At 46.4% G+C, this 1,153,433-nt stretch overlaps 1 protein-coding gene across 3 annotated transcripts; it reads right to left on the reverse strand.

Annotated features, from left to right (window-relative positions):
* Positions 1-188,757: 188,757 nt before the first annotated feature.
* On the reverse strand, positions 188,758-786,804 carry GTF3C3 (general transcription factor IIIC subunit 3). 3 transcript variants are annotated; one of them, XM_069615720.1, is made up of 18 exons: positions 786,631-786,774; positions 678,361-678,484; positions 645,082-645,308; positions 604,295-604,418; positions 573,797-573,988; positions 571,654-571,819; positions 525,715-525,862; positions 477,125-477,194; positions 395,605-395,708; positions 352,643-352,814; positions 348,829-349,031; positions 321,876-321,977; positions 307,833-307,968; positions 252,922-253,159; positions 245,087-245,277; positions 225,080-225,204; positions 212,240-212,392; positions 188,758-189,545 (listed from the first exon to the last, which is right to left on the reverse strand). In XM_069615720.1, the coding sequence occupies exons 1-18, from the start codon at positions 786,739-786,741 to the stop codon at positions 189,423-189,425; spliced, it is 2,709 nt and encodes a 902-aa protein (XP_069471821.1). In that variant the 5' UTR covers positions 786,742-786,774; the 3' UTR covers positions 188,758-189,422. The 3 variants fall into 3 exon arrangements, with proteins under 3 accessions (XP_069471821.1, XP_069471822.1, XP_069471823.1); XM_069615721.1 differs by lacking the exon at positions 212,240-212,392 and having other exon boundaries at positions 189,291-189,545; positions 786,631-786,804; XM_069615722.1 differs by lacking the exon at positions 225,080-225,204 and having other exon boundaries at positions 189,409-189,545; positions 786,631-786,804.
* Between the last annotated feature and the right edge of the window lie 366,629 nt (positions 786,805-1,153,433).

Genomic DNA, 1,153,433 nt, shown 5'->3' on the forward strand with positions numbered 1-1,153,433 from the left:
AATTTCCATGTTATAATAATTAACTTTCATTTAATTTGTAAATACTGGACCGAATGAGCGTTTGGGGCCCTCATGAAGGATAATGCATGTTTGGCTTACCTATCCAATGATCCGTTTTCTGTCTCTGCTTGTATGTGCTTCAAAGAGATCTTTCCATGAGAGTGTTTCAGACAAGTCTAAGCGTGGTAAGACCCGGACTCAGGAGATTGTGGCGGTGGGTCTTGGTGTGTGTGCCTCACAGAACATGGCCGTCTGAATAGAGCGAGTGCACTGCATGTGCATGCCCTTAGCCCCAGTGCATGAGGTGCTTGGATTTCAGGGTCTCTGGAGACAGAGGAGCGGGGTGCGCGGCCGATGCAAATCAAATTTGCAGGGGAGACGACAGGAGCCTGGTGCCCATGAGCCGGCAGGAGGAGCAGGGCTGGTCACCTCTGTGCACAGGTATCCTCCTATATCAAGTCACTAGGTTTATCATGCAAGGAGGATGTATGTTGATTTTTAGAAGGGGGTTGTGCGGAGTCTCGAAGGAGTGTACTGTGGGGGTGCCTCCGGAGGGCTGCAGAGAGGAGACAGAAAGATGTATGAGATGGCTTGAGGGGATGAGCCGCCTCGATGCTCGGGCTGGCCTCTTCTGTCGGGCTTGAGTGGTGCCCAAGGATGAATATCCATTGTGTCGTTGGGAATGTGAGTCCTGTTACATAGGCAGTCCCACTCTAGCCATCATTGGTCCAACCGAGAGATGGTTTTCTACCATTGCATTGACTCCAGGTCACCCACCGGAAGTCCTCCCCTTTGGAAAAAGTAGGAGCGCATTGAACATTGCTTCTGCTCCAGCCTTATCAAAGCCACTAGCTTCGCTGGACACGTCTGATACTGCACTGTTTGATTGTATGCATCTATGTTGCAATGCACATCACCACTATTCTATACATGTCTGCTGTTGTCAAGAACCGAGGCTTCCTCCCCCAACTCCTCACCTGATTCTTCTGGGAAGGATTCTTTAGGGTTGGCCTCTGGCTTCTTCTGATCCCTCCTCCTTGATTGAGTCTTGTCCTTTGGAGTTCGGACCTTCTTATCGTGTAGGTAGGGTCTGGCCCCTCCGGAGGCCACCTTGGCAGAGATGTAACTCTAACCTCGGGGATCCCCAGAGGGCCAGTCCTAATTTCCAGGGAAAAAGCACGAATGCAGAAAAAACCCTGTTTCCGGATGGGCTCAGATGGGGGACAGTCGGTTCCTCTCAATCGACAAGGAAGGCGTTGTTTGCTCCACACCAAAAAGGAATGCTGGTTGAATAGATGTCTGATTCCACAATTGTCCAGACTGTAGGGAGTATAAATGGAATAGAACACCAGAAGTTCTCCAAATTGAATGCTGATAAGAGTAAAGGGATATAAGGTGAAAAGGCAACACCACGTGATAAGAGACCGAAGATGGATATAAATAGGATTAGGACAAAAAGAATATCCTGAACTGGTTATGAACTGGTTATGAAAGGCTGACCAAAAGGAAATAGAAATGTAGACGGATCTAGTCTAAATAAGCAAGAGCAAAAGGTTCCCAGGGTGTAGTCACAGCAACAGGGACCCAACAAGTGAAAGGCAAGGCAGCGCCGATAGAAGTAAGAAATACAGGCGCCCACAATTCAAAATAAAATAATAAAGGAGAGGCTGAGTAGCGAAAGGAACAGGAGCAAAGAAGGACAAACTAAAGGCAAAGGCACAGAACAGGCGGCGCCGAAACACCGGGAGTAGAAAGATGAAGAAGATAAGGCGGGAAGCAAAACAGAGCAAACAAACAAAAGAGGCACGGGCAGGAAGGAGGAGGGTGACAAGAGCAGGATTCAAGGCGGTAAGTAAGTTCGCTGTAGGCACGGAGGGATCCACAGAAGAAACTCCAACACAGGAACCGAGCGTTGACAAACAGATACAACGCACCAGCTTGTGGGAGGAGCCAGCCTCTTAAAGGTACGGCGGCCATCTTGGGTGAGGACTGGAGCGCGCGCTGATCATAGCCTCCAGCGCTTCCACAATCTCCAGTTCCTGGCAGTATACCCCTTCTTCCTCGGGGCACCCCCAGGTTTGCCCGGATGAAGTCGATGGAACATCTGCACCAGATGTGGGGCATGTATATGGCTCACAGGTTCCCATGTCCTCTCTTCTACTGGATAATTCTTCCAATGAACCAAGTAGTATAACCGCCCTTTGCGGTAACGGGAATCCACCAAATAAGACACTTCATATTCTTTGGGTGTCGAGATCACTCGGGCACGTGAGCGGTTCACCGTTCTCTTGAAGGGATCCTCCTTATATTCTTTGAGAAGGGATACGTGAAAGACTGGATGCACCTTCCTAAGATAGTCTGGTAGCTGGAGCTTATATGCAACCGGATTGATTTGTTGCAAAATGGAAAAAGGTCCAAGAAAACGAGAGGAGAACTTCCCCCTATGAACCCATCTAGGTAGATACCTGGTGGATAACCAGACCAATTGTCCGACCTTCCAGCTTGGATGGGCGCGACGACCTTTGTCAGCCCACCTCTTCTGCGCTAGTTGACTTGCTTGGTGTGCTTCCATAGCGAGCCTGTGCACCTTCTGTAGGTCTTGTAGAATCGAATCTAGAGCCGGGATCTTGGTAGAAGGAGGACTGAGCCAGGGTAGGTGTTGAGGATGGTATCCGTATGTACAATAGAAACGGCTCATCTGGATCGAGGTATGCAGGGAATTGTTGTAAGCGAATTCCGCTTGTGGGAGGAAGCAATACCACTCTTCCTGTTGTGGACTGCAAAAACACCTAAGATATTGTTCTAAATTGGCATTAAGTCTTTCCGTCTGGCCATTGCTCTGTGGATGATATCCTGAGGAAAGAGCCTTGTGAATCCCGAGAGCTTGGCAAAGGGAGGACCAAAACTTCGAGGTGAATTGGGGTCCCCTGTCAGAAACAATGGTCTTGGGTAAACCATGAAGACGAACAATGTCCTGGAGAAAAGTTGCAGTCATCTCAGAGGCTGAAGGGATTTGCTTGAAGGCAGAGAAATGCGCTAGCTTGCTAAAGGAGTCGATGGTCACCATGATTGTGGTCATGCCATATGACGGAGGGAGATCCACGATAAAATCTGTGGATATATGTTCCCAAGGACGGTCTGATAGGGAGTGTTGTTGCAACAACCCCAGCGGCCTTCCTGTTTGGTTCTTGTTGGAAGCGCATACCGAACAAGCAGACACATACTGGTCTACATCTCTTCTTAAGGTAGGCCACCAGAATCCTCTTTGGATAAGATCAAAGGTCTTCCTAATTCCGGAATGACCGGATAGGGGGGTGTCATGACACCAAGAAAGTATCAGCCTTTGCAACTCCTTAGTAGGAATGTAGAGAGCTCCTTCATGATAGAACAATCCATCCTTATCCTGGTTAACAGATAACGGAAGTTCGGAACACCTCTGATACTGTGGGATTAGGTCTTGAAGGAACGAAACTGTAGAAGCTAGGACTGTGTGATGCGGAAAAACCAGTTCATGTTCCTTATAGGAACTAGACGACTCTCCTAGGCTTCTGGACAAGGCGTCCGCCTTCCTGTTTTCTGTGCCAGGTATGTAAGTAATCATAAAGTCGTATTGTAAGAAAAAATACGCCCATCTGGCATGTCTGGCTTTAGAACATTCTAACTGTTGCAAAACCCGAAGGTTACGGTGGTCTGTTCTAATGGTGAATTGATGTGTGGCTCCCTGTAGGAGATGTCTCCGTTCTTGGCAAGCCAATTTTATGGCCAACAGCTCCTTTTCGATTACAGAGTAGTTGCACTCACTACTAGTCAGTGTCTTGGAGTAGTAAGCAAACGGATGTTCATAGCCGTTTTCAGTCCTTTGGAGTAAGACTGCCCCTACCGCCCCTGCAGAAGCATCCGTTTCCAGAATGAAATGCTTGGCCTGATCCGGTTGGACCAGGATGGGTGCTGTAGAAAAACATTCCTTTAGGTAACTGAAAGCTCTTTGGGGTTCATCTCCGAATATGAACCTCACACCCTTCTTCAATAAGGAGGTCAGAGGGAGTACTTTCTTGGAGAAGTTGGGAATAAACCTCCTGTAAAAGTTAGCAAGTCCTAGAAACCCTTGTAGTTCCTTGACATTGGTAGGTTCCTTCCAATCCCTAATGGCCTTTACCTTATTAGCATCCATCTCAATACCATCCTTGGACAGTATGAAACCCAAGTAGGACACTGTTGTGGATTCAAATGAACACTTCTCTGGCTTTACCAGTAAATGATGGGACTGTAGACGCTGTAGAACTAATCTGACCAATGATCGGTGCACAGATAAAGACTTGGAAAAGATTAGGATGTCGTCCAGGTACACTACTACCGACAAAAACAACATGTCGGCGAATACCTTTTCCATGTACCTCTGGAAGATGGCTGGTGCATTTACGAGACCGAAGGGCATCACACAGTATTCAAAGAGTCCGAAGGGGGTGCGGAACGCCATCTTCCACTCGTCACCTTGCCTGATTCTCAAGAGGTGATAAGCGCCTCTTAGGTCAAGCTTAGTAAAGTACACCGCACCCTGTACTGCCTCCAAGATATCCCGGATTAGGGGCATGGGATATCTATCCCGGATGGTAATCTTGTTTAGACCCCTGTAATCTATACAAGGGCGGCGCTCTGTTGAGTCCTTCTTGGGAATGAAGAATAAGGAAGCCCCACAGGCGGACTTGGACTCTTGGATTAAGCCGTTCTGTAAATTAGCGTTGAGGTACTCTCTTAAAGCCTTCCTCTCTGGTAGCGACAATGGGTACATTCTACCAAAGGGTACCACCGCCTCCGGAATTAAGTCAATGCAGCAATCCTCAGGTCTATGGGGCGGTAGTTGTCTGGGTATGGTGTCCATAAACACCTCTGAGAAGTCTTGATAATGTACGGGAACTGAGGCCACAGTGACAGGTTCCTGAACCCCACGCTGGCTGTGTTCTAGGGTGTTAGGAGAAGCAGACAGGTTCATACAGTGGGACTCACAGAAGGTCGAATTGAAAGAGACCCTGTTGGCAGTCCAATCAATGTGAGGGTTGTGTCTCCTTAGCCAAGGAATTCCTATAACTAACGGAAAATGAGCAGCACGGATCTGGTCAAACACCAAAAACTCTTCATGTTGGCCTAGCCTCATCCTTAATGGAATGGTCTCCAGCGTTATGGGTCCGGACGACAGGGGCCTACCATCGACCCCTTCTACTGGAATCGGGGTGGCCTTTGGTATAGTGGAGATTAGATGCTCTGCCGCCCACTTAGAGTCAATGAAATTTCCAGCAGCCCCGCAGTCTAGCATAGCGAACACCTCGGTGGGTGAATCCTCGGCCAACCACAGGTTGACCCGAAACACCATAAGGCTGTTATCTTCCGGGGTGCTCACTGCTCTTGTGTAGTAGCAAGGGTGCTTGTTACTTCCCCTGAAACCTCCCTTGCTGTGGATCGGGGGTAGAAGTTTCCCTGTCGTCTAGGTGGGACTTCCGGACAGTCTCTCAATAAATGCTTCGAGGAGCCGCAGTACATACATAATCCTGCCTCTCTCCTTCTTCTTCTTTCTTCTTGCGTCAAGGGACCGCGAGCCGCCCCAATCTGCATAGGTTCATCCGTACTAGGGTTAGTTCGAGGTGGAGGAGCAGGGGATGGTTGACTGGACTGTTGTGGGAAGCCTCTGGTTCTTCTTCTTTCGGATCTTCTTTCTTGGAGACGGAACTCGATCTGAAGTGATAAAGTCACCAATTCCTGAAAGGATGCCGGTCGAGCCACTCTGGCTAGCTCGTCCTTGATTTCTTCACGAAGATCCCGTCTGTAGATTGTTTGCTGAGCGGAATCAGGCCAATCTGCCTTGGCTGCCAGCCTCTGGAAACGGGAGAGATAGGTCTGTATGTCCGTGTTTCCCTGTTGGACATCAAGTATTGCTTCCAGAGAAGAATAGAATACTTCTGGTCTATCAAATCTTTCACCAAAAACTTCTGTAAAACGATCATAGTCGCTCAAAACGGGATCATCTCTGGTAACCAAGGGTGTGGCCCATGCAAGGGCGTTTCCGATTAGATTGGCTATGATCAACCCCACCTTAGATCTGGCAGTCTCATGGGCGTGAGGTCGGAAGGCGAAATACACTCTGCAGGCATCCAGAAATTCCTTCAGACCTCCCGGGTGACCATCATATTTGCCAAAGGAAAGGGGCATCGTAAGCAGGTCTCCACGATCATCCCGATGTAACACTACCTGCTGCCGGAGGGCTACGTTCTCTGTCCGTAAAGCCTGCACCTCTAAAGTAAGGTTCTGTAAAGCAGCTACCAACTCCTGATACTGCACTAGTGAGGCCATGATGGTTATTGGGTGTTGTATGCTGTCAAGAACCGAGGCTTCCTCCCCCAACTCCTCACCTGATTCTTCTGGGAAGGATTCTTTAGGGTTGGCCTCTGGCTTCTTCTGATCCCTTCTCCTTGAGGGAGTCTTGTCCTTTGGAGTTCGGACCTTCTTATCGTGTAGGTAGGGTCTGGCCCCTCCGGAGGCCCCCTTGGCAGAGATGTAACTCTAACCTCGGGGATCCCCAGAGGGCCAGTCCTAATTTCCAGGGAAAAAGCACGAATGCAGAAAAAACCCTGTTTCCGGATGGGCTCAGATGGGGGACAGTCGGTTCCTCTCAATCGACAAGGAAGGCGTTGTTTGCTCCACACCAAAAAGGAATGCTGGTTGAATAGATGTCTGATTCCACAATTGTCCAGACTGTAGGGAGTATAAATGGAATAGAACACCAGAAGTTCTCCAAATTGAATGCTGATAAGAGTAAAGGGATATAAGGTGAAAAGGCAACACCACGTGATAAGAGACCGAAGATGGATATAAATAGGATTAGGACAAAAAGAATATCCTGAACTGGATACGAACTGGTTATGAAAGGCTGACCAAAAGGAAATAGAAATGTAGACGGATCTAGTCTAAATAAGCAAGAGCAAAAGGTTCCCAGGGTGTAGTCACAGCAACAGGGACCCAACAAGTGAAAGGCAAGGCAGCGCCGATAGAAGTAAGAAATACCGGCGCCCACAATTCAAAATAAAATAATAAAGGAGAGGCTGACTAGCGAAAGGAACAGGAGCAAAGAAGGACAAACTAAAGGCAAAGGCACAGAACAGGCGGCGCCGAAACACTGGGAGTAGAAAGATGAAGAAGATAAGGCGGGAAGCAAAACAGAGCAAACAAACAAAAGAGGCACGGGCAGGAAGGAGGAGGGTGACAAGAGCAGGATTCAAGGCGGTAAGTAAGTTCGCTGTAGGCACGGAGGGATCCACAGAAGAAACTCCAACACACGAAACGAGCGTTGACAAACAGATACAACGCACCGGCTTGTGGGAGGAGCCAGCCTCTTAAAGGTACGGCGGCCATCTTGGGTGAGGACTGGAGCGTGTGCTGATCATAGCCTCCAGCGCTTCCACAATCTCCAGTTCCTGACAGCTGTTACAGAGTTCACTTAAAGATGTATTCCTTTGTCATTGGAGCGCTGGGAAGACCTTGACTTTCCCACCTACTCTTCCTACTATACTAGGTTCCATGTAATAATGTCGCCACAAAAATCTCGGCATGCAAAAATATCGCCGAAAAATGGCCGTTTTTTGTGGCAACATTATTGTATGGAACATGCGGGGGACACCCCCGCAACCCCCCAAATTTTTTTTTTTTTTTTATTTATTTTTTTTTTTTTTTGCCCCTGTCCCCATATATATGGTCACCCAAATAATATCGCCACAACCTTTTCCCGGCGATATTATTTACGGGGACCATATATATGGGGATAATATTACCTGATACCCTATAGTACAGTGAGAACTGTTTGAGAAGGCTGAGAAAAAGTAATGTCTTTTCTCAGGAGCATGCATTTTCATCCCACATAGTAAATGGTTGTTGGTAGATTAATGTAAGCGATTGTCCTTTAATTTGCATGTGAACGCATATCATTCACTGTGAATGCACACTGCACGTAGCACTGCGCCCCATAACATACAGCTGAGTCCTATAATAAATTTGGTCCAGCTGTCATATAGTCTCTACCATCTTCAGTGCACTCCTTCCTCTTCTCTATCCACTCTCTGGTTTCCAATCCCTCTAGAATAGAAATGTCTGCTCTCTCGCACTGTGGCTAAACAAAAATTTCTGCTGCATGCATTGCACTGCTTCTCTCGCTCATCTTTTGAGACCACTGTCTGTGGAAGGGCCATGCTTCCTAGAGCATTTTTATGCCATTACATATAGCATGAGGCGTAATACAAATATAACATTACGTAACATTTATAAACGGTATAAGACCGTCTCTAAATCCTGATTGGACCGGTCACATGATCTCATTTGCATGAATCCAATCCTTAAGTTTAGCTTCAATTGCCATACCTAGGATTGTTAAGGCCCTGTCAAGATGGGATAAAGACCTACCACATGAAGGCGATGGCCTTGTCCTTTCTTGAACACGGGGAGCATGACAGCTACATCCCAGATAGCAAGATAGGAGTTGGAGATCATCATTGCCTTGAAAACAATGCACAATAGTGGTGTGTGTCCATACTTCTAAATTGGCTTTAAATATGTCAATCAGTCAAATCAGACACAATCGAAACGGGGAGGATTGTTCACACTGAACGCCTTTATAGGCATATGTACATCGATCAGCCGCATCTAAGTTGGTTCTCATATTTACTAATGCAAAGATCCCACTTTTCTTCATGGATCTGAAATCCTTCCCTATTAATTGGACGCTAAACACAATGCTTTACCCAATCTACCGGGGAGACATTCATTTCAAATCTGCTTGTGTTCCTATGGGTTGGTCCATTTGTGAGGAAGTCACAGAGTTTATGGGATTTATCCCCCACTGCAGCCACAACTAGATTTTCCCAGGCTTCATCTCTGAGTCCAGCTTTCCTTCCCTTTAAGGAATTTGAATAATTTGTCCTTGCTTGTCAAATCTGTATGGCATAGCAAAAAGAAAGAGGTGATGGCTGGAAGGTTTAGAATTAATCTTAACCACTGGCATTGCTCTGGACAACCCTCCAGACCATCGTTCTTCGCCTGCCAAGCCATTACAGAAGTGGAAAGACCATATACAAATCAGACTTGGCCCCACCCCAAAAGGGGCAGTCCAGCCCGAACTGCTAGGTCACATCCCTTCTGCACGAGACCACACACATCCCCAAACATGTTTCGCCTTGTTGGGCCTCATCAGTGAGGAGTAGCTTGGGTCTCTAGGCCCAGCAGGCACGACACCCACGTTTGGGCATACCCGTCCCACTCGGGGTGACATAGCAAAAAGAAAGAGGTGATGGCTGGAAGGTTTAGAATTAATCTTAACCACTGGAATTGCTCTGGGCAACCCTCCAGACCACCATTCTTTGCCTGCCAAGCCATTACAGAAGGGGAAAGACCATATGCAAATCAGAATTGTCCCCACCCCAATAGGGGCATTCCAGCCAGAACTGCTAGGTCACATCCCTTCTGCACGAGACCACAAGCATCACCAAACATGTTTCAGCCTTGTTGGACCTCATCAGTGAGGTGTAGCTTGGGTCTCTAGGCCCAGCAGGCACGGTACCCACGTCTGGGCATACCCGTCCCACTCGGGGTGACATAGCAAAAAGAAAGAGGTGATGGCTCGAAGGTTTAGAATTAATCTTAACCACTGGCATTGCTCTGGGCAACCCTCCAGACCATCGTTCTTCGCCTGGGAAGCCATTACAGAAGGGGAAAGACCATATGCAAATCAGACTTGGCCACAACCCAAAAGCGGCAGTCCAGCCCGAACTGCTAGGTCACATCCCTTCTGCACGAGACCACAAGCATCCCCAAACATGTTTCAGCCTTGTTGGGCCTCATCAGTGAGGAGTAGCTTGGGTCTCTAGGCCCAGCAGGCACGGGACCAACGTCTGGTACCCCAAAAGGAAATACACCGAACACGGGTTACAAAGGAACATACAAAGAACTTTATTTTATACTGAACAGTTTTCCAAGAAAAGTAACAGATAGCTATCGGCCCTCAGTACAACACAACGAACTCCAGCGTGGTTCAGTGTGTTCAGTGAGAGACGCTGTACATTAGAATTTGTCGCTCTTTTATACCATTTGCGAACATGATGTCCAACCCTACTTCGGGTTAATATTCCTCTAATACATTACTGATCTAGGGTTCATGCCGAGTTCGCATATCCACATGCAACTTGTTTGCCTTTAATACATACGTCAACAAGCCTACACAGCAACTGTGTATTCTGGGATTTATCATACAGGTCTTCTCAAACATTAATACAATGTAGTTAAACAAGTGTTCTCAGTTCAGTATTTGAATACATTGTTCTTAACATATGCCCGCGGATTAGTTTCATTGACGCTAGTAATCCTTTACACACAGGTCAACGAAGGACAAGGTCTCAGTTCACGACCTCAACAAGTGGCCTGCAGGCAAGTTACATATTAATTAGACACAGAGGTCAAGACGGCCATGTTGTATTTCGGAATGACATCGTCCACCATTTTTAACTCACAAGGTGATTTTACAGAGCGAACCTAAAATGGCGGATTGACCTAAAATGGCGGCTTACATTGGTTTAAGGTCAGGACGTTGCAACATAGATTTCTTCGCAAGTGGCTTACAAGCAGCTTGGCGTAGGGCAATATACATATATTTGTTGCAATAGGAGGCACGATATAATTTCCCGTTTGACAAACCCTCCTTTTGGCCTATGCCAAGTGCTAAACTACTTCGGATCTCCTTGCAAATAACTCCATGCATCTTCGTCCATGCACCCTGAATCGCTGTCAGAAAATATCTATTGCCATCAGATCATTCACTAAAATTTCCTTTAATACGTATTCGTTGGAGGTTTTATCTGGGGCATACACTTTATGTCCTATCGTACCTATTGCTTGTGCGTAACATCTCCCTAGCATCGAACATATACAAAGTAGACACTGAATACAACAACAAAGGAACAACAGAATTCCCAAAATGGTCAGTAAGACCGAAAGTACCTTCCAACCCCAAGATCGCAAGAAGTCCCAGAACCAAGCGCTAAGATCCCAGTTTCCCTCGGGAATATGCACTTCTGAAATAAGGACGTGCAGATTCTGTATTGCCTTAAAGATAGTTGTGGAGGAATCTGGAAGGAAAACACAGCAAGCGGACCCCACTAATTTACACACTCGGCCAGAATGACATCTAATGCCATCCGGTTCTGAAGCGCTAGTAGTCTTATCGCTTTCTGTTCTAATGTCATATTATTGAGTATGTCCGTGGTCCGGTTGATGGTTCTCTCCAGTACTGTCGCTAGTCTTCTGATATCTTCGGAATTCGCTATCTGCCCCCAAAATGGCACAACTGATTTTGCTATATTTCCCAAGACTTGTGCTGGAGTGTCACCGTTCTTGTCCCGCCGTGGACGAGCCTTTGAAACCTCTATTGTATAGCTATAAACACCCCAGGTAACAGGATCCCTAAATAACAGGTTCCCTGCCAACCCCTGTGCAACCATGGAAATGCTACATTACCACAAACAAAGTAGACAGGTTCGCCTACATACAAAGGTCTGTCTTCCCCCGTCAAATTTGCAATGTTGGCACAACCTCTAAAATCTCCCATTGACTGATTACCATTCCTCTGTATGCAGAAAGAAACTGAATCGGGGCTATGGTTAACAGTATAAGAAGGAGGCATGGCATCCTTATTGCCTATCGAAGCCATCTTAAAGGAAATCAAAGATTGGAAAGGATGAGACAATCTGTCGGAAGGCCTAATAGAAGCAACGTTGGGCTTACTCCTATTTGCGAAAAGCGAGCATCTCATGGGAATCAGAACACGTTTCTCAAAGCTAATCAAATTGGTGCCATCAAAGTTCGCCGAGATGCTATAGTTCCAACGGCCAAAGACCACTGCTCTAAGAGAAGCATAACAAGCAGTTGTCAAAGGTAAAGGATGAATATACCAACCTAGCCCTTTATCACCGTGTTGCGGTAAATGTGAGCCGACCCAACAGTTGGATTTATTAAAAATGGCATGTGTGGCATTCATGATAAGTAGCAAAGTATTATTGTGGTACCTTTGTCTATGCTGCGAGTCCCTACGGGACAGAGTATGCAAATGTACGAAGGGAGTAGGAACAGTAGGTACATTTTCAGTCGGTAACAAGGATTCTAAAGGATGCGTTTCCTCGAGGTACCATAACACTAAGACAGTGACTATTATAAATCCAAATATTATTATAAAAACACAGCAATACGTTTTCGGGGCCCAGGTGCATTGTCCATTATCCCGGTTGGTCACACAATCCTTAACAAGTCCCATACGAGCGGTAGCGGAGGTAGGCATTGTAGTCTTCAAACGACAAACCCCCAATGTTCATTGCTGGCGACCTCCCGGCCAAGCGACTTCTTAGTCCTTCCACAACCCTAGCCAACAGAATCCCCTTTCGCAAATTTGGGCAAAAAACAAGCCCTCAATGATCCTTTCCTTCTCCGAATACACAGCCGAACCGTGCCGTAAGTCTATCAGATGCACAGCAAAACCGTGCCGTAAGTCTATTTTCTTGGACGCAGATTGTACCTTGCTTTTCCCGGTACTGATTGATCCGGAAACAATGTGTCATCACTTCCCGTTGGAAGCAACGTATCAGAAACAAGTGAAGATGCCGAATTTGAAACAGCAGTTTCCGGAAGCAAAACTTTTGGAGAGTGTAGAGACAAAATGGCAGGCTTCCCAAGCCTCACAGGTTCAGAAAGATTCTCCAATACACTCTCGGCGCTATATACTGCTTTGGGATTGTTGGTTGCAGCGTTAGCGAGGGGTTCTGTTTCTTCTGTATCGTGTGGCACTGGGTGAGGAAGTTTCTTGACATGCGACGCGTGGATCTAATTCTTTCTTCCAGAAACCTTCACCCCCGTGACCAACAGGACCTGGAATGGGCCCCGCCAGCGAGGTGCAAGGCAGGAAGAGCGCTCAAATGCCTTGATGAGCACCCAGCTTCCAGGCCGTATGCTGTGGCCCGGGCCCTCGTATCGCACAGGTAAAGCCTCTTGCACCTGGTGATAAATCAAATACAGGTTTTTAGTCAAGTGGCTGCAATAATCTGAAAGTAATACATTTTCAACATTTCTCAAAGATCTACATTTAGGAAGGTTCCAGATATTGGCAGGTCTCCCCATTACCACCTCAAATGGAGAGGGCCCAGTCTTAGTTTGAGGGGTTGTACGCATGGCTAATAACACGATCGGTAAGGCATCCGGCCATTTTAATTCAGTGCCGGCACACGTCTTAGCGAGCTTGTTCTGGATGATACCGTTGTGTCTTTCTACTAGTCCGGCGCTTTGAGCGTGTCTGGCCGAATGGAACCATTTGTCGATCTGTAATGCCGCACATATCTGCAGAATTACAGCAGCGACAAAATGTGGACCATTGTCCGACCAGATGACTCTCGGTAGCCCGAACCGCGGGAAGTATTCTTTTAACATGGTTTTCGCAGTAGTCATGGCTGTAGCATCTTTGACAGGGAAAGCCTCAACCCATTTACTAAAAGCACAGATGACCACTAATACGTACTTCATATTATTACAGTATTCCATTTCAATAAAATCAAAGTGGATGACTTCAAAGGGGACAGAGGGTGGCCCAAAACTTCCCCTTGGAGTTGCTGTCCCCTTTCCCACATTTTATTGTAGGCAAATCATGCAGTCCTGAACATAGCGCTGGGCAATTTTTGAAATTTTGTCATTTGCCCAAACTTTCTGTAACATTTTTGTGACCTTCTGGGCACATATATGCGTAGGACCATGGGCCATGATGACCATCATCATTACATAAGCATCAGGGAGTAGCCATTTCCCTTCAACTATGTCCACCCAACACCCATCATCATCGAGTTACCCCAAGTCCACCTTTTGGATTCTTCTAACGTGGCATCAGCTGGGATATCCCATACAGACCCAACACCCTCGTCCATTGCATAAGCATTTACAGTCTTTCTTGAAACATACATCTCCGTAAAGAGATCGGTAGCAGTTTGTCTAGCTATCTGATCAGCGAAAGCATTCCCTTTTCCTATGTCATCTGTAATCTTTCGATGTGCTGCACATTTCATAACGGCTAAATGAATAGGGAGCGCAAGCGCTGAGAGTAGTTGTACTATAAGGGAACCATGTTGGATCTTGGTACCATGTGAAGTTAAGAACCCTCTCTCTGACCAAAGTCTCCCAAAGTTGTGAACCACCCCAAAGGCATACTGACTATCAGTATATATGTTTACTGTAAGCCCTTTGGAAAGTTCACAAGCTCCGGTCAATACTATAATCTCTGCGGCCTGCGCAGAGTTATGCGTGATTCTCTTGGTTTCCACGACCGTGCTTAATGTGGTGATTGCATAAACAGCTGTGGATTTACCATCCGGAGGTTTAAAGCAGGAGCCATCACAAAACAGCTCTCCTTGCGGATTATTCAAAGGAGTGTCTTTCAAATCAATTCTACCCTTTGTCTCTTGTTCGGTAGTATACAGACAGTCATGTGACTCTTCATCCCCGCAAGTAGTACCTTGCGGGAAAGGTAGGAGTTCAGCCGGATTAAGAACACAACACCTCTTAATTTGGATCTGAGGAGCATACAAGATCAATTCATATCTCGTCAACCGTGCGGAAGTGAGGTGTTGCGTTTGGGTTCGGTTCAGTAGAACATCTATAGAGTGAGGCACCATCAGGGTTAGATCATGGCCTAGGACCATTCCCTCACTCTGTTTTACAGACGCATGAAGCAGCAGCGACAGCTCGCAAACATCTTGGCAAAGCACATGCTACAGGATCAAGGGCGGAAGAAAAGTAACCGCACAGCCTATTCTTCCCTCCATGTTCCTGCGTTAATACAGCCAAAGCACATCCATCACATTCATGCACAAACAACACAAAGGCCTTTTCGTAGTTTGATTTTCTCAAGACTGCATTATGCTTGGCACCAGTTTTGGGCACACCAAACGATTGCTGGTGTTCCGCGTTCCACGGCAATGGCGAAGAAATGCCCTTCTTTGTCAAAGCCAACATCGTTTTGATCACTAGTGAAAAATTTGGGATCCACAACCTGCAGTAAGAAGCCATAGCTATCAAGGCCCTAACTTCCTTCTGTGTATTTGGGACAGACATGCCAGAAATGTGTTTTATTCTTTCAGGTGTCAATCTTCTTCCCTCCTTTGACAGGAGATACCCTAAATAGGCGACCTCCTGGCAACAATATTGAAACTTTTTAAGGAAAGCTTTGTGACCCTGTTTAGCTAGATGTATAAGCAACAACACAGTGCCCTCCTTACAGGCGCTCTCAGAGTAAGCAGCTAAAAGCAAGTCATCAACATACTGAAGCAATGTACAAGTAGAGGGCAATTCAAGGGTATCAAGCTGTTCTTTCAAAGCCCTACTGTAGATGCTAGGACTCTCTGTGTACCCTTGAGGTGCATGAGTAAATGTGAACGAGCGTCCACCTAAGGTGAACGCGAACAAGTACCTACTATCCTTGTGTATAGGAATACTAAAGAAAGCATTCTTTAGATCCACCACACTAAAGTAAGTAGCTGTAGCTGGAATCATGGTCAATATTGTCATCACATCAGGCACAATTGGAAATTGCGGTGCGATGACTTTATTAATGGCACGTAAATCAATTATGAAATGGAATGGAATTGCATTATCACCTTTCTTGTACACGGGTAAAATCGGACTATTGCACAAACTTCCTGTAATTTCCTCAATCACCTCGGGATGAACAAAATCGGAAACAATGCATTTCAAAGCTCGCTCGCCCTCAACTGAAATCCTATACTGGGGAATGCGTGGCAGCTCAATTCCATGTTTCAAAACTATCTTAACAGGCTCAATCTGTAAAACACTGACATCGTTGTCATCAACAGCCCATACGCTCTCTGGTACATCAATGAATTCTGGCGGCAAAGGTCTAGTCAAGAATTGCGAGACAGAAAGTTGCTGTGGTGAAATCATCAAGCGCACTCCATCAGAAGAAGAATACATTACTGCATTTAATTCTTTTAACAGGTTCAACCCCAGCAAATTCTCTCTACAGTTCGAAGTCAACAGAAATGGACAGTGGTCCATAAAGGGACCCAAAGAAATGGGTACCGGCAAAGAAACTGGACAAACAAATGGGTGTGTCAGAAAACCCTACAGAAACATTGGTTTGCCCTGACAGTGGAATGTTTGGAACCTGAGAATGATCAATGGAACACTTCTGTGCTCCAGTATCTATCAAAAACTGATGTTTCCTATTTCCCACCACCATTTCAACATAGCGACCTTTCTGATTGACGGGAATAAGTGTAGGTTCCAAACCCTGCTTAGGGCAATCCTAACGAAACAGAATATCATCAAAAGGAAGCTCTTCAGATAGATATGCAGCAGAAGGATGATCAAATATGTTCCTAGAATCCACACTCGGCATCTGATTATCCTGTGAAAAAGGTTGCTGAGGATCCTGTGCAAACTGACCTCTACCAGGGCCCCCTACACCCGGGCGACCTCTGGATCATCTACCCATATTCCCAAATGCGTTATTCGACCTCTGTCGAAGGACGGGGCATTGTGCATGCCAATGACCCTCTTGTCGACAATAGGCACACTGGTTAATGTTCACAGGACCCAAGGGCACATTCTCTTGTGGAACATACTGACCTCTAATCTGCGAACTACCCCCTCTGGGGCCTCTAACAATTTTCTGTAATGGTACTTTAGTCTTTAAATCACCTTTTCGCTTCTCGACTCTATCTTTTTCATTGTTGACACGATTCTCATAGTACTGAGCCATGTGGGGTACTTCTGATTGGGACTTCGCCTGCCAAGCCCTCTCAGAAGACATAATTTGTGACTGGATGTCAGGCAGCAATCCACACACAAATTTGTCCACAAATAACCTTTTCCCAGACTCTGTGCCTAAGCCTTGTCCGCTGAAATCCGAGAATACCTGTTCGAACCGATTAAAGAACTCGGTAGCGCCCTCAGACTTCCCTTGGACACAGGCCGTAAGTTTGTCCCAAATAATTCTTTTCTCAGGGATTATGGTTTTCAATTTTGCAATGATTCTATCAGGCAAAGTTAGTATCACCTGAGGCGGTCTTTCACCAGCTGGCCTTTCTCCATCGAATCTAGTTATATTCGCCCATGTATATCTCAACCCTGGTATGTCGTCTATAGTCCTAACTTGTTTCCACAAATCTACGGGCAGGAGTACAGGAAATAACAAATCAATATCGCCGAAGGTGAAAACTGAGGACTGCAAGACGGACTCTATTTCTTTATAGAATCCTGTCGGATTTTTCCTAATATCAGGAATAGATTGTCTAATAGTATTCACTTCCTGTCTTGGGAACGGGACATGAACAAACTGTGATATATGATGTGCAGGAATGCTTACAGCGACTACATTTGCTGTAGGATCAGCCGCAATCTCAACCTTCGGGACAAATGTCGGAGGAACCTCTCTCATAGGCAACTGAGAAATAGGTGACTCTGAACGCTAACTAAGCAACAGAGCTAAGTCGAGCGCTAAAGCAGTCGAAGAAGTGTCAAGTGAAAAAGCTCTCTTATAAATACTCAATAACTCTGTGGGACAACTAATCTTTCATTTTACACAATCATCCTGTAGGTACTGTGTCATTACCTGTATCACTTTCCTCTGCATTTCTGGCGTATACTGACTATATGTGTCATATACCTCAACTGGAATTATCGACATATCTGAAATCCATTTAAGCGCATCTTTCGTACAAATTCGTGCTTCCTCAGATATCGATTTTCAACAAGGAAGGAACCGTTTCTGTACATACATACTTTCCCCCTCGTCATCCTCATTCTGTAACCTTTCCAACTCCTTTCTGTACTCAAATAACCTCTCGACATGCTCATTTACTTTCTCCACAGTGTCTCTTGAAAAAGTGTTTAGATCCCTTAACCCTTGCGGGAGATCTGTATTATTTAATTTGACCCACATTACACATAACTCAATCCCTAAACCTTCAAAAAAAACATTTTTCTCGGGAAAATTATCCATATTAAAAAGTGTGGCAAAAACATTAGCTTGATCATCCCTCTCCATACAATGCTTAGCCCATGCAATCAACTCACGTTTCTTCTCTGGTGGTACAGTATTGCGAGTGACAACCTTTGACCCCGCACCCTGATCGACTACAAGCGGCACAGGACCACTTCGAAGAGAGGGAGCAGGCAAATTCAATGGAGGTACTGTTACTGGTGCAATAAGAAGAGGTGGAGGAATAGGTGGAGGAACAGTAACTGGAATAAGAGGAACATTAAGAGGAGTAGGAACAACAGGAACAACAGCAGGAAGAGCAGGAATAACAGGAGGAAGAGGCAAAGCAGCAGGAAGAGGAACATACCGAGGTGGCGCAGAGGCACCAAGCCTTCGTTCACTTAACAATTTGCCTATGAATTCGTCGTAAACATGAAGGTCTTTAGAAGGATAGATTTTCTGAATTCCAAGTGAGAAAGCCCTTTACATATTCTTAGTCTACTCAGAATGCTTATCTTGGTCATACAATAATGCTTTTTCGGCATTCGTTTTATGACGGCGCACATGTTTTTCTCTACTCTTAAGTTGCTGCAACGCTTCTTTTTTCCAATTCTGTAAAACATCAAATGCTGCAGGTCTAGCCTTTTTCTTTAATAGAATTGACTCTAAATACTCAATATGAGGGATTTCAAAACTACCATTGATTGGCCACTGAGGTTCGAAGGCATGTCTGGTTTGTCTGTGCCAAATATCATTAAACACTATACTTCCAATGCCATGCTTACAGTACATAGTGCACGCCGGCGACCCCTCCTGTGGTGCCGGACAGCTAAATTCGAAAGATTGTCTATAACTGCGGAATAACACCCTGAAGCAGGTAAACAATTTCCCAGGCATATCAAATTATTGGTGTTACCTGGTCAATAATTGTGTCTGCAGATACAATACGCCAAAATCAAATTATCAGGATATTTAAGAATCGGGTCACGCCTCACCTGATCAGTCCTAAGGAAGTCCGATCGGATTACAAAGAATCTTACCTAATTAATCTTACCTCGTGTTTAGTGATTTCGGCAAATCTGCCCGCTTCGATAAGTGGACCCTCGTCAAGATCCGTCTCGGACGACAAGCTAATCGTCCAAGGATCGGGTCATGCAGCGCTGCTGAGGTGTCGCGTCTCGTTCAGTAGGGGCCCCTTTTTGTCACACCGTCCGATCTCGGTCCGATAGCGAGGGTCAACCTTTGATAATCCGGCATCAATCTTGAGGGTTCCTATTCGGGCGCCAACTGTGAAAACAAAATCAAAATATCGAGGCTGAGTACCCCAAAAGGAAATACACGAAACACAGGTTACAAAGTAACACACAAAGAACTTTATTTTTATTCTGAACAGTTTTCCAAGAAAAGTAACAGATAGCTATCGGCCCTCAGTGCAACACAACGAACTCCAGCGTGGTTCAGTGTGTTCAGTGAGAGACGCTGTACATTAGAATTTGTCGCTCTTTTATACCATTTGCGAACATGATGTCCAACCCTACTTCGGGTTAATATTCCTCTAATACATTACAGTTCATGACCACAACAAGTGGCCTGCAGGCAAGTTACATATTAATTACACACAGGGGTCAAGACGGCCATATTGTATTTCGGAATGACATCGTCCACCATTTTAACTCACAGGGTGACTTTACAGAGCGAACCTAAAATGGCGGATTGACCTAAAATGGCGGCTTACATTGATTTTAAGGTCAGGACCTTGCAACACGGATTTCTTCACAAGTGGCTTACAAGCAGCTTGGCGTAGGTCAATATACATATATTCGTTGCAATAGGAGGTACGATATAATTTCCCGTTTGACAGGGTGACATAGCAAAAAGAAAGAGGTGATGGCTGGAAGGTTTAGAATTAATCTTTCACGCGAGCAAGGTGCCCGGCTGCTTCTACATCTGTTTACTACAGATTATCAAGAACAGAAGCAAGCTGCACAAAGGGCATATAACAAAATATAAACAAGCATGTTTGAGTGAAGCAGAGTTGGATAATTCTCCAATAAGGAATTGAATACAAACAGGCCTAAGATTAGAAGCATCGTTTAATACAGTCCCTGAAGAAGGTCTAGCACAGACCGAAATGCATTGGACAATATAATGCTTGATAAAGGCCTCAGACAAATGCAGATTTCTAAATAAAAGATTTTTTGGTTACAACTAATTGAACTTATTATTATTTTTGAAGAATTCTTGGAAAATTTTGAACATTTACTTAAAGCAAATTAGTGAGATATTCACAAAGGTCCTTCCAGCAGACTGGTGCAATTTAACCAGTCGACAGCGTAACATTATTTCATACCTCCCTTTGCAACGGGGAGGAATCTGGCGACAGGACCAAATACTTTACTAAGTTTAAATTACTGAATTAACTTACAACGTAGTGCCCACTCTATTCTTTCTTTGGACAATTTTAGAATTAATCTTAACCACTGGCATTGCTCTGGGCAACCCTCCAGACCATCATTCTTCGCCTGCCAAGCCATTACAGGTAACAGTTTGTCTCACTATGTGAGAGAGGGCATGCCCAGACGTGGGTCCCTTGCTCGCTGCGCCATAGGGAACCAAGCTGCACCTCACTTAGGAGGCCTAACAAGGCCGAAACATGTCTGGGGTTGCTTGTGTTTCTGTGCAGAGGGGTCCTAGCCTAGCATTTCGGGCTGGGCTGCTACCATTGGTGGCAGTACCTGACTGATTTGCATATGACTGGACCCCTTTTGCAATGGCGCAGACGGGCTAATAAACGGTGGTGTGGAAGGTTGCCCAGAGCAATGCCAGTGGTACAGATTCATTCAAAACCTTCCACCCATCATTTTTGTGATCACAGTTTGTCTCACTATGTGAGAGAGGGTATGCCCAGACGTGGGTCCCTTGCTCGCTGCGCCATAGGGAACCAAGCTGCACCTCACTGAGGAGGCCCAACAAGGCCAAAACATGTCTGGGTTTGCTTGTGTTTCTGTGCAAAGGGGATTTGGCCTAGCAGTTCGGGCTGGGCTGCTACCATTGGTGGCAGTACCTGACTGATTTGCATATGGCTGGACCCCTTTTGCAATGGCGCAGATGGGCTAAAAAACGGTGGTGTGGAAGGTTGCCCAGAGCAATGCCAGTGGTACAGATTCATTCAAAACCTTCCACCCATCACTTTTGTGGTCACAGTTTGTCTCACTATGTGAGAGAGGGTATGCCCAGACGTGGGTCCCTTGCTCGCTGCGCCATAGGGACCCAAGATGCACCTCACTGAGGGGGCCCAACAAGGCCGAAACATGTCTGGGGTTGCTTGTGTTTCTGTGCAGAGGGGACCTGGCCTAGCAGTTCTGGCTGGGCTGCTATCATTGGTGGCAGTACCTGACTGATTTGTATATGGCTGGACCCCTTTTGCAATGGTGCAGACGGGCTAAAAAACAGTGGTGTGGAAGGTTGCCTAGAGCAATGCCAGTGGTACAGATTAATTCAAAACCTTCCACCCATCACTTTTGTGGTCACAGTTTGTCTCACTATGTGAGAGAGGGTATGCCCAGACGTGGGTCCCTTGCTCGCTGCGCCATAGGGAACCAAGCTGCACCTCACTGAGGAGGCCCAACAAGGCCGAAACATGTCTGGGGTTGCTTGTGTTTCTGTGCAAAGGGGATTTGGCCTAGCAGTTCGGGCTGGGCTGCTACGATAGGTGGCAGTACCTGACTGATTTGCATATGGCTGGACCCCTTTTGCAATGGCGCAGACGGCTAAAAAAAACTGTGGTGTGGAAGGTTGCCCAGAGCAATGCCAGTGGTACAGATTCATTCAAAACCTTCCACCCATCACTTTTGTGGTCACAGTTTGTCTCACTATGTGAGAGATGGTATGCCCAGACGTGGGTCCCTTGCTCACTGCGCCATAGGGAACCAAGCTGCACCTCACTGAGGGGGCCCAACAAGGCAGAAACATGTCTGAGGTTGCTTGTGTTTCTGTGCAGAGGGGACCTGGCCTAGCAGTTCGGGCTGGGCTGCTACCATTGGTGGAAGTACCTGACTGATTTGCATATGGCTGGACCCCTTTTGCAATGGCGCAGACGGGCTAAAAAACGGTGGTGTGGAAGGTTGCCCAGAGCAATGCCAGTGGTACAGATTCATTCAAAACCTTCCACCAATCACTTTTGTGGTCACAGTTTGTCTCACTATGTGAGACAGGGCATGCCCAGACGTGGGTCCCTTGCTCGCTACGCCATAGGCAACCAAGCTGCACCTCACTGAGGAGGCCCAACAAGGCATAAACATGTCTGGGGTTGCTTGTGTTTCTGTGCAAAGGGGATTTGGCCTAGCAGTTCGGGCTGGGCTGCTACCATTGGTGGCAGTACCTGACTGATTTGCATATGGCTGGACCCCTTTTGCAATGGCACAGACGGGCTAAAAAACGGTGGTGTGGAAGGTTGCCCAGAGCAATGCCAGTGGTACAGATTCATTCAAAACCTTCCACCCATCACTTTTGTGGTCACAGTTTGTCTCACTATGTGAGAGATGGTATGCCCAGACGTGGGTCCCTTGCTCGCTGCGCCATAGGGAACCAAGCTGCACCTCACTAAGGGGCCCAACAAGGCCGAAACATGTCTGGGGTTGCTTGTGTTTCTGTGCAGAGGGGACCTGGCCTAGCAGTTCGGGCTGGGCTGTTACCATTGGTGGAAGTACCTGACTGATTTGCATATGACTGGACCCCTTTTGCAATGGCGCAGACGGGCTAAAAAACGGTGGTGTGGAAGGTTGCCCAGAGCAATGCCAGTGGTACAGATTCATTCAAAACCTTCCACCGATCACTTTTGTGGTCACAGTTTGTCTCACTATGTGAGAGAGGGTATGCCCAGACGTGGGTCCCTTGCTCGCTACGCCATAGGGAACCAAGCTGCACCTCACTGAGGGGCCCAACAAGGCCGAAACATGTCTGGGGTTGCTTGTGTTTCTGTGCAAAGGGGATTTGGCCTAGCAGTTCGGGCTGGGCTGCTACCATTGGTGGCAGTACCTGACTGATTTGCATATGGCTGGACCCCTTTGGCAATGGCACAGACGGGCTAAAAAACGGTGGTGTGGAAGGTTGCCCAGAGCAATGCCAGTGGTACAGATTCATTCAAAACCTTCCACCCATCCCTTTTGTGGTCACAAATCTGTATGGCATTCTTGGGCTCTGATTTAATAGCTGCAAGTAGTTTGGCTTTTGGTCATCTACACTAATTATCTAGCCAGCCATTCCTTCATTATCCTATATTCAGGTATCACACACTTCTGGCAAGGTGTAAAATGCAGATAATATACAACCATAAAACAATCCAAATTACAATAAAATGCGCTACGCAACGCACTATACAATCTTTAAGATAATGGCGCAGCACCAACTGTCTTGTTGCACTAGTCAAGAAGCATATGTTAAAATTCAGCAGATGAAAGCAATTGCAAAATGTTTAGTAGACAGATAGGAACAGAGAGTAACTTCACTCAATCTGTTTGGGCCTCCAATTTTGATTGAGTATACTAGACGCAATCGATAAAATGTGCGTTTGCTGATGTTGGTTCTTAAGTGATACCAATTTTCAGAAATAACAGGGCCTCTCTCGTGTTATGGCTCTCCATTGCAATCACTACAGGCGAAGATGCATTTCCTCCTGTCTTAGAGTGCAATTCACAATCAAAAATAAAGTCTGTTTCATGTTCAACTAAATCGATACAGTGTGGATATTTGTCTATGTAAGATACATTCCATTTGGCTATGAACGCTGCCGATGGCAAAATGTGTGATCTAAACTTCATGAAGAGAGCTCTTTTCCTCGGGTCGGTTAGTGAAGTTAACTATTTCTCGCAGCCCATGTTGTTTTAAAAGGTAAATATTGCAAATACCGAGTTCCAAGATATGTATCATTTAAAAATGTACTTAAAAAACATTCATCATGTTTGTTTTTTACAGTTTTACGTTCCTCTTCACGGTTAGTTAGGATCTTGCTCCAGAACCTGGACGACTCTATCTCGTTCAGCGTAGACTTAAAGGAGCTGATTCATGGAACAAATGTGCACCGAAAATCTCAGCGCAAGCTGGTGCAAGCTGGTGCAAGTGTGAAAAAGCAAGCGCACGCGTGCGATTCAAGGAAGGGCCTGCGCGTGTTTTCCCCCGGATGTGCGCCAAATCCGTGCGTGGCGCACACGGGCGCACACGTCATTCCAACATCCTGAACTCAGTGCGCGACGCGCATGGGGAAAGCAAACAACGTTGGCGCACACACCAAAAAGGGGGCGGGACACGGGGCGTAACACGCGGAATGGGGACCAACGTGTGAAAAAGAAGGCGTAACTGGGGAAGTACTGCAGGGAAATAGACGGAAAGCCCACACGCACACGAACAACACGTATTCTTGGAATCGAATACGGGAAACACGCGCACGCTAAAGAACGTGCACAGTCATCAACACTTCCGCCACAGGAAGACAGGCGTAAGTGTCTCCGCACACAGTATAAAAGTGTGCGCAAACAACAAACATGTATATACAGCTACGATGAATGCACCATTTGTCGCAGCACTGATCGTGGGACACCGCAGGAGGAGGAGAATAGTCAGGGCCCGCATTTTTTCCCTCGGACCAGTCTTTTTGGGATGCCTGACGACCAGGTCTATGGCAGGTATAGGTTTCCACCTCGTATCATCCTAGACCTGGTCAGGGAGTGGGAAGATGACCTTACATCCCCCACCCTGTGCTCCCAAGCATTGAGCCCCTTGGAGAAGGTGCTCAATGTCCTGCATTTTTTGCCCACTGGGTTATTTCAGCGGACTACTGCCATAGTGGGGTGGGGTCTCACAGGCCACACAGTCACGCTGCCTACACCAGGTGTTGGCATTCATGACTGCGTGCCCCTCAGTCCGCAGGCACATATGCATGCCCAGAACACCCGCAGAAAGGCAGTCCGTGGTCCAGGACTTTTACAGGGTGGCACACTCCCGCAAAGTGCTCAGTGCCATAGATTGCACCCATGTGGCCCTACGTCCACCTAGGGCCACTGAGCAGATCTATCGAAACCGCAAGCACTGGCATTCCATCAATGTGCAGGTCGTATGCGATGCAAAGGGAATCATCCCCTCTGTCTATGCAAACTACCCTGGTTCCACCCATGACAGTTTCATATACAGAATGTCCGCCCTGAGCCGGGCCCTGGAAGCTGGGCAGCATGGCGACACATGTCTCCTAGGTGAGTATAAATGCCCGTGCACATGCATGCATGTCACACACAGACAAATACACAAACCCCAATAATCATAACCATTATCACCACCCCAGCGGACAGTGCCTACCCTCTGAGCAACTACATGATGACGCCAATCCAGAACCCCACCACACCACCCCAGGTAAGATACAACGCTGCCCATATTGCAAACAGGGGCATAGTGGAGTGCACATTCGAAGTGCTCAAGTCACGCTTCGCTCCCTTGACTGCTCTCGCGGGCAGCTACTATATGCCCCCCCAGTAGTGTGCAGGATCATTGTGGCAGCATGTGTCCTGCACAATGTTGCAACACGGCAGGGTGTACCGGTGGACATGGTGGTGTCCCCACATCCCCAACCACATGCACAGGCGCTGCCCATGGGATAGGATAGGGCATGTGGCGAGGCAGTCCGTACCCAGCTTGTGGCCGCAATTTTCACCTAAACTCCCACCCCTGCAGAGTGCACACAGGCCTGGCCCATACCAGGTGACAATCGATGATGACAAAGAGACAGTCAACTGTTTTCCTTACCACCCTGAGAATGTTGCCATGGAAGTGTTACATTGTGCTATAAATCATAGGGCACCTGGTGGGGTCCTGATTTACCCAGGTGGGTATACGTATCATAATAAACACACACACACAGAGCACTTTTGTGTCTCAGTATGGATCTCCTCATCCTGATTATCTGTTTATCTAATCACACAGGAAGTAGTTAGTGGCTCAACAAATTACTTTACATTTCTTCCGATAAGCACGAAAGATGGTTGAAACAAACAAACGGACAAAGTTACTTATACAGTAGTAACACGAATAGGTGTCGGCCTCTGGAGTGTAGAGGTCAAAACTACATTGGGATACATGTTTCCTTACAGATCGAGGGGGTACAAGAACCCGCTGGTACAGGAAAAACACGAGCCTGAGACTGGGGATGGTCTGAGGCGTGGTAAACAAAAAGTGCACACAACAATCTTTGAATATGACAAATACAAGGTAGTGATACAGTTGTGTCACGTAGTTCGACACAGGGTGTGACACAGGGTGTGTTTCGGCCAAAGAAAGTGGCTTAGTTGTAGCCTGTCTTTGTGCTGGCCTTCGTCAGGAAAAGGCACCGGTGGCGGTGCTGTCCGTGATGTCTGTGGGTGAAACAGAACTGTTAGGATCTCGAGTGGTTGTTCATTAAGTACTAAAGGTATTAAATACAGGCCAAATTGTGCCCAGGTGATACATCACATGGTGTATCCAAAGGACAACTTACTTCTGCTGAGGTAGCAGAGGGATGCTGTCGGGAAATCTGAAATGAATGCAGGATAACCGGTGCAATACTGGCACTGGGTGGGTCGGCTGTAGATTCCTAGAGGCCGACGTGGTTCAGAGTCTCACGGTACCTGAGTGGGCCGATATTGGACCCAGGTCTGGATGGAGAGTAGAAAAACAGGTGTGTGGTAACCCATAATCGTGGGGATTCGAGAGTGATGGATGGTGTTCGTGACCGGCACTAAGTCGGAGGCAATTGGTGGCTATTTTGTCAACCGTGTCGAAATACCCTGTGCGCTCACGGGCGATGAGGAAGATCAAGAGTGACCCTGGGTATGGTGGACAAGCGAGGAGGTGCTGTTATTGCTCTAAAGACACTGAGTACTAATGTGAGCTCAGTGGTGGTGCCTGGAGTACAGCGTTGGTGGTGTAAATAATAACTCGAGTGTGGTGCACAAGTTGTGCATCTCGAAGGCTTAACTTGTAGTGCATCTCAAAAAAGCTTACCCAGCGCGGGGCTAAGTGCAAAGGTTACCGAACTGAGAGGAACGTCACATGGCTCCTGGGACACACAGTGTTCCAAACATAAATATAGTTTGCCCTTTTGAAGGACCAGATAATGGCGGCTACTTGAAACAGGAGCGAAGCCCTGGTGAGCTGGTGGATGGGTGCCTCAAGTGAGACTGATCACTGCGTTACGAGTGGGCAGGACGTGCTAGTGATATGACCCGGTGCGTGCTGCATGGCGTTCGAGTCGAGGACAGCTTACCGCGGTCATAATGATAGTCTGCCGTGATGCGCGGGGACTGCTGAGAGCCGTGTTAGTCGGTGGCCGAGGAAGCCGTGGCTGTCTGTTTAAAACACTGCCTGTTGCTGAAAACAGGCCAATGGGAGCCCGCAGTCAGACAGAGGCTGCCCGCGGGAGCCAATCTGATGGCTATGCGTGGTATCCTCATCGAAGTGCGAGACGACGCAGGGGATGATGGGTGATCTAGTCCGGTGGGGCGTGACATAGCCTCTGCTATTGGTGGACACATACAGAAAGTGTCACGGTGTGTGTGACACATGGACTAAGAGTATGTCTAGGTGGAGTGGACTCCTGTTGAGGCCCGTGAGGCATCGGCTATTGCTCTAGATACAGGAAAAATTATACAACACCTAAATCAACACAGCTTTGGACTGAGGATTTCTGCCGGAGGCACATGCAGATTGTAGACATGGTTGGCATTAGTGTACAATTGTGCATAAAAGACAACACAACATAGCGGGCAACAATAAGGTTGAAAACATTGCTGCCAAAGGTGTACAGTATTAGTGGTTGTTGCACATTTCAATTTATTGAGCGTTGTAGACACTGGTGATAATAGGTTCTAGTGTAACCATTTGAGAGAAAAACTGGTGTGTGGGGATGGCCAGTCCTCTGTGGTAGAGTGTGGGTTGGACACCAGGCAGGCACCAGGCCAAAGTGACATAATTGAAATCAATTACTATTGCTGTAGTCTCGGTGCTGTGGCTGAAAATCCATGAATGATGTATTGATGAACCCAATGATGAAGGTGGTATCTGTAGTGCTCCCTCCGAGAGGAGGCAGGACCCATGATGGGTGAGCTGGAGTGTCTTTGGGTGTTACTTGAGGGTCAGACACCTGGGGAGGGTGTTGACGGCCATGATGGTGCCATGTTGACGGAGCACTGGTTGTTTTCTAGAAGTGTTTCCATTCAACGGTTATATTTAAACCGTTTTTAACCGAGTCTAATTTGTGAACCCATTTTTGCTCAAGTCTGGTGAGGGCAAGGTTGATATCTCCTCTCCCGTCTTTGCGGCAGGAGTTGCTGAACCCCGGTCCATGTGAATTGTTCGTGGGTGTGTTTCTTCTTGGTAAAGTGTTCGACCAAAGGCTTGTCCTCGATTTGGTTCTTAATGCACGATCTGTGCTCATTAATCCTTTGTTTGACAGGTCTAATGGTTTTGCCAATATAGACCAAGTCACAGGGACACTTGATGGCGTAGATCACGAACTTACTCTCGCAGTTAGTGTGGCTGTTCTGTTTCCAGACAAGGTTCTTGTGAGTGAAAGTTTTGCTGTTGGTTGTAAAACGGCAAGCGACGCATTGCCCGCAACTAAAATGGCCTACCACTGGCGGAAGGTTCCACAGAGTTGTTGCTGGTTTAGTAGGTTCCAGGAAGGTATGGACCAGAGAGTCTCTGTCATGATCTCTGCTTCCAAAAGGTCAGGGTTTTCCCAACTCCCTTGGAAGCAGAGCCATAACCCAGGTTCCGAGTGCCAACCAGTCCCAATTGGGACCTTTTGGACCCAGTCCTGGCGCCAGTGGCACCAGGCTCATAAATATGCCCAGTCCCAGCGCTGGAAGCGCCGGGCTCATAATGCTTGGGTGGACTTACCTGCAGCAGACCATGCTGCTTACTTGCCTGCCAGTTGAGCCTCTGATCCTCTTCTGTTTGGAACTACTTTTCCTGTTGGGTGGGGCAGGAGCCACTCCCTAGATTCAGAACACTGGAACTCTTCTGGAAAGCAGGAACTCTTTTCTTACCTAGGCGTGGCTGTGGAAGGAGACACCTAAGCACTACAGGAGGCTATTTAAACCACACCCGATGGATGAATCTTGCTTTGCGTTATTCTGCATCCTCTGCAGCAGAACGCTCATCGTGTCTTCTGCATCTGATCCTGGGCCTAAGGAAAAAGGCTTACCATCCTGAATCCAGTCTTCAGCAACACCTATAAAAACAAGAAAGAACAGGTTAGCATTACGGTCTTCAGTGACAGCTCTTCACTTACCTGGTCCATCGGCTGTCACCAACGCCTCGTGCTGCATTCCGGCATCTGAAAGACAAAGGCTTACCTACTCTTCGTGCGCTCCGGAGGTCTTCACACTGCATTACGGCATCTGAAAGACAAAAGCTTACCAACTCTTCGCACGCTCCGGAGGCCTTCGGCGCTGCATCCCGCATCTGAAAGACAAAACAAGGTGCGTTTAAAGACATTGGGGAACTTTAATACTCACGTGCCATTACTCCTTTCCACATCCAACCCAGTGGGTATTCCGGCACCCTGCAGCCGCTCCGAACTTGTACCTGCAAAATAAAAAGACAGTTAGAGCGCATCGTGAAGCAGGCAACAAGCGCTTACTTACGTGCTTCCAGGCGCTTCTATTCATCACACGGGCTCCATCTTCAACTCACTTCAGCCCGTCATCCGCCATCGCCGGAACCCTGCAAAACAAGAGACATCATTACTAAAGACTTTAAAGACATTAGAATTACTCGAAACTTACCGTTCGTGCAGTAAACGACGGACAGCAGTCCTCTGAAGTCAAGAGGCCTGCTCCCCTTATCCAGTGAAGGAACTGGTTACAGCACCCTGCCCCGAGGCAGATGGAGAGCACAGCGTTCACTTACCTAAGGTGAGAGCGTTAACCTTTGGGGTTCTACAGGAGAAGAGAAAGGGAAGAAGAGAGAGACATTCAATAACCCAGTTCCTTAATCCCATATTTTCTATCTGCAGACATCTTACCCTTCGAGTCAGACATACAGTGCACAGAGGTCCAGCCCAAAGAGCCAGCCGTGTGTTACACATCACCTTTGAAGATACGGTATACGCCCAGTCAAGACCGGCGCCTCTACAGGAATCAGGTGAGCGTTACAGAACGCAAAGCCTACCACAAAACTCCCGTCCAGGCGCTATGGAAACCTCGGATACCGACCAGCTAGCCCAGTTACTTGGGGAACTAAGGGCAGAAGTGCATGCAGCCCGTCAGGAAACGAACGCTCTAAGAAGGGAACTGATTATTTCCAAGGAGCGAACAGATGATCTCGCTAGACAATTGCTACAGTCACAAGCCGGACAGACCCCGTTACCCGCATCTGGGGGAAATCTTCCTTCTACATCCTCTATGAATCCAGTGCAGATCAACCTACCTGGGAATGTACCTCTGGCTCCGCCCGAACGATTTTCTGGTGACCCAAAGAGGTTTGCAGTATTTATCAATCAGTGCCGGTTGCATTTCTTATGCCGGCCAGCAGCCTTTCCAACTGATCAAGCTAAAGTAGCTTTCGTGCTTTCGTACCTTAGTGGCAATGCGGCAGACTGGTCGATCCCTCTTGTAAATCAAGATGATCCGGTCCTCCATGATTTTCAAGCTTTTCAGCTCAGTATGGAAAAACTGTTCGCAAGACATTCACAGGGGCAGGCCTTGTACAATGAGCTTCTTTCGTTGCAACAAGGTAATCAAGACCTTTTGGCTTATATTGCGTCTTTCAACAGACTGATAGTGGAAACTCAATGGCCTGAGGACAAAAGGATTACGCTGTTTTATAGAGGTCTACATGGAGAGCTCAAAGATGTGTTAGCCCAAGTAGTGAATCCCCCACAAGATTGTTCGGACTATATAGACTTAGTCGTTCAAATAGATCACAGACTGCAGAACAGGAAGGCCGATCGTTCCAAGTTTGATGCTCGAGTATTTTCCAAACCGCCAACTCCTTCCAAAGGAGTAGACTCCGGGGAACCCATGCAAATAGGGGGTCTGAAAGGTCCTCTAACACAAAAGGAGCGGGAAAGGAGAAAACAGTTGCAATTATGCCTCTATTGCGGAAACTCAGGGCACTTTCTTCGAGACTGTCCGGTGAAACCTGCCAAGAAGGCAGTAGGAGCTGCAGTTACCAAAGTTACAAACTCTGAGCAGGGAAACGACCTCGCCCGACAAGAATAGAGGTCCTCTTGCCGGCCGTGAAAACCAGTTCCGTGACCTCGCATTTCGTGATACCTATGGTCCTCATTAGCCCTGATAATCCGGATCGATTACATGCAATTGAAGCTTACGTCGACAGCGGTGCCATCGGCAATTATGTGGATCATGAAATGGTTTTGAGGATGAATCTAACTCTTTGTCCCAAGGCTGTAAAGGACGTCATTACTACGGTGGATGGTACGGAGATAGCCTCCGGGCCAGTAACGCATACCACTCAAGAGGTGACGCTAGTAAGTCAAGATGGACACCATGAGAAGATCGTGTTCGATGTGATCAAGGCCCCTCAGTTTCAGATTATTCTAGGAATACCTTGGTTAGAGAAACACAATCCTCTGATCGATTGGCGAGCAAGAACGGTCCAGTTTCCAGAATGTGTCTCTACTTGTCACCCTCCACCTGGTGTTGCACTGGCAGCAATTTCTTCAGAGACTCCCCAGTTACCTCCCGAATACCTAGAATACCAAGATGTTTTCCGGAAGGATCAGGCTAACTCTCTACCTCCTCATAGGTCTTATGACTGCCAGATAGACCTGATACCTGGATCTACTCCTCCTTGTAGTAGAATTTATGCCCTCACCGAGCCTGAGAACCTTCACCTTCGACAATACCTGGATCAATACCTGGCAAATGGGTTTATTCGTCCTTCCAAGTCCCCTGCTTCTTCAGCTTTGTTCTTCGTTCCAAAAAAGGAAGGAGACCTTAGAACTTGTATAGATTATCGCTCCCTGAACCATATCACCGTTAAGAATAGATATCCGTTACCTTTGATCCCTGAACTCCTGGACCAAGTCAGAAAAGCATGCATATATACAAAGCTGGATCTTAGAGGAGCTTACCACTTGGTACGAGTAAAAGAGGGCGATGAATGGAAGACGGCCTTCCGCACCAAGTATGGGCTATTTGAATATCAGGTCATGCCCTTCGGACTTTGCAATGCCCCGGCCGCCTTTCAATATTTTATGAACGATGTCCTCAGAGAGCTCATAGATGTGTGTGTTGTTGTTTACATTGACGACATCCTCGTTTATTCTTCATCGGAATCTGAACATCGGAAACACGTGAAAATGGTCCTCGAAAGATTGCGTCAACACAAACTTTTCGCTAAGTTGGAAAAATGTGTTTTCAACGTGACTGAAGTTGAATTCTTGGGATTCATATTATCACCTGGCGGAGTGCGTATGGATTCAAAGAAGGTCGATGCAGTTCTCAAATGGCCATCACCATCCTCCGTAAAAGGTGTGCAAAGCATGTTAGGCTTCGCTAACTTTTACCGCAGGTTTATCCCCGAATTCTCTCGAATAGTCCAGCCCATCACTGCCTTGTTAAAAAAAAAAAAAATGTTTTGAATGGTCTACCGAGGCGGAACAAGCTTTCCAGGATTTGAAGACTAAATTTATCTCTGCACCAATCTTAAAACACCCTCGCCCCGAACTCCCCTACATCGTGGAAACTGATGCTTCAAGCCTTGCCATGGGGGCAGTTCTATCACAAAAGGACCCGGTAACCAATCAGTTGCATCCCGTGGCATTTTGGTCCCACAAATTCTCGCCTCCTGAAATCAATTACACGATTACTGACAAGGAACTTCTGGCTATCAAGTCTGCCTTTAAGGCTTGGCGGCATTATCTGCTGGGGGCCCGACACACCGTTACTGTGATTACGGATCACCGAAACCTGCAATATTTGAAAACCGCAAAAGCCCAATCCTCTAGACAACTCCGTTGGGCATTATTCTTTGCCGAGTTTGACTTCATAATTACCTATCGACCTGGTACAAAGAACGGTAAAGCTGATGCCCTTTCTCGGATGGGAGTGGAAGAACACTTGATCAACCCTAAACCTGTACCAATCATTCCCGAACAAAGAATTCTGGGTGTAATCGCCACAGAATCCATAGAGGAAGTTAAGGATAAAGCCAGGCAACTTGTAACTCCAGCAGACATACAGAATTGGCATCTGCAGGGAAAGGAATTTGCAGTAAAGGACAACTTATTGTATTTCCAAGAACGATTATACCTACCCAGCACAGATTTACAGAAAAAAGTAATCTCTTGTTATCACGATTCTTTAATGGAAGGACATCCCGGTATGGCCAAGACCTCAGAAAAGATCAAGCGCTACTTCTGGTGGCCGTCTTGGAAAAAAGATATCAGAGACTTTATAATGTCCTGTGGAGTACGCGCCCAAAACAAGAGTCAAAAGGAAAGACCAGCAGGCCTCTTACGCCCTATTGACATCCCACCTCGCCCTTGGCATACGCTTTCTATGGACTTCATCACCGATCTACCTCCATGCTCCGGATACAATACGATTCTAGTAATCGTGGACTTATTCTCCAAGATGGCGCATTTCATTCCGCTCAAAGGCTTGCCAACAGCAGCAACTCTGGCCCGAGAATTTCTCGAAAACATCGTCCGACTGCACGGTTTTCCTTCGGTTCTAATTTCGGATTGAGGTAGTCAATTTATTTCTCATTTTTGGCGAAGTTGCTGTCGGTCGGCTCAAATTGATGTGAGACTATCGACCAGTCACCACCCTCAGACCGACGGACAAACCGAGAGGACCAATCAAACTCTGGAACAGTATTTACGCTGCATGCTGCAACAAACTGAAAAAACTTGGAAAGACATCCTTTGGATAGCCGAATATGCCTACAATAACTCTGTCCATTCGGGAACTGGGAAAACCCCGTTTTTTCTTTTGTACGGCAGTCACCCTCGAACCTCGGAGTTGGATCCCCTCCAAGATCTTGAAACACCAGCAGTAGACTACCTGCATTCTACAATCACCCAAGCCTTTAAGGAAGCTGTTTCTCACCTTCAAAGGGCTAAAGAACAATACAAGAAAGGAGCAGATCAACATCGGAAGGAAGCCCCTCAATATCAAGTAGGGGATCAAGTCTGGTTATCCACCAAATATCTACCTCTAAAAGGGCCACGCCCATTCAACCCAAGATACCTTGGTCCCTATTTCATCACTACCATAGTAAACCCAGTAGCGGTCAAGTTGGACTTGCCCCCGCACATGAAGATACATCCGGTCTTCCACGTCTCTCTATTAAAACCCGTGCAACCTCAAACCCGACTAACTAAATCTCCAAAACCTATCCTAGTTGATGGAGAACTCGAGTTTGAAGTCAAAAGCATTCTGGACTCCAAGATCTCCAAATCTAAACTATTTTACCTAATTGACTGGAAAGGCTACGGCCCCCAAGAGAGATCCTGGGAACCTGCTGAATATGTCCACGCTCCTCGCCTAATCAAAAGATTTCACCGAACATTTCCTGACAAGCCAAAACCCCCGGAGAAGCCCGGTTTGGGAGGGGCCTTGAGGGGGGGTACTGTCATGATCTCTGCTTCCAAAAGGTCAGGGTTTTCCCAACTCCCTTATAAGCAGATCCATAACCCAGGTTCCGAGTGCCAACCAGTCCCAATTGGGACCTTTTGGACCCAGTCCTGGCGCCAGTGGCACCAGGCTCATAAATATGCCCAGTCCCAGCGCTGGAAGCGCCGGGCTCATAATGCTTGGGTGGATTTACCTGCAGCAGACCATGCTGCTTACTTGCCTGCCAGTTGAGCCTCTGATCCTCTTCTGTTTGGAACTACTTTTCCTGTTGGGTGGGGCAGGAGCCACTCCCTAGATTCAGAACACTGGAACTCTTCTGGAAAGCAGGAACTCTTTTCTTACCTAGGCGTGGCTGTGGAAGGAGACACCTAAGCACTACAGGAGGCTATTTAAACCACACCCGATGGATGAATCTTGCTTTGCGTAATTCTGCATCCTCTGCAGCAGAAGGCTCATCGTGTCTTCTGCATCTGATCCTGGGCCTAAGGAAAAAGGCTTACCATCCTGAATCCAGTCTTCAGCTACACCTATAAAGACAAGAAAGAACAGGTTAGCATTACGGTCTTCAGTGACAGCTCTTCACTTACCTGGTCCATCGGCTGTCACCAACGCCTCGTGCTGCATTCCGGCATCTGAAAGACAAAGGCTTACCTACTCTTCGTGCGCTCCGGAGGTCTTCACACTGCATTCCGGCATCTGAAAGACAAAAGCTTACCAACTCTTCGCACGCTCCGGAGGCCTTCGGCGCTGCATCCCGCATCTGAAAGACAAAACAAGGTGCGTTTAAAGACATTGGGGAACTTTAATACTCACGTGCCATTACTCCTTTCCACATCTAACCCAGTGGGTATTCCGGCACCCTGCAGCCGCTCCGAACTTGTACCTGCAAAATAAAAAGACAGTTAGAGCGCATCGTGAAGCAGGCAACAAGCGCTTACTTACGTGCTTCCAGGCGCTTCTATTCATCACACGGGCTCCATCTTCAACTCATTTCAGCCCATCATCCGCCATCGCCGAACCCTGCAAAACAAGAGACATCATTACTAAATACTTTAAAGACATTAGAATTACTCGAAACTTACCGTTCGTGCAGTAAACGACGGACAGCAGTCCTCTGAAGTCAAGAGGCCTGCTCCCCTTATCCAGTGAAGAAACTGGTTACAGCACCCTGCCCCGAGGCAGATGGAGAGCACAGCGTTCACTTACCTAAGGTGAGAGCGTTAACCTTTGGGGTTCTATAGGAGAAGAGAAAGGGAAGAAGAGAGAGACATTCAATAACCCAGTTCCTTAATCCCATATTTTCTATCTGCAGACATCTTACCCTTCGAGTCAGACATACAGTGCACAGAGGTCCAGCCCAAAGAGCCAGCCGTGTGTTACACATCACCTTTGAAGATACGGTATACGCCCAGTCAAGACCGGCGCCTCTACAGGAATCAGGTGAGCGTTACAGAACGCAAAGCCTACCACAAAACTCCCGTCCAGGCGCTATGGAAACCTCGGATACCGACCAGCTAGCCCAGTTACTTGGGGAACTAAGGGCAGAAGTGCATGCAGCCCGTCAGGAAACGAACGCTCTAAGAAGGGAACTGATTATTTCCAAGGAGCGAACAGATGATCTCGCTAGACAATTGCTACAGTCACAAGCCGGACAGACCCCGTTACCCGCATCTGGGGGAAATCTTCCTTCTACATCCTCTATGAATCCAGTGCAGATCAACCTACCTGGGAATGTACCTCTGGCTCCGCCCGAACGATTTTCTGGTGACCCAAAGAGGTTTGCAGTATTTATCAATCAGTGCCAGTTGCATTTCTTATGCCGGCCAGCAGCCTTTCCAACTGATCAAGCTAAAGTAGCTTTCGTGCTTTCGTACCTTAGTGGCAATGCGGCAGACTGGTCGATCCCTCTAGTAAATCAAGATGATCCGGTCCTCCATGATTTTCAAGCTTTTCAGCTCAGTATGGAAAAACTGTTCACAAGACATTCACAGGGGCAGGCCTTGGACAATGAGCTTCTTTCGTTGCGACAAGGTAATCAAGACCTTTTGGCTTATATTGCGTCTTTCAACAGACTGATAGTGGAAACTCAATGGCCTGAGGACAAAAGGATTACGCTGTTTTATAGAGGTCTATGTGGAGAGCTCAAAGATGTGTTAGCCCAAGTAGTGAATCCCCCACAAGATTGTTCGGACTATATAGACTTAGTTGTTCAAATAGATCACAGACTGCAGAACAGGAAGGCCGATCGTTCCAAGTTTGATGCTCGAGTATTTTCCAAACCGCCAACTCCTTCCAAAGGAGTAGACTCCGGGGAACCCATGCAAATAGGGGGTCTGAAAGGTCCTCTAACACAAAAGGAGCGGGAAAGGAGAAAACAGTTGCAATTATGCCTCTATTGCGGAAACTCAGGGCACTTTCTTCGAGACTGTCCGGTGAAACCTGCCAAGAAGGCAGTAGGAGCTGCAGTTACCAAAGTTACAAACTCTGAGCAGGGAAACAACCTCGCCCGACAAGAATAGAGGTCCTCTTGCCGGCCGTGAAAACCAGTTCCGTGACCTCGCATTTCGTGATACCTGTGGTCCTCATTAGCCCTGATAATCCGGATCGATTACATGCAATTGAAGCTTACGTCGACAGCGGTGCCATCGGTAATTATGTGGATCATGAAATGGTTTTGAGGATGAATCTAACTCTTTGTCCCAAGGCTGTAAAGGACGTCATTACTACGGTGGATGGTACGGAGATAGCCTCCGGGCCAGTAACGCATACCACTTAAGAGGTGACGCTAGTAAGTCAAGATGGACACCATGAGAAGATCGTGTTCGATGTGATCAAGGCCCCTCAGTTTCAGATTATTCTAGGAATACCTTGGTTAGAGAAACACAATCCTCTGATCGATTGGCGAGCAAGAACGGTCCAGTTTCCAGAATGTGTCTCTACTTGTCACCCTCCACCTGGTGTTGCACTGGCACCAATTTCTTCAGAGACTCCCCAGTTACCTCCCGAATACCTAGAATACCAAGATGTTTTCCGGAAGGATCAGGCTAACTCTCTACCTCCTCATAGGTCTTATGACTGCCAGATAGACCTGATACCTGGATCTACTCCTCCTTGTAGTAGAATTTATGCCCTCACCGAGCCTGAGAACCTTCACCTTCGACAATACCTGGATCAATACCTGGCAAATGGGTTTATTCGTCCTTCCAAGTCCCCTGCTTCTTCAGCTTTGTTCTTCGTTCCAAAAAAGGAAGGAGACCTTAGAACTTGTATAGATTATCGCTCCCTGAACCATATCACCGTTAAGAATAGATATCCGTTACCTTTGATCCCTGAACTCCTGGACCAAGTCAGAAAAGCATGCATATATACAAAGCTGGATCTTAGAGGAGCTTACCACTTGGTACGAGTAAAAGAGGGCGATGAATGGAAGACGGCCTTCCGCACCAAGTATGGGCTATTTGAATATCAGGTCATGCCCTTCGGACTTTGCAATGCCCCGGCCGCCTTTCAATATTTTATGAACGATGTCCTCAGAGAGCTCATAGATGTGTGTGTTGTTGTTTACATTGACGACATCCTCGTTTATTCTTCATCGGAATCTGAACATCGGAAACACGTGAAAATGGTCCTCGAAAGATTGCGTCAACACAAACTTTTCGCTAAGTTGGAAAAATGTGTTTTCAACGTGACTGAAGTTGAATTCTTGGGATTCATATTATCACCTGGCGGAGTGCGTATGGATTCAAAGAAGGTCGATGCAGTTCTCAAATGGCCATCACCATCCTCCGTAAAAGGTGTGCAAAGCATGTTAGGCTTCGCTAACTTTTACCGCAGGTTTATCCCCGAATTCTCTCGAATAGTCCAGCCCATCACTGCCTTGTTAAAAAAAAAAAAAACGTTTTGAATGGTCTACCGAGGCGGAACAAGCTTTCCAGGATTTGAAGACTAAATTTATCTCTGCACCAATCTTAAAACACCCTCGCCCCGAACTCCCCTACATCGTGGAAACTGATGCTTCAAGCCTTGCCATGGGGGCAGTTCTATCACAAAAGGACCCGGTAACCAATCAGTTGCATCCCGTGGCATTTTGGTCCCGCAAATTCTCGCCTCCTGAAATCAATTACACGATTACTGACAAGGAACTTCTGGCTATCAAGTCTGCCTTTAAGGCTTGGCGGCATTATCTGCTGGGGGCCCGACACACCGTTACTGTGATTACGGATCACCGAAACCTGCAATATTTGAAAACCGCAAAAGCCCAATCCTCTAGACAACTCCGTTCGGCATTATTCTTTGCAGAGTTTGACTTCATAATTACCTATCGACCTGGAACAAAGAACGGTAAAGCTGATGCCCTTTCTCGGATGGGAGTGGAAGAACACTTGATCAACCCTAAACCTGTACCAATCATTCCCGAACAAAGAATTCTGGGTGTAATCGCCACAGAATCCATAGAGGAAGTTAAGGATAAAGCCAGGCAACTTGTAACTCCAGCAGACATACAGAATTGGCATCTGCAGGGAAAGGAATTTGCAGTAAAGGACAACTTATTGTATTTCCAAGAACGATTATACCTACCCAGCACAGATTTACAGAAAAAAGTAATCTCTTGTTATCACGATTCTTTAATGGAAGGACATCCCGGTATGGCCAAGACCTCAGAAAAGATCAAGCGCTACTTCTGGTGGCCGTCTTGGAAAAAAGATATCAGAGACTTTATAATGTCCTGTGGAGTATGCGCCCAAAACAAGAGTCAAAAGGAAAGACCAGCAGGCCTCTTACGCCCTATTGACATCCCACCTCGCCCTTGGCATACACTTTCTATGGACTTCATCACCGATCTACCTCCATGCTCCGGATACAATACGATTCTAGTAATCGTGGACTTATTCTCCAAGATGGCGCATTTCATTCCGCTCAAAGGCTTGCCAACAGCAGCAACTCTGGCCCGAGAATTTCTCGAAAACATCGTCCGACTGCACGGTTTTCCTTCGGTTCTAATTTCGGATCGAGGTAGTCAATTTTTTTCTCATTTTTGGCGAAGTTGCTGTCGGTCGGCTCAAATTGATGTGAGACTATCGACCAGTCACCACCCTCAGACCGACGGACAAACCGAGAGGACCAATCAAACTCTGGAACAGTATTTACGCTGCATGCTGCAACAAACTGAAAAAACTTGGAAAGACATCCTTTGGATAGCCGAATATGCCTACAATAACTCTGTCCATTCGGGAACTGGGAAAACCCCGTTTTTTCTTTTGTACGGCAGTCACCCTCGAACCTCGGAGTTGGATCCCCTCCAAGATCTTGAAACACCAGCAGTAGACTACCTGCATTCTACAATCACCCAAGCCTTTAAGGAAGCTGTTTCTCAACTTCAAAGGGCTAAAGAACAATACAAGAAAGGAGCAGATCAACATCGGAAGGAAGCCCCTCAATATCAAGTAGGGGATCAAGTCTGGTTATCCACCAAATATCTACCTCTAAAAGGGCCACGCACATTCAACCCAAGATACCTTGGTCCCTATTCCATCACTACCATAGTAAACCCAGTAGCGGTCAAGTTGGACTTGCCCCCGCACATGAAGATACATCCGGTCTTCCACGTCTCTCTATTAAAACCCGTGCAACCTCAAACCCGACTAACTAAATCTTCAAAACCTATCCTAGTTGATGGAGAACTCGAGTTTGAAGTCAAAAGCATTCTGGACTCCAAGATCTCCAAATCTAAACTATTTTACCTAATTGACTGGAAAGGCTACGGCCCCCAAGAGAGATCCTGGGAACCTGTTGAATATGTCCACGCTCCTCGCCTAATCAAAAGATTTCACCGAACATTTCCTGACAAGCCAAAACCCCCGGAGAAGCCCGGTTTGGGAGGGGCCTTGAGGGGGGGTACTGTCATGATCTCTGCTTCCAAAAGGTCAGGGTTTTCCCAACTCCCTTGGAAGCAGATCCATAACCCAGGTTCCGAGTGCCAACCAGTCCCAATTGGGACCTTTTGGACCCAGTCCTGGCGCCAGTGGCACCAGGCTCATAAATATGCCCAGTCCCAGCGCTGGAAGCGCCGGGCTCATAATGCTTGGGTGGATTTACCTGCAGCAGACCATGCTGCTTACTTGCCTGCCAGTTGAGCCTCTGATCCTCTTCTGTTTGGAACTACTTTTCCTGTTGGGTGGGGCAGGAGCCACTCCCTAGATTCAGAACACTGGAACTCTTCTGGAAAGCAGGAACTCTTTTCTTACCTAGGCGTGGCTGTGGAAGGAGACACCTAAGCACTACAGGAGGCTATTTAAACCACACCCGATGGATGAATCTTGCTTTGCGTTATTCTGCATCCTCTGCAGCAGAAGGCTCATCTTGTCTTCTGCATCTGATCCTGGGCCTAAGGAAAAAGGCTTACCATCCTGAATCCAGTCTTCAGCAACACCTATAAAAACAAGAAAGAACAGGTTAGCATTACGGTCTTCAGTGACAGCTCTTCACTTACCTGGTCCATCGGCTGTCACCAACGCCTCGTGCTGCATTCCGGCATCTGAAAGACAAAGGCTTACCTACTCTTCGTGCGCTCCGGAGGTCTTCACACTGCATTCCGGCATCTGAAAGACAAAAGCTTACCAACTCTTCGCACGCTCCGGAGGCCTTCGGCGCTGCATCCCGCATCTGAAAGACAAAACAAGGTGCGTTTAAAGACATTGGGGAACTTTAATACTCACGTGCCATTACTCCTTTCCACATCTAACCCAGTGGGTATTCCGGCACCCTGCAGCCGCTCCGAACTTGTACCTGCAAAATAAAAAGACAGTTAGAGCGCATCGTGAAGCAGGCAACAAGCGCTTACTTACGTGCTTCCAGGCGCTTCTATTCATCACACGGGCTCCATCTTCAACTCACTTCAGCCCGTCATCCGCCATCGCCGGAACCCTGCAAAACAAGAGACATCATTACTAAAGACTTTAAAGACATTAGAATTACTCGAAACTTACCGTTCGTGCAGTAAACGACGGACAGCAGTCCTCTGAAGTCAAGAGGCCTGATCCCCTTATCCAGTGAAGAAACTGGTTACAGCACCCTGCCCCGAGGCAGATGGAGAGCACAGCGTTCACTTACCTAAGGTGAGAGCGTTAACCTTTGGGGTTCTACAGGAGAAGAGAAAGGGAAGAAGAGAGAGACATTCAATAACCCAGTTCCTTAATCCCATATTTTCTATCTGCAGACATCTTACCCTTCGAGTCAGACATACAGTGCACAGAGGTCCAGCCCAATGAGCCAGCCGTGTGTTACACATCACCTTTGAAGATACGGTATACGCCCAGTCAAGACCGGCGCCTCTACGGGAATCAGGTGAGCGTTACAGTCTCTTAGATTTCTGTTCTTCTTGAATGCGAAAAGTGGTTTCTTCGCAAGAGTGCCTTCGTTCTTAACCAGATGCCAGTGCTTGTTGATGGTGTTTTTTATGAGGTTACTGACGGGATTGTACGTGGTCACACAAACGGTTCTGTTGATAGGGTCTTTCTCTTTGGTAGTTAAGCAAAGGGAGCGATCGGTGTTTGCTGCTCTTTTTTTGGCTGTCTTGATTGACTTCCTCGGATAGCCTCTTTGTCCAAGGCGTGTTTGCAGTTGTTGTGCATGGAGGTTAAATTTCTCTTTGTCAGAACAGTTTCTCCGGATGCGGAGAAATTGACCATAGGGGAGATTGTACTTCAACCCTTGTGGATGGTAACTCGTGAAGTGAAGTAGGGTATTCCTATCGGTGGGTTTTCTAAAGAGTTCTGTCTTCAACATCTCTCCGGACTGATAGATGTGCAAGTCGAGAAAATTGATAGCTTGATAGTTCCATTCAATGGTGAACTTGATGTAGTTGTTTTGTGCGTTGAGCCATTGGTGGAAGGCTAGTAGTCCTTCAATGCTTCCTTCCCAAATAAGTAATACGTCATCGATGTATCGATGCCAGACCTTGATGTGTGGTCTGTGGGGATTGTCGTTGTGGTAGATATGGTCCTCTTCATACTGTGCCATGTACAGGTTGGCGACGTCTGGGGCAAAAGTGGCGCCCATGCTGACGCCTTTTATTTGCTGATACATCTGTTGGCCAAACAAAAAGAAATTTTCTCCCATAGCGATCCGGATGCACTCAAGCAGGAAGTTAGTAGGTACAGTTGAAGTGTCGGCTCGTTTATCAAGGCATGTTGCCAACGCCTGTAGGCCCTCTACTTGTGGAACGGCGGTGTACAATGCCTCGACGTCCATGGTGACCAATATAGACTGGGTGGTAAGATGTATGGAGTCCAAAATCTTGATAGTTTCTGTGCTGTCCTTCAGGTAGGAGGCCATCTTCCCCACGAAGGGCTTCATGAAAAAATCTGTGTATAAAGAGAGGGGTTCCAACAGTGAATCACACGCGGAGACAATTGGTCTGCCTGGTGGTTTGGTGGGGTGCTTATGTATTTTAGGTAAAATGTAGAAGGCCGGGATCCTCGGGTGTATTTTGTTTAAAAAGACCCGTTCCTCTTGGCAGATCCACCCTTCCTCTTCCGCATGCTTGGTTAAATTGATAATCTCTTCTTGCAGCCGTAGTGTCGGGTCTCTGTTCAGCATCTTGTAGGAGGTTTTGTCATTAAGGGGTCGCTGGCATTCCTGGTTGTAATCTATGGTGTTCATGATCACAATGCCGCCTCTCTTGTCTGCTGGTTTAATGGTGATGGTAGTGTCCAGTTTAGGTCCTTGAGTGACTGTCTCTCTATTGGTAGCAGGTTGTCTTGGTAAAAGTTTTTCTGTTTTATTCCATCGGTGATCGTTTTCATCACAATTTTTTCAAAAGTCTGAAATTCACTCGGGATGGTGTGAGGAGGGGGAAAAAAGGTTGATTTGGGTTTGAAACCAGTGATGTTGTCTTTGCTCCTCTCCGGTCCATGGCTGATGGAATCTTGTTTGCTGGGTAAATGTACCTCAAAGAAGTATTTTAACCTCAGAGTCTGGAAAAAAGTCTGAGTTCTGCTTCAGTGGTGAAAGGGTCCGCTTTAGTGGCTGGAACAAAAGAAAGACCTCTTTTGAGGAGGGTCTGTTCAGCTTGGACTAGTGGTCTAGAGGACAGATTAAAGATGGGAATGGTTGCTAGGGCTGGTTCGAGTACCATTGGCGCATCCTCATGTATTGCCCGGTCTGTTGGGGGCGTCTCTTCGGGCGGCCCCGTTGGCCCCCTCTCTGAAAAAACGGATGTTGTGGCGGTGGGCCCTGATTTCTACTGCTTCTGGGGGAACCAGGAGTACTGCCGCTTGAAGATCCTGAGCTGCCTGAAAAATTCACTACGCGATTGCGTCTGTTGTAGTTCGTTTCCTGTTGTTGCTGAAGTTCGTCGTAGTATGTTTCTTTGAGATAGGGATAAGTTTTCTCCTCTGCATAGTTGGTGAGGTCTTTTCTAAATTTCTGTACCTTCCGTTCTACCGTGAGTTGGTTGAATTTAACTACCTCTTCTTCTAGTTTTTCTAGTTTTTGCTTGGCGTCATTGATAGTTTTATACTCGACAAATGTCTTTTCCATGGTGGCCAGATCCTCTCCTTGTTTTTTGCATTCTTCCTGGGCAGTGTCTATTATGAGAATTATCCAGTCGCGGCTGCATTTGTTTCCCACGCCGCTAAAGTTGACTTTGAATTTCGGATTATCAGTGAAAACCCTAGGGATGTTCTTTACTTGTAAGCCTTCGGAGATGATTCCTGCTTTGAGGTATTCTAGCATGAAGGTTCCATGCATCTCTGTTCGTATGAGTTTTTTCCTCTTTTGTAGGATGGTATCAAGTTCATCTTTGTTTGTGCCCTGGGCAATGGGTCCGCCTTCCGATCCTAGGATAGTGGTTGTGCCCATTAATTTCCGAAAATATTCGTCCGTGTATGACACGATGTTGACTTTGTCCATGTTTTTGGAGATAGGAGAAAGTACAAGAGAATTCTTGTTGTCTCGCACTTCGATGGGGATACCACGCATAGCCATCAGATTGGCTCCCGCGGGCAGCCTCTGTCTGACCGCGGGCTCCCATTGGCCTGTTTTCAGCAACAGGCAGTGTTTTAAACAGACAGCCACGGCTTCCTCGGCCACCGACTAACGGCTCTCAGCAGTCCCTGCGCATCACGGCAGCCTATCATCACGACCGCGGTAAGTTTTCCTCGACTCGAACGCCGTGCAGCACGCACCGGGTCATATCACTAGCACGTCCTGCCCACTCGTAACGCAGTGATCAGTCTCACTTGAGGCACCCATCCACCAGCTCACCAGGGCTTCGCTCCTGTTTCAAGTAGCCGCCATTATCTGGTCCTTCAAAAGGGCAAACTATATTTATGTTTGGAACACTGTGTGTCCCAGGAGCCTGTGGCGTTCCTCTCAGTTTGGTAACCTTTGCACTTACCCCCGCGCTGGGTAAGCTTTTTTGAGATGCACTACAAGTTAAGCCTTCGAGATGCACAACTTGTGCACCACACTCGAGTTATTATTTACACCACCAACGCTGTACTCCAGGCACCACCACTGAGCTCACATTAGTACTCAGTGTCTTTAGAGCAATAACAGCACCTCCTCGCTTGTCCACCATACCCAGGGTCACTCTTGATCTTCCTCATCGCCCGTGAGCGCACAGGGTATTTCGACACGGTTGACAAAATAGCCACCAATTGCCTCCGACTTAGTGCCGGTCACGAACACCATCCATCACTCTCGAATCCCCACGATTATGGGTTACCACACACCTGTTTTTCTACTCTCCATCCAGACCTGGGTCCAATATCGGCCCACTCCGGTACCGTGAGACTCTGAACCACGTCGGCCTCTAGGAAACTACAGCCGACCCACCCAGTGCCAGTATTGCACCGGTTATCCTGCATTCATTTTGGATTTCCCGACAGCATCCCTCTGCTACCTCAGCAGTAGGTAAGCTGTCCTTTGGATACACCATGTGATGTATCACCTGGGCACAAATTGGCCTGTATTTAATACCTTTAGTACTTAATGTACAACCACTCGAGATTCTAACAGTTCTGTTTCACCCACAGACATCACGGACAGCACCGCCACCGGTGCCTTTTCCTGATGAAGGCCAGCACAAAGACAGGCTACAACTAAGCCACTTTCTTTGGCCAAAACACACCCTGTGTCACACCCTGTGTCGAACTACGTGACACAACTGTATCACTGCCTTGTATTTGTCACATTCAAAGATTGTTGTGTGCACTTTTTGTTTACCACGCCTCAGACCATCCCCAGTCTCACGCTCGTGTTTTTCCTGTACCAGCGGGTTCTTGTACCCCCTCGATCTGTAAGGAAACATGTATCCCAATGTAGTTTTGACCTCTACACTCCAGAGGCCGACACCTATTTGTGTTACTACTGTATAACTAACTTTGTCCGTTCGTTTGTTTCAACCATCTTTCGTGCTTATCGGAAGAAATGTAAAGTAAATTGTTGAGCCACTAACTACTTCCTGTGTGATTACATAATAAACACACACACACAGCACTTTTGTGTCTCTGTATTGGATCTCCTCATTCTGATTATTTGTTTATAGTGTTACATTGTGTGCATCCCTAGCCACTTAAACCTAAACAATCCTGTGTGACCAAAAGGAACACATGCAAGGTGTGTATCACACCACCGCCCCCCCCCGCAAAACAGCCATGACAATCCCTAGTATGTCACCCAAACCCTCCCAACCCACATCACCCTTGTCTGCCACACCATGACATGGCAAGCAATACCAAAAGGCCAACACATGACAAATAAGATCCGAAGTGACATGTGATAAATGGAAAGTGGCTCCAGACAATGATGCCTGACATGGAATCACATGAAATGACTGACCAGCAACTTCCCACACATACCACGTCATACACAAATGCATTTCACTAGTCGTAGCATGAACATAACACTGAATGCCTGTTCACATGCACATTGGGCAAGGCAAAATCCCTACTCCCGAACCCGTGTGCTGTGTGTGTCTCCTGCAACACACTGCTCAGCACACAGCACAGTGAGCAGCCATTGTGTCTAAGATACACCTTGAGCATCACATGAAAAGGACAAATTTAAAAAAGAACCAATTGACGCATGTACAGTATCCCCAAATGGCCATAGATCATGTGCTGCATGGACACAGCGGGCCCCAGAAGGCAATCTGTATGCACCAGTGGCCACGGGAGGGTGGTTGTACATGTGGTGGATCATCGTGCAACTGTGTGTGTCAGTAGGGACATGCACTCAATACATGCATGTGAAATCAAGTGATCCTCAGTGTCCTGTACACATCACATGTGAACATTGCCCATGTGTACACCCCAGCATGACAAACCACACCAATCCCCTCACACCTGAAAAGTAAAGACAACACAGGAACAGGCATTGACTTGCAGAACACATCATGTACATAGTACCCCACAATTACAATGTCAGACTGCCCAAAACACTGTAGCCGAAGCCAACTGTCCAACAAAAAAAGGCCCTCCCTCCTTTACACATCACCATGACCTACTGAACAACTGTGTCTGGGGTATGTAGCCTACTTCCTACAAGTATACCTGGCCAGAGCATCACCCTACCCCTTGGTCTCCATGTTCCACTTTGTGTGTAAATAGGGTCCAGCCTCCTCAGAGGCCACCTTGACTGGCAAAGAAAAAAAAATCGCAGAAAACTCCAAGGAGTCAAACCCACAAACCATGGAAAAAGTTTGTAGGCAACCAAAAACCCTGGAAGAGTCTCCAGTAGATGACTTGAAGTAGCAGAAAATGTCCAAGCACATGTCCAAGCACAATGATAAAACAACCAAGGTAGCACAGTTCAACAATGCCACAACAGGATGGGTACCATGTTCGGTACAAAATATACAATGATGATGCACCAACTGATGGGTAGTGTCACAGCTCCGGTGTCCAGGCGCACAAGTGGCACAAACCAACCACCCCCTCCGTGGTCTGGGCGCCTGCAAGGTCAAACTTACACAGGCCCCTGAGACTCCGCGGGGAAGGAGGGTCAGGGATATGTTGTTTGGACAGGCATTGGTATTCAGGATAATCGGAAAGAGGGGCAGGAGAGGGGAGTAGGATTGTCAAGGGAAAGTAGGGAAAATACAAAATACAACTATTCACAATAACACATACTCAATCAGACAAAATGTGTTCATCATGCACATTGTACCAAATGAGTCAAATGCAAGCCAAAGAGAGACTTATCTCTGGGGTGAGTGCTGGCCTCCTGCGCACTCTCAGGTCCGGTAACAGGAGCAGTTCAATGTTGCAAAGAGAGTGTGAGTTACTTATCTGTGTGTGTCTACAACACACACACGCAACACCATAAATGCCCCAAAGTAAGTGACTCCTCCACAAACAAACACTCTTGTCTGCTGCTTTGTACCCATACATTAGCTTGCCCCCGTGAAGGTCCATACACTGTCAATGCAGTAAAGCAGGCGCACGTGGGCACGCGGCAAATGGAAGACCAATGCGTCAAGAATCACACATCATACAATGGTCCCTGGGTGAGCAGCTAGACGCGTATAGCGAGGTGTGACTCCAGTACAAGTTGTGTACTGGCATCCACAGATTAAAATAGGTAGTGCACGTGTGAATTAGCACATGTAAATGATGTGCACTGCACACGAGTCTGTGCCTCGCTGGGCGTCCCTGTGCGCTGCTTCATTTACTGGCTAGGAACGCTACTGCGCCAATGACTCTGCTTCTATGGAGCAGGGTGGACTGGAGGATATGTGCGACAGCCCCTGCGTGTGCCCCTGACAACTTGGTAAGCAACTTGCCATTTGTCCCCCAACGCATTTTAGCTGTACTGTGCGCTTCAACCACAATATCTGTCCTAGCTCCCCATCAGTGGTGCTACTTAGCATGCATGTGCAAGTCGACTGGTGGAAGCCTGGCTGCGGTGTGCCCCCCTTGTGAGGCTCACCTTGCCTGGAGCTCCTGGAAACAGGTCTGCTTCTGTTGGCTGTCTGAGCACAAGCCCTGTGGCACTGCTTGCGCACACACGTGCATGTCTGCCCCACCGAACGTGGCCAGCTGTATGTCGTACAGTGGCCCATGTCTGCTGGCAAAGGTGGTCTGGAGGCTCATTCTCCTGCAGAAAGGGCAGAAAACATATACTTAACGCAGGAAAGTTCCCTGTGTGTGTCTCTTCATGCTGGTTGTGACTGGGCCATGTCAGACACCAACATCAGAATTCCTCCCACCATCAGTGTGACTTTGACAGGCAAAGGGTGCCGGCCACTGTCTACAGCATGAAGTGCATGAAGCACATGTACAGGAAATAAAATAAACATACAGCACAATGTATATCAATTAATGGACACATCAATCATGAACCCACCCAATTCTAATGCAGACATGCCGTGGATAAAAACCCCACAATCCCCACTAGGGGTGTTAACACAAGTAGTACAGCAGCAGACAGGTCACAGATATGACAGTCCAAATCCCTTGTGTAAATGACTGTAACACCAAACCATCCTTGCGAGACCATGGATAAGGGAAGCAGGAGTGGCCAATGTGAGTCAGGACCCCAAGCTGCAAACATATACACTAGACAAGATTGAAGGACCCAGCTGGAACAGACAGTGGATGCTTTCAAAAGCCACAAAGCACCACACCATCACATGAATGCACAATAGACAAGCAATTTTAAACTATATTAACTAATTAAACTAACTATATAAAACCTACATTACCTAATTAAACTAACTATCAAAAACAATGTTAACTAACTAAACTAAAATGAAAAATCAAAAATGGCCACATATGACCCGGGGGAGGCACCCAGGAGGGGGGAGGTACAGGGTGCAGCTCTACACCCACATGCGATGATGTTGAGTCAAAAAAAAAACCTCCATGGGCTGAACGCCTGCACAGCCCCGCCTATGTGGGAGATATCTCGTCGTCCAAGTCAGCCTCTTCCTGAAAAGGTAGATGTGATACAAGAGCCTGACCACGCCTAGGCGCAGCTTGCCCCTCGTCGGCAGAAAGTCTGCCGGATGGGTGAGCTGGTTCTGTGCAGCGACGACACATAGGTCAGCATGCAGAACCTCTCGTGATACGCATGCTTCCTCTTGCAAGTTCTTCCCTCGAGGCCTGGCTGGACAACTGATGCACTTCCCGGCAACCACTTTGCGCAGCTTTAGTGTACCATCTCGGCTGAGCTAACATCTCCTCTGACCGCTCACTCTGGGACATCAAGAGGACACCCAGAGTGGATCTGAGGGATTCATACTCAGCCCGGAATGGGCCACACGTTCCATGCTCACAGCGATGTTTTCTATAGCTGCCCCCTGGAATTCTGAATTGGCAGCCATGTCTTGCTGCCACTCAGTATACCTCGGTGGCGCGCGGCCACCGCTTTGCTGGGCTTGACACCTGCGGGTCCCAAGGACTGGCCATCCTTGTCGGGTTGGCACAGCCCGCGGCTGCAGGACTACATGCCCCCGTCAACGTGATGTCCCAGGCACATCAGCGACTGGTGTGGAGGGTGACCCTGCGTCCTGATCCACCACAGGCGGAGGTCCCACCACCATCTGGCCCCTCAGTGCAGGTGTCGCAGACAGAGGAGCATCCACATCAGAATCACTCACCCCAGACGAATGGACCCGATGCACATCCAACTCGACATTGTGGTCAGAGTGATCGTCCGGGCTTGACTCATTGCCTGCCACAGACAAGATGGTCTGCAACACATGTGGGTTTTCATGGTCTACCACCCCACAACCCCCACTTGTGCCGGGTTGCTGGTGTGATAGCAAACCTGTGACTGACATGACAACACCATCCTCTGGCTCCATTGCGTCATCATCTGGAAAGTGGAGAAAATGTACATTAGTACACATGTCAGAAGCACATAACACACACACAGACATCAAACAGACTGACAACACATGAAGCACACATGTCACACACAAATGTGAACCTGGCATGCATGCAAGGTCACTTTGACATAGCATCAGGGACTAGGCATGTAGAACGGTGTAACACAGCTCAGAAGTGGGTTGATGCAGTGCAGGACATGTGTACGTTATCCACTATCTACATGAACAAGTACATCATGAAGTGTATCAATTGACTTGAAGGCAGTGCAAGGGCAAGTCCAGGCATCACGTGCAATGTGCATGCAATGTGTTGCATGGCTACAAGCAAACCCCCCCCAAGTGAATATTTAGGGATGCATTGCATGGGAGCGAAAGGGCGACCAGAGACCTGTGCATTGGCAGACAGTGCTGTCTAGCATTAATTGCATCATCTGAGTCAACTGACAACACAGCAGATGATGGGACAGAAAGTAGGACATATGATGACCCCTCAGTAGTACAGACATGTGTGCAGAAGCCCCTACACCAGTTGAACTGAGTCATTGGGCCTGAAACGGGGGAGGCCTGTGACCTGCACAGACTGTGACACCCTAAAAATGTGTGTGGTGCAGGACTGAGCCAGAGTGGGCATGGAATGGATGATCAAAAGCAAAGAACTGTAGGTCATCCTGGACACGTACTACAATGATCATCCAGTCAAGGACACATAGGGGCATGCATGCAATACACATGGAGCATGAATGGAAAATCATGTGCCAGCGGAGCATCTGCCATCTGCACAGTCCAAGTGAGACAACCTGCATGAAGTGCAGAGGATGAACACCACTGCATGTGTCTGGCAGGTTGGCTGTTGGAAGTTTGAATGTACACAGGAGTCTTGAACAGGCCATTGCAGTACACCAACATGATGCACACCTGTGCAATGTTGAAATTGGGGCGCAGGGTTGGTGGAGGGGCAATGGAGCATGCCTACATGGAGAACCCGCATGCATGCAGAGGACACATGCACGTCAGTCATGCAATGACATAGTCCCAGTGCTGAGAGAAAACACACCCCAGGCTACATGCAGAAGGGCCATTGAGCTGGAACATGTACTGTAGGGGCAGCTGGGTGACTAGCATGTGATTAGGGTGCAAGTGCGGTGGTGAGGACAGTCCCCGTCTGCTCTACATGTCCACTATCCTGCACAGCAGGCACGTATCATAGAAGCATTGCATTACTTGCACATGAGAACCATGTACACCTGACATGCTGTGGCAGTCAAGCAAAACACACATGTCGTCGACCAACAGGCAACAACACTCACTGGACGGGGCATCAAAGTCCGGCATCTCTCCCACTCCTTCGACCAATTCTGTTGGTATGAACTCCGCAACGAGTGCCTCGTGTGGAGTGAGGTCTTCCTCCTCAGGTGCTGGCCCACCGCCAGTCACCAGAGTCAAGTTGTAATTTGAGAAACACTTTGCCTTAGTGCTGTGTTTGAGGTCATTCCAATGCTTTTTGCACTCTTGTGCTGTGTGCACCTCATGGCTGAATGCACTCACATCATCCGCAACTTGCTTCCAGTGGGTATTACGATGGGCAGCTGTAGTTTGACAATTCGGCCCCACTAGCATTGTCATCCCGCACATAGTCCATGAGGAAGTCCAGTTCCTGCTTGCATAAAGGCTTCTTCCTCGACGTGATGGAGGCGGTAGCTGTGCCTGGGGTCCCAGCCTCTACTGCTGGTGCAACCATCCTCCTCTTGGACGCTGGTCCGGACCCTGGCTGGCAAATGCCGCCCTGATCAGTATGGGCAGTGGCGCTGGTGGAATGAGCCGAGGGAGTGGCAGGTGGAACATGGAGTGAACCCCTGACTTGCGTCAGTGGCTGCTGGGTGCCCTGGAATGGACCCTGCGCAGCAACATCTGCTGTGCCAGGGTCATTGACTGGGACTGTCCTGGTTGGTCGGCTGCATCTGCCCCTGCACTTGCCAACACTCGGCTGGTCGGGGCAGCAGATGACATTGCTGCCCCAGGGACACGTGCCTCGGTCAGGGCAGCCCTGCGTGCACCTACAGTGTGCCTCCTGACCACCTGGAATTCTTCCATGGACTCTTCAAGTGCCAACGCAGCATGCGCTGGCAGACATTGAGCCTGGGTGCTGGTGTCCACAGCTGCACCTGCAGCTTCCACTACCCTTGGGCCCGTGGCAGTCGATAAAACGGACTGCCAGGTCACATGGGTGCCAGTGTCAGATGCAAGAACTGCATATCCTGAAGCCGCAGGGGGTGGTGGCATGACTGCACCAACATGTGGCACAACATCGTGCCAAGCTGCCGCACCCCTGCCTCTTCCCCCTCTTCAGCCACCCTGGACACCCTGGAGTCCCCCTACTCCCTGGTCACCCTGGCCACGTCCCTGACCACGCCCACCACATGGAGTACGCCCAGCTGAGGCGGCCCTCACCTTACGTGGCCTCCCAACCATGGCACAGATGGAGTAGTGCCGGCACAGATGGAGTAGTGCCAATGGGAGGTGTACATGACAATTGTACTGGGCAATTGGGGTGAAGGGGGTGGGATACAAGATGTTAACAGCACCCCTGCACCTGTAAGGCTGTATGTGACCGCGGTGATTAAGTGACGGGTCACACAACGCTCAGGCACCCCAAAATTGCTGTAAAACCGTGCACGCAACCCCCGGTAGCACACGTGTGTGGAATTAACCTCCCGCAGTACACTGTGGTACCCAGGGACACGAAAAACACATAGGCGTGCGACACGCAGGCTACTATGACCTCGAAAATGGGTACGCAATACACAGGGGCACCCGCAGTGGGGAAAATAGCGTGTGCGACTCACCGTCAGACTAGCGTGATACTGAAAAACACGCATAGCCAATACCCCCGTCAAAAGAATAGATACGTCCTTGATCCGCTGTGAAGTTGTGATGGCGCGCGAAACAACATGAAGTAGCAACACACACGTCGGTCTCCACGAAAGGCACGTACAGCGAACTGCCAGGACACGCTCACCTTTAACCCGTGCAGAGGGACACGCGTGCGCGTCACTTCTCTTACGCGCTTAGGCCCTTTCCTCGGATCACAAGCATTCACACGCAGACGTGTCTTTTTTTCACGTGCTGATTCACTATGCACCCGTCACGAGGGGAACGCCCGTGCGTGTAACGTCACAGACGCACTTACGCACTAAGGGCCTTTCCTCGAATTACACACTGACGTGCAGTTTTTTAACGTGCCAAATCCCTCCGTATCAAGCTGGCCACGCGACAACACACGGAAGACCACGCTCCTGCCCACAAGGCCATTTTCCTGCCCCCCAGAGCCCTGAGCAGCCTCAAACGAGCCATCTGCTGCTGCCTCCCTGCCTGCTGCCACCGTGCCCTGCCATTTGGTGCCTGGACATCTGCCATCTGCAGGGGTCCAGTTGCAGTGACCACCCCTGCTGGAACAGAAGACTCCCGATTGGTGTTCCATCACTCCACAGCCCAGCCCTAGGACCCAGTTGCCCACCCACACCTGCCTCGGGGGTTGCCATGTCCGACACAACACCTTCCGGCACCAGTGGCAACCCCCAGCCAGAGAGGCAGAGGGCTGCCAGCTTCACTTCCGAAGAAGTTGGCATCCTGGTGGAGCGAGTCCTGGGGCAGTATGATACCCTCTTCACACCATTGCGCGCCGACAAGGAAGGACGGAGGAGGATCTGGACGGACATAGTGGGTGCCATCAACGCGGAGGGGGTGGTACCCCGCGACCTGAAACACATCCAGAAGCGCTGGGAGGACTACAAGTCCAGGACCTTCAAGAAGTCCCGGTGCCTCTTAGAGGCAGAGGATGCAGTGGGGCGCCGGGGCCAGCTTACCAACCAGCAGATGAGGGTCCTGGAGCGCATTCACCCAGTGCTTTGCCACCAGATCCTCATGATGCAGGCCCGTCTGGAGTCAAGCGGTAAGTGGCCATGCATTGCTGTGTGAAACAGGGCATGTTGCAGTGTGCTGGTAGTCAGCTACTTGCCTGTATGTGCGACATTGGCCATGTATGGATGTGTGTGTGCAGGAACATCATGGTGCTGCATGTGAGACCAGTCATGCGTGAACCACATGGATGGTGCATGTGTTACAATGCTACATGCGGGGCAACATGCGGAATGCACACATGAATGCATGCCTGTCTTTGTTGTTAGACATGTACACCATACATGTCCTTGACAACAGCACCCATCTCTCAAACCCCATCCATGTCCATGTGTCTGAGTTGTGTGTGTGTGACTTGTAAACGCCATGGATGCATGACACATGTCCATGACTATGTTGCGATTCACTGAGGCAGCCTAGTTATCCTTGTCTCCACTGTGTCTGGGGTGTACGAGGCCAGATGGATGAAACTACGGTGATGTGTGTGCATGTGATCAGTATGTCCATGATGCATGTGAGTTTCGAACCACCATCGTATGTTTCAACAGTTCTTTGGACATGAATGCAAATGTTCTTTGCATGCGCCATGCCTGTTACTGCATGTGTGTTGCCTGCACTGACACATGTGCTGTGGAGGTACATGATGGAAGTGACGTTTGACAGTGCCACTCATGTGCTATTGCTTCCTGTCTAGTGGACTATTGTACAGTACCCTGATGCTTGTGTTCTATGTCTCCCTCTACACAGCGGCGAGTGAAGAAGAGGGAGGAGACGCCGCTGTGGAGCAAAGCGGCAGGGATGCCTCTACCGGCCGACGATGCAAGGCCCAGTCACCCTCCCAGGAATTACCATCATCCGGGAGCAAGGGGACTGGTGCTGCGTCTGCCACTATAGCTGCAGCGGAAGGGGTGGGTGAGCCCCCACAGGGGCTTGCAACGGCAGAAGACAGTGTGGAGCCATCCAGGATCGTGGTTTCCACAGGTGAGGAGGAGGCCGCTACTGAGCTGCACATGGGGCCTGCTGGGGATGCTACCACTGGTGCAAGTGGTGCAGTCCAGGGGCAGGAGGCAGCACAGGTCGCCATGGAGGGGCCTGTGCATGTCACTGTCCCTGACACTGTAACTGCACCACCATGTACCAGCAGGGATGCCCCTATCCCAGGCCCATCCGCAGGTAGGGGGGAGGTCCATGTCATCTGACACTCCTCTACCTGCGGATGAGGGGACGCATGACCGTATGGAGACCGTCCTGATTGGTGTCGCATTGCGCACGCGTGACATTTGTGATGACGTGCGTGCTTCCTGGGGGGAGCACACACGTCATCACGAAGAGCTGCGTGCCAATGTGGCCCAGTGGGGAGGGTCCTTGGTCGGGGGTTTCATACATGTGTTGAGCACTCTGGTGGCCCTCTCCTCCTCTGTGGAGACTATGCGCCAGTCGTTTTCCATGCCGTCTTCCGGCCCAGATGCCACCTGGGCCCCCTGTGGACCTGCCCTGACCAACGCAGCCAGCTCGGTGGATATCCCATCCCTGCCACAGTCGGGAGTCGGAGGTCCAGCAGGGGTGGACACCCCAGCAACTGGACGCCAGCAGTTGGAGGATGTGCCGGCAGCATCGGGCAGGGCACGTGCACGACGGCGCCAGTGGATTCCATCAGCATGGATGCCATCGTGCTGGCAGAGGCAGTTGCGTCGGTGGCAGCGGCAGGCTCAACGTGGGAGGCATCATGGCTCGGGCCATCAACATCAGAGTGGCAGGCATCGGCCAGAGGGCAGGAGGACCCTGGAATAGGAGTGTCTTCCATGTGGCAGCGGTTGGGCCAGCGGATAGATGAGGAGCGGCGGCGGGCGGAGGAGGCATGGCTCACTATGGTCAGGGCGTAGAACTCCATGCACAGGGCGCTGAGGCGGGCTGAGGGCCTCGAGGGAATTCTCAGGGAGTTGGAGGAGGACATGGCGTTATCCCTGTGAGACCTCGGGGCCAGGGAACAGGCCCGCCTCCAGGACGTTGAACAGGAGTTCGATGAAGCCCTGGCCCGGGAAATCAACTAGTGAGCCGTAGGACTTGCCCGCCGCCATTGTATATAGTTAGTTAGTGTTAGGTTTCATTTATGTTTTTCTTTCATTTGGGGTGCTTGGACTATGCCCCACCTTCTTGTAGATAGTTCTTCATTATGTAGTCTTTTTGGTAGGTTTCATTTCAATAGTTGGGCTCATGGACCCTGGATTTGCTATTTGTATAGAGTTGAACAGTGGATTTATCATCATTTTTTTAAAATTTCACCATGGAGCAATGGATTTTACTTATTTCTTTGCCTTTGGATTTGCTTTGTTGGACGGAGACTTTGGACACATTTTCATTTGGATTTATTTGGATTCTGATTTCATGTATTTTTTTCATTTTGGGACATGCTGCATTTTATTTCTTATTTCCATTATTGTGTGTTTTCATTTAATTCCCTTCATTTTGTGTTCATTTTTGTTTCATAATTGTGTGGTATTCTCTCATTGGTTTCATGCATGTTACGATGTGGGTTTTCACATTCACTGGCACCCATTGTGTGGTGCAGGGGGACATGAGTCGGGGCCTGCTGGCAGGTGCCCGTCACTGCTGGGTGGGTGGGGGTGCAGGGGGACATGAGTCAGGGCCTGCTGGCAGGTGCCCATCACTGCTGGGTGGGTGGGAGTGCAGGGAGACATGAGTCGGTGCTCACTAGTGCATGGTGACATGTGGGCTGGCTGGGGGGCATGCCCAGGGTGGATGGGCTACCTGTGGGGCATGGCCAGGGTGGAGGGGCTGCCTGCGGGGCATGGCCAGGGGTGCAGGGTAGTCCCCTGTGGTATGGGCTGCCTGCAGGGCCTGGGGAGGGGGGAGAGGGCACACCTGGGAGGACCCACACTGCCAATTCGCATGTGAAACTCCCTGCGCACCCCTCAGAATACATGTCCCCCTCTCGTGCTAGAGTAATTGCGTGTGGAACTCCCCGCGCACCCCTCAGAATACCTGTACCCCTCTCACGCTAGAGAAATCACGTGTGTAACTCCCTGCACACCCCCAGAAATACACGTACCCCGCTCGCCCAGAGAAATCGCACGTGAAACTCCCCACGCACCCCCAGAAATACACGTACCCGGCTCGCCCAGCGAAATTGCGTGTGAAACTCCCAGCGCACCCCCAGAAATACACGTACCATGCTCACCCAGCGAAATCGCGAGTGAAACTCCCCGCGCACCCCCAGAAATACACACCCCACTCGCCCAGCGAAATTGCATGTGAAACTCCCCATGCACCCCCAGAAATACACGTACCCCGCTCGCCCAGCGTAATCGCGTGTGAAACTCCCTGCGCACCCCCAGAAATACACGTACCCCGCTCACCTAGCGAAATCACGTGTGAAACTCCCCGCGCACCCCAGGAATACACGCTTGCAGCCCATCCACCCTCAACATTCCCCAAAGGCAGCCCATCACCCCAGTGCATGCCCCACTGGCTGCCCACACCACAGGGTAGAGTTTTACACGCGATTTCGCTAACGCGAGAGGGGTACGTGTATTCTGAGCAGTGCGCGGGGAGTTTTACACGAGATTTCGCTAGTGCGAGAGGGGTACGTGTATTCTGAGGGGTGCGCGGGGAGTTTGCCACGCGTTTTCATGGTTGGGGGGGCTGTATGCTGGTCCACTGGCCTTTGCCCCATGTACTGGATTTGTGCACTGTTCATGGCGCACAGGGCGGGGTTGGGAGCGTAAGTGGCGCGGCTGCTGGGTCGCTGCACCACTCTGCGCCACAGCTGGTTTTGGATGTTAAAATCCATGAATACGCTGTGCGCTGAAATGGGTTTTGGCACACGCGGCTGGCGCAGACTGCCGCACACGCACACTGTGTGCCAGCCACATGTGCCACTTGTGTGCCGAATTCTATGAATTACCCCCAAAATGTCTGTAGATTTTGGCAACTTCCACAAGGCGTTTTTACTTACCATAGGATCTACTTCACAAGTGGCTTCATTTTTTACCCTAGTCATTATGGCTGCTAACTGTGGCACTATATAATCAGGGTCCTTGTCTGCAGTAGGGTCATTTAATAGGTTAACAAGACCTGATTTGAAGATCATCTTTCACTGCAGTTTGTGTGCCCTCTTTATCCATTATCCTCTCTGCAGCCAAATTTAGGGAAACGAAGAAGACATCATAATCACTATCAATTCTTTCCAATATTGTAAACCGGTTAATTTGGTGCAGAATGGAATTGCAATATACTCCATAGTGGAAGTACGTACAATAAGGTGATAGCTTATATATATATATATATATATATATATAGTACAGATGAAGTGCCAGGCATGTTACTTAAAAACCCTGTGAGTGGTGTGCTGCCTTGCATGTGTCAGTGCGCCACTCACAGGGCTCACGTGATCCTGTTAGTCACATTATCCGGTGCATCTCCTGTGGCTGTGGCTCAGCGAAAAGGTTATTGCCCAGGAAGTGTGAAATTCGACACATGAACTATTGCACAACTAAATAAAGGAAACAGTATTGATTTTTTATTATTTGGTGGACTGAGATTACAAAATGCATAGCACGATACTTATTTTATAGCACACGTATTAATTTGTGTAACAAACAACTTTGTAATGCATTTGCAGGGCATTAGAGAAGAGTTCATAAAAGGTTAAATTGGCACACGTGTATGATTTTTGGGCTGCAACTCGTCTTCCATCCATATTGCAGTGCTGAAGCCGTGCCGCTGGCGTTGCAGGCAACAAATCATACATTTGTGTCAATTTAACCTTTATAACACTTTTGTAACACAATTGTTGATTATGATTACGAATCAGTTTCTTTTTGTCAGAAACTGATTGGGATTTTAAAGACTCCATTTGTTTTTGTTTTTTGACGAATTGCTTCCCTTTTGAAAACACCTGTTCAATTTTATTAAAACACATTTGTGTCTTTTAAAAAGTCACTTCGATTGGGACTTTTTCCCAGAGCAAAAACGGCAGGTGAAATGGAGGCGACTCTCGTTCCGTCAACTAAGCGAATTGTGGGCTAAAACCTGCCGAATTTGCCTTTCTTGAATTAAAGAGCCAAAGGAAGTTTCACTTGTTGCGTGGGGGACGGGCGATGGCATTGCCACCTAAAACGAGCACTTTGCCAGAGTAAAACAATATTCTATAGCACGTGCTGGACACTGGCACTCCAAGGAATCATGTAGGGAAATTCATAGCGTATCCACCAGAGAGGTGAACGACAATGGGATGGCACCCTGATGCATTCTGAGGGACATTTTAATTTAGCAAATTCATGCTGTTCAATATCATGTTAAAATAACGTTTTGTTATTTTGTAAATTATAATATTGACCTCTGGGGCAGGCAGTCTTTATTAGTACCTTGCAACATATTGACTTAGCTAAGTCATAAACTGAAGATAAGATGGAACTTTTGTAAATAGGAACAGTGCCTCCAGATTAACTTCAGTATACTTCCTGGGTATTCTTCTTCATGCAGAGTATGGGGAGAGACTTTGTCCAGACACTTGACTCATTTAAACGTATTAGAAGATGATGAGAAGGTTGTGGAACGTAGAGAAATTGTCAAAAAGTGTGAAAACATTTTAAACCAATAAACTAAAAAAATGTGTACCTGTATATTACACACATGGGTTATTGCTTTCTGTGTAACCTCTGGGATTCATTGATTTGACCAGTGCATTAAACCTCCCTAAATTGTCTCATCACAGTTGCTAAAATGATAACAGATAATCTCAGCTGTCCTTACTAGTAATCATCAAATAAGGTTTAATACGGGGCTTCCTGCCACAGTTTGGTAGCTTTATCGGTAAGTAGGTGACAGGTTCCATGGTACTCAATGTAATACTTTTAGGAATGTGGCATTCTGAGTCTTCAGCGAGGACACTAGTTCACTGAGCAATCCTGCAGGTTAATTCATGCATGTATCCCTTGTGCTATTTATAATGACTGCATAGAAATGTGCAGCGGCACCTACCGTATATGCTTCTGGAATTTGGCCACATGACGGTATCTGAAATCAATAGATGACTAAGCAGCTGAGCTGTGGGATTTCTTCCTGGAGGGACAGGGTTCATTAGACTGCTGTAAGCTTTGTGTCAATTCATGAGGGCGGCCCTGAGCAAGCGGAGGCAGCCAGCATCTGACCTCTTGATGAGCGGGGAATCCCGGCAGGTCAGCGCACGCCGCTTTGCCCGAACCTTGCACATCTTAAAATAGCTTCCAACTGCAAGTGCTTGCCAAGTCACCGGGGTGGCAGGGCTGTTGGCAAATGTATCCTCATAGGAATTGAAGAAAAACGTACTATTTAATGTATTACATTTGGAAATTGGTACATGTGAAGAAGAAAAAACATAATGTGACCAATACGCATGGGTGATATTATCAGGAATGGGCATGGCCTGACTGGTGCCCGTGCCAGTGTGGGGGTGCATCCGAAAGCTCCAAGGGCATCCCCTAACCAGTAGACTGGCCACCCCAAAGATCCAGGATCATCCCCAAGGAGTGGATGGAGGGCGTCCTGCTTCCAATGGCACTCCCATGAGTGAGTGGGCTGCCCTGGAGCTCCAAGGACCTCCTCCAGGAGTGCACGGTTCACAAGGAAACTCCAAGGGCCTTCCCAACGACTGGATTTGGAAACGTGCCAGGAGGTTATTCAATCTTGGTTCCCTCAAGGCTCAAGTGGTCAGATGTTTTTCTGTCGCAACATTTTTAACGAGGGTTTGTTACATTTGGGTGGAATGTAAGTTAAAATGTTTCCTGATAAATCCGTTTGTGTATGTATAATCATGAACTGGTTTATTTTAGTCCCCAAGACTGAAGTTATTGCTCTGTGTTCTTTATATGCTTTTTGGAATCACAATTCTAAAATAAAGCAAATTGAATAAGAAAAAGGTTTGACTGTACGGACCAGCCAGAAGTTCCAAGGAGATGCCTGAGAAGTGTATGGCGGCCCTAGAAGCTTCCGGCTTCTGCCCAATAAGTGTATGGCGACCCTACACGCCCGGGTCAGGCCCAAGAAGTGTATGGCGACCCTAGAAGCCAGGGTCAGGCCCAAGAAGTGGATGCAAACACTGACGGATTGGCCACGACTTATTGATATTGATATTTTATTTGTATTGCGCTCGTTTTCAGAGCGCGACGAGACAAGGGAGGGAAACAAGGGAGAAAAAACAACAATCTTACTAGGCCCAGTGACATTGCGAATGCGCAAGTTCATGGGAGAATGGTAAGGGGAAAGTGCATGGGAGGAGAAGTGGAAATTTCTGAGCAAAGGAATAAAAGTCAATAGTAAATAAAAAATAATAATAAAAAAGCAACTAAAAGTGGTAATTCAGTCAGCAAGTGGCAAGTGCTAGGTTTAAGGCAGCAGATAGGGTGTCTCTGATAAGTGCAGAAAAGGGGGGGGCTGTATGGTTACAGATACAGACCCCAATGCAAAGGATTGCCAGGAGGCAGTGTGGATGGTTGGCAGGGTGAGCAGGTACCAGGGCCCAAATATCAGAGGGTAAGCAGGTGCACGATGCTGAGACAGAACAGATCAGCAGGGGAGAGGAGGAGCGAAGGCAGAAGCAAAGAGGACGGTCTTGAGGTGCTTCCGGAACTGGAGATGGTTCACCTCAAGTATCAGAGTGGCAGGGAGGCTGTTCCAGAGGGAGGTCCCAGCCGAAGACAGAGATCTACCCCAGCTCGTTTCTTTGAAAAAAGACTGACCCTGGGGGAGTGAGAGGTGGAGGAGCGAAGAGCTTCAGAATGGAGGTATTTGCAGAGGGATAGCTGAAGGTATTTTGGAACCAGGCCTCAGAAAGCCTTGTGGACAATGAAAAGGGTCTTGAATTTAATCCTTGCAGCCACTGGGAGACAGTGAAGAGGCCTGCCAGAGAGTGAGGGGAAAAAGACAGGACTTGACGCATTTTGTGCCGGATGTTTTCTCTCAAATCTTTGGGGGCCTGGATATTTGCCTGGTTGTTTAGTTGATCATTAATGAGCCCATGGTTCACCAGAGTGAAAGAGGAGGTGCCTTTGCTTCATTATGGTGAAGATTCTCAGATACACCGGAGTCTAGGAAAGAAACAACGTGCAGGGAGGGCTGCATGTTTCTTTTATCTTCCCCGGGGCTGCCTGCAGATTTTGGAACTGCAAACTTTAGTAAATGATTTCAAGGCCATGGGAGCTTATGCGCACCTGCAATGCACAGTTCATTTGAAAGTCAAATGCGCTTATAGAGACCATTATGGTCAGTCCCAAAAAAATGGTCTGGCACTTTCGAAACAGATAAGATGTGTGTATGCCCAGGACACACTAAATTGAGGAAAGACAGCATATCAGTCAGTTAATAAACAGGAAACACAGCATATCAGTCAGTTAATAAACAGGAAAGACAGCATATCAGTCAGTTAATAAACAGGAAAGACAGCATATATTGTCATGCTATGCATTTTGCATTTAGTTATGGCTGAAGTTGAGAGATGGATGGGCGGGGGCACCCGGTGAGTGGGGTTCCCTCTGCCATCGCAGAATATCCATAAATGGAGATCATGCCAAGGATGGAGGTCCAGCTCAAGGGGGGTGCGGGCGGGTGGGGTGGGGTGGTTTGGAGAGGACAGTGCGAGACATAGGAAGGTGGAGGGGTGCAATGGTGAATGTTTCCTTTGGAGGTGCATAAATAGTTCCTCTCTCGCGAGAAAGGATTTTAAATGATGGATTAAAATGGTGCATTCTACAGCACGCTTTGTTTGAAAATGCATTTTACTGATACTTGTGCACATAATATATTCCAGTATTCGCACAATCTAAAAGGATTTGGTCATGCTGGCTATGCAAAATTATATATGCCAGTATTCTGCCAATGTAAGAAGAAATGTTTGTGCTGCCTCAGCTAATACATTCCATTTCCCCACATAAGCAAACACTCATGTTGGTTATGTCCATAACGCCAGCAACGCCCCTATAAGAAGTCAAGTCCATGCTGGCTGTACCAATTCTCATATATGCTAGTATTCCCATGGAGGAACACTCATATTGGCTTTGCCTATTATGCCAGTAATGGAACTGTAAGAAAACATGTCCATGCTTGGGCAGCATCCCCACAGACAAACATTCATGTGGCTTTGCCCATAATGCCAGTAATATTGTCATGCCACTGTAAGTAAACCTGTGTGTGCTCGCTGTGACACTATGGGCCAGTATACCCCAATTAGAACACTCACATTGGCGCAGCCCATGTTACTAATAATAATGCATTGGCACCTTAGGAAAGCATGTCCATTCTGGCATTGACATTATAGGCCAGTATGCCCACTCAATAGCACTGAAGTTGGCCAGTCTCCCCACAGGAGAATATTTACATTGGTTTTGCCCACAATGCCAGTAATAATGGCATGTCCCTGTATGAAAAACATGCTATGCTGACTGTGCCATTGTAGATCAATATCCCCTATTAGGAAAACTCACATTAGCTTTGTACATAATGCCAGTAATGTTGCCATGCCTCTATTTGAAGATATGCCCATGTTGGCTTTGCCAACATCAGCCAGTATCCCCATATAAGAACACTCACATTGACTTTTCCAAATTCATCTTAGTAACATTTCCATGCCACATTAAGAAAACATATCTTTTCTGGCATTGCCAATGGTTCCGAGTGATAGCCTAGACATCCAAAGCATCGAATGCAAAAGCCTAAAAAAAAATGGGTCCCCTCCCCAACCCCTGTTTTTTTACCCCTTAAAACCCATTTTAATAAAAAAAAGCTTTACCTACAAAAAAATGCATTTTTTCGAGGCTTTTGCATTCGATGGTTTGTATTCGAGGGAATCACTGGATGCCATTGCCAATGTTTGCCAGTATACCCACGTAGGAAAACTCACATTGGCTTTGCCCATTATGTCCAGCATGTACTCCTGGCCATCTGAAGGGGCAATTCACTGCAGGCCTAAACCACCTGGACTCCCCACCCCCACTGTGCTTGCTCCCTGGAGGAGGTTGGGCGCAATCGGCCTCCCTTTTTATGGCAGGTGTCCTCCCAATTAGCTGGTCATGGGCTTGTGTCCTTTACGGATCCATAGCATTGGGCATCCCGTCGCCCAGCGCCCATCTGTAAAAGGCCATTGGCCTTTTTAGAATGTGGTAAGGCTGTGGACCTTACCCTTTGCCCTCCACCTCCCAGAGCGAAGTGCCTGCTTTGTCAACTCCCCAAGTCAGTGTACCATCTGTTGACTCATTTGCTTTGCCAGTTCGCTTCTCTGCCACCTCTGACCAGGTCTGCTCTCAACATGTAATTGCCTCTGTTTGTGGCATGTGGCCTTTTTGTTCTCGTTTACTTTGAAAACTATCTTTAGCATTCATCACTTCACTTACCTGTAAAAATGACTCCTTCATGCTTTCCGGTCTATTTTCCTTGTGCTCTGAGAAGCTTGCAAGTCTGAACTTCCTGTGTTCCTGAAAAGCAATTTTGATGACTTCACCTGTGCATTTAAAATGAATGTTGGGCTTCCTTCCTTCCTGTGCATTTAAAAAGTAATTTTGATCTAATGACCTGTAATCTATTTTTCTGTGCGTCCAAGAAAAGCAATTCGGGAACTACTGTGTCCTGGATGTGTGTATCCGCTGCTGGCTACTGACTGTGTGTCCGTCCCACCAGCTCAACCTGAGTCCCGCCCATTTTCATTAACTACTCCATTATTATCTACCCTTCCCACACCGGCTCTACACCAAAAGAGACCATGATAACATGGAAAAAGGCGACCCTGAAATGTAGCCCGCGGGTGCCATTTGGAGACGCCTACATTAACTCTGTTTCTAGGGAAAAAGTGACTGGCATTCTGTTTTTCTCCTATAACCCTTGTGACGGGCAATCCTTCATGTTGCCAAAACTTTCATCCTGTGGGTCCTCTGAGATAAACGATGGCACCAGATGGCACATTTGGCTGGGTCCTTCCCCTAAAACTAAGATGGTCCTTAATGTCAAGAAGAACGGAACATGGCCATTAACTTGCTCCCCCTTGATCCCTGTCCTCTTCCTTCTTCACATCTCTACCCCATCTACTGGTAGCGGCCTTGTCTGCCCCTCCTCCAGCCGCGTGTTCCGCACTGTCATGCGGCATAGCCAGGTGACTGAGACTACTGAATCCCTCTGATGTGGTCCCCTGTGGACAGAAGCCACGCTGCTGGCTGTTTTGCCCCCACCTTGGAAGGTGTTAAAGGCCTGCAAGTATTTCATGTCTATTCTCAATTCTAAGTCCACCAAGAAGCAAGCCTCCCGCATCCAGAACTTGCTCGAGGAGCATGGCATGGACTTCCTTGGCATCATAGAGGCCTCGTTCAGGTTTGATTTATTTTTATTGCGCAGGACCGGGCAAACTTAATCATATTTGGGTGCAGGTGACTTATCAACAAAATAGTAATGAAATAGCACAAAACGGTCTGAGTTTAGCCCACATATCGTGAAGTAAGGTTTGGCATGGCCTCCATACCTCCCCAGACCAAACGGAGATTCATTGAGTCCATGCATCTTTGATACAACGTCCTTTCACCGCGGGATGTTTTCTCGCTGAGTTTTTTTCTGAAAATATTTTGCAGAAAAATCTCATCGAATTTTTGGGGGGTTAAAAAAATATATAAATTGGGTGTGGGTGTACAGGAATATAAAAAAATGAAAGGATATGTGGTTTGGAGGGGGTAACCCCCCAAAAATGTAAAAAATCAAAAATTCTATACGTTTTTTCATAAAAAAAATCAACAGTGAAAAACCCAGCGAAAAAACATCCCACGATCAAATGACATGGAACCACATCTTTAACCTTTTTCGGAAAAGACTCAGTGGCCCTCATTACGACCCTTGCGGAAATCGGAAAACGATGGCGGAAATGCAATACCGCCATCGAATAGCGCTCGGTGCGACTATGACCCGTCACCGCAAAGTACGAAGCCAATAGCGACACCGTAGTGAACGCCAACGCTAACTGCACCAAGCACGCGCGCGCGCGCCATGCCAAACCGCAAACACCACCATGGCGCAACGGTACGCCAATTCCGACCCTAGCGGACATGTACCTAACGCCATCAGGCATGGCGTAATGTACCATTCCGCCATGGTGAGAAGTACGGCATCGCGAATCAACCGTAAACGGCCCCACTGAGTGCCTGTACACCGCTCCCTGCCCACAAAGTACAACTCCCCGTAGGTGCAATGAAGCCACAATGCAACCATTGAAATGTACAAGTCACCCATGCATGGCAACGAACAAAAGAAACACAAGAGGGGCCAATGGGAGCTGCAGGGCACAGATGGCACGAATACAGAAGCCATCCCAATGGACATGACCACAGTCCCCCACCAAGAAACGCACGCAAACACAGGCACCTGTGACCAGCCATATTCCGAGAATCACATCATTCCACCAGTCCACCTGGCTGACCGGCATCTGTTACACAAAACCCAATCCCCCGCCCCTGAGCATGACAACATTCAAACTGTCATATTGGCAGCCCCCATCCCTGACCTCACGGGCTTAGTAGGCAAATGCGCCCAGTACAGTACCACGCAACTAAACTCCGAAGCTGGAACCCAATGCAGATCTCCTCACAATACATCGCCCCCCAAATAGGCATATGCCACATCACTTGCAAAGAAAAACGCTACACGGGCCAAATCAGAATAGAAATTTAATGCACATCAAAGTCACCAAGCCCATACAGCCATCAGGCCATGAACTCCTAAACACCAATCACCATTGTGGGCTGCATCCGCAAGAAATGACCAGCCACTACTTGTGTGTCGTCCTGTTCCCTCATGGTACACAGAGCCACATTCACGTACGAAAAGGCAACATGGAAGCGCACAGAACCGCAGGGCCGTCCCAATGGGGAGGCACTAGTCCAGCTGAAAGGCCGAAATGTTGCTCCGAGCCACCAGTACTGCGTAAGGGCATGTGGGCCATTGGCGATCGTCCCATAAGATCGTAATGCTGCTCCACTGATTAACACGAAGCAGCAGGTGTCGGGAGTAAAACCCATCTGCAGGAGTGGCATACAGATGGCAGTGGCAAAAGGGGAGGAGATACCTGTCAACCAAAAGAAAAGAAAAAGAACAGAATGGCCATCAGAACTACATTCCAACAACTCACTTCAATGATCACACGAAATCCACAGCCATATGCATGCTAGCCCACTCCAAAGGATCATCACCACCCCAAAACCACTTGCGACTCATAACCATCTATATCGAGGTGCAAACACCATCACAAACGAGTGTACCTGTGCATGCGTCTGTCAAAACAGAATCCATCAGATGGGAATGTTAATGTGCATGGACACAAGTGTCTGAGGGCGTGTCGAGACAGGGAGGGCTCAACAAGGCCAGATAGACGATGGTCCCACCATGGCAGCCCTGCATCACATAGCGTAGGGGAGGCGGATAGATCCCAAGAAGCCCTGTACATGGCAAACTCTGTATCAAATCACCTGCCCATGCATCCATTCATCATTCCCTCATCCCGGAATCAAAACGCCTGAATAATTACTCACATAACATTAGAAACATCCATTGAGTCTGTGCGTTATGCAGCCTGCAAAATCCACAGTGCCCCAGCCCGTAATTCCAGTGTTGTGAAGTAACATGTATGTGGGAACGGCCGGCCTCATCGCCCACGTAGCAATTGCGCATCCCAAACTATTCATATCAATCATTGCTTCCTCGCCATGGGCCCTGTCTCAAGGACATTGAACAACAGAACGTTATATTTGCAGTCAGACCTGTGGGCATCTCCTCGCCGCTAGCTGGAAACCGAAAGCGCCGCCCTTGGAATTCCACATTTGCAACATCACGCCGAAAAGGCATCTGTGGCCGTTTGAAATCACTAATTATTCCATCGAGTGCGGCTGTGTGTGAAAATGGCAACTGCCTTCACCCACAAATGGGACGCCCCGCCCGTCGTTGCAACTCGGTACAGTGATGCATGAGGGCCCACCGTTACTCGAGTACTACGTTCCACTGACCCTTCACAAGTCTGTTCGCGACTGCACAGATAGTATGTGCAACAATGGGACCACAGCAGAATGAACATGTCAACCAATGTTACACGGCCATCGGGTACAAATACATGATTGCAATAGCAAGATGCCATTCCCAGATTTGCAGCGTTGTGCGCGGGACGTGCTCGGCCAAAGGGGAGAGCAGCTTGCACAGGTGGAATTAATCACCACAGGTGGAGGCCATACAGCCTGAAAACACATAAATTGCACAGCCAGTCTCCTCCCACAACCACACCGAAATGCTACCGGCAGGACTCGCGATGTTGGCCCTGGGGGACCTGATAGCACTGCAACTACTCCAACTCCAAGAAGAAGACGAACACCAACTGCTACCGGCCGCACGAAGGAGACGCAGGAGGAGGAGGAGGCCAAGGCAGGGCCAGCAAGGGCCGCCAGCACAGCCACTACCACCACGCAGGCAGCCCGCAATCCCACGCCTCCGAGCACATCCGTTCAACCTCACTGATGAGCAGATCCACACCCTCTACCGTCTGGACCGGGACACCATAGCCGCCATTGTGGACATGACACAGGCTGACCTTGTCAGCATGATAGATAGCCCAACCGCCATCCCACCCCTACTGAAGGTGGTGTCTGTACTCCACTTCCTGGCCACAGGCACCTACCAGCACACAGTCGGACAGTTGCATGGCATTTCTCAGCCACTGTTCTCACGGACACTATTGCAAGTGCTCGATGCCCTCCTGCAGCACGCAGACGACTACATCTCTCTACCACGCTCCGAGCAGGAAATTACCAACACAAAAGTGGGATTCCATGCACTTGCCGGCATACCGGGTTGCATTGGTGCCATCGACTGCACCCATGTGGAATTGGTCGTCCCACATGCCATGGAGGCCCAGTACCGCAACAGAAAACAATTTCATTCCCTGAATGTACAAATGGTGTGTGACTCCAACAGGATCATTACACATTGTTGTGCCCGATTCCCTGGATCAACCCATGATTCTATGGTCTTGAGGAACTCAACAATACCACGCTACATGGAGCGACACGCAGGGAACAGATCCTGGCTACTCGGTGAGTCTCATTACATGCATGATTATGTGGGGAATGTGATTTGGCAATGACCTGGCAGGAAGGGGGGGGGTGTGCGTACGTAGCAATGGCATTCCACATCATACGTTTCTCGTCCACATACAGGTGATGCTGGATATCCACTGAAGAGATGGCTCCTCACACCAGTCCGGAACCCACGGGACCAGCATGAGGAGGACTACAACCATGCCCACTCACGTACCCGTGTAGTCATTGAACAGGCATTCGGCCTACTGAAGACTCGTTTCCGCTGCCTCAGCAGGTCTGGCGGGGCACTCCTGTACCGCCATGAGAAGGTTGCAAAGATGGTCATGGCATGTGTCATGCTCCACAACATGTGCGTACGTAGAAATGTGCCCATGCCCCCTGACGCAGAACTGCAAGCACATGATGATGGTCATGATGAGGGTGGGGATGTGGCAGCACCTCATGGAGTCTGCGAGGCACCGGAGGCCCGTGACATTCGTCAGCATCTCATTGATGTATGCTTCTAGCACTCACGCCTGGTGGCTGATACATGGACACGGGACTCGTGGCACTGTGCGTGTCTGGGACATGCACAATATGGACTGTACGCCTATGATGGCCTAGTACACAGAAATCAATGTCCACACATCTCATTGGTTGATCGTGCACTTTTTATGGCATATGTGATGTCATGTTGAACACCCTATCGACCCGCCACCCAAGTGAGCCCAACACACCCCCTCCACCCTCCTACCTCCCCCACGAACCCCAGTGTCCAAAGATGCTCATTGTCAGTGGGCTGTCGCTATTGCAAGCCCCCTCTGCGGGTATCAGGGGCACCCCTGCCTGTGGAGCGCAGGTTCCTTCCAGATCTACGTTGGGGGCTGCCCTGGACGGAACTTGCAACGGATGATGTGTCTGCCTGCTCACGTCCATGCATGTCCCTAAGGGTTTGCGAGAGCTCAGTGAGCGCACTGCGGCAAGTTCGGCACATACGTCTTTGGACGTCGCATGCAGTTCCCCCCTCAGGCTCTCGGTGCTTCTCTCCATTTGGACTCTCAGGCTCTCGGTGCTACTCTCCATTTGTGCCCTCAGCGTCTCTGTGCCTCTCTCCATTTCTGCCCTAAGTGTCTCAGTTGATGTTTCTATGTCTGCCTTAGTGCCCCCACATTCATCGGCATGGTCCTTGAGGAGCGTGGCCATTTGCTGCTGTTGCACGATTAACTGGTCGAGGGACTGTTGCCTCTGCTGGGCCATGCCCATTTGCGGGGGTGTCACAGAGGGGCTGTTGTCCTCATGTTGCCTTGCCACAGGGCTTGGGGGGGATGGCCAGTCGTTGTCTTGTGGGTGCCCCTGCGTGGTATCCTCATGTTGTACGGGATGGGACAGACAGGGGGATTGGGACAGGTCATGGATGGATCTGACTTCGACATCCCCGTTTTCTGTGTCGGAGCATGCTGCCATCAATGGGGTGTCACCTATGGTGCTGCTGCCACCAGAGGCAGTGCCTTCTGTGGCATCCATTGGGGGGACCTGTGGTGGTGGTGTTGTGGGCATGCTGGCTGCTGGGGTGCCTGTTGATGTTCCCTCCTCTGTGCTGCCACCTGATTTGTGCTGCTGCCGTGTCTTGATGCGTGCAGCTGAGGTGGAGGGTCTCTGGCCGTTGGTCTTGGCCCTCTTTGCAGGTGTGCTGGTAGGGGTGTCCTGTAGCTCGTCGTTTGGATCGGACCCTGTGGTGGAGTAAAGGAGGGCGAGGGTTAATGATGGGTCTGTGGGAATTGGAATGGCATTGTATCACATGCTCTGGGGTGGTACCTGAGGGTGATTTGGGTCGGGGCCTTGGAGGTGCTTTGATTTGTGTGTGGAGTGAGGGTGCAGTTGTTTGGCAGCCTGCAGTTAGGGTGTGCCTGCTGCACGTGTAGTGCGTGTATTAGGGGTTTTTAATTATTTATGTATTTATTGTGGGTTTTAACGTGCGCTATCAGGCCGATGTGTGTGGCCGTTCTCCTGGACATGTGTTTCTGTTGCACTATGTGGACGCATGGTACTTCACATGGATGGACTGTGTGGATTTGGCATTGTTTTATCTGGTACACCTACCTGAATCTTCGGATGTCTGCACTCCTTTCTCCATCCCTCCGACTCCCTCTATGCTCTCCATTCCGATGGTGGAGGCACAGATTTCTTCCCAGGGGGTCAACTTGATGGGTGATTCAGGACCTCCCCCGGTGGCTGTGGCAATGTTGCGGTTGGCAGAGAGTATGCTGCGGACGCGTATCCGCAGGTCGTCCCATCGCTTGCGGCATTGCTGTGGGGTGCGGGGTGCGGTCCCCACCGCACTTACCCGCTGTGCCACCAGAGCCCATATGGTCTTCTTGTTTGCAAGTGCCGTTCTGGTCATTTGCGTGGCGAAGACGACGGCAGCATTCTCCTGGAGGGTCTCTGTTAGCACGGTGAGTTCCTCGCGGGAGAAGTGGACCTGCCGCTTGCGGTCGCACGCTTTCTTCGCTACTTTTCCCATTTGTCTTGGTTTCGCTAGGGTGGGTGACGGGTTGGGGTGTGTTTCAGGGTAGTGATTTTAGTGGTTGTGTGGTTTTAGTGGTTTTATAGGTGTACGCCGGGATGTTTCCCGTTCCGGGCCCATGTTTTTACTTCCGTTTCCGTATATTTCCGGTCACCGTACTTTCCGGTAGGCGCACACTGCGGTGACCGCTAAGAGGGGTGGCGGTATTGCACCTAGGGCGCCGTACGGCGGCGGTGTGGGCCGTTTTGGGGTCATTTCCGCCATCGCGGACTTTGCACTTCCGCCGTGGCGTGGTGCTCGTGCCCGATGGGTCGGAATGGGCCGCACTTTGCTCCTTCGTGCAATGGCGGAAACGCTATTTACGCTGTGGCGCTCCGGTCAGTCGCTTTCCGCAAGGGTCGTAATGAGGGCCAGTGACCTGACAGCTCGAATATCTAGGGGTAGACTGTTTCATATTCTAGGCCCGTAAATCGCCCCTAGATACTCACGTGGATGAAGGAATGCTCAACAGAAATGTATCCTCAGACCGGAGCAAACAAGTTAGACAGTGGCCCTCATTACAACACCGGCGCTAAACCATGGCGCTATTAGCACCATGGTTGGTGCCGGTGTTGTAATGGGTCCGCCATGGTTCAATGGGGTATTACCACCCCATTCCAAGGTTGGCGGGGTGGTAATTCCCCATTGAACCATGGCCCTTCCCCCATAGGCCCCATAGGGCTCTATGGGAATGGGGAAGGCGGTAAGTACGGTACCGCAAATTGCGGTACCGTACTTAGCACCAAGGTCCCTTCGCAGGTCCCTACTTTAACGGCTGGTGTAGACCAGCCGTTAAGGTTGGGTCCCACAAAGGGACCTCGTAATCAGGCGCTAATGGGTTAACGGCGCCGCAGCCTTTTACGACGCCGTTAACTCATTAGCGCCAGGGTCGTAATGAGGCCCAGTGTGTGTGGATTTTGTCTGCCAGATCGGTGGGAGCCAGATCATTTAAGCTTTTAAAGTTAGCACTGATGCCTTGCTCCCGGGTGGCTTCACGTTTGTTGTAAATAAGAAGCTGAACAAGCTAGGTGGCGCTGTTGCCCTTAGTTTCCCTGCTTCAATCACTGCCTCCAAGATTGTGACGGATCAATCCCCCCTTCCTTTGAAAGCTCAGCATCCAACTGCCTTCTGGACGCCATCTTCTCTAAGGAATGGCGTGATTTCATTGCAAGAATCGAATCTGTCTCTAAATTCTCAGTCTTGGGGGCCTCATTAGGTGGTTGTGCAAAGCTACAGCCACATTTCTCAACTCCCGTGATGCTTTTTCCCCACGAAATCTGCCCCCCCCCACTTCCCTCGGTTGTCATGCAAAAGATGCCTCCTTATCTAGGAAGCACTCAGTAGTCACTCGAAAACATCATCAACATCATCAAAAGAGCCCGGCCTTGGTTAGGGGATACCCCATGCATCTGCAGTTGAGGCAGAGTTCCTGTCACCCAGGCCCATGTAGAGGGTCTCCACCGCTGTTTTCGCTTCCACCTGTACGCCTCCTAGCCAGTGATCGAAGTGGGCAACACTGTTCCTATACTTTTATCTTAACAAGAAACCGTTCCGGAATGGTTTCGTTTTAAAAATAAAAGTGTATGAAGATGTTGAAACTTGCACTTTCAGTGCACTGCACTCAACCTTCCCTTAAACAGCAGGTGCAAGTGTTTGGGGGTTTGTATTGTGTGTGGAAGGGGGCATGGTGATGGGGTGTGTACACTTCGACCACTGCTCCTAGCATGGCCTTGACTCCATAGTTCCTGCCCCGGCATCTTGATTGCTGGCCTAGGCAGTGCTCTTTACAACACCCTGCATAGTCTTGCACCAGACAAAAATCAGAAGGAGACGCAGAGCTATTTATTGACGTTTTTAGATCATGCGCCTTGGAACAAATTATGGACAATCAATGAGCAAAAGATCAAAAACGTCCACTTGTTTTTTCCTATTGTTGTTTCCAAGGTCTCAACACATTGGTGTGTTGACCAAAAAAGTACTAAGTCCATCCATATTAACCATAACACAAATAAATGTTCACAATTTTATTTCATATAAATCACAACATCACTCATACTCCAATTTCATACATTTAGATAAAACAATGTGTACAATTTCACATATTCTAAAACCTTTACAAAATATTCCTAAAATTAAGTATAACACCAATATTAGAAAAAATAGAAAAAATAGAAAATGATTACAGTTTTTTTTCAAAATAACTTGAAATGTGCAAAACCCTGTGACACCATACCTATACACAACTATATGATGCAAGACACCTTTATGAACACCACATTAGTTATACATAAAGGAACATAATGGTCGGTAGCTCATGGGTTCCTCTCTGTTTAGGATACCTCAGTAATATCTTACCATGAGCCGAGTAATATTCATCCCCATTGCTTGCTACCCTGGGATTTTTTCAACTTAATATGTTAGTCTATCGTATTGTTCACAACTCACAATACTGTATCTTAACAACCTAACATGTTTCGTTCAACACAATATGGTTTTACACAATTCTTCGGAACGTCATCAGGGGGACCATATGTACCCTTCTTCCATCTCTCTTATTGTAAGGGTGACTAAACACTGTTCGCAACACAACTCACTGTGCTGTTAGTTCAGTAAAATCTAACTTCACTACGCACACCTCTCGACCGTGTATCACAATTCAACACTGTCACTTGACCACAGCACTAGGGGAGAGTCACAACACCTATGTCGGACAACTCAATTTCTATGGCTTTAAGGCGTTTTTCCACACGTGCACATCACTTGATATTTACACTGTGGCAATACACGAGTACTTAGTCCTCTTTGGGTAGTTCTGCTTCCCAGCAGTGGCCGCACCGTTCATGTACCAAAGCAAGTTCCGAGTTGACCTCGCTCTCCTTCGAAGTATCGCCGCTGTTTGCCGTAGTGGTCACTGCGCCATTCGCTCAGCTAGTTTTGCACCAGAATCAGCCAAAATGACTGATATGAAAAATGACCGAATGTGCGATTTGGCCGAATTTCAGCCGTTCGAAAATTCGAAAATGCATGAAGTCTGACGAGTGTTTAGGGACAATGCCCCAGAGTTGCGAAGCTTCCATAGGACGTGCCGTGTCCATTAGCATTGAAGTTTTCCAAACCAAATAGGTTGAAGCATGAAGTCTGAATTGTGGTTAGGGATAATCGTCCCAGTAGTTGCGCAGCTTCCATAGGACGGGCCTTGTCCATTAGCAGTTAAGTTTTCCAAGCCAAATAGGTTGAAGCATGAAGTCTGAAGTGTGGTTAGGGATTATCGTCCCAGTAGTTTTCTTTTGAGTTGCATATCTGTAATGGATGCATGGCATATCTCTCTGGTGTGAGTTCCCCTTGTAAGGGTATTCCTGCCTTGGTGGTGCCATGCAAGGAGGGTTATGTGTTGTTGTGGACATCTCGTGATTGGGTTGCCCTCCTCCTCAGGGTATCTCCATGTTAGGGTTGCTCATGTAAAAGAGGTGTGTGTGTGTGTTGGACATCTCGTGATTGGGTTGTCATTGGAAAGGGAGGAGATGTCTTATAATGTACTTGTTGCCAATGCATGCCTGCAAGGAATGCTGCTGTGAGCTAGCATGGAATGCTGTGTGAGCCTGCAGAATGTTTGGCTGTCAATCAACTCCAGGGTTCCAGCCTTGACAGTTGAGCCTGGGTGATGGGACCCAGTGGTCTTTCCTAGATAACAGCTTATGTAACTTACTAATAAAGAACTTATAAATAAGCCTAAGAAGTCTACCGAAGCTGCTTTGTAACAGCTATCCTTAATGTAAAAAGAAACCTACAAAAATATTAAAATGGATATGGGAACAGATATTAACTACCAACCCTATATTATCTAGTGCGCTGTATTAGTATGCCGTGGATACAGTCAGGATATTCTAGGTGCACACTCATCAGACCAACGCTAGGGCAAGGACATGGCTTTCATATCAGTACAGCTTTTGAAGGCCTGTTTCTGCCAATGAATGCAAGTTATAGCCTCACATAGCAGCGTCTGAACCCCCAGACAATACATTATCGGAGTATTACATTGTTCACCCCTCTTTCTGAGTGCCAGGAATGCAACTGAACCTAAAATGTGTCCACAGATCCATAGCGCAGTCTGTCCAATGCTTTCGTTCTCCAACGACATCCACATCTGGCTTGGCAGCCCCATATTCCTATTCCGGAGTTTGCCTCATGGGAAAATGGACATGGTTTGGATACACCTGTAGGGGGTCACAGTGTGCCACTCTCTGTGTAAGGCTTGATGCTCTTAGACCACTCTGGTGGTGACAAGTGCAGTTTAACAGAAATATCTAAAGAAAAATGTATACTGAAAAAAAGAATTAACATAAAATAGCATGTAGAGCACTGTTGACATGAGCTTTTTCTGTTCTCTTAGCCTCCCTGTCAGTCTCCTTCAGCGCCTTCAGTTGCTGCTTCCTTGCCCCGTTTCTGTGAATGCCTTCCTCTCCTCCACTCAGGATGTGGAGCTGTCTGGTGCCGGGGCGAATAAGCAGCTAGACATCCTCACCTTTACAGTGCAAAGAGGCTTCTCAAACATTCCACTTAATAACTGGCTAGAAGCATATGCTGCAGTTGATGGTGTAGTGGTATGCATGCGTTTGGGGGGTATTTAAGACTATCTTCGTTCTGCCTCCACCAAACACAAAGGTTGCATGCTTGCCCTGGCTACCTCTGGAGACCCTTGAAGGAAAGAGGTATTTGGAAATATATTGACTGAGTGAACTTGAACCTCTTCTGCATTCTACTTGAGAAAATTACTGTTCTGCAGGTTACTGTTGGTGAAAATGAACGCGGGCTTCCACCATTTTTAATATGACCCGGTTTGGCTTTTGAGAGGGTTTGTGAAGGATTTAGCTGCCAAGCCCACTTCCCCATTTACACTGCTGCTGGTGGAGTACCCAGGTCTGGGGGACTGCTTTGGAGGAAAAGCACTTGTAATTTGACAGGTTTCAATGCAATCCTGCCCCGTTGCACGCATACATTTGAAAACAGAGTGGAAACCCTCATTCTTTTTGTGAAAAATTGTGGACCCCTGTGTTGGCACTCCTTAAATTAACTCCAGTAGACCTGAAGTAGGTTTATGCTCTCTTTTAATGTACATTAGTTCCCTGTCACCCAGTGATTATGTTGTTTCACAAACAATAAAGATGACCTTGTTACTGCAGGAGGTACCCTGATCAACCATACAGATGATGAAGTGCAAATGTTGCTGGCTTCAAGTTTGTTCACTTTGCTTACAAACAATGGATGTACAGTTATGGTTCTTCAGCATAGGTTGACTGCATGGCCATCCGTTTTGCCCGCTGGGCTTTATCAAGGCTAATCTTTCCTTTGATCACACACTGGCATAGCACTATTATTAATGCACTGTTGTAAACATAAATGTTAGGATAAAAGAGGGGCGGGGAAAAGGGAAAGAGAAAAGAAAAGTAAGATATATGTTAGTGGACATTCGAATGGTGGGTCTTTGAGGAGTGTGATTGTTAGACAATTTATAATGTTGATCAAAGTTCCCAACCTTATTGTTGAACATTTGTGTGTGTATTCAGGGGCTGTCTGCCTTTTACACTAATATATAATCTCTGGGTGAAAAGAGTTACATATTAAAAATATGAAGACATATCTAGGTAGAGAACCAATACGAATCTCTTAGTTTGTTGGACTGTAAAACTCACATGGCAAGAAAAACCTGTATGCGTTTGTGGTTTCATTTTTGCAGGTCCGTTAATTAGTTCTGTTTAATTCAGTTTGTTCCTAATTTAAAGTAAGAGTGCATTTATCTCCTATGGTGTGACCACTATATTCTTGAGAACGACATAAGAGAACAACATCATATTGCGTGCTTACAACTAAGTATATAAAGGTGCAAATGCACACTGCTGCAATGTGAGTATGTTGGCGCTCCTTATAAGTCGCGCGACGCCATTTTGAAGACATGTTTGAATTAATTTGTGATTTAACAGGTTTTATTAGAATCCTGCCCTGTTTCTGTCATACATTAGAAAACAGAGCGGGAACCCTAATTTGTTTACCCTTATTGTTTCTTTAGGTACACCTTCTGTTCGGCTTGATGGGAGCAGTGGTCCCCTCCTTAAACACACACACGCTTCTGCTGGACTTCCACTACTTTCCATCCTTGTGTTCTACTTTAATTTTGCCTTCCATAATTCGATTCTGTTACCTAATGCACGTCTTTCATTTTTAAGGGATTTTTACTCATTTTTCATTTTATCTACATGTATATATTTACTTGTTCCCCCGTCTACCGCTTCACTTTTATGTCATGCTATATTTTGTCATGGTTTGTTATGCTGTATTTGCAATGCCATGTTGCTCTGTTCAAGACAGCAAGGGCTGGGAAGCAGTGGGAAGGGGAAATATAGCTTTGCACAGCTCCCCAAATAATTAAATAACATGTTAGTGGCACTCAGATCAGGAATAGAACAACATGTCAATTGTAGTACAGCAAAAGCAGACTCAGCAGCCCTTCTGAAACCAAGATTAGGCTGCTGCCCTCTATTAAAAGGGCAGGGTAAATGCATCCCGGAGGTTCAGAAAGATAGGCTTGGCTGGATTATGCAGATTAACTGCCGCACCACAGTTACTATTCCCTTAAAACTCCTAGCAGCCCTCAAGAACCTCCAGGCAGCCCAATACAGGGCTTTGCAGACCAAAAGCTCTCATTAAAGAGTGTCCGTAGTTCCTCCCAGCTTTCTTGTCTATAGAACCTGGCCGTTTGGGGGCTAGAGATTAAGTGGAAGCGTGTGTGCACTCCTGCTACTTTGATCATTTCTTGACTATTCCTAGGCAGTGCAGGAAGGCCTCAAAGCTTGTGATTAAGGTACCAGGTAGCCTCTGTAATTGACCTCATAATGGATAGTTGCCCTACTGGAGTGTTGTCAGTAATGCAGAATGTCTCCATTGGCCTATCTTGCGTGTCATTAATTATTTTACATCCTTACCTCCATTTTAATACTCTAGTACTGCTTTCGACTGGTTTATTTACCAAATCCCACATACACAGGAAACACGTGTTCTCTCTTCCACACACACACTTCCAGTCCCAGCCTGACTGGGCCACACCCATCACCATACCATGATTATTGATAAATTGTGACACACTACCAGTCAGTGAATCTTTCACCTAATGTAATAACAAAGAGGCAGAGCCCTTATGTCCCAACATAGGAGCTGCCACTGTAGGGGAGGAAAACACGTGAGGGGGTTACTTTAGGTTGTTTATTGTTCAGTTAAGGTATTGGGCCTCATTAAGAGTTTGGTAGTATCCCGCCACTAAATCTGGCGGGATACCACCAAACGGAATTACCGTTCCCGCCAATTTATCTGCCGGAATAACCAGCAGATTACAAGTGGCAGGGATAACAGTAAATCCCCATTCCATGAACTTCCATTGGACCCCATGTGGGGATTGACGGTATTACCGGCACCAGTAATACCAGTGCACTGTTTTTTGCCAGTGGGGTGCCTGACATACCTCCAGCTTTTGGTTGGAGGTAACTCAGGAGCCCCACCCGCAACCTTGTACTCTGCCAGTCCAGAAATGTGCCGGTAAACAGAATTACCGGCACATTAATTCAGGGCTGGCCAGGTTGTAATGAGGCCCAATTACAAGTTTAGCGGTCTGGACCGCCAACCTTTAAGTATACCAGTGGGCGCACTGAACTACTGGCAGTCCTGACCTGCCGGGAGTTCAAGGCCCTACCGGCATGTTTTTCACTGACGCACCGGCACAGTTAACAATGGTGCTGGTGCTTCAGGCTTCCCACACCCATGGTGTCCTATGGAAATCCATGGGAATGGGGAATAACCACCCCGCCGCCTCCTGTGATATCCTGGTAGCACTGGGATATCAAGCAGTGGTAACAGCATTGCGGGGTTGCCGGTAACATGACGCCTAATGGCGGGTTTTGCCGGCAACCACATAATGAGGCCTGAGGTCTTTTTTAGAAGGAAGGTTTTGTTAAAGCAATGGGAGGGAAGTGTAGCTGCAGGTTGCAAAGTGCCGGGAGCCAGCATAGGTAATTTCAAAATCATCAACTAGATTGGAGATTGAATGGTCATAATAAACATGAACTTTTGGCAACATATTTGAACGAGCTTAAACTAAATATTCCATCCCTGCAAGAGACACATCTGCCTTTTGGGAGACAGCTGCTTTAAGATAGTTCAGTGCAGTCTGCAGTTTGGTTACAGCGCAGCCTACTCAAACATGTGAAATTGCGATCCTGGCATAGAGTGTAGATAACTAACCAATCCGTAGATGGAAATGGTCGCTGGGTAATCACGCACTTGAATTTGGAATGCCAGTGTTTACTTTGGTTTCCTTAGAGGCTCCCAAGTGAGGCTGGAAGCAGTCATAAGCACCTGGCCTACACGCGTATATTTGGGCAGCCATTTCAATCTGACCGCAGACACCTACTTGGATTGAACATCTTCAAAAAGGAGACGGTGGTGCCCAAAAGACAAGTCGTGGCCCTTTAATGGAGGCCTGGTGGGAGCTACATTTGAGGGTATGAGATTCTTCTCGCCCCTCCCACACATAGCCTGCATTGTCATATGGATTTATTCTGTGCAGAGATGGAATAGATAGGTAAAATGTTTTGCAACTATGAAAATATTATTATTGTATCAGACCATGTACCCATGCTGATAGACCTGGAGTGGAATGCTAGGGGCAGTCCGGGCATACATTATTGAAGGGTGGTGAATTTTGTGATTGTTCTTGGAGATAACAGGACTAATTTGGGTTCAGCATGTAGTCTAATAGTATGAGATACCATGCCGGCTTTCCTTTGGGGATTGGTTAGCTCATATTGTATCACTATCGCATCCACAAGGTAAAGCAGGAAAACAAGAGAGATGTGGTTGAAGAGGTTAGAAAGAGAACACTCAGATGCATTCTGAATGAATCGTACTTTGTAGGAATGCAACCAGAGTTGGTTCCGGTTAGAGTGGCTATTGAGGCAATTTTCTGCGCAAGAGCCTCCAGTCATAGTCAATGATATAATGACTGGATGGTCTTAGTTAATGACTCGCTGGGCAAGGTGCTAGTTTAATGGGTTAAAGACAGGCTCTCAGGATTAAAAGGGACGTGGGTGATATTGCATACAATACATGTGACGTCAGGGAACTTTTCGAGGAAATATACACCTCTCAGTCCACCCTGGATGCAGTTGATATCCAAAGTGGATATCTCATCTCAAATGCCAGGGTGCTCTCGCTCTCCCATGTCTTGGGTTTTGTGTTAGTGTCTTCCTGTCCTTCACCACGCCAGATTCACCTTCTCCAGGTGACAGAGTATCCCCTCTCAATCTGTGCCCTTGTCAGGCAGGCATCATTATCACCCTTTTGTCAGGGTTCTCTCCTCTAGCCTTCCACCTTCCCCCTTCCTCAATGACATTTGTGATGTCATCTTTGATGTCCTGGGTGTTAGTCTTAGCAGTGCACAGTGGGGGCGCGAGTTATGGTTGCTTAGCTTACCATAACTGGCGAATTTCAGGGAGTTTTCGGTTTTACTTGGAACCATAACGTCCCTTTAACAAAGTTTTTTCACTGAATTTCATAGGTTTTTAGTAGCACAACTTAACTATAACATGCCTTTAACAAAGTTTTTTCATTGAATTTCATAGGTTTTTATTAGTGAAACTTAACCATAACGTCCCTTTAACAAAGTTTTTTCATTGAATTTCATAGGTTTTTACAAGTGAATGCTATTTTCCTACAACTTACTAATATCATACTTACCCAATATAGCAATATTTGTGTCCAATTTCCAAAGTTTCACCTTAAAACTCTGCCATTTCCCACCATCTGGAATAATTTTTAACAATTCCATACACTTCTTGCAACTATTTCAACTGGTTTTGCATCCGTAGACGTCTACGAACATCTGACTTCATAGCGGACCTTCTGGACAGTGCCACATGACCATACGCTGGCGCGTGGTATGATGACGCGTTTGAGAACCCGTCCGCACTTCACGATAAGATCTCTGCTTGGCAGACAGTTCAGAACTGCATTTTCTACTGATCTAGGAACTTCCAACTTCAAAATTTCCCTTGCACAGCTCCAACACCTATTCCTACTCATTATCCATGAACAATCTAGTACACAGTACATACCTTTAGCAAAACTGCTATTTAGCTTAAAATGGCATCAGATAATGCCATCCCTCCTCCCCAAGAGCCACCACCACTGCTGTCATCAAGGAGCATGAGAAATACTGTCCCCTAACTTTGAAATAACACACACGCAACATTTTCCCTTGTCCACCTACCCCTCCATATTAGTGTTTGGTTGCTCTTCCCTCATTTCCCTCCTCACCTTTCGTTCTCCGCTCTCCTGCCAAAAATAAATACATCCAAAAACAACAAACGACGTATTCCTTTAGGAACCACCTTTCATAGTTAAAAAATAGAACTAAAAAAAAATGTAGAGACTCCATCTACTTTATATTTCTCAGTAAAGTACATAGACTAAATAAGATTTGCCAACATTTCCATTTGCATTTTGTGTTATGCTAATGGAAATATTGTGGCGTTCATACTCTGTTCCAGGGAATGGAAGATTGGATACCCGCCCAGAAGCCCAAGTTATCAGGCCAAGCGAAGCAAGGGTGGATAACAAGGTCTCTGGACCATTATCCCCCCATTCCAGCCCCTGAAAGGGGGGATGAAGGCCATTAGCACCCTAGGTTCCCAAAGCAGGAACCCGGGGTGCTACAAAATGGGATTTTTCTTCCAACACCGGGACACCTGCGGCGTCCCGGTGTAGGAAGGAAAATCCTTTTCCAGGATGGCCACCATGGAAAGGGAAGGCGAGGGTTCCATACAGGGTCCCTCTTTGCTTTCCATAGCAGCCTGCAGAAGGCAAAAAGAGAACCCTATGACCATATTACCACAAGCACATTTTTCTTCCCTTTCAAATCTATCCTAATTTCAAATAACTTTACCACAAAGCCAGTCCCAGGTGGACATGGCCACTTTAATCCTATGTTTTGTCCCTTGTGGTCATGGCCAGTAGCCAGATTGTCCGGATCATGACCTTATTCCATGACCCGGACAATCTGGCCATTGCCCATGGCCACAGGCTACCCCCTCAGTCACTAAAGGTATGCTGCTATTTTTTGTAGCTACATTATGACACTTGTCAAATAATAAAACACTGGCACATTCGCAAAACCATGCTTGTAGGTCCTCGCCAATGCTCCTTACGCAAGTTTGCTGGAAATCCACCCATGTTTTATTCTTTCAAAAGTGTCAAATGTATGCACATATAAGCGTCATATAACCTAGCCCCCACTTGACAAAATCCATTCAGAATTAACAAAAACATCTAAATCTAGATCTATAATCTTTTTGCAAACCTTTGTGTAGATTTGTCAAATGGCACCACATTTATAAGCCTTTAAATTATTTTGGGACCCCCCCTCTAATTTTGCCCCTCTTCACAAAATCCTACCAAACTTCCGAAAAACATTCATATCTAAATGTATTATCAGTTTCCCAAATTAAGTGAGGATTTGTCAAAGGCACCTTATTTATAAGCCTTTACATTATTTTGGGACCCCCCTCTAATTTTGCCCCCTCATGACAGAATCCCACCAAACTTTGAATACTCACTCGGAATCAGCCCATGAATATACATGCATACAGTTCCATTAAATGGCGCCAAAGTTATAAGCCATCCAAGAACTGCACGTCACCAACACTGTAATGCTAAGGTGCTTGCGAACTTTCACAGAACTGTTCGCGAACATCAGGACTGTTCGTGGACTTTCGCGGCAAAAAACACCTTTTTTTTTTGCTTCTTGCAGCCATATCCCATCCCATACTCATCACCCCTCACCTCCACAGAGATTATTTGATAAGTTTGACAAGTGGAATGCTGTGTTTTTTCATATGTTTTTACCGCGATGTCTGCAGACACAAGCCAATATCCGCGAATACAAGATGGCGGGCGTTTCCAAAAATCTGACGCACTTCACGCTCCTCACCATCCAATCAGCGAACACGTTGCATGTCCGCAGATATGACGCAAGCCGATTAGCCAATCAGGACACTACCCGCGGACCGAACAGGGAAGTGTGTCTGCGGACCGGACATAGATATCACTAATTTTTTGGAACCTACTTATTGGTAATTTTTTTTTAAACTACTGGATGGATTTTCACCAAATTTACAAAAGCACGCTTTCGAGACCAAGCCGCTGCTCCTGCCGCACATTTGGTCAAAATCTGTCCAGCGGTTTGGGCTGTAGGCGTGAGCAGTTTTTTCCCCATTCAATCTATGGGAAAAAAAGACATTTTGGGACCCCACCTATAACTTTGCCCCCCCTGGACCAAACCTCACCAAACTCTGCGCAAAATTTCAGAGTGGGTCATATACGTTTTCTGCAAAGTTTGGTGAGGATTCGTCCAGGGAGAGCAAAGTTATAAGCCGCCCAAAAAGTGCTCTTCCTATGGGATTAGCAACTTAACCATAACTACACGGCCACTAGCGTGTCCGTGTACTATATATACACAGTAAAATGAAGTGCGTGAAATTCGGTATTTTGGGCTTCTCAGTAATGGGCTCAGATATTTTAGTGTGATCCCGATGATTACTTCAAAATAGAGAAATGACATCAGCATTTGTGCTACTGAATTGTACTATTCACAGGCTACTATGCATAGCTTTTTTCATCAAGTTTGTGAAATAAACCTGCATAAATACACCGGGATATGGTCGTCATATAAGGGAAGCAAGGGGTAGCAGCAGCTGCTGGGACCGTGCTTCAGCTTGGTGCCGCTGGAGCATCACCTGCGGCCCCCATGCTGCAGCCAATGGGAATGCAGGCACATGGACCGGGCACAGGGTGCAGATCAGTGCGTGTATTGTGAGAGAGAACACTGTAAGCAAAGCACACTAAACGTTGCTGTCACAGGTCGTTTTTAATATATTTGCTCCAAATTTGTGAAAACTATGTTTCATACCACAAAAATTAATACAAATCCCTTAATATGTGAATTATTATTTACACCTGGGCCAACAACTGTATCATGTTTTCCTTTGCATTTGCAATACTGTGTTCCTTGAATAGTCGCACCCGGGAAGAGCGCTGAGCCAATCCTGTGGCTGGAACAGCGGGGGAGGATATACATTTTCAGCCTGCTGTTTCCAGCCACCGGAGGCCCTTCCCCGTGGTGGCACAATTTATTTTTATTTTTGAATGTGCAGAGGCAACAGGGAGCATCTCACTGTTGCCTCCCTGCCACCCTAAACCCCTCAACCAAATCAACCCCCCTCCCCCTCCGTTTCTCCCCACTTACTTGCAGGAGCAGAACGTTATGCTCCAGTCCAGCGCATCTCCCGCTCTGGCTGCCATAGAAATGGATAAGGGACGTGTTCCCTTTTCCCTATGGTGGTGGCCAACTTGTTTTTTTTCTTTTTTTCTTTATATGGAGCGCCGATAATCTCCAGGGGAAGAAAATAAATGTTCACCCTGGATAAACCCCAGGTTGAGAATGGCTTTCACCCACGCTGTGGGGGTAGAGGACGGCCATGGCTGGCTCGCTTTGCTCGGGCCTACATTGGCTCAGGCAGGTGGGCCGTTAACGGCCATGGCCAACCGCCACTGCAGGGGTGGAAGCCATAGTGTGACCTGGCCAGAGAAAAGTGTGATGGGGCAAATGCAGTCTTCAATTTAACTGACATTCAGAGAATATCCCTGGTTGATATTTTGGATACTGTCATTGCTTATTACAATCTGATTCAAACCTGGTAAAGTTGGCAACTAAAGGAGACATGGATAGGCATTACTAGTGCCAACAGGCAGCACATGCTTGGATACACCCTAAGTGGTTTAGTTTATCATGATAGCTCCTGCAGAACCACTCACAAGCCACCTTCTCCCCAAGAAACTGCATTTCCAAACGATGACTGAGCCATACTCACATAGTGAATAAGAGAGAAGAGAGAGTCTCACAATTGAAACGTGAATACTTGAATGCCCAATTATAAAACCCAGATGGACACAGGGCACACGTCATTAGAAACAAGTGTATTTTCAGGAACTAATCTTGACAGGATGCATCCCCCGGGATGTCTTCACACGTGAACAACCACCAAGTCCACAATTAGAAGGCACCCGTTTTACCTCAGCCTTCTTACTTCCTGTGGTGTGATCAGGGCTCAGGGTCACGTGATTTCCTGTGATGTCACTTCGGCTACCACAGGCGTTTTCGTGAATACACGTCCCTAAATAAGGGCTCTTATAAATACTAAATGTGACGTTACACAGTCAACATTTTGTTTCATCAGTCAGTTAAAATGTATGATCATCATTTTAGAAGACATTGTATTCAGCTAGTGCTTTTACAATTCCTAAAAGCAAAACGCAGGGTCATAAACTGAATAAATTAAATATAGAATCTAAGTTCGACCACGCCAGAAAAGTAAGAACATATAAACTCAAACACCAAAATTTGGGATTAGAAATCTATAGCTTCAAGTTTCAAATGCGCTCAACCTGATGTATTTATAGTGGTGTGGTTCAATATACAACGAACATAAACGTCTTGGTATCAACAAACATGAATAATATTTATTACCATTACTACATACTGAGAGAATATATTCAACCAATAAATGTTGTTTCAAACATGTTTCTGACAACCCTGAGCTGACATGTGTTTAGAGAAACCCATCTCTTCTTCAGGGCTCCATTAAATTTACAAATGGTGAACAGATAAAGCCTTCAAATACAAGTCATTCAGTAGTATGTGTGATCAATATGTAATCTATGAACCACAATGTACTGGCAGTTGCGTCACTACCAATTTGGTTCAGTTGATATTATGCTGTTGCAAAAGTATGGATCTTCTCCAAATACGAGACGATCTCGAAATGTGGATTTGTTCGTGGTTGATCTTATAACTTGCTTTAAATGAAGGTTCACGTCTTGTACAGACGTTGAAAGGATGAAAGTTCATGTGTTTTGCCACGTGGTTGAGATGATGGGCACACATCTGTGCTTTTAAACTGCATGTGTCCCAGCTCGCATGCTGATAACGCTGCAGCTGATAATACAGTGTGCTGGTTTCCCAGTGCAGACGTCTGTCCAAAAATATGGGATTAAATGTGAAAGATCATATGGAGAAAAAAAAGAGACAAAGAAAAAGAAAAGAAACAAAAACAGTTAAGCCTAATAACCTTACAGAGCAAGGGTCTACAACTAGTGGCTTCCTAGATGTTTTGGACTATGTCACCATTGTCTATTCTGTCCGGGGCTGTTGGAAGTTGCAGTCCAAAACATCCGGAGAGCCACAGGTTGAAGACCACGTGCCAGTAGGCTTACCGGCACCGCTGTTACCAGACCGGCACACTTGTACTGATGCCCACTGACCCAACGGCGCAGCCCAAAGCGTTATGACACAGGAGGATGCCGTTTCACATGCAGGGGCTAGTTGCCAAGGAGCTACGAGAGCTTGAAGAAGCAGGCATCCTAGAACCCATATTAGGCCCAACACTGTGCGTATCACCTAAGGTGGTTACAAAAAAAAAAAACACCAGGGAAGGTGCAGATCTGTATCAACATGCACCTGTCGAACACAGCCATAAAAAGAGAACAACACATCACCCCGTCATTGGATGAGATTGCAACGGATCTCACAAGTTCCTGTTTCTTCTCCAAACTTGACCTCAACGCCGGATACGACTAGCTGAAATTGCACCATCACTCGAGATACATCACGACATTCTCGACCCACCTTGGCCTCAGAAGATACAAGAGGTTGAGTTTCGGCATATCGTCTGCAGTGGAAGTGTTTCAGCAGGCGATCCAGGATGTAATTCAGGGCATACCAGGGGTGCTAAACGTAAATTATAGCATCCTTGCGCACACCAGAAACAGAGAAGAACACCTGCGCAGACTGGAAAAAAGTACTCAACAGGTTAGAAACGGCGGGACTCACCATTCACAAAGAGAAATGTGAATTCCTGAAGGAGGAGATTGCTTTCTTTGGCTACATGTTCAACAATAAAGGGGTAGCGGCTCACCCGCTCAAAGTCACAGATGTCAAGGGAGCAACACTGCCAACTACACCCACGGAGGTGCGCAGCTTCCTAGGGATGGTGACTTAATGTGGCAGATTCATACCGAACTTGGCTACCATATCGGAACCCCTGAGGGAGTTGACCAAATCGAGCACCAAGTGGGAATGGAACACACACTGCCAAGAAGCTTTTGAACACATTAAAGAATCACTATCAGCGAACACCACCATGGCATACTATGACGCCACACTACAGGCACAGCTATATGTCGATGCCAGCCCCGTCGGACTGGGAGCAATCCTAGTACAACCATTGCACACAGGAGAAATAAAAACAATTGCTTGCGCGTCACGTGCCCTGACACTAACAGAACAGCTATATTCACGCATAGAGAAGGAGGCCATTGCAGTCTTATGGGGTTTTAAACACTTCCACCTCTACCTCTATGGGCGGAATTTCAAGGCGTACACTGACCACAAGCCACTACTGTCAATATTCACAGGATCATCACCTCACCCATCGTCCAGGATTGGCAAATGGCCCCTACACCGCCAGCAGTATGACTTTGACCTTGTGTATCAAGCAGGAGCTGACAACCGAGTGGATTTCCTATCAAGCCACCCGAGGGCAGCGACACCAGTTGAGACCAAGGAGTCCAGAGAAACAGAGGAACACATTTGCCAAATTGGCAGTACAATGAAACCCAAAGCCATCAGCATCACTGACAGTCTGGAAGCCACTATCGCTGACCCATGCTGCAACATAATAAAAAACGCAATACTTACTTGCAGGCGAATAGAAAACATTCCTCCGAAATGTCCACAGTTGCATACAGGCCACCAGAGACTTGTTGACAGGGACGTTCGTGGTTCACCAGGAACTCTCCATCACAAGTGAGGGGTTAATTTTCAGAGGCATATGCAACCTCACCCCACCCACCTGCAGGACCGGATAATCACCTTGGGCCATGAGGGACATTGAAGGATGGTGAGAACCAAGGCCAGGATACGACACAGGACGTGGTTCCCCCAAATAGACGCAAAGGTGGACAGTGTTATCGAATCATGCCACCCCTGCCAATTGGCCAGTGCACCCCGGAGGCCGGAGCCAATACAGTCCACAAAAAGGGTCTCAGCGCGATTGGAAGTGATCAGCATTGATTTCTGCATGGTGCAGGAAGGAACATACCTGTTGGTCAACATAGACAACTACTCTCAATACCCCGAAGTGGAGATCACACAGTCAACGGCGGCAGAGGCAGTGATCTCAGCTATGGAAAAAATGTTCACCACACATGGACTGTTGAGATACATCAAGAGCAACAACGGGGCGTCATTCCAAGGAAAAGAACTGACAAACTACATGGACGATCTACACATCCGCCAGTGCTGCATTACTCCAAAATGTCCACAGGCAAATAGTGATGCCGAACGGTTCATGAGAACCATAAACAAGGTGTTGCACTTAGCAAAAGCCCAGAACAGCTTGTGGAGTGTGGGCCTATACCGGTTTTTGCTAAACTACAGGGTGACCCTGCATAGCTCCACAGACATGTGCCTGGCAGATCTAATATATGGAAAAATTCTTAACTCGTCCATACCACATCACCCCAGCCAGTCAGTGAAGAAACTAGACAAGGTGCGCACTCACTCAAGGTAGGTGAGAGCCAAATAGCACATGAGCTCCCGACGACGTGCAAGGAATTCAAGACACAAGGTGGGGGACCAAGTATTGGTGTTGAGGAATGCAACAAAAGCCAAACTGTCGACCTGCTATGTCATCGCACCATGCAAGGTGATCAGGAGAGAAGGGACAATGATAACAGCCAGCAGAGGTCATAAGACAATCATGAGGAACGCATCGTGGTTCAAGCGTGTCCCAGACAAAATGTGGATGGAAGATCAGAACCAGCCACAGAGGGAGAGTGAAAGTACACACATCACCCCGACGCAACGCCGGGGTGGGGGAGACAGCACAGAGTCCTCAACCTTTTGACCAAGCAGAGAAAGAAGAAGTGGATCCCAGCCCAGAGGGCGAGCATGACTAGGAAGAAGCCGCAGAAGCAGCGCCACGTCAGCGCTACAGTGGACACAACCTGAGGGTGGCCCCATGGCCCCCGGGAAAGCTGAGATACTATGTGTGCTAATATGAACTTGAGTTTATCACATATGTAAAATAGTTGTAAGATCAGAGAGTGTTTATGCATTTTGGCATTATGGAAAAAGAGGGATGTTGTGTACGCGTCACATCATCGTGCACGCAGGACATGACGCGCAGTCACTAAAGAGCCAGAAGGCACAGTCAGTTCCCTGCTAACCCTCAGACTGTGTGGACGTGTTTCATTTAAGCGTGCCATGTCCAGAAGGACCATCTGTGGGGCACCGGAACTCCCTCTCCCAGTAGGGAGGTCCAGCTGACATATAACACTCTGCTCTCAGCACACTAGGTGCGGAACACTGTTTTGCTAGGTGGGATTCACCTGTTAGCATTGGTGTCCCTTGATGGAGAAGTGATTGATTTGGAAAGCCTGGGGAATTACTTTTTTAAGATGTTTATTTGTTATTAGCAATGCCTATTCTAAAATGTAAATGTTTAGATAATTGGAGTTGTGATTGCACATTTTCGACTGAAAACACACACACAGCTCCAATTACCTCCCGAATTTCTTATTAGGCAATGGAAGTGGGCAATAATAAAACTCCCATTTTAAAGCTTAATTTACAGCTATATCATCTATAGTTTGATACGCAAAAATGAAAGTCGCATTTAATATAGATATTGAAACTTTAACACAATGCTTAACAACAAACTGGAAGTTTGTGTGAAAAGATCTCAGATACACTGCTTTACCAAAGCGCGTGATCCTTGGCACATAATTGAATCTGACTGGGCATTGCCTGAAAACAGGGTGTGCCTAAAAAAGACCTGTGTCCAAGGTGCCGCACAGAAACACCGGGCACCGAAAGCGCTGCATCGGAATGTCCGGCTTTGTAGCTTGGTGACTACCTGCACGTCTTGTTTTCCATTGAAATCACTTGGGATGAGGGTTTCTTGCATGGTGTCCTCACAGATGCAAAAGACACCCGATTTAACATGAACCCCGTTTTATTCGGAACTCAGCTCAGCGAATTCATGAGACACTGCCTCCTGTGGGGCGGGAGGGGGCACACACAAACCGCTGTGCTTCTGCTGCGAGCAAATGTTGGCAGTACATGCCACAAATCTGCGAACTGGGAGCGCTGCCAGAAAATGTGCAGGGAGAGCAACACAAACCCAAAAATAAATGGGAAAGTTCAGTCTAATGCCTTATGCACAGATGTGAAAGTCTGAATATTTTTCATTAGAAATAGAGTAAACTGGAAACAGTATTGACAATATGTGGTTTATTTATTTGGACTTTCTAGTTGTGCAAAAAGGACACGATGGGGATCGGGTGCTTCGACAAGTAGCACTGTGTTGGGCAAACACAGTTGCGTTATAGTTTGATAAATGTTTGCACTAGTGTTGCTAAACTGCTAAGAGAATAATGACAATGGCAGTAGTAAATTGAGCTAAGTGATAGGCTTTTTAAAAAGAAAAAGAAAATATGATTTCAAGTGTAGTCAAGGTAACAAGGGGAATGTATTCCAGAGGCCAATTTGATGGAGCCAGACATACTCCCTTCTGAGATGTTGCAAACCTGGACCAAAACGACAGAATAGGGCACAACAATCTGAATTTGCTGCACTCCGCGCTGTTTATGGAATCCAGAGCCAGCTGGAATACTCTGGTGAGGAACAGGAGATTTGGAAAAAGAAAGCAACCGCTGGGGGAAGAAATTCGGTTGGGAGTCTGGTTTGCTTCCGGTTGCTGTACAATGCATAACCCAATCAACCGGAAGCATCATTTTGAGGTCACGTTTTCGTTGTGAAAAGGGACCACTTATTTAGTTTAGGGAAAACTGAATGACTAGCTTTCACATAATGTGTTTCAGCCCTATTAGGACACCCTGACGAAGAATTACTGACGAAAAGTAAAATTGGAGGGAACAAGGTATCTTCCACAAACATTTTCATAAATTTAACTGCGACACATGTTCAGCCGTGCAAAAAAGTGCTGCATGGGCGGTGTGCTATGCAGGAAAGGGCCAGGGACTGTGTTGAGGGGCGGGGCTGAGAATAGGCCAGCCAAGCACGCAAAGGGTGGCGGGGGAGTGCTGAGGAAGCAGTGAGGTGACAGGAAGGGAACCAGATGGTAAAGAAGGGAGCGGCCTACCAATTGAGCGGCAGAATCAGGTAAGAGGAACTGGGGTAGGGTGAACGCAGCAGGGGGGAAAGGGGTGGCTAGTGGAAGGGGTCAAAATGACACCGAGCCGTTTTAGGTAGGCAATGTGAGATGGGCAAGTGTACATGTCATCATTATCCGTGTTGCAGCTGTGACTGACTTACGATCCCCTCATGGATTTTAGTCCAAATGTAATTGTATGCATTATACTTAATTTCCTTCTTAGAAAAGTCACTAAAATTACATTTCCTATTGACGTGGTTTACAGGAAATCGTTACACATTGGGACCCAAACGGATGTGCTTTATTGGATTGTAGGAACTGCTGCATCAACTGTTCAATGGTCAAAATATTAAAAAAGCGATAGGCTTGAGGCAAAGCCAGCACATTAGAGCAACCCTGAGCTCCCTTTAGCCGGTTGGGTAATCTCAAGGATGTGTGTATTGCTATTGTGTGATGGGAAGCATCTTAGAAGGTCAAAGGAGTGCACAGGGGCACCCTAGCCATTCCCTAGCTGGTACCAAGGAAACAAGGGGCAGCCTGCCCAAGATGCTTCTTGGCATTACTGCGTCTCATTCTGATAGCAAATCAAAATAACCCATCCTTTAGTAGTATATTCTCATTCTGGCCTCATCAGGAGTCTGGCCGTATCCCTGCGCTAATGTTGGTGGGATACCACCAGCGCAAATACCGTTACCTCTGCTCGGTCCGGCACTATTAGCGCCGGATCACAAGTAGTGGTTGAGCGGTTATTGCCCATTTCCCATTGGGTCCAATGGGGTTTGGGAGTGCTATTACCACCAGTGGTAATTGTGCCAGCGGTAGCAGCTGGGGGTAAACATGCTGGACTCGAGATTTGGTGGAGCGGTAAATGCGGCAGTAACAATGTTATTGCCGTAACAATGTTACTGCCGCATTTAAGGGCTACCGCCCAACTCGTGTTGAGGCCCTTTTACCTCAAGCTTTTAGCTGGAGGCAAAACTCCAACTTTCCACCCAACTCGAGATTGGGTGGACCTCTAAATACGGCAGCAATAGCATTACCGCCGCATTTAAGGGCTACCGCCCAACTCGTGAAGAGGCATGATCTTTATTTTCAAATGAAGAGATAACAATCTACAAGATTCGTGACATAAAAAGTAACTTATTTGGATCTCACAATTTAAAAGAGCTGACACTCTGCTTCCTATTTGAGAACATCAGGATTTTTTTCAATTATCTAATTTAAAGTGCTGGTACTGTATTATCTTCTGTGTTCTAAAATATCACCATCAAAACATGTGTAGGAGGTGGAACATTTTGATCAGATGTCTATCTGAAGGGGAAGCAGGAATTACAGAAAGCAATTGGCCCACGCTGCCCCCTTTTAGTTTTGGCTATAAGGTGGTGCTTTAGCGTCACCTATAAGCCAAAAACGTATGCTTTGGAGTACAGCTATGGAGAGGTGGCATGTGAGGAGGGACACAATGCATTTAGGTGTTGTTTGGTTACGCCCATTGACTGCCTGTGGGCATGCCAATTCCTGTGGCTATTCCCACCGACTTCCCCCCCTCTCCACCCAAAACACCCACTCCTAGGATCTCTTTGAGATAATTTGATCTAGCCTTAAAATCAAACTTTACACTCGAAGTACCTGCCAGGGTTTTTTCAAAGCTGAGAGCTAATGGTTTTATTTGCTGCTTTAACCGTGCTACTCATGTAATAAAAAGGTCTTAACCAGGTCTGCCTTTAGCCACTTATAAGCAGTATGAGTGTCCTTCACTGAAGTTCTGTTGAAATTTGCCAGGCACTGCTATCAAATGCCCAGGTACATGTACCATTTTCAAGATGCTACCATTAATGGCCAGTTAGTACCATCACGGTAATGCCTGGCAAAGACCTTCCCCATATCTACACAATAGCAAAAACTGTTGGTATTGCCAATGCTTTTTTGTGTGCTTAATTCGGATGCCCCCATAGAGAGAGGATTTTTTGTTAGCTATTGCAGCATAAAAAAATCTAATTGGACTGTGAAAATGCAGTGGCACAAGATTGTCTCTATTCTGACTCCCATTAGCTGCTACCCAGACTCACAAATGGGAACGCTTTTGTTAATTTCCACAATAAGCGAATGAAGGTACAAATTAAAGACTGACCGAGCTGACCTCTGCCATAAAGAAACAGTGGCCTTGAGTCACAAAGACATTGAAAACAAGAAAACAGCACCTTCTGAAGGTGTTCCTGCACACAAGCTGCACATGCATGGTGATAAACCAATCTATGGCCTCTCTCCCTCGCTCCCTACACCTACTGTGCCAACCGCTACACCATCCCAATGAGTTATGTGTGAGTTCACACACATAACCTCATTACAATGTATCATCACTCAGAATTAGAGTATTGCACTTAGGGTGACCAGACGTCCCCGTTTTCCTGGGACAGTCTGGGGAAATCACCCTGCGTCCCAGGAGTTTTTTGATTTTATAAACCCTGTCCACGGTTTCCAAGGGTGGCTGGCTACGGTCCCGGTTTTTGCCGGGACCCGATTTCGAAATTGGGTCCCGGAGCAACTCTTCCTGTGCGAATGGGGCATGAGATGCTTTTCCTGCCACCATTTCCTCCCCTTCCCCTCCCAGGCACTCTCCTCCAATTAGAGATGTGTGTGCCTTTGAGCACATCCCCTTGCCGCCTCCCACAACAAGCCAGCACATAGAATCAGGACTAACGTTTTATTTGTATTTACCTCAGTCCTACTTCTATTTCTGTGACCTGTCCCATTTTTTTTATCTGGTCATCCTAATTGCACGACAAGTATTCACCAACCTGACAGCATCTCACCCAAGCACACCTTAACCTTAACATATCTTCCAGCCCTGCACCAACCGTAACCACCACATCCAACCACTGGAAAAGTATCTTATTCCTCCTATGATCTCTCTGCCTCAACTCAAGCATGCACCCACATCACCACATCGGCATCAGCCACAACGCACATCAACAGCACTCAACCGCTTTTCACCAGCACATTACATCTTCATACCTCCCCACTAAGGGAATCTTGTCATTCACACACCAGCCTCGCAACACAATCTTCAGCACACATCAACACATCATCAGAACATATACAGCGCATGCACCCACAGCACACAGGAAATCCACACGAACCTCATAAACACATGACCCATAATTCATAATGAACAAAAAACCTTTCTATCCGCTATACTTCCCCTGAAGAGCACACTAAATTCAAGCACACACCAACATCATAACCCCATTCACTACTATGCAACGTAAGAGCCACAAGACAGTGTGCCCACACCTACAATAAACACTCACGCATCATACAGCTATGCCAAAAAAGGTACATGTGTATGCACACAGCACCCATGCCCACACCGCACAATATACACAGCTCCACTACAGGCTCCATTGAATGAGGAGAACACAAAGGAGCTCATGTTGGTATGTCGGGCAACGTAAATTAAAGGCATAAAAGCCTTAAATAAGGCTTTAATGCCTCCCATTCACGCCACACCACGCCACATATTCAATCATTTGTATGGCAGACAGGAGGGGCGGAATTGCGTTTCCACCATCTTCCTTCCTCTCCACCATCCAAATGCATTTGAGCCAGCATGGATTTTAAGGCAGACGCAAATGCTGGAGGTCCTTGTGGGGTCCACCTGCGTTATGAACCAGCATAAAGCAGCGCACTTCAGAGGGACCCATTGTAAATGCTGCCTGACATGCCTGCGTGGCCGGCAGTGTATTGTGAGCACTGCTTTGGAGATTCACTGCCAAACGATCATGAGCTCCTGCAATATCTTCTGAAGTGCTCATGATGAGAGCATTGTCTAAGTAGATGGTCAGGCACACCACTCTTCTCCTGAAAAATTATGAAACTTGCTTGAGGAGCTTGGTAAACACCAATTCACAGACAAGAGCCCAAAGGGAAGGGCCGTAACCCGGTAACACCTCCCCACAGGTACCATTTGTGAGGCCGGAAGATGAGAACCATGAGGCAAGTGTCTTCGAGCCTCACAAACGAATCTCCTGGCCTGAAAACATCTTTCAAAATAGCAATCATCTCCATTTTAAAGTGTTGACACTCCACATCTGTTTAACTAACTCCCTCATGTTTAAAACTGGTCTGAAACTCTTGTCCTTCTTCTTTACTATAAAAAATATTGCTTTGGAAATCCCTGGGATGAATTGGTGTCCTCTCTACAGCCTTCTTAAAGACTCGGATTTCCTGAGCGATCATAAATCACTCCTCATTGACATGAATACCATCCACTGGGGAAACCTTTGCACAGGAGAGTCAATAAACCTCCACCCAGAAGCCCTGTATGGTCAGAAGCAGCCAAGGGTCTTCCAAGCCCCCTGGCACCTGCCCACCTACCCTGATCGGGGATAGCTCTTCTGTGACCTGCCCAGAAGCCTTGCACACCAGCACCAATGGCTTCCTGAGGGAAGAAACTCTGTCTTGGTCTCTGATGAGTGGAGAAGGACTCTGTCAGTCTGGCGACCCCGGGGCCTGTTGAACGAGAACCCCAGCTGCTCTCCCAGTCTCTGCCGCGACCTGTCCTGGGAGAGACCTGGGCGGGGGGCATTTGCTTCAGAGACGATTGAACCCAGTCCAGAGACGTGAAGGTATTCACATAGCAATCCTGCTCCCTGACAAAGTCATCCACAAACAAGAAAGGTCCCGAATTCTTTGCCCCTTGGGTACCAGCTAGTCCTCCCAGTTTAGCAGTGATTTCAAGACGTACATCCTTTCTTCTCTCTGGCAGGATTAAAGCATTTGCATCCCCAATAAAACAGATCACTCCCTGTGCCCGATTACTAATCTCCACAGGATCCAGAGACCCCTGGCAGCCCCGGCTTCCTCCGCTAAGTCCAAGATTTTAACTAGGGGACAAATTGTGCTCAACAACCTGTTCTGGTAAGATTGCCAGGGAGCTTTTCACCTCCTTCGAAACATCTCTTTCCAATTTCAAGAAGAAAGTGACCATCTTAGGGTCTGTAGTAAGGGTGGCCGCCAAACCACAGGGCAGAGAGGATCAGGGGAACTCAGCCTTTATTCTATTTATGGCTGCATGCAAAACATGATCAGCATTTAGACATCCCTTTTTCTTTCCAGTGCACACAGATTTTAAGTAAAACCATTGATCCCGTTTTTCCAGCGTTATTCCTCCACACACACAGCACAAGCATGGTGATATGTCCCGCCCTCCATGCCCTTGCGGGGGTGTGACCCAAGGCGTACGTGATCTCTCACGACGCCCTCGCATCACCATGACAACGCATAGACATAGTTCCCAGCATTTCTTTACGCGCGCCCATGTTGACGCGGCAGATTTACACGGAACCTTCTTTCGTACCGATTGTAAACCATTGCTTTAGTAAACATTCAACTATGTTCTACATCCAGGCACCACATTTCATTCATTTTTTTAAGGTATACACCGAATATGACACACTTTCGATTTCGCATCCCCAGCGTGATCTCTAAACACGCATAGCGTAACCATGGTGACACGTCCCGCCTTCTGTGTTGCCACAGGGGTGGGACCCAAGGCGTACGCGTTCACACGCGACGCCTTGGGATCACCATGGTAACGCATAAAGGTAGCTCGCAGCATTTCCACACGCACGCTCTTGCAGACGCGGCAGACTTGCACGGAGCGGCTATCACTGAGTAAAGGTGAGCGTCTATGAAACTGGGTGTTAGTATGCGAACAGTTAATCAAACACGCCCTGATGGCTATTCTAATATTACCAACAGGTACATTTACTCAGTTTGGATACCGTCCACATGCGTTCTCGATTCGCATGAAGCACAAGGTACTTTCTTGAGATTACCAAAACTTAAAATGGCTGCGATACAGACTGTTACTGTTATTAGAGTTTCAAGCCTAGATAGTGATTTCTTTTTCTTCTCTTTTTCTTTCTCATAATACTACTTTATCGTTGGAACAACTAATACACAACTTGGACCGGGTATGTGTAATTTCTTACAACTGTTTTGGGAATTACTGTTGAATGATCTAATTATGCTTATGAAGCAATATTTGTGCTAAAATGGTGTAAATCTTATTGTGGAAGATACATTATACGGCCCTGATGAAGGTTTTCACGAACCGAAATGCATTGGCAATCGTATATAATATGCAAACCAGTATCTGCCTGTCCTCACTGAATATGATATAGAATATCCAGGAGAGATGAAATACTATGTGAAATAAACAGACTTTCTGAGAAAAAGAAGAATAACATCGCATTTGAATTGTTTATAAAATTACTGCAAAAAAAAAAAAAAAAATTTTTTTCAAAAAAAACGTTTAAGTCCCTTCACTCAGGGCAAACTGAGAGCACCAGTCTTAATAGAGTTAACACACTCTATTTTTTCTTCGGCTGCATTATCCATCTTACCTCTGATGAAAGAACTTGCATAATCCCCTGCTGAATGGGAAGCGGGCCACTCCCAGGAGTTGCAGTGAGATAAGACATGAGCTTGCAAGCTGTGTCTTGGAAACCGGACAGTACCCAGTCATTTTACCGAAAAGAAAACAGAGTGGTACATTTCATCGAGGTGGATAACACTGAGAAACAACGAAAATATTAATTAAATATACAGGGAGCAGTGGGGTAATGTGTTAAAATGAGTCGGGATGGGGTGGTGTTATAAGGTTGGAAAAACATGGGTCTTGGGGGGGGTGGGACCCCCACTGCAAATTCTTAAACAAATTGGTGTTTTTCGGTATTATGGCCGTGATGAAATGTACCAATCTGTAATTGAGGTCGGTAAATTCACATATAACCGATACAAACCTTCCGCAGTTGGCCTAGCCCCCAGCCAATCCCTAACAAACTTAGGGGTAGAACGCAAGCCTGAGACCCCCCTCCCTTCCCCAGTGACGAGTCAAGAGCCCATAGTCTGGAACTCTTGGCCTGTTTCTGGTCTCCCTCCAGTTCGTGATAAGGATGACAATATTTTGTCAAATACTTTATCAGCTGCCTGACAAAGGGAGCTATCTACCAAGGAAATAAAATTATTTAAATGTGTTAAAAGTTAAATTAACTATGGCACAATAAAAATAAATGATTTTGCTGTAATTCCTTTTCTAGAGGAACCTCCCCTTCCTCTTCAGACAGTAAGTCCAGAATTAGCAACTCCTCCTCCATGTCCTCACACAGCACACTACAAAACTAAATGTTGCCCTCCAGCAAATAAAAACACAGGAACTATGGATGTGAACCACTCAGTCGATCTAAGTCGATAAGCCGCATGCCCACGCTGCGTGGTGCTGATCAATTTGCACCAACAGCACCGCTGCCATTCAGAGCGGTACCTGCAACCTCACCAGTAGCAAATGCAGGCCACATTCAAGCCACCCCCAAAGCCAGCGCTGCGGTAATGACAAGCAGCAACTCGCAACGCAAAAAAACACAACAGAGAACAACTAGCAAAGCACACCTAGCATGAGCGCCCCGTTCCCATACAAGATCCACATAAGAAAACCACCCTAAGCCCTGCCACCCTCGATTCGCCATGCCAGGTGCCTATCTGAGAATGGAGCAGTAAGCACGAGATCTGACTTCTCTTCAGGCCTGGCTTGCTTTAGGAAGGTTGGGTGGACTGGTGGCGTGAGGGATTGTGGGTTTGGTAGTTTTGAGTGACTTGTCGTACTGTTGTGGAGCTAAATAAAGAGTGTGCATTGCATAACAGGGAGCCTCTGTGCCATGCCGTAGAATTTCTCAACAGAGCTCGGAGTCAGGACTCTCCTGTATCCAGAGAGCTCGGGGTCCCCTCAGCCCTGGGTTCAGGGGGCTTCAGACTTGCAAACAAGGCCATGGACAGTGTAAAGTATGATGTATGCTGGCACTGCATGCAAGGAAAAAAGCTGAATGTTAAATCGGCATATTTGTGATAAAGGAAAGAAAGCCATCTTGTGTTCAAAGGCAAAATGTACACCCACAAGGCCACAGTCGGCTCTTTTGCATATTGATCTTTGATTTGCCGTTGCCTATTGGCCCTTACCTTAGCACCCCTTCTTGAAATGGATCACCCAAGCAGGGCTGAATCAATTCTGAGAAACGTGGCTTTGAGTTGCCCCTATTTTGTTGCCTGGACTCTTATTTTGAGCTTTTACTGGAAAATGAACTGAGACGCACATGGAGGAAGGCCCAGTTCAGCAATGGACATTGTTGGGCATGTGCAAGACACCACAGACTTGGCCCTCTGGAGTTTCTGCATTACAGCAAAGTTGCCTGGCAACCTCCGGATTGGCAAGGTCATGAAGACTTGCCCTCCTGTGATGCTGTTTTCCCGTCCCTCTCAGCTGGTCCAACCTGGCTTTGATTCCTCTGCTGTATCAAATGCCTTTAAGCACTGTCCCGGAGCTCACACGGGGACTTCCCTTGGCTTGTTTAATGCTGAACCCTTTGAACTCTGGACTCTTGGAACTCATAGATATTTTTTTAAACAATTTTTATTAATTTTACAACATCCAGTCAACAAAAAACAAACCCAACAGTGCATGTCATACAGCTTTAAATCAAGTGCAGCATTAAACAATCCACTGCATACCCATCACCCTCAACTCGAGCCTACTCTACTTAGTCCTCCGCCGTAGTATCCTCGAGGGGTACCTCCCCTCATGTATTCCCGGTGGAATCTTGGTCACTTGAGCAGGCCTGGGTGGACCCAGTCAGTGTGGCTACTAGGTGTTTCCAGGCCACCAGAGTTTCTGCTTTCTCCTCCCCTCCCCTATTGGCTGCTTCGCTCCATACCGCCGTTTCCGACCCCGGCCATTTCTGGAGATCCTTCCACCAAACCTCTGCCTTTGGTCTGTTACATGCTTTCCAACCCATGGCAATTCTGCGCTTGGCAAGTATATATGCCAAGTCCTTAAGTTTGCTCACGTGTTTCAGTTTTCGCGGTCTAGGAAAACCCCCCTACCATGCATGCCCACACAGATTCCACGTCTAGTGTGGTCCCTTTCTCAGTCAATCGGTGGGCTACTTCGCTCCAGAAATTTCCAATTTCCGGGCATGCCCTGAACATATGTACCACTCCCGCGTTCACTTCCCCACATTTGGGACATGTTTGTATTTCCGCGCTCTTGAAACGAGCAATCCTCTGGGGGTCATGTGCAATCTGTGGGTTACATATAGCTCGATTTGTTGCAGCCTCGTGTTCCTGGACACTTTTTTAGGGTACCTCTGAGCCCTCTCCCACAACCCGTCATCCATGAGTACACCCGCTTCCTCTTCCCAGTCTAGTCTCAGCTGGGTCACTTCCTTACCCACCCTGGACATCAGCAATTTGTACATTCAGAAAACCTTGTATCCCCCCCCCCTCTGCAACATCATAAATAGTTTCTATGGCCGTATCGGCTTGGTCTTCCAGCACTATTTCAGACCATGTGTCTCTCACCCGCCGTACCAAATCAGGTATAAGTGATATACTGTCCTAGGTCCCGTATCTTCTACCAGTACATTAAATTCCATTATCTTCCCCACTTGCCATATATCTCCCATTGTTGCAATACCGACCGGTTCCCAATGCTTATGAATCGCCTTCCTCAGTTGCTCATCCCCTCCGGTCAATGCCACTAGCGGCACTTGTGGAGAACACGGAGTCAGGTCCTCCATGGCCTGGCCAAGCCTTACGCCACTTCTTCCATCCCAGTTTCAACATCCCTGGGCTCCCTTTTAGCTCTGGTTTGGGCAGCCATATCCATTCTTTAAAAAAAAAGGGACACATTCAGACCTCAGCAATCTGGACTCCAATGTTGAGTCTTCAGTTAACCACTTCGCCACATATTGTAATTGACTAGCCAAATAATAGATCTCAAAGTTGGGCATTTTTATGCCCCCTTTGTCATACATGTTCTGTAGCTTCCACAAGGCTAGTATATTCCTGGTATTATGCCAAATGAAGCCTCTGCATATGCTCTGAATGTTAACAAAGAATCGCCTGGGAATCATGTATGGTATATTACCAAAAAAGTGTAACAGCCTCGGCAATACAACCATCTTCAACAGCGCCACCCTCCCCACCATGGCTAGAGGGAGCTTAGCCCATAATCTCATGCTATTCTCAATATTTGCCACTGCCTTCTCTGTGTTATGTTTATATTCAGGCTCCACCATGTGAAAGATATCAATCCCCAGGTATCTAAAGGTTCTGGTATCCCAGGGTATTTGTAGTATTGGTAGGTGTTCCCGCGGAATCCCTTTATATCTCCCCAGGGGGAATATGCATGACTTCTTCGAATTCACTGCAATGCCAGAGAGCAACCCAAATCGCTCCATCACTTCTCAGATGTATTGCAGGTCTTCCTCAGGGTACCTCAAGTATAACAGCATATCATCAGAATACAATGATATTAAGTGTGGCCCACCTTTCTTGAAGATTCCCACCTCCTCGTATTGGTGTCTCAAGTATATCGCTAAGGGTTCCAGTGCAAGAATGTACAGCATCGGGGACCAGGGGCAACCCTGTCTGATGCCCCTACTAAGTTGCCACCTCTCTGAAATTATCGCTCCCGTCTTGACTCTGGCTGGTGGCATGCTGTACAATAGTTTCACCCACTTCAGGTATCCGGGCCTTATTCCATATTCTTTCAGGGCTGCCATCAGCCAAGGGCATTTGACAGAATCGAAGGCCTTCACCGCATCTAATCAGACAATTGCAACTTCGTGCGAGTCTCCTTCTGTTTATTCTATGACACGATGTAGTCTTCTGACATTGTCGGATATGCTTCTGTGCGGAACATATCCGGTCTGATCAGGGTGTATAAGTCTGCTTATGACCTGTCTCAGTCTGTTTGCCAGCAAAGCCAAGAGTATCTTGCTGTCCTGGTTCAGCATGGATAGCAGTCTGTACGACCCGCAATCCATGCTCGGCTTATTAGGCTTGAGAAGCAGAATGATGATCGCTTCTCTCAGGGATTCTGGCAATATCCGTGTTTCAAATGCTTCATTTACCATGGCCAGCAGTGGGGGGAGCACTTCCATCTTATACAATGTGTAAAACTCACTGGGGAGTACATCCGCTCATGAGGCCTTACTAGTGTGCAATTGCTCAATCACTGCTTCTAGTTCCTCCAATGTGATTGGAGCATCCAGGGTCTCTCTTTCTCTCTTCGGCACTCAATTTAGGTAGGCCAATATCTTCCAGTGTTTCAACCATCTCACTCCATTCTCCCCCTTCTACGTCTCCATATAATTGTTTATAGAACTCAAGGAACCCTCCATTCACCCCCTCTTGGGTGTCGAATATTTGTCCGCCCTCCCCCTGCATTGCTCTGATCGTTGGTCTGGGTGTCTCATTTTTATACAACCATGCTAGCAACCTCACCGGCTTGTCTCCTCCTGCGTGCTGCCTCCCTATGTATTTCTTGTAATTCAAGTTACATAATCTCTCCCAGTGCCATCACCATTCTTGCTATAATTTACTTATGGTTTCAGCATCTTCCAGGGAGTCATCTCCTCTGCGCATGACTGCCTTTAGTTTCGCCTCTGCCCTCTGCAGCTCCTGCAGTATACCTCCTTGTAGCCCTTTAGATTTAGCTATAGCCGCTGCCCTCACCACCACCTTAAATGCCTCCCATAGGGTGCTAGCCGATTCTACACTACCAGTGTTATTTTCTAAATATTCTACAATTTCCTTCCTCAGGTCCCCTCTAAACACTGTGTCTATCAATGCTTCGGCTCTGAGCCGCCACTTGGGGATCCTAGCTCTAGGAGGCAAATATTGCCATTCTAAGACCAATGGCAAGTGGTCAGAGAGGACCCTCGCTTTATATTCAGACCTCACTATCTCACCCGTCATCTCAGGAGAAGCAAACATATAGTCTAGCCATGTATATAAATTTTGGGGGGCCGAATAATGTGAGTAATGTCTATCCTGTGGGTGGTGTAACCTCCATATATCTTCCAGCTTAAAGTCCTCTAGCAGGGTCCTCAAAGTTATGGCTGCGGAGGGGGGGGGGGGGTTTATCCAATCTCCCGTCTGACCTATCCATCCTGGCATCCAATGTGCAGTTAAAGTCCCCACCCCATATAACCGCTCCCCCCAGGTACAGTCCATTTCTACTATATAAGGTCTTAAAATAGGCCACTGTATCTTGGTTCGGGGCGTATGTATTGATGACACATAATTCTCTATTTTCTATCAATCCCGTATCGCTACCATCCTCTCGTCAGACTCTACTGTGGACTGCAGGAGCTGGAAGGGGACATGTGGTGCTACCCAGGTAATTACCCCTCTAGCGTATGCCGAATACGTTGCCCCTACGGTGGTCCCCTTCCATTTCTTCTTTATTACCTCTTGCTTTTCTTTTTTTTTATTTTTTTTTTTTATTTGTGTATGGTTTTATTAAACCTTTACAAAAATCACTAACACATAAAATAAATACACAATTTGCATTTTTTTAGAATATTACAGAAGTTTTGAAATTATTAACAGCGGAGAAATCAAAGAATCATCATAAAATAAAATTGCAAGAACAAACGCAGAAGCATCAGATTAACCTATATCTTTAACCTATATCTTGAGACAGCATGGTAACAACAGGCATATCTATTCAAGATGGAGGTTACGGATAAAACTGGATAAGGCCAGACCCTCCCTACTTGTTCCAATACACAGACAGCGTTTCCATACTAGGTCAGTCGAAAGACCTAGAAATTGTAATTTCAAGGCCTTCAAACAAGAGTCTCTCAGGACGTTGAGATGAGTACAAAACAGAATGAGGTGTTTAGCCGTTTCAGGGACTAAGTAGCAAAATCTACAAAGACTATTAGCCGCTGTAATCTGTTTCCACCTCAGTTTAGTATCCAGAGTAGGTAGAATATTCCACCGCAGTCTGAGTAGTGTTTGTCTGTGATCCCGGTTTGGGAAGATCTTAAGAATTGAAGAAAGAGTTCCTCTTTTTTTATGTTCATGAGCCAAGTGTGACATAGAAGTATATGCATGGAAAGCATCCACAGTCCGGCACCAATCAAAGTCCCACAGCTTCATTTTAGTTTTAGTGGGATTATTGATTAGTTGCTCTAAATCTGAACTGATATTTGTCAAAATATCTTCGCAAAGCATAGCAAATTTATATAGGAATCCAGATCGATAAATGTTATTGCCAGCCAGTTCATATAACGTGTTGGCAGTGGGGGCCTTAAGTTTAGCATAAAGCAGAAGCTTCCTCCAATCAACTCGTGCTGTTAAAGAGATATAACCTAGCTCAAAGCGAATCGCAGCCAGGGGTACTGCATTAGGGATGAGTAAGACCCGTCTCCATATATCCCCTTCAATAACATCCAATTTGGCGATGGTTAACCGAGTCCCAAACTCTAGGCCATAAATCAATTTCGGTGCGATTTTCCCCTCGAAAAAGAGTAAAGCAGGTCTAATGGAAAATCGGCCATATTTTCGGTCAATTTTAAGGACCTGACTGGCCAGTACCTTGGCTTTATTCAGGAGAAGAAGGTTCTGCCCTTTTGAGCCTCTACTTGCTCCCAAATAATAGCCCAGGTAAATAAGGCAAGTGGAGCAGGTTACAGTGGCACCTCCTAACTTCCAGAGGTTAGTTTTCTTCCTGACAACCCCTTTAAATAAGGCAAGGATTTTGGTTTTCGCAGGATTAATGTTCAAGCCGTTAAGTTGAGCATAATTGGCGAATACATCTAGCAAACGCTGTAACCCCACCTTAGTTAGATCAAATAGAACAAAATCATCAGCGTAAGCCAACCAAATAAGCTTCAAAGTGCCAATACTCGGCGCTAATAGCCCCTCTTTCACAAGGTGCTCTGCTACATCTGAGACATATTGATTAAACACCCAAGGGGCTAACACGCAACCCTGTCTAACCCCACGATGAGTACGGACAGCATCTGACATATCCCCCTTTTTGTTTAACCGGATTCGAACAGTAGAATTGTTGTATACCCCCTCCAATAGGCTAATTAAGCCCCTTGGCAGACCCCAGGCATAAAGTTTTTGCCATAGCCTATTTCGGTCAACACAATCAAAGGCTGCCGAGAGATCCACTGAGGCCATAAAAATAGGTCCCCTAGTTGAGCTCCAGGCAGTCTCCTGAATACACTTAACTACCAGTCCATTGATGTCAGTGGAGTGGTTTTTACGGAAGCCCGTTTGAAAGGGGCTCAGAGGATGGCTAGTTTTTTCCCAATCCCTTAAGTGTGAAAGGAGAAAAGCAGAGAAGATTTTGCAATCCGCATCTATCAAAGCGATAGGCCGATAGTTTTTGGGCTCAGACCTACTACCGCATTTGAAGATCGGGATAACATATGCAGTGGACCAAGAAATAGGGCATGTCCCAGTTAGCAAGATATCCCGAAACTCAATACATAAGAGATTGGCCCAAAGATTCGGGTCTGCTTTAAAGGTATTGTTCGTTAACCCATTCGGGCCAGGGGCTCTAGATCTCTTACACCTGCGAATTAACTCCAGGATCGTATCAATCTCTACCGGTGGAGCCCATTTAGGATGAGGGACTAATGGATCATAGTCAGTAAAACTGGCCATTGCCACTAGGGGGCTAGGAGAAAATCTATTTGAGTAAAACTCTAGCCAACCTTGTTCCGCAATTGGATTAAGTTCAGCAATGGCCTGGTTACCATCCTGTCCGTTAACAATCTGCCAGAAGGCTCCGACATTTGCCTTCATGATAACCTGTAACATTAATTCTGAGTCCTGATGTAATAACTGATGTTTAATTGTTTTACAGTAGTTCTTTTAAGCTTGTTTAACCTTCTTAATAAGGATTAGGCGAATGGACAGGTCGCTTATTGCAGTTTGTAATTTCCTAATATTTTTATTCTTAATAGTTTTTGCTACTGCCACCTCAGAGTTATATTGATGTAAATGCCTAGTAACTGGAATTCGGCTTACAGAACTAGTGCCAATATCATCTATTGCCACTTGGATCAAGGTGGTAACCATTGCAGAATTAAATGTTGCCAATTTCCAGTCAAGAGAAGTCTTGTTAAGCATATCCCACAGTTTACCGTTCAGAGTTTCAATATTTTTAGGGGACCACCGAATAGCAGAACCTGATACATTTGGAGAGACCACGATCGGATGGCACAGCCGCCCCTTTGTCAGGCAGATGTTAAAAGTTGCCGTTAATATTCCGTGGTCACTCCAGGAGTTCAGGAAGATTTCAAACTTCGAGCATCTTGTAAGAAGATAATCATCCACAAAGATGTAGTCGAGCATAGAGGTGGAAGACCCCCGCCGCCAGGTATAACTAATAGAATTTGAAGAGGGTTGTGAGAGATCACGAAGAGGCTGTAAACCTAGGTTGCCCAATTCAGTGTACCAAGTTTGACTAGCCAGTTTTTTCCTTTTATCACATCGGTCAAAGGGATACAGCTCACATAATACCCATGATGAATAGTCAAATAAACAATCACAGTTCAAATCCCCAGCTAATAGTACATGTCCTGAGTCATTAGCCAGCACCCACTCCAAAATAATCTGCGAGATAAGAGACACAAACAGCTTAACTTCACCAACCCCTGTATGCCAATAGATGTTAATAATTAGTAATTTTAGTTGGCCAATACTCGAATTAAGAACTACCCCCATTGCCCCATAAGGAAGACCCAAAAGAGCCTTACTGGATAGCCCAGAGCAGTTATCCACTGCCACCAGTAAGCCACCCGAAGGTCTACCCCTCGGATTATGTTGGGCCGGCTGATCGAAAATTTGAAAACCATCTAAACAAGGGGGTGAGGTCAACCAAGTCTCTTGAATACATATAACATTTGCATCTCTCAACAGATGTAGGCACTCCAAGTTCGAGAATAGGTGCTGATTGCCTCTGGAGTTCCAAGATTTTATACAAAGGTTCGCCTGAGAATCTGAAGTCAGATTTAAGGGAATAGGCCTAAGGCACAAGTTTTTGCCACAGGGTGGAGATGATGGCGGCCCAGTCAACGTCTTTGTTTTGTTGAATCACTGAGGTTATTGGTATGGGCAGGGTAACCTGGCCACCTGCATGGGCCCCTATTGGTTTAACTGCTGATTGTGAAAAAGAGGGCCCATTGGTCGACATTTCCCATGCTGAAGCCGCTTCAACTCTGAATCCCAATTCCTTCAGAGAGTCTTTTTGAGTAAGAATCAGTTCTTTAACAAGTGGTGACGCAAGGAAAATCATACTCATATCCAAAGACTTACAATCCAAGAAGGCCACTCTATCAATATCCTTAGAGGAGATGAGAGCGAGGGCTGGGATTTCAGAAAAAATAGATAATACATTACGCCGATTCAAACAAACAGGCTCTTCCAATTTCAGCAGGCTTTGAATCTTTATCAAGTGTAAGGGATTGGGTTTCTTATTATTCGTACATTCTTGGCGTGTTAAAGTGCCCGCTGGTAAATTTTGAGAACCCTTCATGGTTATATCAAGATGTTTGACAGCAGAAGGGGGCAAAGGTCTGGCCTGTGGTTTATATAGGCGATCCACCAGGTTGCGAATCCCGACAGAGAGTGTGGGGTGGGTAGAGGCAGGCAGATTGTTAATATCCTGAAAGAATCCCCTCTCCAATCCCAGATCCAAAGGAGGTGCAGGGATCAGGGGCTGATTAGGTATTATATTCGTAGGAGGTTGCAGTTGAATGGGGCCCCAATTTGCCGGGATTTGATGCGGCCTTAAGACCGACGGGCTCTGTGAGTAATTTAGATTGGTAGCTTGAGTCACAGCCCGAGACAGAGGGGTTACTTCAAAGGTTGTGAATTTTCCAATACCACACCCCTGATATAATTTAGTATGATTTACACCTTGTGGAATCACAGGAACCATGGGAAGTTCTTCTCGGCACTTGGAATTGCCAGTACCACTAGCTTTAATCACGCCAGGAGTCAAAAGAGCTGCTTCGTAGGTTTTAAATTTACTAGTATCAACTCCAGGTTGTAGTTTGCTGGGGTTTGCAGCTTGTGCAACCAACGGAACCAATAGAGTTTGCTCACTGGATCTAAATTTGCCTGTACCACATCCATGCTGAAGTGGCACCAAAGGGCATAGTTATGAAATAGGGGAGGCGTATAGGGTTTCACTTATAGACTGTTTTGAGGGGGCCAAACAGAATTTTGGAGGGTTTCCGGACCACATGTCAGAAACATGAGTAACTGGAGGATTACAACTATCCGTTTGAGCCATGGAATCAACCAATGTGGTCATTGGAGGCTTAAAGATATTCGTTGATTTACCCTTGGAGATAGAGGCAGTATTCAAGAAAGTGACGACCTTTGCAGTAGATTTGGTGAAAAGTAAGTTGGTTTGCTTAGTAGCCAATTTCCGCTTGATAAGACGCGTTTTACGTGGGGCCGTCATTTTCTTGGGAGCTGGGTGCTTAATAGCACTGTCTTGTGTACATTTAGAAGCCTGAGTTGGGATCAAGCTTATTGTAAAACTAGACTCTATCAACTGAGTAGGTTTAGTAGTATTCAATAGCTCCTCAGCAGTATTGCAGGGATTAGCCAATGAAGTGGGCTTAGTTTCTTCAGAAAGGGTTTCTTTGTTAATGGCATTTACTATAGAAACTGGGGACCAAATAAAGTTAGATTGACCCGGATTGGAAGTCAAATTAGACAAGCTTTGAATGGGGTCGGCCAATATGCCTGTAGAGATGGCAGGAATACCAAGACCAGCAGAAATTGCTGGTAAATCCTGATCATGAGCAACAGCAATATTAGAAGATTCCACTGGCAAGATGTTATCCGATATCTCTATAATTTGGGTATTAACAATGGCTGTTTGACTAGGAGGGGTTAGAGAACCTTCGCCCTGTGGTGCATGCACCGGCCACCTCTGAGATATCTCAGTGCCAATCCAATCCACTTTATTATTAAGATCCACTAAGATATCTGTGCCAATACAGTCAATTTTCAGATTAAGTTCTGTCATTGCAGTTTTGACAGATTTAAGCTCGGACCAAACATTGTCATATAACTCAACAAAGGAGCTCAGAACAACGTTTAGGGCTGAGACTGTCGGATGCGTCAATCGAATCCGTTCATCCACGTCTTTTAATGTATGGTGTAATTGTGGAGAATTTACTTGGTTCCGATCGATGGACACAGGGCCTAAGTCCGGATCATAGTCCGCTATGTTGTTTTCAAAGTCTTCAATAATGTTAGTTAGGGCGGTGGGTGTATTATCAGCCACTGGCTCTTGAGATGAGGATGTAGAGATTTCCGGAATTCCAGTAATATATGGCAGATTCATCGCTTTATCCGCACACTCAATTATGCTAAGATCAGTGATATTATTATTTCCACCGAAAAAAGCTTGTGTAGACATTGCCGAGTGATCTAGCATAGCGTTGCCTCTACAAACTTTGGGGAGTTTTATTTCTGTACTGGTTGAGGTTGCTTTTAAGATGTATTTGTCCATGTATGTCTGCCCAAGTACTTGTTGGTATAGTTTAGGTTTTCTAGGAGTTTTATGAACAACAATGTCGCCTGCTGCAGAAACACTGGTAATAACATCTGTAGTGTCGGAGTTATGGATCATAGCTTTATGAGTGACAAGTGGAAAAGCAGGTTCCAGGGTGTGTAAAGTAATAGGCTTTGTCGAAGTGAGGCTACAAGACATGGCATTATTTAAAAGAGGGGTGGGTTCCACCGAAGATGGAACAATACAGAGAGACTTAGAAGTAATTGAGGACACGGTATTAAATAATCTACACTTGGCCATGATGCAGGTAGAGTCAACATGTGAAGCCGGGTCAACTAAAATAGCATCTGGTAAAAGTGTAGGGCCTTTTTGGCTGCGCAAACCAGATCTCATCATAAGATTCAATAAAATCAGTGTTTAAGCAATAGAATAGCGTTGTAAAAACAAATCTTAGCCGCCAACTTCCCCCAAAAATGAAATGTTGTGTTTATCCTTAATCTAGTTAGCCTGAGTAAGAGTGAGGCCGGATAAAAAAAAAAAAATAATAATAATATAGCAGTCAGTATGAGTGTTATTAGTCTACAGCTCCGCTGTCTCTAAAAGCACAAATTTCTATTATTGAAGAATAAAAATAGTCAATGACAATAGCTTTATAAATGTTAATATGTCGGTACCAGGAGAGCGGCCATACAGATTGGTGAGTCTGGAAGAAAAGGAGGCTTACTAGTTGAAGATCGCCGACCACGCCGAACAGCCAAACAGCACCAGCCCTTCTGCCTCCAGGGCTTACGCCGCAAGGGTGGCTGGAGCGGCAGTATATGTCTTCAAGGGGTCACGTGATTCGTCACGTGGCCAAGCTCCGCCTCCTTCAGGAAGCTAGACCAGCTCAGCAAGAGCCACAAGGAGCTCGCAGTGCTGGTAAGTAAAATGCTGGGTGATGAAGGCAAGATAGCGTTCCTTTTTCCCCAACGTTCCTCTCCTCATACACAAAACACCCCGCTCGGGCGGCTGGAGCGGCAGTATATGTCTTCAAGGGGTCACGTGATTCGTCACGTGGCCAAGCTCCGCCTCCTTCAGGAAGCTAGACCAGCTCAGCAAGAGCCACACGGAGCTCGCAGTGCTGGTAAGTAAAATGCTGGGTGATGAAGGCAAGATAGCGTTCCTTTTTCCCCAACGTTCCTCTCCTCATACACAAAACACCCCGCTCGGGCGGCTGGAGCGGCAGTATATGTCTTCAAGGGGTCACGTGATTCGTCACGTGGCCAAGCTCCGCCTCCTTCAGGAAGCTAGACCAGCTCAGCAAGAGCCACACGGAGCTTGCAGTGCTGGTAAGTAAAATGCTGGGTGATGAAGGCAAGATAGCGTTCCTTTTTCCCCAACGTTCCTCTCCTCATACACAAAACACCCCGCTCGGGCGGCTGGAGCGGCAGTATATGTCTTCAAGGGGTCACGTGATTCGTCACGTGGCCAAGCTCCGCCTCCTTCAGGAAGCTAGACCAGCTCAGCAAGAGCCACACGGAGCTCGCAGTGCTGGTAAGTAAAATGCTGGGTGATGAAGGCAAGATAGCGTTCCTTTTTCCCCAACGTTCCTCTCCTCATACACAAAACACCCCGCTCGGGCGGCTGGAGCGGCAGTATATGTCTTCAAGGGGTCACGTGATTCGTCACGTGGCCAAGCTCCGCCTCCTTCAGGAAGCTAGACCAGCTCAGCAAGAGCCACACGGAGCTCGCAGTGCTGGTAAGTAAAATGCTGGGTGATGAAGGCAAGATAGCGTTCCTTTTTCCCCAACGTTCCTCTCCTCATACACAAAACACCCCGCTCGGGCGGCTGGAGCGGCAGTATATGTCTTCAAGGGGTCACGTGATTCGTCACGTGGCCAAGCTCCGCCTCCTTCAGGAAGCTAGACCAGCTCAGCAAGAGCCACACGGAGCTCGCAGTGCTGGTAAGTAAAATGCTGGGTGATGAAGGCAAGATAGCGTTCCTTTTTCCCCAACGTTCCTCTCCTCATACACAAAACACCCCGCTCGGGCGGCTGGAGCGGCAGTATATGTCTTCAAGGGGTCACGTGATTCGTCACGTGGCCAAGCTCCGCCTCCTTCAGGAAGCTAGACCAGCTCAGCAAGAGCCACACGGAGCTCGCAGTGCTGGTAAGTAAAATGCTGGGTGATGAAGGCAAGATAGCGTTCCTTTTTCCCCAACGTTCCTCTCCTCATACACAAAACACCCCGCTCGGGCGGCTGGAGCGGCAGTATATGTCTTCAAGGGGTCACGTGATTCGTCACGTGGCCAAGCTCCGCCTCCTTCAGGAAGCTAGACCAGCTCAGCAAGAGCCACACGGAGCTCGCAGTGCTGGTAAGTAAAATGCTGGGTGATGAAGGCAAGATAGCGTTCCTTTTTCCCCAACGTTCCTCTCCTCATACACAAAACACCCCGCTCGAGCGGCTGGAGCGGCAGTATATGTCTTCAAGGGGTCACGTGATTCGTCACGTGGCCAAGCTCCGCCTCCTTCAGGAAGCTAGACCAGCTCAGCAAGAGCCACACGGAGCTCGCAGTGCTGGTAAGTAAAATGCTGGGTGATGAAGGCAAGATAGCGTTCCTTTTTCCCCAACGTTCCTCTCCTCATACACAAAACACCCCGCTCGGGCGGCTGGAGCGGCAGTATATGTCTTCAAGGGGTCACGTGATTCGTCACGTGGCCAAGCTCCGCCTCCTTCAGGAAGCTAGACCAGCTCAGCAAGAGCCACACGGAGCTCGCAGTGCTGGTAAGTAAAATGCTGGGTGATGAAGGCAAGATAGCGTTCCTTTTTCCCCAACGTTCCTCTCCTCATACACAAAACACCCCGCTCGGGCGGCTGGAGCGGCAGTATATGTCTTCAAGGGGTCACGTGATTCGTCACGTGGCCAAGCTCCGCCTCCTTCAGGAAGCTAGACCAGCTCAGCAAGAGCCACACGGAGCTCGCAGTGCTGGTAAGTAAAATGCTGGGTGATGAAGGCAAAATAGCGTTCCTTTTTCCCCAACGTTCCTCTCCTCATACACAAAACACCCCGCTCGGGCGGCTGGAGCGGCAGTATATGTCTTCAAGGGGTCACGTGATTCGTCACGTGGCCAAGCTCCGCCTCCTTCAGGAAGCTAGACCAGCTCAGCAAGAGCCACACGGAGCTCGCAGTGCTGGTAAGTAAAATGCTGGGTGATGAAGGCAAGATAGCGTTCCTTTTTCCCCAACGTTCCTCTCCTCATACACAAAACACCCCGCTCGGGCGGCTGGAGCGGCAGTATATGTCTTCAAGGGGTCACGTGATTCGTCACGTGGCCAAGCTCCGCCTCCTTCAGGAAGCTAGACCAGCTCAGCAAGAGCCACACGGAGCTCGCAGTGCTGGTAAGTAAAATGCTGGGTGATGAAGGCAAGATAGCGTTCCTTTTTCCCCAACGTTCCTCTCCTCATACACAAAACACCCCGCTCGGGCGGCTGGAGCGGTAGTATATGTCTTCAAGGGGTCACGTGATTCGTCACGTGGCCAAGCTCCGCCTCCTTCAGGAAGCTAGACCAGCTCAGCAAGAGCCACACGGAGCTCGCAGTGCTGGTAAGTAAAATGCTGGGTGATGAAGGCAAGATAGCGTTCCTTTTTCCCCAACGTTCCTCTCCTCATACACAAAACACCCCGCTCGGGCGGCTGGAGCGGCAGTATATGTCTTCAAGGGGTCACGTGATTCGTCACGTGGCCAAGCTCCGCCTCCTTCAGGAAGCTAGACCAGCTCAGCAAGAGCCACACGGAGCTCGCAGTGCTGGTAAGTAAAATGCTGGGTGATGAAGGCAAGATAGCGTTCCTTTTTCCCCAACGTTCCTCTCCTCATACACAAAACACCCCGCTCGGGCGGCTGGAGCGGCAGTATATGTCTTCAAGGGGTCACGTGATTCGTCACGTGGCCAAGCTCCGCCTCCTTCAGGAAGCTAGACCAGCTCAGCAAGAGCCACACGGAGCTCGCAGTGCTGGTAAGTAAAATGCTGGGTGATGAAGGCAAGATAGCGTTCCTTTTTCCCCAACGTTCCTCTCCTCATACACAAAACACCCCGCTCGGGCGGCTGGAGCGGCAGTATATGTCTTCAAGGGGTCACGTGATTCGTCACGTGGCCAAGCTCCGCCTCCTTCAGGAAGCTAGACCAGCTCAGCAAGAGCCACACGGAGCTCGCAGTGCTGGTAAGTAAAATGCTGGGTGTTGAAGGCAAGATAGCGTTCCTTTTTCCCCAACGTTCCTCTCCTCATACACAAAACACCCCGCTCGGGCGGCTGGAGCGGCAGTATATGTCTTCAAGGGGTCACGTGATTCGTCACGTGGCCAAGCTCCGCCTCCTTCAGGAAGCTAGACCAGCTCAGCAAGAGCCACACGGAGCTCGCAGTGCTGGTAAGTAAAATGCTGGGTGATGAAGGCAAGATAGCGTTCCTTTTTCCCCAACGTTCCTCTCCTCATACACAAAACACCCCGCTCGGGCGGCTGGAGCGGCAGTATATGTCTTCAAGGGGTCACGTGATTCGTCACGTGGCCAAGCTCCGCCTCCTTCAGGAAGCTAGACCAGCTCAGCAAGAGCCACACGGAGCTCGCAGTGCTGGTAAGTAAAATGCTGGGTGATGAAGGCAAGATAGCGTTCCTTTTTCCCCAACGTTCCTCTCCTCATACACAAAACACCCCGCTCGGGCGGCTGGAGCGGCAGTATATGTCTTCAAGGGGTCACGTGATTCATCACGTGGCCAAGCTCCGCCTCCTTCAGGAAGCTAGACCAGCTCAGCAAGAGCCACACGGAGCTCGCAGTGCTGGTAAGTAAAATGCTGGGTGATGAAGGCAAGATAGCGTTCCTTTTTCCCCAACGTTCCTCTCCTCATACACAAAACACCCCGCTCGGGCGGCTGGAGCGGCAGTATATGTCTTCAAGAGGTCACGTGATTCGTCACGTGGCCAAGCTCCGCCTCCTTCAGGAAGCTAGACCAGCTCAGCAAGAGCCACACGGAGCTCGCAGTGCTGGTAAGTAAAATGCTGGGTGATGAAGGCAAGATAGCGTTCCTTTTTCCCCAACGTTCCTCTCCTCATACACAAAACACCCCGCTCGAGCGGCTGGAGCGGCATTATATGTCTTCAAGGGGTCACGTGATTCGTCACGTGGCCAAGCTCCGCCTCCTTCAGGAAGCTAGACCAGCTCAGCAAGAGCCACACGGAGCTCGCAGTGCTGGTAAGTAAAATGCTGGGTGATGAAGGCAAGATAGCGTTCCTTTTTCCCCAACGTTCCTCTCCTCATACACAAAACACCCCGCTCGTGCGGCTGGAGCGGCAGTATATGTCTTCAAGGGGTCACGTGATTCGTCACGTGGCCAAGCTCCGCCTCCTTCAGGAAGCTAGACCAGCTCAGCAAGAGCCACACGGAGCTCGCAGTGCTGGTAAGTAAAATGCTGGGTGATGAAGGCAAGATAGCGTTCCTTTTTCCCCAACGTTCCTCTCCTCATACACAAAACACCCCGCTCGGGCGGCTGGAGCGGCAGTATATGTCTTCAAGGGGTCACGTGATTCGTCACGTGGCCAAGCTCCGCCTCCTTCAGGAAGCTAGACCAGCTCAGCAAGAGCCACAAGGAGCTCGCAGTGCTGGTAAGTAAAATGCTGGGTGATGAAGGCAAGATAGCGTTCCTTTTTCCCCAACGTTCCTCTCCTCATACACAAAACACCCCGCTCGGGCGGCTGGAGCGGCAGTATATGTCTTCAAGGGGTCACGTGATTCGTCACGTGGCCAAGCTCCGCCTCCTTCAGGAAGCTAGACCAGCTCAGCAAGAGCCACACGGAGCTCGCAGTGCTGGTAAGTAAAATGCTGGGTGATGAAGGCAAGATAGCGTTCCTTTTTCCCCAACGTTCCTCTCCTCATACACAAAACACCCCGCTCGGGCGGCTGGAGCGGCAGTATATGTCTTCAAGGGGTCACGTGATTCGTCACGTGGCCAAGCTCCGCCTCCTTCAGGAAGCTAGACCAGCTCAGCAAGAGCCACACGGAGCTCGCAGTGCTGGTAAGTAAAATGCTGGGTGATGAAGGCAAGATAGCGTTCCTTTTTCCCCAACGTTCCTCTCCTCATACACAAAACACCCCGCTCGGGCGGCTGGAGCGGCAGTATATGTCTTCAAGGGGTCACGTGATTCGTCACGTGGCCAAGCTCCGCCTCCTTCAGGAAGCTAGACCAGCTCAGCAAGAGCCACACGGAGCTCGCAGTGCTGGTAAGTAAAATGCTGGGTGATGAAGGCAAGATAGCGTTCCTTTTTCCCCAACGTTCCTCTCCTCATACACAAAACACCCCGCTCGGGCGGCTGGAGCGGCAGTATATGTCTTCAAGGGGTCACGTGATTCGTCACGTGGCCAAGCTCCGCCTCCTTCAGGAAGCTAGACCAGCTCAGCAAGAGCCACACGGAGCTCGCAGTGCTGGTAAGTAAAATGCTGGGTGATGAAGGCAAGATAGCGTTCCTTTTTCCCCAACGTTCCTCTCCTCATACACAAAACACCCCGCTCGGGCGGCTGGAGCGGCAGTATATGTCTTCAAGGGGTCACGTGATTCGTCACGTGGCCAAGCTCCGCCTCCTTCAGGAAGCTAGACCAGCTCAGCAAGAGCCACACGGAGCTCGCAGTGCTGGTAAGTAAAATGCTGGGTGATGAAGGCAAGATAGCGTTCCTTTTTCCCCAACGTTCCTCTCCTCATACACAAAACACCCCGCTCGGGCGGCTGGAGCGGCAGTATATGTCTTCAAGGGGTCACGTGATTCGTCACGTGGCCAAGCTCCGCCTCCTTCAGGACGCTAGACCAGCTCAGCAAGAGCCACACGGAGCTCGCAGTGCTGGTAAGTAAAATGCTGGGTGATGAAGGCAAGATAGCGTTCCTTTTTCCCCAACGTTCCTCTCCTCATACACAAAACACCCTGCTCGAGCGGCTGGAGCGGCAGTATATGTCTTCAAGGGGTCACGTGATTCGTCACGTGGCCAAGCTCCGCCTCCTTCAGGAAGCTAGACCAGCTCAGCAAGAGCCACACGGAGCTCGCAGTGCTGGTAAGTAAAATGCTGGGTGATGAAGGCAAGATAGCGTTCCTTTTTCCCCAACGTTCCTCTCCTCATACACAAAACACCCCGCTCGGGCGGCTGGAGCGGCAGTATATGTCTTCAAGGGGTCACGTGATTCGTCACGTGGCCAAGCTCTGCCTCCTTCAGGAAGCTAGACCAGCTCAGCAAGAGCCACACGGAGCTCGCAGTGCTGGTAAGTAAAATGCTGGGTGATGAAGGCAAGATAGCGTTCCTTTTTCCCCAACGTTCCTCTCCTCATACACAAAACACCCCGCTCGGGCGGCTGGAGCGGCAGTTTATGTCTTCAAGGGGTCACGTGATTCGTCACGTGGCCAAGCTCCGCCTCCTTCAGGAAGCTAGACCAGCTCAGCAAGAGCCACACGGAGCTCGCAGTGCTGGTAAGTAAAATGCTGGGTGATGAAGGCAAGATAGCGTTCCTTTTTCCCCAACGTTCCTCTCCTCATACACAAAACACCCCGCTCGGGCGGCTGGAGCGGCAGTATATGTCTTCAAGGGGTCACGTGATTCGTCACGTGGCCAAGCTCCGCCTCCTTCAGGAAGCTAGACCAGCTCAGCAAGAGCCACACGGAGCTCGCAGTGCTGGTAAGTAAAATGCTGGGTGATGAAGGCAAGATAGCGTTCCTTTTTCCCCAACGTTCCTCTCCTCATACACAAAAAACCTGTGGTTTGTGGTGCTACCCAGGTAATTACCCCTCTAGCGTATGCCGAATACGTTGCCCCTACGGTGGTCCCCTTCCATTTCTTCTTTATTACCTCTTGCTTTTCTTTAGTGAGATGAGTTTCCTGTAATAGGGTGATATCTATTTTCTGCCTCCTTAAGTACATCATGATCTTATTCCACTTCAAGTAACTGTTTAGCCCCCTAACATTCCAGATTACCATCTTAAGGTCTCCCATCTTTCATCCATACCCAGTCCCACCTCCATCCTCCCTTATCTTCTGCATCATGCGCAGCAGCGCGTGGATGTAAGCTCGTCCACCCCCTTCCCAACCCAACCCCAACTTTTGTCCCTTGCCCACCCTCCAACTCCCCAAACTTGTTGCCCTGCTCCATTTGTGGATCTCAGGCATGCCCGCATCTAGCCCTTTTCTTGGTCTAACCGATACTCCATACTCTGAGGGGGGACACCACGCTAGCAGTATCTCACTTAAACTACCTGGGGGGTTGGTAGTGAATCTCCTGGTATAGTGCCTCCTATAATACGCTAACACCATGCATCAAACAACTATAATCCAGTCCCAATGTCAACGTTTGTGCCGTACTTATCTCTCAAAGGCCTCACTAAGCATCAGTTTAGCACGTGCATATGTCTGGTTCATTCCACGGATCCACGCCCCTTCTGAACATCCTCTTCTGTCTGACAGTTCCGTGAATCCAGCCATGCAGACACATCCTCCGGTGATTAAAAAAACAAACCTTTGTTCTTCAGGAACACTTTCATCCTTGCTGGGTACATCAGCATGTACTTGTAGCCTGCTTCCCGAAACCTCCTTTTCACAGCGACATAGTTTAGGCGTTATCTCTGCACCAAGAGTGTGTAGTCCGGGTATGCAGTGATGGTTGCCGATGCTCTGCTTATTGTTCCTCCCTTGCGGAAATGCTCTAGGACCTTCTCCCTGTCTTTATAGTTTAAAATCTTAGCAATGATGGGCTCCCGGTGGTGGTCTTCTCGCCTGGGTTCTGAGCGCCCTCTCCACTGCAAAACCTTGGCTCAGTGCTCCGTCTGTAGTCTCCTGCAGCAACATGTTTTCCACATAATTCATCGGGTCGGTACCCTCCTCCCCCTCTGGGAGCCCTATTATGCGCACATTGTTTCTCTGGGCCATTCGCCTCTTCTGCTCTGTTCTCCAGATTACGCACCTGTTGTAACAGCACGGGAATGTCCTTCGCATTAGTCGTGCACGTGCCCGCGTTGCCTTTCACTTCCTTTTCCAGTGTCCCTGTGCGCTCTGCTAGCGACCTTACATTCTGCCGCAGAAAGTTAACATCTATGCTCACTGCATGAATCTTGGACTCCAGCGCTGTCTTCAGGTCCGATATTGCTGAGTCCATTTTGTGTTCCAGAGAGGTCCTTAGCTCAGCAATGGCGTCCAGTACCTGCTGGTTATGGGTTGGCATCTTCTCCGGTTCACGGGTGCCTTGGTCTATGCCCCAGCTCGCATTAGACACTTGTGGTGATCTGGTAAAATCCTCCATAGAAGATTGTTTCCCCTTGTTTCTGGCCGTTTTAGTTGCCATTCCGCCTCTCGCTAGGGGCCTTGCAGAACCTGGCTCTCCTTGTTATTGTGGGCGCACTCTCCTTGTGCTGGGTATGTCCGCACCTGCCTGATCTAGCTGAACGTGTCGGTGCACACGTGGCCACTTTGACACTGGGCCCACAATCCCCTAGGGGGACCCCTACAGTCTCTTATTTCCACAAGGCACGGGCCGTTGCTGCCAGGTAGTGCAAACTCTGTGTATCCTGCACCTCGGTGCCCCTGCACAACTGTTACGTCAGACTTAGTGTGCTGAGTCGGCAAAGTGTCTATTCCTTAATTCTTTTTGAAAACACTTATATGGAGTGCGCTTCTGGCACGAACAGTATTATCACACCAACAAAATAACTTTTTCAGTAGTATTTATTTTTTGCATTGAGATCATGCGGTTTCCTTCTTTATGCATTGATACACATCCTTATAATTATTTCCTCTCAGTACATATCCTTATAATTCTTTCCTCTCATTTCCTCTCAGTACACATCCTTATAATTCTTTCCTCTCAACACGTGTTTCTCCACGTGAAATACACGTGGTTCATCAGGAGAGATTCTAATTAAGAGAAGAAAATTATACAAAAAGTAAGACAAGATTAACTCTTTTTTTAAAAACAAACTATAGTGGTGGTAAATGTTATAAGCAACTGTAATAGTATTGCCTTTCAGTTATACTCACCAAAATTCTGTGTTTTGTGATATTATTTCTGATATATTATTCCTTTGTTCATAATTATCTCTCTCATTTATGAAAATCTTTCTTTATTAAAGTAAGATATAGGCAGGTTTCTGTAAAATAGTAAGAAAGGATATCATGAGTGAAACCCAAGCTTTCTTGTTCCTCCATGACCTAAAGCTCTATAGTCCCTAAGAAGTTCCATTAAAGCCCAGATTACATTCCTCTCATAAGAAAGTTACCTTTTGTTGCCCTTGGTACGATTGCCTACGGTCTGCCTCGATCCGCACTGCTTACATACACGATTTTCTCTTTCTTTTATACAAACCGTGATCTCACGACGTATGACTTCATCGTGTCACGCTGCATGATGATGTCACACGTCACGCCGCGCCGTGACATCACACGCCACACAGAGACGTCTGGCGGCCATTTTAATTCCATAATTTTACCGTGAGACCTTGATAATTTTTAAGCTTTCCTAGTTTTAATTAATCTTACTTATGAGACCTATATTTTAATGATACCCAGCCTCAAAGGATATATAAAGAGTAAGAATAAACGAAAGACTACAGAAAATTAACGAAATCCTAAAGGATAGAGAATCACCTCTTAATTAACAGCTTGACTTGTCTTTGCTACTCCTTGATACATTCCATATTTTTACCCTGAAACAATACTTAACTTTAGCATACAACTTGTACAGTCTATGCTGCTTCTTCATACCTGCTATTCTGGTTTTAACTCAGAAAGTGAGATGGCTTATTGGTTATAACGCACTATTACACTCAAATTCTGGAAAGAAAAGTATAAGACTTTGAAAAAGCACCAAGTTTTAAGCAGATTCACTCAATTTTTGTTTTTTTCTTTTTTCGTTAGGTCTAGACATGTATTGTTTTATGGTTAAATTATGGAATGTATGAAGAAGCAGCATAGACTGTACAAGTTGTATGCTAAAGTTAAGTATTGTTTCAGGGTAAAAATATGGAATGTATCAAGGAGTAGCAAAGAAAAGTCAAGCTGTTTGTTAAGAGGTGATTCTCTATCCTTTAGGATTTCGTTCGTTTTCTGTAGTCTTTGTTTATTCGTACCCCTTATATATCCTTTGAGGCTGGGTATCATTAAAATATAGGTCTCATAAGTTAGATTAATTAAAACTAGGAAAGCTTAAAAATTATCAAGGTCTCACGGTAAAATTATGGAACTAAAATGGCCGCCAGACGTCTCTGTGTGGCGTGTGATGTCACGGCGCGGCATGACGTGTGACGTCATCGTGCAGCTTGACGCAATGACGTCATACGTCGCGAGATCGCGGTTTGTATGAAAGAAAGAGTGTAGTTAAGCAGTGCGGATCGAGGCAGACCGGAGGCAATCGTACAAAGGGCAACAAAAGGTAACTTTCTTATGAGAGCAATATAATTTGGGCTTTAATGGAACATCTTAGGGACTATACAGCTTTAGGCCATGGAGGAACAGGAAAGCTTGGGTTTAACTCATGATATCCTTTCTTACTATTTTACAGAAACCTGCCTATATCTTACTTTAATAAAGAAAGATTTTCATAAATGAGAGAGATAATTATGAACAAAGGAATAATATATCAGAAATAATATCACAAAACACAGACTTTTGGTGAGTATTACTGAAAGGCAATACTATTACAGTTGCTTATAACATTTACCACCACTATAGTTTGCTTTTTAAAAAAAGAGTTAATCTTGTCTTACTTTTTGTATAATTTTCTTCTCTTAATTAGAATATCTCCTGATGAACCACGTGTATTTCACGTGGGGAAACACGTGTTGAGAGGAAAGAATTATAAGGATGTGTATTGAGAGGAAATGAGAGGAAAGAATTATAAGGATATGTACTGAGAGGAAATAATTATAAGGATGTGTATCAATGCATAAAGAAGGAAACCGCATGATCTCAATGCAAAAAATAAATACTACTGAAAAAGTTATTTTGTTGGTGTGATAATACTGTTCGTGCCAGAAGTGCACTCCAAATAAGTGTTTTCAAAAAGAATTATTGATTTAAATATTGCAGCAGCCGCAATATACACTTAAGGGTGCAGCATCCAGGCAAGCAAAAAGTTAACTTTGTGCATATAGAAATCGCCAAAATAGGAAATAAAAGCCGCCAAGGACTGCAATTTGTTATACAAAAAAAAGTGTCTATTCCTTGTTGTTTCCATCCATGGCTAAGCTCCGACGTTCACAAGCCTATTTCAGGGTCAAAACTCTTCTCTACAGCTTCAGCAGCACAGCCTGCATCCCCATAGGCTCATTGCCTGTCGTGTTGTTTCCTTTGTTCAATCTCTGGTGTTCCCACTTGTCAACTGATATATCTCTTGTTGGCAGCCCAATGTCATTCCATGCATCTCCTGTTCCGTGCTGTTGTGCTCCAAACAGTGTAGCCAGCCCGGCTCTCATGTGTCATCACAATGTAGCCAGCTGCGCTGGCGTCAATTTCGTTCCTCGGCTCTGTGTCTGCTCTTGCTCATTGCATCTATGAGCTCCGTCCTCCTCTACGGTCCGCATCAGCCCAGCAGTCAGCACTTCCCCTCTCTGCTCCGCGGCCGTGCCGTTCGAGCTTATGGCCTATCCTTGCAGCTGTTGGCGGCCCAGCTGTTTCCCGTCCGGTGCGTTACTCTGTTTCTACGCTCTCGGCGAGGGGTCGCTTAACTGCGGCCCTTCCTCGGTCGGGTCCCCTATCTTCGCAGGTGGAACTCATAGATATGTTCTTAATGAATAGTTTATTGAAAAGACCCGAGGTTCCCTGGAGAAATCTACACAATGCTATAACTGAAGTAAGATAATTGGCCTCATTCTAACTATGGGATTAAGTGGTAAAAGTGGCGGTAAATCCGTTACTGCAACTTTTACCAGTCTGTCGAATTAGAGTTCACAGAAATGTGGTGCTAATTCCGCCATCAGAATTACTGCCGAAACCAAATATACTAAATCTGCCATATTACAAGCAAGAATATCGGCGAAATACTGCAAACATTGGTGGTATTTCTTCCAAAAACATAGTGCAGTTACCACCACCTAAAAGGTGGAGGTGAATGCATCCAGGTGATGGGAATTAAAGCACAGGGGCCCATAATTGCCACCAAGAGTGTATTTAAGACCCACACCTTCCCCAAACACACTTCCGAGCAACATGCAGCCACAAGCACACATGGACTAAAGCATCCACAACTGGCTGCTGTTCAATGAGCTCCAGCGGCATGCAAGGCCATAACACGAAAGGGTGCAGGCACCACAGAGGCAGTGGAGATGTGTTTTGAGGAGGCCGGCCATACCACCTGTCCGCCTGTCCACATGGATGCTTATTGCTGAACAATTAGTCTTCCTGTCTCACCTGGCCCAGAACACCAATACAGATGTGCTGACCATGATAGAGGCTGATCTCCAGAGCACCATTACCATCAGAACTGCCATCCCAGCCCTGTTGAAGTTTGTGTCTGTCTTCCACTTCTGTGAAACAGGTGCATTCAAGCGGGCAGTTGCGTTGCTGCAGGGCATGTGTTAGGCACTCTGTCACTCATCCACACACACCCCAGAACACCGCTAGCATTTCCGCTACACCTTCCTCCCACTCGCACAACATTTCCAGGGTGCGAGACTCACGTGCTTTGGTTGCCCCGCAGGACCGATTGCCGCGTGCCAGGTGCAATATGCAGGCTCGCCTACATCCCTTTTTGCACTGGCAGTTGCCATGGAGATCGCACGCTAGGAGGATCGGCAGAACGCTTCTGCATCGCCCAGCTGATTCTATCAGATCACGTGGTTTGCGGCATCTGTCACGTGACAGCAGTACGCGTCACGTGACCAGGAAGCACCCAATACAAAACGCTTGATACGCGAAACAGTCCTCGCTTCTCAGCTGTCTTCTGGACCCTGTTTGGCGTTACATCTTGTTTAGCTTCCCGGAATTACCTTGACCTCGGATTACTCACCTGGACTTCTTTGGATTTCCCTTTTGCTTTGTCACCTTGGAACTGTTACCTCGTTGCCGACTCTTGGACCGTCCTTCACACTGCACTTGGAATTCCCTTGGACACTTGAAAGTACTTTGGCTACGTTCTTGTTCTCTGGCAGTTACGCTACGCAACCACACCCTTCGCTCAGGTGGGTTAGCCTGCGACCACACGCAGCGCTGGTCCCTGCAGGACTTGGGGCTGCCACGCACTTGAGTGTCGAACCACTACTAGGTTTACCGCATTCTGACCCATTGGATAGGTAAGACCCTTTCAACTTGTTATACACTGCATTGCATTACTGTTATTGCCTGGTACTTAATATCATTTTTCCCACAGCAGCTTTGTGGTTCTTGAGGCTCCGTGGATCCAGGCAGCGACATCTCCCACATGTGGCCCCAAAGGTCGCACAGGGAGTACTTTTGGTTTCCCTGTGCGTCACTTGAGGACAGAAGTATCTTCGGTCTACACGTCTCTCAAGTCAGAACAGCATGTCCCAGCCAACATTCTCAAGAGTGCTTTAGCAAGTGGTGGATGCGCTCATGAAATATGCCCATCAGCACATCTTTCTGCTGAACACCCAGGCACAGGTGCACGCGGCAAAGGCACGTTTCTACGCCATCACCCATTTCCCCAATGTCATAGCAGCACTCGACTGCACACGTGTGGCATAGGTGCCGGCCCCAGGCAGTGCAGCCTGCATATTGGAATTGCAAACAATATCATTCCATGAACATCCAGATGTCATGTGATGCAGATCTCACCATCTGCCACTGCTGTGCCCGATTCACAGGTTCCACCCATGAGTCTATGGTCTTGCCGAACAGCACCCTCCCTGCAGATATGAACGCTCACAGAGAACAGCGTACCTGGATTTTAGGTAAGAAGGAAATCTGACAATGATGTAGCACAGAGGCACACATGGGGACAGGCAAGAGAACAATTGTGAGTAAACTAGAAGTCCTATAATCCCTATCCCATGTAGCATAAAATAGCCCATCGACAGTCACCCATCTACCACGGGTCACAGAGTCACCTGAGAATACTCTGTAGGCGATCCTGGCATACATGAAGGAGGCACACGATTCCTGGCAACAATCAATGCCCCTATCAAGTCCAGCAAGCCTTTCACAACCAAGGCACAGGGATCGGTCAGTGAATGCCCTAGCCCCATTGCCATAGTATCACCTTCATGAGTGATGCCCAAACAGACAGAAACACATGAACAATGATGCAGGAAGCACTGCAGTCTCCTGCTTGTGGCCATGTGACGGCACCCCCCGTCCCCACAGTGAAGTAGAGGGTGTCACACAAAAACAGCTTTCAGCACACACTATAGTGATTGAAACACGCAATTAGTAGACACGCATGCAAGTTCATCACTATGCTTTGTACCTGTTGTAGGAGACCCAGGCTGTTATCTTGATTGATGTCTCACATTGAGGAAACCTGGTACACCGCAGGAGACAGAGTATAATGAGACTCACAAGAGGACCTGCATTGAGTGCTCATCCAGGCAGGTGGGGCATTCATGTGCAGGCCAGCAAAAGTAGGTACAATTGTCATCACTTGTGCAATGTTGCAGAACATGCGCATGTGCATACGGCAGAATATAGCCATGCCTCCAGATGAGGACAGTGCAACCCCTGACTCAAGATGATGATGATGCAGGTGACAAGATGGCGTCTAACAATAGACGTGAGGAACTGAAAGAAGGACGCATGCTCCGCCAGGACATAATGGACAACTATTTTATAAACCAAGCATGTTCACTTGTCACTGTAATACAATCACCACTGGATCCATTGCCTGTAGTTCGAATTAATTTGTAAAACATATAGACACCCCATCCCCAACACCAATGCCCTCCCACCACCCTCATCCCCAACATCAATGTCCTCCCAACACCCTCATCCCCAACACCAATGCCCTCCCAATACCACAATCCCCAACACAAATGCCCTCCCAATACCACAATCCCCAACACCAATGCCCTGCCACCACCCTCATCCCCAAGCAGAAAGACATTGACATTTCCATGTCTATTTCTGCCCTACTCTTTTGTAATTCCGCACATTTTTTGGCGGTAATGGTAATTCTGCCAAATATTTGCCGAAATACCCCTCGGTAATGCATTTTGACGGAATTACCATTGCCAGCGATGGTTGGTGTGTGCATCCATCCACTTCTAATGTTTCAGTATTTCCACCAGACGCATTGGCGTTAACGATAATTCAGCCAATTTACCACCACACTTGGAATGAGGGCTAATGTGCTGTAACTCTTTGATAGGCTTTGTGATATACTTTGTAAAAATACCATAGGATACTTATCGCTACTGCTTCGTGTTAAAAGAAACTTGTTTTCATAACTGCTAGATACATCCCGCTTGAAGAATACTCAGTGACCCAAAAACATAGCATAATATTGCAGAAGAGGAGCATTTTCTTATAAGTGGAATTTGGGTGTTTTTGATGTCATGTTTTCAGCATACATTAACATGAGTAGAGGACCTCGGACCTTCCAAAATCCGACTTACGGAAGGTCAAACACTTCCAGGTGGGGTGGACCAACCTTATGAGACTGCAACATGTTTTACCAAGGGTTAAATCTACCTCTGTTCTCAAGGTGAGGTTCGATCACCTCTGTCCAATTGAGAGGTTCTTGATTTTAGTGGGGAGTTCAATAAGCCAATCAGTGGCATTCAGTCATTTGAAACCAGGTCTGAGGTCCTGGAATAGAAAACGTGCATCACAATTCCTTTCTGGGTTTTGTTTAGCTATTGAGATAGGAGTGGACATGACAGGCTCACACATTGATGATTTTAGAGGAGTTTAAATTTGGGGAATTTTGATAGTTTTGGGGGACTGCGTTAGTTGTTTGCAGTATTAGTGGTGGTTGTCTGTGTGTGTCTTTAGTCCTCCTCTCTATTTTCCCTTTCTACCCTTAATCACTCATAAATATGCTTTTAAAAGAAAAAAACCTGAACCTTTTCCCTGTGTCAACCAAAAATTCCAAAGTACAAAAAAAGATTTGTAACACCTTGCAACCTTTATATGGACCCCAGAAATCTTCCTGTGTTGTGTGTATTAGTTACTTTCTCTACTGTTTGGCTATTCTGGAAGGAATCTGTATATTTATTTGAATTAAAAAAAATAAATGGGAGATTTATTCGAAAATAGGCTGCACGTAGAGTCGAAAATTTCAAATAAACCCCTTATTAGGTGTTGTTATAGTGAACAAAGGGTGCAGGGACGTCCCCCGCACCTTGGGGGTTGCAGCAGCATCCCCCGCTCCCTATTAAATAAAGTTGCAAAAAAGGAGGTTCCTGCGTGCCAGCTCCCCTTCACGTAAGTGAAGGGAACCGGCATCCCAGAGGGATGCAGGAGACGGCAGCACACAAGGAGGTGTGCAGCCAAGGGCAGGGGAGTTGCTAGGTCTGGAAAAGACCCGGGGCTAAGCTGATGTCACAACTGTTGGGACTGGGGGCTAGCTAGTCTTTTGGCTGTAGCTCCTGAGATTCTATCCGGGGCTACAACCAAAAGATCAGGGGCTATAGCCCCCTTAGCCCCCCCTAGCAACGCCCCTGGCCAAGGGGTAAGTAAGGAGGTGGGGGGAAGTGGGTTGTCAGAAATGTCTGTGAAAGGGAAAGCCAAAAGTTATTTTCGGTCAAATAACTTTCATTTCTTTCCCTCAAACATTTCACATTCGATTAATTAATGGTAACCCTTCTGAAAACCCTTTTCCGTTGCGTGAGTCTTGCGTGAATCCATTTGTTTGTCTTCATCACTTGTTTTGTGTTTTGTACATTGACACCTTAGGCTTCATGTCCTTTTATTTAGTGTAAGAACCAGAGGCAGAAGATTGGGCTTGGGACTACTCCTCAACCTCAGTACAGAAGTCAAGCTACTCAGTCATGGGGGGAGGGGAGGAGATACGGGCTGAGGAGGAGAAGAGGTTGACAAGTGTGAGGATGAGGCAGAGTTGGAAGAGCCTGACCATTTGGAGCGCGCTACTTGAGGGCAGGGAGACCCGAGGAGACTCAGTGGCTGAATGAGCTGGCGCGGTGCCGGCTGTGTCTATCAATGAGGGTAGGTAGCTGAACGAATGAGTCAGATTCTCAAATGTGAGTGCAATTGAAAGCAGCGCAGAGAATACACTCCTCTCATTTGCGCTCATTGCTGAAATCCTCAGGTCACCCTATTCTGAAAGGTAACCTGAGTATTTCAGGAGGGGCTGGACCATAGCCTAAAGATGCGCTGTCCAGCCCCCTTGCATGTGTTGGAGCGTGTATGGCATTCTCCCAACAACCACGTGGTTGCTGGGCGCCCATTTCACCCAGACAGACCTTCAAAGGGCCTGTCTCCATGAAATGACAGAGTACCTTTCAAAGCATTTCCTTCTATGTTTGGGGGAAGGATATGTTAGTGTGACAGCCGCGGTTTAAGCCGTAGACTCTCATACTTCAAAAACAAAGCATGACAGGGTCAGAAATGACCTTGCCATGTTCTGAACAAGTGCAGGGGGAACCCTCGTTTCTGGGTATTTTAAAGAGTCTCCCATTTGGGATACACCTTAAAATGCCCAGAAACTTGGGCTGACACTTTCTTTTGGTGCACTTGAGGAGATGCGCCAGCTCATCTCCACACTTGCTCCCAAAAATGTTTTGCGAATCTAGCCCAATGAGTTCCTGTGGAAAGTGGGCAACTGCATACCTCCTAGTCTTGGTGGAGAGGAGGGTGTAGCCGAGCAGCATCAGTGAGAGGTAGTCACAGCAGAGCAGGGAGATGACGGGCAGACGAAGGAGCATGAGGTGGTGGTGGAACAGGTGATGGAAGATGGGGAGTAGGGCCTCTGCAGCATTGCCTGCCCAAGCGGGTGGAGGGGAGGCACGGGTGCCTCACGCTTCCCGTAAAATGGTGAAGGTGGGCCAGAAGGCTTCCTGACTCATGCCATCACTAACCATCTTCTCATGGCATAGGTGGGACTACATCTTTGCCGGGGTTGTGATGGTCAGGGGTGACGCAGGCATTGTAATGTGCAGTCCCTGAAAGAATAGAGTCCAGCATTGAAACCCAAACAGGAGCTCTTTGGGCACCCCCTTGATGAAGCACTGCAAGCGGTGCAACAATGATGTGTAAGGGGAGCACACATGATGTGCCACAGACCCTGGCACTGCAGCACGCTCCACCAGTGCCGCCATTGGCGACAAGGGAGTGTCGTATAACGCTTCGACTTGTCGCCATCCACGCTCTAGCAGGCAACCTCCATCCTCGCTGACGTCTTCCTATCCTTCATGCCAGAGGTCAGGGTGTCAGACAGTTTGGGCAGGAGAGGAGATACAGCGTAATGAGGAATGTCGGGCTCTCCCTTGTTCCATTTGGGCCTAGTGCAGTGCATCACATGGATTGCACATTCAGAGGAACAGCACCCTGTGTGTTCCTCGTCCCTCTCACACACAAGCTGTTTATAAGTCACAGCTGCTTAAGATTGCTTCGGCAAGTTCCCCTGTTTACAAAATCCACACTTGACTTAGACTACTTTGGTGTATTCCTCCCCATTTCACGTCTGGCTACCACCGCTTTGGCTTACTCTCCCACCTACCCAATGAACATCAGCTTAATATTGACTTAGCGTACTCCCCCACCTACAACATTTATACCTGGCTACAACTGATATGGCATACCCCATCAATGAAATTCAGGTCTGCCTAACTACATTGGCAATCCCCCTGCTCAAAAAACGCTAAAGACTGCTTTGGCATACTCCCCCCGTTTACAAAATGCACTTTTGCCATAGATTGCTTTGGAGTATTCTTCCAAACTACAAAATTCACATCGGCCCAAAACTCCTTTGGTATATGCACCGTCTACAAAATTCGAGTCTGTGTAAGACTGCTTTGGTGCACTCTCCTGCCTACAAAATTCACTTCTGCTCAAGATTACTTTTGTGCATTTCCCCAATCTACAAAATGCATGTGGTGTTCAAACCACTGTGCTCTTCTCCTGGTTCGGTGTGCTGCCGCTCGCCAACATGTGCCACCCAAAACACAAACTTCATTTCATAACTCGAACTGGGCCCTATTATTGATTTAATGCTGCTCGAACCTAAACTTCAAGCAACTCTAACTCTCCCCCCCTGCCCCCTCCTCCCAACTAGACAGATTTCCTTCCCTAGCTAGTCAGAGCTCTGTAGTATTTCAGCTGTGTTTATATGCATCCATGGATGAACCCAGTAGACCCTCATTGGTCGAACCTCAGGAACAAACTCGACAGTTCCACCTTACTGCACCCAGGGAAATTCGAAGTATATCAGTGTCACACTAATCACCCCACCCATGCTTAGACATGAGTATGCATGGATTACAGCGGTATTTGTACAGAGTAGACCACTCTCTCAGCTTCTCAAACTATAGCTTAGGCCGCAAATGCACAGTGAGCCCTGGTTGAAGCAAGTTTGTGTTCCTCCCCATTTCACTGGTCTAAGTAGAGATACAGCCAGGCCAGGCAGTCAAACTTATAAAAAGGGAGTATGGTTCTTGCCTGGACTCAGTTCACAGGAGCGGTGCAGGAGTGGCCCAAAGCTGCTGCATAACAGCACTTTTTTGTTCATACGCGCCCAGCACACACACTCCTATATATGCAGCACAGAGCTTCCACTTTGGCTTTTAAAGTTGTGATGCCAAAGAAAACTCAATTTCAACACAGGCTGCCAGATAAACACCACAGGTATTCCGAATTGAGGGCGGTAAGTGTATTTTACATTCCTCTGAACTAAATATCTGAACTTGGTGCAGAATTTAGCTTTGAATAACAGCCAAAGGGTTTCTTTTAAAGAGCAGCTTTATTTGTTCTGTAAAACCCGACGAGCCCACAATGCTGCTGCACTGATTCAGAAATGGCGGGAGAAGTACATATTACCTGTTGCTAAAAAGATATTTGCTTCAGCCCTCTTTCAACCAAGGAGAGTGCTCCATAAACATCTCTTTTCACAAACAACCATTACTTTCACAGCAAACCATTGTGGGACAGAGGGTCCCTTCGGCTTTAAATCCCGGGGCTTTGAAAGAGTGGGTCGCTCAGAGTTGAGTACAAATGGTTCACAGGCAGCCATTTTATCCTGGCCAGATCCTTTCCTCGCGGAGTCTTTTTATGCAGCAGCCACCGCAGTCTGCATTTCCTCCCCATCCTTCATTCGCTCTAAGGACAAGGTTGCCTCACACATAATTTTGAGGATTGCCACTTTTCCGTTTCATTTGGGGGTCATGTACGGCCACGCTTTCTTTTTTCCCTGTGACCCAAAAGGCGTCTAGCAACGCATTCAGCACCTTCGTAACTGACAGTCATAAAAAAAATACAAAGGAACACAATCTATTCTTCATTGCCAAAAAAGACCCCGAATGTGGGAACGTGGCCTTGCGAAATCACGGCTCGCCGAGATCTCGCAAGACCCCAGCTCACCGAGATCTCGCAAGACCATGCTCTAGAAGTGCACGGGCTTGTGTGGAGCCCATCATAGACAGAGTGTACCAGGAGATGACAGGATGCTCCCTGGCGCTCCTCCTGTTTTTGAGGCCCTCAGCCTGACTCCTCTATACATATTCAATGAAAACACTTTGTTAAAGGGACGTTATGGTTAAGTTGCACTAATAGAAACCTATGAAATTGAATGGAAAAACGTTGTTAAAGGGACGTTATGGTAACGAGTAAAACCGAAAAAGCTCAGAGATTCGCCAGTTATGGTAAGCTAAGCAACCATAACTCGCGCCACCACCATGCACTGCTAGCACTAACACCCAGGACATCAAAGATGACATCACAAATGTCATTGATAACATCACTGATGACATCACATATCTGGCCCACTGGTTTTTGTTCACTGACCTATCTAGGCCAGGTGGATTTGTTCACTGACAGCCAGAAAATTAAAATTCAAAAGGTGCTATATATCTAGACGTTAACCTTGTCATATGTTCTTAAAGTACTTTCCTTAGGCTTTGGTCTCAGCTCATGGTGCACGTACATGGGCAATAGGCAGGCCTCAAACACACAATTCATTTGTATACATGAAGATAAGCTTTAATGCTATCAACATTTTCTGATGATGCTTTTTCTTTCGTCCTTACTTTAGTTTCCCCGTATGTGCCTTTGATTTGTATGCATTGTGGGTTTTCATATGTATTGTTTGTACTAGCACAAGTGTGTAGAAAGTCTTGAATTGTTAGCTAGTTATTACATGTTTAACATTACACAATCACCCCCAACATCTTGTTACCAACATTGTAAACACAACCCCTTGTAGGGACGTTTCATAAAAATTAATTTCACATGTGATGTCATCAGATTGTCCAAATCATGACCTTATACCTTGACCCGGAAATCTGGCCACTGCCCATGGGCACAGACTATACCTCAGTCACCAAGGTATATCACTATTTTTTGTACCTACATTATGACAAAAAATAAAACAAAGGTACATTTGGAAAACCATACTTTAAGGTCCTTGCCAATGCTCCTTACATTAGTCTGCTTGAAATCCGCCCTCGTTTTATTTTTTCAAAAGTGTCAAAATGTATGTACATACAATAGTCATATAACTTAGCCCCCACTTGACAAAATTCATTCAGTCTTTACACAAACATTAAAGGTTGGGTCTATAATCTTTCTCAAAACTTTTGTCCACATTCGTCAAATGGCAACAAAGTTATAAGCCATCTAAAAATGTTGAGACCCCTCCTCTAATTTTGACCCCTCTTGAGAAAGTCCCAACAAACTTTAGAAAAACATTTATATCTAGATCCAAAACCGTTTTGACAACTGTTGTGCAGATTCGTCAAATGGCACCACATTTATAAACCTTTACAATATTTTGGGAGCCCCGCTCTAATTTTGCCCCCTCTTTACAGAATCCCACCAAACTCTGAAAAACCATTCAGAATTAGGTCTAGAACAGAATTCCAAAATTACATGCAGTTTCATGGAGTGGCGCCAAAGTTATAAGCCATCCAAAAACTGCTTTTCACCAACCCTGTAATGCAAAAATAGGCACAGATGTCCTAGGACATCGGGGGTGTTCACAGACTTTCAGGGGTTGAAAAACACAAGTTTTTTTGCTTCTTATGGCCATATCCCTTCCATCCCCATCACCCCCAACTCCTCAGAGATTGTTTGTTGAGTTTGACAAGTGCAATGTTGCAGGTTTTTTTCTACTGCGGTGTCCGCGGACACTGGCAAAAGTCAGCGAATACAACATGGCAGGCGTTGCAAGAAAAGAGACGCATTTCACGCTTTTCCCCATCCAATCAGCGGGCGCGCCTGATGTCTGCGGACTGCACGTCGCCCGAAGGCCAATCGGACGGCCGAGCAGGGAAATGGGTCCACGGACCGGACCCAGATATCACACATTTTTTTTTACTTACATTTAGCCTGTTTTAAAGAAAACTACTGGACGGATTTACACCTAATTTACAAAAGCACCCTTTCAGGACCAAGCTGCCGCTCCTGCACAAATTTGGTGAAAATCCATCCAGCGGTTTGGGCTGTAGGTGTGAGCAAAGTTTTTTTCCATTTTGTCTATTAAAAAAAAAACATGTTGTGACCCCCTATAACTTTGTCCCCCCTTGATGAAACCTCACCAAACTTGCCAAAAGAATTTGGAGCGGCCCAAAAAGTGCTGCTACGGGTTTAGCTGATCTGTGTGAAATTAGCGAGTTGAAAAGTCCGACCACCAAAAGTCTGTATTTTTTTTTAAATGTACCCCAGTTAACCTGTGCCAAACTGTACATCAGCATTGTGCTAACGCAATAAAGCCTTTCCAATACAATATTTTGCTTAGTTATACTTATGCCATTACATAATTGGCTATGAGGAACAGGGAAACCAGCCCACAGCGCCAGCATGCAAGGGGCTACGCCGCTTCCAGCGTTTCTACAGTCCACAGGTAGGCTAAGGATACCATGGCCACAGTGGGAGCCACTGTTCAGCACTTTTTTAATTTATTTATTTGCCACTTGTTAAGTGCTTATACAATTGGAAAAACAGTTTCAAAGTGCACCTGGAGGCCATCAGTGGCATGGGCTTTACAGTACTGCAAGCCAGAAGAAGGCCTTGCTACTCAACGCAATTGGTGTCGGAGGACAACAGATCTTTGCAGGGCTCAAACCGGAGCCGGCAGAAGGTGAGGGGGATGATGTGTTCAAAGAGGTGGCACAATGCATCATAAAGAGGTTTTCCAATAAAGACAACACGGTTCTGCACCGGCTGAAGTTCTACACCAGAAAACAAGAAAATGTTGAGCCGTTCGATGACTATGTTACCCGCATGAGAGAGTTGGTGGCTCTATGTGGATTTGAAAACCATGTGGAAAATATCATCTGTGACGTGCTAATGATGCATACAAATAGCAGAAAGGTCCAGGACAAGTTCATCCCAGAAAAGGAGTTGGACTTAGACAAAGCTGTCTAGATATCGAGAGCGGAAGAATAGACCTCATGCAGGTGAAAAGAAATGGTGGGAGCCACACTGCCCGCTGACGTGTCAGCAGTACAGTGGAAGGGGCAATGTGGACAGTTCAGGAGAGACACCCTGAAAGACGGAGAAGTGAAAGGGAAAGAGCCCCTGAAGTGCCATAGGTCCACCAGCACAAGATGGAGTGAGAGGAATATCACTACAATTGAAGGTGAAGAATGCACAAGTGGTGAGGATGAAGAAGACAACAGACCGACGGTCATTATGGTGAATTCGTCCCATTTAAAAAGAGATAAACCACATTGTGTTATAAAAGTGGACGGCCATGAGACCAGAGTAATGGCGGACTCAGGCTCAGATTTAACAATCATTCCCATTCAGACATACAAAAGCATGGTAGGATGACAATCGATGGAAGTCAGAAGAACAAGGCACAAGCAGACAGTATTTGGTGGGGCGTCAGTAGATTTACTGGGCTACATCAATGCCAAGATTGAGTTCAAAGGCAGACAAACCATAGCCAGAGTATACTTTGCAGAAGAGGGCCCAAAGGTGTTGGGGTGGAGCGATCAGCACAAATTGAACATACGGCTGGTGCCCAGCACAGATGAGCAAGTACTGTCAGTAATAACAGAAGGAGCGTTGAAGTTGAAGGAGGAATTCACTGCGCTATTTTCTGAGGAATCAGGGAGGATACAAAACTATTTCCACAAAATTAGACTCAAGCCAAATGCGGTGCCCGTTAAGCATAAGGTCAGACCCGTGCCTGCCACAGCAAGAAATGTGCTGGAAGCTCATTTACAAAAGCTGGTCAAAGATGGAACCATCAAGACTGTGGAATCCTCTGAGTGACTGACCCCTGTGGTCCTGATCAAGAAGCATCACACAAATGACAAAGGGGATACATTGACCTATGTAGCTTAAACATGGAAGTGAGAACTCATACCTACCCGTAACCCAGTATCAACAAACTGATCCTCAGGATGAAGGAGACAAAAATATTCTCGAAGCTGGACATGCACGCTGCATATCACCAGATAAGCCTACATAAGGAATCATGTCCATGCACGGCTTTCATTACACCTTTTCTCATGTACCAGTATACACACATGCCATTTGAACTGTCATCAGCCGCTTCAGTGTTTCAGAAAATGATGGACTCTCTGCTGCAGGGACTAAGCAACGTGTCGTACTTCCAAGACGATATCCTCATTTATGCCGAAGACCAGGAGACGCATGACAAAGCCCTGGGAAAAGTGTTGGAGCAGGTGTTTGGTTAAGGTATGAAAAGTGTGTGCTAAAAGCCCAGGAAGTAGAATATCTAGGCTACCAGATTTTGAAAGAAAGAGTGAGCCCCAAGAAAGACCTCCTGTAGCCCATAGTCAAAGTCCCAGCACCGAAGTCTAAAGATGAACTGCATCTTTCTTGGGAGTATTATGCAAAGTTTGTGCCCCGGTTTTTTGGAGACAATTGCTCCCTTAAGAGAGTTATTCAAGAAAGGAGCCAAATACGAATGGCATCAACCAAAAGGATCTGTGTTTGAAGAAGCCAAATCAAGAATCGTCAACGCCCCATGCCTGAAGCCATTTAATCCAGCGTGGGAGACCTGCATCACCACAGATGTGAGTGCCTATGGATTAGGAGCCACACTCTACCAAAAGAAGGGTGATGAGAAATATATAGTTGCATTTGTGTCCAAAGCATCCTCCGAAGCTAAAAAAAACTATTCAACCGCAGAAAAAGAGATGCTTGCATGTGCATGGTCGGTGGAGTATTTCAGGACATATGTACGGGGCACGAAGTTCTGGCTGGTTACCGACCATAAACCTCTTGTTCATATGCTGAGCCCAGGAGGAACCAAGACATCCACACCGAGATTGGCGCGCATAGTGGCCAAGCTACAAGAAGATTATAGATATGAAATTATGCACATTGCAGGGTGGAAGAATGCCCAAGCGGACTGCATGTCGAGGTTGTTGGAGCTCAAGTCTCCAGGCACCACACCACATTCTTCCAAGATGAATGTGTGGTAGCATCCATCAGTGACCTACAAAGCCAAGACCTTTTGTAAATGAGTCAGTCTCACTGGAAAGAAGAGCTAGACACAGATGAGTCTTTGCGCAGGGTGGGAAATTGGGCCCGCAATGGATGGCCAAGAGAACGGGCCATCCCAGAAGAACTTGGACCATATTGGAAGGTCAATGAAGTGATTTATGAAACCAACGGCATGATAATGAGAGGTGATCAAGTAATACCGCCAGCAGGAATGCGAAGAGTAATATTGTGCAGGGTACTCTCAGGTCCTTTGGCCAGCAACATGACCAGGCGCAGAGTGCGGTAAGCATATTGGTGGCCAGGCCTGGATCAGGACATCACGATCATGACAGAAAGATGCCACAAGTGTGTCAACAGTGGCAAACGGCTTAGTGTGAGACAAGCACCCATGATCCACACAGAGATTCCCACGGGAGCGTGGCACAAAGTGGGTTTAGACTTTATCGGCCGGTTGGACACCATGTCACTGGATCACAGGTACAGAGTGGTCATAGTAGACTACCTGTCAAAATGGGTTGAGGTGGATTTTGTACCCAACATCACCACATCCACAGTAATAGAAGTACTGAACTCAGTGTTTCAGAGGGAAGGTCTGTGGAAAGAGATTGTGACGGACAATGGCGTCCAGCTAGTCTCTAGAGCAATTCTTTTTGCAGAAGCACAACATCTGGCAAGTTAAAGCCAGCTTTTATCACCCAGAGGCCAACAGGCTACTGGAGAGGGCAAATATGTTCGTGAAAGGAGCCTTGCAGCTAGCTGGAGAATTGGGGTTAGACCCCTACAAGACAGTGAAAAAAGCCCCACAGAGCCTGCACCGGAGGTTGTACATTTTACTATCCTCACTTGGAAAGCTATCTCTTCAGTCTCTCCTGTCAAATGATAGTCTGTTTCCTACACATGGACTGTCCCAGCATTACAACCAATCCTCTCAGCCCTAACTCCTTCACTCGTGTGCACAGTATGGGCTCTCCTCGGATTTCATAATGTAACATTCAATGCACCCAAATTCTCCACAGACACATCTCTTTCACATGGCATAAAGGTTGATCTACTCACTGCTCTAAGTGACGGGGGAAGTCCCTGAAAAGGGTTTCTGAGATGGGGTGCTGCCGGGCCTGGGTGCCCTAAAGTCCTTTGGGAGCCCCAACCAATCAGGTTGTTCGAAACCAGGGCCTTTTTTTTGTAAAGCCTGAAGCTCTCGCTTGTTTCTGCTTGTACCGCCTCTCCTTTTCTTCCATAATTGTTACACCAACCCCCACCAGGCATCCCTTCACCTAGAAATGCAGTGATAGTCACCCTCTCCCTGCATTTCTTAGTGATGGGATGCCTGGTGGGGGTCGCTGCAACAATTATGCAAGAAAAGGAGAGGCAGCACTTATCTAAGCCTCATGTAGCCTCGATGGCCAGACCTCCTTTAAGCCACTGCCACTTCAAGACCAGGCATCCCTTTACTAAGAAATGCAGGGATAATCAATCGCTCGATGCATTTCTTAGTAAAGGGATGCCTGGCGGGTGTAGGCGCAACAATTATGGAAGAGAGGGAGAGGCAGCACTCACTTAAGCCTTGTGCTGCCTCTAAGGCCGCACCTCCTTTAGGCCACTGCCCCTTCAATACCCCCCTTTCTATTTTGCCTATCACCTAAAGCACTGGATCTACTTGAATAATGCGGAGTATCCTTTCTGGAGCCAATCATGTAACAAAATCAGTAAATTATTACCTGGTTCATTTACCATGTTTAGGGAAACTATTATTCGAGGGGATTGGGTCCTCCCACGTATTCCATATCTATGACAGGTAATCACCACAGCTGTGCTGCTTCGGAAACTTTTTTCTGCGTCTGCGTCGATGACGTCGATGCGCCATCGTCGAGGACCTCCTCCAAGGTCCGACGTCATCTGATGTGATAAGTAGGACGCACGACGCCCGTAGCCTCAGTTTTTTCCGCGAACGTGTTGCTTCGTGAATCTCGGTTACGCCTCGTCTCTTTGGAGTTCTGTTCTACTCGGTTCTTCGAACCTGTTCGTTTTTGTGAGAAAATCCTTCGTAAGAAGATGTCTTCTACTTCATCTTCGACCCCGCGTCCGGGCTTCAAGAAGTGCGGGGAGTGTGGGTCCAAGATGTCTGTGACGGACTCGCACGATGCCTGCCTCTGGTGCCTCGGGAAGGCCCACGACAAGGATGGTTGTATCGACTGCCAGTCGCTCACGTCCAAAGCCTTACGGGAACGTAAGAAGAAGTTGTCGGTAGGTCGGGTGTCCAAGCCCCGGAAGTCGAAGTCTGCGGGGCTTTCGACGGATGATTCGAGAGGTGACTCTCCGCGTCATCGTCAGAAGTCCCGTGGGTCTCCTTCTAGGAGTCAGTCTCGCCACTCCTCGGCCTCTTCGAGGCATTCTCGGAAGCTCCGACAGCGGTCGTCTTCCAGGTCCTCTTCTGAGGACTCTGCCCAGCACGTCGCTTACCCCACCAGCCGTGCGACGCCGGAGGAATGGGCTTCCTTCGGGAAGAAAATGCTGGCGATTCTCGAGTCGCAGGGTACTAAACCGTCCGTGCCCCCGAGTGGGGTCGGCCGTGAGAGGTCGAGAGACACCGCTCGCAAGAGTGGTCGGCACGAGTCACGGGAGAGGTCCCGTTCGGACAAGGGGACTCGTTCTCGACGTACCCGTTCCAGGTCCTCGACGCGTTCGAGACCGTGTGCACCTGTGATGTCTTCGAGGAAGACATCGACGCCTGAGGCATTGAGGGCGTCGACGGGCTTTCTCGAGGCTCCGGCTCCGAGGAAGGCGTCAAAGCCGTCGACGCTCAGGTCGTCGAAGGACACGCTCGGAGCTCCGGCTTCGAGGACTGTGTCGACGCCGTCGATGCTGGCGGCGCTGCATCTGACGTCGATTTACTCAACGTCGACGCTGATCCTCTCGGCGCCGATGCCTGTTCTCTCGACGCCGGCGCCGATTCACTCGACGCCCTCGACGCCTTTCGAGGCTGGGGTGTCGGAGGTACCCCGTGGCATAGAAAGGCTCTGGTTAAGAGCAAGCACTCTCGGGTGCCTTCTTTTCACCACCTGGAATATATTTCGGAGGTGGATGAGGATTCTGATGGCCTGGTTCCTAGTCAGGTTCCAGATGAGATGGTCTCGGGCCATAGCCAATTTGACGATTTGAGGCAGTCACTGCATGATGCCAGTGGACTGGACACCTCTCCGGAGGTGGAGTTTTGCAGGCCTGAGCCTGGCTCTCATGCCGATTCCTCGTACCGGCGCCTTATGGCTAGGGTCTCCGAGTACTTGGGATGGTCTGCTCCCCCAGGGGAGTTTGTGCAGGATGATCTCACGGACATCCTTGATGTTGGTCCCCCAACTGACCCGGTACTGCCGTTTCATATGGCTCTACAGAGAAGGGTGGTGGCGGCTTGGACTGCTCCGGAGAGTCTCCCGATGGTGGGCAGGTCCTTGTCGCGAAAATACCGTCCAGCCAGTAGCGGCCCCTGCTACTTGACCAGGCACCCCACTCCGGAGAGTTTGGTGGTGCAGGCAGCCACGGCCCCCGGCAAAGCAGGCGTCGTACCCTACCATCCCTCCTGATAGGGACGACAAACGTTTTGATGGCTGGGCGAAGAAAGTGTTTTCTTCGGGTGGCATGGCGCTTCAGGCGGCCAACTCCATATGTGCCTTGTCTCGTTTCACACACACTCTGTGGAACTGTGTTGCATTAGCGGCTGAACATATTCCCGAAGGGGACGAACGGGATGGTTTCCTTGCTATGGTCCAGGATGGTAAGGATGCCATGTGTGAGTCCGTTCAGTCGGGTTTGGACATGGCTGAATGCGTCAGCAGGTCCATGGCGGCGAGCACCGTGATACGCAGGTTTGCGTGGTTGCGGAAGTCGGGTTTGCTCCTGATGTGCAGTCCCGGCTCCTCAACATGCCCTTTGACGGTGAACACCTTTTTGGCAGCAAGGCTGACGAGAGCCTTGAGAGGTTGCAGACCTCCAAAGCTGCAGCAAAGTCGTTGGGCGCTGTAGTTCGCCAACCTCTGCCTTTTCGTCCTAGGGGACAGCAATGGAGGGGTGGTTCCTTTCGCTATTACTCGTCCTTCAGTAAAGCGAGAGGAGCTAGCAGTCAAAGAGGCCAATGCAGGGGTACCAAAGGTGGACGACAGGGTACCCCTGGTGCCAAGGCCGCTCGGGCAGTTGCCTCTTTGCCCTCAGGTAACGCCGCAGCCGCTACCACTCAGTCATGAGGCCATGTCCCATGGTTCGCCGGTTAGGGGAAGGCTGGCGCAGCATCTTGTAGAGTGGCGTGCCATTACTTCAGATGTGTGGGTTCTGGAGATCATAACCCACGGCTACTGTCTTCCCTTTCGGCAGAGGCCTCACGACAATCCACCAGGGAACCTCTCTTTGAAGAGCCCGATCTGCTCCTTGCGCAGGAAATTCAAGCCCTGCTGGAGAAAGGTGCCATAGAACTGGTGCCTGTAGCGGAGAGGAACAAGAGATGGTATTCCCCTTATTTTTTGATTTCGAAGAAAGACGGGGGATTGAGACCCATCATGGACTTGCGCGGTTTGAACAAACTCCTCAGGAAGGACAAGTTCAAGATGGTTACTCTCTCTCAAGTCCTCCAGGCCCTTCAGCTTCAGGACTGGTTGGTGTCTCTCGACCTCAAGGATGCTTACTTCCATGTGCCGATCCATCCCAAGCACAAGAAGTACCTGAGGTTCGTGGTTGGCGACTCGCACTTTCAGTTTCGGGTCCTGCCGTTCGGATTGACCTCCGCCCCGAGGGTTTTCACCAAGCTCATGGTGGTGATGGCAGCGCATCTCAGGCAAGGGGGGATTCACGTCTACCCCTACCTGGACGATTGGTTGATCAGGGGGAGCTCTCCTGAGCAAGTCCTGGATCATCTGTCCGTCACCTGCCACTCCCTTCACAGGCTGGGCTTCTCCCTCAATTTAAAGAAGTCCCATTTGACGCCAACACAGCGGCTCCAGTACATCAGAGCAGTGCTCGACACTTCCCTGGGGCAGTGTTTTCCTCCCCAGGTGAGGGCTCTTCACATTCAGCAGATGGTACACAAGTTTCAGCATGCCCAGGCGCTCCCAGCGTTTGAGTTCTTGAGGTTGCTCGGCCTCATGGCATCCTGCATTCTTCTGGTGCCAGAGGCTCGCCTGCGGATGAGATCTTTCCAGTGGGCACTCAAGATGCCATGGTCGCAGTCCTCCGGCAGGATGTCGGACCCGGTTCAGGTGCCGCCCTCGGTCGCCCAGGACCTTCTGTGGTGGGCCGTTGAAGGCAACTTGATGAAGGGGGCTCCGTTTTGGCTTCCCTGGCCGGAGGTGACGATCGTGACGGATGCATCCCTCACGGGATGGGGAGCTCATGCCAACGAGCTGACAGTCAGCGGTCGTTGGCCTCCGTCGGAGTCCAGACTCCATATCAATCTGTTGGAGCTGAGGGCCGTCAGGCTAGCCCTGAAGGCTTTTCTGCCGACTGTGCGAGGAAAGAATGTCCTGATCCTGACGGACAACACAGTGGCCATGCACTACCTCAACAAAAAGGGGGGGCAGGGTCACTTCCTCTGTGCAGGGAGGCGATGCAGCTCGAGTTCTGGGCCATCCAGCAGGAAGTTTCGATTTCGGCAGTTCATCTGGCCGGAGACGAAAACGTGACGGCGGACGCTCTGAGCAGGCAGAGCACGATCTCTCATGAGTGGGAGTTGGCTCAGGAGATTCTCCTGGAGATCTTCGCCCTTTGGGGGACCCCTCAAGTGGATCTCTTCGCCTCCAGTGTCAACCGGAAGTGCGAGAAGTTCTGTTCGCAGGAATTTCCTCCAAAAGGAGCCTTAGGAGACGCGTTCATGGTGGAGTAGTCATTCCCACTGCTGTACGTGTTTCCTCCAGTCCCCGTCAAACCGCAAGTGCTGTGGAGGTTACGGAAGTTCGGTTCCCGGATGATCCTCATTGCTCCGGCGTGGGCTCGGAGGACGTGGTACCCGGACCTTCTCGACTTGTCCATCTGTCCTCCACGTCGTCTTCCCTACCGAGACGATCTGCTCTCACGGGAGGGGGGTCAGGTTCTCCATCCAGAGGTCAGATCCCTCAACCTTCACGCTTGGCTTCTGAAAGGTTGAGGTATAAGGATTGGGACCGCCCTGAAGACGTGATGGAGGTGTTGCTCTCGGCCCGACGGCCAGCAACAAAGTCTCTGTACCGTTGCCGTTGGCGTAAGTTCTGCGACTGGTGTAGAGTTCAGAATGTGGATCCTTTTGCATGTGACATCCCCATGGTTCTGTCCTTTTTACTTTCTTTGGCCCATAGGGGCTTGCAAGTGGGTACCATTAAAGGTTACCTGGCGGCGCTGTCCATCTTTAAACTCTCGTCTGAAGAGTGTTCCTACTTTAAAATCCCTTTAATTTCGCAGTTTCTGAAAGGGCTCACTAATGTGTTCCCTCCGTCACCTTTCCTGGTGCCCGGTTGGGATTTACACCTTGTTCTTAAGTTTCTTATGGGTGCTACGTTTGAGCCTTTACATTCTTGCCCTTTGAGGCTGTTGACTCTGAAAACTGTGTTTTTAGTTGCGGTTACTTCCGCTTGCAGAGTGAGTGAGGTACAGACACTTTCAGTTAAGCCACCCTTCACTGTATTTCACAAGGACAGGGTTGTCCTTAGAGTTCGTCCTTCTTTTCTTCCGAAGGTGGTTTCGGAATTTCATTTGAGCCAGAAGGTTGTTCTTCCGGCGTTCTATCCTCCTCCACATCCTGGTAAGGAAGAGGAGAGGCTCCATAGGCTTGATCCTAGGAGAGCTTTAAGCTTTTATGTTTCACGCATGTCCCGGGTCAGAGTGGACGATCAACTCTTTATTGGTTACGCTGGAAAGCGTTTGGGACAAGCTGTGACGAAACAGACTTTGTCTCGCTGGATTATTTTGGCCATCTCGGAGTGTTACCGCTTGGCGGGTAAAGACCCACCCGCTGGCTTGCGGGCCCATTCTACCAGGGGTATGGCTGCATCTACTGCCCTGCAGAGGGGTGTTCCTATTCGCAACATCTGTGATGTAGCCACCTGGGCTTCAGTACATACATTTGTACGTCACTATTCCCTCGATTCCATCCGAGGACAGGATCTGGCCTTTGGCAAGGCGGTCCTTTGCTCTGCTATTTGATTGGCAATTCTAAATTTTGATTCTAAATTCTTTCCCTCCTCCTTGCTCTGGTACTGCTTTGGGAGTCTGTCATAGATATGGAATACGTCGGAGGACCCAATCCCCTCGAAGAACAAGTTACTTTCTTACCTTGTAACGTTCTTTCAATGGGATGGTCCGACGACGTATTCCATATCGCTCCCTCCCTACCTTCCCTGCTGCAGAATTTCTTTTGCGATTGCAGCTTACATTCCGCAAGGCTTTGTGTCTGACTGGCAGTGGACTAATGTCACACGTTCTGGGGGAAAAAACTACAACTGAGGCTACGGGCGTCGTACGTCCTACTTATCACATCGGATGACGTCGGAGGAGGTCCTCGACAACGGCGCATCGACGTCATCGACGCAGGACGCAAAAAAAAGTTTCAGAAGCAGCACAGCTGTGGTGATTACCTGTCATAGATATGGAATACGTCGTCAGACCATCCCATCGAAAGAACGTTACCAGGTAAGAAAGTAACTTGTTCTTCTGAGTTTTAATACATTCAACATAGCACCAGAACATACCTTCTATCATGTGTGTAACACACGGGCAAACTTCCATGGTAAATAACAAGATATCCTCGTGTTGTCTTTAATTACATTTCTTTAATATTGTTTTGTTCTGCTTTCACTTTCCTTGTGTTGTGAATGAATATGTTGTATGCATATGTGTATGAAAGAATGTCTTCTTTGTTTTACTTGTGCTTTCTATATTTCAATTTATTGAGATTGTCTGATATCAAAGTCTTAAACTCACAATAAAAATACACAATATAATAATTAATGATTTTTCACAAACAACGCCCACAAAGGACAGCCATAAAACAGTTAATTACGTAAATTTATTCATGTCAATATGTTATTCAGCGTCGACAATTGCATGTTTTTGTGTCATCATGTAAAATGGCTCAAATACAAGTATTGGTAGTGCATCAGTGACAGAAACTGCTCCATCCCATCAGCTGCATGGACGCCTCCCTCTCGCCCAAACTCCTTACAACAGATACAATACCTGTGAGTGTGTTCAGAACGTACCACTTTTATTTCACCTGCCACGTTGGCCATAGATCTCAGCGCTGGTTTGGCTTCGATAATGATCGCGCACAACCTTTCAAGACGATGGGCCTCATTCCGAGTTTGGAGGCAGCCATGGTGCTGTTAGCGCCATGGCTGCCTCCAAAATCACTCCGGTCCGGGTTCCTTGAATGGGGACTTACCGGGTCATTCCAACCTTGGAGGACCCGGTAAGTGCCCATTCAAAATACCCATCCCCATTCTCATTGAGCCCCCATAGGGCTCAATGGGAATAGGGAGGGAGCTAATTAGCACTATTAGCGGGCCCATTATTAGCTCCCTGGTCCCTTAGCGGCTCTCGCTAAGCGTGGCTGGTAAAATCAGCCGTCCTTAGCAGGACCCGCTAAGGGACCTCAGAATGCGGCGGTAAGGGGTTAACGGCACCTGCACCCTTACCGGCGCCGTTAACCCCTTACTGCCGAACTCGGAATGAGGCCCGAGTTGGCTCCATGACATTCAATCATAATTATTAATATTATATATATAATATTATAATTATTATTAATAGGGAACAGGTTTCTAATGGCAGACCCGGGATTAGAACCTGTATTGTTCTGCGTCGTCTTGCTTCCAAGAGGAGCGCCTTGACACTGGGCTATACTACCTGTGTCAGGGGGTTTATGTTAAGTCAGAGTTAGGAGACGAACAAGTAGGCATGATTTTGATACGTGTTATTCTCTCTTCGAAGAAAGAAGACCTCGTGTTTCCATAAACTTGTGATTTTAAGCCCTACTTTATACAAACAGATGCAAGCAAGGTGCTCGACAAAGGGTCAATGGCTAAACAGGAATACAGTCCTCTCTCCCGAATCCTATTCTAACCTAATGTCTTTCCGTATAGCTCAAAAGAAAACATTAAAAAAACCAAGACATGCTTTGGGCCCTGCCTCGAAAAAAGGGGATGGCTGCTGGTTTCTGACCCCACCCCTGTGTCTCTTTACCGTAGGCCCTTGCCTGTGTTCAAAGTCTCCAGCATAAAGTTTGCGTACTGCTGGCCTGCCGTCAGGGGACGCCAGTTAGGTTGCTCTGTTTCACTCTCAAATTGTGTTTCTCAGTCTTCTCCCTTCAGGGAGACTTTCCTCTGTTTTGTTTCTCTCCCCAATCCCGCGTCCTTTCAGTCTTTTCCGACATTGGTGCAGGTGATATTTGAAACCTGCCCTCATGAGTGCTTAGTTAGAGTTAGAGCATTAGAATCGATTCCACTTTGCCAAGCCAACGCCATCTGAGTAAGGCTGGCAGGAGCAAAGCTTCTGTGGCATCCTGGCTGATGCTCTTCTAAGTTTCTCCTGCCTTATTTGTCTTCACAGAGTTGGTTGTGAAACGGTGAATCGTTCACCTCCAGAAGACCACCAGTGTCCTGCATTGCCTATGTGCCAGGCTTGTCAGGATAAGCGTTATGACTCGGTGATCGTTCAGAAGTCCAGCCGCTGTGCTAACCCCCTACCCCGGTGAATAAGTCCCACTGATTGGAAAGCGACCTGTGTCACGACACACCCTCTCAGGATTAGAGCTACTGCATTCAGGGGCTACAGAGGAGACATGATGGACAGGATTGTAATACAGGAAGGACAGAAGTTTATCAGAGAAAAGCAAGGCTCTGACAGTAGTGTCCTTGCCAATGGATAAAGTGCCCCCCGGCCTCAAGGAACACCAATGCACAATCCAGGCCCCAAGCTAATTACCTAAAGTTAAAATAGCTGAAATAAGAGAAAACTGTATGCACAGGTTCGGGTCACCAGGATCTGCGACTGTAGCGAGAATGGCGATGCAATGTGCTTCGCAAGGTGTTACAGCCCGGTGTTACAGCCCGGTTCGCGCACGAGGGTGATGGATTAGACTCAGGGGTGCACAACTGGTTTCCATGGGGGACCGAATGTACCTTTGAAGCTGCGCACAGCGGGCCGGAGTGCTGATGTGTGCCGCGGAGCAGGGCAAGGGGATCAAACGCCATGAGCAGGGGGTGAAGCAATGAAAAGGAAATAGAAAACGCGTCCTGGTCATGAAGGCGGGCCCTCAGAGAAGAAGTACTGTGATGGGGAACTACAGGACTGCCAGTCTCTCTCCGTCTCTCTCGCTCTCTTTCTGTCTTTCTTTCTTGCCCCTCTTCCTCGCTTTCCCTCTATGTTACTATTTCTGTTTCTCTCTTTTTCTGTGTTTCTATCTCTTCCCTTCCTCTCTCTCTCTCTCTCTCTCTCGCCCTCTGTTACTATTTATGTTGCTCTCTTGCTTTCCGTCTTTCTTTCTCTCCCACATTCCCCTCTCTCTCCCTATGTTACTATTTCTCTGTCTTTCTTCCTCACCCCTTCTCTTTCTTTCACTCTCTCCCCATGTTACTATTTCTGTCTTTCTATGTCTTCCCTTCCTCCTCTCTTTCATCGTCTCTCTCCCTGTTACTAATTATGTTGCACTCTTTTTTTCTTTCTTCCTCTACCCTCTTTCTCTCTACCAATGTTAGTATTTATGTCACTGTCTCTTCCCCTCTCCCTCTCTCCGTTATTATTTCTCTCTTTCTGTCGTTCCTTCTCTCCCCTCCTCCTCTCTTTATCTCTTCCTAGGTTACTATTTCTGTCTCTCTTTCTATCCCTCCCTTCTCTCTACCACCCACTGACGCTCTCGATGTCTGTCTTTCTTCATCTCTATCTTCCCTCTCTCAGTTCTCCTTAACTCTCCCTATTTCTTTGTCCTTTTCTGTATCTCACTTACTCCCACACTCTCCCCACTCTCACATTATCACCCTTTCTCTCTCCTCTCACACACACCTTGCTATTCCGAGGGGGCCAGGGGGCTCTGTCACCCCCTGTAAGCAACACTCCAGGAGCTTGCTTCCCCCTACCGCTCGGTGCCACCTCCACCCCCTTGCAGTCCTCCATTTTCTCCCACAAGAGTTCTTCCACATGTGGCAGGTCTGCCGCGTTTCATACACGCCCTCCCGGGCTGCACTGTCCTGCATGGCTGGTCTGGTTTTGAAAACCACCGCACGACTGCTCCTCCCTTCAACCAGCTCTCTCTGATATGCAGACAGAGTCTGGTAGCTTTGTGCCCGACGGCACAATTTAAAGTGGCATAATAAATTGGTGAAAACTTTTTTTCAGACACCTGACTCCCAGGCCTTATGAGTCATTCCTTTGGACTGACGCAAAAACAGGAACTATTGCCATGCAAGCACACATAAACCTACACATGTATCAGCACGAGTGCAAGTCTAACAACAAGTGCAGCAAAATAGGTTCATGCACAAATTAAATGAATAAATGAATGTAACGTAAAAAAGCAATTATTTATACCCAAGGAGCAAAGAAATGCCGCCCGGAAGTTCCTGGGATGTAGCGCCTTACTGCAAATGGCAAGAAGTTTTTGTTGCTTTTATTGCCAAAACACTATGTAACGGTTAGTCACTGACTGCCATGTGTCAAAAATGACTTCAGAATTGACCGCGGTACTCTCGCTGAACGTGCTCTTATTGTGCTTTTTCTGTTTCCAGTTGGACTACTTTGGAAATACCTTGGACTCCTGTATCCATAAGGCTTTGCTTTTACCTTCTGGTGGGCGGGTCTATAAAGCCCAGGAAACGCGCGCGCGCACTGAAGCAAGTACCTGGAAGTACCGCTTGACCACGGTACCCTCGCTGAACGTGCTCTTATTGTGCTTTTTCTGTTTCCAGTTGGACTTCTTTGGAAATACCTTGGACTCCTGTATCCATAAGGTGACAATCACTGTTACAAGAATATACTCTGCTCTAAAACTTATATAAATTAGTACCTATAGCCTCTGTTTATTTACAGGCTTTGCTTTTACCTTCTGGTGGGCGGGACTATAAAGCCCAGGAACCGCACGCGCGCACCGAAGCAAGTACCGCTTGGCCGCTTTGCCGCACTTGTTGCGCTGTTGCCTTTGTGGTCCAAGGCGGTGCTTCTGGTGCTTGTTCGGTAATTCCCCCCACCCATTGAGGTGTTGCTTTGATTCCCTTTCACCAAAATGAAACGATCAATTGCTTCGCTAAAAAACAGGAATGCCCTCACGAACTGCAATTGAAAAACAATCTCAATGGGATTTCCTTTGTCTCTCCAGAGCGGCCTCTGAAACGTGTCCGCTCCTCGTCTACCCCGTTGGTTGGCAATGGTCAAACAAAAGGCCCCCGCTGGAAGAATGACCCAAAGTCTGCGGCTATCCGTTCTTTTTGTCAAGAAAACACCACGCTTGAACGAGTACAAGTGAATAATGCCTCCAAATTGTTAACAGTACAAACTGCCGATGCATCGTTAATTGACTCAAACAGAATCCCGTTTTCTGAAGAGGGAAACCATCAAATCGGTACAGACTTAAATGCCATTGGGGATAAGGCAAATGTACAACCTCCTATAAATGCTTCTACCTCTGTCATCTTTGCCAAAGAAAATGTTTCTCTGTCTGACAGTGCTCTTCTTCGCAGTGTATTGACTGGAGCTGGGGTTATTCCTATTAGTAAGCCAGGTGTGTGTATGTCTGAAGACCCAGCTGTTATAGATCTAGATCCTAAAACTACAGATTTTACATCTCACACTTTGCCAGAAAAGCTATCTAGATCACCTGATCTATTCATAAATTCGAGTGTTTCGTTGTCCGTGAAGGAATTATCTTTCGCTGCTCCCACCCCACGCAGAACAAAACCCTCTGCTCCCCCCTCCTCCGTTAGGCAAATCTTCTGTCTCTTCACCTATTGAAGAGTTGAAAGCACAATCCTCGAACGGCCTCACGGAAATAGCCCTAACAGCGATTAATTTCGCAATACAATCCTTAGTGAAGCTCTTTGAAACCCTTGATATAAGACTTGCTTCTCAAGCCAATCAACTTGAAAAAATTCTAAATTGACAACAATCATATTCATCATTACTACAAATACAAGTGCAAAATAAATCTAAGTTATCTGTCCAAACAGCATCAGTAAACAATGTACCATCTCTACTGATACAAGAAGCTCTGGACCCAACTTACTCAGAATCAGCATTTCATGCTGTACCCTTAATACCCGCTCTAATTGTGGAGCAATTGGCAGAAACGCCTAAACTTAAACCACAAACCTTAGAATCTGACTCTGTTAAGATTCAAACAAACATGAAACAAAATACCAACGCAAATTATGCATTGTTCTCAGGACCCTGTGAAAAAACAAAAGACCTGAAAAGTAACCCAACTAAAACAAATTCTGTTTCCAAACAAAAAAAGAAACCTGAAAATGTCAAAAATATTTTAAAAATGTCATCTTCTCAATCCAAACGATTCATAAAGAATCTGTCTCAACCCAAATCAGCAGCAACAGCAGCCTACAGAGCCATTACGAAAAAATATATGTTACAAGCTTCTTTAAAGAAACATCTAGATCCAGCTGGCTCCAGAAACCTGACCCAGCATTATCAGCCACTAAACGATCTGGTTGCAGCTTTACCGGCAGCTTCTGAATTGAATCAATTACCCTCTCGTGACTCCAATTCCTCAATGGTGGAAACTGACCATTGCATGTCGCGTTAGAGGGAAATTAGTCAAGCAGTTGACGCCTATATGGCTAATCGTCCCGTGCAAAAAGATATAACTATGATAAGGACTGTCATTTCAAATAAAGCAGTAAACGATCAAAGAGCCAACAAAATTCCATCCTTTCCTAATTCCAACTCAAATTTGCGAAATACTGCACCGACTGTGCCAGCGTCTGTGCAAACAGCCAATAATGAACTCACTAAATCTAATCCTGAACCCCCAAAAAACAAAGGGATAACAGAAACGAACTGGAAGCTGTTTATTAGAACAACCTTATCACAACTAATGGAGGAAACGAGCTCCCCTAAAGACCAACCAAAGCCACCCTTGGCTAGGACTATAGATCACCAAAAAAAACTGAAACAAACTACCAAAAGACCAGCCATCCATTCTCTTGTTCTAAAATGTTGTCCAGCTCCATGTACCCAATACAGTTTGAATCAAGCCTGTGTCTTGTCAATTTTCAGTGAAATACCAGCTCTGAACGATATCGGTAGTGACGATCTGGAACTGGTAGAATTTATAAATCCATTAAACAGAACAGCTGTGATTTTATGGCTAAACTCCAAAATTGTTCTTAATACCATGTATATGGTTAAATCTCAACTCCTTGATATGGGTTTTGAAATATCATCTCCCTTTCTCCTTCTGCTTTCTACACCAAATGATAAATCCAAATCGCTGTCCACATCAAACACTCACTGTAACTGTGGATTATCCAAGAATCAAAATTAGCTAAATGATGCCAATTTACTGAGATGGTCTCTAGTCAGCTGGAATTCTAGGGGATTCAAACATCTGATTAATAACCAGGACTCCACGCTGTTAAACTACGATATCATCTTACTACAAGAAACCTGGTTACTCTCTTCCCCCATCTGGAATAATTATGACATCCTTCTTGTTCCAGCTAAAAAAGCCAAATTAGGTCGTCCTACTTCAGGGCTGCTGATTGCTATCAAACAGAGTACTCAAATTTCTTCAGCAAACTGGTTTCCCCCAAATTCTTTCATTCAAATGGTTAAACTATCACAAAATCAAATAGTTTATGCTGTTATAAATGTTTATTGGAATCCAGATGGAATAGACAACGACAGGTTTCTAGAATCCATAATCGAAACTCTAGATTTGGTTGCTCAAGAAAAACATTATTGTCACATAATACTAGCTGGTGATCTGAATTTACATTGTTTAGACCCTAATCGTTTTTTAGAACACTCCAGACTATCAAAATGGAAGACTTTAATCAAATCCAGAAACTTGTTCATGCTCAATGGAGCCTGGTCGTCAGACATTCCACCCTCTGCTACCTGGCATAGAGGAACTAGTTCAGCTGTTATTGATTTTGTCTATGTGGATGCAATGCTATTCTCTCAATTGACATCTTTCAATGTGATACACTCTAATTTAAGCGATCATAACAAGTTAAGCTTGTCGTGGGTGCATAAAAACATGGATAAAACATCCCCTTGTGAAATTCACCCAGGGCAAATAGTGGTTAATACTGCTAGGAACAGACTTAGATGGTCTGAACCGTCCCTGAATGCGTTCAAGAGATGTTATGCTCTAAAAGTCTTGCAAGTGAGACAAGAAGAACATACATCTAGTTTGATATATCCAGAACTAATGCAACGATTTCAGTCCAAATCTATCCAGATGAAGGCCAAACAAACACCCTATTTGCATGTTTATAATCCAGAAGTTCAACAAATGAAAACACACGTGAGACATCTCAAACGTAAGGCCCTAAGATTACCTATAGAAGAGCGAGCCAAAGTACTAACAAGGATCAGTACAAACTATAAAAATTGGACGAAGGGTATAAAATCTAAGCTATATCAAGAGGATGGGAGCCAAATGCTTAGGAAATTATCTAGCAAAAACGCATCTCAAATCTGGGCTCTAATAAATCAAGTAACTGCGGGAACACAGGTGGCAGTTCAAGCCAACATTATTAAAGAGCAAGACTGGATTGACTATTATAAAAAAAAATATACAGTCTTCCAGTCTCCGTTACATCTCAGAAACCTCAAATAGAGCATAGGTCCTTCTGGCTCAATTACGGCCGTGATGACATTCTATACTACATAAATAAAAGTAGTCATTCCAGAGCCCCTGGCCCGGATGGATTATCTAATGCAACCTTAAGACAATGGGCCTCATTACAGGTCAGGCGGTCTGGAAATAACAGTGGCGGTAAACCCACCACCACTGTTAATTCCTGACCGCCCGATCCCGACTCCTGCAGGTGGGAGGTGATGTTCCTGCCAGGTCTGACCTGGCAGGTTTAACACCGCCCGCCTGCAGGCAGACGTTGAAACACCAGCACCATCACGAGATGGTGCCAGTGTTTCCACTTCCCCATTCCCATCGAGTCCTATGGGGCTCGATGGGAATGGGGATTTACCGAATTCCGCCTCCGGAATTCCCAGGACACCAGGGTCGTAATGTCCTGGTATTTCCGGGAGTCAGGGAGGCGGAATGGCAATACGAGTCCAGCGGTAACCAGGCGGTTTTACCACCTCAGTTACCGCCAAATTCATAATGAGGTTCAATATCCAGATATCTGGGCCGATATTTTAAAAATCATATTTGATAACATATTACTCACCCAGCTCATCCCGAACTCCTTGACTTGTTCGATCACCATACCCATTTACAAGAAGGGTGATCGTGCAGACCCAGCCAGCTATCGGCCTATATCACTCCTTGATGCTCCCAGTAAAATCTTTGGACGCATCATCCTAAATTAACTAAATAAATGGTCAGCAAATGAAGTGAAGAGAGATCCTCTGCAATCAGGGTTCGTGAGTGGGCTCGGCACTGCGCCCAACATGATTGCTTTAAGCATGATACAAGCCAAAAGTGCCATGAGAAAGCAGCCGCTGTACTTAGCCTTCATCGACTTTCGTATGGCATTTGATTCTGTTTACAGGAATTTATTATATACCAAATTAGAAGCTTATGGATGTCCTTTGTCTCTATTAACTTTAATCAGATTATTGCACACGAACACTACCATGAAAATTAGACTCACACATGAAGGCCTTCTGTCATCAGCCTTTAGTACTCTACGTGGCCTAAAGGAAGGATGTATCTTGGCCTCAATATTGTTTAATCTTTTCATTCTTGATATGGGTTTATTCTTTCTCCAAATCATTTCAGACTCTCACAAATTAGGAAAACAGTGTATACCGTGGATGTTATACGCTGATGATTTAATATTGATGTCCCAAACTCCGACTGGCCTGCAGAATCTGCTAAATACACTAACTGACTTTGTCAAAACAAACAATTTAACTATTAATTTGGAAAAAAACACAGGTCCTCATTTGTAAAAACTCAAAATAACGTGGACAATCTAATCATGTATGGTATTTGCAAGATGTTGCTCTTAAGACCGTTACAGAGTACAAATATTTGGGAACTATTGTGTATAACAATCCTTCAGACACATCGTATCTTGCTTCTCTCAACATCAAAATGAACAGTTTAATATCTCAGGCAAAGATTTTGAATTTCAAATATGGCAAATTCACCTGCAAACATGTGTTATTATTTTATGAGCTGAAAGTCATCCCTATAATGCTATATGGAGCTGAATCGAAACTAAACACTTATATAAAAATATGGAACACTCTTGAAGGCCGTTTTTGGAAAACAATTTTGCAATTGCCTAACTCCACTCCATTGCCGCTAATTTGTCATGAATTAGGTTTAGTTTCATTGGCAGCTCGTCTAAGTTGGCGTATGTGTATGTGGCGTATTTGCTTTTCCGCAAATGTCTACTGGGCTCTGAGGCTAATAACATTCTAGGCGTAATAGCTCATCACTCCATTGCTGCTAATTTGTCATGAATTAGGTTTAGTTTCATTGGCAGCTCGTCTAAGTTGGCGTATGTGTATGTGGCGTATTTGCTTTTCCGCAAATGTCTACTGGGCTCTGAGGCTAATAACATTCTAGGCATAATAGCTCATAAACTTATAACTTCCATGAATAGCTTTCTAAAGAAATGGCGTGAGTATGTCCTAGAGACCATGGCTGAAGCTGACATAACTCTAGCTTTATTACTAGAGAATCCATCTCGCGCCAAGACGAAACTGTATCAGTGGATTTGGATTCAAAATAGGTCTATCTGCATGACTTATAAAGATTTTGATACTAACTGGTTCGGTCACAAAAAGTTGCGGGTTATGGACTCCTATTTAGTAAAATGCCCTTCTAAAACTTTGAGGCAAAAGTTTCTAAGGTTAAGGTTAAATCTTTGGCCGACCAGAGAAATTTTAATACAACGAAAGAAAATCCCATCAGACTTGAACTACTGTCGTTTTTGCAAAATGATCACGGCTAAAGAAACATTGCAACATCTAATGATAAAATGTCTAAAATTGCTTCCTCAGAGAATGTTATACTTTAAGAACTTGGTTTCTATATACCGTGATAAAAGTGATGATGAAATCTGGCGACATCTGTTTTCAACAGTGAGATTAGCACTTATGAAAGCCATAACAGTTTTTAGATTGTATTTTACCATCGGAAATCAAATGTTAAAGAAAGAACAACCAAGTCAAATAATCCTAGTTTTATTGTATGTTCTTATTTTTTTTTATTCTTTATATTTCACCTTTTTCCTTTTTAGAATGTAATAATTGTTTAAATTGTGAATGAACTAAGTGTTTTGTATAATGTTTTTGTATTTGAAAAGTTGTTTAATTTCAACTAAATCAAATAAAAATAAAAATAATTAAAAAAAGACATCAGAATTTAAACAAAGATTATCTGTCGTCAGTGTAAAGGTCCTTTATCTGTACAGACAGGGCCGGCACCCAGGCCTTTCAAATGAAAGGGGCCTGAAGCCTCAGGGGGACCCCCCCAGCAACTGCCCCAATAGTGGGACCTGTGTAGGGATTTATGGCTTCAATAAAGAGAAGCTGAAGGTAACAGCCTGGTCTTTCAGGTCACCCTGATCCTCATGCTAACGATGTTCTCCATGTAGACGATAATGAAAACCCTTGTTTCACTGTTGCCTGTGTTGCATGAGGACGTGAGGCTTTGTGTTTATGTTTCTTTGGTTGATTGGTCGGACTCTTCTATCGTAAGTGCCATACACTCAAACGTAGAGCTAGCAAATGCATTTCCTTTGCTGTGTGCCTTTGTACAGCTTCATCGATTGTCTTGGCCAGGGTGAGCCATGTAGTTTAGCGATAATACATTGGTTCATGAAAGGTGAAGTTTGGTGACAGTGAGACTTTCATAAGCATGCTGCACATTAACGCAATTGGGCTGTAAATACATGAATACAGTATAGATACATAAAGAAAATGTATTTATCATCGGATACGGCAGGCTGGGCAACTAGGAGGCTAAACAGCTGTTCCAAAATGCCCATTCACATGATAGCAGGTGGAGTGTAAGCACCGTCTTTAATAGTTACAACTATTAAATAGCCTTGAAGACAGGTGCAAAACCAAGGACGTCATTTAGGGGTCGCAACTGCGACCTCTGTGGTCTCCCTTGCAACCTCTTTAAAAACAAAAACTGTTTTTTTTTGTAATGCAAGCTCCTGGGCTGTGGCCAGCACCATGTGGGTCTTTACTTCTGGAGTGGCTGGCTTTCTTGTTTAGGCCCCTTAAAAAAAAAGAAGAAAAATAAGAACAGGAGTGCCACAAGTCTAACACTTTCAGCACTGACCCTAAATAAGAAAGAATAGGAATACCAACTAATGTGTCTTTCTGGAATTCTATACAATAATTGCTAGACTCAAAGGCTTATTTCAGGCACACTGATTTAGTCTGTTCTTAAACGCCTCAACTCAGCCTTTCATCCTTCTGAGGTTGATAAATGAGTACCAACAAAGGTTGGGTGATATTGGGTGTATATTTTTTCAATATAAAGCGCTTAAGCGTAAGTGCTGTATAATAACACATCATTACCATTTGGTCATGGATGTCTGCTTGCATTCACAGAAATTTGGTAATATGGGCCTAGAAAGACTGATCTTAATGATACATATGGCGATCCATTCTTATATGAAATGAACATCACATTATAGTGAGATCGTAACCATATTTTTCGTAGCGTACAATGCTACGTGATGCCACTTCCTGTTTTGTCAACTGGTGAAAGGTTGTGTTCCATCGCTTCCCGCGATATCAGTTCGTGGTGAGGTCAAATGACATCACTTCCTGTGATGTCATCAGGGGGTCAAGGGTTGTGTGATGTCACTTCTGCTACCCCTGGCATTTTGGTGAAATGATGTACCTGGGCAGAGCATTACTTAAGCTGCGTTGGCTGAGCCTATCCAGCTGTCACTTCCATTGGGGAAAACAGAAGTGTCACCTCATTGCCTTTCAACACTGGTTCCTATACGTCAGCCACTTGCTTACAAAGAAGGATTTATTGCTATTCAGCAGGCATTCAGTGTTTCAGCTCCTTGCTGAGTAGCAATGAATCCTTCTTTGTAAGCAAGTGGCTGCCAGCTTACTGCTGGTTTGATAATAGGTGGCTATTAACCTTATCTTTATCTTCATTATAATGTATGCCCCAGACTCCTTTCCGTTCTAGGTAAAGAAGGGGGGCATACAATATAATGGAAAAAAGACAAGGTTAATAGGCGACGCCAGCAACGGTCCCTCGCAAACTATTTACTTATGCAATGAAATGCGGGCAACAGCTTGAAGTGGGCTGTGTCTCATTACAAAAGTAAACACTCTTATCCATGTGCAACTCAAGGCCATATCAGATGCTTGGTATATGTGTAACACGATAGATATGGAGGAGCCCCTTCAATGGACCACCCGCCACCCCCCAGACATCGCAAGTTTGCGAATCACCCCAAATTTACACAAAGCCCTCGAGGCGATATAATCTTTATTGGAGACGACCGAGCATGTGGGGGAAATTAGTACACCACGATATATATAGGCGTTTACTTTTTCTATTTTTTCCTATTTTATTTTCCATACAAAATGTCTGGCTGTCTGCTTATTTCCTATCTCCATAATTTAAATGTTTTCCTAAAATGGAGCCTAAAACATTTTCTTTGGAGTATGTGTTCAGAACAGTCAGGGCCCTCTGGAGGCCAATGGCGGTCCTGTCTAGGAGTACTGTATCGGCAGCGTGCATGAGCCAACCTACGGTGTGCGCATGGATGACGGTTACAAGCCTCCAGCTTAGAACCTAAATCTGCCACATATAAGTTGAACAGCGCAGGTGCAAGAACGCACCCTTGTTTCAGGCCATTCTTTGTTGCCACACATCACTTTTTGCTCAACTCCCCTTCATACTTGCACAACAAACTCTTCTCATCATTGCACCCTGATTGAGACCTTCACCCCTGCCCTTGGTTCCATTTTGCCTGCTCTCTGTTTAATAACCAGCCCCCTAGCAGCTTTCCCTGCTTTTTTCTTTCTCAGTTCTCTGCTCTTTTTTGTGCCCCTTTTTTTTCTAAGTGCTGTTGTATTCTTGAAATCCTGCAAACACACTGACTCCCACATTGCAGCCTTGAGGAGTGGTGGTCAGGAGCAGACGCAGACCAAACAGCCGTAGGCTAGTAATCAGATCAACGGGCCCCATCAACAGTACCCCCCTCTTGGGCGCTGCTTAAGGAGAGCTAGTTTTGGCTTTTGCAGTTATTAATTGTATTTTACATTTATATCATAGAGGGGACTTGGAACTGGCAGTTCGGCTTTGGTAATGTCCAATGACCAACAGCGGGTTATTTGGACATCATTGGGGAAATATGCTCCCCTGTTGTATCCTGATCTTCGTCCACTACTGTACAGGCTGTTATGTGCATGAGGGTGTATAACCCTAGGTAACTAACCCTGTTTTCTTCTCATGTCAGTTTCAAATAGTATCCATTCCTGGGTTGATAATGAATATAAACAGGTGATACAGCCTCTGGTGAGGGAGAGGGGACGAAGGGAATGGAGGTAAGAATAAGGGATGGGACAAAGCAGAAGGACTGGGACGAAGGAGAAGACAAAGGAAAAACTCAATTTCAATGAGGTTACCACTATTGGTACAGCTGCTCAAAAACTGATCATTCCCACGTTCTCAGGGCTTCTTTTACCGATGTGATTGGCATGACTTGTGTGTTATTCAAGCGGTGAGCAGGATGGCCTCAGGGATTTCAGGGTTACTTTCTTCACCTCTAGAATGATAGGTCTGTTCAAAATTACTGGTGCGGATCTCTGCCGTGCGTCACTAGCTGCGGTAGTAATAGATCGGGTAATAGATGCCGTGACGACGTGGGAACGAACAGTTTTCAAGCAGATGTACCAATGGTGGTATCCTCATTGATATTATGAGTTTTTTAATGTCCTGAAGAAAGTGGCAATACTCACAATAGCGACTGAAACCCGTCGACCAGAGATATGAAGGGATATCCAACTAACAACTACCCTGTGCCAATATTATGTACGTTGTTTGTTTATAGTTTCACAAGTTTGAATTCAACAGAGCAGGAATATTAAAATACAATTTCCTTCCTGCTAGAACTCACAATCTGGGCATCCACAGTTGTATGTCCTTGATTTATTAACATTATGTAGCTTAAAATAGGGTCAGCCTCTTTCTGTCGCCTCTCCGTAGATAGGCGGCACACCAATGAGATCTGGGGAAAGAACACCACTGAGGGGAGAGTTAGTAATGGTCGGCGGGCATAATAGGCGATGAAATAGCAGCATATCTAATCTACGCAGTAAACCCTACCTGTACTTTACCCTTAACCCTTCCAAGACCCTTCCAGCATCCACCATAATCAGGAGGAAGAGGGATGCCTATTGACTGAGCTCTGAACCAGATGACCTGGAGGAGTGCCACCATCCATCCATGTCCCAACAAATATGAATTCCTATGTTAGGGCTCCCTGTGCACCTTGCGCAGTAGCTTGTCAGCTCACTCTTCCTGATGCTACCTCTCATGCAGTCTGACATCCTACAGAGCCTCTGAAGATCATGGGGATACATCCAACAGTTGGTTCCCATTCCAAGATGGCAGCCATTCCACAGTAGTCAACACAGCAGTCCCAAACAGAAGGAAGAGAATAACAGTAATAGATGTAGACCACAAATGGGCAGGCAGAAGATAAATCATGAAATGTGGTCAAATTGTAATATCCCCACCAAAACTGGAAAATGAGGGGAACAAGTGAGGTTTTAGAAATAACGAGCAGTTGCCAGACGGTTGAAACATGGGTGGAAAAATGAGAATGATAAAAGGAAAAACAGGAAGAAAAGGCAACAGAGAGAGAGGCGGGGAGTGTGATGGGAATTGCACAAATAAATAAGACACAGAGTGTAGGAAGAAACTTGAGCTTGGGGGAGAGAAGAGAGCGGTAAGAGGAAATCCGAGATCGAGGCTAGGGAGGTTAGAGTGAAACTGGGATCGGTTCAAGTGCAATGCTTATTGGGAAATTAAACGAGAATAGGAGGCGAGTAGGAAACTGGCAGGAATAGAGGTGAGAGAATGAGTCATGTGGAGGCAGCGGCCACTCTAGGGTGGGGCAAGGTTTGGCAAAGGCACCCCCCTTCAAAATGTCTGCCCGATCCCAGGCGCTCACCCCCAAACAGGTACGCAACACCTTTGGGCTCATCAGGTTTTAGCCAATCTCCGGGTCCCCAGAAATTGTTGGACGTTGCTGAAAGGACTGACTGTTCTTCAGAGCTGTACTGAGCAAGATAACATTAAGTTGATAAACACTGTCCTTGGATGCATGGCAAACACTTTCAAAACAGCCTATCAATGACTTGTGTTATCTGCCGAGACTTTCCTATGTATTGAATGTTTAGACAGTTGGCACTGTGATGGGACATTTCCAACTGAAAGGTTCCACCCAGCTCCATTTACCTACCAAATGTGCCTCTGCTTCCAAGACATTTAAGGGGAGGGAGCGAGATAAGGAGGGAGGGAGACAGGAAGAAAAAGAGGGAAGGGAGGCAGGGAGGGAGGGAGGGAGGGAGGGACGGACGAAGGGAGGCAGGGATGGAGTGAGGAAGTGAGGAAGGGAGACTTAATGTGTTGCAGTGGTGCAAACAGAAGATATTTCAGACCGGCATTATTGTGCATTCTGGGATGTGTAGTTTTTCATTCAGGGTTTGTAACAAAGCTACAGCGATATTCCTTTGGCTTAACATGTCTAACTTCCAGGTATTTTGCAAATAAACTTTACTAGTCAATATTATTATTATTATTTTATTTGGTTAGCTGATAAATCAACCTTTCAAATATTGCATTTCATACGTGATTACTACATATCAAATCATTCACAATCAAAATGTATCAATAACGAATTAATACAAAAATACAAAATAAAATACAATATTAAACTAAAAACACAAAAATATCACTTCATATTATCAAATTAAAACTAAAAAACACACAATATGACCTCAACAAAACAGTAAAGCTGGGAACCAATCTTTGGCCAAAATGACAACAGCATTTAGGAGACCTTTCATGCTTCAAAAAGAACCTAGGGTCAAAACTATTTGCTTACCACACTCCCAACTTCTGGGAAAATCGAGTCTAAAAAGTGAACTATCGCCACTCTTGTCGCTTGCTTGGTATTCGAAAAAATCATTTGCCAAATTTGATTTGTTTCAACAGGGCGATAGATGGCAAACAACCCTTTGAACTATACGTTGCATTTGGCATCTAATATAGGGTAAACGACTATTAAATGTTGTAAGGTTTCCTTCTCTAAGGTGTTTTTACAAAAGCGACAATCATTTTGAGCTCTGGATATTTGATTGCGTCTGGCTAGCACATCATTGGCGGGCCAAAGGTTGAATCTAAAACGCATATACTGGGTGCGAATGTAGGGAGATTGGCAAGCCAGTAGATAATCAGCTGGCTCACAATATCGTTTTGTGCCAAATAGCAATACATGAAAATCTTTGTATGTATAACATTTTGTTTGATTGGACCACCACGCAAACTGAAAAATCTGGATTTTTGCTCGCCCAGGGTTTTGTAAAAGCAAGTCAAGGGTAACTGACGCATCTGTCATAGCATTCAGTATGTACTGTCGCCAACTAGATGCAAAAATATAATCGGAGACTAATAGATACCGTGCTACTACGCTCAACATATTTGCTGCAGAAATCCCCACCAAACATTTCCTCAATAAGGAACACATGTGCCACACAACTTGTGAATCGATTGACAATAAGCCCAATTCAAACCATATTATCGGCAATGGGGTACAGTTTGGTAGCCGCAATACTTGCCTCCAAAACCGAGGCACCAACCTATCCCAATCTGCATGTTCTTTTGGAGCTCGCGTTTCAGATCCATACAATATGTGTATAACTTTCTGCTGATAAAATGTAAGAATATGTTTATATGAACATTTCCCATTTTTGTAGGCTAACATTTTAGACTGTGATGTTAATGTACGCAATTTGTTGTTTAGAGCCAAAGCATAAGTATCATGTTCTGGATTGCAACACATGAAGAGGCCCAGATATTTATGTTGAAAGACTGTAATTCTGTATGCTGTAATTTCCACTTATATCTAGTTTGTCTGGAACTACGACCCTTGTTACAAACGAGAATCTGTGTCTTTTCAGTATTGATCGAAAGATGATTTGAATGGGCAGAAACTTGAAATTTGGACAGTAGGTTTGAAAGGCCACTGTGGTTGGGACAATAAAACCAAATCATCTGCATATAAAAGCCAATCAATTTTCTGCAGACCAAGTATTGGAGCATCCCCTATGGCCTCAACTAATGTTTCACCCATATCCAAAATGAATAGGGTGAACAGTATTGAGCCCAATATACACCCCTGTTTAAGTCCTCTTAATGTGGAGAAAATCAAGGATAAACGCCCATCATTGGACAATCTAACTTGCATTCTAGTGTCAGTGTGAAGATGCATAATTAATGCAAGTAGCGAGGGTGGACCCTGGCTGAACATTTGTTTGTTTTGTTTGTTTTATTATTTATAATGCGCATCATACCTGGAGGTAACAGGGCGCAGCAGTTACACGTATATGCAAGGCTTAGTTACAACAGAAAAAGTATACAATCTACATTCAAGTCATTAATTACAAGTGGGTATATACAGATGGTACCTATTTAGAGGTGTAGGATACAAGAGGGGTATATACAAATGATACATATATTTTACAGAAGCAATATATACAAGGTTTAAGGTGTATACAGGCAATGAGTAGGGCAGTTGTAGTTACCACAAGAAGAGCAGGTCGAGAGAAGCCAGGAAGGATACACTCCATGCAGGCATAAGGTACCGTAGCAGTGAGTCCTAGCTGCTTGGTGAGCAGGAGTTATCATTTACTGGTCATTAGATTTCACCCACATAATGATGTTGGATCTGAAGTTTTGGTAGGATTGGTCTATTCTCAGTGTGGGAGGCAGGGAGCTCCACAATTTGGCTGCTTTCACGGGGAAGCTGTTGCCTCCGATTGTGGAGCGTTTGAAACTAGGTATCGAGAGGCGGTCTCTTTTAGCTGATCTAGGTGGCCTCAGGGAGGTCTGTTTATGGAATCTCTCAGCCAGGTAGATGGGGGCAGCATTGTTGAGAGATTTGTGGGTGAGCGACAAAGTTTTTAGAAGGATTTTGTCATTGGTTGGGAGCCAGTTGTTCTGTCGGCTGCTCTCGGAGATGTGATCTCTTCTGGAGATGCCGAATGCAGCTCTAAGGGCATTGTTTTGTAGTGTTTGGATTTTTCTGATAGTGGCTTTAGTGAAACCTCAGTAGAGGGCATTGCAATAGTCCAGGCGAGACAGGATGAGGGCTCTGGCCAGGATGGTGCCACTACTGTCAGAGAGAAATGGCTTTCCGGTGCGAATAAGTTTGCACGTGTAAGCCGTGGAGGACGCTAAAGAATTGACCTGTTTAGCAAATGAGAGGTTTGAGTCAAGATAAAAGCTTAGTGTTTTTACCTCGTGTTCTACTTTAATGCTATTGCCATCAATTATGAATGAGGAATAGTCTGATCCTAGTTTTTTAGGTTAGAGGGTGTGCCCAGGATGATGAGTTCAGTTTCATCATCATTCGTGGCCATCCATGCCTGGATGATGATGTACACTCTATTCACTAAGGCCAAATCCTTTTAATAATCCCCTCAAAGCAGGAGGAGGAGGATCTGGGTATCATCTGCATAGTTAGTGTAGTTGATACCAAGATGATCCAGATCATCGAAAAGGGGCTTAGTAAAAATGTTGTAGAGTGTGGGCAAGATGCAAGATCCCTGAGGCACACCACAGGTAATGGGTATGGGGTCGGCAGCTGCTAGAGGTAAGACCCTCATTGTTCTATCCTTTAAGAAGGATCTAACCCAGGTAACAGCATCGTCAGATAAGTGTGCTGCTGTATCAAGGTGGTTGCATAGAATAGTGTGGTCAACCAGGTCAAACGCAGCCGAGAGATCTGGGAGGAGGAGTAGGGCTGATTTACCATTATCTCTAAGCTCATCAACTTGGGTCTTGAGATCAATGAGGGCTGTCTTCGTTCCATGTTGGGGACGGAAGCTTGATTGTCTGGCTCCTAGTAGGTGGTGTAGTTCCAGGTGCTTTTGGATTTGTATATAAGCTACCTTGTCCAGAATTTTTAGAAGGAAGGGCACTGTAGTAATTGGCCTATAATTGGTAGGTGTAGATGGGTCGCGAGTAGGTTTTTTTTTTAGGAGTGAGAGTACCCAGGATTGTTTAAGGTTGGTGGGGATGATACCAGTAGAGAAGGACGCATTGATATGATTTGTTATGAAGGGTGATAGGTCACTGGGCCGCATCCTTGATGAGCTACGCAGGGCAGAGATCGCCCTGACAGTTGGAGGGTTTAAGGGACAGAATCATTCTTTCCACTTCAGGAATAGAAATTTGGTGAAGTTGAATCGGGTGGATTCATCGGCATTGGTATTCCCAATTATTTTGGATGGAAGAGGGTCATTTAGAGAAGCTCTGTTACAGGAAATTTTATTTTGTAAGGTGGATATTTTTTTGGCTAAAGCGTGTTGGATATCTGAACACCATTTTTTATCTTTAGTGCATGTGTCAGGTAATGCTAGAGGGGTCTCTATTTTTTTAAGAATGATGAATAGTTCCTTCATATTGGACTTGGTTTCCGATATGCGCGTGTCGAAGGATATTCGTTTAGCTAGACATATTTCTTTTTTATAGAGGGAGGACAGTTGGTGAGTTTAAGTTTGTTGGCTTCTGATGGAAGTTTTTTCCAGGCAGCCTCACAGTTTCTTTTTTGTTGGAGCAGGTTGAGGGTGGGAAGTAAGGCCGGGATAAGCCTGTCCACAGTAATATTCTTTTTTGTTTCTAGTTAGTATGGGTGGAGCCCTAAGGGCTGGGGGACGTGGAGGGTCCGTTAGTAGAAAGCATGAATGGCACAAGGTGATGGTCAGTCCGAGCTAGAGGTGAGATGGAGAGGATGTTGGCCTGACAGTTGTGGTCTACCACCCAGTCAAGTGTTCTACCTTTGTTGTGGGTGGGAGTATTGCTTCTTTGTGTGAATCCAAGTTCTGAAAGGATGTTAGCTGTAGTTAGGGCAAGCTGGTCTGATGGGTCATTAAAGCCCATGTTAAAGTCTCCAAGTAGAAGTACTTGTGTTGAACTTTTGAGATTACTAGACAGGATAGTGTTAATATCGCCTCAATTGTCCCGGGACGGCCCGGGGGTGGTATATGAGGTGGATATTAAGGGTTTGGGCTTTGATAAGTGGTACTTTAACTGATAATAGTTCACATGAGTGGACGTCGATTGGGGTGGCTAATTCCATAGAGAGGCTACTTTTGTAAATAACAGCGATGCCTCCTCCTCTGGATTTAAGTCTGTCTTGTCTCAGGATAGAGTAGCCGTCAGGGACTGCTAGCATAAGCATACAACCTGCAGCGGGGTGTAACCATGTCTCAGTGATGGCGAGGAAATCTAGGTCATCTCTCTGGATCAAGTCGGCAATTTCCATGGCATGTGCTACTAAGGATCTGGAGTTTATTAGAGCTCGTTTGATCTGAGGGCTCATAGCGATTGTTGTCGGTTGGGGGGCTTGTGAGTGTTTGGGTTTGCCGTCCTTGCTGTGCTGTTTATTGACCTAGGGACACAATTGTGAGCTGGGTTTGTGCTTGTGGTCGTTCAGCTAGGCAAAGTTTTAGGAGACCTTATTCCTATAATGGTAGGGAGAGAGCGGACAGGAGGCTCGTATATTTTGGCTAACCTAGCTCTAAGGCGTATGTTCCTAGCCATAGTTGGGCAAGGACTGCTTGGTATGAGATTTTTAGAATCTTCCATATCTATGAATAGTTTAGTGGTAGTATTAATTGAAATAGTGGAGGACGTTGAGGTAGGTGGAGCCCCAAAGGTTGGTGTGTGGAGTAACATGATGTAGAACGTAATGGCTTGTATAAGGACTGTGATGTAGACAGTCTGGCTGGTAGCTGTAGGGAGCATACTGGTATATGGTAGAGATACACTTTCTGTGGAATATGTTACTGAGGTAGGTGGCGAACTAATAGAAGTATTAATGTTAGGACAGGAGATCACTCTTAAAAGGTGAGGTCAGTGCTTAGGCCTCGTGCCAAGCTTAGTATGATGGTAACAATCAAGTAGGGAGGCCCCTAGGGCTAAATGCAGCAATCAAATGGGCACATATGAGCTAGATGCAACAATCAAATGGGGAGCCACCTAGGGCTAAATGCAGCAATCAAATGGGGAGCCACCTAGAGCTAAATGCAGCAATCAAATGGGGAGGCCCCTAGAGCTAAATGCGGCAATCAAATGGGCACATATGAGCTAGATGCAACAATCAAATGGGGAGCCACCTAGGGCTAAATGCAAATATCAAATGGGCACATATGAGCTAGATGCAACAATCGAATGGGGAGCCACCTAGTGCTAAATGCAGCAATCATATGGTAAGCAGATATGGGCTAGAGTCAACAATGAAATGAGGGGCCACCTGGGGCTAGATGCAACAAGGTGATAGTACATATATTACACCATACACAATACATCAAATGTAGCGCACTAACTCAGGGCAAATGAAGGCACTAGAGAATAGTGTTATATATTATACAATTTGTGGGTTGAAGGACACTCAGCAGTAGGCTGGAGGCATATGAAACACTATGATGGCTAGCACAGGTGTGGCCCTAAGCGAGTAGTGCTAATTAAGGGCATATGGCATATGTGAGTCAAAGTGTAGAAGGCGCGGAACGCATTGCCTCGGAAACAGTGATTAGGTATACAATGACATAAAACGCATGCCAAGGAATAGGCAGAGGAGCGGGGTTGGACAGTTGCAAAAATAAGATAACCGGAAGATAAAAATGCAATAGTTTGTTATCCTCGTCGTCTAGTAGCAGCCAGCGAAACTTTGCATTGGACAGTTGAAAGTGTAGAAAGCAGTCACTGGCATATTCCGTGAATCACCAGCCTGTGAGGTCGGAATGTACACTAAGGAAGTAATGGTTGCTAAAACAGTCATGGCGGGGCCAGAAGTGGGAGGGGCACGGAGAACTAGGAGGAGAAAGTCATAAAGTCATACCTTGCCATCACTTCAGTGCAGCGTGATCGTGGGTTAGGCGGATGCACCCACACAACCAGTGCGCGAACAGGCGCAGAACATGGCATGTGCGGCACACAAATGCTACTTCCGTTGCCTAGCAACGTGTCGGGTGGCCATTTTACGGCCAGGCAGCATATTCTTGATTCGGCAGGGGCATCCACGAGGGAAGTGAGCAGATTTACTGCTAAATATTACACAAGCATTGCTCCTCATCAGGTAGTGGCATCAGGATTGTGAGGGCGCTCACCTTTGCAGTATAGAGGGCAACGATGCTCGGCGAACCCACGTGGCTGTGTTGCTGGGCCTAGAGATGGATCGGCAGATGGAAGGGGGGGAGGGCTCCTGCACTCTCCCCGGTCCCGATGGAGTGCAGAGGCGCGGCGCAGAACACAGCCTTCTCAGGATACGGGCCAGCGTCCGCCTGCCGGCGGATGTGCGGCATACAAATGCTACTTCCCTTGCCTAGCAATGCATCGGGCGGCCATTTTACAGCCAGGCAGCATATTCTTGATTTGGCAGGGGCATCCACAAGGGAAGTGAGCAGATTTACTGCTAAATATTACACAAGCATTGCTCCTCATCAGGTAGTGGCATCAGGAGCATGAGGGAGCTCACCTTTGCAGGATAGCAGTATAGAGGGCAACGCTGCTCAGCGAACCCACGTGGCTGTGTTGCTGGGCCTGGAGATGGATTGGCAGATGGAACGGGGGGAGGGCTCCTGCCCTCTCCACGGTCCAGATGGAGTGCAGAGGCGCGGCGCAGAACACAGCCTTTTCCTCCACGGGCCTTCTCAGGATACGGGCCGGCTTCCACCTGCCGGCGGATATGCGGCACACAAATGCTACTTCCGTTGCCTAGCAATGCGTCGGGCAGCCATTTTATGGCCAGCATATTCAAGCATATTCTTGATTCAGCAGGGGCATCCACAAGGGAAGTGAGCAGATTTACTGCTAAATATTACACAAGCAATGCTCTTTATCAGGTAGTGGCATCAGGAGCATGAGGGAGATCACCTTTGCAGGATAGCTGGTATGGATAACTTAACTTTGTTATCCATACCAGCAATAACAGACAACCATCTCAATAAAAGAATATCGTGATTGCTTTCATTTGTTTCCACAACACAGAAATCAATGACAGACCTTCATTAACATAGATGTAATCCAAAATGGAAGCAGAGCTACCCCTGTGCCACGTTGGATGTGCAGGGGAGTCAGGCAAACATGTTCTATTCAGCATATGTAGGCTTTGGGACAAAACTCCTCCACATATGCAGCCTTACTCCATCAGAAGCCCCATCCTCTACCATACACTGTAAATTAAGATCTCCTGCTAGTATATGTTCAACCGAAGCATCCAAAACAATTAGATCATTAATGAACTTGGTGTTTGAAATTCCAACAGGGTTCCAATAAAGGTTGATCAAGGCAACAGAGGACGACCGAGTGAAAAATTTCACCAGCTGCATATATGCATTGGGGGCTGCCCAGGGCTCAGATCTTAAACCTACACTTGCTTTAACAACAATTGGGAGTCCGGAAGAAGGTCTACCCCGGTCTGCTTTTAGGGCAGGGTTAAGATGGATTCCATAGTTATCCCATACTGGTGGAGATAACATTCACGTCTGTTGCAAAAGAACCACGGCGTGTTTACCAATGTGGTTAGAATCATTATTTAAAATGCGACAAAACCCCCTCGTATTCAACTCAAGAGGGAGATTTCATGTGACTTTAGTGGAGGAGCTAGTTATTTGCAACCATTGTTACATTTTGTACATTGTGCAAAACTAGGGGTTTGGTGGATGGTTTTCGAGGCCCCAATATTTGTTTTGTATGAGGTTTGCTTTTTCAACTGAAATGTTGTTCCCGTTTGCAATGACACTTCTGTAAAAATCTCAAAGCCTAACGTATAGAGTTAATTTTTCGCAGACCAGATGGTATTCTGAAGGACATGTGACTGCAGCCAAAGTTTCACTGAGTTCAAATTCGGTTTGTTTACAAATTCAACCAATTTTATATCCGATGAAGCTATATCCTATAGCAGAAGAACATCAGAAAAAATGGCCATTACAGCCTGCCGATTTAAATCATACTGTATATTCGGCGATGGTCTGCAGGCCAGGACTAATGAGTATTTTGCTGGACGGGATTCTCTTCGATCCAGATGCTGGGACTCAGTTTTAATATGGGTGCTGTTATCAGCCCGTTGTTGAGAGGGCCAGGCATGGCCTGTTCTTTTGATAAAGAATTATCAATAAGGATAAGAAGTTGAGGACCAATTGCGGCTAAAACGGTGCTACTCACCTGATCGAAGCCCTGGGCTACCTTAGGCCCATCAACAGAAGATGGAAGCTCAAAATGTACTTTCTTAAACTATAGCTGAAGCCTCCAGATCAGTATCTTTGTATTTGGTAGCATCTGTAGTTACTTTTGAAACCGTGGAGCTATCAGCAAAACACACAACTGCAGCCCCTCAGCTGCAACCTGAGTTGAGTCAGACTGTGTTGAAACATGCTGTCGAGCTGTAGAATTAGAAAAATGTGTTCAACAGGGGCCAGGATGGCTGCTGGTGGATGCCCAGCCATATACACATCAACTGTTTTGCGTATCTCTTGTCGATGATCAGCCAAGGCCTGAGAATCATCAACAATTCTAACATCCTTAGATGATGTATCTGTGGTATTAGAAGCCAATGTTGGTGTGTTCTTATTTTTATCCATATCATGCACAATTTGGATCAACTCATCCAAGGGGGCATAGGATAATACGTTTACATTTGTATCAGCAACCTGTTAGCACTTTTGGCCTGATTTAAGTTCAAATATTTCTTTGTTACAGCATTTGAGGCTATTAGTAGATTTTTGTAGGTAGCTTAATACACTTGATAAAGTGTTTTGATGTCGAAGAGTTAAAGCTCTTCAAAGATTTTTTATTTTTAGGTAGTTTATTCTGTAGCCCACTCTTCACCTTTGCCTTCTGTGCTGAGACATTCTGTTTGGAGTGTTCTGGAACATAGATAGTATAAGCTTCTTTTGCCTGTCCCTAAGTTAGAGGCTGCTCTGATGGCACATCTAAGACCCCATTAATGCCTTCCACTATGACTTTATCAAAACAAGGCAGGGAGGAGAGAACATATTCCTCTGATCCCAAGCTATCCTGTTCCATGGACTCCACCCTCCCCAAGTTATCCTGTACCAAGGACTCCTCACTTACAGATGTTTGTGTTGCAACAGTAGTCAACTTCACATTCTTATTTATTGTGAGACCAACAGAACCGGTGCCTAGGCTCAATGATTTGGTAATATCCTCTTGCCAAATTAGCATCTTTGCGGTTTGATTAACTTGGGACAACAGTTTAGCATCCAAAGTGCCAAAAAGATTGGCTAAAGACTGCAAAGCCACTTTCATGGCATGGAGTGTGATCTCCAGTAAGTTTTGTGTGTTTTGTGAGCTCATCTCTTTTACCCCTGGGTTAGAATCTTTATCAGAACTCTGGGGTTTCCTTGTTGTGGGAGCTATGTATGACGCTGACAGGTTAGAATAGGGATGACTAATGTCAGCAAATAATACTGGAGATCCAGGTAAAGTTTCTGCCAAAGCATGAGTCGAAAAACAGTAACTGTTGGACTCCAGATCAATAACCGCCATGTCACTCAGAGTTGATGCAATTGGTGTAGATGGAGCCACCATGTTTGGCACTGTGAGTGCAGCGCTCAATATCATACTATCTGAGAGAGATTTGTTAGTCAAGTTGGTTGGCATCTTTACGTTGTCCACAACGGGTAAAGGAGCTTCATGCTCTGATGGCATTATACTAACGCCTCTAGGGGTCTCGTTACCATCCCCCACATCCGCCCGTCTCCTTTTTCAGGCTGCTGCATATTTACAGCATTATCCAAGTCTTGGTTTAATGGACCTGTGATGGAACCAGCCACCAATGGTATAGTAGGAGCAGGTTCCATGTCAACTGGCCATTGCCAGTCTTTGCAGAATGTTCTAATGTCACAGTTCCTTTTGATCTTCTCTGGCTTTCGCATCAGTTTTGGAATTTTAAGGTGCGGTCGGCCACTAGGGGTAGAGCACAAGTGGGTTGCAGCTCGTTTCCGTATATTAGCAATTGGAGAGCATGTTTTGGCATCCTGCGCTTGAGTCTCATAAGGATGAGGCATACCAGATCTTAATGAAAATGCCAGAGTGAAATGCACCCACGAAACCGACCAGATGCTCCACATTAGAAGTGGCTGAATGGTCAAAAGAAAATGAAAGCACCGGCATAAGTGCCACACTTTGCCACATCTCCTCTACAAAAGCAGCAAAGCGGTACTTCACCGGTATTTCGTCTGGTGCACGCACGCTGGTGCGCGCACGCTGGTGCGCGCGTGTGCTTGTTCTTAAAGGCACATAGCAAATAGGGGCAGAGCCTGTACAATCAACAGAGGAAGCCACTCAAAACACCCTCAATAGATGTCTATAAAAATAAAAATACAGTGCTATTAGGGCCACGAGTCCAATGTAGTGTATCAGTTCAATGGTGTTAGAAAGTTAAGACTTTACACCATTGATTGTAGTTGCAGACCGTCAGAAAAGGCAAATCCAAATAGAAGGAGCAGGATACGCAGAGAAACCCGGCACAAGCGGTACTTCGCTTGGTTATTATTGTTATTATTGTAATCCTTCAAAGCAAAACACATTTGTACATAGTAGAGCTTAGAAGGTATGTGGTTAAGCGCCTAAATTGCAGTGTGTTAAAATCCGAGTTCACTGCTTTATCATACTTTGTGATCCTGGGCAAACGATTGAATCTATTACGTAATAGTAAACACTGGAGTTCTCAGAACTGATTAAATTCACGCTATTTGAAAAAAGACTCCCTTATAATTGGAAAGATTTAATGGTTTTATGGACAAAATGGTGCCCCAGGCACACTCTTCTATTAGTGGCCCCAAGACCATCACCTGTTATTGTTGCACTGGCCCTAACTCAGTCCCATATCACTTGACTGGTCAAGCAGATTTCACCTACCAGTGTAGCAGACTGACTGCAGTAGAACCACCATTAATTCCCAACTATGTTACTGCCAGTCACTGGAGTGGCTTTGGCCGGTGTGATGGACACCTGCTACTGGTTTACAATAAATACAGTGATACTCTTCCTTGTTTTGTGTCCCTACTATACCATTGCACTGTTGTATTTTGTTGTGTCTCTTGTATTGTAGTTTCTGCTCCACAGCTCCCTTGGGGCTTTTTCCAACCACTGCAATTTGTAAAAATAAAAGAATGGTAACACATTAATGTTCTTGTTTCAAGTCCTTCATTTATCCTTTTCACGTTTTGAAAAATTGTTTTAGAAGTGGCATCAACAGATTCCAACCCAGCGGTCCTGCCCAGAAAAGCATCCCCCCCACTGTAAGGGGTCCTTATGCCAGCCACTGCCAAGCTCCCTCATAGTGGTACTCAAGCTGCTGTTTACTGACACCTACCCCTTGCCCTCCGCCCCCGAATGGCCTGTGTTCTTGGTCAAGTGACTAGAAGAGCCCTCTCCAGTAATCCTCCCAGGGCAGCTTTGCCCGGGCAACCGGTTGGCTGGGGGCCAGATGCAAGTGGCAGCTCCCTTATGGGCAGCCCCCCTCCTGGTATGCCCCCATTCGTCTATGGATGGCCGGCGATGCATCCTACAGCTGCAGCTGGTGTGTGGCGGCGCTCCCTTTGCTTTGCTCAATTGAGGGTACAGCAGCTTCTGTACTGCCCCTATTATGTTGTGGCGCTGTGTGGACTGCCAGCTTCGCGCCCTAGATGGTCCGAAGGAGTTGGCTATGTGCTGCACTTGGATTTTCTAGTGGTTAGGAAATGCATCACACTTGTCAGTATGTTATGTTATATGTATTTGTACAGCGCACATATGCCCAAGGGAATCTTGGCGCTAGAGCAGTCGAGATGAGGTAAGTTACAGAGAGACAGCCTAGAAAAGAAGGGTCTTCAGAGAACGTCGAAATGCCAAATGGTTGGTAGTAGCATGAAGAGCCCAGGGCAACTGATTCCAAGCCTGAGCGGCTACTACAGAAAAACCACGGCTACCAATTTGTGACCGTCAAAAAGGAGGTACTGATAGCAGAAGAGCAGTCTGAGAGCAGAGAGGATGAGAGGGAACATAGTGGACATATTTTTCGTGAAGGTACTCAGCTCCTGGCTTGTAGAAGGCTCTATGCACGAGGCACATTGATTTAAACAAAATCCGTTTCTCAATTGGAAGCCAGTGCAGCGGTCTCAAAAACGGTGACATATGTGCTCGAGGCGGGCAGCATTAGATTGCATTGGCCACTGCATTCTGTAGCAACTGGATTCGATTTATCAGATGTCGTGGTTGGCCATAGTACAGTGAATTACAGTAATCTGCAGTGCTAAGAACAAGTGCAGCTACCACAGGGGCATGAAGATTACATGGAATAAAAGGAAGAACCTTCCTCAAAGTGTACAGCTTGAAATCACCAGATTTACAGACTGCACCAACCTGCTCTGTCATAGAGAGGGAGGCTGAGAACTTCATGCCCATATTTCTCACCAAAGGGGATGGAAGAGGGAACGGGCCGAGAGAGACTGGCCAGAACTCCAGACTCCAAAAGGAGTGTGCACTGGACGTACCTACCACCAAAACCTCAGTCTTGCTGCCATTAGGTTTCAGTGAGTTATTAGCCATCCAGGCGCACAGGTCCTCAAGACAGCTTCTAAGCCAAAGGGCAGTTTCAGGACGAGAGAGACCAAGGCGGACCAAGATCTGCGTGTCGTCCACATAGGAATAAAAACTAAAACCATGTGACAGAATAAGAAGCAGAAGAGGGCGAATGTAAATGTTAAACAAAATTGGCAACAGAGCGGATCCCTGTGGGACTCCATAAAACAAAGGAATCGACTTTGAGCAGAAAGGAGGCAGAAAAACATATTTAGACTGGTCAGCAAGGAAGGCAGTGAACCAGCTCAGCACTTGGCCACCCAGGCCGGCGTTCGACAAACTGGAGATCAGAGTGGAAGGATCTACAGTGTTGAACGCTGCCGACAGATCCAGCAGGAGAAGCGCTTCCACCCCACCCTGATCAACTAGCCGGGTTAAATCATCTAACGCAGAGTTAAGTACTGATTCGGCTCCTCTCCTCGGCCAAAAACCGGACTGAAATGTATCAAAAAACTTGGAAGTTTCCAAAAAGGATGACAGAAGGGGACAGAAGGGGAGAAACAAGATTTTCCAAAACCTTCATCAAGGCAGGAAGAAGAGAAGTGGGTCGGAAATCAGCGAGCACGCCAGGCTCTAGGGAGGGCTACTGGGCTACTTCAAAAGAGGTAGCACCCGGGCATGCTTCAGTGTGCTGGGGATAAACCCCTCTTGAAATGACAGATTCACTGCCGTAGTGATATGTGAAATGAGGTCTCCAGAGATATCTTTGAACACAGACAACGGTATGGCAGCTGAGGCGAAGCTGATTTAAGGCTATGAATGGCTGTAGAAATGTCCTGCTCAGAAAAGGAAGGATAGCCAAGAGGCGCTAGGGGCTGACAGTTCGGAGATTGCCTGAACAGTGGCACTCCCGATAGAGTTTTCTCGAATATCCTTGAGAATAGATTCAATTTTAGAGGGGAAGAAAGAGGAGAGGGAGTCACAGAGAACTTGTGAAGGTTCAATAGAGGCACCAGCTTCCGTAGGTGTGGAAAGAGATTGAACTAATTAAAATAGTGCTTTCGGCCTAGTAACCGCACATTCAACTTTATCACTAAAAAAAGATTTTTTAGCAGCCAGAATTGCCTTTTGGTATATTGACAAGGCGAGACGAAAGGCGGCTCCGTCAGCAGTTGTACAGAGCTTAACAGGTGCCAGTAGATTGGTCACAGTTATGAAGGAATCATCCAAAGCAGCTAGAGTGCAAGGATTATATTGTACACAATGAGAAAAGGGAGAAGCTAACAACGTAGAAGATTCTACATTGCGCCAATTCTGTTTGTTACTAGCCGGTTTGGAGGATCGCAAAACTGGGCCTGGCAGAGAGATAGAAAAGGGGATCAGAAAATGATCAGACCATATTACAGGGAGCAAAGAAGAAACAGTGATAAGCGACACAGGGGTGCAGATAAAATCCAGTATATTGCCTAGCTGGTGGGTTCATGAACCAATTGAGAGAGCCCAAGGTCCATCATCAAAGATAGAAGATTTGCTACCTAACTACTACTAGTAGAATTAGCAGGAATATTAAAATCACCTACCACCCAGAGATTAGGATAATTAATCTGGAGGGCATATACAAAATCAGGAAAATCAGTGCAGAAAGTGGCATCAGTCCCTGGTGGCCGGTAGACTACAATAACTGTAAGTGTGCAGACAGGGGAGATGGAGGTGCATGGAAGGAAGCATTCCATCTTTAGTGAATGTACTGGAGTTGAGCAGAGCACTTTATAGGAGGACTTATGCATACTACCTAAGCTTCCACCGGGATGGGTGGAGGAGCGGTCAACATGTGCCAAACTATATAATTGGGGGGTGGGGGGAGAGCCTGGACAATTGAGGGTCTCAGGTCTCAGTTAGAAATAAAAGATCCAGTTGGGAGGTAGCCATAAAATCATGGCAGTCCAGAGCATGAGCGACAAGTGACCTGGTGTTGAGCAAACCGCAGTGGAGCATTTCAATGTTTAGTGTAGAGGGTGCATGCAAAACTATCCCAAAGCCTGGAGGCCAGATAGTGGCAGCAGGCGCTAATGAGAGTAAAAATTGGCGATCTAGACAGCCAGCATGACTCCCCCGCTCCCTTAGCACGGACGGGCACAGGTGGGCTTGCCTTAAGCACGCCTTCGGTGCGCTGACGGTGTGCCAGCTGTGCTGGCGATAGCATCAGCACATATGATGCCGTGGAGGGGCTCAGAGTGAGGCAGAGACCGCCCACTCAGAGAGAGAAAGAGGATAGGCTACAACAACGCAGTCCTAATGTAGTACAAAGTAAAGTGTCAGGGTTACTTTTAGAGCAGGTAATTAAAAGCAGTGCAACGGAAAATCACAGGCAATATTTAAAAGCAAATTAAAACGGAGGGGTTTTATAATGGCTATCCTGCAAGGACTGCCTCACCTCTCCTTCTCATGGGGGTAGGAAATGTGTCACCCGTAGATGGTTTATTGTGAGTTGGAAATGTGTTACACTTAAATGGATTTTGGAGACAGGAAATGCGTTGCACCCAGATGGTTTTTCTTCTTTTGGGGTAGAAATGTGTCACACTTGGATGGATCGCCAGGGGTAAGAAATATGTTGCACTGAGCTAAATTTTGGGGGTATAAAATGGGTCACCCTGAGAAAGATTGTTGGGAGTGGGAAGTGTGTTACACTTGGACGGGCTTTGAGGGTAGGAAACGTGTTGCAGTTAGATGGATGGTTGGGGTAGCAAATGTGCCACCCTAGGGTGCAGTTTGGGGTTAGAAAATGTGTTACGCTTCGATGGAGTATTGGGGTAGGAAAAGTGTCGCAACCAGATGATTTTTGGGGGACAGAAGAGGTCACACACCTGGATGGACTTTTTGGGTGTAGTAAATGTGTTGCACTTAACTAACCGTACTAAAAACTCAATCTGCATACTCACCCTCAAACGCTAAGCTAAATGTAACCCTACCATTACACCACCACAAACCGCACACGCTTCACAACACCAAACATGAAACCAAACACAAGCACACACAAAGTACCCATGCACAATCCTACGTCAACATCACAAAGCTACTACCAACCAAAAACGCACCAACGCTCAGAGACCTGTTACTCCAAACTGAAGCTGCCAAGAGCACATCAAAGCTCTCTTGCTCTTCTACCTCTCAATCCCACCAACAATCCCCCAAACATCCAGATCCGCCACAGCGCCAGGAGACCACGCAAGTGACAACAGTGCACGGTACAAGACCAGATAACATAAGGTATCCAGTGCGGAAGACTCAGGGTTGAGCCCTGGAGAGGGTCCTAATCCAAACCAATGTACAGATTCACATCCCTCAATGAACATATGGGAGGATTGACCCCAAGAATAGCCTAGCGGGCAGTCATTATTTAGATGTGGATGTTGTAGAAGAGATTAAAAAGGTAGCTCAATGGTGTTACTCGATAACAGGAGGCTCATCCGTAGCCAGTTCCAAATGAAGCCGCTTTTCTACAACTTATAAGCAAAGTTATCGCAATACCGGTTGTTGAAGAACTGAATCTATTATTGGTGACCAACAGTGAAAAGGCAGGGTTTGGTTGAACCCACTACCCGGGGAACCAAAAACCCCCAACTGCCCATGATCATTTGGAAAAATGCCCTAACTTTGTGCAGCTCAGCAGAATGGCCATGGCTTATAGATTGCCTTTCAACAGTCAGTATCCGACAGCGAAGGGAAAATTAAACAAGGTCCCTTTTTTTATAGAAAAATAAAGATATTTGTACCAGTCTGAGATCAATGCCAGTCGGATGGAGCTAGGTCATACCAAAAATCGAGTGCCCTCAAACGCCCATCAAGCGATGCTCAAGGTGGTCCAGCCAACCTCGCTGCAGGGCATTTCAGGATGGCAAAACCTATAATAATGTATTCTTCTGGTCCCGCAAAACAGGAGGGTTCTGGGAGTCTCTCTGCCGGCCTCAGTCACGGGGGACACTCAACCAGATCTATTCTTCTGGTCCGGGTAGACGTTCTTTGGAGAGGCACCACCTACGTGAAAAGGCCTCATGAGCAGGTATCCCTGGGGCTCCGCTGCCGCCACTAGTCATGATGGATGTAGATTTTTCTAGACTAGGGATGGACACCACGGGCCCCTGGAGCTCTCCTGGTGCGGGATTGGCTGCAGCTCCATTCTCGTAGATCTCACCACTCTCTATGCATTGGTCCAACTCATCCTTAAACTTCTCGTACCCTCCCTCATCAGGGTAGGGTTACCAAAAGAGGTCCTTGTGGATCAGAGGGTGCGCTTCATGTCAAAGCTCCTGGGGGACACCAAAGCCCACCTACATATCCAAACTCTTATTAAGAAAGCTGGTGCCTGTAGAGAGAAAGATTTGAGAAAACGTATTAACCTGAAGGCAGGAGTGTTGCTAGGTCTGATAAAGATCCCGGCCTACGCTAACGTCGGGAATGTCGGGACCTGGGGCTAGCTAGCCTTTTGGTTGTATCCCCTGAGCTTCTATCCGGGGCTACAACCAAAAGACCCGGGGCTATAGCCCCCTTAGTCCCCTCTAGCAACGCCTCTGCCTGAAGGTCAGAGGATCGCCCTCCTTTGAGCTGGTCTATGCGTGGGAGCCAGAGGTGCACTAGACGTTCTACAGGAAGGCTGGCAACAGCAGGGCACTCAAGAAAAACAGAGGAGAATGTATGTATGGCCAGAAGGTTTACTGATGGAAATGCCAAGGGGGCGATAAAGCCTAGATACTCTTAGCGTGTCTGAATACAAACAATTGGCAAAGTGGCGGGGGCCCTATAGTATGATACGTCTTAAGAATGGCTGCAGTCTGTGGTTTGTAAAAATAGAAATAGTCCTTCGTTGACCCGAGCCGCACTGTGGCAGTGGTTAGTTGCTCATATCCGAGGACCAGATTTAAAAGATGCAACGTGTTTAAAGAGGCATACTAATAAAACGTGTTCATGACAATGTAATACCAATGTTCGGTTAACTAATCAATAAAAGCGAAACCAAGATATTTAACTGCCCTGATCCATACCTCAGTTGTGAATTTGGAACATTTCCTTCATAACGGAATTTTCCAATTCACTAGATTTTGCTGCCATCTACTGGACAATATTACTTTTTCAGGTTTAGTTACATTTAAGCGTTGAAGACATGGCAATGCTCGAGTTTTGGGGTGCAGTCATTTTCGCCCCAAGCCCCCGGGTGTCCCAAAGCTGGGCACTATATGCGCATTTTGCCTGAAGGTTACCAGAACTAGATAGGGGAGGGCACAGAGGATACACAAAACATGTTCATCCTAATTGCACATAGAAGATAGAAGTTGCGGGTGGCCTTCATATTCACTAAGAACATTTCTGAGGGTAGCCTGTCTATGGCGCTTAGAAGATGCATTAAGATATCCTGTCTATTACAAAGACAATCTGATCACACAGCTACATCAAAGACAACGCTCCATCATAACCTCAAGGTATGTTTTGGTGGACATGTAACGCAGACACGGCTAACCACCCGTATGCATCAGAATGCAACGGTGACCTACGACAAAAGAAATGAGGTCTAGCTGGACACAATGATTTGCCTACAGACACCAAACTAAGTCACAAAGCACAACACCTCTCCCATCAGAATGTGATGATCTACGACAAATAATTCAGTCTAGCTGGACATATAAAGAGTCTCTTGCACTTGCGCACTCTCCTGACCACCTCAGCACCCATCCACACATGCCTGACCTTCATGGACAGCTTACTGGGGCTCGGCCAGCCCACCCAACTCCCTATCTTGGCCAGATGCACCCATGCATTCTAATCCTCCTGACAATGTTCCCATACCTTGGACTTCGTTCCCCCAAGGGCGTTCCCACCACAAGCGCATGGAGACCATACTAATAGGAAAATTGCGGTATATAAATGATAAACTACTACTACTACTACTACTACTATGGCCAAACAAGCATTGGCAAGATCATGTTTGGACTTTTCTGCAGGCATTACAGAACCATTTACCAAGCACTGTCATGACATGGCCAGGCACTACGCTGCTTGCCTGTATGAGCATCATTTGCCATATAGTGCAATAGTGCAATAAAATACCCAGTTCTTCACATCATATAGCATATATTTTATGGCTGGCATTGCTTATCCAGGTATTGCCAGCATATGCTGAAGCACTACCATAATTGGTAGTACACCATGTTAAGACTGGCCCAGGAAGCGTTCCTGTGCGTGGCAATGTGCTCCTGGTGCAGTAGAATTACCTTATCACTATCTTATAAAGGTTTGGCCACTATCAACTTCTCATACACCGGTTCACTGTATGCAGAATCATCATATAGACTAGATTGGTCCTTTCATCATGCAAACTGTGGGGGCTTTCTGCCAGAATGCCAGTCAGTCAACACTGACGCAGCAGCATCAAATGCAAATTATGTTATGCAACTTTCTTGCAGATAAATGTGGGGTGGCCACATCAGCTGGGTTTAGTACACAAAGTGTTTAAGAGACCACTGTGCTTCATCCACCTCTGTGGCGAAGATATGCAGCCTTAGGGTTCTTGACTGTAGCTAAACCACTCTATTTCAAGAGCGTGCAGCAATGTGGCACAACTTTGCCTTCAATCCTGAATAAATCTCTTGTTGAACCTGGGATTATGTCCTGAATGTTTGTGGAGGCCGCTCGATCTCAGGATGAGGGAACAATATAGTTGTCATGAAAAGTGACAACTAATGAGATTATCTGACATTGAATGTACTACAAGAAAGAGCTATACTAATATTGACTGGATACAATTGCCAGTACTAATAGGTGTGCAGGGTACGAGAGGACTCATGCTCTATGGGTTCTCCACTTTCTTGGTTCTTTCTTAACAATATAGCTGCGCCTGCTGCTGGATCTCAAATCTACACCGGTTAAACAGCAGGTATGACACATTTACAGGTTTCTGTCTTAGTCGGCCTTTACTAGAGTGTAGAATAAAACCGCTCCTTTTCAGAGAAATAGTCATTTTCTTATTGCTACTTTCACTATTATGCCAACATAGGTGGTGGCAAACTGAGGACAGGGTCGGACTGGGCTATTGGTCGTTCGGCCACTGGCAGAACGACCTTCAGGACCTGGCGGCTGGTTTTTCACCAAGCCACCCCCCTGGGCCGTATTTTCTTTTGTTGAATTTGTTTTTTTTTTGTCACTTGGAATAATTGCTGCTGCAGCCTACTGGCCGCGGCCCGAGCAGCTTGCCAGCAGCAGCAGCGGCGGTGGCGGTGAATGGAACTGGCAGGGGGGGCTGGGCTGATCTAGCCCTGGGCATGCAGTATTCATCAAAGCAAGGTAACGCACAACGTTTTTACCTTGCTTTGATGATGTTTATGTATAGATGAGAGGGGCCACCAGGCCGCCATGTAGTGCTCGCTCTGCCTGCCGCAGCCTCAGTGTGGCCTGGGCATCTGGCGACGGCGTGTCTGGCCTGGCTGGCACCAGTCAGCCAGCCCGTGCTCCAGGCTGCGCAAGCAGAGAGACAATTGACAAGAAAAAGGTGCTAATTGTTGTAACACCTCTCCAGTCCTGGCTGCTGGCTGGGCTGGCCTCCACTGGACTTCATGTAATCTCAGGACCAAAGAGTACATTTCATCTTGCAATTTCTTTCTACGAAATTTAGAATAGATGGGAATTCGGAACTGCTACCAAATCAGGGGGTATTGGAATTGAGAAAATCTACAGATTAATTAGAGGCAATAGGACTTCTGGCTACCTAATTAAGTGGAATTGGAATTTAGAATTTCTGAGTACTGGGATTGGGGGAAGTGGCATTTGGAACTCCCAACTGCGACTGGCAAATCAAGGAACATCATAGTTTATAGCTTTTTAGAGGCTCCACCATGGGCAGTAAGTATCGCCTCCATGGATCTCCTCCACGACTCCGGGGCTCAGATGGTGCAGTACCTCCAGGAGCACTACAAGAGCTCCCAGGACTGGTTCACGTTTGTCTCCTTCGCCGCCGACCTGCGCAACACCTTCTTCGTCTTCTTCCCCATCTGGTTCCACCTGTGCGAGGCGGTGGGCATCAAGCTCATCTGGGTGGCGCTGACCGGAGACTGGCTCAACCTGGTATTCAAGTGGTGCATGCATCTTTTGAGTCTCTGGCGGGGCCTCCTACAAAACAATGGGTTCTGGCAGGAGAGGGTGTTGGGTCTATGCGCACAGTGTGTGTGTTTTACAAGATAAGCAGTTGTTAGGGAATTGTAGCATGAAATATGAAAGTTCTTAGATGGTCTCAATGGAATATTTGTATATACTCCTTGTAGCATCTAAATTGTTTACAGTCACCAATTCGCAAAATCCTTTGGGAGGTCACCATTTCGAACCCGACATTGAGAAAAATAAGGTTGGGAAAGGGAATGTATGTGTACATGGAGAAGGGGTAGAAAAAGTGGGGGGTTGGTAGAGGGGCGTATAAATGAGGTATGGGTGTGGAAGGGGCTGCAGTGGCTTAAACCCCTCACTTTTAAACTAGGGCAAACAATGTATTCTCAAAAAATGTAAAGAGCCAATGTAACCCATTACAATAAAGGGCCAGTCAGATGCATGACCCCTGTCCCTCAGAGTAGTCTACTCTAACTTCTTATAAGTTGGCCTAGAAGCTCCGTGGGTTAAGCGGTTACTACCGTGCAACCTCCGGATAGCATGTCTGACACCTGTTTGGACAGACTAAGCCTTTTGTCTGCTGAAGGGCGATAAAAGGAGTACCATTGTGTCAGATGATATGATCGCATATTAGTTGTCCCGCCAAACAACAGCTCAAATCTTGTGTGTGCTGCTAGTGCAGCCCTCCTCCATCACAGCCACTCTGGATGGGGCAAGCATTCACAGTATTCAGGGCCTACTCTGCTGTACTGGGTTCTGTTCTGTTGGTTGGTGTATATGCCGACACCGAGGTGAAACCACCTCAAACCACAGAGGTACTGGCCGGACCATAACAAAAGCCACAAATAGTCTAATCTCAAAAGCAGACATGTTTATTTATAATCCAGCAGCATGACGCCATCGGTGACACTTTTCTGGACTAGACCACTAGGGGCGGACTTTGAACTAGACTTGGAATTATTCATTCAAAGTTTGGACTAGACTTGGAATTATTGAGTGCATTGTGGACGAATGAAAAAAAGGGTGAGAGATTCGCAGCGCCATGGGCCGGTGCAGCATGCCAACATCTGCACTTAATTGTGCGAGTTGTCAATGGAGTGGACTCTATACCCGCATTTTAAAGTTTATTTTCTGAGCGTCATAAGGCAGCACACTTTAGAAAACGCAGTCCCTGTCCTTGATGCAGACAGGATACAGGATACGGCACTGAGGACTCGAGGGGATTTACCCAGGATCCTGGATCACACAATGTGGTCAATCGGAAAGCTGGGTCAGAAACACGGCCCTGTCTCGCTTACATCTAGGCCACTACGTTCTCTGTTTCTTCGTTTGATGCCTCGGCGCAGAACTGGAGGCCTGTGTTTGGGAAAGCCTGCAAACCACAGAATTAGCAAGCTGAGCGAGTCCAACCATTGAGTGGCTTCTCTACAACCAAACTCTGTTCATTGTACGCAATAATGGTACCGAAAACGTATTGTGTTGAATTATTTTTTTTAACTCTATTCTCTCCACCCGTATGTTTCCTTTGGGGCACAGCAAACAGGACTCAAGGGTGCGCTCAAACCAGGATAGGACTGGATGCAGGCAGCCTGCAGGGCTGGGCTGGGCCACCACACACAAGTTCTCAATTTAAGCAGCTTTCAACTTTGCAGAAAGTAACAACAAATTTGTTGCACTTGCATGCAAAGTTGAAAGCTACTTGTGTCTGGAGGTGGGTGGCCACCGGGGAGCGCGGGCTGGCCAATGAAAATGCAGCCTGAACAGACTATGCGCCGCCAGAGAGCTCGAGGTCAATTCCGTGACATCGCGTGTGACGTGATTCACTCACTCTTGAGAGAGGATATTAGGCCTTGGGCTGGGCTGCCGGGCATGATTTTGGTGCACAGCCACAGGCAGCCGTACTCGGAGCAGTCTGTGTGCATGGAGACGGGACCGCAGTAATAGCGCCCGGCCCCGGCCCACCCAGCCCTGCCATGCCAAGTTCTTGCTTCGGGGCCAGCCGGGCACTGCAGTGGCACCGCACCTCACCTGCCACCTTGAGCTGCGGCCGGCTACCTATGAGGAGCTGTGAGTGAACGGGATGTTCATTAATCCGGATTCCGGACCAAGTAAGTTTCCAGGTCCAGGACCATTGCAAAAGTCAATATTCTCGTTGCTGGCAGCAGATCCGATTTCCAAATGTATGTTAAAGTAATGTGCTGTGAAGCTCCACCGTAACATGATGCTGTACCTCAGTCTCAGAGATGAAATATTGTCAAACATTGTATCGGAGTCATTTGACTTTTTTTTATGGGCTTTGTTTTTTATTTAATTCTCTCGTCTATAAGTGGGTTTGAACTGTAACGATAGGTATGTTATTTTTACATTTGTTAATGGGGGTTTTTAGATATTGACACGCTTCGTTGTCCTGTATTCTGTGTACTGTGTTGGGAACCTATTGGTCACTATGGAATAAAGGTGGACTGAGCATTGAATGCTGTACAAAAGAGCAGTCCACTGACCCCTCTGGCCCACTCCGCTCTGGGGCAAGTTGCTCTTCCCTTTCATCTGGGGGTGTTACCTTCTGCCTACAGGGCAACATTTGGGAACAGCTAGTTGACAACAGGGAGGGGGGCATCATGTCTGGGCATGTGAGGGAAACCATGGCTTGAAAAAGAGGAACTTGTTTTATATAGCGCTAACCTTCTGCCTTGCCTCCGTTTCCCTGCCCATTGAGACACTACATCATGCTATAAAGCCTACTCCAAACCCATGCTTTAGAGAGCTGCATCACACAGAAGAGGCATGCATGCACCATGGGGACCCTCTGGCCACCCCGGCCCCCCTCCATGGGGTTTAAGCACGGGAAGGGGGGGTTGGAAGAGGTAAGGATAGTGTGTCTGTTAGCATGGGTGCATGTTGACTTAGACCAGTGGTCTTCAAACTGTGTTGTTATTTAAGCATAAATACAACTGGCAACTGGTACCTTCCGGTGTCATCATTTGGCTGTACTGCTTATTTAATGCAACTCTATTTTCATTACTGGTGTCAACGAGTAGACATGCCCAGAGTCTGGTTCTGCAAAATAAGTATTAAACTATGTGATGATGTTGTTTAAAATTTTTTTTTAAAAGAACATAAAGGAATGTTGTCACTTTCTCAAGCGTTTACACAAAACATAACATGCAACAGACACATGAAACATCCATAAGTAGCATTTTCTGTAAAGTCGTGAATTTACGCGATTCACGGATGATGGTTTGAAGGCCACTTTTTTGAGGCGAGGGGTGGGCCACTTTTTTTTGGGTGTCCGGGCCTATTTCTTGTCCCAGTCCGACCCTGCATTTACGTAATTAACAAGATATTGACAACGACCATAACGGGAAAAAGAGGGTAATTGGAAAATGTTCTGCAACAACCAATGAGGTCAAATGGGGACCAATAGGGAAATGGAGAAGAAAAAGTTGGGAGTATGGTTGGAACAGGGCAGATATTTTAGAAAGGCTTGTTCCCACTTAAAGGAGAAGGAAGGATAGTGGAAATGAAGAGGAGGGTGGTGGGTCGCTTTAAAGTTTTGTAAAGGTATGGTTCCATATCTTACACAAGTAAGATTGAGAGGCATCTTCTTTTCGTTGCATGATACAGTGGCTTGGGAGGATTAGAAATGTTATAAAATGGGCCCAGAGACGAGTGTTTGCAGAGCTGTCAGTTGTACGTTAGGTACATCATCAAATGGTTTAATCACAAGTGCACACTTTAGCAATGACTGAGTTGTCAGAAGAAAGGCACGAGAAAGAACACAAAGCTATAAAAAGGGAAGCCAGAACCACAATAATGAGCACAAAGTGATACAGATGGCACGGGTGCCACAGAGGGGACTACCGTTTAGCATAGGAACCCTTCTCTGATGGCCGATGTTCAGATCTCGGGCAATTTCCGTTAGATAACAGACCCATTTGCATTCTTCCTTGCACAGCAAGTACTTTTTCTTGATCTCCTGTTCAATGCCGAAGAACCGGATTTCCGCTCTACTGTTTTTCCACGTCCTTTATGGCAGGGTTGGGCCAGAGGCGCGTGCATACACTTCTGGTATGTTCCAAGATTGATTCTATAACTCGGGAGATGGTGCTGCCAACATGCAGGATTCTGCATGGGCAAATAACGTTCTAGATCGTGCACAAGCTCCCACAGCTATTTCATTGCTTGGAGGAGCACTGCTGAAGTGTGTTGATTTAGAAATCTTCCGAGTAGTTCAGTTTAGGTAAGTACCAAAAGAACATGCTTTGCCAGCTCCACATTTGTAGAATCTCATAGTTAGGAGTGGTAACCAGGGGGTGTGTTTGTTTACTTTCTTATTTCTAACAGATGGTGGGGACGTTATAAGTTGCATATAATTGGGAATTTGGTGTGCAAGTGCACCCTTTTCTTTTCCCCCGTTCCCTCTATAATGGAATTGCAGCCCGCACTTGCTCTCCTCCTCGGAGTTCACATCCTCTTTAAGGGTATAAAAGCAGGTCACAGAATGGAGAACAACCATAGCAAGCGAAATCTATACACAAATGTTGAAAATAAGATACAAGGGAAGGTTTTCTTTTGTCGAATAAAGGCAGAAGACAAAACATTAACAGTTAGTAACAACACATCTAATTTTTGTAATAGCTGTATGCCCCCTGTGATGGTGGAGTCCCCTGCCTGGTTCAGGGTGCTGCAAGCAAGTGACTCAAGAGGCCGGGTGTGTCCCCAAGCTAGTGGGGGATGGGCTCGGGGTGTTGTGAGAAGGACCCCCGAGTCATTCCTCCCTGGCACCCATCAGATGGCATTAACAATCTAGACTCTAGATGGTCAAGACCATCTCCCCCTAGCCCCCGCAGAGTTATAGCAGGTCCAATGATCAAAATGCACTGACCTATATTGCTTTTTGATACTACCTTATATGCTACTCAGTAGTGCAGTATTTATATATACCAAAGCAGGACAAAATGTTTTAATTTTATTTCTTTGAAAATATAATAGTGCCATGAACGCATTCTACTGTTTTGTTGGTCTCAACAGGAGGCAAGAAAGCTAATGTAAATGTGGTACTTGCACATGCCCAGAATGCAGACATTATCTTGCAATATCTAAAAGGGCAGATCTTACAGGATTGCTGGTCCTTTGGGGAATAACCCAAACCCCTTTCCACAGATGTTCTTGCACCGTTCCCTCATCAGATTCGGAAACCTAGAGTGGGCAGCGCTCACAGATTTCACGGATCTACCTGCTGACGCTGGCTATTCTTGCATGCACTACAACATTCTGCATGCTGTCAAACAGCGGTGGGAGACCTGCAGCCCTCCAGAGGTTTTGGCATACGACTCTCATGATCCCTCACCACTGACTGTGCTGCCTAGAGCTGAGGGGAGTTGGAGTCCAAATTATCCGGGAGGGCCGCAGGTTGTCCACCAATGATCCAGAATTTGGGCGTATAGGTCTTGAGCTTAAGAAATTCATCATGTTCCTTTCACCCATGCTAAAGAAGAGGTGTTGCAGTCTTACAGGAATCCAAAACAAAACAAAAGATGTACTGTAAAAATGCATTCTTCTAAAATGTTGTGGGAACAATGGTGACACTGCATTTATATATTCTAATGACAGTCACATCAACTAAAAAGGCACATCCAATTTATAAGAGTTTCATCACAAAACATCAAGACAAAGGATGGGCTAATTTGTCTACCATTTTACCAGGGGAAGCAGGTAGTGAAAAAGCAAGATATCCACCATCCACTTGTGGCGGAATCCCATCCGTCCAGGAGAAATTCCGCTGCATGCATGCAAACATTTTGTCCATTCAAGGGATTAAATGTTTTGCACTCTTCGATTGGTTGAAGTCCAGCTAAATAGAGTGCAGTGGACAAAAATGTCTGGGAGCACCAAGCATAATTTCTCAAAGGGAGCAGAACCGTTGCACATCCGACGTGCATCTGCCCCGGTGGATTTTTATCAGCGTATGGACAAGATCACCATGGAAAGGCAAGTTGAAGGAAAATAGGCGAAATATGCTTCCACCACGTATATTCCAGACATCCTAATAAAGAAACTAGTCTTTTCTGTCAGGAACAAGCATTGTACTTTCCCAATGTAGATCTTATTTCAGCTTGTGTAACTGTAGGGGGGTGGTTTGTGTGTGCAAATCCTAAGAACATATTTATACTACAGTAGTTCAAAACACTAGGAAATGGCGGGTACAAGTACTAAGTGCTGGTATTTACGTTCTCAAAACAAAATATTTACAGAGGGGACACATACATGTAAAAATGACAGGTATTTACTAAGGGTACCTGCCAACAAATTGATGTATATACACTAAAAGTATTGCATCACAGACTTGGTGCTGGAAGTCTTGATTTTATCTTTAATTTTCCAGTCCAATCCCTTTCACTTATTGGTTGTGTAGGAAAATGCCCCAAATGGGAGTAGTGAAAGAAAGCAAACAACTTTCACCACACGTCACAGCTGCCAGATTTTTCTATTCGATGATCAACACAAGGTAAGGTTCTCGTTCTTCCGATCGAAACCACTTAGCAATGCTAAGAGCCAAAGATCTGGGTTCAGCTTTCTTCGAATGCGCTTCAACAGTTGAGCTTCAACCGTTCTACAACATGGCGCACCAGTGTGACGGTGAGCTCCTGCTGTGGTAGCAATCCTTTCAAGTTCAGAAATAGACACAACGTTGCTACTTCCGTTTCATTTCCCACGCCGGTTTCATGAAGTTCTACCCGCAGGCCTGAAGCATCCAAAGTAGGGGAATTAAGTTAAAAACAAACTGAAAATTAAGTGCTTCAAAGTAGTTCCTTCGACTTCAAATAAATAGGTTTGATTTTACACATGACTGGGGCATGGGGGACAGCCACGAAGCTATGCCACTGATGAAGACATAATTCTGGCTGTACAAGTCCAGATTCTGTTGAAAAGTTGTTACACCGAACAGTGCAAGAACAAAAGCCTTCGAGCCATAGGAATGTTTCCACTGTTCTGATAAATCAGTGACAAGTTGTAAGCAATGTCTCTTCTCAGGTCTACTTGGTCCTCTTCAATTCCCTGAAAGATTAAAGAATACTCGCTTTTACATTTAATAATGTGTGAAATCAAGACAAATATACAAGTAACGTAACAATCTCTTAGCAGGAATACCAATTCTGACATCAAGCAATCATAAACCTGCATAAAACATACAGTAACTGAATATGTAAGTTTCCCATAACCATTATTTCACTTTCTCCCTCCCCATCATATGCAAAAAATAAGCATACTAGTTGTTAGCTCTTCTTTAGTTTGTTCCCTTCAGTGGCAACCCTGGCATAAACAAATGGAGTGTATATTCACAGCCTGTTACACACTGGACATCTGCAATCAATAATTACACCAGGACCAGATGTTTGAGGTTCAACAGTTTTATTAGGAACTGTGTATAAGTGAGGGACAACTTAAATATAAACAGGGTTCCCCCAAATAAATAACAAAATATAGGATTGCCTCCTTCCACAAATGTCTCTTGCGATGGCTTTCCCAGTGTCAGGATGAGTGGTCAAGCTTTCAAGTCTCAGCCATCATTGTTGCAAAGTGTCATAATTACCGCACTCCTCCAACCAGTGTGTAGCAAACCCTCCTTCTGCTCCTCTGAGCCTAGTTGCAGGCTTTCCTGGGTTCTGTACCTCAAAGCATAAACCAGTCCTTGATGTTCCGCTGGACCCTCCCGGGTCTTAGAGATGGCGGTGGGGCAGTCAGGCGAGAGGCAGAAGAACCAAATCTCTATTAGCGCCTTCCTTGCTGACTGTTACACCTGCCTAGGGGCTGAACTGACCCTCTTGAACATCATACTTCTAGATGACTAGCTTGCTTATGGCTCCTTGTCTCTCTTCTCAATATCTTAATAAAAGTCTCTACCCAATCTGGGGTTTTTCTCCTTCTCACCCCCCACTGTAGGGCTCTTCCTTCTAACTCCCTACTCTGGGGCTCTTCTTCTCACTCCCTACTCTGGGGTGCTCTTAGGCTCTCCCCCACTCTAGAGTGTTCTCATCCTGACACTTCACTCCTGGTTTTACTTCCTCCTTTTCCGCTATACCTACTACTGACTTCCACGCTACTCCTGGTTTTACTTCCTACCTCCTTTCCTATGCTACTATTACCGACTTCCACTCCACTCCTGGTTTTAATTCCTACCCCAGTTCCTCAGCTACTATTTTATTTTATTGTATTTATTGTTCCTCTGAAACGCGCTTATACACAAGTGGTTCAAGGTGCAGCAAGGCAGGAGGTGGTGAGTGGGAAAGTAGAAGAACCTTCCACTCCACTCCTGGTTGACATTCTCCCTCGCCTCTTTCCTGCCTTTTGTTCCCCTTTAACTGTCACCACTTATGTATTGTTAAAAAGCACTTCTGTAGACTTCTTGAACTTATTTACAGGTACTTTATTTTAAGTTACTTCAAGCTGTTAACTTAGGAGACCACCGGGTCCCATCACCCAGGCTCAACTGACCAGGCTGGAACCTTGAAGCTGGGTTCATTACCAAACATTCTGCTGCCTCACACAGAATTCCATGCTGGCTCACATCAGCATTCCTTACAAACATGCACTGGTAACAAGTACATTATAACACATCTCCTCCCTTTCTAATGACAACTCACACACAAGATGCATGCACTTATAACAAGTACATTATAACATATCACTCCCTCCTCTATCCTGCCGTCACTTTTCCAGCTCCCGTTTGCAGCACAATCCTGACTCCAGTCTCCAAAGTCTCTGCAGCACCCCTACTCTTCAGCCTTCTCCAAACAAGAGCCGCCTGCTCTTGTCAGCTCCCACAGTGAACTGGGCTGCTTGGCCTATTTATCACCAGTCCCCCATCCTCCCTGATTGGAATTAGAGTTGATAGTCTGCAGCTGTGAGCCTAAAGGGTGTGAGGGTTGGGATTGCCTAGGCACTCTCACTTCCTGAGTCATATTGAGGCGCTAAGTGGGCTGGGCTGACTCTATAAGAACCCATGTGGCCATGTTGCTACTCTGTGTGCATGGAGAAACTGAACAAGCTGTTTGTTTGAAGGATATCCTGCTGTTTGGAAGGCAGGTGTGTTAGGGGATATCTAGGCGTGTTTAGGCTGCTTCCAGTGTCTCCCTGTTCTTGAAGGGTTTTACTATGGCCTTCCTGTCCTTGAAGGGCTAATTTCATTTCCTTGGTCCTTTCTGGGTTTTCAGGTTGGAAGAGAAGGGAATTGTACGAAATGTAGGAAACCTGAGGGTGGCTTGTCTGCATAATTTCGAGGTTTGGGCCCTGTGACAGGTTTTCTGGTGTCGTCCTCATCTTAAGTGACAGGACTGGGTGTTTTGCCAAGTTTACTCTCTCCCCAGCCCCCAATCCCGCTTCACAGATTCAATCTGTTTTTTTCTAGGTTTCTGAGGGGCATTACTGCTTTGTTTAGACACCCAGCACCCTGAGTCTCCTGGCTCATGGTCACTTGATGAAGGTCCAGGCATGGGACTTCATCACACTGCATTGACCTCTCAACAGCCTTTGATCTGGTTAACCGGTCACATTTGTCGGGCAAATTAGCTGCATGGGGGATCCCTGCTGGTCTACCGAGCATCCTGATAAATCTCCATTCCGAGGCTTATGTTCATATGTCTCTGACCTTGGGGAGGCTGTTGAGGATATTCATTTGTTTCCTCTGCACTTGGGTCAATTGAGGATTACATTTTTAGCCTATGTCAAGGACACCGTTTTCTTTGACCACACCTCAGTTGGCCTTCAGCATATATTTCGCAACTGCAGCAATACTCCTCCTTTTCTCTCCCATAGACCTGTTTGTTGTTATACGTGCTGTTTTATGGGTGGAGAATGGTTTTAGCCACTCATTTGTATACAAGGATGAGCCACGCCAGGGGGCGGGTGGTTAGAGCAGTGAGCAGCCCTTCCATGCGCTGGCCCGTTTGCATTGCATTACAAGCCGTTTATCTCTAATTCTGGTCTCCTGTGTATTATTTGTGCATGAGTGCCCGAGGGGTGGTGGGGGAGTAGGACAAGCCTGTAACCTATTGGTGCCAAAACCCAGGAGCTCCCCTTGCTCACATGCGTGACTGGGGTATACGTCAGGTAAGAGAAAAAAGTGGTCTGTTGCACGCTTGGTTAGGGGCCTTCATATCATACAGAGACAGTGCCTCAGAGTGGTACAGGGTAGGAAGGTCAACTACAGGACTTTAATCGGGTCAGAGCATTCTTAGGGCCTCATCAGTCATGCTTATTTCCAAAACATTGCGTGAATTGCATTTGATCATTTGCTGTTTAGTTTGGTAAATAGCAGTATTGAGACAGAATAATGCATCCTCCTTTTTGGTACTTCATATTGAAATCCAGCTGCTTTCTAGACAAATCTCGATACTGGCCTTACATCACGACTCAATCTTCATAGTGGGACGGGAAGGTCTGCATGTGTCTCCTGTAAGTATACTCTCACAAATGGCCTTAAGAATACACTAACTATCAAAGATGGTTGAAGTCCCCAAGTCTTCCTCCACCCTAGCCCAGAATTCCCTAAACCTCAAGGTGCTCACTAGAGATCGGTAACCCCTACTATTTAGAATTAGAGTTTTCTAGGTGGATCCTAATCTGGGGTCCCTCAAGAAGAATAACAGGAACAGACCTACCCCAATTCCCAGGTCTCATTTGACCTTTTCCTCTCATGCCACTGTAGTCCTCGCCCTAATTCCCTTTCCCTTCCTTATACTCTCTTCCTCTCGCTCTCTTCATTCTCTACCATCCTCTCTCTGTCCTTCTGATGTTATTCCACCTCATGTTTAATCCTACTCTCCCTCTCCACTACTCTGTTCCCCTTCCCACCACTCTCCACTATCTCCCTATGACTCTCCACTACTCACCATTCCACCCTCCTTCTATTAGTCACCCTCCTTGCATTCTCTCAATCATCTTTCTCACTCAGCATCACTTACTCCACTACGATCCAACTTAGTCTTACTCTACTTACTCACCCTACACACACTCGCACCCAAGTACCACTTTTTCTCACCAACCAATAGATCATCTTGCAAAGTTCTATGTAAGTATCTTGCATTCTCTGCTCGATCGTCCTTCTCCTGGTCTCTCGACTCACCTTCTCCTCACTTGACCTCACCCCAACAACCCACACCCTCTCCACTGTCCCCATTGTATAGGTTTTCCTCCCTGCTGCAGCCCTTTGCTCCGCAATCCATTGTCTGACACTCTTACCTGTTCCTGTGAACAACCCCCTTACTGCCTTTTCCCCAGGGGGTGTGTTGTGCTGCAGAAGTTGCAAAAAAAGTATTTGAGTCCCTCCCCATTTTTCAGCACGTAGTAGCTGTGACTCCATTGTAGGTCTCAGAATCCCTGCCACGCTGTTGGGAAATACTGTCGCCACTGATACACAGTAAGTTGGACATTTCATTTTCTTTTCTGGTTTCCCAGTCACATAGGTCAGAACATCTCTGGTTCGCCGCCGGGACTTCTGGACGCTGGAGTTCTTGTAGCGGCTCACTCTCTCCTGTGGATCGTATAGCTCCAGGCTTGCCCATAAAGGGAGAAAGCGAAACTGAGTGCCAACACTGATGCTGGGTAGAAAACCAGTGTTAATCAAAGAGGCTTAAAAAACAGCACCTAGTGCCAAGTGTTATCGGTTGCATGACCTGTAATGGGTGGACCGTGCTGTCCAACAACTGCGCCTAGACCGAGAGGCCCCAACCTGGCAAAGAGCCACGAAAAGCCTAAAGATAAAGGCTATGTGATGAAAATGCTGAAGTGAAAGAGAGCATGTGGTTTTGGTACTGTCATGACCCACAGAACGCGCCCCTTCTGGACTTCCTGGTCCTTGTCACGGTGGGGCTTACATTCATTGTTTCTCCCAACACGGCCGTATCATGTGACACGCCTCGCACCAGCCTTCACGGCAGACGTAGTACATTCCATAAATATGCCACGCCCCCGCGGCCCTGCGTGTCTCAATGCTATTGCGAAGTAGTGACCAGACGTGTGCTCCGTAGCTCGCGGTATTGTTTCCCTTGCTTCTTCCACTCTAACCCAATTCTAGTCCCTTTCCTTCCCTTTTTGATTCCTGGACTCATGTGCTAGTTATGCACCCTGTTATTTCCTGGATTCCCGGATCCCTGCATCCCGGTACTTGAACGCACGCTGGATTCGGAAGAGACTCGTGCAGCCTTATTCAAGACTCGAGCAGTACGCAAGAAGGCATCGATCAAGAAATCCAGCAAAGATCGAACTCAAGTGAGAAGGGGGGGGGACTCCTTGACAGGTACAAGGCGAAAAGAATGCCAGTGGAAGTTGATGACATTGGGGCAAACTAAGAGACTTTAATTATTTGGAACTATGTTACCCTTAGGGAAGGGAGCCCCGAGACAGATTGGAACTGTCGCGAACTTGGGGAAGAGACCCCTGAGAGTTTTTGGAGTTGTGTTACACCTGGAAAAGGGAACCCCGAGACCTGTTTCTTTGTCGAACTATTTGAACTTTGGGAAGGCGAAGCTGACCCCAAGCTCGAATTGGAAGAAGCTCAGAACTTTATTTTGAACACCGTTTCTTTTGGTACCACTATCCCTGCACATTGTATGTCTTTAGTTGTGAGGGCAAGCATAGGTTTTGGACACAGACAGACGTTTAAGTTGAACATACTGACACAGACGATCCTTAGTTTCTTTAGGTAGGGAAATCCTGCCTTAGCATAGGGCAGGTTAGGCCTTAATCCATCCTGACACTGATGCCTTCACAGGCCCTCCCAACTCAGTCATTCTACCTGTGGGGCAGGGCTGGCTCTGAAAAACACCCTGGTAGGCTTTCTGCCCCAAGATGAGAGGGGTGACCATGCCCCCTTGACAGGGTTATGTACTTCTGAGTGGTCTGGTATGCCCTGCAAAGCAGTATTATCTGTGGCATCATGTGGCATAGTCTTGCTGGGTCCATCCGTGTACTGTACGGGAGACTGCTCATTAATGGTTTCCAGGAGGTATTTTGAGACTATCTAAAATGAGGGAGCAGATGGCTTCCTATACACGATCGCGATTTTCATTCCTACTGGAGACAGGCTTCAAATCCTCTTTTGTGGTATCGTGCTGGCTGAGATCTATCAATTGACCGCCTGATTAATTATCCTCAAAGAGGCACTCACTGCTGGTGGTTGACCGAGATTCTCCTCCAGAGCTTGGGGACTCCCGACAGAGCGCTGCCTGTGGTGGACAAAGTCAGGCTCTCTATGGGATTTCACCAGCACCTCAAGAGGCAGTAAGTAATTTCAATACAGGGTTTTGCAGTCCTTGGCTTTCCTTCTTCAGAAACCCTGTACACTGGGCAACCCAGTAACTGCCATTACACAATGTGAGTCTTGGGTTCACAGCAGTCTCCCAGTATGTTTTGGCCACTCAGTTTAAAATTTCAGAGCAAGAAACGATTCTGCTTGCTGCGATGCATGGAATCGAACCTTCTTATCATATGGTTGCTTATTCCGCTCTCCATATTTTTCAGCAGCAGCTTGGACTGACTAGTGTGCTTGTTCAAGTTTCTGCTGTAACTGTTTAACATACTTCAGGAACGTCTCTTGTTCATTGCCACCAGGACCCATTCCAAAACACAGGTCCACTGGCAATCTGGTATCCTGTGTAACCCTGTTGCATCATTTTGGGTGTGATTATTGTCATGCACAAGCAGGTATACATGCTGCCGCCAACATGTTGTATGTTCAGTTTCATCAGCAACACTGAGATGTTTAAAAGGGGCTTGTTGGATATATTCTCTTGCCAGCATCAGCATTTCTCACATTTACAGACTAGCAACACTACAGTAACTAAGCGGCAGTTCACAGCTTGCACTGAAGCCATTGTAAGCTGGCCACTTGGTGATATTGCCAGCTTGGCAGATGGCATTCACTTATGGTATTGGCATTTCGACCCAGTGAGCATTAGCTGTAATGTCTCTGTTGTGAGGTCTTAAGGGCAGGGTGACAGCATCCACATTCGTTCTCCCTGGCCAGAACTGCAGTTGGAAATTGTATGTCGACTGGGCAACTAACCAACTATGTCCCGTAGCGTTGAGTTTGGCGGATCTCAGAAAAGTCAGCAGGTTATCTGTTCTCACAGTAAATGAAAGACCAGAAGGGTAATAGTGAAACCTCTCAGGGACCTACCATTTAGTGCTCAAAACCATGTTTGTGAACATGGTCATGTTTCTCAGCTGGTACTAACCCTCTACTATCAAAAGCAAATCTATCACTGCTACTCTCCTCCAATCACCTCAGGTGGCACACAAGATGCTCCATCCTTCTGGAGACTGGACTGCTACTGTCCAGTTGTTGCCATATTACAATGGGCTCTAAGGGATCAGACTACTGCTCCGATGCCAAGAAGAAATCTCTCTGTTGGCTAATGCAATCTTCCTACTTGCCTCACCGATAGCCATACCGCTAATGTAGCTCTGCATAAATAATCTGAAGTCCCCTAAATGCGAACTGAAGAGGGCACCCTGAGGCACTACCCTGGACAGGCAGGCTGGCGAATCCCTGTGTCCTCAGATTAGAGTTATAGGAGAAGACTTCCCAGGCCTATTCTCTGCCTTTGGGTAACTGCCCAACTTTCTCCTCAGATAATGCTTTCTGTCAGTGAGTTTACAATATCTGGCAATTTTAGCGGTGGAATCACTGGGTTGAGCCTTTTGCCATGTCCTTTTGATTTCCTTGAGTCGATCTGATCTGTCTTTTTTAAATGATTGCTGCAGTCTCTGAAACCAAAAGGAAGAGGTGCGAATATCCACGCAAAAGTCTCTGGGGGCATCAGGGTCTCCCGGGTCCCTGTAAGACCAGGACTGACTTTGCCTCGTCATTGGGATAGAGTTTGGGCTTTCCTCAGTCCATGTGACCCTAAACTTCCTGGTTGTTTGTGATTGTGCAGACGTGGAAACAGGCTCTTGGAACCAAAGTTATCTGTGTGCATGTTATTCCCCAATTAGAGGAACATGTGCAAATTCCCTAAGGGGTATGGATGCATATCTCGGACCTCACCTTACCACTAGAGGGCTTCATATCCCAAGAAGTCAAAGTTTGTATTCCAGTGGTTTGGTCATGAAACCAGGGCATTTTGAGTTTAGTTGGTTTCATGTGACAATCCCCTGCTAAGCAAACAGGCCACTTTCGATGGAACAAGGGGATCGCCCATATTCTGCATCTAGGGCCACCACTCTAAAGCATGGTGGGGGGTTCCTTGCCCATATAACCTGAGTATTGCTGCCATCTACAATCAACTAGGGCATCGCCTCACAAGGCTTACTGACCAAGGCCAAGATTAGTGAGTTTTCAAATGGTGGTGGCAAGTAATGTTTTATTACCTTGAGTATTGGAGGGTGGCCAAAAACAATGGAGTGTTTGCAGGATAAGGCCGGTGTGCAGGGGAAGGAAGAGCTCGTAAATCACTCCAGTTCACCAAAGTTGCTAAGGAGCTCACAGTATATTAAACAGAGGACAACGGCATATAAGTAATACAAACATGGGCATACATTACCCAAATATGTCATGGTTATATTCTATGGTCACGTCTGATCACACCTATACATTACAGAAGGTTACAGAGGAATTTGTACGTATATCAAATCTTCTTCTAGAAGGCTTATACCCTCACAGCACTCCAACCTTGTACCAGGGCACACTATGCCTGCAGCTCACATTGCGAACATTTAGTTACATAAACATTGGCTGGCCATCTCATAAAGCGAGGCACTCGCTCTACAAAAATACAGCGTAATCCAAGTCAGTAGCAAGGTCATACAGATAACGGTTAACAGTTGAAATAAATATAGATTCTTCACAGACAGCACACACCTACCACCTTCCCTTCAAGGGCTGGCAGTTGCACTGAAAAAACATCAGTAACAGGCGTTTTGCCTTCATAGCCCAAAATATAGATTTTTCTTCACCTCAGTGAGATTACCCAGTTGAATGCAATTCTACACACAAAATGGCTGAACATTGGTTCTTGTAATTAGTACCCAGAACCAGAGCTCGAAATAGCTGGGAGCTATTTAGCTCCTGCTTCTTCCCTAGGAGTGCCCGATTAGCTCAAAAACCAGTTACTGGGCAGTACATTTGGCTCCCCAGGCCAACTGGTGCTTTATAAACACCCATGTGTGACATTAAATTTCAGTGTTTGAGAATGCAAATGAAGGAGAATTAGAACACATCTAGGACATATTTTTATTTATATATATATACATATATATAATAGATCATACATAATAGGTTAATAGGCAAAAAGTTAATGTGTGCATCTCATGTGTAAGTTACATTTGTAGTACCAGATCCTGCTTACTGGGGGATGGCAGACATCCAGGAAATGGTTTTGCTGCTCATTGAATCTTAATTTTGAACCCTGCAGAACTTACCACTCGACCCTTTGGTTTGTTTTTACAAACAACTAACATCACCGGTCAAGTGGCACAGCGAGTAGAGCGCTCGCTTTGACACCCGTGCAGAGCCTGTTAACGCAGGTTCGAATCCCGGCGGGGCCAAACTCAGCCTTTCATCCTTCCGAGGTCGATAAATGAGCACCACACACCGTGGGTAATAATAAGCAGCGCTCGGATACCTGAGGGTTTGTAGCGCTATATAAAAGCCTAATTATTATTATTATTATTATTTATCAATGCCAGATAAACGTGCACACTCTTCATCCCCCAGGGGCATGGAATGAGCAAGAACTCCATCCCTTTTCCAGACGGAGGAGGCAATTTTCACACAGCACGGTTTTGTAACTACAATAACTGTTATTGCTACTATTATCAACATTATTTTCACTATCCATCTTTCCCTCTGCGTACTAAATATCGAGTTAAACTATTGTGGGATATAATCCAAATCAGCAGTGTTGTCAATTGTGTGTCAGAGATGCAGGATTGCTGTGGCTGATTGCCATCTGCTTCGGAATGGGATGTTTTTTCCTAACTGAGGAGATTGACGCCCCAGAGGTAAGTGCAGACACCATGGTGCTTGTTCTTGCCTGTGGGGTTACGTGATGTATACCAAGCTTGTGGTAGGAGGAGGCACACCTAATGGCAGCAATAGCCAGCATGGTTCAAGTGAAAACAGTACGGATGCCTTATAGATTATATTGATGGTTCTATTTCGCTGCAAAGAATGTGCATCTGTACGCCTGCTTCACCTTTAACACTGTGGGCATGTACGTCTACTGAAAGAAAGGTTACTTCTAATTCAATAGGTTTTAAAAATATGTAAGATTTCCAAAAGACAATGTATACCCTGGACATCAGCCTTTCAGAGCTATATCCTTGTATCCAACAAAGAACGTGGGTGAACCAATAGTGTTGTTCATACTAGTAGCTTTGTTCATTTACAATGCTTTGGAAAATTAGTAAGGAATACGTTCCTTGTTTGTTTGCTTGCTTGTTTGTTTATTTATTTCTATAGCGCTCTGGACCCAGGATTATAGGGGTGCTTAGTACAAGTTTACAAGGCACGGTACAGGGTAATAAACAGTGAAGCTAGAACAATTTAAATAGCAATTATATACAGGCAGTGAGGGTGAAAGCACCCAATAGTATCCTTACCCGTATCTCCGGTTCTCCATCATTGATATCTTTCATAGATTCACATGCTATGAATATTCCCCGTCGTCTGGCTGGGAATCCTCAGTAACAGAGCAGTTTGAACCTAAACTCAAAACTTTCAGTCAGTCACTTTTGTGCTCCATCATACTAATTTTGGATCATACTGCTCACAGCCAATATGAACACCTACCTTAGCTCCTCCCCTGTTGGCCATCTTCAAATTTGGCAGCGCACGTAAGTGGCAGTAAGGGCCAAAAGACAAGCCAAGTGGGGTAGGGTCACAAGTGAATGTATAAAAGATATGAATGCTGGAGAACCGGAGTTGCAGGTAAGTAACTTATTCCTTGTCCAGCATTGGATCTTTCATAGATTCACATGCTGTGAATGGATTACAAAGCAGTATTACAACAATAGTCTTGGGTATTGGGCAAGCTCCTAGCGCAACTTACCACTGGAGACTTACCCACCTCACGCAAAACATTTCCGCAGAACTGACTGGCCGACTCTGGACTCTTCCACAGAATGTCTGTCGACACAGTAGAACCTGGTGAACGCATGCACCGATCTCCAGGTGGCTGCACGGTAGATGTCAGGCAATGGAATTCGGGAGAGGAAAGCAGTGGTTACAGCTACTGCTCTGATCGAGTGAGCTCGGGGACCTGCCGGGAAGCGGTCTGCCGGCTTGCTGATGACAGAATGAGATGCAGGCAGCAACCCATCTTGCAATGGAGGACTTTGAGAGAGCCTTCTGAGGCCTAGAAGGTCCAAATGATACAGTCGATCTGTTGTACGGAAGGACTTAGTACAAGCCACATAGTACTTGAGGGCGTGCGCCACATCCAGCGTGTGCAGTGTTCAATCTGCTGGAGATGTTGGTGTGCCAAAGAATACAGGCAGAACCACCTGCTGATTTAGATGGAAGGCGGATGGCACCTTCGGCATGAATGTTGGGTTGGAACATAGGACAGCCTTTTACCGAAAACACCTGGATCTCCTCCACTCACCTGGCCAAAGTTATGGCCACCAAGAAAGCCGTTTTCCACGAAAGATGCTTGGCGCATGGGCTCAAACGGTGGTCTCATGAGTCTTGCAAGTAGCACATTGAGCTCCCATGCTGGAGCTGGACAACGCACAGATGGGAAAGACCGGAACAGCCAATGCAAAAACTCCTTCACCAGCCGGTGAGACCACAGCGATGGCACCCCTGCAGTCCGGATGTACCTGGAGATCGCAGCTAGCGGCACCTTAAGGGAAGAATGCGTTAAACCAGACTGAGCCAGGGACAACAGATATGGCAACAGGTGCTCCGTTCGGATGGTGTGAGGTTGCAGACGTTTGTTTTTGCACCATATTTGAAAACGTTTCAACTTGCTCTTGTTACATTCAAGCTGGATGGAGCCCTAGCGGTAGCCAGGATTGCCTGGGAATCCTGCGTAAGGGACAGAGCTCCAAATCCTAGGAACACAGGTGCCAGACCATCAGATTGAGAGAGGCCAGGTCATGGTGCAGTACCGCTCCCTGATTCCTGAACAGGAACGACTGCTGTGGGGACAGCTTGATCGGTGTTGCGGACGAGAGAGCAAGGAGGTCTGAGCATCAAAACTATCCCGGCCACGCCGGAGCCACTAATAACAGTTTGCACTGATACAGTCTGAAGGTGTGGAGGACTCAATGCACCAGAGGGGGAAATGCATAAAGGAACTTCCTTTCCCATGGAAACGCAAAGACATCCCCCAAGCTCTCCGGATGGGCAAAGCGTCTGGCAAAGGTCTTGCTGTGACTGTTGTCGTGGGTGGCAAAGAGGTCGATCTCCGGACTGCCCCACGTTTGAAACAAGTGAAGCTGGTTGCTGTGCAGTTCCCACTCGTGTCAAGAGCGTAAATACATGCTGAGGGAGTCCGTCAGAGTGTTCTGAATTCCCGGCAGATGAAGGGGAATGAGAAACATGCAATGCTGTAGAGCCCAATGCCACAGGGCTTGGGCCTCCCTGGAAAGCTGTGGGGACCTTGTTCCTCCTTGCTTGCGGACATAAAACATTGACTGGTTGTCAGTGTAAATTCATACCACCTTTCCCCCTCAGGAGGTGAGGAAAAGACTTCAGGGCCCAGAATATTGCTTGTAGCTCCTGTAGGTTGATGTGCTGGCTCTTTAACTCCTCCGACAAAAGGCCGCTGGTGTGTTGGTCCTGACAGTGGACACCCTAGCCCTCAAGTGAAGCATCTGTTCTGACAGTGGCCTGATGGTCCGGCAACATGAAGGAGGCGCCCTGTACCAGATGTTCCCTCACTGACCACCAGCGAAGGCTCTGTTTGAAAACCGGTGTTAGAGAAATGCGGTCGTCCCAGGACCCTGAGGCTTGGATCCATCGGGCATCCAGGAATTCCTGCACCGGTCTCATGTGCAACCGGCAGTTGGTGATCAAAGGGGTGCATGACGACAACATCCCTAGCAGGGATTTCAAGTTGCGAACTGGCATTACCCGGGTGCTGTTGAGACAGCGCACCCTGTGTAGAAGAGCTGCCATCCTTTCGTCTGAGGGTCTGGCGCTGCAGGTTTGGGTGTCGAGCCTTGCTCCGAGATAGATTGCCTGTTGAGATGGAACCAGGCACGACTTTGGGAAGTTGATGGAGAAACCCAGCTGCTCTAGACATTGTAGGGTGGTGGCAGTGTTGGTTTCTGCCAGCAGATAAGGGGGGGCTCTTACTAACCAGTCGTCCAGATACAGGTAGATGTGAATGCCCCTCCGCCCCAGGTGAGCCACCAATGGCGCAAGGCATTTGGTGAACACCCGCAGAGCAGACCGCAGGCGGAATGGACTGGCCTTGAACTGATAATGTACTCCTGCCACCATGAAGCGAAGGTAGCGCCGGTGTGTGTGGCAAATAGGGATGTGAAAGTAGGCGTCCTCGAGGTCGAGGGATGCCAAGAAATCTCCTTGTTGTAGCTGGGACAACACCTTCTGTAGCGTGACCATGCGGAAGGTTTGGATGTTTAGGAACTTTTTGAGCACCCTCAGACCTAATATGGGCCTTCAACCCCCTGACTTCTTGTGCAGAGACTTTTTCCCTTACCGGGAAGTAGCAGGAGTATACTCCTGGGCCCAGCTCGTCCTTGGGAACCTTTTCTGCTGAAGAACTCGCACTTCCTGAAGCAAGAGGTTTTGCAATTTCTCTGGATTGTGTGCGGGCGGAATGTCTGGTGCATAGTCTATGAACTACAGCAAGTGGCTGTGTTGGAGGAGGGATTGCACCCATTCATCAGTCGTGATGTGTGTCCATTCTGCGATGAACCTTGACAGTCGTCCTCCCACAGGGGTGCTGAAGTAGGGGGACTTGGCCCTGTGCTGGTCATGCTGGTTTGCCAGACTGGCCTCTCGACTGGAAGGAGTCACGGTGTCGCTGCAAACCCCTATAGGACTGGGACTTTTTTCTGTACTGGCCCTCTGATGAGTACAGGGTTTTATAGGAGGAGGAAGACTGGTACGTGGTGCGGCTATCCTGCAAAGTCCTGCGATAGCGCCCTTTTCCTGAAAAAAGGACTGGCGCCACGGCTGTAGTGTGCCAAAGGAGTGAGCGGTTTCCATGTCAATTTTTATGAACTGTTTGGCCTCATCCACCTTCTTTCCAAAAAGGGCAAATCTGTCAAAGGGCATATCCACAATCCTGCACTGGTCATTGAGTCAAAAATGTGTGGCCTTGAGCCAAACCTGCCTATGTAGGAACGCTCCATTCCCTAGCTGGCAAAACCAGTGTCGGCAATGTACACAGAAACTGTAATGGCATGGTCTGACGCCAACTCGCCTGCATGGACGATGTCTAAGGGCTCTTGCTTTTTGTCATCTGGCAAGTACTCCAGTGAGGGACCCAACTTGTAAAACAGCCTGCGACTGTAAAGTGCGAGTATGGCCATTGCATTAGCCACCTTGATAGTCGTGGCTACGGTAGTAATGATCCTCTTACCGAAGGCGTCAAGGTGTTTACCTTCTTTGTCTGGGGGAACAGAGCAGGATGAAGAAGGGTCAGACAACCTTTTTCTGGCAGTTGCCGAGACAACAGGTTCTGGTGTGGGTTGGGTGCGGAGGTAGGCGGCAACTAATTGTGCTGACCCCTTCTGGGGGGACAAGCGATGTTATCAATTTCCTTGGAAGGTCCGGGGGCCTCTGAGCGAGGTTGCCCGATAGGTTCAGTAACTGGGTCTGGAGCAGGCAGCCATTGTTGCAAGGTCACCACCAGAGTTGTTCAAGTAGATAAAATGTCTAGTGACATGTCTCTTTCTGGAGGCAGCAATGTCTGTGGTAGATCGATGGCTTGAGCTTAATGTAGAGGGGGTAAACGGGTGGCCTGATCAGGTTTGCCTTACCCCGCAGTGAACCTCGGGAGGCGATGTCCTTCATGCTGGCGACGACAACACTGACATAACATCCTCCTCCCATGCTTCCTCCACATCTGATTCGGATAGACTTGGCTCTGGCACCACAATAACACTTGGCAGCAAGGCCATCCCAAGGTTTGGGAATGATGCCCGTGGATGGGCCGTCAATGCAGAAACTGTACTGGTGTGGGTGTCTGAGACGCCAGTGACAATGGCAGCGGCAACAATGGTATGGAAGGAACCATTTTTGCCCGTAGACGAGGACGTCAATGGTGTCGTCGATGAGGGTATCAGATCAGTGGACGTATATGCCGTCGACGAGATTCTTGTGGTCTTGGCTGTTTACGTTTTCATCTATGATGCGGTAGTTGTGGCTGTGGCTTTTGACTGTTTAGTTGACGGTGTGCTGTTGGACGGCATCAATGGCATTGGTGTAGACGACCTGGAGTGAGGCTTGGTTGTCGACAATGACGGCCTCGTCGCTGATTTCGATGACATGCCTGTTTTCGACATTGAAGGCGAAGAGTTGTCCACCAGACATCGGCGTGGACTTAGAATGTGTTGCCTCCCTGAGGCGATGGAAAAGGCCATGGCTCTCTTCCTCTGTCGACACCCTTTGGGCACAGACCTTTGGTGAAGACCGGTCTTTGTGCGAGGATCTGGGCTCGTTGCTGGTCGTGTCTTTATGCCACTTCTTGCTGGTGGCTTGGACTTCATGCAAGCTACACCTCCTACTAGAGGTGGCTCGCTGGCCGTCCTGCCCCACCCTAACGAGGCAGTACTCCTTACTGAAATGGAGTTAGCGGCCTCGACGGGGCACCCTCGAGCGACGAGACGAGATCACTGTGATGATCCCTCAGCATCTTGTTGTAGAACATCTGGCAGATTTCGCAATCTTGGATGACAGCGTGGATGAAGGCAGTAGAGTCAGTCATTGTGGGGATCCTCCACTTAGACATCCTTGAGTCCACAGCGGTCGAAGGCCTTGAACAGGCTTTTCCTTGTGGAATCTGCCATGAGGTTGGCCCAACTGCGCAGACACAGCTTCGCCGAAGATTACTGGAGGTGGGAACGGTCCACAGAGGTAGCACTGTCACTGCCAATGCCGGTGGTCGAGTAGACATCGAAAAAGATCTGTCTTTCGTAGAAAAGTTGTTTAATTCCAATTTTATTCATAGAAAGGTTGAATAGTTGATTTTTGAGAATCCCTACACTAACGTGCAGTAATAAATCTGAAGATGGCCAACAGAGGAGGAGCTAAGGGAGGTGTTCCTATTGGTTGTGAGCAGTATGACCCAAAATGACTATGGTAGAGCACAAAAGTGACTGGTAAAGAGACTTTGACATAGAAGGCCCTGATACTGAGATTTGAACTGCATCCTCGTGCTAGAGAAGCCAGAGACTGTATAGTATAGGCCCTTTTTATTTTGACAGACTCGGCTAGGACTGCGTTTTTATTGTTTGATGGTCGTAGGTTGCTCCCATCTTTAGATTTAGGATTAGATAGGCATTTTTTCAAATCAATTGAAGTTCAATAAACACCCCTGAACTGTGATCACTTGTGTCCGTTTTACTGTTGATACCATGTCTTCCATACAATAGTCACCCCTTCCTGTATGGGTGTATGGCTCTGAGTATAGCATGTACACCTCTCAGAAAATGAAGTACCTAGATAGGAAGGTTACCTGTATTTGAATAACAACTTAGAAATTTGATGAAAGTCAGATCCAGACATTTTTCATTGCATTAGCTGTCCCATCGGGTGGTCTTTGGGACAGGGAATTTGAAACCATAACACTCAATAATATAGAACTTGACACCACTAGGGAGTTGCTTGTTTCTTGGCTAAAGGATGCCAGGGATCTCGGTCTGCAGCCCATTATACTTCTTTATTGCTAACAGCTATACTGCCCAGAGCTGCATTAACTTTAAAACCCATTACTATGCATATGTGCAATGGATGATGGCTGGTTGGTTTTGTTTAATAAATGCAAGAACGTGGCTATCAATGCCCTGCATTATATAGAAATGAGAGATGGAACACATTTCAGCTCACAGATTTCAGCAAGATTTAATGCATATTGGACATTCCAGTGATCACAATATTCCAACTGTATCAGCAAGATTGCAGATTCAACTGAGCTGCTGATGTGAAGTGTTTACAATGACAGTCCGCTCCCTAAGCCCCTGCTCTGACAGCCATCTTCAGATTTGGTAAGCACGTAAAGTGGCAGTATGACCAAGAAGAGCCACAGACGGGGCAGAGGGAAGGTTGGCATGTGAATCCATGCCAGACCCATGCTGGAGAACAAGGTTACCAGTAAGTAACTTGTTCCTTCTCCAGCATAGGGTCTGGCATCGATTCACATGCTCATGACTAACAAATACACAGCAGTACAACATTACACAACCACGGGAGGTGGCAAGGCTCAACAGAAGCAATTCACTTTTACCTCTGGAACAGACACACCTCAAAGGAACAGGTTGCATAGCACTGCTGGGCCGACTCTGGACCCCTCCCTGGAATCCCTGTCAACGCAGTAGAACTTTGGGAAGGTGTACGTGGACCTCCACATAGCAGCCCTGCGGATGTCCAGCAGTGGCACACCAGACAGGACCGCCATCGTTGCAGCGATCGCTCTGGTGGAGTGGGCTCTCGGACGGCCAGGCAGCGATCAGTTCGCCAACCGATGACAGTGCATGATGCAGCCGAGAGCCACCTTGAGATGGCAGCCTTGAACAAGGCCGTCCGATGGTTCACAGGACCAAAAGTCACAAACAGCTGTGAAGTCTTTGAAAAGTCTGTGTGTGCCACATAGAATTTAAGGCACGAGCAACGTCTAGCAAGTGCAAGGCCCTTTCAGTTGGTGACAAAGGTTTTGGGAATCAAACGGGTAACATCAAAGGTTCATTGTGGTGGAATTCTGATGGAACCTTCAGCATGAAAGAGGGGTGAGTCCACAGCACCACCCTCGATCCATGGACAGTCACCTATGGCTGTTTGCAGGATAGGGCCTGTATCTCACCCACCCTCCTTGCGTAGATGATAGCCACAAGGAAAGCCCTTTTCCACGAGAGGTACTTGAGTGACTTGATGCATAGACTCAAAGGGGCCCCCCATGAGCCTCGTCAGAACCACGTTGAGTTCCCACGCCGGGGTAGGAGTCTGCACGGGCAGGAAAGATCGAAAAAGTCCTTTGAGGATCTCCTTGACGAGTCAACGAGACCAAAGTGTAGACCTTCCTGGAGACCTGGTGTAGCGTGAGCTAGCTGCCAGATGTACTTTGCGAGAGGCGTGTGTGAAGATCCTCACCATCTTGCCCTTCAGAGAAGGAAGGAACTACTTGAGGGCCCAGAACACTGCCCGTAGCTCCAGGATGTTGATATGGAGATCCTTCTCCTCCGGGAGCCACAGGCCTCTGGCGTGCAGATGCCCGGTGTGGGCTTCTCAGCATTGCCGGTAGGCGTTGTTGGTGACCGTTTCCTTGAATGGGGAGTTCTGAAATCCTCTGCCCCGGGGGATGTTGGAGCAGACGCACCACCACCTTATCGCCCACCGGAACTCGTTGACAAATCGCTTTGAAACACATTGGGCCTCATTACGAGTCCGGCGGTAACCTTGCCGGAAATTCTGGTAGGTTACTGCCAGACCCGTATTACCATTCCGCCTCAGTGATTGCCGGTATCACCAGGGCATGACATCCCTTTGACCCGGTAATTTCGGAGGCAGAAATCAGTAAATCCCCATTCCCATGGAGTCCCAGGGATGGGGACCATGGAAACACCGGCTATGTCTATGACAGAGCCGGTGTTTCCATGTCCGCCTGCAGGCGGGTGGTGTTAAACCCGCAAGGTCATACCTGGCGGGAGTGACACCTCCCGCCTGCAGGACACTTAATCAGCCGGTCTGGAAAGAACGGTGGTGGTGGATTTACCACCACTGTTCTTTCCGGACCGGCAGGGTCGTAATGAGGCCCATTATGTATAGGCGCTATATAAATAAACTTAATCATATCAAAGTGATCTTTTCCGCAAAGTTCCCGGACAGTTGTATCGAGCGAGCGTCCAGGAACTCCTGAAGAGGTCACATTTGTAATCTGCAGAGCCGGATGATGTAGATGCAGGACAAAATCATGCCGAGCAAGGACTTAATGGTTAGCACTGTGGCAGTCTTCATCAACAACAGACGCTGCACCTTCCCTTGATTGGCCCCAATCCTCTCCTCTGAGCGTGATGCCATGCAGGACATTGTATTGAGTCTGGCTCCCAGGAATAGTGCGTTGTGCAAGGGTGTCAAGCAGGACTTTGGATAATTGATGGAGAACCCCAGATCCATCAGTGGCTTGACGGCCACCACTGTGTGTCTGACGGCCAGCTCTCGTAAGCGGGCCCGTATGAACCAGTCTAGGTACGGGTATACGTGTATTTCTCGTAGACGCAGATGGGCCGCCACTTGTGCCAGGCACTTTGTGAACACTCTGGGGACCGACTTCAACCCAAAGGGTAGGGCCATGAACTGGTAGGGCTGTCCCTGAACCACGAAAAGTAGAAACTTTCAATGTTTCCTGTGAATGGGGATGTGGAAGTAGATGTCCTCCAGGTCCAGCGATGACAAGAAATACCCTATTTCCAGTTGGCCGAGCACATGTTGCAACGTGACCATCCTGAATTTCAGAGACTTGAGGTACTTGTTCAGACGGCGTAGGTCTAGAATGGGCCTCCAGCCCCCCATCTTCTTTCTGATCAAAAAGTATCTGGAATAGACTCCCGAGCCCTGGAGTCGCCGGGAAACCAGCACCATCGAGACTTTTCATAGCATGGCCCGTACCTCCTCTAAGAGCTGAGGGATGTGCTGCTCCAGACGGGCCACCTGTACTGAAATTCCAGGGTATGTCCTTGGGCGAGAGCGTCCAGCACCCATCTGTTGGTGGTGATATTTTCCCACTCGCTGCCTAATCTCGTCAGCCGGCCTCCCACCGGGGTGCACGCCCAACATCCTGGTCCGTTCAGCCCTGAGGGTGACGCTGTCCTCTGCCACTCTAGGCCTTGGACTGGCCTCTGTAGGCTTCCTGAGTCGTGGATCTGGAAGGCTGACGGGACGACGAGCAGAACCCTTTCGATCACCTGCCCGACTTTCCTATGGAGGAGCGAAAAGAAGAGCAGTGCTGCTGTAGGGTGCCCAAGGAACGAGCTGTCTCCTTATCTGCCTTGATGGCCTGTAGGGACTCGTCGACGCACTTACCGAAAAGGTCATCTCTGCCGAAAGACATGTCCAGTACCTTCGCCTGGACCTTCTGGTGGAAATTCGTGGCCTTCATCCAGCCTTGACGACAAAGGCAGACACAGTTCCCCATCTGCCGGAAACATCCACCGCCACAGTGATGGCGTGATTAGACACCATCTCTCCCTCCTGAAGAGAGCGATTGCCTCCATCCTCTTGTCGTCCGGGACGAACTCCAAAATGTGACCCAGCTTTTACCACAGCTCTATGTCGTACCTGGCTAGGATTGCCAGTGCGCGGGCAACCTTGATAGTGGACGCTGCGGTATAAATCACCTTAATTCCCATGAAGTCTATCTTCTTTCCCCTTGCTGTCCGGAGGGACTGAAGACAAGGATGGGTTAGATGACCGTTTCCTCGTGGCCGCTAACACCACCGCATCCGGCGATGGTTGCGAACTCAGGCACTTGGGTGCGGACTCCGGCACCTGGTACTTCTTCTCCAGCCTATCTTGCACGGCTCCAGCCAAACAAGGTTCTTCAAGAGGGCCAGGTCCTCCTCCCACACATCGTCCAGGAGGGTACTGCCATGATTGTCTTCCTCTTGGCCTCGTGCCTCTAGTACAGGAAACCCTCCTTCCTCTTGGCCTCGTGCCTCTAGTACAGGAAACCCTCCTTCCTGGTTTCTTCGGGTAAAAGCTGGAACAGCTCGGAGGCCCTTGTGATTATGGAATGAAACATCCCCACCTTGTCTGGTGGGGACGCCGTAGGTTGCGGGGATCCGCTGCCTAATGCGATAATATCGTCGTCGTCCATCCCCATGCCCATGCCTGGGTCTGCTGGGGGACAGGGTGCCTGATGCAGGTGTGAGGACGTCGGATGACACTTCCGCTTCTTTGCTGGCGGTTGATCAGACGGTTGATCAGGGGTCTGGGGGAATCTGTGGCATCCTCTTCTGGATCTAAGACACCAGGGTGTGGAGGGTCGATAGGATGTCCAGAGACAGATCCCTTGGCAGAGCTGCCGTGATTGGAACACTACGCCTTGCACCGTCATCGCCTTCATCGTTCTCCTCTACCAGGTCCTTGGGGACCATGCGTAAGGACTCCAGGGTCCTTGTTGTCTATGGACAAAATTTCCATGGCCTGGGCTACAGCCTAGGACTGATCCGGGGCCTCCTTGCCCCCGCCTTTTTCCACCCTGAGGGGCTGGAACCGGATTCTTTGACGGTGTCCCCTTCTCCAGCGTGCCGGCAGACTTTGTCAAAGTCACTACGGCGGCCTTGCGCCTCGGAGGGAGGGATACCTTCAGCGTTGTGGGGGCTACCTTCTCAGGGTCAGCTCCCTTAGCTTTCGAGAGAGCCGCTGTAACTAGCTCTATCGTTGACGACTATTTATCCTGTACCGCCTGGGGAGTTCGGCCCTCTTCTCCTCCGTCCGTGGCTTCTCTGGCTTCTCCTGCAGTTTAGCCGGGTTGGACGATTTTCTCTTCGAGGAGGAGCTTGAATCGAGGCAGAGGGTGATGCCGATCACGCCCTGTCTGCCGTGGGATCCGCTTCCCACTTGCGGTTCTTGGACTTATCTTGGGGCCCCACTGATGAGGAGCCCTCACAGGACTTAGAAGACCGCTCCTCGGATGAGCCGGCCAGCCCTGAGTGAGGCATGACCCTGCTCGGAGCATGCGGCAGAGGCCTTAATGTTCAGCCACGCTGCCAGTCTACTGTGTCTGTCCTTTGTCGGCTTCTTGGAGAATCTCGCAATCGTCTTCCTTGTGGCCCGGGTGCAGGCAGTAGAGGCATTGCAGATACTTGTCCTCCACAAACACGTTTCGGAGCCCGCACTTGGTGCAGGACTTCCAGAGGGACCTTCCTTTCGTCATCTCCTCCATCATGGTCAGAAGGCGCGAAGTAGGCCTGATGTCCTTCTGGAAACTTTGACGGGCACTGAAATTCACTGACAACGAATCCCCGCTGTCGGCAGATAGAGGGAAGAGCACAAAGGCTCTTTTGGAACAAAAATAGAATCTTTTTCCACGAAAAAACACAGAAAAACTTAGAGGTAACTTACAGAGCAAACTCCGCGACTCACAACACTGAAGCGTGCAGTAAAAATCTGAAGATGGCTGCCAGAGGAGGTGCTTAGGGAGAGGACCGTCACTGGATGGGGTCAGCATGACACAGAGGACAGTGATTGGTTTATGGTAGTAATACAGTTTGTACGTGAAAAAGAAACTTTTTCCTTACGACAGGGAATATTCATGAGCATGTGAATCCATGCCAGACCCCATGTTGGAGAATGTGAAATCTGAGAGGTCATTTCCAAACGCATTTGTGTGTTGCCACTCAATATCTTAAGCTACTCCCCATGTCAAGTTGTATGCATATGCTCAGTGTCATCCACATTTTCACAATAATTTAGATTTCCAGAAAATCTTGAACAAAACGTTCTACAGCATATGTTTAGAAAGCTTAAACAGGCTGTGTTATGAACACTGATGTTCAAATGGCACACGCTTATAAAGGTTTTGCACTTAGTTGATGAGGTGTAGGAGATGCTGTACCTCTAATTTTAGTGGTGGTAGTTGAAGTGCTTTCTGGTAGTAGTGAATTGCAAAGTGTGTTAAACCCATCTGGTGAAGTCCACGGCCTAGGTTGTAATACGACTCCTGGCACGGCCCACGAAGATCCAGATACCGGTTCAGAAAAGAAAAACCCTGCAGGAAAAAATGTCAATAGTTACATAAATGCCATGGACTTTGCATGAGGTTTGCTAACTGGTGCTGCTTTTGTAAAATGCACTTTCTGTATATGTATGCATTATATAGTACAATCTGTGGTATATCAGAATCAGGAGACAGACACGACAGCAGGTTATCTGAATGGTTTCTTCAACGAAAACAAGGCCTAAGCTGCCCCCAAGCGTAGGAGTCTATGCCCTACTCTACAAAGAAAAGAGTACTTGTCAGGATGTCTTACATAAAGTAAGTACTCAGCCCAGAATCCTATTCTATCCCAAATTCTGTCCCAACCACTACAAAGGAACAACATAAATCCAACAAAGACATACTTTGGGCAATTGCACATATAAAAGGGCAGGTGGCGGGTTTCTGACTCCCACCGTGGTGTCTCTTCCCTATAGATTCCTTGCATAGATGCATAGTCCCAACTATGCAATTAGTGTCTTTTCAGTTCAGTTGGTAAAACCTACTTCTCACTAGTTTCTAGTAAACTGCAGTCAGAACAGCTTCTTCTACCAAGTCCACAAAAGCACCTTGTCTAAAGTATGCAGGAAATGTGACGAGAATAACATCAATTTGACAGATTCAAAAAGCACTGTATGCACTGAATTTGGTCAGCCCAATAGCTGCAGTCCTGTTACATCTGTGAACGATTATCATAAAGGACATGCTGATCCAGGGCACATTGGTTACTCAAGTTCCTGAATGAGGGAATGATGTGTCCTGAGGGGATGAGACTGTCCACAGGGCCCCTTCATATTCTGAATCAACAGTTAAGTAACCGCTGAAGCCCCCAGGTGGCCTTAATTGGCAGCTTCAAAAGTGCCACTCAAGACACATGGACAGAGATAAAGAGGGAGAAAAGGGGAGTAATCATACCACTCTAATGCAAAGTCCTAAACTTCTGATCAGCCTTGGTTTCCTACATCTTCCAAGCCCCTCACCACTTGTGGAGAAGCAGTGACTACTAAAAATGACTCTGTAAATGTGACCCTCATTGGCAACTTCAATGTTGAAGCTAAATGCTTTGAGAATTCTTCCTTTTAAGCCCAAATCAATGGCATCATCCCTGTAAAGTTTTGGTTCTTTAATGTCTGCCAGCCAGTGCACAATCATACATAAGTCAATAAAACCACTATAATTGACTGCTTCACCCAGAGACTACGAGACTTCCGTCATCAACTGCAATACAGATGAAGATACAAATATTTCTTGTGTCAAAGAAGAAAAATATTCCCTTGCAAGCAACATAATTGGAAGAACATTTAGTGCTCACGTTTGTCCACAAGAATGTACTGGCTATCATGAATGAGGATCAGAATAATTAACTCCATCATGTAGAAATCCTATCTTCACATGGTCAAATGACATCCATGCATAGGCCCAAATCTGAATATTTGGATTTATGCCTGCCTTAGAGCCAGAGAGTTGGCAGAATTGAACGAGTGCAGCAGTTCATTTGTCTAAACACACAAACAGAATAACCCACTGAAAAGAATGCAGCTTGATTCAATGCATATGACATTCATATTTGTAATATGTAGCTCCTGTGAAACCCACACAGCAGTTTCACAAAGCTACAATGAGGAACTAAAGGCAGGTTTCTGGCATTTTGAAATGGAACATTCTGTAACTATGACCAAGTCCGATGTTGTAGGTTGGTGAAAGGACTAGGCATACCATGGGGGTGCCACTTGATCTGTGATGCAGGCCCCGAGAGGGTAAACAGAGAATCCAGTGGTTCCCTATTCTATCACAAGATTCAAGAGTGCCAGCCAGCCCAAGACAAAACAATTCAAGTCTTGTAGTCTCTGGGTGAATTCAGGTCCCTTTAAGGAGCAGTGGGGTGGATCCAAAACTGCAGACACCAATACAAAAGCAAGGGAACCATAGGCTCAGTGTGGGCATGGCAGCAGATAACCATGGAAGGGAGGCTGATCCTAGTAGAGAGAAAGTAACGTTATTTCTGAACAGACAATTGGCTGTACTAAAGGAAACTGCTCCATCCAATAGTTAATATCACAAGTCCAGTAGAGATAACAAAGTGTTTGAACCCACAATACACACCTTACCCTATCCTAAGTCTGGAGGTACACTCTCACCACCACCCCGTCCCACAACTACACTCCGTCCCACAACTAATCTATTGCAAGTTCCAAAATAGAGGATGGCCCTAATGAGGTCTTGGTCCGAGTTCGCACAGAAACACAGGCATAAACAATAATCAGTTGAAATGCAACAAGGAAAACCAAATCACTATCTCAGTCCAAATTAAGCAGCTGAGAGCATTACTTCCATTAGGAACCACAAAGACCGTCCACTCAAGTAAAATATGTTTACCATCTACAGCAGGGGCCTAGGAGTTAGAAGCTAGAGATTCCATGAGAGAACCAGAAGGGCGGCAAGCAGGTGGTGTAAAAATATAGAGGAGCTTGGTACAAACATGAGGTGACTGAAGGGAAAGAGGAGAAGGAGCAGGAGGAGAGAAAGTTGGGAGAAGCTGGGAGGAGGTCAATTAGGAGAGGCAGAGAAAGTTACAAGAACAGAGTTGGGGACAAATGGAAGAGAACAGGAGAAGGAGAGAAGTGAATCAAGGGCATAAAGAAGTTACCAGTAAGTGAAGTAGATGTAATTAGATGAGATGGAGCCAGGAAGGAGGGCAAAAGTCATTTGGAACGGAGCAAAGAGTCAAAAGACGGAGAAAGAGCGTGTGTCAAGGTAGAGGAGTGGAAACTAAGAGAGGAGGATAAGATGGCCAAAATGTTGAATTAAGTTGAGGAGGGAGGAAGGAGAGGAGAGTTAGACAGCTGAGGAGAGCAGGAAGCAAGGGAAAGGTCAAGAGAAGGAGCAGGTACCCAAAGCCAGGGGCATTAGCCCGATAGGAAGCCTATCACCCCAATGTTAACAGAGACCGTGGCAGAGTCTGCCGATAGCAATTGCAGTCTCAGTTTGAACATTCACAGCCCAGAGTGGTCTGGTACATCATCAACAACATGGGCCATGATCCAAGGGGACCACGAGTCCAACGTGGTGCATATTTATTCTGAGGGTGACATCCTGGCATGCGCAACAAAAGGTTGACCATGTAGGAAAGCGCAGAAAGAAGTGTTGAAGCACAAAGAGTCTGACTTTGTTTGACCCATCGGCTGGCGGAGTCAAAGGGAACAAAGGGAAGGCAGAGGAACTGTGGTTTTAAAGAAAGCTCAATTTGCTCACCATTGTTTTCCTAGTGTGCCCCGGAACCTATTTTCCAGTTTACCATAATCTCTTAGCTCATTTGTTTGTGCAATAAACCCTTTTAAACTTAATATTCAGAACCTCGAGTTGTTTGTTCATCCTTCGACCGTTACATGTTTCAGTGTAAAGCCTGACCATAGGACCCCTAAATGCCCTTGGGTCTGTTAACCTCAGAGCCTCTCAGTCCTTTCAGGATCCAGAGGTTTTAAGCTACCCACAACCTACGAGACAGGACAGGGGTGTTGACTAAGGTCCATTTGTCTAGAAATCATGTTAGGAAGAACCAAATCCCTCAGTTAACTTCAGGGCCCCTGCAGAGTTCCCTTGGCTAGGGAGAGGTAAGGGAAGACGATAGCCCACCAGAACGAGAAGGCACGCTCCAGTCTCTTACCTACCCCTTCAGCTACAAAACTTCCTGTTCATGTGAATGTTTATAGTTTCAGTCAGAAGGTCACTGGAGCCTGTGTTGGGAGATGAGCGCATTATGTTACATAACACATCCTAAAATGCCAACAGGACTTGTTAGTTACATGTTACAGCAAAAGAGGACTGACTTTGGCAAATAGAGGAAAGCATTGGATCAACACAGAGAATGCTTAACTGTATCTGTTTGTGGGGCTGTTGTGATGGTTCTCTGTGTGCAGTACAATGATGATTTAATGTCCTAGTTGGAGCAGGGACAATGTTCATGCACTATGCTCCCCGTGCAGCTGCCTGAAAGCATGCCCCATTGAAATGTGCTGAAAGCAGCTTAACACGAAGAAGCCAATGCTTACCGAATTCTTGAACTAGGCAGTGCAAGCCTCAATGGAGTGGTCCGATCCATGAATGCTGAACAGATGAATCCAGGGTAGTGCCCTGCCCCCACAATGCAATCTTGTATCATGCACCACCGTTGCCATAGGCACAGGAATCAAATAAAACTGGGTATTTTGCACTCTTTTAGTCCAATCACAAGGCTTGCATGAAGCAAAACCCAATCAGAGTGCAATTACCTAATTACAAAGTCCCATATGTTTGGCAGAGGAGTAGAAATTAGATGTCTAGAGAGCAGAAGAGTGTATGGTGGTGCAGCAAAAGGGCTAGAATACGAGAGGAGGTGACAAACAAGCAGAAAGAGGTGGCACAGAATGAGAGGAGCAGAGAGGCGGTAAGAGAGACAGAATAGCTATCAAGAGGAGGAAAAAACAACCAAGGAGAAGAAGGAGGTGGAGAATAAGAGCAGAAGAGTGGGAGATGACAGAAGAGTTATCGGGATGTGGAGGAAATAACAGAAGAGAAAGGAATGGTGGCAGGTAAAAGGAGTTATGCAGCACAGTCAACAGCTAAAAACAGGAGAGTGGAAACAGGAAGGTAGTGGAAAGAAGTTTAAAGGAGGTGAACCAGTGGTTACAACAAGGGGAGTTTATGATAAGTTGAGAGGAGAAAAGCCAAGAGGGGAGGCTGTGAGAAAAAAGAGCAGAGGAGCCAATGAGGAAGTGGACGTGTGTGCAGGGAAGAATATATAGAAGGAAGGGTAAACATATAAGGTGGAAGAGGTGTGCAAGACAAGTGGCATTAAGCTAACAGAGTGTTTGAGACCCAAGGAGAGACTGTGACAGGGCCTGTGACTGGCACCAAAGTGCTTACGTCGGATAACCCTGAGGCAAAAAAACCTCTCTTTGTTAAGCTCCAAAAGACTGGCCCACGTTAAGACAACCTGGGATGATACTGGATCCATATCAAGAGAAGAACGATATCCAGACAACCTCTACCAACCATCCAAACATAGGACATTCGGATAACTGCTTTTTGACCACTTGCTGGCAGAGACTGGGTGAAGGGGGGAGAACTGAGGGACTGCAGTTTGTAAGGAAAGGCTAATTTGCTTGTTTATTTGATTGCCCACAACCATACTTCCATTAAACGTATTCCCTTTGCATGTCTGTTGTATAATAAAGACACTTGGACCTTGAGATGTTGGCTTCAAGTTGTCTGTTGATCCCACTGCTGTGATGCATAACCAAGACAATCTTCTACCAGCCATGTCCATTTCAATTTCGGGTCTCTACCCAACTTTCCCTTAACCATGTAAAAAGGCCTTCTGCTGCTACTGACCTATCACCCGGTAGGTCCATACTAGTGTTCTCTAGAGGATCACAGGGTTTGAAACATGCCAATGGAAATCAGAGCCAGTAAAACCATGAACAACAAAGAGATAGGTGGACTTGCCGGACAGTAGACGTTTTGGAGTTTGTGAGAATAAAGAGATCGGGATGGGATTCTAGCAAGGTTGGATGTTAATGTTATTAGTAACATTAACCTCCTTAGATGTTAAGACTTAGGTCTTGTACCGCGCACTGTTGCCACTTGTGTGGTCTCTTGGCGCTGTGGTGGATCTGCAATGGAAGGGGGTTGAGTTTGTTAGTGGCATTGAAAGGGATAAGAGCAAGAGAGCTTTGATGTGCTGTTGGCCGCTTCAGTTGGGAGAAACCGGTCACAGAGCGTTGGTCCGTTTTCGTTTGGTAGCCGTCATGTGGTGCTGTGGTATGGTTGTACGCAGTTTGGTTTCATGTTGGGTGTTGTGAAGTGTATGCGGTAGAGGTATGTTTGTGTTTAGTTTTGAGTTTGAGGGTGAGAATGTAGAATGGTGAGTTTTCAGTAGTTAGTTGGGAGCCATACAATTCCCACTGCCAACAATCCACCAAAGTGTGATACATTTCCCACTCGCAACAATCCACATGTTTGTGATACATTTCCTACCCACAACAATCCACCTAAGTGCAATAAATTTCCCATCCCCAACAACCCACCTAAGTGCGATACATTCCCGACACCCAACAATCCAACTAAGTGCAATACATTTCCTACCACCAACAATCCACCTAAGTGCGATACATTTCGGGCTCGATGCACAATATGGCTAATTTACACAATGAGGCTGGATGCATGTGGTAATTGTATCAGCCATTGGGGCCGAGTGTGGATGTGCTCAGTGATTTATGTATTTTAAATCTAGAAACTGTCAAGGGCCAAGCAATCAAAAGCTACTGCAAAGTCAGGACCTATACTACAAGTGTTTTCATTGAACAAACAGAAAACTATGGGATTAGGTTTGAGTGAGGTCTTTTTGTGGGGAAACAGCAGAACATAACCAAATCTTGCTTCTCTAGAGGAGTGTGTGCAAATGCTGGGGATCCTATGGAGACTGCCAGCTTGTTTGCACCAGCAAAAAGCAGGCAGACTCCATTGGGATCCATTGTAAATACTGCATGCCATGCGCGTACATGGTAGGTGGAGCTAAATTCATTAGCATGGCGGAGTGCAAAAGTACATGGCAAAAGGTGGCATACACAATTGTATGATGCCTTTTGCCCTGCACTTTTGCAGTTTGTGGTGCAAATGACCAATATTCTGAGGTGGGGACGCACTTACATTGAAGTGTACATGTAACGGGTCCATGCCGCCGAATGATAGGACTCATGAAAATTAGCTCGAAAATGTCTCCACATCACTCCACAGAAGGTGATGTGTGCAGGAAAAATAAACAGAGAACAGAGTTCTCCTGCACCAATAGCCACGGGGACTGATCAGTGCCCCCAAAACAGATGAACCTAGCAAGATAGATTGCACAAAAAGGCTTTACTTACCTGTGAAAGTCCAGAAAGTTTCAACATAATTGCAAAAGTAGGGTGTTCCATTGATCTCTATGTTGGGAAAGCAGCATCAAGAATTTTTTTCCTGAACAACATACTGGGAAGAACGGGAGTGGCGCCATACAAGGGTAAATAGGTCTCTGCATTGGTTGTACCAGAGCCAGTTATGGGTGCAACACCAGTACCACATGCAGCAAGTTCTGGGGGAAGTTAAGCATATGGTCTGTGCAGGACCTGTTGGCACCTGCAGGCTCATGTGCTGCATTATGCTGAGAGAAACCCTTGACAGGATCCAAGGTAATGAAACTTACATTTTTTCCAAAGATTCTCTTCTCATCCATCAGTGATGGCGGCTGAGGGGGGGATTTCTTTTCTGCGGTAATACTAATTTGATTGGTCTTGGCTCCCAAGTTTGTTAGCGGGCAATTATCCTCAAAAATAACAAACAAGTCTCCAGATAGTAGATAGAGTCATTATTGACTCATGGAGAACTGGGGTTTCATGCATATGTTCCAATTGGAAAGCAAAGTTCTTAAATCCGCAGATGTGGCATTATTTCAAGAGACTTGGCTTAGATCAAATTCAACAGTAGCTGGCTTTTTCGACATTGATATCTCCAGTGTATAAGAGTCCAAAGGGACGTCCGGCATCAGGTCTTTTGTCGGTAGTAAGAAACTCAAGTGTTTTTGGTTTATATGAACGGTTCAACCCAAATTCATTTAATCAGGTTTCCAAATTGAAGTGGACAGAATGTAATCTGAAATGTATTGGTCTTACTGCTTTGATAAATGTGTATTGGAACCCATTAGCTATATTAACTGATTTTTTTTTAATGATTTAACCAACGTACTGGATATTTGCCTCCAGTATGATGAGATTTAATCAATTATTATGGGGGATGATTTTAATGTTGCTTGCTGTGATATGGCTGATTGTTTGCTAGCAATATCGAATGGGAGGAAAAAAGCTTAATTTAGAGGGCAACAGTTACTGACCATAATCGAATCTAGAGATCTCAGTATGGTCAATTGGGTGATGAAAGGAGATATTTTGGCACAAGCTACTTTGAAAAAAAGACACGCATTTGGCTCTAAATGGTTATGTCTTTGTCTCGCGTAGCATTTTTCCTTGTTTGGCATCAATGCTGGTAGCTTTTAATCCCCAAAGTGATTATCCAATATTGTCAACTAGATGGCACTGAGATCAAGTCAAACAAGCCGCCCTACAATATCCGTTTGAATTGGCAATTAACCAGCGATTAAATTGTCTGAAATTGAGTAATTTGAATTTGGATACATTTTAAATGGATTTGAGAGAGGTTTTTGATAAGGTTTCAAGAGGGGAACCTTGCCCATTGGGCATCTATACAGAGGTTCTACAATCTTTTAGGACCCAGCCACCGGCATTGGGTAAAACTCAACTAAACATAGACATGACTATAATCAGCTATTTAGGGAAAAGGAGCAGGCATTGAGAAGCATTTGAAAGGACCTGCCCCCTATGATTTGAGGCTAATTAATACACGGAAGTTGCTATTCAAAAAATGGATGAAAGGCTACAGAGAGATGTAGATAATATGTCAGCAGCCCTCTCCACTAGGAGAACAGATTTGGGGCCTGTTAAAACAGGGGGATTCCATTCAAATGGCTTCTCGATCTAATCCGATCTCTAATGATATTTGGATGCAACATTTTACACATTTGTACGGATGAGAGGTATTTTGAATATTTTAAAAAGTATCCGGTTATATCAGACTGGCCTTTAGACTTTGAATGCCAGGAAAAAGCTAAATTTAGAGGGCAACAGTTACTGTCCATAATGGAATCTAGAGATCTCAGTATGGCCAATGGGGCGATAAAAGGAGATATTCCGGCACAGGCTACTTGTAAAAAAAGACACTCATTTCGCTATAAATGATTATGTCTTCGTCTCTTGTAGCATATATCCTTGTTTGCTATCAATGCTGGTAACTTTTAATCCCCAAAGTGATAATGCGATATTGTCAACTAGATGGCACTGGGATCTAGCCAAACAAGCCCCCTAAAATATCAGTTTGAATTGGCATTAACCGGGGGAAAAAACGCCTGAAATGGGAGTAATTTGAAATTGGATACATTTTACATGGATTTGGGAGAGGTGTTTGCTAAGGTTTCAAGAGGGGAACATTGCCCATTGGGAGTCTATACAGAGGTTCTACAATCTTTTAGGACCCAGCCATCGGCATTGGGTAAACCTCGACTAAAACATAGACATGACTATAATCAGCTATTTAGGGAAAAGGAGCAGGCATTGAGAAGCATTTGAAAGGACCTGCCCCCTATGATTTGAGGCTAATTAATACATTGAAGTTGTCATTCATAAACTGGTTGAAAGGCTACAGAGCTGCAACTCTGCAGAGAGAAGTAGAGAATATGTTAGCAGCCCTCTCCACTAGGAGAATGCATGAGATTGGGGGTCTGTTAAAACAGGGGGATTCCATTCAAATGGCTTCTCAATCTAATCTCATCTCTAGTGATATTTGGATGCAGCATTTTACACATTTTTACGGATGAGGGCTATAGTGAATATTGTAAAAAGCATCCATTTATATCAGATTGGTCTTTAGACTGATCAAGATGATTTATTGTATTTAATAAATAACAGTAGTTGGGGAAAGAATGTTGAGATCACACAAAACGCTGCAGACTGTGTGACTATCGTCTTCCCTGGATTCCAAGGCAGGGGGAGACAGACTTTGAGACTGTTGATTGCAGAAACAAACTATTTACTTATTTCAACAACAGACAAGTCATCCAATAAATTGCTCATCACTTAAAGGAGCCAACCTGTTATTTGTTTGCATTGAACTACTTTATTTTTGTAGTCTTTCCAAATAGACCCCCCTTACACTCCCACTTTGGTCTCTGAGTCGCAGTGTGAATCCCACTTGGCTTTGTGACAAGCCACAACTTTCTCCATGTCCTCATCCATGTGCATGTGGGATGAGTAGTCCCCCGCAGTACTGGACTGCGCCAGTATTTTCGCACCCAGCAGTTCTCCCCCCAATACAGGTCCAAATGGGCTTCTCCTTGGTCATATCCACCATATCCTGTATTTATTTTTGATAGAGGCCTCCAATCTCCCGAGCCGCACTCTCAGCAGAGGAGACAGTGGAGGTTGCCTGAGGTCTCTCAAACATGAGGCCCCAAGCCAAACCTATGGCTGACAAGTCACCCTCCCACTCAGTAACTAATTGACTACCCTTGCTGCAGCCAAATCCTCCTTGGTGCGGTTTATCATATAACCCAGAGCAGCCCTGCGAGTTCTGTTACCGTTTGCAACTGTCCCACGCACAGCCTTAAAACAAAGTTTTGCTACCAAAGGGAGTCTCACCCCAGTGTTTCTTGCAGGACTAAAGTCAGATTCGGGTCAGGGGAATATATGAGAGTATCGCGCCACCAAGAAACTAGTTCAGGCTGTAAGCAGAGTCCTCACATGGGGAACCTTGATCTGGGAACTACAACAAGATTGCTTTGGAACCTTGGAATGGAGACCAGAGTGAGCGCCCTGAAGAGCCTGTGTAAGACAATTGGTAGTAGCTTCTGCTGGTATCTCAGCATTATGGCTGGACTTGTACCCTTTGAGTTCTTTGACCTTGGTGCGCAGGCTTATGAATTAAGGCGCAAGGCCTATAAAAAGCTCGGGAGATGGAAGCAGCCCCTGCGATGAATTTGGCACAGGTACAGGAGTGAGGCCATTTGAGCACCTCAGGGAGAACCTGTGAAACCAACAGAGCAGACAACCAGTGTTTCAAGGAAGGAAATCTTTCCTGGCTGAAGGTCATCAGTGAAGACACCATAACACTCAATTTTCGCACCTTGCAATCTACAAAATCCTTGAAGAGGGTTGTTGTCCGAATTTGACATCTGTACAACTGGAGTTCCTGCTCGAGAGTGCTGTAAAAAAGAGAACAGCATGAAGTGCAGGCACGTCAGCTGTGTTGAGATCTCAGGCACTGGAGACACACAGCGTGCTGGCCTACTTTGGTAACTGTACCGCACAGCTATTGCATCTTTTAAAAGGAAAAATATGCCCTATGAACAGAGGAAAAGGTAATGGTGAAGCCTGGAAAACTTCAAAAAACAGTTCAAAAACGAATTTGGAACCCTAGGAGGTCTAGCGTGAGTAATACAAAAGCTGCAGAAAGCAATGTTCAATCCCCGGCATAGAAAGGGAACTGTGGGACTTTGGTCATGTACACTAGGCCATCCTTAGCTTTTTCATTTTTCGGGCTCCTGCCGAAAAATGCTCTGGTTTCTGCACTATGGTGTGGACGTTGCACGAGAGTGGATGAAGGGGAACAAGATGTACCAGTATAGAAGCCTGCGAGTAGATTCTTTAGAAGGGAGATTTTCATCGGCCCATGATATCTTAGTCCTGCTAGAAGCCTCAAGTAAGTAGGGAAATGCAAAGGTTTGTACTGTAGGGGTGTCCTGCAATGATACAAGTGACACAATGAATATATGGTTAATTAAGCATTTAGTGTTAAATGAGGGAAGGGGTTGGACTAAACACCTATGGCAACTAAGGTCATTTCTACAGAAGATGAGTGAGTGCTTAACACCAACAGTGTCAGTGATGAATCAAAACAACGTGTGATATTTCTTAGGTGTTGTGAGGAACCAGGAATGAGACAAGGACACAGAGAATTATGGTTTTGGCCATAAATGTTTATTGACAAAAAGGTTTGGAAAATGTCTCTCTGTGCCTACACACTGAACAAAACTAAGGGTCTGTCGGATGTCAGAATGTCCAAAGTAAAACGTCCTATGTCCAATGTACTATTCTGGCCCACACATTCTAAACAAATTAACTCTAAGGTGAAATGAGTAATGTATTTGGTCTTCGGTAGTGTATAAATGTTCAAAAAGGAAAATGCGTAACTCCAACACAAAAAGAGTTCCTTGTTCCAGAGGGTGGTTCTCTTCCCATGGATTTCTCGTCACTCTATTTTATATTTACAAATATCAGTTCCTTGCGTTTCTCTTAATCAACAACACAACTGGTATACAGAACAACTTGGCTGTACGTCTATATCTGTAGGATAACTGGGATACTTCCTTGCCAGGTTTACACTTCTCTTCATCAATAACACAACTGGTGCACAAAACATTATTTCACGGTCGTAGCTTGCTCCCATCTTAGATTTAGATAGCCGTTTATCATACCCGTGCAAAAATTCAATCAACACACTTCAACTGTGATCACTTATGTCTGTCTTACTATTGCCACCATTTGTTCCTTACAACACACACAAACACACACGCACACGAACAACACTGAAAACTCAATTATCTCGCTCCTGTGACTTCCCACATCTGCCTGTGCCTGTCAGCCCATGCGTGCACTTGTGTCTGGCAGGGGTTATGACAGTTTGATTTAGAAAGTCCGCTCAGAGGGGTCACCGATCGGTCTTTCGAAATTAGGATTTTTTTTTTTAACTAGATTTTCACTCCATGTGCCAAACTTTACCGCTTTCATGTTGTCCTTTTCCCATTTAATTGCCATTATGTTATTATGGCGCGTTATATAAGCAACCTTCATGAATCACACAGTAACAGAGATGAACCTAGTTCAGTTTTCAAAACAAATGCTTAAGCCATGCAGTCACTCCAACTCCTCAAATATATGTGACTAAGCAAAATGTATTAGTTTGGCACACAAAACTATCGAACCATAGTGCTATTAAATGTTTTGTCAGCTTATGCCCACATGTTTCACTGTTGTATGTACAATAGCCACAAGTGCTTACCTGAATCAGAAGAGCATGTCTTTTTAAAACATATTTCTGGGATGCCATGTGGATAAATGTTAGGCCGATACAAAGGCTGCTGAGAGGTTCATTTGGGTTTGTGCGGAAGGCCTGCACATATTGGCCTACAAGAAAAGAATTGAGGCTCTTATGTTTTTTTCCCAAAGACACTCGTAAGAGATAAGAAACAAATAGTTGGAAGACAAAATTATCATGCATGTTCTATTATGAGATTTAAAGTAATCCGCTTTATCAATAAGTTACAGAATTGCATTCAATCTATGTGGTTCTGGTCATGCAGGACACCAGGGTACAAGGAGGACACCAAGACCAAGTGCTGTCATTCTAGCACGTTATTCTGGGACTGTGTACAAGTAGGGTATAACAAATTGAAAACTTTGATATTCCCAAAAGAAATAATAATTGGGGTGGCCTTCTCCCAAAAGTCTTTCTTTTGCCAGATGCGGGTAGTTAGGCCTTTGGGCCTCTGGAACAAATTGTCCAGTCCATACAGTTCACAGGAGGTTACTTCACCTCCACTCCTCTGGCTGCGTGGGCTTATGGGTGTCTCTTTTTTGCAGTTAACTAGCTGCAGCCTTTCTGGAATCCCTTACCACACAACCGTTTCTAGCACAAGGTTCAGTAAGACGACGGGTCAGTGGTTGTAGCCAGCAGGGAGAACTAAAGAGGGGTCCTTTGGATTGCCTGAGCATTTCCTTGTCTTCTATCCACCCACCTCTCTGATCTGATAACCTCAATGTCCGTTTCTCGTCCTTGTTCGGCACATCCTCTTTATGTTCCGGTCTTCCACAGACCCTCCTCCACTCCCTGCGTGTCTTCTCTTTAAACCCTCGTCTCGGGATGTTGTCTTCACTGGGGTGCTTCTTCCTCTCTCTGATTTTGTGCTCCTGAACTCTGTACCTCTTCCACCACCACCGGGGCCATTTTAAGCACTTTTGGGGCCCTGGGCATGGACATCTTTGGGGCCCCCCTCCAGCAAACCAAACAAATGAAGGGATAAAGAATGCAGTCCGTGCCCCCCACCTATTGCGCTCACAACCTATAGGTTGATATGCTGTCTCACAGCATAATAAGCATGTTTACTCCCTTTAAGTCCCCTTACCTCTTCAATCATACTCTAATCAGAATGATAAACAAGTAGCATTTGAAGACCAACATTAACAGTCTACGAAGCGGTTACTGTTCTAGTAGATACAGGATACTTTTTATCAATAACATCCAGGAAGATATGCAGCCTGTAGTATTAATGCAGGACCGTATGTAAAAGGTACATGCAAGCCATAATAGACAGAAAACTCACATTAGCTGCCTCACAGAATGCAAAAGTGCCCATGCATGGATAGAGAACACCAATTGGAAGGAAGGAAAACGCTACTCTCCGCCCCTCTGCAACTAATCCAGAACAGGACTGCAAGACTTGTCCTTGGCTTCAAGCCCTAGGACCGTATCTCTCCAGCTCTGAAATCTTTCCATTGGCTCCCAGTGGATGCAAGGATTACATTCAAAACCCTCTGCATTGTCCACAAGGCCTTCTGGAGTCTGGGTCCAAAATACCTTCAGCTATCCCTCTGCAAATACCTCCCCTCTCAAGCTCTTCTCTCATCTACCTCCAACTCCCTCAGGGTAAGTCGTTTCTCAAAGAAACAAACTGGGGGTAGATCTCTGTCTTCGGCTGGGGCCTCCCTCTGGAACACCCTCCCTGCCACTCTAAAACTTGAGGAGAACCATCTCCAGTTCCGGAAGTACCTCAAGAGCTTCCTCTTTGCTTCTGCCTTTGCCCCCCCTCTCCCCTGCTGATCTGTTTCTCTCTCAGCACTGTGCACCTGGCCACCTTATGTCCTCCGGGCCTAGGTATCTGCTCACCCTGCCACCCTTCCGCAAAGCCTCCAGGCCACCCCTTTCACTGGGGTCTGTATCTGTACCGATACAGTCTCCCCTCCCCCTTTTCTTCCTGCACTTATCAGACCTACGCTGTCGGCTGCCTTAAACCCAGCACTTGCCACTTGCTGGCTGCACTACCACTGTTTGTTGCCTTTATTATTTATTTATTATTATATATCTGTTTCTCCTTTGCTCCGCACTTTCCACTTCTCCCCCTTCCATCCACTTTCCCTCTCCCCCTCTCCCATGCACTTGCGCGTTTTCAATGTCACTGATCCTAGTAAGATCGCTGTTTTGTTCTCCACTGTTCCCCTCCCTTGCCTTGTCGCGCTCTGCAACACAGGTTTATGAGCGCGATAGAAATAAAATATCAATACACATACCGTAGCATGGATAGTGGAAGCAGATTAGAAGCTACCTGGATGGTGTCTTTATCCAGACAGACTAAGATTAGAAGTGGGATATGGTTTTCAAATAGTGTTGCCATAGATATCAAAGGAACAAATGCCTGTAGTGTACAATATAAATATGCTCACTATTAACACAGTGAAACCATGAATAAGGCTTTTATGAAGATCATACCATGAGAAGGAAATCACTCTGAAGGGCTGACAATTTTGAAAGGTTTAGGGACTGGCAATATTGAGAGGTTAAGCAATACAAGATTAAATGAGATGCCCAGGATCACACATTGGTTGAGGGGTGAAAATGGGATTTGTGCCAACTACGCAATTTCTGCATTTGAACACTTTCTTTTCCAATTCTTATCATGAACTAAAACAATCTCATTTTATAAAAACGGACTTGGAAAGTACACAAATCACATTACCAAACATGACCATTTTTAAACACATTATTATAGAAGAGTGTCATGCAAAATAGGAATGATTCTAGCTTCATCCCCTCCATCATCAAGGGAAGTATATAAGAACCAACATACCAATCGATGTGATTGAACAAATTTAATGTGGGGTGGTCTTTTGTATTTTAAAGCTTTAAATACTTCCAAAATCATGCGACATTTTCATTTATAAACGTGAATAAAAACCTTTGACTTTTACCAAAAAGCAAACCGCTTTTTGTGTCAAACAAGCAGACCTTAAAATATGCTTGCCTGAGGCCTGCAACATATGATCCGCTCTCTTCTGTCTGCCAACCCTTCCACCCAAATAGCCTACATACGAAGAAAGATCAAGTAATGGGCAAAACGATACCAGCAGCATGCAAGAAGGCAAACCTAACAGAAGAAAGCATAGTAATGTAAGATATATTAGAATATTTGACCAGGATCACTGTATCTTCTGCTGGAAAATCCAGGATACAAGCATGAACGCTTTTGTTCCATAGTCTTGAATTTGGATATTTAATCACCTCTTGGACTAACCGTTTAACCCATCGTTGGAGGCGATTGCCTTCGTTTTACAATGCCCCATCTGTACAAACCAATTTCTAGACCTTCACCATACTTCAGACATAGGAAAGGCTAAGCCAGCCTTGCTTGAATGTGCTATTCTAATTTTGCATATGAACACACATCTCTGCAATGGGTGCTTCACACACTGAGCTAACTTCTGAACCATTGTGGCACTCTATCAATATGCATTTTACCGTTGCCTATTGCACATGATCAACATAATTCCCACAGGAAGGAAAGAATGCTACAGAGTTGTGCCGTAAGGAACACACAAACTATGTATACCACAGTGAACATAGAAAGCAATACATGATGATTAATTGATAAGGCAGAATATACTTATCAAAGCAGAAAGACAATGGGTTTAGAGCCTAAGCAGCACCCCATAAAATATCCTGACGTGTGCTATTTAAGACTGGTGAACAATGGACTACTTCATATCTGCTAGCCTTGTGGGGCCCCCCTCTAAGGTGGGGGCCCTGGGCAAGTGCCCCTGTTGCCCTCCCATAAAGACGTCTCTGACTACCACCTCCTCTAACTCCACCAACCCGTGGTACTCCTCCTTCTGCCTCTACCATAGTACTCTTCTCCTGATGTCACTCCCACCTCAGATATTCCCATTTCCTATTGGGCCTTGGGTTTTACCTCCTCCATAACCCCATTGCACAGTTGGGCCCCAATGTTATCCCCTCCTCTACCTAGACGTTTCCTCCATCTGTTATCACTTTCTCCACCTTCTTACTTCACCCCCTCATTCTGCCAACTCTCGCCTTCTGAGGTTACCACCTCCTCCTTCACATTGTTAACTCACACCACCTTGTGTCCAATCTTGCCCGTGATGCTACCATCTTCCCATTCACCTTAACTCCAACCACCTCCTGCTTTCCACCCTGGATCTCTGATCTTATCACAGCATCTTTCCTCTTAACTCTCACCACCTCCATCTGTCCACACTCGGTCCCTGATCTTACCAGCTACTCCTTGACCTTCTTGGATATCTTCACCTCTTCCTGCTCCCCACTGCTGTGCCCTCTCTAGTCTCTCCCATCTCTTCTGCCTCAGCTTCTTCCATAGCTATTAAGTATTTTCCCAACACGAGCCACCTGACTCTGCAACCTGCACTGCCTGGGTTTTACAGTTCTCTTCTAGTGTGCGTAATGACATTGAGCTACGATTGGTTATGGTCCCTGAGTACATCTGGATCTGCTTTGAACTGGAGGCTGAGACCAAATCTATAACTAGTGTGTACAGCATCCTGGAAGCCAGTAATCCCTCTGTAATCCTCCCCTCTAGTTCTCATGCTGTACTGCAAGATACTGCTCTCCCAGAGTTTGAATTCAATACTGAAACCACAACATATTTTACACTATTCGATTTAGTTAAAAGTCTGAGTTCTTGTGAAAACGGCAACACTTTATTTCCTACAGAGAAGGGAGTAGTTTCTTACCTGTAACTCCATTTCTCCAGCATTGGTATCTTTCATGGATTCACATGCTTAGAATATTCCATGTCGTCAGGCTGGGAACCCTCGGTATCTTTATTAAAGCGTTTTCCATTGGAAAAACTCGACACTTTTGTGTACTATTGATGTCCTTTAGGGATGTTTACGCATGGCCCAATAGGACATACGGTATAAATAGCCCCGCCCCTGCGGCTCCCTTCAGATTTTAACCCCCAAAGTAGAGGCAATATCACATTTGCATTCAGGGGAGGTGGGCGGGCGCATGTGAATCCATTAAAGATACCAATGCTGGAGAAATGGAGTTACAGGTAAGAAACTACTCCCTTTCTCCAGCATTGGATCTTTCATGGATTCCCATGCTTAGAATAGATTACATAGCAGTATCCTTATATTTAGAGGGGTGTAAATGTCATGCTTGTGCCACTGGCGCACACATTGGCAACCATCATGGACTACTTGGAACTCATTTATCTTCATAATACTCTTTGATCAACCCCTATTCACACTTTGGTCCTTAATTTCCATTTGCACGACTTTGGTACTTTCTTATTTAATTCAGCTAACTACATGTACCATAATGCACCTTGCTACAGTTATCAATTCCTGGCTATTCCCATTCATCAGTATTGGAACCACAATCCCCAGATGCCCTAGCGATCAGTGCTGCTTCCATCTTCTCAGGACCAGGGAGGAGGCAGATTACCTTCAGGTGGGCTGCTCCAGGTGCTGCCAATTAGCCTGCCTCAGTACAGGGCAGGGCTGTATTTAAGCAGCTGCCTGCAGGAGCTCAGTCTCTTGCATTAAGAGTTCTCCCAGCACCTTTTTGCCTTGAGCCACGAATTGTATGCTGTTCCTGTTGCCGTATTATCCTACTTCTGATCCAGTGCCCTTTGCCGGCTCATCTGGGCTCCCTGCCTTGCAGCCTGCTACACTCCTCTGGGCTTCCTGCCTCGCTGCCCTGCTCCTCTGGGCTCCCTGCCTTGCAGCCTGCTACACTCCTCTGCCTGAAGCTCAGGTCCTCTGGGCTCCCTGCCTCGCTGCCCAGCTCCTCTGGGGTCCCTGCCTTGTAGTCTGCTACACTGCTCTGCCTGCAGCCCTGGTCCTCTGGGCTCCCTGCCTCGCTGCCCTGCTCCTCTGGGCTTGCTCCTTGCTGCCCTGCTCCTCTGGGCTCTCTGTCCTGCTCCTCTGGGCTCCCTGCCTCGCTGCCCTGCTCCTCTACCTCGCTCCTTTGCTGCCCTGCTCCTCTGGGCTCTCTGTCCGCAGCCTACTACAGTCCTCTGCAGTCCTCAACAGTTTGCCTGCACGTTGTGCCATTCGTTACTCCAGTCCTGCTTCCTTGTTTGCAGCCCCCCTGTTTCCTGGTTACTGCTCCCTTGCTCTCTTCCTTGTTTGCAACCCCTGTTCTTGATCCCTGTCCTTCTCTTCCTTGAGTCTACTGTCCTCCCCTTAGGTTATCCATTTCAGTTATACCATTTCTGTACAGACACCCACAGCTGATGTTCCCCAGCCATGAGCATACAGAGTGGGCTCCTGTAATAGCAATCTGTGCAGAAGGCTGGAGTTTCCAGAGGTCCGTAGAAAACCTTCCCATTTCTGCATAGCATACACCCCAAGAGGGAATCCAGTTTGTTTGTACCTTTGTATTCCCTGCCCCTTGTTAAGACGGATTTCTGAACTCTGTCCTGGCGGCGCAGAAGTTCAGAACGCCAACCTAATTACTTGGAACAGGGTAACCTCTGGACAAGCCAGACCAATCAGAGTAGCGATTGCGGCGGTCAAGACTAGGTCTCAAGGGGGGTGAGGGTGACTGAAAGCCCGCAATGAGCACAAAAAGCAAGGACACTTACAAACTACTCCAAACAGGTGTTATATTAAAAATATATACACATTTATTCCAAGGCTTTTAAAACAATGACCGTAGCGAGAAATCACAATACAACTCTAGTAAATCAACACATACCAAACCAATACAATATATATACAAATACAAACAAGTCTAAAGCGTTAGATGCACGAAATGTGTAGTCCACCTAGAAGGGAAGGAAAACAGGCAGTGCACAATAATGGTTAGACCCAGTCCGCCTTCAGAGGCACCTAACTAAAAGAAAGTCCAAGCCCTACGAAGAGTGGAGCCTTGTGCTCAAAAGTACCTGCACACGCTGGTGCCAACGGGCAAAAAGGGAAGTCTCTTCGAAGGAATCAGGCAGTTCAGTTTAGAGCACAAATGAAGAAGAACAGAGTTCCGCGACTCAAGCGCAGCCTCCACTGTGGGCAGAAGCAGAGCGCTAGTACAGAAAGCCGTGCTGTTTTGACACAGCGGGGAAAAGCTATGGGCTCCTGCAGGAGGGCGACCAGTTCCTAGCTATGCTACTCACCGGTCCCCGATGCAAGCAGGTCCAGGCTTCTCCGCGTCAGTTTCAGTGCTGGCAGGTTCAGGAGAGCAGGCGACGTCTCGTCGTCGTGTAGATTCTGCAGCAGCAGAGTTGAGTTACAGATGTCTCAAACCAAGTGAACCCGCACAGTTTGTTACCACAGCAGGGCAACGGAGCGGCCGTGTGTATCTCAGCCAAATGTACACTACTCACTTCAGACCTGGGAACGCCAAGTGTACGAATCGTGTGAGAGTGACAAGGACTAGAAATACAACACAACCTGGCAGCGGTTACAGAGCAAGACTCCTGGGTAGGCTGGTCAGTCTGCTGGATGGCCCAGAGACACTTCCGAAGGCTTACGTGCAGGAGATGGTGAAGATGCCGTGAATAGCTGTTCCCGCTATTCCAAGGGTCGAAGTACCAGTACAGGCCTTCTGGTTCGATCGGAGTTAAGAAGGGTTTCACAAGGCGACAGCAGTGCAGAGGAGCAGTCCTTCAGCAGGTCACCAGCGATTCCTCGGTTCAGCCTCGTGGTTGCAGGATACTTGGCTCCTCTATTCCTTGTCCACGGTTCCCTTCACGCCAAAACGGAGGGGACCCAATCGGAGATCCGCTCATCAACACTCACACCATACGTGGACCTATCATGGACCACGGTGGTCCCAGGCATTCACACCACCCTAGACTCTCTGGCACCCAGGATGTGTATTGGGACCAGACATCCCAGCCCACATCCTGGAGGCACACACAAGGCCTGTAGAAGCCCGCAAAAGCATCTGTGTTTCGCGGGAAAGTACATGCCCAAATAAGGAAGGCCCCGGGTCGGCTCAACCTGGGGAAGGTGAAGGGAGCAAGACGGTCAGCGGACAGGACAAAGGAGCCTCGTGGTCTGGCCATTTTGGGAGCCAGGCCACCATTTTGGGCTAAGCGTGAGAAACGCGCTTAAAACGCCAAAAGGAGCTCAAAACACAAGAAACGATCGCTGCCACCATTCCCGTCCGTGATTCACTTGCACCGATCAGTTACAATCCAAAAAGAGTATCTAGGGCCTGTAGAAGGCTAGAGACCCAAGAGAGCAGTAACTTAGCTTACAGTGCCCTCTTGTGTCATGTTGCACAAAAGCCGCAACATGATAAAGAAACTACGGAAAACAGCGTTTCCCGGTACTGACTGTCTTAAGGGCATGTCAGTTTCCCCCTAAGAATGGAGCGAAAGCCCAGAGGAGTGCGGCAGAAGGCTACACTTCTCTGGCAAAGTTCAGATCATGGTGAAAACAACAGCAACAAGTTTAGGGGTTGCCACATGGAAGGAAAATTACCCACAATTACAAAATCTTTCCTAACACCCCTTTTTTGTTCACAGCTACTGTTACCTATTCTTCTTTCTTGTTGAGCTTCCTGCTGTGTGTACTTATCTATCACCTTCCATCAGCACGGCCACCCAAAACCTACCTGGGTGCCCGGTGCCACACTTGACATAGTGCCATCGTTGACAGCAATGCAAACCAATACCATAGGAACGTAAACACAGAAAACCACAATAAATAGCATTACAAGCATGGTACATTAAAACGGGTACCCCACTTTGTATGGGCTTACCTTACTGAAACAGAGGCTTCCCTGCTTTAGAGTGACAGAAGGCAATAGCGGATGAAACCCAGCGGGATAGTCCTTGTTTGGAGATTGGTCTTCCCTTTACTGAGGGTCCGTAAGCCACAAACAGTTGTCTCGTACGCCTGAAATCTTGAGTACGACTCAGATAAAACTTCAATGCTCTTTTGATGTCCAACGTATGAAGAGCATTCTCTGCCAAAGAGGAAGCCCCAGTGAAGAATGCTGATACCACAATAAGAGTGCTTATGGAATGTAGTTGGTACTTTCGGAATAAAATGAGTGTTAGTGGCTAACACCACCTTGTCCTTGAAGAAAAGTAAGTATGGGGGATCAATTACCAGCGCTTGCAGCTCCGACATTCTTCTTGATGAAGTAATGGCCACCAAGAAGGCCATTTTCCATGGCAAAAATTTCAGGGGTGACGACATAGGCTCGAATGAAGCCTTCATTAGCCCTGATAGCACCAGATTGAGACTCCAACCAGGAGGGAACTTCTTGGCCGGAGGAAAAGTTCGAAATAAACCTCTCAGAAAATGTTTTACTAGTCGACCACTGAACAACGGAGTGGAGTGCCTCTTCCGAGTAAACCTAGAAATGGCTGCCAGGTGAACTTTCATGGAGGAGAAAGACAAACCTCGTCTAGCCCAGTGTAGTAAGGTAGAACTTGCTCTGATGAAATGTTTAGAGGGTCCACCCCTGGCAGATCCTTACACCACACACAGAATCTTTTCCACTTGCATGCACATGAGACACTCGTGGACGGAGCTCTCGCCGCCTCTAAAAATGCGGCGACAATATCTAGAAACGTTCAGCGAACCAAACTCCGAGAAGTCAGGAGCCAAGCCGTCAGGCTGAGGGAGCCCGGGTCGTTATGCCAAATTGCTCCCTTGTTTTGGAAGAAAAGGTCCGGCGTCACTTGAAATCTCATCGGTTCTGCCACTGATAGATGGAGCAGGTCCGAAAACCATGGCTTCCTGGCCCAGTGAGGAGCAATCAGAATTACACGGCATTGATATTTCTGAACCCACTGGAGGGTCCGTCGAATGAGCGGAAACAGAGGAAACGCATATGCAAACTTGCCCATCCACGGGAAGGAGAACGCATCCCCCAGCTAATTGGGCTGCGGCCATCTGCTGATGAACTGCTTGCACTTTTTGTTCTCCTGGGTTGCGAAGAGATCCAGCGAAGGATGACCCCATTTTCTGAAGATTCTCAACTCTTGCTGATCGTTCAGCTGCCACTCGTGGAGTTGGCTCATCTCTCTGCTGAGGGAGTCTGCCTGTAAATTCTTCACCCCTGGCAGGTGAAACCCCACGATGCTGATGTCTTGTTTGAGGGCCCAATGCCATAGCTCCTGAGCCTCTCTCGAAAGCACTCTGGAATGAGTGCCGTCTTGTTTCCTGAGGTAGAACATCGTGGTCGTGTTGTTCGTTAACACTCTCACAACCGATCCCCGCATGCGCGGCAAAAACAATCTCAGAGCCCAACGAAAGGCTCTTACTTCCAGTACATTGATGTGAAAGTTTGCTTCTCCTGGGGGCCATCGACCATGAACTTGTAAAGACTCCAGATGAGCTCCCCATTCTGTTTGGGAGGCATCCGTCACAATTATGGATTGAAATTGCGGCTCTAGCCGAGGCATTGCCACCACGGAAGATCTTCCAGTAAGTCGCTGTTGATCATCACTTTGTCAGACCACAATCTGCAACTTTGAGACCACCGGTCCACCAGAAATTCTTGTATTGGTCTCATGAAGAGACGTCAGTTCTCCAATAACGGGATACATGACGCCATGGCTCCTAGAAACAACATGTAGCCTCTGACTGACACTCTGGTTCCAGCTCTCCACTCCTCTGCTTTCTGCTCGAGTTGCTCAACTCTCCCTACAGAAGGTTTTACCAGTCCTGACTGGGTTTGGAATTCCGCGCCCAAAAACACCAAGCTCCTGGAGGGAGAGGGAAAGGATTTCTCGAAGTTGACTGCGAAGCCCAACCGTTGTAGCAGCTGCATGGTAAAGTCGAGGCTTGCCTGCGCTGCTACCAGCGATGAGCCCCTTATTAGCCAGTCATCCAGGTAAGCGTAGATGTGATTACCTTCTCGTCGTAGCCATGCCGCCACCGGGGCCAAACATTTCATAAACGTCCTGGGAGACGATTTTAGACCGAATGGGAGTACTTTGAATTGGTAATGAGACTGAGCCACCACAAACCTCAGGAATTTTATGTGCCGCCGACGCATGGTTATGTGGAAATATGCATCCTGTAAGTCCGACGACGCCAGAAAATCCCCTGGTGGAATCGACCGGATGACCTCCTGAAGCGTAAGCATCTTGAACTTCAGGCGTTGTAGAGTCTTGTAGAGAGCTTGAAGGTCCAGAATGGGCCGCCGTTGTTTTTTTTTTACCACAAAGTAACATGAGTAGACCCCCAGGCCTCTCTCTGCCACCGGAAACCAATTCTATAGCCCCTTTTTGCAACATAAGCACAACCTCCTGCTTTAAGATGTGAAGATGGAGTTGCGCCGAATAAACAGAAGGAATGGGCGACGGCGTGATCTTGAATTGCAAAGAGTGGCCTAGTTTCACCGTGTCCAACACCCAACGGTCTGATGTAATCCTTTCCCATTCGTTGACACAATGGGACACTCTGCCTCCCAGGACGTCTTGAAGATTGTCATTGCTGAGATTTTGATTGCTTACTCTTAGTCGCTGAAGACTGTCCTCTCCTTCTAGAAGTCTGGAAATCCCGGCCTCTCCGTGTCGCCTGGACAGCTCGCCTGTATCCCTGGGAGGAGTATGCCGATCTTTTGAAATTCCGGTCTCTGGATGTGGCAAATCGAGAATTCCCTGAAGCTCTGTGGAAAGGGCGAAAAGACCGAAAAGCTCGTCCACTTTGCAATGCCCCCAGTGATCTTGCCGTATCTGAATCCTCCTTCATGCCCTTGAGGGCTTCGTCTATCTTCTCCCCAAATAACTGCTCACCTTCGCAGGGCATGTCCAGCACTTTATAATGGACTTCCAGCTTAAAGTCTGTACATTTTAACCAGGCCTGCCTTCTTAGTACCACTCCATTATGTATTTGCTTGAATCCTGACTCTGCCAAATCCACAGCGATGTTGATGCTGTGATTAGATGCCTCCTCACCTTCACGTACCAGTAGCATAGCTGTCTTTCGGTGTTCTTCGGATAAGTGCTCCAAGATGGGGGCCAGGCGACGCCGCATTTCAGAGTCGTATCGTGCCATAATAGCTGAGTTAGCTGCCTTGATCGTCGTCGCTGCTACTGTTAAGACTTTCTTACCAAAGGCATCCTGTCTTCTAGCTTCACTATCCGGAGGTGTTGTGCACTTGTGTTGTGATCTAGCCTCTCTGCTAGCCGCCGCTGACACCACCGATTCAGGAGATGGCTGTGCAGTCAAACACTTCGGTGTAGAGTCTGGAGCCTTAAACTTTTTTTCTAACCTGCCCTTGATTGCAGGCTCCGAAAATGGATGGCGCATGGTACGCAAGCCTTCCTGCCAAACGTGGTCCAGAATCGGGACCGAGAAGATCGACTTCCTTCTCTTCCCCATATGGTCAAATAAGAAGCATTCCTTCTTTTCTTCCTCTGGGGTCAGATCAAATTCAACACAGGCTTTCGCCATCATCGCATGAAAGGCTCCAATGTCATCTGGTGGTGACGGTTGTGCCAGGCTTCTAGAAGCTTCCACTTCTCCATCCGACTCCCACGTAGGGTCTCTTGACGGCGATGATGAAATGTCCGAGATGGAGTCCCTGGGGCCTTGATCCGACTCAGATTCCTGTAGCTCACCCTCTTCTGGATGCGAACGGGGAGGTTCTTCACTGACTGGACGGGAGAGCGGCAACTCGGCCGTTGACATTGAATGTGGAGCAGGGCCAGCCACGTCGACGAGGGGTGCCAACGGGGGCACACCCATAGGAGGCAGCCTTCCATCCAACTGGTTCAAGAGGTACGGCAGCGTAGATAAAACTTGCAAAGACAACATCGACTGCAGATTTAGTAGAGAAGACGTAGGAGGAACATCTTGGATCTCCGGCGTCGTTGACGGGCCAACGCCCTGTAAGCCGAGATCTGATGGATGAACCACCGGTTCCCGTTCCTCCTCCATCGACGACAATGATAGCGCCGACTCCTGCTGTAATAGAGTATCCGGCAGAACTGCGTCATACACCGTCGGTTGCCAAGTCTATGGCGGACCCACCGTCAACAATGAAAACCTGTGAGTTTCTACTTCTCCCTTATCGATCGCCACCGCAGGGATTGACTGCGCAGACTGTATTGGAGCCGTCGACGACGGGACTCCCGTTGACGGCACTGGCAGTTGTGGCGCAGACATTTTAGGCGATCCCGAGTTTTTTGAGTCTAGAAGCCGGTGTTTAGAAGATTCCCTACTCGAGGAAGACCTATGATGGTCTCCTGAGGAGTGGCGCCTTAAAGGGTCCTTTGCATCCTTTTTTGCAGTAGTTGAAGATTTTTCTGTTTTACGGCCTTAGTCCAAACAACCATGTTTTGACGATGAAGGAGCATCCTATTTCTTAGTTGGTCTCTTTGACAGAGATCTGCTTGTTTTTGGTGACATGAATGGCAAAGAAGATATAACACTTTCTGAAGGAAAATCTAACTTTGGGTTTTTCCCGCCCATGTTTGTGAAAATAATGCTTGTTGGTTTGTTATTGCCATGGGCAAGTGGGGGCAAAGACAAAACGGTAAATTGAAGTCTGCCTGAGCCTCATTTTCAAAGGCTTCCTCAGTCACTGTAATTCTTCCAAGGTAATACGTTTCCTGGCACTCATTAGACAATCAAGTCAGATCATAAATGTATGACTGGGGGGATTTCTACATGCCCACAACAATGTGTAGTTAGACCTTTTCCATTGTTGCCTCAACAGTATTGAATGCAGAGAAGGACTGGCCGATGGGCACATCTGGCATTTCGAGGTGCAGCCATACCTGTGAAAGACTACTCAGTCTCTCATATGCCCCGCTCGTCCTACACCTATCTGATTTTGTCACAGGCCACACCACCCATTTTTTCCATCAGCCTACTGCTAATCAATTGGCGATTTTGGACACAGCTCAAATGGCTCAAGAGCAGGGGGAATGAACCCCAAAGATAGTAAGCTGGGTGGTGGGGTTTCTGCAAGAGCTACTTTGAAGGGGTCTACTATTTTTGAGCCTCCTTTTCAGCATGCGCCAGATATTCCCAGAGATGCATGGGTGCCACAAGCACCTCTGGTGTCGGCATGACTACATTCCTTTTTGTACCAATGACTCTGAAAGTGACCTATGTGAAAATGACAAGCCAATGGTTGTATGTATTTTGCATTGTATGCACATGCCCGTGGAGAGTACCTTGCCAAACCAAATTAAAGCTGGCTTTAAGCTGCTTTAGAGCTGATCTGGAGAAAAAAATAAACATGTAGGATCCATGGAGATTCCTTGCCCTTTATAGTTGGGACAAATCATTATAAATAAATACACATGGGTGAACTTTGGTACATTAAATCTTCTACCAAATTAGTTATAAGATTTCTAATGGTTCCTTTATAAATTGATAGGAATTTCTTTTATTTGAACATCTGGAAATGTTACAATCGTCTTCTTCAAATAATGTTAATAAAAGCTCATTCGTTTGAGGGAATGACACAGATATTTGCTTCCCTCAACAAGACTACAACGTGATGTCTTTACTAGGCAAAGTCATTTTGTAACGTGTTCAAAACAAGGATAGCTACGCTAGAGTAGTGAGCTCATGTATACTTTGTTCTAAAGCCTCTAACATCAAGCACTTGAACTACATTGGTTCGATCAATTTCGATTGATTTCACCATACGGTTATGTCGCGGATTACACCATTCTGTCATCATCATGTTCATAATGTCATGTTATGATCATCCCTACAGATAAGGGGTGTATTGGCAGCTATTACTCCCTAAAAATAGGCAAATACTCCCCAAAAATAAAAATAGGGAGCAAAAATACTCCCAGGAAAAAATAGGACACACCCACTTTAGACCATGTGCCCCTGCTTTCATCTACATAGCTCAATGGATATGTTTGCAAATGTAGTACCACAGGAATAAACTACTATTATTATCACTGCCTAATCGGAAGAGGTGCATATGTATCTTTTAATGAGCAAATAACTAGGTGCAAAGAAAGAATTTATTTGCAAAACATTTTTTGTTTTCCAGTTAACTTATTTTTTATTTGCTTATAAAATACTCCCATTGGGAATGTGACCTACTTTTCTCACTCCCTAAAAAATCATTTTACTCTCAAATTAAAAAAATAGGGAGTAAAATACTCCCACTTCAAAATCTTATCTGGAGCACCGGTTAGTATGTTAGCGCATAGTATTTAAATTAAATTATAATGGTTTCATCCACAAGACACTGTATGAAATTGGATGTGCAGACGTGGTGACATTTTCTCCTGAAATTCTATTCAGCTTTTTCCAACTATTTAGGCAAGTAAATGTAGTGGCATCTAAGTTTTTAGTAAATTTATGTCCCCTTTGCCCTTCCTATGGACTTGATTTTGCTTTCATCAATCTTCCAATTGTGCTAGGAAGAGGTACTACAAAAAACCTCAGCTTGGAAAATATTTGCTGTATATTAATCATTAGCGTGAGTTTGTGTTTTCTAATAAATGTTTTCATAATGAAAAGAAACACTTGCCTCGATACTGGTAAATTTTTTGGTTCAATTTCGAGCATCACATATTTCACAAGTTCAGGCGACTTGAAGTTTTTCTACACACAAAAGTACCAAAAATGACAAGAATAGGATTTGCTCTCCATTTCCCTTGAGAATTTGATAACCGTGGACCAGATTGTTTTTAATTAAGACAGTCTAGGAAGACAGGCTTTACCTATTGGATGTTGATTACCAAGATTAGATTGTTTGATTAGACCACTGAGGCAGAGATTGTCTTGATCAGCCCTTGTATGGTGACTCAAGGAATTGCAGGTGTGGGGCATCTCTCACTCTTGTGATCCGGGAAGTATACCAGGGTAACAAACATAGAACACAGGGCTAGTCCTGAGACCTGGGGGGTCCTTCCTCCCCACCTCCATTGCCCACCCCTTGCCTGGCTGGTCATAGGCTAAATCTGAAGAAAACACTCCACGACTCTGTTAACGACCAAGAGGTTGAGTGGTGCTTTGCACTCTTGGGACTAAACGTGCCAATGTTGAAGCATTGAAAGTATAGGAGGCACACATTATGTAATCTATAACACCACCAGTTAGAGACCTCTAAAGAACTTTCTCTAGTGCACGGTATGGTGGTGAATCACTTCCATTCACAGCACAGCAGGAAGGGCATTTCCCTAATAGAAAAAGCAGGCTTCGCTACGCTTTAAAAGGTTGTGAGAGCAGAAAGAGTCTCTATGGAGGCCTACATTCTGGATGGCTCTCTTCCGCTAGTACAAGACAAATGGAGATACAAGACATCTGCCTTCCTATTAAATTGCGCTCCTTTTATCGCAGTCTTGGGAAAAAAAATTCTTTCGTTTGAGCTTGGTCTTCATAATTGGCCCCTGAGGAATACTGCTTGCTGTCTGCTCCTGCTTCTTTTGGTGTTTCGACGCTAGTGGTGCTTGGTGTGTACACGCTAACAAGGCTGACAACCCCAGTGATACCATCATCCCAAGTCCAAGGAATTCATACATTTTTAGGTGGCTAGGGTCATGCAATCACAAACAGCAGTGCTACTGTACTCAACGACTACTCTCTTGCAGACAATTATTGTTGTGGCTGCTGTGTCTCCCTCTGTCACAGATGAGAGTTAACACTCTTTGCTCTCACAGCACATACACTGTTGTCAATCTAGAAAAATGGACACCTCTCACGATTGATGGAAAACGTATTTTGGTGGCCGAAGGCCAACCGTCTCATGTACGAAACGATAGAAATACAGATTTCCGAGTTTTACCAATGAACGGCCATTTTGATGTAACAAGGATCGCCATTTTGTTTTCTAACGATTGCTCATTGCTTTCTGTTCAAATTGCTTCGCAGCACATTTTCTGCTTACACTGCTCGACTGTTAACATTGTTGTCTGAACGTGAAAGGACAAGGTCGCAAGGCCGCAAGGCTAATAAGAGTTTATTGAAACACAACGTAGGCAGCTCCGGGGAGGAATGCCCGGCTCCCTCCCGAATGTAGCCTTGAAGCAGAGCCGCAGGGCATTTAATCATTTCACAGCTGACAGCCAGTCTCGTTATATGGTAGAATATGTTAGAATAAAGCAGCTAAAGGCTTGAAATATGCTCTTCTTACGGCCCCCCCTTTTCCGAGCACTGTAGAGCGTGTCAGCTCCCAGGACACGAATAGCACCTCATAGATAGCAAGGTCTGGAATGTGACTCTTCCCCCGTATGTAGCTCGCTTACGAGAACAGAAGCACTGTGTTCTGTTCAACAAAGAAAAGGTGTCTCTGCACTTGCAAGGTTGCATATTGTTACTAGAATAGATATTTGAGGGTGTCATATTCGTCGGAAGTGTCCATCATCAAACCAAGTTCAAAGAAACCCCATAAAGGGTGGTGTTAAACATGTCACAGCTGATTGTATGATATGCATTTTGTATATATGTAACTGATGTACGTATTTCGCTCTCTTGCGTCCCTCGAGGTCTAGAGATACACGTCGCGGGGCGTGAGACCAAGTTGGCCAACTGAGACTATTTGCTTTGCAATAAACCCTAGCTTTGGGAATACAACCTTGTGTCTAGCGTATCTATCGTGTGTGGTGACCTGCCTTGTTTCCATAACACGAGGGACCCCTAGGGGCCCCTTTCACTGTGCCTTTGCTGATTGTATCTGTGGAAGCAATGCTTGAGAAGACTTAGCTAAGGTCATGACCTTTGACTGGATGAAAGATTACTTGAAAACTCTGATCAGGGAGGTTGTTCCTGCCTCATTGGTACTAATAACACTCGTCTCTAATCAACATACTGCTTGCTCGCTCTCATGACATAGGCAATTCATTTCAGCCAAATCTGTGTTCTGTAGGAATCTTTTTATTGGAATTCTCCACGCTGAGAATTCCTTTGGCTGAATTTCCATTGAACAAACACTCCTCCTCTTCGAACCTGTATGATGTTATTGTCCAGCCATTTCAGTGTGTGGTGCCCCCTTTCCCACAACCTGCTTCTTTCACTCTTACTTGCCTCTAATGGGTGTTGGTCTCCCCTAACAATCAGCATCCACTCCCAAACCCTACTCCCACAAGCGCCAGCTTGCTCGCCTTGTGTTCCACTCGGATCCCCCTGTGGCCACTACCCGCACCACCTTTTCTCCGGCCCTCCCATAACACCAGTCTACTCACCTTGCTTGCTGGTCCACTGCTTCATTCCAATTCGGGTAAGGGGTTAAATCTGGTGAGGAGGAGGTTGGGGTGGGGGTTTAAACATGGGAAAATTCAGGGTTTGGGGGGGCCAACCCCCACCCCCAATAATGATTCTATATGTTTTTCGTTTTTTTGTTTCGGTAAAAAATAATTATTTATTTCCTTATTCGTTAAAATCACATAGAACAGTACAAATTAACCCGAGGTGTTGGGAGCACTTATAATGTTTGCAGTCAGAGGTTTTCGGTGCTCTGAATGCTGGTGATCCAAAACGGAATAAAATAGTTTGTCCGTGCGTTCAGTTTTTGAGAAAATAGGCAAACTCAGAGCTCTCCCTAATCCGATGTTGGTGACCCAACCATTGGGGTCTGGGTACCAACCCAAAAGATGGATTACGAAACAGTCGCTGATGCTATTCCAGAGGAATACAATGAGGTGGCCTCCTCGTAGGAAAAATATATTCAATATAAACTCAGAGATCATAGTATGAATAGGGTCGGTGGTCTCTAAGGTTGAGGAATGCATGCTCCAGTTCTACAATTGTAGGCAAATAAAGTAGTCACCACTATTGAGGGATGTGCTAGGGATTACAGTCTATGGCTGGGATCCGGAAGAAGACTGCTTCCCCACCAGTCACCAACAGAAAGGCTGGAGACTAAGTGCAAGGCTACATCGGTTAAGACCTAAGACCCAGAGGCTTGCAGTCCAACCTCGTGTACAGCACTATAGGGATGCGGCGGCATCCACACCTGGTTAAAGAAAATAATCTGGTGGTTAATATTTGTAAAGTGATTAAAAGTACCAGAATTTAGCTCCATTAACAGCAGTTAAATGCAAACGCTGGCCTAACAGGGTATAAAGGCCCCATCTGGAAGGACCTTGCTGACACCTGTAAATATCTATTAAGCCCTGACTTTCACTCAACTAATGAAAGCATGTCTGTGTGAGATGGAAGCACTGACTGCATCACAAACCGACATTTTTACTTCAAATTAAACTAAATACATGAGAACGCCGAAACAATGCACCCTTTGTTATTATAAACCTAATTTAATTAAAACATAATTTGAGGATATTCCACTCACTTATAAAAAGAAGGCAATATAGGATCAGAGGATGATTTCAATTAATATGAACAGAAGATGGGTCCCAGAAACTGAGAAGTGGGTAGGAGTTGGAGACATGATATGGGAATGGGGATAGCAACCAAAAAGCAACAGAGACAAAACAGAGTTTGGCAAAGTTGAAGTACCTTAAAAAGTTTACTCATACGTAGCAGAAAATAAATTGCCAGTGAATGTTAATAAAGATGCTCCTACAAAGTCAAAGAAGGGATTATGTACCTTCTGCCTTGCAGTGACACTGGATATCTGGTAAAGCAACCTCTCAGTAACTTATAACACAATGAAAAGGTGTGGAAACAATCATTCTCTATACATTATTTCCACTTACAAATTGACATGAGTCTATCCAGTGGAGAATGCTAGAATAGCACATTGTGTTGAATTCCATTTATATGGTTGTGTTCATTCACAACCTAACCTTTGCAATGAAATGTCACCTATTATGCAAAATCAATCCAAACGTGGCACTGTTTTCAAATGAGGGCACCTCCGGTTGAGTTCACGCAAGGGTCTCACTATTGTCACAAACACATAATGACACTTACTTTAGTTAAGTAGAAATTTGAGGTACATTCCCAGACCCAAACACTAGATCATAGGACATGCAAAGCATGTAACTCTATAACAGATTCAGGCCATGTAACTATACACCCATTAGAATGAATTCCCTACCTGGGACTCTGCTGGCACAAAACACACATACTACCCCACAATAGACATCTGTTGTGCTGGCCATTAGATCCTTACCGAGCGCATGCTTGAAGCTGCCAGAAACAAATGCATTATGCCCATTGAGGAGACAGAGTGCATGATTCTCTGGGTTTTTGAGCATTAGTCGAAGACAGAAGCGATGATGGCGCACATCCTGCGAGTGCATAGTGACTTGATTGAAGATGTTCCAGAGTTGAGGCTGATTCACATTATCCATTACCATTATCCTAAAAAAGAAATACATTTTTTTAAAGAAATTTCAGCTCAGCGATTGCGCCTATGCTCTAAAATGTTATGTCATTCCAGGTGTGCAATTAGATACATCAAGTTTAGTTTATAAAAGAGAAGCTAAGCGTTTTCCTTGGAACATGTTCCCCTTCCCATCCCTACAAATTGAAATATTATGAAATGAGTGTGCTGTTGAAGATCTGCATTGACCACTATCAGCTCTTATATGTCTAATTTACATTTGTGATTTAAATAACTCATTTGGCAAATCGTTTCTGAATATCACATGGAACAATAGCTGCAAGCCATGCGTGCATAAAGTTTCGAGTCGTTTCATAAAAACAATGCAATCTTGAGGAAATCTCCTCCCTTTTTACTCAGAATAGACTTTTAATGTACCACTAAATCAAGCAAACAATAAGCCCTCTTTTTTGTTGACCATATAAAATTGTCCCTGCCATGAGCATATGTCACAAACCTATTGGGAACGAAATGCTGAGATATAGTAAGATGATGCAGTACTCTGCCCCTGACATGGGGACATGACACTTGAGATGGATAGTAAAAAAGTATGTAGGATTGCACATGGTAATTGGGGTCAGAAGGAGGTATAGCCAGAGCATTGTGGGCACTTCCAGTCTACCATGATTGTAATGATGAACTGGAGGCAGAATCTCCTGTCCGCCAATCCAACCTGGTCAGAATGACTATCTAAACAATGTATGTGTTTGGGCCACCGTCCTTGGCCGCCCAGCCAAGCATTCTATAAACAAAAACCCATGAGCATATGACATTCTGCTTCATGTAAAAGGTAGGGGAAAAGAGGAGGCATCCTTTTTCTTTTTCAGCCATCGGACCTCTCCCTCCGAAATTGATTAATGCCTCAAGTTAAACCTTCTCATTGATCTTATGACGTACATGTACACATTCTAATTTGCTTACGGGGTTGTCAAGCGCTGTTCACTGCTCAGCCCACAGTAAATTCCAAGAAAGTATAAAAATAAGTCTCTGGAGTAGAGATACCTTGGCTGGGTAAAGGTTAAAAGTACCCAGTGTACTGTTTCTATGTTGTTTGCGATGGGGCACTTAACTGAGTTGCCAGCGAGTAAACAACTATTAAAAGAAATGATATTTGTAACAAGTGATAAGGAACAAGTTACTTACCTGTAACTGTTGTTCTCCAGCATGGGTCTGGCATGGATTCACATGCTCATGAATATTCCCCGTCGTCAGGCTGGGAATCCTCGGTAAAGAAAAAATCAGTATCAGTTTCGTTTCTGATCTGTCTTTCGTAGTAGTAACCAATCACTGATCTCTGCGTCATACTGACCACAGCCAATGACTGCCATCTCCCTAAGCCCCGCCTCTGGCAGCCATCTTCAGATTTGGTAGCACGTGAAGTGGCAGTATGACCAAGTGAAGAGCCGCAGAGGGGTAGGCGGGAAGGTTCGCATGTGAATCCATGCCAAACCCATGCTGGAGAACAACAGTTACAGGTAAGTAACTTGTTCCTTCTCCAGCATGGGGTCTGGCATGGATTCACATGCTCATGAATATAAGAATACATAGCAGTACACACATGCACAACCACGGGAGGTGGCAACAGGCTCAGCATTAAGCAATACAACAACTCAACATTAAGCGTCTCTTACCTCCTCACCAGGCTCACCTTAAGCGAACAGGTTGCGCAGCACTGCTTGGCCGACCCTGGAATCCCGATCGACGCAGTAGAATCTCGTGAAGGTGTGCGTCGACCTCCACGTACCAGCCCTGCAGATGTCCAGCAGGGGCACACCAGATAGGAACGCCGTAGTAGCAGCGATCGCTCTGGTCGAACGGGCTCTCGGACGGCCTGGAAGCGGTCGGTTAGCCAACCGGTGGCAGTGCATGATGCAGCCGGAGAGCCATCTGGAAATAGAAGACTTCGAGAGAGCCTTCCTTTGATTCACAGGTCCTAAGTTCACAAACAGCTGTGATGTCCTCCGAAAACTCTTCGTGCGGTCCACGTAGAACTTCAGCGCTCTAGCCACATCCAGCGAGTGCAAAGTCCTCTCGGCCGGCGACGAAGGAGACGGGAAGAAAACGGGTAACACCAGGGGCTCGTTAAGATGGAAGTCCGACGGCACCTTGGGCATAAAGAAGGGGTGCGTCCTAAGCACCACCCTCGAGGCATGGAAAGTCAAGTACGGTGCTTTGCAGGATAGGGCCTGGATCTCTCCCACTCGTCGTGCAGAGGTAATGGCCACCAGGAATGCAGTCTTCCACGACACAAACTTCATCGGTGCGGAGTGCATCGGCTCGAATGGGGGCCCCATGAGCCTAGTCAGCACCACGTTAAGTTCCCACGCCGGGGCTGGGGCCTTCACCGGCGGGAACGACCGGAACAGTCCTTTCATAAACTCTTTCACCAGTCGATGGGACCACAGGGACGTCCGTCCTGTGGTTCTGGTATATCTGGAGATCGCCGCCAGATTAATCTTAATGGAGGCATGGGCTAGCCCAGCCTTTGCCAGCGATAGCAGGTACGGCAGCACCTGAGGGGCCGTAATCCATAGGGGGTTGATCTTCTGTGCTCGGCAGCAGATAGAGAACCTCTTCCACTTGTGACCGTAGCATTTGAGAGTCGAGGACGCCCTGGCCTTTGCAAGAACCTCTCTGCAGTCGGCCGTTATATCGTACCCTCCAAACTCTAGCGCTGCAGGAGCCAAGCCTGCAGGTTCAGCGACGCCGGGTCGTGGTAGAAGATGGCGCCTCCTTCTCTGGAGAGGAGATCCGCATCCGCGACAGCTTGGTGGATGGGGACGTTGACAAGTCCAGAAGGTCCGGGAACCAGATCTGCCTCGGCCACGCAGGTGCGACGAGGATCATCCTGCACCGGGACCTCTTGAGCTAGTTGATGAGTCGAAGCAGCAACGGCAACGGAGAGAACGCATACAGGTATAGGCCGTCCCAGGGGAACGAGAACGCATCGCCCATGCTTCTCGGCTGGGGAAACCTGCTGGCGAACCTCTGGCACTTCGAGTTCGTCGCTGTTGCGAATAGGTCGATTTGGGGTTTGCCCCATTGTCGGAAGAGTTGATCCACCTGATCCTGGCGCAGCTCCCACTCGTGACACGCGCGCAGCTCCCTGCTGAGCGAGTCGGCGATGGTGTTTCTTTCTCCTGCCAGGTGGAGGGGCACCAGGAACATCCCCTGGGCGACCGCCCAGTGCTACAGATCCTGTGCCTCCTTGGATAGGGCTGGGGATCTGGTACCTCCCTTCTTCCGTATGTAAAACATTGTCGTGGTGTTGTCCGTGAAGATCCGCACCACCTTGCCCTTGAGCGACGGGAGGAACGATTTGAGAGCCCAGAACACGGCTCGGAGTTCCAGGATGTTGATGTGCAGGAGCTTCTCCTCCGGGAGCCAGAGGCCTCTTGCGTGGAGATCTCCAGTGTGGGCGCCCCAACCTTCCAGGGAAGCATCTGTCGTCACCGTCTCCTGGTACGCCGGCGTCAAAGTCCTTGCCCGCCGTGAGGTGCGCTCGAACGCCCCACCACTGAATCGCCCGCCGGAACACCTCGTTGAGGGGGACCCTGTCTTCGAAGGTGCCTGTCGCCTGCATCCAACGGGCATCAAGAAATTCTTGAAGAGGGCGAATCCGTAGTCTGCATAGGCGCACCAGGTAGATGCAAGAGGACATCATCCCCAGGAGGGACTTGATGGACCTCACCCTTGCCACGTCCGTGGCTAGCAGGCGCTGCACTTTGCCCAGAATGGTCTTCGTCCGTTCTTCAGACGATGCCGCCAGGCACCTCACTGTATCGAGCTTCGCTCCCAGAAACAGGGCCACCTGCAACGGCACCAGGTGGGACTTTGGGTAATTTATGGCGAATCCCAGGTCAGTGAGTACCTGGACGGTCCTCGCAGTGTGTTCGACGGCGAGTTCCCTCGTCCTTGAGCGGATGAGCCAGTCGTCCAGGTAGGGGTAGACGTGAATCCCTTGCAGGCGCAGCCGCGCCGCCACAGGTGCTAGGCACTTGGTAAAGACCCTGGGGGCCGACTTCAATCCGAACGGCAGTGCTCTGAATTGGTAGTGGCGTCCCTGGACGACGAACCTGAGGAACTTTCGGTGACTTCTGAGGATGGGAACGTGGAAGTATGCATCCTCCAGGTCCAGCGACGATAGGAAGTCGCCTTCCTCCAGCTTTCCCAGCACGTGCTGGAGGGTGACCATCCTGAACTTTTGTGACCTGATGTATTTGTTCAAATGACGAAGGTCCAGTATGGGGCGCCAGCCGCCCGTCTTCTTCCTGACGAGGAAGTACCTTGAGTACACCCCAGAGCCCCGGAGCCTCTTCGGGACGGGCTCGATGGCGCCTTTCCTGAGCATCGCCCGTACTTCCAACAGCAGTTGCGGGACGTGATTTTCCTTCCTGGCCACAGGTGGAATGTGAGGGCACTTCTTCAGGAATTCGATAGAGTGGCCTCTTGCCAGGGTATCCAGCACCCAACGATCGGTGGAGATGGACTTCCACACGCCGACGAACTTCGTCAGCCGGCCTCCCACTGGGGTGCTTCGGTGGGGGCCCAAGGCCACGGCCGGTTCAGTCCTGCTTGGAGGTGGTGGCCTTGCCGCCCTGGCCACCTTACCGACGGCGGTGAGGCGCTCCCTGCTTGCCGCGACCCCTGTAGGCCTCCTGAGACGAGGAGTGTGCCGCCTGGCGGTAGGATGACGAGCCACCGCTGGATCCCTTGGAGGCCCCCTGTCTGCCTCCGGAGCTCCGAAAGGGCCGTCGTTGCTGAAGGGCTCCTAGGGCGCGGGCCGTCTCCGTGTCCGTCTTTATGGCTTGGAGGGATTTGTCCACTGCCTTCCCGAACAAGTTGCTGCCGTCGAACGGCATGTCCAACACCCTTGTCTGGACGTCCCGACGGAAGTCAGTCGCCCGGAGCCAACCCTGTCGTCGTAGGCAAATTCCGCTGCCCAGTTGGCGGAACCCGGTATCAGCAATATCGGTTGCCACCGTTATGCCGTGGTCCGACGCCACCTCGCCTTCTTGAAGTATTTCCAGGGCCTCGGACCTCTTGTCCGGTAGGAAGTCCAATATGGGGCCAGCTTAAACCAGAGCTCCCTGTCGTAACGGGCCACAATCGCCAGGGCGTTGGCCGCTTTGATCGTCGTCGCCGCCGACGAAATGACCCGTCGCCCCATGGCGTCCAACTTCTTTCCCTCGCCGTCCAGAGGGGAATTCGACGTTGAGGCTCCTGACCCCGCCGCTTTCTTCTTCGCCGCCGCCGAGACGACCGAGTCTGGCGTTGGCTGGGCCCTGAGGCACAGGGGAGCGGTCTCGGGGACCCAGTACTTCTTCTCGTACCGGTCCCGTTTGGCTGGTGCCGTGGAGGGGTTCTTGAGTACCGACAGGCCCTCCTCCCAGATGTCATCGATTAGAGGCACCGCAATGACAGTCTTCCTCTTGGCCTCCCGGCGCTGATAGAGGAAACCTTCCTTATTCTGCTCCTCCGGGCAGAGCTGGAACAATTCGGACGCCCTGGTGATCATGGCGTGGAATGAGCCAATCTCATCGGGCGGAGATGCCCGTGCAACGGGAGACCCGTTCTGTCGTCGTCGCCGTCGCCCTCAGAACCCGTCGTCGAGCCCACCGCACCGTCATCTCCCGACTCGTGGGAGGATGAGGAGGGAACTGCAGGCCTTACGGGGGCGAGCGGAGGAGAGGGTTGGGTCCTCCGTTGTTTGTTCTGAGGACTTCCCGACGGGCCAGGTTGCGGGTCCTCCGGCCTGGGCCGTGGTAATCGCGTCCTTATCTCAGAGCATAAGGACTGGATCGCAAACAAAATGGCCGCCGAGCTATGCTGAGGCCTAGGTTCCGGCTGCGCTGGAAGGGAAGGCTGCTCTTCCTCGCCATCGTTGTCTTCCTCGGTTATCTCCCGAGGATCTTCCTTGCGGGACCGAACCTTCTCGAATTGTACTTCGAGATTCCTCGCGACCTCGGTCAGTTCCCCCTCCGAGGCTGACTCCGAGCTCGAGGAGGCTACCGTGCCCCCCCCTTGTTCCATCATGGGGGCCATGACGATGGGCTGAAAAGAGGATTCCCTCCTTGGCGGCAGGGAAACTCTAGTCCCGGAGGCAGTCTCCGCTGGCGGGGTCTCTGCCGGCTTGGCCAGAGTCGCCGCGATCGCCTCAATAGAGGCCTTTGCCTGCTGGGTAGGGGCCTTCACCACCTAAGGTGCGTCCTGGGCCTTCTCCTTAGGGGGAGGGGCGACGCCTCGCTCTCCCTCTCCCGAGATCGGACGGGACTTCTCCCGAAGCTTACCCGGGGTCTCGGACTTCCTCTTCCCCGAACCGGAGCGCTGGCTCGTGGTTGACGGTGCCGGGGAAGGTGTGCCCTGCCTGGCGACCGAACAGCCCGACCTTTCGGCGCTCCCGGAGCCAGCGGACTCGCAGCGCTTGGCCTGGTGTTGGGCCCCCGTCGCCGGGGCGCCCGCACAGGACTTAGAAGCCCGCTCGGACCCTTTCTTCTTCTTCTCACCCGTTGAGCCCTTCTCCAACCAGCTGGCGAGACGAGATCGACGGTCCCTCATGGTCCGCTTCGACAAGTTCTTGCAGAACTGGCAGTCCTTCTCTACATGAGTCTTGTCCCCATGAAGACAGTAGAGGCATTGCGAATGTTCGTCCTCCTTAAACACATTCTGCAGCCCGCATCCAGGGCAGCTGCGAAACAGCTTGGGTCCGGGTGACGAACTCGCGTCCTGGGCCATCTCGAAGTAGGCCGCGAATCTTCTGGAATCCTCCAAGAGGTTGATTCGATGAAATCTTCACCCTTGAGGGGCGTAGGAAAATCCTGCAACGGGTACCCGTTAACGGGAGTAGAAACGGTGGAGCTTGAGGCTCGATTAACTGAAAAAATGTGAAAATTCACCTGAAAAAGCGCAAAACACGCAGTAAAAGCTCGAGAGCTAAGCACGAGGACTCCCAACACTTGAACGTGCGGTAAAAATCTGAAGATGGCTGCCAGAGGCGGGGCTTAGGGAGATGGCAGTCATTGGCTGTGGTCAGTATGACGCAGAGATCAGTGATTGGTTACTACTACGAAAAACAGATCAGAAACAAAACTGATACTGATTTTTTCTTTACCGAGGATTCCCAGCCTGACGACGGGGAATATTCATGAGCATTTGCATCCATGCCAGACCCCATGCTGGAGAATATTCCTCTCAGCAGGAGTCATCAATACAGTACAAAAAGACAAACCCTTCAAGCATTGAGCCATTTGACCACCCTGGCGCTTTAACCCCAACACCCGTATGCAATAGTGAATTCCATTGTTTGTGGAAAAATAATGCATAACAACACTGGACCATATAGAAGCTGCCGGATGCATACATTATCAAATGGTTTGTGCCACAGAAAAGACTGAACTCAAACAAGATGCATAATACTCATTGAAGGGTGATCATATGGCTCTGTCACTGAGACAAAACGTCTGCAGTCTTGAATCTTCAGTCAAGAAACCATTGTAACCTAGAACTGTTGCCCCGTGGCTGCACATATCTGAAACCAAGCTGTGTTTTAGTGGATCCAACTCTAAACCATTGCATGGCCCAAGCGTCGAGACAACTGGAAAGTATGCAGCATTGTCCCTTACCTTATATAGTTGTACGCTTTTCTGAAGTTCTTGTCCAGAATCGCAGCTGAAAGGCCATAGTACTCTAGCTCTTTACGCTTTTGACGGTCATCATAAAAAGAATAATATTCCAGAGACGAGTCCACAAGCAGTTCAGCTTCATTGTATCGGGACAAGTCGCATAAAGCATATACAGCTTTGAGAAGTAGACCCCACCAGTCATCCTTCGACAGGACACTTGTAAGCACTGCAAATATTGCTAAGAAAATAATGAAAATAATAAGTGATAAACCAAGCTAAATGCAAGTGAACATACACATATAAACTAATACCACTTCTTGTGCATATTTCTGCATTTACATAGTATTGTCTGGTATTCAGCTTATAAACTAGCTCACAAGATGAATTTGAAATCTGCGGGTAACCGTGTGGACTTTGCAGGAGTTCTTTTTTGACCCTGTCGTCTTGCTCAGACTTTCATACTTCAGAGGGTAAACCAAATGCCAGAAATAAATTACAACAAAAACACCATCATTTATGCAAACAACTAAAGACCACACTCTTCCACCAAGCATTCGTAACACCCCTCAAGCTGACATCAGCAGATGCTAACTTTAATCTTATGCTCCTTGTCACCACGCCAGTGCATCTCTCACTCGAACGTTCTCTATGAGCAATCTACTGACGTGTCTCCATGGATATGTCAAGAAGCCTCTTTGCTCGATCAACAAACCCTTTCTGATCAGACAACATTGGAATTTCTGCTGCTAATCGTGTCCGTCTATTTCATTCCGATGCTCCACGACTCCTTTTTGCTCTGTTCAGCTACCTAACAACTAAAAAGAATATAACCAAAAAAGGAATTTACACTAGCTTTCACTTTCAATAATTATCACATAATTGACAAAAGTCTTTGCTAAACCAGATTTATATTGTATATTTAGATCAGTTGTTTTTTTAATGTGCCATTGATAAATTTCCAACTTTGAGCCTATTCCTGTTGTCTTTGCACTATGGGTTTTTATAACGTCTGTTTCTTCTCAGAATTTCCTTACAAGTACCATTTTAACATGCATTGCTTTATACAAATTACGCAAAAAACAAGGGGGGTCCTGGGAGGCTGGACATTAGTCCCGGTTACGAGAGATTTACTCAGTCTTTAGCTGACATCTAAAACATATCAGTCTTTGTCCTGTCCTAGGGCAGTCCAGCACCGAAATGCTAAGCAATTCTCGTTTGAACAAGAGTACCAACAGCAACCCCAGACACGTGTTTCGGTCTGGTTGGACCTCACCAGTAGGGTGGAGCTGTGCCTCTCTAAGAATAGTGAGCAAGAGGTCCATGTCTGGATTCCCCTAGTAATTTAGGGTGAGACCAAAAGTTACTTAAGCATGCAAAAATCATTGTAGATGAGTGCTAGTAGAGGCGTTTCTATGAGGAGTCACTGGACATGGCTAACCAATCACAAAACAAACCTATACTAACCTGTACATTCCTTATATATACCCAAACTGACCACTGTAAATGTCTTTTGGCGACCCTGCAACATTGCGATAGGTTTCTGGGAGGGAACCTGGATTTGTGACGTCAAACCGGAATAAAACCTGGTGACGCATGCTTAGAAGCCAAGAGCTCCAGATGAACCTTGTTTTTCTGGTGTGATCCCGGTTATGTTTGTTTGCTAATGAACAACAGTAACTTCGCCCCATGGCTGAGACCTCCGTTATTGTGGCTGGGTGTTTCTGAGGGGCCCAAGTTTACTCTGAATAATTAGGGTGACGACTACAGAAAAACCTGGCCACACTATACAAACTGGTAGCAGAGGAGATCGCTAGGTTCTTTCGGCAAGAAACCGCCTAGTCCTGTCGCATGCCGGCAGGGCTCTGTGGTGACCCGTGGAAATCGACATCCATAATCACGTGTGAACACAAAAGAGGTTGACAAGAGCTGCCTTTGGAAACTTCCTGCCCACTTCCAGTGCGTCACCTATCAGACTGGAGAGCCGGCAGGTTGTAGAAGAGCTGGTGCCCGAGAGATCTCAGCAGATCACAGAATGTAAGTATAGATTCAGATTTATGACAAATTTGGGGAGAACAGATCTGTTCAGTGGTGCAGGTGAAGGTTTCTGGGGTGGTGAACAATACCAGTTTGTTGGGCAATCAGTTTGGGCGGTATGCTTAGACAGTCAGATTAGCCTGCGTAAAAAGAAAAACTATGAGGTGGTTTAGCTGGATGTATTGGTTAGCAGAAAAGGCTACCATAGATTACGGAGGGGGGGGTTTATAAGTTTCTCTGAGATGCAATCCTGTAAGGCAATGCTACAGAAGAGGGATCACAAGATTGGTTGATTTCTCCTGTTAGAAGAAGCAGGAAGGCAGTCGTGTACATGTTATGTTGTGTCTTGTTGTATTGCAACAATTCTTCCTCTATGGTAGTGGTTACGTCACTGATGAGGTTGTTTAATAGGATTTGAAGAGTGCGAAACGTGGTGAAACTCGGTAGGCAATTTGTCGATTGTGTTGAGAATCATTCTTGTGCCATGGGGTGGAGCGTGAGGAGCAGGCAAGTGGAATTGTAAGTTAACCATTCTGGGCGGAGAGCCGCATTGGGGGCGGTGCATGGATCACGCCTGTGTTTATGGTGTTGAGCCAGAGAGGCTGAGAAAATATTTTATACTGTATTGATTCAAATCAGAAGTGTCGGAAACTTTGATTTGAGGTTGAGTAGGTATTTGACAAAGTATTGTTTAAAGTAACACAATGGGGGATATGCCTCTCCAACACTTAGGCATGTCCCTTCTGCGGTATCAAGACAAAATACGCGAGTATAGCGCAGAATGTACTTGCGACACAGAGGGCAAGTTGTCAAAGTCGTAGCCCAAAGACTGAGGTTTTACCCAATGTGTGCTGCAACAATCTGCAGGCAGCATATACGGGGAGTAAATTAAGCAATCGATTGGCCATACTAGAATTGTGGAAAAAATGTCAAGACGAGGAAGGGGATTTGACTCAGCGACATTGGATTCTGAGCCAACGGGATACGGAGAGCTAACAGCACTCGGCTCCCTCTCCACCTCCTTCTCAAACAGTAGACGCAGACACAGCAACGGAGAGCAAGGGATTTTACCCCATGAAAGAATTAAAAGCAGCGGCAGGATACACAAATCCCACTTTTGCACCACCATCGTATAGTAGCAGAGACGCACTCGATAGCACAACACAAGCGATAAGGCGACACAAGACAATAGCAGCAAATGCAAAGAGCGCAGCGAGATGCAAGCAAAATTAAAGGAGAATGACGCAGGGAAGACAGTACTTGCTATGGCCAAGAGTTAGTAGCATCAACTAAATGGATAAGTGGGCAGATATTGCTCAAACTAGATGGAAAATCAGCCAGCCAAACAGGGAACGTGGAAAAGGAAGCAGTGCACAGTAAAGACAAGGAGGAGGAAGCTAAAGAATGGGCAGAGATAATAAAGGAAGTGCATTGGAGAGAAAGGGAGGAAAAAGGAAAATGAAAAATGACGAAAGGAAAGAGAGCAAGCAGGAGTGCGAGAAAGAAGAGAAGGAGTGAAGAAAATAGAGAGCTAGAAGATATAGCAAAGAGAAAGGGAGGAGAAGAGCGGACAAGACCAGCGCTGCTAAAGAATGAAAAAAGGAGGTTAGAAATCAAGCTGATCGTTAAAGAAAGTTGATGCAAGAAAGAAGGCGAACGTAGAAACGAAAGAGACAGGGACAAGAGCAGAGAGAGACACTCTACCAAAGTAGTAGGGTTTAAGATGGATTTTGCAAGTTTAAATGATGAGGATGGGGATGGTATACGGAGAAGGATAGGAGAACTCTAGAGGAGCAGGTGTGAGTGCTGAACCCTCAGAGGGGAGAATGCAATGTTATAGATCGAACCAAGGGAAAGCACCAGGACGGCATAATTTTAAGGAGACTTAGTTTCAGTAACAACAGGCGGGGGGAGGGGGGGGACAGTGACAGTACCATCATAACCATGGGGTCAGACGAAGATTCACATGGGAGTGAAGATGATGAGGGGAAAACCCTTTCTCCGCTCCAGGGAAGTGAGCCTAGACAGAGACACGAGACACAGTATAGTTAATGAGGAAGGCATGGGCAGATAAGAAGGAGACAAAGGGCGACTGTCGTGCCCCACGGGGTGGGGGGTTGGGGGTATTGGGCGCAAGACACCGATGATATCACTCTGGATGCGCAGAGGTTTAGGGCCTAGCCAGGACGGAAAGCACAGGGATGGCAAGGGCGTTCACAACCACTAAAGACATAGGGGGACAAGACAGAGCAGGGAGACTAAGACTTCCCATTACTGGAGAAGGGAGGTGGGCAACCTCAATATATTCTGTGGCAGCAAATGGACAAAGACAATTTAAGATGTAAACTACCTTTGTTGATGGCTGGGGCTGGCAAGTGTATGTACGAGATAGAAAGACTAACAGCAAGGATGACCTTAGCAGTGGGAGACATGAAAAGCCTACTCACAGCTATTCTTGGGGAGGTAGCTGACGATGTATGGAAAAGAGCAGGATATTGTGGAGTGACAGCACAAAACACGGCACACGTAACTGCTGAGCAGCCGTATGGCAAGCTCTAAGGGTGCAATATCCAGACACTTCAGACATAAGCGCGATTATGGCAAGCAAAATGCGTGAGGACGAAGACCCACTTCAACAGATTCAAGAGCGATGGCAACTTGAGGCGAGAGAACTGTGGGACAAAAAACAGGTTATTTGTATTTGTATTTGTATTTATTTGTATTTATTTATAATGCGCACCAAACCCAGGGGTAGCCAGGTGCAAAGGCAGCAAGAGGGTTGCAAAACTTAGTTACATACAGTGGGGTGAGGTCCAGCTGCGGTTACAGTGCCGGACGTATCACACCAAATAGGAAGGGTAGGACATAAACATTGTAGGCTGTACTATATACATATTTACATTCAATGAGGTAAGGAGCCACATGGTAGTGGCGCATCTGGGCATCGGAAGTCATTATGAGTCGAGAGATTTGAGCCAGTGGACAGTCCTGGCTCTGAACTGGTGGTAGGGTAGGTCCTCCCTGCAGGTAGGAGGAAGGGAGTTCCAGAATTGCGCTGCTTTTACTGGGAAGCTATTACCTCCAGACATTGTACGTTTGAACCTGGGCACCAGAAGAAGGTTGGAATTGGCCATTCGAGGGGCGAGAGAGGGTGGGTCTAGTAAATCTGGCGATGAGGTATTGAGGGGCTGCTTGGTGGAGGCATTTATGAATTAGAGATAGCGATTTAAGGAATATCTTGTCCTTGGTGGATAGCCAGTTGGCAGATCTTCTGGAAACTGAGATATGGGCTTTCTTCGGGATACTGAGGGCCGCTCTAAGGGCATTATTTTGGAGGATTTGGATTTTATTTGAGATATATTTGTTACAACCTACATATAGAGCGTTACAGTAGTCCAGCTTTGACAGGATCAGTGCCCTGGCCAGGGTGGTACAGTTGGTGGTGGAGAGAAAGGGTTTGGCTGCCATAATGAGTTTGCAAGTGTAGGAGGTGGCGGAGGCCATTGCATTCACTTGTTTGTTGAAGGTGAGGGTGGAGTCTAGATAGAAGCCGAGGGTTTTAACCTCCTTAGCTACTTTAATCTTGTTGTCGTCAATTATGAACGATGAGCATTTGTGGCCCAGTTTGTTGAGGTAGGGTGTAGATCCTAGAATAAGGAGTTCCGTCTTGTCATCATTCAGGCATAGACCGTGTGAGGCCATCCATGCCTGGATGATGAGGTACACTTTATTAACGAAGGCCAAATCCTTGTCGTAATCCCCCCGACAACGGGATGAGGATCTGGGTATCATCGGCGTAATTAGTGTAGGTGATACCCAGATCGTCTAGATCATCGAAAAGGGGCTTCGTGAAAATGTTATAAAGTGTAGGGGAGACGCAAGATCCTTGAGGCACGCCGCAAGTGATAGGTGTAGGGTCGGCTGCTGCTGACAATGAGAAGACTCTCATCGTGCGGTTATTGAGGAAGGATTGGATCCAGTTGGTTGCTTCTTGGGAGAAGTGGGCAGCTTTTTGTAGGTGGTTGCACAAGATCTCATGGCCGACCAGATCGAAGGCTGCAGAGAGATCGAGGAGTAACAATAGTGCTGTCTTGCCCTGGTCTCTCAGCTCGTCTATCTGTGCCTTGAGATCTATAAGTGCAGTTTCGGTTCCATGCTGTGGCCTGAAGCCCGATTGTCGGACGCCTAGGAGATGGAAGTGCTCAAGGTAATGTTGGATCTGGTGGTATGCTAATTTGTCGATGATTTTAAGAAGGAACGGTACTGTGGTGATGGGGCGGTAGTTAGTTGGAGTGTATGGGTCTAAGTTTGTTTTTTTAAGCAGAGGGAGGACCCAGGACTGTTTTAAATTATTAGGTACAGTGCCTGATGTGAAAGACGCATTTATTAGTTTGGTAATAAATGGTGCGAGATCATGGGCTGCATCCTTAATCAGTTGAGCGGGGCATAGGTCTCTGTGGCAATTTGAAGGTTTGAGGGTGAGAATAGTATTTTCTACCTCTTTGGTGGATACTTTATGGAAGTTAAAGGTGGGGTTGTGCGCTGGGTGGGATGATTGAGTCGGGTGAGCCTTTTTATGGGAGGCGGTACTCGGCTTAGTAGAGGAGAGCAGAGTTTCTTTTTTAATGCTTATTTTAGTCTTAAGGGAGGAGATTTTGTTCGCTAGGGCATTTTGTATGCCCGTGCACCAGTTTTTATCTTTGATACATGAGTCGGGCACTTGGATCGGGGATTCAACCTCTTTAAGTATTGTGAAAAGCTCTCTAGTGTTAGATTTAGCTTGTGAGATTCGCGTACTATAAGACGTTTGTTTGGCCAATATAAATTTCTTTTTTATATTGGGAAGCTAGACTGCTCAAGTTTTTTTTATTATTTTATGAGGGGTAAGCTCGCCAGATTTTTTCACAGCGTCGCTTTTCCTGCCTGAGGGCTTTAAGATGAGGCGAAAACCAGGAGTTGATGTGTTTCCGGGGCTTGCTCTTTTTTAGCTTTAAAGGGGCTATGGCATCAAGGGATGAGAGCATGGTTTTATTATAGATGTCCACCATCGTGAATGGATCTATATGAGCCGGGATGACATTTAAGGTTGGTGTGATTAGCGGGATTAGGTTTTCGGGGGTGATGTTTTTTTTATTTCGGGATTGGACAGCTGGAGCTATGCCGTTAGCTTGTGCTGGGGTTGCCTCTAGGGTGAACGAGATAAAGTAATGGTCTGTCCAAGGCTGCGGGAGTATGGCAGAGACTAGGACTGGCACAGCTAGCCAGTCCAGAGTTCTCCCTTTGATATGGGTGGGCTCAGTGATCTTCTGGGTGAAGCCCAGTTCCTCTAGGGTGTTATTGATTGTACTGGCATTGGCGTCTGCGGGGTCGCTAAATCCTAGGTTAAAGTCTCCTAGTAAGATGTGTTGTGAGGAATTTTTAAGATTGTTTGATAAGATGTCTGTGAGGTCTTCTTCAAATGACCCTAAGGGGCCCGGCGGTCGGTAGATAAGGTGAATGGAGATGGATTGGGTATTAGATAGTGTTAACTTGGCGGTTAGAGATTCACAGGAAGTAACATTAGTGGGTGAATCAATTGTAATAGGGAATTTAGTTTTGGCTATGATGGCAAGACCTCCGCCTCTAGAGGTGGTACGATCAAGTCTTAATAGCGTGTAGTCATCTGGTACCGCTAGCATAATTGCAGGGCCTGCCGTCGGGTGGAGCCAAGATTCGGTGACTGCTAAGAAGTCCAAGTCTTCGTTGTGTAGCAGGTCGGCAATGTCTGAAGCATGGGCTACCATGGAGCGGGCATTTATTAGTGCACCCTTAGTCCCGAGATCTACTGGGTATAGGGGTGGTGGCACAGATTTGTGCGTACTTTTCTGTTCACGGATGGGTTCACGGTGGAGTCTACTGTTCAGTTGAAGAGGGTGTAGGGATGGAGTCCTAGTCACCTTATTGTGGGCTAGTTTAGATAGAGGGTCATGGAGCCTTGAGAGCCTGGCACGTAATCTAAAGTTCCTCAAGAGAATAGGGCAAGGTGTGGAGGTCATTTCAGTTGATGTGTATGGGTTATATGCGGGCACAAGTGCTGGTAAATTGGGTAGCATGGTTAGGTTTTGGCTGTTCAAGATGTGCAGTATTGATCTCAGTAACACTGTGTAAAGCGCATGGAGATACATTGTGATATTGGGCAAGATAAGGCTAGTACAGTGTAGTTGTTATCCAGTAGCGTAAGGTCTAGTCTAATGGGTCACTTAAATTTGATTTTTTCAATCGAGGCACAAAGGCATAGGTCACTAGCAGGGTGCATAGGCAAAGGGTCACCTAAATTCGATTTTAGCAGTCAAGGCACAAAAGCATAGATCACTAGCAGGGTGCATAGGCAAAAGGGTCACCTAGGTTCGATTTTAGCAATCAAGGCACAAAAGCATAGGTCACTAGCAGTCAAGGCACAAAAGCATAGATCACTAGCAGGGTGCATGGGCAAAGGGTCACCTAGATTCGATTTTTGCAATCAAGGCACAAAAGCATAGGTCACTAGCAGGGTGCATAGGCAAAAGGGTCACCTAGATTCGATTTTAGCAATCAAGGCACAAAAGCATAGGTCACTAGCAGTCAAGGCACAAAAGCATAGATCACTAGCAGGGTGCATGGGCAAAGGGTCACCTAGATTCGGTTTTAGCAATCAAGGCACAAAAACATAGGTCACTAGCAGGGTGCATAGGCAAAAGGGTCACCTAGATTCGATTTTAGCAATCAAGGCACAAAAGCATAGGTCACTAGCAGTCAAGGCACAAAAGCATAGATCACTAGCAGGGTGCATGGGCAAAGGGTCACCTAGATTCGATTTTAGCAATCAAGGCACAAAAGCATAGATCACTAGCAGGGTGCATAGGCAAAAGGGTCACCTAGATTCGATTTTAGCAATCAAGGCACAAAAGCATAGGTCATTAGCAGGGTGCATAGGCAAAAGGGTCATCAGAAACAAAATTAGGCAATACCTATGTGCTAAGGCTAGTAGCAATTGAGGGCGATCAGACTCTAGTTCAAGTTGTGAGGCGCAACAGAGTTCGGCTATACAGATATCCTAATGTTAGCGTCAGATGAGGGCCTAATAGGTAATGGACAGTGCAACATATACAGGCATAGTCCAAGTGTCATTGCATGGTGATCATTAGTGGGCAGAGCAGTAGTTAGTTAGCGGGGCTGGAATGCAGTGAACAGTAGGACAAGCATTTCAGGTTATCAATGAGAGCTGGTTTTAGACATAGCGCCAACAGCAACTGACTTTGAATGGCAGATGCAATATTACAAGAGTTGCGGGTCAGGTACAGTATAGTGATATGAGTCCTGCAGTAAATGCCCCTAGGGCCTTACCGTGAGAGTCTCAGTGGAGCCGGAGAGGTAGATAAGGTGCAGCGCCTGTGCGCTACCATTGCGCTAACAGGCGCAAACAGGGCCTTTGTACGGCCTTCGTGCAGGCCGGCGTATCCGCCTACCGGCGGAGGCAAGGGGCTTTGATGTGCCCGGAACGAGGCTCAGCCTCGCTGTGGTGCCGCGTCGCGCCCGGCATGGAGGAGTCAGGCAAGCGGGAGGGACACGGTCAGGCAGGCCGCCGTGTGCTCTGCAGCGGGTCTGCAGTTGCTGCGTGGGTGGTCTGCTGGAAGAGGGGGGGCTCCTGCCCTCTACCCTTGTCGGAGGTCGTCTGGAAGGGGGATCCTGGGGGCCAAACAAGGCCTTTACAGGCCTTCGTGCAGGCCGGCGTATCCGCCTACCGGCGGAGGCAAGGGGCTTTGATGTGCCTGGAACGAGGCTCAGCCTCGCTGTGGTGCCGCGTTGCGCCCGGCATGGAGGAGTCAGGCAAGCGGGAGGGACACGGTCAGGCAGGCCGCCGTGTGCTCTGCAGCGGGTCTGCAGTTGCTGCGTGGGTGGTCTGCTGGAAGAGGGGGGGCTCCTGCCCTCTATCCTCGTCGGAGGTCGTCTGGAAGGGGGATCCTGGGGGCCAAACAACGCCTTTATAGGCCTTCGTGCAGGCCGGTGTATCCGCCTACCGGCGGAGGCAAGGGGCTTTGATGTGCCCGGAACGAGGCTCAGCCTCGCTGTGGTGCCGCGTCGCGCCCGGCATGGAGGAGTCAGGCAAGCGGGAGGGACACGGTCAGGCAGGCCGCCGTGTGCTCTGCAGCGGGTCTGCAGTTGCTGCGTGGGTGGTCTGCTGGAAGAGGGGGGGGGCTCCTGCCCTCTACCCTCGTCGGAGGTCGTCTGGAAGGGAGATCCTGGGGGCCAAACAACGCCTTTATAGGCCTTCGTGCAGGCCGGCGTATCCGCCTACCGGCAGAGGCAAGGGGCTTTGATGTGCCCGGAACGAGGCTCAGCCTCGCTGTGGTGCCGCGTCGCGGTATCATATATGATGCCAGGGCTACCAGACCAAGGGCAAAAACAGTTTAAGAAGCTAGTGGGGATAAAGGATGAACCGCGGTCTGAGATCCAGCTAACTATAGTGCACTATTGCAGATGAATGCATGAGAATTCGAGAAAAAAAGCAGGAGGAAGCAAAACGAGTGCAGAAAAAAATATCAAAATATACTATGGAAGGGGTGGTGCTAACATGTAGAACAAGCCACAGATGGCAGGGGGAGGTTTCGCAGGATGAAGGGCTATGAACCAGGGGTCAAGAGGACAAGGAGTGATCTCTCGGGGAAGAGGGTTCGGACACCCAATGCAGCAGAACCCAGGAGTGTTTCAAGGGGGATAAAGGGGGGGGGTCCCATAGTATGTTGGCTTTGTGGAAAACAAGGACAAATAGCTCAAGTGTGCAGGGATAGAGGATCGATATACCAAAACGGGGGAAAAGCAACAAAAACACATGTACCAGACTGAGCAGAACGGACAACACATTCAAGACTACATGTCCACGCAGACATATGCGCCACAACAGATGCACACGCAAGATATGTAAGCACAGGTATACGCATCTCTACAGATGCATACCCAGGACATGCAAACGCAACGATATCAGCCCATGACACATGCATTGCAGACACAGGGGCACATGAAGCAGTCACAACCAATGCAACAAGCACCAATCCAATAGAACACCATAGCAACGACACATGCAGACTCCACGATGCAGATGTAGACTCCCGTGCGAAAACTGGGAGGGGTGGGGGGAGGGACTGTCATAAGTGTCAATCCATTTACAGGAACGGGGATGTCACTATATCCACAATAGGACAGCCCACAGACAGACCTGATGTGTTCGAACCTATCCGTTACACCTAATCCGACTGAGGAACCACTTATAGGGGTGACTCTAGGTGACAAGACATATTGCTTTCTCTGGGATACAGGGACGTCTAGATCTTGTATCAGGAAGGGGAGATATCCAATGTCAGGCATTTCCATGAATGCGCAGGGATTTTCTGGCCCGTCAGATTTGGTTCCTTTTACTGACGTATTATCACTTTCTGTAGGGCAGCACGACATGACCATGCCACTATTATAGTCCCGACAGACACCAATAAATACAATGGGTAGAGATATGATGAGCAGACTGAACATGACCATTTCGTTCACTGACAAGGGGATAGTGTGCTCGACACCATGAATTCATTACATGAACGTGAGGGAACTCATGCAAGCTTATTGTGGGAAGACAGTGCAGAGGGGGGTGTCAGTAGACATTGAACTATTTTCAAATGGGGTGGAAATTTTAATCGCATGGCTTCCAGGGATACGGGGAAGCTGTTACGAATACCGAACAAGTTCTTATTTAGACCAGAGATTCCCTTAGACAAGAAGGAAGGAACGGTGATCCCAATAGAAATAGTCATAGTGAGAAGCGAGACAATAATATTGCCTGACATGACAGATGAGGAATTATTCCAAGAGGATAGATCAGACAATGAGGTGATATTTGACACGAGTAGAACACATTGGGTGCGAATACATTATAGGGAAGTGCACAGAGAATGGTAGTGTTGCGAAAGCAACCTCCACCATGTCTCGAAGACGACTTAGGGCGGGTTCTCAATGTCTTATCAACTACTAGTCCCTATGACGTGGGATTGTTAAATAGGATTGGAGTGGTAACAATACAGCTAAAACCAGGAGCTATCCTACCAAGGGGAAGACAGCATCCCATATCAAAGGAAGCAGACAAGGGCATTTATGAGACAATGGACACACTGGTGAAGCAGGCAATATTAGTACCTTCAGAATCGCAGTGTAACACAGCTGTGTAACCTGTGAAGAAGGCGATGGGGGGCTCTTATAATTTGTTGCAATCATCTTTCTCAATTCCCCTTTTCTCTTGGCTACTGCAGTATCGAAGCAGTCTATATGTTTCTTTTTACCATCACCCACTCTCACCGTACCAATTGGAAAACCGTCTTTATAAGTTAATCAATGAACACTTCATAAGTATCCACTGACAAAATATTATACTGCCAATCAGGTAAACTAAGATTCATGTGTATTGTGGAGATATCATTCAATCGTTGCACGGAATTAGGATTCCAGGACACTAGGGTACCTGAATTATTCACCCTTCGATCACAAGCAGTGGTCTCAAGACCACTATTTGATGTTACTATTTCAAATATGGTGAGCATAATACTGTGATCACTGACAACTGAGGGACATGTATGCAGAGATTTACATTTATCAAAGAGTTCCTTAGAAGCAAAAATATAGTCCAATGTAGAATGAAGAATTCCTTTAGTCCAGGTAAAATTACTTGGGATGTCACTGGCTATTCAACCGTTAAACAATGTGAGGCCCATTCCACCAAGACTAGTTAGCCACATTGGCCCATAAAATTATTTTCGGGTCAACCTTTCAGATGTGCCTCTAGTGGTCGCTGTCATCATAAAACTCATTTACAGTCCTCGGAAAGGAAAATTTGAACACCCACCTATTTATCGAATCAATCATTTGCACTTGTCATAATTGTTGTCTATAAACAAAGACAAAAGCCAGCATGCCAATAGATATTAAAAATCAAAATATCTATGCCACAATCTACAGAATGCCTGATATGGGTTGCCTTTTTGGAATAAAGACATTTATTTACAAAAATGTCCAAACCATTTGATGAATCATCATTTCTGCATATTTGCAAAGGAACAAGTTACTTACCTGTAACTGTTGTTCTCCAGCATGGGTCTGGCATGGATTCACATGCTCATAAATATTCCCCGTCGTCAGGCTGGGAATCCTCGGTAAAGAAAAAACCAGTATCAGTTTCGTTTCTGATCTGTCTTTCGTAGTAGTAACCAATCACTGATCTCTGCGTCATACTGACCACAGCCAATGACTGCCCTCTACCTAAGCCCCGCCTCTGGCAGCCATGTTCAGATTTGGTAGCACGTGAAGTGGCAGTATGACCAAGTGAAGAGCCGCAGAGGGGTAGGCGGGAGGGTTCGCATGTGAATCCATGCCAGACCCATGCTGGAGAACAACAGTTACAGGTAAGTAACTTGTTCCTTCTCCAGCATCGGGTCTGGCATGGATTCACATGCTCATGAATAAAGAATACATAGCAGTACACACATGCACAACCACGGGAGGTGGCAAAGGCTCAACATTAAGCATTACATCCAAAACTCAACATTAAGCAAATCTTACCTCCTCAAAAGGCTCACCTTAGGCGAACAGGTTGCGCAGCACTGCTTGGCCGACCCTGGACTCCTCCCTGGAATCCCGATCGACGCAGTAGAATTTCGTGAAGGTGTGCGTCGACCTCCACGTAGCAGCCCTGCAGATGTCCAGCAAGGGCACAGCAGATAGGAACGCCGTGGTAGCTGCGATCGCTCTGGTGGAATGGGCTCTCGGACGGCCAGGCAGCGGTCGGTTTGCCAACCGATGACAGTACATGATACAGCCGGAGAGCCATCTGGAAATGGAAGCCTTCGAGAGAGCCTTCCCCTGATTGACAGGTCCAAAGTTCAGAAAGGGTTGTGACGTCTTCCGAAAACACTTTGTGCGGTCCACGTAGAACTTCAGCGCTCTAGCCACATCCAGCGAGTGCAAAGTCCTTTCAGCCGGTGACGAAGGCGACGGGAAGAAAACAGGCAACACCAAGGGTTCGTTGAGGTGGCAGTCTGACGGCACCTTGGGCATGAAGGAGGGGTGCGTCCTGAGCACTACCCTCATGTCGTGAAAAGTCAAGTACGGGGCCTTGCAGGAAAGGGCCTGGATCTCTCACACCCGTCGTGCGGAGGTGATGGCCACAAGAAAAGCTGTTTTCCACGACAAGAACTTCAACGGAGCCGAGTGCAGAGGCTCGAACGGAGGTCCCATGAGCTTGGTCAGCACCACGTTGAGCTCCCACGCCGGGGCCGGAGCCTTCACCGGCGGGAACGATCTGAACAGTCCCTTCATGAACTCTTTCACCAGACGATGAGACCACAAAGACGTCCGCCCCGTGGTTCTGGTGTATCGGGAGATCGCAGCAAGATGAATCTTGATGGACGCGTGCGCCAGTCCAGCTTTGGCCAGCGTCAGTAGGTACGGCAGTACTTGGGGAGCCGTAATCCGTAGAGGGTTAAACTTCTGTGCGTGGCACCAGACAGAGAACCTCTTCCATTTGTGTCCGTAGCATTTAAGAGTTGAGGACGCCCTGGCCTTTGCAAGAACCTCTCTGCAGTCGGCCGGTATGTCGTATCCTCCAAACTCTAACGCTGCAGGAGCCAGACTTGCAAGTTCAGCGACTTCGGGTCGTGATGGAGGATGGCACCTCCTTCCCTGGAGAGAAGATCCGCGTCCACTGGCAGCTTAATTGACGGGGACGCTGACAAGTCCAGAAGGTCCGGGAACCATATCTGCCTCGGCCACGCAGGTGCGACGAGGATCATCCTGCAGCGTGACCTCTTGAGCTGGTTGATGAGCCGGATCAGCAATGGCATTGGAGGGAACGCGTATAGAAACAGGCCCTCCCAGGGGAACGAGAAAGCATCGCCCATGCTCCTCGGCTGGGGAAACCTGCTGGCGAACCTCCGGCACTTGGAGTTCGTCGCCGTCGCGAACAGATCGATCTGGGGTGTGCCCCACCGTCGGAAGAGGCGGTCCACTAGATCCTGTCGTAGTTCCCACTCGTGGCACGAGCGCAGCTCCCTGCTGAGTGAGTCGGCGATGGTGTTTTTTATCCCTGCCAGATGAAACGGCACCAGAAACATCCCTTGGGCGACGGCCCAATGCCACAGATCCTGCGCCTCCCTGGACAGGGCTGGGGACCTGGTTCCGCCCTGTTTCCTGATGTAGAACATGGTGGTGGTGTTGTCGGTGAAGATCCTCACCACCTTGCCCTTGAGGGACGGAAGGAAGGACCTGAGGGCCCAAAACACTGCACGGAGCTCCAGGACGTTGATATGGAGGGACTTCTCCGTCGGGAGCCAAAAGCCTCTCGCGTGCAGATTTTCGGTGTGCGCTCCCCACCCTTCCAGGGAGGCATCCGTGGTCACTGTCTCCTAGTGGTCAGGGGTCTGGAAGTCCATGCCCGCCGTCAGATGCGCGCGGGTGCCCAACCACCGGATCGCTCGTCGGAAACTCTCGTCGAGTGTGATCCTCTCCTCGAAGCTGCCCGTCGTCTGGATCCAGCGCGCGTCCAGGAACTCCTGCAACGGGTGCATCCGGAGCCTGCACAGGGGGATGAGGTAAATGCAAGAAGACATCATTCCGAGGAGGGACTTGATGGACCTCACTCTGGCCGCGTCCGCAACCAGCATCCGCTGCACCTTGCCCAAAATGGCCCTCGTCCTTTCCTCCGACGGAGAGGCCAGAAGCGACACTGTGTCGAGCTTCGCTCCCAGAAACAGTGCGTCTTGCACGGGCACCAGGTGGGGCTTGGCGTAGTTTATGGAGAATCCCAGGTCCGTGAGAAGTTGGACGGTCCTTGCCGTGTGCTCCACAGCGAGCTTCTTCGTCTTCGCTCGGATGAGCCAGTCGTCCAGGTAGGGGTAGACGTGGATCCCCTCTCGGCGCAGCTGCGCCGCCACCGGTGCGAGGCACTTGGTGAACACCCTGGGTGCCGACCTCAGTCCGAAGGGAAGGGCTCTGAACTGATAGTGACGCCCTTGGACCACGAACCTGAGAAACTTTCGGTGTCCCTTTAGGATGGGAATATGGAAGTAGGCATCCTCCAGATCCAACGACGACAGGAAATCGCCCTCCTCCAGCTGACCCAGGACGTGTTGGAGGGTGACCATCCGGAACTTCCGTGCCTTGATGAATTTGTTCAGTCGTCGTAGGTCCAGGATGGGGCGCCATCCTCCCGTCTTCTTCTTCACGAGGAAGTATCTGGAGTAAACTCCGGAGCCCCGAAGCCTCTTTGGGACGAGCTCGATGGCGCCCTTCTTGAGCATCGCCTTTACCTCCAAGAGAAGTTGAGGGACATGATGTTCTTTCCTGGCCACAGGGGGGACGCGCGGGCACCTCTAGAAACTCGAGCGCATGACCCGGGCTAGGGCGTCCAGCACCCAACGGTCGGTGGAGATGGACTCCCACACGCTGACGAAGCTCGCCAGCCGGCCTCCCACCGGGGTGCTTCGGTGGGGGCCCGACCCTACTGCCGGTTCAGTCCTGCTTCGACGAGGCTTTGCTGCCTTGACCTCCTTGGCGACGACGGCGGGGCCCGCCTGACTTGCCTCGTCCCCTGTAAGCTTCCGGCGACGACGAACGGGCCGCTTGACGGTAGGTGGAAAATCCGCCGCCGGAACCTTTGGAGGCACCCTGTTTGCCTCCGCCGCTCCGAAAGAGCAGCCGCCGTTGCTGGAGAACCCCAAGAGCCCGGGCCGTCTCCGTGTCTGCCTTGATGGCTTGAAGGGAATCCTCCACTGTTTTCCCAAACAGGTTGTTTCCGTCGAACGGCATGTCCAAGACTCTGGTCTGCACGTCCTGACGGAAGTCAGTAGCCTTGAGCCATCCACGCCGCCTAAGGCACACGCCGTTGCCCAACTGGCGAAATCCAGTGTCAGCGATGTCCGTCGCAATCGTTATGGCGTGGTCCGACGCCACCTCTCCTTCCTGCAAGATCTCTAGGGCATCCGCCCTCTTGTCGTCCGGTAGGAAGTCCAGCAGGGGGGCCAGTTTGTACCACAACTCCCTGTCGTAGCGGGCTACGATAGCCAAGGCGTTGGCCGCCTTAATCGTCGTTGCTGCAGACGAGATGACCCTGCGTCCCATTGTATCCAATTTCTTTCCCTCGCCGTCCGGCGGGGAGGTCGACGTACAGGCTGCACCCCCCCCCCGCTTTCTTCCTGGCCGCCGCGGAGACGACCGAGTCCGGGGTCGGCTTGCCCGAAGGCACAAGGGGGCCGCGTCCGGGACCCGGTACTTCTTCTCGTACCAATCCCTTCTAGCCGGCGTCGTGGATGGGTTCTTGAGGAGGGCGAGGCCCTCATCCCAAATATCGTCCAGTAGAGGTACGGAGAGGACCGTCTTCCTCTTTTCTTCGCGCCGTTGATAAAGGAAACCTTCCTTCTTCTCTTCCGGGCAGAGCTGGAAAAGCTCGGATGCCCTGGCGATCATGGAGTGAAACAGTCCACGTATCATCCCCATGAGTCGTGGATGGGGAGGAGGGCTGAACAGGACGCGATGGCTGAAAAGGAGGTGGAGGATGAATCCTTCTTCTCTTAGGGGGAGGGCTCCCAGAAGGGCCTGGCTCCGGGTCCCCCGTTGGGAGCGGTTTCTCCGCTGGTGGTAACGGCAGTCTCGTCCTCATCTCCGAGCATAAGGACTGTATAGCCAACAAAATGGCCGCCGAGTTGTCTTGCGGCACTGGTTGAGGGGAGTCTGACGGGCGGTCAGGGGCCCCGTCGGCACCCTCAACGTTATCGTCGTCTCCTACGTCGGGGTCCCTCCCGACGGGCTGGTCTTCTTCCACGCCAACGCCGTGGCTTAAGACTTCGATCAGCTCTTCCTCAGAGGTTGAGGCCGAATCCACGATTACCTCCTACCCCCCCTTTTTCTTCTCCGTCGGAGGTTTCACGGGGTCCTGTCGATGGGCATAAAAGAGGACTCCCTCCGGGGTGGTAGGGAGACTCTGAGCCCCGAGGTCGCCACCACTGGTGTAGCCTCCACAGGCTGAGTCAGGGCCACCGCGACTGTCTCGATAGAGGCCTTGGCCGGATGGATTAAGGCTTTCACCACCTTAGGTGCGCTCACCGCCTTCTCCTTGGGGGGAGGGTCACTGCCTCGCTCTCCCTCCAATGGGGCCTTAGAGCTCGACTGGGGCCTCTCCAGGAGCTTCGCCGGGTGCTCGGCCTTCCTCTTACCCGAACCAGAGCGTTGGCTCGTGGTTGATGGTGCCGGGGAGGATGCGCCCTGCCTGGCGCGCGTAGAGCCCGACCGTTCGGCGCTCCCGGTGCCAGCAGACTCGCGGTGCTTGGCCTTGTGTTGGACCCCCGTCGCCGGGGCGTCCTCAAAGGTCTTAGAAGACCGCTCGGATTTCTTCTTCTTCTTCTCGCCTGACGGGCTCTTCCCTTCCAGCCAGTTGGCGAGACGTTGTTGGCGGTCCTTCATGGTCCGCTCCGACATATTGCCGCAAAACACACAGTCCTTCTCCACGTGCGTCTTGTCCTCATGTAGGCAGTAAAGACAAAAGGAGTGTTCGTCCTCCTTAAAGACATTCTGAAGCTGGCATCCAGGGCAGACCCTGAACAGCTTTCCGGGCGTCGAGCTTCCCTTCTCCTGGGCCATGTCCGAGATGGGCCTGAGAAACTTCTGGAGTCCTCCAAAAGCGTGGCTCGACGAAATCTTCACCCTTGAGGGGCGTAGACGAATCCGACACGGGTCCCCATTGATCAGATGAAGAAACAGTGGAGCTTGAGGCTCTTTTGACCAAAAAAATCGAAGTTTTTGAGGAAAAAACGTGAAAAATAGCACTAACGCTCGAGAGCAATAGCACGAGGATCCCAACACTTGAACGTGCGGTAAAAATCTGAAGATGGCTGCCAGAGGCGGGGCTTAGGTAGAGGGCAGTCATTGGCTGTGGTCAGTATGACGCAGAGATCAATGATTGGTTACTACTACGAAAGACAGATCAGAAACGAAACTGATACTGGTTTTTTCTTTACCGAGGATTCCCAGCCTGACGACGGGGAATATTCATGAGCATGTGAATCCATGCCAGACCCCGTGTTGGAGAAGACTACAATAAGAGAAATTGAACAAACTAAGTGGATTTCCACGCAGGTCCTTCCAGCTGTCAGGGACATCACACCCAGACAAATACTTGGCAAATTTATCGTATCACTCCATTGTGCAAATGGGGTGTCATCTGGCGACAGGACCAAATAATAAAAAAAACAAAACAAGAACTACTCAAAAAACCTTTGATGAATTAAGCAGTGCCCACTCAACCCCAACTGGTAAATCGACATTGCCAGGACCGGTGCACACATTTATACATTCAACAACACAAAAAGTCTCACAAGTGTTTGTAGGCCTCCAAATGGCCGACCATAATCACCCTTTTTGGCTGCCTGAAAATTGGACGCATAGCCATCCAATACCGGTGCTTTCATTAGCCAGGTTTCCTGTAAAAATATTACAGGATGCATTTTCATAATTCGGCCTACAGTGGGATTGGTAAGTAAATGAATGTGATCTCACGTTTTCGAAGACAAATATGATAAAGGTTGACATAGATCATTAGGGTAATTGAATGGCCGGCCCTTGTTTCCTAACACATAGGGCACCCGCCATCTGAGACCAATCACTTTGTTTATCAACTATTGTTATGTCAGTCTTTGATATCTGGATTATACGATCTTGACCCCTGCCTGGGTCCAGAGAAATCACATTTTCCTTTGGGATGAGTAATTCTTGATCATTGCAGCACTCTTGACCCCGATTATAACCCAGATCCGAATAGGATGTCAAATTGAAGCTAAGTGCACGAACGGTATGCAATTCACCAATTACAATATCAAATAGCATATTAGACCTAAAGTAAATGACAACACGATCAGTTCCAAAATGGTCAATAAAAACAATTCTGTCAATATCACAAGACGACAGCCTCAGGATTTGGGATTGCATTCAATAGCCGCAATACATTAGTGCGGTTTAGCACCACATGTTTGTTTTCAGTCAGAAAAGCTTTCCAATATCATCTTAAATGCACATTCACTACCTTGATCGTTTACCGGTCGATTCCATCATTGGGACCCTTAGTTTTAATCAATGAGGGACAGACCAGTAAGTGATTTTCAGGAATTTCATTTTGGGACTCTATGCCCTTCAAACCCTTACATATACTGTACATTTGATTCTGATAATTCCAACTTGGACCAATTAGCCCTGATCTGTTGATATCTGATGTACAGTTACTTTGCAGATAATTACCTTGAAAGACTGGAGGAACAATACTCACATCTACAGAGGGTTTCTTAGTAAATTTGAAGGGTACAGAAAAAGAATTACTACTCATAGTGATGGGACGGGTTCCATTTCCTCTTATAGATGTCAGCTGGGGCGGGATTACTTGGCCCTAACCGGCAGAATTAATGGGGAGGTGCGAGCCTATCAACGATGGAGCCACAGACGAATCTGTTACAGGAGGTCGGGGTTGGAGGCCTCATTTACAGTAATAAAATTGACCCCTTTCAAATTATAATTCCCGGTATTAGTGATTTTGTCTAGTGAACAATGAGACTTCCCCACCTCAGACTCCAATACTGCTTTAACTAATGGTCTCTTCAGAAATGATTTGACATATTTTCTTGTCACCTGTTTATTCAGAGGGTTTATAGACATGTGTTTAGTTTCCTGAATTAGTTCACCTCCCCATTTTCTTAGGTTTCTGTCGGCTTTAGACCCAAACACAGATCTTCATTATTAGTAGTGGTTTAAATTACTACCAGTTTCATTGCTGCCATCCCAAGATCATCCGTTGATGAGTCTTCGGGAGTTGCAAACACCATAGGCATAGACATAGTTAAATCAACAGTCTCTGTTGTAATTAATTATGGGGGGTGAAAAGAGTATTTGAACTAGTTGTAACAAACTCCTTTACAACTGCTACCATCCCATGGATCCCATCACTTATTAATATGTCCTTAGGGATGCGAGTCAGGACATTAGGCATAGCTCCATTAGTTTGACCGTGGCTAGCTGAAGACACACAGATATAGTCCTCCTGATTCAGTTCCACAGTGCTTCCTAACACTATTACCTCTTGCTTTTGATTAAAGAGGAACTATTTAACAATGCTATCGGCTTCAATGTTCTCAAATTTAAAATTAAGGGATTCTAATTGATCTCTGTCAATATGTCCACTTGGCTAACATCGCGTCTATTGTCTAGGTGCCGAAACATTGTGGAAAGTCTCCTTGGGGACATCACAGCAGGTGAAGATTCATACGATGAAATTGTTGAGTCCATATTTGATGGTACAGTTGGAAATAAATCAGGCGGTGTGTCCATAGTACCAGAGTCATAAAAAGAGTCATGAACAGGACTATGGGGAACATTAGCCGTATTTAAAGCAGAAGGCTCACTAATTAGTGCAAGACTAGAATCATTATAGGTCTGTAGGTGATGTACACAGTCATGATTACTAGTAAAAGTCAATGTCATTGTTGCTGAAGATGCATGAAAGAAAGCTGTTATTTTCCCCTGTTCAGAGACAGCAGCTGGTCTTTTGTACAAACCGACTTAACAGGGGGCAAGGACAGGACCTCACATGAGGTCTGTGATGCACCGTGAACCACATTAAGGCCAGAAGGACCTTCTCCCGGGGACAAGGGAAAGGGAGATTAACTGCCAATAACATTTCTTGGTCTGTTATTGGCACCATGTTTTTATGCACAAATGGTGCAATTTTGTTACCGCTTCTCAAGTACATGTGCAAGTATTAGAGAATGGGCAGTTAAGAAGTCCAGCTCGCTACGTTCAAAAAAAGAAAAGAGTGAACACTATATGGAACACTATGGCAAACAGTCAAAGGAAGTAGCAAACAATATAGTTCAAGCACTGCGCCAATAATATCACAATATCACTTACCACGCAGACACCTGATGCGAGTGTTCCAATATAGGGCAAATATTGCTATTAGTAGGTGCCACAAAGGGACCGAGATCCTGATCATCGAATCCGCGTATTGCAGAACTTTGCGCTGGCCAAGTGTATATGAACAGGACAGGAGAGGAGAGGCGTACTGAGTGCCGAGCACTGCAAGCTCCCAAGCGAGAGAGAAGATTCCAGCAAAACAGTCCGGTAGCAGATGCAGACTTTCTCCACACATTTCTTGACATGTGCTTGCCTTAGCTGCAGAACTGCAATAGACTTGGCACATGACTTTGCACGCATTTTGAGCTGGCCTTGAGATTGTGTTCAGCTGAGGTGTATTGAGCGCCAAGCACTGCAAGCGCCTAGGTGAGATAGTAGTTCCTAGCAAAACACTCTGGTAGCAGATGCAGGCTTTCTCCACATGCACTTGCCTTAACTGCAGAACTGCAATAGACTTGGTACACGACTTCGTCTTCACACAAACTTATAGCAAATGTTCGCCCAATGCTACTAATAATGAGTACAAATTGTGTCTATACATGTTATCCGTGACAGCACTGCACTATGGCCTTTTATGTTGTTCTCCTAGACCATTGTGATATCATGGGTTCACTCAAGATATATATTTTGATATATAAAAAAGTATTATTCTTTGTTCATCATAAATGATTTCACCTTACATTTTGAGTCAACAATATCAATCACACTCGATCATCATCTATCCAAACACTTCTCTCTCATCAATGCACTGCTATCATTTTTTCCATGCCTTTTTGTTTGGTTTGGGCCAGCAAATTCAACAGAGTAAGGGAATGCACAACACAATGTGTTCTGGAGTCTATTTACAACTGTCCACCCAAGACCTGGTGTCTCCATACTCCCCTTTGAAGAGCCCGCCCCTGCAATCAGCATATCTATGGGGCTCATTACAACTTTGCCAGTAAATGCTAAAAGTATCTGCAATACTGTTTACCAGCACTTTCACCAGTCCAGCAAAGTATGAGTCACCCGGAACACAGTTGCCAGGATTACTGCCGCTGATACCATCCTGCACGGAATCGGGGGCGTTGCCACGTTGGCAAACATATGGGGCTACGCGAGTGTCAGGGCTTGGGCTAGCTATCCTTCTGGTTGTAGCCCCTGAGCATCTATCCGGGGATACACCCAAAAGACCTGGGGCTCAGGGATGTCATTTAGGGTTTGCTAGAGACCACTCTAGTGACCCCTGGCTCCTGGCTTGCAACCCCTCTTCCAATCCCTGCAACCCCTGTCCTCCAATCACGACACTGCAATGTGGGGGCATGGCTAATTTGAAAGAGGTAGGCACTGGCTGGATGGCAGGGGCTCCCTCCATTTTTTTCCCCGCCTCAAGCAGGCTTTCAGCACGTGGAGCCTTTGAGAGGAGCTTTATCAAACGTTACGAGGTGAGGAGAAGAAGACTGATGTAGCGACCAGGCTTATGATATACGAGCCGCCTCCGACCGAGCCAGAGGGTGAGAGGTCCACCATTAGTGTTTTAGTGAGTCATAACATTGTTGGCCCCGTGGACTGTTCCGATCTGGAATCGGATCCATGCTGGCTGCATGGGCCTGCATAAAGGCCCAAAGGAAGACTGAGTTATTGAAACGGCTGTAAATGTAGTTGTCATCTGTTCCCAGCAGTGCGCTTACGATTTCAGGCCCCACTCCTAGCATTGGGACAGCACTTGAGTTTGGTTCAACTGATGTATTTGGCCCTGTGGACGATTGCCCTCCTGTTTTCTTAAAAGGTCACACAAACTATGATTGATATTCGGGACAGACTAAATGCACAAGACATCCCCTGGGGTAGGTTTAACTAAACACATCAGTGTGGCACTGAGGGGGTTAAATGGAAGTCCGGGGGAAATGTGATGCTAATGAAAGCTAAGGAATGTTACATATTAGTATTCCCACTCAGTCACTACTCACGAAAGCAGAGCTTGGCGCTGCTGGTGAAAGTTTCAAAGTGCATGTTAGGCAAGATTGTATGTAGTAACCCTGTGCGACACTACGCCAGCCTTGTCCTCATGGCAATAGGTAACCCAACCTTTGGTATAGGCCTGTACTACACAAGTTGGTAGTGTGACTGAGCAGCCAGGCTTATCTCAAGAGGGTTCAATGTGAGCTGTAGGGTTGCAACATAGAGGTTCACAGTGACATGTATTCAAGTAACACTTATACACAAGGTTTCTTGATAAAATAATTATTTATTAATTTAACAGTCAGTTTTAGAATAAGCCTTCTTTAGAAGGGAGCAATATGCAACACTTAAATATACTTCAAAATACACTCCTTCAGTTCAATAAAGTAGGTAGATACCCTTTTGGTAAGACATTCCTACACCCTGAGGTGACTTCAATAGTTAGGACACGGTGGACATTAATATATCTCTTTTCACACTTAAATGGTAACACTGAAGTAGTGGCAAAAAGGAAAAGGTTAGGGAAGGAAACAATTGTTAAAAAGTTTCTCACACAGCTAAGCACTTTAGAATACCCCAATGCAATGTAGGTTAACCCTTTCCTAGCTATACAAGTAAAGTATGTATGACTTTTTAGAGGGACAGCTAAACACAAAGTCAGAGGGTAAGAAGAGTCTTCAGAGAGCCTGGACAGCCAATGTCAATTGAGCAAGGTCTAGGGGAGCTGAGGCAGTTCTTGAAGATTAGCACAAAAGTCTCCCACTATGTTAAAGAGGGTTTTGTTGTAAAAGAAATCACTGTTGGGCCACAAGCTGGGAGGTTTGTGAAGGGCAAAGCTATAAGCAACTCTGCAAAGGGCAGCACATGCAAGTCTCCAGTGAGAGCAAGCAAGCTAAACACAATAAGATGTAAGCACCCCTTAGTTCACAGTACCTTAGGTCTGAAGAAATGGTTCCAGCTAGCTTCGGTTCCTGTTGTAGTTCCTGCAGATCCTGTTGTTCACGGGCCTCAGTTGTGGGGACAAGAGGGAGGACGCCTGGGGACTCCTGCACTACGGTTTGAAGGTTGGCGGCAGCAAAGGGAGCAATTCAGGCACTTTTGTGGTTTCAGCTACTCGCAAATAGCACCACTGCGGTTCTTGGACACCGTGTGGACTTTCCTTACTTCTGGGGTCCAGCACTCTGTTGAGGTGGCTCAGGCTTGGTCAGCCTTGCTTCGAGGGAGTCCGGAGGATCTTCCTGGAGCTCGGGTCCGGCTTAAAGGCGATGCACTCGATTCTGGTGTTCCTGTCCCCTGGCACTCGGTTCTTGAAGCAGCAAAGTAGTACAGCCGGCAGAGAGAGGGGTTCCAGTCGAGTTCGCCGTGGGGCTATTTGATCCCACCAACCCAAAGGGAAGAAGTCGTGCTTGCAGGGCTTCTCTAGTCGATTACACATTTGGTGCTTCAGCAATGCAGCAGGGCTTCATCAGGCAAACCAACGGTCCAGGAGGTTACAGTAAGCTTCTTCTTCGGTTCCCTCGTCCAGTGGTCGACTCTGCCTTCCTTGCAAAAGACCTCACCTTTTATGCAAGTCGTTCCCATTCATTTGCAGCCTAGCTGTCACTCTCACAGCAGGGTGGCTGTCCTCCAAGGACAGCCAGCCAGCCAATCACCTTTGGGTGCATTTCTGTAACCAAGGAGACTAATCACAGGGAGTTTCGGGCACCTCCCTTGCTTCATGCCCTGCCAGACACGCTCGAGCCAGTGGCGGGTTTCACCAGTGAATCTCGCCAAAGACAAAATGAACAAAGGGACTAAACATGGTTTGGCGCGCAGAGTAAATCTCAAGAAGGACCTTTCCAACAAGAAATGGCGAAAAGAGACCACCAGGGCCATTTTGACAAAATGGGCACCCATGGGTACTATACTGTGGCTGCAATTGCAGCCCGCGGTAATAACACACAATGGTAGGAAAAAGTAAACCACTACCACCAGCCATTAATTGTAGAAAAGGTAACATAAAAACGTTACATGAGAAGGTAGACAACAGGGATACTAAGTAACCTCTCCAGCACTCTATGTAAGATAGTGTGTTCTGGGTCTACAATGAGAAAAAGTAAGTAAAGTCAATTTCACTTCACTACTCTTGGAAACAGTAGTTTATCCAAGAGAAGGTATTTAAACCTTAGCAGCAATCCAAATCATTTCTCTGTGACACTGCACTGAGCTTGCTGTGTGTCACAATGTAAAAAGATGATGCCTATGGAGTTTGTCATACTCCAAAACCAAAAGAAACACAGTGTTCAAATCAAATGAAAATACATAAGAGAGTGGGAAAAAGGTCTAACTCTCTCCAGGATGAAAATTAAAAGTCCTAAAGTCCAGCAAAAGAGCTGGGGTCTCTAAGGTAGAAGAGAATTAGCACATTTCTGAGAATTCTCCCTAAAAGTGCACAGACAGGGAGCAGAGGGTGTGGGGGGCACTGTGTGAGCCTCTGAGGGAAGTGCTGCTGCCCTATTGGAAAAAGTGAAGGAGCAGTTCCAGAGTAAGAAGTGCACCCGCAGTGTTGGCCTTTGAGAGTGAGTACTATACATACCTCCTCCCAGGGAGAATTCAGGGCAAGGCAGAGGTGTTGGATGATGATGCCATTGAAGGCAATGGAGATTAACACATTTTAAGAAATGTATGAGTTTGCTGAGAAGTGCATGTGGATATCACATGTGGTGTGTGTTTGTAGGGGGGATGTGTGATCACGGTAGAATGTGGGTGTCGGGTCCTAATGCTATCACTGTTAGTGACAATGCCTTCACTACTGAGGTACCAGCTCGAGGAAAAACTTGCCAGCGAGCCTGATAGCCAGGTTGGCACTACCTGTGGGCCCAGAATAAATGCTTAATTTTTAAGAGAACGCTAAAACTGAGAAGGGGCATGAAAGTGGGTTTGTGAGTGAACAGTACATTCATGTTTGAAACTGTCAATTTAAGGGCAAGGGCATTATAAATTCGCTATATTGCTAAATATCAATGATGTTTAACGCATTCAAATTCAACAAAAGAGCTCAGCGTTTGCCCAAGATCACATCCTTAAAGGACACGCTGTTGGAGCCATGTATTCGCCTTAGAACAAACACCATTATAGTGTCCTGACATCAGATATCTTGGCCCCAGCCCTCTGGGTATTAGAAGTTGAAATGTTGGAGGCACACAAGCTCCATGTGTAGGAAGTGGCGCACGTGCCAGTGAGTGCGTTACTGTGACTCTCCTTAGTTTAGAGTGTGGATAAATACCTATCTCACTGCCAGTTGTTTGAGAAGGTGTATATTACTCTACGTGCAGTGACAGAGTTGGGGTGACAGGAGTCACTCGTGCTCTAACTTCACTCGCATGCCAAAGTTTGTCCACAGTGCTTGCATAGGTGAGCACCAGCGTTTCACACTGTGTCCTGACGGCAGGATAGAGAACAATGGCGGCTTCTTGTTAAAATATTTTTTTGAAGTCATGCTGAAAAGGTTTCAGTGCATGTCGCCATACTTACCAGCACTTTCATGATGCGATTGTTCGTGTATTGGCAATTTGTCAATTTAGAACAGGCTAAGGTGGCAAGTCTTTGTCACCGCACACTTTCTAATGATAAGTCCGATGGCTGCAGACTGCAGCGAGTGCCTTTCGTCACACACATCGTAATAATATTGCACCTTACAATCTATGGGCCTCATTACGACCCTGCCGGTCCAGAAAGAACGGTGGCGGTAAAACCTCCGCCACTGTTGTTTCAGGACCGCCTGATTCAGAGTCCTGCAAGCGGCAGGTGTCACTCACTCCAGATCTGACCTGGCAGGATTAACACCACCCGCCTGCAGGCGGACATGGAAATACTGGCTCCATCATAGCCGGAACCGGTGTTTCCATGGTCCTATGGGACTCCATGTGAATGGGGATTTACAGAATTCCGCCTCCGGAATTACCGGGTCACCGGGGCTGTAATGCCCCGATGATTCCGTCAATCACGGAGGCGGAATGGTATTACGGGTCCGGCGGCAGCCTGCCAGTCTTTACGACACAGCTACCGCCGGACTCGTAATGAGGCCCTATGTCTCTTGTCAGGAACACTTTCAAATGTCGCAGCATGCAAATCACTGTTGACTGAAAGCTAGGACTGGATGGAACTGCTTCAAATGATATAGGTCCAGTTGCCAATTTTGCAGTTATAATGCTTCCGTGTATTTAGTTATTTAATTATGCAATGATTCTGTTTATGCAGTACTGGTTGCAAAACGCTCTATAATTGCTAAAACAACACTCCAGGAAGAAATGCTGGTGGCAAATATCATACCCATGATAGCGAGGAAGGGGGCAACCATCAGGAGCAGGCGTGTTACATTTCAAACACATTTGGATGATTTGAGGAGGTGGTGAAGAACAAATATCACCCTGCAAGTGAGAAATTCGTAGCCTAGGGACGTTAAGACTGACACTGGAAATATGGGGAACCTGGACAACTCACCATAGTGGCTATAGGATGTTTGGTGAGAGAGACCTCACCAAACACCCCATAGTCACTAAGTGAACCATAGTTTAATGCTGAGAGTCATTTTCGTTGCTGCTTTGCCACTGGGCTCTTGGCTGGCCCAGGTGTGGCAGTGGTGGTAGTCTCACCGCTGGCACAGCAGGAGGCAGTGGTGCTTGCGTAGCAGGAGGTGGCGAAGTGGCCTTCCCAGGTCCACTACTCTTGCTGTGCCTGACGATGGTCTGGGCGCATCATCTTTGTCAGAGGATGTGCCTGTTGGGGAGAGAGGAACATGCTGTTGTTCTGGGAGTCCTATCTGAGGGTGTGCATCACACTCGTGCTCCAATTGCGTGTGAACTGCTCTTGGCTTCTTTAGTCTGTCTGGTCCAATGTGTGCTTCTACATGTGGGTGGTGGGACTGCACATTGACTGTTGGTTTGCCAAGGTGGCATGTTGTTGTGTGAGCGGTGGGCCTATGATTCCTGTTGTGTTCTCCTTTGGCACACATGGGCACTCCTCATGTGTGGGGCTGTGTATTTTAGCTATGGTGCTTGTGCTTGAATACATCTGCCCGAATCCCCTGATATGTGTGTGTGATTGGGCCATTTGCTGTGACCGACACGTGTTTGACATGTTCCCTTGGCCATTTAGGGTTTATCAGCCTGGGGATGGATGTTTGGACTGAGCATTTGCATTTACATGGGTTTGTTGTACTGACCACCATCGCCTTGGGTCCCAGCTCTGGCCTGTGTTGCCCCGACTCCCTCGATGTCCTCCATGTGCAAGATGGAGCTGCACATCTCCTCCCAGGGTCAGGGGTGCCACCGTCTCTCCTCCTATGGAAGCATATTCTCTCCTATGGGAGGCCAGGATGATTAGGAACCTCAGCCGCAAGTCGTCCCACTGCTTGTGGCAGTCCTGTGGTGTGCGTGGAACAGTCCCCACAGCTGTGCCCTTGTCAGCCAAGGGAACATGTTGAACACGTGTCGGTCACAGCAAATGGCCCAATCACACACACACATGCCAGGGGATTCGGGCAGATGTATCCATGCACAAGCAGTTTTCCTTCTCTGGCTGGTCCTGCAGTTACCAGCCCCGAAGAGGGCCTTTATACTGCTAACCACATTGTTCACAAGGGCAGTCCGCTCCGGCTCTGTGAACCTCGGCATGCGAAGCCAGACCTCCGGGACTTAAAGGATTGAGTTTTTAAAATGGCCACCAGCGAGCTTCCCGTTCCTGCGATGATGCTATTTCCGGCTCAGGTAATTCTGTCAGTTTGGGATGCCGGCATTGGTATTTCCGGCACGTTGCTGCTGGAAAAACTGGCACTCTGATGTCGACGCCGGTAATTCCGGCGCAATGGTATTACTGTTTCCGGCAGGGAGGTGTGGCGCGCCCATGTACCTATAATGTGCCAGTAATTCCTGCAGATGGCCTGCCGGTAACGGTAATACCAGGACGCCGGAATTAGTGGTGTTTCTACAGTAAACTTGCAATGAGGGCCTATGTGTCATTTGACAAGGTGCCGGGCTATTCCACTAGCTACATCCACATCTATCCCCCTCCCTTATCAAAGGCAGTTCTCACCTGGCCCGTTAGCTCGCAATGGGGCTGGGTGGATAAGAACGCACAATGTAACAATACATTGTACAACTCAAAAGGGTCTGTCCTCTATGGACCAATGGCCACCCTAGACCTGGTGTCTCCATACTTCCCTTCGAAGACCCCGTCCATGCATTCAAGATTAACCAATTACTTAAATCCATCAGAAAGAAAATTACGAAATTACAGAGAGGTAATGCTCTTTCTGATGGATGCTCCGGCCACAGATTCCTCATCTATGATATCCCCATCGCAGCACAGCTGCTCTCCGAAAACATTTCCACTGCCAGTGGGCCAGCGCGTCTCCACGCCAGTTCCCTTGGCCACCTCTACGCGCTTGCACCAGATAGGACGTTGGGGCCAGCATGTATAGCGGCACAGCGCCTTCTGACCTCATCCCTCCCTTTTCATAGCACTCTGAAGATGAGGGACCATATAACCGATGGTGTACTAGCTTCTCGCAAAAGGGGCAGGTAGGGAGGGCAAAGAGGAATCTGTGTCAGGAACATCCATCTGAAAGAACATTACCAAGAGGTAAGTCAATTTGTTCTTCTAATGGATTCTTTCCTCCCACGGATTCCTCATCTATGATAGACTCCTACATCGGTATGGGTGTCCGGTCAAAGAGTCGACTACAAAGGGTCGAATGGTCAAAGGATCGACACCAAAGGACCGAAAACAAAAGGATTGAATTTTTTTTTTAAATTACATTTTTTTGGGGGTTTTCGTTTAGGGGAAAAAAGTGGTTTTTACCACAAAAAACAGGGGTTTGGGGGGGGGGGCCAAAATAAATGTAAAAAAAAATAATATTTCGATCCTTTTGTTTTCGGTCCTTTGGTGTCTACCCTTTGACTATTCGATCCTTTAGTTGTTGATCCTTTGACCTATAACCATCGGTATGTACATCTGGAGGAAGGAAGCAAGGACTCCACCGAAACCAGAAAACTATGGAGAACTGCCCTACCAAAACAGGCATCCTGGCACGCAAGGGAATCCAAGCAGTGATGCTTAGCAAACGTGTGCAGTGATACCCACAAATCTGCCTGCCAAATGTCCAGGACAGGAACTCCCCTCTGAAGGGCAGAGGTGGCAGCCACTTCTCTGGTAGAATGAGTTCTGACACCCTGAGGCCCACCCTTCCCAACCAGACTGTAGCATTCTGAGATGCAGAGAATGATTCACCGGGACAGGGTCTGTTTGGTCACAGCCCTTCCAGCACGATCACCAGCGTAACCTACAAAAAGCTGGTCATCCCTCTTAGCCTCTCTAGTACGAGAGCAGTAGAACGTCAAGGCCCGTACCGGGTCCAGAAGATGGAATCGTTCCTCTGCCTTGGAAGGGTGAGGCGGAGGAAAAAACACAGTAAGATGGATATTCTGAGAGAGATGGAAATCCAAGACCATCTTTACCAGAATGGAGGGCCACACTCAATGTCACCTTCTCTTTGGAAAAAAACAAATACAGAGGTAAAACAGACTATGCTTGGAGCTCATAAACCCGTCTCGCGGCAGTGATCGAAAAAAAACAGGAAGATCACCTTAAGGGTGAGCAATCTAATTGAACAGGAATGAAGGGGCTTAAACGGAGCGCCTATAAGAAATGTTAAAACTAAATTCAAATCCTACACTGGAAACCACAAACTGGCGGGCAGGATACTGGTTACACAACCCCCTCAAGAACTGCATAACAGTGGGGATTGTGAAATATTAGCTCTGTTCTAGAGACCTCTTGAACACAGAAATAGCGGCGAGCTAACCCTTCACAGTGCCCATCTGAAAGCCTGCTTGGGCCAAAGAAAGTAGAAAATCCAGCACAGTGAACACCACCTGTAGCCATAAATGGATTTTGTAGTGAGCCTCCAGGCTGACAGAAGCACTTTGAGGATATCGTCGGACAAGTGCCACTCCTTGTATCTCAGCAGCCAAGCACAAAGGTTCAGGCTGCTGAGAGTCGGGTGGAGGACCCACAGCTCCATTTGGGATACCAAGTTCACTCTCCTCAGACGACGCCAGGGAGAGCAGATGGACATGCCCAGCAACTCTGAATACCACATTCTCCGGGACCAGTCTAGGGTGATCAGGATCATTTTGATTCCAAACAGATGCAATCTCCTGAGAACCAGTGGAATTGACAGGAATCGGCAGGAACGAGTAAAGGAGGTTGAAAGTCCACTTGACCGTCAGCGCATCCCTCAAAGCTCCAAGATGGGGAAATACCCTGGGGCAGGACAACTCACACTTCCTGTTGACAATGGAATCAACAAGGCCCACTTGAGAAGGTACACAAATGATGAAGATCTCGTCCAAAACTTCCAGACAGGGCTCTCGCTCGTGTGAGGGTGAAGTCTCTCTGCTCAAGACATTGCTCGAACATTCTATCATCCGGCCAGATGAGCCACCGTCAAAGTAACAGTGTTCTCCAGAACCCAGGACCACAGTCTCATTGCTTCTCTGCACAGAGGCAAGGACCCCCCGCCACCTTGCTTGTTGAGGTAGTGCATGACCACTGTGTTGTCCATCAGAATCAGCACAGACTTGCGTTTCACAGAAGAGAGGAAAGTAACCAGGGCCAGCCTGGTCGCCCTCAACTCCAGCAAGTTGATGTGTTCCCAAGACTCAGTGGGTGTAACGCTCACCTGATTCCCACAGAGACGCTGACCCGAACTGGACTGCTACCGTTTCTTCTATCGTGAGGCGCAGGGCCCGGAAGATGCTCTGGACGGGGCCTCCGAATTTGGATTGCCTGGCTTGTAGAGTAAGTTTTCTGCAGGTGGAAGAAAAGGGATTGATTACCAGCTGGGGTGGATATGTGTTCCCACCAATCTCCCGTTTCTCACTCTTCTTCACCCCCCAACTTGGTTTCTGCATGCTCTCACTTTAGGTATTGTAAAGATGAGCTCTCCATCCTGCTTCAGGTGCAGGGGTGCGTAGAATCCAGTTACGTCACTGGATGGGAAATAGTTGCGGACACTGTGTCCTTTCGTCTCTCCTGCGGTAGCCGTAAGTATGAGTGTCTTTTCTCCACATGAGCCGGGGCCCAGAAACCTAAAGCAGGTAAGTCTCTTGGTGAGTATTTGTTCTCCGTGCTTAGTAGTGCTCACCATGTATTCCTCTTATGTAGGTGCTGGGATGTAGCTGGCGTCGTAGCCGCGGTGGAGGAAGGTAAGTGAAAGAAAAGCGACTGCTTACTTCTAATGATTGTCTTTTTCTGCTTACAGGTGCCGAGATGCTGCCGGCGACACAGCCGCTGTCGCGCGTGATGAGGCACGTAAGTAAGTGGAAGAAATGTGGCCGCTTTAGAGCGGGCACCTCTAATGACTGTCTTTTTCTGTTTTTCAGGTGCCGAGATGCTGCCGGCGTCGTGGCCGCGGTGGAGTTCGGCGAGGCCAGGGGTGGCGCGGCTGCGAGCGTTTGAGAGCACTGCTAATCTTGTACCTTTCCTTTGCAGGATCGTCGGAGGTAGGATTGCTGAGACCGGATTCCGTTAAGTATTATTTCTAATGCTCGCCTTCTCTTTTCTTGTCTGTTTGCAGGTGTTCCGGGTGCTGGCGGGCGTGTCAGGAGCCAGGATGCAGGAGCCGACTCGGTGAGCGTCCTGCTGCTGATGCAGAATAACGCGAAGCACGTGTATTCCATCGGGCGTGGTTTAGATAGCAGAAAAGTGCTTCCGGTGTGTGTTCTTCCACCAGCCCCACCCAGGTAAGAAAAGAGTTCCTGAATAGAGGAAATAGTTCCTCCCAGCCCTGATGGCTGGGGACTTCAGCCAGACTGGATTGTTCTGGGTAAGTATGCAGCATGGTCTGCCTCAGGTAAGTCCACCCAAGCATTATTACACAGTTTATCAATATGAGCCCGGCGCCTATGGCGCCGGGACTGAAGTCCTTTATGAGCATGGCGCCAGGACACTGTCCAAAGGGCCCCTGTAGGGGTCTGCTGGGTCCGGAGATGTGGAAGAAGGGTCTGCTTCCGGGGGCTCCTCGGGAGTAGTGCTCATGACAGTGGGAGACCACAGTCCATTCACTGTCAGGTCTGACAGGTGAGTGCCCCAGCCTGTTAGAGAAGAGTCCATGACCACGGCCAGCTGGGGCCAAGGTCGACAAAACAACACGCCTCTCAGCAAGTTGTCCTGCACGGCCCACCATGCGAGATCCTGGGCCTGTAAAAGGTTTGACAGTTTCATGTGTTATAATCGCAGCACAAATGGCTGTTTATACAAAAAACGTTTGCCAAAAAAAGCTCTGGTTCTGCCGCTGCATTCCATGTAATGGATGCAGGGGACACCCCCGCAATCCCCTGGACCCATTATACCATTTAAAGGGAGCGGGGGACATTCCCGCAACCCCGGGTCCCGTTAAATGGTATAATGGGTAATCCGTTACTGGGTCAAACCGTGATTTATTTTTACAGACAACTTTGTTGCCACAATTTTATTACTGCATACCAGTTCACCTTGGAAGTGCGACCATTGGCAACGGAAAAGCCACTGGAGCAATCTCATGCAGAGCCTCACCTGCTGCACCACTAGGATGCAGGAGGCCATGAAGCCGAAAAGGTGCAGGAAAGCCAAGACGCAGACCTTTTCCTGTGATTGGAGGTCATGGACCATCCAAAAGATGTTCGTCACTAGATCCTCGGGTGGGAAAATACTGTCCAGGCGAGTGTCCAAGCCTGCCCTGATAAGTCGGAGAGACTGAGACGGCAGAACTTGAGACTTTTTAAAGTTCTGGGAAAAGCCCAAACTGTACAAAAGAGTGCATGTGTGCAGCAGATTCTCTGACATTAGCTCCGGTGAGAGCTTGGGCGAGCTAGTTGGCCACTTAGGGAAAGGAAACGGAAGGGTGGCCCTACACCAGCAAAACTATGGGCAATACAGTTATATTATAACAGAGGGTGTCCTGTCTAGGTACATTCAACATGCATTAATCCTGCATGTTTATAAGTCTGGTAATTTGTAATTACTTAAACTCCTGGTTACCTTCATAGATCAACAGTCTGTTTTTTTTTGTAAAGGAGTAAATAATAATTATGGTCCTTATTTTGACCATTTTCAATTGGCCTAATTTTATTTCTTTTTAGATAAGTATGTTTAGCATCTCCTTAGAGGTTGCTTGTCGTGCTTTCTGAGACATGTTACAGTGGGTAAATCAATATTTGTGCATAAACATAGTTTCCGTGGTCTAGCTCCTCCTGTGTCCACCTGTGTTCGTTCTTTCTCTTTGTTGTGTTTGTATCCAGGGGCTAGGTATGGATAAATGTTTTCTTTATCCTTTGCAAGTTTTTTATGTTTCTTTTCCAAAGTGTGTCATAAATTGGTCAATTTCGCAGTTGATTTCTTTAAGCTTTCCCCTCACATTTTGCAGTGCTGTGTTGCTAAGGAATTTTTCTTCTTCATTGCTTAATTCATCTTTGATTTTTGCATGTATTCGTTGAGCAGTGGTGCTAGCTGAAACCCCGCATGTATTATCTATCTTCTAGCAACAGTGCTGGTTAATTTCTTATAGTAAGCCCAAGGGGAACTAGATTAGCCTTTAGATATTCTCTCAGAAAATGGTCATGGACTTCAGTGCGGAAGCATTTCCTCTTGAGTTTGAGAAGTTCATCACCTAGGCTGTGGACAAGTAAGTGCTCACTTTAGCCTCCCTGAGAGCTAGGCTACCTCTCATAGTTAGAACCCAACACTCTTCTGCTGCCATCTCGCACCCACAGTCTAACAGGAGAAACGCCGACCAAGATAGGTGCACAGATTGAAAAACGACAGGAACAGCAAGACTAAGCATTATCAGTCCTCAACCTTCCCCAACCAGGTAACGACTACATTTTACCTCTCTAGATGATAGGCGCTGAGTCCCGTGCAGAACAAACTAACGCCACCCCTCCGTACTCTTGCCTTTCACAGACAGAAGTCCCATGCATTAACACTTACAATATAAGTGCCCAGCAGACGATTTGAACAAGCAGTAGAAGAAAAGCGTGCTCCACCCAACCCCATTGAACACAGTTCAGCCGAAGGAACAATAAGGTCGACAAGGTCAGAGGTACTAAGAAGGCACACAATAGACCCTCACCTTTTAACCCTTCTAGAGCCAGGCCACCTGTATTTTTTAATAAAAAATAATTAGCACAATAAATAAACTAGCCTGTAGGTCATACATATGAATGTATTCTTCCTTTCACCACAGAGCCAACCAATTCAAGGCGCTGACAACATCATCCGGAACTTCTACGTTCTAGGACAAACTACTACACCTTTTACATCCAACCACATTCCATACTATTAAAAGTGACGTCGAGCAAAGATTGGTCATGATATGCTCTTGCTACAATGAATAATGTATTGAAAAAACAAACAATGAATTAATACTTGTTAGGTTCCTCGGAACGGTCTTCAATATGTTTTACAAATGTTTCTCATTAATGTTGTTTTACACTATGCATATGCACAAATATTGATTTACCCACCATACCATGCCTCAGAAAGCACTTCAAGCAACCTCTAATGAGATGTTAAACATACGTATCTAAAAAGAAATAAAATTAGGCCAATTGAAAACAGCCAAAATAAGGAGCGTAATTGTTATGTATAACTTTACAAAAAAACAGACTGTTGATCTATGAAGGTAACCAGGAATTTAAGTACCTAATGATTACCAGACTTATAGCCATGCAGGATTAGTCCATGTAGGAAAAGACATGGATGCCTTCCCTCCTGAGGTGAGCCACTACCACTGCCAGCAGTTTGGTGAAAACCCTGGGTCTCAATGAAAGACTGTATGGCAGGGCCTTGAACTGGTAATGCTGTTGTCCCGCTACGAACCTCAGGAACTTCCTGTGCTTTACATGAATTGGCACGTGGAAGTAAGCGACCTGTAGATCAGGGAAACCAATTAGGTCTTCAGATCGTGGAATTGCAGGATCTGGGCTAGAGTAACCATCTTGAACTTGTCCTTGCATAATAACAAGCTCAGCAGCCACAGATCCAGAATGGGGCACAAGTCTCTGTTCTTCTACGGCACTAGAAAATAGGTGGAGTACCACCTCTTCCTCGGTCTAAGCGTGGAACCAGTTTGATCGTGCTTTTTGCCAGAAGCTGATGGACCACCTCTTGGAGGATGGGATCTGGAGACCAGGGGGTGGCCAGAGGACCATGGTACGGTGGGCGCTGGAGAAACGGGAGGTAAGAATCCTGACGGATGACCTGTAAGGCCCAAGCGTTGGTGCTGGACAAGCAAAGCCTCCCTCCCACCGGTGACAAGTGATGAAGCCTGTCCCTGAGGTTTTGCGCCCAGGGGAGCGGAGGTGGTCGCTGCAACACCTCCCTGCTGATTACCCCTTCCTCCATCTATCAGGAAGCACCTGCCCCGACCCCTTCCCAGGGAAGGTTGTTCACAGCCCCTTCTGGGCAAAGGCAGCAAAGGGGCAAAAAAACCCTGCCCAGAGAAGAGCACTGCATAGAAAGCTACTGGACTGCAAGCCCTAAAGACTTAGCAGTCACCTCAGATGATTGGACCTTTTGGAGGGCTTTGTCAGCCTTAGCTCAAAAAAAGGTTCGGTCTGTCGAAAGGCATGTCAGCCGTGCTCGTGGCCATGGACTTGCCCATGCAGTCAGCTGTGTCCAGTCCAGATTGCAGCATCTGTTGTGCCATCTCCTTGCCGCCCAAAACCAAGGGCAGATACCCATCACTGATCTCTCCCTCTGGGACGTACTCTGCCGCATTGGCTACCGACGACAAGAAGATGAAGGAGAATTTCACCATGGTACAAGAGACGTTCACGGCCCGCAGTGCTAGAATGCTTGATGCAATCACCTTATTGCCCCACGCGTCAAACCTCTTACTCTCCCTGTCCGGTGGAAGGGATGGAAATGTAGAGGTTTTCAGGCTTGCTATCACGGCCAGAACCACCAGGCTTTCAGGTGAAGCGTGGGTGGAAAGGAAAGCTGGGTCTGACGGAGCAGGCCGGTGCTTCCTTGCCAGGTCCATTCTCTGCTGCCAAAACAGATGCAGGTTTTCCCCACACTTCCAATACCGGGCCATCCAACACCACTTTAAAGGACAGGAGCGTTTCCTTCTTTGGGTCATCGTCCAGAATGTCACAAAGTTCGTATTGACCTTTGGATCTGGACGGAGCTGAGAGCCCCAGAGTTTCAGCCACGTTAGCCATCAGGCACTGGAAGGCTGCCTGCGGCTTACCTGGCTTGGGAGCAGGTAAGATGTCCAACTCAGTGGAAGTGTTTAGGCTGCTGGCTCCTTGCAGGTCCTCTGCCAGGTCCAGTACGTCCTCAGCTCCCCCCTAAAATTCTTCAGGGAAGTCTCCTGCCTCCCTGGAACACATAAGTTCAAGCCCAAAAGGGAAATGGTTGCCCTAATCATAGTAGATGTCATACATCTTAAACAAAAAAGTGTTGCTGGGAAGTTGGACGTGTTCCCGCAGAGCCTACAACAGAGACGATGGCAGGGCCTGGCAACGCCAAGAGACCTTGTGATCCTTCTGGACCAGGTCTGGGCCCTTAGGCATGCAGGAGTGGTGGTCTGAAGGTACCCTGACAGTCGCGGAAGTCAAGGTGGGACACACCAGCGCCGAAGCTGAGAGTGCCACTGCCTGTGCCAAAGGCACTGGGCCGGAGCCGCCAGCAAGAACCTTGGCGAAAATGTCAAGCATCTTCAGGCAGAAGCTCTCCCGTTCCTCCGGCGTGGAATGGTAAAGGCACCTGTGCTGGCTGCTCGGGGAACCCTTACAGTGGTGGCTCTTTTCATTTTCTCCTTCACCACGAATAGGGCCACTCTATCTTCAGAGCGTCACGCTGTGTAACCTCCGCCGAGACTGCAGAGCTTCACCGTTCACCTTGGACAAACATGAAGATCTTCACTACCCATTTCCAGAGGGTGTGCATGGACTGACATGACCCACAATTTTATGGGCGTCGTGGTCCTTGCCCAAGCAGTACAAGCATATCCGGTGTAGATCCGAGACCGGCATCTGCGCACCGCAATCCGCATAAGGCTTGAACGCAGAGGCCTTCGAAGGAGTTGTCATGGCGTTTTCAAAAATATGAAGCTTGACAAGCGTGTTATTGATTAGCTAACAGAGTACATGGAAACAAGCGACAGAGGTCATGGGACGCTGCGCCGCTATACATGCTGGCCCCGATGTCATATCCAGCGCCGGGCGCATAGAGGCATTGGAGGGAACCGACGCAGAGCCCTGCTGCGCCCCCTGGCAGTGGAAATGTTTCCGGAGAACAGCTGCCCTCGGATAGGGATATCAGAAGAGGAACCGTGGCAGGAAAGAATCCATTCGAAATGTAGGTGACCATTCACAAGGCCCTGGGCTTTTCCGTTTGCTTCATCCTTATAAACCCCCACCACTATTAAAGGCAGTTCTCACTTGGACCATGCGCTCGCAATGGGGCTTGGTGGATGGAAACGTACAAGGTGTTTAACACCATGTACAACTCAAAGGGGTCTGGCCTCTAGGGGACCAATGGCCACATGGCCCTCCAGACCCAGAGTCTACATACCCCCCTTTGAAGACCCCATCCCCAAAATCAAGATATGAATGTGACCATTCATGAGGCCCTGGGCACTTCCGCTCACTTCATCCTTCTCCACCCTCGCCCTTATCAAAAGCGGTTCTCACTTGGCCTATGCGCTCGCAATAGATGTTTGTGGGCCCACATTCTTTTAAAAAATGTTACGTCATCAATCCTCAACCTCCATCAATCTTTACACATACCCAAATATGGTCATGTACCGATAGCACATCACGTCCCTAAAAAAATGAATGTAGGGGCAGTCCCTCCACACGACAAATTCACAGACACACCCACTTGACAAAGTGTTTATAAATGAATTCAAATCCTTAGCAAGAAAACATCTCTGCAGTCTACTATGGATGTAATCATCACACTGCTTGTTATCTTCGTTGCTGAATCTCCTTGTAGATTTCCCAACTGCAGGTAATTGAACTCTTGGTTATTACAGTGTTCTCGTTTTCAGCTTGGTACATTATAGTGCATTTTTACTCAATTTTCATCCAAATGTTCTTTTCATATATCTCATTGACTTCTCAATTAACAACATTTATATGTATTATATCTTGAATAACTACATTACATTATAGGGTCTTTTCGAATATCTAATGTTTTGCCATCCCTCTTATCTTTTTGTGGCACAATGGATGATCAAAGTACCAGCAATACATTTCTTCGTATGACAGATCATTGACATAAAAGCGAGTTGTTAGCCTTGCCGGTCAGACTAGCTTGCAGGACAGTTAATTGTTATTGGTGAATTAATCACGGTCATACTTTAATAATTATGATCTTTTTATAGTTTTTTTATGGGATCATCCGGAGCAGAAAACAATGTTTTCATGTATTCTTTTGGGGTGACCTAATATCAGCCATGATAAGACTCCTGGTACAGTGATGCACATTTTCCCCAAGGATCTGTCATTAACACGAACATGGATGCTCAATTGTGGCTTTCCAGTATCAGAGATTGACAGCAGAGCCAAGGAGGTCTTGGAGGACGTAAGGGGCCATTGATTTGGCGTCTACAGCATGCACTTCTCAGAAGATATGTACGAATATCAAAGATCAACAAAAAGCGTCACCCCAGACTCAATCGCAAGTTACTTCCGAATGCTGTTCCAACTGTGTTTCATCACACACAGTCAGGTGAGTAGTAAACATGAATCATTAATATATGTGTATATACACACACAGACATATATATGTATATATAGATTTATAAAAATTGATCACACAATCTCTTAAACTTGTGTCCCGAATGCTAATGAGATGATAGGCTGGACGTTTTTGGGAAATATTGGTATATTTTATTGACAATTTTTCAATTTTCTATTCACACATGTTTTTAAATTTTAGACTTTGAGCTTGGATATATAATCTTGGTACACACAAAAAGTTCAAAGTAATGTGAGCCTTTATGAAAAGTTAATAGCAGTATCTGTTCTTTGCTTATTGCTCAAATGTATTGATTAAAATGTCCAGTATTACCTAGACCACACTGATGGAAGTCCAGACCGTTACCTCAGAAGAAACTACAGACACTTCCAACAACCAAACGGTGAGCCCTACTGACATGCACAGTGGCATCATATAGTGTATTAATTTGTCTATGTTTTATAAATAATATATTGTTTCTATTGATCATTGTTATGAATATATCCACTGAATAAAGAATCAAGCTTCATCATCGAAAACTATCTTGGAATCAACTGAAAGCTACTTCCATTTCAAGTAATATTTTTTCAACTCTAAATATGACTGCAAGTAAACTATAGATTTCTAAGGTCCAGTTAAATTTTTAACAAATTGATAATCATTTGTCGTTTTGACAATAGTTTGAATACAGAATCTTATGATAGTAAGTAGTCATTTTTAATTTAATTTATATTACTAAACTTCTCTTCAAACATTAAAAAATCATATTCGCGCCTCGAAAACACTGGTGTATAGGTGCGTTATAAATGCCATATCATATCAAAATTGTAATCTAATTTTATATACAGGAGGATGCCAGTACTTCGGCAACATACTCTTCTTCAATTCCAACCAGTTAGGCGGAGGAGGTATGCCACATGATACTTTATTGAATGATATTAATTTACACTGGAACTTTTTTTTTCAAAATTATGAAATGAATCAAAAATAATCAAAATCATTTTGTTTACAAGTAATTACATTTTCGAAAATTGTGAATGCATACAATCTTCAATGTAGTAATGTCATTCATCTTCCAACATGCAACATTGGCAGTAATCCTTTCCTAGAAGTATGATTGTACATCAATTACATGGATTCTTTAATTCTCCAAATGCGATATGTATGCATTTAAGTACTGTTGCTGTACAAGTGATAGAAATGAAGAAGGGAGCGATGCAGGGCTACACATTAGCCCCAACTTTGAATGTATTGTTTGATGGACATCTTAGCAATTTCCCTTCTAATAACTCTGATGTACCAGTCGTGGGGGCAGAGAAGACTGGCATCATCTCACAAACGACATACAGACTCTTTAGACTAGTTCACCACCTGCTTGGTTTCTGTGCCACGCATGGCTTAGATATCAACAAGGCAGAGCATATTTCCTAAGGTTTAACCTCCAGATCGATAATGAGAGAATTGAAACGATCACACACTTTGACTATCTGGGGACAAAATACACAGAAAACATTAAACTATCACTTGAGAGAAAATGTAATGGAATCCCGAGTGTCTTTAAATATTTTGGGTAAGATTTTCTTGACCAGCCCTAGAAGTATACCGTGCTCAGGCCATCTCAGCGGTATTATATGGGGCATAAGTGTGGGGCCATAGCAAAACCCCAGCGTTGGCGGTAAATGAAACAACATTCCTAAAGAAATTGATAGAGGTCCCGAGTAATGCACCAAATACCCAACATTATATGGAGATGGGACTGATTCCCATTGACGATCAAAGTATTATTAGACCTCTACTCTACTCTACTGGGTACTGCAACGAACCAGGGCAATTCGACTCTTCTCCCCGCAGGCGAGCCACTCCCTTTAAGGCCAAGGAGGTAAGCCGGCTCTGCAAGACCCTCCCTAGGGGTCTGGGCAAGTGGGACCTCACAGGGAGTACACTCCACTCTTGTAGAGAAGGACTCCCATTCCGATAAAGAACTCCCAGTCCAACGTACGCTATCTGCCTATATGGGAACTGGAAAGACTGTTGTTACTTCTGTTTTGAAACCACCAAACAGTGACATTTCTCCGATCTCTTTGGTTTCAGGTAATGCTGGATCTCGTCTGAACTCCACAGACAAAGAAGAAGGGCACACCCTTTTTGTTTGTAATGACGTATATATAACCTCAAGGTACTTTGAATCAATGAGAAATTCCAACGCAGGGAGGAGAGCGACTTCCACGCAGAGGCAAGCTTCTGACAAGAAGATTTCCTGGAGCAGCAGTGGCATGGAGAGCAAATCACTAGCCAGATGCTGCAAGGCTGGTGTCCTGATTCACCAGGAAGCCAAATTCAGGAAAGAGATGGTAACGGAGAATCAACTGACTCATCTGGTGGCACGACCGCAAGGAAGCCGTGGTGGCCCGGGACATGGTAAATGACACACAGACCAGACTGCAGAAGGGAGGCCGGACCCCGAGCTCTGCACGAGAAGTGCATTTGCAGCTGAGATGAGTAACAGCAAAGGAAACAAACTCTCCCGAGAAGAGAATACAATTAAGAGGTAAGAACTTTGATAATTAAAGCTGGGGATGCCAGCGAGGTTACAGGAGCCTAAAAAACCAGAGTGGGCAGACACCCCGTTTGCACCAGATTACAATTGAGTGAATAGAAAGTCAGAGGACTTTGGCGAGTTCTGAGAAACAAACAGCCTGTAACAATCGAGGCTCTGGCTCTGGATTGCAGGAACAGAGTAAGTCGTGTAACTGAGTAAGCCGGAATGGGCATGTTTTAACTTGCTAGGAACTAGATTGATTAGCAGAGAAACAATGAAACATGGGAAATATATCTCACACTTTGTGAAGACTGGATAACCTGATGAATGAGTAGCTTAACTAGAGTACATTTCAATGCTTGCAGGAGACTAAAGAACAAAAGCAGGCAAGCACGTGAGCAAGATGTTGGTATTGATATGAAAATGTTGACTTCTAGTTTGGAACAAGAGGGGAAACGCATGCAGGGTTCAGTTTGATCTCAGCACTGAAGCACTGAATCAGGTTGTATACAAGTGTAGTTTAATCTCACCAGGGATAGCAGTCGAAACTATTAAAATCTTTGAGTGTATATGATATAGCATTTGAGCTTGACACTAACAGGAAAGCTCAATCCTGAAAAATAGTCCACAAATGCCCTTCAAGATGATTAATATGGATAGTCTTCATCAGGAGGCAGACGTGGAATACACAAAAGACTGGACTCAGGAAGGATATTTCACAGGCTTGTATTGATAGAGGAATTAATCAAAAGGAAGAAAAGGCAACAGAATAATGATGTAAGCAAAAAGCCAAGTCTCTCATACTGGGTGTGATAAGGAACAAGTTACTTACCTGTAACTGTTCTCCAGCATGGGTCTGGCATGGATTCACATGCTCATGAATATTCCCTGTCGTCAGGCTGGGAATCCTCGGTAAAGAGAAAATCAGTTTCAGTTTCGTTTCTGAACTGTCTTTCTATTATTAACCAATCACTGGTCTCTGGGTTATACTGCCCCCAGCCAATGACTGCCCTCTACCCAAGTCCTTCCAATGGCAGCCATCTTCAGATTTGGTAGCACGTAAAGTGACAGTAGGACCAAGAGAAGAGCCACAGAGGGATAGGTGGGAGGGTTCACATGTGAATCCATGCCAGACCCATGCTGGAGAACAACAGTTACAGGTAAGTAACTTGTTCCTTCTCCAGCATGGGGTCTGGCATGGATTCACACGCTCATGAATACGAGAATACATAGCAGTACACACATGCACAACCACGGGAGGTGGCAAGGCTCAACATTAAGCATTTCAACAACTCAACATTAAGCATCTCTTACCTCCTCACCAGGCTCACCTTCAAGCAAACAGGTTGCGCAGCACTGCCTGGCCGACTTTGGACTCCTCCCTGGAATCCCGGTCGACGCAGTAGAATCTCATGAAGGTGTGCGTCGACCTCTATGCAGCAGCCCTGCAGATGTCCAGCAGGGGCACACCAGACAGGAATGCCGTAGTAGCAGCAATCGCTCTGGTTGAATGGGCTCTCGGACGGCCGGGCAAAGGTCGGTTTGCCAACAGGTGACAGTGCATGATGCAGCTGGAGAGCCATCTGGAAATGGAAGCCTTCGAGAGGGCCTTCCCTTGGTTCACAGGTCCAAAGTTCACAAACAGCTGTGATGTCTTCCGAAAACTCTTTGTGCGATCCACGTAGAACTTCAGCGCTCTAGCCACATCCAGCGAGTGCAAAGTCCTCTCAGCCGGCGACGAAGGCGACGGGAAGAAAACAGGTAACACCAAGGGCTCGTTGAGATGGAAGTCCGACGGCATCTTGGGCATGAAGGAGGGGTGCGTCCTCAGCACTAGCCTCGTCTTGTGGAATGTCAGATATGGAGGCTTACACGAGAGGGCCTGGATCTCTCCCACTCGTCGTGCGGAGGTGATGGCCACAAGAAAAGCTGTCTTCTATGATAGGAACGTCAGCGGTGCCGAGTGCAGGGGCTTGAATGGCTGACCCAATAGCCTGGTCAGCACCACATTGAGCTCCGACGCTGGGGCCGGAGCCTTCACCGGCGGGAACGAGCAGAACAGTCCTTTCATGAACTCCTTCACCAGGCGATGCGACCACAGCAACGACTGCCCCAGAGTTCTGGTGTAGCGGGAGATAGCCGCCAGATGGATTTTGATGGAGGCATGTGTCAGCACCGCCTTGGCCAGCGACAGCAAGTACGGCAGCACTTGAGGTGCCGTGATCCGTAGGGGGTTGATCTTCTGTGCACGGCACCAGACAGAGAACCTCTTCCACTTATGTCCATAGCACTTAAGAGTTGAGGATGCCCTGGCCTTTGCAAGGACTTCCTTGCAGTCCGCCGGGATGTCGTAGCCTCCGAACTCTAGTGCTGCAGGAGGCAGGCCTGCAGGTTCAGCGATCCCGGGTCGTGATGTAGGATGGCGCCTCCTTCCCTGGCGAGAAGATCAGTGTCCGTCGGCAGTTTGACTGGGGGGGGGGGGGCGCTGACATGTCCAGAAGGTCCGGGAACCATATCTACCTCGGCCACGCCGGTGCGACTAGGATCATCCTGCACTGGGGCTATTTGAGTGGACTGATGCGTTGCAGAAGCAACGGCAACAGTGGGAACGCATACAGGAACAGGCCGTCCCAGGGGAAGGAGAATGCATCGCCCATGCTCCCCAGCTGGGGAAACCTGCTGGCGAACTTCCGGCACTTGGTGTTTGTTGCCGTCGCGAACAGATCAATCTGGGGACTGCCCCACTGTCGGAATAGGAGGTCGTGGCAGGAGCGCAGCTCTCTGCTGAGTGAGTCGGAAACTGTGTTTTTCACTTCTGCCAGATGAAAAGGTACCAGGAATATCCCCTTGGCGACGGCCCAGTGCCACAGATCCTGCACTTCCGTGGATAGGGCTGGGGATCTGGTACCCCCCCTGCTTCCGGATGTAGAACGTTGTGGTGGTGTTGTCAGTGAGGACCTGTACCACTTTGCCCTTGAGGGACGGAAGGAAACACCTGGGAGCCCAGAACACGGCCCGGAGCTCCAGGACGTTGATGTGCAGGGACCTCTCCTCTGGGAGTCAAAGGCCTCTTGCGCGGAGATCTCTGGTGTGCGCTCCCCATCCCTCCAGGGAGGCGTCCATCATCACCGTTTCCTGGTGCGCTGGGGTCTGGAAGTCCATGCCCGCCGCGAGATGCACGCGAGTGCCCCACCAGCGGATCGCATGATGGAAAGTCTCGTTGAGTGGGATCTTGTCTTCGAAGCTTCCCGCCACTTGCATCCAACAAGCGTCGAGGAACTCCTGCAGTGGCCGCATCCGCAACCTGCACAGACGCATGAGGTAGATGCACGATGACATCATGCAGAGCAGGGACTTGATGGCCCTCACCCTGGCCACTTTGATGGTCAACAGCTGTTGTACCTTGCCCAGGATGGCCCTCGTCCTTTCCTCCAACAATGAGGCCAACAACGCCACTGTGTCGAGTCTGGCTCCCAGGAACAGGGCGTCCTGCGACGGTATTAAGTGGGATTTCGCAAAGTTGATTGAGAATCCCAGTTCCGTGAGCAGGTGACGGTCTTCGCTGTGTGCACGACGGCGAGAACGCTTGACTTTGCTCGGAGGAGCCAATCGCCCTGGTATGGGTTTGCGTGGATCCCCTGCAGTCGCAGCCGCACTGCCACTGGTGCCAGGCACTTGGTAAAGAACATTGGAGCCGACTTCAACCCGAAGGGGAGAGCCTTAAACTGGTAGTGCCGCCCCTGGACCACGAAACGTAGGAACTTTCGATGTCCTTTGTGTATGGGGATGTGAAAGTAAGCATCCTCCAAGTCCAGCGACGATAGGAAGTCGCCTTCCTCCAGCTGTCTCAGCACATGCTGAAGGGTAACCATCCGGAACTTCTGGGCTTTGATGCATTTGTTGATGCGCCGAAGGTCCAGGATGGGCCGCCAGCTGCCAGTCTTCTTTTGGATGAGGAAGTACCGCGAGTATACTCCGGAGCCCCGGAGCCTCGGAGCCTCTTTGGGACGAGTTCTATTGCGCCCTTTCTCAGCATGGCTCATACCTCCAGAAGCAGCTGTGGAACGTGGGTTTCTTTCCTGGCCACAGGTGGGAAATGGGGGCACTTTCTTTGGAACTCCAGAGTGTGCCCGTGGGCCCGGGCATCCAGGACCCAACGGTCAGTGGAGATGGACTCTCACACGCTGATGAAGTTCGCCAGCCGGCCTCCCACCGAGGTGCTTAGGTGAGGGCCCGACGTCACGGCCGGTTCAGTCCTGTTTCGCTGAGGCCTTGCCACCCTGGGCTCCTTGGCGACGACGACGGTATCCATCGGCCTTGCTGCGGCCTCTAAGTTTCCTGCGACGAGGAACGGGCAGCTTGGCGGTATGACGATGAACTGCCGCCGAATCCTTTGGAGGCACCTTGAGATTTGCCTCCGGAGGTCTGAAAGGACTGCCGTCGTTGATGAAGAGTGCCTAGGGCACGGGCCATCTCTGTGTCCGCTTTGATGGCCTGTAGCAACTCGTCCACCACTTTACCGAACAGGTTGTTTCCGTAGAAGGACATGTCCAGTACCCTGGTCTGCACATCCTAACGGAAGTCGGTGGCCCTGAGCCAACCACGCCGGCAAACGCTTGCCCATCTGACAAAAACCGGTATCGGCGATGTCGCTAGCTACAGTGATAGCGTGATCCGACGCCACCTCGTCTTCTTGCAGGATTTCCAGGGCCTCCGCCCTCTTGTCGTCCGGGAGGAAGTGCAGGATAGGGGCGATCTTGAACCACAGCTCCCTATTATAGCGAGTCACGATCGCGAGGGCTTTGGCAGCCTTAATGGTAGTCGCTGCCGACGAGATGACTCGACGTCCCATGGCGCCTAGCTTCTTTTCCTCGCTGTCCGGCGGTGAAGTGGAAGACGACACCGTCGCCCCTGCCACTTTCTTCTTGGTTGCCGCGAAGACAGCAGAATCTGGGGTCGGTTGCGCCCTGAGGCACATAGGAGCGGAATCCGGGAACCGGTACTTCTTCTCGTACCGGTCTCTCTTCGCAGGGCTCGTGAAAGGGTTCTTCAGAAGAGACAGACCCTCGTCCCAAATGTCGTCCAACAGCGGGACCAAGAGTATGGCTTTCCTCTTGGCTTCCCGTCGTTGGTAAAGAAATCCCTCTTTCTTTTGTTCCTCGGGCACAGCTGGAAAAGCTCCGAGGCCCTGACGATGATGGCGTGAAAGGAGCCAATTTCGTCAGGGATGGGGGAAGCCCGGGCGGGAGGCAATGGGAGATCCATTCCGTCATCGCCACCGTCGTCAGTCCCCATCGTCGCCGTCTCTGTCCCAGTCTCCGTCTCATCCCTTGGAGGAGGGGATGGGGGTGAAGGCTGGAAGGGAGGGGGAGGATAGACTGCCTCCACTTGCTTGCTGGACTCCCCGACGGTCCAGGCGCCGCTGGATCGTCCGCTGGGGGTAAGGGCAACCTTGTCCTTATCTCCGTCCAAAGGTCTGCAAAGCCATCAAGATTGCTCCTGAATTGTCCTGTGCCCTAGGCATCGGTTGCTAAGAGATCAACAGCTGGGGAGCGGGGTCCTCCGTTTCCTCCATGGCCCGCGGCTCCTCGTCGGCTCCACCGTTGCTCTCTACGTCCGCCTCACCGGGATCCTTCCCGTAGGTCCTGACCACCTTGAACTTCTTGTCCAGGATAGCTTTGATGCCCGCCAGCTCATCCTCGGAGGTGGTATCTGTGTCTGTTAGGGCTACCGTGCCCCCCCTTCTTTCTCATCCCGGGGTTTCACAGTGCTCTTCTCGATGGCTGGAAAGATGTTTCCCTCCGGGGTGGCAGGGAAACTCTAGGCCCGGAAGTCGTCTCCACTGGGGTAGCCTCCGCAGGCTTCGCCAGGGCCACCACGGCTCCTTCAATCGAGTTCTTCGCCGGGGGAATCGGGGGCCTTCTCGACCTTGGGCGCGTCTGAGGCCTTCACCTTAGGGGGAGGGTCACCGCCTTGACCCCCTTGGCTTTCTCCGTCAGGATTGACCGGGGCTTCTCCCGAAGCTTACCGGGTTCTCCGACTTCCTGGCTCGTGGAAATTGGTGTCTGTGACATCGCGCCCTGCCTGGCAGCAGAGGAGCCCGAACCAACGGCGCTCCCGGTGGCCGCAGACTCGCAGTGCTTTGCCTTTTGTTGGGCCCCCGTCGCCGGAGCACCCTCAAAGGTTTTAGAAGATTGCTCAGACTTCTTCTCACCTGCTGCTGGGCTCTTCGCCTCCAGCCAGCGAGTCGTTTACGACGGTCCTTCATGGTCCGGACGGACATGTTCTTGCAGAATGCACAGTCCTCCTCAAAGACGTTCTGCAGTCCACATCCAGGGCAGTTCCTAAACAGTTTGGATCCAGTAGACGTCGAATCTCCTTTGTCCTGGGCTGGCCATGTCCAAATCGGGGTAGGCTCAAAGGTCTTCCGGAATCCTCCAAGAAATGTAATTCGACAAAAAGCCACCCTTTACGGTTGTAGAAATTTCCAAAACGGGCCCCCGTTGATCAGAAGAAGAATCGGTGGAGCTTGAGGCTCGAATTGACCAAAAAAATAAGAGTAAACTCTTTGAAAAAACGCAATACGCAGTAAAAGCTCGAGAGCTACAGCAGGAGGACTCCCAACACTTGAACGTGCAGTAAAAATCTGAAGATGGCTGCCAGAGGAGGGGCTTAGGTAGAGGGCAGTCATTGGCTGGGGGCAGTATGACCCACAGACCAGTGATTGGTCAATAGTAGAAGGACAGTTCAGAAACTAAACTGAAACTGATTTTTTCTTTACCGAGGATTCCCAGCCTGACGACGGGGAATATTCATGAGCATGTGAAACCATGCCAGACCCCATGCTGGAGAATGTCTTACCTCCCAGTAGTATTGCGAATTACCTAGGTATTTCTGAATTCAGTGGTCAGTCCTGGTTCAGTGAAGACTCTCAGGTGAGCCGGTCTATAACGTAAAAAAAACTGGTGGTACAAATGCAATTTCTCCGACAAGTGAGGTAGAGCTAAGAATAGCCCAATCTGCTTCAGTGCACCTTAATTAGTCTCCGAGCTCGTTCTCCTCCTTCCACAAAACTGTGGGGTCTCCTGCCCTCAGTCACTGTGACTGAGGTTGTTCTGGCCTCGTAGCCTAGGTCCCATTTCTCCTTCTGCCATCTGGTCTTGCCTCAGGCCACCCTGGCTCACTGTACTCGTCCAAATATGTCTGTTTGCTGTTTTTTACCCACACCCCTCAAATCAAATTCCCTCCTCCTGCTCCTCCTTCCATACCCTTTGCCTCGTTCAATCTTATTCCTTCCTCTGCTCCCCTTTCACCACCTAATCTTGAGATCTTAAAACCTTCACCTCTTCTGCACTACCTACCCTCCTGATGTCACTACCTCCTCCTGTTTCATCTTTCCCTTCTTGCCTCCAACACCCCTTAATGGTCCTTGTATCTAAAACTCTCCAACAGCCTGCAATAACCTACGCCAACAACTAATACCAACTAACTGGGTCTTTGCTTTTTATAGTGCTCTGCCTGGGCTGGGCTTCTAGTGAGGGTCTGCATCAGTGTCTTGTAATTGGGGCAGGATTGGTTGCTGCTCCTGGGTGCACCTGGTCTCACTTTGGTCTCTGGGGGCCGGATCAAGCCTTCATCTTGCCTGTCTGCCATTTAGGATTGCACTCTAACCTCCCTAGAGATAGCTGTTCAGGACCCAGCCCCAAATGTTTCCTAAGCAGGTGAATTGTGAGTTAAGAAAAGTCTGAGAAAGCTCAGGGTAACAATTCAGTCTAATTGCAATACTGAATCCTCAGAGAGGGAATGCTATAAGGCGGGATCAATCTGTTATTACTTTTGTTTCTCATGTGATTAAGCCTGTTGCAGAGAAACCACTGTCTTGCAACTTTGCATCTAGTGCACAACCCTGGAGATCACACATGAAGAAACCCACTGTAGGAAGCCCAGCAACTTGTAATATTATTTAAATAATCGATACTCAGTTGTACTTGACAGTAAAATGCACACAGGGCATCAGTCGAGTCTACAATTAGGTAGTGTAAGAGTGCAGAAGGAGGAGACTGACAGGTGATATTTTGGTTCCTGCAGCTTTAATTTACAGTAAAGAGAAAACCTTTATTTCCCTACATCTATGAGGGGTTTCCCTGTCTCAATAGAATTACTAATTGGTCGGTCAGGATGTCTTTTTAAGTTAAAAAGTCCACCGTCCTTTGTCAAAATGTCCCTATCTCTGTCCCTTACATTTAAACTAAAGGAAAAAGGGTGCAACAATTTTCTTGGTCCAGTTGAATGACTCCCTTCTCCTGGACTCGTGGCATAGTACTGATTGTAATATCCACATCGGGCGGGAATGACCCCCTTCCCCTGATTTCAGTACTTCACAAACCAAGAAAAGGATTGCTGATCCTCCAACCCTCTCCTTCAGAATGTTTGCTATTTCCTTACCCCAGGGGGAATGACCTCCTTCCCCTGCAGCACTGGTTTGATCCTCCTCGTCAGTTCAACAGCCAGGAGAATTACTCCCTTCTCCTGGCCTTCCTTGGATTTGTTCTCATAGGTCACACAGATCACAACACCAGGGGGGATTGCCTCCCCTCCCCCAGACTTTCTTGGCTTATTTTCTGTGAGCTCAACTGCCAGGAGAATGACTCCCTTCTCCTGGCCTTCCTTGGCTTATTTCACAGTTCACAGCACCAGAGGGAATTAGTCCCTTCCCCTGGCCTTTCTCAGACTTGTTTCACAGTTCACAATATACCAGAGGCAATTACTCCCTTCTCCTGGTTTATTGTATATTTATTTTCACAGTTCAACTCTATTGGCTTGTTCTGGCAGACCTAGTACACTCTCCAGCCAGGTACTGTGCCGAGGAAGATGACTTACACTAATCTTCCCTTCTGGGTTCGGGTCCCAGACCACTAGCTTTCCTCCACTTGGATTTGTCAGACCCGAGTTCCTTTTCTGCCAGGTATTGCGACGAAGAAGATGCTTTGCGTTACTCTTCTGATTTTGGGACCTCAACCCTTCCCTGGTGTTCAGTGGCTTTACTTGACCCCCAGCATGACAAAGACTTCCTTCAATTTTCTCTAGGGGTTCTCTGCGGGTCCCAGACCCTTCACTGGCGGCCAGTGGTCTCTCTATTTCCAGTGCCCTAAGGGACTTGTTCTCTGAGGCTAGCCTTAGCTTTCCACTCCACCCCAACGGGTCTCCTGCGTTTCCCGTTACCCGCTTCCCAAATGGGACGTGTCACTGGCTCTTCTAGGGTTTGTGGTTCTTGTCGCCAGCCTCTCCAGTCCTCTCTTCTTCTGACTGGCTTCCTCCAGCAGCTCTTCAAGTCCTGCAGCTGCTTCGTATCTGCAAAGTCTCACCCAGTTATTCCCTTCCCAGAAACCTTCCTGGTTTGGACCTGATGGTCCACTTATTACCAGGCATGGGACTGCCAGTCCATCTGCAATACCCATAGGAGTCGGCCTCCTGCTGGCTCCTCTGCTGCTTCTTCTCCCGGTTTGAATTTCCTGTGTAGCTGCTGCAGACTCCCCACTTCTGCGGTAGAAGACGCCGAGTCGTTATTCAGTTTCCTTATTATAGGGCTGGTCCCGCACCTGCGTAACGTCGGTCCTTGTTATTAGTGGTTTAGAGGTAATCCTCATGCTTCTTGCTAGCCACCTCATCTCAGTGTTTTTAGTTTTGTTAGCTACCAAGGCACTGCAGTGATAACTGAGTCTACTGCCGGTAGTTGTCAAATCATCAGGATTACAGAGATACATGGTAGTGTTAGGTAGGGTATTGGGCTCTACGTAGTAGGGAGGTGTGTAAGGTGTTGGGTGTTATACCACAATTCCCTTAGATGGTTGTCCTTTTCCCTAGAGTGGGAGTATCTCCCCATGAGATCGTCCCTCCGAGTACCACCCCCAGGGGGACAATCGGGTAGCAGCCTCACCTCCCTGGCCTCATGGGAAGGGGCTCCCCCTCGAGGAGAAGTGACAACCTCCAAGGATTTGCACACTAGCCATCATCCAGTAATGGATGTTCACTTCCTAACTCAAATTTAACCCCTCTAAGACCGAATTCGTCCTCATCGGTCCATTCAGCTAAACAACAACTCATCCAACAATTGCTCAATGATATGCGCATAGGATTTTATCTGCAACTCTTGAGCAAAATCCTTAGGCTTCACCATTGACAGCAGCCTGTCCCTCCAGAAACACATAGCCAAGAAGGTCCAAACAGCAGGCTCCAAATCTCCGCTCTTTGTAAATCAAACCATTGATCCCACCGCAGGTATTCCAGACCATAGTGCAGGCCTATGTGGTCTTACAGAGAGGAGAGGGGGGAAACGCCCTCCTGTTGGGGCTACCAGCCACTCCCTTGGCTCCCCTAAAAACAATTCAGGACACTGCAGCACACCTTACTACAGGTGTGCAGCAATTTGTTTTCAGAATTGTACTATGCAACCTTCTCTCCAGGATACTATTCAAGACCTCATGTATCATCTACAAAGAAGTCATGAGCAGCACACCTGCTTACCTGGAAACTAACGTCCACATATCTGGTGGCAAACGCTCCTCACTCAAATCAACAAACCGATTTGAATCACAACTTGTCTGTAAAAAAAGGACTCACAAACAATCCTTCTCTTGTCTTGCCCCCACTCTCTGGAACTCAATCCCCGTATCGTCTAGGAATATCCCCACAATTCTCCAATTTTGCAAGGACTAATACCAAAGAAGACAGACTGATGCACAGACGGCAACTCACAGTACTGCACTAATGTTAACGGACACCAGACCAAACATACACACTATACAACGCGCTGCTGCTCTCGAGCTAGGTAAACACTTTAAACAATAAAATAAATAGGGTCACACGACTTTAGGGAGAAGCTCACAGAGCTAAGAACTTTTTTCTGTAATGTAGAGTAACTTGTAAAAATATAAAATAATAAACGGGTAGGGTCTGTTGAATGAAACTGACCGTGATTAAAGCACTTGTGTTGGCTTACTAGGGTTTTGAATGCAGCGAGAGAGAGCTTTAGGCTTCAACGTTGGAGAGGGGGACCAAAGCAGCAATTTCTGCTACTGCCCCATGCCAAATAAGGGTGACAAACAGAGGTTGACCAAAGTATCTTCCTCATCATCCATTGGCTTGGGTTGGCCCACTAGCCTCCCTGAGTCACTCAAGTGGCAGACCCCCAACCAGGGAGGGGACTTCATCACAATTTATAGACAAGTGAACTTTGTAAATTCCTTCACACTAAATCAAGTTTATTTTGGCCTGCCAGCTCATTAAACCATACAGACAAATAATTAACTCCATTTAAAAGTGGCAAACCATCTGCTAGGGATGCAATAGTTATACTGAGGGTTTCAAATCCTGCTAAATTTGGGAAACCATGAGGCCACACGTCTTGCTTATACCATGTGCTGCTGTTAATAAAAAAAAAATAAAAACCTGATGACTTGGTTGCCCTATACACCAAATTCTTGATGTACTCCTAATTGTACTGTGATTGTGTCTAAAGACGTTCACCTGAGCACAATATTTACCTATTAAATGATCTCCTAGTTGGTTACAAAAAAAGTCAGTAATGTGAGACATTCACAGTATTACCTAATAATAAATGAAGTCATACCTTTTGCATCACAATTTGCAGTCTCTTGGTCATCACTGTCAGAAATCTTATCCCTGGAAACTTTCAAAAGGTAAAGATGCCTTTCTCCAGATTTGGAACTAGATATTAAGCAAACCTGAGCTCTGTTCATTGCTACCTAAATTGAGAGAATTGAAGGTAAAACAGCATTTTCAAATTAGTTGGGTTATTGATTTATTTCATCATGCAACCTGTTGTTAATGGAAAAAAGGTATTGTAGGTTAGCAGTGACTATGCATTCTGTTACCATTCAGAATCATGTCTTTCGTCAGAGGAGCTAAAAACTAACAATACAATGCACACATCAAGGCTATTAAAAAATGTGTCAAGAACTTTCCAAAACTGCTCGATGTTTGGTGGTAAGGGATTTCTAGCATGGGTAAAGGATAGCTTCAATTATATAAACATACTGGTTGCATCATTTGTACACAGACCACATTTCAGAAAATCAATTGTTTTTTGCACACACACACAAGACTTGAAAAAATAATCAATTAATATTTTCCCCCAAGAACTTTGAGGAAGCCTCCATCCCAATTAATGCAAAAGTAGTTCTCACTTAGTTCAAGGGGAACTATTTTGTAAGCGTCCTTAAGATTTTGGCTAAGGCATCTGATACAACTTTTGTGGATATCCCCTCTGCCACAGCTTACTTCACAAAGGATACAGCACTAGTTAATTTCCGTCAGTGATAACACAACTAGACCCTTCCCAGTGAATTACCCAGGAAGACACTCCAGCCACACAGTGATGAGACCTCAAAATGTAATATTTTTAAAACACTGAATTTCCATCTGAGCTAACTGTATACAATTCCAAATTAGAATGACACTTGCACTATGACTAAAAAGTAGTGTACACCATGTAGTGACTAAAAAGTAGTGTACACCATATAGTACTTTTGTTGTGCTATCATCCATTATTGCCAAGCGCTTGTGGTGGCATCCCGTCAACCTTTTTCATGTTGGCCACTTCTCTGTTATTAATTAACACTGGATACACCTTCAAGATTTGTGCTGTCCTTCAGCAATTAATGATTTGGTGGCCCCTCTACTCCTGTTAAGCCGAGAACAAGTCACTTAGCAATCATCATAGCAAAACCGGTTTACATCCTCACCTCACAGCTACCATAGATCTGATGAGTTGATCACCCCACTCCAGACTAACTGCATAACCGCATGACTTGGCACACTGTTTATGTTCTTTCACTCCTGTGACCATGTTCTCAACACTTATTTCATACTGACTTCCACCTGCACCTCTCTATTGAGGTCCTGATTGTTATGGTGGGATGGAGTAAGGAGGTTGACGAAGTATTATCATTTTGGCTATAGACTTTTATTAAATGAGGTAAGAAACCTATCTCTCTCTACTTCTAGACGGGGTTCTCCTTACCATTATTTAATTAATGTATTTAATTGTTTTTTCATAACGCGCCCAATACCATACCTGAGTTTGGTTTGTAAGCTTCCAAGACCAGCGCGTTGTCCCTGTGCTATATCCCGTACCTCAACCTAGAATAACTTGGGTGCTCGTCAGGACGTAAGTGAAAAGAAGAACAAGTTACTTACCCATGGTAACGTTCTTTCGACTGGATGTTCCTCCCACGTATTCCTTATCTTTGATATTTCCTAATATCCAGCTTGCTGCTTTGGAATTATTTTTCCCAGTAGAGTGCGCTGTGCATCGATGCCTGGTAGAGTCGGTGTCCCTCGGAGGTCTCCCTCCCGACGTCATCACTGGTTAAGTAGCACGCGCAGCCCCCATTGCTCAGTTCCGTTTTGAAGAGCGATGCACTGTTCCAAGTTAGATGGTTACTCCCCTTGAGAGAGCGCAGACTAACCACAAGGGAAATTTTACTGCGGGGTAGGCTGGGAGAGGGCGATAAGGAATACGAGGGAGGAACATCTAGTTGAAAGAACATTATCATGGGTAAGTAACTTGTTCCTCGAATGGACTGTGTCCTCCCATGTATTCCTCATCTTTGATATACCCCCAAAGCAGTTACCTTATTCGGAGGAGGGAGTAAAATTGAAGTGATCAAGACTGCACAGAGTGCAGTACTGCCTTTCCGAAAACAGACTCTTGACTAGTGGAGGAATCCAGGCTGTAGTATTTCGTAAAGGTGTGTGCAGACGACCATGTGGCAGCTGCGCTAATATCCTTTATTGGAACTCCCCTCTGCAAAGCAGACAAAGTTGTGATACCCTTGGGGGAGTGAGCCCTTAGATGTTCTGGGGAGTCTTTACCGGCTGAAATTGTTAAAATAATCCATCTAGAGATGGTTTGTTTAGTGGTGGCTAGACCCAGTGTATGACCTGTATAGGCCACAAACAAATGATCATTCTGTCTCAGTCTTGCCAATCTGGTAATGTAGAAACTCAGTGCATGCTTAGGATCGAGTCTGTGAAGCCATCACCTCTCGACTGGCCACATATTGAGGGATCTGAAACAGTATGTTTTGCACCCTCTGGAGGGGAAGGCGAGGCTGTCTTCTGTCTGAATTAGAGCCCCAAAAAATGGTTTGACTTGGCTGGGGTCTTTATCGAGAATCCCAGACTGAAGCGCAGATCTATCGTCCATTGGGTGTTTGAAAGACATAGTCCGTACGAATCCCCTGTTATTAGCCAGTCATCGAGGTAAGGATAAACTGGGATGGATTGCCTGTGCAAGTGAGCCGCCGCTACTGCCAGCACCTTTGTAAATACCCTTGGGGCTGAGGCAATGCCGAAGGGAAGGACCGTGAACTGATCCTGCTTGTCCTCCATCATGAATCTGAGGTATTTTCTGTGCGCTGGCAACGTTGAAATACGAAAGTAAGCATCTTTCATGTCCAATGTTGCCATGTAACCCCCCCTGCATTAGGTATTACCTCTTGCAGTGTTATCATTTGAAACGTTTGTGCTTTGACAAATTTGTTCGCTGGGCGCAAGTCTAGCACAGGGCGCATGGTGAGATCCGTTTTGGTGCAAGACAGGGAAGTACACTGAATAACTACCCTTGTTTACCTGTAGAACGGGGATTGCGCCCTTTTCCTGCAGGATCTCAATCTCCTGCAGTAGGATCTTCAGATGTTCCGGTGACAAACGCCTGGACTTTGGTGGTCGGTATCGAGATGGTCGGCTGAACTCAATACAATAACCATGGGTGACGGTCTTGAGCACCCACTGGTCTGTGGTAATTCCCTCCCAAGCGTAGAAGAAGGGTGTCATCCATCCCCCGAACGGGGAGGCATGGGGAGCGGACCAGGATCTGCAAGTCATTTCTGATGGGAGGCCAGTGAGCCTCTAGGAGTGGTGCTTCTACCCCTTCCTTTGCCACTGCGCTGTCCTCTAGGCTGATATTGGTTATAGGCAGCTGATCCCTGTCCAGAGGACCATGTGTTTCTTGTTCTGTACTGGTTGTGTGGGGAACGTGGGAAAGATTGTCTGCGAAAGGAGGGGCGAGAGCTTCCACCTCGCTGCTGAAAAGGCCTTTGAGTTATCTGGTTCAATGACTTCAAAGTCTCATGTTCCTGCCTCAGAGTCTCTAGCGCCTCATCCACCGATTTACCAACAGGTCAGATTTCTCCACTGGCTTGTTAATGAGGGACGTCTGTGTTTCTGGTTTGAATCCCGAATTTTTCAACCATGCATGCCTCTTCAAAAGGGTACATTGGGCCAGAGTTCTCCCTGCTCTCTCTGCAGTATCTAGGGTGTTCTTAAGACTATTATGATTCACCTGCCTCCCTTCCGACACAACCGCCAGCAGGCGTGACCGTGTTGGTTCAGGGATCTCTTGCAGGCCTGGAGCAGATTCCACTGAATGTCACTGTATCTGGCCAACAACGTAGTATGTTTGGTAATTCTGGTGGAATAGGCTGCCGCAGTAGTGACACGCTTCCCCAGGGCATACAACATCTTGCAGTCCTTGTCCGGTTGTGCCTCACCCGTGGACAAGGGTACTCCTGCTCTTTTCCTAGTTGTAGTCACGACTAGGGAATCTGGGGTGGCATGTCCCCGAATGTAGATAGGGTCTGTAGGTGAGGGGCGAAAAAGCTTGTCGACCCATGTGTTCACAGCTCTTGTTTGCGATGGCGTCAGCAAAGAAGGGGCGATACGCCGTTTAATGGAGTTCAATAGAAGTAAAGCCTGGCTTGCAGGTGGTTTCTCCTTCAGAATATCTTCCATGAAGTCAGTGTCTTGCACTACTTGTTGCGTGGCAATCTGAAAATGTTGTGCAGCTTTCTTCAGAATGGCATTGAATGCCATTTGGTCATCTATGGGAGATGCCTGTCTAATAGGAGGAGATGTGAAAGCATCCATGCATAATGTGTCTGGATCAGGGGTATTGGTTGGTGACAGTCATGTTGGATCATCCACTGGCTGCACATCCCCCCAATCTGGGGCCTGGTCAATAGGGTCCTCAAAGGGATCATAAGGGACCTGAGGAACCTCTTCTGGGTCCGTCAGGTTAAACACATCCTCATGAAGAGGGCAGGAGGTCCTTTGAAATTTAGATACAGTAAGGTATAGGTCCTCCTCACTAGGCCTTTTAGCCGTGGTAAACCTTTCATAAAAGTCCATGAATTTTGAAAGTCTATTCATACACCGCTCAAACCTATCTCTGGTCCATAAGGATGAGCCAGAGGGGTCTGGAAGTGGGAAGGGCTCCTCTTGGGGATCTGAGTGCTTAGACCGTCGAGATTTATCTGAGAGGGTCTTAGCCAGGGGCTGGGGACCTTAGAAATAGTCTTCCTACCTTTCTCGGCATGTTGACGTGACCCTCGACCTGTCATGGCCTATGCCTGAATGATGATAAAACAGAGCTCATCATCTTGGTGACCACACCCAACCAACAAACTTGGCCAGAAATACACTTCCTTCAATATAGATGGCAACACGATTAAGGTAATGAAGGAGGTAAAAACACTAGGTTTTTACCTAGACTCTGGTCTCATCCTGACAAAACAAGTGAATGCCATGGCATCTGCCATGGTTTACACGTGTAAACTGATTAGATCAGCCAAACCCTTCCTCTCAACAAGCAGTTGTACCACACTGGCAAGAGCACTTGTGCTATCTAAGTTGGACTACTGTAACACTCTCTATATTGGAGCTAATAAATATATCACTCAGAAAATTCAAATGCTCCAAAATAATGCCTTGAGAGCAGCACTAGGAATGACCAAAAATGGATCACATTTCCTCAGTGAGGAGAATTAATAATTGGCTATCTACCCTTGATAAATCGAGCTCAAAACTGCCTCCCTAACTTTCAAATCTCTCAACGATGCAGCACCTCTTTACCTCACTGAGAGGTTCAACAGAAGAGTGACAATCCGACCTACTAGAACGATTTACACAAATTGCTTGACAGTTCCTCCATTCAAACAAGCTACCATTGGCGGAAACAGTTTCCCTGTCAAAGCTGCCCAACTATTGAACTCCCTGCCTCCGTGCCTGAGGGAAAACCAAACATACCGACATTTCGGTGCAACATAATCAACTGGTTTAAAATCGAATGATCTCTAAATCTAGACCAGAGAGTGAAGGTTTTCTAACCTCCCTGGCCTTTTCAGCCCCCTCCTGACATCTCCCTTACTCTAATAGACCCTCATGATTTCCTTCTGTAGATATCACTGTATATTACCTTTCTTTGTGTGAAAATTGACTACATTGCCACATTAATAGCTATGTCTGCCATCTATGCTATGTACTATAACCTTTATGTTCTATATCTCAGTATGTAACATGTAATATGTACATATGTAAATTCTGTGTGCCTCATTATGTAACCTTGCAAGCCTAAAATATCCTTTGTCCCCGCGCCCTGATACCTCTGGGTCTGGCGCGTGCTACAAATAAAGAAAGAAACAAACATCAAACATTTGTTCGCGAGTCTCTTGTCGATGTTCGGTGTGTCTGGGAAGGGTTTCAGCTGTTCTAGCGGATTCGCCGTAGTTTTCGACATTGCCGGAACTTCTGCATCGGTGCGCTCTTAAGAGGCATCTCGACGCTCTTATGAATTTTGGTGCTGATGCCCTTTTTCAGTCGAGTGCGCGGACACATGCCGCCTAGGCAGTTGCAGGGAGGGCTGCCGACCCTGAGTATCGGTGGCTTCCGTCAAAGAAATCAGCGTACCCGTTGGCAGCTTTGACCTTCCCAACGTGTCCGTCGAGGCGGTTTGGGGGTTGTTTGTTTAACTTTGTGAGTAGTGTGTGTCCCCATCGCCAGAGTGTACTCTCCCCATAGCAGAACCGGTGGCCTGCCTGCCAGGGCCGGACGACTTGGAGCGTGGCTGCTCTGAAGATAGGTCGATGGCATCCGTGTCAGAGCCACGGCTGTCGCTCAATTCCTTGTCACTCTCGGCGACTGCAGGGGCGGGGGAGTTACCCTCGGCCTGCATCATGGCATAGGCCGCCCACTGTTTAACTCGCCGCTCTTTTATTGTTTTAGGACGCAAGAGCTGGCAAGACCGACAGGACGCCTCATGGTGATCTCGAGGAAGACACTTATTGCACCTCTGGTGCGAGTCCTTCCAGGGATACTAGCCTTTACAAGAAGGGCAAAATTTAAAAGGTTCCCTGTCCATAGCACAGATTTATAGCGACAGCAGAACCAGATGGGAAAAGAGAGGGGAGAAGGAAATACATTCTTGAAAAGAAATAGAGTCCTGGACCTCACTCTCCCTACTGTGTAGACCTGTCGCAGGGCCAAGGCCACGCAGTCAACAGCGTGGAACGGAGCACCAGCCGTCGAAGTCTGGAGTTGTCTTATATATAAAAACGACCAGAGGTCATGGACAAAGATATTAATTAGCAATATTACGAGCTCCGCATAAGGCGACCGGCTAGCTGGCAGTAAAAAAACAATCTGAGGGATCTCTACGCGTGAGGGATAGTGTTGCAGGCACCCCATGTTGATGTCTCATTTTGATCCTCGAAAGACAAGATGCAATATTCTGCGATTACCACTGGATGTCGCACTATATGCACAGCATGTGATTCTAAGCAGAAACTACATTACGTGGCACGAATTTCCATAGACAATGCGATTATTAACATACCCTATGGGGAATTCATAAAAGCGCGAAGAAACTGTAGTTGTGCCACTGTTTCCACCAATTGATTTACTCTGAGTGCAGAAATGTTCTACTTTCATGGCAACAACTTCCATGTGCGCAACTGACTAACGAGATAAGTCACTTTGTGGGCATGCCTAGTTAGTAAACTATCATCTCTGGAATGAGTGTGGAAAGGAATTTCCCCTGCCCAGCATTACAATTATTTGCAAATCAGAATAAAAGGAGCATTTTTTCAAAATATATTGGGGAAAGACAAATGTCGTTTACATGGTTCTAAGAGAGCTCATATATCAGTCCAAGACTTGAAGGTCTGCCACAGTGCCTTCGAAAGGTACTCCTGTGCAGAGAAAACTGACATGCACCTACCAAAAGAAATCATTGAATGCTGAGTATCAATAAGGGTTATTCACTTGGCAAGTGGAAAACAAACACTGCTCAGCGACAAGCAGAACATCTTTCATGCCACTAAGGAAAAGCATGTACGTCATAAAGAACACATCTTGCTTATCATAACTCATGTTGCTGTCAAAGACACAGTGAGGTGAGTTTGATAGACTATTGTTAAGGAAGTGAAGAAAATAAAGGTAGGTAATAAACAAGACAAAGAACAGGCAAATAATTCAATGAGTAGAAAAAGACAATACACAGCCTTATAAAATAAAAAATCCATCCCTTGCTACAGGAGATGGGACCTATTGCCCTGCACTGGGAGTCTTAAGAAGGCAGAAAAAGTGTTGGCAAATCCAACATGTAGGTATACAGTGACTCAAGTAGTGAAGAACAAAGCAGTCAAAGGCCTTAGTTGGTCCACTCCCAATGCCACCACCTTAGGGGAAGTCCAAGGAGAATCCTTGGCCAGACCTCCACTAATCACGACCAGGCATGGTAGGGGTTAGGACATTTTGACCGGCAAACCCCATGGAGAGAGGAGTGTAGTATCATGGATGTTCATTTGACCCCCTGTACTACGATTCTGTCAGAAACCACTTCTGAGGCTTCCCAATCCGCTGGGGCATGCTTACTTTATGTTATTGTACTGTTGGAGGAGGTATACGGGTCATTCGTGCAGTAGTAACTTTCAGAATCTGGGTTTATGCCAAGCTAATCAACAGTTCTGCACTCTGGCGAGAGGGTTCCTGGCACTGGACAGCTGGACGACCCTTGCACAGCGAAGAAGAGGCTACCGCGATGCAGACTACCGCAGGGGATAACCAGGACTCGATACAGGCGGGAGACAGCGAAGAACACCAAAATCAGGTGGCGGAAGCCTACCTTTGTGTTGGAGACAAAGAAGCTGTTCCTGCAAGGCCCTTCTTTGTGCTGGAGATCTGCAGCTGCAGTGGGAGGCGTTTTTTCCCCACTAGTCAAAGGGTTTGCAGAGCCAGGTGGGAGCTGGTCAGTCCGCAGGGTGGTCCCGGGACCCTTCCAAAGTCAGGATACTCCAGCAGAGGTTGAGAATGGTGGTTCTCACTGTCCAGGGTTTGAAGCACCAATGAAGGCCTTCAGGAGATCAAAGGAGCAGGGCTTCACCAGGACGGTTGTTAAAGATAATGTGGTTGGCTGCAGCAACAATCCACAGTTCTTCAGAGGGATGCTCCTCTTCAAAGGGGTATTGGCCCCAACAACGATGTGAATAATGGCTGCAGGAGTCAGTGGTTTCATAAATTTGAGTTGGAGTAACCCCCATATCCACCTATGGTAAGGATTTGCATCATTCAAACTGGCAGCGGCTGTCCAATCATGGACAGACTCTGGCTGCCACATCTGCCCCGCAGCATACAGACTCTGACCAGGATGTGAACTCGGACGAGACAAACATATTGTCGCTTTGCACAGAAAAGCCAATGTTTTGCCTAGGGAAGTGCTTACCATATGTAGCACGTGCAACACTGAGATGGCAGAAAGATGGTCAAAAGAAAAGATGGCCAAAGGACGAGGCGAAATCTCATGGCGATTAAAGAGTATAGAGTACTCTAAAAGCATTATGCAGTGAAATTCAAAAGTGCATGTGAGAAAGTAAAAAAATAATAATACATCCACTGCGATCAGGCCATCCTGGACACATCATGCAAGTAACCATAAAGTTACGAAAACAAAAGAAAAAAGGGATACAAAGTACCGCTTATCACACCTCGATGCAAGATGATGGGTGCAGAATAAAACAACCAAAGAATGTTTTATTGGGGTTTAGCGTCCCCCTACACTGACAGCCGTAGGGACTGATAAGTGCCCTCAAAATAGAAGAGGTAAGCAAGGTAAATTAAGCAAATCGACTTTATTTACCTTCAAAAGTGAAGACAGGTTCAAAACAAAAGCGTACATTTGGGGAGTTCAACAGATGTCTGTGGAGGGAAAGCTGCAAAAAGAAAATGTTTCTGAATAACTGGCCACCAATACGACGAGATGGCTCAGTTCAGTAAAAAGTGAGGAATGTTCCCCTGGTGATTGGAGCAGTAAAACACTCACTAGGATATTTGCATACCCACAATACGTTTCATGCACACAAATATGTAAAGGCTCACAATGATATTACATGGAGTTTAACAAAGTGTCAGGTTTAGGCATGCACACAATGTTTGCAGTGCAGGCAGGATTCCTCGCAGCATCTTGATTCCCTAGTATTGTTGGGTAGTATTATAGAAGTGATCATTGAAACCATTAATTTATAGGAGTGATGAGAGTTACCATAGCATTGAAGTCTTTACCAGTGGAACTCTGAAAACTTAACAGATGCAGATTGCTGGAAAAGCACTGTAGATTCCTATCAGTTACCCTAATGCTATGTAGGAATAGTTCCAGCAATATGATGATACCCATAATCCTTTTCAGGCCAAACAAATGACATTGCAATCTTTCACTTCCGTTATGGTATAATGCTAACACTGCTAATGTAGGAGAGGCTGTGTAATGTGGACCCAAAATCCTTAGGGAGTTAATAGGTTTCTAGGGTCACCCTCACAAGGTGAAAGTAATGTAAACCAGAGTAATGTAAAACAGGCAAGTAGAAAATGAGGGCGCCTGGCGGGGTCCTGATATACCCAGGTGGGCACATGTATAAATATCGAAAACAATCAGGATGAGAGATCCTATAAGTGGTTGAGTGGTTCTGAACATATAAGTTTATTTCAAAACAACACAGAGAATTCTTGGTGACTTTGCAGTTACTTTACAGTACTTTCGATAAGCACGAGAGTAATAGACAACGGACAGGAGTGATTCTATTCAGTGGTAATACAAGGTAGGTATCCACCTCTGTGATATTGAGGTACAAAAATCCACAAGACTTCTTTTCCATGCAAGAGTCTTGACTCCCGAGTGGTCCACGGGGGAACTGATCCCTACCACTAGACTGGGTCTGTGTTGGCGAGAGGTTTGTACTTTGCACGTTCACCTGCTCCTTTATTCACGCGGGTGGAGTTTGCATAATGCTTGCGAGGGTAACCTGCCACCCATGTGATAGTTGGAAGTCTCGGTCATGCCCAGGGCTATGGGGAGGTTTATTTATCATATACTGATACTTGAATGTTTCTCGGTGGCCCTGGTAAATACATCCAGGGCATGCTTGGGTGTGGAGTCCCTGCTCTGTACATAAACATAATGTTCCTTGCTAGGGATCATGCTGATAGCACATCTCTGAGGAGATAGTGAGCTTTTGGGATCTCTCTCCTTCCACCCTTTGGGAGGCACATCAAGCAGTGGCCGGATCAACCCAGTCCTCTGTGGCTTGCCTCCCACATCAAAAGTGGAGGGGAGTTCTGCCAACTCAGCACAGACACGTGTAAGTGTCACTATGACCATGACATTCAAGATTGGGCAGCAGACTATGACTAGAATGATGATTTAAAAAAAAACATTTCAGGGACGAGCTCTAATTCACAAAAATCTCAGGTGATGCAAACCTGACAACACTAAGATGAAATCCTTTGTCACAAATGACCAGACTCAGAATGGTGGTTCAAGGGTTTTTATTTTGCAAGATGGTAAAAGGCGCAGTTCTGTTTCCTTTTCTCTGGTCGGGATGCAGGCAGGCTAGACCAGTGGGGCTTAGTGAAGTGGGGTGGGCACCATTCTTTTTTGTGTGTTTTGGTATTAAGTATATGGACTTCTGTACACTCTAAAACAATATTCCAAGGTGCATGCCCTTAAAACACCTCCACACACGGTGTTCAAAATCTACTAGCGAAAAGACCAGGGCATGAGCCCACGTTAAGGGCTGCAGACTATTAAACAGTAATATAACTGTGTCAAGTGTTCACAACGTATAGTTACAACTCAAACACGTGTACTAATCATCAACATTTATTTGCAAACATGTTCTGGTGGTAAACATAAGTGTTTATTCATAATCGAAGCCGACGCCAAATGGCCAATGCATTTCATAACTACGAAGGTCCTTCAAGGCGTGGTGGAGTCTGTGCATAAACCAAAAGATTCAAAAACACCAATAAAATCATGTGCAGTCAATGGAAAGTATGACCATAGAACCACACAGTATTCAGCAAATAATCAAAGAAGCTTTGATTTCTTCTGGTTAATGGTACCTCGACCCTCAACAACAATGATGCACCTAACTAGGATGCTCCGAACTTTAGTTTGACAGGTTTCACAGACTATATCCACACTGATGCAATGATGGGGTGGCGGACTTCAAAGCAGCTCTAAATGTTGGCCTTGGTAGATCCCCACTTGCTCTCAGAGCCCTTTCACTCGTTATGGCATGCATGGCGCTACCAGCATGATGGGGTGAAGCAGCATAATAGCCATGCAAGACTGGATTATTGGCTGCTCACCCCAGAACTGCTGCAGTGTATGGAAAAGTGTTAAATATACCCCAGAACCCTACATGAGAAACCTCCAGCAAATATTACCTTCAACATACCCGATGTGGAAACACGGAAGAGCCCAGAGGTTTTGCTTTGAGTGATATTTCTATAGTGAGCATGACAAGAATGTTAATGATGAGCTGAAAGCCAAGTTAACGACATGCCTCACCTAATGCTGCTACACCAATATGAAGAAGCAGAAAGTCCCAGAAGATCCTCCTCCTGGCTTAACAAACATGAGAAACACAGAGCCCTGATGGGCAGCATTGCTGACCACGCAGGCAATGTATTCTCTGACAACAATGCCATTAATTACATGCATCTGAAACATGATAAGCAGTTGTGCTCCTCTCTCATTAACATACCCTGCACTAGCCCAGTGTCTGGATGGCATCAGCTTTCCCAATGTTATTTGCCAGATCCCTTGTGTCTCCGCTTCCGACGCCTCACTCTGTGCTTCCCCTATGATTTGTAAAGCGCTCAGTTGCTTCCAGCAGCTATGTCTACACTCAAATACCCGAATGATAATAAAACTGAAGTAGAGGACGAGCATAGGGACTGGCTGTGAAGACCCATTACAGGTGGTGGAACTAGAGAGGGTGACTGGAGACCTTGCTAGTGGTAAGCCCTTGCCATTCCCTTCCCCAAAGGAGGGGAGGGAACACCCCAACATACAATACAGACTTGTACGGAATTGCTTGGATTGCAGCATCTAAAGAATGCTTAAGAGGGAGACTACCTGGGAAGTAGCTCCGGTATAGTCCTTTCCATTGTTCTGGTGGCAGATAGCTAAGAGTGCAATTGGACAGACCGATTGCCAGAGATGACTGAACACCTGTGTTATTAACAGTGTTAGTAGGTTGGGGGAAATCATCCCCAAGTGCCAAGAACGGTTACATTTGTTCTCTCAGAAGGTGACAGCGCTACAAGCCCCCTAAGCATCCCCTCATTCATGTTCATCAAGGGTACGAGTACTAGATACTCATCCCCTCATTACTCATGTTCATCAAGGGTAAGAGTACCAAATACTCCCCCCAAGCATCCCCTCATTATTCATGTTCATCAAGGGTAAGAGTACCAGATACTCCCCCCAAGCATCCCCTCATTATTCATGTTCATCAAGGGTAAGAGTACCAGATACTCCCCCCCCACACCCAAAGCATCCCCTCATATTTCTGTTACTTAAGGAGAGAGTTTTTCAGCTCCATAAACCATATAATTATTTGTTCAGTAGTACAAATCTGGGATACTGAGAGGTCATCTGCTCTCTTATTAGCAGAATGTTGACTAAAGGTACCCCATTTGTCAATTGTAACGTTCAAACCTCGTCTATTGCCCCACAGGTGTTGCCACTGGAATAAGGTTCGAATACTTTGAGTTGTCTCCTCATTTAGAGCCTCGGGTTCTTATGTGGGAATGTATGGGGAGATGCAGAAGGGAAGCTCACCCTTCAGTTTCTGCATGTCTAGCTCCCGCATGGGTGCTTTAAAGCACGATATGACATGAGGCCCTCTAGAAATCCAGAGGTTGTGCCAGGACCTGCCACATTGAACCCCGACATAGACAGCTGGACTGGGGAGAGGTCATTTCACTTCAGGTCCTTATAAAAAAATGAATGAATGTAACCATTCTTTACCGAAGGCTCCTCAAGAATTTACAATTTTGTACTAGTTCTTTTACTCTTTTTAATGGCCACCTATTGCCACACAGATTTGCACCTTCATTTATCTCTAAGGGGTGCTCTTTTTCATTGCTTGGTTCACAGTTTATTAAACATGCGGTCCCTGCCAGCATGCCATTCTTGTAAGGTGGGGACACATTACAACTTTTTGGAAGGGCTCAGGTGGCATTTGCTGTGCCTTACTCCTGGTTCAGCGGCAGAGTGCCAAGAATATCCCTCATGCTCTGAGGGAGCTAGAACAATTAATTAAAAAAGAAGTTACTTTAGCTAGACAAAAGAAAGTATCAAATAAAGGAATAAGTGTTCAGTTATCATACATTTCATTAGATGACGATCATTTATGAACGACAGACATTACAATCGTGATTTGTGTGTCTTTCTTTAATTAAATTCCAACAAAATAGCACTTTTAGACCATATGCACATTGTTTTTCCTAAACATGAAAGGGGACATACCTTTAAGAGCATCGCCAACATTGTGAGCAATGTGTCTACATAGTCATATTTTTTGCCTTGTGAGAACAGAAGAGTTGACCGATGGAGCAACAGCTTTAATTCCTAAATAAGAAAAAAGCGGATTACAAACTTGTATGCACACGTTCTTTGAGAATGCAGCCTGTGTTCATAAGGAGAATAATGAACACTGTTACACCTTTCCTCTCAACTTCAACCAGTATAATCTTATCTTTAATACGTTGCACAATACATGAAAGCTCAAAAGTCGAATTTGATAGTGTTGTGGTGAAACTCAGAGCAGCAAGTGTAACCCAAAATATTTACAAGGATGAAAATAGATGTAGATTATGCAAATAATTAATACATGTTTTCTGAGTTTGTGAACATTGAAGGTGTTGTAAAACAGAGTAGCATCAAGTGGAGTCAGATGCAGAGGTTCAGGTTTTAAAAGATACAGGCATATTAGAGTTTTAAAATAAGTTGGTCAATTAAGAAAAACGGAAAACAACAAAGGGATGGCTTCGCCTATGGCTGCAAACAGCAAGTATCTGAGTTTAGAAACTTAAAACTGGGGTCCCTCCCCGGGCGTACGCTGGACAATCTCAGTAACTCTCAGTCCCAGAGGGTTCAGTGTCAGCCACTTCTTGCTTGGCGCCCAGTTCTCTAGATTCAGAGAAGCTAGGACAATTGGCAAAAGCTAGGACTGGATAAGAACGGGAAAAGCCCCACAGCTTCCACCACAAGAGTGGCCACTTCAGTCTCAGGTTCCCTCTCAGACTGTCTCTCACAATCTCAATCTCACCTCCCTTCCTTTAACACATCCTTGTTCCTCCACCCTTCCACAAACCACACCCCTTAGTGATTAAGTGTGGCTGCTAATCTATCACCTCTAATCTCCTCCAACTACCTCTATTTTAGACCTCTATTCCTACTGAGCTCCTCTTCCAACCTTCTCCTGACCACATTCCTCCTTTTCGTCCTCCTCTCCCCTGAGGTCCTCCTGGACATGCGCTTCCTTCTCCTGTGATGTCGCCATCAAACTCCTCTTGGCTTCTTCCACTTCTGCTTCCATTTTCCCTCACAGCCTACTTACTGCTCTCCACATGGCCTCTCCTCTTTATCCCTCTTGCCACCACTCTCTGGACTGCTCCTTCTTGCTCCACCTGGTCTCGACTTGTCTTCTCCCCAAACTCTCTCCAAAGTGTCTTCTTTCCTTCATAACACAAGAGGCTATAATTCAAAGGGCAGCAGCTTATACAGTGAGTTACCTGCACCTTCAGTGACAGCACTGGCTTAACCGCGTTATGGTGTTTGCTTTTATTGTTCTTGTGAGTGGATTGGTTAGGCTGGGATTTTTCTGCCACTTTTGCTTCTCTGCCCCTCTTTGTGCAGAGCTGCTTGCGAGTGTTGATTAAAGTTGACTGCCAATTTAAAATGACAAATGCATAGAAGGGGCTGCTGCTGCAGAGCTCCACATTCTATGGTCAAGCCTTGCACCACTCGTGCACATGACAGTCAGTGGACTGAAGGGATGCTGGCTGAGGATACCTCCACCCGTTGTCTGAATGCAGTGATCCCTCCAACATGGGCAACATTCTTCCACAGTTCTGGTAATTCTGTCATAGTTTTATCTCTACGGATAGGACTTGGAAAACAGTGCCTCCCATTCCCCCCAGTTGGCTGCAGTGTTGCATGACATGGCTCATATCTTGACGACCTGTCAATTGTCCAAGGTTGGTTAGTAAGGAGCCAACCTATCAAAATTCTTTGTGTTACACCGCCCATGAAATAGTATGCCAACCAATGACTTGTCATAGAGATGATGTGTTTTAACCTTTATCAATATAGGGGTGGTTCCAGGTGGAGCCAGCAGATACTTGTAACCCATTGAAATGTTTAGCCCCTATAGAATGTATAAGTAGCCAACTCCAATAACCTATCCCAAACCCCGATAGGTTTTGTGAACTGATATCATGTTGTGACGTCTTTAATACTTAAGCAATTTGTTTTTTGATAACATATTGAGAGCAGCGATATTTCAGTGCTTGTATGCTGTCCCGGCTTTATCTTGATGTGAATAAAGCAGGGTTTTGCTGTGCACTTTGTCTACTCCGTCAGTGAGTCTTGTTTGGACTGAGTTTGATACCTCTGGGCATATCTGGGATTTTGGGGACCGCTCAACACCAGTGTGTTGCACTTGGAAGAATTGTGAAGGTTAGCCAATATGCTGTACTTAGAAGAATTGTGTAGGTTAGCCTATGTACTGCAGTTAGCACTTGTAAGATCTAGCCTCTGACTCAACCTAGGTGATTTGGAGTGTAGTCAACTAGGTAACTGCTGCAGTTAGCCAATGTTTTCAACCTTGTCGCACTCAATGCATATGGAATTCTAGCCGAAGGCACGGCCACTGTCACGCGCACAACACCTCTGCCATAAGAATGCAGTTTCTGTTCATGACACAAATTCAATAGGTAGCTGCACACATAATGACTATCCCGCTGTTGCATACTCACTCTAGATTAATTCTCACCACCCATCCACATGCCAGCTCGTCATGGGTGGCTAGCAGGGACTTGGCCACCCCTTCATATCTTTTTATTGGCCAATATGCACACATGCATACTAGCACCTCCTGGAATTTCCCTAACTTGGACTGTGGTCCCTGAAGACGTTCAACCTATAGAGCGCTGTGACCATACTACGTGTGACCATATTAATGATGAAAGGCGCTATATAAATGAAACACAACTACTACTACATGGGGTTGTAGACAGCATTTAAGCATACCTCACGGGAGATGGGGTATTCAGGGCTTCTACATGTGATAGCTTTTGGTAATAGTTGCACTGCAGGGCTGCTTGTGTCTTGGACATTCCTTACACTCTTTCCCTTAAAGGGACAGGAACATATTTTTACCCCATTTGAGGAGCTCCTGTCAACAAACTGGAGCATGGTTGGTCAGGCTAGGAGATTCCCTACACAACTCCTCTGGGCCCTATATCAAATAGAAGATGAGAGCACATGGTCACACCATCACGTACCCCAAGAGTCAGACAGGGGACTTTGTCAAAAGATTTATTAAAAATACAATTCGTAAGTAAGATAAGCAGAAATATAGTAAATCATAACCTTGCTGCAGAGAATACTTTGGACCATTCAAAGCCCCGTGGACCCTCTCAGTGTTTGAAAAAGACATTAAATAATGGTTAAAATGTACCATCGTGGTTGCATTGTGTCATTTTATCTTGAGTCTGTCAACCAAAAACAACTTTTTGTCACAAGAGTCTGAGTCGGTTGAGTATGAAGTGGCAGAACCAAATCTGAAAGCGCCTTTATCATCCAGAGATACTTGCCAGCAAAGTAGCTACGAGAAGCTGATGTTTACCACTACTCTAAAATCGAATAGAGCAACGAGTTATCAGAAGATAGTAGGAGGGGAGCAACCTAGAGGCCATGCTGCAAACTCTGTTATAGGTACGTGGCACTGCATGTACCATATCGAAAGAGATTATACAGTATTTTCCCTGGTGGACTCATCTCACGCACGTATAACTTATTTCTTGCTGTCCTCCAAATTGTTGGAAGAGGTAGTCACATCAGAATAGGGCACATTATATATCAGATCATGCCACAGTAGTGTAGGATGTTGCTCTTATGGGTGGCAAAAATAAACCTAGGCTAAGGGAAGCTGGATACCTTGCTTGTCCAAGATAAAGATTTGTTTGCGCATGCTACCACCTCTTTGGAGCGGTATACTAGCGAAAGCAATGACCTGTATGCTGGTCATTAACCACCTCTCCACTAAAAACAGTCAGGATTTTTGGCATAAGAAGTGGCTCTGCAGACGCTTTGTTAATTTGGCACTGATGAGCTACTTCAGGCTCTCCAGAGCATCATATGGGGACCTGAATTTGTATTCACACAGCAGATAGAAAGGCAGTCTTCTTTACCCGCCAGGCGTACAACTAAGGTTTCTTTTCGCTCTTATGAATTTGCTCTATTGGCCTCACTGGTGGTAGATGGGTGCACTCTTAAAGGCATGGTCTAGTAAAAAATGTTATTGTCCCTACAGGTCGGACATCTTTTTTTAAGCCTAAGTGGCTCGATTTTACAAAACTTTCCTATGGACCTTACCCGAGTTTTCGTCCATTAAACGCACGTGAAAACAGGCACCAGGGAGCCGCCATTTTGTGATAATCCTATCACTTGCCGCATCGCCCTGGCTGACCTGCTTCTGCGACACTAAATCAAATCCCCCGAGCCTGACATTATCAAAACATTCATATTCCCCGCCTCTCTCCGTGACGTTACTGTGCTGCGTAGGCAAACGCGCCCAGTCTTCTTCTACGTGACTCCACACAGAACCCGGAAACCAACACAGACCATCTCAACACAGCGCGCCACAATTCGGAATATGAAACTGTACTTTAAAATCAAACAGCAACACGGTACATTAGGTAAAGTATATTTATTTGACATTAAATGTTTAGAGAATATTCAGCAATTGCCATATGAACTCCGAAAGCCATTTATTTTCTTTTATCTGTAAAAGCAAATCCGTATAACTTTATATTGAGTCACGCGCTGTTCCTTTATGGTACACAGGGTGTTGGTTTTCGTTAAAAGAAGCACTTTGGAAGCACGGTGAACCGCAAGGCTTTTCCATCAACTAGGCACTAGTCCATCGTAAAGGTTGATATGTTTCTTCTAGCCACTAGTACAGCGTAAGGGCATGTGGGCCCTTGGCGATCATCCCATAAAATTGTCAGTGTGCTCCAGTTGTTCACACGAAGCTGCAGGTGTCTGTTGAAAAAACCATCTGCCGGTGTCTCAAACCGATGACAGTAGCAGAACAGGATCAAATGCCTGTTATGAAAACAAAAAAAAATATTTTATTTATTACGGCCGATCAGAAACTATTTGCTTGCAAGGATAGTTCAATGGAGTATGTTCGGCTCTAAAATCAATGCGAAAAGTAACAAAATAAATCGAGGCCAACACACAATGAGAAACGACAGTTTGTCTACATGCGTGTGGAATGATATGATATATGATATGGCATTTGTAACGCGCCTATACACAAGTGTTTCAAGGTGCGACGAGGCAGGGGGGGGAACAAGGGCAGACAGACAACGATCCTACTAGGCCAGGTGTCTTTCAGATTGCGCAAGGGGAAGGGGAGAGGGGGGTAAAAGTGCTGTACATGGTTAGTAGAATACAAGATAAATAATAGGGACAGCTGGTGGCAAGTGCAAGGTAAATGCCAGGAGAAGGGGCTGAAGGATACAGAGACAGTCCCGTAGTGCAGGTAGGCAGTGCAGGGAAAAGTGGCTGGGCCAAGGACCGAGATCAGTGATACCTGTGGACCTGCATGCCCATGTGCCCACTACGAACACGTTTTCCTTGCTTTTCCTAGCTCTTCATTTATTCATTTATTCATGCATCCATTCATTAATTCTTCATTCCGGTATAAAAACGTCTAAAGATTTACTCACATTATATTTGAAATTTCCATTGTGTCTCTGTGTAATGCAGTCTGTAAATCCGACCGTGCTCTTGACAACGATTTTTCGTATACTGAACTAAAATTAAACTCGGTCTAGTTTCTGAATTTTCTGCCTTATCGTCTCTTACGTTATTGCGCAACCCCTTCAAATGAAGTTCTTTCGGCATGGTCCCTGTCTCAAGGTCAAAAAACAATAGACCCTTATACTTCCAGTGCGACTTGTTGGCCTCTTCTGGGCGCGAGCTGAAAATCAAAGCCGCTGTCCTTCGCATTCTTTATTTGCAACATCCCGTAGTAAAGGCATCTGTGAGAACTTGAAGTTTAGAATCCCTCTATGTAGTGCGCCACAATGTGCAAATGCGAACTGGCTTCTCTCCCAAATGCCACGGCCCGCTTGGCGCGTTCTAAGGCCCCCAATTTTGTCCCCGTTGTCTGCGAGCTTTGCAGCCCCAAAGAATCATAACTATGGTGACATTAATTTTTGGCGGAAGGTCAGGGAAAGTATAAAGTACCACAGGAGTTGAGTTAAAAGTGAGATTTATTGTTTGTTTGTTTATTTTATTATTTGCAATACGCAAGCCTTCCCTCCGTTAACAGTGTGCAACAGTGCGCAGCATTTACATTTACATGAGATGAGACATGAGAAATATATATACATACACATATATCAGGTGAATAGAGAGAATTCAAAGATGACACCCAGCTTGTTCGCCACCCATGATGGTCAAGGTAGGGGTTAGGGTTACAGGTACACTGTACAATAACATTTATTTACAAAAAGACAATCGTATTGCAATTATTTAAACCGGGATTTGTACTTCACAACCAGCTGTGCTTCGGGTGGACATGGCACAGTTGCAATGTTCGGTGGCAATGGATCACTGCTCTGCACAGAAACGTCCATAATTCCATATCTGTGCTTCTCTGACACAGCAACAATAAGGCCTTTCACAAAGTCGAACTGCATTTCATCATAGACTGGTTTGATCACCCATTGCTTACTTCGTTTTGAAAACACCTTAGTGTAGCGAGGCATCCTTACTTTACCCCTAGTCCTAGATTGTTCACGTCCGACATTGCTGTTATGGGCCAAAACCGCTAGTAGAGTGCGATGTTTCATGCCCCGAAAGCTAAAATGCAAGCGCTTTGGCCTGTACTTTAGGTACGTATTGTGGAACACCTCCAAATCTCCTGTGTGACAGAATTCTGTCAGTCCTCTCAAATCTCTTGGTAAGAGTTTTGTCGAAAACAATCTTCTCAATGGCTTTGTGTGTCGGTGAAGATGGAATCAACCACTTCTTCCTTGCCTCCTCTGGGGACAAAGGGTCATGTTCACATTGGTGGAAATGTAGGTTTTCTGACCAGCGGTGAACGTTGGTACAGTGGTGCATCAGTGACCGCCATTTTTCAAGTAGTATTTCCACTGACCCTTTGCAAGTTTTGGAGCTCCACCAAAGATAGTTGCTGATAGACTGGGACCACTGCAAAATACTTTCAAAACCTTTTTTTCTTCCTGCAGCCGAGATTTTCTTACTGATTGATTTAGCAAGATGCCATACGTCAAATTGATGATTGATAAGCGGGAACTGCTCTCTCATTGTCTTGGCAATTGAAACGTGTCTGTCCGTGGCTATGAGGTCGATGTGCATTCCCCTTGATTGTAGATATTCCACTGATTTTATAAATCCTAGTTTCTCCATGGCCACTGAGGATGTACATTGTGTTACCTGCACGACCACCGAACTCACAATGTTCTTACTATCCATGTCCTGAAAGTGGTAGGTGCAGTACTTGGCAGAAAATCCAGGGCTGTCGCACTGTCCATCGCCGGCTAGCCTGAAACGTTTCCCTTCGAATGTACTTGCTAGAGACAATTGTTCAATTTTCCAAGCATCACTAATAGCCGGAAACAGATAATCACGTTGGTATATGTAGTACACAGCGATTTAGAAATGAAATGGAGTCCCACAAACTGAAAGAAAGCCTCTAACTTTCTAAAACTGGAGCCACTAAACAGTGATGCAGCTGCACACAGTAGATTGCCTGCTGGCATTTTCCCCAGCATCGTTTGTGCAGACCATGAGGACCTAGGATTTAATCGACAGGCGGCATTTATTTTGACGTTACTGCCTTTTATTTGACGAGTCACATTAATCAATGGCTTCCCACATTCTTTCCCTCTAACTGAATGCCCACATTTCAGCATACTTATAATATCCATCAAACAACTGTCGAATACAATGTATTTGCTCTCTTTCATTAGGCTGTCATCCTGCGTCAACGCTGTTTCGGGCTGTGACGTTGCGGAGATTTCAACACATTGGAAAGTAATATCGCTGCTATCAAGTTCTGATGCGTCTATGGATGCTGCGGCTGGTTCATTTTCTGTCATTTCGACATCTGCTACTTCAACATTGATGGGAGAACACAACAATGTCGACATGTTTTTGGGTGGCAATTTTTTGGCGGGTGTAGATTGTGTGAATTGATCTGCAACTACTTCAGAGCTATCTTCAATACATTCAATATCATCTTCTTGTGGTGGTGCGGTCGCACTGTAGCAATGGTCCAATGCAACTTTGCTGTATTCTCCAAACACAGTTAATTCATGTTCTGGACATTGGACATGAGCATCTCGAGCCTGAACACGCCTCGCCTCAATTAATTGTTCCTCCATAGAATACATGGTCTGGCAAGCAACATCTCTCATTCGCTTCACTGTCTGTGTATGTATAGTTCTGACACCCACGGATAACTAGAAGAGAGATTGGAAAAGGGATGTTCAGTTTAAAACACAAGACAAAGTGTAGTCCAATTGACTGGAAAAAAACATGAAATGGTCCCCAGCACAAACATTTTTTTAAAGTTATGAACTGTTTGTAACTAACCTTTTTTGTTTTTTTTTCTTTGCAACTTTTTTGACTCGACCTTCAACATCTGCACGCTGTAGCTCCGATTCGTTTCCGCATGTCCTCCCTTCCTCTTGCGCTGCAACGACTATATTTTCTGTATCCGCATAGACAGCACGGAATTAGGCTCCACCGTCTCCCTGAAACATAGTACTTTCATTACTATGTATCAAAATATTGTTAGCATAAAACACACGTGAGGACGAACACACAGGTACATCTCAATAGCCAAATACGATTTAAACATTGTGTGCAACAATCAAACGACAAGTATTAGACCTGTGATGATCTATTTCGATGGAGCTGTCAGTATCCATACCTCTGGCTCTGCATGGACTGCCGTGAATGGTGGTATTGGAGAGGAGGCATCAGCATCTCCCTGAAACACAGTACTTGCATTAGTATGGTTTTCAATATTGGAAACATAACACACACTTGGGGTCGAACGCACAGGTACATATAAAGAGATAACCACAAATGATGCATTGTCTAAAAGAATCAAGGAAAATCTAAATATGATCACATTTCATCGAGTTATTTCTCCGATTTATTCACATCTGCATCATCTAAAGGGGATGTTGTGATTGTAGTGGAAGCTCCGTCGTCTCCCTGAAACACAGCACTTGCGTTAATAGGGAAGAAAGTATAGCAAATGGAATCACGTTATATGATCACGCATGATGGAGCCGTCAGTATCCATACCTCGTGCTGCTGAAGAATATCTATGGATGTTGCAAATGTAGTGCGCACTTCCGAAAGCTGTTGCGCTGATTTATATACGCATGGTCCCGCTTCCACTTCCCCTGGAATTACTTGAATGTCAGGCTCCGCATCAAGTGCAGGGGTTGACGCTCCATCAACTGCCTGAAACATAGTACTTGCATTAGTGAGGATTACAATAGTGAAAACATAACACACACCTGGGGTCGACAGCACAGGTACATATCAACGGCTAACCACGAATGAAACATTGTGTAGAACAATCAAACGACAAGAATTCCAGCTCTGATGATGACGCTCGATGGAGCTGTCAGTATCCATACCTCCTGCTGGTGAAGAACATCTAGAAATGTTGTAGATGTGGCGGACGCTTCAGCATCTCCCTGAAAGACAGTACTTGCATTAGTATGGATAACACTAATTATAACTGAAAACAAACACCAGTGGACGATAACTAAGGTGTATATCAATTGGAAAGCACTAACCAAACATTCGGTAAAATAATTACACGATAGAATAAAACTATTACTTGACATGCATAAAACAAGTCTGTAGCGGATTAGCCTAGTAAGATTACCTGATACGCGCTAGAAGTGGTTGATAACTGCGACCACGTCAAGGATGTAGAATGTTCTTGCTTCAGATTCAAGGGATAGTCAAGAAGTTGTAAAGGTAAATTAATGATTGATAATGAAACGACAATATTAAAAATAGCCATGTAAGGCGACAGAATACTTGAAAAATGCTCAATACAGCACAGTTCCCTGTTCCCATATATATACACACATTTCATTTGTGGGTTATGAAATCGAAAAAGAATATATTGATAAATGTCATTATTCAAAAAGCTATACACTCATATCAATATCGAAATTATTACAAGGGATAGAACACCTACAATATCAATTAATCCATTCGGCTACCTACACACTACCGCAAGGCCTAAAGCTAAATCCGGACACTTGACTCACCGGTGGCGGAATGTGGACGAATAGAGTGGGAATAGCGTTTGAGCAATTTCCGTGTTGTTCGCCGTTTATTCTTCTTTGTTACCCAAGATGTTGTGTACATGTCCAAGGAAAAGTGCCGGCTGCAGATGCGGTATCGATCACCCCTCTTGTCCTCTAAGACTTGTTGGACTCTACTTTCCAGCTCATCCAGTGGATATCCGCAATGTCTGACCCATTCTCTTATTCGATCAACAGTTTTCGGGAATACATGCATTGTAGTGCCTTCAGATTTCGCATGGGTCTTCGAAGGGCAACCGCTAATCGAACAGACAGGCATTGTTGATAAATCTGAAAAGTAAATATCAACATTATTATACAATCTTCATGAATAAAGATTTGATACAAAAGTAAATGAATCATACAATGATCAATGCAAGGTTTGTTTTGGTCGCAGCAACTATACCAGTTAATTATGTGCGGCTTAGTATTTGCATAAATTGCAGAAATGTATAAATGATGTGACTAAAATCTGAACATGTGACTCGTCCCTTGGATGTTCTGTCTTGCACGAGAAGGAAACATGCTTACATTATAGACTGGACCCCCGAAAGATGCAATTCGATGACAATAGACAAAGATGAAAATAAATAGATCTATTGATAGCATAGCAATGGAAACTCCTAGCAATGAGACCAATGAACATAGCACTATTGTGTACTCTACTCGCAAATAGATAGAAATTTAAAAATCTGCGAAATATGACTAGGATACATGGCCTTACCTTGACCAACAAACAGTTGGATTCAGCAAGCAGAGCAGTATGTTGCAGGAGAATAGGTGGGTGGCCACAGGTAGCACACTGATGGGTTTGCTCTAAGCGGTCACAGAAGTTCACGGATAGCACGACGATGAGCAGATTAGCGTAGATCTCAGTGGTTGCCAGGTAGCACGTTCAGGAGTTGACTTGCAAAGCACAAAGATGTTCTCATGAGACCTATCAAGTGGTTTATAAAGTATTAGAAACAGGGGTGTGTTTGTGAATGAATGACGTATGTATGTCGTGGTATTAGGGGGTGGCCTGCTTCAAGGGGAGGCCTGGCTGGAGACACGGGGTCTGAGGAGGCCATGTGAGCGATGGCCCCTGGGCGTGGGATACCTTTTGAAGTGTACATGTAGTTTGGCACCTTGGCCTTTCGCGCCCCAGACAGCCCCCCATGCCAGCGCTCATCCCCGGGTGCGAACCGCCTTTGATAGAGGGGGTGGGATGGATGGGCCTGGGACTGCAGATAAGGCACAGGAAGACTGCTGAATGGAGACACACTTATGTGGATTGCAGGGGGGGCGGCCTGCTTCTAGGGGAGGCCTGGCTGGAGACACAGGGTCTGAGGAGGCCATGTGACCGATGGCCCCTTGGTGTGGGATACCTTTTGAAGTGTACATGTAGTTTGGCACCTTGGCCTTTCGCGCCCCAGACAGCCCCCCATGCCAGCGCTCATCCCCGGGTGCGAACCGCCTTTGATAGAGGGGGTGGGATGGATGGGCCTGGGGCGTGCAGATAAGGCACAGGAAGACTGCTGAATGGAGACACACTTATGTGGATTGCAGGGGGGCGGCCTGCTTCAAGGGGAGGCCTGGCTGGAGACACGGGGTCTGAGGAGGCCCTGTGACCGATGGCCCCTTGGCGTGGGATACCTTTTGAAGTGTACATGTAGTTTGGCACCTTGGCCTTTCGCGCCCCAGACAGCCCCCCATGCCAGCGCTCATCCCCGGGTGCGAACCGCCTTTGATAGAGGGGGAGGGATTAGTGGGCCTGGGGCGTGCAGATAAGGAAGACTGCTGAATGGAGACACACTTATGTGGATTGCAGGGGGGCGGCCTGCTTCAAGGGGAGGCCTGGCTGGAGACACAGGGTCTGAGGAGGCCATGTGACCGATGGCCCCTTGGTGTGGGATACCTTTTGAAGTGTACATGTAGTTTGGCACCTTGGCCTTTCGCGCCCCAGACAGCCCCCCATGCCAGCGCTCATCCCCGGGTGCGAACCGCCTTTGATAGAGGGGGTGGGATGGATGGGCCTGGGGCGTGCAGATAAGGCACAGGAAGACTGCTGAATGGAGACACACTTATGTGGATTGCAGGGGGGCGGCCTGCTTCAAGGGGAGGCCTGGCTGGAGACACGGGGTCTGAGGAGGCCCTGTGACCGATGGCCCCTTGGCGTGGGATACCTTTTGAAGTGTACATGTAGTTTGGCACCTTGGCCTTTCGCGCCCCAGACAGCCCCCCATGCCAGCGCTCATCCCCGGGTGCGAACCGCCTTTGATAGAGGGGGAGGGATTAGTGGGCCTGGGGCGTGCAGATAAGGAAGACTGCTGAATGGAGACACACTTATGTGGATTGCAGGGGGGCGGCCTGCTTCAAGGGGAGGCCTGGCTGGAGACACGGGGTCTGAGGAGGCCATGTGACCGATGGCCCCTTGGCATGGGATACCTTTTGAAGTGTACATGTTGTTTGGCACCTTGGCCGTTCGCGCCCCAGACAGCCCCACATGCCAGCGCTCATCCACAGGTGCGAACCGCCTTTGATAGTATATCGTTGCTTATCAATAACAAATGCCACATACCGGAGATTCTTGTGAGCACAGACCCACACTTCAGCCAGTGTATTATAGTGGTCAAGACCCTTAACCTAAGGCCTGTATAATCCAATGGTAATTGCTAGTATAGGTATATGTGTGACTTTTATAGAGACATAACCTACTGAAAGACTTTGAACAAGTGTTATTTAGTGCATGCATTATCGAGAATATGTTATGTTAGCTTAGATAGATAGTGACCACCCTGCTTCACAGCGACCAGACCTTCACCCATTCGGAGCACAGATGTCTGACGTCCATCCTTGAATGGAGACACACTTGATTCATTTAAAAAATCGAACAACCGTTAAAATATATGTGGTGTTTTATTTTGTATCTTATTTTCATGACACAAAAGTACAAGACTTTAAAGATTATACAGGTCAGGTTGCAGCACAGCGAGAGAAAATCCCCTGTACTGACCGCTGTCACTCGGGAACGTTTCTCTTATGGCACGAACGGCACAGGCGGGTATCACTCTTCGAACGCGGTGTCCAAGCCTCCCGTGGAGCCACCATGTAAAGGAACGATAGGCCACCAGCCTGTACCACCTGTGAAAAGGAATGAAACAAACTGTTTTTAAATGACCAAGATAAGTTTAATAAACTTTTGTTGTCAATGACAATTCTTGTAACTAATGGCATTCTGCACGGACAAATACTTTCTAGACAATGCACACTATTAAACGACTTTCATGCGTTACTATGATATGAATATATAATTTTGGATATAGTAGAAGAACATGAAATAGGAGTGGCATGACAAGCAGAGTATACTTACTCGTTACTCGGATTACGAGGACGAACAGTTCCGCGAAGTTCGTGCATAAGCACCATCATTATTCTCAACACGGCCCGTGTGAGGCAGGCTGCCCTGAAGTCTGGCAGCTCGGTGATGCATTGTGGTCGTGGCTCGCCTTCCGAAATATAGGCCAGACATCCTGAGTTTTCTCGGCAGCAGCAGTTCTCGTCCTCGGTTGGCATTAGCTCGCACCGATTACATGTGCACCAGGTGGGGACGCCGTCCATGCGACTAGGCCCAGGCTCTTCATCTGTTGAATCGCCCTCCCAACTGCCGTCCGAATCCCCATCGTTTTCGCGTGCTTCCCTTTCCAGTAGTTCCTCCTCAGTACACTCGGGCTCGTACATGTAGGGCATTATTGTAGCCATTGTGTGGTAAACAAAGTAAAATAATTTACAGAGATGGTACAGGTGTTCACACGGGCTACAAGCGGCGAAGGTAGCTGACCAGAGCACAGAAACGAGTCACAGAATACTCAAAGTAACACAGAGAAAGGAATGGAATCGAAAATCTGCTGCTGTGTGTTGGGAAACGGTCTGTTTATACTTATTGAGGCAAGAGGCATCCTGCCATTTCCATGGCGACACGTCATTAGCTGAGGCGCAGCGATTGTTGACACGAGACGTGCTTTGGCGTTGGGAAATGGGCGGTACGAGTCTGCTGACAGGCTCAGGGGCGGGGGATTTGATTTAGTGCCGCAGAAGCAGGTCAGCCAGGGCGATGCGGCAAGTGATAGGATTATCACAAAATGGCGGCTCCCTGGTGCCTGTTTTCGCGTGCGTTTAATGGACGAAAACTCGGGTAAGGTCCATAGGAACGTTTTCTAAAATCGAGCCACTTAGGCTTAAAAAAACATGGCCGACCAGTAGAGACAATAAAAAAATTTTACTAGACCATGCCTTTAAGTAACCTTTGGGAGTAAGTAAATAGTTGCCATTTTGGGATATGGGACCCACTAAGATGTGTTATCTTCAATTTTCAACATCCCTATGCCTGATCATTCGTCTTTTTTGATTTCAGTATATTCTGAAGTATTACTAGATCCAACACATGTGTTTTCCTATACCGCCCATGGGTACTAAAATGTTCTGTTGCCCATCAATATAATCCTCTGTTTAGTATCATAGCATTTCCACCTTTGTCTGTCTTTATTTGCAATTCTGCTGCCTGCACATAACTATTTCAAGGCGAATGTCTGTTGTATTGTTAGATTGTCTATAAAAGATTTGTTGTCATTATTGCAAGCTCTATGTATGTAGATCTTATCAGTTCCCAGGTAAAAAAGTAATCGACAACCTTATCACTTGATAGTGCTGGTATACAAGGAGATTTGTTTTTCCGTTGTGTGATTGGACTCATTCCTTGTTCTGTAACCGCCTCATCTACTGTCGAAGCACCAGGTTTTGCATTTTTTGTTTCCTTTACCTCTTCTTGCTATTCTTTATTGTTATTTATTTTTTGCATTTGTAGAGTGCATTTTAGCCCAAAGGCATTGAGGCGCTGTTACTTTAAATTGTACGTAAACACGATTCATGGTTACATTGGTGGCGGCAACACGTGGGGTTTCTTGGTTACAGATACAGTTGGTAGCACAGATCTAGTTACAAAAGTGGCGAAAACAGTGAAAGCTTACTTCATTTGCAAATAATACATTTTAGGAGGGTTTCATGTCAAAGGTGCTGAACATCCGGCCACAATACGGCGAGATGTGGGAACTGGGAGAAGGTGCAGAATTATACACGTCACACAAATAGCCTTGTTTTAATAGCTTTGCGGAAGGCTATGTGGGAGTCAATCATCATAAGGTGCGTAGGTAGAGCATTCCAGTGTGGTGCAGCCATAGCTGGGAAGCTGGTGCCGCCTGCACGCACTCTCCGGGTCTTTCTTGTATATGTTTGTGTCTATCTGAAAATTATAATTTTTGCCTGAGATTGCACTCGGTTTCCTTTTCTGTACTTCTTTATTTCTCTTAGTGCAGTAAAACTGCACTCAATAAGGAAACTAGGGGCAAGAATAGGGGTAAAACGCCATCAATTTTGAGTGCAGTTTCATTGGGGCTTTCCATCTCCTCTACACCCTCTCGATCTGAACTCACTGGCAAGTTAATTGGTAGCTCTAGAGTTGGTCTGACATGTGGCAAGATCACATTTTCACTATTAAGTATGCATGCAATCATCTTGATAGTCTCATTATTCTCAAAATAATGGTTTTAGTTGTATTTCCTCCTTAAATTCCTTTTAAATCCTGTCTGATGTTTCATAGTTCTTTTCAAAAGATGCCAGCGAGTGAATCACACTGATATCTTCTGCTGTGTTCGCAATAGTGTCTTCTATTTTGTAATCTACTTTTTCAGCATGTAAAATCAACAAATGGATCATGTTGACGGATGCCTTAGTTCACGTAATTCGCCTACCTCGCCCCCATAAAAATTGGGAAAGTCAAAATTCTTAAACCTCCTGGGTCCGTATGTTCCAAATATTGTTTACGTTGATACCTTTCAGAATTTAGAAATCTCTTTTCTTGCCAGTTTTTCAAGTCTAAAAAAATGTTCATGGACCTGAGCTCTTCCTTTGGGAGGCATTGACACGGATACCCTTTGGTGCAAATGGAGCTTTAATGCCATCCTCTCTATTATCTCGATATATTGTCATTTTATTGATGGTGTGTGTAGCAGCCAGGTTATCAGGATGAGTGAAAAAGAAACAAGTAGGTTTCAGTTATATCCGTGGCCCTGCGACTAGACTACTCTGCATACGGTGGTGGTTTACATTGTGAGTCACTCACGCACATGGAAAATAATGTGTGCACAAAACAAACTATTTCCAAAGGTTCCGAAAATTAATTCTGGGTGACATTGTTGGGAACAGGAAGAGAACACCGGCAGGCTTTTGGCAAACAGTCTTAAAAGGGTGGAGGAGTCAGGGCAGGTCCTCTGTGTTCGGTCTGCTGCAGGTGAACCTTTTGTGTGGACGTGTGACACTCTACAAAGCCTTTAAAACTTTCTTGCAAAAAGATGCACATTTGCAAACCCTGCATATCTGCATTCTTTTATTTCTTAGTGGAACCTGCCATGTCTTTGTAATAGTGATAGAGACGGATTGGATGGGAATTGAGAGCCAAGAAGCTTTTCCCAATCAATGGCAAGTATGAATTGTATTAAGACCCTGGGATCGGATGGACTCCAGCTGGAATTTTATAGAACCTTTTATGTTGTGCTGTTCCCTGCTCGGTTTTCTCTGCTTAATGGAATTGCAGCTACGCCACATTATCTATGGATCTAGCATTAATAACTTTAAATCCAACGCCAGGTAAAAAAAACTCAGCGAGTCGGTGATATATCAGCTAATCCCCTAGCTCAATGCCAATATGAAAAGCCTCACACGTGTGTGAACTGCCTGAAAAGTGTTACGCCTTGCTAATTCATAACAACAGAACCTGATTCATCACGGGTATGTGGTAGGTCAGAATCAGGGCACAGTTAAGGAGGCCTCTTGTCTGAACACTTCTGTATTCTTTCTTTAATGAAAACAAGGCCCAACCTGTCCCCTAAGCCTAAGATTCTAAGCTCTATTCTGCAAATAAATAATTAGAAGGGTGATTGTCAAGAGCTAGTTCTACTTATGGAGTTTGTGCCCCCTACATTGAATGGCTCAGCCCTCGCTTCATGCACAGGCTCCCAATTCTTTTAAACATATATGTATGCTTGCTGAAGAGGCACTAGGGCCTTCATGCTGCTATCATTTTGTTTTTAAAACGTATTTTATTGGGGTGTTAAACACACATCAATACAAACATTGTCCATGCCTTATAAAACCCCACAAATAGTCCAATGCAACCGACCGACAAACAAAACTTTTGTGCACCTTTGTACTGGGAAAATTGAGGTGGATTATTTATTTATTTTTTCATTTTTAAAGCGTTCACACAGCCCACGGGCATCGAGGCGCTGTTACAGGAATTGTTTGATTTTTAGTTGCGTAATTGTTTTTTTTTGTCTTAGTTGCATATTTATAACGTGCTTAAATACCCAGAGGTTTCTAAGCGTGGACCCGGGGATCGAACCTGTGTTGCTTCGTGTCGTCTTGCTTCCAAGGCGAGCACGTTGCCTACTGAGCTATCCTCCCGGGCCAAATTGACCCATGATATAGACTGAGGAGCCTTCAGCTAAGGCCAATGGTTTATTGACCCTTTGACGCAATTTAGCATTAAGGTAGCTAAGACATTTAAAAGACGGATCATAGTTGGTAAAATGGTAGAAATGTTGCCCAGTACGGAAGACAAAAAAAAAACCTATTCAGTTAAACTTATTATAGCTATAGGGCTAGGTTCAACCTGAAATATCAAAAAGAAATGTTATAATTTACTGTGACAAAGTACCATTATAAAAACCCTCTTTTGAGCTTGGAGGGGCTCTGGGGACCAGGGACATCTGCCTAACATTCCATGTGGTGACTCCTGGTGGAGTCCCCTCTTAGTTTGTAGCAAACAGTGGGGGGATCGCCAATAGGGGGAGCATGGACGGCGATCCTCCTCCCCTTAATTTGCATTTGCATTATGGAATATCTGATTTTTACCTGCTCCATAGTCATGCAAATGTAGTATTTGCATTTTGCAGTATTTGCATTTTCAAAAAATCTAAAAGCATTTGAATTCTTTGCAAATGCAAAGGCTAGTGGTGTCCCTTGTGCCCTACACAGCACTTTACATGGGTGAATGCCAGTGAATAAAACGCCCATGTCTTCACTTATGTAAAGCTTTGTGAAAGGCATTAGGGAGACAATGGGTGATGTCATGTCATTAAAGACGCCCTGCAGCCATCCTGAATGGCTCTTCATCCCTCCCTCTGCCTGTCTGTCTCAGGCCGGGCGGGGTCAGAATGCAGAAGAGGAGACGGTGAACCAGAGCGTGGTTGCTCGGACAGATCCGATCAGACCCTTAAGACTCATTAGCAAGTTTTTGCAAGAAGCATTGAGTAGGCCCTTGAAACATGGAAGGAAGAAACTATTTCGGGCACGGGAGGGAAACCCATGGCTGAATGGGGACGAAAACATCTAAGCAAGTGGTAAGAAATACTTGCTGGTAGGAGGCTGTTGAGCGATATTGTTGGCTCATGTGAGGGGGTGGGCGACTGTAGCTGGAGACTGAGTATATCTAAACCAACAAATATCCTAATGGGGGAAGAAGAATTTGCTAGTATTGCTAGTAGTAGATCAGCAGGAAGTGAGCTGGGGGCATTGTATCCCAGAGACCGAGTTTCAAGCAAGAAGAGTGCTGAGTGATATATCCCTGTAACTGTATCTAGATTAGGGAACCCTGGGGGAGTCATATCCCCTTAGGTAGGGCCTCGAACCACCTTGAGTTGTCCCATCCTGACATCTTTAGCATTGTGACCCTCTAGGCCTTGTAGGCGTTATTTCCACCCCTCCTTACAAAGTTAATGAAGGTTGCTTGAACATGTGTCTTGGGCGTGTCCTGTTGATCTGCATCAAATTACAATAAGTGGATCATATATCCATGATGTCTAGTGGCTTCATATGCAATTTGGATATTACCCTGTTCTTAACATCATGCATAACAGCAAGGTGGGCATTTATTATGAATAAACTCTGTACCCAGGTGACCTTAAAACACAATTTCTGCTAGTGTCTGCTAAACGTATAGAAGTGTAAAATAGAACATGTTTCGACTTGCATTATTTAGCATTCTTGGACCTGAAGTTTTCTATTCAGAATGTACAAATAAAACCACAGTTCTATTATTTTGGCATTACATGTTTCTATGCAGATGTATATATTGTCGGGTTGCTTTACTGTGTGATGTGTTTGCAAGTAATCAACATACGACAGTATTACTGTAATACTTGAAAGACAAAACTTAAATGTGTTTTGCTAAGTAAAACTTGAAAAGTATGCATGTTATGGTGATATGATTAGTCATTTATAACGCGCCTGTACAAAAATGTTTCTAGGCGTAACAAGACAAGGCAGGGAAGACAGAGGGAGGACAAGAAAAACTATCTTATATGCCTTATGTCATTCAGATCGTGCAAGTGCGAGAATGAGAAGTGCAAGCGGAAAGGGAGGAGGGAAGTGGAAGGGAGAGGGGAGGCGAAAACAGGGCAGCAATGCTCTGAGTAAGTTCAGCCAGGGCAGCGTGGCTCTGGGTAGTGCAAGGAGAACACAGGACTGTAGGGTTACAGTTACAGCCGCTAAGTGCGTGGTATGCCTGGAGGCAGTGCAAGGGTGGCTTATCAAGAAAGAGCCTGGTACCCAGTGAGACTCTGAGGGTAGCAAAGCAACCATTTGGTACAGCAGACAGGTAGGTCAGGTAGGTCAGCAGGGGAGGAGAGAGAGAAAGCAGACGAGAAGAGGGAAGTTTTCAACTGCTTCCGGAACTTCAGGTGGTCCAGCTCAAGTTTGGGAGGGGCAGGGAGGCCATTCCAGAGGGAGGCACCTGCAGAGGAGAGAGTTCTACCTCCACTGTCCACCTGGAGAAGTGTCTAACCCTTAGAGAGTTGGAGGTAGCTGAGCGAAAGGCTCGAGAAGGAAGGTATTTTGGAAGAGAGAGTTGGGTCTAGTGAAGGCCCCGACCACAGAAAGCCTTGTGGACAATGCAAAGGGTCTTGAACTTGATCCTGGCAGCCACTGGCAGCCAGTGGGGAGATTTCAGGGCTGGAGAGATATGGTCGCTGGGCTTGAGGCCAAGGTTAAGTCTTGCAGTCCTGTTCTGGATTAGTTGCAAAGGGCAGAGAGTAGCGGAAGGCAGATTGAGAAAGAGGCTGTTGCAGTAGTCCAGCCTAGAGAGTACCAGTGCTCTAAAACAGTGAGCTTCTAGGGGAAAGTGAGGAGGTGCAGCTGGTAGTGGGACTTCTTGGCGACGTCCGAGATGTGAGGTGAGAAAGAGAGAGTGGAATCGAAGATGAAACCAAGATTTTTTGCCTCACAGGAAGGCGAAGGAAGGGCCCAAGGCGGGTGGCCAGAGTGAGCGAGGGAAAGCAGGGGCAAGGGACCCAATGAGAAGGATCTCCGTTTTATTGGCATTAAGGCAGAGATCGTTGAATGCAAACCAATCCTGAATCGCGTACAGACAGTCGGGAATGAGTGAGAAAGGAGAGGAGGCTGAGGGGAGCCTGAAGGAAAGCTGAGTGTCACCCGCATAACACTGAAAGTTAGAAGAGAAGGTGGAGATCAGGTGGGCCAAAGGGACCAAGTAGAGGTTGAAAAACCAGGGTGAGAGGATAGAGCCCTGGGAGCGTCACAGTTAGAGAAAGAGGTGACTGAGAGAAAGGGACCAAGATGGACCTGGGAAGGGCAGTTCAAGAGGAAGGAGGTCAGCCACTCCAGGGCCTGATCCGTGAGGTCCAGGTTCTCAGAGTCGACTGATCAGGATGGCTTGGTTGACCGTGTCGAAAGCAGAGGAAAGATCAAGGAGGACGAGGACAGAAGGAATGCTGGAATCAAGGTTAGCGAGAAGATCTTCACGGGTGTTTAGGAGAGCAGTTTCCGTGCCTATGGCAGCTCTGAAGCCAGACTGGTCATAGAGATAACCAACAGAATCAGTGTGGAGAGTACGCTGGGAGATGGCCAGCTTTTCCAAGAGTTTGCCCAGGAAAGGGGTGGAGATTGGGCGATAGTTTGCCGGACAGGTAGGATCAGGGGTGCACAAGGCAGTGCTTAAGGGGAGAGGGGAAAGTTCCAGTGGCGGAAGAGTGATTACAGAAATTGGCCAAGGGTGCCAATATGGTCTCTGATGGTTCTGGAGAAGCAGGGGAGCACCTGTTTGGACAACACTTTTTATAGATCGGGCTTATCTAGAAACCTTGTCAGGTGTAGTCAGAGAGAGAGGGGAGAAAGAAGGAGGAGAGGGAGAGATGGCCAAAGGAGGGCCGAGAGAGGAAGAGGGAGAGGAAGAGGAGAAGGAGGTCAGGATGTCCTGAGTTTTAGCGGGGACGTGAGAGGCCAGAGCAGCACAGAGGGCCTGGAAGGGAGCAGGAGAGGTAGAGACTGCAACAGGATTGGCTAGTTCTTTACAGATTTTAAAGAGTTTGGCCGTGTTGAAAGAGGCCTCAGAGACGCAGGCTTGAATGTGTGCTCTCTTCTTGGACAGGACAGAGTCTGTATTGCCTTTGAAGCAGGCGCAGGCCAGTTTGTCAGAGGATGCGCCCGAAGCCCTCCACTTCTTCTCAGCCACCCTGCATTTGCATTTCAGAACGGCGAGGTCGGAATCATACCAAGAGTTTCACTCGAAGGTAGGCTTCAGCCGGATTCTCATGACATGGGCAAGGATGTGCAGGGTGTTGGAAATAGAAAGATGCAGATTAGAAAGGGCTGTATCAGGGTGTGAGTCAGCCGCAGGAGTAGGAGGAGCAGAGGAAGTAGAGGCAAAGGCATCCACTTCATGGGCCGAATTAACGAGAAGGTAGGTGGCAGTTGCCTGAGGGATAGAGAGTTTCAGATGAGGAGTTTAGAAAGTGGTCAGTACAAGAGAGAGGAGTGGTGAGAGGGTTAGAGAGGGGGATGTCTGAGGTGATTAGAATATCCAAAGTATGTCCGGCAGAGTCTGTCGGCCAGAGGGGAGAATGGAAAGAGTGTTGCAGAGGTTGCGGAAAAGCGCAGAGGAGGGATTAGAAGCATCCAGGTGGATGTTGAGATCTCTGAGGAGAAGCTGAGAAGTAGAGGCAAGGAGAGAAGAGGAAAGGGCAGCCCATTCAGAGAGGAAGAGGGCGATGTGGCCAGGTGGCATGTAGATGGTGGCCACAGTTAGAGAGAGGCTAGAAGAAAGAGAGAGCCTTCAGACCAGGCATTCAAAGGAGGAGTAGGCCTGCGTTGGGATAACAGAGGCCAGACCCACTCTGGAAAGATCAGGGCTACTCCACCTCCAGGATGGTTGGTTCTGGGTTAGGAGAGGATTGTGTAGCCCACAGGGAGGAGAGTGTCAAAACTCATGACAGAACTGTCCGTTAATCATGTTTCAGTGAGAGCAAGGACATCTTGGATGAGTTTGAGGAGGTACCAGATGTCAGAGGAGTGTTTGACAGCAGAACCAGAGTTGAGAGTAGCAACGTTGTTACTAAGTCGCGCTATTCCTGTAACCAGCGCTATCTCTGTAACCAGCGCCACGATGCCTCAGGGCTGTTCCTGTGCGCTTAACAAATATGAATAAATAAATAAATAAATAAATAAATAAATAAATACCATGGAGTAGGTTGCCACATTTGAAAGACTTCTGTGGAGGGGTACAGGATTGAGGTACACCCTGTGGAGGTGGCAGAGGGGCCCGAGAGTGGGCAGAAAAGGAAGATGAGGGTGCCAGAGTGGTGGTGGAAGGAATAGCAGGAGAAGGGAGGAAGTTGATAAGACGTGGGAAACGCCTATCAAAAAGGAGAAGATTGGGTTGAGGGCCCTGAACCAAGACAATGTAGTCAAGTGCCCAAATTGTAGTGTTTTAAAATCCTTGCTTCACTGCTTAACCAAAGTGTCTGGTCCATGGCACATAATGTTTTATCAATGTAAGTGAACTAAAAACAATGGAGCCCTTAGAAGTGATTCTGTTCACACTACTTTGAAAAAACTCCATTACAGTGGGGCAGATTTAATGGCTTTATAGACCAAATGCTCTTGCTCCTCTGCTAGTTGCCTCTGAGACCATCACCCAGAAATGCATTATTGTTTACGGCTCTTTGTCCGTCCGATAACACTTGATTTGACAGCAGATACATAGGCCCTCATTATGAGGTTGCCGGTGGGCCGCCGGTGCTACCGGAGTCCTACTGGCAAACTCATCTTACTATTTCCGGCGCCCGATGTCCCAGTAATACTGGGATATTACGGGCAGCGGAGGAACGGTAAGTTCCCATTCCCGTGGAATACTGGAGAACTTCACAGGAATGGGAACACTGAAGCACTGGCACCGTTACTAACCGTGCCGGTGGTTCTGTGATTTTTCTGCCGGTAGTTCACTGCCCCTACCGGCAGATTCAGAGTATGCCGGTCGGAAAAAGTTGCCGGTAACCGTTGTTACTGTCACCTTATTTCCAGACCGGCATGCTCGTAATGAGGGCCATAGTCTCATCAAGCAGTCAGTACACAAGAGATTATAGTATAGCAGGCTGTCTGTGTCAGAACCAACATTAAGTCCCTCCTCTGTTGCTGCCAATATCACCAAACTTGCTTGCCGCGTCCAGAATACTGCCCCAAAGGCGAAAAAGAAAAACTCTTTGATATACCCTGTTATGTTATTTAGTCTTGCATCACACACCTTTCGCTGTTTTCACAGGTCCATGGAGCTTCATGATCTACATTAGCTTGGGTAGGGGACTGACATAGAAGCTGGGGGAGAAGGCAAGGTTGATTTGTTCCAATGTTGATATATGCTGATCTGAAAAGATAGGGCTTTCTGTGGTGTGTAAGTTCTATTATATTTTGTGAGTTCTCTGTAGCAATGGTTAATGCACGTTCCAGGTTTCTAATGTAAACTGTTGTTTGCGGTCTGTGGGGCCTGTCAGAGGGTTTACTGTAATTTTAATGAATGAAAAAATAGAGAATTAAATTTTAACATTTTAACAAAACAAACTAATTATAATACAACGATTTTTTGGGGGGCTCCTCTCTGAAACCCGTTTCCCCAAGTTTAACGCCCAAGTCCAACTCCCCCCACCAGATTTAACCCCTTAGCCCACCCACACATATATATATATATATATATCTTTTTTAAATTCAGTATTTTTTCATTGTTTTTTATTCGTTAAAATTTCATTTTCTATTTTGTATTCGGTATAATCACTGGATACCCTGTCAGAGTGGAGTTTAAGGAGTGTGGAGAGTTGTGTTGGTGTATATGTGGCGAGTTAGTGTGCTCTATAGGGAAGTTTAATGTTTATAAGAGTCTTCAGGTGGTGAACATTTAATTGTGTAACCTGTGCGGTTTCAGTGCTGAAGTTATGTGACGAAGTGTGTTGCCCGTTAGGGTGGGAGGTAGAATGATTTTGGAGGTGGTTATTGTTACCATGTCTTGCCCAACAAACCACCCAATAACTGGGGACAACCTTTTCCACTTTGGAAACATCACAGTTGTTCATATTTATTGGTTTATATCCATGCAAACAATTCTTTCTCCAGCTGTTTTGCATTACTATGCCATATTAGAGGATGTTAAGCTAAATGATGCTACGCCAGGTGACACTAAACCATGGCACAAATTCAGGGTCCACAGATACATGCTGTTGCCAGGGGAGCTATAGCGACTGACAAAGCCACCATTGAAGTGATAAGTCTTCTTCCTACCCCTATGTTTCGGTGTAGTAGGGTCCCTGGCAGAAATCATGGCAATGTTAGCTCTCGTTAAGTGTAACAGCTCATTGTTTAATGTGCAAATGTTGTGCTCATGATGCATATCTTTATTAAACTATAAGTATTAACAGATGGGTTTATCACAAAGGTTCTTATGGGGGTGTCAAATTCTTGAACTTAAGATGAAGTGAACAGTTTAAAGGAGATCTCAAGTTTTCCAATGTCAGCTGTTAATTAAATTAACCATTCCTGGCTCATAACAAAGAAAAAAGTATGTTTAACAAATGGTTGCTTTCATGCGCGACTGTGTTTATTTGTGTACATGGCATGCAGTGCAGTGTGTGCGCGCCTGGGGCAAAGGCCCAGTTTGTGAGAAATGTGAGTGACATGATGCAAAACTGGGGTCAGCGTGGGCACATACTGAGACAGAATGCAGGATCGGATTTAGGCAGGAGCAGCGTGAAGAATGGGCAGCACACATACATTAAGACATGCCTTTTTTAGGGCACCAGCAGCATGAAAATGTGTTTTACGGGGACGATTGCTGCCATTTAATTTTGAAACCAGCATCATTACTTTCTTTGCACACAAAAAGGATTAAAGGAGGACAGACCCGATTATCTGGTTTGGGCAGAGCCTGCTTGAAAATGGGGCAATGCTGGCATACATTTTTGAGAGAGGGTCCTGTTTTTTTGGGTGGGGGAGGGGCAGCCAGCATCAACACCTGCTGCAGAATGTTGCTGTGTGCTGTTGGTGACCTGGCTCCTGAAAAGTGTGCTGTCAAATGCAAGATTTCAACCCATTCTTTAGGCAATATGCCCCGAGATAGCGGGACATTACTGCATAAGGTAATGCCCCTGGGGACCATAGTTGCCTTAACAATGGACCTGGGAGCATTACCATATGCAGTAATGGCCGCAGTCGAGGGGTATATTGCCATTAGTACCCCTTGCCTGTTCGACCGGGGTACTCATATTTTTTCTTTTCCCGGCTGCTAGACGGGTTGTGTTTTGCAGCTGAAAAAAAAGTTTAAAAAGTTACAAAAATAGTCGCCGCGGACAGAACACTTAGCCCGTTTTCTCTTTCCATGGTGGCCATAGTAAACAAACAAAATGGCCACCATGGAAGGGGCGAAGGGACTACGCATAGTCCCCACTCCCTTTCCATGACGGTCATTGAAGTAAATTGGGAAAAAAGTAAACAAAAAAAATGGTTGGCATGGAAGAGAGAAGGGACTACTCTCCCTTTCCATGGCGGCCATTCCGGAATGAAAATGCTGTTGGGACCGGAGCGAGCTGCACGCCGTTGCGTGCTCGTGATTACCATGCAGTAAGGGTCGGAATGCAGCCAATCAGAGGGAAGTCTTTTTTTTTTCACGCTGGGTACTAATTAAGAATAAATCTGAGGGGATGCAGCAGCCAACACCTTACTTAATTATTTCAGGTGCGTTTGCTGGGTTAATTTCAGGGAAAACATTGACACCCCACTCCCCAGTGTACAAATGTACCGACTGTAGTGGTGTTGTCGGGGTGGGGCATGGAAGTCCATGAAGATGGCTAGTTAGGTCTTGCTACTTTCTTTGAGCACACATTGGGAAATCCAGATTTCCCTCATCATAAAGCAGCCCTTTTTTCGATAGTTTGCACCCCACTCTTGCCATGGTGGATACTCCCCTGATGAGCTCCTCAAGCGCCATCATCCGCTGACAACAGCAGGCCCCCTCGGTGTCTGCTTACATGGAAAGCAAAAAGGGACTCACTTCCGAACGCCAGTCTCGAATTCCCCCTGCAGCCATTTTCATGTGGGCCTCTAATGAGAGCGCACATGACCATGCACGCGCTCTTTCATCACAACCATTTAAAATAAAAACACTGCCAGCACTGCGTGTATGATGCCAGGGTGCTCATAGCATTTATAGGCAATAGGTGGGTTTGGTAATGCTACCTGGCCTGTAATGGCGGTAGGCCCAGGCACACACCTCGGGCTATCCTAACAGGCCATTAAAGCTATAGACATGACTTATCTTAACGAGTGATATTTTCTGCAAAGGGAAAATATAAATGCAATACACATATGCTGCATAGCAAAGAAGTAAGCAGAACACTGAAGACGCTAAGCAGCACGATTTGCACGGGCTCCGTGGAACTCACCTGCTGGGCAGCGTTGGCATCTTGCGCCAGCGTGTCGGGGTCATACATTGGCTCGAGGGCCTCCAAAGCTCTCTCGGGCTGGTCCAGTTGCTGCTGCAAGGTGGACAGGGAAATCCTGGCATCCAAATGCAAGGGGGCCATTTCCACCACTTTGCCGTAGCTCTCCGCAGAGAGCTCCATGTGTCCCAAGGCTTTCAGGCATTCTAGAAACAGAAACACGAAGATCTGTGTAAAGCGCTACAAACTGCGCCAAGCTTCCCCGAATCCTGTCACAAGGGCGTGCTGGACTAGCTCCGGCTCAAAGAAAGCAACGGCACACAATACACGCCACCAGATGCAAAGCAGGCCGTTTTAATAATCAAAAACCCACCACCAGCAGGATTTCACTACACGTTGGTCCTATTAAAAGAGGGCGATTGCAAAAGACTTCATGAAAGCAGCACTTTGATAAATCACTTTATTTGAATAGAACCCACGCGCTTTTAACAGTCCTCATCAGCTCCAATAAGTCACATCACTCAGCTTTTAAACTCTCAGAAACTATAACTGATACACATGTGCACTTAGAGTGAAGATTCATTGGTGACCAGTAGGTGGCAGGATAGTACCGCACATGGACCTCCGCTCGCTGGCTCGGTGAAGTAGACACACAGTCACACAACCGGAAATGAATCGCGTGGAGATGAAGAGCATTACTTCTCTTCGGGAAAGTGGAGGCTGCAATACAAAAACTAAGCTTGCATTTTATTTGTATTCGAGTGGACGAGCAAGGGACATCTTAAGAATGATTTGTATTGGGCGAGTGGCCCTGGTATGAGGACGGCGGAGGATTCGTTAAGGGGTAGGTAGGTCGTGCTGCTTGGTTATTTATTCCTGGCTTTGGCGGCCCGACACAATGGGGCCCGCTGCTGCATTACTTATCTGGGGCTTTGGTGAGGTCCCGGGGGCTCTGGGCTGCTTTTTTGGTACGGTTGGATGAGGGCAATGCAGAGTCATTTGGGCTTCATGGGCGGACCAGGGGGTTTTGGGGGAGCGAGGGGCGCCATAGTTAGTCGCTTTGTTAGGCCAGTAGCCACCAATACTACAGAATGTCATGTCTCATTGGGTGATAGTGTGGTGGGCGGGGGGGGGCTTAAATGTATTACTTTGGGAGAGAAGAGTGGCTTCGCTGGCGGTATTTTGGACCATGTAAACGGGTTGGTGGCTACTGAAGGAGGCACTAGACTAGACCAAGGTCACTTAACATTTTACCAGTGTGTGAGAATAGGAAAAAGGCTCAGGTGGGGGGCGATTCAAGCAGTTTTTCTAGGTCACATTTGAAGGGTTCTTATGGATCCAGCAGGGCGGCATAGAACATGGCGGGTAGAGGTACAGGAGTGCATGTATGCAAAGAGGGACACTAGTACATGCGTCTTTCGCCAGATATTGTGGCGGGAGCTCTACTGGCAGGGCTCGCAATTTGGTTTGCAGGATTTGGAGATCGGGGTGCCTGGTAAAAGTTGGCGGCGCATGGTGCAGCTCAGCCAACTATCAACGGATGGCTTCAGTTTCTTTGTAATCAGGGGGTGCCCGTGAGAACATTCTATGTTCTTTAGCTCGACAAGGCTGATGGGTAACCGTAGAGGGTCCTCTCTGTTTCCTCAAAGGGGTGAAATGGGCAGCAACTACTCAAGATAACGCCACCTTTGAATATGTTCTTTCTACCCGTGTGCGGTGGCATGGCGGTAGGAAGAAGTCAATGGGTAGAGAAAACTGTTCTGCAGGCACACTGAAGGAAGGCCACTGGAGCAGGTCCCATTCTACGGGTGAGCGGAGTCAGGCGGGGTGTACGGGGGATCCACTGAAGCATTTTATCTGTGTCAGGCAGCAATCGAGGTATGTGGGGAGGGAGGGGCACTGACCATTCCCACCCACTATCAGCCTTTGCCCGTCCAAAACACCCCATCACCCAGATCTCTTTGAGCTAGCTTTGTCAATCAACAACATCAAATTTTGACCTGCCAGTGGTATTTATAAGCAGTCTGCTGAGAATGGCTTAACTGCAGCTGTAAATGAGCTCTGGGGTATAGTTAAACGTCTTACGTGTGCCTTCAGTCACTTGATTTACAACTGTCCTTGGCACTGAAGTTGTGTTAAAACAAGTATTGGCAAAGCAAACGTTTTGGATTGTGTGTATATGTATTAGATACCCAGTTGCCAAGTACTGCTATCATATGCTCATGGAATCAAACAATTTACCTACTGTTGCCATCTTTCTGCCATGTAGTATCAACACTGAAGGGCCTGACAAATGCCTATCCCGTGCGTACCCAAACGTCACAACTGTTGGCTTTGTCAATGCTTGTTATTGTTCTATGGAAGAAGCATCTCGTCATGAGGAAACAGCGTGGCCACTCTCTCGAGCGGATGACCTAGACATCTCTGGTGTCTTAGGAAGGCCTGACTGCTTGACAGACAAAAAAGAAATTAAAAGACTGACTCCAGCCACATGAGGGGTTGGCAACTTGCTCCTCTTCAAGGGTTTTGGACTAGGATTCCCATTATCCCTCACCATTGACTATGCAGGCTAGACGTGATGGGCGATGTAGTTGACAACATCGGGAGAGCAAAGGGTTGCAGAGTCCTGATTTAGACATACTATGCATGCATCTTCTGGCCACATTGTATTTCAAAACCCGAAGAATCAGATTTGCATTCTGGAAAACAAAACAGTCAATTACATTTCACAATCGACTGAGCAACATCTGTCAGGTGAGGCTAGCACTTACCACTAGCAACAGAAGATCCCTCCGTGACATTGTTATGGAAGCGCCCAAGCTTTAACATTTTTGGAACGCTATTAGTATTCTTTGAAGGGTACTGAAGTCTGAGGATATTAGCCTGAATTGCCCAGGAAAATAACAGGATTTTTATGATGAGTCCTTGAATAGTCGTGAACTCACGAATAGGCTCACGACGTGGACAGTAGAAGTAAGAGAATCTTTAGCGATTTCTAAACTTCACGATTCTGGCTAGTGATCGCATAAAAGACTACCTGGCCATGACCCACAACAAACAACCAAGGGCACCGTTAACAAGAGCCGCTTCCAATGCCTTCTGTTGGGTGAGACCCTGCACAAAAGATCAGGTAGGGACATTGAAGCGGGCTGCCAGGTAAATCCTGAAGACCTGGCACACTTCCTGCTCTTTTGCCCTGGATACTCCATATTGAGGGAGAGATTGTTGGTCCCCCTTTTAAAATGGGGTAGCTTGGTGCAGTACCGCCCGGCCATATATTTTTTATTAAAAGCATATTCGCCCCTTATAGCCCGGGCAGTTACAACTTGCATCCGGAGAGCTTGGAATGTACATGAAAAAGTGATTATTCCAGGGATTTAAAATGTCGCAATTTTTGTCTATTAACTTTAATTAAGCACTAGCACTTTTTGTGGGTTATCAAAGTTTTATGCACTTTTGAATGTTGTTCTTATGATTATGACTGGATTTTATGATGGCTTTTTAAAAATGTTATGTTGAAGTTTTTATTATGTCTCCTATATTTCCTGGTTGATGCATTGTATAATTGTTGTACTTTGATGGATATTTATATCTGAATAAAGGAAATGGACTGGCTGACTGAATAAGACACATTTGTTCCTCCAATTTGTGAAGGCATGCACCTGCAAACGATACAGACTCCCTATAGGCACAATACAGTACCAATGGGTCCAATGCACACAATTAAACAGTCTTCAGAAACACTATTCCACCGGGCTAAACACTCCAAGAAAATGTGCAGAACCTCAAAAGCGCATTCACTTAGTAAATGTGTTACCTGCATGACGGAGCCAGACAACTGGCAGGTTGTATCTCTCTGAGCAGACGAGTGCGCTTAGAAGAGGGAGTGCAGAGTTGTACTCTCCGACCTCAAGGAATGCCTCTGCAATATCCAGGTACAAGTCTCCCATTTCCTCAGGGTTCTGCTCCATCACCATGGTTAAGAGAGGCTACACCCAAAACAAACAGACAACCAGAAAAGTATCAAATTAACTTCTGATACGTATACGTGTACTTCAGGCAAATGTGCAACTGTTGCCCTCCACGTGTCACCACAATTTAGCACCAGTCTTTCACCACTAGTCGTGCCGGCTTGCATCCTGCCCTCAGACAGTAATTATGAGTACTATGCTTTCAACCTAGTTCCTGGCTGCTAGGGAGTTTTACACAAGTTACTGTCTGTGACAGAACATAGAAAAGCCCACCTTGGATGCATAGGGTTTCAACACATACATTTGGCCTGAACCACAAAAAGGTTTGGTAGAATGGCTGAGCATCTAGGCTTAGTCTAGGAGTGGAAGCGGGCTGTGTAGGGAGGTACAACCCTGAGCATACACTAATTCAGGGATAAATTGATACTGATACAATTAAAGTTATAGAAAAATTGTGATGTGTGTGTGTGTGTGTATATATATATATATATATATATATATATATATATATATATATATATATATATATATATATATATATATATATATATATGGCACACCGTAAAATATCTGCAAGACAAGTACTAAAATACAGTAACATATGTAGAACACAATTGCAAGTTTCACAAGTAATAGACCATAAGTATAATAACTTTTAGAATAATTTATACAGTAACAAATCTCTTAGTAAAACCATCTGAAACATATATGCACATTTTTCAAACTTATGATAACTTTTTATAATGTTGTTCTAGCCTTTCTTGGAGAATCAAACCCTTTCTTATGAGAGTCTCACAATGTTCACAGGGGCCCTAGACCTCCAGAGGTTAGGAGTGGAGCACGATAGGCAGCATACAGTGTTTCAGTTGACCATCCCCAGTTCCTGTCCTGTCAGTCACTCAAAGACCCGTTGCAGACTTTCCAAGGGAAGCCCGGCAAAGACAAAAGGAACTAGAGGAACCATCCCCACCCAGGTAGGTAGAACTAGACCTAACAAAGGACAAGCCATCTTGTTCAGGGTTTAAAAAAATACAGTCACCATTTTAAATTAATGGGACCCCTTGGTGTCCCCTACCACAGACGCGATGATAGCCTGCGATAAAATTGCACACAAAGTTGTGTAAAAGGTACACTGATACCAGCTTGAAAAGAGGGACTAGTCACAGTAACCAACATGTTATTGGAGAAGTGAGAACAGGGAGAGAGTGTTTTACCTCAGCACACCACATAGGCTGGATTGTGCTGATCTCACAAAGGAATGTAGAGGTAGGATAAAAAGTACCCCCCTGCCTTTGTAAAAGGGTCTTAACCAAGGGAAAATAAAGAAACATTACAGTGGAAGCTCCAGGAGCTTCCAGTAGCACTGCACAGAAAGTGCTGTGTTCCACTTTAGTCAAATTTAGATGGCAGAAAAGATGGAGGAAAGCATGACTTCATAAAGACTTACCAAAAAAGGGTAAAAGGGTTCTTGAGAACAGGGTAAAAGAATGAGCGTGTGTGGAAAAAGGTTCCCACTCACTCAGGAGAATCTGACAAAAATCCAAGAGTCCAGCAAAAAGTGCTGGGGGACGCTCAGGTGGAGAGAATCTCACTCAAGAAGGAAAATCTACTCTAACACGGGCCGTGTGCCTTCTTGGGCGTTTGTCTCTCAACTGACAGCGTAAGCAAGAACTAGGGCCTGTAGTGATATTCAAATCGTCTGCAAGGAAAATAGTGAATTAATCAGCCTCAGAAGAGAGGAGAATAAGACAAGTGAAGGGACAGCCACGAAGGACATCGCAAATGTGGACGACAATGTGCCCAAGCCATAAGGGTATTTGAAACGGAGTGCACAGGACTCACATTCAGAGTTGGGGGGGGGATAAAATCAGTGGTATTTGCCATATATTGCCGTTTTTTTCCATCCACCCAATTCATGATTGGGCCAAATACCATCAGTGATTTCCCAGGGGAATACCTCCAGCGGTATTCCAGGTGGCCTTTCATGAAAATGTTTGCCTGACGTGGAGGTAGAAATTCCCAAAACATGTTTTACTGCACTGAAGGGAAGCATGGGCGCTTCCCTTCAATATAGCAACACACATTTTCAGAATGTGCCATGGTAAGGGGGTGAAAAGGTAGGCATCACTGATTCTCGCCTCACACTACCATTTTAATTTGTGCATTCAAAAATGTACAATAGATGTTCATGCCAGTACAGTACACTATCCATTTCCATCTTCACAATGAATGTGGGAATGGCAAAAAAAGAAGAAAAAAAAGATTGGAAAAAAATAACATTTTATCTTTACCACTGGCGGTGGTGGTACTTCTGGAATACCCTTTGAGGTATTCCAGAAATACCCTCTCCACCAGTGATGCAACCAAAATTGGGTGGATTTTGTTAAATACTACCAGCCAAGGTGGTAACAGACTCCGGCGGTATGTCGCAAAAATAGAATCCCCTGAACTCTAAATGAGGCTCACTGTGTGCGCTAAAATGAACACCAAATCCTGCCCATGTCCCACCTGTTTCTCCAGCTCAGCAATTAGAAAGTTTAGTTTTCCAAGAATAATGCATTAACAAGAAGTTACTCCGTCATGCTTTCAAAATTACGAGATTTCCTAGTGTACACAAACCTCGCAAGGTCTCATCCACTTCAGATGGCTCTACATGGACGCTTCTTCATTTGCCCACAACTCGGCTGCACTACACCCTGGCTCTTATCTGTAGGGAGAGGTTGGTTGATACAGGCAGGCTCTGATGCCACTGGGTTATGGGCATAGAAGGATTACCAATAACACTACTGTGCAGGAAGCTCAGGTGGAAGGGTTCTTCATTTGCAGCCCAAAAACGCATCGCCCAATCAAAGCCCTCTTTCATAGTCGCTCTCACTCTCCGGAGGAAGGTCAGTAGGATGCCCAATAGGCTGAACACCTACCAAAAGACCTGCTGATCACGGGTGCTTGTATTCAGAGTTGCAGAAGCATTGAAAACAAATGACTGGTTAATGGGCGGTTGCAAAAGAGACAAAAACAGCATCATCCACATCCCTGCGACGCCTGTAATCCAGATTCTTAAAAACCAAGTATTATCTGTTCACCCATTTAAACCAGTAACAGATCAGAAAACCCACAAGTAGCAGCAGACTAAATGCATTATAGATCTACTACCCAACATTGGTTCCTGCTGAGACCATGTCGTCTTTGGAAACCGAGCACAAGTCATTTAAGCCTAGTTAGTAAATTAGAGCAGACTTCTTGGAAGAGGCCCCATTGCATTTCTTGCTTCATAATCCCCTTCTCCACACAGATCGTAAGAGAAGGCTCTGCCCACTGTGCCTGGATAGGTGACCAAGGGGATTTTTCACAGATTCCGTTTCTTGAGCTACCAAGGCTGCCTAGAAAAAACAACACTCCCGTGGTTGTTCCAAATCACCCAGGCTTGCGTCATCTTCTAGTACCGCCTATCCTGATACACGAAGAGAGGGTAGTGTGTCAGCATAATAAACCGTAACAACAGGCAACATGACCAGAGATCCACCAGACAAATCCAAAGAACAAGCAGTCTATAGGCCATCCTCCAGGTACACCTCCGGATTAGATAATGCTCGACTCAGTGTCTAATAGAATCAAGACTTTCATGCAGTGAGTTGTTTGGGAACTCTCCAGTATGTGTCAAGAGCGGAGGTAAGCATTGTGTACGTTTAAGGCTATCTCACCACAATGCTGGCAGTACAATCGGCGGTAGTTATTCAATACCGATTTGCCCCACCAGTCAGCCACGTTCATAATGTCACTCGAAAGGCATTCAAAGTCACAGACCGACCCTCTGTTCGGGTGGGTGCCTGAAAGCACTTTAACCACTGCCACCGGTCTAAGGATCCAGCAGGTCCATTTTGCTAATGGAGGAGGGTCAGCTCTATATGGTTTGGCACAACCATGAGCAACTGCACATCCCGTTTCCTGTCGACACCTCCAGTGACTTTCTAGAAGGCCTTAAAGCAGCGTGTGACGCACAGCTTGGAGTGATACAGGAAAAATGGGTAGGAAATTATTCTACAGTTGCACTTAGAACAAAGAGAAATGTGAACTACAACTCCATCAGGGGAGAAAACCCTGCCTGTTCTGCCTAGAGCCTAGACATTCGATATTCGCTGGCAAGAGACCAAAAAGAACAGGATTGCTAGCTTATAGGACACGGGCCTGCTAGACAGGTTCTCACTTGAACCCGAGGACTGAAGTAGCTTAAGGACAGAGTTAACGTTCCACAGCGAGGAACAGAATGCCACCACAGGAGTAATGCTGCACAAGCAACATACCACAGGATCTTCTCCAATAGGTGCTCTTTCCAATGGTGAATGTCCCTCTAAAATGGCCCAACAGGGAGTATTCATCATGCAGTAAGCATTCCCTTCCTCCACCAAGCCCACTAAATAAATTAGCACCACACGCTCAAGGTGTTGAAAGGTGATTGGGGGCCAAGGCCTCCTTAGCCTTTTCCGAAAAGACCAATGATGGAGCCTTGAGATCAGGAATCCTCCAGTCCACCAGCATCATTGAACTCACCAATAAGGAGGCTCAGTCTCAGGATCTGTTAGTAGACAAGAGCTCTGGGGTAATTTGACTGGAAAATCCATCGAAAGATCCACAGGAACTGTAAACCAAGCTTGCAATTTCTACAGCAGAGCAATTTTCTAAAGTTCCAATACCTTTTCAACCTGCTTTTTCTGGAGTCCTTGCTATCATGGCAAAAGTTGGGAGGAGGCGTTATTCATCCATGGGGACCAGGGCTGCTTAAGGGCTCGGGGTCTGGTCTTGAGCTGAAGCTCATCAGTCGTTCAATATTGAGATGTGACGCAAACAGATCCATCTGAAGTGACCCCAATGTAATGTGAAGCTTCTAAAACACATGTGGATCCATCCACCAATCATTGAAGTCTGCCAGGTACCCAGAGTTCCATTCTGCCACTGTTTGACAGTCCTGGAATATACTCCATTCTTCTTCTTGCTAATCCAACAAAGTGGGTATTTTGGATCATGCCCTGGGATGGTTCTTTTCTTTCTTAAATGGGAGGCTGTTACTCTTGCACTCTTCTTGATGGTAATGTGCCAAAGAGTTGTGCAGTCTGTCAAGTAACCCCACTGCCTCCTTTACCCTTTCATATTTATATCAGATCGCTATTTGATATCTTTGTGAAATTGGGATCGAGGTTCCAGTCCCACGCTATATTTGGTGCATCTTCATGTTAAATGCCCACAGACTGATTTGAGATCCTTGTATGGAGGAAGTAGAGCAATAGATATCATCAAATTGTCTGCAACCTAATCCCAATAAAAACAGAGGTCCTGCTTCCAGGCCCTAAGAACAAAATTCAGAATTTCTCCCAAATTTGTGATCCACCAGCCTTGATTGGCATACCTTTGAATTTTGCAAATGAAGTGAAAAAACATTGGCTTTTTATCAGCAAGCCAATCTCTACATCAGCTCACAAACGAATGAAATCATAAAAACGTCATTTTATGAATTGTGTTTACTCTGGAGGAGCACTCCTTACATTGACAAGCATTAATAGCTTATTTAGTTGGCTCTCTTATTAGCTCTAAATTGGATTATTGTACTGTACTGTAAATGGGGACTGCAGAAAGTACAAAACAGCTATTTGTCTGATTGTTAACTGTTCAAGATTTTACTCAGTAACATCTTGTCATCAACCTCTTCATTAGTTGACTCTGAAACATAGGGTTACCTTCAAAGTTCTTTGTTTGTTTATTTATATAGCGCACCAAACCCTGGGGTATCTAGGCGCATTACAAATTACATGGTTACTTGAACAGGATACACAGTCAGCAATAATAACAATTATTTACAACGTTGTAGCAATCATGGGTAAGTGACTATTCAAGCAAATTAGCTTGCAAACATATGCAGTTAGATATTAAAGAATTATTTACATAAATATACAGGCAGACAAGGTGTTCAGCAAATGAACACAATGGTAGCAGTGGCATGGATCATACGAGGGAGAAAAGCCACGTTTTAATTTCTTTCCTGAAACTGTAATAAGATGAGTCTGCTCTTAAGGCTGCAGGCAAGGAGTTCCACAGCTGAGCTGCCATGACCAGGAAGCTGCTTCCCCCCTGCTTTCTTAAGTTTGTATCTCGGGACCTTAAGGCAATTTGCTTGTATGGTTCAGGTGGGACGTTCAGATGTATATTTGGAGAATGTATCCACTAAGTATTTAGGGGCCAAGTTGAAAAGACATTTATGGGAGACGGTTAAGGATTTGAATTTGATTCTATCCTTGATTGCGAGCCATTTAGTGGTGCGCCTGGCGTTCGAAATATGCTGCATTCTTGGAAAACCTAACAGTTCTTAAGGCATTATTTCGGAGTGTTTGTAGTTTGTTGATATTGTGTTTAATAGATCCTAGATAGAGTGCGTTACAGTAGTCTAATTTTGACAGAATTAGAGCTTTTGCTAAGATAATGCAACTATCAGTGGAGGGAAACGGTTTGCATGGCTAGTTTGGATTTCAAATGACTACATGGCCTAACAGCTAAATACATGGATAATAAAGTCCAACTCTATAGCCCTGGCCCCTCTTTTGCTCTGACAATCGTTTACTTTTAAAAGTACCTACATCTCAGTTGAACTCCAGCGGAGACGCATGTTTTTCTGTCAGTGTGCCAGGATTATGGACTGCACTACCAGGCTCTATTTGTAAACTGGATAATTATGGGCCCTTTCGCAAAGGTCTCAAGACATTACTCTTTTGCTTAGACATGGTGGTTTTACATTTCAGAGGTGAAGTGCTGCGTGCCTTGATTCAGTTAAGTCTGCCCATGGTGGGTTATAAATCTACCTTAGAAAATCACAAATCGTCTCCAGTGCCAGAAATCGTTCATGATCTCCCCAAGGAGCCTGGGGACTGTACATCTCAGAGGGGCTATGTAACATACATGCACACATTCTATAGCTTCAGTAGGATGTGTGATGAAGATCCCTGCCTGGTTCTGGGGGCCATCAACGTAGCAATTCAGGTGGACGGGTGCAAACAATGAGCCAGTGGATGCAGAGGTTGGTATGGGGAGGAACCCTTCATCCCCACCTTGGTTCACCATCACATGGCAGGGGACAATCACAGTGGAGCACACCAGATCCGTATGAGGAGTCTAGTCACACCCCGCCACACTGGCCTAGCAGGGCAGTCCAGGCTTGACAGTTTGGGAGAACATCTTGGGAGAACCAGCAGGATAAGACTAGTTCACCCCCTTTTCAACTAAGAGAGCCAGAAGATTGCCCTGAGCAGAACCAAACGTATGACATTAAAAACTTAACATGCTAAATAAAAAAAAACCTTCTCTGGAAGTTTACAAGACCCAGGGTGAACCATGAGCAACATTGTTCTACATCAAGAGGTTCTCTGACTGGTTATACAATGTTTTTAATTTCCTGTATGCTCACTGGAATACAGTTGTCGACAACACAACACAGCACCACACAGTGGGATATGGTCATGGGTTTGACCGTACCAAAGGGGGGGGGGGACCAGGACCCCCCTTTCACCCTGCGGTAGGGGGCCTACCAGGGAAAACGAAAGTACCAGGCCTACCTCAGTGGTGATGTGGGGGCTATTCTGGTCGACCCATGTCTCTGGCTCCCCAATATGCCTGGAGCCATGGATGTACATCAGTGTCGCTTTCTCAGACCCAATGCCTATCAACCTATGTCCTGGCCAGGTAGCTTTCTCCTTTCTTTCAGGTGGTTTCAGAGACAGTACAGCTACCAAAATACACTGGACTCTGCAGACCCATGGGAGGCATCAGTGTTCCTAGTGAGCAGCACCGTGCAAAGAAAAACTACAAGTACCACAATGTTCCTAGCCCCACGGACAAGACCCAGTCTGGAACAAGAGGAATAGACTGGTTACCCAAATGGTAATGAAGTAAGCTTCCCTATTCTGGAGCCAATTGGGATAACAAACACCCACTATGGACTGCCCAGGTACGCTACAGGCAGACCTGCCTAACCTCTGGGTGTTTCCCAGAGCCTCTTGAGTTGTCATGCTATGGATCAGATCACGAAATCTCAGGGTTTATTAGGGGCTGCAATAAATGCAGCAGCTGTCTTTCCTCGGCAGAGATCACAGAATTCCTTTGAGAGACGCACAATACTGCTCAGGCAGCAACGCTCACAGGGCCCTGTGATGAATTGAGGGAATTTCTCCCTTCTCCCCAAGGTGGAGCCTACCCCTTTGAGGCAAGGGAGGGGAGCCGTTCTCCAAGACCGTTCCTATTGGACTGGGCAAGTGGGACCTCACTCAGAGAGAGTCCACCTTTGGGGACAAGGATTCCTGTTCGTCTAAGGAACTCTGTAAGCAGTTCCCCATTATGCGATACATGAGACTTTCTGAGATGCCTAAAAGCAATAAATCCAGAAACCTTGATGGAGACAAAGTTAACATATAGCATGATTATCAACGAACAGACTGTCTCATTAAAGACAAAACATTACTTGAATGTGAGAAGGAAGTTTAAGAGAGAGGACATGCCAAGCCAGGAGAAAGAGGCACAATCATCAAAAGGGGAGGCCCCCTGATAGCGTAACACAGGAGAGAGGCAGAGCTGATTAGAGCTGCTGAGCCCGCAAAGTTCAGAAATGCTCAGTACGAGAGCAGCGGATGCTGGAGAGTCAGAGATGAACCGAAAGTACGAGAGCAAAAATCAGTTTATGGCATGACCAGAAAGACAGTGTGGTGGGCAGGCGGCCCAATTAACTACTCTGACACCAATCAGTGGAGGGATCAGCCACTGCACCGGTTGCCCAAAGGGACACCGGTACGTTGAATAAAAAGAGAGCGTGAGATATACACCGGCGTGAACAAACTGGCGGAGAAGCCAATGTCCCGAGAAACTGTAGGCCACTGAGCTGTTCATCTGTGATAAGAGGTAACTTGGAGAATGGGGGGAACGGGACTCATTATGTAATTAGAGAAATTTGTCACAGTGAAATTGAGGAAATCCGAACTGCAAAGTTAATGAACGTGAACTGTAACCATGCTGAAACGAACATTATAATGAAACCTGAGAAAGATACTACTGAGAACTGGATACGACTACCCTGGGAAGAGGGGAGAATAATCCAGTGTTTACAAACTACAACCACAGTTCGGCAGACGCCACTCCATGTCGCAGCACATTGACCTACCACTGCACTCAGGAAAGAAAGCCACCCAAGAGGGCACCCAACCCTGGAATACACCACAAACCCAAATCCAAGACATCCACAGCACGAACATGCCACGATACAAGAAGGACAAATAAACAAGAATGGAAAGCAGAATTAGGGAGCAAATTGCACACTTGTGAAACAGGAACTACCTACCAGAATTCACAACACCTCAAAACCCCTACCCCCACCTCTAAACAGACTAAGGATACGGACAAAAACGAGAACAAAAACAGAATACATCTCCAACTATCTCTCCACCTACGATCATACCTCAACGGAAAACAAACAACCCACAAGAAAGAGCTCAAACAATACTGCACAACAACAGACTTCCAAACCACAAGACACAAAACCCAGCAACTCTAACACATTTTTGGAAAGACCTAAAAAAAGTCAGAGCTAAGCTAGACTCCCTAACCATCCACATCGCTTACAAAACAAAAGACTGGAAAAAAGACCACACATACAAACAACCCACTACTACGAAGAACAAAGAAACACATCCATCAATTAATTTGAACTCCTCAAAGAAGAAACAGAGGCCACAACTACGTAATCAACAAATAACAGCCTCATTCAAGAGAGAACCTCAGGAATAGAAACCCTGACCACCATCACCCGACCGAGACGCAGGAAAGGATATGAAACAATAAACAAGAAAAAGCATACACTCTATGCTGCAGCCTACTCAATGTAAGATCCATGGCCAAACACAAAACAGAAATGTACAACCTCAGAAGCAAGGGTGCCACAGACGTACTCTTTTTCACAGAAGCATGGCTATCTGACAGTTACAAAACAATTGCCCTCAAAGCCATAACAGACAACTCAAACTAATACAACAGAGAAAACTGAAGAGGCGGTGGAATCACAATAGTGCACAAAGAGCGCATCTGCGCAAATGAAACTGACAAAGAAGACTATAAATCACTCCTAATCAACATCAAGCTCAACAACCAAGCCAACCTACTGTCCCTCCTGTTCGACAGACCACCATCCTATAACCCCAACTTTGCAACGAAGCTCACTAACCCCATTGTCAACCTCTCCACTTATCACAATAATATAATTGTTCTGGTTCGAAAGAAAAAACAAAACCACAGCCAACTCCCTCAGCGCCCTAGTGGAAACCCTCCACTTCAAACAAATAGTAAACTGAGCCACCCACTGTACCGGACACACCTTAGATGAAATTTTCTGCAGAGATGGACTCTTGACCATCGCCCCGCTGATACCGATCATATAGAGTAATCATTAGTTGATCCCATTCACCGTCAAAATCCCAAACCGCATAATGCCCGGAAATGCAATACTCCAAGCCACTAACAAAAGAAAACACTGGAAGAGTCTTGACCTGGAAACCCTAACAGAGCTAATGGAATCAACCAAACAGAATTGGTCCAGACACAGCAGAAGAGAAACTTGATACCTACATCACACAGGTCCTAGACCAATTAGCATCCGTAAAAACTATTCAAAGCCACTGTAAAAAATAAATGTCAGGAAGGTGGTTCGCAGAAGAACTGAGGGAACTAAAAAAAAAACACAAACTAGAAAAACAATGGAGAAACTATTACAACCAATCGGACCAAAACAAATTCTAATGACAACTCCTAAAATAAAAAGGCATACTACACCACAAGAATCCGATCTGCAACAAACTCACAAAAAGAACTATTCAAAATCATAAAGGAAAACCCAACATCATGCAACAAATGCGTCGTACTATCGCAATCCCGCACAAGAAACAAATCCAGAACCACCAGAAACCAGTGCACCACCAACCACCACAACAACAATCGACTGTTTCAAACCGTTGAACCGGTGAACAAAGAAACCTCCAACAAACTAATACAATACTCCTACCTCGCCGGATTCTGTAGTGACCCATGCCAACATCATACTTCCGGCTATTAATGAACCTATCCCTAAACACAGGAATAGTACCTAAAACCTTCAAATCAGCATAACTCAAGCCCATTCTAAAAAACGAAATAGGAAATCCAGAAGACCCCACCAACTACAGACCTACATCAAACCTACCCTACCCATCAAAACTACTTGAGAACCACTTCTACAAAATACTACTCAACCATGGCCAAAGCAAAGAAACACTCAACAATTCCCAAGTAGGCTTCAGACCCATTTGAGGAATGGAATCCGCACTTCTATCCGAAAGGGAAACCTAAAAATAAACGCAGACAACAGCACCCGATCGGCCCTCAAACTACTGGACATATCAGCCGCCTTCGACACAATTAGACACAGAACACTAATCCAGAGACTGGAGGAATGCAGCATACAAGGCTTTGATCTACAATTGCTAAAATCTTTCCTCACCAACCAAACTGAAAGAACATACTTACCACCATTTACATCAAAAACATTAGCTGCGGCATAACTCAAGGATCTAGCCTCTCCCTACTCCTCTTCAACATCTACATGTCCCCCCTAATGAAACTCATTGAAACCCATGGACTGACCGTCTACAACTACGCAGGCAATACTCGACTCATCTTCAAGATAACCTCAACCTAAGACCCAAACACCACCCTCAACAAATGCCTCACAGACATATACACCTGGATGATAATCAACAATTTCAAACTAAACTAAACCAAAACAGAAATAATGATCTCCCCCCAGAGGATAACAACACACACAAACCTGAGCTGGCACAATCAATGGGAATCCAACCAGAGGGATCTTCAATGATAAAAAAAAACAGGGACAACAGACTCTCCCTAAAACCGCAAGTCAACGCAGTAGCAAAGAAATTATTTTACCTCCTGTGACTAATTAGAGGGATACCTCACCTGCCCAGACAGAACTCTTGTAATCCTCTCCTTGGTATATCGAGACTAGAGTACTCAATCAGCCTCTATTTTGGAATGTCAGAAAGCCTCACAAAGAACACATCCAAAATACTGCAGCAAAACTTCTCCTGAGACTAAACAGAAGAGACCACATCACACCAACCCCGAGAAGCCTACACTGGATTCCAGTAAAACAAAAGAAAAACACATCAACTTCAAAGCCCTCTGCATTGCCCACAAATCACTACACGTCAAGATGCGGAATTTCTTCAAGCCAAATCAACCACTATCAACCATGAAGAAACCTAATATCGAGCAATGACATCCAAATCGAAACGAAACGAGAAAAGGAAATTCAGAGAAACCGCATCCTCCTGTTTTATAGCCAAACTATGGGACTTGTTACCAAAGGAAATAAGAACAAGAGAAGATCACCTATCCTTCTAAAAACCACTGAAAACCTTGCTATTCAATTCACCAAAACGAGCATAAAAATGGGCCCCTCCCACAACCCAAACCCGAGGCAATCATGGAACAGTACGGTTCCTGGAACCGACAATAACACATCCACACACTACTAACCATCCCCTGCTCCTCTCCCGTATACCTCCCATGTGCCACATACCCTCAATAGGCTAGCCACATTACACACAAAACACACAAGCCACACATCCACCACAAGAACGAGCAGCTGCAAACAACAAATAACCCAGACACTGGACGTTACCCCTCCAGACACAATAAGCCCAGTGCACTCCATCAAAGCATACTCAGGAAGCCGACACGCACAGACGGCTGTTTCTCCTGGTTCTGCAAACATCAACAGAAGAGCACAACCTCTATCCTATCCCTCGTCCCTCGCTAACCTACCCCTCCCACTTTCTTACAGAGCAACGTGAGTGCCTGGAGGCCTTGCAAATGGTAGCAGTGCACGGTACACATTATTATAACATAACAAGAGTGACCAAAAGCAGTATATTACAGAAAGGAGAGTATGAAGTACAGACAAGAGAAATGGCCAAGATATGAGAGCAGCTAACGCTAAAAAGTGGGCACAGTAGTCACCCAAAAAGGGTGCCCCATCTAGGACAAGATATGATAGGTACCCAGAGGTTTATAAGCGTGGACCCGCGGATCGAACCTGTAGTGCTCTGTGTCGTCTTGCTTCCCAGGTGAGCACGTTGCCCCTGAGCTATCTTCCCGAGACAACACAAGAATATACAAGGCTAACCAGCCGGGATCAAGGGATCAAACAAACCTCATGAAAAGACACCTGGAGAGCAATACCTAAAGGTAAGGAAACACCCAAAGACATTGTAAAAGAGTTACAAACCTTGATATGAATTTGAATTTATTAATATACTTTCAGCATAATAGCTTTGTATATACAAAATTTAAAACAACCATTTAAAATGTCCATTACAAATATAAAACATATACAATTACAAGAGGTACTATTTAAAAAGTGTCTACTAAAATCTTTAATACAATTTCATTAATTACATCAAATTCATTCACATGTCAAGTCCATGATTTCTTTCTAAAATATTAATAATTAAAATAGGTTCCTACATTATTCAAAAAGTGCAAGTATCGTAATCCATTTCATATAAAATGTGGTCATGTTATAAATAAAATTTAAATCCTTTCCATTCATAAACATTTACCATAGCATGATAGGATCCAGAGCACTAAAACAATTATTGTTGGCTTTCAACGTCTGGTCTCTAATGTGTGGCAGACTTTCGCATCTTGTCAAGATATGTTCTAATGATTCAATCATTTTTACGCCCCAAAGCCGACATTCCTGTTCGTTTTGTGCCAGGTCTTTCTGAGCTCCTTCAGTTTCTAGGACATTACTTTTATTAAATTGTAAAAGTAAATACTGTCTCATCAGCCATAATTCTGGGAAAGGCACAATATAAAATGGAAGGCTAGTTTGCGATCCTACGTACTGGACAAAAGGTCTGCTATGAGAGTTACACGCTAGTTGTACCGTGTTGTTGTTCTCATGATCAAATAGTTTGATTTTCTTTTTCAGACAACATTTTATCCTTTTTACATTAATAGCGGATATGTCAATATCACATCCTCTCCTCCATAGATTATAGGTAGTGAATCTTGTTCCCCATGTGCCAATCTGTTCATATTTATCTCAGCTCAGAAAGGCCTTGGCATAATCGACCATTATGGTTGTATTATTCAGGGTCATTAAGTCAATTAACACATGAAGGTTCTTAGTATTAAACTAGATAGAATACAGGTCAGGCCATACTCAAGATAGAAAAACTCAACTGATCAGGACTGTGGCATATGGAACAATTTTCCAAGCATTTTGGCTTCAAACCGTTTAAATTCTGCATGTAAACTATGGCCCCAATTTTCGATTCCATATGTTAATCCTGCTACTATTTTCATTGTATACAGAAGGAGTACAGTCTTCACTGACAGACCACCATTTCTTCCTATGAAGGCGCTCACACTGCCAACCATTCTCCAACATTTCAGTTTGCGGGACACCGAAGTCCTAGGGCAGAGTAGGGGAGGTGCGACCACCCAAAGAGACAGTGAAAGAACAGTTGGAGAGGTAGGAGGAGAACCAGTTAAGAACAGGGCCTTTGAGGCCAAAGGAAGAAAGAGTATTGAGGAGTAAGGGGTGATCAACGGTATCAAAGGCAGCAGAGAGATCAAGGAGAACGAGGACAGATGATTACTTAGAGTAGCGAGCGGAAAGGAGGGAATTGAGAACAGATGTGCGGGCAGCTTCAGTGGAGTGTTTTGGGCGAAAACCAGATTGAGAAGGGGGAAGAAGAGAGAGATTGGATACAAAAGCAGAGAGTTGAGAGTAGACTTAGCGTTCGAGGAGCTTAGAAAGGAATGGAAGAAGAGAGATTGGACGAAAGTTGGAGGCAAGGAGGGGGTTAGCAGAGGGCTTTTTCAGAATAGCGATGATACTAGCGTATTTGAAGGAGGAAGGGAAGGTAGCAGAGGAGAGACAGATGTTGAAGAAGGAGCTGAGGTAAGGAATGAGAAGAGAACAGATTTTAGAGATCAGGGGGTGGGAAGGGGATCAGAAGGGGCAGCAGTAGGGTGAGTTTTGGACAGGAGGATGGAGACATCAGATGTAGTACCAGGGGAGAAGTTAGACATGTAAGTGGAAGGGGTAGTGAGAGAAGGTGGAGGAGAGGAGTAAGAAGGGGAGCGAAGAATGTTTTGCCGTAGGGTGTGAATCTTGGAAGAGAAAAAGTCAGCGAAGTCAGATGGAGAGAGGGGGGTAGTAGAAAGGTCAGGGGTAGGTGGGGAAAGAAGACGAGATAAGGTCTGAAAGATACGACGTGGATGGTAGGATTGGGATTGGAGGAGGTTATAGTAGGAGCGTTTAGCTAAGCTAAGGCAGGAGTCATAAAGGGAATGGTATGAGAAGTAGGAGGCTTGATTAGGAGGCGAGCGAAGCTTGAGCCATCGTCACTCAAGAGGACGCAGGAGGCAGTGCATGGACAGTAGGTGAGGGAAAAGCCAGGGTTGAGAGGGTTTACGGGTAGGGCAGAAGGAGGAGAGAGGGTGAAGATGATTGAGGCTGGAAGAGATAGAGGAGGACAGAGGATAAAGCTTCATTAGCCGAGAGAGAGGAGAAATCAGAAAGAGGGGGAGGTAGGAAGAACAGGTGTCGAGGAAAAGAGAGGGGCTAAAGTTGCTGAGATCCCACCGAGAGAAGGCTATGGGGAAGAGGATGGAGTGGACGGGGGGAGAGGTGGAGTGAGAGAGGAAGAGAGTAAGGCATGGTCAGATAGGAAGGGTAGAGACGGGAGGAGGAGAAGGAAAAGATAAAGATAAGGTCAAGAGTGGAACCTGAGGAGTGAGTAGGAGAAGCAGGGAGGGGAGTGAGAAGGTAGGAGTCAAGAATGGTAAGAAGTGGGGATGGTTGATGGGAAGAAGGTAGGTGAAGGTTGAAGTCACCAAGTACTGTAAGGGGGGAGGGGGAGATGAGGGAAAGAAGGTGATCGAGGTCATCAAAGAAAGAGGATAGGGGACCAGGTGGTCTGTAGATAATAAGCAAAGAAATAGTGAGAGGGGAGGTAAAGGATTTGTACAGCTATTCAAAGGAAGGGAAGGAAGGAAGAGGCGTTGGAGAGGAGAGGGAGTGACAGGGTGAAAGAGGAGACCAACGCCACGGCCAGTGGGGTGGAAGACATGAGAGAAGGAGGATGAGGAAGAGGTAGTAAGGGAAGCAGGTACAGTAGAGTTGTGAGGGAGAAATTAAGTTTCTGTAATACAGAGAAATTGAAGGTTGAGTCTCAAAAACATGTCCAGAACAGCTGCAGTCTTGTTGCAGAGGGATCTCGCGTTCCAGAGGGCAATGTTGATGGAGCTGAAGGGTTTAAGGATAGGGGGATAGATGACGTTGGGTCGATGAGGAAGGGTAGAGGGGGGATGTGTGAGCGGGGGGGGGTTTGGAGAGGGAATGGACATAAGGAAAAGGGAAATGAGAAGGGGCAAGAAATAGGGGTGGGAAGAGGGGGGAGAGAGCTGAGAGTAAGGAGGAAGAGGAGAAAGGGAACACTCATGTCAGAGGGGGAGAAGAAGGGGATGGGCAGAGGAATGGTAGGAGTAACTGGCGAAGGAGGCTGGGGAGGGGATATATGAGTGATGAAGCTCAGGAGGGAAGAGGGGGCAAGAGGGAAAGAAAGTGAACAGTGGTAGAGGGAGGAGAGTGCGCAGAGGAACTGTGGGGTAAAAATGAGGAGGAGGAGTAGCGGTCAAGGAGGGACAGGGAGGTGGCAATGATAGGGGAGGAGAATAAGGAGCAGTCAAGTACAGGAATGGGCGTAGAAAGGTAGGAGGTGTGTCACGCCGTTACGGCGCTGGTCTCTTTGGCAGCGCCGCCAATTGTGTGGAGTAATACGCTCCAACCTGTCCAAGATGGCAGTGGATGTCTGCACCGTAACTGCAGACAACGGGATAGACTATGCACGCTCCCCAGAGACGCAGATGGCTGTTCACGTGATCCCATTTAGGGAAGGAAGTACGGCTCTCCGTAAGTTTCACTACTAGGTTGCCCTTCACTGACTTTTGTGAATTTTATTTCTGTAAAACCTCTGCTTATTTACTCTCGTTTCTATCCAGACTCTCCTCTTCTCTCTCATCTCGGTTTCGCTCAGAGTCCCGTATTTCCTCAGCAAGTCTCCCGCTCCCAACATCCACTTTGACTGGCCGCACTCTCGACATTAGTTAGCATTCTTTCTAATACCCGCTCTCTGCACCACTTTCCCTATATTACACTGGCAGAAAATATCTCTCTTTTCCCTAAGGGTGGGCTGGTACTACTTTCTGGACCTAAATACTGGAAACCGGTGTTTCCGATCAAACCTCCTCCAATAAGTGTCAGACTACTGCTCCTTCTGCAATATTTCAGTCTAATCCTCACTGTTGAATTCTTACCTGTCTTGTGTCCAACTCCCAGACTCCATCTTCAATACGAGTGCCAGTTACTCCGAAGACCTCGTCCCGATTACACGTGAGCAACATCGTCCAGGGTTTTCTTCCCCAGAGGGTTTCCCTGGGGGGTTTTGCTCCTTCCCGCTCTGGCATATTATCATTTCCGGAGAGGGGAGAGTAGAGCTATCCGGGGGAACTTTCATTTCAGCATTTGCATCCTTCATGGGAAGTCGCTGTCAGATCAGGTTAGTGACACTTTTTGAGATTAAATGTTGTTACTAAATTAACCAGATTATAACAAGGTGAGAGGCAGGTCGGATCGTTAACTGGATGCTACAAGTAGAGAGGATAGAGCAGATGATAACAGTGCCCAAAGCAACCAACTAGGGGGGGGATCAGGGGAGGTGGCACTAATAGGAGGGGAAAAGGGTCAATCAGGTAATACTGGAATGGGAGTAGGAAGGTAGGAGGTGAGAAGCAGGTAGGGAGGATCAATGTATACTAACGGTAGAGAGGGTAGAGCAGATGATAACAGTGCTCGCGACGAACAACAAGGTGGGGCGAGTAGGGGTATGATTGGGGCATATAGTGCTGAGAGGGTCACAGGGCTAAGGCGTAGGGCAGGGACAGGATTGAGAGGGGCTGAAGGGGTCTGGCAGTTAGGAAGAAGGAGGTGTGCCCAGTAGCAGTAGAGGCCAGTGGTCCAGAGGACACAGATGGTTGGACAGCAGGACCCAGGCAGGTGAAGAGGTAGTCCACAGGAGGCAGGCAGCCCTGGGATGGAGAGGGCCTAATGGGGTCCAAATGTGGCAGGAAACATCAGGAGAGTACTGACAGGAGTACACAGTTAGGAGAAAACAGTCAGGAGCACAAATGGCAGGCCAGCAGGATCCAGGGAGATGAGGGGGCAGGTTGTGGGAGGCAGGCAGATTCAGGGGGGAGAGGGCCAAAGGAGGACCAAATGCAGCTGGAAACGTGGACAATCAGTGATGGAAGGAGCCAAGGGCCAAAAGGACAGTGTCACAGCCCAAGACGGCACAAGCACCAAGCAAAGAGGCAGGCAGTAGGAGGTGGGCGAACCCACTATGGAGAAGGTCAGCAGGGATCAGGCCGCAGCAGACCAGGCCAACGGGATGTAGCAGACAGGCAGGAACATGAAGAGCAGAGCCGCAGTCCAGAATGGAGTACGCACAGCCGACAAGGATTCAAGCAGGAGAGAAGCAGTCAACGGAAGGCAGGCAGATGCATGACGAAACGGGCAAGAGGAAACACGCGGGGGACCAGCAGCGGGGATGAAGAGCAGTCAGTGGGATGAAGCAGACCAGTCAGTTGGAGGCGGCAGATGAGGGCGGAGAGGGCCCGCAAAGATCCGACACCGCAGGGTAAGCAGGCAGGCCAGCAACAAAGGAGATTAGGACTGGAGACCGAGGCACCACCCGGGCCTGAGTAGCACTGCACAACCAAGCAGAGGAGGCACAGCAGCAGGCCACCGAAGGCGAGGAGGAGCGGACCACCTTGCAGGAGAACCAGAGCAGGGCTAAGCAGTGCCACTCCTCAACAGGACCGGAGCAGCGGTAGACCCTGGAGGGAGAGGACAAGCCAAAGCCGCAGCTCAATTACAGAAGAGACAGGAGGGGCCCAGGAGCCTGAATCAGGCCTCGTAGTAACGAGAGGACCGGAGCAGGAGCAGACTGTGGGGCGAGAGGGTGAGCAAACAGCAGCCGTGCATCCAGGGTGGAAGCAGTTGGAACATCGTTGCAGGCGAAAGGAGAGCCCCGATGGAAACTTGCGGCTCTTGGTCGGGACCAGGCAGGCCGGAAGAAAGTCAAGGCACATCAGGAGGTGAAGCAGCGCGGCCTCTTAGGGCTCGAGCTGGTGAGAGGCCCATCTGGCGCCAGCGCAGCGAGTCTCAATGCAGGGTTACCGCCGGACTCGTAATGAGGCCCATTGGCATGGTTAGTTAAAAACGAGAGGGCTCAATTGCCCATAGTAGCTATTAGGGAGGGGGATGCTATTTTAACTAGAATCAATGTGAAATGAACACAACATTCAAAGGATATTGCACTGACCTTTACTCTAAAATGCCCAGACCGGGTCATGAACAGCTGAAGACCACCTCGATGAGGCAGAATTACCTATGCTTTGCGCTGATGAGAGGGAGGTTCGGAATTCACCTGTTCTGCTCTCAGAGTTTGAATGGGCTTTAAAGGAACTTAATTGGGGCAAACACACTTGTAATGGATGGGTTACCAGTAACATTTTATCAAGAATTCGTAGATCTGTTGGCGCCCAAACTATAAGACCTGTACACAGAGGTGTTACGGCCAGACCTACTGCCAAAGATCATGAGGGAGGCCCTTATTATACTTTTACTTAAACCCAACAAAGATCAGACAGATTGTAGTTCTTACCATCCGTTATCTATGATAAATGTAGTTAACAAGATACTTACTAAATTATTGTCCAAGAGGCTAACCCAGGCTATAGCAAGACTATACAAAAGGACCAATCAGGTTTTATCCCACAGAGGACTACTTTCTCGAATATCAAACTATTATTTATACTTATGGAATGCATGGGGGATGGATCCACATAAATGAGCAATCGTTAGCCTAGATGCACAAAAGGCATTTGATAGTGTGGACTGGTACCTCAGGTGGGAAAAAGTGCTATGGAAACCCACTGGAACGCCCTCCCCCCACATATTAGGCTCATTGATTCTCATGCAGCCTTTCGCAAGGCCATCAAAACTAGTCTTTTTGTCCAAAAACTGTTTCTACTACTCTGTATCGCTAATGTGTGCAGCTGCAACGATGTAACCTATACTGAATCCATCTTCAGTACCTGTAACTTGTACCCGCCAATAAGCAAACTCTCTGGGCACCATTCATGTAACCCTGAATCAAGCCTTCTTACGTTCATCCTACGGCGCGTCGATGCCCGCGGGCTGCAGTGCGCTCTGCAAACAGAAATAAATGGTGTGGGGGGGGGGGTGATTTTCTATGCTTGGTGAAACCGATCTATGCGGCTCTGATGGCGAGAGTTCCGATCAATTTACATATACCTGAAAAATGTCAGATGGGACACGGAATTGCTGTTGCTGTTCGCAAGAGTGATGGAACCCGTGGCCCGTTTGGTTAGGAAGAGGTTTGGTGATCTTGGCTACTGTATAGCTGATCAAAGGCATGTTAGTCCGTTAAACGGAGATGATATTTTGTTATATATGCAGGATCCAATGGCTAACTTCCCTGTAATGCTAGACCAAATCAAGGAATTTGGAGAGGAATCTGGTATCCAAATTAACTAGGGGAAATCTACAATATCCTAGTTATTTGAGAACAATATTGAGGTACTAGAAGACCTACCATTAAAGATCATTAGATGCCCATTTAAATACTCAGTTATTACGACAAATGTGGACTGGTTACCTGTGCTCAGGGAGAATATAAACCGGGTTACCTTGAAACTGCACAGGTGTATATATTTTTGGCTTAAGTTTCCACAGTCCTTGATGGGTAGAGTCTCATTGTCCTAGATGATAATCTTACCCATGATTTGATATGTACTACAGGGGATGCCCAGGGGTTGGAGGTTGGATAAACTAGTATTACGGCTTTATTGGGGCAATAAAAATCCCAGGATTGGACTTGAAAACATTAAAATTATTATATGAAGAGGGGGGCATTGGAGCACCAGACTTGAAAGCATATTTTGCAGCTGCACTATTACAGTACGTTGTACCATGGACAACTGATGATACAAAGGATGAGGTGACTGAGTCTACCACTACCAAATAAAAATAGGGGTTTGGAACTACCTATGCATCTGAGGGTGAAACATTGGGTTTGGGTCAAATGAACCAAAACAAATGGATACATATATATTTATTGACCTCAATCCCCTATATGGAGCAATGCGATCTTTCAAAAACAGCCATACTCTGTGGGTAGAGAAAACAGAAGGGAAATAGATATTAAGAGTTGGGGGCAATTGTGGGAAACTGGCAGATTTATTTGCATGGTGGAACTGGGAACAATGCTAGGTATGGGTAATACATGTTTTCTCCTACATGCCGAAATGGAAGGTAAATGTAGGAAAACATGGTCCTCATACCGTAAAGAACTGGTAATTCATTAAGTAAACAGTACAATACTGGCGTTGGGAACTGGTGGCAGGGCAATAACTGAATTGTATAGTGTGTGTACAGTTAAACATCACAAGGCAGTGTTGAATGTACGGAGAAAGTGAGAACTTTATTTAGAAGACGTAAAATGGCGTGTAAGGAACAAGTTACTTACCTGTAACTGTTGTTCTCCAGCATGGGTCTGGCATGGATTCACATGCTCATGAATAAAGAATACATAGCAGTACACACATGCACAACCACGGGAGGTGGCAAAGGCTCAACATTAAGCATTACATCAAACTCAACATTAAGCATCTTACCTCCTCACCAGGCTCACCTTAGGCGAACAGGTTGCGCAGCACTGCTTGGCCGACCCTGGACTCCTCCCTGGAATCCCGATCGACGCAGTAGAATTTCATGAAGGTGTGCGTCGACCTCCACGTAGCAGCCCTGCATATGTCCAGCAGGGGCACACCAGAAAGGAACGCCGTGGTAGCTGCGATCGCTCTGGTGGAATGGGCTCTCGGACGGCCAGGTAGCGGTCGGTTTGCCAACCGATGACAGTACATGATACAGCCGGAGAGCCATCTGGAAATGGAAGCCTTCGAGAGAGCCTTCCCCTGATTGACAGATCCAAAGTTCACAAAGAGTTGTGACGTCTTCCGAAAACACTTCGTGCGGTCCACGTAGAACTTCAGCGCTCTAGCCACATCCAGCGAGTGCAAAGTCCTCTCAGCCGGCGACGAAGGCGACGGGAAGAACACAGGCAACACCAAGGGTTCGTTGAGATGGAAGTCCGACGGTACCTTGGGCATGAAGGAGGGGTGCGTCCTGAGCACTACCCTCGTGTCGTCAAAAGTCAAGTACGGGGCCTTGGAGGAAAGGGCCTGGATCTCTCCCACCCGTCGTGCGGAGGTGATGGCCACAAGAAACGCTGTTTTCCACGACAGAAACTTCAACAGGGCCGAGTGCAGAGGCTCGAACGGAGGTCCCATGAGCTTGGTCAGCACCACGTTGAGCTCCCACGCCGGGGCCGGAGCCTTCACCGGCGGGAACGATCTGAACAGTCCCTTCATGAACTCTTTCACCAGACGATGAGACCACAGGGACGTCCGCCCCGTGGTTCTGGTGTATCGGGAGATCGCAGCAAGATGAATCTTGATGGACGCGTGTGCCAGTCCAGCTTTGGCCAGCGTCAGCAGGTACGGCAGTACCTGGGGAGCCGTAATCCGTAGAGGGTTAATCTTCTGTGCGTGGCACCAGACAGAGAACCTCTTCCATTTGTGTCCGTAGCATTTAAGAGTCGAGGATGCCCTGGCCTTTGCAAGAACCTCTCTGCAGTCGGCCGGTATGTCGTATCCTCCAAACTCTAGCGCTGCAGGAGCCAGGCCTGCAAGTTCAGCGATTTCGGATCGTGGTGGAGGATGGCGCCTCCTTCCCTGGAGAGTAGATCCGCGTCCACCGGCAGTTTGACTGGCGGGGACGTTGACAAGTCCAGAAGGTCCGGGAACCATATCTGCCTCGGCCACGCAGGTGCGACGAGGATCATCCTGCACCGTGACCTCTTGAGCTGGTTGACGAGCCGGATTAGCAGTGGCAAAGGAGGGAACGCGTAGAGGAACAGGCCCTCCCAGGGGAACGAGAAAGCATCGCCCATGCTCCTCGCCTGGGGAAACCTGCTGGCGAATCTCCGGCACTTGGAGTTCATCGCCGTCGCAAACAGGTCGATCTGGGGTGTGCCCCACCGTCGGAAGAGGCGATCCACTAGATCCTGCCGTAGTTCCCACTCGTGGCACGAGCGCAGCTCCCTGCTGAGTGAGTCGGCGATGGTGTTTTTTATCCCTGCCAGATGAAACGGCACCAGAAACATCCTTTGGGCGACGGCCCAATGCCACAGGTCCTGCGCTTCCTTGGACAGTGCTGGGGACCTGGTTCCGCCCTATTTCCTGATGTAAAACATGGTGGTGGTGTTGTCGGTGAAGATCCTCACCACCTTGCCCTTGAGGGACGGAAGGAAGGACCTGAGGGCCCAGAACACTGCACGGAGCTCCAGGACGTTGATATGGAGGGACTTCTCCGTCGGGAGCCAGAGGCCTCTCGCGTGCAGATTTTCGGTGTGCGCTCCCCACCCTTCCAGGGAGGCATCCGTGGTCACTGTCTCCTGGTGGTCTGGGGTCCGGAAGTCCATGCCCGCCGTCAGATGCGCGCGGGTGCCCCACCACCGGACCGCTCGGCGGAAACTCTCGTCGAGTGTGATCCTCTCCTCGAAGCCGCCCGTCGTTTGGATCCAGCGCCCGTCCAGGAACTCCTGCAACGGGTGCATCCGGAGCCTGCACATGGGAATGAGGTAGATGCAAGAAGACATCATTCCGAGGAGGGACTTGATGGACATCACCTTGGCCGCGTCGGAAGCCAACATCCGCTGTACCTTGCCCAGGATGGACCTGGTCTTTTCCTCCGACGGGGAGGCCAGAAGGGACACTGTCGAGCTTCGCTCCCAGAAACAGTGCGTTTTGCGCGGGTACCAGGTGGGACTTGGCGTAGTTCACGGAGAATCCCAGGTCTGTGAGAAGTTGGACGGTCCTTGCCGTGTGCTCCACGGCGAGCTCCCTCGTCTTGGCTCGGATGAGCCAGTCGTCCAGGTAGGGGTAGACGCGGATCCCCTCGCGGCGCAGCTGCGCCGCCACCGGTGCAAGGCACTTGGTAAATACCCTGGGTGCCGACCGTAGTCCGAAGGGGAGGGCTTTGAACTGGTAGTGACGCCCTTGGACCACAAATCTGAGGAATTTTCGGTGCCCCTTTAGGATGGGAATATGGAAGTAGGCATCCTCCAAATCCAACAACGACAGGAAGTCTCCTTCCTCCAGCTGACCCAGGACGTGCTGGAGGGTGACCATCCGGAACTTCTGTGCCTTGATGAACTTGTTCAGACGTCGCAGGTCTAGGATGGGGCGCCATCCTCCCGTCTTCTTCTTCACGAGGAAGTATCTCGAGTAAACTCCGGAGCCCCGAAGCCTCTTTGGGACGAGTTCGATGGCGCCCTTCCTGAGCAACGCCTTTACCTCCAGGAGAAGCTGAGGGACGTGAAGCTCTCTCCTGGCCACGGGGGGGACGCGCGGGCACCTTCTTTGAAACTCGAGCGCGTGGCCCCGGGCCAAGGCGTCCAGCACCCAACTGTCGGTGGAGATGGACTCCCACACGCTGACGAAGCTCGCCAGCCGGCCTCCCACCCGGGTGCTTCGGTGGGGGCCCGACCCCACGGCCGGTTCAATGCTGTTTCGACGAGGCTTTGCCGCCTTGACCTCCTTGGCGACGACGGCGGGGTCCTCCAGTCTTGCCTCGTCCTCTGTAGGCCTCTTGAGACGATGAGCGGGCCGCTTGACAGTAGGTAGAGAAACCGCCGCCGGAACCTTTGGAGGCGCCCTTGCCTCCGCTGCTCCGAAAGGGCGTCCGTCGTTGCTGTAGAACCCCAAGGGCCCGGGCCGTCTCAGTGTCCGCTTTAATGGCCTGAAGGGAATCGTCCACTGTTTTCCCAAACAGGTTGTTCCCATCGAACGGCATGTCCAGGACTCTGGTCTGTACGTCTTGACGGAAGTCCGCAGCCTTGAGCCATCCACGCCGCCTAAGGCACACGCCGTTGCCCAACTGGCGAAACCCAGTGTCGGCGATGTCTGTCGCAATAGTGATGGCGTGGTCCGACGCCACCTCACCTTCCTGTAGGATCTCCAGGGCATCCGCCCTCTTGTCGTCCGGTAGGAAGTCCAGCAGGGGAGCCAGTTTGTACCATAGCTCCCTGTCGTAGCGGGCCACGATAGCCAAGGCGTTGGCCGCTTTAATCGTCGTCGCTGCAGACGAGATGACCCTGCGTCCCATAGCGTCCAATTTCTTTCCCTCGCCGTCCGGTGGGGAAGTCGAAGTGGAGGCCGCACCCCCCCCGCTTTCTTCCTGGCCGCCGCGGAGACGACGGAGTCCGGGGTAGGCTGCGCCCGGAGGCACAGGGGGGCCGCGTCCGGGACCCGGTACTTCTTTTCGTACCGGTCTCTTCTAGCTGGCGTCGTGGAAGGGTTCTTGAGGAGGGCGAGGCCCTCATCCCAAATGTCGTCCAGTAGAGGCACCCCAAGGACCGTCTTCCTCTTGGCCTCGCGCCGTTGATAAAGGAATCCTTCCTTTTTCTTCTCCTCAGGGCAGAGTTGGAAAAGCTCGGATGCCCTGGCGATCATGGAGTGGAACGATCCAATCTCGTCGGGCGGAGAGGTCCTGGTGGGAGGTGACGACGGGAGTTCCTCGTCGTATACCTCGTCGTCCGTACCCGTCGCTGCGGTGTCAGTCCCCGTATCATCCCCTCGGGTGGACGGGGAGGAGGGCTGGACGGGTCGCGACGGCTGAAAAGGAGGTGGAGGGTGAATCCTTCTTTTCTTGGGAGGGGGAACACCCGAAGGTCCCGGTTCAGGATCCCCCGACGGGAGAGGCTCCTCCGTCGGCAACGGTAGCCTCGTCCTTATCTCTGAGCATAAGGACTGTATAGCCAACAAAATGGCCGCCGAGTTGTCTTGCGGCGCTGGCAGAGGGGAATCCGACGGGCGATCAGGGGCCCCGTCGGCACCCTCGACGCTGTCGTCGTCACCTGCGTCGGGCTCCATCCCGACGGGCCGGTCTTCATCCATGCCAAGGCCGTGGCTTAAGACCTCGATCAGCTCTTCCTCTGAAGCCGAATCTACGACGACGCCCTGCCCCCCCTTTTTCTTCCCCGCCGGGGATTTCACGGGGGTCCTATCGATGGGCACAAAAGAGGACTCCCTCCGAGGTGGCAGGGAGACTCTGAGCCCCGAGGTCGCCACCACTGGTGTAGCCTCCACAGGCTGAGCCAGGGCCGCCGCGACAGTATCGATAGAGGGCTTGGCCGGATGGATTAAGGCCTTCACCACCTTAGGTGCGCTCACCGCCTTATCCTTGAGGGGGGGGGGACACTGCCTCGCTCCCCCTCCGATGGGGCCTTCGAGCTCGACCGGGGCCTCTCCAGGAGCTCCGCCGGGTGCTCGCCCTTCCTCTTACCCGACCCAGAGCGTTGGCTCGTGGCTGAAGGTGCCGGGGAGGGGGCGCCCTGCCTGGCGCCCGTAGAGCCCGACCGTTCGGCGCTCCCGGTGCCAGCGGACTCGCGGTGCTTGGCCTTGTGTTGGACCCCCGTCGCCGGGGCGTCCTCAAAGGTCTTAGAAGACCGCTCGGATTTCTTCCTTTTCTTCTCGCCTGACGGGCTCTTCCCTTCCAGCCAGTTGGCGAGGCGTTTGTGGCGGTCCTTCATGGTCCACTCCGACATATTGCCGCAAAACGCACAGTCCTTTTCCACGTGCGTCTTGTCCTCATGTAAGCAGTAGAGACAAAAGGAGTGTTCGTCCTCCTTAAAGACGTTCTGCAGCTGGCATCCAGGGCAGACCCTGAACAGCTTTCCGGGCGTCGAGCTTCCCTTCTCCTGGGCCATGTCCGGGCCTGAGAAGCTTCTGGAGTCCTCCAAAACGTAGCTCGACGAAATCTTCACCCTTGAGGGGCGCAGACGAATCCGACACGGGTCCCCGTTGATCGGATGGAGAGTCGGTGGAGCTTGAGGCTCTTTTGACCAGAAAAAACAAAGTTTTGAGAAAAAAACGTGAAAAATTAGCACTAACGCTCGAGAGCAATAGCACGAGGATCCCAACACATGAACGTGCGGTAAAAATCTGAAGATGGCTGCCAGAGGCGGTGCTTAGGTAGAGGGCAGTCATTGGCTGTGGTCAGTATGACGCAGAGACCAGTGAGTGGTTATTACTACGAAAGACAGATCAGAAACGAAACTGATACTGGTTTTTTCTTTACCGAGGATTCCCAGCCTGACGACGGGGAATATTCATGAGCATGTGAATCCATGCCAGACCCCATGCTGGAGAAACTTACTAAATAAAAGTGTCTAGTAATATGTGATTTAAATTAATACATTATAAATGCACTGCCTACACTGCGAGACTCATCTCTCTCAGATGACAGTTCCTCTCCCCCAGCAACTGCCTCGCTCTCGCTCATGCTCTTATACTTTCCAAACTTCACTATTCCTGCTGATGGGTACCTCTGCTGCAAATCTAATACAACTGCTTCAAAACAAGGCTCTTCCCGCTGCCCTTGGCCTTAAAGGTTCTGATCACATCTCAGCTTCCAGACGTGCGATACATTGGCTCCCCATCAAAGCTCGGGTTGAATTAAAAACCCCTTCCCTCACTCACCACTGTGTACAAAGTGTGGCCTCTTAATACCTGAACAATTGCAACCCCAAAAGGGCCCAGGGTCGTACCCCAAGATCCAGCTCCAGCATATCCCTGCATACTCCTCGCTTCAAAATGAAAAAAGCAGGTGGAGTGAGTTTCTGTGTTTTTGCACCTGCCCTCTGGAACTCAGTCCCACCATCGATCAGAAATGAGCAATCATTCCCTACTACATAAAACTTGTGAAGACATGGCTATTCGACATATACTAGTAATGTGCTGCTTCCGGGCACTGGTCTACAGCATTTATGTTTGCCCTCTGCCACTGTAACTATTTTATGTACACACACTGTAACTAATGCTGTGATACCTCTGGGTCTGGGCGTTTCAAAAATGTAATAAATAAATGTATGTCTTCAAAGAGCATACTTAAATCCAAGCGTGCTGTCTAAGAAAAAGGGCAATTAGCAAGAGATGTGCCCTAAATGTGGGACTATGGGTGCTACATTTCAACACGTGTTGGGAATCACCGATAAATAGTATATGGATTTTGGGAGGCGGTGGTAACAGAACTGGAAAAGTTTGGTGATAAGAGGATAGTTCGCTGAGGCCAAGGCTGCAGTGTTGTGCGACACAGGACCTCAGGAGACGCTGGCTGCTTGATACGTAGCACGTTGCGCTACATCCACACTTCAGATCCTTTAAGAGCTGAGGATCGAACCCTCTGCGGAAAAGCCAGCGCAGGCCAAGGGTGCAGATTTGTACAACACAGGTGTTTGGCGACAAATGGGTGCGGCGCAGAGTGCGAGTATGCTGCGCAGTCGTTGACCATCAGCATCCGAAAGGTAAGAAAGGTGCGGGAAGGGGGAGCAGCCACTACTGCTCCCTACTAAACTACCCGCCCTTTGCATGTACTTTCACCTAACCGTCTGACATAACGTACTCAATCTCTGCACATTCTTAGGCTCTCCCCTTGTACTATTATCTATGTTTCACTAGGCTCTCTCCCCCGCTCTAGCCTTCCCACCCCCACTGTGGCTACTGTTGTGCTGTTATCTGTGTACCACTAGGGGAAATTGTGTTGTGCGCGTCTTTCCTTCTCTCTTTCGCTCTGTACTCCTCCTACTCTCCTCTTCACACCCTCTATGGTGCTTTCCGTTTCTCCCATCTTCTCTAACTACTACTCTACCTCCTACCCTATCCCTCTCACTAAATCTGGATGGAAGAAGTTCAAGAGGGACATCCTGGTCTCCAATTCAGGCCTCCCTATAGCTGATGCCTACATCAGTGCTTCCTCCAGGCAGACTCTCACCGACATCCTCTTTGTCGTTCCCTTGCCAGACCTATGGACCCCTCATATGGTCTCAGGTCTCTCCTATCTCTTCCTCTCCCATTAATGGTTGCACTTGGTGGGAGATCCGCTTGGCCTCCTTCCACTCCTCCAAGACCATCATTAATGTCTATATGAATGGCACTGCCTTGGGTCCAGGGCCCTTAGCTCAATCTCCTCCTTTTCAATAGGCGTCTCCCATGCCTTATCAACTTCCTTCCATCTCCCGCTACTCCTACAAGGACCTTTCTGGATCCTCTGCCACCTCGTTCTTCGGCCACCTCTTTGACTCTTTCCTCCTCCTCCTTCTCCTCCTCCTCCTCCTCCTCCTGCTACCACCTCTGCCCACACTGGGGCCCCTCTACCACTTCCGCTGGGTTTACCTCAAGCCTGTACCCCACCCCGGAAGTCTTTCAAATGTGACAACCTGCTCCACATCTCTACTCTCAATCTGCTGTCAAACAATCCTAGAACATCTGCCACCTCCTGGAAGAACTCAACCTTGATGTCTTTGCTCTCACTGTGACGTGGTTCACAGCAAGCTCTGTCACACGTTTTGACACTCTCCTCTCTGACGGCACCAAGATCCTCTCCAAGCCAAGAACCGATCGACCCGGAGGTGGAGTAGCTCTGATCTTTCCTGAGTGGGTCCCTGTTTCTGCAATTCCTATGCAGGCCTTCATTTCCTTTGAATGCCAGGTCTGTAGGCTCACCATCTCTCCTGGCCTCTCTCTACATGTGACCACCGTCTACAGGCCACCTGGCCAGGTTGCCCTGTTGCTCTCAAGAGTGGGCTGACCTCTCCACTTCTATCCTTGCCTCTACCTCTCAACTTCTCCTCCTTGGAGACCTCAACATCCACCTGGATGTTTCTAATCCTTCCTCTGGGAACTTCCGCAACCTCTGCGGCACTCTCGCTCTCTATTCAACCCTCTGGTCCGACACACTCTGCCAGACACACTTTGGATGTTCTCATCTCCTCAGCTATCCCCCTCACTAACCCTCTCACCATTCATCTCTCCTGGACTGACCACTTTCTAGTTTTCTCTCGCCTAAAACTCTGTCTCCAGGCATAGCCCACCCCTTCACTGCCATTTACCTTCTTGGTCATTCAGCCAATGAAGCGTGTGTCAGTGGACGTCTTTGCCTCTACCTTCTCTGCTCCTCCTACTCCTGCAGCTGACTCACACCCTGACACAGCCCTCTTCAACCTGCATCTTTCTATCTCCAACACTCTGGACATCCTTACCCCCGTCATGAGAATCCGTTTGTAGCCTACCTCCAAGTGCAACTGTTGGTATGACTCCGAACTCGCAGCCTTGAAATGCAAGTGCAGGGTGCCTGGGAGAAAGTAGAGGGCCTCAGGCGCATCCATTGAGAAATTGGCCTGCCGGCTGCTCCGAAGGCAATCCAGACTCTGTCCTGTCCAAGAGAGTCCACATCCAAGCCTGTGTCCCTGCGGCCTCTAGCAACAGGGCAGAGCTCTTTAAAATCAGCAAGGAGCTGGCCAATCCTTCTGCAGTCTCCACCTCTCCTGTTCCCTTGCAGGCCCTCTATAAGGCTCTGGTATCTCACTTCACCACTAAAACTCAGGACATCCTGTCCTCGCTCTCCTCTACCTCTCGCGGGCTCCCCTCGGGCTGCACCTCCCTCTCCTCTTTCTCGTTGACAACACCGGATGAGGTTTCTAGAGAAGCCTGATCTATGAAAAGTGTCATCCAAACAGGTGCTCCCCTGCTCCTCCAGAACTATCATGGACCACATAGACACCCTCGCTACAGCCTTGGGCGATTTCTGTAATCACTCTTTCGCCATTGGATCTTTCCTCTCTCTCCTCAAGCACTACCTTGTGCTCTTCCTCAAAAAGCCTTCTGCCGTTCCTACCTCTCTGGCAAACTACCGCCCGATCTCTATCACTTCTTTCCTGGGCAAACCCCTGGATAAGCTAGCCATCTCCCAGCTTACTCTCCACAATTTTGTGGTTGTCTCCATGACCATCAATCTGGCTTCAGAGCAGCAAGAGGCACGGAAACTGCTCTCCTGAACACCTGTGAAGATCTGCTCGCTAATCTTGACTCCAGCCTTCCTTCTGTCCTCATCCTCCTTGTCCTTGCCTCTGCTTTTGACATGGTCAACCACTCAATCCTGATCAAGCTACTGTGAGAAACTGGGCATCACAGATCAGGCACTGGAGTGGCTGGCCTCCTTCCACCTGGACTGACCCTCCCAGGTCCAACTTAGGTCCTTTCTCTCCACCACCTCTCTCTCCACTTGTGGTGTTCCCCAGGGCTCCAACGTCTCATCCTGGCTCTTCAGTGTCTACTAGGCCCCACCTGATCTCTACCTTCTCCTCTAACTTTTAGTGGAATGCGGATGAGACTCAGCTCTCCTTCAGGCTCCCCTCAGCCTCCTCTCCTCTCTCACTCATTCTGGACTGTCTCTCCGCGATCCAGGATTTGTGTGCCTCCAAGGACCTCTGCCTTAATGCCAGTAAGATGGAGGTCCTTCTCATTGAGACCCTGGCTCCCACTTTCCCTCTCTCACTTTTGCTGCCTTCCTTGGGTCCTCTTCCTTCACCTTCCTGTGAGGCAAAAAACATCAGTTTTATCTTCAACTCCACCCTCCCCTTCTCGCCGCACATCACAGACCTTGCCAAGAAGGCCCATGCCAGCTGCACCCTCCTCAGAGATATTCCTCTTTTTCTCACTTTCCCCCAGAAGCTCACTGTCTCTCGAGCCCTGGTTCTCGCTAGGCTGGACTATTGCAACAGACTCTTTCTCAACCTTCCTTTCTCTACTCTCTGGAGTCAGGACTGTGAAACTCATCCTTGCCCTCGAGCCCAGGGACCGTACCTCTCCAGCCCTGAAATCTCCCCACTGCTCCCAGTGGCTGCAAGGAACATGTTCAAGACCCTCTGCATCGTCCACAAGGCTTTCTGGGACCGGGTCTCACAGTACATCCAACTCTCTCTTCCAAAACACCTTCCTTCTCGAGCCCTTCGCTCGGCTACCTCCATCTCTCCGAGGGTCAGAAGGTTCTCCAGGCAGAGAGTGGGGGGTAGATCTCTCTACTCTGCAGGTGCCTCCCTCTGGAGTGGCCTCCCTGCCCCTCTCAAACGTGAGCCGGACCACCTGAAGTTCCAGAAGAAGCTCAATACTTTCCTTTTCTAGTCTGCTTTCTCTCTTTCCCTGCCCTGCTGACCAACTGTCCTCTGTGCTGACTGGTTTGCTTGGCTACCCTCAGAGTCTCACTGGGTACCAGGCTACTCCATGATCAGTCTCCCCCTGCACTGCCTCTGGGCCTACCGTGCACTTAGGGGCTGTAACTGTAAACTCTACAGTCACCTTCCTCCTTGTACATACCAAGAACCGCGCTGCCCTGGCTGCACTTTCTCAGAGCATTGCTGCCCTGATTGCACTTCCTCTTTCCCTCTCTCTGACGCTTCCCTTCTCCCTCTCCCCTGCACTTCGCGTTGTCGCACTTGCACGATCTGAATGATATAAGGCCTAGTAAGATTGTTTGTCTTCTCCTCCATCTGTCTTCCCGCTCTTGTCTTGCCGCGCTTAGAAACACTTATGTACGGGTGTGTTATAAATGACTTATATATCAGTTGCGACTATTAAGCTCTGTTTATTGGAGTTAGTGCCTGTCAAGAAAAAGAGCAAGCTTAAAACTAAATTTGTTTTATTGGGAATTACTTTAGGAAAACATCAAATTGCCATGCAATGTAAGGCGACATCGGCGCTGTTGCGGACAACATGGACTGGGAACATGTTGAAGTGGGTAACTGCAGAAAGGACAAAGGAGAGCAGAGGCATGACTATGGAGATGATGATGCAATCTATTGAATATGGGATGAATTTATTGACACCATGCTTAGGTCACCTGTTCTTATGCCTCCGTAGGAGGTCAAATCTGATTGATAGTATTAGGATATGTTGAATGGAAACTTTTTGGCATGCTAAGTGTCTAACTGTATATACCATAATTATCATGCTAAAATGGAGGAGAAGGTGGGGAAGACGCTGGATGGAAGTCATGTCAGATATGGACGTCAAGAGGGGGGAATTCCTGTGATATGGAGATGGAGAAGGCGGGAAAGGGTAAGGAAAGTCAATGTCTCATGGTTTTTGTTATGGTACATTATTGCATTTTTGTGACAGTTACTGGTGATATAATGCAAATAATTTTGATTTTTTATTTTTAAAAAACACACCCCTACCAAATATGCCTGGAAGATATGCGGTCAAGTGCTTAGTCTCAGTCTGGTCTGCAATCCTGGCTTCAACACTTACTAAAGTGTGTTATCCTGGGCAAATAATGTTATCTCACTGTGCCTTATCGATAGATTTTGAATGAAAAATATGTAACACTTGCTTGTGTCCTGAATATATGATGATCTAATTAAACAGAACACATCTGTGCAGTTCTTAATTATTTACAAAAAAGGAATATTTAAATGTACCCAGATGTAAATTTAGAGAAGCGGATAGTAAATTACAATTGCTACGTTATTCTTTTTTTCAGATTCCGAATATCAAATGTTAATTTGACATGAGTGTGTGTTTATAGTATGTGTCCCCTTTTTTAACGGAGTGGGGCGAGAGCAGACTTTATAGTACTTATAGGTGCTACGAGATATGTGCTCACTGGAAGCTGCAGAAATCGCAGGGTTTTTGATTTTTAAATGTAGGTAGGTCTGACTACAGGGACGCACAGGAGCAGCAGTGGCGGAACTGGTACCAGCAGAGAACGACCCTAGGGGAGACAACGGAACTCTCCCCAAAGCCTTGGTGGACAGTGACTTAACTTGAGCTAGCTGAGAACAAATGACCACCTAGACCGCATGGTAGGTTGAAAGGAAATGGACACTGAAAATGGGGTGGGCTATGGGCCATTCCGACGACTTCCTGGGTTAATTCCAGTCCACAAAGGGAGGAGATGGGAAGTGTTTGAGTTAGCTTAGACCGAGATTGGCCCAGGGAAGCAGCTGAAAAAGGGAGCAGATAGTATCTTCTAGACAGTAAAGGGTGGGCTATAAAAAACCAGGAGAGTCAGTCTGCAATGAGAGGTGTCTGGGGCTGGTAAGCAGAGAGACCAGATAAGAGGGTGAAGTAGGTGAACGGAGACTTGTATATGGCCTTTGGAGTATTTGGAGAGAGTGAAGGTAAGGTGTTGGAACTGGCAGAGAAGTACACAATTGGCAGTTTGTGTCTCAATGAGTGAGAGAGTGATTGAAGGTTGTTTTGGTGGGAGAGCAGGAGGGGTGGTTCAGAGTAGGAGTGCAAAGGTGTGTGAGAGCGAGTGGCAGGAGGGTAGAGGAAGTAAGAGGATAGAGGAGAGCAGAGGAAGGGGTAGAACCGGATTGGAAGGAATGAGATTTAGAGGGAAGTGGATAAGATCATGAGGCAGCTGGGGAGTAGAGAGAGAGAGATAGAAGACAACGTAATGGAGAGAGCGGAGATATCAGGAGGGAGCTGGAGGGCGGCCATACAAGAGGTAGGAGAGATTGACAAGATCAGGAGACAGTGTAGAGAGAAAGAGAGAGAGGGAAATAGAGACAGACAGAGGGGTTGAGAAGAGAGGAGGCATGCGTAGGAGGAAGAGGTTTAGATACAGTCACCTGGAGGACGTGCGTACCATGGCATTCAGAATGCCCTGTTAGGTCACCTAAGAAGAGCCGTCCTTGATTTCGGGAGTCAAAGTCACATCCTTTAGGCCCTCCCTAGGAGAGGGATAGATCAGACGGTATGAGGCCCCTGACTATAGTAAATTGGTACTGCACTTAGACATGTTGGGGCAGCGAGACTATACTAGGGAGGTGGAAGTCCCTCAAAGATTGAGGGAAAGGTGTGTAGGGTCTCCACCTAGACTGTGAACCACAATTGTCTGTTTTTGTAACACCATTTTTGTAATAAAAACAAATGAATTGTGTGACTCATTGAAAACCTTGTCACAACAGGCAGCAACAAGGAAGGTCCAAGGAAGATTAAACCCCACAATTACAGAACTGCCTATTATAGACTTGATCCAGTGCCTCGAGTCAAATGGAGTCTAAGGTGCACACATGGAGGACACCCAATTACAGCCCTCTCCAAATTACCAGTCTCCATTGCCAACCCTTACTAGAAGACCCACCCAGGGAGAGGAGGGAACACACTAAAAAAGAATAAAAAGCTCCAGTCAGGCAATGTGGGAAGCAGTGAGACAGTGTTGGAGTATGATAGGAGAAGCGATTATGCATTGCTGGAGGCAGGATGGGGAGAAAACCGAGGAGGATGTGGTGGTAAATGAAGAGGAGGTGGTAGTATTTGATGACCCCCTAGTCAGCAAGAACAGGAAGACACAAAGAGGCTGGCTTAGCCCATGGCGAGCTGACAAGGCAGGGGAGAGGAAAGAGGCCCCGCCAGTAAAGACTAAGTAGTTAGGGTATCAAAAAGGGGTCCCCAAGACTTCAATGAGCCAGAGACCTGGATTAAGGGAGAGCCAGATATCAACCAGCAGAGGTGATGTTCACAAGACCAGCCCCATCCTGATGGAGATTCTGATGCAATACAAACAAGTGGTCCAAGCAGCACTGTTCATGCTCACAAGACTTTGCCTATGAGGCAAAAGATAGGGTTTGGGAATTCCTGGGAAACCTTCAAAACTATTGGGAGGCAAAACATTATCACACCCAGCGAAGAAGACTTGAGTTTTGGCTTATTTTAAACCCATCATGGTGGAAATACAAATGGCAATAAAAGTTTGTGAACACTCCCTCCCAAAGACAGTCCTCCGAGCGTCCTATAATGGTCTCCTGGCAGTAAAAACAAAGCATCTTGTTTCCGGGCCAACGCTTGAAAAGCAAAGAAAGTGTGCCAAAAACTTTTAGCAATAGACATGCATCTGTAGTTCTTGCAGAGACTCTCTCCCTCCTGCCACTTCTGCGACACACCAGGCACCCGAACTGGACCTGTTCACATGCACCTCTCACTAAATCTGTGGAATGCGGCTGAGACTCATGAATGTGCAAATTACCTGCAATGCCGACTTCACAATCAACCACTGTTGTGCCCGATACCTTGGGGCCACACATGACCCGGTGATACTGCGCAGCAGCACCCTATCTGTATACATGGAGAGGCACACAGGACAGCTCACTTGGCTTGTGGGTAAGTAGCTCTCAGACCGGACTGCCAAAATCCCTGACACACACCTGGGGTACGTACATCTTATCAAAGTGAAACAACTACAAGTCCCATAATGCAACAATAGTAATGCACAGAACAGGCCCTGAATCCTGCTAACCCACCCCAGGACACAGACTTGAACCATGTGACGACACAAGGCAACCTGCCATGCTATGCAGCACAACGCAATCGGGGCAGCGACAACCCATGCAAGCATTGCCATGGACCCTACATGGCGTACTGCAACACCATAGTTGACCAGTGCATTGCTAATGACACAGCATTGACAAATACCTCATGACTACCGACTCCCACAACGTGAATGACTGCAAGTGAACCATGTAGCCCAAGTCCAATCAACCACGATGCCCACAAAGTGCACCATGCACAAACACTGAGGGGCAGACACGTCGGGACAAAGTTCTTCCCCCACCCACAAACAGTCCATTCATGTTTGCAGGTGATGCTGGATACCCGCAGTTGCCATGGCTGATGACCCCTGTGAGAAACCCCGCTACACCACAGGAGATAGCCTACAATGAGGTGCAGAGGCGTACCAGGTCATGCATCGAGCAGACATATTGACTGCTGAAATCAAGGTTCAGGTGCCTTCACCACACAGCCCGTGCACTCGAAAGTTGGCAAAATTGTATTATTATGCGTTATGCTGCACAACTTGTGCATACGTAGGAACAGTGAACTGTCTGCAGATGAGGACCATAACCTCCCCTAGCTCAGATGAGGAAGACTATAAATGTGTGAACAGGGTACCACAGGACATACTTGGGGATGTGAGGGAAGGCCAGGACCTCATGATCAACTTCTTTAGACTTGCGACACTAGCTGCCCATACATGCAATGAATGCACATGTCTCAATTTCACAGAATAAAGGCCATCAATATAATCATTACTCAACAGTGTTTATTTCTGGTAAAAAGGAAAAGCCAGGCCTAACACGAACTCCTGCCCCCACACACAGGCCCAAGAACTACTCCCACCCTCAACACCCACGCCCCCTCTACCCACAGCCCCAATACCTACACCCACTCCCCACCCACAGTCCCAAGAGGTACTATCACCCCCCACCCACAGCCCCAAGGACTACTCCCACTAGCATTTGTGCTTTTCCCTCTTGTCCGCAGGCTTTGCACCATATGAAGCATGCCCTTGTGAGTGCCTGGGTAGGGTGCTCATCAATGACCCCTCAGTAGGGGTAGCATACTGTGAGCTCCCCTGCACGCTCCTCCATAGGTGGTCCATGCTAAGGTGTATGGCTCTGGCCATGAACTCAAGATACAAGGACAATTGTTCAGCCAGTTCCCACATCCTCTGGCTTGTGAGGCACTGGCTTGCACTGCAAGACACTGTGCTCCTGCAAAGACAGTCAATGGACTTAGACAATCGTCTAGAGGCCCCCTGGATGCAATCATGCATGGCCTGAGAATGCCCCAATTGTTCCTGGGCCATGGCATGCATCTCTGCCTGCCTCTATTCCATCCGGTCCAGACAGTCCCAGATGGCCTGGCGTGAGGGGCCAGGCAATACCTATGGGGATTGTCCACTGTCATGTTGATCATGGACGCCCTGAACGGCAAGCATTCTCAACCTGCATAGTGTAGAGCACGGCGGGGTGCCCGATGGGATGTTGATGTGTGTAGTGGGGAGAGGCCGTGCGGGGGCAGGGAGGAGAAATCAAGTGAAAAATGGTGGACAGGGGTATGTAGCTGGCTAGATGCAGGGGGTGCACACTCAGACTGCTCGCCTGCAGTGGCCTGCTCAGATTGCAGGCTGTCGTCCCCACTCTGCCTCACGTGTGCGTCCACAGCCGACCAGCTGTGGTGGTGACTTGGCCTGTTGCTGGTGGCACGGATTCCATGATTGGGGTTTGTGGTCGCCCTGTGGCCGTGTCCTTCTGGACAGTCGCTGGGCATGTCGATGGCCTCATGGCATGCCTCTTCTTGGGTGGCACACTCCAACTCCACGGACTGCCTTGGCCTGGCTGCTTGATGGCAGTGGTTGGTGCAGGTGTCGGTGTCGTGGAGGAACCAATTGATTTACCACTTTGGTGCTGAGGTGCATGGCAAATCAACATTCACTGACACTTTACTATGTCATCACTCTGTGTTGGGCCTCAAGGGGGGGCTAGAATCATGTATCGGTCACTGTGTTCATGGCATGCATTGCATCTGGCCGGCCAGGTGTGGGGTGGCCAGCTCGCTTCGGTCATGCATCCTTGGGATGGGTTGAGCTACTGGGTGTCCTGTCGAGAAGAACTTCATGACTGTTGGTGACAGGTTTCCGGTGGTTCAGCCAGGTGGGTGCAGTGCATCTAGTTGTGTGCGAGTCAGGTGGCCATGTTGCCGTAAATGTATTCCTCAATGTGTCTCTACATGGAGCGTGGCAGTCGAGGGGCTAGCGGGCCTGACACAACTATCCACTGATGTGCATCCATGGGGCTGGGCATGTCAAATGGTTACATGATGGCTATGTTGCCTGTGCATGGGTGGCATGTAAGGGGGGGTCCTGCCTCACTGGCTCATGTTGTTGTGCCCTGATGCCTCACATGGATGGTGTATGCTTGCTGGTGTTCACGTCACTTGCTTGGACGGCAATGTGGTTGTCTTTGAATGCCTGCTGGGTTGTCCATGTATGGGAGCATATTACACTGTGGTACTCACCAGATTCAGATTGGCTCCTGGCTTCTAACTAGGCCGTTCCCATGCCCTCATCCCAATCATATGCAAGAGGCAACTGACCATGTCCTCCCACGCTGTCAGTTGCAATGGTTCCACTGACCCACCTCCAGTGGCAGCTGTCTCCCGGCAGTGGAGGGAGATGAGGCTCCTGACCCCAGCCTTGAGGAGATTCCACCTCTTTTTCATGCCGTACACCTCACGTTTGACATGGCCCACGGCCGGGACCTTGTCCTGGATTTCTGCCCATATGCGGTTCTTGCGCTGTTGGCTGGTCTTCCTATTTACTGGGACGAGGAAGAGGAGAAAGGCAGTGCAGAGCGGAAGAAGCTCCCAACCCAGCGAGTGCTGTAACTGTTGGACGGAATTACCTATGCCCAGGAAAATTAAAGTCAGGCAGCCCGGTGTCAAAGGCTGCTGCTGTTGGCAAGAGAACGGTCAGCCTCTCTGCGAGGCTCGAAGTCCCGAACTGGTGTGGCAGACACACCGCTCTGATCAGAGGAAGAAGGGAAACGATGCGAGAAGGTGACGTGCTGCAGAGTCGTCAGGAGACAAGATGAGACTCCTAGGTGTGCACCAAACGCAGAAAACAGACCCTTAACTGCGAGAGTCCAAACCGAAACCGGTATGCTGAAGGGAAGCCGCAAGAGATAAAGGGACGCAGAGTAAGCAAGCAGTTACAAAGGGAAATCAGGAAGAGTACCTTCACCGCTTCACTGTAAACGAGCCCGAGAGCACCAACAAGCACCAGCGATTTAACCCAAGGGACCCTGAGCTGTATAGGAGGGTGCACCAAATGCAAATAATAGTAAAGCGGATTGAAAAACAAGAGAAAGCTGAGAGAGTCATTATAAGAAGGGAATTCAAACCAAATCCCTTGCCAGTATGAATGCATGGAATACATGGAAACACAGAAACAAATAATATATCAAGAGGATATATTATCCAACCAAGTAAATGGACAATTGTGGAAGTGGATGAATATAAGAAGTCCTGGCAGGAGAGTATACCAGGCAGTTACTACTGTGTTAAGTACAAGATGCCCTGGCAGGAAGGCATACCAGGCAATCTCGTGTGTGTGAACATAAGCAGTCCTGGCAGGAGCGTATATCATGCAATTTGCAAATGTATGGAAACAAGAGGTCCTAAGTAAGGATATTAGGACTGTGTTGGCAAGACAAGCAGGAGCAAAATCCTGGCCACAGAACTCTGAAGTGAATAGAACATTGTGTGTGATACTGACACAGAGGGCCCAACAAGACACAAGGAACTGTTGTATAAAAAACTGTTTGTGGTAACGAGGATGTAAGGGGTAAGGGAGTCGAACATTTGAGTTTGAGCTACTTATTCTTTCTTTACAAACACTTTTGTCAAAAAGGCATCAAAGGTTAAAGACATGTTCCTTTTCACCTTTTTGTTTAGTTTTTAGTGTAAGGGTCAGAATAAAACTTTTGGACACAAGGACAGTTTTAGTTTGACATCCTGACACAGGGCTTGATCACGAGTTGGGTGGTAGCCCTTAAATGCAGCAGTAACAGCGTTACTGCATTACCGCCGGATTTAAGGATCAGCCCAATCTCGAGTCTGGTGTGTTTACTCTTGGAGCTGGGGGTAATAACACCGGTAAAATGCAAATTGTCAGCACAATTACTGCCAGCGATATTACTGAAAGGTAATTGCACCAAAAATTCCCCAATGGGGAATGGGGACTAACGGTTAACGCCCAACCCGTCATCCGGCGGTATAATAGACAGGTGGGTGCTAACGCAAATAAAGTTGGGCTGTATCACAGCTGGGATACCAAGTCGTGATGAGGCCCACATACAGATCCTTAGTTTCTGGTTTAGGTAAGGAAATTCCTCTTGGAGCAGGGTCAGAGAGGCTTTTTCCCCCAACCCTCTTATTTTAATAAAAGTCTATAACCAAAAACATGGCTAACCTGTGTGAGTTTCATTCCAGACTCCTCTGACTCCACCAATTCTAAGTACCCCAGGGGGCCCACCTTGGGAAATCAGAGTTGAGGGTGCAAGTGTTCATACCACTTTTGCTGTAAAGGGATTGCCTGGGTGGTAAGTCAACTTCTTATCACTACCTTTCCTGGTTGTGGGCAGTGGAGTTTCAGCCTAGGATTCCTCACTGGGTACCCATAATGTGTTGGAAATGGGAGTGCACGCTTAATTTTTCCCTAAACCCTTAAACCCTTTTATCTAAAAGGTATTTCTTTCAACTACATTTTACCTACCTTTTTTGGGAGCAGGGGTTGCGGGGGTCCCCCCCGCTCCTTTAAAAAATAATGCAGGGTTGGCGGGGGTGTCCCCCGCAGGTTCCATGCCTTAATATCGCCACAAAAATATGGCAATATTTTTGTATGCCGATATTTTTGCGGTGATTTAACACATGGAACCAATCCATCAGGCATCTCTATTGTCTTCATACGAATATGTGCTTCTACACTCGATTCTTTAATACCTTACAATCAGTATTGTAATATCTTTAATCTGAATATTCCAGATAAACTGGCCCCTTGATTGCTTCTCCTTAATAATAATGTGGTTGGTGAGTTAGTTCAAATGTTCATCAAGTAATTTGAAGTTCCCAAAACCAAATATTCTGTCTCATTTTTGGATATCCTTAAATGTATTAATGCTGAGTTTTCAGTTACTCCTTAAATGTAATAGGTTCCAATACCTAAACCACAATATCAAGTCAGGCTTAATCCTTGACAGCATCCACACTTTCTCTCTTCTGCTTGGCTGTTGGTTACTGCGGGTATCCAGAGAAGCGCTGTAAGTTCACTTCTGCGTGAAGATAGAGATTCTTGTAGGAGCTTATGTTTCTTTTCTGCATTGCCGGGGCTTTTGTTGGCAATGGTTCAAGCCCTAGAGAGGCGAATCCAAGAGCCTTCAGTATATCATATATAAAGATCTCCCTCTGGTGCCGGCTCCTAACCTCTGCAGTCTGACAGTGAAAGGACAACGCAAAAGGAAAACAAGTCGCACATCCATTGGCATCTGGGTGGTGCTGGCTTGCAATGGTTGACGATGACTGACAAAGATGAAAGGGGGCCCATGAGTGACAATGTTCCATGGTCATGCGATGGCTGTCCAAGGTCCGCTGTCGTCTGGCGATCGTTGTCTATGGTCTGGTAATGGTAGATTATGGCCAGGTAATGGGCTGGCAATGGGTGACCTTGGCTGGATATTTTTCAGGACTCACCATGGCCGGCCATGATCTGTCAACCATGGTTGGGGAAGGTTTGTCAACTGCTGTCTAGCAATGGTCATATATAGTTGACCAGGGTCCACCCTGGCCAGGCCAAGGTCTAGCAACGGTCAACAATGGCCGTCCCCAGTCTATTGATCATCGGCTGTGGTTGGAGATGGAGTCACAGTACATAATAACTGCCTTACCCTACAATACATGCCAGTACTAATATTACCATATGTCTAAGTGTAAAATGTCTGATAACTTAGAGACAAGACGGTGACGGTGAAACCACACAACACCCAGGAGCGATATGCCAGGTCTACACATATAAGGCTTTGATTTTGGTGCACAAATATAAATGAAGTATTAAATCTATGCTGCCAAAAGTGGTCTGATGCAATCAAATGTTTTATCTTCAATTGAAGGTGGCTGTGCATGTGTTTCTATTTTTCAAAACAATTAATCATGAAGGAAAACGTAGAAGACAATCTGCAAGCAAAATAAATGAGATTTCGAAACAGCTGCCAACAGCATACGTGCTGCCATATGCTTAACTCGGCCTGTTATATGTGTAGATGGCACTTACAGTCAAAGGCTCCAAGATATTCAAGTGAATCAAGCAAACCATCAGCTTCACTGTGATGTCTATGGGAACTCCTTCGGGTACAGAACAATGTACAATCTCAACAGCTGTGAAAGAGAGGTAGAATTGTAAATATGAACCCAATACAAAAGTCTCTTTAACCTCAACATGTGACAATTTTAGAAAGAAACCAATAAGGCTGTAATCTTTTCACTTCATGACACTGGACCATATGGAGTCAAACATTTTGTAAATTCCCTCATAATTAATGTTCAATTATCACAGTGAAGATATTTTTTAGAACTGCTCACAAGTCGCTAGCAATGTTCACATTCAATAAGCAAGTTGAATTTGTGTAAACAATTTGTTAAATAACCATTAAGATGCAGTGTTATAACATAACCTGAACCATAAAAGAACAATGACTTTCCTCCGATAATGTTCTTTCTGCTGGAGTAGACTTTGCTCCCACAGATCCCTCCTTCTAGAAATACTTCCTTGAACGTACGTCTGGCTTCAGAAATGTTTTAGCCATGAGAAGACACACTGTCGCTCCTTTTCGGCTCTGCTTGATGTCGTTCACATTCATCACTCTGTGACATCAAGGGCAGTGTATAGGTACAGCCAGCTGCTCCACATTTCCTCTTTTCAACCCAGTTTTACCAGGACACGCCTGCTGAAGTAGAGCAGATATGCAAGCGGTTACGAGCTGTCAACAAGAGGGGTAGATTGGGAGAGTGATAAGGAATCTTTGGAAGGAAGGACCATCAGAAAGTTTATTGTTGGAAGTAGGTAATATGCTCTTCTAATGGATCCTTGCACAGATTACTCCTCTTAGAAAGACTCCCAATGCAGTACAGAACCTGGACAGCAAAGCAGAGCAAAGAACCACCACATACACCAGAAGGTACTGGTGCACTGCTCAACCAGAAGGCATCCTAAACAAACAGTGATTTGTAAGGAGCGCAAACAAGAGAGTTGTGACTTAGTTTATTTTCTCTATTCGGATGGTGAGAGAAATTGTATGTGTACTCCCAAGAAAGTGCAAAATGGATGTACCTTGGGTTCACCAAAAGCACTGTCGCTATATTAGTACAGATTCCTGGGTCAAATTTATCTTGGGTTCCAATACAAAGTTTCCAGATTCCACAAAAAACAGCTTCTAGGTTTCACCAAATGTCTACGGGATGTGTACTATTCAATCCAGGGAGCTCAGCTCAAGATATACCCCTGGTCTCTCCCTATAAATTTAGATCCTCTGCTTTTCCTTCCCATTTGTAGGAAGGCCCCGTCACCTGGGTTTGGGGGCTTTGTGGAGGAGTGCACATTAGGCCTTGGCAGTGGCAGCAATGGGGCTGGATGAGGTAGAAATGAGGCCCAACAGATTCCCATAAAAAGATTTTCCCTACAGCTTCTCTACATGCTTGGTAAGAGAGCTTTCTTCCCAGCGTATAGGAACTGTCCCCTGCACGTGAACGAGAACGCGTACCCCAAGCTCCTCGTTAGAGGGATCCTGTTGGCAAACCTCTGGCACTTGTTGTTCGACACCGTCACGAACAGTGGGGTCGTCTCCATTCGTCGAACAGTCGGTCCACCTGGTCCTGTCGAAGCTCCCACTCGTGGCAAGAATGCAGTTCCCGGCTGAGCGAGTCTGCGATGGTGTTTTTGACTCCGGCCAGGTAAAACGGAACGAGGAACATGTCTTGACGAATGGTCCACTGCCACAAGTCCATGGCCTCATTGGAGAGCACCGGAGACCGAGTTACCCCCCGCCCCCCTGTTTCCGGGTGTAGAACAAGGTTGTGGTGTTGTCTGAAGATCCTCACCACCTTATCCTTTAATGACAGTAGGAAAGACCCGAGGGCCCAGAATATGGCCCGCAGTTCCAGGACGTTGAAGTGTAGGTCCTTTTCCTCTGGTTGCCAGTGTGGGATATTTTGACCCACTCAGCTGTGCTATGCTACATCACCTTGCTGCATTGGGGCAAGAAGCAGCAAAATGGCAGTGCTGACTCCTGTGCGCACCAATATCTCTAAACTGCGTTTTTGCAACAACCCGGAAGTGGCTGCACCACCTTGCTACACACCTTTCAGGTGGAGTGGAACATAGTACTCACTGCAGGAATGTGCCAGTGTGCTCTGCAAAATTTAACATGGAGTGAAGTGAAAGAGGCAGCATTACTTGCTGAAAACCCAAAATGCCTCTTTAAAATGACACTTTTTCAATCTTAAAGTGCTGCATGGCGCTAAATTCATCAATTCCTCATGAACCACTGTGGTTAAAAAGGCCCTGCAATGCCCAGGATCATCCATTGTGTCTCAGAGGAACCGGGCCTCACTTGAATGACAGCTCCTGTAAAAAGTATCTTTGAAAAATCAACCAGGTGCTTTGTTTTCATTTTACAAAAGAAACCTGTATTTTCTTTGCAAAACTATCAAGAATCAGTGGTTCAGAGAAATATTCTAAATAGATGCCTGTTAAATGTATCCATGCTGCAAAACAACTCCAGCACTCAAGAAAAGTATTATAGCTGCAGAAAGTGTGTATTTGCTGGAGATGAAAACCGAATTTAAAGAAATAGTAAAATGTGTTTTTTCTGACTGGAGAAAACCACCTATTTAATAGTAAATTGTTGGGTAAAGGCCTGCTTAATTAGAAATGTAAAATGATTTGTTGCTGGTAAAAGTGCACATATAAATTGTTTGATTTCACAGATTTAAGTCAAGATGTAAAAACTCCCAGGCTAGGTTGGCAAACTATATAAAAAAAACTTGCTCTGCCAGTTGCTAGCCCTGAGAAAGGGTCACACCTCAAACTTCTGGCACAGGAAAGCGCTAATTGCTAGCTGGAAGGCCTTTGAATGCACCAGGACAAAGGGACTTCCCCAGATCGGTTTATAGAGACTATTTCGAATTACATTTGGTCGAAAGTCAAAATGTCGAAAAAATAATGTCGACTTTTTTTTTTAGAATGTCTTTTTTTGTTTGTTTTTTCTTCGAAATGGGGGGGTTCCCACCCCCATCTCGCCTTTTAGAAAAAAAAATCTGTTTTAACCCTTTTTTCTACTTGCGGAACCCAAAAAAAACATGTAAATAAAAAAAGAAAGCATCAACATTTTTTTTTTTTAGACATTATTTTTGGGACATTTTTGTCATTCGACCAAATGTTTTAGATATTTTAACTGGATACCCCCCCAGATCATCAGACATTCGTCTTTGCCCCAGGCTGGGACAATAGCAGGCTGAGACGCTCACCTGTCAAGTGTGAGGGGCAATAAAACCTTCAATCAAGAGAGAGGCCCCTCATACTGCTTCAAAGGAATTGACAGCTGCTTTTGGTTTTAAAGGTTATTTTGTAACTGAACTTTAAAAGACATTTAATTTTGCAGCAAGAATTAGGAAAAATATGAAAAGTTTGTAGTTCTGAATCAAATTTTATGCTCTTTCTTTGAAAGCTTGGTAGAACTCATTACTGCATAAGGAACAGAAGTTGTAAAAAATGACAGATTACGGGGAAAGTATTGATGTTGCGAACATAACATTGTGTACACACATCCCAGGTGTAAATGCGCATCTGTGTACAAAATCGGGGACTTTTAGGCCAAATATTTAATGGTTAAAATTGCCAAAATGTAGCGGAAAGGCAAAACCAGGTCCCACAGACTTGGGATTTGGATTGAAATATGACGCACAAAATATGTAACCTGTGTATCTGATTTTCTCAGAGGTTATAATTGCATAAATATGTGTTTGTGGCAAAATTAGATTTTGGTTCCAGTAGCTAGGGGAGGTTTCTAGACATTGTAAAAGTCACCCCATAAACATGACATACTTTTTCTGTGATCCAATAAGCCGTGGGCAAGGTGGAAACTATGCTCTGGCCCAATCCTAGCATTATGGGTGTGGGTAGTAAGCCTGCCCCTGCCATATACGGTAGTGATGTCATCTGGCAGGATACATAAGGGCACCTGACAGCACACAGGGAAGACACCGATTCCTGACTTTCTTCCTGAATTCCTGCGTGGCGTACTGTTCCTCATTTCTTCATCCTGTTTGATCCTGATTCCAGATTTTCATTGCAGAGCCAAGGCCTATGCATGGCTGAACCCCCTTTTCAGCTAGGCCTCAAATTCTAATAATACCAAAAATGCAAGGGAAGCATCCTGATTGAAAATCCCAAAAACCAAAAGGGAAGCATCCTGATCCAGCCTGGCTTGGTGCTACTAAATGCATGCCTGCTGCAACTGCCAGTCCAGTGCAGTCTTGTGACCAAAGCGGCCCAGCTGATCCTGTTCCGCCAGATTTGCCCAGCTGTCCTTGGTTAGACCCGATCCGTGTGATGACCAGAACCCTTGATGGTCCAAAATCGTAAATTAAAGTGGGCTGTAAGTATAAATAGGAATCATAGAAAACCATAGCATACCTTGCCTTGTCTTGTCTTGTCCTATCCCAATCTCTAAACCATCCCATCTGTTCCTTAATAACTTGTAACATTGTCAGAATCCTTATTGCAATCCTGTACTTGATTTATCTTGCTAAGCGCCATTTCTTTAGTCATTTTTATCTTGTGCAAATCCTAAATTATCAATCCTATTTCGAGGGATCCGACTGCTTCCACCAGGGCGGGCGATGGGGATCTGGGGTTGAAGACATGAATCAACTCCAGAGCTTACTGTGTCCCTCTTTGGTATTCTAGCCGGAATGCTCTAGTCTAGAGTAAAATTATAGTAAATATTTTCTTTTCCAAACTGAGTTTCCTTTCTGTTTTCACTACCTGATTTTTCTAAAAACGCATCTTGCGCTACATTGCATATCTCCCTCAGTTTAACAGCTAGAGACCTCATTTCAATTCCAGAGTGTACCTAAGACCTATAGCTACACCCCAACCCAAAAACCGCACTCAAAAGAATTTCACGCTTTTTTTTCTTAAAAACTGTTTGGTTAATTTTAGGCAGGAATAAATATTTTTGCAAAGTTTTACACGTGTGATTTTTATTCTACATTATTTTCAACCTTCCATTTAAATTCAAATTGTTTACTTTTGCTCAAACTATTGCTCATGACTGCTAGTATCTTTCCAATGTTGCTCTCATAGAAATGTGTACTGATCTAAGGGTGTTTGCAGATGTTCAGTGTTTTACTCAGCCATTTCCGAAGTAGGGTTTCAAATCCATTTTTCTCTCTTGTTTGGGGAGGGAAGGTTGGATTCGAAGTCAGATTATTATTCCTCATTGCTGATTACCTGCTGCTTCCTTATATCTATTTAGAATTGCTTATTTGGGGGTTAAGGAATATTGCAGGAGGAAATACCTAACTTAAGTGTTATCTTTCCAAACAAGCCAAAGTGCTCTTTTCTCTGGTGTTTTATATTTGGTGTTGCTAAAGAGTGAATTTAAGTGCATTGTTCACATTCCTGTTATTGTCACCACATTGGTGATTGCTGTTCCATATTAAAAAGTATGTTTGATTTGAATTGGAAATCAATAAATAAATATTACCTTTACCAACCAGCCTGATTCCTGGTCCATCGTGACCCGGGGTATTTGAAAAGGGGTGTGATATGAGTGGTTTATCAGTCAAAATATTGAACCTATATACATAATAAAATAAGCATTTTGGTTGTGTGCTGCATACTGGGCTGAGACCAGGGTGTATAGCCTGATTGAAATACTTAACACCAGAGGCCTCTGGCGTGCAACTGTCCCATGTGGGCTCCCCATCCCTCTAGAGAGGCGTCCGTGGTGACCGTCTCCTGGTAAGGGGGAACCTGAAACCGAGCTTCCTGGATGAGATGCGGTCGAACACCCCCTCACCGTAATGCCTGACGGAATTCTTTGTTGAGAGAGACCTTGTTCGTAAAGTTCCCCGACACTCGCATCCACCTCGCATCCAGGAACTCCTGGAGAGGTCTCATGCGCAGTCTGCAGAGGCGAACAAGGTTCATGCAGGAGGACAACATGCCCAGAAGCTACATGAAAGAACACACCGTCACTGCCTGGGCCGACGAAAAGCGTTGCACCTTGACTTTTATGGTTTTCACCCTCTCTTCTGAGGGAGATGCCAAGCATGTCACTGTATTGAGTCGTGCACCCAGGAAAAGAGCATCTTGAGATGGCTTCAAGCAAGAATTTGGATAGTTTATGGAAAACTCAAGCTCCGTCAGCAGATGTACAGTCCTCCCTGTGTGCTTGGTTGGCAGGGACCACGAGGGGGCACACACCAACCAATCGTCCAGGTAGGGATATACGTGGATGCCCTGTAGATGAAAATGTCCCACCACCTGGGCCAGACACTTCGTAAACACCCTTGGGCCAACTTCAGTCCGAAAGGCAGAGCTTTGAACTGGTAGTGCTGACCCTGAACCACGAATCACAGGAAATTGCAGTGCTTTTTGAGAATGGGGATGTGGAAGTAGGTATCCTCCAGGTCCACTGATGTCAGAAAATCTCCATGCTACAGCTGGCCGAGCACGTGCTGCAACTGAACCATCTGGAACTTTTGAGACTAAGTACTTGTTGAGACGATGTAGATCCAGAATCGGCCTCCAACCTCCCCATCTTTCTGACTAGAAAGTATCTGGAATATACTCTGGAGCCCGCTGAGGGACAGGCTCCATTGCCCCTTTCCGTAACATGAACCGCACCTCCTGTAGAAGCTGCGACTCATGTAGTTCTTGCCACTGAATCAGCGGGGTAAAAGGACACAGGCATTGGAACTCCAAAGTGTGTCCCTGTCTGAGAGCATCCAGCACCCATCTGTCCGTGGAGATCTTTTCCCAAGTGCTGACAAGCTTCACCAGCTGGTCTCCCACTGGAGTGCGTAAGTGGTGATCCGGAGCCACAGCCAGTTCAGGAATGCTTGGGGGGGGGGGGTGTTCTGCCTTGCGGACGGCACCGCCAATGGCCTCTGCTGCCTTGAGAATGCCCATGTATGCCCCTTGAGTGAAAGAGTGCGGGGGCTGCCTGAAAAGGGTACTATAACACTTTGATGATCTGCCTGGCTTTCCTCTGTATTAGCGAAAGGATGATGAGCGTTGCTGCTTTAAAGTTCCTAGGGAACGTGCCGTCTCCGTGCTGGTCTTTATCGCCTGCAAAGACTCGTCAACTGCCTTTCCGGAGCGGTTTTCCCCGTCGAACAGCATATCCAGCATCTTTATCTGAAGTTTGTAGCCTTCAACCAACCTTGACGGCGCAGAGAAACCCTGTTCCTCATTTGGGGAAATCCTGTGTCTGCGATGTCTACCACCACCATGATGGCGTGATCCGAGGCAACCTCTCCTTCCGGAAAAAGTTCCAGTGCCTCAACCTTCTTATCCTGGTGTAAAATCCAGTATAGGGCCCTGTCAGGTGTCTTGACCCACGTTTGAATCATTATGCTACAACATTTGGTGCCGTGGGCTTAGAAAATCCAAGATGGCCGAAAAGCCCACATTTGCGCCAGAATCCAGGAAAACTGCGCAGTTTTTGCGTACACCAAAATGGTCGCCTGACCTGCCACCCACCAGTGCGAGCGTGATGGGCCAGAAGCGCCATGAGTGAAATGTGGTGCCAAAGGAAAAACAGCAGTGCCTGTTAGCTCAAAAAGCGCTTTGAAATCACATTTGTTTCTCTGAAATGCAAGCTCAAAATGCCTATTTCAAACATTGCAAGATATTCAAAAATCTTACTGAACACCAGCAGACGTCTGGTAGAATGAAGTCTTGTGTGCATACCAAATCTGGAAAGATGAAGAGCCTAAAATAATGTTCATAATAAAACTGGCTGAGCTGTGGATGTCAGCAGCTTAAGTGAAATTGGACTTAAAGCTACTAAAATCGAAATGTTTAAAATAAATTGGTGATTTACTTTGTAGTGTCACATAGGTTGCAACTGTTTAAATGTCATAGTTTTGAACTTAGAATCAGCGTTCTAGCTGCATGTGTTAAAATTGCAATTTAGATTTGAATGAAGAAAAATGGGAACAAAAGTGACATTTGGCTGAAGCCTGGCTTAAAGGGATTGAATTTTGCCCGGCAACTACCCCCGACAGGAGTTGAAACTTGCCCAGCAACTGCATTCACAGGCCTGGCCTGCCTTCTGCTGCACCACCAAAAGGAGATCACACCTCTCTGATTGAATTAGGGGAGGGGTACCTGGGACTGCAGGAAAACAGAACAATGAACTTCCTTGGCTCAGGCAAATGCTAAATCAGGGGGTCGTAAATGGCTTCCTCTTGGAAGGAAATGGGAGGGGCACTGCCTCTGTGAGCCAGCTGAGCTTGGAGGAAGTGGACAAACCAGAAATTCCCCCATCTGCTTTGGGAAACCACACCCTTCTGGGCCAGAGCATAATTTTAGAAAGATGGATAATTCATAGTACATAATTGTCAAAATGATAGCAATATTATCATGATTCCTGCATGATTCCTGTGATTTTTCTGTGCACATTTTAAGAGGTGTTAGGACTCTGTGGTATGTTCTGGGGGGTAGTAGCGGAAAATAGGGTATTACTCCAAATGTATGTATGTTAAAAATCTGACACTTCATTATCTGTTGCCCATATTCCTTGTGCACATTTGTTTAAATTCTGGAAAAGTTTAGAGGTTGTGTTCTGGATGAAAAGGGCAGAATTCTGTCAGAAGTAGACACAACATTTTACAAAGACAGGGATCGGATGGTTTGGTGCTACAGAAAATATGTTAACTGGACATATAATATCAGAAAAATTGTACATAGATAAATATGCATTTAAGTCAAAAATAGATTTGTGTGCAAAGTAACAAGGGGAGTGTTCTTTCTGTATGCTATAAAAAGGATGCCAGATGACTCACAATTCAGTTCCCCAGTCAGGCGACAGAGAATCCTATAGCCTATCAGGATCCTCAGAGGGTTGGGCATAGAAAGTCAGCCTTCCCACCCACTTTCAAAAGACATACAAAGACTCACTGAAACCCAGGTAGGGACTGCTCTTTCCACTTTCTTGCGAAGCACTTTGCCGGATGACTTCAAATCCAGACAATACTCAGAGACCAGAACTTAGAAAACCAGACTCCAGAACCAGAACTTAGAATCCAGACTTCAGAACTTGTAGCAGAGAGGCCTTGTCCACAAGCTGAATCCTTCAGAGGCCTCAAAATCTTTTGCAACCTGATATTCAACAGCCGGGCGAGCTGTTTGATTCTGGCTAGAACCCTGTGCCAGAACCCAGAAAGCAGAGCTGTATCCAGACCGCCGTGCAGTGCCGATAGAAGAGCAGACCCAGACCAGACCACTGTGCAGTGCCAGAACTTTTGCCAGAACCAGAGATCCAGACCAGCAGAGCAGAGAGAACCGCAGCTAAACCTGTTGACCAGATCTGTGACGAGGCCTATTCCTTCCAAAATTAGGAGTGAGTATCCAGCCAGAGCTGTGCAAAACCAATCTCTTAGTTTAAAATAATCTAATTCAAACCATTTCCACCTATTTAGAACTGCATAGAAATCGTGTGTCCATTCTGTGATTTCGAACCTATGAAAGTGCCATTTGAATCTTACTTTATTTCTGGGAATCTACCTCCACTAAATCGTCTGTATCAACTTTCTACTCCTTATAGTTTTTCCGTAATCGCGCTTCACGCACTCGGAAAAAGTGCCGCGAATTGCAATTTGAATCAAATTTCTCCACCTGTCAAAATCGATGTCTTTTGCTTGCAACTGCTGAAATCCGTTTTCAACCTGATAATCCCCCATGAATCACTGATAGTGTTGACCTGAACCAATCTTAAGTAGCTATCACCTACCCTGAATCTCCTATAGGGAATTAAAATCATTTTTAGCATATTTTCACTTCATTGTAAATCACATTGAAAGTATTTCGGCATTTTTTAAAAGCATACCGGTTGCTCCAAGCTTGCTAGGGGGGGAACTAGAATTTGTATTGTGATTGTCTTCCTGAAAACTGTGTGCTCTCCTTCCATCTCTTCATATTGCATATGAGGGGAGTGAATTGCCACAAGGGAAAAAGTGATCATATTATCTCTTGTTGAAACCATATCAGTTTATTTCTGTGCTGCACTCTTTTCCATCATTGCATTTCCATGAAACCATAAAGTATTCTCAGCTACCTTATCCTTTCCATACCAACTCCTAAGTGATTTAAAAAAAAGTGTGCTAGTGTAATATTATCCATTGTTGATCACTGTCATATTCATAAGTGTGCTATCAAATATTAATTTATTTATAAAAGTGTGATATATATATATTGTTTGATTTGTAAAATAAATCTTTTAGTTTGCAAAACAAACCCTAGTTCTTGGCTCAGTGAGGTCAGGGGGATTCAAAGAGAGGGGCGTTATACAAGGGTTTATCATCCAGATCTATGAACTTGTCATAAAAATATATATATAAGGGCTTCCCTTGGGCATCCCAGACTAGGCACTGACTTAGTTGGACTACTGAATTGAAGTCACTTAACAGCCCAGCTTGTACCAGAGTTCTCGGTCATACCGGGACAAAATTACTAGTGCATTCGCTATCTTGATGGTAGAGGCTGCCATGTAAATTATCCTCTTGCCCCTCGCATCCAGCTTCTTCCCCTCCTAGTCCTAGGGTGCAATGGCTGCCGAAGACGGGTTCGCCAATCGTTTCCGAGCTGCGGCTGAGACCAACGAATTAGCGAGGAATGAGATCTTAGGCATCTACGTGCTGAGTCGGGTACCCTGTATTTCTTCTGAAATCTGTCCAGTTTCATCTGGGCTGCCCTTGGGTTCTTCAGAAGGGCTAGACCATCTTCGCTGATGTCATCCAGGAAGGAAACGGACATGATGGTCTTCCCCCTCGACTTGCGTTGTTGGTACAGGAAACCTTCCTTCTTCGTATCCTCAGGGGATAACTGAAACAGCTCGGAGGCCCTCAAGGTGACCAAATTAAAGTCACCGGCTTTGTCTGGAGTGGAGGCCCCATGGGGCCAGTCCGCGTGCAGAGTCTCCCCGTCCACTGCAATGAAATCGTCGTCCTAGTCATTACCAGTAGCCATGGTAGCTGTGTCCTTGCTCATGTGTGGATCCGGAGCTCCAGTAGGAGTCTTGTCCTGACGAGGTGGTGGTGGCAGTGGGGTCAGGTGATGCAGAGGACCCGCGCCCCCCTTCGACTTATTCTTCCAGCGGGGGAGAGTTTACCTTCGGAAGCTCTGGAGCTGCCGACAGCGGCATCCTCAGTTGGATTTTGGTAACCATTGTGTGCAGGGTGGATAAAATGTCCAGAGACACGTCCCTAGGTCTAGGGATAAACAGAGAGAATTGAGTCAATCCGGGCTGCATCTCCTCTTCCGCACCAGGAACTGAGGTCCTTTGTCAAGTTCTCCCACTCTCTGGTCCAAGCAGTATCCCTTGTGATGATCATCGTGCTCGTCGTTACTCGAGTAGATCTGCTCCGTTCTATCCTCCGTAGCCTATCGGTCTGCATATCTGCAAGGCTCCACAGGTGGGACTGCATCCCTCTCAGGAGGTTGTTGGGGTGGAGCTGCCGCCTGGTCTCTACCTGACACTGGTTCCTTCACTGCTGCTTCCATAGCTGTATCTTTCCTTGGGGGCATGGGCACCCGCTGGGCTGCTGCCACCTCTTTCCTGGACCCGCTCTTTCAGAGACAGTAGAAGTTGTTGATTTAGACAACGAATTGCTCATGGCTGCCTTTGTCAATGGTGCTGTCATCTACTCTGTAGACTTGGCCTTGGTTGAAACCTTGTCAGACTATCCGAGGACACATAGTTTGGATGAGGTTAACGACTTTCTCTTCGAAGACGCTCCTGTCCTCCGCAAGCTCACCGTGGAGGATGATGGTGACGGTGAACGCCTCTTGCCCGACTCGGGACCCGCATCAGCGGCGAACCCAGCAGAGCTAGTGTCGCAGAGCTTGGCCTTCTCTTGGACCACCCACACGCGGGGTGTGGTCAAAAGAACACAACCTCCTCCCAGAGGGAGGACGCTCCTCGGACCGGCCGGTCCTGGATATGATATGATATGGCATTTATAACATGCCTATGCACAAGTGTATCAAGGCGTGATGAGGCAAGGGAGGGGGAACAGAGGGAAGACAGAGACAACAATCTAACTAGGGTGACATTGAGATCACGCAAGTGAAGGGGAGGGGGGAAAATGGGAAATGTGCAGGGGGAAAAGGGGAGGGGGCAGTGCAGTACATATGATAAACAGTAAAATAAATAAAGACAATAAATAAAAGACAATAAATAAAAAGTGTGGCCAGCTGGTGGCAAGTGCAAGGGTAAGTGAAGACATCAGATATCAAGTGCTGGTAGGGGGCTGTAGGGATACAGAAACAGTCCCAGGGTGCAAGAGTTGCCAGGGGGGCAGTGCAGGTGTGCAACTGGCGGGCAGGGGACCTGGGCCCGAGATCAGGGGGTAGCCAGGTAACAGTGCAGTTTTAGTTTCAGCCAGGAGATCACCAGGGGCGAGGAGGAGAGAAAGCAGAAGCAAAGAGGAGGATGTTCTTGAGGTGCTTCCGGAACCAGAGATGGTTCTCCTCAAGTTTCAGAGAGGCAGGGAGGCTATTCCAGAGGGAGGGCCCAGCAGAAGAAAGATCTACCACCAACACATTGCTTGGCGAAGCGACTGACCATGAGGGAGTTGGAGGCTGATGAGCGAAGAGCTTTAGAAGGAAGATATTTAGGAAGAGAGAGTTCAAGTTAAGGAGGCCCCAGGCGCCAGAAGGCCTTGTGGACAATGCAGATGGCTTTGAACTTAATTCTTGCCGCCACTGGAAGCCAGTGCAGAGATTTCAGTCCTGGAGAGATACGATACATGGGCTTGAGGCCAAGGACATGTCTCGCAGTCCTGTTTTGGATGAGTTGCAGAGGGCGGAGAGTAGAGGCAGGCAGAGCCTAGAGAGAACCAGAGCTCTGGAGACGGTGAGCTTCTGGGGGAAGGAGAGGAAAGGAAGAATGCCTCTGAGGAGGTGCAGCTGGTAGTGTGACTTCTCAGATACATCAGAGATGTGAGGAGAGAAGGAAAGTGTGGAGTCGAAGATGACTGAGGTTTTTAGCCTCACAGGTGGGAGCAGGAAGAGGGCCAGGAGAGGCCAGCCAGAGAGTGACAGGAAAGGAGGGAACAGGTGTGCGGATGAAGAGAATCTTGGCCTTACTGGCATTAAGGCAGAGATCATTGGCGTCACACCACTCCTGGATAGCAGACAGACAGTCCGAGATGATACAAGGAGGAGAGGTGGCAGAAGGGAGCCTGAAAATGAGTTGTCATCCGCATAGCACTGGAAGTTGGGGCAAAGAGCAGCAATGCGGTGGGCAAGAATTGCCAGGTATTGGTTGAACAGCCAGGATGAGGCTTCACCCTGCCCCACCGCTGCATCAGAGACCTTGCTCAACTTGAGCCACACCAACAGTCTACTGTATCTGTCCTTGTTTTTTTTCCTCGAAAAACCACGACACACCTCACATTCCTCCTCATCGTGGTCTGGATGCAGGCAATACAAGCATTTATATTGTTGATATTCTACAAGGACGTTTCTTAGCCCACACTTGGTGCAGAGTTTGAAGATGCTGCAGCCTTCCTTCTTCTCCTCAGCCATCCTGAAAGGGTGCAAAGCAGGCCCTAAGGCTGCGCCTTCTCGAAACTTCGATGATCCGACAGTGGATTAAGATCTTTGCTGGTAGCAGAGCTCCACAGCCGGTCTCTATCCTTCCTCTCAGAAGATGAATCAAAAATCAGTCAAAATCTATTTTGCAAAAATGTTATGAAAAAACACGAAATTAGCTCAGAGAGCAATATGAGGACTACCAGCACTGAAGCGTGCAGTAAAAATCTGACGATGGCCACCTGTGGTCGAGCTTAGGGAGAGGACTCATCGGATGGGGACAGTATGACCCAGAGAATAGTGATTGGTTTAGAGGAGAAATACAGTTTTAAAGTGACTGTGAAACAGTTTTTTCTTTTACCAAGGATTCCCAGCCCGACGACGGGGAATACTCATGAGCATGTGAATCCATGCCAGACCCCATTCTGGAGAACAAGTGCAGGACGGAGGGGGGAAGATCAGGGCAGGGGAAGTTGCACTTGCTACCAGCGGAAAAGCAGATCCAATTTAAATCGCTGTGTTTTATGCATAAATCCTTCTACAATCTTTTCAGGGCGCGATTTTCACATAATGCACCATTATGCATTTTACGGTCTTCTTCTACTGGTCACTTAACGGTCCCTTGACCTAAATAGGCCAGATGGGGGAGGGTTGCACATTTTCTTATTTGGCTGTCAAACTGGAATACACTGCCTGTTGACTTCCATCTTTTGAATAACCACCTGGAATTTAGGAAGTACAAACTTTTGGATTCCCACTTTAAGTTTTTCTGTTGGGTAACCTGGATACTCTGTTTCTTCTAGTGCGTGGATATTTTTCAAGGGGATCGTGAGCGATCTAAGTACTTGCTACCATACCATGTTACCATGCAAGAAACAACTCCTCCCATTGCTCTGTGGTGCAGGAGTAGTTGGGCAACAGCACCTGAACCAGCAAAGGTAGCAATTCCTCAGAGTAGACAATCGCTCAATGGGGAGAGGTGATAATGCTTCTTGGAGGAGGACAAAGAGTGGTGACTTTGGGAACCAGTTGGAAGAGCAGATTTCATCTTGTGCTGCTTCTGGTCTTTTTATGTCAGTACTTTCACTGAAGCAAGATTTCTTTGTTTCCTTTCATTTTTCAATTATCTAAGACTTCCCTTTAGGAGCCGATGGCACCAATGGAACTGAGGATGTTGATAGAATCATCCCACCCTTATGAGAGTAGTGAAGAGTTTAGCGGCACATTCCTGACAGGGCTTTGGGTACAAAAATTGACAGGATTCACATGCTGTATTCATGAACAAGGCACCAATAACAGATCTTGTGTGGGTCTGACAAAGCCAACGGCTTCCTGTAATACCTGCAGGGCTTAACACCTCAAGTCCTACAGCAATACATGACAACATTAAACAAATTCTGAAGAGCAGTGGTGTGTTATGAAGCAGCAAGCTAAGCGGGCAGTAAAAAGGAACTGAGATCACGGGACACTGCTGGCTCTATTCATACCACATAACATCCAGTCATGGCATGTTCAATACCAAGCAGGTCAGACACACAACATCAATGCACCCCCTGGTGGACGAGAAATATCTTACACCATAATGAAGTTGGAGTTCACATTTCTAAGATGAAGTTTGGGAGGAAGGAATCTATTAGAAATACCTATATCATAGGCTCTTCAAAATGGGTATTGTTTGTGGATTCACATGCTAATATGATTTAACTGTGACCCTAAGATCCCATAATTGGAAAACCTAATTTACAGGAACATGCGCTTTTATTCTGCAGCACTAGATATTCAATAAATACACAAGCAACTGTAAAACACTAACCCACAGAAACCGCTAAAGCAGGAGGGCAACAAAAAGTATGGACCTATCCAAAGAGGAATTTAAAAGTATCTTTCTCAACCTAAGAGTTAATCCTTACATCTCAATCAAGGCAGAAATGTTAGCCGAAAGTACAAACTCCATAAAGTAGCTATAGGAGGTTTAGGAATCCATGCCAGTAGGGACATACCCAAGGCTGTCATTGTTGCACCCTTGTCCTTTATAGAATGAGCAAAATGATGTCTGTACAGAGGTTGATTAGCTGTTAGTAATGGTACTTGATCTAGGCAACAACCTACCTGCCAATGTATTGTTTATAACCTTTCCTTTAGGAGTATACTCATAAAAAGTTGTCTTTTATCCGGTCAACGAACTACTGAAAAGCTCTTGCTCAGGTGCCACGAGAATACTGAGAAACAAAACAGACTTATGGCAACTGTTAACCTCAAGGATGCAGACAATTGCTTCCCTATTAAGGACACAGACAAAATCTTGCTACTTATCTTCTCAGACAGTGCTACTGCAAACAATATATTATGTTTATTTATTTTATTTTAACATTTGTGTAAAGCCCAGACCCACAGGTATCACAGCGTTTGTACAGGGTAATAACCGAGAAAAAATTTGAAAACCACTGCATTAGTAGGAAGTAGTACGGGTGAAGTAGGAGAGAATTCATGCTTAGAGTGTTAGTCAAACTTATTGAATAGCCAAGTTTACAACAGCCGCTTGAATGCTGGGTGTGGAGGTAAGAAGTTCCACAAGGTGGGGGCTGTGGTGCTGAAACAAACCCCTCCTGCTCTGGCTAGTTTAAAACGTGGAACAGCTAAGGTGACTTTGGTCAGAGGAGCGCAGCAAGCGACAATGCTATTTCTTTGTGATGCAATGGTTCAAGTACATGGGAGCTTCATTGTAGATGCATCGGTGCGCTATAGTCAAGGTTTTGAAGTAAATCTGTGATTTTATTGGTAACCAATGGACTTCTCGTCGAGTTACAGAAATGTGTTCCAATTTGCAGAGTCCCAGAGCTGGCCAGATGGTTTGATTTGAAACAGCTGTAGCTTAGCGAGATTGGACGTGGATGTGCACTTGAATAGGGCATTACAATAATCTAGTTTGCTCAGGACAATGGCTCAGGACAATGGCTCTGGAGAGTGTGGGGCACTTGTTGGGCCTCAGGAATTGAATGCATAATGAGATAAGTTTGGCGGTGTGGGAGGTTGAGGATGCCAGAGCATTAACATGCCTCATCATGTTTAATTCCGCATTTAGGTAAACTCCTAGGGTTTTGGCATGTTTGAGGACAGGGAGTGTAGAGCCGTCAATGGTGAAGGAGGCGTAAGAGGGGTTCAGAGCTTTGAAGCGAGCGGGAGAGCCTACAATGAGTTACTTTGTCTTCTCATCATTGAGCCAAAGGATATGGGTAGCCATCCAAGACTGATTGATGCATAAGACTTTGTTAATCGTGTTAGAGTCATTAGTGAAGTTGCCAGAAAGAGGGGTGAGAATTTGCTTGTCGACCGCAAAGTTGGTGTAGGGGATGCCTAGAGTGTCAAGTATGTCAAAGAGGGGTTTAGTGTAAGTATTGTAGAGGGGCGGGGAAAGGCAAGAGCCTTGTGGGACAACAAGAGGGACAGAGATAGAGTTGGCTCAGTGGTTGTCAATGAATACTCTGGAGGTATGGTCACTTAGTAAGTATTTGATCCATCTGACTGCCTCGGGTGAGAAGTGGAAGATCCCGCGACTGGGCTGATGAGAGATGTCGATGGTCGAATGAGTTGTCAGTATCCAGTCAAGGGTGCGTCCTTTCATGTGGCTAGGGGCAGAGACAAGTGGTGAGAAGCTCATGTCATGGAGGGCTTGGACCACAGTGGTAGCTTTATGATCAGTGGGATCATTGAAACCTAGATTGAAGTCCCCTAAAATTATGCATTTGGTGTCTGGTTTGAGGAAGGGTGATATGAGGAGGGGCGGGATTTCAGAGTCAGGTGAGCTGGAGGCATTAGGTTGCCGGTAGAGCAGGAGAATGGGGATTAGTTTTAAGTTTAAGTAATAGTGTTTCATATCCCTCAGAAGGAGGCAGAGGAATGGAGCGGATATGGAGGTTAGATTTGTAGATGACGGTGACTCCGCCATCAAAGGCGTTAGCACAGTCGTTTCTGTGGATCGAGTAGTTGTGGGGGAATAGCAATGCAGAGCATAGGGCCAGAAGCTCTATGTAGCCATGATTCTTTGATGGCTAGTAGGTCAATTTGGCTGTCGATGATGAGGTCACGAGCTTCTATAGCGTGCCCAGGTGTCTGATGTTAGTAAGGGCGCAATTAAGTGGTCTGTTCTGGTCAGTAGGAGGCGATTGTTTGGCATGCGTGTTCGGGTGGTGGAGGTTGCGAGGTGCGGCTGGATAGCCTAAGCAGTCTGAGGTTGGTTGTGATAGGATAGGAGAGCTGTTGGAGGTCAACGGGGTGCCAGGAAGTTCTAGAGCTTAGGTTGTGTAATGTTAGGGCTTCTGAGGGGGGGAGGTGGAGGGGAGTGGTCATGGCTTTAGGTCTCGGGGGTCAAAGTTGTTCGAGGGACAGAGCAAGTGGTAGGGCACTCATGGGCTTAGGCAGCGGAGGAGGCAGGGCACTCGTGGGCTTGGGCAGCGCAGGAGTGTAGGGAAGGCATGGTGTCACAAGTATTAATACTGACACAATGGATACAATTTGTAAAACCTTTATTGAAAATGTTGGGGTTGGAGAAACTCCTATTCTGCCCTATAACTAAGATGGGGGTAGTCTCGACCGTCAAACGATAAACAAAACAGTCCTAGTGGAGTCTGTGAAATCAAAATGGTGTATACTAACAAAAACCTAATGCCTGCCCTCTCTCCTGTACAAAAAAGTGTAAAAAGGAGAAAATGTATGCAAAAAGGAAAGTCAGTGTTCAAATGATAATGTGGCGGCACAGTTAGGCCTCAAAAGCTAAGGCGATCCTTGAAGGCAGGATGACACACTATGGCTCAGCTTTTAAGACAGTTCAAAACCATGGATCGAGGCCCGCCTGGCCGTCCACGCTTCTGACTTTCAAAATAATTTTTCAACCAAATTATTCACAAAGGTCTCCCTCTGCCAGGCTCAGACCTTTCACCACACAGTTCTCGTAGGCCCCCCTCTGCCGGGCTCAGACCTCTCACGATGAATTTAACACAAAGTTGCAAGGGTGCTCCCTTCCCCAAGCTTAATACACTACGGGCCTCCCTCAATCAGGCTCGGAGCACTTTCGGATGTCGAAGTCTTTCGAGTGTGCGTGGCTTCTGGTTACTGACAACTCACTTTTGATGTTTGTTTGCCCCTTTTGCTTCAAACAATGCATCTTTCACAGAGACTTTCGAACAGGCTACTTCCTTTCACTGAACCACTCCGTTACTTAGTATCACTAATCTTGCAGCTGTATTTTACTTTAAAGTTAATTCACGGGTCTGTCTTTCTTCGTGTCCCATCCACACGCGTGCAGTCTTCACTTGCGATATGATGTTGCTACTTCATTCACTTTAACACAGAACAGTCTCTCAGGTCCCTTGCCAACTCACCTGCTGTGTGCGCTTCTTTCCTGTTTTGTGTTTTCCAATTTTCGAGTCAAGGTTAGTACCACATGCTTGAACTCGCCTCTCCAACTCTGCCGTTCACCGGTAGGGTCGCTGGCATCCATGAAACAAAATGCAAACTTCACTTGTGTCTTTCGTGGTCTACCGGAGACAACAACCTCCAGTAAGGAAGCTTTGGGGTTTTTTCAGCCCGCTGCTCTCGTCAAATGGTCCGTTGCTCTGCTCCAGTAGGTGTGCCTGCGTCCTGGAAGTCCTGCTCGTTCTTGTGTTCCGCCTTGCTCAGAATGTGTCTTCAGGTGTTGCCTTTTATTCGTGTGAGGAGAGCTAATTGGTATCAGGTGTATGCACTTAGGGTAAAGTGCCTGACTTTGCCCGACTCGATTAACGGGACATGTCCAGTACGATGTGAGAGAGTTAGTTTGGTTACTCTCAGTTACCCTCTTCCACAGCCCAGTGTTTTTGTACAAAAGGGCAGTAAGGGTGGAGGGTAGGGGCAGGGGGAGGGGGGGGGGGAGTTGGGACGTTGGTAAATCCTAAAAAATGGGATGGGGTAGATGAACAAAAGAGGGAAGAATACTGTGTCTCACAATCGGTTATCTCACTCCCACTCCCCTAAGACTCCTCACCTAGGTAATCCTACCCCACTGGTACATCCCCAGGATCTGGATCCAAAGGCGATGGCCGTGCCCTGACCACCTGAGAGAGAGATCCCCGGGAACTAGCAGGTGAGACACCCTCTGGTTTCTCACAGGAGGCAGGGGACTCATGGCTTTGGGTAGCATGGGAAGTAAGGCACTCATGGGCTTGGGCACGCAGGAGGCAGGGCACTCATGGGCTTGGGCTGCACAGGAGGCAGGGCATGCATGGGCTTGGGCAGCACAGAGGGCAGGGCACTCATGGGCTTGGGCAGTGCAGGAGGAAGGACACTCATGGGATTGGGCAGCGTAGGAGGCAGGTAACTCATGGATTTAGGGCAGGTAGGTGACAGGGCACCCATGCCGCTTAGTGGGCTTGACAGGAAGTAGCTTGGTTAGGGCGAGATTGCAAAAGAGTGGGGGAGGAAGTGCAGGATGTTAGATTGAATAAAGGGTTTAGCAGGGGGCAGGAAGGAAGTGGGCCTGATATGTGGGTCTGTGGGCATACATCCTACACCAGTAAAGGTGTTCAGGGCTGCAGGGGGTACAGAGATAAGAGTTCGCAGAGGAGATGAGCAAAACAGGCAGGTCAGAAGTAGAGGCTAACAGGTTGCCTGGGTGGATATTGTTATTGGGTGAAACACCCATAGCATACTCCTGGGATGAGGCACACAGAACATTGTAATCAGAAGCGGTATACTGGGATTTATACTGTGCATCACTGCCGTATGCACAGTCTCCAGGATCTCTAGCGGTTGTGAAAGAGATGAATTTATGAGGTTTCCTCAAACTTTTTTGGCCGAATTACATGTCAGTGATTTTTTTTACTGTTTGCTTAACCACAAAAACAGGGGAAGATCCCCCACATCGCCTCACCTCCCCATTCCCCATTTCTATGTACCTAACCTAAAACAAGCATCTATCTTTTCTGTGTTAAATAAATTAGTAAAGATGCAGAAAAAGGTCAGTCTGACAAATTGTTGGTTGAAAAATGTCGGGACTACCAAAGAGATGAGTGTGGGTCAAGTAAGGTGGTAGAAATAGAAAATAAGTAAGAGGGAAAGTAGCATTAAGTGATTGCATGAGGAAAACATCATTAGGTAGTAGGAAGAATACATCAAAAAATTGGTGGGTGAAAGTCAGCAGAAGGTGGTATGACAAATACATCAGAAGGATGTTGCAAACTAGGAGAAAGTGCGAAGACCCAGGAAGGTGGCATCTAGCAAGAGCAGGAATGAACTAGAAGGCACACATAGCCCAAGACGGGAGGTAAAGATGATACCCAACCAGACGCGGTTAAACCAGTGGTGGGAGGAGAAATGACCAAATGGTGTAGAATAGAGGAGCATCGGGAACAAAGAAAGAGGAGAGCGGTGGTGCAGAGGATAGGAATCGGGACCTCTATAAAGGGAGGGGATAATGGTGTATTATGCACCTCGGTGGACAGTGGGACAACCAAATCAAGTGGGCTCTGTCATAAAGTGAAAGAAAAAAGCCACATGTATATGCAATTTGTGGCAGAGACCCAGTGACATGTAAACACCTATAAGGAGATTGGATGTGTTTGTATCCCATCAACAACCATTGATAGGCCATAGGACTTTTGAAGAAATAACTCCACAGAAGAATGAGTGATGGGGAGGAGCCCTGAACATCTTGTGCAATGTGTAAAGGAGACCTTCAAGAGTGCACATCTTTTCTTTGATGAACAAGAACTTTGGAACTGCCAACAGGAACTCTTGGGGAGGTGATAGGGAAGAGAAAGAGGGAATGAGAGAGCAAGAAAAAGAGAGGAAGGGAGTGGGAAAGAGAAAGAACAAGCGAGAGATCCTGGTTTAGCTCAGATTCCCAAGCAGTAAGAAGGAGAAACCATCCAGGCTGTTCCAGGGAAGAATATTTTTGGGAGACTACTGGTCAGTTAGATGAATTTGCTTAAATGACATTTGCACAATGCAGAAAGGGACAGTCTAAGATGACAAGAGAGGGGAAAGGAGGATATTCTGTCTAAGTGGCTGCATTATTTGGTTTTCTCTAGAGCAATCATGAATAAGTGTCTTTCGATCAATGCCAATGATCTAACAGGACATATATAATTAAGTTCTCTCAAACACTGTTTTATAATAAGCACTAGAAAGAGCAAATGACGCTGTCTGGGATCCTCTTGTATTGTGAAATGGCTAACATAACCAGCAGCAAAACAAGGTTTGATGTATGGTTTAATGCTGGCAAATCTTAACAGAAACATTAGTAAAGCAGTAAATCACCAGTTGAGCCTTGCAAAGAAAATCTTAACAGTTTAAGAAACACAATATCAAAATTAAGAACAGCACAATACTTTTTCAGATAAATTATTCAAATTTGGTCAATACCATCCTCCAAGAATGCTCTATGATGAGGCCTAAGTGGACTTAGAGGAGAGTGGTCAAAACTACAATGACAAAGAAATGGTGTCACCAAATTCCATAGTATATTACACGCCTCCAATGACTCCCATTTAAATTGGCAAGTGTAATGCAAGGTGCTATGCGTGGTCCATGAGCTCTTTTGAAAAATAAGCCCAGCCAACCTTGGCACATTGCTCTTTAAATAGGAGCTGGTCGTACATATATAATATGGAACAGTGTTCCCTCTGTTGGTAATCTGTGCTAAACATGGTTTGATAGCCATGCCTGCCATACTTCTCAGTGTTTCATATGCGTTCCTGATGCCATTATCCTGTTTCGCAATTTTTTCATTTTGGACTAGTCCTTTTGTCCAGAAGATGATATGCCTTCCTAGGATCTATAGCTTTGGTGTTGACACACTATTACTGGGACAAGACCGTACGATTCCCTACTTGCACTAGGCAACATCTTTGGGCAGGAGTTTTGTCTCCCCCTCACTCTGGCCTTTTCAGGCCGAAGTAAAGGTTCAAGTACCCTCCTCAGATTCAGCCTGTCAATGGCTCTGGTGTGCTTGTCAGCTCTGCAGCTGTGAGCAGGTCTGAACCCCGAATATTGCAGTGCATCTTGGAAAGCCTCTGGTGGTCGCAAGGATTCCCATCAGGTCCTGGGCTAAAACTGACAGCAGGCTTTGTTGCTCTCCTCCTCATAGTGGCTTCTGGCTGCTCAAGCCAGGGTATCATCTAGAGCCCCCTGCAGGGTCTCATGTCAAGCTTTTTCTGACCTCTAGTTTCTTTTGGGCAATGGATATGTAGCTCAGCCACTCGTATTCTCCTCCTCCTTCTATAGTCTCTGTGAAGGTGTCCTTTTATCTGATCAGTGTGACCACTGCAAATGTTTTACAGTGCATTACCAAAATAATAATTTTTTACAGCATTTCCCCACATATATATATGCACGGGGAGATCCCAGCAGATCCTCCCCCATACCACCCCATATTTTTTTTTTTGTTGCAACTTTTTATTAATGTTTCAACATACACCTAACCGACAATTGTTACAAAACGGCAAGAAGAAAGGTTATTCTGCTTACATATCAGAACGCTTCTGTTCAGTTGTTCTAATGATCAGTTCATACAAGTTTTCCTGCTTGCTGTATACTTCCCTGTGACAGTCCTTCTCCCTGAACAGCTCAGTTCCCTACATTTCCGCCCCCCTCCCTAACCCAACAAATGAACAAACTCCCAACTGTGCACACTTCTCCCCGCTCCCCCCACTCCGACTCTCTATGTTCCATCCCAGTCTGTCCCACCGCCACCCAATCGTTTCCACTGGCCTGTGTGCTACGTCTGCTGCAACCAAAGCTTCACGGAGAAGATCATCTGATCTCTCAAATATCCATTTGACCAGTGCATTGCACCCAGCTATGATATCGCTAGTTTCAACTTGTCCCCTACGCGTCGCCCTGTACCACACCACAGTTTCTGCTGCCACCCCTTTTTTCAGATCTTCCCACCATGCTTCCATGCCCTTCTGCAGATTTCCATGCCATAGCGATTCAGCGTTTGGCCAGAACGCAAATAATGTCTTTCATTCTGGCAATAGGGGTCTCAGTATGCTTTCGTTTGAACAGCCCCAATAAGCTTGCTTCCGGTGGCCTCTCACGCAGGTTTATCCCTACTGACTGGACTTTGTCTGCTATGCTCTGCCAGAACTTAACGGCCACTGGGCATGACCAAAACATGTGCAGTATATCTGCCTTATTTGCACATCTCAGGCATTTATTGAAACCTTTGAAGTATACAACAGTATTCTAGTCCATTCCCCTTCCGTGAAGGTGTGCCCAACGTCACTTTCACACTTGGCCCTTCTCCGGAGCTCTGGTCTACTCAGTGCGTCTGTTATCAATTCATAGAGCCTGGAAATGACATGGCCGCCCTCTGCGTCCCCGGTAATTCCTGTCCTCACTGCATGCCACCTACCCGCCACCATCTCAGTCATCTTATGATATGTTAGAAGCTGCCCTCTAGAAATATTGTGCTGCTCTGTCAGGTCCGCCAGGCTTTTCAGCTCGCCTTCATAGGTCAGGTCTCCCAACGTAATTATGCCATGTGGTTCCTAGTGTTGTCTAATGGTATAGACCTCTTCCCGCGTCCTACCATAGACCGCAACCAAGGGTATGTTGTCTGAGTACAGGTCTTGTTTCCCCACCAGTTTCCACATTCTGCGCCACAGTGCTCGCCCCAGTGTCCCCTACCCAGGCGCATCTCTCACCCCACCACCCCGATATCCACCCATAGTGCTTCTTTAAAGTACTACGATTTGACTCCATCCCCTAGTGATCTTGTGTCCTATGACTCCTCGTCCGCGAGCCAGCTTACAGTAAACTGCAGCTGCCCAGCCAGATAGTATGCCTCGAAGTGTGGTGATCTGATTCCCAGTGTTTATAATCTCAGCGCAGCACACGGAGTGAAATTCGGCATCGTTTGGCCGCCCCAAACAAACTGCTGCACTATGTAGGCTAGCTTGCAAAATACCTCTCTAGGTATCTCATATGGGATGTTGATAAAATAATATAATAAGCACGGTAATACCACACTTTTAAGGCGTGCCACCCAGTCCATTGCAGACAGAGGTGGTTTCTGCCAGAATTCCATCGACTTTTTTACTCTGTGAAACGCTTTCTATGCGTTTACCTCGTGCTCTTTCCTTGGTTCATAGTATATGTTAACCCCCAGGTATCTGAAGGTGTCTACCGTCCATTGCAGTCCCAGATTCTGCTGCTGCCTGGGCTCCAACCCGACCAGTCCTGCCAGCGGGAGCAGACTAGGATTTCTCCCTGGTAATGGTGATTCCCGATAGCCATGCAAAGTTGTTTAACATGGCCAGTATATGCTGCAGGTTCCCCTCAGGGTTCTGCACATACAGCAGCATGTCATCCGCATATAACAAGACTACATGCATCTCTCCATCCACCGGGACATCCGCCTCCTTGTAGTTCTTTCTAAGATAGACTGCCAGTGGCTCAAGTGCCAGGATGAACAGCATAGGGGAAAGCAGGCATCCCTGTCTGGTGCCTCTTCCCAGTTCCCATGCATCTGAGATGTGCCTTCCTGTATTGATTCTGGCTAACGGGCGGGTATAACAGTTGTACCCACCGGGCACTTCAAAGCGATCTAGTGCTGTGCGGAGCCAGTCCCATTTCACTGAGTCAAACACTTTTATTGCATCCAGGGAGGCCACCACATATTCAGCGCCTTCACCTTTTCGTTCATTCTATGACTTGATGCAATCTGCACAGATTCCAGGATGTGCTCCCGCCAGGGACATAACTCGCCTGATCTCGGTGTACCGGTGTACTGATCACCCTGCTCAATCTGGCCTCTAGCAATGCTGCTAGTACTTTACAGTCCTGATTTATCATCGAGAGGGGTCTATACAACCCACATTCCAACTACGGTTTCCCGGGCTTCAATATAGGTATTATCACTGACTCCTGTAAACTTGCAGGCAGCAAACCCTCTTCGTATGCCTCCTCCATCATCTTTAGAAGGTGGGGAGTGAGCTCTGCTGCATATTCTCTATAGAATTCGTAGGGAAAACAAGCCACAAGGCGAAACTGACGTGGAATGAACACAAATCTAACATAAGAACCAACAACAGGCACTCCTCAGTAGCCAGACATTTCCAAGAACACAAGCACCAAGTTTCACAGATTCGCTTTCAGATTTTAGAAGTCATCAACAACAAGAACTTGAACATGAGTATCTCGAAGAAACTTGAACAAAGAGAAGCCTTTTGGATTCATAAACTGGAATCTGTAGCCCCATCTGGGTTAAACAAAGAATTAGATTTACACTGTTTTTATAATATACACTGCGTGGAATCTAATGGGGACATTTACATTTCTGGGAAATATGTTTTCTATCACACTGTACACCATATGTTCGCTTATTCAAGTATGGGTTACCTTCAAGCTGTTTCTCATGTATTATTGCACGGATTGGTTGCCTTAACAGGTATCCAATAAAGGTACACAATAAGGGGTTAATACCCTGCATACATCAACTGGGTTGAGAGGGTACCAGCATGGAACTATTTGGAGCATTGAAACTTATTAGCATGGGCCTCATGGGTCCATTGTACACAATGCACATTTTTATTGACCATTTATTATTTACAGCATCACGTAATGCGATCATTTGTGGGACAGTACAGTGCATCTAGCATCTAATCTCACGAGCAGTGGCCTCTAGTGTCCAGTGATTTCACTAGAGATGCTCAGACTGATTGACATCAAGTACTGTATATATTCCTCCATGGATGATCTTTATGATTTTTATGCTGGTTCAATCACTGAAACGCTTACATGTAAGAAGAGAAGTGCGCGTCTAGAAAAGGATAAATAAAATGCCTCAGCGTCTTGTCACCATTGGCAAGGCGGACGCAACAATATATGTAGATTCAGCTTGCAAGCTGTTCGCGCTCTGGGATTCCCAGCTAGCATTCATCTATACTAGTTACGTCTGCCATATGCGGAGTGACTGTGAGATTTCTCTTTGCTCCATACATTAGATGAATCACGATTTGAATGTCCAAATGACGATCAGCGGACTGTCCACTTACCGAACTTCAATACCCATGATTCCCCACTTGGATTCACCTTAAGACACATCACCACGCAGCACGTGATGACGTGAGGTTATAAGCAGGAAATAGGCCCATGCAGCGTTCCATCACCACTGGCAACGCGGCAGCCGCCATCTACGAAGACCCAGCTTACATGTAAAGTGCTCTCCAGCACCACAAGTATAGATTCAGCCAGGCTATGGATGCCCAATTTAGATTTATCGAGAGTCGCCTCTCAGATATTTACATACTGTTTTGTTACTAGAAACATGGATTTGTTCTGCAATTGAAACTTAAGCCAGCACATGAACTCTTAGGCATGCCACACGTATACATTCGACCTGAATGAGGACACCACGACTCTACGGCAATGAGGTACATTCCATCAAGGAATTATGTCATTCTCAGTACTATCAGTCCAGATACTCTCCCTGGTAATTGTTATAATGCACAGACTACATGATAGGCATTCTAGTATTGTTTTTCAGTTAAAGGAATGGTTCACCCAAAAAGATGGGCAATGATAAAATTATACTCGCACTTTTTTTTTGTTAAGTTCCTATGTAAAATTTTGAGCAATTCAAGCTCATAAATTGGAAAAGCAAGCACATGGGCGCATCCATTTTGTGAAAATTGATGCCTGCCTGTGCTGGCTTTTGCGGCACTAATGAAGGAAAAGCCAGCCATCTGTAGTAAACAAAAGCTACCACTGGGTGGCTTTTCCTTCATTGGTGCCGGGACTCGGAGGACGCGGACCGGAGACTACAGGCAGAAAAGCTGCAGCTGAATCTCGGTAAGTGCCATTTTTTTTTTTTTTTTAAATAAGCACTAGCTGCGTTTTTTTTCCTAAGTTTTCCGGGCTGGAGGAGCCCGGAAAACTTAGAAATAAAACCCCAGCTTTAAAAACATTGTATTTATGTTTGCAGTAGCTTTTGAAGCTACCGCAAACATAAATACAACGTTATTGTGTTTGAAAACGCTGCATTTTTTCTTTCTAGCATTTAGCATTGCAGAAACAACCGCGTAGTGTTTCTGCCTAAATCTGCTTTCCCATTTGAGGCTCTCAAATGGGAAAGCAGCTGTAGGCAGAAACACTGTGGCATGTAAACACAACCGCGTTGTGTTTCTGCCTGCCTTGGCTTTCACTTTGGGTCTCCGGTGCTCGGAGAAGCCTGAGCAACTTAGAAAGAAAAACCGCAGCGTTTTCAAACACATTAACGTTGTATTTATGTTTGCGGTCGCTTCAAAAGTTACCGCAAACATAAATACAATGTTTTTAAAGCTGCGGTTTTATTTCTATGTTTTCCGGGCTCCTCCATCCCAGAAAACTTAGAAAAAACAACGCAGCTAGTGCTCATTTTAAAAAAATAAATAAATAGCACTTACCGAGATGCAGCTGCAGCTTTTCTGCCTGTAGTATCTGGTCCGCGTCCTCCGAGTCCCGGCACCAATGAAGGAAAAGCCACCCAGTGGTTGCTTTTGTTTACTACAGCTGGCTGGCTTTTCCTTCATTAGTACCGCAAAAGCAAGCACAGGCGGGCATACATTTCACAAAAAGGATGCGCCCATGTGCTTGCTTTTTCAATTTCTGAACTTGAATTGCTCAAAATTTTACATAGGAACTTAAAAAAAAAAAGTGTGTGTATATTTGTTTTATTATTGCCCATCTATCCAATGTTGGGACCAAGGTGCAGTTGAAGTCCCCTCCACACAGCCACGGGCTCCTCTATATGGTGCTAGTCGGGGGGCCCAGCGATTTAAACAAAGCAGTTGTGTCGTGGTTAGGTGCATATGAGTTTAGTATACAGATTGTTCCCTGTTCTAGAAACCTGTGCATAACCATCAACCGACCCTCATCGTCGCACTTACATTCCAGCAGCTTAAAGGGAACTTTGGGGCCTACCCAGATGAGGGTGCCCCTTGCGTATGCAGAGTATGTGGCACCCTTAACTAATCCCCCCCCACTTATTCGCAAACACGGATTGCCTGGAGGCATTAAGTATATCTCCTGCAGGAGTGCAATGTGCACCCCTTTATATACCGAGAAGGTATGCACCCTGCTCCTTTTGATGTAGCTGTTAAGCCCCCTCACATTGCAGTTGGCAATCTTGATACTGCTAATTTCCCCCTTTTGGCGTCGGCTTGCTGGGGCGTTCCACTCGCCCTTCTCTCTCCGACCCCTTTCTCCATGGTATGTCTGCTCCCCAACAGGCCGCACCTCTTGTCCTCCTCCCATCGGCCAGCTAGTCGAACTTTTACTTCCCTTTCCTCCGTGGTGGGGCAGCCCAGCATGCAATTCAACTTAACGTAAAACTCCCCCCAACCTCCCAGCATGTCAAACTAATGCCCAACGATACCTAGTCTGTTCAGGCTCAGCCGCTTCTCGCACTGACCAGTGTCCACTCCCTTCTCACCAGTTCCACGTGCAGCGGCGGAGTGCTTCTTGGTTGCACTCTAACAGGGACCTGCCAGTGTCGACAGGATTTGCCAAGCTCCCACTGTCCCCTGATTACTTCGCTATCCTACCGGCCACCAGTTATCAGTTCACAGTAGACTCCTCGACGCTCGTCAGTGTCTCTTGTTCTAGCCGGAGTTGTTCTTGGAGCTGAGTCCATCCTCTTCTCGAAGCCTGTTTCAAGGGTCTGCATTTGGTCTTCCCCGTAGTGGTGGCACTCTAATCAAGTACATCCACGCCTGTGCTTTACCAGTATTGTCAACAAAGTGCGAGGTGCCACTGTGGAGTATTTTGAGAGTTTGGCCGGGAATATCAGCATATATTTTATGCCTGCCTCTCGGAGTCGTTCTTTAATGGGGCCAAAGGCTGCTCTTAGCTTCTGTACTGTTATAGTGTAATCAGGAAACACTGCAATCTTGGCCAAGCCCCTCTCTATCAGTCATCCCTGCCTTGGGAACGCTAGGATTGCTTCTCTGTCTCTGTAGTTTAGAAGGCTTGCAATCAAAGGTCTTGGTGGCACGCCCGTAGGGGGTCTCCGGCCAAGGAGCGGTGGGCATGTGCCACTGTGAAACCCTGCGGCAGGTTTCCCACCCCAAATTCCTGTAGCAGCATGTTCTCCACATTTGTCGTGGCGTCTCTCCGTTCTGTCCCTTCAGGTAGGCCCAACATTCGAATGTTGTTATGCCGGGCTCTCCCTTCTGCGTCCTCTGACCTGCTCTCCAATGCAGCCACCTTCATCTTCAATTCTCTGACCTCAGACTGCGTTGTTTCTATGCCCTGCTTGTTTTCTCCTGCTTGTGCCTGCACCGATTGTACTCTCTCAGCCAGCCCTCTTACATCGTGTCTCAGGAGGCCGACATCTATTCTGACTTTGTTGATCCCCCCCCCCTCCAGAGTTGTCTGTAGTGTGGCTCATCCGTTTTCCCTTCCAGCTGCACTGGAGTGTCGTTTTGTAGAGGCTCGCTGCTCTCTTCCCCTTTGCGAGTAAGTGCCTCCATCTTGGTCTGTTTAGACTTGCCTTTTTGCTTCTTATCCGGCATCTCTGCGGCTAGCTCCTCCTGTGTGGCCATCTGGGTGCCTCCGACAGCTCCTGCAGCAGATGCCGGCAGTTTGTGATGGGTAGTATATCGGTCATTCAGTCAACCTGCCTATGGAGGTATCAAGAGGGATCTGCTGCATGCGCTGCTCCATATCGTAATCTCTTCTCTCACGGACCAGCTGTCCCCAACTCAGTGCCAGGTCAGGAGTAGTACGTACCACCCAAACTCAAGTGTCTTGTCGACATCTCGTTGTTATTTCCCACTCAAGCCCTCTCCTCAGTGGGCAATGTCATCGCAGTGTAGCCTCTGGCCTTTGCCAGAGTATGCAGTCTTCTCTTTCACTTGCCAATCCCCTCACCGTCTTGCCCCTCAGGTGATCACCCTTCACCCTTCAAGGGTCCTACAACAGCCGAGGCGCTAAATCTCCTCCCCGCGCAGCACCTTCTCAATGTTTCTGCCCTGTGCTTGTCTTATGCCGGGCACCGCAGCATGGTCAGGATTCACCTTCTCTTAATCTGTGCTTCTCCTGCAGGGTGCTGCAGTGTTCTCTCCTAGTGCTAGGGTTTGGCTGTGAATACAGGGCGGTGTCCGCTCTCCTCACGTCCGCACAGGGCCCTCTGTGCTTTCACTCCAACTTAGCCTGCAGCTCTAAAGTGGGCGCAGCCACCTGATCCCCCGTGCCACGTCCTTTACTCCGGGGCGTGCACTATGTGTGAACAATCAGGGGCCACTCTTCGCTGCTGCCCAGGTACTTTGGTGCCTCAATGCGATTCTACGTGGTCCACCCCTGCATCGGGTCTGGTCTCCCAGGTTGCCTATTTAAGCTGTGCTACTCCTGCAGGGTGCTGCAGTGTTGTCTATTCTTGCGTTCAACAAGGTTTGGCTGCACCAACAGTGCAGTGTCCACTCTTCTCCGAGGCCACGCGCGCTGTGTGAGTTTTTTCTCCTCCTTGGCCTGCGGTTCTAAAGTGGGTGCAGCCACCAGACTTGCTGCGCCAAGCTCTTTGTGCTGTGCTAGCTCTTGCGGAGCGCGCACTATGTATGGAAAGTCAGAGGCCACTCATCAATGCAGCCCGGGTGCCTCTGTGTGGTTCGCCACCTGCTTCAGATCTGGTCCCCGAACTGCCTGCCGCCGAGGGCTCTTCGTTGTGTGGCCGGCAGTTTTCACACCCTGCTGCTGCTTCCAACGATTTCACAGGAGCGCCGGGCCGCAGCTTCTTTCTGGCATCACAGTCCTCTGCCTTCAGCGCTTCGGGGGGTCCCCACTCCACCTACCTGCTTGTCGCACACTCCAGCAGCTGGCAGACAGAGAACCTCAGTCACAAGAGCCTCTCAGGACCTCCGCTTCTGCAGCACTCAGGACTCTGACAGGGCTGTTCCGGCCTCGACCGCCATTTTGACGATTTGCCGCTGGGAAATTCAAAGTGGCTGTTTCAGCTTTTCTGTCCACATGATTGGACCAACTACTGCAGTCAGTCCCAGACACTTTTTGACATAGGTGCATGGTGCTTTCAGGCTGGAGCATGCGTTTTTTCTTCTGTACCCAACCTAATCGTTGTCGGATCTGGCAAGAGCTACAGAGCTCTGCTGTTCACGCCATGGCTCCCTAGCTACGCCCCCCCCATACCACCCCATATTTATCATTAACTTTACCCACCCCCACATATATCTGCAGCAAAATGAGGTGGTTAAAATTCGACATTTTGGTATGTGCAGTAATGGTATGTACAGTGATGGCACAATACCCTTCTCTCTATGCCTATGAGTGCTTGTTGGCATCTGTGACCTAGCTGGCAAGCTCTCCAAGGGCCTAGCAGCATGCGAGGAGCACAGAATAAGACTCTTGTGCTCTATGAGCAGATCCACTGATTACAGAAAGGACGAGCACGTGTTCCACTCAATACACCCTTGCTGTGCCATGTTTAACTGTTTCCTGACATTCTTGGGATTCTAGTGTGGGGGACCCCTCTCTGGTTTTTATGTATTACATCTTATGGTGGATTATGGATGGAGGATCTGTCTGAGTGGATGGTTAATGAGCCCCTCATGATATAGAAGCAGCATGGCTGGGTGCACTATAGCGATCCCTCATACACCAAACTACATGGGTAACAACTTTTGTAAAATGTATTTAATTGTGCTTTGGCGTGTGATCCAAACCTTTCACAGTGCATATACAAAGAAAGAGAAAAAAGAAACAAAAAAAGAAACAAAACAAATATACAACATTTAATGCATAAACAATACACATCACATAACAAAAGGATGTAAAAAAATGTTAACACACATTTTTAAATTCATCACCTAAGCTAGAGGGCTTCGACGATTAGCAATGAAAAAAAAAAAGATAAATCCTTAAAAATTGTACAAGATTAGTTAATAGGAGGTAATATGTCAAGTAAAAACCTAATAAACGCCAAAGGTAAGGCAATCTCGTAACTGGCGAGTATTCTGTGCCAAATATCCAGCGGGGTGAGCTAGTGCTCATCAAGTTCGAATTTACGCAAGTCTATGCATCAGAGTGGAGAGAAAATTTTAATACAATACTACCCAAGTTCTTCAGCATTTCAACTTGTGTTGCAAAATCTACATAATCTCTTATGGCTCTTCATATTCTCTTGGGCACCCAGGATTCCATTGGCAGGGACATTTCCTCATGTATAGGAGTACATTATTAAGAGGGTTCCCCCTAACCCCCAAGAGGTGAAAGAAGAACATAGCTAAGATGTTTACAGTCATCATTTGTTCTTATCTAATCCTGATGCCATAATTTCTGTTTCACCACTGAAGGGTAGATGATCTAAGTGTCTGATGTGACCTCTACAGAACACAGCAACGAAAGACATTAACCTGTCAAATTATTGAGGCCCACATCCACTGACTTCTCAAGAACAGAATTCCCTGATGAAGTAAGTATCTTCCTAAATAAAGAGAGAATTTTGCAATTTACTGAGGCATGTAGTGATAATAAACCAAATTCATAATGTATAATAGAGAAGAGGATGCCTTTCAGTAACTTTAGGACATCTCTCCAAAAGAGGCCTTTGTGTGTCTGCCAGTTAACTTTTTCATAAAACACTAGCACTTTAGCACCATATATCACAACCTTTGTTTTACAGAATTGTATAATCGTTAGTAGGGAAAAGTGCCCATATTGGTAGTTTATCCGCTTAGCTTGCCTTGCCAATGCAAATGTCTTCTGTCTGAAGTTTATTATAAGAGTTGTCTTTGCAGCATTCCCATCTATGTGAAAGCCCAGCTACGCTTACAGAAGGAACAAAGTCCAAGCCAGATTGAGCAAGTCTCCATACAAAATTTGTCTTTCTTTTAGTCAGAGTCCTAATTTTTATTGAATTAATCACCAGGTTATTTGCTCCAGCATATTTTTCAAAGGCAATAGGCTGCCACTGAAGCCCAATGGGAGTGTAGTCCAAGATCACTAAGTAGTCAGCATAGGCCAACTAACCCACAGAGGAAGTCCCCAATTTTTGAGGAAAGAATAGAGTATTTGTCAGGACCTCCCCATATCTAAAATGAATAGATTGAATACAGTTGGTGCGAGGATACAACCTTGTCTTAGACCTCTGGTGGGAGGGATAGGAGAAGATATAAGACCTTCACTATTCAATCTGACTTGGATCATTGTATCGAAGTGCCAATGCCTTAGAATATCAACCAGATACGAAGGACAACCCCATTTCTGTAACTTACATCAAAGCAGTGATCAATTGACACAGCCAAATGCCATAGCAAAATCAACAAATGCCATGTCAACAGGTTGGTGTTTGTTAACTGACCGAGCTTGGAAAAGGTGCAGAATAAATCCATTTAAGGAGGTAACCAGACCCGCCAAAATCTAGACTGATGCCCATCATATCTCCCAGTCTATATCACCCATCCGTTTAGTTGTTTCAAGACAAGTGACAAAGATTTTACTAGGCACATCAAGTAGTGCAACGGGATGATAATTGCATGGTAGGGATCTATCGCCATTTTTTTTATAAATAGAGACAATATGAGAATTTCTCCAGAAGACAGAATTAGTACAGTTAGGATCTATGTGATCACAGCGTCCCCCGTAACTGCGACGGCCGAAAATGCCAACACCAATTACGGCGCGGCACAGTGATCATACGGATCACTGTGCCCGCTTCCCCTGGCCTGCATTACCCCTCCCAACCCCCCCTCCACTCCACTTCCCTTTAGGGCGGCATACGCAGAAGAGTGCCGCCCGCACTCTGCGATCCCTGCGGTGTCAGCTCCTCCCACGCTGACACCGCAATCCCTGACCTCCCACCCCCGCAATCCCTGACCCCCCCGTTACTGCGCCCAGGTAGAGTGGGGGACAACCCTGCAACCCCCCGCTCTGCTTGGGCGCAGTAAATGTCACCTTCATTTTGTGCGCCTCCAAAGTCACAGTGACTGCGTGGGTGCACAAATGAGGGCAAAATTGTGGTCCAATACCGTACAGTTACTCAGGATATGGTTAAATAAAGATGTTAGAATTCTTGACTAAAGAGATGGATTACCTTTTAAATTTAAGTAAGATAGCCATCTGGGCCCGGTGCACGGAACCTTTTACTTTTCCTAGTTAATTCACTTATATTGTCATTTTCAACACCAATGAGGAATCCTCATAAAAAGTAGTCACATGGACGAGACACTGTCTGTACAGTATACAACCTGGAAATATTTAACCCCATCTATTTCAGGAAAGGGGTTTATTTGGTCATTTGTATATTAAAATCTTGATTTATCATTTTCCAAAAATTGGACGAATTCCTGGAGGATAATTTCGGAATCCTTTTGTATCAAATAACTTACATAATTACATACCCAGTTCTTAAATGTTTATATCAGCATAGCACTGCTTTGTTTCAAGCATAGAGAATTGATAAGACCAAGCGCTCTCAAATTACAACGTAGCTCTCTCTTTGTTATTATCTGGATGTTCTGATTGAAGACATGTTTTCAAATAAAGAGTTCTTCGGGTATGACTGGAATTGATTGTAGAACTCTGCCAATACTCCTATATAATTATCAGGTGTAAATAGGCTATCCAAATCTTCGTGGTGACAGTCCCCAATTCCCCAAATGCGTATTGCAAATTAATGTACATCGCACATTCCACTTAAGCCTATTTGCTCCCAGATTAGCCTTTAGTTCCTGAGCACAATGAGCCTCGTTATCTCCTTGCCTCTTTATCGCCCATTCTGCGTAAAGGCAAGAGTGATCACTTTTCGCCATGTTGAGCACCTCCAACAAAGAGCATTCACCATGTTGAGTACCTTCAACACAGAGCATTTATCAAAGATAACCAGAGATGCAAACATGTAGTCTAAAATGGAAACAGAGGAACTGCGAGACCATGTAAATTGAGGCCGGATAGCCCCTTTGATATTCCCGTAACATTTCTGAAGTCCCATGTATTAATCGGGAATCAGGAATCCCCAATCCAAGTTTAAAAGCTTACTCAGAAACACTGGAGGTAAAGTTTAGTAAGTACTCGTCTGAGTCATAGCATTAGCAATGATCCCATTCTATTTCAACTACCTAGACATAGGTGTTAGGGTCAGACCGAGGCAGCAGTAATCCCCAAACCATTCTGGACACCCACAATATGCCCTCCAAAAGGTCGACCTCTTTGACCTTTCATGGCCATATTTAGCGTTAAGGTAAAACCATCTAAAAGGGGCTTATTTCTTGGCCAAACTTCCTGAAATAGAAAAATAGAAAAATCGGTTAAATCTGTATTATCAGCTTGTAATAAGTGAGAAAAGCCCCTAGTGTTCCATAAAAGGAATCTCAAAGGGAAAGCTCTAAAGAGGCCGTGTATGTAATTTGTCTCTTAACTGCAAAGGTTGAAGGGCTTTAACCAACCAAGACCAATTAAGTGCATAGGCATCAGGTTCAACAGCATTGCAACTCTCATAAGACATTTCTGCTCTGAGAGCCTGCATTATCACAACATATCAGTACAGATCTCTAGCTTCAGCATAGCACAAACCATTTCAGGGATTACTTGGTAAGGATAAAGGCCGAGTGTCAATATGTTTCGGTTTTTCAATTAAATAATAACCCATCATACTATATAATAAAAGGCCAGAAGTAGGTTTATCCAAATCCATCCTGCCCGCTTCACCTTCATCACCACTAGAGAGAGATATTGCCTTACTCGTACAACAATAAGACTTCAAGTTCATCTTCCAGGCGAACAAAATGTGTATTTCAACAATGACAACATACAAATAGCTGCAGAAAAGGCCCAAGACAGTGATTCATTTGATGAAGCATTATTTCTCTTACAAAATAAATTACTCTTTTTTCTCAATGTACTTAAGATATTATGTAATTATTCATTGTATTATTTCTTGGTATGTATTATTATATCAATAATATTCTTAATGTACCTTTTAAACTTTGACTTTAATTTACCTTATTTTAAATTTGAGTCCAAAACCCTTAAGAGGAATCTAAAACCACGAGGAGCAGATACAATAATTGGCCGCATGTAGCATGTCAAATTTTCAACGTTTTCTGTGAGATTTAGTTTGAGGTTACTACTTCACGTAAAAAGACCAAGATCATTTGCAAAATGTTTTTCTAGCAACATAAATGACATTAAAATACACCACATAACATATTTACACTCTGAACATTTCTCCCGTTGCGCACATGAGCCTGTGTACACAGGTTTTTCCACTAGTAGATAATAATTTAGAGGCAGCAGAAAGAAGAGTTTCTGCAATGATCCTCAAGTGTACATTTAAAATTACACAGCCCTTTAGAATATCATTGAAGAATTCAACTTTATCAATGTCACTCAAAAGCAAAGATCTCAAGAACGGAATAGAACCAAACAGAGCCAAAACATTGGATCTGTTTAGAATTACTTTGTCAGTTGATATCAGTACTCTCTCTAAAATAAGACATTCTGGAGAGGGCTGGACTAGCTAGTTCTTAGAAGAACCTGTGTAGGACTTTTTTGACTTGTCACAGGGTGAAATGATATGTAGTTCTTCTGTTCCAGCGTTAAGAATTGTCATTTAAAAGCTGTGTCAGGAAAGATGGCATATTTATTTGCCTCCACTTTTAGTGTGTCAACGACAAACTCGGCCATACTTTCTTCATGGGGGTACATCAGTAAGTTGTATAATAGTTCCAGGTCAGCATCGTGAGTAGGATCACACTGAAGATTACTTGCGCCATTTGCCTCCTCTTGCCAAGCTTCAATCGATCTTGATTGGTTAGATGGAATGTCAGTTTTTCGCTTTGCCTTGATCTTTTTATGTTTCATTTTAGTTGTTTTTAAATCAAGGCTTCCCTCATCGCCTGCTGATGGGAGCTGCGTATTACATAAAAATGCCTGTGATCTGCAGTTATTAAAAAAGTCTAAGGTTTTTTTCCTGTTCTGCGGTTTGGACTACCCCTACCCTTTTCTTTCTTTGGAAAAAAAATAGAGTAGAACAACTTCCATACCTCTCGGTAAAGTTCTTTCTAATGGATGTTCCTGCCACGGATTCCTCATCTAAGATAATCCTATCCCACTGCAGCTGTCCGCCGCTGCCAGGAGGCGCAGCGGAGCTCTGCATCGGCTGTCTAATGCATCTATGTGCCGGACATACCGTCAGGGCCAACATATATTGAGGCACCCCACCCATGACCTCAGTTCCACCCTTTTCCCTTAGCAATCTGATTCTAAGGGACCGTAGAATCTAGGGTTTACTAGCTTTCTGCCAAGCGGGGCAGGTAAGGAGGGTGATGAAGAATCCGTGGGAGGAACAGCCATCAGAAAGATTACTGAGAGATAAGTAATTTGTTCTTCTAATGTATTCTTTCCTCCCAACAACTCCTCTTCTATGATAGACTCCCAAAGAAGTACATAAACATGGAGGAGGGAGCCAATAAAGACACCACCTAGACCAAAAGACTCTGGAGGACTGCCCTACCAAAACAGGCACACTTGCCCGCCAGGGAATCCACGCAGTAGTGTTTAGCACACATGTGCATACATGCCCACGTTGAAGCATGGCAGTTGTGCAGGATCGGGAATCCACACTGTAGGGAAGAGATGGCAGCCATTCCAATAGTAGAATGAGCTCTGAGACCTTCAGGCACATTCTTCCCACCCAGATCGTAGCATTCGGAGATGCAGAGAATGATCCAACTTGACAAGGTCTGTTTGGTCACATCCCTGCCAGTATGAACACCAGCATAACCAACTAAGAGCTGGTCATAACTTGGAGCAAGCCTTGATCACATCATCCGTCGCTACAGTGGGAGAGAGAGAGAGAGCGGGAACCAAGAATGCGACCAAGGGACTACAGTCTTAGCTTTTTTATTGGGGAGTTGAATTCAAGAGGCAAGCTCTATGATAGTCGCAGTGTCGAAGGCAGGAGTGAAGGAAATAGAGATTCCATCCCCGAATCCTTGCAGCCAGATGGTGTTGCATTGCTATGCTGCTCATACATTTTGATGAGATAAATCCACTCCACTCCCCTTCAAACACAGTTCATACGACTATACAGTCCCATAGACTCCACTTGTTACACTGCACTCTGCTCAGGGAAGCAGTTTTTGTAAAATAGGCTCCCCTCCAACGACTGCTGTGAGCACACACTATACAGCCTTTCCCGTACACCAGGCAGCAAAACATCAATAAAGCAGGCTGGGCTCTGCAGTAGACTGCACTTGCTACACCCCACTTTCCTCTCCTTGCACGGAAGCAGCTTTTGAAAGGTAAGCTCCTCCTTCAATGATCGCTGTGATCACATGCTGTAAGCTTTTCCAGGATCCCGAGAAGCAAAATACTACAAAACAGGCCTGCTCTACAGTAGATTGCACTTGCTACACCTACCAGCAGTGGCTTCCCCCCAGTGATTATTCTTGACTCTGCTTCATCAAGGCAGAAACTAATGATAGTTTAATTGCAGTTACAGGTAGCTGTTGGGTCAAGGTAAATAGGCTCTTCTAGGCTACAAACAAGCACTAAATAGCTTGCAAGATAGACAGCATAGCATCTGGATAGATTAACCGAAAAGGGTAAGAAATATTCAAAGGAATTAGTGTTTTATGGCAGACCAGAACCTTTAACTTCATTATGAAGCTATATCTGGTCGTGCAGCTGTACCTTGTCATAATAGCCAAAGATCTTGATGCTAGGTTTATGGATGCTAGATTGTCAAGAAAGAACTAGGTGCCGATATTGGGATGGGAAATCTAGCCCCATTTATATAGTCCTGTCACATGCTAGTGGCAGGATGAAGGCATCGTAGATATAATCCTGATATTCCTGGTATATGTAAAGGCAAATTGGAATAATGGCCTTGACATGATTACATGTTTTTAGAACACTCTGGCATTAAGGTTGGAGTAGGACACCGTGCTGGAGCTCAAGGTTGGTGTACATAGAAGGCATACAGCATCTTTGGCCTACAAACCTCTACTCATGTAAGACAATAAGTTAAGCCAGAGCTTTCTTAGTCTGTGGGTTAGCCTTGGGGAGAAAAAACAGAAATATGAATGTTTAAATCTGAGAACTCAGGAGACAGATTTCTAGGTCACAAACGTGAGTTGGTTCTCGGGCAGCGACTGGGGCACACCTGGTAATTTAGTGGCTCAGAGTAATGTCAATTTTTCCAAACAAAATGTACAAAATTAACTCAATTGATCCTAGAACAGAAAATTCTTCCCCGAGAGAGACCAAATGATTGTGGCACAAAGTGCAGGGATGGGGGGCATTTAGTGCAGACATCGTTATCAAAACACAGCGAACCCCCAGTTGACATTCACTCTACTCATCTTTCCTAATGTTTCTTTGTGCCTTTGCTGGTATGAGGAAGATGGAAGATTGGCACTATATAAGAAAGATTTTGGTAAGGCAAATAACAGAAACCCAGAAGCTCCAATGTAGAGCTCCCACCTCCCGTTTCTGTTGTTGGGTTTACACTAAACCCGGGGAGCAGATGTTATTCTGGGAATTTGGAAGTTGCCTGGAAGCACCCCTGGAGCAAGAAACAGCTACAAGTCTATACAATGTCTCCTCTCCGCACACCATGTCAAAGACGCAGGCCGACACCATGCACCATTAAAAAGGAAGCACAGCAGCTAAGCCTGCCTATTTCATGTGGTGTTTTCAGCAGTGAGAGAGATGCGGTAATTAGGTCGAATCAGGTAAAATATACGATAACCTATTCATGCATTACAAGCATGACTAGCTTACTTCATGCATGGGCAATATTTCGATTTCTTGATCATAATGTTGATTTGATAGGCATGAAACGTACAGTTGACTACCCTTTAGCAATATAATGTGGCTCATTCAGAAAACATACAGGCTTTAGCAATGCCGTAAAAAGTCAAAAGGAACTGCAGGCATTAATCCAGTTTCACAGAGAAACAAAAAATGCAACACTAACTTGACCAGACAAACAAAGTTTGTTACAAGCATTCAAATATTTGTGTCTCGAAATGTAATGAACTTTGCTTGCAGCAATTAATCAATGGCTAACATTTTTCATGTAAGATTCCAAGATCAGTCTTTCGTGGAAAAGAGCGTAACAAGAGCTAATTTTCTAAAAGTACTTACTTTTCATCTAAGAATCTGGACTGATATTTTTAGACTAATATCCCGCTATTAAGCACTTGAAATGATACTTCATGACTAATGAGTCAGCATTGCTCAATCCCCCTCAGACACTTGCGAATGAAACCAATTCCCTAACCAGAGTAATGATAGAGAAGACATGCATTTGAACAACCCTCCGATTTAATGATAGTTGAACATAATCAGTAGCATCTCAAAACGCCGGAAGTTCAGTTGCTAATACGAACGAACAGACAGCTGGCCTGTTCAGTAAATTTAGATAGGGAGCAATTATACGACTAAGTTTGCAAACGTAGCTGTAGTTAATTTTTGAAGGAGTGTGTCATTACTAGCTGCCATTTTAATTATCTCCTAATTGCATGAAAAACAGTACTGGCAAAGCCAATACATGTTGGCGGTCATGTGGCAAGTGCAGCGCCGAAAGCCCGAATAAGGTTACCATGTGCATGACACAGTCACTATACAGTGAATTACAACCCCGATTTCAGCTGTTGCCATCATATGGTATCTACAGTCAAAGGTCCCAAAAATATAAAAACCTTCCAAATAGATAGTGATAGCATTGTTTTCTGGCCACACATGCAGGAAAATCGGTAAACTCCGAGTCACTTTAATTTCCTTGTCTCAGGAAGCCTGTTGTTGCATTCTGAACTGTCTCTTAGATACAACCTATAAAGAAACTCACTTTTTAAACCTGCTTTTAAATATTTTCTTCTCGGAGACTGGAATTATCTGGTTTTGAGTGTGTCTTGAGCCTCAGCGCGTCATATGTTCTGACGCAGCTGACACTCTTAGCAACACAGGAGCCGGTACAGCTGGTAAAGTTCTCTGAAGGCATTGGGCCACTGGGAGGATTTATCAACGTGAAGTGCCATAGAAATTTGAGGGACTCCATAACAGGTGAATACTGCTGTTACCAAAGAAGGGCTCAAAAGGTGATGCCATACACACCTCTGGGGTGAGGCAGCAAGTAGCCCAAAGCTACAGAACAGTACTGAGCAGTGCGATGCAGGGGTTTTTGAAGTGGGTACTGGTGTGCTCATTCCTGTTCCACACAAAGTACAGGAAATGAGGATGTACAGAACATTTGTTTAAGGAGTTACGGCAAGGGTACAGTGGTCCTCTTTCTTTCCTCCTCTGTCTGGTCACTCATTGCAGCCCTCATCTCGTTGGCCTATTCAAGTAGCACCTGCCCACGGTTCAGGGGTGGCGTCCTAGCATTAACATTGACAGAGTTGGTTTGATATATTTTGAGCTCTCGCTGCATCTCTGGCACCTCCACGATGGAGACTTGTAGGCACCTTAAGCATCCCAAAGCCCTGTGTCTGTTATGATATATGATACAATATTTTATTTGTATCGCGCTCATACACAAGTGTTTCATAGCGCGACGAGGCAAAGTAGGGGAAAAAGGGAGGATAAAACAACAATCTTACTAAGCCCAGTGAAATTGATAACGTGCAAGTGCAGGTGAGAGGGAGGGAAGAGTGGAAAGTGCTGAGCAAGCGATAAAAAACAAGTGGTAGTGCAGCCAGCAAGGTGCCAATGAAGAGAGGGCTGGAGAGATACGATCCCACGGCTTGAGGCCAAGGACAAGGCTCCCAGTCCTGTTCTGGATAAGTTGCAGAGAGTACAAGCAGGCAGATTTAGAAAGAGGCTGTTGCAGTAATCCAGTCTAGAGAAAACCAGGGCTCTAGAGACAGTAAGCTTCTGGGGGAAGGAGAGAAAAGGAAGAATGCCTCTGAGGAGGTTAAGTTGGAAGTTAGACTTCTTAGAGACATCAGCGATGGGGGGAGGGGGTGAGGAAAGCGTGGTACTTAGCCTCACAGGTGGGAGCAAGAAGAGGGCCAGGGGAGGCCGGCCAGGGAAAGACAGGAAAGGAGGGGGTAGGTGTGCCGATGAGGAGGCTCTCCGTCTTACTTGCATTAAGGCAGAGATCATCGGCGGCACACCACCCCTGGATAGCAGACAGACAGTCCAAGATGAGAGAAGGAAAGGAGGTGGCAGAGGGAAGACTGAAATTGAGTGTTGTCCACATAGCATTGAAAATTGGAGCAGAGAACTGCAATGCAGTGGGCGAGAGGTGCCAAGTATTGGTTGAAAAGCCAGGGAGAGAGGTTAGACCCCTGGGCAACACTACAGGTAGAGAGTGAGATGGAGGAAAAGAAGGACCAAAGTTGGACCTGGGAGGGTCGATCAGAAAGGAAAGAAGTCAGCCAGGCCAGAGCCTGATCAGTGATACCAAGGTTTTCACTGAGACAGTTGAGCAGGATGGCATGGCTGATTGTGTCCAAGACAGAAGAGAGATCGAGTAGGATGAGGACAGAAAGGATGTTAGTATCAAGGTTGGAGAGCAGGTCTTTACAGATGTTCAGGAGAGCAGTTTCCATGCTACTGGCAGCTCTAAAGCCAGACTGATGGTCGTGGAGACAACCAACAGAATCGGTGTGAACTTTGAGCTGTGAGATGGCCAGGAAAGGAGTGATGGAGATTGACAATAGTAAGCCGGGCAAGAAGGGTCGTCTGTGGGTTTCTTGAGAAGAGGGTGCACAAGAGTGCTTCAAGGGGAGGGGAAGGCTCCGAAGACGAAGGAGAGGTTGCAGAGGTCGGTCAGGGCAGGAGCAAGGGTGTCAATATGGTCCTTGATGGTTTTGGATGAACAGGGAAGAACCTGTTTTAACGAGACGTTCATAGATCGGACTTGTCTAGAAACCTTGTCAGGGGAGAACAGAGGAAAGGAAGAGAATGAGAGTTGGGGGGGTGGGCTATTGCAGGATGGCCAGAGTTAGCAGATAGGGAAGTGGGTGGACGAGAAGATAGACAGAATGTCCTGTTTTTTTAGATGAAATGAGAGGCTAGGGCCGGGGGAAGGGCCTGGGAGGTGACAGGAGAGGTAGAGACAGCAGCAGGGTTGGCTAGCTCCTTGCAGATTTTAAAGAGTTGTGACGAATTGTTTGATGCTGCAGAGACACAGGATTGGTTGTGGTCTCTCTTTTTAGTTCAGACAAGGAGCTGGTATTGCCTTTGGAGCAGGCGGCAGGTCAGTTTGTCAGAGTATGTATAGGAAGCCCGCCATTTCCTCTCAGCCACCCTACACTTACGTTTAAGGGTAGCTAGGTTGGAGTCATACCAATAATTGCATTTGGCTTTGGGCTTCAAGCAGAACCTCATGACAGTGGCAAGCACATCCAGAGTATCAGCGATAGAAGAGTAGAGCATGGAAAGGGCTGTGTCAGGAAGTGGGTCAGCCAGAGGAGGAGAGGGGTTGGGGGGCAGACGCACGTTTCATGGGTCGGATGACCAAGAAGGTAGGTGGCAGTGTTAGAGTTGGCTTGGCCTGTGGGGTAGACACAAGGGAGAGATGGGAGGAAATGATCCCTCCAGGAGAGAGGGGTGGCCAGATGGATGGAGTGGGGGAGGTCAGAGGAGATCAAAACATCCAGTGTGTGCCCTCAAGAGTGAATCGGGCCAGATGGGGAGAATAGAAAGGGAGAGAGAATCACTGAGGTCACAAAAGAATCCAGACGAGGACCAGGGAGCATCCAGATGCATATTGAAGTCACCAAGGAGGAGGAGGTGAATGGTTGAGGCCAGGAGGGAGGAGGAGAGATCCACCCACTCAGAGAGAAAGGAGGTGATTTGAACAGGAGGCTGATAGATAGTAGCGATGGTAAGAGGGTGGCCAGGAGAGAGAGAGAGCCTGCAGACAAGGCATTTGAAAGAGGAGTAGGTGTGAGTAGGAATGACAGAGGCAGGAATCCACTCTGGGAAGATCAGGACTACTCCCCCTCTGGACGGGGTGGATCTGGGTGTGGAGAGGATCTTGTAGCCATCAGGGAGGAGAGTGTCAAAACTTGTGACAGAACGGGCCGTGAACCATGTCTCAGTGAGACCAAGGGCATCCAGCTCAAGTTCTTCCAGGAGGCGACAGAGTCAGAGGAGTAATTGACGGCAGAGTGAGAGAGTGGCAATATGGAAAAGTTTGCCATCCTTGAAGGACTTCCGGGGAGGGGTACAGATCAGAGGTACACCCTGTAGAGCTGTAGAAGGTGGTGTAGACCGAGCCTGGGGGGGGAGGGGCAGGAGAGGAAGCAGGTTAGGGCAAGGTAGCCAAGGGAGGGGAGGGGGGAAGGAAGACGAGGAGGGGAGAGAGGGGACAGCAGGAGATGAAACAAAATTGATGAGGCGTGGGAAGCGTCTATCAAAGAGGAGAAGGTTGGCCTGAGGGCCTTGGACCAAGATGGTACCATTCAGGTACACATTAATGATGACCTTAGAGGAGTCGAAAGGGGCCATGAAAGCTTCCCAGCGGGTGCCACCATTCATTGGAGAAGAGGAGAAAGGAGAGAGCACAGAGATGATATGAAGAGTCTATAGATCGGGCGAGGGAACGACAAAGAGGATGTCGGTGAGGGTCTATCTGGAGGAAGCGCTGGTGTAAGTGTCAGCGATGGGGAGACCAGGGTTAGAGACCAAGATATCCTTTTTGAACTTCTTCCTACCAGACTTAGTGAGAAGGGAAGGATAGTCAATGGAGAAACAGTTAGAGAAGATAGAAGAAACAGAAAGCGCCATGGGTGAGGAAGAGAGAGAGGGGGGGAGAAACAGAGGGGGAGGGTCAGGATAGGAGCAGTGGGGGCAGAGTAGCACAATGCAGTCACTGGGCAAACCAAGTTAAAAGAAAAGCATGCAATACAACCAAAAGGCACAGCAAACATTCAAAACACAGCTAGATTCAAAACATAGCTAGATTCAAAAATGCAGCTAGATAAAAAAATGAAGCGAGATAAAAAAAAATAAATGCTGCTAAAATTCAAAAACAGCTAGATTCCGAATTGCTAGCAATAGGTGAAAACACAGTGCAAACAGACTGTAAGCGTGGGTGACAAGGTGAGATGGAGGGAAGGAGGTGGAGGCAAAGGGGTAGGAATGTGTTCAGTAGGAGGGAGCTAACCCATTGTTAAGGAGGTGAGAAAAGGCATGGTAGTCCAGGTTCCTTTGAAGTGTGAGGTAGCAACATCATGAATGCTCAAGTGAGAGGGTGTAGAGCTCCCCTGACAGCGTACCGGCAGAGGACAGAGAGCAGACAGGGGCCTTTCTTGTGGGCCTTAGGTGTTATCGCCGGCTCCCGCCTCCCAGTTGCTGCGATTGGCTTAATAAGCCCAGTGCAACCGATGGGAGGGGGAGCAGGGCTCGGCCAATGCAGCCAAATCAGGTGGAACATGGTGCGGCCATCTCTGAAGGCCCAAGAACAATGAGGCAAGGCTGAAATATGCCGAGAATAATAGAACACAGGTAGTAGGGTTGAGCAGCAGAGCATGAAATGCTGGCCAGATGCAGTCTTCAACGTGCGATTTTAAAATGAATCAATTTAAATAAATATTTTAAAAGTTACCGCACCGACGTGCGTTCGCCCAACAATGACCAGGCTTACCCCAGTGAAATGCAGATGATGTTGCAGGCAAGGTTAGGCAGTAGGAGCGCTGGCTGCATGCCATCATCGATTAGCAGGAAGAAGTGAGAAAGGCTGAATGCTCAGTCATTGAGCCCGAGTCAATGTTACCTCAGTCTTACTAAAGATGACAACAGATCCTTTTTGTCAAGGTAAGGAAGCAGAGCTTCAGAAAGTAAACTGTCTGATAGATTGTTGGGAGTGGCTACAAGTAGATTACTCTGTTAGACACAGACAGAGTCTCAAAGTCATAGATGATCAGTGTGCGAGTTTGAGGATGTTTACAGGCAAACTGATTAGACAACAACTTGTTTACTTGAACTATGAAGCATTTACTAATGACTCCTTTGATCTGATCCGTTCACTAACTGAAGATGGCTTGAATGGTGTGGTTGTAGGGCTTGTAGAAGGTGAGGAAATAGAGCAGATTCCAGCTCCTAACACAAAAACGAAGGTCAAATCCTGCCAGGAGGCAGATCTGGAAATGCGTAACAATATAGCAGAGGAAATAAGCAGAAAAACAATGCATCATATTGAGATTCACTACACTAACTGTATGTTCAAAACTAATAAGTCACCCAGAGATATGGCGACAACTGACCCTGTGGCGGAAATGCGAGCAGTTATCCCTTCTTCTGACAGAACATTTATCCCAAGGCTGGACCCAATGCAGACCTTGCTCTAAATTCATAACATCACCGGATTATCTTTGGCTGATAAAGCTGATGCAGATATCACTAATATTGGGTGAGGTTAATTCATCTAATGATGTACCATCCTGGAAATCAATACAGCAGTATCAAATGTGAAGGATCAGAAATGTGAGGCAGGCAACTTGGAAAAGATTTTTCACAATAAGCCATTTTTATTAACTTAAAAAGGGTTTGATAAACACCTCACTATCCCCAACGTGACATGGATTTCTTTACATATCATATAAACTAAAGGAAAACACCAACAAAAAAAATCTGTCCCTCACACTTAAACATACATTAAACTCAAAGGAAATATATATATGCCACTTCAAATGAAGTTCAAATGAGCACGTTCCTCTTTGTAGCCAAGTTTGTGTCAAAGTTCCTCTCGCTTCAAACGTCTTTCACTTGTATTTTAAACAGTTCAATTTGACAAGTCTTTGGGCCTCATTACAAGCATGGTGGTCCGGGAACTACGGTACTGGTAAGCATGCCAGTACCGTAGTTCCCGGACAGCCATACTATGAGCTGTGCTCGCGGGGTGCCTGTCAGCCAACCAGGTCTGACCTGGCGGGCAGAGCGGCACCGCAAGCACAGCAGTTCAGATGCATCGGCACCACTCTGAATGGTGCCGGTGCATCCGACGTCCCATTCAGCCCTATGGGGCCGAATGGGGATGGGGAGTCCCTCATTACCGCCACCCGCAAATGGGCAATTACCGGATCCGCCAAACTCGGCATGACCTGGTAATTGCCCATTTGCGGGTGCTGGAAAGCAGCAGCCGTGCCTGTACTACAGGCCAGCCTCGTAATGAGGCCCTTTATCTCTCCACATATAACAAAACGTTCAACACAACCTCTTCCTCTTGAGAAACCAAACACTTGTATAATTCTTCTGTAGCAACAGCAAAGTTTTGTCAGGATGATGCCACAACAATTAATGAAACACCTTAGTGGTCTTGACACTAATTCATTAAAAAACCTTCAACCACAATGCAGTACTTCAATGATTTCTGCCTGGGACACTAACCTGCCAGGACTACCAATAAAAGGTTGCTGCCTTGGTATACTCGCCTGCCAGGACTACAAATCTCCCACCAAAACTGCAAGTACTCTATGGTGGATTTTCAAAACCGACTAGAAAACAGTCTTTACCTTTTAAGAACATTGCAATACACAACTTATTCTGGGAAGACATGAGACACATTGGTGCTGTTTATTCCACTGTTGTATTTGCCACATGCAATGCAGGTTATACTTCTCTCCTCTTTGATACTCTCTATCAGGAGGGTGTCCTTCCTGCTACTTTGTTTTCCCACTTTCACATTAGGTAATTGCTGACAATGTTTCTTTAACACCATTACCATTCTTTAGCTTTGGCAACGTTTGTTATGTCTTGTTCAACTATTGCCTCTTCCTCATTGGGCATTCCTTAACTGTTTAGCCAATATGGTCGGCATGCTGTTTGAACAATTGCTCCCTCTTTACTTTGGCAAAGGTGGTTATAATTGGCTGGGTTCAGTAATGCCCCTTCTTTACCTTGGCAATGGCATTTATAATTAGCCTGCTTAAATGTTGCCACCTTTTTACCTTGGCAGTTCTGCTTATGTCACTTTAACTTCTGTACATCAGTTCGGTATTCAAAATCACTTTCTGTGGCGAGTGGTCGATTACGGAATGCACTGGGATTACCTCTTAATGGCAAACTCATCGGTGTCAGCAAACGGTTCATTCTGCCTTTCACACGGTAGACTGCATCTTCCCTCGCTGCCAACACACTCTGGTGCTTGCCAGCTTCTGGCACACAGTGTGCCATTAGGAGAGCCTCGCTCTCCAGGAGGAAAGCTTGCTACCACGCCACTTCCCATGCATTAAAAGCCCTCCGTTATGGCGAGCCTCTCAGGACTGACATACGCATTAACAGTAGCGGCAGCTCTGGAGGCTGCCTTCTTCCTCCACTGCACCCGCTGTAGGCAACCTCTGCAACTCCTCCTTGCTGTTCTAATGGCCTGCACCTGAGGGGGCCTTATATATATTCAAAATTCCTGCTCAGGTGTGGGTCATTAGAACCACTAGACTGCATCTTGCAATTTAGAGCCTCTGAGCCCCTCTTCCTCGTCCCAGTACTTAAGGCATTGTGGGACATTGAGTCCCAAATGTCCTGATTACCTTTTCCTTTCTGAATACCAATTTTAGTTTTATTGGATTTGCTCTGGGAATTAGATAAACCTCTCAAAAACGGTTTTAAACTGGTCAAGAGCTGGTCCCGATTTAAGGGAGAGTTCGGTTCCTCAGAAGTCTGGATATTAAAGTTATGATTTCCACATGTATTATTTTCTTGTTGCATACATGAGATTTTACTACCATCAATATGGGTAGCTGCTTAAGAGGAGTCTTACTCTGGCAACAGACCATTAAATATTCAGGCATTGCCGAAATCTCCCTCTCTGAAGAAGACAAATACTGCGTACCTCCTAACGGAATCCTCCAGTTCCTCTGTGGCCCTTCTCATCCCAGGTGATCCACTTGGTTAATATCACCCCCAGGATTAGGATCAGGAAGCGTCTGCCTTCCCCTGGCCACCTAGGAGGAGACTTTAGGCTTGGATTCTGTGAGGATTCCGCAGGATTCATCACACAGAGGATACCAATGTGGCAGTAAAGAATAGTAATACCTTTTGACTATTTGAATATGCATTCTATTGGGACTTAAAGATGGCACCAGGAGCCACAGGAAAGTGCTGAGAGACAACATTAATTAAACAAATAATAAAGAAAGAAAAGAAGTAAAGCTTGTGCCGCTGCCCGGGATGGAACTGATACTACTCTGAATATTCAGTTAGTGAGAAAAAGTAAAAAGCGTAGGAAGAAGTTACCTCTGGGCAGCAGAATTTTTAGGTAAATATAAGACAATATAACCAATGCAAATATGCTGCCACCAAACAAGGACACGTCCACCTGTCAGAGAAAGTAACAAGGTGGCGGGGCAGAGGTGTTGCCAAATGGTCCAGAGTTTAGCTCTGGGCACTGTAACCTGTGATTCCAGCTATTTTCAATTGTGCCTTTCATGATCTCACACCACTGACTATGTTGGCTAGGACTGATCAGAGTTTTAGACCATTGCATCCAGAGAGCAAAATGTTGAAGACCCCTGGTCAAGCTAATGGAATCCTGGATTTAGAGGTAATCCCTATTGCTCTAGTCAAATGTGCTCTGGGTGTACTTTGCAACTCGTGTTTGTTAGCTGACTCCATTATTTGTGTACAGCCTGCAATCCATTTTGCATTTACTGCTTTGCTAATAGGATTACACTTTTGAACGATTGATAGCTAGAAACAGCTGAATTGTCTTTGGGACTGACTTTGTTCTGTTAATGTAAAACAAGACTGTCAAATCATACATCTAGTGTGTGGTGTGACTGGGTCAGGGGCTTGGCCCCATTAGGGAGTAACAGGGTCCCCTCTGTGCCTGGGCAGGAGACCGACCAGGGTCTTTACCAGAGCCAGTCCGGGCCCAGAGGTGGGGTGAGGGTGTGGGCCCCAGTCTTTGCCCCCCACCCGGCCCCACCCCAAACCACTGTTTGAGTGAATATGTTGCCACTGCCAATCTGCATACATTTCCACTTTGTTGCTGGCCCAAGTTCTTTTTGTCTCATTTCGACCAACATGCATTGCCACTGCCAGAAACTGCCACAACCTGGGGTGAGAGACCAGCAGGCATCCCAACATTTCGGAAGAACCCATATTAACAGAGCCACTCAATGCGCTGAATCAAGCTTGTGAAGAAAGCTGATCAGACCGAGGACAACTCTATTCAAAATGAATTCAGATGTTACACGAAAGGAGGGAGTGCGGCTAAAAGGACTCATCAAAGCATTTAATGTGAAAGCCCAAGGTGAAAGAGAAGCCGTAAATTGGCCCGTTGGGTCAGGAAGGGAGTCAGACCAATGGAGGGGAGGCAGAAGGAAAGTAACAGAAAGGGAGGTGTATAAAAGACTGGCCCATGAACTGCAGCATGAGGGCTGTTCTGGTGAAGTCAGGAGGAGAGGAAGCGAACCAAGACGAGATGAAGGAAGGTCGGTGGAGCAGAGCGGTTAAGTGATTTTGGCTGAAGCTATTAGAGGTGGGGTATTGCTGGAGAGAGAGTGTTACCAGATTGTGAAACAGAGGTTGTGTGTGTACTGGTGGGATGAGTGAAAGGAATTAGGTTTATAGAGAGGGGAGTACAAAGGGAAGAGAGTGGGAGGTGAGAGGAGAGAGGGGATGGGAGTGAGTGGAGTGGAGTGGAGCAAAAACAGGAGAGAGGAGAATGGAGGGGAGTGGCAAAAGAGAGAAAAGAGGGGAGAAGGAAGGAAAGAGGAGAGTGTGAACATTGGAGAGACAGACTAAGACATTTGGAGGGTAAGAGGGGAATAGAGTGGAGAGTAGGAACATCAGGGAAAGAGAGAGGGAGAGAGTAAGTGAAATCAGAGAAAAGAGCAGGGTGCCTGTCGAGGCACAATATGTATAATCCTTTACAATCTGATCAGCAGAGTATTCAGAAAGGGAATTCCTTAGAAGAAGCCCAGAGGGAGACAAATAGAGAAGGTCTTTAGGCCCTCACCCTTAGGCAAAGCGTGTTGATGTCTTACTTAAATATTGCTTCTTCCTCCCTCTGGCAATAAAGGTTATATTCTTTCTACAATAATGTTCACTTATTATTATGCCACTGGGAATTAAATGCTTTGTGAGGTATTGCCCCGCTTTACTTTAGCAATGTTGGTTATAGTTAACTTGCTTCAGCATTGCTTTGCTCCCTCTTTAATTTGGCAATGATGTTGGCCTTGGTGGTAACCTTCCTCTTCTGGTCTTTTTACAAAGTTATTATTACGTCAATTTAACTTCCTTAGATTTGTTTAGAATTCAAAATTCAAAATTCTCATCACTAGCCAGCAGTCAATTACGGAGCATACCGCGATTACCCGACAATGGTAAACTCACGGGTTACTGCACACGCGTCCACTCGATCCACTGCCACTTGCTAGTTCTGCTTCCTCTGCCGCCTCTTGCACAGCATACTGCTTTAAATTTCCCGCGGCCCGCGCCAATCGGGAAAGGAGCTTTTTTTTTTACCTATTGTACACAGAGGCTCGCCAGCCACCGTGACACAGCACGTAATCAGGAGACACACTCTCTCTCCAGGGGGAAAGCCTGCTACAACAACGCTTCCCTCTTGCGCAACCTCTGCAATTAATGTCAGCAATCTTGGAGACCATCTCAGGACCAACATCCACTTAAAAGAAAGTGGCGATTCCGGCAGCTCTGTTTCCTTCCTTCTTCTGCTGCAACAAGTGGTATCTGCAATTCGACCTTCTGGTCTTAATGGCCTGCACCTGAGGGGGCCTTATATATTCAAACGTCCCGTTCAGGCGAGGGTCATTAGAACCACTAAACTGCATACTGCAGTTCAGTGTCTCTGAGTCCCTCTTCCTCATCCCAGTATTCGGAGCATTGTGGGACTTAAAGTCCCCAATGTTCTGATTAGCTTTTTCTTCAAAGGCTTCAATGCTACAATAGGCCATTAAGATTTTAGGGTCTCTAGGGAAATTAGCAAAGGGTTTCTCCCAGTTCACATGACCCAATTCCCCTCTCATGTGACCCTCCTGCAGAACACCACTCCCAGGGTCTGGAAGCATCTGCCTTTCCCTGGCCACATGAGAAGTGTCCCAGGGCAGGGTTTCTGGGATACTCGCATCTGATTCATCACATATACTAGTGGACCTTAAAAGAACTGTATGCTAGGCAACAATACAACAGTTATAACAAGTATGTGACTATTGGGGGCGCTGTTGCGCATGTAGCTGTATGCAGCTCTCAGAGTGAGCTCCAGTGGCATGCTGGGGACCGGGGTGTAAAACTCACTGAAAACTGCCCGTTTTTTTATATAATTGAGCAGGAAGGCGTATGAAGGTGCTGACCGAATCCACACACAAAATCGTAAGGATCGGAACAAATGAAGTTATAGTAAATTATTGGCACGGCTCCGGGTGGCCTCTTGAGAGGGAACCCAAAGCCCATGCGGGCCCCGCCCGTCAGAAGCCAGCGAGGGCGCCTTAAGGAAGCCTGAACATGCCAGTGCTGTTCCCTTCGCCCGACATCGAGAACATGCTGCTTGCTATGGATGCTTCGACCCTGAAACCAACACAATGAGCAGAAGATGATCAGGGTCCCCTTGCCTTCGGAGCGACCATAACTGCTGTCGAGCTCGGAAGCGACGGGGGACGCAGGGAGACGCTCCCAGCCACGGTAAACTCTGCTGATTGTACCTGAGCCACCGACCCCACCCGCGGACTCCACCAAGACGGTTCAGCCAGAATGGAACATCTACGCCGCCATCCGAAGCTGGAAGAATGGTGTGGATTCACCCCGAAACGGCGGCGAGACAGCGGTAAGCCGGACAGTGGGGGAGGACAGGGCTGGGAACACGTGCGTGGCTGCAAGCAGACAGCAACCACGAGGCCCATTGATTAGTGAGCCAACAATACCCCGTTGGCGCCATATAGTTGATGACAATCCAGGCAATGGAGGGAGTGCAGAGGGCCACACGAGCACGAGCCCTGTAAGAGAAGGTCACAGGTGCCGAACTAAGGAGTATTGGTCGTGTTACTCCAGCATAATTCCCCAACGCGTGTCCTGAGTGGAGTTCAGCGACAGGCGAGGCCTCTCCTCCCCGGACCCCGCTCGAAGATCACTACTGGGAACCGGCGCTGCATCAATCATCGGAAGGCGCAACTACGGTCACACAAAAGACAAACCACTCAAGCACTAGAGGCCTACTAGGGGAGCAGCTAAACCTGCATATGGTGCAAAGACTAATACGTCACACCTCGCGGCTGTAGGCTGCGAACTAAGCAGCAACCACAAGGCCCTACAGGCACCAAGACTCATTACCCGCCGGCTAAATAAAATAAGTGAGCAATCCAACTTAATACTGTTGGGCGGAGGCACTGGCAGCCAAGGGGGCACAGGAGACTTACAAACGCAATCCCTACGAGAGGAGGTCACAAAGGCAGAAACAAGGAGCACTTGACGAGTCACTGGCATACGCTACCACTGCATACCCCGCTTGAGGCATAGCGATAGTTGAAGCCTCGCCTCTCCGGATCCCAGCCGAGCTCCACGAGTGGGAACGGGTACTGCATCGTACCTTGCAGAGTACGGCGGCGGCCTCACGAAGAGAGACAAACCGTGCAGGGCACTAGTGACCGACTAGGAGTGTCATTATTCCGGCATATGGTGTGAAGACTAATAAGCTACTCTCTGCAGCTGTAACACACAAGGCCCACGCTAGTCACGCTCCAAGCTCAAGCCACAGAGAAACCCAACAATAGGGATCTCCCACTGATGCGCAATGAATGTGGAGGACTACAATGGACGAGGGGAACAGGCGAGCACTACTGCATGGAGATACAGGAACAACAAGAAGATTCCCCAGCACCCGTATCTCTGGTACTAATCAAGGCGAATAGCCTGCTCTCTAACACAGGAGGTCACCACGCACATACTGCAGGGAGACTACCTAGAGCTACAAATTGAACAAACACACCGCAAAGAGTGCCCCATGACCCATCATGATCGCAGCACACCCAGACACGTATTAGGGACGTTTTAAGGGGCAAGAGACAGGAACCAAAGCTGCAAGAACAACCTGTCCTATAAGGGCGAAAGGTCGGACGTGGCACCAACAAGGACAGACACTAGGAGCCCAAACATAATAAGAACCATGAAGACAGTGAGACAATCAAATCCATGGACACACTGGCATGACTGATCCCACACATACCATAACTGGCCAAACTCCCTGCTGGTGATAAAAAGATCATACTTGCTAAAGTATCCATATGAACCTTGCAGCGCCTAAGGGAAATACGCTACCTTGAAGCACAGTACAATGCCCAAAGGGGCTGCAGCCAGGAAGGGAGGAACGATAGATAAATTCACAAAACCGACCACCAAAGAGAACACGTATGTGCAGTAGCGGCTCAAGCCATACTGTCCCACCCTCATCACTGACAACATCAGCTCCCATGGATCTACAAGGGGTCTTCACTTCTATGCAACAAGGCTTTGCTGCACTCAATGACAAGCTCGACGGCATAATCAATAATGTCACATTAATCCAGAACCAGCTGGCCAAAGCTACAAGCCGTATTACTGATGCAGAGACAAGGATCAGCACGGCCAAAGACACGCTTGAAGCATTACAAAACACAGTGACAAATATGGCCAAAGATTTGGGCACAGTCAAACTGAAGTGCGAAGACCTGGAAGCGAGGTCACGCCGCAATAACATACGCATAGTATGAGTACGCGAAGATGCACTCAAAGGCCTGATGGAACTTGCTGTTGAAGATCGGCTAAAGGAACTGCTGAGGGATCCTGGATGGTCGGCGATGTCTGTCATGGAACCGGCACACAGATCACTAGCTGCGCACCCGAAACCAGGTGCCTATCCGAGGCCGATAATAGCAAAACCTATGAACTACAGGGATAGAGACCTGGTGTTACAGGTCGCCAAGGACGAGCAGGAATTGAAAATGGGATCCAGCGTGCTCCCCATAGTCCCGGATTATACCCTGGAAGCACAGCAAGAAAGGCGAACATTCTTGGGGGTGAAGAAGATGCTTCGAGAACGTATGATACCCTACGCAATGTTGTATTCAGCCAGACTGTGCTTGCGATACAAGAATAAGACCTATTTTGTTTACATTCCCCGAAGAAGCAGCCACCTTCGTTGAAACCAATATTCCCTCAGCTGATAAGCAGACACCCGGAGGCGATTACGAAAACGAGTGATGTACCCTGACGAGAGAACCGAAGATGCGCCGATACCCAGACTGGCATATTGGTTTGTACTAGCAAGCACAAGTTGTACTTCAAACACTGCCCACAAAGTATACAATGCTGTTTTGATTTGCTAACACTCTGCTAATCGACATATGTCATCATGAGTAATAGTAACATAAATAAGACCAGAAACCATAAGAGATAGGATGCTAGTGTTAGCACCCAGGACCTGGCCTCCACTGACGCGGTCCCCCATATGCAAGTGCATTAGTTAGTAAATTGGGAGAACGGGTATGGGGGAGGGAGTGAAGGGAATTGCATTGTCGAAGTTCCGGGAACTATGAGGTGGTGGAGAGGGAGAGAGAAACGGTTGGGGAGTTAAAGTTAAAATAATGCACAGTCAGATAGCAATATGTTACCGAAATGGAAACGTTGGCCATTGGAGTATGAAAGCATGGAGAAAAGGCATCAGACCAAATGGCTAATAAGAACCCAGCTGAGATATAATTGTTGAGCTGGAATGTTAGAGGTCTTGGAATGCCTGTGAAAGCGGGGAAGGTGATAGTGTATGTCAACAGAATAGGAGCACGGATACTATACCTTCAAGAAACGCACTTGCTAGGGCACCAAGCAAGTAAGCTAGTACCAGGGTGGGTAGGCCACTGATTTTACACATCCTACTCAACTAGAGCCCAGGGAGTCATGATTCTGGTGCATAGAACACGACCATTTACTCTTCCCACGACGGACAGTGACCGGAATGTCAGATATGTGGTGGTACAAATTAGGCAACACCGAAGTCCTACTGATTAACATATACGGCCCCAATATTGATGACACAGAGTATTACACTGAGGTATTTCAGAAATGCGTTAAATACCCAACTGCACAAATCATCTGCGGGGGGGACCTCAACACAATATTAGATGTGGACATAGACCGGACAATGAGTACCCCTAGATCCCCAACCAGAGCAGCTTGCGTAATACACACACATATTGTGGACTTGAGTCTGAAAGACGCCTGCCGATCACTACATGGACCACAGTATGCATACACCTATTACTCATCGGTCCACGATATGCATTCTAGGAAACATTTATGGTTAGTATCGCAGAGGGTCTTGGGCTGGTCAACAGAGGCTACAATACTACCTAGAACACTATCTGACCACTCATCGGTATAGCTGTCAATGGTTATCACTGAAGTCGCCCCGCAAAGAACACTGTGGTGCTTTAAGGTGGCCACATTGGCGGACCCGGTATACAAAACCAGCCTAGCGCAGCATGTCAGTGAATTTTTTTAAAATATTGACGATCGGCAGTTCTATGGCAAGCATTAAAGGTTTATATTAGGGGCACCGCCATTTCCACGGAACTGGGAGTACTCAGGGATATATACGGAGGGAACTGGGGAGAAGGGAAGAAGCGATAGCCATGCTTCAAGATCAATATGTGACTGACCCAATGGTGCAGACATTGACTGCTATCAAAACTCAGACGAATTCCGTGTGGCAGCAGACCGAGAATTGCGCTATTTTGATAGAACAGCGGCCGAACAGAGATACAGTGAACAAGAAAGACCAGGTAAACTGCTAGCATAGATGGTGCGTGGGGAAAGGGGAAGCATGAACATCCCATGTATAACCAGGAGGGACAGGGTTGTTGTTACAGGGCAAGAAGAGATTAGCGAAGTCTTCTATGTCTTTTAAGTTACATTGTATTCCCCTCCCCCCAAAGTTCAGCCACTGAAGATGCAATAGACAGCTACCTGGCTAAAATACCCACCACTCTTTTGTCCGGTGAAACCAGAGACGCCCTTAGATAACCCCCTGACATTGGGCGAGATAAAGGAGGCCATTAGGGCCCTACCGGGTGAGAAAGCTCCTGGCTCTGATGGCCTAGGAGCGGAATTCTATAAAGGATTCGTAGAGATTTTAGCACCTCGCCTCCTCGCAGAACGGACTGGGGTGCTGAAAACAGGCAAATTCCAGACAACGTGAAAAGCGGACATAACTTGCTACTGAAACTGGGGAAACAGCCAGAGGACTGTGGTTCTCATCGCCCACTATCCCTTACGAACACTGTCGCGAAAGTATTTGTGGAGATACTAGCCACCCACCTCAACCCCATAATTCCACACATGGTCCATGAAGACCAAGCAGGATTTGTACAGGGCATGTCCACAGCCCCTAACATTCGCCGGTGCTATGATATTCTGGCAAAAATCCCAAGAGATACCGAAGGGATTGCAATGGCTTTGGATATGCAAAAAGCCTTCAATATCGTACACTAGCCCTTTTATTCAGAGTCCTAAACAACTATGGATTTGGCCCGAATTTTATAAAGCAGCTCCGTATACTCTACATGCAACCCTAAGCGAGGGTGTGCGTCAATAGGGCTTTATCGTCAATCTTGGAGCTGGCCGGGGGCAAAAGGCAAGGCTGCCCGCTATCCCCGCTGTTGTTCACCCTGGTAATCGAGCAGCTGGCTGATTTGAGGATGGCAAGATAGAGTAGACCCGGGATACCATTGGCAGGTAGGGTAGAGCTTATAATTCTCTATGCCGACAATATAATGTTATAGATAAGGAATTCAGAGAGACACTTGCTAGAGATACTAAAATCCGTACACGAATTTGGGGAGTACTCCGGTCTAAGGTTGAATGCTGCTAAGTCTAAGATATTTCCGCTAACTGATGCGACCAAACAACCTGCTGAATTACATGGGCTCAAATGGGTGTTAAGCTCACCTTAGCTCTGCGGGAACACCTGGAAACATCGTTCTTCTGGAGCCTGCGTCAGGACCCTCTGGGGAACTGGAGTCTCTGGTGTGATTTCTGAAAGGGATGTACAAGACTGCGTTATGGAATGGAAGGTGTGGTCGGGCCCTTTCATCCACCCTGTATCCTCTCTGGCCCCGCAACCCCCCCATCCTTTGTGGGCTGTGCTCACCTTATTTAAATAGAAGAGAAGCTCTCCATCCTGCTATTAATCCTTAGCAGGGGGCAGTGGATGTGGAACCAGTTACGTCACTGGTTGGAAGTTCTGTATCCCACCCAGACCTGCTGCAGCGTGGATTACGTTCTTTAAGGAAACTTACGAGCTAGTTTGCTGTTTCCCTAGCATTGTTCTTGCACAGTTTGCCAAAGCCGAACTCTGGGCGCTTCACTGTGCGCACTGTTTGTTGATTGTCCTTTTTGTGCGCGCTTCACAGTGTGCACTGTTTGCTGATTGTCCTTTTCGTGCACGCTTCACAGTGTGCACTGTTTACCGATTTTCCTTTTTGTGCGCGCTCTTCAGTGGTTTGCACGGTTTGCTTTTTGTGTGCGACACTCTGTGTGCTGCTTCCTTGGGTTATGGCAATGTCTGTTTGCTCTGCGAGATGCTTTGGAAACACTGCCCTTTTGTGCAGTGCTTCCTTTGGCTGATGCAGACTGTGTGCACGGCTCTTAATATCCAATGTCTGTAAGGTTGTCTCTTCTTAGGTGCGCTCTGAGATTAGTAAACGCTGCTTTCCCTGTGCGCGTTGCTATTTCACTCACTAACTGTTCTACTGTTCTTGTTTCTTCTTCCCAGCAGGATCGGGATAAACTGCGACGTTGAGGAACTCCCGGAGCATTGCTAACCAGGATTCGGGATTACAAGGCGAGTGCCGTGGATCGTAAATCGGGTCCTTTGCAAAATATTCTGTATAACTGCTGTTTCTTCTTTGCAGGTTTCAGGAGCGATGCAGGTGAGCGTCACGCTGCTAGAGCAGTGTAGCGCAAAGCAAAGATCACCTGCCTGGGTGTGGCTTATATAGGCAGCCACACCGAAAAAGCAGGTCTGCAGCTTGTCAATGCTGCTTGGGCTAATCTTCCTCCATGTTGGAGGAACAGGAAGTGGCTGATCCATCTAATGGATAATGAATGTGGCACCAGGCGCGCCAAGCCGGGGCCCAATTACTCCTCTTCTTGCCCATCCCTAGTTTGGCACAGGACTCCCGCTCCCAATAATGTTCAGGGCCCCATGTGCTTGTGAAGGGGTGCGTGAAATGTGCCTGCTGCCGAACTGAGATGGGTGCATACTCCCCAAGCTATTCTATTTGTTCAGTACGGTCCCACTGTGGCCGGGAAGTTCCTTCTTCACCAAGATTCAGCGAGCCTGCTCAGTGTTTATATATGGAAAGGTCAGCCAAGGGTAAGCTGGAAACGGCTTACTGAACTATACGAGCAGGGAGGACTAGCTGCCCCCGACTTTGAACTGTATTTCCTCTAAGTGCAGGCCTACTATGCCATATACTGGATGGAGGGGGGCCCTGCTGCACCGCATGCAACAATTGAAACACAGGGGAGGGCCCGACAAGGCTTCTACACAAGCTGGCTGCAGGAGGTTTAAGGAATGAGAATTACATGAACCCAACGCAGGTAACATGTAGGGCATGGACCAGGCTGGCGGGTAGCCCCAGAAACACGGTTATATAACCCTGGCATGTCCATATGGGACGCACCGTACCTACCCCCAACGCAAGATGTGAAACAAGCCATAAATTGGAGGGACAAGGGCATAAATAGTTTCGGGATCTGATTGTTGATAAGAAATGTATTAGCTGGGACGATATTAAAGCAACTGTAGATGACAACCCGATGAACAAGTTACAATACCGCAGGCTGCGCTCGGCAATAGCTAACACGTGGGAAGGTTTTGTCCACTACACCCAAGCCTGTGATATATACTCTCCCCTAGCGCAGTAAAGAAATCAGCCTCAACACTCTACACAATTACTCTATCAACCAAGGAAGGTCATGCCCCAGACGTTAAAGGAGAGTGGGAGCATGATCTGGGAGTCACCTTTACAGACGCACACTGGTCACAATTATGTGGATTGACAAAAGGCATATCTTGCAACTCCAGGTACCATCTGATCCACTATAAGATACTCAACAGGGTTCATTTCACCTGGCCCGACTCAAAAACATGTATACCACAATGTCAGGAAGGTGCCCAAGATGTGGGAGCCAAGAAGCAGGTATATTCCACATGTTGTGGTCATGCATAAGACTATCTGAATACTGGGCTGACGTATGCAGAGCATTGAGTGAGATGTCGGACCAACCTATACAATGGGACCCGGGATCATGTGTACTGGTCATTGTATGCAGAATGAGCTAAATCCGGCGCACATTTTTGAATCTGGGGTTATTATTAGCAAAGCGTGTGATATTAATCAGACCTTCCAGGATTTTGCGGCATGAAATGGCAAATTTTGCGGCATGAAATGGCAAATTTTGCGGCACAAACCTTTATTTATTGCGGCATTTTTGCGGGACATTTTGTATTAACTGGAGGGTGTAAGATTGCCACATTGCAGGAAATAGGTAGAGTGCAAGGCTAGAAGAGAGCCAGGGTATCATTATTATGTGTCTTTTGTATTAATTTAATAGGAAGAGTCCCAGATGTCTCTGGCTTGGCAGAACAGTGTTTGATTTGGCTACATTTCTGGTTTAATGTTCATGCCTATATGCGTTGGAAAAACAGGGAACCTCCTGTGCTGGGCGACTGGGAGAAAGACATGACCTGGGCGAACGACAATGAAGATGTTTACTGCCCGTATCATGTCGCCCGAAAGACATTTGGGGCGGGTTCAGGCAATACCTTGCGGATAAAAGTCTGAGAGAAGAAGAACAAGAAGATTTGTCAAATGTAAACATGGTATGCTCCAATTATGTACAAAATTGAACAATTGTAACGAGAAGTATTGCGATTGAAAGTAATGTAATGTGGTAATCTGTGCAAGTTAAATAAAAGTTTTTAAAAAAACAAAGTATGTGACTATTGGTTTCATTGCCCTGCAGTGGGTAAACCAGTTGACACGTGCACCACATGACATACTTTTTCCACTCACTGAAGTAGCAGGACATTGTTTTCGGGTTACATGTTTCGATCAATTTCTCCATGCGCCTTTATTTTTTAATTACCAAATTACAGCCTCGGGAGTGAAGCTGCCAGATTGGGATGTTATCTTTTGTTGTTCCTGCGTGAATATATTTAGGTGCAAGCATAGTTTGATTGGTGCTGCTAGTGCTATGCACACAAGGTGAAGATACCAGACTTGTCTTAACCACATTGGCATTTGCAGCCTTTGCATCTTCTGTAACACCTGCTTAAGCAGGGCTGCTGGGGGAAAAGCATATACAAATATACCAGTTAGGGGTACCTGGAGGCAAAGACGGGGCATTTGCATTCTCCCTTTTTGCAAAAGGATCTATCTACTATGCTGCGCCCAATGTGGTGAAGATTATTTTAAGTGTCTTGAAGTTTAGCACCGACACATGGCCGTGCTGCTCATGACAGCTGAAGTTGTCCGCTAGACCAGTGTTTTTCTCCAACATGTGTTGTTAGAACAGAGGTATCTTCCTTTGCAGACACCAGGCCCAAATCTTCAGAGCAATGTGCAAGAAGGGCGTGCCGTCAGTATTGACACACCTGCTTCGCCTTGACCTTTGGGTGAAAGAATTAAAGTTGTAGTGCTACTGCTATGATTTCCAGGATGTTTATGTGCATTGACTGCTGCTCTTTTCACCAGCTACCCTGTACTGCAACATACCCCAGATATGCTACCCACAAAGAGAGACGTGCATCTGCTGTTAGTATCACCCGAGGGCTGAAGACTGTGAAAAGTCTGCATCTTGTGGGGCTGCGTCATTTAAGGTTTTCAGCAACTGTAAGATATTTGGTGTTCCAATTACTAGTTCCAACTTCCACCAGTGACCAGTGTATGTGGAGGTACTCCTCACTGGGACTCTTGCGCAGTTGTGGATTCGGTACGAGATGGATTTAAAGATGACATAATTGCCAATAGTTTCCTGGCAGTTCTCACTGTAACGCACTGTGATGGTAAAGTGGAACTGTCTCCATAAATGTTTGTATCATTTCTGGTGAAGGACAAGACATTGCATTTTGGGTGTTTAATAGTGCTGCAAGAAACCTAGTTTTTACTAGGTAGTTGTCTGGATTATTGTACAGCGATTTTGAAAGAGTTTGATTGTCAATTGTGTGTGCTGGTTGCGCAGAGATTCTGCGTTTCCCAGTTATGAGGTAGCTCTCCAGGTACGGATATACACATACTGCTTATCTGTGTAGATATGCTGCCACAACCAATTGCACCTTTATAAACACTCTTGGGGCTGATATTATTCTGAATGGTAGTACTTTAAATTGATAACACTGAACACCCATCTTAACTCCCAGATATTTACAATTTTCTGCTGCATGGACAGATGAAAATAAGCATCTTTCATGTCCAGTGTGGCAATGTAGTCTCCCATCGATAGTCCAGATACCATTTTTTATTTAATGAGTATAGTTTTAATTACACATTTTTTTTTTCATTTAATGAGACAAAAGAAACTTGAAAAATGAAGAAAATAAGAAAAGAGAAAAAACAAAAAGAGAAAAAAAAGAGGAATAAAAATGAAATATTTAAGACAGAAGGATATAGTGAAATCCAGTCCTTGTGATCAAACAATCCTGTCCAGAATCGTTGGCAATCTAAACACAATCCTGTTTGTCAGGATCTCGTCCACACCATTCATCAATCTTAAATGTTTCTCAATGTAGGGAAATAATCTTTTCCAAACACATGGATCCAGAATTGGACGATTCGGATTGTCAGCTTTTTATTTGCGCCGATCATCAATGCTGACCATCGATAGTCCAGATATCACCTCTTGGAATGTCATCATCCAAAACGTTTGTCTCTTAATGTACCTGTTCAGGGTCTTACATCGAGAATTGGTCTTCGTGTCCTGTCTTTATGGGAATAAGGAAGCATTGGGTATAGAAGTCTTGATTCTATTCTTTTTTCGGCATTCTTCTATTGCTACCCTGGCCAGGAGAGCCTCAACCTCTGCTAAGATTAGGGAGAGTTGTTCTGTTTTGATCAGTCTTGTTTGGGAGGTGAGTGACAGGGATTTCAAAGAAATGCAATGTCCCACTTTTACAGTCTCTAAGACCCATTTGTCTGTGGTTATGCGCCCTGCTGGTTTCACATGTTTTAATCGCATTTATTTTTCCCGCAGCTATTTTAACCGTGGTGTTTTTACCCTGGCCGTTTTAAGCAATTCTTTCTTTTTTTTTTTAAATGAGGGGTGGTGGGGAGGGGGGAGTTCTCACAAGCCATCCTCTAACCCACCCCACCATCTCACCCTGCCAACCAGCACCCCCCACAACCTCTAGTCAAACACAGAACACAGATTTAAAAAAAAAAACAAATTGCCAAAATCAGCTGGGCTGAAAACAGTTAAAATAGCTGCAGTTAAAATAGCCACGATTAAAACACAGTAACCGGTCCTCCCACGTATGGGCGCAAGATGCTAATCTCTCTACAACGGTTCTGCAGGAGAACACCTAAAAACGATTCTAGGGGAAACCACTATGCGAGGCCGCCCTTTCTCGGCCCCAACAACTGCCTAAACTATATGGTACTTTTAAACCCTGCTGCAAATGCTGCCATATCACAGCTTCTCTGAATAGGCAGTTGGAAACGTGTGCCTTGTATATGGAGCCCCATCAGTGTGCTTTACCTGCTCTTCTCCTGTATGGTCTGGTAGCGATGGCTCCTAACAAACTTGCAGTTTCATCTTGCTTCTTAATTTAAAAAAAAAAATGATTTACTTGCTGACCAAAGAGATGTTCATTGTCAAATGCATGTCAATTATTCTGGGGTGCATTACGGGTTTGTATCCTTCCACCATGAGCCACAAGTATCTTTTACTGCCAGCGCCCACTGCCCTCGCCTGGCTACTGTTTCCATATTATCTAGGCTTGGCTTTATGAGCGTGTTTGAAATTATTTTACACTCTTGGAGGATTGGTTTACATGCTTGGACCATTAATGGGTTGCATTACTATCTAGGTCATCAACCTACTTCGCTCTGCCATATCTGGCGAGTAATGCCTTCATATTAGCAATTCAAATAGTTTCTTGCTGTTGTGGTATCTCTGTTCCCACTACAATATCCAACTACTCACCTTGTCTTTTGGGGCTTTTGACATTGTCAGTCCCAGTGCAACTCTCCTTTTGCGTGAAATAGTGATTATCGTGGAATTTAGTTGAGGAAGATCCTGAACAAGAACAGGATCAGTTGTTGCTGGTCTATATTTCTTCCCAGTGTTGGCATTTACATGTCTAGCAGTGTCTGGGTTAAACATGGTATGTTTCCCCGGTTGTTTAATCTGTTCCATGATGGGAATTGTTTTAGGAACCCGTTGTCAAACTGACAGCATAGACACAATGAATGATAAGAGAGTACTCCTCTCCTGTCAAGCAGCACGAAAACGCGTCAGACTTGAAATGAAGGCAGAGCCATCCGGTCTTCCTGTGGCTGCGTGTGCACTTTTAAAGGGTACCTGGAGGCACAGCACATGTTTTTTTTATTTTAAATTAAATGTACATATTATATATATATAGATATATATATATAGATATATATATATAGATATATATATATAGATATATATATATAGATATATATATATGATACATTACTCACCGTAATAGTATTTCTGCTGCTTGTATCTGCTTAGATTCACATGCTGTGCATAGGCCGACATCTAGTGGAAGCTGTGAAGTATTACAGTTTGATTTTCGAAACTCGAAAATGGGCGTCGACACAGGGCGTGCCAGTAATACTATCCGTAGTGTGACGTCCACTGTACCCATGATCCCTCACGCATCTAGGACCCTCAGATTGTATTTTTTCTGACATGAGGTAGCATGAGGAGTAGCGCAAGTACAGATAATCCAAGCAGATAGATAAGACTACAAGCATCCATGCGCCTTCTCTCAGAGGGGAGGAAGGGTGGGTCACATGTGAATCTAAGCAGATACAAGCATCAGAAATACGATTACGGTGAGTAATGTATCCCTTCTGAGGCTTGTGGAATCTGTTTAGATCACATGCTGTGCATAGATTAGCGAGCGGTGTTAGAAGAAGGAGGTGGCACGTGAGAAGGGTCATGAGCAAATAAATGTCTTAGAACCGCCTGTCCCACTTGACTATCTGTCTTGGAATGGGTGTCAATGCAGTAGTGCTGAGTAAAAGTGTGAATAGAGCTCCAAGTAGCTGCTTTGCAAATAGTGTCCAGGGGTACATTTGCAATGAAAGCCAGAGTGGCCCAAATGCCTCTTGTAAAGTGGGCTCTTGGCGTGAAAGGCAGAGTTTTTTCAGAAAGAGAGTAACACAGCTGGATACAGTTAACAATCCACTTAGAGATGGCACCTTTAGAGATGCGATCTCCCTCTCTGCCTGTAGCTACAGAGACAAACAGCTGATCTGTTTTCCTTAGCGGTTGTAACGCTCACCTGATTCCCACAGAGGCGCTGGTCTTGGCAGGAAGGTGTCTGTGACTCGAAAAGTGATGTGCAGGACTCGATTGGCTTCTGGGGTCGAACCTCTTCTCACTGTGTGTCGAACCCGAAGGGTGAGGTTTCTGTAGGTGAAAGAATATGGGGGTTAAGGGTCTGGGCTGTTGAATGTTCCTCTCCCTCTCCCTCTCTTCCTAGCTTCTCCGTAGAGCCCTCCCCAGGTCACGTGCTCACCTTAGATAGGTGAATGCTGGACTCTCCATCTGCGTCTGGTGCAGGGTGCCGTTGCCAGTTCCTTCACTGGTAAAACATAGGCCTCTTGAACTCAGAGGATCGTTACCGTCGTTAACTGCACAAGCGGTGAGTTTCTGGGCACCTTTTTAGTCTTTATAGTCTTTAGGTGCGTGGCACGTTAATATTGAACAGGACTCTGTATAATGCTTTCCCTTTTGTCTTGCAGGACTCTGGAGACGGAAGACGGACTGAAGCGCCTGGAAATGAGTAAGTAAATGCAAGCGCTCTAACTGTCTTTTTCCCTTGCTGCTTAGTCCGTGCTGAAGAGACGCTGGAGTATTTGCATGCGTTCTTATTGTGGCGAGCGCGATGGGCGTAAGTAAATACCTGTCTAATGTCTCTTCTTTTGTTTTCACAGGCGGCGGTGTAGCTTGAAGAAATCCGGAATTCGCGGAGTGCCGGTAAGTAATAACAATGCTTTCGTCTTCACAGGCGGTGGTGCAGCGTGAAGAAATCCGGAATTCGCGGAGTGCCGGTAAGTAATAACAATGCTTTTGTCTTCACAGGCGGAGATGCAGCGTGAAGAACTGGCCGCAGCCGATGGATCAGGTGAGTAAGCACTGCGTGTAAAGGTTGCCTTGCTAACCTGTTTCTTGTCCTTGCAGGTGCTGTTGTCGACTGGATACAGGAATGGTAAGTATAATTCTTGCAGGTTCAGGATCGAAAGAAGAAAGGCCGGAACAGACTCGGTGAGCGTTCTGCTGCAGATGCAGAATAACGCGAAGCACGTTTCATCTATCGGGTGTGGTTTAAATAGCCTTGGAGTGATGAGGTGTCTTCCTCCACGGCCCCGCCTAGGTAAGAAAAGAGTTCCAGTTCCAGAAGTGTTCCAGTGCTGTATCCAGGGAGTGGAGCTTGCCCCACCCAGGTAAGAAAGTAGTTCCTGTTCACAGACGACTTCTAAGTGGCTGGTAAGTAAGCAGCATGGTCTGCTGCAGGTAAGTCCACCCAAGCATCTTTATCCATAATATGAGCCCGGCGCTTCCAGTGCCGGGACCGATGACTGTGATGAGCCTGGTGCCACCGGCGCCAGGACGAGGCCCAAAAGGTCCCAGTGGGGACCGGCTGGTGCCTAAGATAACGGTTATGGGCCTGCTTCCAAGGATGTTGGGTTGTTCCTGACTCCTTGGAAGCAGTGATTATGACAGCGGTCTGGTTTTGTTTACATAGTAGAGGACCGCCCTACGCACATCTAGGGTGTGTAGTTTCACCTCAGCCGAGCTTTGTGGGTCTTGGAAGAAAGCCGGAAGCTCGATGGACTGGTTCACGTGGAATTTAAAAATAAACTTAGGCGAGAACCTAGGGTGTGTACGTAAAACCAGTTTATCTTTATGAACTGTAAAGAATGGATCCTGCACTGACAGAGCCTGCATTTCACTGACCCTTCTTATAGATGTTATTACTACTAAGAAGGCCGTCTTATAGGTCAGGTGTTTGAAACTGCTTTTATGCATGGGTTCGAGTGGGGGGCCCATGAGTTTAGATAGCAGCACCATGTTAAGGTCTCATCCTGGTGGTGGGTTTGAAATAGGAGGGTGAAGTCTCTTTACTCCTTCCATGAAAGCTTTAACCACTGGTATCTTCCACCACAACACCTTGTTATGGGAGGTGGTGTATGCTGACAGCACTGCCAGGTGTACCTTCAGTGAGTTAAATACCAGTCCTGCATCCAGCAGGTGTAGCATGTATGTGACAATTGTGGAAGGAGTGCAATCAACTGGGTTGACTTGCTTATTCTGGCACCAGATAACGAATCGTTTCCATTTCTCAAAGTAGCAGTGCCTCGTGTTTGGCTTCCTAGATTCTTTTAGGATGTCCATACATCTCTGTGGTAATTTGAGATGTCCGAACTCTATGACCTCAGGAGCCATGCTGCCAGGTTCATCGAGTTGGGTTGAGGATGCACTGTTTGACCTTGGTGCTGGGACAGTAGGTTGTACCAACCCAGGAGTTTGATGGTTTCGCACACCGCTACTCTGCGTAGGTGTGGGAACCACGGTTGTCTCGCCCACATTGGAGCAACTAGGACGAGCATCATTGATTCTCTGTTCATCTTGTTGACCACCTTCCTGATGAGGTGTTGGTGGAAAAGCGTACGCAAACATCCCTGACCAGTTCACCCACAGGGCGTTCCCCTGGGAGTCTGGCTGGGGGAACCTGGATGCAAATTCTGGGCACCGTCTGTTTTCGCTTGTGGCAAATAGGTATATAGTGGGGATACCCCACTGAGAGAAGATATCTTCTACGATTTCTCTGTGTAGACACCATTCGTGTTCCTCTGGGAGGGGATCTCTGCTCAAAGCATCCACCAGAGAATTGAGATCCCCTGGAACATGTTGAGATGACAGGAAGATGTTCTGTCCGAGTACCCATATCCACATTTCCTGGGCAAGCTTGGACAGATTTGGCGAACGAGTCCCTCCTTGCTTGTTTAGGTAAAACATGGCTGTAGTGCTGTCCGTCCGGATCTGCACTGACAGATTCAGCAGGTAGGGCTGGAACGCTTGAAGCGCTCTGAATACTGCCAGAAGCTCTAGCACATTGATGTGATTCTTGGCCACTGAGTGAGACCAGAGACCCTGAGCTGTGTGGTGGAGGTGGTGAGCTCCCCACCCTGTCAGGCATGCATCGGTTGTGACTACCGCCTGTATCTCGGGATCGTAAAAGGGTTTCCCTTTGGACAGACTTTCTCTTGTCCACCAGTGAAGGCTTTGTACAAGTGTTGGCGAAACGACCACTAGATCGTCCCACTGACCACTTGCCTGAGACCACTGTTTCACCAACCATTCCTGCATGGGACGCATGCGCAGGCACGCGTGGGGGACCTGGTAAATACATGACGCCATCATGTCCAGCAAACGCATTGCTTTGCGTACCGTTATCTGGCGACCGGCCTGATATTGCGGAATTTGCAGCAGTATATTCCGAATTCTTTCCTCTGATAGAAAGGTCAACCCCTCTTGCGTGTCTAGGATAGCTCCTAGGAACTGTTTGGAGGTGCTTGACACCAGACATTTTTCTCGTTTATTGAGAAACCTAATTCGAAGAGGAGGTCGATCGTCCTTTGAATGTTTGTTCTGCAAATTACTGGGGTCTCCCCGTGATGAGCCAGTCGTCCAGGTAAGGGTACACTGGGATTGCCTGCCTGCGTAGGTGTGCTGCCTCCACCGCCAGTACCTTGGTGAATACCCTTGGAGCCGAAGCTATCCCGAAGGGCAGTACCTTGAACTGGTAGTGCCGACTGTCCACCTTGAAGCGCAAATACTTTCGGTGCGCTGGGAACATGGAAATATGAAAATAGGCATCTTTCATGTCCAATGTTGCCATGTAATCCCCCTTTTTTAGGAAGGGGATTACCTCTTGGAGAGTAGTCATGCAAAATTTTTGGGGCTTAACATACTTGTTTGCAGGCCGTAAATCCAATACTGGGCGCATTGTGAAATCTTTTTTTGGCACAAGGAAGTAAGTTGAATAAATACCCTTGTTTACCTGCTGTCCCGAGACGAGTTCTATCATGGCATTTGCTAGAAGATTGACGATCTCCTCGAGGAGGATCTTCTGGTGGTCCAAAGAATGTATTTTTTGTCGTGGAGGGTGGTTTCGGGGACGCTCTAACAGTTCTATGCAGTATCCTGCGGACACTGTGGACAGCACCCATCTGTCTGATGTGATCCCTTCCCAAGCTTGGGTGAAGTTGGAAATGCGTCCCCCTACTGGGGATGCGTGAGAAGGGACCCTGAACGGAGCGTCAGTTTTGGTGGAGGCATGCCGCCGACTCTACTGGGGCTGCCTCTACCTTTACCACGTCCTCTCTTATTACCCCTGCCATAACCCTGGGTAGACTGCTGGCTGTTGTTATTCCATTGTGTACCCTGCCCCTGGGAATAGTTAGACCCTCTCTGGGAATTTCGTCCGCGTGGGCGACGAAAATTGCCCTTCCCTCTCTGGTTTGGGGGTTTATTGGTTAGTTGGCCTAGGGATTTGAGTGTCTCATACTCGTCCTTGGCATTTTTCAGCGTGTCCTCGACCGCCTTTCCAAACAATAGATCCGGCTCCACCGGTTTATCCATCAATGATGCTTGGGTTTCGGCTTTGAACCCAGACTGCCGCAACCAAGCATGCCTCTTGATAACAGTACCTTCTGCTATCAATCTGCCTGCGTTATCCGCGGCATCAAAGGTTGCTTTTAATATGCAACCGGACACGGCTCTTCCTTCCGCCGAAACTCGTGCCAATTGGCTTTTTAAGGGTTCTGGGGCGGAATCTACGAGTGCTGCGACTTCTTCCCACTGGTGGCAGTTGTAACTCGCCAGCAGGGTGGTGGAGTTGGCAATCCTTGCCTGGTAGGCGGAAGTGGAGGCTACTTTCCCAAGCCATTAATCTTCTTGCTCTCCTTGTCGGGAGGAGCTTCGGACGATGACAAGGGTGTTCCCGCCCTCTTACGGGTGTTTGTAACTACCAGGGAGTCCGGTTTCAGATGCCCTCTTATGTACAGTGGGTCTGTTTGGGCTGCCCTGAAAAGCTTCTCAACTCTGGGGTTTACCGCCCTAGTGAGATTGGGATTAACAAGGGAAGGATCTATCCTTCTTTGTATTGACTTAAGGATAGGGATGGCCTGGGCAACAGGTCTCCTTTCTCCCACAAACTCCTCGGCAAAGTCCCTCTCTTCCTGAACACCCTGGGTGTCAATGTGGAAGTGTTCTGCCGCTCTGGACAGAACTTCATTCAAGAGAGGCTGGTTGTTGACAGGGGAGTCGGTAACCGGGGGTTCTTTATCTACTGGGGAAATCTACCCTGTAGGTTTCTGGGTCGTCGTCCTCCTCCTCCTCCTCCTCCTCCTCCTCCTCCTCCTCCTCCTCTTGGTCCTCGTCATCCCCATAGTAGCCCGTCCCAGTTTGTTCTTCCAACATGCCCAAATCTGGATCCTCACAAAAGGATGGATCTCCCTGATATTGAGAATAGGGCTGTATACAGAAGGGGTCTGAAATAGGAGCTTCAACCCGGGACTTCTTACTTGGGGTTATAGGATCCTTAGAGCCTGAGGGTGTTGACCCGTCTGGGGTATAATAGAGAAAGTGTTCAGGGTTTTTGGTGTAGAAATCTGCCAATGATGACATCCTTGACATGACTCTGTCTATGCCATCACTAGACCATTCTCTTGAACTGGGAATGATTCTTTCTTGGAGGGCTTTCCCTGTTTTATCTTAACTAGACCTACTGGTTTGAACAGGGGTCTTTGGGATAACAGAAGACTGAGACTTGTCCAACTGTTTATGTGGAGTAGAATGTTTTTGAGATGTGGAAGGAGGCTGAGACTGCTTCCTTTGTTATTTTTCCCCTTCCGCGTGGGTGGAAGAGTGTTTACCTTGTTTTTTCGCCCCTTCGGAGCCTTTCGACGCCTGGCGCCGAGGTTCGGGGGTAGTGTCCCTATCTCTCGAATGTGGAGGTTGGGACTCAGGAACAGCCGTTGCGCGGCCTGTCGACGCCAACTCCTGGAGTGCGGTCTGGGGATAGAGGTTGGCTTCGTCCTCCGACGATCGAACTTCCGTTACCTTGGGGGAGCGAGACACTCTTGGCAACAGTGGATGGTAGCCTAGAGTCATGCGGCGATCTAGAACGCCCAGAGGACACCGATTCAGACCGTTCTCTATGTGCCTCTTCCCGAGTACTTGACGTGCGCGTCGAGTCTCAGTTGGACTTCATGTGTTTTGTGGAAGTGCTGTGGGTAGCGCTTGTTTCGGCGGGGGTCTTCCCCATTGCCGCCTTGCCGGACGACCTTCCGAGGTTGGGGACTTGCGCTTGGCTGTCAATTGACGCCACGTTGCCCTCGACGTCCGAAAGCACGGCGTCACTGCCATCGCTGAAGGCGCACTCCTCTGCCATGGCCTCTTGACGCCTGGCGTGGTGGACCCAACGCTTGATTGAACGGTCCTTTAGTGTTTTCGGTGTGATCCTACTACACGCTCTGCAGCTAGCCTCAGGGTGGTCCCTTGGTAAGCAGAGATTGCACGTGGCGTGTCTGTCAATCCAAGGGTACTTGCGGTTGCACTTGGGGCAAAATTGGAAAGGGGTACCTTGTGGCAGCGGGCTAATAAGTGTGGGAATATATAAGAATGTACCTATATACCAAAAGAGTGTAGAGTATGTCCACCCCCCACTCTCCCTACTTGCAGGGCCGAGGCCAGAGGCCTTCCAAGGCCCAAATCCGTCGTGCAGCTGTCGACGGTCGATTCTTTCTCCGGGCCGGCGTCGAGTGTGGATGTTCGGGGACTCGACGTTGGGGTGGAGAAATGGGGAAATATAACAATATTTTTGCTAAGGCCAGGGAACTCCGCGGAATGCTTCCGACCAGTATGGCGGAAAAAAACAATCTGAGGGTCCTAGACGCATGAGGCATCATGGGTACAGTGGACGTCACACTAGGGATAGTATTACTGGCACGCCCTGTGTCGACACCCATTTTTGAGTTTCGAAAAACAAACTAATACTCCGCAGCTTCCACTAGATGTCAGCCTATGCACAGCATGTGATCTAAGCAGATTCCACAAGCCTCAGAAATATATATATGTGTATTTAAAGTAAATGTGTATGGATATGCGTGTCTATGTTGGTGTTTGTGTTTGGTTTTATGTATGTGTGAATGCAGGGAGTTGTGTGACTGGTGGATGAATGCCTTTGTCAAAGTGTTGTATGTAAGTGTGTGTGCCAGCTGTTAGGAAAGATTTCAATTTCATGTGTAAATTTCCCTCCAGTTGTGCACCCCAACAACTTTTTGCTGATGTTTAAACACCATAGTCTGACTTTGCCAGAGGAGCACAGCCTTCTGCTGCACTCCACTTTTCGCTCACTTTTTTATAGGGAAACTGACATTCCCTTAAGACAGTCAGTACTGGGAGACTTTGTTTTCCTTAGTCCTTGTTAATTTTGCAACTTTTCTGCAACATGTTGTAAGTGCACAATGTACCTTCCAGTATAGTGCACTTGGGTCTTCCTGTCATTTCTAAAAGGCACTAGTAACTCTCAAAGGATTTTTTAGGAGAAGTGCAGATGTGCCTTGGACAGGGTTGGTGGCAGCTTATCTTTTCATATATTTTTAACCCTTTCTTGCCAGGTAAACCGTGATTACTGCGTTTGGCACGGTTAGGGGGCCCGGCTCCAAAATGGCCACGCCATAAGGTTCTTTGTCCTGATCTTTGGTCATATTGCCCATTCACCTTCCCCCAGGTCCAGCCGACCTAGGTCAGTTCTTATTTGGTCATGCATTTTCCCGCGAAGCACCAAGCTTTCGTGGGCTTCTGCATGCCTTGTGTGCGCGCCCCAAGGATGTAGGCTGGACCGTCTCGTTCCAATACACATCCCGGTGCCAGAGAGTCTGGAGTGTTGTGAATGCCTGGGACCACCGTGGTCCATGATTGGTCCACCTATGTTATGCCTGTATGTGAGCAGATCTCCCATTGGGTCCTTTTCATTTTGGCACGAAGGAGGTTTTGGAGAAGAGAAGGCTCCAAACACACATACCATGTCGATCTCTGGAGGTCTCATTGAATGAAGGATAGGATCCAAGTATCCTGAAACTAAGAAGCTGAGTTGAGGAACCACTGGTGACCCGCTGGAAGGTTTGGCACCCTGAGCCCACTGTGGTCTCGCTGGACCCCTCTGCATTCGGTCGTCCTAGAAGGTCTGCGAAGACGCTTCGACCCATTGGAATAGTGGGACTAACTATTCTCTGCAACTTCATCTTAACCTGTAAGTAAGCCTTTTCGGAAGTGTCCCTGGGCCAACCAGTGGGCTGACCAGCTTGCGCAGACGTTTTGCCCCGAGACCACCACCGTTTCGAGGAGGCCCCTGAAACTTGGTATATCGTAAGCTCTGTGTTCACGGTACTCTCACACCGAATTTCGTACACTTGGCATTCCCAGGTCTGGAGTAAAGTGAGTGCGATCGAACTGAAGTATACGCGGTTACCGTGTCACCCAGCCGTGGTGATGAACTTTGCAAGTTCATTGTGCTGTGGTCCTCTGTGCCCTGAAGCCTGCTGCAGGGGAACTGGTGTGATCCCTCCACCAGGAGCGAAGAAATCGCACAGTCGCATTTGGGAATCAACGCTGTATCTTCGTCGCTGAAAGCCGCACAACCGTGAGATTGCTGCATTTCAACCTGCAACTGAAGTGGACTCGACAGCCGAAGTTTGGTCCGGAGTGCGTTGGGGGTCGGTGTTACGCTCACCTGGTTCCCACAGGGGCGTCGATCAGACACGGACAGCTGCGGTCTCCACCAACGTGATGCATAGTGCCGAGATGACTGTCTGGACTGGCCCGCCTAATCTCGTCTGCTTGATCCGTAGAAGTATTCTCCTGCAAGTGGAGGAAGGGATTTAGCCACCCGTGGATTTTAGTGATGGCCCCCTCCCACTGTTCTCGTTCTCCCCACTTGTCACCTCCGATATCCCCTTTAGTAACCTCAACTTATGTTTTTAAATGATAAGCTCTGCATCCCGCATGGCATGCAGGGGCGCGTAGATACCAGTTACTTCACTGGTTTGAAGGTACTGGAGGAGTTCTGGAGGAATATCGACTCCAGGGTTTATAAAGTTCAATATGTCCGATGTTCACTCTTGTTCCATTCCCTTGTTGAATTTCAGCTGGTTCAAAAGAATGTTGCCTGGAGGCAGCTGATGGCGTTCGGGTAAGAGTCTGTATTACCCAACACTGTCCGGTAAAGGTTGCATGAGTTTAACTTGTTGTTTTCTCTCCCTTTATATGTGCGGCATATGAAGATGAGGCGTATTAAAGGGTTATGCCTCCGGTGGTAAATCAGGTAAGCCTATGGTGGTAAGAGATTGTATTTGTCGGCTCTCTTGGCTCACCTTGTTGTTTCTTTTGTTTTCCCCCAGGTGCTGGAGTTCAACGAAGAAAATGATGGAGGCAGCGCCGAGTTGAAAGATGCTGTGGACTGGTGAGTATAATGCGGCGCTGCTGCTGGCGATGCGAAGCGTGCTGGAATAATGTCCTTTCCAGGCCCGGAGACGTGCTGGATCCGAAATCAGGTAAGGAATTAAAATAATGTCCGTGATCTAACCTTTTCTTCCTTTTTCCCCTTTTTCTAGGAGCTCCGGATTTGAGGCGGGCGTGGCAGGAGACTGGATGCTGACTTGCAGGCACGGTGAGCGTTACGCTGCAGGATTCAGAATAACGCGAAGCGTGTGCTGCTGTTCGGGCGTGGTTTAAATAGCCTCCAAAGTAGTTCCAGGTAAGAAGTTCCCCAGAACCACACCCGAGTAAAAAATAGTCCCTGTAACAAAATAGTCCCATCCAGGCCTCACGTTGGCTTGCATTCATTTGCAGCATGGTCTGCATGAGGTAAGTAATGTCTATGAGCCTGGTGCCTATGGCGCCAGGACTGGTTTCTAAGATGAGCCTGGCGCCTATGGCGCCAGGACTGAACCCAAACAGCCCCCAGCCGGGGCTGCTGGGGTTTTAACAAGTATCTGGATGCCTGCTCCCGGGGCTGATGGACTCGATCCGGATGCCCGGGGGTAGGCATCATGACAGCCGGTGAGTAATTGCAACTCTTGCCGGTGGCCCGTAGCGCATCCATCCATTTGTATGTATGAGTGGGCCCTGGGGGGCCCTCTCCTTTCCACTGCTAGTGCGAACTAGTGAACTATTCCCAACTCTTGGAATCGACTCTGCCCTCAAGTGGAGGCCCTCCTCGAATAGTGGGAACCTATTCTGCATCACCTCACCTACGTTCCTGAGCTGCTACAGCCCCTACAAAAGACCCCGTTTTGCACATTTGAACTAGCGCGTACGCCAGCTTCGCAAGTACATTTGAGCATTAGGCTACTCTCTTTACGGATTGGACTGCCTTTCTGTTAGGACTGTGTTTGATGCAGAAGGGCCTAAAGACTATTTGCACTTCCTGCTTCCTTCCCCGTTTAGGTTGTGGACCCATTTGGAGCATTCATCCTTTAGACCCCATTGGTCTTGTATATATGTGTATAGATAGGATTGTGTTGGTTTGATAGTATTGCTGTGATTTTCTACTGAGTGTTGAATTGCAAAGGCCTTGGAATAAATGTATTTGTATTTTTGATATATATACACCTGACTGGGAGTGATTTATAAGTGTCCTTTACTCTGTGTGCTCATTGAGGTCTTTCAGTCATCCTCAACCCTCCTGAGACCTAGTCTTGACCGCCGCGAAAGCTACCTAGATTGGTCTGGCTTGTCCAGAAGGTTACCCTGTTCCAAGAAACTAGACTGGCCTTCTGAACCGCTGCCCACTAGGTCAGAGTTCAGAAATCCATCTTAACACTAGCCCCCACCATAAATCAGCCCTACAGGCCACTACATTTGAGGGTGTGGGCATGGCATTCTTTTTAGTTTGGGCTGTTAGGTAGCAGTTTAGTGCCACCAGTAAGTCAAAACTATTGCATTAGAGTACAGACAGGGGTGGAAATGCACTTTGTTTTACTGGGGCATCCCAACTAGCGCAGGGGAAGGAGGTGGGTCCAGCGAGGGGAGGATTGGGTAGGGCAGGTGTTAGGCAGAAACCTGTGCAGTTCCCTCTGGGACCACTGCAAAAGATTTAGGACTACAGTTGTTTGGCAGTAAACCCACTTGGTAGCAGTCTGTACCTCACAGATTCACTGGGTAGCTGTGGCTGAGCAGTTAGACTTCCCTCAAGAAGAGTTAGGCAGTATACAGAGTATTCACAATAGGTCAAGAGAACGCAATAGAACAATTAAACACTGAACAGGGCTTGGTGTAAAAGAGATATAATTATTTATTTAAAACCACATCTAGAAAAACACACATGCACTAATAGTAAGCAATTCAAAAAAACGGTCACTAAAAGATATACACTCCCTTAAAAGAATATTAGACAAGTCTTAAGTAAAGCCCCACTTATTTTCAGACAGCAGTGAGCGCATAACGTAGATGGCACTCTAATAGTTCGTTTTAAAAGGGAGAGAAAAGCAGAGAACAAATTGAAACAGATCCCAACACTTTTTCACGAACACAACAAGAGAGGAAGGCAAAGTAACACCGTGAATTCAGAGTCAGTAGGCTGGATCCGCTTTAAGGGTATCGAAAAGAAATGTGCCCAAGGTCACACGGTTGCAGTGCACAAAAGTCTTGTAATGGTTCAAAAAGGAGTTGGATCAGAGAAAGGGACCAGTTAGAGGGTCAAGGCGGCCAGCCCAGTCCAGAAGGTTAAGGGGTTATTATTACCTTGTAGCAATCTTTAGAAAGGGAGGCCTGGCGGACACGGAACCTTAAAGTGCTGAGAACACCCCAGCAGGGGCAGTTGTTCCTGGCAGCGGATGCAAGTCGGTGCTTCGTCCGGGGGAAGAGAGGATCTCGTCGTGGAGGAAGACAGGAGTCTGTTGCACTGCCAGGGAAGAAACCAGCCGCGGAGTTTCTAAGGTACAAGGAGCGGTCCGGTGATTCGCGGTTCAGTGGTGAGTGGCTATCTGGCTGCCTGGGTGCTTGGCACGAGCAGTTCGACCACAAACCTTGCTGGGGTGCGAAGAAAGAAAGGTAAACTGGTTGTGCCCACCAGTCAGGGGAAGAAGCCTCTCCAGCCGGGAGATCTTCTCTGTCGTCGGGAAGAGGTGAGTCGGTTCTGCAGGGCTCCACCGGTGGTGTCGTTGTGGTAGGTCGGCTCAGCTTCTCCCTCGTCGGATTCTCAGGTCCTGTGGCGACTTCTGAAGTTCCAGTCCCCAAAGCCCTGCTTTTATGCAGCAAACCCCCATTCACTCAGCCTAGCTGTCACTCAAACATGCTAAGTGGTGAGCCGTTGGGCCAATCACACAAGAGTGCGACTTGAGTTACCAAGGTAACTCAGTCCAGGGTGCCTAAACCCCCTCCTGCACCCCCTGTGGTACCCTGACAGAGTGGCACCACTTTTGGAGGCTTCTGTGGAGAAGCCCGCCAAAAAGTGGAACAAAGGGCTCGACTTGGGTTGGAGTCACAGAAGAGAACACAAACGCCATTTTGGAATCGAGTCTTGGTAAAAAATACCAACCGGAGAATTGATATTAATTAAATAAACCGGCGGTATGTTCGAGGCTATGAGAATTAAATAATTAAAGTTGGTAGCCTCGAACAATGGGAAAATCCCATAGGAAAATATTTGCGGTCGAATATAAAAAGTAGTTTCCACTGCCACTAGCCAAAACTCGATCAGGGGGGACGGAGACGTGCCCCCTCGACTAACAGACCCCGGGGCAATCGAATTGCCCCGACCAGTACGTCCACAATATGATGGTTTGTACTGGTTTCTGTTAATAATTTGGGACTAGTAAAGCCAATGGTGACTTTACATGCCCTGGGAGACAGTAGTCAGTCCCAGGGTATGGAGTCTATGGTGGGGTGTCACTATGACACCCCTGTGTTACTGCACGGAGGGTGCTGTTTAACACACATAGTAAAAACACATGAGACCCTATGGAGTAAAGGACCCCATACCCCATAAAACACATTAACAGTCAAAGGAACACCATAAATCATGTCCAAGAGTGGGTGAAAGAGTGTCTCATTCTTGGCATGAGAACAAAACAAACTCCAGAAATCCAGCAAAGCTGCTGGGGGACTCACTAGGTTAGGAAATTCAGCCTAAAGAGAGAATTCTCCCTAACAGCAGGTATTTTAGTCACCCCCATTATCATTTTCCTCTTAGCCTATCATAAACACATAGAAAATAGCCCAATCTCTTATAATGGTGTCAGCAAAGTACAACATCTGCAACCCTTTATAATCCTAAAGAAAAACATTATTTCCAGTACAGTGCAACATTGACAAAGGATTTCACAGGGCTCCTGCTCAGACCCACAAGTGGCCTTGTGAGGAAGTGCCTCACTTCTGAACCTAGCGACCCCGGTTAAAATACCTGCCCAACATTTAAAACACAAACGCACCACATGATTCTAAAATAAATGTATAATGCACATATATTTACCAAGGATTGTGGATCCGGATCTGAGATTTGGGGGGCATTTTTTGCTTGGTCCCGGAACCGGAAAAATCCAGCCAGATCCGGCCCAGTGACTGCACCGAGTACAGCTAGGGAGAATTGACATATGAGGAGGGACACAAAGCTTGTAGGTGTTGTTTGGTTATTTGCCCACTCACTGACTGCCCCTGGCCATCCTAATTCCTATGGCAAATCCTACCCAGTTCCTGAACACCCGACCCAAAATACCTCCTCATGGGAACTCTTTGAGCTAACTTTAAATAAAGTCTTACCATCAAGCTTTGCACTCAACGTGCATGCCAGTGTTTTCTCAAAGGAGTCTTCTGACAGTTAATGATTTAATTGGAGTTGTAAACACGCCACTGGTGTAATAAAATTGTCTTGACCAGGTCTGCCTTCAGCCACTTCATTTAAAAGCACCATGTGTGTCCTGTTAAAAACAAGCATTGCCACGCCAACGGTTTTGGTTGTGCAAAGGAATTAGGCATTTTCCAGGCACTGCTATTAGAAGCTCAGGTACTCTTAACCATTTTGCACCATCAACAGCCAATTAAGACCGATACAGCAGTGCCTTTCCCAAGCCTACACGAAAGCTCAAACTGTTGGCATTGCCAATGCTTGTTTTGCTTTACCCTAGATATACAGGACCATGCATCAATGATAAATCAAACTTAAGTGTTACTATTTGGCTAAACTGGACGACACTGAATGTAGGCCTGTCTAGCCAGTAATAACACTAATGGTGCACACCAAGCCTGGAGATACTCTCTGTGGCATGGCATTTTTACTGGCTGAGAGACTTATATGGTAATACTGGCATATATTGGTGCTGCCTGCATGGACATATATGGGAACAGCCAGCATGAATATATTTTTATAATGGCATATGAGGGTAAAGGCGGCATGAAATGCATTGGAAAATGTTCCTGTGCAATTTTGGTGGCTTGCAACTATTGGGGTTTTCCATGTGCTACCATGCAAAACCAATTGCAAACTGGGTGGCTTTCTACCCAATTTTCCAAAAAAAGTGCTGTTAAATGCACCATTTTAAGCAAATGTTACAAACATTTTCTAGGGGGTGAGAACCCCTCTCAAGCAGCCATTGTTTGGTGTGGGCTCCATCACTGTGCTCCGACGATCTCACATAATTGGAGCAAACATTTAAGCTTCTTCAATTAAAAAATTCACCAGCCTCCACTGTACATCCTCTATCTGTCGCACAGGAGCGGAGCGCTTCTTAATTCTGGTGTCACGCACCACATGCCGTCATGCCATCCTACATATATTTATGCATATGACACAAAAGTAAGTCTGGCATAAACCTTTCTTCAGTAGAGAAATCTAACTTTGCTGTAGTTGATTTGGAGTTGTAGTAATAAACCATATTTGGGTACCTCCACACATACATTCAAGGTGAGATTTCTCCCGTCACCTATCTGCGGCGGTGCTCCTGCTGGCCCAGTGCAAAAAATTGTAAGGGGCCATCACCAATTGTTTTCCCCCGGGCCTCACCACACCTTGTGACTGCCCTGCTTAAGAGTATTGTTGGAAAGTGGAGAAGTCTATCTAGTACTATTTTTTGAAAAACATTTGCACAAGGGATGGAGTTGAAAAATTGTCTTGCTTGCTAGCCAAATAAAATTATCGTCCAGGTGCATAGCGATCGCAGGACTGGTGATATGGAATCCCAATGGGCCTGAGGGCCTCAGGGTTAACAATACGCAACTGGTTGGGAGAGTGTTAGCTACACCATAAAATAAACGAACTAAAATAAAATACAAATAAAATATACATTCTGGCATTCCTCCCCTGCCTGACTTTACTAAAGAATCACTGGTGCGTGGAGCAACAACCATACAATTTCTCTGATAATATTATTCTTAGTGGTGGAGAAATGATGGCAATCCCTGTAAATGTTTTTGGTGCACCCTTGGGACGCAAATACAGTCCAGACAACAATGTACTGCTCCATAGCCAAAACCGACAATATATCTTTCCGGATTACCTTTCCATTTCTATTTGTAATCCCCAAAGAGTTTCTCGATTCTTAGATTGAAAATAAGCATAATTACAAATCATGTAATCGTAACATTATGCATCAGAAGTTGAGTCAGTGAGTAAAGTAAACTTAAACATCCAAGAGGGTTTTAAAGTGTCCAGAAATACTACAGTTTTACGATTCTCCCATCGGTAGCAAAATCTTAAAGTGTAGAAAAGAAGATGCTGTTGAGGTACCTTTAGTATCGCCAGATGGTCTTATTTCAATGATGTTTTCTAGTGCAATCCCAGAGTGCTGCGTAATAACCTAAAGAAAAGAATGTGAAATGGTTCACTAAGTAGAAAGCACAATCTTGTAACGCTTAACAAATAACAATTCACTCTCCAGTCAGGCAGTACCAGCATGACATTATTGGTTTGTAAACTATAGGACACCCATCAGACATTACATGTAATGAATTTGACCTGCCGGCATAGGCATGTCCTGTTGCCCCGTATACGTTTCCATGACTCCAATCAATCAGTACTGGTAAGAATCCATCAGGCAGTATTGACCTCCATCAGGTGGCAGCTGTGATGGAAGAGGCAGTGGTAGCTTGAAGCCAATCAGCCTCATGGCCCACCACAGCCATGCCTGAGCCTCTGCTATTCCAAGTCCTATTACCACTGTGCAACCTAGGCTGTGAAAGTAGGACTGCATGAGACCACGCCAATAACAGAGCCAACAGAAAGTGGGGGATGGCTCGAGTGCGGTCACATCCAGACTTCTCTGCCTATGGTCACCTGCACAGTGTCAATATGCCACTGTACAGTACCAGGCAATCTAGAGTACAAGTCAGAAAGAATATCTGGTGCAATGAGCTGCAGAAAGCGCCAGCTGGGCACTTCACATATTTCCGCTCACTTTGAGATTAGCAAAGTAGTGTGTTGCTCAATAAGAAACTAGATCAGTGCCTGACCTAAACATGGGCAATGTTAGGACACAGGCACTTTTACCATGAAGAACCACTGAAATGAATACCTGTAATATGCTAATGGTACAAGAACCACATTTTACAAGTAATGCACGATACCTGTAGCACTAATCAAAAACAAAAACACGAACATGCATTTCAGCTGAATTTCACATAAGCTACGTATATGATACAAAAGCTTTGCCAGGTAGCTAAAGTTTTCTCTTGGTGGACCTTAAATTCCAGTTTTAAAACAAAATCTACAAAGCATATCCCACTTCATTCTCAGCGTGGTGAAAGTGGGAGACAGACAGAAAAAGGTTTTCCGTGCCTGCCTCCTGCATCCATTAATTGTCACAAGTTTGTGGTCTGCCAATGATGTCATACACCACTGGCAAATGCGGAAGCGGTCATGGTATTCCCCAGGAAAACTCGGTTAGGATGAAAGTCTTTGTTTGTTTATTTATTTATAGTGTGCTCCAAACCCAAGAGTATCTGGGCGCATTTGCAAGACTATGCATATTCTTAGTTACACACAAGGTAGTATACAGTAAAGCAATACAAGATTATACAATATCTTACACAGAAACATAAAAATACAGTTTTCATTAGTTACATACTTGGCAATATACATTTGAGCACGTGAAGCAGGAAAGTACTGTTACTCATTCAAGACCGTCTATGTAGCACGGATTTAATGAAAATGTTCAAAATCCAGGGAGTATGGGGATCTAGTATGGTTCCTGGTCGGAACTTAAAGTGGAGGGAAGGGAGTTCCAGAGTAGGGCTGCCATAACTGGGAAGCTGCTGCCACCTGCTCTTTTAAGTTTGTACCTTGGAACTTTTAGGCACCCAGAGGTGGCTGTCCTAGGAGGTTGGGCCGGGATTTTTTTGGTGAATTTTTCAATGAGGTATTGGGGGGCAGAATTGTTGAGACATTTTTAGGTCAAGGTCGCTGTTTCAAGTTGTATTCTCTCTTTAATGGAGAGCCAGTTGATGTCGTATCTAGTTGCAGAAACATGTCTTCTAGGTATGCCCATGGCAGTTCTGAGTGCATTATTCTGCAATATCTGGAGTTTGTTGGCAATGAGTTTACTGGCTGAGTTTACCTAAATACAATACATTGCAATAGTCGATAATCTGTGAATCACAGTGAGTCCTCCAAAATGCTTGCTTTTCCCTACTGTTTCACCAAAATCCTTCTCTAGTGAGACAACATCCAGAGCCTTGCTAGCAACAAAAGAGTTAGGTGACAGTGGGAGTCTTTAAGTCACCCTGTAGTCTGTTTTCCCAAACAAGTCCCACTACTCAGATACTTGTGTACCTCACTGGCTGGTTATTTGAGAAGACTACATCCATGCTGCCACATCCATTTTGTGTTCAGGGAACAAAGGCTTGTTCCCTTCACATTACCATTAAACTGGAAATGTGGGTTTAGAAATCCAGTGAGGCTCCAAAACAAGGCTGTGTTGACATTCATAGCCCAAGGGACTCCCCAAATTATTTTTACATGGGCATCTTCATTCATTTTTCAGCAGGGTCGGGTATGGTTAAAGCCTAGATTTCCATAGAATTAAGTAAGCAAATGAAAAGGATTCCAAAGCAACCAAAATAAGTGCTAGGGTTGTCTTTGGGCACTGTCTAGTCTACAGTCTACAATCCTGTGAAATGACTCGCAGTCTGCTCACAAAGCAAGATGGTCACAGTTATTAATTTCCTGGTGCAGCTTTTTGGGTTGCTCAGGGTGTCAAGTTTTTTCTAGGCATTGCAAATGCATGTGCTTCCCCAGATCCCTCTAGCTCAAGCATGCATACTCTCCTTCGTGGACCAACACAAGGTCCCGTGGATTGCGAGATGATACTTTTCAGACGTTTTTGGCGCAAATGACTTAAATCTAATGGGTGTTTGAGCACAGAAGCTTTTATATTGCATTGACTGCTATACACCAATGATGGTTATTTCTCAGTCTACTTTATTGTTGTCCAGGCACATTGGCTCCTAGGATTTCATAGGCGTTGGCTTGTCTAGACCACCTTTAGGTCATCCAGGGCTGGCTCCATCTCATGCTCCGATCCAGCAGTCGCATTGTCTGTACTGCTGTCAGGTAGTACCCTAAACCGAAAGTCCAGGGTTTTGGAGATTCTTAGTTATGTAGCCCTGAATCACTGCCTTCTTTAGCACTTGTGCTACTTTCGGTGTCTTGCTGCTGATCTTGATTGAAGTCGCTTGCCGGTGGCATTTTCCTCCTCTATTTTTGTTTTATTATCTGGCTTTAGAAATAACACTTAATATGTTTTCCAAGAAAATCTTTTCTGCTTTGTTTGACTGTCATTCCTGTTGCTCGGTTATGTTATTTCAATTTGTTTTAACTTCCACTGGGCTTGCTTCTGTACAGCTTCCTTTACGTGCCTTCATTCTCTTCTTCTCTTCCCAGTTTTGGGATTTCCTACCCTTTCTCCAAGTAAATTCCCCTAGCCTGTTTGGCTCCCTTCCCCGCCGCCCCCCAGAGGCCTTTCCTGACTGGATTAATGATTCTTCTCTGAATTCTTCTCCTACTTCTTCTTGGGTGTTTATTCCTCTTCTCGCCTTTTGGAGTATCTTACTTTTCTGCCTCTGATCAGGCTGTTCCTCTCCAATAGTATTTTCCAACAGGATTTCTTTCCACTACTTTTGCTGGTTTCTTCTTCAACCCTTTCTTACTCTTTCCTTTTGTGCAAGCTCTCTTAAAACCCTGTGGTGCTTATTTTTGTCTGCCCTACAGACTCTCATTTTTGGCTTCCTTTCTAAGACCCTTTCTAGTAGTTCCCAACTTAAGTTCATCCTTCTCTTGCTCCACCCCTCCCTGTAGTCCGGCAGGGTATTTTTTCTTTCCCTCTCATTCTGCCTCTTAGCTCTCCCCTTTCGCCTTACTTCATCTTCAACTCCCCCCCCCTCTTTCTTTTGACTACTACTTTCCACGGCTATTTCATTATCTTTATCAAACACATTCTGCTGCTTCCAGACCAGCTCCTTGACCGTTCTAAGGGTCCTTCAATACCCTCCTGGGGTTCGTTCTTCTCCTGCCTTGGGTACCACACCTCGTTCTCAAGTTCTTTCTTCCACCTTTGGTCTGTGCTATTCTCACCCTTTCCTCTGCCTAGAGCTCCTTTGCCACTTTCCGGGCTTTCCCAGGTGTAGTCCCTCTCTCCACTATGATGAAGTTCTTTGCTTGACCAATTTGGTGAATGGTTGCATTATCAAGGGGGCTGTGGACCACCCCAAACAGACCCATGTAATGAGATCTTGCACATGGGGACAGGATGGGGAGGGGTCCTCCGACAATCCCACCAATACACAAACGGGAAGCAGGAGCACACCACAGTGCAACCATAGATGTTCATGCCCCTTTTAATTGATTAAAGGTAGTCCTATGGAGCCAGCAGTGCCAGCAGACTTGGCTCCCCTTGCACAGGTGTGGGATATGTATGGAACACAAACTACCCCCGTCTCCTATTATATAATACAAATTCCAGACCTTGTATTATGACATCAAATGATAGTAATATGTACCATCATATTAAAATATCCAGATTCCGTGCTCTATTGCTTATACCAAGTATGACTGTTGGTTAATGTATTTTATTTTCAACAGTAATTTCTTTTTTTTACAGCTTTTTAGATATACAATATATCACACTCTAAAACAAACAATTTTTCAAGGGTTATACATAGATGGGTTCACTTAATATACCATTCTATTACAGAAATTGTCTTTCTTTCAAAACAAATTCTTTTGTCACTTTTCTACATACAAAAAGCTAATATGTTTTTGAGATGATATGTCAACGCGTTTTGGCATTTTTCTTATGAAAAAAACCCCATCTCCAAATAGGTTTTCCCGAAGGCCTTAGTCAGGACAAATGGTGCTCTTTATTGGCTAGTGAGTATTCTAACCCTCAATCTAGTTCTTTTTAGTAGACTTGAAACAGGGACCACTTTCTAGTGCACAGGAGCATAAACCACTGCTAAATGTACCCAGAGAAATAGTGGGACCAACACCTAGGTCAGGTAATCACAGGGGCAGTCAACCATTCTCACACAAGGCCTCAAGTCTCACCAAGTGAAACACAAATAAGCAAAGGGAGCCCACCGCAACCAGAGCCACAGTTTGACAACTAGAGAGATAACCCCTCACCCTCACCAATAGGAAGCACTAGCAAGACCTAGTGCCACCTCTGAAATGGAATCCATCCTCAGGGGTGGGAATCACCAACCACTCTCTATATCAGTGACCTCAAGAGGAAGAGGGAGTTAGGAACTCCAATACAAGGGACGTGGTTCTTGAAGCTGCAGTTCAACAGACACTAGAGATTCACCCAGGGTCTAAAGAACGATGACTTCCAAGTTACCTACAGCAAGCCTACACATCTGAGTTCCCTTACGCCAGAGAGGCTTAAATGCAGGGTCAGAGTTTTGCAGGTAGAACGAGGACAGACATTAGAAGAGACGAGGCAATACCAAGTCCCACACCAGGGTTGATGGTCATCCCCAGAGGCGAAACTTCACAGCCAATTACCATCTAAACTACCACACTTACAGGAGAGAGAGGGCTCAAGCAGCTGATAGTGAATATAGGAGAATTAGCTCTTTCAGACCTGGTTGGAGAGGTGGCCACAAGGAGCAAGAGCTGGAGAAAGGAGACTAGAGGAGAGCCACTGGAGTCCGGAGAGAGCAGGGGAAAACGTTGCAGGCAAAGTTAAGGAGGCTGGCAAAGGACAGACACTGGACGTGGGATATTAAAATACCCAGTGGCCTGGGAGGAGCAAGACCTAAGGTGCTGTGGAGAAGAAGGCCAAAGAGGTTGGGAGAAGCTTTACCTGGGAGGAGGCAATACCAGAAGTCTGGGAGAAGGTACATACAGACGGAGGGTGAGATAGTGATAGAGCAATAGAGTTAGAGCATTCTGAGTGTTAGATTAGCGGTGCCCAAAGGGGTGAATATAGTGCCCAAACAGGTAAAGAAGATGGGAAGGAGAGTAGATGACTGGTGCGAGAAAACACTGATTAGAAGTAAATATGAAAAGAACAGGAGACAGAAGAAGTGCACACAGAGTTGGTGCAAGAGTTGTTGAAAGATGTGGAGGAGGAATGAAACAGGGAAGTGGAAGGCGAAGGAGGAGATGATAGAAAGTGAAGGGGAAACGTTATATAAAAATCAAGATGGTGTAGAAGGAGGTGATAGAAGGAACTGAAGAAGAACAGCAGAGTAAAATCAAAAGACTACGTGAGGAGGTGGTAGACCGAGATGTGGAGAATCTATGGAATATTGCTAAGGGCGAAGTGGAAGAATTCATAAAGATCAAGATTGAAGAGGAAGAGGTGGTGGCGCTGCACAGGAAATGAGGTGTTGGATAGAGGCAGTATAAGGAAAGAGGCAGAATGAAGCAATGGGAAACAAAAAGGTATGGTGTGATACGTGAAGGCCATGGATGTGCAGAAAGAGGCTGCCAAGAGAAAGAGAAACCGAAAGGCGGTGGAGGGAGAAGAGAGAAAAGGCATAGCAAGGAGGCAGAGCAGAATAAGAGGTTTGGGTGTTACGTCACTGTGGTTTCCAGTTGCCAACATTGATTTACAAAAGCTGCCAGACAACCGAATATGTTTACCAAAGATTTTAATAACAAACTAGTAAATGTTTGGGCCACAATATCAAACTAGTAGAATCTGAAAAAGCCAGAAATTAGCTAAAATGTTGGCTGGATTGTTATTCTTTAGGGTGGGTGGTGCTTTGGAAAAAACCTAACAAAAGAGTGTTCAAACCAAAGTTCTCCCAGTTCTTCGTACGTCTCTGCTAGGTCTCTTCTGGCTGTTTAACACTAATATTGGTAAGCCGATGATCTAGGGCTTCAGGGGCTTCCCAAATGTTTGTCTAGTCTTCCACACTATTCATTTCCAACGGGTTCTCAAAACCTTTTTTTCACAGTTCGGGCCCATCCCCCCAACCAGGCTCACCTGTTTTCTGTCAGGAGTTCTATCCAGAGTTAAACCTCAGGATGCAGCTGACCCCTTCAGACACTCCTACACAGGTCTACAGCACACTAATGGAATTCTGAGGACAGCCATTGAGGTCAGGAAGTATCACTTGAGACTGATTGAATTTTGCAAGGCTCCCAAAAAGCTATAGAGGATTGGGGCTCCCTGGCCCACATGTAATTTCCTTAACCCATCTTCTCAAGGACCAATGACTAAGCTGATAAGTAATCAGGACTGGGGATTACTCTGTGCTTTCCTCTTGTCCCATCAAATTGTTATAGGGGTCCACTCACGTCCCCCTTAAAGAGCCTTCTTCATTGGGACCGTCAACGTTCTGTACTACGCGAAAGTCACATGCTCATTACAATGTTCATTAATTCCAACGACCGCAGGTGAGAGACCGCTGGCCCCAGCCTTCCTGACCCTGGTTGCCTCCTATATTTGAATTGCTTTCTTGATTCTCAGCACCTTCCTCGTTACGTATGCCTGCACAACCCTTATTCCACTTCCTTGTTGCTTTTACCTTCCCTCCCGCCTCCCTTGCCCGCCCTCCTCCCCTCATTGGTCTTCCATTGGTCTTAACTGTCCCTCCCAGGGCAGCCCTCTGCCCGGCAGCCCCTGTGGCTAAGGGCCCCAAGGCAAAGGGTGTCTCTCATTGTTGAAAATCCCTTCCGCGTCTGCAGGTGTCAGCAGGGGAAGACAGTGGCCAGTCATCATCCAGCATCGAATAAGTAAGGTAGGAGTGGCCAGGGTCAGGCATTGAGCCTTCACTCTAACGGCCACATAACAGCAACACAGACTTAGGTGTGTTTTCACCGGTACTTAAATTGCACTGTGAAAAGTATTTAAAGTCACACCGTTCGGTAGTGTGCCTCCCAGCATAGCATTCATCAAGTGAACTTTTGTATCATTATCTAAGCTCCTGTCTTGCCCAATTGTCTACTTGCCTCATCTCACTCACTCGCGTCTGCTGGTACCACGTCTTGTGTCCTTCCATAGTGTCTCCCACAACCCTCTCACCTTTCGCTCCTCTCCCTACTCTATGGTGCTCTCTGTCTCTCCGATCTTTTCTAACTGCTTCTCTATCGACTATCCTGTTCTCCACACTAAATCTGGTAAGACAAAGTTTAAAAAGGACATCCTGGTCTCCAACCCAGGCCTCCCTATCACTGATACCTATACCAGTGCCTCCTCCAGGCAAACCCTCACCGACATCCTCTGTTGTTCCCTCACCAGACCTATGGACTCATCATATGGTCTCTGTGCTTTCTCCTTTTTCTTCTTCTCCCATTAACGGTGGCACCCAGTCCAATCTTGAATCTTCCTGCAGGAGTGATGCTGGCCCACCAGATCACCTAAGTATGCCTGCCCAATAGTCTCCTAGCAGATAAAATTACCAAGCTGGCAAACCCAAGGGGAAAGGGGAATGGAGAAAATAAAAAAAATGCAGATCTTCACTGGCACTCAATGACGCCCTCTGGAACTGGATTGATAGATGATGCTGCCTCTGTGAAAATCTAAACACAATAATACATAAATTAATATTTGCTCTGCCCTTATTTGCAATGTTGCTATAATTATGATTTTCCACCCACTTTCTTAATACCTGCTGCCTAGGCTTGAATGCTGATAGGCTTCAATTTAGTTGCAATTAGGTTGTCAAAAGTCTTTAGGAAGTTTGTCTTTTTCTTTCACTGAATACTTCCTTTTGGAACTCTTGGTTCTGCCTTATATCACTGCCGCCTTACTCTTTCTCATTACTTTTAAAAGATTCTATACTTTTCCTTTTGCTGCTTGCATCTAAATTATTTCTGGAGATAATTTTAATGTTGGCTTTTCTTTTCTTCCTGAAATTTCTTTTATTCAAGAACTTCTCTGAAAGTTATTCCTGTTCAATACTAGTTCTCTAAGTTTGTAGGTAAACTACTGAATTGTATGAACTGAAATTAAAAATAACATGTGGATTATTTCTAGCAAAAAATATACATGCTAAACTGAACTGCTTTACTTAGCGTAGTATTAATTATTCTGGCAGCCTCAATTCGAATCTTCTGATGAATTCAGTCTTGAAATCTCCTCAGTAAGACCCGACGCACCGCACAAACTCCACTAGAAGACTCGACGAAGCGAAATCTCTTCAGAAAGACACGACGCACTTGACGCGTATTACACGTTTGCGGGTCCTTTACTCAATCACAGAACGGCGAACGCGCGACAAAGAAATAAACATACAGCAAAAGTTAGTTAATATTTATCTAAGAGTTAGCAAAAACTAAATAAAGTCGATTGAAGAAAAACCGCGTGCCTGTTAATTATATTATTTACAGCGCGCCTGTATTAATTAACATACGCCGCCGCTTCCAAGCTGAATCAGCGCTCGCTCTCTCTCTCTTATACGCGCACACTTGTCGGGAATATGCTGCTCTCACAGAACTTATCACAGTTTCTTAGTTTAAAAAAATAAAAGCTTTTCATGCGCTTGAACTTGACTTTTAAAGACTATTCTTTTCTCTCAAGTCATTGACCTATATTACACTAAATGCTATATATTTTCAGAATTGGCTAAGCTTGCTTCATCTGTATATTTTCCTGCTTCAAATAAGACTCTTGCTTCTCATGAATCTTCTGTAAATAAACTTCTTCTTGGATCTTCACTACAACTTGGATTTTTTTGTATTCTTATTAACTTTATTAACAGAGCTATTAAAACTGCAACCTTCCTCTTGGGGAAACTGGAATGAAAGGCAGTTTAGAACTCTTTTGAATTCCAAACTACCTCACCACTCTTCTCCTCCAATCACTGTTGCTGAATGGAAACTCCATCTTGCTTTGGAAAAACAAATGCTTCCTGCATGTTTTCATTAAGGAAGATTTACATATTCGTAATCTTAATCCCATCCATAACAAAACCCAAACATCCTTCTACTAACACCTACACTAAAAGTATGTAAATGGTGAAACTAAATATGAATGTCTACATGAATCTATTTAGTGAGTGTTTTCTGAAAGTATGCGTTTTTGGAAATCTAGAAATGTACCATGGAATCCTGACACTCCTCAGGCAAACACTCACCGACATCCTCTTTGTCGTTCCCTCGCCAGACCTATGGACTCTACATATGGTCTCTGTGCTTTTTCCTTTTTCTTATTCTCCCAATAACTGTGGCACGGGGTGGGAAGCCATCCTGGCATCCTTTCATTCCTCTAAGTTAATCATTAATGTTTACCTGAATGGCACCGCCTTGTTCCAAGGCCCTCAGGCCAACCTTCTCCTCTTTGATAGACGTTTCCCGCGCCTCATCAATTTCCTGTCTTCTCTTGCTGTCCCTTCTCTCCCCTCCTCGGCTACCTTGCCCTCTTGCTCTTCTGCTCCTCCCCTTGGGCTCCTTCCACACCACATGCAGGGCATACCTCTGATTTGTACCACTCCCCGGAAGTCTTTCAAGGACAGCAACCTTCTCCATATTGCCACTCTTAACTCTCGCTCAGTTGTCAAACACTCCTCTGACATCTGCCGCCTCCTGGAGGAACTTGAGCTTGATGTCCTCGGGCTCACTGAGACAAGGTTCACTACCATCTCTGTCACAAGCTTTGACACTCTCCTCCCTGATAGCTACAAGATACTCTTCGCACCCAGATCCAACCACTCCGGAGGGGGTGTAGCCCTGATCTTCCCTGAGTGGATTCCTGCCTCTGTCATTCCCATGCATGCCGACTCATCCTTCAAATGCCTCGCCTGCAGGCTCTATCTCTCTTCTGCCCATTCCCACACTGTGGCTTACATCTATCGGCTACCTGGTCAGATCTCCTCCTTCCTCTCTGAGTGGACGGACCGCTGATCTTCCCTCCTGGCCTCAACCACTCAACTCCTCCTTTTTGGAGAGTTTAACATCCACCTGGATGCTTCCTGTCCTTCCTGTGGACTCTTTCGTGACCTCTGCGATTCTCTCTCACTCTCTATTCTCCCCCCTTGTCCGACTCGCTCTGCTGGGCACACCCTGGATGTTCTGATCTCTACAGACCTTTCGATCCCTCTCACCAAGCCTCTCTCCTGGAGTGATCACTTTCTCCTTTCATCCCAGCTCACCTTCTCCACTCCTCAGGCTAAGCTTACTCCAGCACTGCCACCTACCTTCTCGGTTATCCGACCCATGAAGCGTGTGTCAGTTGAGGCTTTCGCCGCCACTTTCTCTCCTCCTCCTCCTCGTCCTCCTCGTCCTCCTCCTCCTCCTCCTCCTCCTCCTCCTCCTCCTCCTCCTCCTCCCCCTTTTCCCCGGTCATGAGGATTCGCCTGAAGTCCAAAGCCAAGTGCAACTCTTGGTATGACTCTGACCTCGTCACCCTTAAACCCAAGTGCAGGGTGGCTGAGAGGAAATAGACTTCCGGTACACCCTCCGACAAGCTGGCCTGCCGCCTGCTCCAAAGGCAATACCGGCTCTCTGTCCGCACCAAGAAGAGAGCCCACATCCAAGCCTGCGTCTCTGCGGCATCTAACAACTCGGCCAAACTCTTTCTTTAAAATCTGCAAGGAGCTGGCCAATCCTGCTGCAGTCTACCTCTCCTGTCCCCTCCCAGGCCCTCTGCATGGCCCTGGCTTCTCATTTCATCTATAACTCGGGACATCCTGTCCTTTCCCTCTTCCTCTCCCCTCCTCCCTGTACTCCCTGCTCTTCCTTTGGCCCTTCTTCAGCCACCTCTCCTCCCTCCTTCTCTGCCTTTCCCCTGTTTTCCGCAGACGAGGTTGATCTATGAAAGTCTCATCAAAACAGGTTCACCCCTGTTCCTCCAAAACCATCAAGGACCACATTGACATCCTGGCTCCTGCTCTGGCTGACTTCTGCAACCACTCCTTCGCCACTGGAGTCTTCCCTTCCCGCTAAAACGCTCCCTTATGCACCCTCCTCTTAAGAAACCCCCTGCCGACCCTTCCTGCCCAGTTAACTACCGTCCTATCTCCATCACTCATTTCCTGGGCAAATGCCTGGAAATGCTGCCCATATCCCAGCTTAATCTTCATACTGAATCTGTTGGTTGTCTCCATGACCATCAGTCTGGCATCAGAGCTGCCAGAAGCGCAGAAACTGCTCTCCTGACCATCCGTGAAGACCTGCTCTCCAACCTTGATTCCAACACCCCCTGTGTCCTGATCTTACTCGATCTGTCTTCTGCCTTCGACACAGTGAACCATGCCATCCTGCTAAACTGTCTCTGTGATAAACTGGGTATCACTGATCAGGCCCTGGCTTGGCTAACTTCTTTCCTCTCCGATCGACTCTCCCATGTGCAACTTGGGTCCTTCCTTTTCTATCTCCATCTCTACCTGTGGTGTTCCCCAGGGGTCTAACCTCGCTCCCTGGTTTTTCAACCAATACCTGGCACTTCTTGCACACCGCATTGCTGCTCTCTGCCCCAACTTTCAATGCTATGCAGATGACACTCAACTCATTTTCAGGCTCCCTTCCGCCACCTCTTCCTCTCTCATCTCTGACAGTCTGTCTGCTATCCAGGAGTGGTGTGCCGCAAATGACCTCTGCCTTAATGCCAGTAAGACCGAGTTTCTCCTCGTTGGCACACCTGCTCCCTCCTTTCCTGTTACTCTGTGGCCGGCCTCTCTTGGCCCTCTTCCTGCTCCCACCTGTGAGGCTAAAAACCTCTGGGTCATTTTCGACTCCACACTCTCCTTCTCTCCTCACATCTCTGATGTCTTGAAAAAGTCACACTACCAGCTGCACCTCCTCAGAGGTATTCTTCCTTTCCTCTCCTTCCCCCAGAAGCTCACTGTCTCCAGAGCTCTGGTTCTCTCTAGGCTGGACTACTGCAACAGCCTTTTTCTAAATCTGCCGCCTCTGTTCTCCACCCTCTGCAACTCATCCAAAACAGGACTGCGAGACTTGTCCTTGGTCTCAAGCCCAGGGATCATATGAGTATCTCTCCAGGACTGAAATCTCTGCATTGGCTCCGAGTGGCCAAGAGGATTAAGTTCAAAACCCTCTGCATTGTCCACAAAGCCTTCTGGGGCCAGGGCCCCCGATGAACAAGTTACTCTCTTACCTGGTAACGTTCTTTCAATGGGATGGTCCGACGACGTATTACATATCTATGACAGTAATCACCACAGCTGTGTTGGTTCGGAAAATCTTTCGGCCTCTGCGTCCAGCGTCGATGACGTTGATACGCCGCCCTCAAGGACCTCCTCTGACGGCCGACATCGCTGGATGTTATAAGTAGGACACACGACGCCCGTAGCCTCAGTTGTAGTTTTTTCCCAGAGCGTGTGGCATCAGTCTTCTGCCAGTCTGACCACACAAAGCCTTGCGGAAACGTAAGCTGCAATTGCATAAGAAATTCTGTAGAGGGGAAGGCAGGGAGGGAGCAATATGGAATATGTCGTTGGACCATCCCATCGAAAGAACATTACCAGGTAAGAGAGTAACTTGTTCTTCGAGGGGATTGGGTCCTCCGACGTATTCCATATCTATGACAGACTCCCAAAGCAGTACCAATGCAAGGAGGTGCGGAAAAGAATTTAGAAAAAGAAATGTAGAATGCCCAATCAAATTGTGGAGCAAAGGATCACCTTGCCAAAGGCCAGATCCTGCCCACGGATGGAATAGAGGGAGTAGTGACGTACAAAAGTATGGACCAAAGCCCAGGTGGCTGCATCACAGATGCTACGAATCGGAACACCCCTCTTTAGGGCAGTAGAGGCAGCCATACCCCTGGTAGAATGGGCCCGCAAGCCGACCGGTGGGTCCTAACCCGCCAAGCGGTAACACTCAGAAATAGACAGAATAATCCAGCGAGACAAAGTCTGCTTAGTCACAACTTGTCCCAAACGCTTTCTAGCGTAACCAATGAAGAGTTGATCGTCCACTCTGACCCGGGACATGCGTGAAATATAAAAGCTTAAAGCTCTCTTAGGATCGAGCCTATGGAGCCTCTCCTCTTCCTTACCAGGATGTGGAAGAGGATGAAATGCTGGAAGAACAACCTTCTGGCCTAAATGAAATTCCGACACCACCTTCGGAAGAAAGGAAGGACGAACTCCAAGGACAACCCTGTCCTTCTGAAATACACTGAAGGGTGGCTTAACTGAAAGTGCCTGTAACTCACTCACTCTGCGAGCGGAAGTGACCGCAACCAAAAATACAGTTTTAAGAGGTAAGTCTCAAAGGGCATGAATGCAAAGGCTCAAACGGAGCACCCATCAGAAACTTGAGGACAAGGTTCAAATCCCAACCAGGCACCTGGAAAGGTGACGGAGGCAACACATTAGTGAGCCCTTTTAGAAACTGAGAAATTAAAGGAATTTTAAAATAAGAACACTCTTCAGACGAGCGCTTAAATATGGACAGCGCCGCCAGGTAACCTTAGATGGTACCCACTTGCAGGCCCCTGTGGGCCAAAGAAAGCAAGAAAGACAGAACCATAGGAATGTCACATGAAAAAGTATCTACATTATTAACCCTGCACCAGTCGCAGAACATTCGCCAACGGCAAAAGGTACAGGGACTTTGTTGCAGGCCGTCTGGCCGAAAGCAACACCTCCATCATGTCTTCAGGGAGGTCCCAATCCTTATACCTCAGCCTTTCAGAAACCAAGCGTGAAGGTTGAGGGATCCGACCTCTGGATGGAGAACCTGACCCCCCCCCTCCTGTGAGAGCAGATCGTCTCGGTAGGGAAGACGACGTGGAGGGCAGATGGACAAATCGAGAAGGTCCGGGTACCACGTCCTCCGGGCCCACGCCAGAGCAATGAGGATCATCCGGGAACCGAACCTCCGTAACCTCCGCAGCACTTGCGGAATGACAGGGACTGGAGGAAACGCGTACAGCAGTGGGAATGACCACTCCACCATGAACGCGTCTCCTAAGGCTCCTCTTGGAGGAAATTCCCGCGAGCAGAACCTTTCGCACTTCCGGTTGACACTGGAGGCGAAGAGATCCACTTGAGGGGTCCCCCAAAGGGCGAAGATCTCCAGGAGAATCTCCAGAGCCAGCTCCCACTCATGAGCGATCGTACTCTGCCTGCTCAGAGCGTCCACCGTCTCGTTTTCATCACCGGCCAGATGAACTACCGAGATCGAAATTTCCTGCTGGATGGCCCAGAACCAGAGCTGCATCGCCTCCCTGCACAGAGGAAGTGACCCTTCCCCCCCTTTTTGTTGAGGTAGTGCATGGCCACTGTGTTGTCCGTCAGGGTCAGGACATTCTTTCCTCACACAGTCGGCAGAAAAGCCTTCAGGGCAAGCCTGACGGCCCTCAGCTCCAACAGACTGATATGGAGTCTGGACTCCGACGGAGACCAACGACCGCTGACTGTTGGCATGAGCTCCCCTTCCTGGGAGGGATGCGTCCGTCAAGATTGTCACCTCCGGCCAGGGTAGCCAAAAAGGAGCCCCCTTCATCAGATTGCCTTTGACGGCCCACCACAGAAGGTCCTGGGCGACCGAGGACGGCACCTGAACTGGGTCCGACATCCTGCCGGAGGACTGAGACCACTGGAGCTTGAGTGCAAAGATCTCATCCGCAACCTGGCCTCTGGCACCAGAAGAATGCAGGATGCCATGAGGCCGAGCAATCTCAAGAACTCGAACACTGGGAGACTCTGGGCATGCTGAAACTCGTGCACCATCTGCTGAATGTGATGAGCCCTCACCTGGGGAGGAAAACCCAGCCCCAGGGACATGTCGAGCACTGCTCCGATGTACTGGAGCCTCTGAGTTGGCGTCAAATGGGACTTCTTTAAGTTGAGGTAGAAGCCCAGCTTGTGGAGGGAGTGGCAGGTGACGGACAGATGATCCAGGACTTGCTTGGGAGAGCGCGCCCTGATCAACCAATCGTCCAGGTAGGGGTAGACGTGAATCCCCCCCCTTTCCTGAGATGCGCTGCCACCACTACCATGAGCTTGGTGAAGACCCCCGGAGAACTCCTACGGTGGCCCCTTTGACTGGCAGCTCCTCTCGCTTTACCAAAGGATGAGTAATAACGAAAGGACCCTCCCCTCCATTGCTGTCCCCTAGGACGAAAAGGCGGAGGTTGTCGAACTGCAGCACCCAACAACTTTGCTGCAGCTTTGGAGGTCTGCAACTTCTCAATGCTCTCGTCAGCCTTGCTGCCAAAAAGATGTTCACCGTCAAAGGGCATGTTGAGGAGCCGGGCCTGCACATCAGGAGCAAACCCGGACTTTTGCAATCACGCAAACCTGCGTATTACGGTGCTCGCCGCCATTGACCGGCTGACGCAATCTGCCATGTCCAAACCTGACTGAACGGCCTCACACATGGCATCCTTGCCATCCTGGACCATAGCAAGGAAACCATCCCGTTCGTCCCCTTCGGGAATATGTTCAGCCGCTAAGGAAACACAGTTCCACAGAGTGTGTGTGAAACGAGACAAGGCACATACGGAGTTGGCCGCCTGAAGCGCCATACCCCCTGAAGAAAACACTTTCTTCGCCCAACCATCAAAACGCTTGTCGTCCCTATCAGGAGGGATGGTAGGATACGACTCCTGCTTTTCTGGGGCTGTAACGCCTGCACCACCAAACTCTCCGGAGTGGGGTGCTTGGTCAAGTAGCAGGGGTCGCTACTGGCTGGATGGTATTTTGGCGGCAAAGACTTGCCCACTGCAGGGAGACTCTCCGGAGCAGTCCAAGCCACCGCCACCCTCCTCTGTAGAGCCATATGGAACGGCAGTACCGGGTCAGTGGGTGGACCTTGGTCGAGGATATACGTAAGGTCATCCTGAAGAAAATCCCCTGGGGGAGCAGACCACCCCAAGTACTCGGTAACCCTAGACATAAGGCGCCGGTACGAGGAGTCGGCATGACTGCCAGGCTCAGGTCTACAAAACTCCACCTCCGGAGAGGTGTCCAGACCACTGGCGTCGTGCAGGGACTGACGCAGGTTCTCAATTTGGCTATGGCCCGAGAGAATCTCATCTGGCACCGTATCAGGAACCATGCCATCATCAGAGCCCTCATCCACCTCTGAAATGTACTCAAGATGGCGGTAAGAGGGCACAGAATGGGGAACAAAGCCATGCTTGACCTTGGCCAGAGCCTTTCTAGGGGGTTCCACCGTGCCCCGGGGCACCCCCGTCGAAACAGCCTCGAAAGGCGTTGAGGGCGTGTCGAGTGAATCGGCGAACGCTGCGCGGACAGCATCGACGGCGTCGACACAGGCCTCGAGGCCGGAGCCCCAAGCGTGTCTTTCGACAGCCTGGGCGCCGATGACGTCGACGACTTCTTGCGAGGAGGAGCCTCGAAAGAGTCCTTCGACGACCTCAGCGCCACAGGCATCGACGTCTTCCTCGAAGACATCACAGGTGCACACAGTCTCGAGCGCGTCGAGGACCGGGACCTGGAACGGGCATGACTAGAATGATTCCCCTTGTCTGAGCAGGACCTTTCCCGTGAATCGTGCTGGCCACCCGAGCCCGAAGGCGTACAAGCGGTGTCTGTCGACCGATCACGACCGACCCCACTCGGAGGCGTGGACGGACCAGTGGCCTGCGATTCAAGAATCGCTAGCATTTTCTTACCGAAGGAAGCCCATTCCTCGGATGAGGACGGGGAAGGCGACCGATGACGGCGCTTCCGTGAGTGCCTCGAAGAGGCAGAGGAGTGGCGTGACCTACTCCGGGACCGAGACCCACTGGACTTCCGACGATGATGCAGAGAGTCGCCCCTCGAATCGTCCGTTGAAAGCCCCGCAGACCTCGACTTCCGTGGCTTGGACACCTTACCTGCTGACAGTTTCTTCTTGCGCTCCCGCAAGGCTTTGGACGTAAGCAACTGGCAGTCGACACAATCATCCGTGTCATGGGCCTCCCCGAGGCACCAGAGGCAGGCATTGTGCGAGTCCGTCACCGACATCTTGGACCCACAGTCCCCGCACTTCTTAAAGCCCGGATGCGGGGTGGAAGACATCACGAAGGATAAGTTCACAAACGAACAGGTTCGAAGAACCGATAAAGAACAAACTCCAAAGAGTCGAGGCGTGCCGAGAACTCCGAAGCGAACATGTTCGCGGAAAAAACAGAACTGAGGCTATGTGCATCGTGTGTCATACTTCTAACATCCAGTGACATCGGCCGTCGGAGGAGGTCCTCGAGGGCGGCGTATCGACGTCATTGACGCAGAAAGATTTTACAAAGCAGCACAGCTGTGGTGATTACTGTCAGATATGGAATACGTCAGAGGACCCAATCCCTTCGAAACATTCAATTCTCTCTTCCTAAATATCTTCCTTCTCGAGCTCTTCGCTCATTCACTGTTACGCTCACCTGACTCCCACGGAGGCGCTGGCCTGGTTCGCGCTGCTGTGACCTCTTCTAAGGTGATGCGCAGGGTTCGGAAGACGGACTGGACCGGGCCCCCAAATCTGGCTTGTCTGGCTCGCAGAAGTATCCTTCTGTAGGCGAAAATAGGGGATTAACTGTCTGCGGGGTAATGCAATCGGCCTCCCACTTTCCCCTCTCACCCTCCTTGAAACCCTTCTGTGATTTCTCGTAGCGTCTCACCTTAGGGTCTGGAAGGACGAGCTCTCCATCCTGCTTCTGATGCAGGGGCGCGTTGGTATCCAGTTACTTCACTGGATTTTCGGATTGGTGAGAACCAAACTTACTTGGTTTCCAGGTAAGTTTTTTGATAAGAGGTTCCCCTTGTGTCCATGCATTAATGTACTAATGCTAGTGTCTTTTTCCCCACAGGGGCCGTGGTACGGAATGCCGGGGAACAGGCACCGACCCGAGATGAGAGGTGAAATCCTTGTAGAAATCAGGTAAGTCTTTAATGAGCGTTTTTTGGTAATGTCTTTTCATTCGCTCATTAACGCGGATGTCTCTTTTTCCCCTTAGGGGCCGGGGTCCGGAAATGCCAGGATGCGGCGCGGACCCGAAATGAATCAACAGGTAAGTCTTAACATGGAGATTTAGCTTTCCTTATTCCCTTCTCTCTCTCACCTTTTGTTCTGGTGTTTTTCTCCCTAGGCGCTGGGGGGTGACTGCGAATCCGGATGATCGCTGCTGAGCATGGAGGCGCCCTGTAAAGGTGAGTGGAATGCGGCGCTGCAGCGATCGACGCGATGAGCTTTTAAATTAAAGTCTTCCTTTTCAGGATTGTCGGCGAGATGTCTCCGGGATGCGGATTTAGCAGGTAAGGACTTTTCCTTCTTTTGTTCTTTTCTTCTCTTTCTTTGCAGGTGATCCAGGATGCTGGCAGGCGTGGCAGAAGTCAGGATGCAGGAGCAGACACGGTGAGCGTCCAGCTGCTAGATGCAGAACAACGTGAAACACGTGTGGCTGTTCGGGTGGGGTTTAAATAGCCTTGGAAGAAGTTCCAGGTATGTATCCTTCCTCCAATCAGGTATGTATCCTTCCCCGACCACGCCCGGATGGTAAATTAATCCCACAGGTAAAGTAGTTCCTTTCAGGCCTCAAGGAGGCCGGGATCCTGCAGCATGGTCTGCATCAGGTAAGTGCACCCAAGCATTCCCATAATGAGCCTGGCGCCAGGACTGATGTCTTTTATGAGCCTGGCGTCATAGGCGCCAGGACACTGTCCAAAGGCCCCTTTATGGGGTTGCTGGGTCCTTCCTTGGGGACTGGATGTCCGCTTTCGGGGCCGCCGGGCTTGAACCGGCTCCCCGGGAGCGGGCATCATGACATTCACCTCCAACTCCCTCAGGGTCAGTCGCTTCTCCAAGCAACAAGTTGGTGGTAGATCTCTTTATTCTGCTGTGGCCTCCCTCTGGAACAGCCTCCCTACCTCTCTGAAACTTGAGGAGAACCATCTCCAGTTCCGGAAGCACCTCACGACCTTCCTCTTTGCTTCTGCTTCTCTCCTCTGTCGATCTCCTGGATGAAACGGAAACTGCACTGGCTACCTGGCTACCCTCTGATCTTGGGCCCAGGTCCCCTCCCCACAAGTTGCTCACCTGCTCTGCCCCCCCCTGGCAACCTTTGCACCCGGGGACTGTTTCTGTATCCCTCCAGCCCCCATCCAGTACTTAACACCTGATGTCTGCCCTTACCCTTACCTCCAGCTGGCCGCACCTCTTCATTATTGTCTTTATTGATTTTACTTATTTTTTATTTATTATCTTATTTATTTTTAAGGTTATCTTATGTACTGCACTGCCCCTCCTCCTTCCCCCACACTTCGTCCCCTCCCCTGCACTTGCGCGATCTCAATATCACCTGGCCTAGTAAGTGCGCTGTCTCTGTCTTCCCTCACCCCCTTGCCTCGTTGCGCCTTGAAACACTTGTGTATAGGCAAGTTATAAATGCCATATCATATCATAATGAAAGTATGGAAACACGTGCATGGCCATAGGGGCTGGGTTTCCTAATAATTTATGTTAGGAGCTCCGAGTAGCCATGACTAGATCCGACTTGAAGAGGGAAAAGCGAGCTCAAACCCATGCCCCCCTCACCCCAGGCGCATATACAGAAGTACAGCAGGAAGAACAAGGAGCGCACTTATCATTTGAACCAGGCCCCAGCGCACCCATGGGTGACAAATATGCTGAAAGACACCCACTTCACCAACAGTGCAACTTCCATGCTACATTACAATCAATGCAGCAATATCACAATCTACAAACACAAAACTCCCTGTTTAAAGGCTTGCAAATGCCTATATGAATTAACATGGTCTAATTGCACAGTGTAAAACCATGTTTCAGGAAAAATACAGCCAAGTTCATTTCTCTCACTGAACACTAGCTGCAGATGCCTTCACCAATACTCCTTGCAAACCCACGAGCAGCCAAGGTCGCGCAGTCAGATAACATTGCTTTCTGCAGACAAACTTTTTTTAATTCTCCACTAATGCTACTAAGCCACGGCAAAGCACCAAAGCCCAGTGTGTTTTTTTCTTTTCTTTCTGGGAACAAAAGACATTTTCGCAAAGACTCGCACAACATTTGAAACATAATTGTAACAAGAATGGCTCAGCCCTGGCCAATGAGCGCTCAGAGCTCAGGTGCGAAATGCTTGCTTCAGCTAAAAAGTTATGGGAACAAATTCATAATGCAACAAGCTAGAATTAGGTAATGGTGGGCTGGCACAGCTAAACCAACCCACTGACGCAAAACGTCCAATTATCAGGCTCTCTATAAGGGCTACATAGGTAACCTATTACTCAGCAGCCAATAACAGGAGGAGATAGGTTTCTGGGAGCTGATCCAATTCTGTGAGGTCAGCCTGCAGTGTGATTACAAAGCTGGCTTGCAAGCCAGCCCTGGGGGAGACGGCGCCTGGACTCTCGATGTGCACGACGCTCTGCGTGTTTTTTTTTCTTTTTTGCTGCCCAGGAATAAACGCAGTTTGGAACATGTGGCTGCCTGCTGGCATCTCTGTTGCATTTCTGGGGGCCATATGGGAGGTGTTGGGGTCTCCCATAGCTGGTGAGGGTATGGCCGCTGGCCCCCCCACAGCCCTGGTGGGGGCCAGCTTCTCCCCAACAGACTGGACATCTGAATGGGTGTCTGTGTTCCAAATTATTTTCCACATGACCAAAGGGAACTAAAACAATGCGTCCTCCCCCTGACTCGAGACAAATAGCTTGGTTACTTACCTTTAGAATGCCTGGTTCCATAGAGCAGCACCTGCTGAGCCTGCATGTTGACCAGTGTCTCGAATCCCAAATATCCAGCAAAACACTATTAGTCAGTAGGATTTACAACCTACGAATGCCCAAGATGCTAAATTACCTTAGGTGAACCGCTGGTCACTGCACTGGCCAAAGGGACTGCAATATTGGCTACCAAATTAGCCACACTGTACCTCATTATTACGATAAACCCTCAACATGACACCGACCAAATCCAGGATCCTGGAGCCATCTTCCTCTACTGCCTGCATATTAATTTTAGTTGTTGAGCCACAACTTTGGCTAAATGTTTTCCCTATAACCATATGGGGCCTGGGACCATGCTATCTCCAACTTTCCCTCCCTAAATACTCCCTGGCTAGAGCCCTCTGCTCCTCAAAACTCTTCTCCAAGCAGAGAGTGGGGGGCAGGTCCCCTTTCCTCGGCTGGTGCCCCGCTTTGGAACAGCCTCCATGCCCCTCTCAGAGATTAGCCACACCTCCCTGTTAATCACCCCACTGTTACTGAGACAGGTGGCCTGGTCCTCATGTATCTCACAGGATACCAGGCCTTCTACTCAGTCGATACCAGCACCCCCCGTAATATACTTTTCCATTCCTTGTCCCACCCACCCATACCCATCTCCTGCACTTCTTCACTGCACTTTCACGTCCGAATACCACAAGACCTACTAAGACCACGACCGTATATTTGCTGTTTTGCCAATGTTTTTTCTCTCCCCGGTTCCCTTCCCATTTAGCCTTGGAAACACAGTTCTATTGTATAAGGGCCTAATAAATGCTCAACAAAATAATCGCTTTACGCTCACATTTGGGAATTAATGGTTCATAGCAAAGCATTGCACACAAGCTGATCAAAACCCCAACTTGTACCGAATATGAAAAAACGGCAGCACTGCTTTACAATTACTGAGTAAATTCCTCTTGACTTCATTCCATTAGATACCATTAAGCATGGTTCCTGTTCTTAATACCCTATCTCTAACATTAGATTTTGAACTCAATCTGAAACTTGAACACTGTTGCTGACTTCTGCAGAGGTCCCAACCATGCACATTAGATTCTGAAAATGTTACTTACCTGCAATATACTGCTTATTTCACCTGCACTACGCTTATATAGAACGATAATATTTTAACATGTAAACACTCGGGTGGAAAGTCTCCATTTGTGTGTTGCTGTAAATTACCATGTACCTTTTTACCACCCTGCACCCTTCTTGTGAATATAGCCTTCACTACTCTGCCATGTTCTTAAATGGTAGACTCAAGAATATACAGTGTAAACTGATCTCCCAGAATCAGACTTGTGAACACTTGTCTAACACTTATCTAGTGGCCAAGAATGAGGGCTTAAACCATTATCTGTCATGGACCTTTTCTTTGAACAATCCCAGACAGTTTCAGTTACTTAGAATATGGGCACTGCAAACCCCCAGCCCAGACCGACCCTTGCTGGCCACTTTATGTTAATAATTATTTTACAGCAGTTTGCAAAGGGAAGGGAATTACTTATCCTCATTTGCTCACAGATACTAAGCAGAGCGTCGTTGACAAAAAACGTATTTAAAATGTGCTGCAACCAGCAGCGCTACCTCACAATTCTTCTTCAGTTAGGAGTCTTCTCTGTTTCAGAACTTGGCCAGAGGCTCGACAAGGCAACGATGCAGAAATAGACGTCCTTTTGAGGAAGCTCGGGGTGCCTGCTGCAAACCGTGCCAATAACCATGGTATGATATGATAGGTTATTTATAACGCGCTTCATACCCAGGTTTCTAAGCGCAGACCCGGGGATCGAACCTGTGTGACTCTGCGTCGTCTTGCTTCCAAGACGAACACGTTGCCGCTGAGCTATCCTCCTGAGACACCTGGTACCTCTGGTCCCTTGCCTTCTGTGCCTACTTCCTCCTCTCCACAGGCTCCCTTGCCCACTGTCCCTTCCTCCTCCTCTGCTCAGGTGCCTTGGTCTTGCCGCACTGCTCTGGCTCCCTTTTTGGCCTTGGCTTCTCTGCCATCCTTCACTATCCCTCTGGCCCTCTTTCCACCGCCGGGGGGACCACCGTCCCCTGCACCCCCCCCGCCATTACCAAGACTTGGTTGAAGGATAGCTCTGTCACAAGCTTTGACACACTCTCTGTGCACAGAGAGGCTACAAGATCCTCTCTGTGCACAGGGCAAAGAAGACAGGTGGAGGAGTGGCACTGATCTTCCCAGAATGGATACCTACATTCACCAAAATACAAATACAAATCATCCCTACTAAGACCTACTCCTCCTTCGAGTGCCTAGTCTGCAGGCTCTCACTCTCTCCGAAATCTTCTCTCCTTCTGGCTGCCTTCAATCGGCCACCAGGACAGTCCACTCTCTTTCTCTTGGAATGGGCTGACCTGGTCTGGTCTCTCTTCTTTCCTCTTCCTCTCAACTCCTCCTGATGGGCGATCTCAACATCCACCTGGACTCTCCTGAATCCTTAGGCCCTTTCCACAACCTATGCGACTCTCTCTCCCCCTCTATCCTCCCCTCTGGCTCCATGCACATTGCGGGTCACACTTTGGATGCTCTCATCTCTGACATCCCTCTCTCCATGCCTCTCACGACCCCTCTTCTCTTGGACTGACCAATCTCTTCTCTCATCACACTTGAAGCTCCCCTATCCTCTTGTAGCGACACACCCGGTACGGCCAATCAGCTTCAAAGTCACCAGACCCATGAAAAGGGTGAAAGCGGCTGTCTCTGCCTCCACCTACTCTCCTCCTATTTCTGAGACTGTATCCCACCCTGACACAGACCTCGCTAACTTCAATATCTCCATCTTCAACACTCTTGATACTCTTGCCCCTGCCATGAGGGGCCGACTGAAGCCTTCCAAAAAAGTGCAACTCTTGTTACGACTCCAATCTGGCTGCCCTTAAACGCAAGTGTAGGGGAGCTAAGCAGAAATGGAATTCGTCGGGAGGACCCTCTGACAAACTGGCCTGCCGCCTCTTTCGAAGGCAATATCGATTCTGTATCCACTGAAAAAAAGTGTCTTTATTCAAGACCGAATCCCTGCGGCATCAAGTAACACCGCTGAACGTTTCAAAGTCTGTAAGGAACTGGCCAATCCTGCAGCACCCTCTTCTGTCACACCCACCCAGGACCTTTGCTCGGCCCTGGTTGCACACTTCATCACGAAAACCCAAGACATCCTTTCCTCCCTCTCTTCCACACATCCCTTGGCCCACTTCTCCTCTCTTCTCTCACCCTGGGAATCACAGTTCAGGCTCTGGCATGGTTCACCTCCTTTATTTCCGACCACCCATCCCAGGTGGAACTCAGAGTCTTTCTCTATACTATCTCTCTTTCAACCATTGGTGTTCCCCAGGGATCTAACCTATCCCTCTGGTTCTTCAATGTCTACATGGCTGCCTTGGCACGTGTGATTGCCACTTTCACCTCCAACTTCCAGTATTATGCAGATGACACGCAACTTTCCTTCAGGGTACCCTCAGCCGCCTCCTCTTCCTCACTCATATTCGACTCTCTGTCCGCTATTCAGTCATGGTGCGCTGCAAACAACCTCTGCCTCAACGCCAGTAAGTCTGAGATTGTTTGCATTGGTACCCTTGCACTTACTTTCCCATTTTCGCTCTGACCGGCATCCCTTGGCCCTGCACCCACACCCACCTGTAAGGCTAAATCCTTGGGGTCATCTTCAACTCCACTCGCTCCTTCTCCTCTCACATTTCGGACATTTCTAAAAAGTCCAACTATCAGCTACAACTCCTCAGAGGTACTCTACCTGTTCTCACCTTTCCCCAGCGGCTGTCTCCAGAACCCTGGTTTTATCTAGGCTGGACTACTGAAACAGCCTCTTTCTCAACCTCCCTGCTTCTGCTCCGCGCCCTCTGCAATTGATCTAGAACAGAACCGCAAGACTTAGCCTTGGCCTCAAGCCCAGGGAACGCATCTCTCTGGCGCTGAAATCCCTCCACTGGCTCCCTGTGGCTGCAAGGATCAAGTTCAAAACCCTCTGCATTGTCCACAAGGCCTTCAGGGGCCTGGGACCTACCCATCTGCAACAATGCATACCTAAATACTGTCCCTCTCGAGCCCTCCACTCATCTACCTCAAACCTTCTGCGAGGGCCTGTTGCACGATTGGAATAAAATATACACCTTTGTATCATACACTGAGATATCTGCATTCTTGTATTGGATCTTAATCATATGATTGCATGAGGTTATAGCACAATGTATCGGCATCTTACATTTTAATATAACTCTTTTAGGAAAATTGGGGTTCTTTCTTTTTGCTGATACTTCTATAGATAACACATGAACAAGATAGGCCATAAGGCACCCTAATCTGGTTACACCCCAACCTTTGTGCACTATATCCCTAAACCATGGCTGCTCCCATTACATATTCGGGGCATTGCCATAGTTAATATATGAAAAAATAGCCTTTTGTCCACATTTGTACCATTTGTTATTTTATTAATCATGCACTTATCAGTGTTTTGTTTTACTTTTTCAATGTCACTTCCAGTGATGGCACCAAGTCCAGGGCTATTATGGCATCAATTCCTGCGAAAACAACGACACAAGTTTGGTTTGCCCGTGATGACTGGTAGCAGACTCGGGCAATCATAACCATAAATCAAAGAGAGGAAGTACTGCTACACAAGGGTTCTACCTATATAGTGTTCTAAGACAGTGTTTTAATTTGAGGAAAACTTTTTATTACTAGTGAAACATATCACTTCCTGCGATTTCAGTGTTAAAGGTCATGTGATGTCACTTCCTCTAACCCTGACATTTTCAGTGAACTTACATCCAAGGATGCATTCAAGCAAATCTTTGGCAGCTACTCAATCATTCAGCACTGCCACATTCAGCGTTCATGGTCTTCTTCCTGTGAGCTGTTTCCAAGTGTGGAATCAATCCAGACCCCTTTACAAACATGTCATATCTAGGTTTACCAACTGTCACCCTCATTCTCTAAGATAGGCAGTACCTATGACCATATAAACCAACGTCAATATCCGAATCCCTTTCTACTATGAATAATGACAGGCTGTTGTACACTGTACTAGGGCCACCTTTGGTGTACATCAGCTGGGTGTGCTGTGACTACAACGACTATGGTTTGCCCGTTGTACATCTGGTCAACACCTTTTCTTCGGGTCAACCAAATAAATCCATATATACATATCAATGTATGTATGTTTAAATGTTTGGCTTTATGGGGAGTAGTGTGGGGAAAAGGGAATGAGGGAGGAGGGGGCATGAAGGAGCCCCCATAGTTGAAAAAAACGAAAGTGGGGTTGACCATTTTCTATGACAAATGTAGACCAAATACACAGCAACCAAAATGAGGTAGCTGTAACTACGTAGAACCCAGCAGAATGTACCCCACTAGAATTAAACTAAGGCTGGCACCTGAGGGCTGATTATATTATAAAAACTGCAGGCAACAATGTTTTAGTATGCCCAATAGGGAAAACTAATCAAAGGGATTACCATGCTTTTTCCAGGACGGTGTGAGGAATACCAGATTCAATGACTTAAAAAGTAGAAGGCTTCATGGAAGCACTGCAGAAGTTCACTCTGACTAGCTTTCCAGCACAATCCAACAGCCCAGCTACAAAAGCCTGCTACTATATGTTCCCTTTGTTGTTGTTCATTCTAATATTATACCTGACCATGTCCAGTGTCACTCTGCATGCTGAAGTCTCACCCTCAGTGACCTTCCCTTTGCAGACATCTCCTTCCTCCATTCATCTGCTCCATTACCCAGTGAAGCTGTCTCCAGCGACATTGCTTCATTATCTGTAGTTCTCCCTCCTCCAAGTGGGGTCATCTGCTGAACCAGTCACCTTGTTAAGCCTGGAATTTGGGGGGACAGGTTGGGAGTCTGTGAACCAGGGACATTGGTGGGTGGGTAGCAGCTCCGCTAAAATCAAGTAATTGGCCCATGTGTTCTACTGCACAGCTGCTCTTGCCATGGTCCTCCTGTGCCTCATCTGATATACACCAGAGGGAAATGCCCCCACTTGTCCTGCCCCCAGGGGTTCCTGCCTACTTGCCTTTCCAGTGCGCATGGTAATCTCTCAAGAGCGTGCTTGGAAGGTGAACAGGTCGGTGCCCGGTTTTCATCAGTTCCTGTGTGGTATCAGTGTGTTGAGCCTGGTATAAGCATTGATAAGATTCCAAAAGTGGGTGGACTACAGATGGACTCCTCTTTGCCGTATGACCTAAAAAACAAACTTATGTCTTCCCATGCAAATTGATAACAACAATCAGAAAATGTTCAAACAGCGGGAAGAACATTGCAAAGAGTGGCAAGAGAAATAAGCTATGACAAGAAAAGGAAGGCACTGTTATGGAAGAACATCCATCAGAGAAAATGCAAAACCTTTAATGTGTCAGATATGGAGAAGACAACATATTTAAATAATAGACCAGCTACATAAATTGTCACATTTAAAACATTCACAGAACTCAAGAACAAATACAGAATATAAATAGGAGAGTTTTTGAGTCATTTGAGACCAATCAGTTTTGGAGAGAACTGCAGAGTTGGAGACAGGTGGCCAATCTACTGAACCAAATGCCTCAAATGACACCACTTGCGAAGTTGTCAACAGCACACAAATGATTTCAACTCTGCCTTACGAACCCATTTCAAAAGTACAGACCAGATTGATTACAGAAGTTGGGGGTGGAAAACAATCCCTTGCTTTGGGTGGAAGTCCTGCAAAACTATCTGTAAAGTAGACCTTAATCTTCAGCACAGACTGGCTCAACCTAAAAACTGTATGACTGCACTGGTCATCTGTGAACATGTAAAAACTCAAAATCTTTTGATCACAGCTAAGAGCTGGAGATATCAGTCAACCAACACACTTTTATTCGATATACAATCTTCAAGTCAATACATAAAATACATATACAATTTAACAATATAAAATTCATATCAATATCAAGGAGCATACTTTAGAAACAGAGCACAGAGGAGAGCCCTGCTCGCAGCCTCCATCATTATTTTTAGCAGCCTATTCACATTTAATAGCATATTTTGATGGTTCTTTCTTAGCAACCAAGACCTATGAGTATATCGGGCGACCGCATAGACTGTCGCAAAAACAGCATTGATGTTCTATGTCCCTCATCCCAGCCTCCTTCAGTATTGGCTTCACATACATATGCCGCAAGTGTTTTGTTTTTTCGCACATCAACATAAAATGCATCACTGATTCAGTTGCCTCCCCACACATCATACATTGGTCTGAGTCCGAGTCTTTGCAGATGTGCGTGAAGGCAGCCACTGGGAAAGTCCCTAGTCTCTCTTGCATACATAGGGACTTTGATTACAAGGGTGTGATTAGATCTAGGTAGAGTGTCTGCCAGGATTCATGAATTCAAGATAGGCAGGACCTAGTTTTAGCTCCATGGCACCAGCCGCCAACTGGTCCCTTGCTCTTTGAGCCGCAAAAACCTTTTGGACTTTCCTTATTTCAATCAGCTGGTTTTGCGGGTTTTCCCCTAAATTACCTCCCCCTTTTTCATACAGCGTCTTTTTTACATGGCAGAGCCAGTATATTGTCTTCCCTCCATCCATAGACATCACATGGCATAAGGTGTCTTTATATTGTTCTAGCCCTTCCTGGTTCCACAGGTAGAGGCAATAGAGGGCTGAGCTGATGGACGCCAGGGTGGCCACAGGGGTTACCTCAAGTTCCAGGATTACCAATGCAGAGGGAGTCCTCTTAGGTAACAAGACAAGTTTTATTCAGAACTTTAGTGTGCTAGATGACAATTTTACCTAGTTGGCATGACCCCACAGTTCAGGCCCGTATAAAGCAGCCGGAACTAGTTCAGGCCCGTGCTCATATATCGACCTTGGCAACTCATCTACTTGTCCTGACCAGGGATTTTGTTTTTAATAACTGGTCCGGGTCGCAAAATCTTTTAAATCTAGAACTTTAGTTCAGGCCCGTATAAAGCAGCCGGAACAGCATGCTTTCCATATACGTCTAATCCAGCCGAGATTGCTCCTCGTCCATGACTTGCATGGAAGGCCTGGCTGGAGCCCCACATTTTTCCAAGGTAGAGCCAGAACGTTTCACCTGGGCTACCCATCCCTCAGATTCTTGGAATCATACCCAAAGGTAATAAACATGTTTAACTTGATCTAGTTGGGTTCCATTCACCTTTTGCACTAAAGGCCTATATTTTGCAAATCGAGGCTTAAACACCATTACCTTTGATTTTCAATGCTCAAGTACAGTTCCAGCTCTTTGCACTTGGACATGAATATCGCCAGCGATTTTTCCAAACCTTGCGGGGTTGTTATCCGTAAGACTGCGTTGTCTGCAATTATCTCTTGTATATACAAGTTGAATAGATGAGGTGCCAGGGCACATCCCTGCCTCATCCCTTTGTTACATCGAAAGCTGTGGTGTTCTCACCTCCTAGACCATAACAAAGAGCAGGGCTATTTCTGGAATAGAGGAGTCTGATTATCCTGATTAAATGTGCCAGAGCTTTGCGTAAAGTGTTTTTTTTGTTGTAAACAATTTTTATTGGTTCTAACCTGTACACTTTACAGTTCAACAGCGAATATACACACTGATTCAATATACAGTGTCAAGTTGTATTTTCTCTCCCCCCCCCCCCTCTCCTATCCCTCACTCCCCCCTACCGGGCCCGCCACACCACTGAGTCTATAGCAATCCTCTTCTGCAAGCATACCACTCTCCTCGTCTCCCAAATGGCAATCTTCTTCTGGGTCTACCCGGTCTGATCCACAGCATGTTGCTACTAATTGTTTCCAAGCACTCAGAGTGTACATTTCTTCCTCGCCCCCCTCTAATCACTGCCTCATTCCACACCGTTGTTTCCACATTCGCACATTTTAGAAGGTCCTGCCACCAACTCGGCCTCCTGTTTGCCTTCCAACCCATTGCTATCTTACGTTTGGCCAGTATATATGCCAGGTCTTTGAGTTTACTAACATGTTTAAGTTTACGCGGCCTGGGGATCCCCCCCAGCATGCATGCCCACGGGGAGTTGACAACCAGATTTATATCTTTCTCTTTCAAAAGTTGAGCTACCTCCCTCCAGAATCTCTTTATTTCAGGGCATTCCCAGAACATGTGTACCATCCCTGCATTCTCTGCCCGGCATTTCGGGTATTATCTGTATCCAAGCTCTTTCAAACTTTGCTATCTTCTTAGGGGTCAAATATGCCCTATGGGTGATATACAACTCTATCTGTTGCAACCTCGCATTTCTTGATACTTTTTTGTGGTACCCTTGTGCTCTAATCCATAATCCATCCCCCATTGCTTCTCCCACCTCCTCCTCCAATTCCCGTCTCGTCTGGACCACCTCCTTCCCCACTTTGGACATCAGCAGCTCGTATATCCGGAGACCTCGTGGCCCCCTTCAGATACTTCATATACTGTTTCGACTGCCTCAGGCTAGAGGGTCAGTACCGCTTCAGGCCATGTCCCTCTTATACTTTTCACAAGTATGTGATGTATTGTCCTCGATGTAGTCCGGAGTCCTCCACCAGTGCATTGAATTCTATTGCCTTCCCCTCCCACCAGACATCTCCCAAGGTCGCTAACCCGTGCAGTTCCCATTGTCTCCTTATGAGCTCTCTCATTTGTCGATCTACTCCCCTTTGCATAAAGTTAGTAATTACCACAAAGTTTCCGTGGATACTGAGTCAAACGCTGTCCTCAAATCGAGGAATGCAGCGTATAGTTTCATTCACTTCAAAACAGTGTATTTTGTTCCTTCTAAAGCCAGCCTCCCGTTTGCTTATAACATTACTTTCTGCTCAGTCTTGTAAATATCTTAAAATAAAGTTCCCAAAGAGTTTGCCTGCACGGTCAAGGAGGGATACCAGATGAAAGTTGGCCGGGTGGTTCCACCCACCTTTTTTGTACAAGGAGATTATAGTGGCCTTACACCATGTTTCAGGGATTGCACCCTTTCTTATAATTTTATTAAATTCCCTGCACAAAACAGGGGACCAGATATCCACCTCATCCTTGAACAAATTTGCCAGGATGAGGTCAGGCCCAGCTGCTTTGCCACCTTTTTGGGAGATGATTGCTTGCTCTACATCACCTATAGTAATACACAACCAATCAACAATCGATGAATCAACCTCTAGGTTCATTGGTGGTGGGGGACTTCACCCTCCAAGCCCCCATACAAACTCTCAAAATGGAATCGCCTCTCTTCTGCTTCAATGCAGGAGTTGAGTGTCTGGTCGCCTTTCAGATCCTTATCTGTTACAAGTTGCCAAAGGAGCACATTATTATTGTTTTGCAGGGCTTGTACAAATTCATTTTTTGTATCGGGAACGAGCCCAGAGCAGCTTGTTTTTGACTACACCCTCCTTTGTATCTATGCATACCATGATTTTCTTTTTCGCGTCTCGGCACTCTGCATCATACCACTCATTTTTACAAAGGGTTTTCTTTTTGATCGTTCACTTGGATACAGAAATATGAGGGAGCACATTTTCTTTTAACCTCTCATAGACTTCTAGTACAAGCAAATCATTAGTCTCAGAATCCCAGATGGCTTCTATATTTGAGACGATTGATGTGTACAGTAATGACTTAACATCCTGTTCCAACATCTTTGCCCACCTGGCTGATTTACGTGCGTGGCCTCCTATGCTGAAGATTTGGCCATGTGTTGCACCTGTATATCTATCACTCCTTATCACGCGGCCTTTAATTCATACACTCGGGGGATAATGGTCGCTCTTTGTTCTTGTTTGAATCTCAAAGTCTTCTACACAAGCCCATGCAGCACCCGAGATAAAAATATAATCTATGAGAGATTACCCATTATGACCCTTAAAGGTGGTTGTAGCAGGCTGGTCTTTGGGTAAGCGCCTGTTAAACACCCTTAGATTTAAATTGTACAACATGCAGGCTGTTTCTACTGCCAAGCAATGTGATCTCATTGGGGGAGTTTGGGGGGGTTGCAATCCGGTCAGGGATGTCCCAAGCTGTATCTTGATCTTTCCATATACCCTCCAGTATTCCCAATAGTTGAATCTGGAAATTAAGATCTCCCGCTACCAGTATCATATTGCTCAAACCTTTTCCCCTTTGGGCAGTGTTCAAAGTGTCCTTTAGACAGGACAGTGTCGCCATGCTTATGGGGAGGAAAGCCTATTATATATGTTAAACAATTCTATCGATTCATTATCCTCAGTTGATATGTATAGCCATTGTAGATCTACAGTGCTAGTTTGCTGAGCCACCTCCCTCCAACCGAGGCTAACCTCCACCCAGATCATCAGGCCACCACTTGGTCTACCCTTTGGCCCTTTTGTAGCAAGAACCTGAAATGTGTGGTACCCTTGAAAGAAGACTGGTTCAGACGTCTATGTCTCCTGTAGCACGATTACATTGAAAAGTCTCATAAAGGTACACCAAATTGCATCATCTAAGAGTCTTTTCAAGCTGGCTATATTCCAAGACGATAAGATAAAACCGCCTTGCCCCTAATCTGGACTACTGTCGCCCACTCCCAGTCAATCCACATTTTCTGTATCACCTGGGTGCCCCACTTGTTGCATGAAGTGTTCCTTCTCTTTCCTCTTGCGCCCTTCAGAGGCTACATTGCTCACAGTATTACAGGTGTAGTCTCTTCCCCTGTTACTGGGATTATCACCCACCCCCAAAAGTTGTAGAAACTTTGGGGATCTTAGAGCAGCCACAGTCTTCCCCAATGACAAGGCCCTATGGTCTATACTCAAAAAGACCCTCTACGTGTGCCCACGATCGAAGAAACACCTGTATATAATCAAAATGAGAGTTTGCTATCCGACCCCTCTGACAAAACAATATATCCGCTCTAGTTACGGACAAACAACCTTTTGTATGTCAGATCCAATAGATGCATTTATTCTTAAGGCTCTCCTGGTCCTCATAAGTTCCCTGACCCAAGTGTGAAATATTAGTCATAATAACCGAGGGTGTGGGTCTCTCACAAGTGCATTCAAACCATTCCTTACTTGATCATAACCTAAAGGCTTGCTGAAGGCTATTGTATTTGGACCTCTTAGTGGGGGAGCCGATTCGTCTTGCATTCTTTTTTGTGCAAAGTCCATGTTCCTAGGTCCCCTGAGCCGTTAGAATAACGCCCACTCCATTGGTTAATGTTTCTCCTTCCAATAGTGGGCACATTGCTCACAAGTATAGCCTGGGGTACGATATTTTGTGCTTGTGGTTTCTCTTTGACTATCGGTTTCACCACTACAGCAAGTCTTGACTCTTGTCACAGATCCCAATTCAACCACTTTACTTTTAATCTCTTTAATTTCCCTGTTACCTCTTTCAGCCATTTTACTAATTTAGTGATGACCTTTCTTTCGCCACTAATCACGGGTTATTAGATTCTGGGTTAGCTGTCGCCCCCTCTATTTTGCTTGTATCCTCTGTCTGTGTGCCCACAGCTTGCGACTTAGTACGGCCTGATTGCCGCAGGTTTATTTGCACAACCACTTTCTCATTCCCCTTAGTTGCAGACCTCCTTTTACATTGTAATCCCAGCTTGCGGTCCTCTTGGTCTCTCGCTCCGTTGATGGACTCAGATGAATTACCCTGGGGAGTATGGTGCATTGACTTGGGTACTGGGTCGGAGAGGGGGCCGTAACAGTCAGACATAACTATTGAAGGTGCTATCTCATAAATGCCAGGTCCACCAATCTCTTTCCCGCAGCTCTCTTTCCAGGGTTTACTGGTAATCTCCAACTGTGTTTTAGCTGAATGGGCAGAGTTGCCTTCATTTAGCCCCTGTGTGGTTTTGGATACTCCATTATTTTGGTGATATATTTCTATAATATTAACATCTCGAGCTTCTAAAGCCATGTCGTTAATGACTGGGAACCGATTTCCCTCCTTCATGGCCTGGTAGTTGTAAAACTTCAAAAGGTGCTAACCTATCGACCTTGGCAACTCATCTACTTGTCCTGACCAGGGATTTTGTTTTTAATAACGGGTCCGGGTCGCAAAATCTTTTAAATCTAGAACTTTAGCCATGGTCACGCAGTTCAAATTAATTGCCTTTGGCGGTTCTTTAAACTCCCTGCCTGTTTTCCCGCCTCCTTCCCATTGTCATCTATGCACTCCATATCGTCTAAATCGTGCAATAGAACTTTGATCACTGAGATCAGGAGGTTAACATCTTTTATTGGTTGCAACATGCTTGAGATTTTGTTTTTAGTTGCCCCTGGTGAGTCAGAACCCTCTGCTTTCCTTTTGACCATTTCCACTTGGAACTGGTACCTATTTACTGGATTTTAATTGTATCCTCCAATATACCAAGGTGTGCAAATGAGCTGAAGTACTAAAGTGTTAAATTGCTAAGATGCAGCTACCTTACAGTTCATCACTACTCACAAATATACTTGCTCCTATACTAAAATAAGCATGTTTGTTAAAGTGCAGATGTGCTAAAAATTCCAATCCTCATAAATAGGCTAAAAAGTGTCAATTTACTAAAGTGCTAGAGTACAAGATACGGCAATCCCCAGTTATCCTAGGTTGTGTAAATGTGCTCTAGCAGCTCATTACAACAAATACACTAAAAATACTAAAGTATGCTGACATATATCAATTCCACAAAATCGTCTAAACCAGATAAAACCAACTATTGAATAACTTAAACGAACAATATAATGGCAGAAAAATTGTTCAGACTGACGTTTGCTCTGCCACTGTCCCAACGTTAAAGCAATAGCTGGGTATAATCTATTAAGCAGCAGTACGCCTAACAGTCTGAAACCTGCTGCAGATTGTTAAAGTTTAAGTTGGCGTTTTCTTAAGGTTTTTGCAGACTTCAGATTTAAAATATCCCAGCTTTCGTCTGCTAAAGCACAACGTTTAAAATTTGCAGGAGCGAGGAATGCCCAATCGTCTCGAGGGGCACCCAGAGTCTTACCCCACTCCCCCTGGCTCACTGAGACTCAATTGCAAACAGTCCCTCTAGACCCCTGCGCTGTGCAATCAGCACCTCCAGCAGTTTTTATTCCATTCTCAAGTCCGTGTTCCTAAATTAGACCCCCACAGTGAACTCTTCAATAATGGACCAAAGCCAAATTCAAAAGAGCCCCAGGCACCGGGCACTGGTTCTTACCCCCATACACAGAACTAAGGACTATCTTACTTGCTGCAGGTCCTCAATCTGTGATTGATGTGTCCAATCTCTTAGAGCCTGAGGGTATTCCTTCTTTCTTCTCAGCTTCTTTTGCCACGTTTTTGTAGGGGAGCCACAACTCAGGCTATTGCCTTGAACCTCCACTCGGCACAAACACCAAGCAGCGCCAAAACCGCGCCCTTCCACTGCTGCAGGCTTCACTGCTCCGGGTCTGGGCAGAGGATCTTAAGGGCAAGAGATGTAATAATAATAATAATGTAAAACTCCTGACCCAAATTAGGCCCTACATCTCCCTTGAAAACAGATCCATTCTTGCCTCAGCGTTGGTGAACTTGAGGCTCAATTACTCTAATAGCCTCCTCTCAGGGACACCCAAGTCTAACATACAGTCCCTGCAGCCTGCCAAGAATAGCGGAGTACGTCAAGTCTTTGGCCTACCTAGACAGGATATGATAGTCTATTTATAAAGCGCCTATACACAATGCGTTTCAAAGCGCTTCAAAGCAAGGGATGGAAGAAGGGACAATACAATTACATTCTTACAGGTCATGAAAAGTAAGGATGTGAAATTAACTATCATACTCGGCCTGAAGACATTTCAGATAGTGCAAGAGCCAAGACCTAGATAAGGAAGGGAGGGGGGAGAGTGGGAAGGAAATGGAAACCGACAGGCGACTACCATACTAGGTCTGACGACATTTCTGGTAGAGCCGGAGAAAAACAAAAGGTGAGGGAGAGGTGCGCAGAAAGGGAGGGGAGGAACAAAACACTACATTTCAGATAGTGCTGGAGGGGGCAAGTAAGGGGGGGGGGGAGACAGAAGAGGTTGCTATCATACTAGGTCCAGGGACAATTCTGATAGGGTAAGTGCATAGAAGAAAGCAAGGGGAGGAGGGGAGGAGATAGGAAAAGGGAGAAAGGGAGAGGAGGAGAGAACAGAGTAAGCAGTCAAAAATAGCAGAGAAGCAAGAGGGGAGAGCGAATACAATTGCAGAAGGATCATATATCCGATTCCAGAAAGGCATTGCCCTGGTTACCTGTTATACATAGGATCTCACATAAGATCCTATCGCTTGCAATTAAATGCTGGTTATCTATTGCCCCTCCTTATTTAGTGAAACTGCTCATCGATCATCCTGTTTGACTTCTCCACTCTAGCGGCAATCAAATTTAAACAGCCCCGATTTAAGCTGACCAAATTTGGTGGCAGCAGCATTCTAGCACGGCCACCTAGAGAATGGAATGTAGTTCCGCTTACAATAAGAACCATCAACTCCCTGACAAGCTTTAAGAAAGCAGTAAAATCACACCCGTTTTGTCAAAAAACTGGTTAAGACCCTGACTTGCCTCTGCTTTCTGTATTTCTGATTTTCTTTTTGTATTGCCTTGTCTGTCGGTCTCTGTTAAATGTGCGGCCGGAGGCCTATGGGCTTGTGTCGCATAGGAAATGAAATAAAATAAATATATACATGGGAAAGGGTTTCTTAAATCCGGCTGCTTATATATTTTCAAAAAGTCGCATCTCCTTTGGAAGGCATTCCATCGAACCAATCTGGTCTCAAACGACTCCACAGTACTTCCCCCACAGCAAAGCAAGCGCTCTTGTCCCCACGAATCATGGGCACATCAAGGTGACAAGTATGAGGCCTTCAAAGGCATCCAAAGCCTCACCTATCAAACACTTATTAGCCTGCAAAAGAGAAACACCAAGACGCCTGTCAATTTATTTCGAATTCTTCCTCTTCAGCATCTGACTTGGCACCAGCTACCAAAGGTGACGGAGCTAAAATACTTCGAGAAGAGACGCACAGCATCACTTTAGGCAAGCACTAGGTGCAAGACTTAATACTAATGTCCAATTAATGAAGTAAAAGAGTGGTAGAATTGGAATAAGACTTCTGCGAATGAGCCAACAACCAACCTGAACAAGAACAGATTCTCAAACTGAAAGAACATACAGAAAGAAAACTGGAGGATGGAGAAGATCGTTCTAGAAGAAAGAACATCCGACTTAGTTGAATTCTCCCAGTAATCGCCAATGCAGATCTTGAAAGTTGCGTCCAAGCCTTATTCAAGGCCATTTTAGGGGACACAACCACAGCAGACATAACTCTGGATGGGACACAGTGTATTCTGAAATGTTCAATAGTTTAAAGATCTAAGACAAGATGTTTGGATCAAGGATCTACTTCTTCCATGTGAAAGAACAAATACTTTAAAAGGACAGACTGCAGAAATCCATAAGCTTCTGGTATGCATCAATCAAGCTTTTTCCAGGGCCCGACCCCAAGACAGTCAGAAAATGCTGTCAGATGAACCCAATCACCACGTTATTGCAAGAGAAGAACATTCTTTTTCACTCGGGCTTCCGCTTTAAAATATTCTTTATAAAATGGAGGACACCCACCCAATTGTCAACTCTGATGGTGGTGGCAAAAGTCGAGGACATTCAATCATTCTAGGGCCTCGACCACACAATCTTCTCAGTCAGTCTAGTCTCAACAAATTTCAAGACGAGATGGATGTTGGTGTCTAAGACCTCCCTCCATTGACAGACATGAGCATATCTCCTGGTTGAAAGCCTAATCCGGTTCACCTGGGTCCAACAAGAAGCCTCTTCCGTACTGTCATATACATTTTTTTTCATCTTTTATGCTGTAATGTTTATGTTAATGAATTGAGGTATGGTTAAGTATCTTGATTGCTCTTCTAGCCGTTTGAGTTCATATATTTTATATTTATACGCTACCTAATGTTTTGCAACCTGTATTTTGTACTTTCTACTTGTAAAGAGATCTGGTTTGCATTGCATTGATTGAGAATATCTAAAAAGGAAGTAAACAACAAATTTCCTCACATGAAAAGGGCAAGGAGGCATGCTAAACATATGGTACCTATTAATGACGCTAATATAATTAATGAAATTGAGGTTCTTTTAGGTGACCTGGGAACCAAGGATATGATTAATTCTGGACTGCACATCAAGCAGAAAGATAGTACGAAGCCTTGTGCACCCAGCAGTGAGCCATTCTGAATATATTAACCCTCATCCAGGATCCCCATAATTAAAGGGTGTCTTGTACAATCAACCATTCCGTGTAGATCACTTGCAGGCAAAGGCACAAATGATCCTAAATTAGTTGTCGACTGCTTGTGTGTAGTTGAAGGTCCCATCCAACAAGAGGGTGGTAAGTTATATTTTACAACTGTAGAAATGCACACATTAACTAGTAGAGATTAATGCAGTCGTCTCCAGTCGTCGCATACTAGTGTAGATGGTATTGCTCAGTCTGTACCTTTCTCTATAGAACCTATTGGCCCATGTTCTAACAAGTTTGACGTTTTAGTACTTGGTGTGGGGGGACGAGTGTATCCCTAGAAATATTAAGGCTACTAGAGATTTTGATTGTATCTACAGAAAAGTGCCCACGCCAACCATCAACTACTTACTGGATTTCGATGCCCAAGGTTGGTGTTAGGCAGAAACCTGTGCAGTTCCCACTGGGACCACTGCAAAAGATTTAAGACTACAGGTGTTTGGCAGTAAACCCACTTGGTAGCAGTCTGTACCACACATATTCACTTGGTGGCTGTGGCTGAGCAGTCAGACTTCCCTCAAGAAGAGTTAGGCAGTATACAGAGTATTCACAATAGGTCAAAAGAACATAGTAGAAAAAGTAAACACTGACCAGAGCTTGGTGTAAAAGAGATATAATTATTTAATTTAAAACCACATCAAGAAAAACAAACGGGCACTAATAGTAAGCAATTCAAAAACACGGTCACTAAAAGATATACACTCCCTTAGAAGAATTTTTAGACAAGTCTTAAGTAAAGCCCCACTTATTTTCAGACAGCAGTGAGCGCTTAACGCAGATGGCACTCTAATAACTCGTTTTAAAAGGGAGAGAAAAGCAGAGTATAAATTGAAACAGATCCCAACACTTTTGCAAGAACACAACAAGAGAGGAAGGCAAAGTAAAGCCGTGAGTTTAGAGTTCAGTAGGCCGGATCCACTTTAAGAGGATCAAAACGAAATGTGTCCAAGGTCACACGGTTGCAGTGCACAAAAGTCTTGAAAAGGTTCAAAAAGAGTTGGACCAAAGAAAGGGACCAGTTAGAGGGTCAAGGCGGCCAGCCCAGTCCAGAAGGTTAAGGGATTATTATTACCTTGTAGCAATCTTTAGAAAGGGAGGCCTGGCAGACACGGTACCTTAAAGAGTTGAGAATACTCCAGCGGGGGCAGTTGTTCCTGGCAGCGGATGCAAGTCGGTGCATCGTCCGGGGGAAGAGAGGATCTCATCCGGGAGGAAGACAGGAGTCCGTTGCACTGCCAGGGAAGAAACCAGCCGCAGAGTTCTCAGGTAAAAGGAGCGGTCCTTTTATTCGCAGTCCAGTGGTAAGTGGCTATCCGGTTGCCGGGGTGCTTGGCACATGCAATTCGACCACCAGACGGCCTGGGATGCGAAGAGAAGAAGGTAAACTGGTTATGCCCACCAGTCAGGGGAAGAAGCCTCTCCAGTCGGGAGATCTTCTCTGTCGTCAGGAAGTGGCGAGTCGGTTCCGCAGGGCTCCACCGGTGGTGTTGTCGTGGTAGGTCGGCTCAGCTTCTCCCTCATCAGATTCTCAGGTACTGTGGCAACTTCTGAAGTTCCAGTCCCCAAAGCCCTGCTTTTATGCAGCACACCCCCATTCACTCAGCCTAGCTGTCAATCAAACATGCTAAGTGGTGAGCCGGCCGGCTCACCACTTGGGCCAATCACACAAGAGTGCGACTTGAGTTACCAAGGTAACTCAGTCCAGGGTGCCTAAACCCCCTCCTACACCCTCTGTGGTACCCAGACAGAGTGGCACCACTTTTGGAGGCTTCTGTGGAGAAGCCTGCCAAAAAGTGGAACAAAGGGCTCGACTTGGGTTGGAGTCACAGAAGAGAACACAAACGCCATTTTAGAATCGAGTCCTGACAAAAAATACCAACCAGCGAATTAATATTAAATAAATAAACCGGCGGTATGTTCGAGGCTATGAGAATTAATTAAAGTTGGTAGCCTCGAACAATGGGAAAATCCCATAGGGATATATTCGCGGTCGAATATAAAAAGTAGTATCCACTGCCACCAGCCAAAACTCGATCAGGGGGGACGGAGACGTGCCCCCTCGACTAACAGACCACGGGGCAATTGAATTGCCCCGACCAGTACGTCCACAATATGATGGTTTGTACTGGTTTTTGTTCATAATTTGGGACTAGTAAAGCCTATGGTGACTTTACATGCTCTGGGAGACAGTAGTCAGTCCCAGGGTATGGAGTCTATGGTGGGGTGTCACTATGACACCCCTGTGTTACTGCACGGAGGGTGCTGTGTAACACACATGGTAAAAACACGAGACCCTATGGAGTAAAGGACCCCATAGCCCATAAAACACATTAACAGTCAAAGGAACACCATAAATCATGTCCAGGAGTGGGAGAAAAAGAGTCTCACTCTTGTCAGGACAAAAAAAAAACTCCAGAAATTCAGCAAAGCTGCTGGGGGACTCGCTAGGTTAGGAAATTCAGCCTAAAGAGAGAATTCTCCCTAACACTTGGTCAGGTTAAGTGTACTGCAAGTGCCCACTTGAGATCAGCTGCAACATACATGAGAGCCGAAATCAATTCCATGCAAAAACCTGTGGCTGAACTGAACAAGGAGGTTGAACTTTTAAAGATAGATTAGGAGCACCACAACGAAAACCCCTCTAGAAGAAGAAAATGAAGCAACATTTGTATTGGCAACTAAACCACCTGGAAGTGGGGTCTCCACTGGAGAACCAGGTTTAGAAATTGAGGGGAGCTTTGAGCTATTCAACACCTGCTGGTTACCTAGAAGAGCCTAGTTAGCTTGATGCCAACATCTACCAGGAGCTACTTTTGGCTCCCCCAGGCTAACTGATTCTAAATAAACGCAGCCATGTTAACTTAACTGTGCATTTGAGACAACCTATAAATAAACATTACGACACCTCTATCCAACATTTAACACCTAAGGGATCACAAATAATGGACTAAATGATATATTTGCCTCTTGGCTGAAAGTTAGATTTGCAGAACGCTATGTACTAGCTCCTCGTTCCCCAGTGGTAGCTCTTGGCGATAGGTAAATGCCGATTACCAGGAGTTACCTTTAGCTCCTACATTTCCAATCTTAATTTCAATTCCTGGGGAACATTTGTAATAATGAGGCTAACCCAAAGGACCCTCAAGGGATTGCTTTGGCCACTACTGGTACTTCAATACAACCTACTTGTAATTGTTCTAAATCATCTTTAAATTCCCTTTTAGAAGTAATCACAAGGCAGGCTCAGACAGTCCCCTCTTCTTATTTAGAAGAATGTGCAGTAAAGGGTCAACTTCAAAAAGTGAAACATTCCCTGGATCGGACGGTCACAATTTTCATATGTTGAAGAAGGGTAGCAATACAATTTTAGTTAAATCTAGAGACCATAGTATGAGACAGGGACCTTACAGAATGCATATGTCAGGTGTCCCTAATCTCCCTAAAGGTGCCTTTGAGAACAGAGACCCCTTTATTAATACAAGTATCCACTGGTTCAGAAATGTTAGAGGTTGTTCATCTGTAATACAGAGTGATATAGTTAGGGCTACAAGGGTTGTAGTCCAGGATGACCAATGGTTTGGTTTAGTGGACTGGATAATGTCATCTACAAAATCAAATGACTTTAAGGTGAATAGCCTCGATCAGGCGGCCAACACGCCTACCATGATTGGACATATATTTCCCTCTTTTGGTTTCCAGCCACTACAGGACTTAACTCATATCTCATGATGAACCTATTTACCTGAAAGTTCTGTAGTGGAATGTGGAGGGGGTCTTCTAAAAGATCAATGATCCGGACTAGCATATATTCCTGGATTCGAAAGACATCATTTAATTACTGGAAAGCTTGGTAGCATCAACTTTATCAAAACCTGGTTATGCAAGCTACATTACACCTGCCATAAAAGAGGGGAAAGGGTGACCCAGTGGTGGCTTAATAAAATGTGTTAAGATTGATTTAATTGGTAAAGTCAAATTAACTTACACCAGTTTTACAAATGCACAAATACGGGTGTAATTTTCCTAATGGCCTTTTGCTGATCCTGTTTAATGTTCTTTATCAAACAATGTACACATTGCTTTGCATTTGTTTTTTTTTGTTTTTTTAATCAAATGGAGGCCCTTGGTTATTAAGACCATTGGTAACCCAACTTGTGAGATTTTCCGGAAAAGTTCTCCCTAGGGGTATTGGCACAACAAGGCTAAATTGGAACTCTTTGGTGGGAAACATCTGGACAAGTGCCTGCAGGTTCTCGGTTCCATAATTAAATTATGGAGCAGAGATTTGGGGTGCAGCTCCCTGTGGGGGCCTAAGTACAATGTTGAACTCTGAGTTGCGCAAGATTACAGGCCTGCCAACCAGAACTCCCATGGACGCTTTAAGAAAGGTATAGTCAGCTAATGTAATGCATGCTCAGCGCGACTCCATGGTCAACTCTAGTAAACGTTCTAAGAGTTGGTATAATCATGGAATCCGCTGCATGAATGTGTGGAAGCTGAGGGATGTTGGGGCCCTGGGCGAATTATCACGCAGTCAGCAAAGATTTATACTCAAGGTGATGGGAAAATGAAACCAAGTAAAAAGCTATTTGTCAGGGTAGAGGTGGGGGGTGGTCAGAGGGCACAGAGTGAAAATTGGGTGTTGGATAGGGCGTAGGGACAGAGTTTTCAGCACAAAGCTTTCTCAATGCAAACTGAGTCACAGAAGCAGCATGTGTTCTGGGGTGAAAGGCAGAGGGTAGAGGAAGTCAGGAGGCCGTCTGAGGGTTGGGGGGAGCTGGCACAGACAAAGGGGACAATTCGTGAGGGCTTGGGTGGGCATGGATGAATTTTTTTTTCTGGTGTTTGACGATGTTCGCAGCTATATTAGAGGCTACAAAAAGACTACAGATAGCCACAGGCATATGGAGATCGGTAAGCGCAGCTATATAGTTTGGGGTAGCACTGTGTTATATTTTTGGGAAATTTCTTTCTTTAAGAATAGTCTCATCGGGGGTGAAAAATCCCTGGCCATGGTCAGAGACTTGGTAGGTATTAGAGCGTCTTTTTTATTTTGTATGTGTGTTTTCAGACTTTTGAGCACGCAAGACTTTGGAGAGAAATAGAAGAAAATAGTTTAACAAAATGATTATGAAAAGGAGAAATTGTAGTGTAGTTTTAGATGTACACTAGAATGTATTTTAGGGTGTGTATTTTTAATTATGGTTTTATATTGTGTGGTTTGAAATGTTAGTTACCTAGTTTATTGTTGCATATTTTTATTATTTTTCAGTTATTTCATATACGTACATGAGCATTCTTGTTCTGTACGGATTATTCAAGTTGTATAGTAGCATACAAGTTAAAAAGACAGTCCTTTCTCAACTAACATTTTGTAACCGCGGCTATGATAAAAGTCAACGAAATGTAGCCACGGGTATAATAAAAAATGCTTTTTTTTGTATTTGTGTATTTATATACGATAAGTAGTCATTAAAAGGATTGTTTGGGGGGAACACTGAGTGTAGAACTTTAGCCCATCAGGAGTACTGTTTTGATGTTATCAAGGAACACTGCATTTCCTTCATCGGTTAGGTGTACTCCGTCATGCCTACAGAAATTGGCTATGTCAAAATGTATGTTGTTGTTCGAAATCCATAATTGGTTGTGGTCTCTCATGAATTCTGAAACTGATTTATGAACATTTCTCCGGGATTTCTCAATTCTACCCTTAAATCTGGTGGTCCATCTCCATTTTTGCCTCTGAGTTAGACTGGAAAAGATGAAGATGGTGTGAGGAAATAGTTACATTAGTTTTTCCATGTCTTGTTTCATCATTAAAAAGGGACACCTCTCATACATTCCCCACATCATTGCCTCCACAATGAATTAGTATGACGTCTGGTTACCCTGTACTTCTCAGACTTAACAATTTTGGAAAAACATGGAATCAACAGCCAACTGTCTCCAATCAGACACACAGTTTTGAAAGCAGCCATGAAATCTTCAGTGTTTGTCTGTTTCCAGGAAAATTATTTCTTCTTTGAATTTCTAGTAGTTTGTATGATGTGTGTGTGTGTGTGTGTGTTGAACTTTGTAATTGGTGGATGTGCTATTGTTTTTGTTTGCGGCTAACGAACCGCCGCCAAGCGTGAAGCATTGCTAGTTGTGGGTAGACACCTCCCCCATTGCAGCCGCGGCTATATTAGAGCAAGTGACACTTTGTGTGTTTGTGGACGTGTGGTAGTCGCGGTTATCCAAAATTTTGGGTGGGAAGGAATGTTATAATCATTGAGTGTTTTGGGGGATCATAAGCGACTAGGTGAGTGGAGGAGGATTATGCGGAATGGAGGGGGGCTGGTATGCATGTTAGGGACAGTTAGTGGAGTTTGGTGTAGTGCAAATGCAATTTTGAATTAGAGGTTTTTGTGGATAGCCGCAGCTATCAAAAGACGTCTAAGAGGGGCTCTTGTATAGCCGCATCTATAAAAAAGCATGTGCCTAGGCGCGTCGATACTACTCTGCGTTTCATTTGTTGCGGCTGGAGCCGCGGGTATATTTAAAGCTGCGTCAATAAATATACATTTTCTGTGCAATTATCATACTTTTATGTGGATGATACAGTACAGATTTTTATTTGTGTATGTTATTTCATGTACTTGGTTGTTCACTTATTTGATTTGAAGGTTTCAAGGCCAAATTAGTTTGATTTGGGGCTTGCAGAAAAATGCATGTGTACCCACGGCTACAAGGTGAGCTTTGTAGCCGCGTTCAATATCCACAGCTATGTTTAATGCTGAGCAGGGTTTGTATGTGTTTTGGTGTTTCTAATTGGGTAGTGTTACATTTGTTAATGTGTACTTCATTGTGATAGGTTGCAGTGAACATGTTGCCCATTTTATTAGTTTTGTTATAATATAGTCCTCTTTTTGTGGTTTTGATTTTGGAAAGTATGAAACTACCCTTTTTGTCTACTTTTCTCATTTTCACTGCATAACTCACACTGTACAGTTCATGTTACCTCTGATAAAATATGATCTGCATTAATCAGTTGTTGGTGATTGTGTTGAAAGTTTGATATGTTCATAATGGGGCTCTTTGGTGTTCTTCGTTTCTTGCTGTATTGTACAATGAAGTGCTGCTGTATATGTAGAAAATGGGCGGGAATAATTATTGAAAGTTGTTTATTAGGAAAGAAATTTAATTTTAATCAGGTGCATGATATAAAATCATGAATTATGCTTGTTGTTTTCAGAATAAAAGATTTATCACAGAGCAGTAGAAATGGGATTTTAGCTACAATGAGTTTTCAAAATCACTTATGGTGTGTGCTAAAGTGATTTTTGGGGCGATATAAAATGCGTTAGACCCAACCTTGAATGTTTGTGCAAAGTCTGAATGGATTTTGTGAAGTGGGGGCTAAGTCATATGACTATTGTATGGACATACATTTTGACAGTTTTGAACAAATAAAGCATGGGTGGATTTCCAGCAAAGTCGTGAAAGGAGCATTGGCAAGGACCTGAAAGCATGATTATTTTTTGACAAGTGGCAAAATGTATGCACAAAAATATCTGTTGTGACTGAGGTAAAGCCTGTAGCCATGGGCAGTTGCCAGATTGTCTAGGTCATGGCATAAGGTCATGAGCCGGACAATCTGGATAGTGGCCATGACCACGAGGGACGACTAATGGGGTTAAAGTGGCCATGTGCACAAGGGACCGGCTATGTGGCAAGGATTTTTAAAATTGGGATGGGATTGCAGTAAATATGTACGAGGGGGGTCAGCAAGAACTGGAAAGCATGGTTTTGCAAATATTTCCTGTCTTTGTTTTTTTTTTAAGTATAAATAGTTAGTACACAACACAGTGATATAACTCTGGTGGCTGGGCAATGGGTGTGGCTGTTAGCAAGGAGAAAGGTGTACTGTAATTTGCTTATTGTGGCATGGCTGAAGCTGTAGGTTTGAATGGGGAAACATATTTAGCTTGTGGTTTCAGCCTGAATTGGTGGACTAGTTACAAGAAACTTGTGCGATGAGCATTAGCAAGGAAATGCAGACATGTGTTTGGAAATATGTGTTGTGTTTTATTTTTCCAAGTGTAAGAATGTAAGTAGAAAAACTAGTGATATACATTTGGTGTCTGGGTGGTTGGCCTGCCCCTCGGCAAATGCAAATGTGTACTCTGATTTGCTTACTTGGGAATGCAGCATGGCTGATGCCTATGCTCCATGGATTTGGAGACTTGCCATGGTTGCAAGCCATGAGCAGTGGCCATTGGTTACGTTATTATGGTATAGTGGACACTGACCTAGAATGCAGGGTAGGTGCAGTGAATAATAGGAGTTGTTTGGTTCGACTGGGGTCATGGTGGAGCCTTATAGCATAGGCAATTGAATGATGATTTCCATCCCCGGCATGCCCTGCTGATAACAACAGACATAAGTATGTGTTGCAAAAAATAGGTTTCTTAAAAGGAGTTTTATAGTACTTTTATGCAAGTGAAGAGTGGCCTATCTAATGTTCTGTTTTGAAGCGTTGGAATATTAATTATGATCAATTATGTGGTGCAAGTTTCCTTAAATGATGTAGAGGATGCGTATTGGAAATTGCATGAGCACTACAAAAAATAAAATGCTTGGGCGTCAAAGGGATTTTGTGAAGAGCGTGCAAAATTAGAGAGATGTCTCAACATTTTTAGATGGTTTATAACTTTTTTGCCATTGACGAATGTGGAGAAAAGTTTTCAGAAAGATTATAGACCCAACCTTGAATGTTTGTGCAAAGTCTGAATGGATTTTGTGAAGTGGGAGCTAAGTCATATATGTACGTACAGTTTGACAGTTTTAAAAAAAATAAAACATGGGCGAATTTCCAGCTAAACCGTTTAAGGAGGATTGGCAAGGACCTGAAATGATGTGGATAATGCGTATTGGAAACTAGTGGTAATATTCCTTTTTTGTTTGTTTTATTAAATGGGAAATTGGCTTCAAGTGGGCAAACTGCCTATAAACAAAAGAAACTACAAACTGAAATGACCGACTGATAAACAGAGGAGGGCCATTGACCCTTTTCTGTTTTCATGGTGGCTCGTAAAGGTACGCCGGGAGGTGCCAGAGTGGGAGTTAGTTGAAGAAAATAAGGAGACGGAATGGCTCATAGAAAACAGTGGGAAGTGGAGATAGATGGTAGGGGACTGCGGGTCGAGGGGTCCCAGGCACTGTCAGAATGTGAAAAACCATGGCAGCTGTGGTCGTGGCGCAGGAAGCGAAAAGAAGATTCTGGCTTATATCGTAAGTGCAAGCTTGTGTTACCAGCCTCCTTATGGCTGCTAATAGCCAACATGTGTTTTATTAACTATGATAGGCTTTCCACGCCTGTACTCTATGTCACAATATGCAACTTTTTTGTGGCAACTCGTTATGCACAGGGTCATTTCTGCTCGCGGTCATGAGTTTGCCTGGACTTGTACCCATCATATTTTCTTATAGTTTGGTTCAAGTCACAAATATATATGATTTGTCGGTGGCCTGGCTATTAAAGACTGAGATGGGATGGGGATCTGCTTGGTACATGCTGCCATCCTTCCTGAACTGCGCACCAGAATCAGAAACTCGTAAACAAGACAAAACGATCAAATATGAGCTTGCTGTTAATCTACTAGTTGCTTTGAAAACTCTAGGCACAAGCCCACATTATAAAAATTAGATTCACATGATCCTTCACAAAACCCAAATCTCAGAAGGTTTCTGGAGTACTGGATTGTGGAACCTTTCGGAGAACTGCAAAACATCACTTCACCTGGCAACATTGCTCTTCAGCCACTGAGAGTATTACATGTGAAACAGAATATTAGCTACTGATGTTTGGAACATGCATTTCAGTCTGTGAGCTCATTGTAATTATCTATGTTTAACATACACTTTGTGCACACCTGACCGACAAGTCCCTAAAACAAAACACCTATTACAAATGACATTATCATACCTCCACTGCTTTGTCAAACTGTTTATTTGCGATATATAGCTCAGCTGCTATGTTAACATCTTCCACAGAAACAAGGCTCTGATGTTTGGCCATGGCTTCCTCTATGACCCCGATAGCAGAGTCGACATCACTGGCTTCATAATAACTCCTAAGGAAAAACACAAATTAAGGGGGAAAGACGTGAGTTACATGAAGCACATTACCATTCCTTTATGCCTGAAATAAAAATTGAATAATGAAAACATTGAACATGCCCTAAGGGGCCGCATTAAATGGCGGCTGTGTTGAATAAAAACATGTCCTTAAACATTTGTAGTGAAGATTAAATGAACACCGAAAAATACTGCTTCTTTAATATCATCTAAAATATAACTTTTCAACAAAACCTTAGGCATTATTTGCGGCCTGTAATCGGTCTGCCTGGTAATTTTTGATTAGCCCTACATGGATAGCAATTAGGAGAATCTTACGGTGCTAAAGTCAGACCCACAGTCAGCTGGCAGAAATGTAACTATTTTTTCCAAGTACACATTTTCTGAGTATGCCAGCATGAACACATGGGGCGAAAAGACTTCAAGACCAAGAACAAGTGCTTGACCTTCAAACACTCATTTGGCGGTCATTGAATTCCGGTTTTCAAAGGATAATGGCTTTTTAACAACCCAAGGTAGCCCTGCAACTGAACTATGTTGAGTAACTAGCCCTGTCAGGAACGCCTGTTAAGCAGGTTTGCTTCCAGATCTTCCAGGCAATTTGCCTCCTGAAAAAAACTGCAGCTCTCAAGAGAGTAACGACTAGAAGTCAGGTAACAGCACTAGGGATGCAGACAAGCCCAGATGGTGACACAATAATTAATGAAAAGACTCTCCCTGAATGGCCTAAAAGTATAAAACGAGTGTGCGACCTTACAGCTGCGGGAGCCTTTGAGATGGTTGAAGTGATGACGCGAGTTGGCAGATAGAGAGGGCTGTCCAAGGCCACAGTCAGAACTATATAAAATTAGCAAAGGGGCTAAACATTGAGCAAATTCACTTTGCATCACTTTTGCTGCTAGTGTAACACATAATAGGTCAAACAGGTTTCGTCCCAATCCATATTACACACAGATACTTGCACTGGAACAAGAATGAAGAAGTCTGATGTCTGTTCTGTGCTTCCTGCGTGGCATTAAAGGAAATGTATTTTTTTTTTCTTCAAGCAACGTGCCATCCTATGCTTTGGAAAAATGGAGCAACAATGGTATTTTATCATATTGCATAAACAAAAACAAAAAAAGTTAGTCTGTGTGTACATTTTTCTTGCCTTGGTTCAAAACGATATGTAACAGGATTCAATGGCCCTCATTACGGGTCCAGCGGAAACCGTGCCGGAAAAACCGGCAGGTAGCCGCCGGGCCTGTAATGAACTACCGCCTCCTGACTTGCCGGAATAACCGGGGTACTACAGCCCCAGCGGTCCAGTAGATCAGGCAGCAGCAATTGTTAATACCCTAACGGTGCCGGTGCTTCCATGACAGACCTGGCGGTCGGAACGGCACCAGACTGCAGATTTGTACTTTGCCAGTTCGGAAGCAACGGTGGCAGTAAGCTTACCGCCACCGTTGTTTCCAGACGGGCAAAGTTGTAATGAGGCCCCAATATAAATGTAGAGCAAAAACTTATGGCTCTGGTCCTCGGCAAGCTGGAACAAAAATTGGGCAACTCTATTTCACTCTATTGTAAACATCTATATGCAGCAAGGACTGGAGAAAAACCCGTTCCATATTACACAAATAGCAAAACTGGTGCTAAGTGCATTTGCTACATGTTAAGCACCGCTGCCAACGTTAGATAATCTGGCCCCACCGGTGCGAACACTTTTTATTTTTTTGAACATGCGTAGATGAACCTTCAGTTCTGCCTAAGGAAGCCATCTGAGAACAGGGAAAGTGTATTCCAAAATCAAGAAAATTGTCAAACAGGAGATCGGATTACATATAAACGAGCACCTGCAGACTACCCTTGGGTGGTACCAGTGCACGGTATAAAGCAACATAAGATAATATAAATCTATAAATCATGAAAATGCTGTAAGAGTATGGTAAAAAATAAGAGGAAGCTTTTTCCCCGAGACTGGATCTCTCAGATTCACATGCTTGAGTAGATTATCTTGTATTGTATTGACTTTCAGTACTGATAGCTACATCTTCTAGTAGCTTGGTGAATGCATGAACCATTGAAGCTTTGCACGTCTCTTGCAATGATAATTCACAAGGAAAGCCACAGAAGCTGTTGTCATCATTCCAGAAGTGTTCTATACTTCTTTAAGTTGTTCTCTTATATTCCAGTCAAAAGATACTAATTACTTAGATTTTCTACGATGTCAGAGCTCTCCAAATCTTGCTCCTTAGAGACACCAACCACAGCAAGTTTTCAGGGTAACTACTACTAATAGAACTCATTTCAATTGACGGTATCTAGCCAGTCACTCCACTAAAACCTACTACTATCCATTTGGAGTTCCCCCATTCCTGTTCTTTCCCTATCCATCCCGGCTACTCTGACACCCACTGAATGCATCCCGTTTGTACTACAACACTCTATTGCTTCCTTGCTAAATTTGCACTTCATACATCCCATACATACATATACGTTAAAATATGTTGTGCAATTAAAAAGAGTGGATTTTGCTCTTGAGGTACAAACTTAAAGACCCAGGCTCTAACTATATGTAACATCTCATAGCTCTTTTTGTGAAGAAAGTGTTTCATGCATTCTCTGCAATCAGAGTTATAATGGGGCAGAACATTGGAAAATATATCATTTCATTAATGAACTCTGTAAATAATTCAAGAGTAAACTAGAGGATTTCTGAGAATCACTTCATTTATGTACTTGGAAATGTCACCAAGGAGGCCATTTGTATTCCCCCCGCCCCACACCCCTCCCCGCCCAACTACTAAAAAGCTTTCACCACATATTCTAGGACTGGTGTTATTTACTATTCTACTTCAGCCCTAGAATATTTGGGACAAATGTCTTTACTGAAATCAGGGTGCAAAGTTGAGTAAATAATGCTTTGTGGCAAGATTTTCACTCGATACGTTTTTAAAAGCCTCACATCAGAGGTAAAAAAGCCCAAATCCCACTAAAAGATTTTCATGAAAGAGTTGTTTGGCAGCAAAGAGATTGAATGTATTATTTATGCATTTGCTTAAAATGAGGCACTCATCTCTCCCAGTACGAGAAACAAACCCATTGATGATCATATATTAAAAGCCATCAATTATTTATTACCAGACTTCAGAACAGGTAAGGGAACAAAACTATATTTCTGTATGGGACATTTGCTTTAATTGTCCCCTAATCAAAGCATGTTACTGTTGGGTATAAACTCCCGATGTATGCTTCCGTTTCCTGGTCATTTTGATTGTTCTGAATGGTTCACAGAACTTTTCTGGTAGAGAGCCCCAAGATGGCACTCTTGCATGAGCAATCCTGAAGGAGCCCCACATCTAAAACTGTCTTCCTTTCTTAGAAAGGAAACAGATGTAGCCAGGAATTGCCTACTTTCGGCCAAGAAGCCCGAGGCCATAGCAGTCAAGACAACATGTGGCAAGTATTTGAATGAGATGTCTGGATTGAGAACCAAATCCACATCTTGAGCGTTTGCTCAGGAGCAATCCCAGAAACGTTTCAATGTGGTGATCCCCAATGATTGGGTGGCTGCCAAATGTTTGAAAGAATGTATGATTTATGCATCCAGCTGTCAATATTCATTTTAAGTAGAAGACTATGTACCTAATCCTTTGTCAATCACTGGGGATAAGTGTGCAGCACTGATAAGCAACCTTAATTAAAGGACAACACGTGGAAGCTCTGTGCAGCAAACTGACCAAGATCACAAGAAGTCAAAGCACTGCTGGGATCTGCCGTATCTAGCAATCTTGAAGATCAATGGAAACCATCCGCAGCACTCCCGCCCCTTGTCCTGACATGGCTAGTGGTGTTATAAAACGTAAAGAATGCTGTTCCTGCTTCTTCCACTGCATGACCTGACATAATTAGGCCGGGAACATCAGACAAAATCTTCTTGTAAGATTCCTTTGACTCTGCGGAACACCAGGTTTTCATGACCTGTATCAATGGGCCACTGTCTGCACCACTTGGCTACTGAAATTGCATTGGTGGCTCCCGGGCAACTGCAATGTATCCGAGCATAAGATCCCTTTTGGCTCTCACCTAGGAACACTTGTTACTTTAAAGACTTCCTTTGTTAGGTGTGGAAGCCTGGTTTGGTACCCGGTTGTCTACTGCTGACAGTGCCCTGGACTCCTTGCCGGATTTTTGGCATCCTAACTGATTTTTGCTGACAGAGAGAACTCTACTGATATGTCCCAGAAAATTGCAACTGGATTTTTGTGTGATGCCCTATGTTGCCCGTACATCTGCCAAGTGAGAGAAACTAAACAAATGCCCCATTATGTTCCAGAGCAAGCCCCAAAAAGCATTTGAGAGTCACAGACCAGTGGCAGCTTTATACCTTTTATTGGACTGCACAATGTTGTAAGCCTTCTCACAACATTGGCAGTCATGTGCCCCTTGAAAAAGTAACTATCAAGGACCTTTTAAGTCCTATCACCTAGACAGTTTGCTTGTGGCTTTGCTTTGTGTTTTTCAGTGTATGGAAGTTTGGCCGCTTTTGCCCATGTGGGTGCTCTCCATAGCCCACAAAGTCTCATTCGGGTCTATGGCATCCAGTTCAGAATGAATCAAGGTCTCCAAACATATGGGTGTGTGTGTGTGAGTGTATATTATATCTGGTTTATATGTCTGTGGGGATCCAGAGTTAATCCTCAGAACATACCAGATATTAAGTCCCAGTGGCTGAAGATCCTGTGCTGAAGGTACTTGCTGGATGTCTGTGCTGCTAGCACCAAATCTTACTGAGAGCATTGGTTTGCTTCTTTCTGTGTAGCTGTATCATGTTTCCATGTTTCACGCTCTACCGCCCTCTGATCTGGCAAGAGCAATTGGATCCTCCGGCCCAGCAGTCTTTTGTGCACTTCCGTTGAACTCCTAGACAATTTTTATCAACTAGGTCACAAGTGAGTGATCCTGCACCCTGACCTGGGAGCCAAATAGCAATTCACTGGATTCAACTCTACATGCCGCATCATGGGGCTTCTTCAGCTGGACCTCTGCAGTTGTCCTTTGTTGTGCTAAGCTCCTGTGTGCATTTACACAGTTATGAACTGGAACAGAGAATTACTGGCCTATTCAGAAGAACCAGTATTCTGGTAACGCTTCTGCTCATGGCTTGTTATCCACCACTGAGGGTGGCTTTGAGCGAGCCTGCTGTCCACACCTGCATCACTGGAGCCATGCTTCTTTGCTAAGGGGCTTTGTGTGAAGTTCTTGGATCAGGAACGGGAACTGCATCCAGGATAACACCCGAGGGTTAAACTCAACCATGCACCATTGCACTATAGAACATTTCTTCTATGTTCGGCAGTCTTTTCCACATCCCTAGGGTCTTTGGGCAATTAATCTATCGATGGTTGCCAGCTTAAGGACCTAGGGTCTGCACATGCAGACCTTCCCAGCCATAGCAAATCTGTTTGCTTCTGATCTTGAGGGCCCCCTCTGGAAAACGCTTTACGTGGGGTAAGAAATCAAAGCTGGGAGGAGGGGGCTCTAACGCGTTGCAAACAATATTGGGGGCGAGGCTTAAGAAGTGTATGAGTATGCCGTGAACTAGGAACTACAAGCAACCAAGAAACCATCAAAAAAACGTGTAGCCTATTTAAATAAAATAGTCGCTAAACAGCTAATGGCAAGACAAAAATAAAAACTTTTTAAAAAAGGAAATCAAATAAAAATAGGTAAATTCAGGTTCCATTCCTTGTTCTTTTAAAGGCAATCATCCAAGACAGTTGCATATTAATACATTTTATTACACCAGTCGAATGACAAGACTTCAAAATGATAACTTGAAAAAAGTAGCACCATTGATTCTCTGTTATATTTTAAACATGGCAGGTAGTAAAAGCAGTAGTGTCACTCATCTTGTAATTAAATGCTAGTATGGGGAAAATCCTAGTGTTTAGGAAATGAGGTTGGAAGCCCTGCCAGAGCCGCGGCTTGTGGACAATTTTTGGATGCAGCCCAGGCTCTGCCACTGCTACCCTCAGCCCACTGAAAGCCCTGCCTCTGCAACTTTCAAACCTCTCAGGGACTCTGGTCTCTGAACCAGTGTCTAGATCACATCTTGTGTTGCGCTCCATGCCCGCCAGCCAGCAGGCTGTCTCTTCTGCAGATCCTCTTGAATCCTGGTTACTATGGACTTTGTCCCATTCACGTCTAGGGACAAAACGTTCTAAAACTCTTACATTTTCTAGAAGTATGTGAATATTTTACCTACATGCAAATTCGTGTCGATATGTTTTGTAGGTTGTTGTTGGGATTTTTAGGGACTGTTTTTAAATGCGTGTTTTCTATTCTTAAGGTGCTTGTTAATGTAGATGTGCATTGATGCTTTACTGGGCAATATATTTTCAGTATATGCTAAGTGGTCCTTGCTGTGTTGTGCGCATGCACACTGACAAACTCTCCTTTCGGACCACCCCTCGCCCTGCTACGTCTGACTGCTGAGCCACAGTTACTTCTATAATACGTCATAATGATATTTCTAAGCCATCAGAGATGAAACTTAACAATATCATTAACACCTTTATTAAGAGGAACCTTCCTTTTCATCCCCGGAATACTTTGCTCAAACGGAGAGTATCTATGCCAGTAATGAACTTTCACCTTCCATGCAGCTTCTACATTTGCTGTCCTATATCTGCAAGTGTGTGCCTTTTCCCTTTTCATCTTCATTGGCTCCTCAGTAAGTGGTGTATTCCCTTTAACCCGTGCACAGAGGCAGTAATTGATCCTGAACTCTCCCACTGACCCCAACGTGGCAGGGTCCCACTTTCAGACTTCAACTAACATTTTAAAAAGTTACTCACTTGTAATTCTGTATTTCCTTTCCCTTTCAAAGCACACAGATAAAGATGTATTTTTAGTACAACAGCGTGAGGAAATCCCCTTGTTTTAGGTTACAACGTGTTTAGTGTGCCTTTTAAATACCTTGCTCCCCTCTGAAAGGGCTGTTTAAGCATCTCCACCATGTTTACCACCAAGAGAGTCTGGTGGAATGGAGAATAACCCTGCTGCCTAGTAGTGGACTGGCCTCTTTCACACATTGAACACAGAGACAGAGGAGAATCTTCCTAACAGCTATGGGCTGCTTTCTGCTTAATACAAGGGGTTGGGGTAAAGCCGTTTGTGGTAAGGAGTCTATTTGGTGCCGCTTTCCCTAGCATATATTAAAAAAGAACACTTCTACTTTTTAGCATAATATCTTCATGGAGGCAATGCTCATATCCCTCAGAATTGTCATTCAATACGATAGAAAAACCAAAGCGGCAATTACTTTTTTTTTTTTAATGCATCTAGTGACTTGGTTTATACAAATATAAACTTACACCTATTTCTTATACTGTAGAAGAACAAATTACTTAACCGTGGTAATGATCTTTCGATCGGATGTTCCTCCCACGTATTCTTCCTCTTTTGATATATCCATATTCAGCTTCAGCTACTTTGGACTGACGACTCGATGTCCCTGGAGGGCCTCCGTCTCGATGTCAACATCATCACTGGTGCATATAGCATGCGCAGCGACCGTTGGCTTAAGTTCCTTTTTTATGCATACTTTGAACACTCTTTTTGAGTGTACCTTATGTAAGACAGTGTTTCACCCTCAAAGAACTTAAACTGCAATCACAAGGAAATTCTACTGCAGGGTAGGATGGGAGGGGAGATGAGGAATACGTGGGAGGAACATCCAATTGAAAGAACGTATCCACGGGTAAGCAAACCTGTGTTATCTCTCCTTTTCCTTCCCAGGATGAGGTGGAGGATAAAAAGACAATAGTATAATTTTCTGAGCTAAATGAAAATCAGACAATTTCTGGTAAAAATGTGGTTTTAACCTTAAGGACCATCCTTGAAGAAAATTGTGTAAGGAGGCTTGCAAGACAAGGCTTGAAGTTCACTCACCCTACGGACTGATGTACGAGCAACCAAAATAATGGTTTTGAGGGTTAACAACCTTAAAGGACAGGAATTAATAGGTTTGAAAGAAGTACACATGTGAAATTTCAAAACTAAGTTGAGATCCCAAACTGGAACTTGAAAGGGGATAAGAGGGAACACATTTGTCAATCCTTTCAGAAATTGTATCACTAGTGGCATTTTGAAGAAAGATACCTCTTTAGAGGAGCAGTTAAACATAGACAGCGCTGCCAGAGACCATTCAATTCTGCCAATCTGAAGCCCCAGATCAGCCAGGTGTAACAAGAAAGATAAAACCATAGGTGTACTGCATATAAAAGGGTGCACATTCTTGTCCCTGCACAAGCTGCAGAACTTGTTCCAACGGCAGCGGTACAAGGACTTTGTTGATGGCCTTCTGTCTGAAAGCAAAATCTCCATTAAGTCATCCGGGAGGTCCCACGGCTCATATCTTGACCTCTCAGACACCATGCGTGAAGGTTGAGTGTCTTGACCTCTGGATGGAGAACCCGACCTTTCTCACACGTGAGAAGATCCTCTCTTTGCGGAAGACGTATTGGAGGGCAGATGGATATATCCAGAATTTCCAGTTACCACGTCCTCCTGGCCCAATCCAGAGCAATTAGGATCATGGATTTACCAAACATTCTCAACCTCCTGATCACATGAGGAATGATGGGGACTGGAGGAAACGTGTATAGGAGTGGAAACTCCCAGTCCACTATGAACGCATCCCCTAGAGCTCCTCTTGGGGGAAATTCCCTGGAGAACTTCAGTGCGCACTTCCGGTTGACACTGGTCGCGAACAGATCCACTTGAGGGGTTCCCCAAAGGGTGAATATCTCTTGAAGGACATCCTGAGCTAGTTCCCACTAGTGGGAGACTGTGCTCTGCCTGCTCAAAGCGTCTGCTGCCGCGGTCTCCCCTCTGGCTAGGTGAACTGCCAATAGGGAGACTCCTTCTTGAATTACCCAGAACCAGAGCTGCATTGCTTCTCTGCACATTGGGAGTGACACTCTGCCTCCTCTCTTGTTGAGGTAGTATATGGCCACTATGTTCTCCGTCATTATCAGGACAAGAGCGCAGAAAGGCCTTCAGCACTAGTCTGATTGACCTCAGCACCAGAAGATTGATATGTAGGTGATTCTGAGATGTTCCAGGGCTTGTTCGGCAGAATGTGCCCTGATAAGCCAATCGTCCAAGTAGGGGTAGACAAGAATCCCCCCTCTCCCGAGACTTGCTGCTACCACCGCTATCAGCTTGGTGAAAACCCTTGGATGGAGGTCAGCCTGAATGGCAGAACTCGAAATTGATCATGAGAACCGCCAACGGCGAGCCTCAGGTACTTCCTGTGCTTGTGATGGATAGGCACATGAAAGTAAGCATCCTGAAGGTCGAATTAGACCATCCAATCCTGGAGCCGGAAGGCCTGAAGGATCTGAGAAAAGGGTAACCATCTTGACCTTGTCCTTCCTGACGAATGTGTTCAGGTGTCTTAAATCCAAGATGGGTCTCAATCAATCCGTCCTTCTTGGGGATTAGGAAGTAGCAACCCATGTTCTTCTCCACTACAGTTACCGGTTCTATAGCACCTTTCTCCAGCAGGGTCTGAATTTCCTGCAGAAGGAGCGGATCTGGAGTTTTGAAAGAGTTGCTCCCCGGTGGATGATCCTGAGGCCTTTTTAGAAAGGGAAGGCAGTAACTCCCGGGCACTGTTTCATTGCCCATGCATCTGAAGTAATACCCCACCATTCTTGCAGATGCTTTGAGAGTCTGCCTCCGACCAGGGTCTTGTGGGTTAAGGCCTCAGAGAGGTTTTGAGGTGGCTGATGCAGTGGATGAGGGTTAAGCAGCCGTTGACCGGGCAGTCTTAGCACCTCTCCCCCGTCCACCATGGGGGAATCTTCTCTGACCTCTGACTTGCCAGTCCTCTCGCTCTTCCAGCTGTGTCACAACCATAGCCCCTGGCCTGGGAATTCAGGGTCTCTGGACCTCGCCACAGTGTGCCTGCAAGGCCCCAAGGGCCCAATCATGTCCCCCTCGGCCATCCTGGAGGCAGTCCTGGCGCCTTTGGCGCCGGGCTCATGTGGCAGGTGGAGTTTCCATTGGGGAATGGACCAACATGGCTGCCCCCACAAGGTTCGGCGTGGAACTGCATCATGCAGTCTAGCATCTAAGGCGTGGTCTGCCCTGGAGGCACCTGGGATACCTGCTGGCTATTTAAGCCACGCCCGAGCTGGGGCACGTGCTTCGCGTTGTTCTGCCCTTGCAGCGTGACGTTCACCAAGACCTGCTCGCAGCATCCTTGGCTTGCATCTACAGGGAGAACACCACCACCATTATTCCTCCTTACCTGTTCAGCATCCAGCTCCTCAATCACTCCGGAGTCTTCCCTGGAGCTTGTCTTCTTCCGCAAGCAACATCCGGACAAAAAGGACAAGCCTGCTAAATCTCTTGCACTAGCCCTAAAAGAACTAGGCTTCGACCAAAAAATAACCTCACCCACACACAACAAAGGCCGTATCCTGGACTGGATAGCTGACCACAACTGTCACGTCGACATTAGCTCCATCACCCCGACTCCTTGGTCAGATCACCACCTCATTCACTTCTTTATTCCCGCTGTATCTAACACAAACAAACCTAACCCCATTCCCCCAGCACTGGCAAGATGTGTAAAAAATCTCACTAAAGATAAAATTACTCCCCACCTTCACATCCTCTCCACAGACCTCAAGTCATCTGACCCGTCAGAATTAGCAGATATCTACAAGAGCACCATAAGCACCGCCATTGACGCCATTGCCCCCTTGCAGACCAAAAAAGCCAAAGCTATCAAACACTCAAACACCTGGTTCTCCACTGAACTCAAAGAACTCCGCTCACAGAAAAGAAAAGCTCTAAACTCCTGGCAGAAATCGCCTTCCCCAGCCACCCTATCCTCCTACAAAAAAATCACTGCCCAATACAAAAAAGCCATAATCACAGCTAAATCAGTCTCTTATAATGATAGAATTGCTAATGCAAGCTCCGAATCCAAAGAACTCTTCGCCATTTTCAACGAACTCACCACACCGGCCACCAAATCACAAGACATTGTTAAAGACCAAATCTGGTGCAATTCCATACAATCTGCCTTGTTAAATAAAATTGAACTCCTACAAACAAAAATTAAGGAGCACCACAAAAACCTATCACTGCACCTCAAATCTCACACCACCACGAGCCACATGCCCACCCCTAGCTCGGGAACCACATCCACCAAAGCCCCCACTACCCCGTTCAAATTCAGGGAAGTCACAGAACACGAAGTTATTGAGATAATGAACAAGATCAAACCATCCAATTGTAAAGGAGACCCCTGCCCCGCCAGCCTGATCAAAGACTGCACTGAAACACTCGCCCCTTTCCTTAAATCATTCATCAATGCCTCTTTCAAAGCCAACACTGTCCCTGACAGTCTAAAAGAAGCCTGGGTGCGCCCGCTTCTAAAAAAAACCACCCTCGACCCTGAAGTAGCTACCAACTACAGGCCCATCACCACTGTGCCTTTCCTGCTCAAGATTCTGGATAAAATGGCCTACACACAAATCCAGGATTATCTCGAAACCAACCATATCCTAGGAAAAAGACAGTCAGGCTTCCGACCAGGTCACGGAACAGAGTCAGCCCTACTTGATCTGAAAATACAGCTTGCAGACACTATGGATAAAGGCAAACCGGCACTCCTTCTCCTACTGGATCTATCTGCCGCCTTTGACCTTGTCAACCACGATATCCTAGGCATGCACCTAAAAAATGAAGCACACTTCTCCCCGGAAGCCATTGCATGGGTTGCCTCATTCCTAAATGGCAGACTCATGAAAGTCTTCTCAGACACTGCCTCGGCAACCCCTACCACCATCCACTGCGGCGTCCCACAAGGCTCCTGCACCGCCCCCACTCTCTACAATATATTCACCCTTCCTCTCTTCAAGGACCTCGACTGTCGTAACATAGCGTACACCAACTACGCAGACGATACGCAGGTACTACTCCCTCTAACTGGGACCTACGAAGAAGATGCTACTGCATTAACCAAAATCTACACAGCCATCCAAACCTGGATGGCGGCCAACGGCCTCTGCCTAAACGGGGACAAAACCGAAATCCTCATAGTAGGGACCAATGAAATTCTCAACAAACTCCCCCCCCAATACAAATCCTTCAACATTGACAACTCCACCATCTCAGTCTCCAAGTCTGTTAAAACCTTAGGCGTTCACCTAGATGCCTCACTATCTATGTCTCGCCAAGTCAACGCCATTGCCTCTTCCTCAGCACTTACCACCAAGATGATAAATGCTGTCAAGCCGTTTCTCTCCGCCAAAAACTGCCTGTCCATCGCCAGAGCCACTATAGGTACAAAACTAGACTACTGCAATGCACTGTTCCTAGGCACCTCCGCCCACAACCTAAAAAAACTCCAAATCACGCAAAACAATGCGCTCCGGGCAGCACTGTCCATTCCAAAAAGAGAACACATCTCGCAAGCAAGGAGAGATGCCCACTGGCTACCTGTGAAGGAACGCATACTGTTCAAAGCCATGACCATCACACACAGATGCCTATCCCTGGATGCCCCACCCTATCTCGCAGAAAGAATCACACCGAAAGCCTCCATCAGACCCACCAGAGCTCACCGCACCAACATGATTGATGTCCCCACGTTTCAAAGATCCAGGGCGGGAGGAACCAGCTTCCAACACCTCGCACCAAAAAACTGGAACTCCCTACCTACCTCACTAAGGAACGAAAAATCATACCATACCTTCCGTAAAAACCTCAAAACCCTCCTATTCCGCTAAAGTCTGCCACATTCACTCTCATGCTTGCATTGTATCCACAGCATAGCATAACCTTTAAGCTCAATGTTTATTACCAATGTGAAATGTACTATGTAACTCGGTTACATCTGTAAACACATTCCTATGCTTGTGTTCATGACTAAGTCTGCTGTAACAGCGCCACGATGCCCCAGGGCAGTTCTGTGCGCTTTATAAATGCAAATAAATAAAATAAATAAAATCCTAGAGAGGAGAGACAAGAAGAGGACAATTAGTAAGCGTTCGTTTTCCGATTCCATCGCCTTCAGAATCTGCTTACCTACCGAAGCTCTCCTGGTATTCAACAACGGTCCGGACATCTTCCACATTACTCTGTGCTTCCATCTGGCCACATTTCTTCCAGGAACGTCTCGGTGACCTGCAAGGAAGAATAGTACAGTTTAGCCTTATTCAAAGGATGCTCATAGCGCTGCGCTTCGCGCATTCTCTTACCTTCTCGAGCACCGCGCTCTCCATCAGCTCGACGTCTGCATCACCCCTTCTGCATCTACGAGAGAAGGAGAAGGTTAACAGGGCAACAACTATTGCGGACACAAATTATTTTAGAACTAAAGACTTCAGCCGGCCTGGACTCTCGGGCCCACGCCAGTGAAGTAACTTGGCCGAAAGGTGCCCAGCCACGACACGCCCCTGCACAGAACAGCAGGATGGAGAGCGCTCCTTATTGACATACAATGTGAGGAATGCTCTAAGGGAGACGCAAGGGCAACACTTGGGAGGCGGGCCTCAAAAGGAGGTGATTGTGGCTCAAACTAAACTCCTGTCTTCCAGAATAAACCCACGGCAGCACGAGTTCCCGGGGGAGGTGAATCCAACCCAGAAGCGCTCCAGTCCAGTCGGGTGGCATCCCTGTGGATGGAAGGTGAGCGTTACAGCTGAGGAATAAAAATGAAAGGACCTGCCCCTCCAAGCTGTTCCACTGGGGCGAGTTTGTGGTTGTCTGATTGCAGCAGCAAGGGATTTAGCTGCAGCTTCTCCAGTATCTCGCCAGCCTTGCTGCCAAATAAGTGTGTGCCGTCAAATGGGATGTTAAGAAGTCTTGATTGTACGTCCAGAGCAAACTCAGACTTTCTTAACCACGCAAATCGGGGATATGTTCAGCCACTATTGCTATGCATTTCCATAGGGTAAATGTAAACATTGCCAGTGCACATGTGGCATTTGCCAATTTAAAGGCCATAGTGCCAGCAGAGAAGACTTTTTGCCATGGCCTCATTGCGTTTGTCATCTTTGTCTGTGGGAATCGTCAGGTAGGCAGTCTGTTTTGTGGTGGCCTGTACCACCAGACTTTCTGGAGGGGGATGCTTGCTTAGATAAAAGGAGTCACTGCTTGAAGTCCTATATTTGCTTGTCAGTTTTTTATTTACCGCAGGAATTAATTCTGGCGTCTCCCAGTTGGCATTGACCCGCCTTTGTAAGGCTACATGGAAGGGAAGAATAAGGTCTTCCTGGGGTCCCTTGACTAAAATATCCATTAGATCATCATGCTCAAAATGTTGTGCAGGTCAACTCCATCCTAGATATTCAATTACTCTAGACATTAATTGTCTACATGACCCATCAGCATGGTCTGAGGGATCTGGTCATCCAAATTCAATTGCGGGAGAAGTGTCTAACCCACTTGCAGTTTGCAGAGTCTCATATAGATCCTTCATCCTGGACTCTTCTGATATCAGAGCTTATGGAACACTTTGTGTCTCATATTGCAACCCAAAGGGTCTTGCCTCATCAGATGAAGTCTAATGCTCCTCATATGTAGAATAAAGTGACTTAAACAACATCCTTTCTTATTAGTGGAAGAAAAGAATCCCTAGTTTTTTCAACCACCTTCGATGATTTTGTCACTTGCGTCGATGACTGCGTCGTGGGGTTCGACAATTGTGGTGTCGAAGATTTGCTTGACAAGGCCGTTGACTCCTTCAGCGTCCATGATGTTGACGTTTTTTCTTTCAAAGGATAATCTCGACTCGAACCTTCAGATGTTCGAGGAGTTTTCTCCTAGACACCCGGGCTCGAGGGCGCATGGGTTTGTCCTTTCTTTGTTGGGTTTTCCCTCGACTTGGGCATGGCTCTTACTCTTCTTCTTCGAGGGGGTTGAGGCTGCATTCTCGAAGACTTGAAGCATTTTCTGACAGAATCTCTCCCATTCAGCCGGTGAGGCCAATTTTGGCGGGCAAGTAACCCATTCAGGGGAGGAACTCGATGATACAGATGGAGACATGTGACGCCTTTTCTTCGTACGTCGTGAAGACGGGTGGTACGACCCACTTCTAGATCGAGATCGTCTTAAGCTTTCTTCCGATGAGGAGAGTCGCTCCTCGACTCATGGGAGGATCGCTTTTTTCCCTTTATGTTCTTTCAGGGCTTTCTCTGTCATCGAAAGGCAGCATCCACACTCCGATGTCTTATGATCGGACCCCAAACACCACAGACACACCCAATGGGTTACGTAAGGGACATCTTCGTCCCACAGTCATGGCATTTCTTAAACCCCGATTTGGCAGTCGATGATGCTGACGAAGATGCCATATTTTTTCACAAAATAACAACAGGTTTCACAAGGGAACCGAAGTGCGCCACTCTTCAGAAGCAATAGCTCTCGTGGAAAAATGGAACTGAAGCCAACGGTCACTGTGTGCACTATATGCACCAGTGATGACGTCGACATCGAGACAGTGGCTCTCGAGGGACATTGAGTCGACAGGCATCGACGCACGGTGCCCCCTGCTGGAAAAAATTTCCAAAGCAGCCGAAGCTGGATATGGATATATCAAAAGATGAGGAATACATCAGAGGACACAATCCATTCCAATAATACATCTTTTTTTAACAATCTATGACATTCTTGAAATGAATTTCATGATTCTATTCCAAAAAACTGCAATAGCATTTAGAATTACAATTTGATGTCCATTTCATAGTCTAGACCACAATTAATAAGTATTAAGAACATATCATACAAAATGTCTAAAAACCATTCTACGCATCTCACTCAAAGCAATCCCTTCAAGGTATAAATATCTAATGTTTCAACAACTTTGTTTCCTTCACAAAATCGACAAGTATAATTAGATTTCAGAAGTTTCATTTGAATACCTACAAATTCATTGGTTAGAAGCAAATGAAAACAAAATGTCATAAAATCTAGCTACACCTCTACCAGGGAATTTCATTATGTATGGCTGAATTTCTCGATAATCTGGTAGCAACATTACATAATACATTGAACTTGCTAATTTCATAAAATGATACACATTATTGCACCAATCCCATGTAAGGAAAATACATTTAAACTGCTGTTATAATAAATTAGGATTTCTATGAACGGCATAGTTTAAGCCCATTTTCCTCATACAAATGTCACATTCCATTATAAATGTTCGTACCATTTCTGTGGCTCCATTCTATTTTGAGTATACAGACGGCTGTAGCACTGCATACAAAGAATGTTACTGGGCAAATATGACTTTACAATATGTTCTGAACATCCCTAACCTCACACATGGGTAGAGCAAGGTGAGGTTCAGCTCTGTTTTAATCTTCTATATCTGGGTACAGCCTGGCAGCCCGAAGAGATTTTTCCAAACAAGTGCCACTAATTTAGAGTTGGTGTATTGGTGTCATGATGCATACCCCCGGGCATCCAGACCACGTCCATCAGCCCCGGGAGCAGGCATCATGTTACCTTGAGAAAACCCAGCAACCCCTGCTAGGGGCTGTCTGGGTTCAGTCCTGGCGCCTATGGCGCCAGGCTCATATGGGACATCAGTCCTGGCGCCATTGGCGCCAGGCTCATAGGTGCACACTTACCTGATGCAGACCATGCTGCAAGAAGATCCAAGCCCATGTGAGGCCTGGAAGGGACTACTTTACCTTAGGGACAATTTTGTTACTCGGTGTGGTCGGGGAGGAATACCTACCTGGGACTACTTTGGAGGCTATTTAAACCACGCTCGAAGAGCAGCACACGCTTCGCGTTATTCTGCATCCAGCAGCGTAACGTTCACTGTGCCAGCAGCAGCATCCAGCCTTCTGCCATGCCCGCCTCGAACCTGGAGCATCTAGAAAGAAGGAAAGAAGCAAAGGTTAGAACATGAGTATTACCTGATTTCTTACCTGATCCCGGATTCATCGCATCTTCAAACCAGAGGAAAGACTGTTTTAAACGCGTCGCATCGCCAGCAGCAGCACCGCGCCATACTCACCGTTCCACGCAGCATCTCTTCGATCCGGCGCTGTCTCCATCTTTACATCGCCGAATTCCGGCACCTAAGGGGGACAAGGGAACAACAAGGTGAGCAGAGAGAACAGACAGAGACAATCTCTTTAACCGCCATATGCTTACCTGATTTTACCGCCGGAGGTATTATTCATCAGCACGCCACATCTTCTTATGCCGCACTTGTAAGAAAAGGAGAAAGCAGCAAGTTTAACCCATGGCATTATTTACCGGACAGTGTTGGGTAACACAGACTTTTACCGGAGCACTTTCAGCTGTCAATCTTCTTATTGGGTCAAAGCTGCAAGATAAAAAGAGGAATTGGACAGGAGTGAATTCCAGACATTTTGAACTCTTACGAACTATATACTTACGGCTCTTCGCCAGGACCTTTTGGAGTCAGGATTCGTCTACAACTCTTCCAATATCTTCAGGCCAGTGAAGTAACTGGTCATCAACGCGCCCCTGTGTACTTCGCAGGATGGAGGGCTCATCCTTCAAGAATATAAGGTGAGATTGCTGAGAGGGCACTTCAGAGGTGATTAGTGGAGAGGACAGTGGGGGTGCTATCACTTGAATCCACAAGTGGCTAAATCCATCTCTCCACTTGTAGGAGAATATTTCTACGGGTCAAGCAGACAAGATTAGGTGGGCAGATCCAGTCAGTCATCGCTGCACTACGCATCACGTGGGTGGAGGCCGCAGCAGTCCGGGTCCGACCGACGCCCTTGTGGGAGCCAGGTGAGCTTAACAATTGGTTGACCAAGCAATTCCACCCATTAAAGAATAGTAGGGAGTAATTGCTGTATATAGGCAGTTTTAAGTGGTAACTTACCTTCATGCATCTAATTTCTTCATTATTGCTATATTTGATTGCATCTTTACCTCTATGTTTTGGAGGACCCTTATAACTGATAAACATCTCAAGTTAGTGAATTCCCCAATTTTTGTCAATGCCTTGCTATGTATATAGCAATTATGTATTGTTATCGAAGTCTTATTTAATGTAAAATACATAAATGAAGATTTAGGAGTAATTCAACTAGGATGAAAGGACCAAAATGAAACCGTGAATACCCCAGTAGGAAACTATAATCCCTAAGCTTACCCTCCATTATAAATCAGGGGAGAACGCGCATCGCCCAACCAGGCCACACACCACCACTCCTAAAGGGTACATAGATGGAGACAACCACCAAGATGGAAAATAAGGGACAAGTCCTGTAGGGATGTAACGGTATAACGGTATACCGTTAAAGATACCGTGAACCACTCAATTGAACAATAATAACCGTCACATTGTTTATACCGGTATACCGTTTGTACCGTTAAGTGTGCTTTTCAATCTGATTTGGAAAGGCTGCAGTAAGCAAGTGCTGCATAGTCTTGGTCTTGCACTGTTGGATGTGCCATCTGCCAAGTAGTTTCAGTTGGAGCAGTTTTTAATGCCATTCCATAAACCACACATGCCTGACACAAAATCAACATGTTAGCAATAGGAAGAATAAATACAGTGCCAAGAAGGGAAAGGGTTTACTTTGGGTTGGCGGATTTGGGGTTTATATATTTATAATGGATAATTTTTACTAAACATATGACAACGGGGTATTTCCCTGTTCTATCATTGAATTTACATATAAGTCACACTGCTAAATTCAATAATCTCTGTGGGTATTCCCTGCTGCCATACCAAAGGGTAACATGTCTGTGATTACATGAACACCTTTTGGCCTGCAAGAAAACTAAAGGCGGTACGTAAAGAGAGTGTGCGTGTGTGTGTATGCGCAAAAGCTTATACTACCATCAGCTTCCATTGATCTGTGGAATGCAGGTTATAAAGATGGCAACATGTTCCTCTTTACCAGTAGCCAGTGGGGGAGCTAAAAGCCAAAATGACCACTTAAGAGAAGCTATTCAGTTTGCTTTGCCAGTCGGAGCAGGGCTCCCCCCCCCTCCTCCTCTCCACTCGTGTGTTTGTGTTTGGTGGAAGCAAGGGGTGGCATTTCAGTGGAAAGTATGTTGAAAAGCCCAATTCTGGCCCTGGGTGCCTGGTTTTGTTTGTGATGATAAATCTGACAATTTATGACCTTTTAGAAAATATTTAAGATTGGTTAACTCCATCTGCTATACCGCGATAACCATGATATACCGTCATTTGGCAAGAAGGTTATAGTACCGTCATAAAACTAATACCGTGACACCCCTAAAGTCCTGTGACCAAAACTACACCTGACGAAGGGCAGGGAAAATAGCGGAAATGAGCTAGGTACACAAGCCACTAGAGCCACATAGAGAGACCCGACTACACAGCAAGCGTGCTAAGTAGACGGTCAGGTCGGAGCACCAAACAAACAGGATGGCTGTGGAGGTTGGGCGCAGAAAAACATAGACAAAGTGGTAAGAAATCGACAAACACTTGAAAACCATTATAACCATACCTTAACATTTTCAACTTCACGCATACTCAAAATACAGAAACGCACACAACCACCTCTCTGCACAGTAATCCGCACGTACTTCACCACATTGCAACAACAAACTAACACATAACCCGCCACAACAGCACATGGGAGTTCTGGCACCGATCGAAAAGCGCACTTAAGCTCAGCGAACGGTGCAAACCGAACTGAAGCGGCCAATAGAACATCACAACTCTCACTTTCTTTTCCGCACTTCATCCTACTAACCCCCCTCCCCGCCCTCATGACCCCCTCCTTTTCAGATCCGAAAGAGCGCCTGGGGACCACTGCAGTGGTGACTGTGCGCGGTATAAATACCTTTAACATGTATATCTAGATCATGAACCCCCACATATTTCGCACATGACGTCAATGAATATTGCAGTCCTACTGGCATGTGATCCAAAATAATTGTGTCATCTGCATGCAACAGACATGTTACCTTTGTTTTCACAATTTCTTGGAGAAAATGTCTATTTTTTCCAATTCACTCCCCAGATCGGATATGTATAATTTTAACTATATGGCGGCAAGGACAAATCCTTGCTTAAGCCCACAATATGTCTGTATATGATTTGTAAAAGAGCCATTCTGATTCCATCTAATTGTTACAAATGCCTCATTATATAGCAAAATAATTTATTTAAGAAGACCCTCAATTACTTTGACCCATAGGAACCCTCAACCAAGTTCCATGAGCCTGTGGCATGTTTTAAAATGTGCCATTTCCTATCTATTGAGGAGTCTTCAACACATTCTCACTTTGACAGGCCAAGATGATATGTGACAGAGGCTATTGTACCAAATTAATGTGTGCTTTAGGTGAATGTAGAGTGCACTACATAAAGCCAATATTAAGCACCAAATTGCGAGGTTTTTGTGCTACACTGTGCTTGTGTTTTTGGTACTTACTTGTGCAGGTATTTATTTAAAGAACAAGGAGGTCAGAAATGATGTAGAATAAAACATTTACCAATGGCGGAGGCATTCCCACGAAGGGTGCCTGTACAACAGCACAAAGACGAGTACAAGTGATGAGCCAGTTAATGGGGGTGTAAACAAAGTAGTACATAGACCTCAGACAAAAACAAAAAAGGTGAATTACACAGGCTTTACTACCATAGTACTTTTATGAAAATCGAGTACCATTTTCATGGTATTCGACCCTGTGGTCAAGTGTCCATTCTGAAATGTTTGTCGGCAACTTTGCATAGCGAAATTAGTGCAATCAGTGAACCAGATTAATTCCAATTGCCTGGAAGTCAATCTGTAACACTCTTCATTTAAGCCTGTTTGTTTTGTTGTAAAGCAGTCTGGGGGTAGGCTCTGGAGCAGCTCTGAGGAAAACGTATACTGAGAATCAAGGAGTCTGCCTGCTTGGGGATCAGCCTGATTCTACTTTCTCTAAAAAGGGGTCACAGATGATCGGTCACTTAGACCTGTAAGTAGTTGGCACAAAAACAGAAATCATGTGGCCTAGAACTGGCATGGTACAGTAAAAGGTCTTACACTGCACCAGTTATAATGTCAAAATGATCCACATCTAAAAACACCCCCAATGACCACAAGGCAACTTGCTGGATGACATTTTTTGTTATGCACTCTAGGCCTGCACAGATTTTGAACATTTGATTTTGTACATTAGATTTTGAGCATTTGTTTTATTACACTATTAATAATAAGTCAGACAAATTATTCTCTACTAATTTGCGTATATTTGGAATTCATAAGCTTGAACCCAAGTATGTAACATGCTTGATAGTCTAAGCTCCAGTGTTGAGGAAGTGAATCATTGCCAGTGGTTCAGAAAATTATGTTATGGTGGTAAACATAGGTGCTAAATGGGCTACTAAAAAGGTGGGGCACAGAGCTGGGAGAGGCCAAAGCTTAGGATGGCCTCTGGGTTCTGAGGCCAGATGGGTCCCTGGAGGACAAAGGCTTGCTGGACACAGCCTCAAGCAGCAAGCTAAGTGGCACCCGCTGGACCATGAGTGAGGCATAGAGTGACAATCTCAGCTCCGTAGGCGCCAAGGTTAACTGCTTCAGCAGCCATCAGTGGACTGCCCATTAAAGGTGCAGGATCATTCTGGATAGCGATGACCCAAAAGGGAGGCTAGCTGAGCTTCATTGGAACTACTGCCCCACAGAGAGAATATAACAAATCTAAGGACGTGTTAAGTAAAATGCAAACCCAAACGAGGCTTTAGACATCTGGGCTCTTGCTTTTATACATTCCTGACAGAACAGATCAGAGGTGAGGGGCTAGGGAGGAGGAACAGCTGCACTAGTACCCAATGACATCCCTTGTTACTGCGGCCAAATCACACCCAGACAAACTCCTAGGGAGGGCCAGATGAGTTACACAATTTAGAGCCTTAAAAATCGATATGTAAATTGTTACTTGGAGCAAGCAGATTCCTGGCCTAATTTTTGTTCATAAATGGCCCTGCTCAACCATTCTTTTATGAGTTCATATTCAGCCAACAGTAGGCTACAGCATGTAATCCCTACTGAATGCCTCTGCCACTGCCGTTCTGCAATAAGACACAGATCCATAGTGAGCAGCTGTATTGTTAGGGACAAATTATCCACTCCTTAAACACATGCACTGTTATTCACATTAAAATAATTCTGCATCAGTTTGCAGCCACTTATATTCTTTCTGGTAACATCCTATACTATTTGTTTTATATGTCCAAACATTCTCACACCCTATCCCTATGCTAGGCCCTCGGCTGATGGTACATTATGTAACAGATCATTTATCCTAACTCAAACACAAATCCTAATTTTTAGACTAGCTCCAACACTAACTTAAGCCAACATGCTATTGCAAACCCTAAGGCATCACCCAAGGGTATAATAACCCTCATATTAGCTTTGCCTAATGGTAGTTCACACGGGGGTAGAGAGGGATCTTGTACTCCCTGCCATCTGTAGATATGAATTGATGTTCCAACATGTCAAGAAGGAGGCGAATATTGAAAAGGCACATTAACATTGCTAGTAGTGTTTCTTCATGCTTCAACATGTTTTTTAAATACAAAAAATATTATGACACCAAGTTCATGAGTGAAGTTAATTTCTCGTAGGCCAAGAAAATAAACTAAGTTACTCAAGCTACAGGTCTAGCAGGATTCAAAGATATTTGGAGGTGCAACTGAGATAACATTAACCTGCTGGTGGCAAGTTCCGCAAATTTAAAGGGCTGCTATACAAATACACAAAATTACATTGTTATGCAACACTGGAGCGAGTGGTGGGGTGAGGTAGGGAGAATGGGGCGTGGTGGTGGAGGGATCCCTCTTTGGCCAGAAAGTTTAGTTTAATGCATTCTTTGAAGAGCTCCACAGCTGAGCTGGTTCGGATTGTGATGGCCAGTGTGTTCCAATGGAGCACAGTGAGTAGGGAGAAAGAAAAGAAATGAGGAGGCTCAGGGAAAAGTGGAACTGTGATGCTGAGTGCAGAGGCGTAATGGAGGGAACAAGATGGCCATTAATACCTTTATAGACTAGGAGAATGAACCTGAAACCAGCATAGTGTCGATAGGGAGAAATGGGAGAAAGTATGAGTTGATTACAGAGAGTGCAGGTATCAAAGCTGAGGAATTTGTCTAGAAAGAGGAAGGAATGGATAGCCAAGGAGAACAGACACAGTAATCTAGTTGGCTGAAAACAAGGGTGGAGATAAGAGTTTTAGTAGAGTAGTGATTGAGAAATGGGACATTTTTCCAAGGTTGAGAACATTCATAGGATCAGCATAAGGCAGTGGTATTGATGAACTGTTATAGTCTGAGGTTCACTATCAAGGAGGGCCCCAAATTTGTGTGCCTGGGGCAAAGGAGCAGGACAGGACCAAATTTGGGAAAAAATATATCTAAATGCAATGGCCCAAATATGTTCAAGCATGCCTCAGACACTGCGGCCGGGCAGCTCTCCACCACTGTTGCCACCAACCACAACTACTCCTCAAAATCATAGGTGCGATAGGAGATCCTGGGTGAAAGGCAGTATTGGATATGGGGGATGTGGGTGAGGGGGAGAGAAAGAAGATGGGAAGTGGGAGAGTGAGGTCGAAGTTATACCAGGTTGTGGTTAAAGGCTACGAGAGAAAGAGGTGGGGAGAATGAGTATAAGGAGGAACCGAGCAAATTCAAGGTGCATCATGGAGGGTGATAAAAAGTAGACATGCGATGATAGTGGAGGAAAAGTGGCACTTCGAGGTAATGGCAGTTCTTCAGTGAATGGAGGGACACAGCCTCATTACAAGCGTGGCGGTCCGGAAACAAGGGTGCAGGTAAGCTTACTGGCACCCTTATTTCCGGACTGCCACACTACGAGTCTACCTGCTGGGGCCACCGGCCCCGCCAGGCAGTTTTGCCATGGAAGCACCGGCACCGCAGGCAATGATGCTGGTGCTTCCAAGTCCCCATTCCCATGGCGTCCTGTAGGATGCCATGGGAATGGGGACTTACAGTCGCCAGCGCCTGTCTTCCTGGGCTGCCAGGACTTGTAATGTCCCGGTGGCACAGGGAGACTAGGTGCTGGAAACAGTGTTACGAGGGCAGCGGCAACCCGCTGTCACGCTGGCACGTTACGCCGACCTCGTAATGAGGCCCACTGGGTTGAAAGATACCCATGTATGGAAGCAAGAGTCTGGAGAAGAGTGAGCTCTGCGAAGATACAAAGAGGTGTTTCCCTAAAGAATGTTAGTCCTGGCTTGAGCATGGGCTCTGACTTCTAGGAACTCACAGTTTTTATTCAAATGAATAGGGATGGATACATCTCTCTTGCTAAGCTCATAATTGCAAGTAGATACTCTTCATCGTGTTTAAAAGACACAAAAAGCCGGTCCCGACTCTATGTGTGTCTGACATTATTGGTAGAAATATCTCAAATTTTTAATATGCTTTCTCCGTTAGGTAGGTGCAGAACTTTATATTAAAAAGGCTGGAGGAGTTGTATTAGATTCTCCAGTAAATTCCTCTTCTGCTTCTGAGCAGTGAAGAAATGTATAGGTTCCTTGACAATTATGAGGATCCTGGGGAGGGGAGAAGCCCGCCTGTACTAATTACTGTAGCACTAGGTGAGGTCTCCCTATAGCCGACCGGTTTCTGTGGTAAATCAGTAGTTGCACCACCATTCCTCAGATTCTCAGAAACTCACAGCACTACTTCAGTGCATTTCTTAGACCTAACTCTCAAAATCAGCAATGGTAACATTATCAGTACCGTCTATAACAAACCGACAGACAGAAATTCACTGCTGACCTATAAGAGTTATCACCCGCCCAGCCTAAGAAAAAACCTATCTTTTGGACAATTCCTCCGGTATCGCCGTAACTGCACACAGTCAACTGACTACAACCATCAGTCAAAGGCTCTAGCCTCTAAACTTAACAACAGGGGCTATCCGAAGAAACTGGTAAAACAAGCCAGAAAAAGAGCAAGAAATATACCCAGAGAAACTACTCTTGAAAACCACATCAAAGAAAAAACACATGCTGAGCAAATAACTGCAGTACTGAGCTACTCACCCCTCACCAATAAAATTAAGAAGGAGGTCTTGAAACTCTGGCCGATTTTGATTGTCAGCCCCTTAAGGCTGGACACCCCCAGATTTGCCATCACAAGACGAAAGAACCTGAGAGACTAGCTAGTCCACTCATATAAGGACCCCACCCCCAGAATCAACACACTGTGGAATATGGCCCAAGCCACAGGCCACACACCCTGTGGATCATGTAGTGCATGTTCGAGCACCAAAAGGTCGACCAGCATTGAGATTGGCTGGCACTTCCCATGGATGCAAAAAACTTTCACGAACTGCAACAGCTGTAATGTGATTTATATCATAACATGTCCATGTGCCAAACGATATGAAGGAATGACAACCAGACCAGTCAGAATACGACTCGCTGAGCACCGCTCCTGCATACGTACAAAGAAAACAACTGCACCAATGGTGGAACACTTTATTGAACAGCAACATAATCCAGCAGATTTCACCTGGTCAATCATTGAGAAAATGGCTACACCCATAAGAGGGGGGAATATCCACGATCTACTCTATAAAAGAGAACAACTTTGGATTTTCCGTTTGAAGACAGACAAGAACGGATTAAACAAACCAACCAGCTGGCAAACCCTCGCAACCATGGTCTAGCCTATCAAATAGGGTGTTAAATGAACTGTGGGGTACTGGTACGAGCATATTGAACCGGTGGCTGTACATGGGTAACACTTCACCGCCCACAAGATACAGCACGGAATTAGCGACATGACCCATACTCGTCTCGTTAATAATACAAGACACTGTGCAATAGTTTTAGTTGTATGTGGAACATTATTAGTGCTCTACTACTTACCTGTCAGGTAACCCTAAGAATCATAGGTCTTCTGAGATCGCACAACCGCCAGTACAATCTGGCATTCCAACACGGCCCAGACAGCCTGACTCCAACATGGCCGACCGCAGACAGACGCGGGCGGCCATTGTCCCAGGAATCCGCACGTGCACCGGACGGCGGCGTCACAACAAAAATAAAAAGAGATCTCGCGGTCAGCGGCGTAGAGAACACTCCGCGGGCAGACCACCAGACCGCTACAGAGACGAAAGCGAGCAGGTAAGCCGCTCCCTACCAGCAGCCGTCCACTTTAACAGAAGCGGACGGACACGGCACAGGCCGCGGGGCCAATACGTGAATATTGAGAGGGATGTGGCACGCCGCTGTGCGGCCACATACACCCACCATTGAGGCAATTCTCGGTTACTTAAATGTTAAAAATGATATATACAGTGCTTACCTACACTGTTGGTTCATATCTGTTAGCAGATACTCCAACCTAGTACTAATAACTATTTTGGTTCCTAGGTCCCAGGTCACCTCACCCACCCGTGTACAGAATTTATTTCCACGCGGACAGGGTAAGCACCCTTCCTTTTATATTGTAAATGTGCAGTCATTCCTATAATGTTTTTATGCAATAGATCTACTAGGAGGTTAGGTTTACATCTCTTTAACCTTCCCCCCCCCCCTCTTCTCTCTTCCCACTCCCTCCTATCATCCTTACAGGGAGAGGACCATGAAGTATGCAGACTAAGCTGCCCATCATAATTAGGAGGAACCCAATTGAATACCTCCACAAGCCCTGATGAATGTGGTGCAACTACTGATTTACCACAGAAACCGGTAGGGAGACCTGACCTAGTGCTACAGTAATTAGTACAGGCGGGCTTCTCCCCTCCCCAGGATCCTCATAATTGTCAAGGAACCTATACATTTCTTCACTGCTCAGAAGCAGAAGAGGAATCTACTGGAGAATCTAATACAACTCCTCCAGCCTTTTTAATATAAAGTTCTGCACCTACCTAACGGAGAAAGCATATTAAAAATTTGAGATATTTCTACCAATAATGGCAGACACACAGAGTCAGGACCGGCTTTTTGTGACTTTTAAACACGATGAAAAGTATCTACTTGCAATTATGAGCTTAGCAAGAGAGATGTATCCAACCCTATTCATTTGAATAAAAACTGAGTTTCTAGTGCTACTAGCTTTTTGGGCAACCCACAGTTGGCATACCCAAATCAGTCCTTTGTGTTATATATACTCTGACTTCTAGGCCCTTTGCAGCAATAACAAGCTCAAAGAGGGAGTTGCCCATTGCTGCTTTTGACTCTTCATTATAGGCCCTTGAGATGGTGCCCAGGTGAGACTCAATTACTGGGGGCAGCATGTCACATCACGCTCAGGAAGCCAAAAAGAATTATCAAGATGGCTTTCAGTTTTCCCAGGCAGGACGTAGGTAGAGTATTTGGTGTTGCAACACCAAGGGTGCTACATTTTAGAGGCAAAACCCTCGGAGGGTGATTAGGATACTCTGGAAAGGCAGGATCCTGCAAAAATAAGACTTTAAAATGAAATTCCAGTCACAAGATGCTGTCATATGACCCTCTAAGAGCCAATCAGAATGTTCTGTTCAATGTAGCCTCCAGCCTTCCCTGGTAGAATGGATGCATACTTGTGGTGTTGCATGCCCAAGATAGCTTTGACTTTGAGGCAAGACCCACAGATGTTGATCAGAACCCGCTATGCAGCACTCGTGGGGCTGTCCACTCCAGAGTAAGAGATGGAAGCAAGTATGAAGCACCTGGGGATCTATGTGCCAGGGCTGGGCATATCTTGAGCAAAAACACCTGCTGCAGGGGTGGGGCTGTACCTCACAACTGAGGACCTCGCCAAATCAGAGACATTGGCTAAAAAACAATCGATCAGATTTTCTGTACACAGGTACCACTACTAGAATTGCACTGACCCCCAACCTTTTCCACACCAGCCCAATGCTACAGCTGAACCTCTTTGTTTTTGCTTTGTCACCGCAAGTGGGATGGATAAGATCAGATGTGGGTCCCGTGCCCAAGCTACTCCTCACTGAAGACGCTGAATGAGGTTGAAACATGTCTCGGGATGCTTGTGGTCTCATGCAGAACGATGTGACCTAGCAGTTTAGGTGGGACCAAACCTGATTTGCATATGGTCTTTCCCCTTTCTGTAATGGCCTGACAGGTGAAGAATGATGGTCTGGAGGGTTGCCCAGAGCAATTGCCAGAGGTTAAAGATGAATTCTAAACCTTCCAGCCATCACCTCTTTGTTTCTGTCTCATGGGGAAGGGCAGGTGAACATGGGAAACCACTGGCTGGAAAAAGAATGATCATGTCCCTACAGCTGCAAGTCAAGCAATTGAGAGGCAAGGCTACCAACATGAATAGAGGGGGGAAGAGGGCAGGTGGAGGGAACCAAAGGACCAGATGTCAGACACCCCAGCAATGGGTCTGTGCCTGCTAAAAATAAGTAAGATGCTTGTCTTCATGTGGATCTCAAACGGGAGGGGGAGGCCATGGGGTGGTGTCCATGGGCTTGGAGGTCAGGATTCCAGGCCACAATATTTTGTGGTCATGAAGCCCAATATGGGGCGCTGGTGCTTGTCCTGGCCTTTGGAAAATAGGACTCATAATCGTTTGCAGTCACATGACCATCCCTGCACGCAGTGCTGCGCATCGCTTCTGAAGTGGCAAGAGCAATCTTAGCAGGCGAACACATTCCGAAGGGAGGAACCGTGCTCAGCATCATCTCTAGTGACTCTTGAGCACCAGTCAGTGTTCATTGTATTGTACTGAGTACCACATCACTGTTTAATTAACAGACTGCTTCTACCTAACCCACTGTGCCTTCAGGAACTATGGTGTACCGAATCACTGACTGCTTTATGGACTGCCTGGATCCTCACCCTCTGCACTTCCGCAAAACAGAATGTACTGAACCTCTGTGTGCTTACTGAGCACTTTTGCTTTACACTTCTTGAATAACTCCATCAAGCCGGACCTACCTCCACCCTCTGGACCTGTCTTGGCAACCCTTCACCAGTCCGGTAATTCTCTGTAAGTGCATCTCCCTTGTTGTCACCCTCGTGCCGTTCGGGAGGTCCCTACATTTTTGGTTGTGCTTTTGTCCTCCTTCCATTGGGTCAGGTTGACTAGTCTTCTTGTTCCTATGCAAGAAAACATCAACAGGTAACTGTCATACCCTAGGTAGCAGAAGGGAAGGAGGGATCCCTTAGTGTCCAATCTAACCAGGTTCTTGTCTCCCTTTTTAGGTACTACTGGCGACTGCTTTAGCCCATTGGTCTCTCAGGTGGGTTTCTCCTGCTCAATTAGGAGACCAGTTGGAGCCCAATTGGGGAGTGCCCAAAGACACTATCTTCTTGAACCGTATGTATAGGCATTCTGCCCCCATGCACAATGTTTAGAGGGGTAAACCTGTTGTGCAGTGTGAAGGCATTATCAAGTAGACGCAGACAACTGAATAGAATGTTGACATACAAACATTTATTAACTAAAAAGGACAGTTAGATAAAAAGCCTCACTTGCCCTATGCTAAGGTGGGATTTCCTTACCTAAATAAAACTAATGATAGTCTGTGTCAGGAAGTCCAAAGCAAATGTCTGTCTGTGTCCAAACCCTATATTTGCCCTCACATCTAATTAGATAAAATGTGTAGGGATGTCAGCATCAAATGAGAAGTGTTCAAATTAAAAGGTCAGAGCTTCTTTCAGCTCTTGGTGGAAAAGGGATTTCCCTTCCCCAAGGTTCAAATAGTTCACGTTACAAATGAGGGGTTCTCGTCCCCAAATGTTAAAGTCTTACAATGTTCCAAAATAACATCATTCCTTGGAATATTCAATGCTCCAAAATAACACACTTCCTTGGGATACTTCCCAGCTCTTCGGGTTTGGTTACCTTTCACCAATTAATAAAGTTTAAGTTCATCAATTTCAGTTCACACAGGTTTTCCTTCATTCTATCACAAAGTGGCTTTTCCTTAGGTGGGTTTATTTGGTCTAGGCGCAATTGTCGGACCACACGGTCCACCCATTACAGGTCACGCAAACGACACACCTTACTTGCATCCATTTATAGCTATCTTGCCACAGTTTCTGCTTCACATTAGGGCTTGACTTAGTATCCTTTCAAGTGTCCTTGAAACTTTATTATTGCTTGTTTTGTCACCATTCAATTGTTTAGCAGCTTTCAAATGCAAGACCAACATAGAATTCCCAATACACTTTCCTGCTATTTTCTTTTTCAGGTTTCTTGATAAAAACATCTGGTGCCCTTTTGCCAGGCTTCTCTTCCATACAGACTTTGTTACTGTTATAGTTCTTTTGCACAACAATTCTCTACTCTTGACAATGCTTGCTTTTGCGGCTTCTCGTGCTACTTTTTCATATTTATTTTTTATATTCATTCATTAAATGCCTTTTGAACTAAACCACCCTTCCACCATGTCCGGGGCCCCCCTTATCACCAAGGCGGACTCACCGGCCTTCTCACGGTCGGTTTTCCACTTTCTGCAGCATTCCGGAGAACCGTCTCCACTCGCTGGCTGCTCAGGCTGGTTCCCTCTGGCATGCAGCATCTTCCACTGGTTGCTCACTTCCCTGCTGCTTACTTCGGAGCTCCGGTAAACTGCAGCCAGCTGTTCAGCAGCTGTGAGCGTTCTGGAGTCTTTTCAACGCTCCTGGTTCTTTCGCTCCATGCTGCACTCCTTTCAAACCTCCGCCTCAGACTGCCAACGAGCCCCTCTCACTCGTGCATCAGATCACGCTTTCTATACCTCCCAGCGTCTTGGTATGGGGCCTTCTCGCCGCCACAACTTCTGCCCTGGAACTCTTCTTCACGCTCTTCTCTGTGCTGCATTCTGTGCGGGTCTCCAAGCTTTTCAGCTGAGCCTGTTTTAAAGTTCCTGGATCCATAATAATGAGTCCAACAACTAGACCGCTCAGGTTTCTTCTTCCAGTCTGTCTTCTGTGTAAATGGTGGCCGCATCTCAGTACCCAAGTGGTGTTTGTGTGAGTAAGAATCCAAAAAGTGCGGATGTATACCTCTGGTGTGTCTCTTCCTTGTCCCAGTACATGACTGGTGTTTACTGGGAAATTATGTATGTAAAAGATCGGGAAGGGGCTGCTAATAACCTACAAAGGCCTGGGGGATACGAGACTCATTAGCAAAGGGAAATGGGGGATACTGTGTCTCACCCAAAGGTGCCTCATCCCCAAATCCCCAAGTCTCCTCCACCCAGGTGATTCTCACTCTCGCATATCCACCCCCAGGTTCAGGATCCGATAGCGACAGCCTTTCTCTGCCCCCCCTGGGAGGAGGATATATTGGGGGGAATAAGTGAGGACGCCCTCATGTTCCTCACAGCAGGAAGATAGTCAGTACTCTGTGTTTAGAGCGGGATGAGCAGTAAATAGCCCAAGTAGGGAAGAACCAGAGAGCCCAGGGAGGGGCGATAACTGCGGTTCCGCAGCAAGCTGGGAGAGGCCCGGCCAACTAAGACATTTTGAAATGGCTTGTTAAGACTTTAAGAAATCCAAAAGCCCAACAGCCTAGAGAGATTTATTCCCTGGGCGCCAAGTCATACTGAAACTGTAATAAGGGCAACAGCTCTTAAACCACCACCAGGAGTTAGTAGGCTACAGTTTGGGTCGGAAGTGAGCCGAGCTGGGTAAGAAGCCCTACTCTTTCCTATGCTTCTGTAGTAAGCCATTCTCCCCTGTGAGAATGGATTGGTTGGATCGAAGCAAGTGCCACTCCCCCCGCCCCCTGCAAGGGAAGTCAAGCTCATTTAATATATACACATTAGCCACCAAAGACTTGTACATTTCTGGGTAAATGGCACAATTTTACTATATACTGTTTTATATTAGCGACCCCACCAAGCAGTTCCCAGAGGGAGGTACATTTGATCTGGATCTAATTATTTACCTAAGAAGTACCATAGAAACTTGGGGATCAAACGTACACAAGCAACAGTGTGAGGATTCCTTTCTGGATTGGTACTCGGAAGCCCAGAGCATTGAAAGATGCGCAAGAGAAACTCCAAGAACAGTATAAGAAATAAAAGCAAAGCACACTAATTTAGGTGTTTAAAAAAAAAAAAGAGTTAGAGTTTATATGGCTCTACAAAGGTACGCCCACCAAGAGAGACTCCAGAAGACATTCTAGACACATATAACCCTGCTATACTAAATGCTTCACCTGATCAGGCACTGAACAATTTCAAGCACTGACTCTTGTGATGATTCCAGTGGAGACATCACGGATTCCCCAGTCGGACCCTCTTCCCATGTGGCCAGGGGAAGGCAGCAGCTGCCTGTCCTGGGGCGGTTATATGAGGTAGGATCACATGGGAGGAAACAACCACCGGGGAGATGCCATGACTTCATTGGATGATGCACAGTATTTCCCCCCTTTCTACAAGGAAAACCCTATGACCCCCCCCTCCCAAAAACCTTAATGGCCCTATTGTCAACCGATTCCCCACTGTAGAGGAAATCAAGAAATCTTTTCTTTACACACTTCTGGTCAGACCCCCACTTTTGAGTCAGGCACTCGCATCTAAAACACCTTTTGCTTCTACTGTGTCTTTTATGAAAGAGAAAAACCATCTAAGAACTAAAAGACACATGACATCCATCGACTCCCATAACCACTCAGGTACTGAAACGAGGAAGAGGATGCGGGAGTGTGTGCGAAATAAAAGGAGTTCAATGTACTACATGCAGGCTAGTTGTTTTCCCAATCTCTCAATGTGCGGGACATTTAAAAATGGCCACTGCACTGTCAGAAGAGAGTACAGGAGGGAACGTCAAACCTCATGCTGAGACTCACGAATGAGGAACGATGGAAAGCCGCCTGAGTAAGGAGAGGGAAGCTGCATGTGAACAAGGGAAGCCGTGGAGACCTGGGGAGCCGAGTAGGAGATCCTGGCGGTGAGCCATTCGCAGGAGCATGTTAGGGAGAATTCTCTGTTTAGGCTGAATTTCCTAACCTATTGAGTCCCCCAGCAGCTTTGCTGGATTTTTGGGGTTTATTTTCTTCTCCTGCCAAGAGTGAGACTCTTTTACCCTCACTCTTGGACATGATTTGAGTGTATTCCTGTGACTTGTAATGTGCTTATGGGCTTTGGGGTATTTTTCCCCATAGGCTATCATTGGTTTTTGTATGTGTGTTACACAGCACCCTCAGTGCAGTAACACAGGGGTGTCATAGTGACCCCCAAACATAGACTCCATACCCTGGGACTGACTACTGTCTCCCTGGGCATGTAAAGTCACCATTGACTTTACTAGTCTTAAATTGTGAACAGAACCAGTACAAACCATCATACTGTGGAAGTACTGGTAGGGGCAATTAGATTGCCCCTGGGTCTGTCTGTCGAGGGGGTACTGTCCCGTCCCCCCTCGCCGAGTTTCTGGCTGATGGCAGTGGATACCACGGAAATATTCCAGGGAATATTTCCCAATGGGATTTCCCATTGATTTTAATGCACCACTTTTTAGTGCAATGTTAAAGATACCGCCGGTTTATTTATTTAATATTAATTCACCGGTTGGGATTTTTTTGCCAGAACTCGCCGCCAAAATGGCGTCTGGGTTCACTTCAGTAACCCTGAACCCGAGTCGAGCCTTTGTTCCACTTTTGGCGGGTTTCTGCACAGAAGCCCTCCAAAGTGGTGCCACTGTGTCTGGGTCTACAGGATGTGTGGGAGGGGGATTTAGGCAACCTGGACTGAGTTGCCTTGGCAACTCAAGTCGCACTCTTGTGTGATTGGCCCTGTGGTGAGCCCCCCGGCTCACCACTTAGCATGTTTTAGTGACAGCTAGGACTGGTGAATGGGGGTTTGCTGCATAAAAGCAGGGCTTTGGGGACTGGAACTTCAGAAGTTGCCACAGGACCTAAGAAGCCGAAGAGGAAGAAGCTGAGCCGACCTGCCACGACGACACCACCGGTGGAGCCCTGCGGCACCGTCTCACCACTTCCCAACGACACAGGAGATCTCCAGTCCGGAGAGTCTTCTTCCCTTGACTGGTGGGGACAACCAGTTTTTGCCTTCTTTTCGCCTCCCTGGAGCATTCCGTGGCCGCCTTGCCTGTGCCAAGCACCCCGGCAACCGGAATACCACTTTTTACCTCTACCGCGAAAGAGGGGTAACATCCTTTTAACCGGAGAACTCCACGGCTGGTTTCTTCCCTGGTAGTGCAACGACCTTCAGCCTTCCTCCACGTCGAGATCTTCTCTTCCTCTGGACGACGCCGCGACTTGCACCCACTACCAGGAACAACTGCCACCGCTGGAGGATCCTTTCCATTTTGAAAGTACTGTGTTCCGCCCGGCTTCCCTTGCCACCGAATGTATGAGGTAGATTTAGCCCTCGGCTCTCGAACCTGGGTTAGCCTGGGACACCCTAACTAAACTTTTCTAAGCTTAACAGAACTTTTCTACTCACCTGTAAAGACTTTTGAGACTTTGTGACATTGTGTGATCTTGGGCATATTTGGCCTGGCTCTCCCTAAAGTGGGCCTGGCACTGAACTTCCTTGCTCCTCAATAGACTGCCTTCTCTAAAACTTACTGTGGTTCTCTGAAAAGTGTTTTGCCGTATTGCTTTCTTAATTCTGCCTTTTCCCTCCCTTTTTAAACAACTTGTTGGAGTGCCATCTAACGTTAAGCGCTCACCTCTGTCTGGAAATAAGTGGTGTTAACTAAGACTTGTCCAACACATAACTAGGGATGTACATATAGTAATTAGGACTGTGTTTTGAATTTACTTACCCTTTTCTGTGCTAGTGTAATTTACAAGTGTGTCTTTTAAATAAATAATTATATACTTTTACACCAGCTCTGGTCAGTGTTTGCTTGTGCTACTGTGCCTCTGTACCTATTATGTATGCTCTGTATACTGCCCAACTCTTCTTGAAGGAAGTCTGACTGCTCAGCCACAGTTACCAAGTGAATCTGTGTGGTACAGACTGCTACCGAGTGGGTTTACTGCCAAACACCTGTAGTCTTAAATCTTTTGCAGTGGTCCCAGAGGGAACTGCACAGGTTTCTGCCTAACAGAGCAGGACCGAGCAAGATACGAAAAAACACGCTATCAAATACAGGAACAATATGAGATTGCTGATGTAGAAAATACCTGAAACCTATATAAATGCAATCCAGACAAAGTACAAAAACAAACCCCAAACAAATATAGGTACATGCAATGCCATTGTGGGGGATGAGTTATCCAATAATAAGAATATTTGAATGCAGACAAGGCAACGCATAGAAAGCAAATCCCAATAATAAGAACGTTTGACTGCAAACAAGACAAAGAATAAAAACAAATTCCCCATCAAGTGCAGATAAATGAAATGCCAATGTAGGGAAGAAGTCTGATCTGAGCGAAATGATACCCAGTCCTCATAATATGAGATGTTGTGATATAGACAAAAAACTGTAAAGTTGAATAAAGATACCTGGTAGGGTAGTATACCAAGTGATTCAGAAAACCGGAAAAGAAGTCCTGGCAGGCGAGTATACCAGGCAATTGAAGTTAATAAAGATACCTGGCAGGCGGCTATACAAAGTGATCCAGAAAGCCATAAAAGAAGTCCTGCCAGGCGAGTATGCCAGGCAACTAAATCTGTATAAAGATTCCCAGCAGGTGAGTACACCAGGTGATCTATTAAGTTATGAGAAACACAACAGATATACTACACAACTTATTGTTTATACAAGAACTTTGGGAGTCCAACAAATGAACTGTTATTTACAAGGGACACTTTTTGCCATCCCATCAAGAATCCAGGAGAAGGGGAACCAACCTCTGGAATCAAGGATCTTTACCTTGGAGAACAGTTAAATTGGAAACAATTCGGATGCTTTTGATTTTGAACACTTTTTGCTAATATCAAGTCCGAGACATTTCCTTCACCCTTTGTGTTTTGTCTATAGTGTGATGGTCAGGTTAGGGTGTTTTGACACAAGGACAGTTTTAGTTAGTTATCGACTTCTTGACAAGGACAGATCCTTAGTTTTAGTTCATAGGTAGGGAAACCCCTCCTATGCATAGGGCGAGAGAGGAATTTTTTCAACCCATTTTCTTTTACTACATCTTTTTTTGTTAAAACATGATCTCCTTAGGTCCTGCTCTCATTTCTGACTCCTCACACTCTGCTCCACCATTATCACCAGGCGAGTAGAGCCAAATTCAGAGCTTACATTCATCTCAAAGTGAACTGCTAGCACATAGGCAGTGAACAGCCCAATGATCACTGCGAAGCGCTAGATAGCGATCGCTTTCAGATACTGATGTGCTGTATTTTGCAATAGATGGCTGAAATCTAATCTCTTTGGGTCCCTGCCTGCACCCAATGCATCTGTGACTTTTGAGGGATTTCCAAATTTGACCCCTAAACAGGCGCTGCAGCATTCCATTTAAGACAGCTACCCGAGGCATGCAATGCAAGAGTTACCATACAGAGCTCCTCTGACTAATATTGTTAAGATTCATAAAGTAACTGCTACAATCCTACTTGTTCTGATCTCAACCAGTGAGTCAGGGCCCTCTTCCCCCAAGACACTTCGAATCTACTTGAACAGAAATTAAATTGGACATTACAGGAACTGAACCCCCTATGCAAGTGTTAGATGGATTCCCAAAATCAGCCTTGGTGGGAGGATATTGGGAGGCCACCCTATAATGGTGAACATGAGACACTGAGAGGTTAGCCAAAATTAAATCTATCACAGTGAGGTAGCAGAGCAGTCAGGCTTAGTCACAGGAAGGGTATGAGAGTGTTCTAGAGCTACAATTAGCCCACAGAGATCAACACCAGAATTTCCAGTTAGGCAGTAAGTATTTCAAAATACAATTGTTTAGTAGGCCTTTAGTTTGCACACTAAGCATATACAAACCACAGGTACACACAACACCGTATGAAACATATATACACATCCACCATTAGAAGAAATAGAAATGCATATGAATACATTGCCAGTGCAACACTCGTGAGTAGTCAGATACGTAGATAATAGGCAGAACTCTTTAAGAATTAGGGAAGCTGTTTGTGTTGATTCTAAAAAGTCCAACCCTAAGATGGCGTGGGGCCTTGTGCCGCAAGGTCACCAGTTACAAAGCATATACACTTCTTCAGGTAAGTTCTTATAGGAATAGCAGTGCCAATGGTTAAGATTAATAAGAGTTCCAAAAGTGAGTTTAGGGCCAGAACTTTACAACAAATGTAACCCTATTTAGGAGGGTGAGGCAACAGAAACAGGTATGTTAATTTACTTCCCTGACTCCGATTCTTCCAGAGAGCACTGCAGGTATTACAGAATCCTTTGGGGACAGAATCGTCTGCGCTTAGCCTGGTCGAGGAAGGCACAGAGGGTGCGTGTGCAGAGGTCGCTATCAGCATTGGGATTTAGTTAAGTCGGTTTCACATAGCTTCCAGTGAAGACTCAAACAAGGAAACATGAAGACTTCTATGGTGTGGACTCACACAGGACACCTCACTAGATTGAAAAAGGAGTGCTGCAATGACAGTGACCAGGGTCAGGCGGCGACCAGAGATCTTCTGGCAGCGAACACAGGAGCAGGCCCAGCACTGCTTCCCTTGAAGTGAGACGGCTGCAAATGCAAAAGCATGCGACTTGTGGCACAAGGTGAAGATTTGCAAAGTTCCAAGGCTCTGCTAGGAACAGCAACGGCTACAACAAGGTAGCCCAGGAGAGAGCTGGTCAGTCCACCGGTTGGTCCAGGGATACTTCCAGAGGCTCAGACACAGATCCTCAAGCAGGGGTCGGGACTGGTTGTTTACACCAGTCCAGGGGGTTGAAGCACCAACGAAGGCCTTCTTGAGATGAGTTTAAAGAAAGAAATGAGTCAAGGCTACCTCTCCCTTCAACGAACAGGTAGTGCAAACAACCTACAGGGGGCTAAGACACTCAGCTCTCCTTCGGGCTCCCCTCTGCCTCTTCTCCTCTCTCGCTCATTCATGACTGTATCAGGGATTAAGGAATGGTGCAGCTGCAATGGTTTCTGCCTCAATGCCAGCAAGACCGGTATCCTCCTCCCGCTTTCCCTCTTTCACTCTGGTCGCCCTCCTTGGGCCCTCTCCCTGTGCCTGCCTGCGAGGCAAAAAACCTTGAGGTCTTCTTTGACTCCATTCTCTCCTTCTCTCCTCACATCACAGACCTCTCTAAGAAGTCCAACTACCAGCTGCACCTCCTCATAGGTATTCATCCTTTTCTCACTTTGCACCACAAGCTCACCATCTCCAGAGACCATGTTCTCTCTAGACTGGTCTACTGCAACAGCCCCTTTCTCAACCTGCCTTCCTCAACTCTCTGCCCTCTGCAACTAATCCAGAACAGGACTGCGAGACTTGTCCTTGGCCTCAAGCGCAGGGATCGTATCTCTCCAGACCTGAAATCTCTCCTGCGGCTGCAAGGATCAAGGTTAAGACCCTCTGCATTGTCCACAAGGCTTTCTGGGGCTGGAGTCTGCACTACATCCAACTTTCTCTTCCTAAACATCTTCCTTCTCGAGCCCTTCGCTCAGCTACCTCCATCTCTCTGATGGTCAGACGCTTCTCCAGGGAGAGAATGGGAGGTAGATCTCTCCCCTCTGCAGGTGCCTCCCTCTGGAATGGCCTCCCTGCAGCTCTCAAATTCGAGCAGGCCCACCTCAGGTTCCAGAAGCAGCTCAAGACCTTCCTTTTCGCTTTTCTCTCTTTCTCTCCCTTGCTGACCAACCGGTCTGCTGCGCTGACTGGTCAGCTGGCTATCCTCTGAACCCAAAGGGCACCAGGCTCCTCCATGACCTGTAAGCACCTACCCTGCCTCCTTGCTCTTTCCAGAGCCGGCTACCCCGGCTGCACTTACTCAGAGCAATGTTGCCCTTTCCCTGGCACTTCTCTCCCCCTCGCCCTGCACTTGCGTGATCTGAATGACACAAGGCCTAGTAAGATTGTTTGTTTCATCCTCTCTATGTCTCCCACCCTTGTCTTGTTGCGCTTAGAAACACTTGTGTACAGGCTCGTTATAAATGAGGCATCATATCATATACACAACAAAGCTACGGCTTCCGAGCCTCTTGTGAGGGCATCTACATGAGCTTTCTTGCTTAGCGCTCCAAGTTGCTACTTCTCGGTTTCCCGACCAGCATCAGGAGTAGTAGTTCTCAGTGTTTGACGCTTGAGGTTTGTAAATGTCCCGGGACCTATAGGATTCTTCCAACAACTAAAGCATGTCTGCATTGCTCTAATGCTCTTCTTCATCTCAGTCATTTTACTACAAGGGTATGAAAGAGCCTTGTTGTGATTCCGGACTGGATGTTCTGATTTTATATTACAGGAGTAAAATTAAATGACTGGATCAAAACAGCCAAATCAAATTCAAGGGAATTATTCTCGATTGTGCATGAATTAAAAAGGACACCGGCTGAATCGCATGTTATTATCGATAACAATTGGTGCCAACCAATCCATGAAGGTTTCACACAGAAAATATTGCAAAATCAAATCTGTATTCTTGAACAAGTTAAACTCAAGGAGAGTACAGAAACTGAGATATATCCTTCATCCCAGTTGATATCTCAGATATGCCAGCCCCTTTTACACTTTTCTCATTCGAGAATGTATCAGACAGTAATACTTTAGAGATAGTTCAAGGGATGAAACCTACCCGTTGTAAAGGGGATTCTTTCCCGGCATCGGGATAGTTTGTAACTTGGATTACTAAGTTTATAAATCAGTCCTTTTCAGAGGTCAATGTCACTGAATGCCTTAAAGAAGCCTGGATCTCACCTTTATTGAAAAAAAGAGAATCTCGATCCTGGAGATCCAGTCAACTATAGGCCCATGACGGAGGTGCCTTTTCTTCTGAAAGTTCTCGATAAAGTGGCATGTTGGCAATATCAGACTGAGTGTAACAACATGGAATTCGTGCTCTCGGACAATCTGGTTTTTGGAAAAACCATGCATGGAGACGGCCTTCCTAGATTTGAAATCAAATCTAGTAAAAAATCACTCACAGAGGCAAAATAGCACTTCTGTTATTTGACCCCTCTGCCGCCTTTGATTTAGTGGACCACGATCTCTTGGCAAACAGATTAGTTGGGACAGAAAGATGCTCCAGCTGTACTGTTAGTTGGTTCAAATCTTTTCTTGGCCCAAGAATGGCGAAAGTGGTATGCGCAATCTCAAACAACATCTCTTATTTGTGGCGTACCGCAGTGTTCGGTTATGCAAACTCCTGGATGATCTGGGTGTGCAATTCACTAATTATGTGAATGTCACCCTGATCATCCTGGAATTATCTGAATCTTATGCTTAAGACCTGGAGAGAGTTAATGAAGTTTATGCTGCTATACAATCTTGGATGGCAATGAATTCACTTGCCCTGAATGTAAAAAAAGAAACGCAGTTGCTCATTCTTGGTACTGGCCCAAAGTTAAAAAGACGTGATCATCATTACAGTCATTTCATGATTTCTGGTAACATTATTCATGTTTCTGAATATGTAAAAACATTGCGAGTATATATAGACTCCCAATTAACCTTTAAGAAACATGGACGCTAAACTCATCAGAATTAATGGAGGTATCGCCGAAGCCAAAGCCATTCTATCATCTAGGGGCACCAAAGTTCCGGCGACCCCTGGTAAATGCTAAATAATGAAGAACTGTTCTCATTTAAGCCCATCTCAGAGGCCGACCTTACAGTATTAATTAATAACCTTAAACCATCTAACTGTAAGGATGACGTATGTCCGGCACTTACAATAAAAGCCTGTGCTTCCTCCTTGATCCCTACTCTCTGCAAGTTTGTTAACGCATCTTTCAGAGATAGTGTTGTTCCCTCTTGTATTAAACACTCTTGGGTAACTCCTCTTCTAAAAAAAACCTGATCTCTCTCCGGACGATCCTCTGAACTATCGTCCTATTTCCAATTCACCTTTTTTACTGAAAATTCTCAATAGAGTTGCGTACACCCAACTACTCTCCCATCTAAGAACTAATGATATTCTAAATAAGAGACAATCTGGTTTTCGGGAAAAACACGGTACTGAGACTTCTTTGCTGGATTTAAAATCCAGGCTCCTTCGCCATATGGACCAGGGTAGCCCCTGTATGCTGATGTTGCTTGATTTATCTGCCGCCTTCCACCTGGTAGACCACTCAGTTTTGGCAAGTGAGCAACAACATTGCAGAAGCTAACCCCATGGACTTGACGCAGGGAGTCCCGCAGGGAGCCTGTCTTTCGCCAATTTTCTATAACATCTTTACGATTCCCTTTCTTGATTTTTTGGACAGTAATGACATTGAGTTCACTAATTACGGTGATGATACCCAGTGTACCATTCCTCTTACGGGCATCTTCTCGGATGATGAAACTAAAATCAACCAGATATATTCGCTCATCCAGAGTTGGATGTGCGTTAATGGACTGGCTCTTAATACCAACAAGACTGAACTTTTGCTTGTGGGTACTGATCCGAAAGTTCACAGATTAGAAGACTTATACTCCCAGTTTGTGATTGACAACTGTGTCATCATAAAGACCAAGAAAAAGGTTAAGACATTGGGGATTTACCTGGACTGTAATCTGAGTATGAAAGCCCAGGTCAGTAATTTGGTCTCCTCGTCCTCATACTTCATTAAATTACTTTCTCATGCACGCCCCTTCCTCTCTCAAACTAGTCGAGAGACGTTGGCCCGTGCATTGATTAGCTCTAGGATAGACTATTGCAGCAGTCTTCTCATTGGTCTTCCAAAGTGCGAAGTGAATAGACTACAGGTAGTGCAGAATAATGCGGTCAGGGTTGTCATGGACAAAAAAAGATCAGACCACATCTCTCTATATAGAAGGGAACTTCACTGGCTCCCTATTAAGGAACGCATCCTCTTTCGCCTTTTGTCCATCTCCTTCAACTGCCCGACAGATTCCGGTTCCAACTACCTTAAAGAAGAACTTAAACCTAAGACCAGTAACTATAGTCTCAGATCTAATGGTCTCTCTCAGCTTGTCATTCCTAATTGCAGATTATCTCAGGCAAAGAGTGGAGCCTTCTGTTCTGCGGCTCCCATTGCATGGAATAAACTTCCACTTAAACTTAGAAATGAAAGCTCTAACAGAGTGTTTAGGAAAGGACTTAAGACCTGTCTGTTTAATTAATCTCCTTGTCCTTCGTCTGAGATCCTCCCTTCTGGCATAACTTTTATTATCCGTGACCTCTCTCTTTGAAACATCTTATTTGTTTTGTTTGTTGTTAGCACCCTTAAGCCTTAGGGTCAGTGGTTTTTGCGCTATATAAATTATAAATAAATAAATAAAAAAAGAAATGTATCTTACTTAAACTCTTCTTGTTCCTACAAGATACATTTGCTGTGGCAAATTGGCCCTTATCTCTCTGAAACTAAAAGAGATTGCTGCTGCTATCATAAATACGAAATTAGACTACTGTAATGGTGTTCTTGTGGGAACCAGCCACGCGAACATAAAAAGGCTGCATGTCATTCAAAATGGGACTGTTCGCGCAGTCTGGGGCATGAGACGTCAATCCCATGTGTCTGTGGCTAGTCGGAAACTGCATGGGCTTCCGGTGAAACAAAGACTGCGTTTGAAGGCCTCAACATTGGTGTACAACTCTCCTCTTGAATCAAGAAAGTACCAATTAGATGTGTTTTGCGCTCTAATAACGACCTACTGTTCCAACCTTGTGTTGTCTTAAAGAAAATAGGAGGTTCTAGTTTTGATGCTCGAGCTCCTCTTTCTTGAAATGCCCCTCCGCTTCAAATTAGACCAATTCCCTCAATAGTGCAATTTAAAATATTGCTTAACAACATTTCTTTTTGATGAGGGTATAGACGGACCTCCTAGATTTCCTGGTGCCTTCAAATCCTGTAATATTCCTATTCGTTCCTTGTTGTTTTCTGTCCTGTGAGCTCCCTTAGGCCTTTGGGTGTGTGGCACAATATAAAAAAACCTATAGATGGTTAGTATGCCATATGGGATTAGAAAATTGAGAGGTTGGTGTCATACCCTGAGTGGAAAGGGGGATAACATGTTCCAGCTAGTGAGTCCACCTCAATTCCATGAGGGTTGTCTCCCTCCGCCACCCCCTATATGATCCTTCCTCAGACAGCCACCCCCAGGGTCAGGGTCAGGATCAGGTAGCAGCTGCCTTTCCCTGGCCCTATAGGGACTGTGTGTCCCAGAGAGGCAGTGATGAACGTCATTACATTCATCACACCACCCACAGAGCTGGACATATGTTTTTTGACTATGTCTGGGACCAGTAATCTGCCTCAGCAGCTGGATACCATAGGCACTCTGTGCCTCCTAGCAATGCCTCCAGTGCAGCTCTCAGCATGCAATTCCATTTAAGGATTCTGGTATTAATGTACCTTGGGGAAGAGCCTACGGTCAAACGGGGACCTTTCAGGACAGGTTGGTGACTTCAATTCAGAGCTCCCATAGACAAAACAGCCAAAATGGCTATCCCAGCTGTGAAATGAACGAGGATCATATAGAAAATATCATGGTCACAAGGCTTAAAAAAAAAAAAGAAGATTGACACTATGATCCTTTCCAAGTAGGAAGTGGCTACCAAGACCATAAAAGAGCAAACTGCATTGCAACCAAATTAAACCAGTTCCATGTAATTTCATCGCGGGATATTTTTTTGCGGGGTTTTTTACCGTGATTTTTTTTTTCTTCGAAAAAAGTCATCACATTTTTTTTACAATTATTTTGGGGGGGGTCTCCCTCAAACCCCCCATTTTCTAAAAAATTAGATGGGTTTTTTGCAAGACAAAAAACGCAGTAAAAAAACCCTGCGAAAAAACATCCCACGACAAAAGGACGTCGTACCATAAAACCAACCAAAGAATCCCCCCTACTTCGAGCCCCTGCCCTGGTAGCTTCATCGGCTACCAAATCAGCACATTTAAAATGACCCGGGCTTTGGACTGAGCCTCACCCAAGACGAAAAATAGGACAGGACACCAAACAAGCCAGCAAAAATGCAAGGGGACTAAAAGTGAACTAAAAGGCACCAAAATGTATTTCTGACCTAACAGCATACCTATTCAAATTGAAGGCAGTACTTATATGGAAGCCAGTGCACTTCATGCAATGCTGGCGGGTTAATGTGATCGCTATGTCTAACTTAGATTAAGAGTCCTGCTGAATTGTTCTTTACAGCCTGCAAGGAATGGAACTTACCTGTACAGTGCCCCGTTACTCTCGAGCTAGTTATGTGCTTTAAACAAAAACAAAAAAAATATGCATGTTAGTCTTCTACGTGTTGCGACCAATTCCCCTGCCCGAGCCCATTGGTGGACATATAGTAACAAAGGAGGCCGGGTGCCCCCACAAGCATAGTGAATCTTGGCCCGGTGATAGCATGGGGACAATCACCCTAGCTACCCCACCGTGTGACATGCAGAAAGCATGGACTTGTCACATTGTAACCATAGATGCTTCTGCCCTTGCAAGAGAATCGAGGTGCAGTGGTCCCACGGCAGAGGAGAAAATCTCTCCTAAATCGGTCCAAAAAACTAGCGTAACCTGAGGTAGGCCAGGAAATCTCAGAGGCAGCCAGCCAGTCCCTTTGCCCGCAACCTAATGTGGAAAAGGGAGCTGGGAGCCCCAAGATGGCAGGCGCGGTTCTTAAAGTTACAGTCCAGTAGACAGTGGAGACCCACACATGCCCAGAGAACTAGGCCTTCCAAGTGTCCTCTATCATACTTGCACACCCGAGTCCCTTTAACCCAGAGAGAGGCTAGGTGACAGGAGGTTTTGTCAGGCAGGAGGACCATCTAGGGGGAGGGACAATCACACCCAAAGTCCCACACCAGGACTCTACGCCATCCCCAGAGTTGGAGTCTGGCAGCAAATCCCCATCACATCTAGAACACCTGAGGCTCATGTGATGATGAATCCTGGGGAGTCATCACAGAGTCCCAGCCTAAAGTCTCCTCTCATGTAGCCAGGGGAAAGCAGATGCTGCCTGATCCCGACCCTGGGGGTGTTACCAGAGGGGAGGATCACATGGGACGAGAAGGCGGTCGAGGTAATGTGGTGACTTCATCAGGAGATGCAGTGTTCATCCTCTTCTGAGAATGAAGGTTTAATAATGCCTTAACATTTATGGACATATTGTCACCTTAGGACCTCCCCTCCCATACTTACCCAAAGTACCAAGTGTAAACAGTATACAGTTAATATATCTAAAACATTAGAGTGGTACATTTCAGAGTGGAGCATAATACCGAAAAACACAGCAAACATTAAATAAAGGATAGTGGGGTAAAAATGGGTCGAGTTGAGGTGGCGTTATAAGGGTAAAAAACAGGAGGCCTGGGGGGGCCGACCATCCCTCCAAATATTTTTTTTAACAAAAACAAACAACTGTTTTTCTGTATTTTTGCAGCGATTCAATTTAGAACTCTGTAATTGTGCTCGGCAAAATCAGATGTGTAAACCCCTTGTTTGTAAACAGGAAGATGAAGATGATATATATAACAGAGTCCAGTTATTAAGGTTACCTTTAGTCGTGTTGACCTTCCCAAAGGTTCATGTAGTAAACCTAAAAAATAACCTATAATTCCCTTCAAATCTCCCTTTAGAAATATATCACATACAATCCCTAAACAAAGTGGAGTAAAAAGAGAGTCATAAAAGAAACTAGGAAAATGATGGACTTCAACTGTATTAGCATAAACACAGAGCTCCATGTATCCACTTTGCATCTCTGTTAAGATGTATGAAATCCACATGTAGGAGTCATTTCATACTTCTTTAAAATGTAATGCAAATGGAACTTGAAAATGTGTGCAGTAAAATCAAACTATGCCAATGACTTACTTTGCCATGTCCCTGGCCAGCTGCATGAAGCGTTCGCCATCAGACGGAGACAGCAGGTTTAAGATACGCCTGTACCCATCCATTGCCATTTTATGATCTCCCAACTGTTCATATAGGCTTGACCTCTCCCATAGGTATCGTACATTTGTAGGGTTATACTTCAGTGCTAGGAAACAACAAAACCAGGGAAGTTTGCATTAGGATTGTGTTTTAATCAAGGACCCCACACAAGAGGACAGGTATTTGGTCTAGTTAATCGCTGCCGTGAGTACATCTGACAGCCAACACAGTAAATAACTGTATACAAAACAAAATAGCAAAGCATCTGCTCAATTTCTTAAAGAAATAATTACAAAATAATGTAAAAAGAAATCTCGGTAAAGATTAACCTAGAGTTACATGTTGCCATTTTTCAGCTCCCCTGGCCCTCTTCTTGCAACAGGGTAAAACCACAACTTTGTAGCAGGAGAATGTGTATGTTGTCGGTAAAACGGTTTGGTTCCAAATGAGCGACAGTGGCACAGAAGAGAATATCTTGAGGTCGGAGTACTGATTAATCAATTTCCTTTGGTGCAGTCAACATACTTCATCATCACCATCAATTAAACGTGCTGTTATGCAAAAGCTCAGTGGTGTATTTTGTTTCCCCACGGGAGGAGGGAGGGGTCGAAGCGTTTGGACTCAGTAACAGATCCAGCCGTTGGCGAGCGGACGCTAGGAGGCCATAGCTGCAGAGCAGCATAAGTGATATGGGGAATTGCTGGGCGCAAACTCTGTTGCCAGGAAAAGATGGCAGCTCTGGAAGCATTGGGTTTGCTTTTTGCCACAATTAGCATGCAGAGGCAGTGGATGCTGCTGCAGCCCATAGGAGTGTGGGAGTTAAGAGCCTCCTTCACCTGCATGGTTCTGAGGCAAAGCAGCGCTTTTGTTCGTGTAAAGGTAAATAATGTCTGACGTCCTCTGAAAGGGCTTTTAAGAAAGTGTTGACTAAAGGAGCGGCTCCCCTTAATCTAAAAGTGGTGTAAATGTAGACCTCTTACTAAAAGTAATTCAGGTAGGAAGTAGCTCATTGTGTAAAACAATTACAAATGGCCATAGAATACTGTTCTTCATTGCCAACCCCACCTCATTGCTTCCGTTCCTTTCCTGCTCAGATCTACTACAATGCATTCTCTATTCGGCTCCCTAGCGTCCATTTTGAGGTTGTTACTGCGGTATTGGATATCTGTCCATATTTCTCCTGCTTCAAGCTCTTCCTTTGGACATACACCAATTCCCCCTCCAGCCCCCAAGACTTCCTTGTGCTAGAAGGGTATAGCATTTATATATGCCATAGTATTAGCAACTCTGTCTCATAACGGTGGAAAGCAACACACAGGCATATTATTATAGTCTCGGGAGGATAGCTCAGGGGAAACGTGCTCGCCTTGGAAGCAAGACTACGCGGAGCAACACAGGTTCAATACCCTGGGTCCGCGCTTAGAAACCTGTAGGTATTAAGCATGATATAAATAACCACTTACAATTACAATTAAGAGTTTGAGACCAACTGAAGTCAATTATCTTTACAACCTCAGAGTTCTCTGGTCTATGAAAAGCATGAAGCACATTTCACTACAGGTTGATTGGAGGCCTATTGCCAGATAAGGCCTGCATTATAGGAACACTTCGGCACACCGCTGCAAAGACAACCTCACTGAACAAACATGAATAAAGGTGGTATCCACTATTGTTCTACAGTGCTAAACTGGGGGCCTGTAACAACCTCTTGTTGGGCAAGTCGCAATAACAAGTCTTCTGCACCAATTTACTCAGCAAAACGGAATAAAGGAGAAAGATGGCAATGAATATGAAGATACCAATTCTGGTCTAACAGTTCATCCAAAGTAAAATCAATAGTTCATTGATGGGATTTGAATTTAAATAGCACACATCACATTAACCAAAACCTCAAATCTTGGTTTCCATAGATAACTGGGTCACAGTAAGGAAAAACATTCAGGAGTCTCTGAGGGCGGCACTCACGATCACAATTAGTCAAATATGATACAATCTCAACTGTACATGTTCAGGTTTATTATATACATGCAAACACAGAACCAATCGCAGAATAACAGAAAAGAAGCCAATGTCAGAAAAGTACCTTTTGAATAGCAGAAAATAGACTGCTTGATATTGTCTTGTTCTAAAGACATTTCTGCGAGACGGACCCATTGCTCTGTGTCACTAGGATTCAGGTGCGCGGCAATCAGTTCAAACTGGAGGGATTTCTCCATGTCGCCTTGGTCTTCATAGATCATTGCAAGGGTAGAGAATGGTTCATAAGCAAGCGGAGCTGTAAAAAAGAAAAATCAAAACAATTTGTAATAAGATTCCATAAAAAGCATTTAAAGAAAAAAAACTACAGAGCATTCGCCCATCTCTCAAGCCGAAAGCCTGATTTATAGGCGCAGGTTTCAAACTACTGAAATAAATAAGACTCTTCCCATTTCAAGTTTGATAAAATTCCACATTCTAAATGTGTTGCCATGGAGTGGGATAAACAGAGCATATAATGAACCTGTTGCTTCAGGCAGAACACAACAATGCGGTTTAATTTTCCTTTTCCTCATTTTTCAAGCATAACAATCTACAATTAGTGCAACAAAGCAGCAGCAATTAAATCAACCTGATCGTGTGTTTCAATTAGGATCCCTTGCTGAATTGTTGAGTTTGTAATGCGCTGTGTGACATAATAAACTGCATCTAAGCGCAGATGTCACTCGGAAGAGAAAATTCAATTCCATTGAGCTCAACTGGAAAGCTTACAGAAAATAAAGACTCTTCTACAAAGAACCAATTAAACAAATATGTCTTTAGTGCTTCATGAAAATGGGGAAGCACCGAAATGCTTCGAATGTCTAACGGCAGGGAATTCCATAGTCTAAGACCTTGGACCGGGAAAAGCCTGTCGCCCCTATATATAAATTTTAAAGGCGGAATCAAACAAGAATTTTTCAGAGGAACATAGAGGGTGAATTGGCTCATAGCAAGTCAATCTATCAGAAAGATATTGAGGTGCAAGATTGTGTATACACTTAAAACCAGACAAAGAATCTTAAAATTGATCCTCTGTTTGATGGGCAGCCAGTAGAGAGATCTCCTAGAGGATGAGATCGACACAGGATTTGAGACTTTGAATATAAGTCATACGGGTGTGTTCAGGGCTCTCTAAAACCGACTCAATTGTCGCTCTGCAATACCTGCATGCAGGTTATTGTCATAATCCAATCTGGAGTTGATCACGGCTCCCACTGCAGGATCTTTCTGGGGGACAAAGGGAAGCACCAAACACAGTAACCAGAGAGAATAAAACACTGATTGAACCTTGGTGTTGACTTGATGTTCGCTCCACAGTACCACCTCTGTTTTGATTGGATTCAATTGAAGCCAATTGAGAGACATCCACTGGCCCACCTCTTCTCTAAGCAATGTACTACTTTATACAGTGATTCTGCAGACTTATTGACTTTAACATATATCTGGGTATCATCTGCGTAGGAGTGAAAACCCAACTACTATTTTCTGAATTTACCGATTAGAGGCTGTAAGTAAATATTAAATACAACGGGCGATAAAGGGGACCCCTGTGGGATGTTACAATTCAGTTGTACAGTATCCTAAAGGTGACCAGTTAGATTGACTCGCTGAGACCGATTGGAAAGGAAGGACTTAAACTAACACAAAGCATGCTCTGAGACTCCTCCCACCAACACATGTTTAGACAGTAGGATCCCATGGTTGACTGTATCGAATGCTGCCGAGATGCCCAGCATCACCAATAAGATTAGCTCTCCATCGTCTGCTGCTTTAAGGATGTCATCCCATACCGCCACCAGAGCGGTCTCGGTTCTACATGGGACAAAAACCAGACAGAAGAATGTCAAGTAATACATTTTTTTGCATGTTCCTGGAGCTGAATAATTAGCACTTTTTCCAGAATTCTGGCTGGCAATGGACAGCCAGCCACAGGACAGTAGTTTTGAAGCTCATTCTTGTCCAGCATAGGTGTTTTCAGTAGAGGCAAAACCGTAGATAATTTCAGCTCATTGGGGACTACACCTCGTGCTAAAGAAAGGTTAACTACTTCTCTGAGAAATGGCACCTGGGATGCTGCAAATGTTTGGCTACACAGGTCGTAATCGCATATAGCATATCATTTGTTGGTTTTAACTTGTTCAATAGAGAAATAATGGTCTCATGGGAATAGGGCAAAAACAAAATTACACAACCGCCTGTGGGATATTAACCATTGCTAATAAAATAAACCTCACTTTGTTTCTTGCTAAACCACTGCCCATGTTATGATTATGAGGTAGAGTAATTAACTAAGATCCTCATTTAGGCCAAGGCGAATTCCTCAGACAATAACGGCCTACTGAACCAGAGCGAAGCTAGCCCCTTAACGTGGTTAAAGTCACTGTTATCGCCAGCCAAAGCCTGCAAGATAGGGTAGTATAGCTAGTTGTGCCTTTGAAGAACACCAGCAATTGACTGTAGTGGAGCCCCAGGAGTACCAAAAAGGGTTTGTGATCAAGCATTCACTTACTAACAGTGCAAGTGTGGACTACAAGGTAGTCGGCACTGGAGTAGGAAACAGAGGATGGACTATGAATTGAGAGTTTGTTTCTGTTTCTAGTGCGTGTCTGGATACAGGATTCTCTTTGTATAAAAAAATATGAAGTGGTGGTTTGAACACTAACACTCTTGCTCATCACATCATTGTGTAGCCACTCCATTAAGGATAACTAAAGTAGTAGCTGCCATTTTGTACAGTCTGGTCTGCGCCTCTGGCACAATATACTGATAAGATAGCAGTGCAGCTACAGTAGGATCCCTTTTAAAACTTATGAGGACAAGAGGGCAGAGCGGAGTGAAGCACAGCGTTGTGTAACTGCTAACACAATTCTGTTCTTTGTACTCGCATCAGTGGGGGAGATCACACACATATCAAGCAGCGGGAAGTTGGTGGACTAGCTGCTATGGAGTTTTAGATTATTTTGAGTTTCCAAGCCTTATCAATTCATAAGGCATTAATTCCAAAGGATCTGATTGGCTGATGCTACTAACATTACATAGCTACATGCAGATATCACGTTATCACTTTTCAATATCTTAAGAATAGGTGCACAATGTGGACTAATACGTACACATGTAACATTTCTTTCATCACGTTATACTTAAAGATACATCCAAATAATCTTACATTTTGCTACAGGCTTGATGTGAGAACAATTTGGCAGTGATCGGATGAATTGAAAATGAAGGGATTTGCGGGAATCGATGACACACAAAAGGAAGTCCAGAACACCATACCCATAACTGTGCCCTCTTTCCCACAGTGAGGACACAAATTTCCCAGTGAAAACCCAAGTAAGCTGCAAGAGCCTTGGTCACACTCACACATGTATATGATAAAAATGAATCCTATATACTTCTTGTAGGCATTTAGAGGTGATGAATGGAAATCGTTGAATTATTCATAACCACAGCCAATGCTCCAGTAAGCTTCCATTTTATCCTTTCTAAGCCTCTCTGCTCCATTACAGAAAGGGATCAAGCGTAAGTAAATCAGTGCTAGCATTGCCAATGATTGCTTGGTTTGATCAGGGAAACAAGCTGCAGCTCACTGGTGATATCTCCCGTGTTACTTGCAGTCCCGTGCAGAAAGGATCTGACATTGTGGTTCAGGTTAGACTGATCAAATAAGTGTCAGTATAAAGACATGTTTTGCATATGGCTGAACCTCTTATGTAATAATAGCACGATGGGCTACGAAATGGAAGCTGTCAAGAGCAATGCAAGTGATTACACTTAATTTCAAGCTTTCTGTTAATCTATTTTTAGTATATCCTGAATACTAAACACTGCTCAGAAACCCCAGCTCTGGAATATGCTCTCTCTCGTACTGACGCAAATCCTGTTAGTCACAGAAAATTGGAAATTCAATGCTAACCATTTTACCCCATTATCTTCTTCATCAAAGAAGCACCTAAAGCAGGATCTGTAATTTACAGCGCTCCAGATATTTTGGACTTCAACTCCCATGATCCATACCCATTGACTGTGCTGGCTAGGGCTGATGGCAGCTGTAGTACAAAATAACTGAAGTGCCAAAGGTTGCAGAACCATGAATGACTTACTAGGCCATTGCACAACAGTGCCAAATGATAAAGCGATTACCCTTATAATAAAGATTACCCCTGCTTTCTGTGCAGGGAGTATTAATTCTATTAAAGACTATGAGGCGAGCATTATGCTTCAACTTATTGTATTACTACTCCTCGGCAGTTTCAACAAAAACCAATACAAAACTGTAAAAATGTCCCAAAGTGACTTTTTTCTTCCTGAACTACAATCCCCATAGTCTCTGTAGTCCATCTCCATCCTTGCTCAGCTATGACCACATCCTGTCCCTGAGCTCCTCCTCTCTTTTACATGCTCTGAACTGTCACTTTGTCCTGCCAAAAGAGCAAAGACTTTAACCACTTCAAACTGGAGCGTCGATCCTCCTCGACTTTAACGGACTACCGTTGCTAGTCTGGCCTTTCAATTGTTCTTTGGCTCTTCTCTTTAGGAAATAATACAAAGCAAAATAATCAGGGTGGCGTCCATGTATTGCAACCAACCTGCGATAATAACATCATAAGTTAATGTCAACAGTTCATCCCAACATTATCATACTCAATACATGAATGGGAGGGAATTTGATGCTCGACTCCATGTCTTTAATAGAATTAATACTCCCTGCGCAGAAAGCAGGTGTAATATTTATACTATGGCAAGACTGGAGGCGAGCACTATGCTTGCTCAAAGCTTTCCCACTACAGCGGCTGCAAGAGTTTCTGTTGGCTTAAAGTAAAACTCTTTAAAAGTGTGATCATTAGCCCAGTCTGCCGCTAGCATAATGTCTCTCAAAGATACTCCTGTTGTGAATGCTTTAGATGGCATCGCTCCCTGCACTCAGTGCGCTCCATACTTTCTCAAATCTATTTTAGCTGCTTGCATAATTTCTTTCACCCATCTAGCAATGGTTGCTGTAGTTACCCTCCGAAAAGGCTTTCTACGCGCCATAAGCAATTGCGTGGTACCTGCTGCTCTATGCTCTGTTGTCCTGTTCTCATATTCTTTGATGCAGTTTGCTATGCACAGTTTGGCTCTAGTCGAAAAATAAGGATAGTGCACTGAGGAAGTCCCTGTCTTAGTTCTCTTTACTACCGAGAAGGTGACTCCTTCCGGTCCGAAGGACATTCTACTTATCTCTAACGCCTGCACATCTGATACGCGTTTACAAGAGACTAGACATAGAAGTATTGCAAGTTTCCCTGACAGCTGCTTAATTGACAGATATTTGTTTGCTGGCCAACTTTCTAAGAGCTGAATGACCGCTGATACGTCCCACATCGTCTGGTAGCAAGGCTCTGGGGGAACCTTACATTTTGCCCCTCTAATCAATCTCACTATGGCTGGGTGTTCACTTGCCGGTACCCCTTCGATTGGCAGGTGTCGTGCTGATACTGCTGACCTGTATACTCCTACTGTGCCGAACGCCTTTCCGTCTTGAAGTAATTGCGCAAGGAAATTCAGGATCGTCACTGCAGGTGCAGAAACGGGATGAACACCTCTCCTTTTGCACCAGCTAACCCACTTGCTCCAAGCCGTGTCGTAGCTCCTTCTGGTGGATGGCGTCCACGATTCAGCAATGAGCTCTGCAGCTTGCGCCGAAATGCCTGGCAAAGCCCAATGTCTCCTGATATCCTGCACGCGATGAGCAGGAGTGTCCCTCTCACTCTCAGAGGATGAAACGACCCAACTGGGTCCGTGAGCAGTTGCTCTCCTCCCGGCAGCACTCTCGGCAGGTCTACTGCTAATTCCATTAGCGTCGTAAACCATAGTTGTGATTTCCACAGTGGTGCTACTACTAGCAGCTCCGCTCTCTCCCTCCGGCATTTTGCTAGAGCTCTGCTCAGCATCATGAATGGGGGAAATGCGTAATGCGGGCCTCCGTTCCATTCCTGTAGGAATGCATCTGTTCCTCGGGCCTCTGGGTCTAGTCTCCAGCTGAAGTAATCGGTTGTCTGTGCATTCAGCCAGGATGCGAAGAGGTCTATGCGAAGCGGACCCCACTTCTGATTCATCTTCTGAAATACTATCGGGTCCAGATTCCAATCGCTGGAATCTGTGAGGTATCGCGAGTTCCAATCCGCCACTACGTTCAGTTCTCCAGAGGTATTCCGCCTTTACTGACGTCTGTGACTGAAGGCAGAAGTGCCAAAAATCCTTCGCTAGATCTGCTAACATCCTGGACTTTGTGCCTCCCAGGTGGTTTATATAACGGACTGCTGAGATGTTGTCCATCTTCAGCAGTACGCATGATTTCATCCTCCCTTTCGTGAAGTCTTTGATCGCGAAGGATCCCGCTAGTAGCACCAGGCAGTTTATGTGAAGACCAAGTTCCTCTTTGCTCCATTTCCCTCCTGTCTGCAGGTCCCCGCATCGGGCTCCCCAGTCCAATCGGCTTGCGTCGGATTCTATGATCAGGTCTGGTCGGTCTCCAAAAATGGCTCGCCCATTCCAGGCGTCCATATTCTTCAACCACCATTCCAGTTCAGTTATCGACTCTTGATCCAAAGGTATTAATTGACGATACCTCAAGCACTGCTGCAAGTGTCTTATCTTTAGTCTCTGCAGCACTCGATAGTGTAAGGGCCCGGGAAATATGGTTTGAATGGAGGCTGCCAGTAGCCCCACAATTCTTGCTAACGCCCTTAGAGACATCACTTGCCTCTGCAGACATCCTCTTATCTGTCTTTTGATGCCTCGTATTTTCCGAGCTGGAAGCTCTAGAGGGGCTCTCTTGGTGTCTAGAATGAATCCCAGGAAGTCTAGTTTCTGTGCTGGAGTGGTATCCGACTTCTCCACACGGACTAGAAATCCTAAGGATAGTTGCACGTTCCGTACCCATTTTGTCTGGTATATCAGTACCTCTCGGTCCTCGGCCAGTAGCAGGAGGTCATCTAGGTATATAATCAACCTGATGCCCTTCTCTCGAATCGCTGCGGCCACTGGCTTCATCAGCTTGGTAAAAGCCCATGGAGCTGATGCAAGCCCGAAGGGCATGGTCTTGAATTGCCAGAACTGGCCTCTCCAGCAAAAAGCTAGGAAGGTCCTGAATTCCTCTAGTCTGGGACCGTCAGGTAGGCGTCCTTTAGGTCCAGTCTCGTCAGCCAGTCTCCCTCTCTGAGGGAGTCTCGAAGCTGTTGTATGCCTACCATCTTGAAATGCCGGTAAACTATCCAGCCGTTCAGTTCCATCAGGTTTATTACTGGCCTCACTTTCTCTTTCCTCTGTACTAGGAACATGGTGCTCATGAAACTGGGCGCCCTTGAGCATCTCTCTATGGCGGTTTTCTGTGCGAGCTGTAAGAGCTCTTGATCTAGCAGGCTCTGCTCTATGCGCGCTAATTGCTGGTGTGTGGCTTGCGCTCTTGCATGGGCGGCTGTATAAATTCTAGGTGCAGCCCTAATACGGTCTGCAATACCCAAGCATCGCTGGAAAGCGTGCGCCAATTTTTCCAAAACATACCAGTTCTCCCCCCTACTGGAGGGTAGTGTGTCACTCTCACCTTGTGTGAATCCTTGTCCACGGCCGGTTCCTCTCCCTCTGTGTCCCCTCGGGAAGCGTCCACTAGCTGGGAAGAAGGAATCCTGTTGCCTGTTATCCCAGTATTGGGTTCTTTGATTCGGGGGTCGTCTTCCTCCTTAGTTTTGAGCAGCCGCGCGACCCCTGTAACGGCCGGTCCCGGTAAAAACTTGGTTCGGGAAATTCTTACGAGTCCAAGCTCGAGCCTTCTCTAGGGAGGTATAGGTGCAGATGAAGTGGCCCATCTCTTTCCCAAATGTTTCTCCGAATAGGAACCCTTGAGCTGCTTCTCCCGCTTCGCATGACGCGAGATCACTGAGTTTGGGATCAATCTTTAGTAATAAGCCTCTCCTCCATTCTGAGGCGATAGCGCAGTTGGCATTGCCTAGTAGACAGCTCTCTGTGCCCAGCCCGGCAGGGCGTCGGGGTCTACCTCTTCCCCTGTGTCTCTGGCTCTCTCGGGCAGGTCCATGATCTTTGCCAATGGACCTGCCAGGTCCAGTACCTTTTCCTGGCAACTCTTTCAAGATATGTCGATGCTCTTACGAGGGTCCTTGCTGGTCTTAGATACGAATGTAAGCATTTTGGGATCCAGCTCTGGAGTTTCGGCTACTTTACCCGGGAGGTCTGGCCTCGGGCCTTCTGCGTGCAGGCGCTGGCGGACTTCTTTGTCGAGCGCTTTCCTTAGTTTTATGGTCATATATTGCGCAACTCTCTGCGATGGTTGCCAGTCTGATGACCTTGGGTTTCGGATACTGTCCGGGTCGAACATCCTCTTCTACCTCCTTGAGGTGTTTCTCTATGCGGGCTCTTTTGCCTCCGCTGGGCTTGCTCTCTTCCTCCTCTACTATCTCCTCCTCATCCTGGGAGGGTAATCACCTTCCACTGGCTGCTCTTCCGAGCCTGAGTCATCAGAATTTCTTCCCCGGGAGTGGGGGTCGTGAGGTCTGGCACTGTCTGATGCCGCAAATATGCTTCCCTAAGCTTTGCAAAGGCGTCGACTAACTGCGGGGCCTTTGGTTTCGCCCCATCTGGAGGGCCCTGGGGGTCACAAGAGGCTTTCCTCTTATGGGCCTGGTTACTCCCCATAGTCCCTGCTGGAGAGGGCTGTGTGTGTGTGTGCGATCTGCTATGCCGGTGCCATCTTTTGGCTGGTGTAGAATTGCTTCCAATGTTTCCAGCCTTTCTTGTAGGGGTGTCACCCCTTGTGCCACGGCCTCCACTAGTGAGTTCCCCAGCACCTCCTTGAAGCTGTCAGCTAAGTCCAGAGACTGCTCATGTTCACTCCACTCGAACTCCGACATTCTGGGAGGCAGCTGTGTGTCTAAAATACCTGAGACAGGTGTCTAAGCAAGCCCACCTCACTATCTGGGCTGTATGTTTCTTGCCAGTAACTATCTGTGTTACTGTAGTGCTTATTAATATTATAATTAAAATTATTATTATTATTTATTTATTTTTATTTATTCACTTCTCTTTCCCTTCTTTGTGGCTGCACCGGCTATGTAGTGTTTCTTAAACGCCAGGGGTGGCGATTTCGCTTTCCTGGGACATCAAACATGGATTAGAAGAAAGAGGCAGGCGGTCAATATAAGTTTGCCGGTATTCCTCTGGTAATTTCAGCGGGATACCAGCAAACTGACCTACCGTTATCGGTGCCTGATATCTTGATATTACTGGGATATTCCAGGCACTGGCAACTGTGGTCCTTCCCCACCATTCCATGGAGGCCCATAGGACTCCATGGAGGGGAATACCAGTATTTTATTTTTCCGGTGTGGGCATGATTTACCTCCAGTTCTTGGCTGGAGGTAAATCAGGTAACCTCCACCGGCACACCTGTAGTTTGGCGTTGCAATAAAAGTGCCAGTAACGGAATTATCACTGCATTTACCGCACTACCACACTTGTAAGGACCCCAACAGTATTTTAAGCATGTCTGCCCAATAACTTATCTTGACATCACAGATGGATCATCCTACTTTCTATAGCGCTTATTCCAAAGCAGGCCAGTTCAGAGTTCTTGCACAACATGGAGGAAGGAGATTAAAAAAGAGCAGCAGATAGAAATTGCCCATAATATCATTGTGAAGCTTTAAATATATCTTGCTGGCAAAGTATTGTGGGTATGCAAATATTCCAGCAAGTGTTTACTACTACAATACCTCACTTTTTACAGAGCTCTGTCAACTACTATTGGAGGCCAGCACAGGATCTTGGGATGAGGGGAGATCAGTGCAGGAGAACACTGCTGGGGGTGAAGAACTAATCAGCAACTTTTAAAAAACAAGACAAATATTTGGTCTGTACAGTACCGTGAAGGAAAAGTGTTCATTTGCATTATGTGATAGTAAACTCAGTCTAGGAAAACGCACCTTCTTTTTTTGCTATACTCAGCTGTTGAGGGCTTTTCAATAATCATGTTTTCTGTGTTTAGTGCATCTAACATTCTCATTCATTTTGTTCAACTGACAACAGGGAATTGCAGAAGATGGTCCCCTAGTTACAGAAGAACCCACTCCATCTGTTGTACCTCTGAGCATTGCTGCATTCAACTTAAAAGGCAAATCTATGTGACCTCCTTCAAAGGGGGCCCATAAAAAAAACTCAATAAGGTCCTTAGAGAATTTCCTCCAGGTTGGGGCAAGGAAGGGTGGGGGGAAAAAAAAACCTATAGTCAGTATTTTATGGCCAGTCATTTCACTTCCCCATGTAAGGGTTACAAGCAGGGATCTGATCAGACTTTACTCGCTACGTGGAATTAAATGGTATTTTAGGGAATAAAAAGTAACCAGCTTTGTCAAAGGTTTATTACTTTCCCCTTAAATTTCCTCTTGAAATCAGCCAGTAATATTATAAGAGCTCCTTTCTACGCTACTGCTCTGCTGGTCAATGATTTGAAAATAGAAGTGCAACTTAGAGGGAAGAAGCAGGTCTTAGGCCCGGATTTGTTCACCGTTTTCCATTTTTTTGTTAGGCTTATTTGTGCTCTCAAATTTTTTGTTTGGCACATTTTTCTGTTTTCACAGAGTCAAATTACATGATATGTATGCATCTTATTTGTACGGCTGGTTTTGAATAGGTGTTGTCACTGCTCTGTTCACAGGACAATGTAATGTTGATGGTGAACAGAGGCACAGGAATTCTGAATATCATACTCTTTGATGTAGTTATTCTGATGCAATTATCACCCTGACACACTTAATGAGAGGTATGTTCACCTTGCCCCGTGAGTTACTTAATTAAAGTAGGGCATGCTATTGGCATAATTGTTGCACTCCTTTTAGCTGACATCTGGCAAATAATGGGCCTCATTAAGGGTCTGGCGGTAGTGCTGCCGGTGGGTTGCCGCCAGACCCGTAGAAGCTACTGGCGCCTGACTGCAGAGTGCCACTGGGCTATTCCAAGTCCGGTGGTCAGGAAGTCAGGCGCCAGCAATTTCGTTAATTCCCATAGAGTCTCGGGGACTCCATGGGAATGGGGACACAGAAGCATCAGCACCGTTGTCAACGGTGCCGGTGCTTCTGTCATGGCTTTGCCTGCCGTCCCCGCTGTGCTCAGCTGGGTCAGACCTGTCGGGCACATCGGCTCCGGCAGGCAAACCCGTAGTTTGCCGATCCGGAAACAAGGGTGCTGGTAAGCATACCAGCACCGTTGTTTCCGGACCGGCAAACTTATAATGAGACCCAATGTATCATGTCTGAATTTTTTGCCAGTCACATCATTTGTAATAGGCAACATTTTTTTTGTTTGTGATACACACAACTGTCCTTTTTTCCAATTATATAAAACATTCTGCATTGTCTGAGCAGTGTGAACAAATAAATAGCCACAACTAAAACTACTGTTTATACTGTTTTTTTGTGCATAAACATTTTTCTATATATAGGAGTACTTTTGCTAGGTACTGTGGCAGATGTTGAAGACTTGGACTGGTTGATGAGCTCTGTTTATAATCAAATATACAACTTTTAAAAACATATTTCTTTGGAAAAAGTGCAGTAAAATTTACCTTTTACACACATTTGTGAAGAATTGCAAAAGTTGGGGAGGGGGAAATTCCCTTCTAAACTCTCTTCAGAGATAATAGCTCACCAACTATGTATGCTCACAAAATATCTCGCCTCCTTAGTTCGGCACATGGAAAATAATGTGCACACAAAAGCCTACAACTTCCGCACTTAGAGAAAAATAATTAGAGGGAACATTGTATTGCAGAGTTTGAATGGTGGGTTGCCACAAAAGGGCTTTGAAGCATGCATGCTGTTTCCTTTTTTCTTATGAACCATGGAAATATGCACTTTCACTGGTGAGATACTGTTACTTTGTGGAAGTTATGATATCACTTGTGTTTCAAGGCACCAGCTGAATAGAATTTCCATCAGGAGGCACGCGGTCTATGATAGATCTGACGAGGCTGCTCCGAAGAGCAATAGTCAGAGCAACTGCCAGAGGTTTCAGAGTAATCCTAAGCCTTCCAGCTATCACCTCTGTTTTGCCAAGTGCATAGGTATACATCAAGCCTGAAAGGAGCCAGTGCGTGTCTTCCCCAGTCCAACCTTTGTGTTGACACCCGTGGAGTCATCACTGATCCCCAGCCTAAGGTCTCCTCCCATGTGGCCAGGAGAAGGCAGTCGCTACCTGATCTTGACGCTGGGGGTCATTATGAGGCAGGTATTATGAGGAGGGATCACATGGGAGGAGATAGCTGTTGAGGCGATGTGGTGACCCCATCAGGAGAAATGCGATATTGTTACCTTCCTAATGAAGCAGACCCTCTAATTCCAAAATTCCTAATGGCTTGTTGGCACTTCCAAAATTCCTCTCATTGTAAACCCCAAAAGCCCCTTCTTGCAAAACAATCCAAGCAGAACATGTTATGAAGATGAGGCGGAAGCAGGTAAGTTATATAATTGGGTTTATTTAGGTTAATAAACAGGAAAAGAAGACCCCACATCTCATGGGCTCCCTTCCCTTCAGCTCTCTCCTCCAACTGTCCAATTTAGAACCAAACAAGAAACCTCTGCATCAACATTCCATTACATCATAATGTATTCTCTCCTTACTAGAGAGATCTCATCTCCAAAGGAGATACAACACATCTCCCTTCATTATTTTTTTTTCTATATATATCTGATCGCCTTTTAGTTTTCGGCATGTTACAGCAACTACGTCTCATTTCATACGATAGATTCAACTCACACTTGTTACACTAACTAATACACAATAAAAACTGATCAAAACTAAACGCCATGGGCGGCTCAGTTGCCATTTCTTCTTCTTTCTCCTGGGCACATCCCCGCTTATGGCTTTCACATATCTCCTCTCCTCACAGAGGCAACTCTATCTTTGTTCCATACTTGCCCTCCCGCAACTCGCACAGCCCCTTTCATGACTGCCACCACTCTGACAGGATCCGAATAAAGAGACTCCCCCTTCCTCCTTATCACTGCTCTCTTTATCCTAATCCAGTCACCACATTCCACACGCAACTCCTTCTTTCCTCTCTTCAAGTTTTCGCGCTTGACCCAATTTGATTTTTTTTTCACTAACAATCTTCTCACTTCATCCACAACAAGATCGGTCTCCCTACATCTTCCCAGCCATGGTGGACAAGCCATGGAATATGGCTTCCTTCCCCTCATGAGTTCAAATGGGCATATACCGGTCGTAGAATGCAGCGCCATCCTCAGGGCCCACATTCTATTTTGTATTAGAGCTAGCTTGTCTAAACCACACTCCTCTCCCATACGTACACTTTCCATCACACACCTATTCATTCTCTCAACCACACCATTTGACTCGGGATGGTACAATGAAGTTCTTTTATGACCAACCCCACACTTCCTCAAATAGTTAGCAAATTTTTCTCCAATAAACTGGGGACCATTGTCAGTCAATACGGTCTCAGGCAAACCTTCACTTGCAAAGATTTCCTGCAACACCTTTATCATACTTTCACTCGTGATCTCCCTCACGACCTTAAAATCCACCCATCTGGAAAACAAATCCACCACCAAAACAATGTACTTTCCCTGGGCATAACCCAGTTCCACGGGACCTAGTATGTCCATGGCTATATCACACCATATTCTGGACGGAAGACCGACATCCACTAAAGGTTGTTTTCTGGCCGCTATTCCCTTTCCACTCTTAACACAAAACTGACAGTTTGCCAAACGATCTTCCACCTCCTTGTCAAAGCCCGGCCACCAATAATCTTCTCTTAACACTCCTTTGGTCTTGGTAACCCCAATATGACCACTATGCGCTAAATCTACCACTTTCTTTCTTAAACCTATCGGAACCACTGCTCTACCCCATCTGAACAAAATATTATCATTTACAGACAACTCATCTTTCACCTCCCAAAACGGCTTCACTTCTTCCGCCAACTCTACCTTATTTGGCCATACCGTGGATTCAACATATGTGATTACCCTCCTTATGATGTTATCTCTTTCCATTTCGTTCAACCACTCCTGCTTGGATACAATGCCATCAGTGTTGACAAACACTAATTCCATTTCCTCACTTCCCATACTCTCGGGTGCTGCCACTTTTATCCCTGATAGACTGTCGGCTAAAACATTTTCCTTCCCGGGAATGACCTCCATTCTAAAACAATGTGTCTGCATCCTGGTAACCCACCCTGCCACTCTCCGAGATACTTTGTCAAGACCCTTATTCTCAAAAATGGCTTTTAAGGGTTTATGATCCGTTCGCAACACAAACTCTACTCCCCACACAAAATTTCTGAAACGTTCCACAGCCCAAAAACATGCCAATGCCTCCTTCTCAAGTACCGAATATCTCAACTCTGCTCCCTTGAGACCCCTCGATGCATGGGCGATTACCTCTTCAGAACCATCTTCCTGCTTTTGAGATAGCACAGCTCCCAGTCCACTCTCACTAGCATCAACTGTGATCATGGTTAGTTTCCTCGTGTCAAAACACCCTAATGGACCAGCCATATTTATTTCTTCCTTTATCCCGTTAAACTCCCTGTCACATTGGCTATTCCATTCAAACTCGGCACCCTTCTTAAGAATCTTTCTCATCTCCTGTACTTTATCAGCATAATTTATTACAAATTTGTGATAAAATTCCGTCATTCCTAGAAAAGAGCGCAGCTCATTCTTGCTTTTAGGTTTCTCAACACTCTTAATGGTATTAATCATATCTTCCTTGGGCTTAACTCCATCCCCTGACACTTCATGTCCTAGGTAGTCCACTTTCGACACCGCAAATTTACATTTCTCACCTCTCAAAGTTATACCTCTCTCCTCAAATATCCTCAAAACCTTGCATAGATTCCTGTCATGTTCTTCCATCGTTACACCAGTCACCAACACATCATCCTGAAAACAGAACACTCCCTTCAGTCCCTTCAAAAACCGATCCATGATCTTCTGAAATACTGATGAAGCAGACGCCAGGCCGAATGGCATTCTCCTAAATTGAAAAACACCTTCATGCGTCACAAAAGCCGTAACTTTCCTACACGCCTCCACCAATTCGACCTGATGATAAGCTGATGTCATATCTAACTTAGAGAAAAATCTTCCACCACCCACCATGGTCAACAGTTCACCCATGTTGGGCAGGGGATGTCTGTCCACCAACACGCACTTATTTAACTCACGCATGTCCACGCATAACCTTATGTCACCTGAACTTTTCTTCACGATTACCACTGGGGATACCCATTCAACCCCCCCAGCTCTCTCAATCACACCTGCCTCCAATAGCTTCTGCAATTCCCTTTGCACCTTTTCCCTCAAAGCTAGAGGCACCGGCCTAAGTTTCGACACAGTAGGCATACTATTCTTTTTCAATGTTATCTGGTGCTGAAACCCTCTCACCTTTCCCAACTTCTCACTGAACACATTCCTAAACTCCGACATGCACCCATCATGACTTGCGGACACTTCGGAAATTTGCGTTATCCGGCTGGCCCTGTTGCAAGGGTTGATATACATCCTCAACGACAAAACCACTCACTGGGTACAAGCTGGCCGCACTCTGACAAGTTTCAGTCTTTACCATCAAAAAATTCAAAAATATCATCCAAACAACCGTTATATCCATTGATTATTCGATGCAGAGATACACCTTATGCGAAGTATGACTTAAATCGCTCCAGTATACTTGCAATCCTAGCTGAAATCCCTGCGTTAGACGATCTGCAATCCTCCGATATTGATCTGGTGGAATTTATCTGCGATAATGATCTCTCTGTTGCGCGGTTTTGGGTGTTCTCACGAGTTGTGTTAAACACTTTGTGGCTTGCTAAACGAGAAATATATGAATTAGGGTTTGAGCTTCTCACTGATGCGACAAATCAAGTTCCTATTCCTGCGGTGCAAAATCCATCATTGCAGACTTACATTTCTAATCAGAGACAGGGCTTATGCGCTCAGTCGAGCAATCAAAATTACTATCCAATGTTTCAATCTGTATCAAAGCAGTCATAACTTACCATGCAACATCCCCCACCATTTTTGTCTATGATAAGCTGGAATACTCGAGGACATGGGCATTTATTGAGGAATGGTTCCAATGAGTTATCGCAGCATGATATTGTTTTATTTCAAGAAACTTGGCTTACGGAGCGGCCAGTGTGGGATAACTTTGAAATAGTTTTTAATCCGGCAATACGATCTATGAAAGGTCGGCCCATGTCCGGTCTCCTTGTGGCCCTAAACAAGTCCTCAGAAGTTGTTCTAGAACACCAGTCTGCGCCAAACCGATATACTCAATTGATAATTATCACAATAAGAGAACAAAAATACGCGATTGTAAATATATATTGGAATCCAGTTGCAATGTCCACCAAAACATTTATTAAAGATCTGGAAGAGTTATGGTCAGAGATTATTAAACTCCCTATATACCCGCATGTTATTCTGGCAGGCGACTTAAATTTGCACGGTCTGGATGCTCCCCATAATCGCAGTGATAGCAGACTGGTCCTATGGAACACCTTTATTGAGTCGAAAAACTTGGTTATGTTAAATGGTTCATGTCCGGCCGATAGCCCGCCACAGTATACGTGGAAAAGAGGTCACTCCGGTGCAATTATTGACTTTATTTATGTTAATCGTGAACTATTCTTTGATATTAAGTTGTTTTGTGTGATCTCTACTGAGGATAGTGATCACAACATATTGAATGTGAAATGGCACTGCACGGCTCCACAGGGAAAAGAGGAGATATATAATACATACCATCCTCTATTAGTAAATAAAGGTATGAATAGACTACACTGGACTGAATACAATTTGGCAAAATTTGCCAGGGTCTTCGAACAAACAATTGTGTATGAAAAGACATTAGGATCTAACAAGTCACTTGAGTATAGTGACTTATTGCATACATTTGCTACAACAAATAAGGTGAAGACAAAGTACTTTCCCTTGCATTCTTTTAACAAGGAAGTACAGCTACAAAAGACCTGGTTTAGAAGAGAAAAAAAGGTAGTTTTGTCTTTGCCTTCCCAAATAAAATGGCAAGCCCTTAAATCATTGAAAACAAAACATAAAAATTGGATGAAGGCCCACCGAGCTATTCTTTACCAAATTGATGGAGAACAGATGCTCCAAAAGATGGGATCAAAAAACTCTGCGCAAATATGGGCTCTAATTAACAAGACCAACCCTAATACGCAGATTTCATTACAAATCAATGATGTGGCAGAGGCCCAATGGGTTGAACATTACGCAAATTTGTATGCCTGTCCTGAGACTACAACTTCACCACTTAGTCAGTGTGATCCAGGAGTTTTTACTTTGCAATTCTCAGTAGCAGACATCTTATTTTTTATTACCAAATCTAGTAGCTCGCGTGCCCCTGGTCCAGATGGGATATCCAACTATATGATGAAACAAGATCCGCACCTATGGGCAAGGATTCTGTATCAACTTTACACCACAATCATGCGTACTCAACAATTGCCTAAATCATGGTCTCTCTCTATTATTGTCCCGGTGTTCAAGAAGGGTAATAGACAAGACCCTTCAAATTATAGACCGATTGCCCTTCTTGATACACCGGGCAAGATTTTTGCCCGGTTGATTCTTAGAGACTTGCGAGCATGGATTGAAACATCTGGTAATGCTGATGTATTTCAAACCGGATTTGTTGCAGGAAAAGGCACGGCAATAAATATTACAGCAATCAATGCGATTAAAGCTAAGTGTGAATATCTCAACCAGCCCTTGTTTTTAGCTTTCGTAGATTTTAAAGAGGCCTTTGATTCAATAGATAGACATCTGCTAATTAGCAAATTGATTAAAATGGGCTGTCCTGGTTCACTAATTAAATTGATTGCGCTGCTTCATACAAAGACTGCAATTCAGATAAGAACCACTTTAGCTGGGCATCTAACTACTAAAATTCCGACAGCAAGAGGTCTGAAACAGGGCTGTATTCTGGCGGCTACTATTTTTAACCTGTTTATATTGGACATGGGTAAGAATTTTATTGATATCAACTCAGATGCCCCAAAACTTGGGTCTCATCAAATTGCATGGTTATTATATGCGGATGATCTTATTTTAATCTCTAAAACGCCGGCTGGTTTACAGCGGCTGATACAAGGGCTTTCATTGTATGTTCAAAGAAATCATATGGCTATTAATTTAAGCAAAACACAGATCATGCAATGCTATAATAATAAAAAAAAAATGTCGTCCCCTAAAATCGTCCGTTTGGACTTTTCAGGAAGAGCTTATTTCCATCACCCCACAATACAAATATTTAGGAGTGATTATTAGCAATCAGAAGTGCGATATCCCCTATGTGCAGGATATAAAACAAAAATTGCAAACATCAACATGCCAAGCTAAAGTCCTTTTACAAAAATTTGGTAAATTTACATGTTCTCAGGTACTGTTATATTATGCGCAAAAAGTTTTACCAATAATAACATACGGCTCAGAAACTAAAATACCAAGAGACCGTGTGTTTTGGGATCGATTAGAGGCAAAATTTTGGCGGTCAGTGTTTAAGTTACCGAATTCAACTCCAGGGCCCTTGATACGATATGAGTTGGGTGCTCTTTCATTGTTCGTATTTTATGCATGGAAACTGTGTTCACTAATGAGGAAACTTCTGCTGTGCACAAATTGTTCAGATCTATCTTTTATACTGGCCATATATATGTTGAAATCTACACATTTTTTTCCCAACAAGTGGAGAAATTTTGTTACCAATCTTTTAGTAGAGGCCGATATAACTATTGAACTGCTTTTAAATAATCCCAATCGTGCCCAGAGAAAACTATATCAGCATGACTGGATCTGCACCTTAGAGCTTTGCTCGCAGTATAAAGATTACTGCGGTCTGCCTTTTGGTACGAAAAGAATGAGAGCTGCAGCCCCTTATTTATTTAAATTTCCCTCCCACCATTTTAGAAACAACTATCTTCGATTTAGACTTAATTTATGGCCCACTAGAGAAATTTTAGCTCGAAGAGGTCAAATAACAAAACAAGAAAATAATTGTCGGTTTTGTCAATTACCAGAGTGCGAGGAAACTTTAAAACATTTGATAGTAGGTTGCTCCTCACTAAAGGATTTACGCTATAAATTTTTTTAAAAATTATATGAAAATTATAACTGTCTAACTAAAGATGTACTTTGGTTTAGAATATTCTCTTCACCTCTTCAAGCTGTTCGTATAGCCACAGTCCAATTTCTGTTAGCCCTAAATCTTGAGATAATTGAATGTATAGCTTAAACTTTCCCTAAATAGATGACATGTGTTATGTAACCAACACCCCTTTATTGGTGGATTATTAGTGGTTTTAACGATGTGAAATTTGAACCTATTTTGGATTGATTTTTAAGATGAAAACTCAGATGATGTATATATATGAATTGTGATTTTATTACTTTTTGCTGTTGATGCGAAATAATTGAATGTTGAAGTAGTGGGGTTGTAGGGTTTGTGCTGTATATTGATTTTGAGTTGATTCTATTTTGTTTAAAAAGAAAATTTTTGTGTTTTTTTTTTTTGTGTGATTAATTACGTTATATATTAAATTGAAAGGTTGATTATCAACCAACCAATAAAATAAAAAAAAAAATTAAAAAAAATTTGCAGCACTTGCTCTGGGTGATTGGGATCAAGTCTGATCCCCAAATTCCTCTGTTCTCTCCATCCTAATAAAGATTGCCCCTTCTTGGTGACATACACTTTGCCATCACAACTGCGTCCCTTGAATTCGAATCTACTCCACACATAACCCAGTAAATCAATGCTATCTTGGTTGTATCCTCCTGGACTTATGTCAGGCTCCAATAACTCGGATACCACCCCTTTCATCTCGCACTCAAAGGCAACCCTGGATATTAAAGTTATTTTCGACCCAGAGTCAGCCATCATTGACACCTTACGCCCATTCACCGTTACCACAGCATAAGGTCTTTCACAATCCTCAAGATCCCCACCATTAGTAACAACATTTACTGTATTCACGATAACATTTTGTAATGGCACCACAACTTCGTCTTCTGATGACCTTCCATCTTCTTCTTCATTTACATACAGGACTCTTCGTTGGCCCGTCTGACCAAATTGGTAGTTTTTGCAGCACGATGCTAAATGTCCTTTCCTTTTGCATTTTGAGCACATACTTTTCCGGCCTGGGCATACCACGGAGGATGCAAAATGTGTTGCACTGGCACACCGATAACACAACCTTTCGTCCTTCCTATCCTCTTTCTTCTCACATCTCTGCGTATAATCTTGACCCTTCCTTTCTTCCGGATTGTTCTTCCCTGACTGTCTGTTTCTTCCTTTCCTTTTGTTCTTTCCCTCTGCTACGGATAACACCTCTGGTTTATTTTCTTTGGACTCCCCTCCTTCAGTTTTGTGAAGTTTGGCCACACATGCCAGTGAATGCTCCACACGTTTCGCCAAGTCCAATACCTCGTCTAAACTTGGCTCATCCTTTAGCCACAACTCCTCTCGTATCCTGTTGGATCGACAATGTGTCATGAATTGATCACGAATATGTTCATCGAAACTTCCTTGAAATTTGCATGTAAGAGCCAGATGTCGCAATGCAGTCACATAATCTTCGACAGATTCATTTTGAGCTTGTGTGCGCATCCGGAAATTGTACCTTTCCAAAATTGTGCTCCTTTTTGGGTTAAAATGTCTATCTAGCTTCACTAATGCGGACCCGAACTCATTTAATTCATCCCCGCTTCCTTCATTTACAAGTTGTGGTAGAGTTTCAAAAATTCTTTGACCCTCGAAGCCCAAAAAATGCAACAACAAAGCCAACTTCCTCTCGCTGGAATAAGCTGACCCGCCAGCTGCTTTCATATAGTGCAGAAAACCCTTTCGCCATTGGGGCCACATAATTCTTGCCGCGCCTGGGGCAGGCATAAAAATGGGGGGTCCCGATATTCCCGGCAAAGCTGCCATCTCACTTGGCTTTAGAATGTCACTTAGTATGTGCTTTTTATGCCCTTCCTCTTCAGGGAACTACTTTAGCACTGTATGACTTCCGCCACAGTTGTCTACACTATAATGTTTCTCCGTGGGTCCGCTTGTTTTTTTTTTTCTAACTTTTCATTGTCGCTTTGATACTACGCATGACTCTTTATCAGGATCCTCACACACAACAGGGAATGCCCCTCTTTAATGCGGCCCACGGTACTTCTCTCTCAAATGTCCCTGCTTTAGGGGAAATACGTTAACAACAGTGAATGCCCCTCTATAACGCGGTCCACGGTAATTTTCTCTCACATGTCCCTGCGTTAGGAGAAATGCGGTACTCTGTTACGAGTCCGCTCCCCACGTCTTCCCTCTGCCGTCTGAGCAAGCACTGTGAGCGCTGCGCCGGGTTAATTTGCAAGCTCTAAACACTTACTTTACGGTGAGTTGGGGAGGTGTGTGTGTACGCAGGCCTGCGCGCGGCGGCCACTCAACGTTGGAAGGGAAGCGGAGCAGCCGACACGCAGACCTCTGCTCAGTGGCCGCTCACGCTACGGGAAAGCGGAGCGGCCTTCCCAGGGGTTCTTCGGACGCCGGCAACCTCTCCTCATTGACAGCGCCTGCTCATTTGGAAAATACGCGTGGCGATCCAATCTGGGGAGCTCAAATCGCAGCAGCGTATCGCGTCAGCCGGTCCCACATCCGAGCAGGCAGCCACGAACTGCGAGGTGGTTGCTCTCAAATGGTGTAGTTTGGGCAGTGTAGTTTGAGCTCAACCTCAGAGGCCGCACACGAGGCGCAGGGGTGGGCCTCTTCGCGCCGCACCGGCACACGCTGGATGGCCTTGAAGGGTGCTCCGGCAGCAGGAGCGGGACCCAGTTCACAGGCTTCTCTCTGGAAACTGGGCTTTGTGGAGCGACTAGTCTCAGCTAGGGTCTTCTCTTCAAATTCTTTTCACCTGCATTCCATGGCCTCGCATCCCATCCTCGTCGCCATTGTTATGAAGATGAGGCGGAAGCAGGTAAGTTATATGATTGGGTTTATTTAGGTTAATAAACAGGAAAAGAAGACCCCACATCTCATGGGCTCACTTCCCTTCAGCTCTCTCCTCCAACTGTCCAATTTAGAACCAAACATGAAACCTCTGCATCAACATTCCATTACATCATAATGTATTCTCTCCTTACTAGAGAGATCTCATCTCCAAAGGAGATGTGGTGACCCCATCAGGAGAAATGCGATATTGTTACCTTCCTAATGAAGCAGACCCTCTAATTCCAAAATTCCTAATGGCTTGTTGGCACTTCCAAAATTCCTCTCATTGTAAACCCCAAAAGCCCCTTCTTGCAAAACAATCCAAGCAGAACACGATTTATACTTCCTGTACACATAATACTCACGCATTTGTAAGAGTGCTTTGAGGAGTGCAGTTGGCAGCAGGCAGGACTCTTTGAACTGAATGTGGAAAACTGAACTACTGTGGATTAAATATGTGGGGTTTTTGTGTTTTTCCACTTTGTGCTGCTCACAAGCTCCGCCTTCATACTGACTTGACTACTTAAGCACAGGCCGGGCGCGCATTTGTAAGAGTGCTTTGTGGAGTGCAGTTGAGTTGGTGAGCCCCCTCCTTTCTTTTTTTTTTTTTTTTTGCAAGGGCTAATTGCTGTGAGCATGGCACATGTTTACACTTTAAAATCGCACATGCCGAATTCTGCTGTATCGCATGCAAGAAAGGCAGAAATGGTTCAAAATGTGCTGATTAATGGAGGGCTGAAATCGCTAACCTCTCCATTACCATCACGTTCGCGCAAGCAATGCAACTGTAGAACTACAGGCATACGTTAGAGTCAATACAAACAACACGGAGTCAGTTGAAAGACTCACTGGGATTTCACTCAAATGGATGTACCACGCTTTTAATTCCAGCACAAGCCTCATCTACCAATCTTGCTAAACATGCTTTGAATGACATTAAGAGTAACTCAGAACCTGTTTTACAACCCCATATGTCTTGTTCGGACTCCATGTTCGCTCATCAATTATTTGCCTTTCCAATTGACAGCGCCACATATTTATCAAATAAACGAGACTCAATGAGGTAAACCATCAAGGCAAACCGACTATCATTATGGCGCAGGTTCACAATCTCAATGGCGCACAGAACTGTCACATTGCCAGAACTGTTTGCATGGAGGCTTTAACTCCCAAAATGTTAGACCAGAATAACATTGTACAATCCACTAGAAAACAAGGTCAACTGACTTCAATCCAAGGGGCTGCAACTCGAGCGGAAGGTTTGATGGGTGTAAATGCAATTCAACTTGAGGCTTTAGTTTGTCCATGTGTGTTTGAGAACAGGGATTTTACCTCTGTCCCTGAACCATCTCTTTCCCCCGCAGCTAATCGTGATGACAATCTTAATCGTGCCCCATAAGCTTCAATTCCGCTTTCCCCCGTAGATAACTGATGACATTCCTACTTGTTCCCCCCCAGGTTTCAGTTCCACTCTCTGCTCCATCACGTCCACCTATCATGTTTTCCAACTCTTCTTCGTCAGCTCTATATATTTTGTTTGCTAATCCTACACTTTGTCGATTATCTTTCCCCAAACACTCACCCCCAAGCTCTTGAAGATTACACTGGGGACAATGAACACAGCATTGACCTCATTGACCAAACTATATGAAAACTTGCAAGAGCAAATACTCAAGAATAATGATTTTGCTGATGACGCTTTTGAATGCTCAATTACAAAATGGCACTGCACACATAGCTCTTCAGGAAAAAGACCTTAAAGAAAGAAACATAAATAAACAATAGACACAAGAGAGTGTGCTGCTAATAGAGCCCCAAGGTCCATTATTGCACACTTTGGATGCCCCAGCTGTTTTGTGTTTGCACATCCAAAATACCTCACATGATGGTGTATTGGCTGTAGCTGAACCTAATAATGCAGAACAGACGAGATCCTTACCTCACAATGACATTCATTGATGATCTACCAAAGCAGCTACAAGAATGTAAAGTTGAGCAAATGAATAATAATACTATTTCATTGAAAGACACGTCTACTTAACAACTAGTCTTAGTATCTAAAACAAAACTAGAGACATTTACAAACAGTAAGAGGATTCATCCTCTTCTTATTCGCGAACACAATTTCCTCACTCTCGAACAAAAGGGGAATGAGCTTGTGAACGCTGCAAATGCCCATTTAGCTTCCTCATGTCCCACTCCCACAGCCATGGAATTGGGTCTGCAATGAAAGGTGGCTTCATTGATACACCTTGTAATAATACTAATGTTAAGTCATCTACTACAAATGCTACTTTGGAAACAATGAAAAATATAGATACCAATTTTGGGAAACGTGCCTCCACAATCTGTCCGAACCATCATTCTCTGCTATTACAATGCAGAGGTGGAGAATTTACAACCTACACTCTAAATAGATCTAGCATTTTGGGCATCCATAGCGATATCCAACTACTAGAAGACCTCTGCTCATCAGATAGATTTCTAGTTGAGTCAGACCTATCTCAAGTCAGATTATGGATTCCATCGGGAATTGCATTAAACACCATATGGAAAGCAAAAATAACCCTATTCCATATGGTGTTCCTCCTGAATCAAGATCACATTCGCAAAGAGGAGGCGTTTACAAACCAGGAGAATCACAACTTTTTCACCTATAAAACCTTGACCGCTAACACCTTGCTGAGGGTCACATACACGAAAGGTGCCTTTGACACATGGCATGAGGTTGTCACGGAGCACACGAGCATGCAACATGCCTCATGGATCTCTAACCACTCACATCCCAAGATATTAGCGTGTGATGTATAGCAACCCTGGAAATCTCAATCATCCTCACTTAACCTAGCATCGTGGAAAACGAGAGGATTGAAACATCTTCGCTGTGATCATAATCCTTTCCTTGAGTTTGACATAATTCTTTTACAGGAAACATCGCTCTCTGACTAATCTGTGTGGCATGGATATATACTATCTTTGTTACCTGCCCAGACTCATGCCCATGGTAGACGCTCAGCTGGATTGATGGTTGCTGTTAGCGCGATATCACGTCTAATACTAGAACCTTGGGCATGTCCAAACATTTATGCAAATTGGTGAAAGTAAAATCCCCAATGATCAATATAACGATCATCAAACTTTACTGGAATCATGATGGCATATTGGAATCACTATTCCTTGAACATCTGGATCAAATGCTAGAATTAATCATGCATGATACTACAATTGTATATACTAATAGCTGGCAACCTAAACATACATTGTTTTGATGGCGCCTTTCCAATTATAAACAAGCATAACCAAACGTGGCTTGAAATGATGGCAGAGACACAATATGATGCTTAATGGGTCTTTCAGACGTGACATACTGCCAAAACCAACATGGAAACCTGGAAACCAATCTGCCACCATTGACTACATATTTGTTCAATGAAGTATGTTAAACATCATTACAGATTTTCCGCAAACACAAAGCGATCATGATCTCCTGACCATGAAATGGCAGTATACCAGGCCTTCCCATCACTCAACACTATTATGCCCCTAGTCTTGAGATTTCAAGTGGGCGCAATATATTCAGATGGTCAGCCCCTCTAGTGACAGACCAAGAAAAATGCCTTTGTGAAGCCCCATGCCATTTCAATCAAGAACCAAAAAAGTGGAGCGCCTTTATGTAGCAGCCATGAGTCTATTCAAATTGCAACTATTGCTGAATCAAAGACCGATTTATTGACACAAGTAAGTCTTTGATCAAGAAATAAACAACAAAAAAGTGGAATTGCACAGAGAGCTAAGACGCCTGTCTCACTTGACTATGATCGCTAGGCGCCTTGCCTCTCGGACTTTGAAAACCAAATTCAAGAACTAGTTAAAATCCCAACAGGCAGTCACCTATCAGAGGCAATACAAGCAGATGCTCATGACAATAGCATCTAAATATAGTGCTAACATTTGGAAATTGCTAAATGCCCCTTAACAAGTCAGACAAATAATTTATCAGATTAATTCTGTGCATGAAGAAACTTGGGTCCAACATTACCAAGAGCTATGCGCACATAGTAATCAGGTGCTAGTGGAGAATACATGTGTTTGGACCACCAATGACAACCTGCAATTTGACGATGACATACTGCAGCAAATAAAAAAATTGAGCATCTTGCGTGCCCCTGGTCCTGATGGCCTTACCAAACAAATGCTTAAAACCCATCCAGACAAATGGGCCCTGGTTTCATATGCCAGCTTCTCGAGGGTCATTACTCAAAGACAAATTTCTCCAACCTGGAAGAGATCAATCGTTGTCCCTATATTTAAGAAAGACGATTGTGAGTGCCCTAGAAACTATCGGCCTATTGCCCTATTAGATATACCAGACAAGAGTTTTGCGAGACTGTTGCTAATAGACTTTGCGATTTGGGTCAAGGAAAGCAACCTTTTGATAAATACCAACCAGGCTTTATTCCAGGTTTGGGGACTTCAATCTGTTGACACTATGTATTCTCAAAAAGTCACGGCTTACACACTAAACAACCATTGTACATGGCTTTTGTTGATTTCCACGCTGCCTTTTATTCCGTATCGAGAAGCAGGTTTTTTGACAAACATAAACGAGCAAAGTGCCCTCCTCATACACAAGCCCTGGTTTCCCAACTCCATACGGATACAACAGTACAAATTCGATTGTCACCCGACGGTATATTATCTAAGTCTATACCCCCTACTGAGGGTTAAAACAAGGATGCATCTTAGCATCATCCTTGTTTAACTTCTACATAGCAGACTATCTACCAATATATAAAGTAAGTAATTTCGGATCCCCCGAAATTGGGACAGCATGCATTACCATGGCTACTCTATGCGGATGATTTAGTCTTGCTTTCAAAAACTCCTAAAGGTTTGCAAAATCTCCTCTTGGCCCTTGAAAAAACGTAATTGCCGTCTTTATGGGAGTAAAGTAGAAGTAATCAATGTGTACTGCTACCTTGTACTTAGCACAAATAACCATCTTACGGACCACCCTTATATTGGACAATGTAAAAAGAAAGCAGCTGCACAAGCTACGATGATACACAGGAAATATGGAAAATGTACTTGTCAACCGGTGATCCAATTTCATAAACAAAATGTGATCCTGGTGCTTACGTATGGAGCAGAAACCAGGGCTCACCAACCTACAGCATATTGGACAAAATTAGAAGGTTATTTTTGGAAAAGAATTTTGTCATTGCCCCTCAGTGTCCCAATGTGCATATTGCAACACAAATTGGGATTATTATCCTTAATGCGATGTGTACATGGAAAATGTTTAACATTTACAAAAAATGCATCATGTGCAAAGTGGAAGGGTCACTATTAGTGACTTCGAACACTCATCTAAAAAGCTCCACTGTGAAGAGTATAGTTCCTTTGAAGAAGCACATTGAAAATACCATGCTAGCTTCTGGAATTTCGGTGGATTTACAAACAAATTATCCAAATCGTGCCAAAAAGAATCTCGGGCTCCATGATTGGATAGGCACTAGGCAGCAATGCATGCAATACAAGCTCTTTAAGGAAAACAATTTTGAAACCAAGAGTGTGAAAAATCCTGAACCATACCTACTAAGATTTCCCTGCTCAAAAAACAGAACTATGTTTTTGCGTTACAGGCTAAACATCTGGCTGACTTGTGCGATTACTGGAAGAAGGTTAAAATCAACACATCTTTAGAACATGTAGATTTTGTAATCATCCCAATGAAATTGAGACACTCAGACATCTAGTGGCACTATGTCCAGCCTAATCAGCAGACCACAAAAATACCTAGAGTGGCTCTATGAGCATTTTCAGTATACCTCCTGCAATATGCTATGGGAAAGTATATTCAAAAGCGTGTGCTGCAAACTCATCTCAGAACAGGTTATCAGGCTATGTTCTTTCTGGAGAGGAGCGCCTGCTACCTTTTTGAAATATTTGCAAGGAACTTGGGGTTGGTCACCCTGAGTTATCTGGGGGCAACCAGACGTGGACTCCCTGCTCACTGTGCTAAGAGATGCAAAGCTTCATCTCACTGATGAGGACCAACAAGGCTGAAACGTGTGTATGGGGTTGCCTTTGGTACTCTTGTTCAGAGAGGAATTGCCATAGCATTTCAGTGCTGGACTGCCCATCTGGGCGGGACAAAGACTGATATGCAAATGGATATTTCCCATCTGTGAAAGGTACAGTGAGCAAAAAGCGTATGCTGCAAACTCTCATCTCAGAACAGGTTATCAGGCTATGTTCTTTCTGGAGAGGAGCGCTTGCTACCTTTCAGAAATACTTGTACTAAATTGGGTTCCAAACACAAAATTAATCTAATCTGTAATGTCAGTTTAAAAAACAATACTTCATCCCCTTCAACTTCCATTCATTTGCACAAACATATACAGTGTAGCAGCAACAAATTCTCCAAACTACTGTTATCCTAATGAAAAATGTTAAAAGATTTTTGTTCTTAGTAAGACTACCTCATACTACCCTCCTAACAGGAAGTCAATTGCAAGTGCACATACTGACATTTTATTATATGCTGGCTAGCACACGAGTCAAATAAGTGCAGCACACTGAAGCAGAGCATCAAGAAAATATGTCTTAACCTAATGGGCGATTTTTATAATTATTGTTATATAAATGTTGACAATGAGATCCATGCCTTAAACATGTATAAAAGAGATAACTAGATAACTCCATGTCACCGGAACACTGCAACATCCTCCCAGGCTTTTCTCTTCCCGGTCATTAAGGTCATTACTAAGTCCAATTTGTTCAACTGAAAATAACTAACTGTATTAAAACGAATACAGAATACATTACATTGTTAAAGCCCAGAAAATGAAAGTTTGTGTACCAGGGAACAAAGCGTTATCAGACCACCTAGTTTATAAATAGTCCCAGTGAAATTAAATAAATTCAAATAATTAGATTTCTTAGAGAGTTGTCACCAGTTTGAAATGCAGAGGATATTTACCTACTCATGCAGTGAGTTTGATCCCGAGCCAGATTAGCCAGTAGCTGCACCCTTGCAGTAAGATGGATAGACTGACTCTGGGAAAGTGTTCTGTCACAGTTTGCTGAAACCATTTCTCTTGAGCTCCCTCGCCACATTCAACAACAACATGGCACTTTACTAGCTTACTGTCTCTTTTGCTCACATGTAAGAAAATGTGTTTGCCTGGAACAAGATGAGCTAAAGACATGGACTTCGGGAGCCAGTTGAAGAACCCAGGAATGGTGGCAGATCTTGCCAAAGTCCATCCATGTGCTTGTAGAGCATGCTCTTTGCACAAGTTCTTTTTTTAAAATCCCTACTGAAAATGCTGCATAACTTACCACGACTGCCCCTCAAGAACACGAAGATCTTGGCCTGCAACTAAACTATTGCCTCCTACTTTCAGGATAAAACATCTGGTCCAATGCTCCATCAGCGCAGGATGAGCCTGCCTATGGAATTCTCTTCTTGCTGACAGAGCAAGAAGAGAGACTAGTAACCTCAATTAAAAACTAAAAATGCTCTACTTCAAACAAGCATTTCCACCAGACTAACCCTCGGTCACTATTCAGAGTTTACTACCAATGGTATGTACCCTTTCCCTTGAAATGCTCTTACCTACCTCTAGCACTACCAACTCTTCAGCGTTGTTTGCACTTCTCCAGTCTTCTCCCGTACCTTTTAGCGCTTACTCTGATCTGAATGTACCATGACTTGTGAATGATCAGATGACTGCCTCCTTCCTGGTCTTGTTTTCCCTCACCCCAGCCTCCCTCTTGGATCACCACACAGTAATTTTAATTGCAGCTGGCACTATATAAATTAAATTAAAAAAAATAAATAAAAATGCCTGATTTTAAAAGGGTTTTTGATGTATAATGTACACATCTTTGGTGTGCTTGGGCATAGGAAATCAGCATAACAAATTTTGACGAATTTAGAGGTAAATGTCAGCAGCCAGAATTAAGTGCAAGGACATTGCGTGGTGTCCTACAAACACTATTTTCTCAAGGCGGCCATCATAAATACCCACAGACATCCCAGACACGTCAAATGTTTTCACTAAATCACTATCTAGAGGATCATGTATACATTCATTCCATAAATGTAACAAAGGCCACACATTTTTGACTCTAAAATGAAGCAAGTTTACGATATTGGCCCAAAGTGGTAATGGCGTACATGCTGCTTGTAGTACTGTCTTTAACATAGCAGGTTTTACGCAAATATACACAAGAAATACTAAAATGTTGTTTCCAGAATAATGAATAGTCTTTAGTCAAGTTAAATGCTTAGTTTGTAATTACTTACAGTTTAAGTTAAGATTTGTTTCATACAGCCAAATGTTTAAACTAAATTAATGTTTGGGAGACACTTTTTGATGACTCACAAAGTGTTAATGCACACTTTGGAAGCAGATTATCTCCACAGATACATATAAATACAAAACAATTACGGAATGAATACCTTGTCTGATAATCTCCATACACATCATTACGGCCTCCTCACGCTCCCCTCGAGCAAACCGAATGTTCGCTTCCCCCATAAGGCCTCTCAGAGCTCTGGGAAGTTTACTTCGTGGTCTCTTCTCCTAAACAGCAAGAGAGAAAGTATCAAATCACTGATTTCCATTAATTAGTCTGTGCAGTGCACGCCTGTGCTCTCTGAGCACAGCTAGCATGAGGAGTTGGACACAAAAAAGTACATGTTAAGGCCCACGGAAAATCCAATTCTTTGGCTGCTAGCAACTGTCAATTACACCGATACAGTACCAATTAAAGACCATAGCCCTTTTGGTGAAGGCCAGTTTTTCATTTACAAAATCAAGTGTGAGAACCATTTTAATGTCTCAATATCAGAGCAGCAAACACTAGATTTGAAGTTTAAGAATTTTCAAATACATCAGAGAACACACATAGTTAAAGGGATTTTAAGGTCCTGTTAAACACAATTTGAATGAGAAGGAAGGTGTATGCCATATCTTAGGGCTAAGCATTTCAAGCTTCAATCTACTAGCCTTACAAATAAAGTCACTCACCGGCTCAGTTCTGCGTATACACACACAGCACAAAATATACTACTCGGCAAGAGTCCATTATCACTACACAATAGCTAGTGGCAAGTGCAAATTTTGAGCGCTGCCGTAGGTTATGCTTTTTATTTTGAACACGTAGATCAGATTCCTTCTAGTCTTTCACTATTCTCCATTTGCTATAATTGTAGGCTGAGCGCACAACTCCAGTCAAGAAAACGAACAATGTTCTGCTTCCACACAACCTATTGAATAAAATAGGTACAGTTCCTTTAGGAGGACCGGGAAAAATGATGGAACCTCCTCAATGTTTCTTAAAATCTTTTTGGCCTGGGTATATTATTAACATTATAGAGCAGGTGTAGATAAAAGGTACACGTATAGTAAAGGTTTAAAATGCTGCATGACATGTTGTTACATTAACAGAATGTACACAGAGATGTTTCAAAAACAATACATTCTCTTCTGTTAAGGTAAGTCAATGTGATGAAGGTTACAGTTGAGAATCATTTTAGTTTTGGTGTGTAAAGTTGTTACTTTACGAGTTAGGGTCATCATTAATGTCCACGGTCACAAGGATCCTTCAGGTATCAGAATTGACTCAAGATATCCCAAAGGCCCCTCAGACCCTAGATTTGCTCAATCAGGCATTAGTTTCTTCTGGAATTAAAAGGGGAGATGGGCCAGTTTGCTGTTTGCCATGGTCCTCTATTGGGTGATGCAATTGGCGTCTAGCAGTTTCAGGTTAGGTAATATGCTGACTACTTACTTTAAAAAAAATGTTTTGGGGGGGCGTGGCTAGGAAGCGCGCCATACGGTCGTGCTTCCTGTGAGCTCCATCTCACGGCGCCCAGATCGGCTGAATTTACCATCTTAACGCTTAACTTTCGCCCGAAAACCACAGGGAAATGAACATAAGAAGGTGGTGCATCCTCCGCTGCATTTATTCCCCCTGAACGCCCAACCCGGAGCCTTATTTTGACCGGGAAGGCGAGCCGTGGAGAGACCCACAAAATGGCGGCGTGCGCCACCCGGAGTCGCCCCTGAGGCTTAGAACCCTGCGCCGGTCCCGGCCCAGTCTGCACGATTCAGCACGAAATCTGCCGAGAATCCACAGCGGTGACAGCGGGAGAATCTCCGATCGGGAGGGAGGGCGGGGCTGCGTTCGTGACCCACCCGTGCTGCTTCGCCGCCAGTTGGTAGACCCACGGTGGTTAGCGAATCGAGTCTGGACGGAGGAAGGCGACCCTCGGGGGACCCCGGCCGTGCCCACGGCAGAAGCAAAGCATCCGTCCAGCCCGAACAACGGGATCCGCGCTGGGGCGACGGCTCGAGAAGAGAAGCCTCCTGAGGACGTCCAGAGAGGGAGGTGAGTGCTGAGCCCCCCACCCTCACTGCCCACCCGCACCTCTGCTGACACCAGGACGCTTCGCTTCGTTCGGGGTGGGTGGCGCAAGGAGAAAGAGCCAGGGGCCCATCCCGCCCTTCCCTCCTGTTGAGAACGTAAACCCAAGAGCGGCGTGGGAGAGCCTGCCATGCCTCGCTGGCACCGGGGCCTGGTAGGTGGCCCGAAGAACGGGTAAAGTAGGCCCCTGCTGCCCCATCAGCCTGAAAAGCACCGGAGTTCCAAGAGGTCAAGCTGTTTTGGCGATACATTCTGCGCCCCGGATGAAACTTCCACAAGCATAAGTTATCCATGCGGCACACCCCTCCATGCAGCCCAGTCGGAACACTACAAGCTATATGCAATGTGAACAATTAGCCGTATCTTCTGCTTGTCACTGTACTGAACTATCTCAGGCTAAGGGGGCTAAAATATTCCAAGGCGTGTCAATTGAGCAGGACAGACCCCCTTCATGCTCTACCTCCATGAAGCCTCTGAGGTTCCATACGTGAGGGCTTTTGAGCGACAAACGGCTATCTCGGCAAGGGATGCCCAAACCAATAGCGAAAAGAAAACCACGGAGCATACAGACATATATGAAACCACGACCACAATCCCAGGACTGGCCTCACTTAAGCAGTACTACGGCTGATATTGAATTCGAAACTCTCCCGCCCCCACCTCTGAAGCGACCCACCAACATGGCGTTATCCAGGGAGGATCTGGAGGTGATGTTCAAAACAGTTAAGCAAGACATCACTCAAGAAATAAAAAAGGAGATCAAAGACTCCCTAGCTCAATCCCTGGCAGACCTTACATCCCACCTTGGGGGACTAGAAGCCAGAGTCAGCGATCTGGAGAATGTAACCTGCGGTCATCCCATGATAGTGATGTACTGGCGGGTAGAGTAAAAGCAATTGAGGAACACCTGGAGGAGATCTGGGCTAAACAAGCCGATTTAGAAAACAGATCCAGGAGAAAGAATGTGCGCCTGCAAGGGATCCCCAGGAAGATACCTGATCGGGAACTAGCTGACTACGTGGAGACATTCTTCAGAGCACTCCTGGAACTACCTCCAAACGAGGAACTTAAGTTGGACAGAACCCATCGAGTGTACTCATCGGCCCAGATGAAGAAAAACCTAACCCCAGATGTACTCACTCGAGTTCACTTCTATCGCCAAAAAGAGGAAATCATGGCCGCTGCCAGAGACTCAGACTCAATTCGGTTTCAGGGCACAGAGATCCGGCTGTTCCAAGACCTAGCCCCTTACACATTAGCACGCAGATGGCGACTACTGAAAGTGACATCCTGGTTGAGAGACCGGAAAATCCGCTACCGCTGGGGATTCCCATGTAAGCTGATCTTTGAACTTCATAATCAACAACACGTAATCGCTTCAGAGGAGGAAGCGAGAGACATACTAGGCAAGACACCGCCCGCGGATGACGCCCTTAAGCCACGATCTCAGGTAGAGAAGAAATCCACCCCTGGCACCCTACCGAAACCGAGAAGGGGAAGGTCACGACGCCGACCACACGCTCCACCACCCCAATCCGTGGACCAGACTTGGGGAAAACACCCGAACCCCCGGAAAAGGCCTCCCACCCAGCATCGCCCGAGGGAGAAAGCTGGGCAGCAACCTGAACAGCCCAAGGATGGGAGACTCAAAAGCGCACTGTGGTTCCCTGTGGAAGCTGGTTTATTGTTCAGGACCCCGGTTGGGCCTAATTATACTCCCGGACGAAGAGGTGGGCGCCGTGAGGAGGGGAACACCGGTAGTATTGGAAACTACACAATGGTCCGGAGGAGCACCTGTGAACTTCTGACCAGAAGCTTAGACGGCTTGCATGCAAAGCTGTGGCGTGAGGCCACCCAATACAATAACAAGCCGAGAGAACCCTGAGCATTTATGCACCCTCCCCACTTGAGCTCATGGTTAGACCGTCCCGAGTCCGGGCTTGAAAGTTTTAAAAGTTCTGAAAATGTCTGTTTGAAAGTTGATCTGGGCATTGGAATGGAAGACGCTTGACGTGCTTTGTATGAGGTTTAAATTACCTGGGGGACTTAAGATAATGCAACTCTTAAGGAAGGTAACATGCTCGTTAACTACGACCTGCTCTTATTATAATTCCTTTTTTAGTTATTTTAAGTTTACCCCCATCAGGCAACTGGGGAGGGGTTATTATGTTTTGTTTTATTTTACCACAACACTCAGCCGTGCTGCACTTGCACTGTAAAGCTCAATCCCAAAAGTTACACCTTGCGAAAACACCATGGCAACTCCTGGCTATAAATTCATCTCGCTCAATGTCCAGGGATTAAACTCCCCTCTGAAACGCAAAGCCCTCTTCCATAGATTGAAATCCTTAGATGCTTCATTCTTATTCATTCAGGAGACCCACCTGCTACCGGCTGATTAATTCCGCCTCAACGATAAGCTCTACCCTCTGATCGCCGTCTATGCCCCCAATAGTGACCAAAGCCAATTCTTCCTGAAATTGTCAAAAGTGATATTTGATCACGCAGAGGGAGAAGTGATTATGGCGGGGGACTTCAATGCTGTGGTCAATCCCCTAGTTGACAAAACCCTACCCCCCACAGCTAATGATAGAAACAACTTTAGGGCCCTTACCTCTCTACTGAAAGACCACTCCCTGATTGAGGTATGGAGATACTGCCATCAGGAAGAACAGGACGACACATATTTCTCGGCGGTCCATAGGGGTTTCTCAAGGTTAGACATGTTTATGATATCTGATTCACTGATTCAATATGTCCAAATGGCAGACATACTTCCTGAAGCGCTTGCAGACCACTCTCCGGTTTTGCTGGCGATAGCCCCCCTTGGACCGGTCCCATCTAGGAAGCCTGCCTGGAAGCTAAATGATTTCCTGTTAGACGATCCACTAACCCGCGCTAACACCAGAGAAACTATCGAAGCCTATTTTAACGAAAATGACACGGGAGAGGTGGGTTGGGGAACGATTTGGGATGCAAGTAAGGCGGTACTCAGGGGCCATCTGATAGAACAGGCAACACAATGAGGGAGAGCTAGGAGACTCCTGAGAGAGCAATTAGAGGGGGAAGTAATTAGACTCGAAGGGGCGCACAAGAAAAAACCCTCCCGGCGCTCATTAAGGGACCTGAGAGTAGTGAGGAAGGCCCTAGAAGCGAATCATATGGGAAAGGCAGCATACAGCATGATGCGCACCAAACCATTTTTTTACACTAAAGGAAACAAAGCCAACAAACTACTGGCAGCTAAATTAGGTAAACAACTGAAACAAAACAATTGACTTTCTGCGGGACAAATCAGGCAAAGACACATACTCTGAGGAGAGCAAATGCTGCATCATAGAAGATTTCTTCAGGGAGCACACAACCTCACATAAGGGGATCCACAAGCGGTTAAAGAATTTATATCCAAGGCGGACCTCCCGCAACTGCCCCAATCCTCCATAGAACTCCTAGATGCCCCAATACTGGCAGAGGAAGTTGAATTTGCCATCAAATCCCTCCCTCTGGGCAAGGCTCCGGGTCCAGATGGATTCACAAACAAATACTATAAAACTTTTGCGAAAGAACTAATACCACACCTCACAAAACTATTCAATATCCTATGGGAAACGGGAGCAGTCACCCAATCTATGGCTGAATCCACCACAATCCTAATTCTAAAGCCCGGAAAAGACCCAGCAGATTGTGCTTCTTACCGACCCATAGCCTTGCTTAATACAGACGCCAAACTGTTCAGCAAAATCATAGCTCGGAGATTAGGAGATATATTACCTACACTAATAGACAGAGACCAGACGGGATTTATTTTGGGAAGATCGGCCCACAATAACATCTGAAGAGCAATAGATTTAATAGCTCTAGCCCCCTCTATACCTGGCCCCTTTTCATTGCTCTCTTTGGACGCTCACCGGGCCAAGTTCTGGAGGGGTTTGGCTTCAGCCCACACTTCTCCAAATTGGTCCTGGCCAACTTTCAGACTCACACTACCCGAATAAGGGTCAACGCCCAATGGACATCACAGATACAATTGGGTAAAGGGACCAGGCAGGGTTGTCCCCTATCACCTCTGGTTTTCGCTCTGGCTATGGAACCTTTAGCCTAACACATTCGCCTGCACCCTGATATTCAAGGGTTCAAGGTGGGAGCCCAAACCCACAAAGTGGTGTTATACGCAGATGACGTGCTCTGTTTTTTAAGAGAGGCCCAGACTTCGATCCCCCCACTCATGAGCTTGCTAGGGAGGTTTGCGCGGATAGCGGGCTTCACAATTAATAAGGCAAAGTCAAAAGGCCTAAATCTCTCTGAAAAGCCTGGGGTGCTAAAAGCTCTACAGGACACCTATTCTCTTAGATGGGTAGATTCCAAAATAACATACCTAGGCATACACCTAACCCCAACATACGCGGGACTAGTAAGAGCCAATATCCCTGCTTTGATAAAAGAGGCAAAGAACTCCCTAGTAAAATGGGCCCCTCAGGAGATATCTTGGCTAGGAGGATTAACAGCCATCAAGATGACCCTACTACCCTGAATGCTTTACACATTTCAGGCGCTCCCAATCCATATCCCGCAGCGAGACTTACATAATCTGCAGAAGGAGATAGGCAAATTTATCTGGCAGCGCAAAACACCCAGAATCCAGCGCCGGATCCTAACTAGAAGCAGACAATTAAGGGGCCTAGGACTCCCCTCGATCTTAAGGTACTATAGAGCTACACAAATTGTCCCCATCCTGGGCTGGGCAATTCCAGCCGATCCCCCCCAAATGGCAAGATATTGAACAGAAGTTTGCAGGGGCGCCCTTTTCTCACCTCCCTTTCTTACCACGGGGGCACAGGGTTCATGGGGACCCCTTCTCCCAACCACGCGCTCCACGCTCCGATGCTGGGACCAACAGATAACCCTCAGAGGATTGACCCCCGGGTTTGGGCCCCCTAACCCCGATCACGCAGAACCCAATGTTCACCCCCGGGCTCCAACGTACATCCTACCATAACTGGTCGGGAACGGGGACCCTGAGGCTACAGGAGCTTTATGTAGATAATGACCCTTTGACATTTATCCAATGTAAAGAAAAATGTAACCTCCCGGAGACGGAGAGATTTAAATACAGACAACTTAGACACTGGATCACAAACCCGAATGTGAAGAAAGTGGCTTCCAGGCAGCCTATGGGTCTAGAATAAACGGTGGCAGAAGGGCAGCGTACACATCAAGTGGCAACCTGCTACCGCCTCCTAGAACATGTCCCTGAAGAAGAAAATTTTTTTACACGGCAGCATGGGAAAGGGATATAGGGAGAGAGATAACCCCAGAATCATGGCGAAGAATATGGGACAGGGCCCACAGGTCCTCCAGATGTACAACCACCAGAGAGTGTGCTCTTAAGATCTGTTATAGATGGTACTTTACGCCACAGAGGCTACATGCAATAAACAGAGTATCCAGATGACTGTTGGCACGGATGTGGGGCCAAAGGGGACTTGGGACACAGGTGGTGGTATTGCCTGACCATTCAATCCTTCTGGCTAGAGATCAGTTCCAAAATCAAGGACATCTGCGGCATCCTTCTCCCCTTGGATCCACTGATAATGGTACTGGGGGATGCCCCAGAGGACGGATCATATCCCCAATCGGGTCCCAGAGCGCGGTTAATCGCACAGCTGTTAATGGCGGCACGCCTCACGCGCGCTCGATTCTGGAAAGAGCGAGAAGGATCCCACATTGCGCACTGGTGGGGTAAAGTCTGGGACATTCTGGGAGTAGAGAAATTAACAGCCACTATGGAAAACCGACTGAATAAATTTCAGAACACCTGGGGTCCACTTCTAGAATACTTTGAAGAAAAAGAACATATGTTCTTCCAACCAAGACTGATTAAACTCCTTCAACCCTGAACAGCTGGAGAATAAAGGGAAGATCTACTGATTGGAGAGCAAGGTCAGAAATCCTGGAGGACATTGAGGACATTATTTGGAAACTGGGAAAAATGAAGAAAGGGTTGATAGGAACTGAACTTGAATGAATTTATCATCGGTGACTATGAGAAAAGTGGTACTGTAAAAGGTTTTTTTTTTTCTCTCTTCTTCTCTTCTCTCCTTTCTCTTTCTTCTCTCCCTTCCAATTAAATGCATTGCAGAACGTAAAGCAGCTATATTATACCCCAAAAGTTACTCATGAAGCAGTTTAATACTATGAATTATACAGATGTTAAAATGAAACGTTAATGCATGTTGACAAATTAAATTAATTGAAGCTGTATGAACAAGGACAATGCCGAGCTCTAGGAAGCCTTATGAGTGGCAGGAAGGGTTTCAAGGGACAGGCGCCAAGGGGGCGGCTGATCGATGTATTGTTTGAACCAATCAACCTTGACACCGACTTGTTTACGGATGAATTTATGCTTTAATGTTTCAATAAAAAAGATTTTGATTAAAAGAAAAAAATGTTTTATTAGTACCCATGGTTTAATCCAAACTTTACACTTGATCAACATTTCAGCAATAACATTTCCAAAGAATAACATTGTATCTGTGTACATTACATGAATCACTTCCTAAAAACCTTTAAAGAAAATCCAACTCTTAAAACTAAGTGTGCAACATCAGATGCCCTAAACACAACAATAAATGTTCATCTCAATTAAGACAGTTTAGATATAATATTAATTCCCTGTAAAAATCTGATCAATGCATATATTAAGTCTCGAGATTTGTTCTTGAATTATCCTTACTCAGAGGTTATCCCTAAAACAAAGAAATGGTCCTGAATGTAATCGCCAAAACATAAAATGCATACTCATTGAAACAGAAAATTCCATGACCACGTGTTTAATATTTTCAAATTCAACACAACAAAATCTATATAGCTAGTCCATCATTTCCCCTTTACTACAGATTTCTGTTATTTTATGGGTCAACAACAAACTGAAACGACATCTCGTGAACATCTTCCTTAAGAAAGGAAATGGCAATTGGACCAAATAAACACTCCTCTCACCCAATCTTTTATGTTTGCTCGCTAAATAGGAATAATGTTTATATTTTTAATATTATCACAGGTTTCACACCAATCCTGTTTCAATATTCTTTTACAATGCCCCAATCTTCAATCGTGTATTTCAGGGATAGTCCTTTGTCAGCAATCATTTCTTCGCAAGTAGCCACATAATTTAGGGTACTTCCCTGATAATAGGCACTGAATAACTTGTACAGTGAATTCCTTAGGAGAACACATTACATTTTTGCACACTAGCATTCTTCTCCATAAAAAATGCAAATTCAGGGAATTTAGCCCCAGCTCAGAATGAATAACTCCCATTGGGACGTAATTTGGCAAATTTAACAAATGCCTTCAAATCAACCTTTCAATTGTAGAAAAGTCATAACCCACCAAACAATGGTCGTATTCCAGCCCATGCCGGAATTACTTTCCCTTCATAAAAAGTAACAATTGGGTTTAACAAAAAATGTCCATACCTATTGTTTAGAAACTTCATTTGGGCGTGCAATTGGAGAGCCTTTCATTTAAGTATATCCATATACGTTGTTTGATTAGCCAACCATGTAACAATAACCCCCAGATATATAGGTTCCTTTACAGTACCAATCTCCTTATTGTTTAGCTACCAATTAAAACAAGATTGTTTGCTTTTTGTTCTAATTAACTGTATAATGTTTATATTTGTGGTATTGATAACTAAATCATTATCTTGTGTGTATTTTTGGAATGCATATAGTAATCTTTGCAGTCCAATTTCCGTGTAGTCAAGTAGAATTACATCATCCACATAAAATGCGTAGAATATTTTGATTCCATTTACCTCAGGGGAAATAAAAGCTGTATCCTCCATTGCTTTCCCAGTATTGGGTGTATACAAGTTATATAGAGTGGGTGCAATAACACAACCTTGTCCTAACACTCTACTCGTCACAATGGGCTTAGAAACATGTAGTTGCAAATTTAACCTCACTTGCAAATTACTGTTTGAATGAAGCATCACCCAAATATGTAATATATGATCCAGGAGCCCCTCCTCAAAAGATAAAAAATAATCAAAAAAATATGCTGACTACTCTGATTCCCAAAGGTACTTTACTGTTCTTAGTTTATTGCTGTGCTTCTGTAACAACAGGCTAAAGGCTCAGCCAGTTATCAGCGTGCTGGGTGGCCGATGCTCCTGCCTCTTTGCATATGATTCAAGAAGGGATAAGCAACAACGCTTCTTCTGGGAACAAGGGATCCTTGAGACCAGACTCTGGCCACCAAGTCAAGATAAGGGAACACTGATTTCTCTGGTCTTTGAGCAGTTTGTGTCTACAGACATATGCAGAGCTTCTCAATCAGAGTGGTCTTGCCAAGGGGAAGACAAGTAGAGGTTTCTTATAATCCTATTAAGGTAGACTTTGTTTTCATGGTTCCATGGCGGAGTGGCAGTCCACTCACTCCAACTTCCATGGTAAGGATGCATACTCCATAGTTAGAGGGGCTCTATAGTTACAGGTTAAAGCAGCTTAAATGCCAGTTTAAGCATGGCTTTTCTCCGCCTTGTGTTTAGAGGGGAGGAAGACTGCCCAGGAGCATTGTTTTCAACAGGCTTTCCCTGGCTCACTAAGTGGTAGATGTGGCTGTGAAATAGTCAAGGGAAACATTTAGGGTGGCAATGGAGTGAGTGGTTAGGATAAAGTGTAACTGGCAAAAAGCACTCACTAGGTGATTGTACAAGCAATGCCAATATAAAATGCAAAGCCACTATAAAATACACTTAATCATCTGTAAAGAAAAGTATCTTTGTTGCAGGTTACAAATACATAAATGAAAAAATGAAAAGTCGTTTAGTGTTTTCAGATTATGCCCTCAGCCACCCAAGTGTGGGTGACCATGAATGTCCACTGTCCAGCAGGTTACCCAAGAATCAAATCCACCAGTCATGACTGGAGGGGTACCTAGGAACCCAAATCCCCTCAAGAGCGATTCAGACTCTCATTGGAACCAATGGGAGAGGTGGACTGGCTTCTGATTATCTAGCAGTATATGGTCCTGATTTTTGGGTAACGCCCTGCCCGCAATGTTAAAGACAGACAACATTAAATATACGGCTCAATCCCGTAGCCTAAAACTCACTAGAGGTGAGGGGATAGATTCTTGTCGGGTTTATGAGGCTCGGTTGAGTTGTGCATGATGAATGGCCCACCTGGGGAGCATTCGTTGCTTCTGTGGGCCTTCATAAATGTTTCTTACCATGCTTGTTTTCCCAGCAGGCATTAACTAGTGTGAAGTGACTGTGCAGGCAAGTTCATCTTCAGTTGCTCTTTCATAAATTCATCCCTAATCGTCCTGGAAAGTGCTAATGTTCACTGTGTGATGGGTCATCTGCATAAAAACAGAATATCTAATATACCCTGCAGTAGACGGATGTGCAAAACAAAACGGTAAAGAGAGGCACAACGTTACAAAGATGTCTGCCTGTTTTAAAAGCAAAAAATGCTTTACTTTTTTTTTGCAGAACTTCACACTTTATTCTCATCCCTTACGAAAATAAGCTGCAAGTATGTTTCAAACAATGATACAAGCATGTGATTTTTCTCTCCAACACAGAGGAATGTACAGATATCTCAAGTTGTACCACGTTGTGTGAAGAATGCATACATCCCTGCCTACCTTATTTGCATTCTGCATCGATAATAGTAGGAATGGAGCTGCCAAGTCATTGGTCTTTGCTTTTAGCCAATAGTGCTTTGTACCCTCAAATGCAAATGTATATGAAAAGTAAAAGTGCAAGTCCCTGAATGCAAACTGCTATTGACTGCAAAGACAGGGCAGGATGGAGCTGTAATAGTGCCACTAAGACAGTAAAATCCGTGTTGGAATATTGTCCCTCTCTGTAGTGTTCAAAGCCAACTGTTAAATACTTGGCCAATCCTGGCCTTCACACCCATATCACTCTGCAAACCGGCTACTTGTAATCCTGCATTTATAATGGGTAATGTCAGAAAAAATTTCTCTTTTGCCAACTTTCCCTACATAATTCTATGGACCACCAACTTTTGCTTTTGTTTTTCAACCTGTCCCGACTTTTTACAGCAAAGTGAAGCCTTCAGCTTCTGTCTGTTCCCACTCCACATCTGTGGTGCCAGTGAGTTTAGATCTTGGGCATGAGTGAAACCAATAGTTGTCCCGAATTGGACAACTAAAGGCTGTTTGAATGGTGCGGATCCTTATTATTGGTGGGCTTGAACTTGCTTCCGGGCTGGATTTTGGATAAGAAGAGGACTTCTGCAGCCATTTCTTCAGATAAGCTTTGGAACCAAGAATCCCTTGTAGAAGAAGAGCCGACTGAAGATCCGAAGAAGACCCCCAAAAATGCCCAGCATCCCTTTCTCTGTCTGTCTCGGTGAAGCCCAGTTGGACTACCTGATCTGCGAAGGCCCTGTATGGTGCTTCAACCCCTGAACTGGTGGGACCAACCAGTCTCAACGTGTTCTCTGGGATCCAGCCATCCAGAGACTTTGGAAGTACCACTGGGCCACCCAGTGGACTGACCAGCTCTCCAGTGGCGTACCTTGCTAGAACCGTCGCTGTTCCACGTTTGCAGACGGAACTTTGGTGGTCGCCCGTTTGGGGTTGGATTCGCATTGCTGCCGAACTTCAGTCTCCCAGCTTCAAGGGATCCTGCTCTGAAAGACTTTTACAACTGAACTGGAAGGACACCTGCTGTTGCCTGTGTGCAGTGGCTGTCGCGGAAACTCGCCTTCCCCTGTCCTGTGAAGTGTACTGAAGAGGGTTGGATCACTGCTTTCTGCATTTCTCCATCGACAAGAGTTGCACTCTGCTCCTGGACCAGACTAGAAGAATCCTTGCACCCGGAGCTCCTGGGCACCTCTCAATGGAACCAACGGCGGAAAATCCAAACTCCAGCAAGCACCAGTCTACCCATTCAGTCAATTCTGGGACAATCGGAATGAGGGGAATAAGTAAATGCAAAGCATTTGTCTCACCCAGTCCTACACGAGATTGCATTGAGAACAAGTCTCTTTGTATCCTTCCATTCCACTGCGTTTTGGTCGTCGCACCTGAACAGTGAAACCTGAAAGATAAGAACACATTTTTACTTACCAGTAACTTTGTTGCATCTCTTCTCTTGAGCAATCACTGACACAAGTACTTTACTTACATCAGATAGATTCTGAGGAGAATCCTGATGACATTTGGGCCCTAAGGCCCCATTCTTCATAGGGATTGGACTTCTGAAGCTAGGGAATATTTCTTGTGATGTGGTTCAATCTTACTGCATCATTTTATGTACCTCTTTTCTTGATTTAGGTCAGTGAATGCATTTATGAACCTCTGATGACTATATATATATATATATATATATATGTTAATTAATGACTGCTGTGCAATATGATCACCTGCTTGTTTCATTTCCTAGTGTGGGCTTTTGGCCTAGAATAAATATAGTATTTTTGTACTAGCCTGTCTAAATTTAATTACTGTGTGCTCTACTGTGTGAACTCATTATGGACCCTCCAGAGAATAGCCTTGGCTGCGCTCCATTGCTACCTTGATTGGGTTTGGCTAACCTCTGAGTTCCCCTGTTCACTAGAACTAGGGTGGCCTCCTAAAATCTGTCCACCAGGCCAGATTCTAGAAATCCATCTTAACCGGTAATATAAACTTAAATATTGCATTTAAAAAAGTACATGAGCCAAAGCGCCAAGGCCAGCAGAACATAAAATATCCTACACGGGTCACAAAGGGACTAGATTTCTGCATAGTTTTGCGCCTTAAGTTCGAATGAAGGAGTTAAGTTAGATGGCAAAAGTGGGAAATAGTTGGTAAACATTAGCTTTAAGGACTTTCAAAAACATTCTTACACAGCAGTTATTTTGTGTGCAGAGAACTATTATGGGGCTTGATAAACCAAAGTATACCAATGCTAGTAGGAAAATATAATATTTACATTCCTGTCTAACATATGCCCCAAGAATTATTTCATCATCCAGTGGACAAGAATCTCCCTTTTTTTGTTTTCCCACAAGCGACTGGATGAATAGATGGAATTATGGAAAGTCAGCCTTTTACAGGCATTAGGGCCAAAACAGGCTGCAAATCTTTCTCTGCATGTTATCAGGGCAGTTTCTGCACCCAGGGCGAAACACCCCCTGCCATGTTTCTCCTCTACTGCTACCCTGCACCATATTCCCTCTCCAAAAGCATTAGATCACTAAAATGTAATTAATGCTCGATTGACAGAAACTTAAAATTAATAAGTAGACTATGTATAACACAATATTACAAACAGGAATTAATTTTCATTTTCCTAGGTTTATGTTCATTATCTAAATGAAGGGCACTCTCCTAGATATTGCTGCCACAAAAACGTCTATTGCTGCAATGTAATTTATTCATCCAAATATTTCACTATCAATTGAAAGTGTAAATTGTATGTTAACATATCCTGGTAAAACCTATCAAATGATGGTAAATTGGACATGCGACTAACACTAGGCAAATCGTCAGGGAACAGGAGCATATGATCTCAATACCTACAGTACCTACAACGAAAACATTTTCACTACACAGAAGCCAATACAGTTGGCTTTGTTAAAGCTTGTTTTCTACCTTTGCACATCCAATTTCTTCCACAGTAAATTACATACATGAAATTGCTTCTGGACACATGCAACAGCAAACAAAGGATGAAATCCCCTAAAGCACATCCTCCTCAACTTTAAAACCTTCCATTGTTCCAACTCTTGGCACCTTTGGTAAAACAAGTGCTGCAGCACAATGGGTAACAATACTGCTATTTCCCCCTTCTTGCTGTAATGGTGCAGAAGAAGGGCTCTGACACAAAGGTGGCATATTTGGGGGTATAGACTTTCACTGCCTCAGATAAAGATCTAAAGTGACTGTCAGGATGTCTGTTAAAGTAAAAGTGTCCACCTTCCTGTGTCAAGAAACCCCACCTTCTGGCCCTTACACTATAAACTAATAAATAAAGCAGCACAGTGCTGATCCCAGGAGAATGCCTCCCTTCTCCTGGGTTCTAGTCAACGTTCCCCACTATGGGTCTCATAACTTTACTGGTCTGGAAAAATACCAGAAAAAATACCAGTAATTTGGGTGCTGGTATTTCTTCTGGACCGGAAAAATACATGCCTGCCAGTGGGGGACACGGATCTCCCGGCAGGCCTGACCTGCCGGTAGATCAGGCCCCAACCAGCAGATAAATGACTGAATCACCGGCACTGGTAATGCTGGTGCCGGTGATTCAGTAGTTACCATCCCATGGAGTCCTTTGGGACGCCTTGGGAATGAGAACTTACCGTTACTTTGCCACCCCTAATATCCCGTTAATACCGGGATATCGGGTGGAGGAGACCATAAGGGGGGTTTGCAAGTAACCCACTGAAATTACCAGCAGATTACCGGCAAACCCATAATGAGGCCCAATGTCTCCTTGGTGGCCAGGAAAATGACTAGCGTTCAGTCTCAAACAACCTGGCTGAATAACTCCCTTCCCCAGGTCACAAAGTTACAAATAATAGGCCTGGTGGGACGATTCTCTTCCTCAGGTCACAAAGTTCCAAATTATACACAATGTTTTCTATTTCTTAATGGGCCGGGGGAATGCCTCCCTTCTATTGGCGTTTGATCTCAAATTAGCCAGGTGAATGGCTCCCTTCCCCAGGCGAGTTGGACTTTCCTCCTGGCCCACGTTACCAGGAGAATGACTCCATTCTCTTGGTAGATATGACACAATCTCTTACAACTAGGGGGAATTACTTCCTTCCCCTGGGCTTCTCCTCATTAGGTTTCACACTTACAACACCCAACTCTGTGTTGTGAGGGTTTGTTACCCCGGTTTCTCTCTTCTTCTTTGGTTTGGTCCACTTAGTTCACTTCCCTGACAAGTACTGCCACGATGAAGATGACTTGCATCACTCTCTTGGGTGGGCTCCTGGACTCGGGTTTCTCTCTCCCTCCCTTTATGTTCCCTTGGATGCCTCGCTTGCCAAGTACTGAAATGAGGAAGATAGTCCTGCTTGTATTTTCAGTACATGGTTTGTGCCTCCCGCACCTATTGGCCCCTACCGGCCCCCGCGCCTCTCCTTTTACCATATCTGCACGCGGGATGCAATGTCACTTCTTCCTGGTGTGCTTCTACTGCTCTGAGTGCTGAGCAGGCTTCTCCGGGTCTCGGTTTGTTTGCCTTGCAGAATTTCTGCCCGGCCTTTGCAGTGATTGTGCCTCCTTTGTGCTTACCGGGCTTCATAGTTTTTCATCTTGTTGGCTGCATCTCCCCGACAGGCGGTTCTTCTTTGGTCTTTATCGCGTAAGCAGGACCAAGTCTCTGCCGAAGTCTATACCATTGCAGTCGCTTCTTAGAATTGTTCTTTATTGCTCCTGTGTCCCACCTCGTCCCAGTACTTGGATTAGCTATGTTCCTGGTGTTGTTCTTCATCTCAACACTTTCCAGGATCTTGAGGTTATGTACTTTACAACAGTACATAGGCCTAGTCTCCTCAAAGAGATTAGCAGAGGAAGAAGAGGCTAGAGTGTGTGATGTGTAATGTTCCTGTAAGGGCTACACCCTTGATGGTTGTCTTTCTCCCTGGGGGGTAGGAGGGGAGTGCCTCAACATGAGATCCTCCCTCACTATACTATACCCCGGGGGACTATCGGGTAGCGGCCTCACATCCCTGGCCTCATGAGAAGTGGTTCCGCCTTCGGTAGAAGTGACGACATGTAATGAATTGTCACATTGCTCAAATGTTTTGTTTTTCAGTTCTTAAATAAAATAGTGAGCAATGTATTAAGCCATTGGCTGCATCTTGGGTTAGATGGATCTCGGCCCCTCCGACCCAAATCTATGCACCGGCACTTGCCCGCTTTGCCCACCACTGCATGTCATTAATAGGTGGTATTTTAAACCAGACGTAACAGTGATCACTTTATTGACAGTAGATGAAACACTCATCAACCCTAACAAGATTTCAACTTCTGACAGACCACACATCTATGCAGCCAGCATTCAACACAGTGTGCCATGCTGCCATTATTCTCGGGCATCTTAGAATATATGCTTGCATTCACATCAGCTGGATACACTAACCAATCATCAAATCATATTTAATTTTGTTTAATTTGCACCAAGATCTTCAACTTCCCATATAGTTACTTTTGGTGAACTTTGATTTTAACAGTTATTTCTCTGTATTATTATTATATTATATACTGCATTGTGGAGGAAGCCACACTTTCATTATAATGCTGTGCTCTTTTGCCCTTTCAGTCTAGATGATGCTCATTTTGCCACACACGTTTCTACAAATAGATTTTATATTTGGTCAGACATATTTGTTGTGTGGTTTATTGATTTTATAGTAGCTTCATTAAACCCAGAATTTTAGTTTATCTTTTGAAAGGTAGGTATGCAGAAAGCAGTTAGTGTAAAACTAAAATATGATGGGAGTAGATACAGACTACTGCTTACACTGCACAATGGTAAATGAAGAAACATGGGCTTAATTCCAGATTACCCATTTGAACATGGTACAGGATCCTGGAGGAATCACGTTACATAACTGTTCCATATTTCCCTTAGCTGGCAAAATTGGGATAAACTTAAAGTCATTATTTGAAGTGTTCATGATCACCTTGTGGCAAGTGTTCAATATACCAAAAGACTCACACCTTCACAGATGCATGGTCTGATGGGAGTACAGCGCTACTCCATACGCAATAATATTGATCATTAACAGTGCATATAACAGGATGAATTGTCTCTTTGCTCACTCATCCACATCACTTGTGAGCCACAACTCTCCTCACAGAGAAGGGAAATAAATGACACAACATTAGGTGGGTGGAGGGGCTTGGAGAGTCCCATGCAGAATGCTGTGCATGAGGCCTGAAAGAATGTGATGATGATAGCTGGGGGTGCCTGAACTCAAAAAAGAAACATAAATGAAAATCAAAACCCTGTGGGGCATAACAGCCTGCCTTCGTCTGCAGGGCCATTGACTGTTGTCACTCTATGAACCTTTATGACCATACATGGCAAAATAACATTTTAATTGTAAGTTCCAGGAGCCTGGAACCACCTGAAATATGGGCAGTTTGAGCTTCCCTAAAACTGGTTAAGGTACAACTAAAGAGGACTTTGCTCTGCTTTCAGATCTTACATTATTTTGCTTTGTGTTTCCAGGATGCAGTTCAATCATAATAAGATATACACATGGTTCAATTTAGATGTTCATAATAATGTGCCATTTACAGACTTGTTGCTCCATTGCCCCATTTGTATTTGTATTTCATTTACGAAGCACTTGACGCCTAAGCACTGTACAATACCATAAAAGCATTACATAACAATGTTTCCTTTTTATTTATTTAAGGTATACAGCACAATTTCATGAACTTTTTACCCATTAATTACATTTAGCAAACAAATAATTTGTACAGTAAAATTCATACAATAAATTCATACAATAAAACCATAACCAATCTAATCATACAATTAATATAAAACATTTACAAAACATTACACTACATTTCATTATTATAAATGTAATCTCATTAAAAAAACGTACTATTGCAAATGTCGGGTATACTTGAGACAATAACAATTGAAAGGTGACAATAAGACACATGGTTAAATTAGGCTGTAGAGGAAAAGAGATATTTTAGACAGGATTGAAAAAGGGTAAGTGAGGATGAGGTGCAAATAGAGAGAAGCTGAGTTCCATTACTTGGGTGCAACCAGCAGAAATGAGATTGAGAGCACAGGCGTTTGGGTACAGTGAGGAGAACAAGACATTGAGATGGATGAGACCAAGGGGGAAGTAGAAGGAAATGAGTGAAGAATATATGGTGGAGTAAGACCATGTAAACATTTGCAGCTTAGGCAGAGCAAGGGAAAGAGAAGCCAGGATTCAAAGGAAAGCCAGGAAAGACTTGAGAGCAGTAGAGATTGAGGATTCAGTGGGAACACACAGAACGATGCAGCCTGAGTGGTTGTAGATAGAGCAGAGATATAATATGCTGTGAGACCAATTAAAAGGAAAGCGCAATAAAAGAGACAAGAGAACACAGAGCAGAGACAAGAGTTTTAGAGGCAGAAATTGAAAAACAGGTCTGATTTTTCAAATTGATTGATTGAAACACATTATGTATAGGCGCTATACAAATAATCAAAGTGCTTCAAGGAGGGAGGGTACATGGGAGAAAACAGTTACATTCTTACAGGTCCTTGAAACAAATCAAAACGTGAAAAATAACTATCATATCATAACCAATAGTACAAGTGCATGGAACAATAAAGGAGAGGAGAGGAAGGAAAAAAGGAGACAAAACAAGCAGTAACATTACTATGCCTGGCGACAATTGTTGCAGTGCAAGAGTGACAAGAGGAGGGGGAAGGAGGGGAGGTGTGGGGAAGGGGAGAGAAGGGAAGAGGAGAGGAACGAACAAGTGACTATCTTAAACGGGTCAACGACTGGTCAAGGTAGTGCTGGGAGGGAGTGGGAGGAGAAGACAAGGAGGGAAAAGGGGGCGGGGAGACAAGCTGTTATTAGACAATGATATGAGTAAGTGATAAGATAATAGAAAGGTGAAGGGAGTAGGGGAGGGCAAGATGGCTGACAGACGGACTCAGGGTTTCAGTGGGGGGAAAGAAAGCAAGAAAGCAAGAAAGCAAGAAAGAAAGAAAGAACGGACTGTGGTGAGAGCCATGGTTTTGGCAGTTTGCGAGAGTGTGTTAACGGTTGAAGAGCATGGGATGAATCAAGAGTAGAGATTAGTGGAAGTGTTGAGAGGCAAGAGCATCATTAGTAGATAATAGAGAAAAAAGGAAGAAAGAAGTTGAGAGAAAAGATGAAGTATTAACTTGTTTAAGATTACGACAGCTATGAGAGGGTGTGGGTGAATACGTGAGATGGCTACAGGAAGAGACGGAAATGATCAGATTAGTAGAAAGGGCAAACAACAATGGGAGAAGGAGAATTAATAGAAGAGAAAATTAGATCAAGAGTAGAGCTAGTGTGTATGGGGAAGGGAAAAGGTGTAAGATCATATGATTGAAGAAGGGGGAGAATAGAACCGGACGAGTGTACGGTAGAAAGATGCAAATCGAAGTCACTTATGGGAAAGAATGAGGAAGGATGTGGGAGAGTAGTAGATGGAAGAGTATCGAGGTGGTGGGGGTCGCTAGAGGGTGCCAACGGCGAGGGCTTCCTAATCAGAGTGCTCTGCCCGGGGAACCTGCAATCCTGCTGTATCCGACGAGTGACAAGCACCCGGACACCTGCTGACCTGCTGCCCCTAAGTGAGGAGCTGCCTGGTGAAACGGCACTGAGGTGTGCCGCTGCAGAGATTTCGGCCATTTCCTTCACATGGCCTGCGGCTGATGCGCGCTGCCCGACTGTGCTGCTGGGTGAGGAGCGTGTGCTCTCTGGCCGTGCTGAGTGCTCCTGTAATGGCAGAGGTGAGGAGAGCGAGGGGCCAGCCCGCACCATCCAGCCACAGCGAGGGGTTTACATGCTGCACCATTGCTGAGTGCCAGTGGTGCAGTTGACCCTGAGGCACTGGAGCAGTCACCTCCAGTCAGAGCCCCCTGAAGGACTTGCACTGCCATCTGAGGAACATCAAGTCCTGGGCTGTGGACTGTGCAAAGGCCCAAGGCAGGCAGCCTGTCATCCTGAGCTGTGGGGAGGGAGAGGTGGTCGGTGGTCGGCAGTTGTGATCTCGGCCACCCTTCACGGCTGCCCCCTGAGCTCCATTGCACGTTGCTGCAGGGCTGGGCCTCACCACAAACAGGGCTCTTTACCTCTTGAGCCATAGGGTGAAGCGTGAGGGTGCTGTGGATCGACCCCTATACAGACCTTGTCGCTAAGCTGATGACTCCTGAAACAACTGGTGTCAACTACCGGAACATTGCCTCAATCCTTCCGATAGCTTGGGAAGCTTGACTTAGACTGCTTCGGCGGTGGCACCGTTGCCTGACCATCATGGCTTGCAGTCCAATGTGAAATCCACGAATTGCCTGGAAACATGCTTGGCCCGAGTTTAAAAAAACAGAGCCACTTAGACGTCTTCACCTAAGACTCTCAAAAATGAAGGGGTTACCCCACAGCAGCCACATCCTTGACCACGGGCGGGCCCGCTGTGGAACAACTGTCAGAGGAACTCCGATCCATCATGCTTGAGATTGAGGCCGTCCAGAATCTCTCCCATTCACCTCGTACCTTCGGGCGGGCAGGAGCCCAGCCCGCACCCTCACCTGAATACCAGCTAACCGAACCGGAGCACCAGCAGAGGGATCCTGCTGCCAGCAACGCTCGTTCTGTGGGGTAAGGTGTCCAAATTGTGCAAGCAGCACCATCCACCTTAGCCCCTTATCTCCCGTAGTGCGTTTATTGAAACGAAGGCCAACACGCGCCCCTGGCCTAATCCTCCTCGGTGTAAACACGAGGATCCACACCAAAATGGCGACCGCGCATGATGTCGCTCTGGTTGCCTAAGCAACGTCCAGCTGACTAGGCCCGGAGCAGCCCATTGGCCCGTCACAGCTACATCCACGTCACGGCTGTGCCAGATGGCGTTAGCCGGCCCGCCCACCAAGGCACCCCAAAAAGGCACAGGCCTGTCTGTGCCTGTCCGTGGCCGGTACGTGCCGCCCCAAATCCTAGCCACGCACCTACTCAGCATGTCTCTACCTCCTACAACTACATGAGCACTGCCGGGTACTATGGCCATATGGATCCGAATTGCAAACTCTAAGGTACTTTTCAATTTTAAGTAATCCCCATATCATCAGCCAGCCCCATACCGTCGGGAATCCCCACACCAGTACTCTAAGTCAACCCTGCCGTGTGATACCTGATCTGGCCATCTACTTATTACGTCCATCGAAGCGAGTGCGTGCCCACAAACTAAGCTAACGTCAGATTTCAACATGCCCCCGTCCTCTCATACCTTCCACCACATCTATGCTGTGCATGTTTAATACTGTGGTATCCATTGTTACTATTTGGAGATAAGCGTATATTGTCGCTCTCTCAAACACTTTTTAGCTTGATTCCCTCTTGGTGCTTATAAATACTGTACGCTGCTGTTGATCCTAACCTTATTGTGCCGCGATTAACTGTGACCAAGGAACTGCTCGTGCAACCCATCCCATTTTTGCATTAAATTTGGCAGCGTAACCTAGCCCATTTGTGCAATATTCTTGATTTATTTATTTATTTGTTTATTTATTTGTTTATTTATAACGCGCAGACCATCAGGCCCGGGGGCATCAGGGCGCAATTTGTACAGGGTTGCAAGAAAAGAACATACAGGGAGATAAATTACAAAAAAAAAGTATAACAATACAGCATAATAACAATCTTAATAATTACATATCTTACACATGGTACAGTGTCCCTAGGCTCCGCAGAGGAAGTATCCCTGAGGTAGTTGGGAAAGGTAGCAGACTGGAAATCGTGCAGAGGAACAGGCGGGTTAGGTAAGTAGGACAGATGTCTAACACAACTATTGCTGGTCAAAGAGCCAAGATTTGGTTTTATTCTTGAAGGTGTTGAAGGAGTCTTCAGCTCTGATGGCAACGGGGAGGGTGTTCCAAAGTTTGGAGGCTAGGACAGGGAAGCTGGTTCCTCCCGCTTTTTGGAGCATAAACCTAGGGATAGTAAGGCAGTGAGTCTGTGCAATTCTTAGTGGTCGGGCAGTGGAGTGGCGCGAAAGTCGACTGCAAAGATAGATCGGAGCCTTATTGGCTAGGCATTTGTGCGTGAGGGCAAGCATTTTTAGGGAAATTCTCTGCTTCACCGGTAACCACTTAAGGCTAGTTCTGGCTTCTGAGATGTGGTGGTTACGAGGGATGTTCAGAGCCGCTCAAATTGCATTGTTCTGGGTGGTTTGGAGTTTGGACAGGTTTTCTTGGCTGGTGCCTAAATATAGGGCACTGCAGTAATCTATTTTTGCCATGATAAGTATTCTCGCTAGTGTGACGCTATTGTGGGTGGTGAGGAAAGGTCTGCAGGCTGAAATGAGTTCGCACGTGTAGGCGGAGGTGGATCTGACTGCATTAGTTTGTCTTGACAAGGATAAGGTGGAATCCAGGTAAAAGCCTAGTGTTTTGGTGTCTTTCGAGACTTGTATGGAGTTGCCGTCTATGATGAATGACTGATTGGATGGCTCCAGTTTGCTCAGGCGTTGTGAAGTACCCAGAATAAGTAGCTCCGTCTTATCGTCGTTCAGACATAGCTGGTGCTGGGCCATCCAGGCTTGGATGACCAAGTAGACGTCATTGAGGGCCTTGGTGTCAGCAAGATAATCACCCGAGATGGGAAAGAGTATCTGGGTGTCGTCCGCATAGTTGGTGTAGGAGACACCCAGATAATCAAACACATCGAAGAGTGGTTTCGTAAAGATATTGTAAAGGGTAGGAGACACTCAAGAGCCCTGAGGAACACCGCAATGAAAAGGGGAGGGAACTGCGGCAGCGGAGGGTGCAAAGACCCTCATAGATCTGTTGCTCAGGAAGGATTTGATCCAGGCCGCTGCGGAGGGAGAGAAGTTGGCAGCAGAGTGGAGGTGCCTGCAAAGGATCTGGTGGTTAACCAAACCAAATGCGGCGGAAAGGTCGAGGAGTAATAGCATTGCTAATTTGCCCTTGTCCTTCAGGACTTCGATCTGGGTTTTTAGGTCTAATAGAGCCGTTTCGGTCCCGTGTCTGGGCCGAAATCCGGATTGTCGTAGACCTAGCAGATTGTTTGATTCAAGGTAGTTTTGGATCTGCAGGTAAGCTGCACGGTCCAGTATCTTCAGCAGGAATGGTACTGTAGTAATAGGTCGGAAATTCGTAGGTATGCTTGGGTCAAGGGAAGGTTTTTTTAGTAGCAGGATCACCCAGGCGTCTTTAAGGTTGTCCGGGACAATACCTGTTTCAAAGGAAGAGTTAATGAAGGCTGTAATGAATGGGGCTAGGTCATGGGCGGAGTCCTTAATGATGGGAGCTGGGCACGGGTCACCTTGGCAGTTGGAAGGTTTCATCCTGAGGATGATGTTTTCTACTTCGATGACAGTGAGAGGTGCAAAGGTGAAGGATTTGATGTTGGCAGAGTTGGAGAGGGTGGGCCTAGTGGGGGAGGATGAGCGGTTGTCACATCTCAGGCAGTCCTGCTTATCTTTTATTTTAGATTGGAGCATCTAAAGAGTCCCTTGGAATTAGAGTCGGCTTGTGTGATACGATTATTAAGCGATTCTTTTTTAGCAATGATGATGGCGTCTTTATAAATGAGGGAGGCGAGGAGGAAGCCGTCTTTATGCTCATCAGATGGGTGGCTTTTCCACCGGTTTTCCGCGCAGCGTTTGGCTTTGCGGAGGATTCTTAGCTGTGGAGTGAACCATGAGTTGAGGTGTGCTCGTGGTTTAGCCTTTCTAAGTTTAATTGGTGCTAAGGTGTCAATAGCCGTGAGCATCGTTTGGTTGTAGATGTCTGCAAGGGAGGTGGGATCAGAGCAGGCGTTGGTCGCCGCATTAAGAGAGGGGAGTAACAGTGGGAGGAGTTGTTCTCTTGTTATATTTTTTTTATTGCGGGTGGGGAGGGCTGGGGCTATAGGTGTTGGGGCTCGCGGGGTAGCTTCAATGTTAAATGTTATGATGTGATGGTCAGACCATAAGCATGGGGAGTTATTGAGGACCTGGATGTTGCAGTTGGAACCAGCTAACCAATCAATGGTCCTGCCTTTAATATGGGTCGGTTCTTGTAAGTACAAGGTAAGGCCAAGGTGAGCATACTCCAGATCAGTTGCTACAGGATCCTTAGGGTCGCCGCGACCAAGATTGAGGTCACCTAAGATTATTGTTTGAGAGTTGTTTTTTGTATTGTCAAGAAGAAGAGTGGAAATTTCACTGACAAAGGTGGGTGCCGGCCCTGGGGGCCTGTAGATAAGGTGAAGGGGGGCCGTTTGGTTAGGTGTTAGTAGTAATTTGATTGTCAGCAGTTCAGCTGATTCGAGTTTGGAGTCGCATACCACTCTTAGGTCAAGGGAGTTTCTGTGGATGAATGCTACGCCGCCGCCTCTAGTATGGGCAGAGGAGCGGTCACAGCGTGTGATGCCATAGTCAGGCGGTAAGGCCAAGGATAGAGAAGGGCCAGAGGCGGCATGTACCCAGGTTTCGGATATGGCAATCAAGTCAAGGTTGGCAGTAGTGATAAGGTCGGCTATGTCAAGAGCGTGTGCTATGAGGGATCTAGCATTGATGAGGGCACCCTTGAACACAGGCAATTTAACCCCTGTGGTCTTAGTTTTGCAAGTGGCGGAGGGCAAAGGCGGGCTGGGTGGTGTGTGTGGGGCTTGCTTAGTGGTGTAGGTGCGGGAAGGACGAATGCGGAATCTGGTGCCTAGTCTCTTGTTCCTGAGGGTAAGGGGGCAAGGTTGGTTAGGGGTTGGTTTTGTGGAAAAGTGTTTGAGCCAGAGAGCAGGGTCATTAAGGTATTGGTTAATCTGGTTGCAGGGGTGGTGAGCGTCAACGGTAGTTGCTGAAGGACTCGTTGAGGGTGTCAAAGTCATGGTGGATGACGCTGGGTCACGTAGGTAAGGGCAGGCCAGGATATTAACCTCAAAGGTAGGAGTGGTTGACTTGGGTGGTTGAGTGAATGTGGCAAGGTATGTGGTTAGGAGGTAGTGCAATAGAAGGTGCACGCTAATGTGCATGATGGTGGTGCTGGCTGCCAGAATAGGTTCCCTATGAGCTTGTTGAGAGGGACAAGTTAGGGTCTACTTGAGTGGGCCTGGTGAGATAATGGAAGGGGGTGAGGATGCTATGGTATGGCTGGAAGCCTAGGCACCTAGATAGGGATAACCCAATGGCTGGAATGCAAAGGTCAGGGCAGCCCTAGATTAGCGTAGTCGCAGGCTGTCACCCAGGGCAGTGGTAAACCTAGATTAGACGTGACCCAAGTCAGGTACGGCACACTACAATTTGAAGCGCCCTAAGGCACAGCACCGTTGAAGTGGTCAGTGGGCTACCATAGGGTATATTACAATTGAGATGGTCTGTAGGCGACCATAAGGCACAACACAATTGAAATGGTCTGTAAGCGACCTTAGGCACAACACAATTGGAATGATCTTTAGGCGACCTTAGGCACAACACAATTGAAATGGTCTGTAAGCGACCTTAAGGCACTATACAATTATAAGGGGGTCTATTAGTGAACATAAGGCACAAAATACTTATGATATTCTAAGGTTCGAGAGTTTCAAGGGGGGCATGAAACACATTCAAATAATAGTGGCTCAGAGTACATGCCTACAGTAGCGTCCCCGGTACTGGCATGCGTGATTATACTCCTTGAAATGACGGTCGGTCCATGTAGAAAATGGAGTACAGGTAAAGCCGACTGAGGGGGGAGTCGTATCATTGCAATGTCAGTAAAAGGAACAAGGACAGGGGCAAAGTACTTACAGTGGGTTCACCTAATGTGGGTTCACCTAATGGGGATATTTGGATACTTGCTTCCGATGGCTTGCCTCGGGCTTTGCGGAAGGCGGTCGGGGAGGTTTAAATTGAGCAGGGGGGTAGCCACGCCGCGCTCCCATGCGCGTAACTGGCGTAGGAACAGGCCTTTGTGTGGCCTTCGTGCTGGCCACCGGCGGTTCCGCCTACCGGCGGATGAATGCAGTTTTACACTGCTTCAAGCGAGAATCAGCCTCGCTTTCGTGCCGCGCGGCGCCCGGCATGCGGGAGTCAGGCACCCTTGAAGACAGGGTCAGGCAGGCCCTTCCATGGTGCCGGCGAGGTTCTGCGATGCACTCCGTGTGCGTAGAGCTGCTTCAGGGATGGGAGGGGGGGCTCCTGCCCTCTACCCTCGGCGAGGATGATTGTCGAACTTAGCCCATCTGTGCAATATATTTGATTGTGGAACTTAGCCCATCTGTGCAATATATTTGATTGTGGAACTTAGCCCATTTGTGCATTGTACCTGACTGCGTAACCTAGCCCATTTGTGCAATACACGTGATTGTGGAACTTATCCCATCTGTGCAATATATTTGATTGTGGAACTTAGCCCATCTGTGCAATATATTTGATTGTGGAACTTAGCCCATTTGTGCATTGTGCCTGACTGCGTAACCTAACCCATTTGTGCAATATACGTGATTGTGCAACTTAGCCCATCTGTGCAATATATTTGATTGTGGAACTTAGCCCATCTGTGCAATATATTTGATTGTGGAAATTAGCCTATTTGTGCAATATATTTGATTGTGGAATTTAGCCCATTTGTGCATTATACCTGACTGCGTAACCTAGCCCATTTGTGCAATATACTTGATTGTGGAACTTAGCCTATTTAAGCACCCGACTTATCTGCTGAATCCAGCCTTAGTTGGTTGAATTCTGTAACTAGTCAATGCTGCACCCTTTTACAAATATTGCATCTAGCCTATGCCCGTATTTGCATTTTGAATTCTGTATCTAGTCAATGCTGCGTCCTTTTACAAATATCGCATCTAGCCTATGCCGTATTTGCATTTGGTAAACTACACCTAGCCTTGCCTGCATTGAAAACCCGCAGCCTTGCCACTGACTGCGCCCCATTGTGTCACAGTATTTCACAAAGTTAGCTTATTTGTCCTGGCGACTGTAGAGAGACCTAACCCAATCTAAACAAACCTAGCTAGCCCTTGCTCACAATGCCCACTCGTATGACGTACCTCACCAACCTTACCCTACTCTCTCTCCTGCTAGCCACTCTACAAATCTCAGCAATCATGTCCCACCCAATAAGTACCAAGCCCTTACTAACTATTAATACAGGGAAATTCGGAACCAAAGTTTACGCAAGTACTCCCTGCACCCTAGCGACTAGAAATGCTAGACTCTGCGCACGCCTCAGTAGACTACACGACCCACTTGCTAGATCATTACCTCCTGTCAACATCAGAACTAGCCCCCACTCTACTCACAAAACGCCCAATGAGACAAATACGAAGATCATTCATCTAGACCATATCACCACTAAACCAGACATCGCCAATAATTCCAAAAGCCCCCACCAACGGCCATCACCTTCCACCATTACCAAATCTCAACCTGTTCCTCAAATTAAAGCAGCACTAATAAATGCAAGGTCTTTAACAGCATATGTGGCCGACATTGCTGACCTAATAATAACTAACAAGCTCGACTTACTAGCCATCAAGGAATCTTGGTTGCATGAGGCTGCAGGACCCCTACTTGCCATAGCTGTCCCGGATGGTTACACTATAATTAGACAAGATAGAGTAAATGCACGAGGTGGAGGAATGGCCATTATCGCTAAATCCACTCTCACTATGAGACTTGCCCAAACCCATAACCTACTCTCTTGTGAAACCCTTGCAGCCAAACTCTCTCTAACTGACTCCCAAACACTAACAATCCATCTCATTTACAGACCTCCCGGGCCCATTGGAACCTTTGAGGAGGACATCCTTACCCTCCTCTCGGACAATCTTAAAACTACATCCCAACGACTAATCCAAGGCGACTTCAACCTAGGCTTTAATGACGCCCTTGATAAACAGGCCACAATTATAGCCAACTCACTATCTGAACTAGGACTATCCCAAAAAGTCAATGAGCCCACTCACGCTAAAGGAAGAACCTTGGACTGGGTGGCAGAATACAATTGCACAGCCAATATTACTGCTATTACACCCTATCCCTGGACCGACCATTTTCTCCTGTCCTTCTCACTCCTCACTACTAGACCACTCTTGCCCACTATACCCATCGCCCCCCCCTGTCCAACCAGAAATAAAAAAAACATAACCAGAGATACCGTAATACCAGCTTTCCTATCCACCTTAAATCGATTAGATGACAACCTTGACCCAAGCATACTTGTGAAGGAATACAACAAAATAATGCTAACCACACTGGACAGCATTGCACCCCTGAAACTCAGACCTAGCAAACCCAAAGCACACCTCAATAAATGGTTCACTCCCTAACTCAAGGACCTTAGACTTCTAAAAAGGAACTGTGAAACTACATGGAGACTCCTCCCAACCACCGCCAACCAAATAAAACTCTGAGATTTCATCGCAATACAAAAAAGATAACTTCCTCACAAAACGCAACTCCTACAACAAACGCATCTCTAGGGCCAACTCTAAAGGCCAGCACTAAAGAACTATTTTCCATCCTCAAAGAACTTGAATCCCCCATCACCACACCTGAAATTTGCACCAAGGACAAAATGTGGTGCTCTGAGATACAACAGGCCTGAATAAAATAACTACCCTTCAAAACAAAATATCTCAAAACAAAACAATCCATTAACCACCCACCTAACCACACCGCCGCTAATGCCTCGCCCAAAGACATTCTAACTAACCTAACCCCGCCCCCTGTTTCTACATCTCCAAAATGTCTACCCTTGAGGCTGAGAAAGTAATTCTATCACTCAAGCCCTTTAACTGGCAGGGTGACCTCTGTCCGGCTCAGCTTATCAAAGACGCAGCAAGAGATCTTGCGCCGTTTATCACCAAGCTGATTAATGCCTCATTTTCCTCAGGAACTGTCCCAGCTGATCTTAAACAATCATGGGTGCTCCCACTACTAAAAAAACAAACTCTATATCCGCTAATTCCAACCAACTATCGCCCCATCACCACCGTACCCTTTCTGTTCAGGATCCTCGACAAAGTGGCCTATTTCCAGATCCAAAAATTTCTGGAAGAGCATAAACTCCTAGGTGCTCGTCAATCAGGTTTCCGACCCCAACACGGAACACACAGCCCCTATTGACCTGAAAGCACAGGTAGATGAGCTGAGAGACAAAGGGAAAACAGCCCTCCTTTTAATATTAGACCTCTCAGCTGCACTTGACCTGGTAGACCACAAGGTCCTCTGCAGACACCTAGACACGGCTGCCAACTTTTCTAAAGAGGCAATCATCTGGATTGAGTCCTTCTTGAGTGACAGAACTATGAGGGTTTTCTCGCCCTCAGCGGCAGCAGACCCTATCCCCATCACATGCGGTGTCCCCCAAGGATCTTGCGTCTCCCCCACCTTATACAACATTTTCACCAAGCCCCTCTTTGATGATTTGGATTCTCTTGGTATCACCTACACTAACTATGCAGATGATACTCAGTTTCTCCTCTCACTTTCCGGGGATTACGAAGAGGATTTGGCCTTGGTGAACAGGGTTTATCTCATCATCCAGGCATGGATGGCCATTCATGGTCTATGCCTGAATGATGAAAAAACGGAACTCATCATACTGGGTACACACGCTAACATAGAAAAACTAGGACCGAATTACACATCATTCATCAACGATGGTAATGCTATTAGGGTGGCCAAAGAGGTGAAAACACTTGGATTCTACCTTGACTCCGCCTTATCCTTTACTAAACAAGTTAACACCCTGGCCCCAGCCACAGAATACACATGCAAGCTGATTAGAACGGGCAAACCCTTTATATCAGATGATAATTGCATTAACCTAGCCAGAGCCTTGATCTTATCTAGGCTCGACTACTGTAATGCACTATATATTGGCGCCAACAAAGCTATCACCCAAAAAATCCAGATTCTTCAAAACAACGCCCTTAGAGCGGCAGTAGGTGTGTCCAAAAGGCCTCACATCTCCGCCATAAGGCGTCAAAACAATTGGCTTTCCACTCTCAACAATATCAACTTAAAAACTTGACACATAAGGCATTGAACAAGGCTGCCCCCAGTTACCTTGTAAACAGAGTCCAAAGAAGAATCTCCACGAAACCCACAAGACTTACCAATGCCAACTGCATGAACATTCTGAGATTCAGACTAACCAAGATCGGGGGGGGGGGGGGAATAGCTTCCAAGTCAAAGCGGCCCAACTTTGGAACTCCCTACCACACCATCTCAGGGCGGATCAATCCTACCCCAGGTTTAAAGTTAGTTATATCAACTGGCTCAAGGTAAATGATAACAAATCAAGAACATACCTGTGTATATTTTTCGGTGTATATCTGCCATGTCTACCTATTTTTGTAGAGCATACCTATGTATCCAGTTATGCCTTTTCTATGCACTACTTTGTATTATATTTTCTGTGTATAACTATGTAACTTGTTAATTAAGCTTGGCATTGTCTGCACTGCTTGCGCCCTGATACGCCCGGGTCCGGTGCACATCATATAAATGAATAAACTAAACTAAACGAAGGACATGCTGAGCTCGAGCGACCAAAAGATGGACACACTCGCAAACAGGCTGGAAAGCTCTCAACATAAAATTGAATTGTCGGTGAATGACAGAGGCAGAGACCTGCATATGACAAAGCGAAGACTCCACGTGGCACTACTGGAAAGGGAAATAAAAGCGTTGCAGGAGAAAAATTACAACCTGAAAACCAGGTTGGACCAGAATAACATTCATATAGTCGGCCTGATGGAGTTGGCCGTAAAGGGTCCACTTGACCTATTCTTGGAGAAACAGCTGCCGGAGCAGCCAAATCACCCAGTCCTCTCTGATCACTGTTTAATAGAAAGAGTGTGACCTGCACCAAGACCCACCCGAGGCTTTCCACACTGCACCGTCATTGCCAAGATACTCAACTACAGGGACCTGTACCTGATCTTTAAGGCAGCCAGGAAAAAAGAAGCACTGAGATTCGACAATGCCCTCACCTCTATTTAGCCTGACTTCAGCGTCACTGTACAGGCAAACTTTCCTTGATGTCAAGAGCAGAATTAGGGCTAAAAATGTAAAATATCAAATGCTGTACCCTGTGAAGCTGAAAGTGATGCATGGGGACAGATCACATGTCTTTATTTCGCCAGAGGAGGCCTTGAATTTTGCTGACTCCCCGTGAGCTGACCCCTCCTTCTTCAGTTCCTGGTTGCACATAAGTAGCATGCTGCCCAGGTAGAGCATCTAGGAAGCCATGTTTCTTGATTGTTGTTGTTTGTATGCATGGTCTTTGAAATTGGTTCCCCGGGCGGGCTACCGATCCAGGTGCCCACAGATTGTGAGACACGCAAGTCATTCTTAGTTAATTCACTAACCTTTGTGCTATTCGCTTGTATTGAGGGGCGCTGCACTAGAGATTGGGGTTGTTCCAGTGAGCGAGGGAGGGTATGTATTGGGGAAAATTTGTTATGCGTTCAAATGCAATTTTCAATGGAGTAAGTGGAAAGAGGGCACATATTAGATGCTAAAAAGCGGCGCTACATTGTGATATCCACTACAGGAAGCAGGAACCGTATTAACTGCCACTCTGTATCCCACTGACGTGGCTAATAGGGCCCAACACACATTGTTGTTAGGGGCTGAATATGCCCATCAACCAATGTGAGATAAAAGCCTACCTAAAGCGGAAATCGATGCACCATTGCCATGCTACCAGAAACCCACTTTATGCAGACTGCTCATGCTGCCTTCTGCCTCCATTTAGCCTTCTTAGGCCTATGGACATCAGCACCAGGACCAGAGTTATCACACTATTACGGTCTCCATAGCAACGGATATACAATTTTTTGGTTCCAAGAGGGCCGGCGCTGTAAGCCCAATCCTCGTTTTCACCACGAGGCTTAGTCAATACCCATGACAACAGATAAAAACAGCAGAACATTCAGGCTCGTCCTGCCACGTCTCCCGCTACTGATAACAACCCAACATCAGACACCGACGAGTAGAGAAGGCAAGCAAGGGGCTAGTAGTAATGTGTATTTACGCCTCACACACACGCTTATAGTTCAGTGTTTTTCCCCTCACACTAGCTTGTGGATGAGGTGAACACTAAAACACACGCGGCATGTTATCTAGCCATAGAAATGTTAATTTAACTTCTCTGTAGACGAGAGAACACTTAAAAGAATCTCAAGTACTTGAGGCACAACTGTAACAATACAATGCCTTTTGTATCAATGAGGCTATCTCCATTGATCTCTGCACTTGGTCTGCTTTTTCCATGTGTAGATTTAAAACATGTGCCTTGGCAGAACCAATTCTGATTCTCCGAGCACGCCAGAGAAATCCACCTGGGAAATCAAAAAATACACTGGGCATGCAAAAATCATTTAAAATATGTCTATAAATGTTTGTGTCCCCGAATTAATTATATGTGTCAAGTAATTGCTTCCCGGTAGAAGGAAGCTGTGGCTCCTACAATAAGGAATGAAGCTTATCCAAGCACTGACTGGGGCCCAACAAAGCCCTATGTTAACTGCCTTAATTACAAAGTAGTACACAATTTTTCATCACCCTGAGGATAGCGCATACCATAAAGAATATACAGTAGAGAGATGTTGAACCAGGTTTTGAAACCAATGTCATGTTTTATATTGCAGGTCATGTTAAAAGGTGGGTTTGTCATCCGACTAATCCTGTATAAGAAGCAACTATATGTCCTGATGTTGGCTCTGTAAATCAACACCATGAACACATGGGTACAGTGTTATCACAAACCAAAATCCGAAACATGTGTCGACTTGAAAAAGAAAGCCTAAATATATGGTCTTCTGCTTTGTGCTCTAATAAATTAAGAAAAGACACTGAGTAATAGCACAGTATTTTCTGGACTGCAGCATTAATAAATCAATGCGCAATAAGAGACATCTGTTGAAAAACAAAATCACAACATAGACTTGCATCCAATAGAGATTTTTGCATGTCTGAGTACTGTGCTGTCAATGCCAAGAAGTAGTATGCAACAATCACAGTATACTAACCCACAGTCACAACTTTCTGCATCACGTTAAATTAAGTAGTGATGGGGAATGATTTTTTGTCTTTGAAATATTGTCAATGTTGATTATTTTATGTTTTGGTTTAGCAGATCTTTACGGCTGGTCTTGTACACTTGATATGAATTTTCCCAAATAAATGATTGACATAAGACTCTTGGGGTCCTCACTCTCTCTCTAGCTGGATGTACTAGAAACAACATACAGCGGTGTAATTCAGACGGTGTGAGCAATTTGCTCTTGCTCTTGCTCCTATACTAAGGGAGGGGTAAGCATTCTCTTACAGACAGATATGTGACGGAACTGAAGGCTTTGGAGGTTAAATACACCAGATCGCTCCAGAAGCACGCTAGCTAAAAAATCAAGGGGAAGCGAGGTATATAACGCGAAGCAGCAAACAGGGAAATCAGGTTCCTGGGACATAAGGTCTCAGGTAGATAAAATACGGCACTGATGATACACCCGGCAAGCTGCTCTCCTTGACTGTCCAATCCAAGAAAGTTCACGTGTTGATAACGGAGATAGATGCAGGTGGCATGCCATGGCATACAGACCAAGAGGCGATTATGCAAACATTTGTACTATACTACTCTACCAAATACAGTGAGCCTGAGGAAATACGCAAGGCTAAGCCGACGTAATATCTTGAGAAAATAGAACTGGCTTGGTTGGTCCAGGAGCCTAGTAGCTTGCTGAATGCCCCCAGTAGAAGAAATTGGCAGAGCCATCCGGGACCTCCCTAACGGTAAACGCCCTGGTCCGGATGGTAATGCAATAGAGTATTATAAGGAATAATGCTCCTCACTTGCCCATTTGTTGCTAGAAGTATAAGGAATATCTGATCAGACGGATGCTACCGCCCATAATGAGAGAGGCTGGCATCATGTTAATTTATAAGTCTGGGAAGGATGAGCGCCAATTTGCATCTGAACATTGATAACAATGTCCTCGCCAAACTGCTGGCAACAAGGCTATTCCTCCTAATGAGCAAATTGGTCACGCCGGATCTGTCTGGCTTCCTCCCAGGGAGGTCCACTCAGTATTATCTCTGGCGCATGTTTGCAATACTCTCACAAATTGATCCACAGTCTCAGTCTCAGGCTGTGGCTATGCTGGTTGACGTGGAGAAGGCATTCGACTCTGAACAGAACCTTTCTTTGCACCATCCTGCAGCGAATGGGAGTAGGGGGGCCTACGTAAGCTACTATATGTTAAGCCTGTGGGCAAGCTGATGAAAAAATGGCATGGCATTGGCCCCCTTTGAGCTGCACAGAGACATGAAACAGGGCTGTCCCATTGCTGTTTCTATTGCTATTTGCAATGGCTATAGAGCCCTAACCTGTATTCCGAGTATGGAGCGCATTCATAGAGGCCTCAGCTTCCATACTCAGAAAGTTCTGGTCCCACTATATGCTTTTGACCTCTTGGTCTACATGTCGGAGCCGTCTGACAGTCTTGATGCCATTATTCGTGCCGTGGTAGGATTCGGGAGGTTTTCTGGGCTCAAAATAAATGGAACTAAACCCAAACTGCTCTTGCTCACACCCAAAATGGCCCAGTTTCAGACTAATTGGGGGTTTAGATGGTGCCCAGGTGGGGTTAGATACCTGGAAGTGTAAGCCTTCACAGATATGCAAAAATTGTTCACAGACAACTATCTTGCAGCGATCATTTCTATGGAGTATCACTTAGATTGCTGGGGCGGCCGGCCTTTGTCCATCATAGCCCACATATAGATCAATAAAATGGTGGTGCTTCCAACATTTTTATATATTTCTAAATGTCATGATTAGGCCGCCTAGAACATACTTTGACAGGCTGTGGTTGATTCTGCTTAAATTTATCTTGCCGAGCAGACAAGCGAGGGTCGCTTGGTAAGACCTCATACTCCCCCCTCGAGGATGAGAGACTCGCTGTCCTGGACTTGGACACTATCAAGTAGCGCAGGCAAGCCACATTAAGCACTGGTACGGAGTGGTGCTGTACGCCCAGCAGGAAGACCTGGAGAGAGCTATGTGTCGCCACACAGACTCACCACCTTATATGGGGCAAGCAACGTGCATCGCACAAAAGAATACGATTCACACATCCTTGACAGTAATATGCACTCTGGATGCAAGACATGGGCAGCCTGCGCCCATACCAAAAGATATATTCTTCAATGGAAGTGGTGAACTGAGCAGCACATTCAACTCTGGGATATTTAGGTAACTAGCCATGATAGGAATAGTGAAGGTAGACAACCGGTTTAGAGCTGGCAGATTTATCTTGACTGATTAGTACCTGCACATGGGGGGCACAATGCTCAAACTACAAATGATCTACTGAAGGGTTAACGGATAAATAAATGCTTCTCTCGACACATTTTCACTATTGCCCCAACCCTCCAATATGCTACAGTTTCTCATGGTAGATGACCAATCACGCCACACAAGCTCCACTCTACACCGAAAAGCCCAGGGTGGCGTAAAGGGAAGCTGATGAAAACTAGGTGGAAATGGGAAACCGCTATAGGTCATGGCATAGCTGATGACGACTGGAGACACATCAATTTACAGATCAGGAGAGCCTCTATGAATTATAAACACAAGCTACTTCAGTTTAAAAGTATCCATCAGACGTACATCAACCACACACAAAAAAAAAAAAAAAAAAAAACCAAATGTTTGACCCTGCTCCCCTCTTGTTTGTTTGTTTGTTTATTTATTTATAGCGCACGCCAGACCCGAAGGTATCAGGGCGCGAGGACACTTTAAGCTTACAGGTTACAAGATTACATATTTACATAGATACAGGGTAATACATATAAAACACTACGTACATATGCATTACAGGTGTGAATTCACATTAGTACAGCAGAGTACAGTTGAGTTATACAGACAGTTAGCAAGTAATTATAGGGTTACTGATTATTACCTTTAAGCCAGTTGATGGTGTTTAATCTAAAGTGTGGGTAGGATTGGTAAATTCTTAAAGTCGGCGGGAGGGAGTTCCGCAGTTGTGCCGCTTTGACAGGGAAACTATTCCCTCCAGTTGTAGACATTATAAAGTAAGGTACTAAAAGGCAATTGGCGAAGGCTCTTCCCCCCGCGTCATACCCATGCTGCAAAATGCACAGTGCAGACTTTTTTGCTCAAGGCCTCCCGATGTTCTAGGGTAGCCTGTTAATGGGTGAAGATACAGAGTGCTATTGGTGAAATTATTGGGTCTGATATCCCACTCAGCCCAGAAATATGCCTCATGGGTCTCATACGGAGCTTCCTGAAATGTGACCGTATACTTTTGGGGACTGCACTGTTTGTAGCAAAACACTGGGTGGCCATGGTGTGGTGGTCACAGCAAGCTCCTGATGTGGATGATTGGCTGAGAGATCTAACATGGTGTGATGAGCAAGAGAATACTATTAAAAAAAAAAAAAAGAGCATAGCCAGAGATTGATCATGCGATATTGCACATTGTATGCTGGTGAAATATGCTATTGACTGTTCTTGATATTCAGATGCAATGCTACCTTCCTTGGATGAAAACTGCCCACTGGTGGGCTTGTTCCTTAAAAGGTCCCTGCCCCTACTCCCTTGGTGATATGGCATTGGCCACTGCCCAGACCCGAACATGAGGGCTCCATGCCTCAAACTGCTCTACCTCCCCTGCTTAGGGGGTAAGGGCGTGTATCATACAGAGGGGTATGTGAAACAGTTGATGTACAAAGCTGTACAGGTATGTGGATTCAGCTACACTGTTATTGGCCCTATAAAACACTGATGAAGTCGTTCAAGTTATATGCTCAGCTGTAAAGCCGTCTGCTATCCTGCTCACCTTTCACTTTATTCGTTGTGTTATTGAAAAAATAAAGAGAAAAAAAGAAGAGTATCAAGATCATCAGTCACAGAAGGAGGACAAGAACTCTGGGGGCTGATGAATAATAAGAAAAGCATTAGGGTAAGGTTGAGAATGCTGCGTTGTGATAATCGAAGAGAGCAATGTAGAGAATTCAGGTTGGGGAGGGAGAGGGTTAAACAAGAAATGATAAAGAACACCAGTTCAACCACAAGTTCTAAACAGGCGCAGAATTGAGGGGAACCGGAAGATGAGAAAAAGAGACAGGAGTGACTGGGTCAGTAGTCGAAAGACATGTTTCAGTAGTACATAAGAACTGGAGGTTGAGGCAGAACAAAGTATCAAGTAGAGAGTGGTTTTCATTACATACAGAACACTTGTTAATAAGACCAATGAATAAAGTCATGGAAGAGTCAGTGTTAGAGATTAGAATATGTTTGTTAGGGTTATGGGCACGTGGGTGAGAAGGAAAGATTGTGAGAGGAAGTAATGACCTGGGAAAGAGAAAGAAGTATCCTGTGGGGGGTCAAATGAGAAGTCAAATGGGGGCAATGGGAGGGGAGGCAGGGGGAGGGCAGCACCACGTCTCACAGCCCAGTGACTAGGGGCAGAGATGGAGTGAGACAAGTGTGCGGTCACCCACCTGCATCAGGCCACACAAAATCACAGTGATGGAGACAAACTTTAGCCCCATGCTCCAGAAGGCATGGTTCCCAAGTAAGTCCTATAGGGCTCATGTGAAAAGTCACGTGACCCAGATGGAGGCAGGGCAGGGGAAGCCCCATGTCTCACAGCCCAGTGTACAGGGGCAGAGGTGGAGGGAGACCGGTGCCCAGGCACCCACCTGCAACAGGAATCTCAATTATTTTTAGTTGAGCAGACCCAATCATCTTTTGGGAAATCTAGCATTCACTTTCTGCACTATATTACTGATTAAGCTACATCTCTTGTTGAAGGTTAATACTCACTGCCAACATTTATTAGTTTGAGAAAAAAGTTAATCAATGGCAGCGTTGGTCTCTGGTTCCCTAGCAACAAACCCAGTGGCAATGAGGTGCTGCAGGCAACAAGAGGCTCACTGGAAAAGGCAGAGGATGGGTAAACTCTTGAAGCTGGAGTAGTGTGCAGCTGTGCTGTTTGCAGATGGTACAATAATGGTACCGGGTAGATTCAGGCTTGTTCCAGCGGTCAATGTTTCACTGGGAAATTGACTTCACAGAGTCAAAACTAAACTTATATAGTTCTTTCATCCTGTAATGATAGGCTTTGGCTGCTATCTATTACTGGCACTCAAGGGCTTTCCACACACAGCTCAGGGCCCTTTGTCCCACGATTCGCCCAAAGATGAGCAGCAAAGCTTCTACAAGAGCAGGGCTCCTTTTAGGCTTCTAACCCAGCTGTTACTGCCAACTTAGAGCGAAGAAAGGACTTATCTACCAGTTTCCTCTGGTCTCTCAAAGAGTTCAGTGTACACAGACACTGGCAACACTTCACCTTCAGGCTGGTTTCACCAAGTTGTAGCAGCAGGACTTCAACACAGGCCTCCTCAGTTTGTTGTCAGCTTCTTGTGCATCAGACACGTCTCAGGGTTATACAAAGTAATGCAACAGCTTTACAGGTTTATATAGAAATATTGGGAGCACAGTGCAAACACAGGCTTTCACTTAGGAGGGTGCATTCATTCAAACATTTAGTGCCACACCCCAAACACTGATTTTCACCATATTCTAAATGTTCTGGGCTACTTATTGGGTAAACACTCAAGATGTGAATTCTGCTCAGAAATCCCAGACACCTTACAAGGATCGAGCCAGATCTGGTGTTGGCTTCTTCTGTCCTCACCTTCCGAAGCAGGTAGAAGCCACGGCCATATACAGCTTACTCCATTTCCTTTCACAATAAGTAGAACAAAGTGGAGTTGGAAAATTCATATCTTAACTTCAGCACAGGAGCACCCCCTAGCAAATTCTGCAGCTTCAGAAATAAAGTATCAAATGCCACCAGCTACATATCCCCATAGTAAACATGAAAGAAGACTTCCAGAGATCGAAGAATGTCTTCAGGAAACACTAAGCCTGGGAGGTCAAGGGTCGAAGAGGGGCACATCAGAGACTTGCGTTCCTGTTGCAGCCTCCCATTAGGATTCATTAGGGAAAGGGGATTGGTAAAATGGTCGGGAAAAGCAAACAAATGTTCAGGGACTCCCATCAGAAGTATAGTCTCTGGCTTATGCCCTTACACTGACTAGAATCACAAAAAGATAAACCGACAGCCACCAGGGGAGCCCACATAGTAAACTGTGAGAGAATAGACACACAGTGAGCAGGAGGGCCAACCTGAGAAGATTATATTCTCTTTTGGGGCAATCACAGAGTTGCTTCCCCGAGGGTCTTTGGATTAGAACTCATTAGGGTAAATGTTGGTAAACCAGTCAGGGAAATAGCAACATGCAAATGGGGCCTCTCGCCAGAGGTGTAGCTACTCACACCATATACAAAAAGGCACTCGCATTCAGTGGCAAATATTGTAAATATTCCCATGTCCCTGGAGGAAACTGAGAAAAGGAGGAGCCTGTGAAGCTGCACGTATGTAATATAGCTGGAATACAAAGAAGCAAGACTTGCACCAAACAATCATCAGGCCCTTGCCCGGGTGGGCCGTACAGCAACCCATCCACAGTGCCCAACAACATTCAACTGGTGGGGACTCTGCATTAAAAAAAAACTCCACAGTTACCAGCCGGCTAGGTCCTACAGCAACCAGTCTCGGAAGAGCCATAAACCACCCAGCAGCAGGCAGGCTGTGTCCATTAGAGCAAAGGCCCTACGCCCAAAGGCCCACAACCCCTACACCAATTACGACTTAGTTGATGGGACCTGCATGAAGCAGCAAACTGTATGAAGTTAGGCTTGTGGGTCATCAGTTACAGACGTGTTTAATGCAAAACGACACTGAAAAGGTTAGTGTTGTGCCTGCCCTCAAATGTTGCCTCTTTGCTTGACAATACAGTTGTAAAATGTATGATGAAGGAACAGTAGGAGAAGCTAAAAAAAAAAGTGTAATCCACTCCATACAGCATCCCCAACTGCTTTCTCTTTTAAAAAAAAAACATACAATTTCTGAAAATCTGGCATTGGCATGTCTATAAAATATTTGTATAGTAATGAAGATAAATCATTATTTAATGCCTATTAAAGAGATCACAGTCAATGCACAAAGTTCTACAACTCACCTTCATCATTTTCTTGTTCTCTCGGTTGAGCTCCAGTTCCAAAGCAAACACTTCGCCTGCGCTGGGCTGGTTACCGACTCCCTCATCCTCTTCATCATCTTCATTTTCATTTTCATTTTCGTTGTCCTCATCTTCATCTTCAGCCTCAACTTCCACTTCTGGTGTCTCTCCAAGCATGGATGCAAAAGCACGATGAACAGATTTACTAACCCCATCTGATGTTTCACCTTGAACAAAAGAAAAGAAGTTACTAAGAACAACTCTGCTCCTATCCAGTCTTTTTGAACTTAAGACAATGCCTGGGGTGTAGGTAGCTCAATGGGCTGTGGGATCATCTGAGAAGTATTCAATTCAAATCAAAGTGAACTCAGAAACACTTTCATGCGGCTAAGGTTTTGAGAGCACAACCCATTGTAAGATAACATTTTTAAGAATGATCTATTGTACCCACCTTCAGGACAATAACATTTTATTAAATACATTAAATGAAAGAAAACTTCAAAAAGAGTGTATATATATATGAGAAAGTCAACTTCTAGAACTCTGAGATCAACAATAAGTGTATACAGGATATAAACTTTCAAGTCTGTCAAAGGTCAATCAAATTACTCACAGGGGAACACGTACCCAGAAATTCAAAACTTGGAAACCAATTAAACTTATAAACTAACAAAGTTTGCTTAGTGCTTGGTTATTTAAGAGCAGTCTTCAGATCAGCATTTGGAGGACAGACGAAAAGCATCAAAATGTTGAATATAGTGAACATATACCAGGGACCATGAAGGTAAAAGGCTTCATTGACAGATCAGATAACCAACCCTTGAGAACTTTAAATTGGATGAAACGAGAATGGAATACTCTCCTATATAGCCTCAAACAAGGAGCTAAGAGAACAAATAATGGGGCTCATTATAACCATGCCGGTATCGTGGTGGGAAATCTGCCAGGATACTGCAAATGTAATTACTGTTACCGGCACTCAATCCAGCAGTATTACTGCTGGATTATGAGTGACGGTATGAAGCATTAGTCCCCATTCCATGAGGCAGTAGTCCCCATTCCATGGAATCCAACAGGACTCCGTGGTGGACTTTGCTGGTATTACAGGTGCCGGTATTACCAGTGCCTGTAATACCGGAGATGTTTGCCGGTAGGGTGGTAGGATTACCTCCAGCACCTAGCTGGAAGCAAGTCCTCCACCCCACCAGCAAACTTATAGTTGGCCGGTGCGGAAACGTGCCAGTATACGTTAATACTGGCACATTAATTCCGCACCGGCCAACTTGTAATGAGTCCCAATTCGTGTTCTTCAACCATGGCTAAAGCAGTCCACCACCACCAGTTTCCTCCGTGCTGACCTAGCCTGCTCCTAATTCTCAGTTATAAACATGTAGGCATTGTGCTATGTCCTTAAAATAAACCGAGCATGAAATAGGGCATTGGTGACAAAGAGTTATCACCAGAAGCAACTTCCCTCATTTCATCATCCATCACCGCTACACTCCCAAATCTTGGAACTAGGTCGCCCAGGAAAGAAAGAGTGGGAGAGGACGAGAGCACAGGTTAACATCTGCTAGCATTAAGTGTACAGGTTACAAATGGCTGCATTACGCTGCATGGAAATCTAGAAATGGAATGCGATTAGAAGAATCCATGAGGGATGGGCCACCTGGTGATAAAATATATCTTTTTGATAAAGACATGTTGCAGTAAATTAAAACATCCTCCCTGAGCTATGATCGTAAACACTTTGTGCACACCTTATGATAAAGATGATATATTTAGCACAAATTGATTAGTGTTTTGGAACACGAAGAGCAGATGTCAATATTACCCCTCTCAATGGTGCGCAGTTTAGCAACCTTAATGGGTTAAAAGCAAAAGTTCTGCAACATTGAAACCAGATACTTGCAGGCCCTCTTTGTGGGAACTCGGACCATTGAGCGATCTTATCAGCTCTAAAGGCATTGTACAGAGGGAAATCCTACGAATGGCAGAACTTGGGGTGCTAGAAAAGGTGCAGGAGGCAATAGAAGCTTGAAGAGCAGCTTGATGAGTACAATCGAAGAGGGAGAAAGGTGTGTCTTACAGCTTGGGATATTTCGTTTACTTACCCACATCTAGATAGTGATATGTTTCTTCATTTGGACTTCCATGGGACATAAGAAAACAAAATCACTTTCAAATTAATGAAGACTGGGTACAGTGGCACATTCTCTCCTAGTGCAAAAACAAGAACGGTTCATACGAACGCTTTGGAGGAATTCACTGGCACATGTCGGTAACAAATGCCAAACTGAGATCACAAAAATCAGTTCAATGGAAGGCATGCACTGAAAAGGAGATGTTACAGACATGGATAAAATAATATTTCGATTGAGCTCTCAGACCGGTTTGTACCAACAGATAATTGACACGTATGAAGACCTGCCTCAACAAGGTTTCTACCACAACTCTCTCTGTTCTCATATCCACCACTCACAGTGCCCTTGGCACAAACAGAAACCTCGGATGAGGCAGAATAGCGGATATTGCCTTCTCGGATCCCATCATATGTTACAAAACTATCAGGATGAGCTAGGAACACTTCAAAATCATAACAGGTTTGTAGACAACCAGCCCCTCCTCCTCATAGGCATGCAAGGTGGTCTACTGACCTCTATATAAAGTAAACATTCTTTCCTTGATGACAACTTTGTTTACGACCAAACCAAGGACAAAGTGACACAGATAGTGGGTGTTGGTACAGTTAGTGTAGCACAAGGTGCTGAAGCACGAGGATGTAACACACAACTAGTCTGCGTTTTAGGAGCAATTTGCTTCCTGGGCTGAGATGAAGTAGCAATTTGCTTCTTTCAGGTTCATTTTGGCAGCATTCACTCAGCCCAAACACTTCTTGGGAAGGCACTGTCAACCACTGGGCGAGTGACCCCACTCCCTTAACACTCTTACACCCTGTGCTTCAGCCCATCCCAACAGTCCAACGCAAGACCGGCAGATCGACACTAGTCTATGGTTTAACACATATAATACAGCCCCCCCCCCCCCCTAGACTCAACTGTTCCCCACTCGCACCTTCCACTTGGCACCATACCTCTGCACATACACCACTGGCACTTCACAACAGCAACTTAATGCGACTAGGTTGCTGAGGTATGCTTTCACAAATAAAAACACCACTGCAGCCAGTAGAAATGTTTAGAGATGAGTTAACTAGATGACATACTAAAGAAAAAGAAATCATACAGCAGTCAAAATTAATCCACAAAAGAATACTCATAGGAGGCCACCAGGGGGCGCAGGCGTGATGGCTGCCTGATCGTTCGGCTCCCCTGAAGCCCCGAGAGATTTGTGGAGTAAACTGCGATAAAAGAAACGTTATCCTCCTACAAAGGCTGAATCCAGGTGGGGGAACTCCTGGAGATTCCGGCGATACCTTCCCAAGCTCTGGGGGTGCCCGGGTCCCTGAGATATTTGGCTTGGAGCTTCCACGCTCCCCCTCCCCCCTCCAGGCCCGTGCTGTACACGAGGTGGAGCTCTGTGGCCGGGCCCCTCCTCCCGCAGATGGTCGCTGCGCCGGGATCAATCTGAGGAATCGACACCCTTTGCCCCTGCCGACATCGCTGAAAGCTCGCGGGAGCCCCTCGGAGACCGAAGCCCTCGTCCGGCGAGCCCACCCTCTGCTTCCGCTGCGGCAGTTTTGGACGACAGTATGCCCCGGGCCTCCGCGGCCGACCCAGGCCTGCCGCACACGCGTCTGTGTATCTCAACCCGTCGCAGGAGCTTGTCCAGACCCCTTCCTCTTCTCGCCCCCCCGGCGGTGGGGAATATCTTTGCAACAACTACCATAAGGACTCCCCGCGGCTGCGACACAACACTCAGAGGCTTACACCTAATAGGCCCGGGCCGACGCAGGAGCGCGCCTGGGCCCCTTTGCGGAGTGCAGGGCCCATCGTGGGGTTTACCACCCTATTTAGGGGCCTACTACTTGCCATCCACAGCGACTACCACCCCGGCGATCTTTGAACGCACCAACCGGCCCCACGTCGGAGTAACCGTGAGTACTGGCTGTCGGTGGGGGTTGGGGCCCGACCCGCCCGTCCTAACCACCACACCTCATCGGAGTTGATACGGAACCGGGGGGAGACCTTGAGGAACATTGGGAAACCACGAAGATCTAGAGGTGGAGACACCCCCTGAGTTGGAAAGAAACCCTGGCAGGATACCAATTCACTCCCCGAAAACAAGAGATGGAGATCAACTTCCCACCTACGCCAACCCCCAACATAAACACCATGCAGAACAATATCCAGACAATCCTAGACGAAATCAGGGGGGATGAGAACGGACATGGGAGCCAAGCTAGCTGACCTCACCACCAAGGTCTTCATGTTGGAGGACAGAATGGAGGGGGTAGACAATAACCAGGCATCCACCGTCTTCTTGGAGACCCAAATGGAGGCATGGTTTAAAGAGTTGCAGCGGCGCGAGGGGGAACTCCACCTCAAAGTGGATGACATGGAAAATCGTAAACGGAGATGTAACCTGCGATTCTTCGGCCTGACGGAGGTGGAGGGGGAGACCCAGACCGCCCTGGAGGGCAAAGAGCAGGAGATCATTAGGATTGTCTTGGAAATTGACTCTGGGGAAACCATCCTGATTGATAGGGTTCATCGAGCTGGCGGAGGCGGTAGGGGCCCACGCTCCGTGCTTGCGAAGTTCCACTATTACAGAGACAAAGCAAAAATACTTGAAAGAGCTAGAACTCTAAGAGAGATACAATACGACAACTCCAGGGTGGCAATCTACCAGGACCTATCCGCACTCACGCTACAAATGAGGAAAAAATTCGGTCCGATCACTAGGTGGCTGCAGGAGAAGGGGGTCCAGTACCGCTGGTGACACCCATTCTACCCATCCTTTGAATGGAAAGGCGAAAACTTTCAGCTCGTTACAGAAGAGGACATCCAGAGAGGCATCCACAAACTGATCGGGGTCCCCCCCGGACCGTCGGGGGAGAACGGCGGATCCGACAGAGGCCCGAGCCGTGCCCCATGGGGCACTGACCTCGGCCAGGGGAAACACAAAGTCAAGGGCACCTGGAAATTCAGAAAAACCAGGCACCCCTCGGAGGGACGTGGAGGGCTCGCATGATTATCGGATAGAGGAGAAGTTAAAAGGAATACAGTGCCGATCTGTTGTGGTTCACTCGCTCACTCGCCCTCCGTGGCCATTGGCGAATTGGGGAGAAACATTTGTTCCACTTTTGTTGATGCCAAGGCCCGTGCGAAAGATCCGAATGATTAAGAAGAAAGGGGAGAAAGTTAAGAAATGTGATGTTCTTGTATTGTATCGCATTTGCCCGCAGGGCCCTCATGGGCCCCTCCATGTTTGGGGGCGTGTTATGTTGTATTGTGATGTTGCCACGGTTGGCGAGGCTTATGCTGAAATTGTAACGCACACCTGATTCCCACGGAGGCGCAGGTCTGGCTTCGAGTGCTGATGCTTCTTCAATGGTGAAGCGCAGGACTCTGAAGATGGACAGGAAGGGCCCTCTACTCTGGCTTCTCCGGCTCGCAGGAATATTCCCCTGTGCGTGAAAAGGGAGTATTACCTACTGACTGAGTTATGATCAAGCCTCCCACTCTCTTCCAACCCTCCACGATACCCTGCCACGATTCCCCGTGAAGTCTCACCTTAGGGTCAGGAAGGATGAGCTCTCCATCCTGCTTCTGATGCAGGGGCGCGTTGAAACCCAGTTACTTTACTGGATTGAGGATTGATGGGAGTTCAGGTAAGCTTGACTATTCAGGTAAAGCTCTGTAAAAGTTCTGTTGCAAGTTCAAAAGTCCAAGCTTAATAATAATGTTCATTGTCTTTTTGCAGCAAGCGCTAATGTTTATGTCTTTTTTCCCCTTAGGGGCCGGGGTTCGGAATGCCGGAGATATGGCACCGACCCGAAGTGAAACGTGCAGTTCCAGTTCCAGTAAATGGCAGGTTAGTTCTGGATGAGCGCTCGGGAACTGACTTTGCATACGCTCATTCAATGTCTTTGTCTTTTTTCCCCATAGGGGCCGGGGTCCGGAAAATGCCTGGAAGCGGCAAGACCCGAAATGAAATGAGGTAAGTCTTACTCCCTTCCTTCTCTCACCTCTTATTCTTGTCTTTTTCTCTAGGCTCTGGGAAGTGGCTGTGTATCCGGATGATCGCTGCTGAAGATGGAGGAACCCAGGAAAGGCGAGTGAAATGCAGCGCTGCAGCGATCGTAACGAAATGCTTTTAAAAATAATGTCTTCCTTTTCAGGATCGTTGGTGATGTCTCCGTGGTGCAGATTTAGCTGGTAAGGTCTCTTGTCTCCCTTTGCAGGTGACCCAGGATGCTGACAGGCGTGGCTGAAGTCCAGAAGCAGGAGCTGACACAGTGAGCGTCCAGCTGCGAGGAGCAGAACAACGCGAAGCGTGAGTTGCTGATCGGGTGTGGTTTAAATAGCTTTGGAAGAAGTCCCAAGTGTGTATCCTTCCTCCGATCAGGTATGTATCCTTCCCCGACCACACCCGGGTGGAAAGTAGTCCCACAGGTAAAGTAGTTCCATTCAGGCCTCAAGAGGGCCTGGATGTGGCAGCATGGTCTGCATCAGGTAAGTGCACATGAAAACACTTGCACACATGTCTAGCTTTATGAGCCTGGTGCCTAAGGCGCCAGGACAGAGGTCCAACATGAGCCTGGCGCCTAAGGCGCCAGGACTGCGTCCAAAGGGCCCCAGCTTGGGCCCGCTGGCACTCCCCTGGGGGAAATGATGCCTGCCTCTGGGGTCGCTGGGTCGGACCTGGCTCCTTGGAGGTAGGCATCATGACAGTACCCCCCCTCAAGGCCCCTCCCAAGGTTCTTCCCTCCGGGGGTTTGGGCTTGTTCGGAAATCTCCGGTGAAACCTTTGTACTAATCGAGGTGCGTGGGCATGGTTACTAGGCTCCCACGATCTCTCTTGAGGTCCATATCCCTTCCAGTCAACAAGATAGAAGAGTTTTGACTTTACCACCTTGGAGTCTAAAATGTCTAACTTCGAATTCTAATTCCCCTTCAATTTGAACTGGATCTGGAGGCTTGGACAATCGGGTTCCTGGTTGTACTGGCTTCAAAAGTGATGCATGAAAAACTGGATGAATACGCATGTTGGACGGTAGATCCAGTTTAAAGGCCACTGGGTTGATTATAGCTTTGATGGGATAAGGTCCTATGAATCTGGGATTGAAGCTTTGCAGGCCCTTGAGGGGTAAATGTTTTGTTGCTAGCCATACCTGGTCTCCTACTTGGTAAGGAGGAGTTCTACTTCGGTGCAAATCAGCGTTTTCTTTATACTTTTTCTTGGCTTGCAGTAAATGAGTTGCAGCTTCTTTGAAGGCTCGGGTTATTGTGGAATGCAGATGATTTACTGCGGGCATTTCCAGGGTCAGAGGTGAATCTAGGTCAGAGGTCCGAGGATGGTGACCATACAAAGTATAAAAGGGGGTTTGTCCGGTTCCAGAATGCACTGAATTGTTGTATGCATATTCTGCGATCCAAAGGATGTATTTCCAATTTAACTCGGATTGGTGTAACATGCACCGAAGATATTGCTCGAGAGTCTGATTAGTTCTCTCGGTTTGTCCGTCAGTCTGGGGGTGGTGGCTGGTGGATAACCTCACATCTATTTGTGCTAGTTGGCAACACTTCTTCCAAAAATGTGAGATAAATTGACTTCCACGATCCGAGACTAATATGGAAGGGAAACCATGTATGCGAACTATATTCTCCAGGAATTCCTTGGCCAAGGTGGAAGCTGAAGGCAAACCCTTTAAAGGGATAAAGTGGGCCATTTTGGAGAATAGGTCCACAATTACAAGGATTGTGTTGTAACCAGCACAAGGAGGCAGGTCTGTTATAAAGTCCATTGACAGGGTGTGCCATGGCGCCGGTGGAATATCCAAGGGCTGAAGTAGGCTGGCTGGCCTTTTCTTTTGAGCCTTGTTTTGGGTGCAAATTCCACAAGACAGTACAAAAGACTTTATGTCTTTTCTCCAAGAAGGCCACCAGAAGTGGCGTTTGATTTTTTCCTCTGTTTTAGCGATACCAGGTTGTCCTTCCATTAAAGATTCATGATGATGGGCAATAACAAGTTCTTGCAATTCTTTACTTGGCAGAAGCAACCGATCCTGGAAGTAGGGTAAGTCATCCTTAACGGTGTAATGAGGACCCTTTTGACTCCATTCCAGTAAGGTTGAAGAGTCAAGAAGTTGTTTTACTTGCGTTTGGATATCCTCAATAGTTTGCAATAAAGTCAAGCCTAAGATTCTTTGCTCAGGTATGATGGGCACAGGTTCCAAGCTCGAATTAGGTTCTTCCATGCCAATCCGGGATAAGGCGTCCGCTTTTCCATTCTTGCAGCCAGGGCGATAGGTAATTACAAAATCAAATTCCGCAAAGAATAGAGCCCATCGGAGTTGTCGTGAAGATTGAGCTTTGGCCGTTTTTAAATACTGTAAGTTTCTGTGGTCCGTAATTACGGTGATGGTGTATCTTGCCCCGAGAAGGCAGTGACGCCAAGCCTTGAAAGCAGATTTGATGGCCAGTAACTCTTTATCGGTAATCGCGTAGTTGATTTCAGGAGGAGAACATTTTCTGGACCAAAAGGCCACTGGGTGTAGTTGGTTAGTCTTTGGGTCTCTTTGCGACAGGACAGCTCCCATGGCCGAACTGGATGCATCAGTTTCCACTATGTACGGGAGATCTGGGTGCGGGTGCTTCAATACAGGTGCAGAGGTGAATTTGGTTTTCAGGTCCTGGAAGGCTTGTTCGGCCTCAAGAGTCCATTCGAAGCGTTTGTTTTTCTTTAGGAGAGCGGTGATGGGTTGGACTGTTCGGGAAAATTCCGGGATGAATCTTCGATAGAAATTGGCAAAGCCGAGCATGCTCTGAACTCCCTTCACAGAGCTTGGAGATGGCCATTTGAGGATGGCGTCCACCTTTCGCGAGTCCATTCGGACTCCTTGAGGTGTCAGGATGAATCCGAGAAACTCAACTTCTGTGGTATGAAAAACGCATTTTTCGAGTTTTGCAAATAATCTGTGCTGGCGCAGTTTCTCAAGAACTGCCCTAACATGTTTTCTGTGATCAGATTCTGAAGAAGAGTACACCAAAATGTCGTCAATGTAAACAATGACACAGACATCGATAAGTTCCCGAAGAACATCATTCATAAAGTACTGAAAGGCGGCAGGTGCATTGCACAAACCGAAGGGCATCACCTGATATTCGAAGAGCCCAAACTTGGTGCGGAATGCAGTCTTCCATTCGTCGCCTTCTTTTATGCGCACCAGGTGATAAGCTCCTCGGAGATCTAACTTGGTGTACACACAAGCGTCTTTCACCTGGTCGATAAGCTCAGGGATCAAGGGCAGAGGATAACGATTCTTAATCGTTATTTGATTTAGGGCGCGATAGTCAATACACGTTCAAAGGTCGCCTTCTTTTTTCGGCACGAAGAACAGAGCTGAAGTGACAGGAGACTTGGACGGGTGAATAAAACCTTTGGCTAGGTACTGATCTAAATACTGACGCAAATGCAGGTTCTCAGGTTCCGTAAGAGCATAAATCCTACTACAAGGTAGTTGAGCATTGGGTACTAGATCGATTTGGCAATCATAAGACCGATGGGGAGGTAACGTGTTAGCCTGTTCTTTCTGAAAAACGTCTTGGAATTCTTGGTATTCTGACGGTAGCTGTACAGGGGTGGAAGTTGCTGAGGCTAGACCCATAGCTGGATTTCTTGGATAACAAGTTGGTTCACAATCAGGAAAACTTATCTTCTTTGCTCGCCAGTCAATTCTGGGATTATGTGTTTCTAACCAAGGAATTCCAAGAATTACTTGAAATTGTGGGGCCTTGATAACATCAAACACGATTGCTTCCCGATGTCCAACCTGACCCACCAGTGTCACTTCAACAGTGGAATGCGTTACAGGCCCTGAGGCTATTTCGGTTCCATCTACTGTAGTAATGACATCTTGGGTTACTTTCGGGCGGAGAGGAAGCTTAATCCTGGAAGCCAATTCACGGTCTATGTAATTTCCAATAGCTCCACTGTCGATGTATGCTTTTATAGCATGCAACTGCTGAGGCTGTTTTGGGTCCACGAGCACCATTGGCATGACAAAATGCAAGGTCAAAGAGTTAGTTTTCAAGCTCGGCAAGCGGACCCCTACGCTTGCCGGGCTAGGTCGTTTCCTGAATCAGGTGTCACTAATTCATTATCAGTAGCTCCAACCAATTTCTTAAGTGGTTTAACTGGACAATTTCGAAGAAAGTGACCGGAAGTCCCGCAATACAGACAAAGTTGCATTTGCCGCCTTCTCTCTCGTTCTTTCTGCTTTAATGGTCCTTTAACACCACCGATTTGCATAGGTTCAGATACGTCGATACTCTTGGAGGTAGCGTGGGTTTTGATCGGTGCTCGGTTTTCATACTTGAACCGATCTGCTTTTCTATTTTGAAGTCTGTGATCAAGTTGAACCACCAAGTCAATGTAGTCTGCGCAGACCTGGGGTGGGTTTACTATCTGAGCTAGAACATCCTTAAGCTCTCCGCGCAGGCCTCGATGAAACAATGTGATCCTTTTGCTTTCTGGCCATCCAGTTTCCACAACCAGTCTGTTAAAGGTGGCTATGTAGGACAGAAGATCCTGATTACCTTGTCGTGAAGATAGCATTTCGTTATCAAGGGCCTGTCCTTGAGAGTGTCGAGCGAACAATCTTTCCATGCTGGCCTGGAAGCCCTGAAAATTCTGGAGAATGGGATCATCCTGATTTACCAATGGAATAGACCAATCGGCAGCACTGCCACTGAGGTAAGATAGTATAAAGGCTACCTTGGTCTGGTCGTTAGGGAAGGCTCCGGGTCTGCATAGAAAGTGTAAACGACATTGGTTCATAAAGACGGCATATTTCTTGGGATCCCCCGCAAAACGTTCAGGCGGGGCCAAAGGCATGTGTCCAGGTAGATTAATTTGTACCGGGTTACTCAAACCCATTGATGTGGAAATGTCTCCTGAATTAGGTAAAGGAGTGTGCCCTGCCTGGGCCTGTAATAACCTTTTGGCTAGGTCATCTGTTCTTTCCTTGGATAAGATCAGTTCTCTTTTGAGAGCGTTAGTCTCCTGGCGGGCTGAGTGCACCTCTGCCCGTAATTCCCCCAAAAGCTGGGCCAGCTGGTCAGTCTCGGAAGTCTCCATAGCGCCCGGGTGGGAAATTGTGGGTAGGCTTCGCGTTCTGTAACGCTCACCTGATTCCCACGGAGGCGCAGGTCTGGCTTCGAGTGCTGATGCTTCTTCAATGGTGAAGCGCAGGACTCTGAAGATGGACAGGAAGGGCCCTCTACTCTGGCTTCTCCGGCTCGCAGGAATATTCCCCTGTGCGTGAAAAGGGAGTATTACCTACTGACTGAGTTATGATCAAGCCTCCCACTCTCTTCCAACCCTCCACGATACCCTGCCACGATTCCCCGTGAAGTCTCACCTTAGGGTCAGGAAGGATGAGCTCTCCATCATGCTTCTGATGCAGGGGCGCGTTGAAACCCAGTTACTTCACTGGATTGAGGAGAGTTCAGGTAAGCTTGACTATTCAGGTAAAGCTCTGTAAAAGTTCTGTTGCAAGTTCAAAAGTCCAAGCTTAATAATAATGTTCATTGTCTTTTTGCAGCAAGCGCTAATGTTTATGTCTTTTTTCCCCTTAGGGGCCGGGGTTCGGAATGCCGGAGATATGGCACCGACCCGAAGTGAAACGTGCAGTTCCAGTAAATGGCAGGTTAGTTCTGGATGAGCGCTCGGGAACTGACTTTGCATACGCTCATTCAATGTCTTTGTCTTTTTTCCCCATAGGGGCCGGGGTCCGGAAAATGCCTGGAAGCGGCAAGACCCGAAATGAAATGAGGTAAGTCTTATTCCCTTCCTTCTCTCACCTCTTATTCTTGTCTTTTTCTCTAGGCTCTGGGAAGTGGCTGTGTATCCGGATGATCGCTGCTGAAGATGGAGGAACCCAGGAAAGGCGAGTGAAATGCAGCGTTGCAGCGATCGTAACGAAATGCTTTTAAAAATAATGTCTTCCCTTTCAGGATCGTCGGTGATGTCTCTGTGGTGCAGATTTAGCTGGTAAGGTCTCTTGTCTCCCCTTTGCAGGTGACCCAGGATGCTGACAGGCGTGGCTGAAGTCCAGAAGCAGGAGCTGACACGGTGAGCGTCCAGCTGCGAGGAGCAGAACAACGCGAAGCGGGAGTTGCTGATCGGGTGTGGTTTAAATAGCTTTGGAAGAAGTCCCAAGTATGTATCCTTCCCCGACCACACCCGGGTGGAAAGTAGTCCCACAGGTAAAGTAGTTCCATTCAGGCCTCAAGAGGGCCTGGATGTGGCAGCATGGTCTGCATCAGGTAAGTGCACATGAACACTTGCACACATGTCTAGCTTTATGAGCCTGGCGCCTAAGGCGCCAGGACAGAGGTCCAACATGAGCCTGGCGCCTAAGGCGCCAGGACTGCGTCCAAAGGGCCCCAGCTTGGGCCCGCTGGCACTCCCCTGGGGGAAATGATGCCTGTCGCTGGGTCGGACCTGGCTCCTTGGAGGTAGGCATCATGACAGAAATTGATGGTTGAAGGTTTCGGGTCCCACCTGTCTGAAACACTGAGTGGTGGTGTTCTCGGTTGTCAGAAGGTGGCCAGGTGCGTCCCCCGAGACCTTAGGAAACCCCCCCGATTCACATTGGAAGCTAGTTCACGGTGGGACCCTGCCCCTATGAAACACAAGACACGCAGCCGTAGTATAGGGGGCTGGGGCGGGGGAGGTCTTGTAGAAGGATTGGACTCCGACTAAACCTGTAAAATGTTCCTATAGGTATAACCCGGAGGGCACGATCCACACTATTTCTCTCTCGGGGCCCAGGCAGCGGCCCTGGTGGTTCGTTGACTAAACCCGATGTATGTCGGGCGATGGAGACGGACGCCTACCAAAATGGGTAAGGGAAATGGGGAACCGGGGAGGGGAGGGGAAAGAAATAGGGAATGCCATGCCATGGTTCTGGGGTTCAAGTCTACGGATGATAACGGGGGCACTCACTGAGGCTTTACAGGGCAAGGATAGCGACGACCATGGTTGAAGGTCGGATCGGTACGCTCAACGTGAAAGGTCTCAACTCGCAAAACAAGCAGTCTCTCACAAGTAACTTATTCCGCAAACAGAAATTACTGGCCCTCTTCCTACAAGAAACCCACTATAGAAGGGGGGCCGAGTCAACGATCAAAGGAAAGGAAATAGGTAGAAACTTCTGGGCCTCGCACAAATCCTCAAAGAAGGAGAAAGTGGGTAGCCTCTTGGGTAAATCGCTGCATCTCACTGATGTAGAGACGAAAAGGGGCTTTGGAGGTAGATTTCTCGCGCTCAAGGGGTCAGCCCAGGGCACACGAGTTACACTAGCCAACCTGTATGCGCCCAACACCGGCCAAGTCAAGTTTATCCACAAGGTTCTTGGGGTCATGGACGGGTGGGCCGAGGGAGCCACAATCCTGGGTCGGAGACTTCAATCTCATCACAGACCCCCATCTTCACTGGTGGTCGGCCAAAGGGAGGGGACCAAAAGCCCCCACAAAAGATAAATCTCGCCCTGAGGGACCTCCTACAAGAGTACTACTGGGTTGACGTATGGCGTAAATGCTGGCAAACCCCTGGGGGTTACACGTTCACCTCCCCTCCCCACCAAAAATATACCAGAATTGATTTGTTGCTGGTGTCGAAGGAGGGAGGGGGGGGAGGTTGGAAACCCCACAGTTGAATCCGTGACCTGGTCGGATCATGAACTCCTCGTTATGGAATGGTGGCTGCAAGCCACCGTGAAATCACGTAGGTGGCGCTGTAACGACACCCTCATGAGGGACCAGGTGTTAAGGGAATTCCTTAAGAACGAAATAGAAGCCTTCTTCTTATCAAACGACACAGGGGAAGTCCCAATAGTTACAGTTTGGGAGGCAGCGAAGGCCACCTTCAGGGGTCTCCTCATCGCAAAGGGTTCGAGCAAGAAGCGAAAGAGGGCCCTGATAGAATCCAGAATCCGGGAAGACCTGCGGGCCATGAGGGTACAGCTCACCAAGGGAAACATAGATCGCGAAAACCTCCTGAGTGAAATGAGAGAGAAGAGACAAGCTCTGCATACAATCCTGATTGGAGAGGTAGTTAAAAAAAAATGAGATACACGAAGCAGAGATACTATGAGAGGGGCGACAGGGTTGGAACTCTTCTGGCACATAGGCTGAGGGGAAACAGGGCGGGCAGACACATAGAAAAGGTCAAGGACGGGGCGGGTAACGCCCAGATAAAAACTGAACACATAGCCGAATCATTTGCTGCCTTCTATAAGGCCCTTTACACTAAACAAGAGGGTGAATCACTGGATGAAATTCGAAAATATCTTGAAGACTACCCCCTACCCAAGCTCACAGACCTAGAGAGGGATACACTAGACAAGGAGATAACAGAGGAGGAGGTGGAAGAGGCCATCAAAAAGCTTAAAATAGGCAAGACCCCGGGAGAAGATGGGTACACAGCGGATTTCTATAAACAATTCCAGTCCAAACTAACCCAACCACTGACCAAATTATTTAACCAAATCAAAACCTTAGAAACCATTCCACCGACATTCCTGCAGGCCATAATCACAGTTATCCCTAAGCCGGGCAGAGACCCAGCGGAGTGTGGCTCATACAGGCCCATCTCGCTTCTGAACACAGATGCCAAGATCTTCACCCGGATCCTGGCGACACGTCTAGAAAGGTGTCTCCCCGACTGATCCATCCCGATCAGGTAGGCTTTGTAGTAAATAGACAAGGAGCAGACAGCATGCACAAAACCCTGCACATACTGAGCTCAAATGGAGTGAAATCCGACGGTGCTCTTCTCCTGTCTCTAGACGCAGAGAAGGCGTTTGACAGGGTGAGCTGGGCCTTCATGGAGGGGGTTCTGTCGTCCTTGGGGATGGGACCCAGGTGGCGGGGATGGATGACGGCCCTTTACTCCGACCCTTCCGCCAAAGTGGTGGTCAATGGAGGAGAGTTAGAGTCCTTTCCTTTAGAGAGAGGCACAAGACAGGGATGCCCACTGTCTCCCCTCATATACGCCCTGGTGATGGAACCCTGGGCCATAGCAATTAGGACTAATGATCAGATCCAGGGTGTTAAAATAGGGGGAACTGACTACAAAATAACTCTGTTTGCCGACGATGTCCTCCTGTACCTCTCTAAACCATCCCAATCAGTCCAGGAGGTGTTGAATAGTCTGGAGTGATATGGTTCCCTGGCAAGCTACAAGGTCAACGTAGATAAATCAGTGGCTTTCCCGGCAGGCCAGCTCAACGAGACCGAGGGACAATACATTGATAACCTCCCGTTTTGTAAACAAACAGAGGTACTCTTTCACCTGGGGATCCGAATTCCATCACACGTAGAAGATCTCTTTAAGGTAAACTACCCGCCCCTATGGAGGTCAATCAAACACGACCTGGGACGCTGGTCAAAATCCGGCCTCTCATGGATGGCTCGCCTCAACTCCATCAAAATGGTAATCCTCCCCAAATTCTTATATTTGTTTCAAATGCTGCCAACCCAGATACCGAACTCATTTCTCCTAGAGATCAAGCGGGCCCTTCTCTGCTATCTATGGGCCGGTAAATCCCACAGGATTGCTTATGACATTCTCACTAGACCCAAGGATGAGGGTGGAGTTAATTTCCCAGATCTAAACACTTATTATAAGGCGTCACAATTGCGCGTCCTTGTTGATCACCTGACGACTGGCCCAAAGAAACAATGGGTAACACTGGATAACACACTCTTCTCGCCGGTCACATTGGAAGAGTGGCTATGGGTCCCCAAGACATCTATTCCGAGAAGGGTTCTAAAACATCCAGTGTTGGGAGTGCTGTGGTCTATTTGGAAGGAAGGGGGTTACCTAAAATGGCTCACAACGTGGCCCTCACCTTTGAGCTGCATCTGGGCTCCGCCACTTTGGGAAGGGATCAACGAACCACTAGCCTTCCAGCAATGGTACGAGGTGGGTCTTTGTAGGGCCGGACAGCTTTGGGTGGATGGGGTGTTTATATCTCTAGGTGACCTGAAGGATGCTCTGGGCCTCCCCAACCTCTCCCCCTTTCGATACCTACAGCTTAAGGGTGCCCTTACGAGAGCAGATGGGGTGACACACTCAGGCGGGACCTAACCGATTTTGAGAAATTCCTCATAACACACAAAGGTTCCAAGGGGGTGATATTGCGGCTTTATAGCTTTTTGTTGTTCTCTACCCCACGGGACCCCCCCATCTTCCCAAGTACAATGGGGGAAGGACTTAGGCACCCCCATAACGGAAAAAAGATGGACCAAGATTTGTAGGCAGGCACACTGTTTCACAACTGCACCCCAATACCGCCACCAGGCCCTGAAGTTGATACACAGATGGCACTACCCCCCACAGAGGATAGCCAAAATGAGAAACGGTTATGACCCCCACTGCTGGAAATGCCACGTTGAAAAGGGGGATTATGTCCATATGTGGTGGAAGTGCCACCTGGCACAGACCTACTGGAGTGAGGTCCTGTCATGGATAAGAGGAGTGGACGGAATGGTGAGAACTCTGTCCCCCTGGCTGGTGTTGTTCGGTGTTCAGAGGGCCCCCCAAGGTGAAACACAACCACATATGTTGCAGGTCATGCTAGTCGCGGCTAGATGCTGCTGGGCCCAAAAATGGAAATCACCCCGACCTCCTGGGGAGGGGGAGTGGATAGCGAAAACACGGGCAATCTATGATATGGAGTATCTTACTGTTAGGCAGAAACCTGTGCAGTTCCCTTTGGGACCACTGCAAAAAGTTTAAGTCTACAGGAGTTAGCAGTAAACCTAATTGGTAGCAGTCTGTACCACCCAGATTTACCTGGTAGCTGTGGCTGAGCAGTCAGACTTCTCTCAAGAAGAGTTAGGCAGTATACAGAGTATTCACAATAGGTCAAACGAACAAAGTTGAACAAGCAAACACGGACCAGAGCTTGGTGTAAAAAGAGATATAATTATTTATTTAAGCACATCTAGATAAACACACTGGCCCTTTTGTTTAAGCAGTTCAGAAACACGATCACTAAAAGATACACACTCCCTTCAATGAATGATAGACAAGTCTTAGAAAAGGCAACACTTATTTCCAGACAGCGGTGAGCGCTTCACTAAGATGACACTCTACTCAAACAGGTTAAAAAGGGAGAGAAAAGGCACGGCAAAGATAGAACAGATCCCAACACTTTCGACAGAACACAGTAAGGGAGAAAAGGCATGTTAAAACCGTAACGTCAAAGTTCAAACTTTAAGAGGCTCTGGTCGAAAGGTGTCCAAGGTCACACGGTTGAAAAGTCTCTTAACAGGTTAAAAAAAAGAGTTGGACCAAAGAAAGGGACCAGTTAGATGGTCAAGGCGGCCAGCCCAGTCCAGAGGTTAAGGGATTATTATTACCTTGTAGCAATCTTTAGAAAGGGAGGCCTGGCGGACACGGTATCTTGAAATGGTGAGAATGCTCCAGCAGGGGCAGTTGTTCCTGGTAGTGGATGCAAGGCGGTGCTTCGTCCAGAGGAAGAGAGGATCTCGACATAAAGGAAAACAGGAGTCTGTTGCACTACCAAGGCAGAGACCAGCCGCAGAGTTCTCAATTAAAAGGAGCGGTCCTTTTTTTCGCGGTCCGGGTGCAAGTGGCTATCCGGCTGCCATGGTGCAGAGCACGGGCAATTCGACCACGAGTCGTCCAAGGTAGGCAAAGAAGAAAGCAAACTGGTTGTGCCCACCAGTCAAGGGAAGAAGACTCTGCAGCAGGGAGATCTCCTCGGTCATTGGGAAGTGGTGAGTCGATACAGCAGGGCTCCACCGGGGGTGTCGTCGTAGCAGGTCGGCTCAGCTTCTCCCTCTTCGGAATTTCAGATCCTGTAGCAACTTCTGAAGTTCCTGTCCCCAAAGCCCTGCTTTTATGCAGAAAACCCCCATTCACTCAGCGTAGCTGTCACTCAAACATGTTAAGTGGTGAGCCGGCCGGCTCACCACTTGGGCCAATCACACAAGAGTGCGACCTGAGTTACCAAGATAACTCGGTCCAGGGTGCCTAAACCCCCTCCCACACCCCCTCTGGTACCCAGACAGAGTGGCACCACTTTTGGAGGCTTCTGTGGAGAAGCCCGCCAAAAAGTGGAACAAAGGGCTCGACCTTTGGGTTGGAGTTACAGAGGCGAACACAAACGCCATTTTAAAACCGAGTTTTGGCAGAAAATACCAACCGGTGAATTAATTTTAAATAAATAAACCGGCGGTATGTTAGAGACTAATGGGAAAAAGTATTAGCCTCGAACAATGGGAAAATCCCATAGAGAAATATTTGCGGTCGAATATAACAAGTAGTATCCACTGCCACCAGCCAAAACTCAACAAGGGGGGACGGGACAGTGCCCCCCTCGAACAACAGACCAAGGGGCAATCAAATTGCCCCTACCAGTACATCCACAATATGATGGTTGGTACTGGTTCTGTTAGTAAATTTGGGACTAGTAAAGCCAATGGTGACTTTACATGCCCTGCGAGACAGTAGTCAGTCCCAGGGTATAGAGTCTATGATGGGGGTCACCTAGGACGCCCCTGTGTTACTGCACGGAGGGTGCTGTGTAACAAACATAGTAAAAACACATGAGACCCTATGGAGTAAAAGACCCCATAGCCCATAAAACACATTAACATTCAAAGGAACACCACAAATCATGTCCAAGAGTGGGAGGAAGAGAGTCTCACTCTTGGCAGGAGAAAAAAACAAACTCCAGAAATCCAGCAAAGCTGCTGGGGGACTCACTAGGTTAGGAAATTCAGCCTAAACAGAGAATTCTCCCTAACACTTACCCACCTGATCAATGAATCCAAATCTAACATCGAGGCCCTATGGCTGCCATTTTTTGATAAATATGGGAAAATAGCCTGAGGCATAAGTAATCAGCTAGGACGGTCCTCTCGATGGGAACAATACTATCGGGGCGACCCCCTTGGAGTGGGAAGAGATCGATTGTTACAGGAAATGTGACTTTTATATTTTGGACCTTGTTTTTTGAGCACCGTCTTTCTTTCGGAAGCAACCCTATGCTCGCATTGCATCTTCAGATGATGTGCTGGACCCTGTTGTTATCGACCATTAAACCATGGCATGGGATGGGGGGGGCGGTGTGGGAGGTGGGCTGGGGGGAGAGTTGTGCCCTCACTTTGATATAAACCAATGTTTGCATTATTTTTTTAATTATGTCATAATTGTAAAACTCCAATAAAACCAAATTTTCAAAAAAAAGAATACTCATATGTATTGGTCAACTGAAATAGAATGAAAGACAAATGAACCAAAAAGATGAGTACAACCTGCCGAACATAAACACTAAAAGCATCTGACATGTGATACTTGACCAAGGGATGTTCAATCTCTGCTTCCATAGCTGTCATCTGAAACTCCAGGGCTATCACCACCAAGCCAGCTAACCACATTACCCAGTCCCAATAGTTCATGTGCCACAACACTGTTAAGCTCCTCAGAACAAGTCATCCTCACCTCTGCCCTCCTATGCTCCATTTCACGAATCAATAAATATCCTGTACAGAGCCATCCCAGTCCACCCTAAGTTCTGCCCCAAGAGATACTGTTATAATGCACCCCAGATAATACTCAACAAAGAACTGGTCTTAGAGAAGCCAGTGAACAAACGAGAACTGGCCAGGCAGATAAGTCCAGGGAAAGGCACACAGAGAATATAAAATACATTGTTAAAAACACTGCTGCTTGCAGTTCAAAGTAGCGCTGCACTGCTATGAACACCCAAGCGTGGCCTTGATTAAAGGATGCACCTCCAAGTGTTAGGGAGACAGTATCCCATGCCTTGTCTGTTGTGTTCATGGGGGTTTCCAGCAAGTTGGGAGAGCAGAGGGTTTTTTAGAAAAAAGCACACTGATTTGGATGTCATATCCCCCCCAAGCCCAGTGCCGCACTTCTTATCGAGATTTATTTAGTTCCCAAGTGCTCACAATTCTGACAGCTATGGGAACTCATTAACAATACACTAGGGCTCCCTGAACCCTCATCAAGAGCAGGGTAATCAGAAATCAACAAAGACCCAAATCTCTTCCTGTATGCAATCAATCAATTAGAATTTCCTTTTTTTTTTTTAAATACCGTGTGGTCTCTCTTCACATATGGTATATCATCTACTAAACATTTAGCAGGCAAGTAGCAGCAATATTGGAGAAGGGGTCAGTTTCTTAAACAAATACATTTCCATTCAATGAAATTATGCAGTTCATATAGTCAATGACAATCATTCAGTAAAGTGCATAACTAGTACAAATATCTTAAACTAGATGAAAAGGACAAAACTGTACTGCTTGGGTACAGAAACATACATAAATAAATATAAACCTGTATATGCCTACATATATTATCAGGTCTATCCTATCTAACTGATGCCAACTAGTAAGCACTATACAGTATAGTATCCTTTTTAAAATGCACTGCATTCATTTTGAATCGATGATGCAGTATCGCACATTCACGCAGTATATAGTGTACTAGATTCAATGATTTTGTACCCAAACCTAGATGGAACCAGATAGGGTATAATCATTGGGGAGGTATAAAGACTGGAAGAGGGGGGGGTGTCTGTACTCCTGCTCTCTATATGGCAGAGGAGAGGCACAGAGGACCCCAGCCAAGATTCTCTATAGGTAGCGCTGGTCGAGCAATTAAGGCCTAGCTTCTCAGGAGGTGATGAAGGCTGGTTCTTAAGTACAGTGTAATCCCCAAGCCCCCACACAGGATTGTCCACACACTGTATTAGTTAAAACATAGTCTTTATATAATTAAGTTCAAGGTTATATACAATAACAATAACTCACTTTGTGCTTAGTTAATCTATAATGGTAAACATGCAGTTCTAAGTGGTACCACAATTATTTTCAGATCTCATTAAAGTGCATCAACTATACTCTGGTCAAATGTCACACAGATCACTCAATAAAGGAAACCAGCAATACAAATAGAAGGAAAGCAGTTGGTTAGAACAATTGGCAGAATACTGGCCCCTACCAACAAGGCACATTTCTGTGTGGGGATCCCCCCACCTGGGCAACCTGTAAATAAAGATATATCGTACAAGCCCAGTCATATATTGCTCACAAGAGTCTTATTTCCCTCTAAAATAATTCTACAACCCCAATGTACCTGGAATAGCAGAGTCTGACGTCGGGTCGTCGACTGATCCTTCTTGACCGGTTCCCTTTAAGGCAGGAGCCACGGATCATCAAGATCCCACGAGGAAAATGGTTGAACGGCGACAGGGAGGTGGCAGCTTCGTTCCTAGCGGTGTTTGGCGATGACGGAACGTTGACGTCCTGCAAGGAAGAGGCGTGCGGGGCACCTCGATGACGATAGTTCAGGACTGCAAAGAGTTTGAAGAACTGTGGCCCAGCAAGGGCGTTGAGTCGTCGACGTCTCTGTGGTCTTTAGGTGGCGGGAAACCCACCGGCGGCTGCTCCTCGGCGCGTCTGCGGCCTCGACTTTCTCCGGCGGGACAAAGTGGTCGACGGTGCAGGCGAGAGCGTCCTTCGATCAAATGTTACTTAGGCAAAGAGAGCACAGCATCGGCAGTCGTCGACGGTGACGGAAAAACATCTCCACGCGCTTCTCTATTTGATTCCGCGGCAATCCCCGTCTCCGGCCGGCAGCCTGTCATAGGTCTGTCTACCAGGGAGCTTTGGCAAAGGTTAGCAGTGCATGATGGTCCCTCGTAGCTCGGGAAGAGGGTGCCTAACTAGGTCCTCTATGGGTCAGTCCTTAGAGAGGCAGCAGCTTTCAGATCGACGAAGTAGAGAAGCAGCAAGACTTCTCTTCCAGCAGGGCTTCAAGGTTAAGCTTCAGTGTTACTCCAGTTACTCTTCGTAGTGGACTTCAGCTTCTGAACACAAATTCTAGCAGTGAGAGACCCCCAGATATACTAGTTGATCCCCCATTCATTCTGCTGGGTCACACTCAGGCAACCAATCGGTCAGAAGGGCATTCATGCAGGTAGGCAGCCAATCAGGTGCATAGTGCATTCAGGCCATTCACTTCTCTCCAGACATTCAGAACAAGTTATGTGTATTGGGACAAGTACCCAGCCATTCAACACTCCATACTGCATTCATACCCGTTTCGGGCAGGGCTGTCTCAGTCATTGTGTCAAACACCAGAAACTACACATCCACAACAAGAAGTGCATATTGGTCACACACTTCATTCACCCAGGTCCCACCCACAGGGTGTACCCACAACACACACACTGGGAAGGCTCCAGCCAGTCTGGCCTGGACTTCACAACAACACCATATATGGAACTTCCACCCAACAGCCAGTCAGGGGGAAGGGACAGAGTCAGGGCTTCCCAGGACTTTGGGAAAACAAGTATCAGGCAATAGAAAGCAAGAGGCCACAGGGGCCATCTTGTTTCCTATCAGGAATCAACTGATTCCAATGTCAGGGGGCATGGGTCCCAAAATGGAGGATACTCAGAGCACCTGTCAAATTCAGCATGGAGCTGCCACGAGCCCATACCCTGCTCTGTGGGCCACACACAGGTGCCTAAAATCATACACTAGGGGCACAGGGTTGCACCCCCACCCATGGGTGCCATAAGGGTATCCCATGGGTCTGTACACCAAACCAAAAGAGAGCTGCACCGCCAGGAGTCCCACATGAACTCCTGCGTGGAAAACACGACAGAACACACGATTAAAAACAGTAAAGGACACAGATAAGGAGGCCCTGTCCCTCCGATGCATTTCCAGCATCACAGGAGGACAACAACCAGAAATGGGTTACTTCATCTTCTAATTCAGACCAGGAATATTATGGTCCCTCTACATCTAATTCAGAGATATATACACACTCCTTGTGTTCCAAGTTCTGTTCCAGAAGGGATGCCATACAAAGTCTGCATTCAACCATCCTGCACATAGTAATTTTTTATTTAGACACATCTGCTCGTTTTCCTTTACTTCTCATGAAAGTGGTGCTGTTAACGGTCCTCTTTACATTTCTCTCCATTGTCCACAGCCCCACAATGTGTTGCAAGAGACAGCAGTCAAAGCCAGAACACAGGAATAGACGTACCTGGTTGTGGTTTACTGTTTATAAAACTTTAGAAGATTAGAAAAGTTCATAGAAATTAATCATCTTTCTCCCTGCAACAGAGCCCTTTCGACTGTCCAGAGCTGGATAAGGCAGTGCTGGTTTAGTCTCAATTCAGACAAGAAGGAATTCCCGGTGTTGGGAGCCCCGACTACCTATGGGATAGAAACAGCCATCTGCATGCAGTGCAGGGGGAAAGGGTTGCCAATCCTCACCTGAACTCTGCTACCCTTGCTGAGTGGCTATAGGAGGCCGGGGCACAGACCTTGGATCTCTGTGGGAAGCGCCTACCACTATATCAAGGATTATAAGCAGATGAAAAAACCCTGTGTATCAAGGATAAAAATTGTAGCAGAAATCTAAAATATGAGACAAAGAAGTAGACTGTGAGTGACATTGGACAGACCTATCTCTCTAGAGTTTTTGCAACCTAAAAACTCTACCTTTAAACTAGCAAAGCCACATTGTTGTTTTTCAACTAGTGAAATATGGAAGAAGGTATGTTGTTGTTTTATTTGAAGTTTCATGTTGCCACTTACTGGCAATGTCCCAAACATTTAAATACCCCAAATGAACCCTTTTTAACCATACAACCTTTGTGAATGACTTGCGTTAATCCTACCAGTCGTCATGAAGGGGATACGGACTGCACAAGTGCAACGTTTTGCACCACACCCCACCCCCTCTGTGCATCCGCGGCCGACCCATCCAGGCTCACGCCCATCCCTCTCTCTGGTGTAGGAAGGCAGGCAGCTGGTTGAGAGTGAAAGGTGGAGGTTGCTAGATGTCTAGGCTTAGTCAGTTATCAACAGTACCAGCTTTGCAAGCCCACCAGGAAGGATTGGGAAACCTAGTACAAATTAAATCAATAATACAGGCACATTTAAGGAAGTATACATCTGTGTATCATGCAATGTGCAGCGTGGCCAACTCATGTGGTCAATAGTGGCATTCTCAAGAAAGTGCCTTGGTGAAGAGAAAAATCCAGGCCAAAAAAACTGCTGCACGGAACATTCAATGTTGCAAAAATTTAATGATGGGGCTAGGCAGTTTGTTTTAGGTCTTTCATTATGCAAGCATCCATCGAGCAAGCAATAAATGAATAATGCCAAGTACGGCACAGAGGAGTGCAAGTTGCAGAACCATGTGGTAGCTTATCCATCCTTTAAAGTTCAACAGATTATAACTTTCTGAATAAAGTAACAGACTGAACTGAGGGTGAGGAAAGGAGAAATGTGATATCACTATGCAGGGTTCTAAAATGCCAGGAGCTTGGAGCTATGTAGCTCCTGGTTATAGCCAAGGAGAGTCTGGTTAGCTTGAAACCAACAGCTACCAGGAGCTACTTTTTACTCCCGGGGCAAGGGGACTAACTATGTGATATTGACAGTGTACACTTGAGAATGTGTATTAAGGAGAATAAAGAACACACCGAAAAGACATTTAAAGCATATTGGATAATAGAATGGGAGTTTGCTCCTTGTGCAAAGTTATATTTGCTGTGTACCAGCTCATGGTTCCCCAGGGGTAGCTCCTGGTTAACAGGTTATGCCAATACCCAGGAGCTGCTTCTTGCTCCTGGTCAACACATCCAAATTTCGATCCCTGCTATGTATAAGCAGAAAGACACAGAGCGGGGAAAGAGCAGTCACAATGACTGGCCCTCACACACTTTACCAAAAGTACAAACAAATGAAATGCAGAGGGACAAAGTCCTATAGCAGGAGATTAAGAGGCAGAGTTTCGACCCAAATCTTTGACTTTGTTTCCAACAGAAGGAGAAGAGCTCAGAAAGAGTGACTGTTAATGGACCATGGAAAAGGGCCAAAGTCTCCCAAGATGATGGGACCACAAGAGTTGTGATCAGCGTAAAAGATGAGTATGCGAGCTGAACCCTTAGTATACTAGGTGAACACCAGGAATAGAATGATGAGTTCCTTACAATGTTTCTATTGCTTTTTCCAGAAATGGCAGCAACAAGATTGGAGGTTCATAGAAGGTATTCCCTTATTGTTGTCCCTAGACGAAAGGTAAGAACAGAGGACAGCAGTGGAAAGAGAAGGAAGATCAAAGTGAACTACACAACTCATTGAGATCTGGAGCGGGAGTCATGCCACCATTTTGGGTATGGATGTAGTACTTGGTGCACAGCATAGGTGCTTCAAATGGCAAGGAGACGCATGGAGGCCCCTGGTAACATCTTTCCGATAAAGGATACCTTCAACAACACTATAGCGATAAAAATGAAGTTCACAGTGAGGCAAACTAGGCAGAAAGTGGTTGCGCTAGAAGACTGACAAGGACACCAAGAGGAAAAAGGAGCACAGCAGAACGAAGCTATGACAGAGCCAGTAGCAGTCTCTTTACTGAGCTGTTCACTCATTAGTAGAGCATCTCGATCCCTGTGATATTTCTATTCGCTGCATTTCTTCGACATCATTTGGGGATCACCGTCACAATAATCCCACCCCACTGCTGCAACATGATCTTCTCTGAAAGTCAGCTTCTTTGACTAAATCAAACTACATTGGATCAAATGGAGATTTAGTACTAGAACCAAAACCCATGAAAAGTAGCACATTTCTCTCCGGTTGTAGCCCTCCCTTTTCAGGCAAAAATGTATTGAAGCGGCTGATGCACAAAAAAATCAATCTCACTTTGAACTCAATCACGTTTTCAACCCTATGCAATCTGTTTCAAGCTTTAAGGCATGGATATCATTGGCAAGGGCACAGTGTGCTACCTTGTGGAGAAGCTTACGTTGTATGATACTTCTACAGTGGTCATTTGGCTCAGTATAAAAGCATATATTAACAGAACACATAACAAAACATGGCACTTAAACGGCCATTGTATCAGTGGTAGATCTTCACCGAATCATTGATCTAAATGGCTGTGCACAATTGATCTTCCTCAACCTATCAGCTACATTTTATATCCTTGACGACCATCTATAAACAGCAGGTTCTCCAAGCTTTGGAAAGACCATTCACCGACCTTAGCATCCTACCCACCCGCTGAGTCTTTCAAGGCCCCATCCTTTCCTCTTTTAAAAAAAATGTACAAGGCCTCTACACTCCTTTTATACCATCCTCTGAGTTTCAAATATAGGATACCACACGTTTGTCCGTACTGGCTTCATTCAGAAATGACGGCAAGTAAATTATATGTGTGGCTAGTACCTTTAAACTTTAAATTCTGCACCCCCATTTGAGAGCCTGGTCAGTTTTTTAAAAGGTGCCGTTGGCACCCTAAAAAGCCACAAGCCACAAGCCAGGTCCTTACCTTTATGATGCTACAGATTTACACCAGTTAAGGATCCTCTAGAATCTCAATGGACAAAGCAAAGACACAAATAGCAAACAGAGAAGATCTTGGCAAAGGAGAAGCTAATACTTGCCATGGTGCAGCAATTGCTCGGCAGGCTGAATTTCTCCTCCTGCATCAAGCCATTTGACCTAGGCACACTGTTGGAATAACGGAATAGTACTACTATTTTATTAAGCTAAGTAAGGGCTAGCAGAAAGTGGAAATCATTCTTGAAGGATTTCAACAGCTGTTGGATGCAGAGGCCCCAAAGGTATCCTTCCCCAAGATCCATCAATGCACAGATGCCTCAGTTCACAAGGAAAGAGGTCATCCTGGGTAAAATCATTGTACACTCAGCAATGTCTTAAGGGTTGTCAGAGAATGGGTAAAACTAAAAATATAACTACATTAGAACCTGTTCCCATAGTGCTGGTAGCAGTGATTTTGCCCAAATTCTTAGGTGACATGAGCTTACGATTTTAGTCTGCAAATGGCGGTATGCTTGCAATCCTTTCACAGTCTGCATCATGTCTCATAGTGTTGCGTTTGTGAAGGAAACTGGTGGAGATTTGATAGTACCATCAAACCGAATTTAGTGCAATCTACGTTCAGGGAATTTTCAACACTTACGCTGATGCGCCTACAGGTTTTGAGTAGCAGAAGTTTTGAACGGTGTACCCTGGTCCACACACAGAAGGTATGCCCTTTCAAACAGAGTGGTGGAAGCTGGTGTGCTGTATCCACCACTCTGTGAACTCGGGTAGCAATTACTGTCGGTGGATGAAAGGAGTAGATAGCAACAGAATTACAATATCTTTAAAGGGTAGGCATAACAGATGGGCTGGGCAAGTGAGACATTGGCAATGCAGACTAGGAAATTTGCCATGTCTGGAAAATCAGGAAATCCCAGGACAAGTCACCTGGCTGCCCTGGCATTCCACACCAAATTAAAAAGGGGAGGTGAGGCAATACACTACCAAATGGTTTCCATTCAAGGGTTGCCCCATGGCCACGATGCCAAAGAAGGAACCATGTATTCCCATCAATTTTAAGAAACAAACGTTATTATACAAGTTGGCCACGGCATCCATAAACCCAATTGGGGTAACACTGTTCAAGGGGCATTTACCTGCCTTTTTTGGGGTGATGCACATCAGCGAGCTGGTGTCCAACTCCAAAAAGGATCCTATGGGAGTAGCACGAAAGATAGGTGATATCCAGCTCTACAAACAAGCAGCCTTGGCTTCCTGCAGAGCTCTTTTAGATTGCACAGGGTAAAGGACAGAAGTCCCAACATGATGCCATCACAATTACTGGAGGTGAGCATAGAGAGGAGGGCTACTTCCTCAGCGACCATCCTAAACACACACGCCAAAACCTACCCTACGGACAATACCTCCGGATTAGGAGGAACTGCACAGAGATTCAAGACTTTTTATAATCATGCCTCTGACCTAGACAATAGACTCTCGGAGAGTGGCTACCTGCATCATATCATCTCCAGATCCAAAAAACGAGCAAGGTTTAGCAACAGAGAAGCCATACTCACTGGTGAAAGAACACAACACGGGACTTAAAAATTAATCTAGAACTACCTGTGTCATCACATACAGTCTTCATGCTTCTCAAATCCGCAAAATACTATCCAAACATTGGGCCCTGACAAGACTTGGTCTACCAGACAAACCCCTACCTCGCATAGAGTACATATTAGCCCATCCGGCTGGGGTACTGTATGTTTATTCAAGCCCCACCTTAGTTGCTGTACTGTTCGCTCCGTACATCGTAAGGCAGCTCCATCACACTTCTAATCACAAGGGCCTGTGCGCATGTCAAACCTAGGAACACCTATCTCCCTGATCGCACGCACTACACACAACGCATCTGGTATACCCAGCGCACCCTGTATTACTTGCTTAGGGCACGCACGCCCCATTTTACTCAACATACCATCCTTAGACCAAAAACACAAGTATCAAGTTGATCGTCCACCACAGCAACTTGGCTTCACCTGTGACAAGCTACGCAGACGTTGCCATGACAACGGACCCAGCCGTTGTTAACTGGCATTCGACCGCGCATGCTCCACTACGAGCCGCCTCTCTCCACTCAAAGGAGAGGATGCCCGCGGATCACGGACACAGCTCCAACTCCAGCAGCTCTACGCCTCGGCAAGACTGACCAATCATTACAGCATGATTCACACTGTAAGTCCTCCTGGATAGTCTGGGTCCATATGTACACCCTTTATAATATATATCCCCTGGAAATACCTACCACTTGGGCCTCCTCTCGGATCAACAGACTTAATATGTCTGCTGTCTTCTTGTGTCTCCTCCAACACACAGGACCTCGCTATATGTGGCAATGCTGCATGAACCCTAACTGAACTGCGCAACACAAACAGCAGTACTTTCTCTATGTGCAGAGCCTCCGGCCAATAGCCGTGCACAAGCTATACTCTGTGTATCTAAAACCGGTTCCGCCAGAGGTAAGAACCGCCAAGCATGTCATGGAACATACCTCAACCGTTTTTGTTTATAAAAATAGCCTTCACTCCCCCAAAGCTGTATCTATCCATTTGTGTCTCACAATAGTATAAACCTGCTTGTATCTTCGGGGTTCAACTGCCCTGTCCATACTGATTAGATACATTATTCTTTAATCCACAGGCAGCTGTAATCACTACCTGCCGTGGCATTCTATTGTTATTTTGCATTTATATAGCGCCTTATATACCATTGGTATGGTCTGAAGGCGCTGGTAGGTTGAACGCCCTTGGGAACCGAGGTTCGGGTCAGTGGAGAGATTAGAGAGGGTCAAAGGTGCGTGTGCGCACCAGGTATGTGTGCAGCTGGTGCGGAATTTCTGTGGTAGCTGCTTCCTAGCGATAGGTGTGGTGGTTGAGGAATCAGGAGTATGTGTTCGATCTGGCAGGAGATTATCCAGTCCGAGTGAGGCAGCGTTAGGCCTGACGGGAACGCTTGGCTGGGGGTGAGAAACCAGCAATGTTTACTTAGAGTGATGGGGAGTGAGCGGCGGATGTTGATATGAGAACAGATATACCGAATGGTGTCATAGTATCTCTGTGTTCTACTTGAGTGGTGGTGTAAGGAGAGAGTAAGCGTGGGGTGTGAAATGAAGTATGCTCTTACAACGATTCCTTGCGTTCCACAGCAAAGTCTGCACATTACGCAGTTCAGGGGGGTCCGGTCCGTGCAATGTGTTTTGTTTCTCATCTGCTCTTATGCACTAATTCATCGGGTCGGCGAATTCTTCCGTATAGCGTACTCCTCCATCTAGCATGGAGGAGTACGCTAATCATGCGCTCTGGTCCATTCATTCATTTGTTTCGTGCGTTCACCCGCTCCCAGGCTCATTTGTTACGCACTCAATCGCATCAGATGCTCATCCGCCACTTGTTAGTTCTGCATTCATCAGCTCCGTTCACTCTTCCGTACAATGTACTTAACTGTTTTGTGTACACTCGTTTTATCGCTCTTATTTCTCGTTCGTTCGACGCATACCCGTTCTCTCGCCATACTCAGCCGCTTACTACACTCGGTCGCCCGACATACTCAGCTGCTTGCAATACTCAGCCGCTCGCTACATTCCGTCGCTCGTCAGATTCAGCCGATAGCTGTACTCAGCCGTTCCCTAAGCTCCTCCGCGGTCCATGTTCTTCCCCTGATTACACTCAACCGTTTTCTACATTCATGTGCTCTCCATATTCATTCAGCCGCATTCTACTCTCGTGTGTTCTCCACATTCATCTGTCCACCACATTTATTGGCTCTTCATATTCGTTCGCTCTGTACGCTCACCGCCCTCCGCAGTCATCCGCCCTCTGCAGTCATCCGCCCTCTGCAGTCATCCGCCCTCCGCAGTCATCCGCCCTCCGCAGTCATCCGCCCTCCACGGTCATCTTCCACAGGCATCCGCCCTCTACAGTCTTCCGCCATCCACACCCAACTTCCACAGGCATTCGCCCTCCACAGTCGTCCGCCCTCCACAGTTGCCATTCTACCTGGGTCAAGTTATATTCCCCAGGAACCACCAGCACTAGCCTACCTACGAGACTACTGCAGCCTCTGTTCAACATAAGAGCAGTGCACAGCACGGCAACACCATAGGAAGTCTGCGATTCCAGTACTAAGACTACACCTCCTAAATACCACTGGTCTAATTTTCAGGGTGACTATAGAGGTGGCCCTCTTTTTTGTAAATAAATCCCTGTAGCTTCTGTCTAGACCTTTCTAAAAGGTAATAGCTATTACAGATATGTACTTCAACGCACTACTGATATTTCTCTATATCTGCTTGTTTTTCTTGTCTTTCCTCCTTTCCCCTTCCCTCATTTAGGAGGCTGGAGGTCCCGTTTTTGCCCCAAAGGTGGCAGAAATGTTGATGCCGCCAATCCCTGCCAGCCGAAACGTTTCCCAAAGCTTCAACTTAACCACACTAACTCCTTCCTTCGTTTTTTGTTCATTATACTGTGGTTAACTACTCTAGGAAGCTCCTCTATGACTATTCTGCAACACAGGCAAACACGTTGGCAGATTTGGCAAAGTTTAACACAACCAGATATGATCAGAATCTGATCATACACATACATTATCCTTTACCCTTCTATGCAACCAACTACATGATTTAATCCTAACCAATGCGGGAAAATGTTGGTGCATAGTAGAGGTAGATAAAAATATTCAACTATTCTTTGACATTTCTCTATATTGTTCTTATCACACAACCTTTTCATGTGATTTCCTTAAGTTGTTTTGTTCAACAATGTTTTTAACCTTTATATTCACCATTTTGAAGACATACCTGTGTTTCTCGCTTTCTCTTTTTTTTTTGATGACTTAACTTTTGAGCATTGGTCCTGGTCTTCTCTAAACCTCTATGACTAAAACCTCCAAATAACTTGGTGGATATATGTGGATTTTCCCTTCCTTTCTGTTTGAAGAGTGTAGGTGTGGTGACAACAGCAGTCCGTTTACCATGTTGTACCATGGAAGGGATTTTGCTGGCAGCCTCAGTGAAGCAGGGCAGCAGGGCCCAGGCTGAATTGCTTCAGGATTGGGGCTGCGACAAAAGCCTTCTCTGAACGTATGTCGGAGGGGGAACACCAAGATGATCAGCAGGTCGGACTCAAACAAGCAGAAGATCCATGCCCACCCATAGAAACATGGGGATAAAGATATTGTGAATCACAGATGCTGTAGCACACAGGGGCCTTTTGTGGTGTTTCTTAGTGGGCTTTAGTGTTTCTCTGGAGTGAGATATAAATACAAAGCAATATTGGTAATAAAATAACTGAAATTGGAGATTTGTGTTTCATTTTGTTACACACACTAGCTGGCACTTACCTCTTGAAGTATTGTCAATTGAGCCAAAAGAATAGCATTCAAGGGTCACTTAAGAGACAGATGTGTGGCCCTTAAGAACACCAGGGTAACTTGTTTAGGCACCCCTCCCATCAGATGGGCCATCCTCTCAGCCACGATCAGGACCATGTTACAGGAAAACTTGACACCAGATGCAGTAGTGATCCACTTATGGGGTCACCACATCACAACAGTGGGAAAGGGCCTCCCTTTTACGCACCATGCAGGAGACCACAAGAACGCTAGGGCACTTGATTTAAGCATGCAAGATTTGTTGGTCAGAAATACGGACGGCGTAGCATAGAGCTTAATCACTAGAGTCAGTAGAATACTCCAAGTGCAGGATAAATTGTGCCATGCAGAAATGTATGAAGGTGAAATGGCTTGGCTTTCATCAGGCAAGTCTGATAATTGGGAGGGTTCCATGCAACCTTTCAGAGGACAGAGTATTGCTAGAGCAGGAGGTCAGGTTGTAGGTGTGCTTGTGATCGTAAGGACCATCAATAATGCATGTTGAAGTTATAGGGTGATCGTAGCCGAGGATGATGGAATCTGTGACTGAAGCCAGTCTCAACATATACATTCCGCCGTGGATGCTGGGGAAGAATGGGAGAATGGTTAAGAAACAGTTCCCAGTAGGGACAACTGCCACTAGCGGCCTCTTGACTGAGAATGACATTGGGTTTACCCGGAAGAGTTTTAACAACGCACCAGATCATTTAGAGTACATGTTTTGTGCTACAACTCCTGTCAGCCATAGCCAGCATAGTCAATGATAAGGGATCATGGGAGTTCTAGTACAAAACATCTGGGGAGCCATAGTTTGCAGACCCCAGATTTATGGACACGCCACTGATGGGATCACCTGTATGATATCTCAAGAACAATTAAACCTGCAGCCACTTATCAATGCATAAATACCTACTCTGAATTATTTAGTATATATGTCTAAACAAGGAATCTCAGGAAGGTGATAACCCCACTATGAGACCTCAGTGTCATTGGTGGGGTGCGTATTATTATGTTTAATGACACCAGCAGAAATAATAATGCCTACTACCAAAATTAATCAATTTAATTGATTGAATTTAAAAGATAAAGGTGTGGTCAGTGGCTTGGTTATAAGCATGCATACCCGTGTCGAAAAAGGCTCCATATTGTGTTGAAAATCAATGTACCAGTCATTTAATGATTGTTCTTTGGTCCAGTCGGTAAGGTTTGACCTTTGCAGTCTATCAGAAGCGCATCCCACCTACAGGAAAAGGTTCATGCAGGTGTGTTCGGTGGGTCATCCATGTAAGCATACCTTCACTCTCTTCATAAATCCTGCGTTTGGAAGACCGCTTTCCTGATGTTGTAGCACAAGCAGCATCTGGGTCTTTTGGAACAGGATGCTCAGCAATGCCACCAGTCAATGCTTTTGCGGCTTCCTGTGTAAGAAAATAAATATTTTGTTCACAACAAAAATAGACCTCAACTGAGAGTCACCTGTCCAAACGTATACACTTGAAAGAAAAAGTTTGCCCTTTTTCCATATTTAAAAATCAGATCACAAGAATTAAAAGATAAATCATTAGTGTGTCACAGTTTGCTCACCAATGATAAAAAAAGAGGCTCAGGAACAAAACCTGAAGCACACTTGGGATTACAGCTGCTAATATTTGACAGATTAAAGTACTGCGCTCAAAAGAAACTCTGTTGGACATCAGTAGGTTGAACATTTTTAAAACATGTGTGCTGAAGCTTGCTTTCCTTAACAGTTGCAATTGGAATGCAGCCACACCAAGGCACCACAATTCACAATTATTTGGAAGATATGACCCTCCCTTCCAAAAAGTTAAATGCCATCCTTCAACTTCAGTGGGCCCTCCGAACCCAAAATATTGTATCACCCTCCAAAAAGCATTCATCTACATTGACTTCAATTGGCTTACTCTAAAAAACATTGGATTTTCCCCTTCTTATAGACTCAACAGGATGACAGGTTTGCACATCTACCGTCAATCCTTTGTGTTTTAGCAGGACAACGTGAGGCTTTTATGTACCTAGTTCCCAGACCTTTATAGCAGCATTGATTGCGCTGCTGATGAGACGGTGAGGGTCATGACCCTGTCAAAGTAGGGTGGGGAAAGAGTGACTCTTCTCAACCTGGAGAAGGAGGCTCACTAAAAGAAAGTTCAGAACAAGCCCTGCCCCAGGAATATGAAGTGGGAGTTGTGGAATCACCAGTCCCCACCCACGCACCCCCCTTAGTGCTAATTTTGGCAGCAGTGATGCCACTCCCATCTTCTCAATGCCTCTTGATACAGTCGCTCCCACAGTTCTCTTTGTCTTTCGAGAACTACATCCCCACAATGCAACAGCATGCACCCAGGAAAACCCCAGACCGGGAGCAACAACCTCAAGTCTCGAAATACAGCAATTTCAGTGGATTGTGGAATAGCAACACCACCCAACATGCAACAAACCAGAGGAGCAGAGAACTCGCCCTCCAAGAAGGAAAACAAAGGTTCAGCCCACAGCATGACATAAAAACAGCAGACTGCTTGCGAAAGCATGCTGGGAATAGGGGGAGGAGCTTAGAGGATTTTTTTTAAGCCTCCCAGCTGGATAGACCTCCTCCTGGGGAAAAGGCAGGCACTGATGGGGCAGGAGATCAGGTGAGCACTGCAAGCAATGGGGAGGTGAGAAATGCACTGCATACACAGCAGGGGAGTTGCTAGGTCTGGAAAAGACCCGGGGCTATGCTGATGTCGGAACTGTTGAGACTGGGGGCTAGCTAGTCTTTTGGCTGTAGCTCCTGAGATTCTATCCGGGGCTACAACCAAAAGATCAGGGGCTATAGCCCCCTTAGCCCCCCCCTAGCAACGCCCCTGATACACAGCCCTGCAGTATAACTGGCAGCAGGAAAGGCAAGGTGTGGGTTGTACGGATAATGTCCAAGGACGAGCTGGGGGATGGGGGTTGTTGAGAGACCAGCTGGAGGGCAGACGGTGGAGCGCAGTGTTCGGGAGTTGGCTGCAGAGCTTTAAAGGGGGGGGGCTATTTGAGAGAGATTGGTATCAGTGGTGTATAGTGCAGTGTATTATAGTGCAGGGATTGGAGGAAAGGGATTTAGGAGGCGAGTGACACTGGTAGAAGAGAGTTTGGGAGAAAGCAGCAGAGTGGTGAGTTTACGAGTTAGTGTTTGAGGGATTGAGTGTTGAGAGAGAGGTGTGTAGAAATAAGGTGCAAAGAGCAAGGCATAGAAGAAAAGTGTGGAGGGGTAAGAATAATTAAAATGGCTGTAGTGAAGGGGTGAGCAGGGCAACATATTGCAGAGTTTCATGGACAGACGAGCAGTGGTACTAGTAGTGAAAAGAGCAGTATTCGAGGCGAGCAGCAGTAGTAGGACAGACGGTGAGGTAGAGACTTCAAAGGGTGGAGGTGAGGACTTTTAGTGGGAATAGGACCTGTGAGTGCAGTAGTTGTGAAGACAGAAGTAGAGTTTAGAGGGAGAGAGAGTTGTTGTAAAGATGGGTAGCAGTGAGTGCAGTAGTAGTAGTGAAGCGCAAGGAGCATTAGTTGCAGGGGTAGAGCAAGAAGACTAGTATCTGTGAGGAGACAGAGTGCAGTAATCTGGAGAAGACAGAATAGGGGAGGGGAAGCGTAGAAGGAAGGTATTATCAGAGAGATTGATGAGAGGGACGTGGGGAGGGGAGGAAAGAACAGGAGACTAGGGAAGGATGAGAGTAGTAAAGGGATAAAGGATTGAAGAATTAGATGGCACACAGATTTGGAGGGAGATCTTTATCCTCAGCAGGGACCTCCCTCTGGAATAGCATCCCTGCCGCCCTCCTTCTTGAGCCTCATCTCATTAAGTTCCGGAAACTCCTCAAGACTTTCCTCTTCCCCTTTTCCTTCTCTCTCTCCAATCTACCCTGCTAACCTATCTTTCTGCTCTTTCCCTCTCTCCCACACATACACCACCCTACCTGAACTAACCATTGGTAGTGTAGGGCTAGGTAGAATATTCCTGAGGGTGTTTGGAAGCTGACACTCAGGGAGCCATCTGTATGTAGATAAGCTTGAGGCAGTAGGGATTACTGGGCCGTAGCACTAACCAGGGGTTACAGATGCCTGGGCTAGGGTAGGTATCCCAACGGAGACTAAAGAGAGCTGGCTGTCCCTAGCGCCACTGTCCCAAACCCCTTCCCCAGTCGGTGCTTTTTCATTGGTTTGTCTATCACCATTACTCAAAAGAAATCCTTTCTGGTATTCTTGGAAATAAACACCTTGAAACTTCCCCAGAGACTGTAGATTATTCAGGCCTTCAGTGACAAACGTCACTTTGATGGGTTTGAAGTAGTTCTCTTTTGCCACAGGAGTTTTCCCAACTGCTCTTAAGCACTCCCTTGTGCACAGTCTACTAAAAATAAAAATCCTGCAGACCCCTCCATTCCAGCAAACTGCTGCCCTATCACCATCACTCCTTTCCTGGGCAAACTTCTGGAGAAGTTGACAATCTCTCAGCTGACCCTCCACACTGAATCTATTGGTTGCTTCCACGACCATCAATTTGGCTTTACAGCATCCAGAGGCACGAAAACTGCTCTTCTGAACACCTGTGAAAACCTGCTCTCTCATCTTCACACTAACACTCCCTCTGTCCTCATTAACCTTGACCTCTCCTCTGCCTTTGACACGGTTAACCACAACATCCTGATCGCACGTCTGCGCGACACCTTTGGAAACACAGGTCAAGCTCTGGCGTGGTTACCCTCCTTTCTTTCCGACCGCCCATCACAGGTGGAACTCTGAGCCTTTCTTTCTACTATCGCCCTTTCACCCGGTGGCGTTCCCCAGGGATCTAACCTATCCCCCAGGTTCTTCAACGTCTATATGGCTGCCTTGGCACGTGTGATTGCCACTTTCACCTCTAACTTCCAGTGTTATGCAGATGACATGCAACTATCTTTCAGGCTACCCTCAGCTGCCTCCTCTTCCTCGCTCATATCTGACTGTCTGTCCGCTATTCAGTCATGGTGTGCTGCAAATTACCTTTGCCTCAACGCCAGTAAGACGGAGATCGTTCGCATTGGGACCCCTGCTCCTACTTTTCCACTCTCACTCTGGCCGGCCTCCCTTGGCCCTGTGCCCGCTTCCACCTGCAAGGCTAAAAACCTTGGGGTCATCTTCGACTCCACTCTCTCCTTCTCCCCTCACATTTCGGACATCTCTAAAAAGTCTAACTATCAGCTACACCTCCCCAGAGGCACGGTACCTTTTCTCACTTTCCTCCAGTGGCTCACTGTCTACAGAGCTGTGGTTCTCTCTAGGTTGGACTACTGCAACAGTCTCTTTCTCAAACTCCCTGCTTCTGCTCTGGGCTCTCTGCAACTTATCCAGAACAGTACTGCAAGACTTATCTTTGGCCTCAAGCCCAGGGACTACATCTCTCCGTCACTGAAATCCCTCCACTGGCTCCCCGTGGTTGCAAGGATCAAGTTCAAGGTCCTCTGCATTAGCCACAAGGCTTTCTCAGGCCTGGGACCTACCTAAATACTGTCCCTCCAGAGCCCTCTGCTCATCTACCTCCAACCTTCTGCGAGTGAGCCGGTTCTCCAAGCAGAGATTTGGAGGGAGATCTTTATCCTCAGCAGGGACATCCTTCTGGAATAGCCTCCCTGCCGCCCTCCGTCTTGAGCCCGATCTCCTTAAGTTCCGGAAGCTCCTTAAGACTGTCCTCTTCTCCTCTTCCTTCTCTCTCCCTCTACCCTGCAAACCTATCTCTCTGCTCTTTCCCCATCTCCCTCCCTTTTTGTACAGCTTGCTGACTGGCCGCCGGGTATACCTCAGAGTCTCACTGGTCCCTGGCAACCCCGCCAGTCCTCTCACACTCCCCACCAGGCCAGGCACAAGCCGCATCATCACTGCACTTGAACAATGACCCAAGAGAGTGGCATCTCTCGGCACTTACCCCAATCTCCGCCGACTGGGTGCACTTGGTCCCCCACTCCTAGGACTTGTCCGCTCCCGACACCCCCCCCCCCTTGTTGTAACTATCTGTGCACTTGCGGGATCCAAATGCACCATGCCTGAAGATCGTCCGTCTGTTCCCCCATGTCTTCACTCCCTGCATGGTGGTGCCTTAATGCACTTGGAAAAACTGCAGAATCGTCGTCAGGCCTATTTGCTGTTATCTCCACTGGTGATTTTATTATATGCACTTACTCTGCCTGTGCAGACTATTATCGTTTCAGAATTTCAAGGGCTCTAAGCTACTGTTTTTCCCCTGTTCCCTCCCTCCTTGAGCGCTGTGAAAAACACTTGCCTTGTGTATAGGCGCTTTACAAATAAACATTACCATACCATACCAGTTGGTGAGCTTAGAAATCCATAACCTTTATCTTGCCAACTTTAATGTTGGCACTGAATGGAGAGATAAGTGCCACTGTGTTTGCCTGTCTAATGACTGAGACAGTGCCACCACTGTGCCAGACACTGTCATTAGCCATTGTTGGAACACACACATCCCATCTTTGTCACCATTCTCTACACCCGAGGGTACAGCAGTAATTACAGATGAGCCAAATGCTAATTATGCACATCATGTATCAATGACTCTGGTCTCTAAAGAAGGAGACACAGTGTCTCAATGTCAGACCTCAGCAAGTGCTCAGGGGCCTCACATTTATTTAATCCTCTATGACATTCATCAGTCAAGCGGATGTGGCATGCATGTGTGTGAGTATAGGAGTATGTACATGTAGCACACCTAAAAGGCACAATGTGTTCAACAAAGCCTTCCTCCCCCCCCCCCCCCCCCCAAGACTAACCCTCAGTTTAAAGACCAACTCAATCGTCTGAGTCCTCAGCCATCCCAATGGCATAATCTCTGATTCACAAAGCGAGACAAGGAAATTGATCCAGGTTATGCCTCAAATTTTCAGAGGATGTCAAGGCATGTGTGGGCTCGTCAGGGTGGCACCCCCCAGGACGACTCCACAGTCAACATTTTCTGGCACGGGCATCCATCTCAAACTCCTCCAGGTTACTTTCATGGTCGGATGGGCACTATAATCTTTCGAACCTTGACATATCCCTGGTCGCCTGGATATTTTATCTTGAATAGCTTTTATCATAGTACCTTACCTAACATAACAATGAGTGTCTGAGTTTCAAATGGGGTGCTGAATTTGCAATCTGGATTTCAGACTTTTATCAGTACTACATCCCAGACTTACACAAAACAGGCACGGCCAAGCATCCATGCACAATGGAATACGGCTACGGTTAAGCACATCCGGTCTAGTTCACACATAGCCGTCCAGACTGAAACACCCGACGCATCTCAACACCTCTGTAACTAGCATACAGCAGCCGCCACCCGAAAGGAACCCAGTATAGCTGGCCTCACATAGATTGCTATTGTTGAGAGTCTATCGCTAACCCCCACACCCCCCCAACAGCACCCACCCATGTGTCTGACCTTTCTTGGGCTGCTTAGTCGGGCCTTGCCCACCACCCAAGTCTTAGAACGGCAACATGCACACATGCATCTCCTAAGCTAAACTCCCTAGAATTTACAACCACATTGACTACGGTCACCAAGGGCATTCCAACCAAGGAAACAAGCGCATTGAGGCCACACAAGTGGGGAAAGAGCGCTATATAAATAACCAAATACAATACAATACAAAACAAAAGAGGTGATGGCTGGAAGGTTTGGAATTAATCCTAACTTCTGGCATTGCTCTGGGCAACCATCCAGACCATCGTTCTTCACCTGCCAACTTATTACAAAAGGGGAAAGGCCATATGCAAATCAGGTTTGGTCCCACCCAAAAATGGGCAGTCCAGCCCGAACTGCTTGGTCACTTCACTTCTGCACGAGACCACAAGCATCCCCAAGCATGTTTCAGCCTTGTTGGGCCTCAAGGGCAAGGAGTAGCTTGTGTCTCTAGGCCCAGCTGGCACAGGACCCACGTCTGGGTATACTCGTCCCTCTCGGGGTGACTTACACAAAGCAAACAAGGTGATGGCTGGAAGGTTTGGAATTAATCCTAACCTCTGGCATTGCTCTGGGCAACCCTCCAGACCATCGTTCTTCACCAAGCCATTACAAAAGGGAAAAGACCATATGCAAATCAGGGTTGCTCCCACCTCAAAAAAGGGGCCATCCAGCATAAACTGCTTGGTCACATCCCTTCAGATTAATTTGAAACCTTCCACCCATCACGTTTTTGGTTTTAGTTTGTCTCCTCATTTTAGGGAGGGTATACCCAGACGTGCACCTCACCGAGTAGGCCCAACAACAAGAGCGAAACATCTCTGGGGTTGCTTGCGTTTCTGTGCAGAGGGGACCTGGCCTAACAGTTCAGCAGGGCTGCTCCATTTGTGGCAGTACCCGACGGGTTTGTATATGGCTGAACCCCTCTTGCAATTGCGCAGACGGGCAAAAGAATGCAGGTGTGCAAGGTTGCCCAGATTAATGCCAGTGGTTCAGATTATTTGAAACCTTCCACCCATTTCATATTTGGTTTTAGCTACATCTCACACTTACAGGTTTGATGATATTGCCAACATGTTTTTTTCAGATTTCAACACCTTTCAAACCATGTACAAACAAGTTTTCATCATGCATTGTACTTATAAAAAAATAAAACTTAGAGAAAACAAAATAAAGCATTGTTGATAAAAAAAAATGTAAACAAATTCAACAGTTACAACATACCAAAGAAAACTTCACCCTGGTTAGATGGTAATGCCCTGGATCTTGCATCTTTTTTCCAGACAAGTAGGGAAAGTCATCTGCAAAAGTTACCTTTTCCTGTATGGTAGATCTACACAGGAATACAGCTTTATTTACAGATCTTACCCGATTTTCAAGGAGCCACATTTCTACGTGCAAAGATGGTAATGCAATAGGAAATTAGTAAAATCTTCTCGTAGTTGTACAGTAAAAAAAGTAAATAGAGTCACAGCTCAAACAACTGGTAAACAAGGCCAATGTAAATATTCCTACGCAGAGTTTTATAACTGAGGTTTTCATATATGTGATTTCCATTATATTTATACAGGGGTCCCGACCTCACATTGCAGGGTTCGAAAGTGAGGGTAGCTATTTAGCTCCTGCTTCTAGCATAGTAGAATCTGGTTAGCTTCAATAAATAGCTACTAGGAGCTACAAGGGCCAACTGGTGCCTTCCAAGCATGCAATTGTGACATTAACTTTGAGTATTTGAGAATGTTAATAAAGAAGAATTAGAACACATCTAATACACATTTAAACACAATGGTTCATACAAAATGAACACAAAGTTAAAGGAGCCTCTCTGGTAGCTCCTGGTTCCCCTGTCATAGCTCCTGCCTACAGGGTGACGCCAGACACCCAGGAACTGGGTTTAGCTGCTCATCAAATCTCAATTTAGAACCCTACGATGTTCCAATGAAAACAAAGTTGTGCGTGAGGAAGCAAGAGCCTGAGCTGGATAACAAATCTCTCAGCCCCAAACTGAAAAGAAGTTTGCAATTACTCATTTTGTTACCGAGCCAGTGTGCCATGGCGTGCTCTATGGAATGGCAAGATTCATGTCCAGGATACCTCTCACTTCTTACCAACGCCCATGCAGACAGCTAACTGGATGCCATAACATCTTTTAGAGCCAGCCTTTAAATCAACCAAATTAGGGCGTTCCATGGTCTACACAGTATAAAATCATCTTTAAGCAGACTTCATAATTAATACCAAAATAGCCTATTTCAAGGTTTAGACCTTGTTGTACTGCTTGGCAAGACAAAAAATGTTTTCAAGAATCTATATTGTGTTTTAATCAAACAGTCGATGTTTGTATGCCCCAACAAATCCACTCCATGCAGGATGTCCGTCATAACCTTGGCACAGTACACTTCCAAGTTGAGCTCTGTTACACGTCCTGCATAGGCTTGCACAAACTGCAAGATTACTTCCCTCTGTCGACTCAGGACCAAATCACTTTTGCAGAACTGGGGAGCCGACGCCACCTTTTTGTGTTATCAAATGCCTAAATAACCGCAGTGTTCAACAGTTTCTACAAGATCCTCGCCTAATCTTAGATTGAGCTTCAATTTGTTGCTGGTGTTACAAGCCATCACCTTTGTTTTTGTGCATTTAGGCCTTTTTTGAATCTGTATTCTTCAAACTTATCAAGTTGTTTCTGAAGGCTTGATGAGATCATATGAGGATTAATCTTAGAAAAAACATCTAACAGCTGATGAACCTACGGCTAGACTTGAAAAAAAGACAAAAACGGCAGGGGTGCTAATACACACCCTTTGAACAGGGATAGGTTTAGATAGCTCGCCCCATGAAACCCATTTTACCATTGCCAGATTGTCACTATAAAATGCATTGATTGGTTGCATAAGATTACCTGGGACATCCATGTCGGCCGCAACCAGGATCCAGTAGCACAATCAAAGTCTGTTTGCAGGTCGAAAAATACAAGATAGAGAGGGATTCCTTTCTACATATCACATCATTTTGGAGGGTGTGACCAATCGCGGGATTGTCACTTCCCAGAGGAGAGACTTTCCTTGTGAGGCTAGGGAGGTGAGCCCTCTACGCAACATGCCCCCTGGGGGTGGCGGCAAGTGGGACCTCACAGGGAGAGACTCCCTTCTTTGGGGACAAGGACTCCCGTTTCACTCCCTAAAACACTTTCTCTTGGACCAACAGTAACATCAAGTCTTCAGAAAGACCCAGCACACCAAGCCACTCTTATTGTGCCATAAGATCCAAGATGCCATATGAAGAAATATCTGGGGAGAAGGAGAAGGAGAAGCAGCAAGAAATATCGATCGCTCAGTGGTTTGAAAACAGCAATACTGTGACGAGGAAAAATGAGTAAGTACTAGAGAGTGCTCAACTAGAAGAGAAAAAAGCACTATAATCCTCTGCTGGAGAGGGCCCAGCAATCTCAATATATATAAAGCAGAAACTATGTTAGTTTGTTCCTTATACAATTACACACAGTTTCACCAATCTGCACCTAATTGTGCATAGTTACTTGTTAAGACCCTCTGGACATTACTGACTACATGCAATTTGTACACCCCATCCCTTTCCCGGATTTCAGCCCCTTCAGTGACCTATTGGTCTTCCGTTTGACGTGCTGCCAAGCATGGAAAGGAAACAAAAGGAAACGCCTGGCCTTTGCACCCCTCCTTGCAGAGAGTCCTGTGTGTGTTATGTAGGGGATACAGTGGGTGGAAAGCTTTGGGGTGAAAAACAGAGAAAGGTCAGCCTTACTTGAGCACTTCTGTGTAGCGAGGGGAGTGTCAAGATGACAAAAGGAAGAGGATCCACAACCATACTTGTTGCTCTCCTCAACCTGCTACGGAGTCCCTTTCCTCCTGGTGCTTAGAGAAAAAAATAAAAGCAAAGCCAGCCTGGCTGTCATGTCGAGCCCTGTGCATATTTGGTTGTTAAAATAATATCAAGCCCATGATGCTGCCCAAAACTGGTAGGTGTTGAGGGCAGATGTTATGTGAGGGATTCCTCCATGGAGGGAGGCATACGCTCATCTTGACCAGAGCATACAAGTCTTCCCAATTCACTTGAGTGGGAGTGGATAATGCGAAGAGGCGGAGGAATGCCTTGTGACTCTTTCCCAGGGTGTAAAAGAAACACACCAAAAGAGGTCAGGACTAAGTAGTACTCACCCTTGACTACTTTCTCCCTCAACTCTCACTGAGCCCCCCTGAAAGGCATGAGTAAACCAAACTAGATACCTATTAAGTGCAACAGCGGGAGAGTGTCTATTTAAAATTGTGTTTATTGAGTTAAATGCACCAGAAGCATAATTACATCAGTACACAAAGATGCATAATAGCATTGCCCTAACAAACAAAAATGAAGTTATAGGGTTTTATTTTTAATACCTCGTAACATATGAACAACCTGCAAACAAACAAAACCGAGCTTGGGTGGTCCGTACTTCACAAATGGGTCCATAGGCCAGGGAGAGCAGCGGGTACATCTAAATAAAGTGCTCAGAGGTCTAAGCGAGAGCAGCACAGGTGGGGAAATTCAAAGCAGTAACAAGTGTATCTCCTTTGTTGCACAACCAATTCTACGGTAGGCAAATCAGTGTTCAGGGCGGTTTATTGTCTGAGGGGTGGAACATTGCTATGTTAAGACTCTTCCATGTATCGAACGTAGCAGCTAACTCATTTTCTCCTTCATGTACAGCACCAGCCCATGCTTTCATTTCAGCCAAGCACCAGCACTGAAATTGTTTGTGGCACAGTTCATATTGGGGGCGCTGCTTCTTTTTCCATGACATAGCTAGACGTCTCTTCGCTAGAACACACGCAAGGTCCATGAACTTGATTGCATGCCTGTGTTTACTCGGCCTAGAATACATTCCTAAAAAGGCATTCTAGTGGGTTCCATTCAAACCTGGCAATCCCAGCCTTCATGCAGGCCTCTTCTATGCTGGACCAAAATGTTTGTACCCCAAAGCATTTCCGGAGCATATGCATTAAATCAGCCACTTGACCATTGCACAAGGGAAGAACAAGTTACTTTCTTACCTGGTAATGTTCATTCGATGGGATGTTCTGACGACGTATTCCATATCTATGACAGGTAATCACCACACCTGTGCTGCTTCGGAAATTTTTCGGCGTCTGCGTCCTGCATCGATGACGTCGATACGCTGTCCTCGAGGTCCTCCGTCGAGCCGACGTCACCTGATGTTATAAGTAGGACGCACGACGCCCGTAGCCTCAGTTGTAGTTTTTTCCCCAGAACGTGTGGCACCAATCTTCTGCCAGTATGACCACAGAAAGCCTTGCGGAAACGTAAGCTGCAATCGCATAAGAAATTCTGTAGCGGGGAAGGGAGGGAGCGATGTGGAATACGTCGTCGGAACATGCCATCGAAAGAATGTTACCAGGTAAGAAAGTAACTTGTTCTTCGAGGGGATTGGTTCCTCCGACGTATTCCATATCTATGACAGACTTCCATAGCAGTACCAACATATGGAGGAGGGAAAAGGATTTAGAAATTTAGAATGCCCAATTAAAATGCAGAATAAAGGACCGCCATGCCAAAGGCCAGATCCTGCCCATGGACAGAATCTAGGGAGAAGTGTCTTACAAACGTATGGACCGAAGCCCATGTGGCTGGTTCACAAATGTTGCGAATGGGAACACACCTCTGCAGAGCAGTAGAGGCAGCCACACCCCTAGTAGAATGGGCCAGTAAGCCTACCGGAGGGTCCTTACCCGCCAAACGGTAACATCCAGAAATTGCCAAGATAATCCATCTAGACAAAGTCTGCTTAGTAACAGCTTGTCCCAAACGCCTACCAGCGTATCCTATAAAGAGCTGATTGTCCACTCTGACCCGAGGCATGCGTGAAATGTAGAACCTTAAAGCTCTCCTAGGATCCAACCTATGGAGCCTCTCCTCTTCCTTACCAGGATGCGGAGGAGGATGGAACGCCGGAAGAATGACCTTCTGGCTTACATGAAATTCCGACAACTTTCGGAAGAAAGCAAGGACAAACCCTAAAGACAACCCTGTCCTTATGAAACACCGCAAAGGGTGGCTTAACAGAAAGTGCCTGCAACTCACTCACTCTGCGAGCGGAAGTAACCGCAACTAAAAATATAGTTTTAAGGGTCAACAGCCTTAAAGGGCAAGAATGTAAAGGCTCAAATGGAGCACCGATGAGGAATTTTAGAACCAGGTTCAAATCCCAACCTGGCACCTGGAAAGGTGACGGTGGGAACACATTAGTGAGCCCTTTCAGAAACTGAGAAATGAAAGGAATCTTAAAATAAGAACACTCCTCAGACGAGCGCTTAAATATGGACAGCGCCGCCAGGTAACCTTTAATGGTACCCACTTGCAGGCCCTTGTGGGCTAAGGAAAGCACAGAACCACAGGAATGTCACATGAAAAAGGATCCACATTCTGAACCATGCACCAGTCGCAGAACTTTCTCCAACGGTACAGGGACTTTGTTGCAGGCCGTCTGGCCGAAAGCAACACCTCCATCACGTCTTCAGGGAGGTCCCAATCCTTATACCTCAACTTTTCAGAAGCCAAGCGTGAAGGTTGAGGGATCTGACCTCTGGATGGAGAACCTGACCCCCCCCCCTCCCATGAGAGGAGATCGTCTCGGTAGGGAAGACGGCGTGGAGGGCAGATTGACAAGTCGAGAAGGTTCGGGTACCACGTTCTCCGGGCCCATGCCGGAGCAATGAGGATCATCCGGGAACCGAACCTCCGTAACCTCCGCAGCACTTGCGGGATGACAGTGACTGGAGGAAAAGCGTGCAGCAGTGGGAAGGACCACTCCACCACAAACGCGTCCCCTAAGGCTCCTCTTGGAGGAAATTCCCACAAGCAGAATCTCTCGCACTTCCGGTTGACACTGGAGGCGAAGAGATCCACTTGTGGGGTCCCCCAAAGGGCGAAGATCTCCAGGAGAATCTCCTGAGCCAACTCCCACTCAGAGATCACGCTCTGCCTGCTCAGAGCATCTGCCGTCTCGTTTTCGTCTCCGGCCAGATGAACTGCTGAGATCGAAATTTCCTGCTGGATGGCCCAGAACCAGAGCTGCATCGCCACCCTGCATAGAGGAAGTGACCCTGCCTCCCCTTTTTGTTGAGGTAGTGCATGGCCACTGTGTTGTCTGTCAGAATCAGGACATTCTTCCCTGGCACAGTCGGCAGAAAAGCCTTCAGGCCAAACCTGACGGCCCTCAGCTCCAACAGATTTATATGGAGTCTGGACTCCGACGGAGACCAACGACTGCTGACTGTCAACTCATTGGCATGAGCTCCCCATCCCATGAGGGATGCGTCCGTCATGATCGTCACCTCCGGCCAGGGTAGACAAAATGGAGCCCCCTTCATCAGAATGTCTTCGACGGCCCACCACAGAAGATCCTGGGCGACCGAGGGCGGCATCTGAACGGGATCCGACATCCTGCCGGAGGATTGTGACCACTGCCTCTTGAGAGCCCACTGCAGAGATCTAATCCGCAGCCTGGCCTCTGGCACCAGAAGAATGCAGGATGCCATGAAGCCTACCAATCTCAAGAACTCGAACGCCGGGAGACTCTGGGCATGTTGAAACTTGTGCATCATCTGCAGAATGTGATGAGCCCTCACCTGGGGAGGGAAACACTGCCCCAGGGATGTGTCGAGCACTGCTCCGATGTACTGGAGCCGCTGGGTTGGCGTCAAGTGGGACTTCTTTAAGTTGAGGGAGAAGCCCAGCCTGTGAAGGGAGTGGCAGGTGACTGACAGATGATCCAGGACTTGCTTCAGAGAGCGCCCCCTGATCAACCAATCGTCCAGGTAGGGGTAGACGTAAATCCCCCCTTTCCTGAGATAGGCTGCCACCACCACCATGAGCTTGATGAAAACCCTCGGGGCGTAGGTCAATCCGAACGCCAGGACCCGAAACTGAAAGTGCGAGTTGCCAACCGCGAACCTCGGGTACTTCTTGTGCTTGGGATGAATTGGCACATGAAAGTAAGCGTCCTTGAGGTCGAGAGATACCAACTAGTCCTGAAGTTGAAGGGCCTGGAGGACTTGAGAGAGAGTAACCATCTTGAACTTGTCCTTCCTGAGGAGCTTGTTCAAACCACGCAAGTCCATGATGGGTCTCAATCCCCAGTTTTTCTTCGAAATCAAAAAATAAGCGCAATACCATCCCTTGTTCCTCTCCACTACAGGCACCAATTATATGGCGCCTTTCTCCATTAGGGATTTGATTTCCTGCGCAAGGAGCGGATCCGGACTCTTCAAAGAGAGATTCCCTGGTGGATTGTCGTGAGGCCTCTGCCGGAAAGGAAGACAGTAGCCGTGGGCTATGATCTCCAGAACCCACACATCTGAAGTAATGGCACGCCCTTCTACCAGATGCTGCGCCAGCCTTCCCCAACCGGCGAACCATGGGACATGGCCTCATGACTGACCTGAAGGGGCTGCAGCAGTGCTTGAGGGCAAAGAGGCAACTGCCCGAGCGGCCTTGGAACCTCGAGTACCCTGCTTGCCACCTCTGGTACTCCTACGTTGGCCTTTTTCACTTGCTGCTCCCCTTGATCTACCAAAGGATGAGTAAGATCGAAAGGAACCTCCCCTCCATTGCTGTCCCCTAGGACGAAAAGGCGGAGGTTGGCGAACTGCAGCGCTCAATGACTTTGCTGCAGCTTTGGAGGTCTGCAACCTCTCAAGGCTCTTGTCAGCCTTGCTGCCAAAAAGATGGTCACTATCAAAGGGCATGTTGAGATGCCGGGCCTGCACATCAGGAACAAACCCAGACTTCCGCAACCACGCAAATCAGCGCATCACGGTGCTCGCCGCCATGGACCGGCTGACACAGTCTGCCACGTCCAGACCCGACTGAACAGATTCACACATGGCATCCTTGCCATCCTGTACAAGGGCAAGAAAGCCATCCCGTTCCTCCCCCTCGGGAATATGTTCAGCCGCCAATGACACACAATTCCACAGAGTGTGAGTGAAACGTGCTAAGGCACACACGGAGTTGGCTGCTTTCAAAGCCATACCGCCTGAAGAAAAGACTTTCTTCGCCCAACCGTCAAAGCGTTTGTCGTCCCTGTCAGGAGGGATGGTAGGGTACGATGCCCGTTTTGCTGGGGCCGTAGCCACCTGCACCACCAAACTCTCCGGAGTAGGGTGCATGGATAAGTAGCTGGGGTCGCCACTGGCTGGGCGGTACTTTTTCGGCAACGACTTAGCCACTGCCGGGTGACTGTCACGATGCCCGCTCCCGGGGAGCCGGCTCAGGCCCTGCGTCCCCGAAAGCGGACATCAAGTCCCCGGGGAAGGTCCCAGCAACCCCTTATATGGGCCCTTTGGACAGCGTCCTGGCGCCTATGGCGCCAGGCTCATAGAAAACGTCAGTCCTGGCGCCATAGGCGCCAGGCTCATTATGAAAGTGTTTGGGTGCACTTACCTGATGCAGACCATGCTGCAGAACCCCAGCCTCCTTGAGGCCTGAAAGGAACTACTTTACCTGTGGGACTCATTTACCACCCGGGCGTGGTCGGGGAAGGATACGTACCTGATTGGGAGGACGGACACATTCTAGGAACTTCTTCCAAGGCTATTTAAACCACACCCGATCAGCCACACGTGCTTCGCGTTGTTCTGCATCTAGCAGCTGGACGCTCACCGTGTCTGCTCCTGCATCTTGACTTCTGCCACACCTGCCAGCATCCTGAATCACCTGCAAAGGAAGGGAACAAGAGAACAGAAGAAGGAAAAGGCCTCACCTGCTAAATCTGCATCCCAGAGACATTTCGCCGACAATCCTGAAAAGGAAGACATTTATTTTTAAAAGCACATCGCATCGATCGCTGCAGCGCCGCATTCTACTCACCTTTACAGCAGCGACCATCCGGATTCGCAGTCGCGCCCCCGCGCCTAGGGAGAAAAAGACAAGAACAAAGGTGAGAGAAAGAAGGGAAAAGGGAAGCTAAAACTCCATGTCAAGACTTACCTGTTGGGTCATTCCCTTTTCATTTCAGGTCCACGCCGCATCCATGCATTTTCGCACCCCGGCCCCTAAGGGGAAAAAGACATCAGCGTAAATGAGTGAATGAAAAGACATTACCAAAACACTCGTTAAAGACTTACCTGATTTCCTCAAGGATGTCACCGCTCACCTCGGGTCGGTGCCTGTTCCCCGGCATTCCGTACCCCAGCCCCTATGGGGAAAAAGACACTAGCATTAGAACATTAATGCATGGACACAAGGGGAACCACTTATAGAAAAACTTACCTGGAAGCCAAGCAAGTTTGGTTCTCACCCATCCGAAAATCCAGTTACGTAACTGGATACCAACGCGCCCCTGCATCAGAAGCAGGATGGAGAGCTCGTCCTTCCAGACTCTAAGGTGAGACGCTACGGGGAAGCACAGAAGGGTTTGAGGAGGGTGAGAGGGGGAAGTGGGAGGCCGATTGCATTACCCCGCAGACAGTTAACCCCCTATTCTCACCTACAGAAGGATACTTCTGCGAGTCAGACAAGCCAGATCTGGGGCCCGGTCCAGTCCGTCTTCCGAACCCTGCGCATCGCCTTAGACGAGGTCACAGCAGCGCGAACCAGGCCAGCGCCCCCGTGGGAGTCAGGTGAGCGTTACAGAACGCGAAGACTTCCTACAAATTCCCACCCAGGCGCTATGGAAACTTCTGAGACTGATCAGTTGGCCCTATTACTGGGGGCATTACGGGCTGAAGTACATGCCGCTCGTCAAGAGACTAATGCCCTCAAGAGGGAATTAATAATATCAAAGGAAAGAACTGATGACCTGGCCAGACAGCTTTTGCAAGGTCAAGCTGGACAAACTCCTCTACCCTGTTCCGGAGGGAACCCCGCTCCTGTGGTTCCCAGTAACCCTGTGCAGATTAATCTACCTGGAAACATGCCGCTGGCCCCACCTGAACGCTTTGCTGGGGACCCCAAACGATTTGCCGTATTCATGAATCAGTGTCGTTTGCACTTCCTATGCAGACCTGGGGCCTTCCCTAATGATCAGACCAAAGTAGCCTTTGTATGGTCATATCTCAGCGGCTGCGCTGCCGATTGGTCAGTTCCACTGGTTACTCAAGATGACCCGATTCTCCCTGATTTTCAAGGATTTCAAGCAAGCATGCAAAGGTTATTTGCTCGACACTCTCAGGGGCAGGCTCTGGATAACGAACTTCTATCCCTGCGACAGGGCAATCAGGACCTCCTATCCTATATTGCAACCTTTAATAGACTAATTGTGGAAACAGGATGGCCAGAGGATAAAAGAGTCACGTTATTTTATCAAGGTCTACGCGGAGAACTTAAAGATGTCTTGGCCCAAGTTGTAAATCCGCCCCAAGAATGCACAGAATATATAGACTTAGTGGTCCAATTGGATCACAGACTTCAAAACAGAAAAACAGATCGGTCACATCGCATCGATCGCTGCAGTGCCGCATTCTACTCACCTTTACAGGGCGCCTCCATGTTCAGCAGCGACCATCCGGATTCGCAGTCGCGCCCCCGCGCCTAGGGAGAAAAAGACAAGAACAAAGGTGAGAAAAAGAAGGGAAAAGGGAAGCTAAAACTCCATGTCAAGACTTACCTGTTGGGTCATTCCCTTTTCATTTCAGGTCCACGCCGCATCCATGCATTTTCGCACCCCGGCCCCTAAGGGGAAAAAGACATCAGCGTAAATGAGTGAATGAAAAGACATTACCAAAACACTCATTAAAGACTTACCTGATTTCCTCAAGGATTTCACCGCTCACCTCGGGTCGGTGCCTGTTCCCCGGCATTCCGTACCCCAGCCCCTATGGGGAAAAAGACACTAGCATTAGAACATTAATGCATGGACACAAGGGGAACCACTTATAGAAAAACTTACCTGGAAGCCAAGCAAGTTTGGTTCTCACCCATCCGAAAATCCAGTGACGTAACTGGATACCAACGCGCCCCTGCATCAGAAGCCGGATGGAGAGCTTGTCCTTCCAGACTCTAAGGTGAGACGCTACGGGGAAGCACAGAAGAGTTTGAGGAGGGTGAGACGGGGAAGTGGGAGGCCGATTGCATTACCCCGCAGACAGATAACCCCCTATTCTCACCTACAGAAGGATACTTCTGTGAGTCAGACAAGCCAGATCTGGGGCCCGGTCCAGTCCGTCTTCCGAACCCTGCGCATCGCCTTAGACGAGGTCACAGCAGCGCGAACCAGGCCAGCGCCCCCGTGGGAGTCAGGTGAGCGTTACAGACTCTCCGGAGCAGTCCAAGCCGCCGCCACCCTTCTCTGTAAGGCCATATGGAAAGGCAGTACCGGGTCAGTTGGTGGAACTTGGTCCAAGATATCCGTCAGGTCATCCTACAGAAAATCTACTGGTGAAGCAGACCACCCCAAGTACTCTGTCACCCTCGACATCAGCCGCCGGTACGAAGAGTCAGCATGCGTACCAGGCTCAGGCCTGCCAAACTCAACCTCCGAGGAGGTATCAAGACCACTGGCGTTGTGCAAAGACTGACGCAAGTTTCAATCTGGCTATGAGCAGACAATATCTCGTCAGGAACCTCATCCGGAACCAAACCTTCCTCAGACCCTTCCTCCACCTCAGAAATATAATCCAGAGTCTGGAATAAATCCCTGGAGGAGGGCACAGAAAAAGGCTCAAAGATAGGTCTCACTGACTTCTTCAGGGCCTTCCTCTGGGTTTCCAGAGGCATGGGGCACCTCCGATAAAGCATCCTCGAAAGGCGTAGAGGGCATTGACAGAATTGGCGTCGATGTCGAGCGTGGCGCCGATGGCTCCGACACAGGCCTCGAAGGCGGAGCCCCGAGCGTGCCTTTCGACAGCCTCGGCGCCGATGAATTCTTCAGAGGCGGAGCCTCGAGAGAGTCCCTCAACTGACATGGCGCGATGGCGTCGACGTCTTCTTCGAAGAACTCACAGGCTCCGACAGTCTCGACGGCGTCGAGGACCTGGAGCGGGCATTACTAGAGCGATCCACTTTGTCCGATCGGGACCTCGAAGGCGCCGACCACCCGAGCCCGAAGGCGTGCGAGCGGTGGCCCTAGTACTTTCCCTGCAGGAACGGAGCCCTGTGATTGAAAAATCTCCATCATCTCTGTGTGAAAGGCATCCCATTCCGCAGGAGTAGAGTGCTTGTTGGGACAAGCAACCTGCCGACGGGCGGAGTCCTCGGACGAGGACGGGGAAGGTGACTGGTGACGGCGCTTCTGCGAGTGCTTCGAAGAGGCAGAGGAATGGCGGGACCCACTCAGGGACCGAGACCCCCTGGACTTCTGCCGACGATGCGGAGAGTCGGCTCTCGAATCGTCAGTTGAAAGCCCAGCGGATCTTGACTTTCGGGGCTTGGAAACCCTACCGACAGAAAGCTTCTTCTTCCGTTCCCGCAAGGCCTTCGACGTAAGCGACTGGCAATTGTCACAGTCATCTGTGGCATGGTCCTCACCGAGGCACCAGAGGCAGGCGTTGTGCGGGTCCGTCAGCGACATCTCGGTACCGCAGTCCCGACACTTCTTAAAACCCAGCCACGGGGTGGAAGAAGATGGAGACATGATCTTCACAAACAACAAGTTTGACAGACCCGATAGAAACTCAGAAGAACCGAGGTGCGCCGAGATCTACGAAGCGAACTCGTTCGCGGAAGAAACGGAACTGAGGCTACGGGCGTCGTGCGTCCTACTTAGAACATCCATTGACATCGGCTCCACGGAGGCCTTCGAGGACAGCGTATCGACGTCATCGACGCAGAAGCCGAAAATGTTCCGAAGCAGCACAGCTGTGGTGATTACCTGTCATAGATATGGAATACGTCGGAGGAACCAATCCCCTCGAAAATTTGGGGTTGCATTTATGCTAAATTTGGCCACCGTGCTGGGAGTCATGTATGTATGATGTAGCACGTTAAATTGGATAAGCCGAAACCGTCTGTTCCGGGACACGTTTTTAATGAAAATTAAGGGCTGTACCCATTGTTCCTCTAGGAACTTTAGGCCCATATCCATGTCCCATTTTCCCTTCAGTGGCTCATTGCTTGTGCTGACCATGCTCAACAAACATCCAAAAATCTGAGCCCCCGGCCTCAAGCCATCTTCCAAACTATATATTAGGGCTAAAAGTGCCATCTCTTCTGGTTCAGCAGGCCACCCTTCCCATTTACGATCAGCCACTCTCACCACCCTCATATAATTTAGAAATTGGCCTCCAGGTACAGCTTCCTTTAGACCTTACTTTGGTACAAAACTTTCTAAATCTCGAAACATCCCATTATCAAACATATCCTCCCAGGAAAATGTACCCAATGCTTCCCATCGTCTGGCTACCTGAAATTCTTCAAACCTAGCAGACACGTCCACTACAATGGGAGCATTCCGGGAGCATGGGTGTAACAAGTGGACCATTTTCAATGTTCTGGTCCAAATCTGCCTTCACAGTCCTACAGCATCTAGGAACCCACAGAATCTCCTTAAGTCGAGCAGGTCTCACTACTGTCTGAAGAAGCCCAGTCTCCGGGGTGATAACATCAGACAGCCACATTGTCACAAAGCGAAGCTGGTCGGCCAAGTAATAAAGTTCTAGATGAGGAAGCTGCACTCCTCCATCCCAATATGGGAGGCATGGCATTTTGAGAGCAATCCTGTTGTCACGACCCTCAGCCCTGATCCCCACTGGCAAGCCCATTGGCCAGGTGGAATCAGGGCTCGGATCAGTAATAAGGACTGGCATCCACTTCTCAGGCCCTCTTGGGGCCAGTCCTGGCGCCTTTGGCGCCAGGCTCATCAGTAAGGAAAGACATCTGCTTGAGGAACTACTTTATTTAGGCTTTCAGCCAACATGGAGGCTTCCACATAGCTGGATTCCTAGAACCAAGCTATGCGGTCTAGTGTTTTGGGTGTGGTGGCCTAGGGACTACTTTACCTGGACTACTTTACAGTGGCTATTTAAACCACACCCGAACAAGACAACACGCTTCGCGTTACTTTGCTTCTAGCAACGTGACGCTCACCGTGTCCAGCTTTCTCACGAGCCTGGTGAATTCCGGACCTGCAGAAAAACCAAGATCATCGTTAGCAGCAGATTCTTACCTGCATTCATCATCCTTCACTGCTCGCAGCTCCTGAGCAGCTCTGTTGGTGGAGTTCACCGCCCGGATCGGAGGACCTGAGAAAAGGAGGTAGTGGAGACATTACAACCACAAAGCGCTTAAAGGACTTACCTGGTTGGTTGCTTTTCGGCCAGCACAGCTTCGGAACTCCATCTGCGCTGGGAACTCACTGCGACCTACGAAAAGCACAGGTCAGTGAGGAAAAGACATCACTGCGCTACGCAAAGCGCCTCCTTACCGCATCTTAGCGCTATAGCGCGCCATCATCTCCCGGTGAGAACCAGCATATCCAAGATAAAAAAAGAGACCTTTAGAACAGAAAAAGCATGCAAGAATTACAACGCCATCAATGGCAATAAGACCTACCTGAAAGACACTACAAGGGCAGCATTCAGTGAAGTAACTGGACCGCCCGCGTCCACAACAGACAACGCGCCCCTACCCAGAGAGCAGGACGGAGAGCCCACCAATTCCAACAGCCAGGTGAGAAGAGAACCTGGAGGGGCTGGAAACACAAGGGAAGTTGGGGAAAACTTACCTTGGTCGCCCAGTCCTAATATAGTCTTTGTTTCCAGGCGGAATCCCATCGACACCGAGACCACACCAGGGAATCATTGGGAAGGGCCCCAACGACCAACTGGCTGGGTGGCGTCCCCGTGGATACCAGGTGAGCGTAACACCTGTGCTGCCCCATCCCCCACAAAAAGTCCCTGAGAATGGAGTCAAAGGCTCGAAAAAACATAGGTTCTATTTGATAGTGCATATAACAGCCTTGGAAGGATAATCGTTTTGGCAATAGAGACCCTTCCCATAAGGGAGCAGCAGGCTGGCCCAGAATTGTGTGTGTGTGAGAGTGTGTGAGAGTGTGTGAATGTGTGTGAATGTGTGAGTGTGTGTGAGTGTGTATATCTATCGTGAGGTGCATGTGCAATCTAGACTCCTAAAAATATTTAAATGTGGCCATTTCTTATCCCAACCCCAGGTCCGTTAAGTCCTTGCATCGAAGTCCTGCCAAAGGAAAACGGCATAACATCAGCCTGCTGAACTAAATCCCTGACAATTTTGCAAAGTTATCCAATACATCTAGAATAATGGGTAGGTTGTGTACCAGCTCTCATAAGTATAGCAGGACATCGTCAGCTAATACAAGATGCCCAGTCCTTGCAATTTCTATACCAGCCTCCAGGTATTCCTGCCTCAAGTATGCAGCCAGGGGCTCCAGAGCCAATATGTACAGCATTGGGGAGAGCGGGCACCTCTGACGTGTTCCCCTTTGTATGTCCCATATGTCTGAAATCTGCCTTCCCGACTCCACTCTGGCAACCGGGCAGGTGTACAATAGTTTGGCCCAGCGGATAAATGTTTCCCCAAACCCAAAGCCCTTTAGCGCTGCGTACATCCACTCCCAGTAGACCGAATCGAAGGCCTTAATGGCATCGAAGGTAACTTAGGGTGAAAACCAAAGTTCTTAAAAATGCACAGAAAGGTCTGGGAGCCCCTCAAACGAGAAAAAACATAGCCCAATAACCTGTTCTATGGGAAGGTGTACCTTTCACAGGAGAAATAACCATTTGCATATCAGTCTTTATCCCACCCACAAGGGCAGTCCAGCACTGAAATGCTAAGCAATTCTCGCCCCAACAAGGCTGAAACACGTGTCTGGGGGGGTTGTTGTTGGTACTCTTGTTCAGTAGAGAATGCCACAGCATTTCGATGCTGGACTGCCCATGTAGGTGGGACAAAGACTGATATGCAAATGGGTATGTCCCTTCTGTGAAAGGTACAGTGAGCTAAAGTGTGGCTGCAGACTCTCGAGTGGGTACCTTCCCAAAGAACAGGTCATTTAGCCATGTTTGTTCTCGCAGAGGGCACCTATGACTAATTTTTCAATTACTAGATTATACAGTAATAGCACTGATAATTTTTCTTTTCTCTTTCTTTACATTATTTCATTTTGTACGGATGACCTTTGTAACACAAAAATAATATTGTAATAGTGGGAGATACTAAATATTACTATTGAATAAATAGCTAACAAAGCCCTGAAGACGCTCACAGCGGGGAGGACAATATCTATATCCTGAACCCGCTTAGTGAAACACGTGAAAAGTAATATCACTGATGTATTTATTTTTGATATAGTGAATTGTGTACATTCAGTATTTTAAATACAATAATTTCCTTAGAAAGATTTACTTCTGCCTTCGGTATTACTGATGTACAATTCATTTTTTCATTTGAATGGATGTTTGAGTCTTTTGATAAATTAAACACTGAATAAAATAGTGCCTTTGTTTAAATTTGTGTAGTCTTAATTAAGGTATGCCAATGCGAATCGTATAAGTTGGATAACAGTCCAGTGACATTCCATGATGAGATACTTAACCCTTTGCTAGCTCTATTAGCGGTGGAAGAGTGAGGGCTACCAGGTGGGGGCAAAATTACTCAGTCAATCAGGGGGCAAAATGTGCACTCGCTACTAGCCATTGGCTGGTGATGTTTGACGTATGGCAAGTAAGAAACGGTGGGCCATGTGAATGAGTAGAATTTAGGTGGCGGGAAGCTTGCAACTTGAATTTTTGCCCCCTAAGGCAATCATGCTAGGAGAATGAGGGGCTGCTGATGAAAGAGCTTCACCTCAAACAGTCAGTTGTGCACTCCCAAACCCTGCTACGATTTATGCATTTGCCAATCTCCCTACCAACTGGAAGTTTGAATTAAGTACAGGTAACGATTGATGTTCTATTGCTAAAAAGCTATCCCCATTAAGAACACTAAATGGGTACTGTCATTAACATTTCTAGGTCTCTGTGAGACACCACATTTAGATTTTGATGAGACCTTAGTCCATCTTCTGACTGTCATGTGGTTTCAACTTCCATTCCCTCCTTGACTCCAGTGCATATTAGCAGGATGCCAAGCTTCATACTTTGAAATTACTGATAGAATCTGAGAGTCAGAGGTACCTTTGTTAACGTTTGTATTTCTTCCAACACCTAAAGTAAGTTAATATAAGAGCATTTCGATAACAAACTAACGCCGGAAATGTGTTGTGATCCAGGTACTTTAATTGGGCCCTCTCCTTCTTTACTGACCGCAGCAATCCCTACAGGGCCCACTGGGACTGCTACGTTAGAAAAAACATTGCCCTTGAAATCTCAGGGCACACCTTCTGGCAAGGCTTGCAATCTATCATTAACTGCTTTTTGTGCTTTGTTATTAGCTGGATTTCGTCCATCTGTTTCTGGTTGCTCCTTATCTTCTTGCAAAGATTGAGTTGACATCCAAAGTGGATGAACCTGCTAAGGAATGCAGATGCTGGTATGCATGTGGTTGAGCGGTCTATAAATGTGTGCAGTGTTTGTTCCGGGTCAATGTTCTGGTGCGCTGCAATCTGGAGCGTCTCTTTTTAGCTCTTATGAAGCATGTTTGCTCTGTGAGGAACCTGAGGGCATCCACTTCTTCTCTCCCCCCCCCCCTGACATTCTCTGCTCAGGTGGCCAGGGAAAGAAAGGCCATTGCTTTTGGATCCAGACCCTGGGGGTGGATATGCGAGCGAGGATCACCTGGGTAGAGGGAATTTGAGGAGTAAGACATGGTATTCTCCATTCCCTTTTCACAATGCATCTTCTGTTCCAACAGCATTTCTAGTTTACTGTCAACCTTTCCCCTTTTCCTTTCAAAGTGGTCCCCAGAATTGCCATCGTTATACTGGGATGAGGAAGAGATCAACTACGAGGACACATCCTCATTTAGGCAGGATAAGCACACATCAGCCCCATCTTGTTAATACGGATAAATATAAGCTCAGTACCAAAACGAGAAGGAAGAAAGCGGGAGTTTTGTACACTTCCACTACTTCACACCACTTTGGTACTCAGACGAGGAAGAGGGCTTTGAAGGACTTCGATGAAAATAGCCAGGCATGACCAGCTAATAAGTTTCACCATGGTCAGACAATTGACTCGCACCTGCAGTCATTTGGCAAGTCCCAGGTGCAAAAGAATGGTGACGGACCAGCAAAGAGACACGGCCTGGAGAGAAGGGCGTGGCTTGTAGAAGCAGAGCGGGCTGGAGAGGAACTGCATGAGGGAAGCTGTGCTGAGCAGGAGTATGAGAGAGACGCTGGGGCCCAGACTGACCGTGAGAGGGTCGAGAATCCTGCTGTCCTCCCTATCCGGTGTCCACAGCAGGAGCTGGTGTGCACCGCAGCCTCCCGATCTATCCAAGTCTCAGAGAGCGAGAAGTGCTCTCAGTAGCTCCCGCTGGGGAAGAGCACAGCTAAGCGCTGCAGAGGACGGCGAGCGCTGCTCGCTGTGGCTCCCGTGAGGAAAAGGAAGAGCGAGAGAAGCCGGGAAGCAGAACTGAGAAGCCTGAAGGAGCGGCTGCATACCGGCGAGTGCAAAGAAGGGAACACTCATACCGGGACACTCCGGGGGCCGGAAACAAGCATGCCTGAATTCCGAACAAACTGAAAACTAGTACAAGTGCTATAAGAGGCCAAACCAAGTGTTTTCGGACACCGAACAAGCTGCAATGTATTACAAATATTTTTGAAAGTTGCAACAAGCATTAATGAAAACCGAACTAACTGAAAGATATCACCACCATATTGGAATACTGTACAAGACCAAAGCAAGTAATGAGCATTTATGAATTAAGAGAAAGCAAGGCGGTGCAAAGGGGGGTGAACACCACATAGTGAATCGTGAGAGACACACATTGGGCCTCATTACGACCATGGAGGCAGCCATGCCGCTATTTGCGGCATGGCTACCCCCATACCGGGTACTGGTTCCGGGTTCCCTGAATGGGAAAATACCGGGCCATTCCGACCTTGGAGGGACCGGTATTTCCCCATTCAGGGAACCCGGACCCGGTACATCCCCATTTGAGCCCCCATAGGGCTCAATGGGAATGGAGAGGATGCAAACAACGGGCCCGTTCAATGACGGGCCTGTTTGCATCCTGGTCTGCTCGCGGGATCCGCTAAGGATGCCTGGTTTTACCAGGTGTCCTTAGCGGGTCCCGCGAGGAGTCCTCGTAATGAGGCGGTAGGGGGTTAACAGGGCCGGCAGCTCTACCGGCCCCATTAACCCCCTACTGCCTAACGTGTAATGAGGCCCATTGTGGCAAAGCCAAAAGACTGCCATGGAGAATGTGAAATAGTGTTGGCCAAAGATACAGGCTTGTGGGAGACACAAGTCGTGGTAAGTCAAGAAGCATGTGAAATGAGCATTGGCCCAAGATATAGGATCCCAAAGAACTACAGGTTAAGAGAGAAAACCTATGTTGGCAAAAACCTGAAGAATACAGAAGCATAACAAAGTGCATAGGGTTATCGGTTACATGACCCATCAAGGCATAAAATAAGGAGTGTCACATAGCAATTTGCTATGCAATTCTGTAGGTTTGCTAATCAAATGGACACTTGTGTAGAAAAGTTAGCTATTTAAGTTGCTCTCTTCAATGAATGCACAGCTCGCCCTGCATTCTTCTCTTGACCATGGTGCTCTCTTCACCCTCTTTTCTCTGTTCACTTCAAGTGCTAATGGAGGGAAAGTGCAGAAGTAATCCTCTCCTCCACTCTTAAGTGCCAAAGGCATGTGTGGTAGTGCTAGGCAAGATTTTTTTTCTTTTTCAAATAATTGCAAACCAGAAGTAATCAAGATGATACTTTTATTAAGATTTCTATATCTTGTCTGGCAAAGACCAGTATGTGTCAACTTTATATTTATATAAAAAGAGTCCTGCAATTCCATTCCTAAAATGTAAGTTGCTACAGAATGCATAATTACAGTATTAATACTGTAACACACTGCACCATCTCCTTGTGTTACAGTAAGGTTTAGGTTAGTATATCTAAATTTCATAGTGTCCACTGTTTTATCATTTTGTGGGGAAGGATGCAACATATTAACAAGTGAACACTTGAAAATGTACATGACCAAATTCTTTTGATGGCAAACCTAGTTCTATAACCTGCAGGTTGCATACTTATTGCAAATGGTGTTCAACCCATGAGCAAACCCATATTCCTTGAAATTCTGTATTATCACTCTGTTGCTTTATACCAGGTACCCTGAAAGTGAGATGACCACAAACTGCAATATTCTTTCCTAGTTCTCTGCCTGCTACGCAATCCACTCTGCGTAGTCTCTTTCGTACCTCTTACATAGTGAATACACAAAGCGAACAGGATGCTTACACAAAGTAGAGATCAATAGTTCCATCCAGTCTGTACATCTACAGATCTACTGCAGTTCCAATCACTGGTTGGCCTCCAGCGTACGTTTTGCTTTATGATTGCGTCTTATATTACCACCTGCAGGAGACAGCTGGCCAAACTGTTTTCAGAGCCTTTTTGAGCATATTGATTAATTTGTGTCCATTCATGCAGCTAACCTTTTAAATTTGACAGACACTCATCTATGGCTCGCAAAGTCTTTTCGCCCACTAGCATTTGCAAGCGATGTTTGAAACTTTTATTTAACACTTACTTTGCAGAAAAATGGCAAATAAAAGTTTCACTGTTCATGGCTGGCATCTGGGTGGCAGCATTCTGCCAAACAAAGTTTGTTTGTACGGACATGCACCATTTTAAAGAAATCACATTTTAAATGTGTTGTCCTCTGTTGCTATCAGTTGAGTGCATTTCTCTTAGGTTGAAAAGGTAAACTAAGTTACCCGACCTGCAGGTCTAGTGGAAGCTTAAAAGATTTGCAAGGCCAGACTCCTATCACTAATGTCTTATTTCAGCAGTACGCAAAACTGCTGTATTGTTCCTCATTTCATGTCGGTACGACGTCCAATTATCGACAGTAGTTTTTTCCACGTGTTTTTTCAAAATATTTTTGCTGAAAAAACAAATCACATTTTTTCGGGGGTGTGGGAAAGGGCATACAAAGGGTTGGCGGGCAGGGGGGTAGTGGGAACAGTAAACAAATAGGTGGTTTAACCAGGGTTTGGGGGGAATCCCACCCAAAAATAAAAAATAAAGTAGAGTCTTTTTCTGCAACATTTTTTCAGAAAAATCTTGTTGAAAAAACAGTAGTCGATGATATGACATAGAACCTTCATGTCTTGGGCACAAATAACTTCTGGTGACATTAACAATATTACTACAAAATTGCTCATGAAACGAGCCTGTTTGCTAATCAAAAATAATGTAATTGCCAAAGTCTGCTAATCAGTTTTTGAAAACTAATGTATGCCTTGCCCGTGATGGGTGAACCATGCGGTCCGACAACATGCGCCTAGACTGAGTGATATTACTTGGAACCTGTGTTGGCAAAACCCTGAAGAATACTGAAACATTACAAGGTGCATAGGGTTATCGGTTGCATGACCAGTGATGGGTGGACCGTGTGGTCCGACAACTACGGCTTGACTGAGTGACCCCTACTTGGGAAAAGCCAAGGAAAGCAAATGTAAAGAAGCTGGTAAGTTTCAACAGTAATTGAAGAAAACGGTAGATGAAGAAACATAGTAACATGTGTGACCTATTGAAAGCCTGTCTGATCAAAGATTTGAATTGATTTTGGTTTTGGAAGCTGAAAGAGCTCAATTGTTGGGGAATGGAACCCTGGGGCCCTTTCTTTCCAAAGCTAGACTACATGAACTGGTATTTGTTCCTTTTCCTTTTGAAAGCTGGAAATGTGAACTCTTGGGGCAGGGAACCCTGAGACCTTAAATAGAGAAACACCTAGATAACCAAGAAGGAATTGGTATTGTTTTGGGAATTGGGACTAGATCTGAATAGGTATTAGTCTTTTTGCAAAGAAAGATTGCTACTCTTGGGTAAGGGAACCCTGATACTTTGTGAACTAAGTTGAGCTCTTGAGGAAGGGATACCTGAGGCCTATTGGACCTGTTCTGAACTTGGGGCAGCAGAGTATAAGCCAAGAGCTGGAAGAAGCTTAGCACTTTATTTTTTAACAATATTTCTTTTGCTGCTGACATGGCAACACATTGTATATAGTTAGTTGTGAGGGTAAATATAGGTATTGGACACAGACAGACTTTTGATTGGAACTTACTGACACGTACTATCCTTAGTTTTCTTTAGGTAGGGAAATCCCACCTTAGCATAGGGCAAGTTAGGCCTTACTCCAGCCTGACATTTAAGTACAATAAAGCTTTTAATGAATCTGTTGTCTGTGTCTTGCTTCATGATGCCTTCACAGCTCCCAGTTAGCTGGATTTCCCCTTTGGGTGATGCAGTGGTGTTTGATTCCCAATTACTACAGATACGCATTCGACTCCAGACCTTGGAACGGAGGTGCCTTACCTGCTATGAACTCCCTGAAAGCCATGCAATGCTATGGTTCTTCCTACTTTTGGTAGTACCACAGCCTCCACTACCACCACCTCAGGATACCTTAATAAACATTCACCCAAATCTACTAGCAGATGACGTCAATTAGGATAGGCACAGAATTGAGTCCCGATTTTCTGCCTATATTTGTCACTGATATCTTCATTGAGGATTGGAGATGGTGTAAAAAAACTACTGGTTGCCTGGCAAGGGAGGCACTGAGCCACTTCTGCTTCAACTAAGTCGGCGATGCCAGGAAACCAAGTTTTGCCATTAATTCTCCCCTTCATCTTTATAAGCCTTATGGAATTTGGGATGCTCCAGGAGCACTGACCTTCTGGCAGGATCGCACCCATCAGACGATATGGACTATTCTTGTTGAATATTCATAAGGGCTTGGATAACCTTCCTGTCCTTGGAACTCTGAATTTTTGAGACAGCACATTCTTCAGTTTTTTTTGTCAGGTGTCTGAGTTGCCACTTGTAAGCACTCATTTTTTGTTCTAATGTCTTCCAGTGATAGGACAATAGGCTGGGCTCTTTCCAGCAGGTTGACATGCCTCTCTTTACTCTTTGTAGGGAATCTGTCTGACCGACCTGCGACCTTCTGTGACAGGATGGCATACAATCCCACAAGGACTGGCACTCAATATTATATCCACGTCTCTTTTTGGATCACAGTACGCTATGGCTGTGTCATCTGATACAGCATCTTTAATATATCGAAATGCATTTTCTTGGGCAGAGGTCTGAATCCACTAACCATTTTTCTTCAACAAATCTCTGTATGGTTTGGTCACTGTGGCAAGATTAGGGATGAATCTGACAAAATAATTCACCTTCACCAGAAAGCTGTGTTAGTAATGGTACATTCAAACGTGCAATGGCTGGTTTAATGCCTTGAATGTACAGTGGTTCAGCAGACACCCATTGGCTTGAGAAGATGTGCCAGAAGAAGTTGAGTCATTCTTTGTACAGCTCGCACCGATTTCAGTGAAGGGTCAACCCACTTTCCTTTAGATGGGATATTGTTGTGTGAAGCTGCTCATAATGCTGTTTCTAACTTACTATGGATATTTCAATGTCATCACGGAAATGTATTTCCCCTGGGATGTCTGAGACTATTTCTAGTATTCTGAAAAGCTTCAGCTGCAGAGGAAAACATGCAATTGAGCCTCATATCTTCTCATACCCAAATGTGTTGAGATGATGGTGGAATAGAGGATGCAACGGTCATTGATAGTTTCCTATATTTAGGTCTAATTTGGTGAATCACTTGGCTCCATTCAAGTCAGCCAGGATATCATCCCTGTGGGTGTTGTGTCACTCCCATAGTCTAGTATTGCGCTACTGGAGCTCAGTAAATATTTCTGTGAGAAAAATGTTTGTGTACACCTCTATCATCTATACTGCCTCTCTGTCTAATAAGTGGCCTGAAGAGGGATCATGCTGGACTGCCATATGTGTACATTCTGTTTGCCTCAGTCATGAGATTCTTCTGATTGGGTACTCCCTATTTTTTGTTTTTGGGGGGGGGGGTCGACTCTGTGCATTGGAGACTAATGAAGCAAGAATACAGAGAAACAGATCGACTACCCCTCTCTTTTAGTCCCCGAGTGTCTACCTGTCAGTGAATCAAGAATCTATTTATCTAATAGATCAATCAGTACATTGCACACACACATTTTCTTTTTTCAAAAAAAAAAATCAACATACAATTTTATTCAATTTTAAACCTTGCTAAAAAAAAAACTTAAAAACCACTATAAAATAGTGCACTCTTGTAAGACATCAAAAACACTAATCTAATACAATCATCAAAAACATGTAACATTCATATTAAAAAAACTAAATTATTACACAGCTCAATGAAAATCAAAGCAATTTTTGGGAAAACACAGCTCATAAATGTATCAAGAAATAGAATTGACCAATAAGTTCTATGGTGTAGCACAGTGTAAATAAATACATTTATACAAAAAAGGGACCCTGTTTTTTCTTTGTTTTATACAGCGTCTTTAAATATATTGGTCTAAATTTTACTGGTTTAGAGCAATACTATGATTTATATCGAACAACCAGCAGTCTTCAGTTACAAACGGAGAAAAGGAAAAGAGCTGAATGGCTATTTCCTTTTTATGTCGACATAAGTTTCGGCCGCATAGACACATACTACACATTCTCAAATGCTGTTGGTCTAATTGATGTATGGCCATCTTCAGGACACAGAATATAATTTTACAAGAATGTAATTCTTCCCAAATATGATGCTTCTTCAGTTACGATCTACAACAGAAGTAAAGATATTTGTTTTACTTCAAATGTCACTCATTTCTAAACATTCATATTCACACAGCAATGCCTGCAGTATTGATCAAAAAATTATTGTGGTGGTATTTTTTGATAAATACTGCAGGCATTGCCGTGTGAATATGAATTTTTAGAAATAAAGTGACATTTGAAGTAAAACAAGTTGATATTTTTTTGAAAAAAGAAAATGTGTGTGGGCAATGCACTGATTGATCTATTAGATACATAGATTCTCTTTTCACTGACAGGTAGACACTCAGGGACTAAAAGAGAGGGGTAGTCGATCTGTTTGTCTGTATTCTTGCCTCAGTCATGGCCAGGGCTTGACCCATTGAAACTCTTCCCTGGCCATGACACAGATTGAGGCGCCAGTGTCTGTGAGGTCTATTACCTCCAGGTCTCAAATGGCAGCCTTGCACTTAGGGGAGGATATTAATGTATTAGAGATCGCATACAGCTCAGATTAGTTATCCTGTGCATGAGGAAACGTCAGAGGCCATTTAAGAACCCTGGTATACTTGCTGCAAGATGCTCTTGAAAATCTTTTTGTGGTTTGGCTGATGACCATCAGTATTTATACAATAGGAGCAAGAGCTCTGCTCTTTGGCCAGACGCATGCCCCTGTGAGAAAGGACCCCTCCTTAGTAGCCACATGGCCTATGGCACTGAAGTTCTTTCTGCTTGTAGGTCACTTCGGGGCAGCACTCTTTACTCCTATGCAGTCTATGGCGGCGTATTGATCCCGTTTCACTTGTTTATGCTGGCTTGGACAGCTTCCATGAGTGTGGCCTGTACATGTTAGGGTTCCTGAGACCTGCTAAGATTTAACATGTGGTCAAGCATTAACCTTGACTTTCTATGCATTAAGTTACTTAGTTTTGCACAGCCACACCCTTATATTATGTGAACCCTCACCTCATCATTGGGGTCTGCCATGGTGCACATGCTAAATACATTCACTGAACGTCACAACACAGCCATCTTTTGAGTCACCCAGAGTATGCTGTACTTGTCCCATCACAAAACACGCATAGTGGAGGTAACGACCGGGGAAACCCTAGAAGAGGCGCCCAGATAACCTGGCAGCATCCTCCTTCCTCTCCCCTGGATAAGGGGGAGGGGTTGGGCGAAAGCCAGCGAAACCCGGGGGTGCAGCCCGGGAAGAGAGAAAGGGGTGGGAAGCCCACCAAACAAGAGAAGCCCGCAAGAGGGCAACAAAGGAAGGGGGCGTGCCCAAGGGCATAAGAGCGACTCAGCCCGCTGGCAGCATCATCTTTGCCGCAACAACGCTGGAAGGAACGAGCCCGGGAGCAGTTTAACCTCCCACCCACCCTACATGAGGATTTCTGCAGCAAGGGAAGTGGCAAGTCTTTCGCCGTTGCAGTCGCAGAACGGCGAGGCTGTGTTTTAGCGACCAGTGACATTGTAGGTACTACAAACGAGCTGTGGGAAAACCGAGGGGTTTTCGCTCCTCTAAGGCCTAGTGGCAAGGGAGCTGGAGGTATCAGAGGGCTCGGCTTCCCCCAGCAAGAACGGCACTCTTCCAGCCCAGGATCAACTGCAAGGGCAGGCGGGGCGCAGACAATGGTTGGGGGGAGCTTTGACCTAGAGTGGACTTGGTTGTAAAATGGGGGAAGCAATGTTTTGAGATGGAGCAGTCGGCTGGTCTCCGCACCTGGAGAACAATTTCACAAACCTTGGTTTTGCAGTGCTGACAAACATGTAGTGTTAAGTAATTTCGTGATAATAAACCTGCAGCCTTTTATGCCAACAAAAGAAAAAGGTCTTCATCTGCACTTTTTCCAAAAGGTGGAGTTAAGGGAGCGAATAGAAAGATCAATAATGTTGGTATATCTATGGACAAGTGCCAAGTTTTTGAGCATTTACGTGTGGCTGAAAATTAGCGTTAAACGCAGTGACGGTCACATGATAGTCATCTTCCTGTCCCGTTTTCTGTAACATAAGGAAGGTTTATTGGGCCTCGTGCCCAACCAAGTGCAGCAACATCAATCGCTAACCATATCCATCCATAACCTCCATGATATTGCCACCGAATTCAGCCTGGATTGAGGAATGGGTGAATATTTCACTTTTGTCACCCTGGTTGTGTTCTCATGATCTGGAGGTACAGCTGTGGCTAGATACGTGTATATTCAGCTTTGAATTCAGCAGTGAGCAATGCCTCAGGCCTCCGAACAAGTAAAGACACATGCACGCTTGGTTTTCCTGTGTCAGAGTCACACATGTGAACAAAGAACTCATTTATGCTTTGTTCTGAGCGTCTTCGGCCAGTCACATGGGTGTTAGCGTGTACGTGCGTGCATGCATTTATAAAGACAGCCCCTTAAAAGGTGGAGTTTGTTCGACATAATAAAATGACAGTCAACAGGCTGAGAGAATTATCAACAGTGTTGTAAAATCCTGTACAACTGGCATATAAATGAAAAAACGTTATGCTGAGAATATAGTGAATGCGGATAGTCTGATTTTGCCCAACGGTGAAGCAGATATTTATGTGGATCAGCGCACCGTCTCCTGTGGTATAGAACATCACATATCAATAAATAGTTAATTACAGACTTAAAGCATTCTTTGAACTCACAATAATTGTCAGTATGTTCTACCGCGATCAGCATAAAAGAAATCAAAAAAACAAAAATCCCCTGTGTCTGTGCAGGGATGGGGGTATCCTGGCGGTAATTGCGCCAGGATACCGCCAACACAAATAGCACTACCGTTACTCGGTCTCTCGCTATTAGCGCGGGTTAACGAGTAGCGGTAAGGCGGTAAATCCCCACTGGGTGCATTAGACCCAATGGAGCTTGGGGGCGCTATTCGCGCCGGCGCAAATTGCACTTGTGCCAATTGCACCAAGAATGCCTTCTCCGCCGGTGCATACACCTCCTGCTCAGAGCTTGTAATAGCGTTACCGCTGCATTTAAGAGCTACCAGCCAACTCGTGAGGAGACCCAGAGTGTCCTGCAGCATGAGGAGGGGCCAGCCCCTGCACCCTGCCACTGGCGGTGCCCCCACAATAAGCTCAGTGCAAGTTACTTGTGTTGCAGTCTCCGGAAGATCCTGGCTGTGATGTGTGTGTGTTCTGCAGAGACTATGCCTGGACGCCAATGGAACGGGCCTATCCACGCTACCAGGATCGTGCATTTATGTGGGGCGAGCTACATGCTCTCAAGGACTTTCTTCAAGCGTTTAATCCTGAGCTATTGTCGTTACTATTTGGAAAGTTAGCACGAGAAGTGACAATGAGACTTCTTTTTATGTCAGCCATATTTTGTTGAAGCTTGTTTTAATGGTTAAATGTGATCTTACCGACCACAAAAACAGAGAGGTACATAACAGCGTGGTACATAACAGAGTAGACAAAACACTGCAAAACACGAGATATTCTTTTATTTTATTTGCCCCCCAAACCTGCCTTTTTCCACCCTTTTAGAGCGATCCCAACCCCATCCCAACCCATTTTAACCCCTTACCCCACTACGCTTTATATATTTGTTAAACTTTTCAGTGTTTTCAGTGTTATTGTCCACTCAGTTATGTACTACTCGGTTTTGTTTCCGATAAAATCACTAGATACCGTTTTAATCACATTTGATTTCAGGTTTTCTTAGTCAGGCGAAAGGTTTTTGGGACATTATGGGTATGGACAATTATTCTGCAAATGGTCATATATGTCATGTCATGCATGATGTGCTTTCACAAATTCACAACCATTTTTGGTTTCAGTAACTGATCTACGATATTCTCTCCAATACTGTGGATCATGTGAAAGCATGTTTCTACACATGTTTAGGTCATACTGGGCCATGTATGATGTTGCCCAGTGTTTCTATGAATGCTCCAGGCTATATGCCTGGCCACGTATATTGTTTCCACATTGGCTCTTCATGGGCACGGCATTTCACCTTTTTATGAAGTTTGTGTGGGGCAGCTGGATGCAGGATGCCCATAACTAATCATAATGAGTGTTCCTACTGCTTAGGAGTGTTTATTTCCCTCCCTAAAGGGGTGGCATTCTCGTTATGAAGTATGGGTGCATTTCTTTAATGGAGCACCCCATTTCTGGAAAGTGTGCGCCGCTTGGTTCTGGAATGCAGTGTGCCATATTGTACACTTCAGTCCTATTACTGTTTGTTGTCTTTGCTGTTGTGGCATGGCTCTGGTATGTTGTGGCAACCCTGTGTTCTATGGGTCGGGAGTTGCATGTAGGTTTCGCGGGGCCCGGTGTTGGCTGAGGTGTGCATCTTCAAAGTGTGCATGTTTGCTCATCTTACATTCGGATGGTTTATGTTCAGGTGCGCGGCAAGTAGGCCGCCTTGGTAAGGAATCTGGCCTGCTTCTCGCCTCTCTGAAATAAAGGAGACACGCAGGTAATAGTGCTGACCGGGGACTTTTGCCTTGCGTCCGCATGTCATCCCTTTTATTATTATCCTTCACGCTCATGAAACAGGACGTTTCCCTGTCCACTCCACAACATAGTCTCTTAATCGGTGTATCAATCCCCTACTCACCGGGCAGGGGTACATGGGGCCCCGTTCTTAGAACGGCGGTTCCAACGTTGATGATCCCTGGTTGCTCTCCTAGTCACCAATAGGCTGAGTAGTGTGGGCCCCCCTTCGCTCTTGTTTCTGATACCCTAATACCTGGGTTGAAGAAATAACAGTACAGACAGAATTTTGGTTCGTGGAAAAATTATGGCCGTAGGCTTGTTTATTTTCTACAGAAAATAACACCACACAATCATAACGACCAACAATAAAAATCGCTTTTGGGCACCTCGTGTCCTGGGGATGTGAATGCCCCGCCTTCTCCTTGGCTATTTTTCGTTACCCAGGGGCATCCGTTCCTGGACACGTGCCGCCACACCTGAGTGGGGGTTGCCTAGGCCACTCAGGTCCCCCCAGAAAGCATCTCTAACTGCATCCCTGTGCTGATAATGCTCTAAAAATGTTATCTGAAAATACTCCCATCCCTTTTTTGGATAGGTGTACGCCATCCTGATGGAACAAATCTGGGTCATTCTGTGACAAGCCATGTTTTATGAATACGTGCTCCTGCAGTACCTTTCTACTGTCTTGTTTAGCTTTTTTCTAACAGTTTCAATGGCATGCCTCCTGTGTGCCCCGTACCAGACTCTGCGGGTGATTATCTCGGACATAAAAATTTCGGTTTTCCACCAGCAGTGTGCTATCGCCCTTAATGACTCACACATGTTACGCATTAGCTCGGCACTGTTTGTTTTGACCAGATCGTTACCCCCAAGGTGTATTACCAGTAACTCGGGAGGGTCCCTGAACCCGATCAAATCAGAAAACCGATCGTGAATGTCCTCCCAAAGCATTCCTGGGAGGCCCCACCAGGAAGTTATCGTCTTTTTAAAATGCAGGCCCTCTTTGAAGTCTTCTATCCACCTGCCTGCCCGGGTCACGAAAGAATGGCCGACTATCCATGCTGATCTGTATGGGCCTGTATCTGCATGTGTGGATGGGAAAGGCATCATATCAGATTTTCTCGTACATATTTTTTGAAGCATTGCAACCTCCAACCCCCAATTTTCTTTACGCCCTTTGCTCCCAGGCCCCCTGCTCATGCAGAGGTGGCTGCCCCTATTCTGAAAGAGTGGGCCCCAAACTCAGCTGCATCCCACCCTGCTTTTGCTATGGTTTTCTTTAGTATCGCTTGGAACTGGTATCTGCTGAGGGCTCTGCCATCCCGGTGTATCAATAACTGTCCCCCGACTTCAGGTCGTACCTCAAGAAATTGTTTGGTAATGCACCTGGGACAATGCTCCCTTTCCTTAATGCAGTTTAGCTCTATTGCTCTTCCCTTCCCCATTGGGTCTGTCTTTGCTTTCCTCAGTATTATCGACATGCCTTTGGACCCTATGCTGACGTCGCTTTTTGCTAGCCCGTCTCCTGCGACTGTATTGCACGCTACCAGTTCCCCGATCCTGAATGCCCCATAATACTCTAGCACGAAAGCCGTTCTGAATAGCATAGTCTCATAACTGTCGCTAAATGTGTTATGCAATAATTGAAACAGCTTCACCACTTTCCTAAAATTCAAAGGTCTCCTGTTGTCTGGTTTCCTTCCTTCCAACTTTGCCCAACCCTTCATTGCATATTTTATCCGTGGGCTAACTGTTGGGTCTATCACCCGGCCACTTTTGCCGTATATGCGACCGCGGCCAAATGCGCTGCTGCCCAGCTTTTCCTTTTTCCTTGCGCAAATGCTTTCCCCAAAAAAAAAAAAAAAAAAAAAAAATCGCACATTTTGGAAACTGTAATTTCCCCCACTTCTTGTAAACCTGTTCCTTTCAACACATCATTCACATGTTTTTCATACTGCTTACCAGTCTTCTATGTTATAGCGCTCCTTGCCAATCTTTCTATCACTTGACCTTGCTCCTGTGGTTCTTCCTCCTCTTCTGAGTCAACCTTGTAGTTAACCGATCTTTTTCCAGTGCTTTTAGTGGGACCCATGCCTTTTTTGGCATGGGCGTTTTCATCCATTTTGCATCCGGCCATAGCTCTCTGAAATTATTCTTTAGACAACCCAACGTTATTGCCCTCATTAATTCCAAGACCAACGGGCATGATGCGCTTCCGTTATTTATTACGTGCACTACTGCCATGTTGTCTGACCAAACATTTAGCTCTTTGTTGTTTAGCTCTGCTTCCCATGCGCACAGTGCTACCCAAATCGGAAACAGCTCTAGTAACATAATATTACTTGTCCATGCAGCCTCGTGCCATGACTCTGGCCATCCTTCTGCGCACCATTCTGTACCCAATATCGCTCCAAAACCAAAAACCCCCGGCTGCATCAGTGAACAACACCCTTTTGTTTTCTTCATTTATGGGTGTTCGCCATATCACTGAACCGCTAAATGATTTAAGGAATTTGCCCCATCCCTCTAAGTCTTTCTTGATTCCCCCACCAATTCTGACTCCGTGGTGTCCGTCCTTGGCACCTCTTGCTCTCTGTTCCACCCTCCTCTGTAATATCTTGCCTTGCGGTATGACTCTGCCAGCAAAGTTTAGTTTCCCTGCTAGCCATTGCAATTCCTTAACTGTGGCCTTGTTTATCCCTTTCAGGTCTTTGATTGTGCTTAGTAGGTCTGCCACCTTCTCTTCCAGGATCCTGCACACTCCTATTCGTGAGTCAATTTCTATTCCTAAAAATTGGATTATTTGTGTTGGGCCCATTGATTTTTCTTCCGCCAGCGGGAAGCCCCCACTGCCTCGTTACTACCATGAATTTCTTTAATGTATCCTTACACAGCTTGCAACCCTGTGGTCCCACAAATATGAAATCGTCCAGATAGTGAACGACTTGCGCCTCCGGCATCTCTTTTGTGAGTGCCCACTGTAGGAACAAGCTCACTTTCTCGAAATATGCGCAAGATATGGCGCAACCCATTGGGAGGCATTTATCAACAAAATATTCGCCCTCCCAATGCATGCATAACTATTTCTGTGACTCCCTATTTACTGGTAGTAGGCGAAATGCTGACTTCATGTCAGCCTTTGCATCCATGCCCCTTGACCTGCTTTCCTGACCACTTGTACCGCTTCCTGAAAATCTAATTCACTGAAACTGCCTCTTGCGCTATGCCGTCGTTTACTGATGCCCCTGGTGGGTATGATAAGTGGTGGATCAGCCTAAATTCGCCTGCCTCCTTCTTAGGAACCAAGCCTAGTGGTGAGCATATGTACTCAGAAAATGGTGGAGATCTGTACGGGCCCCCCCATCCTCCCCAGTTCAACCTCCTTCCGATTTTCTTGCCCACTAACTCTCTGTTCTCTAATGCAGATTTTAGGTTTCTAGGGGTATTCTGGGACCCGCGCCCCTTGAAAGGGATATTGAAACCCTCTTGAAATCCTCGCCTGATTGCCTCAGCTACCTCCTGGTCTGGGAAGACCCGTAGCCACTTCTCCATGTTCTCGATCTTTACTGGTATGGCCCCTTTCTCTACTTCACCCTCAGTTCCGTTTTTCCTGCACCCTGTGCGTGCTGGATGTCGCTCGGGTGCATTTGGCGGTACTATGTTCCCCCTTACAATTCTCGCATCTGTGACTGAATTTGCATTTCTTACCCCAGCTACATGGTATCCCATTCTCGAAATTTCGGCATTGGGCTGTCCCCGACCTATCTGACCCATTGCTCCCCCTACCATCCCCTTGGGCTGTTGGTAATATGCTGTTCTGACAACTTCTCTGAGTGTTGTACTGCCTGCTCCGAAAACTCTGATCCCTCGTTCTGTCATAATAGTTATCGTATCTCCTATTGTTATATCTGTAATCACTTCTGTAGTCGTTCAGCCAATATTGCTTCCTATGATAGCTTCCTGCACTACCCTGTTCCTTGGTGTCCCATTTTTCTTTTAGCACATTAAATATATACAGGTTGTAGTTTTCCTCATCCCAACCTATGTCTGGAAAGCAGTCCATTTCCTTCCTAAATTCGTAGTCATATTCTTTCCATGCCTCTCCCCCAAATGCCTTGTACACCTTCAGAACTTGCTGCTGGTATGTCACTAGTGATGCCCCGTCTTCTGGGTATTTTTGCAGAATAATGGTGGACATTATCTGAAAAGCCGCCGTCCAATTATCAAAATTCCTTGCTACTGGTGCCCTTTTTAATAAGCCCTTCTCATCCTCCTTTATATCCTCTAGTGATACATTCTGACCTCTTCTTTGTACATCTAGTAATGAAAAGATGTCTATGAGCTCTTTTCTCCATATCTTTTCTTTCACCTTCTCACTAATGTACCATGTCTGTGCCTTCAAAGAACGACCTTGTGCATCTTTTCCGACCGTGGGCCTGCCATATTTTGTCATAACTGTGGCTGGTTCTAGCGTTGTTACCGTGGCCGGCCCCATTGGAGGCACCGGCGGGCTGGTGGGCGTCCCCTGGGGAGTGGACCCTGGCGGGACCCCTTGTGCCACTGCTTGTGGTATGGGAACCCTTTTGTCTGCTGGCCCTGGCCCTCCTGCTCCCTGACCGTCACCTGCCCCCTCCTCTGTTGCTTTTTTCTTTTTATCTTTGCACATTACCCCCTTCCATTTCACCCATGCCTGCAAATGGTCCCTCTCCTCATCTTCGCTACTTTCCGTTTCAGACATTACCGTTTTTTGCTTCTTCTCTCGCCCTCCACGAGCTCTGGGCGACTTACCCTGAGCCGTGATGCATGTTTTTAACATTTTCACAATTTTGTCCCCAATATTATCAAATTTTTCAGTACCTTTTTTGTTTCCTTTCTTCTGTTTTTTCTTCGGCACCTCTGTCTGCTCCTGCGGGTCCCTTGTCGCCTCTCTCGACATTTTCTGGCCTTGTGGCAGTGCAGCCTCCTCTTCGCTGCTGCTGGAATCCTCTAGTAGCAAAGGCGACATAGCCCTAGCCCTTTCCTCCTTTTGCATCACCTCCAGCACCCATTGTGCTCCATACTCTTTCTCTGCTTTCTTGGCCCATGCGCTGAATTCCTGCGCTCTCTTTGCTCTTTCTTCTGCCATCTCTCCACACCTGCCTCCTTTTCCTTGCCTCTTGTGTGTGCAATCGACTGGATACTCTTTATTTGCACAGACTAGTTCTTCTGATGTTTCTTTGCTTCTCTTTTGTACAGAATAGTTCTTCTGATGTTTCTTTGCCTCTCTTTTGTTGGTTGTGTCCTTGTATGGCCCCGCTGTCTTGCCTTGTGCGCTGCTATTGTGGCACCAGACGCGTTATTTTTGTAATTGTTAAATGTGCACTGTCTCTTGAATTTCTCTTGCGGCCTCCTGCATTTGTGGTACCCGAAGCGTTAAATTTGCTATGGCCCGTTCGGAGCCACGCCCCCTTGTCTTCCGCGCACCGTCTTCCTGTTTCCCGCCGCAGGCTGGTCTCCCTCCGCCGACATTGTGACTCGGTACGATGCGAGCTTCATATGCGGCTGCCGCCTTCCTCGCGTCTTCTTACGGCTGGCTGCTACCTCCGGATGGCTGCTCCTCTGTCTCCTTACACGGCCGCTGCTTCCCGCATTCTTCGAGTGGTCGGAGACTTCACACGGCCCTGTCGCTTGCCGCTCCTCGGTTGCCAACGCTGGATTCTCCTCACATTCGGCTCCGACACGTCCTCTCCTAGAGACCCAATCTACTCCTCACTAGTGACGCACAATGAGGCCGAAACATGTCTGGGGATGCTTGTGGTCTCCTGCAGAAGAGATTAGACCTAACAGTTCCGGCTGGACTGCCCCTTTTGGGGTGGGACCAAGCCTGATTTGCATATGGTATTTCCCCTTTCTGTAATGGCCTGGCAGGCTAAAGAGCAATGGTCTGGGGGGGTTGCCCAGAGCTTAAAATCAATTCTAAACCTTCCAGCCATTACCTTTTGTTTTGCTGGACTGCAGTTGAGCCATAAGTTCCTGCAAGCCTTCATTCCGGGCTGTGGCTTCAGCTAGGCCCTGCAGGGACATGGATTTAGGAATAACTGTCCTCATGACCATGCTGACGAGTCCTTCAACCTCATCAACCACCGATTCCTCCGAGACAGCCACTATACGATGCCAAGAGAGATTGTCTGCATGGTTATCCACACCCGGCCGGAAGTGTAATCTTGCTCCATAACCCCTGCAGACCTCTCCAGTCTAATAAGAGGCCCTGGTACAGACCCTTGCATGCCGGGGTTCATAGTCCTTAAATACTATAATGGGGTGACCGAAACAATACAACAGAAAATGCCTACGGACCAATAGGACAGGAAGAAATTCTCTTGTTTGCATAGGCAATCAGCCTCCTTTCGCCACCAGAGTCCACCTAGGTGAGCACCGTCCCCAGGCGACCAGACTTGTGTCGACCACCAATGCTGCGAGTCTCAACTAGTCAGAAAATGCCATAGTTGTTACAGAAAGGTTTGTACTTTGTTCCCCACATACGGTACCAATTTCTTTAACACCAAGTTGGAAATATTCAAATGTATTCAAAAACTGAAGCTCAAGACATACTTCGCTAACATGGATATGGACGAATCACAAGCGGAGACATAATATTGTGAGCTCAAACCAAATAGTGACTACGCACCCAATTACACAATGGCACTGTTCCATGAAGCCATATTGAAAGACTTGAATAAAGTTTCCTATAAAACCCTGAAACACAAATTTGAGCAAAAGTGACCGATCATCTATCAGGAATTTATATGAGGAAGACAATAACAAATCGGTCCCGCTGACAAAGGTGGGGCCATAATTATTATGAATGCAAACGATTATGAGCAAGAATGCCTAAGACAATTAGGTGACAGCAATACATACAGCATATTGCCCAATAACCCCACCAAAGAGAGTAATGATTGGATCAACGATAAAACAAAATCATTTTTATTGCAAAGTTAGCCCAGGGTACCTCATTTCTACCTGCTTCCAGAAATGCACATATCAATGGATAAACCACCTGGCCTCCCAATAGTATCAGCAACAGAGGGGGCATTACAACCTCTGAGGGTCTACATTAACATCATAATGCAACCTATCATCCAGAAGTATTCGACTTACATGAGGGACACGACAGATTTCTTGAACAAATTGAATAACATACAGATCGACAAAGATGACATACTAGTTACCATCAATGTATGTAGTCTGTATATGTCTATTCCTCATGACTTGGGCCGCAGGCAGTGGAGTGGCTACTGCTAAAGGAGAATGAAGTGGGGGCTTCCAAAGAGTGGATCATGATTATGTTTGAATTCACATGTCAGAAATCCTACTTTGAACACAACAGGACATTTAATCCACAAACTAGTGGAACAGCAATGGGGGCTACAATGGCGCCTACTTTGCTAATTCTTTCATGCTGAAATTTGAACACAACCACATAATTCAACACCCAGTATGGCAAAAGTATAAACGAGAGAGGAATTGCCATAGCATTTCGGTGCTGGACTGCCCATGTGGGCGGGACAAAGACTGATATGCAAATGGTTATTTCTCATCTGTGAAAGGTACAGTGAGCAAAAAGCGTGTGCTGCAAACTCTCATCTCAGAACAGGTTATCATGCCATGTTCCTTCTGGAGAGGAGCGCCTGCTACCTTTTTATTTAAATATTTGTAAGGAACTTGGGGTTGGTCACCCTGAGTTACCTGGGGGCAACCAGACGTGGACTCCCTGCTCACTGTGCTCAGAGAGGCACAGCTTCACCTCACTGATGAGGCCCAACAAGGCTGAAACACGTGTATGGGGTTGCTGTTGCTGATCTTGTTCAGAGAGGAATTGCCATAGCATTTCGGTGCTGGACTTCCCATGTGAGCGGGTCAAAGACTGATATGCAAATGGATATTTCCCATCTGTGAAAGGTACAGTGAGCAAAAAGCATGTGCTGCAAACTCTCATCTCAGAACAGGTTATCATGCCATGTTCCTTCTGGAGAGGAGCGCCTGCTACCTTTTTTTGAAACGAGACTAGGACGCTACATTGATGACATTTTCTTAGTATGGAATGAAACTCTAGAAACATTAACAGCCTTCCTGGAATATCTGAACAACATCGACATCAGAATAAGGTTCCCCCATGAAATCGGTGACCCTGGGCTGCATTACCTTGATGTGCAGATCACCCCGTCAGCACCTGGATTCAAGACCACCTTGTATCACAATCCCACTGATCGCAACAATATCCTCCCTCCATCATCAGGAGTTAACCTTATAGTCAATTATTACGGGTAAAACAAATAGTGAACACCGAAGATGAGTGTAAACAGGAATTAGAAATAATGATTGCCAAATTCCAGGGAAGAGGATACTCGGACAATGAATTAACAAATGCAAGACACAAAGTTGAGGTGAAGAAATGGTCTTTCCTACTGATCCCAAAGACAACTCCAAACCTGGAACAGAAACCTCTGGTATTTGTCAGCAAAAACAGTTTTCGGTCTACAAAAATCAAAACATCTATATTGAGACACTGACCCCTATTGAGCTGTGACACCAAATTACAAAACTTATTTGTGGAGAAACATACCATTGTCTTTCAAAAGTGCAGTAACTTAAGAGATCTGCTGGTGAAAATGAAGCCTAAGAATTCCAAAACACAGAAACCTAAGAATATAGGAACATTTCCGTTCTTATCATGCAACAACTGTAATAACGTCATCAAAGGAGACTTGGTTACACATCCCAGACCGGTGGAGGGGATTAAACTAAAAGATTATTCCACATATAACACACAGAACGTAACATACTCCATAGAATGCCCATGTGGTCAGCTGTATGTGGGCCAGACGATCCGCAAAGGTTGTATACGGTGAAATGAGCATTAGTCGAATATCAGAACTTGTAATCAAAATTCAGCAATATCAAGACATTTTCAACAACACAAGCACCAACTCTCACAGATAAGATTTCAGATTCTTGAAGTAGTGAACACCACAGACCTAAGATTCAGTATTAACAAAAAATTACAACAGAGAGAATCTTACTGGATCGACAGTTTGCACACAGCCTTCCCAATGGCCTTAATGAGGAATTCAATTTATTTTGTTTTGTGTAAAGGTTAAAGTGCCATTACTTGTTTGACTTATGAAACACCATCACTCTTCTGCAAACTAGATTTGGTAGACAGTGAAATGAATACATGAAGGATTACTCTATGCTATTGATTCATGACCTTTATATTTAAATATAATAAGGTTCCCAAAGTGAGACTTAAAAAATGATTAGGTTTCTGTAAACTATACGACACAGTCAAGTGATTTTTTCTGTTGATGCCATTTATTTTCTGTCCTTCATGATCATATATATTGTAATAATGATACTTGTAAATGAACATATGTACCACCATCTGTTACAATATACCATTCCGGATTTCATAGTCATTAGTTGTCAATAATACACAGATATTTATGTATGTCATTTAACAAGCTACGATCAGCAGTTGAATGTATGTCGAATCATGAAAGGTTATGCGGTTCTCTTTAATCGTCAACCTTGTACCGCCATTTGTTAAAATATACCATTCCGGATTTTATTGCGATTTGTTGTCAACAACACACAGAGATATTTATGTATGTTATTTAACAAGCAACGATCAGCAGTTGAAGAATTTATGTTGTATCAGGAAAGGTTATGCTGCTCTGTTCAATCGTCTACCTTGGACCAAATATATAAAGATGAAAAAAATGATGTCATAAACACGTATGATGTGACTGTGTACCTAACCAGTCCATGCCCACAAAGCCTTTCGTCAGTCCATTTTATCTTTTTTTGTTTTTTAAGACCTTTATACCTTTATTTCCTCCAATCACCATTTTTTTAATGATGTATACATGGTCAGAACCTTTTTTTTGACTGAGGTACTAGATATTGGCTGCTATAGTGTGCAGATGACACAATGTGTTTTACACACGTTACACGTCTCATGGATCAAATATTAACGACAGCATATGTCGAACTTATATACTGTCAGACACAGCTTGTACTAAGCTGTTTACAGTCAGACACGGATAAACATTTGTGAGCCTTTGCTCACACATACTACATCAACCAGAAGTCAATGCAGTTCAGTGCACAGGAATACATCATTTTCTAACCTAAGCCGCCAGTACTCAGCTACGAGTTGATGGCACACTATGCGCTTCGTCAACCGCGTCCGTTACTACTGTGACCCAGGCGATTTTCCGACTAGTATACTATTAAACACATCAGCGAGCAATTGCCATTCTAAACCCGCGGTCGGCAGATCCACATGGCAATCAAAACTTACTGGAAGGTAAGACAGTATTTTAAGTTCTCTCCTTTAACGAGTACCAGCACTGCATGCAGACTGCACGCGTACAAGAACTGACATATCTTTCACTGTTGCATCGGGTATCTATATTATAGATACTCCAACACTGAAAGCCTTTGCTGCGTTTGTATCACCAATGTAAGACGCTTTGCTGAAAATAGACATGCATTACATGTTCTGGTCACTACTGTCTTACTGCAGGATCGCTCTACATTGCTCCATTCACAGTTACCCTTCCTTATAGGTTCTCTGCACCTCTGCTACTACCTTATTAAATCAGAGAGGCTTCTTTGACTCCAGGCTACACTTCCTTTCTACGCTGTTAGGTAAGGATTTCTACGCTGTTAGGTAAGGATTTCTACTAACATATCCAGTTAGAACTAGTACCTATTCTAATTTTCCCTGACAATTACTTTAACATAACTACTAGCCCTAACATTTTTGACGGCATATTCCTGAGTCATACATGCTTGTTTGTTTTGCTTGACCATGTGAGGAGAACCCTTATACTTATGTTTTCAACGGCCCATAGCAAAACAAATTATTGGACTCAGACAGGCAAAAAAAGAATCACACTTAGACTTATCGTTATAATAAAAATGAAAATGGTTTGTTATAAGCCCTTTATTCACTCGATAGAGATATATATATATAGATATATATATATATATATGTATATAAACTCAGCATACATAAACACTCAGATACATAAAAACATATAGAAAAATGGCATTGCCGTTAGTAAGGAAGCAGAAGACACCTTCATCCTGGCCACTATGACACTGCTTAGTCCCAGAGCAGGTAGGCAAAGAGATCACTCGTACTAACAGGGTCTGAGGCGGAGCGTCCTCCCTCTCAGTGAGACTGTATCACCCAGGGGTCCAAGTTCTAACTGCCTTCCACAAAATACTCTCTTCTCTTTATGGGGGCATGTCCCCGCCCTTCTCAGTTGTGACTACCCTCGGCCGAAGAGCAGATCACAAGTGGAAGGGGCATAGAGTGGAGAAAAAAAACAGTCAGGAGTGGAAAAACCCAGCACCCCTCTCCTTGCATATATTCCCAGAACCCCTTATCATGCACCTGCAGAACGCTCCGACTCCCTTCCCGTATTCGTCCTTCAGTGGACAATATTTATGTAGTTATGTGACCTTGCTCTGCTTTCGCTACTAAAATCCTTGTTTATTTTATCAGGCCCGCGGAGATGCAGGCTTTTATTACCGTGATGGGAGAGGATTGTCCAAAAAGCCTGCGCACCGATGCCATGTTGTTTCAGCTCGTATGTCGCATAAGCATTACATTGTTTCACAGGCAAACTACATGATTATTCCTTGAGCGTATTCTTTTTTTAGCATTCTCAGATACAGCAACAACCCTACAGTCAGCTACCAGTGCCAGCACTCTTTTTGCGAGAGGTATGACACTGTCTTTGTATAGAGCATTTTTCTTCTTCAGTAGAGTCTAGTTCTACAATGTTTTGATTCACAAATTGACATATACCAATACCAGCAGGCGGCGCAGAAGCAATGGAAGCCTCATCCGGCGTCTCCCCTTCTCAGGCTGAATCAAACAGCAAGAAAGCAATATAAATAACAATTTCCTGCTCCAACTCAGCATGTTTCTGCCTACGAACACGTCGGGCATTACTAGACAAATTCTTCCCAAGAATCGCAAACCCGTTCGACAAGAACCCAACTTGCGGCTTCCGCTCTGTCCCTGCCTTATGTGCGACAAGATGGTGACCTCAGTGAAATTCTCATGAGATCGCTCTCCCAGATATTACCACCTACCTTCGGATTGAGCGTCCGCTCTGTTCTGCCCGACTGCGACCTCCTACCAGGCAGCCTCGTTCGGTCGTCGCATGCCAGCCGTGACTGGGTTCTGTCACCACATCAACCTGGGACGGCCTTACTCAGGGGCCGCAGGATCGCCCAGCAGAGCTGTAATCGTCTCACCATCAGCTGCGCTTGTTCCCTTCTTCACTCTCTCCCCAGTCAAATCTTTCCTCGTGGCTGCAGCTGCCGGGGGCTTGTCAGCGACGCTGTGCCTATTTCTCTCACAGCTACAGCCCACCTCTTCCTTCGCCTACTCCCTCAGCTAGGACCTTCCTCTGCAGGTGTGGCCACTGGACTGGTCTCCAAGGATGCGTTCATCTTGCCAGCAACCGCAGCTTCGCCCGCATCCCTCGGCGAGGGACCACCTTTTCGAGTGCGACCACTATACTGATCTTCTGGGCTGCAGCCGTCTTCCAGACGACCATGAACCTTCATTCGCTGTATCCTCGACGAGGACCTCCTCTGCGGCCACCTCCTGCTCAGCGGCTCCACTCCACTAGCTCCTTGGCGAGGGTCTCCTCCACTGGTGCCTCCTTCACAGCGACTTCACTCTGCTGCCTCCGGACTGTGCACATGCACACGGGTCCTTCTGCTAACGCAACTCTTTTCTGCGCGAGCTGTGGCCCCCTCAGCCAGCATCCACAGCTCACTGTCTGGCCCCTGCCTCCCTGTGTCGCTCTCCTGCACAAATCCTTCATCAGTGCCTCCTGAGCAACAACCTCACTTCACTCCCCTGGCGTGTTTCGCATGAACGGGGTCATCCTGCCGCACACACAGCTCATTACACCCTTCCCCCAGCATACTTCACTTACAGTGTCCCCTGTATGACAGTTTAACCTCACACCCACCAATATGGTCTATGTAAGTTAAGACCCCCTCTACCAACACCTAATATGGACCACGCATGTTGAGACCCTCTCAACCAACATCCACGGCTCACTACATCCGCCCCCTGCCTCCCTGGGACACTTTCCTGCATAACAAATATAACTATTCACTCAAGTCACTGCACGGTCAACTCAGAGCCAACGCCTGCACCAACAACCTGCCTAGACTACCCCCACTCCCAAACAAAAAAACAATTATAACCTGATGTTTCCAGCATAGTATACTAACAGCCACTACCTTTTCACTATCACCCACTGCTTGCTGATCCCCCCCAGCGCTTGCTCCGGCATAACTACTAAGTTCCCACCCACCGAGTGCACTGAGCCATTCCCACCTCGACTTCATACACCCAGAGGCCTCCTACACAGAGAATAAACACCCATTACCATCTCACTGCCAACCACCGCTTCCTTGTCCTTACCCTACTAACCCAATGTAAACCTCCCACACTGCCACTACGCTCCCTCCCTCCGTGAGCACTGAGCCATCACCATATGTCGAGGCCTCCAACCAAGAGAACAAACAGGCAGTACTATCTTGCTGGCAACCACAACTTGCTTGACCTTCCAAGTCAGCCCAGTGAAACCACCTACACAGTTACTACGCTCTCACCCACAGAGAACGGTACCTCCCAACTATGACTTACCTGCCCACAACCACTCCGCTCTTACACTGCTCTCAGGCATGCATAATACCTCCTACCAGTTCCCTCCTCTTTTCCCTTCCACGCCCACTTTACTGACTTGCCCTCCCCCAAATTACTCTGACTTATCATCATGACCATCTCCTCTCTCAACTATCCCGGACCCCCTTGCCCCCACCTGGCCCAACGCCCAACCACCCCAATTCGACACCACAACCTCATCTATCCCCAAATTACTAACAATTCCAACATCATTGACGTCGACTTATGGAATGCAAGATCACTCTTTAACAAAACTGCTGCTGTTCTGGACCTGTTTCTACATCTAAACCTTCACTTCCTCTGCATTACAGAAACTTCCATCCCCCCCACAATACTTCTGTTCCTGCATCTCTCACTTCCTCCGCCCATGTCCCCCGCTCCACGGGCCGTGGTGGCGGCATTGGTCTCCTTTTCCACCCCAAGTGCCCATCGACTCCCTGTCCTACTCCTCTTCCAGTCTTCCCTTCCTTTGAGTTTATGTACAACATTTTCACCTCCCCCCAAGCCATATCTTTTCTCATTATTTACCGTCCACCTGGCCCTCTCGGATCCTTCCACCATGACATTGACCACCTCCTTGGCCTCATCTCCCCCAGTCCCACACCACTAATCCTACTTGGGGACTAACCTCCATCTTTCCACTAATCTCCTAACCTCTCCCCTCCTATCTATACTGGACTCCTACCTTCTTACCCCTCTCCCTTCCCCACCTACTCACTCCTCCGGCTCCACTCTGGACCTTATCTTTATCTCTTCCTTCACCACCTCATCTATATCCATCCTCTCTAACTATCTTTCATCTCCTCCTTCTCCCCCCTCACCCTCCAGCTTTCTCCCGGCGTGACCGGCGTAACTTTAATCTCTCTCATTTTTACACTTCCTGCTCCTCCTCTCTCACTTCTCTACTCTCTCTGCAAATGAGGCCTCTTCCATTCCATCCTCTTCCCTCACCTCCAGTCTCGGCCTCCTACACCCTCTCACCACCTTCCGCCCTTCTAGCAAACCTGCCCAACCCTGGCTTTCTCCACATCTTTCCTCCATGCGCCGCCTCCTCAGATGCCTCGAAAGACGCTGGCTTAAACACCGCTCTCCAACCAACCATTCCACCTACTTCTCCTACCACACCCTCAACATCTGCCTCAACTCTGACAAACATACTTACTTCTCAGACCTCCTCCACACTCAATCTTCTCACCCTCAACCTCACCCTCTTTAAAATCCCACCTACTTCAATCTCCAGCCGGACAGCTCTCTGCTGCTTTCTCTCACAACTGTTCTATCCTACACATGTTTACTCCTAGGATCTCATAGTAAATTGTTATGTATATTGTTCTCAGTTACTTGATTCATGACTCGTATGAACTTGCTTTTAATGTATTCACTGTTGTTTCATGTAAAGTGCTTTGGCTTAAAGCGCTATATAAAATTCAATAAATACAATTACATATGCGGTCAGACACTGAGTTATGCTTTGTATTTATAGAACTTGCCCTGAAGATGGAATCTCTGCATCCAAACAATGAAAATAAAAAGATGAGCATCACATTAGGAATTATTAGCATTTTGTTTTATTTGCCTCTTTTGCAATGGTTAAATATATTGATTATGCAGTAATATTCACTACACCCCAGGTGTCCCCAGGTCTGGTGAATGTTATCACCTGACATTACTTTTCTTCAGCCAAATGCAGACTGCTCATTCAGGACCCAGGCCAGTAACTCTTAACGGAGGAAAAATTAGGGATTAAACAACGCAGATACCAGGGGTGAAGTTGCCCTTATGTCTTTCAACTCGCAGGGTTATGGGGACAGGCTTCGTTGTAGCAAGACAAACCCCCAAAAAAAACAAAAAAATCAATTTGGGTTGCAGGAAGCATTTCCTTCTGTTAAGCATTAGGCCATGCTGTCTCAGGCATTGAAATACAGCTGCCAGCCTCTGAAGACGTCCTTTGCAGATGTTCCATAGTCGAGAACATCATCACTCCTCTTGTTGTGTGTTGGAATATCTCCTCTGGAGGATACTCCGAAGCTGAACCTTTTGTAGCCGAAAAGTCGGATATGAGATGGGAACATGGTTATGCCTCTCGAGTCCACGTGGAGCGGCATGTGGTGGTAACCAGCGTTTACATCTATGGATGAGAAGATGGCTGCACCTTGTAAGTCGGCCATAATATCGTCCAGGGTGGCGGCAGGGTGCCCCCTCCCGCCATATGGCCTGTAGGGAAGCCTCATGTCCATGGAAATTCTTACTTCTTCAGTTGCTTGGCTTTGCTGGCCACTACAAGCAGGGATATTCATGGTGTCAGACCCTCAACACTCCCAATGATATTGAACCTTTGGAGCTTTGATAGTTTGTTCTCATCTTTCTCCTGGAGGTGAAACTGAATCCATCAGTGTATCAAAGCCAAAGGTTAAACTGAGGGGTTAAAGTGCAATCTCACCTTCTGGCCCTTCAAACACTCAATGCCATAGAAAAGATCCTGATAGTCCTCAGACTGGCAATGTTCTCTTGGTAGCCTTGGAAGGCAAAACAGACCAAACCTAGTTCCTCCACCATGTCGCAGCTGAGCAGGTTGTCTTTGCAGCCAGCAATACATTTAATATGGACAAACTGGGCGCATAGTTCTTCAAGCTCCGCTCAGACAAGTACCATCTGCTCATGTGGATGGAGAGCAACAACAAGCATTAGTTACTGTCCATGTGCCCTGGACACCCAGGGACCTTAGGACATTGGCTAAGGAATTACCCAATACAAGGGAAGAGCCCCAAAGATGTGTAGAAGAACTGCAAACAGTAATACAGTGTTCTAACCCGTCGTGGGCTGACATGAGCCATATCATGAGAACAAAGACAGAGACATGTGGAAAGGGCGACTTGGCTAGCCGCAGACCCTGGCACAGGGGATGCCCTGCTGCAGGCAAGGGAAAGAAACGTGACAACAGTTGTAGAGGTGTGCCCTAGAAAAACTGATTGTCAAAAATATCGAACTGTAAACAAAATAAGGGTGAATCTCATTACTTACACTGAAGGTGGTGTTCACTCAGCACTCTGGTATAACAAAGCCGGAGGACACGGCAGAGGAAGCTATAGCAAACTTGTTGAAGGCTTATTTCCGAAGGTACATATACAGCTTAAGAATGTGTGGAAAGGATGGCAGGTCAAGCCGTTAGCGGTGCTGGTTGCGGTGGCAAACCATTGCATTGCTTGCCAGGAGCAGAGGAAGGAAACGTTTGACAACAAACAAATGCCATTGCAGATGCAGTGTCTTCATGGACAGGTACAGGGACAGCTTCAAGGAATGGAACAATATTCTGAGAATATGGCCCAACGGAGGGGTGGGGCGACCAAGAGGTAGAGGTATCAGACACAGCAGGGAGGATATGTGGGACAACAACAGCAACCGAGACAGTGGGGGCAGTTTGATCAACAGCAGGCATGGGAGCACAGGGTCAATCGGTGCAGCCAAATTGGAATAATCAGCAGGCTCCTAGAGCCATGGCACCCCACTCTTTAATTTGCAACTATTGTAAACAGGAGGGCCATTGGAAAAATGAGTGCCCATTTAGACCACAGAGACAACAGCAGCATGGTGGCACTATTATGAATAATGTCCAAATGCCACAACAGGGAGGACAGGCCCAGAAACCGATCGCCCCTGCGGGGCGATGCCCCAGTTTTTTAACCAAAACACTAATCCCTTCCCCAGAGACCGACAAGGGCAGGGGGGGGGGGCTGAATGCATTCTGACAACCAGAAGTGAAGGGTCTTTGGAAGCACTAATTATCTCCATCAACCAGGAGGGACCTTATGTACAATGCCAGGTTCAGGGGCTATCAATAACTCGTCTGGTAGATACTGGGGCAAACCAATCTGCTTTGTGAATGAATACTTTTTCTCATGTCTCTACATCAGGGGAGACAGTAAGAGCGGTAGGCATATCGAATACCACAGTCATACACCAGGTGATGAAACCCCTTAGCGTTACATTAGGGCCCATCACCAATCACAACACCTTTCTTTTAAGTCCCACCTCGCCTGTAAATTTACTGGGAAGAGACGTGCTGTGCAAAATGAGGTGCACCATTTATTGCACCCCTGTTGGGGTGTTTTTGAGTGTACCCTCAGATAATGCGGTAGCAATGATGTCTACACTAAGAGAAGAGACAGGGGCGAGAGTGGCAGATATAGACGAGCAAAGGTCAGAGGACATCCGTAAATTGATTGATTTTGTACCAGGGTGTGTGTAGGTGTTATGACTCCTATAGAGTCATCACTGAGCCCCCATCCTAAAATCTCCATATGGCCAGGGGACGGCAGCCGCTACCTAATCATGACCCTGAGGGTGGTATTATGAGGTAGGATCACATGGGAGGAGATGGCTGTCGGGGAGATGTGGTGATTTCCTCAGGAGAGAAACGGTTTTCTTCCCTGTCATGCGATTCCCTGATGGCCTATTGTCATTATAACACATTCCTCCAATACCAAAAAAATCCCCAAACCCCCTTCTTGTCAAATACCTAAAACACCAATCACATCTCCTATTCCTGATGATTTTTTTTTTTAAAATATATTTTTATTTTATATATATAAACCACACAACATTACAACTTAAACATAAATAAACACGTTTAACAACCAACAACACTGCAATCCCCATCCCTCCCCCCTATGAGCCTGTATGGTGTTCGCCTTTGGTATCCGCTGTGGGCGAGGGGGCGTCATGACTCTCAGAGTCAATTGAAGCTGACCCCGTTCCAAACAGTTCAGCTATCAACAGTTTCCATGCCGCAAGAGAGCACATTTCCTCGTCCTCCCCTGCGATACTGGCATCTCGCCACACAGCCGTCTCGGCCTCCGCCCATTTTTGGAGATCCCTCCACCAGACCTCCGTTCGTGGCTTATGACACTCCTTCCAACCCATGGCAATCCTACGTTTAGCAAGCACATAAGCCAGATCTTTCAATTTATCGACATGTCTAAGTTTACGCGCTCTGGGATATCCTCCCAGTAAGCAGGCCCAGGCTGAATCCACTTTGAGCGTAACACCCTTTCCTGCCAGCTTCTGCGCCACTTCACCCCAATAGCTTGCAATTACTGGGCACGCCCAAAACATGTGTATCATGTCTGCATTCTCCTCGTCGCACTTGGGGCACGCCTGGCGTCCAACACCCCGAAATTTGGATATTCTCAAAGGGGTCAGGTATGCTCTGTGCGTTATATAAAGCTGTATTTGCTTAAACCTGGCATTTCTCGATACTTTTTTATGATACCCGAGGGCTCGCTCCCACAACCCATCTGCCATCGGGGCCCCCATCTCCGTTTCCCATTCCTGTCTCAAGTGCTCTAAATCGCTCCCGGCCTTCGTCATCAACATCTCGTACAACCTAGAGACCTCATGCCCGCCCTCCGATGTGTCATATAGTATTTCCACCGGGGCATCCGGTTCATCGGCCAGGGTAGTTTCGGGCCACCTATTCCGGATCTCCTGCACTATCCTGTGATATGTCATATATTGACCCCTGTGCAGTCCCGACCCTGCCTCTAATTCTTCGAACTCCAAGATGGTCCCATCCTGCCAAATATCTCCCATGGTGACCAACCCCACTGACTCCCAGTATATCCGAATGGTTGCCCTGAGCTGCCCGTCTCCCTTCGCCAGTGCGACCAATGGAAACTGCAACACACACGGCAAAGGGTTGCCCATCATCCGGCAGGCCCGTTTCCACATGTTCCGTCCCAAAGCTAGCATGCTAGGCCGCTCCCTCATGCATGCATTAGCCACCCAGATCACCTCTCGCAAGTAAAAAGGGGAGCAATCCTTCCCAAACAGCCTGTGTTCAGGGGTCTCTTCATCAGAGAGCCACCTGGACACATATTGTAGCTGCGCTGCCACATAATATGCCTCAAAGTTCGGCAGCTTGATTCCGCCCTTCTCATAGAAGTTCTGCAGCTTCCACAGTGCGACTCTGTTGCGCATGCCGTGCCACAGGAATTCTCTGCAAACACTATGTAGCCTCACAAAAAACTTCTTAGGAATCATGTAGGGGATGTTGTTAAAATAATGCAGAAGCCTGGGCAGCACCACCATTTTAAGCATGGCTCCTCGGCCCATCATCGCTAGTGGTAATCTTTCCCAGAACCTCATACATTTCTCGATCTTCCCCACAGCAAGTTCGGTGTTATGCTTGTGTTCTTCCACGGTCGTATGATACACATCAATCCCCAAGTATCTAAAGGATCTCGTCGCCCACGGGATCTGCAACACTGGCAACCTCTCCACTGGAGTCCCCACATAGCCCCCCAGCGGAAATAGAGTGGATTTCTGAGGGTTTACCGCTATACCGGACAACCAGGCATACCTCCCCATCACCTCTAAGACATACTGCAAATTTTCTTCTGGGTATCTTAGGTATAACAGCATATCATCTGCATACAGGGATATGAGGTGACACTCTCCTCTCACATCAATGCCGACCGGGTCATATTGCTGCCGGAGGTAAATCGCTAAGGGTTCTAGGGCCAGGATGTACAACATTGGGGACCAAGGACACCCCTGCCTAGTGCCTCTGCCCAACTGCCATTTCTCTGACACCACTGCGCCCGTACGGACCCTGGCCAGTGGTGCACTGTATAACATCTCGGCCCACCTAACATAACCTGGTCCCATCCCGTACCCTTTCAGAGCCGCTAGCAGCCAAGGCCACCGAACAGAGTCGAACGCCTTAACCGCGTCCAATGCTACTATCGCCATTTCGCCGTCCTCACCACCACCCCACTCGACCACCCTGTAGAGGCGCCTGTGGTTGTGCGTGATGTTCCTATTAGGGACATAGCCCGTCTGGTCAGGGTGGATCAACTTGCCGATCACTCTACGCATTCTAGTAGCCAGGACAGCTGTCAGGATCTTACTATCTTGGTTCAGCATCGACAGGGGCCTGTAGGAGCCACAATCATGTCCCAGTTTATTTGGCTTGGGGAGCGGTATTATAATCGCCTCCCTAAGTGACTCCGGCAACCGTCCCATCTCGTACGCTTCGTTGAGCATTTCCAACATGGGCGGGAGCACTTCCTCTGCATAAACTTTATAAAATTCACTGGGGAACCCATCTGCCCCTGGGGCCTTACTAGTGGGCAACTGTCTCACAATCTCCTTCAGCTCTTCCAGGGTGATCGGAGCATCCAGCTCCTCTCGCTCCTCATCGCTGACCTTGGGCAAGCCTACATCTTCCAGCACTTCGTCTATCTCCTCCTGGCTGCCCCCCTCGCAATCTTCGTATAAGACCTTATAGTATTCCACGAATGCCCTGTTCACGCCTTCTTGGGTGTCTACCTCCTCCCCCTTTTCATTTGTTACCATTCTGATCGGGGATCGTGGGGTCTCACTCTTGTACAGCCAAGCTAAGAGTCGGCCCGTTTTATCTCCCCCCGCAAGCAGTCTCTCAATATACTTTCTATAGTTCAAATTACAGAGCCTGTCCCAATGTTCCGCACACTCTTGTTGCAATTTGGAGACCGCCTCCGCATCTGTCCCACCACCTTTCAACTCCTCCTCCAGCGCAGTCTCAGCTCTATGCAAATCCGCCAGGACTCCCCCCATCAATCCCTTAGACTTCGCAATGGCGATCCCCCGCATTACGACCTTAAAGGCCTCCCATAAGGTGCCAGCCGACTTAACGCTCCCTTTATTCACCTCAAAATAAGCAGTTATCTCTTCCCTAATATCCTCTCTGAAGGCGGGGTCTTTGAGCGCCTCCGCCCTTAGGCGCCATGTTGGAATACAGTTGCCATCGCATGACCAGGGGCGAGTGGTCAGAGAGGACCCTCGCCCTGTAGTCTATATGGTCGCACTCCGCGACTATGTCTGGCGTAGTGAAAAAGTAATCAAGCCTCGTGTGCAGTAGATGCGGAGCCGAATAGTGCGAGTATTGTCTCGCGCTCGGGTGTTTCGCTCTCCACACATCAACTAGGCCAAAATCCGCCAGCAGCGTCTGCAATACCCTAGCCGCCGGACTGGGCCCAGCCATCTTGTCATCCGACCTATCCTCCCTGGGGTTCAACACGCAATTAAAGTCACCACCCCATATCACCGTGCCCCCCATCCCAACACTGAGCTTGGTGCACAGCGTCCTAAAATATGTCGCCGTTTCCTGGTTAGGCGCGTATGTGTTTACAATGCACACTACTTTGTTCTCTACCATCCCCCTCACCATAACCAACCTCCCATCCTCCTCCACAACCTCCTCAATTAGCTTGAATGGGACGTGTGGCGCCACCCACACCAGCACTCCTCTGGCATAGGCGGAGTACGTTGATCCTACCACTGTTCCCTTCCACTTCCTCCCTACCAGCTCCAGTTTCTCTCGCTTTAGATGTGTCTCCTGTAGCAGGGCTACGTCTATCTTCTGCCTCTTAAGATACAACATGACTTTATTTCGCTTAAGATAACTGTTAAGCCCCCTAACGTTCCACGTTAATATCCTGAGGTCTCCCATGGCCTATCAGTAGTTTCCTCCCCCCATCCGAGGCAATCCCTCCCCACTTTGCGAACACCCACTCCCGGTTTCACCCCCAGGCTCATACAAAAACTAAAACTCCCCCCCAAACCCCTACCCCCAACCACTGCCCAGCTCCATCCCTGGATCTCAGGCATCCCTGTGTTCGGTCCTCCTTGGAAACCCAAATAGAGAACCCGACAGGGTGTCACCCCACTAACAGTGACTAAACTAAACACAAAAAGGGGGTGTGAAGGGTGGCTTCAGGCGGCTCATCTTCGCAACCATGTCCGCGCAAGGACCACGTTTCATAACCCCTGACGCGCGCATGTTCTCAAGCGAGTTCAGTGACTATAATCTAGTCCCAATGTTCATGACCCGACCGGGCCTACAGCGTTACTTATCTCGTCCTTTATTTTCCACCGGCCGTCTGAACATCTGACTCCTGAGGGCAGTTGTGTGCATCCAACCACTCCATAGCATCCTCCGGGGTGACAAAGAACAGTAGCTTGCTCTGAAAGAAAACCTTCAGTTTGGCCGGATAGAGCAACATGTATTTAAGCCCCGCTTCCCGCAATCTCCTCTTCACCGTTCCGAAGTTCATACGACTGCGCTGTACCTGCAGGGTGTAGTCGGGATAGGCCGTTATATTCGCCGCTCCTCGTTGTATTGTGCCTCCCTTGCGGAAGTGTTCAAGGATCCTTTCTCGGTCCCGGTAATTAAGGATCTTAGCTATCACTGGCCTGGGCGGGTTTCCCGGTGGTGGCTTCCTAGTTAAGGCCCTGTGCGCTCTCTCAACCGCAAAACCCTGCGACAGGGTGCCTCCCGTGATCTCCTGCAGTAGCATGTTTTCAATAAATTCCGTTGGATTGTGGCCCTCAGTTCCCTCCGGCAGGCCTACGATACGAATGTTGTTCCTCCGGGCGCGCCCTTCTGCCTCCTCCGCCTTACTCTCCAAGTTGCCCACGCGTTGCACCAGGGCATGGAGTTCACGCTTATGCACAGCGCAGTCCGCCGCGGTAGGGCTCAATTCTTTCTCCAAAGTCTCTGTACGCTCTGCCAGGGTACGCACGTCCTGCCTTAGGAGGTTCACGTCCTCCTGCACTGCCCCAACCTGGAGTTCCATTGCGGTCTTCAGTTCAGCCACAGCAAGCTGGAGCTTGGTCTCCCAGGTCGCTTTCAGGTCTGCGATCGCAGCGAGGACCTCGTGGTTCGCACCCCCGGCGGCCATTTCCTTGGCTTGCGTTTTGTCCTTGCTTTTGGCTCCGTCTGGGCCGGGAGGCGTTTTAGCGTATTCGTCGAGCGTGTGCTGTTTGGTCTTCGCTCTCAGGGGCTTGTTAGACATGTCTCACGTCCTTCAATCCCCGTTCGGATCTGGGGCAGGGTTTCACAGTGCACTCTGCGGGTGCCCCATTGTTATCACCACTTCTCAGACACAAAGTTCCTCTGTCCTCCGGCACCCCCGGCCATCTTGTCTATTACCTAGCGAAGCCAGGTCGCGTCTCACCCTCTGAGGTCCACTTTAGGCCACAAAGGGCCCGGGGCACAGTTCCCGGTCACACCGCACGATCCGGTCATAAAGTATCTTCGATCAGGCCCTGCTCCCTTCCCAGGTCCACGCCGTCGGCCTCGCAGGACTGGGTGTCCTTAATGACCTCGATGCACCCGCGTCATGCACCTACACCACCACCATGCTCCAGTGCGATCGACAGGCGCCCAGATCAAGCACCCCTTTGTTCGGCGGCGGCGGCCATTTTCTCGTTCATCGCACTCTCGCCTCCAGATCTTCTTTTAGCTTTTTGTTGCGCTCTCACGGTGCAGGCCCGTATCGAAACATAACCTCACGTTCACCTGAGATTCATGCGCGCGGTCATATCAGTCTCAGCCAAATTGCATCGGTCCTTGCACTGTTTTCAGTCGGATAATGTGCGGATCTTCGGGAGCCCCGGTACAGACACGTCCTTTCACATGGCTTCCTAGCCACGCCCCCCCTATTCCTAATGATATTGTATTAGGCAAGAATGCCAACCAGAATCTCCTTAAAAACTCTGTTAATCCTATTGACTCTAACTCCCATAGTGCCACAAGTACTGAGACGAAGAAGAGGGTAAAGGAGTGGACTGAGAGAAGCCCCAAGCACAATGTGCAGACTAGTCATTGTAGGATGAATCAGGTGTGCGGGACATTTAAAGATGACTTTCACCGGCAATCAGAAGTTGTGTATGGAGTTTGAAAGAGAAGGCGGATTCTCGGCTAAGCGAAGGGAAGAGTAGCATGAAAAAGCAGACGTGCTGGATCGGACCACGCTGAAACAGGCAGGTGCTCCTAGGCGGACGTTCATCTACCTATGGCAAAGGCATGGTGAGGCGCCTAGAGGAGCGTGGCAGGCTCCAGGGAGAAGCCACGAGAAAACCGACAGCAGCAGGGCAGCTGTACCGGGTGCAATGAAGGAGGGAAGCAGCCACGTTACCTGCGAGTGAACGTGAGACAGAAAAGAACTGAAAACATGTCTGCCATGAGACCTCACCGCAGCAGTGTGCAGGAGTTCATGGACACAATTAAACACCAGTGAGTTGGCCCAAAGATAGTGAGAACCCCCTGGCATGCCGACAAGCACACAGACAGTTAAAAGTGCCATTTAAATACCGACCAAGGAAATTCAAAAGACAATGTGCACACTTCCTCATGCCTGAAATGTCAATATGGGGGAAAGCTGGGGCAGATGGGATTCTAAGCAAATGAATGTTAACAGAAAAGCTGAAAGACAAGATTTGCACAAGTCCCCCATGCATGAAGAATTCATATGGGGAAAGCTGGAGCAAGCATTGTCCTGAGCAAATAGGTGTTGATGAAGAAGTTGAAAAATTGAACTTGAACAAGTCTTCATGTGTGAGAGGGCCATATGGGGGAGCTTGAGGCAAGTGAAATCCAAAGTCAAGGAAGTAGAGACAGTATAAGAGTGTTACTGTGCTATGCTAGAAGATAAAGAAAAGTAAAGGGAATATTGAAAGAAGACCTGATAAAGTGGACGCATCAGGCAGTGAGCCTTTTTGCAGGGGAGGAAAGATATCCGGCAGTATACCAGGGAATCTATGAAACCAAGAAGTGGATACCTGGCAAGAGAGCATACCAGGGGGTCTCAGGAAACTACTGAGGCAAGGGAACATTCTGTGAAGGAATCATGAAGTAGACACAGACAACTGAATAAGATTTTTGTACAAACTTTTATTAACTAAAAGTAGAGGGTTTGAAAATGGTCTAACTTGCCATATACTAAGGTGGGATTTCCCCCATCTAAAACTAATGATAGTCTGTGTCATCAGGAAGTCCAAAATAAAGGGCGGTCTGTGTCCAAAACTCATACTTGCCTTCACACCCAATTGCAAACAATGTGTAGGGAGGTCAGCATCAAATAAGAAGTGGTCAAATGAAAGTTCAGAGCTTCTTTCAGCTCCTGGATGGAAAATGGTGTTCCCTTACCCCAGGTTCAAACAGTTCACATAATAAAAGAGGGGTTCCGTTCGCCAAGCTTTCAAGTCTATTGAAGTTCCAAAATAACAGTTCCTTGGGATGCTTCCCAGATCTTCAGTTTGGTTACCCTTCACCAGTTCATAAAATTCAGTTCCTTACTTTCATAAAGGTTTTTCTGTATTCAATTACAAAGTGACTTTTCCTTAGGTGGGTGTTTTCAGTCTAGGCACAGTTGTTGGACCACACAGCCCACAGCGCACACACAGCCTTACAGACCACGCAATCGACACACCTTACTTGCATCAGCTTCATATGTATTTTGCCACAGTTCCAGCTTCACAAAAGGATCGACGTATTCCTTTCACTTGCCTTTGAAGCTTTAGTGTTTCTTCTTTTATCACCATTCACCGATATAGTAGCTTTCACTTGCATTGGCCAACATAAGCTTCCCAGTACACTCCTGCTAGGAAACTCATTGGGCCTCGTTACGAGGCTGGCGGTAACCCATCAGTGCCACCAGTGGTTTGCTGCCAACCCAGTAACACTGTTCCGCCGCCTGAGATCCTGGTGCCACCGGGACATTACAATGACATTGGCTTGACTCTTGGCAATGCTCAATGGACTCTTGCCAATGAATATCCTAATCATCCACTTATGCTTTCTTATCTGGCATTGCTTCTTGGCCTTACTTTCATGTCAACTTATAGCCAATTCACTTCACTAGTATTTATAGTTCAAAACAGTTAATTGCTTCATTGTTGTATTTCATTAGTAGTTTCCCCAAATTGACTTAAATGACAAATTTCACGTATTTACTGTCTCTTTCCTTTATCCACTTGTCATATATAACAAATATCCCCTTGACACCCATGTCGGCATGCCCCGGGGCTTCCAGCGCTCCTGGGCAGACACACCGGGGTTGCTTGGCGTGTCTGACGGGTGATGTGGGGCTGTATAGAGGGGGGGGTCTGTGAACGCTGATTAACTCTCCACCCCCTGGCAAGGGGGGAGGGGGGTTAAGGTTCATGTTGTAATAGTGTCATAAAGGCAATGAGACAAGTTATCATAAAGGATAATAAACCACTATATGGGAGGAGTCTGGGAATAGTGGTGGATACGGATCTCCGTTATAAAACCGAATCCCAAAAGCTTGATTTACAAAATTGCGTAGCCCACTTGTTCGCATTTTGTAATTCAAGCTTTTGGGATTTTGTTTTTCCCCCCGCTGGCCATTTAATGTATGCTGGGGACCCCCCTGCAATCCCTGCAGCCCATAATACTTAACTAAGGGAGCGGGGGACACCGCTGCAACCCCTGCTCCCCTTATCCAGTATTATGGGCTTTGATTTTTTTATACCAGGTCGAATGCACAGTAAACGTGCATTTGACCTTTTTTCAGCATTTTGGAGTAAACCCAGTGGATGGATACCTGTAGTGTTATTTCTTATTGCATATGTGCCAGAGAGTTTGTTATTTTTCTTTTTATCATAGCGGACAACGGATAGGGAAATCACCACTCAATAGTGTTGCATGGAAGATATATACACACTCATCCAAGATGGCGGCCGGACAAACTCAGTCTTAGTCAGACTGCTGCATCGATACAAGCACTCAGAGTGATCGGGAAACGTAACTCATAAGGCTTTGCTCTATACTGGGAGGACACACGCATAGCCCACACTCAAAGCGACTCTCGAGTGGATGTCTAAATCGTAAACAGCTATTACTTAGCAAGAACAAATACGAAAAGGTGGCAGCAGAGCCAAACATCAGGCAGATGCAGTTGTCTTCCTATGAAGGTTTTTGAGTAAACACCCCGCTGACCTTGCTTTGCCATTTCTCAAATGGTGACACCGCACCAGGAAGCACTCCACGCTCCAAACGATCAAAAGTTCTCTCCTTTCTTGATGTTTTGCAGTTAGGAATGACTCCAAAGGCAGAAATATGATGCCAAACAATGAAATTTAACTCCCACACGTGAACAAAGCTACGCAAGTAGTAGGCAGTACATGCAGAGCACATGATTTACTGCCTTTTTGCTTGCACACTGAAAGATCGATAGCGTCCTGAAGAAGGGGTGTTAGGGAGAATTCTCTGTTAAGGCTAATTTCCCAAACCTAGTGAGTCCCCAAGCAGCTTTGCTGGATTTTTAGGGTTTTATTTTTTTCTCCTACTAAGAGTGAGACTCTTTTTCTCCCACTCTTAGACATGATTTGAGATATCCTTAGACTTTGTAATGTGTTTAATGGGCTATGGGGTATGGGGTCTTTTACTCCATAGGGTTCTCATGTGGTTTTTGGTAAGTGTGTTACACAGCACCCTCAGTGCAGTAACACAGGGGTGTCATAGTGACCCCCAAACAGACTCCATACCCTGGGACTGACTACTGTCTCCCAGGGCATGTAAAGTCACCATTGACTTTACTAGTCTTAAATTGGGAACAGAACCAGTACAAACCATCATATTGTGGAAGTACTGGTAGGGGTAATTAGATTGCCCCTGGGTCTGTTTTTCGAGGGGGCTTTGTGCAGTCCCCCCTCGTCGAGTTTCTGGCTGGTGGCAGTGGTTACCATGCAAAATATTCCTTAAGAATATTTACTATGGGATTTTCCCATTCATTTTAAACGCACCACATTTTGGTGCAATGTTAAAGATACCGCCGGGTTATTTATTTAATATTTATTCCCCGGTTGGGTCTTTTTGCCAGGACTCTGTTTTAAAATGGCGTTTGTGTTCGCCTCTGTAACTCCAACCCAAGTCGAGCCCTTTGTTCCACTTTTTGGCGGGCTTCTCCACAGAAGCCTCCAAAAGTGGTGCCACTCTGTCTGGGTCTACAGGATGTGTGGAAGGGGGGGGGGGTTTAGGCACCCTGGACCGAGTTGCCTCGGCAACTCAAGTCGCACTGTTGTGTGATTGGCCCAGTGGTGAGCCGACCGGCTCACCACCTAGCATGTTTGAGTGACAGCTAGGACTGATGAATGGGGGTTTTCTGCATAAAAGCAGGGCTTTGGGGACTGGAACTTGAGAAGTCGCCACAGGACCAAAGAATCCGAAGAGGGAGAAGCTGAGCCGACCTGCAACGACGACACCACCGGTGGAGCCCTGCTGAACCGTCTCACCACTTCTTCCAACGACAGAGGAGATCTTCATCCCGAAGAGTCTTCTTCCTTTGACTGGTGGGGATAACCAGTTTGCCCGCCTTTTCGCCTTCCCGGATCATCTCGTGGCCGCCTTGCCTGTGCCAAGCACCCCGGCAACCGGAATATCACGTTTTTCCACTACCGCGAATAAAAGGGAGTACCTTTTAACCGGAGAACTCTGCGGCTGATTTCTTCCCTGGCAGTGCAACGACCTTCAGCTTTCCTCCACGTCGAGATCTTCTCTTCCTCTGGACGACGCCGTGACTTGCACCCGCTGCCAGGAACAACTGCCCCCGCTGGAGGATTCTCTCCACTTTCAAGGTACTGTGTGCGCCTGGCCTCCCTCGCAACGGTCTGTGTGGGGTGTCTCTTAAATCCTCAATTTACCACTTGGGTTGGCCCTAGGCTGGCTAACTGAACTTTTCTGAGCTGAACTGATTCTTAAACTCTCTGCAAGACTTTCCAAGCCTTTTAAACTGTGTGATCTTGGGTGCATTGGTGTTCTACTCTCTCCAAGAGGGAGCCTGGCCTCTGAACTTTTTGCTCACAAGTAGACTTTGACTTTCCTGCCTCGCTGAGTGCTTCTAAAGTATTGTGTTGTGTGCTGTTCCTAATTTCTGCCTTTTCCCTCCCTTTTTCTTAACTTATTGGAGTGCCATCTTTAGTTAAGCGCTCACCTCTGTCTGGAAATAAGTGGTGTTACCTAAGACTTGTCTAATAAGGAATAAGAGATGTATATATATTAAATATTGACTGTGTTTTTGAACTTGCTTACAATGATAGTGCTGGAGTGTTTCTAAGTGTCTTTAAATAAATAATTATATACTTTGTTACCAAAGCTCTGGTCAGTGTTTGCTTGTGCTACTGTATTTTGGTACCTATCTTGTATACTCTATATACTGTCTAACTCTTCTTGAGAGAAGTCTGGCTGCTCAGCCACAGCTACCAGGTAAATATGGGTGGTACAGACTGCTACCAATTGGGTTTACTGCCAACACCTGTAGTCCTAAACCTTTTGCAGTGGTCCCTAAGGGAACTGCACAGGTTTCTGCCTAACAAGGGGGCAGACTACACATCTTACATCAAGATCGTTTCGGTGGTGTTGTTGCTCTACCTCCAGAAACACCAGTCGGTGTAGACGTGCCATGATACAAGTCATAATTTCATGCTTACCGAATGTCACCTTGGTACTAACATCGCAATCACTGGAATAGAAAGTATGAGAGATCTATTTATCCAAAAGGTTGAAAAGCTACCATTACCATGCCTCTGTGAAATATGTGATATTGATGTCATGATTTGCACCTTGAAGTACCCCAAGATAACATTGATATATCTTTTTGTGTTTTAGCCAGACAATTGACATACCTGGCTCATAGATGGTCGTTTTTAACTATGTGGATATTAATTAAAATGTTTCTTTTAATACCTACGTTTCTGTGATCTATGCAGCTAAGTGAATCTAATAAACACTTATAGGAATACCCACCCCGCTGACAAGTGTGTAGGGAAGTTGGTTAGCTAGTGGTGTTTCTGTGCTCCTTAATATATGGCAGATATATACGTCACCCATAGCTTCTGCCCAGCAATGCACAGATGAGAAATGTTACTCACCAAGACAACCGTACCACCCTTATCCCAGGCAGATACAGCAGGACGTGGAGTCCATTTAAGCTGAAGATGGGAAAAACCTTTAAGCTGGCGTTGTAACAGTAACAAGCACATCCACTAGACACGAAGAAAACATGCACTCCACATGAAGAGCACGTACACTAGGTAATATATGGATGTATATATGAAGAATATTAACATAGCATCAACAGATATGCAGAACACTGACATTAACAATGTATAAGATGAATGCAACATGAACGACACGCAAATATAGCTCACTAATGCAGAAACAAGAGTGTAATTGAGCAGCCGTCTTCTTAAAAATGAAGCCACAGCATGCTTTGAACGAGCAAAGGCATCGCGTCCTTGAAAAAACAAAAAGAGCTGAATCCACAGAAATACATATCCGTGCAGAGCTCGGATAGGTTACAGTGAAATGAGGGAGGATCGGAACTGCGTAACAAAGGCACGAGATAAATTCCCAAGACGCATGCAGTATACTCCCACATTAATCAAAGGTTTATGGGAATTAAACCAGTCTGTGTTAACCAGGTGCAGTAACACATAAGTCAAAAGAGTTCAGGAAGGGTAACTCGAGAGTGTCCCTGGTGGCAGAAGAAAACACGACAAACATTAATATTAGCTTAAACCCCCATATATAGAAGGTAATTGAATTTCATACACGGTCTTCAAGCACGTGATCCATAATTGGAGAACAATTACTATTCATTAGAGGCCAACATAGATAGGACAACTGCAGTATTCCCTAGATGCACACATACATGCAAGCAGCTACACAAGGCCAAGTACAAAGAGATTGCCTGGTCTCATGACCTAGGAATGAGGGATGATAACTTTTAATTGAACGAAGGACAGTCCATGGGCTTCTCTGCCCCCCTACTCCACGCCTGGCTCATATCTGGATGACCTATCAAGTGTCCAAGGTTGGTTAGCAAGGAGCCAACCTATCAAAATCCCTAGTGTTATACCACCCAAAAAGTAGTATGACAACCAACCACATGTCGTAGAAATTATGTAATTTTCACCTTTTTAATATAGTGGTGGTTCCAGGTGGAGCCATCAGATAGTTGTAACCAAATTAAATGTTTGACCCCTATGGAAACTATATGTAGCCAACCCCATTAACCGACCCCCACTCCCCAAAGGTTTTGTGAACTGAGGTTATGTTATGACGACACTGATGAACCATTTATAGTACTTAAACCATTGTTTCTTATTAACATGTCGAGAGTAACAAAATTTGAATGTGTGTATGCTGTCACGGCTTTTATGATAATAATGATGGGTTCGCCTTGCACTTTGTCTACTCCGTCTTTGATACTGGTTTGGACTGACTGATTCCTCTGGGGCTGTTTGGGACCACATTAACACTGGCTTTAGGCAATGGTTGCCCAGAGAGCTCTCCTTAAAACAGACATGCGTTGTAGGACTGCTGAGGCACTGCTTTCAAAGGATTTCGGGTGCACTGGGTGCAGTGGAGAAACTTTGCTGAAAATGTTGGGGGGGACATGACCTCAGAAGAAAAGGTGACCCATTCAAATGAATGGGGACAAAATAGTGTGCCATGAAAGTTGGGGGGGACAAACACCCCCGTCCCCCCCTAAAATTACGCCCATGACTGGGTGAAGGCCACCTGGGCCTCCATCTTGGATTATGCCGGCCTAAACCAGCAAGGACAATAGGACCTTATTCTCAGACAGAAGTGCATCATGGGGGCGTTGACCCCACGCCCCTCATCGGAGGAGGACTACACTGGATATCGTCCGACTACAGCGACTGACCCGGGAGTAGAAAATAATGTGATAACGGGAGATGAGATGGAAGCAGAAGACAGACAGCGGATGTATACAATGAACATTATTGTTATGTCTTGGGGCAGCGAAGTTCAAATGGAGGTGAAGAGTATTGTGAGGGGCTAGACCATGAGCAAATATAAGGTGAAGGCGCTCTGGGGGCGGGATAGGTTAGTTTGGGCAGTGGGCTGATAGGGTGCTATTTGTTTATATGGTTTGCCAACCACCAATAAACTGATGTCTTGCTTTGTCCATTTCCAATATGACTGTGTTGGTTGGGAGGAGGTGCCACTGAGCGTACCAGGCCCTAGTTTGGGTGGGGCACGTGTGGGAAACTGCATCTGAGTGTTTACAGTTGTGAGTAGTCATGGAACTTTCACTATTAAATGGTAAAGTATGTGGTAATATTCCTGCTTCAAGGGCAACGTGTTTGTCTTGGAAGCAAGACAAGGCATCGCAACACAGGTTTGGATCCCGATCCCACGCTTAGAAACCACTGGCTGGTATTAAGCGCCTTTTGAATTAACAATAAAATAAAATATATATATCCATGTGGGTTAGAGGCTGTCAGGAAAGTATTATATATTTTATTCTGTGACGGATGAGATACTCTCTAGTGTAAACTTGTTTCTCAATTTCATGAGTGATCACTTTCCCTTAACTACGACCCTAAGTAGGCTGTGCTTAGGAGCCTTCTTTTTATCATGCGGATTTATCAATACATAAGGGGCAATCAATTCTCTTGGAATGATCAAAACATAAGTATCTTCAACATAGGCCTTAGCCACTTTATTGATTGATCAATTATATAATAAAATACCCACTCGTTCAAAGCAATTTTTATCAATAAACATTGAAATTACCCACTAGTGGGTCTCGCAAAACAGATGTAAGGAAGGCATGGTATCAATAGTAGACACAGTCACAATGGATACAAATTTCAAAAACCTTTATTTAGTAATTTGGTTGGTAGAATTCCGAACTGACCCCAATTCTAGAATGGGAGTAATCTCAACCATTTAAGAAATAAACATTCCGGGGGGCGCTGTTGAGCAGCCTGCAAGATGGCTGCCTAGCTTATTAGCTCCGTGCCTGACTGCTGCTCACTCGCATACATCAGCGGCTATCTGCATCATTTAAAGCTGGGAACGAGTGCAGAGTTTGTACTAATCTCTGAGCAACATATTCATCTGCTCCTGGGCGAAAAACAGACCTTTACGACTGTGCTGAGCCCTATTCGTCTTGAGCCGGCTGCCGGCTCACTGAGGCCCGGTGGGCCGCGTGTTATCGCTGAGGGCCTGGCCCCTGTACACTACTGGAGTAGCGGACGCTTATCCCTCACTGGCCGGCTAATTATTTTTGGGGTGCTGTTGTGCCGCGCGCTGCCGCCGCGAGCCCGCCTCCCCGGGGACTGCTGGAGCGTCGGACCAGATCTCTCCACTACCAGACTGACTGCGCGCCTGGTCCTCTGTGTGCCGCTAGGCCTCCGCCTCCGGTTTTGTCCCCGCTCGCCTATGGGCGAGGTACGCCTGGAGCTGCTCCCGCCTTATATGTGGCTCTTCATTGCTGTCGCGCCCCGGTGCCGGGAGGATGCGGCGGCCGAAATTGAGAAGTGTGGCCGCCTGATTGATCTGTTCTTCGCTGCGGGGGGCTGTTGGTGCGGGCTGCCGCCCCGAGGATAGCGTGGCCCCCTGTTTGCGCCCATCCTGCTGGCCGCTCCGCGAGGGGGGTGCCCGCGCTGATGTGCTGACTTGCTGCCTTCCGCTGCAGCTTCTGACATCGCGGCCCGCCTGTGGACATTCTTCCTGGTCGCTGGGGCGGCCTGGCGCTGGCTGGGGCCCGTGGCTGCGGCGCGAGGCTTGCAGCCGCTCGACTGCAGGTGAGGAGCTGGGGGGACGAAGATTGCATGCCCTGTGCCCCCCAGGTGTCTACTGCGCGCGGAGCCCGTTCGCAGTGTCAGCCCAGCCGGCCCTGAATGCACCACACGCGCTGAGTGAGGGCCCACAACCTGGGGCATTCTACTAGACTTTGCGGCCCCCCTGGCCCGTTACTCTGTGTGTCGCTGCTCCCCCCGCATGCTCCTCCACATCGCCACGGGGGTTGCCCTTCTCCAGCGGATTTAGTGCCGGTGGCCCTACGGCAGTCTCCCCGGACCGACGGCGGCACCGTTGGATGCCCTGGAGCCCTTCCCTGTCTGCATCCTGTGATCTGCGTGGGCGTGTGGGGGGCCTTCTACCCAGCCACCCGTATTCCCCACCAGCCCAATTGCATGGGATTACACCACCTGTTACTTCTGATACTTGAGATCTGAGGCCCTTCTTGTTCTTGCACGTCGCCCCATTTGCTTGGCCCCCTGCCCGAATTGTGCTGCTACACGTGACCAGCGGAAGTGCTGGACCTCTCTGCTGGGCGCCGCCTGCACCCCACACCACCGGGGCCTGTCCGCCGGCGCACCCCTATCCCTGCTCTGAGCTCTGCCCCTTCCGGATGGGTCACTGAGGCCCCTCTTCCCACTCCGACACTGATATATTTAAGAAACCCAAGACAGCTGACCTGGCACTCTGCAAACCTTGCACTGGATTGTTCCTCCGCATCCCTGAAACATGTCAAACAACAATGGACAAATATGCTAAATCACTCCCCAGACAGGAGCAGGGGGGGGGGGGGGTTTGCCACGGGCCAGGATGAATCGGATGCACCCCCATGTCCTCCCCAGCCTGACCTGACAACACTAACGGAAACCATGGCGAAGAACTTTGTGTCATTCCACGAGAAACTTGATGACATTAATGCAAGTGTGGCCTCCATGCGTGCCAAACTTGATCAGCACGGAACCAGGCTGGCGGAGGCTGAAACTAGAATTGGGGCCAATGAGGATGAGGTGCACACTCTCCAAAATACTGTCTCGGACCTTGTGCGTGATATGAAGCAGGTCAAGGCGAAATGCGATGACTTAGAGTCCAGATCCCGCAAAAACAACATCCGTATTGTTGGGGTGCCGGAGTCTGCCCTAAAGGGCAGGATGGAACTGGCTGTTGAAAATCTCCTGAGAGACCTTCTGGACAACCCTCAGCTCTCTCCCGTTCTTCACGATAGAGCGCGCTCACCGAGCGCTGACCCCCCGGCCCAAGCCGGGCGACTTACCCAGGACGATCATTGCTAAGGTTCTTAGCTATAGAGACAAAGACCACATACTACACGTGGCTCGGGAGAGGGGGAGCTGAAACTGGAGTACCAAACTATTCGAATTTTCCCGGACTTTTCTGTCAGTGTGCAGATGGAGGGCAGACAGTTCAACGGTGTGAAAAAGCTGCTCCGTGAGAGGAAAGTTGAATATGCCATGCTGTTCCCGGCGCGATTGAAGCTCACTCATCGCAATAAGCTGTATTTCCTCACGGTGCTGGAGGTAGCAGTGAAATTCATTGAATCACACATCCCGCTACCAGGTCCGGTAGACGAGCCAAGAGATAATGATTGAAGAGGTGCGCGCTGACCTTATTAGGTGGCCCTTCCTGGCACCACAAACACTCACCGCCAATATCTCCCTTGCTCTATTTGTGGTCTTTTGTATCCTGCTTATCCTCCGCTAGCTTCAGGGATAGGGATCACTGGCCCATGAGTGGGGTGACTGTAACTGGAGTCTCAGACTATCCGAATCTCTCCCGACTTCTCCGTTAATGTTCAAATGGAGTGCAGGCGGTCCAGCGGTGTGAAAAAACTGCTCAGAGAAAGGAAAGTGGAATACGGCATGCTGCTCCCCGCAGGGCTGAAGCTCACCCATCACAATAAGCTATATTTCTTCAAGGTCCCAGAAGTGGCGGTAAAACTCACTGACTCCCATATTCCTCTCCCCGGTCCAGTGGACGTGCAGTTGGATGAGGGTTGTGGTGGCCTGTCTTGACCCTCGTGTCTGAGCCTCCTTCTGTACCACTGGCATTTGCATTTTCCTTGCTATCTCATGAATCCTCTATCTTGTATTTCCAATGCTAGTCGTAACTTGTTGTAATATCTCCCGGAAACTTAACATGTGATACCGCTGTACGATCTACGGTGTATTGCACCGATCACTCATTTAAGTCTGGTTCACAGCAGCGGTGACCCCCACTGCAGTTGCAATGCTGAGTTTGGCTTGTTATGATCACTGGTCGCGCCCCAGTTGGGCGTATAGGCGAGCGTCGCCCTGTTGGGTTTGGCACGCTCGCATTGTGTCTTCGGGTGGGTTTCTAGACACTGCTGTGTTGGGGGGGCAGTGAAGGAGGGGGGGTACAGTTGTGGGATGTTATAACAAAAATGGCAAGGCAGTAGTGGCTCTTGGCGCGAGGCAACGTCCCATTGCATTGGTAGCCAATGCATGTTCATCAAACAATGCCACACGCTGCTGGGATGCCCCCTGAAAATTACAGAATGGCTATTAGGCTAATGTCTTGGAACGTCCGAGGGCTCAGCAACTTCACGAAGGCCCGCAGGATAACTGCATACGCCCAGAGGCACGGGTCAAGATACTCCTCTTGCAAGAAACCCATGCCCTCGCACACCTTTCGTCCTCTCTCCCTCCGGCATGGGGCCCCAACAAATACTACACGGTCTACTCCTCCCAGTCCAGGGGTGTCCTCACCTTAATTCTTAAGTCCGTGGAATTCTCCCTGCTTACCAGCCACATAGATCGAGAAGGTAGGTATGTGATCCTCCACTGTCTGCTCACAAATACAGAGAGCCTTCTGGTTAATACATTACGCCCGAGCATAGATGCACCTGATTTTTTTGACCACATCAACGCCATGCTCCAAAGATATGTTGGGGTCCCGATCATCTGGGGGGTGGGGGGGAGGGCATGAATCTCATACTTGACTCCGAGTTGGACAGATCAGGCGTTGCACCCAGAATAATGTCCATGGCTGCCCGCCGCCTCCACGCACACATGGTCCCTGCTGGTCCGATTGATACCTGGAGAGCGCTCCACCCACTGACTAGAGAGTTTACATTCTACTCTTCTGCGCACGACAGTCATTCCAGAATTCATATTTTCCTTCTATCAGCTGGGCTCATTGGCAAAACTCTTGACACGCAGATACTACCGCGCACGTTCTCCGACCACTCCCCGGTCACATTAGTTATAGCTCTGCAGCCTGCCCTCCCCTGTCACTCCAACTGGCGCTTTAAGTCTGAGGCACTGCATGATATTGTCTTCAAGGCCGAAATCCTTGCAGATATCACCTTGTTTTTTGATAATAACAAATGCCACGACACAACAGATGGGGTTAGATGGGAGGCATTCAAGGTTTTCATCAGAGGCATGTGTATCTCCAGGGAGGCTGGGGTCCTGAAAGACATTAGGAATTCCTTACGTCGCTCCGAGTCCAGACTCAAGGAACTGGAGCGCGAGTACGCTTCCGCCCCTTCCCCACCCAAGTTAGCACAGATACGAACCGAACTGGACACATTTGAGTCCCTCGCCCTCAGCGAGATAAGATACTATGCCAACCCGTTGCGGCTCGGAAGTATGGCAAAGGGGAAAGGCCTGGTCGAACCCTGGCCCGTCTGGCCCGGATCGAGGGGGGTAGAGCCCGGATCGATAGTATTATCGACAAGGACGAGTTCGGCATTGGTCTGACCAACCCATCCCCGAGACCTTTGCAGATTTCTATGCAACCCTCTACGCACAGCAGCGCGAGCACAGCCCACAGGATCTGGATATGCTCCTTGACCGCATCCCCATGTCCCTTATATCTTGTGCCACTAAAGAGCAATTAGACACACCCTTCACCCTAGATGAAATTGCTGCGGTCATCTCGACCCTCCCTAAGGGAAAAGCCCCCGGTGCAGACGGCCTAACTGCCGAATTCGATCAAGAGCATGTCGCCCTACTGGCTCTGCGCCTGTACGAGGTGTGGGATGAGGCGCTACGTCTCGCAACCCTCCCCCAGTCCCTGCGCGAGGCTGTCATCACTGTGCTCCCCAAACCGGGTCAGCCTCTTGATGAATGCAGCTCCTACAGACCTCTGTCCCTCATGAACACCGACACCAAAATATTCGCCAAGATCATAGCAAATAGGTTCCTCCCCATCATGAAATATTTTATCCACCTGGATCAAAGTGGTTTTGTCCCCGCCCGTTCCACTGCCTTAAACATTCGGCGACTGTTCAATGTCATCGCTAGGATTGACCCTAAAGCCAACGCGGTTTCTGTGACACTGGATGTCCAAAAGGCATTTGACATGGTTTCATGGCAATACCTGTGGGCAGTGCTTGAGAAGATGGGAATCGGCCCGCGCATGCTGTCCTACATTAAACTGCTATATACCAATCCCGTGGCCAAAGTCCTGGTTAACTCATTTGTCAGCGTACTTCACCCTCCACAGAGGGACACGTCAGGGATGCGCATTCTCTCCCCTGCTGTTCGCGATGGCCATTGAGCCCATGGCGGATAGTGTAAGGGACAATCATACACGCAAGGAGATACGACTACGGGATAACCCCGAAATGTTATCACTCTATGCGGACGATGTACTTCTGTACATCAGGGACCCCTCGGTCCATCTTGACTCAATCATTCGTGAAATAATCAAAATTGGTACATTCTCAGGCTTCACTATAAACTAGACCAAATCAGAAATCTTCCCCCTCACGCCAGCAACTCCCCAACCCGCATGCGAATTCCCGCTCAAGTGGGCTCCCAGGGGCATCAAGTACCTGGGGGTCCAGGTATCCCTCTCGAAAGCCTTTTTATTGGCTGATAACTATGTGGCTGCCGCGCAATATGCTGAGGCCAGGATGAAGAGATGGTGTAACCTCCCCCTCTCACTATCAGGGAGACTAATAGCTAATCAAAATGGTCATAGTTCCAAAACTCCTTTACATATTCGCTAACGTCCCACTCTGGCCCGGGAAACAATACTTCGCGGACCTGCATGCGGGTTGCGCCCGCTTTCTATGGCATTCTGGTGCCGTGCGCAGGAAGTGGCAGCATATGACACTACCCTATGAGAAAGGGGGCTTCAATGCACCGGATCCAACCCTGTACTGGATAGCCGCACAAGATAAGCACGCTACACACTGGTACCGACACTAGGACCCTCCCCCGCATGTTAAGCTTGAGATTCTTGCGACTGGGCAGGTAAAATGTTATGTCCCTGATCCTTTTCCACTCGTATCACTCGGATGCCCCGGTCGACCCAGTGCTCGCCACTATCAGGGCGTGGAGACAGGTTCTGCTACCCCGCTCTCACAACCCCCGTACTACAAATGGCTACCCTTGTGGTCATTCCCGGGCCTTGCCCCCACACAGGATAAGCTCCTCATGCGTCACTGGCTGGACCTGGGGTAACATTCATTCTCCGACTTGTTCCCTGAAGGGAAATTCATCACCCCGCAGACATGGAGGCCAGGGCACTCCAAGTCCTCACTGGAGTTGCTGCAATACTTTAGACTCAGAGCGGCAGTCCAAGTTATGTGGCCTTCGTATCCGGACGAACCCCGAGTCCCCCGAGATCTGCTACATTGCTAATTCCGCAGGGGGTAGGGGCATAGTGTCCGCCCTGTATAAAATGTTGATGGCACAAGCTGTGGAACCATCCCATACGATCCAGGGTGCCTGGAGCCGGGAGCTGGGGTTGGACATCACTGATGGTATGTGGGCAAAAATGTGCGTACACACACGCAAGGTCTCCCTCAATTCTAGATTTAGATGTGTGCAATACAAGTTTCTTAATCGCCTGTACTATACTCTCACGCGGTTGGGAAGTTTGCACGGGATCACCCCCACCCCTGCCAGAGATGTAGATCCACCGATGCGGACCACACCCACATGTTCTGGTCCTGCGGGGCACTAGCTCCATTTTGGGAGGCAGTGCTTGGGGCCCTCTCTGAGATGGTGGGGTTCCGGATCGACCCTAACCCCCTGGGCTCTATTGTTCGGGCTGTAGGAGGGGACCGAGGCAAGGCGTGTCGCTAAATTCCTGAATGTGGGGGCGATAGTGGCTAAGAAATGCATTCTGCATTGTTGGAAGTGACGTTCCCCCCCTTCATTGGAGATGTGGTTAAAAGCCCTCACTTGGACGCAAATTTGTGAAGAGGACTATATCAACACGCTGCCTGTGAATGCTCACCCAAAAAACGTATGGACAGAGTTTTGTAGCTATCTGAACAGCAGGGCGGACTTGGAGCTTCTATCCTCTCCTCCGTCACCCGAGCAGGCGACCGAGCAAGTTGAATTGTGTATGGCCTTGTTGTAATTAACCTGTTCCTATGAATGTATGCAATCTTTTGTAGAGTCTTTGCATTGTTATCAACGCCTCAAAATATGTATCATGAGCTGTTGATGTAATATGTAACGCGCCAGTTACTGCTTCTTGCCAATAAAGAAAAGTTAAAAAAAAAAAGAAGAAATAAACATTCCAAGTCCGTTGTAGTCAAAATAAAAAGGCCTATACTAAGAAAACCTAACCTTGACCACCTCCTTAAATTGTAAAATGTATTGAGGGAATTCAAAAGGAAAATAGTGTCTCAAAAGAAATGTCAGAATGGCTTTAAATAACTCCCTTCCCCACTTTCAGCACCACAAGGTCTAGAGAGTTTCCAAAAATGTATAAGTGGATGGCACAGTTCTTTCAGTCTTGCACACTTTGGCTTACTGGTACAATTTAACAGTTCAATCGCTTCCTTAGGCTTCGTCCGCCTTGTCATAAATATACAGTTGCACTTTTGACCTTTAGTGTACATGCTTTCCTCTGTCGGACTCGAGCCAGTCTTTCACCTTTCACTTTATCACACAGTTCTGCACATGCTTCCCTCTGCCAAGTTTGAGCCTCTCTTTCACTTTGGGGGGGGTTCTCTTCCCCACGTTTTGTCTCAGGTGTCTTTTTCACTGTCGAAGACTTTCGAAACTGCAAGGATTTTACATAGACCTCTGCATGACCACTTCGACCTCTCTCTCAATAATTCTACAATCCACAATCTTCCTCCTCTTGCAACACCAATGCCTCTTGGCACTTGTAATTTCTTATTCTCTTTGGTTTGCCTTCTTGGCCCCTTTTATAGTTCATAGATTTTGCCCTCTTGGCATATTCAGAGTTCACATATTTTGCTTTTCATTCATTCAACTTTCTTTTGGGATGGCAATAGCTTTCTTGCCTTTGATTCTGAATCACCTCAGAACATTTCACAGAGACTTTCGAATGTGCGATTTCACCTCGCAGGACGACTCTGTTGCTTTGTATCCATTCCTTTTACAATTCACCAATTGTCCTTTCCATTACGTGTTTTATCGTCATACGCGCAACCTTCAACTTTTGAGTTACAGTTACTTTTGCTTTTAACATAAACCAGACTTGTATTTCCTTCAATAACTCACTGGTTGCGTTACTCAACATTCTTTCATCAACGCTCTTCATGCCGTAGTCAAGACTGTTTCCAACGCCTTCTCTGCTCCTGCCCAACTCTGTCGTTCACCCGATAGGGTTGCAGGCTGCTTTCAAGTACCTTGAAGGTTTCTTGCTTCTGCTCACTCGGTTTCAACCTTGGAACTCTTACAACTTCCCGAAAGTGGGGGATTCTCGCCTGGCTCTCGATCTTTAACTGCAGATCGGCCCCTTGGCATTCCGACTTCAATCGCCTGGTTCGCATGAGCCCCGAAAGAGCTATTACTTCTCGTACCCAACCTCGCTGCGATTGTGCCTGTACGTGCCACCTTTTATTCATCTGAACGGGAGTGTTACCAAATGGCAGGTGTATATAGTTAGGATTACGTGCCCGACTCTGCATGGCCTCATTACAGGGGCAGAGCCGTGCAAGTCAGTGGAGGTAATCTGCCTGACCGTATTCCTCAGTTCAGTAGTGTGGCTAATGTAACGTGGGAAGGAATTATGGAAGGTGTATTCCCATTAAATAAGCAGTGCTAGGGGTTAGATGGGGTGGAAATAGAGGGATACCATCACCTTTAGGTGCTTCTACCCCACTCCCCCAGGGTCCCCTACCCAGGTGATCCTCCCTAGCTTGTCCACCCCCAGACAGAACTGTGCAGAAAATTTAGTAACCTGCCCTTGGTGGATGATCAGGCTAGGCGACAGTTGCTCAAGTCCCTGAAGCGCCAATAAAAGAACTGGTCAAGCCAATATAAACGTACGAAATTACAAAAAGACATCCAATATGTATTAGGAATATTAGCTAATAAGAACTCCTAAGAATTTTTGAATTTGGTTAACTAAGGGGACAAGCAGCAAGTGGTGTCCCAGCTCAATCCTATATCTGAAACAAGTTGGATGACACATTAGCAGAGCATCCATAATACTAGGTTCTTCGCCCCAAGGTTTTAGAAAAAAATCCCAAAGCAAAAACTTGGGAGTTAAAATTTGAAAGGGAAGATGTAGAATTGATTATCCGACGTAGCAAGGTCTCCCGTGCCCCGGGTCCCGATGGGTTATGAAATGTAACTTTAGAGCAGAATCCCTGTTTATGGGCAAATTTTTTGTTTGCACTTTTTAAGAAAGTACTCCACTCTAGATTGATTTTCAGTTCTTGGAGGCTGTCTCTAGTGGTTCCAATTTTTAACTAACCAAGTGAATTACCGTCCTATAGCTCTTCTTGATGTACCGAGCAAATTGTTTGCCTCCTTATTAGAAAAAGAGTTACTGTTATGGACCTGTCTGTCAGAAAGGTTGAATAAATATCAGTTTGCGTTTGTGCGGGGAATGGGGACGTTCCTGAAAGGTTTCCTGCAGAATCTATTAAAAGGAGAAGCAGTTCTGAGGGACAACCCAATCTACGTTGCATTGATTATACAATGGCGTTTGATAGTATCTGCCATGAACAGCTTTGGCAAAAGCTCATAGACTGGGGTTACCCACTGAACCTGTTGAACAGGATTATGGCACTCTATTCCAACACAATTGTCAAGATCAGATTAAACGGGCAGGGTCTTTTATCTGCAGCAATTAACACTTATTGAGGGCTAAAACAAGGTTGTGTTCTAGCCCTGTCTCTATTTTAACCATTTTATTTATGATATTGGTGAATGCTTGATCCAAACTCATACCTTTCCCGTGACCTAGTTTCTTTTGCAATACATTGGCTATTCTATGCAGACGATCTTGCTTTGTTAGATTTTACTCATTCAACGTCAACTAAGGGTGATTGAGAATTACGCAAAGACAAATGAACTCATTTTCAATATTTAATTAATGTATTTCAAAAATCAGGAAGGAAAAGGTTGAAGGAAATGTCAAATGGTACCTTAATGCTACTGATATTGAAAAGGTGCTGTAAGGAACTCATGGTGGCAACAGTAAAGACACAGTAAAGATCACAGTTCAAGGGTGTTCATTGAACAATGATTGCAGGGTGGAAAAATGTCTAAACTAAACCTAAATCGAAAATGGGAGCAAGCATCGACCATCAAATAAAAATAAGGCAGTCCTAGTGGCATTGTGTCAAAATAAAAACCGGCCTATACTAAGAAACCTAATGCCAAACCTTACAACTAATACAAAAAGGGGACTGGGAAAGTTCTCAAGAAAAGAAAAAAGTGTTCACAAATAATATGTCAGGATGTGGTAGCCTGGACCTTCCTTCCCCACGTTTTGAGCACAGGGAAATGTGGGATCTTGGAGCACAGCACCCACCCGAGCTTCCTCAGCAAAAATCAACAGTTCTGTTGCTGGTTATCAGGAGCCTTGATGGCCAAATCTCGTTTCCCTTGAAAGTCTCTCGCCTTCGAGGGCCTGATGGGTTCAAATAAAAAAACAAAAGTTCCTTCAACAACAAAAAAAGCTTGTTTCCTGGTTTTACTTCACCCCTGGGTCCCCCACTTCCAGGCGCGGACCCTTGTTCCTGGTGGTGTTGGGTGATTGCTTTTCACCCCTTGGATCTCCCTCTTCCGGGCTTGGATCCAAAAACAGTTCCTTTCAATATCAAGGCCTTCAGTGGTTGTGGTCTCCTGGTCCTGAGGGCCTGCTAGTTAGTTATTTTTTTGGAAAACCCAACAAAACACAAAGTTCCGTCTTACATATTTCTCGGTGATGTACTCACCCATGGGTCCCACTCATCCGGGCACAGACCCCTCTCTGCTTTCAACCTCCCTCCGCTGGGTTCACTATGGCTTTTCTCGGGTGATGGATTCACCCTTGGGTCCCCCTCTTCTGGGCGCAGACCCCTCTTTGCTTTTCTTCACAAATCTTAATGTCTTTTTAAACAGTTCCAGTGGACATCCCTCGGCCGGGATAACTCTTGTCAACACACTGTTTCTTGGGACTTTAGACTGGCCCCCTTTTCATCAGCATCCCTCTTCCGGGTACACTTTTGCAAACTTCACCTTCACTTTCAATGTTCATGGGATTCACTTCCCTTGCTTTCTCATATAGCGGGATACACTTCCCTTGCTTTCGTTATAGTTTTTAGGTCAAAGGTTTTCGAATGTATGAGGATTTTGCTTGACCTCCTGTATGACCACTTTGATCTATCTTGGCGGCTCTCCTATGGCCTTCTGGTATCTGTAGTTTCACTCGGAGATCAACCAGAGTTTCTCAACACAGCACCTACGTGGTGCCAGTCCCCCTATGAACCTGGTCTCCCCTTTGTAATACCACAGTTTTCACTTTGCCACTTTGCGTCTTTCATTCACCACAGACCAGCTCTTATCGGCTTTCCCCTCAACTCACCAGCTGTGATGAACCGCTTGGCGTTACTCTTTCCTCTTCCGGTACCACGAAAGCAGGAGTCTCCCTTGCTCCGGCATATCAGCGTCGATACGCTCTGTGTACCGTGGACATCTGTTGTCACACACTTGGGCTATTGCCCCCGGCCTTACAATTCTTTCAGCAGAGAGTTTGCAGGGTTTTGTCGAAAAGGGCAAGGTCGTGTCTCTTCTCGTCAGCCTCTCGATATTCACCGCCTTTCTCCTTCTCTTGAACTGCCGGGTCCGGATAGCTGTCTCATCGTGCAGGTCTGTTTGCTCGTACTCCGCTCTCTTGCTCCACCTTTTATCCCTGTGGGGGAAAAGAAAGTGCCGTCAGGTGTGCGTGATTCTCGTCAAATGCCTTACCCTTGTATGGAGACATGTCAGGTAAACGGCTCTGGTGTTAGTCCGGAGGGGGCAGTGTTTTCGAATGTCCTATGGGGTAGGATGGGGAAGAGGTATTGAAGGAAGGGGGATACTGCGTCTCACCCATCAGTGTCCCACATCCACTCCTCGAGGAACCCCCATCCAGGTGATCCTCCCTAATAGGTCCACCCCCAGGAACTGGATCCAATAGCGATGGCCGTGTCATGTCCACCTGGATGGCAGATCCCGGGGACTAGCTAGGGAAGACACCTTCAGGTTTCTCACAGTGGCCTTGTAGGTTTACAGGCATACATACAAATAACTTGTTTAAGGCAATGAAATCTAAAGCTACTCGTTTAGCCTCTCGGGTTTCAATCATTATTGGGAAATGGTGTCACTTTTCCCTGCTCCCAGCTTTGCAGTTCTATAAGAATAAATGAATACCCACATTAACGTATGGAGAGGAGGTGACACTAATAACGGAAAATCTTGATTGGGGACTGTGAAGGCATCATGAAGTAGACACAGACAACTGAATAGCGTTTAAGTTTCAAACTTTTATTAGCTTAAGAAAGGGGTTGGGAAAAGACCTATCTTGCCCTATACTAAGGTTGGATTTCCCAAACTAACTTAAACGAATGATATTCTGTGTCAGGCAGTCTAAAGCAAATATTTGTCTGTGTCAAAAACCTATACTTGCCCTCACATCTGAATCTATACAATGCGTAGGGATGTCAGCGTCAAATGAAAAGTGTTAAACATAAAAGTTCAGAGCTTCTTCCAGCTCTAGGGTGGAAAGGGGGTTCCCTTCCCCAAGCTTTGCAGTCTCTAAAAGTTACACAAAATAATTCAACTCTGTGGGACACTTCCCCAACTTCTTCAGGTTTGGTTCTTATTCAATAAAGTTCAGCTCCTATATTTAAATTCATATACGTTTCCTTGGTTCAATCAAGCAGTGGCTCTTCTTAGGTGGTGCACTCGGTCTAGGCGCAGTTATCAGACCGCACGGTCCAACCATTACAGGTCACGCAACCGGCAAACCTTACTTGTCTTTGCTTCATGCCACAGTTTCAGCACCAGCCAGCCCAAGCTTCCCAGTACATTCTCCTGCTAGGAAAATTAGTCACTATTATAATTCACTTGACCAAAGCATCTAGCGCCCTTTTCCAGAGGTTTCTCTGTATTTTACTCTTGCATACAGGTTTCCGTTTTTCAACAGTTCATCTGTTTTATTTTCATTCAATATCTGGTAATGCTTGTTTATCTCTTAGCAAGGCTTGTTTGCCTCTTGACGATATTCATCACAGACTTGGCTCTTGGCAATGCTTGTTAGCCTTCCAACAATGTTCATTCAATATTGTTCAACTTGCAATGTACACTTGACACACGCAAAGGTCCCCTTGCCTTCAGGTCGACTCACCGTTTTCCAGTCGGGGGTCTGTGTGGTTCGGTGTGGCACTGGAAAACCTCCTCGATTCTCCCTGCTTTGTGCCACATTTCCTTTTCACAGCCTCAGGTTCACCTTTCCCAGACTCTGCTTCACAGTGCGGCCTTCTCTGGAGCACCGGCAAGCACTATCCTTGCGGTCCAGCAGTGTCATGACGCTCACCCCGAAGCCCCCTGGCCTACTCATGGGCCAGGGGGAGCCTTGACCCCAGTCTCCTCTAAATCCCAACCGAGGCCTTCTTGGGGCCAGTCCTGGCGCCTTTGGCGCCAGGCTCATACTTAATAGTGAGTTTGTGCTTGGGAACTACTTTTTGTTACTGTCATTCAATGTGGAAGCATCCACAGAATCAGGCTTTTTGGAACCTGGCTTGCAGAAGGATGGTTTGGGTGTAGCACCTTGGAACTCTTACCTGGACTTCTTTCTTGAAGCTATTTAAACCATGCCCGACTGGACTGGCAAGCTTTGCGTTAGTTTGCAATACTGCAACGTGACGCTGACCCCGTTCAGCTTCAGCCACGAACCTCGGATAAACAGCATCTGTAGAAAAAGAAAGAAGACATTATTAAAAAAAGGTTGCAGCTTACCTGAATTCCATCATTAGCGGTCCTCAGCTCTTCCGACCGGCATCCTGGAACCAGCGCTCCTTCGGATCGACGGACCTGCAGAAAGGGAAAGACAAGGCTTTAGACATTTTACACAGTTAACAAACACCGCCAAAAGCCTTACCTTCCCACTCGCACTTCATTCCACAACATCTCTGGAATTCTACACTCCGGCGGAGCACCGCGACCTGTGAAGACAAAAGATAACAGGTTAGCAAAGGTAAGGCACCTTAGCGCTGCGTTAAGCGCCAACTCGCCACGTCTAGGTGCTCCAAAAACACTAATACTTACCAGCGAACCCTGAATCCAATCTTCGCCACGAATTGGACTTCCACATACCTAAGGAAGAGAAAAAAAGACATTGTTAATTCCAGAAAGGCATGCTAGGACAGCAAAACATAGCAATAAGACCTACCTGAAAGACTCACGTCGGGCTGGCATTAGTGAAGTAACTCGACCGCCATTGCCCGCAAAGCACCACGCGCCCCTGCCGAGACAGCAGGACGGAGAGCCCGCCAACATCAAGAACAAGGTGAGAGGAAGCCCAGAGGGACCGCAGACATACCGGGTGGTGGGAGGCTGTTAATCCCAGTTACCCGGTCCTAAACATTGTTTACCTGTATTTCAGGCAGGATACCTGGACACAGATTGCTGGGTGGCGCCCCCGTGGAACCAGGCGAGCGTAACAAGCAGCTGGGAATACCCAGCTTATCTCTGTTCCAGGCATCTCAGGAATATTCCACAACACTGGTTCTGCTTCTCCCGGCTCACTGGCGAGTCTCGACTTAGCTTCTCTCCGGTTCCCGCTCCTCTGCTGCTGCAGCCTCTCCAGGTCTACGCCGTCCGTCCCGTGACCCACTATGCTTCCAAAAGGAAAACAAATTGTTCCCCCTCTTGCACTTGTTTCCTCCATTTAAAGTTCCTGGCGCCAATTGAAGCTTTAGAAACACTAGACCGCTCCTGTCAAACCAATAGCCTTTCTTTCGTGTTTGATGCCTCTTCCCAGTACCAAAGTGTTGTTTGTATGGGTCAGAGTTAATAAGGATGGAAGGTATGACTCTGGTGTGTCTCTTCCTCATCACAGTACCTAACTGCTGATTTCTGGGAGATGATTTATGTGAAAGGTGGGGAAGGGACTGGTAGTAACCTACAAAAGGTATGGGGAATATTAAGTTCATTCGCAAATGGAAATGGGGAATACTGTGTTTCACCCAAGTCTCCTCCACCCAGGTGATCCTCCTTTGCATATCCAACCCAAGGGTCAGGATCCAAAGGTGATGGCCTTCCCCATACCCCCTGGCAGGAGGATATATTGGGGAAAGAAGTGAAGACGCCCTCAGATTGCTCACAGGATGGATTGAGGGCATGTTCCGGAAACACGTACTCCAGCTTTCTAGGGGAGTCCCAAACGGCATAATTCGCTATGAACTTGGTCTGCTATCACTTGCTGTCCATAGTGAAGAGGGACGGGGAAGCCTACTGTCCCTTCCTCCTCGTACCAAATTCATTACAAAGAAGAAGGGCAGAAAACACAGCAATCGCCGATTCTATTTCGGACAAATTCCCAATGGACCCATGATTGACAAGTATGTCGAGAGGTATCCCCTCAGCCAGCCATACCGATTGAGGGACATACAGAGCTATCCATGCATGGTTGAAGAGCCACAGGCTATGATTAAGGGCACCTGTATGGACAGCTTGGACTAAAACACCAAAGAAGCCATGTTGCTGACGTTGTTAGGGACAATGCGACATAGCAGCGTTAGACATGAAGCACACGTGCCATTCGCACTTGGGGACACAAACACACACTCGAATACACGAAGAACACGAGCGTACAATTCTATAGTTAAAGGACTGACACATATACATACTGTCATTGCTTTATTATTTTTGCCACTAGCCAAACGCAGCAAACAACAAGACAAGGGATCCTGAGCAGAGCTTGCAGATGCTTACCAGCGAATAACCCTATAGAACTGCAGGAGCACCTCTGGGACCTGACAGAGCCAAGTGTGACTAACCTATTGAAATGTAGCATAGCATGAACACTGCAGAAACCGCATTGTAAGGTTTAGGAAAATTACAGCAGGCCTCAGGCCCCTGAGCAAGAGACGAGCTGAGCTGATTCAGGCTGGACAGAAAGCAAGACATGTGAGACAGAAACGGTAGCCAAGGTCAAAAGATACAGATGACACTCAAATCCCCAGGAGAAAAAGAAATCAGCTGCAGAAAATACTAATCATCCTCATAATTCAGAGCTGCACAGCTAAAATTTGTGGTCTCTGAACACGTGACGTTGCCGAAGCAAACAATGGACACCGATTGGTGGTGGGAAAGGAGAGCTGGCCACAGGCTCCAGACACAAGTATGCAAGAAGCGTTGCACCAGTCAGGATAGCACTCTCATAAGCTAAGGTGGTACACACAAGTTACAGTGCAGACACAGTGATCCTCATTACATTGAAGAGGTACACAGTGAGCTGAGCATCTTTGCGGATCCCAGGCCTGGGGACGTCCGCTCTAGCCAATCACAGTTTAGTACCCTGGGGTTGGTATCAATGGGCAGGAACCAATGGTAAACCATAAACACTGCAACAATTATAGTTAGTGATTTAGGAACGGAAAAGGCAAGCTACCCGACATGCGAGGGCCAGTAGAATCACATCTATAATGTCCTGCATAGGTTATAACATACTCAAAACCAAATCACTTGGTCCAATAGGTTTTCTGGAGAGTGGCCCAAGTTGTGATGTCGTGCTGATGCCATTCGGAAATAAAACTGGCCTGCGAGCCGAGGAAGAGCGAGATGTGCATGGATATTCGCTGATCCCTGTTGGTTTTGCATGCAATAAACCGCAGTTTGAACTTGCTGTTGACTGAGTCCTCCGTGTATCCCGGGGGAGGGTGTTGGGCCCTCCAAGCCTGCAGACTTCCAGTGTCCCTCTGGCATACCTGGGGGTCCTCCCAACAAGTTGGTAGCAGAGGCGATGGTTTCCTGCCCAGCAGGGCATCAAAAACGGGAAAACAGATGCCTGTGTAAAGGCCGTCAGGAGCCAGTTGGAATTCATCCTGCCCAAAGTCAGCGAGTAGTCCAAGCAGACCAGGATGGGGAAGTGAGCACCTTGAGGGGGAGTCGGCAGCCAAGCAGCGCCAGCAGACCATTGAGTGCAAGTATTGACCCTGTCTAACGGCAACTGTGGGTGTGAGGGCGTGTATCGAGTATTGGGAAGTATTGTTTAGTATGGTCAAGGTATTGTCTAGTATTGTCAATGTTAGTAGGGACAGGAGCGGAGGCAGAGTTCTATGTTTAGAGCACATTTATGTTTAGAGGTAAAAGGTTCTGGTGAATAACCTAGACTATTGACTCGAGGGCACGGATGATAGAAGATATGTAAATAGTGGTATTCATGTGGTTTGGGCGTTTTAGCACAGGTCATAGATGACGGTATCCCCGTAAGGGTTAGCAAGGGAGCTGTCCTAGATGGCGGAAGGTGAGTCGACTGGTTAAGTCTCCTGGAGTGAGACATTTTGCACGCTGGCCGACGCAGCGGGTGCAGTTCGATCACAAGTGAATATTGGTATACTGTGCCTGGAGGCGGGAAGACAGCTGTGGGGTTTTTGTATGGTTTAGAAGTAACAGGCTACTACAGTGTGCAAGCGGTATTCATTTCTTTTTGTTCTACCTTGTCTAGATTGGCAACGTCAATAGTAGGTTTGCACATAGGACACAGAGAGCACATGACGGTGAAGAGCTAGTATTGTAAATTTGGGATTGGCAGACAAGGTGAACGAGTGGTGGTGCGCGGAAGGCCCATGCGCAAGATTGTGGGTATGCCCGAGGAGGCAGTGATTGTGAAGGAGGGGCAGTGCACAGAGCACGCCTGATTGGTTGTTGAGCTAGAGAGGCTTGTAGAAACTTGAAAGTATTGCCATTATATTGTGCCCTTTTCCCTAGAGATCAGACTATCGAAACCCTGGACTTGAGGTCAGGTAAAGGTACTGACTATGTGTCAGTGGAAGTGCGTAGTGGACACGCCCTTCAGCACCTGTGTAAGACACTCCCACCTTATCAGGAGAAGATTTGCAAGTATAGCATAGAATGGTCCAAAAGTACAGAGGGGAAGTTAACTAAAACATGGCCACCTTGTGGAAGTTTCTCCAAAGACGTGCAGCAATCACTACTGACACACATACAGGGTACCTATAAGGGGGTGAAGCTAACAAAGTGCATGGCTATATTCGAGCTGTGGCGCATGTTTCTGGAGGGCGAAGGGGATGCTGTGATGATCAGTGGATGGTGAGCCAGCAGGAGGTGAAGGAGCCAGCAAGAGTTAAGGGCAGCAGAGGGGTACTCAAATCCGACATATGAGCCACCACCATACCCTAAGGAGGAAAAGCCGAAAGGCGCAGGACAGCAGGCTATCCAGGGAGGGACAATCAGCGAGGTGCAGAAGGGCACGAAGGAGGGACTCGGGAGCATAGCCACGAACAAATGGATGGAAGGACAGAAACTCCTGAAGCTGCAAGGGAAAACAGATGGAGACGCAGAAGGGCGTCTAAGGCAATGGAGGGGCTGAAGAGAAGCAGTGAAGCATCAGACTGGGCAGAGATAATGGATAAGGAGGACAGGAAAGAGAAGGAAGGAGAGGAGAAACTCAAAACGGAGGAGAGATTAGAATGCAAGGACAGAGAGAGGAGGAGAGAAGAGAAGCTGGAGAGGGAGGACAGGGAACGAAGGAAGGAGGAGGAGCAGGAACGCATAGAAAGGAAGAGGGAGGAGAGGATCGAAAGAGACCTTAAGGAAAGGAAGAGAGCAGAGCAAGAGCAGTGGGATAGTGGAAGAGATAGAAAGGCGAAGAACAGTAGCAGAGCGGGAAAAACACAAGTTAGCTGAGTGGGAACAGAGGAAGTTACAGTTGGATAGAATTGCAAGGGAACGAGCGTGCAGGGTGGACGAGCAAGCCATAAAGACAGTAACGACACAGGAAGAGACAGACTCGAGGAGGACAGATGGACAGAACCAGACAGCACAAGCTCACAAGGCAGGAGCACAGTAGACAGGGAAGGGGCAGGCCTACGGACCTGGGGAGGAGGAAGCAGGTACGACTTGCGGGGCATCGACCTCAGCACAAAGCCTAACACAGACTTGACATTGAGGAGACTGAGTTTCGCAGCCGATTTTTGTAGTAACATAGACATAGGGTCTGACAATGAGGACAGGTACAGTAGGGAAGAGAGGAGTTAGCAGTTTGGATCCCAGTCAACGGGGGCAAGAACAGACAAGCGAGTGTCATGGGAGTTTTGGACGCACACAGGGGGAGAAGGAGGAGGCAGCTCAGAGGAGCAGATACAGCAGGCAAACGACTTTCACACCCTACATGACAAAACTTCATATATCGATAGGCTTAGAGACCTCCCATGACGAAGGAAAGGGGAGACAACAATGGCTTTTCAAGGTGACGGTTGACAAGGAGATATGACGACAGCACCAGTGTGCCCATGCTAGAGTCAATAGATGTATGCGCAGGCATTGAGAGCGAGAGAGGGGACTGACAAACTAGGCTGACTAGGAGGACGCATGAGGAGGAGACAGGGTTTACACAGATGCCCTTACTAGAGAGAGGAGTGGTGCGACCTCAATATGTACCATGGAAGCATACAGACAAGGAGAATGTGAAGTTTTATTTACTTACCTGTAACTGTATTTCTCCAGCACTGGTATCTTTCATAGATTCACATGCTTGAATATTCCCTGTCATCAGACTGGGAAACCTCTGTGATTTAAATAATTATTAAAAAATTAAATATATAACCACATTATTTCCAGAGAAATACAATGTAGATTGCCCTTTATGGCCTATGAGCCATTCACTTGTGTAGTCCCTCCACCTCACTTTGGTCCTTATGGCCCAAACCAATGAGGTGGCAGGGTTTAACCTCCGCCCCCGGTAGCCCACTTCAGATTTTGAGCCGTAGAAGACTACAGGAAGGATGGCTGCGGGAAGAGGGAGCAGCCTCTCTGGGAAGGTGGGCGGGCGCATGTGAAACTATGAAAGATACCAATGCAGGAGAAATACAGCTACAGGTAAGTAACTAAAACTTCTCCAGCATTGGATCTTTCATAGATTCAGATGCTTGAATAGAATACAAAGCAGTTAGGCCATGCCCATATAAGTACATTCTGCAAATCCCACACAACAGTAACAGGTTACATTACATGGGAAGGCGGGAAGAGAAGGCTGCGCCTACCTTACGCAAAGAGATGGCTAAGAACCGCTTGTCCCGACTCTTTGCTGGCATCTTCTGCCAGGCAGTAAAGTTTGGCGAACGTATGCAGAGTGCTCCAGGTTGCGGCTCTGCAGATGTCTTTCAAAGTTACTCCAGCGTGGAAAGCAACTGAAGCTGCCCTCCCTCTGGTGGAGTGAGCTGAAGGCGGTCTAGCCAGTGGATCGTCTTTTGACTGATGGCAGTAGCTGATACATTGGGAAACCCAGCATGCCAAACTTTGCTTTGAGATGTGCTGTCTTTTGTCCGGCCGGTGAATGCGATGAAGAGTCTTTAGTTCTCTGGATGTAGAACTTTAGGACCCTTGCAACCGAGTGAGTGTAAGGACCTCTCCGCATCGGAAGAGTGATTCATAAAAAAGGTAGGCATTTCCGACAGTACCTTGGGTAAAAATTTTGGGTGTGCCCTTAGTATGACACGTCTCTTAGAAACAAGGTGAAAGGAGGCTCTGAAGACAGGGCCTGCAGCTCACTAATCCTCCTGGCTGACGTGATGGCTACTAAGAAAGCTGCTTTCCAGGATAAAAATGTTAAGTCACACCTGTGAATTGGTTCGTATGGTGGCTCCATGAGCGTTGCTAGAACCGTGTTCAGGCTCCATGTAGGAACTGGTGTAGGAGTTGGCGGGAAAGTATGCATCAATCCTTTTAAGAATGTTTTGATAGCCGGTTTGGTGAGTAAAGATTGTTGACCTGGGTTAGTCGTGTATACAGATATGGCAGACAAATGCACCTTGATGGATGAAAGGGAAAGCACTGCTTTCGCTAGGTGCAACAGGTACGGTAATATTTGCTTTTTGGATGCAGAGAGCAGGTTCACTGAAGATGTTTCCCACCACTTGGTAAAACGGGTCCATTTCCGAATGTAGATTGTACGTGTAGACGGGGCCCTAGAGGCCTTAATTACGTCCCAGCATGCTGCCGGAAGATTTAGATAGATTAATTTGCTGCTCAGGAACCATGCATGCAGTGACAGGCTTGCTGGGTCGTGGTGGAGCACCTTCCGACCATGTTGCGTTAAGAGGCTCCGATGAACTTTGAGGCGAATCGGAGGGCATCGAGAAAGGTGATGCAGGGTTGGATACCAAACCTGGCGAGCCCAATCCGGTGCTATCAGGATCATCGAGCAGACCTGTTCTTTCAGTCTGCATAGCACTCTCGCTATGAGTGGGATAGGAGGGAAGGCATAAAGGAATTTGCCCGTCCAGTCCACAGAGAAGGCGTCCCCCATCAAGAGGTGTTCTGTATACCTGGAGGCGAACCTGTGGCATTTTTTGTTGGCCTTGGTGGCAAAAAGGTCGATCTGTGGACATCCCCACATGTGTAAAATCCGCCGGGTTTTGGCTTCGTCCAGCTCTCATTCGTGAGATGCTTAAAAATCTCTGCTTAACTTGTCTGCCAGGACATTGTCCACTCCCGGTAGGTGTTCCGCCTTGATGTGGACCTTGTGATGCAAAGCCAAGGTCCATAGCTTTTGAGCCTCTTGCGATAGCAATTCTGACCTCGATCCCCCTTGTTTGTTCGTGTAGTGCATTGAGGTCATGTCTGTTTGAACGGTCACCGCCTGCCCTGCCAGTACCGGCAGGAAGGCTTTCAGCGCCCACCGAATTGCCCTGAGCTCTAACACATTTATGTGGAGCTGAAATTCTTGGGTGGACCAAGTGCCCTTGGTTGTAGATCTGCTAAGTGCGCTCACCAGCCCGATAACGAGGCATCCGTCCTGAGGAAAAGGGTTGACGTTGCAGCCTTAAAAGGCATTCCCCGTAGCAGGTTCTGAGGTAAGGTCCACCCCACCATCGGAGGGCTTTGTGAAAGGCTGCTGGTAGTTGTATGTTATCTTCCATGAGCCGATTGCCTGCTTCCATTGGTGGTCAAGGGTCTCTTGTATTGGCCTCATGTGCAGCCTGCAATTTGGTATGAGGAATATGCACTGGGACATCATGCCCAGGAGAGATTTGAGGGCGCCAACCATGGTCGCCCCGTTGCTTTGGAACCATGAAGACCGATGAGTTAGTGCAGATATTTTGTCCGCCGACAGTCTTACTCTGGGTATGCTGGTGTTGATTTCCGCCCCCAGAAAAAGCACTGTCTTGTCTGGAACGGGGCAGGGTTTCTCTTTGTTTATCGAAAACCCTAACTCCTTCAAGAGTTTTGTTGTTCTCTCCACTGCCCAAGCCAATCGTCTAAATATGGGAAGACGTCCGTCCCAGACCTTCTGATGTATGCTGCCACCAGAGGCAAGCACTTGGTAAACACTCTTGGTGCTGATTTTAGGCCGAACGGGAGCACACAGAAATTAAAATGTGACTCTCCTATGGTGAACCTGAGGAATTGCCTGTGGGCACAATGAATGGGAATGTGGAAATATGCGTCCTCCAAGTCGAGGGTGGCCAGGAAGTCGTGTTGGTTGAGCCACGGGAGAACGTTCTGAAGAGACGTGATCTTGAATTTGATGCATTTGAAAAACTTGTTGAGAGCTCTCAAATCCATAATTGGTCTCCACTGACCATTCTTTTTCTTCACCAGAAAGAACCGGGAGTCGAAGCCTCTTCTCCTTTGTTAGTATGGTACCGGCTCTATAGCTGCTTTTAGGAGTAGCTTGTGAACCTCCAGCATGACCTGCATCTGATAATGCACTTTGCGTGGAATGGGGGCAAGGAACAGAGGTTGGTCCAGGAATTTGATGGTGTGACCTTCGCAGACCACCTGTAGCACCCACTTGTCTGATGATATTTTTAGCCAATGCCGATAAAAAAGGCTTACTCTCCCGCCCACCGGGGTACGTCGTGAGAAAGGAGGAAGAAGATAGTCCGTTTTGCTTGCTCTGGGCTTTGGCGTGGTTGGAGCCACCCTTGCCCTCATGGGTGAACCTGTTTGATGACTGATGGTACCCGTCTTGAAAGGTGTTACTGCGTTTTTTGATTGTACGAGGGCCGGCTGAAACCCCTATATTTTGAGGATGCATCTCGAAAGGACCAAAAGGATCTACGATCTTTGTCCTTAAGAGAACTGATGGCACGTGCCGTATCGGTATCAGCTTTAATACCCTTGAGATGTTCGTCGATCTTTTTACTAAAGAGGTCTTGCCCATCGAAGGTCATATCTAAGATCTGAGCCTGAACCTCTGCTCTAAAGTTCATAGCTTTCATCCAGGCTTGTCTTCTCACTGTACCGTGGGCCATTTGTCTGAAACCCGACTCTGCTATGTCAACAGCTGTGTCGATCATATGTTCGGAGGTGGCCTCGCCAACCGATATAATTGCTTTGGCCTCTTCTTGCAGGTCTGCAGGCAAATGCTTGGTCAGTTTGGATATACGGAGCCACAGCTCACAATCCAGCTGTGCCATCATTGCCAGGGCATTTCCAGCCCTTATGGTGAGCGAGACCGAAGATGATACCTTCCGGGCCATGGCCTCCAATTTACGTCCTTCCTTGTCCGGTGGAGCTGAAAGAGGCGAGGATGGATTAGCCAACCTTTTCCTAGTTGGGACCGTTATGACGGAATCCGGTTTGGTATGCCCCCTTAGGCATAATGGTACTGTGTCCGGTGCCTTATACTTCTTCTCTGGCCGGTGTGGACAATGGTGTAGCCAAAATGTTTGCTCCAGTGTCCCATATAGTGTTCAAAAGAGGAATCGTAGTGACTGTTCTTCTACGTTTGTCTCAATGTTCATAGAGCACCCATTTTTTCTCTTCTGATGCCACTTAAATTAAAGAGGTCAGCCGCTTTACTACTTATGGTATGAAAAGACACTAGATCGTCTGGTGGTGAAGCGTCTCCTGGGGAGTGCTTCTTAATAGGCTTCTCTAGAATGTAATCGTCCCACTCGTTCTGCACGTCTGGCTCCTGAGTGATCTCCCCTACTTCAGGGTCTGAAAAATCCCTGAAAGGATCTTCTTGCCATTCGGAAACGGATGTGGTGGAAGGGACTATCGTGAGGTCCCTTGTGGGTGGTCTCATAGGATCCCTTGTGGATGGTCTTGGTGTAGGAGATGGTCTAGAAGGAGATCTGTCCATCGGTGTAGAAGAATGATGCCTCTGTCTCTGACGCCTATTGAATTTGTCAATGATCCTCTGCATCGAAAGCATGAGTTCTGGATCATATGGGTCTATGGGTTCCCCTGGAGTGGGATGACAGGGAGGACTGTTCTCCTGGGGGGTGATGGACGGGTGCTCAGGAATTAGTTTGGAATCTGAGAAATCCTCATGTAGTATGATGTCAGCCATTTCTCTTAAAGGAGACAGTTGAGCTCCTATTGGTAGAATGAGGTCTTCCGGTGTATGTAGGTCTGTGTCCATTGGTCCAAACGACTCACTTTCCTTGGAGGGCGTGTCAGGGATATCTGTGGACGGTGCCTTGGACTCGTTTTTCTCCATTGACGAGAGGTCTGTAGTCGTTGATGGTACCTTCGTCGACGATGTTTTGGACTTCGTAGACGAGGATGTCGTCGACGAAGGTTTCGTGGATGACGAGGGCTTTGTGGACGAAGAGGGCATCGTGGACGGATGGTGCTCCTGGATCGTCGACGATGGCTTCATTGACAAGTGGTGAGATTCTTTCATCCACGATTGCTTGAAAGTGGCCGATTTTGACGACAGAGACTTAGTGTTGGACAACGAGGTTTGAAGAGTCGTCGTTGACGTCTTGGGTTTCGTTGACAGTTTACTCGTCGACAGGCCTCTATCGCCTGGTGCCGCTCGTAGACAGAGTTTTTGAAGACGACTGCCCCCCCCTGACCCCCCTGGAATTTTAGAAAACGTCTCTTTACCTTTGGAGGAGGTTTTCTCGTCGGGGTGCTTTTTCTTTTGATATCCTGATGCTAGGGATGGAGATGGAGATAATTCCATCTTTTTCTTACTCCTATATGAGGGAGAGGAGCTTCTTTCCACAGAGGAGGCCCTTCTTTTTGAAGTTTGCCTCTCTGAAGGCTTCAAAGACAGTACAGGGGCTATCTTAGCTGATTCTTCATCAGATGAGTGTCCTCTAGATTCCAAATGTTGAAGGAGTCTTCTCTGTCTGTCCTGGAGAGTTTTGTTAGAAAAAGTCTTACAAATATCACATTTGTGAATTTCATGTGGATAGAGACAGTTAATGCACTGCTCATGAGGGTCTTTCATGTAGACCAGCTTCTTCTTGCATCTAACACAGTCCCTGAAAAAGGAAGGCTTCTTGGTAGTAGATTCCTCTGACATGATGTGAAGAGAGGATTCACTAGACAAACTGAGTGAAAACAAGTGTTTTCTGGGCCAAAAAACACTGTACAGGGAGAGTTTCATCAAGAGATCAAGGTAAAGCTGTTTTAGAGAAAAAATGATAAAGCTAACAGCAAAGAAAAATCGAAAAGCTCAGAGAGCGGAGGATTCCCTCTAGTCTGTTAAAGATCCAATGCTGGAGAAGTGTAGGCTACCATCGTTGAGTGCATGGGCCGTGAAATGGATCTATGAGATGGAGAAAATGACAACGGGGCATGGGTTAGCTGTGGGTGACGTAAATGGACTCTTAGTGTCAATATTAGGAGGTCCAGCTGATGACGTATGGAAAAAGGTGGGGTTCCCGGTGGTGACAATATAAAATACAGCACACAATGGTTTGCCGTTTGCAAACTGCAGGGTAGCAGTATGGCACAATACCCAGACATGTCAGACATTGGGCCATTACGTCACAGAAGTTGAGGGAAGATGAAGACCGTGTGCAGTAAGTTCAGGAGATCCAAGAGCTCTGGCGCCTTGAAACCTCGAGAGCCTTGGGACAAAACAGTAGCAATATTTTATCACATACTAGTACAGGGGCTACCAGAACATGTTCAGAAGAGTTTAAGGAAATTGGTAGGGATGGAGGCAAAAGGGTGGCCAGTAAAACAGCTCACAATAGTTCATTATTGCAGGAGAAGATTAAGAAGGCAGAGGACAGGAACATAGATGAAGCGAAACGAGTACAGAGAAAACTATCGAAATGCACGATGGAAGGGGTGGTCATAACCAGCCACACCCCACAGGCACAGCAGCAGCCACAGCAGTTTGCACCGCCCTTGGGGAGAGGGTTCATGGGACGGAGTGGCCCACAGCAAGGGTTCAGAGGAAGGGGAGGCCAATAGAGAGGGCGTGGCTTTGGACCACAGATGCATCACAACCAAGGGGGCTTTCCATGGGGGTTTCGAGGATAAGCGCAACAGGTGCAGCAGAACCCAAGGGATTTCTCAGGGAGCAGGGGGGTGGTTTCCAAGGGCAAGAGAGGGAGCCACCACAGTGCTGGACCTGTGAGCAGTCAGGACACATTTCAAGAGTGTGTAGGTATAGAGGGATGCAGCAGAATTGGGAGGCGCAGTGCCAGCAGCCATATCATAAGCACCAGGACGATTACTATGCAGAGGACCAACAAAAACCAGGACAGATGCAGGGCACGTATCAACAGATGTCACAAGCACAAGCCCCACAAACACAAGGTACCACAGATGCCAGCACCAGAGCTGCAGTATGTACAAGCACCACAGATCCGAGAGAACACACAGCAGTTAGCACAGATACAAAACAATGACGCAGACTCGATGGCGACAGTTCCCGTCAGACAACTGGGAGGAGTTACCATGGTGGGCAACAACCCCTTTACAGGGAATGGGATGTCCCTGTACCCTAAATAGGACAGTCCACAGACAAACTTCATGTGTCTCATCCTGTCGATCACACCCAACCGGGGGAGGAACCTTGCATAGGGGTGGCGATAGGTGACAAAACATTTTCCTTTCTTGGGCAATGAGGTCCTGCATTAGGGAAGGGGCATTTACTCATTGTTAGGCGATGCCATGAACACTCAAGAATTCTCTGGGGTTCGGGAAGTGGTTCCTTTTACAGACAAAATGTCACTTTCTTTCTATAGGAGATCACAATCTATCACTGCCTTTGCTTTACTCACGACAGACACCTGTAAACATGCTGGGACGAGACATTATGAGCACACTAAACAGGATCATCTCATTTACAGACAAAGGAATAGTGTGTTTCACACCAGGAATACACATGATCAATGTAAGACAGATTGTTAAAGCCTATTGCGGACACAAGGTACATAGGGGGGTGCCAGTAGATGCAGAAATGTTCCAGTATGGGACTGGCATTGCCATTGCATGGCTTCCAGGAATTGCGAAGAAGATGTGGCGGGTTCCACAGTACCTATTCAGGCCAGGGCTGCCAATGGACGAGGAGGAGGGGTCCATAGTGCCAATAGAAATAGAGGCAGTAGTCGCAAGAGAGGATTGGATAGCAGTAAACGCGATGGATGACACAGGACGGGCATGGAGAGCAGTGATCGCAGTGGCAGAAGGATGCAGGTTGAGCACAGGGACAAAGAGCTTTTCAGGGAAGAGAGGATAGAGATTGAGATGGTGTTCGAAATGAGTGTGACTTATTGGTTACACATACATTACAGGGAAGTACCACAAAGGATGACAATGGTGCTAGAGGCGCCACCCCCATTCTGGGAGGAGGATATGGCCAGGGTACCCAGCACCCTATAGACCACAAGACACTATCACGTGGGCCACATAAATAGCATAGGAGTAGTGAAGATCAAGATGAAGCCAGAGAAATTTTAATGATAATGATTTGTTATCTATATACCGTCTTAAACCAAAGTGCTTTACCACGGAAGGATGAAAGGCTGAGTTGGCCTTGCCGTAATTCGGACTTGCGACCTGCAGATCACACATAGATTGCAGAAGCAAGCGCTGAACCTGCTGAGCTATCTTACCAAGAGTAAAGCAATATTCCTTAACTAAAGAAGCAGGTGAGGGCATTCATGAGCGTTTTGCTTCTGCGTCGTGTGTAGTTACCCTAGAGATCACTTACCAGACCACACAAACCAAATGTTCTTGGACTCGGAGGCAATAACCCACACTTAGACCAATAGTTAGAATGTAATTGGCTCTTTACAGGACCTTTATTCACACAACATATAAATATACACCAAACACTATAAATGAATGAGGTTGGTTATACAAAAACACACATCCATACGATTAAAGAAAATCCTTCACTGTTAGAGTAGATGAAGAAGAAAACTTCATCTCGACCACTACGACACTACCCAGTCCAAAGGCAGGTGGGCAGAGAGAGGGAATCCCATGTTCTAACAGGGTCTGGAGCGTAGCGTCCTCCCTCTCAGCGAGACTTCATCACCCGGGGTTCCAGTTCTAAAAACTACCTAAGTACCGCCCTCTTATGGAGAAAAGATCCACGCCCACCGTAGGTTGCCCAACCGTACCCGGCTGATGGACAGCCAACAAGCACAGGGCACAGAGTGGAAAAATCCTGCTAATAGTAGAAAAACCCAGCTCGTCTCCCGCGCGCTTGCTCCCAGCACCCCTTATCACTGCAATTGCACAGCTCTGACTCCCTTCTTAGCGCGTCCTTGATAGAACAATGTGCCAACTATCCCTCTAATTGAACTCATCTGCTTCCAAATATAAACATTGCAACCGTTCAACTTTGACAGAGCTCATGTCTGCTTAATTGAGTTCACAGAAACATTCTTCCATTGCGGTTATTAAAAGTGAATGTCCAAAATGGCCCAGCACCGGCGCATGTTTTTTAGCTCATTTTTGCACATGCATTACAATGAGACAATCACAGTCCTGATTGAGAGAGGTATTCTTGCACCATGAGAGTCCCCATTCAACACTGCAGTGTACCCAGTGAGGAAAGCGAAGGGAGGGTCATGGTGTTGCATACGGGATTTAAGACCTCTTAACCACATTGTAGAAGCAGAATATCCTTTAGTTGCAAACCCAGTGACAATTTTGTGCAGAATTCCAGCGGAAAATGCCTGCTTCATGGTCATTGATTTGACGAATGCATCCTTCTCAGTACCACTACACCCAGACTAACAAGACATGTATAGAAACCAGGAGTGGAAACATACTCATGTACCTCAAGGGTACTTACTGCGAGTCACCATCTATCTTTAACAGAGTGATACAGATGGACTTAAGCAACATACAGATAGAAAGCACAGTTTTGTAGTACGTAGATGGCATTTTGATTTGCAGCACGTCAGAAGACCAGTGTAGAAAGGACTCAATACACATGCTGACTGTGTTAGCTGACAATGCATACAAGGTGGACAAAGCCAGGTTACAGTACTGTCAGAAGGAAGTGCTGTACATTGGACTGACTATATTCCAAAATGGCCGACAGATCACCCTAGAAAGAATAGAGACAATACGCAAGACACCTAAGCCCACGACAGTGAGGGAAATGCAACAGTTCTTAGGGTTATGCAACTACTGCAGAGCATGGGTATTTTACTACAGCACATACATAAGGCCACCGTTGAGTGCTCTGAAGGAAGCACAGAAAGGAACCAAGACACTGATATGACACAGAAACGACTGAGGCATTAGAGGAACTGAAGGAAGCAATAAGCCCAACACCAGGGCTAGGAATCCCAGATTACAAGAAGGAATTCTTCCTATTTTCTCACACTGACGGTGTAGTGATGAAGGCAGTACTGACACAAAAGACAAGCATGGGACACAACCCAATAGCTTACTACAGTGGGCAACTCGACCCAGTAATCAGAGGACACTATCAGTGTGAACAAGCTTTGGTAGCTGCCGCATTTGCAGTGGAGAAGTCAGCAGCAATAACCATGGGGTGCACCACCACTGTTTACGCGAAGCACGCCCTCTTTGCAATACTGCAGAAGCCAAATAGCACACTAACACAAAGAGCATCAGGGTACGAGATGATGCTATTGAATGTGGTATTGAAGATAGTAAGATGCAGAATTGTCTACCCGCAACATTTCTAGCAGATGTCCTGCAGGTAGGAGACTATGCACATGACTGTACAGCAAACAGAGGTGTTCAGTGACACCCGCAAGGTAGAGGAGGATGCACTTGAGGGGGGGGGTGTGGTCTACATTGATGGGTCATCACCAATTGACCAGACAGATGGGGTAAGGCATACTGGGACCGCAGTAGTAAGACTGGAGGAGGGCGGGACAACTGAAGTAGTAGCCAGTGCGTGACTATCATCCCATTACTCAGCACAAGCAGCAGAATTAGTGGCCCTAATATTAGCACTGGAAAGCAGTGTAGGGAAGGAAGTGACAATCTATTCCAACTCTGCTTACGTGACGTCAACAGTACACTCTGGATTGTCACAATGGCTCAGTGGGGTTCAGAAGGGCGGACGGGACTCCAGTACAACATGCACTCTTACTGGGCAGATTGACTGAGGTATAGTGAAGTGCCAACCACACACGAAAGGGGAGGATCCCATCTCAAGGGGGAACGAAGCAGCAGACTTTGAGGCAAAATGTGCAGCATATTTTGGGGAACAATGGGAAATAGGAGGAGCCCCAAACACTTGAGAATGCACCAGAAATATGGTATTGCCAGAAGCGCAGATAAAGAGAAGAGAACGAACTGTGGACAAGCATTGGCATTATTCAACACAGCATTGACACATCTGCACTATCCAACAAACACAGGGAAGGAGATCATTGCTACACGCATTGGAGAAACATGGTTCTGTCCTAATTTAGCGGAACATGTGGCTGAATTTGTGATCAAGTGCTTAGTTTGTCAGTAGTTTACACCAGGATATACCCTGAGAGTTGTGAGAGGAGCCATACAGAGGACAGTAGACCCATTCCAGCATTTACATGTGCATTATGTAGACATAATCTACGCCTGTCAAGGGTACCGCTACATGATAGTGGCTGTATAGCCATTCTCTAGATGGATTGAGGCAGGACCCTATTCGCATGCTGACATCCTTAGGGAGGCCAAATTCCTAGTTAGAGAGGTGTTCCCAAGATGGGGCATGTGTGTGAGGTCCTGCAGTCTGACAACAGCCTTCACTTCGACAATGAAATGTTCCAGCACATTGCAACATTGTTGGGCATCCAACACAAGTTTGCCTGTGCGTACCACCCGCAATCTAATGGGATGTGTGAACGCCTGAATGGCCTCCTGAAGGAGTGTATAGCCAAGAAACAGGAGAGCACAAATAGAAATTGGCTGCACTGCTTACCACTCGCACTGTTTGCATTGGGCAATAAGCCTGGGGCCAACCACCATTTAACGCCCTATGAGGTGGTGATTGGACAACGCATGCATCTCCCCCGGCTCCTGCCACAAGAGCAGTGAAGGATTGTGAGACTAGAGCAGATGTGTTAGGGCAGGAAATTAATGATTATGTTACTTCTTTGGTGGCTAGCGCTTCTTTTATCTCTCACCAGATACGACAACACCGGGCAGGCCCAGAAGACAGCAAAGAGAGCAACTGCGACAGCGCACCACAAGACTCTGGATTTTAAAACCCTGTGAAATTGGGGGACATCGTCCTCCTCAGCAAATTTGTACGGCGCTGGAATGCGCCATGTCTCACAGGTCCGCACATGGCGGAGAAAGTGGCCGACCGTGCTGTAAACCTAGAAGGAAAGCCGGTCTGGAACCACTTGGCGGACATCAAGCCCTACAAAGCAGCGGCCTCGCCTGGCAACCAGAAGTGGAGACCGGACTCCTTATGGACATAGATTAGGGAACAGTGTATGTTTGTTATTACCCTTTTCTGCACAAAGTCTCTGTGGAAGTTGATGTAAATGTTGCTGTTTATTCTCCTCATGTTGCTTTCTGCCCATCACCCAGATACTTTCTCAAACCAATTTGTCCGTACTGTGAGGAGACCCAGCACATTGCGAGCACAATACCCCAGAGTATACCGTCTTGCCTTTATAGAGTATTTGGCCCCAAAAATACCCTCAGCTTGAGCAAGGCGAATGCCTAGTATTTGCCACGCTGAGAGACCTATCTGTGAAGAAATTGAGGGAAGAAGTGTTTGCCTTTGCCATCAGTGATTATGGGTTTAAGAAGTACCACTAACACAGTAACACATTTCAGGCAGGCAACTATATCTTCAAGCTGCACAAGTGAAAACTAATGACACAAAGAATTTGATGGTTCTGTTGGTCTTACATATTCCTAGCAGTGTTATTATATTCATTTTTGGAAAATGACTTGGTTGCTAGTGCTACCGCTCTACCCTCCACTAACATTCCCCCAATCCGAGCAGGTGGACCGACCATGTCAGGTGGACAGAACGCTGCTGATAAGGTAAGGAGAGTTAAGCGCAGGGTTGACACAGACATGTAGGGGATGGACATATATCTCACCGACATTGCTTGAGTCTCTATTAACGTGGTACAAACACATGACAAAAGTAGGTAAGGTAATCACTGGGGAGAGCGGTTATGCCTGCTCCTTAATGCCCAATGCTACGAGTTCCTCCAGAACGTTCATAGCAGCTGAAATACCAGCAGCAAGAGCACAATGCCTAATGCATCTCTCAATGGTGACAACTAGAGGGAGATTTCAAGGAAAAACAGTAACACTGAGATGGATGTTTAAAGCAATGTTCCTGTATGCAGACAATTATATAAAGACATTAGACATGATGAACAATGTTTGGCAGCTAGATGACGCTATACAGTACATAGCTGATGGACCTGACAAAGGAGAAACAAAGACTGTCGCTCTGAAGGAAGTACCAGGTGTATGGACAGGAGTGAAGGAGACAGAAGGAAAGCAAGGTTGCTGGGAAAGACCACAGATACTAGTGTATGGCCAAGTGTACACAAAGGATGGATGGAAGGACGAAGTGGTTTGAAGCAAAGCACCAACACTAGCACAGTCACCAGTGAACAAGGTACAGGAAGAAAATGACAAATACCTGAAAGAATGGGAGGCACGTTACTGACATGGGTGGAAAATGAAGCTCGTCCGATGCCAATAATACCTCTGAAGACAGCAGCACTCTGCTACCAGAACATTGGCGAAGTTGAAGTTGGCGAAAATGTGGAATGCAAGTATTGAACAACACGCAGCTATGAAAGCAGGAACCGTAGTACTGAAGGACCACTACCGGGCTTGCTGATCGAAAGAATATGAGAAGCTGCCACCTGACTGGGGAGGAGTTTTCTCATTGGTACACATCAACATGCCTTTGTTACTAAAGAAGGATGCAAAGCTTGATGAGTTCCCAAAAAATGAAAATAACAAAAGAAAGAAGAGGTTCTTTGCATCGATAATACCATCTGTACAGATGTATACAAATGCAAAGTGGTTACAGATCACCCGCTGTGAGCTGATGGTGACAATCAATTCCACTGTGAATGGCTTCAACGCGATAAAGGAAGAGCTCAGAGCCATAAGGTTGGTGGCGCTCCAGAATAAATATGTCCTGGACCTCCTCACAGCCATGGAAGGAGGAGTTCGCACAAAGATAGGGAGTTCCCCTTGCACATTCATAACTGCCAACAATGAAGATAACGGAACACTATCAGATGCAGTGGCACGGATGCATGCCAAACTGGAAGAGCAAGCAAGGAGGACAGGAAAAGACCAGAGCTAGATAGCATATATATGGTCATGGATGCCATCATGGCCATGGGATGGACTCAAGATGATAATGGGTGCATCAATACTAGCAGCAATGTCAATGTGTAGGATCGAAATATGCATGGCCAAGTGCAACAAAACAGCGGAGGATGCTATCGGGATGAAGGTCCTGATGGATGTGAATAGAGAAAGAGCAAAGGACAAGATTGTGGCAGAAATGAACAAAATCAGGGAAAGGATTGCACAATGTGAACTGTTCCCACTTGGAGCAATGAAGCTGGACAACCCATTTGATGCAAAGTACTATGAAGGGAAGTTAGTTTGGTGTAACCCCAAGGGAGTGTGCTGTTATGTGAACTGGTTGTTCAATGACCACAAAACTACTATGGGCACCTCCGTGGAATAGCAAAGATATGCAAGCCAAGAGCAAAAGGACTGTTGTATAAGGATGTGGTCGGCAGGTCCACCAGAGGGGGTACTGAAGATGGATGGGGAAGCCTACCACCCCTTCCCACTCCTACCAAATTCATTGAAAGGAAGGCGGCCAGAAAACACTCCAATCACACATTCCCGATTCACGATTGAGGCACATACAGATCTATCCATGGTTGGATGATGAGCCACAGGCTATGATTAAGGACACCTGTATGGATAGCTTGGACTAAAACACCAAAGAAGCCATGCTGCTGACGTTGTTAGAGACACCACGACATAGCAGCGTTACACATGAAGCACATGTGCCATCCGCACTGACACACAAACACCCTCGAATACATGAAGAACACGAGCGTACAGTTCTATAGTTGGAGGACAAACACATATACACACTGTCATTGCTTTATTATTTTTGCCATTAGCCAAGCGCTGCAACTGCAAAACAAGAGATCCTTACACAAATGCTTACACACAAACAACCTTATATAACTGCAGGAGCACCTATGGGACCTGACAGAGCTAAGTGTGACTAACCTATGGAAATGTAGTATAGCACAGACACTGTAGAAACCGCATTATAAGGTTTAGGAAAATTACAGCAGGCCTCAAGCCTCCGAGCAAAAAAGACAAGCTGAGCTGATTCAGGTGGACAGAAAGAAAGACGTGTCAGACAGAACCCGCAGCCAAGGTCAAGAGATACGGATGACATTCCAATCCCCAGACGACAAAGAGACCAGCTGCAGAAAATACTAATAAATCCTCATAATTCTGAGCTGCACAGCTCAAATTTGTGGTCCCTGAACACTTGACGCGGGCGAAGCAAACAATGGACAATGATCAGCGGTGGGAAAGGAGAGCTGGTCGCAGGCTCCCAGACACAAGTACGCAACAAGTGTTGCGCCGGTCAGGAGAGCACTCATATAAGTAAAGGTGGTACACACAAGTTACAGTGCAGACAGATAGTCATCCTTATTACCTTGAAGAGGTACACAGTGAGCTAAGAATCTTTGCGGATCCCAGGCCTCGGGACGTCAGCTCTAGCCAATCATAGTTTAGTACCGTAGGGATGGGTAGCAATAGGCAAGAACCAATGGTAAATCCACAAACACTGCAACAATATTATAGTTAGTGACTTGGGGATGGAGCAGGCAAGCCACCTGACATGCGAGGGCCAGTAGAATAACATCTATAATGTCCTGTATAGGTTATAACATACTCAATACCAAATCACTGGGCCCTATAGGTTTTTCTGGAGAGGAGCCCAAGTTGTGACGTCGTGTTGACGCCATTTGGAAGTAAATCCGGCCTGCAAGCCGAGGAAGAGCGAGATGTGCATGGATATTCTCTGTTCCTGTGCTGATCCCTGTTGGTTTTTCCTGTAATAAACCGCAGTTTGAACTTCCCGTTAACTGAGTCCTCTGTGCATCCTGGGGGAGGGTGTTGGGTCCTCCAAGTCTGGGGACTTCAAGTGTCCCTCTGGCATACCTGGGGATACTCCACAACAATAGTGAAATGGAAAATGTGCGGAAGAGCCTCTGATCACCTTAAACCAAAGTAGGCCCACCTCTTACGAAGCGAGTGCACGTTGGTGGGTAAAGCAACTTTATCACACAATCGGCCAGGAGGAGCTAGAATACGCTTTAGAGTCAAACTAACCTGAGTCTCCTCGAACCACACAAGTTTACACAGTTTGCAACAGTTAAAACACTCCCATATATTTTATTACAAATGATCCCCCCACACATGAATCGGAAAGCCTATACAAAGAGATTCAATCTCCACACTCTCATTGGACACATTTAACTACCATCCCCCTTCAACATTTCTTTACATCAGCTCATATTTACAGAACACATCCGTTTGGGGATTTTCTGTGGTAGGTCATGACGTTGTCCCATGGTTACATATTCACAAAAACAAACATAACTCATTACAAGTTCCAACTGGCTGGGGACATCTAACCCAGAACGTGATGCACATGGTTTGCAAGGACACTTCAATGATATGAAGAGGGGGAGGAATAACCTCCCTTTGAACTGGCGATAAATATCTTATCCATCCAGACTTGCTGCCATCATTTTTTCACACTAATCTACACGACTACCAATTCAGCACACATGGCGTCTAGGCACATCCTGAGAAATGGATCACAACCCATAAACCATTTGTCAACTCTACCCCTTAAGCGGCCCTTGCATCGGGTTTATTACTCAGTCACAAACTAACTCTACCAGAAAGCCGGACTTCCATGGACAATGAATAACAGGCTCCCATGTACTTAAAATGGTTGCATCTCCTCTTCACAATAATAGCCCAAGTCGTAAAAACCCGAGCCTGCCCGTAGCTGACCATCTGATATCATTGCAGCTGCTTGCTGGCCTTCCTCAGCCTTCAAACTTCCTAAACCAGTTTGCCCAGTCACACAGAGCTCATCTCGCCAACCCAGGATTCTGGCCCTGCACAATCCCCAACTACGAGAGGACTTACGGCATACAGATTTGTTTATTCACCATGTACCCCAACTGTCCCAAACAAATGTCGCACAAGAATGTATGTCTGTGCATGTATGTTCAAGACCACTACATCCTCTCACAGTGGTTTTCTCCTTTGCAAATTTCCTTTCTCGCATGCGCATATGAAGTTCCTCGCTGCCCAACATTTAGGCGCAATGTGGCACACTACACACCTATATTGTTTATATTTGGATCAGCGGTTTTGACATTATCTTGCTGCGTGAGAATGTAAAATGTGTCAACTTAAACACAAAGTAACACTAAAAGTAACACTTTCCTTATGAGCTGCACTAGATACATGCTAAATCGCAACAAATGGCGCCCCCCCATCATCAATATGACTCGTGCAATGCGAACCCCTCTTTTTCATTTGGACCTTTATCGACCACCCTGGCAAAACGATTGTCTCCATTTGTTAAAATAGAAAATGAACGAGAAAATTCACTGTGGTAGGATTTGAAACTACTTATTGAACAAAAAACAAACATTACATCCACTAGATGTATATTTTCATGTTAAGAGTTGTTCGAATAACTCGGAGTGCACAAGGAAAAGATCATTACGAACCGTACCAAGTTAAAGAATAAATTATGGGAGAATGATTGCTAACTATTATTGAAGAAGTTAGTAATTATAAGCTCTTTTGGCTATTTTTATCTGAAGAAAGGGCTCTAAATATCACTTCAGACCATCTATGTCAATTTCTGAGTCCCTTCTGGTGATCCCAAATTTGGAGATTAACGCTTGAACCTCTTTCCAACTAATGGGATTTTTGGTGCAAGAAAGACGGTAACGCGAGCTATGGAAACATGCCGCTATTATGGTGATTCCAGTACAATTGAAACTCTTCCTCACTTCCTTCTTCGATGTTTTGCCCCACGCATTCACCGTCATCATTTCTTTGCTGTTCTTATTAAGGATTTCAGAGTGTTATCGATTGGACAGGCTTGGCATAAAATATTCACTCATAAATCCGATTCATGGAGGTTCGCGGTTTTGTGCTTTTTAATTGATTTATTTCCTGTTCCCTCAAAGTTAGCACTGAATTCATCTCAACCTACACGAATACCTTTAGCATCTTTTTAGTGGTTCTAATTGTCTTTATTAAATTGTACATATGTGTTGCTCTGTGATTAATCTATATGCGTTAGGAAGATGTGGGGTTTCAAGCTTTTTAGTTGAATGTCTTCTTTTTTAAAGTAGCCAATGAACCCGTTTTCCTCTATACAAATTCTTTCTGCCTTTTTACATCTTGGGTTTTAGTGACTTTAATGTATTGTACTAAATGGTGTATTTGTTTTGTGAAGAGTTCACATGTTGAGCTATAACACAATAAACAAATTATAATAAAATGTGCTCAATGAAAAACACAGAGCAAAATACATGTAATACTAAATGCCTTTGGAAGCTTTTTCGGGGGAAATTTTCATCTGTTGAAATTACCCTTCATCATCCCCAGGGCACCAACTCACTGCTCCTGCCCGCATATTTCTCTGTCCGGCTTGGCACACCCGCGCACGTTTCTCCCCAAAGCTTCAGTTTCACATACATTTCGGCAAAACATACCGTCTTAAACAAACCCTCCCACTTCACACCGGCCGAGTCTCTGCCATGTTCGTCATTTATTTCACTCGAGTGCCATTTCAACACTATGCCTTCGCAACTACATTAAACCCCACCATCCTGTGCAGCGAGTGTCCCACTCCTCCCTTTTTGTAAACCCCATTGCCCTCTCCAGGACTCTCTTGCAAACACCACTGTCCTCTCCAGGGCTCTCTGAAGGAGGACTTCAACCCTCTCACGCCCCCATTATGTTTGTCAGGTCTTTGCCTTGTACACTTTCTTCGCCAGCGGCTGCCACCACCCCCGTCACCTTTTTCTCCAAGGCTCTCCTCTCCTCCCTTCGAGCTTCGAACTCCTCGAAAGAGATCCGTCCCTCCAGATAATCGATCAACTCTGGGCTGAAGCCAGACATTTTGACCATAATCTGAACCTCACAGCGCTGAACTGACAGGTCGTCTATGGGGGACCTTAGAAAGGAACGGACCGAGCGTGCACTACAAACACGCGCCGGCTGGAAACCTCTTTACGCTTTTAGTGTTCCGATCATTATTTACGTACCCACTGAAAATAACCAAGCCTCCCGTTTCGTACAATGGCAGTAGCCTGGACAGAGCAAGTCGGTTTACCTTATTGAAGTATATGAGTTGCACATTGTGAAAATGTGGTAAGCACAGATGCTAACTTTTCACTATGGGTTCGAGGGTCATTTGTGCGTTTCTCTCATGTCCCGCCCTCCCTCAGGTTGTATGTATGGACAATTTGCATAGCCCCGCCCACCACTATAAATAAACACACTTCTTTGAGAAGCCACCACATTTTTGTGCCCCCAATGGAGTGACATTTCCTTAGTTCAGCATTGTGTGTCATTAGTTTGCAGGTGATCGCGTCATCTTAATTGTATCACTCCATAAAAGTATGTAGTGAATTGTAATTTTGAGAGTGCCTTGTGATCTTGGGCCAACCTGTTCTAGAATCTTGCGTTCACATTCAATTACTTTATTGACATATTGAAACATTAATGGACATCTTTAGTATTAAAGTTTCTATTAATTGTATACATAGTACATACGTCTATTTTTTTCTACAGAAATTGGCTTTTTTTAACTGTGGCCCCACCAATATCTTGAGAGCATGACTGCATGACACTTGAATCACTTTTTAGTTTTGGCTATTAGGCGGTGCTGAAAGCGCTGTCTATACGCCAAAACTATTATCATGGGAAATGAAGTCTGGAGAGAGGGGGCATATGAGGAGGGGCAAACAAACCTAACCCTATGACCTTCCACTTATCTGTGGCCCTTCCCTGCCCAAAACCCATCCCAGTGGGATCTCTTTGAGCTAGCTCTGACAAGCAGAAACATTAGAATTGATACTGTGAAGGGCCTGCTAAAAACAAGCATCTGAAACATTCTGTGTGCCCTTATACAAATATAAGCCTATATAAAATATTAAGACACATAAACAGAACTAACGGTACTATTAACAATGTAAAAACAGAACTTCACTTTGTAGTGCTTCACACTTCAGCCTGATACGTGATGGAATAACTGTTGGTAAGGGGATACAAGGCAGCAAAGATGGCACATTCATTCTGTGAAATGATTTATTTAGTGTCAGTAGAAACCATTATTTATTTTCACATTACCTTGGTGCCAATGTATGCGGTTCTTAAAGCACATTTTTGAATTGATACAAATGGATACAAATGCCAAATGTAGAATACCATTTACTGGGACTAGAGCATAATGTTTAGAAGCAACATATAAATGCTGAGAAATACTTCCAACAACTTCAGAAAATGCATGTAAATTACAACTGGGAAAATCGCAAAGGACCTAATACGGGCCAACCTCACCAGAACCCCCTGAGCCATACTCAATATACAAACACCGTTACTCTGCTTTTTTTAAAAATTATTATTGTTGTGCACATGGTTTTACATTTTAAAAACCTTACATTATATTCCATCTACACACATATAATGAATACATTCCACTCTTAAAAACCAGATAATTTCCTAGAAATTCACCAAGTTCATATCACAATAGAGAATACAAAATATGATCGCCTAAACAATCGCAAGCATTTAAAAACCTCTAAAACCAAAATATTCAATAACAGATTAAAACATGATTTTCATCCGTTAAAATGGATAAAGTGTATTTCTGAGTGCAGCTGAGATAGAATTTATAATACTATGCCATAAGAACTCATGCGAATTCAATCTAAAATCCTTCACAAATTGATCAAAATTCTTCTTTAGATGGCCAAGTAATGATTCACAGTAAATAAGTATATGATTGAGGCTTTCTACATCTTTACTACAATGAAGATTACCCCTGCTAACTGCGCAGGGAGTATTAATTATATTAAAGACTAGGAGGCGAGCATTATGCTTCTCGTGCTCTGAAACACTTGTGTACGAGCACGATAGAAATAAAATATCAATCAATGAACTTCTTTTATTACTACTCCCCAGCAGTTTCAACAAACAATAACTAAAACACTGTAAAATGTCCAGTGACTTTTCCTTCTTTTAAACTACAACTCCCATAGTCTCTGTAGTCCATATCTCTCCATGCTCAGCTTTAACCACATCCTGTCCCTGAGCACCTCTTCTCTTTTACATGCTCTGAACAGTCACTCGCAACTCCACAAGATGTCCTGTCAACAGAGCGAAAACTTAAACCAATTCGAATGAAACGCTGATTTTCCTCGACTTCACTCAACTCCTGTTACTAAACTCTGTGTCCTTTCAATTGTTCTTCTGTTCTTCTCCTAAGAGTGAAACAAATCGAATAATCAGGGTGGCGTTCATGTATCCCCTTTATCATCTAAACATTATCATCAACCACATATTAACACATGAATGGGAGGGAAATTAATGCTCGCCTCCTAGTCTTTAATAGCATTAATACTCCCTGCGCAGTTAGCAGGGGTAATCTTCATTCTATGACAAGACTGGAGGGGAGCATTATGCTTGTTCAAAGCTTCTCCAACACATTGGTATACTCTCGGTTGGCTTAAAGTAAAACTCTTTAAAAGTATGAACACTAGCCCAATCAGCTGCTAACATAATCTCTCTTAAGGAGACCCCTGCTGTAGAGGCCTTGGATGCTATTGCCCCCCGCACTGAATGTGCTCCTTACCTCTTTAAATCAATCCCTGCTGCTTGCATAATCTCTTTAACCCATCTGGCTATGATGGCTGTAGATATTGTGTGAAAAGGCTATGAGCTATGAGCAATTGTGAAGTACTGGCTGCTCTACTCTCTGCCGTCCTGCATTCATACTCTTTGATGCGGCTCGCTACGCACCATTTGGTCTTATGTGGAAAATACGGGTAGTGGACTGACGAGATCCCTGTCTTGGTCTTCCTGACTACCGAGAAAGTGACCCCTTCAGGTCCAAAAACCCTCCTATTAATTTCTAGCGCTTTGACATCTGAAACGCGCTTACAAGAAACTAAGCACAGGAGCATTGCTAGCTTGCTTAATATCTGTTTAAGAGATAAATATCTGTCTGAAGGCCAGTCCTCCAATAGGCGGAGAACTCCCGCCATGTCCCAGACTGTATTATACCGGGTTTCTGGAGGCACCTTAAATCTGGCTCCCCGAATGAGTCTCACTACTGCGGGGTGTTCCCCTGCCGGTACCCCTTCCATTGGTACATAGCCTGCTGATATCGCAGACCTCTATACTCCTATGGTGCGGAAGGCTCTTCCGTCTTGCAATAATTGAGCTAGGAAGTTCAGAACAACTACTAGAGCGGCTGAAATGGGATGAACACCTCTCCCTTTGCACCAACTAGACCACCTGGCCAAAGCCGCATCGTAGCTCCTTCTAGTGGAAGGTGCCCAGGATTCCACGATGAGTTCTGCAGCATGAATCGAAATGCCCGGCAGCGCCCAAACTCTCCTGATATCCTGCACGCGATGAGCGGCAGTGTCCCTCTCACTCTCAGAGGGATGATACGACCCAACTGGGTCCGTGAGAAGTTGTTCTCCTTCCGGCAGCGCTCTGGGAAGGTCTACTGCTAGCTCCATTAGAGTCGGGAACCATACTTGTGACTTCCACAGTGGTGCAATTAATATTTCTCCTTCCGACACTTCACTAGCACTCTGCTCAGCATCAAGAATGGGGGAAATGCGTAGTGCGGCCCTCCTGCCCATTCTTGCAGGAACGCGTCCGTCCCTAGCGCTCCTGGATCTAGCATCCAGCTGAAGTACTCGCCTGTCTGTGCGTTGAGGCGGGATGCAAATAGATCTATGTGCAGTGGACCCCATCTCTGATCCATTATCTAAAACACTGTTGGATCCAGCCTCCAATCGCTGGAGTGTGTGAGGTAACAAGAATTCCAATCGGCTACTACGTTCAGCGCTCCCAGCAGATATTCTGCTGTCACTGATGTCTCCGACTGAAGGCAGAGATGCCAAAAACCCTTCGGTAGCTCGGCTAACATCTTGGATTTCGTCCCTCCTAGGTGGTTTATGGAGCGGACTGCTGATATGTTGTCCATTTTCAGCAGCACGCACGATTTCATCCTCCCTTTCTTGAAGGCCTTGATTGCAAAAGACCCTGCTAGCAGTTCCAGACAGTTTATGTGGAGGTGGAGTTCTTCTTGGCTCCACTTTCCTCCCGTCTGCAGGTTCCCACATCGGGCTCCCCAGCCTAACCGACTGCCATCTGACTCTATCACCAGGTCTGGTTGATCGCCGAATATGGCCCGCTCATTCCAAGGGTCCATATTCTTCAACCACCATTCCAGTTCCGTGATTGCCTCTTGATCCAAAGGTACTAATTGATGATATCTCAAGCCTTGCTGCAAGTGCCTGATTTTCAGTCTCTGTAGGGCTTGATAGTGTAAAGGTTCCGGGAAGATAGCTTGAAGCTTGAACGGAGGCAGCTAATAGCCCCACAATCCTTGCTAGCACTCTGAGAGAAACTACCTGCTTCTGCAGGCATTCTCGGATTTCTCTTTTGATATCCTTTATCTTTCGCGCTGGGAGCTCTAGCATGGCCTTCCTGGTATCTAGGATGAAACCTAGGACGTCTAACCTCTGCGCTGGGGTGGTGTCTGATTACTCCTTGTTCACTAGAAATCCCAGTGACAGGAGTAGATCCAGCACCCATCTTGTCTGAGAGACTAGCGCTTCCCTGTCCTCGGCTAGCAGCAGAAGATCGTCCAGATATATGATAACTCTTATGCCTTTCTGTCGTATTGCTGTGGCTACTGGCTTCATCAGTTTTTGTAAAGGCCCAGGGTGCGGATGCAAGACCGAAGGGCATCGTCTTGAATCGCCAATATTGCTTTTCCCAGTGAAAAGCTAGAACATTCCTGAACTCTTCCGATACTGGCACTGTTAGATAAGCGTCTTTAAGGTACAGTCTCGTCAGCCAGTCTACTTCCCTGAGGGAGTCTCGGAGCTGGTGGATGCCTTCCATCTTGAAATGGCGGTAGATAATCCAGCCGTTCAGTTCCTTCAGGTTTATCACCGGCCATACTTTCTCTTTCCTGTGAACCAGGAACATATTGCTCAGGAGGAGGATGAGGAGGATCTCAGTATTACTGGCATTAAGGCAGAGATCATTGGCGTGACACCATTCCTGATTTGCGGCCAGACAGTCAGGTATGAGAGAAGGAGCAGAGGTGGCTGATGGGAGGAGCTGGTGAGGTATCTAGGAAGACTGGAGCTATCATGGAAAGACCAGATGATGTCTTTTAACTGGGAATACACTACAGGACACCCTGGAAAATGTCTACAAGTAGATTTACCTTGGATTTAGGGAGGAGGTGGAAGCATTAATTATGGGACACTACAAACTCTGTCTGAATGTAACACAGCAACTGGATTTTGTAGCCAATGTTTTGACAATTATATCATCCTGATTGACTATATTTGATTAAATGTTCTCTGGGTATGCTGTCATTTCAGTGTCTTTGTGTCTTCTTACAATATTATGAGGGATTGGCTTGGTACATTCTCATTTTGTTAGTATTCTGCTGTGGAAGATAGATGCGAAATAATACCCTGATTACTCACCAATAAGCTTAATTTCATCGGAGTCCTAGCTTTCCTCATCACCGACCTGTATACCGACCTGCCTCTCCTTGTAAAGTGTGACTTGGGATAAAAAAGGTCCACAGGTTCTTCCTTCTGTTGGTCCAGGCAGAATGTCACTATATATTTGGTTTCTCCCAGGCGTAATAACACATTTCTACTCCGTGAGGAAATCTGGGTCTTCATTTACGCCAGTCTTTGCTGAGGGGAAGCCCTTCCTTCTTTTCCCCATTGGTCTTAGTTGGAAAAGTTTATATATATGGAAGTTTCCTTCCGTCAGTCTGGTCAAAGCTTTCACTTCAATTGGTCTTTTCCATACTCCCAGTAATTCTCTGGTGTGTACAGCTTGTTGATGTGCATTAGAGTTTCTAGGTCGAGTGTGGGTTTGTGACGCTGTTAGATAACCCTGTGTAGGTAGGGATGTAAGGAATCTGAAAACTGTTCCAGAATTAGCATTTCTTTTCCCTTTTTATAAGTTCTATGTCCCAGCCATTTGTTAATGAGATACCTCACTGTCATGATCTCTGCTTCCAAAAGATCAGGACTTGCCCGACTCCCTTGGAAGCAGACCCATAACCCCGGTTCCGAGTGCCAGCCAGTCCCAATTGGGACCTTTTGGACCCTGTCCTGGCGCCAGTGGCACCAGGCTCATAAAGATGCCCAGTCCCAGCGCTGGAAGCGCCGGGCTCATAATGCTTGGGTGGACTTACCTGTAGCAGACCATGCTGCTTACTTACCTGCCAGTTGAACCCCTGATCCTCTTCTGTTTGGGACTACTTTTCCTGTTGGGTGGGACAGGAGCCACTCCCTAGGTTCAGACCACTGGAACTCTTCTGGAAAGCAGGAACTCTTTTCTTACCTAGGCGTGGCTGTGGAAGGAGACACCTAAGCACTACAGGAGGCTATTTAAACCACACATGATGGATGAATCTTGCTTTGTGTTATTCTGCATTCTCTGCAGCAGAACGCTCATCGTGTCTTCTGCTTCTGATCCTGGGCCTAAGGGAACAAAGGCTTACCATCCTGGAATCCAGTCTTCAGCAGCACCTGTAAAGACAAAGAAAGAACAGGTTAGCACTACGGTCTTCAGTGGCAGCGCATCTCTTACCTGGTCCATCGGCTGTCACCAACGCCTCGCGCTGCATTCTGGCATCTGAAAGACAAAGGCTTACCTACTCTTCGCATGCTCCGGAGGTCTTCGCACTGCATTCCGGCATCTGAAAGACAAAAGCTTACCAGCTCTTCGCACGCTCCGGAGGCCTTCGGCGCTGCATCCCGCATCTGAAAGACAAAAGAAGGTGCGTTTAAAGACATTGGGCAACTTTATTACTCACGTGCCATTACTCCTTCCCACGCCTAATCCAGTGGGTATTCCAGCACCCTTCAGCTTCTCTAAAGCTCCGAACTTGTACCTGCAAGATAAAAGGGACAGTTAGTGCGCATCGTGAAGCAGGCTACAAGCGCTTACTTACGTGCTTCCAGGCGCTTCTATTCCTCACGCGGGTTCGATCCTCAACTCTCATCAGCCCGCCATACGCCATCGCCGGAACCCTGCAAAACAAGAGATATCATTACAAAAGACTTTTAAGACATTTGAAGTGCCCAGAACTTACCGTTCGTGCAGTTAACGACGGACAGCAGTCCTCTGAGGTCAAGAGGCCTGCACCCTTATCCAGTGAAGAAACTGGTTACGGCACCCTGCCCCGAGGCAGATGGAGAGCTTGGCGTTCACTTACCTAAGGTGAGGGCGTTAACCTTTGGGGTTCTACAGGAGAAGAGAAAGGGAAGAGGAGAGAGGCACCCAATAACCCCAGTTCATTAATCCCATATTTTCTATCTGCAGACATCTTACTCTTCGAGTCAGACATACAGTGCACAGAGGTCCAGCCCAAAGAGCCAACCGTGTGTTACACATCACCTTTGAAGATACGGCATTCACCCAGTCAAGACCGGCGCCTCTGCGGGAATCAGGTGAGCGTTACAGAACACAAAGACCACCGCAAAACTCCCACCCAGGCGTTATGGAAACCTCGGATACCGACCAGCTAGCCCAGTTACTTGGGGAACTAAGAGCAGAAGTGCATGCAGCCCGTCAGGAAACGAATGCTCTAAGAAGGGAACTGATTATTTCCAAGGAGCTAACAGACGATCTCGCTAGACAATTGCTACAGTCACAAGCCGGACAAACTTCATTACCCGCATCAGGGGCAAACCTTCCTTCAACATCCTCTACGAACCCAGTGCAGATAAACCTACCTGGGAATGTACCTCTGGCTCCGCCCGAACGATTTTCTGGTGACCCAAAGAGGTTTGCAGTATTTATTAATCAGTGCCGGTTGCACTTCTTATGCCGGCCAGCAGCCTTTCCAACTGATCAAGCTAAGGTAGCTTTCGTGCTTTCGTACCTTAGTGGCAATGCGGCAGACTGGTCGATCCCTCTAGTTAATCAAGATGATCCGGTTCTCCATGATTTTCAAGCTTTTCAGCTCAGTATGGAAAAACTGTTTGCAAGACATTCACAGGGGCAGGCCTTGGACAATGAGCTCCTTTCATTGCGACAGGGTAATCAAGACCTTTTGGCTTATATTGCGTCTTTCAACAGACTGATAGTGGAAACTCGATGGCCTGAGGACAAAAGGATTACGCTGTTTTATAGAGGTCTACGTGGAGAGCTCAAAGATGTGTTAGCCCAAGTAGTGAATCCCCCGCAAGACTGTTCGGACTATATTGACTTAGTCGTTCAAATTGACCACAGACTGCAGAACAGGAAGGCCGATCGTTCCAAGTTTGATGCTCGAGTATTTTCCAAACCACCAACTCCTACCAAAGGAGTAGACTCCGGGGAACCCATGCAAATAGGGGGCCTGAAAGGACCACTAACACAAAAGGAGCGGGAAAGGAGAAAACAGCTGCAATTATGCCTCTATTGCGGAAACTCGAGGCACTTTCTTCGAGACTGTCCGGTGAAACCAGCCAAGAAGGCAGTAGGAGCTGCAGTTACCAGGGTCACAAACTCTAAGCAGGGAAACGAACTAGCCCGACAAGAATAGAGGTCCTCTTGCCGAGCGTTAAAACCAGTTCCGTGACCTCGCATTTCGTGATACCTATGGTCCTCATTAGCCCTGAACATCCGGATCGATTACATGCGATTGAAGCTTACGTCGACAGCGGTGCCATCGGCAATTATGTGGATCATGAAATGGTTTTGAGGATGAATCTGACTCTTTGTCCAAAGGCTGTAAAGGACGTAATTACTACGGTGGATGGTACGGAGATAGCCTCCGGACCAGTAACGCATACCACCCAAGAAGTGACGCTAGTAAGTCAAGATGGATACCATGAGAAGATCGTGTTCGATGTGATCAAGGCCCCTCAGTTCCAGATTATTCTAGGAATTCCTTGGTTAGAGAAGCACAATCCTCAGATCGATTGGCGAGCAAGAACGGTTCAGTTTCCAGAATGTGTCTCTACTTGTCACCCTCGACCTGGTGTTGCACTGGCAGCAATTTCCTCGGAGGCTCCCCATTTACCTCCTGAATACCTAGAATTCCAAGATGTTTTCCGGAAGGATCAGGCTAACTCTCTACCTCCTCATAGGTCTTATGACTGCCAGATAGACCTGATACCTGGATCTACTCCTCCTTGTAGTAGAATTTATGCCCTCACCGAGCCTGAGAATCTTCACCTCCGACAATACCTGGATCAATACCTAGCGAATGGGTTTATTCGTCCTTCCAAGTCCCCTGCTTCCTCAGCTTTGTTCTTCGTTCCAAAAAAAGAAGGGGACCTTAGAACTTGTATAGATTATCGCGCCCTGAACCAGATCACCGTTAAGAATAGATATCCGTTACCTTTGATCCCTGAACTCCTGGACCAAGTCAGAAAAGCATGCATATATACAAAGCTGGATCTTAGAGGAGCCTACCACTTGGTACGAGTAAAAGAGGGCGATGAATGCAAGACGGCCTTCCGCACCAAGTATGGGCTATTTGAATATCAGGTCATGCCCTTCGGACTTTGCAATGCCCCGGCCGCCTTTCAATATTTTATGAACGAGGTCCTCAGAGAGCTCATAGATGTGTGTGTTGTTGTTTACATTGACGACATCCTTGTTTATTCTTCATCGGAAACTGAACATCGGAAACACGTGAAAATGGTCCTCGAGAGATTGCGTCAACACAAACTTTTCGCTAAGTTGGAAAAATGTGTTTTCAACGTGACTGAAGTTGAATTCTTGGGATTCATATTATCACCTAGCGGAGTGCGTATGGATTCAAAGAAGGTCGATGCAATTCTCAAATGGCCATCGCCATCCTCCGTAAAAGGTGTTCAAAGCATGTTAGGCTTCGCTAACTTTTACCGCAGGTTTATCCCCGAATTCTCTCGAATAGTCCAGCCCATCACCGCCTTGTTAAAGAAAAACAAACGTTTTGAATGGTCTACCGAGGCGGAACAAGCTTTCCAGAATTTGAAGACTAGATTTATCTCTGCACCGATCTTAAAACATCCTCGCCCAGAACTCCCCTACATCGTTGAAACTGATGCTTCGAGCCTTGCCATGGGGGCAGTTCTATCACAAAAGGACCCAGTAACCAATCAGTTGCATCCCTTGGCATTTTGGTCCCGCAAATTATCGCCTCCTGAAATCAATGACACTATTACTGATAAGGAACTTCTAGCTATCAAGTCCGCCTTTAAGGCTTGGCGGCATTATCTTCTGGGGGCCCGACACACCGTTACTGTGATTACAGATCACTGAAACCTGCAATATTTGAAAACCGCAAAAGCTCAATCCTCTAGGCAACTTCCTTGGGCACTATTCTTTGCCGAGTTTGACTTCATAATTACCTATCGACCTGGTACAAAAAACGGTAAAGCTGATGCCCTTTCTCGGATGGGAGTGGAAGAACATTTGATCAATCCTAAACCTGTACCTATCATTCCCGAACAAAGAATTCTAGGTGTAATCGCCACACAATCCATAGAGGAAGTTAAGGATAAAGCCAGGCTACTGGTAACTCCAGCAGACATACAGAATTGGCATCTGCAGGGAAAGGACTTTACGGTGAAGGACAACCTATTATATTTCCAAGAACGGTTATACCTGCCCAGCACAGATTTACAGAAAAAGGTAATCTCTTGTTATCACGATTCTTTAATGGAAGGACATCCCGGTATGACCAAGACCTCGGAAAAGATCAAGCGCTACTTCTGGTGGCCGTCTTGGAAAAAAGATATCAGAGACTTTATAATGTCCTGTGGAGTATGCGCCCAAAACAAGAGTCAAAAGGAAAAACCAGCCGGCCTCTTACGCCCTATTGACATCCCGCCTCGCCCTTGGCATACGCTTTCTATGGACTTCATCACCGATCTACCTCCATGCTCCGGATACAATACGATCCTAGTAATCGTGGACCTATTCTCCAAGATGGCGCATTTCATTCCACTCAAAGGCTTACCAACAGCAGCAACTCTGGCCCGAGAATTTCTCGAAAACATCGTCCGACTGCACGGTTTTCCTTCAGTTCTAATTTCGGATCGAGGTAGTCAATTTATTTCTCATTTTTGGCGAAGTTGCTGTCGGTCGGCTCAAATTGATGTGAGACTTTCGACCAGCCACCACCCTCAAACCGACGGACAAACCGAGAGGACCAATCAAACTCTGGAACAGTATTTGCGCTGCATGCTACAACAAACTGAAAAAACTTGGAAAGATATCCTTTGGATAGCCGAATATGCCTACAATAACTCTGTCCACTCGGGAACTGGGAAGACCCCGTTTTTTCTTTTATACGGTAGTCACCCTCGAACCTCGGAGTTGGATCCACTCCAAGATCTTGGAACACCAGCAGTAGACCACCTGCATTCTACAATCACCCAAGCCTTTAAGGAAGCCGTTTCTCACCTTCAAAGGGCTAAAGAACAATACAAGAAAGGAGCAGACCAACATCGGAAGGAAGCCCCCCAATATCAAGTAGGAGATCAAGTCTGGTTATCCACCAAATATCTACCTCTAAAAGGACCACGCACATTCAACCCAAGATACCTTGGTCCCTATTCCATCACTACCATAGTAAATCCAGTAGCGGTCAAGTTGGACTTGCCCCCTCACATGAAGATACATCCGGTCTTCCACGTCTCTCTATTAAAACCCGTGCAACCTCAAACCCGACTAACTACATCTCCAAAACCTATTCTAGTTGATGGAGAACTCGAGTTTGAAGTCAAAAGCATCCTGGATTCCAAGATCTCCAAATCTAAACTATTTTACCTGATTGACTGGAAAGGCTACGGTCCCCAAGAAAGATCCTGGGAACCTGCAGAATATGTCCACGCGCCTCGTCTAATCAAAAGATTTCATCGAACATTTCCTAACAAGCCCAAACCCCCGGAGAAGCCCGGTTTGGGAGGGGCCTTGAGGGGGGGTGCTGTCATGATCTCTGCTTCCAAAAGATCAGGACTTGCCCGACTCCCTTGGAAGCAGACCCATAACCCCGGTTCCGAGTGCCAGCCAGTCCCAATTGGGACCTTTTGGACCCTGTCCTGGCGCCAGTGGCACCAGGCTCATAAGGATGCCCAGTCCCAGCGCTGGAAGCGCCGGGCTCATAATGCTTGGGTGGACTTACCTGCAGCAGACCATGCTGCTTACTTACCTGCCAGTTGAACCCCTGATCCTCTTCTGTTTGGGACTACTTTTCCTGTTGGGTGGGACAGGAGCCACTCCCTAGGTTCAGAACACTGGAACTCTTCTGGAAAGCAGGAACTCTTTTCTTACCTAGGCGTGGCTGTGGAAGGAGACACCTAAGCACTACAGGAGGCTATTTAAACCACCCCCGATGGATGAATCTTGCTTTGTGTTATTCTGCATTCTCTGCAGCAGAACGCTCATCGTGTCTTCTGCTTCTGATCCTGGGCCTAAGGGAACAAAGGCTTACCATCCTGGAATCCAGTCTTCAGCAGCACCTGTAAAGACAAAGAAAGAACAGGTTAGCACTACGGTCTTCAGTGGCAGCGCATCTCTTACCTGGTCCATCGGCTGTCACCAACGCCTCGCGCTGCATTCTGGCATCTGAAAGACAAAGGCTTACCTACTCTTCGCATGCTCCGGAGGTCTTCGCACTGCATTCCGGCATCTGAAAGACAAAAGCTTACCAGCTCTTCGCACGCTCCGGAGGCCTTCGGCGCTGCATCCCGCATCTGAAAGACAAAAGAAGGTGCGTTTAAAGACATTGGGCAACTTTATTACTCACGTGCCATTACTCCTTCCCACGCCGAATCCAGTGGGTATTCCAGCACCCTTCAGCTTCTCTAAAGCTCCGAACTTGTACCTGCAAGATAAAAGGGACAGTTAGTGCGCATCGTGAAGCAGGCTACAAGCGCTTACTTACGTGCTTCCAGGCGCTTCTATTCCTCACGCGGGTTCGATCCTCAACTCTCATCAGCCCGCCATCCGCCATCGCCGGAACCCTGCAAAACAAGAGATATCATTACAAAAGGCTTTTAAGACATTTGAAGTGCCCAGAACTTACCGTTCGTGCAGTTAACGACGGACAGCAGTCCTCTGAGTTCAAGAGGCCTGCACCCTTATCCAGTGAAGAAACTGGTTACGGCACCCTGCCCCGAGGCAGATGGAGAGCTCGGCGTTCACTTACCTAAGGTGAGGGCGTTAACCTTTGGGGTTCTACAGGAGAAGAGAAAGGGAAGAGGAGAGAGGCACCCAATAACCCCAGTTCATTAATCCCATATTTTCTATCTGCAGACATCTTACTCTTCGAGTCAGACATACAGCGCACAGAGGTCCAGCCCAAAGAGCCAACCGTGTGTTACACATCACCTTTGAAGATACGGCATTCACCCAGTCAAGACCGGCGCCTCTGCGGGAATCAGGTGAGCGTTACACTCACACTATAAGATCGTTTTCTCATGGTCTCTCCTTGACCTAAGCAGAGGTTTCAGAACCTCAGATGATAGTATCGCTGATTGTATCCCATTCTTTCCAATATCTCTTCATAGAGAGTGTTTCTGTCAGAATGTAAGGCCTGTTGGGCTTCTCCTTTTGGAGACAAACTCCCAGGTAGGTTTGAGGGCTACTAGGAGTTCGCAGACTCTTGGAAGGCCCAACACCTTCCCCTAAAAGGAATGTAGACCCAGCCAGACAGCAAGTTCAAACTGCGGTTTATTACAGCAAAACCAACAGGGATCAGTAATTACAGGGATAGAAGAAATCCAAGGACCACTCAACATCTCCTGATTTGCAGGCCAGTTTTGTCCTAAAGTTACGTTATAGTGACGTCACAACCTGGGCCCCTCTCCAGAAGTCCTATCGCACTACTGGATTGGGTACTGAGTAATAGTCCACCTATAGTGGACACTATACATGTTAGTCTACTGGCTCTCGCATGTCAGGTGGCTGGCCTGGTCCATCCCCAAAATTGCTATCTCTAACAATGTTGCAGTGTGAGGGTTATTGCCCATTGCTACCCACCACTAGGAGTCTGAACTGTGATTGGCTGGAGCTGACCTCCCCAGGCCTGGGATCCGCAAAGGTTCTCAGCTCTTAGTGTACCTTCTCAAGGGAATATGAACCACTATGTGTCTGTATTGTAACTCGTGTGTACCACCATAGACTATGAGAGTGCTCACTCATCTCCTGCAACACTTCTCCCACATTGTAACATCTTTGTTTCAAGCTTCTGTCTGGCGGCGTGAGGTCGACTCTCTTTACCAGCACAAGTTGCTGTCCATTGTCTGAGTCAGCCGGGTCACGTGTTCAGAGACCATGATTTGGAGCTTCTGCAGTTCTGAATTATTCGCATTATTGCAGCTGGTGTTACTGTCGATCAGGGAATGGTATTTTGTTCCTATCAGCTGGCCTCGGCAGCAGTCCTGTCTCACACGTTTGCTCTTGTCCAGCCTGAATTGTACCCAGCACTGCTCTTGCTGAGAGGCTTGTGGCCTGCTGTAATTTTCCTTACCCATTATGTGGTTCCTACTGTGTTCATGCTGGTCCATATTCTCCATATGTTAGTCACACAGGGTTCTGTCAGGCCCCATAGGTGTTCCTGCAGTTCCATAAGATTATTTAGATATAAGCATCTACGAGCTTTACTCAGTATCTCTTGCTTCTTGCGGTTTCTCTGTTGGTGCGTTAAGCTTATGACAAAATAATAAAAGCAATGACAGTATGTATATGTATCTGTCCTCTAACTATAGAGCTGTACGCTTGTGTTCTTCATGTATTTGAATGTGTGTATGTGTCCCAATGTGCAGATGGCACGTCTGATTCATGTATAACTCTGCTACGTCGTGGTGTCTCTAACAACGTCAGTGCCTTTGGCTTCTCAGTGCTTAGTCAATACTGTCAATTGAGGTCTCTTTAGCTGCAGCCTGAGGCTCCTCATCCACTCGGGGGAAGATTTTTTCCACTCCTGGTCTGTAGGGCTGGCTGAGTGGGTACCTCTCGACATACTTATTGATCATTGGAGCACTAGAAATTGGTCCGAAATAGTATGGGCGTTCATGGTATCTCCTGGCCTTCTTTCACGTCATGTACCTTATAGGAGGGAGAGGTGGGGGTGAATTTGCCCATCCCTCTTCAGTCCCCTCTCTAGTCGACTTGTCAACCACATCCTTATATGAATGACCTTTTGCTCTGGGCCGCCATATCTTCGTTAGTCGTCCAAGGTGTTCAGAATAGTTTGTGTGGTCATCAAATGACCAGTGCATGTAACAGCATACTCCTTCGGGGTTGCACCAAACCCACTTCTCTTCATAGAACTTTGGATCATGTGGATTGTCCAGCTTGATAGTTCCCACTGGAAATAGTTCACAATGCGTAATCTTCGATCTCAGCTTGTCTCGTTCTGCAACAATCTCATCCTTTATTCCCCCTATGTTCACGTCCATCAGGATCTGCATTCCGATCGTCTCTTCTGCCATTTTCTTGCATCTTGCCATGCAGATCTTGATCTCATGCACTAATGCTGCTCCCAGCACGAGTGCTCTTGCTATCACCTTCAGTCAGTATGACAGCATGGTGGCATCCATGACCATATGTACGCCAACCAGCTCTTGTCCTTCCCTGTTCTTCATGCTTCGTCCTCCATTTTCTCATGCATCTGGGCCAACTGTACTACTGCATCTGAGAGAGTTCCGTTATCTCTGTCATTAGCTGGTATAAATATGCAACAGGAACTCTCTATCTTTGTGCAAACTCCTTCTTCCATAGCCGTGAGGAGATCCAGAAAATATCTATTCTTTAAAAACAAATTTTATTGGTTTTATGGAACAAACAAATATAACAAACCAATTTCCTGACAACATTTTGTAACAACACACAGAATTAACTAACAATCCCCCCTGCCTGCCCTCCCTTCCCACAAATGCCCTCCCACCTGTGTTGCTTGTCAACTCTCAGTGCAAGAAGCCAAAGCAAAGAGCGTTTGTGTGAGTATGTTCCATGCCGTGATCTCCCCCTTGGAGTCGGAGGGGCCTGCTTGAGCTGCCCTCAGCCAGACCGTTGTCTCTGCTTGTGTCCATTCTTTTAGGTCCCGCCACCAGTCTTCCAGTTGTTGGACCATTGAGGTTGTCGATAACCGCCGTTTAGCCAGTATGAACCCTAAATCTTTCAATTTAGAGGCAGCCCGTACATGTCTGGGGTGTGTCAAGCGACCCAGCTAACAGGCCTCGGGTGAGAGTGGCTATATGCCCAGGCCTCCCTTGCACATTCTGTCTGCTATCCCCCCCAGTACCTTGCTATCTTGTGATAGGACCAGAACATGTGCAGCATATCAGCATCTGTGGCTTCTCATCTAGGGCAGTGTTGTGCAGCAGCAATGGGAAATTTTGATATCTTGAGAGGGGTCAGGTATGCCCTATGCGTTACATACAGTTGTACCAATTGCGACCTCGCATTCTAAAACACTGTCTTATGATACCGCAGTATCTGCACCCATTGCATCTCACTGAACATGATCCCCAGGTTTTTTCCCCCCAGGGACTTTGTTTGCCACAGAGCAGGGGCTGTTCTCTAGGAGGAACCTGTAGAGCCTGGAAATAGTATGTGGGCCTTCAGCTATGTCATACATTGTGTCGATTAAGGAGAGTGCCTCTGCTGCCTCTACAAACGTTGGCCATCCATGCACCACCAGGTGTTTTATGGTGCAGTGTAACAGGTGCTGGCCTTGGTGCAGTCCTGTGGTGTCGGCTTATTCCTGAAAGGGAGTAAAGGAGGTACCCATTAGCAGGTCCCCTATTGTGGCTATGCCCTTGGGTTCCCAGTGTGTTCGGATTCCCAGTGTGTTCGGATTCCCATATGCACCTGAGACGTATCCAGGGTCAGTGAGGCCAGAGGTATCTGTGCTGAAAACGGGTACTTCAGTTTTATTAATTCAAGTGCTCTATCCCACAGTTTTATGCCCAAAGACACCAGGTATGTGTAGCTGTTTACTTGTGGCCGCTTGCACCACAGCAAATCTTTCAAAAAGGTGCGTGGTGCTGTCGATTGTAAGAGCATAGTGTCCGAGGTAGGTTCATCAGCTAGCCAACCCACCACAAACTGTAGCTGCCCTGCCAGGTAGTACAACTCGAATTGTGGGACCTTGATTCCCCCCTCCTCGTACGGTCTTTGCAGTGAGGATAATGCGATCTGACATCTGTTACTGTGCCATAGAAATTCCCTATACAGGGTATATAACACTTTGAAGAAGACCTTTGTATGTTGTATGTAATGTTTGCAATGTAGTGCAGGAGCCTAGGGAGGACAATCATTTTTAGCAGTGCCGCTCTCCCCAAAGCAGAGAGGGGCAATTTATTTGAAAAGGTCATAGAGATTCTTACCTCATCCAAGGCCCTCTGTGTGTTGTTGTCGTGCTGCCTAGCCGGCTCATGAAAAAAAAATGTCAACCCCCAGGTATCGGAATGTGGGAACACTCCACTTTAAGGCCAACACTGACAAGTTGCTAGGCTGTGTCTTAGCCAATCCAGCTAATGGAAACAGAGAGGACTTCTCCATGCTAACTGTGATGCCCGAAATCTGCGAAAAGCTAGCAAAGACTTTGATTATCAATTCTAGGTTATCTTTGGAGTTTTGCACATATATGAGCATGTCGTCCGCATACATATAAGTAAGGTGGTATGACCCCATGACTGGTATACCCGCCGTGATGTACTCCGCTCGTAAATACGTGGCCACCGGTTCCATTGCCAAAATATACAGTAGCGGGGACAGCAGGCAGCCCTGTCCAGTGCCCTTCTCCAATACCCACCAATTCCCACGGTTTGGAGAAATGCCTACCTGTTTAAACTCTTGCCACTGGTTCCTTGTATATTATCTCCACCCAGCACCTATAGCAAGGACCAAATCCAAACCTGCGTAGCTTAGTGTGAAGCCAGTCCCATCTGATGGATTCAAACGCTTTTATCGTGTCCAGTGCTGCGATGGCGCACATTGTCTCCCAGGTGGCTGTGCTGTGCATGATGTGATGAAGACGTCTTAGATTGCAGGACATGTTCCTGCCCCGCGCATAACCCATTTAAACTGGGTGTATCAATGTATGCATTACTTTCTTTAACCTGTTGGCCAAGGGTTCCGTAAGAATTGTACTGTCCTGGTTCAGCATCGACAAGGGTCTGTAGGAGCTACACTCGTGTGGTAGTTTATTGGGTTTCAGCAGGGGTATTATCGTTGACTCTCTCAGGCTAAGCGGGAGCATACCGGAGTCATATGCCTAACTGAAAGCGTTAAGGCAGCGAGGAGCTAATTCGGTAGCAAATTCTTTATAAAACTGTCCAGGTAGACCGTCTGAGCCTGGGGTTTTCCCCGTGGGTAGCGACCGTATTGTGTAAATAGGTTCCTCGACCGTTATAGGGGCATCCAACTCACTGGCCGTGTCATCATCCAGTCTGGGGAGGTCTATATCGCCTAGCACTTCTGTCAAGACCAGGTCAGTAGACATGGGCTTTTCCTGATATAACTATGGGGGAAGTCATAGAAGGTTGTATTAATGCCCTCTGGAGTGTTACACGTAGTGCCTTGTGGCGTTTGTATCGAGTAGATTGGTGTCCGTCATTCCTCTTTCTTACATAGCCAAGCTAGTAGTCTACCCGGCTTATCTCCCTTTGAGTGCTACCGCTCTACATATCTAGTATAACTATGCTTCCCCAAACAATCCCAGCAATCCAGACATTGCTGGCGCAAAGCCATTTTGTTCGCTTCCCCACTACTCGGTTCGGCCTCGGCTTGTGTCAGAGCTTGCAATGCATCTTCCGCTGCGGACAACTCCCTGTGGATCGTGTCTTGTATGCCCACTGATTTGGCAATTGTCTTTCCTCTGATGACCACTTTCAAGGCTTCCCACAGAGTGCCTGTCCCCAGTGCGCTGCCCTTGTTATGTTGGAAGTATTCTTTGATGTTGTCTCTTAAATGATCTTGAAAGCAGGGTCTGCTAGAGCCTCGCTTCTCAATTTCCATGTTGGGATTGGGGGTCTCGGAGGGGCAAATCTCCACTGCAACTGCAAAGGGACATGGTCAGACAGAACCGTACTCTTATAATCCGCTGTCATGGAATCGTCCATGTTCTGCTTCCCAACAAAAAATAATCAAGCCTGGTGTGGACTGCGTGGGTGGAGGAGGCCTGGGAATAGTGTCTAGTGTCCGGGTGAAGCCCCCTCCAAATGTCCACTATGTCAAATGATGTTAGTAGCGATATCAGAGCCCTGGCAGGCGGGGAGGGTTTCAGGGCCTTGGCATCCGATCTCTCCATACAGGGATTCAGGACGCAATTAAAGTCCCCCCCATATTACAGAGCTGTCCCTATAGGGTCCCAGTCTGGTGTATAGTGTTTGAAAGAAGGCCACTGTGTTGTGGTTGGGTGCATATGTATTTATTTTGCAAGTGTCCACGTTCTCTAAGAGCCCTTGTATGAGCACCATTCAGCCCTGGTTATCTGTCTTGGTCTGAATCACTTTGAAGGGTACTGTAGGTGCTAACCAAGTCAGTACTCCACGGGCATACTCTGTGTATGTAGAGCCTACAATCCTCCCTCCTCATTTTCTAGTAAGCAGTGCTTGCTTCTCTGGTGTGAGATGTGTCTCTTGTAATAAGGCTATATCAATTTTGTGTCTACGGAGGTAGGTATACACTGTATTCCTTTTAAGCAAATTATTAAACCCGCCGACATTCCAGGTTAAAAGTTTCCTCTCACTAGCCATTATCCAACATATGCAGTAAAGTAAACAAGACAATCTGACCCCACTCCCATCTGTTTTTCTTACCTCATACGACCCAACCCATCGTCTGGAAGAAGATCCCCTGCTCTGCGACTATTAATGGCAACACAGGTTCCCTCATAACTTCCCCAACTACCCCCACTACCAAAAATAGCCCAGCATTGATACACATGCTCAGGCGTGTCAGCTCTTTGCCACTGCCTGCAGGAGTAGCCCCCAAGTTGTGCACAGTGGTTGGCCGCGAAAAGGCCAGCACCCAGAAAAGAAAAAACAAAACTTGAGGACGGGTTGCTTGCAGCTTTGGGAGCAAACTGCTCCCACTAGATTCCAAGTCCAGCCAGCGTTTGCATCCTGCCACTGAGCGAAATAGGCCGTGTCAGTGGACTAAAAGGGGTACCTGGCCCCTCTGGATGCATTGCCTACACTTGGCACCTTTGTCGGCTTTGTATCGTCTGCACCCAAGAACCAGATTCACCCGCTCCTTTTCCTGTCGTCAACAACCGCTAGTGTCTTCTTTCGGGGTGTCCTTGCATTTATTGGGTGAAGAATCATCTCCAGATCGTGAGCCAATCCCCTCCCAGTCCATCCAGTCTTGCACCTCCTCGGGATGATCAAAGAATAGAGTGTGGTTTTTATATAGGACCTTCAGTCTCGCAGGGTGCATTAGCATATACTTCAGCCCGGCATTGCAGAGCCTGGCCTTAGTGAGAACTGTGCACTACTTTTCTGGATTTGGAAGGTGTAGTCCGGATATACGACTAAGTTTGCAAATGCCCTCTGCAGTGTTTTTCACCCGTTTTTGTAAAAAACGTTTTCAACATTTAAAGCTGAAAAAATGTAAATGCAACTTTTCCTCGTGTGAATCCGGCTGCACTGGGTGTTCAATTTCAACCTGCTTTGCGAACTGTATGCTTTTGTGATACCTTACCTTATAGTTGCTAGTGAAATACAATACCTGATACTGTCATAAAAAATATGCATATCCTTAGTTAAACACATATATAATTAATTATTTTTCTAAATCTGAGTGTCATTTTAGGCCTTTGTGAGGGAAGGTCGGATTTTGATTCTGTTTGCTTTCTCTTATCCCTGACTACCTGCTGCTTCTTTCTATCCACTCAAAATTCGATTATCTGTGGGTTGAGGGAATATTTCAGGGGGAAACCCTAACTTGGGTGCTATCTATCCTAATTCCAAAAGTGCTCCTATTCATTTCTGCTTTGGATATGTTCTACTAGAAGGTTAAGCAAGTGCATTGCTTTCATTTCCATTGTCACTTTCACTCCATTGGTGATTGCTGCCCAATATTAAAATTTGTGGGATTTTTGTGAATTTTAAAAATAAATAAATATTGTATTTTCACCAACCGGCCTGGTTCATATTCCATTGTGACCCGGGGTGTTTGTAAAAGGGGGTGTGAGATGGGTCGGTTACTGGCTCAATTTGAATTTGTTGAAATTAAAGAAAAAGCATTCCTATTGAGCACCACATTCCAGGCTAAGACCAAGTGTCCTGGGTCAGTTTGTGACGCCCGATCGGAATCCTTAACAGCGCTCAATGATGGTAACCTACACTTCACATTCTCTTTATCTGTGTGCTTCCATGGCACATACTGAGGTCTCGCCCCTCCTCTCTATAATAAAGGCATCTGTGAATATGCCTTAACTCCTCAGCTGTCCTTCGATATTGTCTGATTTGTCGAGGTCCCATCTCGTCCTCAATGTCTGTAAATATATCTACCGGTTCTAATGTGGGCACTCTCCTGTTATCGGCATAGGTTCTGGACAATCGCCCTCTAGAGCAGGCTATGGCTGTCTCCCCCCTCCTCCGTCCTGGGATATCCCTTAGTCTATTAACATATGTGTTGTGTGTGGTGCAAAGGCCCTTCTCCTTGTCCGTGGTCCGAAATTCCCATGACGCCCACTTGTCTGTCCCTGTGTACCGTGACTGGCCCTGTTCCCCCTCTCCCGTCCCTGCTATGTTTGTCTTCATTGTCAGATCCTGTGTCCATGTTGCGACAAAAAATCATCAGCAAAAATTAGTCTCCTCAATGTCAAGTCTGTGTTGGGTTTCATGCTAAGATCGGTGTCTGCTAAATCATATTGGCTACCTCCTGCCCAGGCCCCTAGACCCGCTTTTCCTCCTTCTGTCACGCTTTTTGCCTCGTGAGTTTGTGCTGTTTGGTTCTGTTCGTCTGTATTCCTCCCATTTATTCCTTTCCCTATCCACTCCTGTCTGTTTCTTCACTGTCCTTATTGCTCATTCGTCCTCCTCCGTGCGCTCACGTTCTCTCCCCAATCTTGCCAACTGCGACTTTCTCTTCTTTCTCTGCTATTTCTCTCCATCTCTCTGCCTTCTCCGGTTCTCTCTCCCTTTTCTCCATCATCTCCCTTTCCGCTCTCTTCTTTTCCTTGAGATCCCTCTCTATTCTTTAGTCTTGCTCCCTTTCTAAATGTTTCCTTTCCTCCTCCCTTCTTCTCTCCCTGTCTTCTGACTCCAGTTTCTCCTCTCTCCTTCTTTCTCTGATCTAATCTCACTTCCTTGTCCTTCTCCCTTCTGTCCTCCTCATCCATTAGTTCTGCCCAGTCTGTCGTGTCGCTGTCCCTCTTCAGTGCTTTCTATCGCCTCAGTCTCCCCTTCTGCCTCCCCATTTGTCTTCTCTTGAAGCTTTAAGAGTACCTGCACTGCTATCCATTTGTTCGTGCTTATGCCCTGGAACTCCTCCTTTGCACACTGATGTGCCTCACTGCTCAACCCTGCTTCACTGGCTGGCTGTCCTGCGCCTTTCTGCTTATCCTCTTTTGTATATGGCGGTGGCTAATACGTCAGATTTTTATACCCCTCTGCTGCCCTTAGTTCCCTCATTGGATTCATTCCCTGTCCATCGTCTGTGTCATCAGATACTACACTTGGAGGGGCAGGAGGAGGTGCAGAGGGATGGGTCCCTTGGTCCTTCACCTCATGCTGGCTTAGCATCCACTGACACCTTGCAGCATCCGCCTCTCCCCCCCTGAAACGTGCGCCACGACTCAAATATGGCCATGCGTTTGGCCAATTTCTTATCCTTAAGCACGGCAGCTAGACTGAATATATAGTTGGTGTTACCAATCTCTAATATGAAAGATTGGTAGGGAACCAATGTCATCCTCCTGGTCTTCCACTCCACCCCCATCTCACCTGACCTCACCCAGACACCTTTCACACACTGTTTTTCATTCACTGCCCTTTTATACACCTTTCTTCCTTTGTCTGCCCCCCATCCATTGGTCTACCATCTTACTGAACACTAAGGGCCAATCTGTGTCTGCTCGTTCCCCGGGGATGGGTCTTTCACACACTACGTGTTCATAAACCCCTGTTGTACCCACCCCCGTTCCCCAAAAAGGATTAATATTAATGGTCGGGACCTGGGTAGTCCAGTGTTCATGAAGGCTTGCTGTCTCTGTTCGCCACGGTGAGTGCGGCTGGGCAGAAAAGTGTGCCTCTCATTGAATGCTGGAGTTTCTGTGTCTGAGCTCAGACCGCCATTTCTCTCGCCATTCTGATACGTCTGCAGCGGTTGCTTAGCATACTGTGGTACTTCAATGTCTGTAATTACACAAAGAGACTCATGGACAGTATCAAAACGGTAAGGCTTTGGGTGATGGAAAATCGTACCATGGGTATCAATCATGGCACATACTGGTGTGGGGGGCAGAGGCTGGGGCCCTCCCAACTCCCACACCATACCTCTGGGGCAGGACTGGCACAAAGGGTTCTTGTTCCCCCATGCCAGGATCAAGACCCTGGCTCAGAGTGATCAAGCGCTCTCTGGGCCATGTTGTGAGCATTCTATTGAGGTTATTAGGAGGAACCCCCCAATTTACCTTTAGGAGATGCTTACACTTGCCAGTTGTGTTCTTTTACCTCACACTGTGGCGGTTACCTGCATTTCTATAAAGCTATTGGGCCTCATTACGAGGAATGGGGTAGAGGGATAACGCCCCATTACGAGGTCTGCTGGAAGGTGCCGCTAAGGACGTCTGGTAAAACCAGGCATCCTTAGCGGGACCCGCTAGCAGACCAGGATGCTAACAATGGGCCCGTCATTAACGGGCCCGTTGTTAGCATCCTCCCCATTCCCATTGAGCCCTATGGGGGCTCAATGAGAATGGGGATGTACCGGGTCTGGGTTCCTGGAATGGGGAAATACCAGGCCCTCATTCCAGGAACCCGTACCCGGTACCCGGTATGGGGGTAGCCATGCCGCTAAAAGCTAAAGGCGGCATGGCTACCTCCATACTCATAATGAGGCCCATTGTATCTCTCTCCAAAGTTGCAATATTCAGTCCGCTGCTCCTATCTTTTTTGTACCTATCTAGCTAGAGTCTGGGATTGTGGCTTCTGTCACTGCTTATGGGCATGACCTCCTTGCCTGGCTTCTTTTTTTCTCATATGTGGATGCTTGAATCATATGTGCATCTCACGTGTCACATATCAAGGTGCTATCAATGGGGTTTTAAATGAGATGGGTTGCGGGATTAAAGCCTGCCTGGGTTTGTCTAAAATAGCAATACCTGGCTACACCCTTGTCACCTAACCTGTGTTGACATCTTCGGGCCCAGGTACCTGTGCACCCTGCCTCTGTCCTGCACTGCCCCTGGGCCTCCCATTGCACTGGATTCTGTATCTGTATCTGTACCCATACAGTCCCCCACTCTTCTTCTGCACTTTTCAGATATACCCTATCTGACTAATCTTTTACTTGCCACTTGCTGGCTGCATTACCACCTTTTCATTGCCTGTATGTATTTATTTATTTAACTTATTCTTTATTCTTTTCTCTCTGTTCTGCACTTTCCACTTCTCCTCCTTCCGCGCACATTTCCCCTTTTCCCTTCTCCATGCACTTGCACATTCTTAATGTCACTCGGCCTAGTAAAATGGTTGTTTTTATTTTTTGTTCTCCCTTGTTCCCCTCCCTTTGCTTGGCCGCGATCTGAAACACTTGTGTACAAGCGCGATATAAATAAAATATCATATCATATCTCGCCAAGTTCCCGACTTGATCTCCTTTGCACTACAGTGGCTCCACTGTCCAGTTTGGTGGACACAGACCCTTTCAGAAAGAAATGAGTAAAGTGTCTGTAGCACCAGTGTGAGTCAGACTCCCATAGGAATCCCTCAAAATTGTATCGTTAATAGCTTTTGATTTGAGTAACAGATTTGACAGAAATTTCAAAAGTGATTAAAGACCACCCCCCAGACTGCAAAGTTTCGTAAAGATTTGTTAAAAAATAAAAAAGTTATTAAGAAGACAAAACATTTTTTTTTGCCAAAAGTGCAACCTACTTCCCATTCATTTTACCTTGGACAAACAGGCTAAATTCTTTCCAAAGCGCACAGCCCAAACCACTGGATGTATTTGGACCAGGTCCAAAACAACTTGGGCTCAAAGCGTTGACTCGAAAACCATGTGTGGTTTGGGGTTATTCCATGCAGTAGTTATATAAATATTTGATGGAAAAGAGGCTGCCCCCTTCTCAAAAATAGATAGCTATATCTCGGGGATTTACCCAAAGCCGGGTGTTTTAACAAAATGCAACAGCCGCCATCTTGTTTTTCTCTGCGAGAGATAACCGTGGTTATAACTGAGGATAACAGGAAATGAAAAGTAGTTAAATTGCTATTTTGAAGTTACAATAATTGTAAATGACTTTAGTCTAGAGGAAGGGAGGTTGGTGGAGGACACCCAGTAAAATTTGGGAGTTATAGGAGGTCCAGGGACTGAGTTTGCAACACAAAGCTTTCTGTAGCCACGGCTATAGCCTCGAATAGTCGACATCTCAAAGCAAACGGCATCACAGAAACAGCGTGTGTTGTGGGGGGAAAGGGAGAGGGCAGGGGAGGTGAGGAGGCCATCTGAGGAATGGTGGGAGCTGGCACAGATGAGGGGGCCACTTTGTGAGGGTTTGGGCGGGGCAGGAAAGCCTTTGTTTCCCAGCTTCTTTTCCAATGATCGTGGCTGTATTCATGGCTGTAAAAGACTACAGATAGCTGCGGGTATGAGTAGATCTATACCAGCGGCTAAAGATTTTGAGTTGTTCGTGTTTTATTTATTTTTAAAGGTTATTTGTATAGGTATAGTGACGTCAAAGGCCATGGTCGGTGACACAGAAGGTATTTGAGACACATGTCTGTGTGTTTTCTGACATTCTTACATGTGAGACTGTGGAGAAAAAAGAATAACATTGTTTAAAAAAATCAATACAAAAAGGAGCCACGCTACTCTAGTTTTAGATGCCTCATACACTGTATATTAGCCTTTGTATTCTCATCCATGTTATTATATCTTGTGTAATTGTACCTATTAAATGTATCCCCACATAGTTTACTGTCATGTATTATACTCTGCTTTCTTTATCTACATCTACCTTCCATAACTACACGAGCAGTCTTTTACTGTATTGATCTTTTAACATTTAACTTCTATTGTATTATAAAACCTGAAGTGAGGCCCCCGCCCTTAACTAAAAATGTGTCACTGTGGTTATAAAAAAAAGTAAATGTACTCTAAGCACGGTTATATTAAAAAGAAAAATTGGGTATTATTTTATTGTATTTGTGTATTTATATGTGATACGTAGTCCTTAAAAGGACTGTTTTGGGATACGCTGAGTGTAGTATTTGAGCACATTCAATGCAGTCTGCCTGGAGCTGGCCTACAGTCCATAAGTAGAGGCTGTAAGATGTGAAAACTGGAGCAAGGTGGAGCAACTGAGTGGCAGCGCATTACCTTGCAGCTCTCCTCCATCATCACCTTTCACATGAATTGAGGACACACCAGAGATGCATGAATTGTAGTAGGTTGTCATATCAAACCAAAGATGTGTAACAGATTATCTTGCAACACCTTTATGAATGTGAATTAAAAAGTCATGCTAATGTATGCCATGCTTACTGTGCTCAGGGCTAGGATGCCCACTTTGCACCTTAAGGTTATAGTGATGAATGAATTTAGAGAGAGAAGACCATGTGCCCTTCTTTCAAATTTCTGGTGAAGGAATGCCTTTTGTATTATAGGCTGACATACCTTTTGTAGACTAGCCTCATATGATTGGAGAAAGTGTGAAAGTGTGTAAAGGATTGTGTTGTAATGGAATGCTGGCCGCGTAGCACGGGCCAGCATTCCATATTCCTTGTCAACTGGAGAGGGGCCGAGTGGCGGTGTGGCCACCGGGTGTGTTCCACGATAAAGCCTTCATCAAGACTTACCTCTGTCCCTGCAGTAATATTATTGGCGACGAGGGTTGCGGCATCGACAGGAGGACAGACCCCGACGCATCTACGCATGCAGAGCCCAAGGGGGCCGTTTGGGGAGTACGGGCAGAGTGCTGGGAGGCCGCAGGAGAACGCACACAGGTGGGGGCTGCCTACACCTTGGCCGCACCAGGCCCCAGCATTGGCGTGAGGGGAAAGCTCTGGTGCACGCATTGCGACCACTAGAGGAAAGCACCTAGTGACATTGCTGGATCCTGCAGCCATTTTGGTTGCCAGGCAACGCTGTAGCTAACGACAGCATCGAAGCAGGAGCAGCTGGCAGGTGAACACAGAGAGGCGCACCGACCAGGCGCACAGCAGGATTTAGCTGTTGAGGACACAGGAGAGCACCTGGGGGACATGTGAGGTCCACAAGGTACTGCATTTTGCAATTTCTGAATTAGGATACTAACCCAATGGGCTGGGCAGCAAGAGGGCACTAATACAACCCAGTGGGCTGGGCACTAATGGTCACAAAGGACAGTGGCCTAGATGGACACTAAGGGTCACAAAGGACAGTGGCCTAGGTGGGCGTGCAGAGCAACCCTGTGCAAGGCACACACTGTCACCTGAACATTTCTGCAAAAAGCCATGCAGCATGCCAACACCAGGCCTCCTCTGGCTTTTCTAATGGCCCCGGATGAACCCCCAATTCTGCGGGACCTTTAGATGGACACATTTAAAGTGTACATGAGAGCGGCTGGAGGTTCGAGGTACAGCGATGACCAAAAGGAGGCGGCGTTGTTGAATTGCCTAGGGACTGAAGGACTCAGGGTATTCAGGCATCTCTTCGGTGAGGAAAGATACATTCTGGGTAGTGGAGAAGGTGAAAGGGTAGTGAATGCATACGAAACGGCTCTCAAGAAATTGGAAGATCGATTTGGCAAGAGACCCACTGAGGTGCTTGAATGGTACACTTTTTTCTCCAGGGCACAAGGAGTTGGGGAAGGTATCGATGCCTACGTCACGGCTTTGGGTACTCTTATGGCCACTTGCAAGTTAACAGGAGTACAGGAAGAATACATCATAGACCAGATCATGATGAAGACGAGCAATCAAAGTCAGAGAAAGGTTGTGGATAGACAGAGACTCACCCTTGGATAAAGTCATTGAAATTGTGGGAGCAATCGAGGAGTTACGCGTCAGCATTCATGTTGTCATGGAGAGGACGGACATGAATAGCCAAGTGCAGTCAGTCCAGGTGGTTTTGCCACAACCCAAGAAGGGCAGCGGTGATGCCAGGAACAAGACTGAAAAGTATGAGGGGCAGCCAAACAGACTGAGCAGAATGAACCAAGGAGAGGGATGAGACAGGCATGCAAGAAGTGAAGCTGGTCGAGTCATTCCACCGGGGCAAAGGAGTGCCCGGCATGGGCCGTGGAATGTAGACATTGTAAGACTAAGGGACTTTATGCCAGAACGTGTAGGTTGAATGGAGAGGATGGTGGCACACAAGGTAGACAACGTGTCAGGATGATTGAGGCAGAAGGGGCTGCTGGTAACACTGTGACCCATGAGAGTGGTGTGATGAGGGAAGGTATGATACTACATGTTGAGGGGATTTAATAGGGGGGCCATGGGGTACTTTGACTGTGAATGGCATACGACTGGAAATGTTGGTGGATTCAGGTTCCCCTTATACCATGATTTCCCTGCAAGTGTACAAGGAGAATTTTGGGAAGGAAGTATCTGCCCTCAAAGCACCAGACGTAAATCCCAGTGCATATGGTCAAGTGCCCATAAAGATGTTGGGGTAGGAATGGGGCTGAATTGAGTTCAAGGGACGCAGTAAAGAAGGAAAACTGTATGTGACACATAAAGGTGTGAGCGTGTAGGGTTGGGATGAGCAAGCAACTCTAAATATCGAAATACGTCCAGGAAAAAGCATGCCCATGTTGAGTGGGGAGGAACAGTTGGGCGACAACATATCAGCACAACATTTATGTAACAGATATCCCACTGTTTTTACAGAGCAGCTAGGCATGTTACAGGGTTTTTTGCACAAGACTGTTCTCAGAAGCGGGGCTGTGCCCAAGGCGCACACAGTCAGGAATGTTCCTGTGTTGGCCAGGGAAGGGTTGAAGTTGGAATTGAAAAAATTGAAGGAGGCATTGATAATTGAGGAGATTAAGAGTTGGGTGGTTGCCCCCTGTGGGTTTGGTGCAGAAACGGGACAGAGGGTTGAGAATGTATGTCTACATTAGGGAGCTAAAGGCTAACATTTGGGTTGATCACCATCCCCTCCCCAATATCAATGAATTACTGTTGACTGTGGGACATGCAGAGTGGTTTTCCACTTTTGACCTCTCATCAGCTAACCACCACATCAATCTACATGAGGAGTCACGGCCTCTGACTTCGTTTGTGACACTTTTGCCACATGCAAGTTTTGTCTCATGCCATTTGGGCTGGCGTCTGCGTCCGCAGTTCTCCAGCAGTTGATGCAGGAATTGTTTGGGGGCATGCCAGTGGTGAGTTACTTTCAGGACAATATTTTGGTCTGGGGTAAGAATAAAGATGAACATGATGAGAGGGTACATCATGTCATGCAGATTTTACGGCAAAGTGATTTGACAGTGAAGTCCTCAAAATGTCAGGTGGGGGTGCCCAGTGTGACATATTTGGGTCACACCCATCGATGCCAGCGGCATAAAGTCTAGGGAAGGGTTGGTCAGTGTAATGAGGGAGGCCCCGTCCCTGTTGAATAAGGACCAGCTTAGGTCATTTTTGGGAATTACAGAGTATTATGTCAAGTTCATACCTTTGTATGCAGAGAAAACAGTGTGCTTGCAGGCTTTGTTAAAAAAAATGCAAAATTCTAATGGTCGCATGAGTGTCAAGCGGAATTTGTGCAGTTGAAAGAGGATGTCTACAGGGCACCATCCTTAAGTTTATTTGACCCAAAGAACAAAACGGTGCTTGCAGTGGATGCTAGTGAGGTCGGTCTAGGGGCAGTTATTGAGCAGTGGTAGGATGGCATGTGTAGACCAATTGTGTTTGTGTCTAGGGCGCTCAGGGATGCTGAGAAGCGGTATGCCGTGATTGAGTGGGAGGCGTTTGCTGCTGCCTGGGCGTCGAAGCATTTCAGGATGTTCCTGTGAAGTATTACATATGTCTTTAGGACAGACCACAAACCACTCACATATGTGCTTAACACCCAAGGAGTGGGATTGGTCTCGCCCAGGATAGCGAGGTGGATGGTGGATTTGCAGGAATTCAATTTCAGGGTAGAGTATATACCGGGCTTCAGGAATGTGGTGGCGGATTGTTTGTCGTGGTTGCCGGAGGAGATGACAGAGGAAAAAGGGGAGAGTGATGTGGGCACCCAGGTAGTGTGTGTGCTTCCCGCTGTGGACAAGAATGAATGGGAGAGGGAGTCATCCAAGGATTCTGGGTTGGCATGGATTAAGGTTGGTCAGCGCGAATCGTTGGGAGGCAGTCAGTGCCAGGGAGGAAGGAAGAGCGTACATGCATGTTTTGAGTGAACTCGCAGAGGGTCCGTGGGGTGTCACGAGAGAGGATAGGCTAGTGCCTCCTGTGGGTTTGAGGGGGATCTTTGTCGAACTGGCACATGGAGGGCATTTGGGGAGGTCCCTTACCAAGAGGGGGTTGCGCAAGTCATATTGGTGGTCAGGCATGGACGATGAGGTGGAGATGGTGGTAAAGGAGTGCGTGGCGTGTGCCATGAGTAATAAGAGCAGAATTGTTCGCCCGCAGCCAGTGTACCCAGTTGATGTGCCCAACGAAGTGTGGTCTAAGGTAGCATTAGACATCATGGGTCCCATTGAGTGTCTTGAGGGTGGTTTGAAGTTTGTGGTGGTGTTGGTGGACTACACATCGTGGTGGGTTGAGGCTGCTGCTTTTGAGACGGTAACTATAGACAATGTGATTGGTTTTCTCAAGAGGGTGTTTGACAGGGAAGGCATACCCGCGAGTATGGTCACTGACAATGGTGTGCAGTTTGTGTCTCATCGCATGCTGCAGTTTTTGAGGAGCAATGGCATTAGGCACCATAGGGCGGCCTTTTATAATCTTTCTGCCCATGGTTTTGTCGAGAGAATGAAGGGCTTTGCGAAGGGGGCCATTCAGTTGGTGATCACAAATGTTTTTGTTGGCAAGAGGTGGTCTCAGAGGCATTGACACTGTATAAACGAACACCCTCAATGTTTACCGGCAGGTCGCCATTTGAGCTCATGAGGGGAAGAAGGCAGAGTCCAGGTTGAGAACGGCTGCTCTGGGATGCGGGGTTCTTACGGAAGTGAACTTGTCAGAGGTGTTGGAAAGGGTATTTCCCAGGAATGGGTGAGGGCACAGCACGGGGTGAGGAGACCCCTTGATGTCAAGGTGGGAGATTGCACGTGTATAAAGAACCCCAAATTCATGGCAAAGGGGAGGAGTACATTCATGTCCCCCCGCTTTGTGGTGAGGGTGGGGGCAGGTTATGTGGTCCTGGATGATGGGACAAGGTGGAGCAATAGAAGGGTAAGTGTTGAGAGGTACCACCATGGCACTTTTGGTTGATGGTGGTTCCTCTTTGGAACCTCATTTAAGTGGGTTTTCGGTGGAGCAGGGTGTGTGCGAACCTGATGGCGGATCGGAGCTGGGCTGTGGTGAAGCACCCTCTTCTCAGGGTGGTGTGGACGGAGTGGGTGTGACTGAGGATGTGGCTGGGGAGCAAAATGCTAATGATTCGTCAGTAGTGACGGGGGTCACCCGTTGAGGGTTTGTGTGCTTCCCATTAGGATGAGAGGCTATGTCTGGGAGGGTGGTGGTGTGTGGGGATGGTTCTTGTATCTTTTATCTGCATGTGTTACCTTTTATGTGTAGTCTTCCACAGTTCCCATATTTGCATTGTATGTATAGTTGCGGGCACATTGCCTCCAGGGAGCACCTATTACTGCTCCTATTTTGCTGCACCGTTTTCTCTTGTGACTGCATTTAGTTCTGTTCATTTCTTCAATTCTGTTTTCTCTTTTGTTTGTGTTGTTTCATTTGGTGTTGTTCGGCTAAGGGAGGGGAAGTGTATTAATGGACTGCTGGCCGCGTAGCACGGGCCAGCATTTCATATTCCTTGTCAGTTGGAGAGGGGCCGAGTGGCGGTGCGACCACGGGGGTCTGTCCCACAATAAAGACTTACCTCAGTCCCTGCAGTTATTTCAGATTACATGTAGTGTAAATAGGATGAGCAAATTATAGTTTCAATGTGCGGCAACTGAGTTTCTTACTTTGTGATGCATTTGTGTTTTGCATAGTACATTTTCAAGATGATAGCCCTGAATGAAACCTGAGCTAATTGTCTAGATCATAGTGACCATTTGTTTCGCAGCCTAAGACTTCATGATAAGGGATGCATATATGAAGTGAAAGATATGCACCAACTATGGGATTTATCAGGTCATATCAATAGAAAAAGATGCAAGGACATATTAGTAACTCCCTTTATGTCACATTTGTGGAAGAGCTTGAATGTAGCTTTAAATATGACAAGTATTATGTTGGAATGCTGCTGATCAATGCTAGCTTGGTTATGATGTTGGCAAAATTATTTTTTTATTTGTGGTAATTCATGGATTCTACCATTTTATAGGGAAAGTTAATTTCAACTGGTAAATCTGCAGTGAACATTTCTTCTCTTGAGAAGTGGTTTGGTAATTGTACTTTGAAGTTATGGCTACAGAATGCTAGGTATTAGTAAAGTCTTTTAGCGTTTCAAGCTAAATATACCAGGTAAATGGTTTCTGAGTAATTGTGAAGCAAAGTGAATGAAGTGAATTTATTGTAAGTGAATAAGGTGAATTTATAGTGTCTAAGGTCTCACAGTTTGTATTTTATCTGTTCTGCAATAATCCATCAAATAAGTTTGACTTTTTTTATATGGTTGTGACCTTGCAAATAATATGGTTTATGTATATCTTTCACTCCATATGTGCATGCTTTATCATGAAATAAATTGTTTCTGTAGCGTATTTGGGCGCCCCCTCCTGAAAAAAACTTCTGCATACCCGACTTCTCCAGCTAACGCCCTATTTCTGTTACCCGCTTCCTTGGGAAACTCCTGGAGAAGTTGGCCTTCCCCTAACTTACCTCACACACTGAACTTGTTGGTGGTCTCCACGAGCATCAATCTGGATTCCGAACATCCAGAGGCATGAAAACTGCTCTTCTGAACACCCGTGAAGAACTGCTTGCATCTCTATACTCTGACTCTCCAGCAGTCCTCATTCTACTTGATCTCTCCTTTGCCTTTGACACAGTCAACCACTTCATCCTGATAAAATAGCTCCATGATACCCTGGGTGTCTCGGAGCGGGCACTGGACTGGCTAACCTCCTTCCTAACAGACCGCCCGTCCCAGGTTATTCTGGGCACCTTGTCCTCCCATACCTCTTTCTCCACCTGTGGTGTCCCCTGGGGCTCCAACCTCCCCCCTGACTCTTTAACACTTACCTTGCTCCGCTGGCATGCATAATTTCCTCCTTCTCCCCCAACTTCCAGTGCTACACAGATGGCACTCAACTCTTCTTCAAACTTCCTGCTGACCCTCTTTCTTTTCCATCATCCCAGACTGCCTGTCTGCTATTCAGTCTTGGTGCACTTCCAATGACCTCTTCCTCAATGCCAGTAAAACCGAGATCCTTCCTATTGGGACCCCTGCTCCCTCTTTCTTCCCCTCACTCTGGCCACTATGGACTCTCCCCTTCCCCTTCATCCAAAGCCAAAAACCTTGGAGTTATCTTCGACTCTTCTCTCTCCTCTCTCCCTCACATTCAAGACATTGCCAAGAAGTCAAACTTTCAACTCTTCCTTCTGAAAGATATTCTCCCTTTCCTCACTTTCCCCCCAGAAACTCAATGTTACCAGTGCTGTGGTTCTCTACAGGCTTGACTGCTACAATAGCCTACTCTTCAATCTACCCTCTTCCTCTCTACGAACCCTCCAGCTAATCCAGAATGGGGCAGTGAGATTTATCCTTGGCCTCAAGCCCAGGAACCACATTTCTCCTGCTCTAGAAATGCTTCACTGGCTCCCGGTTGCTGCATGGATTACATTCAGATCCCTCTGCATCAAACACAAGGCTATCTGTGGCCAGGTACCACGCTATCCACAACTTCTATCACTATATATTCTCCCTCTAGACCTCTAAGTTCCTCTGGTACCAACTCGCTGTGTGTGAAGCGTTTTGCTAAACAAAGGGCTGGAAGCCGATCTCCTGCTTCTTCAAGCTCCCTCTTGTGGAACAGCCTCCCCTTCCTCTTCGCCTTGAGCTGGACCTCCTCAAATTCCAGAAACTCCTCAAGACTTTCCTTTTCACTTCCTCCTTCCCTTATTCCCTCCTATGCTAACCTCACAGTCAGTACGATTGGTGACCAGGGCCCTTATGGCTGCTAGGGGCCATGGCCTCACACACCCAATCGCCTCAGCTTCTGCCTACACACAGCACTTGCCTCAGCACCCACTGACCCACCCCCACTGTAGGTCTGCACTTACCCACTTACATCTGCTGCTCACCCACAAGCAAGGACATTTCAGCACTTACCACCACTCCCTCCCCCCTCTTCTATCTTTACACATTCTGAATGCTCACAAGGTCTAGTAGGTTTGTCTTTATTCACTAGTGTATATATTGTTTTCAATCCCAATGTTCCCTCCCTGTTGCCATGTGGGCGCTTTGAAACACAATTTACTTGTTGTATAAGCGCCTAACAAATACACAATAACTAAAATAAAGGAACCACAGATATATCACAACCCGATAAACTCAGTACCCACCTAGTGAAACTCTACTTTGCTCATCTTATTTACGCTATATGAGCTTCTCAATACCATCCCACATTACTGCACTTAGAGCAAAGGTCTACATGGGGTATTTGTTTTATACTGCAGTATTTCCACTCTCATCTAATTGTTGCATTATTTAGCTCAGCTATGTAGAGTTCCTTAACAACAATATATGTAAAATTGTGTCTAACATTTCAGTCATAGATCTGAAAGTCGATTCTAATACTGTATTGTATGTAGAACAGTATGGGTACTATAATGTTAGGCACCAATGCATGCACGAGTCTAACCTGTGTGGTAGACAAAACTAAATTTTGGTAGTCATTTATAAATAATAATCAGCAACCATATTTGGCAGTTCCACAATTTGTTTTGGAAATTGTGTGTTTTGGCATGGAAGGAACCTATTTGGGTTTCATGCTATGTAATCACATATGCTGTTACACAATGCACTTGCACAGGGAGATGGAAAATGAATAGGGATGCATAGTAATGTGTATTCTTAAACAAGCAGCATACCTCTACCCTTGAAAAATATTGCAGCTGTGTTTGTTCTTCGAAGTTGGATATCAAGCTCTTCCCTATGACCCAATATTAGGAACTCGTTTTGTGTCCGGTTTGTGGAAGTGTTTGAATGTGGCCTTAGATATGACAAGTCTTATGATGGAGTGCAGTTAGAATGCTAACTTTGTTTTGATTTTGGCAACTGTTCTTTTCCTTCGTTGTGGTAATTCATGGATTATGCCATTTTACAGGGAAAGATAATTTCAACTGGCAAGTTTCCAGTGAACATTTCTTCTATTTAGAAGTGGTTTGGGAATTGTACTCTGAAGTTATGGTTACAGTATGGCAGGTATTACTAAAGAAATGTTCACTGGGATGAGGTCAAGGGCATTATAAATGAGGTTTGATAGGGTAGCTTTCTGGAGCTGCCCAGAGCACTTGGCCATTCAAACCCATAGAGTGTGGGAATGGGAAGTGGAGGTAGGACATACATGGTGATATCCTCTGTGGAGTAGCAGATGTAGTGATTTGTTTTTAGGTGAAATGCAGGGTAGGTGGTCAGGCCATTGGCCCTATGATGCTTGAACAGGTACAAACAGACAAGGCCTTGTCTTTGCACATTCTTTGATGAGGATGCCTAAGGAGTACTGATTAAATAGGTAGTGGGAGGAGCAAGTGAGTGGCAGGTTCTGGTCATGTGACCAGCAGCCTAATCAATGCTGTCTGCCTGGAGCTGACCTACAGTCCTTAAGTAGAGGCCTGTAAGGTGTGAAAAATGGAACTGGGTGGAGCAACTGAGTGGCAGTGCATTACCTTCCAGCTCTCTTCCCTCATCACCTTCCTCATGAATTGAGGATACACCAGAGATTAATGAATGGCAGGTTGCTACATCAAACCAAAAATATGTAACAGATTATCTTGCAACACCTTTATGTATGTGAATTAACAAGTTATGCTAATGTATGCAATGTTTATTGAGCTCAGGACTGAGATGCCCACTTTGCATCTTCGGTTTGTAGTGATGAATGAATGTAGAGGGAGAAGGAATGCCTTTTGCCCAATAGGCTGACATACCTCTTATAGATTAGCCTTATATGATTGGAGAACGTGTGTGAAGTATTTCATGTAGATGTAACGCTCACCTGGCTCCCACGGAGGCGCTGGTCTGGTCTGGGTTGCTATGGCCTCTTCAAGCGTGATGCGCAGAATTCAGACCACCGATTGAACAGGACCCCCAAATCTTGCTTGTCTGGCCCGTAGGAATATCCTTCTGCAGATGAGAAAGGGGATTAACTGTCTGCTGAATAGTGTGCTTGCTGCCCCCTTTCCCCCTTCGTTCTTCTCTGACTTCCTCCAAAACCCCCGGTTTAAGCTCACCTTATGGTTTAGAAGGATGAACTCTCCATCCTGCTTCTGGTGCATAGGCGCGCGTTCGTCCAGTTACTTCACTGGTTTTCAGAATGGCGCTGGCAAATCCACTTGACTTTTCTGAGCGATACGCCGTAAGTATGAAGATGCAAAAGTTCAAGTGTGAGCCTCCTTTTATGTTGTTTTTTCCTGTCCTTTATTTCAGGTGCAGAACAAAGGCAATGCGTTGAGGGGTTAAATTGCCGGTGGTAAAATCAGGTGAGTTAGTGATGAGGGCGACCCCTCTAAATGTCTTTATAATTCCCCAGTAATGTCTTTTGTCCTTTCCCCATAGGGGCTGGGGTGCGGTACCTGCCAAAGATGCGGCGCCGACCCGAGATGTGGAATGGTTCACCAAGAAAAGCCGGTAAGTAATATGGCTGAAAATTCGGCTTTCCTCTTGTGTTCCCTTGCTCACCTTTTGTCTCTTCTTCTATCTCCTAGGTGCAGAGATGTGGCGACCGGTGCTGAGAGCCGCGATGGAGCCGGGCGGCGTCTCGGGAATAGGTGAGTGAAGCGCGGCGCTGCAGCGAGCAACGCAGTGCTTTTAAATGGAAGTCTTCCTTCAGGAATGCTGGCGTGAAGATTCCGGATGCAGGTAAGAAGGTTGAATAAGTTCTTGGTTTTCACCTTTCTCTTCTCTTATTCCCTTACAGGTGTTCCAGGTTCGAGGCGGGCGTGGCTGGAGTCCAGGTGCAGGAGCAGACACGGTGAGCGTTCAGCTGCTGGGATGCAGAACAACGCGAAGAACGTGTGGCTGTCCGGGCGTGGCTTAAATAGCCTTGGAAGAAGTTCCAGGTGAGTATTCTTCCACAGCCCCACCCAAGTAACAAAATAGTTCCTTCAGAAAAATAGTCCCTCCTAAGCCTCATTTAGCTTGGTTCTTCATACAGCATGGTCTGCATCAGGTGAGTGTGCAGCATGGTCTGCTTCAGGTAAGTGCACCAAACACTTCCCCTTATGAGCCTGGCGCCTATGGCACCAGGACTGATGTCCAACATGAGCCTGGCGCCAACGGCGCCAGGACAGAGTCCAAAGAGCCCCTATAAAGGGCCGCTGGGCTTTTACCCGGGGGCGTGATGCCTGCTCCCGGGGGTGCTGGGCCTGGCCTGGTGCTCCGGGGGTAGGCATCATGACAGCACTCCCCCCCAAGGCCCCTCCCAAGGTCGTTTCCCCAGGAGGTTTCGGTTTGTTCGGGAAATTCCGATGGAACCTTTTTACTAGCCGTGGTGCATGTACGTGGTCACTGGGTTCCCAAGATCTTTCCTGAGGCCTGTACCCCTTCCAATCAATTATATAAAAAAGTTTTGATTTTGAGATCTTAGAGTCCAAAATGTTCTTCACCTCGAATTCAGGCTCCCCATCTATCTGGATTGGTTCTGGTGGCTTTATTAATCTGGTTCCTGGTTGCACTGGTTTCAAAAGCGACACATGAAAAACGGGGTGAATCCGCATATTAGCTGGTAGATCTAGCTTGACTGCCACTGGGTTAATTATAGCTTTGATCGAGTAAGGGCCTAAATACCTTGGATTAAAAGTCTGAGGTCCCTTGAGCGGTAAGTGTTTGGTAGCCAACCATACTTGATCCCCTATTTGGTATGGAGGCGCCTCCTTTTGATGCAGATCCGCATTATTTTTGTATTTCCCTTTCGCATGTAGTAAGTGTGCAGTAGCATCCTTGAAGGCTTGAGTAATCGTAGAATGCAAATGGTCCACTGCGGGCATTTCGAGGCTCAAAGGTGAGTCCAAGTCTGAAGTACGAGGGTGATGTCCATATAGGGTATAAAAGGGGCTCTGACCAGTTCCAGAGTGTATCGAGTTATTGTATGCATATTCAGCCACCCATAAAATATCCTTCCAATTACCCTCCGATTGGTGCAACATACATCGTAGATATTGTTCAAGGGACTGGTTCGTTCTCTCCGTCTGACCATCGGTCTGTGGGTGGTGGCTGGTTGAGAGTCTTACGTCGATTTGTGCCAGTTGACAACACTTTTTCCAAAAATGAGAAATAAACTGGCTTCCCCGATCGGAGATTAGTATGGACGGGAATCCATGCAGACGGATGATATTTTCGAGGAATTCCTTGGCAAGAACAAAAGCTGAAGGTAATCCTTTCAACGGAATAAAATGGGCCATTTTGGAAAATAAATCCACCACAATCAGAATAGTATTGTATCCATTACAAGAGGGCAGGTCCGTGATAAAATCTAGTGACAAGGTGTGCCAAGGTGCTGGTGGAATGTCTAAGGGTTGAAGAAGACCGGCGGGTTTTGTTTTTTGACCTTTGTTTTGGGCGCAAACTCCACAGGACATCACGAAAGATTTAATATCCTTTCGCCAGGACGGCCACCAGAATTGTCGTTTAATTTTTTCCTCTGTTTTGGCAATGCCAGGATGTCCTTCCATCAGAGTATTGTGATAACGGGAAATAACCAGTTCTTGCAATTCCTTTTCTGGCAAAAATAAACATCCTTGGAAGTAAGGTAAGCCATCGTTGATTGAAAAGGCAGAGCCCCTTTTGATCCAATCCTGCAAGGCTGAAGAGTCCAGGAATAGTTTTACCCGTGCTTGAATGTCTTGAATGTCTTCAAGGGTTTGTAAAGTGGTTATCCCCAAGATTCTTTGTTCGGGAATTATCAGCACAGGTTCTGAGTTTGTGTCCATTTCTCCCATTCCAATCCGCTTTGCCATTCTTACAGCCGGGACGGTAAGTGATTATAAAATCGAACTCAGCAAAGAATAAAGCCCATCGGAGCTGTCGTGAAGACTGAGCCTTGGCAGTTTTTAAATATTGTAAATTTCGGTGATCAGTGATCACGGTGATGGTATGCCTGGCGCCAAGAAGATAATGCCGCCAAGCCTTAAAGGCAGACTTAATGGCTAATAATTCCTTATCAGTGATTGCATAATTTATCTCCGGCGGCAAGAACTTTCTGGACCAAAATGCTACGGGGTGCAGTTGGTTGGTTTCGGGGTCTCTCTGAAACAGGACAGTTCCCATGGCTAAGCTGGATGCGTCGGTTTCGACTATATATGGGAGATCAGGACGCGGGTGTTTCAAAATAGGTGCGGACGTAAATTTAGCTTTTAATTCCTGAAAGGCCTGTTCAGCTTCCTCGGTCCATTCAAAACATTTATTCTTCCGCAAGAGTGCAGTGATGGGTTGCACCACCCGTGAAAATTCCGGGATAAACCTGCGATAAAAATTGGCAAAACCAAGCATGCTTTGGACACCTTTCACGGAACTAGGTGATGGCCATTTGAGGATGGCATCCACTTTCCGTGCGTCCATTCGGACCCCTTTAGGTGTCAGGATCAATCCAAGAAACTCAACCTCGGTGGTATGGAAAACGTATTTTTCCAGCTTTGCAAACAGTTTGTGCTGGCGCAATTTCTCAAGGACGGCCCTGACATGTTTTCTGTGATCTGATTCCGAAGAGGAGTACACCAGAATGTCATCGATATACACGACAACACAGACATCGATGAGTTCCCGAAGGACATCGTTCATGAAGAATTGGAAGGCAGCAGGCGCGTTGCACAACCCGAAAGGCATCACCTGGTATTCGAATAGTCCATATTTTGTACGGAAGGCCGTTTTCCATTTGTCGCCTTCTTTTACTCGTACCAGATGATAAGCCCCCCGGAGATCTAACTTGGTGTATATGCAAGCGTCCTTCACCTGGTCAAGGAGTTCAGGGATCAAAGGCAGAGGGTAACGATTTTTAACAGTTATCTGGTTCAATGCGCGGTAATCGATACAAGTTCTAAGGTCGCCTTCTTTTTTTGGCACGAAGAACAAAGCCGAGGATGCCGGAGACTTTGACGGGCAAATGAAACCATTGGCTAGGTATTGATCTAAATATTGTCTCAAATGCAGATTCTCCGGCTCAGTAAGGGCATAAATCCTGCTACAAGGGGGTTGTGCACCGGGCACCAGATCGATTTGGCAATCGTACGATCTGTGAGGAGGTAACGTGTTGGCCTGTTCCTTTTGGAAGACGTCCTGAATGTCTTGATATTCCGGAGGTAGTTGCATGGAGACAGAGGTTACTGATGCTAGACTGATCTTCAGATTTTCTGGGTAGCAGGTTCGTGCACTCTCCGGAAAGGTTATTCTCTTCGCTCGCCAATCAATTTGAGGATTATGTGTCTCTAACCAAGGGATTCCGAGAATAACCTGAAACTGTGGAGCCTTGATTACATGAAACACAACGGCGCCAGGACAGAGTCCAAAGAGCCCCTATAAAGGGCCGCTGGGCTATTACCCGGGGGCGTGATGCCTGCTCCCGGGGGTGCTGGGCCTGGCCTGGTGCTCCGGGGGTAGGCATCATGACAGTAGAGTAAATAAGATGAGCAAAGTAGAGTTTGAATGGATGGTAACTGAGTTTCACAGTTTGTGATGCATTTGTGGTTGGTACAGTACATTTTGAAGATGCTAAGCCTAAATGGTACCTGAGCTAATTGTATAGATCATAGGGAGCATTTGTTTTACAGCCTTAGAATTCAAATATGAAGTGAAAGATATTCACCAAGCATGGGATTTGCCAGGTCATACCTATAGAAAAAGACACAAGGACATTTGATAGGGGGAATGTATTTTTCTCACACATAACCATAGCATAACATGTGCTACTGCTTGAACCCTCTTCAGAAAACACTGAAATAAAATATGGAAAACCCTACTTTCCAAGTAATACCTACAAACTGTACTACATTACAAACCTAAATATACTGAATACATTTTATATAAACAAGAATTTATGTTATATATTGAAAATATAAAAAAACACAATCACTGAGCTTCACCATCCCAAATGTTTTCATTTACAGATATTTTCTAAGATGCCATCAAGCAAGCAACAACTATTTGCCAGAAGGAGCAAGCAACAACTATTTGCCAGAAGGAAGAATCGTGTGCAGGGAAGTCAAGTTTCACAATATAATATTTAAAAAAATAGTGTTCTCAAATCTGTAGACAGATATTGTAGCCAGGGGCGTTGCTAGGGGGGGGGGCTAAGGGCGATATAGCCTCTGATCTTTTGGTTGTAGCCCCGGATAGAATCTCAGTAGCTACAGCCAAAAGACTAGCTAGTCCCAACAGTTCCGACATCAGTTTAGCCCCGGGTCTTTTCCAGACCTAGCAACTCCCCTGATTGTAGTTAATACAACAATATCTGTTATGGATAATACTTTTGAAAATCTGCAATTTCAAATAGGAGATGTGCTAACTGATCAAATGAATGGAACCCAGAATGTTTTAGTGAAGGTAATAAAAGAAAACATTTATCAGATCTGTTAGTAGAAAACTGAGATTTTTTGTTGAAAAGATTTTAAATGTGCTATCAATTTGAAACAGAGGAATAAAGATATATATATAGGAAAATGTACTACTATCGAGTTTTTACAAATCATTGGAGAAGTTGGAACACAATATCTAGATATGTTGTAAAGCGTTTTTTGCAAGTGAAAAATTTGAAGTAATAATTAAAAAAGTTTTTCATATGAAAAGAAAATTATTCATTTTTGTTTTGAATAAACTTAAGAAATTATTTAAGGTGACTACACCATTCCATAGAAATATAGAAACAGTTCATGTACTTACACGTGACAACTTTAGGGACATGTTTGGCGGAGAGTGGAAACATACTTCTCATACAGAAAGATTTTTTAAGTAGGAGACTTACATTCAGAGAAAGAATGTGCCTCTTGCTATTGATGAGAGTGGGCATAGCTATGAAGTGCAAAATGGTGTGATTTCTAAAAAAAGTAGGCATGCTAAGATCTGAAAATACAGAAATGGAACATTTGTAGAATCAAATCTAAAAAAAAGCAAATTGAGGTATGGATGTGCAATATTTTGTGCAATATTGTAAAGTCTTAAAGAGATTTTTGCAAGTTTTGCACAAAAATAATGTTAAAAGACAGATCAAGATGCTATAGAGAATAGATGACTGTGAAGTTCGTGAAAAAAACAGGACTCCTGGGCCCCTCTCTTGCTTGTCTTGATAAAAGTAGATGTAAGAGTCAGTTTCATAATATACGGATGCTGGCTGGACATCATTTTAAAATTAGATACCTTGTAGTTAACCTATATGAGTGCAAAACAGCAAGTATGTCTCTTGCACCTTTAAATCAAACACTTTTGACTGGAACTGTAGAAAGTTTAGTTTGTACACTGCAGATGATAAATATAATGATATGCTATGATATGATATGATATGATATGGCATTTATAACGTGCTTATACACAAGTGTTTCAAGGCGCGATGATGCAAGGGAGGGGAACAGAGAGAGGACAAAGACAACGATATGACTAGGCCTACTGACATTGAGATTGCGCAATTGCAGGGGAGAGGGGAGGGGAAAAGTGCTGAGGTAGCAGAGGGTGGGCAAGTGCCGGACATGGGATCAAAACAACAAATAGTGCTGCCAACAGGTGGCTAGTGCGAGTGTTAAAGTGCAGACAGCAAGTGTCTAATAAGTGCAGGTAGGGGGACTGCAGAACTGCAGATACAGACCACAAGTGCAGGGGTGCCAGGAGGCAGTGCAGGTGTGCAACTGGGCAGGCAGGGACATGGGCCCGACTTCCGAGAATAACCAGGTGACCAGTGCAGTATCAGACAGGAGATCAGCAGCGGAGAGGAAGGGAGAAGGCAGAAGCAAAGAGGAAGGTCTTGAGGTGCTTCCGGAACCATAAATGGTTCTGCTCAAGTTTCAGAGAGGCAGGGAGGCTGTCCAAAGGAAGGTACCAGCCGAAGAAAGAGATCTGCCCCAACTTGCTGCTTGGAGAAGCGACTGACCCTCAAGGAGTTGGAGGTAGAGGAGCAAAGAGCTCGAATAGGAAGATATTTCTGAAGAGAGAGTTTGAGGTTTTGTGGTCCCAGGCCCCAGAAGGCCTTGTGGACAATGCAGAGGGTCTTGAACTTGATCCTTGCAGCCACTTGGAGCCAATAGAGAGATCTCAGGGCTGGAGAGATACAATCCCTTGACTTGAGGCCAAGGACAAGTCTTACAGTCCTGTTCTGGATGAGTGTAAAGGACGGAGAGTAGAGGCAGGCAGATTTAAAAAGAGACTGTTGCAGTAGTCCAGCATAAAGAGAATTAGAGCTCTGGAGGCAGTGAGCTTCTCGGGGAAGGTGAGGAAAGGGAGAATACCTCTGAGGAGGTGCAGCTGGTAGTTTGACTTTTTAGAGAAGTCAGAGATGTGAGGTGAGAAGGAGAGTGTGGAGTCGAAGATGACCCTGAGGTTCTTCGCCTCACAGGTGGGAGCAGGAAGAGAGCCAAGAGTGGCCAGCCAGAGATTGACAGGAAAGGAAGGTGCAGGTGTGTTGATGACGAGGATATCCGTCTTACTGGCATTAATGCAGTGATCATTGGCAGCACACCATTCCTGGATTACAGGCAGACAATCCGGGATGAGAGAGGGAGAAGAGGCGGCAGAGGGGAGCCTGAAAGTGAGCTGAGGGTCATCCGCATAGCACTGAAAGTTGGAGCACAGAGCAGCAATTCAGTGGGCGAGAGGTGCCAGGTATTGGTTGAACAGCCAGGGAGAAAGGTTAGCCCCCTGGGGAACACCACAGGTAGAGAGTGAGATAGAGGAGAGGAAGGACTCAAGTTGGACCTGGGAGGGTCGGTCTGAGATGAAAGAGGTCAGCCAGGCCAGAGCCTGATCAGTGATACCCAGGTTATCACGGAGCCAGTTGAGCAGGATGGCATGGCTGACCATGTCAAAAGCAGAAGAAAGATTGAGTAAGATGAGGACAGAGGGGTGATTAGCATCAAGGTTAGAGAGCATTTAAAAGAGAATGTGTATCTAGATGAAACTCCTACAGGAACTGGAAATGCTGATCCTATGCTTTCAAAGGATCTGATTTTTCAACAGTATAAAAAAAGTATTGCAATGTTTGACTTTTCTTCTACTGAAAGACCTGACATTGTTTGCGTATCTTGTTGACATACTTTTTATAAGTCTCAAGTGCAACTAGTGTACATTGAGGAGAAAATTAAACAGAGTGTAGAAGATGTTTGGACAGAACATTATTTGTATTTGTTTGTAGAAGAATGATTTGACACTGGTGAGCCACTTTATGTTTGTAGACATTGGAGGTCATTACGACCTTGGAGGTAGCCATGCCGCTATTTGCAGCATGGCTACCCCCATTCCGGGTACCGGGTCCGGGTTCCTGGAAAGGGGAAATACCGGGCCATTCCAACCTTGGAGGGCCCGGTATTTCCCCATTCCAGGAACCCATCCCCATTCAAGCCCCCATAGGGCTCAATGGGAATGGGGACCATGCTAACAATGGGCCCGTTAATAACGGCCCGTTGTTAGCATGCTGGACCACGGGACCCGCTAAGGACGCCTGGTAAAACCAGGCGTCCTTAGCGGGTCCCGCGAGCGGAACTCGTAATGAGGCGGTAGGGGGATAATGGGGCTGGCAGCTCTACCAGTCCCATTAACCCCCTACTGCCAGGGTTGTAGTGACCCCCACTGTGTTGGTTTTATAATCAAACGAATATTCCTGCAAGAAGTGTTGTGAATGACATGGTAGTGCCTGATATCCCTGTTGTGCTTCAAACATTGAACATGTTTGAAGTGATTGCATTGCAAACTGTTCATCCTTTTCAAGTTATTGTTAGATTGTAAACAAAGATGTCAAACCTGCCTAGAAAATCATTACTGCAAGGCGTGAGAGGCAAAGTTGTGTATTTACCTCTCAATTTGGAAGAAAATGTCAACACTCTAGGAGTGAAGTGTGAAATTGCACATTAGTTATTTGTCTTAGTAAATGGTGTTGCCACTTAAGGTAAGAGCATTTGGCAACAGCTTATAGCTATTGGAAATCTGAAAAACATATTGGCATTTCTTTTGGAGCACAATGATTTATACAAAGGCAGCATGACTGTACCAGACTTGTCTATGCTTGATGTTGAGTCAACAAACAAAAGCAGTGAAAGTCATTTGCAATGTCTATCTGCCACTGAAGGGAATAGTTTGTATGAACATTACACTATTCATCCTCTACACTCACGTGAATTCATGGGCGACAGTTTAGAATTGTATCAAATCAAAGCAATGAAATGTACACCAATCAGTGTCTGGAAAAAGACGTTAGAAGCTTGTGGTTTCCCTATGCTTTTTCCTACTGGTACAGGAGGCAGATTGGATGATCGGACGGTTCTAATCTCTTCTTCAGAATATCGTTGTACAAGAATGTATTCTGAAGACTCCCCATTCCGCACCAATGTTGAATATATTTTTCACTTATTGTATGAAAGTGAATTTTCAACATTATGTTATGCTGTTGCTCATACACTTCAGGCCGGAAGTAGATTTCAAAATATTTCTGGATGTGAGATGCTGCAACAGGTGAAGGAAAATAAATATGTTTTAGAGGGTAAACGTACCAATATTCTTTCTCCAATGAGATGAACTAAGGAATATTGGTATAGGAGACACTCAGAGGTTAGATGCATGATCAGAAACGTGGGCTCTCCAACTTGGTTTGTGACTTTAAGTTGCACTGATTATGGTTGGGATGATCTTGCTGAATGGATTTGTGAAACTAATCCACAGAAAGAAAACAGAGAACACATGACACCAGGAGAATTGTGTTCCATGGGCCCTGTAAGTGTATAGCGGTTCTTTCATCACCGGATTTTAGCCATGTTACACTTTATATTTAATAAAGAAAATGGTCCAGTAGGCACTGTTGAACATTTCTTTTGGAGGGAAAGGTACCAGGCATATGGGGCTCCACATATACATATGCTGTTGTGGATTAAAGATGCTCCTCAATTTGGGAAACAAAGTGATGGCTGTGTGATGGAGTTCATAGACACATATATTAGTTGTTCCATTCCTGCTCAGCATGTGAATACTGATCTATGGAGCAAGGTGGAAAGATTTCAAAGGCACTCATGTGGAAAATACTGTCAGAGAAAATACAAAAGCAAAAAAAGTAGTACACTCAGTGCAGATTTGACTTTCCAAGGTGTGTGGCGCCAGTTAGTTGAGAGAATAGTTTGATGTCATCTGTTCAAAACCATGTTAGTGGTAAGTCACCAAGAAATACCTATCATCTGAAAAGAGATAAGGAATGCCAATTCATTAATGATTACAATCCTGTCCTTGCTCAGCTTTGGAATGCAAATACTGATGTTCATTATATTCCTGATGATACAACAGCTGTTGCTCGTTATGTTACAGCATACATGAAAAAAGCTGACAAGAGCAATGCAGTTGAGGTGTGGACAGATTTATCAGCAGATAAAAGTCTTAGTCAGAAACTTCTAAGCTTTGGTCTAAAGATGTAAGCACCTAGCGAGTGTGGTAGCTATGAAGCTGCAGATTGGCTAACTAGTTTGCCTCTGTATGGACGTAGCAGTAATGTACTTTAGTTAAGTCTTGGCCCAGCTAGTACTAGAAATCGGGTACTGAAGCCTTTGAGTGAAATTCAGCAGTTAGCTGAAACAGTACTTGACAGTACAGAGATTCTGAAAAACAACTTGATTGATACATATTATCCAAATCAATCTGTAGAGTTGGAGGATCTTTGTTTATATGAAGTAGCGGAAGGCTACTTGTATCGAAATATTGAAACAAACAGTGACAGAGGATGGTTTAAAGTACATGAATGTACTGGTTGTCTAGTGAGACATGAGAAGGCAAGTCTCATCAACCACATGAAACTGTTTTGCCAAACTGCAGAGAAAAAGGAATTATTTCATTTTTGTCTTTTGCAGTTGTTCTACCCATGGCGTGCAGCAAGTGATTTGCTTGGAGGTTTGGAAACTTTTGAAGAGTTATTTTGTGTTATTAAATGCTTAATTGCATATCCAAAGGTTGAACAGTACTTGGCATTACTGGAGAAAAAACTAAGTCAAGAAGAACTTTTGGCAGCTGAATTCGCAAAAGAGACTCCTGAGGGAAGTCAAGATTGTGCAGCAGGAAGTCAAAAAGTGCTTTGTGAGCCAATCATTCAAACTGATGTTGAGCTTGCCATGGAGGAAGTAGAAAGTGCAATGCAACAAACTAAAGTTGCAGATGCAAATTATGATGAAATAGTAAATTTAATATAGAATAAGAAGTTTATTGTTAAATCAAAGATACGTTCTTACATGGTTTACAGCATGACAAGCATGAATGTCCTTTTGTCCAATACAAACCTGTATTGTTGTATGTTAGTGGACAAGCATAAACAGGTAAATCTTTTTAATTCATGCATTATGTATTGTAACTGCTCCAACAGGTTTAGCAGCATTCAGTGTAGGAGGTGTTACTTTGCATCGACTGTTGATGCTGCCAGTGGAGCATGGCAGCAAACTAGAGTATCGAAAATGTTTATCAAGTGTAGCACAAGAAGTAGGAAAAATTCTTTGAGAATTAAGTACCTTGATTGTAGATGAAGTAAGCATGGCGTCTAACTTGATGCTAGCTTTCATTCACTTGTGAATGTAAGCGGTTTTGAAGACTGACTACAACATTTTGTTTGAAGGTAAACATGTATTTGTTTTTGGAGACTTGGTACAATTAACTCATGTGAAAGGTCAACCAGTTTTCAAAATGCTGCAATCTAAGGATAATCAAAAAAGTATAGGAAGTATTGGTAATTTTAACCTTTGGAATTGTTTTGAATTCCAGGAACTTACCATTAATCAGACCCTCCAGGATTTTGAGGCATGAAATTACAAATTGTGCGGCATGAAAGGGCACATTTTGTGGCACAAATCTTTATTTATTGCAGCATTTTTGCACCACAATTGTTATTGACTGGAGGGTGCAATATTGGCACATTGCAGGAAAGAGGCAGTGTTTAAGGCTACAAGAGAGTCAGGTTGTCATTATTTGTACCTTTTGTATCAAATGAATAGGAAGAGTCCAAGAAGTCTCTGGCTTGACAGAACAGTGTTTGTTTTGGCTACATTTTTTGGTTTAATGTGCATGCCTATTTAATATTATTAACGTTATTGATCATTATCAGTTGTAATGCTGAAAATATTCCCCATCTATGTTCTCCAATCCCCCAAACACCCACACACCTCTCTCACACAACACACCTCACACGTTTCACCAATTCCCCATCACAACTTGTATTTTTGAACCTCACTCTCGGTCATACACATACTCACATGCTCCAAGTCACTATTTGCACTCTTCGGTCCCTGCCAAACTCCAAATTATACTCCCAACTCACACCTTAAGCTCCACAATTCCTTCCGCGGTATGTAGTCCTTCAGTCTTTCGTGCTTCTTCTGCATCTTGCATCCTTTCTCCGATTCTATAGCACTCTTCCCTCATACTTTCTCCCAATCTGCAACTTGCTACCTCTTTCCGGCCAACCCCACTCTTTTTTTTTGGCCCAATGCTACACCTGAGCCCATGCTCCCTCCACTTTCTGTACCTCTGCTCCCTCTCTGATTTCTGGCCCACTGCCCCACTGCATCCTTTCGGCTATCTTGCCCACCGCTTCCCCCTCTAACCCACTGCTCTCCCTCTGACCTCACACAGCTTTCTTGCCTACCCCACTACAGCTCACCCATCACTCTCTCTCTCTCTCTCCTTTCCCTCTCATATTGTGACAATTTTTAAATTTTTGAAAACTAGATTTTGGCCCAGATCCTCAAAAATGTGGCATCTAAAAATAGAGTATAGGATGTGCTATTTTTAGATAACCCATTTTCGGAAATGAGCAGATCACCTTATTCTCAAAGGTGACTTGTGCATTTTCATGTGGCTGAGCTGTGGCACAAATGATGCGCTGGCCAGCTGCCTTGAATATGTTTGTGTTGGAAGTGCTCTCCCGACAATGGTCTACAGGCTCCCAGTGCATTTCACTGTGACAGGCCCTGAAGGGTCCTGCCACTGTAAAATGCAACCCAAACAAACACATTTCTATCCCATTTGGGGAACCGAAATGCAAGTGAGACAGCAGCTGACACACTTAGGAAAAAAAGTATTGCATGAGTCAGTAGGGTCAGTAAAGACCATGGGGGTCATTCCGAGGTTGGAGGTAAGGAATTACCGGTACCGGTAAGGGTGCCGATGCCGGTAATCCCTTACCTCCATATTCCGAGGTCCTTTTGTGGGTCCTTCCTTACCTCCTGCTTTTAGCAGGAGTAAAGTACGGGACCCGCAAAGGTACTTCGGAGGTAATTACGGTACCGTAATTTACGGTGCCGTAATTACCTCCTTCCCCATTCCCATTGAGCCCTATGGGGCAGAAATGGGAATGGGGAAGGGCAAAAGGTGAATGGGGAATTACCGGTCCCTCCAACCCTGAAATGGACCGGTAATTACTCCATTCACCATGCTGGATTTGGGACGGTTTCGGAGGCAACCATGGAGCTAATTACTCCATGGTTAGCTCCAAACCCGGAATGAGGCCCCATGTCATGCAGTGGCACCCCACCCCCGTGCACCTATTCAAAGTGGGCCCATAGGGTTGCCTACAATTTCTGCACATTTAAAAGTGCATCTTGTTTGTCACTTTGGGATGAACTTTTAAATGCGCAGAAACACCCCCTAAAGGAGTGAGAAGGACATCTAAATGGGCACATTTAAGAAGTGCCCATTTTGATGTCCTTTGTGGATTGGGCTGCTCTTTTATTGCGCATGCGATTAGACGTGCTTGCGCATTTCATTTCTTGAGCCAAAAAAAGTGTTGAGAAAGTGTCCCTTTGAGTAATTTTTTTTTGCGGGTGTTTTTGCAAAAACAGAAGTTTTTGCACTTTAAAAAAAAAATCCAGTTTTCACTGCATTTTGCGCTATCGCAAAATCGCTATAAGCTGCAGGGTCTGATTAATATGAGGCAATCTAAAGACTTTATGCAGAAATGCTTAATAAGATCCATATAGGTGTTCTTCAAGAGAATGTGAAAGCAGTCCTAAAGGGAAGACTGATTTCTAACATGTCTCATGCAGATTGCAGTCAATCCGGTGTCATGTTGACTTTTCAGGAAAAAAACATTTATTGTGTTGATTTGATGTGCACACTTACAGAGCGTAACAAGTTTAACTGTACAATGCTACTGTCAGAGAAGCAAAGTATTGCGGAGATAACATTGTGTAATGCTTTAGATGTTCTTGTTATGCCATTAGAGTTGGATAAGAGAGCAAAACCTCAATTAGTTCAAATAGGGAACTCAATTCCTAAAACAGCAGGTCTAGAAGAAGTTTTAAAACTGTGCATCAATGAACGAGTAATGTTAAAGAGGAACTTGAATGTAGGAATTGCTCTAGTCAATGGAGCAAGAGTGATTGCATTTCACACTTTTCCTCACAGTACAAATATTGAACATGTTGAAGTAAAGTTTGACTGTGTAGAAGAAACTCATTTGATTTCTATGACCTCTGCATGTTTCATGCTTTTTAAGGATACCTCTGCATATGCAATTACTATTCATAAATCACAGGAGTTGACTTTAGAAGCAGCACTTATTGACATTGGTCATACAGTGTTTAAAGAAGGAATGTCATATGTAGCTCTGTCACGTGTGAAAAATATTGAAGGTTTATTTTGAATAAACTGATGAAAGAAAAGTGACAGCTGACATTTCTTGCATTAAAGAATATAATATTTTACATGTACTGTATGCTCCTCACTTGAACCTTATACCTGTACCTGCTAAGCACTTGGCCAGGAAACATAAGGAGTCATAAAACTACATTCAAATAAAATAATTCCTCTTAAGACTAAAAAACAACAGAATCTACCGGAGTTGGATAGTTGTTCAACTATGACATACTCTCATTGCAGATTTAGTAATGAAACAGGAGTTGAATGCTATTCTAATGCAGCTTTGTGTATGTTGTTTCAAATGACACAATTGGTGCAAGAAATAGCTTACATAGCAGACAAGCAGCTGTGTGTGGAACTTTCATTTCTTAAAATATCTGTAGATAAAAAAGCAAAGCAGTACACATTTGGTATTGTCAATCCGAAATATAGTAACTGTTGAAAGGGGAAATCATCAATTTTCTCAAAATACACAGGAAGGTAGTCAAGAATTTTGAATGAGATAGCTCAGCGGGTTGAGCGCTCACTGCTGCAAACTGAGTTTCATCTGCAGGTCGCAGGTTCGAATACCGGCAAGGCCAGCCCAGCCTTTCACCTTTCCGAGGTCGATAAATGAGTACCAATTTCAGTTAGGTGATATTGTATTTAAATATGTGCTCTGTAAAGCACTTTGGATAAAGGCGCTATATAAATAACACATCATTATCGTAGATGGATATGTAGGAATTAGTTAGGAGTGGAATCATATGTGTCCACAATGTAAGAAAGATTACACTGCTCATGCTATTGCTGAAGGATTTATATATGTTCATATCCCTGATCAGGAAAGTGTACATTTTTCTGATCTTCTAACTAAAGCATTCCATGACATGCTATGCAGTGGCTGTGGTTGTAATTTCCAATCTACACTGCAAAATGTAGTTTTTAATAAGTATGTATTGATTATTTTTCAAAGATATAGTGTAGATGGTAGGAAAATGAACACGTCAGTAATTAATTTTGTAAATAGTCAAGTTTCTATTAGTAAGAAAACTTTTAAGACATGTGTCATTCTTTTTCATGAGGTGGCATCCATTCACTGTGGACATTTCACAACATGGGTGTGTACAGGAGTAGATTGCCTTGTTTGTAATGATTCTATAGTCAAACACCAAACTAGATTGATGAAGGGTTTAACGAATGTTTATTTAATGTTGTTAGAACCAACGTTTTAAAATATGTTTTATATTCTTTCTGAATATAAACATGCAAAATAAAAGTTAGAAATGGAAGACTAGGGTAATAAGTGTTTTATATAAAGTAGAAGATGGATTGTTACTAGGCTGTATTTTAAAATCAGTATGAAATAAATGTAGATAATAATATTCTGAAGATTATCTAAATTAGAAGAGAAAACAGCATTCTGCAATCTTCTACTTCTGTTTTATTGTGTAAAACAGTGTATATTTTAATATCTACAAGTGTTCCCTATAAGTGCTAGGTTACATAAATGGTTCCTTGTACATCATTTTGAGTGTTAGGGAGTGTAGAAGGTCATGACTTTTTACATATGAAACAAGTAAACGGTAGGCTGTAGATACAAAAACAATAAAGTACAAGGTTTGTAAAATAAATGAAATCTAACTACTAATAAGAGTTTTAGGGAAGGATTTAGATATACTGTGTTTACTTGTCATGTGTGTGTTGGCCAAAATAAGGACGCACACAACATTTAAAAAGTGTACTATGTATTGTGTCATTACATCGAGGATGTTTTTTGTTTTTTTGTCATTAGCTTCTTAAGTGTGTAGGTGGCCAAAAAAAGGATGCACACTAAATTAAAAAAGAAGTACTCTAATGGCAATGTAGAGATCATTATTATATTTTAAAATGAAGTTTGATTTAATAAAAAAAGTATTCCACACTACACACAACTATTGTTACACTTCACCCACAAGGTTCCTCCAGTGCATCGTTGCCTTCCTCTGTTTCGCGCTGGAAACATAGCGCTGCTGCATCCCTTTGGCAGAGGCATCGGTTGCCATGGAGACTGTTTGCAGGCAGAACACTTCCGCGTCATGTGAGGCGTCACGTGCATACCGGCAACGCACGTACGTGGTAGCTCCTCCCTCTACGAGTTTAAATCTGGCATGATTGAGGAGTTCAGTGCTGCTAATTGCAGTGTTAGTCATTACACTTTGACTCTTTCCTCCGATTTCCTTATCGGAAGATTCCTTTTGCTTACCTTGGTGTTCCAACTCCGGTTACGTCCCTGGACTGCCTCCATCCTTCCCTCTTGGACTCTGCTTAACTGGTATCCCACGCAGAACGTCCCTGGACTGCCTCCGTCCATCCCTCTTGGACTCTGCTTATCTGGTAACCGACACAGAACGTCCCTAGAATGCCTCCGTCCTTCCCTCTTGGACTCTGCTTGCCTGGTATCCAACGCGGAAAGTCCCTGGACTGCCTTCGTCCTTCCCTCTTGGACTCTGCTTACCTGGTATCCGACGCAGAACGTCCATGGACTGCCTCCGTCATTGTCTTACTATATTCAAGTAAGTTCTCTTGCTATTTACTTTTTTGCTCCTTTCCATACACACCAACATAGGAGTTGTGTATCCCGCTTAGGAGTAACCTTCCTGTCTTAAGATACGCTAAATCCATCATCTCATATCTAAAGCATCTTTTGGGAACTTATAATTCTGACCGTCCATTCAACTCAGACCTGTATTGTGGTAATTCCAGTTCCTTTGTGCATTTCGAACGCTCTGCTGATGCATGCACCAACCCATGACTAGTGCGTCCCTCGTGCCGCCCGGGTTACTACCCCGTACTAACCGTCCTGTTTGTTATTTTCTCCTTGTAGTTGCTTAGTACTTTCAACCTGGTATTCTCTTCATATCAACTCAGCCTACCCTCAGGTTAGTGCTTGAGAAATCTACTTCTACCGCTTATCAAGATTATAGTGTGGGTCTGTTTTTTAGGTCCTACACATGGTTAGAAATCTCTCTTCCAAGCCATAGCTACCTTGCCATCATGTATTCACGGGTGTGGGTTTTCTTGGTATTGAATGAACCAACTGAGAATTCCTGCTGTTAACCATTTATTTGATTTCTTGCAGCATTGGTTTGGCGGTGAGCGTGTTCCCCGCTCTTTTGTGCGATCCACTCCACTGTCTGTCCACATTGGAACAGCAGAGAGGTGTATCGTAAAGAAGAGCTCTTCTTAGATGAAGCCTGAATGTTTGTATTCAGGAGTACTGGTGTACTGGAGATTGGTTGCCGCTTCCTGTGCTACACTTCTTGCTGGGTCACTAACTCATCGCCCGAGCTGTCAAGTGTGGTGAGTAACAGAATTAGCAGCCTTGACAATGTCAACAGAGCCGGCAGATCCGCTGGCGCAGATAATACAAATGGTCACCGAATTACGGTCGAAATGAACCAATGCTCAGGAAGCATTACGCGAACGCATGGATGCTATCCAGGCCTTGGTAACCACTCCAGAATCACAGGGGACAGGAGCAGGAGCCACGGCTTCAGGGTCTGGTTTTCCTGCACCAGCCCAGGAACCGGCTCCTGTGATGCTTACTACTCAATTCCCTGTGGTCCCCCCGGAATGTTTTTTGGGGGATCCCAAACAATATCAGACTTTTGCTAAGCAATGTAAGCTTCACTTCTTGTGCCGTCCTGCCTCGTTTCACACTTCGACCACTTAAGCGGCTTTTGTTCTATCCCATCTTGTGGGTACCGCCGCGGCTTGGTCCAATCCTCTGTGGGAATCCAACAGCCATGTCCTTTATAACTGTGACGCCCTTCTTACTGTGATGAGTAAGGTGTTCGATACTCGATACACTACTCAGGCTTCGGACTTGGAGCTGATAAAACATAGACAAGGGAATTCCACTTTACTATATCTGGCACAGTTTAACCAACTGGCTGCAGAGACGGATTGGACGGAGGAGAAGATCACCGCCGTTTTCTATCAAGGTCTGAGGAACCTAAGGACACCCTGTCCACAGTACCCGTAGTACCTGCGGTCTATGGGGAATTGCTTGACTTGGTGCTACAAATCAATGCCCGAAGGGCGGAAAGATGGGGAGAAAAGAGGTCACCTTTTCCGGCCTCTACAACCCCTGATACCACTGGCTCTCATCTACCACCCCCGGAGCCCATGCAGATCGGTGCCATTAGAGGACCGATGACGCCAGCTCAAAGGGAGTATTGCAGGTCTCACAACCTCTGAATGTATTGTTGTAACGCTCACCTGATTCCCACGGAGGCGCAGGTCTGGCTTCGAGTGCTGATGCTTCTTCAATGGTGAAGCGCAGGACTCTGAAGATGGACAGGAAGGGCCCTATACTCTGGCTTCTCCGGCTCACAGGAATATTCCCCTGTGCGTGAAAAGGGAGTATTACCTACTGACTGAGTTATGCTCAAGCCTACCACTTTCTTCCAACCCTCCACGATACCCTTCCACGATTCCCCGTGAAGTCTCACCTTAGGGTCTGAAAGGACGAGCTCTCCATCCTGCTTCTGACGCAGGGGCGCGTTGAACCCAGTTACTTCACTGGATTGAGGTTGGATGGGAGTTCAGGTAAGCTTGATTATACTGGTAAGGCGCTGTAAAAGTTCTGTTGCAAGTTCAAAAGTTCAAGCTTTAAATAATAATGTTCATTGTCTTTTTTCAGGTGATGAATGAAGATTCCTTTGGAGACTTCTTGCAACAAAGCGCTGATGTTGATGTCTTTTCCCCATAGGGGCCGGGGTTCGGAATGCCAGAAATATGGCGCCGACCCGAAGTGAAACGTGCAGTTCCAGTAAAGATCTGGTAAGTCCTAGATGAGCGCTCAGGTGATGTTTTTGCATTCGCTCATCTAATGTATTTGTCTTTTTTCCCCCGGGGTCCTGCTTGGAAGCAGCAAGACCCGAAATGAAATGGGAATGACCCAACAGGTAAGTCTTAGAAGGAAACTGGGTTTTTCCTATTCCCTTCCTTCTCTCACCTCTTATTCTTGTCTTTCTCTCTAGGCTCTGGGAAGTGGCTGTGTATCCGGATGATCGCTGCTGAAGATGGAGGAACCCAGGAAAGGTGAGTGAAATGCAGCGCTGCAGCGATCGTAACGAAATGCTTTTAAAAATGATGTCTTCCCTTTCAGGATCGTCGGTGATGTCTCCGTGGTGCAGATTAGCTGGTAGGTCTCTTGTCTCCCTTTGCAGGTGACCCAGGATGCTGACAGGCGTGGCTGAAGTCCAGATGCAGGAGCTGACACGGTGAGCGTCCAGCTGCGAGGAGCAGAACAACGCGAAGCGTGAGTTGCTGATCGGGTGTGGTTTAAATAGCTTTGGAAGAAGTCCCAAGTGTGTATCCTTCCTCCGATCAGGTATGTATCCTTCCCCGACCACACCCGGGTGGAAAGTAGTCCCACAGGTAAAGTAGTTCCATTCAGGCCTCAAGAGGGCCTGGATGTGGCAGCATGGTCTGCATCAGGTAAGTGCACATGAAAACACTTGCACACATGTCTAGCTTTATGAGCCTGGTGCCTAAGGGGCCAGGACAGAGGTCCAACATGAGCCTGGCACCTAAGGCGCCAGGACTGCGTCCAAAGGGCCCCAGCTTGGGCCCGCTGGCACTCCCCTGGGGGAAATGATGCCTGCCTCTGGGGTCGCTGGGTCGGACCTGGCTCCTTGGAGGTAGGCATCATGACAGTACCCCCCCTCAAGGCCCCTCCCAAGGTTCTTCCCTCCGGGGGTTTGGGCTTGTTCGGAAATCTCCGGTGAAACCTTTGTACTAATCGAGGTGCCTGGGCATGGTTACTAGGCTCCCACGATCTCTCTTGAGGTCCATATCCCTTCCAGTCAACAAGATAGAAGAGTTTTGACTTTACCACCTTGGAGTCTAAAATGTCTAACTTCGAATTCTAATTCCCCTTCAATTTGAACTGGATCTGGAGGCTTGGACAATCGGGTTCCTGGTTGTACTGGCTTCAAAAGTAATGCATGAAAAACTGGATGAATACGCATGTTGGACGGTAGATCCAGTTTAAAGGCCACTGGGTTGATTATAGCTTTGATGGGATAAGGTCCTATGAATCTGGGATTGAAGGTTCGCGGGCCCTTGAGGGGTAAATGTTTAGTTGCTAGCCATACCTGGTCTCCTACTTGGTAAGGAGGAGTTCTACTTCGGTGCAAATCAGCGTTTTCTTTATACTTTTTCTTGGCTTGCAGTAAATGAGTTGCAGCTTCTTTGAAGGCTCGGGTTATTGTGGAATGCAGATGATTTACTGCGGGCATTTCCAGGGTCAGAGGTGAATCTAGGTCAGAGGTCCGAGGATGGTGACCATACAAAGTATAAAAGGGGGTTTGTCCGGTTCCAGAATGCACTGAATTGTTGTATGCATATTCTGCGATCCAAAGGATGTATTTCCAATTTAACTCGGATTGGTGTAACATGCACCGAAGATATTGCTCGAGAGTCTGATTGGTTCTCTCGGTTTGTCCGTCGGTCTGGGGGTGGTGGCTGGTGGATAACCGCACATCTATTTGTGCTAGTTGGCAACACTTCTTCCAAAAATGTGAGATAAATTGACTTCCACGATCCAAGACTAAAATGGAAGGGAAACCATGTATGCGAACTATATGCTCCAGGAATTCCTTGGCCAAGGTGGAAGCTGAAGGCAAACCCTTTAAAGGGATAAAGTGGGCCATTTTGGAGAATAGGTCCACAATTACAAGGATTGTGTTGTAACCAGCACAAGGAGGCAGATCTGTTATAAAGTCCATTGACAGGGTGTGCCATGGTGCCGGTGGAATATCCAAGGGTTGAAGTAGGCCGGCTGGCCTTTTCTTTTGAGCCTTGTTTTGGGCACAAATTCCACAAGACAGTACAAAAGACTTTATGTCTTTTCTCCAAGAAGGCCACCAGAAGTGGCGTTTGATTTTTTCCTCTGTTTTAGCGATACCAGGGTGTCCTTCCGTTAAAGATTCATGATGATGGGCAATAACAAGTTCTTGCAATTCTTTACTTGGCAGAAACAACCGCTCCTGGAAGTAGGGTAAGTCATCCTTAACGGTGTAATGAGGACCCTTTTGACTCCATTCCAGTAAGGTTGAAGAGTCTAGAAGTTGTTTTACTTGCGTTTGGATATCCTCAATAGATTGCAATGAAGTTAAGCCTAAGATTCTTTGCTCAGGTATGATGGGCATAGGTTCTAAGCTCGAATTAGGTTCTTCCATGCCAATCCGGGATAAGGCGTCTGCTTTTCCATTCTTGCAGCCAGGGCGATAGGTAATTACAAAATCAAATTCCGCAAAGAATAGAGCCCATCGGAGTTGTCGTGAAGATTGAGCTTTGGCCGTCTTTAAATACTGTAAGTTTCTGTGATCCGTAATTACGGTGATGGTGTGTCTTGCCCCGAGAAGGTAGTGACGCCAAGCCTTGAAAGCAGATTTGATGGCCAGTAACTCTTTATCGGTAATTGCGTAGTTGATTTCAGGAGGAGAAAATTTTCTGGACCAAAAGGCCACTGGGTGTAGTTGGTTAGTTTTTGGGTCTCTTTGCGACAGGACAGCTCCCATGGCCAAACTGGAAGCATCGGTTTCCACTATGTACGGGAGATCTGGGTGCGGGTGCATCAATACAGGTGCAGAGGTGAATTTGGTTTTCAGGTCCTGAAAGGCTTGTTCGGCCTCAAGAGTCCATTTGAAGCGTTTGTTTTTCTTTAGAAGAGCGGTGATGGGTTGGACTGTTCGGGAAAATTCCGAGATGAATCTTCGATAGAAATTGGCAAAGCCGAGCATGCTCTGAACTCCCTTCACCGAGCTTGGAGATGGCCATTTGAGGATGGCGTCCACCTTTCGCAAGTCCCTTCGGACTCCTTGAGGTGTCAGGATGAATCCGAGAAACTCAACTTCTGTGGTATGAAAAACGCATTTTTCGAGTTTTGCAAATAGTCTGTGCTGGCGCAGTTTCTCAAGAACTGCCCTAACATGTTTTCTGTGATCAGATTCTGAAGAAGAGTACACCAGGATGTCGTCAATGTAAACAATGACGCAGACATCGATAAGTTCCGGAAGAACATCATTCATAAAGTACTGAAAGGCGGCAGGTGCATTGCACAAACCGAAGGGCATCACCTGATATTCGAAGAGCCCAAATTTGGTGCGGAATGCAGTCTTCCATTCGTCGCCTTCTTTTATGCGCACCAGGTGATAAGCTCCTTGGAGATCTAACTTAGTGTACACACAAGCGTCTTTCACCTGGTCGATAAGCTCAGGGATCAAGGGCAGAGGATAACGATTCTTAATCGTTATTTGATTTAGGGCGCGATAGTCTATACACGTTCTAAGGTCGCCTTCTTTTTTTGGCACGAAGAACAGAGCTGAAGAGACAGGAGACTTGGAAGGGCGAATAAAAGCATTGGCTAGGTACTGATCTAAATACTGACGCAAATGCAGGTTCTCAGGTTCCATAAGAGCATAAATCCTACTACAAGGTAGTTGAGCATTGGGTACCAGATCGATCTGGCAATCATAAGACCGATGGGGAGGTAACGTGTTAGCCTGTTCTTTCTGAAAAACGTCTTGGAATTCTTGGTATTCTGACGGTAGCTGTACAGGGGTGGAAGTTGCTGTGGCTAGACCCATAGCTGGATTTCTTGGATAACAAGTTGGTTCACAATCAGGAAAACGTATCTTTTTTGCTCGCCAGTCAATTCTGGGATTATGTGTTTCTAACCAAGGAATTCCAAGAATTACTTGAAATTGTGGGGCCTTGATCACATCAAACACGATTGCTTCCCGATGTCCATCCTGACCCACCAGTGTTACTTCAAGAGTGGAATGCGTTACAGGCCCTGAGGCTATTTCGGTTCCATCTACTGTAGTAATGACATCTTGGGTTACTTTCGGGCGGAGAGAAAGCTTAATCCTGGAAGCCAATTCACGGTCTATGTAATTTCCAATAGCTCCACTGTCGATGTATGCTTTTATGGCATGCAACTGCTGAGGCTGTTTTGGGTCCACGAGCACCATTGGCATGACGAAATGCGAGGTCAAAGAGTTAGTTTTCAAGCTCGGCGAGCGGACCCCTACGCTTGCCGGGCTAGGTCGTTTCCCGAATCAGGTGTCACTAATTCGTTATCAGTAGCTCCAACCACCTTCTTAAGTGGTTTAACTGGACAATTTCGAAGAAAGTGACCGGAAGTCCCGCAATACAGACAAAGTTGCATTTGCCGCCTTCTCTCTTGTTCTTTCTGCGTTAATGTCCTTTAACACCACCGATTTGCATAGGTTCAGATACGTCGGTACTCTTGGAGGTAGCGTGGGTTTTGATCGGTGCTCGGTTTTCATACTTGAACCGATCTGCTTTGCTATTTTGAAGTCTGTGATCAAGTTGAACCACCAAGTCAATGTAGCCTGCGCAGACCTGGGGTGGGTTTACTATCTGAGCTAGAACATCCTTAAGCTCTCCGCGCAGGCCTCGATGAAACAATGTGATCCTTTTGCTTTCTGGCCATCCAGTTTCCACAACCAGCCTGTTAAAGGTGGCTATGTAGGATAGAAGATCCTGATTACCTTGTCGTAAGGATAGCAGTTCGTTATCAAGGGCCTGTCCTTGAGAGTGTCGAGCGAACAATCTTTCCATGCTGGCCTGGAAGCCCTGAAAATTCTGGAGAATGGGATCATCCTGATTTACCAATGGAATAGACCAATCGGCAGCACTACCACTGAGGTAAGATAGTATAAAGGCTACCTTGGTCTGGTCGTTAGGGAAGGCTCCGGGTCTGCATAGAAAGTGTAAACGACATTGGTTCATAAAGACGGCATATTTCTTGGGATCCCCGCAAAACGTTCAGGCGGGGCCAAAGGCATGTGTCCAGGTAGATTAATTTGTACCGGGTTACTCAAACCCATTGATGTGGAAATGTCTCCGGAATTAGGTAAAGGAGTGTGCCCTGCCTGGGCCTGTAATAACCTTTTGGCTAGGTCATCAGTTCTTTCCTTAGATAAGATCAGTTCTCTTTTGAGAGCGTTAGTCTCCTGGCGGGCTGAGTGCACCTCTGCCCGTAATTCCCACAAAAGCTGGGCCAGCTGGTCAGTCTCGGAAGTCTCCATAGCGCCCGGGTGGGAAATTGTGGGTAGGCTTCGCGTTCTGTAACGCTCACCTGATTCCCACGGAGGCGCAGGTCTGGCTTCGAGTGCTGATGCTTCTTCAATGGTGAAGCGCAGGACTCTGAAGATGGACAGGAAGGGCCCTCTACTCTGGCTTCTCCGGCTCGCAGGAATATTCCCCTGTGCGTGAAAAGGGAGTATTACCTACTGACTGAGTTATGCTCAAGCCTCCCACTTTCTTCCAACCCTCCACGATACCCTTACACGATTCCCCGTGAAGTCTCACCTTAGGGTCTGAAAGGACGAGCTCTCCATCCTGCTTCTGACGCAGGGGCGCGTTGAACCCAGTTACTTCACTGGATTGAGGTTGGATGGGAGTTCAGGTAAGCTTGATTATACTGGTAAGGCGCTGTAAAAGTTCTGTTGCAAGTTCAAAAGTTCAAGCTTTAAATAATAATGTTCATTGTCTTTTTTCAGGTGATGAATGAAGATTCCTTTGGAGACTTCTTGCAACAAAGCGCTGATGTTGATGTCTTTTCCCCATAGGGGCCGGGGTTCGGAATGCCAGAAATATGGCGCCGACCCGAAGTGAAACGTGCAGTTCCAGTAAAGATCTGGTAAGTCCTAGATGAGCGCTCAGGTGATGTTTTTGCATTCGCTCATCTAATGTATTTGTCTTTTTTCCCCCGGGGTCCTGCTTGGAAGCAGCAAGACCCGAAATGAAATGGGAATGACCCAACAGGTAAGTCTTAGAAGGAAACTGGGCTTTTCCTATTCCCTTCCTTCTCTCACCTCTTATTCTTGTCTTTCTCTCTAGGCTCTGGGAAGTGGCTGTGTATCCGGATGATCGCTGCTGAAGATGGAGGAACCCAGGAAAGGTGAGTGAAATGCAGCGCTGCAGCGATCGTAACTAAATGCTATTAAAAATAATGTCTTCCCTTTCAGGATCGTCGGTGATGTCTCCGTGGTGCAGATTAGCTGGTAGGTCTCTTGTCTCCCTTTGCAGGTGACCCAGGATGCTGACAGGCGTGGCTGAAGTCCAGATGCAGGAGCTGGCACGGTGAGCGTCCAGCTGCGAGGAGCAGAACAACGCAAAGCGTGAGTTGCTGATCGGGTGTGGTTTAAATAGCTTTGGAAGAAGTTCCTTCCTCCGATCAGGTATGTATCCTTCCCCAACCACACCCGGGTGGAAAGTAGTCCCACAGGTAAAGTAGTTCCTATTCAGGCCTCAAGAGGGCCTGGATGTGGCAGCATGGTCTGCATCAGGTAAGTGCACATTAAAACACTTGAACACATGTCTAGCTTTATGAGCCTGGTGCCTAAGGCGCCAGGACAGAGGTCCAACATGAGCCTGGCGCCTAAGGCGCCAGGACTGCGTCCAAAGGGCCCCAGCTTGGGCCCGCTGGCACCCCCCTGGGGGAAATGATGCCTGCCTCTGGGGTTGCTGGGTCGGACCTGGCTCCTTGGAGGTAGGCATCATGACAATTGTGGCGCCGCAGATCATTTGTTACCCGAGTGCCCCAAAAAACCTAAAAGGAAGGCGGGAAGCACCAAATCCTGACAGTAGACAGAGTCCCTACATCGCAAGGTTCACTCTTGGACTCATCCAGATCTGTTCCTATTCGGTTGTTTCGCCTTCCTGTCACATTTTCTTCAGCCCAAGGGGTCTCTTGTAAAGCAGTGGCTATCATTGGCTCCGGTGCCGCGGGCAATTATATTGACCAATGTTTTGCTTCAGCCTCAATGATTCCCTTAATACGGAAAATCCAACCGGAGACGGTCAATGCAGTGGATGGATCGCTCCTTGTCTCTGGATTAGTTACGCATCAAACAGTGCGGTTGGTCATGTTCACAGAGGATAGCCATTCTGAAGAAATATCCTTTGACGTCATCAAAGCTCCAGTTTATAAGGTCATTTTGGGTATGCCGTGGTTACAATACCACAATCCAGCGATTGATTGGGCTACACAAGCTATCCAGTTCCCTTCAGTGATATGCAACACACAATGTGTGCCTTTAAATGGCGTTACCCAAGTTAGTCGGTCTAAAGCCTTGGTGGTTCATTCTTCCCATATCAGAGCGGTATCAGGTGCTACTACCTTATCTATCCCTTCAGTGTACATGGATTATCTGGACGTATTCAACAAAGGAATGGCAGAGACGTTGCCCCTGCATAGGATTTACGATTGCCCAATCGATTTGGTACCTGGTGCTAAAATCCCTGCAGGAAGAGTATATTCACTTACTGTGAAAGAAGACTCAGTGCTAAAAGACTATATCGATAAGGCTCTTGCTATGGGTTTCATCCGCATCTCAAAGTCTCTGGTGGCATCTCCCCTCTTTTTTGTCCCTAAAAAAGAGGATGACTTACGTCCCTGTATAGACTGCCGTGCATTGAATGCGGTTACCATAAGAAAACAGTACCCGCTTCCATTGATATTGGTTCTTCTTGATCAACTAGGGTGCTCGCAAGTGTTCACTAAACTCGACCTCAGGGGTGCGTACAATTTGGTGCGCATACGAGACGGTGACGAGTGGAAAACAGCTTTCAAGACTCGTTACGGTTTATACGAATACTTAGTTATGCCCTTTGGGCTCTGTAACACCCAGGCTACCTTCCAGGCCTTCATGAATGACCTGTTCCATGACATCTTAGACCAATTTGTCGTAGTATATTTGGATGACATATTGATCTATTCCCGTACACTCACGGATCACATTCAACAAGTTACAATGGTACTCCAACGATTGCGTGAAAACAAGTTATTCGTTAAGGCAGAGAAGTGTATTTTTCACACATCTTAGGTGCAATTCCTTGGGTACGACTTGACAAACCATGGGGTACGCATGAGCTCAGCCAAAGTAAAAGCGGTTCTGGAATGGCCGGTTCCTAAAACAATGAAAGCATTGCAATCATACTTGGGATTCGCAAACTTTTACAGATACTTCATCCATGGGTTCTCTGCAATCTCAGCACCACTCACCACTCACCTCTTTGACTAGTGCTAAAGTTCCTTATCAATGGTCCCCGGAAGCACAGACCGCTTTCAACCTTTTGAAGCCAGTGTTCACCACTGCACCTGTTTTAAAGCACCCAGATCCCACTCTACCGTTTTTTGTGGAAGATGACGCCTCTGGGTTTGCTATCGGTGCCATTGTTTCCTCAGTCTGGCGAGATTCATCCAATATCCTTCTTTTTCCGCAAATTGACTGCATATGAAAAAAACTACCCTACCACTGAAAGGGAGCTCCCGGCTATCAGAGAATCTTTCTCCGAATGGAGACACCATTTGCTGGTTGCACAGCATACAGTCACCGTCTATTCCGATCATAGAAGTCTATTGGCTTTCAAATCCACGAAATGTCTCACAGCCAAGCAGGCACTTTGGCATGTATTCTTTTCACAATATCGCTTTACCATTACCTACCGTCCAGCCAAAGCTCAAGTGTCGGCTGATGCTTTATCCCGCCTTCATACGGAAGAGCATTCTTTGGGTACGAAACTGTTGTCTTTACTGCCGGATGGGGTAATATGCGGTTGTATGGTGCAACCGTCACTGCGCTTGCTAATTGAAGAATGGGTATATTTACCCATCCTATTGAGGTAACAGATCTCAATCTGGATCTTGTTCAGGGGTTACCGTTCATCCAAGGGCGTATTTTCGTGCCTCCTGGTCAGGCCCGAATGATAGCTCTCCAATGGGCCCATGATTCCGTCATTGCAGCTCATCCAGGCCACCAGAATACACTAGAAGCTTTACGTCATTGGGCTTGGTGGACTAACATGTCACGGGATGTAAAGGATTACATAGTGTCCTGTGCAATATATGCTCAATGTAAATCATCCAGATCTAAGCCTGTGGGCTTGTTACATTCTTTGCCGGTCCCATATAAACCATGGCAAATGGTGTCTATGGATTTTATTGTTGAACTGCCAGAGACACAGGGTTTCAATACCATCTGGGTGGTCGTTGACTACTTCACAAAATATGCCATCTTTGTACCCTGTTCCGGTTTGCCTTCTGCACCCAGTTTAGCCAAATTGTTCCTGGCCAATGTCTTCAAGCATTTCGGGTTGCCATCTATCAAAGTGTCAGATCGTGGAACACTGTTTACCTCACGATTCTGGGGGGCACATACCAACTCGCTTTGCATTGATGACAGGTACTCCTCTTCTTATCATCCTCAGACGGGCGGCCAAACTGAGAGGGCTAATGCTACTCTGGAACAGTATTTAAGGTGTCTTTGTCTGCAATTTCAACAAACCTGCTTTACAGCTTTGCCACAAGCTGAATTTGTGTAGAACAAATCTCTACAGTCGTCCACAGGTGTTTCCCCATTTTTTGCATTATACAGGTTTCATCCCCGGTCCCTGCCACTCGACCCTTCTCTTCCAGCGTCTAATCCAGCGGCCCTGGCTTGCGTACGTGACTTGGATCAGATACACCGTGAGGTAAGAATCCATCTACTCCGGGCGCAGGAGCATGGCAAGAAAAATGCTGATTCCCATCGATCATCTGCGCCCGCATATCAGGTGGGCATGAAGGTATGGTTGTCTTCACGTAACCTAAAGATTGCTGGCAAGAGGATGCTACTGCCACATTTTGCGGGTCCTTATGTCATCTCTTCTGTTATAAATCCTGTTGCTGTCAGGTTGGTTCTTCCGAAGTCGTGGCGGATCCATCCCATTATTCATGTACCTCTGGTAAAGCCAGTTGTTCCTTCCACCCGTTTGCCGTCCCGTCCTGTGCCTGTCTTGGTGGATGGCGAGGATGAGTTTGAGGTGTCTCGCATCCTGGATTGTAGGGTGTCCAGGGGCTCCCTCATGTATTTGGTGGATTGGAAGGGCTTTGGTTCGGAGGACCGTACCTGGGAACCCTTGCCGAATCTTCATTGCCCCGATTTGTTACAGGCTTTCCATTCCGCCAGGGGGTTGCCGTGGTCTTTGGGGGCGGATGCTGTTACACTTCGACTGCAAGGTTCCTCCAGTGCATCATTGCCTTCCTCTGTTTCGCGTTGGAAACTTAGCGCTGCTACATCCCTTTGGCAGAGCATCGGTTGCCATGGAGACTGTTTGCAGGCAGAACACTTCTGCGTCACATGACGCAACATGTGCATACCGGCAACGAACGTACAGGGTAGGTCCTCCCTCTAGGAGTTTAAATCTGGCATGATTGAGGAGTTCAGTGCTGCTAATTGCGGTGTTAGTCATTACACTTTGACTCTTTCCTCCGAATTCCTTATCGGAAGATTCCTTTTGCTTACCTTGGTGTTCTGACTCTGGTTACGTCCCTGAACTGCCTCCGCCCTTCCCTCCTGTACTCTGCTTACCTGGTATCCGACGCGGAACGTCCCTGGACTGCCTCCGTCCTTCCCGCTTGGACTCTGCTTACCTGGTATCCGACGCGGAACGTCCCTAGACTGCCTCCATCCTTACCTCTTGGACTCTGCTTACCTGGTATCCGACGCGGAACATCCCTGGACTGCCTCTGTCCTTCCCTCTTGGACTCTGCTTACCTGGTATCCGACGCGGAACATCCCTGGACTGCCTCTGTCATTGTCTTACTATATTCAAGTAAGTTCTGTTGCTATTTACTTTTTTGCTCCTTTGCATACGCACCAACATAGGAGTTGGGATAGGAGTTGTGTATCCCGCTTAGGAGTAACCTTCCTGTCTTAAGATACACTAAATCCATCATCTCATATCTAAAGCATCTTTTGGGAACTTATAATTCTGACTGTCCATTCAACTCGGATCTGTATTGTGGTACTTCCAGTTCCTTTGTGCATTTCGAACGCTCTGCTGATGCATGCACCAACCCGTGACTAGTGCGTCTCTCGTGCCGTCCGGGTTACTACCCTGTACTAACCGTCCTGTTTGTTATTTTCTCCTTGTCGTTGCTTAGTACTTTCAACCCGGTATTCTCTTCATATCAACTCAGCCTACCCTCAGGTTAGTGAGCATCTACTTCAACCGGTTATCAAGATTATAGTGTGGGTCTCTTTTTTAGGTCCTGGCACATGGTTAGAAATCTCTCTTCCAAGCTGTAGCTACCTTGCCATCAGGTATTCACGGGTGTGTGTTTTCTTGGTATTGAATGAACCAACTGAGAATTCCTGTTGTTAACCATTTATTTGATTTCTTGCAGCATTGGTTTGGCGCTGTGTGTGTTCCCCGCTCTTTTGTGCAATCAACTCCTCTGTCTGTCCACATTGGAACAGCAGAGAGGTGTATTGTAAAGAAGAGGCCCTCTTTGCGGAAGCCTGAATCTTTGTATTCAGGAGTACTGGAGTACTGTAGATTGGTTGCCGCTTCCTGTGCTACACTTCTTGCCGGGTCGCTAACTCAACGCCCCGAGCTGTCAAGTGTGGTGAGTAACAACTATCTGTGCAAATAGAAGTTTAAATAACAAATCCTATTTTTAAAAAATTTCAAATATGATGTGTATATTTTGAAATGTCATTATTAAATTCTCATGTGTGCATGTGGCCATACAAAGGATGCACACAGATTTCACAAGAAGTATGGAAATTACATTTGTTAGGTTCTTAGCGTAGCTTGTGGCAAGTGTTAATACATTTACACACACAACGGGCCTCATTACAAGTTTGCTGGTCCGGTAACAACGGTACCGGTAAGCTTGCTGTTACTGTTGTTACCAGACCGGCAAACTACGAGTTCTGCTCGCGGGTGCCTTCCCGCCTGCCAGGTCTGACCTGGCGGGTGTACTGGCACCCGTGAACAGACACTGCCGGTAGCACCGACACCATTATAAATGGTGCCGGTGCTACCGGCCTCCCCATTACCACTGAGGTCTATGGGGCTCAAATGAGAATGGGGAGTAAAAGTTTCCGGCCCTGGCAATGGGGAATCACAGGGTCCGCCAGGATTGTAATGGCCCTGTATTTCCCCAAAATTAGCAAGTTTGGCGGCAGCCTGCCGTTTTTATTGTCTACCTTTTATTTGAAATATTGGTATGACTACACTTTAAAAAGATTTATACTCAAAATAATGCTACAGTGTTGGCATGTATTCTTATATTTATTTGTAAAACTGAAGGCATAGTTAGGTTATATGTTTTGGTTTCCTGGTTTAGGCTGCGTAAATTAATCTGCAAATGTGTCATTAGTTAAAATTAAATAATGTGTGTACAGTATTGAAACATATCTTAATTGTAGTGAAATGCCTTTATAGGTGCACAAACTATTGACATTGTGGGCAATTCTATTTAGGATTTGCTGATGCAAAAGGAAGTTCGTAGTTACCTAAATGGTTAGGGTAGTTGAGGAAATCATACTGCATTTATTTTTTCGAGACTAAACTGTAGATACCCCTTCTCTTTGAAAGTGTTATTCTTTTAAAGTTAAAGTTTCTTTCAACACAATGTTTATTTTATACAATTGTTAACATTTTTATTTAAGCTGTCATATAGATATACTCCTAGAAAGTGAGATAGTATATCGTTTGTATATATATTTATTGTTAAATATTTTCAAGAAGTGAAGAGTTTTTTATCTCTCCAACAAGAAGTTTTTTTCCTCTGTAGCATGATTAATGAATACAACCTTGTATTGGTTGTGTACTAGGAATACATTCAGTATTCACTTAGTACCATTATGAAAAAAACATCAATATTCTTGTTTTTATTTTATTATGAAATACATTTCATTCTGTTTCAGAGTTACTAATATTGAAGAAAGAAGATTACACATACACATGGGTAGTAGGTAAAACATTTGATAAATATGATTGATATATATATATATATATATATATATATATATATATATATAAAACAATGCAAATATGTATACATACAGATTTGTATATTTTTTACAATATTTGTATTTATAGCAGTGGCAACAGCACAAGCCAATGAGAGGCAGGCATGGCTAAGGCAAGCAATAACTGGAGTGATTCTGTCCGCGGCTACATGCCCCTATTTCAGACACTCAAATTGCATAAAATAAATTACAATACATATTGCAATATATTTTTGCAATCTATATTATGATATGATAGTTTATTTATATAGTGCCTATACACAATGGGCCTCATTACGAGGCTGGTGGCCGCGGAATGAACGGTGCCAGTAAGGGACCAGCACTGTTCATTCCGGGCCGCCACATTACGAGTCTGCTCGCGGGTGGCGGTATGCATGTCTGAGCCAGACCAGATGTGGATACCGCCACCCGCAAGTAGACCAGGATGCTAACAACGGACCCGTAATTAACGGGTCCATTGTTAGCATCCTCCCCATTCCCATTGAGCCCTGTGGGGGCTCGAATGGGAATGGGGATGTACCGGGTCCGGGTTGCGAGAAAAGGGAATTACCGGGCCTGCAAAAGTCAGAATGGCCCGGCAATTCCCTTTTTTTCGGGACCCGGACCTGGACACGAGTTTGGAGGCAGCCATGCCGCTAAGAACGGCATGGCTACCTCCAAACTCGTAATGAGGCCCAATGTGTTTCAAAGCGCTTCACAGCAAGGGAAACTCCCCCTCATCCTACCTATTCTCAACAATTGTGCCTCACAACACAATGACCCCACAGTCCTAGTGGCACCTTTAATCAAACATTGCTCAAAGCCATTAATACCATAGCACCCCTCAAACTACAGAAAGCTAAGCAACAAGCTCATTTGAATTCATGGTTTACACTGCAACTCAGAGCACCACGCAAAGAAAAACGTAAGGCCGAAGCGCTATGGAAAAGTCTTCCGTGTGTGACTAATAAAGACAACCTCTTCATCGCATCCCTTAACTACAAGGAAGCGATCGTACAAGCAAAAAAAGAGACTTAGAACCAGCGCATCTCGCAAGCAGAATCCAACACAAAGGAGTTATTCAAAATTCTTAAAGAATTAGAATCCCCTTCACCCATCCTTGACACATGTAGCAAAGACAGTACATGGTGCAACAATATCCAAAATGCTCTCCTCACTAAAATAACCACCTTACAATCCAAAATCAATGTCAAACAAAATTGCCTTCTTACCTCTTCCCAAACCAAACTCCTGGGACCTAAGATGGCCACCCCCTCATTTACCCACACCCCATTCAGCTTTGTACCTCTCACCATCCCAGAGGTTGAAAAAATCATAAGCAATCTAAAACCTTCCAACTGCCAAGGTGATTCATGCCCTGCACCCATCATTAAGGAATCGGCACACAACCTTGCCCCCTTCATCACCTCCTTCATCAACTCTTCATTTAATTCTGGCATTGTCCCTGACAATCTGAAGGACTTGTGGGTCATCCCCCTGCTGAAAAAACCTACTCTGGACCCTTTGATACCGCCCAACTACAGACTCATCACTACGGTCCCTTTCCTTCTAAATATACTAGACAGAGCAGCCTATTTACAGATCCAGAAGTACCTGGAAACAAACAATTTATTTGGCACGAGACAATCTGGCTTTAGACCCAGGCACGGGACAGAAACAGCCTTATTAGATCTCAAAAATCAAATTGAGAATTTAAAAGACAATGGCAAACTGGCCCTCCTTCTACTCCTTGACATCTCAGCAGCTTTCGATTTGGTCACTCACCAAATCCTCTGCCATCATTTGAAATCAGCTGCTCACTTCTCTGAAAAACCCACTAACTGGATTAGCTCCTTCCTGGACAACAGACACATGAGAGTATTCTCACCTACCTCATCTGCAGATCCAACGCCAGTCCCCTGTGGAGTGCCACAAGGGTCCTGCGTCTCCCCTACACTTTACAATGTTTTTACCAAACCTCTGTTTGATGTGCTTGACTATCTGGGTGTTACCTACAACAATTACGCTGATGACACCCAGATACTCATTCCTATCACTGGTGACTACATTGCTGATTCTAAAGCCTTGAATGACATCTACCAAGTTGTCCAAGCCTGGATGGCACAACATGAGCTCTGTCTCAACGACGCCAAGACAGAGTTCCTCATCTTGGGCACCCAACAGAGATTCAACAAGCTTGACCCCTCGTTTAACACCTTCAATATCGATGGCAATTCCATCAAAGTATCCAAAGATACAAAAACTCTGGGAATCTATCTTGACTCCACATTTTCCCTCAATAGACAAACTAATGCTGTTGTCGCTGCCTCTGCTTACACATGTAAGCTTATCACAGCTTGCTGTCCATTCCTTTCCCCACAAAATTGCATCATTCTAGCTAGGACACTGGTTATGTGCAAACTCGATTAATGCAATGCACTTTATCAAGGCACCAACCAACGCAACCTCAACAAACTCCAGCTCACTCAAGATAATGCCATTAGAGCAGCTCTTAATATTCCCAGATATGCACACATCTTGAAACAAGGAAGAGTCTACACTGGCTCTCAGTTGCCCAAAGGATATCGCTGAAATCCTTGGCCCCCAAACACAAATGTGTAAACAACCAGGCCCCCACTTACCTAGCCTCTCGGTTCTCTCAGTATATACCTTCACGGTCACTCAGATCCACCCAAGCACACTGCCTCACCATACCTAGATACAAACTACAGAAAGCCGGTGGTGTAAGCTTCCCAGTTCTAGCTGCTAAACTCTGGAACTCACTGCTCTCACCATCAGATCCTTGCCATCGCCAACCCTATTCAAACAAAAAGCTAAGCGTTGGCTATCCGCCACATTTGACTAATTGCCTTCACAAGCCTTCTGATTCTTTCCGCCTTTTTATTTGACAACAACCTCCTTGCCTATTTTGCATTGCTATGTACTTTACTGCTCTGTATGACTGTAACTGTATGAGGGTAACTGTAACCTTTGCCATACATGTACCTGTTGCTCTAAGATATGCGCCCGGTTGCCCTCGGGCCTGGTGCGCTATACAAATAAATAAAATACAAATACAAATACAAGGGAGGGAACAAGGGAAAATACAATGACATTCTTACAGGCCATGAACAACAAGAATGTGAAATTAACTATTGTACTCTGCCTGATGACATTTCAGATCAGGGGAGTTGCTAGGTCTGGAAATGACCCGGGGCTACGCTGATGTCGGAACTGTTGGGACTGGGGGATAGCTAGTCTTTTGGCTGTAGTTCCTGAGATTCTATCCAGGGTTACAGCCAAAAGATCAGGGTCTATAGCCCCTTTAGCCCCCCCCCCCCCAGCAACGCCCCTGTTTCAGATAGTGCAAGAGCTAAAACACAGCTAGGAAGGAAATGGGAAACAGACAGGCAACTACCGTACTAGGCCTGACAACATTTCTGGTAGAGCCGAAGATTAACAAGAGGTGAGGGAGGGGGGAGGAGAAAGGAGGGATAGGAACAAAACAAGCGATTATTGTAATAGGCCTGACGACATTTCAGATAGCGCTGGGGTGGGGGGGAATCATGTTCAATAGCATCTACTTTTGTGACTTAAAGGGTGGCCCTTAAAGTGGCCATTTTGGGGGAAGGAAAGAGGGGGTGGAACAGAGAAGGAAAACACATACAGTTGAAACAAAACAAACTGATTTAAAATAAAAAGGAACATATATTTTTTTGGTATTTTTTTAAAAATATTTCTTTATTACATTTTTTTCTGGAAAAAGGGAAAATAATTTCCACTTAAAAAAACTAAGGTTGACAGCTAATTTGGTGTTGAGCTATTAAGTTCTCCCATTCCTTATTTGTGGCTACCCATTGGTGGCATAGTTCACACATAACTCTCATAACTGAGATATTGGGAGCCTGTCAAATTGAAACAAGCGCAGTTGACGCTACTGCAGAAGTTAAGGTTTAATTTAGTGCTGGTTAATTCCCACTGGTGGATGCAGGTGCTGGAGGTGGTGCTGATTTCTGTGCACATAATGCATGAGCTCCATGCATTTTTATTTTGTGGTGTTTGTGCGATTTCCGATATGTATCATCCACATCATCCCAGTGGACTCGCACAGATGATTTATCATGATTGATGTTTCCAGGCTCTGTGATGGAACATTAGCAGGGCCACATCTTAGTGTTTTCTTGCACAATGTGCATAGTACGTCCTGTGCCTCTTTTTTAGAACAGTGTTCTTTCACATTTAAGTATCGGCAACTGTCTGCGATGGTCTTCATTTCAGTTGCATTCTTCCTGGGTGGCTGCGGATGAGGGACCCAGATGATAACGTCATTGCTGCTGCTGCTGCTGCTGCTGCTGCTATCATTGGAATGTCCAACTGGGGAGGAAAATGTAAAACACCAAAAATGACAACACTAAAAAGACAATGCCACAAAAAATGAAAAAGTTTAAAAAAAAAAAGAAAACAAAAGTCAATGAATCTCTGGGTATGGAGAGATCCAGAACCAACTCCAATCTCTGAAAGACACCATCCCAGAATAATTGTAATTTACTACATAACCACAACATATGGAGCATAGTGGCCGCCTCCCTTTTACAATTCCAGCATAAGTCCCCATTACACAGTTTACTCATTCTCATCTTCCATGGCGACCAATATAAATAATGATTAATCCTTTGCTGTGTGTATCTCAAATCTAAATCTACTTTATATTTTCCTGGACCTGTACATATGCGGCTCCAATCAATATCCGACAATGAGCAATTTAGATCTAGATCCCAATTCCCTCTACGAACCACTCGTCGCTGTGTTAGGTTTACTGCCCTTAAATATTGGGTTGACTGCAAGTAAAATGTTTTGGATATATAGAGCCCTTTTGTTAGCCAAGAAGCAAATCTTGAAATTTTGGAAAAGTGATACTTCTCCTAATACAGACATTTGGCTGCAGAGCTTGTCCCTTTTGTTCAGGAGGGAGAAATATCCTTTTAAGCAAAAGATCAGCTTAATAAATATGGGAGGATATGGGGTGTATTTAACGATCTTTACGCTTGAATATTTGATCGTGTTCTAGGGTTCTTGTTTTGCTTTGTTTCTGCTTTACTCTATTTTTTCATTTTATTTCTTTCTATTGTCTTCTTCCATGAATTCTGTTTTTCTCTGTTGCTTCTTAAAGATTATTTTAGGAGATTATGTATGACTAAATGTCATTTTGTGCATTTGAGATATTGTATTAAGTTTTATTGCTTCTGTATGGTCCTAAAGGTATAAATAAAGTTTTGAAGAAAAAAAAAGTAAATGAATAAATAGACAAACTGAACAAAGCACAAGACAAGTGAAAAGAGGATTAGGTGAAAAGTGGGTAAAACGGAAGAAGAATTGAAGGGTTAAAGTGCCAAAAGTTCTTGCAGTTAATTGGATAACCTTTGACTAACAAGCACTGATAGCAATAATCAATATAAACTTATTTTTTTGTGGGTGGGGTGATTCTTTGCAACTACACACTGCTGCTCGCCCTGATTGGACACTTTCACGTGTGAATGTCCTCACACAGCATGGACGAAGCCACATGAATACATTTCAACTTGTGATTGGGCCGTTCGTTGACGCGGATAGAAGTCACGTGTAGGCATGAAGCAGCAGCGCGTGATATGATTGGCTGGTGCATCAGACGCAGAGATGCGTAGCCGCGTTGAAGGAGGTTGACATCCTATTGGCTGATTTTGCTTTGGCGGATTTCGTCAAACGGCATGGGGGTGGCCACGTCAATACATCGCAACGTGTGATAAGACTGTTCGTTGATGCAGATAGGAGTCACGTGTAGTCGTGAGCTGCAGCACATGATATGATTGGCTGGGGCATCTGGCGTGAAGATGCATAGCCATGTTGAAGGAGGTTGACATCCTATTGGCTTATTTTGCACGCATGGATTTCGTCAAACAGCATGGCCGTAGCTGCATCAATACATCGAAACGTGTGATTAGACCGTTTGTTGACGTGGATAGGAGTGACATGTAGGCGCGCAGCCGCAGTGCATGATATGATTGGCTGACACATCAGGCGCAAAGAAGCGTAGCCGGGTTGAAGAAGCTCGATGTCCTATTGGCTCATTTCACACATGCAGATTTTGTCAAACGGCATGGGTGCAGCCATGTCAGTGCACTACAGTGTGTCATTGGCTTGTTCCTTGACGCAGCTAGAAAGGTGCCACCACCCATGATCAGAGTGGCTGTTAAAAACAGATGCAAATCCGCGTAGCCACTTCAACTCAGCTTTCAAAGTAATTGGGCCTTCCATTGATGGAGCTACTGCCAAGTCCACGCGCGATTCCTCATTGTGCCATGCGATTGGTCAATAATTTAGGCGTAAACACGTCATTGCTCTTGGGTGCATAAGGAAAACACATTCCGGTTGGCTATATCACATAAACCGCAGTTATACCCCTCTCCCAGACACCTTTTTCATGTTTTCTCTCATTGCTTTTTTACTGTTTTGAGTGAACCTCATTGTGAGAGTTCAGGAATTTTTAAAAGTAGTGCCTTGATTTATCCATTCCTTTTTTTCCCTTTCTTCGCAACAATGGGTGCAAAGTTAGGGTGGTTTTAGTTGAATTTCAGGGGTTTTGTTGCGTTAAGTTCTCACCTTAATGCCCATGCAACAAAAGTTTTTTTCTTGTATATATATTTCTGAGGCTTGTGGAATCTGCTTAGATCACATGCTATGCATAGGCCGACATCTAGTGGAAGCTGCATAGTATTACAGTTATTGTTTTTGAAACACAAAACGGGACGTCGACATGGCGTGCCAGTAACACTATCCCTAGTGTGACGTCCACTGTACCCATGGTCCGTCACGCGTCGAGGTCCCTCAGATTGTTTTTTTCCACCATCATCGACGGATGCTTAATCGTGGAGTTCCTATATCGGCTAATGCCGTTGATTAAAAATAATTAGAGTTAGTTACTCTTTCTATCCATTAAATCGCCGACTTTCGACAACATATTCAATGGCGGTGAATAAGGACAAACGTCGGACAAAGACCTTGCTTCGACGCACCCCTTCGGCCTTGGAAGGCTGCACCGGGCCCCAGCCCAGACAGTAGGGAGAGTTGGGGGTGGACATTTCTTAGGGCTCTAAGAGAATGCATATTCCCCTTTACTCTCTCTATTTTCGCCTTGCTGCCCTTCTTTTAAATTATGGAAAACACACCATTTAAATTCTGCCCAAGTTGCAATAAAAAGTTTCTGTGAAAAGACAAGCACTGGGTGTGCAATCTTTGCCTTGCACGGGACCACAACGAGGGCCATTGTCAAGCGTGTCAGCTCTTCAAGCCAAAAACACTTAAGGACCGAAAGACAAAGCGTTGGGCCCATCACGCCATGCAGGCTGAGGCTGCCTTGGACGTAGAGGGTGCGTCCAGAGGCGGCAGCATCGCTGTCTTTTCGGACAGGAAAGCAATGGGGAACCGATCGATTCCCATTTGCTAGCCCCCAAACCCAATAGACATGCTGGCGGCGCTGTTACGGGGACGACACCCGGCGGCAGTAGCGCACACAGTGCAACTCACACCAAGCACGTACCTTGTGGCCGAAAGTCGAAGGCACCATCTTTGACCAGGCCAGACATGGCTCAAAGGGGGAGGTCCACAAGTTCCCTGTCCTCTGGGCACTCAAGATCTAGATCGCCACACGACAGGCCCCCAAAGTCGCGCGAAAGACACAACGCGAACGCCGTGCCTAATATAACGGCCGAAAGCCAAGTGTCAGAGGACGCAGCTTCGAACCGCCCTTCCGTCGAGATCCGACATCATAATACAACATCAAAATTGGCAAAAATAGCCAGTTCCTCGAAAATGATCACAACTGGTCCAAAAACATGTCCCAGAGACACTCCTCAAAGGGAGAACGTTGAAAAAGCATTCCTCCAAAAGCCAATCTTCAAAAACTCACCATTCCCACAAGGAGAAGGGTAGTACACCTCACAAGGAGAATTAGATCACTTCCCCAGGGGAGGGTACCTTAACAGCTGCTATGACACATAAGCAGCCTACTCCAGAGATTCCACAGACTCCTCTGCCACAGACTCCTTTACTTCCAAATCCTTTTACCATACCAAGTTTCTCTCAATGGTCCTGTGAAGACATTGATAGAGTCTTTCATGGCCAATTTCTTTGACAAAAACCCACAAGCATTACACAGCCTACAGACTTCGCCAACCACTGCTGCTGCATCCACATCTCAACCCCCAACAAAGAGGCCACGTCCGGACACCTTCTTAATTACTCCTCAGCCAGACCCTGTCCAATATGATCTGTATGATCCCAATCCAGACACTTAGGACCAGAATACCCAAGGGTAGGAGGATCAATATTATGATGAGGATGATGAGGAGGATGCTTACGTCATGGCCTCCCCCGTTCATCTTGATGCACCAGTGGCTGATTCACCTGTAGACAATCAAGCCCAGTTTAATGATATACTTTTAAAGGCAGCAGAACACTTTCAGATCCAAACCCAAGAGACCCAATTGGATAAAGACTTTGTGGAGGACATAGTAGGGGATGCAAAAGCTTTGACCCAGTTTATACCCCTCCTACAATCTATACAAAAAGGAATAAAGCCATTACTAGGGACGCCAAGCCAAACAAGGGCCGGAAACCCACGTATTGAAACGATGTTCCGCCCTGTTTCTACAGATCCACTTTACATGAGGGGCCAATTTAAGCCAGACTTGTTAGTAGTGACCACTACACGAAAGAGGGCAGGAACGGCGCTAGCGTCTTCTGATGCACCCCAGATAAAGAAAGCAAAAGACTTTACACTCTAGGGAGAAAGGTGGCCACCTCAGCAGCTTTTCAGACAAGCATCGCAAACAACAGCACATTATTGGCGATTTACAACTGCCATAAGTGGGATGAGGTTGCAACTCTAATTGCATCAGTGCCTGAACCCCTCAAGTTACAACTATCCCTCGCAGTAGCGGAGGGAAAGGCAGTATCAAGTTGCATACCTAAAAACAACTTGGATGCTGCAGATACCGCAGACAGAATCATCACCGAGAGGACAATATTAAAACGCCATGCATGGCTTCACCAGTCAGGATTCAAACTGGAAACACAGCCAATGCTCCTAAACATGCCCATAGAACCTAATGTCCCGTTTGGAAAAGCAGTTGAGGATGCTTTAAAATCAGCCAAAGAAGAGCATGACACTCTTAAATCACTAGGCCAGCTAACGCATAAGCCACCAGGCCAAAGAGGCAGAAGTAATTTACGCTTCTTTCTAGATCATAATTCACAAAGGGTTTCCAGTTATGGACAAAGCCAGGACTCATTCTGGGTAAACAATCAGGGAAGGCTTTGCATGGTTTCCAAAGAGGCCAGCGCAGATCTCATGGCCGGGGGAGGTCCTCTACTTCCAGAGGTGGAGCAACACCTCCTAAACAATGGCCACCCGCTTCAGGTCCCTTCCCATGCCTCTCCAGTAGGAGGGCGAATAACACACTTCACCCATGCATGGGAGGGACTCACCTCGGACAAGTGGGGGCTATCAACTGTAACGGGCAGTTTTTGCATGGAACTACTTCAGCGACCCTCAAACCATCCCCCGCGTCAAAAACAAACCACGAGGGAGGAGCAACGTATCCTCCTGGAGAAGGTCGCAACTCTGCTGCTCAAGGATGCCATCGAAATTGTCCCAGCAAACCAGGTAAACAAGGGTATCTATTCAACCTGCTTCCTAGTGCCAAAGAAAGGTCTAACAATGCGCCCAGTATTAGACCTACGCCCTGCAAACACTTATGTCAAGACACAAAAATTCAGCATGACAAAGCTACAGGAAGTAATCCCACTGCTAAAGCGGGGGGACTACATGGCAAAATTGGATATGAAAGATGCCTATTTTCATATTTCGATGTTCCCAGCGCACAGAAGATTCTCTGTTTCAAGAGAGCAAACCAGCACTACCAATTCAAGGTGCTACCCCTCGTCATAGCATCAGCTCCAAGGGTATTCACCAAAGTACTGGCAGTGGTGCCAGTGCACCTGCGCAGGGAGGCAATCCCAGTGTACCCCTGCCTGGAGGACTGGCTTATCACAGGGGAGTCTCCCCAAATTTGCAGGCAAAACACTCAAAGAACCATAAACCTTCTCTTCCAATTGGGCTTCTCAATAAATGAGAAAAAGTCAAGCCTTGTACCAAGCAAAACCAAGCAGTTCCTAGGAGCTGTCATAAACACGGAAGAAGGGTTAGTCTTTCCTTCAAAGGAAAGAATCCAAAACATGCTACTGCAAATACCTCAGTATCAGGCCGGTCACCAGATAAGAGTACGCAAAGCAATGCGTTTGCTCAGCATGATGGCATCTTACATTTACCTGGTCCCACACGTTTGCATATGCGCCCCATGCAGGAGTGGTTAGCGAAACAATGGTCTCAGGCAAGGGGTCAGTGGGACGATCTAGTGGTCGTTTCGACCAACACTAGTACAATACCTTCGCTGGTGGACATAGGAGAATCTGTTGAAGGGAAAACCATTCCACAAGCGATAGTAACAACAGACAGACGCATCACTCTCCGGGTGGGGGCCACATCACCTTCATCTCACAGCACATGGTCTGTGGACTCACATCACGGCAAAGAACCACATCAACCTGCTGGAACTTCTGGCAGTATTCAAAGCACAAACAAAGAGGTGATGGCTGGAAGGTTTAGAATTAATCTTAACCACTGGCAATGCTCTGGGCAACCCTCCAGACCACCGTTCTTCGCCTGCCAAGCCATTACAGAAGGGAAAAACCATATGCAAATCAGGCTTGGTCCCACCCCAAAAGGGGCAGTCCAGCCGGAACTGCTAGGCCACATCCCCTCTGCACGAGACCACAAGCATCCCCAAACATGTTTCGCCCTTGTTGGGGCTCATCAGTGAGGGGTAGCTTGGGTCTCTAGGCCCAGCAGGCACGGGACCCACGTCTGGGCATACCCGTCCCACTCGGGGTGACATAGCAAAAACAAAGAGGTGATGGCTGGAAGGTTTAGAATTCATCTTAACCACTGGCAATGCTCTGGGCAACCCTCCAGACCACCGTTCTTCGCCTGCCAAGCCATTACAGAAGGGAAAAACCATATGCAAATCAGGCTTGGTCCCACCCCAAAAGGGGCAGTCCAGCCCGAACTGCTAGGCCACATCCCCTCTGCACGAGACCACAAGCATCCCCAAACATGTTTCGCCCTTGTTGGGGCTCATCAGTGAGGAGTAGCTTGGGTCTCTAGGCCCAGCAGGCACGGGACCCACGTCTGGGCATACCCGTCCCACTCGGGGTGACATAGCAAAAACAAAGAGGTGATGGCTGTAAGGTTTAGAATTAATCTTAACCACTGGCAATGCTCTGGGCAACCCTCCAGACCACCGTTCTTCGCCTGCCAAGCCATTACAGAAGGGAAAAACCATATGCAAATCAGGCTTGGTCCCACCCCAAAAGGGGCAGTCCAGCCCGAACTGCTAGGCCACATCCCCTCTGCACGAGACCACAAGCATCCCCAAACATGTTTCGCCCTTGTTGGGGCTCATCAGTGAGGAGTAGCTTGGGTCTCTAGGCCCAGCAGGCACGGGACCCACGTCTGGGCATACCCGTCCCACTCGGGGTGACATAGCAAAAACAAAGAGGTGATGGCTGGAAGGTTTAGAATTAATCTTAACCACTGGCAATGCTCTGGGCAACCCTCCAGACCACCGTTCTTTGCCTGCCAAGCCATTACAGAAGGGAAAAACCATATGCAAATCAGGCTTGGTCCCACCCCAAAAGGGGCAGTCCAGCCCGAACTGCTAGGCCACATCCCCTCTGCACGAGACCACAAGCATCCCCAAACATGTTTCGCCCTTGTTGGGGCTCATCAGTGAGGAGTAGCTTGGGTCTCTAGGCCCAGCAGGCACGGGACCCACGTCTGGGCATACCCGTCCCACTCGGGGTGACATAGCAAAAACAAAGAGGTGATGGCTGGAAGGTTTAGAATTAATCTTAACCACTGGCAATGCTCTGGGCAACCCTCCAGACCACCGTTCTTCGCCTGCCAAGCCATTACAGAAGGGAAAAACCATATGCAAATCAGGCTTGGTCCCACCCCAAAAGGGGCAGTCCACCCGAACTGCTAGGCCACATCCCCTCTGCACGAGACCACAAGCATCCCCAAACATGTTTCGCCCTTGTTGGGGCTCATCAGTGAGGAGTAGCTTGGGTCTCTAGGCCCAGCAGGCACGGGACCCACGTCTGGGCATACCCGTCCCACTCGGGGTGACATAGCAAAAACAAAGAGGTGATGGCTGGAAGGTTTAGAATTAATCTTAACCACTGGCAATGCTCTGGACAACCCTCCAGACCACCGTTCTTCGCCTGCCAAGCCATTACAGAAGGGAAAAACCATATGCAAATCAGGCTTGGTCCCACCCCAAAAGGGGCAGTCCAGCCCGAACTGCTAGGCCACATCCCCTCTGCACGAGACCACAAGCATCCCCAAACATGTTTCGCCCTTGTTGGGGCTCATCAGTGAGGAGTAGCTTGGGTCTCTAGGCCCAGCAGGCACGGGACCCACGTCTGGGCATACCCGTCCCACTCGGGGTGACATAGCAAAAACAAAGAGGTGATGGCTGGAAGGTTTAGAATTAATCTTAACCACTGGCAATGCTCTGGGCAACCCTCCAGACCACCGTTCTTCGCCTGCCAAGCCATTACAGAAGGGAAAAACCATGTGCAAATCAGGCTTGGTCCCACCCCAAAAGGGGCAGTCCAGCCCAAACTGCTAGGCCACATCACCTCTGCACGAGACCACAAGCATCCCCAAACATGTTTCGCCCTTGTTGGGGCTCATCAGTGAGGAGTAGCTTGGGTCTCTAGGCCCAGCAGGCACGGGACCCACGTCTGGCAGGCGAAGAATGGTGGTCTGGAGGGTTGCCCAGAGCATTGCCAGTGGTTAAGATTAAGTCTAAACCTTCCAGCCATCACCTCTTTGTTTTTGCTATGTCACCCCGAGTGGGACGGGTATGCCCAGACGTGGGTCCCGTGCCTGCTGGGCCTAGAGACCCAAGCTACTCCTCACTGATGAGCCCCAACAAGGGCGAAACATGTTTGGGGATGCTTGTGGTCTCGTGCAGAAGGGATGTGGCCTAGCAGTTCGGGCTGGACTGCCCCTTTTGGGGTGGGGCCAAGCCTGATTTGCATATGGTCTTTCCCTTCTGTAATGGCTTGGCAGGCGAAGAACGGTGGTCTGGAGGGTTGCCCAGAGCATTGCCAGTGGTTAAGATTAAGTCTAAACCTTCCAGCCATCACCTCTTTGTTTTTGCTATGTCACCCCGAGTGGGACGGGTATGCCCAGACGTGGGTCCCGTGCCTGCTGGGCCTAGAGACCCAAGCTACTCCTCACTGATGAGCCCCAACAAGGGCGAAACATGTTTGGGGATGCTTGTGGTCTCGTGCAGAAGGGATGTGGCCTAGCAGTTCGGGCTGGACTGCCCCTTTTGGGGTGGGGCCAAGCCTGATTTGCATATGGTCTTTCCCTTCTGTAATGGCTTGGCAGGCGAAGAACGGTGGTCTGGAGGGTTGCCCAGAGCATAGCCAGTGGTTAAGATTAAGTCTAAACCTTCCAGCCATCACCTCTTTGTTTCAGTATTCAAAGCACTTCAAGCATTCGAAGCACAGCTGACAAATCAATCGGTACAGATCCTAACTGACAGCACCACTGCAATGTTCAACATCAACAAGCGGGGGGGCGGGGGGTACACATTCTCCAAATCTGTCCAAGCTAGCACAGAAAATATGGAAATGGGAACTCAGACGGGGGATGTTCTTATCTTCCCAACATGTTCCAGGGGAACTCAACACCCTGGCAGACCCGCTAAGCAGAGATCCCCTACCGGAGGAACACGAGTGGCAACTAGACACAAATACAAATGTTATAGACCACATCTTCTCACAGCGGGGTTACCCCACACTAGACTTGTTTGCTACAAGATAAAACAAGCAATACCCAGACTTTGCATCCAGGTTTCTCCAACCAGACTCCAAAGGGAACGCCCTATGGATGAGTTGGTCAGGGCAGTTTGCTTACGCTTTTCCGCCAACTCCTCTAATGAGCAGGATGGTGAAGAAGATTCACAGAGAGCAGATGCCGCTCATCCTAGTTGCTCCCATGTGGGCAAGACAACCATGGTATCCACATATGCGCAGACTGGCAATGTGCGATACCATCAAACTACACCCTCAACCTCACTCAATGAACTTGGCAGCATGGTTCCTGAGGTTATAGAGTTTGGACATCTAAATCTACCACATTGGTGTATGGATATCCTCAAGGAGGCACATAAACCAAACACCAGACATACACTGTTATTTCGACAAGTGGAGGATATTTGTAATTTGGTGCCAGTCTAAACAAATAAACACCATAGAATGTACTCCATCCCACATTCTTAACTATATGCTCCACTTCTTAGACTCAGGGTTAGTATTCAATTTGTATCATGGTGGAAAGTTCCCGTCATTAAAGCATTCATGGAAGGAGTAAAGAGACTCCATCCTCCAATTTCAAAACTACTGCCAGGCTGCAATCTCAACGTAGTACTCGCAGAGCTCTTGGGACCCCCCCTTTGAACCTATGAGGTTAGTCAGAACGCTTGGCTTTAATTACGCCACTAGTTAGAAAGCTCTTGTTACTTGATTTGTTGAATTGTATGCATTGCTGAGTGCTTCAACTTGCTGCATTACAAAGGAAACTCTAAAAGTACGACGCACAACTGTTTTGCCTGATTACTGGAGCAGGCTGAAACTATTCAGCCGTGTGTGTTTGATTTTCAATTTACTGCGTGATTTTGTGTAAAATACTGTTTTTACAACCTACAACTAAGCGCAAACTGAATTAATGCTATTTAGCTCATCACTTGAACTTTAGGTGAATTTAATACCTTTATTACTTAACTCAAACTACATATCCCAGCAGCCCTTGTGCTACTGTTAAGGATACGTCAGGCGCTTCAGCGCCGGTGCTTCGGGGACGAAGCCAGTCTACGCCTGTCCCGGCGCTTAACTATTTAACTCCCTTGAAATTCCATTGCTCAGGTTAGTCAGGACGCTTGGCTTTAATAACGCCACTAGTTAGAAAGCTCTTGTTACTTGATTTGTTGAATTGTATGCATTGCTGAGTGCTTGAACTTGCCGCATTACAAAGAAAACTCTAAAAGTACGACGCACAACTGTTTTGCCTGATCACTGGAGCAGATTGAAACTATTCAGCCGTGTGTGTTTGATTTTCAATTTACTGCGTGATTTTGTGTAAAATACTGTTTTTACAACCTACAACTAAGCGCGAACTGAATTAATACTATTTAGCTCATCGCTTGAACTTTAGGTGAATTTAATACCTTTATCATTTTTTTTTTTTTTTTTTTTTTTTAACCACTGAACAGGTTATCATGTCTGTTCTTGCGAGAGAGGGGCGCCCGCTACCTTTGTAAAACTATTTGTTAAGGAACCTGGGATTGGTAACCCTAGGTCTCCTGGGGGCAACCAGACGTGGTCTCCCTCTCACTGTGCTTAGAGAGGCATCAGCTTCACCTCACTGATGATCCCCAACAAGGGTGAAACACGTGTATGGGGTTGCTGGTGGTACTCTCGTTCAGATTGGAATTGCCATTGTATTTCGGTGCTGGACTGCCCCTGGGCAGGACAAAGACTGATATGCAAATGGATATTTCCCATCTGTGAAAGGCACAGTGAGTAAAAGCAGTGGCTGCGAACTCTCAAGTGGTTAATAACCACTGAACAGGTTATCATGTCTGTTCTTGCGAGAGAGGGGCGCCCGCTACCTTTGTAAAACTATTTGTTAAGGAACCTGGGATTGGTAACCCTAGGTCTCCTGGGGGCAACCAGACGTGGTCTCCCTCTCACTGTGCTTAGAGAGGCATCAGCTTCACCTCACTGATGATCCCCAACAAGGGTGAAACACGTGTATGGGGTTGCTGGTGGTACTCTCGTTCAGATTGGAATTGCCATTGTATTTCGGTGCTGGACTGCCCCTGGGCAGGACAAAGACTGATATGCAAATGGATATTTCCCATCTGTGAAAGGCACAGTGAGTAAAAGCAGTGGCTGCGAACTCTCAAGTGGTTAATAACCACTGAACAGGTTATCATGTCTGTTCTTGCGAGAGAGGGGCGCCCGCTACCTTTGTAAAACTATTTGTTAAGGAACCTGGGATTGGTAACCCTAGGTCTCCTGGGGGCAACCAGACGTGGTCTCCCTCTCACTGTGCTTAGAGAGGCATCAGCTTCACCTCACTGATGATCCCCAACAAGGGTGAAACACGTGTATGGGGTTGCTGGTGGTACTCTCGTTCAGATTGGAATTGCCATTGTATTTCGGTGCTGGACTGCCCCTGGGCAGGACAAAGACTGATATGCAAATGGATATTTCCCATCTGTGAAAGGCACAGTGAGTAAAAGCAGTGGCTGCGAACTCTCAAGTGGTTAATAACCACTGAACAGGTTATCATGTCTGTTCTTGCGAGAGAGGGGCGCCCGCTACCTTTGTAAAACTATTTGTTAAGGAACCTGGGATTGGTAACCCTAGGTCTCCTGGGGGCAACCAGACGTGGTCTCCCTCTCACTGTGCTTAGAGAGGCATCAGCTTCACCTCACTGATGATCCCCAACAAGGGTGAAACACGTGTATGGGGTTGCTGGTGGTACTCTCGTTCAGATTGGAATTGCCATTGTATTTCGGTGCTGGACTGCCCCTGGGCAGGACAAAGACTGATATGCAAATGGATATTTCCCATCTGTGAAAGGCACAGTGAGTAAAAGCAGTGGCTGCGAACTCTCAAGTGGTTAATAACCACTGAACAGGTTATCATGTCTGTTCTTGCGAGAGAGGGGCGCCCGCTACCTTTGTAAAACTATTTGTTAAGGAACCTGGGATTGGTAACCCTAGGTCTCCTGGGGGCAACCAGACGTGGTCTCCCTCTCACTGTGCTTAGAGAGGCATCAGCTTCACCTCACTGATGATCCCCAACAAGGGTGAAACACGTGTATGGGGTTGCTGGTGGTACTCTCGTTCAGATTGGAATTGCCATTGTATTTCGGTGCTGGACTGCCCCTGGGCAGGACAAAGACTGATATGCAAATGGATATTTCCCATCTGTGAAAGGCACAGTGAGTAAAAGCAGTGGCTGCGAACTCTCAAGTGGTTAATAACCACTGAACAGGTTATCATGTCTGTTCTTGCGAGAGAGGGGCGCCCGCTACCTTTGTAAAACTATTTGTTAAGGAACCTGGGATTGGTAACCCTAGGTCTCCTGGGGGCAACCAGACGTGGTCTCCCTCTCACTGTGCTTAGAGAGGCATCAGCTTCACCTCACTGATGATCCCCAACAAGGGTGAAACACGTGTATGGGGTTGCTGGTGGTACTCTCGTTCAGATTGGAATTGCCATTGTATTTCGGTGCTGGACTGCCCCTGGGCAGGACAAAGACTGATATGCAAATGGATATTTCCCATCTGTGAAAGGCACAGTGAGTAAAAGCAGTGGCTGCGAACTCTCAAGTGGTTAATAACCACTGAACAGGTTATCATGTCTGTTCTTGCGAGAGAGGGGCGCCCGCTACCTTTGTAAAACTATTTGTTAAGGAACCTGGGATTGGTAACCCTAGGTCTCCTGGGGGCAACCAGACGTGGTCTCCCTCTCACTGTGCTTAGAGAGGCATCAGCTTCACCTCACTGATGATCCCCAACAAGGGTGAAACACGTGTATGGGGTTGCTGGTGGTACTCTCGTTCAGATTGGAATTGCCATTGTATTTCGGTGCTGGACTGCCCCTGGGCAGGACAAAGACTGATATGCAAATGGATATTTCCCATCTGTGAAAGGCACAGTGAGTAAAAGCAGTGGCTGCGAACTCTCAAGTGGTTAATAACCACTGAACAGGTTATCATGTCTGTTCTTGCGAGAGAGGGGCGCCCGCTACCTTTGTAAAACTAATACCTTTATCACTTAACTCGAACTACATATCCCAGCAGCCCTTGTGCTACTTTTAAGGATACGTCAGGCGCTTTAGCACCGGCACTTCGGGGACGAAGCCAGTCTACGCCTGTACCGGCAGATATCGGTTGTCGGCTCTCCATTCTGCCCAACTTCGCCCACAGAGGCTATACAAGACCGGGTAAGAATGGGCTTTCTAAATCTTCTACATTTGCTCACAAATGCTAACAAACTGCAAAACGAACAAGTAGTAAAAGGTTTTTTACACAACAAAGACACATTACCTAGTCTTCCCATCTCCGACAAGGACCAAAACACAGACAATTAATTGACAGAAACACTCTCTCATATCAGTTTGGGTCAAATTGATCCTGTCACCATCCCTCCAGTACCTTCTTGCCCTGAAAGTGACAACTTAAAAATTGCACTTTTAAACACAAGATCACTGAATAAGCACTTGCAGGATGTACACGATTACATTCTGCAAGAAAATCTGGACATCCTCTTCCTCACAGAGACGTGGTTACAAGAACCACAGGCCCAACCATTGATAGCGCTGCCCCCCCCCCCAACTACAACATATAGTACAAAAACCGGACATCAGGAAAGGGAGGAGGGGTAGCTATAATAGCAAAACAGACCTTGAGGCTATTCACCACCAGAACTTTTTGCACGGGCTGTGAAGTCCTTCATCTCAAAGTTACACCTTCCAATAATCATTGCATCAACCTTATCATTATATAAAGGCCCCCATCACTGATTTCAGTATTCAATGAAGAACTCTGCCACATTTTGAACAACCTAAAGGGAACTAACACGGGAACTGTCCTACTGGGCGACCTAAATAGATGGCGAGGAAACCCCAGCGACAAAGAGGCTATAAGCCTAGAAAACAGTTTAGAAAACATCAACTACCTCATTGCCAATAAGGGCCCTACTAGTCACTCTGGAAACCAACTTGACTGGATTATCAACAATAACATTCAATTGACAGTGACAAATACCCTACCATGCATCTGGACAGACCATTATAAAATCGAAGCCACACTTTCGCTCACATTCAAATCTGATTATTTTGACAACTCCCCCAAATCCGTCCTAAGTAGGAATCTCAAGAAAATTACACTAGATATTTTAAAAGAAGGACTCACACATGTCATGAACAACACCACAGACAATGACTCTTGTGATATTATTACTCTCAATTTCAGTAACCACTTCCAGGATTTACTTGATAAACACGCCCCACTCAAAAACAAACAGGTTCGTCCAAACCCTAACCACCAAAATTGGTACATGCCTGAATTGAGTACCCTCAAAACAGCTAAAAGGAAATTAGAGAGAATATGGCACAAAACCCTACCGATGAAAACAAAAATAATTGGAAAAAATGTGATCTCTCGTACAGAACCAAATTGGCAGAAGTTAAAAAAGATTACTATAATAGTCTAATCACCAGTGCTTCTAGTTCTACTGGGAAACTATTTCAAATTCTAAAATCCTTCGAAAAACCACCTACCCTTTCCTCGCCCTTCCAGCCAACCTTGATTGACTGCGAAGCAGTCCAAACCGCTTTCTCGAACAAAATCAAAAAAACCAGAGATACCATCATAAACTGCAAAGTAATAGATCCATTACCACCTCCTCAAATCAAGGTTGGGAACCTCGAGCCAAACATCCCTAAATTTACATTCTCACCAGTCTCAATTAAAGATATGCAGGATACTCTTTCATCCATGAACTGCACTGCTTGCGTTGAAAACATCTTACCTCCGAAACTGATCTTAGACAAAGCAGAAATCTTCTCCCTCTTCTTATGTCGCATGACAAATGCTTCTTTTAGGGATCGGATAGTCCAGGTAGGAATCAAAACAGTCACAGTCACCCCTCTGGTGAAAAAACCTGGACTAGGCCAACAAGATCCGACAAACCTCAGGCCTATTACAAACTGTAATTTCTTATTAAAAGTACTCGATAAAATCACTACTAAACAGCTACAAGAATACGTAGACCAACATAGCCTATTACACCCACAACAATCAGGCTTTAGAAGTGCACACAGCACCGAGTCAGCACTGCTAGATATGCAAACAAAAATGCTGAGTATCTTAGACAAAGGTAATCCTTTGTCTGTTAATCCTTTTGGACCTCTCGGCTGCTTTCGATTTGCTAGATCATGGGAAGCTATGAGAGGCACTAGGTGCAGCCGGGAATTGTTATCAAGACGCCATTGATTGGGTATCATCTTTTTTGGAAGATAGGAACTCAAAAATCACTTGGGGAGGACATTCCACCCCTCCTAAACCAGTGGATTGTGGCGTCCCTCAGGGAGCCAGTTCCCCCCCACCCCCTACTCTTCAACTTATATATCAGTTGTATCTGCACCCTCTTATCACAGCTTGGGATCTTTTTTACCAACTTTGCAGATGATACACAGCTCATTTTGGAGCTAAGCGGGAACCATTCTATCGACAATGATAAGCTATCTGTTATCTATAATACAATTGAAAACTGGATGATAACACATTGGATGTGCCTAAATAGCTCCAAAACTGAGCTTATGACATTTGGCAACGCAACAAGGTCAAAACCCTCGGTATTTATCTACAATCTTCACTAGGAGCAGAGGCCCAAACCGCCTACTTGAAGCGAAACTGTCAATACTATCAGAGGCTCCTCAGCCGTATTAGACCCTTACTAAACACCAAAAATAGTGCCACGATCGCGAGAGCCACCATTCTGTCTCGCTTAGATTATGGCAACGCCTTGATGCTTGGCGCCAGTAGCAACTGCATAAAACAGTGCCAGATCATTCAAAATAATGCAGTTAGGTCCATCATAGGAAAATCTAAACGTGATCATATCACACAGGACATAAACGACCTTCACTGGTTGGCAGTGAGGGAACGTATTACCTTTAAATCACCGACCCTCGTCCACACCTGTCTTTACGGCACGGCCCCAGCATACCTAAAGAAAGAATTCAGCTGGTATGAGCCGAGCCGAAGCCTGAGATCCACAAAACAAGGATTACTCAACTCTAGTTTCCCTGGTAAATCCACAGGCCTAGGTCGAGCTTTTCCTAGCATGGCAATTTCTCATTGGAATAAATTGCCCTGCAGTATCAGATTGAAAAGAAATACCCAATCCTTCAGGAAACAGCTGAAGACCATACTCTTCAAATAATCATGCCTTCATCATGCTGGCCATCCGGCTACGCTCCTCTCTGCTTATTCTCTCATCTTACTATCTGTGTCGTCCTGTGAACTTTCCATCCTTGTGTCTTTGTCGCACCCTGATGCTTGCGAGCTTCGGCGTGTTATAAATACATAAATAATTAAATTTAAAAAAATATACATAAGTCAAGTCTAAAAAACCTGACATATAAGACTGCCTTCTTAATGGCTATTACATCCATAAGAAGGGTTAATGAACTTCAAGCATTGTCAGTGCCATTCTTTGTCATACACAAGGATACATTGGTTTTACGAACACACCCTATGTTTTCACCTAAGTTCATTTCCAAATTCCATGTGAACCAATCCATTGAGCTACCGGCCTTCTACAAGCTCAGCTGAGAAAAAACTCCATAAACTAGATGTAAGGAGGGCGGTCCTTTACTATGTAAACAAGGCCAGACCGCTTAGAAAAACAGACCAACTGTCTGTCTGCGTAGCATCAGGCAGAGAAGGAGACCGCATTTCAAAAAATGCCATCTCCAGATGGATAGTCAGATGCATACAACTATGTTACTCATTATCAAGAAAAACACTGACTTTCACACCAAGAGCTCACTCCACAAGGGGTACAAGAGCTACTTTGACTTTCATCGCAAATGACCTGCTGGACACCATTTGCAAAGCAGCTACATGGAGCTCAGTACACACTTTCACTCAGCACTATTGCATTTATACTCTTTCAAAAGCAGATACACAGGTGGGACAAGCGGTTCTAAAACATCTATTTGTTGCCGCTGGACCTTCTTACAACCCACCACCTTCTTCAGACACTGCTCGCTAATCTATGCATAGCATTTGATCTAAGCTGATTCCCACAAGCCTCAGAAGGGATACATTACTCACCGTAATTGTATTTCTGATGCTTGTATCTGCTTAGATTAACATGCATCCTCCCCTTGGAAAGAAGGTGCATAGATGTTCATATGAGCTTTATCTGATCATATCGCCTTTTATACACCTGTACTCACGCTACACTTCATGCTACCTCATGTCACAAACAAAACAATCTGAGGGACCTTGACGCGTGAAGGACCATGGGTACAGTGGGCGTCACACTAGGGATAGCATTACTGGCACGCCCTGTCGACATCCCTTTTCGAGTTTCGAAACCAGCAACTGTAATACACTGCTGCTTCCAATAGATGTCGGCCTATGCATTACAGTGAGTAACATATATATATATATATAGGTAGCGGCCGTGTAGTTATGGTTAAGTTGCTAAACCCATAGGAAGACCACTTTTTCGGCAGCTTGTAACGTCGCTCCCCCTGCAGGAATCGTCATCAAACTTTGCAAAAAAAGTATATGGCCGGGTCTGAAATTTTTTGCCAAGTTGGGTGAGGTTTCCTGCAGGGGTGGGCAAAGTTATAGGGGGGGTCCCACATTTTTTTTCCCATAGTCTGAATGGGCAAATCTTTGCGCGCACGGCTACAGCCCGAACTGCTGGATGTATTTGCACCAAATTTACGGCAGGAGCGAGGGCTTGTGTCAGAAAGCGTGCTTTTGTGTGTTTGGTGGGAATCCGATCAGTACTTTTGTTGCAAACAACTGAAATGTACGTCTCTAAAAACGAGTGATATCTGGGTCCGCTCTGCGGACCCATTTCCCTTTTTGCTCAGTGGACAGAAGCGTCATTGGCTTGCGGAACGGCGTGCTGTCGGAGAACTATGGACGCGGCCGGTGGTTGGCTGGAGGGAAGCGTGCTGTGCGTCAAAATTTTGTGGCTAACGTCGCCATGGTGTATCGGAGGAGAGTGCGCTGGCGGAAGGGTCTGGAAAATATACCGTACGCCATGTGTTGGTGGCAAGGAGGGAGGGTAAGGGTGGGGGGGTGAGAAGTGGTTCATGTGACATATGTAAATAGGCGGTAGAAGACGGAGGAGTGCCTGCAGTATTCGTGCGTATTGCGCCACTTCGCGAGTACCTAGACAGGTGACTACTTTGTGTGGTGATTTGAGGCAGCTGTCGTAACGGCTTGTGCTGCAACATCTTTCCGTGGTGAGTGGTGGCAGGTGAATTTCTGAAGGGAAGTGAATTGCATATTACATAGGTTGGGTGAGAGCGAGGGTGGCTGTGCTGTGCAGATGGATTGCGGTAGTTGGGCACATGGTGGCATGCATGGGTGCATGAAGTAGCGGTCGGTCTGTTGAAGGATTAGACTATTGGGTGCATGGCCAAAGGACGTAGGGCATGCACTCAAGAGCCTAGGGCTTCAGCACACCCACCGCAGCAATGCATGTCTGACTCTGCATCCAGTGGAGGGTGGTGCTTGCATAGTGTGGTGTGTGCAGATTGGTTGGAGTAGGGCCAATGTTGCGAAAAGTATGTGGGTAGGTTGGCAGTGACACAGTACTTTGTGAATGGAAGTGGGTACGCCCATAGTATGTGAATGAAAGTGCACAGGGATGCAGGAGACAGTGGGCCTCATTACACGGACGGCGGTAAGGGTTAACGGTCACCGTTAATGGTACCGGTGACCGTTAACCCTTACTGCCTTACTACGAGGTCCCTTTGCGGGTTGGAGACTTTAACGCCTGCTTTTTGCAGGCATTAAAAACCAACCCGCAAAGGGACCAGGGAGCTAATTACGGTACCACAATTTGCGGTGCCGTAATTAGCACCTTCCCCATTCCATTTATGCCCTATGGGGCAAAAATGGGAATGGGGAAGGGCAATGGGGCAATGGGGGAAGGGGGAATTACCGCCCCACCAACCTTGGAATAGGGCGGTAATTCCCCTTACCTCCAAGGCGGTGCCGGTATTTTACCGGCATGGACCAAGGTGCTAATAGCACCTTGGTCCACCGCCGTCCGTGTAATGAGGCCCAGTGTTTTCTTTCTACATTATGGTAACTGTTGCAATGTATTGCTGCATAGCTCTATGGCGGCGCACAGGTTGGGTACGAGTGCTGGGGGCAGTGGTTTGTATGTGGATTGTCGTAGTTGGTGACATGCATGGTGGCATTACGTTGCGGTGGGTGTGTTCAAGGCCTAGACGATTGGGTGCATGGCCGTAGGCCTTGGGCCATGCACTCAAGAGCCTAGGGCCTGAGCACACCCACGGCAGTAATGCGTTTTTGACTCTGCATCAGTTAGAGGGTGGTGACTTGTACAGAATGGTTTTGGAGCACATTTTAGACGCAATAGAGCAGCAGAAGTGAACTGCCATGCATGTTTGTTTGGTTTTGCAGGTGAGGTCACTGTTAGAACATGTTAAAGCTTTTCATGTGTGGTTGGAGATGGTGCAGTGAAAAGTCACACAGTGTGGGCACTGGGTGCAGTGTTTGTGTACTGTCAGTATGGAAGAGGGTATGGTTGACGTGTAGTTTATATGTGCTTGGATAGTGTGCTGTGTGCAGATTGCTTGGAGTGGGGCAGTGTTGTGAACTTATGTGCTTAGAAAGTATTGTGTCACTGTCAACCTGACTGGAAGTGGGTAAGACCATAGTATGTGAATGAAAGGGCGTAGGGGTGACCGAGACAGTGTAATGTTTGTAGATTATGGTAACTGTTACATTTTACGCTGTATAGCTCCTTTGCGGTGCAGAGGTTGGGTAGGAGTGTTGGTGCCAGTGGTGCGTATGTACGTAGTGGTAGTTGGTGACATGCTGACATGCATGTTTGCATTACGGTGCAGGGAATGTGTGCAAGGAGCACACCGACTGCAGCAATGCAGGTTTGACAGTGCATTAGGCACAGGGTGGTGATCTTTGGAGAATGGGTGTGGAGCACATTGTAGACATGCTACAACAGCACAAGTGAGTTGAAAAGTGTGTCTTGTGCATTCCATGGTTTTGGTGATAGTTGCAACATGCTACAGTATTTGGTGTATGGCAGGAGATGGTGCAGTGAGAAGTTGTGCAGTGTGGCCACAGGGTGCAGTGTTTATATAATGTGAGTATGGAAGAGGGTATGGTTGAAGTGCAGCTTATATGTGCTTGGTTACTCTGCTGTGTGCAGATTTATTGAAGTAGGCCCAATGTTGTGAAGATGTTGTTCTCAGGTTGCCAGTGACACAATACTTTGTGAGTGGCAGTGGGTAGGGGTGGTGCAGGCTGTGGTATGTTTGTGGATTCTGCTAATTGTGACACATTTTCATGAATGAGTGTTTTATGGTGTGGGGGAGTTGGGTAGAAGTGCTGCTACGTATGTTAGATTTGTGCATAATGTTAGCTGATCACATGGTTGCATGCATGGATCCATAGTGTTGTGGTGGGTATGGGCAAGGGCTGCACTGTTGTGTGCATGGCCAAAGGTGTGCTGGGTGCGCCTCAGGATCTTTGTGGATGCTGCAATCGTGCATTTTTTAGCAGAGGTTTTTGGTGGAGGGGCTTTGGAATGAAATGGAACGTGCACTGAGAGTGTTTAACGGTAAATATGAAGTGGTGTACAGAAATGATAGTGTGCATTCGAGAGGTTTTGTATGTGATTGCTGCATGCGTGTTTGAAAATTTGACAGCACCTAATGAGGGAGTGATGCAAAAATGCCAGTGCAAATGGAAGAAGTATTGTGTCTGCTTTACTGGGCCGTGGGCTTCACTATAGATGGGAAAGCGCACTTGCCACATCCTGCCATTATGAGCATGATGGCCATGGAAATGGAATTGTGGAAAATAGATAATTAGGTGTTTAGGGTGTGGTTGACCGGAAGGGGCAGTATCATTTCTTCCCAATACTGTGTCATGAGGTTGGTCGAGGTGGAGTGACGCACAGTGCTTATCGTCGGTGATACCTTTGTGCGCCATCTGCACAGGTGTTGTGTGCAAAGAGGCGTTGCTGGTAATTTTGGGTTGGAAGGAGTGGACGCTTTCTGGGGCTGTCAGGGTGACTGCAGTTTCAGCGGAATGGTCAGCCTTTGCAGATATGTGGCCTCTGTTAGGAACATAGATTTGCTGTTGCACTTTGCTGGAAGTCTACATTTGGGTTACATGTCGTATGGACGTTTACTCCATCACCTAAAGAGGTTGCTGAACGCAGTGATGTGGATTTTTCCTACTGCCAAGGTCGTTTTCTCATGCATAACACCAAGAGGAGTATGGGCCCATGCCGGTTTAATTTGTCCCCAGCCAGAGGTCGGAAGGTGTGTTATAAACAGAAGCATGTGTGAATTTATGCAGACTGCTAGCATGTTCTCCACCCACTATGAGATCATGAGGTTGCAAAATATGCAGTGGTTCCGTAGAAATGGCATTTATTTGCGCACCATTGACAATGCCATTTTCTTTTACACTGTGCAAGAAGCATTGACCAGAATGTGGTAAAAATTTGAGGAGAGGCAAACAGAAAAATGCATATAAAGAGAAAAAACAAAAAAAGTTGCTCGCAAACACGTAAAAAAAAACCTTTATACATCTACGATGGAAGACCCAATCCCCTACCCAGCTTCATATTGCTGCCAATGTGCTTTTCTCATGTATACCACCAAGATTACTATGCACCTATTCCAATGATTGCTGTCGCCAGCTAGAGGTTGGAAGGGGTCTCATCAACAGAAGCATGTATACTTTTTTGTCAGTTCGTGGGATGTTCTTCTGTAACGATGTCCCGATCAGTTGTGGAAATACAGATTTGTTCCAAGCAAATGGCATTTTGTTGTCATCCATTGGTAATGCAGTCTTCTTTGCTCATCTACAGGATGCACTGAAGAGTTTACTGTAATAATGTGAGCACTAAAAAACACAAAATCAAATAAAAACCGAGAAAGGCATTTCTCTAGAAATATCTACAAAAAAGAAAAAGTCAGAGCTGCCCCTTACAACAAACTCCCCCTACCCTGGTTGCAATGTATTCCCCCACACCTGCATGCAGCACGAAAGCCACATCCTGGGACTTTCAGGATGGCAGTAATGGAAATGGGACTGTGGAGGCAAAGGGATTGCACAATAACGTTTCTGGGCGTGGTGTGTACGCAGAGGACTGGTGTACAGAACTGATACTGTTACATGGGGAGCTCTTCAATGTTATTGGTGGATGCGTGTGGAACTTTTTAACCATATGCAATGACGGGATGCTGGAAAGAAGACAATAGAAAGGGAAGAAGGAATGTTTCTGTTTTATTGGGGCACAGCCCTCACCGTCCTTGGGGAAATGCATGTGCACATACTCCTGGTTTCAGCTTGCTACCCATGACATTAGGACAGTGGGGACTTTCACACCTGCGGGTGTGGGTCACAGGAAGGGGCGTTCCTAATTTTCTACATTACTGTGCACACTGAGCCAGACTGACATGGTTGCAATTACTTGCAAACGCAATGTAGCACAGGCCATTTGGTCCAACATCACTTACACGCCAAACCTATGTGGCCTGCTACTGTGTTTTGAAAAGCTGCAAACAAATTGCGGAGCAGCTTTGGGATGTGGCCTTTTGTAGGGCTGCTGTGGAGAATTTGCACCCGGAAAACAGGCCTACATTGTTAAAAAATCTACATACATGTACAACGACCCATTGTGGTCTGTTTGTAAGCGTGTACTTTCCGAAAAACACTCCCTACATTCCTCAACACTGTACTTTGCTGCTGTCCATGGGTCGGGATCATGTCACCGAACATTTTGGGAGACGCTGGCTGTTTATAGGGTATAGCAGGTGGGATGTTTATCTGTATAGGTACCTGTAGGCAGTGGGTGGGCGCTTCTGCCTTATTAATGTTCGTTCACATATGCTGCACAGTGGCAGTGTTACCAAGACACAGAGGAACAGATACACATGCGAACAAATGTCCCCTCCCACACGTCAGCCTAGGTGGAGGACAACATGTGGATATGTGGAGCGTGCGGGCATCGTACGGATGCCTCCATTGTCATTGTGGATAGGCTGGGCAACTGCGGTGTCCGTAGGTCACCTACCTTTTCCTTAATGGCGGTCATTCCAACCAGGACTGCGTGCTGATGAGTGAGAAAAGCATTACAACAAAAAAACATATTACATATACATGCAACAACCTTTCACTTATTAATGTTTACTTGTACACATTCATACACACCATTAGCAAAGGGAAAGGGTAGCATAAGTGGATACTTATTGTGGGGAATTGGGGATTTCCTCAAGTTGGTTGTGAGGGGAGGAAGACATTGAGGTATCACCTTAATGTCTCCCATCACCCGGATTTTGAGGGGATGGCACCCTTTGACATGGGAAAGTGTTGCACGTGCAGGTCTGCTAAAGCTGTTTCATTTTGTCAATAATACACCCTTGTACGCATCCTTTCAGCCGGCACAATTGTTCACCAATTTTTCCACTTTGGCTTCCAGCCTGTCCTTTTTGCTATGTACAGAGTTTCTTTCCTTTGCTATCTTCGTATGCTGTTGTGGAAGTGTTGCCGCTTGTGCTGCCTTGCTTTCCTTTCCAATATGTTCTCTCACAGAAAAGACAATGTGTTTGCTGTACATATAGCAATATATATTACATGATGTATGCTTCACAGTACTGTGCGTACCAATGGGGTTAGTAGTGTAAGTCATTGCGTCATGAGGGGAATTTTCTTCCAGCCACTCTAAGGTGCTTGCCATTGCTCCGTAATAAATGAGACATTATGCTTCTGTACTATTGGTTACTGCAGCACCTATGCAGTTAGTAGACAAACTTCAGTGTGCTTACTACATTGTAGTAACATTCTGGTCTTGGTACTTTCCAGTCTGTACTCTCTAGAAACATGCTGTTAAAGGGACGTTATAGTGAAGTTACACTACTAAAAAACTATTGCCTTTACTGAAAACACCACGCTAAAGCAACGTTCTGGTTACAGTGCCCTACTAAAAACCTATGAAATTCACTTACAAAAAACATTGTTAAAGGGGCGTTATGGTTAAGTTGCACTAGCAAAGACCTATGAAATTCAATGGAAAAACATTGTTACATGGATGTTATGGTTCCAGAAGTCGGAACGCTGAACGCACGCTGGTACCCAAGGAAGTTCGCACAGGGTTATACAATACCCGAACTGTGCGCAAGAAGACTCCTTCAAAGAACTCCAATAAAGAACACAGACAGGTGAGAAGGGGGGAAACCTGTGACACAATGGTAGCTACTTCTTACATATTTCACAGTACCCGAAACTCTAAAACGAAAGCATTCATGATTTCAATATGTAACATGGGAATATTTTCAAGATTACACTTCTATGGTGCATGGTGCAGACAATAGCTATGTGTCCACATGAGTTGGTACATGTACTGCAAAGAAGTCTGTAATACAATGGTGTGTATACCAATGCATTGCGCAATGAACTACTTATCTCATGATAGTTCTTCCAATGATCTTTGATAGTTTTCTGCCACCATTACAATAACAATCCCTTGTGGAGGCTTTCCATGAAAACTAAATGCACGATGTGATGTCATCAGTGAGATTTGTGATGGCATCTTTGATGTCATGGGTGTTAGTCCTTGCAGTGCACACTGGTGGCGTGAGTTATGGTTGCTTAGCTTACCATAACTGGCGAATTAACTAGTTTTGCGTCGACCATATTACCACGAGCACATTTTTCTTCCCTTTCAAAACTATACTAATTTCGAATAACTTTACCACAAAGCCAGTCCCAGGTGGACATGGCCACTTTAATCCTATGTTTTGTCCCATGTGGTCATGGCCAGTAGCCAGATTGTCCGGATCATGACCTTATTCCATGACCCTGACAATCTGGCCACTGCCCATGGCCACAGGCTACCCCTCAGTCACTAAAGGTATACCGCTAATTTTTTGTAGCTACATTATGACACTTGTCAAATAATAAAACACTGGCACATTTGCAAAACCATGCTTGTAGGTCCTCGCCAATGCTCCTTACGCAAGGTTGCTGGAAATCCACCCATGTTTTATTCTTTCAAAAGTGTCAAATGTATGCACATATAAGCGTCATATAACCTAGCCCCCACTTGACAAAATCCATTCAGACTTAACAAAAACATCTAAATCTAGATCTATAATCTTTTTGCAAACCTTTGTGTAGATTTGTCAAATGGCACCACATTTATAAGCCTTTACAATATTTTGGGACTCCCCACTCCCATTTTGCTCCCTCTCGAAAGAATCCCACAAAACTTCGCAAAAACATGTATATCTTGTATATCACCATTAAGTGGCGCCAAAGTTATAAGCCATCCAAGAACTGCATTTCACCAACCCTGTAATGCTAAGGTGTTCGCGAACTTCCACAGGATCGCTCGTAAACATCAGGACTGTTCGCAGACTTTCGCGGCAAAAAACACCCGTTTTTTTTTGCTTCTTGCAGCCATATCCCATCCCATCCTCATTACCTCTCACCTCCCCAGAGATTATTTGATAAGTTTGACAAGTTGAATGCTGTGTTTTTACATATGTTTTTACTGCGATGTCTGCGGACACCGGCAGATGTCCGCAAATCCAAGATGGCGGGCGTTTCCAAAAATTTGATGCACTTCACTCTCCTCACTATCCAATCAGCGAACACGTTGCATGTCCGCGGACATGACGCAAGCCGATTAGCCAATCAGGACACTGTCCGCGGACCGAACAGGGAAGTGTGTCCGCAGACCGTACATAGATATCACTAGTTTTTTGTGACCTACTTTTGGGTCATTTTTTAAAAAACTACTGGACGGATTTTTAGCAAAGTTACAAAGGCACGCTTTCGGGACCAAGCCGCTGCTCCTGCTGCAAATTTGGTGAAAATCCGTCCAGCGGTTTGGGCTGTAGGCATGAGCAAAGTTTTTTCCCCATTCAGTCTATGGGAAACATTTTTATTTTGGGACCCCCCTATAACTTTGCCCCCCCCTGGACCAAACATCACCAGAATTTGCAAAAAAATTCAGAGTGGGCCATATACTTTTTTGCAAAGTTTGGTGAGGATTCGTCCAGGGAGAGCAAAGTTACAAGCTGCCCAAAAAGTGCTCTTCCTATGGGATGAGCAACTTAACCATAACTACACAGCCACTACTGTGGCTGTGTAATATATATATATACATATATATATATATCACTAGCACAAATACCCGAATGGGCTCTGTAGACAGACATGATAACATTGATCCTGTAGGTCTCGCGGTTCTGATTCGCTTATCGCTTGATGTGCTTTGCACCCCGCAGTAAATTGCACTGAGAATCGGTGTGTGTGGCTGGTTGACATACTGCGGAACAGACGTTGGGGGAGGCGAGAGTTAGTCTGCTGCTGCATACTGGCACCTTCTGTGCTCTCTCCCCACCTGTTGCCTCACCCTGGTGTGGTGCCGTTCGTTGCGGTGCATTGCGATGAAAATTTCTTGGAAACCGTGCAACCTAGGGCCTGCACCTCGAGTTTTGTTCCTTGTATCGGGACCAGTCCTTCTACGACCACATTGATGTTTTGCCGATTTCAGGCAACGTCTCATGTGTGAAGGTACTGAAATCCGGGGAAAGGCGTGAGGTGTCCACATGTCATGTAGCTAGTAATGTCCGGAGACAGGTTACTATGCAAAATCTGGTGCAAATTGGTGAAACGACGTGGAATCGTATAAGGAACAACGCTTCGCCAAGCCACAAACCCACAAACATATTTTGACTTGTGCTGAAATACGGGGTACAGGGTGAGGTGTCCAAATGTCATGTAGTCAGTAATGTCTGAAGGGTCTTTACAGGTAACTATGCAACATTTGGTGCAGATTGGTGAAACAGTGTGGAATTGTATAGGAACAACGCTTCGGCACAAACCCACAAGCCCACAAACAAATTTTGACTTTTGATGAAATCCGAGGAAAGGGGAGGGGTGTCCATATGTCATGTAGCCAGTAATGTTTCGGAGGGTGCTAACAGGCAACTCTGCAAAATGTGGTGCAGATTGGTGAAACAGTGTGGAATTTTATCAGGGACAATGCTTCGCCACAAATCCTGCCACAAACAAACACATTTTGACTTTTATGTATATGGATAAGGTAAGTTGGACTTCCACAGGAAACCCGAAAAAAAATGACTAATAATTTTTGATTCGTGTAACGGATTTTGTCGAAATTGTGAAGACAACTAGGTATGCCCAAACCTCCTCTTCACCTCCAGATTGCACATTTTGGGAAAGATTCATAAAAAAATTAAAAGGTTATTAAGAAAGAAAACGAAGTTGCGACCTAATCCACTTTAATTTTTCCATAGACAGAAAAGGTAAATTGTTGCCAGAGGGCACAGCCCAAACTGATGGATGGATTTGGACCAGGTGCGAAACAACTTGGGCATTAAGCATTAACTCAAGGCCCTTTTGTGGTTTGGGGATATTCCGTCAAGTCATTTAAAACATTGTTGATGCAGAAACGGTAGCCCCCTTCTCCAAAATAGATAGCTATAGCTCAGGTAAATTAACAAGAAACCGGGTATTCATAAATGAAACAGTTGCTATCTTTTTTTTTCCCAGTGACCCGATGAATATTATATGGGAAGACAACAGTGTAGTACGCACTCATGTTGTATCAAAGATATTGCATACTGTGAGGGGGCAGTAATGCGAGGCGGACAACTGTTTGATGATTTATCAGAACATGCCGTTTTATTCTCAAAATAAATGTAATAAAATGCCTCACTACCCCTACTCTGATGAGGATTTCCCTGCTTAACCAAAGCTAAGGAAAAACACTCTAACACAGTATATCTGGCCCTCACACTAAGCAACAAATACACAAAGAAAATATATGTCAGTACAACATAGCATAAACAACATTCACAGTTTCTGAATAACCTTTTGGTGTCCTGGGTCCTGGTTGATTTCACTTCCCCAGGATTCAAGGCAACTCTGCTAATGTTCAATCAAAGAAAGAAATGTCTCAAATCAATGTTTTAAAGACAAAGTAAGGTTTGTTAACCAAAGTTCCAATGATAGCAAATCTCTTTTCCTTGGTGAAATATCCACTTTCCACTTCCACCAAATAGCACCAATGGTGATCCCAACCACAATGATGTGTCACCTCTTCAAGAAGACTTGCCACGGTTCAAAAGAAATGCAATATCCACAACTCTCAGTGATACACAGTTCTTGGTTAACAGTTAGTATTTCCGTAGTTACAGTTTTAGAATTCACAATGGTATATTTGTCAGGATGACTTCAGTGATGCTGCTTCCACTTTAACAACTTCACTTCTACTTCATTCACTATGAGAACAGTCACCTTTGTATCCTAGTACTCCACTTGTTTAGGCTGCTACAATGTTGCCCAGATATACAACCACAGCTTTAGTAGTTTGAGTTACCACCACAGCTTCAGTGATTTGTACTTCTAGACAGATTTTGATAAGATACACTTTAAAGTACTTCAACACCTTCGAGTAGGCAAGTCACTCTTCCTGTGAATATCTCTCTTTAAAAGTCTTTGGCAGTCAGGTAGTGTCAACCTCAAAATAGTCGTTGCAAGCAGCCAGTTTCCCTTCCCCAACTTTACCTTCACCATTCTGCAAGCTATCAGCCCAAGTAATTACCCAGAAGCCTTGGTGCCACTCTTTTAGCTTAGAGTAATGCTTGCACACATGTAGCTTAGTACCGTTGAACTGTTATTAACTTCACAGTAACAGTTAAATGGCCTTTAAACTCGGAGAAAGGCTGGTTTCACTTTTAATATAGGGAGGCTCTTGGCTTGGGAAATGCTTGTTCTCTTCTTCAATAGTTGATAGGCACCACCAATGTAGGGCAGTCTAGCCAAATAATAGCACTTAGTATGTTCGGTTTAACCCTTGATGCCTAGTAAAAAATGCAAATGCCACCACCAATTTATGCCAGACAAGCCATGTAATAACACTTATCATGTTTGCTTTACCCTTGATGCACCCTTAAGAATCATTTCTGTGCATCAAGGGTAAAGCAAACAACAATTCCACGCCCCCAGCAGCCCCAAACCTAAATTTGGTGGTGCGCCCCCTTCATACATGCAGGCACACATGCTCTCATACACACGCATTCATACAACATAAACTCTTTCATTCACCCGCAAATTCAGACATCATTCAAACAACTCCTTGCATGCATCCATACATGAAAACAAGCACTCAAACATGCACACGCACATACATAAATTCAAATACATTTCATACACAAAAGTACCTTCACTCACACACACAGCACGCACCAGCATGGAGGACCGGATGGCACCTCCCTCTTCTCTGTAGGGTGAACATGCTGACTGACAGGAGAGGACTCTGTCAGTCAGTGTGTGTTTGCTGTTAGTGCAATAATGAGAGGCGGCAGGGTCAGAGTTCGAACAACACACCCTCCTTTCATTCTTCCGAGCTACCAATCCAGATCCCAATCAGAGCACTTTATTCAGAATTAGAAGGTTTGATCACTGTACCAAAGGCAGGTACATAACATGGGGTGGCCACTCCTTTTCAGTACAAGCAGCCAAACTGTGGAAGCATCAACGCACTCACATCTGAAACCATAGTGTTGTCATGATATTGAAACACTTGTATTTCAACTGTAATTAGATTGGTCCGTGTATCTAGTTTGAGGGGTTTTTTTTACAGTGCCAAGATGCCTTGGCAAAGTCTACATTGGCTTTATGAAAACCAATTATCATACAACCAGCATACAATTTAATTGGAGCATGGAACATTTCTAACAAATGTGAATGATGGGTACAAACCCAAAACTTCCATGTAAAAAAGGCCAATTGGAACTTGTGTAATTTTCACTCATTTGTCCATTATGCACCTGCCCAGCATCTGTTAGCATCTATACTTCCCCAAAACATGGTATGAAACTCTTGTGTATGAGGACGATACAAATACAATATCATATCATATCATATCATATGAAAAGGAGAGGCCCAGTTGGTTAAAGTGCTTCCCTGACAAATTAAGTACCTTCTCCAGCCAGTGCTTCTGTTCCAAGTCATGTAGCGATGGTGGAGAGGCCAAGATAGGCAGACCTTGTAAATGCAGGTTAAATGGATGGTTTTACTGATGATTACAGCGGCAGGAGCATTGTTCATTCCTGTCTTAACAGGTTGGCCTAGGTTTGGCACCCGGGTTCAACTGATTGTCCACCTCATTGGGTCAATGCAAACTGCACACCCAAATGGCCGAGGCAATGTGGGTGTAGGAGGAGGTGGTTATTGTCTGATTTTAATAGTTAGAACTTCATGCGGCTGTCCTTATCTACAGCTTCAACATTCACTTCATGAGCTTCCTACCATGCTCTCTGTGCTATGTAAACTTATGTGCCACCGATCCCCTGGCCTTAAGCCTACCGTGATGCCTTCACAAAATGTAATTGTCACGACCCTCATTCCAGACTCCCACTGGCAAGCCCATTTGCCAGGTGGGATTAGGGCTCGGGTCTCTAATAAGGCCTTAAAGGCCTGGCATCCACTTTCAAAGCTCTCTTGGGGCCAGTCCTGGCGCCTATGACACCAGGCTCATACACCTTGAAGGACATGTGTACTGGGAACTACTTTTTTTATTTGAGGCTTTCAGCCAACATGGAGGCATCGACATAGCTTGGCTCCTAGGAACCAAGCTATGCAGTATAGTGTTTTGGATGTGGTGGCCTAGGGACTACTTTACCTGGACTACTTTGTTGAGGCTATTTAAACCACACCCGAACAGGAAAGCAGGCTTTACGTTACTTTGCAGTCTGCAACGTGACGCTCGCCGTGTACAGCGAAACCCGCAAACCTCGGAGAAGCAAACCTGCAAGGAGACAAAAGGAACATCGTTAGCAGCATCTTACCTGCAATCTCCATCTTTTATCCGTGTGCGGCTCCAGTGAACAGCTTCCTCTGGATCTGCACGCCTCCCGGACCAAAAGACCTGAAAGAGGAAGGGAAAAGAAAACATTAAAGAAGGCATTTAGACATTTCAAAACCATGAACTGCTCAAAAGGCTTACCTGGCTGGTCGCCTCTCGGCCGGCGTCGCTCTGGAATTCGACACACGCTGAGGAAACACTGCGACCTGCAAGAAAAGAAGAAAACAGGTTACCAAAGGCAAGACAATGCAGCGCTGCGCATAGCGCTTACTTACCGCATCATAGCGCACATCACGCGCCATCATTTACCGGCGAGGCCCAATTTAGCCAGTTCGCCACGGTGAAGCTCCGCACACCTAAGGGAGAAAAGAGACATTATTAAACAAGAAAGGCATGCAAGAATAACAAAACAATAGGAAAAAATTGCAATAAGACTTACCTGAAAGACACCAAACGGGCCCGCGCCAGTGAAGTAACTTGGCCACGCAAGCCCATGAAAGACAACACGCCCCTGCCAAGAAGGCAGGATGGAGAGCACGCCTAACTCCACAACAAGGTGAGGAGAGGGCCCAGAGGGGCTGAAGTCACACAGGGTAGTGGGAGGATATTTACCTCAGTCGGCCATTCTTGAACACAGCCCTCCTGTATTTTCAGGCGGAACCTTCCTCGCAGACCACATCTGGAAAACACTGGAAGAAAGATACCAGCAGCCAACCCGGCTGAGTGGCCTCCCCGTGGATACCAGGTGAGCGTAACAGTAATATGTCATCCTTCTGCTAGCCTTCCCTCGCTTTCCTAGTTCATCCTACACTGACATTCTTTTTGCATTACTGTAGCACCTCCTCATTCTTGGCCTCCATACAGCAGTCCAGAGCAACTGGCGAGCAACATTTTAGTGTGCTGCCAGAAACATGTTGCTCCCGAGCAACACGTGGGGGATCACTGGGATAGAGTTTTGTCTTCCTCTGGGAATCACAATTAGGCACACACAACCACTCTTTGATATAGTTTTCACAAGTTAAAGACGTCATCAATTGTTTTATCAAGGTTAGGTATTTGGTAATGACATTCACGACGTTCACTCTTCTTAATTGGTGACTCACGATCACTCCTTCAGGTAGATACAGTCTGTTAAGGGTTTAACAAAGGATTTAAGCAGTTTTTGCTGTTCACACAAGTAAAGGACTTTCCCAATATACGAGAGTTCCAAACTTCAAAGAACAACTTCAGCTTGCTTTAAACCACACATGAGTGAATAGGGAACTGGATACTGTTGCCGGCAATGCTCGTGCAAGGTATTAGAAATTCAGGCTTCACTCACCGGCTTCTTTAATACTCTGTGGGTCGCACTGCTTCCACGACTTGTGCCACAACTTCTACTGCTTCTGGATTATTAGGACGCACACTCTTCTTCTCTGAAGGTGATTCCGTTCCGGCCACACATTTATGGAGCCCCTCTTGCTCCTGAGAGCCATGGCTTGACAACTGCTTCTCACCTCGATCTCCATCACGTTTGCTGCACGGCAACCACAGCAATCAGGCTCACATGGGGAAAGACAGCTTTCCTGCATGCCTTCCACTGCACAACCTCTTCACTTCAGAGTTTGGGAGAACAGGACCCTCTCAGAACAAGCAGCTGAAATCTGCTGTCTCCACGGTCTGGCGTCCCTCTTGTTCTCCCACTTCTGACTGGTTTGCCAGCCTTGTGTTTTCTTCTCTCTGCTACTACTGCGACAGCTCGCATTCCAGTCACAGTTCCAGCTCCTTCCAATTTCTCGCACCTGAGGGGGCCTTTTATGCCTCCCAGGTTCCTTCAGGTGTGGCCTGTTAGGCCTAATTGCCTAACTACTGCCACAGCATGCCTCTTCAGTCCTCTTCCTCGTCCCACTACTCATGGGATTATGGCACTTGTAGTCCCCTTCAACAAAATTAGTTCTTCTAAGAATTTAGTTACTTTTAAGGGTAGAGTTATTTCCCTTAAATGTCTTAAAAGATGAACTGTTAGAATTGGTTTTTACAGAGGAAGACATTTGATCTAAGACACCTTTGCTAGTTCCTTCTACATTATACCTTTGGGAGTAAGGAGGGTGTTCATTCTGAAATACCTTAAAAGATCTTTCTGTTAACCAGGCTTACTCAGATTTAACAGAACTTTTACCTAGAGTCCTATATCTTATGTGTGGGTCAGGGATATTATATGGACAATATGCCTTTACCTGTTTTGGCAACACAGAAAGGTACTTCCTTTCAGAAGACAAATACTGTGTCTCATCCCATGGGATCTCCTCACCATCATGCACCCTGTCTCCTCCCATGTCATCCTCCCGCAGTACACCACCCCCAAGGTCAGGACCAGGAAGCATCTGCCTTCCTATGCCACCCAGGAGGAGATTTTAAACAGGGTTTCAGTGAGGGATCCGTAGGATATTTCACAATACGATGTACAATTTATGAGGTTCAAAACAATTGAACATATGTGTGCAACTGTAAGTAATTGTATATAACAAATCCTACGGATCCCTCACTTAACCTCTGCTAAAGCCTCCTCCCAGGTGGTCATGGAATGGCAGACACTTCTTGATCCTGACCTTGGGGGCTGTGTACAGTGGGAGGATCACCTGGGAGGAGACGAGGCCCAGGGTAGTGAGGAGATCCCATGGAATGAAACGTGATATTTGTCCATTAAAAGGGAGAACCATTTAAAGTTGCCAGAACAGGTAATGGCATATTGTGATTATGATGTATCTGAACCACCTATACGATCTGTGGCTATGGACACAAATGCCATAAAATCTGAACAAGCCTTAACAACAGAAAAAACCCTTAAAGGTTCTTCAGGATAAAAATCCTCCTTACTCCCAAAGGTATAATGGAAAGGAATTAAGAAATATTGCCTTAAATAAACTGTCTTCCTCTACAACAACACATTCTAATGATTCATCCTTAAATGACTCTAGGGAAAATGAATCTAACCTTAAAGCCAAGAGGTTATTAAAAAGAACTAACTTTGTTGTTGGGGACTAAAAGTCCCATAATCCTATAAGTACTGGGACGTGGAAGAGGGCTGAAGAGTCATGCTGTAGAAGTAGTCAGGCAATTAAGCCTTATAGCCCACACCCGAATGAACGAGAGAGGCTTAAAAGGCCCCCTAGGGTGCAGGCAGTAAGAAGGAGCTGGAATTGTGGCTGCAGTGCGTGCAGTGGTAGCATAGGTAGAAAGAAGGCGGCACAGTGTTGGCAATCCAGGCAGAGGTGGGAGAACGAAACAGGCGCTGGGATTCTGGTGCAGCAGATTTCACCTGCTTATCCTGTGAGGGTCCTATACCCCAAACTCTGGTGTGAAGAGGCTGTACAGTGGAAGGTGTGCAGGAAGAATGCCTTTCCCCATGGGAGCTTAATTGCAGAGATTGCGTAGCAAGAACCGCGTCGGAGACCGTAGTGAGCAGTTGTTGTAAAGCCGTGGGTCTCAGGAGTGAGAAGGGCTCCTTAATTGAGTGGCCGGCCGGAGACGCCTTCAGCAAGGAAGGGTCACAAGTGAAGCCAGAAGTCGTAGAAGTTGTGCAACATGTGGAGAAAGGAATACAGAAGCCGGTGAGTTAAACCTGCCGTTCTGATTCCTTGCACGAGCACTGCTGGTAACAGTATCCAGCTTAATTATCACTCGCGTAAGAGTAGAAGTGAGGCAAAGTTGTTCGTTGAGTCTTTAACAATGGGACACTTGAAATGTAGCACTTGTGTGTGATCTGGTATTTTCGCTTTCACCTGCCTGAAGAGCAAACACTACAAAAAGCAATTGTTAACCTTTTCAACTTTGTAAACTACATGAAGTAGTCACATGCGACTTGTTACTCAGTTACTCAGTTCTCAGAGGAAGATTGACCTCTGAATCATTATTCACGCAGACAACAATTGCGCATGAAGAAAAGTCAAGTGTTTAAACATTGTATTTGAAGTTGGAGAGAGCAAGCATTGCCCAAGCCAAAAGTGAACAAGGTATTCCCCAAATTAGACTGAAACCAGCCTTTCCAAAAGCCAGAGAACAGTTTAAACAGCACAGTGAGCCAAATAGAATGTCAGCATTGCATAAGATAAAAGTGTGCAAGCATTACCTGAAGCCAAGAACATCAACGCTTTGGCTAATTATTCGAGTTAACAGTTAGCAGAGGGATAAAGGCATGGTGGGGACGGGAAACTTGCTACTTATAAATATTCTTTGAAGTTGATGCATTCCAAGACTGTCGAAGGAAGAGAGAAGTGTCTCGTAAATGCAATAATAGGTTGTTGTTGGTTGCAGACAGACAAGAAAGGCAGAGCGGCTGCTTCTCTGAAAAGTTAGGTTCAGAGGTAGAGGGCCTTGTCTACTAGAAGTGTTGAAGTACCTGAAAGTGAATCTTGCCATAATCTGTTTAAAGTCACAAAGTACTGAAGCTGTGATTGTGTATTTGGTTGTCAGTAGATTTGAGACTTCAGTAGCACAAATTAAGTGGATGAAGTGAAATACGATGAGGCAAAGGAGTAGGCCCTCATGCTAAACTCTTGTAGAAGTAGAAGTGCTGTGAAGCCATCCTGACAAAGATGCCTACTTTGACTCCTAATCTTGTAAAGAGAGACCTAACAACTGTTAACCAAGAACTGCGTTTCATGAACATCTACAGAAGTTGTATTTTCTTTGAATTGTGATAATTCTTCTTGGACAACTAGAAGTTGCGGCAAAGCATCATGGGTGGGAATAACATTGATGCTATTTTGGTGAAGTTGAAATATCACCAAGAGGAGAATCTTTTCTGTTATTGGAACTTTGGTTAACAAAACCTTACTTTGACATTGAAACATCAAGAACTGAATTGAGACTGTATTTCCGTGTTTCTTTCCGCTGAACATAGGAGATGAATTACCTTGAATCTTGGGGAAGGGAGCTCACCCTGTTTAATAAGAAGTTATCGACAAACTGTGAATATCATTGTTGATGTTATTTGAATTGCCATATATTTTCTTTGTATATTTAAGTGTTTATGCTTATGTTTATATTTAAGTATTTATGTTTAAGTGTGAGGGCCAGACATTGTGTGTTAGAATGTTTCCCTTTAGTTTTAATAGGCAGTGAAATCCTCGTCAGAGTAGGGATAGTGAGGCGTTTGATAACAATTATAATGTAATAAAATGGTATATTTTGAACAATCATCCAAAAGTTGACTGCCTCTCATTGCTGACCCCTCACAGCACCTACTGTATTTCACCTTGTCTACATCCACCCAACCTACCCCCAGCCTTGTCTACCTCAACCACTCACCATACTCCCCCCTCTTTATCCTCACCCACTTTACCTAACCCTGACTACCCCACCCGACTCACCCTATTGTCATCTTCTCTACCATCATACCCCCAATGTCTCTTCCCTCATCCACACACCTTACCCCTACCCTTCTGACCCCTACCCACCCACTGTATTGCTACAGAATCCATTCATGCTTCTGCACCTTACTCCCACCATCTCTTACACTGTATATATATATCTCAAAATACAACTTACAAGGACTACTAATATGCACATATATACATATGTAAGTACATGTTTTTAAACATACATTCTCAACCACGGCTACCGTAGCATCCAACGAGATAGTGAGCTTTGGAGGCACGGTTACCCGCAGCAATGAATGGAGGTTGTATCCGTGGATACGATATAGCCAATCGGTACACTGAGTGGCGGCTATCTTCGGGGCATAGTCTTAGTCGCAGCTATGTTCAGTCCTATTGCACAGTGTGTATTTTAGCTGCAGAAATAAGTGGACCTTGTGTAGCCGTGGCTATCAGATGCCCCTTTTCTGAATCCACGGCTATTAAGGTGATTGGATGAATGAAGATGTATTATGAAACATGTTGTTGTATTGGAGGGTGGTGTTTACTTTGATTGTACTGAGAGTGACCTGTGTCATCAGTAGTTCTGAGGTTGATACCTGCACATTTGACATTTGAGTGGACATTTGTAGAACATTTTTATAGGCTGAAAAATTGATACAAATGCTAAAGAAGATGCTGATAACTCTTCCTCTGATTTCTCGGGTCCTGAATCTTTTTCAGAAGATAGCGGAGGAATAGGTGATGTTGGCTTAACATCAAACAGTGATGTGGATACATTTGGGGAATATTTTGAGAAGCATTGGCTAAGTTCATTTTTTTGTTTTGAGGATGGCGATGTGGGAAGATTAGCAAGATGTATGATTTGTTGAGAGCAATTCATGTCATGTTCCCAGCGCAGACGCTTACCTACAAGACCACAAGCACTTGTCTCGGTGATGAAACAAGGGTCTTGTATCTTTTCAGGTTTCAAAAACTACCCCAACTTACCGCATTTAAGCAGCATGGAAAAGGGGAAAAAATGACTGGCTGCAAGAATAATATATGCCCCGGTACTTTTGCCCTCATAGCAAAAATGTAAAACTGCCATCCACAAATATACGCACAGTAAGTAAACATATATCTTAAAGTGAAATAAACAAATGCAGTTTAATTCCCCTTAGAAGTGTGATGAATCCAATGGGGTCATCACAGATTCCCGGTGGTGACCTCCTCCCATGTGGCCAGGGCATGGGAGCTGCTACCTGATCCTGGCTGTGGGGGCGGATTTATGAGAGAGGATCACATGGGAGGAGACAACTACCGGGGAGATGTCATAACTTCATTGGATAAGGCGTGGCATCTCCCCCTTTCCCATGAGGAAGACACTCTAATACCCAAGACTCTTTTCCATGAGTAAGACCCTTTTATATCAATGACCCTCATTGTCATACTGCCAATTGCTTGTTCCCCCTTGTAGAAGAAATAAAGCAACCTCTTCTTCATATTTTTCTGTTCACATACCTAACTAAGACAAACACACAAACAGAGCCAACACAACACCTTTTGCTTTTAAAGTAACATTGTGTAAAACCAAAAGGAAGAGCTATTCACATACCATGTATCCAATAACATCTATGAACTTCAACTCCCAGAATTCCCCATGTACTGAGACGAGGAGGATGCAGGAGCTTGAAAAAGATGCCAAGAACTGGAAAACCAATGTGCAGTCTACTTGTTTTTCCAAAGCACCTTTGCGTGGGATATTTAAATATGGCAAGCACACTATTCGAAAAGGCCATGCAGGAGAAGACATCTGCGGTGCGAAAGCTCATGAATGCAAAGATCACATAGTGGCAGAGCAGATGGGGCTGCCACATTAGAGGGAGAGATGCTGTACTGGAGACAGACGTGCCGTGGAGATGCTGGGAGCCACAAGAGAGGTCCTGGGCTTTCGGCAAGTCAAGAAGGTAGTGTTCTCCATTTCGGGACCTGAAGGGAAGCAGGCACGTAACCGTGGAGCCACGAGGGAAGCCGGCAGAATGTCTACGCATCCCCATTTGGAAAATGGGTGAAAGCAGCATGCAGCAGAAGCATGAACCGGACCAGAGATGCTGGAGAAAGCCAGTGATTCTATCTGAAGCCAGTGGGGACCCCGGGGCATTCCGGCAACCGCGCTTACAGCAATTTGAATCTAATGCCATTGAAGAATTGTTTGAATGCAAAAAAGCCAATGTACAAGCTCCAATTAACTATGAATACCTAAAGTGCAAACATGGGGCAAGTCTTGAACAAACCTTACCACAAACTTATATACAATTCAGACAGTATTGGTAATACTGACAAACTGTGAAATGCATGCCAAATCCTGACACGAAGATACCAGGCAACTGAGATAAATAACAAGTCCTGGTAAGCAAGATGCCAGGCAACTGAGATATATAAGAAAGTCCTGGCAGGGGAGTAGATCAGGCAATATAAATCCATAAAGTGAAGTCCAGGCAGGCTAGTACAAGAGGCAGTTGGCGTTGCAGAAAGAATCCTGGCCGGAGTACACCAGCTAGTGGGCATTGCATAACGGAACGTGGCACGGCAGTATACCAGGCAAATCGCAAGCCCTGCAGAAAGGTTAAAGACATTGGGCCTCATTACGATAGTGGTGGTCCGGAAACAAGGGTGCCAGTAAGCCTACCGCCACCCTTGTTTCCGGACAGCCACATTCTGAGTCTGCCTGCCGGAGCTGCTGTGCCCAACAGGTCTGACCCTGCCGGGTGCAGTGGCCATGGTAGGCAGAGCCAGCACGGAAGCAACGGTGCCGGTGCATCCATGAACCCATTCCCATATGGGAATTTCAGGGGGTTTGTTGCATTACGTTCTCACCTTAATGTCCCTGCAAATAAAGTTTTTTCACTGAAATCAAAGATTTACAATGTATTGCTCACCTTAACGTCCCTGTAACTAAAGATGTTTCCTTCACTCTATATTGAGTGCCTAAATAACACTCAGTAAAATTCAATAAGGAAAACACGTATGGGAGCTCATTTTAATGAAACAAGCAATTTGGTGTTGGAAAGCTGTTACATTTTGACATACACATAGGCGGATCCCCACTGCTAAATTTTCGTCATTTGCGCGGCATGGTGCAAAGTGCTGGTCAAAATGCGAAGTTATGATATAGATGTTAACCCGGGGATGGTATTGGATAAAAATGAAGTCCCCAAAGGGATGCTGTGTGACAATGCTGAAGTCTGTGAAAATATGGTGTATGATAGTGTTGGAATGTCTACAGTGTATGTGTGAGGATACTGTGAAGAATCCTGTGGATCCCTCACTGAAACCTTGCCTAAACGCTCCTCAAAGGTGGCCAGGTGAAGGAAGATGTTTCCTGATCCTAACCATGGGGGTGGCATAATGCAGGAGGATCACCTGGGAGGAGACAGGGCCCATGTTGATGAGAAGATTCTGTGGGATGAGAGACTGTATTTTTCCTCTGGAAGGAAGAATCTTCCCAAAGTACATAGAGAGGTGATGCCTTATTGTCATTTTAAAGTCCCTAACGCTCATGTTAGATCTCGAGTTATGGACCATAATGTTTTAACATCTGAACAAACTTTACCAAACGAAAGATCCTTTTGGTATCACAAACTAAGCACCTTCCTCAAACCCAAGGATACACTATAAATGCTAAATGCTAAATTATTATTATTAATATTATAAAGGAATTATAGCCCCTATCTTAATAACTTTAAGGGAATTAAACCTACCCTTAAAAGAACTTTAAATATGCTAAAACCTAACTTTGTTGAAATAAACTACAAGTCCCAGAATCCTAGATGGAATGAGAGGAGGAAGAGGGCTGGGGAGGCATACAGTTGTCAAAGTCGGGCAATTAAGCCTAGTAGCCATTGAACTAGTCAGGCAATTAAGGCTAATAGCCCAGACCTGAACATTATCACTGAACCTGGGAGACATAAAAGCCCCCTTAGGGAGAGAAAGGGGGAAGGAGTTGAAGTAGCTCTAACTGCAGGCTGTGGCAGTGGAAGCCAAAGGAAAACACAAGACTGGAAAACCAAGTAGAAGTTGGAGAACAAGAGGCACACTGGAGCGTGGAAACAGCAGATTTAATCTGCGTGTTCTGAGAGAATCCCGCCCTCCCAAACTCTGAAGTGCAGAGGCTGCGCAACGGAAGATGTGCTCAAAAAACAGTTTTCCCCGTGTGAGCCTGATTGCGGTGGTTGCAAATCTGCTGGCATGTCGGAGACTGAGGCAAGAAACAATTGGCAAGCCGAGGGTCTTGGGAGTAAAGGAACCTCCCCCAACGTATTGCTGGACCAGAGACACCTGTTCAGGAGAAGTGTGTGGGTCCCAACTGAGCCAGAAGCAGTAGAAGTCGGGAAAGCAGTGCGACCCATAGAGAAAACGCTTCATAAGCCGGTGAGTGAAGCATGGCATTCTATAGCATTACACAAGCCTTGCTGCTAACAGTAACCAGCTTCTTTGCTACTTGCGTAAGCCTTTCAGCGAGTAGACGTGGACTGCTGTATTAAAAGCTTCTTTGAACAATGAAAATGTAAAACACGCTTATAGAGCAAAAGTCTTCTTGCTCACGTAGGAAGCTAATGCTGTTACAGCCCATTGTTCCACACACCGAAGACTGTTAATGTTCAAGGAGTGGTTGCGTGCCCCTAGTTAAGGAAAGGGAACGCTGCGAAGACCATTGCATAACACTTAACTGTGATCATTTCAAAGTTACAATCTTTATTGTGGGAAAACTACATTAACGAGTGGTTGTGTGTGCCTTATTGTGATTCCCCAAAGAGGCCTAAACTCTGTCCTTTGCATCTATGGGATTACAATTACACAACCACTTTGAAAGCTTGAGAATTACATCAAAGAGTGGTCGGTTGTGCCTAATTATGGTTGTTCTTGAAAGACTAAACCTTAAACATTGTACACAAGTGACAAACCTTTCTTTCACAAGAGTTTAAAAGACTGAAGAAGAGAACTGTCACGGCCGCAGGCGGCTGGAGCCTGTGGAGAAGGTGGAAACATGGACGCCATTAGATTGTGCTGTCACGTTTTCTCCCTTCTGCCGGCCTCGGTCTAGTTGTTTTCAAGATGGCGGCCGCCGATCGTTTATCAACATTCGGCAGTCAGCGTTCCGCGCGTTGTAACTGAGTTTTTCTCTGTTCTGTTGCGTGCGCTAGTTTTTCCTTCTATTTGCCCCCTTGTTGCCTTCTGCTCTGCGTCCCTGGTTTCCCCTTCTCTCCTCATTTGAGATTCCCCCGATTCGCTACTACTTCCCTGCCTCCCGTTTTCACTCTGATTCGCTTGCCTCTCCCCCTTCTGCTCTATGGTCCGCTCGGACTTCCCTATTCTCGCATATCCTTCGATTTGTACATTGGCTTCTCCTTCATTCAGTTTCACCTACCTGTCTGTTGGATGCTTTGGCCTTTCTGTTTTCGTATCCTCGGCTGAGGAAGTTTACTTGTGCTCCGGCAGTGTACCTCCGGATTGGATCCAGGCTTGGTCGCTGTTCCCATCTCCCCGGCTGAGGAGACTCCAGTCGTCGCTTCGGATACAGCGGACTTCCATCACCTGCCACTGCTCTGGACCCAGGGTTTTTTTCCGTTCTACGGTTTTTCCCCTTTTCTGGCTGTCGTGGAGGGGAGCCTCGGTAGGTCTCTCTTTCACAGAGACCACGGTGGCTTCTTTCCGAGGTAGACCCTTCCTTCTAAAAAAGAAGAAGCCATACGTCAGACTTTCCCGCAGAAAGAAGTCGGACTATTCCACGTCTTCAGGTGAGGAGGAGGAGGAAGGGAAATCTGGGGAACACAGTAAGGCCAGTGATTTTGAAGATATTACTGATCCTCTCGCAGACCCTGTAGATCACAGTGTCAGATGTGATAGTTTGCAACGCCAAGAAGAAACCATGGCTATGCAACAGCAGCTGCAGGAGTTAGTAGCAGCTGTTCAAAGCCTAAATGTAGAAGTACAAGCCCTCAAGGCGAATAACGTGGCCCTCCAGCAAAGGGTAGCGGCCAGGGACCAACAGACCTCGGATTTGCCCCCGCTTCCCCTGGTATCCAGGAAATTTTTCGGCTCAGAAAGGAGGGTGAAAGAATTTTTGGAAGCCTGTAACATTCACTTCACTTTTCGCAAGAACACCTTTTCTACTGACCATGCAAAGGTGGGATTCATGATCACACATATGACTGGAAACGCCCTGGCATGGGCCACTCCTTTGGTATCCCTTTCCGATCCTGTTCTACAGGATTATGCAGCCTTCAAGGATCTCTTGAAGGACACCTTTTTGCGAACTGAATGCGCTCACGTAGCCAGCGAAGACCTCCTGGATGTGCGCCAAGGGAGTTCTGATTTACTATCCCACATCTCGACCTTCAAGAAACTTGCTGCTGAAGCCGGCTGGCAAGAGCAGGCGCAGTATACCATCTTCCGAAGAGGATTGCGGGAAGAGCTGAAAGACAAACTCACCCGGATCCCTCGTCCAGCGACTTTTTCTGATCTTCAAACCGCTGTGTTACGAATAGATTTCCGCCTTACTGAACGGAAGAATGAGGAGAAGAAGAATCAAGGCCCTACTCCTTTCTTGGATACCCTCCCAGCATCCTCCTCACCTACTACCAGACTTGTCCGGGATGAGCCCATGCAGATTGGAACCACCAGAGCACCATTAACAGCAGAAGAAAAGAAGAGGAGGCGTGATGGGAACTTGTGTTTGTATTGTGGTGCCGCGAATCATCTGCTAAGAGATTGTCCTGATGTGCCTCCCAGGAGGTCGGGAAACGACCGCCCTCGATAGTCAGAGGGACAGACTATCGAGGGGCTTTGCCTTGTTCCTATACCTCTCTTTCTGTCTCATCCTCTCAGACCTCGGAGGATTTGCGTCTGATGGTCATCGCCATCAAACTCTGTTTTCGCAAAAGGGAAGTAGAAATGCAGACTCTTTTGGATTGTGGAGCCGCGGGAAACTTCCTAGACACCTTATGGGCAGATAAGGTGGGCTTGATCAGGATAGAGAAGAAAGAGGACCAAAAGGTCGAAGGAGTGGATGGAACTCCTTTATGTTCTGGACTTATCATTCACACCACTGAGGAGATAAAGGTGTGCATTCACCAGCATACCGAGACCATCAAGTTTGATATCATCCAAGCAGCCCATTTCCCTGTTATTCTGGGGATCGGCTGGCTCAGGAAACACAATCCTTCTGTGGATTGGTCTAGGAATCTACTAAGTTTTCACTCCGAATGCTGTCAAAGAAAATGCCTTCCGGAGCCCATGTTTGAAATCGTAAAGACCATGTCTGCTATAGAGAAGAGCTCTATACATTGCATACCTGAGCCCCTTTCTGAGTTCTCGGAAGTCTTCAAGGAATAAATTCCCATCAGACTCCCTCCACACAGACCCGAGGATTGTGGCATAGACCTGATTCCACAGGCATTAGTTCCCTTTGGAAGGATGTACCCACTATCTGTGTCTGAGAAGGCTGTGCTCAGAGATTACCTGGATGACAACCTAGCCAACGGTCTTATTAGACCCTCCAAATCTCCTGCAGGGGTGTCTCTGTTCTTTATACCCAAACGAGACACAAAGGAACTGCAGCCCTGTATCGATTACAGGGGATTAAACAGGGTGACTATTAAAGATCGCTATCCCATGCCTATAATCTCAGAAATCTTGGAGGCAGTTCAGGGTTCCATAATTTTTACGAAACTGGATCTTCGAAATGCGTACCATCTGCTCCGTATAAGAGCAGGAGATGAGTGGAAGACTGCTTATCGCACCCCCTATGGATTGTTCGAGTATCAAGTGATGCCGTTTGGCCTAGTAAATGCACCTTCAATCTTCCAAAGGTTTATGGATTGATTGTTTTCGGATCTGCTGAGTCTTAACACTGTGGTCTACCTAGACGACATTCTAGTCTTCTCAAGGAGTCAGGAGGAGCATGTTCTACACGTTAAGGAAGTCTTGCCCAGGCTGCAACAACACAGCCTTCTGGTTAAACTTGAGAAGTGCGCATTCGCCCAATCTTCACTGTCCTACCTGGGATTCATCCTGTCCGACAAAGGGATCACCATGGACCCAAAGAAGGTTGACGCCATCCTGTCATGGCCCTCGCCATCTTCAGTCAAGGATATCCAACGCTTTTTGGGGCTGGCAAACTTCTATCGGAAGTTCATTCCAGGATTCTCCCTACTCACTCTCCCCATCACTTCACTACTAAAGAAGTCTTCAAAATCATTCTTCTGGTCCAATGAAGCTGAAGAAAGTTTCCTCGGCTTAAAACACCGCTTTTGTACTGCTCCCATCTTGAAACAACCCGACAAATTACAACCCTTCATTTTGGAGACTGACGCATCTGCAGCAGCTGTGGGTGCGTTACTTCTTCAGAAAATCAAAGACCTTGAACACCCAGTGGCATACTTTTCTAAGACCTTGAGCCCTAGCCAGTGCAACTATTCTGTCATTGAAAAGGAACTACTAGCCTTGAAGTTAGCTTGCTTAGAGTGGAGACATTTGCTTCAACGAAGTCTTCACCCGTTCCAGATACGAACGGACCATAAGAACCTTCAGATTCTCAAGCAGCAAGAGTGTTATAACACCCGTCAAGCCAGATGGGCTCATTTCTTCACCCAGTTTCACTTTTCCATAACTTTCATTCCTGGTTCCCAAAACCAAGTCGCGGACGGACTCTCCCACAGAGACGAGGTCCAGTTGATACGCAGCAAGGAACTCATGTTTCCTCACACTCGGATAATATCCACAGTGACCAGTTTTTTGGATGAATTAAGAGAAGCTATCCTCCACGAGTCTCCACTCAATGTGGGCAACAACTCTGCCACTTCTAAAGATGGTTTACACTTCATCCAAGGCAAGCTGTTCGTTCCTTCCCCTAGTCTCAGACGACGAGTGACTCAGTGGTGTCATGACACCAAGACCGCCGGTCATCGCGGGGTGCGAGGCACTCTAGATCTTCTACAGAGATCATTCTTTTGGCCCAACATGAAGGCTGATACCCAGGCCTTTGTTCAATCTTGCATGGTATGTCTTCAGAGTAAGAATTCCACCTTGAAACCCTTGGGTTTACTACAACAGGAACCGGTCCCTCAGGGCCCCTGGAAATGCATCTCTACGGACTTTATTGTTGAGTTGCCTGCCTCCCGAGGCTGTACATGCATAATGGTTACGGTGGACACCTTCTCTAAACTCGCCCATTTCTCTCCATTGGCTAAGATTCCGTCATCCTCAGTTATGGCCGAAGTCTTCCTCAAGGACATTTTTAGGTTGCATGGTCTTCCTCAAAAGATAGTCTCCGATAGGGGAAGCCAATATACATCCAGATTCTGGACTGCCCTGTGTGAGATATTGGGCATCGAAAGAGCTCTCTCGTCGGGATTCCATCCTCAGACTAACGGGCAGACCGAAAGACTGAATGCAACTTTAGAACAGTACCTGAGGTGTTTCTCCAATCAGCAACAGGACAACGGGGTGGACCTACTCCCAACCGCAGAGTTTGCATGCAATAACGCAGTTCATTCTGCCACTGGGGTCAGTCCGTTCTTCTGTACCTATGGGTTCAATCCACAATCCATCATCCCAGACTTTTGGGACGAATCTAACATTCCTTCGTTGGAGACCACTCTTGGACAGATCAAGGAAGCCCACAACTCGGCCCGTCAATGTTTGCAAAAGGCTAGCCAATGCTACAAGGAGCAGTCGGATAAACACAGGAAACAAGTACCAGCCTGGGACATAGGCTCTAAAGTCATGTTATCCACTAAGTTTGTGCCTCGTTGGGTTCGCCCTTCAAAACTGTCACCTTGATATATTGGCCCATTTGAGATCTCATCAAAGATGAATCCGGTGGCTTACCGTCTTAAGTTACCAAGGGAACTTAAGCGGATTCATCCGGTATTTCATTCATCCTTACTGCGCCGCTTTTTGTCCGATACCCGGAAGCAAGCATCCCCCAAGATATGGACTTTGCCGGATCCTGTCTCTGAGAAATATGAAGTGTCTCAGATACGAGACTCCAGGTATAATCGGGGACGTCTTGAGTACCTTGTACATTGGAAGGGTTATCCTTCCTCAGAGCATACCTGGGAACCTCATTTTCACATCCATTCTCCCCGATTGTTATGCAGGTTCCATCAACTTCGTCCTGGAAGGCCGGGAGGGAGAAGTCTCCGGAGGGGGCATACTGTCACGGCCGCAGGCGGCTGGAGCCTGTGGAGAAGGTGGAAACTTGGACGCCATTAGATTGTGCCGTCACGTTTTCTCCCTTCTACCAGCCTCGGTCTAGTTGTTTTCAAGATGGCGGCCGCCGATCGTTTATCAACATTCGGCAGTCAGCGTTCTGCGCGTTGCAACTGAGTTTTTCTCTGTTCTGTTGCGTGCGCTAGTTTTTCCTTCTATTTGCCCCCTTGTTGCCTTCTGCTCTGCGTCCCTGGTTTCCCCTTCTCTCCTCGTTTGGGATTCCCCCGATTCGCTACTACTTTCCTGCCTCCCGTTTTCACTCTGGTTCGCTTGCCTCTCCCCCTTCTGCTCTCTGGTCCGCTCGGACTTCCCTATTCTCGCATATCCTTCGATTTGTACATTGGCTTCTCCTTCATTCAGTTTCACCTACCTGTCTGTCGGATGCTTTGGCCTTTCTGTTTTCGTATCCTCGGCTGAGGAAGTTTACTTGTGCTCCGGCAGTGTACCTCCGGTTTGGATCCAGGCTTGGTCGCTGTTCCCATCTCCCAGGCTGAGGAGACTCCAGTCGTCGTTTCGGATACAACGGACTTCCATCACCTGCCACTGTTCTGGACCCAGGGTTTTTTTCCGTTCTACGGTTTTTCCCCTTTTCTGGCTGTCGCGGAGGGGAGCCTCGGTAGGTCTCTCTTTCACAGAGACCACAGTGGCTTCTTTCCGAGGCAGACCCTTCCTACTAAAAAAGAAGAAGCCATACGTCAGACTTTCCCGCAGAAAGAAGTCGGACTATTCCACGTCTTCAGGTGAGGAGGAGGAGGAAGGGAAGTCTGGGGAACACAGTAAGGCCAGTGATTTTGAAGATATTACTGATCCTCTCGCAGACCCTATAGATCACAGTGTCAGATGTGATAAGAACAAGCATTGTCTAAGCCTGGAGGTACCCCATACCAAGAGTAAAACTGAAACGTTCTCAGAGTTTAAAGCAATCCAGCAGTATTGTGAAGTTACGAACAATCCAAAGGCCTAAGATACAAGTGCATAAGTATTACCTGAAGCTTAGAGAGTGTCACCAATGCCTCTGGGTAATTGTATGGGCTTATAGCTGGAAGGAGGGCAAAGGAAGTTGGGGAAGGGGAATTGGAAGCTTGTAAAGATTACACAGAAGAAGACTGAACCTGTAATGCCCATGAAGGTCACGGCCAGAGAAGAGTGAGTTCTGAAGGCAAGCACAGCTTGTTGTCATGGCAGTTAGACAAGAAAGGCAGAGAGGCTGCCCCTTTGAAGGAAGCTATTTGAAGGAAGAGTGTCTTGCCTACCTGAGGAGGTTGAAACATTTTGAAAATCTGTCTAGTCGAAGTCTGTCTAAAAATCATTGAAGTTGTAGCAGTCTGTCTAAGAGTCATTGAAGCTGTTGCAGTAGTCCAAAGCCCTGGAACTAAAGAGGATTATCTGGTTGTCAGTAGATGCTATGATGCAGTTGTTGAAGCCAGGGTGAAATACTGTGGGACAAGAGGTGTCTGTTCTCATGGTAAAGCAAGTAGAAGAATCATTGTTGAAGTAGAAGTAGCAGTATTGAAAAGGCATCCTGATAAACATACCCTTTTGAATGTCAAGGCTATAATTAAAGAAGTCCTAATTGTTAATCAAGAACTGTGTAACATTAACAGCGTGGACATTGTAATTTTCTTTGAACTGTGGCGAATCTACCTATGGGAGTATTAAAGTATTGTGGCCAGGATTTCCATTGTGGCTATTTTTCCCAGAAATGAAAAACACTACCCAAGTCATGAGATTTGTTACTATTGGAACCTTTTGTTGATGAACTTTTGTTTTGACTTCAAAAATCATCAAGAACTAACCTAAGAAATGTTCTTTCGATGAATGAACAATTTCATGAAGTGACTTTAAATCCTGGGGAAGGGAGATCACACAGGACACTAGAAAGCCCTTGAAGACATGATATATAATGAATGTCCTGTTCAATTGCTGTACCTTTTATTTATGTTTGTTGTTTAGTGCGAGGGCCAGTTGTCCTATGTTAAGAGTGTGTTCCCTTAGCTTTTAGAATAGTCAGGGAATTCCTCAACAGAGTAGGGAAAGTGAGGAATTTTCATAGATTTTCTTTTAAAAAAAAATGGCATATTTTGAAAGATCTTCAAACAGTTGTCCGCCTCGCATTACTGACTCCTCATAATACTAAAGTCCTTACAGGAATGTTGTGTGATACTATTGAAGTAAACGGAGGGAAACTATTAAAACCTCAACAGGAGATGGTGTTTGATACATTTTGTAATTTTCTCAGGGATGCTGTACAATGATAATGAAGTACCTGCCGGGATAGTGTGTAATATTTCTGATGTCCCATTGAAACTGTAATTCACGATATTTGTTTTCCAAGGAAATGTTTGTGATGATAATGAAGGAAGGCGCCAGATGATAAAATACATCTAGACTCTAGAGTATTTATACTGATATTGTCAAAGATCTTCCATGGGACAATATTAAGGTTAACACATGGTTCATGATCATTGATAATGATCATGACTACTACAAAGCAAAGGGATATGTAATGATATTGAAGAAATTATGGTGTGTGACAATATTGAAGTCCCCACAAGGAAGGTGTGTGATGATACTGAAGTCCTCACAAGGAAGCTGTGTGACATGAAGAAGTCTGTGCAGGGATGGTGTGTGATAATGCTGTAATTCCTGAGTGGAAAGTGTGATGGTACAGAAGTCCTTACAGGAATGTTGACTGATAATTTTGAGCTACCCACAGGACTGATGTGCAACGATGTTGAAAATTTCATAGGAATGGTGTTTGATCTGAAATCCCTAAAGAGATGATGTGTAATGATGGTTAAGACCCTAAAAGCATTGGTGTGAGACGACCTTGCAATACCCAGAGGTATTGTTTGATGTACTTGAAATCCCCACAGGGATTGTGTGTGATGATGTTGAAGTCCCCACAAGGAAGTTGTGTGACAATGAAGAAGTCTGTGCTGGGATGTGTGTGATTATGCTGTAATCCCTGTGTGGAATGTGTGATGATACTGGAGCCCTAGTGAACTACCCACAGGAATGATGTGAGATGATACTGAAAATTCTATAGGGATGGCGTTTGGTCTGAAATCCCCAAAAGATGCAGTGTAATGATGCGTAAGTCCCTAAAAGCATGGGGTGTGGGATGATCTTGAAATACCCAGAAGAATTGTTTGATGTTATTGAAGTTCCCACAGGGATTGTATGTGATGATGTTGAGGTCAACATGGGAATGCTCTGTGATGATATTGAAGCTCCCCAAGATCTCTGTGATGATATTGTCATTTTACTAGTCCTTGTGTTTGTATGCCTATTGCTATCCATGAAGGATAATGAGCAATTATTTGCCCTTCAGGATTACGTGTGATTATACTGGTATCACCGCCACAGCCCTTGTGCAGGGTTATATTAACACTGGCATAGGCTTAATTTATATTATTATCGCGCAACCTACAGGGATGATAATTCCGTTCATGCTAAAGTTCTAAGATGATAATGAAATCCCTATAAATGTAGCATGAGATGATATTGCATTCTCCTCATGGATTTTGTTTAATTTGATAGAATCAATACAGGGAGAATGTATGACTATATTGAGAGCCTCATAGCAGGGCTCAACATTTTCACTGGCTAGTGATTATTGACTCTTGCCAAGTCTCCTCTGCCGCCTTCTGGAGGAACTTGACTTCGATGTCCTCAGTCTCACCGAGAGATGGTTCACGGCCAGCTCTGTCACAAGCTTTGACACTCTCCTCCCTGACGGCTTCAAGACCCTCTCTGCACCCAGTTTCATGATCCACAGAACGCATCCCTTTTGGACTTCCTGGCCCTTGTCACAACGAGTCTTGCACTCTTTGATACTCCCAACATGGCCGTCTAACCTGGTATGCCTTGCACCAGCTTCCACGTCGGACGTAGCACATTCTACAAATAGACCACGCCCGCGGCCCACACGTCTCAACGCTATCGCTGGTAGTGACTAGACGTGTGCTCCGTAGTTCGCTGAACTATTCTCCTGTCCTTGGTTCCTGGACCCTCTAATTTCCCAATTCATTCCTCCCTCATCTCTTACCTTGTTTCCCGGATTTCGTGTACCTCCTTCGTGTACACTTCCCCGCTTACTGGACGTCCTGAGCATCCGAGTATCCTGGAACGCTGAACGCACGCTGGAGTCAGAGGAGACTCGCGCGGGCTTGTACAAAACCCGATCCGTGCGCAAGAAGACTTCCTCCAAGAAATCCTGCAAGGAGCGATCTCAGGTGAGAAGGGGGGAATTCCCTGACACCCAGGTCCAACCGCTCTGGAGGGGGTGTAGCCCTGATCTTCCCTGAGTGAATTCCTGCCTCTGTCATTCCTATGCAGGCCTACTTCTCTTTCGAATGCCTCGTCTGCAGGCTCTCTCCCTCTCCTAGCTATTCCCTTACTGTGGCTACTATCTTTCGGCCACCTGGTCAGATCTCCTCCTTCTCTGAGTGGGCGGACCTCTCCTCTTCCCTCCTAGTCTCGACCACTCAACTCCTCCTTCTTGGAAACTTCAACATCCACCTGGATGTTTCCTGTCCTTCCTCTGGACTCTTTTGCAAACTTTGCGACTCTCTCTCACTCTCTATTCTCCCCTCTGACCCGACTCACTCTGCAGGGCACACTGTGAATGTTCTGATCACCTCAGACCTTCCCCTTTCTATTCCTCTCACCACTCCTCTCTCCTGGAGTGATCACTTTCTCCTTTCCTCCCAACTCACCCTCCCTACCCCTCAGGCCAAGTCAACTCTATCACTGCCACCCACCTTCTCGGTCATCTGACCCATGAAGCGCGTGTCAGTGGAGGCTTTCGCTGCCACTTTCTCCCCCCCGTCTCCCCCTTTGGCTGACTCACACACTGACTCAGCCCTTTCCAGTCTCCATTCTTCTATATCTGATACTCTCGATGTTCTTGCCCTTATCATGAGGATCTGCCTGAAGCCCAAACCCAAGTGCAACTCCTGGTACGACTCAGAGCTCATCACCCTTAAACGAAGTGCAGGGTGGCTGAGAGGAAATGTGCTTCATGTACATCCTCTGACAAACTGGCCTGCATCCTGCTCCAAAGGCAATACCGGCTCTCTATCCTCACCAAAAAGAGAGCTCACATCCAAGTCTGCATCTCTGCGGCATCTAACAACTCGGCTGAACTCTTTAAAATCTGCAAGGAACTGGCCAATCCTGCCGCACTCTTTACCTCTCCTGTCCCTTCCCAGGCCGTCTGCACGGCACTGGCTTCTCATTTCATCTCAAAAACTCAGGACATCCTGTCCTCTCTCTCCTCCTTTTCCTTCCTCCCTCTACTCTCTGCTCTTCCTCTGGCCCTTTTTTCGGCCACCTCTACTCCCTCCTTCTCTGCCTTTCCCCTGTTCTCCCCAGATGAGGTTTCTAGACAAGTCTGATCTATGAAAGTCTCTTCAGAACAGGTTCATCTCTGTTCCTCCAAAACCATCAAGTACCACATTGACTCCCTGGCACCTGCCCTCGCCGACTTCTTCAACCACTCCTTCGCCACTGGAGTCTTCCCTTCTCCCCTGAAGCACTCCCTTGTGCAGCCTCTTCTTAAGAAACCCTCTGCCGACCCATCCTGCCTGGCTAACTATTGCCCAATCTCCATCACTCCTTTCCCGGGCAAACTCTTAGAAAAGCTGGCCATCTCCCAGCTCAGTCTCCACACTGAATCTGTTGGCTGTATTCATGATCATCAGTCTGGCTTCAGAGATGCCCGAAGCATGGAAACTGCTCTCCTGAACATATGTGAAGACCTGCTCGCCAACCTTGAGTCCAACACTGCCTGTGTCCTCATCTTACTTGATCTCTGTTCTGCCTTTGACACGGTCAACCATGCCATCCTGCTCAACCATCTCCGTGATAACCTGGGTAGCACCGATCAGGCCCTGGCGTGGCTGACTTCTTTCCTCTCTGATCGACCCTCCCAGGTTAAATTAGGGTCCTTCCTCTCCTCTATCTCTATCTCTACCTGTCGTGTTCCTCAGGAGTCTAGCCTCTCTCCTTGGCTGTTCAACCAATACCTGGCACTTCTTACACACCGCATTGCCTCACTCTGCCCCAACTTCCAGTGCTATGCGGATTACACTCAGCTCATTTTCAGGCTACCCTCAGCCACCTCTTCTCCCTCTCTCATCTCTGACTGTCTGTCCGCCATCCATGAGTGGTGTGCCGCCAATGATCTCTGCCTTAATGGCAGTAAGACTGAGATTCTCCTCATCGGCACACCTGCTCCTTCCTTTCCTGTCTCTCTCTGGCCGGCCTCTCTTGGCCAGCTTTCTGCTCCCACCTGTGAGGCTAAAAACCTCGGGGTCATCTTCGACTCCACACTCCCCTTCTTTCCTCACATCTGACATCTCTAAGAAGTCACACTACCAGCTTCACCTCCTCAGAGGTATTCTTCCTTTCCTCTCCTTCCCCCAGAACCTCACTGTCTCCAGAGCTCTGGCTCTCTCTAGGCTGGACTACTGCAACAGCCTCTTTCGGAATCTGCCTGCTTCTACTCTCTGCCCTATGCAACTCCTCCAGAACAGGACTGCAAGACTTGTCCTTGGCATCAAGCCCAGGGATCGTATCTCTCCAGGACTGAAATCTCTGCACTGGCTCCCAGTGGCTGCGAGGATTATGTTCAAAACCCTCTGCATTGTCCACAAGGCCTTCTGGGGCCTGAATACCTTCAACTCTCTTCCTAAATATCTTCCTTCTCGAGCTCTTCGCTCATCCGCCTCCAACTCCCTCAGGGTCAGTCGCTTCTCCAAGCAATGAGTTGGTGGTAGATCTCTTTCTTCGGCTGGGGCCTCCCTCTGGAACAGCCTCCCTGCCTCCCCGAAACTTGAGGAGAACCATCAGCGGTTCCGGAAGCAGCTCAAAACCTTTCTCTTTGCTTCTGCTTTTTCTCCTCTTCATCCCTACTGACTTCCTGGCTGAAACCAAAACTGCACTGGTTTCCTGGCCGTCCTCTGATCTCGGGCCCAGATCCCCTCCCCCACCAGTCGCACCCCTGCACCGACTTCCTGGCAACCCCGTACTTGGGGACTGTTTCTGTATCCCTAAAGTCCCACTACCTGCACTTAACACCTGCTGTCTGCACTTACCCTTGCACTTGCCACCTGCGGGCCGTACTTTTACTTATTGTTATTTATTATCCCATGTACAGTACTGTCCCGTTCCCCTTCCCCCTGAACTCTCCCCCATCCCACTTTCCATGCACTTGCGCGATCTAAATGATACGAGGCCTAGTATGATCGGTGTCTGTCATCCCTCTGTTCCCCCTCCCTAGCCTCATCGCACCTTGAAACACTTGTGGATAGGCGCGTTATAAATGCCATATCATATCAAGTAAGAAAAGGCGTGCCGTGCATATGTGAAGAATTGAGGTGGCATGTGACTTTTTATGGCTGGATTTTTACAGCTGCTCTTAGGTAGGGTGTATATATTTTGATATTGAAGACCATCTGAGTTGTTTAGACTCATTGCAATAATTACTATTTTTCACTTTTGAGCCTCATGGAGTACCTGGACATTTTGCATCATATGTATTAATAATACCTAATCACTGACCCTGGCACATGGGTCAAGCCTTTTTCCAATGAATATCATATCCAGTGCACTGTGAGTATTTGTATTTGTATTTATATATCATGAACCTAGCTAAAAGGCAGGAGCTGATCTAGAAGTAATCTGGGGTTAACATACGTTGGCTGAAGGAGAGTTTACAGGTTATATAGTAGATTGGCTATTCCATATTACAGGGGTGGCATATACCTACGAGTAGCAGGTTGGAAGTAATCCCTGGGTACTCTCCGGAGAGCAGAGTCTTGAGTTCCTTTATGCAATGTCGGAGCATCTGAGCGGTCATAAGAGTCAAACCTGTTACCTTTACACTACACATACATTCCATTGGTGAGAACTTAAGCGTCTCTGCTTTCTTATAATATATTTCTCACTTATTATTACAGTGATTGGAAGAAAGAATATGGCGTGACCCACTAGTAAACAGGATACGAGTATTGTTTCATTTTGTTTAAAAAAGGACTTGATGGGGCAGGAGAGGGTGCTGTTAAAAATCCTAATACATGTTTCTTTTTAACTGCACAGTGGGTTAAACAGCATACTGTGACACAATTGGTTAAAAGCTCAAATCTGACATGTGCCAGTCTGCACTTTCCAAGTTCATATTTCAGCAGGGCTGAACCAGCAGTTCATTCTTGTTGCGGTTGCTGAGGTTGATAAATTAAGTAAAATTACATTTCATAGTATGATATGATATGATAAGTCATGTATAACGTGCCTGTACACATGTGTTTCTAGGTGTGAGAAGACAAGGGAGGCCACAGAGGGAAGACAAGACAAACAATCTTACTAGGCCTTGTGTCATTCAGATTGTGCAAGCGAGAGGGAAAGGGAAAGTGCGATCAGGGCAACATTGTTCTAAGTAACTGCAAAACAAAAAGGAGCGGGGACCTGGCCTAGCAGTTCGGGCTGGGCTGCTACCTGACTGATTTACATAAGGCTGGACCCCTTTTGCAATGGCACAGACGGACTAAAAAACAGTGGTGTGGAAGGTTGCCCAGAGCAATGCCAGTGGTTAAGATTAATTCAAAACCTTCCATCCCTCACTTTTGTGTTTATAGTTTGTCTCAACATGTGAGAGAGGGTATGCCCATACATAGGTCCCTTGCTCGCTGCGCCATAGGTAACAAAGGTGCACCTCACTGAGGAGGCCCAACAAGGCCGAAACATGTCTGGGGTTGCTTGTGTTTCCATGCAGAGGGGACCTTGCCTAGCAGTTCGGGCTGTGCTTCTACCATTGGTGGCACTACCTGACTGATTTGCATATGGCTGGACCCCTTTTGCAATGGCGCAGACGGGCTAAAAAACGGTGGTGTGGAAAGTTGCCCAGAGCAATGCCAGTGGTTAAGATTCATTCAAAACCTTCCAACCATCACTTTTGTGGTTATAGTTTGTCTCACTATGTGAGAGAGGGTATGCCCAGACGTGGGTCCCTTGCTCGCTGCGCCATAGGGAACCAAGCTGCACCTTACTGAGGAGGCCCAACAAGGCCGAAACATGTCTGGGGTTGCTTTTGGCTAAAGAACAGTGGTGTGGAAAGTTGCCCAGAGCAATGCCAGTGGTTAAGATTCATTCAAAACCTTCCACCCATCACTTTTGTGGTTATAGTTTGGCTTACCAGGGAAGCGTGGCTCTGGGTAAGTTTAAGGAGGCAGGGGACTGTAGAGGTTACAGTTACAGCCCATAGTGCGCAACAGGCCCAGAGGCATTGCTGAGGAAACTAGTCTTAGCAGATCCTGGTAACCCAGTGAGAATCTGAGGGTATCCAAGCAACCAGTCAGCACAGCAGGCAGCTAGGGAGAGAGTTCAGCAGGCGAGGGATAGAGAGAAAGCAGAGGAGAAAAGGAAAGTCTTAAGCTGCTTCTGGAACGTCAGATGGTCCGGCTCAAGTTTGAGATGGGCAGGGAGGCCATTCCAGAGGGAGGCACCTACATAGGAAGGTGATCTGCCCCTACCCTCTGCCTGGAGAAGTGCCTGACCCTCAGAGAGTTGGAGGCAGCAGAGCGAAGGGCTTGAGAAGCAAGGTATTTAGGAAGAGAGTGTTGGATGTAGTGCAGGCCTCGGCTCCAGAAAGCCTTGTAGATGATGCAGAGGGTCTTGAACTTGATCCTTGCAGCCACCAGGAGCCAGAGGAGAGATGTCAGGGCTGGAGACATATGGTCCCTGCGCTTGAGACCAAGGATAAGACTCACAGTCTTGTTCTGGATTAGTTGCAGAGGGCAAATAGTAGAGGAAGGCAGATTGAGAAAGTGGCTGTTATAGTAGTCCAACCTTCAGAGAACTAGTGCTCTGGCGACAATGAGCTTCTGGGGGAAAGTGAGAAAAGGCAGAGTACCTTTGAGGAGGTGCAGCTGTTAATGAGCCTTCTTGGAAAGGTCAGTGATGTGAGGCGAGAAGGAGAGATCGGAGTCAAATATGATCCCAATGTTTTTTGCCTCACAGGAAGGCGAGGAAGAGGGCCCAAAGAGGGCGGCCAGAGTGACAAAGGAAAAGCTGGAGAAGGGATCCAGATGAGAGGGATCTCAGTCTTACTGGCATTAAGGCAGCGATCATTAGAGGCGCACCATTCCCGAATCGTGGATAGACAGTCAGGAATGCATGAGAGAGGGGAGGAGGCTGTAGGGAGCCTGAAAGAGAGATGTGTGTCATCCGCATAACACTGAAAGTTGGAGTAGAAAATAGAGATTAGGTGGGCCAAAGGGGCCACATGGAGATTGAAGAGCCAGGGTGAGAGGTTGGAACCCTGGGGGATACCACATGTAGAGAGAGATAGAGAGGTGATGGAGAGAAAGGACACAAGTTGGACCTGCGAGGGTCAGTTCAGGAGGAAAAAGGTCAGCCAATCCAGGGCCTGATCCGTGAGGCCCAGGTCTCACTGAGTCGATTGATCAGAATGGTCGTCGATTGATCAGAAATGGTCTGATTGTGTCAAAAGCAGAGGAAAGGTCAAGGAGGATGAGGACAGAAGGGATGCTGGAGTTGAGATTGGAGAGAAAATCTTCACAGGTGTTCAGGAGAGCAGTTTCTGTGCCTCTGGCTGCTCTGAAGCCAGACTGATGATCATGGAGGCAACCAACAGTTTCAGTGTGAAGAGTAAGCTGGGAGATGGACAGTTTTTCCACAAGTTTGCCCAGGAAAGGAGTGAAAGGGATCAGGCAATAATTAGCCGGACAGGTGGGATTGGCAGAAGGCTTTTTTAGGAGGGGGTGCACAAGGGAGTGCTTGAGGAGAGAGCAGAAAGTTCCTGTGGCAAAGGAGTGATTGCAGAAATCGGCTAAGACTGGAGCAAGGGTGTCCATGTGGTCCATGATGGTTCTAGAGGAGCAGGCAGGGGAGCACCTGTTTGGACTACACTTTCATAGATAGGACTCATCTCGAAACATCATCAGGTGTTATCAGAGAGAAAGAGGAGAAGGGAGGAGGAGAGGGAACGGCCATAGGGGGGCTGAGAGAGGGAGAGGAAGGGGAGAGCAAGGACAGGATGTCCTGAGTTTTAGTAGTGAAGTAAGGGGCCATACAGAGCGCTGGGGGTGGGGGGGGGTGGGGGGTGGACAGGAGAGGCAGAGACTGCAGAAGGATTGGCCAGCTCCTTACAGATTTGAAAGAGTTCTGCCATGTTGTTAGAGGCCACAGAGACGTGGGCTTGGATGTGGAATCGGCCAAGGCTGGAGCGAGGGTGTCAATTTGCTCCAAGTGTTGGCATCTATTTTACAGTGCTTAGAACATGAAGCCAGAGGTCAAACCTGAATCGATGTTCGTACAAATGTGATATAATACAAACTCTTCTATCTCAATATAGGAATCCCTAGGCTACTGTTACATCAAAACATGGATTATATTTGCACAAAATAATAGATGCCAGAAACATAAAACAATCAAGTTCATTCTAAGAAGCTTTGGGTCTGATACATCCAGTCTGTTTGGCCAATATACACAAATAATACTCCCCTGCAAAAATAGCTTACTATAGGAAGCCAAAACCCACTTTAAATAAGGAAGGCTTCTGGTAGGGGTATAGTGAGGGAAGATTTCATCTCACTAGAGTTTACAACATAGGCTCATGGTTCATGACCCCAGATAAGAGTGGAAGATGACATATGTTGGGAGGACATTGACATGAACTTTGTGAGATATCCAGTGTGTTCCTTCTCCAGATGTAGCCTTCAAATCTTTTTCATGGTAAGGACAATGGACCAACAGCATGATCTGATCTTATCCCAGTTGCCCTAGCTGCATCCAGGGTGCATCATCAACATATCTATTCCTTCCACACACAAACTGAAAACAAGATTATGTGTGTCTCCTATTAGCAAGGGGGCCTACCACATGTTATGTACGGGCCTCACCAAACCCTGTGACAGCCCTGCATCCAGGTTAATTCCTCAAATATCCCCCTGGAGTCCTATGGACTCCATATATGAGGGCTAACACCACTGTTCTACCACTTGTAATTGGACGTATTAAGTAACATTACAAGCGACGATAACATTAATTGAGTTTTCGCAGCCAAGCATGTAGTACAGCCCATTGTGACATTGGGAGCTTTGATGGTGTAATCTGGCCAATGTAGTAACGGTACTGAGATATCAAAGAGACATTGTGAGGATAAAGAGATTCCTGACACTACATTTTGAAATGCAGAGAATGTATCAAAAGGTCCAGAAAGACATTTGAGAAGGGAGACCAGACACCACATGAAGGTAGATGGAGTGAATTTCGCAATGAAAGACTTTTTAAGAAAAAAAAGTCCATTCTGACAACTATTAGACAGAAAAACCATTGTTGATAATACGGTCACATTGACTATACCTTTATGAAATTGTCCAGCACTCCAAGATGAATGACATCACCTACAAATGTTTGGGCAGTCTTCGAATATTGCTTTCAGCATCATAGCATATGAAAGCAGCTCCCTTAGAATTGGCAGCCCGCTTACACATTGTGCACCACTATATAATGCTAAGTAGGGCTGTGTTTTACGGTGGAGATGTTTTACTGTTTTTAAAAATGCCAACTTTCAAGGGTATGATCATGTAGAAAAAGGTAGAGAAAGGGGCTTTAAAGTCACTATCATCCCAAAAGGTTGTACATGGAGACAGGGTCTCTTCACAGTACCTTTACATTTCCTAGACTCTTTCAGTGCAATCTAGCCGATGTCAAGATGTCTGAGTCAATGGAGCCCAACTAACAGTTGTTATTGAATGGGCTCAAAGGTGCAGGCTCCTGTTGTCGTTCGAGATGGTCGAGACAATGCTTGCAACAGTTTGGAGGTAGTGATTGAGTCAGCAGAAAGATGTTGACTATGCTGGGTTGAGTGGACATTCGAAAGAGGCGAGTTGATGGCTTCCAGCAATAAAGTCGGCACTTGAGTCACTTGCTCTCATGATGTTGAGCCTGCGATTGGGTCAATATGAGTCGGTCTGCTTCAATGGGTCGAGCTGGCATCAGGATGGCTCAAAGTGCTACAACTGATTGGAAGTTGCATAGAATGCCCAAAGCAGCACTGTGGATCCTGTGGAGGCGCAAAGTACCTCGAGTATAGACGATCCACTTGAAGATGTCTTGTGGCAATGAAACAGGGTTTCAAGCTGCTACTGGATTTCTGGGTTGACGGGAGGCCCAATACAGGTTCTCTGGGACAAGGGAAGTCCTTTAGCTCTGTGCTTCCACTGCAGGAATTGGGATGCCACTTACACTGGGTCCTCCATCTCCAGTGAACAGGGTACTGGTTCCAGTGCAGGGAAGCAGAGAGGCCTTGGTCCACAGCAGTTAACCCTCACTTGTTCATGGATGTTTAGGGGTCAGAGCTTGCCTCTGTCTTGGATGCCTTCTGAATGTACCTCTTTGGCAGAGGACTTTGCAATAGACTGTACTCCCAACAGAGGTCCACTGAATCCTTCTTATTGTCTTTAGAGTCCAAAGATGAAGCAAAGAAGGAGGGGTGCCCTTCTCCTTAAAAAGGAAAGATAACAAGGGATTGGTTGAAAGCAAGCTTGCTGTAAGGGAACCAAAACAGTCTGTTGTAACAAGTGTCCTTTGCCCTCTGACATCACAGCCAGAATGCCTTGTCTAGCAAGAAATAAGAGGACAGGAAGTTGTAGGGAGCCCTAACAGAAACCAAGATGGTCAAACCCATCTCTCTACCCTCCTATATCTTCCGGCTACTTCAACTCTGCCCCTGTTAAGCACAAAGGTCCCAGATTAACTGATTGGCCTTCTTCCCAATCTATCAACCAGGGAGAAATGCAACTAACTCCACTAACAGACAGATAGGGGAAAAGAAAGTTAAGGTTGTGCGCTGCCAGGCTCTCTCCAAGCTGTAAATGAAACAACATATATGGTGAATCATAAAACATGAAATAGCAGTCCCCTTATTACTCTAATTCCCCAGTACCCTTATCAAATACCTGGAATAGGTGAGGAGTAGGTCCAGGCTAGTAGAAGAAATGTCTGACTGATTACAAACTATTTTGGGAGTGAAGAAAACGAGAAAAGAACCAGAACATAGGACATGAGGTTTCTAGCACGATGAGGGTAAACAAGAGTTAGGCTCATCCAGGCACCCGGTTTATGTATGAGCCTTCTGAAAAACCATTGGGTCTTTTGAGTCTCTGTGGACATTCTTTAATGAAATGTCCAGTTTTCCAGCAATTAAAACAGGTGCAGGCTGTGCGCCTTCTCTCTTTCACAGCTGCGGTTAAAAAGCCACTAATTTCTCCTATTTGGGCTCAGGGGGTGGTTGAGGAGGGTTTGGACTCCCGCAACTGGTCAAACAGAAGGGATGATTGTACTTCCCCCTTCCTCTCAGTATGACTGGTATCAACTTGGGGGACCACATCTACCAAATCAGGATACGAAGTAGGGATGGGCAGTACCGCTGATAACAGGTCCTTATTTCCATCTTTGATACCCGTATAAAAGACAGCGGCCTTTTTCTGTTCTAGCTAAGCTGGCTCTGCAGCCAGCTGTTAGAAACATATTTTACAATCTAGGACACTGGTGTCACCCTTTGTCAAATCAAGGAGTTCCAGGTCTCAGGCTTGGGCCTTGAAACGGGTTTCGATACCTTCATCATTTCCCCTATCAGGGCATATCCCGTCTGAACGAGGATATGTCCTCCATTATCAGTTCATGTGGAAAAGTCTCCTCAATCTGTTAGGTACAAAGGTCCCAGTTTAAGTGATTGGCCACCTTCTCAATCTGTTAGCCAGGGAGAAATGCCACTAACTCCACTAACCGAGCGATTGAGCAAAAGGAAGTTAAGGAGGTGCACCACACCCAGCTCTCTCTAAGCTGTAAAGGAAACAAAATATACTTTGAATAATAAAGCATGAACTAGCAGTCCCCTTATTACTCTAATTCCCCATTACCCTTATCAAATAGCTGGAGTAGGGAGTGAAGAAAACAAGAAAAGAATAAAAAGGGCAGAGACCTAAACCCGGATGGCACGAGGATGCACTACACAAGGGGAAAAAAGAAGGAGGCAAGAAACAGTCACCAAGGAGGCATTTCCAAGATATAGAAGAACCCACAGACCGTTCCATAAGAAAAAACAATCCAAGGCACCAAATCCAGAAGAGGGTGTTCCAAAGTTGAATCTGTTTTGCATAAATCCGAGTTCATCCACTTATACCCAAGTCCTTTGATCCAAACTAGTCAAAGAAGCAGAAAACAAGTGTCAGAGCAATTCAAAAAAAGACAATCCAAAAACCAAAGAGAACAGTTCACCAGCTACTCAATACTCGTTAGCACTGTTGAGGAGCACAGAGAAGAAGCCAGGGTCAAAATCCCTGCATTATGACCACATTCTCCACCTTCCGAGGCCGACACAATGTAATTCATCAGCTGATGCATGTGTGGCGTGCTCGGGAAACCGGGAAAAGTAGTCTCCTGTGCTGTGCTCAATCTGCTAGGTGCCATTGCAACTGCCATGTGCGGCGGCGGACATTGTGGTGTTTGACAGACCCCTTCCTATGTCTCTTGACCTCAATGTGACTCCACTGGTCAAAACATTGCTAGTGTGGCTTTTTGTTATGTCAGTGCTGGCTCTGAAGAACCTAATACCACAAGTGTTTATGTACCATGAAGGAAGGTGTTACGCTTTCAGTAATATGGTCAAGACAGCTAACACACATTGCTCTGTCATAGTTGTGCCCTTCTCAATGAACTGACAATAGTATGATATCAAATTGCTGTGGCTGTATAAATGTGTGATCAAAGCAGTTCCATGACACAACTAGGCACAGATTAAATGTACAGTTTGATATGGCATCAGACTGCGTATGTTACAACATTATTATAATTTGTGTCAAAGGAGTAGACAGTTAAAAAGCCACCTCCACCTGCTGCCACTTTGTGTTCCAACAGCTGCCAGAAATGCGCTTGTGACATTTGAACCTGAAGCTGGTCCTGAGGGCGTCAGGAGATTATTTTAGCAAATGCACATGTTTGCTTTATAATTTTAGAATAGAGCAGTTGGTCAGATTAGCAGACCTACCTTTCAGAAACAGAATTACCTGCATCATTGTATGTAATAAAAATCAAAACGGCTCAGGCTATCCCTTCCTCACCAGATGGAATTCTGTCACAGAGACATGGGGTAACTATGATCTTGACTGCAATTCTGAAATCCTCAGGTGAAAGGAAAGTATATTCTGCATTTACTTGTTGATATCACACAGTTTAGGGCTTTTTGGTTGATATGTTTCTAGAAGAAGATTGCTGTCAATGAACCAAAGTGATTTTGCACATGGGGCCAACTGAGGTGTGACTACGTCAAGGTGCATTTCATTTGTCCACCCTTGGATGACCTCCTATTTAGATGGATAGTAACAATTCAGTTTTGCTGGGGCTGAGCTTCAGGTAGGTGCTTGTTATTCACACTTGGATGGTGTTGAGGCAATTCTGCGGCATGACATCTCTTGAGTACAATCACATTGTTTCATACAGAAACTGAAGATCACAGGGTAAAGTACTGATCACTTTAGTACTCCTCAGGGGACTGGGTAACGGTCGGAACTAAAGTTACACATCTGAACTGCTATGTATCTCTCCAAGAGATAGGAGACAAACCAGTTGAGGACTATCCCTATGAACCACATACTATCTAAGAGTAAGCTTGTATGTTTGCAATGGTCAACCGTGTTCAACGTGGCACAAAGGTTAAGGAAAACCAAGAGGCAGGAGTCATATTTATTTATGATTTGGAGAGCATCATGTATGACCTGGATGTCGCAGCTTCCATGCTACAACAAAGTCTACATCCACATATGTATTCATGTATCAGGTCATATCGGTTAATCCAATTATAGAGTTGATTGGCAGCTGCCTTCTTTATGATTTTACCAATGACCCAAAGGATATTGATTGGTCTGTATTTAGCAAGGTCATCTGAGTCTAGAGTGGGGTTTCTGAGGATTGGGCATATTACCGCCGCCGAGGACTACAGAGAAGCACTCAGGGCCCAACAGGAGCCTGGACTGCCGTAGGGACAGGCCACATTCCAACAGAACCCCACAGAGGGCACACACCAGAATTAAATGCCTTGAGAAAGACCGTACGGGTCGAAACACGTGTCGGCTGACCTAACTTGCTTATCTAGGTTGAAACAGTGTTTCTCAAAAACAACTATGAGTATGTAAAACTCAATGCAAGTACAACCACCACTAATAAAAACGAACCAATTCGTATGGAACAAAGTGTCACAGTAATTACTTCACTAACTTCCAAGCGAGATAACCAGGAGACCACCATTTTTCTTATCCAACCAAACAGGGGCTTGGGCTAAACCCCTACAATTACTCCTGTGATCTTGCTCATGATCAATATAACTGGAGCTCAGCACTGGCAGGTTCCAACCCTAGAGCCTAAAACTACCTTCTCGTATGAGACCAATGTTGGTGATGGAAGAGTATCAGTGAAGTCCTTGTGAGTAAGGGTTGTGAAGGATGTCTGGGGTTGTGTTGCATGAGGGCCGATCATGAGCGATATGTTGCCTGATTTTATATATGTTGGTGATGGAAAATGTGTTAATTCTGTTACATGTTTCTGTGGAACAGTGTTTGACTGGCACAAAGAGGGCTTGATTCCTATTAGCAGCTTCCGTGATAGCCATGGCGAACACAGAGTTTTAGCTTCAGTGATGAGTGCCCAGCATGTACTACATCATGCCATTAAGATGATGAGGTCCTTGGGTTTATGTGTTTTTGCCAGCATTTTCTTGTGTTCACATAGTCTTACGTCTACCAATTCCTTCATGGTTTGGTTGAAGGTTGATAATAAGGTGTCAACATTGTAGTTTGTTTGCTGGTATTAAACAGTGTTCTATGGTATCTGAGGGAATGTTCTTAAATAAGCAGCATCTGACCCCAATATTCTAGAATGCTTTCTACCTATATTCCTAGTTGCCTCTGCAAAATAATAGGTACGCATTGACAGACTACAGTTTCATCAGTGTATAATAAGCCTCCTATATGGGTCAATGGATTTTTAACCCCTTTACACCACATATATATGAGGGGGGAGACCCCCCGCAGCACCCCACATATTAATTTTATATTCTATACCCCTCCACATATATATGTGGTGTAAGGGGGGGTAAAAAAAAAGTCAGCATTTTCGGCCATCGTAATTGTGAGGGCGACATTTTAGTACGATTCCGATTAGACTATCCCAGGCCAGTTCCCCCTCCCATGGAAGAGAGACTGCTGTCCGAATGAGGAATTGCCTTGAGCAATATTGCAGCTGCAGTGGTAAGTATTGTTGATCGTTGCTGGAGGAGCTCTGATGTGTTTGTGTGCTGGGGTCACTCACAGGAGAATATCTGCTTCTGTATCCCTGATTGATGGAGCTGATGAGCGCTACCACCACGAGTGGGTGCCAGCATTGTACCTAACCTTCAGCACACTTTCTTTTCTTGGGCACTGAAGCATCACAAGCCGCCTGATAGCTGTTCTTGTTAAAGATAATTTTTTAGCAGCACCAAACCCACTGTTGAACTACTGGAAAATAGGATCCACATCCATTCACTGTTCACCTCGAGAGCTCCAGCATTGGCCTCCATTGATCATGATTCAATCATGGATGATGGACAATGGTCTTGCTCTGAATGACTCCAGATAGAGTTGATGAGAACAGGTACTGCAGCCCAGCTCAAGAAGTTAGACCCCAAATACTGGGAATTCCTTACAGCTGGCTGCGATATTACTACACTTCCCAAAATAAGGACACTGGGTGCTGTCTTTGATCAAGAACTTAATATGAATGTGCATGTTAACAGTCTTGCCTCTTCCTCGTCTTATTATATTAAGTTGTTGACTCAACTTAGACCTTTGATGACCCATGACAACAGCATGACTATTGCTAGAGCCATTTCCAACTTGAAAATAGATTACTGTGCCAGTGTGTTGAAGGGCACCGGGAAAGGAGCACCCACCAAACCTCAGACTGTTCAAAACAGCGCTCTTGTGGCAGTAGAAGGTCTAGGTAAAAGAGCTCACATCTCTGAACTAGGAGAGCGCGTCATTGGCTACCAGTTGACGCCAGGATCACCTTTCATCTGCTCTCCTTAACACATAAATGCTTAAAGAGCCTTAGCCCAACTTATCTGTCAAACAGGCTGTCTTAGCTTCTGTCTCGCAGAGTATTGCGATCTAACGGCACCCAACTCCTGTGCGTTCCCAGAGCTAAACTGACCATGGTCAAATCAGGGAGCATTTCAATATATCACTCCCAAATGCTGGAATGCTTACCCCCCCAACTTAGGGCATGGGTTTCCCTTGGCTGCTTTAAACATGTCTTAAAGGCTGTGCTCTTGTCTTGACTCTTCATGCTGCCCCTTTCCTGATATGCTACCAATCTATTTGGTATCTTCACTGTTCTTCGTCATGTTTGTCCTGTTGCCACTCTTATGCCTCCAGGCCATTTGTTTCAGCCCTTTACAAATAATAAATAAATAGAGTACAACATATTCACTATTTTGTGTGACTTCTCCTAAGTAGTGTTCAATTTAGTGAATCAGCAGGAAGTGGCATGCTTAGCTAAGTACACAGTATCCGCACTGAGTAGAGATAGAGCCTAAATAATATTGACACCAGGCCATAAAGTAAGAGTTTAAGAAAGAAACACTAAGAGGAGAACCACTTTCATCATCTGAACATAGAGGCCATTGGCTTTAAATTAACTGGAAGCACCCTCATGACTAAGCCATGATGACCCTCATTATGTTGGCTTTCATTATAGAAGAGCCTATCTTGTTGTGTGCTAAAGCTCATATCTCCGGATTAGAGGCTGAAACACTGACAAGAATGCTAGTGCAATCAAAAGGAATATCCTTGGAAACAGTTCTGCTCTAAGCAGCCCAGAGTTGCATAACAGATTTCATTACTTAACAGTATGACACTGACTGACTATGCATGTACGAGTCATCTCGAGACCAGAGTCATACAACCTTCTTTCACAGGCCCACACACACACCACGAGTCCGACAACAGTCAGATCGGCTGGATTGGCCTGGATTGCGCTCGGATGGATAATGATGAATGGATCTCAGCTTTGGAGACTCAGCTATGTCCTGAGGGCAGCCAGGGCCGGTAGTGTCGTGGGCACAGACAGGCCAGAATCTGTCTCCAAGAAGAAATGCTGCAGTCGCAGAGTTAGTCACTGTGGCACGTCCCATAGCTGCAACTTACTCAGCTTGGCCTGTCGCAAGACCTGATATTTCCACCATTACTGTGTCTTTTGTGGTCAATTGGATGGAGGCATGGGTGGTGCCGCAGCAACTCTGGGCCTGCCGCAGAAAACCTGGAGAGCTGGAGAAGAGCATAAAAACCCAGAGTCATGGAGCTAAACCCGGAGACCAGGCAGGTCTGGTGGGTGGAGGAGGGTGTTGCATGTTTCACATGAGTGGGTGGGAGCTTTCGGATTGCACAAAATGTGTATGGAAAGGAACCATATTCTCCAGACTTCCGAAGTTGGGTTCTGTACATCCCCGTTGTGTGGTGGTTCGTCCAATAGGTAGCTGTTGTGCCAAATAGTGCAAATGAACTGGGTCGCACTCAAGATTTGAATGTTCTTGTGGAAAATGGAGAGCGCTAGAAAGTAGTATTTATAGGTGGCAACTTTGACAAGAGGCTCCAGGGATATCCAGACCTGCCTACATTTGAAAATCAAAAACTCTGAGATTTGTCAAGTGGTGCCAGTTGATAATCTGCCCAAATTTGCTTAAAGTTTGAAGAGGAAGTGCAAAGCATATCCACACTCCGGCCACCCCCTTCGAAGCACCAGGTACGTTCACTCCAAAATATCTGATGTATGGAGAACAGATAAACCAGCAGAGAGCCGCAGTTGGGCTCTGCCCAGTGCCTATCAGAGTAACAGCACCTACTGAAGTACCGACACCTAAGAAAACCTGGACAGTGAGGTACCCATTGAGAAAACTATATCTACAGGCAAGACAAAATGATGTTTGTCAGAATGAAATACCCGAAGAAGCCAAGAAGATACTAAAGGAAGACGAATGGTAAAGTCATAAGAAATCAAACTGACGCACATCTAAAAGATATGATGACCTGAGAATGCTCACAAAGAGATGAAATACCACAGATAAGTGACATCTTGAGCCTAAGGTGAAACAGTTGATATCTAGATAAAGAAACTTATGCCATACGCACGATGAAGATATTCATTTAGTTTAAACGTGTACAGATGCAAGAAACCGCAAGAAGCAAAGAAATCGTGAAGCTTGCTTATGCTTAGTAGTAAAATAGATTAAGGCAAGCGCCAACTATACGGGATACATTACTCACCGTAATCGTATTTCGGATGCTTGTATCTGCTTAGATTCACATGCTGTGCATAGGCCGACATCTAGTGGAAGCTGCGGAGTGTTACAGTTTGTTTTTCGAAACTCGAAAATTGGGCGTCGACACAGGGCGTGCCAGTAATACTATCCCTAGTGTGACGTCCACTGTACCCATGATCCCTCACGCGTCTAGGACCCTCAGATTGTATTTTTTCTGACATGAGGTAGCATGAGGAGTAGCATGAATACAGATGATCCAAGCAGATAGAAGATAGATAAGATAAGAGGGGAGGAAGGGTGGGTCGCATGTGAATCTAAGCAGATACAAGCATCAGAAATACGATTACGGTGAGTAATGTATCCCTTCTGAGGCTTGTGAAATCTGCTTAGATCACATGCTGTGCATAGATTAGCGAGCAGTGTTAGCAGGAGGTGGAATTTGAGAAGGGTCATGAGCAAATAAATGTCTTAGAACCGCTTGTCCCACTTGAGTATCTGTCTTGGAATGGGTGTCAATGCAGTAGTGCTGAGTAAAAGTGTGATTAGAGCTCCAAGGAGCTGCTTTGCAAATGGTGTCAAGGGGAACATTTGCAATGAAAGCCAGAGTGGCCCCAATGCCTCTTGTCGAGTGGGCTCTGGGCGTAAAAGGCAAAGTTTTGTCAGAAAGAGAGTAACACAACTGGATACAGTTGACAATCCACTTGGAGATGGCACCCTTAGAGACTCAATCTCCCTCTTTGCCTGTGGCTACGGAGACAAACAGTTGATCTGTTTTCCTAAGTGGTCTGGTCTTGTTTACGTAGTAAAGGACTGCCCTACGCACATCTAGGGTGTGTAGTTTAACCTCAGCCGAGCTTTGTGGGTTTTGGAAGAAAGCCGGAAACTCGATGGACTGGTTTACATGGAATTTAGAAATAAATTTAGGTGAGAACCTAGGGTCTGTCCATAAAACCAGCTTATCCTTATGAATAGTAAAGAAAGGATCCTGCACTGACAGAGCCTGAATTTCACTGACCCTTCTTATGGATGTAATGGCTACTAAGAAGGCAGTCTTATAGGTCAGGTGTTTGAGACTTGTTTTATGCATGGGCTCGAATGAGTTTAGATAGCACCACGTTCAGATCCCATCCTGGTGGTGGGTTAGATATAGGAGGATGAAGTCTCTTTACTCCCTCCATGAAGGCTTTAACCACGGGTACCTTCCACCACGACACCTTGCTATGTGAGGTGGTGTACGCTGACAGTGCTGCCAGGTGTACCTTTAGTGAGTTGAAAACCAACCTTGCGTCCAGCAGGTGGAGCATGTATGTCACGATTGTGGAAGGAGTGCAATCAACTGGGTTGATTTGTTTATACTGGAACCAGATAACGAATCTCTTCCATTTGTCGAAGTAGCAATGCCTCGTGTTCGGTTTCCTAGACTCTTTTAGGATGTCCATACATCTCTGTGGTAAATTGAGATGTCCAAACTCTATGACCTCAGGAGCCATGCTGCTAGGTTTATGGAGTTGGGTTGAGGATGCACCTTCTGACCTTGGTGCTGGGACAAAAGGTTGTACCAGCCCAGGAGTTTGATGGGATCGCACACCGAGAGTCTGCGTAGGTGTGGAAACCACGGTTGTCTCGCCCACATGGGAGCAACTAGGACGAGCGTCATCGACTCTCTGTTCATCTTGTTCACCACCTTCCTGATGAGAGGAGTTGGTGGAAAAGTGTACGCAAACATCCCTGACCAGTTCATCCACAGGGCGTTCCCCAGGGAGTCTGGTTGGGGAAACCAGGATGCGATTCCTGGGCACTGTCTGTTTTCTCTTCTGGCAAATAGGTCTATAGTGGGGAAACCCCACTGAGAGAAGAGATCTTCTACGATATCTCTGTGTAGATACGATTCTTGTTCCTCCAGAAGGGGATCTCTGCTCAAAGCGTCCGCTAGAGAATTGAGATCCCCTAGAACATGTTGAGATGACAGAAAGATGTTCCGTCTGAGTGCCCATATCCAAATTTTCTGGGCAAGTCTGGACAGATTTTGCGAACGAGTCCCTCCTTGCTTGTTCAGGTAGTACATGGCTGTCGTGCTGTCCGTCCGGATCTGCACCATCAGGTACAGTAGGTGGGACTCGAACGCTTGAAGTGCTCTGAAAACTGCCAGAAGCTCTAGCAGGTTGATGTGATTCTTGGCCACTGTGTGAGACCAGAGACCATGAGCTGTGTGGTGGAGATGGTGAGCTCCCCATCCTGTCAGTTGTGACTACCGCCTGTATCTCGGGATCGTAAAAGGGTTTCCCCTTGGATAGATTGTCTCTTGTCCACCAGTGGAGGCTTTGTACAAGTGTTGGCGAAACGACCACTAGATCGTCCCACTGACCACTTGCCTGAGACCACAGTTTCGCCAACCATTCTTGCATGGGACGCATACACAGGCACGCGTGGGGGACCAGGTAAATACATGACGCCATCATGCCCAGCAAACGCATTTCTTTGCGTACTGTTATCTGGCGACCGAGTTGATATTGCGGAATTTGCAGTAGTATATTCCAAATTCTTTCCTCTGAAGGAAAAGCCAACCCCTCTTGAGTATTTAGAACGGCTCCTAGGAACTGCTTGGAGGTGCTGGGCACCAGACTTGATTTTTTATCGTTTATGGAGAAGCCCAATTCGAAGAGGAGGTCGATAGTTCTTTGAATGTTTGTCCTGCAAATTACTGGGGTCTCCCCCGTGATGAGCCAGTCTTCCAGATAAGGGTACACTGGGATTGCCTCCCTGCGTAGGTGTGCCGCCGCCATCGCCAGTACCTTGGTGAATACCCTTGGAGCCGAGGCTATCCCGAAGGGCAGTACCTTGAACTGGTAGTGCTGACTGTCCACCTTGAAGCGCAGATATTTTCTGTGCGCTGGAAACATGGAAATATGAAAATATGCATCTTTCATATCCAATGTTGCCATGTAGTCCCCCTTTTTTAGGAGGGGAATTACTTCTTTTAGAGTAGTCATGCGAAATTTTTGGGGCTTGACATACTTGTTTGCAGGCCTTAAGTCCAATACTGGGCGCATTGTCAAATCTTTTTTTGGCACAAGGAAGTAAATTGAATAAATACCCTTGTTTACCTGGTATCCCGGGACGAGTTCTATCGCGTCCTTTGCGAGAAGAATTTCGATCTCTTCGAGTAGGATCTTCTGGTGCTCTAAGGAGTGTATTCTTTGTCGTGGAGGGTGGTTTCGGGGACGCTCTAGGAGTTCTATTCAGTATCCTGCGGACACTGTGGACAGCACCCATCTGTCTGATGTGATCCCTTCCCAAGCTTGGGTGAAGATGGAAATTCGTCCCCCTACTGGGGATGCGTGAGAAGGGACCCTGAACGGACCGTCACTGTTTTGGTGGAGGCGTGTCCCCTCCTTTATTGGGACTGCCTCTACCCCTACCACGACCTCTTTTGTTACCCCTGCCATAACTCTGGGTAGACTGCTGGTTAGTGTTCCATGTAGTACCCTGGCCTTGGGAATAGTTTGAGCCTCTTTGGGAGTTTTGTCCACGAGGCCGACGAAAATTGCCATTCCCTCACTGGTTAGGGGGTTTGTTGGTTAGTTGCCCTAGGGACTTGAGTGTCTCGTACTCGTCCTTGGCATTATTTAGCGCGTCCTCGACCGTCTTTCCAAACAATAGATCCGGCTCCACCGGCTTATCTATCAATGATGCTTGGGTCTCGGCCTTGAAACCAGACTGCTGTAGCCAAGCATGCCTCTTGATGACCGTGCTTTCAGCAATTAATCTGCCGGCGTTATCCGCGGCATCAAAGGTTGATTTTAAAATGCAACCTGATACGGCTCTCCCCTCTGCCGAAACTCGTGCCAATTGGCTTTTTAAGGGTTCTGGGGCGGAGTCTATGAGAGCCGCGACTTCTTCCCACTGGTGGCAGTTGTAACTAACCAGCAGGGTGGTGGAGTTGGCAATCCTTGCCTGGTAGGGGAAGTGGAGGCTACCTTCCTGCCCAAGCCATAAATCTTCTTGCTCTCCTTGTCGGGGGGAGCTTCGGACGATGACAAGGGTATTCCCGCCCTCTTACGGGTGTTTGTAACAACCAGGGAGTCCGGTTTGAGATGTCCCCTTATGTATAGTGGGTCAGATTGGGCTGCCCTGAAAAGCTTTTCAATTCTGGGGTTTACTGCCCTAGTGAGATTGGGGTTAACAAGGGAAGGATCTATCCTCCTTTCTATTGACTTAAGGATAGGGATGGCCTGAGCAACAGGTCTCCTTTCTCCCACCAGTTCCTCTGCAAAGTCCCTCTCTTCCTGAGCACCTTGGGTGTCAATGTGGAAGTGCTGTGCCGCTCTGGACAGGACCTCATTCAGGAGAGGCTGGTTGCCGACAGGGGAGTCGGTAACCGTGGACTCTTTCTCTACCGGGGAATCTACCCTGTATGTATCTGGGCCGTCCTCCTCCTCCTCTTCCTCTTGGTCCTCATCATCCCCATAATAGCCTGTCCCAGTTTGTTCTTCGAACATGCCCACGTCTGGATCCTCAACAAAGGATGGATCTTCCTGATATTGAGAATAGGGCTGTTTATAGAAGGGGTTTGAAGACTGAGTTGGTGCTTCACCACGGGACTTCCTACTTGGGGGTATTGGATCCTTCGAGCCTGAGGGGGTTGACCCTTCTGGGGTATAAGAGAGAAAGTGTTCCGGGTTCTTGGCGTAGAAATCTGCCGATGATGACATCCTTGACATTACTCTGTCTATGTCATCACTGGACCATTCCCTTGAACTGGGAATAACTCTTTCCTGGAGTGCTTTCCCTGTTTTATCCTGACTAGACCTACTGGTTTGAACAGGGGTCTTAGGGACAACAGACTGTGATTTGTCCTGGCTAGACCTACTGGCCTGAACTGGGGCCTTAGGGACAGGAGCCTGAGACTTGTCCGTCTGTTTAGGTTGAGTAGACTGTAGTTTAGGAGTGGAAGTAGGCTGGGACTGCTTACTTTGTTGTTTTCCCCCCTCCCTGTGGGTGGAAGAGTGCTTCCCCGATTTTTAGGCCCTATCAGAGCTTTTTGATGCCTGGCGTCGAAATTCGGGGGTAGAGTCCCTGTCTCTAGAGAGTGTAAGGGATTTGGTAGCAGCCTTACCGCTGCCTGCGTACGGCGACTCCTGGAGTGCGGCTTGGGGGTAGAGGTCGGCGTCGTCCTCCGACGACCGAACCTCAGCCACTAAGGGGAGCGAGGCACTTTTAGCAACAGTGGAGGGTTGCTTGGTGTCATGAGGCGATCTCAAACGCGAACGCCCAGAAGACACTGACTCGGTGGACCGTTCTGAACGTGCCTCTTTCCGAGAACTCGACATGCGTGTCGAGTCTCGGTTGGACCTTTGTTTGCTGGAAGTGGTGTGGGTAGCGCTCGTGTCGCCGGGGGTCTTCCCCATAGCTGCCCTGCCGGACAACCTTCCGAAGTCGGGGACTTGCGCTTGGCTGTCCATCGACGCCACATTGCCCTCGCCGTCCGAAAGTACGGCATCGCTGCCATCGCTGAAGGCACCCTCCGCGGCCATGGCCTCTTGTCGCCTGGCGTGGTGGGCCCAACGCTTTGTCGAACGGTCCTTAAGGGTCTTCGGTTTAAACCAACTGCACGCTCTGCAATTCGCCTCGGGGTGGTCCCTCGGCAAGCAGAGGTTACACGTGGCGTGTCTGTCAACCCAAGGATACTTGCGGTTGCACTTGGGGCAACATTGAAAGGGGGTACCCTCCATACGCACCCTGTGGCAGTGGGCTGGGAGTGTAGGAATATAAGTAATGTACCTATATTAATCAGAGTGTAGGATATGTGCCACCCCCCACTCTCCCTACTTGCAGGGCCGAGTCCAGAGGACTTCCGAGGCCCGGGCAGAGACCAGAGGCCTTCCGAGGCCCAAATCCGTCGCTGTAGTCCGACAGTTGAATTTTCTCCGATCCGGCATCGAGTGTCGATGTTCGGAGACTCGACGTAGAGGTGGAATAAACGGGGAAATATATAACAATATTAGGAAAATCTGACTAAGTCAGGGAACTACGCTCAGTGCTTCCGACCAGCATGGCGGAAAAAAACAATCTGAGGGTCCTAGACGCGTGAGGGATCATGGGTACAGTGGACGTCACACTAGGGATAGTATTACTGGCACGCCCTGTGTCGACGCCCAATTTTCGAGCTTCGAAAAACAAACTGTAATACTCCGCAGCTTCCACTAGATGTCGGCCTATGCACAGCATGTGATCTAAGCAGATTTCACAAGCCTCAGAAATATATATACATCAAAAAAGCACTTTATAGATGAGTGAAAATCCACTATGCACATGAGCAGAATTGAACAGAGGTTACTAAAGGTCTCAAGAGGAGAGTGTTCCAGCAAACAAATCGAGAATTGAGATGGAGAGAAACCCAGCTGAAGGTAACCATGTCAAGAAGCAAAGGTCGTATCGGGCTGGAAAAGGCAAACAGTCGATACAACTAAAGAGAAAAGAACAGAGTATCCTGTTCAGAAAGGTCAAGGTAAGCCACAGATGGTAGAAGACTGGCAGAATTAAATCAAATACACGAAAATACATGAAGAAGAGGTTGTTTTCACGGTGTCCTAGTCACGTGACAAGGCAGGCAGGAAGGGATGAGACTTTCACACCTACGCATGGATCCCTGCCATACCCATACTCCTTAACTTTCTCAGACCAAGAAGCAGACTCGAGGCCAGATTAATTGACACATGACCACTGAGGTGATGAATGATTGTAACATAATTGGAGGGAAGCTGAGGTGCAGACAAACTCCCTGCACCTGGCTGGTTTTTCTGCATGCTGCTAGACATGAGTGGAAAAGTATGAGTGGGGTTGATGGCAACCCAAACATATTGGACTGTGTAATCTACGGTCCTATAGTGAGTAGAACTAATGAGACGTCATACTCTTAGTGATGTTTACAGTGGCCATTTTGAAAGAAGGGCTTAGTTTCCCCACCTGACATTGATTATCCAAACCCTTCTCCCCGTTACCACATACAGTTATAGTACCTATGTTAAAGTTATCTTCCTATAACCAATCACGTTGCATGTTAGGTTTGTTAAGATTACGCGTCAGTGTTGACAAGTTTTTGATATAAATCATGTGTTTTTTCTGAAATTAAGTGAAGGTTTAAGCGAGAAGGAAGATCGGGCGGTTGCTGATGTTCATTGAACTCTCAGTTTTTTGTACTTGTCATTAAACGGACTCCCTTTGAAAAACTATTGAGTTGTCATAATTATTTGGTGCAAGAGTACAAATCTGCATCCCCATCTATCTCGAGGGTGCTGCTACTCATCTTAAAGGGCTGTTTGGAGACCCCCAATCACATGGGCCGGCTGGGGTCCATCCAGTTCACTTGGTAGCAGAGATTAGATGGTTAGATTAGATAAGACACCCATTGATCGTCGACATAAGTAACTTCGGGTCCTCGGCAATATCACAAGTCCTTTGCCATCTGGCTGTAAGAACAAGAAGCTCCCCATAGATAGTGATCAGTTTAATTAAAAACCCTTTAGGTTAGGTGTGAAGGGACCTTTGCTTTCCCCCAAGAACCCCTTCCCACACCTATGAGCAGACGATCGAACGAGAAGCACGGAAAGGCGGTAACAAAGGCGGTGATACCGAGCATATAGAGAGGAAAAACATGCGAACGGTGAGTGAAAAAGACTGAATGCTTTGGCAAAAAGTTGCATGCTTTAAAAACAAGTACATGGAAGGTAACGGAGGGAGGTGGGACAAAAAATAACGTCAGAGTAGGAGTATAATGTATATATAAGAGGAAAATATTGACTCGAGGTTGGCCGAGCAATATAGAAGGATACCGGGAGTGACCGAGATAAGAGTATATGCCCATTTTCCCAGGTTTTAAAGAGCGCTAGCAGAAGCCTTCATTTAAGGTCCTGAATTGATAGGATGACGTAAGAGACCAGATCGATTAAAGACGATCTGAAAGAAATGGGCTTAAATTCCATGTCGGAATACAAATTAGGGGCAGAATGCATCTGAGGAAGCAGATGGCATGATATTAGTTGGCCGGCCGGAGTCTGTCTGTCTGTTTTATGGGTTTAGGTAGATCTATGACGTTATAAGGTAAAAAACTTTTTTTTTTTTTAAATAGCATGAAAATTGCACGAATGTAATGGTATGATGTTGCATGGCATGGAATGATGGTTGTAGTTACAAAAGCAAAAGTGGATACAATTAAAGAGAAAAGAACAGAGTATCTTGTTCCGAAAGGTCAAGATAAGCCACAGATGGTAGAATACTGGCAGAATTAAATCAAATACACGAAAATACATGAAGAAGAGGTCGATTTCAAGGTGTACTAGTTACGTGACAAGGCAGGCAGGAAGGGATGAGACTTTCACACCTATGCATGGATCCCTGCCATACCCATACTCCTTAACTTTCTCAGACCAAGAAGCAGAATCAAGGCCAAATGAATTGACACATGACCACTGAGGTGATGATTGATTGTAACATAATTGGAGGGAAGCTGCGTCTGGTTGTTCTGCATGCTGCTAGACGTGAGTGGAAAAGTATGAGTGGGGTTGATGCCAACCCAATCATCGCGGACTGTGTAATCTAGGGTCCTATAGTGAGTAGAACCAATGAGACGTTGTACTTTCAGTGATGTTTACAGTGGCCATTTTGAAGGAAGGGCTTAGTTGCCCCACCTGACATTGATTATCTAATCCCCTCTCCCCATTACCACATACAGTTGTAGTACCTATGTTAAAGTTACCTTCATATAACCAAGCACGTTGCATGTTAGGTTTTTTAAAATTACACGTCAGTGATGATGAGTTTTTGATATAAATAATGTGTTTTTTCTGAAATGAAGTTGAGTTTTAAGCAAGAAGGAAGATCGAGCGGTTGCTGATGTTCATTGAACTCCCTGTTTTTTGTACTTGTCATTAAACAGACTCCCTTTGCCAAACTATTGAGTTGTCATAATTATTTGGTGCAAGAGTCTGAATCTGCATCCCCATCTATCTCAAAGGTGCTGCTACTCATCTTAAAGGGCTGTTTGGAGACCCCCCAGTCACATGGGCCGGCTGGGGTCCATCCAGTTCAAGTTCTTCAGCAAATGTAATAATAAAATAAAAATTCAAACACTCGCTGGATGATGGGTGAGGATATTGTGCAGAATTATTTCAGCATTCCTCCTTGCCTCATCCCACTCCTAAAATGTCCAATAGTAAACAACTGCCAGCAAATGAACATGTATACATTCCTACAAAATGCCGCCAAAGTGGCTTATTGCATTATTTTACAAAGCACACCACATATCCATCCATACATTACAGAAAAGCACATGTATTGTCTGATAAATATCTGAACCATGTGAACTTCTTGAATTCTTGCTGCACCCCCAACATACTTTTGCAGCCTTATTAAACTCACAAGGGCAGCCCTGGCACAAGGATTTCCCTATATAAGAACTCAAATTAATTATTTATAAGGTTAACAGCTATGTGACAAACTTGCACAGGCATTTTGAATTTCAGCTAGAGTGGAATATAAATGCAGGTCCATCCCAATCTACGTTAATACTTAAAATATCAGAGTTTTGAGACCCTGTATCAGAATTGAGAGAGACCTGTAAATGGCAAGTTTCCGTTGCAGGTAATCTCTGTCAGATTTCCCAAACGTTTGTAACTGTGCATGTCATTCCACTACGCAATTTAGGATTGCTGTCTTTTAAGGCTGCAGCAAAAATAATAATCAAGAGGTACATCTTATCCTATGCAAAGGCTTATTAGAAATGTTTGGCAGTGTTAAATAAATATTTCATGCATTCTTTTAAATCTGCAGGTTTTCACCTTCACTGAATTTGTTTTCTAATTCTCTTCCATGCGTGCTGTGCCACACACGGCAGCAGTGAGCTTTTGTGATGTAAATTGTTGAAATGATTACCAAAGTGAGCTCCTCAGAGGTACGATTCCTCAGTATTGTACTGATTTAAAAGGAAACAAGAAAATTGATTATCTTTTGCTCCAACTGCCAAAGTGGATCTCGTTGAAGCACACATAGACCTATTCAAATATACGAGACAATAAAAATTAAATACATTCTTTGCCAAGCAGGTGTCTCGCCACCCCGCTCGAATAACCAAACCAACATTCAGTGAAATCAATATGGAAAAAAGGGAACTGACGCATCTTCTTGTTAATTTAGAGGAGAATCATGAAACTGAAAAGATTCACTCAAAAAGAGACATATTTAAAGACCTAGACATAGAAGAACTAAATATCAATATACCGGAAATCATACTGGTCGAAATTCACGCCGCACAAACAAGGAGAAAACGGAACACACAAGGAGAAAACGCGATTGACATATTTCAGCAAGCCGTCACATGTGATCTACACAGGCTAGAGGATAAAATGAGACACAAGAAAGAAACAAGTCCCGGAAATTTAACGCCAGAAGAAAACCATGCCCTCAAAATACTTAGACAAAACAACTCTATCATAATCAAGGAAGCAGACAAGGGTGGAAACATTGTGATACTAGACAGAACTGACTATATCCAGATGGCTACCACGCACTTATCAACCCCAGAATGCTACGCGCAAATGACAAAAAACCCCAGCAAATCCATTTTCAAACAAGCGAAGATCCTCATCATGAAGTGGCATTATCGAGGGCTACTAACGGATGGGGAACTGAATCACCTCCAGCCAAAACATCCCAAAATGCCTGCCATCTCAAAAGCACACAAATCATTTGATAAAATGCCAGACGGAAGACCTATCCTGAGCGCAATAGGGTGGGTCACCGAGCCAATAGCTAAGTACATTAACAACGTAGCCCCAGAGGTCCACAAAATACAAACATATTTGAGAGACACTATGCACACCCTACTCATCCTCAAGGGGGTAATTTGGGATCACCACTTCCTCCTCATGACCTTATATGTCAAGGCACTATACACAGCAATTATTTTATTCTCATCTGGAAATTACCAAGGATTTTTTTGGAGTTCTCTCTTACAAGCACAGTGTTTATTTTCAACGAAGCCTATTACAAGCAAACCAAGGGTATTGCCATGGGAGCGGCCTATGCACCTTCCATGGAAAACCTATTTATGCACCAATACATTGAAAATCTATTTATGCACCAATACGAACAGGAACATGCCTTTTCAAACCAATATTTCAAGCCTTTGATTTACAAATGGTATTGTTATATCGACGATGTGCTAATGATATGGTCAGGAACAACAGACCAACTAAACGTGTATATAGAATACCTGACTATCAACCAGTTTGGTATCAAACTCACAGGGACCCACAGTGGATCCACTATCGACTTTCTGGACATAAATATCACTGTTGAAAACAAGAGTCTAATAACAACTACTTACAGGAAACCCACAGAGGTGAATTCAGTGCTATTTGCCACGAGCTGCCACTGCAGAAATGTAATTGACAACATCCCGAAAGGTGAATTTATCAGAGCGAAAAGGAATTGCATCACAAAGAAGGCTTTTGAAGGAGAATGCAACCTCTTATCTGACAGATTCTCCCAAAGAGGCTACACTGAAGGTATAAGAGCAGCTATCAACCTCGCATAGAATACAGCCCGCAAGACACTACTGACCCCCAAAACTTGAGCAGCACCAGAGGAAGATACAATCTGATATGCGTCAAGATTTGACAGAGACAGTCATCAAGTGCAGAGAGTTCTAAGCAAACATTGGCACCTTCTCAGTAATGACACATATATTGTGAACAACTGCGGGAGATTCCTCACCTGAATCTTCTGTAGAGGGGAATTCCTCTTCTTCCAAATCTTCTGGTGTTGTCTTCTTCTTGGAAGACTTGCGCTTCTTGAAGAGATAAGGTCTTCCCCGGGAGGTAGCCACGATGCCCGCTGATGGTACAGCAAGGGCAAGGGGCTCCCGCCCTGGGAATCCCAGGTATGTCTTTAGATACTTCAGATACTGATTTGGTATTAAGGAAATCCTTTGGTCCAGTCAGGGTGGCTATCCGTATGTACTGAAGCAGAAGTGGGGAAACTCTGTGGAAGCTTCATGGGTGTTTGGGGTAGCCGTATGCAAGGTAAGAAGTAACCTCCATGAAAGGAGGAGGAGAAGTCTACAAATGTGCAAAGGCAGCCGAGTAACAGGCTGTGTGTAGCTCAAGAATAGTACGTTTAAATGTGTAAAAGGAAAATGGAGTGAGGACAATCAAGAGAGCAACAGGCGAAATCCCGCAAGGCCAGAGAATCACCAAGAGGGAATAGGTCTGGCAGGGAGAAAGAGGGAGAAGGAAAGCTCAGAGTCGGAGAGTGCGGAGAGGAGGAGGTGGAGTCAGCGGGAGTCAGCGAGCGGGAGAACTGGCCTGAAAAGGAGAGGAGTGGGGAAAAGAAGGAAAAAGACAGCAGAGGAACTGAAGCCAGGAGCGAGAGAGAGAGCAGGGAGGAAAACTAGCACCTTACACCAAAGCGCGAAGAGCAAGTGGTTGCAACGCGCGGCAGTGAAGATGGAATGGAAGGATATGGAAGGGAGGGGAGGAGCCAGGAAAGACTAGCCGCTCTGAGAAGTAAACGAAGCAAACATGCTGGCCCATTAATGGAGGAACATCCATCTCCTCCAGAGTCCCCAGGGTCACCGACCAGTGACAGATATACAATGGATACCTATTAAATTAAACCCAGCCTAGCAAACACCAAAGCACCAACCCTAGGCACCATGTTAAGTCCTTCCTACATGGCACCAGTTGAGAAAACTAGACTAAACTGGCTTCCTTTGACACAAGCAGCCAGTTTCTACAAATGTGGATCTTGCTCCATGTGTCTACATGCTAGAAATGCCTATGCAATACATTTCTTTGGCACACACAATCACAAATTCACACAGTTCATTAACTGTAAATCGAAATTTGTCATCTATGCTATCATTTGCACTTGCCATCTCAAATAAATTGGCAGCACAATTAGAGAACTGAGAACAAGGATCACAGAACACCTGGGCCTAATAAATTCACAGGAGACTAGATATCCTGTGGCACTCCACTGGCAGCAGAAACACCAAATGGACAATAAAGAGGACACCCAATTCATGGGCTTGGAAGTCATCAAACAAGACCCCAGAGGCGGAAACAGAGAATTGAGACTACAGCAACGAGAAGCCGCACTAATCTGCAGATACAGGAGTGTCATCTTAGGCATCAACACGGATCATGAACTTAATATCTTCCTCTAAAATGTCTTCCTCTAAAATGTGACAAACTGTCACTACTATGCAACCTTGTGTATATCCCTCCACAAACCTACCAAGCACGCATGGTTAATTTTTTCCACCAAGCACCAGTACACATTGGTCCTGGCCACCCATCAAACCTGTGTCTTGCCTAAAGGTAAACAAACACACAGGGCTGCCATTAGAATACACCATTGATCCCAGGCACACTGTTTTAAGCCTGACCCCTTGGCTTATCCCCTGCAATTACATGAAGGTGATTCACCACTGTACATGGCTACCTTGAGAATGCACCTGTTTTTGCCACATATGGCCTTCTCCCCAGTTACTTCCACTTGATCACATCACTCCGTGCCACCAGATATGGCATACTAGTGCGGGTGCACTGCACACTCTCCCACCCCATGTCCCGACTGCGAACAGGCAACTACCAAGTCTGATCAGGCGTCAGTTGCCCATCAATAATCAGTCAATCATTACAGCAACTGAAAGACCAAAGAAATATCGAGGCTTAGTACCACAAAATGAAATACGCCAATCATGGGTCAAAAGATACAAATATCTTTATTTCTGTACAAATTTAAAATAAAACAGATCGCTATCTGGCACCCAACACTTCGCAGTGTATACCAGTAGACACAGTGAGGGTTGAGAGTGCTGGACATCTCAATGCAAGATGTTTTATACATTTTCCAATCATTGTCCAGCCCCTCTCCAAACGAATAATTTACATGCTAGGGTTTTTGCCCAGTTCACATGACAAATATGACAATATTATTTAACAGATTTAACAAGCTTGCTTGTCCATGAAGATTCAATGGCAGTATTGGGTCTCTGGCTCATAGTAAGTGTAGTTTCAAGAAAGAACACAATATATTGCAACCAAAGCACACGGTTTGAGTTTGCTCTACATTGTTCCGCTGTTTATATGAGGATGATGCTTGTGAGCGCACACAACACTTCGATTGCAGTTCATACGAGTCATAAGGTTTCTTTGCACAGAATAAACAGTCTGCTCTCGGTCAGCCTAAATGTTGACACAACTCAAAGGCCGTTCAGCTCAGGTCTAGTTGAAAACAAGTCCACCATTTTAGGACACAAAGCAAGAGTTAAAATCAAAATTGCGGATAGTTCTTAAAATGGCGGCGAAGTTGATCAGAAATCGGAGCATTTCAAACACGGTTTTCTATGCAACGCGAATGGGCGTAGGCCAATATTCATAACAAGGCGGTATTATACGAAGTTTAACAAACCCTCCTTTTGGCCTAAGCCAAGAGCATTACTCAAACATTTGCTTTATTCAAAAACCCACGCCTCAATGTCCGTACATCCTGAATCACATTCTTCAGAAATATCAATCGCCAAAAGTTCCTTGATAGTAATATCCTTCATTATTAAAACTGTAGTAGTTTCCTTGGGCGTGTGTACCTTTGGTCCTAGTCTACCTATCGTTTGTACACAACATCCTCCTTACATCGAACATATGGCAAGGAGACACTGTACACAACAACAACAAAACAGTAGAACACCAAGAACTATCATTAGGACTGCAAAGAGTTTCCAACCCCATGATCGTAATAAGTCCCAGAACCAAGCACTAAGATTCCAGTTTCCCTCTGGGACATGTACTTTAGTACTCAAGTTATGCAGATTTTGTATTGCCTTGAATATGGTAGGGGAGGAGTCAGGTACAAAAACACAGCACACGGATCCCAGCAATTTACATACCCCACCACGCTCAGCTAGGATGATGTCTAACACCATCCTATTTTTGGAGGGACACTAATCTAATTTCCTTTTGCTCCAGCGTCATGTTATACAGAATATCAGTGGTCCTATTGATGGTTTTTTCCCAGTACCCTTGCTAGTTTCTGATATCCTCGGAGTTCATTATCTGTCCCTAAAATGGCACAAAGGATTTCACTACATCACCCATGACTTGTGAAGGAGTGTCACCATTCTCATCCAGCCTTGGATGAGCTCTAGAAACCTCAGTAGTGGTAGCCACATATAATCGTGGTAACAAGATACCCAAATAAAAAGTACCCTGCCAATCTCTAGGTAACCAAGGATACGCTTCATTGCCACAAACAAAATGAACGGGATCTCCTACATACAAAGGTCTGGCCTCACTGGTTAAATTTGCAATGTTAGTACAACCCTCGAATGTACCGATTGGCTGAGAACCTTCCCTTTGTAATCAGAAAGAAACAGAGTTGGGGCTATGATTAATAGTATAGGAAGTAGGCATGGCATCCTTGTTGCCTATGGGAGTCATCTTGAAGGAAATCAGTGATTGAAAAGGTCTAGAGAGTCTATCAGAAGGCCTAATAGAAGCAACATTGAGTTTGCTTCTATTTGCGAAGAGAGAACATCCCAGAGGTGTTAAGACTCGCTTTTCAAATTCATTCAAATTAGTCCCATCAAAGTTCCCAGAAATACTATCAGTCCGACGACCAAAGAATAATGCCCTGAGAGAGGCTAGCATGCAGTAGTTAAAGGAAGATGATGAATATACCAGCCCAGTCCCTTTTTCCCCGTGTTGTGGCAAGTGTGAATACACCCAGCAATTTGTTCTGTTCAGAATTGCATGGGTCGCATTCATGATCATTAAGAGAGTGTTCATTATGGTAACCCTGTCTATGTTTGGAGTCTCGAGGAGGAAGAGTGTGCAGATGCACGAAAGGTGGGGACACAGTGAAGATAATTTCAGTGGGTAACAAAGTCTCAAGTGGACGCAGCCTTTCCATGTACCAGAACCCAAGTGCAAATATAATTATTAAACAAACCAGTACAGTTATTAAAAAACAGTGGGTCCTCAAGGACCATGATCTCTGATGAACAGATTCTTTGTCAGACACAAGACCAATAGCTTGCTCCGCATGAGTGGATTTAGGAAGGGACATTGTTTCTCAGAGTCTCTTTAGAAGCCTCTCCGTTAGGCTCTTTTAGTTCATCCGTCGGTGACTCCTGACCACGTGGCCTATCTTGCTTTAAGGTAACTTTGCCAATCCCTGCCTCTTATTTATTTTTCAGCGAAAGAGTGATAAGGGACTGGCTCAACGATGATTCCTTGTGGGCACAGCCGATGCTGTGCTGTATGTCCGGTGTCTCAGACGCAGATCGTACCTCAAGCCTCCAGGTATGGTGTGATCTGCGAACAGAGTGTCGTCGCTTCCTGAAGGAAGTGATGAAGCAGAAGCAAGATTGCTCAATGGTGAAGAAAGATCCAAAGAAGAATTTGAAGGCAAAGCAGCAGTCTCCCCAGGCCCCACGGGATCAGGAAGGATTTCCGTAGACAAAACAGGCTTGTGATGAGTATCAAAGTGAACAATTTCCTTCTCTTCCCCTTTGTCGTAGGGCAGAGGAAAAGGTATCTTCTTGATGTGCATTGCGTGGATCCAGTGCCGTTTCCCTTCCACTTGTACAGCGGTCTGTGTGGCCAAGAGTGTCATGATGCCTACCCCCAGGCATCCGGACCAAGCCCATGAGCCCTGGGAGCAGGCATCTAGACATTTAGTAAAACCTCAGCAGCCCCGGCTAGGGGCTATCTGGGTTCAGTCCTGCCGCCTTAGGTGCCAGGCTCATAGTAGGAATCAGTCCTGGCGCCAGGCTCATAGTCATTACTTACCTCAGGCAGACCATGCTGCAAATGACTCCAATCCAACATGAAGCCTGAAAGGGACTATTTTTCTACAGGGACTATTTTTTACTCTGGTGTGGTTCTAGGGACTTCTTACCTGGGACTACTTTTGAGGCTATTTAAACCACGCCCAAACAGCACCACACGCTTCGCATTATTCTGCATCCAGCACCGTAACACTCACCGTGCCTGCAGCCTGCATCCAGTCTTCTGCCACGCCTGCCTCGAATCCGGAGCTCCTAAAACAAAGAGGAAAGAAAGGGACAAGGCTAGAAAACAAACTTATTTCTATTCCACACCTGATTCTGGATCCATCTAGTCTCCGGACCTGTAAAGAACATCATTTCTGCACGCGCCGCACCTCCAGCTGCAGCACCGCGCCATACTCACCAGTCTTCACAGCATCCTTCGGGTCGGCGCTGCCTCCATCATTTCTTCGCCAAACTTCTGCACCTAGGAGACAAAAGAAAACCACAAGGTGAGCCGAGGGAACCAACAAATATAATTCTTACCACCATAGACTTACCTGATTTACCACCGGAGGCATCCTTTTGTGACTCTCCATATTTTCATGTGCCGCATCTGTAAAGAGAGACAAAACAACACGTTTTCCTCATGCAACATTTACCGGACAGCGCCGGGTAATACAGACTCTTACCTGAGCGCCACCAGCTGCCACAAGAGCATCTTTTCACGAGCCAGCTGCAAGACAAGAAAGGAAGGGGGGAACAAGAGTGAACATCGGATATATTGAACTCTATGAACTTAATACTTACTGGTCCTCACCAGGAACCTCAGAGTCAATACTCTCCTGAGCCTTCAAACCAGTGAAGTAACTGGAATCGACACGCCCCTGCAAATCCACGCAGGATGGAGAGCTCATCTTTCAAGAATATAAGGTGAAATTGCTGTGAGGGCATTTCGGAGGTGATTAGTTGGGGAGGACTGTGGGGGTTCCATCACATGAATCCACAAGTGGCTAAATCCATCTCTCCACTTGCAGGAGAATATTTCTATGGGTTAAGCAGACAAGATTAGGAGGGCAGATCCAATCAGTTATCGCTGCACTACGCATCACGTGGGTGGAGACCACATCTGTCCGGGTCCGACCGATGCCCCTGTGGGAGCCAGGTGAGCGTAACAGAGGACTTGGTACGGTCCTCTCCAGCGAGGTGCGAGACAGGAGGCTCTTTCAAATGATTTTGGCCCCAGGTCAGAGTCGATGACCTGGACACTCGTACTTTACTGGAAGGGCTTCTCGCACCTGTTGATAAATCAGATACAAGTTTTAAGTTAACTGGTCACAGTACTCAGAAAGGAGCAAAGGCTCTACATCTTTTAGCCGCTTGGGTTTGGGTACATTCCAAATATTGGCTGGTATCCCCATGATTAACTCATAGGGAGAGAGCCCTGTCCTAGACTGTGCGGTCGTCCGCATGGACAATAGAGCTATCAGTAAGGCATCTGGCCATTTCAAATTGCTATTCGCACAGATCATCCCCATCCTATTCTTTAATATACCGTTGTGGCGTTCTACAAGTCCAGCACTCTGAGCGTGTCTGGCCGAATGGAACCGTTAATCGATCTGTAATCCAGCGCATACTTGTAGGACAACAGCAGCGAAAATGTGGACCATTCTGCAACCAAATGACTCGGCAAACCAAACCTAGGAAAATATTCCTTCAGCATGGTTTTCGCCATCGTCATTTCTGTGGCATCTTTTAGAGGAAAAGATTCAACCCATTTACTAAAAGTGCAAATAACTACTAGAACATACTTATAATTCTGACAATGCTCCATTTCAATAAAATCTAAGTGTATAACCTCAAAAGCCATAGAGGGGGGACCAAAACTACCCCTCAGTGTCGATGTAGCTTTCCCAACATTATGCTGTAAGCATACCATGCCATTTTGGACAAAATGCTCAGCAGTTTTCGAGATATTTACATTAACCCAGACAGGTTCTAACAATTTACAAATCTTTTTGGCACATATGTGAGTTGGACCATGAGCCATCGTAACCATTGCAGTGACATAAGCATCGGGCAGCAGCCATTTTTGTTCTCCATTATCTACCCAACAACCTTCATCGTCTAAACTAGCTGAACCCGCAGTCCACTGTTTAAGTTCGTCTGGAGTGGCACCAGCCTGAATGTCTTTTATGCAACCAATTCCTACGTCTATCACACAAGTGTTAGTGACCTCTTTTGTTATATACATTTTGGAATGCAAATCGGTGGCAGTCTGTTTGGCTATTCTGTCAGCAAAAGTGTTTCCCTTTCCCACATCATCTGTTACATTCTGGTGTGCTGCGCACTTCATTATTGCTAACAGAGTGGGAAGCGCAAATACCATATTGTATCTTAGTTCCATGCGAGGTCAAGAAACCTCTTTCTGCCCATAATCGAATGAAGTTGTGAACCACCCCAAAGGCATACTGATTGTCCGTAAATATATTCACGCTAAGCCCTTCGGAAAGTTCACAAGCTCCAATCAATGCAATAGTCTCTGCGGCCTGCGCGAGTTATGAAGAATTCTTTTGGTTTCCACAATAGTGCTTAATGTAGTGATTGTGTAAGCAGCAGTGGATGTACCATCCGGATGTTTGAAGCAGGAGCTATCGCAAAACATCTCCCCTTGTGGATCTTTTAACAGTGTATCACTTAGATCAGTTCTGCCCTTAATCTCTTGTTCTGTGGTATAGAGGCTTTCATGTGACATTTTGTCACTGCAATCAATTTCTTGCGGAAGAGGCAATAGTTCGGCCGGATTTAATGAGCAACATCTCTTAATTTGGATATGCGGTGCAAATAGAATCAGCTCGTACCTTGTTAGTCGTGCTTATGTGAGGTGTTGTGCCTGCATTCTGTTTAATAGAATGTCTACAGAGTGAGGTACCATCATGGTTAAGGAGTGACCCAGAACCATACACTCACTTTGTTTTACAGATGTAGCAGCAGCAGCAACAGCTCTCAAACATCTCGGCAAAGCGCATGTAACAGGGTCAAGCGTGGAGGAAAAATAACTGCACAGTCTATTCTTTCCTCCCTGCTCCTGCGTTAACACAGCCAAAGCGCATCAATCACATTCATGTACATACAGAATAAATGCCTTGTTGTAATTTGGTGTGCCCAAAACTGGTGCTGAACACAATGCAGCTTTGAGCAGATCAAAAGCTTTCTGGCAATCCATGTTCCACTGTAAAGGCAAAGAAACGCCCTTCTTTGTCAATGCCAACATTGGTTTTATCATTAATGAAAAGTTAGGGATCCACTGTCTAAAGGATGATGCCATGCCTATCAAGGCTCTGACCTCTTTCTGTGTATTTGGGACAGACATGCAAGAGATACTTTGTATCCGTTCAGGTGTCAGTCTTCTCCCCTCCTTTGACAGGAGATAGCCTAGATAGGTGACCTCCTGTCCACAATATTGAAACTTTTTTAATGAAGCCTTATGCCCATGTTCTGCTAGATGGGTAAGCAGCAACACAGTGCCCTCCTTGCAAAAAACTTCAAAATCTGCAGCTAAAAGAAGATCGTCAACATACTGCAACAACATACAGGTGGAAGGCGACTCAAGCATTTCAAGCTGCTCCTTCAAAGCTCTACTATAAATGCTTGGACTCTCAGTGTACCCTTGTGTCACACGAGTAAATGTAAACGAGCGTCCCCCTAGGGTGAACGCAAACAAATATCTACTGTCAACATGTACAGGAATACTAAAGAAAGCATTCATTAGATCCACAACACTGAAATGAGTAGCTGAAGCCGGAATCATTGTCAATATAGTAGTCACATCAGGCACAATTGGAAATTGTGGAGCAACAATCTTATTGATAGCACGCAAATCAATAATGAAGCGGAAAGGAAATGCATTATCCCATTTTCTTATATACTGGCAGGATCTGACTATTACACAAACGTCCAGCAATTTCCTCAATCACTCATCGATGTACAAAATCAGAAACTATACTCTTTAAAGCTTGTTCACCATCAACTGAAATCTTATACTGTGGAATACGTGGTAGTTTAACACCTGGTTTCAACACAATTTAAACAGGCTCAATTTGTAAAATACCAATGTCACTATCATCAACCGCCCATAAACATGCGGGAACCTCGTCCAATTCAGTTGGCAAAGGCCTAGTCAAGAATTGTGAGACAGAAGTTTGTTGAGGTGAAATCGTTAAATGCACTCAATCCGCAGAACAGTAAATTACAGCATTCAATTCTTTCAACTGATTCAACCCCAACAAGTTCTCGCTACAATTCGCCGTCAAAAGAAATGGACATAAATCGGTGAATGGTCACAGTGAAATCGTTACCGGCTGAGAAAACGGACTAACCACTGGCGTACCAGAGAACCCTACAGAAATGTTGTTCTGCCCTGACAGTGGAATATCTGGAACCCAGGAATGATCAACGGAACACTTCTGTGCTCCTGTATCTATCAAAAATAGATGCTTCCTTTTCCCCACCTTCATCTCAACGTAGGGCCCTTTCTGATCAACGGGAATAGGTACTGGTTCCAGACTCTGCTTCGGGCTGTCCTAACGGAACAGTACATCATCAAATGCAAAATCCTCAGAAAAATAGACCGTCGAAGGATTATCAAAAATGTTCCCATTATTTGCCCTATGCTGCTGACTGTCCTCTGAAAATGACTGTTGATTCTGAGCGAACTGACTTCTACCAGGACCCTCTATCCCAGGACGGCCTCTGGATTGTCTGGATTGTCTACCCATGGCACCATATGTGTTATTCGATCCCTGCTGAAGGATTTGGCATTGTGCTCACCAATGACCTTCTTGTCTGCAATAAGCACATTGGTTCATGTGTACAGGACCCATTTGCGCATTACTCTGTGGTGCAAACTGACCTCTAAACTGTGTATTACCACCTCTAGTTCCTCTTATTATTTGTTGCAACAAAACATTTGTTGTTAAGTCTCCCTTCTTCATTTCTATCTTTTCTTTTTCAGGATTGACCCTATTCTCATAATGCTGAGCCATATGCAATACTTCAGACTACGATTTAGCGTGCCAAGCACTTTCGGAAGTCATAATTTGTGATTGGATATCAGGCAACAAACCACAAACAGCCTTTTTCCCAACTCAGTACTTAAGTCCTGACCGATAAAATCTGAAAACACTTGTTCGAACCGATTAAAAAATTTGGTAGCGCCCTCAGATTTCCCCTGGATAGAAGCTGTAAGCTTGTCCCAAACTATTCTTCTCTCTGGAACCAAAGTTTTCAATTTAGTTACTATTCTGTCTGGCAGTGTCAATATCACCTGTGGCGGTTTCTCACCAGCATTCCTTTCTCCATCTATCTGTACCAAGTTAACCCATGTGTCACCCAGCCCTGCCTGATCATCTACAGTTCTAATCTGTTTCCATAAATCAGCAGGTAGGATCACAGGGAACAACAAGTCTATATCACCCAGCGTGAAAACTGACAAATGCAAGACAGATTCAATTTCTTTATAAAATCCTGTTGGATTTTTCCTGATATCTGGAATCGTTTGTCTAATGGTATTTACTTCCTGTCTAGAAATTGGGACATGAACAAACTGTGGGACATAATGAGCTTCAATAGCAGCGGCTGCTGTGCCTGTTGCAGCATTAGCTGAAATTTCTACTTTAGGAACAAATGTCGGAGAAACCTCCCTCATTGGCAATTGAGAAGTAGGCAATTCTGAACGTTCATTAAGCAACAAAGATAATTCAAGTGACAAAGTAGCCACAGCAGTATCGGGCGAAAATGCTCTCTTATAAGTGACCATCAAATCTGCGGGACAACAAACCTTTTTCTTCATAAACTCATCATGTAGATACTCTACCATTACCTGTAACACTTTCCTTTGCATAGCCGGAGCATACTGACTAAACGTGTCATACACTTCAATGGGAGAAATTGAAACATCTGTCTCTTGTGCAAATACGCGTCTCTTCACTCATTGGTTTACATGAAGGAAGAAATCGTTTCTGCACATATGAGGCTTCCAATCTATTACCATCTATTTCATCATTCTGTAACTGAACTCCCTCTTAAACAAAATACCCTCTCAACATTCTCATGTACTTTCTCCGCAGTGTCCCTTGAGCAGGCTATGGCATTCAAATCCCTCAACCCCTGTGGGACATTCATGTCCGTCAAATCACTCCAAATATCAGCCAAATGCATTCCCATCCCCTCTATCAAAATATTCTGTTCGGGAATACTTTCTTGGTCAGAAATCGCAGTTAAGACAGCTGATTGTTCACCTTCCCCTATATATTTCTTAGCCCATGCATACTATTCTCTTTTTCTAGCTGTAGATGCTGTAATACAAGTCACTATTCTTGGATCAGCACTCGCGCCTTCAATCGCTACAAGTGGAGCAGAACCACTTGGAAAAGAAAGTTTAGACGAATCTTGTTCAATAGGCTGTGGAGACACTAGCGCTGGCAGTAAAGACGGAATTAAGGGAACGGCAACTGTCGGTAAGGGCGAGGATGCAGAAGGGGGAACAACAACAGGAAGAGGAGCAGCAATTGGAGGAGGAACAACAACGGGAAGAGGTGCAGCAGCGGGAAGAGGTAAAACAACAGGGAGAGTCACATAAGGAGGTGGTGCAGTGGCAACAGTCCTATGTTCATTCAATAGCTTATTGATCAGCTCGTCTAAGGTATGAAAATCCTGAGGCGGATATATTTTCTGTATTCCAAGTTGAAAAGCCCTATCCATACTTCTAATAGATTCCGACTGTTTCTGTTGATCATACAATAATGCTTTTTCAGTATTAGACATATTTTGACGTGTATGTTTCTCTTTACTCTTAAGTTGCTGCATAGCTTCCTTTCTCCAATCCTTAATCACATCAAATGCTGCAGGTCTAGCCTTTTTCTTCAACAATATAGACTCTCAATACTCTATACGGGCAATTTCAAAACTACCAATTTCCATTGCCCCCTTCTTGGGCAAACTCCTTGAAAAGCTGGCCATCTCTCAGCTAAACCTTCATTCTGATTCTGTTGGCTGTCTCCATGACTATCAGTCTAGCTTCAGATCTGGCAGAAGCATGGAAACTGCTCTCCTGAACATCCGTGAAGATCTGCTTTACAACCTTGGCTCTAGCATTCCCTCTGTTCTCATCCTACTCGATCTCTCCTCTGCCTTTGACACAGTCAACCATACCATCCTGCTCAACCGTCTCCGGGATAACTTGGGCATCACCGATTAGGCTCTGTCCTTGCTGACCTCTTTCCTATCTGATCGACCCTCCCAGGTCCAACTTGGGTCCTTCCTATCATCTATCTTCTTCTCCACCTGTGATGTTCCCCAGGGGTCTAACCTCTCGCCCTGGCATTTCAAACAATACCTGGCAACTCTCGCCCACTGTATTGCCATTTTCTGCTCAAACCTCCAGTGCTACACAGACGACACTCAACTCATTTTCAGGCTGCCCTCGGCCACCTCCTCCACCTCTCTCATCACTGATTGCCTAACTACCATTCAAGATTGGTGTGCCACCAACAATCTTTGTCTTAATGCCAGCAAGATGGAGATCCTCCTCATTGGCACACCATCACCTTCCTTTCCCCTCATTCTCTGGGCGGCCTTCCTTGGTCCTCCTCCTATCCCCACCTGCGAGGCCAAGAACCTTGGTGTCACCTTTGATTCCACACTCTCCTTCTCCGCCCACATCGCTGATGTATCAAAAAAGTCAAACTTCCTACTGCACCTCTTCAGAGGTATTCTTCCTTTCCTCTCTTTCCCCCAGAAGCTCACTGTCTCCCAAGCTCTGGTTCTCTCTTAGTTGGACTATTGCAACAGCCTCTTTCTTAATCTACCTGCCTCTACTCTCCGCCCTTTACAACTTATCCAGAACAGGATTGCGAGACTTGTCCTTGGCCTCAAGCCCTGGGATCTTATCTCTCCAGCTCAGAAATCTCTCCATTGGCTCCCAGTGGATGCAAGGATAAAATTCAAAACCCTCTGCATTTTCCACAAGGCTTTCTGGGGCCTGGGTCCAACATACCTTCAGCTATCCCTCTGCAAATACCTCCCATCTCGAGCACTCCGCTCCTCTACCTCTAACTCCCTCAGGGTCAGTAGTTTCTCAAAGAAACGAGCTGGAGGTAGATCTCTGTCTTTGTCTGGGGCCTCCCTCTGGAACAGCCTCCCTGCCACTCTAAAACTTGAGGAGAACCATCTCCAGTTCCGGAAGCACCTCAAAACCGTCCTCTTTGCTTCTGCCTTCTCCTCTCCTCTCCCATACTGATTCTACTCTCCCTCGGCACCATGCACCTGGCCACCCTCTGTCCTCCGGGCCCAGGTACCTGCTCATCTTGCCACCCTCATGCACTACCTCCGGGCCACCCCTTGCACTGGGGTCTATATCTGTACCCATACAGCCCACCCCTTTTCTTCCTGCACTTTCAGACCTACCCGGCCTGCTGCCATAAACCCAGCACTTGCCACTTGCTGGCTGCACTTCCATTGTTTGTTGCCTTTTTATTTATTATTTTATTATTATTTTAGTTTTTTCCTTCTCGCTCCACACTCTCCTTTTGTTCCCCCTTCCATGCACTTCTCCCCTCCCCCCTCTACCCTGCACTTGCGCGTTCTCAATGTCACTGGGCCTAGTAAGATCGTTGTTTTTGTTCTCCCCTGTTCCCCTTCCCTTGCCATGACATGCTCTGAAACACTTGATTATGAGCGCGATAGAAATAAAACATCAATATCAATACCATGAACTGGCCACTGAAATTCGGAAGCATGTCTAGTTTGTCTGTGCCAAATATTGTTAAATACAATACTATTGAGGCCGTACTTACAGTACATTAAACAAGCCAGTGAGCCAACAGTTGGTGCCGGTTGGCCACGTCCCAAAGATTGTCTGTCTCTGCAGAATAAACCCCTGAAACAGGCAGACATTTTCCCAGGCATGTCAGATTACTGGTGTTACCTTGCGTCGTTTGTACTCGCGAGTGTCATGAACCATCGTCTGCGTCCCTTCTGGACTTCGTGGTCCTTGACCCATAGGGGATTGAATACAGTAATCCTTCCAACATGGCCGCTTGATACGGAACGCTGCTTTCCAGTCTCTGCACTCCATGCTCTACGTTCTACAAAACAGACACACCCCCGTGGCTCTGCGCGTCTCAACGCGTCTCAACGCTACCGCTTGCTGTAGTTGGACGTGTGTTGCCGGAGTTCGCACGGGGCTTTCTTCTGATTCTTGGTTCCCGGTTCCTTGAATCCCCCTTCCTTCTGCCCTTTCCTCTGCCTTACGTCCAATCTTCCTGAATTTTCACCCGCACTTCGGTCACAGCATTCCATGCCTCCGAGTGCGAGCATCATTTCTTCCTGGTCTCCGTCCTGGTCATCCGAACGTATCCTGGAGTTGGATTGTGAACTTCACGCTGGAATCCGAGGATCAGCACACGGGTTTATGCAAATCCCGGACCGTGAGAAAGAAGACGCCACAGAAGGTCGCAAGCAAACAACAAAAACAGATGCGAAGGGGAGAGTCTTGTGACAGATTGAGACGCCTAAAAAAACGATACAGATACAGAGATGGAAGCCGCGGTTCAAGACCTCATGCGAGGCATGCAGGAACTAACCACAGAAGTCCAGAACCTTAAGGCTGAGAATGCTGCATTAAAACAGCTAGTCTTGTCACGTGACTCTGCAACCAAGGAAAGCGTGTTATTGGGAGGAGTAGTGGACAAATATGATGGTTCTTCAAAGACCCTCCGTGCCTTCCTTGACTCATGTTTAGTGCACTTCACCTTCAAGCCTTACCACTTTTCCACTCCTAGAGCAAAGGTGGGGTTTATTATCTCACACCTCACCGGTAATGCCTTGACCTGGACAACCCCCCTAGTCAATTCGGGCGATGCCCTCCTGGATGATTATGATGGGTTTGTGGAAGCTCTAAAGGCCATGTTTGATCGCCCAAAGCAGGTTTATAGTGGTCAAGAACGTTTACTTGAATTTCAACAAGGATCCCAGGATATACTTACCTATGTGACCCGCTTTAAACAACTCATGAAGGAAGCTGATTGGTCTCAAGAACCCAGCTTCACCCTCTTCCGAAGAGGTCCGAATGAAGAAATGAAGGACGAGTTAGCCAGGGTAGCTCGCCCAAGCTCCTTCCAGGCTCTCATGGACCTTTCCTTGCAAATGGACTTTCGAATCCAGGAACGAAAAGCAGAGTAAAAGAAGTCTAAGTCAACTTCCCAAAGGGCCACCGGAGACCATCCATATAGACCAGAGCCCACAGTTTCTCCGACCTCGGACCAAGAACCCATGCAACTGAGGGCCTTCCGTGGGCCCATTACCCCACAAGAAAGGATGCAACGGATTCACACTGGTCTGTGCATGTATTGCGCCTCCGACAAGCACCTCGTGAGAGAGTGCCCTATTGCTCCTCCATGGCGTTTGGGAAACGCCAGCTCCCGATCCTAGATGGGGCACAGTTTCATGAGAGAGATGTCTGCTCCACATCAATTCAATCCTTGAAATCTCCTGAACAAAATAATCTTGTGATTCTACAGGCCTTTCTATCGCCTTCCAAGAAAGAATCTTACCCCATCCTGGCATTAGAGGATTGCAGAGCCATGGGCATATTCATAGATCATGATTGGGTCACTACTCACAACATTCCACATGAAAACCGAGAGACTATGCAACCTGTAGAGGCTATTGATGGGAGACCCCTGTCTTCAGGACCCATAACCCTTCAAACTAAAGAGATCTTACTCTCTATAAACCACCATCAAGAGAGGATCAAATTTGACATTATAAGATCTGCCCCCTATCCAATGGTTCTAGGCATGCCCGGGTTACAGAAGCATAACCTCTACATCAATTGGGCAGCAGGCTCCTTGTTTCTTGGTTCTGAACACTGTATGTCCCACTGCTTATCCCTAGATTCCTTACCAAAGTCCTCTGAAGACTCGCAAGAGATACAGCAAAGTCCAGTCACCGTCTCTAACATAATCCAGATTCCCAGGGCCTATCAGGCTTACACAGATGTATTTTCGACCGCCATAGTTCAAGCTCTCCCTCCTCACAGACCTGATGTTTATGCCATCGATACTGAACCTTCAGCAGTGATCCCTTTCGGGAGGATGTTTATTTTATCAGAACCTGAAAAAAAGGCCCTCCGGGAATACCTGGATGCTAACTTGGAAAATGGCACCATACGACCATCTAAGTCCCCGGCGGGTGCTTCGTTATTTTTCGTTACCAAGAAAGACACCAAGGAGCGCAGACCATGTCTAGATTACCGTGGCCTTAACCAGTGTACTCTCAAGGATCGCTACACATTGCCACTCATCTCGGATCTCCTGGAAGCAGTCAGAGGTGCAGTAGTCTTCACAAAATTAGATCTAAGGGGTGCCTACCATGTTATTTGTATAAAGGAAGGTGACGAATGGAAAACAGCCTTTAGAACACCCTTTGGCCATTTTGAATACCTGGTTATGCCCTTTGGACTTGCTAATGCCCCAGCGGTCTTCCAACGTTTTATGGACGGGGTGTTTTCTGATATGCTGTTCATCTTCATCATTGTATATCTGGACGACATACTAATATACTCCAAGGACCATCTAAAACATCAAGAGCACGTAAAAGCAGTCTTACAACGTCTACGTGAACATAAGATCCTGGCCAAACCCGAGAAGTGCCTTTTCCATGTATCAACTGTTCACTATCTCGGATTTGTTCTTAGTCCAAAGGGGATTGGAATGGACTCATCGAAGGTAGACTCCATTCTATCCTGGCCCGTTCCAACTACTGTAAAACAAATTCAGTCCTTCCTGGGGCTTACTAACTTCTATCGGAAATTTATGCCTGCCTTTTCAGAGATTGAGCATCCTATATTACATTGTTAAAGAAGGATACCCTCTTTCAGTGGACCTCAGCCCAAGATACAGCGTTCCAACGGTTGAAGTCAGAGTTCACACAAGCTCCCATCCTAGCTCAACCCGACATTGATCGACCTTTTCTTGTTGAAACTGATGCTTCAAACTACGCCATTGGGGCAGTCCTAAAACGAGAATTGGGTGACAAGTTAGAACATCCCATCGCCTATCTTTCTCACACCTTGACTTCCAGTGAAACTCATTATTCCGTCCTGGAAAAGGAATTACTAGCCATCCGTTAAGCCTTCACAGACTGGTGTCATCTCCTCCTGGGAGCCAAACACCCGGTGCAAGTCCGCACAGACCATCAGAATCTTCAAGTCCTACAATCCCTAGAATGTAGAAACAGTCGTCAAGCCTGTTGGGCCTTCTTTTTTGCTCAATACCAGTTTCAAATTCATCATGTCCCTGGAACACACAACATAATAGCCGATGCCTTATCCAGACGTCCTGATTACGAACCCCTTGAAGATCGGACTTTTCCTAAGATGTTTCCCCACACAATATTTGTTGCCCAAGCAATCACCCTCCTGGAGGATGTTCGAATTCAAACTCTGAAACCTGGAAGGAGTTTAAGAGAAACAATCGATAGAATCTCAGAACAAAGAACAGATATCTGTTCAAGGACAATCGCTTGGTCATTCCCAATCCTGGACTGAGACAAAAGATCACAAGCCTATGTCATGATACTTTTCATTCAGGACACTGTGGCATCACCAACACCCTCCATCTAATACAAAGACAGTTTTGGTGGCCGAAGAAGAAAGATGATATCAGGATCCATATCCAGACATGTGCAGTCTGCAATCAGAACAAACATGATAATAAGAAACCGGCAGATCTCCTGCTCCAACCAGCAATACCAACAAGACCCTGGGAAATCATCACCATGGATTTTATCGTGGAACTACCATCTTCCAGGGGCTACAAAACTATCATGGTTACCATTGATTTGTTTACACATATGGCTCATTTTACACTTTTATACAAACTGCCATCCTCATCTGAACTTGCTGGAATCTTCCTGGAACACATATTCCGGCTTCATGGGCTATCCTCCAAGATCATTTCTGGCCGAGGACCCCAGTACATATCCCAGTTCTGGAAACAATTATGTTGTATACTGGGAATCCAACGTGCCTTGTCCTCAGGTTATCAGCCACAGACCAATGGAGCCACTGAACGTGTAAACCAAACTCTAGAACAGTATCTTCGTTGCTTCGCCACCAAGGTCCAGGATGATTGGTCACTCTTAATACCTGTGGCTGAATTTGCTTACAACAATTTGGATCATTCAGCTATCAAAACCAGTCCTTTCTTCTGTAGTCAAGGATTTCATCCTTCAGTTCTACCATCCATTCTTCCACACCCTACCCCAGTTCCTGCAGTTGATTCCTGGATTGAAACCCTTATTAATGTGCACAAAGAAGCAAAAGAACAATTAGAAAAGGCTCAAAGAGACGTTAAACATTATGGTGACTCTAAAAGAAGAACTGGGCCTTCCTATTCAGTAGGCGATAAAGTCTGGTTGTCCTCGAAGCTCCTTCCCCGACATCTGCAACCAAATAAATTGGCTCCCAGATATTACGGGCCCTTTTCTACAAAAGAAATCGTCAATCCAGTGGCCTTTCGACTTCGACTACCAGAATCATGGAAAAGGATCCATCCAGTCTTCCACACTTCTCTGTTAAAACCATATCTTCAGCCATCTCGAACAGCTCCAAAATCTACCCCAGTGAATGTCAATGACCAACTCGAATAGGAGGTTTCCAGAATCTGTGACTCTAGGTACCGACGTGGTCAACTACAATATTTGGTCGAATGGAAAGGATACCCTCCCAGTGAGCGCACTTGGGAACCCATGTCAAACATGAATGCCCCCAGGCTGGTTCGAAGATACCATCTTATCCATCCGGGCAAACCCGGAGGAGCTGGGCTTCAGAGGAGGCATACGGTCATGAACCGTCATCTGCGTCCCTTCTGGACTTTGTGGTCCCTGACCCATAGGCGATTGAATACAGTAATCCGTCCAACATGGCCGCTTGATACGGAATGCTGCTTGCCAGTCTCTGTGCTCTACGCTCTATGTTCTACAAAACAGACACGCCCCCGCGGCTCTGCACGTCTCAACGCTACTGCTTGCTGTAGTTGGACGTGTGTTGCCGGAGTTCGCTCGGGGCTTTCTTCTGATTCTTGGTTCCCAGTTCCTTGAATCCCCCTTCCTTCCACCCTTTCCTCTGCCTTACCTCCAATCTTCCTTGATTTTCACCCGTGCTCGGGTCACAGCGTTACGTGTCCCGAGTGCGAGCATCATTTCTTCCTGGTCTCCGTCCTGGTCATCTGAACGTATCCTGAGTTGGATTGTGAACTTCACGCTCGAATCCGAGGATCAGCACACGGGTTTATACAAATCCCAGACCATGAGAAAGAAGACACCACAGAAGGTCGCAAGCAAGCAACAAAAACAAGTGAGAAGAGGAGAGACTTGTGACAGCGAGTGCAAATCTGCAACCAATATCAGGATTCTTAGGAATCGGGGCACGACTCGCCTGATTTCAAAGACTAAGGAGGTCCAATCGGATTACAAAGGATCCTCGTGGTTGGCGATGTCGGCAAAGAGCATGCCTCGATATGGGGACCCTCGTCTAGATGCCCTCTTGAACCGCATGCTCACCGTTCAGGGATCGGATTGTGCAGTACTGTCGAGGTGTCCTGTCTCATACAAAGGGGCCCCCTTTTTCTCACTCTCCGATCCCGGTCCGATAGCTGTGTCTTGAGGGTCCCTGTTTGGGCGCCATCAGAAAGACCAAAGAAATATCAAGGCTTAGTACCACCAAATGAAATACGCCAAAGTCAAAAGATACAAATATTTTTATTTCTATACAGATTCAAAGTAAAACAGCTATCTGGCTCCCAACACCTCACAGTGTGTACCAGCAGACACAGTGCGGGGTGAGAGTGCTGGACATCTCAATACGAGCTGAGCTGTTTTATACATTTTCCAATCATTGTCCAAGCCCTCTCCAAACTAATAATTTACATGCTAGGGTTCGTGCCCAGTTCACATGACAAATATGACAATATTATTTAACAGATTTAACAAGTTTGCTTGTCCATGAAGATTCAATGGTAGTATTGGGTCTCCGGCTCATAGTAAGCCTAGTTACAAGAAAGATCACAATATATTACAACCAAAGCACACGGTTTGAATTTGCTCTACATTGTTCCACTGTTTATATGAGGATGAGGCTTGTGAGCGCAGACAACACTTGGATTGCAGTTCATATGAGTCACAAGGTTTCTTTGCACAGAACAAACAGTCTGCTCACGGTCAGGCTAAATGTTAACACAACACAAAGGTCGTTCGGCTCGGCTGTAGTTGAAAACACAGTCCACCATTTTAGGACACAAAGCAAGAGTTAAAATCCAAATGGCGGATAGTTCTTAAAATGGCGGTTAAGTTGATCAGAAATCGGAGCATTTCAAACGCGGTTTTCTTTGCAACGCAAATGGGCTTAGGCCAATATTCATAACCTGGCGGTATTATACGAATATAGTTTAACACAACTTGCTAGTGCCGATCAACCCTTCGGCCACGTGCTGACATTATATTACTGCCGGCATGCAAGATCCACAGATCCCCCACCCTCCCAGCATAATTATATGGGGAAGGCTCACTAACTTATATAGTCATTACAAAAGCACCTGTGTTGCCACCCCTGGCCTTCTCCCCAGTTGCTTCATCCTGATCAGTTCACTCCGTGCCATCAGCCTTGGCAGCACAATTAGAGAACTGAGAACAAGGATCAAACAACACCTGGGCCTACTAAATTCACAGGATGCTAGATATCCTCTGGCACTCCACTGGCAGCAGAAACATCAAATGGACAATAAAGAGTCATCAAACAAGAACCCAGAGGCAGAGACAGAGAATTGAGACTACGGCAACGAGAAGCCACACTAATCTGCAGATACAGGGGTGTCAGCTTAGGCCTCAACACGGATCATGTGACAAACTGTTGCCACTATGCAACCGTGTGTATATCCCTCCCCAAACATACCAGTCACACATGGTTCATTTTTTCCCCAAGCACCAGTACACATTGGCCCTGGCCACCCATTAAACATGTGTACACCGCACACCGCTCCACTTATTAGTCCAGGTCCCGACTGCCCACAGGCAACCACCTTATCTGATCTGCCGTTTGTTTACTAGCAATAAGCAGCCAATCACTACAGTGCCTTGCCGGTGCTGAGTAACCAATCAGCTAGGTGCTGACATTTTATTACTACCGCGGCACCACAGACGAGATCTACAGATTCCTGTCACTGCCAAACTTGTTTGCAGAGGCCCCTCTGGCCTCATCAGGTAAGTGCCCACACACGGAACATGTCTGTAGGTTTAGGAAAAAAGAGTAGACTGAAAGGGGGGCTATTTTCAGTAGTTTAAAACAAATTTCTCTGGTGACATGAACTGAAACAATCGGCATAATAAGGGCTGTTCTGCCCCGCTGTTAATAATGTTAAGTTTAATAATAATCTAGGGATGAGTTCGACAGAGGTATTCAGAACTATCTCTGCCCTCCCCATCGCCCCGTGCATAAGCGCATAGATTAAGCAGTCCCCGTTAACTGTTTAACACTGTTTGTATGTCCCAACACAGTTCGTGAGTAGAAACTATTACACGGCCCAACACACTGTGAGCTGTATATTTTCTCTGGTGACATGAACCGAAGCTATCTGCATAATAATGGTAGCACTGCTCTTTTCAACTTTTACCATCGCCTTGTGCACTAGCGCAGAGATTAAACATTCTCTATTAATCGCATAACACTATTCTTCAATACATTTCGCTAGAACTAACACTCTAGATGGCACTCTCAAGCTGAAACTAACACTTAGTACACTGTGAGACAGTTATCCTGAACCATTCCAAAATGCATATTGGAAATGAGACTTGGGCGAAATAGAAAACGTCTGTCTCTGACACGGTCTCCATAGTAACTGATGCCACTGTGAGAGCCGCACACGAGCGTAAGCAGGCAGAGCCGTACCACTGAGTTAAATTGCTACTGACTTTGGGAGTCTGCACACTAGGTAGCGATCACATAGCCACCCACACAGATTGCGAACACAGTACTCACGTAGATATACTGAGTCGAACGTTATGTTTTAAAGCAGACGCACTGAGGACCGGATCAACAGCCGGATGCGCCGTGTGCGAAGAGATCCACAGTAGGAACTGGTGACCACGCTACATGTAGGGAGAATAGGCACCCCCAGGGGTTGGTTCACTTTATACACCGAGCGAGATCATTAAAACATATACCATCTCTCCATACAGTGTACTCTGACCCAACACAGGACGTTTTGATCCAGCGCTAACCTCCCAGAGGCACGGCGCTGTAACAAGTACAACGCTATAGAAAGAGCAACTCACCAGATTTAGGTGAGTACACCCAACAAACAACTGAAAATCTCCTCTAACAATGGAACACTCCAGTCATTGACTATGCAGTCCTGACTGAGACGAGTTCTGTGTAGAATATATAGAAAGTCCCTCTATGGCTATGCTTTTAGCTATTAGAAAAGCATACCTCATATATACTTTTCACCCTATAGGGAACAGGAAGGATGCACAGCGCATCCACCACTGGCAACCTAGACCAGCTCGCCCTCATACTACACCAGTACAGGTAATTATTAACGCATCTGAGTGTAACGCTCCACTAAAAGAGCAATACGGTAATTGATAAATAATTAGCTCATACCGCTTTTTCTCATTTTTGTCTGATGGGGAAGGTTTTCTATGCGCCTGCACAATACACACCAGGGCACAACTCCTGATGAAAGTTCCCGATGTGTTTCCTTTGAGAACTGAAACATGTTGAGAAATCACTGCATAATGCTAATACAGTGAAAAAGAATGAAGGCAATGAACTAAAAAAAACTGTTTATGCATGCTTTCCAGTGTTCTCATAGACACAGAAGAACGAGGGACCAACAAAGTATATGAGCCTTGTTTGACATGACTCCCTGGCCACTAGAGTGGCAGTGTATTGCACAATATTGATGAATATGCTATTTATGTGAACAGATATGTTTTACGTGTTTTTAGAAAATGAATTGCACCATGGAAAATGTTTATTTGTTAATTAAATTTGTTTTAAACTACTGAAAGTATCCCCCTTTCACTCTTTTTTCCTAAACCTACAGACGTGCCTCTATTTCTTCTATCATATACTTAACCCCCACCCGGACTTAGATAGAGGCAGTACTCTGACATTTGCTAAATGAGTACACATCCAGGGTTCCTCCATTTATCTTGCCTCACACACGGAGCACCATTGAATCCCTCACCCCCGAACCACCTCCGGGCCGACACTGACACTGTTTTGCCGGTGTTAGGCAGGAACCTGTGCAGTTCCCTTAGGTACCACTGCAAAAGATTTAGGACTACAGGTGGTTGGCAGTAAACCCAATTGGTAGCAGTCTGTACCACCCAGATTTACCTGATAGCTGCGGCTGAGCAGTCAGACTTCTCTCAAGATGAGTTAGGCAGTATATAGAGTATACACAATAGGTGCAGAGATACAGTAGCACAAGCAAACACTGACCAGAGCTTTGGTGTAAAAGTATATAATTATTTATTTAAAGACACACTTGTAAATTACACTAGCACAAAGAGAGGTAAATAAATTCAACACATAATCACTATTATATATATACAACCCTAATTACTTATTAGACAAGTCTTAATGAGAAACACCACTTATTTTCAGACAGAGGTGAGCGCTTAACATAAAATGGCACTCTAATAAGTTATTAAAAAGGGAGGGAAAAAGGCAGAGTTATGAAAGCACACAAATGTCAATACTTTTCAAAGAACCACAGTGAGGCAGATTAGGCAAAGTCTACTGGAGAGCAAGGAAGTTCAAATGCCAGGCCCACTCTTAGAGAGAGCAAGCGAAATGTGTCCAGGATCACACAGTGGGCTTATGCCCAAAGAGTCTTGGTAAATAGTTCACAAAAAGATTGAGATCAAGTCAGGAAAAGTTAGTTAACAGGTCCCAGGCTAACCCAGGTTAGAAAGTCGAGGATTTACTGTCACCCCGAACGATCTGTCGCAAGGGAAGCCAGGCGGGTCACAGTACCTGAAAGTGGGAAGAACGCTCCAGCGGGGGCAGTTATTCCTGGCAGCGGGTGCAAGTCAGTGTTTCGTCCAGAGGAAGAGGAGGTCTCGACGTGGAGGAAAGCTGAAGGTCGTTGCGCTGCCAGGGAAGAAACCAGCCGCAGAGTTTCCTGGTTACAAGGTACCACCCTTTTCTTCGCGGTAGTGGTAAACCGTGGTATTCCGGTTGCCGAGGTGCTTGGCACAGGCAAGGCGGCCAAGAGATGGTCCAGGAAGGCGAAAAGACGGGCAAACTGGTTATCCCCACCAGTCAAAGGAAGAAGACTCTCCGGACTGGAGATCTCCTCTGTCGTCGGGAAAAGTGGTGAGACGGTTCAGCAGGGCTCCACCGGTGGTGTCGTCGTTGCAGGTCGGCTCGGCTTCTCCCTCCTCGGATTCTTTAGGTCCTGTGGCGACTTCCCAAGTTCCAGTCCCCAAAGCCCTGCTTTTATGCAGAAAACCCCCATTCATTCAGCCTAGCTGTTACTCAAACATGCTAAGTGGTGAGCCGGGCGGCTCAACACTTGGGCCAATCACATAAGAGTGTGACTTGAGTTGCAGAGGCAACTCAGTCCAGGGTGCCCAAACCCCCCTCTCACACCCCCTGTGGTACCCAGACAGAGTGGCATCACATTTGGAGGCTTCTGTGGAGAAGCCCGCCAAAAAGTGGAACAAAGGGCTCGACTTGGGTTGGAGTCACAGAAGCAAACACAAATACAATTTTGGAACCAAGTTTCGGCAAAAAATACCAACCAGTGAATTTATATTAATTTAATAAACCGGTGGTATGTTCGAGGCTATTTTAAAAAGTGGTAGCCTCGAACAATGGGAAAATCCCATAGGGATATATTTGCGGTCGAATATAAAAAGTAGTATCCACTGCCACCAGCCAAAACTCGATCGGGGGGGACTGGACAGTGCACCCTCGAACAACAGACCCCGGGGCAATCGAATTGCCCCGGCCAGTATGTCCACAATAGGATGGTTTGTACTGGTTCTGTTCACAATTTGAGACTAGTAAAGCCAACGGTGACTTTACATGCCCTGGGAGACAGTAGTCAGTCCCAGAGTATGGAGTCTATGTTTGGGGGTCGCTACGACACCCCTGGGTTAGGCACGGAGGGTGCTGTGTAACCCATATACCAAAAACACATGAAGCCCTATGGGGTAAAGGACCCCATAGCCCATAAAACACATACAAAGTCAAAGGAACACCTCAAATCATGTCTAAGAGTGGGAGGAAAAGAGTCTCACTCTTAGCAGGAGAAAAAAATAAACCCCAAAAATCCAGCAAAGCTGCTGGGGGACTCACTAGGTTTGGGAAATTAGCCTTTACAGAGAATTCTCCCTAACACTCGGGCCCCCCCCAGACTAAGAGACAGGAGGATTTAATCCACTCCTGTGTGAATCTCATACCTCTAGTCGATGACATACATCCTAGAGAGACCATCAGCATTTTGGTGGTGACACCCTGACCTGTGCTCAATGGTGAAATCAAACCCTTGCAGGCAGATTGACCATCTCAATAGTTTTGGATTTTCCCCTTTCATTTGAATCAACCATCTCAAGGGTTGGTGGTCAGTCTGAATGACAAAAGTAGAACCATACAAGTATGGCCTAAACTTCTTCAGTGCCCACACAATAGCAAAACATTATCTTTCGATAGTTGCCCACCTTGTCTCAGGATCCTTCAGCTTTTTGCTGATGAAGCAAATGGGGTGCTCCCTACCTTTCAAATCCAGTTGGCTAAGGACTGCACCTAGACCTACATTAGAAGCATCTGTCTGCACAATGATAGCTTGGTGGTAGTCAGGAGCTCTCAATACTGGTGCTTGGCAAAGGTCTTTCTTTAGGTTTTCAAAGGCCTGATTGCATTCATCATTCCATTTGACCTTCTTAGGGATTTTTGGAGAGGAGATTACATTCAGTGGAGAAGCTATGGTCCCATAGTTCTCTATGAAATTCCTGTAATACCCAGTGAGGCCTAGGAAGGCTCTCACCTGGGTTTGAGTAGTAGGTGTTGTCCAATTTTGCACAGCTTCAATCTTACTGAGCAAAGGCCTTATTTCTCCACCTCCTACCTCATGCCCAAGGTAGACCACCTTACTCTGACCAATTTGGCATTTACTTGCCTTTATGGTCAGATTGGCCTGTCCAAGAGCCTGCAAAACATGTCCTAGGTGGTAAACATGCTTTTCCCAGGATTGGCTGAATACTGCAATGTCATCCAAGTATGCCATGCAGAAATCCTCCATCCCAGCCAGAACCTGATTTACCATCCATTGGAATGTTGCAGGTGCATTTTTCAATCCAAAAGGCATAACCCTAAATTGGTATAAGCCAACTGGGGTACAACATGCAGTCTTCTCCTTGGCATGGTCTGTCAGGGCTATTTGCCAATAGCCTGACGTAAGGTCAAATGTGCTGAGGAACTTGGCTGAACCAAGTCTATCCACCAACTCATCTGTCCTTGGCAAAGGGTGGGCATCAGTCTTGGTGACTGCATTAAGAGCTCTATAGTGGTACTAACACAACTGGACTAGACCATGGGCTACCAGAGGGCTCTATTATCCCGAGATCAAGCATCTTCTTGACCTCCCCTTTGATGTGGGTCCTTACATTTTCTGACATTCTATATCCTCTGCTTTTGACTGGCAGACAGTCACCAGTGAGTATATCATGCTGTCCCCAAGGGGTCAAGCCTGGTGAAAGTGAGAACAGAGAGCCAAACTGATTTAACATGGCTTTGCACTCTTCTTGTTGCTCAGGTGTCAGATTTGAAGAGAGATTTACTCCTTCAATCTTTTCGTCCAAGGGTAAGCCTCTGAGGAGATCAGGGAGAGCTTCACTCTCTTCTTCCTCTTCTGTTGAAGCTAGGAGCAAGGCTCCTACTTCAGGCCTGGAGACATATGCCTTTAGTCGGTTGGTGTGGAAGACTCTGGGAGCCTCCTTTGGATTGCCCAAGTCCACCAGATAGTTTACCTCGCCAAGTTTACCCACAACCTTGAAGGGTCCCATCCATTTATCTTGCAAGGCCCTCTGCCTTGTTGGGATCATAACTAGAACTAGCTGGTCTTGAATGAACTCAAGCATGTTAGCCTTTTGGTCATGCCAATGTTTGACCAAAGCTTTTCCAGCTTTCAGGTTATCACTTGCTTCTGCCATCATCTGTGACATTCTCCTCCGGAGACCTATCACATAGTCAGTCACTCTGACTGGCTTGGGGGAAGGAGCACTCTCCAACCCCTCCTTAATCAGGGCCAATGGACATCTGACTGGATGGCCATAAAGAAGTTCAAAGGGAGAATAACCTACTCCCTCCTGAGGGACTTCTCTATAAGCAAAGAGAAGGCATGGCAATAGAAGGTCCCACTTTCTTTTAAGGGGATCCTCTAAAGCACCTATCATGCTCTTCATGGTTCTGTTGAACCTTTCTACCAACCCATTTGTCTGAGGGTGGTAGGCGGTAGAGAACTTGTAAGTAACTCCACAGGTTTTCCACATGGCTTTCATGTAGTGGGACATAAAATTTGACCCCCTGTCAGAGATTACTTCCTTAGGAAACCCAACCCTGGTAAAAATACCAAGGAGGGCCTTAGCCACAGCCAGAGCTGTAACAGTCCTCATAGGAATTGCCTCAGGGTACCTAGTAGCATGGTCTACTACAAGGATAAACCTGTTGTCTGAGGAGGTTGGGGGATCAAGGGGACCACCAATGTCAATCCCTACCCTCTCAAATGGGACTCCCACAACTGGGAGAGGCACTAAAGGTGCCACATTCTTGGACCCAACCTTACCAGAAGTCTGGCAGGTATGGCAGCTCTTGCAAAACCTATCTACCTCAGCCCCTATCTTTGGCCAATAAAAGTAGAGTGAGAGCCTTTCCTTGCTCTTCTTGAAACTCAAGTGACCAGCCAAAGGAATCTCATCGGCCAGTTGCAAGAACTGTTGTCTGTTTTCTTGAGGTACTACAAGCCGCTTGTAGTCTCCAGGTGCATACTCAGTTGGTTCACTGTAGAAGAGGCCATCTGCCCAGTGCAACCTATACTTCCCAGGCTCTTGCCCATCAGCCTGAGAAGCTGCCTGTTGGCGAAGACCTTCCAGAGTTGGACATTCTCTCTGTCCCTTACTGAAGTCTGCCCTGTTGGGTCCACCTTCTGCCAGTAAAGACTGCAGCTCAGGATGGGCAACAGGATCCAGATCTCCAATGAGTTCTTGGCCTTCCACTAGCTCTTCTTCAGAGTCTAGCTCCACCATACAGGGCTGTACCTCCCTCTCAGCCTCAGCTGGAGGTGGAGTTACAGGTGTAACTTTGGACAACCTAGGGGAAGTCCTTGTTGGAAGCACTGGAGTGCTTGCTGTGGGCTGTTTCTTGGAAGTCTTGGGTTTCCCTTTTCCTTCTTTTTGTTCAGTGATAGCAAGTTGTAACTCCAGTGGAGTAGGAGTGATATCTTTCTTCATCATCTCCTTGGGAGTACCTCTCATGGTTCTCTCCCTTGCAGGTATGGTGAGCTCCTGTAACCTTTTACTAGGAGGTCTGGGGGTATGTGCACTACTCCAAGAGTTTTCAGGTCATTACCCAACAGAACCCTTCCTGGTACCTCACTTTGCATGCTGACAGGTATATTCACAGTCATGTAATTACACTGGAAGAGAACTGGTAATTGGGGAAGCATCTGCACAGGCCCTCCAGCTAACTTGGTGAGGCGTTTGGGTGCCTTAGCAACATCCTCAGCCTGAAAGAAAGATTTATCCACCACAGTTATGCTGGCTCCATTGTCCCTAATGGCAGGAGTCTCCTGACCATTCACCTGGACACTGTCCTTATAATACTCTTTAGTATTATCTGGGATAGAGTTATAGACATCTAAATTCTGTAGTTCCCACAGACCCAGAGACACTAAAGAAACACTGGCTGAGACTCAAATGGGTTCATCAGCCAGCAGTAGAAAGTTTCCACTTGCCATTTGTACTTCCTCCTCTGGAGCGAAGGCTAAGGAGACAAGCTGGACCCCTGAAGGTTTACCCTTACATCTGGGATCTCCTTTCACATGGTTAGGCGAACCACAAACATAGCATTTACCAAATGCTTTCTGGAATGGTGGCTTGCTCTGACCTCCTTCTGGTTTACCACCAGAGGGTACACTACTGTGATTTGGTTTCCCTTGTGGCTTACTCTTATTGTTCTGTTTGGGGCCCTCTTTGGGATTGGAATTATTAGAATTCTCTTTGGAGTCCTTTTTTGGCTCTTTCCCCTCATCCTTTTTCTGAGCTACCCCAGAGTCCTTGTGAGTAGCCCTGTTGGCAACCCACAAGTCAGCAGCCTTAGCTAGTTTCCTGGAATCTAATTCCTTTGAATCAGCCAAGTGTGTGTTAGGGAGAATTCTCTGTAAGGCTAATTTCCCAAACCAAGTGAGTCCCCCAGCAGCTTTGCTGGATTTTTGGGGTTTATTTTTTCCCCTGCCAAGAGTGAGACTATTTTACTCCCACTCTTAGACATGATTTGAAGTGTTCCTTTGTCTTTCCATGTGTGAAGCTGAGCCGACCTGCAACGACGACACCACCGGTGGAGCCCTGCTGAACCGTCTCACCACTTTTCCCGACAACAGAGGAGATCTCCAGTCCGGAGAGTCTTCTTCCTTTGACTGGTGGGGATAACCAGTTTTGCCTTCTTTTCACCTTACTGGAGCATCTCGTGGCTGCCTTGCCCGTGCCAAGCACCCCGGCAACCGGAAGACCACGGTTTACCACTACCGCGAAGAGAAGGGTAGTACCTTTTAACCGAAGAACTCCTCGGCTGGTTTCTTCCCTGGCAGTGCAACGACCTTCATCTTTCCTCCACGGCGAGATCTCTTCTTCCTCTGGACAAAACACCGACTTGCACCTGCTGCCAGGAACAACTGCCCCCGCTGGAGCTTCCTTCACACTTAAGGTACTGTGTCCCTCCTGGCGTCCCTTGCGACAGATCGTTCGGGGTGACAGTAAAGCCTCGACTTTCTAACCTGGGCTAGCCTGGGACAACCTAGCTAACTTTTCCTGACTTTAATTTCATCCTTTTTGTGCGAACTATCTACAAGACTCTTTGGACAAAACCCCACTGTGTGAACCTGGACCCCTTCTGTTTGCTCTCTCCAAGAGTGGGCCTTGCAATTGACTTCCTTGCTCTCCAGTAGAACTCTGCCTATCCTGCCTTACTGTGGTTCTTTTTAAAAGTATTGAAACTTGTGTGCTTCCTTAACTCTGCTTTTTTCCCTCCCTTTCTTTACAACTTATTAGGGTGTCATCTTATGTTAAGCGCTCACCTTTGTCTGAATATAAGTGGTGTTTCTCACTAAGACTTGTCTAATAAGTGAATAGGGTTGTATATATATGATAGTGACTGTGTGCTGAAATTTACTTACCTCGTTTTTGCTAGTGTAAATCACAAGTGTGTTTTTAAATAAATAATTATATACTTTTACACCAAAGCTCTGGTCAGTGTTTGCTTGTGCTACTGTATCTCTGTAACTATTGTGTATACTCTGCATACTGCCTAACTCTTCTTAAGGGAAGTCTGACTGCTCAGCCATGTTATGGATGTCTAGTTTCAGGTGTGTGAGCCAATGACTGAGACAGCCCTGCCCGAAACCGGTATGAATGCAGTGTGGTTTGCTGAATGGCTGGGTGCTTGTCCGAATCCACATTCCGTGTTGTGAGTGTCTGGATGGAGAAGAATGGTCTGAATGCACTGTGAGCCTGATTGGCTGCCTGCCTGCAGGAATGCCCTACTGAATGATTGGTTGCCTGAGTGTGACCCAGCAGTATATCTGGAGACCTCTCACTGATGTAAATCGTTCAGAAGCTGAAGTAGAAACTTGGTGCTTAACCTTGCGGCCCGCTGTAAGAAGAAGAATTGCTGCTGCTGTCCTTCCCTAATCTGAATGCTGCATGACTGTCAAGGAACTGATCCAAGAGAGGACCTGGCTAGGAGACCTCTTCCTGCGCTATGAGGGACCATCGTGCACCAGCTAATCTTCACCAAGGCTCCCTGGAAGTCAGACCCTCGAAAGGCCGTGGACCGGAGACAGGGACTGCCGAGAAATCTGAAGTGAAGCACCCGGACATTGAAGTCCATCACCGCTGACTGAGATTCTGAGGTATCGCTGTAACCTCGTCGACCAGAGCTGCAACGCTCCATTGCTTAAGACACTTTGAATCAAGGACTCCCTTGCTAATCACTGTCGACTGTTTTTGTCCTGCTGGAGAAAGTCAAGATCATTGACAACTTTGGAGTTCTTCGATGGAGTCTTCTTTCGTAGAGTTCGGGTCTTGTATAACCCAGTGTGCAGGTCCTCGGGTTCCAGCGTGCGTTCAGCGTTCTGAGTCCTGGGAACGTTCAGATGTCTGGGAGCTCTGAGGAAATCCAGGAAACAGCGAAGAGTGTACACAGAAGACGAGTACACGGAGATCCGGGATACAAGGAGGGCAAAAAGGAGGGGGAATGAAGGAGGAGGAATTTAGGGGAACCGGGAACCAGGATTCAAAGGAAAAACACAAGCGAACTCCGGCAGAACACGTCTAGCCACGGCAAGCGGTAGCGTTGAGACGCGCAGGGCCGCGAGGGCGTGTCCGCTTTATAGAAAGTAATGCGTACGGCGTGGAAACTGGTAAACAGTATTCCGCGTTCGGCGGCCATGTTGGGAGTACTGCTGAGTGCAAGCCCCTATGGGTCAGGGACCAGGAAGTCCAGAAAGGACGCGTCCGATGGTTCATGACAGTTCTTGCCTCATCCTTCTTGGTTTATATACGGCCCGCCTGCTATGACCCTGGTTTACTTTCCGGACTGTGTGTACTTCGTTCTGTGCTTACCTGCCTTCCTGTTGCCGATTCGGACTGCCTATGACTTTCCTTGTCACGCGACTTGACTTTGGACCTTGCCCGCCCAATGCCGAATATCTCCTTTGCTTTTGGACTGCTCATTGTCTTGCTTTCTTTGGATACTTCACCTGTCTCCCGCAGGATCAACAACTTCGTCTGAACTTTGGGACTGCTTGCGCGCTTGCAGTTTATGAACTAGAGACGCTCTCCTGCATGCTGCTAAACCTTTAGGCTTCCTCATGCTGGCGGGCTAGGTGGACCTTTCTGGATTTACCTTGTGTCCTCTGCATTGTGTGGACCTTGGGACTTCCTTATCCAGCTGCCCATTGAATATACTTGGTAAGGCTCATAATGGGTTCTGAGTATTTAGTTTATGGTAATTTTCTGTTCTTCTAACGAGTTTTGGGGTTATCTCATTTCGCTTTAGGTAGCTATTGGGGGTGTTCAGGACACTTTAACATTGACCTCACCTTAGCAACCATCTAAGCACACGACCACCGCTGAAGGTGGGAGCAATACACACCTACAGGTGGGTCTAATTCTGGTGTGTGTGTGTGTAGAATTCACAAAATTGCAATCAGATTATAACAGTGCTCATCTCTTCCACAGCTGGCGTGTCGTGAGGGAGTGTCCTGTCTTCCGACTATTGGACCCCTCTGCTTGTCTTGATTGCACAACAGAGGGTTACAGTTGTAGGAAGAACTTGTCTTCAACTGCTTTCCAGAGCCATAGCAGTCCGAGTACGCTACAAGGTATTGGTCTTGATTCATGACAATTCGGGACAAACTATAAATAAACATTAGGATACATGAATGCTACATTTAAAGCATAGGAAGTCCTAAATAATGGACAAAAGGATATGTTTGCATCTTATGTGGAAGTTAGATTTGCGTAAAACTATGTACTAGCCCCTCGTTCCCTATCCTTGTCACTAGTTAATGCTGGATACTTCGGAGCTGCTTTTAGCTTCTGCTTATCAAATGCTAATTTTGATCTCTACAGTGACATGGTATATCTGATCAAGACTCAGACGGCGGCTTTTCTTAAAATGTGATTTGACGTCAGTGGTTGTAGGGACTTGCAGCCCACTCAGGAAATGAATCCTTGTGATGATCGTATGCCAAATCTAAGAGTGACCACAAATAGGGTGTGGGGGGTATTGTGGTTGGCTGCGAGGGAAGAGTGCAGTGTAGGAAACCCATGGACTGGAATTGGGTACTGAGTTTCCTGCCTGTTAGGGTGGAGAGACGATGGTGAAGTTGTGAGATTGTCCGATATCAGTGATGTTTGAATCTTTTTTTATGCAAGAGAGTTGCATGACAGCAGACTACAAGCTTGAAAGTTATACGATTTACGATTTTTTCAAAATAAGGCCAGAAAGGCCCATTAGGCCACTCTTCAGGTGGTCTATTGATAGGCATAAAGATCACATTAATAGCACGGCAGATATCTGTCATTGAATATGAGCCTAATGTTTTAGTAGTTCAGGTGGCCATATCGAAATTGTGACCAAAACAGAATATTGTATGTTAACATGTATGACCCTCCAGGTGGTATATGCATGGAAGTAATAAGTTGGGAAACGTTAACCTGGTCATTAATGGAGGAGATTTGAAGGCCTGCTGTGTAACGCTCACCTGATTCCCGTAGAGGCGCCGGTCTTGACTGGGCGTATACCGTATCTTCAAAGGTGATGTGTAACACACGGCTGGCTCTTTGGGCTGGACCTCTGTGCACTGTATGTTTGACTCGAAGGGTAAGATGTCTGCAGATAGAAAATATGGAATTAATGAACTGGGTTATTGAATGTCTCTCTCTTCTTCCCTTTCTCTTCTCCCGTAGAACCCCGAAGGTTAACGCTCTCCCCCTAGGTAAGTGAACGCTGTGCTCTCCATCTGCCTCGGGGCAGGGTGCTGTAACCAGTTTCTTCACTGGATAAGGGGAGCAGGCCTCTTGACTTCAGAGGACTGCTGTCCGTCGTTTACTGCACGAACGGTAAGTTTCGAGTAATTCTAATGTCTTTAAAGTCTTTAGTAATGATGTCTCTTGTTTTGCAGGGTTCCGGCGATGGTGGATGACGGGCTAAAGTGAGTTGAAGATGGAGCCCATGTGATGAATAGAAGCGCCTGGAAGCACGTAAGTAAGCGCTTGTTGCCTGCTTCACGATGCGCTCTAACTGTCTTTTTATTTTGCAGGTACAAGTTCGGAGCGGCTGCAGGGTGCCGGAATACCCACTGGGTTAGATGTGGAAAGGAGTAATGGCACGTGAGTATTAAAGTTCCCCAATGTCTTTAAACGCACCTTGTTTTGTCTTTCAGATGCGGGATGCAGCGCCGAAGGCCTCCGGAGCGTGCAAAGAGTTGGTAAGCTTTTGTCTTTCAGATGCCGGAATGCAGTGTGAAGACCTCCGGAGCGCACGAAGAGTAGGTAAGCCTTTGTCTTTCAGAATGCAGCGCGAGGCGTTGGTGACAGCCGATGGCCCAGGTAAGTGAAGAGCTGTCACTGAAGACCGTAATGCTAACCTGTTCTTTCTTGTCTTTATAGGTGTTGCTGAAGACTGGATTCAGGATGGTAAGCCTTTTTCCTTAGGCCCAGGATCAGATGCAGAAGACACGATGAGCGTTCTGCTGCAGAGGATGCAGAATAATGCAAAGCAAGATTCATCCATCGGGTGTGGTTTAAATAGCCTCCTGTAGTGCTTAGGTGTCTCCTTCCACAGCCACGCCTAGGTAAGAAAAGAGTTCCTGCTTTCCAGAAGAGTTCCAGTGTTCTGAACCTAAGGAGTGGCTCCTGCCCCACCCAACAGGAAAAGTAGTTCCAAACAGAAGAGGATCAGAGGCTCAACTGGCAGGCAAGTAAGCAGCATGGTCTGCTGCAGGTAAGTCCACCCAAGCATTATGAGCCCGGCGCTTCCAGCGCTGGGACTGGGCATATTTATGAGCCTGGTGCCACTGGCACCAGGACTGGGTCCAAAAGGTCCCAATTGGGACTGGTTGGCACTCGGAACCTGGGTTATGAATCTGCTTCCAAGGGAGTTGGGAAAACCCTGACCTTTTGGAAGCAGAGATCATGACAGTACCCCCCCTCAAGGCCCCTCCCAAACCGGGCTTCTCCGGGGGTTTTGGCTTGTCAGGAAATGTTCGGTGAAATCTTTTGATTAGGCGAGGAGCGTGGACATATTCAGCAGGTTCCCAGGATCTCTCTTGGGGGCCGTAGCCTTTCCAGTCAATTAGGTAAAATAGTTTAGATTTGGAGATCTTGGAGTCCAGAATGCTTTTGACTTTAAACTCGAGTTCCCCATCAACTAGGATAGGCTTTGGAGATTTAGTTAGTCGGGTTTGAGGTTGCACGGGTTTTAATAGAGAGACGTGGAAGACCGGATGTATCTTCATGTGCGGGGGCAAGTCCAACTTGACCGCTACTGGGTTTACTATGGTAGTGATGGAATAGGGACCAAGGTATCTTGGGTTGAATGTGCGTGGCCCCTTTAGAGGTAGATATTTGGTGGATAACCAGACTTGATCCCCTACTCGATATTGAGGGGCTTCCTTCCGATGTTGATCTGCTCCTTTCTTGTATTGTTCTTTAGCCCTTTGAAGGTGAGAAACAGCTTCCTTAAAGGCTTGGGTGATTGTAGAATGCAGGTAGTCTACTGCTGGTGTTTCAAGATCTTGGAGGGGATCCAACTCCGAGGTTCGAGGGTGACTGCCGTACAAAAGAAAAAACGGGGTTTTCCCAGTTCCCGAATGGACAGAGTTATTGTAGGCATATTCGGCTATCCAAAGGATGTCTTTCCAAGTTTTTTCAGTTTGTTGCAGCATGCAGCGTAAATACTGTTCCAGAGTTTGATTGGTCCTCTCGGTTTGTCCGTCGGTCTGAGGGTGGTGACTGGTCGATAGTCTAACATCAATTTGAGCCGACCGACAGCAACTTCGCCAAAAATGAGAAATAAATTGACTACCTCGATCCGAAATTAGAACCGAAGGAAAACCGTGCAGTCGGACGATGTTTTCGAGAAATTTTCGGGCCAGAGTTGCTGCTGTTGGCAAGCCTTTGAGCGGAATGAAATGCGCCATCTTGGAGAATAAGTCCACGATTACTAGAATCGTATTGTATCCGGAGCATGGAGGTAGATCGGTGATGAAGTCCATAGAAAGCGTATGCCAAGGGCGAGGTGGGATGTCAATAGGGCGTAAGAGGCCTGCTGGTCTTTCCTTTTGACTCTTGTTTTGGGCGCATACTCCACAGGACATTATAAAGTCTCTGATATCTTTTTTCCAAGACGGCCACCAGAAGTAGCGCTTGATCTTTTCTGAGGTCTTGGCTATACCGGGATGTCCTTCCATTAAAGAATCGTGATAACAAGAGATTACTTCTTTCTGTAAATCTGTGCTGGGTAGGTATAATCGTTCTTGGAAATACAATAAGTTGTCCTTTACTGCAAAGTCCTTTCCTTGCAGATGCCAATTCTGTATGTCTGCTGGAGTTACAAGTTGCCTGGCTTTATCCTTAACTTCCTCTCTGGATTGTGTGGCGATTACACCCAGAATTCTTTGTTCGGGAATGATTGGTACAGGTTTAGGGTTGATCAAGTGTTCTTCCACTCCCATCCGAGAAAGGGCATCAGCTTTACCGTTTTTTGTACCAGGTCGATAGGTAATTATGAAGTCAAACTCGGCAAAGAATAATGCCCAACGGAGTTGTCTAGAGGATTGGGCTTTTGCGGTTTTCAAATATTGCAGGTTTCGGTGATCCGTAATCACAGTAACGGTGTGTCGGGCCCCCAGCAGATAATGCCGCCAAGCGTTAAAGGCAGACTTGATAGCCAGAAGTTCCTTGTCAGTAATCGTGTAATTGATTTCAGGAGGCGAGAATTTGCGGGACCAAAATGCCACGGGATGCAACTGATTGGTTACCGGGTCCTTCTGTGATAGAACTGCCCCCATGGCAAGGCTTGAAGCATCAGTTTCCACGATGTAGGGGAGTTCGGGGCGAGGTTGTTTTAAGATTGGTGCAGAGATAAATTTACTCTTCAAATCCTGGAAAGCTTGTTCCGCCTCGGCAGACCATTCAAAACGTTTGTTTTTCTTTAACAAGGCAGTGATGGGCTGGACTATTCGAGAGAATTCGGGGATAAACCTGCGGTAAAAGTTAGCGAAGCCTAACATGCTTTGCACACCTTTTACGGAGGATGGTGATGGCCATTTGAGAACTGCATCGACCTTCTTTGAATCCATACGCACTCCGCCAGGTGATAATATGAATCCCAAGAATTCAACTTCAGTCACGTTGAAAACACATTTTTCCAACTTAGCGAAAAGTTTGTGTTGACGCAATCTTTCGAGGACCATTTTCACGTGTTTCCGATGTTCAGATTCCGATGAAGAATAAACGAGGATGTCGTCAATGTAAACAACAACACACACATCTATGAGCTCTCTGAGGACATCGTTCATAAAATATTGAAAGGCGGCCGGGGCATTGCAAAGTCCGAAGGGCATGACCTGATATTCAAATAGCCCATACTTGGTGCGGAAGGCCGTCTTCCATTCATCGCCCTCTTTTACTCGTACCAAGTGGTAAGCTCCTCTAAGATCCAGCTTTGTATATATGCATGCTTTTCTGACTTGGTCCAGGAGTTCAGGGATCAAAGGTAACGGATATCTATTCTTAACGGTGATCTGGTTCAGGGAGCGATAATCTATACAAGTTCTAAGGTCTCCTTCCTTTTTTGGAACGAAGAACAAAGCTGAAGAAGCAGGGGACTTGGAAGGACGAATAAACCCATTTGCCAGGTATTGATCCAGGTATTGTCGAAGGTGAAGGTTCTCAGGCTCGGTGAGGGCATAAATTCTACTACAAGGAGGAGTAGATCCAGGTATCAGGTCTATCTGGCAGTCATAAGACCTATGAGGAGGTAGAGAGTTAGCCTGATCCTTCCGGAAAACATCTTGGTATTCTAGGTATTCGGGAGGTAACTGGGGAGTCTCTGAAGAAATTGCTGCCAGTGCAACACCAGGTGGAGGGTGACAAGTAGAGACACATTCTGGAAACTGGACCGTTCTTGCTCGCCAATCGATCAGAGGATTGTGTTTCTCTAACCAAGGTATTCCTAGAATAATCTGAAACTGAGGGGCCTTGATCACATCGAACACGATCTTCTCATGGTGTCCATCTTGACTTATTAGCGTCACTTCTTGAGTGGTATGCGTTACTGGCCCGGAGGCTATCTCCGTACCATCCACCGTAGTAATGACATCCTTTACAGCCTTGGGACAAAGAGTTAGATTCATCCTCAAAACCATTTCATGATCCACATAATTGCCGATGGCACCGCTGTCGACGTAAGCTTCAATTGCATGTAATCGATCCGGATTATCAGGGCTAATGAGGACCATAGGTATCACGAAATGCGAGGTCACGGAACTGGTTTTCACGCTCGGCAAGAGGACCTCTATTCTTGACGGGCGAGGTCGTTTCCCTGCTCAGAGTTTGTAACTTTGGTAACTGCAGCTCCTACTGCCTTCTTAGCAGGTTTCACCGGACAGTCTCGAAGAAAGTGCCCTGAGTTTCCGCAATAGAGGCATAATTGCAACTGTTTTCTCCTTTCCCGCTCCTTTTGTGTTAGAGGACCTTTCAGACCCCCTATTTGCATGGGTTCCCCGGAGTCTACTCCTTTGGAAGGAGTTGGCGGTTTGGAAAATACTCGAGCATCAAACTTGGAACGATCGGCCTTCCTGTTCTGCAGTCTGTGATCTATTTGAACGACTAAGTCTATATAGGCCGAACAATCTTGTGGGGGATTCACTACTTGGGCTAACACATCTTTGAGCTCTCCACGTAGACCTCTATAAAACAGCGTAATCCTTTTGTCCTCAGGCCATTGAGTTTCCACTATCAGTCTGTTGAAAGACGCAATATAAGCCAAAAGGTCTTGATTACCTTGTCGCAACGAAAGAAGCTCATTGTCCAAGGTCTGCCCCTGTGAATGTCTTGCGAACAGTTTTTCCATACTGAGCTGAAAAGCTTGAAAATCATGGAGGACCGGATCATCTTGATTTACTAGAGGGATCGACCAGTCTGCCGCATTGCCACTAAGGTACGAAAGCACGAAAGCTACTTTAGCTTGATCAGTTGGAAAGGCTGCTGGCCGGCATAAGAAATGCAACCGGCACTGATTGATAAATACTGCAAACCTCTTTGGGTCACCAGAAAATCGTTCGGGTGGAGCCAGAGGTACATTCCCAGGTAGGTTGATCTGCACTGGATTCATAGAGGATGTAGAAGGAAGATTTCCCCCAGATGCGGGTAACGTGGTCTGTCCGGTTTGTGACTGTAGCAATTGTCTAGCGAGATCATCTGTTCGCTCCTTGGAAATAATCAGTTCCCTTCCTAGAGCGTTCGTTTCCTGACAGGCTGCATGCACTTCTGCCCTTAGTTCCCCAAGTAACTGGGCTAGTTGGTCGGTATCCGAGGTTTCCATAGCGCCTGGACGGGAGTTTTGTGGTAGGCTTTGCATTTTGTAACGCTCACCTGATTCCCGTAGAGGCGCCGGTCTTGACTGGGCGTATACCGTATCTTCAAAGGTGATGTGTAACACACGGCTGGCTCTTTGGGCTGGACCTCTGTGCACTGTATGTTTGACTCGAAGGGTAAGATGTCTGCAGATAGAAAATATGGGATTAATGAACTGGGTTATTGAATGTCTCTCTCTTCTTCCCTTTCTCTTCTCCTGTAGAACCCCAAAAGTTAACGCTCTCCCCTTAGGTAAGTGAACGCTGTGCTCTCCATCTGCCTCGGGGCAGGGTGCTGTAACCAGTTTCTTCACTGGATAAGGGGAGCAGGCCTCTTGACTTCAGAGGACTGCTGTCCGTCGTTTACTGCACGAACGGTAAGTTTCGAGTAATTCTAATGTCTTTAAAGTCTTTAGTAATGATGTCTCTTGTTTTGCAGGGTTCCGGCGATGGTGGATGACGGGCTGAAGTGAGTTGAAGATGGAGCCCATGTGATGAATAGAAGCGCCTGGAAGCACGTAAGTAAGCGCTTGTTGCCTGCTTCACGATGCGCTCTAACTGTCTTTTTATTTTGCAGGTACAAGTTCGGAGCGGCTGCAGGGTGCCGGAATACCCACTGGGTTAGATGTGGAAAAGAGTAATGGCACGTGAGTATTAAAGTTCCCCAATGTCTTTAAACGCACCTTGTTTTGTCTTTCAGATGCGGGATGCAGCGCCGAAGGCCTCCGGAGCGTGCGAAGAGTTGGTAAGCTTTTGTCTTTCAGATGCCGGAATGCAGTGTGAAGACCTCCGGAGCGCACGAAGAGTAGGTAAGCCTTTGTCTTTCAGAATGCAGCGCGAGGCGTTGGTGACAGCCGATGGCCCAGGTAAGTGAAGAGCTGTCACTGAAGACCGTAATGCTAACCTGTTCTTTCTTGTCTTTATAGGTGTTGCTGAAGACTGGATTCAGGATGGTAAGCCTTTTTCCTTAGGCCCAGGATCAGATGCAGAAGACAGGATGAGCGTTCTGCTGCAGAGGATGCAGAATAATGCAAAGCAAGATTCATCCATCGGGTGTGGTTTAAATAGCCTCCTGTAGTGCTTAGGTGTCTCCTTCCACAGCCACGCCTAGGTAAGAAAAGAGTTCCTGCTTTCCAGAAGAGTTCCAGTGTTCTGAACCTAAGGAGTGGCTCCTGCCCCACCCAACAGGAAAAGTAGTTCCAAACAGAAGAGGATCAGAGGCTCAACTGGCAGGCAAGTAAGCAGCATGGTCTGCTGCAGGTAAGTCCACCCAAGCATTATGAGCCCGGCGCTTCCAGCGCTGGGACTGGGCATATTTATGAGCCTGGTGCCACTGGCGCCAGGACTGGGTCCAAAAGGTCCCAATTGGGACTGGTTGGCACTCGGAACCTGGGTTATGAATCTGCTTCCAAGGGAGTTGGGAAAACCCTGACCTTTTGGAAGCAGAGATCATGACATGCTGCTTGGATTAGACATTAATCAAGGATTCAACTTATGTGAAGCAGGTCTGTCAAATGAACAAACCGCACAGCAACGAACAGGGGAAAATATGTCTCAACTTTATGCAGGAGTGCGATTTGTGCATGCTGAATGCAAGAATTGCAGGTGATATCCCTGGGACAGATACATGGTCAAATGGGAATTGTGTTGCAACTTTACATTACTTCTTCTGCAATAGCTCCATGCTGGACATGTCATAAGTATGGAGGTATGTGCAAATAGTCAGAGTGACTATTCAGTACTTATGTTAAAATTACGGGCTACAGATCGTGGAGTTATTCCAATATTATTGGGAGATGTGCAAGTAAATAGTGCTGGAAATAGGGTCTCTTGGTCAGCTGTAGCATATTGTAGAATCAGTGAATTGTATGTCTCTAGATGAGCAAATAACATGGTTTAAATGGCTGTGTTCCAGCATTGTTTTAAAGACTGGGTGGTATCAATTGAAGAAGGGAAAAATCCACCAAAAAAGTATGATAGTGCTATTCTGCACGCAAAGCGTGAAATGAGGAGGGAGATACGTTACATGAGCTCAATTGGCTTTGACAAGGTTGATATGGTGAAGGCAGTAAAAAATATCAAAAATGCCTACACAAATTCGGTAAAAGGTGGCTGCATTTGATTCCATGGACAGACGGGTACTGTGGCAGAAATTGTTTGAATGGGAAATCCCTGATGCACTCTTGAATGCAATAGTCCAACTGCGTGAGCGGATCGGTGTCAATGTGAAGTTGAGTAGCAGGGGCACGTGCACACCCGTTACACCAACATATAGAGGCATTAAGCAGGGGTGTGTGCTCACAACCTTGCTTTTCAACCTCTATCTAGCGGATTGGCCAGGGAGATTGAGAGAAGCTAAAAATGTCCCTCCTAGAATTGGCATGGAACACGTGGTGTGTTATCCAGGGATGTCATTTAGGGGTCGCCAGAGGTCGCAGTTGCAACCTCTAAGGTCTCCCCTGCGACCTCTGTGGTCTCCCATGCGATCTCTAAAAAAATGTTAATAAGAAGTTATTATTATTTTTGTTTTGTTGTAATGCAAGCTCCTGGACTGTTGCCAGGACTATGTGACTCTTTTCTTCTGGAGTGGCTGGCTTGCTTGTTCAGGCCCCTTAAAAAAAGAAGAAATATAAGAACAGGAGTACCCAAAGTCTAACACTTTCAGCACTGACCCTAAATAAGAAAGAATAGGAATACCAAATAATGTTTCTTTCTGGAATTTTATACAATGATTGCTAGACTCATTAAAGGTTTATTTCAGGCACACTTCAGGGGGTGAGTCACTGATTTACTCTGTTCTTAAACGCCTCAACTCAGCCTTTCATACTTCTGAGGTCGATAAATGAGTACCAACACAGGTTGGGTGACATTGGGTTATGTTTTTTTCTATATAAAGCGCTTAAGCGTAAGTGCTATATAATAGCACATCATTACCATTTGGTCATGGACGTCTGCTTGCATTCACAGTAATTTGGTAATATGGGCCTATATACACTGATCTTAACGATACATATGACGATCCATTCTTGTGTGAAATGATCATCACATTATAGTGATATCGTAACCATACTTTTCGTAGTGTACAATGCTCTGTGATGCCACTTCCTGTTTTGTCAACGGGTGAAAGGTTGTGTTCCATTGCTTCCCGCAATATCACTTCAGGGTGGGGTCAAATGACATCACTTCCGGTGATGTCATCAGGGGTCAAGGGTCATGTGATGACACTTCCGCTACCCCTGGCATTTTGGTGAAATGACTTCCCTGCAGCAGGAATTACTGCCAGTTTTCAGTAATAATTCCACCAGTGCTAATTCCCTAAGGGCTAATTCCTCTAGAGAAATAAGCTCCCATTTCAGTGACCGTGAATTTGGCAGAGTGATAACAACGGCGGTAATTCTCTTACTGACAGTTTTTTTCACTTACTGCCAAACTCAAAATGAGGCCCATGTTGGGAATGACTGCCAAAGAAATTTACTGTTATTGCCACTCACTTGAGTGGACTAGCAGCAGGATTATATGTGGTGATAAAGCAGTGTTAATCTGTTTTTTGAGTGGGGATTTTGTTGGATACTGAAAGCAGAAATTCCATTGTCGAAAATCTGATGATTTTGGAGGTAATGTGAAGGATTTAGCATAGGCTACATGCTGGATGTAAATTCTCCCCTTTACTTCCAATCTCAGAGTTCGGCTCTATGGTATAATTCACAGCAATTCTGTTGCTGCTTAAAAAAAGTAACAGTACATGAATTACCGCTTACATCTACTGCAGAACCAAACAGGCAACAATGCCCATTGGTTGAGTGGCCAATGCTAACTATTATCTCTATGACAAAGTTATACCAAGGAAATTAAACTGCCCTGTATTTGTCCAAAAGAAGCAGCTCTAGATGGTGTCTGCCGGTGTCAGCCGGTGAAGCAGGAAGCAGGCAGCCAGCAGCCGTCAACCGGCAGCGACAGACATAGTAAGTGGGGTCTGGCCAGGGGGGCACAGCAATCACCGTGCCCCACTAAACTGGCCCACCTCTCCCATATCCTATCTAATCCACCAACCACTAGCTTATGGCATGCATGTTCCCATTTCCATTTGGCAACTCTCCCCACCTAATACACCCACCGAGTTGTGTACTGTTTTCCATGCCATATATAGCATCTAGAAGAAATTTTGATTGGCGACACTGCATATCTATGTGGATGGCACTCTAACTGCACTGGCCACTCCGGTCAAATTTGTGATTGTTGGCTTGTGTCACATCTAGACAGATTTGTAATTATTAGCTTTTGTCACATATAGACAGAATTGTAATTATTAGCCTGCGTCTCATCTAGACAGAATTGTATTTATTAGCTTCTGTCACATCTAGACAGAATTGTAATGATCAGCCTGCGTTACATCTAGACAGAATTGTGAATATTACTTTGCATCTCATCTAGACAGAATTGTAATTATTAGCCTGCATCACATCTATACAGAATTGTGGTTACTGGCCTGTGTCAAATCTGGACGGAATTGCGACTATTGCCCTGTGTCACATCGGGACAGGAGTATGAATGTTAGCTTGCATCACATCTAGATAGAAATGTGAACATCTAACTTGCAGCAGACCTAGATAGTAATGTCTACAACCAACCCCACTAATAAAAAAACTCATCCCTCTGCATGCACCTCTGAAACTCCAAATTAACTACAACCATATCTTCAAACTGCACACACTTCACTACAGCGCAATCAATGAAACAAACCACACATAGCCTCGCACAACAGCACAGGACGGCTACCAACCAAGACAATACACCTAAGCTCAGCCAACGGTGAAAACCGAATTGAAGCTGCCAACAGCAAATCACAGCTCTCTTGCTCTTTCTCCCGCTATGTACTCTACTAAGTACTCTACCACCTTGCCTTTCAGAGCGCCAGGGGACCACTACGGTGGTGATAGTGTACAGTATAAATACACTTTTACATTAACTTTAACAATTATAATAATTTAATATAGTGTGGTCAGACTTATGCTTCTTCACAAAGTGCAGTGGTTCTGCAACAGGTCTTCCTATCACTCACCTTACTTGTACAAATGTTTTAGTACTTGAGAGTTAATTCCTTGAGATTTGGACAGTGTTTTATTTTTTTTACAGATTTTTGGGATGTTTGCAGCTGGTGGATTAACCACACTAGCTGGCTGTGTCATGATCCGTCGCCTACGTCCTTTCTGGACTTCGTGGTCCCTGACCCATAGGGGATTGAATGCAGTAATCCTTCCAACATGGCCGCCTCATATGGAACGCTGTTTGCCAGTCCTTGCGCTCCACGCTGTACACTCTACGTTCTACTAAACAGACACGCCCCCGCGGCTCTGCGCGTCACAACGCTACCGCTTACTGTAGTTGGACGTGTGTTGCCGGAGTTCACGCGGGGCTTTCTTCTGAATCCTGTTTCCCGGTTCCTTGAATCCCCTTCCTTCCTTCTTTTCCTCAAAAACTTACCTTCGAACTTCCTGGATTTTCGCCTGTGCTCGGGTCACGGTGTTCCGTGTCTCCGAGCTCGGACATTGTTCCTTCCTGGTCTCTGTCCTGGACATCTGAACGTATCCTGGAGTTGGATTGTCATCCTCATGCTGGAATCCGAAGACCAGCACACGGGTTTATACAAATCCCGGACCGTGCGAAAGAAGTCACCAAAGAAGGTCTCAAGCAAACAACAAAAACAGGTGAGAAGGGGAGAGACTTGTGACAGATTGAGACGCCAAAAAAACGATACAGACACAGAGGTGGAATCCGCGGTTCAAGACCTCATGCGAGGCATGCAGGAACTAACCACAGAAGTCCAGAACCTTAAGGCTGAGAATGCTGCATTAAAGCAGCTAGTCTTGTCACGCGACTCTGGAACTAAGGAAAGCGTATTACTGGGAGGAGTAGTGGACAAATTTGATGGTTCTTCAAAGACCCTCTGTGTCTTCCTTGATTCATGTTTGGTACACTTCACCTTCAAGCCCTACTACGTTTCCACTCCTAGAGCAAAGATGGGGTTCATGATCTCACACCTCACTGGTAACGCCTTGACCTGGGCAACCCCCCTAGTCAATTCGGGTGTCGCCTTCCAGGATAATTATGATGGGTTCGTGGAAACCCTAAAAGCCATGTTTGATCGCCCAGAGCAGGTTTACAGTGCTCAAGAACGTTTACTTGAATTTCAACAAGGATCCCAGGATATGCTTACCTATGTGACCCGCTTTAAACAACTTGTGAAGGAAGCTGATTGGTCTCAAGATGCCAGCTTCACCCTCTTCCGAAGAGGACTGAATGAAGAAATAAAGGACGAGTTAGCCAACTCCTTCCAGGCTCTCATGGACCTTTCCTTGCAAATCGACTTTCGAATCTGGGAAAGAAAGGCGGAGAAAAAGAAGTCTACGTCAACCTTCCAAAAGGCTTCCACAGACCACCCATCTAGACCAGAGCCCACAGCTTCTCCAACCTCGGATCCAGTACCCATGCAACTGGGGGCCTTTCGTGGACCTATTACCCCACAAGAAAGAATGCGCCAGATTCACACTGGTCTGTGCATGTATTGCGCCTTCGATAAACATCTTGTGAGAGAGTGCCCTATTGTTCCTCCACGGCGTTTTGGAAACGCCTGATCCTAGATAGGGCACAGTTTCGGGAGAGAGATGTCTGCTCCACATCAATTCCTTCCTTGAACTCTCCTGGACAAAATAATCTTGTGATTCTACAGGCATTCCTATCACCTTCCAAGAAAGAATCTTACCCCATCCTGGCATTAGTGGATTGCGGAGCCATGGGCATATTCATAGATCATAATTGGGTCACTACTCACAACATTCCACATGAAACTCGAGAGACAATACAACCTGTAGAAGCTATTGATGGGAGACCCCTGTCTTCAGGACCCATAACCCTCCAAACTAAAGAGAAGAGATCCTACTTTCTATAAACCACCATCAAGAGAGGATTACATTTGACATTATAAGATCGGCCCACTATACAATGGTTCTAGGCATGCCCTGGTTACAGAAGCATAACCCCTACATCAATTGGGCAGCAGGCTCCCTGTTTCTTGGTTCTGAACATTGTATGTCCCACTGCTTATCCCTAGATACCTTACCAAGGTCCTCTGAAGACTCTCAAGAAACTCAGCAAATTCCAGTCACTGTTTCTAACATCATCTGGATTCCCAGGGCCTATCAGGCTTACATAGATGTATTCTCAACAGCCATTGTTCTAGCTCTTCCATCACACAGACCTGAGGATTGTGCCATCGATACTGAACCTTCAGCAGTAATCCCTTTCAGGAGAATGTTTATTTTGTCAGAACCCGAAAAAAGGGCCCTCCCGGAATACCTGTATACCAAATTGGAAAATGGAACTATACGACCATCCAAGTCCCCGGCAGGCGATTCTCTATTTTTCGTCCCCAAGAAGGATTCCAAAGAGCTTAGACCATGCCTAGATTACTGTGGCCTTAACCAGTGTACTCTCAAGGATCGTTACCCATTGCCTCTCATCTCCGACATCCTGGAAGCAGTCAGAGGTGCAGTCGTCGTCACAAAATTAGATCTCAGGGGTGCCTACCATCTTATTCGTATAAAGGAAGGTGACGAATGGAAAACAGCCTTTAGAACACCCTTTGGCCACTTTGAATACTTGGTTATGCCCTTTGGACTTGCTAATGCCCCAGCAATCTTGCAACGTTTTATGGATCGGGTGTTTTCCGATATGCTGTTCCTCTTCGTCATTGTATATCTGGACGACATACTGATTTACTCCAAGGACCACCTGAAACATGAAGAGCACGTAAAGACAGTCTTACAACGTCTACGTGAACGTAAGCTCCTGGCTAAACCCGAGAAGTGTCTTTTCCATGTATCAGCTGTTCACTATCTCAGATTCGTTTTTAGCCCAAAGGGAATTGGAATGGACCCCTCAAAGGTTGATTCCATAGTATCCTGGCCTGTTCCAACCACTGTAAAACAAATTCAATCCTTCCTAGGGCTTGCTAACTTCTACCGGAAATTTATACCAGCATTTTCTGAGATTGTGCATCCTATTGTTACATTGTTAAAGAAAGATACCCCCTTTCGGTGGACCTCAACCCAAGATTCGGCGTTCCTACGGTTGAAGTCGGAGTTCACACAAGCTCCCATCCTAGCTCAACCCGACATTGATCGACCTTTTCTTGTTGAAACTGATGCCTCCAACTACACCATTGGGGCAGTCCTGAAACAGGAACTTGGCGACAAGTTAGAACACCCCATCGCCTATCTCTCTCGTACCGTGACCCCCAGTGAAACTCATTCCGTCCTGGAAAAGGAATTGCTAGCCATCCGTCAAGCCTGCACTGATTGGCGTCATCTTCTTTTGGGAGCCAAACACCCAGTACAAGTCCGCACGGACCATCGGAATCTTCAAGTCCTGCAATCCCTAGAATGTAGAAACATTCGTCAAGTCCGTTGGGCCTTCTGTTTTGCCCAATACCAATTTCAAATCCATCATGTACCTGGAACAGATAACATCATAGCCGATGCCTTATCCAGACGTCCTGATTACGAACCCCTTGAAGATCAGACTTTTCCTAAGATGTTTCCCCACACAATATTTGTTGCCCAAGTAATTATCCTCCTGGAGGATATTCAAATTCAAACCCAGTCCTCTGAACCTTGGAAAGAGTTTAAGAGAAACAATCAATGGAATCTCAAAACAAAGGACGGATACCTGTTCATGGACAATCGCTTGGTCATTCCGACTCCTGGACTGAGACAAAAGATCACATGCCTTTGTCATGATACTTTCCATTCAGGACACCGTGGCATCACCAACACTCTCCATCTAATACAAAGCCAGTTTTGGTGGCCAAAGGTGAAGGATGATATCAAGATCCATATCCAGACATGTGCAGTCTGCAATCAGAACAAACGTGATAACAAAAGACCAGCAGGTCTCCTGCTCCAACCAGCAATACCAACAAGACCCTGGGAAATCATTGCCACAGATTTTATCGTGGAACTACCCTCTTCACGGGACTACACAACTATAATGGTTACCATTGATTTCTTCACTCATATGGCTCATTTTACACCTTTATACAAACTGCCATCCTCATCTGAACTTGCTGGAATTTTCCAGGAACACATATTCCGGCTTCATGGGCTACCTTCCAAGATCATTTCTGACCGAGGACCCCAGTACATATCCCAGTTCTGGAAACAGTTATGTCGTATACTGGGAATCCAACGTGCCTTGTCTTCGGGTTATCACCCACAGAACAATGGAGCCACTGAACGAGTAAACCAAACCCTAGAACAGTATCTTCGTTGCTTTGCCACTAAGGTCCAGGATGATTGGTCACTCGTAATACCTGTGGCCGAATTCGCATACAACAATTCGGATCATTCAGCTATTAAAACCAGTCCTTTCTTCTGTAGTCAAGGATTTCATCCTTCAGTCCTACCGTCCATTCTTCCACACCCTACCACAGTTCCTGCGGTTGATTCCTGGATTGAAACACTAATTAATGTGCACAAAGAAGCAAAGGAACACCTAGAAAAGGCCCGAAGAGACGTTAAACATTATGCTGACTCCAAAAGAAGAACTGGGCCTTCCTATTCAGTAGGCGATAAAGTCTGGTTATCCTCGAAACTCCTTCCCCGTCACCTACGACCAAATAAATTGGCTCCCAGGTATTACGGGCCCTTTTCTATAAAAGAAATCGTCAATCCAGTGGCCTTTCGACTCCGACTACCAGAATCATGGAAAGGATCCATCCAGTCTTCCACACCTCTCTGTTAAAACCATATGTTCAGCCCTCTCGAACTGCTCCAAGATCTACCCCAGTGATTGTCAATGACCAACTCGAATATGAGGTCTCCAGAATCTCTGACTCTAGGTACCGACGTGGTCAATTACAATATTTGGTCGAGTGGAGAGGTTATCCTCCCAGTGAGCGCACCTGGGAACCTGTGTCAAACATGAATGCCACTAGGCTGATTCGAAGATACCATCTTATCCATCCAGGCAAACCCAGAGGAGCTGGGCTTCAGAGGAGGCATACTGTCATGAACCGTTGCCTACGTCCTTTCTGGACTTCGTGGTCCCTGACCCTCAGGGGATTGGATGCAGTAATCCTTCCAACATGGCCACCTGATACAGAATGCTGTTTGCCAGTTCTTGCGCTCCACGCTCTACGTTCTACTAAACAGACATGCCCCCGCGGCTCTGCGCGTCTCAACGCTACCGCTTGCTGTATTTGGATGTGTGTTGCCAGAGTTCGCTCGGGGCTTTTTTCTGAACCCTGGTTCCCGGTTCCTTGAATCCCCCTTCCTTCCTTCTTTTCCTCAAAAACGTACCTTCGAACTTCCTGGATTTTCTCCCACGCTCGGGTCACGGTGTTCCGTGTCTCCGAGCTCGGACATTGTTCCTTCCTGGTCTCCGTCCTGGACATCTGAACATATCCTGGAGTTGGATTGTCATCCTCACGCTGGAATCCGAAGACCAGCACACAGATTTATACAAATCCCGGACCGTGCAAAAGAAGTCACCAAAGAAGGTCTCAAGCAAACAACAAAAACACGTGAGAAGGGGAGAGACTTGTGACAGGCTGACCAACTGGCCCCTCCGTGAGAAAAGCTAATGCCAAAAATAATGTATACCTTAAAAATTCAGTAATACATATATTTGCTCTGCTTTCATTCATGGTTTAACCTTACTCATGTCTTGCTTCGGGCTGTCTGTTGTGCAGGAAGCGGTTTTTGTGAGGATGGCACAGTAGCACTGATCTTATCAAGGGTCTAACGTGAGCCCTCAGTTATTGAAATGCAGATCCGAGTTGACCTTTCCTTCCGAATCCCTGAGGCCAGATTCCTGCTTTGGAAGAGTAGGAATGCAGCTGGTCATTGTTTGATTAAAACTAAAATAAACGTTAGGGTTCATTTACACCGATAAGTTAAACTTCTTTTTTTTTTTACTTTATTTCATTGAGTCATATCGGTAGCAAACAGTAAAGTTAAATCAACTTCAATGTTGTACAAATGCAACATTACACATGAGGTAACAGCAAATGGATTATGGGGTAGAGTTCAGTGATGAGTCACTGTCGGATAGCATGTCACACGGATAGCCCTTAAAAGATGCCCAAATGTCCTTAGGGCGTCTTGTCACAGGTTCAGTCAAAACGTATTGTTCTTCGCATTCGTTAACAAATGTAAGTACACTGAGAAAATCAACAGTTTGGGGTGCACGTGTGGTTTTGCAACATTTCAATATGCAACGTTTCGCAACAACACAAGCCACATTGAACAAACGTCTGGTTGTTTCACCCACCTTGACAATGTCACCGAACAAATATTTCAAGGGGGACAACGCTGCCGAGATTGATGTTATTTTCTCAAGGATCTCTGCAACCTGACCCCAAAGAGATTAGAGGGCATGCCCAGTACATATGGAAGGCGTTTGCATTAGGTTCACCACACTTCAGGCGCATGCCGGCATTTAAAGACACAGATTTTGTCAATCAGCAGTATTTGAGCCATTATTCCTCACCCAGTTTTACACCCAAATCTGCCTCCCATTTCGTTTTTACGGTATTCAGGGACTTAGAATGTTCTTGTACCAAAGTATACAGATGGGAGACCCCTTTCCTTATCCCTGGTTCAACTGTTATTGCACATATAAATTAATGCTTAGGGGGTTCGGCAGGAAACAACGGCCACCTTCCTGCGAACGCGGCCCTCATACGATGATATTGGAAGAGTTTAAGCTGACCATCCCCAACAGTATTTACAAAATCTACAGAGCTCATATATGTACCCTAGGGAAACATATCTTTCATCTTTAGTTGCTTGTCTGGGTCCCACGTCCTTTGCAGTGCCCTGTCGTATGTGGGGGTGATACCAGGGAAATGCCATAGCAGGTCTTCAAGGTCGTAGGGAGACTCTACCACCATTCTTTCATATATTTTGGACCATGCGTGGACTGTGGTACTAACGGGGTCGAACGTGCAGGCATCTTTGTCACAGGGACTAAAAATAACCGATCTCAGGTCAGCTGGAACCGCTGTTTATCTCTCCACAGGGATATGAGTGGCAGTATCGCCTGGGTTATACCAGTGTCTGGCAAATTGGGCCTGAGCCGCCAGGTAGTAAAGCTCGAAGTCCGGCGCGGTGATGCCACTGCTCGAATATGGTTCCACAAGCGTGTCCCATTTCATTCTTGCCGTCTCCTACCCCATACGAACGATGTGGCTAGGGAACCTAATTTCTTTTAAAAAACTCTTCCTTGCCAAAGAGGGATGTTTCCAAAATGGTACAGTAGCTTGGGAAGGATTACCATTTTAAGGAGCGATAACCGGACATATAGGGATTGAGGGAGTTTAGTCCACAACTGTAATTTGACCGTTAGCACCTGCAGAAATGCTTGATGATTGTCCGCATATAGCGTGTGTTTCTCTCTGGACACTAGTATGCCTAGGTAACGGATTCGTATTGGAGACCATTTAAAGCCACTAATATCATAGGGGCATTTGGTGCTTGGAGTAGTGGAAACAATTAAGATTTGGTGTTGTTAATTTTATACCCAGAGTAGCATGAGAAGTTGTGTATATCCTGCATGATGGGTAGCAGGTTAGTTTCAGGGTCCCGGATATAGAGGAGAGTGGCATCCGCGTAGAGGGATATTATCTGAAGCTGGCTGGTCATCCTGAGTCCCCTGTGTGCATGCTTCTGCCAAACAAATTCTGCCATGGGTTCAATTGTGAGGGTGAACAAAATAGCAGAGAAAGGGCAGCCCTGTCTGGTACCCCTTCCCAGTGGAAAAAGCGCAGATAGAGTATGATTGGTGAGTACTCTCGCACCTGGGTTAGTATAAAGTAAGCAAGCACATCTTATAAAGTACTCCCCCAGGCCAAAGCATTCTTCTCGGCATCTAGTGCAGCTACTGCTGCTTTCGCTTTTGGGCAAATCTGTGCCATTACTCCGAACAATCTACAAAGATTTAGTGCTGTGGATCGCATAGGGATAAAACCTGACTGGTCTGGGTGTGCCAGGCTAGGCATATTAGGAAGGAGTCTGGTCGAGAGGATTTTAGCAAAGATGTTTGCATCAGTGTTGATCAGAGAGAGAGGTCTGTATGAAGACATCTCATAGGAAAGACGTCGGGGCTTCAGCAATACCATTATTATAGCTCTGCGCATGGAATCTGGAAGTGTGTTTCGGTCCCTGGCCTCCTCCCACACGTTCAGCAGGACGGTTGCCAATTTCCCGTGACACACCTTGTATAGTTCCTGACCAAGACAATTTGAACCGGTGGGCTTTGCCGGAGGTCAAAGTCTTAATGGCATTCATTATCTCCTCAAGGGAAATCAGCAGGTCTAGGGCGGCAGTGGCCTCAGGTGGGAGAGTGAGTCCCTGTAGGTATTTGGACGTTTCCTCGGCTGTTCTCACGTCATGATTCAAGTATTATGCTGCGTAATAGCATGCAAATGTGGCATTTATTTCTTCTTTTTGGTTCACCACCTCCCCCTATGATGATTGAATACTGGCTATAGGGTTACGCTGGCCTTCTGCTTTCAGCATATTTGCTAGGGATTTGCCTGCTTTGTTGCCCTCCCCGTATCTATGGGCTCTAACAGATGTAGCCAAATACTGTATTTCACGGTCAGCCAGTTTACAGAATTCACTCAGTAATACATGGATAATTGGAAGAGTATCTTTGTTGTGTGTAGCACCGTAGCTTTGTTCGAGTTTCAAAAGGAGAGACTCTGTCTGGCCCAGTTCTTCCCTCAAAGACTTGAGAAGGCCGGTGGTCTTGGACATGAGGATACCACGGAGCCACACCTTAAATGTATCCCATAGTGTTGCGTAGGACCCAACCGAGCCCTTGTTATTTAAAAAAAAAACTCCTCTATCTCAACATGTAGGGATTCGCACACAGTGGGATCATACAGAATAGCCGGGGGCACTCTGCAGCGTTTGGCTCGTGGGGCGACATTACGAAGTGTAAGGCATAATGAAAGAGGGGAGTGGTCAGAGAGCGTACACAGGTGGTTGTCACATGTCAACACTGTGTTTAAGAGCAGGGTAGAGAGAAGCCAGTAGTCAATCCGAGATTCAGAATCATGGACTGTCGAATAGTATGTATATTGCTTGCTCGTTGGGTGTAGCATGAGCCAAGCGTCTATTAAAGGAGTCTGTAGCAGTATCTGATGCAGGGTGTTAGCGGCCTTAGTGAGGGTGCGAGGGCTAGTGGATGACCTGTCCAGTGTTGTGTCGAGTATTGTATTGAAATCGCCACCCCAGATTACTAGAGTCTCGTCCAAAGGGACTATCGCACCCAACACAGCCCTGTAGATCTCCGGATCAACATTCGGGCCGTATGTATTGACCAGTACCAGTGAATGCCCAGCCAATTCCCCCCACACCAGCACATATCGACCCATAGGGTCTATTTTACTGGTCAAGTATCGTAAGCCTAGCAAAGGATGTATATGGGTAAGGACCCCTCTAGACTGCTTTAAATATTCTGTATAATATTGTGTTGATCCCCATTGCGCATTAAAGCCTTTATTTACTTTCTTTAATGCATGCATTTCTTGGAGCATCAATATCTGTGGTTATGTCTTGACATGTACGCAGCTACTCTTCTGGCCTTGCCCGGGTTATTAAGACCCCTCACATTCCAGGAGAGCAGCTTGATTGTCAACCCGTGTGTGTGTTACGTGCCATATGTAATCACAGTGCTGTCATGATGCCTACCCCCGGGCATCCGGACCAAGCCCATCAGCCCCGGGAGCAGGCATACAGGTGCTTACTAAAAGCCCAGCTGCCCCGGCTAGGGGCTGTCTGGGTACAATCCTGCCACCATTGGCACCAGGCTCATAGAGGAAATCAGTCCTGTTGCCATAGGCGCCAGGCTCATGTACATTACTTACCTCATGCAGACCATGCTGCAATGAAGTCAAGCCAAAGTGAGGCCTGAATGGGACTACTTTACTTCAGGGACTATTTTTTTCTCGGGTGTGGTTCTGGGGGAACTTCTTACCTGGGACTACTTTGAAAGCTATTTAAACCACACCCGAACAGCAGCACATGCTTCGCGTTATTCTGCATCCAGCAGCGTAACGCTCACCGTGCCTGCAGTCAGCATCCAGTCTTCTGCCACGCCCGCCTCGAATCCAGAGCTCCTAGAAAAAGAGGAAAGAAGAAGGAAAGGTTAGAACACGGACATTATTTAATTCCTTACCTGATTCCGGATCGCTCACGTCTTCGAACTTGGAAATGACATTATTTTCTGCACGCGTCGCATCGCCAACTGCAGCGCCGCGCCATACTCACCAGTCCTCACAGCATTTTTCGATTCGGCGCTGCCTCCATCATTTTCCTCGCCGAACTCCAGCATGTAGGGGACAAAAGAAATATAAGGTGAGCCGAGAGGGCCAACAAATACAATCTCTTTTTACCACAATAGACTTACCTGATTTACCACCGGAGGCATTATTCTTTAACATCCCGCAACTTCTTACGCCGTAAGGAGAGAGAAAACAACAAGTTAAATACACGCATCTTTTACTGGACAGTGTTGGGTAATACAGACTCTTACCTGAACGCCATCAGCTGCCACAAGACAATCTTCTCTTGGACCCAGCTGCAACACAAGAAGGGAATGGGACAAGAGTGAACCTAGAACATATTGAACTCTTTGGACTTTATACTTACGGGTTCTCGCCAGGAACCTCAGAGTCAATATTCATCCGGAACTCTTCCAACGCCTTCGAACCAGTGGAGTAACTGGTATCTATTCGCCCCTGCATTCCACGCAGGATGGAGAGCTCATCATTCAAAAACATAAGGTGAGATTACTGAAAGGGAATATCGGAGTTGATTAGTGGGGAGAACAGTGGGGTGCCATTACTAGAATCCACGAGTGGCTAAATCCCTTTCTCCACTTGCAGGAGAATACTTCTATGGGTCAAGCAGACGAGATTAGGCGGGCCAGTCCAGTCTGTCATCTCTGCACTACGCTTCACGTTGAAGGAGACCACAGCTGTCCGGGTCCGATCGACGCCCCCGTGGGAGCCAGGTGAGCGTAACAGATGCCCATCATGAGAGCTATATGAAAGATTCAATTCAATAATGTACTCAGCGCACATGACTCTCAAATTTCAAACATTTAACATTCCCAGCATGGCCCTGTCCACTGTCAAGGGCCAAACATTGTGAACTCCTCCCTCCACCCCAACATGCACCATCAACCCCAACACGTTGATGTCATCCCCTCTTGAACGTGTGGAACCTTGCGGGGGTGCAAATGCTGTCGTTCGCACTTGCTTCAGTCGGACGCTCCGATCCGGTAAAACCTTGCAATTTCATTCGGTGCCACCCAGCAATTACACCTCTCGATGTATACAAAGTATATTGCAATCGGTCACATTCAGTCCGCCGGGCCTCTGCTTTAGGTCGAGGGGATCTGTTCTGGTCCGCTCATGGCAGTAGTGGGATTGAAGCTTCGATTTAATACATTGCTGTTGCCGGATTCTCAAAGAAGTGATCTCTGCCGCCGTCTTGAATCCATAATTTTGCTGGGAAGATTAGAGTGTATGGGACCTGTTGTAGTCGGAGCTGTCTCTTGACCGGCTCATAGAAAATCCTTTGTGCTTGTATCCCTTTAGCAAAATCAGGGTAAATATGTATGTTGTCTCCTTCGTGACATAAGGGCCCCATATCTCTTGCCAGTCTGAGGACCGCGTCCCTGTCCCTATAATTGAGTAGTTTGGCAATAATTGTGCGAGGAGGAGCCCCGGGTTTAGGCAATGGGGCCAGAGTGGGGTGGGCTCTCTCCACGAGGAAATGTTCTGAGAATGAAGTATCCCCAACAGGGATTGCAGAAGAGCCTCGATGAATGTCTCCATGGGTCCTTTACAAGAGGATTCTGCCAATCCCACTATTTGAATGTTGTTTCTCCTGGACTTGGATTCCAAGTCGTCACATTTTCCTCAGATCTTGGCAACTTCGTCCTTTGGCAGAGCAATGTTGCAGCCATGTCGGCCGATTGCGTCCTCGTTGGTGCTTATCCTGGTCTCGGCTTCAGTCACCCAGACGCTTTCCTTATCAAGGCATGCCTTAAGTGACCCAATGCTGGAAACAATGTCATTCAGTTTTACATTAACAGTGAGAAACCCGCTTTGCATGGTGGCGAGGAGTCAATCGTCCCAGGAAGTGTCCACAGATGTCGAAGAGGGTTCCCCAGTCGTCAACGCCATGGCTTGAGTGTTTGTATACAAGTACATTGGTCCTTTCTTCTTGGCGCCAGAGCTCTTTGTCAATGTGAAAGGATTATTATGCTTGTGTAATCCTGCACCTTGCGTGGGGATGAAGAGCAGCTTATGCAATAACGGAACTGTATGCATAGGTTGAGTGCACACTGTGGCAAGGCTGCTGTCGTCCCCATTGTGCATTAAAGCCTTAATTTACTTTCTTTAATGCATGCATTTCTTAGAGCATCAATATCTGTGGTTATGTCTTGACATGTACGCAGCTACTCTTCTAGCCTTGCCCGGATTATTAAGACCCCTCACATTCCAAAGGAGCTTGATTGTCAACCCTTGTGTGTGTTCCGTGCCATATGTAATCACGGTGCACATCATGAGAGCTATGTGAAAGATTCAATTCAATAATGTACTAAGCGCACATGACTCTCAAATTTCAAACATTTAACATTCCCAACATGGCCCTGTCCACTGTCAAGGGCCAAACATTGTGAACTCCTCCCCCATCCCCAACCCGCACCATCAACCCCAACACGATGATGACATCCCCCCTTGAACGTGTGGAACCTTGCGGGGGTGCAAATGCTGTCGTTCGTACTTGCCTCAGCCGGACGCTCCGATAAAACCTTACAATTTAATTTGCTGCCACCCACCAATTACACCTCTCGATGTATACAAAGTATATTGCAATTGGTCACATTCCGTCCGCCGGGCCTCTTCTATCTGCTTCAGGTCGAGGGGATCTGTTCTGGTCCGCTCCACCATCACGTGGCAGTACAGGGATTTGAAGCTTCGATGTAATCCATTGCTGCTGCCGGATTCTCAAAGAAGTGATCTCTGCCGCCGTGTTGAATCTACAATTTTGCTGGGAAGATTAGAGCGTATGGGACCTGTCGTAGTCGGAGCTGCCTCTTGACCTGCTCATAGGATCGCCTTTGTGCTTGCATCCCTTCAGCAAAATCAGGGTAAATATGTATGTTGTCTCCTTCGTGACATAAGGGCCCCATCTCTCTCGCCAGTCTGAGGACCACATCCCTGTCCCTATAATTGAGTAGTTTGTGTCATGAACCATCGGACGCGTCCTTTCTGGACTTCCTGGTTCCTGACCCATAGGGACTTGCACTCAGCAGTACTCCCAACATGGCCGCCATGCGGAATACTGTTTACCAGTTTCTGCGCCGTTCGCATTACATTCTATAAAGCGGACATGCCCCCGCGGCCCTGCGCATCTCAACGCTACCGCTTGCCGTGGCTAGACGTGTGCTGCCGTAGTTCGCTTGTGTTTTTCCTTTAATTCCTGGTTCCCAGTTCCCCTAAATTCCTCCTCCTTCATTCCCCCTCCTTTTTGTCCTCCTTGCATCCCGGATCTCCGTGCACTCGTCTTCCGTGTGCACTCTTTGCTGTTTCCTGGATTTCCTCTGACTTCTCGGGCATCTGAACGTTCCCAGGACTCGGAACGCTGAATGCACGCTGGAACCCGAGGACCTGCACACTGGGTTATACAAGACCCGAACTCTACGAAAGAAGACTCCATCAAAGAACTCCAACAAACAACAAAGACATGTGAGAAGGGGGGAAACCTGTGACAGATTGAGACGCCTACAAACTGATACAGATATGGACATGGAGGCTGCAGTTCAAGATCTCATGCGCGGCATGCAAGAGTTAACCACAGAAGTTCAGAATCTCAAAGCTGAGAATGCTGCATTAAAACAACTAGTCCTGTCACGTGATTCCACGACCAAGGAAAGTGTATTGCTGGCGGAGTAGTGGATAAATATGATGGCTCCTCAAAGAACGTTTGTGGCTTCCTTGATTCATGTTTAGTGCACTTTACCTTTAAGCCCTACTACTTTTCCACCCCCAGGGCAAAGGTGGGCTTTATGATTTCGCATCTCTCCGGGAATGCATTAACCTGGGCTACGCCCTTAGTTAATTCTGGATATGCCCTCCTGGATGATTATGATGGGTTCGTACAGGCTCTAAAGACCATGTTTGACCGCCCAGAACAGGTTTACAGTGGCCAAGAATGTCTATTGGATTTCCAACAAGGGTCCCAGGACATGCTTACTTATGTAACACGCTTGAAGCAACTAGCCAAGGAAGCAGATTGGTCCCCGGAGGCCTGTTTTACTCTATTCCGGAGAGGACTAAACAAAGAAATAAAAGACGAGCTAGCCAGGGTAGCTCGCCCAGGTTCCTTCCAGGCCCTTATGTACCTCTCTTTACAAATAGACTTTCGAATCCAGGAAAGGAAGGCAGAAAAGAAGAAAACAAAGATGCCTTACCAAAAGACCTCTATAGAATCTCCCTCTAAACCCGAGCCCACTCCTTCCCCGACCACAGACCCTGAACCCATGCAACTGGGGGCCTTCCGCGGACCCATATCCCTGCAAGAATTATTGCGATGGATTCACACCGGGCTGTGTATGTACTGTGCCTCAGATAAACATCTTGTGAGAGAATGTCCTTTGGCTCCTCCACAGCGTTCGGGAAACGCCAGCTCCTGATCCTAGCTGGAGCACAGCTTCGGGAGAGAGATGTTTGCTCCACATCTATTCCATCCTTGAACTCTCCTGGACAAAACAACCTTGTGATCTTGCAGGCCTTTCTATCGCCGTCCAAGAAAGAAACTTACCCCATTCTAGCATTAGTGGATTGTGGAGCCATAGGGATTTTTATAGATCAGGATTGGATCACTACCCCCCATATTCCATATGAAACTCGAGACATCATGCAACCTATAGAGGCCATCGATCGACGACCTCTCTCTTCAGGACCAATCACCTTGCAAACCAAAGAGATACAGCTTTCGATAAACCATCATCAAGAGATGATCAAGTCTGACATCAGAGAGTCTGCCCATTATCCAATGGTACTGGGTATGCCCTGGTTACAGAAGCACAACCCATACATCAACTGGGCAGCAGGATCCTTGTTTCTTGGCTCCGAACATTGCATGTCTCACTGCCTATCCCTGGATTCCTCGTCAAGATCCTCTGAAGGTACGCTGACAGACCAGCAAGGCCCACTCACGGTCTCAAATATTATCCAGGTCCCCAGTGTCATGACCTACAGAACGCGCACCTTTTGGACTTCCTGGTCCTTGTCTCAACGGGGTGTCATGATGCCTGCTCCCGAGGAGCCAGGTCAGGCCCAGCGTCCTGGCGCCTTTGGCGCCAGGCTCATAAAAGGCATCTGTCCTGGTGCCAGGCTCATCATGGCAGAACATATGGTAATGCTTGGGTGAACTCACCTGAGGCAGACCATGCTGCATACTCACCCGAGGCAGACCATGCTGTCTGAAGCTCCAAGCCAACTAAGGCTGGGGAGGAACTATTTTCTTTCAGGAACTCTTTTCTTACTCGGGTGGGGCCAGTGGAAGAACACTCACCTGAAGCTCTTCCAAGGCTATTTAAACCATGCCCGGATGGCCACACGTGCTTCGCGTTATTGTGCATCTGCAGCAGGACGCTCACCGAGTCGGCTCCTGCATCCTGGCTCCTGCCACGCCCGCCAGCACCTGGAACAAGGAGAGAAAGGCAAGCATTAGGACATTACCTACCTTCATCCAGCATCCGGATTCTTCACTCCGTCGATCCTGCAAAAGAAAGTCAAGGGTTAGAAACGCATCTCATCGCTCGCTGCAGCGCCGCTTCCACTTACCTTCACGTGGCGCTGTCTAGCTCTTCAGCGGTCATAGGCGACATCGGCCGCATCCCAGCACCTACGGAAAAGAAAGACAATAGTTAGAAGCGCTCCGCTTCTCACGCTGCCGCGCCGCTTCCACTTATCTTCACGTGGCGCTGGCAACCTTTTCAGCGCCCATAGGCGACATCGGTCGCATTCAAGACCTACGGAGAAAAAGGACAAAACAAGGTGAGCAACAAACTAATTGCAAAAGGGCAGATTACTCACCTTGGGACCTCAGTTCCCTTTTCGGGTCGGAGCGGTTTTTCTGGCTTTTCCGTACCCCGGCCCCTATGGGGAAATAAGACACACTCATTAAGGTGTCGGAGCAAACCACTACGGCACACCTTCATTAAAAGTACTCATCTGAGCTTACCTCGGCGAATCCATACCTCCACACGGATTCCTCACCTAGTCCCTGAAAATTAAACAAAGGCCAAGGAACAAATAAGACTTGATCTTTTGAACTATATACTTCCCGCAGCATTTTGGTAAAGGCAAGCAGACATCGAACCCTCACCAAATCCGAGATCCAGTGAAGTAACTGGAAATCTACGCGCCCCTGCGTCAGAAGCAGGATGGAGAGCTCGTCCATACAGAAATTAAGGTGAGAGTCTGCGGAAGGCACAGCTAGGGTTCGAGGAGGGTGCGAAGGGGAAAAAGGGGGGAATCTCACACACAATCTAGCAGAAGGTTAACTCCCTTTTCCCATCTACAGAAGGATTATTCTACGGGCCAGACAGACGAGGTTTGGGGGTCCAGTCCAGTCCATCTTCCAAGCACTACGCTTTACCGTGGAAGAAGTTGTAGCAGTCCAGAACGGGTCGGCGCCTCTGTGGGAATCAGGTGAGCGTCACACGGGGCTTGCACTCCCTGGTACTCCCAACATGGCCATCCAGCGTGAAACACCTTCCTCGCTCTACACATTGGACATAGCGTGTTCTATTAATAGACCACGCCCCCCGAGGCTCGGCGCGTCTCAATGCTATTGCGAAGTAGCGACCAGACGTGTGCTCCGTAGCTTGTGGTATTGCTTCCCTGATTCTGTCCCTACTAACTCCCTTCCTAGTCCCTCTCATTTCTTTCTTACTTCCTGGACTCGTGTGCTGAGTAGTGCACTTTCTTAATTTCCTGGATTCCTGTATCGTTGCATCCCGGAACTTTGAACGCACGCTGGAGTCGCAAGAGACTCGTGCAGCCTTATTCAAGACTTGATCCGTCCGCAAGAAGGCATCGACCAAGAAATGGAGCAAAGAGCGGACTCAGGTGAGAAGGGGGGGGAACTCCTTGACAGTTTGAGACGCCACCTGACCAAACTTGATATGGACATGGAAGCGGCCGTTCAGGACCTGATGCATGGCATGCAAGAACTAACAACCCAGGTACAGAATCTAAAGGCGCAAAACACCGCTCTCAAACAATTAGTTCTATCCCGTGATTCTGCCACAAAGGAAAGTGTGTTGCTGGGCGGCATAGTTGACAAATACGATGGGTCGGCAAAAACCCTTCGTGGATTCCTGGATTCATGTTTGGTCCACTTTACTTTTAAGCCCTACTACTTTTCGACTCCCAGGGCTAAGGAAGGTTTCATAATTTCTCACCTTTCAGGAAATGCCTTAACCTGGGCTACGCCCCTCGTTAATTCCGGTGATGCTCTCCTAGATGACTATGATGGGTACATACAGGCCCTTAAAACCATGTTTGACCACCCAGAGCAGGTCTATAGTGCCCAGGAACGCCTGTTAGTCTTTCAGCAGGGATCCCAGGATATGATCACCTTTGTAACCCGATTCAAGCAATTAGCCAAGGAAGCTGATTGGTCCCCTGAGGCGAGTTTTACCCTTTTCAGGAGAGGACTGAATGAGGAGATTAAGGATGAGTTGGCAGGAGTGGCTCGCCCAAACTCATTCCAGGCACTAATGGACCTTGCCATGCACATAGACTTTCGTATCCAGGAAAGGAAGGCAGAGAAGAAGAAATCCAGAGGAAATCCTCCGAATGTGTCCTTTGAGAGCACCACCAAGACGGACACAAACCCAGGCTCAGTCACTGAACCAGAAACCATGCAGATAGGAGCCTTCCATGGACCTATATTCCCGCAAGAAAGGATGAGAAGGATTCATGCGGGGTCGTGCATGTATTGTGCCTCAGATAAACACTTGGTTAGGGAATGTCCTCTAGCCCCTCCTCATCGTTCAGGAAACGCCAGCTCTGGATCCTAGATGGAGCAGAGCTTTGGGAGAGAGATGTTTGCTCCACATCAATTCCATCCTTGAACTCTCCTGGACAAAACAATTTGGTGATACTGCAGGCCTTCCTATCGCCCTCCAAGAATAAGACCTATTCCATTTTGGCCATGGTAGACTGCGGAGCTATGGGAATATTCATTGATCAAGATTGGGTTGTTAGTCATCACATTCCATACGAGACACGAAGAACTATGCAGCCGGTGGAAGCAATCGACGGAAGACCCCTCACTTCAGGGCCCATAAGCCTGCAAACTAAAGAGATCCAGCTTTCTATAAACCATCAGCAAGAGCGGATTAGATTCGACATCATTAAGTCAGCTCACTACCCCATGGTATTGGGTATGCCCTGGTTACAGAAGCACAATCCATATATCAATTGGACAGCAGGATCACTATTCCTAGGCTCAGAGTTTTGTATGTCTCACTGTCTATTCCTGGATCCCTCCTTGACACCTCCTAAAGAACCACCAAGAGACCAGCAAACACCACTCATGGTTTCCAATATCATACAAGTCCTTGAGGCCTATCAGGGATATGCTGATGTATTTTCAACTGCCATAGTCCAGGCCTTACCCCCTCACAGACCTGAAGACTGCGCCATAGATACAGATCCCTCAGCAGTGATTCCCTTCTGCAGAATGTTCATCCTTTCCGAACCTGAGAAAAAGGCCCTCCGAGAATACCTGGATACCAACCTTGAAAATGGCACCATAAGACCTTCAAAATCCCTAGCTGGTGCTTCGTTGTTCTTTGTTCCCAAGAAGTACACCAAGGAACTCAGACCTTGCCTCGACTATCGTGGGTTAAATCAATGCACCCTCAAAGACCGGTACCCATTGCCCTTGATCTCAGATATCCAGGAAGCTGTGAGAGGCGCCGTAATATTCACGAAGTTGGATCTCCGGGATGCATACCATTTGATCCGTGTCCGGGAAGGAGACGAATGGAAAACAGCCTTTAGAACACCCTTTGGTCACTATGAATATCTAGTCATGCCCTTTGGACTAGCTAATGCCCCCACAGTTTTTCAACGTTTCATGGATAGGGTGTTCTCTGACATGTTATTCCTCTTCGTCATTGTCTATCTGGACGACATGTTGATCTTTTCCAAGGACCTTCTAAAGCATGAAGAACATGTAAAGGCAGTATTACAACGACTCAGTGAACACAAACTTTTAGCCAAACCCGAAAAATGCTTGTTTCACATTACTTCTGTTCACTACCTAGGATTCATCCTTAGCCCAGAAGGAATGGGTATGGACCCTTCAAAGGTAAAGGCCATACTGGCATGGCCCGCTCCCACGTCCGTGAAACAAGTTCAATCCTTCCTGGGGCTTGCCAACTTCTACCGGAAGTTCATATCCACCTTTTCCGAGATCATTCAGCCGATCGTTGCGCTCTTGAAGAAAGACACCCCCTTTATCCGGTCTACACTGCAAGATAAGGCATTCCAACATTTAAAGGCAGAGTTCACGCAAGCCCCCATCTTAGCCCAACCTGACGTAAATCGACCATTCCTAGTGAAAACGGATGCCACTAACTATGCCATAGGAGCGGTGTTGAAGCAGGAATTTGAGGATAAACTGGAACACCCCATTGCTTACCTTTCACAAACCCTGACTCCCAGTGAGACCCACTACTCCGTCCTGGAAAAGGAACTGTTAGCCATCCGCCAAGCCTTCACTGAATGGCGACACCTACTTCTGGGTGCTAGACATCCAGTTCAGGTCCGCACGGACCATCGTAATCTTCAAATTCTACAGTCATTGCAGTGTAGGAACAGTTGTCAGGCGCGTTGGGCCTACTTCTTTGCCCAGTACCAGTTTCACATCACTCATGTTCCCGGATCACAAAACCTGATTGCTGACGCCTTATCTCAACGTCCTGACTATGTAACTACTGAAGATAGGGCCTATCCTAAGATGTTTCCCCCACACGATCTTTGTAGCTCAAGCAGTCAATCTCCTGGAAGAAATTCGAGTGCAAACCCAATCCTCTGATCTGTGGAAGGTTATTTCAAGGAAGACTCAATGGAATCTAAGAGTTAAGGAAGGATATTTATTCAAGGACAATGCACTGGTCATTCCCACAGAGAAATTATAACAAAGAATAAACCTCTGTCATGATACCCTTCACTCCGGACATCTTGGCATAACCAACACCCTACTCATACAAAGACAGTTTTGGTGGCCTGGAATGAAGACCGACGTACAGCAGTACATCCAAGCTTGTGCTATCTGTAGTCAAAATAAACATGATAACAAGAGACCGCCGGGTCTTCTACTGCAACCTACACTGCCAACAAGGCCATGGGAATTCATTGCTACAGACTTTATTGTGGAATTACCACCTTCCCAAGGATACACGACCATCAAGGTTACCATTGACTTGTTCACTCATATGGCTCATTTTACACCCCTGGGTAAGCTACCATCCTTGTCTGAACTTGCTGGAATTTTTCTGGAACACATATTCCGTATGCATGGACTGCCTTCCAAGATCATATTTGATCGAGGACCTTAATACGTCTCACAATTCTGGAGACAACTCTGTCGAAAATTTTGGGAATCAAACGCGCCCTCTCATCAGGTTATCATCCCCAAACCAACGGGACCACAGAACGTGCTAATCAGACCCTGGAACAGTATCTTCGATGTTTCGCCACCAAGGTTCAGGATGACTGGTCGCTCCTGATACCCGTGGCTGAATTCGCCTACAACAATTCCGATCATTCAGCATTTAAGACCAGTCCCTTTTATTGTAGCCAAGGTTTCCATCCATCGGTTCTACCCTCTGTTCTCCCTCATCCTACACCGGTACCTACTGTCGACTCCTGGATCGAAACCCTCATCAACGTACACCAGGAGGCCAAAGAAAACTTAGAGAAGGCCAGAATACAGACTAAGAGGTATGCAGATTCCAAAAGAAGACCATGGCCTTCTTATGCAATTGGTGATCAAGTCTGGTTGTCCTCGAAATTACAACCCTGACATCTACGGCCAAACAAATTGGCCCCTCGGTACTATGGTCCATTTCCCATCAAGGAAATTATAAATCCAGTCTCATACCGGATCAAGCTACCAGACTCCTGGAAGAAAATTCACCCAGTTTTTCACACATCCTTATTAAAACCCTACATCCAATCCTCCCCGGAAATCCTGCAGACCCCCTCCTCTGCTGGTCGACAACCAGCTGGAATATGAAGTGTCCCGAATATGCGACTCCAGGTATAAACGGGGTCAGCTTCAATACCTGGTTGAATGGAAGGGATATCCTCCTAGTGAAAGAACCTGGGAACCACTTTCTAAGCTCAAGGCCCCTCGACTGCTCAGAAAATGTGACCTCATACACCCGGGCAAACCTGGAGGAACGGGTCTTCGGAGGAGGCATGACCTACAGAACGCGCCCCTTTTGGACTTCCTGCTCCTTGTCTGAACGGGGCTTGCACTCCCTGGTACTCCCAACATGGCCGTCCAGCGTGAAACACCTTCCTCGCTCTACACGTTGGACGTAGCGTGTTCTATTAATAGACCACACCCCCCACGGCTCTGCGCGTCTCAATGCTATTGCGAAGTAGCAACCAGACGTGTGCTCTGTAGCTCGAGGTATTGCTTCCCTGATTCTGTCCCTACTAACTCCATTCCTAGTCCCTCTTCTTTCTTTCTTACTTCCTGGACTTGTGTGCTGAGTAGTGCACTTTCTTAATATCCCGGAACTTTGAACGCACGCTGGAGTCAGAAGAGACTCGTGCAGCCTTATTCAAGACCTGATCCGTCCGCAAGAAGGCATCGACCAAGAAATCCAGCAAAGATCGGACTCAGGTGAGAAGGGGGAACTCCTTGACACCCAGAGCCTATCAGGACTACACTGATGTGTTTTCAACTGCCATAGTTCAAGTCCTACCCCCTCACAGACCTGAAGACTGCGCTATCGATAATGAACCCTCGGCAGTGATTCCGTTTGGAAGGATGTTCATCCTATCAGAACCAGAGAAAAGGGCCCTCCGAGAATACTTGGATACCAACCTAGAAAATGGCACCATACGTTCATCCAAATCCCCAGCGGGAGCTTTGTTGTTTTTCGTTCCCAAGAAAGATACTAAGGAGCTTAGGCCTTGTCTTGATTATCGTGGTCTTAATCAATGCACCCTCAAGGACCGCTACCCATTGCCCTTAATCTCGGATATCCTGGAAGCGGTGAGAGGAGCCGTAATCTTCACGAAATTCGATCTCAGAGGTGCCTACCATCTGATCCGTATAAAGGAAGGTGATGAATGGAAAACAGCCTTTAGAACACCCTTTGGTCACTTTTAATACCTGGTCATGCCTTTCGGACTCGCCAATGCCCCAGCGGTCTTCCAACGTTTTATGGACCAGGTATTCTCCGATATGCTGTTCCTCTTCGTCATAGTTTACCTGGATGACATACTGATATACTCCAAGGACCATCTTAAGCATGAAGAACATGTCAAGGCAGTCTTACAACGGCTACGTGAACATAAACTCCTGGCTAAACCCGAGAAATGCCTTTTTCATGTCTCTACTGTTCACTATCTCGGATTTGTCCTTAGTCCAGAAGGAATTGGAATGGACCACTCAAAAGTAAATTCCATACTATCCTGGCCTGTTCCAACTACTGTGAAACAGATTCAATCCTTCCTGGGGCTTGCCAACTTCAACCGGAAATTCATACATTCCTTTTCGGAGATAGTTCAACCGATCATTACATTGTTTTTTTAATAACACATTTTATTGGTGTTTTTAGGAAAAAACAAGGTTAAACAAATAAACACCGTAAACAATCAATACATGCGCATTGCCGGAGAGGGTTACTGGCTGTTTCAGATGTTGTACACATATGTTTGCAAAGGAAAAAAGGGGGGGGGGACAGCTTTAGTTGAGCCCGCAGGCAGCGTCCAGTTGTTTTATAATCCTCATTGGGCATCTTCCCATTTCCTCCACACTTTCAGGGCTTTTGCCGGGCATCCTCTGGCCGCGTATACTCTGTATTCCGTTGCGACACAGATATCCACATCCGTTCTCCATTGTTCATAGCTCGGTATTTGGTCCGAGCCCCATTTTTGAGCAATGTTCCTTTTCAAAAGTGCGGTGGTGGTGAACAAGAGCAGTTTTTCATATCTAGATAGGTCAATTTCATCATCTATCCCCAATAGTAGTAGCTTAGGGTTTCTGGGAACTGTTTTCCCCATAACTCTAGAGAGTTCCGCACAGCATGCCTCCCAAAGTGGTTGTATATGTGTGCAATCCCATATGATGTGGAAAAAGGTACCCTCTTCCGTTTTGCATCGCAGGCAGTTCGGATCATCTATTCTTCCCCATCTGTGTAGGGCCACCCTGGGATAGTATACTCTGTGTAATATCTTTAATTGAACCAATCTAAGCCTTGATGAAATCGCTATCTCCCTAGGGAACATCAATGTCATGACCCATTCCTCCGGCAGTATGGCCCCCACGTCCGATTCCCACTTGGTCCGCAGTGACAGTAGATCTGGTGTGCCAAAGGAACTTATGGCACTATATAGGACCGATGTCACTCTCCGGGTAATTGGTTCCGGGAGTAGATTTCTCTCAATGGGGGTGAAGTCCGGTAGGGGGCTCACTTCGGGGAGGATGTTTCGTAGTGCGTGTTGTAGTTGAGCATAGTGGTAATGTTCGGTTTGGGGAAGTCCAAGTCGGAGAGCCAGCTCTGCAAAAGGGACCATGGTGTTATCTTTCACAACGTCTCCCAAGATGGGCGGACCTTGCCGGGACCAGTTCGGCCACCTGGGGAGCGTGTATACACCTGGAAGGTTCTTGTTGTTCCACAGAGGTTGGGCCTGCGATAGTTTGTCGCCCCATCCCACGAACTTGTGTGCGTCTGTCCAGATTTGTGTTAGCTGTGCGCGCATGTTGGGAGTAGCCGCGCGGTCTCTTTTCTTATAAAGGTACAGCATGATGGGTTTTCCAGGAGTGTCCGACTCTAGAGATTTGTTGTGTGGTGCATCGGTGTCGCCGTGTAGTTGGTCATTCACTTTCATCAATTGACTGGCCCAATAGTATGTTTGCATTCGGGGTAGTCCTATTCCGCCCTCCCATATGGATCTTTGGAGTGTAGCTAGGGCTATGCGTGGATGACCGTTATTCCACAGCAGTCTGCGGAGTGTCTGGTCTATTTTCCTAAATATGTTTGAAGGGATGTGTAATGGGGCATTTTGTAATATGTAGAGTAGGCGGGGTAGGGTCATCATTTTGAAGAGTGCAGCTCTACCCAGTAGTGTCAGCGGGAGGGATGACCAGTGACGGGCATCCTCTGCAAATCTTGTCATGACTGGGTACAGGTTTCTGGGCACATAATCAGTCAGCTTATTTGTTATTAGAATACCTAGGTATTTGAATTGTTCCCTTTCTACCCGGTAGGGACATTGGGGCGGGATCGAGTCTCCCTCTTGTTTAAGTGGGAATAAGGTGGATTTGTCCCAGTTTACTTTCAGGCCACTGAAGGAGCCGTATTTCTGCAGTAAATCAGTCACTATGGGGCAGGATCTGACCGGGTCTTGTAAGTAAACCAATAAGTCATCCGCGTATAGGGACACCTTATCTTCCCAGGCTTCAGACCATCTAAATCCCTTCCATGTTTCGTTTGTTCTTAACAGTATAGCGAGTGGTTCAATCGCTATTGCGAATATCATGGCCGACAGTGGGCATCCTTGTCTGGTTCCTGTGCCGATTTCAAAGGGGCCTGACACGTGACCATTCACTTTCGTGACTGCTAGCGGGGATTTGTACAATAATTTAACCCAGCTCATAAACTGGGGCCCGAATCCCATCCTTTGCATTATCTCCCAGATCGCATCCCACCTGATAGAGTCAAAGGCCTTCTCGAAGTCTACGGCCAACAGGGCCAACGGGTCTCGGATGGTGGTCGCATTCTCCATCGCCATGAATAATCGATGTATATTCATCCGCGTGGATCTCTGCGGCATAAAACCACACTGATCCGGGTGGATCAAGGAGGGTATAACTTGCTGCAATCTATTGGCTAAGGTTTTCGCTAAAATTTTGGTTTCTGTATTGATAAGGGAAATGGGCCTATACGAACTGCAGCACTCTGGGGGTTTGTCCGCTTTGGGTATGACCACTATGGTGGCCTGTCTCAGGTCTTGTGGGAGGGACCCTTTGTTTCGGGAGGTTTCATACATTTTCAGCAAGTGTGGTGTAATTACGCTCGTGCCTATTTTCTTCCATACCTCGACCGGAAGGCCGTTGGGTCCCGGGGCTTTCCCGGGTTGAAGGTCGGCTATGGCTGCAGACAATTCATTCTCCGATATGTCGGTTTCTAGCAGGGCTCTTTGTTCAGGTGTCAGGGAGGGAAGGGTGATTCCCGAGATGGGTGTAGTGTCAATGGGGGAGATTGGCGGTCCATAGAGTTCCTTGTAGTAGCTTGCGAACTCTTCCGCTATGTCACGGTCCGCTGTCACTAGTGTATTCCCCTGTGTTCTGATCGCTCTAACATGTCGGAGCCCCTCGTCACGCCTCTCCAGCCACGCCAACATTTTGCCTGCCTTATCCCCGGTTTCGTACACTCTGGTCCGCATCGCTGCGTGTGCCTGTTTGGCATTGTCCAGGGCGACGTTTTGAAACTGTTTTTGTGCTAGCTGTAATTCGCGATGGGATTCTGGGAGGTCTTGGGATAGATGAGCTACCTCTGCCTCTTGTACTCGCTTTTCGGCCGCCCGGATCGCCGCGGCGTGTTTTTTCCTATGGGCTGCGATCTGGGATATGAGTTCCCCTCTCAGTACGGGTTTGTATGCCTCCCACAATGTTACAGGGCTATCCACTGAGGTTGTGTTCAGTTCAAAGTATGATTCTGTTCCTTTTTTGATATGTTCGACTAGGTCGGGGAAGCCCAGATAATAATTGTTTAGCCTCCACGTGGGTGGGGGAATCGGCCTGTGTGTATTGAGCACCATTACGAGCGGGGAGTGGTCCGATATACCTCTGGGTAGGAGGTGTGCATCGGTTGCTAGATGTAATTCGGAGATCGGGAGAAAAAAGTAATCAAGTCTAGATAATGAGGCGTGTGCTCCGGAGAGGAAAGAGTATTCTCTCGTGCCAGGATGCAAATGTCTCCACACATCTTTCAGGCCTATTGCGTCGGCGAACGTGGCTAGTTTGGTATGCGTAGCTGGATTTCTCGAGCGGATGTGTGTTCGGTCAAGTTCTGGGTGCATGACCTCGTTGAAATCTCCCCCCACCACCATCAAGCTCGAGGAGTCCGCCGCCAACATTGGCGTTATATCTTCAAGTAGTGCAGTGAGTAAGGTAGGTGGTGCATATACGGCTAGCATGGATATAGGCCGCTCCCAAAGAGTCGCGGTTATGTGAACGAATCTACCTCCTGGGTCCTGTGTGACGGATGAGAGGGTCAGTGGAAGTCGTTTGTGCACGAGGATCAGCACCCCCCTAGCTCCCATGGAGAAACCTGAGTGTATCGCGATGCGGTAATTAGTTCGCTTGAAGAGGTTGCAGTTTGTGCCCGCCAGGTGCGTTTCGGTTAGGAAGGCTACATCGGGCGTATAACGGTTCAAATATTGGAGTACAAGGCGTCTCTTGATACTGCTGCCTAGCCCATTCACATTCCAGGTCATTATCTTAATAGACCTGTTCTTGCTTTCAGCGGTGTGGTCAGTCATGGTGGTCGGGAATCGGACATGCCGGGTAATGTTGTGTGTATCTCCGGGCATTGCCCCTTATCCGCCCCCCTGGAACCCGACCCCAGCCTATTGCGCGCATTGATCTTAGAGCAGCAAACCAAACAAATAAACTCTGTCCTAAACACAAACTCCCTCGTACCCTCCCCATACTCCACCCCAACTGGAAGTACCTGTCGCCCCAACATTAGGCCGAGCCTGACAAGGGTCTGCTCGGACCGAACAAACAATCAATACATTCGATATAACTTCTTTGCGATTCTGTCGCCGTTGCTCGGCGCTGGTCCTATTACCTTTGTTGAGGGGGGGGGCCCCCGCTCGAGCCGCCATTTCTTCAATGTGGGGGGGGGGAAAAGCTCTGACAGTGCATTGCTATCAGCATGTGTCCGCACACTTCAGTCGGCTTCTCTTGGTGGTAGTCCATCCTGGCCTTGTAGTGGTTGTGCATTCGGGGATCTGTCCGGGCGCGGTCTATTTCGTTCACGTTCCCTTCTATTTGTGGGGCCCCAATCTCCCTCCAGGTTATTTTCTGCCCAATTCCATGCATCCTTTGGGTCATTAAAGTGCACGGTTGTGCCATTATGGTAAATTTTCAGCTGTGCCGGGAACAGGAGACCATATTTGATGTTTTGGGTCTGTAGCTTCTTCTTAAGCTGGTCAAATGATTGGCGTGCTCTTTGTACTTCCCGTGTGAAATCCGGGAAGAAAGCGATTTTCGCGCCGTTGTAGGTCGTGGCTCCCTTGGATCTGGCCATTTGCAGTATCGCGTCGCGATCTCTGTAATTTAGGATTTTGGCAATCACAGTGCGGGGTGGGGCCCCAGGCGTTGGTCTGCCTGTTGGGACTCGATGTGCACGTTCAATGGAGAAAAGTTTCGAAAAATTCTTTGGGGCGTATAGGTCCATGAGTAGTTGTTCAAGGAATAGTTCCATGGAGGGGCCTTCACTTTTCTCAGGTAATCCCAGGATTCGTATATTGTTCCGTCTAGAGCGCCCCTCTCCTTCCTCCACCCGTTCCTCTAGAGTCTTAACACGTTGCAGTACTCTGGTCATCTGTTGATGGATGTTTCGGAGGCCATCTTCCGTGTTGGATATGCGGGTTTCCGCCTCTCCCGTGCGGGACGTGAGTTTCTGCAAGTCATGGCGTAGGAGGGACACTTCTGTGCTGATGCCGTCCATTTTAATCTCCATAGCGGTTCTGGAGTTGGCTATGGCGTTCATAATGTCTTTGAGAGAGGGTTCGGGTTCCTCATCTTCAGTAATTGCCGATCTTTCCTGTGTCGGCTCCGTGGCCAGTGTGGGCACCGCGTATTGTTCCATTTTGCTTTGCGTCGTGCCTCTCCTGCTCTTGTCCTTGCCCATGACCGTTGCAGTCACAACTTCGATGAGGATCCGCCTTGATGATTCTAGTAGCGTTGTGCGTGGGCCGGGGCACGGATTTAACTCTCGATCTAATCACAAGCGATTTTCTGGGAGCGGGCAAGCGGGAAAGCTGCTCGCAACCACTGCCTCCCGCCCACCCTGCTCCTCACCGTTTCGCGTGCCCAATCACGTGCCTCTCCGTCGCTGTCTGTCGCCCCTTGTTCTGAGTTGGCGGGCGCTCAACGCGGAGCGGAGCGGAGCGCGTACGGTTGGTCACTGCCTTCCCATCAACCGTTCGCTCCTCCTGTATGGCGCTGTTCTTCGTGCCGGATGTCAGTGGCGCACTATCCCAAGTCACTGTCGGCCATCTTGGATCGAGTTCGGCGGGTGCCACGCTCTATCACCTTCCACCGCAGTTATCTTCGCCTCCGGCCTCCGTTTTGTTACGGGAGCAACTGCAATGTGTCGTGTCGTCTGTCGGCCAACTTTTCGTAATTTTGCAGGAGTGTCGCAAGTCAAATTCCCCCAGGATTTGGCAGGATGTGTTGGCGGCACCGGGAGCTCAGCGAGCACGCGTCTACATCGGTCGCTCGTTGGCCACGCCGATCATTACATTGTTGAAGAAGGATACTCCCTTCCTCTGGACCGCAGCCCAAGACGAAGCGTTCCAACGTTTGAAGTCGGAATTTACACAAGCCCCCATCTTGGCTCAACCTGACATTGATCGACCTTTCCTAGTGGAGACTGATGCCTCTAACTACGCCATCGGAGCAGTCTTAAAGCAGGAATTCGAGGACAAGTTAGAACACCCCATCGCTTATCTCTCGCAAACCCTAACTCCTAGGGAGACCCATTATTCTGTCCTGGAAAAGGAATTGTTGGCCATCCGTCAAGCCTTCAGAGAGTGGCGTCATCTACTCCTGGGAGCTAAACATCCTGTTCAGGTCCGTACGGATCATTGGAATCTCCAAGTCATACAATCCATGGAATGTAGGAATAGTCGTCAAGCCCGTTGGGCCTTCTTCTTTGCCCAATACCAGTTCCAAATCCATCATGTACCTGGAAGACACAACATAATTGCTGACGCCTTATCCCGATGTCCCGATTACAAAACTCTTGAAGATCGATCCTTCCCAAAGATGTTTCCCCATACAATTTTCATAGCTCAAGCAATCACTTTCCTGGAAGACATTCAGATTCAAACCCAGTCCTCTGAGATCTGGAAGGAATTTACTGGGAAGAATCGATAGAATCTTAAAACCAAGGACGGGTATTTGTTCAAGGACAATGGCCTGGTCATTCCCACACAGAGACTGCGACAAAGGATTACAAGCCTCTGTCATGATACCCTTCATTCAGGACATCGTGGCATTACCAACACTCTCCGTTTAATACAAAAACAGTTTTGGTGGCCAAAAATGAAACTTGACGTCCAGCAGTACATCCAAGCCAGTGCAGTCTGCAATCAAAACAAGCTTGATGACAAGAGGCCGGCGGGTCTCCTACTCCAACCAACGCTACCAACAAGGCCCTGGGAATTTATTGCTACAGACTTTATTGCGGAACTACCACCTTCCAGGGGATACACAACTATCATGGTTACCATTGATTTATTCACTCACATGGCTCATTTTACACCCTTGTATAAATTACCATCTTCCTCAGAACTCGCTGGAATCTTCCTGGAACACATATTCTGACTTCATGGACTCCCTTCCAAGATCATATCAGACAGAGGTCCTCAATACATATCTCAGTTCTGGAAACACTTATGCCGTATACTAGGAATCCAACGTGCTCTCTCCTCAGGTTATCATCCACAGACCAACAGAGCTACAGAACGAGTGAACTAAACAAAGCAGTAACTTCGTTGTTTCACCACCAAGGTCCAGGACGATTGGTCTCTTTTAATACCTGTGGCTGAATTTGCCTACAACAATTCGGATCACTCGGCTGTCAAGACCAGCCCCTTCTTCTGCAGCCAAGGATTCCACCCTTCGGTTCTACCATCCCTTCACCCACATCCTACACCAGTTCCTACAGTCGACTCCTGGATTGAAACCCTCATCAACGTACACAAGGAAGCCAAAGAACACCTCGAAAGGGCCTGAGCTAACACCAAGCACTATGCGGACTCCAAAAGAAGACCAAGACCTTCCTATGCAGTGGGTGATAAGGTCTGGCTATCCTCGAAACTACTGCCTCGACACTTACGACCTAATAAGTTGGCTCCTCGGTACTATGGCCCTTTTTCCATAAAGGGAATCATTAAACCAGTGGCCTTCCGACTCAAATTACCAGACTCCTGGAAGAGGATCCACCCAGTGTTTCACACATCTCTAATGAAACCATACGTTCAGACCTCGCGGTCTGCTCCAAGATCTACCCCTGTGGTTGTTGACGACCAGCTAGAATACGAAGTGTGCAGAATATGTGACTCCAGGTACAGACGTGGTCAGCTACAGTATCTGGTGGAATGGAAAGGCTTTCCACCCAGTGAACGCACCTGGGAACCGGTCTCAAACCTAAACGCCCCCAGGCTACTTCAAAGGTATCACCTTATACACCCGGGCAAACCCAGAGGAACAGGCCTTCGGAGGAGGCATGCTGTCATGAACCATCGGACGCGTCCTTTCTGGACTTCCTGGTCCCTGAGCCATAGTGGCTTGCACTCAGCAGTACTCCCAACATGGCCGCCGAATGCGGAATACTGTTTACCAGTTTCCGCGCCGTATGCATTACATTCTATAAAGCGGACACGCCCCCGCGGCCCTGCGCATCTCAACGCTACTGCTTGCTGTGGCTAGACGTGTGCTGCCGTAGTTTGCTTGTGTTTTTCCTTTAATTCCTGGTTCCCCTAAATTCCTCCTCCTTCATTCCCCCTCCTTTTTGTCCTCCTTGAATCCCGGTTCCCAGGACTCAGAACGCTGAACGCACGCTTGAACCCGAGGACCTGCACACTGGGTTATACAAGACCTGAACTCTATGAAAGAAGACTCCATCGAAGAACTCCAACAAACAACAAAGAAAGGTGAGAAGGGGGGAAACCTGTGATAGTTTGGCAATGATGGTGCAAGGAGCAGCTCCGGGTTTAGGCACCAGGCCAGAGTGGGGTGGGCTCTCTCCACGAGGAAATGTTCTGAGAATGAAGTAGCCCCAAACAGGGATTGCAGAAGAGCCTCAATGAACGTCCCCATGGGTCCTTTACAAGAGGATTCTGCCAATCCCACTATTCGAATGTTGTTTCTCCTGGCCTTGGATTCCAGGTCGTCACATTTGCCTCGGATCTTGGGGACTTCGCCCTTTAGCAGAGCAATGTTGTGGCCATGTTGTCCTATTGCGTCCTTGTTGGTGCTTATCCTGGTCTGGACTTCAGTCACCCGGGCGCTTGTTACGCTCACCTGGTATCCACGGGGATGCCACCCAGCCAGTTGGTCGCTGATTCTCGATGATTCCCTGGTGCGGTTCTCGGTGGAATTCCGCCTGGAAATGAAGACTATGTTTAGGATTGGACGACCAAGGTAAGCTTTCCCCCACCTCCCTTGTGATTTCAGCCCCTCCGGGTTCTCTTCTCACCTTGTTATCGAAGTTGGTGGGCTCTCCGTCCTGCTTTCTGGGCAGGGGCACGTTGTCTTTCATGGGCACGTGCGGTCCAGTTACTTCACTGACAGCGGCCCAGTAATGTCTTTCAGGTAGGTCTTATTGCGATTTATGGCGTTGTTATTCTTGCATGCCTTTTCTCTGTTCTATAATGTCTCTTTTTATTCTCCCTTAGGTTCACGGATCGTCCGGTTGGCAAACTGGGTAGGCTGGTTTTCTCCGGTAAATGATGGCGCACAATAGCGCTATGATGCGGTAAGTAGGTGCTTTGCACAATGCGACGATGTCTTGTCTTCACTGATTTGTGTCTTCTCTTTTTCGTAGGTCGCGGTGTGCTCCCAGCGCGGGTGGAGTTCCGGAGCTATACCAGTCAAAAAACAACCAGCCAGGTAAGTCTCTAAGCGATTCGTGGTTGAAATGTCTCTACTGCCTCCTTTAATGATGTCTTTCTTCCTTTCTCAGGTCCTTCGATCCGGGCGGCGAACCCTCCAGACGGAGCTGCCCAGGAGCTGCGAGCAGAGAAGGATGGAGATTGCAGGTAAGACTCTGCTGCAAACGATGTTCGTTGTTTTTTTTTCTGCAGGTGCGGATCTTGCCAGGCTCGTGAGAAGCTGGACACATTGAGCGTCACCTTGCTAGTAGCAAAGTAACGCGAAGCGTGTTGTCTTGTTCGGGTGTGGTTTAAATAGCCTCTGCAAAGTAGTCCAGGTAAAGTAGTCCCTAGGCCACCACACCCAAAACACTATACCGCATAGCTTGGTTCTAGGAATCAAGCTATGTGGATGCCTCCATGTTGGCTGAAAGGCTAAATAAAGTAGTACCTTAAGCAGATGCCTTTCCCAGTTTATGAGCCTGGCGCCAAAGGCGCCAGGACTGGCCCCAAGAGGGTCTGTGAAGCGGATGCCAGGCCTTATTTGCGATCCGAAGTCTGATTCCACCTCGCCAATGGGCTTGCCAGTGGGGATCAGGGCTGAGGGTCGTGACAGCGATTTCCTTATCCAGGCATGCCTTAAGTGACCCAATGGTGGAAACAATGTCATCCAATTTTACATTAACAGTGAGAAACCCGCTTTGCATGGTGGCGAGGAGTCAATCGTCCCTGGAAGTGTCCTCAGATGTCAAAGGAGGTTCCCCAGTCGTCAACGCCATGGCCGTCGGAGCTTGAGTGTTTGTATACGAGTCCATTGGTCCTTTCTTCTTGGCACCAGAGCTCTTTGTAAATGTGAAAGGATTATTATGCTTGTGTAATCCTGCACCTTGCGTGGGGATGAAGAGCAGTTTATGTGACTGTGGCAAGGCTGCTGTCGTGATGTCACTTCGCCGGGGGTACCGCTCACTGTGTCAGGATCGAGTTTGTAGATGTGGTTCTGCTCTCCCCAGACCACGTCCCAGCACCCCAGAGCGGCAAGCTTCGAGTCGTCAGGCTCAAAATCTCAATACAGGGGCGGGATCTTATGTTTATATCAAGGTTAACTTTGTCAGGCCGACTTCAGAAATCTCGACGACTGGCCAGAACAACTCCGGCCCAGTATCGCATCCGTATGTCAGCGTGTGTAAGTGTCATGTTTTAGCATGTAATGTGGCAATGTAATGTTCTCAGCAGAGTGGGGAAGCTGCTATCTGGCCGCCAATGATTCCTCCGTCAAGGATACCAAGAGATGCAGTCACTGTATAGATTGATTAGCCATCCAGGGATACAAATGTTCTGTTCATGGGATGTGGGCCTCCTAGCATATAGGACTGCCTAGGCCAGGCACCCCATCGGTCCACACCATGCTTTCTCCACTGTACACTGTGTATATAGACACTGTGTATATAGACAGATTGTGCCCTTCCACGTCTGTGGATGTTGACTTTGTCACAGATACTGGCCCTGCCCCGTTTACCACTCTCCACCGCAGTATCGTCTACGCCCCTGGTTCAGAGTGTGCTATGTAACCACTGAGTGTCCCTCCAGCAGTCCGTGGTACATCCATGAGAGATATTGGTTGAGTTAACAGTATTGCTTGTTCAGCAGCACGGAGTGTCTAGTGCCATATATATGAAGAGCAAGGTTGTGCTGGATATGGTAGCTACAGTCGGGCACCACACCAATGCTCAGTATGCCTCCTCTGTCACTCTTCGTATGTAAGGGCAGATTATGCACTTCCCTGTCTAGGGATATTGTCTATGTCTCTGGATCCGGCACCAGCTTATTAGCAGCGCTGTCTATTTGTATTACCCGGTTATCCGGCTATGAGCGTGCTACGCACCACCCCTTTGCAACATACAGTATAAATTCAGAGCCTAGTGGAGTTCATAGCAAACGTGTGGCTGGGCATTTACTTAGGAGCAGGTGATTCGTATCTGTGTCCGGGGTCCGTGTGAACGGCAATTTTGGGCCTCTGTTACAACATGGAACTTCGGGCGTGACTACCTTCTGTCCCCGCTGTGTTAGTGATGTCCGGGGGAAACGTAGTCACCAAGCTTTGTGGGCAGCCCGCGTTCATGGTTCAGCACTCCTGGAACCAGTGTTCGGTATTAGGCATAGCCGAGATGTCAGTTAATGGCCATCGGGTCCGGGCAGATCGGCAACCACCAAAGCACCCGCACAAGCAGTAGACCCGCAGTGGCCTCGGGCAGGGACACGTATCGGTAAACGCAGTCACTGCAGCAGCCGACTGCAGAAGTAGTATGAGGTCCTGAAAGGCTTCTGTCTGTGTATGGGCCGGTACTGGGGTCGGTTTAATCCCGTTGAGTGCACTGATCGGGAGGGGCCCTGAGTTCAACGGATCTGGTTGCCAAGTGCTATCTTCTCCTCATCGGTGGTACCCTTCTTTGCGGATACCTGCCACGTGCGCAGTTCGGAGTGTGTGCAAGTACGCCGACTCTGTGCACTTTGTGACATCAACTCCGCAGTCGGTAAGTTTGTGTGGGGGACGGGATGGCCACTGTCACCTCTGGGCGATGACAGATCACGGCTGGGTGTCCTTTCCGAACGTCGCCGCTTCAGCCCCTAAATCCGTGGATCATTTACATAGGAGATGATGCCGCCGTTCTGAGCGGCTTGAGTGAGCAGCCACAGTTGTACCCTGGCAGGCTGCTGGTCGCAGACCCTCTGGTCGGTGTTGGTGTGTTTTTCCATCGCCTCAGGATATATAGCTGTGCAGCTAGTGCAGCTTCCCTTGTGCGGGTAGCCAGAAAGCCATGATGTGCCCCTGCACGAGGGTGAGGGCAAGCCGCGCTGAACCGCAGGCTAGCAGTTCCATTGGAATCCTCCCCCTGCATGGCCCAGTGGCGCGGCTCTCCTGCGGGCTGGAGTGGTTTCGTGTGGAACTCAGTGCTGGCTGCCGCACCTCGTATCTTTCGGTCACACCTCACACGTCGGATATCTTAGCCAGTCGTATTCATAATAGCCTGACTTCTTCACCGGGTAGCCTTCTTCACTTAAGAAGTGAATATCAAGCCAACTGCTTCTCTGGGTGGCCTTGAAGTTGGATTCATTTTGAATCAGGATTGCGATCGGAGCAGAGCTCTACGGCTAGGCTTCCATCTCATCCGTGCACAACAGCACCCCCTCATAAGTTAAACTTTTTTTAAATCAAAGTTACAGCGTCTTCTGAAAAAAGGTTAAGTCTTAGGCAGATAATTTTCTTTTCAGCCAACTACTGCAGAGGCTTCTCACAAGGAATCTCTTTGCATGTAAATTACATTTACACCTCAGTATCAGGGCATGAACAGGCAGAAGGAACAGGGGCTTTGTTTAAAGTAACCCCCATTAACTAGCCTACATATTCAAGGCGCAGAATGTGCTGCCTTTCTGCATGCATTCAAAATACAAAGACTGAGTAAAGAAAAACACGCATTTGTTTTGCAATGTACATTATTTTATACACTTGTACTGGCACAGTTTTATTCTAGATCATGAGGGCCTCCACTAAACTTTCAAAGCCTAAGTTTATAATGACATAGGAAGGAACCAAGGGAGCAACAAATGAATAACACTGCATCAGAGAAAGGGAACAGCGCTGAATGTGAACTTGAGCAAACACACAGGTTTCCTGCCTGCAGACTGACATCCATCTCTCTTATGCTGGGATAAGGCAAGAGGTCAAGGGGACATCTCCCTTACCTGCTCCAAAAGAATGCTCGACACAAAAATTGTCTTTAGTCTCAAGTGTTTTGATACAGCATTTTACTTCATGCAGAAACTGTACAAAATAAAAGGAGCATTTGTTTAAAAGTGATAAATGCTACTATTTACTAATTATGTGTCACTATCATGTTATTAAAAGATAGCATATATCTTAATTTTTCAAGGAAATACAAAAAAACATTACCACTGCATTTCTCTGTCATCTATATTACTGACATAAGCTGGCTCACACACGAGATATTACTTTGCAGTTCATTCCTATACAACAGTGCAGTTCTTTTTTGTTAGGCAGTTCAACTGTATAAATGTGTATCTTCAGTTTAATGGCAACTGCTTCATCAGTCAGCATGTTTCCCTACACTGTGGTTCAGTCAAACCTGAGTCCAGGTCTGACTTCTTATTAACTTTGATCACAGTGCGCAACAAAATGGCAGCTGCTATGCCATAGAGGACGTCTTTACATTACAAGGCAAGCTTTAGCTGATCCAACTATATCAAGTCATAGATACATTCATGACAATTGTATGGGGTCTCTTAGCTTGACTATTATATTTCATTAGCAATAACAAATAAGCATAGCCAAAGCAAATAGTTTTGGCTTTTGCAAATCAATTGCATAGACATTTCTTAGTAATTTCCTGCATGGTACACACAACATTTGCCAGCTGTTGTCATCATACACCCTTCTCCTGTAATCTTTTGGTAGGTTTTTCCATGATACGTGTCAGTACTCATATCATATTCCAAGTATTACTATCAACATTCAGGGGACTCTCACCTTTAACAGGTTTTTCTAGAAATCCCCAGGGGCACAATCCATTGTGAGATATTTCCTCTTAATGTCCTTGCACCATCTCAGGCATTCATACTTCAATGTTCCCTCCCTGCCCTTGGAGGGACAGCCCTTAAAATATGGATGAATAAAGCATGGCTGTATTTACACTGGTGCAGTCAGTTAGCTATAGCACAAATAAAGAAATTCCCCTGAGACTCTTAGACTGAGACTCTTAGCTAGAAAAGGACTAAAAAGACTGCAAACTCGAAATTGCTGCCGTACAGTAAGCTGCATCATATCCTGCAACCAAATTCCATGTCTGTCACTGCCATCAAACTGCTTTTCACTATCCTGCAACCGTGTTGCCTCTCCATGCCCTTTTAAAGGCCAAGGCGCTGCACGTTTATTTTTAGAAATCCACACTCCATCTTACATCTTTGTTGATCCTTGTTCTATTGTTAAGAATCCCCTGTAGGGTTTCAGCATGAATCTGATACCAGAGGCCTGGTGTAGCGTCAAAACCTGGTGCTTTGTGGCTGTTGTAGCAGGTGGAAGGGTATACTTTTTGTGCTGTGTGGGAAGAGTTTGGGACTTGTGGAAGACAGCATGAGATTCTTGCCCCTGCCCCGACCATTCACCCGATGAACGCCTGACAAATGCCTTTCACTGTTATTATTATTATGGTATGTATTGAGCGCAAACCTAGCTTCAAGAAGCAACAGAGCGCTTTACAGAGTTAAACAACAGTACAGATGCATTATCTATCTATCAATCTATCTATCTATTATGTTCTTATATAGTGCCATTGTGACAATAAGGCAGGCAGGCTGGAATTGAATAAAGAAAACATTGCCTTTATTTGACTTAAAAATAAATGTCAAGAAATGGATTGTCCCAATGAATCAAAGTTGCTCAAAATAAAGTTTCTTCTGATTTGTCCTTCCGCTTTAAGGAGTGTTCTTTTCCTGTCTTTGTGCATGGGATGCAATAAGGACCTCCGGATCTCCTCCTCCTTCTAGTCCTCGTATGCCCACAAGCCTCCCGCAGCTCCCGTCTCCACATCCAGCTGTCTCTGCAACGAAAACAAGAGTGAACACACCAACCTTTCCTTCCACCTGATTTATGTATACAATGCTTAATGGGCCAATTAGGATCCGGGTTGCTTCCCAGGTGATTTAAACCCCTCCAAGCCCCGCCTCCTTCTTCTGGGAACCACGAGGGGGATGGCGTTCTGCCCTGCTCTCCGCAAGCCCCAGCACCCCGGCTGGGCTCCAGTAAGGAAGGCGAGTGTGCTGATTTGCTTGGGTCTTTAACCCGTTATGTCCGCCGGCATCGTGTGTGGCTGTTTGTGAGCTCTCCGCGATATTCCCGTTCCGAGGGCCATAAATGCTAACATGGAGCGGCGAGGCACATCCCAGCGGCTCCGCTGTTCTGTCCTCCATCCGCGTCCCTACTAAGTCTCTGGATCTTCCATCTGTCCCGTGGGTTGAAACACATGCTCCTCTGCTTTTGTAATAACCTGCTTCTGTTCCATACAATTTCGTACCATTGAGGCCAGCGAGCGTTCTACTATGACTGGCGCGTGTTAGTGTACCAATCCTCCTGGGTCTGTCAGTCCCGTGTTGCGGCCCCACCACACCCCAAGGCTGTTTGAATCTGGTTGCTGTTCTGTCTGTCCCGTGTTGCGGCCCCACCACAACCGAGGGCCGTTTGAATCTGTTTACCCCGCTAACCCTGTTAAGTTCTCTCTCGGCACACCATTCTTTACAGTATGAGGCACTTGGATGCTGGTGTTTTCCTCTGGCCCGTTACAGCCATTCACCCATAGGCCTTTGTGCGCTCACATGACAGAGAAAAAACAGAAAACAAAGAAATCAGTGTCAGAAACGGCGGAGTCAATACCAAGGAATACAATGGTTACATTTGCCTAGCTCAAATAGATATGTTTTTAGCAATTTCTTGAACAGGGTGGTAGACTCACAGCCCTTGAGAGAAGACGGAATCTGGTTCCAGAGATCTGGAGCCCAGGCTTAAAAACCAGAGCTACCAATCCTATTCAGTAATATTCAAGCGCATAATGGAATGCTTTTTGAAGGCAACAACCGAACAGATATACAGTGGGGTAGGATGAAGAGGGGCACAGACGAGGGGTACAGCTGTACAGGGTGGCAGGGAGTAGAGGGGTGGATGGCATCTAGAGAATCAGGTAGCGTCTGGGTCAACATGATCGCCTGGGTGTTGAGGAGGACACCTCAACAGGAATGATTCCCAGCAGGCCACTCAGCATAAGGCTAAATTGGCACATAAGACTCATGACTCCCCTGTGGTGACCACGGCCTCACTTACACCTGTAACGCAGTTCACCTCAGGCGTTGACAAAATTGCGGTCCAACCCCCGCGGTCCACAGCACCCATTTTGACTACCTCTCTTGCACCAACGTTCACCACAGCTGGTGCTGAGGGGCCTATTTTTGGTGCGGAGCAGCCTTTTCCAGGTTTTGTGGATAATAAGAACCCATTCCTCCCTCCAATGAATTGGTGTTCTGGGACTCCGCTGCTGCATACAGTCACGCTCCCTCCTGCGTCCACGCCGTTGATCTACGTGGATCCAGTTGGTGGGGGACCATCCTGGCAACCATGCTCTTTGCAAACCTTGGCATACGCCCCTTCCGAGCAGCCTCTGCCCACTCTGCCCACTTGAGCACCTAGACCTTTGTCTGAGGATACATTTTTTGGCAAGTTTCAGATGCTTATACATTCTGATTCCATGAAGACATACTTTAAGGATTTATCTAAGAACATTTATCCTTAGCCGCCTGGACCGGCCCCTGCTCCGGCAATCCCTGTGCAGGTTCCGGTAGTGCCACCTCCTCCACCTCTCCCTGTGGGGCCTCCTCCTCCTCCACTGCCTCCTATGCCTCCACTTTCCCCTGTGGAAAATACTCCCATTGCTCTGTCAACCATGCCTTCGGGGCCTGAGGCACCACGTGCAGCGGATCAGACTTGTGCTCCCGCCTCACTGGATGAGGACCAGGTGGACCAGGACCGCAATGACCCACCATGCTCTATTAGAGATTTTCACGACCGGGTGCTGGATATGATGGCACTGCTAGACATCCCAATAACTGAGCTCCAGCTCCTGCCAAGTCATTGTCAGTCCTTGTGAAAACACCAGCAACGGCACCTTATACTCAGAGGTCGGGGTCTCAAACAAGGTCCTCCTTTGGTTTCAGAGGCATTCAGGATCGCTGTGCGCGCCGAGCAGAGGCTGCAGCTGGTGGGCCCCGACGTAAACAGCAACAGCAAGGTGGCCAGTTTTTTTCTCAGCCAACAGCCTACTCTTCAGCAACGGGTGGTCTCTCTGCCGATAAAACATCTAAATTATATTTTCCATCGGTCGCACGTGACTCCGGTGGGAGGACGAATTTCATCTCATCTGGAGGTGTGGCAGACCATCACAGAAGGTCGATGGGTTTTGTCAGTCGCTCAAGATGGCTTCCGCTTGCCCCTCCCCCTACCTCACCCTCCTTTCCAGCAGACTGGGTCACTCTCCCTCAGAGCCGAGGAACAGAAACTTCTAGACCTCAGAGCAGTGGAACCTGGTCCCTTGAGAGAGAAAGGGGAGGGCTATTACTCCTGTCTGTTTACAGTGCCCAAACCCAACCAGGCTGGCCTGTGCACTATCCTCGACCTATCCAAGTTCAATCTCTTTCTACCCCAAGAGAAATTCAAGATGATTACGCCCTGCCAGATAAAGTATTCTCTCTGGAAGGGCGATTGGCTCAGCGTGCTAGACCTTCAGTATGCATACATGCATATTCTGATTTGGAGCCTGCATCTACGGTTCTCTGTGGGAACGGAAAACTTGCTTTATCATGTGCTTCTGTTTGGTGTCAGCTCGGCACTGCGTGTCTTTACGAAGATGATGTTGGTCATTGCAGCATTCCTGAGACTGCAGGGAGTTCATGTATATCCATACTTGGAAGATTGACTCCTGCGCAGTCCTTGCCGACAGGCCACTACAGCCCATCTTCAGTCACTCCTTCGGCTCCTGTTCCATCTTGGGCTGTCGGTGAACTGGCAGAAGTCGATGATGACGGTGGCTAAAGACCTGATCTTTCTGGGTTTCCATTGGGATACCGTCAGTACTAGAGTGTTCCTGACAGAGTACAGGATTGCAGACCTTTCGACCTCGTGCCTGCTCTTCCTGCCCCTTGTGTGCTAGCTCTACCTCTTGCATGCCTGAAAATGAGACGTAATCAACTTGCTCTTCGGAGCTGCTGGTCCAACGCTACGGAACCAGATTCCAAGATGATTCCTGTCCCAACCTGCATAACAGCAGATCTGCAATGGTGGTCATCCGCCAGCAACCTTTCAGTGGGGACCTCCTTCCAAGAACTCTGCCCACAAGCAACGGTTACTACAGACACCTAACTTCTGGGGTGAGATGAGACACTCCGTCACCTCGGGGTGTACGATTTGTGGATGCCTCACGACAGGTGGTTACATATCAATTACCTGTAGCTCCTGGCAGTTTTTCTGGTGCTCAAGGATTTTCAACCCTCTATCACCAACAGTGTGGTTCAAATTTGCACGGACAATTTCATAGCAATGTTCTACATCAACAAACAGTCTCCCCTCCTGGTGGATCTTGCTATCCAAATTTGGAATTGGGCTATCCAACACAATGTCTGGCTCCAAGATGTGCACATTCCGGGTCACATCAATGTGACTGCAGACTCCCTCAGCCACCTAACTGCGGCGAGTTACAAGTGGGAGATGAATACTGTTGTTCTCACCAAGAGCATTCAGCAATGGGGTACTCCAGAGGTGGACCACTTTGCGACATCATAGAACAGGAAACTTCCTCTTTATGCTTCAAGGGATGGGCTCGGGGTGTCTTCCTTGGGGGATGCCCTCGAGATCCTGTGGGACAACATGAAAGCTTAGGCCTTCCCTCCTTTGCCACTGATTCATCAATCACTTTGGAAACTCAGGAGTGCATCAAAATGCACTATCCTCTTCACAGCTCCTTGGTGGCCAGCCAGGTTCTGGTTTTCGGAACTGCAGCACCTGTCCGTGTCCTCTCCGATCAGGTTGCCGCAGATTCCCGACCTCCTTCACCAGAGCAGTCACCAGTTGTGGCACCCCTCCCCACAATCGTTCAGCTTGGCAGCCTGGTGCCTGAGTTCCAATAATTAGCACAGTTCAACCTCTCCGAGGACAACATGCATATAATTCAAGCGGCATGAAAGCCCACAAGAGCTCAATACAGGAGCAAGTGGCTCAGTTTTTGTCATTGGTGTCTAGCCAAAGAGCTTGGTCCCAGGCATGCTTCTATTGCCACTGTTTTGTATTTTGTATCTGACCTTGCAGCCTCTGGCATACATGTCTTATTATGCAGGACATATTTTTCCGCCATTGCGGCTGACCTGTCTACAGACAGTTGGTCCTTTTCGCTGGCTAATCCCATCGTCAAGAGACACTTTGCAGGTCTTCTCCATCTTTTCTGTCGGTTCGTCCCCCTCACCCCAAATGGGATCTGAATGTGGTCCTCACTGCTTTATGTCATAAGCCTTTTGAACCCATGGTGGGCACTACCGAACTCAAGTACCTGTCTTGGAAGGTGGCTTTTTTGATTGCGGTAACATCTGCAAGACGAATAAGTGAGCTTCATGCTCTTTCTGTGGAACATCCGTTCCTAACTTTCCATAAGGATAAGATTGTGCTTCGCACTTACCCTTCCTTCCTTCCTAAAGTGGTTTCTGAAGTCCATTTGAATCAGTCATTATCTTTACCGGTCTTCTTCCCCAACCCGGTCTCTGATGCTGAGAGGGTCCTGCATAACCTAGAGGTCAGACAAGCTCTGAAGTTCTACCTCGATAGAACGAGTGAACTCAGAAGCGCTTCACAACTCTTTGTTACATTTCATGACCCAAAAGGGAAACCAGCCTCAAAAGCATCCATCTACCGCTGGGTAGCTTCATGTGATTCCAAGGCCTACAAGATTCAAGGCCTTCAACCACCAAAGGGCATTCATGCACATATGGTCTGTGCCAAAGCGGCTGCTGTTGCCTTCCGAAAGTACATCCCTTGGGAGTCCATTGCCAAGGCAGCTACGTGGGCCTCCCCATCGGCTTTTTGCAAACATTACTGTTTCGACCTGAGCTCCTGTGCTGATGCCCAATTTGGCCAGGCAGTACATAAGAATGTGTTCCAATAAGGGACATTTCCATCCACCCGTAATACCTATGGTCAGTGCTTGGGAATCTACCACATGTTTGGAGGAAAGGGGACAGGACGCAGGAGTATGACAAAGTTACTCACCGTAGTGACTACCTTACTCCAAGTCCATAGTCCCCTTTCCTCCATACGCCCGCCCACCGTTCCCTCTAATATCTATCCTCTATTGTTGCTAAATGGTCCTAGAACTGGCGATAGAAAAGGACTGAAGGGTGATGTGCGGAGTGGAGCGCAGGAAGGCGGGGCTACGGTCACGTGCGGTAGCCCCACGTAAAAATAAAAGAAGGACAAAAGGTACATTTTTTGATGCTATTAAAAGTGCTCTGGTCCTGCCCCGAAGGAGAGAATGTCCCACAAGTATGGAGGAAAGGGGACTATGGACTAGGAGTAAAGTAGTCACTACGGTGAGTAACTTTGTCATTATCACACACCATCTCTATGAGGACTTGGAATCTTTATGAGCACACACCAACTGTATGGGTCCTTAAAAATAGTATTAACACATCATCTTTGTGGGGACTTTCCATTTACAATAATCATACACCCTCCCCATAAGGAAATTAACTTCACTATTCTCATGCACAGTCCCAAAGTGGACCGTAACATCTTTATAAAGCCAATGCTCAAGAAGATGTGTTTCAAATCATTGTAATCGCACACATCCTCTGTGAGCACTTCATTATTTATCACACAGCATCTCTGTGAGGACATGAACATCTGTATTACGGCACACAGTCTCTATTGGGACTTCAACACAATACATCATCTGTATGGGTACTTTAATATCCTCATAATCACACGCTGTCTCTGTTCGGACTTGAGCATCGATTTTACATACAGCATCTCTCGGAATTTTTTATCATCATAATCACACACCATCACGGATTTAACATCATTATTTTCACACACCATCTCTATGAGGACTTATGAACGCACACTGACCCTATGGGTACTTCAATAATATTATTAACACACAATCTTTGTGAGGACTTTCCATTTAGAGTAATCATGCCCCCACCCCATAGGATAATTAACTTCACTAATATCACACACAATTCCAAAATGGACCATACAATCTTTATAAAGCCAATCCTCGAGAGGATATGTGCTTAAAATCATTATACTCACACACCACCTCTGTGAGGACTTCATTCTTATCACATGCCATCTCTGTGGGGACATTAACTTAATTATCACAGACACCTCTGTGAGGACCTGAACATCTGTATCATGATAAAAATTTAATTTGGGACTACAGCGCAATACACCATCTTTATGAGGACTTTAATATCCTGACAATCACAAGCCATCTATGTGGGGACTTACCATACAACATGTCTGTTTAACATCATCATCACACACCATCGCCATCCTTATTATCCCAGACTATCCCTTTGAAGAAAATGAACAACTCCATTATCAGACACAAACTCTATGAGGATTTAGCATCTTTATGAACAAACACCAACCCTATGGGTACTTAAAAATAGTATTAACACACCATCTTTGTGGGGACTTTCCATTTGCAATAATCATACACCCTCCCCATAGGGAAATTAACTTCATTATCATCATGCACAGTCCCAAAGTGAACCGGAGCATCTTTATAAAAACTGATCCTCAAGAAGATGTGTTTCAAATCATTGTAATCGCAGAGCTCCACTGTGAGGACTTCAATTATTATCACACACCATCTCTGAGGGGACAAAAACATAATTATCACACACCACTTCTGTGAGGACCTGAACATCTGTATCATGGCACAGAGTCTCTATTGGGACTTCACCTCAATACATTATCTGTATGGGGACTTCAATATCCTGATAATCACACGCCATCTCTGTGCAGACATCAACATTGTATTACCATACAACATCTTTGTGGATTCTTTATCATCACGCACCATCTCCATCAGGGATTTAACATATACTGGACCTCATTATATGTTTGCCATTCCGGAAACAGCAGTGCCGGTAAGCTTACTAGCAGCGTTGTTTCCAGACCAGCAAAGTAAAAGTCTGCGGGCGGGTGCCGTTCCGCCCACCAAGTCTGGCCTGGCTGGCAGAACAGCACCTGCCAGCAGACTGTCACAGAAGCACCGACATCATTATTAACGGTGTTGGTGCTTCCGTGCTCCCCATTCCCATTGAATCCTATCACTAAACTAATCCTATGGGACTCAAATGGGAATGGGGATTTACAAAAAACGCCGCCTGACTTACCGGACCGCTGGGGCTGTAATGCCCCGGTAAGTCAGGCCGGCGGTAAATCATTACGGCTCTGGCTGCTACCTGCCGGTTTTACCGGCATGGTTACCGCCAGAACCCGTAATGAGGGCCACAATCTCTGTGAGGAACTTATACATCACCATTTTCACACACCATCTCTAATAGGACCTATATTTATGAATGCACACTGACCCTATGGGTACTTCAATAATATTATTAACACACAATCTTTGTGGGGACTTTCCATTTACAGTAATCATGCCCCATAGGGTAATTAACTTTACTAATAATACACACAATTCCAAAATGGACCAAACCATCTTTATGAAGCCAATCCTAGAGAGGATATGTGCTTAAATCATTATACTCACATACCACCTCTGTGAGGACTTCATCCTATTCACACACCACCTCCATGAGGACCTGCACATCTGTATCATGACACAAAATTTCAATTGGGACTACAGCCCAATACACCATCTTTATGGGGACTTTAATATCCTGATAATCACAAGCCATGTATGTGGGGGTTTTACCATTGGTATTATCATACAACATGTCTGTTTATAATCATCATCACATACCATCTCCATCATTATTATCACAGACTATCCCTGTGAGGAAAATGTACATCACCATTATCACACACCATCCCTATGAGGATTTAGCATCTTTATGAACACACACCAACCCTATGGGGACTTCAAAAAGAGTATTAACACACAATCTTTATGGGGACTTTCCATTTACAATAATCATGCACCCTCCCGGTAGGGAAATATTATCACAAACATTCCCAAAGTGGACCATAACATCTTTGTAAAAAACAATCCTTGAGAGGAGATGTGTTTCAGTGGGCAAGATGGTGACTGTTAACCAAAAAAACCTGAATATAAATCCATGCTCCTCCCTTGACCACAGTGTGTGATCCTGGGTCGTGTGCATCATCATTCTGTTTCCCAGTTCTCTTTGCAGACACATTTTGGAGTGTTTACTTAAAGGCTCTTCATTCTGTCATTACGCCCTATTGGGTGCAATAACAGAATGAAGCGCCTTTAAGTGAATATTTTATCGGGAACACAATACCGTCACTGTCCATCTCTTGTGCATCCCTGTGATACGGGCAGGTACTGATGTATGAAGAGTAATGTGAAAACTATTTAGGCATTTGCATATGAATGCATTCAGTTCCAAATAAGAATGATGAAATGAGTCCCCAAAGGCATGGTAACACATGTTCAAGTCCCCGCAATGATGGTACCATACGCATGATTAAAAATAGGTATTTTTGCAAATTTGAAGCTGGATCCTGAATCATGCATTTTTTCAGAATATATTTCTGCTATTAGTATGTTTTTAAAACATTGGGAAAGGATGGTCCCTACAAGGCAGGTACTCACATATAATCCCCACAAGGTAGGTAAAACGTGTGTGTGTGTGTGTACTTGCAGCAGTCTAAACAAATTCAATACATGAGAATAGCCTGCTATAAAAATGTTTTTGCTACACTCGCAAGCAATACATTTGTGTAGCTGACAGGAGGTACACAGACACACACACCAATTAGGAGATTTAAAACTGTTAACAAAATACAAATATATAATATTTCCCCATTTCTTGAACACAGCCAAAATCAAAGACCTGTGCTCGGCAGCAGGCAATGCCTTTCCCTCATTAAAAAAAAGATCCAAGTGTTTTGTAAAATGAAATACATCTGTGCCGAGCTGAAAGACAACGCACTCCCCGTCAGAGTTTGAGCTTAGAAGACATGGTACAACCCGTGGATGGGGGCTCTTGTTAAGCCCGGGGGATTTGACCAAGTATTTTAATTAGGTGTGACGAAATGACACTGTCAGCAGACAGTAGCGTGGGCTCACAGAATTTAAAGAGATAATATCAAACATTTAAAATGACAGGGCATTCTTGATAATGCCGCAGGCCCCGCACGTGCACATCTCCTGATAAACCCAGAACTTTAAATGGCTATTAGGATAGGCGGGACAAATTGGCAATGTCAAGAGATCCACGGCTGAGAGGACAGCCTGTGAATCTGGGCTCTTGTTATGCCAGGGGGGGGGGAGAGGGTTTAACCAAGTATTTTAATTAGGTGTGATGAAATGAAATTGTCAGGAGACTCAGGGTTGAGTATCGCAGGCTCACACAATCTAAAGAGATAATATCAAACATTTAAAATTACGGGCATTCATGATAATGCCCCAGGTGTCTGCACGTGCACATTTCCTAATATACACAGAACTTTAAATAGCTATTAGACTAGGCGTGAGGAATTTGCAATGTCAAAAGATCCAGGGCTGAATATTGCGTGCTCACACAATCTAAGGAGACAATGTGGGACATTAAAAATGATGTAGCGCTAATGGTGTCAGCTGAGTGTCACAAGGGGAAAAAGAACTACAAAACCCCTTCTACAAAGATGTTTAACTTGTTCTATAAAAGAGGGGTCCCCTGAACCACTGTTACAGCGCCAGGTTTGCACAACTGGGTGTGTGAGGTGCAGCTACCCCTGCAAAGGCGAATAGCTAACACAGACAGCCCCCTCAAGGTGCAACTCTCAGTGGAGTTGGATTACCTGGCCAACAGTGAATAGGAGAGGGTTGGCGCTGGAGAACTTTTGCAAACCTACTCTGAAGGCAGATATCTCGGCTGGAGCAGGAAGACACCACCCCAGGCCCAGTTTATCTTATCTTGACTTTGAGGCGTTGAACAACACAGTGTGAATAAGGTAAGCAAGATTGCCCGGTGGGATTTGCATATATTTTTCAAAAGGTGTTTCTGACAGCAGGTTATTGTGCTTTTAAAATGTGAAACGGCAGTGTTAGGCCCAGACAATCTGTGTTAGGAGGTATTGACAGCTCCCCACTGTGTGAAAGATAGCTACAGACAACAAGCGTGACATTTGTAATGTAAAGACGTGTTTCGCTGCAGGCCTTGCAATGTTCTAGGATCTTAGAGGATTTTGTACATGGACAGAGTTAATTATCAACCACTAACCAAATACCTTGTATTTTGTTGCAAGCAACGGTTGTGAGAATGTTTTTTAAATATCCACAAGGTAGTTCATAGCGCTTTACTTCAGTTAAGCGATGCAATATTTGAAAGCTTCTCTTTTGAGAGCTTTAGCATTTTCTGGTATGGGGTGCTTAAACTACAGATCCGTCTGTGCTAAAGAAGTCGGTTTGCATTGTTCACCAAACTTAAATAGAACATGGCTAGCCGTTGCAGCTCTAACCCTATCGCACAGCTATTGTTGTCAATTACGCACTGATCAAGCAATCCCGACTCACATTTCTGCGGGACTGTATTGTGCATTTACAGTAGCCAAAGTTGAAATACATTTTGATAAACTTAAGAGCAGTGATATTTCAGAAGAAAGCTCCGCATGTTAAGCACATAATGCCTTGAACATTTACAATAGTCAAAGCTGAAATGCATTTTGATAAACTTAGGCACAGTGATGGCTCAGAGGATAGCTCAGAGTTTTAAGCACATACTGCTGAAAGTTGTGTTCATGTGTATTATTACAATCACAAATTCCAGCAAAGTGTGTGCGCATGCTTGTGTGTGTGTGTCAGTTGTTAAAACACAAATGTGCGTTAGATACGTAATTTTGTGTATTAAATATTTATTTTAAACATTGGGGCTTTTGGAGAGCACAGCTGACCATCAGAGAGAGGGCGACCAATTGGACCATTAGGGACAGTGCGCCGATTTGAACTGTTATTGCAGCGGCGATCCCGCAACTGTCCCAACCGGTCCAAATGGGTGCACTGAGCCTGATGGTTACATAGTCGCTATTGTGTTGTTTTCTTAACTGTGTTTCATGATTTAAAAAAATAACAGTGACTTTTATAAAAGAATGTTCGGTTTGTAAATGTGTCACAGATTACACAAGCGTTTGAAATTTTTTAAGCTGCAGCGATTCAGGATCTTATTTTCTGACTGGGGGTATAAATATTATCATTATCAGCCGCTGATTCTATATTTCTCTGTTTTTATAGAAATGGCCTTCAACACCCGAATGGCAAGGCATCGCAATCTCTGGATGTGAATTGTAGAGTGACTGATTCAGCAAATTACAGATGGCAGGCTGGAGCGGGGATAACAAATCTTGGATGTCCCGAGGCGATTGGAATGATGCAACCTGTTTCAACTGGGGCTTTTGAGGGCGCTCAGACGGGGCTGTTCTACACAGAGCAACACATTTGGAATGTTTCAACGACACCGGAATCGGGTTCCCTCTTTTGTTACAGCATCAGCAAGGGTCGTGGGATTTGGAGATCCCAAAGCCGCAGACTTCTTTTGTAAATTCAGCACCAGGTCCACTTGGATCTGCATGGCTCCTATTGCTTCATCCTCACCAATGGTTGTACACTGGCGGGGCTGCTCCTACCAAGACATCGATCACAGAGTTTTGACCTCTGATGCCACAGAGGGCAAAGTACTGTTTTTGATTCATCCCGAGTGGGCGGCAAGGAATGTCTGGGGGACCCCTAGGATCAAAGATGTTTCTAGTTCACCCATCAGGGCCTCAAGGAATGTCGGGGTGGCCCCTAGGATCAAAATTGTTTCTGGTTCGGCCATCATGGCCCAAAGAGTGTCTGGGGCCCCTAGGATCAAAGTTGTTTCTGGTTTGCCCATCGGGGCCCGAGGAGTGTCTGGGGGTGCCTAGGATCAAATTATTTTGGTTTGCCCATCAGGGCCACAAGAGTGTGTGGGGGCCTGTAGGATCCAAGTTGTTTCTGGTTAGCCCATCAGGGCCCAAGGAGTGTCTGGGGGCCATGTAAAAATGAGTTGTTCTTTTGTTTCATACAAAGGGGCCTGTGGCTCCAACGCCACAAATTCTTCTCTTATTTCTGAAAACCTGTGCCATGGAATGCATGGCAAATGCTAAGACAGTGTTTTTACAGGTGTGCGGGTCTTGGGCGCTATATGCTGAATGATTTTATAACTCCTAAAGCTATGTTGTGTGCAATATATATTGTATGTGTTTTATACAGTTTTCAAGATGTATAATGCATCATGTTTTTTATTTACAATTTTTATATTTTCAATTCGGTGTAAGTCTCGACATAGGGCTTTAATGCTGGGTAGAAGCTTGCAGCCGTAGTAATGTTTGTTTTATCAACTTTTAGAAGCTTGAAAGGCGCGCCATTCAATGTGATTTCAACTTAGCGAGACGCTCATACTTGGATATCTGCGCATGCTTCACTAATGCGCAAGTATTTGTCATTACGGAGACCAGGCTACAACACCCCTCTGTGTGTGTGCTGGCAGGCCCTTCTAGCTGTGACAAGAGTTATTTTGTCAAAAAACATTTAGAAAACGCTCACACCGTGATGTCACATGCCCCCTTAAAATATGATTTGGCTTTAAAGCTGCTGGCAACCTCTTTACAACACTCTGCAACAGCACTTTAAACACCTTCGGTTTGTAGAAAGGATGCCTGAGAGTTTCAACGACGATCGTTTATTACCGCAGAGCGTGGTGAATATGATTATTGTGGATGATTTTATGACTGGGGGGGTCAGAATGCCATACTAGAAAAAGCCTTAACTCAATATTCCCATCACCACAATCTGTGCATATGTTATATTGTGCAAAACTTAGTTCTCAAGGGGAAGAGTAACAGATCGATAACACTACATACAAGCTATATAGTGTTATTTAAAACGGCCCAGGATAAACAGCAACTAGCCGTGATAGCCCGCCAGATGTATCCGACCAAAACGCATTTTTTCCTGGAAACTTTTGAAGACACGACCAGTAAGCCCTACGGATATCTCCTGGTTGATTTAAGAACAAACACTCTAGAGGATTAAGATTGCGCACCAATCTATTTCCGCGCGGATTACCCGCTGTTTATATCCTGAGAAAGAAATCTAAAAAACAACATTAAGCGCAATGTAGCATCAGTACCCTGTTGCGCTTTCACCACGTCGACACGCATCCGAAGAAACATTGCGCTGTTGAAGCCCTTCTAGCTGCTGCCTCTGACGATCTGTTGGCCGCTATTGCGGAAATTGCTCAGAACACTTTACAGGGACATGTCCCCCTAACACACAGTCAAATTAATCTGTGTTGAAAAAGAATAAGGTCAGCAAGAAACTGTGCAATAAGCAAATATTGCTAAGGGCTAAAAGAAAAGTGGTCTCGCAGGACGGTGGGTTCATAGGATAACTCATAGGCATAGCCCTACCATTAAACACCAGCTTGCTTGGGGGCCAATAATGGAACACACCCATAAAATGTATCTCATGGACAAGCGTCAGTTATAAAACCTAACGACTCCCAAAGCTCTGCCGGATTGGGATATTTGAAAAGTTGCTAGCATGCGTCTTGACTTGGAAATCAAGGATGCTTTGAACAGACTGACTTATCGTTGCATAATAAAGTGGCAGTGTATTTGAATAGTCTGCACAAATACTTAAACCATGCCTGACACAGCGATGCAGAGAAAAACAAACTAACTTTATACATGCCACCCGAAGAATCTAGCGGTGCAAGTGAACCGGTTGTGGCTGATGTGTTAAACACGCTTACCCAATGTTCTAAACCTAACGCAGAACTATTGCTACATAAGATGAAACTTGCAAATAATGTGGCCGCGTGGACTGATAGGGGAGAGTTTGTTTATAAAGGCAGGGTTTTAAGGGGTTCGAACTTGCAAACCGACACCTTACTTCTACATTAAATGCCCCCATCGTTTGGAACGAGTTTATGTAGGTGGTGGCTAATTTAAATATACCGACTTTGGTTGCGGGTAATGTTGGCCAATGCTGCATTCTGGAGCGGCTGAAAGCCAGGGCTCCTGCAACTCCTTGCCAACAACATAGCACGTTAAGTACACCCATCAGCAGCCCCGCGCACCCAGCCATGCAAGGAGGTGGAATACCAGTTGGCTTACGGATTCTTTAGCCGCCTCCAGCATGCATGACTCTGAAACGTCTAGACCTTGACAAGGTCTTGACAGGCCTGTATGGTTTTCAGAGTAATGCAGGGTACCCCTTTTTGAATGTGTATGATTCTTCACTGCTATATTCTGCTATAATATTTTTCCTTCAGTATTAAATGTCTTTTTATTAATAAATGTTTTCAATTCATAAACATGACTGGTTGTTTGTGTTATATTATCTAGTATGTATAATAACATGCACTGCATGATTTAAAAAAAAAGCTATTTTTTGACACATGTATCAGTGTATAGACGATACACATTTTCATTTTTGACACACTAAACATTTTGAGAGATCTAGGCACATTGTGTAGCGCCTTCTTAACAAATCTGGTCACCATTTAATCGTTTTGCATGGGGTTGCTCGAATACATTTTCAAAACAGCTGACAGCGCTCTCCATTCTGACATTTAAGTGATGAAGAATATACAGTGTTGACCGTAGGTCATGGCTTTAGTCTTGAACCGGTACAGTAATATAGCGTAAATACTTTGCAATGTTTCGCACATAATCTGTTAAAACTGTGGTGTATATGGGGTGGTGCGGGAAGCACACCAAAACCGTCAAACACCATTAACATATCCGCCTCTAGCCACAGAGCTATCCAGTGTGTTCCACCCCGGTCCTGAGGGTCAGTGTTCGCTACCAGGCTTACAGGGCAATTTCTGGGTAGACGGCTGGGGCATGTATTGCTAGCATACACACCGTAAAATGTTTTTCGTGCAGGTCTATGCTTGCACAGAAATCCTCTTATCTATAGAGTGTCCACTAAATATCAAAAAGTATGTTTCTCTGTGTTTATCTCAACAACGCAATCAAAAGTGCTCCACACTAGCAGCAAATGTGTGGCGGTTAGGTTTCTTTCAAACTTTATCCCAGCGTGTAGGTTTCCGGTCCTCACGAGGTTGAAATGCCCCACTGACACGTTATGGGGTCTTAGATCAAAGGCCAGTAGGGTATAGCCGAGAGCATATTTGTTGCGTGTAAATGAAACCGGCACATCACACTTGTGTTTCACCATGATAGCCACCACCCCCCATGTATTCTCTGATTATGTTCGGAAGTCCAAAGTTGGGGGTATACGCTTTGGGGGGGATTGAAACACTGTCCTTCTGCAGCGCAGCATAGTTCATGTTACAGTGTTTGAACTCGAAGGGGTTCTTATTGTATGCCCCATTGAGGGTCATTGTTTCAACAATCCCCATGATGATTATTTTAGGGAGCTGCCCTAGAAACAGGTTGTCTTGACTGGTACTGCAGCAACCGGTAGGAATGCTGAAGACTTTTAGAGTGACTCTCTTCACAGGGTATTTCATGTTAGATATCTGGAGCACCTCTGCATGCGCCAGTCTAATAGTCGGTGAGATGCTTACATGCTTAATGAATAAACTGGCCAATACAATGACTAGTTTGTATTGCTCAGCGTCCCTGCTCATGAGGCAGAAAGCATCCGTGTTTCTGGATAGTTTCATTTTAAGATCAATGCTGTTAATCATTTATCCTGACAGAATAGATCAGCGTGTAGGCAGTCTAGTCAATCAAATCAAAAAAGGTAGCAGGCTCTCCTCTCCAGAAAGAACATGGCATGATAACCTGTTCTGAGATGAGAGTGTGCAGCACAAGCTTTTTGCTCACTGTACTTTTCACAGATGGGAAATACCCATTTGCATATCAGTCTTTGTCCCGCCCACATGGGCAGTCCAGCACCGAAATGCTATGGCAATTCCTCTCTGAACAAGAGTACCAACAGCAACCCCATACACGTGTTTCAGCCTTGTTGGGCCTCATCAGTGAGGTGAAGCTGTGCCTCTCTGAGCACAATGAGCAGGGAGTCCACGTCTGGTTGCCCCCAGGTAACTTAGGGTGACTAACCCCAAGATCCTTGCAAATATTAGTATAGTCAATCAAATACTCTGTTGGTCCTGGCATGATAGGCTCTTTATACAAATCCCTTGTAATCACTGTCCAGAGCGGTGCTGTCGAAATGCACTGTGTTATTGCGGTAAAAGGACTGGCCGAAAGCTGTTTGTCCATGACATCACTGCTATAATTTAACAGGTTCTGTATGTAGGCCCAGTAGGCGTCCATGTTATCGCTCTGCATTATAAGTCAGTCGCTGAGCATCAAGTGATTGAACTAGCTGGCTATCGGGTAAGTGATCGTGCCCGCTCGCGTTGTAGCAGCAGTGTTGGTTCCATCAGCCTTTGTTATTTTACAGGTTAGATGTAGCAGCGTATCATTCAAATACAGATACATATCGGTCGAACCTGATACAATAAACTCTATGGGGGCTAGCAGTGATAGAGCCGCCAGCCGCGAGACCTCAATAAAGAAACGGTTGTCGATGCTGGTTTGGGTAGGGGCATGGTAAAGAGATCGAGCTCCAATTTTACACACTCCCCAGATGCTCGGTGTAGAAAGGCCATTGTTCTTTAGAAGATATCCCCGTCCTTGTGTCTTTTAAGAATAACACGTTTCTTATTCCCATGCGTTGGTGCGCAGCATGGCTTTGATCTGTTTTTCCTGTTGGGTCTTGGTGGACCGTGCAACATGGATGCCGACATGTTCCTCTTAATGCTTCTATGTGATTTATAAATGAGCCCCGACCCGTCCTGACCGTCCCTTTTCTGTCTGGCTAGCTGCTCAGCACCCGCCGTTGTCACGCTTCCCACAACGTCTTTTGGAATATTGCCAGCCGCTGTTTTCATGTGCGGTTTAACTAATTCAAAGCCGCGCCATAGAAAAACATTTAAAAATACCACTGAGCCCCGCCCCATACAAGACGGGGGCTCAGCTAAAATACAGTTGATCGTCGTAACCAGCTTGGTCCATGTAATATTCCATGCAAGCCCTTGGGTCTCCATAGTTCTTCACCACCGCCATTATAGCACTGCTTTTGTTTTGTCTTTTAGCTGGAGCGGTCTGAAGTGCCACCACAGCCAGATTTTTCCATATTTAAAGGATACAAACTGCCCCAGATCATCTCTTATCTGTATGTTGATGGTGTCAAAGTGGTTTTTACACACAATATCGTTGTTGTTTCCTTTAATCTCCACGGTTCTAAGCAGAAGGGCGTAGCTGTCCCCCACCCTTTGATACTCCACGATGTCGCTATAAAGCAATAAGCTATGGAAAAAACGTTAATATCGGTGCAGGTTTTGTCCCATAGTTCTTTACTTCCAATGTGTTGGCACAGTTCCCAATATGCTGCGCAGTTTCCTGGTTGTTGAAAACCTAACAGATGGGTCTGGGCCCTGTAGAAAAACGTTCTGCTGGTGCGGTCCTAGATGTAGCGATGTGTCCTCAAACTCGGGTATGCATGCTACGAGCTTGTTGATTACTCAGAGGGTTTGTTAGTTTTATGATAAACATAGCTTGCCCCGGGGCTAACGTGTCCCATGATCGGACATACTGAACCACAGTGAGCTCAACCGTCCATTGACCCTCCAGATTTAGGGGTTTGACCAGCTTCGTGGTAAAGTTGGATATTTTGTTCAATGGAAATGTCTCGGCTTAAGCGTTGCTGGGAAAGCATGATATACAAAGATGCAGACTCCAGCTACACGCCTGTGGTCTCTAGGGATCCGGCGGGTAGCCACCTGTTGAATTGGTCAGGCCATCCCAGCCATTTTAACGACCTTTACTTTTTATGGTCTTTTCAATTCTATAAATGCACTGCTGGTTTTTACTGACTTTCTGGGTCTCATCCTTATAAAAAAAACACCCTGAACACCCTCCCTCGAATAATCATTGAATCTATATATATAGAAACTTCCTCCCTTTGAACCACGCCATCTATAATAAAGATCTTGTTGCAGTAGTTCTGCTCGTACCCCTTTGTTAAGACGGCCTTGTGTTTTGAGATTCACACATGATCCCCCTTTTTAAGGGATATGTCTTTTGTCTTTTTGAAAAGTCATTCACTGTACAGTTTTTTCCAGACATCCAGGGAATTCTGCAGTGTTACACCCGCCGGTATGGTTTTAATAGATCTATGATGCGTGTTGTTATACACATTTATGAATGCGGGTAGCACCTCCATATATCTTCAGGTGTTTTTAGTTGTAAAAAAAGCAGCTGAGTCATGTTTTAAAGGTGTGTATAAAAAAAGTTCTACAATAGAGGCTTTAACTTCAGCATGTGTTACAAAGTAGTGTACACTGTGCTGCTTTAGAAGGTTTTGCAGCGGTTTATTTAAAAATTCTTTACCGGCATCTGTCTGTAGTTTAGCTGGGACGTTTCCATTGTTAAATATGTGCTTTAAAGCCGCCACTACGCTGAGAACCGTCTTGTTCTTCAAAGCCTCAGCATAAGCGTATTTTAATAGAACATCGATGACGGCTAGAATATAGCAGAAACCATTGATGTCTTCACAGAGCTGGCTCAAATTAATAATATCTGCCTGCCATTGTTGCTTGACGTCACATACCACGGTCATTCGCCATTTAAAATGTTTCTGGGCCGGCTTATGCAATGCATAGGCCTCCTCCCCTGAAAGCCACGTCTTAACAGCCCCCGTGACACCTTCTCACGATCGGCTCCCATTTTATGATACAGGCTGTCAACCCCGCCATAACTGCTGACACCATCTTCATCATAATATATTTTGACAGCTTCAGGCCAGACATGTCTCCCTGTAACAACTCAACATAATGACACAGTCAGTATTTATAAACAACGGTTTTTATTCGCATTTTAAAATAACAATTTTATACAAAATATATTCATATTAAAATAAATACCTCACAACCACATTGTATGCCACTGCTTCGTTAAGCGCTCATGTTATACTCCATTTATATATATTTTATCCTCGCCAGTTGGGTACTGTTTTTTCAATGATGTTTCTAGCACCCATCGGACACATGCGACTAAACTGCTTAATTATCAAAGGCGGGTTATTCACTGATTCTATTCGATAATGTTTTAGATACGCATTGCTCAGTCCCCGCTCCGATCCTTATCTGTGTCAGTTGCAACAAGTCTATAATGCGTTTTGAGCTCAACACAAAACATATTTTACGTAGTGAATTATCCGCTAGGCTTTTTACAAACACTTGTGAGCATCCTATTGTGGATCATTAATTTTATGTCTGTAGCACCACCTGTAAAAGTGTTGTTTTAAACATTCCCCCGTTATGATGGCCGTAATCCCATGGGTGGCACGAATAACACCACAAAGAGGGGTCTGCGTTCTTCATTAGCACAATATAATCCTTGCACAGATTGATATCCGCCGGGATTTCAATTTGTTTTGAACAACATACGCATTGAACAGCGGCATTGTTTTTAAGGCTGTCATTCTCCAGCAGTGATACACAGGCTGCTTTCAAAAGACCCTGGGGTTTCAAACCGGCTGCAACAGCAAGCGCAATATATATTAATAGTCTCTGGCATAGTCTGGTTCGCCCCACCCCTGCACACTTGGCCCTGTTTCTCATCTTCAGGGTTTGCGTCAACTGCAAATTATTGCTCCAAAAAAGCCTCATTGTCCCAAAACCCTTTGTGTTCATAGCTGGCCATTAGATCCTGAGCATCCTGCAGCCCTTCGTACACCAGCAAATCCACGGGACTTCCTGGGGGTGTTCACCCCTCGCCATTGCTATAGCTGTTCATAATAGCTGCTTCCCGAAAAAGTGCTGTGTTTTCCAGCCCATCACAGAACGATATATATCTGGGTTGATCACAGTTTTAAGCCAGCCCTTTCAATCACATTTAATATTAACATTATATAAAGTTTATACAAAAGGTATTATTTTGATATCGGGAAATTTTGATATCAAAAAATGAATTGCAATGTAAAAATGACTGATAATAATTTGATATCAAAAAGGATATCAGAAAAATATCTGATATAAAAAAACATTGGCAAGAAGTGTTGTAAAATGATATCAAAACCATATAAAATCATGTCAGCGATCCCCCTAGAATTATATTCAAACTCTCTAAAAAAAAAAAACATCAAGTCGTGATGACATTTAGCGCGCCTAGATTTATATTCATAAAACTCTTATCACAGCGTGATGTTACCCAATCTGCCTAGCTTTATAGTCCACCTCTATCAAGCTCTCACACACGCAGCATCACCCACTCCTGCATCATCGCTGCGCCATCAAACCCTAACACTCGTCTAACTCCTCAAAATTCACTTTGCCCTCGATCAAGCAACAGTGCGCACACACACTCTCCCATTTTAAAAACATTTTGATATACACTTTATATCATTTTGATATAAACTTTATATCAAACCGTATCAAAGTACACAAACACACTTTATAGAGCCGTTTATATAAAACGGATATCAAATCGGTATAACATTTTATAACAAACCATGTTGATATCAAACATTAATTAATATCAAATTCCATATAAAAAAGAAATCCACCCATATCAAAAGGGGGCAGGAATAAGGAAAACTAGGGGGTGTTCCCACCAGTCAAAACCTTTACATTGAAAAAAAGGAGCCCCCTATAACTACTGTCTTCTTCTCACCCCCAGATCTGTATCTTGCACTGAATGTGGAAGTTTGGTAGAGCCTCCACGTGGCACATAGTACTTCATCTGGATCAAGTACAACTTCTGTCCTAGATTTCTGCATTAACAAATAAGCACATAACTTTCAAGTTAGTTTTTCAAACCCACATGAAAAACAAATGTCAACCATGTGCTGTATATTCCCCACACCAAATTAACAAGGGTGCCTCAATGAAGTATCAAAGTCAATAACCTACTAAGCAAAAACAGGCTTCCAAATAAGTAAGTCTGAGTTACTCCTGAATTATTCATAGTGCACCTTTTGTGAATGGGAGTCCTGCTGAGTCCTTTGGCGTCCTTGGAACACTTTCCACTGGCCTCTGTGCTCTGGCAAGGAAGGGGTGAACAATTGGAAGGAGGAGCCTTCCTGCTTAAGAAGCATTTGCAGGAGCGGAGTGAGTGGAGTCCGGCTGAGTCCTTTGGTGTCCTTCGGCGGCGTGTGCGCGTGTCCCTGCACAACTGCTGAATTCGTCCTGTTTGTTTGTTCATCTCCAGGTCTGGACGAGGCGTTGGGGGAACACATTGGCAGACGGTCCGACGCAGACTGCAGCTGCAGGTAGTGTGCTCCATTGTGTTGACTGGGCCTCGAGGGCGGGGGGAGAGTCGGACTAAGGCAGCTCCCTTAGTTGTTGGGCGTGCCCCACCCTCATTTGGTCGTGGCTGTTCTTCTTGGCCAGTCTAATGCTGGTTTAACGTGGGTATTAACGTTGGTACTTTAGCCTGTGATACCCTGCGGCCCCCTACCTTGGGAGTGTGGATCTTGTCCCAATCCGTTTTGCTTTGCCTGGGACCTGGTACTTTGGAAACGTATCTCACAAACTCTCTTGGAGGATCGCTGATGCCCAGGAGTCTTGCTCAGTTTTCGTTAGTCATGCAGTGGCCTGCTGTGTTTTGTTGCTCCCCTGCCCATTCCTGCATATTCCCGAAAGAGGAAATACAAACGGGAATGCTGCTAAAAACTGCCATTTTGACATTGACATTGATACTGTGACTGCTCTTGTGACATTTCCTTTTAAAGTTGCTATTTCATAGCAAACTCGTATCACCAATCTGACACAGCATCTCTGTGTGCTTGTGACTGGTGTTCCATAGTGCTTTTTATTTTTCTTATCCTTTCTGGACTCCTTGTTGACTTTTGATTTCTTTTGCCATACAATCGTACAATCGTACTTTTGTATTAACCATGCATTAACCATGAATCATGTTTAAACATCGTATTCAATGTATCTTATTTTGCTAGCTCAAATGTTGGGTTATATGTGAGTTATTGCTTTATAATATCTCACATCTCAGGTTTAGCTGCATTTAGTTATTGGTCAGGACTATTTGAGTGTGCTCTAGAGTTTTTCTCTACTGACCTGCTTGTAAAAGAGGGCTGTAAGGCTCTCCTCTCCCTCTTTCTCCATGTGTGACGGCTCATCTCCTTTTTAGGGGGCTGCGAGACATAACTCTCCCCCGTGTCTAGGAGTGCCTTTCACCCAGGCAATGTGCAACATTAAGCACACTTGCTTGATTTTTTGCTGTTAGTGGGGCTGCGAGGATAGGGTTTCTCTCCTCTCCCCACCTTTTGGGAAAATTGCCAGCAGTTTGTCGACTGTCTCCCTGCGGGTCATGTATTTTATTTGAGCTTTGGGCACAACTTATGCACGGTGCAACCTTTTGCTTTTAGAATATTGTATGAATTGTTGCATTTATTTTTTTAACATTTGTGCGAATACATTGTTTTACTTGTTTGTTGTGTCTTAACAGATTTTAAGATAGTTGGCCTGTACCCTTAGCTAAAACCCTGTACCCTGCCCCTTGGCTGCTTGGCTGTGTTACTCTCTACTGTGCAGGCACGGCTCTTGGTGCCTCCTGAACCACCACTTTAATTTTTTACTTTCTGCCCTGATTATTCCTCTACCAGTCTTTTAAGGGTCCCTGTGTGGGCCGGCTAAGGTGATCTGCCTTAAGGATGGTAAAGCGCAAATTACGAGGAGGAGGGAACTATGGCCACTAGCGCCAACAAATCAAAGCATATAAGAACCCCTAAGACAATCCCTAAGCCAGCCATCAGGGCCCTTAACCATAGAAAAAATGTGAGCCAACTTTCGTTGGACTCCTATCTAAAAACCATGGCAGGGAACCTGGCTGACAGAATACAAGTGACAGAAAAAGCCATCTGGGAAGCCTCCTCCTCAATAGGGGTTACTAATGTAATGGCAGGTGGGGAAATGGGAGAATTTTTTTCTATCCTCAGCATCCCGTGTATCATGAGCCCCCAAGGGATTGTCATGGGGGGTGCCATAGGTAAATAAGGATATTGAAACATCTGGCAACCCCGGGGAAAAAGCAATATCACCAGTCATCCCTAGGCTGATTGAGGAGAACCTAGATGATCTGGGGCCTAAATCACTATCCAGGGATGACTCCATAGCATCATCTACAAAAGATGACATCAAATCTTGGTTGGAGGCGTTATTAGACAATACATTGAAACCCCTATTTTCATTACTGGATGCAAACAGGGGGCATATGATGGGGTGCCCTCACCCAGATGTTCAATGACAAATCAAACTAGAGGCCACATATGCCCTGTTGCAAACATTTAAAAAAAGGTGTTATGGAAACATTGATAATGGATGACTCACTTAGAGATCTAAAAATGAAATTCAATGCCATCAAACAAAATAGCACCGGCAGTGGACTGCGTCTAGAGCAAATCGCCACCAGGGCAAGTAGTCAGATGGGGCAGGGGGAAAGGGAGGGAATAGCCACTAGCCATATCCCTCCATGGCCACTCCCACAGCTGTATTAACAAGTCGCACTGGCGTAGGGCTGTCTATGGAGGGGGCAAATCCTCCTCCGCGTGTTCAGTCTAAAAATACATCCAGTGGGTGGGAAGGCAGGGCTAGCACAGTACTTAATCTTCCCCCGCAGGCGGCCCCCTTAGTAGATATGATAATGGGGGTCCAGAGCCTACTTGCAGGTGCTTTAGAAACAACCTCATCATTGATAAATAAAGCTACACACTGGATTAACTCGAATATAATGAGCCCTAGTATGAACCCAAAATCAGTGCTAATGTCTAGAAGAGTGGGCTGGGTGGGCCCCAACAGGAAGTTAATTAAGAGTGACTAATATGGGGTTGGAGATTGACACCACAATACAGTCAGCCACATGGTGACCTGTAACCTAACAAGGGGTCTGAGGGCTAATGGCTCAAAACTAGATAGCAGTTTGGTGGGCCTGGGTTATTTTTATCCCCAAGGGATGGTGGCGGCAGCCCTACCGCAGGGTCGAGGGGAGTAGCTTTCACAGGGGGATTTGTATCGGGGTAGTGTTGTTCCATCTGCCGCCCCCACTGTGGAACATAGGCCTTCATATGTCCCAGTGGGGCTAAATGGCTGTGACCGACCGGGGCGGGCGGGCGGAACCGATTGGGAACTGTGTTGTACAGAATCGATTTGAGCCACTTATGACGATGGATGCCCAGGATTGACAGCAGTGCTCGCTCTTGGTGGGCGGAGTGGGGACTCCCACAGGGCTCGAACAGGAGGGAGCACCGTGCTCACCCTTGGTGGGGGGCAATCAGGCAATACTTCAGGGCTCGAACAAAATGGGGTGGATAAGGAAATCCAATTTTTCTCCTGTAATATAGCTGGCTCCAGGAGCAAATTGCAGTTGGATGAGAACGTGGAATTTTTGAAACGCCACAAGATCATATTACTGCAAGAAACTTGTGAGTTGGAGCTGCCCCGTTTGGATGGCTATGCTTCTTATGGCATCCCCGCCAAAAAGAACAGAGGGCAGAGTTCTGGTGGTTTGGCAGTGATGGGCAAAGCCTCCTTACCTTGTAGGGTGGAAGTGGTTGAGACCAGGTTGGAATTCCTACAACTCTTGAGGTTTAAATCCACGGGCACGGAAGGGTTTGATTTTTTAAATTTCTATAATAGTTCAAACAAGATAGAGGGGGAGGTTTGGTCTAAACTAAAGGAATTTGTAGATATGTATATGGTTGACCCAATGAACCTCAATAAAAGACTTATTTGGGGTGGGGACTTTAAAGTAAAAATGGGCTGTGGCCTTTCTAAAGACCTCTATGAACCCTTCGAGGAACAATTGTCCAGGGATCCTGAACCGGAAATGGGGGATAAAAGGGTCTGTACCAGGGGCCTCCAGTTAAGCACCTGGTTTATCGAGTGGGGGTTGCGCTCAGTGAATGGGCACATTAATCCAGATATCCTGCAAATGCATGTTCAACAATCATTTGGGCTCTTCCACCATAGACTATTTTTGTCTTACGTTGGACCTCTGGAAACTCAGAGTTTTGAAGTCGCTCTGGTAGGGAACAGTGATCATTACCCATTGGTGTTTACTGTTAAGGGAGTAACTGATGTGGAGGCATGTGCTTCTAGCGTTTTGTGTCAAGTAGACAGTGATGTGGCTTCACGAAGAAGAATCAAATGGGGGAAAGTTTTGGGTTCTGGCTTGCATTTGGAATTATTAGCCACTCAACGGGCTGCCCTAATGGGGATCATGGATGAATCAAGCAGACAACGGGTAGTGGTGGGCCTCTTCATGGGTATCTTGGAGGCACTCACGGGGGGTTTCTCAGTGGTCCCTAAACAACCAGGAAGTGAAGGAAAGTGGGGCTGGTTTGATATAAAATGCAGGTTGGCAAAATCGGCCCTTTTGGATGCCCTAAAGCGTCCTGCGGTGGACAGACGCAGCATTGCTCAGGCACGTATTGACTATCGCAGGACGATTGAGCAAAGGAAACTGGAAGTCATGGCCTGGGAGGAATTTCTAGAAGCTATTGGGGTAAATGATGCAAAGGGCTTCTGGGAATTTGTATCAAGGGGGTCTTGCGATAAGGGGACTCAAGGCCCACATGGAACCCATGTGGCGGCTGCAGATTGGGTCTCTTATTTTGGAACCTTGTATGACGATGGCCGAGTTAGAGAGGAAAAGCAGTGCACATGAGTGGCTGTATGCTTTTCTTTGGAGGAGGTGACCAAAACAATTGGGGCACAGTCTAGAAAACAAGCACCTGCCCTGGATGCCATACCTGCTGATCTTTTCATGAGCCAAATTGATTTATGGGCCCCGCTGCTGACTGCAGCATTTAATGCTTGCTTAAGCTCAGGCCATTATCCACCATCGTGGAAGACGGCAACCTTTTTTCTGATTTTCAAAAAGGGGGATATCACTAAACCTTCCTCGTATCGCCCCATTTCTCTGTTGGATACAGTGTTTATGTGGCCCAACAGCACCCCGCCAAAAATGTTAGAATGTTGACTCACTGAGAGGAACATCTTAACGCCCTGGTTTCCGCCCTGTTTTGGGAACCATGGAGTAGGTACTCAACCTGTATCTATTGGTATCGAACTTTGTCTTCTGTAAGAGCAAGGTAGTTACCTTGTGTTCATGGACTTAAGCATGGCTTTTGATAAAGTGGATCGTGCAAAACTGTGGGCGGTGCTTGAGTCCATGTGTTGTCCTGTGGATAGTCTGGAAGTGTTGCGGGAGATCCACTCAAACACCAAAGCCAATGTTCGGTTTGGACTAGGGGGGGAGGTGCATCGAGTGGCTTGACATCATACTGGGTGTACATCAGGGGTGTCTATTGGCCCCCATACTCTTCACTCTGTACATCAATGGGCTGTAGCAGGTTTTGTGGACTTTCTGTGAGTGGGGGGCAGGCCATTCCCGGTTCTGGCCTACGCCGATGATACAGTGCTTATGGCCAGAACCCCCAGGGCATTACAGGCCTTGGTGGACGCTTATTCCTCCTTCATGACCAGCCTAGGTCTTAAAATCAATTCTGTAAAACCAGCGGTCATGAGTTGTAGTGAAGGCAGGAAATCTATCAAGATGCCCCCCATAACATGTAAGGGGGATGTGATCCAGAGAGTGATCGAGAATCTGACACCCAAATAATCATACTCTGAGTCTCTAACAAGTAACGCACATGTAATAAAACAGTCTCTGAAAATGTGCTAATAACTCGGGGGGTCGCTCCCGTTTTTCCACTAAATGTAAAGGTCAACACTTGGAATCAGCACTCAAAGTGTATACCATGCAAGTCCAGGTAGCCTCTCTATATGGAGCAGCTCTCTGGGGCTATCAAAAGCCTGGTGACATGCTGGCCAAGGAAAATTGTTACTTCAAAAGTTTATTGGGACTCCATGATTGTTCTTCTTGCGCCTCGGTGCACAGAGAATTGGGGATGACCTTTTTGGAGGAAGATTGGGCAGCTGCCCCAAGCATGTTATAGCTAAGAATTTGGGGAAACACCAATGCCTCATTGTGCCACTTTATAATAAATTCAACCCTGAGTAAGGATCTGTGGCATAAAATACCTTGGCTAAAATCAATGAAAGAGCTGATGTGTAAGGCGAACCATGTGGTCGTGCCTCCCGCCACCAGGATGTTACAAACTAAGGAAGTAGGATCTTCCAAGGAAGCGGTAACCAGGGAAATTGTGGCTATACTCTCCAATGTAACACAGGTGTCTCAGGCAGATGGTTACCATCAGCACATAAGTGGGATGTCCACTCTACAGCCGTATATTGTCTGGGCCAGGGTAGGCCATCAAAGCTGGCTCATTACAAGGGCTCGTTTTGACTGCTTACGCTTGAGAGGCAACACAGCAAATTGGGCAGGATATCCAGACGATCCAAGTTGCCCCGTCTGTGGTGCCCCTTTGGAAAATGTGACCCACTTTATTTTATTTTGTCCAGGTTATGGGGTCATTAGAGAGCAGACTATATTGCAAGTCCTGAGATGCACAGATTTGCGCCAACACAGGCCAGCACTGTCTTTCTTAGTAAGGGCAGAAATGGAACTGTCAGCTTGGGCCTTGTTCTTGTACTTGAAGTCTGCAATGTTTTATAGAAGGGGGTTTTGGGAAGGCAAGTGGCAGCATCTTAATCATATGTTTTGAAATGTACTGAATACTTTTGTATTTTAAATGCACTGATGAATTATGTCTTACTGTGATATTTTATATGTATGTGTTTAATATTTTATTTTTTCAAATAAACATTTACAAGCAAAAACATTTTGATATACACTTTATATCATTTTGATATAAACTTTATATCAAACTGTATCAAAGTACACAAACACTTTACATAGCCACTTATATAAAACGGATATTACATTTTATATCAAAACACATTCTCTCAGCACTTAACTCAATAAACTTATATTTGATCTGGTCCAGCAATTCCTACAAAAAACCTGTTTTTCCATAGTATTATGTGTGCATTGAATCTTTTTTAGTCCCCATTGGCCTGTGATTGACAGGAGCAGTTGGTCAAACACGTTCTATGTTCAGTCCTTTAGACTCAGTGATGCAACACCGCACAGGAGCTCTGCGTTCCATTCTTGGCGCAAGCCTGCTTTTTACCGTGTGTTTTGAACAAAGCTATTTTACAATATACAACAGTTTTACAAATTAATTCAACTAATACTTGGGATTGAAATATAAGATGCAAATAACTATCTTTATTTAGTGACTGGCCACGCCTCTGTGTGATTATTTTTGCATGTAAAAAGCTTTCCCAGTGCTATAGTGCTTAGATGTCTTGACTAATTGTAAAGCACTAGAGGGGTGCAGGGAGGGCTGGCCAAAGTCGCTCGCTCCTCCCCAACAAGGTCCAATGGGAGAAAAAGCGCAGGGCATAACTACCTGACAAAACGAGAATGCAAGAAGGTGGAACCACAAGTCCTAGTAAGTATCACACATTGGAGAAAAACTCCAGTCCAAATAGTAAATTCAGTAGAAGTCAGGTAGAGTCGCAATTTCTTGGGAAGAGAAATCCAAAATTCCAGAACAAATCCCACTAGTCCCAAGGTGGAATTATGCCAGTCCCAGAAGGCCACACAGGAATAGGGAAATTTAGGGGGGAACTGAAAGTGGAAGGCAAGAGGAGCACTTGCTCCAGGTCACGGTCTAGTAATTTCCGATTATGTGGTGATGTGCTTCTGTATGAAGACATCAGTTCTTACTGCGACACCGTGTCCTGGTAAATGTACCCCTAAGACAGTGTGGCATAAGAAGGGTGATCAGTTATCAATTCTCACAACTGAAGAGGGTACAAGGGGACAATACAGAGGGTTGTGCTACAGAGCTCTGATCACTGAAATGCTGATTTCTTTTTGTTGTTTTTTTTAATTAACTTTATTTCCATTTTCAACAATAAGGAAAATATTACATATGTATAAACAGCAGATGAATCAGTAATACACTGTCAAATACATGTCATTAAATCTTTGATCAAAGAAACTATCACATATCCGTTAAACCCTATTCACAAATAATAACCCCACATTCACAACCACACAGAACAAAACACAAACACCCACCCTCACAATATCATTCTTGAGACAAGATACAACACCTATAGACCCCATCAAACCAAACAACCTTCACCCATAACGATCATTGCTGATTTCCGACAATGAGTAAATCAACGGTAAGTTTGAGTTACTTAGAGTAATATCTTTGTGAATTGACTCCAATGAAATCATTGTTTGGTAAGGTCAAGCCAGTCCTTCAACTCTGGTTAAGTGGAAATCAATGATCTACTGAATGCTATTTTACCACAGACCCTTAAGCTACATTCTCCAAATGCTGAATCCACAGTATCATCATGTCCTGGCAGCATGTTTATCAGACATAATTGTATTGCACTACTCCATATAGTATTTTTCTTCCTGGGTGTTTTTCACTGCTCTTAGAAGTGTTTTGCATCTAGGTTTACTCTGACATACACACATTGCACTGCTCCATGCTGTGTTTCATACCTGGATATTCTTAAATGTTGGCACATTGCATTGCCTAATATGGTGTTTTCTGTCTAAGTATGGTCAGGCATAAGCACATTCTATTTTCGTACACACTGTGTACTCTATCAAGGATTTCCAAAACATAGGTACATTGTACTGCTTTATATTGTGTTTTTTCAATCTAGGTTTTGTCATACAAGTGCATTACAATGGAAGGTGTCAAAATTAAGTACATTGTACTGATCAATATGGCATTTTCTAACGCTCTACATAGTGTTTTCAGCTTGCGTATTCAGACTTAAGTGGACTGCACTGCCCTAAATTGTGTGTTCTATCTAGGTGTGTCAGACATAGATGCATTGCACTGCTCAATATTGTGTTTTCACACTAGGTGTTCTCACATGGAAGTGGATTGCACTGCTCTATGTAGAGTTTTCTGTCCAGGCGACACATGGGCGCATTGCACTACTCTAAATTGTGTTCTCTTGGGTTTTCTCAGACGTGGACCCATTTCACTGCTCTATATTTGTATCTCTTTGTTGGTGTGTTTATTTTTATTTATTTGTTGTAGTCTTACAGACCTTTTATCAAAATTCGGAACAAATCGTTATACAGTGGCGGTACAAAAACAAATTAAACAGATTTAAATGTTAGATAAGTACAAAAAATAGACAATGTCAAACCAATATAAGAATAGTTAAGTAGGAAGGCTAAGGACAGAAAAAAATGTTGCTTCAGTCATATTTTAAACTATGTTAATGTAGTGGTTAGACAAACATGAAGAGGCAAAGCATTCCTTAATTTAGCATCTAAGAGTTGAAATGAACTGAAGCGAGAAGTTGCACAAGGAGGACCCTGAACATGAAGAAGACACAAGTAACAGTGTAATGAGCGAGAAGGTTGATGCAAGGCAATGAGATCAGCTACGTAGGGGAAAGCCTGTGAATACATTTAAATACAATACATAGGAAATGAAACTCAGATTTGCACGGAATAGGCAGACCATGTTGTAGAGCCAAATAAGGTGCAATTTGCAAATATAATTGAAACTAAATAAAATTGTTACCACTGAATGTTATGTTACGTTATTTGTGCCATTTATATAGTGCTCTATATATCATTGGTATGACCTCAAAGCGCTAGTAGGTTGAACGCCCTTGGGGGACTGTAGTCCAGCTCAGTTGAAAGAGTAGGGTCAAGAAGGCTAGTTGGGTGCACCAGTTAAGTTTGCAGCTGATGTAATTGCCTGATGGAAGCAGCATCCTAGCATTAGGTGTGGTGGTATTGGTATAAGTGCAATGTGTGCAGTCTGGCCGGTGGAGACCAAGACTGGGTTCTGGCTGCGTTAGGACTGCGGGACCCTTATGTGTGCAGCTAGGCCGGTTTGACATGGGATATAGCTGCGTTCTATTAGAATGATGAGGTGTTTGTGATGTAGTGTTCATATGTGAGCAGCTAGGCCGAATTGATTGAGGGTTGTAGCTGCACTCTAATTGAGTGATGGTGTAGAGTAGGGAGTAAGCATAGTGATATATGATACGATATGATGGTTCATCTACAGAGCGGCCGCACACAATGCGCTTCAAAAGCACTCGAAGACAAGGGAAAATGCAAAGACACTCCCACAGGCCATGAACAGGAATGCAAAGACTAGCCACTGCACTCAGTCTAGCGACATCCAGATAGGGCAAGTGCCAAGACAGAGACAGGAGGGAATGGTAATGGTACAATAGGACCAGAGGGTCTGGGCACACAACAACAGCATGGGAACTAGAGGGGGCACAGAGAGACATCACGGTGAACCAGAGGGGTTGGGGTTACACAGCAACAGCATGGCGGTCGGGGGGGGGGCAATGAGACACATCAAGGGAGCCAGAGGGGCTGGGTTTACACAGCGGCATCAAGGGGACCAGAGGGGTGGGGCCACACAATGTCAATATGGGAAACGAGAGGGGTACGGGGCACACAGCAATATTTTAGGAGACCAGAGGGGTGCAGGGGCAATCAATGACATCACAGAGAACTAAGAGGGCTGGGGCATATAGCGACATCAAGGGGATCAGAGGGTTGGTTTGTGCAGTGACGACACAGGGAAACAGAGGGTCTGGGCACCCAGTGAACAGAGGGAGCCAGAAGATCTGGGCAACCAGTGAGATCATGGGGATCAAGGGCATACAGAGACATTACGGGAAGCCAGAGGGGCTGGAGGGCACACAGAGAGATCACGAAGATGAAAAATGCATTGAAGGAGAAGAGGAACATATCTAGTAGCCCAACACACAAAGAACAACAATAATTCAAATGAGATAGTAGCACAGTGTTTCCGTAATACAAGTGGGTAGCAACACACAATACCATATTCTTTGAGTGTTTTTACACTTTGGTGCAGATACTGCTCCATTATATATTTTATATCTAGATGCTCTTGGACATAAAGGCATTACGTTGCTCCCTGTTGTGTTTTATAATTAGGTATTCTCAGAAATAAGCCCCGTTAGAGATCTTTTTGTGATATATTTTTAGTATCTCATGGTATTTTTGTGGTATAGTGGTAATTTTGATATAGTGTTTTTTTGGGGTTTATGGTCTTTCCATCTAATGCCATTCCATCAAATTTTTTACGTCTAAAAACTTTGCATCTAATGCATTTTATTTTGTTTGTTTTTTTGGGGTCCCCCTCCAACCCCTGTTTTTTACCTTTTATAATGCACTTAAACAAAATGTAACCATTTACCCCCCAAAAATACGTAGATTATTGTCAATAGAAAGCAAGAGACTCAGTCCTACAGCTCATTTTGTACATAAATACATAAGAAAAATAAATTATAAAGGGAATGAATGGTGGCAGTGCACCCTCTCTCTCTCTCTCTTGCTCTCTCACTCTCTTGCTCTATCTTGTTCTCTCTCTCTCATGCTCGCTCACTCTCTTGCTCACTCTCTCTCTCATGTTTTCTCTTGCTCTCTCTCTGTCTCTCATGCTCTATGTCACTTTGTTGCTCTCTTGCTCTCTCTTTTGCTCTCTCTCTCGCTATCTCTCGCTTGCTCTCGCTCATGCTTTCTCTCGCTCACGCTTGCTCTCTTGCTCTCTCTCGCTCTCTCTATCTCTCACTTGCTCTCTCTCTTGCTCTCTCTCTCGCTCGTGCTTGCTCTCTCACTCATGCTTGCTCTCGCTTGCTCTCTCGCGCATGCTTGTTCTCTTGCTCTCGCTTGCTCTCTCACTCTTGCTTGCTCTCTCGCGCTCTCACTCTCTCTCGCATTCTTTCTCTTGCTGGCTCTCTCTGTGTCTCTCACACTCTCTGTCTCTCGCTTGCTCTCTCGCACTTGCTTGTGCTTACTCTCTCGTTCTCTCTCTCACTGTCGCTTGCTCTCTCGCCCTCTCTTACTCTCTCTCTCACTCTCTTGCTCGCTCTCTTGCTCTCTCTCTCGCTCTCTCTCTCACTTGTGCTCGCTCACTCTCTTGCTCATGTTCTCTCACTCGCACTTGCATTCTCACTCATGCTTGCTCTCTTTCTCTCTAGCTCCTTTTCACTCTCTCGCTCTCTCTCGCTCTGTCTCAATCGCACTCTCTCACACTTGCGCTCTTGCTCTCTCGCACTCTTGCTTGCTCTCTCTCCTGCTATCTTACTCGCTCTCTCACTTTTTTCTCACACTCTAACTCTCTTGCTCACTCTCTCTCATGCATGCTTGCTCATGCTCGCTCACTCTCTCTTACTCTGACTAGCTTTCACTCTTGCTCGCTCTCTCTCTCGGTATCTTGCCCTTACACTCTCACTCGCTCTCTCTCATGTGCTCGCACTCTCTCTCTCACTCATTCGCTCTTGCTCTCTCTCGTTCATTCGCTCTCTCTTGCTCGCTTTCACTCTCTCACATGCTCTCTCTCTTTGACAAAACAGCTCATTAAATAGCACACAATGTACTCTGTGCCTTTGACAGGGATTCAAACTGCAACGCTGAAAGAAAAATGGTACATTCATCCGGTGCTGTTTCCTCCTTTTTCATAAATGAACAATGGAGGCAGTTTGAATAAATCAACTTGCATCTCAACCCGGTCATGTATTCACTGCAGAACAAATCTAATTCTACATTTCCAGTTGGCTTTGCGCAGTTCAAATATCTTTACAGTTTATGAAATGGGCCACTTTGCCCCTATACACCAACGTTTTGCACACATAAGCAATGGCCTTAATTGCATTGAATATTAGTAGGGGAATATGTTATTGGGTCCTTGAATGTTAGTAGAATTAGTATGTTATTTTACTTTCATTGCATTTAGTCCATTGCTGTGGTGTGGTGCAAATGATAAAACCTGTTTTGCAGGGTCAAATTCAAATTGGCTGGCTTGTGCTATTTGCGTTATAATGCTGATATCCATTAGACACAGCTTGAGGCACACACATGAGTCTCATACTCTTGGCCCTAGTTAAAATTCAGACCTTTGCTAAACTGTGGATGATGAAATGCGGAACTACCTTGTTGAAATTCAGAATAGGGAAATTTCTCTACACTCCATTGTTCATTGTTCTTCTCTTCGGGGCTGCAGTTTGAATCTTGGTCAAAAAACAAAAAGGATATCACTTGCTATTTAATGGGCTGATTTGTCAAGGGGAGGTTCTCTTTGAATGACACAAGTTTGAGAAAAAGGCTTGAGGCAGAGAGGGCTGGGTCATTCACTCACTCACTGGCTAAGGTTGCAGAAGGACTGGCAGAGAGTCTCTCGCTCTCTTGCACTCTCTCTCTCTTGCTCGCTCTTGCGCTCTCTCTCCTGCTCAATCCCGCTCTCTCATTCTCTCTCTCGCTCTATCTCTCGCTCTCTCTCTCACTCGCTCGCTCTAGTTCTCTTGCTTGATCTCTCGCTATCTCTCTCTCATGTGCTCTCTCTCGCCCACTCTCTCTCGCTCTTTCTCACTGTCTCTTGATCTCTCACGCTCTCTTGCTCTCTCACGCTCTCTTGCTCTCTCGAACTCTCTCTCACTCTTGCTTGCTCTCTTGCTCTCTCGAACTCTCTCTCGCCCGCGTTTGCTCTCTCGTTCTCCCTCTTGCTCGGTCGCTCGCTCTCTTTCTCTCGCTCTTTCTCTTGCTTTCTCATGCTCTCTTGCTTTTGCTCTATCTCTCTCACTCGCTCTCTCCTGCGCTCTCTCGTTCTCACTCTCTCTCGCTCACTCTGTCTCTCACTCGCACTCCGTCTCATGCTCGTTCTCTCTCTCACTCACTCTTCACGGTCTCTCTCTCTTGCGCTCTCTCATAGTCACTCTTGCTCTCTCTCACTCTTTAACTCGCTCTTGCTCTCACTCTTTTGCTCTCACTCTTTTGCTCTGGCTCTCATGCTTGGTCACTCTCACTATCTTGTGCTCACACTCTTTCCCGCGTGTGCTCGTTCTCTCTCTCTCACTTGCGCTCTCTCTCTCTCTGGCTCCTGCTCTCTCATTCTCACTCTAACTTGCTCCCTCTTGGCTCTCTCTCTCGCTTTCTTGTGCTCTCTTGCTTGATCTCTCTCTCGCTCACCCTCATTCTCTCACACTCTCTTGCGCTCTCATTCTCTTGCACTCTCTTGCTCTTTGGCTCTCTCTCGCTTGCTCACTCTCTCTCTCTGATACTCGCACTCACGCTCACTCCCTCTTGCACTCTCTTGTGCTAGCTCTCTCACTCCGTCTCTTTCACTCTCTTGCACTCTCTCTCGCGCTGTCTTTCATTCTCTCACTTGCTCTCTCTCACTCTCGCTCTCTCGTGCTCTTGCTTGTTCTCTCGCTTTTTCTCTCTTGTGTGCTCTCGCTCGCTCTCTGGCTCTCTGTCTTGCACACTCTCTCTCTCTCTCACTCTTTTGCTCAATTGCTCTCTCTCACTTGCTCTCTCTCGCTTGGTCTCTCTCTCACACTCTCTTACTCGAGCTTGCTCTCTTATTCACGCTTGCTATCTCGCTCTAACTTGCTCTCTCGCTCCCTCTTTCTCACTCACTCTCTCTCTTGCTTGCTCTCTCATTCTCTTTCTTGCTCTCTCGCTTTCTCTCTCGCTTTCTTGTGCTCTCTCTTGCTCTCGCTTTTCCTCTCGCTCTCTCACTCGCACTGACTCACGCTCTCTCGCGCTCAGTCTCTCTTGCTCTCGGTCCCTCACTCATACTCTCTCTCATGCTCGCTCTCTCTTGCTCTCTCACTCTCTTTCTCTCGTGTTCTCTTGCTCTCTCGCTCTCTGTCTCTCTCTAGCTCCCGCACACTCGCTCCCTCTCGCTCTTGGTCTCTCACTTGCACTCTCTCTCGTGCTCGCTCTCTCTTGTATGCTCTTGTTTGCTGTCTCTCGCTCTCTTGCTTTCTCTCTCTCGCGCTTGCTCTTACTCACTTGCTCTCTCACTCTTTTTGCTCTCTCGCTTGTGCTTGCTCTCTCTATCACACTCTCTTGCTCTCTCTCTCTCTCGCTCTTGGTCTCACTCGTACTCCCTCCTGCGCTCACTTTCTTGTGCTCCCGCTCGCTCTCATCCTTGCTTTCTCTTGCTCTCTGTCACTCGCTCTCACTTGCTCGCTCTCTCTCTCTTGTGATCTCACTTGCTCTCTCACACTCACACTCTCCCACTTGCTCTTTTGCTCACATTCTCTCTCGTGTTCTCTGGCTCGTGTTTGCTTTCTCACTCGCGCTTTTTCTATTACTCACTCTCTCGCTCTCTCTTTCTTGCTCTCACTCGGTCTCACTCGCACTCTCTCACTTGCTCTCTCTCTTGCTTGCTCTCTCGCTCTTTCTCTCTTGTGTGCTCACTCTCTTTCTCTCTCTTGCTCTCACTCTCGTTCGCTCAATTGCTCTCTCTCGCTTGCTCTCTCTCGCTCTAACACTCTCTCTCTGACAAAACAGGCCATTAAATCGCACATGATTTCCTTTGTGCCTTTGACAGAGATTCAAACTGCAGCGCTGAAGAGAAACATTTTACATTCATCCGATGCTGTTTCCTCAATGGAGCCGGTTTGTATAAATCAACTTGCATCTCAACCCTGTCACGTATTCACTGCAGAACAAATCTAATTCTACATTTCCAGTTGGCTTTGCGCAGTTCAAATATCTTTACATTTTAGGAAATGGGCCACTTTGGCCCTATGCACCAATGTTCTGCACTCATAAGCAATGGCCTAAATTGCATTGAATATTAGTAGGGGAATATGTTATTGGGTCCTGGAATGTTAGTAGAATTAGTATGTTATTTTACTTTCATTGCATTTAGTCCATTGATGTGGTGCAAATGATAAAACCTGTTGTGCTGGGACAAATTCAGATTGGCTGGCTTGTGCTTTTTGAGTTATAATACTGACATCTACTGGACACAGCTTGAGGTTCACACATGAGTTTCACACCCTTGGCCCTAGTTAAAATTCAGACCTTTGCTAAACTGTAGATGATGAAATGCGGAACTACCATGTTGAAATTCAGAATAGGGAACTTTCTCTACACTCCATTGATCATTTTTGAAAAAGGAGGAAACAGCGCTGGACGAATGTAACATTTTTCTCTTCAGCGCTGCAGTTTGAATCTCGGTCAAAAGCGAAAAGGATATCACTTGCTATTTAATGGACTGATTTGTCAAGGGGCGGTTCTCTGTGAATGGCACATGAGTATTAGAAAAAGGCTTGAGGTAGAGAGGGCTGGGTCATTCATTCACTCACTGGCTAAGGTAGCAGAAGGAATGGCAGAGAGTCTCTCGTGCGCTCTCTCACTCTTTCTCGCACTCAGACTCCCTCGCTCTCTGGCGCTCTCTCTCTTGCTCAATCTTGCTCTCTCATTCTCTCTCTCTCTCGCTTGCTCTCTCGCTCTCTCGCTTGCTCTCTCGCTCAGTCTCCCTCTCTCACTCACTCTTGTTTGCATTCTCTCGCTTGCTCTCTCGCCATCTCTCTCTCTCGCCCGCTCTTTCTCGCTGTCTCTTGATTGTTCACGCTCTCTTGCTCGCTCGCTGTTGCTCTCTCAAACTCTCTCTCGCTCACTCACTTTGCTCTTTTGCCCTCTCTTGTGCTTGCTCTCTCGCTATCTCTCTCGTGTGCTCTCTTGCTCTCTCACGCTCGCTCTTGCTATCCCTCACACTCGCACGCTCTCTCATGCTCTCTCATGCTCGCTCTCTCTCTCTCTTGCACTTGCTCTCACTCTCTCGTTCGCTCTCCCACTCTCACTCACTCTTGTGCTCGTGCTCACTCTCTCATGTGTGCTTGTTCTCTCTTGTTCCCTCTCTCGCTCTCACTCTTTCTCTCACTCGCGCTTGCTCTTGCTCCTGTTTGCTCTTGCTTGCTCTCTCGCTCTCTCTCGTGCTTGCTCTCTCGCTCTCCCTCGTGCTTGCTCTCTCGTGCTCTCTTGCTCTCTTTCTCGCTCCCTCTCTTGCTCTCTCTCATGCTTGCTCACGTTATCTCTTACTCGCTCTCTTGTTCTCTTGCATTCTCTCTCTCACTCTCTCGCCTTCTCTCATGCCCCTGCTCTCTCTTTCTCGCTCTGTCGCGCTCTCACTTGCACTCTCTCATCCTTGATCTCTTCCGCTCGCTCTCTTGTCCTCTTCCATCCTCTCTCTCTCTTGCTCTCACTCTCTTGCTTTCTCTCGCTCTCTCTCTCTATTCACGCTCTCCCGTTCTCTGTCGCTCACTCTCTCGCTCCCTCTTGGTCTCTCTCTTGCTCTCTCACTCTCGGTCTCTTGGTCTCTCTCTTGCACTCTCTTTTTCTCTTATCCTCTATCTCACTCACTCTCTTGCTTGCTCTCACTCTCGACTCACTCTCTTGTGCTCTCTCTCCCTCTCTCACTCTCTCCCTTTCTCAATCGCACTCTCTCTCATGCTCGCTCTCAGTCTCGGTCGCTCACTCGTCCTCTCTCTTGTGCTTGCTCTCTCTAGCACTCGCTCTCCCTCTCTAGCTCTCCCGTGCTTGCTCTCGGTCACTCACTCGCACTCTCTTGCTCTCGCTTGCTTTTACTCTTGCTCTCGCTTGCTTTTACTCTTGCTCTCTCTTGCTTTTACTCTTGCTCTCTTGCTTGCTCTCTTATTCTCTTGCTTGCTCTCTCGCTATCTGTCTCTCGTGTGCTCTCTCTTGCCCTCTCTTTCTCTCTCTCGCTTTCTCGTTCTCTCTTGCTCTCTCTTGCTCTCGCTTTTGCTCTCTCATTCTCTCACTCTTGCTCACTCACTCGCTCTCCCTCTCGTGCTCATACTCACTCTCTCTCGCTTGTGCTCATTGTCTCACACTCTCACTCGTGCTCTCTCGCTCGCTCTTGCTCCCATTTGCTCTCTCTCGCTCTATTGTTTGCTATCTCACTCTTGCTTGCTCTCACGCTCTCCGTCTCACTCATGCTTGCTCTCTCCCTTGCTCACTGTCGCTCGCTTTCTTGCGCTCTCCCTCTCTCACGCTTGCTCTCTCATGCTCTCTTGCTCTCTCCCTTGCTCACAGTCGCTCTCTCTCTCTCGCTCTCTCACTCTCTTACTCTCTCTCACTTGCTCTCTCTCTGGCTCTCTCATTCTCTCTTGCTCCATCTCGCTCTCTCGCTCGCTTTCTTGTGCTCTCAATCTTGCTCGCTCTCACTTGCTCTCACACTCTTGCTCAATCTCTCACTCTCTCGCTCTCATTCTCTTGCACTCTTGCTTGCTCTCTCTCTCATGCTCTCTCACACTCTCACTCTCTCTTGCTTGCTCTCTCGCTATTTCTCTTGTGTACTTTCTCTCTTGCTCACTCGTTCTCTCTCGCTCTCTCTCTCGCTTGCTCTCTCATGCTCCCTTGCTCACACTTGCTATCTCACTCTCTCTTGCTCTCTCTCTCTCGCTCACTCTCATGCTCTCATTCTCTTACACTCTTGCTCTCGCTCACTCTTGCTCTATCGCTCTCTCTCGCTTACTCTCTCATGCTTGTTTCTACTAGCTCATTCTCTCTTGCTCTCTCCTGTGCTCGCTCTCACTCTTTCGCTCGCTCTCTTTAGTGCTTGCTCCCTCACCCTCTCTTGCACTCTCTCTTGCTCTCTCTCTCTCTCTCACGTGCTTGCTCATTCTAGCTCTCTCATGCTCACTCTCTCTCGCGCTCTCATTCTCTTGTACTCTCGCGATCTTGCTCGCTCGCTCTTTCTCTCGCTCACTCTCTCTCTCTCTCGCTCTTTCTCCTGCGCCCTCTTGCACTCTCACTCTGTCTCTCTCTTGCTTGCTCTCTCGCTATTTCTCTCTTTTGTATGTTCTCTCACTCTCTTTCTCTCTATCGCTCTCTCACTCTTGCTCTCTTGCTCACTCGTTCTTACTTGCTCTTTCGCTCTCACTCTCTCACTTGCTCTCTCTCCCGCTCTTGCTCGCGCTTCTTATCTTGCTCTTGCTTGCTCTCTCACTTGCTCTCTCACTCTGTCACCCTCTCTCGTTCTCTCTCTCTCGTTCTTGGTCTCACTCGCATTCACTCTTGATCACTTTCTCTCGCTCTCTTGTTCTCTCGCACCATAGCTCGCTCTCTATCACTCTCTCTCATGCTCTCTCTCGCTCACATTCACTCTCTCGCCATCTCTCACTCTCACTTGCTCTCGCACTCACTTTTGCTTGCTTTCACTCTTGCTCACCCTCTCCCTTGCTCTCGCTCATTCTTTTTCTCACTCTCTCTCTCTTGTACTGCTGCTCTCGCTCTCTTGCTCTCTCGCACTCTCACTCACACTCTCGTGCTTGCTCTATCTCGCTCTCATACTTTTTCTCGCTCTTGCTCGGTCTCTCACTCTCTCTTGTGCTCTATCTCGCTCTGTCTCAATCTCTCTCTCACCCTCTCGCTTGCTCTCTCGCTTCCTCTCTCTCACTGTTTCGTGCTTGCTCTCTTGCTTGCTCTTGCTTGCTCTCACTCTCTCGCTCTCACTTGCTCTCCATCTCTCGCTCGCTCTCTCACTCTCTCTCGGTCTATCGCTTACTTGCACGCTCTCTCTCTCACTCTCTTTCTCTCTCTCATTCGCTCTTGATCTCACTTGCTCTCTCTTACTCTCTCACACTCTCACTCACTCTTGTGCTCTCATTCTCTTGCAATCTTGCTCGCGCTCTCTCACCATCTCTCTTGCTCTCGCTCACTCTTGCTCTATCGCTCGACTCAATCTCTCTCTCGTGCTTGCTCCCTCACTCTCGTTCTCTCGTTCTCTTGCTTGCTCTCTCGCTCTCTCTCTTTTTCTCACTCTCTCTCTTTCACTCGCTCGCTATCGTACTCGCTCTCTCTCTTGCTCTCAGGCCAACTTTCTTGCTCTCGCACTCTCTCGCTCTAACTCACACTTGCTCTCCCGCTCTAACTCTTGCTTGCTTTACTCTTGCTCTCTCACTCTCTTGCATTCTCGCTCTTGTGCTCCTCTCTCTTTCTCTCTCTCTCTCACGCTCTCACTCACTTTCTCTCGCTCTCCTGCACTCTCTCTCTATTCACACTCTCACGTTCTCTCTCTCTCTTGCTCACTCTCTCAGCTCGCTCTCTTGTGCTCTCTCTCCCTCTCTCACTCTCTCTCCCTTTCCAGCTCTCTCAATCGCACTCCCTCTCATGTTCACTCTCAGTCTCGGTCACTCATTTGCGCTCTCTTGTGCTCACTGTCGCTTGCTCTCTTGTCCTCTCTTGCTCACTCTCTATCCCTCTCTCTCTTGCTCTCTCTCCCTCTCTCTCATGCTCGCACGCTCTCTCACTCGCTTGTCCTCTCTCTCTTGCTCGCTCGCTCTCATGCTCTTGCTCGCTTGGCTCGCTCTCTTGCACTTGCTCTCCCTCTCTCAATTGAGCTCTCACTCACTCGCTCTCTCTCTCTCTCTCTCTCTCTCTCTCTCTCACCCTCTCGCTCTCTGTTGCTCTCTTGCTCTCTTTCTCTCTCACTTTATCAGGCTCTCTTGCTCTCTCATTTTCGCTCTCTCTCGCCATTGCTCTGTCTCTGTCTCTCACACTCTCTCGTGTTTGCTCATTCGAGCTCGCTCACGCTCACTCTATCTTGCTCTCTCTCGCTCTCCATCTCTCACTCACACTTGCACTCTCTCTCTTGCTCACTCTCACTCTCTCTCTCGCTCTCTTGTGCTCTCTCATGCTTGCTCTCGCGCTCTCTCATTTACTTGCACTCCCTCTTGCTCCCACTCTTGCTCGCTCTCTCGCTCTCCCTCTCACTCATGCTTGCTCTCACATGCTCTCTTGCTTGCTCTCTTGCTCACTGTCACTTGCTCTCTCACGCTCTCATGCTCACTTTCTCACTCGTCTCGTTCTCACTCTCTTGCTTGTTCTCTCTCACTTGCTCTCACTCTCTTGCTTTCTTGTGCTCTCATTATCTTGCTTTATCGTGAACTTGCTCGCTCTCTCTCGCTATCTATTGCTCTTGCTCACTTGCTCTCTCGCTCTCTCTCGTGCTCGCTCTCACTCATGCTCACTCTCTCTTTTGTGCTTGCTCTCTCTCTCGCTTGCTCTCTCGCTATTTCTCTCTTTTGTGTGCTCTCTTGCTCTCTCTCTCATGCTCACTCGTTCTCGCTTGCTCTCACTCTTGTTCTCTCTCGCTTGCTCTCTCATGCTTTCTTGGTCACGCTTGCTATCGCACTCTCACTTGCTCTCTCACTCTCTTGCTCGCTCTCACGCTCTCTCGCTCTCACTCGATTTTACTCGCTTGCTCTTTTATTCTCTCTCACTCTTGCGCTCTTGCTCTCTCTCTCGCACTGTTGCTTGCTCCTTCGTATCTTACTCACTCGCTCTCTCGTGCTCGCTCGCTCTCTCACTTTCACTCTCGCTCGCTCTCTCTCGCTTTCCTGCCCTCACTCTCTTGCTCCATCTCATGTGCTCGCTCTCTCTCACTAATTTGCTTTTGCTCTCTCTCTCGCTCACTCACTCTCACTCTTGCACACTTTCACTCTCGCTCCTCTCACTCTCTCTCTGACAAAACAGCCCATTAAATAGCACACGATTTCCTTTGTGCTTGAGAGATTCAAACTGCAGCGCTGAAATAAAAATGGTACATTCATCCAGCGCTGTTTCCTCCTTTTTCATAAATGAACAATAGAGGCAGTTTGAATAAATCAACTTGCAGCTCAACCCTGGCACGTATACACTGCAGAACAAATCTAATTCTACATTTCCAGTTGGCTTTGCGCAGTTCAAATATCTTTACATTTTATGAAATGGGCCACTTTGCCCCTATACACCAACAGTTTGCACTCATAAGCAATGGCCTAAATTGAATTAAATATTAGCAGGGGAATATGTTATTGGGTCCTTGAATGTTAGAAGAATTAGTATGTTATTTTACTTTCATTGCATTTAGTCCATTGCTGTGGTACAAATGATAAAACCTGTTGTGCTGGGTCAAATTCAAATTGGCTGGCTTGTGCTTTTTGCGTTATAATACTGACATCTAATAGACACAGCTTGAGGCTCACACATGCGTCTCATACCCTTGGCCCTAGTTAAAATTCAGACCTTTGCCAAACTGTGGATAATAAAATGCAGAACTACCTTGTTGAAATTAAAAATAGGGACATTTCTCTACACTCCATTGTTCATTTTTGAAAAAGGAGGAAACATTGCTGGATGAATTTAACATTTTTCTCTTCAGCGCTGCAGTTTGAATCTCGGTCAAAAGCACAAAGGAAATCACTTGCTATTTAATGGGCTGATTTGTCAAGGGGAGGTTCTCTTTGAATGACAAGTTTTAGAAAAAGGCTTGAGGTAGAGAGGGCTGGGTCATTCATTCACTCACTGGCTAAGGTAGCAGAAGGAATGGCAGAGAGTCTTTCTCGCGCTCTCTCTCACTCTTTCTCGCGCTCAAACTCCCTCGAACTCGCTCTCTGGCACTCACTCTCTCTCTCTTGCTCAATCTTGCTCTCTCATTCTCTCTATCTCGCTGCTCTCTATCGTGCTCTCTCTCTTGGTCTCTCTCTCCCTCGCTTGCTTGCTCACACTGTCTCCCTCTCACTCTTGTGCTCTCTCACTTGCTCTCTTGTTTGCTTTCACTTGCTCTCTCTCTCACGCTCTCTCTCGTGCTCAGTCACTCACACTCTTGTGCTCGCTCTATCCCTTGCTCTCGGTCTCTCTCACTCTTTCTTGTGATCGCACTCTCACACTCGCTCCCTACCACTCACTCTATCTTGCTCTCTCTCTCTCTCTCTCTCTCTCTCTCTCACTCTCTCACTCTCTCTCTCTAGTTTTCTTGCTTGCTCTCTCGCCATCTCTCTCTCTCATGTGCTCTCTCACCTGCTCTCTCTAGATCTCTCACACTCTTGCGCTCTCTCTCTTGCTCAATCTTGCTCTCTCATTCTCTTGCTCTCTCTCTTGCTCGGTCTCCCTCTCACTCTCTCGCTCGCTCTCATTTTCTCGCTTGCTCTCTCACCATCTCTCTCTCTTCTCGCCCGCTCTTTCTTGCTGTCTCTTGATTACGCTCGAACTCACTCTCGCTCACTTGCTTTGCTCTTTTGCCCTCTCTCTCATGCTTTCCCTTTCTCTCTCTCTCACACTCTCTCTCATGCTCACTCTCTTGCTCTCTCATGCTCGTGCTCTCTCTTGCACTCGCTCTTGCTCTCACTCTCTCCCGCTCTCATGATCACCACTCTCACTCACTCTCTTGTGCTCACTCTTGTGTATGCTCATTCTCTCTCGCTCTCACTCGCTCTCACTCTTTCTCACTCGCGCTCTGTCTCTTGCTCCTGTTTACTCTTGCTTGCTCTCTTGCTATCTCGCTCTCGCTTGCTCTCTCGCTCTCCCTCTCTCATGCTCTCTTGCTCTCTCTCACTCTCTCATGCTCCCTCTCTCACTTGGTCTCTCTCTTGGTTGCTCTCTGTCTGGCTCTCATTCTCTCATTCTCTCTCTCTCTCGCTCTCTTTCTGGCTCTCTGGCTCTCACTCTCTCTCACACCCGCTCTCTCTTGCTCTTTCGTGCTCGCTCTCTCTTGCTCTCCATCACTCTTTCTCTCTTGTGCTCTCATGCTTGCTCTCTCTCACTCTCACTCTCTTGCACTTGCTCTTGCTCTCACTCTCTCTTTCGCTCTCCCTCTCTAGTGCTCGGTCACTCTCACTCACTCTCTTGTGCTTCCTCTCTCTCTCTTGCTCCTGTTTCCTCTCTCGCTTGCGCTCTACCTCTCGCTCGCTTGATTGCTCATGCTCTCTCACTATTTCTCTCTTGTGTGCTCTCTCTCTCTCGCACTCTCTCACTCATGCTTGCTATCTCGCTCTCACTTGCTCTCTCTCCATCTCTTACTCCCTCACCATCTCTCTTGCTCTCTCTTGCTCTCTCGCCCGCTCTCTTGTTCTCTCGCATTCTCTCTCTCGCCCTCTTGTGCTCCTGGTCTCTCTCTCTCTCGCACTCTCACTCGCACTCTCATGCTTGCTCTCTCTCACTCTTTCTCGCTCTCTTGTGCTCTCCCATCCTCACTCTCGCTTGCTCTCACCCTTGCTTTCTCTTGCTCCCTCTCTCTATTCATGCTCTCCCGTTCTCTGTTGCTCACTCTGTCGCTCCCTCTGTCTCTCTCTTGCTCGCTCACTCTCACTCTCTCTCTCGGTCTCTTGGTCTCTCTCTTGCTCTCTTATCCTCTATCTCACTCACTCTCTTGCTTGCTCTCGCACTCTCTCGACTCGCTCTCTTGTGCTCTCTCCCTCTCGCACTCTCTCCCTTTCTCGCACTCTCTTTCATGCTCGCTCTGTCTCGGTCGCTCACTCGCACTCGCTCTCTCTCTTGCGCTCGCTCTCTCTTGCTCTCTCTCATGCTCTCATGCTTGCTCTCACGCTCTCATGCGCGCTCTCATGCTTTCTCTCTAGTGCTCTCTCACTCTCGTGCTCTCTCTCTCTCACTCTTTCTCTTGCACTCTCATGCTCACTCTCGCTCGGTCACTCACTCTCTTGTGCTCGTTCTCTCTCTTGTGTGTGTGCGCTCGTTCTCACTTGTTCTCACCCGTTCTCACGCTCTCTCACTCGCTCTTTCTCCTGTTTGCTCGCTGTCTCTTGCTTGTGCACTCTTGCTTACGCACTCTCTTGCTCTCTCGCTCACTCTCGTGCTCTCATTCTCTCGCGCTCTCATTCGCTTGAATGATCTTGCTCGCTGTCGCTATCTGTTGCTCTCACTCTTGTTCTATCAGTCTCTCTCTCTCTCTCTCACGTGCTCCCTCTCTCATGCTCGCACTCTCATGCTCACTCTCTTGCACTCTCTAGTGCTCACTCTCTTTTTTGTTCACTCTCTCGCTCTCTCCCACTCTCTCTCGCTCTCTCCCACTCTCTCGCTCTCTCTCTTGTTCGCTCAATTGCTCTCTCTCGCTTGGTCTCTCTCTCAGGCTCTCTTATTCACGCTTGCTCTCTTACTCGCGCTTGCTATCTCGCTCTCACTTTATCTTTCTCACTCGCTCTCACTCGCTCTCACTCGTTCGCTCTTGATCTCACTCTCGATCACTTTATCTCGCTCTTTCTAGCTCGCTCTCCCTCACTCTCGTGCTCACTCTCGCTTGCTCTCAGTCTCTCTCACACCCTCTTGCTTGCTTGCTATTTCTCTTTTGTGTGCTCTCTCTCGCGCTCCCACTCTCTTGCTCACTCGTTCAAGCTTGCTCTCTCGCTCTCTTGCTCCTGCTTGCTATCTCACTCGCTCTTGCTCTCACACTCTCGCTTGATCTCTTGCTCACTCTCGTGCTCTCATTCTCTCGCTCTCTCGTGCTTGCTCCCTCACTCTCTCTCATGCTTTTGCTCTCTCTCTCGCTCTGTCGCTCGCTTTCTCGTTCTCTTGCTTGCTCTCTCGCTATTTCTCTCGTGTGCTCTCTCGCTGTCAGTCTCACTCGCACTCACTCTTGATCACTTTATCTGTCTCTCACTCTCTTGCTCTATCGCTCACTCTCTCGCTCCCTCTTGCTCTTGTGCTCACATTCTCTCTTGCTCTCTCGCCAACTTTCTTGCTCTCGCGCTCTCTCGCTTTCACCATCTCTCACTCTCTTTCTCTCACTCTCTCGCTGTCTTTCACTCGCACTCACTCTCGATCACTTTATCTGTCTCTCTCACTCTCTTGCTCTATCGCTCACTCTCTCCCTCTTGCTCTCGTGCTCCCTCTCTCGCCAACTTTCTTGCTCTCTCCCCCTCTCTGTTCGCACTCTTGCGCTCTCTCCCTCTCACTCTCTAACCCTTTCTCGACCTCTCAATCAAACTCTCTCATGCTCGCTCGCAGTTGCTCACTCGTGCTCTCTCGCTTACTCTATCCCCCCCTCTTGTGCTCTCACTCTCTTATCCTCTCTCTCTCACTTTCTCGCTTGCTCTCTCACTATTTCTCTCTTTTGTGTGCTCACTCTCGCTCGCTCTTGCACGCTCGCTCTCTCGCTTACGCCCAACTCTCTCGCTCGCTCACTTGCTCTCTCTCACTGTCTCTCTCTCTCTCTCTCTTGTGCTTGCTGTCTGGCTCACGCTTGCTATCTCGCTCTCGCTTGCACTCTCTCACTTGCTCATGGTCTCACTCTTGATCACTGTCTCACGCTCTCCATCTTGCTCTCTCGTTCTCTTGCTCTCTCTCATGCTCGCTCGCTCTCTCGTGCACACTCGCTCGCTCTAGCTCGCTCTTTCTCACTTGCTCTCGCTCACATTCTCTTACTCTCTCTCCATCTCTCTCATGCTCTCACTCTTGCTCACGTTCACTCTCGCCCTCTCCCTTGCTCTTTCTCACTCTCTCACACTTGCTCTCTCAAATTGCTTTCACTCTCCCTCATTCTCTCTCGCATTCTCACACTCTCTCATGCTTGCTCTCTCGCTTTCTCTTGCTCTCATGCTATCTCGTGCTCTCCCTTGCTCACTTTCTCTCTCAGGCGCTCTCTTGCGCTCTCTTTCTTGCTCTCTTTCTTGCATTTGCTCCCTTTCTTGCGCTCGCTATTTCTCTCACATTCGATTTCATTTGCTCTCTTGCTCGCGCTCTCGTTCTCTCACTTGTGCTCTCTCACGTTTACTCTGACCTGCTCTCTTGCTCACTCTCGGCCTCTCACTCGCACTCTGTCTCATGCTTGCTCGCTCTCTCGCTCTCTCTCGATCTCTTGCGGTCTCTCATGCTGACTCTCTCATACTTGCTCACCCTCTCTCGTGCTCATTCTTGCTCTGTCACTCGCGCTCACTCTCTCTCGCTTGCTTTTGTTCCCGTTTGCTCTCTTGCTTGCTCTCGCTATCTCAATTTTGCTCATGCTTGCTCTCTCGCTCGCTCTCTCGCTCACTCTCACACTGTCTCTCACTGATATGCTCTTGCTCCCTCTCGCTTTGACTCTTGCTCGCTCTTTCACTCTCGCTCTCTCTCTGACAAAACAGCCCATTAAATAGCATGTGATTTCCTTTGTGCCTTTTGACGGAGATTCAAACTGCAGCACTGAAGACAACATTTTTACATTCATGCAGCACTGTTTCCTCCTTTTTCCTGTCTTTCTCGCCCTGTTTCTCACTCTCTCTTGCTCTTTCTCACACTCGGACTCCCTTGCACTCGCTCTCTGGCGCTCTTTCTCACTCAATCTTGCTCTATCATTCTCTCTTGCTTGCTCTCTATTGCGCTCTCTATCACTCACACTCTCGTGCTTGCACTCTCTCTTGCGCTTGCTCTCGCTCTCATGCTTTTTCCCGCTCTCTCTCTCTATTCATGCTCTCATTCTCTATTTCGCTCTCTCACTCGATATCTCTTGCACTCTCACTTTTGATCACCTTCTTTTGCTCTCTCTCTCACGCTCTATCTCATGCTCGGTCACTCTCTTGTGCTCGCTCTCTCCATCACTCGCTCTCGGTCTCTCACTCACACTCTTTCTCGCGCTTGCTCCCTACCGCTCACTCTCTCTCGCTATAGCTCTCCCTCATGTGCTCTCTCACCCGCTCTCTCTAGATCTCTCATTCTCTCTCGCACTCTCTCACTTTTGCTCTCTCTCTCTCATTCCCTTCTTGCTCTCTCGTGTGCTCTCTCTTGCTCATTCTTTCTCTCACTCCCTCGCTTTTGCTCTCTCGCTCTCTCATTCTCTTGCTTGCTCTCTCGCTATCTGTGTGCTCTCTCACTCGCACACTCATGCTCGCTCTCTCTAGCTCGCTCTCACTCCTGCTCTCACTCTTGTTCTCACTCTCTCGTGCTTGGTCACTCTCACTCACTCTCTTGCTTGTGCTTGTTCTCTCACATGCATGCTCACTCGTTCTCTCACTCCTGTTTGCGCTCATGCTCTCTCATTCTCTTGCTTGCTCTCTCGCTATCTCTGTGCTCTCACTCTCCCTCTCTCATGCTCGGTCACTCTCACTCTCTTGGCCTCATGCTTGCTCTCTCGCTTGTGCTTGTTCTCTCTCTCTCCTCTTTTCTCTCGCTTGCTTGCTCTCTTGTTCTCCCTCACTCTCTCATGCTCTCTTGCTCGCTCGCTCGCTCTTGTGCACTCTCACACTAGCTCGCCCATTCTCTCATGTTCGCTTTCACTCGCTCTCTTGCTCTCTCTCACTTGTGCTCATTCTCATGCTCTCATTCTCTTGCTCTCTCTCTGGTCATCTCTTGCTCACTCTGGCTCTATCGTTTTTTATCTCCCTCTCTCATGCTCACCCTCTTGCTCTCTCATGTGATCACTCTCTTTCTCTTGCACTCTCTCGCTCTGTCTCTCGTTATCTCGTTTGCGATTGCTCTCTCGTTCTCCCTCTCTCACACTTGCTCTCATGCTCTCTCTCATGCTAGCTAGCCCATTCTCTCTCACTTTCTCTCGCGTTTGCTTTTACTTGCTCTCTTGCTCACCCAGTTGCTCTCTCGCTCCCTCACTTGTGCTCTTGCTCACTCTCGTTCTATCGCACTCTTGCGCTCTCTTTCTCTCGCGCTCTTGCACTCGCAATCTTGATCGCTCTCTCTTCCTCTCGCTCCCTCTTGCTCTATTGCTCTTTCTCTCACTCTCTCTCTCGCTCTCTCTCTTGTGCGTGCTCTCTCCCTCTCGCTCACTCTCATGCTTGCTCTCTCCCGCTTGCTCACTCTCTCGCTTGCTTGCTTGCTCCCTTGCTGTTTCTCTCCTTTGTGTGCTCTCTCTCCCTCTCTCTAGCTCCCTCTCTCTCGCTCCCTCTCATACTCGCTCGCTCTCACTCACTCTCTCGCTTGCTCACATTCTCTCTCGCCATCTCTCTCGCTCTCACTTGCTCTTGCTTGCTTTCACTCTTGCTCGCTCTCTTGCATTCTCTCTCGCTCTTTCTTGGTCTCTTGTGCTGCTGCTCTCTTGCTCCCTCTCCCTCATTCGCACTCTCTCATGCTGGCTTTCTCTTGCTCTCTAGTGTTCTCTCGTCCTCTCGCTCTTGCTCCCGCTTGCTCTCTCTCACTCTCTTGCTCGTGCTGGCTCTCTTGCGCTCCCTTTCTCTTTCTTGCGCTCACTTGCTCATTCTCTCTCGCTTTCTCTCACTTTCACTTGCTCTCTCTCTTGCTCCATCGCTCTCACTTGTGCTCTCTCTCGCTCTCCCTTGATGGTGCACTCTCTCGCATTTGCTTTCTCTGCGCTCTCTAATGCTCTCTCTATCTCAATCTCCTTCACTTCTGCTCTTTCGCTTGCTCTCATGCTTGCTCTCTCTCGCTCTCTCACGCTTGCTCGTTCGCTTTCTCTCGATCTCCCTCTATTCAGGCTCTCCCATTCTGTCACTCCCTCTCTCTCACTCTCTCTGCTTGCTCTCTTGTACTCTCTCTCCCTCTCTTGTTCTCTCTCCCTTTGTCGCTCTCAATCGCACTCTTGTGCTCGCTCTCGCTTTCTCGCTTGCTCTCTCTGTTGTCCTCTCTCTCGCTCTCTTGCCCTTGCTTGCTCTCGCTCCCTCTCTCGTACTCTCTCACTCTGTTGTCCTCTCTCTCATGCTCTCGCTCTCTTGGCTCACTCTTGCACTCGCTCTCCCCCCTCTCTCGCTCTCTCATGCTTTTGCTCTTGGCTCACTCTTGCACTCGCTCTCCCTCTCGCAATTGCACTCTCACGTGCTCACTCTCGGTCGCTCAGTCGCACACTCTCTCGCTCACTCTCTTGCTTTTGCTTGCTCTCACTCTCGCTCGTTCTCTCGCGCTCCCTCTCACTTGTGCTTGCTCTTTTTCTCTCTCTTGTGCTTTCTCGCTCGCTTTCACTCTTGCGCTCTCTCACTTGCTCTCTCTCGCTTGGTCTCTCACACTCTCTCGAGCTTGCTCTCTTATTTGCGCTCGCTCCCTCGCTCCATCTTACTCTCTCACTCACTCTCTCATGCTCGCTCTCGCCCTCTTGCTTTCCCTCTTTCTCTCTCTCACTTTCTTGTGCTCTCTCGCTTTTCCCCTCTCTCTCTCTCACTCGCACTGACGCTCTCTTGCTCAGTCTCTCTTGCTCTCGGTCCCTCACTCGTACTCTCTCTCATGCTCACTCACTCTAGCTCTCTTGCTCTGTCTCTCTCTAGCTCTCTCGCACTGGCTCTCTCTTGCTCTTGGTCTCACTCGCACTCGCTTTCATGCTCGCTCTCAATAGCTCTCTCACGTAAGCTCTCTCTAGCATGCTCTCTTGCTCTCATTTGCTCTTTCTCGCTCTCTTCCGCTCTCTTGCTTTCTCTCCCTCTCTCTCTCTCATACTTGCTCTCTCGCAATTACTCTTATTCAGTTGTTCTCTCACTCTTTTACTCTCTCGCTCGTGCTTTCTCTCTATCACGCTCTCTTGCTCTCTCTCTCACTCTTGGTCTCACTTGCACTCTCTCGCGCTTGCTTTCTTGTGCTCCCGCTCACTCTCACGCTCTATCTCGCTCTGTCTCTCGCTCTCACTTGCTCACTCTCTTGCTCACTCTCTCATATTCTCTCTCGCTCACTCACCTGCTCTCTTGCTCACATTCTCTCTCACACTCTCTCGCTCGTGCTTGCTCTCTCACTCGCGCTTTCTCTCGCTCTCTCATTCGGTCTCAGTCGCACTCTCTCTCTTGCTTTCTCGCTATTTCACTCTTGTGTGCTCTCTCTCTCACTCTCGCTTGCTCTCACTCTCTCACTTTCGTTCACTCAAGTGCTCTCTCTCGCGTACTCTCGCTCAGTCTCGCACTCTCTCACACTCTCTCTCTTTGACAAAACAGGCCATTAAATAGCACATGATTTCCTTTGTGCCTTTGACAGAGATTCAAACTCCAGTGCTGAAGAGAAAAATGTTACATTCATCCAGCGCTGTTTCCTCCTTTTTCATAAGTGAGCAATGGAGCCGGTTTGAATAAATCAACTTGCATCTCAACCCTGTCAGGTATTCACTGCAGAACAAATCTAATTCTACATTTCCAGTTGGCTTTGCGCAGTTCAAATATCTATACATTTTAGGAAATGGGCCACTTTGCCCCTATGCACCAATGTTTTTCACTCATAAGCAATGGCCTAAATTACATTGAATATTAGTAGGGGAATGGGTTTAGTGGGTCCTGGAATGTTAGTAGAATTAGTATGTTATTTTACTTTCATTGCATTTAGTCCATTGCTGTGGTGTGGTGCAAATGATAAAACCTGTTGTGCAGGGTCAAATTCAAATTGGCTAGCTTGTGCTTTTTGCGTTATAATACTGACATCTACTAGACGCAGCTTGAGGCTCACACATGAGTCTCACACCCTTGGCCCTAGTTAAAATTCAGACCTTTGCTAAACTGGATGATGAAATGCGGAACTACCTTGTTGAAATTCAGAATAGGGAAATTTCTCTACACTCCATTGTTCATTTATGAAAAAGGAGGAAACAGCGCCGGATGAATGTAACATTTTTTCTCTTCAGTGCTGCAGTTTGAACCTCGGTCAAAAGCACAAAGGAAATCACTTGCTATTTAATGGGCTGATTTGTCATGGGGAGGTTCTCTTTGAATGACACATGAGTTTTAGAAAAAGGCTTGAGGTAGAGAGGGCTGGGTCATTCATTCACTCACTGGCTAAGGTAGCAGGATGAATGGCAGAGAGTCTCTCTCGCGCTCTCTCTCACTCTTTATCGCACTCGGACTCCCTCACACTCCCTCTTTAGCGCGCTCTGTCTTGCTCAATCTTGCTCTCTCTCACTCTCTTGCGTGCTCTCTCGCTCATTCCGTCGATCTCTTGCTCACTCGTGTTCTTGCTCACTCTCGTTCTCTCACACTCTCTATCGCACTCTCTCTCTCGGTTGCTCTCACACTCTTGCTCCCTCTTTCTCTTGCGCTCTCTCACTCTCTTGCTCTCTCTCTTGCTTGCTCCCTTGCGCTCTCTCATGCTCTTTATCTCACTCTGCCTCTCTCGCTGGCTCTCTCCTCTCTCTTGTTTGCGCTCTCTTGCTCTCTCTCTTGCTTGCTCTCTCGGTCGTGCTTGCTCTCTCACTCGCACTTGCTCTCTCTCACGCTTGCTCTCTCACTCACGCTTTCTCTATCGCTCACTCTCTAGTGCTCTCTCTCTTGCTCTCTCTCAAGCTCTCTCTTGCTTGCTCTCTCGCTATCTCTCTTGTGTGCTCTTGCTCTCTTTTGCTCTCGCTTTCTCTCTTTCTCTCTATCGCTTTCTTGTGCTCTCTTGCTCCCTCTCACTTTTGCTCTTGCTCTCACTCACTCTCTCTCTCTCCTGCTCTCTCGTGCTCTCTCTTGCTCTCTCTCGCACTCACTCTCTTGCTCTCTTGCGCGCTCTCTCTCTCACGCTCTCTCACTCTAGCTCTCGCGCTCTTGCTCTCTCTTTTGCTCTCCCTCTTTTGTGCTCGTGCTCGCTCTCTTTCTCGCATGTGCTCGTTCTCTCTCTTGCTCCTGTTTGCTCGCTCTCACTCTCTCGCTTGCTCTCTCTCGCGCTCTCTCTTGCTTTCTTGTGCTCTCTTGCTTGCTCGCTTACTCACACTCTCGCTCAATCTCTCGCTCGGTCTCTCCCGCTCTCATTCTCTAGCTCACTCTCTCGCTCCCTCTCGTGCTTGCTCTCACTCCCTCTTTCGCTCTCTCACTTGCGCTCTCTCTCGCTTGCTCTCTCACTATTTCTCTCTTGTGTGCTCTCCCTCTCTCTCTCTCTCTCACTTGCTCTCTCGCTCGCTCAATTGCTCTCTCTCACTTGCTGTCTCTCGCTTGGTCTCTCTCTCTCACACTCACTTACTCAAGCTTGCTCTCTTACTCGTGCTTGCTATCTCGCTCTCGCTCTCTCATTCTCTTGCTTGCTCTCACTGTCTCTCGTTTGCTCTCTCGCTCTTTTGCTTTCTCTCTCGTGCTTGCTCTCTCACTCTTGCTCTCTCGCTCACACTCTCTCATTCTCTCTATCACACACTCTTGCTCTCTCTCACTCGCTCATGGTCTCACTCGCACTCTCTCTCGTGCTCGCTCTCTTGTGCTCTCTCTCTTGCTTGCTCTCTCTCGCCCTCTCTTGCGTTCTCTCATGCTCGCTCTTGCTCTCTCTCACTCTCTTGCACTCGCTCTTGTTCTCACTCTTGCTCTCACTCACTCTTTTGCTCTCCCTCTCTTGTGCTTGCTCTCTCGCGTGTGCTCATTCTCTCTCTCTTGCTCCTGTTTGCTCGCTCTCACTCTTGCTTGCTATCTCACTCGTGCTTGCTCTCTCTCACTCGCACTCTCACTCTTACGCTCTCTCGTGCTCACTCTCTTGCTCTCTGGCTCTCTCTCGCGCTCTTTCTTTCTTGTGCTCTCTTACTCGCTCTCTCGCTCAATCTCTCGCTCACTCTCGTTCTCTCGCACTCTCATTCTCTTGCACTCTGTGGCTCCCACTCGCTCTATGGCTCTCTTGCTTGCTCACTCTCTCTCGTGCTCGCTTTACTCTCCTACTCACTCTCTCGCTCTTGTGCTTGCTCTCACTCCCTCTCTTTCGCTCTCTCTCTCACTTGCCCTCTCGCTCTCACTCACTCTTGTTCGCTCAATTGCTCTCTCTCACTTATTGTCTCTCGCTTGGTCTCTCTCATACCCTCTAACTCGTGCTTGCTCTCTTACTCGCGCTTGCTATCTCACTTTCACTCGCTCTCTTACTTGCTCTCATTCTCTTGCTTCTCTCACCGTCTCTCGTTTGCTCTCTCTCGCTCTCTCTCACTCGCTCATGGTCTCACTCGCACGCTCGCTTTCTTGTGCTCCCGCTTGCTCTATCTCGCTCTCTTGTGATCTCTCTCGCTCTCACTCTCTTGCTGGATCTCTTGTGTTCGCTCTCTCTCATGTTCTCTCTCGCTCACTCTCTCTCACTTGCTCACATTCTCTCTCTCGTGCTCTCCCGCTTGCGCTTGCTTTCTCACTCGCCCTTTCTCTATCACTCAGTCGCTCTCTTTCTTGCTCTCTCACTCGGTCTCCCTCGCCCTCTCTCTCACTTGCTCTCTCTTTCTCTCTTGTGCTCTCTCATGCTCGCTCTTGTTCTCGCTCACTCTCGCACTCGCTCACTCTTGCTCTCACTCTCACTTTTGCTCTCCCTCTCTTGTGCTCGTGCTCGCTCTCTTTCTCGTGTGTGCTTGTTCTCTCTCTCACTCTTGCTCCTGTTTGTTCGCTCTCACTCTCTTGCTTGCTATCTCGCTTGCACTCGCACTCTCTTGCGCTCTCTCGTTTTCTCTCGCTCTCTTGCTTGGTCACACTCTCGCTCACTCTTGCGCTCTCATTCTCTTGCACTCCCTGGCTCTCGCTCACTCTTGCTCTATGGCTCTCTTTTGCTTGCTCACTCTCGCTCTCTCATGCTCACTCGCTCATGCTCACTCGCTCATGCTCACTCTTGTGCTCGCTCTCACTCTCCCGCTCACTCTCTCGCTCTCATGCTTGCTCTCACTCCCTCTCTTTCGCTCTCTTGCATTCTCTCTCGCTCTGTCTCTCTCACTCTCTCGCTTGCTCTTTCACTATTTCTCTCTTGTGTGCTCTCACTCTCTCTCTTGCTTGCTCTCGCTCTCTCGCTCAATTGCTCTCTCACTTGCTGTCTCTTGCTTGCTCTCTCACTTGCTCTCACTTGCTTGCTCTCGTTCTCTATCACTCTCTCTCACTCGCTCATGGTCTCACTCGCACTCTCACGCTCGCATTCTTGTGCTCCCGCTCGCTCTCACTCTCTTGTGATCTCTTTTGCTCTCACACTCTCTCTCGCTTGGTCTCACTTGATCTCTTGTGCTCCCTCTCCCTCATGTTCTCTCTCACTCTCTCGTTCTCTCTCTCGCTTGCTCTCTTTCTGGCTCTCTCGCACTCTCTCACTCTCTCATGCTCGCTCTCTCTTGCTCTCCCTCACTCTCGCTCTCACTCACGCTCTTGTGCTCGCTCTATCTCTCTTGCTCCTGTTCGCTCTCTCGCAATCTCGCCCTCACTTGCGCTCTACCTCTCGCTCTCTCGTGCTCTCTTGCTCTCTCGCTATTTCTCTCGTGTGTGCTCTCTCTCTCTCACTCATACTCATGCTTGCTATCTCGCTCTCACTTCCTCTCTCTCTCAATCTCTTGCTCTCTCTCACTCACTCTTGGTCTCACTCGCACTCTCAATCACTTTATCTCGCTCTTTCTCTTGCTCCATCGCTCGCTCTCACTCCCTCTCTTGCTCTCCCTCATGCTTGCTCACATTCTCTCTTACGCCCTCACCATCTCTCTCGCTCTCTCTCGCTCCCAATCGCACTGGCTTCCTCGCTCACTCTTGTTCTCTCACATTCTCTCACTCTCTCTTGTGCTCCTGCTCTCTCTTTCTCACTCTCTCGCGCTCTCACTCATGCTCTCACTCGTACTCTCTTATGCTCGCTCTCTTGTGCTCTCCCATCCTCTCTCTCTCGCTTGCTCTCACTCACTCTCTATTCACGCTCTCCCGTTCTCTGTCCCTCGCTCCCTCTCGGTCTCTCTCTTGCTCTCTCACTCTCTCTCGGTCTCGTGGCCTCTCGCACTCTTGCTCTCTTATCCTCTATCTCGCTCACTCTCTTGTGCGCTCTCCCCCTCTTTCTCGCTCTCTCAATCCCACTCTCTCATGCTCGCTCTCAGTCTCGGTCGCTCACTCGTGCTCTCTCGATCTTGCTCTCACTCGCTGTCTTGCTTGCTCTCTTATCTTGCTTTCTCTCTCGCTATCTCTCTGGTGTGCTCTCTTGCTCCCTTTTGCTCTTGCTTTCTCTCTTTCTCTGTCTCTTTCTCTCGCTTTCTTGTGCTCTCGCTCCCTCTCCCTCTCACTTTTGCTCTTGCTCACTCACTTTCTCTCTTGCTCTCTCGCGCTCACGCTCTCCCTCACTCTTGCTCCCTCACTCTTGCTCCCTCTGTCACACTCATGCTCGCTCGCTTGGTCACGCTCACTCTTGTACTCGTTCTCTCTCTCTCGTGTGTGTGCTCGTTCTCACCCATTCTCGCACTCTCACTCGCTCTTGCTCCTGTTTGCTCGCACTCTCTCTCGCGCACTCTCTCTTGCTTGCGCACACTCTTGCTCTCTCTCGTTCTCTCACGCTCTCATTCTCTTACACGATCTTGCTCGCTCTCTGTTGCTCTTGCTCTATCGCTCTTTCTCTCACATGCGCACTCTCATGCTCGCACTCTCACTCTTTCGCTCTTTTGTTCTCTCTCTCGCTCTCTCCCTCTCTTGTTCTCTTGCTTGCGCTCTTGCCATTTCTCTCTTGTGTCCTATCTCTCTCTCTCTCTCTTGCTTGCTCTCGTTCGCTCAATTGCTCTCTCTCGCTTGACCTCTCTCTCATGCTCTCTTACTCACGCTTGCACTCTTACTCACGCTTGCCATCTCGCTCTCTCTCGCTCCCTCTTTCTCACTTACTCTTGTGCTTAGTCTCGCTCGCTCTCTCTTACGCTCTCTCGCTGTCTATCACACTTGCTTGCTCGCTATTCCTCTCGTGTGTGCTCTCTCGCTCAATCGATCTTGTGCTTGCTATCTCACTCGCTCTTGCTCTTTCTCTCTCTTGGTCTCACTGGCTCTCTCTTGCTCTCTAACACGCTCGCTGAATCTCTTGCTCACTCTCATGCTCTCATTCTCCTGCACTCTTGCTCTCTAGCAATCTTGCTCGCTCTCGATCGCCATCTCTCTTGCTCTCGCTCACTCTATCGCTCATGATCGCCCTCTCTCTCGTGCTTGCTCCCTCTCTCTCTTGCGCTCTGGCTCTCTCTCTCTCTCACTCTCTTGCTTGCTCTCTTGCTATTTCTCTCTTGTGTGCTCTCTCGCTTTTTCTTTCTCACTCACACTCACTCTCAATCACTTTGTCTCTCACTCTCTTGCTCTGTCGCTCACTCTCTCGCTCCCTCTTGATCTCATGCTCGCTCGCTCTCTCACCAACTTTCTTTCTCTCGCGCTCTCTCCATCTTGCCATCTCTCGCTCTCTCTCTAACTCGCACTTGCTCTCTCGCTCGCTCTCACTCTCGGTTGCTTTCACTCTTGCTCACTCTCTCTTGTTCTTGCATTCTCGCTCTCACTCTCGTCCGCTTGTGCTCCTCTCACCCTCTCTCATGCTTGCTCACTTTCTCTCACTCTGTTGTGCTCTCTCGTCCTCTCTCTCGCTCTTTTTCTCTCCTCCCACACTCTCTCTATTCACGCTCTCCCGTTCTCTCTGTCTCTCTCTTGCACTCACTCTCGCACTCTCCCTCGCTCTCCCTTTCCCGCTCTCTCAATCGCACTCTCTCTCATTCTCGGTCGCTCACTAGCACTCTTGTGCTTACTCTTGCTCACGTTCTCTCTAGTCAACTCTCTTGCTCTCGTGCTCTCTCTCTCTTGCTGATGTTCACTCTCGTGCCCTCTCGTGCCCTCTCTCTCTCGCTCATGTTCACTCTCTCTCTCGCCATCTCTCTCGCACTTGCTCTTGCTTGCTCTCTTGCTCTCACATTCTTTCTCTCACTTTCTCGCTTGCTTGTGCTCTCTCAATCTCTCTCGCTTTCTCTCTCGTGCTCTGTCGCTCGTTCTTGCTTACTCTCTCGCTCTCTCACTTGCTCTTTCTCGCTGGTTCTCTCGCTTGCTCTCTCATTCTCTTGCTTGCTCTCTCACTGTCTCTCGTTTGCTCTCACTCGCTTTCTCTCTCGTGCTTGCTCTCACTCGCTTGCTCTCTCTCTTGCTCTCTCGCTCACGCTTGCTCTCTCATTCTCTCTATCACACACTCTTGCTCTCTCTCACTCGCTCATGGTCTCACTCGCACGCTCTCGTGCTCGCATTCTTGTGCTCCTGCTCGCTCTCTTGTGCTCTTGCGCTCTTGCATTCGCATGCTCGCTCTTGCTCTCTCTCTTGTTCTCACTCTCTTGCTCACTCACTCTTTTGCTCTCCCTCTCTTGTGCTCGCTCTCTTTCTCGCGTGTGCTCATTCTCTCACTCTTGCTCCCGTTTGCTTGCTATCTTACTCACGCTTGCCCTCTTGCACTCTCGTTTTCTCTATCGCTTTCTTGTGCTCTTTTGCTCCCTCTCACTTTTGCTCTTGCTTTCACTCTCTCGCTCTCTCGTGCTCTCTCATGCTTTCTCTCTCGCTCTCGTGCTCCCTCATGCTCGCTCACTCTCGTGCTCTCACTCTCGCCATCTCTATCCCTCACTCTCTTGCGCTCTTTCTCCCTCTCTCTCGCACTCTTGCTTGCTCTCTCTGTGCCTTTGACAGAGATTCAAACTGTGGTGCAAATGATAAAACCTGTTGTGCAGGGTCAAATTCAAATTGGCTGGCTTGACTTTTTGCGTAATAATACTGAGATCTACTAGACACAGCTTGAGGCACACACATGAGTCTCACACCCGTGTCCCTAGTTAAAATTCAGACCTTTGCTAATCTGTGGATGATGGAATGCAGAACTACCTTGTTGAAATTCAGAGTAGGGACATTTTTCTACACTCCATTGTTCATTTATGAAAAAGGAGGAAACGGCTCCGGATGAATGTAACATTTTTCACTTCAGCGCTGCAGTTTGAATTTCAGTCAAAAGCACAAAGGAAATCACTTGCTATTTAATGGGCTGATTTGTCAAGGGGAGGTTCTCTTTGAATGACACACGAGTTTGAGAAAAAGGTTCGAGGCAGAGAGGGCTGGGTCATTCACTCACTAAGGTAGCAGAAGGACTGGCAGAGAAGCTCTCTAGTGCTCTCTCTCGCTCTCTTGCTTGCTCTCTCGCTATCTCTATCTCGTGTGCTCTCTTGCCCTCTCTTTTGCTCTCTCGCCTTCTCTTGCTTTCTTGTGCTCTCTTGCTCCCTCACTTGCATGCACTCCCTTGCGCTCTCTTGCTCTCTCTCGCTCTCTCATGCTCTCATTCGCACTGTCACATGCTCGCTCTCTTGCTCTCTCTCTCCCTCTCTCATGCTCACTCTCGCACTCGCTCTCGCTCTCACTCTCACTCGTACTCGGTCACTCTTGTGCTTGCTCTCCCTCTCGTGTGTGCTCATTCTCGCCCTCTCACTCGCTCCGGTTTGCTCGCTCGCACTCTCTTGCTTGCTCTCGCTCACTTGCTCCTGTTTGCTTGCTCTCTCTCTCTCTCACTCTGTCTCACTCTGGCTCTTGCTCTCTCGGGCTCTTACTCTCTCGGGCTCTTACTCTCTCTCTCATGCGTGCACTTGTGCTCTCTCGCTCTTTTCACTCTCATGCACTCACTCTCGTTCTCCATCCCTCTCTTACTCGTGCTCTCTCGCTCTTGCTCCCGTCTGCTCTTCCTCTCTTGCTTGCTATCGCTCTCCCTCTCACTCATGCTTGCTCTCTTGCTCGCGCTTGCTCTCTCTTGCTCACTGTTGCTCACTCTCTCACGCTCACTTTCTCACTCGGTTTCGCTCTCACTCTCACTTGATCTCACTTGCTTTCTTGTGCTCTCATTCTCTCGCTCTCTTGCTCTATCACTCATGTTCTCTCTCTCTCTTGCTTGTTCTCTCTCTTGCTTGCTCTCTCACTCTCTTGCTTGCTCTCTCACTGTCTCGTTTGCTCTCTCTCGCTCTCACTTTCTCACTCGCTTGCTCTCTCACTCGCTTGCTCTCTCGCTTGCTCTCTCACTCGCTTGCTCTCTCGCTCTCTCACTCACGCTTCCTCTCTCACTCTTGCTCTCTCGCTCACGCTTCCTCTCTCGTTCTATCACACACTCTTGCTCTCTCTCACTCGCTCATGGTCTCACTCGCACTCTCTCGTGCTCGCATTCTTGTGCTCCCGCTCGCTCTCTTGTGCTCTCTTGCTTGCTCTCGCTTGCCCTCTCTCTTGCGTTCTCATGCTCGCTCTTGCTCTCTCTCCCTCTTGCACTCGCTCTTGTTCTCACTCTCTTGCTCTTTTGCTCTCCCTCTCTTGTGCTCACTCTCTTTCTCGCATGTGCTCATTCTCTCTCTTGCTCCTGTTTGCTTGCTCTCACTCTTGCTTGCTATCTTACTCACGCTTGCCCTCTTGCACTCTCGTTTTCTGTATCGCTTTCTTGTGCTTTTCTGCTCCCTCTCACTTTTGCTCTTGCTCTCACTCTCGTGCTCTCATGCTCTCTCTCGCTCTCATGCTCCCACACTCGCGCTCTCTTTCTCACTCTCGCGCTCACTCTCGCCATCTCTATCCCTCACTCTCTTGCTCTTGCGCTCTTTCTCCCTCTCGCACTCTTGCTTGCTCTCTCGTGATTGCTCGCTCTCTTTTACTAGCTTTCACTCTTGCTCACTCTCTCACTTTCTTGCCCTCACTCTCTCGCTCTCACTAATTTGCTTTTATGCTCTCTCGGTCTCGCATTCACTCTCACTCATTCGCTCTTGCTCTCATTCACTCGCTTTCACTCTCGCTCAATCTCACCCTTGCTCGCTTTCACTCTCGCACTCTCTCACTCTCTCTCTCTCACGCTCTCTCTCTGACAAAACAGACCATGAAATAGCACACAATTTCCTTTGTGCCTTTGACAGAGATTCAAACTGCACCGCTGAAAGAAAAATGTTACATTCATCCAGCGTTGTTTCCTCCTTTTTCATAAATTAACAATGTGGGCAGTTTGAATAAACCAACTTGCATCTCAACCCTGTCAGGTATTCACTGCAGAACAAACCTAATTCTACATTTCCAGTTGGCTTTGCGCAGTTCAAATATCTATACATTTTAGGAAATGGGCCCCTTTGCCCCTATGCACCAATGTTTTGCACTCATAAGCAATGGCCTAAATTGCATTGAATATTAGTAGGGGAATATGTTATTGGGTCCTGGAATGTTAGTAGAATTAGTATGTTATTTTACTTTCATTGCATTTAGTCCATTGCTGTGGTGTGGTGCAAATGATAAAACCTGTTGTGCAGGGTCAAATTCAAATTGGCTAGCTTGTGCTTTTTGCGTTCTAATACTGACATCTACTAGACGCAGCTTGAGACTCTCACATGAGTCTCACACCCTTGGCCCTAGTTAAAATTCAGACCTTTGCTAAACTGTGGATGATGAAATACGGAACTACCTTGTTGAAATTCAGAATAGGGAAATTTCTCTACACTCCATTGTTCATTTATGAAAAAGGCGGAAACACCTCCGGATGAATGTAACATTTTTTCTCTTCAGCGCTGCAGTTTGAACCTCGGTCAAAAGCACAAAGGAAATCACTTGCTATTTAATGGGCTGATTTGTCATGGGGAGGTTCTCTTTGAATGACACATGAGTTTTAGAAAAAGGCTTGAGGTAGAGAGGGCTGGGTCATTCATTCACTCACTGGCTAAGGTAGCAGGATGAATGGCAGAGAGTCTCTCTCGCGCTCTCTCTCACTCTTTCTCGCGCTCTGACTCCTCACACTCACTCTTTAGCGCTCTCTCTCTTGCTCAATCTTGTTCTCTCATTCTCTCTATCTTGCTTGCTCTCTCTCTCTTGCGTGCACTCTCGCTCACTACCTCGATCTCTTGCTCACTCGTGCTCTCTCGCTCACTCTCGTTCTCTCACGCTCTCTATCGCACTCTCTCGGTTGCTCTCTTGCTCTCACACTCTTGCTCTCTCTTTCTCTTGCGCTCTCTTGCTTGCTCCCTTGCGCTCTCTCATGCTCTTTATCTCACTCTCCCTCTCTCGCTGGCTCTCTCCTTCTCTCGCTTGCTCTCTCACTCTCGCTCTCACTCACGCTTTCTCTATCGCTCACTCTCTAGTGCTCTCTGTCTTGCTCTCTCAAGCTCTCTTGCTCTCTTGCTATCTCTCTTTTGCTCTCGCTTTCTCTCTCTCTCTCGCTCTCTATCGCTTTCTTGTGCTCTCTTGCTCCCTCTCACTTTTGCTCTTGCTCTCACTCGCACTCGCGCTCTCTCTCTTGCTCTCTCGCACTCACTCTCTTGCTCTCTCTCTCTCACTCTCGCTCACTCTCGCTCTCTCTCGCGCTCTCTCATGCTCTCTCGCTCTCTCTCATGGTCGCTCTCTCTCACTCGTGTGCGCTCTCTCACTCTCGCACTCTCTTGCGCTCTCTTGCTCTCTCACTCTCTTTTGCTCTCCCTCTTTTGTGCTCACTCTCTTTCTCGCATGTGCTCGTTCTCTCTCTCACTCTTGCTTGCTATCTCGCTTGCGCTTGCTCTCTCACTCGCACTCTTGCGCTCTCTCATGCTCACTTTCTTGCTCTCTCACTCTCACTCTCGCGCTCTCTTGCTTTCTTGCGCTCTCTTGCTTGCTCTCTCGCTCGCTTACTCACACTCTCGCTCACTCTCGTTCTCTCCCGCTCTCATTCGCTCGCTCACTCTTGCTCTATGGCTCTCTTGCTTGCTCACTCTCGCTCGCTCTCTCTCATGCTCGCTCTCTCTCGCTCTCTTGTGCTCGCTCTCTTGTGCTCACTCTCTCACTCCCTCTTTTGCTCTCATTCTCTCACTGTTTTGCCCTCCCTCTTTTGTGCTCGTGCTCGTTCTCGCTCTTGCTCCTGTTTGCTCGCTCTCACTCTTGCTATCTCACTCGCGCTTGCTCTCTCACTCGCACTCTCTTGCGCTCTCTCATCCTCACTCTTGCTCTCACTCTCGCTTGCTCTTGCGCTCACTCTCTTGCTTACTCTCTCGCTTACTCAATCTCTCGCTCAATCTCTCGCTCACTCTCGTTCTCTCCCTCTCATTCTCTCGCTCACTCTTGCTCTACGGCACTCTTGCTTGCTCACTCTCGCTCTCACTCATGCTCGCTCTCACTCATGCTCGCTCTCACTCTTACTCTCTTGTGCTCGTTCTCACTCTCCTGCTCACTCTCTCGCTCCCGCTCGTGCTTGCTCTCACTTCCACTCTCGCTCTCACTTGCTCTCTCTCACTCGCTTGCTCTCTCACCATTTCTCTCGTGTGCTCTCTCTCTCTCGCTCAATTGCTCTCTCTCACTTGCTGTCTCTCGCTTGGTCTCTCTCACACTCGCTTACTCGAGCTTGCTCTCTTACTCGCGCTTGCTATCTCGCTTTCACTTGCTCTCACACTCTTGCTTGTTCTCTCACTGTCTCTCGTTTGCTCTCTCTCGCGCTTGCTCTCTCACTCTTGCTCTCACTTGCTCTCACTCGCTCTCTCGCTCACACTTGCTCTCTCATTCTCTCTATCACACACTCTTTCTCTCGCTCATGGTCTCACTCGCACTCTCACGTGCTCGCATTCTTGTGCTCCTGCTCGCTCTCTTGTGCTCTCTCTCTTGCGCTCTCTTGCTTGCTCTCTCTCGCCCTACCTCTTGCATTCTCTCATGCTCGCTCTTGCTCTCTCTCTTGCACTCACTCTTGTTCTCACTCTTGCTCTCACTCACTCTTTTGCTCTCCCTCTCTTGTGCTCGCTGCTCTCTTTCTCGCGTGTGCTCATTCTCTCACTCTTGCTCCTGTTTGCTCGCTCTTACTCTTGCTTGCTATCTCACTCACGCTTGCTCTCTTGCACTCTCGTTCTTTCTCTATCGCTTTCTTGTGCTCTTGCTCTCTCTCTCGCACTCTCATGCTCGCTCTTGCTCTCTCTCTTTTGCTCTCCCTCTCTTGTGCTCATGCTTGCTCTTTCGCGCGTGTGCTCGTTCTCTCCCTCACTCTTGCTCCTGTTTGCTCGCTCTCTCTTGCTATCTCACTCGCGCTTGCTCTCTCACTCGCACTCTCTCTTGCGCTCGCTCTCACTCTCCCACTCACTCTCTCGCTCTCGTGCTTGCTCTCACTCCCTCTCTTTCGCTCTCTCTCACTTGCTCTCTCGCTCTCACTCTTGTTCGCTCAATTGCTCTCTCTCACTTGTTGTCTCTCGCTTGGTCTCTCTCTCTCTCTCACTCTCTTACTCGAGCTTGCTCTCTTACTCGCGCTTGCTATCTCACTTTCATTTGCTCTCTTGCTTGCTCTCATTCTCTTGCTTGTTCTCTCATTGTCTCTCGTTTGCACTCTCTTGCTCTCTCACTCGCTCATGGTCTCACTCACACTTGCGCTTGTGTTCTTGTGCTCCCGCTCGCTCTCACTCTTGGGCTCTCACTCTCTTGCTCTCTCTCGCTCTTGCGCTCTCTCATGCTCGCTCTTGTTCTCGCTCACTCTCTTGCACTCGCTCTTGCTCTCACTCTTTTGCTCTCCCTCTCTTGTGCTTGTGCTCGCTCTCTTTCTCGTGTGTGCTCGTTCTCTCTCTTGCTCCTGTTTGCCCTCACTCTCTTGCTTGCTATCTCGCTTGCACTCGCACTCTTGCGCTCTCTCGTTTTTCCTCTCTCTCGCGCTTTCTTGTGCTCTCTTGCTTGCTCACACTCTCGCTCACTCTTGCGCTCTCATTCTCTTGCACTCACTGGCTCTCGCTCACTCTTGCTCTATGGCTCTCTCTTGCTTGCTCACTCTCGCTCTCTCATGCTCACTCTCTCGCTCTCTCTCATGCTTGCTCTCACTCCCTCTCTTTCGCTCTCTTGCATTCTCTCGCTCTGTCTCTCTCACTCTCGCTCTCTCTCTCGCTTGCTCTTTCACCATTTCTCTCTTGTGTGCTCTCACTCCTCTCTTGCTTGCGCTCTCTCTCGCTCAATTGCTCTCACTTGCTGTCTCTTGCTTGGTCTCTCACACTCTTACTCGCGCTTGCTATCTCGCTTTCACTTGCTCTCACTCTCGCTCGCTCTCTGGCTTGCTCTCTCTCGCTCTCTTGCTTGCTCTCTCACTTGCTCTCTCATTCTTTATCACTCTCTCTCGCTCGTGGTCTCACTCGCACTCTCGCGCTCACGTTCTTGTGCTCCCGCTCGCTCTCACTCTTGCTCTATCTCGCTCTCTTGTGATCTCTCTCGCTCTCACACTCTCGCTTGCTCTCTCACTTGATCTTTTGTGTTCTCTCTCGCTCACTCTCTCACTTGCTCACATTCTCTCTCTCGCGCTCTCCCGCTCGCGCTTGCTTTCTCACTCGCCCTTTCTCTATCACTCAGTCGCTCTCTTTCTTGCTCTCTCACTCGGTCTCACTTGCTCTCTTGCTTGCTCTCTCGCTATTTCGCTCTTGTGTGCTCTCTCTTTCTCTCGCTCGCTCTCTCTCTCTCAATTGCTCTCTATTTGACAAAACAGGCCATTAAATAGCACATGATTTCCTTTGTGCCTTTGACAGAGATTCAAACTGCAGCGCTGAAGAGAAAAACTTTACATTCATCCGGCGCGGTTTCCTCCTTTTTCATAAGTGAACAACGGAGCGGGTTTGAATAAATCAACTTGCATCACAAGCCTGTCACGTATTCACTGCAAAACAAATCTAATTCTACATTTCCTGTTGGCTTTGCGCAGTTCAAATATCTTCAAATTTTAGGAAATTGGCCACTTTGCCCCTATGCACTAATGTTTTGCACTCATAAGCAATGGCCTAAATTGCATTGAATATTAGTAGGGGAATATGTTATTGGGTCCTGGAATGTTAGTAGAATTAGCATGTTATTTTACTTTCATTGCATGTAGTCCATTGCTGTGGTGCAAATGATAAAACCTGTTGTGCTGGGTCAAATTCAAATTGGCTGGCTTGTGCTTTTTGTGTTATAATACTGAGATCTACTAGACACAGCTTGAGGCTCACACATGAGTCTCACACCCTTGGCCCTAGCTAAAATTCAGACCTTTGCTTAACTGTGGATGATGAAATGCGGAACTAACATGTTGAAATTCAGAATTGGGACATTTCTCTACACTCCATTGTTCATTTTTGAACAAGGAGGAAACAGCGCTGGATGAACGTAACATTTTTCTCTTCAGCGCTGCAGTTTGAATCTCGGTCAAAAGCACAAAGGAAATCACTTGCTATTTAATGGGCTGATTTATCAAGGGGAGGTTCTCTTTGAATGACACGAGTTTTAGAAAAAGGCTTGAGGTAGAGAGGGCTGGGTCATTAATTCACTCACTGGCTAAGGTAGCAGAAGGAATGGCAGAGAGTCTCTCTCGTGCTCCCTCTCACACTCTTGCTCTTTCTCACGCTCGCTCTCTCTCTTGCTCAATCTTGCTCTCTCATTCTCTCTATCTCGATTGCTCTCTATCGTGCTCTCTTGCTCTCACTTGCTCTCTCGTTCTCTTTCACTTCCTCTCTCTCATGCTCTCTTGTGCTCGGTCACTCTCACTCTCTTGTGCTCGCTCTCTCCATCACTTGCTCTCAGTCTCGCAGTCTCTCATGATCGCACACTCGCGCTCGCTCCTTACCACTCACTCTCTCTTGCTCTCTATCTCGCTCTTGTTCTCTTGCTTGCTCTCTCGCCATCTCTTTCATGTGCTCTCTCGCCCGCTCTCTCTAGATCTCACACTCTTGCGTTCTCTCTTGCTCAATCTTGCTCTCTCATTCTCTCTCTTGCGCTCCCGCTCTCTCGCTTGGTCTCCCTCTCTCGCTCTCTCTTTCTTGTTCTCTCGCTTGCTCTCTCGCCATCTTTCTCTGTCATGTGCTTTCTCTTGCCCGCTCTTTCTTGCTGTCTCTTGATCGCTCACGCTCTCTTGCTTGCTCTCTCGCTATCTCTCTGTGCTCTCTCTTTCTCTCATTCTCTTGCTTTTGCTCTCACTCGAGCTCGCTCTCTTGCTCTCTCACGCTCGCTCTCTCTCTCGTGCTATCTCATGCTCACTCACTCTCACTCTCTTGCACTAGCTCTTGCTCTCACTCTCACTCTTTCGCTCTCCCTCTCTTATGATCGATCACTCTCTTGTGCTCATGCTCATTCTCTCGCGTGTGCTCGTTCTCTCGCTTGCTCTTGCTCTCGTTTGCTCTTGCTTGCTCTCTTGCAATCTCACCCTCGCTTGCTCTCTCGCTCTCCCTCTCTCTCTTGCTTGCTCTCTTGATCACTCACTCTCTCGTTCTCTCTCTCTCTCTCTCGCGCTTGCTCTCTTTCTGGCTCTCTTTCTGGCTCTCTCGCTCTCTCTCACTCTCATGCTTGCTCTCTCTTGCTCTCCCTCACTCTCGCTCTTTTGTGCTCGCTCATGCTCACTCTCACTCTTTCGTGCTCGGTCACTCTCACTCACTCTCGTGTGCTCTCTCTCTCTCTCTCTTTCTCCTGCTTGCTCTTTCGCCATCTCGCCCTCACTTGCGCTCTCCCTCTCGCTCTCTCGCTATTTCTCTCATGTGTGCTCTCTCTCCCTCTCTCTTACTCGCGCTTGCTATCTCGCTCTCACTTGCTCTCTCTCAATCTCTTGCTCTCTCTCTTACTCACTCTTGGTCTCTCGCTCTCGATCACTTTATCTCGCTCTTTCTCTTGCTCTATCGCTCGCTCTCTCACTCCCTCCCTCTCTTGCTCTCTCTCTCATGCTTGCTCACGTTCTCTTACTCCCTCACCATCTCTCTCGCTCCCAATCGCGCTTGCTCTCTCGCTTTTGTTCTCACATTCTCTCTTGTGCTCCTGCTCTCTCTTTCTCACTCTCTCGTGCTCTCACTAACACTCTCTCATGCTTGCTCTCTCTTGCTCGCTTTCTCTCGCTCTCTTGTGCTCTCCCATCCTCTCTCTCACTCTCTTGCTTGCTCTCACTCACTCTATTCACGCTCTCCCGTACTGTCACTCCCTCCCTCTTGGTCTCTCTCTCGCTCGGTCTCGTGGTCTCTCTTGCACTCTTCCTCTCTTATCCTCTATCTCGCTCACTCTCTTGCTTGCTCTCGCTCGCTCACTCCCTCAACTCTCTCGTGCTCTCTCTCCCTCTCTTTCGCGCTCTCTCAATCACACTCTCTCATGCTCGCTCTCAGTCTCGGTCGCTCACTAGTGCTCTCTCTCGATCTTGCTCTCACTCGCTCTCTTGCTTGCTCTCTTATTATCTTGGTTTTTCTCTCGCCATCTCTCTCTCGTGTGCTCTCTTGCTCTCTCTTTTGCTCTTGGTTTCTTTTTCTCTCTCTCACTTTCTTGTGCTCTCTTGCTCCCTCTCACTTTTGCTCTTGCTCTCACTCACACTCTCTCGCTCTCTTGCTCTCCTGCGCCCACGCTCTCCCTCACTCTTGCTTCCTCACTCTTGCTCCCTCTGTCACACTCATGCTCGCTCGTTTGGTCACTCTCACTCTCTTGTGCTCGTTCTCTGTCTCTCGTGTTGTGTGCTCGTTCTCACCCATTCTCGCACTCTCACTCACTCTTGCTCCTGTTTGCTCGCTCTCTCTTGCTTGTGCACTCTCTTGCTCTCACGATCTTGCTCGCTCTCGCTGTCTGTTGCTCTTGCTCACTCTTGCTCTATCGCTCTTTCTCCCTCACATGCTCACTCTCTCATGCTCGCACTCTCACTCTCTCGCTCTTTTGCTCTTTTGTTCTCTCGCTCTTTCTTGCTCTCTCCCTCTCTCTCTCTCTCTCGTTCTCTTGCTTGCTCTCTTGCTATTTCTCTCTTGTGTCCTATCTCGCTCTCTCTCTCTCGCTCTCGCTTGCTCTCACTCTCGTTCGCTTAATTGCTCTCTCTCGCTTGGTCTCTCTCATACTCTTACTCGCGCTTGCTCTTACTCACGCTTGATATCTTGCTCTCTCTAGCTCACTCTCTCGCTCCTTCTTTCTCACTTACTCTCGTGCTCTCTCTCTCTCTCTCTCTCTCACGCTCTGTCTATCACACTCTCACACTTGCTTGTTTGCTATTTCTCTTTTGTGTGCGCTCTCTTGCTCTCGCTCTCTCGCTCAATCACTCTTGTGCTTGCTATCTCACTGGCTCTTGCTCTCTCTCTTGGTCTCACTCGCTCTCTTGCTCACTCTCGTGCTCTCATTCTCTTGCATTCTCTTGCTCTCTAGCAATCTTGCTCGCTCTCGATCGCCATCTCTCTTGCTCACTATCGCTCATGCTCGCTCTCTCTCGTGCTCTTGCTCTCTCTCGCTCTGTGTCTCTCTTGCGCTCTCTCTTGCTTGCTCTTGCTATTTCTCTCTTGTGTGCTCTCGCTTTCTCTTTCTCACTCGCACTCACACTTTCTGTCTCTCTCGCTCTCTTGCTCTATCGCTCGCTCTCTCGCTCCCTCTTGCTCTCGTGCTCGCTTGCTCTCACCAAATTTCTTTCTCTCGCGCTCTCTCCCTCTCGCCGTCTCTCGCTCTCTCTCTCTCTAACTCGCACTTGCTCTCTCGCTCGTTCTCACTCTCGGTTGCTTTCACTCTTGCTCTCTCTCTTGCTCTTGCATTCTCGCTCACTCTCGCCCTCTCTCTCGCTGTCTCTCGCTCTGTTGTGCTCTCTCGCTCTCTTTTTTCTCTCTCTCTCTCTCTCTCTCTCTCTCTCTCTCTCTCTCTCTCTCTCTCGCTCTCCCTTTCCTGCTCTCTCAATCGCACTCTCTCTCATGCTCGCTCTCAGTCTCGGTCGCTCACTAGCACTCTTGTGCTTACTCTCGCTCGCTCTTGCTCACGTTCTCTCTTGTCAACTCTCTTGCTCTCTCTCCCTCGCTCATATTCACTCTCACTCTCGTGCTCTCTCTCGCTCATGTTCACTCTCTCTCGCCATCTCGCTCGCACTTGCTCACTCTTGCTCGCTCTCACATTCTTTCTCTCACTTTTTTCTCGCTCTTGTGCTCTCTCAATCTCCCTCGCTTTCTCTCTCGTGCTCTCGCTTGCTCTCTCGTACTCTCGCTTGCTCTCTCGTACTCTCGCTTGCTCTCTCGTGCTCTCGTGCTCTGTCACTCGCTCTTGCTTGCTCTCTTTGTCTCTTGCTTGCTCTGTCGCTCGCTCTTGATTGCTCTCTTTCTCTCTTGCTTGCTCTCGCTTGCTCTCACGCTTACTCTCTCCCTCTTGCTATCAGTCTCGATTGCTCCCGCTTGCTCTCTCTCACTCTCTTGCTTTCTGTTGCTCTCTATTCACGCTATCCCGTTCTCTGTTGCACGCTCTCTCGCTCCCTCTCGGTCTCTCTTGCACTCTCTCGCTCTAGTCTTTTCTCTTGCTCTCTCGCGCTCTCTCACGCTCTCTCGGCTTGCTCTCTTGTGCTCTCTCCCTCTCGCTCTCCAACCCTTTCTCGCTCTCTCAATCACACTCTCTCTCAGGCTCGCTCTTGGTTGTTCACTCGTGCTCTCGCTTACTCTCTCTCCCTCTCGTGCTCTCTCACTCTTGTCCTCTCTCACTCTCTCTCGCTCTCTCGCTATTTCTCTCTTTTGTGTGCTCTCACTCGCTTGCTCTTGCACGCTTGCTTTCTCGCTTGTTCTCACTCACTTTCTCTCTCTCATGCTTGCTCTCTGGCTCACGCTTGCTATCTTGCTCTCGCTTGCTCTCTCGTGCTCCCTCTCTCACGCTCTTGTTCTCTCACTCGCTCTTGGTCTCACTCACTCTTGACCACTATCTCATGCTCGTTCTATCTTGCTTTCTTGCTCTATCACTCTCTTGCTCACTCACTCTCGTGCACACTCGCTCACTCTTTCTAACTCGCTCTTGCTCTCATTCTCTTGCTCTCTCGCCATCTTGTTCTTGCTCACGTTCACCCTCGCGCCATCTCCCTTGCTCTTTTTCACTTTGACTTGCTCTTGCTCTCTCTCACTTGCTTTCACTCTCCCTCGCTTGCTCTAGCGCTCTTACATTCTCACACTCTCGTGCTTGCTCTCTCGCTTTCTCTTGCTCTCGTGCTATCTCGTCCTCTCTAGCTCGCTCTCTCTCGCTCTCTTGCTCACTCTCTCACACGCTCTTGCACTCTCTCTTTCTTGCTCTTTCTTGCGCTCGCTCTTTCTTGCGCTCGCTAATTCTCTCTCACGTTTGCTTTCTCTTGCTCGCTCTCTTGTTCTCACATGTGCTCTCTCTCCCATTTGCTCACTTGCTCTCTTGCTTGCTCGCTCTCTCTCAATGTCACTCTCTCTTACTCTCTTGCAGTATCTCATGCTCGCTCTCTCTTGCATGATCTCTCACTCGCTCTCTCTCTCACTCGCACTGTCACATGCTCGCTCTCTTGCTCTCTCTCCCTCTCTCCCTCATGCTCACTCTCGCACTTGCTCTCACTCTTGCTTGTGCTCGGTCACTCTTGTGCTTGCTCTCCCTCTCGTGTGTGCTCATTCTCGCCCTCTCACTCGCTCCTGTTTGCTCGCTCGCACTCTCTGGCTTGCTCTCTCACTCGCTCCCGTTTGCTTGCTCTCTCTCTCTCTCTGTCTCACTCTGGCTCTTGCTCTCTCGGGCTCTTGCTCTCTCTCACTCTCTCATGCGTGCACTCTTGCTCTATTGTGCTCTCTCGCTCTCTCATGCACTCACTCTCGCTCTCCATCTCTCACTCGTGCTCTCTCGCTCTTGCTCCCGTTTGCTCTCCCTATCTTGCTTGCTCTCGCTCTCCCTCATGCTTGCTCTCACATGCTCTCTTGCTCGCGCTTGCTCTCACGCTCACTTCCTCACTCGCGCTCTCACACTCTTGCTCGCTCTCACACTCTTGCTCGCTCTCACACTCTTGCTCGCTCTCACACTCTTGCTCGCTCTCACACTCTTGCTCGCTCTCACACTCTTGCTCGCTCTCACACTCTTGCTCGCTCTCACACTCTTGCTCGCTCTCACTCTCTTGCTCGCTCTCACTCTCTTGCTCGCTCTCACTCTCTTGCTCGCTCTCACTCTCTTGCTTGCTCTCACTCTCTTGCTTGCTCTCACTCTTGCTTGCTCTCACTCTTGCTTGCTTGCTCTCACTCTCTTGCTTGCTTGCTCTCACTCTCTTGCTTGCTTGCACTCGCTTGCTTGCTTGCTCTCACTCGCTTGCTTGCTCACTCTTGCTTGCTCTCTTGCTTGCTCTCTAACCATTTCTCTGTTGTGTGCTCTCGCTCTTTCTCTCATGCTCACTCGTTCTTGCTTACTCTCTCGCTCTCTCACTCAATTGCTCTCTCACTTTCTCTTTCTCGCTGGTTCTCTCTCGATTGCTCTCTCGCTCTTGCTTGCTCTCCCTCACGCTTTCTTGATCACGCTTGCTATCTCACTCACTTGCTCTCTCGCTCTCTTTTGCTCTCTCTCACGCACTCTCTCACACTTGCTCTCTTGCTCGCTCTCACTCTCTTGCTCTTGCTTGTTCTCTCGCTCTCTTGCAATCTTAATTGCTCGCTCTCTTTTACTCTCTCTCTCGCTCTTTCGCTATCTCTATCACTCACTCTCTTGCGCTCTTTCGCTCTCTCTCGCACTCTTGCTTGCTCGCTCTTACTAGCTTTTACTCTTGCTCACTCTCGCTTTCTTGCCCTCACTCTCACTAATTTGCTTTTGTGCTCTCTCGCTCTCTCATTCACTCTCATTCGCTCTTGTTCTCGTTCACTCGCTTTCACTCTCGTTCACTCACTTTCACTCTCGCTCAATCTCACTCTTGCTCGCTTTCACTCTAACTCTCTCTCACGCTCTCTCTCTTTGACAAAACAGCCCATTAAATAGCACGCGATTTCCTTTGTGCCTTTGACAGAGATTCAAACTGCACCGTTGAAAGAAAAATGGTACATTCATCCAGCGCTGTTTCCTCCTTTTTCATAAATTAACAATGAGAGCAGTTTGAATAAACCAACTTGCATCTCAACCCTGTCACGTATTCACTGCAGAACAAATCTAATTCTACATTTCCAGTTGGCTTTGCGCAGTTCAAATATCTTTACTTTTTATGAAATGGGCCACTTTGCCCCGATAAACCAACGTTTTACACTCATAAGCAATGGCCTAAATTGCATTGAATATTAGTAGGGGAATATGTTATTGGGTCCTTGAATGTTAGAATAATTAGTATGTTATTTTACTTTCATTGCATTTAGTCCATTGCTGTGGTGTGGTGCAAATGATAAAACCTGTTGTGCAGGGTCAAATTCAAATTGGCTGGCTTGTGCCATTTGCATTATAATGCTGACATCTATTAGACACAGCTTGAGGCTCACACATGAATCTCACACTCTTGGCCGTAGTTAAAATTCAGACCTTTGCTAAAATTTGGATGATGAAATGCAGAACTACCTTGTTGAAATTCAGAATAGGGAAATTTCTCTACACTCCTTTGTTCATTTATGAAAAAGGAGGAAACAGCGTCAGATGAATGTAACATTTTCTCTTCAGCACTGCAGTTTGAATCTCGGTCAAAAGCATAAAGGAAATTACTTGCTATTTAATGGGCTGATTTGTCAAGGGGAGGTTCTCTTTGAATGACACATGAGTTTGACAAAAAGGCTTGAGGCAGAGAGTGCTGGGTCATTCACTCACTCACTCACTGGCAAAGGTAGCAGAAGGACTGGCAGAGAGTCCCTCGCTCTCTAGCGCTCTCTCGCTTGCTCTTGACCTCTCGCTCTTTTGCTCAATCTTGCTTTCTCTCTCTCGCTCGCTCAATCTTGCGCTCTCTCTCTCTCTCTCTTGCTTGCTCGCTCTGTCTCTCGCTTGCTCTCTTGCTCTCTCTCGCTTTGCCTCCCTCTCACTAGCACTCTGTTGCTCTCTCATGCTCACTCTCTCTAGCTCTCTCGTGCAAGCGCTCTCGCACGCTTGCTCTTTCGCTCTCTTGCTTTCTCTCTCTTACGCTTGCTCTCTGTCTCTCTCTCTCGGTCTTGCTCGCACTCGCACTTGCTCTCTCTCGCTCTCTCCCTCTTGCTTGCTCTCTCGCTCACTCTCACTCACTCTCACATTTGTTTGCTCAATTGCTCCCTCGCTTGCTCTCTCTCGCTTGCTCTCTCTCTCGCACTCTCTCTTTGACAAAACAGGCCATTAAATAGCACATGATTTTTTCTTTTGTGCCTTTGACACAGATTCAAACTGCAGCGCTGAAGAGAAAAATGTTACATTCATCCGGCGCCGTTTCCTCCTTTTTCATAAGTGAACAATGGAGCCGTTTTGAATAAATCAACTTGCATCTCAACCCTGTCACGTATTCACTGAATTGTGCTCGTTCTTGCTCCGTCACTCCCTCTCTCACTCGCTCTCACTCTCTCTCGCTTGATCTTGTTCCCGTTTGCTCTCTCATGCTTGCTCTCTCTCTTGCTCACTCTCTCTCATGCTTGCTCTCTCCCTCTTGCTCACCCTCTCTCATGCTTGCTCTCTCCCTCTTGCTCACTCAATCTCGCTTGCTCCGTCGCTATTGCTCTCCTTTGTGTGCTTTCTCGCTTCCCCTCTCTCTAGCACCCTCTCTCTAGCACCCTCTCTCTAGCACCCTCTCTCTAGCACCCTCTCTCTAGCACCCTCTCTCTAGCACCCTCTCTCTAGCACCCTCTCTCTAGCACCCTCTCTCTAGCACCCTCTCTCGTTCTTGCTCTCTTGCTCACATTCTCTCTTGCTCACATTCTCTCTTGCTCTCTCGCCATCTCTCTTGCTCATTGTTCATTTATGAAAAAGGAGGAAACAGCGCCGGATGAATGTAACATTTTTCTCTTCTATGCTGCAGTTTGAATCTCAGTCAAAGGCACAAAGGAAATCACATGCTATTTCATGGGCTGATTTGTCAAGGAGAGATTTTCTTGACTGACACATGAGTTGGAATGACCCAGCCCTCTCTGCCTCAAGCCTTTTTCTCACTCACTGTTGAAGGTAGCAGAAGCACTGGCAGAGAGAGTCGCTCTCCTTCAAGCTCTGTCTCTCTCTCGCTCTCTCTCTCTCTCTCTCTCTCTCTCGCTCTCGCTCTCTCAAGCTCTCTCTCTCTCTCCTTCAAGCTCTCTCTCTCTCTCTCCTTCAAGCTCTCTCTCTCTCTCTCCTTCAAGCTCTCTCTCTCTCTTTCCTTCAAGCGCTCTCTCTCTCTCTCCTTCAAGCGCTCTCTCTCTCTCTCCTTCAAGCGCTCTCTCTCTCTCTCCTTCAAGCTCTCTCTCTCTCTCTCTCCTTCAAGCGCTCTCTCTCTCTCTCCTTCAAGCGCTCTCTCTCTCTCTCCTTCAAGCGCTCTCTCTCTCTCTCTCCTTCAAGCGCTCTCTCTCTCTCTCTCCTTCAAGCGCTCTCTCTCTCTCTCTCCTTCAAGCGCTCTCTCTCTCTCTCTCCTTCAAGCGCTCTCTCTCTCTCTCTCCTTCAAGCGCTCTCTCTCTCTCTCTCCTTCAAGCGCTCTCTCTCTCTCTCCTTCAAGCGCTCTCTCTCTCTCTCTCCTTCAAGCGCTCTCTCTCTCTCTCTCCTTCAAGCGCTCTCTCTCTCTCTCCTTCAAGCGCTCTCTCTCTCTCCTTCAAGCGCTCTCTCTCTCTCCTTCAAGCGCTCTCTCTCTCTCCTTCAAGCGCTCTCTCTCTCTCTCCTTCAAGCGCTCTCTCTCTCTCTCTCCTTCAAGCGCTCTCTCTCTCTCTCTCCTTCAAGCGCTCTCTCTCTCTCTCTCCTTCAAGCGCTCTCTCTCTCTCTCTCCTTCAAGCGCTCTCTCTCTCTCCTTCAAGCGCTCTCTCTCTCTCCTTCAAGCGCTCTCTCTCTCTCCTTCAAGCGCTCTCTCTCTCTCCTTCAAGCGCTCTCTCTCTCTCCTTCAAGCGCTCTCTCTCTCTCCTTCAAGCGCTCTCTCTCTCTCCTTCAAGCGCGCTCTCTCTCTCCTTCAAGCGCTCTCTCTCTCTCCTTCAAGCGCTCTCTCTCTCTCCTTCAAGCGCTCTCTCTCTCTCTCCTTCAAGCTCTCTCTCTCTCTCTCCTTCAAGCTCTCTCTCTCTCTCTCCTTCAAGCGCTCTCTCTCTCTCTCCTTCAAGCTCTCTCTCTCCTTCAAGCTCTCTCTCTCCTTCAAGCTCTCTCTCTCCTTCAAGCTCTCTCTCTCCTTCAAGCTCTCTCTCTCCTTCAAGCTCTCTCTCTCTCCTTCAAGCTCTCTCTCTCTCTCTCCTTCAAGCTCTCTCTCTCTCTCTCCTTCAAGCTCTCTCTCTCTCTCTCCTTCAAGCTCTCTCTCTCTCTCTCCTTCAAGCTCTCTCTCTCTCTCTCCTTCAAGCTCTCTCTCTCTCTCTCCTTCAAGCTCTCTCTCTCTCTCTCCTTCAAGCTCTCTCTCTCTCTCTCCTTCAAGCTCTCTCTCTCTCTCTCCTTCAAGCTCTCTCTCTCTCTCTCCTTCAAGCTCTCTCTCTCTCTCTCCTTCAAGCTCTCTCTCTCTCTCTCCTTCAAGCTCTCTCTCTCTCTCTCCTTCAAGCTCTCTCTCTCTCTCTCCTTCAAGCTCTCTCTCTCTCTCTCCTTCAAGCTCTCTCTCTCTCTCTCCTTCAAGCTCTCTCTCTCTCTCTCCTTCAAGCTCTCTCTCTCTCTCTCCTTCAAGCTCTCTCTCTCTCTCTCCTTCAAGCTCTCTCTCTCTCTCCTTCAAGCTCTCTCTCTCTCTCTCTCCTTCAAGCTCTCTCTCTCTCTCTCTCCTTCAAGCTCTCTCTCTCTCTCTCTCCTTCAAGCTCTCTCTCTCTCTCCTTCAAGCTCGCTCTCTCTCTCCTTCAAGCTCTCTCTCTCCTTCAAGCTCTCTCTCTCTCCTTCAAGCTCTCTCTCTCTCCTTCAAGCTCTCTCTCTCTCCTTCAAGCTCTCTTACTCGCAGTTAGGAGACTGTTAACTTAAAAAAGGTCACTTCATAAATGAGAGTGCGTGAAAAAAATAGATTGTGAATTACTTTACAAAATATATATATTTCTATCACACAACTTGTAAGCATTTCTCACGTATATTACACGCTCCTCAATTACTGTATAATTACTAAATCTGTTGGTGATAGGAACAAAGGAAATCATGTGCTATGTGTTAAGATAGCAGTCTCCTAAATGCCAAGGACTGTGAGAGAAACATTCAAGGTTCCCTCATCAGACGGTGTGCAGGCCAGCCAGCAACAAATGTTTTACTGAAGCTTGTTATTAGAAAAGCTATTTAATGTGTACAAGCTCTCTAATTAAATGCATTTTATCCATGTTCAAGTATAGGCTACTGTAAAGGAGTACAGTATAAATCAACCGTTTAGTCACATTCTGAAATTTAACATTTTATAAAGCCACAAATGAGGAAAACCAATTAGATCAGCATTCTTATTATGTGTCTAAGTAATTATTGGAACTCAGTCTATTAACTAATGGGTGCTAAGCTTATTTTACTGCATTCAAATTACCACATGTGATAAAACATATGAAAACTCTACTCATAAAAAGATGTTATCTTAAGTGATAGGTGTGCGTGTGAGTACAGCTATTTGGTTGTGAAATGATCAATGTATTTTGAAATAGCCAAAAAGGCATGATGCGGTGTCGTACATAAGATACCAAAGGAGGGCATGAGCTGATTATTCAGAATGTACCAAGTCTAGTACTTGTTTACTGCTACCACAATATATTACCAGGAGCTGACAAAAATACCACTATACCAAGATACCATGAGAGACTATAATCTAAAGCCCAAAAAGATCTCTATCAAGCACCCGCAGAGTGCACAACGAGTGCGGTTTGCACTGCTTGGAATTTTGCTTCTTTGTTTTTGTGTATTTCTGTGCGGACTGCTTCTAGTCTGACACCAATTCTCTACAAAACACCCTGACTGGTATAGAGCGGACATGGAGTGCATGACAAGTGCTGTTTGCAGTGCGGGAGATAGGCACAGACCGAAGGTGACTCAGACTGTATAAGGACAGCAAAGCTCCGGTGAGTTTCGCCACCAGGTGTATTGTATCATGTATGCAATTAGAAGCCTCTCACGGTTGAGTGATATACCGCTAAATATTCAGATGTTTGAGATGGCTTGTGCCCTTCCTGTCCCAGTGTTTGAGGGAGAACATACGTGACCTAGGTATCAACATCCTGCCAGTGGGGATTTCAAAGCTGGGCAGGTGTCTAAAAATGAAAAGATGGAAAAATAAATCCTCTATTTGTTTAATACTGTGGGAAAGGATAGGTCCATCGATTCCAACCCATGTGCTGAAGTACAGGTTGCAGAGGGCAAGGAGGTGTTTCAAATGATACCTGTGACAACACTCCTCCAATTCCTTCAGAAGATAACAGTGAATACAATGATGCCTCTGTTCTCTGATATATCTGCTCCTCGTCCTGGTCAGTTTAGGAGGCACACTAGTCCACTTAAACAAACAGAATTGGAAATGGATGGCAGTGCTCAAAAAGCTCAGGTGGTGCTGAATTATGTGCTTTCGTTGTATATTATACTGCTCAATTTGATCCCAAAATAATTGGTTAACGCAGCAAATGAGTTGGATTTGAAAACTCTAATACACCTGGACCCCACCCCTGCAACTTGCTTCAAGCCATTTCTTTACTGCTGAATTCACCATGTTTGTCTCAATCCATACAATCTGAGCAACCGGGTTGTGTAAATAATTCCTATGATTTAATGGACATAATAAATGTGCCTGAATCGCTGCGGGTTTTGGCTCCAGTGGAGGATGCTGGGAATACTATATCCTCAAAAGCAGTTAAAATTGTTGAGCCTCTGGGAAAGAAATTGGTCCAAAAGAGTAATAATGGAAGATTTTCCTTTGACACAAAGTCTAAAAAGGTTCAAACGCAAAATGCAACTAGGAAAATCCTTCAGGATATATCTGATATATCTCTTACAATTTTATTACTTTTATGGTTTGGCTCAAAATGTTCAACCTTTCAATATTCTATTCTACATAAAATGACAAATGTATTAACAATTAGATTGAATACATGAAGCATTCCATAAATCTTTCTCCAATTTCTAAAAACGGAGTCATTGATTTTCACTATTTCTACATGCGCGTGTGAAACTCTGCCCTAAATACCTTAAAGTGATATCACCATTTTGATATATTCTGTGGTGCACTCCTGTCTTCACACGGTTTGAAGGAGTTGGCCATGGGATCCTCCCCGTTCCACCACCTGGTGTTCAGCATCATGGTATGCTTGGTGTCACCAGACACCCTGTTGCACCCATACCATCAGACCAATGGGCAGGCAGGGGACTTTGCCACACCTCATCTATTGATTTTGCCCCCCCAGCTCTACCTCCACCGGCTGCTTTAAGCAGAAAGTGGCTGCATTTCAGACTGGAGTGGAGGGGAGGATATCAAGATGCTGCTGATAAACAGTTAAAATGTGTATAACTGCACAAGATGTTTTTGAAATAATTGTTTACAGAGTAGGGAGTGACTGGCCGACAGCCGAGAATCCACACCAGCAAGTAGAAATCAGTCATGTCAGTCACCTCTTAAAAACTGCATCCGTGTAAGGTGCAATTCTCACACACTCATCCTGATTCTTCAATGTGCCTGGGCCAGAGTGTACAATAGCTAGTGGAAGCAAGCCCAATGATACACAAATGATGAATGTGGATTTGAGTGACATGTTAACACTGACAAGAAGATAATCCACCCAATATTGGTTATCCAAGCTGTCTGTGTGGCCGGCCGTGCTCATCTGCACCAGCAGCACTGAAAATATGTTCTCATTTCATTGTAGATGGGGCAGCTTAGAATGTCGATGGCTTCACAATTTTCTCTGACAACAGAAGAAGCCTCCCTGTACCTTTAGACAGTTAATTGCTATTCATCAAAATTAATGAACACCAGCAGACTATGGCAAGACACTGCTACTCCTACAAGAACTGCAAGAGTAAGCTGAGAGCAAGCAACCGATCATGGTGGTGTCAGAGAATGACATTTGTCCCGGTGAAAAACAGGCCAGCAGAGCAGTGGACTGTAGGGGTTGGTTATTCTGTTTTTCATGTCAAACACATTCTGAAGATAAAATTATAGTGTGAAGATGTTGAAGGTGATGATTGCTTACAATGATGATGATGCCCTAAAAAATGATGATGCCCTAAAATGCCAAATATCAAGCCTACTACGTTTTGTATGTCTAGGATAAAAATGTAGCAGAGAGGAACATTAGACGTTGTGTTGCTTGGAAACACCAGGTCTCCTTCACACAATTATTGCAAAAGTCCTTCTAGTAAGGGATTCAAGAATCCAGATTTTATTTCCACAACATAGGTAGCACACACACTTTGTATGTCTCTCTCAGGAGACGTAGGGCTGAATGGAGACTCGGGTGAATTAATCCCAGACTTGAGAGCATGTTCATCAAGCATATATCACATGAACCAAGGTAATGAAGCTGGAGGTTCACTGGGGCCAAGAGTGTATGCACCACTTCTGTGAGGTGTACCCTGGATGCGATACAATAAGGATTTCCTAGAACTCTTTTCAATTCCATGCAGGTCCCGAGTAATTGGCCTACATTTTCCCCAGATTAAAGCATCATCAACACAGGGAAGATAATTTGCAAACCACATCTCAGCTAATGCATTACAATATCAGCAATTAAGCCTGACGAGAAACTTAAAACTTACAGACAAGATTCAAATGAGGAAAACTTCCCAAGTCTGATCTTGGGAAGTTCCCTCTGATCTTTGGGCCCAGGTCCCTGCCCAACCAGCCACACACCCGCACTGCCTCCTGGCAACCCTTGCACTTGGGTCTGTATCTGTAACCCTGCAGTCCCGCTTACCTGCACTTATCAGACACACCTTGTCTGTGCCTTAACCTTGTACTTTCCTCCTCGCTGGCTGCACTACCAGTTTTTATTTTATCCCTTGCTCAGCACTTTACACTCCTCGTCTCTCCCTTGCACTTTCCCCCTTCCCTCCCCCCTGCACTTGCGCAGTCTCAATGTTACTGGGCCTAGTAAGATTGTTGTTTTGTCCTCCCTTGTTCCCCTCCCTGGCCTCGTCGCGCTCTGGAACACTTACGATATGATATTTTATTTGTATCGCACTCACACACACGCACATCAAGAATCTCTAGGGGCCAAAGGCGTGCTCTCTCGCCACTTCAAACCATTGCAGTCTAAAACACTTGGCCTCATTTCACAAAAAACATCAGATCACAAAACATCTCCCAGCATGCAACATTCTTAACCCTAAAACCTGGGCCAGAATTCACAAAAATTGATATGCGTGCCCTAGCCCACACTTACGCATTTTGAAAATCAAGTCTGGGTTTGTTTTATCAAAAAAATTATGTATTGGAAGTAATGAGCAGGTGGGGGAAATTGACAGGACCATGAAGAGCAGATAAGAACCTTCACAAACGCATTCATAGTGTTCTATTACAGACTTTACAAAACCCCAAGTCAGACCCCAACATAGGAGATAGTCTGCTGGTATCAGGTACAGGGCCATTCCCACTGCATGAGCAGCTTACCACAACACAGAAAGGAACCCTCTAACCAATTTTTTACTCACCCACAGTAAAAACAGAGTTTTCAGGAGACAAAGATTTTCAGGCATTTAGGATCTCAAAAATTAAAACCTCCCATATAGCTGGCCAGGAACCCCAGCAAACCTGGTCAGGTGACATGCCAGGAACAACAGGAAGTACAAGGGACAGCACCATGATAGGGCCACTCGACCCGCAGGTTGTCAGCTTGGAGTGAGTTAAAGCAGAAGGAAAAGAGAATAAAAAGGGCCAGCATTTTTCAAGTGGGTGTGGGGAGGAAGTGAGGCTTACACACAACTGCTCAATATCTTACAGCTACACCTCAAAACGATATACCAATGTGTTTTGCTTTTATCGTGGCCACATAAGGAGAACCAATGCTTACGCCTCCCGGGCCATAGCAAAATGAGTTATTGGACTCCGATAGAAACATAACTACACATCACACCTTAGCTATATTAGGTATATAAATGGCTCGTTATATGCCCTTTATTAAACTACTACATATATAGAAAGAATAAGCACACAATTACTTTTCTATGTTTTGTATAACTAATTTCACAGTTAAGAAAGATTGTTGTAGAAGACGCCTTCATCTCGAACACAACAACAAAGCTTAGTCCCAGAGCAGGTAGGCAAAGAGATCACTCGTCATAACAGGAATCTGAGGTCGAGCATCCTCCCTATCAGTGACAATGCATCACCCGGGGTTCAAATTCTAACTGACATGTTCCAATAACTGCTCTCTTTATGGGGCTACTTTCGATCCACACCCATCATGAGTAACCAGACTGCTCCCGGCCAAAGAGCAGACGATAAGCATGAGGGGCCCAAGAACCAGAAGAAACCCAGCTTCTCTCCTTGCTTTCATTCCCAGTGTCCCTTATCACTGCACCTGCAGAGCGCTCCTACTCCCTTTCTGGCTTGTCCTTCGGCAGACAATACCATAACTATTCTTCCCAATTAGTTCAACTACATCAATACATGACCTTGCCTCGACTGCAGAAATACATGTTTACTTGCTGAGCCCATGAAAATGTAGGCCTTCATGCTTGTCGTTGTGGTATTGGAAGTGATTGTCCAAAATGCCCGTGCATTGGCGCCATGTTTTTTAGCAAATTTTTCATAAACGCACTACAGGATGATGCAGAGGCTGTGAAGACAGTTTGGGGTTTTCCCACCAAGGAGCTGGGAAGAGACTCCGGTAGTCCATTCTGCCCATGGACCAGGCCCTATATCTTCAGCCAATGCACCACTGAACATCGCAGAGCAGCAAACAGCACCACCCTACAGTAATTGACCAGATCTCCCACAAAAATGTTTACCAGAGTGGGAAGCACCAGGTCACCAGGCAGGAGAAAGGTGAAACCTCTACAAATGTTCCTAATTGGGGGGGGGGGGTGGTGTGTGTGTGTGTCTGTGTGTGTCTGTCTGTGTGTGTCTGTCTGTGTGTGTCTGTCTGTGTGTGTCTGTCTGTGTGTGTCTGTCTGTGTGTGTCTGTCTGTGTGTGTCTGTCTGTGTGTGTCTGTCTGTGTGTGTCTGTCTGTGTGTGTCTGTCTGTGTGTGTCTGTCTGTGTCTGTCTGTCTGTGTCTGTCTGTCTGTGTCTGTCTGTGTGTGTCTGTCTGTGTGTGTCTGTCTGTGTGTGTCTGTCTGTGTGTGTCTGTCTGTGTGTGTCTGTCTGTGTGTGTCTGTCTGTGTGTGTCTGTCTGTGTGTGTCTGTCTGTGTGTGTGTGTCTGTGTGTGTCTGTGTGTGTCTGTGTGTGTCTGTGTGTGTGTGTCTGTGTGTGTCTGTGTGTGTCTGTGTGTGTGTGTCTGTGTGTCTGTATCCCATGAGGCAGAGCAACCATAGCGCTCCAGGTGTAAGTAGGAGAGGCATCCAATCAAAAGACAAGGAAAGGAAGAACATTGGATATAATAAACTGATTCCTGTGGTCTGTTCCGTCTTTCTCTCCTTGCGCCTGCAGGAGGACCTAGAGGAGGATGAAGACTACACCTGGGCTTACCAAGCCCAATTCTGCTGTACCACCACCACACCAAGTCCCTTAGCAGCATTGCTATTCTTAACAGAGGACCAAGGTACCAACTATAGAAGGCATTTTCCTTTCCTGTGTTCAGACAAAAACCTGTGCATTAAAACTGCAGGAATTTCCAAACAAAGTGACAATCTTAAAGAGGGCAAGGGGTTGGGGGAGGCAAGATACCTATCGGAAAGCATCTATTCAAAGCACTAATTCAGAATCCAAGTTGGCTATTCCATGTCTTTAGACCTTTACTTCTCCTATGCCTGTACAAATAACAAATCAGGATACAGACATGTCTTCTCTCATTAATTGATGGATAGCCTCAACTCAACCATAAAAAGAGGAGAGGCTTCCTTTGTTTGTCACAGACACAGGGGAAGCAGACATGCTTTTCACCACTCTTGACATAAGGGGAAGATACTAACTGGTGCAATTTAGTGTTGTTGTGTCAATTATATAGCAGACTCTATGGCCGATACATGCTTCAGAAGATGCCACCAAGAAGAAACCTGTGAGAATATTAAGCAGGACCATGGACTGAGGAACATGCCTCAATATTGTGGGAACAGCGGCTTCATCTCTGGCTGCAGCTATGTCTCTGCCTCATTTTGAAATAAACCGTGATGTATTTAAATTGTCAGTGTTAAGAAAAATGTGTGGTATCAAGCTTTCTGCTAAGAAAGCTTTAATAAGCATGCTCAGTTAGTCGACTGTTTACTCCAAATACGATATGAAAAATATAAATACTCTTCAATGTAATATACCAATGGGAAAGGCTTTGCATTTAATGTAGCAAGAACAAGGCTCAGACTTGGACTACTTCGAGAGAGAAGCTTATCATTTACATCAACCTATCTACAGTGAGGGTCAAGTTTGTGGAACCCTCCAAACTCACTATTTTTAGATCCGGACAATTAAAAACTCCTTTCAAAACTAGTGCAAAAGCAGTAATCCTAGCTGCAGCAGCAAGACTGAATTCACGCTACCAAACAAACGTTTATAGGGCATGTAAATTAGGAATTGTTGGATTTTATGGTGTCAAATGTATAATATGGGTGGCGGCTTTAAGGTGTGGGTATTTTGTGAAGTAAGAATGTCCATCATCAGGTATGAAACACTCAGATGGTTCCAACGTTAAAACAAAACGCCCTACAAATACATTTTAAATCTGCATTAAATGTGAAGACAAAATTCAAATAGCACTGCCACAACCGTCACATTCCTATCAAAGTATACGCTAATTGAGGCTTGCAAAGTCTTTCCCACGTGCCTAAATTCCGATTTTGTTTCCCAACTCAATTCAAGAGGCATAGTATACACGTTACACTTGGAACCAAGACCGGGTCGGCTTTTGATGCTTGGGAGTCTCTTGGGCGCACATTTAAAAAGGATGCATGGGGAGGCCTCGACTTCAGCTGGGAAAACTCATCTAAAGCAGCAAAATAATTCTTAAAGAGCTCAAAAAAATGGGTTAGGGAATCCAATTCTGGGGACATTTATCAGACTGGGTTCCGACAGGGAATGGGCACAGCCTTAAATAGTTTTGTGCTGGACCTATTGGCTCAGCAAGCAAAAGCCCAAGTCAGACCTGTATTTGTGGCCTTCTTGGATATTAGCAAGGCCTTTGACTATGTATAACAGGACACGGCTGTGTAAGAAACTACATGGAAGGGGTTTCCCTCCGTCGCTGGTGGGTATACTTGAGGCATTGCACTTAGGAACAAGAATTAGAGTGAGGTTGGATGCATATGGAGGGTACTCATGGATGGCGACAAATAGGGGCTTATGCCAGGGATGTGTATTGGCTTCCTTTCTTTTTTGTTTTTACTTGTTGGGTATTGCAGGCCACCTGGGTGAAGCCAACACAAATCCTCCTAGGCTGGGATCCTTGTTAATATAATATTTATTATATGCAGATGACATTGTTTTATGTGGCCTAACAGCCATAGGCCTGCAAAGAGCATTGACGGCAGTAGAAGATTTTCTGGAAACTCTGGATCTATTTTTAAATACAGAAAAGTCTAAGGTTCTGGTCTTAAAATGTGGGAGAAAAAAAATACAAAACGTTTTGCTGGAAACTGAAATCTGGTAAACTCAAAGTGGTTTCTAAACGTGTGTACCTAGGCTTGCCCGTATATGATAATTTTGATGGTCCGGAGTTGGTGGTAGATTTTAAGGCTAATTTTCGGGGGTGCACTGGTAAAGCTGCGTATTTTTGATACTAAGTTCAGGAGATTTTCGATTCTCCCGGTTTTAAAATTATATAAGCAGCAATTGGTGCCTAAACTGACATACAGCGCTCAAACCAGGGGTAGACAAATAGATTGGTCTAAATTAGAAGGTATGGCCTGGCATGAGCTTCTCCGGCTACCGCAATTAGTTGCTTTGGTGGGGGTACTTTTTGAATTGGGACAACTCCCCATTCAAACTGTTATTAATTGGTGGAAGCTTCAGCTGTTCGTTAGTATTTTAAATCCACCGGCTGCATCAATTAATGAGGCTTTATACAATGTTTGGAGTACAGGTGGTTGTAAAGTACTGACAGACTGGGTTGCCGGTTGTGGAAAAAATCTTGGAACAGACAGGGATATCAATAGAGGCATTGGTAATTACTCCAACGGTGGCTAAGCTAAAATTGTCTACACATGCATGGGCTGGTGTGAGAGAATCCCTACTCCAATACAAATGTTTTGGTGATCATTTTGACTAGACATTTAAAACTTTTAACTCGCCTCATCTGTACCTGAAAAGGCACCCTTTGAGGTACTTCAGGTGCCAAATGCTACGAATAAGGTTAAACTTGGTGCAAACACAAGACATACTAGGGTGGCGAATGAAGATCCCTCGGGAGGAGAGACTGTGCCGCCACTGTCATACACATTGAGACCCTGAAGCATTTGTGTGTCCAGTGTGTTCCCTGCGCACCAGAATTTTAACTTTGAAGTACGCTACTACAGAGGAAGAATTATGGCAAAGGATTTTAAATATGCATGGACAAACTTAGTTCATTACTATTTTAGAGTTTTTAAAGGAATGTGCAGTGGTTTTTTAGAAGTTACATTTAAGCATTGTTTAAATGTATGCTAAATGATTCATCTGTATGTTTTGGCTTTTTAAAACATGGTATTTCTAACATGTGATTGTTTTCTTGCGTTAAAAGTACATTTGTACTAAGACAAAAATAAATTTAAAAAAATGATGCAGCAGTTTTCTAATGCAAAATCCAATTAACTATTTGTCAGCTTTTGTAAGCATTACAGGAAGCCGACCTTCATCCCCAAGCCTATCCACTCCCCCATCCCTCAAAACAGAAAGCAGGGAACCACGTGCCTGTGATAAGTGAACAGCTTTAAATGTGTACTTGCCAGCCAGACCTCTTTCAAAGTCACACAGCCTTTCGCTTGTGAGACTGATGCTTCTTTGGAGAATATCTGCATACCAACATCCGCACATTGCGGCTTCTATGGCAAAATCCTAGAAAAAACAATAGAGGGAAAGAGTAGATCAAGATGATCACGGGGCATGTTTCCTGACCTCGTCACAGGAGTGCAAAACAAAAGGCAGCAAATTAAGGAGCTGAAACCCTAAATGAAAAAACTTAAATGCCCCGACATTGGGACTGGTGGGGAAGTGGCAGTAAGAGGCAAGGAATGCCACAACAACTCATTCAGAAGAGTCTATCCAGCTGGATTACAAACGTTTTGGTCTAGTATAAACATCTGTAATGGTAGTGACTTGTGCCATAGAGCTAGGTTTTAACTTCACTCATTTTATCAAAGCTACATTTGGATAGCCTTCTTTCCTGAGTATACTAGCAAACTGAATGTAATGTTTTCTATTAAATTGATTATTTATATAGCGCTGATACACAATGTGTTTCAAAGCACTTCAAGACAATGAGGGAAAATGGGAGAAAACAGTGACATTCTTACAAGTCCTTGAAACAATCAGAATGTGAAAATGAACTATCATAATCAGCCTGGTGACATTTCAGAGAGTGCAGGAGGGGGGAAGGGGTAAGGGAGTTGGAGTAAGGGAGAAGGAGAAGAACAAAACAAGCGACAATCGTGCTAGGCCTGATGACATTTCAGATAGTGCTGGAAGGGGAGAGGTAGGAGAAACAAATGAGGTGGGGGGGACAAGCAAGTGACATTTCTGAATAGCTTCAGTGCTAAGGATATAGTGAAGGTAGGAGGGGGGGGACAGAAGAAGAGGGATTAAAACGGGCAGACATCCCAAGACTGCAAGGCACCAGGGGAGTGGTTGGGGGCACACAGACTTCACGGGGGACCAGAGGGCAGAGTAATATGTTATTTCTGACTCATGCAATTGTAGAATGATGCAAGAGAACAATCAAATGCAAACCAGGATTCAAGAAAAGGCAGATCACAGCATAATACAAGTGCCACCATGAGTCCGAGATGCGGTGGAAGTCCAGAATGAAAGTTGAGAAAAGGTAAAGCACCATGAGTCCATGAGTAAAAGTCAAAAACCCAGTGTTGGCCACAAGATGGTGGTGGTGGTGGTGTTGAACAAAAAGTATTCAGACAGCTCCTGCAGGTGGGGGCAAACATGCATCACGGCGGTCCAGAAGGGGGGTAGGGGGCGCGCGCGCACACACACACACATCATGGGGGTCCAGAGGGGGTTAGGGGCGCGCACACATACATGGGGGTCCAGAGGGGGCTAGGGGGGCACACACACGCCTCACGGGGGTCCAGAGGGGGCTGGGGGGGCACATACACGCCTCGACGGGTTCCAGAGAGGGTCTGGGGGGGGCACACACACACACCTCACAGGGGTCTAGAGGAGGGTGGGAAGCATACCTGAGTGGACAGGGAGTAGACAGGGGCCTTAGGATCAGGCCTTGGGAGGATGACCAGCCAAGCCTGCCGGCTTACAGATTGGATGTTTAGGGATGGAGCTCCAGCCAATGAGAGCACAGCACCAGGCACTCCAGTGCCATGTGTGCAGGCCATCATCTTGGAATGGCGGCACGCAGTTCAGTCAGAATGAGAATAAAAGTAATTTGCAGGTGAAACGCATGTCATTATTTTAGTTTGTTCATGACCTCAGTCATAGATGTATTGTCACAATCATCAGGCAAAGACGTGAAGGAAAGCACAGATGGAGGCGCCAAGGTGCGCCAGCCTGCAGGGCCCAAGGGGGGGGGGGCTTACCTCCATATCCCATGTTGAAGTGCAGGGCACCAGGGTTCACGCAATGTTAAAAGGTCTGGGAGCTGACCTTTTAGCCGGTGAGCCAGCAAGTGATGCCTAGCACAGGTGTAGATGGAGAAAGAGAGGCAGTACCGAATACTTTAATCTACTTTACAGTGACAGGACCTCAGAGTTGAGCCGACTGCCACTGGAGCAAGAACCACATCAGCGCGGTATGCGCTTTGAAGTGTTCTGAGAACGCATACAGATTCTGAATTCCAACGCTGATCCTGAGCAGTGAAACCATCTGCCATCAGATATTGCTCTCTGCTGTCTGCCTACTGGATCATCGCTGCTGGTTGTAATACCAGCCTCTACACGCCAGACCTCGCGCTCGCTTCCTGGAGGAGGCGGAGCGCCCTTGCGCTCACATGACTGGTCACGTATCTCTTCTGCCGGCTCAAAGAGGAGCATGACCCACCCTTGCGGCGTTAAGCCCGACGGGGTAAAGGGCGTCGGCTGTTGTGCGGCTGTTTGCCGCTGTGGGGCCTGCAGAAATACTGCTAACTTGCTTTACACCAATCAGGAAATGACTGCTCAATCAAGTCATGGTGGACCCGTCCTAAGGCGTAAGACCATTCAGCAGCGCCGGATGCAAAATCCTTGGACTGCCCTCAAGCCCGACGGCTCGCCCTCTACACTCAAGAAAACAAAGGTAAGCGAACCAAGTTGCTTGCTTTCACCTACTGCCTTTAACGATCCGCAAGTAGCCCCAATAGCTGCTATGAACAATCTTGCACCGCTCCACACTCCTGAAGTTACAATCTCTGGCACCGAGTTAATCCCACTATCCCCAACTGTACGCGAGCAAATAGCCGTGACGACGGCCATGTACGGATTGGCGGACATGAATCTTTTGCTGCTTTGCACACAAGTTATTCCATCTGACATTCCCGCTGAGTTACCTGTAATGTCAGGAGAAATACTAGACGCTGTTGCGACATCTACAATAAACAATGACCTGATTGGCCATCAAGAAGAGCCAGCGGAAGTCTCTAAACTTTCAGTCCACTTAGAAGTCACTCACAGCACAAAATTCCAACCTCAAATGCGTTTACTTTCTTTAAAAGACTTACCTCCGATTTCCCGCTTACCATCGACTGTATCTCCTCCTCTGACAAAAACACTTACAGAGCAGTCGTCACTAACCGCCGAGGCTGTTGATGAATTCTTTTTTCTCCATTTGACTTCACTGACGCCGAATTAATGGAAGCTTCCCAATGTGACGAGGTCACTGAGCCACAAAACAATTCTTCGAATATCGGAGTTGAAACTGAAAAAGAATTGGATGCTATTGTTGATAAGCGGCAGGTGTGCATACCCACTGCTACTCCGACGTATACAGATCCAAACGCTACCCAGCCTCCAAAAAATTACGAGAAAAGAAGTACTTTGAACCACCCAATTGCAAATGTTCACCGGTCACAGAGCATATCAAACTGTCACCTAGAGCCATCAGCCTCGTTGCAAACACTTAAAAAACAGCATAATATCATAAATAAAAATGACATGCAACGATACATGATGCAACTAGATGACACCCTCTCCATTTTGTCAAAAAACAGACCAAACTCCCGCTCAACGCTCTACGTTGAAAGAACAGGGTGCGACCTTACAGTATCAACGCTGCAAACACCGAATTCGAAGCCATACGTATCTCATACCGGAAAGAAACAAGCCAGCTCACCAAAAGCCCCACCGGCTCGCACAAACCCAGTACCTTTATCAAACGAGAACATCTGTGCTGCACCAGAAAACTCATCTTCAAGTAGCGACTTGCAATCAGAGACATTAAATAACACACGCTCTTCCGTTGAAGAAAATTCAAGAGTCAAATCTAAACCTAGTCTCTCCTCTGCCGCTGCCATGCAGATTTACAACAATGTTTTAGCAGCTTCCTCAACAGCCCTTCTTCCCTTTTTAAAAATGTACGAATCCCTTCACGAGTCCTTTAAAGATCAGACTGAGCTCATTATAAATATAAAAACCAAGATGGATAAATTTGAAGCAGTCAACGAAGCCCTACAGACGCAACTGACTCACGAGGCCGAACAAACATTAAGATGGCAAGAGCGGCTGAGTGATCTCGCCTCACGTCACCATTGTCAAAATGACTCTTTAATGGACGGGCTACTGGACACAGTAAAATGGATGAGGCACACATCAGACAATGGTAAAGTTTCAAACTCTGGTGCCCCATGGTGCTGTCCTGGGCCTCACTTGACAACTACCAGCGTGTCACCAGAGGTCGCCACCTTGAACAAGGATTCGTTATTGCACCCTACGGATTTGAATAACTTAAAGAACATAAAATCGCATTCGTCAACCAAGCTTCCAGTAGTGGCCGACATTTCAGTAGTGGTGTCATCACAATCCACAAAAGAAGTTATTGAACCATCACCCTTGAACGGAAAGATCACCGATAACCTTCTAAAACCAATTGCTGATCAGGCGGATAATCCAACACCTCTAAGACCTCAAACTGCAAAAGGAGTAGTTGCAATTCAAAATACAAGTCAAGGAAGCAATACAAGTCAAGGAAGCAAAGAACTCTACTCAAAAAGGAACACAAAACGTTAGCAAAAGATGAATATTATCACAAATAAACCTCTCCTGAAAAGGTCACGTTCTAACGACGCAAAGAAATTTATAAGAAATCTGACAACCCCTCCACGCCCTGTTGCTTCCAAAACAAGTGCCCTGAAATCCAGATTGGATAAACCGCAAGATAAGTGTATCTCCACCAATGATTTAGATCGCTTACCAATTCCATCCGTTAAGCGTAGACGTGAAGAGTCTATCATCTCCGAGGAATTGTTTTCAAACACTTCAATCGATCTATGCGACCTTTCTACTTATTCAATTGACGACGAAGATTGTTCAGCAACTGTCATCAGCTCGGCTGACGAATGTCCGCGGCCACGGCGCGATTTTCATGGCATCCAAGCGGCGCAGAATTTATCTAAACAGTCGTTCAAACCTCAGGAATCCACAAATCCTAAGGATAAACAAAAAGAAAGACCGTCGTCATCGTCTAAGATGGCCCAGCACCTGAAATCTTCAATAAAATCAACATCAAAAGCAGTTGAGTCCCCTGCTTCAAAACTTAATCCGAAGCAAACTGCAGCTCACTCGACGAAAAGGGGTCAACCCGAGACCAACTCAAATAATCGAGTAACTGGACAATCTAATTCACGATGGTGGAAATTGGAACTAGAAAACATCCATGAAGAAAAAAACGATGTAAACCTGAATCGTGCCAATATAATGAAGCTGCTGCACTATATCCCAGCTCTACGTATTATGTCATCTGACGACATAGCGATCGTAGAATACAAATCAGAACGTAGAACTGACTGGGTCATTCTTCACATGAAATCCAGACACGTAGCAAAACCACTGCTCGATGCCAAAGATGACCTACTATCTTACGGATTCGATCTAACGATATGTAATGAGCAGTCTTCATCCAACACTGTCAACTCAAATTCTTCCAAATCCACCGGCCACAACAGGTCAAAAAGAGACGATCTGTGGAAACAGCTCAGAGAACAACCTTCGCTCTCATCCAATACATACAACCGGAACAAGCGCGACTAGGATAACGTCGGGTCAAATTGTACGACCCCATTGTTAACCTCGTGGAATACAAGAGGATTCACACATTTGTTTCAACCCGGACCAGTGGCAGATTTAAGAAGCCCAATAATTTGCCTGCAAGAAACTTGGCTCTGTGATTCGCCTGTCTGTGATGGATATTCAGTGGCCCTAAATGCTGCGGGGAAAAAATCAATTTGGCAGACCATTTTCAGGGCTACTCACGCTATTAAAAAACACATTCGAGTGGGCTGTGAACAACAGTTCAAACCCAAACTTGTTCGTGCAAGCCATAACCCTAGAATCAACATGTGAAGCCCACTTTATAAAGAAAAAACATCTTCTGATAATAAACACTTACTGGAACCCCGCAATGATATCAGAACTTGAGTACTTATCAATCATGGCGCAAATTGATGCCAGTTTTGTGCAGTTCGACGACCCTTTCGTCCTGATCTGCAGAGACCTTAACTATTCTTGGTTCAACCAAGACAAAACACACATCTCTCGGAATCAGTCCAAGAATCTTTCTGACCCTGCCGATCGCAGTCATAAATGGGAACATGAATTAAGTTTGCGACATTGCACAATGCTGAACGGCTGTACCACAGGCGATATTCCTGCAGCCGACACCTGGCATAGGGGTCAACTAAGAAAAACCTTAGATTACATCTGGGTGTCTGATAGTCTACACCAACATATTTGAATGCTGACCATAATAAAATCGGACAAGAGCGATCATGATGTCTTGAGGGTATTTTGGGAGCTGAAAAACAAAACTACCCAGCCAAGATACAAAACATCCCCAACTACAAATACTGCGCAAAACCGACTAAAGATAAACAGCCGTCAGATTGACATCCTGACCGCTGACTTTTGTCACGATAATAAGCAGGGCAACGCGAATAACTACGTGCCGTTGCTGTTGCAATTTTCTTCATGTTCAAATAGGCACAACATCAAAGTGACAAAAAATAAACATTCTTTCAGCGAAGAACTAGCTGAAGCCAAGAAGTCGCTAAAAAAGGACATTCGGCGGTTGAAGAAACTAGCAGATGGAAATGCACAAGAACAAATTGCGAAGAGAAGATCACGTTATCGAAACTGGCTAAAATCATTTAACTGCATTCGTGACCAAGACCAGGCAGAAAAAATGCTGCGTGTAATAACACAAAAGATAACAAAAATACATGGGAACTAATTAACAACGGCCATTTAAGACAGACGTTTGCATTATCCAATGGTGTGTCTGCATCCTGTTGGGTAAAACACTACACGTCTGTATTTACATCTTTGGACGCTTTGGAAATTGGACCATTGTTGTCGGAAAGCCGCACTTGGCAAACAACTGAATCTGAAGAAGATATCGAAATCGCTATTAGAAAGCTCAAGAATTCAAGGGCAGCGTGCCCAGACGGCATATCAAACCTAATGCTAAAAGCTAATAGCAAACAACGGGCAACTTTCATTAAAACACTATTCGATCGAATAGCAGCAACACAAACTCTTCCGGCCTCATGGACTTCAGCAGTAATTGTCCCAGTGTTCAAAAAAGTTAACCGCGAAGATCCAGCAAACTACCGTCCTATCGCGTTGCTTGACACTATGGGCAAAATATTTGCCATATTCTTACAAAAAAAAACAAAAAAAACTCGCTAGATGGGCTGACGAAGCAAATCTGATCGATGAAAGGCAAACTGGCTTCACAAAAGGAGTAGGAGTGGAATTAAACCTACTGCTTCTCAATCTGGTCAAGTTGGACGCCCTGAACCGCAAGAAAAGGTTGTTTCTTGCATTTGTTGACCTCAAACAGGCCTTCGACACCATTAATCGATAACTGTTATGGTCAAAACTCAAGGCCTGGGGCTGCCCACCACAACTATTGTCTCCGTTATTGGCACTTCATTCGAACACTACCATCCGTGTGCGCACAAATGCAGAGGGAGACTTAACGGACAAAATTGTAACAACAAATGGTGTGAAACAGGGCTGCCCGTTAGCCGCATTACTATTCAAATTGTTCATCTCGGATCTTCCAGCAGCTTTGTCCGAAACAAGGTTGTTTCCACCGAAGGCGAATGGCAAACAGCTTAGCTGGTTATTCTATGCCGACGACATAGTCTTACTTGATTCCTCCGAAATTGGCCTACAAAGACTTTTGACATCCTTACAAGTCTATGTAAATCAAAATCTGGCAATAAATGTTATGAAATCAAAAATTGTCGTCGGCCAAAATATGCAGGCCAAGAAGCGAGTCTTCACCTGGAAAGTTAATAATGAAGCGCTAGAAAAAAACGCTGCAATTCGTTACCTTGGAGTGCTGTTCAACACCTCTATCAGCGAACAGAGTTGGACCCTTGATGTTCTATCCCGAATTAAGATTCTCGCTCAACAAGGATCAAAACTGCATGCTAAGTATGGAAAATTCACTCTGCATCCAGTAATAATCTTCTACATGCAAAAGGTATCTCCGGCAGTAACATTTGGAAGCGAGGCAGGATGGAACATAAAAGCGGAATTTTGGACTCAAATCGAGGGGTTCTTTTGGCAAAAAGTGTTGAAATTACCCCGATGTCTCTCAATGGTTGCAATCAGATATGAATTGGGCCTCGATTTGCTATATAATTCAGTGGTCTGGAAGTCGCTCTCAGCACTGCGGAAAATGCGTCTATCAGCACCAGAAAAAGCATATGAGATCCTATCTGAACAGTCAAACGATCCATCAGCAGCCCTACTGAACAAATGGGAAGCAAAACTGAAGTCAATCCTACTCGACGCTAACATCAACATAGAATTGTTGTTGTCGACTCCGCAGATAGCGAAAAAAAAATTTAATCAATGGAATTGGATAACAAACATGAATAAACGCAATGCTCTTACTTCATCACTAGATCTGGGAGTCTCATCAAAGAAGCTCGGAGATCTGCCAAGATATCTTGAGAAATTCCCCTCCAGATACCATAGAAATCAATTTCTAAGATTACGTTTAAATCTCTATAAAACTGGTGAGGTGCTGATGCAAAGGAAAGATCCGTCTACACCGAGTAATATCTGCCGGTTTTGTATGAAAGATGTGGAAACGAGCATACATTTGATAACAGGGTGCCCAGCAATCGCTGTTCAACACTCCTTGCATTTGGAAAGTTTTGCACCAAAAAACGGAAATATGCAGGATTGGTGGAGTTATTTAATTTCAGGGACAAACACCCAACTAACCTGTGCCACCATCAACTTTATGGATTCAATTATTCCTAACCTTGACGTGTTATAAGCCATTAAGAGCTAAAATCAGTATTTTCTCGTGTGTCTGTCTGCTTACACCCCTCCGCTCGTTCCTGTCATCTTACTTTGAACCTTCATCTTACTTTGAATCTGTCACTTCATTTATAAGGCTTACATTATGTAAACATTGGAAAGCATGACAAAAAAGTTTTTTTTTTTTTACAAAACTAATGTCAATAAAAAAAAAAAATTGTTAAGCAGAAAACAAAGGAAAATAAGGAATTTACCATTCATTTTCTCTGGAAAAAGTAACTACAGCTCATGAATATCCTGCCTGCTGGAAAATAATTATCCCAGTATTCTACTTATGTACATGAAAAGCAAAGATGGTCTTTATTAATTATTCTGCATCTATATATATTATTCAGTGAAAAAATTTGGTTAAAGGACTATAAAGGTTACAAGTAAAATCAAAAAACACCAGAGATTCGCCAGTGATGGTAAGCTAAGCAACCATAACTCACGCCACCACCATGCACTGCTAAGTCTAACACCTAGGACATCAAAGATGACATCACATGTCTGGACCCTTGTTTTTGTTCACCGAGATATCTAGGCCAGGTGGTTTTGTTCACTTAAAATTCAAAAGTTACTTTATATGTAGACGTTGCCCTTCTCATATGTTCTTACAGTACTTTCCTTAGGGTTTCTTTGCAGCCTATGGTGCATATACATGGGGCAATGAGCAGGCCTCACACCAATCCTTTCTGTACGTGAAGATATACATTTAGGTTATTAACAGTTTGAAATGATACTGCTTCATTTTACTTAAGTTTCCCTGTATGTGCCTCTGATGTGTATACATTGTGGTCTTTGTATGTATTGCTTGTAGTAGCACAAGTGTGTACTAAGTGTTGCATCATTAGCTAGTTATTAAATGTTTGACAGTACTCAAAACTCTGATAATAAAGCATGCATTATTTTACTATCCAACATTGCAAGATTATAAATATTGTACCTCTATGGTGCATGCTGCAGCCAGTGCCTATGTTTTCGTATTATTAGGTTCCTGTACCAGGAAGAACACTGCAATGGAATGTTGTTTAGGGCGGTACATTCTTTAATAGATGAAGTCGTTCTTGATACGTCTCTCGATGGCTAAATTGTACTACGTTTTTTTCACTGAATTTCATAGGTTTTTACCACAATACCCTTAATTTGCCTACATGTCCCTTACATTTTACTGATCCGCCCCTCCCCCAAACCCCCGCCCCAACATGGTGGCCACAGAAATGGCAAGCACCCTGGAGTGGTTGGAGGAAAATGCCCCCTATGATGAAATGAGTAACAGAAGTAACTCTAAAAATGGTATTGTGTACCATTAAACTAGTAACAGTAATGTACATTGCTAAACAAGTCACTGAAAACTTTTTTTTTTTTTTTTACCAGCATATATTTAAAATGAAGAAACTGGCCTGGAATTACCAGCAAATGTGCAAGAATATGGGCACAGACAGACCCAAAATGTATATGTTGTAGATGAACTCAGAAGTCTCTGCAAAAATGGATCAACTTAACACCAATTTTGCACAGTTGAAGACATTTGTAGAAAGGCATACAATATTAAATACCACTGCCCCACATGTATCTGTGCCCCTTCCCCCTGTCCCAGCCAATCATCCCCACCAAATCCCTTTTATCACCAATGCTATAGACCTCAATCCCTTGCTCCCCTGATGAACTGCCTCTTGAAAACCCCAATTCCCCCATATATGTTTCCTATTCTGATACCCCTTCCCTAGTGTATTTCTGTGTGTAAATAAATATCTATGTGTATACTGTTGGTGTGTGTGTGTTTTTTAAAAATCTTTTTAAAAAGCCCCATTTGGAGTCCGCGGACATCGCGCCTGTCTGGAACTGTTCGCTGTATGTGTCACTTTTAATTAGTTCGGGGATCCACTTCAGTCCTACAAAAACCTAGGCACATCGCACAATAGGTGTCCTACAGTCAGCCGCCCTATCTGTAGATGTCACCATGTGACCACACCCACGCAGAGTGTCAGGCCTATACGCGGACATTGTTCGTACCCCTGAATAGTTTAAAAGTGCATTTTTGCCCAATCCAGGGCATTTTAAGCTGAAACTTCACCACTGCCGAGGTCCTAGACCATGCCCTGGTTGATGGAGATTTTTTGCAACTTTTAGCCCAGCTAGGGGTTCGAAGTGTCCATGGAGCACGCAACTGTCCACAGAGCGCTGACCCACACCACTATAAAAGGCCACACTCCACTGCTGCACCTCATTCTGTTTTTGGCTACCCAGGACAGGGCACTTGACTGAGATTGGGATTGTTGTTGCTGGATTCCTGCTGTTGCACATTATGGCATCCATTGCTGCTCCTGCTGCTGCCTCCTCAGCACCACCACCCCCCCCAACCTCCACCATCTTCTAGAGGGCCTGGAGAGGGGAACAGGCATGGTGATGCAGAGGAAGAGGACGAGGTAGTGGAAGTCCCCACTATCAGCTGCCAGCGTGAGTCTTAAGTGTGGAGGCTATTTACCACTTTTGGGGGTTACCCAAGGTGCGTGCGACCAAAGTTTTCTGCACTGAGGCAGCACTCAGTCGAGGTAAGCCTGGACTGTGCAGCTACGGGACCACCTCCATGCGGCAAAACCTGAGGGCTAACCACAAGGCAGCAGTTCGGAGGGTCATCCCTTTTGAAGGTGGTAGCAGGTTGAGTTCCTATATTGCATCCCGTATATCTGCTCCTGTCACCACAAGAGACACTCCTGTGGGGCAGTAGATCCCTGAACAGGCCTAACAGGCCATACATAACGCAGTGGACCCTTGTCTTTCAAGGGTCACACTGTATTGTGTATGTAATGTGATGTAGTACTCTGCTGGGGGCTTACAGTTTGAGTGCTTGCAAGGCTACGGTCCGAGAGCATGAGGAACAGTGTCCCCTACCTAAGTGAGGCTCAACCAATATCTACCTCTCTCCACCTGCCCTTCGTCTCTGTAGTTGGTGCCCCTTCACCACCCACCCTTCCCTTCCTTGTGTGTCCTCTATAAAAATACCAAAGAAATCATGAAACAAACCCCACCGCCCCCCAAAAAAAACAGTCTTTTCAGAGGCACCTTTCACAGTTGAAAAATAAAAGTAACAAAAAGCGCGGTAGTCCATGAATATCCAAAAAAATGTAGCTAGTGGTGCCATCAAAAACATTTCACTCTTTTGCGTGGGAAAGAGCAATTTTTTATTTTTTGGAAGATTTAAAGTGGGCAACACCTACTGCAAAATGCATGCTATAGTTGCAAAAACTGCAGCAAAGCATTTTGGATATTTCGGAAAAAAAATGTATTGCCAGCATCAGTAAGATGTATTCCATCTCTACGAAAAATATTGGTACTACAAAATGTAATGTTTTCATTTTGGAAGGACATGCCAACATCTCTCAAAAATGCGCAAACAGCCTTGTTGACATTGCGCCTCGCTTTCGACGTTTGCGGACCAAATGAACTGGAGCACAGCCACATATGTCTCTGGGCAATGCGAGAAAAAACACCTCAGGAGTTTGGAAACATGTCCATGACTTTCCCCAAATGCCTCCATCGCAAAATAAAGTGAGATTGCAGTAACATGGCTTAAACTGTTCCCTCCACAATAATGACCGGATGATGGCGCATCACCAAAGTGGCACAAAGTGGAAGCTAGTCCACCCACTTTATGCCGCGCACTCCATACCACTGCACATCAACATGATCAAATCCAAGATGTGCCGTCACTCCACAGTGCTCTGCGTACACCTGCAACCAATGTATCCACGAGTTTCAAAAAATCCATACACTGCCTTCTGAAAGACACAGCCATAGCCATCTGCACTCCTCTCAGCAAACTTACATTCTGCCACAATCTCACCTTGCACACCACACCCAGGAAACCTTATTGGCCAATCCCCTGCCCTCCACAGTCCCATTTCCATGCCTGCCATCTTCAAAAGCCCTGGATGTGGCACATGCAATCTGCGGACTGCTGCGCTGTCTGCAGAAATATCATCCAATTCAAGGGGGTTGGGAAAGAAAATTAACCCAGTGTAGGAGATTTCCTCTTTTGTGGTGGCTCTGAAAAGAGCCTTTTTTTCAAAGGTGCTTGTAAACAAACACCTTTTGTTTTGCCTTTCATGAATCTCTTCAAAGCATCCCTTAGATTGTAAAAGAATAACGCATTTCCAAGGGTGGACAAAGAAATGCCATCTGCAGTAAAAAAGTAAACACTAAAAGAATTAATGTTCTCATTGTGGAAATAGAACATCCCAGCACTATACAAAAATGCAGACATGCCTCTGTTTACAAGACACCTTCCTGCATCTTGCTGAGGAAAGAGGACATTGGGGTTGTTCCATACTGCTCTAGGTGCTATGTGTGAGAAAACCACCTTTGCACCGGGAAAATTCAGCATCAGTGCCTTCACCAGGTCCTTCAGTGCACTCAGCAAACTAGGAGCACTGATAAAACCAAAATGCAGTGCTCCACAATGCACATCTACAACATCAGGAGTACTGAAAGCAGCCATATCTCTGCAAAGTGCAAGCACTCCTTGCAAATTGCGGCCAGGCACACCGCCCCACAAAGCCTCCACTCCCTGAAATCCAAGATTGACAGAAATACTTCTTCCCTGTGCATATCACTCACAAATGAATCTCCCACCATCAACGCACTGACTCTCTGCCATCTTCACTACATACAGCAATGAAAAATAGAAGTATTACCCTCACTTCCTATAAAGAACAACCTCAACACCTGATTGTCTAATCCCCACAGTCCCATTTCCATTCCAGGCATGCTGAGAACACCTGGATGTGACATGCAGTGTCCACGGATCCCTTAAGACAGGGGCAGCCCTTCTTCCCTTTCCACTTCACTCTTTGCAGCACTCTCATTGGCTACTTTTAAGCAGTCCCTTACCCATCCACCAATCTCAGCCAATAACTCTCTAACTATCATCTCAGTGCAACACTGCAGATGTACTGTTCAACACTCAGGGTACAGGTCTCCTGTGATTCCCAAGCACCTGCATCAAAAAGTACTGTAAAATTCTCCAATATTTCTACTTCCAGATTCATCCACATCTGCATCTAGCAACACAAAGTACATGCATGCATACATGTTGTAAAGTAAATGTCGGACTCTTTCACAAATGCATTTAAACAGGGTTCCGGACACTTACCCTGCATAACCTACTAAATCAATCATACTCTCATTTCTCCCATCTCCTGACATCAAGTGGCAGTTACTTACAATAGTGTCTGCTGAGAAAGTTTTCTTTTAATGAGCACTTTCATAACAGTTTCAAAACATACATTTCAATTTATGCATCACTCTGTGTGATATATTGTAACAGAAAGCAAATCCACATGTGAAATATTTCCACAGCATGTTTTATGTGAAACTTCAGTATATGACCACCCAATGCATACTTGCCCATACCACCCATTTTAATGTGGAAACTGTTCTTTTCTTGTTTTCTTCTGTCACTTTTAAAACCACTTCTCCCACTAACACACCTGCAGTAAAACTTATATACACTGAAAACGAAAAAACGTAATGTATGTTACCAAAGCATGCCATGTACATAGATGGAAAAATGACAAAATGCACTGTGTTTACAACTACTCATTTCACCACCATGTGATGGAAAACAAATTAATGCATGTGCACATTTACAGCAGTAATTTTTGACAAATAAATGAAAGCAAAGGAAAAGCATTTCTCAAACATGCTGCAATAGCACTCATGTGCCAAGCATCAATGTGTGGGAATGTTAATGACACGCACACACTAAAATTCTCCTTTCAAATCTGTACATCTTTCCAGGCATCTCCATTTTCCTCAGCCTAGTAGGACCTTTAGTACAACATTTCCAATACAAATAGGGTAACAACAACTCTCGCACTTTGAAAACTGCAGCCCTGTAGGGCATACTTATTACAGGACAACCAGCCCCAATATCAACGATGCTGGTGCTCCCAAGTCCCCATTCCCGTACAGTGCTATACAATTGCACACACAGAGTGACATTTTCCAACACCTGACTTTCCAGGCCAACAGGGCCTGTAATATCCTAGTGACATTGGGAAGCTACCTGCCAAACAAGTATGAGGAATCTGGTGGCAACCTGTCTGCAGCAACAGCAGTGTTACAACCATACTCGTAATTACATGCAATGTTACTAACTCTTCTTCCTAACAATCCTCCTACAATCTAAAATAATGTGTTCTTCTAGTACATGTAGTGCCATTACCATGCATACCCACTAATTTTCTTCTTTTCCAACTGCAGTAAAGAACAGCCTCGTGAAAGATAGAAACGTCTCCACTAGAAGATAAAATCCAGAAGAAAACTACTCTTCACATGCAACAAAGTAAGTGCAGTAGTGTGGTAGTATTCTTTCTGAAGCTCATACAGTGCAGTGTAGCCATATAGTAGCCTACAAGATTCTATCCAATCCAACACCATTTGCTTCACTCTTACTCATTGCACCTGAGCAGGCACACTCTTTGTATTCTCATCTGAACACCAGTATCGTAACACCAACTAGTATCGTAAACGCATCAGAATGTCCTTACTTATTCATGCACAGTACACGGTCTTACGCACTGCAGCAAGCCCTCCACGCATCAGCACACACAGCTACCATTACAACCTTCCCAACCAGAATTAACAGCCCATTGCACAATCACACAGCCCTCTATTTGTGCCTGCCCTGATATTCACACACTCATATACAGTGCAGGCAAACACATTGCACAACTTTCAAACCCACACTTTCCTTTTTCTCCAAGAGACAGAAGAAAATGCCTACCTAAAAGCATGCAAAATAGTCATCCACCTCTAGCAAAGTTTGTAGCAAATGTTCAAACAAAACAGCTAATACACTCACTCAGCAGAACTCAACCAGCTAGCTGTAAAGAAAGTATTGCCCCTCTTCCAAAAAGTAAAAATAAATAAAAATAAATGTATTAAGAAGAATAAACCTACCAATAGCACTAGCACTGGATGTACCAATGTTAACGTAGCCACAGTGAAGCAGTCCATAATTTGTTTTACAAAAAAAAGAAAGTTCACCTTAGAGTACTTCAGAATCTTATAGAAACAGCAGAGAACTCACACTCAACCCTTAAAACGTACTGCATAAGACTAATCCTGGAAGCGCTCATTGACAGTGCAATGCTCCTCAAAAGAAAATTGTTTAATGATTAATTTTATTTGTGGTTTCATTCTGGTTAAAATTAATATAAACAACAAAAAGTACTTCACAACATGCGCAATGTCAACATAGATACATCTGCAAACTTCTGTGCGGGTGAGTGGATTCACACAACCAGCAGAGAACCATATTTCAATGAAGAGGCATACAAACAAGAGCAGACAACCCCAATTGCCATACATAGCAGTGGCCGAGTGTATTAAATAGTATACAACACCATTATGGCAGAAGAAACCCTCATTCAAAGAATGTCCACAACAAACTTACAATCAACTTTCCATTCCACCGAACCAATCCGTCCCATCTACAAATGGCTTTGCACCTCAATGTATAACGTATGAAAATCCTTCAAATATTTATGGCAATTCCTCAATCACTATGTGAAAGTAAAAGAGAAAATAAGAATAAAAACTGTGCGCACTGGACAGGAGTCCATGGTTTGCAATTACAAAGGACTGCAAGGACATTCATTAGCCTGCATTTGTGGACTTGCTTGCAAAAGAGCCTTCCACCACAACAAAATGTTAGCAACACACCATTCCACTATATAGAATCTTGTCCAGAGATTGTACTATGCAAAAAGTCCTGCTTTAGAACTGGAACATTTTAATCACATTCTCTTTCAAGGCACAGCCAAAGAAATCCTTGAAGAAATAGATCACATACAAAGCAAATATTTTGGAAGTCAAGATCACTTAGAAAATCCAGTAACTTTAGAGAAGAGTAGTGACAACCTTACAAATGTCAACCTTCTAATGACCAAGCACAAAAAAGAAATAGCAAAGTTTAAAAGCACATCTGCTGAAGTACCAAACCAAATACGTGTGTGTTGTCACAGAACCTTTTATACAAAGAGCACCAGAACTGTAGATAGAACATACAAAATAGAAAACCATGAGGAATCCCAATGGTGCCAATTAGCTCTCCATCTTATGGCAGAAAACAAATATGAAATTACTAACCTCTCAATACTTTGCACATACTGCACTGCAAAGCTTGATAATGACCAAATGCCTTCATGGGCTATCACTAATAACTGGGATCTATGCCCACTTCCAAAACCTCTCCAACAGCTAAATTTACATGAGAGCATTATAATCCAAACAGTACATCCATTTCAAGCTGTAATACGCCTTCAACCTTAAACAGCAAAGTTGCCTCCTTCTGAATTACTGAAAGGCATTTGTGGCAAAGTAGTTTATTTGTCATTAGATCTTAAAGAAAATATAGACACTCTAGGAGTGCAACGGCCAATAGATCAATCTTTGATTATCCTTGTGAATGGTGTATCTACGAAAGAAACAAATTTGACAACAACTAGTAGACTTAAAGAAAGTTAGACAAGCCCTACAATATCTTAAAACCAAGGAGTACTACAAAGAAATAAACATTGAAAAAAACCTAAGGGATACTAACTTAATAATTCAGGATTCCTCATCAACTCGCCAATTTGAACTTTTAGATTCCATCACGACATCCAATATTTTAGACCAGTATACAATTCACCCACTGTTCTCCAAAGAAACCATAGATGATGCACTAGAAACATATCAAATGCGGCACGCTGAAGGATCTCCAATCATATGCCTCTCAACCATGATTCCAGATATTAACTCTCTTCAATAACAAGGTAACCTTTTGTTAAGCAAAGGCACCTTGCAATAATGATGTGGCTAATGAGTATTACCACCCTGTAGGCCTGCAATAACAGTATTTCTGAAGGTGCTCTCTTCAACCTTCTGGTTTCTTTCAACTACCAGTTGCAAAAAAAGCTTTTGTAATATGCTATTTTTCGATATTTAATATCAGGTTCGACCCAACAGCTAAAAATTAGAAATTTTGCAACCTTTGTTGGGGAATTTACAGTTAGGGTATTCTGGGTGAATGTGTTCCACTTTTACACACTCTACTTTAGACCTTTGTTAAGACCTGAATCCTTAAATATTTCAGAATTCATACTTCTGCTGTGAGATTTGAACCTGTCTACCCGCAGACCTGTGGTGTGCATCCTGAACCAGTGGGGGACTACAGCCCTAGACGAGTGAGCTCTTGTTCAGCTCTTACCAACAACCAGGGTAAGGACATTCTCACCAGCTTCCCCCCCCTTTTTTTTGCCACAATCCAAACTTATGATTCATTGCAGCCCATTAGTATCTGAAAACACTCCTTAATACTATTCTTTGTCTGCCTCCAAACACGGTAAAGTTTGCACTTTCCCTATTTTCACCCTGAGGAAGGCTTCAATCTAAACACTTCTGCCTAGCATGAGGCCCTTTCGCCGAAACGTGATATGGATGTTAATTTCACTGAAACCAAAAACTTTAAAAAGTTCACTTGGACCTTTTGTAATTTGAACTTCACATCGGATAGGAAGGTTCTACAAGAACAGAACTTTGAGTCCATGTTTGTTTCTTGGATCTCCACATAACACGAACACGTTGGCAGACCTGTATTTATGGGGCTTTGGAACCCAGTACATTATTAAAGGCTGCAGTACCCTTTGTGTTTCTTTCTCTCTTTTTGGTTGGATTAATTATGACCAAAGTCGGATGCATTTATTGCCTATTAGTTTTTTGCAACAAAAAAATCTTTTCTTTAATGTTTGACCTTTTGCGTTTACTTTAAAATTTGCCCATTGCACTTCTGCAACCAAGTTTTTTCGGCCCATTCTTGTAAATTGGATTCAACAACTGTGTGCCTCTATATTTGTACTTTTTTGCTTGTTTTTCCTGCTTGTTTTTCTAATTAGTTATGTCCCTTCTTATTTAGTAATGTCTTCTCTAACTTAATAGGTCTATAATATTTTTATTGTAATGAAATATGTTTTATTAAATATGCTTCATTAAATTTGGTTTAACAATAAGGACTGTTTTCAGTACCTAAAGTGGCACAAAATAACTGATATCTGTTTTTGGATACACGCACATTTTTAATTAACTAAACTTAGTTTCTATTTAGCTCCAGCATAGTGGATACCATTGGTATACACAAAGGATCTCCAATCAGCATATGGGAAAAAAGTGTAGAAGCACAAGCCTTTCCTCTACTGTTTCCTTCTTGAAAAGGCGGAAGGTACGTTGAAAGATGCACAGATAACAGCATCTGAATATCGCTCTTTACGAATGTATTCTGAAGACCCTAGATTCAAGTATCACAAATCTCTTGGCAAATATGCGTGGTACAAAAGAATACTGGTTCCGACGTCACGCACATGTACGTGCATGCTACAGAACCTTGGCCCACCAACATGGTTTGTCACTAAGTTGTGTAGAGTATGCATCAGAAGACTTGCACAACTTCCAATGCATTCCATGCAAACCAAAAGAAAGAAGGGATAGACATAAAAACACACCAGGAGAACTCTACTCTCTTGACCCTGTAAATGTATCAAGGTAATTTAACCACCACTTTATTGCCATGCTGCATTTCATCTGTAATAAAACAATTCCTCCCCTCGGAGAAGTGCAATACTTCTTTTGGCGAAAAGAATATCAGTGAAGATGAGCACCACACATCCACATGCTTTTGTGGATATAAGATGCTCTTAAATTTGTTCAGGTCAGTGATCCCACTGTTTTGCAGTTTATTCCCAAATATGTAATCTGCGACATCCCTTCAGAAACGACACATAGTGAGCTGCATACACACATGTTACGCTTCCAAAGACATAAATGTGGCAAATATTGTCGATGCAGATATACAAAATAAAGGCAAATACTACACCAAATGCTGCTTTGGTTTCCCTAGACCAGTTTCAGCAAAACGACAATAAAACCGCTTCATGTCTTCTTTTAGACACAGTGTGAAAGGCAAATCACCTAAAAACACATACTGCATTAAAAGAATCAAAGCTTCAAAGTAGATCAATGATTACAATGCAACCATTGCCCTCTTGTGGAATGCAAACAGATATACAGTACATTGCTGACAATTCCACTGCTGTTGCACAATATGTCACAGCCTACCTAACCAAAGCTGGAGAAAACAGAGCTAAGGGACATATCATCTGACAAAACACCATCACAAAAATTGTACAGCTTTGGCATAAAAATGCTCTCCCATAGAGAATGTAGATGCTACAAAAGCTGCAGACTGTTTAACAGGCACAGCCCTATATGACAAATCTGAAAACAGTCTGGCTAAGCCTTGGTCCTGCTGCATCCAGAAAAAGAGGGCTCAAATTGTACCAAGATATAGAAACAATAGCCAAAGACGATCCCAAAAGCCAGGACATTTGAAAAACAATGTATTAGACACATACTACCCAAACTGAAGTTGTGCTTTGGAAAACATGTGCCTATACCACATAGCCCAACATTTCTCGTACAAGAACAATATTAAACCAGATGAAAAAAAAGGTAAATACATAGTCAAAACCTGTGAAGGCAGTCTCGTTAAACTTATCAAACCCAGCATAATTAATCATATAAAGCCATCATTTAAAACTCCTGGACATGGAGTAGAGACATGTAGTAAAGTTCTCTAACTTTTTAAACCATGGAGAACAGAAGAGGATTTATTAGGCACCCAAGACTCCTTTGAAGATACTTTCAATGCACATGAAAGCAGTATAACAAATAACAATTTCAAGCAGTACAAAAACATGTTGGACAATGAACGCCAAAGTTCAAGCACAACTAAATGAAGACACTCCTGAGGGTAGTCAACCTTCTGTTACAGGAAGTCAAGAATCACTTGGAGAGCCATTCATAGTACATGAAGTAGAATGAGCCATGACTGAAGTAGAAAACACCATGTGTCAATATGAGACATCAGAAAAAGAAAACTTTGCCCTGCTGAAATCACAACTCAATGATGGGCCATTTTCCTAGAAGTAACTAAAGAAATGGAACATGATCTGCTGCATGAAAGTAAACCTTGTAGCTGTCAACATTATAAACCTGTACTCCTCTATGTAAGTAGTGAAGCTGGTTCAGGCAAAACATTCTTAATAGCATCATCAGCAAATTCCACCATAAATGTACAAACAATAAGCTTTCAGCTGTTGTAACAGCCCCCACATGTTTAGCTGCCTGCAACATAGCAGGTGTTACTTTACACTGACTGCTGCTCCTTCCAGTAGAACACAAAATCAAATTATTGTACTACAAACTTTCAACAGACGCTGCTATGGAGCTATGCAGAATTCCGAAGCAAATGTAAATGCTCCCAATAGATGAGGTGAGCATGGTCTCCAACCTAATGTTGGCTTTGATTCACCTTAGATTGCAAGAGGCCCTCAAAACGAACTACGAAGAACACACGTTATTGTTTTTGAAGATCTCCTACAATTAACACCAGTGAAAGGTGAACCTATAAAACCTTAGGACACAAATTGTGCCGTAACACACTTGGCAGCATAGGAAATGTAAATCTCTTTCAACATATCCAATACAGAGAACTAACTCAAAGACCTAACCTATGCTAACATGTTAAAAAGCATTTGGATTGGTCTTCTTGCTAAGGATACACAATCTATCTTACATAGTAGACTCATCCATGAGATGTATGGGCATGGCATATCTGTTCCTGATGTCATGGAACAATAAACACACAAAAATGTGAAATGTAGGTCCTTAAAGACAACCCTAGCAAGCTGTATGCAATTCAATGAGACAATGTTAAAATAAGAAATGCAAACAATAGTGCATATTAACTCCACAGACAAACTGGAAGTGCATGGCATGACACTCCCCATGTGTCAACAGGCAACAGCACGACTGAATAGCTTAGAACACTCCACCACCAACACAGCTGCCTTGGAAAAACTGTTAACATTGTGTTTAAACTATAGAGTAATTCTGAAACGTAACCTTGATGTGGAGCAAGGTTTACTTAATGGAGCACTTGGTACAGTTGTTTTCACGTGGACAAGTCTGGAAGCCAACATTCAGTTTGTCAACATCCACTTTGACAAACTTTCAGAAGTTAAAAGGATAGGATGCTCAACAACATCATTCCTTCTTTTCAAAGACATGTATATACGTAGAGAACAATTCTGTCTCTTGCATATGCAGTCACTATTCACAAATCGCAAGCTCTAACCCTAGATCAGGGATTGATTGACATTGGCAGCACAGTCTTTAAAGACGGTATGAGTTACATAGCACTGTCACGTCTACGTATACTCGAAGGAATATTTCTAGTCAATTCTGATGCAAACAAAGTGAAGGCTGACATTCCTTGCATCGTGGAGTACAACAGACTATGTGCACTCTACACACCCTATCTCGATATGTACCCGGGTACTCAAAGAGGAAAAATTGTTAAAAGAAAAGCACTGCAAACCCAACAGTACCACCAAAGAAAGTTAAAGCGGTGTCTTCCCCATCAAGTAGCACAACCACAAAACTATGTAGTGCAAACGCACGTGCACATCCAACAGCACAAAGAGAAATATGTCTTCTAAAAAGACAAGTGGAAGTCCAGCAAATGACAGACAGAACTCTCCAGTCCATTTAAATTTTCCAACACAACTTGTGTAAATTACTATGAAAATGTAGCAATCAATGTTCTGTTCCAATTGCCACCAATTGTGCAAAACATTTACTTGCATGGCAGAGACCAGTTGTGTTTGCAAATGCTCCTCCTTCATAGAAATGCAACAAACAATCCTGACAACACTTACAGTTTCTCAGGAATAAGGCAAGAATTGGACTACTGTGTGGGAATGGCAAGATTCACCATACATACAAGAAGGTCCACAAGAATGTCTGATGTAGTTACTGCAAGTGCTAGAAAGCATAAATATACCTATAAATGAAATCTTCCAGATTTCATATACATGGAAACATACATGCACTCTCTGCAACCATGTTGCACAGGAGCAAGTCCATAATGAACAATCTTTTTAATGTATCTATACCTAATTAATGCAAATCATGGCATATGATGTACTGTTTGCAATTCAGACAATCGTTCCACCTTACACATAAACTCACATAGCCAATACGTAATAGTAATGCTTTTAAGATACAATGCAGATGGTACCAAAAACAACTGCAAGCTTACTAGCTTCACAAATGGGCAAGTATCGCGTGGCAAGAAAACCTTCGCAACAGTAGGCATAATCTACCATATGGGTGCCACAACCACTGCGGGTCACTATACTGCATACATTTCAAAAAATGTGGTTGGTTTAAATGCAATGATACTTCCATTACTCTGAAATATAGATTACCAGCAAATCTAACAAATGCCTGCTTAATGTTCCTTAAACCTAAATGTACTCACTGACCTTTAAAACTAGCATAAGTTACTGCACGATAGACAACAAAAGGTATGTAAGTGCTAAAAAAAAATACCGTTCTGGACTGTAAAAGTATTAAAAACTTAGCAAACACCAACTAGTATGTGAATACATCCATAGCGCTACAATGCTGTTTGTGAAATGGAAAACAGTTTCAATATGGATATGGCAACAGATGTGCATGTTGTATATGTTTGCTAATGCTATACAATTTTTTTTCCCCAATTACCCAATGATAATGCACACAGAAACGACAACTGTGCAAAACAGGCACTAACATGGTTTCACCCACTGTACTTTAAAGTTTGTAGACCCTCTTAATCAGTACGTTTTGTCATTTACCTGTAAAACTATCAACTGTTACAATACGCCAACTGCTATCTAACTGCACCCATACCACTGCAATGAATACGCCAACTGGCATCCAACTACAACCATACCACCACCACTTTCTAAAAGCAAAACACATACACCATTTCAATTCCTCCTACTGCAACAGTGTTTGTAACAGCAAAGCCATGTATTCCTGCACCTTAAACATTTAAGTACTGCACACTTCAAACATAGTGTGACACGTAACGTCAAATAAATGTACTAGGTTGAGTTTTTAATCCTGCATGGATTATTTTTCCACAGACCCAATGATTATGCAACCAAACACAGCTACTGTGCAAAATGCACAGTAATATTGTTTGACGCATAGTACTGAAATGTACTAATTATGAGGGTCGACAAAGTACATGAATATGTGACATTATGTGCAATGCAACATTGTGAAGTACATTACCTAACATATTATGCTGTTTTTTCACAGAGAAAGAAGCAAAGATGTCTCCTGCATTACCATGTGCAACAAACACAATCTTTGCCCGCAATGGTACATCAAAGCAAAGTACTATTTCCACTTAAATGGTATTGTGTCACTGTGTTCCACCACAGCATAATATGGCCATGCAACCAAGAATCTGGCCACTGGCCACTACCAACACACAATAATTTGCCCTTTTTCACCAATGGCAATATCACCATATCAATCGGACACCACTCCACTACTGTAAGAAGCACTTGTGCAGTCACCAAATAAGCCCAGACATGTTTCTCCAACTGCCCACCAAACACTACCTACTGCAGTACATTCTTGGTTGCATGGCCTATTTGTAACCTATACAAACATCTTCATATCATCTACATTCCACTCCCCTACCCTAATAAAGCCTGCCTGCATTCACCAAATATGCCGCCCGCCCAAGGCCCTGTCCGCGGACTTCTGCTGTGTCCGTGGTCTGCTGCGCCCTGCAGGTCTTCTTCCACCTAAACAAACGCATGATATCAACCATCTTTCACTCCCCCCACCCTTCCCAGCCCCTCTTCCCAACACCAGATGCCCCAAAACATGTTTCCCAAACCCATTTCCCACTAGGCTATCTGCGGACAGCAGCGGCTATCAACGGATAGAACATGGCGGACATTTTGAAAAAATATGACGCACATCATGCTTTTCACCAGCCAATCAGCGGGCACGTTGGTTGTCCCAGGACATCACACCGCCCTCTGTGCCAATCAGAGTCCTGTCCGCAGAGCGAACAGGGTAATGGGCCTGCGGAGCAGATCCAGATATCTCAAATGCTCTTTTTGGGCCTACATTTTGCCTACTACTACTGTACGGATTTACACCAAATTCACAAAAGCACGCTTTTGGGACCAATCCGCCACTCCTGCCGTTTGGTGATTAGACCCTGCACTACCTGTTTTTAACAAGCACAACCTAGATTAGGTTACCTTTTCTTAGAGCAATGCCCCATGGATCAGAAAACTGACAGGGGGTTTTGTTCAAATGAAAAAATAAGTAATTCATTGCATCTGCCCCTCCCCTGCCTCCATATCGTAGAAACTAGAGGGCTTATTGCTGCTATAACGCAAATACGAGAGCCGATATTCAATAAGACAACCCTAACACTCTTATCCTGGAAAAATAGAAGAGATGAATCTGCAAACTCTGAAGAAATGAACACGCTGTAATTGAAGATGACGAGAGCAAGTGACATCACTGCCAAAATGACATTCGTAGATACACTGAACATGAAGCAGATATGCACTCACCATGAAGAAACACAAACACTAGGTCAAACTTTCATTTAGACAAGAATAATATTACCTGCATCAATAGACATGAGTAAAATAACAATCAATGGGCCTCATTACGATTGTGACGGCCACGGGACGAACGGTGCCGGTAAGGCACCGGCACTGTTCATACCAGGCTGCCACATTACGAGGTCTGCTCGTGGGTGCCGCTCTGCACGCCTGGTCAGACCAGGTGTGCAGAGCAGCACTCGCGAGCAGATCAGGATGGTAGCAACGGTACCGTAATGAACGGTACCACTGCTACCATCCTCCCCATTCCCATTAAGCCCTATGGGGGCTCAAATAGGAATGGGGATATACCGGCTCCCGGCCAGGGGAATTACCGGGCCCGCAAAGGTCGGAATGGCCCGGTTATTCCCCTTCGCAAGACCCTGCGCCGGAACAGAGTTTGGGGGTAGCCATGCCCTTATTAAGGGCATGGCTAAACTTGTAATGATGTCCAATGTATATGCTGAAACACAAGACAAACAAGATACATATAAAGCTTGCTAAACGTAGAAACGCAACAGTAATGAGTGGCCATTCTGAATAAAATGGACAGCAAAGCCATATTAGAGCAAATGGGAAGCCTTGGAGAAGCCTCAAAGCTGCAGGGAGATTCAATGTGCTGTAATTAGCTGAAATCCAGACCCGTGCAGGCTAGACAGTGTCTACACAGTCCCCTCCAAGGTTACTTCAAAAAGGGAGGATTGGATGGCTCAGAGAAGAACAGAAAGTAACGATTCACATGCATTAGGCATATTTCTCTTAGATTTGGTAAAATAATCAACAGCCGTTTAATGGACACCTGGCATTGATTAGAAGCTCAATACTGCATGGGCAGTAGCTCGACCAAGTCTCCAGTGGCCAGAAAATGTAATAGCACATGTATTAATTTGAGCTAAAATCATAATAGAGTAGAATCATTCAGAACATGGTCTCACACGTGATGTATAATTTAAGAACAGTGTCCATTCATGAACTCAAGACACTGATAGACACCTGCCTCAACTTCCCACAGATTCCCAGAACGTCAGCTGCTAGACAAGGTCAAGTACAAAGCTAGATACCCTGGCATGTCACCTATAAAATCAAGGATGGTGTCTTATTCAGTTAGAAGAAGCAGCTCCCTGATGTCACTCCTCCCACAATTATGTTTCCTCATGTGCTGATGACCTGCCAAATATCCACCGTTGGTAAAACCAATGCCAAACCAATCACCGCTCTCAAAAAGAGGCTGCTGTATATGTGTTGCATTAGCCAATTATCTGTTGCTAAAATGATATCTTTCTTACTTGTATCAATTTAGGGGTGGGGCCATCAGATAGTTAAATGCAATGAAAACACTAACACATATGTATCCTATATGTAGACAATTCCTCCAACCATTGCCTTCAACTCATAGGTTTTTGTAACCAAGAATGCAGTGTGAAGTGTGAGAAACCTGAGGGTATTCTCACTTCTATTACCCTTGGATCCTCTACGCATGTGGGCAGGGAAAGGCTATCGTTTTTGGACACTGACCATGGGGGTGGACAAGCGAGGGAGGATCACCTGGATGGAGGGTCCTTCGGTATTGGTAGTAAGGTACCTCTAGGCGAGACATGGTATCCGCCCCGTAGCCTTGTGACAATCAGCATAACTCATCCAGACCTTTATGGGTCATTATAGAGCAGTTCCCCTTCATTCCCTTCTTGGGGTACCTAGCAGTACAGAGAAGACACAACTGAGAGTTATGAACATTACACACTTTCCTCACTCTAGTACTGAGATGAGGAAGAAGCAACAGAGCAATAGACACCACATACTCTCACCACTTTCGTACTGGAATAAAGAAGATGCATGATGGTCAGGCATGTCATGGTAATCAGGGTCAGGCAACCTTAATGAATAGAGTACACATGCAGCCCATTGCAGGAACACAGGTGTATAAAAGGTGGCCTGCAAGCACGGCCAGCGAGCAGAGCCAGAGCTACGCACGAGAGCCGGTGAGTGCTGAATTAAGCATCCAGCTAAAGTCTTTCCCGCTCGGGGGAAGCCAGAAAAAGGAGCTGCTGGGTCCGGAACAGTGTCGTGGACACTGGAGTTACCCGGGTGCCCCAAGAGACAGTGAATGGAATAGTAGCCCATGGAAGCAAGCAAAGTTGCACTTATTAAATACCAAATTGAATGAAACAAGCAAAGTTACATTTATTAAAATACTGAATTGAAGGAAACAAGTAAGCCCTGCATAGGTTAAATACTGAAATGAGAAGAAGGCAAAGACTATTCATTTTGAATAGGGAGTTACGTCAACCCGCACAGCTGCTAACATTGAACCTTAAAGTGAATGCAAATAACCAACTTGCTAAGACAGAACAGAATATAATTGAAAATAGAGCTAAATAAAAGACTCTGATTGCAGAGTTGAAGTAAAGGATGAATAAGTGATTGTTGTGGAGCTGCATTTAATACACCATTGGTTCAGCTGCAATATTAAACTACTCAAAGAGAGCTTGAAGTTCCTGTTTGAATGAACTGTAATGAGTGGATTGTGTGATCTAACAACTGCACCTAGACAAGAGAACTACTACTTGATGAATAAAGAACTGTTGAAAGCAAATGCAAGGTTTGTGGTTGCATGACTGTAATGAGTTGACTGTTTTGGTCTAACAACGGCGCCAAGACCAGAGAAACCCTATACGCTAACACGTAAGGCTGCTGTTGCATAAACCATTGGTCCATACAAGTCTTGGGGAAGGGAACCCTGAGCTGTAAAGAACTATGGAAAAAAGGTTTAAAGAGAAAGCTTCAAGATGCTTCGATCTGTGACATCTTTTTGACATTGAACTTGGGGAAGGGCACCCGACATTTAGAAAGGTGTGTTGAACTTTGTTCAATTTACCTTCTTCTGGACTTGAATTAATATTGCGATACACTGGTTGACATTTGGAGAAAAGAGGCTGATGAATAGGCCCAGCTGGAAATAGCTTTGAACTTTACTTCTGGAACACTGTTTACAGTGTGTAGGGAAATCAACCATGCACTATTGTCTTACGTGTGAGATAGGCGTGGTATCAAGAGAGACACATATTTAAAAATCTTCATTTCAAAACCTTTTTGTACTAAGGTTTCTGGGTTGGTGTATTGCTTAACTGGCCCCAACTCTAAAGGGGGTTCCCTTTATAAAGGCCGTCAATGTCTGATAGTCCAAACGAAATGTCTGTCTAAACCTACTCTTGCCGTCACTCTCACCAAAAATGTGATGGAAGTCTTTATTTGCAGTGTGTGTTTAGCAGCGACAACGGCCACCACTGCTAACACTGCAAATAATCAGAGTAAGCATACAAATCTGATATTCATGAGAGATTTTATAAATCAGAGATAAATGAAAATTTGGTGTTCAATTAATTAGTGAAATTAACATGGATCAGGTTTAAAAAATTGTGGCAAACAATATTTGTTCATCTCTTTCAGTGAAATATGAAATAAAATATGAGAATGGACATTCCCCAGGCTAGTAAATAATTGACAAGACTCGAGATACATATTTTCAAGTACTGGAAAGTATCCAGCAACTTATATTACAATTAAACATTTCTCAAACTAAGATAAAAAGAACAGCATTAAAGATATGTCTTGGACAGAACTTTGATCAGCAAAGGCAATGCTATAGTGTTGTCAGTTTTTATTCTGCATGTGTTGTGACTTTAAAAGACTTTGAAATGTTACATTTCTGAATCAAGCACTAGCTATAGGGTTGATCTGACGTATGGTATTCTTCCTTCTCACAACCCCTGCAACAAGATGAGAAGGAAGATACTTTCTCAAGGAAATTAAACTCTTGAGTGGAGAAATGAAAACTGTCAGAAAGCCAGGACTGGCAATGAAGTCCAATTTTGACATTTATGGCATGCATATGTTTGTGGTTGGGCTTACAATCGTAAATTAACTATGATTTCAGCTTGGCCAGTGGTTCCATCAGCTAATATGTGATTGCAATCAGCCAGGCATTTCATGAATGAAGGAATAAACACGTTTCCGGACTGGAGGTCCGCTTCAGCCAGTCAGGCCCTGCAACTCCTCTAGGACGGCAGGGCTAAAGTCATATATGGCCCAGCAGCTTAAAATACAAAGGGCATTGCCATGGCAGCAGGACTCTGGGTCATAAACACTCCAGCTCTGGATCCCGGGCAGAAAACCCAAAGACTTACAAGTAATATTGTACAAAGTGGAAGAGAACAAAATGCATCATTGAAATTCTGAAATTTTGCTTAAAATAGTTATCACTAAACATACAAATCCAATGTAGAGGGCTAATTGTGTTGTTAAATGTTTAGCTTGTAAATCCTTATTAGATAGATCCAAAAAAATTGTGATATTTTCATTATGTATTTTGTTGCAAAGAAGCTGCACTCACCAGAGATCCATATATCTTAGCATACATATTTGTGAGCCCACTACTTTGAGATGGAAAAATAATTTGTGCATAAATGTATAAGTGAGTTAAAACCCAAAATGTGTAAGTTAATCACCATAAGTGGTGGAGATGAAAATTACATCATTTAATTCATGACAGAGAGAAAAATCTGATGACCCGATTGGTAGCATGATTACATGTGTGGACTATACTGTTTCAGAAAGTTTCTAATTGAGAAATCTCAAAGATTACATCACATCAAATGGGAGCGAAACATGCTTTAGATGTTACTCCCATCAGACTGTTCGGGCATATGCATGAAGGGGGCAGAGGGTGAGGTCACTTTTGGAACACTTTCCTAATAGGTCAATGTATGTGTTTGGACAAATACATTTTACACACCACAAAAGGGAGTGGTTTCTGTTCTATAAACTATCAACCCTTTAGATTCTGGGGGGAGACTCACTTGCTCACTCACTGACTAATTGGTAGAAGGATAGAAAGCAGAATTGATAACAGTAAGGAGATTAAATAGATTGCTTTGCTTTTGAAGCCATTGATGGGTTTTCAGTAGAACACTGTAGCAAGGACTACCAGGTGTTAGGTCCCAGGCCTCCTTCAATTGAAGAAACAGCAGACAGGCTGGAAACGGAAGCTGACCCCATCTTGCCGACAGATGTCCACCAATTCCTAGAGGGGGTGGAACCAGTCCTTAAGAGGGTGCCCACCTGTCTGAGAGACAGCCAAAACAATATATTTGTATATGATAATGGGAAAATAGTCCTGAGGGGACTGATACTATAAAGAGAAATATATATAAATCTCCTGTTATTTGTAAGTACTGAGGGGCAGGAATATATACATTGATTGTACATCCTGATAAGTTTGGGAGCTGCCTTTCTCACATAACAGCGTTAATGCAATAATCAACCCTTCATTTTTTCTCATTCTGTTTCCTCTCTCATCTCCTCAGGCTGACTTTCTATGGAGGGCCTAGTGGATACGAGACACCTTTGTGCATTTGCAGTTTTGCTTAATTTTTGGTTGCATTTTTTTTTATGGGGGACAAGCCCACATAACCCATTCCCATGCCTCCCCACTTCACCCCCACTGCCCCAAAAATCTATAAAAATGTTTTCCATACCCATCTGCATCATAAATTCCATCAAAATGGCAGCTTCACCAAGTGTGATGCAGTGGGTGCGACTAGATGAGCGGGTTCAAAGCCAGGAACCCTGCACACCCCTCCCTCGACTACTCTCCACACACAGCATCCCACTTTTCTTTCTTGGTGGTTCCTTGCTGGCTCCATTGCTCCCTCTCGAATGTAAATTAACAAGGGGGGTCCTGGGAGTCCCTCTGCCAGACATTAGTCCTGGTTACGAGAGACTTACCCAGAGTCTTTAGCTCACTATCTTTCACAGAGAAGAAATATCCCAAACATCAGTCTTTGTCCTGCCCTGGGACAGTCTAGCACCGAAATGCTAGGCAATTCTCCTCTGAACAAGAGTACCAACAGAAACCCCAGACACGTGTTTCGGTCTGGTTGGACCTCATCAGTAGGGTGGATCTGTGCCTCTCTAAGAATAGTGAGCAATTCTAGGCAATTCTCCTCTGAACAAGAGTACTCCCAGGACCCCCTTGTTAATTTGCATATTTAAGTAACTTTGGATCACACCCTAAGTTACTAGGGGAATCCAGACGTGGACCCCTTGCTCACTATTCAAATGACTCTGGCAGATCATGAACAATGTTTGCTTTGCACTTGGGCCCTTTGAGGGGAGCACAGAGTATAAGACATACTTCTGTGTCACATAGTGAGATACCTCCACTGATATGCTTGTTGGAAATTAAAATACCAAAATAGAGATTGGAACATTAATACACAAGTGAGGGCACTGTGCATGTGGTAAGGCAAGTGATGATAATCTTATGATGATTTAAGCATAAAAAAACATGAAGGAAAACCTATTATCCTTTGATCCATGTCTGGTTTGTGACTGATCGCAATCATAGGCCAGGCAGCTAGATATAGATAGATATATATATATATCTATCTCGAATGACCAAGTTTGGCAGGTTGGTCAGGAAATCTCCACAATATGATCACCTCCAACTATAGGTCCCCCACCCAGGTGCCTTATAATTTCAAAAGGAATAACAAAAAGTTGCCCAACACTAAGCAAGCCCAGGGCACAGTGCTTCCATGCCGATGGGCACAACAGAATAAAAAGACAATTATAATGCCAGGCTTGCAGTGTTGCCCGCTGTTATGAATTGCCATCTGGCAAGTCCTGGCTTTTTGATTCTTATTAAATAATTAAATTATGCAGGTAATTCCATCTCTGAAAGTTAAATCTGCTAATCAGATTCCCTTTACATATGTTCCATACCAAAAGCATACTGCATACTTGTGACTTGCTGCATCAGTATCTTGATTTACAGCGCATGCTCTACCAGTGGCACAGAGCAGGTTCAGAAGTTAGAGATGCCCTCTTTACAGCTTCAGCGACAACCAAGCAACACAGGGGCTGCATTTAAAATATGCACCCCTGTCTTTGAAGACGTTGTCCTGGTGGCACATACAACTGTAAATATAAGACATAAACGAGTTGGGGTATGATGGCCAACATCTTAGTGTTAACCCAGCCACATTAAATTGATAATGCACATGTGGCAGCCCTGTTGCCCCAGTTCAGCTTTGGAAGGGTTATGAGTATTTCCCCCCCCTCGTCCACCTCAACATGTTGGACTCATCCCCGACTTGCAGAAAGGTAGCCTAGTGAGTGCCTCTCTCTGATCATGTGTAAGGGCAGGTAACAACCTTCTCCCTGGGACATCAACTCCACAGGATGCTGGCCTGGGAGGAGAAACCCAAAGGAACACCCATTGATAGAAAGTCAGGCCTCACACCAGGGTGCTGTCTTTCTAAAGGACTTTGATCCTATTGAGAAGGGGAGGGGCAGTGTTAGGATAGCCAGAGCCATCTGTACCATTTGGGAGGGTTTTGCCATCTTGATTCTCTCTGCCTCTCGTTCTCTTTCCTGACCTCTCCACTACCTCTGGAGAAAAGCACTTTGATCTTATGATGTCACACCCAAAGTCCACACATTTCAAGAGCATGTATCAGACCCCTAAAGCAAGCTAGCTTTAGTCCAATCACCTGGGGACTTTTCACTATAAAAGAAGGTGTCTCCCAATACTACTTTAAATTAACTGTACTCATCTTGAACCATCCTGAAGATTTTGTTGGACCCTGCTGAGAATGCAGTCCTCTAGTTGTGGGGTGAAGGCAGAGGTTCCACAGGCAGAAGCAAGATCTGTCTCCTAACCATCCCCAGGGACCATTGGAGGTGAACACTGCTGATGGACCTTAAGCCTGACTCTCTGCCTGCTGTGACGATCTTCAGATTATGTCACTTGCCCACCAGGTGAGAAGCCCTATTCAAGAGGCTAGTGAGGTGGGGCTGCTAACCAATAGTCCCCCTGTGAGTGGTAACATGCAGGAGGATCTCATTGAGAGAGACTCCTCTCCTGGGGATAAGGAAATGATTGGGAGGCACAACCACCTTAAATCCCAACCCGGTAGGCTGACGATAGACCCTAAAGCGTGTGGGTCTAAGCACATGACTGAAACCATGTGTTACTGTGAAACATCGAACCAGCTGACAGTTGGGTACTGAAACGAATAATTTTCAAGAACGCTACAAGCGACTGGAAAAAATACCAGCCCTGCTGTAGTTAATGAAATGGACCGTACGTCAGGGTGCGTCCTACTATATCAGGGTATCAGAAACAAATGAAGGCAGAAGAGTACCAAGAAGGGTACAGAGAAGAGTACTAGAGAGAGTGAGAAAGAACAAAGAGGAAGAGCGAGGTGTGACTTGAGTGACCCACTTGTGGATGAGAACGGAGCCCGAGGAGAAGGCAGAGGTTGAGAGACTGAAAAAGAATGAGAAGGGTTTGGCAATCAAGGCCGAGCATATTACAGAAGGTAGAACAGGACGGCCCACGAGAGGGGTGTGAGGGCGAGGTTCAGGAAAGTGCACGAGGATGCCCCGCAGGCTGCCCTGGTGTTGGTGGGATTAGTAGAAGCAGAGACTGGAGCATGCATTCTGTACAAAAACAGAATGCCAAACCTTTTCAGAATTACACTTAGTAGCCAGCAGGTAAAAATAAAACCACAACAAAGAAAGAGTGGCATTTCGCCCTGATGAGACAAAGTTCCTTCATGAGTGTAAAGCATCACAGAGGGCTGGCAAAGTGCCTAAAAGAAAGACAAAGTGTACAGCAGCGGGGTGACCTGTAGGGCGTGAACCGTTGGGTCCGACTACTATGCCAAGACCGCTATCCCAGGCTTGCAACAAAGAAGGGAGAATGAGCCGGGGACAACTGCAAAGTGCTGGTAGCGCCCAAACCTATATGAGAAGGACAGTCGAAGCCACTATCAAGATCAGAGGAATATGCATGGTGAGGCTGCATGAATTGGCGCCCCCCCTGACACCCTAACAGAGAAGGCTGACGGCATCATCTGAAATCCTACCAACCCGGTGAAGCATCCTGGACCCAATACAGGTAACTGGAGTTAAAGAAAGTCTGGGGGAGAGTGGATTAACTATTTAAGAAACTCTTTAAACATTCCATGAAGCTTAAAGCAACAAGGGAGAACAGTGAATATTATGAACTGAAAGCACCTACCTCAGTAATTGAGAAGACACATTATATGTGAACCTGAGACACCCAATCCCTGAAACACCATAACAGGGGGTTATCTATCAAACCTGGAAAAAACAAAGGGGCTTAAAAAGGGTTGGATATCTGGGAAACTTTACACTCTCCTTCTCTATCTAAACATTGAATAGCCGGGGGTACCCCTGTCAAAGGAGTGAAGGGCCTGTTTTACCTTTATCATTGTGTTGGCTCTTGATTGGTAGATGTTTGAGGGTTGAGTGGGAATTTTAGCCTCTACTCATCCTTGTACTCCTGCAGGGCATTAGTCAACTTGTCACACCCACTATTTTTCTTGTTGTTCTAGCTTTCTCATCAGCTTCTTATCATCCTTAGGTTTATAGCATTGTAGAGGAGCTGGTGGACACATTCTCCTTAGTCTGTGCACCCTCACCCCCATTCTATTGGAATGACAGACTAGGAGTTACAAATGGGAACTCATGCACAAGTTCATGCAATATGTCCATACCCAGTTGGCTGTATGAAAGCAGATATGCACTCAGGCAGCCATTGAGAAGATACCCTCACGTTGACACAGTGGAAAAAAACTACCAAGAAGGACGTCCCTTACTGCCCTGTCGAAATGCAGCCATGGATAAAATGACGCGTGACTTGGATGTAGGTCAAACAAAGTCTAATGCCAGCAAAAGAGTGTCCTAAAGAAGATATGAACCTATGTTGAAACGATATGAAAATACTTAAGAATGACGATGTGATTGGAGCACTAAGAAAACATGTACTCCATGATGCAGTGTTTATGAATGCAAAGAAGAATGAAGTGACTCACTGGTCAATAACTTTAAATGCACTGAAACGCAAGGTGGAAAGAATATATAGAAGCTTGGTTATAAGAGTTAATATTCAATGTTTAGGACTACCAGCAGAACAATATGGACGACAGCGTATGTCAATCAACCTAACTACCTCGAAATACAAGCCCAGAATCTTAACATGGAAAGGTGATGAAAAAGCTGTTTTCCTTGCAAGATAGAGGGGGCATTGGCTTTGAACCAAGGAGACTATTGTGAGAGATGGAGAAAAGCAGGAAGGGAGTCTAACGAGCAGACCATGTGCAAGGACATCATTCTCAAAGATTAGGAGGAACAAGAACATTTACTGATGCCAAATATTGGATGATTAAAAGGGCATAAAGTCCATATGGGATAGAATGAACAAGTCTCTAAAAGGCTAAAAGGAGAACTGCACCGAGCATAATTAAATCAAATGGTGTTAAATGCACTGTTTAAATGCAAGACCATGAATTTGTTCAACACGTGATGAGGAGCTAGAAAACCTGGAGGCCTGGAGCTAAAATAGCGGTGTACCTATACTCACTTGAATGTCCCGAGACAGTACAGACTGGCAAGGTTAGTCTTCAAACAGAAGACATTGGCATGAGGCCTACCAATGAGAGAGGGTGACCTAATTGGGAAACAAGGGGAGAGCTGATGCATTACCAACCACCTGGGTTTCGTTTCTATGTACATGCTGCTAACAAGCTGAATGTCCAAGGTTGGATTTAGGTTGCCAACTAATTAGAATAGCCTGCTATGCAATTTGACATACAATGTTGCAAAATATTATTGCGCTGCCACATTTTCTGCTATGACGAATACCCCACAGCACATGTTTAGAAGTAACTCGGGGTGTGTCTCTCGGATATGAGACCACCAATGAGAGACTAACACGCACATTTTCTATAAGTAGATATGATCCGCTAATCCAATCCCACCTCTATATAGGTTTCTACAGTTTGCCACGTAGGATGACGTCATAGATGATGCAACTAGCATTATATAAGCTCAAAACGAATTATAACATAGTCTGATCTGGCATTAGTCGATTTGTTAAGTGTTTATTCGCCCTGCTTTACTTCTTGAGATTAAAGCAGCATTTTACCATGTAGCAGATGCTTCAAGGTGCTAGAGCAGAGCATTGAGTCTACCTCCTCGGTCCTTGGTTGGGTTATTAGCCTCAAATTGGGATACACTAGAGAGGAGGTGGACAAGAAGGCGATAACCTCAGAAAAATTAGCATGTCAACTTGTGAGTTTTGTCATCTTGTTTACTTGCATTTACCATATCCATCATTATATATTATCCAAGTAGTATGTTCAAATATACTAAAAAACAAGCTTCTGGAATTAAATAATGGACACAGTTCCTTTAACTTGCGTGCCCTTTATAAAATTAAATATCATGGTATCTATAAAATTAAGCAAACTGCAGTCCACGGACACCAAGACATGTATCAATCGAACCTAGCCTTTACTAAAATGGATATGTAAAGAGATTAAAAGTAAGTGGCACAACGCCATCCTTCCTGTTTCAATCATTATCAGCTCCTAAATCCTCCCACTTGTTTATGAGCTAACCATTCAGTTACCTAGATTTTAGATATAGCAATTGCTATACTAGGGTTCCCAAACCAGTTTTTTTAACTAGTTATATAGTTCCCCCTTCTCCCATTTTTCTGACCATAGCTTGATTTGACCAACGACTAGGTCCTTTCTTTCCCCCAGGAGTCCACAAAAATAGATTTAGTCTCAGAAAACAAACAATACCCTTTCTCTGGCATATGGTTTTTGACTCCACGCACTTCATACAGTTGTTTGCTTTATGTCTAAACACTACATTATGCTTCTTTGCATTTATTGTACATTTAGACAAATTATCATTGATTGTGTATTTGTATGTTTTGTTCATCAATCCCCCTTTTTTAAGCACTAGCTAATTTCTTTTTGACGCATTTGTTAAATGACCTAAATGTACCTTAATGTATTTGTACAACTAAAAAAGAAAAAAAACCTAAAAAGTTTTATGTTAAACTGAACGCAGAAAATCCTTTCTGCAGTTATTAACACTGGCTAAATGAAAAGTTTCAGTGCACCCGTTATGGGCTCGAGTGCTCGTCTTTTTAACACGTATGTCAGTTAACCCAATAAAATGGCCCTGGTCATACCAAGCATGCTAAATAACCTAGCCTTTACTAAAATGGATATGTAAAGAGATTAAAAGTAAGTGGCAGGACGCCATCCTTCCTGTTTCAATCATTATCAACTCCTAAATCCTCCCACTTGTTTATGAGCTAACCCTTCAGTTACCTATATGTATCAATCGAAGCCTGCTTTGTGTGCTTGTCTAATTAATTCAAGATTGGTTAAGAATGCAGCCGCACTCAATGACCTTCTTGAGTCTAAAAAATTAGATGTGGTTTTGCTTACTGAAATCTAGTTTACTACCAGTGCCGTTACCAAATGGCTCAACCGTGAAACCCAGAAGGGGTTGTGGCAGGGTGGACTGCCATTATCTCCAGGCCTTCCTACTCTTTGCTGCCAGAATCCTGACCCTACGGGTGCTTTTTTTTTAGAAAATTGAGAGCTTTTCCTTGGCACAGAAGCCCTTCATTACTCTAACTTTATTATTCTTAGACGTTTCAATATCTGGTGTGAGATCCTCGAGGACCCAGACTGCGTCACTCTTAATGAATTAAATTCTCCTGTCCCACAATCTTTCGCTGCTCATGACCTCTGCCTCTCATAATGTGGACACTGTTTAGATTTAGCATTGTTTAAAGGTCCAACTATATCCTATCAGGACACTTTCCCAGTCGTGTGGTCTGATCACCACATCATAACCTTCTGTATTCAAACAGATCATGCAAGACAACACAAAGCTTCCCTGACCACTCATTTTATTTGTGGTACGAAGTCCTTTCATCGCGGGTTTAACCGTCACGGTTTTCTTTCCATGCAAATTTTACAGAAAAAAACTAATCGAAATGTAGAGGGGGTTATAAGTGTGTGTATGTATATATATATATATATATATATATATATATATATATATATATACACACACACACACACACACACACACACACACACACATTTATATCTGGGGTGTGGGTGTTTGGAATAGAAACAAATTAAAGGGGATGTGGGGTTTGGGGAGCACCCCCAAAAACTATTTAAAAAAGAAATTCAATGAGTTATTTCGATAAGATTTCCGCAGGAAAAAACCCAGCAAGGGTTAATCCCACGATGAAATTACTTATTTGCATAGCATAAAAAACTGAATGATTACAGGCAAGCAAATATCATCCAGACCGATTCCTTTTAACCCTCATTTTAATTGTGAAGACATTTCCCTCCAACATGGCGATTCTACATTAAGTCTGACTTGAATGCGCTTCTTAAATCCAAGAGCAAGTCAAAAAAACAAGAGTAATAAGTGGTACACTGAATCACTAAGGGCCCTAAAGAAAGTATTGAATAAAGGAAAAAGACCTGGATTGAATCCAGATATCCTATTGACCACCAGGCTGCCGAAAGAAGCATTTAACCTAAATAAAAAGGGCATTCTATCAGCTAAATCCATTTTACTTCAGAATCAGACAGACATTGCTGATAAGAGAGTAATACATAACTTAGTTAACCGCCCCATTGCATTTCACCGAGCCTATCCCCTTCTCTTGATTGGCCAATGATTTTAATGAGTTCTACATGAAGAAAGTTAACTATTCGATTGCATATGGACTCTCAACTCCCCAACATTCAATCCTCTATGGAAGATTCCAACTTCTTGATACCCACCATATGGACATCACCACAATTCATCTTTACCTCAGTTACCCCTGAGGAAATAAGCATTCTAATTTTTAAACTAAAACCCACAAACAATTATGATCATATTCCAAACTGTCTTGCCAAACAGCATGCCCACTTACTGTGAGATTTTATCACTGCTTTTTTCAATGTTTCCTTGGTGCAAGGCATTGTGCCAAAGGAGCCCAAAAAATATCCCAACTCCTTTGCTAAAAAAAACCCCTCATTGGACATTAACTTGCTCTCCAACTTCTGCTTCTGCCCTATTGCAGGCATGTTATGATACTTGAAAACATTCTTGAAGAAGGACATTTCCGTCTGGCTTCAGGCCCTGTCATGGCACTGAAACAGCTCTTGGGGATCTGTGGGATTTCATTTTGAGGTAGCATTCGATAGTTGATTTTGTTATTCTTATTTCCTGATTAGCCAAATTTCTCTGGTGTCTGAAGATTTGATGAAGTGGTTTATTTTCTTTTGAATCAAACCCAAAAAGTACAATTGGGAACATATTATTCTGATTCTAGACGGAGTGCACAATGTGTGCTGTTTGGATTTCTTGGAATGTTGCTACTTTGGTTTTGTGTTTCTAAGCAGACTGCTTCTAGTGTGCAAAGGTAGCGGGCGCCCCTCTCTCGAAAGAACAGACTTGATAACCTGTTCAGTGGTTATTAACCACTTGAGAGTTCGCAGCCACTGCTTTTACTCACTGTGCCTTTCACAGATGGGAAATATCCATTTGCATATCAGTCTTTGTCCTGCCCAGGGGCAGTCCAGCACCGAAATGCAATGGCAATTCCAACCTGAACGAGAGTACCACCAGCAACCCCATACAACTTGGGGTTGGTCACCCTAGGTGACCTGGGGGCAACCAGACGTGGACTCCCTGCTCACTGTGCTTAGAGAGGCTCAGCTTCACCTCACTGATGATGCCCAACAAGGCTGAAACACGTGTATGGGGTTGCTGATGGTACTCTTGTTCAGAGAGGAATTGCCATAGCATTTCGGTGCTGGACTGCCCTTGTGGGTGGGACAAAGACTGATATGCAAATGGATATTTCCCATCTGTGAAGGTACAGTGAGCAAAAAGCAATGGCTGCGAACTCTCAATGTGGTTAATAACCACTGAACAGGTTATCATGCCTTGTTCTTTCGAGAGAGGGGCGCCTGCTACCTTTTTTGTGCTTCTAGTGTGAACTGTTTGATCATTTTCTGAATTTTAACATTTTATAAAGCCATCCAAAAAACCGATTTCACTTACGTTGTACCACATCTGGTAATGTGAATTACCGCCTGCAGTAAACTAGGCTTACAACCTGTTGGACCTCAGTCTATAAGCTAACAATACCTAAGACACCTAAGAATGGTAATCCAATTCGTTTTTTTTCTCTTTTGTGGCGTTCTAAAATGTTAAAATTCAGAAAACAACCTTTACAGTGGCTTATACTCGAACATGGATAACATATTTCATTAGAGTGCTTGCACACATTGACGCTTATTAGAACGCTATTTAGTTACACGTGTTGCTGGCTGGCCAGTGCACAGTCTGATGAGGGAACCTTGAATGTTTCCCTCACAATCCTTGGCAGTTAGGAGACTTATCTTAACAAAAGTTCACTTCATAAATGGGAGTCCATGTAAGATATAGATCATGAATTACTTTAAAAAACAAACATATATATTTTTATCACACAACCTGTAAGCATTTCTCACGTATATTACACGCTCCTCAATTACTGTATCATTACTAAATCTGTTGGCGATATTCCCCAACTCAGCCCGGATAGTATACGACAGGAGAATTATTATCACATCACTCCCTTTTTGACTGGAACGAACAAGTCAGTGTTCAAACTCCCCCAAGTCAGCCAGAGATAAGGACCCTGTAGTCAGCTTTCTCTCTCTGCCAGTCCTTCTGCTACCTTCGCCAGTAGGTGAGTGAATGACCCAGCCCCCCTCTGCCTCAAGCCTTTCTCAAACTCATGTTTCATGCAAAGAGAACCTCCCCTTGACAAAACAGCCCATTAAATAGCATGTGATTTCCTTTGTGCCTTTGATGGAGATTCAAACTGCACCGCTGAAGAGAAAAACGTTACATTCATCTGGCGCAGATTCCTATTATGTGTCTAAGTTATTGTTAGCTTGTAGACTGGAGGTCCAACAGGTGGTAAGCTTATTTTACTGAAGGTGGTAATTCACATTACCACATGTGGTAAAACATTCAATAAAAAATATGTATTTTACAAGTTGAGTTTTCAGCAGTGCTAGGCATGCGTGTGAGTACAGCTATTTGGTTGTGAAATTATCAATGTATTTTGAAAAATAGCCAAAAAGGCATAATGTGGTATCATACAGAAGATGCCAAAGGAGGGGGCATGAGCTGATTAGTCATAGTGTACTAAGTCCAGTACGTCATAAGCGTTTAGTGACCTTTGTAACACTACTTATTAGGCAGCATTTTGAACTTAGTCTCACCACTAAAAATATACCCAATACATTTACCACAATATATTAGCAGGAGCTGACAAAGATAACACTATTCCCAAATACCTCAAGATACCACGAGATACTAAAAGAAATAGCCCAAAAAGATCTCCAACAAGCCCCCAGCGAGTGCACAATGAGTGCTATTTGCACTGCTTGGAATTTTGCTAGTTTGTTTTTGTGTCTTTCTGTGCAGACTGCTTCAGTGTAACACCTATTCTCTACAAAACACCCTGATTGGTGTGGAGCGCACATGGAGAGCATGACAAGTATTGATTGCAGTGCGCGATTATAGGCACAGACTGAAGGTGACTCAGACTGTATAAGGACAGCAGAGCTTCGGTGAGGTTCGTCACCAGGTGTGTTGTATCATGTATGCATCAAGAAGCCTCTCACAGTTGAGTAATGTGCCGCTAAATGAACAGATGATTATGATGGCTTGTGCCCTTCCTGTCCCGGTGTTTCTAGGGAGAGTGGAAGTGAACTAGGTAAAAATACCCAACTGGCAGGATGTTTAACTGGGCAGGTGTCTAAAAACTAAAATATGGAAAAAGAAATCCTGTCTTTTTTTAATATTGTGGGAAAGGATAGGTCCATCCATTCCAGTCCAAGGACAAGGAGGTGATTCAAATTATACCTATGACAACACTCCTCCAATTCCTTCAGAAGATAACATTGACAACAATGATACCTCTCTGTCCTCTTATATATCTGCTCCTCGTCCTGGGCAGTTTAGGAGGCACACTACTCCGCTTAAGCAAACAGATATGGAAATGGACGGCAGTGCTCAAGAAGCTCTGGTGGTGCTGAACTATTTGCTTTTGATGTTATTTTCTTTGAGAATGTAAAATCTGAGGTAAAGGTGTATATTATACTGCTCAATTTGATCCTAAAATAATTGGTTTACGCAGTAAATGAGTTGGATTTGCAATTGCTAATACACCTGGACTGTTATGCTCACCTGGTTCCCACAGAGGCGATCGGGCCCGGACAGATGCGGTCTCCACCAACGTGATGTGTAGTGCCGAGATGACGGTCTGGACTGGCCCGCCTAATCTCGTCTGCTTGATCCGTAGAAGTATTCTCCTGCAAGTGGAGAAAGGGATTTAGCCACCCGTGGACATGAGGGATAGCTCCCTCCCACTGTTCTCGTTCTCCCTCCTTGTCACCTCCGATATCCCCTTTTAGGAACCTCACCTTATGTATTTAAATGATGAGCTCTCCATCCTGCGTGGATTGCAGGGGCGCGTTGATGCCAGTTACTTCGCTGGTTTGAAGGTGTGGGAGAGTTCCAGAGAGTATTGACTCCGAGATTCCTGGCAAGGTTCGGTAAGTATCAAGTTCATAGAGTTCAATATGTCCGATAATTCACTCTTGTCCCCCCCCCTTCCTTCCTTGTCTTGCAACTAAGACCGTGCGAAGATACCCCTTGTGGCAGTTGGTGGCGCTCAGTCTGTATTACGCGACGCCGTCTGGTAAATGTTGCCGGTGTTTAACGTGTTGTTTTCTCTCCCTTTGCAGGTACGGCACATGAAGATGTGGAGAGTTATAGAATAATGCCTCCGGTGGTAATCAGGTAAGTAAGTGTTTTATTTGTTGGTTTTCTCGGCTCAGCTTGTTGTTTTCTTTTGTCCCTAAGGTGCCAGAGTTTGGCTTAGAAATGATGGAGGCAGCACCGAATCGAAAGATGCTGCGAGGACTGGTGAGTATGGCACGGCGCTGCAGCTGAAGATGCGACGCGTACAGAAATGATGTTCTTTCCAGGTCTGGAGGCGACATGGATCCGAAATCAGATGAGGAATTCGAAATAGTTAGTTTTCTAATCTTGTCCTTTTCTTT

Source organism: Ambystoma mexicanum, chromosome 9, assembly GCF_040938575.1.
Source record: "Ambystoma mexicanum isolate Mex_15411 chromosome 9, UKY_AmexF1_1, whole genome shotgun sequence".
In the NCBI taxonomy this organism is placed as follows: domain Eukaryota; kingdom Metazoa; phylum Chordata; class Amphibia; order Caudata; family Ambystomatidae; genus Ambystoma; species Ambystoma mexicanum.

What these genes read in the sequence shown, in the direction of transcription:
- GTF3C3 (XM_069615720.1), bottom strand. Translation starts at nt 786,741, where the DNA reads ATGGTCAAAATGTCTGGCTTCAGCCCAGAGTTGATCGATTATCTGGAG. An exon ending in TGTTGGCGATGCTCTTAAAG is followed by an intron (nt 307,969 to 321,875) that starts GTATGTCCCCTT and finishes CTCTCAATTTAG; the next exon opens with GTAGCAATGAACAGAGCTCA. An exon ending in AAAGCGTACAACTATATAAG is followed by an intron (nt 245,278 to 252,921) that starts GTAAGGGACAAT and finishes TTTCTTTTTTAG; the next exon opens with GATAATGGTAATGGATAATG.